Source organism: Spodoptera frugiperda, chromosome 20 (genome assembly GCF_023101765.2).
Source record: "Spodoptera frugiperda isolate SF20-4 chromosome 20, AGI-APGP_CSIRO_Sfru_2.0, whole genome shotgun sequence".
Classification (NCBI taxonomy): Eukaryota; Metazoa; Arthropoda; class Insecta; order Lepidoptera; family Noctuidae; genus Spodoptera; species Spodoptera frugiperda.
Genome location: NC_064231.1, coordinates 9,734,600 through 10,800,604, shown reverse-complemented (window position 1 = coordinate 10,800,604; position 1,066,005 = coordinate 9,734,600). Strand labels below are relative to the sequence as shown.

Sequence of the window (1,066,005 nt, the reverse complement as noted above, 5' to 3'; positions counted from 1 at the left end):
ATCAACCAAACGCGACATAATCGCGCACAAACATACATACATACATACAAGACAAACTGAGAACCTCCTTTTTATTTTGAAATCGATTAATAACGCGTTGTTTTTTTTTTTGTTAATGGTATTACGTAAATGCCAGTGATAAACCATGTGGTTTCGGCAGAAAAACACAGTTGTCATTATGTATTGACGTGTAAAAGTGTTATTTTATAATCTATTTACAGAAATAAATATCATTTATCATTTATCATTTATCATTTATAAAGGCGATCCATATTCCTGCAACAAAACATTGATTATAATTCGGCTTTATTCTAAACTAATCACTTTTATTCAAGGCCACTAGAGGATTCCTCTTCTTCTTAAAACTATTATGTTTTCAATAAACAAGAATATAATAACTAGAATACATAATCAATCTCGTAATAACATCTATTAAGATGAATTTATAATATTGCAACCAGGGAAATTAGATACGGTACTACGTTCTTTATTGGAGTAAAATGAACTAGGGTAGACGAGGACGTGGTGCATTATTATCGTTATATTAAAATATATCTACCATAAATGTAAACTAACTAAAAATCACGGTTTACTCACGTACATTAATGGAGAAAAACTCTATTACTTTCGAGTCACAGAGGGAGTCTTTATCACTAATCAACTGTCTAGATAACCATCTCATACTACTATGTGATGGTCATCAACCGTAGGGTTGAAATACACAGATATTTTATCAACATCAACAACCTATTAGTTGCCATTTCAGTCCATGATTAGAAAGTATAAGCCCAGGTTTCTTCGCCTCTAAATAATCTTAGAAAATACATATAACTCGGAAAAAGTAATTTTTGCTCCAACTCAGTTATTTTACACGCCTATCGTGAAAAAATATCTGTTTAAAAATCCAACCCTTTTCTAGAGCAATATAACACACACGTATTTGTCGAACAAACAACAATATACATACTGTTAGGGATTACCAGTACCCCACCATAAGCTTACTATAAAAGCGTGAGCAAACCCGCGCTCACCCCTTTTTTCCAACATCACTCGGAGCGGCAACATCGTTCAAGTTCTGTGAGACCTATGTTTTTCATATTATTTAATTAATTGTTGATTGCTACTTTTACATTCTTGTGTGTGCTAAGTGATCGTTGTTTTGTTCCTATTAAAATTAATACTAGTAAGTAGATAAGTGTTGATTGTAATCATAATTCAATTGAGAATAAACGAACATTAGAGGTAACTACCTCCTAATTTGTTTTTTTAATAAACATCACTTCTGATCGCTAAAATCAGAAGTGGGATAAAGAACTACACTGCTCACGTTTTCGTTATAAATCAAGGAACAAAATAACGGTCACTTTTAATTACTATTTGTCTATTATTGACGTGTGGTTATTTGTTCTGTGTTTTCATTGTGTGCGTTAAGTGAGTGCTAACTATGCCCAAGCGGTCTCGTCATCGTCGATCGCGAAGTAGGTCACGTAGACGTTCGAACGATTCGCGAAACGGGTCCGTGAGTGACGAATCTGCGCATACCCCGCCTAAGGAGGCCCACAAGCCGCGTCGTAATCCCCGTCGCGAACGTAGCGATTCAAGAGACGTTTCAATCTACCCCCATCATGATAATCGCGACCGTTACCGTTCCCGATCTAAATCGTCACGCCTGCGTTTACGTGATAGTCCCCCGCGCTCTAGGCATCCTTCGCGTGACAATGGTAACGCATTACAAAGTACCCTCAGTGACATCATGACGAAACTTAGTGCCATAGAACGTGCAAATATTTTCAATAACCCGTTGCAAAACGCTAATCAAAGTTCAACTACCATGAACCCTGTGCATGAGGTCACTCCGCGTCTTAGTAGTCCGACAGACTTGACCGCTGTTCCGCAACAAACTCGCGTGGACAACTCCGAGGATTTTTCAACAACCATTCGTACTCCCGATCCAACTGTTCGCGGTTCAGATGCCCCATCAGCCATAACTATGCTCGCGGACGCTATAAAATCGTTACAACCCGCCAAGTCCCGAAACTACTACGTTTCTAACTTTGACCCAAGCATACATGACATCGACGTATGGTGTGAGGAAGTGGATAGGGCGGTATCGGCGAATGGTTGGAGCGATTACGAATGCCTGTCGAGAGTAGCTTCTTGTCTCAAAGGTGATGCCAAAGTGTGGCTAAATGAATGGGTCACTAATGACCGCACTTGGTCAAATTTTAAATTAGAGTTCAAACCCCTTTGCCCTCGGAAGTTGGACTACGCTAACATTCTTTTTGATACGATGAATATGACGTCTGATAAGTACCCGACGTATGCTGAATATGCCCGGCGTACCTTGTTGCGTTTGCGTATAGTCAAAGGCTTAACCGATGAATTGCGCACCCTTATAGTTATACGTGGCATAGACAACCCCCAAGTTAGGGCGGCGGCAGCAAATGCTAATTTGACGGTGGAAGACTTGGTTTCGTTTCTTTCCATATACACAAAAGCAAACCGCGCTAAAGTTGACTCTCGCGATAGCTTGTCAAAAAAACGTATCCTTCAAAATTTCCCCGCTAACGACATAAAGTGCTACGTTTGCGGTAAACGTGGTCACTCAGGTCGTAAATGCAACAAGAAGCCTCGCATAGAACATCCTTCGGATTCTTCTGCTAAGCCCGAAACACAGACTTTCACCGCCAAGCACGCAACGCAAACTTCCAACGCTAAGGCTGGGATTCAATGCTCATTTTGTAAAAAGAGGGGCCACGCCGAGGAAACTTGCTTTGCAAAGGATCGTTCAGAATACAGGAATCAACGAAACGTCAACTTGTGTACAGATCAGGATAGTGACAAAAGAGATGTAGTTACGGCGGTAGTTCAAGGTATCCCTATGGACGTACTTATTGATAGCGGGGCCCAGAACGTATCGTTGATTTCCTCCGACGTTTTAAAATACCTCTCCTGCGATCTAAAGCCCATTCACTGCATTCTAAAGGGCATAAGTGAACGAGAAATTATCGCCACCTCTTTCATAACAGTAACCATTGAATTAAGTGATATTTCATTAGAAGCTGATTTAGTCGTAGTCCCCCAGTCATGCATGAACACTTCGATTATAATCGGGACTGATGTCCTTAACCGCGACGGCGTTGTGTACATACGCACAAAGGACAAGCAGTATATAACACGTACCGATACTCGTAATTGCGCCAATGTAACCCAAGTTGTTGACTCAACACTAGTCAACACTCCGTTAAAAGGCACTCCACGTGATTTTCTGATGACCGTTATTCAAGCCTTTTCGGAACATTTTATTTCCGGTACTGCTACAAGTACAGTCACCACTGGCGAGATGGTTATTAGACTCACCAGTACTACTCCAATAGTATACCGCCCGTATAAACTTTCTTTCGACGAAAAACTTAAAGTACGCGAGATAGTAAAGGATTTGTTGGAAAAACGAATCATCAGAGAATCACGGTCGGAATATGCCAGTCCCATAATCCTAGTAAAAAAGAAAGACGGGACCGACCGAATGTGTGTCGACTACCGAGCCCTCAACCGCATCACCGAAAAAGAGAGGTACCCCCTTCCCCTTATAGACGACCATATTGACAGGCTAGGACATTACACTTATTTTAGTAGCCTGGATATGGCAACCGGGTTCCATCAAATACGAATAAGTGAGGACTCGGTGCACGTGACGGGATTCGTTACGCCGGAGGGCCACTATGAATACCTCAAAATGCCATATGGTCTAACGAATTCCCCGATCGTGTACCAGCGCATCATAAACCAAACCCTTCGCGAGTTTATTGAAGCGGGGAATGTACTAGTATACATAGATGACGTGCTCCTACTCAGTAATTCAATTGAAGAAGGCATTCTCTTGCTTAGGAGAGTGTTAGAGACACTAACGAAAGCGGGTTTCTCGATTAATTTAAAAAAATGCTCGTTTTTGACGTCCGAAGTAGAATATTTAGGTAGGGTGATCAGCTTTGGTCAGGTACGGCCAAGCCCGCGTAAAATTGAGGCTCTGAAAAACTCACCCGTGCCCGGTAATGTCAGACAGGTCAGACAACTATTAGGCCTAGCCGGATATTTCCGGAAATATATTAAGGGGTACGCTACCAAAACAGCATGCATCGCCCATCTAACCAGGAAAGGGGTTGAATTTCGATGGGGTCCGGAGCAGGAACGGGTCCGCCAGGACCTGATACAATGCCTAACGAATGAGCCCGTCCTCGCAATTTTTAAACCCGAACTCCCTACCGAGGTTCACACTGATGCAAGCTCTGTCGGATACGGAGCAGTACTCCTGCAAATTCACGCTGATGGTGCGAGGCATGTTGTAGCATATTTTAGTAAGGTCACACAGGGCGCTGAGAGTAAATACCACAGTTACGAGTTGGAGACATTAGCAGTCGTAAAGGCCTTGCAACACTTTCGCCACTATTTGATAGGTCTGAACTTCAAGGTCGTTACTGACTGCAATGCTCTCAAATCGACCGAACGTAAGAAGGATTTGCTCCCTCGCGTTGCCCGTTGGTGGATCTATTTACAGGATTTTAACTTTTCCATCGAATATAGAAAGGGTGTAATGCTACCTCATGCTGACTACCTCAGTCGAAATCCTATCGTCCCTGTCAACCAAATTACGAGACCCCGTAATTGGGCCCAGATAGCACAAGCCGCGGATAACGAGACGAGGGACTTAATTCAAAAAGTCTCAGAGGGACAACTTGACTCTTCCCGATATACCGTCAGAGGTGATCTCCTGTACTATAAGTACACTCCTGTTGGTGAGGAATCGCGATTACTTTGTTTTATACCAAAGGGTCATCGCTTAAGCCTGCTTAGGATATTCCACGACGAACACGAGCACATCGATCGCGATAAAACCGTGGACCTCATATTAAAACACTTCTGGTTTCCTGGGCTACGCCAATTTGTTTCCAAATATATTTCTCACTGTCTAGTGTGTGTCTCTAAAAAGCGTGTCCCTCGAGCCCCGTTACAGAACATATCGTCATGGCCCAAACCTGATACCCCATTCAGCACCGTACATGTTGACGCCTTGGGACCATTACCCGAATCGGAAGGTTATAAATTCGTATTAGTAGTAGTGGACGCTTTTACAAAATTCTGCCTCCTTTATTCAATCTATCGCCAAGACACCAGCGAATTAAAACGCGTAATGACCTCTGCTATTTCCTTGTTTGGCGTCCCTAAGATGCTAGTCACTGATAGAGGTAGGATGTTTGAATCCGTTGATTTTGTTCAATGGATAACTGAACTTGGCTCCGAGTTACATTACATCACACCCGAGATGCACGGTTCAAACGGTCAAGTGGAGCGCTACATAAGAACGGTACTCAATATGCTCCGCATCGAAGTAGGGCACAAAAACGCATCATGGTCCAGCACTCTCTGGAAGCTGCAGTTAGTGCTGAACATCACTAAGCAGAAAACTACTCAGGCTTCAGCCATTAAGCTAATGATCGGCACCGACGCTACTACACCCATCATACGTTCCCTGGTTCGAGACCTGGCGGTGAACACGCCGGAGACCAACAGAGAAGCTCTGCGGGAGGTTAGCAGGAACCGCGCCAGCGAGCTTCTGAAGAAGAACCAAGATCAGCAGGATCAAACCGTCAATAGGTCCAGACGTCCGCCTCGTGAATATAAGGTCGACGACCTGGCCTTTGTTGTAAAATACTCGCAGTCGACAGGAAAACTGGATCCGGGAATGCGAGGGCCGTACAGGGTCACCAAGGTTCTGCCCAATGGCCGATACGAGCTTAAGTTGCTTGGCGGGAGCTGCGGGAAGACTACGCAGGCAGCCTCCCAACACATGGTACCGTGGAAGGGAGAATGGTGCCCCGAGACCTGTGCTTCGTTCTTCGAGGGTAAGTCACCCCGTAACCTACCCTTATGCTCTGTTCTAGATACGTGCGTGAAGCTCGATAGCTCCGGGTATCGCTGGCGGAGGCGAGTCATTCAGCAATGGTTTGTGCCGCACAGCAATGGCGTTTGTCGCCCAACTTTAATGCGTTAGTCGCACATCAATGGCGTTTGTCGCCCAACTTTAATGCGTTAGTCGCACATCAATGGCGTTTGTCGCCCAACTTTAATGCGTTAGTCGCACATCAATGGCGTTTGTCGCCCAACTTTAATGCGTTAGTCGCACATCAATGGCGTTTGTCGCCCAACTTTAATGCGTTAGTCGCACATCAATGGCGTTAGTCGCCCAACTTTAATGCGTTAGTCGCACAACAGCGGTATGGTTGAAATCAAGCTGTGGTTAAGTATGCAGCAGGAATGTAGGACTGTGGGGACGCCCATTGTCCTATACTTGTGCTTTTAATCATCTAGTTTCGTTCAATTTATTCACAATGTCTCAACACGAGATTAATAACATTCGTAACTTTTCAGATGATGAAACCAATGACTCAGACGATAATTCAGGTCAGCCTGGCAGCAGCAACCCGGTTGGGCTATCCATGCCGGAGCTGGACGAGGTAGCGCCAGCGGTGCCACCTCAGGACAACCCCATCGTAGACGAGCCCTGAACCGATCGAGTCAAGTGGAGTCGAGGGCGACTCGGCGTCAGGAGAGGCCGTGTTAGGGATTACCAGTACCCCACCATAAGCTTACTATAAAAGCGTGAGCAAACCCGCGCTCACCCCTTTTTTCCAACATCACTCGGAGCGGCAACATCGTTCAAGTTCTGTGAGACCTATGTTTTTCATGTTATTTAATTAATTGTTGATTGCTACTTTTACATTCTTGTGTGTGCTAAGTGATCGTTGTTTTGTTCCTATTAAAATTAATACTAGTAAGTAGATAAGTGTTGATTGTAATCATAATTCAATTGAGAATAAACGAACATTAGAGGTAACTACCTCCTAATTTGTTTTTTTTAATAAACATCACTTCTGATCGCTAAAAATACATATTCAGGGGTATTGTACAGAAAGTTGTATAAAAAAGTCGGCAAAAACTTTGGATAGATAGCCATGTTTTTTCCAGGTAAACTTTCGATTGTTATTGAACTATTTATACGAGTAGGTACCTAAAGGAATAACAAAAAGATTCGTGTAAAGGATTGTAGGTAGTTTATAAAGTTGTAAATAGTATGCGTACTGTTGTATAGTCGGACCGAAATCATAATATCTTTGTAAGAATTTTAAATATTACTTACTTATCAACTAGAAATCATGGTTTACTCACGTACATTAATGGGGCAAAGCTCCAAAGACTAGTTTCGAGTCATAGATGGACTTATCATCATAAGCAGCGTGCACAGACACGGCGAAATCGCGGAGCCTTTTTAGTTAATTTAGTATGTCTCACTGATATTTTAACCGCATAATTCCTATATAAATGACTAGCTACTTTCGCGCGGTTTCACCCGCTCTGCTCGGCTCCTATAGGTCATAGCGCGATGTTTTATAAAACATCATCGCCTATAGGCGATACAGTACCTTCCTCAATAAATGGACTATCCAAAACCAAAAGGATTATTCAATTCGGACTAGTAGTTCCGGAGATTAGCGTGTTCAAACAAACAAACAAACAAACAAAAAACTCTTCAGCTTTATAATATTATATTATAGATATAGATAAATGATTTATTTTGCAAATAGGTTACATAATGTAACTCTTTTATACGTCAATCTCTTAAATAACTAGATGAGGCCGTTATGTTTACTGACACAATTTTGACGTGTTGCAAATTCTTCTTTTACCTCTAATTCGCCTGGTTCCAGCCATGATATGGCCAACAATAATGGTATCACACCTGTGGAAAACTTGTTCACTCGGATATTCGATGAAAACACCTGAGCTTCTTTCCCCTGACCTGAAACACTAATTTATGGATTGAACACACAAAGAGTTGCTCCTTGTGAGAGTCGAACCTGCTACACGTTACGCGGCAGCCGGTTGCCAAGCCACCGCACCAACCTTGTAGTCGTTTTCTTATTTTTAAAATAGATATATTTTAATGAAATACGTCAACACTATTAAAATAATTTCTTATTAAGTTTCGTATTATTAAAGCCAATATTTAATCAAGTGATTGTCCTAATAATTTGATAAGTCAACGTGCAAGAACTTCAGATGCAGCTTAATTAACTTACTCTTATTATTTTTCTTATCTGCGAAATGTCTCACGTCTTCTTGGCTCCACTAAATTATGTTAGAACTAATTACATTAAGAATTTTTGACATAAATTGTAAGTCACGCCTTTTATGCCCGAAGGGGTAGGCAGAGGTGCACGTTATGGCACGTAATACCGCTATACAATGTACAACCACTTTTGACCATTGTGTTATAGTTCCATGTAATAGGTGATAAGCCTATTACCATATACTGAAAAACCCCCTTCTCCTAGAAGAAGTTTCTTTAAGAGAAACCCCAAACGCTTTAAACCTTGACTTGTAAAGCAACCTCGAAGAAAATACAGTAGAACTAACACGTTAAACGTGAAGAAATTTCCTCCATAAAATACAAATACCCAACTAAGATTTCAATATATTTGTTAAACAAGCAAGTCTTCCGCTGTGTACGATACAAAATAAACCTAGTTTCTAAATTGAGTGTCTGTATGGAACATCGCTCATCGTCGGTAATGCGGAGCCAATATTTGCATCAATCGCATCGCACTTGTAGATGCCATATTACTGTATGCATGTGGAGGGAAATGCAAAAGTTTCATTTTGTTTAGAACAGAAAATAGTGGGGGATATTTGATAAACTGATTTTAACTTATCTATCTCTGCATATAAAAATCAATTGCTGTTCGTTAGTCTCGCTAAAACACAAGAACGGGTGGACTGATTTGGAAATTTTTAGGTTCAGGAACAGTTTAAAATTATGTTTGAGATGGTACGATGTTTGTCGGATCAACTAGTACATATATGTAGATATAAGTCAAAATTAAAAGAAATAAGAATATACATTTAACAATTAAAACAAATTAAAATTGTATGTAAACGTTACGAAATTCTTATAATAATATGTCTAAGTATTTACCTAATAATACTTCATTCTACCTGATCCTTAAATTTCAAGATGCTGTACTTAACTTTCTATATATAACAGGTAATAACTTTAAGGAAGTACCTAAATAAAACGAACAAGATTGTGTTACTTAAAATCTTCAGGTAATTTTCCAAAATGCGGAAAATCCACATAAATCTGCTACAAAGCAATTAAGAATAATTATTTAAATACGTCAACATCATCAACAACCTATTAATGGCCACTGTTGACCAAAGCCTCTTCTCACACGGAGAAGGTTTGAGCATTAACCACCACACTTGCTCAATGCGGGTTCGCGATTCCAAACTTAGAATCAGACATTATAAGCCCAGGTTTCCTCACGTTGTTTTCCTTTACCGTTTGTCAGTGGTGTCTAAATAATCTTAGAAAGTACATATAACTCTGAAAAAGTCACATTGATACTTGCCGTTGGTAGGTTTCGAATCCGCACCCTTATGCATGAGGAGTGAACCACCACCACGGAAGTTTTAAATGCGTTAGCATACTTTAACACATTGAACGCCATGGTGGTCACCGGTGACCGACGTTAGCGGAGGATTTGCCTTCAACAGTTTTCTATTGGCAGTCAAACACTTAAAAACCCAAATCACCGTTTCATTTCCATCAACACTTCTGTTTCCAACTGCATAATGTCAGTTTACTCGCAGTTACTTCAGCATTCTAAGAATATCTTCGAATTGGGATGCATCGCGCGTTACTAATAAAGATTAGAAGAAAATAGTTCCGGTGAAATTTTCATACCTGCTCCAAGTGCAGGAAACTGAATACGTTTTATGCAATAATTTCACAATAGTAGTATAATCTTGTGTGAATTATGGTTATTTTCCTTTGAATTGGTGTTGAGTAGCTTCTTGTTTACATGTTTCTTTGTTGCGCAGAATTATTTGTTATTAAAACTTTATTAGACTTACAATTGTTATTTTGGCTTCTTACAACGAATTGCTAGAATTGTATATTATACTTTCGTGAGACGTACTAAATTAATTATTATGGTTATCGGCTTACTCACGTAACTGTTTGACGATTGCAGACGCAGCGCGACTGTCACCGCGTCGTGTGTCGCGGAATGCTGCTCATGAATATGAGCCACACTCGACACACTCCACAGTCGGATTCCTCGTCGAACAGTTTTATGGGTAAGCGGATAACCAGAAAAATTACTAGAATGTGTAATCTCATTATTTGTATCTCCCGTCGGGTCGGGTCGGATAGACCCGAGATTTCGAACAAAAACCTCTTAAACGCCAATTATTTATACTTAAAACTACTAAATGTAACCTTTCTCAGTTAGTTAACGTAGATAAACGTATGCCATATTGTCAATCAATATACGTCTACATTCATTAGAAATCAAACTAAAACTCCCTAAACAACTAATCATTTCAAATTTCAACCTACCTAACAATATATTATCCACAGCTATCAAAGTCCAGTCCATTTGTACAATAAATTCTAAAACCTCAACCGTTTTGTACTTCATAATGTTAAAACCACGCTTTTATTCATTCGCAATGTGATAGAGCTATCCATTACTCTTATTGTACCACTAAATAAATAATTTGCTTGCCTTTGTCATACAAAACGGGTAATGTATCTCAAAGCATGATTTATTTACGCAATTATTTTCTTGTTATCTTGATGTCTGTCTTGCTTTGTCTGGTGGGTTGTGCTTTTTGATTTTGAATTTGTTTATTATTTTGAAAGTTTTGTTACATATTACCGTTATGTAGATATTAATAAGACATATCTAAATTATTTGTTATCTTTTAAAGCGTAGAAGAACGTCTTTAAACGGCCTATCACACTATCATACTATATTATATTTGTGAAAGTTTGTTTGGATCTTTGTCCGTCCGGATTGGAATTAAATTTGGCATACAGACAAGGTATGAGCTGACTTGGTGATAGGATACTTTGAATCCCACTGGACGAAACCGATTGTAGACGCTAGTAAAAGATAAATGCTACAGAAACTTACTTTTCAGTTGCTATATTGTAACTGGAATAAAAGACGATTCTCGACACAGAGCGTTATTAAATTTTAAAAAATATTCTATTACTTACTGAGAATTTAAATTCACTAGAAGATCCTAGCAGTCTCTTTACACACAAAAAGTTTAAATAAAATAATTGTGGAATGAAAATAGGTATGGCACTAAAAATTACTAAAGACATGCTTGAACCATAAAAAATAACAATAAATAAGAACAAGGCGGCAGTAAGTCTACCGTCTTGTTATACTTAATACCTTCATTATAATGAACTTTGAATGAAGCACAATAGTCCTAATATTAAAATGAGTGGGTAATAATGGGCCCAAGGTTGTTCCCTAAGAACTCCATAATACTTAACGCCATGGGGTAACGAACCGTTGGAAAGATCCCTTTCACAACAGAATGAGAGTACTTTTAAAAACACCGAACGCTTTTCTCCGGTACTATTGTTTTGTCCCTTTTTTTAAAAAACAATGTGATACATTACACAATTTTCTAAATAGGATTTTATTTATTTTTTTCAATGCTTTTTCCCTTTACCCAAAAAATCGGAGTGTTAAAAGTTTTTTAATCTGTCATTTGAGGCAAAAAAAGGATTGGAGGAAAAACGTATGTAATACATCAACTTGAATGCGTGTTAAGCTGGTCGTAAACCAAGAGCTATGCTTAGTTAGGATAAGTTAGCCCGCATGTTCTGCTTACGAAGTTTATTAGTTTACCGTCTACTCACTAGTATGAAAACTTACCTTTGCAAGCAAGCTAAAGTAAAATGATTTAGTTAGGGTTTGGTGTGCCCTTTATACATGCCTACGTTTTTTTTAAGGGGGTAAAAATCATCCAATTACTTCTCCCGCCTTGGGCAAGGCAAGAGGGAGTGTCAGACTCTTACTGACTGAAAACCACCCCGTTCCTACTTCTAGCCAAGGAGACGCTAGGAGACAAATGTCGCACGTCATGATTCGGAATTTTCGCGCTACTCCTGTCTGCACTGTTGTCGTGTCACGCGATGTTGCCAAATATGTCGGCAACGTTGCGCTACTTTACCCAACGTCGCTGGCGACACGTGTCGCAGGACATTTGTCCCCTAGTATCCTTGGCAACAGCTGAGTTGGTGGTAGAGAAAATGAAAGACCAATCTTGTTTGCCAGTATTAAGTACTGGATGGTACATCAAGCGCCTTAACTTTTCTCTTCTTGAAAAAATAAAGTTATATTGTAAGTACTTAGCACTATTTTTCTTTCATAAGTTCAGTTTTTGTTACGTGACAAGTCTAAGCCTAAAATGTGAAAGGAATCCTTTTACTAAGAAGCTACCCACGCAGCAAACCTTGTCCTGGATACATAAGTATGTCCAAGTATTTTATCCGTAATAGGGTACTTAATAATTCTCCTTTATAGTCCTTTTCAATTCAATAAAAATACATTGTAACTTTGTCGGGAATAAGATTATGTAATGTGCCAAATTCTGGATCCATTTTGGATCCAAGTGTGAGTCTGGGTTACCAACGGATCTCTTAATTTTATATTTTTGTAGTACATTTTCTGGAATTATGACGTAATACAACTATGTTTTACTCAATTTCATAGAACTAATTATAAATAACGAAAACGTTTCTGTCTACTGCCATACTCTCTTAGGAAATCAATTCAGATGGATTTCTTTCCCAAAAATTACGAAAATACAGCTACTAAGTATCAACATTATAAATGTAAAAGTGTGTTTATTTGGATATTTGTGCGTCAGTTAAACTGAAGCTACTATACGGATTTTAATGAAATTTCGTATAAGGACAGGGTATGAACTGACTTGGGTGATAGGATACTTTTAACCCACGGAGACGCGAGCAAAGTTGCTGGAGAAGCTAGTTATTTTATGGATCTTTTCCTAAGCTACTAATAATAAGAATTAATAACGACGCCGACGCAATCATTCGATGAACTAATCATTACGTAATTTTCTCTGTAAAATTAAACTAATGTTTAGTATTGGGGAAAAATTTATAAGTTAAATCAAATTCTAGTTAAAAACAATTAGCTATACTCATCGTTCGCAAATATTTCCTTCAGTACAGTTCTCACACTGATGCATCTAAATCAAAGATGTATTACGATCCTGTGACTCACAGATATCTAGTAATTTTACGCAGTTGAAGCTCGAACAGAGTGGTCTTTGGTATAATTTTCTACACGTGCATGCATGGCGCCTCGCCTTGCACGGATGATAGGCACTGAGCAGTAAAAGCCAGAAGGACAAGGAACCAATAAATAAAATAGGAAATACGTAAGATTAAGGAGTTTCGTGCTTTGTCTACTTAGTTTGTATTTAGCATTCAAGTTTAAATACGATTTTTGATGCTATGTCAAAAATGATGACCAATATAACGCTATACAATGTACAGTTGTATACCCACTTTTCACCATTTGTATTATAAGTCCCATGTAATAGGAGGTGAGCCTATTGCCATATACTGGGCACAGTTCCAGACTCCGTGCTACTACTGAGAATTTGTTTAAAGAAAAATGCCCAGTATCACTTTGCCCGACCCGGGAATCGCCTACTCGACCAGCGAGGCAGACCAAAAATTTGTTCAGGAAAAACAATTTTACTTGACGATTTTCCCAAATAAAACAGCTTTATGTCTCCATATCTCCAGTTTACCTTACATAAACATTGCCATATGCATCATTAATTTTATAAAAAGTGTAAAAACAAGAACTTTTTTAAGGACAAGGTGTTGTATGAAGTTGACCTTCTTTTCTGTATCTATTACTTGTATAACCAGTCCGGAGATTATCCTGCTCATACGTGCTAAGAATACACATGCGCTATGATACATTATTATCATTCTTTCATATTTAGTTTGAAGTAAAAAGGGCAAAGTCCACCCACATTTTCTGAAGATTGAAGAGTGTATTTGTTATAAAGTACCTTTAGAGTACCACATAAGTACTTTTATTTTTGTTTGCACGCTTGGATGAAATTGAGTTGACTTTTGTTTGTAACCATAGTTGGTACCCAAAACAAAGAGTGACGTCACAAATAAGACCTAAGGCAGTTGTCCCACCAACGGCGAGTGAACGACTAACTATCGGCTATTTTCTCGCTCAAGAAACGTACAATAGATATACTTTCCGTGTAAACAAAAGAGATGCATATACAAATAGTTGATCGCTGACTGTTCACACTGCCGGCGAGTGCTCGCTTCACTTGTTTGTTTTTGTTTTCACTCGTTTTCACTCGTTTCTAGTTCTAGCTCTACTCGTTACTCGTTCATCGTTGCCGGTGGGACAACTGCCTAAAAGAAAGCTGAATTCGTAACTATCATAAAAGAGTCACAAGGAGCTGACGGATCGCCTGATGGTAAGCGATTACTGGACTGTCCAACTGTCCATACGCGCAGCACTGACCTATTACAAATGAGTTTTGTCCTTTTGAATAGGAGCGCGGTCATCTTTTCTTGAATTATCTCCTAAAATGCACCGAAACATGACACACCACCTAAGTAAATGCAGGCACACTAACACGAGAGAGCTATTTCCATGACGCCCGTAATAAATAACTGTACAGAAACGAACGCGTAAATCAGATATGCTTTGGCAAAGAATAAAATACAGCAGTAGGTTCGTTGACTCCCAGATCCGTGCATGCGGCGCGTTGCGTTCCGCGCGCCTCCAAAAGCTATCAGACTACCACAGATGGGGCTCAGTAGGGCTGATGCCTGATCCGGAGCTGCAGACTACCTAGCGGGTTTACCGAGACTCCGGCTCGACAAGCAGGAGTAGGAACGGGGTGGTTTAATCATTCAATAAGAGATTGGATGATTTTCCCCGTTTACTGATTTGGTTTGATAAAGGTTTTAAAGGATTAGTTGGAAGAAATGCCGAAGTAAAAAGAAAAAGGAACAAGGGCTGAAGTAGATGCGAAGATGGAAGGTGCTGTAATTTTTCGGTTATGTAATAACTTCTTAACCAGCTTGTCTGGAAGTCACTGGGAGAGGTCTATGTTCCACAAAAAACAACTTACGATTAACTTATGATTTTGATGACGTCTCTTTATACATCATACAATCAAACAAGACTCTATACTTTTAAAATAAATATCATCTAATATTAAATTAATTAAAAATCATGGTTTACTCATAGAGAAAAGCCTTACCAGTTTTGAATCTCAGAAGAACTCTTCAACTTGAACAGCGTGCGCAGACGTGGCGACGTCGCGGAGCTTACAGTACATTTTCTTCACTAATGTACGTGAGTAAACCGTGATTTTTAGTTAAACCAAGACTACTCCTTAAGTATTTTATCACCAAAGTTGCATCTCTGCACATCTCACTACTCTGTGGTCCCAGTATGATTCAGTAAGTACCAGCTACTGATGTACAATTTATGATATAAACACACACAAAGAAAACGCGTGTTTTATTGTTTAAAGGAATATATAAATCTGCAGCTTTCTGATATATCGTGGGAATGCTCTCGACACGTTTAATAAATCGTTCCAGTTTTGGTTTGGTAGCAGAATACTGAATCGAAAATGGTGAGCGTATGACAACTAACATAATTGATGCTAAGTGTAGTTACCACAAGCGTAAAATACTGACTTGGCTTTAATGCAGTTTTGCCAATGTGCTTTTGGTCACGTTGTCAGTTTTTCTTTGTTACTGTAGTTCAGTATAACTGTTTGGGCATAGATGAGAATTTAGGATTTTCTACCAGAGATGTGCTATGCTATGCTGTGGAAGCGTTTGGCTTCCATCTATCATATTCATTGGTACATATTGCTTAGCTCTGAAGGAAATGGACTCAGCTATGTTTTTTATATGGAAAGATGCGTGCTATAGATGTGTGCTTAGGATGCGTGCTGTGGATGTGTGCTATGGATGGCTTAACAGTTAATTATAAAATTATGTATCAGACCCCAAACTAATACTAAATGACTAATAAATGCTAGCAGTAGCAGTTACTACTAACTGCTATTTAATTTGGAATACAAATATTCCCATAAACAAACAATAATACAGCTGTATATCCCCAAATTCTTCAAAACTCTCATCTGTTACCAAGGGCAAAGATAATCATTACTTGATGGAACCCAAAGAAAAATATCCTTTGATTAAGCGGACGGAAAAAAACGCAAATATTTTAATCAAGTTCTGAACAAAGGCCGGCTGTAAAAACGAAACTACGTTGCGTAACACTCTCAATTGTTTTATTACAAGACGAGGTCCAGCTTATTTTATTTTGTCCTAGTCTTCATCTAAAATGGGTCTCAAAAAGTTCGTAGTGTTTATGTAAATAAAGTCTTTGATGAATAATAGAATTTTTAGCGAAAAGTGGTACCCATCATTGACTAGGACTATACAAAAATGATAAGTAAAAAATGGGAATGACTTGGCTTAAGTTAACTTTAGAGAATAGGGTAGATGAGTATATTATTTTAACGCCCGTCTTGTAGAATATTTTAAAATATTAGACACGAATTTTCAAAGATATATCGATTTAAAATATAGCGTGACGTCACTTCTAAGTACTTTTTACACGTAGAAATGACGTATTTGCTCCCACTTCTAAACATGGATTCGTTTTATCTAAGTATTTTTATACATATTATAAGACAAAATTAAAAACACGTCTATTATTTATTTTTTTCATTACCTAACTGACTGACTAAATAGATCTTTAATTTTCATATCCGTCATAATGCCTATTACCGAAACCATATAAAAAGTAAAGTTTATGATTAGTATAAAATACTATATTATATGTAGTTTGCCAAGGTTGATGCGTGGATGGATAATACTCCAGACTTCTTCATACCTACTTTGGAGAACTCACTAAAATATTCGATTGCTATAGGAAATATAGGATTTTTCACAAGAATTGTGGTAATTACAATCTAGTTACCAAGTAACTTACACAAACACTATTACCTAGCTCTAGCGCACTCCATGCAGAAACATTTTCCGGGAACAACAGTTCATGATATTTTCTCAACACCCATGACTAGACTAATTTCAACGAAGAATAAATTCCATGGAACGCACTCATCGTCCTACGTCAAAAGAATTCTTAAACATTTTATGTCTTCTATTATACACAAAAATTATACACACCTGGTGTACAAAATTTATTGTTTTACGTTTTACATATTATATTTTGTCTTCACGTCTGATCGTGATGAATATTTAAGAAATGCTGAACTTGTAGTTATTTGATTTATTCATCCACAAATCCTATTTTGATATAGAACTTTTATGTGCTGAGCGATATTTTTCTTTATTTTTTAAGATCACTAATAACACGCAAACATTTTTTTAAATTAAATAAATAAAAAAACAACGCCAATAAAATAATTGCATAAAACAAACTATACAGTATCACGTAACTAAGGTGAGAAATCATCTTCAGTTTGTTTGGTAGTTTTGTCTGAGCTGCAACTAATTGTATTTACCGTAAAGATCTATATTTTTTATTAAGAGGGAAAGTCATCCAATGTCTTCTCTTCTCTTCACCTCACATTATATTCTTCGTCTGATAGCCTCGTTAGTGGAATATTCCTATGGCTCCAATTCTCGGATTGGATAAAATATTTTTGAGATTTTCGGATTTTCACAAATTCTTAGTAATAGAATGGAGCTTTAATAGTGTAGGGTATTAGGCTTATCCCCTATTACATGGAAGTCTTGTCACAATTGGTGGAAAGTATACGGTTTGAAAACATAGTGGAAAATAATTATTAAATACATTTTGTTATGTTACAGATTTAAGTTTATTTATTTTAACCGCCGTACTCAGAGTCAATTAATGGTTTAATCCTTAGCAATTGTTATCAGAACGAAATCTAACGATTTAATCCAAGGAATAGTTTAAGTAATCATTAAATGTCTCTGCGTACAAGAGGTGTAACAAATAAATCGGTACGGTACACTAAACAGGTTATAAGTTATAAGGTGACACAATGTTGCCACACAAAAAAATAAACTATGTAAGGTACTAACAAAGTTTAATTCGATTCCCGAAGTTGTGGAATGTCGCGACTCTCTCCGCTTGTTTACATTGTTCTTATACAGACAAATTAGTTTCGACATAAATACTTAGGTAACTTAGTTTTTTTTAATATTTAATTCTTTGAAATATTTAACATGGTAAAACAACAAGTCATTTTCCAATTTTTTTTATTAAGGGGGAGAAATTCCACAGACTGTACGGTATCTATCGGACGGATCACTTAGATGTATGCATGTATGCTTTGATCTTTAAACTTTAGATGATCACATCATTCGCATATTGGTATTCGGTCGATAAAAAAATTAACGGAAAATGTCATAAATCCTATATTGTACACATTATAAAGTTTACAAGCGAATAAACATGTATGAAAAATCTCAACGAACAACAGTACCTAAGGCAGAAAGCCTGTCAGACATGATCACCTCGCCTGGTCGGAGGATCCTCTTTTTCTTAAATAACTTTAACAATCTCTTTAGCGAGTTAAATCCATTACAGATACGGAAACTTTACGAGATGAACACGTGTTTATAATACATGTTTAATAGTTTGATACAGATCAATCGACATTTTGATTGATGTTACATTGATTGGATCAATAAAGTATTACGGATGGATATTTGTACTATCTACGCGCATTTGTTCTATAAATAGGAACACATTTCATACTGATCTAAGTTTCCCCTTTGGTTTTCTTGTATTTTATATACGAGATAATTATTACATATCCTTTACAATGGGTCAAAAAAGGAGTGAATAAAATAATGATGGTAGAATTACCTTATAAATTACATTTTGATTATGTGTCTAAACTTTTCAGATCTGTTTTGATTTTCGCATTGTATTCGATAGTTTAATTAAAAATTATGAGGTTTCCTCGCGATGTTTTCTTCGTTTCAGACTGTCTTAGTCTTAACTCGGATTTCTTATCATTGATATTTCGAACAGCCTATACGAAACATTCATCAGATCCATTGCTTGGTACCAAAGACTCTCTTCTCGCACGGAGATCTAGGTTTAAACAATCAAACATAAACCAGGTTTGCTCAACGTGGATTGGTGACTTCAAACTTATAATTAGATATTAGTCTAGGTTTTCTTGCGATGTTTTCCTTCACCGTTTATCAGTGGTGTTTACATAATTTTAGAAAATTCTTAACTCGGAAAGAGACACATTGGTTCTTATCGTTGATAGATTTCGAACGCACACCTTCATGCATAAAAACGTTCATCAGAATCATACAGGCATTATTGTACCTTGATATTATTATAACAAAAAAAATAAAGAACTGTAAAGATATTTATTCTCGTCAGTGTTGCGTGTATCGCCCACGATTTCTGAGCATCTATTTCAATACATTATACAAGATCAAACATAAACATTCACAATAGCTTTATGATCATCTGTTCTGAAAAACATCCGGAAAATATTTCAAGTTTGTGGTAAAATTATATCTCGTATGACGTCATTATAGAAAATTAGCTTCTGCCCGCAGTTTTGTTTACGTAGTCTACCGACTTTGGAGACGGTTTGATGTTTGTTCCAATTACCCAAACAAGTCTTACTCTATCTATACCTATGTTATCCAAGTGCTAATAACTAAACAATAAAAATATTTCATTTAAATCCATCCGTTCCGAAGAACATATTACGTATGTATGTATGCAAATATTCAATGATACAAAAATAAATTATTATTTTCGCAATTTTTTGTTACTGTTTCCCTATCACCGTGTACAGACACACCTTTTTACTATTTTACGTGTAGATACGTTTCCTTGTAAGAATCTTGAACGTGTATCGGATTGCTGGAAGACACAATGTTGCCAGTGTAACGTGTCATTAGTGTTGCCAAGCTACAAAAAGCACCAATAATCAGGGTAAATGTTTTGGTATCTTTTTTCCTTGGTGTATAATTGTATGCTTCATATTTTTTCGAATTATGAATGCATGTAATGTATTTTTCTGCTCGCATTTTCCGAGGATAACAGGTTAGCGTTTTTTATTTGTACTTTAACATTGAGAGTAGTTTAATGTTTTTAAAACTATACCTAATGAGTAACGATCTGTCTGATTCTGAATTCATCAGAGTATATAATACTAGAACTCTTCCATTTTATCAGTTCTAATTTTCAGGGTTCTCGACTTTCCGACCAGCCTCATGAGAATTGGCATTTGAACTGGCAAAAAGTTGATATAGGTACAGTGGAGGACACATTCGCCTGATCATTTTAAAATTTGAATGCTTTTATTCCTTTAGACAGTGGTGCGTTTGATGCTCTTCCATTCATTCGTCAATTCAAGGTCATAAGGGCAGGGCTAGAAAGCAGATCTCATCAAGTGCAAGCAAATATCAATTTAGTGGTGGTCAGGCGCATGTGGCCACCATTGTACAACTCCACCTTTTGGAGAGTAACAACCCTGTATTCATATTACTCAAAAGTAATGTAATCTATTTCAAACAAAATACAGAAGTTTTCAAATCATATTCCAATTTGTTTAATCCTACAAAATCCGAAGCTAATTAACTTATTTGCCAGAACGTTGGGGTCATACGTTTATCAGAATAATTAAACGGTAATTCACATGTTTATTAGGTAAACAAGTACATAAAGTTTTAAAGCTTCTACCCATAAGGTGTAATAACCTTAGATCGTTCACAACATCAGTTCAAGAGAGGACATTTGACGAAAGTACAGCTTATTTGACGAAACATTGCAATTGAACAATTTCGGAATAAAGTCGGGAGCAGACAGACAATTTGAAAAAAATGGTATTTCTTTATATGGAATAGAAATCCGCTGTTTTCAAATTGTCTGTTATGTTCATTCGGGATTTTAGAGAGAAGGGGTGATAGACAAAAGAAATCGAAATAATATAATCCATATCATGTAGAGGTCGCTAGTGTTGAAAAAAGCTCTTTTCTTCAGTGCAAAAGATTCAAACTCTTATTGTAGTATTGTGGTCTAGTCACTCTTTCTGAGACTGCCTCGTTGGCCGAGTGGTTGCAAGTGGGGCTGCCGGGCAAGGGGTCTCGGTTTCGATTTCCTGGTCGGACGAAGTACTGCTGGGCTTTTTTCGCCTTTTCGAAAAATTTTCAATTGTAGCACGGAGTCTGGAAATGTGCCCAGATGGCAATAGGCTCACCACAACCTTCGGACTTACAACTTAAATTATGAAAAGTGGGTGTAGATTGTGTAGTGGCATTACGTGCCATAGTGTGCACTTCTGTCTACCACCACGAGGCTAAAAGGCGTGATGATGATGTGGTCTAGTCACTAATTCTCCTTGAATATATAAATTAATATGCTTTTGACTAGTCTTTCGGGATTGACGTCTTAATAAATATGGATTTCATGTTCTTTGCAATATTTTTGTGTGATCCGAGGCTTAGATCGTATTCATTAATTCATTCTAAGAAATTATTACGACATCTATGTTTAACAGTGCCTTTGATTTCATTAATAAATATTAAATAACTATTATTTATCGAAGCGTATTTTTGTCTGTGACAAAACGTATTTAATTGTATAGGTGCAATATTCTTTTTATGAAAAAATCTGTGTTTAATTTAAGTGTATAATGTAATAAATCATTTCATTACTCAGACTCAGACTCAGACTGCACGGTTGGTGCGGTGGCTGGGCAACTGGCTGCCGCGCAACGGGTAGCGGGTTCGATTCCCGTACGGAGCAACTCTTTGTGTGATCCACAAATTGTTGTTTTGGGTTTGGGTGTCATGTACATGTGAACTTGTATGTTTGTAAACGCACCCACGACACAAGAAAATGCGAATGTGCGGCAACGTTTAAAAAAACGCGACGCGCCGCACGCACGGGTTACTTTCTCTATAAAATAATATATTAAAGAGTACCTGAATTAAATACCTTTAATATTTTACTTCAAAAGATATAACAAGATGCTTTTTTGAGGGGGGGAAATCATCCAATGACTTCTCCCGCCTTGGGCGAGGCGAGAGGCCGTGTCAGACTCTTACTGACTAAAAACCACACCGTTCCTTCTCCTGCTTTTCGAGCCGGAGCCCCGGTAAACCCGCTAGGTAGTCCGCAGCTCTGGATCAATAACAAGAAGCTAGCAACATAATCCTATAAGGGAATACGGATGCAATCACTCCAGGACTTGCTTTATACGGAGTAAGTATGTGCTACGATTAGTCGATATCGAATATCCAGACATATGTTCAGCGCATCCTGAATTGAATATGACGTCATAATATCGTAATCTACAGATTACCTAGTATACTATATCCTAGTCGACTTAGTACAGTCGGTATACGAGTTAAAAATTCATAAGTGTTATATAGGTATGTATCTTTTCTGCAAACAAACCTGCATAAAGAGATCACTTTGTGATCTTACTAATATTATAAATGTGACAGTTTGTGTATACACACACGTTTTGTTTGATTGAGTAACAAACATAGGTTTGTTACTCAATCACGTCAAAACGGCTGAAGGCTGCAATTTGAAACAGTGCTAAATTATGGTCTGAAATAATACACAGGCTACTTTTTATCCAACAGGAATGCGGGCGAATCCGCTGGTAGAAGCTAAATAAATAACTTATGGATATTTAAATAAATAAGATAGCTAAATAAATAACTTATTGTCATTATATTATTATCTACTATTTGTTGTAGCTTGTATTTTCAGTTCACCAAATATTATTCTAAGTTCAGTTGTGTTATTCTTTGTGGATGCAAATCAATATTTTCAATAAGTGTCCTTGGAGTCCGATAATTTGGTGGTTGGTTCAAACTGTCTCCAAATATCCAGGAAAATTTCGTTTTCCACCGATATCCTTGCCACCGCATAAAATTCCTTCCTTATAAAAAGTTAAGTGGATATGTAAATGTTGGGCCATTTGCGTGATCCCCCCATATTTGATTAAGCCTGAAAATGTAACGTTCAAATACCTTTTTGGTTTAAATCGGTTGCGAATGCAAGAACCTGCGTTGGTTGACAATATGAGAGACATGATAAAGATTTTAACTGTGAAGATTAAAAAAAAATTCTAAGTGTCTGTATCAACAGGGCTTGGACAGTTCTACAAAAAGGATACCTCAATTCGCATTTTTTCTGAAATTGTTTCTGTTTACATTTACAATCGTAACATAAATTTTATTATTTGACAATAAACTTTAATGTTCATTAAATCCAACTAATGTGGAACTTGCAACTTATAACCTATTTTAAAGTTAGGCCCTGCATACGACGTCAGGGAATACCAGGGATGAGATTATTTTAAAAATGTTGTTCTGGTTAATTTTATTCATAATTTTATTCAGGCGACATGCTTTCCTTATTTCTTTAGACCGAATTTATCCTATTACAAGGTACCCTCATGCCGTCACCGTAAGACTCACATAAAACCTTTGACAAAAAAGATGTAGAGACACCTAGATGGTGCTCGCTCAAAGAACAGAGCCTGTACCCTTGTGTAGGCTTGAATAAACCAACCAATCACAGCGTCGAACTCGCTTACGTCTCGATTACTTTAAACATAAAGCAAACTCATACTAAAGGCTACTGACCACTTTATAACTTTTTGACACTTTTCTGGTTTATGTTTAAGGAGTTTTTATGTGTTAAATGCCAGTCATTCACCACCTTAACTTTAAAAGAAAAACCACGATGCACAGATGGATCAGATTCGAGTCACATAACAGAAACCATCAAATATTGCAGACATTTCTAATGAAAATCACCTACTTCCTTAACGTACTCACCCAATACAAAGTGCGATATCTAGTCCTTTCGTAATCTGCGTTCCATACACACACACAGAACGCTTAGAATAAACACATCCCCAAATCCCTTTGTGAAAGGACGTCACGTAGCAACTGCCAGAAAATGGCGGAAACTGTATAAATTAAAACACGATTTTCTTCTTAGTATAAGTTGATTGTGGGTAAAGCGTGTTCCCGTGTACCTTTTAAATGTTATTGTTGATTTTCTAATGGCAATACTTTGATTCTTGGTGTCTTTAGAAGTTTCACGATCATAAATTTCGGTTTAAGAAAATATGGAGGCGGCTTGTTCGTTTAGTTTTCTATGTTCTCGAACATTTACTTAAGGTTTTGTTGGAGTTTTGTTAAAGTTGAAGAAGTAGAAGTAAAGAACTTTGTTATGAGATGTAGATTATTACTTAGGAGCTACCTACACGTATTACTTAGATACCAGTTCAACCATTTCATGTTTCCATTTACCCTATGATAAACTTTAAAACAGCTACTGGAACTTCCATCAATTTATTGTACTTCCATTTTATTCCAATTGAATGTTGATACAAATCTTCATGTATCTTCATCTAAAGGTTATCTTAAACACCTTACAAAATAAATAGCTGCTTTGCATACATCCTTAAAAAGATAAGGATCACATCACATAGCCTTTATAGAAGACTCTCACGGCAGTTTCACTTGATTATTTTCAAATGTCTCCCGATAAAATTTTCGTAATCCCTCTCTTTTCTTCACATATGCTACCCTGGTGCCCCAATAACTAATATTGGACGCGGAGAAGTTTTTTTGCCATCAGTGTCCTTAGCAAGGGGCAACTGAAATCGCTGTTGAGCCTAATGGAGGTCAAAATGTGTTTGACCTCGATAGAAAAGCAGGCGATACATGGGAAATGAACAATAATAATGGGGTTTATGGTGGCATATTACGTTAAGCGGAATGTAAGCGGGAAGGTTAGATTCGGTTCGATGACAAAATTATGGTAGTGTATGGGATTTCTGTGGAATAGTTCGAAATTACTTTTTATTTTTTTGCAGTCAAGAATTTTTATGTGTTTTGATGAAGGTTACAGGTTTATTTGATTTGGAACTATTTGGATGTGGATAGAATGTGAGATAAACGCCAAAGCTCAAAATTTAGCAATTACATAGAGTACATCTATACAAATAAATATAAAACATCATGTATAAAATAACAGTGATTTTTCTACTGTACAGTACTAAGCTTGTACACCATGCTTCGTGTATGTAATCAGGAAAAACGCTGATAACACCTGTTTATATACCCACGTGTAAAATATAAGGGCTATTCCTTTTTATGGAGCCGCTAACTTGCTGCTAATCGAGCTCCACTCCCTTACATTACATAAAATAACGTAATAGGAAGTTCAGTGAAAAACTTCAAATTGTTCATATTCATATACCATAATTGATTCAGTGATTTAACAAAACTCAAATTAAAGGCTACTCATTAATGTTTTTGTGAGCATAACTCATGACTACTATTCATTGCTAGTTAATAAACTTTAGGCGCTTTACATAACAGACAATTCATAATAGAATCAATGTTCTGCTTCTACTTATTTCTTTACTAAATAACCATTTTAATTACTTTAATTAAAATAATACTTATCTTACTTAAACATAGAATAGGTAGGTAGGTACATGATTACAGGAATTCCCACATGCAAAACCAGAGGTATATAAGGCAATACATAATATAGCTACTACGTATGTAATACACAACGACATTCGTTTAAGAAACTATTTGAAATTCTACTGAATCAATTTGTATTACTGAGGGAATTCTGTTCAAAGGTATGTACTTAATACGTTTGAAAATGCATTTACAAACAAGTGGCCTCGATGTTCATTTAATTAGAAATGTAGGTAGGTATGTTAAGCAGCTTGAGGAAACTAAAAGGCTCTTAATAAAATGGTTGGCTTGTTCGGCATGTAAACATTTTATTTTGCCTTGTGTTGAAACTAAGTTAGATGTGCATAGATACAATAAACAACTGATTGTTGTGGTCTCCACCAGGGGAGGCAGTGGTCGCCTAGTGGCTAACATGACATTATATAAATAAATATTATGAATATGACATCCCGTACTTTTCCTAGAGAAGAACCCCCAATTCAAAATTCATATTCAATTAAAACCTTCAAAAAAAAAGCGTAAAATGCCAGTAAGGCACCTGTAACTTCTCTGGTGTTGCGGGTGTCCATGGGCGGTGCTAACTTACTATCATATGATCTGTCTGCTCGTTTGCCTCTTACTCCACACAAAAAAATCTGCCTCTGTTCCTAATAGAAGTTTATATACTTATATTGTTTCAGGATGGGATTGGGTATTTCCCAATAAGATAGAGATAACAAAACAACAAATATCATGATATAACTTACATTAAAACAACTCAAGACAATTTCGTCACGTCTCTGATATTACATCTAGCTGTAGCTGCCGTGTACTAAATATAAAACTTAATAAAAAAACATAAATGAGAAGAGGCTGTTTGTCACGTTTACTTTTTTATTTCATTCTTACGTCACATCTCACGTTGTTCATTGCTAGCTTGATGTTGTTTACCTACGTGACCTAGGTCTTAGCGTGGGTTACCTAATTACTAGGTTGTCGGATTTATTTTATATTTTTATGCTTTTTGTGTAGGCGTATATTAGGTGTGATAAGTCAAGTCTTATTGGGTCTGTTACTTATTCATAAATTGTAATAAGTTTCTTCTTACGTAATTTTCTCTATATTCGGATATGACTGCACCTTTGGCACGGTGCCTGGGAAATCGGCTGTTACACAACGTGTAGCGAGTTCGATAAAATTAAAAAAATGCTGTATAGGGTCTGGGTGACATGTGTGTGTGTGTAGGTTAACTTGTATATTTGTAAAAGCAACCACGACGCAGGAGAATCCTATGCTGGAAACCCTAGTGTGAGGCAATTTTTTATAAATATTAAATGCTAGTTTCATTTCAGAGTTTAGTTAAATGCATATGGGATAACTAAGTATTGGCCAATTGCTATAGGTAAGTAGGAAAATGACGTGAGGGTATTTCTACCCTTACAATAAAACTTCACCTTGGTATCAGTAGTTGATTTCCCATTCGTCCATCACACCCAAATTGCATCGACTGAAATGTAGTCAAAGTCAAATTATTTATTCCAATTAGTCCATAAATAGATACCTTTGAAATGTCAACAAATAAAGAAATAAATACTAGTCTGTCAGTAAAGCTAGGTAGGTACACGTAGTTATGTGGTTAACTAATCTCAATAAATCAGTCTCTTGAGATTACCTGAGCTCGAAAATAGGTCAGAGGGAAATTGTTATCATTACACACACACCTATTAATAGCTGAACAGGTGGATTGAGTTATTAGCTAATAACTAAAATAGATTTGGCAGTTGTATAAATGGATTCCTTATATAATATATTTTACTATACTAGCTGGCCCGGCAAACTTTGTATAGCCACAAAAAAAAAATCACGCCTTTTAAACTTAGCCTGGACTTCTACGCAAATAGTTCAAGACCAAAATTTGCCAAATCGGTCCAGCCGTTCTCGAGTTTTAGCGAGACTAACGAACAACAATTGACATTTATATTTACAGATTTACTTAAAAAATCAACAGTACCTACTTAAATAAAAAATGGTTGCGGAATTTGGTAATTATCAGTGATTTAACGAATATTCGCATTCGCATTTACAAATATACGCACATTTTTAGATATTCGATTTAAATGTCCAAGATATTCGTTACATCACTAGTATATACTCCACAGGTAACATAAATTAACAAACCAGAAATAAAACGACCTACTTCTTTTGAAGTCAGTTAATGATGGGTTCTATACTATTTACTTACTACCTCTATAAATAAACAGCTAGTGTTTGGGTTGGCGCCACTGTCGCCAAAGAGGTTGAAGTAAAACGTCACACACTCGAACGAAGACATATATTTAGATATTTTCTGTTGACTTATACTATTGCATGTAACGTAACCATAGCTCGAATTTAAATCGGCGAACGCCATCTATCGAGCTATGGTACAACTCGTAAATATAAATAATTTATTATATAAAACTATTGTGCTACGCCTGAACATACCGCCCACCAAGGACTTATAGTCCTTAAAACAAATAAACTTACTAATTAATTACTAACTTCTATAATCTACTACAGTTCTTGGTGTTTGGTTCTTAAATTACTAAAATATAAAGACGTAGAAAAAAAGTATAAGTCTAACAAATTAATTAATTGACATTGGTTAAAACACAATATTTACAAGCTGGACGTTTAACTCGGGAGCCCTTATATTCTATTGTTAGCCCACTTATGTCTTTGCAAGAACATTGTCAAATACTCCCGAGACCAGTGTTTGTATCAATATTAAATCATTCTTTGTGTCAATTGCCAACGTCTCAAGCCACCTAAGTTGTTAATAATATTGTACTACCTATGGTTGACTATCACAGAAATGTCCTGGAGTCAATGAATTTACATCAGAAGTGCTTACACTAAACTCTGATGTACCTACAAAGGTAGTACGCTTACCAAATATGATTTTGGTATCATACCTCAAGAAGTGAGGTCCTTAACTAGAGAGTGAGGCTGGATTACCTTCTATAATTTTAGAGGTCCTATTCTACAATGAATGTTGTTCATCACCCAGGGTGATAAACCTCTGAGCCAGCACGCCTGTCGAAGCCATCCACGAAAGTAATAATTTCCTTTAAAGAAATTTCCTAAAAATAAAAGTAATAATATATAACAAACACTAACTACATCTACAATCTAAAATTAAAACTATGACACATTATGACTCCAATCCTAGTAAGTATAATTAAATATGTTATATTGGAGACACCTTTATTTTTAAAAGTGACAAGATTGCAGTGAACCCGATCCTCCTCTTCTACTACTACCATGTAAATAACCTAGGTTTGTAACCTACTATAATAAGACTGCTACTTTGTACCTAGATGTTTAGACCACTCTTCATCGCAATCTAAATTGATCAAGTTTTTTGGATGAAGATTTGAGCGGTAAGTGCAAAGAATATGCAGCCAAACCTTGCAGATACTACAAACGTTGTATTGCAGTGGACTGTATTAATTTTAGTATTAGTTGGATCGGTGATAGCTGTGACTACTGCGAGGTAAGTAAATCTTGTAATGGAATTGATTTGTGATTGAAGGTAAGTCCTTTATCTTTTATTTCCAGATCACTTCCATTATCAAGCCTAATATTATGTTCCTCGTGTGAAGTCAGGTAAGTTCGACTAGATGATTGATGTTCTTCAGGACGAATGATTAAAATATCAGAGCATTAATACCCTGCCTTAATTTCCTGAAAACTTTTTATGAATACTTTTTCTTCGACCTTAGCGTGCATGTTAACTAAATTATGATGTCTCACTATTTGAATTACTGACCTCTCCAGATATGATCCAGCCGAGGTAAGTATCTTGAGCCATTATTTTACCCGTAGGGTCCTTAATTAAGCCATTTTTTAAGAGTTTGGCATAGGCTCCCGACCCTAACAAAATGTCAATTTTGTTAGGCCTATTAAAATTTGGATCAGCTAACGTAATATTTCCTAGTTCTGGCCAATCCACTAATGTAAATTTCCTTTCAGGTAAAATTGCATTTATCTTCTTAAGCACATAAGCTTTCGTTTCAAAGGTGAAGTTAGGATCCTGCATAGATTGAATATTTACCCTAACCATAAATTTGGATGTCAGATTGCCCTGACTTCCACCTACACCTGAAATAGTGGTTTTAACTGCTATTTTTTTTAATTTGAGTTTCTGAACCGCACATTCCGTTATAAATGAAGCTTGAGAACCCTGGTCTAACAAGGCTCTCGAAACTTTTGAATGCCCATTACTCGACCTAGCCTGAACACGGGCTGTAGCCAGTACGACCTGACTATGAATGTTTCGAGTATGATGGGTTGTAATATGAGGTTCAGCCGTGGCCTCGTCCGGTGGTTTCAGTTTAATCGGAGATGCGGAGGAGCGTTTCTCCGTACCTGAATCCGATTTCTGATGCAAGAGTGTGTGATGTCTTTTTTTGCAAATCCTGCATTTGGTTTTTGCACGACAATTAATACTTATATGACTTGAGCGAAGGCAATTGAAACACAAACCCCGTGATTTTATAATGTTACGCCGTTGTTCTACGGATTTCTGAGCAAACTTCTTGCAATAACATAAGAGATGTTCTTCGGAACAATGAGGGCAGGATATCTTTGAAATTACATGAAACGTTTTAGAGGTACCTTTAGACTTGCTACTTTGTGGCTCTACAAATTCCAAGGCTCGAAAACGTTTGTCTAAGAAGTCTTGGAAATCTTGGAAGGTAGGAAGATCCTCACAAGATTGACTTACCTGCAATTCCCATTGCTTCCGAGTCTCCGCGTCCAACTTGGAGCTAATTAAATAAATAATAATAATGTCCCAGGCGTCTACCTGAACCCCTAGAGTTGCCAATTCGTGTAAGCAATCGGTCGTTGTATCTAAGAGTTCTTTGAGCGCAACCGATGACTCACCCGCCATTTGTTTTTGGTTAAGTAAACGCCTGAGAACACTATTAGCTAAAAATCTCTTATTGTTATATCTGTTATCTAGCATAGACCAACATTTCTTATAGTTAGCATGTGTAATAGGAATGTGTTTAATGAGTTGTGCTGCTTCACCTGACAACTGTGACCGTAAGTAATGTAAACGTTGAACATCATCCAAAGCTTTGTTACCATCAATTAATGATAAAAACAAATCTCTGAACGATGACCATTGTGAATATTGACCACTAAAAGTTGGGATACATATTTTAGGTAATTTTGTGATTGACGACTTATTTGCTTGCATGTGATCAGGTGAAACATCACTCAGTACAGATGCCTTAGATTTAGGTAAGGCATTTTTTAAATCTACTTTGTACGTTATAAAAATGTCCATAACATTCTCAAAAACATCATTTTGAACGTAACTGGTAGAGCTCAATTCCTTTTCTGTATAATTTTCTAAAAGTTCGTCATGTTTTTGTACAAATTGTTGATATTGCTTTTCTAATATTTCCAACCTCGAGTCAATGTATGATGATTGATTCTGTCTTTCGGTGACTTTTTAAAATTGACGTATCCTTTGTCAATACGACTTTTGAGGTCGTCTAACAATCTCAACTTAGCCTCCATGGTTGTAGACAAAGTATCCGAACTTTTTCTTATAGGTAATGAAACCTTTTTTAAGTCTGGACTGATGGAAATTTTCTATGTCTTTTAGAAGCTGAATTTTTCTAAGTCTTTGACGTTTCTAGGCAAAATCGGGCATAGATTCGGGGTCTCTTAACTTTTTTGGAAATTATTCTAAGTCCCAAGTAATTTCTTCTAAATTATTCTAAGTCCTGAACTTTCTTCTGAATTTTCTAAGTCCTAACTTTTTCTAAGTCCATGAACTATCTAGCACTTGGGACGTTTAAATAAGGCAATGTACTCACAGTTTTTATGTCCACTTCACAAACACTATCTCACTTTACACAACTCCTTGCTCTGCTCTCCTTGGACTCCGCTCGGTTGATTCCTCCTCTTCGACGACCGTTGGTTCAGATTTTCTCCACTAGAGACACTTTTCACTGTACTATTACTATACTATCCGGCTCGAAGGACCTTATGTTTGGGTTGGCGCCACTGTCGCCAAAGAGGTTGGAATGAAACGTCACACACTCGAACGAAGACATTTATTAAGACATTTTCTGCTGACTTATACTAATCCATGTAACGAAACCATAGCTCGGATTTAAACCGGCGAACGCCATCTACCGAGCTATGGTACAACTCGTAAATATAAATAATTTATTATATAAAACTATTGTGCTACGCCTGAACATCTAGCTTCTTAATTCCCGAAGGAGAAGTTATTTTTAGGAAAAATATCATTGAATGATTCCGTTCCTATAAAAAGGTCTAGAAAGATTATAAGCTTTCAGAAATTGGCATATTCAAACAACGTGTTTGTAGCATTAAATTAATTGGCTTAAAACGTCTCGAGTTCCCCGTAAAGTATCACGTATTATTTTAAAGGGAAATCCAGTTAAGACATCTCCTCTTAGTATTTGCTTCATGGGTCAGTCTATTGCTATACAGTAAGTACCATTCCGGACCCCCATACTATAAATCTACCATTAAAAATAATGACAATAAATCGACATCTCTATCAATCCCCCTGAGGATACTTACTGGTGTGAAGCTGTACGTCCCACTTATTAGTTTGAAAGTTCTTTTCCTCGAAACTAAAAGTAACATTTGGTCGAACGCTGCTCATACCAATTTCGCAGTTGCAATGTTCTCATAAAGTTTCTGAGGGACATTAGTAGATGATGGCGTCACACTCTTTCGTAATGACCTCTGTCCTTATTGTAAAAGGGTCTAAGGAAAGGGTCCACCATTGGAATGATTTGTCTAAGACGTCGAATGGGACAGTTGAATCTTTATAAGGTAGCAATGATCCTTAATTTTTATATCAAAACCTACCTGATTAAATAAAACTAAGTCTAAGTAGGTAAATGACAAAATTAAAGCGTATTTGAAACGTTACAATTACTGTGTCAGTTCGAAATCAGTTTGATTATGAATATATAATTATGAACCTATAATATTCATCAGAACCTATCATATTATTTATCAGTAGACTGCGCGTCTGCGCACGCTGCTCATGTACTAGACCTTTTCTCCATTAGTGTACGTTAGTATACCGTTATTTTTAGTTAACCTATAACATTATCACGTTATGTAGAAAATAACAATTACTAGAAAATACATACATATAAACAGCCCACATAGTGTCCAAGTAGGCTCACCCTGCCAAAGACGACTCGCGTCTACGGACACAAAAACATTGTTCAGCTTGAGACACATATAGCCACTCTATGCTAATGCGTTCGTAGAAACTGAAACAAAATAAGACCACATTTCTCAGTACTGTTCTAAGCTCGCATAAACAATTTTGTCATTGAAAAACAACACGAAATACCTTTTACCCAAACCTCGTAATCTTAACTAAAAAATAATATTATACTTATAAAAATACTTGGCCACGTTCAAAACTATTTTGACCACAGATTTTTTTTTTTATTTTCGTACAAAAGATTAGGGATCCCTTATCTCTGGCTGGAAACAACTCAACTACGTTAGTTCAAATCTGATTAAACTTTTGACGTGAACTAAGTGTCTGGGCCTTTTCATACTTTTTTAAGAGTTTTCCAAGAACACTGTAGATGGTCTAGTTTATTTCGAATGGAGTTTAAGATTAAATTATGTTTTTTTCATAGATTTTTTTCTTCTTATTATTTATGAAAGCCCTATTGTGCTGGCGGTGAAGAGTACCTACCTTTTGTCAACATTGTCCTAATCTTCCCGCGAATATCGCAAGAGTTGACTAGGGTACAGATTATGTAGAGGAGAATATTTTACAAACTCACAAACATTATAAATGCGAATGTTTGTGAGTTTGTGTGTATGACAAAATGGGAGAAGAGATCGGGATGAAATTTGGAATAGGGTTAAATTATAATCTGGATTACATACGACACTTTTTAGCTCACGGGACCGTGGGTATAGCCGAGCAGAAGCTACATATTTTCCATGAACCAAACACTATTCATTTGATCCTTTCAATTTACCTACTACATACAAAATTCCTCATATTCAATGTCATCAAACAAAAAATACTATCTATCCTACATTGTACCCATGTAGGTACCGGGTTGTAGGTAACATCGCATTCCATTGTCACAGTACCCAGCATTTTCCTGAACCTAGATCTTGTAATAGGATTTAATCAAACTGTCATGTGCGGGTCGCAGAAATATAAGATAAGTAATAGAAAGTGTTGTACAAAGGTTTTGTATCATGGTCGGTTTTAACCGCAAACGCGAACAATAATACATTTAATTTTAAACTTTTGTTAACGTTAGATGCGGGCAAAATACAACAGAAATCTCAGTTCTTTCTTTCGAGATAAGGGGTAGAGTTTTTAAATTAAAAATCTTAACAATTATATGTAGGTAACTGTCATAAAGGTTTTGTCACAGTCGACTTGGTTTTCCTATTCATGTGCCTAATTCACGTTTGCTCCACACTGCTCCATTTTCAAATATAATTTAATTGTGAATTTATTTTTGTAAAATTATGTGTAGGTACTAGGAGCGGACTACATTATACATACAACTAATATAAGTAGTTAAGACTCGCGGGAAACCGAGTTATGTACGAAACTTGCATTAAAACCTGCTCCCAAGAGATTTAAGAGGTCAGTCGGTCAAATGCTTCAAGTTGACTCAATCAACAAACTACGGCAATTGCGGAAAAATCTTTAATTTTACTTCAGTTCCGTAAAAGAAGGCTAAGGAAACAACACCATGTCTGCTGTTGCTCGAAAGAGTAAATAGAGACTCACTATTTTCATGGCATAATTAATTAGCGTAGTAATAGACATAAATACGCTAATTAATTATGCCATTTGAAAATAGTGATTCTTTTCTCACCCATCCCAAACAGCTTTTGCAAAAGGCTAATAGTGCACACTCAACTTCTCTGATGTTACGAGCAGCCTTGAGCGGCGCTGATCATTTACCATCGAGAGACCTTTCTGCTCATTTTTGACTCCCTATCTTACCAAAAATCAATTCTAGACGTTTTTAAATTGAACAAGCCCGCCAGAACCTCCCAAAACCACTGCAACTCCTGTAAGCCAGGATCTACAGTAGATACAACCAAGAAAACACCGGAACACTGAATTCCGGTGCGTTTAAGGGACATGAATGACTGCCTTAAATCCCACAACGAAATAAATCAGAAAGTATTATTAGAGAAGAAGAAAAAGACATAATATATTCTAGACTGTATCAGAACAAACTAATTCATTGTTTGTAAACCTCCAAAAAAAACTTAAAACCTCATGTTTCTCAAATAGTGCTTACAATCTCCCGAACGACGACATGAATGATCTAATTATAACTAGATTGTGACGTACAAAATGTCAAGTACTCAATCAAATAGCTATTTACGGGAAATTTTCCGGTATTCGCTACTTAAGTATATCTAAAAATATCGTCTCAATCAATCAACAAGTACCTATATGTCTTGATGTATAAAGCTCTACCGGTTCGATAGCTTAGTACCTAAGTACTTAGGTAACTGACAGACAACGCACAGCAGAAATTGGTCAGTTACAAAGAGCTGTCTTTGGCACATACCAACCTAGGTACGTCTCCACGAAGTGTAATCAAGAGGGTCTAAATACTAGATTTCTACCAAAGGAATAAAAAGGAAGAACATACCTTACTACGAAATCAAAAACACAATAGGAAAAATAAAAACTATCTACATACGTAAACAAAAAAAATCAGCAAACATAAAAACATGGCTACTAATGCACGTTCGAAGTTCGAAACAAGAAGTCGGGAGCTAAAGCTAGCAACACACACACACATACATAAACCACGGTAATGTATTCTATGAATCCATAATGTTCATACATGGTAAACCAATAATAAGTTCCCTAGTCATGGTAACAAATTGCATCGAATTTACGTTGATAAATGAACATTTTCCACGTGATTTGCGCTTTATCTTAGAATATATTCGTCTTTGTGAAGCCTGCTTCGCTCACTGTATGCATAAATCAAAGGGGAGCGAGAATTTCCTCGTTATAATTTGTTTTTGCATTCGAAATCTGAATTCCTTTGGTGGTTAGCGTGAGTTTGTTAGAGTGCTTTGTAAATATAAGTGTACCTACTAATCTGATTTTATGTTGTGTGGTTAAGTGACAGTGGAGAAAATAGAACTGGTGTCTTACCTTTTTGGCTTTTAAGCCTAATAATTTTACTAAAAGGTATAGGTAATTATTATCGTTATTGGTTGCAAGACCGTAAGAGCTCATACATAACACCTTTAACTAAATATCTGAGGGGTAAACAAAGGTAAATCACTACGTATGCAACTTGACAGCCATTTTTCACTATGCTAAAGACTCTGTACTGTACCCTTAGTATGAGTTTAAAGTAATCGAAACGAGAGCGCGTTCGGCGCTCTGATTGGTTGGTTTATTTAAGCCGGCCAATCAGAGGGCCGATCTCGCTCGCGACTTGATTTGAAAAATCGAAAAAGAGTCAAAAATCTATTTATACTTACTGCATACAATATATAACATAGGGCAAGTGACCCGGTTGTGGCCATCGACCCCTTTGTGGCCATTTGGGCTTTCAAATATTTATAACTAAGGCATAGCAAATAAATTACTCTGTAATGTACAGTACATAAAATATTGAATATTGTAGACACTGATCCGTTGGCAGATTTGATGTGTCAAACTTCACTTCGATGCAACAAGTCATTCTTTTTAGTTGAGGGTGAAATTGTTAAGATCTTAACAAAAAGGCCAAGGCGAGCGGGTGAGGATTTGGTTTTTATTTTTTAAATCTTTGCTTATTGTTTGGATGTTTATGTTAATACTACATGAAGAATATATTGTCTAAGTAAACTTAAGTTATTTTGTCGCCATATGTTTCTGAAGTGAGGTTTTTAGAAGGTGGCCACTAATGGAGACAACATTATGAATTTCTACATCTTTGGCCACATGGCTGGCCAAAACTTTTGTACATAGTTGCCCCACTTCTAGTCATTTATCGTAATTTATTTATTATTTTTCCTTGGCTTTACATATCAACAAATACATATTTTTCATCAGAGATGTAATAAATTGCCATCACACAAAGGGGAGGTCAGTTTATTTTGCAGCTTTTACCAACGTCATATAAATGTTGATCTCTTTATTTGTAAGTTAAATTCAAGTGAAGTAATAATATTTCATATTTTCCAAACTAAATGAAAACCATTGTTCCTAAAATGTCAAATTTAATTAATACATTTTGATTACTTTTATTGTATTTTTTGATGGCCAGAACTGGCACATAGACCGTGGCCAGAAATGGCACGAACCTGGCTGGAAAATGGCACAAACTCCCTTTTTTTTTCTTTTTTATACAGTTATTTTTCTATTGGACGTTCTTTAAAAAAAGTTTTCTTAGGCAAGGTTAAAAATACATGTTAAATTACTTTTTTACAAGAAATATGTTCGTGATAACAAAAACTATAAGTCTAAGAAAGCCTCAAAGTCGACAAAATTCTTAAAATGGCCACAACCGGGTCACTTACGATAATTATGTATTAATAAAAAATAAAATTTATTACTGCTTCGCCCAAAACCACATTTGCAATCTCACCCAACCAAAAACTCAATCCTAATACAAAGCAAAATAAAAGATCAATGGTCACTGACGTCGACATAAATGGATGCGACACCAACGCACAATGTCCTGAAGATGAATGACCGAAAATCATGACAGACAGTAATACGATATTGAAGAAATGGTGTTGCTCTGTAGATAATGAGATAATGTGGGGTAGATGACCACGGAAATGGAGTTGTCACACGTGAACGTATCGAAAATGAGTTTGGACTGTGATTCTCTATTGTGTATTAAAAAGTATAGGTAGATACTAGACACACATAGGTACTACAAAGTTCTATAAAGTTTACGTCTGTCAAACCACGACGTTGGGAATTGAAGAAAGTTGGGGAATTGCACACATACAAACGTTTTTATTATTAAAAACGCCATTTTAAAGGTTTCCTCAATTTATTCCAAGGTTCATACAGAAAAGTCAAATTAAAAAACCTTCAAGTAAATCGGTAACTTGGTACCCTACTCATCACTTGCCAATGCCCTTAGGATATAATTATCATTATCACAATCACCATCCATTTCCATCCACTACCAGACTTAGGTAGAATAGTTTGACAAGCATTGCTAACTGCTTCACAGATAATGTCACACCACCTTGCTTTTTTTTTTGAGGGCGGAAAATCATCCAATGACTTCTCTCGCCAGGGCGAGGCGAGAGGGAGTGTCAGACTCTTACTGACTAAAAACCACCCTGTTTCTACTCCTGCTTGTCGAGCCGGAGCCCCGGTAAGCCAGCTAGGTAGTCCGCAGCTCCGGATCAGGCACCACCTAGCTGGAGATGGTTTGACGGTTTGATTAATTATTAGCCTTAAAAAAAAATAACAATCAGTAGGTTTCGGAACAATTACTTACCGAACTAATTATAATTGAGCAGTCTACGATTATTATTTGTCAAGGACACTAGACATAGAAACCCAGATGTGTAGTCATCCCAATTTCTTAACAGAACAACATTAAATGTGTCTTCATTCTGTAGTTGTTTAATCATCATATCTAAAATAAGAGCAAGCTAAATTAAACAGAAAGTGTCACAGCAAATTAACTCTTTTGTCGCATCTGTGGTCATTCGCTTCAGAACTGTGAGACCACAACATTGAAAGTTAAACAAGGGACGTAATTAGTTGGGGGCTAAACTTTATTCTATTATAAAAGTAACTGTTTGTTCTGCTAAATAGTTCAAAAGTGTAGGTAAATTAGGTTTTAATTTAGGTTAATTTGTTTGGATATTAACTGAATTGAATCTTAGTGACTCTGACTAGTTATGGTTCAATTTTACTGCGACTGGGCAACCGTTGTGCCGCGCAACGTGTCAGCTGGTTAGAAATAAGCACCCACGAAACGAAAATCCTTTTTATTTATGCACCGGGCACGATGCAGCAAAGAAACAAATAGAAAATTAAAACAAAATATATAAGTAATATACGCAGTTAACTTACGAATGTTTATAAGTTATTATTTTATAAAAACAGCAAAAAGAAAAATAAATACTACACAATGGTACACAATGGTTTGTTTCCACTACTCGAGCAACACTTTGTGTAATCCATAAATTGTTGTTTCGGGTAATAACTGCGGTATCATGTGCATGTGAAACCAACGGCACCCACGACATAGTTGAACCAAAATGCCACTACGTGTGGGTTAATAAGTATTCATTTTTTCCGTAAAAAGGTGGCACGAAACATATAAAATTTACGAAGTTCCCAAGAAAGAAAAAAGGCCTGTAAATTTGTACTGCACAGTTCCTCGTCATAACACGCAGACATTCAAGATTATCAAGATGGGTAGGCATGTCGATGCACTCTGTTCTGCCTAATAAAATACTGCTGCCCATACATTACGCCAGATAACAATAAAGCCAGTCATAAAAATTTTATGTGACGTGCGAATATCAATGTCCCTCAAACTATTAAATTGATTTGCTTCTCCAACAAAAAACTCGGCCAAAACCCACTCAGCTTAACCAAATCCCTATAGAATGCAACGCCATGACTCCCCATAATAAGTTGGGTAATAACTTGCGGAAAAATTAGGTCACCCACATACAGAAAGCTTACAGGCCCGGCACGTATGGGACATATTGTTGATTTTACCATTTTTTCCGCCAACAATCTTTCCACTACGATGAACGTTGGGATATCCAATAAGGTCCGAAGAAGATCAATCATTTTTTCCGTAAGAACACTTCTGGTGGCAACGATAACATAATTCAAATTTATGTTATCGGAGTTGATATTGAACGAAATCAATAATTTTAGTATTATTGATGGCAATAAATGGCAAGCGCCTGGCCAAATTTGTAATCTGAGTGGCACAAACTTCATCTTATGCAGTCATTAAACATTAAAAATCAGAAGTTAAATGACTTTTCATAAGGAAAGTTCGTGAATAACAATAACTATAAGTTAAGAAAGCCTCAAAGTCGACAAAATTCTTAAAGTGGCCACAACCGGGTCACTTACGATAACTTACATTAATAAATCACAAATGTGCACAAAATGAAAATCTACAAACCTTTACTTTTTGTAGATTCATATTGTCAAGTGGCAACACCAAACTGTACTCAGTACTGTCAAAAAGCAAAATATGTCAAACTGTTGATCTGATGTAAATAAATAATAAAAATCTCTTTGATATTCTTATTTTGTAGTAATTTAATGTAAAGTGAAAGAAAGTATCACAAGAAATGGCGAATAAACAAGATTACAACTATGAGTACACGCCGCTGTGGGCGGGAAATGAGTAAGTTCAGAATTGAATATTTATTAACTTTCGTTTTTATTGACGTAGTTTTAGATATATTTTAGCTTGTACATTTACTTAGCTTTAAGTATAAAAGTTATATGAGGCCAATATGCGTCCAACTTGCGAGATTTCTGCATAGTACAACATTGAATTGTATACAAATACCAAATAGATACCTACCTATTCCTAAAGACTGGATGTCCACAAACTGATTGTGACTGATACATGGTTAATACTCTTGATCTTTTTGAGAAGCTAAGTTCTGCAACTAACCCGGATCTGCGGACTGCCTAGCTGACTATTGGTGCTATGGGTCGAAAAGCAGTAGTAGGAACGAGGTGGTTTTAAAGCAATAAGAATCTGACACTCCCTCTCGCCTCGCCCATGCAGAAGAGGCGCCAGAAATGATTAGAAGATTTTCCCCCTTAATAAACGTCATTCGACTAGTAATGAAAATAGAATGGAAACAGAGCTGTAGTTAAATTAATAATGATATCTATGTTCATCATATTTATGGCACTTAGTTACTGACAGATGATGAGTCCGTTCCTGTCATGTTATTATTTATGCACATTTTCTCCTCGATCAAGGCGAATCTATTTATTGTTTAAGTGGCTACTTAACTCAATCTAGGTCAAGACTTGTATAATTATAACTGTGTAGAACATAAACCAATACTTTTTATATTTTATGGCTTAGTTATTTATTAATAATATTTAGTATTGAGTTTCTTATTGTAGTCTTATAAGAATTTGTATGTATTTCCAGTAAGAAATGAAGAATTTAATACATACTTAAGTTATACAAGTAGGTAGGTAAATCATGCTTTTGCCCCAAATGATTCTCAGTGATTTCTCAGAACTGAGCTAAGCAAGATCCGATGTAATATTTAATCATGTGCCATAATATATACCCATATAGGTACTTTACACTTTTATTTTAAGTGTGTAATCTTTACCAATAAGTGGCACTTAGTCATAATATTTCTGACTGATTTTCCAATTTCTCAACAACTTGGAAATTCCCAATTCTCAAGAATAAAACTTTAGAATTACTTATATTTTGGTAGTTAAATAGGTAATATTTTAATAACTATCATATTCATACAAAACACATTAAATATTGTCTTACTCATTTAATGGTTACTTAACCAGTCCTTAGCAATTGTTTTCGATACAAATACATTACTAAGAAATCATTAGACATCTCTGAGTGCGGCAGTTAGCATATATCTCAATTAAATAGCATTAAAACCAAGGCTAGATAAATTATTCTGTTTTCCACAAAAAATGAGTTACTCTTTTTTATTATTTAATATATTGCTTAAATATATTATATACCTAGTTTACAATATGATTAAACAACGCTAATAGCACTTGAATTAATATACCTTCATGTGTCATACAATAAACAAATTAAGACATCATACTCTTTAGGAAAGTATATATTTAGTTTGTATGTCATTGCAAAATGACACATACAAGGAAAGTCTTTGCCAAAGATTTATAGTCTTTATTGTCCTTGTTATTAAGGATTATATTGTCTTATACGCATGTCGTCTTGTGATTCTAGTGGTAGTCAAGTCCGGGCTTAGATATTAGGTTTTTTGAAATTTGAAGGAGACGATAGGCGGTGACTCATTACATATAATGAGTAAGTAATTACATAATTACCAATATTCATTATTATAGATGTAACATACATTATGATATGTTGTAGGATAAAGCCTCGTCCCCACTAGGAACATTTGTCGAGCGACATGTGTTCCCCAGAGACATCGCCGCAACATTGTTGACTGTGCGACAAGGAACAGTTTCATGTCGCTCGACCAATGTTCCTAGTAGAAACGAGGTTTGAATTAGGTACTCCAAACCCAGTTAAAAAAGGTCATGCATAAATTATAATAAAGCATGTCAAAGATAAACTCTGACTGCACGGTTAGCGCGGTGGCTGGGTGACCGGCTGCCGCGCAACGTGTAGCGGGTTATATTCCCGCACGGAACAATGCTTTGTGTGATCAAATCGTTGTTTCGGGTATAGGTGTCATGTGCAGGTAAATTGTATGTTTCTAAACGCACCCCACAACACAGGAGAAATAACTAGTGTGGGGCAACATTAAAAAAAATTATATGCTATTTTGCATTTTTAATAACTCTAATTTTATTTATTTGTCATAACTACGTATCTAATTTTAAACTCATATATGTATTAATAATGCTATCTAAATTATACAAAAATATTCTGCGATGTCTGACATAACATGTTACATGCTGTATATTGTTATTATATGTAGGTACAATATCACTTAGTATGTATGGCTAACCAAACTACCTGCTCTCAGATCTCTGATTAAATTTTGTTTCCATTGACTAAAGACGTGGAACATTCACTATGACATCACTCGTTAACTTTATTGGTTAGGTACCTTTTTTTAGCTTTCTAGCTTTTTCTGAATAAAAGACTAGGGAGTGTGGGATTTTTACCTCACTAAAACCTCTAAGTAGACCTCCTCCAGAGCCCCCTTTAGTTAGGTACCTATCATCCTATATCTGTTTTTTTTATACTAGCTTCTGCCAACGGCTTCGCCCGCGTTCCCGTGGGATTCCGTGGGAAATTAGTTGTATAATCACCTCCCGAGAGGAATACGTCGAATTCAAAGTCGGGGTGACTTTGAATTCGACGTATTCCCGAAAATTTTGAGAATTTTGATTGTGGACATCAACTTCATGCCCCATGTCTGAGGATCCGTCAAAGTCTACAGACATTATAATGTTAGTACATCAAAGTTTTTTAACGTATGATTGTAATATGACAACATTATAATGCAGACATTAATGTTATTTCTAACGAGAAATTAAATTTTAAAATATACAAATCCTACATAATGTATCAGAAAAATTGCTTATCGTATCGTGTCGTGGCGAACAATGGAGCGGTGTATGAGTGGGGGGTGCAGGCCGCGTGAGTGGGCGATCTAAGTCGATTGTTGTGTCAGTTCACAGTAAGAGGCGCGGGCGTCGAACGCTGACTTGCCGGCCTCCAAATTCCAACCGACGTTCACCTTTGAACCTTAAAACGAAATTCAACCTTAAACCAACCGAGCAAAAGTCTCATTTCAAATAATCCTCAGTTCTATGGTGTAGTGACCTCTGTATAAAACCAGTGATTTCAGTGTTGTGAAAATGAATGAAGACAATACTGTATCGGACGACTTGAAGAGACAAGCTGCTATGTTCTATAACAGCACACAAAGGTTAGTTTATAATGTTTATTGCGAAAACATGCAATTGTTTGAATCTCTCAACGGATGTCGCGACTGTTACAAACATTTCGTGTTTTTTATTGCTTTTACTTAAGGTCTATATTCGTTTGATGCAGCATTCGCCTCCACATACGTTACGACGTGTCGTGAAAAAATGTTCCGGTACGTTAGTCTGTGGAGATGATCGATAGTTCCATAGTTTGCTTCTTGAATGGCCGGTCAGACTCCAATTAACTTAATTGAAACCTATTTTCAAATAATATGGAATTTTTCCATAGTACCTACTTATTTGTGCGTGAAAAGTCATGTCGAGTAAATCGATCGTAAAAATATGGGTAGTTATACCCTACCTACTTTATTTATGTTGGCAGTTTTCATCTCGATAACAGTGTTATTGCTCACGTATAAGTAAGTGATTCAATTTATGCAAACGTAAGAAATGAATATCGATTTTATAAAATCTCTTCCGTATCTTCCCTTACAAATCTAATTGATTCTTTATTGCCTTTATCGTTGTATGATATTGTTCCTCCTATTCATGCGTGCCTGAATCAATTTTCAGAAGTAGGCATGGTGAGGCAAGGATTATTGAAAATGATCCCATTTGATGGATCCATTTAATAAAAGAAGAAATGTACAACTCTAACCTCCCTAAACCACTACCTACTTACTGATAATCATCTCAAATGAAAAATGTACAGGATCATACAGCTATAATAACATTCATACAGTTAGTTTATTTAATTCAATTCATCAATACTACGCACGAAGCTCAGGGCACCAAACCCAGGATAGACCAATAAAAAAATGAACTTGTTAGAACAACATAACTGTAAAACAACTTTAACCTTCAAATGAAATAGCCCTTGATAGAGTAATCATTAGATAATAATAGATATCATAAACGACCTTTGCAAGGTATGCTATTATGGAGAACATGTGTTTACAATGACAACTATAAATATTTACCTGCAATTTCATTCGACAAACATCGACGATTGTCGCCATTCATTCACCGATGCAAGCCTATTGCCATAATACTGTTGTGGTTTCAGTATTAGACTAGTGTGCTAGTATAGAATAGATCAATAGAGAATTATGAGACTATACGATACTGAATGCACGGTTGACGCGGTGACTGGCGTGCAATGGATTTGATTCCCGCACGGAGAACACACTCTTTGTGTGATCCACAAATTGTTGCTTCGGATTTGGGTGTCATGTGTATGTTTGAAACGAACCCACAACACAGTACTTATCATACAGTGGGGCAACGTTTAAAAAAAAAGACATTGTAGTAAGTATGTCATCTGAATGTGGCAATTATCTAGTCTTACATCAGACAACGGTCTCTAATAAAATCACCATCGATTCTTACTTTATGCAACAGAAAATGAAGTATACTCATCCAGTATAACATGGCATTAGAAAAGGGTGTCTTCTACATCAAGTATGTAGATAGAAGACAGGAATCACAAGCCTGATAATGAATGGTATGGCCATTCATTCGTTGTGCTTATTTGCCCATACCACACACATGACCTGAACTAATAAAAGTTACCGAAATACAAACAACAAACCACAACGACGGTGATGCTATCACATTTTGTGTGAAAACAAGCTTTTGCCCTACTATAGGACAATTAGCCTGCTGGTGTTCGAGTTGACCTCCTTTTTCGCGCTCGTATATTATTGTCAACTGCTCACAATAGTCACAATAGCAAAACTGTTGAACAATAGATCAATTTAATGGAGTTTTCATGTATTTACGACAGTTTCCTACGCTAAACAGTGAACCTGTGTCAAACTGGTTCCATACTTTGTTCTGTTTCCTAAAGGTATTTGCTTTAAATGACTCAAAAACATAGAAACTACGATGACTAATTGAGCATATTTGCTAGATCTAATTCTGTGTGTATTTAACTATTTGGACAACTCATGCATATTGGATCTCACGTTCTACCTTCTTATTTTTTTAAATCACTAAATAATTAATGAAGTTTCCTGCTCATTCTCCTCCATTCAAAGCTACACTTTGGAACGAGCACCTAGCTTCATTGACGGATAGACTGACAGACTATTGTTTATTTCTTTCTTTGTTGACGTTTCAAAAGTACCTAAGTATATGGTTTAATTAGAATTAATGATTTGACTTAGAATATGAATAAATAAGTTGGCAGAATGAGTACCCTTATCACAAATATCAAACAAGAGACATCTCAAGCTTATAGTGCCCAGCAAACATTAACAGACATTCAATAAACAGTTTAAGCAAACAAACAAACTGGACTGACACATGTTATCTAAGTACATGAATTACATAATTAATTAATGTACTTAGCTATTTAAATATTTAGCTTCCGCGTGACATTATTGAACATGGAGGAATTTTGTATGAGTAACGGATAAGTATGTGGAACCTACCAGACAAACAAGCCATGGTATGAATACGAAAAAAAGACGCCATGATCGATATTCACAAAGGTATTTATGCTAAAGGCGCAACAACTACTGTGTAAATCTAAGGGTTCTCACACAAGTGCTGCAAATGCAGCAACCTGATTTACTGACATCCACAATATTACAGCCGCAGTAGATAAATCTTGAGTAACCTGCTTGTAAGAACTAATGAACCGAAGAGAAACAGAAAGAAATAGAACAGATTTACAAAAATTATAAAGATTGTTCTTTGCTGAAGTCCTATAATGTAAAAAAAGGATAACATAACGTCACAAAACTCCCAAAAAGGCAAATCTGCAGTTCGTCTGATCAAAGAAGATAAAGGCTCAATATACGATGCAAGAGAAGCCACGAGCGATGGCTAATTTTCTATTACTTACAAAGTAGGTACCAATAGCAAGCAAACTCTCAAGGGAAATCTGTTACTTAATAAATTGGTCAGATATAATGGAATTTTCTTCCCTATTCTTATTGTAGTCGATCAATAATACTGTTTATTGCTTTATGACTTGAGCTGTTAACGTCAATTTAAGAAGAATAAGATACATTGATGTAACCGTTAACCATAATTCATCGTCCATAAAATTGTATGCTAACTGATCAATAAATATTTCCGCTGAATGTTCAGATAGGAAACTAGAATCTGCTTAATTGAGGAATCAATTTGTTAGTTATTACATTTTAATTCATCTCCTAATTACAGAAATATCGTATCGTCCATACTCACTAGAGGAAATCGTCTATAACCTCCAAATTATATAAATAAAAGACGCATTTATCATTGATAGTATAATAATTAAATACCTATTATTGCTTTACTTGGTGGGGGTACTGCTATGTCCCCAAATTATTTGACATTTCTTTAGTCAAGGTTCCAAAGCCTCCTTCTCCAGCAAATTTTAATAACAAGAAAACATTCCGACCCAAGGCCAACGGGGCATTTTGCGGTGACTTCTCGGAATGAATCCGTTCATCGCAATGCGAAAAGGTTTAATAAAAAATACATAGCCAGTCACTCCGTCCTTAAACAGCTTCAGGACCCTACATAGAATTACTACGTTAAGTATATTTGTATTTTAAATGTGGTAGAGCCATGCTTCGGCACGAATGGGCCGGCGCGACCGGAGTGATACCACGGCCTCATAAAAAACTGCCGTGAAACAACGCTTGCGTCATGTTTCGTTGTATGGGTGAGGTTACCGGAGGTCCAATTACCCCTTTCCCAATCCCCAATCCCCGATTCCCCAACAACCTTTAAATTCCTAACCCCCAAAAGGCCGGCAACGCACTTGTAACGCCTCTGGTGTTTCGGGTGTCCATGGGCGGCGGCCATTGCTTACCATCAGGTGATCCGTCTGCTAGAAAATATCACCAAATGCCTCAAATTATTATTTGATGCAACAACAAGCATTAAAAGAAACTACAAACAAGCAATGCACCTAATTGTGTTGAAACTTGCGGTTTTTCTTTCATTTCTTTGGAAGTCAAGGCAAAAATACTTCTTCGTCTCATTGTTTCTTGACCGCGGCTTTGAATGTCAAGAATCATGCATGAATGAACCTTCCGGAAAATGCTGTAATTCAATAACTAAATTGGATGTTTCTGCCCCAAATGGAATAGCATTGTTATTATTAGATTTGTTTTATTTATCCTCATCAATTTATCTACCATGAGGATTCATTAGTGGATTAAGTACCCACCAATCTACGAACTTGCGATAAAACAATGAGTTTCATCGTATCTACCTATCTGTATATTATGATAAATATAAAACGAATAGGCTTTAATAAAGTTTTGATCAATTAAATGTAATTCGTGCAAATGAACAGGTAGCTATTCTGTAACTTTCAATTCAAAAGATCGAAGTGAACTCATTCGCAGTCCGTCATGTCATTGATTGTGAGAATTATTTCGACCAATAACGGGCGAGAATGTGATCGAATTCACGTCAAAGTTCAGATTGACAGTTGCAAAATAGGCTAGCAGTTTAGAATAGGTATATCTCAAAATCACACTGTGTATAATAAATAACTTATCAAATAAACAAACAATAAATTAACCTTCACCGTGGTTCCACTCTAATTATCGACTTTGCATAATATTACAAAGGATGCACCTATCTAAACAAATTATACTAACTATTATGTTTGTTCATTTAAAATAGTTCAAAAATGTTTGTCTCACAACTAGAATTTGCTCTGGTGTCGACTGTGGAAATATTTACAAATCTAACACGTAAACATTAGAGACGGAACAACGTATAAAAAAGACGTATAAGATTATTTGTTCCGTTCGAGAATTGTGATCTTAATCAAAAACAAAGAGATTGTAAAAAGAAGATATTGCAATATCCTCAAATGCAAGTGCATTTAACAATCTTTATAATGTTTCCGTTGCATCTCCTCAAAGATAAAGATTATCAGGAACTACACCCATGAACAATATCAACACGATAGCATCTAAATAAAATGAAAGTAACTATAAAATGGAGTGATGTCATGGCTTCTACATTGTATTGCGCATATTGGATCGTAGCTACGCTCAGCAATGAAGACTATTCACCGTCCATCCGAGACTTCGACGGGACCGACATTATTGTGTTTGCACATACTAAGAATATGTCAGATAGCAATATTGAAGACGGGAAAGTAAAATTTTACAATTTACTTGGAATATGACATTTAGAATGTATGAATTCAATTTATGATGAAGAAATTATATTTCTTAAAATTAAAATGTCAAACGAATTTTAACGGTATTGAAACTTTGACAGCTGTCTATCCAATTTTACCGAGTAGGTAGTCGGGTTACAACTTCACCTTTAACAGGGCAACTATGAAATATTAAGTAGTAGCTTCTGCCAGCGGCTTCGCCCGCATTCCCGTGGGATAAAAAGTATCCTATCACCCAAATCAGCTCATACCCTGTCTGTATACCAAATTAAATCAAAATCCGTTCAGTAGTTACAGCGTGATTGACGGACAAACATCCAAACAAACAAACTTTCACATTTATAATATTAGTGTGATTTATCATTTCTAATTTCCAAACCGATCGAATATTTGCAAATAAGATTGCAGACTATCAGGTTTATCTCAGGTTCGTTTTGTGTGTTGAAATCGAAACTGACAACTGAGGCTACGGAGCTACTGAGGTAAAGTATTACCAACTTGCAACTGGCCAAGTTGCAAGTTAATACTGTCATGGAAAGTATAATTATGCCCAGTGTGTGGCGATTTTCTTGAACAATTTTTTTTACCACTTTTTGTCTCGGTCTAAATAACTTCATGACATTCATTTCCTTTTAATTCGGTTTTGAAAGTTCTTGTCTTGTGATTTGCCCATTCAAGTACACGGAAACATGATCTTTCTCAATTCTCAGATTATTAACCTCGAGTGCATATTTCAAATGCAAGTTCCGTGTTGCCACTAATGAAAATGTATGTTTCTTTTTTTAATTTCAGCCCTGAATGCCATTTGCAATTTTAATCGGATCCTAAATTTAGTATTCATTATTAACTGTAATTGGTTTGCATGTCATTTGCATTCGAGATAATGATACCAAAATATTCGCTTTATTTGCCTTGTGTGTATTTGATTTTCAATATTTGCCAAAGCAAAATGGACTTTATTATGATCTGCCTTAACGTTATTCTCTCCTATGAATATGTCTACTAGTGCATGACGATGATACCATTCTTTAGAACAAAAGGTACCTTTGAATATTTTTAAAACAAAATTCGCAATGTATTTAAAGTTCACAATTACGTCAACCTCAAAGAATTCCCTTGCCACCTCCTGTCTGCCTAAATACAATTCTCACATATTATTATAATGTCCGTGAAAATGTTCAATTAGCATCGCATGGGACCTGTAATCAAGTAGCCAACTGGATAAACGTTCACAACTGTTTTTGTTTATTTCATTACTTTTGAAATTAATTACTATTCGTGGAATTAATTTGTAGGCAGCTTTTGGTGTTGCATTGCAGATGACCACAAACTGCTTTCCATCAGAAGGTATTATTTGCCACCTCTGTTGCAAGAAAATGTTAGTATGTTGTTTTAGTTAGTGTTTTCATCATCATATCAGCAATGCCCAATGATATCCAGATAGGCCGGTTGAAAGCGACTTGTAGCGGCTCTCTGCTTTAGTTAGTGTCCCTACTTTTAATTTAAATTAATGTTTGCCATCATACCTTTTCAAATAAAAATGTCCCATTAGTCCATCACGGCATTAGTTAATAAAAAAATAACACAAAAATAATTATTTTTCTACAATGACATAATTTGACAGGCTTTTACTTGATAACTGTTACTAAGAAAAATATATTAGTAATGTACTTTAATAATATCTTAATGAATTCTTTTACCTTTTTGTTATATTAAAGTCTGAAGTAAGTCTCTTCAATATACTTAATTAGAAGTGGTCTGTCTGAGTCTTCGATGAGGTTTATCTCGATAGATAAACCTCATCGAAGACTCGTCGAACCTCGTCGATGACCTAATGAGTAAGTGCCAAGACGATTCTTGGCACTTACTCATTAGGTCATCGACACACTCTGAAAATAATGACCTGGCTTATAAAAACCTCTGCCATTCTTTATTCTCGTAGAAAATTGATCAATTACGATCCATATCTAGTTATAAATAAATGCTTTTTTTCTGACAGGGCAAAGACTTTTTGGTAATTATATTTATTAGTGCAGAGATTAGAATAATAGATTGATGGTTATAAATCTAGTCCTTTTTTATAGTCTATCTAGCCCTCTTTGAACCGGAGCCCCGGCAACCCGATATGTCTTCCGCGGCTCCGTATCGGGCATTAGCCCTACTGGGCTCCATCTGTAGTGGTCTGATGGCTCTTTGAGGCGTTACAACCTGGTTACCGTATCCTAAGTAGGTATAGCTGCAGCGCTAGAAGCATAACATGCATTTCTACACAATGCTCCTGCAATTTCCCATTGTGAACTACCTAGCCACTTAACTTCCTGGGCCTTCAAGCCCATCTTTTCTTTCAATTTAAAAGAACCCTTTATAAGAAACCAAAATCAAAAGGTTCCTTGTACCCAAGTAATGATATACAAAAACACGATTTCGTTCGTAATAACATTTAGTTTATGGGTTTTTGAAGCACGCGAAGTTACGACGGCATAACTCATATTTATTTTGAAATATGTTGTCAGGTTGCTGTAGTGGAAAGAGTAGAGGAATCGAATATGCTGCATGATACTAAGGAGTTTTCAATATACAATTTTCTAAGGTTCAGTCAGTTTTCTGCTCCTTCTGAGAAAATATCTTCTTAGTCTTTACTACTTTGCTGCGGACTGCCTAGCGAGTTACCAGGGCTCCGGCTCGAAAAGCAGAAGTATGAACGGGATGGTTTTTAGTCAGTAAGAGTCTGACACTTCCTCTCACCTCACCTATGTCGGGAGAACTCATAGAGGCTTTATTACTTTAATATGACTTTAAAACTAAAGAAGATAGAACTAGAAGACTTTATAAATTAAAAAACTCAAATTTTCCATGGTTTTGCCCTGTGAATAGTTTGATTCTTGGGTATGGTCCAAATGTTAATTAAACTAAGGGCATAAATCAAGTGTTACATGAAATCGTGTGAAAATAAATAACAGCAAGCTTGTTAAAATACCTTTCTCGATTCGACCTTTGTCATGCAACAACAGGAAATGGCAAAGTAGGTATGTTCTACTAATTACCCACATTAGGCCACGGTATGACATGGTCGGCGATTGTGAATTCGCAATAATAACAGAGTAGTGTATCAAAATGATAGTTGTTTCGAATATACGTAGAAGTCTTGTATAACAAATGCATTGATTTAGTATTTACAAGTGTGAATTAGTTTAGAAATTATGAAAATCTTTCCAATTTTCTCGTTTTGATTGCATAGAATAAGGTTATAAAATTTGATATTTAGGTTTGGTCAAACGAAGCTATATTTGATTTAGGAGTTAAGTCTAGTTCACCTCTAATTACCCTTTTGCGTAAAATGAAAACGTTTTAAATAATCTACTGTCTAAAAACCTGTTGTCTCCGGCTTTTATGCTAGAATATTCGATTATGAGCAACATGTAATATCAAAGGTTCAAATCGTTGTTTATATAGCTTGTGAGTAAATTCTAGACTAGAGTTTGCCTAAACATAGTAGTACGTTATTAAATATCAGCCTGGATGACACAAATATAAGTAGGTTGCTATAGATTTGAGTATTCATTGAAACGATATGGGGATCTCCGGTGACCGACGTTAGCGGAGGATTTGTCTTGAACAGTTTTCTATCGGCAGTCAAAAACTCACTTATTGAAGAAAGAGGTAATTGTTAGCTCAACTCTTCCCTTGAGTGGCATAAGATCCGACTAAGGGACACGTTTGACACGACTGTAATGAGCAGGAGCGCTTTCTTATAAACTTGAACCTTTTAACTGGAATCTCGAACCGAACTGCCAAACATGGATTATTGCCAAGTCCTACGGCCAAACAGTGGTTTGTTGTTGATGTTATCTTCAGTCTGTTTAGTGTTTAGCATCTATAAATTTCCATCCTCGGCAACATTCACGTGGAATTTTGGCATTAAAACAAGTAACTGTGATTCTTCTGTCTTTCTACAAATCAAAATTCAACGCCATAAGTTTAGTGTATTATCCTTGAATGCGTAAGGGGCCGTTCAATTATTACGTAAGCACTATGGGGGGCGGGGGGTCTTTGCTTTGCTTATTTTGGATGACATGGGGGTAGGGGAGTCTAGATGATGATTACGTCATCGGTAGTTATTTTCTTTTTTACACGAATGGCAACCCACACATTGTCTTTGCTTGAAAACGAAAAGCATTTTCGGGGATTCCCGCAAGTAATACATACATTTAGTGAACAGTGCGCGGTAATTCCCCTACTCGCTTTAGAACCGAGTAAGGGAATTACCGCGCGCTGTTCACTTGTCTAAATTTCCTCTATCAGTGTATTGTTTCGTTTGGCTGCTATAGCGAGTAGACGTATTGTAAGCATAGTAAAGCAAGTTAACATTTGTGTTACCATTCATTCCATTATCCAAAGTTTAATGTTTAAATAAGATGTCATTTCAAATAGACAAATCCAAGTTATACCAAAAATTGTTTGAAAGTTTTAAAAAATCTCATACAAGTACGAAAGTACAAAATGTACAAAAGTTAGTTAACGAAGTGTGGCGAAATTATAAATTACAAGCAAAATCCGACAAGGAACTAGATATTATTGTATCTAAGAGAATCGAAGAAGAATTGCAAGCAGCGACTAAGAATAAATCCAATTTACTACATTTTTTTCTAAGGTGAGTGACGAAATCATTTTAGGTACCTACTAGAAATATTAGAAATCGCCAAAAAGTTTCTCTTTGCTAATTAGAAAATATTATGGCCTATCTTAAAGTATAGAGGTAATATTCATTATATAGATTTATTTCTTATAATTGATTCCGTCAATTGGTCACAAAATACAGGATGTCAGTTTTATACATATATATTATATACCTACAGAAAACTATACTCTATTCAAATAGGTATTTAACAGAATGTAAACAATCTTTATATGTCTTTTTATTGAAATATGTGGTTTAAAATTGTAAACTGTGTAAAATCTGTTGTGATTCATTTAAAAACTCAACCAATATTAAAAAATTGCTTTTCTGTAAATACATAAAGGTGCGTACAAACATCGTGAGGCGTGCGCCGCGAATGGTTCGCACGTATACATGTGCCGTAGCATGCCTCAGGTTGATGTATGCGAGACGAACCATTCGCGGCGCAAGCCTCGCGATGTCTGTACGCACCTTTACAGATATCTGATTTTATAATTGCATATTTCAATAAAAAGACATATCAAGATTGTTTATATTCTTTTAAATACCTACTTGAATAGACTATAACACCCTGTATTTTGTGACCGGAACGATTTGCTCGTTTAAAGATATTAGATTTAAAGCCATAGGGTTTTGTATTTACCATATTTATTGCCATACTTTGTATTTATGTAGCTTAATAAGAGAATCTTTAGCAGAACCCATAGAAAGTTTTTATTTTTAGGCAACCTGTAAACCTGCAGAAAAAACACAAATTACACAGCCAGCTTCAAATATTAAAAAACAGGAAGAAGATAAAATAAAAACCGGTAATGAATCACAACAGCAATGCGAAATTAATAAAAATACAGATAAACAGAGACCAAAACCTTCTCAGGAAGCTATGAAAAATAAGATTGCTCTACTCGAAAAAAATTTGAATGCTTTGTATTCTGCCAGAGATACTATGTCAATCCGTGCTGAAGTTGATAAACAGATCATTAAGTTGCGCGAGGAAATAAAAACAGCAAAACAGTCTTTAAACAGGAAGGTTCAAAACGCAGTTGCCCAGAAGAAACACAGGGATGGTATGAAAAGAAAGTTAGAAGATATTTGTCATGAAAATCCAGAAATGAAAAAAAGACTATCTCTGAGGGATTCAGTGGGACGTCCTAATCTTGAAAGCAATCAACCTTTACTATTGAAAACAATCGCGGATATAGCTTTATTTGGGAGTGCAGCAGATGATAGAAGACGAACGGAATCAATTCGCAGCGTAAAAACTCTTGATGAACTCACACAAGAATTACGTAAAATGGGATTTGACATTAGTCGCAGTGGGACATATCTTCGTTTGATTCCCAGAAAATCTAATTCTGCAGAGGGACGAAGACATGTATCGACAGTCCCTGTTAAGCTCATTCGGGCTCAAACTGATCACCACAAGAGCCACTTAGATAGCAAGTTCGCTGAAACATCAATCCATTATTTAGAGAACATAGCATCCATACTAGGACCAGATCAAGTATTTTTCATATCTCAAGATGATAAAGCTCGAGTCCCTATTGGCGTAACTGCGGCAAATAAGCAAGCACCTCTTCTAATGCACATGGAATATAGAATCAAATTGCCTGATCACGATTGGGTAATCGCTGAGCGTCATAAATTAATACCATCTGTTTATGCTGGTATCAAAATCACTTCCAATATGCTAGGACAACCGCAAGCCGTTGGATATTCTGGACCAACATACATCGCTATTCGAAGTGGAAAGCATAGTTCATCTACTGCTAATACTCATGCTCAGGATTTCGAGACGCTTCTCGAACTTGAAGAGTTTCGACCATTAGCTAAAACTGACCATGGACTAGTAAAACCAGTGGTAATCATGACGGTTGATGGAGGGCCAGATGAAAATCCGCGTTATCAAAAAGTCATAGGGTTTGCTATACAACACTTTAAGCGACATGATCTCGATGCATTGTTTTAGCTACCAATGCTCCCGGAAGAAGTGCGTATAACAGAGTAGAGCGCAGAATGGCTCCTCTTAGTCGGGAACTGGCTGGTTTAATATTGCCTCATGACCATTTTGGGTCTCATTTGGATGAACGTGGCGTTACAATTGATGAACATTTAGAAAGATCTAATTTCGAATTTGCAGGAAAAGTATTAGCTGAAGTATGGAGTTCAATGGAAATTGATGGCTATAATGTTAATGCAAAATATGTTGGGGCAGGTGAACAAGATCTTCCTGATTTTCCAGACATTAAATGGTATTCAGAACATGTGCGTGAAAGCCAATACTTGCTCCAAATTGTAAAATGTAGAAATACAGAATGCTGTCGTCCAAGAAGTGGACTATTTAGATTACTAGACAACAGGTTTCTTCCACCACCTGTAAAAGTAAAACAAACAGTTGATGACTTGGTTTTAGATGAAGGAGGGCAATTTCTTAATCTTCCAGTCAATTTAGCTCTACGCTTAAGTGCTTCACTCAAAGATTTCCTGCAAATGCCATACGATTATTTTTGTCCGACGGTACAATTGAGGCTATCAAGTCGAACATGCAAAACGTGTGGTCTTTATCATGCTTCCGTCAAGTCACTAAATCGTCACATCGAAAAGATCCATAAGAAAGTAAACACGCACACTGATAGGAAAGTTAGACCTGTAAGAGTCGCTGCTCGTCGTGCTAATGAACTGATGTGCATTATTCAAAATTTAGAGCACCATGATGTTGAATGGCTCGATGAGAATGACGTAGACATTCCAAAATCGGATGAAAGCGAGCAGACTCACAACACTGAGCAGCAATCGAAGCAATCCAATGTCATCGAAAACTTAGAATCATGGATTCGGGTTTCATGGACTGAAGACTGTTAATTTGAATTTAATATATGTACCAAAAATTTAAAATAAGTTTGTTATGTTAGTAAGATATAATATTTTTGTCCTTTACTCTATGTTGAATACCGTTTCAGTAAAATATAATCTCTATCCTAAATCTATTTTCTTATTTTTCAAATTATAATTATAACATTATAAAATTAAAAAAACAATACATTAATTGACAAATGTTTACGTAAGCATGGGGGGAGGGGGTAAGAGCTTTGCTTACTTTTGCTGACAAGGGGGATGGGGGGTAAATAATTGCAATAAATCTGCTTACGTAATACTTGAACGGCCCCTAACAAACACATTTACTTTCACACTACTCTGTTATATTAGTATGGATATTCCGCAAATATTATGTTTCGTAATCCATGGTTCTATGAAGCTGAAGATTTTGCTAGCAATTAATAATAATTAAGCAAATATTAATTAAGCATAGCTTAGCTTATTAAAATATTGTGTCAAAGTCATACTGTCCCTGGAAACTTTTATTGGACAGTTTAATGACACACAGATATCCTGCTGACGACTGTGATGAGGGTAAAGACTAAATTAATTAGACGACTCAATTAACAAAGCCCAGATATTTATTATTATGAGATATTATTATTTACTTTGGACCTTTTGAATCGAACTACTGAAGAATTACCTCATTAGAGATGTTTTGCATGTAAAAAGATTTGATAAAACATCAATTTGGAATAAACCATAATTTGAATGGTTGATTAAAGAAGAAGTTTACGTCTGCTTGTCATTTTATGAAGACAATTGCAGTATCAGCAGTTTCTGAATTGATCCTCAAACTAAACCAAGTACCTCATACCACATAATCGGTATTATAAAAAATAATATTGTATTGTCGCGATAGATTCATTTGCAAATGTAATCCCATGTAATAGAGGATTACATAGAATTCAAAACCGATAATAATCTAAATATATATGTACAAAGGTATTATAAACTATAACATGTAAAAACGTAGTTTTCAAAGAATCGTGTTCAATAAAAAGATCCTGTCACGCGCTAAGTTAATTTCAATACCGTTAAAATGAACCTTACAACATACATATACGAAGTACATAATATAATAAAAAAATATATTGAAATGCAAAGGCCAACAGTTGCTTTGTACCTTTATTAAAAATATATTAACTATTTCCTGCATAGTTTTTTTTTTTTCAAGCAAACTGTTATTATGTATTCGTATATTTTTATTTGAACTGCCTAATTGTATTATGCGTCCATAATTGATATTTGAAATTAATGTTTTTATTATTACTGATACGTGGATACCATTTCTGAACACCTTATTATTATTTTTTTATTGGTCTTGTAGTTATGAACTTTTAATTTTATTTATGGAATAAAGCAAGTTGCCTTGTGACCGTATCCACTGATATTAAACTATGCAGCGGTGCAAGTAAGATGTGCCACCACAAAGTAACTGCACGAGGAAGATGCGATAATAGGGAAACCATCCATAGCACATATTCATAGCACGCATTCATAGCAGAGCTAAGTTATATGAAAATTATTGGTTGAAGCCAAACGCATCCACAGCAACGTAGCATAGCACATCTCTGGTGAAAAAGCACCCTGAAAGTCGATTTTTCCAAAGATAAGTGTATCTGAGGAATGTTTTTAATTTTTGAGATTGAAAAATCAACCTTAAATCGAAAAGTTTAGACACGAGTTCTAACCTAAAGACCTCACCTCACAGCAAATTGCAGTCCGCCCTCAATACATTATTTGCCAATAGCTTTTAAATTGACCCAAGAACCCATTAAACCATTATCTATCTCGTAACTTTGGACCACATTTCGATCTATGACTCAACTAAAGGGTCCCAATAAGTAACTGTTAATTATTTAGTGACCGCCTCTAGGCACCACAAGGTCGACAACCCGTCACCTGCTTCCATCTACTGATAGCCTGTACCCTTAGTATGAGTTTGCTTTACGTTGAACGAAAACGAAATGAGAGCTCGTTCGGCGCTCTGATTGGTCGGAGCGAATGAACCAACTAATCAGAGCACCGAACGCGCTTTCATTTCGATCTCGTTAAAAGTAAAGCGAACTTGTACTAAGGGTACTGGTACCGTACCATACAAGTCGGTTCACGGTTCACAATTGTTTATTTTGAATTCCAATGAAAATAACTTCTTGGGTGTGGACAAAAACTAGTGGTATTAGGTACCTGTTTTGTTTAGGTAGGTACATAAGTTTGACATAAAATAATGGTACGCTATTATGCGTTCATTCTCTTTTTGATGGCTACTTTATCTTCAACCAAAAACTGTCCACTGCTGCATTTAAGACCTGAGTTTGGAGAGGGTTATCTTAATCTGCACGTTTAGCAAGCGATGCTGTGGTCGTCTCTGGATCTTGATTCTGAGAGTCAATTAACAAATCTATGCTGAATCTTTGCAATAGGTAAATTGTTATTTTCCATTTGAGGTTACTATTACTTTTCTTGATTGTAAACTTATAGGTTTTCAACATCTTGATCATTGTGATAAAAATAGTTATAAACATTCTGATTTAATAAGTAAAATAAAAATAAATAGATAAGATAAATTTGACGTCAGTTACTGCTATGAGGTCAACACTGTTTTTTGTTAATTTTCCTTTACCTAAGCTAAGTTTTTCTATAATTATTAGTCAAGCGGTATTTAGGAAATATATAATTTATTGATTAGATGAAGAAAATAAAAATTATGATCACGGGATATCAAATATATCACGTGTTCAACTATGACGTATAACAATCGAAACTCAGAAATGGCATAAAATGTAAATGTAAAATTCGAAATCTTTCTATTTTATCATGCTCGTAAAACGAACACTTACATTAGCACCAAAATAAAAGTCCTGCAGTCCTGTCCTAAAATTTTACCATACATGCCTTTTTTAAGAGGGGAATATCATCCAAAGACTTCTCCAGCCTTGAGCGAAGCGAGAGAGAGTTTCAGACTCTTACTGACTGAAAACAACCCCATTCCTACAACTGCTTTTCAAGCTGGAGTGTCGATGCCTAATACCAATATTTTCTATACGAACTTAGCTCAACACTAGATGTAAAAAGCATATTTTCTTCTCATGAAGTTTGTAATAAAATCAAATTCCAATGTCATTAATAGGTTACTCAGACATCATAAAAACTTGATAAGAATAATTGGACCTGTTTTTGTTCAAAGACACGTGTTCTCTTCTCATTAATATTTATTTTTCTTACATCTCAAACAAATTCGTGACCTTCACATTTCCTAGTATCCAAGTGCTTATTTGTTTAATAAACTTATCAGTAGAATTAGGCTTTTTGTCCAAATTAATGCGGGTATTCAAATAATGAGGTTGATTCTTAAATAAACATTGACATAATAATATTTATTTGCCTTTAAAAGTAATATTTAAATATGAAGATTAATAGGTGGATGTCCCGAAATCGTTATCTTACCATATATCTTTTAAAATGTACTAACTTTTAAGCCCAAAAAAGCAATTCTTACATAATAAATGTGGCCTTTTTACTCCAAATCCAAAAGAAGGTTTTAATCGGCTTATGAAGAGGTTTCCTTTTCCAAATAATCTCTTTTTATCGAATGTGTTTCTTTGTTTTTATCTCGATTTGTTTTTGCACATACGATTGTTGTCGTTTGTATAATATTTGCCATTATATTCACCTGTTTTACGATGAAATTCAATAGTAAAGTCAAAGTGTTTAAAGTGCAAATTCTCACAAACAGCATTAAAATTAATTATCATTAAAATTCGATTTCGCGACGGCGTTCGGTTGAATCATCTTAGAAAAAATAAGATAAGCGATAACATTCATACACGTAAAACAATCAAACCAGATTTTAGCAACCGCAATCTTAATGACCAAACAAATGTACATAAAAGACGTAATTCTCAGTACATAGTTATGCGAATATAAACACAATGCAGACGCCGGAAGACCAGAAATATTTCGCTAATGCCGTAATACAGTTTAATAGCGGGTTATTAAAGCTATCGCAGGCGGATTTAAAAAACGGTTCCCAAGGAAAAACTGATCGCGTGCCTTTGATTATAACCTGCAGTATTTGTTGTCCATCTAATTCTAAGGACCGAATCCTTGAGGACTTCCCATCCCCTTTTTTATCAACCCTTTATTGTTTTGACGCAATCACAGGAGACTTCCTTGTTGCTATTTTCGTCCGGAGTGTGAATGCTGCATTCCTGTGCAATGGGCTGCGAAATTAGAATTTCGGATATCTAATTCGGTTACAGATACGTGGCTCTTCCTATATTTTCTTCTGTAGGTTTGTGAGATCAGACTTTTTTTACTATGAACAATAATTCACTTTTTAATGAATTCATATCTCATTTTTCTCTAAATAATTTCTGTGATTGAAACCGTTATTGGCAGTTTGAAATTTCTTTTCAACGGTATTATGAGTTTCTACTACCGTAGAAACTTACATAACTCACCATTATGCATGCTTTAATATTGTTCAAGATTCATTAATTACCATTAAAATTGCTAATTTATGCATTCGAAAGGAAAAGTAACTTAATCTGGTTCCTTTGTTGACATTTATGTCTTAGGACTTAAGTACAATATTAGGTGTAAAAGCGGTTTAGTATTTATGTGTTCTTACAGTAATGTATGCTCATACGCGATTCACGGAACTGTTTAACAAGATTACTGTCAAGGCCGCAATAAAGTGGAACTTGGGATACCAGTTTTTATATGCAGAAAAGCCTCGGGGCTAGTCGTAAACTCTGAAATTGGTCCTATTCAAGCTCGACGATAGGCTGAGTTGAAAGTTGTGGGGCGATAAACTAATCATATGCGTAAGAGCCTATTTTATCCGCGGCGTGATTTTTTCCATTACAAATCTTTTGTTTGTTTGATCGTTTGTTTATGAGCAAATAACATGCTACAAGATGCCTTTTTGATAAGCAGAAAAACACGAATTTATAACGTTTTTATATAGATTCCACTTCGTGAAATGTCATTTAACATTGTCATGTGAAAAGATTGGATTGGGAAGCAACAAAATCCCACAAGCTATTTAAAAACATCGAAACGTATGAAACCGAACCGATTTAATCCTCTATGACACGATATTGAGGTAACAACCAGATACAAAGCCAAAGATATTAAGAAATCAGTTTGACAAGCGAAACACGAGCCATTTTGGATTATGTCAAAATGAAACGTGTATATCGAATAAAAGTGTTGAATGCTGCTAACAAGTCTTCAAGGAGAATTTGCGATCTTCCTATTAAGTTTTTGTACCTGAATTTGTTACGTCACTGTTAAAGTAACAGTCTAACCTGTAATAACTGGTTACCTGTCTAACTGGAGGCTTCGGAATAACAATATCGTATTATACAACATGCTTTTGTATCTAATGCAACTCGAACATAAAAAACCGGTACAGTTTTCACGAAGTCTGACGAGGCGGGGAATATTAATGTCAGTACTGGCTCGTAGAAGTTTAGAGATTCAATTATTATATTCTGAAGTTAGTGGCACCCAGTTGGCCGGACTAGAAGGTATTTGCGTTTACTTTGGTGACAGGCGAAAGTTTGTCCCTCCATCTGTTCGGTTGTAACGGAATTTTGATAAAACTTTCTTAAGCAAAAACTTTCAGTAAAAGTGCTGTATAAGTACCTACCACAAAAGGATAAGTTTTCCTTTGAGAAAAAGTTCCAAATTAGCAGGACGAAAGATGTCTGGTCTTTACCCGTTTCGAAAAAGCGGAATATTTATCCCCATATCAACAGTTCGACATAAATTCAACGTATGAAACCGAATTCGGAGGACAATCCGATTACTGGTGAAGTATATTAAGAAGCGGAAACAGCTCATAAATATAATACCCCTTTCGCTTAAAACCTCCGTGAATTCAGATTGACGTGGTTTTATTACCAATAAAGTTTGGAACAAGCGCCGCACCATTAACATTTTCGTGAAGGAAAACTCTTTGTACACATGCCTGATAAATATTGGAGGAGACGCAAAAATACTCTATACTCGTCTCGATAAACTAGTTAGATGTGTTTCATATTTTATGAAGACAGATTTCATGTGTATTTGTTTAAACTACATAGTGAAGTACATGTTGAGCCGTTCAATAATTTTCCAATAAAAATTTCAATACCTTTACTACAGTTGGGTAACAAGTTATCCGTAAATAAATGCAGCTGCAGTTTAAAACCGTTTTTAATTTTCTGCTGCGTAGTACATCAACAGAGACTGGTTACAAAAGCATCTATGCAAGTACAGTAAAATTAGTTATTAGCCCTAATTAACAAATTATGAAATTAGACTTCAATAATCATCACTGATATAGCTAAAGCATAGAAAATTAACAATGAAAGAGCAAAAATATGCGTTTGAAAATACATGTTACTTAACTGGTTCAAATCAAATGGTAATGGTTTGCAGCGAGAAGATAAGCTAATGTTTAGTTAGCTCTGCTTCTTACTTATATTTGTTTAGTAAAAAGTATGTGGTAGTTAAAGATATGGCCAGGACTGTGTGTAAATATTGTCCCTCAAGGTTAATGTTCTACTGAAGTTATGATACCCTAGTATATCTACAGGCTTTGTGAAAGAGATTGTTTCTTTTTTCTCCCAGAAAATAAACTTGTAGGATTGGCCAGATTTATCTATCCTTTAAGGACAAGAAATAATTTTACTTTATCTCCTATATCCAAGATTACCTAAACTCCTGTTACATTGGATAAGTCCTCATTTGTAATATGATCTGCCGGATTATTTTCCGAGCCTCAACTACAAATTGATGATAATCTACTCGTGTTTTGCCAATTAACAATGGATTATAATGGGCATAATAATCTTATTTACTATCTACCAGGATGTTATTCGAAGCTTAGCGTTTCATCTCTCAAATGTTGAAACAGATATTATTTAACGTTGTGAAAGATATCAAAACAAATGATCCATTTTACTGCGGCACGCTTATCGAAGTCACAAAGCCAGCTATAATTCTACTGGACCTTATCTTTAGGAGAGGAATTAGAATACGATATCGTAGTCACAATACGGCAGATCGTATTTTTGGCTCCCCATAAAATTTATGCTGATTCAGCTAAAAAATAGAACCGAATCAATACTTGCAATATAGTCTTGAATATTTTTGCCACCGAATTTTCGTCTGTTAATTCGATTTATTAAATTTTATTTTGCATAAATTGGTGTCTTTCCTCTTTACAAATTACTTTTTTAAAATTTCTATGCAAAAATTACTTTCCTTCGAGAGAGTCTAATTATTAGCAAAATTATTCAGTTCGCAACAGTTGATGTCAAGCAATATTCGTACCAATGCACTGGAAGCTGAACCATTAGACACAATGGCCTAGAACTTTTAAATAATGTGGAAAAACGAAGACTAAAATGCCATTTGTTAAAGGTTTTGTCAGTAAGCTGTACTCGGGACGGTCAGATACGTCTGAGGTCAGGGGTCGAAGAACTGTTGCCGTGATGCGAAGTTATATAACACATTACGTCACTTCTAAAGCTAAACTAGCGTGTAAAAAACAACTTTAGCCGCTCCATTCCTTTTGATACCTTGTATCATCAAAATAGATTCTCTTTTCAAACTTTCCACGTTATCCTAGTCTAAAAAACATGTAATTCCGTGGAAAATTCTGACAAATACTCTTTGTATTGTTGTTTTTGTAGGCTTAAATAATCATTGTATGTAGTATATTTAAAGGATTAATGTCCAAGCTGAATAAATAATGGTTCTAAAGAACTATCCACCACAACGAAGACTTATTGAGTCGCTACGTAAAATTGTTTAGTGAGCATATCCGAATAAATAGTTTCTCGAGACCGTTTTCAGACTCAGACTGGCATATTTTTATGAGATGGGTTAATAGAAACCTTATTTATTACATCTTTGATAGGAAGAGATAGTGTCATTTGACATGTAAGATGAAGAAGAGAATTTGATCTTTTCACTAACCAACGCAAAGCTTTAAATTAATCTAAACGATAAACCAAGTCATCGATTTTACTCCAGCATTCATTTACTAGTCGAATCCGATCCTCATGTGCTGATTAGGTGACGTTTTATGAACGTGTGCCATTTGTCGTCATCGACTGAGTGCTAATGCGGGCACCATGAACGTTGAACATTTTACTTTATCATTCTTTAGATAACTTGGTTTGAGCTGTGCATTACTTATCTGTGTTTTATAAAAGCTATATTTTTTTATGTCAATTGTCTATCGTAACTCACTATATGAATGTTACTTTTTATGTGGAAAGGATAGCATTCACGTCGGTATTTTATTTGTTATTCTTGTCAATAGTCATAATAATAAATTGATTCTTTATCTTCCGTCACTTTTTACTTTAGTACCTACTTAATAGGTATTACTACCTATATATTTATATGTGAATGTTTATATACGAATCACTCTTATTCTTATGCACGCTAAAAATACCGATTTAATGACGATGACCCTCAAAAAGCTTCCTAGCTAGCTTACTGGACGTATAATATCTACGTAGTATACATTATACACGACCTACGTAGGCATGTAGAGCAAACAGTTGAACTGTACAGTTTTAACTGAATCGAATTAAGAATACAGAAAAAACTGTACAGATAAAAGTGCACAGTTAAATCGTGAGGTCTGTATAGTGCATACTTAATCGATTTATAATACTAGGTACGGAACTGTTTACGTTCTTACACTCTTGTAGGTACCTAAGAGTATAATAGCTCTATAGCTAATGAAATATGTCTAACAAATGACTTGTTCTCACTAGGTACTCGACTTAATAATTTTCCAAGAAATGTAGTTACCACGTTGTTAAGAATATTTATGATCTGACATGATTGTGTATATTGACGCGGACGTGCTAAAACTAGTATGATAATTTCAATGTTAGTTCCAGCGTATATTCTTCCGATCTCTTCCTTTCACTCAAAGATCCTCAAGGTTTCAGGGTCTAGTACGCCTTCTTAACTCATTAAATGAGAGAAGTCTACGGCAATGTTGGTGTATTAAGATAAAAATCAAGCAACATCACTTTCTGAAGTCAAAACATTCTTTTCTGCTTAAAATTTTCCAATAAAGCCATAACAGACATGGACTGCATCTTGTTCATTAACTCTGTATACCCTTAAGCAAACCCTTACAGCGAAACATGACAAGAATTAAAAAAAAAATACTTGAAAAATTTAAATACATTCGAATTATAATGGAACAGAGTCCTTGGATTTTGTTTTAAAAGCAGCTAGAGGGCATAGACCTTTCGCTTTTTACAAGTAAAATGTATATGACCGTAAACACTCTGATTACAACGCACGACCACATCACGTCCACGAGTTATATACGAAGAAGTTATTATGACTCTTATTTGCAAGGAACTGCGTGTGTGCCAATTATTTTTTTGTATGCCTCCTTAGAGATTCATTTGATCGGAGGTGGTTGTTGTACTCATCATCACCATGATCATATCAGCCGCAAGACCACTACTGAATGTAGGCCCCCAATGACTTCCAGATAAGCCGGTTGGAAGCGACCTGCATCTAGCGGCTCCCTGCGACCTTCATTTTTATGTTGTTTGTTGTGAGTACAACAAACAACGCCACCGCCACAACACGCTGTTTTGTATCATGATACAAAACGGCGTGTGCAGGTTGAACTAAATTTTATCCTACAATAAATACAGATTTGTTATTTCTGAAGATAACATAATTATTTGAACCATAACATGGAATAGAATCAGTAGTAGGCAACTTACTTTGTAAACTCAAAACTTTCTAACCTGCACCCAGTGAACAAAGCACGGGTTGATAATTAATTACAACTGTAACGGCGACAATGGTTACTGTTTATAGAAATAATCTTGAAACAAGCATGACATGACTAGCATAGTTTTCTTGTTTCCGCAAAGAAATATACGGTTAACTGCGACAACTGAAACAAAGACATTTTTTATGTTGTATGTGTAGGTACCTGTGTGTGTCTGAGACAACCTCGAATGTGAAAGGTGTTGCCAATGCTTCCATAATTGATAATAGCATGCTTTGTAGTGATTTAAACGCGGTAGAATTTCGAAAATTGAACAAAAATCTATCTAATGGTATAGTCGTACATACTAAAATGCCTTATTCGTTCGTAGTATAAGTAATTACTTTATTAACCATCACCTGAAACGCCATTTTCGTATGATTACTTAACCTGACATTGAATTTGATGAAATATATAATAATGGAAATTGATGAACAATAAAATTATTGTTTCCATAAAGACGATTGACGACCACAGCGCCTCACGATTGCACAAAAGAAATAATCGTTTGTTATTCAACAATCCATATCATTTGAACTCTTCGCTCGATTCTATAAATACTGCCTTTGGTATCAGTTCTGTTGAATAACGTGTCAAGGTGCGACGTCTCAGCCATTTCTTTCACTGAATTCAATGCTCTGACTCAAAATGGAAAACTTAATGACTTGGATCACGATTGATTTCTATGAAGCGACGCATCAATCACACGAACCAACCGATTTCTCGTAACGGAATCTTTAAAATAGTAATTGGGTCACAACCTAATTAGGTCGTAGCCAATTCGACACCCGTGTCAAACATCTTATGGGTCCCATCGAATTAATTTTACCACAGGGAGTTTTCTTAACGACATAAGCCATGAATGAGGGGGAAATTTCTGATGAGTGCTCCAGAAACTTTGTTTACCAACATCATTTTTACGGTGTCTCGCTTTTGTGGGGTTTTTCTTATAAAAGTTATTGTGTTGCTCCTATATTTCGTTAATCGAATGACTCGAATTGATGATCCTGTATGTGTTAGACAGTTGATTGGTTTTTGTTATTTGCCCACGTACTGTAGACGTCATTGCTGGTAATTTTATTGATGAAACTTTGTTTGTTCGTTTCAGCCGTCATCGTTTCATTTTGTTTGTCCTCATTCACTATTTTCTTTTCTTTTGATTGATTTAGTTTTATTTGTTTTGATATGCCTGAAGTTTTTTCTATTAACCTTTATTATTGTTCTTGCTACGTTATCGTCTCTTGTAATAAGGGTACAAAGTTAGTAAGTTATTAGTTGGGTAACTAAATGATATGAAACTTCATCCAAATCCGATTAGAGTTTATTGTTGACCTAACTTAGGTGGAAGTAGGTGGGTTATTGGAAAAACTTGGTGGTAAGTATAAGCATCAGCTTAAAATACAAGATCACATGTTATTGAAAAAAGAGAACCTCTTTATTTCGTTGTGAAATGTTCGTGGTCGCCTCTTTGATATTATTTCAAAGGACATCTTTACACCGCTTATAATGTAGCGTAGCGAATGAGTTTCATGCTTTAATGATACAAAAGAATTAACATCATCATGTATATTCACAATTTCACACTTATTAAGTTGCCTTTTATAACAATAGTTACTAATCTAATCTTATTTGCAAGCTATAAGCGAGGCTTGCTAAGCGAGGTTTTCTTTCGTGAATTTTATATTGTAAATTAAATTTCTATTCCAATTTGCATCCCTTGTTTGAAAAATGTCGTCTACAAAGGCAAATTCACTTTGAGCAGTCAAGAATGCTTCGAAGTTTTATACTTTAAGGCAGTGGACGCAATCTACATACTAAATCAGTTAAGCCTTCACAGGTTTATGTTTGAAGCACATGTTCTTTGGCTAGGTTCACTTTAAACGGTTACCAAACATGTTGTTAGGCGGCAAGAACTTTTTAATTGGTCACGTAAAGTTGGAACTTGGAACTTCTAAAATTCGTTTACATTAAGATTTTTAGAGGACCCTAGTAGAGTAAGTCTTTGTTAACTATTTCAGGAAGGAAGGGACAAAATTGCCCAGTTTTTGTCCCTTTTCATCCATTCTGGGATTTATCGTGTCAATCTGGGATAAGGCGACTGATTTATATCACGATAGAGTTTTTATGGACAGTTGTCTGTAAGGTATTGTGCAGTCTTTCTATATTGAACGTTTACGCCTTTTCTTCGTTAGGTTTCTTTGTATTTCAGTGTGTGTTCAAATAGTTGGAATTTGATTTTGCCTGTGGAAAGTACCAAACTATAATTAATGTTTTCAGTTGACACGCTAGTTATTTTAAGCTGTAATTCACATATTATATCATTCACTAGTATAAAAGAAAAACTACTAGGGAGTCTGTGTCTCCTGATGGGTATAACCTGGGTGTCTTAAAAAGCCTGAGGTTGCTTATGGGCAGACGTGCACTATCGTAGGCCACATCATCACTTACCATCAGGCGAGATAGCGAATACATTACCTTACGAGCCCTGCATTTTTCTTTCGGAAATTCGGTCAAGACGTATTGTTATTAAAAGAAAACATTCTTCACAAGGCTTGGTTGCGTCAAGCCTACCCTATCGTCACCACGCTGCAATGCCCACCATTTTAATTATCGCACATACGCAAAATAGTCGAGGATGGGCACGCAATATCTCAATACAATCCTAATTACTGCACCTAGCTGTTGACTTTATTTTGTACCGTTCTATCTGTACTGTTACTTGAACTAAAAACTGGGTTTTTCAAGACCTTGACTTCTATTTTTTGCTTCAAGGGGTACCTAATCGGATAGAAAATGACAGTGTCAGTGGTCTAAAAATATTGCTTTCAAACCTGAATACCTGCATGCACAAAAATGTTTTTGTAGATTGATCGAAATAAATTTAATCATTTTTTTTTAGGACTAAGGGTGAGGCCTTTTTTAACAGTGGACGTCTTCCGATTGATGATAATGATGATGATCAAGTTTCAATAACATGGTTATCAATTGCTTTATACCTACATACTTCTCCAGTTCATTTTGATCAAGTTTATTTAAGACTTTCAAAGGCATTCAAAAATGTCTAATAAAGCTGGTATTTATTAAATGAATCACCGGTTTGTTACAAAAATTCTTACACAAAGGCACAAAGCCAATCAATATGAGATTTGCCTCGCTGATTACGCCTGAACACACTTGTTATGTACCGGCTGTATTGAGGAGCTGAACGCTCCACTGCTCCGCTTATTATTTATTTATTACCGCAATAAAAATCTCTTGTTGATGGATTTATTTTTATTTTTGTTGTACAGGATGTACTACCCAATTTTCTGTCTCATACAAAAAATCCTTTGGTTTTATTTTCGTGAATAATTATAATATTATTTACCTACTTTTATTTTTGGACTCAATTACAAAGTCCATGAGATGTTCCATCACGTTTTATGAAATGATTATCATCTTTTATTCATAATTACCATTGCAACACCTTTTGATTCTTGTAATGCGATACCCGTTTCGCTTCCTTGCGCTCGCCATGCTTTTTGAGCACCCTAGCACCATATACATTGTTGCATGTAGGTAGGTATATGATGTCAATGAACTGTAAGCACAATCGCACTGGACTCCCTCGTGAATTAAGACAGGTTCCCATGCTTTTTTTACAATGACCATGTTACGCCTTAATTGTAAACCACTGCTATTATTTAAGAGTGTTGGAAGTTGAGCCTTGAATCAGAACCAGATTTCTTTCAACGTTTGTACTTTTTTTTTGTAGTAGGTATAAGCCGATATAAACAAGCAGACGGATCACCTGATAGCAAGTAATCGTTGCCGCCTATGGACACCGATAGGGGGTTAGGAATTGAAGGATTGTTAGGGAATCGGGAAATGGCAAGCGTTGTTTCATGTCGGTATTCTGGAAGGCCGTGGTATCACTGGTCGAGCCGGCCCATTTGTGCTGATACATGACTCACCCACACTTGAAGTAAATTCTGAGCTCACAAAAGCTGATGTCCAAGATATTTGGTATACATATAAGGAAACACGAGATGATCAGCGCAGAAGCAGTAAGTAACCATTGGTTAGTTACTGAGCCGATGGTTACCAAAGATTCTTAGTTAACAATAACTACCGTCTCCGTTCTGACTTAATCTTTACTTTCTCCAGATACCAAACAGCTTAGATGACAGTACACTTCAGTCTACTTCAAATTATATAACAATAAATGAACAGGTAATTTGTAACCGACTTGGTGTACACAATGCGAGCTGGTCGGACGTGTCGCATTAAATATCAAAATTCACAACAGACAACCTCCAGTCACATTTGGCTCTCGTTTTAAATAACCTCACGTACTTATTTAACGTTTAACTTTTACAAACCCTAACGTAATTATTATGGTTAGTGCCGTGCCCACGTTGCTGAATGAAAGTTCTTTTTTTTTGGTGCAAATTATTCTAAGCCTTGTATTTTAGAAGCTAACCACGTTTGGACGCAGAATTGTTCTTAGAAACTAATTTTAGAATAATATTTGTGTAGGTAATTATCATACACAAAGAGTTTTTTTTTATACGGGTAGAATGGAGGCACAAAGGTTATGCTGGTCGCATGATTACAAAGTAAGTAGGAAGTTATCTAGATACTAAAATTATACACAGGAAAATTCCATAATTATTTTTGTGTTTATTTGCATTGAATAGGCTCCGAAACTAATGGCTTGTTTTACAATTGAAACATTTGCTCTTCAGGGAGTATATATAGACTCTTTATTCCAGTATTCTTTTACGATATGGACTTGCTGGGCATAAATTTCACATCCACACGAACAAAACCGCAGGCGGAAAGCTAGTACCTACCTAATTAATATTTAATATCACTTCTTTTCCTGAAGCAGTAGTTAAAGGTCATTTGTCATAATAATCATAGAAACGTCAATGTTTATGCTGATAATTAAGTAACTTACAACATAAGTCTTTAGTCACACTTCTGGAGAGCAAAATAACTACACAATTAGACGTAAATAAGCACATTGACAAAAGCTCTACTAGTTTCGAGTCACAGAGGGACTCTTCATCATGAAGCAGACATGGCAGCCGCGGCGACAGAGTAAGCAGCACGACGTCGCCGCGTCTGCGCACGCAATTTTTAGAGTAATATGTTATTTTTAGTTATTTTAGTAGTATGTCTTACGATACTTATTACAAAAAAAAAAAACACTGTATTTTTTATTATTAAATTTTAAAATAGAAGTAAGATCCTTGCTCCACAAACTTTTCCTTTAAGAAAACGTAAAGTAGGTAAAGCATTTTTTCCTGTTTTAAGACTTATATTGCACAATTAAAGATTATCCTTTAAAATCGTCAGCACTACAACAGACTGCATTAACAGCCGCAATCTAATCATAAATAACTAAGCTAAAACAAACTAACGAAATCCAAACATTTTATTTTATCTATCCACTTTAAATATACAGTGGAGATGTTATCTAATAAAACCCAACAATCAAACATTGACTTTACGATGCGGACAAAATACCGAATGAATTAGGAACCTCCCCTTATTGTGACGTCCAGTAAATAATCTAGTTGATAATGTTAAGTGGTTCCAATAAAAAACTAATAAAACGCTTCATATAGACGTAGTGAAATTAACTGATAAGGTTCTGTTGGATAGCCATTGAAGTTGCGTGAACGTTTTCCAGTATGAAACGTGATTTAGGATCCGGAGCTGCGGACTACCTAGCGGGTTTACCGGGGCTCCGGCTCGAAAGGCAGGAGTAGGAATGGGGTGGTTTTTAGTCAGTAAGAGTCTGACACTCCCTCTCGCCTCGCCCTGGCGATTGGACGATTGCCCCCCTTAAAAAATAGCGTGATTAAGGAACCAACAAATGTAGTTGAAACACATTTTCTTTATATGTGTATCACTGAACTTTAATATATCAATCATAAGATTACACATTCACTACATTACTGAGTGACATGTAATGAGAAATTGTGACTTAATCCACGACTGAATCACTGTTTCCCAAAATACAAGCTTATAGCTTAGTTTGGAAAGTAATATCAGTACCATTCGTAATTCACACGCGTCAATGCAATTACCACATTTTTGTAAAAGTAATATTGTGATATTGTTATTTTTATAAAAGGTCCACTACTGAACATAGGTCTGCCCTGATGTGACCCATATCCAGTGGCTCTTTACTAACTTTATCATTATTAAATCACCGAAAAACAACTAAATCCCGCTACACCAAAAAGTAGCGTGTCAAGTCAAGACCTAAATCGATTACCAATTTACCCATTCTCACTTAAATGCTTCATTGTCTACAAAAATTATATAATACTAAAACTGTCAACAACATTTTATACAACAGTGACGTAACACTCCAGACAGCATTAGCGATGTAAATAAATGTAGACACCATTACTAGCAAATAATATCAAATGCGAATCCTATTCCATTTCATACGGCAATGGCGACCTTCCATACCTAACTATAAATACACAACAATATACTTAAGCTTGGTTTTGTCGCCAACTAAAATAACTCAGTCATGGCATTCGAGGTTCCGCGGCAGTCGGTGTAAGCACGAACTATGGAGCTCTGAGGTTATTACATGGTGGAAAGTAGTGATCAACGAACGACTGTGGAATTTTCTAGAATCAGTTTTTTTAAAGAAAGAAAGAAGATACTGTTTATGGAGTTGTTTTAAAGTCAGTGCAGATGAAGTCTTTAAATACGAAGTGAGTTTCAACCTTCATTTAACATGTTTATCAAGCTATAATCAGAAAAGAACATAGGGAAAATCGTTCGTGTAAAGTACCTACTCACAGAGGTCAATTTGAGGGAAAACAGCCGTCGGTAATCAGTTGATCATGAATGTTATTATAGTGTTTATGTTTAACGTTTTATTTTACACGTTAGTATGTTCAAAATAACGTGGACATGAAGAACGTGGTGTAAGTAAACGAGTACAAAATGCTTAGAAGATAGCCTAAGCCTAAAGTTATAACCGGCTTTCTGCTGGTTTAGTGCATCGCAGTGTTAAAATCACAAGCACGTGTTTCCATACTTAAAAATAGATTATATTGACCAAAACAAAATAAAAATATCAAACAAGTCATTAGCTTCTACAGCACAAAGCAAAGTGAACTTTAAGTGAAAGCACAAACAAACCATTATCACACGGATGCAATAGCAGGTTGTTATCTTCGATACAAGTCCGCTTTACCAGTCTATCACTTTACCTAACAAAATATCTCTTCGTTACAAATTTTCCTGTTAAACTAGCTGGTTACGAAATACTTACCAGTTAACTCGATACTTGTAACCACGACCTGAATAACTTGGCGAAGGAAAATATTATATTTTGAGCCTCGAATATTGTCTCCCCAGCCTCAGTTGTGGTAATTAAATGGTGTCAGATTCTAAGGATTCCTGTAACCACTATATTTGATATCAAGCTCCTATAATCTGAATTTTGAGAAAGTGTTAATTCAAGGCTAGAATTACCATTCATTTTTACATTTCAATAGCTTCAAATAGTGTCCATAAAGTACTTATATAGCTTTTCTTTTGCAAAAAGATGTACTTAATGACCAAAGAAGGCACTTGTGTTGCGGTCATGGTCGACTTAGGCAAATGACCCGTCAAGAAAATATGCTAAAATGTACATTTGCTTATATTTACGTACATTAAACATGGAGTTAGCATTGCAAATACATAAGTATGCAACTTCCACAATGGGTATAAAGTATTGTAAAGTGTAACCTGCAGTCGTCAGTTGCAAAATGTCCGTGATACAAATATCAATGTCAGATGTCGACGGAATGTCGCAAGAAATGGACGTGTGATTTAAATATTGATAATAATCTAAAGTTCGTTAGCATTGCTATTGGTACAAGTGGCACGCTTGCTTTATCTGATTTTAAAAGACCTATAATACTATTTGCCAATACATTCTGCAAGCGCAGAGAAAAACCTTTAAGCAGTAAGTGCGGATGATGTAAATTAGGTGACAATTTTATATTGAAGATCCTAATGATATCTTTCATATCTTTGGTAATCTAAAATATTATATTTTAAAGGAAAACCAATTCATTTTCGCGTTTTAACAATAACGAAAGAAGAATAAAGCTTTGTCAAAATCAACAAAAAATGCCGACCCTCCCAAACACGACCCGTTATAATTGCAGAAAAAGGCATTTTGGAATACCTCTAGCGGGCATTCTTGAAAAATATACATAGCATCGTATTTAATTTACCATTAATTAGTAGGAGCACTCTAAAACGGACCCAATTTAATAACATTCCAATGTTAATTGCCGTGAAATTAATGCGTGACCATTTTCTTTTTTCCCCTGTTCTAAGTGTTAAACACGTTCTTTGTTAGAAATTATAATGAGGTAAACATTTGTTATTGATGTTTACTGCGGTTACTCTTAACTGGAATGTGAGCACGTTTATGGTAATAAAACCACCTGATTGACCTACCTTCTCTGCCCTGAAAGCCCTTGAAATGTATTGTAGCAAATAGCACGCGCGAAGCAACCATTTCGGTCATTAGAACTGCCAAGGAAGACTAAGTAGGTGCTGAAGAAGTATCTAAGTCAGCATCACAATTCTTCATTGATCGATTCGGTAGAAATCCCGACGGCAAGGTTAACGGCAGCATTTTCAGCCAAAGTATCTGTAAATATAGACTACTAATAGCAGAAAAAGCTACTTTAGTTTGTCTTCAAACATCAAAACATGTTTGGTACTATTTCGGTTATATATAGCGTATTAGGTACTTATACGATATCCCGCAACCAGATTTATCAATATTGGCGTTTGAGATTTAATGGTCTCATAATACGTAAACAGAATTATTAATTAACTAATAAGCTAATCGATATACAACGTGTACATAACATGTATATAGTTAATCTCATGTGTTATGGTTGAACTTAACATATTCTAATGCGCAATTGTCTGACTTTGTGTGGATATGTTATTTAATAGGAATGTGTCCTATAGACTATACCTCATATAATAATGTATTTTAAAGCCTTGACCGAACCTGCATTTTATTGAGAGTTATTATCGTAGATGTTTTATTTGTTTTAGCTGCTGGATAGCTATATTGGTACCAAATTATTAAGTCTTCTGGTCAGATAACATAACAGAAGCTGAATAAAAGCAGACATTAAGGTTACTTTTCCACCTGACATGTGCTACGCTACGTTGCTGTGGATGCGTTTGACCAATCATATTTATTGGTTGGAAATGGACTTAGCTAAGCTATATTTTTTATAAGGAGAAATGCGTGCTATGGATGGCCCTACTATCATCGCATACTCGAGCTGCACATCTTCCTCGCACAGCTACATAGCTTAGTATCAGTGGAAACGGTCACATAGTTTCACAACTTAGCTATAACATCTTCGCAGCATAACACACATCTCTGGTGGAAAAACACCCTTAATATTTTAGGATTTTTCGTAATATTAGAACTACTCGTCAAACCATGTTAGACCTAAGCGGTGTTTTATAGGTGTGTCCAATTTTACAATGAATCATTGCTGAAGGAAAAGTGACTCTCACTCAACGAAATCAAAACACGAATCTGCTATCCGGCTATAACGATGTAGTGTTAACTTTTTTGAGGTTAAATAAATATAGGCGAGTGTGTTTGCAGTAGTGCTGGTAGCACTATTACCGTCATACACACGCATGTTGTATGACACTAAAAAACTACTACTCTTTGGTATCGTAAGTGACCCGGTTGTGGCCACTTTAAGAATTTTGTCGACTTTGAAGCTTTCTTAACTTATAGTTTTTGTTATCACGAACATATTTCTTGTAAAAAGTCATTTAACATGTATTAACCTTGCCTAAGAAAATCCCCTTTTTAAAGAACGTCCAATAGAAAAATAACTGTATAAGAAAGAAAAAAAAAGTGAGTTTGTGCCATTTTTGGCCAGATTCGTGCCATTTGTGGCCACGGTCGTGTGCCAGTTCTGGCCATCAAAAAATACAATAAAAGTAATCAAAATTTATTAATTAAATTGGACATTTTACAAACAATGGTTTTTATTTAGTTTGGAAAATATGAAATATTATTACTTCACTTGAATTTAACTTACAAATAAAGAGATCAACATTTATATGACGTTGGTAAAAGCTGCAAAGTAAACTGACCTCCCCTTTGTGTGAAGGCAATTTATTGCATCTCTGAAAATGAATAATATGTATTTGTTGATATGTAAAGCCAAGGAGAAAAAGCCACGATAAAATAAAGGGGGAGAAGTCGGGTGTCTGTGTACATTAGTTTTGGCCAGCCATGTGGCCAAAGATGGAGAAATTCATAATTTTGTCTCCATTAGTGGCCACCTTCCAATAACCGCACTTCAGAAACATATGGCGACAAAATAACTTTAGTTTCACTTAGACAATATATTCTTCATGTAGTATTAACATAAACATCCAAACAATAAGCAAAGATTTAAAAAATAAAAACCAAATCCTCACCCGCTCGCCTTAGCCTTTTTGTTAAGATCTTAACAATTTCACCCTCAACTAAAAAGAATGACTTGTTGCATCGAAGTGAAGTTTGACACATCAAAGCTGCCAACGGTATCAGTGTCTCCAATATTCAATATTTTAAATACTGTACATCACAGAGTAATTTATTTGTCCATGCCTTAGTTATAAATATTTGAAGGTCCAAATGGCCACAAAGGGGTCGGTGGCCACAACCGGGTCACTTGCCCTATATGCAGATAGTGTTTTGAAGCATTAGAATTCTTTGTAACATATACCAAGCGTATATGACACCATTACTTGGAAATTAGCCAATCACTTTAGATCAGCGATTGTCAAAGTTCAAAGCAAACAGCTCGAAAAGCAGGAGTAGGAACGGGATAGTTTTTGTCAGTAAGAGTCTGGCACTCCCTTTCGCCTCGGCCAGGGCGGAGAAGGCATGGATGACTTTCCCCCCTCAAAAAAAGCAAACACAATTTAATATGAAAATGTTCATAGGTATCCCTGCGTAGAAAGTAAAAGATCCTGAAAGCATTTTAATTTCTTAAACGTTTAATTATCGTACACATGACTTTATAATAATTAAACCAATTTATCAAATTACTCTTGATTGCTTTTTGGTGTTTACGTCTGATTGCCATGATGGTTCCTTCATTAACTTAATTTCGTCAATTTGTGGCACCCTCGTCTTTAGAAGGCATGTTTATTTTTACTTTGAGCATCGCATCTAATGGTAGTATAGAATCAGTTGAGCTCTAATAACGAACATAATTGTATTGCGGCCTTAAAGCCAGCCGTACGAATCAGATTTCCCTTGTTTTAAATCTGTTTAAAAGAAAAATTGGCTCACCAAACCACCTTATCTTTCGCTTCGGGACAGGTAAATTAATTACTTGCAATCACTTGGAAGCGTGTTCGCGGTTCCAAATAAATTGGTCTGGGTTTATCGCGGTTTGATTGACGACTGAAGAAGTAGGTATTCAATGCCTACGTATTATAGATTTAAAAAGAAGAACTTTGTACGAGTGTCAGTATTAAAAATTGGTGGCAAAGTATGGTACCGTCACATCTCAGGTTCTTGCCAACAATGAATTTTGTTGTTCTATTGCGTATGCATTATTCTCTTGTCGGTTTTCCGAACAATTCTTTTTATATTACCTGTACCGGTACCAGTTGTTCTGTTTACCCATACGTACGCCTATAGCTAAACAGCACTTGTGCCAATGCATAGATTAGAATATTTATATATATTCGGTCTTAATATTCTTTAAAATATCCTCATATTCTCTTTCTTGTCTTTGCAGAGAGCAGTCCAAAGACCACCAGATGACATGGTGTTTCTGGCGGCGGAGACGGCTGGTGGTGGCGCTGCTGGCGTTTTTCGGCTTCTTCAACGTGTACGCGCTGCGAGTCAACCTGTCAGTCGCCGTAGTCGCCATGACAGAACCTGTGGAAACTAAACTTGATAATGGAACTGTTGTACTTGTGAGTATTCTATTGCTATGATGTAACTCTTCTGTTACTTACTTTAAGTTGAAAGTTATAGAGATAACGTGAGCACAACCATGATAGTCTTCTGGTAGACTATGGGCCCCCTTCACGTACGAGGGATTTTTTATACTCAAGCAGGCGGGTGGGAGCTTGCAGTATCTAAGAATTTCAGTCAGAAGGGCACTGCTGCCTTGGTCTCTTTCAAGTGCATAATAATTTGGTTCTTATAACACTCTCAAAGAGTTACAATGATCAGTGATAACAAAGGCATTCTATTCTGTCGTCATCCAACTAGCTTAGTAAACCAATTAATGGCAATTAATTACATCAAATCTAAACATATCCCTAATAATGGAAGCAATTAGTGCTAATAGTTTCATCCTATCCTGAACTCAGTCAACCGTAGTTTTATTGGCTACCGACTAATCGCCGATACACTTACATTGAGAGGCTTTTAATATTGCCTATGTCAGGGATGGCGAACCATTGGCACGCAGCACAATATTTTAGGCACGTTATTGACCACACAAAATTTGTCCTATGCCTGTCGTTATTTTCAGAACAAATAACATCAAAGATTCAGAGTTACACAAATGACTCCTGTTCAGCATGATGCTTCATAATGATGAATTTAGGTTAATGAAGTAATTAAAAAAAAAATTTTGATTGCGTTTTTTTATGGCATAAGCTGATAAACGAGCAGATGGATCACTTGATGGTAAGCAATCGCCGTCGCCCATGGACACCCGAAACACCAAAGGCGTTACAAGTGCGTTGCCGGCCTTTTGGAGATTAGGTTAGGGTAGGTTCCGGTCGAGCCAGCCAGTTCGTGCCGAAGCAAGGCTCTCCCACACATGTAGCACCTCTAAAATCATTTCTTTATTGGCACTATGTTACGTAAAGGTTCGCCATATCTGCCCTATGTTAAGTATTTATTGCTCCAGCTTCCATATTATTCTCGTTACTTAGTACATGTCATTTATCTTCGGGATAATGTCGCCTTGAAATGTTAGCCCGCTTGGCCTTTGTGACGGAATGGATGCTTAGGAGTTGTATCAAAACATGTTTATAGGTTTATGTTCTTTGATGTCTCTTTTGAGGTTAGAGTATTTGTATGTAATGAGGAACTTATCGTCGTATGTGGCAGGTTTTTAATTTTGTAGCTACTAATAATTCTCATGACTTGATTTTTATTATCAGTTACCGACCTGCCCCAGCTTCGCATGGGTGCAATGGTGATGTATTATACATACGTAGAAAACTTCCTCTTGAATCACACTATCTATTAAGAAACCGCATCAACATCCGTTGCGTAGTTTTAAGCATAAAAAGGGACATAGGGACAGAGAAAGCGACTTTGTTTTATACTATGTAGTGATGAGTTGTTGGGCGCTCTTGACCACGTTGAATGCCTCATGCAGTCGCCATACGATGACCAACGTTAGTTATGTTATGATGTTTTTTGGCAGTTAACACTTTAAACGCCACGGGGGTCACCGGTGACCGACGTTAGCGGAGGATTTGCCTTCAACAGTTTTCTATTGGCAGTTAAAGACTTAATAAATTAAATGGGCGGCGTTAATCGCTTACGATCACGCAAACCATATGGTCGTTTGCTCGCTTTCCATAAAAAAAAAATAATTAATATTGTTGATAATATTTTTTCTAGGTAACTGAACTAATTTTGTAACTGCCCATTGTCTCCAGATGCCAGAATTCGACTGGAGTTCACAAACGAAGGGTCTGGTGCTGAGTTCGTTCTTCTACGGCTACTTGATCACACAGCTCCCTGGCGGGTGGCTCGCGGCTAAAATAGGAGGTAACAGGTTCGTTCCGTTTTATAGAACAATAGACCTTAATATCATAAGCGTTTAGTTTAATTTATTTCAGGTCTTCCTGAATAGTAATAATAGAAAAATATTCATTTGATCCCAAAAGGGTAAAGTAGGTTTACGTTGTGCACAGTAAAAGGGGCTCTAACTAGACCACTTTTCACCAGTTATGTTCGAGTCCCATATAAGGCTATTGCCGGACTGTTTCGAAAAACCAACAATATTTTGCCCAACCGTGAATCGAGCCTGAATCCTTTTCGCCAATTTTAATCAATGCAGGTTTCTGCTGATTAAGTATTGTGCCTTATCTTTAGCATTGAATCTTAATCGGTTGTATTAAATTCGACTGACATCTTTAATTTCTTTATTACTAAATAATATAATAACAAATGTCGCCTCCACTTTCCAGGGTGTTTGCGATAGGCATCGGAGCAACATCTCTCCTGACATTGTTCACTCCGCCGCTGGCACACACCAGCACCGGCCTGCTGATTGCAGTCAGAGTCGTCGAAGGATTCTTTGAGGTAATTTATTTATTTATATACTTACTTATTATTTATTAACTTACTATTGTATAGCTTTTTTCTTGTCTTTCTGGGACGTGTCTCTGGGGACGCATGTCCCTCGACAAAATATGTTCCTAGTGGGGACGAGGTTTTAATCATGAAAACCTTTAATGAAATATTATCTACTCTAGACCTCTACATAAACTTAAAGTCAAAGTCAAATCATTTATTCCAATTAAATCATAAATTGGTACTTTTAAAATGTCAACTACAACACACTACTACAACAAAAAAAAGTCTGTCAGTCTGTCCGTCAGTGAAACTAGATGCTCGTTTCAAATGTAGCTTCGAATAGAGAAGAACGAACAAGAAACTCCATTTGTTACTTCTTTTAAAAAATACATTATAACAATTTCTGTAACACATTTTTCCAAACAGTAATTGTACATAATATATTATGTGAGAGCAATGCAGAGACATTACAACGCGCAACTCAAATGGTGGAACTTACATTTTTATCATTATGTATGTGACCAAAGATCAGTTTTAACCAAATCATGATTATTATCAACATAATTTATCAATGTCCTCAGGGTGTGACATACCCGTGTATCCACGCGGTATGGTCCCGCTGGGCGCCGGGCCCGGAGCGCGCGCGGCTCGCCACGTTCGCGTTCAGCGGCAGCTACGCGGGCACCGTCGTGTCCATGCCCATCTGTTCGTTACTGGCGCATTATACCGGCTGGCCTGGTATCTTCTATGTCTTTGGTAAGTAATAGGCTAGTTTCCTACTAGTCAAATTAAATACTTTTTTCGAAACGTCAAAAACAATATTTTCTATGAACTTTGTATGAAATACTCTATTATGACGTCATCAGATTTTTACGTCAAATAGCAGACTTATTTCTAGAAAATTAGCTAGAAAAAATCGAAAATTAAGTAGTTCATCAAATTTATGAATGAGAGTGTGATTATTTTTTAATATTTTATTGTTGTATTCATTTCTTTTTGACCAAGGGTACTACCTAATTATACAAATATGTATACAGGGTGTCCCTGAAATCGACGTCCAACGGGCACCAGATGATCGGCAAGGTTCCAAATGTTATCAGAAAAATATAAAAAAAATTCTAAGTCCTACAGTTTTTAAATTACAGTGACTTATGTGTTATCCACGAAAAAGTACACCCTGTGCCAGTCTTTTGACTCTTGTTGCTACAAATCTTTATTTTTTCGTCTGCAGTCTTCCTTACATTATCCTGAATAGTGCTCCAGTAATATGGAATCATAAATTCTTAGCCAAATGCTTTAGATTGGAAAACATTGTTAGTTTTAGAGGAACCAAATACTCTGAATAAAATTTTCACCTTACTTTAAGTGACTGCACTGAATAAGTGACTGTATTGCCGACGAATGCTGCAAGCGAAATCACGGGTAAACAGACAATATTGTTTGACAAGAGATCCTCGCTGATTTTCAACATGATGATAACAAATAGCGTGCAAAGTGCTGTCTAGTGCATACGAGGTTATAACATATGATTTGAGTACACTAGAAGAATTTTTAGTAAGTTCAAATAAATTCATCGAAACGGAGTTTCGTTGAAAAATCTTTTTTTGTGTCGAATTTAAGAAATAATTTGCAAAGTGCTATACCATTTTATAATCCTTATTAAATGCGCCAACTTTGGTGAAATTTGCCACTACAAGCGCCATACATAATTTATTCAGTACAGTCACTAATAATAGAAAAAGAATAGAAAGAATAGAATCATTTATTATAATACTCTACTTACAATTTCTTTTAAAATGTATCGTTAGTTTTACATAATTAATATTGGATTATATGGAGTTTAATTATGTAAAACTCCTATCTCTAGCAAACTTAATAAAATAGGTTATTAAAATTGGTCGTTAATCAGCACATCTTCCATTCGAAGGCCATTAATGTACTTATTTCGTATAAAAATGTTGTGTTACCATCACAGGTCTATCCGGTTTGATTTGGACTACGATATGGTGGCTGGTGGTGAAAGAGTCTCCCGAGAAAGATCCTCACATATCACCCGCTGAACTCAAGTATATTCAGGTACCTATACAACAAATTGTTAATAATAATATTGCAGTGTCAAATCTTTCACATCCAATACAGAATAATTTGTTATTCAAATCATCTCTGATAAAATTAAGTTGCGTTGTCATAGTTGACAACACATTCGTCATACTTGTAATTAGACTATGGTTACCGCTTACCATAGTTTAAAATACCCTTAAAGTGGTATATGTTATAGAATATCGTTTATTCTTACTAGGAACGAACAGTACCCTTAATTCAGTCAGTACCCGAGATTGCTTTCGAAATGTTATTCAAGCCGACCAATCAGAGCGCCGAACGCGATCCAGTTTCGATTACTTTAAACGTAAACCAAACTCGTACAGACTAGGTTTATTGACGTAAATAATCAACTTGAATTAATTCAACAACATTCCAGGATTCACGAGGAACTCAAGCAGTGGAAGGGTCAAAGATCCGTCACCCGTGGGGCTCCATGCTCAAGTCTGCGCCAGTGTGGGCCATAGTCATGGCACATTTCAGTGAAAACTGGGGCTTCTACACTTTGCTCACTTTTCTACCTACGTTCATGCAAGGTAACCATTTTGATTTCTATGGTGATAGTAATAAGGTCGTTGTTACTTAATTATAATTGTGAATTATTCGAATTACTTGTCTGCCACGCAAAGTGGGTTCGATTCCCGTACGTAGCAACTCTTTGTGTGAACCACAAATTGTTGTTTCGGGTCTGAGTATCATGTCCATGTTAACTTATATTTTTGTAAACGCACCACACAGAATTTATTTGAAAAAAAATACCCATTGTAATGAATGCGTATTCAATATTATTTATGAATCAATTTGTATATAATTACACATTTTAGTGCATTGATTGTGTTAATTTAGTATTTTAATCGAATTGATATATCAGGTGTACTTTATTACCTTCCTTCTATATTTTTCAGACGTATTCAAGTTCGAGACATCACAGACTGGTTGGCTATCTGCCGTCCCATACTTGGCGATGGCGATAGTACTACAGGTGGCGGGACACATCGCCGACTGGATGCTGCGGCGAGGGATGATGTCCAGGACCAATATTAGGAAGCTGTTCAACTGCGGGGCTTTTCTGTCTCAGGTTGGTTGCTATTTTATTTGCAGATCTATGCTTTTTTGTGGTATAAGCTGACAAAACTAGCAGACGGATCACCTGATGATAAGCAATCATCGTCGCCCATGGACACTTGAAACACCAGAGGCGTTAGAAGTGCGTTGCTGGCCTTTTGGAGGTTAGGAATTTAAGGGTTGTTGGGGAATCGGGGATTAGGAAAATTGAGGAGGGGGAGTAATTGGGCCTCCGGAACGTCACTCACACAACGAAACAACGCAAGCTTTGTTTCACGTCGATTTTCTGTGAGGACGTAGTATCGCTCCGATCGAGCCGGCCCATTCGTGCCGAATGGCTTACCCAAACTGGTATTTTTTTTTTTCAAATCTACTGTGACTTGATGAATTCTGATTAAATTTCTATCAAATGTATAGTTCCCTAGTCGGCTAGTACCAATACAACACCTACGTGACAAGGTGTGGTGACTGGTCGTAGCAATCTAATGTATGCTAATCTATTGTCACCATACGCAATCATATAAATACAATTATTACCAAATGATTACTGAGCAAACTTACTGATTTTTTTTTTTTTTTTTTTTTTTTATTAACTATAGGTTCACGCTTGACCACTATCTCACCTGATGGGAAGCGACGATGCGGTCGACGATGGAGCGCGCTTACCTAGAAGTAACCTATTCACTCTTGATTTAAATATTCCAGGGTTGTAGCTCTCGGGAAACACAGACTCCGGCAGGGAATTCCATTCCTTAGCTGTACGTATAATGAATGTACTCCCAAAACGTTTTGTGCGTATAGATGGGATATCCACCATGTAACGATGACGCGTTGCCGTACGTCTGGTTGTCCGATGATGGAACGGGCTAGGCGGAATTAGATTGTGCAATTCCGACGCACACTCCCCGAAATGCAGCCGATAGAAAACCGACAGGCTAGCCACTCGGCGTCGGTGCTCCAGACTTTGGAGTTTCGACTCAACAAGCGCGTCATTGCCAATGATCCTCTTGGCTCGTCTCTCGATTGCCTCGAGTGCATCAAGCTGGTATCGGGCTGATCCGTCCCAAAGATGAGAGCAATACTCCATGCATGATCGAACTTGCGCCTGATAAAGTTTGAGCAGCTGTTCCTGCGTGAAGTATTGTCTGACCTTTGCGAGGATTCCCAGTTTTTTTGCAGCAAGATGGGCTTTTGCTTCAATGAATGGCCCAAAGTTGAGGGTAGACGTTAGCGTAACACCAAGAATATCCAGACGGCCGGTTATTGGCACGGCTGCACCTCGGAAAGTAGGAGCAGGGCTGAATTGGCTCCTTTTAGCGGAAAATAGACACGCCTGGGTCTTAGCAGCATTGAACTCAACCAAATTGGCATTGCCCCATGCGGATACCGCCTCCAAGGAAGAGTTCAAGCGCCCCACCATAGCCTCTCGAAGAGACTGGATTTGTGACCCACTAGCTCGTGCGCTGGACGTGTATCTCTCAGCAACAGTACTGTCGTCTGCATACCCAAAGGTACCGGGCTTAAGCAGATCATTTATGTGCAACAAGAACAATGTAGCCGAGAGCACTGACCCCTGAGGAACTCCGGCATTGATAGCCATTTCATCGGACGAGCAGCCATTGATGACCACTTGGATGGATCGGTCGCTCAGGAAGTCTGCTATCCAAGCACACAGACCAGCAGGCAGGCCGAAGGAGGGAAGCCTACCAACAAGGCTATGATGCCAGACCCTATCAAAAGCCTTCGAGATGTCGAGGGAAACGGCAAGCGCCTCCCCGTGCCTCTCAATGGCCTCACTCCAGATGTAGGTGGCATACGCTAGAAGATCTCCAGTTGACCGGTTTCGGCGAAAGCCGTATTGTCGGTCACTTAAGATGTCGTTAGTTTCTAGGTATGCCAGGAGTTTAGTATTCAGTACACGTTCCATTGTCTTACATAGAATGGACGTTACTGAAATTGGTCTATAGTTGGCTGGGTCAGCACGACTACCCTTTTTGGGAACGGGCTGTACGTTAGCCAGCTTCCATACCTTCGGCACCTTACCAGCCTCAAGAGATAGCCTAAACAGGCGTGTCAGGATCGGAGACAGTTCAGGCGCACATGTCCGCAAAACAATCGCTGGTATCCCATCCGGACCGCTCGCCTTGTTCACGTCCAGGTTACGCAACACCCTACGGACGTCCTTCTGATGGATGCGAATATCCAACATACTCGACCCACATCCATCAGGACAGGCTGGGGGTCGCGCGTCACCAGGATCTAGACGCGAAGATTCTGCAAAGAGGGAAGCAAACAAATTTGCCTTCTCTTCGGCAGTATGTTTAATCAGCGGCGGTAGTGAGTATGTGCAGCGACCCATCGGGTTTAATCAGCGGCGGTAGTGAGGACGGCAGAAGTTCGATTCAACCGACTTAGCCAGGGTCCAAAACGCCTTACTACCGGCAGGGTATGAGGCTAGTTTGTTCCCGATGTGGCTAATGTGGTCGAACCGAGACCTCCTCATCACCTTTTTGCAGGACTTGGCAGCACTATTGAAAGCCCTCTTCTTTTGACTCACGTCGCTCGCCTTGTGTATACGAGCGTCGGCCCATGCCCGGTATGCCGCTTGCATAAGCGCGTTAGCGCGAACACATTCCGGACCAAACCAAGGGCGAGCTTGGTCAGACACTGCTACGTCAGAGAATGGGATGTAGTACTCCATCCCCCGCCGCAGCACATCCGTCACAGCACCTGCGCACGACGATGGATCATTTGAAGAAAAGCAAGTAGGCTGCCAAGGATAACAAGCGAAGAACGATCGCATGCCGTCCCAGTCTGCTGACCTATATCGCCATACCCGCCTGGTGCCTCTGGGGCAGGGATCGGGCGGAGAGTAGACTGATACTGATTTCACCAGACAGTGGTCGGAACTACCTAACGGTGATGATATCGACACTGAGTAGCGGTCTGGATCTGTTGTCAGCAGAAGGTCCAAGCAATTGGCTGTGTGCGATTCAACATCCGGCACCCTCGTAGCTCCCTGGACCAGCTGGGTAAGATTTAGCGTAAGCGAAAGCTTTCGCATCTCTCGGCCAGCGTGGTCTGTGAACTGGTATGGGAAGAGCCACTCCTGATGGTGGGCATTAAAATCCCCCAGTAACACCAATTGAGCGGAAGGGTACCTCTGCTGAGCCGCATCTGCCGCCTCACTGAGGTACTGTGTGAGCCTGGTCGTCTCCTGATCCCCACTGTGCGAACGGTAAACACATGCATAGATAATTTTATCCATGCCTGTGTCCACTAGAGCCCAAAGCGTTGAGAATCTGGAATCCTCAAGGTCGCGGAGACGTCGATAGCATATATCGTCCCGAGCGTAAAAACACACACCTGCGTGCGGTTTAAAATTGTGCTCCAGGGTAAACCCTGGGTATGATAGGTACGATACGTCTGACGGACTTTTAATTTGCGTCTCTGAGATAAAAAAGAGAGAAGGTTTTTCAGTCTCAAGATGAAAGTGGACTGCTGCGAGATTTGTGTGCAGACCTCGTATGTTACTAAGGTGCACTTTAAGTGAGAGGGAGTGCAGCCGCTGTTTTGCTCTTTTCTTTTTTGACCTTGGCATGTTGTTGAGTGAGTTAGGGAAGGGGAAGGAAGTAAAATGGAGTCCTATACCGCTACCACAGTCACGCATTGGCAAGCCGTCATCATTGGGGTACTAGTCTGGAGACTGCGGGGACGCCCGAGCCCCCCGGAAATGTCCATCGGGCCCTCTCGCCTGGTCGCCAACCAGCACGATAGCGCATTCCGGGATTTTTCGCCAGTTGGCGGGGCAGCCTTTCACATGTGGCTAACACATTACTTGGGCCCCCAACTAACTGCGGTCGGCCAGCGGTGCACCGTGCCTCGGATCCCGCTACCCTCCGCGACTAGTCTCCCGATGCGTCATGAGCAACGCGAGTCTGGCCGGTCTGCAGACATTGGGACCGCCACTTTGACCCATCCCCTTTAAATCGGCTACACTGGGTATCGTACCGGAACACGCAAGGCCGCTTGGCGGTACGTCTTTACCCAGTGGGTGGTCACAAGCCGTCGGTCGAAACCTACCACCAGTAAATATTGATTGATTTCATTACCTAGCTATTACAGCAGTCTGTAACAACTGGCTGCCGTGTAACGTGTAGCGGGTTCGATTACCGCACGGAGTAACTCTTTGTGTGATCCACAAATTGTTGTTTCGGGTCTGGGTGTCATGTGCATGTGAATTTGTATGTTTGTAAACGCACCCGTGACACAGGAGAAATTCCTAATGTGGGGTAAGGTTTTTTATGAAAAACTTTAAAATAACTTACGTCACAAGGTGTGGTGACAGGTCATTTCAACTGAATGTATGCTAATCTGTTGTCACCGTACGCAATCACATAATTACAATTAATACTTAATGCTTACTGATTTCACTACCTAACTATTACAGACGGTGTTCATGGTGGCGGCAGCGTATTCCACGTCAGTGACTGGTTGTGTCGTGTTCCTTACTATCGCTGTCGGACTCGGAGGATTCGCCTGGTCTGGATTCAGGTAAACAAACATACCGGTAAACGAGCAGACGGATCACCTGATGGTAAGCAATCGCCGCCGCCCGGTGTGCTGTCGGTCTTTTGGGGATTAGCAATTTAAGGATTGTTTGGGTATCAGGGATTGGGAAGGGGGGTAATTGGGTCTCCGGTATCTCACTCACACAACGCAAGCGTTATTTCAGGTCGGTTTTCTGACATGCTGTGGTATCATCATTTGTCTAGCCGGCCCATTCGTGCCGAAACATGGCTCTCCCACACTTAATTTTAAAGCTTAATTCTTAATTTTGTTTCACACAAGTATTCATGTCAATTATTGTAAATACTGTACACAAGAATGGACTCTGTCACCAATACAATATGTGCTATATTCCAGCGTGAACCACCTGGACATCGCGCCGCCGCACGCGAGCGTCCTGATGGGTCTGTCCAACACGGTGGCCACGCTGCCCGGCATCATCTCGCCGCCGCTCGCCGGCGCCATCGTCACCGACAAGGTACAGGTCTTTTGTTATTGCATACATGTATTATTACACTAATTAACAGACGCAAGCACAGTTAACCAAGTTGTTTGGAATACAAGTAAGAAATTCAATGCCTGCACGACGCTTCGCGCGAGTTGATCGCACGATGCTGCTTATCACTATGAGCCCTTAGCATGACTTGAAACTAGTCGAGTTGCCTAATCAGACCATCACAGATGGGGCCCGGTAGGGCTGATACCTGATCCGGAGCTGCGGACTACCTAGCGGGTTCTGGCGTAAGAGCCTGATACTCCCTCTTGCCTCGCCGAAGGCGGGAGAAGTAACTGGATGATTTTCCCCTCTCAAAAAAAAGTTACTATAGATACATCTATGAATAATAGCCTAGTAACGTTGTTAGGTACCTAAAAAGCGATTCTGGTTTATCACATACAAAAGTAGAATACATAATATACGTTACGACCTCTTTTGTTAATTTCTTAGTATTTATTCGACGGGGTCCCGACCCTCAGCATTGAGAATAAACGACGCAAGGAGGAGGGAAATTGATTTATCACATTGAAAACAATGTTCTTATTTATCCTAACAATGCTCTTTTCTTTTTTCAGTCAGCAGACCAATGGCGCATAGTGTTCTTTATATCCAGCGCCATCTATCTGATAGGAGCGATAGTATACGGCCTCTTCTGTTCCGCGGAGATACAGCCGTGGGTCGTGGAGGTTGACACTGACGCTAGTTTCGACACAGATGGCGCCTCCGTCACTACGTCACGTGGCTACGATAATAAGGGCTTAGATCAAAATTCTGAAATGTAAAATGTATTCTTTTTAAGTTGTTTTAATGTTTGTAAATGTAGGAGATTTGGTTTTGTGAGATTATCGCCCGAATACTGAAATGCTACTCAATTTTAAGTTGTACTTAAATATCATGCTATCTCTGTCATTTTATAAAGAATTGATAGGGACAGAACTAGTTTTGAGAGCGTTTTAAAATTGAGTAGTGTTTGAGTATTCGGATATAATTATGTCGTGTATTTTTATTGGGCTTTGATTCAAATTGTGGGTAACTGAAGTTGATTAATCAGACAATTTGGAGCTCAAATTTTTATTTTTGTATGCTATAAATCATGTTTCTATGTATAAAAATGCTTAAAAATATATTTATGTATGTAAACTTATAATCTGATATGTCTAGTTTTCATACTATTAAATGGACTATGTATCGACTTAACGTCGTACTGAGAGTCATTAAATTTAATGGTTACTTAACCCAGTCCTTAGCAATTGTTTTCGATACAAAATCGTTACTAAGGAATAATTTAAGTAATCATTAAATGTCTCTGAGTGCAGTAGTAAAAGAAAGTTTTCTTATCTTATGTTGACGCAGCTTTTTGCCGACTTTTATTATTCCATGTCAGATATTTGTATTATACATAGTATCAATAGACATTATTTTAAGCTCATTTTTAGTTTTTAAGAACCATTTTTGTTTGACTAAGGGAAATAGGTACTAGAAAAAGATCTTAAAAGACTTAAACAAAAATCTTGGTCTTGTATTAAGTTTTATTTACATTTTTCTTACATAACTAAGCATAATTTAGTATTTTCCGGCTGACTTAAAAAAAACATTGTATTCAGTGTGTTAATTGAAATTCGACTTTATTGTATTACATTCAGAGTTGATAATCGAGTGCCTATGCGTCCCTGTAAAATCATTCCATTTTTTTTTAATAAGAATATTCTACTGTAAATATTTATAGATATAAGTTGCTTGTGATAGTAAAATGAAGTGTTTGTGTATATATTGTAATGTATTCAGCCTCGCATACGTGACTTAGAATTTGTATTGACACCAGTTGATCAATTTTAGCACTTACTGGTAAATAAATAAGGTTCAAGTTTTTTTGCATCGTAAATGGTTTGCTGTTACAACTAATTTTTCGGGGTTGCTTGTATTTTGACTTTATTTCTGTTTGACGTAAGGTTTAAATTCCATTAATTAGTGTGCTCATGTAAAAGTAGAAACATTTTTGCTTCACTGTTTTTGTCTTGTATAATATTTTCGTTATTGCTCGATGTTTTACCTAATTTCTGATTTGATATAAGGTTTAAATTGCATTTCTTCATATGTTACTTATTATGAAAAATAATTCACAGTTCACTCGTCGTTATTGAAATGTTTGAATTTAATGCTGTATGAAATAAGGTTTAAATTCTATTAATTAGTGTGCTCATGTAATGTAGATCAGAATTGTAAACATTGCTTCACCGTCTACTCATCGTTATTCAAATTTCGAGTTTAATGCTGTATAACATAAGGTTTAAATTGGTCTGCTCATGTAATGTAGATCATTCCTAAGTTAATATTGTATCTCAAAGATCTGCTTTTAGTGTATTATTTGATTGTGATAATTTTAGTTTTAAGTTTTAAAATGAGTTATTGTAGTATTCAAGTATGTTCACTGCTTTGTTGGGTAAAAACCAGCACTATTGTCTTGAAGATAACCACAGAACAGAGAAAAAGAAGTAGAAGTAGTATGTAGGCGGGGCACGCGTAGCCCCTGATAAGTACAGATATGCTTATGTTTGTCATTTAGGCGTTTGTACGCATATCAGTCTTCGTTGGACTGTATAACGTCAACTAGACTTGGAAAAAACCGTCAAAAATCGAAAAAAAATATAAAAATGACGAAATGTGCTATTTTATAGTGAAAAGATGAAAGCCATGACAAAAATGTGCCTTGTAGTGGTATATCGTATCATCGGTAAGTGCTATTTTATTTTATTTTAATTTATATTTGGCTTGAAACTAGTGACATATATTTTTTTAAATCTACAAACTAAATATAAGTTTATGTGTAAGATGATAGGGTCTACTTTCTTTCAAACGCAAACCTGATGTTCTAGAAGATTTCATTCGTGACATCTAAAATTTTGCTACTCGTTTAGGGATTGACATTATCGATAACAAGCTGTCGATATAATTAAAACTGTTTATAACGAATATAGAAAAATACAAAAAAAATGGATAATAAGTAACTATTAAACATTAATTATGTTGTTTTAGATTTCCGAAGGATCCAGAAATAAAAGGAAAATGGATCGAGATGACTGGAAGACAAAATTGGTTTCCTGCCACTAACTAGTACAATTTGTTTGGACCATGTTGTACAACAAGATATTATATTATGAGTATAACCGAAAAAAAATGCGCAATTTTTGACTATAAATAATCAGTTAAATTTCTAGATTGTGCAGGCAGAAATACCTAATCACGTTATGTTTGTTTAATGTTCAGTTTTATTTTCTATTTTTTGTAACATACGACCGTAATAAAAAATACTTTATATATAAAATATGATTTTTTATTTTTGCAATACAAATTTTGTTAGAATACTACGAACGGCATGTGACTCTTTCCGAGTTATATGTACTTAACTAAGATCATTAAGACACCACTGACAAATGGTGAAGGAAAACATCGTGAGGAAACCTGGGCTTATTATTTTCTAATTACCTATTATAAGTTTGAAATCGACAACCCGCATTTGGCAAGCGTGGTAATCAATGCTCAAACTTTCTCCGTGCGTGAAGAGGCCTTTGGTCAGCAGTCGCCACTTATAGGCTATTGATGATGATAATGATAGATAGATAGATAGATACTAAGTACTTCTTTTTCAGTCCAGTTTCAGTTTGCTGCGCCCGATGTGACTTGAAACTAGTACACCTTTTCTACATTAGTTCATCAGAGGACGCTGCTTACTTCAAATACTTGTATACTTACTTTATTATTCTGTGTACTAACAAATCTAAATCCTTCAATTATTATCTCTTTAAAATTAAAGTTTAGAAAAGAAAAAAATATATATTTACAGTTTTACAAGAAAAGATGTTTATTCCTATAGAAATCTGATAAAATATTATAATGTATACGAGTATTAAAATGTGTTGAACATTTTAATTATATCGATAAGTAAGCTTTCGATATCGGAACATCACTAGAGAAAATACAAGCGATAAAGTAGCTCGTTAAACAAATGTCAACCTTAACATGATAGCAATACAGCGTAATTGAATGCATTTATGATAGTGACATCTAGCGTCGAGTAGCAGAACTTGTTAGTGAAATTATGATGCATTGAAAAAGAAGATTCTTTATTTTAAAATTAGTAGACAAGAGTCAACTCTATTAATATGTAATTAATGTGTTTTTTTCAAAGTGGTGACGGCTGATTTAAAGGCTATTTAACACGGACCAGTCACAGAAAGATTTTGGTAGTGTGACATATTATGATTATCCTGGAGATGTGTTAATTTGGGCGTGGCTTCAGAAAAATTGCCACGCTGGTTCTGATACTAACACAAGCGGTATACTATTTCTATCTCTTCTTCTCTATTCTGTGAAGATAACAATACTTTGATAAAACTAATCAAAGTTTAGGAGTGGGAAATAGTAGCAAATACGTCATTTATTTGCTCCCACTCCCTAAACTTTGATTCGTTTTATACTCTCCCCACTCATAAACAAAACGTAACCTTCCCTTGGACCTCAACTGAAAATCTTCATTTTTACCAACCAATTATTGAAACAAGTAGGGAAACAAGGAAGTCGATAATAAGTATAAAAAACTAATACATATTTTAAACCATATATTACTAAAACTAAAATGATCATAACTTTAGCAGTGTTACTTGTAAGGGGAATCCCAAACACTTTAACATGAAAATGTACATCTGCGCCATCTATTGATACAACTCTGTAACTTTTACTGTAAACATACATTTATCAATACTTCTTTTATTTTAATTTATTAATTGTAACGATAACATGTAAATTAAAGTTTTATTTGTAGTTATATCACAGAGAATAATTTTGTTTTGAGTATCTCGTACGAAATAATCAAAAATATTAATAAAGGATGAGTAACGACAAATCATGATTGAAAATACTTTTAATGTATTATTTACTCAATAATTTATTTAAAACCTATTTCTTATAGTGAAATACTGTACTAACAACTATATTCATATTTAATACTAAAGTAAAACAATCATAAATTAATTAAAAGTAATAATTACTTTCAAAAAATGTTTACAAAGAAACTCGTCTTTAAAAAAACAACTTTTTATAATAAAATATAATCCCATCAATATAACTTGTTTGATTTTTATATCAGTTTGAATACTTATTCATTTGTTTTAATTTTGAATTGTTTTATTAAGCAAATCAAAAACGGAACTTCTAAATATACCTAACTACCTACTCTATCCTTCTGAGTTACCGACTATGAAATCTCAATAAAAATACTTTATTCACTTAAATTGTTTTAAATAAAGTAATAAATAAACAGCAATATACTCTAAAATCAGCATTAATTTATATGATTTAAGCATTTATTTTCAGATGATTTAATACAACAAACATACACAACATCAGCGGTAAATTCGAATCGTTGGTGACGTCACAGCCGCCGCCCGATGTTTGTCGGCGAAACTATAAAGGGGACCGCCACTTTGATTTGCCGCTTTTTCGCCAGCAGTCGATTAGCAGTGTGTATTAGTTGTTGATTGTTAATAATAATCACATCAAAATGGTAGAACAAGGAGAGTGTATGACGCGGAAACTCTTGGACCTGATGCAAGAAACTGGGTATCCACTGGTGCAGCACAATGGGCAGCGCAAGTTTGGTCCACCCCCGGACTGGGTCGGGCCCCCACCGCAAAAGGGCTGCGAAATCTTCATCGGGAAACTTCCCAGAGAAATCTTCGAAGACGAACTGGTACCAGTGTTCTCTAAAGTGGGTAAGATCTATGAAATGCGACTAATGATGGATTTCTCCGGCTCCAACCGAGGCTACGCCTTCGTAACTTATTCTACAAGGTCCGAAGCCTCGAGGGCTGTGAAAGAATTAAATGGCTATGAAATACGACCACGGCGACACATTGGCGTCGTAAAATCAGTGGACAACTGTCGCCTGTTTGTCGGCAATATACCCAAGACCAAAACTAAGGAGGAAGTTTTCGAAGAGCTTTCGAAGCGTGTGGCTGGGATCGTTGACTTGATTCTGTATAAGAATTGCTATGACAAGAGACTTAACCGGGGATTCGCGTTTGTGGAGTTCACTTCCCACAGGGCTGCGGCGATGGCGCGCCGAGCACTTGTTCCTGGCTGCGTGAAGATATGGGATCAGGAGGTGATGGTAGACTGGGCAGAACCGGAGCCTGACATCGACGATGAGCAGATGCAAAGGGTGAGTAAGTTCTAATGTGTTGCTATGCGATGTTTGCCACAGCCTTTTGCCCTACATGCACCTGCTACATAGGAGAGGTCTCTTTGCTATTATTACGTATAAATATTTACGTTTCTTAAACCTGCCTCGTGTTTAACAGCTGTCCTACAGATTGTATTACACCTGCCATGTTGCTAATTAGAAACAAAGCTTTTAAAACGCGAAGTTTATCTTCTGGTACCTAGTCACAACTATGGCACTGCGATTTTGTTTAGATATCAAAGTGCGACGTTATCATTATCAAATTGCTCATATCACAATGCTGCCAAGTGAATTTGAACCCTTTTGCCTTGTCACAAAGCTCTTGCTATCTTTTCAATTATTGTTCTTAAGCCATTGCATAGAACTAAAACAGTCCATTGAACATTTTGATTTATTAAACCTGCATACTTTTGCAGGTAAAGGTGCTCTATGTAAGGAACTTCCAAATAAAGACTACACCTGAAACTATCCAGGCAGTGTTTGAAGCAGCCATCAATAATCAAATTGAGCGAGTGAAAAAGATCTATGACTACGCTTTCATACATTTCCACCACCGTGAACATGCTGAGTTGGCAATGAGAAAGTTGCAAAATGCTGATATTGATGGCAGCAATATTGAAATACGATGGGCGAAACCAGTTGTTCGGGAGATCTACCGCATTCAGAAATTGAACAGAGGTAATGCGAAGTTCAACAACAGTTTCAACCTGTCTCAAACACTTTGGTTGCACAAACAACAGCTTGAGAAGAAAGAATACATGTCGTCTCCAAAGGATGATGAAGGAATTGGTTCAGCTTGTGCAGGCGAGTCTTCATGTGGATCACCTTCGGAGATGAATTGTTCTGCCTACCCTCAGATGACCAAAATCAAGGAACAATATCCCTTGGCACCAGCTAAGCTTGATTCTATGTGCAAAAGGTATTTATTAATTTTTAGCATAATTAATTAAAATGCAATATGTTTAATTCAATCATCATCGTCAAGGGCTAGAAGACTTCCACTGCTGACAAAGGCCTGCCCCTAAACTCATTTAATAAAATAATTTTATTTAATAACGAAAAAATAACCAAGTACTATTTTTAATATCAGTTTACCAAAATGAGATTTCAATAAATATTAATTCTTGATTCAACATTTATGTATTACAGGTACATGTGGGCGCCTCCAGTCTACAATTACCAGAAGTACTTGGACCCCACAGGTGCTGAGATTTGGATAGGAAGAGTGGAGATCCCACATATTGGTATGCCCTTACTGAGTATACCGCGAAGACTTGGACCACTCGCCACAAGACCCTGCATATCGATGCAACAGGCACAAATTGAGGCTGCTGACAGTGCTCTTCAAGTAATAAAGGTATGTTTTTGAAGTGTCTTTAATGCTTGAAATGTGATCATTGACATGACAGTATGACATTATGAAACTAAGACCTGTGTGAGGAAGTTAAAGCATTGTAATGGGGTTGCTCTCTTGCTTTTCTGCCTACCCTCATATTTATTTTTATGGTGTATTATATAGCCAATTTTGTGACTTGTATTCCCTTTTTTAGCTTATGTTTTCATGAAAGCTCTGAATGGGTCTCCCTATCTTTGTCTTTGGTCAAGTCATGAACTTATTTTAACCTACTATTTCTAAATTTCAGATGTTGAAAGCAGATCTCATTCAGCAGTCCATGCCGCCCCCACCACTAGCACCAGTCTACCCTACCATCATGTCTCCGATGCCAAGCTGTGTGAACCTGCCCTATGACTACATAAACCCACCACCAACCTTGTACCCAAGACCAATGCCTGTCACAATGCCCATCTGGCGCAGCGTTTGATTTCTTTCAATTATATTACTTAGGTTTTTGATTCTTCGAATTTTATTCTTTATTTCTGAGTAAATAAAGCAGAAATTCTTTTGTAAACTTTGTTGTGATGTTCAAATCTTAACGGCAATCTGATGGTTGTGCAGTTAAGATGCATTTTGAAGTTTATTTTTGTTTTTGTTGTTGGCGTTAAAGCATTTTTAGTATTTTTAGGCTAAGCGACTCTTTTGTAACTTCATTTGTGACATAATCACTCCATTGACTAAGTTTTGTAAGTTTATTTCTTTGACCTATTTATGTCCGACGCGCAATCGCAGTAGTTACTCTGACAAGTATAATATTCAGTTCTTGATTTTTGTAATTTTTGGATTTTCTATTCAATTGCATTATTGTAACATGTATGTTGCTAACTGCCTAAATTCCATAACCGTTAATTACTTTAAATTGAATTTTAAATTGGGTGTTCGGAATTTAAGCAATTAGTAGGTACCCGTAGTTTCCATTTTGTTTCCTTAAATAAGTACTTATTTTTGTGATAATTTGATAGTTTTAGTTAGGCTATTATTTACCGCGGTAAAGCAGCCTATGCAGTGCTTCCTTGTGCTTATATCCTAGTATATTCAGAGTGAAAGCACTGCCTTGACACTATCACAATGTTACTATTGAGTACAGATTTTATGTATTTTTTTTAGAATTAATAAATCTTTAAATAATATATGTACTGTCTTTCAATTATTCTATTATAAGAAACCCTTAATCCTTTATAAGGCATAACATTAAAGTAAAACATTTTATGGTTTAATATGCGTTTTGTAATATTCACTGAACTTTTCGTTGAAGTAAACATGGTGGTAAAAATATTCCCTTTGCCTCATAAAGGGTAATATTAGTGGCCAGTCTCAAATGGGACTGATACCGGTTCGATACCAGAGTCATATATGCCTGATCAAGTTACAACATAAACGATAGTAAGGTTGCAACATAAACGATAGTTTTAACCCGTCGTATGCTGAAGCGCTGATCAGTGCGAGACAACAATGTGTATTCTATTGTTGTCTCATATACCCGCAGACGAAAGGTCCTTGATTTATTAAACGAGAGATTACCCAAGCAGATATCGATGTAAATACTATTCTCGATCAAGAAACTCAAATGGGCATTTTGTGTAATTAGTATTTACTGCCGAGTTGCAAGAGTTAAGCCGCTGCCTCGAATCTTGCGGGCAGCGAGGCGGTGGCCGCAGGATCTTATGCATAAAATCAAATAGACCGGCCTTCGAAAACAGAGGCGCGGTGACGGCCCGCGCAATTTAATTTGAATCGAAAAGATGTTGCCGCGATTGTTCAAATATTTCAAAAAACAAATATCTCCACGATGAAATAATTAACGCAACATTAGGATTAGGATGCGTCCACATCTGGCGAATATGCCGCGAATGTACAGCTCGCGAGCTGTCCGCGAGTAGCACGAGTGATCGTCTGTCGCTACAATACATCTACATACTTTATTCGCTTAACTCCCATACACTCGCACTTGTGTTGACTTCTTTTTGTTTGATGTAGTTTGTTGTCGTCGTGGCCACGTTCCAATCATGAATTGAGGATTTTTATGAAGTGCGTGAATTGATCACGAACTAAAAAGGCATTGTTTCAATACAGCTCAGAAATGTTAATGTTTAACAGTTGACGTTTCAACCTACGTACAAACGTCAAATCTGATGGATTTGCAAGCCGATTGTCTGAAAGTTGTAAACAATTTAATTTTTTAACAAATTATAATAGATCAGCTTAGATACAGTTGATTTTAGAGAGAATATTAAGTAATGTGTTTTACAAAATCATTAAAATACAGGAAGCACAAGTGTTTGGTATAATTTTATAACATTAAAGATAAAACTATTAAAACTTGAAAATGTTGGCTAGAAACATGAATTTAAATAGAAGATGTTTAAAATACTTCTCGGTTTCATCGTGTTGCCGTCAGACCAAGCACCTATTACGCCAGCAGAAGACTATTGCAAGTTTCAGTAATAGTTTACTTCAAGATAAAAACATAACCTATAATTCTTCGATTTTGCCGAAAAAAAGTATTCATGAGACTAAACAAGTCGTGAAAACAGTAGTTGATGATCAGAATTGTAATACTTTCACATATAGAACACATACTTGTGGAGAACTAAGGCCAGAAAATGAAGGACAGAAAGTCACTCTTTGTGGTTGGATCCAATTCTCTAGATTATCAAAATTCCTTCTGCTAAGGGACGCATACGGCCTCACACAATGCATAGTGAACGATGATAGTATAAACTTTTCTGATATACCTTTAGAAACAGTTGTAAAGATAGAAGGGACTGTTTCACTAAGACCTAAAGACATGATCAATAGAACTATGGCCACTGGTGAAATAGAAGTTGTCATGAACAAGTTAGAAGTACTCAATACTGTGGACAAGCTTCCTTTTAATCTGAGAGATTACCAAAAACCTAAAGAACAGCTTAGATTGCAGCACAGGTACATAGACTTGAGGTTTCCTGAAATGCAGAATAATTTGAGAGTCCGTTCACACATGTTACATAACATGAGGAGATTTCTGATTGAAAACCATGGGTTTGTTGAAGTTGAGACTCCTACATTGTTCTGTAGGACTCCTGGCGGTGCGAGAGAGTTTGTAGTGCCCACACACCATGAGGGATTGTTCTATTCTTTAGTCCAAAGTCCACAACAGTTCAAGCAAATGCTCATGTCAGGTGGTATTGATAGATATTTCCAAGTGGCTAGATGTTACAGAGATGAGACCACTAGGCCAGATAGACAGCCAGAGTTCACACAATTAGATATTGAGCTATCCTTTACTAACTTAGACGGAGTCTTAACTATGATTGAACACTTACTTTATGAGACTTTTGTCAAACAACTACCAAAGCCACCTTTCAGAAGAATGACTTACAAAGATGCATTATCAAATTATGGTTCAGATAAACCAAATTTAACCTTTGACTTGAAGTTCATAAATATAAAGAATTTATTCCCAGAAAAATCGAATGAGGAAGAGTTTGGTGCATATGCACTTCCTTATACTAAAGAAATTGGAAAATTAACAACAAAATACAAAGAGAAAATTAGAGAGTTTGCCAAGAAATATACTTGTAAAGTGGTATTAAATGAAAATATTGAAAAGGAATTGGGAACAGAGATTGGACCAAGAATACAAAGTGTAATAGGGAATGATGCAGCAATAATAGTTTTAGGTGAAGATGAGAATGCCTGCGTTTGTTTAGGAGAAATAAGACTAATGATAGCTTCATTATTAAAATCAAAGAATATGCTTCAAGTAAAAGAAAATGTAGAACCATTATGGGTCATAGATTTCCCATTATTTGTGAAAGGAGAAAACGGTTTAGAGACATGCCATCATCCCTTTACGTCACCTCATCCTGAAGATATGCATTTATTAGACTCTGAACCACTAAAAGTAAGATCCTTAGCATATGACATTGTTATGAATGGCAATGAAATTGGAGGTGGGTCCGTCCGTGTTCACAATGCGGAGTTACAAGAAAAGCTGTTGAAGATTTTGGACATTGATCATTTGAAGTTATCACATTTCTTGAATGCGTTAAGGTGTGGGTGTCCACCACATGCTGGGATTGCGTTAGGTATTGATAGATTGGTCACATTGGCATGTAATGCGGAATCTATTAGAGAAGTGATTGCATTCCCTAAGTCCCATGATGGCAGAGATCCTTTGTCAGGTGCTCCTAACAGTATCAGTGAAGATGACAAGAAGTATTATCACATTTCTACTGTTAAATAAAAGGTTTTTTTTTAATTATTTATTAATATTTTAGTTTGTAAGTATTACATAAATTATATACTTTGTTTTACAATATTGTAGTGGTTTGATTTGTACCAAAATCTACAAATTACCTAATTAGTTAATACTAACATAAAATTATAAAAAAGTTATTGTACATAGGTCATGTAACGCATGTATCTACAGGTAGACAGGATGTGTCATGTGCAATATGCATTATACTATGTATTATCATGCAGATAACAATCGACCTAATAGGCATGTAACAGTTTATTTATTATAGTAACTAATATCATAGCAAACCAGACATTAGTTTGTAGCATCTAATTAATTAATTGATAAGTGGAATAATAACTACTACTGATAATACTACTCTTTATTCCTTGAAAGGAGAGGCCAGAGGTGCATATAAGTACCTAATAAGAAGGTAGGTACTAATTTATACTATCTGTGCCTTTAATTCTAAATTCAAAACATTTTTGAGTAAATGATAAACTACCAGTATTACCACAAAAGACTTTACATATTAAAAAAAAAAGAATTTACATAAATTTAAAAACGGTTTAAAGTTTGTTTACAAAATTAAGTTGAAATTGATTAAAATATAGGTAAGTAGTAGGAACTTAGATAATTAAAGTAGTAGGTCATTCTAAAACATCATCAAAATTCTCCTGTTTGATTCAAACATTCGTCTGAATTTCTTTTCTCTGGACATTCACACAGTGGTATGCACGGTCCACGTTCCTCTTCCCTATAAAATCCAGGTTTGCAATCGCACCCCGGTGCGCAGGGTCCCTCAATGCATGTGTTTGGACCCCCAATTCCGGCACAGGTTTCGTTCAAGCAAACACGCTCACAATTCGTAGCTACTTCAAACTCTGAACAGTATGGACGCGCTGAAAATAAAGAAACGTTTTGATAAAGGATAAATGATATTTATTTTGCAAATAGGTTACAATGTAACTCTTTTACACGTCAATCTCTTATATAACTTGATGAAACCGGCATTTCCTGACTACTATGAGAAGAAATGCCGAAACAAACTCGGAGAAAATCAATTAAAGATTTCGGAGATTATTTTTATTATAAGCCCATGATGCTCTGCGAGGCGGGGTTGGTCTATTCAGAGGGATGCGGTGGCCTTTACAGGAGCAGTAGGTAGGTAATTATAGAAGTACCTACGAAAGAATCCCGCACTATGTAGTCTTTTTTTCCAAAAGCAATGTGGCTACCGCAGTTACACCCATCATCAAAAAAAGGTAAAGGTGAGTAGGTACTTACGACAATGCTCAAAAAGTACACATCTTCCAGAATCGCTTCTCGCGTATCCATTTTCACAGTAGCACGAAGTCATGCACTCGGTATAGTTGCAGTCAGTACCGTTATACAAGGTGGGGCACATTGTGTCACAGGGGGGACCACATGCGTAGTATTCGTGTAGGCCACACGAGTCTGGGAATAGATAAGCAGATTGGTAGATCAAATATTTAGGTATAATAGGTAGGTTGATCCATTTTTAACGTAGGTAAATAACATTTTCCGGCTCTTTAAGGATGTGGCTTTACGGCAAGCAACAATTTCTTCCAGCTAAAACTAATGTAGGTAAGGTAAGTAATTCATCTCTTGTTTTTTTTTCGCCTATTACAATTGTCTATGGTGATGGTCTCAAGTTTAAAGACCTCCCGGTGCTGCGGGCGACCTAGCGGGTTAGCGGGGCTTCGAGCAGGAGTAGGAATAGAAAAACTAACCCAGTTTTTATCCAGTAAGAGTCTGATATTCTCTCTCTCGTCTCACCTTAGGAGAATGGAAGAATCATTTGAATACCCCCTCATTGGCCGAGTCGTTGCAAGCGAGACTGCCGGGTAAGGGTCTCGGGTTCGATTCCCGGGTCGGGCGAGTTATTACTGGGCTTTTTTCAGTTTTCCGAAAATTTCTCAGTAGTAGCACGGAGTCTCTAAACGTGCCCGGTATATGGCAATAGGCTCACCACCTATAACATGGGACTTACAACATAAATTGTGAAGAGTGGGTGTACACAGTGGCATTACGTGCCATAATGTGCACCTCTGCCTACCCCTTCGGGGATTAAAGACGTGACGTATGTATGTAGGTATGTACCTATGTATGATGATGAGGTATTTATTGGCACTTACCACAATAGCTCTCTGGTACACATTCACCTCCCAGAGTGGTTCTAATGTAACCGGGCACGCAGATACACCAGTGCGAGCAGTTTTCTCCTACCGTCGTCAAACAGGTCACGTTCTCATATCTGGTGTTACATATTGGTTGAGGGGGACAAGAATATATACACTCGTACACTTCGTTAGCTCCACATTCTGAAAATAAAATTAGAAAAGAGAAAATTATTGATGATCGATTATTTCATTCCGATTGCCGAATTCTATTCTCGTATCGGGCCTTCGGGATTAGCGAAATGCCTGTGCTTGAACATTGGAGGCTTGAAACTTGTAACAGTATGTGGTGAGCAATAGTGTCGCTCCAAATCAGCTCAAAAATATGAATAACATTCATCATCATTTAGGTAACATATGATGTGTGTCACCCTACCGCTTCAAGAAATAAAAAGCGTGATTTTTGGTGGACTACAACTAAGTGTCTTAATATACCAATACTTAATCCGCTATAGCAAGTAAATAGAAGATACAAATAAATAGACTCATAACTAATCTCATTCTCATTTGTACACGACAAATGGATCAAGAGAACAAGTTTTTCTTTAGTTTTTTTTATAAATAGACGTCACAAACATGCTCGGTTAAATTAGAAGGTACTTCCCCATTAGGTGCGCTCACGCAATAAACCACGTGTTTCGTACTAGCGAACTCGTCTATAATATAACAAAGTATAACTAAATATAATTAGGTAGGTAGGTACCTAATTATTATAAAAATAATACAGATCATTTGAACGGGAAATTCTTAGTCGGAGGTGCATAATCAATCTATTATTTTGCAAGTAGGGCACCTAACTTTTAGAGATAAAGACGTGTTAGTTAGTATGGGTGTTTAGAATTCTTACCTTATTTAATTACCCGGGTGAAAAATTACCGCATGCCTTATCCCGCCTTTCGAGAGGCGAAAGAAAGTGGCAGACCCTTACTGACTAAAAACCACCCCGATCATACTCCTGCTTCGAGCTGGAGCCCTAAACCCTTTACTCCTATCTATCCTCCTATCCATCTACAAAAATCCTATTGTCTGCCACTTATGTAATGTGTCCTTGTTTCTAAATAGGGGGCGTATCATGAAAACAATAATTGCAATTTATTATGCTGTTTTATAATATGCGTCGATGATTATTATCATAATAATATCATGTTACCTACAGCTTAACGATTCAATGAATCAATTGTTATCTAATGCTCTGATTCACAGCTTTTGGGTGATAAAAATCAAAATAAATAAATGTATAACTGCACTAGTTACTTCCGCGCGGTTTCACCCGCTTTACTTGACTTCTATTGGATGTAGCGTGATGTTTTATCATTTCATGTTGATGTTTTATTGTTCTTATGTTCTACAAATAAACATTTTGATTTGATTCATACATTTTTCCATAGTCTCAATAATTTCCTTGAATAGGTACTTAATAAATACTTTTGGTTATAGATCGATTTCTCGGGAATCCGAGATCGGTTCTCGGGCAAGGCATTATTGTTTGGCAACTGATTTTGTTTATACCTTTTATTGTTTAATATGTAATTATGTTTATGCCAACGCGCATTGAGCAAACGTGGTGATTAATGCTCAAACCTCTTCTGTGAGAAGGGAAGCCTTTGGTCAGCAGTGGCCGCTTATAGGCTGATGATGATGTGAAGTTCAAATCTTAGCGTACATAATTTATATGGATCAAATCACAATAAAAATACATAATATGCTTACCAATATTCCGAACCTTAGGTGTGTACAAGAACTCGTCTTGAGCCACAACTGATGCTGCAAGGCAGATGATTAACACGAGATACATGTTCACAACACACTGTGTTATGATACACTGAAGCTTGGAAGCTGTTGTTTATATGTACCTATGTATGAATTATAATTACTATTATATGTTTTATAGACATTTCTTTATAAATAGAGGCGGAATCACATATAGGTACATAGCGGTAGCCCTTTTGCCTGGAGAAGGTAGGTCTAGAATTTAGGACTGCAGAACACCAAAATATCTTACAACATTTGAAAATGGTTTTAATGTTAAGTATACATATAATATTGCTAAATAAAAAAAATAATTTAATCCATTTTCCATCAGCCTGGAAGTTATATTATAGATATCTAATCTAAACAAGGAGTTTCAGACTCTTACTATGACTAAAAACACCCCCTGTTTTTCGAGCCGGAGCCCCGGCATCCCGCTAGACAGTTCGCAGCTCCGAACGCGAACCCAGCCTAGGGAAATTACCTTAGCCTATTTGTTGAACAATAAATTAACACCTCTACTATTAGCATTTAAACATGTTGTTTCTATGTAACGTTTGTTTAAATATACAAGCCTATGAATATTTACATAAATGTACGATACATACTTTATGGTATGATACTATAATACGGGTTTTGTGACCGATTGTATGTTTAACTCCTATGATGTCAACTTAAGTAAAGTATATGAAGTATGGGAGAGCCATGCTTTAGCACGAATGGACCAGCTATCACGGCCTCACAGAAAACCGACGTGAAACAATGTTTCGTTGTGTGAGTGAGGTTACCGGAGGCCCAATTACCCCCCTTCCCAATCTTTCCAAACCTCGATTCACCAACAATCTTTAAATTCCTAACCCCCAAAAGGCCGGCAACGCACTTGTAACGCGTCTGGTCTTTTGGGTGTCCATGAGTGGCGGCGGTTGCTTACCATCAGGTGATCCGTCTGTTCGTTTACCGGCTTATAATTCACGAGGCAAGCAACGTGCTTGTAATTCTTCTCCATAGGCGTCGATTGCATACCATCCGGTGATCTGTCTAGTGAGACTGACAAAAATAAAAAAGATATTTCGCACGGCTGTCGATCTCTGTTTCCGTAAATAATTACCTACGGTACCTAGAATTAGAAGGACGTCTCTACTAAACTAAACATTGACAAGCGTACAACTTCAGATGTTTTCAACTGTGATGACGTCAGAATCAACAAACCTCGGTATTAGAACAGGTTATATGAACAGACACAGGCTCCGCACGTCAATACTCGAGGAGCCGGCAACATGTGGAGGTGTGTGGTACTGCTGTCTGTGTGTTGTGTGGGACTAGCTGTGGGACAGCTGGGATTGGGGCTATTGGGTGACGATCGATATTACCCTCGTAAATGTGAGTTTTTGTGATGTATTTTTTATATCGTTGATTTTATAGTCGTAAGTCTTAGAAAATCTAGGAATTTTAAAATTGAAATATATTGAACTATGTGCGTTGTTCTTTAATAATATATAATCTGCGACTGAATCCATTTTTATGATTAACTTAAGGAAATTGTCAGTGACACTATGTTTAATTTTGTTTATAATAAATAAATGTTTTCTTTTTCCAGCTTGTGGTACAAACGAATATTACGAAAGTTGTACCCATGATTGTCCACCAGAGAAGACCTGTGAAACTCGCAAAATTGGTATAAGTTGTCCAGCTGTTGTTACACCCTGTATAGGAAGATGTGTCTGTAATGAGGGCTACTACAGGAAGACCCCAGGTGGCGAGTGTATATCAGAAGAAGAATGTGGTAAGTATTCTGTTTCATTTTAAAACGAGTGCTTACTTCTGATTTTCCTACTTGACATTCAAATTAATGAACGTGACAAAAATTTTTTCGGGAAGTTACAATATAGTCGAGTTGTTTGGAATGCTAATTTTATTTATATCAATTCTATACTTAAAAAAAGGCTAAAAAGAACTCTCATAAGATGCCAAAATATAAAAAATAAAATAAAAAACGTCACGTCTTTTATCTCCTAACGGGTATGCCAAAATAATGTAGACTATGTAGGTACAGGAAATTTTGTGCTTTATTCAACAAAATAATAGGCATGTTTATTGAGTGATCAATATAAGATACAAAACAAGCTAAATATTTTGACCTTGAATTTATCGTGGCAATACTTAATTGTTCATCTTACAAACATTATGTGGTATTTCTAGGACCGGCTTGTGGTGAAGGCGAGGAGTACAAGGATTGCAAAAACCCTTGCATAGAAGAGAGCTGCGATGCAATGGGGAGTCTGATACCGAACTGCACCGCTCCTGAACCCTGTGAACCAGGATGTGGTTGCAAAGAAGGATTCTACAAACTGTACAACTTTATATGTGTTCCCAAATGTTATTGCCGTGAGTTGCGGGATACACCTGAATGTAGAAATTAATTTAATTTAGTTTAGTTGTGTTTTTTGTTTTATGTGTAAATAAAGCAGAACCTGTCAAATCTATCAAATAATGATAGGTTTATTAATTTAAGTACTATTGTTTTTTTAAATTTCTATGTTAACGTGTTCAAATAAATAAAGAGAATACAAAAATGTTTGGTTTTTATTATCTTTATATATATAATTCTTCTGTACGTGTGTATGTCACTGAACTCCTCTTAAACGACTAGACGGATTTTGATGAAACTTTTTGTGTGTGTTCAAGAGGATCTGAGAATGGTTTAGATTCACAATTTTGTCCGCTGGACAATGTTTTTTTAATTAATTTTTAATTTATTAGTAGTTGTTGATTTTGGAATGTTTTACATCGGATCCGACGGACGGCGCTACCATCGCAGTGTCAAATATTAATGACGTTAGATATTTGAATAATAATTTTCATCAAAAAGGTCCAGAATGTTTTAGCTTATTAAAAAAAGAATAAAATTTTCAAATTAACGTGTAGACAGGACAACGTCTGTCGGGTCCGCTAGTAACTTATAAGTCCCATGTAAGAGGGGGTGAGCCTCTTGCCATATTAGGCTACAATTCTAGACTCCTGAGAAATTTTCTTCCTGAGAAATTTTCGAGTAACCGAAAACAGCCCAGTAATACTTTGCTTGACCAGGGAATCGGACCGAGACCTCTTGTCCGACAATCGCACTTGCGACCACTCGACTAACGACGTAGCGAGTATATTTTCTATATTTCCGTCAAAATCCGCAGAGCTTTGTAATGGCAGATCTGGCTGCAAAACTTTAACGTAGTATCGTAATCAGTTTCAGTATGTATGTGTGTCATTTTTATACACACACAACGTCACGCCTTTTATCCCCGAAGGAGTAGGCAGAGGTGCACATTACGGCACGTAATGCCGCTATGCAAGGTACATCCACTTTTCACCATTTGTGTGACATATGTAAGGCCCATGTAATAGGGGGTGAGCCTATTGCCATATCCCGGGCACAATTCCAGACACAGTGCTACTACTGAGAAATTTTCGAAAATCCGAAAAAAACCCAATAATACTTTGCCCGACCCGGGAATCGAACCCGAGACCCCTTGGTCGGCAGTCGCACTTGCAACCACTCGACCAACGAGGCAGTCATCTCTCATTTTTATGTATGTGTAAAAATTATTAGGATTTTGTTTTCAATCAAAATTCCTTATCAATTAGATACTCAAATTACCTATATTTGCCAGACTGAGAGAAAATACTGTACCAAGAGTCGGCAACATGTGGACGCGTGTGGTACTAATGTCTGTCTGTTATTTCAGTCTAGCTGTGGCACAGGGACTACTTGACTACTTTAATCTATACTCATATCATACGGGTGAGTTTATATAAAATATATTTTTCAAATCATGTTTGATGGAAAGCAGTATAGCGTTTAGTAACTTTAGTAAGGTAATGCTTGAGTCAGTGTTACAAGTGGGTAGTCAATTTATCCTGTAGGAACTCGTCTAACGTGCAATACCTTTTTTTAACTAAGAGTGGTTTTAATTTTCTTATAAATACACTAGTTTTTTCTATTTCTCTTAATTGATCTGGTTATTTATTATAAATAATAGTCGTGTGGATCGTGGCATGGTAAACGGAAAAGCAATGCTACAACCGGCTCGATAATAATAGCTTATATTAAATACAGCAAATTGTTTGTTATTTTTTCTTTTTCCAGCTTGTGGTCCAAACGAATATTTCGAACGTTGTACACACAAATGTCCACCAGAGAAGACTTGTGAAACTCGCAAAATTGGTATAGTTTGTCCAGCTATTGAAACACCTTGTATCGGAAAATGTATCTGCAATGAGGGTTACTACAGGAAAATACCTGGTGGTGAATGTATATCCGAAGAAGAATGTGGTAAGAGTTCTATGTATTACTTTGAACGATAAGAATATTAATTTCCTAGCGAAATGATAATATTATTTTGACTCGTTACAATTTTACAGCAACAGCTGGACTATGGACCTCTTCTACAATAGGATATTGGGTTGGTGATCGCAATTTAAAGAGATCAAGTTCATTATTATTATGTTATCGGCTTATTTACGCAACTGTTTGACATGGAAGTCGACTAGTTTAGTAGACTAGAGTAGCAGCACGACAATCGCCGCGTCGTGTGTCGCGGAATGAGCTCATGTGTATTAAATTTCTTTTCTAGGACCGGCGTGTGGTGAAAACGAGGAGTACAAGGATTGCAGAAACCCTTGCATAGATGAGAGCTGTGATGCAATGGGGAGTCTCATACCGAACTGCACCGCTCCTGAACCCTGTGAACCAGGATGTGGTTGTAAAGAAGGGTACTACAAGTTCTTCAATACGTTATGTATTCGCAAATGCTATTGCAGTCTACCACGGGAATTACCTGATTGTAGAAATTAATCATGTTTAAAGTTCACCCCGTATTACAAGAAACTTTATACTTTAATAGATAGTTAACATTTACAAAAAAGATTGTATTCTTGTTCCCTTTATATGGTGTATAACTACTATGATTTGACATTACAAAAGTTCCTAATTTAGGATTAATTGAAATAAATGCTTTGACCTGACTTATGTTTTAAAATTATTGTGTGTCGTGTGTTGCAAAACTTCTCTACCGTAATGTATTTTTAATTAGTACGGATTGAATACGTTATTTAAATTAAAAAGTAAATAAAGGTAAGATAATGGTATTTCAAAGGCATTTTTATTTAAGGTAAATACGAAAAAATAAAAATAAACAAAAGGGAAAAATAAACTTGCATACATTTGGCGAATAATAAAATTAATTGCAGTATGTTCTTATCAAACATAACGAGTTATGACGTGGAAAAGAAGTTTGTATATAAACAGACACGCCCCAACCGTGCATATAACAAAGAGCCGGTAACATGTTCAAGTGCGCAGTACTGATTGTCTGTTATCTGGGTCTGGTTACGGCTCAGCAACTATCTGATTATGTAAATCCATCTTTAAATCAATCAGGTGAGTTTTTGGAACATAATCCACAACAAGTTTATCTGTCTTTTTATAAAATAACTTACCATCAGGACATTTTATTGACCGAAGATCCCTTCGGAAGAATCAAAGGGTATGGTAGTGAGTTAGTTTAGACCTATAAAATTGTGAAGGTCTATTTTTTGGCAGTTATGTTGTCGTGGTCAGGCCTTACACAGAACACTATCCCAGAAACCGTATTTATGTGTAATCAGGGGTAGAAAATCCTCTTTGGGGCCGCGGGTGCATAAAGTAAGGAGTCTAAGTGCCCATCCAGTGGCCTCAGGGAAAACAGTTTCAGGTCTTTTATCCCCAAAAAGCTAAGCGCCTTTTGAAGGTTTCCTTCTGTCATAAAAAAGGTGTAGAAAATCGTAATTGCCTTTGTATCAAATAAAATGAATACAGCTGCGGTTTAACACAAAACAGTTTAGGTAGGTATATCAATTGTTCGTTTTCTTGTTTCAGCTTGTGGCAAAAACGAATATTTCGAAAAATGTACATTTGAATGTCCACCAGAGAAGACCTGTGAAACTCGTTTAATCAATGTATATTGTCCAGCTGTGGTGATGCCTTGCATCCCGAAATGTATATGTAAGCCGGGTTTCTACAGAAATGGTCCAGGTGGTGAATGTATTTCTGAAGAAGAATGTGGTATGTGTTCTACCTAAAAATATAATAATACAACGTCACCCTCTCCCCGGCTTTATTTTTGTTTTTTGTTTTGAGAGGGGAAAATCATCCAATGACTTCTCCCGCTTTGGGTGTGGCGGGGGGGGGGGAGTGTCAGACTCTTACTGACTAAAAACCACCCCGTGCCTTCTCCTGCTTTGAGCCGGAGCCCCGGTAACCTGTTACGTTGTTTGCAGCTAGAAAGGGAATCCAAATTCACAGTGCATTTTACATTTTCTTAATACAAACTTTTAATCGATAAACGAACATGGCAAATTATCTGCACAGTTTGGTGCAGTCATTTGAAAGTTACGTGTGTGTATACAAATGTACACAATAATTTGTGCATTTGTGTACATAATTCACTTTATGGCGTCGCATTTTTATTTATGTAGTTTCAATATGTAAACTTCCTATTATTTAATCTCTCTTACGTAACGTCTGTTTCCTATTGTTATGCCAAATGATAGGAGTCTGGCACTGGTCACTATACCCAAATTCATTATTTTTTATGCAGTTTGCTAGAATATCTTATAATTCCTTTAAATAAAAATGATGAACACATTAGGTATTATAAACATTCCATTTAGTTGACATAATATCGTGCTATTCGATAAATTAGTGGGCGTGTTCACTAAATGAGATAAGAAACAAATAAATTAATAATCCTCAAAACCGTAAGGGTTTGGAATCATTTACTTCTAAGCTTAGGTGTTCCACAGGGACCTATCTTGGGTCCACTGCTATTTTTTATGCTTGCTGCTACTGCTATTTTTAATTTTTAAATGTCGTTAATAAATGCATGAAAATTACCTTCTACTACCACGTATATAGTTAGGGTTTATACTGAACCTGTTTGTGCTGCATTTGTAGGACCAGCTTGTCCTGAAGGCGAGGTGTACAAGGACTGCAGGGATCCTTGTGTAGACGAGAGCTGTGATGCCATGGGGAGCCTGATTCCGGGCTGTAAGAGTCCTGAGTCCTGCGAACCAGGATGTGTTTGCAGAGAAGGATTCTACAAGCTGTATAACTTCATATGCGTTCCTAAATGCTATTGTCCTGGGTTCTGGGATTCACCTGAATGTAGAAATTAATGAAAATATGATGTGGGAGTTTTGTCCCAAAATAACCTGCCACTGTTTTTTTTTAAATGATTGTCTAGGTACACTTTGAAAATAAAGCAAATAAATATTAAAATGTGAAAGATTTTAAACTTGACTTATTTTACCCGTATGCACCGATGGTAAGGAAAAAAAGGAACACTCATTAGAAATATGCGATAGACTACAAATCATCACCCTTCATGTTCTGTTTTCCAAAGAACAATGATTTAGGAACGCTGACCGTCCAATTAAAATATGTTGCTAATTGGCCTGTATGGTTACTAATTAAGTAAATGGCGTGCATTCGAGCTTTTATTTTAAATCATACGTATTATTAATGATTATAAAGGTGCTCCCACATTGGTAGTTATATAACGTCCTAGAGACTGATTGTAACTATTTGGCAGTTTAAACAAATCTCGTGCTCAGTAATTGTAGAGTATGTTACGACGCTATTGCAAATGTTACCTTGTTACACAATGTTGTATACTGTTGTATAACTGCTGTGTGGGAGCACCTTAAAGTCAAAAAGGTCCTTCATTTCCATGTAAAATTATCTATTTTGTAAATGCAGCCTGATTTTTTTTACACTTTCCAAAATTTTTTTGAAAGTTAGAGATCACTCAAATATAGAAGAAATACGGTTAAAAAAACATTAATTTATGATCAAAGTGACTTTACTTTCGAAAGTCGGTGGAAAGTGTTAAAAAAATCACGCTGTTTATCAGTAAAAAATAGCAATGGATATTAAAATAATCTAACAAACGACGCATGAAAACGAAGGACGGAAAAACCAAAGGCTCGCTGCACTGTTGTTTTCTACGTGCACTTGGTCACGGCAACGATAAGTTGCATCACTGCAACTGACGTAATAAAACAAATCAGGTTTAAAGGATTCCCATGACATTTCGGAAATAATTTCATATACAGTCCCAGTTTTCTCATTATAATGTTTTTTTTATGGTAAACGAGCAGTCGTATCACCTGATGGCAAGCAATTGCCACCGCTCATGGAAACTTGAAACACCAGAGGCATTACAAGTGCGTTGCCGGTCTTTTAGGGGTTAAAAATTTAAGGGTTGTTGGGGAATCAGGGAATGGAAAGGGGGGAATTAGGCCTCCGGTAACGTCACTCACACAACGAAACACAGCGCAAGCGCTGTTTCACGTCGGTTTTCGGTGAGGTTCAAGCCGGTCCATTCGTGCCGAAGCATGGCTCTCCCACACTTAAAGTAGTACTGCATTGACTCTATCATTCCGTCGAGGAACATTTTTTACACTCTGTATTTTATTATTCACAAAAAATATATTAAGCTATATAAGTACCGTATTGATTATTATGTTCTTATCAAAAATAACGACCTTTGACGTGGGTAAGTTGTATATAAACAGCCACAAGCTCTGCCCGTCAGTATTCAAGGAGCCGGCAACATGTGGAAGTGTGCAGTACTACTGTCTGTCTGCTACCTGGGCTTGGCTGCAGCTCAGGGACTGTCTGACCACGTTGATACACAGCCTTCGCATCGACCAGGTGAGTTTTTGGAATATAATTTTATTTTCTTAAATTTTATAGATTATTTTATTAGTATGCCTTCTCATTTCGCTATGTGCAGTGGAAACGAACTATGCTAGATCAGTATCGATATAAAAGTTATTGTCTAGAAAGGTAAACTGTAGCATGAAACTCACTACAAAGTGAAGAAAGTTAAGGGAAAATAAATTATCGGCGAAATTTGTTTTTTTCTATCAATACATAATAAGAAGTACATTTCTTGTTGTAGAATGTGGCAAAAACGAATATTTCGACAAATGTACCTTTGAATGCCCACCGGAGAAGACTTGTGAAGATCGCTTAATCGATTGGGCTTGTCCTGGTGTTATAATGCCCTGTATCCCAAAATGTGTATGTAAAGCGGGTTACTACAGAAAGGTAGCAGGTGGCGAATGTATCTCAGAAGCTGAATGTGGTAAGAGTTTTATGTATTACTAAAAATAAATATGAATGGCTTTCTACAATTTATATCATCGACATCTAAGGTTTTTAGATTTGCCTAATTTTATTTATATTCTTCAAAAAAAAAGTTGGAAGTTCTTTTAAAATCAATAAAATAAAAATGTGCCTAAAACATTCCACTAAAACATATTCACCCTTTTGAAACACTTCCTAGGAATTTCATCAGCTTATGTAATATGGTTCCCTTCGATAAAATGGTATGTTATATTAGATATATTCAAATGTATTCATTATTCACACGTAAAATTATGTGTGATTGTGATATTTAGTTATTTTGAACTGAAAGATATGGGAATTGTAAGACATGTGTCAAAAAGCTTGGGCGTTCCACAAGGATCTATTTTAGGTCCATCGTTATTTATTAATAAATTATTTTTAATGGTTATGGGTGAAGAACCACTCAGATCATAAGAAAATGTAGTTAGATCTGATAATAACTTAAAATACGCGTCAGAAAAATATAAAGTTTCAAGCTGTTCTCATAATTGTTATAAAATCATAATAATATGTGTATTTCTAGGACCGGCGTGTGGTGAAAACGAGGAGTACAAGGATTGCAGAAACCCTTGCATAGATGAGAGCTGCGATGCAATGGGGAGTCTCATACCGAACTGCACCGCTCCTGAACCCTGTGAACCAGGATGTGCTTGCAAAGAAGGGTACTACAAGTTTTTCGACTTATGTATGCCCAAATGCTTTTGTCCTAAGATGCGGGACTCACCTGAATGTAGATGGTGGTGAGATACGTTCAATACTTATGGAGAGCTAACGTTAACTTGGTATAAAAAAAATAAGTACTTAGAAAAAATAACTACTTAGAAATTTGAATAGGTCTCGATGTAGGTAACAGCTGTACAGTGTAGGTACCTATGTATTCTGTGTTGATAGTGCTTTATTGCATTGCATTGCATGATTTATTGCCCTCGCGCATACCCACCCATTTTATACCCAAAGGTGAAAAAGGTGAAAGGGATTGTCATACTCTTAATGACTAAAAATCATCGCTCTATATAAAAAAAAACCGCAGCATACGAGTATATAAAATATGGTTCGTAATGGTTTTATATACCAAACACCCAATATACCAAATATTTACCAGCTTAAGTAAAAAATATATATATACAGGTTATTCAAAAAATATTTTGTTTATTTAAATATAATATGGCTTAAGACGTATTACACTGGTCTCGTTTATGTTATATACATCAATAAGTCCCGTTATTTTTAGAAATGCATTCAATAAAATCATTTTTAAGAATTGGTAATTACTTACAATCTTTATTTTATCTAAATCTTTACTTTATCTAAATTTTGTGTTATAAAAGCGATAACTTATATCGAAACGTCGGATTGGCGCTTCTTTTAGAATTTTGAATGAATTTTTCTTATTATATATAGGTATGGTTAGTAATAAATCACGAATAAGGTGATGATGTAATTTATTCCATTACACTTTAGTAAATAAATGTTTTTTTTTTAAATATCGTACTGAGTTTCCTTTTTTCCTTTACGTTTTAGCTATTATTTTTTATAATAAACACTCAATTGATTTTATCCATTTTTATTATTTTTGGTCATATTGTTTTAAACTCGTGCGCGACAGCGCATGTGCATTGTTTATGTTTTCTTTTAAATTATTTTTAGAAATATTACATACCTACATACATATTTGTGTAAAAGTAGCAGTAGTGGTGTATTTTTTTTATATTCAGATTTTATTTATTTTGATTGTTGCTCGATTGTCAAGTTTAAGTTGATAATGTGTGTCAAAAGTCAAAAGTCAAAAGTCAAAATCATTTATTTCAAATAGACCAGGAAGGCACTTTTGAACGTCAAAGCAAATATAATAATATTAATAACGTCTGTCTGTCGGTCAGTCCTCTAGTGAAGCTATTTGCTCGTTCCAAAGTGTAGATTCCTATGGAGAAGAACGAGCAAGAAACTCCATAGGTTACTCTTTTTCAATCAGATTTACAATACATTTCTTGGTTACATTGTTTCGATTACTTCAACTATGTGAGAACAATGTAAAATCAATATACAGTCCAAGCGACAGAAAAAGAAAATAACCTAGAGGACAATAAAAAATAATGCAGTCCGGAGCTGACCAGTCCCAGTTGACAGCGCCCGTTCACGAACATGACACGTACACCAGCACCGCCCAACTCAACCATGTTGCAGGGAATCGAGCGATCCAATGCCCGTGCCACCGCCAATGAGACATTTGAGTGAGCATGACAACTCCAAGCTGACAAAAATGCATTCTACTAGTCTAATTTGATTTCAGTTAATTACAGGGCTCTCACATTTACAATAATTGTATAACGTACAGAACACATCGAAATAACATGGTTATATTACTACATTTTTTTCGTTCTCCTGTGGAGCCGGACCAGCTTGCCTCCAAGCATTTTTATCTTCTATATAATCGTTTACTTTGTAGTATGCTTGTCTACATAACGTTTTTTTAATACATACTTTAAATTTTGATTCATTTAGATTCTGTATTTCCATTGGAACTCTATTATAACATTTAACACAGAATCCCATAAATGACTTACTTATTTTTGACAATCTAAAAAATGGTTGACTTAATCTATCTTTATGTCTAGTTTGATAGTTGTGTCTATCAGATACTTTTGCAAACAAATGTAGGTTTTTCCTAACATACATAATATTTTCATAAATAAATTGACATGGAACGGTCATAATGTTGATCTCCTTAAACTTTTCTCTAAGAGATTCCCGACGACCTAGGTTGTAAATAGCTCTGACGGCGCGCTTTTGTAGGATAAATATAGACTCAACATCAGCAGCTTGTCCCCACAGCAAAATGCCATACGACATGATGCTATGGAAGTAACTGAAATACACTAGTCTTGCCGTGCCTATGTCGGTTAGCTGTCTGATCTTCCAGACAGCGTAAGCTGCAGAGCTCAATCGTCCCGCTAGCGATGTAATGTGGGGACCCCATTGCAATTTGTCATCTACAGTGATCCCTAGGAAAGTAGTCTCTTTTACAAATTCTAATTTCTGACTATTTAATAATACATCGCATTGGTTAGTCTTAACATTTGGCAAAACAAATCTAATACATTTTGTCTTTTTATCATTTAATACTAGGTTATTTGATGTAAACCAATTTTGAACCTTCATTAGAGCATTATTTACGTCGTCATAATTCTTTTTTCGTCTATTTATTTTAAAAACTAATGATGTGTCATCAGCAAATAATACCATCTGAGGTTCATTCTGAAATAAATGGGGCAAGTCGTTTATATATGCCAAAAATAGGAATGGGCCTAGTATTGAGCCCTGCGGTACGCCCATAGACATGCTAGCACCCGGTGAGTTTATTTTATTTACTTGTACTTTAAGTTGCCTATCCTGAAGGTATGACTTCAATAGATTTAGCGATATACCCCGAATACCGTAATGTTCCAGCTTCAGCAATAGAGTCTCGTGTTCAACGCAGTCAAATGCCTTCGAAAGATCACAAAATATTCCGATAGCATCCTGTGTGTGTTTGTTAAAATATAAAAACAATAAGTTTTCGCAATTAAATCGTCCTTTAGTAATTAGACTCAGTTAGTGACCAAAGGCATGTGTTCGGAAACTTCTCCGAACCGAACATAAAAACTTCTCGAACATAAATACTTTTTGTTTGCTGGCTGGCGACGGCATCAGAATTTGAAAAAGTGACGGCATCAGAGGGAGGATCGCGACTCGCACTTTCGCCCGAGCAGCTGTAAGCATCACATAATAAGCATCACATAAAAGAATAATTTTGATGCGCGCGACGCGTACGTCGCGCGCATCAAAATTATTCTTTTGTTTTTTCTCATATTTTTCTCATACCGTTTTGTAATCCGTTGTACATAAATAAACCAGTACCTACCTATTATATTTTTATACTAGCTTTTGCCCGCGACTTCGTTCGCGTGGAATAGTGACTTCCGGCAAATTTTTGGTTTTAACCACATAGTTCCCGATCTCGCGGAATCTCTTCAAAAATGAGATGTAGAAGATATTCTAGGGAACTCTTCAAAAATCAACATAATGAGCTCTGCGTTTGAATTTAATAGATGTAAGTATACTCACTTAGGGCATTGAAAAAATAGTTTAAAAACGGACTTAAACTAAAGAAATATTATAATCTTTCCGAACTTAAGATGAAAACTAACTTAAAACTAAAGAAAGCTACGAATTACGAATTTATAACAATTAAAAAAAAATTATATTACAACCTATCCTCTATGCTGTAATAACCAAGCTTAAACTAAATAATTTAAAAGAAACGACTTAAATCTAATTAATTTATAAATTAGACTTACAATTTTATTAAAAAAACTAACTACAGTAACTACTAATAATCTTTTATTTTTTATTTTAAAATTTAAAATTTATTTTTTATTTTTTAAATAAAAACTATCCTATGTCCTTTCTAAGGTTCTAAACTATATCTGTACCAAATTTCAACCAAATCCGTCAAATAGTTGCGGAGATTAATGGTATAAGCATAGAATAGTGTTCGACGTGATTCTTTAATTTGACATAACTTTTTTATTTATGAACCGATTGACATGAAACAAACACTAAATGTTAAGTGAAGCATACCACAATATATTCGTGAAAACCGCATCCAACTCGGATCAGCCGTTTCTGAGATTAGCGCGCATAGACGCACAGACAAACAGACAAACAGACAAAAAAAAAGTTAATTACATTTTTGGGTTCGACATCGACATAACAATAACCCCTGCTATTTTTTTTATTTTATTTTCAATGTACAGACAGCACTTTTCTACGATTTTATTATATGTATAGATTATTATACAGCCCAAGTATTCTCTCCCTAACAGCATGTGTACTCAAGTTACGAGAATTATTGATCGAAGTAAAATATAATGTAAATATTATGAATCTTTTATTTAGTTGTGTCGTTGTTAAAACTTTTGAAATTCGTGACACACAAATAAATTCTTATGTTTTCTCTGTTTATTTTTCTTAAAATATATCAACATAGACTTCGGGATTTAATGCTTTGCATAATTTAGGTATAATCTTTACTAATATTATAAAGCTGAAGAGTTTGTTTGTTTGTTTGAACGCGCTAATCTCCAGAACTACAGGTCCGATTTGAATAATTCTTTTTGTGTTGAATAGTGCATTTATCGAGGAAGGCTATAGGCTAAAAAACATCACGCTATGACCAATAGGAGCCAAGCAGAGCGGGTGAAACCGCGCGGAAGTAGCTAGTCTATACTAATATTATAAAGCTGACGAGTTTATTTGTTTGTTTGAACGCGCTAATCTCCAGAACTACTGGTCCGATTTGAATAATTCTTTTTGTGTTGAATAGTGCATTTATCGAGGAAGGCTATAGGCTATAAAACATCACGCTATGACCAATAGTAGCCAAGCAGAACGGGTGAAACCGCGCGGAAGTAGCTAGTCTATACTAATATTATAAAGCTGACGAGTTTATTTGTTTGTTTGAACGCGCTAATCTCCAGAACTACTGGTCCGATTTGAATAATTCTTTTTGTGTTGAATAGTGCATTTATCGAGGAAGGCTATAGGCTATAAAACATCACGCTATGACCAATAGGAGCCAAGCAGAGCGGGTGAAACCGCGCGGAAGTAGCTAGTCTATACTAATATTATAAAGCTGAAGAGTTTATTTGTTTGTTTGAACGCGCTAATCTCCAGAACTACTGGTCCGATTTGAATAATTCTTTTTGTGTTGAATAGTGCATTTATCGAGGAAGGCTATAGGCTATAAAACATCACGCTATGACCAATAGGAGCCAAGCAGAACGGGTGAAACCGCGCGGAAGTAGCTAGTCTATACTAATACTAATATTATAAAGCTGAAGAGTTTATTTGTTTGTTTGAACGCGCTAATCTCCAGAACTACTGGTCCGATTTGAATAATTCTTTTTGTGTTGAATAGTGCATTTATCGAGGAAGGCTATAGGCTATAAAACATCACGCTATGACCAATAGGAGCCAAGCAGAGCGGGTGAAACTGCGCGGAAGTAGCTAGTTATTAATAATAATATTTATACCGCTTACTCGGCTCGGTCACAGCCAGCCGCCGCTACCTATTGTTTTGTTTGTTGTTATAGTTACCTGTGCGTTCATAAAATCATGATAAGTAATTATATTTTGAACTAGCTTCCGCCCGCGACTCCGTCCGCGCGGATGTCGGGCTTCGCGTGGAAGTTTTATTTCTCCATTTTGAGTAACTCTGACAATGACATCTTATAAATATCTATTGGACCCAAATACGGCAAGGCCCATAGTAATTAAGGAGATCCCTCTTTTGAGCTACTGCTGTTGAGCTCGCGTTCTGTAGAAATAAAACTGAAAAATATTATTTTTTCTAGGTAATTACGTAAATAGGATAAAAAGTAACCTATTTTATGCCCAGGCTTATAAGGTATAATTATACCAAGTTTCATCAAAATCGAACCGTTAGTTTTCACGTGATGCCTGAACATACAGACAGACAGAAAGACAGACAGACAGACAGACAAAAAATGTTTAATCACATATTTGGGTTTGGTATCGATCCAGTAACAACCCCTGCTATTTATTCTTTCAATATTTTCAATGTACAGAATTGACCCTTCTACAGATTTATTATAATATAGCTTTTGCCCGCGACTTCGTTCGCGTGGAATAGTGACTTCCGGCAAATTTTTGGTTTTAACCACATAGGTCCCGATCTCGCGGGATCTCTTCAAAAATGAGATGTGGAAGATATTCCAGGGAACTCTTAAAAAATCAACATAATGAGCTCTGCGTTTGAATTTAATAGATGTATACTCACTTAGGGCATTGAAAAAATAGTTTAAAAACGGACTTAAACTAACTTAAAACTAAAGAAAGCTACGAATTACGAATTTATAACAATTAAAAAAGAAACTATATTACAACCTATCCTCTATGCTATAATAACCAAGCTTAAACTAAATAATTTAAAAGAAACGACTTTAATCTAATTAATTTACAAATTAGACTTACAATTTTATTAAAAAAACTAACTACAGTAACTACTAATAATCGATATCAAACTAAACCTACGTTAAATAGTTTAACCAAAAAACCAGGAAAACCCAACAAATAAACTTATTAATTGACAAATACAACGAAACCAATTTAGAATATACGAAACAGCAGGACCACTACAGACAAATAATCATACGACTGATAATACACTTTTTCTACGATAGTACCGAAGCGCTCGGCCGATACCCAACCAAATGAATGTAACGAAACCATAGCGCGATCTATTTCGATCCCAACGCCATCTATCGAGGATAAAGACAACTTGGATTATTTATTTATACTCCGTTCGGGCATTTTCTTTGTACTAAAAGTTTAATTATATTGATATTATTTTTTTCATACCTTTTTACTATTTATTTACTTTTTTCGATGAATTAAAACAATAACATGAACCGAAGTCGTGTAACGATCGACATAGAATTATCTATACTCCGTTAGAGCATTTTCTTTGTACTAAATGTTTTATTATATTGATATTATTTTTTTCATACCTTTTTACTATTTATTTACTTTTTTTCGATGAATTAAAACAATAACATGAACCGAAGTCGTGTAACGATCGACATAGAATTATTTATAAATAATTTATTTCTTATTTTTATTTTTTGATTTTTGAAATAAAAATATATCTATGTCCTTTCTAAGGTTCTAAACTATATCTGTACCAAATTTCAACCAAATCCGTCAAATAGTTGCGGAGATTAATGGTATAAGCATAGAATGTTCGACGTGATTCTTTAATTTGACATAACTTTTTTATTTATGAACCGATTGACATGAAACTAAATGTAAATTTAAGCATCCCACAATATATTCGTGAAAACCGCATCCAACTCGGATCAGCCGTTTCTGAGATTAGCGCGCACAGACGAACAGACAAACAGACAAACAGACAAACAGACAAACAGACAAACAGACAAACAGACAAAAAAAAGTTAATTACATTTTTGGGTTCGACATCGACATAACAATAACCCCTGCTATTTTTTTTATTTTTATTTTCAATGTACAGACAGCACTTTTCTACGATTTTATTATATGTATATAGATGCATTGATTATTGAACCTTAATAATTCGATAAACTGATTAGATATGGACTTAAGCATTCTTTGAAGTGTGAGGTACTTTATTTAACTGGATAGGGATTCAAATATTTAGTTTTTAAAATTAATGAAACTCCGGTATTGCCGCAATTTATACACAATGGTTTCTGTACATTTTGCAGGGCTAATCGACAGCTGGTGAAGTAATTCACAAAAAAAACGCGATATGGTAGTGTTATAAAGTTTTGACGAAATATTAAAAATAATACTTAGTTTTTTAATTATCTTTTCGAAATAATATTGTGTATGTATGATTGTACGACTAGAAGGGGGAAGCCCCCCTCCCCTTCTAGTCAATAATCATAATACGATATTTTACCTGCCCTATCTGGAAAACCTCTCCACGCCACTGACGTTCTTATCAAACATAACGGCTATTGACGAGGGTTCTTACCCAGCTGTGATTCATATTGGGTAAGTTGTATATAAACAGTCACAAGCTCTGCCCGTCAGTATTCAAGGAGCCGGCAACATGTGGAAGTGTGCAGTACTACTGTCTGTCTGCTGCCTGGGCTTGGCTGCAGCTCAGGGACTGTCTGACCACGTTGATACACAGCCTTCGCATCGTCCACGTGAGTTTTTGGAATATAATTTTATTTTCTTTAAATTTTAGATTATTTTATTAGTATGCCTTCTCATTTCGCTATGCGTAGTGGAAACGAACTATGCTAGATCAGTATCAACCAAAAAAGGTTGAAAGTAGTATGAAACCTACTACAAAGAGAAGTAAAGAGAAAATAATTATCGGAAAAAAATTATATATAGAATAGAATCAGGTGTTACTTTGCGGAAATTCATGCTACACTAACAATACATTAGATTTTTTAGTTTTAAAACTAAAAATAGAAAAAATTAAGTGAATGTTTTTTATCAATCAGTACCTAATATGAAGCTTTTCTTGTTTCAGCATGTGGCAAAAACGAATATTTCGAAAACTGTACCTTTGAATGTCCACCGGAGAAGACTTGTGCAAATCGTTTACTCCATGTGTATTGTGCTGATGTTGAAATGCCTTGTATCCCCCAATGTGTATGTAAAGCGGGTTACTACAGAAACGTTGCAGGTGGTGAATGCATCCCAGAAGCTGAATGTGGTAAGAGTTCGATGTATTACTGAAAATTAAACCATAAAAATGTGCCCAAAATATTCCACTGAAGCATACATACTTTTGATACAGTTCCTAGTAATTGCATCAGGCTGTGTAATACGGTTACATTCGATGAAATGGTATGTTAAATTAGATTACATTTAAACTTATTAATTACTAGCTAATTCCGCGCGGTTTCACCCGCTCTGCTTGGCTCCTATTGATCATAGCGTGATGTTTTATAGCCTATAGCCTTCCTCGATTAATGCACTATTCAACACAAAAATAATTATTCAAATCGGACCAGTAGTTCTGGAGATTAGCGCGTTCAAACAAACAAACAATCAAACAAACTCTTCAGCTTTATAATATTAGTATAGATAGATTCACCTCTAGAAGTGTGTGTGCTTAATTGAATTTTGAACTCAAAGATGTAGGGATTGTAAGACATGCATCAAAAAGCTTGGGCGTTCCACAGGGGTCTATTTTGGGTCCATCGTTTTTAATAAATGTTCAATTGTGACTTTCATCGACATGCTGCTGACTTAAAAAATAGTTACGAATAAGGAACCACCCAGATCATAAGAAAGTCTAGTTAGATAGAAACATCTGATAATATCATGAATAATAAGTTAAAATCTCGACCAAAGACTGCCTTTTCGGCCGAGTAGTCGCAAGTGCGACCACTGGGCAAGGAGTCTCGGGTTTGATCCCCGGTCGGGCAAAGTATAACTGGGCTTTTTCGGCTTTTTGAAAATATCTCAGTTATAGCACTGAATCTGGAATAGTGCCAAAAAATAAAAAGTAAAATGAAGTAAGCTTCAAAATAAAGAAATTTTAAGCTGTTCTTATAAATGCTATAAAATCGTGATAATATGTGTATTTCTAGGACCGGCGTTTCTAGAACCCTTGTTTGGATGAGAGCTGCGATGCACGATGCAATGGGCAGTCTCAACCTCAACCAGGATGTGTTTGCAAAGAAGGATTCTAAAAGCTGTATAACTTTATTTGTTTTCCGAAATGCTTTTGTCCTAATATGTTGGACTCACCTGAATGTAAAATATAATCAAAATAGTGTAGTAGATGTTTTGTTTCTGTACTTAATTACATAGAATGTTAAAAAAAATACTTTATTTCTATTTAAATATAATAATGACTGAATACGAATACAGGTCTCGTTACATTTAGAAGAGTATTCAATAAAAAAAATAAGGAATTAAAATGTTTTGATGAATTTGTTGTTACTTAGAATCTTTATTTTATCTAAATCTCTGTTTTAATATCTTAAAATTAAAATTTATTTTTATATCATTGTTGTTTATTATTTCATTTTTTTTTGTTTCGACTAAAGGTTAGTGATTTCATTCATTAAATTTATTGAAATCGTTGATATTACTCTTGAACAATTTTATTTAGGTAAGAAACATGAGTTTACTTATTTTATATTTAAGATTTCAGGACGCTTCGTCACAAAATTAAAATGTAGCCTGTATCACGTATGTATCATTATCGTCGTGTATGAAAAAAATATTGAAAGAATACTCGTAAAAGTATCATATAAGTAATTTACGAAAACAAATGAAAGTTAAAAAAATGTCAATCATATAAAACGTTGCCAAGACAAGACCAATTATAAGATCGTACTGTCAAAATGTAATCAGATCTTATGTAGTGCCTAGTTTTAACCAAATATTGCCAATTCTAAATCTATACCTAAGTCCTATCTTACTCTTTAATTGAGGTAAAATACTACAGCAGTACCGTAGCTCGGCTGTAAGAAATAACCTATACTGGATCCTCATATATTTTCGAACTGAAAAATCTATTTAATGTTTGTTACTCTTCTGTTTTACAATTCACAGGATGAACATATAGTACACAAAGTTCATTTTACTCTGTCCATGTACGTTTTCGTAAGTTGTAACCGTGCTCGATAGATGGCGTTGTACAATTTCATAGTTTGGCTGAATCGCGCTATGGTTTCGTTACACGAGTTTAGTTAGGGTAGACGCGCTGCAGTTGATCAGTATACAGGGTAGTTATGTAAGTTATAAGTCTGATTAAGTAAGTTGTAAGATATTTACGATGAAGATTATAGAATAGTAAAGTCAATGAATTTTTTTGATAACTCGTAGTCGAGAGACTAACGAGTTTTATAAATCATTATACATACTTTACTTTACATTTTAAATCCCAAAGGTGGAGTATTAGATGACCTACGTTATTTCCATTTACTTTTAGTACATTCGCTGTCAAAATTATTACAAAACCTTTGGTTCGATCTCGATTTTTTAAGGGAAACTATACAGCTATGTCAAACATTGATACCGACGTATAACCTCCAAAATTGATTTCGAGAAATTAATTCTCTCCCTAGCTAAGTAGTTGTCTTGGTATATATTTTTAAATAATAATAACCGGCTTTATGTATGTGACTAAGTTAAACAAACTGACTGCGTAGCATCAACTCTACATTATATTAGTGGAATCTAAATCTTAGCAATTTTGCAACGTCACGCCTTTTATTCCTGAAGCGGTAGGCAGGATGTACGTTACGGTGCGTAATGCCGCTATACAATGTACTTTTCACTATTTGTGTTATAAGTCCCATGTAATAGAGGGTGAACCTATTGCCATATACTGGGCACAATTCCATACTCCGTGCTACTACTGAGAATATTTCGAAAAACCGATAAATGTCCAGTAATACTTTGCTCGCCTCGGGAATCGAACCCGAGACCCCTAGTCTGACAGTTGTGTCCATTCGACCAACGAGGCAGTCAGTTTATACTTAATTTTGTTATATAAAAGACCCTATTGATACCTACTAGAGCAGGGAGCCTACTCCGGTTCTCAAATCCGAAGTTTTGTTTAATCTTCGGCCGTAGGTTTTATTGACTTACTAATAGAATTTATTTATCTTCATTTCATTCGTTCATTTTTGTTCACAAAAGTTCGCAATAAATAGAATTGCGAAACTTCGCAGATTGCAAACTAATGCAATCTGCGAAGTTTCGGACGAAACTTCGTTTTTCGTTGAATTAGAGTAGGTCCCCAGGTTATATATAAACACACAATCTCCGCGTGTCAATACTCGAGGAGCCGGCGACATGTGGAGGTGTGTTGTACTGCTGTCTGTCTGTTGTGTGGGACTAGTTGTGGCTAATGTTAATATGGGTGAGTTTTTCTCCCAATCTACAACCTCGTATTATTTATGTTAGACTAGCTAACCCAGCAAACTTCTTACATTTTAAATCTTCTCTGAACTTCCACGTATAGTTCAAAACGAAAATTAGCCCAATTGGCATTCACAATTTGTGTTATAAGTCCCATGTAATAAGGCGTGAGCCTATTGCCGGGCACAATTCTAGACTCCATGTTACTACTGAGAAATTTTCGATTATCCGAAAAAAACCCAGCAATACTTTGCCCGACCCTGGAATTGAACCCGAGACCCTTTGCCCGGCAGTCGCACTTGCAACCACTTGACCAACCAGGCAGTCCATTTTTATATGTATAGAAGATTATACTCGGCATCCCTCTTTTCAGATTGTGGACCAAATGAAACCTTTAACGAATGTGTAGATGAATGCCCCCCAGAAAAGACCTGTGACACTCGTCAAGTATATGTCGGTTGTTTAGCAATCGTAAGACCCTGTTACCCGAAATGTGTATGTAAAGAGGGTTACTACAGGAAGACTGAAGGTGGGGAGTGTATATCAGACGAAGAATGTGGTAAGTGGTCTCTGTTTATGTATTATCTAGTAGTTTTTTTTTGCATTATCTAGTAGATTCTTTTTTACCTGCAATCCATAGCAAAATACTTTTTTTATGGTTGTAAGCCCATGGTAAATAACTAGACGGATCCTGATGGTAATTTCAACTCGTCGCCTATGGACACCCAAAACACCAGAGGCGATAAAAGTGTGTTGCCTTTTGGGGGTTAGAAATTTAGACCCCTTGTTGGGGAATCGGGGATTGGGCAGATTGGCCAACATGGGGGTAATTACCTAGTAACTTCACTCACACATTACGCAAGCCGTTAAACGACTCACGTCGGGTTTCTGTGAAGCCGTATCACTCCGATCGAGCCGTCGCCCATCCATGCCGAAGCATGGCGCTCCCACGCTTAAACACATGTATTTATTTATTGGTAAAAAAAAACATGCAAAATTTTACAGCTTAAGTCATACATTATACAGTTAAAGTGATATAAAATCCTTCACATCATGTAATTACTTATTGCGTAACCTTGAACTTTACATTACTAAACCTGCACACAAACACACGTAACTAATTGCTTTATGACTGTTTGTTTGTCTAGGACCGGCTTGTGGTGAAAACGAGGAGTATACGGAGTGCGCAAACCCTTGTATAGACGACAGCTGCGCTGCAATGGGGAGTCTGAAACCCAACTGTACTGAGCCCTGTGTACCGGGATGTGTTTGCAAAGAAGGGTTCTTTAGACTGTACGAGTACTGGCCGTGTTTCCCTAGATGTTATTGTCATGAGATGCGAGATGCACCCGAATGTAGAAGCTAGTTAAATTAAGCCTGTCAGTATTGGAGATATTTATTAGTTATATTGTTTGTTAGTTCTAATGATGTTAAGACAAATAAATATAGAACTGTTAATTAGTTTGAAATATTAAATGACTTCCTACTGGTTTTCTTGTTTTATTTACCAATTACTTTGCCATTACATAAAAGTCTATATCTTGACTACATAAATAGGATCATCTAAATCTCTACAACTAATAACTTAACAAACATCAACAAGAAGCAAATCAAAACAACTTGACTTTTTGCAAAAATGACGTCATATTATAAATCACGTTGAGCTGTACTTCAACTTGCTCTAGTGTGCTAGATCAAGTTTTATATTGATAAATATAAACAGACACAAGTCGGGAACGTCAATACTGGAGGAGCCGGCAACATGTGGAGGTGTGCAGTACTGCTGTCTGTCTGTTGTGTTGGACTAGCTGTGACTAGGGGATTATTGGACGACGTTCATTCAGATTCAGATCAAAATATGGGTGAGTATAATCACGTGTCGAAATTCTATAATTGTATTCTGTCTATAATTGACACAAACACATGATCTTGTGTCTTCATCTTGTCTTCATTAATGTTGGTGCTTATTCTGTTGACGTGCCTTATAATAATGAATAAATAAATAATATTTTCTATGAGATTAGAGGGAAATTGAGCAGATGGATAAGCTGATGCCGTAAGCGATAATCGCTACCCACAATTATATTACACATGCTAGCGGTATTTTGGGGCATCCCCCAAGATTGGATATCCGCGTAACCTCACGCGGCGAAACACAACGCAACTATTGTTCTATTATTTTTTTATTTTGATTGTTATTTATATTCATTCCGTTTTTTCCAGACTGTGGGCTAAACGAATACTTTGAACGATGCTTTAACGATTGTGCTCCTGAACAGACCTGTGATACTCGTAAAATAGAACAATTGTGTCCAGCTGTTGTGAGGCCTTGTGTGTCAAAATGTATATGTAAAGAGGGTTACTATAGAAAGAATACTGGTGGTGAATGTATACCAGAAGAAGAGTGTGGTAAGTGATTTGTATTAATAACGATAGGGTTTTTTAAGGGGGATAATCATCCATCGTTTTCTCTCGCCTTGGGCGAGGTGAGAGGGATTATTAGACTAATAACGATAGGGTAGATAGATTTTCAATAGTAGCGTTTAATGTCCGTTTTGTAGATTATTTTAAAATATTAGAAATATTTTTTATTTTCCTAAGGAAACAAATAACGATATATTATATCGATTTGAAATATCGCATAATGTTACTTTTTATACTTAGAAATGACGTATTTGCTCCCACTGCTAAACTTTGATTCGTTTTATCTAAGTATTGTTATCTTATATGTGACTAATATTTTTTCCTAACTGACAGGGGGGGACTAACGGACAGGGTATAAAAATTAAGCATCTAAATAGATCATCCATATTTATTGTAATAAGTGCATTTATTTTTCGAAGTTAAAAGTTTCACCTTCAACTTTGACAAACATATACTCAGTTATAAAATTGTTTGTTGATTTCCAGGACCAGCTTGTCGTGAAGGCGAAGTATATAAGGAGTGCAGAGACCCTTGTGTGAACGACAGCTGCGAAGCAATGGGCAGTCTGAAACCGAACTGCACCAGCCCTGTGCCTTGTGAACCGGGATGTGTGTGCGCAGAAGGATCCTATAGGCTCTATGAATATCTTCCATGTGTTCCAAAATGCTATTGTCATAATTTAAAAGATTCATCTGAATGTAAAAATTAGATTAAATGTATGTACTCGTACATAGTTGTTTTATTTTAGAATTAACTAAACTACCTCCCATTAAAGCCGTGGCAGAATAATTTTAGAACACCTTATATATTAAACGTGTTTGCACAGCTAGGGTCCAGGGGGATTACCTCTTACCTGTTTAATAAACAGCTATTGACTGCCGGTCTTTTATTTATTTTTTGTTATGATTGTTTCTTTGTTACTTTTGAAGTACTTACGATCTTGTTTATATATTTTTTATAAACATAATAAATGTTTAAGTTGGAGGTTATTGGAGGAACCTATTTAATAGGTATTTGAAGACACCCAAGTTGTACCCACTTTTTTATAAGGGGGTGTGGGGAATCATCCAATGACTTTTCCCGCCTTGGGAGAGGCGAGAGGTAGTGTCACTCACACTGACTAAACACCACTCCGTTCCTACTCCTGCTTTTCAAGCCGGAGCCCCGGTAAACCCGATAGGTAGTTTGCAGCTTTGGATCAGGAGGTTGTACCGCTCTAGAAATAGACTGATAAACAGTTTCTCTTCATAGAGGAAACTCTATGAAGAAAAATTCTTCTTGCTCTTAATTCTTCTTTTTGCTCTTAATTCTTCATGCTCTAAAGCGTTATGCTTTGAGTTATATATCAAGCGAAAGCTTGAGAATATAATAACGCTTCGTACGAATGGGCGAACTATCTCCCTTAAAATTCCACTTAGTCTAATGGTGAGATGATTTCACTTGTAATAACGTCAGAAAGTAAAAAATCACTTTGGTATCTACTAGAGCAGGTAATATATAAATATATACTCACAATCACAAACCGAGTACATCAGTTCTTGAGGAGCCGGCAACATGTGGAGGTGTGCAGTACTGCTGTCTGTCTATTGTGTGGGATTAGCTACGGGACAGGAATCTGACATCGATTCTGATCTGTTGTCAATATTTAATTTGGGTGAGTTTCCATTGGTTCATCATACTCTTGTTTATCCTAGCGATATTTTAATATATTTGAAGAAAGGAAAAGGCCTTTCCGTCTACATATATCTATGCTAATTAAAAGTATGACAAATATGAGCAAATTAATTATTAAGATCTATTAACAAAATTCTATTCAATAGCAATGTTGTCTGTGTACCTATACTATGGTTTATTTTGGAATGTAAATAATAATTAATGTCTTCTATATGATTGACAGATTTTCGTTTAGGAATTTAGGGGGAAATTTACGAATTATGAATTTTATTCCTTTTTCAGATTGCGGAACAAACGAATATTTGGACCAATGTAAACATGAATGTCCACCAGAGAAGACTTGTGAAACTCGTAAAATTGATATAAATTGTCCAGAAGAATTAATGGCTTGTATTCCAAAATGTGTGTGTAAAGATGGTTACTACAGGAAGACCGAGGGAGGCGAGTGTATACCAGAAGAAGAGTGTGGTAAGCGACACACGTGAATACATTTCAGAAACGCTCAAGATTTAAATTTTCTTTTGAAATCAGGAATCATAAATTTGACGAACTATTAGTCATAAGACAGGTATGCTTTTACTAACTAGAAATGCAGTAATTTTGAGAACTTAAGACTCTCAGAACTATTCTTTTACTTTACAAAAAATCTTAAATTTATGAAGTAAAAATTAATGCTGACGGTACATAACATAAGAAGGGGATGAAATCGTAGGCCAGCGCCAGACTAATAAGTTTTTAATAGGTTTTAATGTGTACAATATTGAGATTCAAGTTTTTGCATGAAAGTTTTTTTCATTTCTAGGACCGGCTTGTGGTGAAAACGAGGAGTATACGGAGTGCGCAAACCCTTGTATAGACGACAGCTGCGCTGCAATGGGGAGTCTGAAACCCAACTGTACTGAGCCCTGTGTACCGGGATGTGTTTGCAAGAAAGATAACTTTAGGCAAAATGAATACTATCCATGTTGGCCCAAATGTTATTGTGCGGAACATCGAGATTCTCCCGAATGTAAATAGAACTAGGATTAATTTAAGATTTTATTTGGAACGTCACCGCAACTACGTACTTACTATGAGCAAAATGGCAGTCAAGTCAAATTGAGTAGGTATACTAAGTTTCCTATTTCTTCGATTGGTTAGCTTTTATTTGTTATTTGATACATAGAATTTATGTGAGATAAATAGATAGCTTTAAATAAATTGTTCTATTCTGTATTGTCGTTTTATTGTTTTATTGCATAGTTCTTGTTTTATGTCCTTAATAAAATAAAAATGTAAGCAAATAAATATGTAAATGACAATAGAAGTGAGATAACGATTTTTATGTTATGTACATATTTTCTTACGGTAGTGTTTTTATTTGTATTGCTATCGAGATAAGAACCTGTCAATAAGGGAAATGAATTAGGACCTTGCAGCTACAACCATTGATTTTATATTTCTGTGGCTACAATCGATGAGTGAATTATTTGTTTAGTAAAAATATTAAAGTTCAAGTTTGTTTGAAGATTATTACAAATATTTATACTTAATTATTGAATAATTTTATTGAAATACTTATGTAGGTTAATAAACAGAATCTATTAGGAGAAACCTGCTGATTTATTATATAAAAAAAATAAACAGAAAAACATTAATAACTTGTATTGTTTGGTAAGACCACTAAGTAAATATTTAAATAACATAATTGGCATGACGCTATTAACTGTGTGGGTTAATATTTACTTCTACTTCCGATGTCTAGGTACCTTTTAGTACTTTTATTCATTAGGAGTATGAATGAAACAAAAAATATAACTACACCAAAATATACGTTTATTCATTACAGGTTTTAAATATCTTCATCTGCCTTTTTTCATCATAAAATAGATTACAGATTACAAAAGTCAAAAAAAAGTCAAAAAACGGCGCCACTGTCGCTTTAGGACGTCCTTCCTCATTTTTGCTTCAATTAGTTCCAATTTCGTCCACCGAAGATCTCTTGGCGTTTGTTTCTCAATTCAAAGTCTTGGCTTTTTTGGCCATGCATTCAGGGGCATTGACGAGTTCGGGACATTCGCACAGGGGTACACAGGATGTGTTCGTTCCTTTGCGTAGGTATCCGGGCTTACAAGCGCATCCCTTCTCTGCGCAGGCTGGTTTGTCGTAACAGTCGTAAAAGGCAACGATTGAGAAGCAGATTTCTGGTGGACATGTTTGTTTGCAGTCTGTGTATACTTCGTTTTCACCTTTACAGATCGGTGTTGGTTCTGGAAAGAGGGTTTTTTAGTTAAACTTGTGGAGCGTGAGATGCTATTTTTATGGGCGGAGTGGAGTAACAGTAGTGTTTTTAATTTAATAAGTTTATAGACTTTATCTTTTTTTGTAATATTAATGTTTTATGAGTTTTATTGTTCTTTTAAAAGTAGTTCAAAATAAACATCTGCATATTGAGAGGTTGAAATTACTGATATGACCTTCCAACAAATAATGGTTAGACGGCATAGGTAGTAATTTTAGAGTGTCTATATGAGTCTGTAGCCTTAGTACGAGTTTGTTTTACGTTAAAACGCAAATCAAACTCGTACTAAGGCTACAGTTTTACCTTTATTCAAGCCAGCCAACCAAAACGCCGAACGGTAAAGGTACTGTAATAGTTTCATTAAATAAGCGAAAGACAAGGTAGTAATCAATTGCATTCAGTGCTTAAATATTTATTTAATAACAGTACACAATTTTGATTAATTCTAAAAATTCAAACAAGTAACTAACTCCATTTATGGTTGTATAAAAATTCTGGCAGTGACAAGACATTTTTCTTATTTTCCTCTTGATTCCTAAGATTTATTTTCACAATCTGGAGAATGTTTCATTTCAGGACATTGACAGATAGGTACACAAGGGGAATCCAAGGATTTCCTTAAAAATCCTGGCTTGCAGACGCAGCCATTTCGACAAGGTTCGCTGCCATCACAGCTGAACCTGGCCACGAGGGAGAAACAAGTTTCTGGTGGGCAGGACCTTTTACAAGTCGTATATACTTCGTTGGGACCAGCGCATTTGGGTTCTGAAAGAGAGAAGGAATTACATTACTTTTCAATAAAAAACAAAACAATTAAAGAAAAATTACATTTGATTAATTCACCAATTTCTAAAAAATCTTACTAAAATGTTTGGAAGGCGATTACATTAAGCTTCAGTACGTGAATGATGTTAATATAAGAAAGCAAGTACCTAATAAGTACCTAATATCTACTCTACAATCTACTTAGATATTATTTAATCATGCATATTTCAAACATTTTTGAGGTGTAATATAATAATTTTAATTAATTAAATAAAACATTGTTACTTTATTTACGACAAATTATGCAGTAGTAAGGTAAACTACAAAAAAGCCCAGTATTTTTATCCGTAATGGTAGATTTTACAATCCTCGGATGTACGACGGACAACACAGATGATTGCCGGGGTTTTTTTTCATCACATTTAAAATTTATTGTCTATCTAGTAAATTTATCAACAATTAAAATTGATCGTGATTTAGTAGTGACAATACTGTTTTTTTTTTTTTATAAAAACTGCATTTCCATGCAAAAAAATATGTAGATTTTTTTATTATATATTTAATATTAATAGTTATGTTTAGGGTTTATTAATTTATTATTTCAGTATGTCTCACGAGAGTGATAACAAAAAAAAACTGGTAGTATTATTTTTAGAGAGTAATAGCGTAGGTATATATAAATATAGGTATAGCTGTATAAACAAAGGAAACAAAATAAAATAATATAATTATATTTATTAAAGTATTCATTTATAATGTGGTACAAAAATATATAAAGTATATAGTATGAGTATAATTTTGGTGCAAATATTAATCTCAATCTTCTTGATTATTTCTTCAGGTACGCTACGAAGGTACAGCTCTTTTTATAGTTGTGTAGTTTTAGTAGTATATTTATGTATTATTCACTCGAATACTACATCTTTATAGTATGGTATACTGATTATCTCTTCTGATTTGTCTACAGCTCCAAATGGTTCTGTAAGAAAAAAAACATAAGTTACATAAAGCGTAAAAGTTACATTATAAGTTACATAAAACGTAAAACTCGAACATCATTTCCAATTATGGTATTTAAGTTTTTTATAAAGATTGCCACGTAAGGAAAAGGGTTAAAATTGTATACAAGTGGAAGGTCAGAAATAGCACACCGGTTAAATCAAGATGGGCAACTAGGTTTAGACAAGTGTTATTAGACCTAGCTTGAATAATTTTTATTTTATTTGGGAAACAAACAGATATTTTATAATATAATAACATAGCCAACACTTAAAACAGTTTCTACACTGTTAATGTTATTGTATGCCTAATACCTTTTCGCCAAAGGTCGGCAACGCACTGCAGTTCCTTCGGTACTGCAGGTGTCCATAGCTGGCGCCGATTGCTTACCTCACTCTCTCACTTTTCTTATCTTGCTCTTACTTTACACACTCAGGTGATCAGTCTAGTAGTTCACCAATAAATAAATAATGCTTACCACACTTCTCAATAGGCACACATTCATTCTTAGCGTTCCTGATGCGGCCATCTTTGCAGACACATTGGTTTTCACATGGTTCCGTGGGCGTGACACAAGAAACTGCCACGAACCGGTTTTGACAAGTTGTCACAGGTGGGCATGAGTGCAAACACAGCACTTCTTCATGCTTTCCACATTTTAATTCTTTACCTATAATGAGAATAATAGTATAATTAAACAACGTTTTTTTCTTTACCGCGTTAATATTTTTAAGACAGGTAATCCCTAAATCTTTCTCCTAAGTCTGAAAAATACTATGCTGAAAACTACATTAAATTTGGTTCAGCAAGATAATACATACAAGTTAAACTGAAAACTTCCTGTTATTGCTTACCAATATAAAATGCCACAATACAACTACCTTACCGGTAGTCTGGCTAAGTATTATTGGTCAAAGTTTTCGAAAATTCAAGTGACAATTCAGATTTACAGAGCCTGGAATGGAACCGATTTATAATAATAGCATTTCCATTTACATATTATTGTGTTTAGAAGCAAGCATATCATGCTACCTTTCCAATACCAATCTGTTGATTATAGATTGCTACATTACTAACTACCTCTAGTTATAGTTGTTACCAGTCATGCACATGGTAAAATTTTAGTAAATAAATAAATATGAACTTAGTAACTATCTACAATAGGTATATAATAACGTGGCAAAACACGTGTAGTATAGACTTAGTACTTCCCCAAGTGGAACATCAGTGAATCTTCTCATGTACTCGGGAAATACCGCGGACACACATTTTCCTACTAGGTACTAGCAACACTTACTGTTGTTTGGTTTTTCATTGTTGCACAAATTGCTGTTGTCATTATTTTTAAGTGATTACTAATCACTTGGTCTCTGTTTTGTTTTTAGGCTTGTAGAAAAAAATGTTTGGATAAATAAATAATGTTCTCAATCCGGTAGGAGAATACTCCTACAAAATTACAGAGATTACTCCATATAAGACCATATATTACAGAGAATACCATAGTAATTTATGCAATTCATAAACTGAGGTTTTTCTTTTGTGATGAATTGTTAAAATGTTTAAATATATTTTACTAAAAATACAATATTTTTTCAGTCGTTATTGTAGACAGCCTCGTTGGTTGAGTGGTCGCAAGTGCGACTGCGCCGGCACTGGTCTCAGGTTCGATTCCCGTGTCGGACAAAGTGTAACTGGGTAAATAAAATTTCTCCTGTCGTTACTGTGTTCTTCATTTGAATGAACGAATTTTGAATTAAGAATGTAGGTAACAAAAAAAGGCGCCAAACAGCCATTACCATATCTATAACTATTTGACATCTGTCATTAAAAAATAATCATCTGTTTTATATTTTTGTTCTTATTTCAAATGTACTTTTTTGGAAGATTTATGTGTTAAAAAAAAACTTGCCTTTAGTCGTATATGCGGCAGACAAGACGATACAGCAGGAAAACAACACGATGGACTTAAACATCTTGACGTCTGCTCACTCAACTGGTTTGAACACCAATGGAACATCAGCTAATGTTCTTTATTTATACCAGTTTCAGGGTTCACTGTGTTATCGATCAAATTGTTATAATAATAATATTGAAGTGTAATTATTTGCGCGGTAATTTCCTTCTAATAAGATCGAGTTTTTCAACAATAAAAAAAATGCTTTTGGAGTACGCAATATCGAAACAAAATAAAATTGTTACAGTATGTGTGATAGGCTTAAGTATTTAGGAATTTCACTCCTTTGATGAAACGTTCATTAATTTGTAAAGGTAAGTGTCCACAGGGCCACATCATATGCACCGGATGCATCGCATGTAACGGATTTTACTGTATCTTGTATAGAAACTGATACAACTGCGTCCACTGATCCGCTTCGTACGGAGCGCTCGTCGGCAGCGCCTACATGCAATGCTTACGGATTCATACGGAATACTGATGCCAAAAAACCAACCAAAAGTGAGGCGAAAAGGAATGTTAGACTCTTATTAACTAAAAACCATTAACCAAACACTCCGTTCCTACCCGCTAGGCAGTCCGCAGCTCCAGGTCGGCATCAGCCCCATCTGTATTTTGACTCAAACTTTTAGATAAATGATAAACGCTATACATAATACGCTGTTATAGATTTCTTTTGGTTATAGGATTTAGATCAAACTAACTCCAGTTGACCATCGGGTTATTTTGACACAAAAAACCCTAACATAAACGGTATACATATCTATTAAAAAGTTCTGTACGGAACTCACAACGTAGAGTCTATCCTACTTAGTCTATTTTTATTTCAAGTTCATACTTAACCAGTATAATAATATCAAAACAGGTTTTTGTATAAATATCACGTTTGATGTTATTCCCTCAACTCTAGCCTAGCTTTATAAGTCACGTGGGTTTATTTTTGTTTTTTGTTTACCTTGTTTTTTAGTATGTGTATATGAATAGATGACTTGTTACTGAGTTGTTAGCGGTATGGAACTTTTTTGTTATACAAGTGAAATCTTGTTATTTACTTTGGCAGAAGTATAATGATAAATCTTTATTTATTTTACTATTTATTTAAGTTTGGGATAGCCAGGATTAGGCATGAATGGGCCAGCTCGACCGGAGTGCCACCTCATAGAAAATCGCTGTGAAACAACGATTGTGTTGTGTTTCGTTGTGTGAGTGAGGTTATAAGAGTATTACCCCCAATCTTTGCAATCCCCGATTCCCAAACACTCCTTGAATTCCTAACCTCCAAAAGGCCGACAACGTACTTGTAACGCCACTGGTGTGTCGGGGTACATAAAGAAGTTATATGAACATTGACTCTACTCTGCATAAAGTGGTTCACAAATATGCACGATACGTCGCTTCATGCTACGATGCGTCTGCACGATACGATAATTGATAGCAATTGTTTTCATTGACAATTTTTATACAGAGTTTATAAATATTAATGGGTAAGTATTTTGATAGTAATAATTATAGTTGTGGTTAATTGTAGTGTGTAACATAGGTACTATAAATACTGATTACACTAATTGTAAAAAAAAATGTATGACAAGAGCACGGACCACGAGTCCGTGAGAATGACTCATTTATAAAAAAATCGTGATGTTATGGATGTAAAAAATATCATTAAGTTTTAATTTGATATTACTTTATAACATGCATACTTAAATAAAAAGAGAAAATGTTAAGGTTGTTTTGTTTAAAATGTCTATTAAAATTAGGCTATGCAAAATTTATTGTTTTATATTTTTTCCCATATCGCCACTTCATGTAGCAACGTAAGACGTCCGTTTTACCAACAAACAAAAAAAGAAATGCATTTACATACATATGTACATTATTTTTAAAAGAAATGTATTTACATATATTCCTTATTTTTAAAAGAAATGCATTTATATATTCATTCTTTTTAAAAGAAATGCATTTACTTCATATTTAGTTCGCAATAATAGATACAAAAATGTATTTAAACAGTTTAATTGTTTGTAGATACATAAATGAAACTATTGCAGTATAAATGTTCTGAGCAGTTGTGGTTTGTGTCATATTGTATAAGAACGTCAAGATGTGGAGATCTTTGGTGGTATCCTGCTGTGTTCTGATGTGTTGGGGATCGGGAATTCAAGCTGGTATGTAGTTGCATTTGTATGAGACGATTAAATGACTACCTTAAGCGTGGAAGAGCCATGCTTCGCCACGAATGGGCCGGCTCGACTGGAGTGATACCATGGCCTCATAGAAAACCGACGTGAAACAACGCTTGTGTTGTGTGAATGACGTTACCGGAGGCCTAATTGTCCAGTACCCAAAAAAGAGGTGTACATTACGGCACTTAATGCCGCAGTACAACATGCACCCCTTGTCATCATTTGCGTTTTAAATCCCATATAATAAAGCGTGAGCCTATTGCCATGGGCAGTCTCAGACTCCGAACTACTACTGAAATTATCGAAATCGTAAACATCGAAAAACCGAAAAACGCTCAGTACCTAATACTTTGCCCGACACACACGGAAATCAAACCCGATACCCCTAGTTTAGCAGTGGCACTTGCGACCCATCGACCAACGAGGCACTCATGAATTTTTTATAATCATGAAATGACGACGCCGTGCCGTATGCATCGTATGCATCAAACAACCTGTAAATAATAATGCATAAGTTAGGTATTGGACTCATTTCCTATTATATATGCAAAATAATACAAAAATGGTGGAAAAACAGGTGTCCGTGTTCATTAGTGCATTTCTAATTATATCTAGTAAATACAGTGGATAAAATAAAAATATATATTTTACATTTCACCAATTTATTAGTATGTATTTTTAGAAGGTATCTTAACTTCTTCTTATCGTAGACTAATTGGGCTACTTATTCAATTTGAATGAAACATAGGTAGCTGTATTCTCTTTCAAATGAAATTGACAGAGGTAATTTTTTGATAAGAATGAATTTATTTTTAACACTATTTATTGGTGCAGTTTCACTGTCATAGAATTAATTGTATGTTATATTTAATTTAATAATTGACTGCGCGGTTGGCGTGCGACGGGTTTTGATTCCCGCACGGAGCAACTCTTTATGTGACCCACAAATTGTTGTTCCGGTTCTAAGTGTCATGTATTTGTGAACTTGTATGTTTGTAAATGCACCCACTACACAGGAGAAAACCGTAGAGTGAGGCAATGTTACAAAAATCTAATCATTAAAATAAATTGATAGCAGGCCTTTAGAGGTTCAAACCATTGGTCTTAGATAATTTGCAAATAGGACAAAACAGACTTGAAAAGGTCGTCTTCATAAATTATTTCGCGTTTTTTTTCGCAGCGGTAATACAGTGTACTCGTCCAAACGAACATTATGCGTGTGGCAGTGCGTGCCAAACGACCTGTGCCAACCTGGGCACCACGTGCCCCATTGTCAACATTAGGTGCAATGACGCATGTTACTGTAATGACGGATACGCCAGGAACGCCAATGGGACCTGCATACCTATAGCGCAATGTAAGTATGATTTATACTTGTTTTTCTTTGCATTTTTCGATTAAAAACTATAGCGCTCTTAACTAATATTGCAAATATTTGCTTTATAGGTCCTATAAACTCAAGAACCACAATAAGTTCCCGAGCTGGTAAGTTTATATTTTTATTAATTGTTTATTTGCCGAGTTACTAACAAAGACATTGCATGAATTACGCCAGAGCTGATAATGGAACCTGAATACACATATCACAACGTACATTATGTATGACTTGTTTTAGTTATTGCCAATTTTCACTACCTTTTTAATGTACTTAAGGATTTCTATGCAAAATTAGTGTAAACAACAAAATATTTGGTTCACAGGAACACAAAATTCTGTAACAACAACTCAGCGGCCTTGTAAGTAATTTATTGCTAATTGAAGTACGATTATTGCGAAGTTTATATTAATAAGATTTTAAATTTAGTTTGACATAATATTTTTATATTAACAGTAATACAGTGTACTCGTCCAAACGAGCACTACGAGTGTGGCAGTGCGTGCCAAACGACTTGTGCCAACCTGGGCACCACGTGCCCCATTGTCAACATTAGGTGCAATGACGCATGTTACTGTAATGACGGATACGCCAGAGACGCCAATGGAACCTGCATACCTATAGCGCAATGTAAGTATAATTTCTACTTGATTTTCTTTGCCTTTTTCGATGGAAAACTAATGCGCTTTTAACTAATATTGCAAGTATTTGCTTTACAGGTCCTATAAACTCGAGAACCACAACAGCTTCTCGATCTGGTAAGTTTATATTTTTATTAATTGTTTATTTGCCGATGTACTACCAAGACATTGCATGAATTACGTCAGAGCTGATAATGAAACCTGAATACATATGACACATCGTACATCATGTATGACTTGTTTAAGTTATTGCCAATTTTCACTGCCTTTTTACATTACTTAAGGCTTTCCATGCAAAATTAGTGTAAACAACAAAATATTTGGTTCACAGGAACACAAAATTCGGTAACAACAACTCAGCGGCCTTGTAAGTAATTTATTATCTAATAAATAATTGAAGGTAGATTATTGCGAAGTTTATATTAATGAGATTTTGAACTTAGTTTGATATAATATTTTTATATTAACAGTAATACAGTGTACTCGTCCAAATGAGCACTACGAGTGTGGCAGTGCGTGCCAAACGACTTGTGCCAACCTGGGCACCACGTGCCCCATTGTCAACATTAGGTGCAATGACGCATGTTACTGTAATGACGGATACGCCAGGAACGCCAATGGGACCTGCATACCTATATCACAATGTAAGTATCATGTCTAGTTGATTTTCTTTGCCTTTTCCGATGGAAAACTAATGCGCTCTTAACTAATATTGCAAGTATTTGCTTTGCAGGTCCTATAAACTCGAGAACCACAATAAGTTCACGATCTGGTAAGTTTATATTTTTATTAATTGTTAATTTGCCGAGTTAATAACAAAGACATTGCATGAATTACGCCAGAGCTGATAATGGAACCTGAATATACATAACACAACGTAAATTATGTGTGACTTGTTTAAGTTATTGCCAATTTTCACTGCCTTTTTACATTACTTAAGGGTTTCTATGCAAAATTATTGTAAACGACAAAATATTTGATTCACAGGAACACAAAATTCGGTAACAACAACTCAGCGGCCTTGTAAGTAATTTATTGATTATTGAAGTACGATTATTGCGAAGTTTATATTAATAACAATTTTTATTTGGTTTGACAAAATATTTTATATTAACAGTAATACAGTGTACTCGTCCAAACGAACACTACGAGTGTGGCAGTGCGTGCCAAACGACTTGTGCCAACCTGGGCACCACGTGCCCCATCGTCAACATTAGGTGCAATGACGCATGTTACTGTAATGACGGATACGCCAGAAACGCCAATGGGACCTGCATACCTATAGCGCAATGTACGTGCCTTAAATTATGTTTCAAATAACGATACATTCAAAATTTTTATATTTTACCTAAATATTTGGGCATTTCATTAACTAAATTAGTAGTCTCCAGCCGGTATTTGTCAGTGTTCTGTTAAACAAAAGATTTGGTTAATAGAGAGAGAGTTAATAGTGATTGATTAAATAGAGATAGAGAGAAGATTTGTTTAATTGCAACAGAAAATTTAATTTGATATTTTATAAAATAAGTAATGTATTTATTAATGACAACATCAACACTTTGGTCCACAGGTCCATCAAACTCTCGGACAACTGCCCAGTCTAGTAAGTGACCTACTTCATTTAACGATTATAGTACAGTTGTATAGTTTTACTATTTTATGTATGATTCCGAATTTTATACTTCACACTTCACATTATATTTGTACACCTTCTGACATGACATAGCGCTCTCTTACCAAGCGTATTATGATCTGTAATTATTGACCTATGTTAACAAATAAACTATTATGATTCTGATTATGACAACACATAATTTTGTTTTATTCTGTAGACTACCTACTCTTACACTTACAAGACGAAGTTATTATATTATTAAAACACCTTCCACTAGTTTAAACTGTGTTCTATCTAAGTAATTATAATTTCTGAATACACCTTAGCTCCCATAAGCGGCAACACCACTGCTCATGACTACACTTTTATGTATTGGACACCTACAGTATTTTACACAAATAAATAGATTTGGTAAGTTTTGTCTCGTTTTATATCGTTATATCATAAGATTATTATCACTCTTAACACATTATATGCCATGGGGGCAAAAACAGATTTTTGTTGGCAGTCAAAGTCTTACTAGGATAGCGTTTATACATCTACTCGCCCAGTAAAGCATATCAAACGTATAATATCTCATAACGTATCATATATCATAAATCTTCATTCATTGTTAAATAAAAAAATACTTTTCATTGTCATTCACATTCACATTTCCACATTCCACTCATTTCTATTGTTTTTCTACCGTGTATATGAACTATTCAGTTGACGAGATCTTTTCTTTTAGTTCAAGAGTTCATTAATGATCACAAGACACCGTGTGTTGTGGTTGTTTATCGGAGTTATAAGTAATATTATGATATAATATCACATGTGTTCTAATTTTTATTGAAAGTATTATATTTTAGAGCATCAAAATGGCAGCGAAGTTGATTATTATTCTTATTTTAATGAACGTGAACGTAATTTATTCAAAATCTGGAAAACGGCCGTGTAGACGTCCGAATGAGCATTTTGAGTGTGGCAGTGTTTGTCAAAAAACTTGTGCCTCGTTGGGCGTCGAGTGCCCGATTCCCAACGTTAACTGCCATGAGGGTTGTTACTGTGATTCGGGCTTTGCCAGAAACGCCAAAGGGAAATGTATACCTATACCACTATGTATGTATAACGTATATTATATAACATGGCATTATAAAGAGTCTGTCTTTATTTTTATCAAGATTTTTGTTTGATTTCTTATTCTACATTTTTGTCTTTAAGTATTGTTTTTCTATTCGTCAATGCTTCTGTTTTCTTTCTACTTTTAAACCCTTAAAAGAAGTAATGCTAACAATAAATTGTTTAATCCTCAGGCCCAATAAATAGAGCAACTCCTGCGCCCCGTAAGTTATCGTTTAGATTTATACAATACGCTCATCTAGACGCGAAGTAATATTTTATAGTTGCCATTTTTTCTGATAAATGTTTACATGTCTTGCTTTTCCCAAAGGCACATGCCCTTAAGATGGATAGAACTTATGTTATTTATTCCATTGTGTTGACAAATATTGTTGATAAAAGCTACACTAGGGAGCAATGAAACGGAACCATCACTAGCATTTTTGTCATTTTAGACAACAGTCTATAACTTTAAAATAAATTATTCATTTACAATAAAATACTCTCATTTTTAAGGCAATTTAATTGCCTTTCATCCCGCATACGTTTTGATTTAATAAAATACTTGTGTCAAAAAATATTTATCAAGAAATGAAAGAGAAAAAACGCTAGTGGCGCCCGTTTCTTTGCTCCCAAATGTATAAACAAGTAATTTATTGCGTCTCATGTGTATAAAAAATACATGTTTTTCCTCATTCCACTGGCTGGTATTCAGATGCTCGGGGATCTACCTCAATGACGTAATTCCTTAACTAATGCTTGTTTAAGTATATATTATGTTTTTATTACACGTCTCGAATTAATAAGAGACCATCCGTGGTCACGAGACGTCGTGAGCTGTGATCATTAAGATTGTGAATTTACTTCTTAAAAACATGGCTTCAAAAATGACAGTGAATCTTTTCCTTCTTTTTGTAACAATAAGTGTAAATTATGTAACATCTGCAGAATTGAAATGTGAACATCAAAATGAACATTATGAGTGTGGCAGTGCTTGTCAAACGACTTGTGCCACGCTGGGTATGGTGTGCCCTATAGTCAACATTAGGTGTAATGATGCATGTTACTGTGATGAGGGATTCGCTAGAGATGATAATGGGATCTGCGTACCTGAAGGAGAATGTATGTATAATATATAGCTTTGATATCACTACATTACACTACATAATCACTACATATCACTACATAATCTGCTAACAATTCATTACAACTACAATTATCTACATCAATTACTTAATCTAGCCGCGGCTATACATCTCATAACGCCATAACTTAACCCAGTCCTTAGCAATTGTTTTCAGAACAAAACCGTTACTAGGGAATAGTTTATCCTAACCATTATATACATATGATCTAAGTATGGTAGTATTAAAGAGTATTAAAAGTATTAAGTAATAACAGAACATTAAAGAGTACTAAAACCTAAAAAAAGAGTACTAAAAAACAAATAAACACATAAGCCTGACTTATGACTTTAGTCAGAACAAGACGGGTTTTTGTGAAGGAACTATTATTTTTTTATTTGTAATTATGGATCGTCTCTTCGATGTTTATATTCATTGGCTACGATATTCAGGTTGTTTTTTACCAATGAATATTATCTTATAAACAGTAAAATGTTTGGTCGACAGGTTTCCAAACCACTCAATCACGTCCACAGAGAAACTCAGAAACTAACAAGCGTACTAAACATTGTAAGTTCATTTTATCTGCTTATAGACTAATATATCATCGTAATATGCTAGGTACCATTATTAAATTTCTTCATTTTAATATCTTTTATTCCTATTTAAAATGCCAAATGTACACATAATGTAAAGGGAGTGGATCTATTGGTCCAATGAAAGATTTGGATACATCACTGTGAATTTTGAAATTGAATATATACGAATAATCGATGCTTGATCATGATCACATGCTTTTTTCATACATCATTATTATTTAAATCTAGTTTTCAGAATGCCACGCAACGTACCTATAGCGGGTTCGATCCCCGCACGGGGCAACTCTTTGTGTCCACAAATTGTTGTGTCTGGTGGGTGTTATGTGTATGTTAAATTGTATGTTTGTAACTGCACCCACGATAAAGGAGGAAATCCTAGTGTGGGCCAACGTATTTTAGAGAAAAAACTTTTGACTAACTATTTCATTTGGTCCACAGGTAAAAAAAGCATTCGAAAACGTCGCGGAGATAAGGAACCAGGTAATTATTTTTGTTCTGTAAGGTCATGGCCAACTAATATTTTTTCCGAAGATCCTCTCTCGAATCCAGAAGGTAATTTAAGATTAATGTAATGTACTGCCAATGTAATTTTTCTACCAAGTTTCACTGACTGTGATCTTACGCCCGAATACGGAAATGCTACTCAATTTTAAGTTGCACTTAAATATCGTGCTATCTCTGTCATTTACAAAGAATTTGTAGGGTTGCAAACTATTCTTGAGCGAGTCTTAAAATTGAGTGACGTTTGAGTATTTGACCATTAAAATGACTTTTATTCTTTTAAAAATAGAATTAAGATACTGTCACACATTCTCTAAAATAGCATGCTCAAAGGCGTTATATGGAGCATGCTCAAAAATGTTTAATAATCGAACGCTTATTATTCGTAAATATCTTATTATTCTTAAATAAATAAATAAAGTAAAAATGCCCGAAATGAACACCTTTAGCCAGCTTTAATAACAGAGTGAATGACAGACTATTATTTATTTCTTTATTTATTGACATTTAACAGTGCCTTTAGCATCACAACCTGTCGTGGTTGGGTTGGGTCATATGTTTATTTATTTATAGAAATTTTTAACTATTATTAATTTTATAATTTACTTCCAAAGTTGTGATTATTAATTATGTTTTGGTAACGAAAGTGATACCGTATTGTTGTTCTTGAAACCGGAATGCAACAATTAGTCAAGTGTCTTATCAGTAAGCAGGTATCACTATAGTTGGCACTCAAGACACAACGACAAAACGATCTTGTTACATTTATTTTGCAATATTAACATTTTTAAGAACATGTCTGTATTTTGTGTAAAAAATTTAGTTAGCGAAAGTGATCACGGGTTAGATTCCTGTGTCAGCCATTTTTGATACTTTATAGTTTAAGTCTCTAGATTTTTGAAAGTATCAGTTGTAGCATTGACTTTGGTATTATTCCCGATGTATGCTAATAAATTAATACCCTATCATATTATATGGGACTTATATAACATAACAACATAACACAAAATAATAATCTAGGCGGTTTGCCTATTGCCATATATTGGGTACGATTCCAGACTTCATGCTACTACTGAGCAAAAAATGAAAAACCGAAAAACGCCCAGTAATCCTATGCCCGACCCGGGAATCGAACCCGAGACCCTTTGCCAGGCAGTCGCACTTGTGACCATTCGGTCAACGAGGCAGTTTAGTACAGTACATACTTATTTTTATTTTATTTTCCAGTACCCATCTGTCACGGGCAGTACGAAGTCTACACGGACTGTTACAAGGACTGTCCACCAAACACCTGCCTGTCTCTGGTGGCGAGGTTCAAATGTGATGGGTCGGAGCCCTGCAAGCAAGGATGCGTCTGCAAGCCAGGGTACCTGAGGCAGGAAGCCGGAACACCTTGTATACCGATACGAGATTGCAAGGAGATGCAAAATGTTCTACAATCCTAATTTAACGTTATACCAAAGATGTAATAAGTCAGCCATGTAATAATAAAGGTTTTATGTGTGTATATAATGGTTAAAATACTCTTAACAAGCACGGCTCCGGCAAGACGTTGTTTCAAATTGTGGCTACCGCTAACTGTCAGCGTGCTTACCACTCAAGGGACCGCGCGCTGGCCACCCGCCTTCGCCTTTTTGTATTGACGTTATAAAATATACCATACGATATACGATTTAAAGTTCAAATTTAAATGAGAGGTAATTGCTGGAGCCGTGCTCGCTAAGTGTGTTTTGGCCTGTTTTGACTTAATAAATGTATAATCTGTTAGGCAATGCCACTTATTTTTAAAGTATTAAGTTTACCATTGTATACTTGTACAAGAAGTGTAACATAAATAAATAATCAAAATAAAAAAGTTGTTCTTTATTTATTGTTGTTATCCTGTCCTGAAAACTATATAAAACATAGCTGCAGAATGTCTACCGAGTTACCGGGGCTATGGCTCGAAAAGTAGGAGTAAGAATGGCTTGGTACTTAGTCAGTAAGAATCTGACACTCCGTCTGACCTCACCCAAGACGGGAGAAGTAATTAGATGATTGATAGATGATTATTCCTCTCAATAAAAGCCCCGTCGTAGCCTTGTACCTATACGAACCTTTTAGGGAGAGGCTTTTATTCAGCAGTGGACGTCTTCCAGCTGATGAAGACTCTACAAATATATTTGCAATGTCACGCATTTTAATCCTGAATGCCGCTATACAATGTCAAAGCTATTATCTCAATTATATGTCATAAAGTCTAATTAAAACTGCAAACACTGCATTTCGTTATTTACTAATTAAACGCATGACAATCCACGACTCAAACCAGTATTTTTATTTCTACAATAATTTATTTATGAGGTTAACTTAGTCATTAACGAGAGCAGCTATCAAGTTTATTTAAGCAGTTTATATAAAGAAGAGTACAAATATATCATTGTTTACAATTTAAAGCATAACAATATACATAATGCAATTGCTTTTTTTTTGGTATGTATAAACTCGTAAACGAGCAGACGGATCACCTGATGATAAGCAGGTCGGCCTTGCCGGCCCTTTTGGAGGTTGGAAATTTAAGAGTTATTGGGGAATCGGAGATTGGGAAGATTGGGAAGGAGGGAATTGGGCATCCGGTAAACCCTCTCATACCAAGTAAGCGTTGTCACGGTTCACGTCGGCTTTCTGTGAAGCCGTGGTATAATTCTGGTCGAGTCGGCCCATTCATGCCGAAGCATGGCTCTCCCACACTTAAGTGTAACCAGAATTAGTTGCATAACTTAGTGTGGTAGATTTTTTAGGAAAGTAGAGTTTTAAAAGGCGTATTTGAATTTCTGAAGCTACGATACAAAAGCTTAATGACTTAAAGGATAAAGCCTAAGTGAAACTAAAACTAAAAGTGAAACTAAAACTATGGCTTACATGGAAAATTGAATGGACTCCGAATAGCAAAAATCAAAATAATTTATTTCAATTAGACCAAAAAAGCACTTTTGAACGTCAAACTAAATATTAAAAATGTGACTCTGTCTGTCAGTCCCCTAGTGAAGGTATTTGCTCTATCCGAAGTAAAGATTCTTGGGTTGAAACTTCATAGGTTCCCCTTTTTCTCAGGTTCACAATACAATTTTACAACACTCATTATACCAAAATTAAAACATACTTTAATAAAATAAAAAACACGATAGGTCAAGTACCGTATGAGTAAACATTTTGACTTTGATTAGTTCAATATCGTACTCAGAGACATTTAATAATTAACTGAAACTATTTCTTAGTGACGGTTTTGTTCCGTAAACAATTGATATTTAAGGGTTAAGTAATCAGTTAGTGACTTTGAATACGGCGGATAATCTAGACGTAAGTTTGTGACAGTAAAGCTGTTGTTTAAGTGTGGGAGAGCCATTTTTCGACACGAATGGACCACGATACCACGGCCTTATCGAAAACCAACGCCAAACAACGCTTGCGTTGTGTGTCGTTATGGGAGTGAGGTTACCGGAGGCCCAATTACCCCCTTTTCCAATACCCGATCCCCAACAACCCTTAAAAAGCTTACCCCCAAAAGGCCGGCAACGCACTTGCTACTGGTGTTTAAGGTGTCCTTGGGTGGCGGCGATTTCTTACTGTGGTAACCGATGTGAAACAACGCTTGTGTTATATTTGGTTGTGTGAGTGAGTTTATCGGAGACACTATTAGGCCCTTCCCAATACTCGATTCCCCAACAGCCCTTAAATTCATTACCCTCAAAAGGCCGGCAACGCACTTGCTACTAGTGTTTCAGGTGTCCTTGGGTGGCGGCGATTACTTACCATCAGGTGATCCGTCTGCTCGTTTACCGGCTTATTCCATAAAGAACTTGTTTTTCACCATAATTATGTAACACGTGTTACGTTTCTCAAAAGAATGCGTTAAAATGAATAGCCCTATACTAGTACAATTTCCTGAAATAGTTTCTTCCATTACACATCTAAGGAATGTTATTGATGGTGACAACAATAAACACATAGATAACAATAAATAATGTATGGTATTTATAATATTATAAACTCACTTTTGTAATAAAAAATCCTTTTCTCCTCAATCCATTGGATTGTATTCAATTTTCTATACGTAATTGTATATAAATGTATTTATATAGCTTTTCTCTGGAGGTAACGGGATCAGTCGTGGCTAGGATACATCGTGAGCTGAAGTCTTTTTAATATAATACATTAATCATATTTACACTGAAAGCATTATTAGTTTAAAGTTAAAACTCGGATTTAAAAATGACAGTGAAGTTTTTCCTCATTTTCCTCACAGTGCACGTATACTACAGTTTGTCATACTCGGTAGACTTGACATGTGACCGTGAACATGAGCACTACGAGTGTGGCAGTCCGTGCCAAACAACTTGCGCCACGCTGGGTATCGGGTGCCCGATTGGCAACAAGAGATGCGTGCAGACATGTTACTGCGATCAGGGATACGCCAGAAACGACTATGGGACCTGTGTACCTGAAGAACAATGTATGTATAGCAATGAAATCAAATACCGAATTCTATGATACCATAGAATTTTTATCTTGCGCAAAAGGTAAACGACATTGGTTGACTAGAGGTTATAAGAAACTGTATTTTTTCGCAGACACACATGCAATGCAATGGGTTTTCAGAACCATATTTTTATTCCATCAATAGTGTCAATCAGGACCATATTATTTTTTTCTATCAATAGTGTTTTCAATAATTCGTGAGACATACTAAATTAATTATTATGTTATCGGCTTACTCACGTAACTGTTTGACTAGGAACTCGACTAGTTTCAAGCCATGCTAGACAGTAGCAGAGCGATAATCGCCGCGTCGTGTGTCGTGGAATGCGGCTCTAGAATATGAGCCTCTAGCATGGCTTGAAACTAGTCGAGTTCCTCGTCAAACAGTTACGTAAGAAAGCCGATAACATAATAATTAATAAAGTGTTTTTAATGTTTATAACACTAGTAACCAGGTTTAGGAAAACTAAATTGTGTTAAAATGTAATATATTGCATAACCAGTTCATTTTTATTGTTTTTACAGGTCTTCTCACCACAACAACAGAGCGCAGTCGCAGGAAAAACTCGCAAAATAACAAACAGCGCCCTAAACATAGTAAGTTTATTGTATTCGTAACGAAGACCTAATTTTTCCAACGCACGAATTATCAAGAAGACTTCTCTATACAAAAACTGTCAGATGTCAACTTTATTGAAGGAATAAAAATTATCTTTTGATTGAAAAAGCTCTTATTTATTATACCTAATTATAGCCAAACCGTTAAGTATATATTTTATTCATAATTCATAACATGTAGGCACAGATAGGTACATTATGTAATTCAAAAGTAATATTACGGAAAGTGATTGAATTATCTACGTATTATATGTAATTTTATCGTTGCCAACAGGCAATACATTAATAAATTTACCATAAAAGTAGGTAATCTAAAACCTTAGTGGACTTGATATATGTATACCTATAGGTAGGTAGGTATTAAGGAAAAGACACTTATTTACAATTTATTTGGTCCACAGGTCGAAAAAAATCTCGAAAACGTCGCTTAAGTCTTCTGGGGTTTACTATCTGCCCTGGACCATTTAAACTTATTAAGGCCCCGAACGCTACAACTTTTAAGTGCAAGGACTGTCCGGGCTTTAGTCTTATTTTTGGGGCGAATGCCACTAAGTAAATATTTCTTAATTTGTTGAAATTAACCTCTCGTATATCAACAATAGAGAACACATTGTGTCTCGTGCGTTCCGACACAAGAAGCGTATAAGATGGTGGTCGTACTTGGTGATTTTTCTGAACATTCTGTGTGATATTGTCGTCTAACTGATAAAATAATACAGAATAGAATTCGTCATAAAATGTCATACCATACATATAATATATACCCATGTGTAGTGTTAGCCCGACACATATTATACACTTTATCAAAGTAATTCGTAAGAACTACACGTATCCTTCATTGCTCCCGACGTTCCTCATCTACGATTATTAACTTGCAATGTTTAGGCATTCAGAACATAGCACAAACATTTAGTTTTAAGCTTAGAACTTAGACATCTGTTTAGAATTTAATAAAGAAGTAATGTAAGGAAGTATTTTTTATTGACGATAAATCGAATATGATTCTACTCAAAACTTGAAACCAGTCTAGTTATTTCTATACACTGTAACTACAAAAACAAATAAAACAAAATATAAAATAAAAACAGAACACTTTAATAAATAAGTAACAAAAGTTTATTTTTGACAATCAGGTGAGCTAGCCATTTCTGGGCACTCACATATTGGTATACATGGTGATGTCAAGTTTTGTCTTAAATAACCAGAGTCACAAATGCAGCCCGGCTTCGGTTGCTCCGTGGAGTCACATTTGAACTTGGCTACTAGTGATACGCAGGTGTTAGGAGGGCAGCTTTTGAATTCTGTCGTGTAGCGTTCATTGGGGCCCGTACAAGTATCTGTAAAGAAGTTTCAAGTCAAAACAAATATTATCTTCTGACAGTAAAATTTCTAGTAGTATATTTGTTACGACTTTTGTATGCCGAACGAGTGCATATAATATATTATTACCTATGTTCACAAAGTAAATATAATGTGAATATATTGGCCATAAAGATATCGGATACAATTCTAAAAAGATTAACAAGAAGAACAGAAAAACATTATTTTTAAGAGTAACGATGGAGTTTCTTGCTCGTTCTTCTCTATTCGAAGCTACACTTTGGAACGAGCACCTAGCTTCACTGACAGACAGGCTGATGGACAATTCAATTTGACGTTTCAAAAATGCCTAATTTAGGATTAATTGAAAAAATGCTTTGACTTTGACAGCGAGCTAATACTGAGAAATTTTCGAAACACCGTAAAAGCCACATTTATAGTAAATTTTTTCGCAATTGTTTGTTCAGCTGTCGCACTTGCGGACACTCGACTACTAGGCAATCAGAAAATGTTAAGAGCTTGAAATAATACCTTTTTTGTCCTTGTCACTATCTTCCTCTTTATCTACACATTCCTCAGAAGCCACACAGACTCCTTTATCATTCCTATAATAGTTCTCCTTGCAGACACATCCTCGCTGACATTTATTATCATCACAAGTTGAGCAGTTTTCCATGGTAGTGTTACGGTTGGAACAGTTCTGTGGTCGACATATCCTTTGTGTGCATGAAGAGTACTCCTCATTGGCGGGGCAGAGATCAGCTGTGGAAGAAGTCCAATGTTGAAATAAGATGTGAACTCATAGCTTGATGCTTAAGATTTTTATTGGGTACATTTATTATGCTAGATAATGGTGATATCAGCTCTAATTTATATTTTTAAACAAGATACTGAATTCACTAAATAAGGATTATCGCAAGGATTAATTAAAGTATTAACTACCGAAAGAAAACTATTGAAGGCAAATCCTCCGGTCACCAGCGACCGACGTGGCGGTTAACGTGTTCTCCGGAACTGGTTCCATTGAATAATTATTTTTGTGTTGGATAGTACATTTATTAGGTCTTTGACTGCCAATAGAAAACTCTTGAAGGCAAATCCTCCGCTAATGTCGGTCAACGGTGACCCCCACCGAGTTTAATGTGTTAAGAAAGGTTTTAGGCTCTATAACATCACGCTACGAGCCATAGGAGCCGAGCAGAGCAGGTAAAACCACATAGAAGTAGATAGTTGTTTATAGACGGGAAGAATTTAAGCCTCCTAATTAAATTAATTATAAATACTTACGACATTCTTCAAATGGCACGCAGGTTCCATTGACCCTGCCGTATCCGTCCTTACATTGGCATTTTGGCTGACAGTTTAGGACTACTTTGATATTGAATGGACAGCGACCAGTGAGCCTGGGTTTGCCACAAGCGTCGGATGGACAGAGGGGAGGGCAAGGGTGGTACTCTTCGTTAGGCCTGTCACTACAGTCGAAGGGAGCTGAAAAAAGGTAAAAAATTAGCAATGAGACCATTTTTAACTGACTTCCTAAAATGGAGGAGGTTCTCAATTCGGTCGGTACGGTTTTTTTTTATGAATTTCTAATGTTATCTCTCAGCCGATCATCCAGCCATCCTGTTGCAGTCTTATACTTTCAGATTAAAAATGCTTACAATCATTTGAATTCCCCAAAGTATTATTCTTCTAAAAAAGCATTTTCGAAATCATATGTACAAGGAAATATATTCCTCTTCTAGTAAAGTGAAAAACTTAAAAGTAAAACAATCCAATGGAGAAGAAATAAGAACAATTTTAATGTAAAACTTACGGCAACTCCTAGTTGGTATACAGGTTCCATTATCGCTTCTTCTGTAATTAAACCTGCATTTACACTCTGGTACACAAGAGCCTGGAGGAAAAGGTGGGTAGCATTCCTGCTCCTGATCCGCTGAGTATGGGCAGTAATCGGAAGTGCAATATTGAGAGCAGTTTTGTAGTACTTCGTTTTCAACACAGGTCGGAGCTGGAAAATATATTTTTTTTAGACTTATCAACAATAATCTTAAGTTACATGTAAAATGTTACGAGACTTTCAGGCAGCTGCCTGAAAGTCTCGTAACATTTTCTACGCTCTACGTCTACGTCTACGCCAGGAATGAAAATATGACAAGCTCCTCCCCCAGAGACGGGTCAAATTTAGTGAGACACTTTATAGGATCCCCAAATGTATTTTGGCATCCACCTAGTTTGCCTTTGTGATGATGCTTTTGTAGAGGAGACCCAAAAGTAAAGTAGTGGATTCGTACAAGCTGGTGACGATAAAAATGATCTTACAGAACACATTTCAAAAATATAACTTACCTGGACACTTTTCTTCAGGTACACATTCACCGCTTTCAGTTCGAAGGTAACCGGATTTACAGATGCATTCCTTTATACAAGAACCTTCGAGGATCATCGGGCAAGCTACAGGTCTACCTCTTTCCTTACAATCCAGTGCTCTACATACAGCTTGAGAACACGTTGAGAATTGCTCATTTTCTGGACAAGATACCGCTAGAAAATGAAAAAGACAATTATTACTTTTGGGTCTTGAAATACTTATTTTACGTTAGGATGATTTGCATAGTCATATTGGAATTTAAGACGCAGAATGACAAAGCTTTTGAATTTTGAAATAGGTTACTGCAGTCTATTTTTATATGGTCTAGTAAGACATCGTCACTAAATACATATAATGCAGAAGTTGGTAACTTTATTAGGCTAATCTCAATCATCTGTATTAACTTCAATGTGATTCCTTTCTCCCTGTGTATCATCGAATACAATAATAACATTTCATTGCAAATATTTAATTATCTTACATTATCTTATATATGATAAAGATACTTTTAAATAGATAAGATTTCTACTATCTATCCATCCCTTACCTTCACAACTATCCTTAGGAACACAAGTACCATTTTCTGCTCTCAAATAATTTTCCTTACAAATACAACCACTATCACATTTTTCATCAGGAATTTCAGGGCAAGGCACATCTTCGTCTTTCTGCCCACAATTCATAGCTCTGCAAACTCCTTGAATACATGACACATATTCTTCATTCTTTGGACAAGACGGCTCTGCAAAAGATAAATATATCAGCATTGTTTAATCCACCACATCTATAAACTATTCTAATATGATTGTTGAATATAACAAATCATTTATCGTTTCTTTGTATAACCTTATAACCTATATCAATTATACTTTGTATAACCTATATCAATTTGCGCAAATTTAATCTGAATATGATGGATGTTAAGCCTCTTTTAGGGATTTTAGCAAATTCTATTTCATCTGCTGTCATCAACTTATTTAAGGTGTTCACGCGTCAGTGATACCCTGTTACTTATGCCCTAGAATATAATGTGTATTGCTTACTTACTCAACGGGGCTGGCATGTTCTAAGAATAAAAACCAGTAAAATAAAAGATTTAAAAAATTCTTTACAATTAGCTTGCGATAAATTGATTGCCATAAAGACTGTAGTTTCATTTTACTTCTAAGACACTTTCTATTTTATCGAATAAAAGTGATCTTGTTGGAAATCTAGCGTACCTTCTACAATGTCCTCTTTATCTTCTTCACTGTCATCCACGTTATCTTCACATTCTTCAGAAGGAACACAGTCTCCTTCATCATTTCTGTAATAGTTCTCTTTGCATACGCAGCCTCGCTCACAAAATTCATCAACCATTGTAGAACATTCCTCCATTGTGGAGTTCCGATCCTTGCAATTCTCTGGTCGACATGTTCTTTGTGTGCATGGAGAGTACTCCTCATTTTTGGGACAGAGATCAGCTGTAAGAGAATTTGTAAAAATTAACGTGACTACTATTTGAATATTTAAAACTGTACTACTTAAAACGTTTTTGTTGACACAGAACGCGTTTTAAATTGGTGTTTAAATTCACCCTATTTTTTGTATTGTTTCAGTTTAATACTAGTAAATTATTCAAAGATATCACAACTAAGAATGTCAAAAGACATAAAAAAACAGGCTTAACATAGTTTTACTTTAGTGACGTATGCCTTCATGCATAACAGGAAATTTACAATGTATAGATAAATATATACATTTAGAATGCAGGGTATAGGTACCTTTACCCTACATTCTTAATTGTATATCTCGGTAAATGGACGAGGAAAATGTTTAGTTTTACCTATTACCTACTTATTTGGAAATAGGCTCGCCCCTATTACAATTCTGATAACATTGCGTGCGGGTTTTTCTTATAACTAGAAAATAAAACAATACTCACGACATTCTTCAAAAGGTACACATGTGCCGTTGACTCTGCCGTATCCATCTAAGCACTCGCACTTAGGGTTGCATATGAGGCGAATGCCTATTCTGTACGGGCATTGTCCCTTAAGTCTGGGTTGACCACAGTCGTCAGTTGGACAGATGGGTGGACAAGGGTTGTATTTCTCGTTAGGGCGGGAACTGCAGTCGAAAGGAGCTGGAGGTGAGAAATAACATTATTAAAAATTTCTTCATTTGCTTACAGTGTCTAAGGAAATATTGAATAGTGTTATGAAGTGCTTTAGTGATGTTTGTTTGTGCATTACTAGGTATTTCGTCTTGATGAAGAGTCTCTCTGTGAATCAAAACTAGTAGAACATTTCTCAGAATATTTACGTGAGTAAACCGTTGTTTTTAGTTAATTTAGTATTTTATTTGGTGCTTGATAGGCAAAAATTGTTAAACTTGAAAAAATTCCATCATGTTTACATTAGAAAACGATGTTATTTGTCTTTGATTACCTCATTCTGATTTGAGGCTCATTTCAGTATCACTGAACAGTTTTGTGGATTATGTGATATTAAAATGACCAGAATCAGGGACTTACGACAACTTTCGGTTGGGATACAAGTTCCATTCTCAGCTCGTCGGTAGTTGAACTGGCATCTACATCTAGGAATGCAAGTTTCTGACTTTGAACATATTTGGTTCTCATCTTCTGAGCGTGGGCAATAATCTGTGTTGCAGGACAGTGAGCAGTTTTCCAGCTGTTCGTTTTCACTGCAGGTTGGAGCTGAAATACAAAAGAAAATACTGATTAACGGAGAAATTAAATCAGACTATTTTTTACACTTCAAAGATTATACCTACTATCAATAATTCAAGCTAATATTTTACAGACGATTTTGTTACGGTACCAGATTATATCAATATTTTATTGGTTTTTATAGAATCAGAGTAATTTACGTAATCTTTTTTGTTTCTGTAGCTCTAATTAAGATTTATACATACGGGGACACTGGTTTTCTGGCACGCAATCTCCTTTTTCATTTCGCAGGAAACCTTTTACGCAAACACATTTTTTGATACAAAATTCTTCTTTAACTCTTGGGCAGGCGACAGGTTTACCTCTTTGAGAACAGTCTTCAGCTCTACAAGTGGCTTGGGCACATGTAGACCAAAGTTCGTTTGCTGGACAAGTTGGGGCTGTGAAATAAATAAGCGAATTTAATTACCTTTGACTTTGGTATCACAAAGATATTGTTTAAAAACGTATTTCATACGTAAGTGTGGATCTGATTAAAACTCTAAATAATATAGTTTGTAGTTGGCTGGAATATATTTTTGGTCAATTTATTAAGTATTCACAAGAAATAAAAACTAAAATAAGTAATAAGTTTTTGGTCTACGTACGTTCACATTGGTTTTCCTTCACACAAGTGCCATTTTTGTTTCTCAAATACCCTTCTTCGCAAACACATCCCTTTTTGCAAAACTCTGGTCTTATTCGTGGGCATGATATTGACTTGCCTTGTTGAGTACAATTCAAAGCTCGGCATTCGCCTTGTATGCATTCGGAGTATCTTTCGTTTTTGGGACAAACTCCAGCTGGAAAAAACAAATTATGTATTATAAACTGTATGACCCAATAAAAATATAGAAAAATTAGTCATAACTGACGGCGTATTTAGACAATAGTACAATTTTTTTCCTGAGGAGAGGAAATCATTCAATCACTTCTTTCGCCTTGGGTGACGGAGAGGGAATTCGTCAGACTGCCTGATACTGACAATAACCCTTCCTTTTATCTGTTTTGAACCGGAGCTCCGGTAACCTTTTACGTCAACTGTGTTTTATTAAAAGACTAACTGTTAGATCACCTTTCGGGGATAATAGGTGTGACGATACAGATAATATTATTTTTTACTTACGACACTGGCCATAAGGTACACAAGTTCCATTGAGTCTCCAGTATCCCTTGATGCATCTACATTTAGGACTGCATGGTAACACAATTCCTATGTTTCCGAAGAGTGGAGGACATTCGCCACTGGGTGAGGCTTGACTGCAATCATCAGTAGGGCAGAGTGGAGGACAGCTGACGAACTCTTCGTTTGGTTTTGAACTACAGTCAAATGGTGCTGCAAAAATATTTAAATATTTTGTAAGTAATAATATAAGTCTTATTTTCTTGTCAAAAAGTCCTATCTTATGGAAATATAAGTCCTCAAAATTTATACAAATACGTTGAAACTACTGAACGAATTTTGATGAAATTTGGTATACCTATAGAGGTATGAGCTGAATTGAATGATAGGATACTTTTTATCCCATGTGTATGCAGACAAAGCCGCGGACAGAAATTAGTTATACTTATAAAAGAAAGTTACAGTTACACAATTTTAACTGAAAAACGGCTAAATCGATTTGGCTGAAAATTGGTGGACCTAGCTAAGAACCCTAAGACTAGAATACTTTTTCCATATACCCAATAATCCTACAAGAACGGGAAAAACGGGTATACGCATAGGAAGACGCGGACAGAAGCTAGTTATCATAATCAACAATAATAATAATACGAAATAATCTTAAATTTCTTGACCAAATAGGTGGAGGAAAACCACATAAATCTAGTAAAAATAATAAGTTATCGTTTATGGAAATATTATATGGTCAACTAATAGGTATTTCAAAAATCTAAAAACCCAATCATGTTTTCCTCAATCTAATGAGATATTCCAATTTCTAATACCTACAGTCAGAATTGAGCAGCTTCTGATTATTTGCTTTGCTTCTATAAAACTCAAACACGTTTTAATTCAATTAACATTTTCCCCCTTTGTCCGTTACGATCCGTCTTATCGTTGCAGCATCATTTTTACCACATGCAGGTAACAGACAAATGGGGCCATAGCCCAAGCTGTATCATGACGGCCGAGTAGATTTATCACTACTCCTGTTCCTTCTGTGGGTGTCGTATGGGTCGACTAAGGGACCACATAATATTTAACAGAGACCGAACAGCAAACGTGTGATAAACCTGATACTATTTGCGATCTTGACCCTGCTTACGTAATGTAAAGACAAACTCTGCATTGGTTTAGCAGTGTACTAGCAATGTTCTATTTTAAAATATTACACTAATAATACAAAAAGATCTTTTAATGCCGCTTATACATATTATATTTTTTAGCATGCGGTGTGCACACGCCCGCCCGTAATTAAATGCTCATGCAGCAGAGGTGCAACATAAAAACACACACATAACATTCTATTCCATATATGAAAACTTACGGCAGCTTCTAGTAGGTATACAGGTCCCATTGATGGCACGGCGGTAGTTGAAGCGGCATTTGCAGACTGGAGGAGGGCACACATCAGGAGTGGTGCACAGTGCACTGTCGCTACTGCTACTGGTTGGGCAGTAGTTGGACTCACAGTTCGCTGGACAGTTGTCTTGTATTTCATTGGGCCCACATGTGGTTGGACCTGAAGTTTGCAAAAATGATTGGTGAAATCAGAGTAATTGCTAACTTCTTCTCTCTTTGCTGCAGATCGTTGTAAAAATGTTTTTTTTTTTTTACTTTATTTATTCGTCGCTTAAGATTTATTTCAGAAAATAAAGTGAGAGTTGGTCTAAATCTACGAAAAATCAATCAATTCGGTTATGGACACAGATTGTAGTCATGACAATCATAATTATTACTTCTGTGGTAATCCCAACTAGCAAAATCAGTATTTAAAACGATCTCAAGATTACTTTTATTTTCACTTATAAGAAACTTGTAGCATGTTACAAAGCTGGATCAGTTATTTCTATATCTATCTTATAATCAACTTATAAAATGTTACTAAGCCCTATAATATACTTGACTAAGCGCAATAGCTTCTATAATGTTATGAGACTACACAATTACAAGTACAAACGCTCTTGTTAGTATCTGACATCAGTATCTTACTGAAGCAATCTTGTTTATATGGCACTAGTAATGTACTTAGTTATTAGTTATAAGTATATTTTAAGAGGTTATTTTTGTTGTTGCTTCGGGTCGTGGTGCCGGTTGTTCTGTAGTCATTTATTTTTAATAAAAACGTAACTATTATTTTGTGTTATTGTAAAATATAACTAATAATACATTTAAAATATAGGGTGTGAACCCGTGGGAAAGTCATATTTACTGTAAATGTGTACCAAAATTTAGTTAATTTCACAATGCCCTCCGAAAAATAACACATTAGTATATTATTGTAAATTTATTATTTCAACAATGTCATGAATATCCGCCATGTTTTAAAATTGCTCTTCGTTAAGTACTTTATAGAATCATTATAGGTAAATTAGTATTTGTAACAGTTTCTGTCCAGATAACTCTCCTCCATTTTAAAACAAATTAGGGTTCCCTTGAAGTCTGCCTGTTAATTATCGATTTTCCTTTTTTAGGATTTAATTAACAAGATGGTCGTATTTCTGATACGACCATCTCTGATGTCGACTGTTTTTTGACAAAATCTTCTTTGATTTTACTTACAAATATGAGATGGCCTTGGACAAATACACATTTTGTGTTATCCGAAAGCTGCAATGGGTGTGGATTTCCAGTTTATATCTATACATATAATAAAATCGTAGAAAAGTGCTGTCTGTACATTGAAAATAAAAATAAAAAAAATAGCAGGGGTTATTGTTATGTCGATGTCGAACCCAAAAATGTAATTAACTTTTTTTTTGTCTGTTTGTCTGTTTGTCTGTTTGTCTGTTTGTCTGTTCGTCTGTGCGCGCTAATCTCAGAAACGGCTGATCCGAGTTGGATGCGGTTTTCACGAATATATTGTGGGATGCTTAAATTTACATTTAGTGTTTGTTTCATGTCAATCGGTTCATAAATAAAAAAGTTATGTCAAATTAAAGAATCACGTCGAACATTCTATGCTTATACCATTAATCTCCGCAACTATTTGACGGATTTGGTTGAAATTTGGTACAGATATAGTTTAGAACCTTAGAAAGGACATAGATATATTTTTATTTCAAAAATCAAAAAATAAAAATAAGAAATAAATTATTTATAAATAATTCTATGTCGATCGTTACACGACTTCGGTTCATGTTATTGTTTTAATTTATCGAAAAAAGTAAATAAATAGTAAAAAGGCATGAAAAAAATAATATCAATATAATAAAACATTTAGTACAAAGAAAATGCTCTAACGGAGTATAGATAATTCTATGTCGATCGTTACACGACTTTGGTTCATGTTATTGTTTTAATTCATCGAAAAAAGTAAATAAATAGTAAAAAGGTATGAAAAAAATAATATCAATATAATTAAACTTTTAGTACAAAGAAAATGCCCGAACGGAGTATAAATAAATAATCCAAGTTGTCTTTATCCTCGATAGATGGCGTTGGGATCGAAATAGATCGCGCTATGGTTTCGTTACATTCATTTGGTTGGGTACCGGCCGAGCGCTTCGGTACTATCGTAGAAAAAGTGTATTATCAGTCGTATGATTATTTGTCTGTAGTGGTCCTGCTGTTTCGTATATTCTAAATTGGTTTCGTTGTATTTGTCAATTAATAAGTTTATTTGTTGGGTTTTCCTGGTTTTTTGGTTAAACTATTTAACGTAGGTTTAGTTTGATATCGATTATTAGTAGTTACTGTAGTTAGTTTTTTTAATAAAATTGTAAGTCTAATTTTTTTTTTAATTAGATTAGATTTAAGTCGTTTCTTTTAAATTATTTAGTTTAAGCTTGGTTATTATAGCATAGAGGATAGGTTGTAATATAGTTTCTTTTTTAATTGTTATAAATTCGTAATTCGTAGCTTTCTTTAGTTTTAAGTTAGTTTAAGTCCGTTTTTAAACTATTTTTTCAATGCCCTAAGTGAGTATACATCTATTAAATTCAAACGCAGAGCTCATTATGTTGATTTTTGAAGAGTTCCCTGGAATATCTTCCACATCTCATTTTTGAAGAGATCCCGCGAGATCGGGAACTATGTGGTTAAAACCAAAAATTTGCCGGAAGTCACTATTCCACGCGAACGAAGTCGCGGGCAAAAGCTATCTATACATATAATAAAATCGTAGAAAAGTGCTGTCTGTACATTGAAAATAAAAATAAAAAAAATAGCAGGGGTTATTGTTATGTCGATGTCGAACCCAAAAATGTAATTAACTTTTTTTTTGTCTGTTTGTCTGTTTGTCTATGCGCGCTAATCTCAGAAACGGCTGATCCGAGTTGGATGCGGTTTTCACGAAATATTGTGGTATGCTTAAATTTACATTTAGTGTTTGTTTCATGTCAATCGGTTCATAAATAAAAAAGTTATGTCAAATTAATATCAATATAATTAAACTTTTAGTACAAAGAAAATGCCCGAACGGAGTATAAATAAATAATCCAAGTTGTCTTTATCCTCGATAGATGGCGTTGGGATCGAAATAGATTGCGCTATGGTTTCGTTACATTCATTTGGTTGGGTATCGGCCGAGCGCTTCGGTACTATCGTAGAAAAAGTGTATTATCTGTCGTATGATTATTTGTCTGTAGTGGTCCTGCTGTTTCGTATTTTCTAAATTGGTTTCGTTGTATTTGTCAATTAATAAGTTTATTTGTTGGGTTTTCCTGGATTTCTGGTTAAACTATTTAACGTAGGTTTAGTTTGATATCGATTATTAGTAGTTACTGTAGTTAGTTTTTTTAATAAAATTGTAAGTCTAATTTATAAATTAATTAGAATAGATTTCGTCGTTTCTTTTAAATTATTTAGTTTTAGCTTGGTTATTATAGCATAGAGGATAGGTTGTAATATAATTTCTTTTTTAATTGTTATAAATTCGTAATTCGTAGCTTTCTTTAGTTTTAAGTTAGTTTTCATCTTAAGTTCGGAAAGATTATAATATTTCTTTAGTTTAAGTCCGTTTTTAAACTATTTTTTCAATGCCCTAAGTGAATATACATCTATTAAATTCAAACGCAGAGCTCATTATGTTGATTTTTGAAGAGTTCCCTGGAATATCTTCCACATCTCATTTTGAAGAGATCCCGCGAGATCGGGAACTATGTGGTTAAAACCAAAAATTTGCCGGAAGTCACTATTCCACGCGAACGAAGTCGCGGGCAAAAGCTATATTATAATAAATCTGTAGAAGGGTCAATTCTGTACATTGAAAATATTGAAAAAATAAATAGCAGGGGTGTTACTGGATCGGTTTTTTTGTCTGTCTGTCTGTATGTTCTGGCATCACGTGAAAACTAACTGTTCGATTTCTATGAAACTTGGTATAATTTAATAGGATACGTTTTATCCTGAAAAAATACGTAGAAAAAATATCTTTATTTTTCAGTTTTATTCTACAGAACGCGAGCTCAACAGTAGCTCAATAGAGGAAACTCCGTAATTATTATGGGCCTCGCCGTATTTGGGTCCAATAGATATTTATAAGATGTCAATGTCAGAGTTACTCAAAATGGAGAAATAAAACTTCCACGCGAAGACCGACATCCGCGCGGACGGAGTCGCGGGCGGAAGCTAGTAAACAATATGTATAGACCTACTCATTTCGTTTGTAGTCAAGAAAACATAATAGTTTTATTGCATCAAATCTTTTTTGGTTCTCGATTTGCTCCCAGTACAGTATATATGACCATTACATCGAGGATGAATGCACAATTTGTTACTGATTTTGTATCCACATATTTTTTAAACACACCCATAAGTACTTAATTTTTTAATGTTAAAATAATTTTATCGGATAATATTTTTTTTTTGACATTTGTTATTTTTTTATAGTCAGTGGTCTCTGCGTTATTTAAATCGTATTCATCTTCCCAATTTTCAACTTCTTTACTTTCTGAGTAGTGGGAAAAGGGTGAAAAAATATTATTGATCGCGGAACCCTCAATTACTTCACCTGTGTTTGCACTTGACGCGCTTGATTTATATCCCGATCCTGTTGTTTACTAGTAAAGTGATTGATCTACTATCTTATAAACTTTTTTGATCTTATAGCTGTCTTTCTAAGTACTATTAGACTAAAAAGAGTCTCGAGCAAGACTATGATGGCACAAACTTGTAATCGTTTCAGCTAAGTATGTTATAATATCATTTTCTCTCACAAAATGCTACTATAGGATTAAAATATTATTCAGGATTATTTAGTCTTACTTTAAACAATTATAGAAGACTTATTCCTTTAAGTGTCCTAAAAGATAATCTTATAGTTAACTAAAAGACTGAGGTATAAAGGCTATTACTCTTGAGTATATGTATGCTTGTGAAATGCTATTACTAGTAAAAATGTCCTATAATTGTTTTAGAGTTCAGTCTTGTAGCGAACTGCAAGACCGAGATATAAAAACAAATGCACTTGAGTATGTTAAGGCTTGGCAAATGCTATTATAAGTTAAAAAGTCTATCGCAATGCCTTTACAAGAGCGTTATTAGTAGTGACAGACTTATAAGCTTTCTTTATAGGATTACTATGCTTGTTAAAGGACTATAGTAGCCAACTATTACTATCATACAACAGACGTAAATAAATATTGGTCGGTCTTGTCTAGAGAAAATGATTGATATATTGCTTAGTGTACAATAAATTTAATTGATAAGATTTTTGGAGTAAACTTTAATCTACTTATTATTAAATTTTGTTACTTACATTCTTCTTCCTTGACACAAGTGCCATTATCTGCCCTCAAGAAACCTTTCTGGCAGACACACCCTCTCTTGCAAAACTGTTGATCTACCGTCTGCTGCCTGCAGGATTGTCCCTTTTCAGAACAGTATTGAGCTCTTTGAAGTGATTGAGGACATATCGAAAACTCTTCGTTCTTCGGACATTTTTTTACTGAAAATAATACAATGCCTTAAAATAGTTAAAGAAGGATTTCAATATTTGTAACAATCGTATTCTATTATGAATACAGCATCAATAGATCCCTGCTTTAAACAAAAACGTGTAAAGGTTTTGTTGTTCGAAAATCGATTCAAATAAAAATGAGGTAAAATACAAATTTGCTTAACAAGTTTATTGGTCTATAAACTATACATTACCTTTATATACATCTGTTCAAACAGAATTAGCATAATCTTTTATTTTTCGCAACAATTTCTTCGTTCAATATTTAATCATGAATAATAGATTTTTCATGGTTATAAAGTTTCCAGGTTAAACGTGATTTATGTAAATATGAATTATTATTAAAATGGTTATAAATGTAAGTATTAACAAAGAACAATTCACATTCATGGTATGATTTAATGCTAACAGAATCAAAAGATAAAAAAAAAATGCTAACAGAATCCATCTACGATCCTTAGGTAGGTTACGCAGGTAAAGTGACCTACAGAGTTTTTAGGTTACCTATCTAAAATATTTATTGTCAGCTCTTCCTCTAGGTGCGGTCTGATCATCACACTAATATTATAAATGTGAAATTCTTTGTCCGTCAACCACGTCGCAACTACTAAACGGATTTTAATGAAATTTGGTATACAGACAGGGTATGAACTGACTTGGGTGATAGGATATCACGGGGACGCGGGCATAGGCAAATGAAGATAGGTAATAAACATATTTCTCTGGGTTTGACAAAAGGAGAATCAAAAAAGTAGACATATAAAAAAGTGCAGCTCTCTATACCATTTCGGAAATGAACAGCGAATAAAACTGTAAAAACATCAAAACACATTTTTAAACCATTCGAAACACTCAATTAATCAATTCACATAAAAACAATTTATATCTCAACGTTATTAAGTATACGTATAAAAAAGGAATGGGAATAAAAAATACCTGTTTTGCCCCCATATAAATAAAGAACCGAGTCTGTACTGACGTTCATATGACATGACGTCAGGTTATATATCATAGTGCGGCCTTAATAACGGTCTAATGACGGTGCTAATGATTACGTACATAACCTACGTTAGTATTATATAAAGTAAAACTATTCTATTATAATGACGTCGACAGTGTTTTCCAATATAGTAATATGACGGTTTTTTAGGTACTTTATACTGTTTTGATTTCGGGGAATCACCTTGTAACTGTTTGTTTAAGAATATGTATTATGTATATACGTTTCTTATTTACATATATTATTTTTAGAGTATTCAAATCTTATAAATAGCAACACTTTTACTTGCCTTGACTTTTAGTGAATGTTTCGCTGAGATTTCGACTTACTTTCTTATTATTAGATATATCTGATATTGGAGCGATCATGAAGATTTACTTGTTTGTTTGCATTAAGTAGGCCCTAAAGTACAAGGTCGATTTAATAGATTCTTTCACAGCTACAAAGAATTTATTCAGCAGCAGATCAGCCCATTAAATATTTTGGTACCAATAAGGAATATTTTTTACCCGGTTGGAAATGCCCCTAATCCCTAATCCTTTTAAAATCCAACATTAAACGCGTGTTTCTAAAAAAATATTATCATTATTTTATCATTAATGGAAATTATTATTATAACCAATCACGTCAAAACAATCGAATTTCTATAAAGAAAATATGTATTCCCCTATTATAAATCGTGACATATTAAAATAAAGGTAGCATTATCATACATAGATACTTATTTTTTTATAGATATGTTTAGATTAAGCAATAAAGAAAACATAAACCAGTAATGAACTCACGTATTGACTATATACTCGATATCATCGTAAACAACATCATTCCACAAAACCTGTCTTTCTCTTGCAGTTTTTAAAAGCCATATTGCATTAAAACATCTGCATGCAACAAAATATGTTCATTTGTATGGTGGTTTGCCTAAGGACTTAGTACGAGTTTGTTTTATATTTAACGAGATCGAAACGAGAGTGCGTTTGGCGTTCTGATGGGTACACTTGCAGCCGAAATTAAAAAGTAATTTTAATCGAAATCTGAGGATTAAGATCGACTTTGTACGATGCCTAGTTGTGTGAATTTCGGTCAAAATTCGAGATCGGTCCCAGTCATTCTCTAGTTCGGTGCTCTTTCTCTTTGCCTGATTCATAGAAAATAAGCAATGTTTTGATCATCCATTATTATGTTATTGTTTACTTAGATTCTCTGACGATGACCTTCAGAGATAAGGACTGTATATTACTTAATGTTAATAAAAGTGTATGGACAACCGGTATACGGCAAGAGGCTGCAGAGGTGAGTGACACTGCAAGTGCACCTCTACCTCCCTTCGGAGATGATGGGACATTATTTAAACGTAAATAGAGATTAACTTACTTTTACGACATTTCACTTTTTTGTGGATTTTCGAAGTGATGGGGTTTGCAAATGATGGTGTTGATGTTGACTCGGTTGCGTCCGTAGCTGTCACTGTAGTGTCTGGTACTGTGGTGTCAGGTTCTTCTGTAAAAAGTATTTTAAAATGATATAGACTGGTTTTGGTATTGGACGTTAGAATTAAAAAAAGAAAACGGTATATATAGAGTGAGTCGTTTTGATAGTGTTTAATTATCGTTTAAGTTGTAAAGTAAATTACTTAATTGCACTGTAATAAATGTGTTAATTGTTCCTTTGTGGAATACCTAACTTGCTTTTTCACTACAGCAATTTGCTTTAAATAAAAAATGAATAGAGGAAAGGATACTTGTTTAAATAAAATAGTTTATTGAGAAACTCTTTAACTCCTCTTAAATTAAAACAAATAAAAAATCGACAATTTACAGATTGAAAAAAAAAGATCTTACCTAACTTTAATTATTTTATTTAATAAAAAAATAATTATAAACATAAACTCACCATTACATAAAACTACGACCAACACATGAGTCACTAAAGCTACACACAGCCACAATCTGACCGCCATCGTGGCTACACCACTTCTGATACAAAACGGTACAAAACTTATTTATATACAACATAGCTGTATAGTACAACTATATATATGGTTATATGTATGTATACATATAGCAATATTAAAGCCGTGTATATAAAAAACAGGTGTTTTATTGTATAAAAACAATAGAGTCGTGACCGAGGTATATACGTTGGTAGACATTTTTTTTGATAATTATGATTGTATTTTTGATTTTGGTTGAAATAGTATTTATTTTTGGGAATTGGGGGATTTTAAGCACTTTTCTGTATGGTCTTGTTTTGTGAATATTTGTTGGGCAATATTGGAATAAGATATATTCTAGGATTGTTTACTAAAGAGTGACGTGAGTTTGGAAAAGTGAGTAGATAAGGTTAGAAAAATAGATTTTTTTTTAGGTGTGAAAATCATCCAATGCTTTCTCCCGCCTTGGGTTCCTACTCCTGCCTTTTTTCCCCGCCACCACCTCGTTCCTACTCCTGTTTTCTAGCCAGAGCCCTGGTAAACCCTCTGGTCTAGGTAGTCCGCAGGGCCGGGAAAAAAATTGAGTCTTACATATTTTTTTTTTATTTCCTTCTTTTATTACTTCTCATTATAGGACTACTTCATATTGTTATATAAACGTTTACTATTGACATGTTTTAAAACAATAACCTGGGTATTTAGTAAATTATTCATTTTTGTGTTGGCAACTTGTCACATTTTCAAAAGGCCCTTCCCGTATTTAAAAGGAAAACAATAATCCAACACGTGATTCTCATGAATATAAAATATTATTTGTATTATCTGTTACTGTAGTAATACAACCAGCTAGTCAAATTACTCTAATCAGTCCAAACATTTTAATGGAATTTAAACTCTAACAGTTTTGTAATAAAAGCGAAAATTGATTGAAGAACATTTCTATTTTGAGTAGGTTGATGTGCAATACTTTAGCACTTCAGAACCACGGTTTAATTACACGTGAATTTAATTTGGAGTACGCACGTGTAAGGATGTATCACCGTGTGACGTCACGACTGTCTATGACGTCACGTTTTGCATGTGATACAAAACCCAAATACGTAGGTTTTTGAGAGAACCTCTGCTTTGGTGATTGAGTGGTGAAGCGTGAAGTGAAGCACGTACGGTGGTCGGAGATTGTCGCGTGATCCCCGACGCTCGGAGTGTCTCTCGCGATAGCTGGGACGTGAGGATGTTCGATCTCTTATGCTTCCCGCTTTCTCCTTAGCTAGTATTCTTAATATGCTTATTTTATAATTATAATTATGTGTTATGCTATAACGCTATTGTTAAATGACTGTAATGTGATTTTAATGTCCATTTTTTTAAATAAATAAATGATTCTAATTTAGTGAAAACTTTTATAATATCAACATTTTGGGTGAATTAAATAAACAGACTAGTTATAATTTACTAAATATATTTATTTTAACATAACAATGCAATATAAATAACGCTAACAAATAAGTTGAGTGAATTAATTTAAATATTACAATCTATTGTTTCTTTAAATTTCTTAAATAATTATTAATTATTTTCCGAAGAATACAGGCGGTAGAGATGTTACAGGTACAACTGAAAATAAGGAAAATCAATATTAAAATCTCGTTACACAAAAAAAACTATTGACCTAATACGGTAATTTCCAACTAGTCAAATTCAATACTTTTATCGAAATGTCAAAAACACTTTTCTATGAATTTTGTATGAGATCACCACTTATGACGTCTCAAACTTTTTGCGTCAATGCTATTGAAAAAAATTTTAATTAAAATTATTTCAGAAAAATTAAAAAATGAAGTATATTGTCAAAATAATGAACGAATGTACGATTGTTTGGCTCATTAAAAAGTCAAAATAATTTATTTTTGACTTCCCAATTATCTACAGATTTTTAAACTTTAATTTCATTTAGATTCGATTTTCAACTCTATTGCGTAAGATTTAGGTTTAAAAGTTGTTAAGGAAATTAGTTGGAATTGGGTTGAATGGTGTGTCTCAGTGTGTTTAAGATCAATCTCCATCTACTCGAATATATAAAGCTGAAGAGTTAATTACCGCATTCAAACACACAAGCAATTGTTTTCTTGAACGCGAATCTCCGCAACTAGGTACTAGTCTGATTTGAATAAATTATCTTTGTGAATTCGAATAATTTGAAAGTACTTAATAAATTCTTATTGAAAATTAGGTATCACTTACGACATTCGCTGTAGGGCACACATTCTCCATCTTTCCTCCAATAACCTTTGATGCATCGACAGGCTGGTTGGCACTCCGCCACCAAGATCAGGCCATTGATGAGGCATAAACCTTCAGGAGACGCATGGTCACAATCATCCTTTGGGCAATATGGCGGACAAGCTACAAACTCTTCATGTGGATTGTGACATTTAAATGGAGCTGTAAGATGAAAGAAAAGATTATAGCTTTAAAAAATGAGAAAATCCCATCTTTTGATGTGGGGGGAAAATCATTCAATGAATGTGATGCCTTGGGCGACATGGGAGGGTCAGACTCTTACTGATTAAAAACTACCCCGTTCCTACTCCTGCTTTTCGAGCCGGAACCCCGGTAAACCCGTTAAGTAGTCCGCAGCGCCTGGCTGAAGTGCGCTTAAGTCGCTGGCGGAACCTAGCACCAAATAAGTAATAAATTAAGTGTAAATTTTACTTACGGCAAAATTTAGTGTCAATGCAAGTCCCATTGGGTGCTCGTTTCGTGTTAAACTGACATTTGCACCTCGGGCGGCCGCAACCGTCAGAAACGCACATGTGTAAATAATTCTCCTTCCTTGGGCATTTATCATTCATACAAGTTGAAGGACAATAGTCTTCTTCTTCGCCGTCTGGACAATTTAAAACTGTAAAGCAATAAATACATTAAATAAAATAAATTAAATTAATCAGCAGTTTAACTGGCTAACAGCCAATACCGACTGCACGGTGGCTGGGCAACCGGCTACCGCGCAACGTGTGGGGGGTTTCATTCCCGCAAGGACACACAAAGGTTTTCTTTGTGTGATCCACCAATGGTTGTTCCGGGTCTGATGTGATGTGTATATGAACTTGTACGTTTCTAAACGCACTCACGACACAGGACAAAACCATAATGTGGGGCACGTATAAAAAAAAAATATACGTTATTCTAAACTATAATTTATTTCTTTGCCAATTTTCTTCCGGATCAGTACAGTCGTTTTGTTTGAAAGATGAATAAACATACCTAGGTACCTACACTTCAATTCAAATTTCTTTAGATTGATTATTTCCAATTGTAAAAGAAATTCTGTGAATGGGCCTATTATATTTTATTAAATATGGAGGAATTTCATTTGTTTAAACGAAACAACTGCTGCAGTACTATGACAAAATCGTTATATTTTATTAAATTCTTATTGTCATTTAAATTAAAACAAATTGAATCTTAAGTATCTGAACAGTGGCTTGTAATTTCCTTAACGCGATACAATGGAAATCCATACATGAGGACAATCGATGAGAATTAGGACAATGCTAGAAAAAATGTGGGAAATAAAAACTATTTGGCGGATGTATATTTTAAATAAAGATATTAATGATGGTTATAGAAATAGATTTCTAGATATTAAATGGTTTCAACTATTATTGTACAGCAGGGAATGGAACAATCTGCCGGTTTCTATTTTTCCTTAGAAATACAACCTGGTTCTTTTCAAGGTCAGAGTGAATAGGTACTTTCTAAGTCTGTGTGTTCCTTCTTCGGCCACATCTTCGCTTCGCTGTTCTGGCAGTAAGCGGGTTGGTGGCTAAACGCAGACTTATCAACGTTAGAAAAATTCCTATCGGGAGGTGATAATAGGACAAATTTCCTACAAAATTTGCCCTAAGGTCCTTGGGCCGAAAGTGGCTAGTTTCTTAGATATTCAACATTTTTGGTTTCGGTCAAGAATCCGGAACGAACTACAAAAACAATAATAAATAAAATGAATACCGTTTTGATTTAAATTATTTTAGTTTTCATCAGTTGCCAATTTAATACGATATTTCTGCCATTATTAGTATTAATAAATGTTTATCGATGGATATAGAATATAAGAATACGTCGAATCACAAGTCACCCTGTATATTAATCTTTACCTATTGCAAAGTGATAAGCTGATAAGTCACACATATTATAATATGCCGTGACGGCCCGGAGGTTTAAGACTTCTCATGCATGAGGATGCGGGTTCGAAACTTCCAACTTTCTAAGATTATTTAGACACCACTGACAAACGGCGAAGGAAAATATCATGAGGAAACCTGGGCTTATAATTTCTAAACATAAGTTGAAATCTCCAACCCGTATTGAGCAAGCTTGGTGATTAATGCTCAAAGCTTCTCCTTGCGAGAAGAGAATATGGTCAGCAGTGGTGGCCACTTATAGGTTGTTATAGGATGTGTGATAAGGATTAAAATGTCTAATAAACAGTTTGGGATAGCTCGATGTTCCGAGGGTTAAGGAATATACACTATGGCACGGGCAAAATAGAAAATAGCTTTACTAGAGTAATGTTATTCCGTGTAAATTTCGCGAGAATTCTGGTAAAATACCTATTTTGAGCTTCATAATCTACTATTTTTCGAAAGTTGGATTAATACCTATGTTACCTATGCCAAATTTAAATGAAAAAATCAATAAAAGAGAAAATAAAAATACCTACCTAAATAAAACTATTTATGACGAAAACTAATCATTACTTTTATTAAATTAGTGCAACGGCCTTCTAGATTGCATTTTGACAGCACCATCGGTTTTACCACCCTTGAAAACCTCGAAAACGACCCCCATGACCAAAAGTTGAAAATTTTAAGCAGCGGCCATTTCGAATTTACATTTTGACAGCACCATCGGTTTTACCACTATTGAAAACCTCGAAAACGACATCCATAACCAAAAGTTGAAAATTTCGAGCAGTGGGCATTTTGGATTTACATTTTGACAGCACCATCGGTTTTACCACCCTTGAAAACCTCGAAAACGACCCCTATGACCAAAAGTTGAAAATTTCGAGCAGCGGCCATTTCGGATTTACATTTTGACAGCACCATCGGTTTTACCACGCTTGAAAACCTCGAAAACGACACCCAAGTCCAATAGTTGAAAATTTCGAGCAGCGGCCATTTCGGATTTACATTTTGACAGCACCATCGGTTTTACCACCCTTGAAAACTACGAAAACGACATACAACATGAAATATGGCAGATTTTACAATTCTCCTGTGACATAGACGGCGCTGCATCCTGCGTCTCACGTGTACTTCGATCGGTTCAAGCTTATTTCGATCATCGGCCCTATAGTTACAGCGTAAAGTCCACTGCGAGTAACCTAACATTCGACAAACTTATATTTGCGTTTGGTACAGTAATCGTGTCTAGGTATCGAACTGCACAGTTAAGTTTGTTTTTAGAGTATAATTAATATTTATTTCGGGATAAAAAGTACACAATGTTGTGTCCAGGTTATTAAAGTACATACCAAGTTTTATTGCAATCACAAATACAGACAAAAATATTTATTCATATTTTTGGGACCTGCGTCTTTCTCGTAAAGTAACACCACCTAATATTTATTTTTTTAATAGGTATTTTGCATGTAGATAATTATTTACCCTTCTACAGTTTTATTATATTATGTTTTATAGATTTGCTTTGACATTCAAAAGGGTTACCTTGAGGGTCAATGTCAGACTGTTACTGACTAAAAACCACCCCCAAACCACCACTCTGGCTCGAAAAACAGGATATTAACAACCTGTTTTACGAGCCAGAGCCCCGGTAACCTGCTAGGTAGTCTGCAACTCCGGATCGAGCAAAGTCACATGCCTTAAAGTGTAATGTGACCTAAATAATTAAACGCATAATTATGTATTTATTATAATATTTTACATGTTTTAGTGCAGTATTATTGTATTAATATGGGCCTTCGTTGCTTGATGTAAATAAATAAATAAAATATTTTTTTGCGTCACTTTCTACATATTCCAAAAAACGGTTATTATTATGGAACACGATGATCACTAAAATATCCTATATTTCACAAGATAATTAACGAAAATTTACTTACTTATTTTTTCATCATCGTCTTCAACGATATCAGAACGAACCGTGACAAACACGAGAAACAGAAAAACAAACACTACACGCGTCATTTCTGACCGACAGCCTTCACAACTATGATGCTCTTAACGACTAGACATAAACATTATTAGTTAACACATCTCTTCTGTCCCTAATAGGTACTTGATAATAACTTAGGTATGTAATACAACTGACCATTTATATTTTCTTGTGGTTAACACCATCTGTTGTCCGTTTGGGGAACTAGATAAAAGGCTTGTTCATTTGTCAGGTCTAGTAGGTCATGCTTGACGGTGTACGGGTTTTTGTACTGACTTAGAGATGGCTGTAGTAGTCTCTTGATGTTGTCAGAAAAGTTCATATTCTGGAAAGGAGAACTTTTACTTTAATTCCACACCAGAAAGGTTTTTTAAAACGTGTTAGCATCTATAACTAATAGTGCGAGTTTAGTTATTAATAGTTTAATTTTACAAAAAGCCTATAATTTGCTAAGTATCTAATAAGCTATAAATTTACTTGAAACCAAATTATGATAATAATTTACACCTACGAGTATTTTAGAAAAACTCATTATAAAAATATACATATCTTCAGTACAAACGACAAAATAAAACCCGATGACCCATATCCATTGCATTTTGCAACGTTGGATAATTACATAGAAACTATTTTTGCTGGAAACGATTTTCGGCAGGTCCGTAATTAGGTTAACCGCACTAATCCGCTTGCCGGACTTTCGAGAGTCCGGGACCCGGGATACTCTGCACCCGGACATTGGACACTTGACTTATCTGTTATGAAACCGCCAATTTATTAGGGATTATTTGTGACCTTTATTGTTCTTGTGGAAGGGACTTGGGATAGCATAATTAGAAGATCTATTTTGCTCCAGAACGGGGGTAATGTTGATACCAAAGAGGCTGGCTTAAATAAAAACAATTTTATTATACTGCTAGTTAGTATCAGTTGTACAGTGATGATTTAAATTTTATCTAGCTAAAAAACTTGCTAGAAAAATCTGAAAATGTTCTACAAAAAGATATTGCCAAGTTCGCCCTTAGGATTATATCTCAAGTACAAAGTATCTAAGTATAATGGTAGCCACAATGACTTTTAATCTCCGAATACTGCCCTGTAATTTGTCCTTCTCAAAGGTTGGATTTTTAATAAAAATGACAAATTGATATTTTATCCTCAAGACGGGATGATAAGACATTTTTTTAAATCCCTTAACTCTTTGCAACGTGATGATAAGCGGGTGATTTATTTTATGTTTCGTATTTTGTATTCTGTGGACTTTTAGGAAAAATGATGTAAAGAGGATGACAGTAATTTTATTAATATTATAAATGCGAATTTTGTGAATTTGTCTTTGTTGTTTGTATGTATGTTTATTACTCAATCACGTCAAAATGATTGAGGGATCGGGATGAAATTTGGAACAGCGGTAGATTATGGTCTGAAATTACACATAGAATATTTTTATCCCACGGCATCGCATGTGAAGCCGCTGGAAGAAGCTAGTAAGATTATACATGGAGGAGATAGGTAATGACGTGGAACAATAACAATTGATGATGAAGGAAGAATGTTAACATTATAGGTGTGGCAACACGTGACAAGTGACAGATGACAGAAGTTGCTCATAAACGATCGACGAATCAACGGATGACGTCATAAATCTTACATCGCACATACGAAGTTTACATGCGAATAAACATGGATAGAAAATCCCAACGAACAACAGTTGAGCAGAAAGCCCGCCAGGCATGATCACCTCGCCTGGACGGAGGATCCTCCTTTTCTTAGGGAACTTTACTTACTCTCTGTTCCCTAAATAGGTTACGTTTTGCATATAATTCGTATTCAAATTCTTCATTCAAATTATCAAATTATAAGATATCGGAACGGTAATTTGTAAGAAGTTCAGTAATAGCTACTTAGTTAAATTTCAGTGTTGAAACCTCTTGTTTTCGTTGCTATTTGTTTTCGCTCACCCAGTGTGAACTGGTTCAATTTATCTAAGTGCTTGCAAAGGTTTTATTGATAAAAAGTCGAACGACTAAGCAAGGGAGGGTCCCGTACAAAATATGCTGATGAATTCAATGGTGCTCGCAGTAAAATTGAATTATAGTGAGAGAATAAGACCACTTCTTGTAGCCTGTTTTATTATTATAAGAAACCTTTTGTTTTCTTGAACCTATTAATGCATAAAAACATTAAAATAATTTTATCATGGTGTTTATTAGTATTATAGTACATGTGACAAGTTTAATAATTTATTGTTGTAGGTATTGCAGTTTAATATGAACTAAAAAAAATTTAAACGTATTAAACACACACACACATACACAGAGATACAATAGAGTCCTACATACACATCCTACATCTCATGGATAGGTACTTCTAAAATGTAAATTTTAAGAAAAGAAGGAAATATAAAACGAGATAACATAAATTAAGGGTTTTAGTTTGAAAACCTCGGGAACCCTAATAGAAATGTAGATAAACTACTTAGTAATTTCTTCAGGGACTAAATATATATTTGTTTGCTAAAGATCGCCTAACGACATTCAGATATTATGTGAGTTTTCGTCTACTTTTTTTCGGAAATTGCCAAACTTTTGGGAGTCAAGCGCTAAGTGTTTTTGTATTTTAGAAGTTTTTAGTAGAATATTTTACTTAGGCTGGTATATTAATGTCTTTTTTATGTCAATATAAAAATGTTATTTTGTTACTTTTTCGTTCAATAACTTAGATTGACGTAGGTAAAATATACGTAGGTACGCAAAGTTAGTCTTTCTTTTTTTTATTTTGTAACAAAATTGATACACGGTACACAGTTATTAAACCATAATGATTTTTAGATCCTTTAATATTTATTTTATTTAGTAGCTTAATAAAAAAATACGAGAAGCATGTTATATAAAATTGTTAAAAACTATGACCACGAAATAAGTTTCAACAAGTTTCTTAAACACATACTAAAAGTATAAGATTTGAAAACATTTCTATAGATGTATTGTTTTTCTTCAGCAAGAAGAATTTAAAACGCACGAGAAACACAGCTGTCATATTATGAAAATAATAAAGGCCTATCGCCGCTGGTGTTGCGTACATTCTGGGTGCGGTCGACTTCACCGACGACCCGAGGTATCAAAGCTAGCAAAGAGCGATTAGCGAGCTACTTCGGAAATAAGAATTTAAGTTGAAATGATAAAACAAAGTTTAAATAAAATTGGTTTTTTCTTATCGTGGACACAATAGGGTCATTATTTAAATTTAATTTAAATAATAATCAATTTTGGTAAAAAATTTCATTACATTAAAATATTTTTTAATTTAATGTCTGTTTTGTTGATTATTTTAAAACATTACGACACGTATTTTTTATTTACTCACTATAAAACGTAACGTAATTTCTAACGTAAACTTTCAAATCAATCGGAAGTATTTGTTTCCGTACGTAGAATACGTGTGTAATGTTTTCAATTAATCTACAAGACGGACATTAAAATAAAATTTATTCATATAATATTCTTGCCTTTTCGCTTTCGCTTCGATTTTTGGACAGGAGCTAGAGACAGCTACTATGTAATTCCTTACTGGATTAACGTACGTAACGTAACGCAAACAAGGCACTAGTGTGTGTGTGACCTTTTAGTCTTACTTGAATTGATGAAACAGTTTTTTCATTACACCACTATTCAGCTTCTATCCCCGCTACTTCTCACACCACACCCCAACAGCTACTAAACTCAGAAGTCTCCGTTCACACTAAAATATACACGAAGGCAATTTCGTGGCCGTCTCTGAGGAATCGAAAGAAAACATTTGAGTTCTCTCTTATAACTTAGTGTACTTACTGTTACGATTCGTATGTGGTGTTACTGAGTGTCGGGTTTGCACTAGGGACTGTTACTGCGAATCGGTACCGTATTGAGATTGTTTTATGTTACCACTCTATAGGAGGAATACGGTTGAAGTATTTTTGTCCCAGAGAGTGATTTAATGTCTATTAGATATTTTCAAATGGTTTTGTTTAGCCGTGTATAAATCGGTAAACAAGTAAATGGATCAACTGAAGGTAAGCAATCACCACCGCCCAAGGACATCCAAAACACCAGGCGTTACAAGTTTAGTGCTTTTTGGGGATTTAGTTTAAGGGTAGTTGGGGAAGAGGGTATTGGGAAGATTGGGAAGGGGGTAATTGGGCCTCTGGAAACCTCGATCACACAACCTACGAGATCGTGGTATCACTCCGATCGAGCTGGTGAACTAATTTATATGATTGGTGGAAGCCAAACGCATCCACAGCAACGTAGCATAGCACATCTCTGTTAGAAAAGCACTCTAACAGGCCTACTATCTAATCTGAAATGTCAAAGATGTTACAGAATCAGTTCGTTGGCATCAACAGTGCACTCAGTCGCGTTATTTCCTTTGATATGTAGACGAGAGTCGAACGTGAAACCTTTGTTCGCTTGCCCTATGTAACAGAGCATCTATCTGTTAGTTGTTAACTCACAAGTTCTGTTGATGTTGTGAATGTGAATCCAATTAAATTTTCCAGCCAATAAAATGAATCAATCGTTTGGAAATGCATGATAATTTAATGAACAATATTTTTCACACAGCAAAATATTAACTCATTACACGAGTATTTTAAATGATTTTCTTTCTCTTTGAATTTATTCAATAAATACTTCGTCAGTCTGTGTAGGTACGTAATCATATTATTTATTCTACAGCAATAAGGTTCATTCAAGTTCGCTCTTTAGTTATTTAAATACCTCTATTATTTTATACTCTGTGCAAACGTATTAATTATTTTGTCTATAGAAATGAAATGAAACAAAACATTCACGCTCCAATTATTTCAAATATCGAACGTTGACTTTTTCGAGTCTTGATTTTGAATTTGGAATACAATATCGTAACAAAAAATAAATCTGTGCATGTTCTTGTTGAATATTTTCTACCTATTTGCAAATTAGTATTTTTATTTATGTAAAATGTCAATAAAAACTTTTTAGTTTAGTGTTTGTACTTTTAAAAATCTCTATATCTACAATCGTTCCATATTTTAGTGAAATAATGGTTTGTGAGCTTAGTCTTCATTAATAAAAATTAAAAGCATTTAAAAATTATACGTATGGAGAGAAACCATTAAACTACAGACTAAAGCAAATTATGGACACACGGTTACGATTTTAAAACCCTCATTTTATTATACTTGCGGAATGGTTTCCTTTGTAGAATTATAACAAGCTAACCGTTATTTAAATTTTAAAATACAAAGGTTTTAAAACAATACGTATTTGAAATAAACGCTAACGTACGGAAAGTATGCTCAGTAAAATCTAATTATTACGCTACAACACCGCAAAGCGTGGTTCCATTTTTAAATTTCATAAAATAAGGCCCTTCCTTACCTACATCGTCTTTTTAAACAAATTTTGTTTAACAATGGTTGAAAATGAATTGTATTGTTTCATTTCTTTTTTAATGTTCCATTTTTAAATAATATCTCTAAAAGTATTATTTTGTCCCAGTAACTTGATCTTCAGTTAAGTAATGAAGTGTGATATCATTTTTATTACTATTTTTTTTCATGATTTATCAATGTCAATCACAATAAAACTACTGCATTGACAGACAGTACATCCAACAGTATCGGTTTGAGTTTCACGTGTAGGTAGGTACATAAGCAGTTGCGGGTTTACCGGGGCTCCAGCTCGAAAAGCAGGTATAGGAACAGGGTGGTTTTTAGTCAGTAAGAGTCTGACACTCCCTCCCGCACGCCCAAGGCTAGAGAAATCATTGGATGAATTTCCCTCCTTAAAAAAGGTACTTGAAAAAAATTTGTAAAAGCACCTCTAACCCCGAAAAAATATTGAGAAAAGTGTTTAGTTCAGACAAATATCACTAAGTAAATAAATACCATATCAGTAGACACTTTACTTGCAATACCAATACGTTTAAAATCCATTTAAACTCTTCCAGGTACTATCTTAATGTATCCAGCAACGGTAGAAGGCATAAGCTTGCAGCTAATCGGCTCGTATCGTCGCCTGACGCCATTATTGGAAACTGACAATGCATTCACATGAATGCATGCCTTTCAACGAGATACAGCGGAGCTTTGACACGTGTCTTTATAGATTATGTGCTGTTATGAGCTGTTTGGTATTCAATTAATATCTTTATGCAGTAGATAATAGATGTTTTTTTTGATGGACATTTTTTTAATACTTAATAGGATGTTTGGCCACCATCTCGCCTGGTTGTAAGTGATGATGTGGTTGACGATAGTGCACTACCTATGAGCAATTCACGCATTACTTTTTGTTTGGGAATCTACCTACTATGTATGCGCTAAGCATTATAATATTGCTAATTCCTACCTAAAACTACGTATTATTATAATACTTATTACAAAAATTACCAAATAATTCAGCGTAATATTTTACACAAACTATAGCGAATATTAGAAAACAGCACTAATTTCATTTGAAACAAGATAAATATTCCCTTGGTTGCAATAAATAAGCTGTTTAGCTATTCATTTATACTTCAACTGACAAATGCGCGAATAATTCGTATTTCTGTTTGTAAAATATATTTTGCAATAAGGAAATATTTGTTTAAAGTATAATTTATTTAGAAATTGCTTAGTTAAAGCCTGATTTTTAACGCCTTTAAAGATCTTTATAGAATAGGATGTTACTAGTTTTCTGCACACGGCTTTCAGCCTCCCAAACTATGTTCATACTTATACAAAAATCGTATTATAAAACGCTCCGTTACGATGTGAAAGAAAAAACAAACCATTAGTAAGCATTTCTATCTTTTAGTGGATATTGTACGTTTTATTTTACTATCTTGAATTTCTAGTAAAATGATGTAATTGTGTGAGTGATTTCTGACTGCGTCGCTGTGAAAAACCAATTTCAAAAAGTCACATCAAAAATACAATAAATAAATCGCATACTTATCACTTATCGCACGTTGTTACGTATTAGCTGGGTAAAGAATTAATTAATGAATGAATCCACGGCTCGCCGGGACCGAGAGCTACACGACGCGAAGCACTCAAGAGTCGCGCTTACAAATTGATTTATTATTAAAATCAGAAACAAACTTTACTTACTTTGACTTTATTTTCCCAAGAGAGAACAATTAATTCCAACAACACTCATTTGTAGACACTAAAACACAGACGGCGAAATAATATTTAGAAGTTCCACGATTAATGCGCGGATTATTAAATTCCGTTGTCGAGGTACGTGCATTTTAGTTTGGGAATGAATAAAGTTTTTGAAAAGGTATTGCGCTATTTGTACTTTAAGTTAGAAAAGCCATGATTATAATAATTTTAAATGATTGATTGTTCTTTTGTAAAAGGTAGGGTGGCCTTTGCCCTGCAGTGGGACGATCATGGTTGAAATCTAAATCTAATGTTTTATGGAATAGATTATAGACAGCAAACCTGAGAGAGCAAAACTGAAGGCAAGCGATTAGCGCCGCCCATGAATACCTGCATCACCAGAGTATTGGCAAATGCGTTGCCGGCCGTTTCAAAAGAAGTAAATATGCTCTGTTAGAATGTAACTGTTGATTTATTACCAAAATTACCTGATAAAAACCTCTATAAACCATAATCAATGCACAAACAAACTCGACAAGTAAACAATTTTGTAACCAATCAAAAGGTTACACTTAAAAGGTTAAACTCCTCAAATTTTTTGACGATCAAAACTTCAAAGGTTTAATTACGTAGAGGAGTTGTCTTAATTTATCTTCTCAAGTTAAATCACCTTGTGCTTGAAGTTTGGACGCGTTTCCCTTGACGATGTCTCGTGAGGTTTACAGTAACTGAATTAGTTAAAAGTTTCGTTTTACGGTGCATTTCATTAAATTGCACTTTGATACTTAAGAATTTGATAAGTAAGAGAGTTAGGTTTGTTTAGTAGCGGGTTTTGTACCACCGTGTATATTCTAATAACTGATTTAATATGTCTCGTATTTTAACCATTGATGACTTGCCGTAACAGTTTTTATTAATTAACCATTTTTTTATAGGTCTATTACTAAGATAAGGACGGGGTAGTTCTTAGTCCGTATTCAACACTCCTTCTCATGCCATTCAATGCGGGAACAGTCATTGAATGATTGGCCCCTCAAAAAAGGCAGATACACAAAGAAGTTTCGTTCCTAAGGTCAGTTACACACAGTCGTATTTTTAATAAATAGGTGACCTAATTCCTAACCTCTTTGTTCTTCATAACGACGGTTTAAATAAGAACCAGGAATGACTGCGCCAAACTGCAGTCGTAACAATATTTTTTAGTCAACCATGAATCTAATACTATCCAGTTTTAAAAACTTTTCCAACAATTTTTTGCTTAACAAACTTTCAGAAGAATGGTTTGTTCAAACAAATAAGTCATTCAAATTTCCAAGCGTTAAATAAATGTTTGCGAGGCCGTGGCTTGATGCCAAAATTTATGACAACTTAACTCCGAAATCCACTTTTCATTTCTAAAATTTTCATATCGATGTGAAGGTATTGCTTTACTTACTTACCTAAATTAGACTTAACCTTGATCTGCGTATTTCTACCGTATTTTCTTTTATTATCACTACATAGTATAAAACAAAATCGCTTTTTCTGTACCTATTTCCATTTGTATGCTTAAATCTTTAAAACTACGCTACGGATTTTGATGCGTATTTTAATAGATAGAGTGATTCAAGAGGACGTTTTTTATGTATAATACATGCACAATACATCAACATAGCACCCATGCGAAGCTGGGACGGGTCGCTAGTCTAGGTAAAAATTAATAAAAAATGCATATAATCTAAGCTCTTAAATTTTTTTGGTTTTCCGTTGCAGAGTAAAGAACTCAGCAATTGATTCTACAAACATACTTGTTCAAACAAACAACTCCACTACACCCAAAACATAGATAACTAATTAATGAAGTTCTAAAGCTAATTCTACCAGATGTACAGTCCTTACCACAAGCCTACAGAACATTCCAGAACTTTGTACTGAGCCAAAGCCATTTAACTTTTTAACTTGTTAAAGTTTTTAACATTTGCTCATTTGTGGTTGAGTTTGACAGCGCCCCCTTGGGTCTCTCAGATGTACTACATGTTAATGTGCACCCTTTTGAGAATGTAAAGGGTTTTTTAATTAGTGTATGCAGATAAATGGTTGGTATGAATCTTTCTTTAGGGAAGCAGTTGAAAAAACTGTCTGTAGGAAATAATTTTAAGATTAGATTAGAGTCAAGAAAAATGTTTTAGAATTATTTATTAACAATTTAAAAACAATTGCCTTTGCAAAGATAAATATTCCGCGTTATCAAAACAAAATGAAGTTTTAAATCGGTTATTTATAGGCCAATAAAATTAGGGTAAAGTTAAATAGTCTTTATTAATCGACATTTAAAGTCGAAAATGGTGATATCGTCATCAAATTGTTCATAATGGGGTCTCAGACGAACCCATTTCTCTCTGTAGCATTTTATCGCGTTATTTTCGCGAAGGGACGAAAGATTGATGACGCTGTGTTGTCTATTTCGTGCCTTTGTCGAACAACTAAATAGAAAATGTCAATTGCAAGGAAAATATTTACCGCAGCGGTTTACTTCCTCGTTTTGCGCCGATATTTTTCTTTATTATTAAATCAATCTATTGTAGTGTTTCCAAATCTGTATAAGCGTGCAAGACTTTCAAGTTTTTAGTATGGTCTTATTCTATTTTAGTATCGTCCTATTTTATTAAGAAGAAGTCGAAGGGTACGAAAATTAAAAATCTATTTCGAAACGTATTTTTTTATTTTGTCATAAAAGACAACAATATTTAGGTAAAACGAATCAAAGTTTAGGAGCGGGAGAAAATACGTCATTTCTACATATAAAATGTACCTAGAAGTGACGTCACGCGATATTTCAAATCTATATATTTTCGAAAGCATGTGTTTGCATAACAACATAAAAAAATACGTGTCTATTATTTTAAAATAATCTACAAGATGGATATTAAAATAAAAAATAGTCATCTTAAATTGGGTTGTTGTTATATAGTACTCCTAGAATGTTTTTTATTGTGGCCCGTAACAGATTCCACATAGGTAAACATAGACTGGACAGTAAACATAGGTAACAAAAAAAAACCTATAATGACTTAACTGAATACAAGTAACACACCCGAATCTCGTTACAAAAGCTATTACAAGCGATTGATGGCCACAACTGCGTGTTTCGTTCGCATCATCAGAACCTATTTTGTTGGAAGTTAATCACTCCGATAGCCAACGATCAGCGAAGCTTTATTCATTCGGAAAATCACATGTGTGTTTTATTTGCGCTATTGAGATGGGAAAATATTGGAGTGATTTATTTCTTTTGTTTTTTTTTTTTATTATTTGTATAGATGAATGTGCAGTGGTTTTTATGATTGTTTACCTAATTAGGATTGGCAGCGGAAAACTTTAAACAGAGAGAGGGGGAGAATTAGAAAGAGGGTAGGAAGGCCTTTACCCTGCAGTGTGATTATGGTAGAACATAATCTAATTCTAATCAAATTGTTAGGGAAAGTTTTTTGTTATAAATATGTCAGACTAAAATCTGAAAGAAACGTTATTTTTTATTTCTTTTTTTTGTGATAAATGAATGTACTTCTTGTTTTATCATTTATTATCTGGGCTTGGACCTTTGTTAGGCCACGGCAGCATTATAGACCATAGGAATATATTAGTCATAACTTAAGACTACTCGGTGACACTAAAATCACATCAAAAACAAAATATTCCTTTCACATTTCGAGAATATTCCATAGCCGGACTATGAGACAGAAAATTTTAATAACAAGCAAAAACAATATATTCAAATATGATCTTGATATTGACCCATCCCTTCTTAGAATAAATTTAATAGGCAGGCACAATATTTTAAGGTCTTCCCAAGTACCTTTATACCCAAAAATAATGAGCAAGATGTCAGCCAAGCGAAATGATGAATAACAACTAAGCATTAAATAAAGAAAATAAATAAATAGTTGTTTGGCCAACTCAACTTATTTCTAAGTTAATAAAACTTTTCAAAGCTTGTTATAAGAAATATTCCTTGTTAGAACTTGTCTGTATATTTCATTTTGATAGAATGCTTTGTTGTCTGGTTTAGTTCTTGATGATTCGATTTCCGAGACAGGCTAAGTATGATTATGTTTTTCAACTTTGATTCTCCATATATACTTTATCTCGGCACATACTTGATAAATGTACATTGTACGTGCAGTCAATCAAGTTATAAAAAAATGTGGTTGTTTTATGGAAATCCTATATTAATATGTCCTAATTTCTGCCATTGGCATCGTCCGCTTCCCGTGCGATAAAAAGTTATTCACGTCAGTTTATGGCCTCTCTGTATACCAAATTTCATCAAAATCCGTTCAGTAGTTTCAACGTTATTCACGGATAAACATCCAAACAAGTGTGATAAATTCATACTACAGGTTACTCATAGGCAAGTGTGCTTCATCATCGGCCACATCATCGCTTACCACCAGACTAGTTAATAGGATAAAAAAGGTAATTTAAAAAACTAAAAAACCCGACTGCGTTTCTTTATAATATTAAAATGAAAAAAACCCTAAAACAAGAAAGTCATCGTAAAATTGAAGCAGTCGGGACCCATTCTAGAAAGCCAGCCGTATGTAAGTACCCATATTTAGAATGGGTCCCGACTGCTTCAATTTTACGATGACTTTCTTGTTTTAGGGTTTTTTCATTTTAATATTATAAAGAAACGCAGTCGGGTTTTTTAGTTTTTTAAATTACCTTTTTTTATTGAATTTTCTTTTAGTTTATTATTTTGATATATCTAGTGTCACTCTCACAGTCAATACGAATCAAACGACCCCTATCAAGCGGAAATCCATCCAGGCTAGAGAGTGAGAAATATTCGAATTTGGCGCCAAAAATCCGCCATTTTGTTTTTTTTATTATTTTGATATACCCAGTGTCACTCTCACAGTAAATACGAATCTAACGACACCTCTCAAGTCAAAATCCATCAAGTCGTTTAGGCTAGAGAGTGAGAAATATTCGAATTTGGCGCCAAAAATCCGCCATTTTGTTTTTTTATTATTTTGATATACCCAGTGTCACTCTCACAGTAAATACGAATCTAACGACACCTCTCACGTCAAAATCCATCAAGCCGTTTAGGCTGTAGAGCGTGCCAAACAATTATACATACATACATACATACATACATACATACATACACTCGAAAAACATAACCCTCCTTCTGGCGCAGTCGGGTAATTATTAACTCAACAATAAATAATAAATACATCATCATCATCACAATACATTGTACGGTAAAAAGTGGTTGTAAGATTGTACACACGTGAATACGCTGCTTTCAGCTTTTAGGTAGATTTTAGATAGGCAGTGCCTACCCTTTGGAGGATATAAAAGCTTTATTGTACGATTATCCGATAAAAAAATTCTTAGATGAATAACACTTCATGTTTTCATTTGCAAACAACACTAACACTAACAAGCTAAAACTCATGCTTGAGTTCTCGTGCAATTGTCTGATTGACTGACACATTGCAGGTGTCCCGAATCGGTAAATCGATTCCCATCCATCCGCAAAACGTCGCCCGTCAATTCTACGACAGTTGAGACAGTTACTTCAAATCTGTCAGTGTCAATGTCATTTGTAGCAGTTTGTATTTCTGATCCGGAGCTGCGGACTACCTAGCGGGTTTACCGGAGCTCCGGGTCGAAAAGCAGGAGAAGGAACGGGGTGGTTTTTAGTCAGTAAGAGTCTGACACTCCCTCTCGCCTTGCCCAAGGCGGGAGAAGTCATTGGATGATTTTCCCCCTCAAAAAAAAAAAAAAAAAAAAAGCAGTTTGTATTTGAATTTAGCTTCTAAATAATACGCATACTAGTTCTGATTATAATTAAGTCCCTTTTAAAATTATGCACGCACACACTTGTTACTTCTCTGGTGTTGCGGGTGTCTATGGGCGGCGCTGATTGCTTACCATCAGGTGACACGTACGCACGTTTGCCTCCAATTCCTTAAAAAAGGTTTTTTAACTGGTTTGTTGACTGAAGTCATAAAAACGTAACGCGAATATGGTATTCAATCAATCTGTTGATTACGCTTCGAAGCCTAAGCTGCATATTTAACTAAGAAATTGAAAATAGATAGGTACTCAACGGTTTAGCAAAAACGAAACTACGTATATTAAAAAAAAAGTACTTGAACAAAACTCTACGAAAAAGATTTTACCTGGTAAACCATAAATAGTACGAGAGCCATTTACCTAACAAATACGGTACACAAATAGATTTAAGGGTCAATCTCGATGAGACTAATTTCGCAAGTTCAAATAGGGTCCTAGTACTCCAACCTGCTTCAAACATTTTGCCTGAATCCGTTCGCCTTTAAAGTGCCTTAAAGCTGTACAAAGAGGGATAATTGCCCCAATCGCTCGGGCCTCTAGTGGGTACATGTTTATCAAGTGGCTTCTATACAACTAGAGTTAGATTAAAATGGATGTTTACTGGATAGTAGTCGATAGTTGCTTTTGTTGTGCCTTTACCTGTTTGCTAAGACTTTGGTTTGTGTTCAATATTGGCTGAAATTTGCGTTGTTTTCTAGGGATGTTCTAGTTTGCCTTTTACAGGAGAACATAGGCTCTAGTAATTGGCTCTTCTGTAGTTTATTTTAAAAGAAGGTTTCGTTTATATTATTTCATTTAAGTTTGCGCCTTAAATTTTTGTCGTTATAAATGAGTTTTTGACAAAATGGCGAAAATTAATCATTTATCTTTAAAAAGCACTTTCTTAAAATCCGGTTCTGTAGGTTAAATTAAATAAAGGTACATAATTAAGTTATCCAGTTACTGTAGTTAATTAAGTTTGCTTTAGCCCCGCCAAATTGTTTAGCTATATTTCCAAAAAGGGTTTCTTCCAAATAATTTCATTTGCAAAGTTTCGACAGTTCGCAGAATGAAATTGACGTAAATATTAAATGGTGTCTATGAAATTAATGAGTTGGCCCAAATTAACACTCCATTGTGCACAAATATTTGCCGTATTGCGTTATTCAATAAATTGTGGAATAAATGGACTAGGTACGTATTAAAATGGCCGCCGGGATAGCGCCATGTTCGGACGTTCGTAACGTCCCCAATAGCAAATGAAAGTGCCATTCTGCCGACGACAAAGCATTCAAACAAAAAACCTAATGGTTTAATTATTTATTCAGAACCCTTGAAGCAAAATGGCCGTAAATGTTTTCGTATTAATCAAACTTAATTGCCGCGAATTGGAAATTGATATCCATTGTCTATTTTTTAAAGGGAGGCCATTTTAAAATCGGTCGTAATTTTATTTTAACGCCATTGTTAAAGATTTATTTTTTCCTTCGTTTTAATGGGGTGTTAAATCGGGTTAAGAGATTACTGCATTTGTGTGTGGGTAATTAACTGGAAAATGGTCAATTAACTGCCTTAAGTAGTACTTAATTTGGTTGAAAATAAATAAAATCTACGAGTATATACCTTTAACATTTTATTTTCTTTTCAATCAATTTATACGTACGGATCTTTGCACTCAACCTTTTTTAATAGTTGCACCCAACCTATTTTCACCGAGCCGGTTTGTACAACATAATTCGGGGCATGCCATAGAATTTGAGCCACATTTTTAGCACAGAAATGCTTGATTCAGTCCGTTCTTTCATGGCCCGGTGAATGTAAGCTTATGTAAGCTTCTCACTTCACCTCGTGTGACGAAAGACATGTTTTGTAAGATTTTTACATCGCGATATTTTGTAAGACTTTTTTATTCACGACATTTTCCCCCCGTGTTTATGTAAATAAGGTAATAAAAATTGTATACATTTTCTTGGGAGACATATAAAAATAGCTGAGAACTGTCGACGTTGGGTGATCTTGGGCCCTGCTCTCACTCAACCGTGGGATATAAATTAGGGTACCTACTAGATACATAGCACTTTTAACGTCGAAAAATGGGCACATTACGTATAATGTCCACTTATACATAAGTATAATGTGCACTTATGTCTGTTTCTTAACAAAACGAATCTCACGTAGAAGTCTTCAAACGCAACATATTTGTGTGTTTATTTTGTAGCGCAGTTTAAACACTAGTAGGTAGTTGCTCGACTGCACGTTGATAGCAGCGTAAAATGTTAACATTCCCCACTGTCCAATCAGCACGTCGCTAGTGGCTTGATGGACAATAACTTGAGCTTATGTTTCGCCACGCGCATTGTTCTATTATGGAATAGTTATTTTGATGTGATATTCATTTAATTTTATTGTGTACTAGCTTCCGCCAGCGACTCCGTCCGCGCGGATGTCGGTCTTCGCGTGGAAGTTTTATTTCTCCATTTTGAGTAACTCTGACAATGACATCTTATCAATACCTATTGGACCCAAATACGGCGAGGCCCATAATAATTAAGGAGATCCCTCTTTTGAGCTACTGCTGTTGAGCTCGCGTTCTGTAGAATAAAACTGAAGAATAAAGATTTCTTTTCTTCGTATTTTTCTAGGATAAAAAATATCCTATTTTATGCCCAGGATAATAAGATATAATTATACCAAGTTTCATCGTTATCGAACCGTTATCGATCCAGTAACACCCTCTGCTATTTATTCTTTCAATATTTTCAATGTACAGAATTGACCCTTTTACAGATATATTATAATATGAATGAATGAATGAATGAATCAATGAATGAATGAGAGTGTTATAAACGTAAGAGTAGACAAATATAAACAGAAAGCTCCAAACTGCTAAGCTATCGGGAGTTATACGTGTTATTGTGAGTCAACCATAAGAGATAGACATTTGCTGTCGTGGAATATTTTTTAAACAATTTTAAGGAGAACATTTCCGTCGTACATGATTTCTGTGTAGCTTTAACCATTAAGGCTGCACACGCGACGGAAGCTTAAAAAGTGGAGTAAGTTCTCCTGTTTTCCCAACATTTCCCTTCACTGCTCTGCTCCTATTGATCGTAGCGTGATGAAAAGTATACTATAACCTGCCCAGGAGTATAAAGAACAATTGTACCAAGTTTCGTTGAAATCTGTCAAGTGGTTTTTGTTTCTATAAAGAACATACAGACAGACAGACAGACAGACAGACAGACAGACAGACAGACAGACAGACAGACAGACAGACAGACAGACAAAAATTTTTCTGATTGCATTTTTGGCGTCAGTATCGATCACTAATCACCCGCTGATAGTTATTTTGGAAATATATTTAATGTACAGAATTGACCTCTCTACAGATTTATTATAAGTATAGAAGATATAGACAACTTGTGTGCCGTGGCGTAATATACAGCTTTTTTTCTTTCTTTCTCTTTCATATAGGGCTTATAATGTACATTAACCACTCCGAAAATTAACTTGACTTTCTTACTTAAATTAATGTCCTATGTTGACCCCTAGTTCGGGCAGAGGGCGTCCATAGAAGTCCTCCATCGCGATCAGTCTTCAACTTGATGTTGCCATGTAATAAAATCCCCTTGAAGACAGTAATTTAGAAGACAGCATTTAAAGGGATGTTGATCCATACACTATTTGTTTCTACGGGCACCTTATGAGTAAGTCAAAGTAGAAAAGAAAGCTGTCAAAATGATAAAAATAAAAAATATTTTTTGAAAATTGAATATCAAGAATCATATAAAATTTTATTGCACAGTTAAAAGCGTACAGCAAACCGCATATAAATATTTACGATTTTTCATGTTCGTAACTTGATTTCGAATGCAGATTGCTGGCCTAAACTATTGATTGAGTTTTCAACGGATTTAGTTTGAGAGTAATTCTGTTAGAGGCAATTTTCCGCTGCGATTTCATACATGGGCTATACCAATTTACATACATACGTAGCAAAAGATTTTTAGTTATGTTAAGAAATGAAAATTATGTTCTATAACAATCATAGTAACTTATATTTTAATAATAGGTAATATTTAAGAATAACCTAGACTGAAAAAAACTGTACCCTTGTTAACTAACTGATTGGTTAGCTCATTCATGCTGGCCAATCAGAACGCCAAATGCTCTCTCGTTTCGTTTTCGTACACCGTTAACCAAACTCGTACTAAGGGTACTGCTTTATTTAGCTAATTCACAATTTGAAGTTCGAATCGTATAGTTGAAGTGTAATTTAAAAAAACAATAATTTATTTTATTTTCAAATCCTCTTGGTGCGATTTGAAAATCGAACGACCAGTGAAGTTTGATTGTTTGGTTTCCATATTGAAATTTTCAACCAATAGGAAAAGTTATTCATAAATCTTGTCCAATTACGGGCTACTAGCTACCATTACCATTCTGCTACCAACATAATGGCGGCAAATGTGCTAGTTTTGCCGGCGCATGAACTTTGTGCGATCGTTAACATTTAAAATGTAATAATTTTGTTCAAATTACTTGGTTTCAACGTAGTTCATAAGACTTAAGTGACAATTACGTAAAAGGAAACTATAGCGTAGTGCTATTTTCGTGGTTTTGTTAAAAATTAACAATATTATAGAGTAGGTAGACAATATTATACAGAAAACCGACGAGAAACAACGTTTGCGTTGTTTTTCGTTGTGTAATTGAGGCTTACCAAAGGCCCAATTAACCCCCTTCCCAATCTTCCCTATCCCCGATTGCCCAATAACCCTTCAATTTAAAACCCCCAAAAGGCCGACAACACACTTGTAAAGCTTCTGGTGCTTCGGGTGTCCATGGGCGGCGGTGATTGCAGATATACCATCAGGTGATCCGTCTGCTCGTTTACCGGCTTATACCATAAAAAAAAACAAAATATTATATACTGACACAAAAACTTAGTGCTACGTTTCACGAGGAATATCCAATCTTTGTAATTATAATTCTACAATATTTTACAATTCAAAAAATAAAACATTTTACAAATGAATTATTCAATTTTGATTGATCTGCCTCCAACGTCAACTTGGAATGATATTTATTGATTTTACCATAAAGATTTTTATACTTTGTAAAATTTCTAAAACGTAGCACAGGGATGTCGGCCACTTACCTTTGTCATGTAAACAAAGGTGCTTGTGTTTCGGCTAACGTTGTAAATAAACTACATATTTAACAAAGTACGCCACTAATTGCCTGGTTTTTGTTTATGAGCGTGTTTAATCTTTGACCCGAGGGCTGTAAACTGGGCTTTACAACAGTCCTCAAACTGGGATCGTTGGGATCGTTGCATAGACATAGAGTATGGAGGTTAGGAGTACGGTCTCTGTGTACTAATATTTCTGAGTATTTTTAGTAGATGGGAGGAGATAGTAACACTCTAACCACCGTTCTAGTATTCAGAGTTATTTAATGCTTGACTTGACCCAGTTTTCGGAACAAAATCCTTATTAAGGAATAGTTTAAGTATTTATTAAAAGTCTCAGAGTAGGGCAGTACGGTGTTGAAAATCCACGTTTGTTTTTTAATCTACTTATACTTAAACAAACTTTGCACCTTTGCACAAGTATTCAGACAATTCATTCATGGTGTTATACTGCTACTAGACATTTACCAACGACCTAGTCAATAAACTGAAACCTTTTAAATTGCGATCTCCAAACTAATTGCGAGGCGTAGAGATTATAGCAAACTTCTCTTCTGAAGGAATGATGCGTTTATGTGTGTATGCGTGAATGAGGCATCAGGAAAACGGCATTTTGTAGAGGAACCCAGTAGTCCAGCAGTTGATTATTACAGGCTGTCCCTGAGTAATGATACTCCTTACTTTCATACTGGTCCAGCAGTGGACTACTACAGGCTACCCACGAGAAGTGATCATACTCCTTACTTTCATACTCCATGGTTGTAGAACTGAGACATTAAATTTTAATGCCCTCTGCTGTCGAATCACCACGTCGCGTAAGCTGGAGACAAGCCGCGCTCTTAAAATGCCCATTGTTTATTTCTGTCTACATTTTCTTGTAGTTTAAGGCTTTTGTTTATAGATTTCATTTGGATATTTATTGGTACTTGGTGTGTGAATGATAAATAAAAGCCATATGTAGCTTTGGTATGTTTCAAAGAGTATGTAGGATGTGGTTACACGGGTTTTTGCCTATTTTCTTATAAGGGTTTTGCCTACATCATAGAAAATTGTCGTAAAACAACGTTTGCCGAATGAGTGAGGTTTCTGACCTACAGTAAACCCATGCCAAAGGCCGGCAACGCACGTGCAACTTAACTAGTGTCCACAAGTATTATTAAATACGCAATTTTATCCTGGAAAAGGTGACGTCACGTAAAGATGTTTCATGTGTTTCATAGGCGAGTTACACACGAACATCATTACCCGGAATAATTACGGACACTGTTACATTAATTTGTAGCACAACGAGTTTCCAAGCTTGTTATTATACGAACCATAACTGTGTGTAACACCCTTTACATTGTGACAATTTTTACAACTATGAAAGGGTAATATTTTGTATAATTTAGATCCAGGATAAAAGTTTAGTTCAAAATAAAATCAGACTACTATTACCTTGTTTTGATGAGAACGGATTTTGATGAAAATTGGTATACAGTACGAGTTTGCTTCACGTTTTAGGATATCTAACCGGCGCTCTGATTGGCCGGCTCGAATAAACCAACCAATCACAGTGCCGAACACGCTCTCATTTAGTTTTCGTTCAACGCACCGCAAATTCGTAATAAGGGTACTGATTTCGTATGAACCGACTTGGGTGATAGGATGGATACTTTAATTTATCTCACTGGAACACGGACGAAGCCGCTGGCAGAAGCTAGTTTTTAATATATGGTTAGAATCCGATATGAAAACCGCAATAAAAGAAAGAAAGGACCATACACAAAGAAACTGTAGTGTACTGTTTTCTCTTAATGTTTATTAGTATTGTAGAAAGATAAGTGTCTCAAAGTAACATATAAGATAACAAAAGCCTAGTGTTGAATAGTTAAACCTACTCCCAGAGGGAGAATTAAAGAGGCTTTTAAATAGGCCTTTTATAGACCTGCTACAATGTTGTAATTTTAAACCCTAGTTTAAAAGAGACTACTGAATAATGAATGTCTTAAGCATTTGTTACTGTTTTACTTATTATTATAAAATAATGTTCGTTAAATACACACGACTGCCGAACATAAGGTACTGAGTTCTCTAACTCACGCATTGTCTTTTATGGAATTAATTAGTATCTACTATTTAGTGTAGGCTTGTTACCATTGGTTGTGAAAAACATCTTTGATGTTAACATAATTGCCTATCACGTCGCTTCATATAAGTACCTACATAACATACATAGTATTTACCTGTCACGAACACGTGTGTCATGAAAGATCAAAAGAAAAAAGTAACAAAAGTACTCGGTAATTTAATAATTTGTACATTTTTGTGACGTCAAAACATGACACGTTGAGCAGGAGCACAGTTACTGTTATTGTGGGTGTTTAACAGCCATAAATTTGAGATTAGCCTGTCAGGAATATTTAAACACTAACGTAACAAGAAAAGGTTTATCCGAGCAAATTGTACCCGCAATAGAGTTAAATCCCTCTGACATTGTTACAGAAATGTTTATTCGCTGAGTACACGTAAAATATATTATTTTGTTACAACCTCCTTCGTCGGTTAGGTGACGTCACTCTAAAGGCTGAAAGAATAATTATCTGTGCCCCGCGGGACAGCGCGGGAACGCTTCGCGGGAAGATTGATTATTAGCCGCACAAACAAAATGGCGGCAATAGAACAGAAGTTTTTGTTGTTCGTCACCGTTTTGTTTTGTTTTTGTATCACTATTACACGAGGATCGTTAGATAAATAGTCACTTTAATTTAGTGATGTTGTTTCTTTATTTTGTAAATGTTTTGTGTTGACTTTCTTTTTAAACAAATTTTCCGTAACAAGAAATATCAACATAATTATTTTGATTTCAATTAGGGTAGTTTCCTCAGCAAAAAATAAATTATTACGACTTTTTAATACAATGAAACATTGATAAATAATCACACTATCATTCATCTACTTATTTTTCGAATTTTTCTAGCTAATTTTCAACAAATAAGTCTGCTATTTGGCGTTAAAATCGTTAACGTCACGTCATAACGCACTATTTCATCATAATAATAAATTGATAAATTGACGTTTCGAAAAAAGTATTTAATTTGACTAGTAGATAACAACCTATTCAGAATTTCTGTCAAGTCACTTAAACATTTTGTAATTTATTTATCAATCTACAATAAATATACTACTTGGAGGCCATTTGTAACTTCATAATCATCTGCAGGTACTGTACGTAGTAGATAAAATACACCATTTCATAACACAATTATTATAAACCTGCTATAATACCTGAAAAACTCGGCAGAAAGGGCCATAACAATCGAATAGAAAGTACAGCATTAGCATATTATCTTCATTATTCAAATAGGACTCGTTCAATTTAATACTTTCTGGTTACGTCCCGAAGTTTTGTGATAATGTCATTTGCTGAATGTGATATTGCAGTTGGTATAAATAGCTAGTCATCTTTTAAAGTGGCAAGGAACTTAGAGATTGTCAACATCTGTGATGTTGGGGCGAGCCGCACCTTACTATTTGCCCGAAAAATATATTCGTAATTGGTTTTGACGTGCTCTCATTTTATTGAATTTAGACATTATTTTCTTTTAACATAAGGTTTATGATTGATTACTTCTGGGATGGTATGTCATTTAAGTTCCATTGACGTATTGTTTTACTGCATATTTGCTATAGTTATACTATGTTGACATGCATGTCTGTATGTAGGTATTTTAGGGCAATCTATATTCTATTAAATTTTTATAATGTTAAATTGTAACAAGAAATGAGATACATGATATAAATATTATAGATTTCTCCCATTTGAATGACTGTTCTATAACCAATCGCCAATTGATGAATTATTGAGTATGAAATAATTGTCTTTAAGTTAGTTCTAAATTTGGCCACAGGTGGCGTATTGGTTGCCATCTGTCTTTCATCAGATTTTTTTAATGTCATCCATTGTTTTACGACTTTTCGAAAGAAATCTTATTACATTTTATTGCAAAAGTCCAAAGCTCGATTAGGTTATGAATGTTAGCCACATCACACAACACACGTTTTCCACAACTCGTAATTTCCATATATATATATTTTCACTTTTCCAAACATTATGATAAAGGTAGCATATCGAGTCAGCTTCTTGAACTGAAAGTTACCTCGCAGACTGACATTAACAGCGATCTCAGATATCGTTCTCGAATTTGTACGAAGTGTAGCGAAGAATGTTAGAGTCAGGTGCTCAGATAATTATGCTGATAAAAATATGCTAACATTTCAAGCAAAGGACATTTGTAGGAGAAAATGCTTTGACTAGAATTTATTATTTGATGTTGTTATAGGAAATGAGACAATGTTTACCTGTATATTAACTGGTATGTAACTAGGTAACTATATGTACGTATATGTTATCTTCTCATTGCCCTAATCAAATAAATATTAGAACTGAATGTTAGAAGTGTCTCAGTGTGGGAGAGCCATGCTTCGGCACAAATGGGCCGGCTCGACCAGTGATACAACGACCTCACAAAATACCGACGTGAAACAACGCTTGCGCCGCGTTTCGTTCTGTGAGTCAATTTACTGGAGTTTTAGTTGGAGGTTACTGGAGTTTGTCATATTATGACAAACTGCTTTTCAGTATTGTGATTATGAAAATCCCAATCATTTAGTAGTAGTACCTAATATGTTTTCCTATTATCAACTACCTATTCATATGTCATCTTGTAAACGTCTAGCATAAAGATACAAAGGAAAATATGAGTACTAAGCCTGCTTCTACGTTTAATGTCGCATAAATCTAGTAATACAAAACGAAGTCTATATTTCATATCGACTGCCACCAGCTCCAGAGAATCGACTTTGATTAATGAACAGTCTATCAATTCGTTGGCTGAGGTGGAGCTGTTTCTGGAAGAAAATATATTCTTACATTTATATTTTTTTCTGAATATGTGGGAATCATTATTCAGAGTGTATTCTTGCTCATTTATTTCTGGTTCGTTGGTATTAATCAGATAAGCTTTCAGTACACACGTGGTCGTTTGAAAAAATTAATGATTTTGTATTGAAAACACCAACTGAACAGTAAATGATCTTATGTAAATCTGAAATTGTTATTAAATAAGACTTAATAAAATGTATATGAAGATTAATTAAAACCATTATTTATTAACCTCTCGTATGCCGTATGTAGGTAAGACAACAATAGAAAACACATTGTGTCTCGCATGGATCCGCGTTTTGAACATACAAAGGGTTAATTACTATGTTATCGGCTTAGCCACGTAACAGCTTGACGAGTAACTCGACTAGTTTCAAGCGAAGAGTAGCAGCGCGACAATTGCCGCGTCGATGGTTTGAAACTGGTCGAGTTATTCTAGCGTTGTTGAAACTAGTTACGCGAGTAAGTCGATAACATAATAATTATTTTATTATATCTCATGAAAGGTATAATAAAACAATTATTTACCAACAAAAGTTAGTACTGCCAAAATAAAAATATTTTCAACTAAATTTTCCGTTGAAATCGACAAAAACAGACAAGCAAAAATCTGTTCTTTGCTACAAAAGTAAAGGTACAAGTTCGTTAAAAGGCTAGTCAATCGATAGTAACGTGTTGTTAGTATTTCATTAGTGATCACCTGTCCACCGCCCGCCAATTGGAGGCCAATCAAAAGGCAAACGGCAATGTACAGCATTCATTTGTTTACGCTCGTTTTGCTCCATTAATGGCTTCAATTAGGGTTGTACTGTGTTTAAAATGTGTGTAATTTTTGGTAAAATTGCTGAAAATTATTTTATCTGTTCGTGTTTCAAAATATAATTACATATTTTGCTACATATAAAATAACTTGTGGGTATCCCATCACCACCTTTAAAAGACGAGATCTAAAAATTTCGCAATAAGCCCTTACTAGTCTGTTTTTTTATCGACCACGCCGGTAAACAAGCAGACGTATCACCTGATGGTAAGCAATCGCCGGCGCCCATGGACACTTGAAACACCAGAAGCGTTATAAGAAGAAGGGGGAATTGAGCCTCCGGTAACCACACTCAAACAATGAAACACAACTTGTTTATCAGAATCCAATAAACTCGAAAAGGACCGCACATAGGTAATTTCATCGAGTTACAACAACAGAATAAGGAATACTATGCAGAGCTTTTCTCATAACAATAGTTTATATTGGAAAAATCAGACCGAACGCGCTTTCATTGAAAACGTAACCGAATCCCTTTGAGATTTAACGAAACAAAAGACGATTTATCGAAAGAAGGACGGTATTGTTTTACTTATATAAGTCTTCTAGCCTTTGTCTACGGCTTTTCCCTTGAAATTTGTCATGAAAGGTGTTCCTATAAGTATCCAATCAGCAAACCAGCACTTCACGCCATAAATTGGCTGCGAAATTTCGAAAAAGGTAACAAAGAAACCAACTTACGTTTCGCATTTACATAAAAATGTTAGTTAAGATAGAGAACCCTGCAGTGTTTTCACATTATACTACCCAATACGTTACACACATACACGTATACCTGCTATATATCTACATGCTAATTATTCAACATATTATATAATGTTTGCTAAAAGCCTAACTTATAACGAGTTGACAGAAAATTCACCCGTAAAAACCTTCACATTTTCCATTTTTACCGCAGCTAAAATAATAAAAATATCAAGATTCGGAATTATCGACACGGGTCAGGTTTCAGTGAAGCAAACACCCGCTGACGGTACGGTCAGCATATAAATCAATGCTAATTGGACTGCTGTGGACGTGTCAACAGTGCTAGCAAAGTTTACCGTTCCATCTTTTCTGTCGACGCTACGAATTGGTTTTGTCCATGCGCAAATTGTCGATTTGTTCGCGGATAGTTGTAATAATATTTTTAATGTAAATGTTTTATGGAATTGAAATTGATTTTATTTGTTTTGTGCTATTGGTTTTGTAAGTTTCAATAATGTCAAATATTTTTTTAAAGTTGCCTTACACTAGAATTTTCTTCGTTGTCGTGGGTGCGTTTACAAATACATAGGTATGTTCACATACACATGACACCCTGACCTGAAACAATATGTGGATATACATAAAGTAGCTCCGTATGGGAATTGAACCCGTTACGATTTTCGCGGTAGCTGATTGCACAGCCACCGCACCCACCGTGCAGCCGTGTATTGATATAGTCAAATACCACCACCTTTGGTACTTGCAGTGTCCATGGGCGGTAGCGATTGTTCACCATCAGGTGATCCATATACTCGTTTATTGGCTTATACCATTAAAAAACTGACTCGATTAGAATATGTACCATTTTGCATATTATACTCCTTAATGAAATGAGAAGACGTCTCATTATTTCTCGCATTATTACCTACGTTTTGACTGTTTCATCACAAAACCATCCCAAATTAACTGCCGTTAATATTAACTCTACCAGTTAAACATGCCAGTATGAATGACACGTAATTTATCATAGTAAGTTAATCCATTTACGAGTAGTTATCCATTATCGTTAATTTATTTTGTGATTAACTCGACTGTTCGGAATTCTGTAGTCCTTGAGCTGTCAGCTTATATTATTTACATATTAATAACTGTGAAGTTACTTATTGGCCTTGTTTATCTATCGCAAGTAAATTGAACTCACCAACCGTTGGTGAATTCAGTATTCCAATTATAATTAGATGGATTAAATTATTACAGTGGATCAAAGACTGCCTTGGTTGCAAGTGCGAATGCTGGGCAAAGGGTCTTGGGCTTGATTCTTGGGTTGGGTAAAGCATTACTGGTTTTTTTTCGGTTTTACGAAAACTTCTCTGTAGTAGCACGGAGACTAGAATCGTGCTCGGTCTATGGCAATAGGCTCACCCCCTATTACATGGAACTTGTAACATGGTGAAAAGTGGGTGTACCTGTACATTGTACAGTGGCATCACGTACCCTGACGTGCACCTCTAACTCTTGGATTAAAAAAAATAAGTGGGATTTATAACTTCGGTTAAAGTCGGTAGGTAAAATACAAACTCTAGTATAAGGGCATAACGATTGATGTTTAATAACAGATTTGCTCTCTAGTACAATGGGAGTAAATTAATTGGCCCATAAGTTGTCATAATCCTTTCTATTGTCTTATGTCTACACATACGGTCTGCTCCAGCCATTACTGAACACACATGTTAAACACATGAACCGTAATTAAATTCCTAAATAACAAATTACACACAATTAAACAATTCCAAAATTAAGAGAATCTCTCCAAGTCCGCACAAGAATGGAACATTTTAATTGCATTCATTAGAGAGAATTGTTCAGGTCAGCTCAATAATGTAGGAATTCACAGTAGTGAGGAAGCGGCATTAGTCAAGCGAATCTTATTAGGGATGCTCGAAGATTCTATACAACGCTTTATAATGGTGCTTCTACACTACTGCTGAAAAAAATTAGATACAATTAATAACTATTTTTAAATTATTTTTTTCTAAACTGAATAAACAAGTACTTTTGAAATCGTCAGTGAAGCTAGGTGGTCGTTCTAAAGTGTCCCAGAGGTCGAATGAAGACGAACGAAAATATTGTAGTAAATACTATACTTGTAAACCTTTTAACAGCAGCGTGAACGCACCATTAGTCTATTCTTCGAAAAATAAAAGCCTTTATGTTATTTAATGCTATCTTTTATTGTTTTAAGTGTCGTCTGAAAAAAAAACATAGATAACATTTTTTTATGGGGTCAGATCACCTCATGACCGACCTTTTGGAGATTAGGAACTTGAGTATCGTTGGGAATATGGGTCACGATGAGACGTATAACGCAAGTGTCAGTTTTTCACGTCGGTTTTCTGTGAAACCGTGGTCCGGTCGAACCGTCCCATTCGTGCCGAAGCATGGCTTTCCCATACTTAAAACACGTAATACTCAATCATTATTTCATAAAAAAAGGATTTTATAATAATAGAATTCTTATTTGAAGTATCTCTTCAGACAGACTTGGTACAAGTGTGTTCTACATAGCAGTGTTATCTGCAAACGAAAGTAGACCTTAGTAATATCAAGTTGTTTATCTGACTCACATTGTGAAGGTGATTTTCTTTGAAGCTTGTCTCGACTGTGTTGAACTATATCTGTCGAAAGTAATATTCTTACACGGCTTTTTTGGAGTGGTTGAATATAAGTGTGATTTTTGTTGATAAATTAGGTTATAGGCATTTTACAGAGGGTTTTTTTGTTTTAACTAGGTGTTTTGGCTTCGTTTTTAGTCATGAGCGTCCCATTGCAGAGTATAGGCCTCGCTACCTTCCTTCTAGTGTGTTTTAACTTCTTAATTTTTGATTTCAATGTGATTAGTATCTTTATGATTTCTTACACAACTGTTTTATAATTTTTGTAAACCAAATAACTTTTAATTTTCTTCACAAAAAGAAGCAGTGTAATTTTATTAAAATCCAATTCAAAGAAGTAATACATCAATTTCATTTCTTCGAGAACCGTCTCCGATCTCCAATCCATCTCGTCGTCTGACCAAGATTGGACGAGTTAATCGAAGCGTTCCTTCAAAACAGTCTTAAGATTTCACCTTTACAAAATTGAAACGTTACCCCAGACGAGACAACATTCCATTCAATACAATGTAACAGGGAAAATGCAATTTCTTTTTCGTGACGTCACTTTATTAGATTTGTTTGGGAGAGTCCTCGAGTTTCTGTACGAATAGAATAGGAGAGAGAAGGTTTACTTGATAATGTCGCGGAATTTGTGGATGAAAATAGAGTTTCTGTATAAAATTCTTCTTTATATTGTTAGAAAATATAGGTTTTTAGGTTTAGTGAAAATGGTTGGTGTCTATTAGTAAAAATATGTACCGAACTAAAAGGAACTAAAGGTTATCAAGAAGAAGATTATGCGAAACAAAAGAATGTTTTTATCATATTTGTGTTACTTATTTTAATTGGTTGTTATTGTGGCTAGCTCTAGCTTACTTATGGTAACTTTTGTTTGCTAACATAAAATATATTTCAAGAACATCAGCTAAAAGTAATTACAAAGTAACTGATCGTGTTTCTTCTGCATTAATCTACCTCGGTCTTGCCCGAGGGGTCGAAAGTAAACGAAAGGAAAAATATGATACTGTTGCGTGAAAGTCTTCAAACGCCACAGAAATGTTTGGTTGTTAAATAAAAGCTTGCAAAAATAAACAGACATCCGAGCCTTTGTATGGTATTTCGAATTCTTCAGTTATAATCTTTGGATTGGATTTGATATGGGATTTTCGACTGACTTGCTGATCTAAAGGTATTGTGTTTTTTTTAGCATTTGTTATGAAAGAGCCTCTATTTTAAGACTCTTCTTCTAGATTTTTCTTGAACTCCTGCGGTTTTGCAGGTGTTTAAAAGTCATGTCACACTTAGCAGACACCGTTCCAACTCTTACTCACTTTATTTACCACAAAATAACAGATTTTTAATCCACTAATCCACTACAAAAAATGTGTGACGTTATATTACAGCTACCTACGTTTTTCTCCCAAGGGATGATTTACCTGTTGAGGTCACTTTTGGCATGTGGGAAGGAGACAAATATTCCCGGAGTCCATAGAATGTGGAGGACATACCAACACTTTTTGTCTCTCTTTATTATGTCATTCAAATAGATTCTCAATCCCGTAAGGTATAGTGACTTTATTTGTGTAACTTTTGGTCATTACTGTAACGCATAAAAGCTTGAGCTTTGGGAATTTGTTAGATTTTTCCTCATTTCGTTAGTGTCTAGTGTCACGAATGTTATATTGTCTCATCACAATCGACAGCATATAAATTGGCTACTGCTGACCTGCCTCTTCTCGCACGGAGAAGGTTTGAACATTAATCACCACACTTGCTCAATGCGGGTTGGCGATTTGAAACTTATAATTAGAAATTATAAGCGAGGTTTATTTTCGGTCTGTCAGTGGTGTTTAAATAAACTAAGAAAGGAGGTACATATTATAAACTCGGAAAAAGTCATATTGGTTCTTACCATTGGTAAGTTTCGAACATGTTTGTGTCTACTTCAGTTAAATTCTACTTTTTACATTACAAAATGATGTTTGTATAAAAATGAACAAGTAATACTGTTGATTTTAACTCAATCACTGTTCCAGTATTAACGCATGACATAAACGCATACACTGCCGAATTGCGTCATAATAGAATCAGTTCAATTGCCCGGTAACCGAGGCCCGGATGTAGGTATTCGGATATCCAGGCGAAACAAACGTTGTCCGGTCATCCGGCAGGTTCAGGTGTATCGGACCGTATAAAGTTCAAGTTTCTGTTAAGCTTTTAAGATGAACGGATTTTTATTAGATTATTTTGTTGAAAAGGATTTGTTTTAATATAGGATAGAATAGTTGTTACGTTCTATACATACAACCTGTAAAGTAAGCCGTAAAGCCCATTTTGCTATGACTATAAATATGAATGCCCCCTGTCCGTGAGTTTTCACCGATGCTAAGCTATGTGTACTAATGAATATGATTGGAAGCCAAACGCATCCAAAGCAATATAGTATAACACATCTCTGGTGCAAAAGCATCCCAACTTCTTTCCATCTACGGCCAGCCATAAACCTGTCAAATAGCCTATAGTTTTACATTAAGCCCTATTTGTTATTTAGAGATCTCAATATTTTGCCACCATGAATTATTACTTACACAATCCCAAAGGATGTTGATCGAATACCTCTTTCATCACACCCTTTCACATAGATATTCAGTCATACGAGAATTTGGATTTCCATGTGTACGACATAAACAAAATTCTTACCGAATAAATAATGTATTGGATCCTTATAAATGATAAATGATACGTTCGGAATGCTTCGTTGTAATCATTGAATCGTACAATCGTATCAGTTTGGCAAAGTAATCCTTCTGGATTATCCTTATTGAAGTATTTCGGAAATGGTCTTTATGAAATAAAATTGAGACTTGGCTAAGCAATGTACATAGGTACCCATGTCATGCTAATACAGTATGAAAAGCTTTGGATTTATTTTGTTTTGGGTTTCACCTATAATTTATTATGAGGATTTACTTTAAGGACTTGTTTCATAATATCTGGATAGCTGTTATGTATCAGATAACTTTGAATTAAGAGCGTATTTTGTATGCACTATTTGTCACATAAGTTTATCAGGCTCTTATATGAATGTGGTGAAACAAGCACATCGAGTAATCGAATTTATTTTGTTACTACCGAGCATCGAGTTTCGATATGCATACTGAGTTGGCTAACGTGTCATTAGATTTTTCGCAAACTTCTCAGTAATAGCAAAATGTCTGGAATTATTAAACTACCTACTCAGCTAGCATAAAGGCATTAAGGTATACTAGGAATTCACTATTTCTGTCTATCCCTGGAAATAGGGATATAGCCAACTTTATAACAGTGAGTTCTCATAATATTTTAATCGGGTTTATTCTATACGCTGCAATGTTCAATGGTTCACATTTTAACACATGAAATGGATTTTGTTTGGTCATTTGTTAATTTAGGTCGACAGTTCTGTGTGACAGTTTGTTTTGGTCGCATCACATAAACGGACATTGTTTTGTGTGCACTACAAATATGTACATGTTATTCTCAATTCAAACAATTAATGTGTGTATATTTTATATCTCTACTTCTTCATCGCATTAGTGATTACAGTAGTTAGTAATATGAGTTTAAAACAAATTCTGTGGTGTTTTTTATCTGATAATTAATCTGATAATTTTCAAAGTTTTTACTCTAGGATTTTCTTCTAGGCTGTGTCGTGGGTACGTTTACAAACACTGAATGTCACATGATGATTACACAAACAGTTTCTCCGTGCGGGAATCGAACCCGCGACACGTTGCGTGGCAGCAAGTTGCCCAACCATCACTCGAGTCGTGCAGTCAAATCTAAAATAACAGTTATCGGCGTTAAAGGGAATGTAGAATATTATAGCTTATAGTCTTTGCAACCTGCCTATCCGTTAAATGTATAAAAAGATTTATAGAAATAAAAAATCTTATCCACCATAAATGAAACCCCTCCATTCACTAAGTTAATGTATTGGGTACTAACTTAATTTTATTGTGTGTTTTACTACCAAGTGACCCCGAATCTCATTAATACCAATGTCTAATACAAACAGCAAATCTTTAAGCTAATTAATTATAAATGAGGGGTCGGCATAAATCTTCTTTGAAGTAAGTGCTTGATCTCCTAAGACGTTTTAAGATTACGACTGTGGAATATTAATTTCCTGAGATGCCATCAGGAAAGGAAAATACGAGGTATTAAAACCACCGGCAGTCAAGAAGCGACCTTTTTAAAAAGGTAAATTAAAAAAGGTTATATTTAAAGTAACTTTTAGTGAAAGAAGGTTTCAAATAGTTTGACTTTATCGACCTTTTTGAATTTTAAAAGTTTACTGGGTTTGGAATATTCAAATTGATAAGTTCGATTTTTAAGATTCGATAATTTTTCTTTGTTTAAAATATTTTTGCTTGTCTAACTTCAGAATATAATAAATAGTCAATGAGTACCTTAGTACATTTAGGTCTTAATTATTATGTTATCGGCTTACTCACGTACTGTTTTGACGAGGAATGGTCATCGGAAAAATCGACCCTTAGTCATCCTTACTTAACTAATCAGGGCTTAAAAGCTATAAGCAATTAAGATATTATGTAGCTCCACATTAACTTAATGTACAAGATTGCAAATGACATACGACTTGTACGTTGTAAGCTCATGTACAACTAACAGTCCTTCTAGACCAACTATTTCATTTATTGTGTGCCTATAAAATCGTAATAAAAACGCGGAATGAAACGAAAGTTTGGTCAAATAACGGATCAATCGAACGATTTTATATCTTGTCGTTTATAGCAGTGTTACATAAAGTCTAGAAGAGGTCCAATAATGCGTTGGCATTGCGCCATACATTTATGACAATTTAACAACTAAATCCGATGTAATTCGTCAGCTTTTTTCACACAGACATCTTAGAGCCATTAATTTCATATGATTCTGGTATTTTCGCTGGCCCCACAAAAAACAAGGAATATATTAAGCATGATGTATTCCTAATTTGCTGTCGCGTTTCAAGATTTTTACGACGAAATTATAATATTACGCAATTCTTTCTTGTTACATTTTGGCCAGTGTTTTTAATATAATAGTATAGGGTGTCCCAAAATTAACGCAAGATTTGAATTAAATAGAAAACGCCGTTTTTAGTCTTTTGATAGTTATATTTTTATTGACTCGTAAAGTGCATAGGATAGGGTTATATATGGAATAACACATCGGACAAATGGCCTCCACGGCTTTGTTGAAATTTGCCATGACCATTCTGCATAAATGTGGCTGAATTTCGTTGATGCAGCGTTGAATCTCCTCCTTTAATGCACGGGTGGTTGTGGGCTTGTTGACATACTTGTGATTTCAAATAACCCCATAAAAAGAAGTCTAATGGTGTTAAATCACACGATCTAGGAGGCCAATTTTGATCACCAAAACGAGAGAGTACACGACCTGGAAATGTCTTTAAAATATTCTTTAATAATGAAGACACGTTGTTCTATCGTGTAACGCTCCATTTTTAATAACCCTATACTGTTAGCTGTCAAATTGCTTGTTTTTCAGGGTTGCCAACACTTCACTGCACAAATGGGGGCAAATTCAAATCTTGCGTTAATTTTGGGACACCCGTTATAACGCTGTTATATGTATATTCGTTCTATAACGCTGTAAAACGTGACATTCGTAGTATATTACTTAAAACAAATATAAACATTAAACTTTTATTTGGTACTTAACATTAAAGAATTTATTTACGCATTTCACTTTCTTATATATGCTAATTTCAAAACCACAAACTTCAAAAATACACCCTGAAAACCAACACTAAGGTACAAATTCCAACGTCCGCATCCAACTTAGCAACAGTCTAAGTACTAAACTTACCTTTTTGTTGAATTATGATGCTATCCAGGCTTCCCGCCCACATGACGTGGGGCAAGATATACGGATGCATATCTAAAGACTTGAATCCAGTGAACCGGTAACCACTGGTTAGAACCGCATTTTGCGGTCCCACAAACAACTTGTTAGCTTGAAATATTTATGTCTTAACGAGCTTAAAGATGTTCTTGAAGTTAATGTTTTAATGCAGAAAGCATTAGGTTTGGAATTCTAACAAGTATTTGGTAAAGGTTTGTTTAAGGTCCTAAATGACTAAATGTGCATGTATATTTTTTCTGACGCGTTTAATAGTCTATAGACTGTGTTTTTCCTTCTTCTGATCTCATTTTTTGATACTAACAATCTTGCTAGTTTTCACTGAAGTTGCTTCAGGATCACATTTATATCCAATTTTTCGCTATACTTTTTTTCTATTATCTCTCAATTTCAATATTTTTTTTGCACTTCTCCTTGGGTTCCATCCTACTTATAACAAATTAATTCAGTATCTTATCCAGCTTTCAATCTACTAAAACGTCTAGTACGATAAAAATCTACCTTCTCCGTTTAACGATTCCGATCGAACAGCGATACGGAGTTTCTAGTCGTCTCAGGACGGTTGAAGATGTTTCGAGATTGTATAAGAGCTCTCCAAAACCGCGATAGTAAAATCTTCAGACACCAACTTTAGTAGCTGTTAAATACGTATAAGGGAGCTAACTTTGTATTAGGAGAAAATTGGTTGAATAAAATACGTAACATATAAAAAGGTTGTATGTAGTTGTAGGTATACATGTTGTATGAGTCAGAGGATTGCTTTAGAGGATTTTATCTTGCTTTCTAGTAATCGATAGCTAACAAGTATTATTATACAACATCACTGGTTAGATTTGAAACATGAGATATATGTTTCTGTTCAAGAACAAATGTACTTTTAATAATTAAGAATAGTGTCTGCGCTATTTAAAAGATGTTGAGAGTAATTTTACACAAGTAAAAGAAATATCGTCAAAATGTAGCAATTGACATTCCATTGTCTCTGCCTACCCCCATAGGAGACAGGCGTGAGGTTGGCAGGAGCTTATGTATGTAAACACGTATTCAGTATCCTTTAAAGAGCTGTCACACATTAATTAAAAAGTGATTAACATCTATGCATCTACCTACACATATCTATACACATATATGTTTGTACAAGGGCTCGTTTATTGAAAATAGGTCGCCGTACAGCCTTCTTATCAAGATCGTAACGTAATTACTAGGAGGCAGGGATCAGGTGTGTTGGTGACAGTCGAATCACAGTAATTTGTCCCTTATCACACCCAAATCTCGCTAAGTAAGATGTACTACACATCGCTATTAACGTGGCAGCCGGTCTCGATTTTGATGTGTTAAGATTAAGACGTGATTTTGATTACTTTGTTGAGAGAGCAAAATATTGATTGATATTTTGAGATTGGAAAATAATAACTTTACTTTAAGGGGGGAAAATCATCTAATGACTTCTCCCAACCTGGGCGAAGCGAGAGGAAGTGTCAGACTCTTACTGACTAAAAACCATCCCGTTCCTACTCCTGCTTTTCGAGCCGGAGCCCCGGTAAACCCGTTAGGTTAGATTAGGTAGCCCGCAGCTCCGAGTAAAATTATAGTAATGTATGGTTTGTCAAACTCCACACGTGTATAAATATTAGGGAATCGTACATAAAATATGATGTGATGCTTATAAACATTAGGAAATCGACGCTGACGTCGTGGTGGTACGGAGGTTTAAGACGCCCGTTTCTCACGCATGAGGGCGCAGGTTCGAAAACTACCAATGGAAAAGTACCATGGTGACTTTTTCCGAGTTGTATGTATTTTCTAAGATCATTTAGACACCAGTAACAAACGGGGAAGGAAAACATCGTTAGGACACCTGGGCTTACAATTTCTAATTACAAAGCGTGGTGATTAATGCTCAAACCTTCTCCATCCGAGAAGACTTATACGCCGTTGATGTGTTGATGATGATGTGATTGTAGAATGAAACCAAATAAAAGGTTAGAAATCACACCTTATTCTTTGCACCTAAGGGAATTTACAAGAGCGACACTTTTCAAAGTTGTCTGGATTTATTCAAAAGAAACCGATCAAGATTCAGTCTGCCTGTCAAAATCAATAAAAACTAAAACTTATTTAAACTTAAAGTAACCTTTACTATGCTTAATGTGTCTATAAAGTTATGCTCACTGATCGAAATGTATTCAAAGTAAGAGAGTAGACTGCACGGTTGGCGCGTTGGCTGGGCAACTGAATACCATGCAACGTGCAGCAGGTTCGATTTTCGCAAGGAGCAACTCTTTGCTTGATCCTCAAATTATTGTTGTTCCGGGTTTGAGTGTGCATGTGAACTTATATGTTTGTAAACGCACCAACGACATAGTAGAAAATCCCAATAAGGGGCAAAGTTTAATAAAAAAAAAAAATTCGCTTTCATATTTTTTTTTCACAGTGTACCTTATGAATATCTTGGCCGCAAGCACAACAATAGAAGAAATTACCAGAGCATGCCAAACATATATTTTGAGTTTTTTCTTTCATGAATCTTCTCAGTAGTAGTGCGAAATCAAAACAGTAGGTAAGCAATAATTCTTGTTCAAAAAGATGTAGAACAAACAAGTCTTACCATCAAAATAGATGCAATCCATTGCAACTTTTCAACAAACTCTTTCAATACTAGAACGAATAAACAATGCAATGTATGACGTGCATTGTATGTACCGATTCTGTTAAGCAAGTTGAGCAATAAAAGTAATGCTACAGTTCAATGCTGGATAAATAGTAGCTGACATTTGGCACCGCTGTTATCTCTTAGAGTTAATGGCTTGGTTCCTTGGTATAGAACGGAAGAGATGAGAGATAGCGGGGATGAAGTGTAAAGGAATTTGTATGAAACGTGAAGTGTTGATAAAGGTGATATGAAAGGCCTTTGCCTGATTTGTACCATTTATATGGTGTTCCATTGTCTTAGACAGTTAGCAGGGGCTATGTACTAGTGGGATCTCTCACTCTCTATACCTATCTCCCTCTTTTTATACTAACATAGGTATACCTAGATCAATATGTATGACTGTGCGGATAAGAAACTAATTATTAATAGAACTTGAACGGGATATTTACCATGTTTTTCTATTTCTATGAGTTTCCGATATTTCGCCACTCCGTGATCATGGCGCTTGCAACAGTGCCGAAATATCGGAAACTCGTAGAAATAGAAAAACATGGTAAATATCCCGTTTCAAGTTCCAATACTAGTGTTAGTGACCATGTCAGTTTAAAAACTTATATAGAAACAAATTATGTTGGTACAAGCAGTTCTTTCTTGATTTTATTTATTATTCATAAGTTTAATGTTGAAGAAATCTACGTAAACATTAATATAAGTAATTTACGGCGCTAATTTCCAAACCAATAAAATATTGCTGATTTTCTAGTAAAATGTTTATATTAAATAAAAGTAACAAAGTGACTTAACACTTGTTACATATTAAAGAGTGTCGCTACGAGCTTTGATTAATATTTCCACGTGTATACTCATACTTAGTATATACATATGATACATATGTATAGCAGTTAGTATTAATTACAACTAACGTTAATTGGCCAGGAATAATGACCTTCTATTAGTATTATAAATACACTGACTTGACAGTATTCTCTATTGTAATTATAACCACTATAATACGGACAAAGATAGGGTATGAAAGGGAAACATCCATTCAGTGATAAATATGCAATGACTTAACAAATAAAAGATAACTATTTAGATAAAACGACTAAAAAGTATTTTTAGGCGTGTGCATTATTTCCTCGTACTAATATGTACTCTTATACTCGTATACACACCACACACACATATTTATTTTAATGGGACCAACCCGCCGCAACGCCCCAAACCACTGCAATTCCTATAAGCCAGAATCTACAGTAGATACACCTATGAAAACACCGAAACACATACATCGTTTTTCTAAGAGGATCCGAAACACATGTTCCTTGATAAAAATACATTTTTCACTCAAACTTTTCCAATCTTCCGCGTTTAATTAATGAAGTGACAGAAAAACTAAGATAATTTAGTTTCGAAGTGTCTTGTCGACGTGGAAACTCGCCGGCAGCGTTACTCGATACTTAGCTAATTAACGTCATTCTCTTAGAGCCTTTTGAAGCATTATCTATTATGTTTTCTGGGCTCTATCTTAACAAACAAAACAGAAAATCGGCCTGTAATAAAACGTATAGTGTGTTTCGCTGTGTGAGTTAGATTATTGGAATTAATCAACCCTGGTGGGTCGTGTGTCCGAGTACAGTATATTTTTTTAAAGGGGTGACTGGTAAGTAGTGAAGGATATTTAAACACGTGATTGCACTCATTATCAAAACAACTTTCTCCAAATAACAGGAACTAGTACTATTAGGTATTTTGGAACTTAACGCGCGCGTGCTAATGAAATTTTGTATCAGTTTATAAAAAAGTTTCTGTGGGAAAGTTGTTTGTAATCATTACAATCACAGGCTTCAATATCCTTCACTACCATATTACCAGTCACCCTATATGTAGGTACTGAATGTAATCTAATCTATAACGGTTTATAGGAATAATACTTACTATGCCCGCGATTTTCTCCAACTTGGACCAGCTAACCAATATCGAAGTCAGCTACAATATTCTTTATAAGGAACCCAACTCACATTGTGGTACGCTGAAAGTTTGATGGCCGAGTGCCGAGTACATAGCTCCGTATATTGCAGATTTAACAGAAGCCGTACTATCGATCAAATAGATAAGACGCCATTTTTCGTATGAAGATGATTGATGCATTTTGGTAATGTTGTGTTTAATATTAAATTTTAGTGTGGATTACGTCTATATTTTTGGAAAGATTAATAGGAAAGTGTAGTTGAGTAAGATAAAATACGTTTCGTAAAATTAAAATGTAAGCTACGTATAAATAAATTGGTTTCGAACTTAGTTGCAAAAGAAAATGTTTTGTTTTTTATGGTATAAGCCGGTAAACGAAAGACGGATCGCCTAATGGCAAGCAATCGCTGCCGCCCATGGACACCCGAAACACCAGAGGCGTTATGATTGCGATTCCGGAATTTTAAGGGTTACGAATTTAAGGGTTATTGGGGAATCGGGGATTGGGATTTGGTCATTGGACCTCCGGTAACATCTTCACACAACGTATCACTCCGGTCGAGCTGGCCCATTCATAGAAAATTAGGTAGATACGTACTTAATAATTAAAAGTTATCAATAACATTAATTGGAATAATACTATCAAAAAGGCACAATTAAATGTAGAATGCTTATTATTGTTATTTCCCTAAATGATGAATAGACAATTAAAAAACAACAAACTTTTTAATAAATGTCCTGCTAAGAACTTAACGTTCCAATTTCAAATAAAAAAGTAATTCATTATAAAAACTTATTCATTATTCAAGATTTAAAACGAGAAGTCGAATAATTAAGGGGAGAAGTCCGAAATAGAATAAAATTAATTTTAGGGGACAACATAATTATTCCAAGTCGAACTAATTTGAAAGTCATTTTTGACGATTCATTTTTCCGTTTTCATTTGATTAGATGTGAACTTTTCTTTTGATAACTGCCCTTAATAAGACGTTACGCGTTAAATTGGTTCGTAATTTGAATTCGAACGTTTATCGCGTGATCGAACACAATTATTTATTACGAATTTACTGAGTCTAAACATGGGGGACATTTTTGTATCAAGCTTTGCGCGTAACGATGGTTTAGGAAAAGTCGAAAAGACAACAATAATTGAGAGATTTATTAGGAAACTAGCTTTTGCCCGCGACTTCGTCCGCGTGGGAAGGTGAATTTCGGGCAGAAAAGATAGTAATCTGTGCCTGCGACTCCGGCCCATTACATTAGTATCGATTACTACTTGATAGTTATTTTTTTAATATATTTCTTGTACAGAATTGACCTCTCTACAGATTTATTATAAGTATAGATGAAATACTTTTGACATTAAAAGTCTGATTTGAACATGTTCAAAACTTGGAAAATTCATAACATCTTTGAATATTTCATTAAAAACACCCACAGAAAGCTCAATCTTGTACAACCCACTACAGAACTAAAGCAAAAACAATTTGCATTTGAAATAAATTCAAAAGAAACCATTTTAAATCTAAAATCCTTTGCTCAAGTCCAATGATTACAGCCGGCACATTGCCGCCATTGGACACGGTTCAGACTCTTTGGCAAGAAAGCTATTACTGTTTTTAATTCAAATTGATTTTGTTGCACTTCAAAGGGATGGCGCATCTAGTTTCCGAGATGATGGGATAGCTCTTGAAATTCGTTGGACTGCGAAATTTATTTTCTTTATAGCTTTAGAAGTTTTTGTTATCATGGATATTTGGGAAATGGTGATGAAAAGGACGTTAGCACGTAAAGTAAACGTATAGGCATGAATACACAGTCACATATTGAAAAAATGTGAGAACAATTGTCGCAATTGACGCTAATGGATCTACGGACATAGTATTAGTAACAGAAATAAGATTTGTAATAATTTTCTATGTACTTAAAACGTATCAAAATGTTTGCATGCCAAATGGTGAAATATGGCAGAACTATGATGATTGTAAACCTACCACCTTTCTATTTATTATCCATATTTGCAAATAAATCATATTCTATTCTATTCTATCAAATTAATAACCTATTATATGACAGAACTATTAACGAAAAACTTACTCATCAACTAACAACTAAAACAAGCTCAGATATTGCGTCAAAACTTCATCCTTACTAAAATACGCCGTCAGTCAGTCAGTCACTAACTAAAAGCAATAAAGATATAAGTTTTTGCTTCGATATAACAATAATACCTGCCAATGCTAAAGTTAGTCTTTCGGGTATTTACCGCGGCACCTGAGTTGCTAAGTTTCGTCATTCGCTAGAGTAAGACGTTGGATTATGGATGTGGTCTAACTTCGGTACTGCACAGACGAGCTACTTTTAAGCGCAGCTTTATGCGACTTGTATATAATGAGTTATAATTAATACAAAACAGGTCCCTTGTTGCCGCAAACTTTTATTTAAGTATTACCTAACTCTCCAGAATAAGTAAAGTAAGATGGGGTAATCCGGAGCTGCGGACTCCCTGACTCGCCCAAGGCGGGAGAAGCCATGGTATGATTATAACCCCTCAAAAAAAAAATGCTTTATAACTTTCTCATGCAAAGTTTGAGATTACCAAGTGTGGTCCACCCAAGAGGAGTAAGTAGGCGGCCTATGACAGAAACTTATTTATTTTTACAATGCTTTATACGATGATCGCAGATACTACAAGTCGCTCGTCTGTCTTTGACCTTAGTCTGCTTATGAACTTACGAAGTTTGCTACTTAATAAGGTGAAATAGCTTTTATTTATGATCTGGTTACGTAAAAGGGTTTCTGTTTTATGTTGATAGGTTGGTAAATAGGTGGGTGGCGCAGTTAGTGGAATGTAGTAAGGCACTAACGACTGACTCTGAAGTATTTAGAGACTGCCTACATAAGCGTAATTTAGTCTTTAATTAGCTCTGAACATATTTATTGAACTTAATTTCTATTTGTATTAGGGTATGAAATTGAACACATAGTGATGTGTAAAACACGCGTGGTGCTGAGACGTGTGAGTTAGTCAGCTTCTCTTCTGTATAATAAGTCAGTAGAATTGTCGTAATATAAGAAAATAATCATACAACTTTAATAAAACGAACAACCATAACCAACCAGAAAATCTTTCATTACAAACGGAATACGGTCAAAAGGTTTATTTCATTTTAAATGTAAATAAACCGGAAAGTGGATTACGTTAAAGTAATAAATAAGAAATAAGGTGAAAACTGTTTGCAATAAATTAACAAAATAGAATAAAATTAATTAAATTATATATATTGATAACAGTTCGCTGTGGCGGTGGCGACTGGTTTATATTCGAGGAAACAAAGTTAATTAAAATCGGACCTCTTTAATGTATTATGTATGCAATCGGATATTAACAAAAAGGTTTGAACTTTCACTATAGTAATTCATTGGTTTGGTTTCAGTATTGGTATTGTAATAAAGGAAATTTCACTGAATTAATATTGTATACGAACCTTCGCTGAAATATTGACCAAACATCTATACTTATAATAAATCTGTAGAGAGGTCAATTCTGTACATGAAATATATTTCCAAAATAACTATCAGCGGGTGATTAGTGATCGATACTGATGCCAAAAATGCAATCAGAAATTTTTTTGTCTGTCTGTCTGTCTGTCTGTCTGTCTGTCTGTATGTTCTTTATAGAAACAAAAACCACTCGACAGATTTCAACGAAACTTGGTACAATTGTTCTTTATACTCCTGGGCAGGTTATAGTATACTTTTCATCACTCTACGATCAATAGGAGCAGAGCAGTGAAGGGAAATGTTGGGAAAACAGGAGAACTTACTCCATTTTTTAACCTTCCGTCGCGTGTGCAGCCTTAAAGCCGGGTCCAGACGAGTGTAACGTGTAATTTAATCCACCGTGTAATGTAACACGAATTCTACGTGTGGACGGCAGTACGAGCATTACATGTAACGCTCGCGCGGCGCTCGCGGTTGATCCATCGGCTGTCGGTTTTTCGCGCGAACACAAAGACGCTCGCAGTGCTCGTTTGGACGGCGGCGTTCGTGACGGTTGTGTCGTATGTACGGGTAAAGTTTTTATATTGACCATAATATGTTTCAGTTAGTAAATACATGAAAATAAAAGCCGCACCAGTCTACCGACCTTCCTATTCGGCATGTTCGAAGCAACTGAGTGGAAACAGCTTTTGAAATATTTTCGCATTCACAATTCGCTTTGAGTTCGTGTGCCGTCCACACTGTTGATGCTAAATTACACGTAATGTTACATTACACGTTACACTCGTCTGGACCCGGCTTAATGGTTAAAGCTACACAGAAATAATGTATAACGGAAATGTTCTCCTTAAAATTGTTTAAAAAATATTCCACGACAGCAAATGTCTATCTTTTATGGTTGACTCACAATAACACATATAACTCCCGATAGCTTAGCTTTTCGGAGCTTTCTGATTATATTTGTCTACTCTTACGTTTATAACATTCTCATACATCCCTATTAAAAAAATGTTAACATTATTACCTACCTATTTAATTAAAAAAATCCTAGAAATCGGTACAGAAACACCAAAGATATACATGAATTACGCTAATAAGCCATCGTGCATGAATACTGAATCATGCAATAAGGATTATTTTTGTGTAAAGACGGCGGATCCAAATGCGAACTGCATACAATATTTGGCTGTTGGTGCGAGTAGACGTTAGAAATAAAACATCCACGCGAAGACCGACATCCGCGCGGACGGAGTCGCGGGCGAAAGCTAGTTAATTAAATATACGAAGAGTAAAAGTGTTTTCTTTTCCCACTAGAGATGTGTTATATAGCTATACTACAAAGATGTAATAACTAAGCTGTGGCTGAAACTATGTGACCGTTTTCGCTTATACTAAACCATGTAGCTGTGCGAGTAAGATGTGATAGTAGGGAAGCTATCCATATCACACATCCAATGAATATGATTGGTGGAAGCCAAACGCATCCACAATAACGTAGCATAGCAAATCTCTGGTGGAAAAGCACTCTCTCTATCAATACAGCATGACATTACATGTTTCTTTACCATGACACAATTTTTACACTGATTTCTATAATAAACTTTAAAACAACATATTTTTAAAAATGATATCAATTAGAACATAATTTCTCTACCACAGCTTAATTGCTCCAACCTTAGTAGTTGTATTTTACACATAACATCTTTTAAACGACTTTATGTTGAAAGTCTTAAGAGTCATTTTAAAAGTTTCAGATGAAGTTATTCTGGTCACGGCTTCTGCTTTAGAAACTAGAAAGCGTTAACGTGAAATCAAATTAACGTTGCGGTCAGCTGTTTGGTGACAATTGTCCGGTAAAAGTAAATTGCGGTTTTTTCAAGAGAAATAAAAGCTGTAGAAAATTACAAATTTACTCAATTTTGGTAATTCCCTGAAATATCATTAAGTATAATGATATTTTTCAACCAATTTGCGATTTCGTTTTTGCGTTCTTGTTTTTTTACAAATTATCTTATTCATTTTAACACAAATTTAATGTGCAGTATAAGTAGCTAGTCAAACGTGTATCAATAGCAACTTCAATTTCCGCGTGGAATAACTGAAAGTTAAGAAAAATTGGTTTCTTGCACTTAAAATTAATTACATTAATAAACTATAATTACTTGAACATAATGGATAATAAAAAAATATGAAAGGACATCGTTGAAGAAAATTTTAATCTTACACCGTGTTTTTCCATCATCCATCATAGGAAATGAAAGTACGTACGACACAGCCATATAATTAATTACAAGTGTCTTCGCTCAGCGAAGGGTCGCGGCTTACCGTAACAACTAATTTAGAACTTTGTGTGTAACGCATTAGTTTCCAAATTCCTTCTCCATAGTTTCATTGAAATACATATATTGTAGTACACACGACTAAAAATCGAGCTATACATACCAGTTTATTCTGGTCTAGCTTTGTATGATATTCTCACTCATTCGACGGTCAGTGTATATTGGTTTTGTATAACTTGATCTGTAGTCGTCTGTACAACTGAAGCTAAATGAAATAATAATTGTACGTAAGTTAGTCAGTAATTAAAGGTAACATTTCTGCGGGTATGTTACGGACATAAATTCGACGAAATTGGTTTCAATTAATTTTCAGTACGGTACCTATCTGAAGTAATATTTACCAATTTATCCCTGAGGGTGTAATAATATTGTAGGTAGTATCAGTCTGCATGAACTTATCGACAGACGAACTTTTACGTTTAAATTAAATGTGGTCGCATAAAAATTGGTAAATTGCCAAGCACTGATATTGATCTTATGAAAAAATTCTTCATCATTCTGTTTCATTTCTTTACATTACGAAATTAGTGGCTTGTAATCACTCTAATGTCATAAGTGTGAAAGTTTGTTTCTTTGGATGTTTATCCGTCAATCACGCTGAAACTAGTGAACGGATTTTGATGAAATCCGGATTCGAATTCTGACAGGGTAGCTGACTTAGGTGTAAGGTGTGAAAGTATCCTATACTTTTTATCCCATGGGCACACGAGTGAAGCCACTGACAGATGCTAGTAGCTGCACAGTCATACATTCTTTATACAAATGAGGTAGCCTAACAGTAACATAGTATATTTCTACAAAGCAATAAATCGGACCGGGTGTTCTAGTAAAAAGAATATTAGTCCTGTTATAGGCAGATAAAGGGACGACGGCTTTAGTAAAACCCCGTGTCACTATTTGGATACGGGGTTCAAAGAAAATAGATCCTTTTCGTCCTCTAACGTCAATTCTTATTTCTTACGGTTCGCGGGATTTTCTGTCTTATATCATATCACATTTGTTTTACTAAAATAATATTGAAGGTAAAGAGTTCTTTGAAGGCATTAAGCGTTTGAACTGGCTGACACAAAAACATAAGAATGTCAAATCTTACTTTGTCTTACACTTTCCCCGTGGGCGTCTTAAGAGCCAATGAGAGGACTGCAAATTTTGACAAAGACTAAGCAGCTACGCTCACTTATATAACTGAATTTTTCAGCCTGTCAAGCGTGTGCTGACAATCTCACCTAAAATAAATAAAAATACTAAAAACACGTTTATTTGCAAAACAGGACATGGTAGTTAAAAAACGTGTTTGGAGCCTTCTTTTTTGGAGCAAAATGTGTTCGTATTAGAGGACTCCGCTCTTCAAAAGCAATACGTACATTATAAAATACCATAAGTATAAACATAACGTTAGTAAATGATAAAATGATAAATGATAAATGATAAATGATATTTATTTCTGTAAATAGATTATAAAATAACACTTTTACACGTCAATATTTCAAATAGCTAGATGAGGCCGGCATTTCCTATCTGACTACTCTGAGAAGAAATGCCGAAACAAACTCAGAGGTCATAGTCTCTTTTAAAGTCCAGACAAAATCAATTAGAGATGTCGGAGAACCGTGCAAGTTTATTCTGTAGTGGTCTTTTGAGGAAAGAACCACAGCAGTTTGAGCGGACCTGTTCAGATGGCAGCACGCATGTGTCAGTTTACAATTAGCTCAGCTGACGGCTGTTGCTGAATGATCCGACGAACAATACTAACCAAAAGAACATTTGGGTAGGCCACACAAATGCTCACACTGTCAGAATATAATTAACTAAAAGTGAAATGACTAGGCAAACTCTCGCACGGTCCTCAAACTAACAATTTTAAAAACAATATGTAAAAAAAAAAAAAATATCGAATGATATTAATGTATATCATGTCAAATTGTATAAAAATGTAACTTGTGTTACAAACATGTCAACATGACCTGTGTGGACATTATAGCGGCTCACTCCCAAGCCTGACTATCATCTAAGTAGTCTTTAATTTTATAAAAAGCTTTACTATACATAATAATAATAATATATAAAATTTTTAAATTTATTCAGGCTCAAACTTTGAATATCGCTGGGAATTTTATTGTAAAAGCGTATGCATTGACATCTGAACGAACCACTTATTTTCTTAAGTCTAGTAGTGGGAACAATATATTTGTTTTTACTTCTAGTGTTTATATTATGTATATCACAATACTTTTTGAATAAATTAATGTTTTTGTGAGCATACACTACATTTTCATAAATGTATTGAGAAGCAACAGTCAATATATTAATTTCTTTAAATAGTTCCCTAAGAGAGTGCCTCGGACTAAGATTATAAATTGATCGAATGGCTCTTTTCTGCAGCACAAAGACAGACTGAATGTCAGCAGCATTTCCCCACAGGAGGATACCATATGACATGATACTATGAAAATAACTAAAGTATACTAATCGCGCTGTATTTACATCGGTTAAATTTCTAATTTTTTTAACGGCATATGCTGCAGAGCTGAGCCTTTTCGACAACTTATCTACGTGTGGAGCCCACTGTAGCTTAGCGTCCAGAGTTATACCTAAAAAGACAGTTGAATCTACAGGGTCCAACTCCTCGCCCTTGATTAGCACGCTGGTTTTCACATGTCTAACATTTGGTGTTGTGAATTTAATGCATTTAGTTTTTGATTCATTAAGTAATAAATTATTGGCACTAAACCAGCGTACTATTTTTGTAGTAACTAACTATATCCTTGCGTTCTTTAAATTTAAGTTTGTTGTTTAGTAAAATTAGTGAACCACCATGTATAGCGTTCTCCCTGCTGAACGAGCTACCAATCTGATGATTACCAAAGTTGAACATTAGTTGATGAGATTTCAACCAATGCTCAGTAATGCACAGAATATCAATACTATTACAATTTAAAAATAGTTCTATTTCTAATTCCTTACTCAAGAAACCTTGAATATTTTGGTGAACCAGATTGATAACATTACTGTTATATTTGCAAGAGGTGGACTCTCTTGTCTTATCGTAGTAATTAAATTTACTCTAGGTTAGTAACTTAATTTAATGTTAAGCTATATTTTATATGGTATAGATGCGTGCTAATGATAGCTTCCCTACAATCGATACATCACATACTCGAGCTGTGCATCACATAGTTTCACAGCTTAGCTATTACATCTTCATAATATATGTAGCTACATAGCACATCTCTGGTAGAAAAGCACACTAAATCCCAAAGTGCATTTTTGTAGTTTCATATTAAAAATAAAAAGTTTTTTGGTTTTAAAATTGAAGTCCATTTCATACAGCAAAACGTTTGGAGTGATTCCAAATAGGTTTTATATTTCTTCCTGACTAAGACAACTACAGTGTGTTTTCTCATTATTTCTTTGGCAGTATTAGGGTTGGTTCATATCTGACGGAACACGCGTCCCGAATTATCGTTAGCGTAACGCCAGAAGAAATAAATGTATAGAAAAACACTTGACCGTTCACACTCTACCAATGGTTCATTAGTGTGACCGATGATACGCTCGACGTATTTTACGTCATATACGAACCGACATTTCAATGAAGAATGTTGATTGCTGTCAATGTCATCATTGGATAATTTATTAATGGTATTTTACCTGGTAGTAATGTCTAGTTTTGAGTTAATTAATTGTATTGACTCACTCTACTGGTGTAACCTTAAAGGTGTTTTTAAGCTACAAAATCATCCAATCACTGTATAACAAGGGACCTACCTAATTAGCCGTAAGTGACTGTTCACTCTGAACCAGACTTCATCTATTTTCTCTCAACTTCATCAGCATGAGGAAATATTACAAACAATTACACAAAATTGCACCTTAACATATGTACAATACAATGCAATATAATACAAAAACACTCATCTTAAAGGACAAGAAACAACACGGGAGGATCTGCCATGATGGATGACGCCATTTATATCCGGACACGTGATCCTATGTAAGAAAAATAGCACCTGTATGTTCCCTATCTCTGCACGTAATAAATAAAGACTCTGGGATTACCAAGACACGGTGCTAAGTTGTAATAATTGCTTCAGATTAGAGCTACAGGATGAAGAATTTATATGGGTGGAAAATGTCGTAGAAGATGTATGTCTGTTGTGGTTGGTAGTAGGAGTTTTTTATTGAATTCTAGCAACCCGCCACAGCTTCATATGGGTGCAATGGTGATATATTGTGCATGTATTATACATGTAAACCTTCCTCTTGAATTACTCTATCCATTAGAAAAACCGCATCAAAATTGGTTGTGTAGTTTTAAAGATTTAAGCATACAAAGGGACATAGGGACAGAGAAAGCGACTTTGTTTTATACTATGTAGTGATATACACTAGAGTCCATGCTCTTGTCACAACAATTAGTTACATTATTTTTAGTCATAAATAATTATTATAAACGTCTTAGGTAGTAGACTTTAAGATTTACATACAAGTTGTAAGGTACAAATACTGTTAATGACAATTTCTAAATCAATGGTTCAACCTATAGGCGTGAGATACGTATTTATAATACATGTTGACTTTGTTCAAGGCATAATCTATCAAGAGATTATTTTATGTACAAGTTGGGAATTTTTCAATATAAACAACGTTTTCAACTGTACTTCATTATAAACCATACTGTATATCGATAGATAAATTCCATATCTCATACTCTTACAACGAAATTATGCATTAAACGTGAGCATTTGATGAAGTATTTCACTATCTACGCTTGTTTCCACTGGCATTCAATCAGTTTGCTGTGTTACGAATTGAATGCAGTTCATTAAGGGCTAATTTTGATTTGTAGATATGAATTGGCTAATGAAGTATTATTGTTATGTTATGAGATTCCAATTTAGTTGAAGAGAAACTATTATATTGTTTAATCATTTAATGAGAAGTTTTACATACATAAAACAGTTACGAATTAAACTTGTTTTAAAGCCTGCTTTTTGGTTTTATGATTTTGCAACCTCATCCCCGAAAGGGTAGGCAGAGGTGCATATTACGGCACATAATGCCGCTTTACAATGTACACCCACTTTTCACCATTTGTGTTATAATTACATAGGTAATAGAGGTTGAGACTATTGCCATAAACTGGACACAATTCTAGACTCCGTGGTTCTATTGCGTAATTTTCGAAAAAAAAAATAATCCCAGTAATACTTTGCCCGAACCGGAAATCGAACCCAAGGCCAAGGGGCCTTGGTCAGGCAAGCTGTGGCAGTCGCACTAACGACCACTCGACCAACGAAGCAGTTTTATGATTTTATCGGTAGCAATTACAATTTGTTAAAATCGCCATAAATAACTGAAAGTTAAAGAAAATTGTTTAATCATTTCAGACCAGACATGGTAGCAGAGCTTTGTAACTAATACGTAATTTCGATTCTGAATTAAACAAACCTGCGACGGATCATTAGCATAATTAAATACGAGATTTCGACATCAATCGAAAAATTAGCGTGAAAAGCAACAGTTTCGAGTTGCGTCAAATGTCTCCCAGATGGCGCCACAGAGATATTTGGTGGAGAACCAGCCACTTGGACGAAGAGGGTTTTTATTCTTCTTCGAGTGCGCACCGCTTTCGTTCCTGCCTGGCATAAAATGTCGCTTTGACTTAATGTTGCCACTTTTTCACAGTACATTTTGGTGTTTTTATTTTGTAAGATGGCATGTGACGGCTATTTATTGGGGAGAATTTACTGGCTTGTGTTTTATCAAGTACGTGAAATCCTGAGTCTGAACAAGCGGTGTTGGGTTTGATTCTTAAATCTCGCAATTTTTTTTATGGAGTAGGTGGCAAATGAGTAAACTAGCTTACCATCAGGTAAGCGATCAGCGCGCCCATGGAGGACCGCAACACCAGAGGAGACAGAGGCGTGTTGTCGGCCTTTTAAAAATGAGTACGCTCTCTTTTTTGAAAGTTTGAAGGTCGTATCGATATTATTGTTGTCTTCTGTTTTTTTCTATGTAAGTAAGTATAGGTACATAGATAACTTCCAATTGTATTGACTAAAGAAATATTTTTGCATGGATCGGACAGATCAAGATGAAAAGTATATCTATGTAGTAAAAGATTAATTTCTCAGCCAAACCAAAAAACTAATGCCTCTACACCAGATAAATCAGATTGAAAATGTAATACCTACGTCCTTTAGTATCCAAGAACTAATGATATTCCTGAACCTTAATGTTATCTCAATGTCTCACAAGAACGAACATTTTTGACTTAACCTTGGGCCAAATGTAAAGTGACAAGAAGTGATTTATAGAGTACAATTTGTAACAAAAAAGGGACTGGAAGTCGGGGCGGAAACTCTTGAATATGTAAAGAAAGCCGTACTTAACGTTACTTTTTGTGTCACTGTATGTAGTATGTGGCCTTTTCAGGCTTTAAGTAGGAAGTTGGTACGTATCTGAAGTGCCAACTTGGATGTTGTAATGTTATTTTTGGAGGATAAAAATAAAATGTACAGTCAGTCAACAAACATTTTACAAGCTGTGGATCCTTAATTAAACCGGGGCTCCGGCTTGGAAAGCAGGAATAGGAACGGGGTGGTTTTTATTCAGTAAGAGTCTGACACTGTCTCTCTAGATGATTTGCCTCCCTTAAAAAGGGTCCTTAATTACAAACATTACAAGACATTTCTTGATACTGACTTATTTGTTATAAAATCGATATAAAACTGCTAATATAAACTCCAAAATAAAATAAAAATTACTAACACTGGCCAAAAACACATTCCACATTTTGAAATTCGAACAAGACAAAAATAAAACTTATCTTCGCGCCAATACTGACGTCATTCGAAAGAAGGTTTCCCACCATTTTATTTCTTGACATAAAACAAATTCGTTCCTGCTGTACCGAGGCGACATTTTAGGAGCCTGACGGTATTTCTTTCAACCTTTGTGGGGAGACAGTTCCTGAATGAAAGATTAATGAGAAGAGTGAGGGGAGTAAGACAAAAGGTGCTTTCGAACTGCGTTGAGCCGATTTTAGACAGTCATTTGTTTTTACTCCCGGTTTAAAAAAGGCCCTTTGAGGCGTGAGATTTGTTTACGGTTAATTAAAAGCTTGTGGTTTTTAATCTTTTGTGATAGGTGATTTATATCTGTGGCGGGATTATTACCTACTGCTTTCACCGTTTGCGGTTTTCCTCTCTCTCGTTCGATAATGGAATTTTAATGGAGGTTAGAAGGTTTTTTAATTGATGCTCTTGAGAGAGATTTGTTTACACCGTAAATTATTATTATTTTTAAGTCAATATTTTGACTTTGTTAATTCTGTGCATGGAAAATATTTAAAAAAGAAATAGAAATTAGTGTTACTAGAAAAACACTAAAGCCAAAAATGGGATAAAACAATTTAAACGTGTACGGGTACGTACTCATCGATTCTGATTTTTTATACAAAGTTCTGTATAAAAAATCAGAGTTATAGCAGTTAGAAAAATCAGATCTAAGTTTAGAGAAGTCAATAAGAAAAATCGCAAATGCCTCCATAAATTATTATTCCACACGGACGAAGTAGCGGGCAAAAGCTAGTAGTAAAATATATTGTAAATATTTGCTGGAATGAAAACTATCATCATCAATATACTCAAACTATTTTAACCACAACTCCACCACAATTTAATATAATATAGTATGAGTTACAAATAATAATGCGCGGAAATTAATTTCAACTTCATTTTAGGTTACAGAAACTCATTTAAATGGTAACATTTTCTGGAAATAGAATAAAATCCACGCTCGCTTCGAAATACGCGGCAAAAACAAAACGTGGAGGCAAGCGCACCGGCTGCAACAAAATTACTTCCCAACTCACAATTTATTATAGATGCCTCTAAATTTTAAATGCAGTGTGTTTCAAATGAAAATGTTAAATAATTTCCGCTTAGTAATTTATATGTTACTAGCTGTTACCGACAACGATGTAATCCAGCTTCTTAACTAAAATCACAAACACACACAAACACGCTTTCACATTTATAATCGCTCATAATGTAGGTATTACTAGCAGCAGTATTGAGTATAAATGTATTTTTAAATGTGAGAAAACCAAGATAGAAAAGACTGTAATAATATCTTATTGAAAAATTCACAATGAGATAAATAAAAGAGTTTACCAACTCTCAATTCCTTTGGGTCAACCAAGTGGACTCAATAAACTTATGTGTACTGTGTACTCTTCAATCCCCTTTAGGAATAAGTTAGAAATAGAAAGATACTCCCTTAGCTCAAAAATCCAAACACATTCACGATACTTTATTCCCTAAAGATTTACACACGAAAAAGTCTTTTACAATCTCAAGGTAACCTAACTTTGACCCACTTTAAGGCGTCTATTCTCGAAGTCGGGCTCCAAAATTAATATAGAGCGATATAGTGTGATACAAGGAGCGGGATAGACCGTGCGATCAGATTAATAGCTCGTCTGACGTCGACTCGAGAAGTGCTCGTAAATCACTGAATGCAAGTACTGATTAAAATACAAGGCGATGTACGTAAAAGGGGATCCAGACGGCGTCAGGCTCGAATGAGCCAGAAGATGGGTGTATTGAGCGTCACTTGTTTATTTTGTTAATAGAAATGTAGACGAGGTTTTCTTTTTGGGGGTTTTCTATGTGTGTGTGAATTATGTGGAAGAGAGTTGGAGTAATTTCTTCTGAATAGGAAAAAACAGTGACATTTCTCCTACTCAAAAACTTTATTTCCTACTGATTATTTTCTATTAACGAATACCTAACTGCTATTAGGGTATAAAGCGAAAATATTTTCTATTCGAATAGAATATTCTACATAACCTGCACAATTCATAATTTATCATCTTCATATTATTTGTACCTATTTCAATCTTCATTGTTATAGTGATATGTAATAAATAATAGTTTACATTTTACAACCCTAAAATTCAAGTTATAAATCACGTGAAATGTCTCCGAATTACTCATGGTACGTGTCAACCCTAGCGTAGATAGGTACTTGACATTGAAGAGTAGAGTAACCCTATCTACCGTGTCGCCGTTTCGCTGTAGTTGAATATTTTCATATTTTGTTTAGAACTTGTAAGATAGACTAAATGGAATGTAATAAGTATAAAAGTGACAGGGAATCACTATTGCGAAAAAAAAATGAAAACATAACTTGTAAGAGGTTTGTTTAAGTTTGTCAATAAACTGCTTTCTAAGACGTTAGTTTATAATTTTTATCTAGCATTTAACTTAACTACGAGATGTAAAAATGATCAAAATATAACAGACAAAATTGTTTCAGGAAATATTTTTAGACTCGCAGCATTTCACAAAAAAAAAGCAAGGAAAGTCACCAACCAGCCTACTCGTTTTTATTTGTGTCAACATACTATTTTTATCCCCTTTCCAGGTTACGAACGATAAACAAGCCGAAAATAAACCGAAAGATATTTAGACCAACATTTTCTAAAGCCAATAACCAAAGTTTAATGAGAGATTCCTTAAAAACTTTTTCCACAGTAAATGATGTGACACTTCATACGAATCCTAATTTCGTTTGACCTTGAGCCGGAGTACTGGCTTATTATATTTAAGAAAAAATGTTACCCTGGAGTCTGGTACCGAGATTGCTACTTTAATAAGCTCTTGTCCCTTATCTCCTATTGCTACGTAGTTATCTTACCCTTAAAATATATTTAGGGAAGAAAATTGTCGAAGATGGAATCGCTTACTGGTTTGCTAAAAACGTTCAGTTTCTTTGAATGAGGATGAAAGGATTATTGAATATGAAATTAAGTTCTTTAAAATGGTACCGATATTTTGTATGTAGTCATTTAATTGTAGACTGCCTCGTTGGTCGAGTGGTCGCAAGTGCGACTGCCGAACAAGGGGTCTCGGGTTCGATTCCCGGGTCGGGCAAAGTATTACTGGGCTTTTTTCGGATTTTCGAAAATTTCTCGGTAGTAGCACGGAGTCTGGAATTGTGTCCAGGATATGGCAATAGGCTCACCCCCTATTACATGGGACTTTAACACAAAATGGTGAAAAGTGTACATTGTATAGCGGCATTACCGTTACACGGCCAGTGATTTACTAAAATAAATTCCAAATAATATATAGAACTTGAAACGTAACTGCTGACTGCAGTTACCGTTACACGGCCAGTAAACTTTATTGCTATCGTAAGTAGTATCAAACCTATAAAAAACCTCCAAAATATAAAATAACTTTTTATTTTGCATCAATTCTGTTGCTTGTTATTTTAACTATCCCGACTTATGGCAGCAAAACGTACCATTTGTTCTGCCACGTTCTGCTTTGGATAAAATGAAGAGAGCATTTAAAATTAAAGATTTTGGTCATAAATTTAACAATGACATGAATATCGTTGTACCAACACAAGGGTGTTGGTCCTCTAACACGTTCGGTGAACTCCTCTACACCGAACGACAGCTCATCACCTGAATGCAATGTCAGAGTGGCAGGTAGTGAGTTAAGGGGGATACCTTTGTCCAACTGTGGACGTCTTCCAGCTATTGATGGTGATGATGATGATGATCATGGTAGAATAATTATTTAAAATACTTTACTTAAAAATATTTCACAAAAATATTACGCAGAAATACGTGTATGTGTATAAATATTTGGGACTGTTGACTGAACGGCTCGGATCGTCGCTCCGTCCCCTGCAGTCCAATATCGTGTTGAACTTTTAACGGCCATCTCCTCCAATATTGTCATTGCATGCAAATTTTGTACGTTCATGTCCACGTACGTACGTATATAGGATATTGGTCTGAAACTACTATACTGTATCTACTATATTATATCTAGGTAAAATGTACTACATAATTAAAAAATTGGATTTAATGCCTTAATTTCATTATCAGCACACATAATAACCTCAAGTTTATAGACTTATAGATATTTCATTATTATAAATACTTATTTTATGAGTTAAAACTTAATTCCAATTTGAGGAAGGGGGGCATATTATCTACTTACCAGAAAAGTGTTAATTTATCTATGTAAAGGTTAGTACATTAATTGCAGGTTACGATAAGTGCTAATTAACCATTTAAGAGTTAAAGACATATTTCTAGAAGAATATATAGGTATTTACTATTTTTATATCCATTTTGTGGAATAAAATAAAATATTATTATTTTGAATATTTTGGTACCTTTTTTGGTCACGATATGCGTACATATTTTTTTAAACGGTTTGTCCATGACCGCTACTAAATTCGACGATAGTCACGTATTCCTAACATATTATATACATACATACATCGTGTACAGAATATTTTATTTAGTTTTCAGAAACGAAGGCTTTAGGTATTTTTTATTTTGTAAATACTTAAACTAGTTAATATTGGATTACTTTACATTCTGTAAAAGTATCCTACAAATATTGGAAATATTTTTAAAAAAGCCCCGCTTTATGCTTTGTACGACTCGGCAATCAAATTCGACCAATGAGGCGGTCAAAGACAGTACTGAATAACAAACCCATTCAAAACTTGCACATACAAAGAGAGTATAATAGAAATAAAGTAGCAAGTATACCAAGAAAACAGGTTTACCCTCAACTAAAGCACTTGATACAAACAGCATCTCACGATATCGGTAAACAGAATGCAATAAAACTTTGTTCGGGTAAAATATTGGAAAATTTGTACCATTTTTGTTTCGAGATCGAAAAACGGTTTGGTCACCTCTATTCCGTTTTTTATCCATTGTAACTTTTAACTGCATTTTTCCGATCGTTTTTCTTTTATATGTCGTGTTTGTTATACTCGAAGGGGTAGGTAGATTAGTGATAGTAGTATTACACCAATAATAAAAATTACAAAATTGTTAGCCAAGTTCTCTAAGCTCGATATGGTCTGATGATTAGCTTTGTTTACAAAAGTAGTGATATGTAAGTGGCTACCAAATTGACAAAAGTAGTGATTATCAAATTTCGTAGATAATCTTATCAATCTACTACCTAACGGTGACCCGGAGCTGCGGACTGCCTAGTAGAGTGTTACCGGGACTCCGGCTCGAAATGCAGGAGTAGGAATGGGTTGGTTTTTAGTCAGTAAGAGTCTAACACTATCTCTCGCCTCGCCCAAGGCGGGAGAAGTTATTGGACGCTTTTCTCTATTCACAAAAACAAATACTACCTAACAGTATTGGTAGCCCTCCGCTATTTCTTAAAATCTTTCATTTACTCATAAATATTTTAACACAAAAAAATAAGGATAACATTCCTAGTATTTTAACAATATTCACTTCACAAAAATTCAATATCTTAAATCCATGTACGTTAGAGTGTAAAGTAGGTCAAGACCGCGACTTTGAGTTCAGCCGGTTCAATCAGCCGACTATTCTCATGCAAATACGTTCATTCGCGAGAATGCCTCGTATCTCTGTGAACCTTCTATCTTGTCAAGTTATGTATCGTCTCTAAAAATAAAAGTTACTGACGCTTAGATAGAGGTCTCGATTTAAATTCTTGGGTTGGGTAATAAAAATTAAATATTTTTTTTGTCATTATAAAAAACTATTAGTACTCCACCTAATCACTGATGTCTCCTGGACATGTCTGTATATGAATAAACTAATAATACATTACTTTCTACTTGTTCACTTTGATCTCGCGGGCGTGAGCGCGATCGCTGACGATAAGTTCAAAACTTTGAATTCGCCTGGCGTCGCGAGTGAATCGCGTGCTCTACCGTTAGTTCTACGTGAACCCATAAGTATTTATACGCACCCGCGTGTTGTACGTGAACACTTTCATGTACTATCATATGTTTGATATTTCGTGACCGCGAGTTAGCGTGTACAAGCACTTTAACGTCACTCTTTTTTTAAAAAAAACCTCTTTGCCTCCCACATTAGTATTTTCTCCTCTGAAACACAGAAAAAAAAACAGAATCGTAGGTGCGTTTACAAACATACAAGTTCACACGCACATAACACCCAGACCCGAAACAATAATTTGTGGATCACACAAAGAGTTGCTCCGTGCGGGAATCGAACCCGCTACCCGTTGCGCGGCAGCCAATCCAGCCACTGCACCAACATTGTAGTCTCCCTTTTGATAATTTGCATTTGCTTAACAAATATACTATCATAATAATATTCTAAGAGTAAATAATATCCTAAGACATAATGGCAGAATATACAATAAACATTTTCGTCTTTGTTGTAGCAATCATCTTCGCAAATAATGGCCGAAGTAGTACACTGGAATGTAGTAATATAACAATGGCCGAATGCTACAGTATTTAACTACAAGATCCAATTACTCTTATATTTGCTACGTTATTAGTTGTTAAGATTGAATCAGGGTTCCTTTTTGCTTTGTTGGTTATTTTTTGAGGTTTGAGTCTCTTTAGGTAGGTAGTAGGTATAAAAATGTTCCGATAAATTCTGTAATACATTTTTATAACCAAGAATAAAATCGAAATCTCATTATAATTATGTCTAACAATCATTACATTAATCGGTAATGGATAATATATAAATATACATCAATATTAGCGCAGTGCTAAACCATAAAAACATTCACATTAAAATAAATATACATCAATATTAGCGCAGTGCTAAACCATAAAAACATTAATCATAAAATATTTCCAGTCGTCTCTCTTCTCTCTAGGGTATAAATTCCATTATCAGTAACGAAATAACTTTGGCTTATCAAAATGTCGATATAAATCCACTGTAATTTCAATTAGCGCTACATAACAACGTTCCGTTTAAATTAATTATACGTTACACAACAATTTTGCACCTCACACTTCAAATTACACGTAATATTTGTGAACCTCAACATTCCTGGCACGTAACATCATAATTTTACGTCACCAGTTTCCGTGTTCTAACCCCCGACTGGCCAAAGTGTTTAATTGACACCCCTTAACTCACAAAAGAGGGTTACAAAAATTAAATATTTTTCTCTTTCGCCTTTTATTAAAAATGTTGGCTGGGATTCGGAACTTTTACGGTGGTATTCTCAACGAGCTCAAATATTCTCTTTGTTGCAAATTACACACCGTAATAACTTTTATTGTTGGGCTATTTATGGCTGCAGGAAGAAAATGAAAAGATGTCCATTATGTTAAGACGTTAGAATTCACTTCTGATCTTGAAAAGTGGTGTAGTATTTTTTTGTCGAAGATATTTTTTATTATTTCATAGGTTGCTATTCGTTACGATTAGTGATAACAGGTTGTGGTAGCCAATGTCATCGTCCTATGATGTCATTAGCTTCCTTACTAGTCGTAAAGCGAATAAGGAATTTACATATTGATAGATAGAAAGAAAGAAAGAAGAAGAACCTTTTTTTTCATACACACAATTATGTTTAATTGTGTACCTCATTTTTATTTGCAAGTTTACATGAATGTTATTCTTACTTTCAGCACGAACGAACGCAACGAAAACGAAACGAGAGCACGTTCGGCGCTCTATTTGGCGGTCACGATTGAATCAACCAATCAGAGCGTCGAACGCGCTTTCGTTTCGTTTTCGTTCAACGTAACGCAAACTCCGTACTAAGGGTCTAGGACACAGGACAGAGAAATGAACGTGTAAAACATCCATAGAATTAAGGCTACACTCTCATAACTGTAAAACAGTGGCACTCTCAATAAATTATTCATAAAACCGTCATAATTTCTTTTAACCGTTTCCGACCGAACCCTCTCTGACTCGGTGTACAATCTTACCTAAGGATCTGTTTATAGAGAGTGCTTTTTGACAATAAAATAATGTTATAATTTTTTTCTATTCTGTATTAAACAATACTACTAGGATTTTCTTTTGGTCTGGAAACTAGTTTAGTTCTTATAACTAATGTAATGATATATTATGTTAATGTTTTGAGTGGGGAATTAATTTTTGTTCTTTAATTATGGGCTTCAATTCAAGCTTATTCATAATGACATATCCTGAGATAGCAAATAAATGCCAATTTAGATGGATATATTTATTTAAAATTCTCTACATTAACATTTTTAAATACTATACATACAAAATAAATAAAATAATATTTAAAAATATAAAAATAGGAGCCGACCAGTAGCGGGAGCGTGGTCCAAGCCACCGGTGGTTAGGGCTCCAGAGACAGAAACCTCCTCACAATACGTGCCGTTTCGAGGAGTACTGCCTTCTGCATCAGACCCTTGATCCATCCGCCCAACCCCAGCCTCCTAAGGTGGTTGTCGAGGCTGTTGGGTATTAAACCGTTGGCCGACACGACTATCGGCACAACGATAGCCGAATCCACATTCCACATGTCGACAACCTCGTGAGCCAAGTCAAGATATTTTATTTGTTTATCTTTTTCAGCTTTCACGAGGTTCTCGTCATGAGGGATGGTGATATCGATTATCATCGTGCGGCGCGCTTGTCGGTCTATCACCACTATATCAGGTTTATTGGCTACAATAGTCCTGTCAGTGATGATAGATCGATCCCAGTACAACGTGATATGGCCGTTTTCGAGAACTGGATCGGGCGCATACTTGTAGTATGGAACCTCAAACTCAACAAGTTGGTAGTGCAAAGCAAGTTGCTGGTGGATAATCTTGGCCACCTGATTATGTCTATGCAAATATTCACCATTAGCCAAACGACCACAACCAGAAATTATATGTCTTATGGATTCACCAGGACTATGACATGCCCGACATATGTCAACGGTCCCATCCTTAATAATATATTCCCGGTAGTTATTCGTAAGGATAACTTCGAAATAAATTAAATGCCAATTATTATTATCTGCAACTTATAACGGAAATGATAAAACACTTATAAAAATAGGTACATACATTAGTACATTATAAACGATTACCATTGTATGTATCATGTGAACTTTTCCTTACCCACCATTCTGGCCGTTGAAATACGTAACCTTATAAAACGGCTTATAAAGACCCTCAACAGTGACATCGCCTTTGTCCGCACTCTCTGTGTATCGCAACCCATTCATAACTTGATATTCGAAGTGAACTGACGTCTTTGTGTTTAATAAATGTGCTCGCTTTTAATTAAATGTTTTATCTTATTACCATTGGGTTGTTTTGTTTGGAAACTATAAGGAACTTTGTGGGGGAATAAATGATTAAAATAGTTCGGTAACGGGGTGAGGGGGAATTATTGTGTTGGGTACGGGTTGGAAATGATTGTATGTTGTTTATTGCAGGGTAATTTGTTTTCCAAAGGGCCGGCCGGGGACTTCCGTACTTCTTGTTTATTACCTATTATTATTATGCATCGTCGCGCCTTTTATCCGCGGAGGGGTAGGCAGAGGTACACATTAAGGCATGTAATGCCATTGTACAATGTACACACGCTTTTCACCATTTGTGTTATAAATCACATGTAATAGGTGAGCTTATTGAAATATACTGGGCACAATTTTTTTATTTTACTTTAACTATCTCTTAAAAAGTTCCTTTAATGTTTTTCTTAACGTACGGCGTCGGTTATGTACTTCAGTTAAAACCAAAAAAAACAAATAGAGAGCTGTAACACAAAAAAGTCTAGTCTTCTTCTTAATAAAAGTAAAAGTTTGATTTATTGCGTCTCAGACGAAACACTCAGACTTAGTTTTTCTAGAGACTAGATATAACATATTTTTTCTAAAAAAATGATCTCGCGTCATGTCTCTAGAAGAAACTATTTACAAGAAAGTATATAAAACATATTGAGAAAGTCTGCGTGTCCTTGTATTAGGTCTAAAAGGTCGGATATCTGTGACGTCATCAATCACGATCGACACGAACTCCTGACGCTACGTAAATATTCGATTAGGGATGTCTCTTTACTGCTGACGTAACGTAACCGTCGCGTGATGATTACGTAATGTTAGGGAGTGATTTAATATTAGCATAAATCATGGTTTGCTCTAGTCATATACTTAATTGATAAGATGTTTCGAGCTTGATCCAATTCTATGCGAAGATTTGGTTAAGGAAAGTATATAAGGGAAATCTGTTTTCTTAAACGCATTCCATTAGCGGACAATCTATGTTAGGTACAGCTTGAAGTTTCAAAAGAAGATAATAATTCAATTGTTTTGCTTTACACTAGCGTCTGCCAGCGGCTTCGCGCATTCTCGTGGGATAAAAAGTATCCTGTATTATTCCTTGTTCCAAATTTCATCCCGAACCATTCAGCCGTTTGGACATGATTGAGTAACAAACAAGCTTATTAGAAACTCACAAATTTTCGTCTTAGATAGATTGTAACATACATTCTATAAAAACTTATTTCACATCTAATTGAACTAAGTAATAACTTCCTATCCAAATAAAACGGGACAAAATGTTATCAAAATTTCCCACTACAGACTCAACGAAAGAGTCCCATAAGTGGCCACTTATAGCCTCTATTAAACTAACACCTACGTTCAACGGCAATCAACTAACAAATTGTTTAAAAGCTTACAAGAGGATGCTCCAAACAATATTATCCGAACTCTCGGCCTGGCTAGATAACTGAGCAAATATTTACTCTACGTCAGGTGATGGCGTTGGGAAAATATGGAACGCGATAATTTAATGTCTATGTGTTAATGTAGGTTTTTGTTTTTCAAATCAGAAATAGCCTATATTATTGTTTTTTTTTTTCTTTTCTGTAAGGGGAAACATAATGCAGTACTGAGTTGTTTCCCTAGATCGTATACAATACGTTGGTCATTTTAAATTTTTTCGATTTTTGCCACGTACCTAGTTGTTGTGTAATATTTTTAAATGTTAAGTAACTTTCCCTTTTTAAACTTCCAACACTATGCTTAACTATGCGAAGTCCAAAAAAGGACTTTAAATAAGAGTTCAATAATGCATCTATGTTGAACTATGTAACTCCTTAAATTTTAAAATCCACATTTGTCAAGTAATGGCACATCTTATTCACACCGCTACATAACTTAATATCAGTAAAAATGGTCACACAGTTTCACAGCTTACTTTACAACTTCACAGCATAGCTACATAGCACATATCTGGTGTAAAAGCACCCTAACCCATGACTCTCACTGATCCATCGCAACTCTCATCATTCTAAGTACTGAATCATTAATTCCACTGGATCCTTATTCTGAAACTCGTGTTCGACAATCATTTGGCAGTTCCATCACGTATCTCAGGTGTCTACTCCAATGAAATACCGTTTTAGACTACGTAATTTATTACCTAGCGTTGTTCAGTGCCAACCCTTGGTATTACTGATTTAATTGAAGATCGGTGAAGCGATAAAATGTTCTCCAATGTGCGTATTGAATAAGTTTTTATGTTTTATTTTGTGTTTTGATTTCGAGATTTTTTGTTTGTTTATTTAGTGATTTGGAATAGGGATGCCTTTTTTTTGGTGAGATGTTAATTGATTTAAAAATAAATTGATTGCCTTATTTTCTTGAAAATATCATCCTTATGAGTTTTGTATTTTTAGGGAACAGTGAGTAAAGTTCCCTAAGAAAAGGAGGATCCTCCGACCAGGCAGGGTGATCATGCCCGACGGACTTTCTGCCCAACTGTTGTTCGTTAGGATTTTCTATCCATGTTTATTCGCATGTAAACTTCATATGTGTAATATATTATGACGTCATCCGTTGATTTGATCTTTGATCGTCTATGTGCGACCTCTGTCATCTGTCACTTGTGATGTGGCGCCACAATATCTTCCTTTACATGTCCTCATTTTTCAGGAATTACATAGAAATAGGTAATCCTTTACTTCCTTTATCATATCAAATTGATAGCATGTCGTACTGACCAAAAGATCAATGTCGGATTCTGGAAAGATTTCAACTTTCTATATCAAACAATATTGACCACAATACATTGACCCATCCCTAAATATAAAACGTCCTTTACTTAAAGGCCGTAAGGGTGTAAATTGAATGTATTTTTTGTGTCGTTGAGGTCAAAGTAAAATTGCTATTGGGGCTTCCGTAGTTTCTAAGAGGACTCAAGGTCGGATTTCCTTTATCTTTTGTAAGCCTTGTTGAATACAATAATAATATATTGTTCTAGAATAATTGTTAATGACTTATTTGAATGGCTAACAATAAAGTTAGAACTACGAGTAGGTATTATTTTTCGTTGCTACGGGTACACAATATACAATAACTGGTTTGATATACACCTGTATATATCTCTATACATAGAGAGAAAGTACGTACCTTAAATACTATAAAATTATAACCTAAATACAGTCCTACATTTTTATTCATTTATTTATTAGTAGAAAAAAATACATAATACAGTTAAAGTGATATAAATTACGTCACATTATGTAATTACCTATTTGACTATATCGGAATATATAGTATAGTATATTGTAGTTCATATTTAGCTTAAAATAAATATTTGTTTTAAATGATTAAGCCTTTGCATTTAATTAAATTAAATACAACATCTGCACCTACGTAATTGGTTGCAGGTGTACATAGTATGTATGCGTAGTGACGAACAGAATGCGGCACATCGGCTTTCGGCCTCGATCGGTGCCTTGATCCTCTACGTAATTGGCTTGGCGTTGTCAATGAACATGCAAACCGGCCTAGTGTCGAAATAGGGAATGTTTTCGGCCTGTATTTCGTACTGGTTTAGACCGAATAGAATAGGCTTTTTAGTTTTATTGCAGCTCTATGTGACGGTCTATTGCTTTGGTATATTGAAATGTGGGTGCAATTCAAATGTATATTGTATAAAAATTTTATGGAATTCATTTTTGTTATAGACTGTAAAAATTCTGAAATATGTCTGAATGTGTAAATTACTTACTTGTACATAGTATGTTTAATTTTAAACCAAAATGAAAAATATAAACTTCAATTCAGTTTAGAACAAACGATGGTTTCATTAGAAATTTCGTAAGGAAGGACACATAAGTACATATGCTGAAATAATCCAATGTCAAGATTTCAGTAAACTTAGAATCCACATACTTTCAAACACCAGAATATTCAGAAATCCTTTACAAACAATACAAAATTAAACATTAACAATTTCACATTAATCTTGCGGACAGGGCCCATTTATTCAAATAGAAACTTCTCATCCTTTACCAAATATTTGTATAATTCAACACAGACGTCCGCTAAACTGTAAATATGTCCCAACCAATGACCTAAACACTTAAATTAAGGGTTTGACCCTTCTATTCAAACAAATAAATTAGACAGGGACGTTACTGGCTGTTTTTGATAACGGTTATATAACCGATATTTGGTAACAAAAACGTTATAATAACCGTTGCTGACGGTAAACGGTATCAAAAATGTAATTGTAGGTAATTAATTGAACACCTATTTTATTTAATTAATTTGTCTCTTCTTTTATATATCGCCAATCTGGTCTCTCTTTCTTAATCGACGACCATGTATGAAAAGACTGATGACTGTTGATGAAACGAAAGAGCTAGGTATGTAAGATTCGTAGCAATTGTATTAAGTATCTATGTTGAATACCACAACAGCAACTACATAGTTAAATAAAATAACCAAAGTAAACTTTAAAAATAGTGGATTAAATGGTATTCTTCTTTCTAGTTAGATGTAGGTACCTGAAAGCTGTTGGCAATAGTGACCAATCAATCCAACGTTAATAGTAGCCACCGTTGTGAGTAACGTTTTGTTATAACTGACTCATGTCTACTACAAATCAGGAATCTATTTCCGAACCGAGGCACATATTGTCCATACTTTTGTTTTGAGGCCACTGCTATTGGCCTCACTAAACAAATACAAAGTAACATGAACGTTCCCGGGAATTGGACTGGAACGATTTTGGCAGCTGTCTAAAATGCTTAAAAGAATTATTATTGTATGCTATGTTTTGTTAATGGATCAGTGAATAGTTATAATGTGTGTGTGTTGACTTAAGTTTGACGTTAAAAGAGCTTTATACAATATATGTTATGCAAATTGAGTGAATACAAAAATGTCGTGGTGGCTGTGAGGTTTCAGCTGTCCGCTTCTCATGCATGGATGCGGGTTCGAAACCTACCAACGGCACGTGCCAATGTGACTTTTTCCGAGTTATATGTACTTTCTAAGATTATTTAGAAAAACTCTGACAAACCATGAAGGAAAACATCGTGAGAAAACCTGGGCTTATAATTTCTAATTATAAGTTTGAAATCACCAACCCACATTGAGAAAGCGTGGTGATTAATGCTCAAACCTTCTCCGTGAAGGGAAGAGACCACTTATTTATAGGCTGTTGATGTGTATATGTGTGATGTGTGAAATTGAATGGACTAGATCGACCAGGGAAGTAGGACTCACTTACACAATACTCATCTATTTTTAGGAATCCTAGGCTCCTCCATTCAGGGCAAAATATGATTGAGTTTTCGATTTATCAGTAAATAACAAAAAGGTTTTCCTTTGCACGAAATGACAAAATATAACTGACAGAAAAAGTGTCTATATTTTTCTCTATGCCTTCGGGAAATAAGTTTATTGGATTCGTTTTAGCTTAAAAAGATTGAGGCATATGTTAGTGTCAGTTGAATAGTATGTCAATTTTAATACATATGAACACATACATACACAATGATTCAATATATTTCAGGCTGAACAGGATTTTACCTAATTCGCCGAATCTCAATATAGATCTCAAACGTTGACTTGTCTATTCAATTGTTCGATTGGCGTTTGATTGAATTTGGTCAGAGTGGTTTTCCAAAGAATTAGTAGAGTATAGGTATAATAAGAGTCGAATAAACCACACTCATAATTTCCGTTTAAAGTAAATATGTATATCGAAATGATAAGATTTAAAGTAATTAATTTTACTCTCAGTCGCTAATGCGTCATTAAAATTAACTACTATGTATATTAATGGTTTCAAGTTTAGTAATTATGAGAACTTTTAATCAGTTCATAAACTAACCTAACAAAGCTTATGGACTGCCGTACACATGAACTGAAAGCAATTTACATTACTTTATTAACACGATGTAGGTTAAATTGAATTTCATGTATTACAGCATCTTTAACTATCAAACCTACGCAATTAAAAGCAAACTAACTTTTGCGTAAATCTATAATCCTTCTTCTTCCAATTAATTTTATTATCCAACAAATAATCTTTGAGCGTAGCACTACGTAGCAACATACGTAGCCTTCGTAGCACTTGCTACGAAGCCCGCCAGCGTTCGCGTAGCAAGCGGATATAATTGATTCTTTAACAACGACCAATTGCATCAACTAATTCCAAGTGCATTTAAAATTCTCTTAAATATATATATGACACCTTTTAATAAAATTGTGAAACACAGCAAACAAATCGTTCACCTAAATCACGTACTATATGAACCAAAACTTATACGAATTTTGAGTAAAAACTTTCGTATGTTGTTCCAAGTTGTTATCTCAAAGTATTTTAAATTTCAAGCAACTGGTTAAAGTTAAGTTAAAGTTAAATTACTGAGTAATCTTCGTTCGATATCTTGAAGTTTTGTCTTGCGTATAAATTTTGTATTCAGACAACGCCCTCGCTTGCTTCGTTGTTATTGTTAATAACAAAATAACTAGATTCTAATTTATTATTTACCGGTTGTTTGCTTGGTATCTGATAACTTGTATTTTTAATATATTTTCGGAAATGGTTTTACTTTATTCATTAGATCATTGCTTTTTCACTGATAATACTGAGTATGAAATTTTATGAAGCTATGCAACGTGCTATATTTTTCTTTATTTCCTTGAATTACACAATACAATACAATATTTTTTTTTACTTTCATTCCACATGTAGACACCGACACCGCATGCTGAAAATAGATGTATTTTCGGCATGCGGTCTGCAGTACCACCCTCCCGTCCGCAATTAAATGCTCACGCAGCAGAGGTGAACTCGGAAGCTCCTTGAAATTCGAGCTGAGTCAACACCTCCTGTTTCGTAGAGGAGCGAAACATATGTCGAGTGTTTTGTTGCGTGCCGTGTGTGTGTGTTTTCGTGTTGCACCTTTGCTGCGTGAGAATTTAATTGCCGTCCCGCCCGCAATGGGTTGTGCTGCATGCTGAAAATACATCTACAAGCGTAATGAAAACTAAAATTTGTTGTATTGTTAGTGTAGCATGGATTTCCACAAAGTAACGCCTGACTCTATTCTACATATTCCGTGAATCATACAATATTTTTTAAGTTGATTTAATCTGCTTACTTTATTCTACTATTATCAAATAAAGTCGTCCACATCATAGAACAAATTATAGATAGATACATATTCAAATCAAATTATCTTCGACACAACACCAAAACAATTGCAGTAGGTACTGAACACATCTATTTACAGAAACATATAAACGCGAACTCTGTATTAATTCGCTCAAACAAACAGCGCCTCTGTTAATTAACAAATGCTCGTCAAGCAAAGGAAACAGAATATAATGCGTACTTCCTACACTAGTATTAATTTCCTGTCGTTGCTTATTGGATCGGAAATTGTGGAAGTTTACCTTTGTGTTTGTATTTTTAGATTGAAGTTATTGAGTATCGAGAGTTTTTATGAAGCCTTAGACTACTAGTAGTTTTAACAAATTCATGACGAAACTAATATGAATTTAGTTACCTATACTTTGTAGGGGTTTAGACTATATTTAGTTTTAAAATATCAAACGACTATGAGAATTTTAAAAGATACCTAAAACCTAATGTTGTCAGTTGGTATCTTTTTGAGAATTGTTTCATCTCAAAAAAATTGTCAACGTCAAAGTTTTTTATTATGAGCCATTGGTTACAGAGGTGTTTCAGGTTTGCCAACGTATTTAGTGATTATTTTTAGTTTAGTAGTTTAGTTTTAATGGTAAGTATCCATCATCGTTATAAGACCATCCTATTAATTAAACAATATTCAATACCTACTGAAATCGAATAAGTTAAAACAAAGTAAGAAATAAAATATATCTTTTAAGATAATTTTTGCCTGCACACATTTTTAATACTTGATACGTCAACAATATATTATAATCTGCTTCTCATTTTACCTCACACGTGCCTACCTGTCTACCCATATCAACTGTACAACTCTTTATCGACAAATTCTCACTTCAATTGTACAAGTGTTGAAATGTAGAATAGATTTCATCGCTGACATTTTGAGTGGCATTATTTCATATACTTCTGACATTTTATTGACAGTACGCGTGTAACAGATATTTGTTTTTTTCTTTATTTCGTAATATCTAATGGAAGAGAAGTTGATGGTAGATTGAAAGAATAAGGAATAATTTATTTAATTTATTTTATATGGAGGAGTCAATTTTACTCAAACGTACGTCAATTGACAATTGTCAGCTGTATTATCTGTCAATTGTTTAAAATTGAGGTCCAATGTAAATTATCATGACATTTCTCTTGAAAGGTCTCAAAAATATGTACCTACCCAAAGAGCTTATTATTGTAAAGGTAAAGAAGAAGAGTAACAAACTGGTTACTTGTATTTTTTATGGTGATAAATAGTGGAAACTTAGTTGTCCTAAGTCTCCACTATTTAGTTGCGTTTTGGTTCAAAATTCACCTTAGGACTAAACCTCTCAAGAAAGTACGTCAAGAAGAAAAACATTTTTTTTCTCCTGCATAACATACTTCTGGCCACATTCCAGGAACTATATTATGCAGACGATTTGTTAATGGAGGGAAATATGGTAAGATGGCTGCCAAAACAAAGGAGTGCTTCATTCACGGTTTTAATGCGACTCCTTAGATTTGATGATGCGTGCGATACGTCCGATGCGTGCGATCCGTCCGATCCGACCGATGCGAGCGATCCGTCCGATGCGTGCGATCCGTCCGATGCGAGCGATCCGTCCGATGCGTGCGATCCGTCCGATCCGACCGATGCGTGCGATCCGTCCGATGCGTGCGATCCGTCCGATCCGACCGATGCGAGCGATCCGACCGATGCGTGCGATCCGTCCGATGCGTGCGATCCGTCCGATCCGACCGATGCGTGCGATCCGACCGATGCGAGCGATCCGTTTGATGCGTGCGATGCCGATGCGTACGATCCGACCGATGCGTGCGTTGCGTATGATCCGACCGATGCGTGCGAGGCATACCATCCGACCGATGCGTGCGAGGCATACCATCCGACCGATGTGTACGATCCGACCGATGCGTGCGATCCGACCGATGCGTGCGAGGCATACCATCCGACCGATGTGCGATACGATCCGACCGATGCGTGCGATCCGACCGATGCGTACTATCCGACTGATGCGTGCGATGCATGTGATCTGCCCATGCGTACGATCCATCCGATGCGTGCGATGCTTACTATCCGACCGATGCGTGCGATGCTTACTATCCGACCGATGCGTGCGATTCCTGCGATCCGTACGATGCGTGGTATGAGTATGATGCGTGCAATGCGTACGATGCGTGCGATGCGGGCCTGCCAACAGGCCAGACAGAGCAGTGCGGTTGCAGCAGAGGAGCACTGTGTCTCTATCTAGCAGGGATACTAGTGTCTTTTCTACTTCCAGTGGATGCTCCGGGTGAGTTGATATACACTCGACTCTCTTTCTTTTCCTTCTCTAATAATATCTTCTGATTAATTTCGTTGCAGGATCCAAGACAGTCATTAATGTCCCAGTACAGTTACCTAAGTTTATTTTATTAATAAATATTTACTTATTTCCAATTTTATTATTACTTTACTTTCTTCTAAAAATGTTCTTGAATAAATCCTCATTAGCTCGTACTAAGAGGTACTAACTAGAAGTAAGTAGTTTGTCCAACAAAGGAATGTTGTAACAGGCAAGCTGCTTTACAAGTCATAGCCACTTAGGCTGTAGGCCGTAACCATTAACATTACAATAACATCGGTTCAGCTGACTCGAACGTGCGTAGAATATAACTAGATCATGTTTACGATTTGCTCAGGTTTAGTTAGTACTTGGGTAATTTAGTATTAGGGCCTTTTTATCACGCACATAAGTTAGCGTCTATAACAGGACTGCTCGGTTGGTGCGGTAACTGGGCAACTGGTTCGATTCCCGCACGGAAGAACTCTTTGTGTGATCCACAAACTGTGTTTCGGGTCTGGGTGTGATGTGTATGTGAACTTGTGTGATTGTAAACGCATTCATGACACATGAGAAATACAACCGTTATATAAAAAAAAACATGACGATGCAGTTTTTTATTGAAGATATAGGCAGGACAACTCGAGGCCGGTTAAAATGTAATAAAGTAAAAATAAACGCTTTTCTTCTGCAATGAAATTAATTTCATGTATTGAAGAGTTTTTTGTCATGTTACGGAATTGGAAATTTCATATTTTTTATGGTGAAAGTTGTGAGAAACATCGTGATACCTATTCCAATTATAGCAGAATGGGGCAAATGGGTCGGTTCGACCAGAATGATACCACGGCCTCACAGAAAACCGACGTGAAACAACGCTCGTGTGTCCATGGGCGGCGGTGATTGCTTACCGTCCGGTGATCCGACTACTCGTTTACTGGGTAATACCATAAAAAGTAATTACCTCTTCATTTCATTAAGAGGGATTTAAGGAGGCCTTAAATATAAGACTATGCTATCAAAACTTTGAAGTATAGCCTGTTTAACATTATTTATTAAACCTAGAAGATTTTTAAAAAGCGTTTTATCTCTTTATTTTTTATTCACCGTGCCTCCAGTTTTAGCTAAGTGGACATAAATTTTCATCATTTAGAAAACTCTCCTCCATATTTAACGGCTGAAGTTAATTAATTAATTATTCAGAATACATTTTCTTATCTCACAATTTATGTTAAGTCTTAAGTTATAGAGTTTAAGATCTACATTACTTTGTGTTACGAAAATAATATATTGATTTGAACATTAGCTGTAAGATATCTGTACGTCGATTTGTATCAATCACTAGACTGATCCGGCAAACTACATACTGCCTCAAACATTTTTTCTCACTTTTTAAACCTTCCCTTTTCACAAATAATTCAAGACCAAAATTTGCTAAATCGGTCCAGCCGTTCTCGAGTTTTAGCGAGACTAATGAACAGCAATTGATTTTTATATATATCAATCATTAAACAAAAGATTTTCAAAGATAGATTAGAAGTTCATAAAAATGTTGACATTATCCGTTTAAAATTATTTTAATTGTTACTGTAAAAGCAAAAATATTATAACTGCCGTACTCAGAGTAATTTTTACTAATCCTTCAGTAATTGTTTTCAAAATAAAATCATTACTAAGAAATAGTTATAAGGAATCATTAAATGTCACTAAACACGGCAGTAAGAATATTTTATTTATGTCCTACATTTTAAATCGGAAATAGCATAACAAATGACGTCTGCAACCTAATTTAACCCACTGACAGAATTTTCCTCAAGCAACATTTCAGACTTCAATTCCGAGCTATTTTCTTAAAAGTTTCTTAAAAATAGCCTTCGTGAACTCGCTGATATATGGAACGTGTTGGGGGCAGCTGCAGAAATGTATTGCTTTTAAATATTCTAACAATGTACCAGTTGTTTACGTTAACGTTCACGTTTGCATTGGCTTTCGTCATAAGACACACTACACATTCTCCGTCATCAATTCTCATCCCCAAATCAACAAATACCCATATCTCTAAAACTCTAAATCTCCTAATTTCCAAATCTTCAAAACTCCAAAACTCCGAATCTCCAAATCTCAAAATCTCAAAATCTCCAATCTCCATATTCCGAATCTCCAAATCTCAAAATCTCCAAAACTCCAAACCTCCAAATCTCCAAATCACCAAATGACCAAAACTCAAATTCAAAATGTTCAATTCCTAAAAATACTTACGCATTTGTAATTCGTCTAGTATCGTGTTGTCGTCTAGTATCCACGATGCCGATTGCTTGCTATCCCTTGATTCTATAACGTTTGCTACCCTATGCCAAAGAATAACTTATACAGGCACAAGTAAAATTATACAGGCACAAGTAACATTGTATAAATACAAGTAAGTAACGTTGAAGTATGAGCACTCTGGTGAATACTTGGCTGTCTTAGAGGAGCTTAATTGAGTTGCATCATTCATATCGTGAAATACAATGTCTCTCTCTGTTGTTTTGTATGTTCATGTTGCTTTTGTTTATTTATATGTTTTTACTGTTCATTAACACTCGTAAAACAATTTTGTAATTACCTATTTAATTTGTTTTGTTTTTATTTTTATGTTTAAATAATTTTTTTTTTCTCATATTGTTCACAGACGTAATCCGTGAGATGGCGGTGCGCTGAAGTGGTTACCGATAGTTGTGAAGTTGAACATTTATAAAAACTGTCACTCATACGTTAAATATGGTGAAGAACTGAATTTGTTACTTTTGATAAGACTTTGATCTAGAATTAGACAAACAATATTCTTATTATAAAAACAAATAGATGCAACTCTCAGAGTGATGTATTCGAAACATGGCTGTAGTTTAAAAAACGTAGCATTATCGAACAGTTTAGTTAGTTGTCAGTGAAGCAGAGCGGTGGTCGCTCGCTCGGACGCGCCGATGCATCAGCTTGCCACAACCTGGCAGAGGAACTATCGAACTTTATACGAACCATGTTCTTTTACAAACTTTGAACTTTGTTGTTTTGGTAATAAAGTCGTAAATCTTCTGAAGAAATCTGAAATACAATGGTTCAATTATTAACAAAAAATAAGCACCAAAGGCACCACTTAAATTAAATTTAGGTATAACTAACAACACATTGCAACAGTCTTTGAGCACATCAATCGTAGCAATATTGTGACTATGCCGTAGCAAAGACTACGCCGTAGCACGGCTACACTGCTGTGTAGTTTGCCGGTTAACATTCATCTTGTCTTTAGCCAGAGATAGTTACCCATTTCCTTTCTAATATTTTATTATTTCAAATAGTTTAAAATTTGATTGTTCAATACACATTTTTTAAAGTATTACATACCATTCATATTTTATTATACAGTTATAGTATCTTGCAGGATTCTGAAAATTGCATGTACTATTAAATTCTGCTTAGCCGTAATAGACCAATGACGCCCTTAATTAATTGACAAACGCCAAGAAAGTGTTAGTTATTGATAAATTTCAACTACATACTACCTAATAAATTCTTTTCCAGTATCCAATCCATCGGTTGTACGTCTCTGCCGAACCAACGTTTCACTCCACTTGAATATTTTGTTTTCAATTCCGTTAGACGAGGATGGATCGTGTGGTTTTACTGAAATATACATTTTACGTTTTAACTTTATCGCAATAAACGTTTCGGTATATTTGCTTTCGGATATCGAGTTCGATTGTGAATATCTTTTCCCAATTTGTACTAGGTTAAAGAAATAATAGAAAATGTGGCAAAAGGAAAATATGTTTTTTATATTTAGTGTACGTACATTATTCATGTTTTCTTTATTTAAAATATTGATTAATATTAAATATAGTATAAGGGATAAAGACTGACAAACTGTGAAGAAAAACATCGAGAGTCAAGCCGCATTGAGCAAGCGTGGAGATTAATGCTCAAATCGTTCAAATGCTTCTCTGTGTGAGAGGCCTTTGATCAGCAGTGGCCATTTATATACTGTTGATGTGATGTTTGATGTGTGTAAAGCGATATAGTCCCAACATACCTCAACAATATCATATATTATGTATCTACATAAATGTACCCTTTGTGTTCGAGTATACCTATATATCATACCTTTATATAGTACCTATAAATCACTGCTGTATAAAACTATCTACACACAATAAAACGGGTAACATACAGTAATATCTTGACACTAAGCGCCCTCTGTCAATATTTCTTGGTTAAATTAGGTTTCGTGAAAGAAAAACTTGGACAACTAAAGTTAGTGTTACGACAGCAAAAAGTTTCAGTTGTGTTTACATTGTTTTAGTGTTTGTTTCTTTGAATAGGTTTGTAACTTCTTGTCACGAGGTAATCACGATCAAATATCACGGTGGAAGTGTCGTAATTTTTGCACTTAATGGCAATGTTTGCTTATTTTTTCTGAAGAATATCAATTTGTTACATTTTATGGTGCTTGAGTGAAGATTTTTTCGCGTAATGTATGAGAATCGAATATTTCTGGTTTTATCTTTACTTAATTTTTAACATATCGAATATGATTTCTTTATTTGACCATCACATTGGTTAATACTACATAATAGCAATTCCTATTGTCGTAAATAATGATACTCTTGGCCTAAATTCTTGAAAAATGTCTTAAAATGTTACTGATTCAGGATCCCATACATTCAATACTACACACACCACCGCTATCGATACAGCGATAAATACACCATGAAAGAAGCGACCACTAGTACGATACTCAGTTGAAAACGCCTACACTAGCAGACATCAAAAGACTGTATAAGTGTATACCTCCAGTATTCGTACATTTTCACGAAGGCTACTATTTATAACACGTGCACAAAAGCGGGCACCCGAATTTATCTGTCGTCGAGTTTCTGTGCTTGGATGTGTGCCAACTGGCAACCCACGGGTCAACGACCTCGGCCAATAAATATTTTTTGTTTACGTCACCCAATTACACTGGCAGGCAGTGTATTTGACCGCTCCCTGTTGGTTACTGTGCCGATGTTTTGGACTTTAGTGTAATCCCGTGATTATGTACTGAGCTATTTTGGTTTACTTCGCTGAACGGGCTAATTGTTTTGTATCGTGCTGACTTGGGTTTGTGTTTTTAGTTTGTTTGTTTGAATGTATGTTTGTTTATAGGAGACCAACTATTTGAAGGATTTTTTGAAGTGTTATGGCATCTAACCTGAAGGATGTCTAAACATAATTTGAAAACAAACGTAACTTAAACCTTTCTATGCAAATAGACTAATGAATCGATGTTAGGGCAAATATTAATGACAAATATGATGGGCACTAAGATATTTCTGTCACCTCATTTCAACTCAGCCTGCAGTTGATATTTGGGGAGCTATAAATTTGAAATAAGCGTAGCGGGACAGCTTTCATTGAACTATTGAGCGGAGCACCGTACATTTCCGAAATTGTCTGGTCATACTCGACTCACTAAAAACGATTTTGAAATATTTTCTAAATGTTTTTAGCCCTGTTATGTGAGTATGGTTGGTTATATTGTATCGTTTAATTACAATTGTTTAAAATAATTATGTCGGACATCACCCAAACTAATAAAACAACCCCGGAATATAAATGGGCAACATAAAAAAATGGACCTCTCAAAATTTACATTTGCACATAAATCTGGAATTGCTGCATCAAATCGGATAATAAATAATTTTTGCTGTCGAGAAAAAAACTTGTGTAAAATAGAATTCAACAACAAAAAATTCAGTGGATGATAGTAACCGAGCAAAATTAGACTATAATAATCTTCATATAATATAACAGCGAGATAGTCGAAAATAATGAAAATGTACCAAAAGGGGACTGCAATTTCCTCTATCCCATTAGCTCCCTCGGTTAATGAGATGTTATGATCCTAACGATACTGTTAATTTATTGGCGCAGTTAATCCGGCCAATGGCATTGCCTGCCAATAGCGACCGGGAGAGAATGTCGCCAGTTTATTTATGAACTCCTGTTATAGCAACTGGTTTCACATGTACTATGCTGAAGGCTTGAATAGGTAACTTCATTTCTGTACAACTCAGGTTCAGAGAACTGAGTAAAGAAAGGCTTATAGAGAGAAATATTAATTCAGGAATTGAACATAAATGCTACAGAGGTAGGCTTTTCAGTTCATTCTGTCCGAATCACACAGTGGCGGCCTCACAGAAAACCGACGTGAGACAACGCTTGCGTTGTGTTTCGTTCTGCAAGTGATGTTATCGGAGGCCCAATTAGACCACATTCGAATCTTCCCAGCCACCATTTCGTCAGCCTTAAATACCTAGCTCTCAAAAGGCCGGTAACGTACTTGTAAAGCCTCTGGTGTTCCGGGTGTCCAAGGGTGGCGGTGATTGCTTACCATTAAGTGATCTGCTCGTTTATAGGGTGTTGTGTTATTTAAGGGAAGTTAGTGATAGTCCAGCAACTTTGCAATCAAATAAACTAGACGATACTGCAAAAACTACGTAATGGTTTTGAGGCTGAAGTGTAACTACATATATACATATAATACATATTATGAAATGCTTTCAAAATATTAAAGTATCAATACTTTTCAATGAAATATCATAATAAACGAGACTCAATTAGTGTCGATAGAAGCTGCTTGAACCTACTTCCGTCATAAATATGTAGTGGACAAAGATGCATCAAAATTGTGTTCGCCTGGCGAACTGCCAATGATATCTCGACCACTGCTGCTTACATTTTTAATAAAATGTTGGAGATATGAAACTGTGTGCTGTAGCGATAACAATTGATATAGAAACTTAGGCTAGTTGCATTAAGTTTAAAATCCATTATAACTAGCTTCCTTGTAGAAAAATAATGTCATTTTTTATTGCGAATTACTATCACCATTAACATACCGCGACTATCCATTGCTTGACAATGAAAATCTACATAGGTGAGGTTACAATTTCTAAAAATATTGCAATATACGTAGCTAAAACACTTAAACGCTGTTTAGTGAATACACAACGGAACCAATAAGTCTCCGCTTCACGCCTCCACATCCCAGCATACTCCTACGTAGAAATAACAGCTTAAAAATAACATTTCTCCAAAGGAATAAGAAAGTGAGAGTGCAAATATGTATGGAGGCATCAACGAAAAACATTGAATTTGATAAATATTGAACGATTGAAGAATAGCTTCAATGAGAAAATACCCTCAACTCCCATTTCCACCGTGAAACAAGATCCTTAAGATTTGTTCAAAGTTTTATACTTTTACTCGCCCAAACCCGAAAACCTTAACAATACAACACGGGCCAAGTTTCCCACTAATTTGTACAAGTCTTTATTAACTCGAAACTTCCACAATAAACATTAATAAGAATCCACCGTACACAGTACTACACAGCTAAATAAAATTCTTAACTGGAGTATTTTAATTAATCTTGATTCCACTTTTAGGAAGACGTCGAGTAAAATTTGAATATTAGCAAATGGATTTGGATTCGAATGGAATCAATGAAGACGTATTTTCAAGCGGAAAATTTCTAATTTGTGTTCGAGACTTGCTACTGGAAGGTGGGGACTTCGGTGTGATATTACTTTAAGTTATTTGCGTTATGAAAAAGGGAAGGTTGGGACTTCATTTTAGGTATCTAGCCGAAAATTTGATTAAGAATTCTGGTGATTGTTAAACACGCTAAAGTGTTAAGAAAATTGAAAATTACATTCATTTATTTCATTTACAGAAATTCCATTTATTTCTGGTAGGTATTTCATTCACGATCGTATTCTTTATTCTAAGGATATAAGGCATAAAATAATTATGTATTTGTACGTAATTATATACATGTAGGCAGAGATTCAAGGTCAAATGTCTCTGCGGCTTAAGAAGACTCGCTTCGGTTGCTCGCACTAATTATTTCAGAAGGCTCAAGGTGCATTTAGATTTGGAGAGTAAACTTGCACGTTATAGCAGAAAAGTGTTACAAATACAATCTGGTATAATAATATATTGGTAACTAAACCGATGATGAAATGAGCGGCGCTAGACTTATGACTAGTATCATGACTTTTATCTTTATGGTTTTTTCCGCTTTTTATCCTAACATGCATATCATAAATGCATAATTTTGACATTAATTGGAACAATCTCCTCTTCCGCTAACATTCATCAGTCTTTTCAAGCAGGCTCGTTGATTAAGGGTACTTTTCAATTTCACGAAGGAGGTATGTAAGATTCGTAGCAATTGGCATTCCATTATCTCTGCCCAACCCCCACGGAAAACAGGCGTGAGGTTATGTAGCTTGTTTCATACATACTATGAAGTAGCATAGGATTTTCAAACAGATTTTCTCGTGTATTCACTGGAGTGCTTACTTGCCTAACTACAACGAGGCTTACTCTCCTGTCTCTCGAATAGTTCCGCATATTTGGCCACGACTCCCCGAGTCATAGACATTCTTTAAAATTATTCGTAAACGGGAAGTTTTAATTAACACAGGGAATTAATTGAGATGACTGCAGAATTTAGGAAGCAAAACATTCAGTTTTGAGTCTTTTTCCACATATATTAAGGGTTACTTTTGAAAAGTTTTGCTTTTAAAGTAAATCCCAAAGATTTAGTTTTAGGTTCTAATTATAACATTTAAACCATATTTAGCATCGAAATTGTATATTTTCATCAACACAAAAAGAAAACACAGAATTCAGAAGAAACCCAAAAAATAAACATAAATATTCCTTTATCTCTCATGTCATCATGTCTTTCATTCACCATGGAAAAGACATTTTGTCGAAAATGCGAATAATTTAATATTTTGGTCCTTTGATCCATGAGACGTTTATTTTCAAAAGATATTCTTTCATTATAATCGTCTTGTGGTCTGTTATTTCAATATTGTTTGTTATATTAGGTCGGTGCGTGCGTATTTTGAAACGTACTTATGTACTGAAGCATGAAAATAGGCTTATGTAGGTACATAAACGATGATTACGTATCTTTTACCGTTCTTTGAAAATTTTATTACGCTACGGCAATCATTGTTGTTATTTCTGTTTTGAAAAGACGCTCGTTATAGAAAATAGGAACATAATTAGAAATGTTGTAATGTCTATAAAAATAAAATATAATAAATACTGGTTGTTAACGAGGGTTCCTTTTGAATCTTATATTTATACTAAAAACACATTTCCATCAAAATTTAATTAGTAATTTTGGTTCAAACTATAAAATTAAATATAAGACTTAACATTAATTTGGAAAGATATTTTTGGAGAATACTCATAATTTTTTAGATGAAAAGTACCTACTGATAAATCATTATCATCAACAGTCTAAAAGTGGCCACTGCTGACTCTTCACACGCGGAGAAGGTTTGAGCAACAATCACCATGCTTGCTCAATGCGTGGTGACGTTTTCAAACCTATAATTTCTTTTCCATTAACGTTGGTCAGTGGTGTCTAAATAATCTTAGAAAGTACATATCATTCGGAAATACTTACATTGGTACAATTGGTTGTTTGTCGTTTGGTTGGTTGTCGTTGCAAGGGTTCAAACCTGCCTCTCATACATAAGGCGTCTAAAACCTCCAGGCCAGCACGACAAACCTACCGATAACTAGCACATACATAATATTCTGGTAAATATCTACAGATATTTCGGTTGGATTAATCTACGAGACAATAATTGTTACTAGACATAGAAAATAAGAGAGTCATCATTAATGCTTAGTCATATATTAATTATCTTCCCAATAAGAGCTTAGGATTATAAGCAATATCCAAAAAGGTTTGATTTATGAGTAAATAGACAAATAAGGAAACTGATATCTTTTGTTTACTTTGTTACCAAGTGTTTTATTTATTTGGGTAGAAAGATAAATGAGAGTATAATTCCATCAAAAATGTATTACATATGTAGATACAGTATGCAATGCATAAACAGCTTTATGTTGCAGGGGATAAAAATGGTATTTGATTGTATGAGGAATTATGTACATCTTATTCTTATGTCGCGGAATGCTGCTCATGAATATGAACTTCTAGTATGGCTTGAAACTAGTCGAGTTCGTCGTCAAGTAGTTACGTGAGTGAGTCGAAAAATATAATAATCATCCATAATAAAAAAAAACGGGGAAAAATATATGGGGGAGTCCTATGTTCAGCGGTCTTATGGCCAATATGACGAATAAAAAAATCAACTAATTATCATCACAGCACTAAATAAAAAGATAAATTTCGGTTACTTAACACATTGACAAGCATAAAGGAAGTCTTAGTAAGTAGCAGACACATGAATCTTCATGAAAGTATATAATGTGTTTGTAAGACAGACAACAGTCGTTTACTAGAGCTTAAGACATTATAAATCTTAAGTTTATCTAAGAAACTCGCCTTCAGGGAACTAACTGATATTTAGCTTCCTAACAAAAACAGTACAAAATTGCCCTTAAAAAGTAGATTTTAATTCAACTTCTTTTGTATTGGTACTTTACGAAAACCAGCATGATTCTTTTGTAATCATTATACCTATTCTTGGCCTACTAAGTAATTTCACTTAAATGAAAGATAAACTTAAAAGCCTTCAAAATGCTTCACCAACTCAACCTTTAACTTGTATTTATAAAATTCTCAATGAAAACCAAAGATGAAAGCAATTACTTTTCTAGGGATTTCTTGCGCCAGCGATCCGGGAGTAAAAATAGAGGAACAAAAGAAATTGAAGGCTGAAATCAGAGATATAGAGGAATGGAAAGTATAGACGACAGCAGGTCAAATTAATCCTTTCTGTCTTTTTTCTTTAATAGATTTTCAACTTTATTGTGTTAGTATAATGTCGAAAATCCGATGAAAAATATTTACGGATTGGAGAAGGTTGATCTGCTAGCGTTTGTACCTACAATCGGCACAATGTTATGTATTTAACACACTTTAGTGTTAAATGTTTTGCTTACGAGAAAATAATAAATATTGAAATATTTTAATATCGAAAAAAGACCGTATTCTGAAAATTTTAATATTTATAACACAATAAAAGTGACATGAATAAAACATCTTTAATTATTTTTATAAGTGAGATCTACATAAATAAATATTATATTATAATTATATATGAATTTAATGTTCAATGTATAAGCAAAATGTGATTAAGTATTCTTCTTATCTTTGTAGCTTGGCTTACTGGCTTACCATTGCCGTCCCTTAAATAGGAATTCTATTTATATTATAACTATCGTGAGGCAAACTACATTAATTATTATGTTTTATTACTATTTGTATTAATTACTATTTGAAGAGGAACTTGAACTGAATATGAGCCTCGAGCATGGCTTGAATCTAGTTGAGTTCCTCGTCAATAAGTCGGCTCGAAAAGCAGGAGTAGGAACGGATGGGATTTAGTCAGTAAGAGTCTGACACAATCAGTGTAGTCAAGTCTGACTCAATCTTTGCGAAAATAGTCATTGGATGATTTTTCCCCTTAAAAAATCCTATTTAAGCCGTTTACCATCAATCAACAGTCACCTAGGTTGCTACAGTATGAAAACTAGCTCATTCTAGATGACCTATATCAACGTTACAAAGACGTTGAGAGAAAAAATCCCAGCGTTGTAATAATCGCCTTGTTAGCAATGATTGTTGTAAGGAGCCGACGGAGCATTTAAATCGGGAAATTGCTGGTCGCTGGTGAAAGTGTACGTACCAAAACTTCTGTGGGGAGAAAGCATTTTTTCTTACCTTTTTTGGTTAGGTTTTATTTGAGTATTTGTGAATAATAATGAGTTTTTGCAGGGATTCGAGTAGTTAGGTTGAAGGTACGGGTAAACAATTTTAGCGCAGTGACTAGGTGACCAGTGGATTTTGTGTGATTATGTGTTTGTCCGCGCTGATTTGTATATTAAATTATGTTATCATCATCATCATCATCATCAGCCTATTCATTACAGTATATTAACATCACACGGAGAAGAAGTTTTGAGCATTAATCACACGCTTGCTCAATGTGGGTTGTTAAATTATGTGTTTGTCACAAAAATTGTGATTCATCCATGATCAATGAGGTCATCCCAATACGTGTTAAACTTAAAAAAAACAATGGTAGGTACTATAAGTTCTGCCTACTTTTGTACTCATACCTTTTTAACCTACTTCCCAAGTAAATGCATTCATCAAATTGTCTCCGCTAAGAAACAAAGCTCGCTGAGCACCACTGCCCCACTCCAGCCTTCATGCATTCATCATTACATCTACGTGACTGCAAAGAGAATTCCCTTGCATTACCACATTTGTTATTTACAAAGGAATTTAAATATACACCCTTTGTTTCTGACTGTTATTGCCAAAGGATGGTTTATGGTGTAACATATTTTAAGTCTAATTTTAAGATTCTTTAGGTTGTTTTTGTGTTAAAAGTAGAGCGCGTTTTTCCTCCTCTTTTTCACAAAAACCTATTACACAGAACTGATTTTTCAGATAAATGTGAAGATACACACTACAATGAATGAAGCTTGAATACCTACCATACTTTTTTGTATAAAAATTGTGTTTGATTATAACGATTAACAAATAAGTATTAATTCCTGTAAAAGTCCTATGTTGGTTACACAAGCTCACGACCTTTTATTTAATAGCCGAAACAAAGCCAAAAAGAGAAAGCAAAATCCCTTCAATCCTTAGATCCTTGCTAATAAAATAAAAAGCGATGAACAACAAAAACACACAATCATCAAGATTAATCAGATCCCTTTGTAAAGCAACATCAAAAGCTATGAGAGCAAACTGTCCCTTGAAAGTATTAAGTAAGAAATTGTTGATGTAATAATAAACAGGGACCCCACAAAGCCGCGGCGCTAACTTTATCTTTAGCCGAGAATTGTTCAGAGACTACAAACATTTGCCTCACACCAGATGTTAACATGTCAACGTAATTTCTCTCTAGGCGTATGTTGTGCAGGGGTTGTAAACATGTGGGGAGGGTTTTAACACTTCTTTTAACCGGCGTTGCAATTAAGAGTAGATGGAATAGCCTCTTATCCAGGCCTTTTCCTTAGTTAGGTTTTCTAAGCAGTTCCACTCTATGTAAGTTATGCTGCACGCTGTACTAAATAGCTGATTTGTAATAAAATTGCATTTAATTTTTATTCTACTAGCAGATACATCAGCTAATATTGATTTTTGTAAAAACTTAGGGTTAATTTTATTACTACTAATAAAATCTAATAACTAGTGAGAAATATGACACAGGTATAAATCAGTTGCCTGTCGTATTAATCATATATCAGTTGTCTCTACTACCTACATTTTTGAGGGGGGAAAATCATCCAATGACTTCTCCCACCTTAACTGAGATGAGAGAGATTATCATACTCGTAATAACAATAATTTCTCGTACGTAATAATAATAACTACAACGAATATTTAGCTTTCCCACCCCAAGCAAAAACGTTGACAATCCCAACTGTAATAGTTATCTTCTAGGTACCTGCGTAAACTTTAGCTGTTAACCGGTATTGCGGCACTTTCATGTAAACTTGACCGTGCTACAGGGGCCTACATCTGAGTGACAAATGACACTACGGAATTTTAGCTAAGTACGTAATCCTTGTCTCCTGACTTGGAATTTAAGGGTAAACGCTTATTGTACCTTAGGTACGCTTAGGTAGGCCGTACTTCAAGCTACCAACCAGTTTATCATGATCTCGCTTTGTATAGTCTTTCTGCATATTTAACAGTCAGTTTATAATGGTTTTGTTTAGCTCGATATGTAGTCGTGTTTACAACTACATTCCCAGGGTAATAGAGAAGACGTGTGAAATATTGTTTTTAATGCCAACAAGCCTATCATTTTTTTTATGTCACATAACGGTTGACTGATGAGAGTATTGTAAGCCATTAAGTCCACCCTCGTTTTTATATGCATATTGCATAAACAAGTACAGAAGTGAAGAAATATAAATTGTACTAAGTATTTCACCGTAGTTATAATTTTATACACAAAATAAAAAACACGTTTTTACTTAAAAATATTTATTTATTTACTCTAAGCCGTCTTCGTTACCCACTTCAAGTCCAAAATTATAAAGCAGTCACTCACTCGCACATACCCTGGGGACAAAAGACCATTTTCACTTAAGTTGGGAGTAGTGTCGTAACTATACTGACAACTCAATTTATAGTCGCCTCACATAGATTCGGCTTCCAAACTAGAACTTGTGAACGTCCAAGACACTGAATTACGTATTTGTTTACTTTATTAAGTTTGCCACCTCGGTGTGTATTTGGACTAGTATAATTTGAACACTACCTTTCATACATGATAGTATTAAACTTATGACCATTTCCTGTGTATCAAAAGGCACATTTACTCCAGAAATATTTGATTTATTTTTGTGTGTCTGACCGATGGATAATGTCAATAATTTGCCACAAGGAAAGTGTTAGTTAGCTTACAGCAGCTTAATCAGACAGTTGTGAAATATTGAGGTTCTTAATATCGTAAATTATCCATAAAACAAGAAGGGTGCAAGGTACAACCTGCCATTACCTCTACCACAAACCACGATCACTTGGTTTAGAGAACATCTATTGTATGACCTCTCTAGCGTCTATTAATTTACCCTGGGATTAATTTCCACTCCAAGGCTGCGGACTACCTAGCGGGTTTACCGGGGCTCCGGCTCGACAAGCAGGAGTAGAAATAGGGTGGTTTTTAGTCAGTAAGAGTCTGACACTCCCTCACACCTCGCCCAAGGCATGAGGAGCCACAGGATGATTTCCCCATGAAAAAAAAGTATCTATTAATTTACCCCAGGCTTAATTTCCACTTCAAGGTTTAGAAGAAAACTAGATAAAAAGTAGTAAACCATTCATTACTGTATTTTTAGGACTGAAATAAAAAGATTCAAGTTCAATGTTCAGAATTAAATACTTGGAATAATGAAGGAATATAAACTAACCAAAAAGTATTAGAATGTCATAATCAAAAAGCGTAATTAATTCAAAGTACTTTCTTAAGTCCTTTTATTCCGTCTAAATTGAAACGGAGCCTTATTCTAAAATGTTGCTGAAACTTTTACCAAAACCTAAAAGTGTTGTTTTAGGCTACTTTTAATTTACGCTGACGGCCACTTTGGGCTTTAAACACCTGTGTAAAACAATGAAAAATTAAGTACCTGAGTTATTTTACACAGTTTTTTGATGTAAAACTTTAGAGTATGTTTCAGTTTGAATAAACACGAGTTCTTTTAGCACTTAATTAACTTTCTTTCGGTTGATGTTACTTTACTTTAATAAATAGTTAGGCTAATTATATATCGAATTGTTTTGTTCACAAATCTATACGTAACATATTATATATTATTACAAATATCTAATCAATAAAATTGATGGTGTTTATATCTTAAAATGTAAGTCATGTTTGAAAAGTAACTTTCTCTTATTAACTCAAACGAATCAGGTTTTTAGTCAGTAAGAGTCTATCACTCCCTCTCGCCTCGCCCAAGGCGGGAGAAGACATTGGATGATTTTTCACCCTCAAAAAAAACCTATGAATATATTCGAATCTGATATAGTTATTCCATTCCAATACAACTACGTCAATAAATAAAAAAGGCCTTAAACACATCTAGAAAGGCAATAACTTACAATATGAGGCTCTAAAGTGAAGTACGACAGTTTATTTGTAATATATCTTCAATATGTCTGTTGTACCTATTACTTGAAGATATTGCATTCGTTGTCGTCAAGTCCTCAATACAGTAGGAAATAACCATGTTATTAGTCATAAATGTTTTATTATTACTTGGGTTTTGTTCTTATGTATGACTTGGTGCTAGGCAAGGGTTAAATATTATTTTAAGAATTTGAAATTAAGATTTTTTTATGGTATAAGCCGGTTCAGACTGTTATTGCCAAAGGATGGTTTATGGTGTAATATATTTTAAGTCTAATTTACAGATTCTTTGGGTTGTTTTTGTGTTAAAAGTAGAGCACTTTTTCCTCCTCTTTTCCACAAAACCCCTTTTCACAGAACTGTTTTTCAAATGAGAAAACAGTTCTGTAAAAAAAGATACACACTACAATGAATGAAGCTTGAATACCTACCATACTTTTTTGTATAAAAATTGTGTTTGATTATAACGATTAACAAATAAGTATTAATTAATGTAAAAGTCCTGTGTTGGCTACACAAGCTCACGACCTTTTATTTAATAGCCGAAACAAAGCCAAAAAGAAAAAGCAAAATCCCTTCAATCCTTAGATCCTTGCTAATAAAATAAAAAGCGATGAACAACAAAAACACACAATCATCAAGATTAATCAGATCCCTTTGTAAAGCAACATCAAAAGCTATGAGAGCAAACTGTCCCTTGAAAGTATTAAGTAAGAAATTGTTGATGTAATAATAAACAGGGACCCCACAAAGCCGCGGCGCTAACTTTATCTTTAGCTGAGAATTGTTCAGAGACTACAAACATTTGCCTCACACCAGATGTTAACAAGTCAACGTAATTTCTCTCTAGGCGTATGTTGTGCAGGGGTTGTAAACATGTGGGGAGTGTTAACACTTTTTTTATCCGGTGTAGCAATTAAGAATTGGTGGAGTAGCCTCGTATCCAGGCCTTTTCCTTAGTTAGGTTTTCTAAGCAGTTGCGCTCTATGTAAGTTACTTTATACTGAATAACTGTAATTGATTATGCAAAGTGCATTAAATTTTTTATTTGACTAGCAGTTGCTACAGCAGATATTTTTTTTTTATAAAAACATAGACTTAATTTTATTACAATTAATAAAATGTAAGGACGATAAAGAATTACGACACAGATATAAATCAGTTACTCCAACTGCCTACCATATTAATTGTATACCAGTTGTCGCAACTACCTACCTAATAATAACCGCCTCACGGCCCAGCTTTTGCAAGAAACATAATGCCTGATCCGGAACTGCGGATAGGAGTAAGAACGGGGTAGTTTTTAGTCAGTAAGAGTCTGATACTCCTATGGTGTTGCGGGTGTCCATGGGCGGCGCTGATCGCTTACCATCAGGTGACTCGTTTGCTCGTTTGCCTCCTATTCCATAAAAAAAATACTCACTCTCACCTTACCCAAGGTGGGAGAAGTTATTGGATGGAGTACCCCCAAAAAAAACTACTTAGTAATAAGAATAACTTCATCTAATATAAAAGCGAGTTGGTGGCCAAAAACAGACTAATAAAGGTAAAAAAACAATCTAATAATTAGATTTCCCTCCCAAGCAAAAACGTTGACAATCCCAAATGTAATAGTTATCTTGTAGGTACCTGCGTAAACTTTAGCTGTTAACCGGTATTGCGGCACACGGCACTTTCATGTAAACTTGACCGTGCTACAGGGGCCTACATCTGAGTGACAAATGACACTACGGAATTTTACCTAAGTACGTAATCCTTGTCTCCTGGCTTGGAATTTAAGGGTAAACGCTTATTGTACCTTAGGTACGCACGGCCGTACTTCAAGCTACCTACCAGTTTATCATGACCTCGCTTTGTATGGTCTTTCCGCACATTTCATAGTCAGTTTATACTGGTTTTGATTAGTTCGATATGTAGTCGTGTTTACAACTACATTCCCAGGGTAATAGAGAAGACGTGTGAAATATTGTTTTTAGTGGCAACAAGACTATTATATTTTTTATGTCACCTAACGGTTGACTGACGAGAATATTATTAGGCACTAGCTTTTATCTGCGGGTTCGCTCGAGTTAATAAGTATTTTTATTGAAATTTATCAAAATCATTTCTTAGGGAATGCCTACATCATTCGGTTCAAAATTGACAAACTTTCATCCCCTATTTTATCCATTATTTTTGCGCATTTATTTTATTATCTACACTTTTAACATAAAAATATTTATTTATTTACTCTAAGCCGCCTTCGTTACCCACTTCAACTCCAAAATTATAAAGCAGTCACTCACTCACATATACCCTGGGGACAAAAGACCATTTTCACTTAAGTTGGGAGTAGTGTCGTAACTATACTGACAACTCAATTTATAGTCGCCTCACATAGATTCGGCTTCAAAACTAGAACTTGTGAACGTCCAAGACACAGAATTACGTATTTGTTTACTTTATTAAGTTTGGCACTTCGGAGTGTATTTGTACTTGTATAATTTTAACACCACCATGCATGAAATAAGTGTGGAAGAGCCATGCTTCGGCACGAATAGGCCCGCCCACAATAACTGTGTCAACTAGCTACAGTAGCTTAATCAGATAGTTGTAAAATAGTCGGCTCCTAATATCGTAAATTCTCCATAAAACAAGAAGGGTACAACCTACGGTTACCTCAACCACAAACCAGGATCTCTCGGTTTAGAAGACATCTATTGTGTGACTTCTCTAGCGCCTATTAATTTACCCCGGGCTTAATTTCCACTTCAAGACTTACAAGAAAACTAGATAAAAAGTAGTGAACCATTCATTACTGTATTTTTAGTACAAAAATAAAACGTTCCAAGTTCAATGTTCAGAATTAAATACTTGGAATAATGAAGGAATATAAACTAACCAAAAAGTATTAGAATGTCATAATCAAAAAGCGTAATTAATTCAAAGTACTTTCTTAAGTCCTTTTATTCCGTCTAAATTGAAATAGAGCCTTATTCTAAAATGTTGCTGAAACTTTTGTTAAAACCTAAAAGTGTTGTTTTAGGCTACTTTTAATTTACGCTGACGGCCACTTTGGGCTTTAAACACCTGTGTAAAACAATGAAAAATTAAGTACCTGAGTTATTTTACACAGTTTTTCGTGTAAAACTTTAGACTATGTTTCAGTTTGAATAAACACGAGTTCTTTTAGCACTTAATTAACTTTCTTTCGGCTGATGTCACTTTAATTTAATAAATAGTTAGGCTAATATCGAATTGTTTTGTTCACAAATCTATACATAACACATTATATATTATTACAAATATCTAATCAATAAAATTGATGTTGTTTATATCTTAAAATGTAAGTCATGTTTAAAAAGTAACTTACTCTTATTAACTTAAACGAATCAGGTTTTTATACAGTAAGAGTCTAACACAGGGAGTGTTAGACTCTTACAGTCAGTAAGAGTCTAACACTCCCTCTCGCCTCGTCCAAAGCGGGAGAAGACATTAGATTATATTATTAGATGACTCAAAACAAAATACCGTGCCGAATACATTGGAATTCTGATATAGCTATTCCTTTCCAATACTACTAGGACAATAAATAAAAAGGCCTTAAACACATGTAGAAAGGCAATAACTTACAATATGAGGCTCTAAAGTGAAGTACGACAGTATATTTGTAATAGGGCAAGTGACCCGGTTGTGGCCATCGACCCCTTTGTGGCCATGGGCCTTCAAATATTTATAACTAAGGCATGGACAAATAAATTACTCTGTGATGTACAGTATTTAAAATATTGAAAATTGGAGACACTGATACCGTTAGCAGCTTTGATGTGTCAAACTTCACTTCGATGCAACAAGTCATTCTTGTTAGTTGAGGGTGAAATTGTTAAGATCTTAACAAAAAGGCTAAGGCGAGCGGGTGAGGATTTGGGTTTATATTTTTTAAATCTTTGCTTATTGTTTGGATGTTTATGTTAATACTACATGAAGAATATATTGTCTAAGTGAAACTAAAGTTATTTTGTCGCCATATGTTTCTGAAGTGAGGTTATTAGAAGGTGGCCACTAATGGAGACAAAATTATGAATTTCTCCATCTTTGGCCACATGGCTGGCCAAAACTAGTGTACATAGACACTTCTTCCCCTTTATTTTATCGGGCTTTTTTTCCTTGGCTTTACATATCAACAAATACATATTTTTCAATTTCAGAGATGCAATAAATTGACTTCACACAAAGGGAGGTCAGTTTACTTTGCAGCTTTTACCCACGTCATATAAATGTTATTCTTTATTTGTAAGTTGAATTCAAGTGAAGTAATTATATTTCATATTTACCAAACTAAATAAAAACCATGTTTGTAAAATGTCCAATTTAATTAATAAATTTTGATTACTTTTATAGTACTTTTTGATGGCCAGAACTGGCACACGCCCGTCCAGAAATGGCACGAATCTGGCCAAAAATGGCACAAACTCCCTTTTTTCTTTCTTTTTTATACATTATTTTTCTATTGGACGTTCATGCTTAGGCAAGGTTAATACATGTTAAATTATTTTTACAAGAAATATGTTCGTGATAACAAAAACTAAAGTTAAGAGAGCCTCAAAGTCGAAAAATTCTTAAAGTGGCCACAACCGGGTCAGATTACGATATATCTTCAATACGTCTGTTGTATTACTTGAAGATATTGCATTCGTTGTCGTCAAGTCCTCAATACAGTATGAAATAGCCATCTTATTACTCATAAATGTTTTATTATTACTAGGATTTTGTTCTTATGTATGACTTGGGGCTCGGCAAGGGCTGAATATTATAAAGACTTTAAGGTTTTTTATAGTATCGGAGAACGAGCTGACATACCTGATGGCAGGTAATCGCCGCCGCTCGAAACGTCAGACACAAGTAACCGGCTTTTTGGGGTTAAAAATAAAGGATTGTTGGGAATCGGGGATTGGGAAGGGGGCAATTAGGCCTCCGGTATCATTCAAACAACAATTTAGCATGCTGTTCAAATTTTTTTGTTAATCAACTAACGAATAATATCGTAGATCTATACATAATATGAATGATTGTGTTAATTTAATTATTCACATTTAATCATAGCATCCTAAATAACAAAACTCCGAAATATTTTCAAGAATTGCTTATTTAGATCCCCAGGGAAATAAATTATCAAAAGTTCAACAACTTAACCGCCTAGGTGTTCTGGTATTCATAAAAACTTTGCTAAAGTTCTGTAGGGGCAATATCTGGCACGATCCTATATTAATTAGACCGGGGAAAGTGTGGCCACTTATAGCACTAACCAGCGATAGCGGGCCGGTTTATGAAGAACTTCTAGACTCAAGTGAAACTTTATTCGAAGTTATTTTAGGATTCATTTAGAAGTATTAATAAATTGGTAGAGATTAAAATACTACTGTTTCATTTTAATTTAGGAAAGCCGTGTATTCACACTAATGGAACGGCTTGACTAAAGTAATACCACTACCGCACCAAAATCTAGAAAAGTAATCGAAACGACACCGCGTTCGGCGCTCTGATTGGTTGGTTTATTCAAGCCAGCCTAAGAGCTGACCCATGTTAGACGCTATGTTACACGTTCTCGTTTCGCCGAAAGAGTTACAAATGTACTGTTGTTCATTTGGTGTTTAGGGTAGATGACGAGGATCACTTAGATCAGATGCTCCTTTGTGACGTTTTTTATAGGATAGGTGCAACCTTATCCGATAAAAATGTCATAGGTTCCAGCTATAATGTTTTGTTTACGTCTCAAAAATAGTCTCTAAGCCTCAATACTATCAAAAGCCGTATTATATAACTAAAATACCCAATAAACAATAACCATGTAGTCTACCAAATCAAAAGCATTAACGTAATATTTATCCAGAAATCTCAGTAGTAATATAGTGAATTTCTTAATGGAAAACTGCGATTAGAGAGTTCGACCTAGATCAAACTTGTTACCGAGCAGTCACGTTCCCGACTGAACCAACGAACCGTTGTACAAGCTAATGATTTATTGTTACGCCTGAAGGTAAACTGGTGCTATTTATTATAAGAAACTTTCATACTTCCATTAGTTAAGCTGCCAAGTTATAAATATGTATCTGGTGTTTCTGGAAATACTATAAAAGTTTTACGTAGCCCGTATTAACATAAATACCTAAATTACTTGGGTCGGCATGGGTATGTAGAGCATATATAGTATATTAACTATATGTAGGTACTATAAAACCTACGTTTTTTAATGCTTCATATTAGATTTTCTCCTGTGTCTTTGGTGCGTTTACAAATATACAATTTCGCATGACACCTAGACTCGGAACAACAATCGGAGGATCATAAAGAAGTTGTTTCGTGCAGGGATCAATCTCACGACACGTTGCACGGTCGCCAGTTGCGCTGCCACCGCGCCTACTGTGCAGTAGTAATTAAGATTAAGAACTGAGAAAGAAAGTTATTGTGTAATGGGCACATTGGTAACTGGGTGTATCACAACATATCCACAACTGTGCGTCTAAGTTTCATCATTCGACAAAAAAACTATGTAATGTTATAGAATGAAAAGTGTCTGAAATAACACACGTGATATATTAAAGAGGCTTTAATACGAGTTTCTTTAGAAAAGATTAAGTACTAGGTAGTAACAAAAAAAATCCTGCACGATAAATTACTCGGTGGTTCCTATGGGAAATCTGATATTGGAATCGATCTAACTTAGGTCAGCTCTTAGACTGGCCAGAATCGGCAGTTATCTGATTCTAGAATTTTTTTGTACCTTTTGACCCAAAAACACATTAAAATGCCTCCTTTCTCTAAATAGAAATGTCCAAAATTGTTTTAATGTTCGAATTCAAACCAGAAAACTCCTTGAGCAGTTGCAATATTATTTTTAATTGTGCCATAAATAAAAGCATTGTTACAACCCCTCCAAATGTTCCTAAACATACCTATTATAAAATATTGTGGTGTAATTAAAATAAATATATTCTATCCCCTTCTTCTGGTCCCTTAAAATATAAACCAAGATAATTATCTTCATTTCTTCTGCATAATACCAGTAATTATATAGAATGGTTAGAATGAAATACAGGTTCTGCGAAAAGGGTGTTAACTCGCTGAAAATAGAAAATCTATGGTGAAAACCGTGTTGGTAAATTGAATAACTTTTAATGGAGTATCCATAACACTATATCACGTTCTCTCTATAGAAAGTATCCAATATATTTATAGAGGTACACACATTTACCTTTCTGAAACCATATTTATATGCCATGTCATAATTAAGTTATTAACCCACATAAAGTTGATATTTCAAAACTAGTATTTTGAATTGTTTTGAGCCGTTTGGGGTCGAAACACTTGCGTCATGGGGTCCTGGTGCACATTCTGCATTTAAAGAGCAAATTGCACATAAGCTATTTGAATCCACGCGTGACCAGAAGGCTGGCTATTTCTTCGGTCAGAAGATAAGCATTGCCATTCAACGTGGCAATGCAGCCAGTCTTCTGGGAACGTTCCCCAGTGACAGCGATGCGGACGAGTACTTCGACGCCTAACGATAATTTAATTTTTTTTTTATATTTTAGTTTTAAATTAGTTTTTATTCCTTTTTTCAGTTATTTTTAAGTTCTATATAATCTTAACTTAATTGCTAATATAAAGGAATTTTGAATTTAAGTACTCGAAACTATCTTACTAACACGAGTATTATAAATGCGAAAGTTTTTGAGTTAGCGTGTTTTTGTGTGTATGTTTATTATACAAACAGAATTGAAAGATTTAAGCATACAAATGGTCATAGGGACAGAGAAAGCAACTTTGTTTTATACATAGTAGTGATATTATATAGTGATTTCATCACCCTGTAACAACAATTCTTAACACAATCAATATCACGAGCTGGCCAATCCCCATCAATATACAATAACAACACTACCCTTGTACGAATTAATCCCGTCTTATATAAATACAGATAAAGAGACAGTCGTATAAACCACACTCGATACCAATTGGTGATCTTATCCTATAATTAACTATAACAAGGAAAGAGTCCGCCATTAATGAAGATCGTATTATTCCTTAGCCCCCTTTTATGGTTAACACGCAACCATAAATGGGCTGAAGTCGATTCCTTGTAGCAAATGTAGGAAAGTACTTGAATCTGCTTTCAATTATCTTTTGGTCTTGCAAGATGAATGGTATGCGATACTTCTATGACGCATTTATACCTGTGTTATAACTTTCGTGCAACATACTAAATTATGCCTCGTTGATCCAAACAAGGGGTCTCGGGTTCGATTCCCAGGTCGGGTAAAGTTTTTCGAATATTTCTTAGTAGTAGAACGGAGTCTGCGATTCTGCCCAGTATATGGCAATAGGCTCACCCCTATTACGTAGGACTTATAACACAAATGGTGAAAAGTGGGTGACATTGTTTTTTTTTATTAAATTAATAATTATAGTTTTCGACTTACAAACGTAACTGTTTAAAGAGGAACACGACTAGTTTCAAGCCATGCTAGAGTCTCATATTCATGAACAGCATTCCGCGATACACGGCGCGGTGACTGTAGCTGCATCCTGTGTCGCGTGACTAAGTAAGTATACTATTGTAATATATCTATTGTTCCTAGCGCGTCCTTCCTGACTTATGTATGAAGTGGAACATGCACCTTCTCGTAATGTGTTTCTTAACACATCTGCCACCCGAAACTTTTCAAAGCTCCAGCTGTGACCTGGCTGTTTCTAGTTCTGCAACAACTCATATCTATATAAGTTTTTAAACTGACATGGTGACTAACACTAGTATTAGAATTCATCAGTATCAGTTCATCCGTGATCATGGCGCTTGCAACAGTGCCGAAATATCGGAAACTCATAGAAATAGAAAAACATGGTAAATATCCCGTTTCGAGTTCTAACTCATATCTAGACTGGAGTGTGGCTTACATAACTATTTTCTTAAAAGGTATCTTAAGTTTAGCAGTTGACTGTCACCTGTAACCTCGCTAAGTCATGCGACACAATACTAAACAAACAACAACCAACTCAGCTCCCACATAACATTCCCTTCGAGCCACTACATACCTCAAAGGAATGGCATTATTTACTCTTGTATGTACAGAATTTACATAAGAGATGCTTCACACACGTAATCTTCTTACGACCCAATCCAATGGCTACGGGAATATAGCCTTTGTAGTACTGAATTATCTGTACTATTCAGATCTAAATTGCTTTACAAATACACAAAGGACCAAGAGAATAGTATTCGAGATCTATTAAAAGAAATATCGTGTTTGTGCAGACTATTCATTGGAATGATGTGGGATTGTCAATTCTATTTTGAATACAATACAGTCATTATTTGAATAAAGGAAGGTGTTATTTATAGTTTTGTACGAAGAAAGGTTGAAGCCGGAAGAGTTTGATAAATGTCCTTACAGACTAGTAAAGTGGAGTTACTGGTTTTGATATTGAGTGTCAAAATTGACATTGATATTGGTACTTTCAGTGTAGTACAGTTTGTGAACTACAACGCTGGTGATCGATCACGTAATGTGTCAGTTAAACAAATACAGTTAATTGGGTATCTGTGTGGATCTGTTTGTTTAGCTGCACGGCTAAAAGGACCGCAAACAGGGCCAGTGTTTGTACGTTATTGATGACGTCAGAATTTGAGATGATTGCGTGATCGATGTTGCCGAATTCGATTCGATATATGGTGCATCGATAAAATATTGACCAGAAAAAGCTAATAAACTAGCCATGACATAAAACTGTTGTAGCGTAAAAAATATGGAAGAAAAAATGGGTTTTTTCTTTATTGTTATGGTTGTGATAAAATAGATGAGTTTATTTATTGGATACTGCAAAATCTGATTTAAGCACTGGTTGGTCGAAGCTTTCAAATCAAATAGAGTGTTGCAAGTTTACAAAAATAAAATTTGCCGATGGATTTGGAATCAAATATCATGTATTTTTCTTGCATTTTAGTTATTTTTATTTACTTTTCTGTAAAGGCTAAAATGAAAAATTTTATGTTCATTTTCAGTATTTTTTATAAGGACATCAAAAATATATTATGACTCTTTGTTGTCACAATCATTATAACACAATGGCAACCATAAGCCAAGCAAAGAAGCCTTTTTGAAAATTGAAGCTTCCACAGTTCGTATGGATGACATATCAAAACGTCAAAGTAATTTTAAAAAAAACGCAATATAGGATAAGTTCAAAGCTTTGGTTACCAAGAAGGCTGAATGCGACAATATCGGTGACTGCAAACGTATCTTTTAAAAGAAAAGAATTTCTTTGTTCAGTTTCCTTAACCTTAATAGGGACTTCAAATTAAAGACGAAATTCGGGTCAACGATTTCTTTTACAAACAATAGGACGAAAGGAAAACTTGAAATGACATAAGTATTAAAAAGAAATTAAGTTGGCTCAAGCCGAGAAATCGAATGACGTTAACAATAATTTATTTGAAGTACAATTCAATGGTGAGGCTGAGTGTGCGTATTGTCTTTGTCGTTAAGAAATATTATTTTAAAGCAAACAATATTCGAAATTTCAAATTTTACATTGCTTTTGTTTCTTTTTTGGTACTTTAATGACTGACACTGGTAGTATAGTCGATAACACTGAATTGGATACTCGGTTGCCATTCAAGAAAAAAAATGCGGATTAGTGGATACAGTTGTAGGTATGAGTTTTGTATACAAGACAAACTAAAATCCGTTGCGTGCGGTGCGTGCGATGCGTACGATGCGGGCCTGTGAATGCGTACCTTCTGACGTGTGTATTGTTTCAAATTATTAGCCTGTAGTAGGCGTTAGTTATTTTGAAATAAGTTTGAATAAAAAATTGGATACATACTAACCATCCTCCTTAATATTACATTCAAAGTTAATACTCCACACGTTTAAAGATACCTACCACACATAACAAGAAGTAATAGTGATTGTAATCATGTATCAACCCCTCAACTCTACGAGAAACACATCGCAAGTACATAAACCCTATCGATTTCCCCTTAACTTTTTTATCAATCTAATCTCTCGAACCTTTTCGTGAATATCGTAAACATATAATAAAAACCTCATTTAAGTCATCTGCTACGTTTCATAAAAGGCATAAACCTCTTTAATGCGTGTTATAAAGAATTTATTGTCTATTAAATTTCTTCTTAGGTTCAACGAAGCATGTAACAAATGCTGGGGCGTTCTCGCAATATTAAATTGAAATGGCTTGGCTTTCGTAATATCCTCAACTTAATTTGGTTGACGGATCATACGTAAGTGTCACGGTTATAGCCAATAAAATGGAGATATTATATTAAACGCTTGCCATGTGCTTATTTTATCACTTTTGGTATAGTCTGGAAGTCTTGTTTTGCTTTGTGCATGATGTTCATAGGTGGACCTAGAAAAGGATTTTTTATTTGTGATTTATCGGAGTTTATATATTATGCTTCTGGACCTCAATGAGACCCACTGTATTTATACTCACCAGATGGCACTAGTGTGAACCTCTTGTTTTTTGTCACATACTATTGGATGTCCAATATTTGACAGCTGCAGTGATTAAACAAAAAATCCTCTTGATACATTTGCTTCGTATGGTGAAAAAATATGGCTCCTGGCACCTGTCACTAGGTCGTATAAATATGGCTGCTGCCTTGTCACTTAAGCAATTTACAGTATCAGAGCCAAGCAAGTGCGCTTACGACTACTCTCTCAACATAAAATATTACACGACGGTCAACAGGAAGTGAGACCAAGCAGGAGTTTGTTTATGCGCACAAGTGGTACGTTTATCAACGAACCTATATTTAACTCAAACAATATCTTACAAAATCTCAAACAAACGCTGAACTAAAGCTAAAGCGTATTTACACAAGATATTCTTATCAGGGAAATAGGCTGAATTCTTAATCTTATTTTTCTCGGCTTTTACTCTCAGTTAGTTTAGGGGTAGACTTTGGCTGGCAGCCAGAAACCAGGGTGGAAGTCCCGACAATGATAACGACAGGAATCAGTCGCTAAGTCAGAAGTTCCATTTATAGATTTTCAACTTTATTACAAAAGGGTAAGGTTGAAAATCTATAAAAAAAAATCATAACTTAGCGACTGAGTTCAGGACTATCTTAGTACTGATGGCAGCAAGTCAACATACTCAAACATGTAATTTTTTTCATCGAATTTTCGACTTTATATCCAAACAACAAAGTTCAAACTCTAATAAAGGAATAACAGAAAGGGGTAGTTTGATCTGCTGGTGTCTGTGCCTTCTACGAGGAGTTTGGCTGATGGTAATAAGGACATGGTTAATGGCTTGTGGATAAGGTGTCCGCTAAGTAACATTGGATAGACATGAGATGACGAAGGTCACTGGATAACATCATTTTGGCTCGAGATATTTGACTCCTTATTTGTTGGTGAATTATGAGGGTCTGTTATGGGTTTGAGTTTTGGGTTAATAAGATTACGGTGGTTAATGCTTGACCGGTTAATCAACTTTTCTTCAGGCAAAAAACAAAATTTCGTATTTCGATTTCTAAATCTACGTGGGTGAAAAGTAAAATCTATTTTTTTTCGGGTTTTGAAGTTGTGAGTTTTCTCGTGTGAAGTAGGTACAATTTAATGTAGAAGAAACTAGCTGGCTCGACATTTTTTTCTCATCATTTAAGTCTTCCCTGGACTTACACAAATAATTCAAGACCAAAATTTGCCAAATCGGTCCAGCTGTTTTCGAGTTTTAGCGAGACTAAGGAACTGCAATTGATTTTTATATATGTAAGTAAAGAGATAGTTTTGTTTTTCATATTAAATACAATTTACTATTTTATTCTATATTTCGTACATCAATTATCTTGTACCACCACTCTATATAATTTCAAATTGCAGATTTATACCATCTAATGCCCACTGAGTACGCTTTTAGCGCGAAAACCTTTAGTCCGAGAGTGACGGAGGGTTAACTTAAAAGTCAACAATACAAAGCCTGTTTTTGTTCCCCAAATCTGCTGAGAAAATCTTAATCTTCATCTCAGTTTGCAAAAAGGACAATAGCCGCGTAAACAACGGTTTCCGTAATGCCCGGGAAAATTCCACAGATTATGTAGTAAAGAAAAGTATAAAGCATTTGAACTTATCCTTTTTGGATAAATGGAATTGTCACTGGTCACTTTCATGAACATGCTGAGGTTTTTTTTTAATTTTACGGTAGGGTTGCTCCTGTATCACATATAAGTTTATTTTCATATAAGCATCAGACTAATTCCGGAGCTGTGGACCACGTTACAGGTTCCCAGGGCTCCGGCTAGAAGCAGGAGAAGGAACGGTGTGGTTTTTAGTCAGTAAGAGTCTGATACTCCCCCGCCTCACCCAAGGTGGGGAAGTGATTTTTCCCTCTCAAAAAAAACATCAGTACCTACTATATTAATGATTAAACAAAACCAAAGTATCTACTTATTATGATAACATTTTTAATTGCCTCGTAACGGATAATAATAGAAGACTTTCTAGAAGTTTTCAAACGTTAATGTTATAAGTTTCCGAAAGGTTAACTCTAATGAATAGATTGTAAAACTTTGCTAGTCTGTCTATATTGTAGCGAAAAGTTTTCACACTGGAATATAAAATATAATTATTATTCTAACAAAATTTATAAACACTATTCTATTAACAAATGAGGAAGATATATTTTCAAAAAGTTAGATTAAAATTCTCCCATAATAAATTTAGTCACGTTAATTCTAGGTTTAATTTGATCGAATACTTAGTGGAAATAAATAAGGGTTGCTATAGTAAATAATAGGCGTTTCATTTCTTCTCTCTGAATAAAACAAAGGTTCCTTTTGTCTGTATTATGGGAACATGGTCCCTTAATTAACTTGCCTATCAGTCTGATGAACAACGTTCTCATTGCGAGACTGTTTTAGCCTAATTCTTTGACTAAAATAAACCTTATTATTTAACTATTAAGTATAGTTTTACCTTACAAAAATATTTTAAGTTGTAATATTATTCCAGTCATCACACACGTTCAGTTATAATGGATCATTATTTATTGTATTTTATTTCACTCAATTTATTTTCAGTGAATAATGTACTACTGTTAATTTACAACACAAAATAATTAATAGCACAGATAATTAATAAGGATATCGTGTTATGATATTAAATCTTGTTGACAACCCTGCGATAATGATATCGAACAATAAATTTTAAATAATTAATTCAAAATGTGAACACAAGCCATTATGTTTTAAAAATAAAATTAATTTTAATTATTATTTATATTGACATTTTAATAAAAGTGTTGCCAAGCGAAAATTCTCAGATAGGCAAAATTTATATTGGAAACTAGACATTAAAAAGCTTTTAGTTTAGTTTCTTTAATAAATAATAAATACCATGAAAAACCATTTAAACAAAACAAACTAATTGACACCAATTTAAAAGTGTTACCAGCAGCATAAACATTTTCGGTGCTTATTTGATCATAGCAACATTTTTACAACCGCTAGAGTGAGGCTATCATAAAGCTATATCGAGCTGAAACATTATTAAACTATCGTTATCACATTAACGGCTCACCTCTAGTAACTTCGTTATGGTAAAAGTAATCAATTGGTTCACTTATTTCATTTAGCTGGTTGATAGGGCAATTCAATATGTTGAGGGAATTACTATGTTCTGTTTATTAACTTAAGTATATCTACATCATATTTTTACTTGTCTTTTTATTTTACTTTTACTTGCATAATATTATTACAGTTATAGTAGTATTTATTTATTTATTAGTTATGTCGTCGGTACCAACAATACAACATTATGGCGTTATAAATATGTATCGCGTTAATTACATTTATTATCCAATCAAATTGATAATTAACCAATCCATAATTATAAGCTCCAGTCGTCACTTGAAAGTAGTCGAGTAACCTTGTCGATTAGTAGCGTGTGCGAACCGTATAACCTAATTAGTTTAATACTCGTACCTTCCACAGAATACGTATATTTAATGCGTCTCGCGATAGTTATATCTTATACAAATAATATCCGTGTAATAAGTGCATAAGGGTGATTTTCCACCAGAGATGTGCTCTACGTTGCTGTGGATGCGTTTGACTTCCACCAATCATATTCATTGGTACACATAGCTTAGCACTGATGGAAAAGCGCCCTAACACTCTTATCTCACAGTATAAAGAAAATCTCAATAATCAACCCAGTAAGCCTGTCGTTCAGTAGAAAGATACCACTCAATTTCCTAGCAAGGATTTTTCTTTTATACCTAGAGTGAGACGTCTCAACGCGCCGCCGCACTTAGCACGTCTTGGAAGGCATTCAATCTGGTCCTGATGTCTCTTTTTGTTATCTTTGTTTGATGAAAAATTTACTGAAGTAAAGACCTGAAGGTGATTTAATATTTCGCTGAAACGAGTAAGGAGTAGTTTTAGAAAGTTTTTGAAGGATCACAACGAAAAATTCCTAATAGGTGGAAGGTAAGCATGAAGGCTGAAATTTTAACCTAAGTAAATGGCAATAGAGCCACCTCCAATTTCATGGGACTCATAACGTAACTACTGTAAAGTGTATGATATTTGCATCTCAGTATGTCTGAAATTATTATTTGCGACATATCAACTTAGACATAAGTAAATCCCGGAGCTGCGAGCTACTAAGTTACCGGGGCTCCGGCGCAAAAAATAAGAGTAGGAACGTGGTGGTTTTTAGCCAGTAAGACTTTGTCACTCTCTCTCGCCTCGCCTAAGTTGGGAGAAGTGATTGGATGTGTCTTTTCGCCTTATAAAAGAGGCATAAATACCTACATATTGTACATAATACTATGAAGAAGTACTATTGTTGGTACAACATCAAGCACAGTTTAAAAAGTAAGGGTCTTAAGCTACTCTTATATTATCCCGAACCTAAAATAAAAGTTCGTCACACAAGACGAGTAAAATACATTAACTCATGTAACAACGCTGTTCACTCATGCATGGCAGACACGTACGGTATATTATATGTGGCAGGCAGTTAGAATTAGCTATCAGAGAGGAAAGATAAAGATGAATACACGAAAATGACGAGATCCGCTCCGCTGAACATCATTTCCCAATGATCGTTCTTAATGAGATGATTGAGAATTAAATTAGATGGGGTACAGGAAATGCCTTGAATTTGCCTTTTTGTTTTCTGAATACATAATTGATGAAATTACAAAAATGTAACCCAGATCTAAAAAAGGGCAGACTAGAGACCAATTATATCAAAAGAGTTTTTTAAAAACCTCCAGGGGGCCCTGGTAAGTCGTTCAATGACTTCTCCCGCCTAGGGTAAAACGAGAGAGAGTGTCACTTTCTTACTGACTAAAAACCTCCTATTCGACCCTGGGCCCCGGTAACCCGCTGGGTAGCCGCAGTTTCGGATGGAAAAAACTAATAATCATTTTCGTAACTAACCTAAACTACCTAGGTACATTTAAAACGCATAGGCCAATTTGTAATACAAATAAAAATTATAGGTACTCTATCATTTACCTACTACTAGACAGTTTTGATTTAAATAATAGACGAAAATAATACATCATAAATTATACAAGGTGTGTGTTGAGTTACAATGGTGAGTGAAATGATCCATAATTCTGGAGTAATTGGTAATAATCCACAGCAGGTACGTCACTAATGGGGAAATGTGGGTGCTTCTGAATGTTAAATTGCTGCCATATCACTATACATTACGTTATTTCAGGCCCTTTGATCATCATCACACATAATGACGACATTGCGTATGAAACAAAACAGGTACACTGTTTTGTTTTGTATTGAAGTAGATAACAGAGGACTTCGTATGAGTTTGTTTTACGTTTAACGAGATCTAAACGAGAGGGCGATTGGCGCTATGATTGATTAGTTCATTCGTGCTGGCCAATTAGAACGCCGAACGCGGTCTGGTTTTGTTTTCGTTCAACGTAAAGCAAACTCGTACTAAGGGTACAGAGGTATTCTTGCAATTCATCCAATTGACAATTGTCATTGGTTGTATAACTTTTTAGTTCCATAAATATTTTAGACTCTATGCTATTACCTACTTACTAAATCCTGACATAGAAATCCCACTTGATAAACAGTAGCATACAGTTGCAGCAGTCGCTATTAATCCAAGCAAATTAAAAGAATTTTAAATAGCCATAATTTGAAATATCTCCACATTAAAATCTAACAATCTTATATACTTTCCTCATTTGCCTGACCCAAGAATCAACGCCAAATCACCCTGGAAAACCCTTCATAATGAATATTTAATAACCAATTTCAGTGTAAAATAACGCGCTAACCTAGTTCACTTGACTGAAACTCATTTTCCGATACATTAGCGCTGATATTATTAAATCTCCAATCTTTGTCTCAAGAAATTAATAATTCATTATAATTAATCTGCTTTTTGATTGCCGCTTCGCTTATTTCAGAAGGTTCGTTTATTTTGAGAAGATTCGCTTATTATGAGAAGATCGTTAATGGGTTCGCTATAATTACTTGGAAGTGAGTTTGTGAAATAATTGTTTAATTAATTAATTGTGTTTGTAGACAACACGGAAGCTATTTACTAATAATAAAGATGAATTAGTAACAAGTTTTGTTTATCTATTTCTGTGATGTTCTTGTTTATTTGTTTTTGAACAATTAGTAAGGATAATAAACGGCGGCAACGAGAAAGTAAGATGTTTCAATTTGGTGTTTATTCAAGTACAATTAGCTTGAATCATGCGTAAATGAAATTGGTGTTATTTTGCACAACATCTATCTTATATTCCGGTGTATATTACTTTAGCATCAACCCCAAAGCGTAGTTACAAGGGTCTAACCCGTTTTTACCATTAAAGAAGTAAAAATATTCAAACAATAAAAAGGCAATTTCTATTGGTCATTCATTCCTTGATTCAAACTTGATACAGACTGCATTATTATCTTCATAAACTTCTTTTTCAAGTCTATCTGTCACACTCAGAGCTATTTAATTATTACACTTATTAATTATTGTACTTAAACTATTCCTTAGTAAGGACTTTATACCAAAAACCATAACTAAAGACTGGGTCAAGTAATCATTAAAAGATTCTGAGCAGCGCAGTATCTTTAAAAAATATATATAAAAAATGGTTAGTAGCATCCCATAGTTCCTAAATATACCGCTTATTGACCCAACTTAATGACCAAAGAAGTACGGATCCGGTTTACCAGCAAACAAACATAAGTTATAATATTATTTCGTTGGGGTCGGAACTCGAACATAATTCAAGGCTCAATGCTCATTGGGATAAGGTATTTGCAATCTCCGCTTTCAGACCGTAAGCACGGATTGCACATTAAATGGATAATTCACATGCTTCAAATGGCAGTGGTCAAGCTGCTGCCTGTATATTATCGCAGTAGCTCAGCTGATGTAAACTGTAAACCTACGAATTTCGGTTTCTAATATAAACTGTAAACCTACGTATTTCACTTTCTAAAATGACTTCTTACTATTGTGGATAAATCCATACAATTCTTTATTTTTATTTCAAGAAAGGGGTTTACTCATAAAGTTGACAGGCAAATAATATGATGGTATTTTAGCTAGAAAAAAAAAATTATAAGTTACTTTTTTGATAATCACCCCGTTCCTACTCCTGCTTTCGAGTCGGAGCCCTGGTAACCCGCTGCAGTTCGTAGCTCCGTGTCGGCATCAGCTCTATCTGTGGTGGTTCGACGGCTCTTTGAAAGCTTGACAAGTTAAAAATTTGCATAAGCTGATGATAGTTTACATTAATCACAACAGAGTACCGGAATCGTTAATGGATTTTTTGACATTGAAAACAGACCATAAAACAAATTAATTGTTTTTTATATATTAATTTTAACTCAAACCCTTCATGTTCAGCCTCATCTATGTCGTTTCCTCACGTAATCCGGTCAGTCGTCCATTTACGGAATAAATGTCACTTAACCGAGCCGTTTGCATGTAAAGGGTACGTGAAACCCTAAATTAAGGGCAGGGCATTGTAGGGCCATTAATATTTATCGACATATTGGGATCTTGTCGAAATTACGCATTTATTTATGCGGGAGCGTTGCCAATTTGTACGTGTCATTAATTGTAAAATTTGTTGCCAGTGCAGGGTGTATTTAAGTGCTTTCAATATCTAGGAATTTCGAGGATTTGCGAGGAAGATTAATGGAATGGAAACGGTATCAATTGTTGTTTCGTCTTTGGATTTAAACTAACTTTGTCATGATTAGCTCGATCAATCTTATTAGCCTTTAAGGTCATAACAGACTCAACAAATACGCCTCCGGCTCTGCTCCGGTACGGCGTTTATTATTTTACAAAAAGGCTGCAAGCGCATTGACAGCGCGTTTACCACCTTTTTGTATTGGCATTATGAAATATATCATACGTCATACTTAATTACTGGGTTGGAGCGTGCTTGATACATATGTTTAGGTCTCAAGTTAAGTGTGTTAAGTTCTATTAAGTGATAATCAATCAATCGTTTTTAAATTTCTTATCATTTAATAACTCAACATTTTAAAAGATATCTTTATCGGTATTTTAGAAACGGTTATTTTTAATAATCATTGCTGAATTAACTATATCAAAGCACATTAGGCACGCATTTAATTCAAGTAAAAACTATGTAGTTTATTTAAACTTACGCAGTGATCGAAAACCTAAGACGTTATACCGCTAAGAAATTCAAACGGGCACGAACTGACCCGCAATGACCCGCGCTGACCCTATAAAATAAAATAGGGTTGTCTCCTTATTCAAATTCTACGTCAACATCGTATTTCGTTGTTCTCAACAGATGTTACGAATTGCTGAGGAACGAAATAGTGTAGTTTATGCTATGTATGTATACGTACGTAAATTTGGTTTTTTTGTATGATGACTCGGTTTTTGCAGTCTGGGAATCAATTGACCGTGATGTCTTGTAAGTCATGTTCATTAGGTTAATCAATTTCGCGCGACGATCTCCGGCCACCGTAAGTGCGGGTCTGCAGACGGCAAGCAAGGGTAGTTCGCCGACCGACCAAAACCAGGCCCGTGCGTGCAGCGTGTCGCGTTCCGCGCGCGCCTCAAAGAGCCATCAGACCACCACAGATGGGGCCCAGTAGGGCTGATGCCTAATCCGGAGCTGCGGACAACCTAGCGGGTTTACCGGGGCTCCGGTTCGAAAGGCAGGAGAAGGAACGGGGTGGTTTTTAGTCAGTAAGAGTCTGACACTCCCTCTCGCCTCGCCCAAGGCGAGAAAAGTCATTGGATGATTTTCCCCCCTAAAAAAAAAAAAAAAAAAAAAAAAAAAGGTTAATCAATTTATTCGACTTTCACAATTAAACAGAGAATGAACATGGGCCTTACGTGTAACATTTTCATTAAAAAAATATTAGTTAAAGAGGTGGAATAAAAAACTAGAAGCTTACTTTTACGGCGGAAAATTATTTCTAAAAAAGTATAAAGTAAATTAACTTAAAATCACGGTTTACTCACGTACATTAACAGAGAAAAGCTCTACTAGTTTCGAGTCACAGAGGGACTCTTTATCATAAGCAGCGTGCGCAGACGCGGCGACGAGTACTGAGTAGGCTACGCTCTATTAATGTACATGTGTTAACCGTGTTTTTTTAGTAAATTTAGTATAATCACGATAGTTATTATAAAAAAAGCAAAACATAACTTAACATAAAGTAACTTTGACCAACAACATAAAGTAACTTTGACCAACCCTACTAACTTACAGAAACCAAATCACCCTATAGCGTAGACCACTCAAAAGTACCTAAATGTGTACAAAAAAGGTTTTAAATCGCCTCTAGACCGCGTCTAAGTATTGAATCTAGTACGTACTCAATAATTACAGTAACGGCCTTTAGGCCCGAGGCAGTAAACATGTTCCTTATTTAGAAGCTTTATCATGTTCAACTTATAGCATAATGTGTGGGTTGTATTGAAAATGTTTTAGCTAAAAGTCTGTAATGTTTAGAGTGTAGGCCACGCTGTCAGCGCACAAGCAGTTATTTTAAAGGAGCCTCTCTGTTTTTCTATAGTCTTGCAGTCTGCCTTGAAAGAGGATTAATTTGTCAATAGCAATATGTTTGTTTAACCGAACTAAAAGCGTAGATAGAACACATGTTTTTGGTGTACGTTATGTTAGCCGGTTATTTCTATTGTTAGCAAAGGTTATATAGGGTAAATGGTAACTAGTAAAAGATATTTAAACACGTGATTGTACTCATATTGCAAACAAATTTCACAGAGAAACTTTTTTTTATACTCATTAGTTTTATTTTTATCACAATAACAAAACAATTAGTTAGGTATAATTGTTGAATTATTTATTTATAATTATATATAGTCACCCTATATAGCAAAGGGCATACACGTACACGTTGGTGGTTGATGATAAGATATAGTTTGGAATTGCACCTGATGTAAGTCAGGAAAGGTGAAGGTGCCTTAGAAGGTAACAGTGTTGGAAAAAGATTATGTTAGGTTTTCTAAACTCAATTTCGAGAAGGTAACATGTTACCGGGGCTCCGGCTCAAAGTAGGAGAGCCAGAATCTGATACTCCTTTTCGCCTCATCCAAAGCTGGAGAAGTCATTGGATGATTTTACCCATTGATAAAAAAAGAGTTCGGCTCTATATTTTGTCATATGAAGTGTACGATATTTAGTGTATTAATATATTCCACGCAATATCTCTGATGATACATATAACCGATAAAATATCCAATAGTCGATCGGCACGGGTGGTGGACAAGGCATATCAATATTTATGGCGGGTAGACACATTGTATTCAGTACAGTAATACTACTATGTAAGATTTGGTCGCCTGTTATTTCTCTGAAGGGATTAGCAGTAGTGCCGGCTAGAAGATTACATGACCATACATCAACATTCCATCACAGTCCACTGTTACACTGTGAGCCTCATCTACATGAGAAGGTTTGCCGTAATCTTAGCTCTATACAGTTTAACAGCCGAAATTAATGACCGTTATCGATGTTAAACATTAGTTCTAATGAGTTTTTGTTAAAAACTTTGATCAATAAATCCAGTTTAATTTAAAGATATGTCATTTAATAATCTTGACCGTAAAACGTTTGGGTTTTACAAAAAGCACTACAGACTGGTCTCTATGAAACTTATAATCTCTTAGTCACTTCATATTAGGTAGATCATGTCTATAATCTAGTACCGGACCATTTAGTGCATCACATGCTTAAGCTCCTCTTTAGAGGAGTATTGCGCAACATATCACACGGAGATACGTCACTCTAAGCTAGATAACTTAGTGCTAAATGACGTCACTACATTAATCATATCGCCTAAGTCTCTGCACGATGTTCTAAGACACGTTACTTTGTGTAAAACAATAAGATTTGAGTATGTTGTCTTTTATTTTCAGCATTACTTCACTAATTTAGGTCTAGAAACTATTGGCCTCATTCAGGGTACTAAAGAATAATTTACACAAAAACATATTTCATCGAATTTCTTATCTTTCTATCAAGCATCACATTTTTCCAATGTGGTCCTTTCATTATTATTTTCCTCTAGGAAATGTTTTTGGTTGTAGTAATAAACCGATTTCCTTAATCGGTTTTCAATTTCCGTTTAGCCAACAGTGAAATAGTGGATGCAATAATGTCATAGAGTGACATTATTAGTGTAGACAATTTATCTTCGATATTATAGTAGGACTAAATAGTATTAATACGTCTATAAATAAGTCAGTCCAGTCAGAATGAAATTGCCTCAGCAGTGACTTGAGAAGATCTCATTCTTCTTCCAAAGAGGTTGTAAAATAAAAAGTCCGAATAAATATTAACTTCTACGTTTTCATACCATGTCCTAAATCATCGGTATTATAGTAGTACTAAATAGGTTTAATACGTCTACAGATATGTCAGTTCAGTCAGAATTGAGCAAATGACTTGAGGGCTTCTCATTCTTCTTTAAATGAGGTTGTAATATAAAAAGTCCGAACCAATATTAACTTTTTCTACGTACCCATTCCATGTCCCAAATCAGAACGGTACAGAATTTTTAATGAGATCAGTTACTGTCTTTTGCAGACAATGTCAACTTTTTAATAAGATTTTAACTTTATTTGTACTTCTATCTATATAAAAGTCTGTCCTAACAAAATTACATGTTTTTTTTTTATTAAAACGATAAGTTTTAGAAGATGTTTAATTAAGATGTGTACTTTGACTACTTTACTACAATGAATAAATGATATTATTTATTTATTTTTTAGTATTTTTTCAAAGATTATATTGACTTGCTTGAATTATTTTCTCAGTGTAACTTGCTTGAATTTTCTGAATAATTTACTCAGTATTTGAAAAAGAAACAAGTCTACCCAGTGATATTCGTGTAACTGCTTAGAATAGTAATCTGGCTTACTAGTCATAAGTCATAACCGTTATATATTACATAGATACATACATATAGTGTAATAAATATTATTGAGATATAACACGGCTCGTTAGCTTTGATTAGTGAGATGTATCGGACTGTCTATGATTGAGAGATAGCCCGGTTATAGTCTATTAAACCGATATAATGTAGGTGTGGGTCATAAGTTACTCTGTTGGTAGTTAGGATAGTTGTTCATATTTTATGGGATTCTTAAATGTGTATGAATTGGTCAATACGAGAACCTTCTCCTTCTTTAAGTCGGTTTACTTTTCTTTTAAATAATTTATAATTATTGAAAATTAACAATTTTATCTAAGGAAAAGGACGTGAATTCGAAATTAGATGCCACAATAAACAGTATTTTCAAAATGCTTACTTATTTTAAGCGACAACATCTCTACGACTGACATTCTTAACAATGATTGCGCGGCTTAACGAACCTTTAAGTCTTCGCTGGAATTGCAGATTAACCTACCCCTTCCGTGAATAGGCGCCATGATTCTGTAGAACTGTTTAGAATATCAACAAATATTCGCGAATTTTGTTTTTAATCTGAGTAACAACAACAATGTTGAACCTGGAGTAAAAAAATAATATTTATGTTTATTTCAAACAGTTTTATTATAGATAATGAGAGAAGATGCTTTTTATTTATTAATATGCTTAAATAGTCGTAATTTTTATAGACTGAATATAAAAACTAAAACTAAAATATTTACAACTTAAAATTAAAATATTTTGTCTGACTCGAAAGATAAAGTAATCAGTTAGTCATCACAAGCTTGTCCTGCGTCAAAACTTCTGGGTATATGTACTTTCCGTGTCATTTGAAAATAATTATCAAATAAAAAATTTACTACCGCTAAAAGCATATTCAGTTTGGTATTTTCAGACCGCCTGTCGGTTTTTCTATTTTTGCTTCTAATTAGTTCTCTTTTCACAGTAAGCAATAAAAGAATATTGAGGAAAATGTTCGTTTTTAACACTTACGGCTTTGTTGGAAGATATTTTTATTTCTTAAGTAACTCTTCTCTGTCGCTAATAAAACTGGTACTTTTAGATTGTACCTCTTAGATTGTAGACGCCATGTAATTAAAATAAGCCTAGTCTGCCTGACCTTCGTGATGTTCAACGTATTGTAATAATATTTATTATACCGTAACCTCTTATGATTTAATTTAAACCACATAATATTTGTTATCATCTTGTCTGACGATATACGAAAACATTGCGAAATAGGGCTAAAAAGTGCAGTATTCTCTATGAGCTAATTTAAACACTACAAATACGGCTTTGCAACAGCCGCGCCGCATGTCCGTAACATTCCTAGACAACCTACAACATTACAGCTCTTCTGTGGTCAAGAAACGTGGAGCTGTTCATACAGAAATATTTTGTAGTATTATGCTATTCTGTAGACTAGTAATACTTGTAGTTTTATTTAAGTCATATGAGTGATCTCCATACAGTGTATGTGGTACTTAAAATTGAGGTTTTAGGTACTCATGTTTTGACAACCGTAAATCTAAATATGGAAGTACGATATAAGTGCACCTCCATATAAAATACCTATAAACCTGGCTCTATACACATAATGAAATCACGAAAACCATTTACAAAGCTCTATCTCAGCTGAAGTATAAAGTCCTTTGCAAGTCGCAAATTTTGCCTTTTAAGAGATCCCACGCTTTTCAACTAAAGTAGCATAAAGTGCAATCTCCTGTAGCTAATAAAAACGTAGAGATCCTAGTTATTCTACCATTTCACAAACTAGCTGACACGGTCGGGTTCACAACGGTAATAAGGAAGATCTCTCTCTTAAAAAGGTCTTCTAAATTTATTCTTAAGCAAAACATTTTATATTTTATTTCTGTGAAGAAAATTCACTTTTACATTGCAATTAGATTTTTAGTGCTTGTCAACATCATTTAGGTTTTTGTTTATGAAATGCAATTGCAAGCTTGAATTATTTCTTATTTTTCGTGACCATTTCTCAGTTAGCATTTGATATACGACTTATGATAACGACTGGGTCAACAGCGATAATTAGGTACGTTCTTGTATAACAAAACACACATTTAATCTTAATAAACCCTCTTCATACAAAATGTCAAAACAAAATGACGAGATCCTTAATCCCATCAGACTTAATGCCACACTAAATTAACAGGAAGCCCTAAGCTCAATTTCAATCTTAAAATCGATAGAGAGGTCATAATACCACCCTACCACGTATTTAGAAGATTTCCGAACCCTTAGTTAATATTAACCGCTCTTATGATATAATCTAACCCTGTACGCGTCTACTAATGGAATTTCAATTAACCCTCTCCATTACTAACATTTGATACATCCATTGGATAGTGCTTAAGGGTTAATATGTACCATGTACATCATTGAATGTTAACAAGACTACTCATAAATGTATTTGGTTCGTTGTCTCGTATCGAATTGTATTGTGACAAAGATTTGAATTTAAAATATTCTTATTCTACGAATTACATACATTTGAAATACATTCCTAGTAAATTCTGTACTCCCAATAATTGTATTTTTGCGAGATATATGATACGATATCTAAATGTGGACAAACGATGACTGATTGTACGGAAATGCCCAATAGATCATGTAGTAAAAGAAAATCTGTGTTGATCTAATATTTTCGGAAAATATCCGATCATTGACCTGTGTAACTGTCCGTGACGAATACAATTCATCACTATAGAAAGGTCAAATACATACAATACATCAGTTCTACTCTACAACTTATAAAATAGATGGAAATTATATTTTTGTAATTCAAAACTTTCGTGAGACATATGTAGGTACTGAATTAATTATTATGCTTAGCAGTTTACTCACGTAACTGTTTGTCGAGGAACTCGACTAGTTTCAAGTTACGCTAAGGGCTTCATGAGTAGCATTGAGCGACATTCGCCATGTCGTGTGATATTAAACATAACACCTAAAGGTTGAGGACTGCCTCGTTGGCCGAGTGGTTGCAAGTGCGACTGCCGGACAAGGGGTATCGGGTTCGATTCCCGGGTCGGGCGAAGTATTACTGGGTTTGTTTTTCGGTTTTTCGAAAATTTCTCAGTGGTAGCACGAAGTCTAGAAATGTGCCCGGTATATGGCAATAGGCTCACCACCTATTACATGGGACTTACAACATAAATTGTGAAAAGTGGGTGTACACAGTGGCATTATGCCATAATGTGCACCTCTGCCTACCCCTTCGGGGATTAAAGGCGTGACGATATGTATGTATGTACCTAAAGGTTGACAAGAAAGAGTTTAGTTTCAAAAATAGAACAAAATTATTGTAAAGATTCACAAGGTCACAGCTATTGGTAACAAATGAAATTCATTTAAAACCTCTCTCAGTGGTGTGTTGCCCTGGTAACCGATGTCAACATGACATATGAATACACGAGTTTTGCATCAAAATGTTGATGGACAATGTTTTGTTTTTGTGGTGTGATCAAGACAAATTATTATTCCTTTCAAAAGTGATGTAGATGTGTTAGTGTTTTTCGTGAGCAATTTATTAGAATTCATACGCTGTATGTATATCGTGAGACACATTATATTCCGTTTTTGGAAATTGTTCTATATTAATTAAATAATACATACCGCCGTACCTACCTGCTCAGAGTCATTCAATGGCTACTTAACCCAGTCTTTAGTCATTGTTTTCGGAACAAAATCGTTACTAAGGAACCGTACAGTAGTTAAGTAATCATAAAATGTGTCTGAGTGCGTCAGTTACTGACTATAACTGACTAACTGTAAATATGTATTAATATTAAATACTTCATCATTTCGAGGACGAATCTTTCTCAAACAAAAGGGTAATTAACTTTTCAAGTTACGCCGCAACGTATCTCGTACGTTGAAAACCTTTGTTAAATTAACCGCGTGTGAAGTTTCCATGATCTTTCTGTTCGCTCAGTTCATATAGGACTTTAAAATTTTACATAATCTTAAATTCTTCGTAATTTTGAATAAGTAATTCCTCTTGAGAGTTGTATTTTGTTTACGGTATATGGTAAACACATAAAGTTCGTTATATATTTGGTATTTCATAGATATTAAGGTTACTGCCTTGTTGGTCGAGTGGTTGCAATTGCGACTACCGGGAAAGGGTTTTGGGTTCGATTCCTGTGTGGGGCAAAGTAAAACTGGCCTTTTTTGGATTTCGAAAATTTCTTAGTAGTAGCACGGAGTTTGTAACTGGCAATAGGCTCACCGCCTATTACATAGGTCTTATAACACAAACGGTAAAACGTTTAATGGCATTACATGCCGTAATGTGCACCTCTGCCTATCCCTTCGAGGATAAAAGGCGTGACGTTGCATTAAGGTTATTGATATTTAGCTGAATCAGAGTAAGATTTAGGATTGACCGCAATCTAGTTGGAACGAAGAATAGAATTAGGTATTTGCCCCATTTATACACAACTAGCTACTGCAGTGCAGATTTCCTTTCTCCTTCTTCAAGACCTTTCTCAATCAGATTTTGTCATAAAAAGATTCGGTTGAATTCCTCAGTATTTTTTACATAGAAAACCACTGATATGTACCGTCCACAACTCACCAAAAAGTGCCGAATAAATGTTTGTTCGAAAAATCGCCAACATTTTTACGTATAATAAAAACTGCGGCGGTAAAAACCAGCTTTAACACTACGCGATATCGTACAGCTAGGGATTTGTGGAAATAATCCTAATTGTCCAACCAACAGGCGATAGTCTCGACCACAATGTAAGAACAAAATATAAATAAAATTGTAACGTCCTAGCTATTTTTAACACCGCAAAATATTTATTTTATATTTTACTCTCGTCGCATTACAATTATACACCACGGCATCTTACATAAACAATGAACATATATAATGAGCCACAATCTGCATATACCTAGATAGTTATGGTGACAACACACAATACAATTTATAAAATAGGACAAGTACCAACCATGATAGTCTAGATATAAGTTTTTTAACTGACATGGTCACTAACACTTGAATTGGAACTTAATACGGGATCGTGATCATGGCGCTTGCAACAGTGCGGAAATATCGGAAACTCATTAAAATTGAAAAACATGGCAAATATCCCGTATTAAGTTCCAATTCTCATGATAGTCCATTGAATTCCTGGATCGAGTATAGAGACTGAGACCATCTACGCGAACAGAACATTCCTCATGCATTGATTAAAGTGTTAATGATTTATTATCAGTCTTCCAATGAATATGTCTATGTGATATTAAAGTATTATATGTCCTGTAGTCAATTTATCACGAACTAATTACTCTTTATCTGAAGATAAAGTTTTAATTAGGCCCATTTGCTAGTAAATTATGTTTTCTCAGCAAAGATCAAGTTGTAAACCTAATATTTTAAGTTTAGTATTGATGGTTATTACTGAAGTTTACCTTAAGTTGATTAATGTATACTTAGAATGTCTGTTTTATTTGGCTTTGGTAAATTATTAAAATGACTTTTGGTTGGTAGATTCTAAAATCTTCGTTCATTTTAAATTTAATATTATTTAAACAATTTATGTTTCAACTTCGGTGCTACCGCGAAACTAAAAGTTGGGTGTTGCTAGATAAAAACTAGTTATCCAAAAAAGCGTGTAATCAGGGATAAGCGGGTCTTAAGCGAAACTTTTGCTTTGCTTCTTAATGCAAGAACGGATTAACATTTGGTAACTTTAGTAGGCACTTTGAAGTTTGTGTCGCATTTTGCTAAAAGCAAACTTTTACTGTAACAATAAGTAGAAGTATTATTAATTCAAAGTATGGTACTTTCCTAGATTGGCGAGACAATTACTTTAATTAACTCAGAGATATCTACTTTAAATAATACTAGTAACACTAGTAGTCTCTCCTAAGACTTAAACTTACTCTATGTTGCCCCTTTCGTCTAGTGACAAACGGGACAACAGGGGTCCATTTGAGCGTTTGCTATTATTGACGTTATGGTTTTTTTTTCAATTGAGTTTACCAACAATTCGAAAAAATACAATATAAGCCAATGCATTAGGCAATCTTTGTTTAGCAATAAAAAAATGTGTATTTATGGTTATGAGACATATCCCTATGCAAATATCTTTAAATACCTTGTTCCTCCTAATTTAGTCCCATATAAACATGTTAAAACAGTATCTCAACAAAATAATCGATTTCTAAACCCTTTTCCCTGTCACAAAAAGAAACAAGGATAATTAGCCGGGAGCACAACCCTTGTAAATAGGCACAATGAAAACACACTTCTGTTTCAAATTTTTAACAACGCAACACCCCTGAGCCCATTCGGAACCCTTATCCCGGAAAATTTGGAAAATATTTTACCACGAAATGTACAAAATGCGGATTGTTTACCGATTCTGTTTTTTTTTTTTAGGAAAAGTTGAAACAACAAAACTTTATTGATATGTATTCATACGTGTGATCTGGTACAATTTTTTTATGGAATAGGGGCATACAAGCATACGCGTCCCCTGATGGTAAGTGATCAGCGCCGCCCTAGGACACCCGCAACACCAGAGGAGTCACAGGTGCGTTGTCGGTCTTTTAAAAATTACATTATGTAAAATAACTAATTATAGTTAATGATTAAATTCGATTTCATGACACAAGCGTTTGTAGATGTGTATGTTTATAAAAGTCTGAAAGTTTACCAATGCTAGTTTTGTGGTATTCCATGCCATTCTATGCTAAAATTTTTGCCAGATTCAGACCCAATAAAAGATAACAACTAGATTCTTCGTTTCTCCAGATGTTAATAAGTCATTCTACATTAAACACAGTGCAGAATTTTATATTTCCCAAACAAAATCCTCAGGTACAGTGAAATTCTATGCTATCTCCAAAAGCTCTATGTAACCTATAAACATGTCTCGGCTTGACAGATTATCACTGGCCGTGGGCGCAACGTACTAAAGATTAATTAGAGATAAGAATAACATGACATATGACGGTGGGGCACGTTCTACGTCGATTTTAAGATAAATAGCTCTTGTAGACTCAAATGTCCTTTATAGGCCCCTCAAACATGACAGTACAGTAGTTAATTTATCAAGTAAACCTTCAAGAACTGTCCTGTCTAATCATAAGTATCTACTAAATTCTGCCAGTGGCTTCGCCCGTGTGATTGGTATAAAAAGTACTCTCTAAATGCTTGAAATATATGAAAGTAATAGAATAGTCAACTACTTTTATTGTAAGTCAAATAGTTAAAGTGAATAGCTGGTGCTACGCCGTAGTACGGTTACTACGGTTAGTCGTAGCAATGTTACGGCGTAGCACGTCTACGAGAACGTCCGTTCTCTTAATGTTACGAGACCATTACTATTCTTTTGGTGTGGAACTGCTTAAGCGTATCGTTGAGTTCCGGTGCATTTCTTAAGGCGACACTTGAAAACTACTTTCTTATAAAATAATATAAATAGTAATATTAGAGCTATTAGATTTGTAGTCAAGCGTGCTACGACAAAACTGCGTATTCTAAGTCTAACTTCGTTTTTATATCAACACAATATAATGAAACATGAATACTCATATTTTATTTGTTACTAGCTTTTGCCCGCGACTTCGTTCGCGTGGAATAGTGACTTCCAGCAAATTTTTGGTTTTAACCACATAGTTCCCGATCTCGCGGGATCTCTTCAAAAATGAGATGTGGAAGATATTCCAGGGAACTCTTCAAAAATCAACATAATGAGCTCTGCGTTTGAATTTAATAGATGTATACTCACTTAGGGCATTGAAAAAATAGTTTAAAAACGGACTTAAACTAAAGAAATATTATAATCTTTCCGAACTTAAGATGAAAACTAACTTAAAACTAAAGAAAGCTTCGAATTACGAATTTATAACAATTAAAAAAGAAATTATATCACAACCTATCCTCTATGCTATAATAACCAAGCTTAAACTAAATAATTTAAAAGAAACGACGAAATCTAATCTAATTAATTTATAAATTAGACTTACAATTTTATTAAACAAACTAACTACAGTAACTACTAATAATCGATATCAAACTAAACCTACGTTAAATAGTTTAACCAGAAAACCAGGAAAACCCAACTAATAAAATTATTAATTGACAAATACAACGAAACCAATTTAGAATATACGAAACAGCAGGACCACTATTGTTCAATTTCGTACTTATAGTACGGAATTGAACATGCGCTGTATGTCCGGAATAAATTTATTTTTTATTTTTTGATTTTTGAAATAAAATTCCTATGTCCTTTCTAAGGTTCTAAACTATATCTGTACCAAATTTCAACCAAATCCGTCAAATAGTTGCGGAGATTATTGGTATAAGCATAGAATAGTGTTCGACGTGATTCTTTAATTTGACATAACTTTTTTATTTATGAACCGATTGACATGAAACAAACACTAAATGTAAATTGAAGCATACCACAATATATTCGTGAAAACCGCATCCAACTCGGATCAGCCGTTTCTGAGATTAGCGCGCATAGACAAACAGACAAACAGACAAAAAAAAAGTTAATTACATTTTTTGGTTCGACATCGACATAACAATAACCCCGGCTATTTTTTTTATTTTTATTTTCAATGTACAGACAGCACTTTTCTACGATTTTATTGACAGCACTTTTCTACGATTTTATTATATGTATAGATATACCCCTAAAAGTAATAGTGGACCCTCTACGCCCTCTTTAATTCAGATTACCAGTAAATTATTTTTCTTCTATTTTGGAATACATAATATACGAATTTTCATAATATTGTATTTTCTTTTTCTCATTAGTAAATTTTTTAGGCCCTAGACTCGAGGTGGCGCTCCACAAGTCCGAGGCCATGTGTTTTCATGGCCGCGGGAACGCGCCACCTCCGGGTGGGTCCCAAATAACGGCAGGAGGGGTTACCATCGGCGTCGAGACGACGATGAAGTATCTAGGACTCGTCCTCGACAGTCGATGGAACTTCGTGGAGCACTTCCGACGTTTGGCTCCTAAGTTGGAACGGACGGGGGCTGCGCTTAAGCGGCTCCTGCCAAACCTCGGGGGGCCAAATGCCTCCTGCCGGAGGTTGTACGCGGGGATCGTGCGGTCCATGGCCCTCTACGGCGCCCCTGTGTGGGCGCCGAATCTGATGCGGCGGCCAGCTCGGACGCTGCTCACGTCTCAGAGGGTCATGGCCATCCGAGTGATCCGTGGATATCGCACGATCTCCGGGGAGGCGGCGAACCTCCTTGCCGGATTACCGCCGTGGGATTTGGAGGCGAAGGTGCTCGCGCGCGTGTTCAGTTTGCGCGCCGACGCGTGTCGCCGGGGCGAAACTCCACTGCCGCGCCAGATCAGTGCGTGGCGGGACGAGCTCCGGCGCGATCTCATGGCGGAATGGCAGCAACGACTGTCGCAACCGAGGGCTGGGCTCGCTGTCATCGCAGCGGTAAGTCCCCTCTTTGAGGAGTGGCTAGAGAGGCGCCACGGCGTCCTCACCTACCGCCTGACGCAGGTGCTTACCGGACATGGTAGTTTCGGTAGGTTCCTGTTCCTTATTGGGCGGGAGGAAACGCCCGGGTGTCATCACTGTGAGGACCGCCCGGAGGACACGGTAGAACATACGGTGGCGGTGTGCCCTGCGTGGGCTGAGCACCGCCAAGTCCTCAGGGATGTGGTCGGCGACGGCGACCTCTCGCGCCCGGCACTGGTTCAGGCCATGGTGCGGAGCGAGAGGGACTGGGATGCCGTCTCCTCCTTCTGCGAAGCAGTCATGCTAGCTAAGGAGGAGGCGGGGCGCGTGAGAGAACAAACCTCCTCACGCCCCATTTTTTTGCCGTCGCGAGAGACAGTCCGGGCGTCGGGGATCGCGAGACGATCTCCGGCCACCGTAAGTGCGGGCCTGCGGACGGCGAGCAAGGGTAGCTCACCGCCCGAACAGAACCAGACCCGTGCGTGCGGCGCGTCGCGTTCCGCGCGCGCCTCAAAGAGCCATCAGACCACCACAGATGGGGCCCAGCAGGGCTGATGCCTGACCCGGAGCTGCGGACTACCTAGCGGGTTTACCGGGGCTCCGGCTCGAAAAGCAGGAGAAGGAACGGGGTGGTTTTTAGTCAGTAAGAGTCTGACACTCCCTCTCGCCTCACCCAAGGCGAGAAAAGTCATTGGATGATTTTCCCCCCTCAAAAAAAAAAAAAAAAAAAGCGTATACTTGAGCGTCCCGATTTAATTATCCTATCCATAAAATGTACTATCCAAGAAACACCAAAGCACCGTTCCTAATTTATCTAACACTCTTGAAGTAAATCTTGTTTTTGTCGTTCAAACAATTTTGTGCCCAAACTTCTAAGAATTTTCATGTCGTAATAAAAAAAATTGCAAGTCAGACGATCTTGAGTATTTGTATTTATGCTAGATATTAATTTGGGTCTCGGCAGGGTGTCGCTCAATCATCTTTTTCGTAAAGCCGTCGCCACACTTGGGAATATTTGTCTACTGTGGCAAAATAAACTTTATGAGAATAAGGTTATGGCATATTTTTCTGTTAACGGTGACGTAAGAATTCCTATAGGTAAAGTGTGGTGTTGCCATAAAATATTCACATATGGTTTCTAACATAAATCTGAGACCTTAGGAGTTTGCCTTCGGTTGTATTATTTATATTTGGAATGGATTATGGATGGCCTTTGAACAAAAAACAGTGTTGATATGAATCATTAGTTCCTTTCCTAGAAATTATTTAATTGTAACTTTCTTTTGCTTTAATAACTATTATCTATATCAAGACTGTCTGAGAATCATTATTAAAAAAAACACAGTTCATTCACAGAAGTTTTATGAATAGAAATTATAGTCAAATTCAATAATGCAATTTAACTCTGCAATTTATCAATGTAATTTAACTCTGAAATTATAATCTTCATTGATCCTTTTGTAGAGCACAGGATCTCAGACTCGATGTCCGAGTCACTCGAAGTACTGTTGAATATTTTTAATATTTTTGTCTAAAAAAGTACGACGTGCATAATACTTTCTTGAGAATTTGTTGGTTACATCTGCACTCAGGTAACAACTTCAATACGATAAAAGTGTCATACCTCTCTGCTCAATGTTCAAGTTGCGTCAACCCAGAGAACTTTCCAGAAATATTTACACACATATGTATGTACATAAGGAAATAGATCCCGTGAGGTACAGTACTAAAGTTTTCATCAGTTTTACAGCAAGCAAGCAAGTATATTATAAAGGTGCACTTCGTCGAATATTTTTAACCGACTTCCAAAAAAAAAAGAGAATGTATATATGTTTTTGCGGAATTAACTAATTTTGATGCGGTTTTCAGCGTAGTATTTTTGAGACTTAATATTAGTCGGCTTAATAATTAAGGTTCGCACTATTATCACGTTATATATTGTCACAACGTCTTACTAAAAAAAAAACTAGTTATTTCTCGCAGATTTGTTGGCATGAATTAGCTTTCTTTTTGTACCCTAACTGTAACATAAGCACATTTTTAAAAAAGAAGGATGTAACAAACAGCATCTAAACTTAATTTCCCATACATTATTAGTAATTAATTTGAGTTTTGTGCACACCCAAACCCCAAAAATACCTACTACAAATTTATAAACGGAAGTCTTTTCTTGTAGTTGATTCCTGGGTCAAACCAATAATACTACGATTAGCAGCTTGTTGTTCCAAATCTAGATGCATTTTATTATACGAGAAGGAACTTAATAATTTTATAACAATATGACAACTAGTTTACACACAACACAAGTATAGTATTTACCATTACATAAAATATTAATACTCATAAAAACAGCAGTAGCCACTAAGATTGTAAAATGTGGTACAACGCTCAGCTCAAGTGTTAGCACTCACCACTGCAAGAGTGTGGTATAAAATACATTGCCGCTCATAAAATATATAGAGTACAGCTATGCATATGAGGAAATATGTTTATTATGTTACATAAAATATTTCATAGAGCTGCTTTCCTAAAATGAAAATGTTAACGGAGTGTTAAATAATGTACATAATTGGGATACAAGTTTGTCCTAAATCTGCGATAGTTCTTTAATTTTTTCTTGATTTAATTACTACTTTCAAGCCGTCTGCCAAACGTGGGAGTTATGTGTGACAATCTAAGAGAGGGAAGCATTTTAGCAAGGAATAATCTATTTAAGGATGATGAAAATTATTTTATAATGACAAGTTTAAGTACAAGTTTTTTCTCATCACAGGCAGCATTGTCAAAGTAGAGCTACCGTCTATAAAAAAATATAGCTACAAGACATTTTTCTATAAATCAAAGCAGCCATCAATCATATTCCGTCTTCCAGAGCCATTAGGAAACTTAAGTTGTACCGCGGACCACAACTATGAAGATCAATATGGTCGGACGTCGCCAAACTAAAGTAATATACGTATTGATGTTTCCTAACTAAAAGTTCGGTCGTCGTCAATCTGTGTCATTGTGATCAAGCGCCCAAACTTCTTACGCCATTAATGAGAGTTTGGAAAACTGCATTATTATATAGAAATTTCAGACTTTTTAAATAAAAGCCTGGAGGCTGATAGCAAGTCACCCTCTATAGTTGCTTTGTTTAAAAGACATGTTGTATAAGTATAATATATTCTCTTATATAATGACGAATACTACTATCAAAATATTAGATCCAACACTGAATCATACCAGTTTTCTTATATAAAAATAATATGTTCTTATATAAAGGAATGTTTCATAGACATGTTATATTTCTTCGCTAGAGAATGAAAGGCATATATTTGACTTACAAGACATTTACTTTAGGTCTATTTTTGTTTTGTGCCTATGTATGTTAACATTACTTCTTTAACCAACAAAATGGGAGCTAAAAGAGCTCTAGCTGACAGACTAACACAGCCCATGACACCTCTATTTAGGGACCGAGTTCTATACATTTTGGTATAACCATGTATGGATTATAACATGACAAGATAAAACCATCAACTAAGTAATACATTACACCAACATTTTCCTTATCTCCCATAACTAATAACTTAGTAAATAAATCAAGCAAGTATATCTACAAATGATTATGCACGTGTCTGTAATCACATTACAATTTAGTAACGAGCCTCGATTTGTGTGACCTATGAATATTAATGTCATTCATTTACTATTGCTCCAACTAGTTCCAAACTGAATGCTAATATACCAACGTGTACGAAATTCTCTATCATCTAATAAATTATAAACAGGAAAGTTCTATAGAGAATACTAAATTGCTTGGAGTATTTCAGAGCTAACGTAAGTCTTTGGTATTTAGATAAGTAATGTCTGCTTTATGTATTTTTTTAATATTGCTTACATATCAATCACACCTATCTCCCCTAGTCTTTATTTTGTTAGTTTAATCGGAATTATCACGAATGGAAGCGTCTTAATCCATGTTCGTACCTATGGAATTTGGCTGAAAAATTATTTTGTTTTTCACTCGCAGAAATCCGACGTGAAACAACGCTAACGTTGTATTTCGTCATGTGAGTGAGGTTACCAGAGGTCCCTCTTTCCAATCTTTCTAATCTCCGATTGGATCAGGTGATTCGTCTGTTCTTTTACCGGATATACCATGAAAAAAAAATACATTTTACCTTTAAGATATATAAATTATCGTACTTGTCTTAGAATCATTTTTCATCATCATCATCAGAGAAATCATTTTCACGCCGTGAAAAAACATAGAAAACGAATTATTTCTTCATAAACTTAGTCTCCTTTTCTACAACAGAAAGGTGACGTTTCATGTAAAAAATTGAAAACATACCGTTACAACCCTAATACGAAACTGTCGTCAAATATCAATTGAACTTGTGAAAGCCACAAAAATCCAAGCATTTACAATAACAGTAACAATTTCGTACGATAAAGCGCGTTACATAAAATTTTATATTAGTGTCTCACTCCACTCATTGGTAAAACAATACTGCTGTCAGTATGTTTGTCCTGAACTTGTGGTACTTAGGGGTGCCATCAAAGTTTATAGTTAGACTGCCTCTTTGGTTCAGTAGTTTACGTTTGTGAGCTTGATGTCATTGGTAGAAGCAGTGATAGGCGCTTGATTTGTGTGTATACAATATAGTTTTTTATTTATTTATTATCGACAAACACAAAATTTAACTATATACATATGTATTTTGCTTTAAGAGTTGTTTATAATAAAAATCGAAGTAAGCTGGACACAGAATTAAAATATAAGTAAAATATTTTTTTAAAAACATCGCCGCGTAGTATAATCCACACTATGAGTATAATATGTAAGGTTGATATTAGATATTAAGCAACCACTTTTCGTTGTAATTAAAGGTTAAAAAAACTGAAACAAATAAATATTTTCACTACGATATAAGTAGTAGTAATCACACATTGTAATTAATCTCAACCGTATCTACAACCCAGATTCTAGATACGCACCTAGTACGTACAGGGTGTATCTAACATGTCGTTTTGTCCCAGCTCGGCAAGCATCGCAGTTGCGGGACAGTCTGACAGCGCGAAATGACATCTCATTGCGTCAGTATTGCTATAACATATACAGTATATATGTCATGTAGGTACGTATGTGTGTGTGTGTGTAGGTTGTAACTTAGATATAGTGTGTGTTAAATTGAGGTAGTATCTATAGTTACGAAATTAGAGTAAAAATTAAATTACTAATTGAAAACTGATTTAAATTCTGTTGTTTAATTACCCGTTTCATTGATCAAGTCGGTCGATTCTCTGGTCAGGCAAAATTTTTCACAAAGGATTCAGAAATAACCTCAGCTGCCTCTTTTATATTTTTTTCTTCCACTAAAATACAGTAAAGTCAAAGTCAAAGTCAAAATCTAAATTATTTATTTCAAATAAACCAGAAAGGTACTTAGGAACGTTAAAACAAATACCGTCATTCCTGAAGAGAAACTATTTGGTCTTTCCAAACTATAAGAAAGAAACTCCTTAGGTTACTATTTTTTTTCTTTTTATAAAAAGCAATCTTTTAAGTATATCATAACAAACGAAAACAGTTGTCTTACATAAAATATTGTTCTACATAGTAGTGGCTACTTGAAGAATGTAGCAAGCTACTGAAGTAGCAAACTTTTCAATGAGCTGCAATTTAATTTCCGACTCTTTTCATATTACTATTGACATTTGTAGGACTCTTCAAAACTTTATTTCTTATGTTTGAGAGGATGCAAGTTTGTATTCTTACGTAGTATATGTATGTTAAGGTATCTACTTCTCTTATATGTATTTAATACTGATTAATTTTGAAAACCAATCGATTCCTTATATATGTATCGTCGTTTAATCTATTTACCTATTGCCAGTCCCTAAACATAATGTCAGAATTTGCATTATACCTGAGGATTTATATAAAATTCAATCAGCTTACTCGACCTGGGAATTGAATCCCAGACCCCTTTCTCGGTAGTCACGTTGGCGAGTGCCAGCCTCGTTAGTGAGTACTAACGAGGCTGTCTTTATTTTCATAACCATAAATTTTTGGTTTCACAATTCATTTATCGAAATGCTTGTTATTTGAAAAATAAAAACAGGAAAACAACAGTAAAAATCCCGACCCTGTATATTATCGCTGACGGCCATACATTTACTCGTCCCGGCATAAACATTAATATACCTAATAGTTGCTGTGTAGTGTACACACAACACATCAAGATATACAAAACCAATATAAACTGACCGTCGAATGGCCAGCAAGATCATACAAAGCGAGACCATTATAAACTGGTTGTATATAGCGTTGATGTGTAGCCGTGTATACGACGACGACCTCATTTCGAGCCCCCCTCTAATGACAACACAAGCTTATATTTTATGCGAACATTTTATTACTAAAGATAAACCTTTTTAAATTAATCTCCAGCCTGTATTACACCATTCATTTTGACACCCCCTCTCGTTATAAGTGTCAGGGTGCCACTTGATATATTAAGGTAAAAAAATACCTGTATCTAATGGATTTACGAAGATTGATAAATCAAAACAATGATTGGATAGATTGAACAAGAAGAAAAGCCAACACGAAACTAATAAACTCCAATGAAATATCTCCAAGGAGTATTTATATAACGATGATAAACAAGTTACCTACAACTTATAAATATTACTGGCCACTACCACATAGTCCCAAAACACCACAATAATGGAATTTGAAATAGGAATCGCGTTAGATCTATTTCGGTACCAATCCACTTAAGATCAGTGTCAATTTCTCAAATGTATCGAATCAAAGTTCGTTACAAGCCACAAAGATAAGGAAAATATATTGCTCTGTTTCTTTTTTCCTCAATTTACGAAGGGGATGATATTTAACAAAAAATCGTGGACGCAAAATTACTATTTTACTTCTTGTAATATAATATACGTAGGATCTAATAATCATGAAGTCGTCGCATGCAATAAAATGAAATTATGACCTCCGCTACGTGTGAAACGAAAGAGGAAATCTTCAAAAATATGACTATGTATGGAATTTTTAATAAAGAGGCACAAATCTTAGGTTACTGTAGTGTTTTAATATAGCTGAAGGTTACTGAAAATCTGTGAAGAAAAAACTACAACTACATCAAACTATGTCTAGAAATTTGTAAAGGTAAGTGTTGTATTATTAAAATTATGACAATCATTGGTGTTACTAATATTTATTTCATTAACTAGACATGACTCATTTCGTCTCCACGTGGAAAAGTGATATTTATTTGATAGTAGGACGCTATAAGCCGATTTATGTTTATTTATAAACGCTCAAATATGGAACAGATCTATTAATTGACAGTAAATAAATTCGAAATATCTAAAATTCTAAGTAGGTCTAGTAGTTTACCTACGGTAATGAAAGTTGACAAAATATTTTTCTGATACTTATAACGTTATTTCTTTGTCTCTTCGTAAATCTATCTTTTGATGTTTGAAAGCCAAACGAACAAAGGCACTGAGGTATTTTATATAACACTGTATTGTTATTTTATTTGATTACCTTTTGTTTCAGAAAATGTTTCTATGTATATACATCAATACATCAATGCTTTTGTTCTCAGAGTAGTCCGTTAGAAAATGCTGACCTCATCTAGATATTTTTTGACGAGCAAAAGTGCTCTTTTGTAGGCTATTTTCAAATATATAATATATTTCGAGTTTAGTTCTACATAGTAAGGAGCATAGAAGCAAACAGAGTACCTGGTAGTTAGAAATTAAATAAACCATTCAAGTAAAGAAAAACTTTGTGACAAGATACACCACAACTTGCAACGTTAGACAAAAAATCTCTCGAACATTCATAAATAATCACAATATTAATTAAAATTACATAACAAAATAACTAACAAACATCTTCTATTTACGTTATATTAAAAATTCCGTCTGTCGTAAAGAATCTTACACAAACAAAATAGAAATTCCTTCTACAAAATACGAAAAATAATTAATTTAGAAATTCAATTATGTCGTCGTAACGATACAAGTTGAACCCGTACCTTACATTACAAACTACAAGATACGAGGGTCCTATGACATAAGAGGCTCTATAACATAGAATTAAGGTCTCAGGTCTACAGGGTCCGCTACTACAAGACCCCAAGACCCCAAAAGGTAGGCACACGTCGGCATTATCATGCCTTTACTGCCTCTCTCAATGAGCTTGTGGTTAGAACTTGTTAGAGCACGATCTTGCATAAATTAAATCATATCTTACATGTAGAACATACTGATGTTTCACTTCATGTCAAATTAAATTAATTTCTAGTGTAGGTAGGTATTTTTGTACTAAGTTTTTATAGAATCTTACGTTTTATTAAAACTGTTTAAAAGTTTGTTAAAAGGTACGCGTCCACAGGCGTGGGCCTATGGACGCGTAAAAATCCGTTGCATGCGTAGTTTATCTTGTCCACTGCGTCCACTGATCCGCATCATCAGCAATGTTTACATGCGATGCGTACTGATGACGTTATACAGAATGCGTACGATGCGTGCGATGCGTATGATGCAGGACTATGGACGCTCACCTAATAAACGAGAACAATATCGTCTTCTAGAGATAAATACCATTATACAACATAAATAAATAATAGCTAAATATAACTCTTCAGCTTCATATATTAGAAAGAACATAGTAACATTACGCGCTCGAGCATAGAGTTTCACAAATACAAAACCTTCTTGCACATTTTTAGGTCCCACGAACATTACTCGATAACCAAGCTTACGACCAATACAAATAAAGAGTTACTCCAACACATCATTTCTCAAAAATATTATTATCACCCATCTACCTAAATTTTTTCTTCGTTAAAAAATCATGAAATAAAGTCCTCAGGTGTACGCTAGGTGTGACACGATCATTAATTGGCCGGAATATCGGTCAGGGGCATGACCTTATCCGGGGGTTGCACTCGAGTAGCAGGGTTGCCACGGGACCCTCGCCCCTTCACCTGAGGGCTGTGTAGCTTCCAGTTTACGATACGTCGTTGTAAATGGATATAGTTTTTATCGCTAGGTGCTAATTTTATAGGTACAGGTAAAAGGAATTTTTGTGTGTGTTTGTAGCGAATAGACTCCGAAGTTACTGGAACGATTTCAAATACATTCTACTACTTAGGAAACTTACTTTAATAATATAGGTCACTTTTTATTCTAGATACTCTACGATTTTATTTAATTTCCATGCAGGAAAACCCCTGAAACTGGAACAACGATTTGTGATTCTTTTAAACAATTATTACGAACTGAAATCGAACCCTAACGCTATTGCACAACAGCCGGTTGTCCGTTCACTACGTCAACCATTCGGTCAATCTGCATACCTACAAGGATGTGGGTGATACATTTAATGATTACCTTAAATAGCACTACAGTATAGTTCCTACCCACGTATACGAACTTATCTATACATATAATAAAATTGTAGCAAAGTCAATACTATTATATTGATTTTTTTTAAAGAATTCTTGGGTCGTGATCTATAGTAATCGACATTATACTTTTTGAATTTTTGGGTGTATTTATTTCCACGATAATGAGATTTACTTCAAATTTCGCAAGACTATCCATACAGGTCGGGTCAACTTAGGCTACATGTAGCCACATATTTTCACGCTACCACCCACGGAAGAGGAGCTTTGACCGCGGGAAAACTATCGAAAGTTACTATTAAATGCGGACGAAGTTGCGGGCACAGCTAGTATCACATTTCTAAGAAAAACACGTTACCCGTGCGATGATGAATGAAAGAAATAAATTATTCCAAGAACATTTTTTTATCCTTCGTAACACGACAAATTATTTGGGAAACCATGTTTTTTATACAAGGAGATTTTGTCGACTATATTCCACGTACATTTTACCTCAAAATATTTCTTCTTTTATAAGGGAATATTTTTATCTCGCTACCCGCATTATGTTTACTCGTACTTACTTCACTCGAGTTCAGATATCGAAGTTAAATTGCTTTTCTACTTATGTTTGATTGATTTTCCATTATTATGGAAATTAGTTAGGATGTGAGCATATTCCCCTAACTAATTTCCATAATTTCGAGTGATATAATTCAAGTTTCATACTACAATATGTAGATTTAGGTACTTGTGCATACTATGGTTAAGGCATAGAGGGAAAGACACAGAGTAAGAAATAAATTAAAACATTTAATAAATCACTTTATTTTTAATAATTTATATTCTTTTTATTATAATTTGAAGAACACAATTTTATATTTTCTGTTAGTTTATATATCTTTTATTTTACAACATAGTTACTTACTTTACAACCATCATTAATACATCAATTTAAAATTAATATAACCTAATATTAATAAAATTGTATATTATTATAAATTGTAAACGGGACGACTTTATTTACGACTCATTTATTTATTTATTTCATTTTATATTCTGTGCATTTTAAACACACCTAAAGAAAATTGATTTGAAATACATTAATGATTAAATTTTCTACGAAGAATATTTTCCACCATATTAGATGACATTACATAAATTAATAATTAAAATTTGTTGGTGTATTTACAAGTATTATTTTGAGTAAATTCAATTATGTACAAAATTATTCAAACTTTTCGAACATAAATTAACTATAAATGTCAGAAGTCCCGTTGAAAAAATTGATAAATCTTAACATCTATCTCACATAATTTTCATAAGGGTGTTCATACATTGGGTTGGCACATATATTTTAATCCAAAAACATATAACAATGCATATATAAATCTAAATACAAAATAAACGGTAAAAATTCAATACTTGTGTCTTAAGTAAATTATTGGTATAAAATAAAATACAAAAAAATATTCAGTCTTTAAACAGATGTTTCACTGTTGGCCACGTTTTAACTACGAAATTAGTTTGACATTTGTTTTATGAAAATACCCAATGATAAAATTAGTAATACTCTTACTAATCTACAGTTTGTTTTGTTTTATATTTTACACGTACCTATCTACTTGGTGTTCCTTTTGATGAGATTCACGCAAACTACGTCTTCACAAAAATATGTATTTTATTTATATTTTTATTTCATTTGTGTCGGGGTCACTACTACTGAATTATCATCCGAAAGTGCCATTTAATACATTTGTTCTAACACCTTTTGATTTTAGAATTTAGCTTTCTATTATAACTTACAGAATAAGAATTGAAATTACACAATGTACAATTCAAAACTATATTTATCTTTGTAAATTATATTTACCACATACAACAATCTACTAAGTTTAAAATTATCTTAGATATAATTTTGTAATATTCATAAATACCCTTTCTATACATCAATAAGTTTAGAGCATGACGACTACTGAGACAGACACACCTCAACACATGTATGTACAACTGGATGACGCTACTGTTCTTACGAATATTTACAACGTGATCGTGTACCGGACGACTACGGCGGCCACATGTAGGATATGTCGGACAAACGGGCGCCGGGCGACGGCGGCGGCGGCGCGCGCGGCATGTACGGCGAGTGCGGCAGGTGCGGCACGTAGGGGCCGGGCGAGGCGGCCGGCGAGCCCCGCGCGCCTCAGATCGCGGGCAGCAGCGGGCTCGGCGAGCGCGCCACCCGCCGCACGCTGCCGCTCCACGCCTCCCCCATCATATCCTCGTCTCCCTGCACACGCGCACTCGACATACTCTCAGCGTCACACTCCTCAACTTCCCAACTCTGAGAGCGAGATGTTTCATTCGTTTTACTATGAGTAGGGCAGCTAGGACTAGGACGCCACTACCACGGAAGAGGAAACTATGCGACAGAAAGTTTCTCATCCTCGTCATGCAATCGGCTCGCAGGCAATCTTAGTCTACGACTCGCGGGATCTAGGGAGTTGACGTGCGGGATTGTGCGAGTGAGTTAAACCACGTATTACGGTGTCAACACTTACATATAAGAAGTAATTACCATCATCGTGTGAGGCGCAGGCGCGGAGTGCGCCGGCGCCGGGGGGGCGGGAGGAGCCATCGGCGGTGGGGGCGCGGGAGGAGGCTCTGGAGACACGGCCGCAGGTGAAAATGATGCTGGGGCTAGTGGTGATTGGGCTATGGAGAAAATGTTAGGTATACTCCTGACCGCCCCGAACATGGCTATCAACCAGTCTATCATATTAAGCGTACATACCAGCAGCAGTCAGAGCCAACACAAACTGACTCCAGTGCACGCAACAACCGCAGCACAGCTGTAAAGCCGCTCTCCGTAAAGCTCGATGTAAAGCCATGAACAGCAGGGGATTAACCGCCGCGTGGACATATGAGATATGTAGCGTGATTTGGAAATACATCTGAAACAATGGGCATTGGATTATATTGGAAAACGGTTTTTAATCTGAGATTTATACCAATAATATTGTGCCTTTATTTATTTAAAGTAAGTATAACATTACAGTCATTAAACCGAAGCGTTGTTTATCTTACTTCATAAGCTATGTGCGATGTGAGAGCCGGGTGATGCAGCAGAGTGATCAGAAACAGTGGACCCCAGAATAGCACGTATGCGGCAGTGATGACGAGGAACATTCGTACTCGACGGACACCTTCACGTTCCACTCGTGCCAGGTAACCCCGCAGTCTGCGACCACCTCCCAGGGGGAGATTGTTACTGCCCGTTGGGCGACCATCCGAAAGAGTACCGTCCACAGTCTGTGAGGAAATAAACTCTATTAGAACAAATCTGATCAGCACGCGAAACATTTTACGCTATCAGCGGGGATTTGTAAACTAAATATTTAAAAATCAAAGAAAGAACCAATTTTAGAATAAAGAAATAAGTATAATAGCCAATTTGTAACAAATCACTGACACTTGACAAGTCTATCTATCAAGCTGTTAATATTTTGTTCGAAAGAATTGCATATTTAAAGAGAAAATGCTTTTATTATAAACGTACATGTATAAATAGACTATAATTTTAATAAAGAAGAGTAATAATTTATTAAAAGAGTAGAAAGATATATACATACATATAATATTGTATAGGTAGGTATTTGATAAAGGCGAAGAGCGGTTAAGGGATAGAATACACATACACATAGTAGCTGAAAGTACAAAGACTAAGATGTACAGGATGAGACAAGCATGCATCACACTCCTTACCCTGGGTCCGACGCTGTTGGGCAGGTTATCCATCCGCCTGTTGTCACCTGCCATGCTGACAAGCGTGGTCACTAAACCAGCTACCCGTACTGCTTCTACGTTAGCCTGCATGCGATAAGATTTAAATTTATCGAATACTTAAATCTGAACCGCACTTTGGCAACGGCAAGCATTGAGTATGGTTTGTTGTTTAGAATTTATTTGGACGATGCACTTCTAAATGCGAACGTCCATATCGAGTGGGGCGAATTCCGAAAATTTAAATCTTATTTGCGGTACACCGCATGGAATATTGGCAAGGTACCAACAAAAATTCCTATACCGGCCAACGTAAGACGACTATGCACAATATTGTATAGCGACTTGGAATAATGCGGATGACTTCGTGAGTTTCAACGAGTTCTGGAGCGCTAGTTCTGCCGCTCTCGCAACTGTGAACTGCATTACATACACTACGGAACTGGTTACATGTCATTCAAAACAACTGCTATAGCTAATACCATTTCTCACAAAGCCGTGGATGACATGTATGTTCTCAAATTACCTCGAAATTGAATGATGATCATGGAGAAGTCTGTTCAGTGAGTATGGGAGATGATGCAAACAATGTAAACAAAGCATTACTGTTTATTATTACTTCACGAGAAACTAACCTCTCCATGCCATCTGTTATAGGGTCTCGGGAGTATTCGTCGGGTGTAGTGTGATTAATGATATACAAACCTTAGTGAGATCTCGGTGGAGCTTTTTCAAGTGGAAAAGTGTCAATCCAATGCAGACAGCGTTAACGCCTATCCAAAGAGCGTTAAGCACGTAATGCCTGAAGGGTCCTCGCACTAAGGGACACGAGGGAGCCGGCCCGTAAGACCCGTAAGAGCCTGCACTGGCAGCCAAAGCCCCAGATAAGAACGTGGGCCCGAGATTTATCGTTATCGATGCGAACCAGATCATGAATGTGCCGAAAAGGACGCACTGCAACAAAATATTCACATTATTTTAAACTTATTTTAAGTCACAAAATCTTTTAAATGAGTCCAGTATTGTATTGTGGAAATCTCTAAATTGCTGAAATTGAGGAAATAAAAGAGGGTTTTTACCCCTCACAATACCGACATTTCCTCTGCGGGCGAATTAAAGTTACGCTGGCGGTCGTAAGGCAAACGACTAGATCATAATTTTACCTGTGGGCTGTCCATCAGTAATGGTGCCGATAAATCAGCTTGCTCCTCCTCATTTTCGGGGAAAATTGGACTGTCGTTGAGAACTGTCGTAAGCATGTTCACTGTAGACACTGTCACCTAGAAAGTTTTTAAAATTAGTGACGTGTAAAACATTAGGATTTTTCTTTTGGAGACCTACGGTGAAATAGGTTTTTTTTAAATCCCTGACGGTTAAAATATAATTTGCTAACAGCAAACAGCTAAATAATCTTTTAGAATTGACTAAATTTTGTTCTTAAATTAATTTTGCTCTTTACCATTCACTAGAATAAACAAATCCAATCAATCAGTTCGGTTAAAGTACTCGTATCTATCAAAGTCCCTATTTCTAATTTATATTCCAAAAAGTAATTCTACCATTCCGAACCCTATCTGCGTCATAACGCTAGGATTCCAGACACATTTGTCTGCAAACATCCCAACAACTATTCAGAACTGACGAGATACTATCAAAATTAAGCATCGAAGATTATTCTTGCCTTTTCTCGTCCGTCTCAACTGAACTTAAGTGCCGATAAATCACTTTTATGTGCCAACTGCCTCCAGTTTCAAACAATCCTACTTTTGTCAGCGAAGATCTGTTACTTTTTGCATTCTATTGATGTTCGTTCTGTGTTTGATGACACTTAAGTTCAGGCTCGTTTTGAATATAAAAAAGGGTCTTTGGTTTTAATAACTTTTGTTTGGAATTGACATTAAATTATAAGTATATTCTGTATTTCCACTTTGCATAAGGTTGTGTTTGCGTTAAACCAACTTCTATTATTGAGTGTTTTTAAAAACCATTTATCAGATAACACTTTTTCTGTAAGGGTTTAGGAGATATCAGTTCTTCTCATTTAAGACTATCTCTTTTTATTAAAAGGAAAACCTACAGATTTCCATTTGGCATCATAGCTATATTTGCATGAAACTATTTCTGTCTCCCTTAAAATGATAGGCAAATTCCCAAAAAGCCAATTTATACTGATAGCCTATTCAACGATACTTGTATTTAGGTCCTCGAACAATCATAAAAAGGTTATGGGTCAATGAACATTGGATGGCTCATATAAGTTAATGGGGCCATATGGCCGACTGGTCAAGTTATAGACCATTAATCGAGATAATCATTTGCAAACATTTCCACAAATGCTACTCTCCAAGCGAATTGGGTACTTCTATATTTGGACGTCCACATACATAATTGACTCTAATGGACTTTCATTCCGAATGTTTATTATGGACATAAATGTGTCCAAAAAGTTTTTCCTGGGTCTGGTTGTCTGCACTGTATCTATTTAAAGCAGTACTAATTTTGATACAATATATTCAGATACATTTCAGTTGATTAATTACCACTAAGCTGTAGAACAAAACACATGCATAAACAACGTTCATGTATGCTAACAAATATGTATTTCCCTTTATATTCCACGTATTACCTGATAGTTATTGTATTTGTCTCCTATAGATTCCAATAAAAAATATAAACTCTTTCCTCTAACAAGTTTACTTCCAAAATACTAGCTACACCACACACGTAGTGCTAACTCCGCACTTTTCCAATAAATGTGGATTGAGCATTTTTGTGCAGTATTTTTAAAAAATGCTGACTGACCGTGACACGGATTTAGATGACTAAAAAAATTCCGATACTGACTGTACGGTTTTTAATTTTGAGAGAGGATTTTTATTGTGTTGACTCAGCCCTATTTTCTGTGTTCAGTGGTTTCCCTTCATTCGGTTCGACATGTTAGAATTGCACGTCGTACGGGCGAACGAAGTGTGTCATGGAAGTGGGTAAAAAAATACAGGCAAACTACAGGCAAAGATTTATAATATAGTCTGATTTTTATTTTTCAATGTGAATATTATTTTTGAAAACAAAGTCTGTATCAAAGCAAAAACTTAGTGGTTGAAAACTCTATTTCTAACTTAATTTCAGATTCAGAATTTATCTTTGAAATTGATTACTGTACAAAGTAACATCTCGAAGTGATGTACTGACTACGAAAATAGCACTATGCTCAATCTTAATCAAATACACAAAGATATAAATAATGAACTAAACATATTTGCAATCACTGAGTCTCTGACTTTTTAAAGCTATAAAAGAATTTCCCATGTGCAATACCGATTCTGATCTAAAAGTTCTGAATAAATATTCTTAAGTAATAAATACAAATATCAACTTACCAGGAGCAAAAACGCGGTTTCCACCAGCGAACATTTGTATACTGGCTGGCACCGGAACACAGCAATGCCGAGAGGTAGCAAGATGGCCGCCCGAGCGAGGTCCACAATCGCTTGGTGGAACAGCAGACCATGAGACCATCTAGAAACATGCACAGGTTAGCAAGATAAAAAGGCTGATCCTGAATGTCATTGAAGCCTTCCTCCAAATGCTGATCCACCTTTTCCAGCGTAGGGCGTCAGATAGTAAGGTAACCAACAAGACCTCCAACCAGACACCTTTTCGGTGGAAATCTTCTTTATGATGAAATGTTAATGTACTGATGACTTAAAAATACGGATTTTAAGAAGACGATGATTATGAAGCAAAATTTGTCTTGCAAGGTCTTGATCTGAACAGAGCCATGATATGCAACTGGAGTCAGGTTCAAGATTTGATATTTTGGCCGTGTAATGTACCTATAGCTTGGTTGGTTTTGAAATAGTAACATGATGGTTTTGTTAGCTTGTAAAAAGTGTGTGTGTGTGTGTGTGTGTGTGTGTACTATAAAATCTACTTCTGTTTTCTTGTTTAGAAATGTTAACAAGGATAATGAATAAAATATATAAATAGGGAAAATCCTGTTAATTTTATTACGTCGGATCCCTGTAACAACATTTTTCTCTGGATTCCCTTATCTTTTCTACGAGATTGACACAGTACGTAATTTAAATTCCGAGTTACGGGAATTACAGCGATTCTGCCCGGCAATATTTCATAGCTGAAGCAACAAACATACTTTCAGAAATAAGCAAAGAAAATTCTACTTTATTCTTACGTAAATTAAGTGGTAAATAGCATCAGGTAATCTTCGGAGTCTTCTTAAAATTGTTCATGTATGAAGCGCAGTGGGACCACCCATTATGCTTGTTACTAGAGTACTCAATGCTTTATTTATATTGAGGACGATTAGTATCAATTTACTCAGTATGAGTCTGTCATTACTCTCTTTGTAAGCCGGAGATTTCTATAGCAAATTACTTTTATTGAGATTATATGATAGAGTGATTCATTTCAAATTATAGATAATATAGCTATATCACAAGGAAAATTACGTACCTATGTACCAACGTAACAAATTGTGTATGTTACTACACACTGTATTATATACACATTTCATCGACATATATTGTGATAATACTTATTATTGTTATAACTTTATTGAATTGTCAATCAATTTACTGTCAATTATTTGAAAAACAGATAAAACTCAGAATTTGTCAAAACCCAAACCCAATAAAACCCTTAGATTACTTTGAACAAGCAATTATATATAAAAAACTAGCAAACCCGGCGAACTCTGTTTCGCCACCAAAGATTTTCCCTGGTTTCCTGCTTTTCTCTTGAATTTTTTAAGAATTTTCTTTGCTGTAAACCTCGCGCAGCTCGAGACCTTTCCAATAAATGTAAAACTGTGGAAATCGGTTCATGCAACATCATCAACATCATTCAGGAAATCCCGACTTATTTTTATATTATAGATAACTAAGTACAAGTACTTTATCTGTACAATCCAACTACCTACGTATATAACACAGCATTCCTACTTCTCAAAAAGCGGTCCCTAGAGCACCAAAAGAACATAATAATTCATGCTGTCAAAGTAACAGGTATAAATTTCCAATAAGTGATTTATCAATCATCAGAAAGTGTCACGCACTTAGAGTGTCCCAGAGGGCGTGCTTGGGGAGACATTGCTTCGAATCACAGACGTAAATAATACATCAGGTGATCCGTTGGGCCATTTTGAGAAACTTCGGGGAGGAGTTTTTATTTATTTAAAGTTCCTCGGGAACCTTTCTCTAGTTTTATCTTGTGTTTTTTTTGGTAAGCAGGGATTTCAACACTGACAGACACCTAAAAAGGACCCAAAAATCAAAAGTATGTATTTTTTAATTTTTGTGCTAGATACAATGTTGTACACCTTTGTAATATGTAACCACCAATTATTTTAATTAACATTGTCGAAATATTTCTGACAACTATCAACACCCAATTAAAACTTTACACTATGTAATTTTATCAAATACAATTCATGATAAATACAAAGTCAAAGCTCTCTACAAAATAAAATCGCAAAATGATAATTACATTACTAAATACCTTAACTTCTTTTGTATACCTTGAGATATTTTAGAGGAGATGCTAACTTCATTTTATTATTATCAAGAACTCATACTCTAATTATAATTATAAAACCTATCATTATCTTATGATAATATATTTATATATCATCCCTTTTACATGCTGACTTCTAACAAAACAAAACTAAAAATAAACAAATAATGTCTTTACAATACTCGCATCATCAAATAATACCAACTCTTACTAAAGATCCACACAAGTTACACCAAACATTGGTCTAATCGGGACGTGCCTTGAGGTGCAGCCTCCGTGGCTTACAACACCAGAATAGAACAGCCAAAAATACTTTTTACATTTATAACGTGTCAATCGTCTTGAACTAGGTTACCAGACTAGACATAGAAAAGCCATTTAGGATTCTAATAATAAAACGTTAAGGTGCAATTTAGTTGTCTGGTCATGGCAGAGTAGAATACATGTATTGATCACCTTTCTTACTCTTGCTGTGGGTGGTGTAAGGGACTGAACTTTTAACAAAGACCGGGCAACAGCGCTCTCTGAACCCGAACCTTTGAAACTACAGTCTCCAGTCTGCTTACCACCCAGGAGATTATGACAAATCCATTTATGTACAGGAGTTAATTAACTTGAAAATATATTCTTAATAAGATGACTTTCGCTAAATGCATACTTAAGTATGATTGCAATAAAATAGATGGGTATCTTAATGAAACCTAAATCCTTTCGTAATAGCTCTAAGCTAATCTAAGTTTAAAATAAATGTAAGACACAAGATACAAATCATCTAATGTAAAAACAGTCTAACCGAGACCGAGATTTCTATTTTAAAATAATATTTCACAATTTTTTTTTTTGTTGCAAGAATAAATGTCTTGTTGCATTTTTAAAACCACATTATTATAGTAAACAGATGTTCTTATGCGTTAAAGAGCTGACTGCTTAGTACAAGTTGATTTTAATAATAATAACTAGCATTGTCAAGTTAAAGAGAACACTTTTAAAGTTACAAACAAAAAAATTCTTAATTGCATGTAAACAGGAAAACACAAGGAGAATGACAAATGCTGTCTAATTACCGTCCTACTCGTCAGTAACGTCCCTGCTATATGGGACGGGACGTAAAGTGCATGTTATAAATTAAACAACAGACATGATGGTATGTTATGTAGAGACTGCTGTTAGTCTTAACAGTTTGGGAGACCATGACTCGGTACGAATGGGCCGGCTTGACTTAAATGATATCACGGCCTCACTGAAAACCAACGTGAAACAACCCTTGTGTTGGGTTTCGTCGTGTCAGTGAAGCTACCAGAGGCCCAATTACCCAATATCCCTAATTTCCGAATCCCTTACAATTCTAACCCCCAAAAAGCCGGCAACGCACTTGTAACGCCTCTGGTATGTCGGGTATCCAAAGGCGGCGCCGATTGCTTACCATCAGGTACCCGAGGGCTCGTTACCGACTTATCCCATAAAATAACTTATGTTCCGAGTTCCATGTATAGCAACAGAGGTTGAAATCATTTTCATGCACAGGGCACAATTCCAGACTCTGTGCTATTGCTGAGAATTCTCAATTACAACTTCAGTAAATTATAATTACACTTTTACATTAATATACACTTCTTGAAATTAATTATTAACAGCCGAAATGTTTTAATTAATTCGTTTCATAATTTCCGAATAATTGGTGCTTTAATAATGAATTTACAAATTGAAATTGCATTGAGTAAATAGTTTTGGGAAAATACTTTCGCATTGTTATTTGTGTTGTTTTCCGAGAACCATCACTGATTGTGGGGGTCTTGGATTCGTGATTACTATGGGAGAGCATCGTTAGAAATTAATGAGACGAATGAAATGTCCAGATTTCCAATTTTCTTTTAACATTACACACATATAATATCCCTCATACTATAAAACGTCCATGACAAATAAAACGTTGATAATAATGCACTATTTTCCTGTTTATTTTTCCTACATTGTTAAAGGAAAGAACATCTTAAGTTCTCGAAATTAACACTCAGCTTATGCGATCAAATATTTTCGCAAAAGACACCTTGAATCCGATTCAAATAGATCCCATCTTATCGAATTACTACTGGTAGTGAGTCGGTAATTTGATTTCACAGCAAATTGAGAGCCCTCTGGTGTAAATCATATTTTCTGAGGGCTTTATCTTTTAGCTAGAGGATAATGGTACTCGAAGAAAATTGGGTAACAGAGACGAATTACAATAGAAGATGTGCTCTTACTAAATGGTTTCTACTCGTACTAACATCATTCGATTGTGGTTTTGCTGACTTTCACTGGATCTGTTATTCTAACCTTTTCATTATATTGGAGTTCTTTTTGGTAGCGTATACTGTAATAACATTTGCTATTAATACCGTCTATACGAGTGGAAAAATATCGTTCGGGTGAGTGTGAGCGTGGAGTGAACGTGTTATAATATGCAGTTGTGCCTACATATATATATTACCTTCGGTGTCCCTTTTCGGACTGAGGAGGATAGTAGGAAAATGTGGTTTAAAATTACTTTAATAAAAATAAATGTAGTGCATTTATAAAATCATAATTATTATTGTATTTGAGTTTTTATAACGAAAATATAGGTACGGTATGTGCACAAAACTAAATAAGGCTGGCTATTTCTTCGGTCAAAAGATAAGCATTGCCATACAACGTGGCAATGCGGCCAGTCTTCTGGGAACGTTCCCCAATGACAGCGATGCGGACGAGTACTTCGACGCCTAACCACACCTAACCACGCCTATTGCCTTTATTTTAGTTTTAAGTTAGTTTTTATTCCTTATTTTTTTGGTATTTTTAAGTTGTAAATAATGTGTTAGTTTAGATTAATAATTATTCCTAGCTACTTAATTCTATGAAGTAATTGTAATTAAGAAATAAATAAACATTCTATGTAATTTTCAAAAAACTAAATATCAATTTGAGTTTTATTCAAGTAAAACAGTCACGTGTAGTGTCCATTAAAATACCTTCCAAAATATTAAAAGAAATAGTATCAAGATATTTCAAGTCAAACAAATATTTTTTCGAACCTAATGAGCAAAAACTTTTCAAAAGAAGTCCTTTATACACAGTTCGTTTCCTAAAAAACGTGCTCATTCATGTAATAAGGCTCGTCTGAAGAGAAAAGGCCAGATATTATCTAATTACGTGCGTCTACGAACCTTCCAATTTCGTCAACTCGAAAGTTATTTTGAACGGCTCAAGTTGAAATTGGATTAAATTGTAAGCGCCTATACACTTATTAGATTAACGCCATATAAAATGCATATTCAGTAGTCCACGTAAGTAGTAGTTTCCTATTCCGTGTTATCGAATACAGAGGGTTTAGTACGAGTTTGTTTTACGTTTAACCAGACCGAAACAAAAGCGTGTTCGGCGCTGTGATTGGTCAGTTCATTCGTGCCGGCCAATCAGAGCGCCGAACGCGCTCTCGTTTCGTTTTTGTTCAACGTAAAGCAAACTCGTACTAAGGGTACAGACGTGCCCAATCTGTGGCGCCGATCGCTGCTTCGCCAATACCATGATAGTAACGTGTTCGATGTTATGTGGCGAATAACATTAACGTTATCGTTACAATAACGTCTTCGACTGTCGCATAACACATGTTACGCCACTGCAAATGAAACCACAGCCTCGTAAAATAAGCAACATTTGAATAATGATAAACATTTATTTTTTCCTTTTTCTCATTCTTCGTATCGGAATGGCCTCTGAAATTTATAGCCCTTATTTCTTGCAAAGTATTACGACTTGATTTATGTGTGTTTTTTCTCCACAATATTTGATAATATTGTTGTTGGACACTTTGGATATTCACAATGTAGTCGGCGATAGTGATTTATGACTTATGTTCTGTATTTTAATTAAAATATTCAGGTATTCGTGAAATACCTGTAAAAGTATTTTATTTGAATAACTTACCATATAGTCCTACTATGTGTTGAGCGTGAAAATACATCTCCCATCCACAAACAATATGTGTCTCATGTTTATAATTCAATAAGGTCAACTTTTGCATAACTCACCTTCGCAATTGCTTTTTGCTGAGTATTACCGCCATCAATGCTAAATTAGCAGACATTCCTAGACTGGAGAGTGCTAGTAGGGCGGCAGCGCTCGCAGCGCCACCTGGCGGGCAGTGCCGCGTGTTATTGACCACTGAAGAATTAGTAGCCCCTGCTGAACCGAAGCGAAGGTTCGCTCCGATCATGGCCACGGCGGACCCTGCTTGAGGAATGACCCCTATGAGAAAATTACGAAAACAATTTCAACAAGAACATAGAAATAGGCGTATAGTTACCTATTGTTATTTTGCTATTAGTTTCTTGATCTGAAAGACGAAATTAAAAACATCAAGTCAACATTGCAAATAACAGTAAAAAGTAAACAAGACAAGTATAATCGATGCCAGTCGATTTATTTCGAAATCAACGACAAAGATTATTCGAAAAAATAAAATTATTAATTTCGAAATTTTTGTTTTTTTCGATAATGAGACATAAGAAGCCAATTACTATTCCAATCATTCCACAACATTTAAGACAACATTTACGTATCACAACATCCATAGAATTACCTGCTGACATTTTGGCGTTTGGACGTCCGCTCTTAATGAAACTTTACTATCGAATGCAATGAATCACTGTGACAGCCAATCAGAACGCCCCCCGCCCCCCCACCGGCCCATTGCATTTTTGCACCAATAACGTTGCTACTCACTAACATTACAATCAGACTTAAGTCCTTCGTTTATTACACTGTATCGTTTGTCTCACGGATTTAACACTGGTTTGATGTCCCAACTGATTGCCGGCTTTCGTTGATTCTACTTTTGCGCACTTTTGTACAGTCCCACTAACTTGTTTTTTAAATCTGTGGAAAGAAAATCAGTTATAATTTACAGAAAACAAACAAACAAACAATAGAAAAGCTTATATCTATATATTCAGCTACGAAACTAACTATACAAATTACTGCTAGTAATAAATTCAGCACAACAAAACATCTGAATTGCCAAGATTAATGATGCAGATAGGATTGTAAAGTCTAATTTAGCAGTACAAACTCGGCTCAGGATAAGGCTTAGTACTGCATATCAAGCAAACTCCATGTTTATGCAATCAAATCAATAGCTGGCTATGGAAAGTGGTACAACGCGTGTCAGAATTTAAGCCGACGACATGTCAAACGCTGCACTAATGAATAGTTCACAGGGAAATTACGGATAGTACAGCAAACAAAACCAGAAATTTCACTCAGGATAGCATTTAATCAGAACAATCGAAGCAAATCTATACCGTATTGCTAAAGTGATAGCGTTTATTTTGGAAAGCGTAGTGGGTGAGCCTTCTGATGCGCATCTGTGATGTAAGACTCATCGAGTGTCTATTATAATTGAGTTGCAGTCACTACTCAATCCCTTTACGTAGTGCGTCCAGTCAACCTCTGCTTCCCTAGTAACTCGGTTGAACAATATAGTGATAGATTACATCAGTGGTTTGTACGACAATTTAGACAGATTGTAGTCACTTGGTTCACTACACATTCTTAATTGACCGAGAGACAGAAGTGAAAACTAAATTACATAATACAGTGAAGAGTTCACTTGTTTTATTGTTTAAAGCTAGATTGTCTCTTGGTAGATTTTCTGTGGAACTGCTAGGTGGACAAAGACAATAGTTTTACATTTCAGTTGCAGGTCAATTCTTGAGACACAAAGAACAATATAAAATTGTAAAGCGTTTGAAGCCGTTTCGTTTCTTTTGTTAAGGTATAGTTTATTCCGATGTGTTTTTAGTTTATACAATAAAACTATAGGTATAAAATTAAGAGCTCTATTTACGCTGTGAAACTGTCTTAACACTTTGGTGGGTTTATGTATCGTATTATTTTGTAAAAAACAAATAAAGGACTTTATTATTTGAAAAAAGCGAGCGTAAAAATGTGTGGAACTGTATTATCTTGGTAGATAATTTTTTTACGTTTTATTTTGTTAAATATATTCTAACTTTTTATTTTGTTTTTAATTGGTATCCTTTTTACCTACTTCAAAAAAGATAAAAGTTTAATCCGTTGGTTACACAATAACTTTCCTTCAAACTTTTGGGTCCATATTTTAAAGCATTCAAATAACAAGTACAAAAGAGTATTGAAAAATTCAAAATCCAACTCCCAAATAAAAAATAATAATATAAAGCAATAAATAACTTGGGTATCGAATGAAAAAAGGTCAATAAAAAACTTTATAGCATGAATAAGGAGTTGAAAAGTCAAATGTTACGACTGTAATATGTGTAGTTGTATCTGTTAGGTTTTTATAACGTTGCCCCACACTAGAATTTTCTCCCGTGGGTGCGTTTACAAACATACAAGTTCACTTTCACATGACACCCAGACCCGAAACAATAATTTATGGATCACACAAAGAATTACTCCGTTCGAGAATCGTAGCCGCTACACGTTACGCGGCAGCCAGTTGCCCGTCCACCGCGCCAACCGAGCAAACGAAATGGCATTACTTTTTGTCACTATTAAAGACTTGTGTACACATTAATATTTTAATAATGCTAGATTTTTTGAATAAATTAGACCATTGTTACATTTAATCAGTTAACCCACAGTTAATCCTCTCAAATAAATTACTGCAAAAACGACACTATCATACATATTAATAGAACTCAACATAGATAGATGGGTTTGCATAAATTAGCCTGAATTAGCATACAGAAACAAACAGTAAAATGTTAGGTAACAATAGTAAGGCTTTGTGTTGATTTCAGGCTGAAATTCAGGGGAGACAATCTAATTCTGAATCTCCGTTTCAGCGGAGTGTTTAATCTAAGTACAATGTTGGCTATTACAGTACAATGAAAAGTCCTTTCAGGTTTACTTCACCCGTAGACTGGTTAATGGAAATTTTCAGTAGCTTGTAATATTTGCTGCTAAACGAATTCTCTGAGGGGCGAAAGAAATTTGAATATCTTTGAATATCTAAGGTAATAATGCTAGAAAGAGTTTAGTAGAAACAATAACGGTGTCAGAGTTTAGCTAATTCGACTTCTTACACAGTTCTCGTTTCATTATCTAGCTATTTGAAATATTGACGTGTAAAAGTTCGTTTCATTACTATATATAGCCTTTATTGAGGGGGAAATCATCCAATATTTCTCCCGCCTTGGGCGAGAGGGAGTGTCAGACTCTTATTGACTAAATACCACCTAGTTCCTTCTCCTGTTTTGAGCCGGTGCCCCGGTAAATTGTTACATTAAATCCGCATCTTCGGATTACTATTATAGCCTATACAATATTATTGTATAATTTCATGACTTGCCCTATTCAGAAAACAAGTTCGTGACGTCATATCATTTTGTGTCTCTTAGTTTTTATTTCCTCGTAAGATGTCCTAAGAAAAAGTTTATAAAAATATATTTTTTATGTTTTAGCGAGTTATCTAGAAAAGCATTCTTCTAGTCGCCACTTTCCTCGGCTTTACGAGCTCTCAACGCTATACATTATAGTTACGACTAGGCTTTGAACAACGACTATTTTATGAATAGCCGCAAAATAAAGTCGTAAACAACGGCGTGTTGTTACAACCTCACAGAGGTCAGATCATGATTAACATTTCACTTGGAAAATATTTATTTTGTATATAAATTATATACTACGTAATACATAATTTTATGGTTTGAAATAAATATTTGTTTCATCAACAGCCTGTAAGTAGCCACTGCTGACCAAATGCATATTCTCACACGAAGATTTGAACATTAACATTAACATGGTTTATTAATAACCACGCTTGCTCATTGCGGGTTGGCGATTTGAACTGACTTGTATTTAGAAATTATAAGCCCAGGTTTCCTCACCATGTTTTCCTTCACCGGTTTTCAACCGTATCTTAATAATAATCGTGGCTAGTTAAACACGTAAAGCCGTTGGTCCTGCGCCTGAGCTCTCTCCGGTCGCATCAGTCTACCATCCCGTCAGATTTCGGAGTGAGGAAACAGGGAGTGCACCTGTGTTTACGCACATACTTATGCACTATAATATCTGCTGCGTAATGTGCTAGTCTAGTTAGACAGACTGGCCACATGATCGTACGGCATGGCGAGATTTTTTATTTAAATAAATCAAACTAACACGTATTTCCGATGTGACAAAAGCCTAATGGATTAATCCAATATGAAAATCACCAGTATCATTGGTATTATTAAAAAAACAAGTTTTAAAAAATCGAATGAAAATATTTATTTTTATCACAAACAAAATTCGGTCGTGTTATAAACTTCAAAGGGATATTTTCGTAATTTTCCTCTGTTATAAATGTATTTCGTGTAACAGATAAGCTTGTGATACACGTTTCGTGTATTTTTTAATATTATATTGTATTTTAAGGATTTGTTGTTTCAATAAAATCAGATAACTATGGAATGTTGTTCAATGAATTTTATTATTTTTATCATTGTCGTGGTAAAAGGACAGCATTCACACATTCTGCCTTTTAGAAAATTAAATGATGTTAGTTATTTGTCATTAGCTACTTATTCAAATTATTTTAAGTAAATTAAGTATGAGCTATTATGTAGCGTATATAGATCAGTGCAGATACCTCTAATAAAGGTAAAAAGTAATAAACATTTATAGTAGAATGAAACCTATTGGAAATGGAACAGAGTATGCTATAAAAGAATATTATATAATATATGTACCGTGTGTATAAAGTTAAATAAACCATAAAAAAGTCCAGACAAACGGATTACGTTGAAACGTGTAGAAATATATAAAAAATATTTTATTTACGCTAAACATTTCTAACTAATCCTAAGTTAGGTGTAATTTATTTGGCTTACATTAAAATATAAAATCACCTTGCAAACGTATTCTACGAAGCAGTGGCGTAGCGTGAGTGTCGGCCGCCCGGGGCGGAAGACAATTTTGCCGCCCCCTTATTTAGGTATTTTAATTTAATGTATACTACACATTACATACATTCATAATAGAGAACTTTTCGGCGAGAACAGAATCAGAGCAGTCCCCGTGGTATAGGCGATATAATGTACAACGAAGCTACATCTCTACGCATTGCCAAAGTGTCAAGTCGGTTTTAAATTTCCTGCCACTCAACAATCCGATTTGCACGCCGCTGAACGCGGTCCAGAGGATGAACCTGGTACTGGGGTGCCCCCGCCCACAGATGAGACTAGTATTCCATATGGGGCCGAACCTGCGCCTTATATAGAAGCAGGCGATGGGCTGGAGTGAAATACTGCCTTGATCTGTTGAGCACACCAAGCTTTTTCGAGGATAATTTAGCCTTATCCTCTAGATGGCCACGGATATGAACGTCGCTCGAAATGTTGATGCCAAGTATCCCAATTCTAATACCGGGCTAAACACGCCGACCTGTGTCTTAGTAGGGTTAAACTGGAACAAATTAAGTTCACCCCAATCTGAGATTCTCCGCAAAGAAGTCTCGATTTCAGACACAAGTCTGTTTCGGTTCTTGATGACGTTTTCCCGAGAAATGTTAGCGCGGCCGGTATAATAGGCATCACCTGTACTGTCATCCGCATAACAATGAATGCTGCTGATTTGCAACATATCATTGATATGGAGGAGGAACAAGGTAGGTGATAGCACGCAGCCTTGAGGGACACCTGCGTTTACAGACAGAGAGTCGGAGCATTCCCCGTCGACAACGACCTTAATGCTTCTGTCTGCAAGGAAGCAGTAGACCCATTCGCACAATTTCTCGGGAAGACCATAGGAAGAAAGCATTGAAAGAAGCGCTTTATGCCAAACCCGGTCGTCAAACGCTTCCCCCTTAGATTCGATCGCCTGTGCCCAACGGTGTATCAGGTAAACCAGAAGATCCCCAGCCCATCGACCTTTACGAAAACCGTATTGCTGGTCACGGAGTAGCTGATGATCCTCTAGGTACCGCAAGAGCGGGCAGTTAATAATGGATTCCATTATTTTCGAGAAGAGGAAGTTATGGCTATCGGTCTGTAGTTGGACGGATTTGTTCTATCGCCTTTTTAGGGTTCCGTAGCCAAATGGCAAAAAACGGAACCCTTATAGATTCGTCATGTCTGTCTGTCTGTCTGTCTGTCCGTCCGTCCGTCCGTCCGTCCGTCCGTATGTCACAGCCATTTATTTCCGAAACTGTTGGGCCTACATAGTTGAAACTTTGAAGGTTGATGTATTTCGGTAACCGCTATTCGAATTTTGAATAAAAAATAATAAATTTAAAAATGGAAAGGAACTCGATAAATGGAACTGATTCAAAAAAAGTTTTTTTTTTTAACATATCCATAATGGGTGTCTATGGATAGGTCTTTAAAAAAGACATTAAAGTTCTTAAAACCATTTTTCGTCAAAATTAACCGTTTGAAAGTTAGACGCTTCTAAAGTGGAAAAATGAGTGTCCCCCCCCCCCTCTAACTTTTAAAATAAGAGAAGGAGAAAACAAAAATAAATATAATATGCTCTAGATTTCAATAGAAACTAACAACGAAAATTGGTTTGAACCAGATATCATTATTAGTTTTTAAGAAATAAAACATTTTCAAAAACCGCAAATATAACTTTGTCGTTCTTACAAACACTATGTAAAACCAAGTTATTTTACAACTTTTATATTATGTCATCTACTTGCTGTTACGGAATCCTTCATGGGCGAGTCCGACTCGCACTTGGCCGGTTTTTGTTTAGGGATCGGATGGACCAAGGCCGTCTTCCATGATTTCGGGACTACGCCTAAAGAGTAAGCTCATTTTATTCGGTCCAAATTTGTACAGTCGACTCTATCTAAAGGTTCCCTCTCGGGGCAGGACCACTCGTTAAAGGTTCCATCCCCACTATCACTACTTTCTTCGATCTCTAGTTGCGAAAAAAATATAAAATGGTTGAAATATTTACAAAATATTTTTATTATTTATTGTTTAAAATTTGCCGCCCCCTAAAAAGTGCCGCCCGGGGCGGGCCGCCCCTGCCGCCCCCACTACGCTACGCCACTGCTACGAAGTTAAAAAAAAATGATTTAATACTCAAATAAGAAATACCCGCGTACTTCCCGCACCAAATAATGTAATTACGAAGCAAAAGTACATTTTATAACACTTTCTATAAAGTACAGTGAACACTAAATTATACCTACCTACCACTTACAACAACTCTATATAATATCCCGAACACAAAACATCAATAAGTTAAAATGACCTCAAATAAATTATTCGCCCGTCCAAGCGTTCCATCACCTCCTAACAACGTTCATAGAAGCCAATTAGCAACATAACCGACATATTCTGCTACGAACTCTATCAGTGAGGCAATTAAGTTGACAATTAGTTGGCACATTAGACTGGTTACCAGACACTTGACTGTACACCACATCGTTATAGAAGGGTTGATGTCGACACTTCATTATTTTTGATGGAATTACTAACTAGTTGTTACTTTAGTTGTTAGTTCACTTTTGATATGGTAACTTCCTTATTAACCATGTTGTAATGAGTGGGAGTACTGAGAACGAGGGTGTGAGATGTAACTTTTTATGGGATCAACATAATGAGCAGAATCAACGAAATGTTTATGACACATAACACCTGTGACTCCTCTGGTGTTGCGGGTGTCCATGGGCGGTGCTGATCGCTTACCATCAGGTGACTCGTCTGCTCGTTTGCCACCTATTCCATGAAAAAAATACAAGCATTGTTTCACGCTGGTTTTCTGGCTATCACTACGATCGAATCGATAATAATCAACGTTTTGACTAATGTTGAGACAAACATGTTCTGTTTTAAGAGATAAACATTTTATATCCACTACTACCACAGATCAATAATTTATTTGTAAAATGATCACTATTATTTTCTCAATGCTCTACTTAGATGCTATTTTTATCGGAGGAATAATTTTGAATATTTGACTTCCATATTAAAAACTGTCAAATGTCAACTTTATTCTACAGATAAAAGTTATCCGTTGTTTGAAAAATCAGCCCTTAGACGAATATGAACAAGACACAAAATTAGTTTTGACAGTCAGAAACTAGCGTCGTCGTTTAGCACCAACGTAATAAATCAGCTTCAATATAACCAGATTTTAAAGCAGACACCAGCTTGTGTCCATAAAATCAAAATTTATACGTCCCCATTCACTATAATACGATTCTCATCCATTAGAATATCGAATGGACCATCGAGATCTACTTCCGTATTCATAATATCGTATGAAGAATACTTATCTTGGATACTGATGGAATACCCAAAGAAACGGAATGGCTTACCCATTCATCTTGGTCGTGTTATCTCCTTTTATATACAAACACCATATTTTTATATGCAATCGGTATAGTATTGAGGAAAAGGGGAGGTCTCTTCTATTCGATACATATATCTGTCTATGTACCTACGTACGTAGGTATGGTGGGAATGTTCGCACGTTGTACATGTTTTATAGGTCGTTAGTTTGGTTCGATAGCCAATTGCTAAAGATATATGGGTAACGCGAAAATCTACAGGTTTGAAAATCGAAAATAAATCTCTTGAAATTGTAACTATTTGTTATCTGTTATCCCTCGTGTGATTATTCAGTGATGTATGTGTGACAGAAATAAAACGACCTTGAAGGGAAAACAGGGAACAGAAGTAATTTTCGTAATTCAAGAGTTACGTTCTTAAGTAATGTTTTTTTCTTTATGAATATACATTATTATTCTAATAATAAAACTGTCGCCAATAAATAATGACCTAGCGAGTTATTATTATACAGTTACTGTCGAAGTGTCGATATTAAGGGGAAAAAGAGAAGGGCTCAGAATGAACAACTTATATTAAATGCATTAGGAGCGACCGTAAGTCAACAATGGGAGCAGCTGCCGTCATCCTAAACAAACGGATATAGGATTCACTTTCCCACTCCGGAGAGATATCGAATTTCCCGACTCATGTACGAAAACATCCAAACTAACGTTCCGTCCATTCAAGTTGTCGATAACAATCCGAATCGATAAGTCCAACTCTGGGTAAACATTTGAGCTCGCTACATCAGACTGGTGTAGCGAATTGGGTTTTGTTACATATTATAATAAGTAATAGTTAATATATTAAAGTCTAGATAGTTAAATGTTTATTTATTTACAATACAATACATTGGTATGAGATCTATAATGTTGGGTGGTTGAAAATTTACCTATGTGTGTGTGACCGTCGCGTCACCGCGTCGCTCTCTGTCTTATTGAGAGTAATTTAAGACGATGAATGAATAATTCAATTTAATTTAGTTGTTATTCGAACTTTACATAAACCATCTTCAAGCTACGTCAAGCATTAATTTGTCAAACATTTTAATCGATTCTCAACCTTATAGTTTTTATGTATAGTTCAAAATGTCAGAAAGATTTGTAAATACCTCTTCTTACAACACAACAGAAACATTATACTTAGATCTTAATTACATTTACATAACTGAAGCCGCCAGTTCTAACCTACTCACAATTTTTTGCGAAGCTAACTTCATTAGTCCCTTGCGGTAAGCAGCCCCTACCTTAATAGGGCCCTAGAGATCGAGCCCATTAATTAAGTTGGTGACCACAAAACCGCTTGTAATCAATCAATGTTTTTAAAGGCTAATGATTACAGTGCCATTAACCTCTTTACTGCCGTTTTGTGAGACACAATAGAAAATATTGTGTCTCGCTTATTCATGTTTCTTAGAAAACCGTAACGCTGAAGATTTATTTAAATAATTTAACAAGATTCCATTCTGATCTTAAAATAATAATTGACATAAAAAGTTACCAAATTTTATAAGGTCAAATGTTGAACAATTTACCATATTTAATTGTTGATCTTGGTAAATTAACATGATTATTTTTACTTACAATACATTTCAATCTAAAAAAGTCAAAGGAAAGAAGTAGAACATTGTGTACAATTTGAGCCATTTAGGCACCCCCTCTTACATATTTACCAACTTCAGAAATTCCATAACCCGAAAGTGCGGCTGCGGTAAGGGTCTCCGAGACCCCACTTTCAAATGGCTAAGTAAAAAGAAAAACACTTAGTCGTTATCCTTTTAGAACTTGACTATGCTATTAGCGTGACAATCCTTTGGCGCTATTCTCAACCGACCGGCGCCATTTTAACCGACGTCGGGAGTACCAAACTTATTGGCAGACGATCTCCAAGTGTTATAGATCCATTATCTAAGTAAACCCTTTGATTGAATAGAATTGAATAGCGCTATGCTTGGTTATTCAGAGATATATAAAGCCTGTTCTAAAATATTGCCTTTTATTCCAAAATATTATTGATGGAATCTTTGTAATAGACACTTTGAACTAAGTTGTTTTATAAGTACTGAAGATGTCCTCAGTCCCTTCTTCTGCTTCAAAAATTGAGGACTACCATAAACTCGTATCGTTACTAAATAAAACAAACTCGTATAGGGATAGACAGTAATACTTTGCCCGACCCGGGTATTGCACCCGAAACCCCTTGCCCGGCAGTCGCGATCACTCGGCCAACTAGGCAGTCAGTTAAAGAAAACTTTTCTTTTTATATTTGAGTAAAAAAATGCTACAAAATTGTAATTGACATTACACGTTAGGTATAACACACATTTTCACCCGACAAAACCCAGATGCTAACACCTTGAAAATGTTGTTGAAACATGTGGTTGTGTTAAGTGCAGTTTTTGTTAGACCGTGAACCGCAAGCCGCAGCGCGGTGTAAAAATGAGGATTTTATCGGACAAAATAGCGCTATAAAAATAAATGAAGAATCATGATGTTTTATTTGACTTCTAACTCTTGTTTTCACTAGTCTTTAAGTTTTCTTAATCAGGTACAATAATATGAAGACAAACTATTAAAAAATAAATTAAATAATTCCGAATGTAGTGACTATTACCTACTCAATCTCGTTTATATTTTTTAAATATTCAAATCGAAATATTTTGGATGAATGTTTCGTTTAAATATAGAAAATTATGATGCTGATTGAAATTCTGGCAACTAACATTCATCTACATTTACTATTTATTTGTTTAATCGTTTGGTAATTTGTAATACACATTGCAATTGCTATTACATACATATTTCACACACGAGTAAAATGTTTGCATTGATATTCAAAAAACCATTAATTAATATAAACATTTCATTACATCGCAACGAGTTTTTCACCCTTTTAGAATAATTAACGGCACGAACGTATAAAGTGTTGATTTAATTTACTTTGCAAACAATTCAGGAAACCGCATTATTATAACCGACCACAACACGAAACCGCAATGCCTACACTTGACGGCAAAAATAAAAGCACATTTTTAATTACACACGACATATTACACACGTCGTTAAAGGCCTACCTCAAAAAAAATATATTTTTCGAAAATTGAGCATTAAAAATGTAGAAAGTTTAAATTCACCGAGTCGTGTAGAGCCACTCTTTTCGACCTAGTAACCTGGACACAGCTGAATAGTGAAAGAACTCTTCAGACAGACCTTTTTACAGGTGCGAATATACCTAATTTATGGTGCTTGCTGTGATTAAGACTGATGAATAGAGGATACTATATTACATTCAAATTACTATATCAAATAGACCGAATTCTATTGTAGTGTACTTCCTAAAAACCGTTGTTCTAACGTGCTACCTATTTACTATATTTCTAGGGTTAGGCAGTCTCACACAGAATTTAATTTAACACCCATTTTTCACCAGTTATCCTATAATTCCGTGTTATTATACTCCTAGCACGATTCCAGGCTCCGTTCCGATCATTTGTTTTTTTTGATAACCTTAAACCCGACAGAACTCTGTATACTGGATTAAAGTATACAGTATAGGTATCTACTGGTCGATATCTGTCCATCTGTCCTTCTATTCTAGATTCCGTATGAGTAACCAGACGCAGGCTGAGTGCTTTCTGTGGCAAGGGGTCACAGCGTCGATCCAGACTCGACAGATAATATGTTTGCCCTATATTCCACAGGTATTTTTGTCACGTCTGTATCCGCTGGCATTTGAAATAGAACTCAACATACGCGTCATAGTATGATACAAGTGATACATTTTGTAGTACTACCTACATTTGAAGTCATTTCAAGAACGATATTTTTTATTTGTAAGAAAAAAAATAACAAGAAATTACATCCTTTTAAAACACTTACTATACTCATGGAAGTATAAGAACTTAGACATAAGAACTTCACATAGAGAAACGAGACTACATGTAGAAATAAAAACATAAGCTACCGTACCTCTATTGGTATTTTTAAAGTATAACAAAATCAATTCGCGGTACAATAACAAAAGCGAGTTTGATATTTTAAACTCATCGTAAAACAGACTTAAAATGTTTGTATTTGAGCTGCACACCTGTCCGCGTCCCGGCAGGATTTTCCGTGTCATGCGTAACACCCTTTATAACAAAGGGTACGTATGTGTAGGTATAGACGAACTGCGTTTGTTTTAGAACAGGGCTTTAGAATATTGACAGGTCAGAAGAGTAACTTATTTGTGGCATTCATTTGTTTATTAGACTTTTTTAAAGGAGTACTTAATTTTTACCATACCGTATATAACAAAATTGTAATGAAGCAATATGTACCAAAATAATAATTACATAAGGTTCATTTTGAAATTATAAAAGTAAGTCAAGTACTATAGTCTAGTCTACTGTATATTTTACCAATAATCGAGTAACCATTGTCCCGAAGTGAAGTGTAAAATTACCCTACTCCACGATTTCGTAGAAGACTGCTTCTTTGCGTACCTCATTGTCGCTGATGAAAATTTACGTAGAATTCCAATGAACGAACAATTTATACGAAGCAATCGGTTTAAGTACTTAGAGCTCGTTGCTTAGTCCCGCAGATCGATAGCTTTTGTCGTGGTGAATCCGGAGATTGGTAGCCTCGGGCGGGATACCGTCAGTAAGGAGATAAGCGAGTATTTTTGACAATTATATCGAGATCCCTTCTAAGTTTGTAAATTGTTACCGAAAAATATATGTAAGTGAATGAAAATGTTTTCGTTTAAGTAAAATGTAATATTACTTTCATATCTTACGCTGACGACCACATTACAGAAGCTTGTTTTCACCAATAAACTTCTACATAACTTCAAAGAAACATTCCTTAATAAACAACGTAGACGCCAATAAAAACATAGTTCCTATTGAAAAAGCAATCTGAAGACAACATCGAAATCTGTAGCCGAAAATAAGAATCTATTTTCTGCGATAGCTATAGTAAGTCAATCGGGTTTTTGCACAGAAGTAAAAGACGATCGGTGTGGAAGGTAAAATACGGAGGCACCATGAATATTTCATAAGTCCGCTCTCTATACATTACATTCACTATTTGCGAAACAAGTTTATTTAGGTAAGCAGGGTTTACCTGAGTAAACTCACTGACGGTTGTTTTGCAAACGTAAAATATTTGAAATTTTCTGCCTCTGTTTTCTTCTGTACCCTAAATATTGTCTATGTGTTCTCCGCATAAAAAAATATTCGCGACAACTTGTTTTGTCACGTTTTTATAATGTTTTATTTATCTTTTGGCTGAAGAAATAACAATGAGATCTTTTCTGATTATTATTTCAGAACGAAAAAATATAAATGTGTCATATTGCGATCTGATGTTTATTAAATTCTAACGATTGTTGTTTTATTTATACAGTACTAGCAAATCCGGCGAACTCCGCTTCGCCACCAATGATTTTCCCTGTTTTCCTGCATTTCTCTTGAATTTTTCCTGAATTTTCTTTGCTACAAACCTCACGGAGTCCGAAACCTTTCCAACGAATGCAAAACCGTGGAAATCGGTTCGTGCGTTCTGGAGTTATAGCGTCAGGCAGGAAAACCCGACTTATTTTTATATTATAGATGAATGATATTTATCACTTTTTTATACAGACTTTTAATCTGCAAAACAGTACGTTTAAAACCAACCAATGCTCCTTCAAAAGAGCCAAACGTCAGTAGCTAAGACAATTACATTAAATTTATTTTCTCGTAAACTTCATCCAACTGTACTAAACTACTTGTTCTAAATGGCCCCATAGAGATAAGTTAACGTAAATAAGCGTAATTTATTTAGCTCCCACTATCTTGCCTAAATACTTCTTCGAAAATTAATGGTCTCTCATACTATGGGAGTAAGCTCTTTTAGTATTGCCAATCTAGAACTAAGACTGCTAGATCTCGAAAACAAATTAATCTTTGAGTTTGAATACCTAATTATTCTTCTCAATATCCAACAGAGTAGATAAGTGATTCCTTCTCAAACTTCCAAACGAATGTAAACTTTGTTTCTGTAACATAAAGCATTTATTTGAATATACGGTAAATACAAATCAAATCCAAACTCGTGGACGGCTTTGTGTTAATTCAATACAAAGTTACAAAGACACATTAGAGCCGGGCCGAGGCACCGCAGGCGGCAGACCATCTTGAAATCTGCAATTTAACGAGACAAAATCGTGAGACGGAGAAATTCAAATCTTGGGGCCTTCAAACGTTTCTAACAAATCACTGGACGATAAAAAGGATTCCTTACAATTTGTGAGAGCCGACTGCCACCGTTTTCATAGTATCTGCCAGTTTTTCCGCAGTCGTTTGTTTTTTGTTTCATATCGTGTTTCTCATTTGTTTGGTAGTGTGTCCTCTTCAGTTGTGGGTGTACGTTAGTCTGAGTATGATTGAACAGTTGTGTTAAACGTAGTGACTAGTAGATAGTAGCACCAAGTAGTTTTGCTGTCTAGATTCAGAAAAGTATTTGAAACTGTTATTGGGAATACTTTCTTCAAAAATATAAAGTTCATGATTATTTTCATACAGTGGTAGACATTAGAATAATCTTGCATCTTGATTAATTTGGATTTGGATGAATATGATATTTAATATCATGTCATATTTTCCTTTACAAATGCACCAAGACCAAGATTATAAAAAAGTAACCTTTATCTCTACAGAAATGCGTATATCACGTTAGAATACTATGTCATATGGCATTTTGTATGGCGGGTGATGTTCCGTGCCAAATGTCTCGTGAATGGAGTCGACGTGCCGTTCCGTGTTTTACGACTGCATCAATTGCTCTGTTGTTAGCACTGCCAGTGGTACTGACCTTGGACTTGATTCAAACTCACTCTATTTATTCACTCTATTTATTAGATTTGTCGTATTATTGTAAACAAAACGCTTAGGTATAGGAAGTGATTTCTTAAATGCTATCTTCATCATCATCATCATTAACTGCCTATTCGTGGCCACTGCTGACCAGACCTATACTTTATACTTATATATTAGGGATTTTTACTCAAAATAAAAAGTCGTGACCTATCCACCATGTGCTATCCTTAAGATAGCGAAAAGCTAAAACCATCTCTCAGAAAACCAAATCATCAACAATAGAAAAGACGAATCTTCTCTATTTATATCCCGCAATAGTTCACATAGGGAAATATTTTACAAAGCAAATTGAAGATAGCGGTGGTAATAAAGAAGCTACGTGATAGGAAAGCCGAGCTCACTAAGCGTAGAACAAACCGGCCATCCAGTCCAGCCCCCAGGAAATCTGGCACGGAACGGACGCACGGATATTCTGGTAAACACACGTATCAAAACTTATGGCCAGTCGTGTGCTATGTGCTTAATAACACGTATGCCTTGCGAATATAGATGAATAAGGTGTTTGTGTGAGTGTGTGATAATGGATCTAAAAGCAGCTTGAGTTTCTTCAAGAGGATATGTTTCTAAACTCGTTTTTCGCCAATGTTTTCTCCCGTTAAGAACATTTTGCTTTAGTGGGCCCCATTTCTGTAATGTAGTTTATAGTTTACTCTTTGAAAAAATATTTTTTTACCAACTTATCAATTATGTACCCAATTCCAACACAACATAGCCTATGCAAACATACATCCAAACACTTTTTTTTTCATAGATTTTAAAACAATATTTTTTCATGCTACTATGAGACACATAATGCATCTAATACCTGTGTCCTTCTGTTGTGTAGTTTACGAAGAAACAAGTGAATAGAGACCGTCTCTTGAGGACTCGTAATGAAAGGAAACTTTCCTATGTTCCGTGTACCTGCCCGTGAACGAACAACTTTTCTTTGATACTTCCTGGGATAAACAGGGGGAACCTTTTGAAAGAATGTTTAATGTACTTTTAATGTAGTTATTGCAGGTACCCGTGGGTTTCATCATCATCATAATCGGCCTGATATCGTCCACTACTGGACATGGCCCTCTCTTCAGCTCTACGCATCCAAACACTACCAGCAATCTTGCGGATATCGTCACTCCAACTAGCTGAAGGGCGCCTTATACAACGTTTGCCTAGACGTGATCTCCACTCTCCAGAACATGTCTACCCTGACCGTCATCGGTTCTTCGACAAATGTGACCGGCCCACTGCTTCGGTAACCTTACCCTTGGTTGAATGTACTTTTAATGGTATTTGGAAAAAATACTACCATTAACGGCGTCTTTTATTCTTGTATCATTGTTGTATGTATACGATACATGATGGATAATGATGAAGAAGACAATTTTGCCGTATTACAAGAAAACTGTTAGTTTATATTTTTGCTATTGTAATATTTTATACTACTTATCGTAAAGATACTAGTGTAACATTAAATAGGTACTCTGTTTTAACGTGCAAATAAAAATAAAGTGTAATAGCAGCTAGTCATAAAGTGAATTATTTAAGTTAATGACGTAGCTTAAGTCCGCGGCACGAAGTACGAAACACATTAACTTGAGCTCTATGCCTCACTTAAGTTAGAAGCATTGTGCTTAATCTTAAACTAGTATACAAGATAAGAGTGAGTTTATGATGTATTTAGGTATAAAGTTAAATCAAGGTAATGTGTTCTTAAGATTTCTAACGATATTGTAGGTTACGATGGGTACGTTTTTCATTCCCCGTGCGCCATATTAACTGTTACAGCCACTTTTTGCTTGTTGTAATACATTACAAGACCTATGGTAAGTCGTATTCAAAAGCCCACAGTCGAACAAAGTATTGTCCTACTAGCGTAAACACTAAAAAATAAATTGATTAATTGGTACTTACACAGGAAAGTTTTTAAACTGTTCGAAGCAACCTATACAAAAGCTTTCACAACCAACCTTAACCAACCTTAGCTACAGACAAACACCAAATATATCTCTTGTTCCCTAAATAACAATTAATTCACGCCATCAAATTCCACTGCACCACCAAACGAGTTAGCCCAAAATGTCCTGTCGCTGACAATTTACCGCTATCGTGTGTACCACTTGGGAGTTATACTGTAGTACTCGTAAATCGTGCGTGTTGCCTGCTCCGTTGCTCTGGTACCCTGGTACTCGACGCACGACTTGTGCCCTGCTAGCCATAAATCATGGGGTACTTAGCAGAAGCACGTGTGAACTCGCTAGTATATCTGGCTAATCTTCTTGTACCAGTTTTGGGTGTTGACGCTATTTTCTTTGGTAAAATAGGTGGTAAAGACATCGTTTTAATATTTCAAAGTTGCTATATATAAACAAAATAACATTATCGTTTAAATGAAGTCCAGGTTGGATACGACATCAATCATCTTCCAACTCATAATTACTCCTGGAGTAGGTATCCCAGTGCGCCAATTTTTCACATACTGTAATAAGGTATGACTTCATCATTAAAGTCTGTAAGTACTATAATTTAATTGAAAAGGTTCATCAGAAAACTCAATATCAATTTAACAAGGTCAGTATAACAATAGCAAACTAGTAAACCCGCAAACAGAAACTAAAGTAACATTAACTAAAGACAAATGACAAAAACATAACTACGACGCTTAGTTCAGCTGAATACATGTTGATGTAACATTTGACAAAAACAACGAACATTTAGGGACCTCTTAGGGTGCCTAAAGGTAAGCGTTTAGCTGAATAATGCTCGTAACCGCGCCATTACGACAGAAGCAAGTACTAATACCTACACGTTTGAGTACTTAAGTGTGTGAAAGGGGATTGTCTCACACATAATTCTTTTTGCGAAGACAATAGAGACGATTTTTGGTTGAATTCATTGTTAATGGAACGTTTAATGGTTGGATTTATTACTGGTGAGATTTTGTAATGTGTTATTGTCCTTAGCAATACTATGAAGATTTTAGTTAATCTCTAGAATACTTTAGCAGCACTTTTAGTACAAGGACAAATCTGTTTTCAAAACAGATAGCTCACCTTCAGCTGATATCTAACTTATTTTTATTTCGTAATAAATTACTGTATTACTCTGAATACTAAGCTTTCATGTATAAAAATATATTTTTCTTTGGATAAATAGGTTTTCTCACGATCTTTTAGCACCATACTCCTAAGAAACTCGTTCGTTCAAAAACTTCTCAACATATTTCGCGAATAAAGTATCAAAAGGAAGCAATTGCCTAGTCTAAATTTACATCCGTTTTATGCTTACGTATCGCATTCGGGCAGGCGAGGCCTTGGAGAATATGTTTGGAATCATAATTTATCCATGCCTTTATGATATTCCAATCCCATGAGCCTGTCCCCTTCAACTTTACGAAGCTAATAACATTCGACTGAAATGTCAATTAAATGTTGATGATCAAATAAAATGCCTCTCGTGTACCTAAACATAAACGGTATACGTAATGTTACGCATATTAAAAGGAATTACCTATTAAAATAACTGTCGATTTACCTGAATTTCTCATGACACCGTTTAGAAAATTGTACCGTATACTTACCTACATTAACACTTTGTGGCACATTAAGTACATACTTCTTACGTTAAATACTTTTCTGACGAACTTTGCTATGATATCTTCCTTATATAACTTTGCTATGATCAACACTTTGACCAAACAAATATTTAAAGTCATTAAGACACGAATATACCTCGGAAATTAAACGCTCACAGCACTACACATAAAAGGAATTCACTGTCGGAAATCGCATCGGCGATATTACGACTACTAAGTGAAGAACGGTACGGCAATAGGCGAGGAGACGTGAGAACGCTTCGAACACACGGTAGCACATCGAGCTATAAATAACCATTTTATCATGGTCTCGCTTTGTAAGACCTTTTCAACCAATTGACGGTCAGTTTATATTGGTTTGTGTAGCTTGATGTTGTAGCCTTGTGTACTTGGTAGCAAGCGCCGTTTGATCTCCAAGGGCCGATAAAGCGATGCGAGCAGCTTCTTTATTAGTTCTCTCGCCGCAGACGGCGGTATTGTTACGGACTATCGTGCCAATAGACGGTCAGAGAATACCTAGTACAATAATACATGGAAGCTTAGGACTTTGATACACTTATTGTTTGGTTAAAATGACTATAGTATGTTGTAAACTTAAAATGTTGTTGCACGTTTGGTTAGTTGCTCATTTCTTCTCTCATTCTTAAGGCGTAAAATCTCCTGCCTTGGGTGATGCGAGAGGGAGTGTCAGACTCTTACTAACTAAAAACCACCCCGTTCCTACTGCTGTTTTTCGAGCCGGAGCCCCGGTAAACCCGCTAGGTAGTCCGCAGCTCCGGATATAGGAATTTATGCTTTAAAACAAATAAATAGCGTGACTAAAAGACCGACATACTAACAAAATGTTATATTATAATGATTGAAGTTAAAAAGTGCACCTTTGTTAATGAAACAAATAATTTCTTAACTAAGTTTTTTTTTTCTTAACTCTGAGCAAGCTTCGTGAAGTTGGCGCGGGAAATTTGTTCTTCGATCCAGATCTACTTACACATTATCTTGCGCTTCCTCAACTAGGTCACGGTCGGTACGGTACTTATCAAATACAACCAGATTTCGGTGAATGGTGTCTAGGATTTCACATGCCTAAGGGACTGTTATAGTTAATGTGCTAGAGATAGAGACAAATGGAATTCTTTGGGGGAAGTTTTTAGAAGGGGATCATATTGTATGCACAAATGTAAATATAATGTATTAAACATCAATCTAATTATGAAGTATTTTAATTTAATTATGGTGAAATTAGATGAAGCTTTTTTAATTATTTATATTTATAAAAACAATGACTTGAATGCACGCAAGTGTTTCTTGTTTTTATAAATATAAATAGTTCGCGCGGTGGATTGCCAACCGGCTTTGTGTGATCCACAAATTGTGGTGTGTGAACTTGTATGTTTGCAAACGCATCCACGATACAGGAGAAAATCCTAGTGTGAGACAAGCTTTATTTAAAGAAGAGAAAAAATGTAATTAGTTTGTTAAATCATTTAACTTATAGTAGTTCACACAATAGTACACAATGTAGGTTCAAATAATGTTCTGAATAAACAAAACATTAACCTTGCTATAAGTTATTTGTTATCACATTAAACTCAAATTGCCTAATTGCTTTGCCAACACAGTTTTTATACCACTTTATGCGAACTATTGCCAAATACAATAATTTTCTAAGTCGTTTACTCTTTAAAGAAGCCAAGTCTTTGCCAAAATCAGTTCAGTGGGTTTATGTTTATGAGCCTCTAGAGTTTTTAAACAATGGTGGATTTTATTGTTCATCAAATGAACTACCTAGACTTAATACAAACAAGATTTTATGGGATTTTTTCCTTACTTGACCTAGTTAAGTAATGTGTTCCACATTGTTAAAACGTTACGAAATATCGTCTAGGCTGACATACGACATTAAAACATTTATTAGCTTACGCGAGAATAAATTGAGAAAAGTTCTACTACTTTCAAGTCACAACGGGACTCTTATTCACGAATAGCATGAGCACACACACTATGGATGCATTAAAGTAATTTGATTTGGTTTGATTTTACCTTGAGCGGTGCGGGAACCCGCATCGCTCACGTTAATAAGCCATTATTCAATATTAAAATTTAATAATTTTGTATTGTCTTACGATAGCTTTCACACAAAACGACTTAAATTTTCCAGGAACTTCAGAAAATTGGTTTTAATAATTACTTACACTATTTTTGTCATAATAAAACTTATGCAATTTATTTTAATTGTCTACAAGAAGTTACGAGTTACATTTCTATGTTCTGTTACAAGAGAGAAGGATAGATTAAATTCTGTTTCGGTGCAATAGATCTAGCGCCAAAATGTTCCAGAGAACTCTATTGTTTAGGACATTTGGAGCAATAAATGCAACTAAATTGCCTGCAGTATTACTGCTTATCCCAAATGTACACGATTTATCGCTGAATTAGAGCGTTTTATTGCACAGAGAGATTATTGAATGTGTATCATTTTAAGCTGTAGCTCATAAAATATTTTGAACTGCAATATATGTGACATATGAAGAGCAAATGGCGTAATTATCACAATCAGTCCAAATAGAAATGTGGTGGAGTCATATTTAATAATGTGTGTGTGTGTGTGTTTAATATCTTATTTAATACCGCGTTTGAAATACATTCATTTATGAATTTAATATATTTTGTAAATCATATGAAACAGCATATTGTGATATAATGGTTACAAAATAACTTAATATATTGTCTACACAAATATCTACAATATTATAACAAGTTGCATGAACTAACATAAGTCGGTAAAATATCCCACATTTTAGATACAAGCACACAAAAATCCGAAATAAACACAAAACTACATCCACTACAATATTTTCCACACAACACGAACAAATGAGATTCGTATAAAGAAATCTCTTTGCTCACTGGCTTTCATACAAATTCCTGAGATACACAGTATTCACCTTGCTTTGCTTTGAATTAAATTCACACGGTTCACATTCATGAAAGAATATTTTGCACAAGATCAGCTTCATACACTCCTGAAAAGATTCAATACCTAAGGACTGGATGTAAGGATGATAGGCGGCTGTAGCTTTCAGGTATTCAAGGCATATTCATAACGGGATGAAAGGAATATCTTTTTCGTTTTCGTTTGAAAAGATTAAATCTTGATGTTTACTATTTTGTAATTTCCTAATACATATTTATTACATGGAGCCAAGATATTTGCTCTTTATTTATTCTATATGTAATTAAAAAATATATTATTATAATCTGTGATCTCCCTTGATACTAAAATTATAAAGAGAACCCACTTGTGATTTTGTATGTATGTTTGAAATATTTTCACGCAAAAACTACTGGAAGAATTTTAAAATTTGTATGTATAACGTCTTAAAAAAGAAGGGAATAATAATAAAGAAGGAAGGAAGAATAAAAATCCACGCAGATGAAGTCCTGAGCAAAACGTGCTAGAATAATATTTTTTTTATATTAAATGCAAAAGATGTTTTTTATAAAGTTTAATACATTTATTACAATTTAACTTTACTTATACAATTTATTACAATTTAACTTAAAATATATAGTGTTAGTAAAGATATTTCATTCCAAAAAAGGAGGAAACTATTCTCGTCGAAGCCAACATTATTTGCGTCGAGGTAGCTTCAAGTGTTTGTTCATTTAGAGAAGCTGGGAACACTGTGTTTCTCATTTATATTCACACAATTAAACTACGCTTCGTAGCTCGACTTAAACAATGGTTTAGTTCCACTATTTTCTGAATAAACACTTATAGAATTTCTGAAAATTCAACAAATCGTAGGTTTAATAATAAACAGTACTTATAAACCAACGTATGAATATGAGGGAGTGAATTCATAGTACCTAATACTAAAGTAATTTATTGTTTGTGTTTCAAAAGCTAGCCCAGTGCAGATAGGTTTTGAAACAAAAGAAATTTATAGTAGAATGAAACCTATTGGAAATGGAAGAGAATATGCCAAAACAGGAAAAAAATAAAAATTCCACTCCATCCGAGTTCGGGAAGTGGGGGGGAGGGAGGTTTTAAGAGTAAAAATCGGTTTATCGCAATTTTTGGCGAAACTACAAGTCCAATGAAAAAAAGTTAAATGGCAAAGTTGTAGATAATAAAAAGATCTACAACTTTTGTATTTACACTTTTTTTATATTACTTCAAAATTTTATGGAAAATTAAAAAAACTACGATTTCGGTTTTTTATTCTTATCTTTGACAAAAATATTTATTTTTTAACGAAATTTTGTGAAAACGTGCCTTTATACGTACCAAACAAACTGTAAATTTTTGGAATTGAAAAAAATATTTTTTTACCAGATATTGATTAAATACCGAAAAATTATCCTAATTTTCAATCGAAAATTCACGCGTCAAAATATCAGCTTTTTTATAAAATTCGGTGGGCTGTTTGTTCGTTGAAATCTCTACTTTTCGATAGTGTAAAAAAAATAAACGTTACTATGAAAAATGTTCTGAAAAAACAGGTGATAGTGAACGGTGGCTGGAGATCGTCCCGCGATTCCCGACGCCCGGAGTGTCTCTGGAGGAGCGAGTGACACTGGGATGACGTCACCTCCTTCTACGAAGCAGTCATGCTAGCAAAAAAGCAGGCGGGGCACGTGAGGGAACGAACCTCCTCACCCTCCAGCCCTCGCGAGAGACACTCCGGGCATCGGGGATCGCGCAAAGAACTCTGGCCTCCGTAAGTACGGGTCTGTAGACGGCGAGCAAGGGTAGCTTGCCGCCCTAACAGACCTAGACCCGTGCATGCGGCGCGTCGCGTTCCGCGCGCGCTTCAAAGAGCCATCAGACCACCTCAGATGGTGTCTAGTATGGCTGATGCCTGATCCGGATCTGTGGACTACCTAGCGGGTTTACCGGGGCTCCGGCTCGTAAAGCAGGACTAGGAACAAGGTGATTTTTAGTCAGTAAGAGTCTGACACTCCCTCTCTCCTCACCTAAGGCGAGAGAGGTCATTGGATTGGATTGGATGATTTTTCTACCTTAAAAAATAAAAAATGTTTATAAATTATCTTCAAATAGCAATAAATAAGTATCTACGTATTTAATTAAAACAAAATTCTACAACTTTCTTATAACATTGTAGATGTCTTATCAAATAATAAACATTAGTAACTTATTTGATTGTTAATCATAGTAGAATGTTTTAATTTATATATTTTTTTTATTTGTCAATGTACCATTAAATCTTACGCTACATGGGTTAATTGTAATAAATAGCTCAATATTGTGCATAATGATGAAAAACATTTTTTTCGATTCGAGTTTTTTTAGTTTATTGCGTTTTTTGAGAACATTTTCCATGGTAACGTAATTTTTTTTTTACACTATCGAAAAGTAGAGATTTCATCAAACAAACAGCATACCGAATTTTATAAAAAAGCTGATATTTTGACGCGTGAATTTTCGATTGAAAATTAGGATAATTTTTCGGTATTTAATCAATATCTGGTAAAAAAATATTTTTTTCAATTTCAATAATTTACAGTTTGTTTGGTACGTATAAAGGCACGTTTTCACAAAATTTCGTTAAAAAATAAATATTTTTGTCAAAGATAAGAATAAAAAACCGAAATCGTAGTTTTTTTAATTTTCCACAAAATTTTGAAGTAATATAAAAAAGTGTAAATACAAAAGTTGTAGATCTTTTTATTACCTACAACTTTGCCATTTAACTTTTTTTCATTAGACTTGTAGTTTCGCCAAAAATTGCGATAAACCGATTTTTAAAAACCTCCCTCCCCCCACTTCCCGAACTAGATGGAGTGGAATTTTTATTTTTTTCTTGTTTGTGTTTCAAAAGCTTTGCTGAGTCATATTTGACTGTGTTATTTATTTTGTAAAATTAAATGAATCAACAAAGTTTCAGGACCTTCTGTTAGTTTAACAAATAATGAGTAAATGGTTTTTACTTGGAACTAAACATAATTTGTTCTATACTATGCCTTATTAAAGTCAACTGGAAAAATGGCGTAGAACCACTTTTTAAATTGCCAGTAATATATTTAAGACACAATGCTAAATAAAAAAGCATAATATTAAATATTAAACAACCCTTTAACATGATACATAATATATAAACATTATCTGTGCTACAATCGTGATGTACAGGCCTAAGTTTGCCCTTCGCCTGTCAGTATAATTTATAGGCCAGTTTCAGACGTTCCTGTGTCGCTCGATTTGCTTACGGCCTTGTATACCATGTGGCACCGCCTTAATGCGCTATATGTACTGTCATGGGAATTGTTCTCGTTATTTATATGGTGACGGTGTATTTAAGTGTGAAGGAAATGATAAAAATGTGGATTTATTGCCAGGTATCTGAATGGGGAGGTTTTTGTTGGTATAAAAATATAATCATATTTTATTCCCCTTGTCAATAAACTAGCGTTCCCACATTATTAGTAATTGTACTTTTTAGGAATCAGTCTGACATATATGTTGTATGTACCATTTTATTTTCATTTCTGCTAATTCCTTTAATCCATGAAAAATAACATCGTTTGATGAAGCATACAATTCGATTAGATTACTCGCAATTCTCATTTCATTTCCCAAAAATTCGTAATAATATCTAATCGGCTTTACCCAAGAATTTGATAACAGAATAAATACAAGGTTTACACAAAATGAGATCGGTATTAAAATCAGTAATTCATTGTAATCCTAATTTTATGAGCAATAATCGTTCTACGGCAATTATCGTCGGTAATTAACAAAACGTTACGATTATTTCACTGCTTCCAAAATCTTGAAACATTCCTACGTAATTGCTACAATTATTCGATGATAAGGACCTAATAGGCTTTAAATTTTAGGTAATAATTATTTAATTATACCTTTTTATATGTATCAGGTGTAATAAACGAGGTAATTTTATTCATACGCGCTTAGCAGCTTAATGTTTATTTTATTCATTTCGTTGCTCCAATTTCGTATCATTTCTCTGTAACTCTTTTTACCAGATTTAAAAAAGGGTTACATTGTGATCACCGTTATATTGTATAACAACTCCCTGTTATATATCTAACTTGTTTCAATCACCACTGACTGTTATCAAAGCGGCTGAAACTATCCCCTCTATATTCTTCAGATTGGTAACTATGTGTCAAAGTTATTCGTAAATAAAATAATAGACGTGAATGTACAGTGAAAAATAAATAAACAATCTAGACCCATTTCTATTTGCAGACGTCTCTAAAGCCAGCTAACATTATGATATAATCCTATATGACACGCTGGTTAAGTTCAGCCTTCAATGTGAATGGCTGAACCAACACGCGCCGTATTCAGCGACATATATATAGAACACGCATGCGCTCCATGTAATGAACATGCTAATTTACTTCTGCAACAGAATAAACTGAATTTTCAATTAATCTTGTCACGTAAAAGCTTAGTATTCAATAGTTACAATCATATGAGGATGATGAGTTGTTGATATAATAAGCCATGACGAAAATGATGAGGATAAAATACGTACAAAAAAAGTACAGCATGTAATACCTACATTTAAAAAAATCTTAGTTTTTTAACTTAAGTACGGTACTGAACAAGATGAGTGACTCAATCCATTGAGCGTAATAAATGCGAAAAGAAGCATGCTCTTGGAATTGAGTTGCTACGCCGTAGCGCGTAGCCGTGGCGTAGCAAGTTTCGTAGCAGTTCACTACGTCCGATTAATTGTAATTTATACAATCTTCTTTGCTCTACTAGTATGATTGCTTCTTTCATACCAAAATGGTATAGTATCCAGTTGTTTGATATTCGTATGTACAATATTCTACTTTAAATATAGTGGTTGCTAAGGATTGCTCTCAATACACGCATAAACCAGCAAAAACAAGTATCGAAATCCAATAAAACTCTTCAAATTGTAGTACTGCGATACTCGAATCGGAACGGGAATATAGTAGCGAAACCGCCCGGGACAAGGATTGCCTGTAATTGTTCCATTGCGGGACTAAATTTTTGACAGTGATTTTGTTAGAGCATGTTGAAAAAAGGGTGAATTCATTCATCATCAACAGCCCTTAACAAGAGTACTATAAGCCTTTAAGATACTATTAGGTTTATCATAACCTTAGTTTTGTAATAAATCAAGTTGGAAAACGCAGTTTACATACAGGTTTTTCATAGAACTTTCTTAGGACACCCATAGAAAAAGACCGGGTGACACCAAATGGTTCTATAATATAGCAGTCATACACAAGACTTAGATAAACAGGGTTTAGGCTTAGATATACGCTAAACACCCTGTCGATTAGAAATTTTGAAATCGCGTTACCCCACAATATCTTGATCCAACAATCGAACCCGTCTTTCGCTTTTCCCGTTAGTAACAGCAAACTTCTAGAATATTCCTAACAAACATCTTTAATACAAGTATTTTGATCCCAAGCAACGTATTTTTCCATAGAAACGTAATAACATTCATCAATCGATCGCTCAGCCAATAGCAATACCATTCGAGTAATGTTTACTTATCCCCGATGTCGGTACTTATTAGGTTCTAAATGAATGACTCTATATCAGATCTAATACTTCGCCAGCGGCGCTGGAACACGATATAAATGTGTGTTGTATATACTTTTGTATCATGAATACGTACTTTATATTGCTTCCAAACTGCTGCTAGAAATGCTTACAATAATTACAAATCTTTGATGAAAATGATGTATAGGCGCTCAAACGGGAATACTTCACCAACTCAAATGAATGTTCCAAGCATGTGACTTTCATTTGTTTTTTTAAATAAATGAGCAACAGTTTAGAACACGGTTTAAATTTCGAAGAAAAATGTTTTACATTCATTGTATTGTGCCTGATTCATTGTATTTTTCTTTTTTCAATAAAAACTCCTTTCAGCCGCAGCCGGCGGCAGAGTTCTAAAACCGCGCCAAAAGGTCTGCGTGCCACGAACACGTTATGAAATTATAATAAGGTCGCGTTTTGTGCGATTATGCCAAATATGTCCCCTTTGTGTTCACGCTTCGCGCTGCAATATGGACGTGACATTTGCATCACTCAACGCTTCACTCTGAATGACTGTGAACGTGGTAGAAAAAACATTCTGCTATGCAGTACCCATCTGAGCGGAACAACGACCCTTTTTGCTTTCAATCAATGACAAAGTCACAACACTGTACAAAATAGAAAATAATTAGTTCTCTTTACTTTCATTAAATCGAGTAGTCGGCCGCAGCCGCAAACCACCTTTTGGAGTACTATCACGGATCACGTATCACATTAGTAATTAAATATCGCATGTATAACAGCTATTCATGATTGAACAATTGTCCTGAATACTATATACGCAGTTAGTATAATGGCTTATTAATTTACTGTTTTCGTGTGGATCAATTCCATTTACGTGGGTTTGTATGTAAAATGAGGTTACATACTTCAATTAGGTTGTACCTAATACTTAAGTTTCTTAGATTAGCGTTGATATATTTTCTCGTGTGACAATGTAAAAAAGATAGAATACTAGAGGAATATTTATAGCGTAGATTATTATATAAGGTGTTCTAAAAGTATCTGCTACGGGTTTAATGGGAGCAGTGTTGTGTTTGAAGACTACAATTGTGAAGAAATTTCGTAACCCGGACGAGTTAATTCAATTTGAGAACATAAAGATGTTAAATAAACATTGACTTTACCCTGCATAAAGTGCATCACAAATACGCACGATGCATCGTTTCGTCAATGAATACGATTGATAGCTATTGTTTTCATTGACGAAGCGTCAGAGACAGTAAAAGAGATAGCTCTTTCATAACAAACTGACGCGTAATTTTTCAACACTCATAATCTATAATTTGTATTTACTATAAATTGTAATCTTCAAACGCAACACTACGTTCCATTAAAGCCGTGACAATACTTTTAGAACACCTTATATTACAATAGGCGTTAGCACTTTGATTTTCTACTCCACTCACTCCCATTGTACTAGCATTTATGCCATTAATCTAGGGAAACTTATCATGGACAATATTCTCGTCAGAGGTAGTAGGTATATAGGGCCTCTAACGTCCCTTAAAATCGATTACGGCCAGCCAGTTATTTTATAATACCTTATCTATCTCACAATCGGTCCCAAAGACCGATGTTATTCATAAAGGGACCGCCTATTACGGACAATGATAACGCAATAGGTACCTCTAAATCTTACCTAAGTGCTCATAAAGTTTCTCCTTGCTAATATTATTCTGGAAAATACATAGGACGATATGATTTATGGCCGTCGTCAAGCTTTAGGAAAGACAAGAATTAGGGAGATTAAACACGTAAAAGATGACGTCACGCATTTTAATCCTAGAATATTTTATTATTTTCTATATTTTTTTCTTATTGTTTTTGGTTCGGTTTTTGTTAAAGTTGAATTCGTAATTTTCATTTGTATGTAGGTAGTTGCTATTACAAGTATTTTTAACACATTTTTTTGTGCCAGGACTCGTCTTTAACTGTAGGTAACATAAAAGCATTACCTCACATACATATACACAGTACCATATTACCTCTTCATTTTTCTTAGGTAATCATAACATACTTCATTTTATTAGACATTTTAACACTATTCTACTAATCGACATTTTATGACCACTAAAATTGTATTACGTACAAAACACATACTTTATGTCACAGTATATTAGTTTCACAATCATATCGAATATAGTCCTTATCACAATGACATAGAGACTACGGTTGAATGTTGAGTAAATACCGTAAAATTTACAATACCTTCTATTAAGGGCGTATGTCTTTATGTTCCTCTCAAAAGCCTCATAAAGGGCCCTCTTATGTCGGTACAATATAATAACGGAGTATTGACTGAGATGTTCAATTTTGTAGTACGAAGACAATCATTGTGTAATAGAACGATTGAATTACTAGACACGACTTATATACCTTCTGTATAAATTGAATATTATATTTTGTTTCATAAGGCTACGCGATTAGGTTAAGTTTAGTGTACACTGATCGCAAATCCAGACTATGTGTAAGCTGCGGACTACCTAGCGAGTTTACTGGAGGTCCGGCTCAGGAGTAGGGGGGTTTTAGTTCTAAAAGTCTGACTTCATCTCGCGTCGCCAAAGGATGGTGAAGACAGTTGATGATTTTCGGCCCTTAAAAAAGACTATGTCTTAAATTATTTATATATCAGAAGATTTGAACCCAGAGTCAATAAAATGTGATACCTCCATCAACAGACACACAGGCTACCATAACTAAGGTCTAATGTACACGACGCGCCTTTTAATGAAGGCATGTTTGTAGTCATAGTTTTGAAAAACAAATAAAACATTCGTCATCTTCACAAGATACAAGTATTCCTCTTGCAATCGTCAATTGACGAAAGTGTGCGCATGACATGAGCACGCGAACATGACCGAACATGGGCGAACACCAAAGGCTCAAGACTATTGTAAAGTTCACTAAAATCAATAGGAACTCAATCACATCAATAACTATCGGTCAATATAAACTACTTGATGTTAATAGACCCGAAAGATCACAATTTCGTTCGTTGTTACGTCAACAGTCGGGGTCGCTCGGTCATTTATCTTGCTAACATCTGTCAGGCCTTAGTTCCTAAGCTTCATATAAATCCTTCCTTAGATATTTGATGTATGCATTCAACGTTGTTCTATATATTTTGTAAGACCGTCATTAGAAAGGTTCAAGCCTTTGACATGTGTTTTTGTGGAATTATGTGCCGAAACACTTGAACTTGTGATATGTATATTATATAGAAGCCTTGGTAATTGCTCATTACTTATGATTGATATCATTTTGTTAAACAGTAATTACGTTTAAAAACGTTTTTTATCCATATATCTAAATGATTACAATTTGGAGATTTAATAAATAATTTTATAGTTGACGTATTTTTTTCGTTGACGTTTCAAAAGTACCTAAGTATATGGGTTTAATTGGAATAAATGATTTGACTTATAATAACATTCTCCTTTATAATGCCTTTTAATTTTCCGATTATATCAAAAGATTTATGTTAACTGACAAACTGTCCCCACCAGTGGCTTCAAAACCAAAAACATACAGAACGTAGCAACAATACCTTGAAACATAATCACACACCACACAAACCCAGTACATTACCCAGCCAACAATACAACACACAACTGACCGACAATATCCAAACTTCCTCTTCACACGATAAGCCTGTAATGTAGTTAATTAGCCCACTAGCTTAACCGACCGACTCCTAATTGCGAAACTCAGTGACAGGCCTTAGCAACGCTCACACAGTGGTCCGACCGAGCATACATAGCTTGTAGTTTTTGAATGGAATTAAATGCTCCTATAGAGTGTGAGTGTGATTATAATGGTGTTTAATTTCGTTATATTATATTGTTGTGGTTTAAGATGACTTAAATGCCTTAAAAAACTCTGAAATAGTAAGTAGTTTTTTTTATGAATCACGCCGGTAAACGAAGCATGGCTCTCCTACACTTAAAACAAATTGTTGATGTTTGATTCATTGTATGGAAAAAACTAAAAAATAAATACTAAATACCATTTCAAAGTTCCTGTTGCTTAATGTTGAGCCTGAAACCTTCAGTCTACGAAACAGTTGAGTTTAGTCCCAAAAGCAATGTAACAAGTATAGCAAAAATAGAGAAATTTCTACTTTATTTTCATATACTCTCATACAAACACATCTGCGTTTAATTACCGTACACATTTAATGCTCGGAATACGCCTAATGGCTCTTTAAACTCTTGCCGCAAACACACTATTTGAAGCACAGCATGAGTAAATAAGACAAACATTTTTATAATATTCAAACATCACGTATTTCTCGGGAAGGCATGACGCCATACTTGCATAATATTTCCATTTGTTCTACATTCATGCATATGAGTGTATTATGTATACAAATATAAGCTCGCCGCATTTGCTACAATTTTTTTCTAAGACAAAATATTCAGAGCAGTAGAATATCAAGTATACAATAGCATAAAGTAGACGGAATTATGTCTACAGTGTATTAAGAAAATAAAATATGAAATAAATAATAAAGTTGACTGCTTTGTTAGTCTAGTAGGTAGATTTAATTCCCTATGAGGTCCTTGAATTTGTTTTTTTTTTTCATTTCAAATTATCCGCAACATTACGAACTAATAGCAGCCAGTGGGTGGGCTAACAATATACCCGTACCCTTTTTGGGAAAACAGGAGGGATTTATATCACGCAATTGCTTACAAAAACAAGAAACAATCATAGCTGCTGATTATATTTGTAACAAAAGGGTAACCAACTCAACATTTGCGAGTTTGCGCCCCATATAATCCCAGACAAAACAAACCCGTATTTTCCAGTTTAATAAATAGTAAATATCTCGGTCCCTGTTTGCACAGCTTCTCTCGATACCCTAGGGGACCAATAGCAGCCTTCTGTTTCGTGCCGATATCGTACGATAAAAATCTTCCTACACTTCCAGCACTGTTTTATTTCGATCGTGATTTTCAATACATGTAGCTTAGGGGCTTTAAGGCGTTACACGTGATTTTTTGATAAACTTTTTTGGTGAGGTTTTCCATACAACTACGTAATAAACGTTTGAAACTAGAAACCCCGAAAATAGGCTATTTTTTACGTATCTTGCTCACTTTTTTTCATTTGGGCCTAGAGTCCCCAAGGACAGTACAAAAAGCGTCGAACAAATCTGTCGCCATTTATTACTAACATTTGATGGTCGAATCGAATCGTTTTTATATTTGCCTATTTTTTCAGTAATCACTACTTACTACAAAAATGTCATCGAGAAATACTGCATCAGTAATTTTGCAGACAGAGCTACATGATATCTCTTATTCATCACTAAATCTTAGCAACCAAACACTTCATATATGTATATTTCCCACTATTTATCTCAGAGTCATGTAGTTCAGCAATGTTTCCACCCCGTGCCTAGAAAAGCATGTAGACCTCTCTCCAGTCATTTTGGTCTGCTATCCCATCTGGTTCAGAGACTGATGGAATAGAGAGACTTATGTTTACGCACACGCTTGTGCACTCTCATATTTCCTGTGTAGTGGGCTAGTCTAGTTGGTCAAAGTGGCCACCATTTATTTATTGCTTTCCATATTTCTCATAATAACTGAAGCGAAGTCCGTAATACTTCCACATGTACTAAACAACCGAATTATTGGCAAATACCAACCAATCGCAATTATGTACAGCATCGAGTAGAAAATGTGGACAGGCCAGTGCAGTATCATTACCATTTTAGCTGAAAATTTATGCCAAAACGCATACCGAACTAGTCTAATTTCTTTTGTCTTGTGATATATTTTCGCTAGAGAAACACAACTAGTGTTTCGGTTGTTGTTTGTGCCAAAAACGTCACCGCGCCAGTGCTTAATTAGATTAGCTCCTGAATTAACCGTGTCATCTCAGATCACTGTGGTTGTACCGAGGCTTTGTGCTGCTTACTAAAATTTATCTCTAGAAATGTCTTCTATTTCTAGACTTTTGTTCTATTTTGAGTGTTAGTACTTCAGACTTAAGTATCATTTTAAGTGGTTACCGTTTATGAAGTACGTTTCATAAACTTTGCGTAAATGTTTTATTAACAGAGTTAAGTGGAATGACACTGTTTTAATAACACAAATTGACAATTAATTTAATACAGCATAAAATGTTTCACAAAATGGCTGAGTTCCGATCTCTAAATAAAAAATGTAATTGTTTTAAATTCAATACAAATAAATAACTGTTGTCATAAACTTTTCACCAAATAATACTGGCACATACAACATGAAATAAAAACACTCAGAAAAACAAACATTTGAATTTGGAATGTCATCGATAACTCCGCGTGTCGACGTTGGTTTCAACATGAAGTGATTGAGTGGTGAAAGATTTATGATGTTCGAACAAAATAAACGAGAAAAAAGGTTTCAATACCTATTCCTGATATGCGACCTTTTTAGTGAATATATATAAAATTAGTTGCTGGAAGCATATTATAAGGATTTTGAAAGACTGAAAATATTATGATAATTATTTTTGGCTGTCTTTCTAATTGATAGAACAATGTTGATAAGAAAACTCTATTATAGATATAACATAGACGGGAAAGGATGTCAGAAACCGAAAAACTGTTTTAAAAGAACTCAACAGAAGACAATTATAATAGCAATATTTAAAAAAAAAACTTGGTATGTGATTTTTCTAAAAATCAAACATTGGTATTGTCCATATGTATATTAACTGTGCATTGAAAATGGTAATATTTACAAATTAGCCCCAAAATATTATCGATATACACAGCAACACTGGATAAATGACAAATATTTTTAAATTAAAATCATATATTTCTCGAATTTGTCGACAGCGTTGTTGAGGTTTTCCTTTTAATATTCGTACAAAGGCAAAAGCAAGCATAAAAACTCACTTTACAAAATGAAAAATGGAGTCTGATCGAGAGCCAAAGATTGGCAGATTATGAAGCCAACATAGTCCAGAACCAGACAAATCGAAGCCTTTACTTTAATATTTTGTTACTTTTAACAAATCAAAAATGTATATACATATTACAAAATGTGAACCTATAATTTCCTTTACTCATCCGAAAATTGAGTGATTTTGCTACAAAAAGGTCCTAAATGAGTAACTCGCCCTCCCGGCCTACCAATTTCATTGCTTTATTGTACCCTAATTATTTTACAAGGGCAAAGCAATTTGTATTTCATTTCCGCGTTCAGGATCATGAATTTCAGTCTCCTCAGTACACAAATTCATCTCAATTTAAGACTAAAGAACTTTACGGTTGGCCTCGCCGCATAAAGCAAGGCTGGCTATTTGTCAGAAAGAAGGAGCTTTAGGATAATTTAAGGTCGTTTATCGTCGGCTGAAGTTTACGACCACTACTTAGTTTATCTAGTATTTTTCTTATTTCATGTCATAGGAAACAGGTCTCTATGAACATTGTATTTTTCTATCCAATTTTATTCCATCTGCCGTTTCAGTCTGCTCTTGCTTGCATGATGTAAGTTAATCTTATATGTTGAACTCGGATTCAAAAGTCAACTCAGTAAGACCCTTGTAAGGCAAACAAGACCACATAATCCACTCTTAAACGAAAACTGTATTAAGATTTTGAGAAATAGAACCCTGTTCTGATGTCCGTATGGTTCACAATTGATTGAACCGTGCGGTTAAGCCTGAGATGCGTATCATGAGTTCGGTTTGTCTGCATAATGCATTGGCATAACACTTCGGAGCAATTGTTCCGTAAAATGTATCAGCATTTACCTTGCTATTAGAGAAAAATTAAATGTAGTAATTAAATAGTCTTAAGTGTAAATACTGAACAGAAAATTTAAGATTCCATTACCGAGATAGAAGTATTTTTGGAATTTCAATTTCGAATTTCATAAATGTAGTACAGAAAATCTGCCTCTAAGTTAAGGTATCCAGAATTAGATGTTCATATTTGCTTCAGACGTCGAGAAGCGGAATTTTTATCTCGAAATAAGTCACGAGAAAGAACTTACATATTTTCTATGATATGTTATCCACATACATACATATGTATGCATAACTCGTACAAAATATTCAGACTTGGAAAATAATATCTATCTGAAAATGCAAATGTTTCGTCCCCATGGACACCTAATGGATTCGCCTCGGCGTGCCAAAAGGCGGTTCCTCGTAAATGCGCTTTTCCGATCGTTATTTTATGTTTTACTATCTTTTTCTTTTGGATTTGTTCGCTTCATTAGAACCGAGCAGTGGCGGTTTTCTCTCAAGTAAAATCCACGTCAGAAATTGAGAAATAAAGTTGAAAAAAATTAGTAGAAGTTTATTTTCATTATAGAGTGGAAAGTTTGCTTTTAAGTGGATACTGGTATTGTTTTAAAAAACTCCATTTCCAACTCCAACCAAAAATAACCTCCTTTATTTATTTAAATGACTTAATTGATACATTTGCCCAAAATTAGAAACTGGTCTATTTCACAACTATTAGAAGTTAAATAACCTAGTAATAATTTATTCGATACAGTGAATGAATCCATTGACTGAGCATTAGTTTTAGTGTATTAATTAAACCTTTGATTAGCTCAAAAGTTTAATCGATTTATACTTAGATAAGTGAAGCGAAAGTTCCTACATTGATTGACTACAAAGCATAATTGCCGACTGACAGGCCTTGAAAGTACTTCAAAGTAAATTCGTAACAAAATATTGTTCCGAAGAAAATCTCAAAACGAATGCACGCGGCCAGAATTTTATTTCAGTTGAACAATATTTGTAAACCCATTCACGTACGGAACTAACTACTTCTTTGTGTAACGGTATTATAGTCAATTTAATTCCGATTTTATTACGGTACCGGCCAAAGTTCTTCAACTTTCAGTATTAATTTTACTGTTATGACGACCCTTTTAAACCCATACGGTGGTGTATTAACTGGACTTATAGTATGTGGTGGTAAATTTTAATTGTACACTATTATAATTTATAATAGACTAACTTTCCCTTGCAGTTTCGCAGATTCGGTGTAAAAAGATAGACATTCGTCATGTATCACTATCTAATTAAAAATGTAAAATGCCTTAAAAAGCTGTTGCATAGTTTTTAAGACCTAATCAACCAAGGACAGAAAGCTGTATTGATTTATAATAAGTATGTATGTACGTATGTATTTGACAGTACCAGCTGATATGTATAATTGGAAACGTATTGAAAACCAAATTGCGAGTGACATGGTTATCAATGTGTAAATACACAAACACAGACAGTTGATGCATGTCACGTGCGTACGATGTACCGAATGAAATTTTATTGTATTGTCAATTCAGAATATATTTTATTGAAGGGAAATGGTTTTCAAACGGTCATCCTATTCTTTTATCTTTATAACGGGCAAATCATAACTGTAGCACCATTGCTACGCCGTAGTCTACCTACGCCGTAGCCAGTCTACGCCGTAGACCTACTACATCGTAGACACAGACATTCTGATAGACAAATGTTGGAGAATTAATGATGGAGAACACAGAGTACATGTGTAATGAATTCTTAGGTTATATACTACGGCGCCAACAAGACTGTGCTGCAAAAAAATTATCACCATATTTTTTATCAAAGAAATTTTCCTGTAAACATTGTACTCCCTTTGTTAGTTTGTATTCAATGTTATTTTTGGCGCCAAAATGAATGTATATTTAGTACTTTTTCTTTCCGCGATGGATGTTTGGCAATGTTATAAATCGGAAGCGCGGGAGCGTAAAAAGGATTTTTGTGTATGCAAATATTTATGTAACCAACAACAGTTAGAAAAACAAGTGTGTTTTCGTTTGAATACATTCTGATTTTATCCTTGTACTCGCATTTTGTGAATAAATATAAACAACCATTTGACATACGGTTGATTCTTATTTCAATCCATTCCGTATTTTATTCCAGTTCCTACATACATCCTATTATTTTAATTTTACTTCAGATTCACTACAAATTGATGATGAGTGATGATCACAAACGATCTGATTAAAACAGCGTTTAATTAAACATAATGCTCTTAACTCATGTCCAGGTCTCTTATCAAATTAATGGCATGCCGTCGCGACCACGAATTTAATTAGCAGATAATTTGAAATCGATTATCGGTTTATAATTAAAATACGAGCGCAGCACTAATTTGGCGCACGGTGACTTGGTGAATAACTCTCGCCAAGTATTTACCGAGAGGCCAAGCTGCCAATCCTTGCCAAGGACCTTTGCCAAGCATCTTATAATTGTCGGGAGTTTCGCTGAAGCGAGCGATTGTAAACATCTGGTCCCCAAGCCTCGTTCGCGTAATTTCACGAATATTGTTTTTTTTTTGTTTGAACTTTGGAGACAATTCCCGGGAGCGGAGTTACTAATGGGTTGTTACTTTTTACTACAGTCATAAGGAAGCCGAGGTTAACTGCATACGAACGTCTAATTATTATAGTCCGCTATCTTCCTTCTCACATCTACGTAAAGTCTAGAAAATATCTTGAATGTTAACATAGCATATTTTTACATTATTATTGCTTTTAAGTAAATATTCTACAAATTCGTCTAAAGATAAACAACCTACATTGTAGCAGGTATCCCAATAACGGTAAATCCGTATCTATATCAAAACTTTTAAGTCAAGAAAATCTTGTTAAACATGATCCCAAATTTACCAGGACCCGCAATCCCCTGTTTAAAATTTTCCATTTTCCAATACACGAGCCATCGATGACTTTAATCAGGCTTACTGTTAAGCCCCGATGCCTCCGCTACATGACGTGACCGGACTGAAAATAATCCCCAAAAACGCATTATGACACTTTCCTGCCACAAACTTTACACCAGTGTACTCGGTTGAAATCAACGCTTGTTATTTGCATCTTAAACGGGAAAAGCCATTAAATATGTATAATACTTAACCAAAATCCCACAAAGTTTCCGATTATTTATGCTACTTCTTAAAAAAATAGTTTATCATCTATATTTATTACTTAAAATTTATTACATACCAGCGAATAAAGTTTGAATCCGTTACATAATAGTAAAACAAAAAGTTCATAAACCATCAACTAAAATAATGTAAGATAGTTCTGGCACAAGACTGTATCGCACAATTTATTTTAATTCTAAATATATATTGAGATCGATTTTGGAAGCGATTCGCGGGACGAGGCTGGCGATGTAGCGGCACGCCTCGGGGCGCGAGCGCGCGCTCCCACTGTCGGGTGGATACTGGATGCTGGCTTTGCCGCAGGAGCCTGCGTCACAACCACTGGACCTCGACACCTTTTTGTGGGACCCTAATTAATAACCAGGCGTGACGCTGACTCGCTCGACATCAAATCTCTTTCGACACTGAGCCGAGGGCGGTCGTTTTATCGCGAATTGCTAATGAAAACGATTCTTGGCGGCATCTACAAATAGCCGGCTCGTAACTCAGGGCGCGCGGTCGAACGACAGCCGTCTCGCGGCACGCCGCCGACTCCTTTTGTACACTAATTTATGTAAAATTGCACGGCGTCGACATTTTTACACGACTTGCTACTGAATTACAAGTCGACTTTATGCGTTGTGTTAAATTTCTTTAACCGCTTCCGTGTTTTTATTATTGCGACCTTTTACGGTTTGTTTTATTTTTTAATTTATGAGGATCATTCATTTTTCTTGTAACATTTCTGTCCTGAGTCCGACACATTTTATACTTTTGTGTCAAATTAACGTCAAGAAAATGAAGTATTTCTTTTTCGCTTTGTGGCGTAACGAGCCTAACATTTAAATATTCAGCTTTTTAATTAATGTTAAGAATTCCGTCAGGGTAAGGTGTTTAACTTATGAGCGAGGTTTTTATTTACGCTAGACCAAAAATGCTTTCGTATAATGAATCACAAACAAACGAAGTGAAAATAAACAAATGCGAAACGAAATATAATCTAAATTGAAATGAAAATGAGTGCTGACTGGTTTTGCGTAAAAACATGGAGCGGCGCCCGTCATCGGCTGTAGGTACTTGTAACAACATATTATAATTACTATTCTGCTGCGTTGCCAAATCTCGCGATGAGTTACACAGCGTTCACCCTTCACTGCTTCATCTGCTAATGTCCGCATTGGTTGAGAAGTCACTTACAATTTAATATTAATTATCTAGATTAGTGAATCGAATATCTTGTAGGACAAGAACTTCACCTCCAGGAAGGTAATCATTTTTGTTGACTATTTATAAAACCTAAAAATCAACGCGAACATTAAAGAAGTTGGTAACAAACATTAATGTAAAACCTAACTAAAACAAATAATATTAAATTAATATTTTCGGTATCAAAGTGTTATTTAATTTTAACTTAATTTAAACATTGAACCCATCACAACTTTCGAGTCAAAGGATTTACAAAGTTAGTAATGTAACCTCACTCAATTTACTCGTTCCTAACTTAGTAAGTTAAAGCTAGTTCACTTAGGTCAAACCTAGATAGCGATTCAAATCCAATTGACTTGAAAATGCTATTAGTTTTTCAATATCGACTACGAACTAGTGTTTAATCGAACAGAACAGTGCAACAAAACTACTTTTAACGTGATTGAGAAAAGAAATCAGTGAAGTGAGTTTGATTTGTAAACTAATAGATTTTCTTGGAAGGTAATTCTTTCTCCGCGACGAAAAGGCTTTTGTCCAAATCATTTAGACAGTTATTTATTATGATGTTAAGAATATATTTTATCTCTTTATCACTACAACACATTCTCAAGATAATATTGTCGTTATACCTAACCGTAATTAAATAAGTTTAAGTGTGGGAGAGCCAGCCCGTCAACGCACTAGTAACGCCTTTGATGGTTCGGGTGTCCATGGGCGGCCCTGATTGCTTACCATCAAGTGATCCGTCTACTAGTTTACCGCCTTACACAATAAAAAAATAGGTACACAAAAATCACACCTCTGTAAACCTCTTCAAGGACATCATAATGTCTTATATTCTATACCCACCTACAAGCTGTATATACTTAGTTACTTATAAAACCACATTTAACAGACTTGTCAATTCCATGTACTACGTATTAATTAGAGAAGCACACGTAAGTCAATGTTAATGATTAATTAGTACTGATTTTACTAACAAATTGGCACTGTCACACGTAGCAGTGAGTAATGAGAACCTCTTTAGTGGCCTATTGTTGATTAATCAAGTGTTAGTTAAGTTTATTATGTTAAAAGGGTGTATAGAACTATGGATAATGGATAGCTTTGGAGAATGAATGTATGAAAAAAGGTATATAGAACTATGTAGCTTTGGAGAATGAATGTATGAAATTGGAAGAAGCTAATGAAATATGTGAACGGGTAGAATACATAGATAGTTTGCAACAAACCTTGTAGAAGAAAGGTTTATGTTAAGATCTATGAAAATATGTGTTTTAATAGGTAAACGACTATCCTTATAAAAACACCCTCAGACTAAATAACGATAAAGTGAGTTACACAGTAACAAATACTACGTAACAAACACATCTTTAAAAGCAAGGACATGCATTATTACTGAAAATATATCACCTCCTGCCACATAAACATACATACATACATTTCGTGTGGTAAGCGTACCGTATTTTTTTATAAGATCTATACGGATAAAATATTCGGGTATATGTGTTTTGTTACCCACACGCCGGATATTAAATCTTCGTTATTACCTGTTTAAGCTACCCATAAGCTACTTTCATCGCGCTGTTGATATATAAGGGTTCTTCAAGATATATTCTACACGTTTCTAGACAGATTAATATTTGGGTACATCTGTAATCCGTACTTATCTGCGTGCGACTTTAAGTGGATATTTGAAGATGATTCCCATATTGCATCGTATTTATTTACTTTTCGACCAGAGGCATGGGGAAGATCGCTTTGATTTTGATAAAAAAAAGAACGGAGCTCAGTATCTTTTGTGTTATAATATCATGAAAATATTTTTTTTTTTGTACAAGAAAAAAGTAGAATATTATAATCTTTATTGGACACCATATACTATAAAGGAAAAACAATTACGTATTTTAAAACACCCCCTATTACATGGGACTTATAATAGAAATGGTAAAAAGTGGGTGTACATTATACAGTGGCATTACGCATCATAATATGCACCTCTGCTTACCCCTTCGAGGATAAAAGGTGTGACGTTACTGTATTTTGAAACACGACTAAATTGTAAGAAGTACTTACATTGATATTGAGTATAACAAACTGTAACTTCTCAAATATTTCCAAGATAATCGCAAGTTGACAATTTAGGTATTCAGATATTATGAAGTTGGTCCACAAGCTGAGGCTTGCATAGTAGAGAAACTTAGTAACAATGTCTAATGCATTACTAATGTCCTAGATCCAACTAACACAGAGTGGATCAACCACGGAAGTTTCCTAGAGCTGGGATTCAATCTCAAACTGAGATGGGAACATTTACAACTGCATATCAATCCTTGCAGCTTACAAAGATATCGCACTAATAAGTTTTTGAAGTCGGTTAAGACGTCTCAATAAAATTTTAAGATATTTGTCAGGTGGTAATAAAGGCGAGGTTTTAATATAGGGTTTCTAGGTAGATATAGTATTAATGGTTCTTTAACTTTTAATAATTTAATCTATACTAATATTATAAAGCTGAAGAGTTTGTTTGTTTGTTTGTTTGTTTGAACGCGCTAATCTCCGAAACTACTGGACCGATTTGAATAATTATGTTTATGTTGAATAGTGCATTTATCGATGAAGGCTATAGGCTATAAAACATCACGCTATGACCAATAGGAGCCAAGCAGAGCGGGTGAAACCGCGCGGAAGTAGCTAGTTATACAATAATTTTTGAGTATGAATCTTGATATTTAACGACAAAATTACTATTACAACAATTATACTGGTAAAAATTCCCGTGTAAAAGCTACGACTGTTTCATAAAATTAATTGGTCAGTCAGTACTCTAAACCTGACCACAGTCTTGTGGCTTTCAAAACTGGCCCAATAAACCTTTTGAGCAAAGCTACAAGTACCTCTGTTGAAGGTATGTAGGTACATACTCGAGACTGAACAACCTTCTGCTCGCCTTGGCTTACTGAAGTCGGTATAAAACTTTACGGCCTCTTTTGACCCGTACTGCTTTTCCCAAATCCTTTTTTATGAACTGAGAAACCCCGTTAACGTACGTAATTCCTTTAAAGTATAAAGTTCAACATCAAAGTGCAAAGCTAATAAAATTCTGCCGTTAAATTTTACCTCAGAGCAGTTCATTTTTATTTTTGTGTTCTCTTGCATAAAAAAATTCAAATTGCTTCTTGGAGCTTCTTGAGCGGTTTTATTTTTTGTGGTGTACTTCTTCCTATAGCAAACAATGTCTAAATTATACGTTTAGTAATTCCAAGATTTTCTTGTTACATAAAAATATACATTCAATTCCACAAACAGACACAAATGATAATAATAAATAATACCCTTTCTCAACATATAATAGAAACTATATTTCCATAAACAAATCACGTCCATAATAGTAGCCAGATAAAAACTCCCGGCCTAAAATAAAGAAGCAGATTTTTCCAACAAAAAGTTTCCACATATCATACAAGGATGGGATATAATCCTCTTTTTTTCGAAACCCTTCATATGGCCAGGGAAACAGATTCTCATAGACAAATAGACCCCTATCCTGAAAATATGAATAATAAACTTCACAATAACGGGGAGGCGGCTTAGTTTAAGCCGACTTTGCAAGTCTATTATAGGGCTGCGTAAATACCTCTCATGTTATGAATATAATGCGTTAGGTATTCTTGTCATTCTTGGGCACAACTTTATTATTGGGTTCAAAGTTTTGGGGCTAAAACAAAAGTTCTTTTGTCAAGGTATTCTTGGTGGTGCTACTGATACTTATTGACAGATTTGTCTTCTCTATTAAAATTATGTAGGTAGATAATAAACATAAACGTATATTAGTTTACTAGTAATTACTTACTAATCGATACTATCGGAAAAAATCCAATCACAACAAAATGGCCGGAGACTTACGAACAAAATTTTCCACTCTGTCATTTTCCTTAATGCTTCGGAATTTCGCTGAAAAGATCGATACATAAATCTTTACAAACTCATAAATTACAAAAACGAAACATCGGAAATTAAGCCCTTTGCTCCAAAACTTTAAGGCAACCTTCCTCATAAGTCACCACGTCACACCCATGGAAATAGTTTTGATTCTTTCGAAAACTTTCTAACACATCTTTTAAGTCCCTGTACAGCTATAACGGATTTAAGGGATGAATGGCCAGTACAGAAGTAGCGAACCTTTACGTATCAATGTGCCTCATAGTTATTAATTTTTTTAAGTCACAAATGTGGCATAAATTTCCATAGAGTGGCTGCAAATAACTTCGCTTACTGAGACTCTGACTCGAAACAGGAGTAGAAACGAGGTGGTTTTTAGTCAGTAAGAGTTTGATATTCCCTAATGGGAGAAGACATTTGATGATTTTCCCCCTCAAAAAGAAATCCTTTTGTAGTACCTACCACCAATAACAACAATACGGACTGACTAATTAGCTAAGCTAGTCACCGGAGCCTAAGTACATCTGCAGCACCAAAGAAAAATGCGTTGTTGGTCGTGCATTTTTGGATTAGTGATATGCCCAAAACATTATCTTGCGAGCCATCAGTGGCACGGGTGCCCATGGTTCACCATCCCTGGCCTAGTAGAACAAACTTTATGCAAAGCGAGCCCCAAATGGGCAAGTTTGGAAGTTATCGGACGCGTCGGACCGTCCGACGGTTCGCACCGATGAATCTACATACGATAGAAGAAAATTTTGCAATCGCGATTGTAATTTCTCGTCTATGTGACGTGTGAAATATTGCTCGTCGCTATCTACATTTAAGAGTAGAAATAATTTATCTACTGAGGTTGAATAAATTTAAATTCTAACTTATCTTATGTTTAACTTTACAAAATTGTACTTGTACATAAAAAACTTATAGTTTGTATAACATTGTCAATGTTCGGTACAAAACTGGATAACAAAAGAAACTTTCATATCTCCCTACTTCATTAAAATGCTAATTATTTATTTATGTCTCAGAATTTCTTTCAATTAACAAACAATTTTTACTTAGCTAGTGATGAGCTAGTTATCTGAGTATATATTTCTGTTCGTATCTGTACGCAGCCAGTAAATCTGGGTGAATAAATAATCGTTCGTTATCAAAAAAGGAATATTTCACATTGGCTCACTGTTTTTATAGTAATAGTTTATTGTTCCTTTTTTAGTATTCTGGCATATCGCCAAGTTGGTAGCTTTGGGTGGAACTTCTAAGCGAGTCTACTGGAGATCTCACGAAACTTCTGCATCGGTTACTCTTAATCGTGGTTTCACAACGTGGCTTGAAAAGTATGGATCAAAAGGCTTCTAGAGTTGTTACGAATATTATATTACTATGAACGATATTCAAAAGCATACGTATCATATTCAAAGATGAACACAGACCGGGAACAGAATCAAATCATGATTATATATTGTTCCAAATCACAGGCCAAAAAACATACAACGTACTAGAGCCGAAACTGTTACAAATATTAAATTAGTACTTATGTGGTCTCATCCTTAGCTAAGCTCTTCCCAGTGGTATTTTAGTAATGTTTTAAGAGACATTTCATCATTTTTCTTATAACAAACTTTTACAAAACGATAAAAAGACAACTTATGTTACAATAATCCTCAATACTCGATACAGCTTTACACGCCAACTTTTTATGTACACCCCTAAGGTAAAAGCAGGTGTGAATATCATATTACATTACCTGTCAATACAAAGCTTCGTGGAATCTTCACAAAACATACTATAACACAATATTACACCTGTATCAACGAATTGAACAACAATCGAGGATCCCTCCTCACAACACCGATTGTTCTATATTCATGGATCTTTTAATTAAACTGTTAATATTAATTGGCCTCATGTATCAACAACATCGGTTTATTTTGGATAATCAGCTTTTCAATGTAATTACCTTCGGATCCATTTTACTTTGTTAGTTTTAAAAATGATCTTGTTTGGGGAAATAGTGGGAGGTGTTTTATTTTGTTATGGTCATTATTCATGAACTAGCAGTCCGAATATTGTGTATTGAGTATACAGCTTAGTTATTAACAGCATGTGATGCAGTGTTATAGTTGATTGAAGGATGCAGTCCATCGCTGGAATTGTGTATGGTGAAATCTCCACGCTTGGCAGACTTAAATTTTAAGATAGCGCTTCGGTCCAGCTTCTGTCAAATATGTAGTTCCTTATTCTGCTATTACGACACTTGCAGGAAGATTAGGAATACACAGTACTGGAGGAATATACTGCCGTAAGTCACTACTTGTTTCACAAATGAATAAAATAGGTATGTAGTAGAACAGTAACTACTGATAAATATTTAATGTGCAATTAGTTCTAGTAACCTTCACTTTCATTATAGAAGTATCACGGAGCGTTTCGTGTGAACTTGTCACCTGTACCTACGAGTGATGTGAATATGAGCAAACTAATTACTGTGAACGGTGCAGCACTCAACTAAACGTTGAATTCCACAGCCGTCACCGGCGTCTAACTCTAATTAATATGTTTTACTACACACGGAGGTAAGCGATGAATAACCAGTTACTCTTATAAAAATCTATTTGCACCTTGCCTACACATTTGACGGATACCAGGCTGCAGTGATCTCTGACAAATCAGACAATTTTAAGTTTCGACTTATAAAGGTACCAAAGCTATGAAATTCTCTTATGAAGAGGTTCATATTACACACACCTACACGGATCAACTTTTTGTGTGATTCACAAATTGTTGTTTTGACTCTGGGTGTGACTGTATTTGAACTTTTATGTTTATAAACGCACCCATGATACAGGAAACAATTCATTCCAATGTGGGGCAAAGTTTTTAAAAAAAGTCTTTAGCTATGGACTCTCACCATAGCATCATATCATGGTGATGTCATCACTAGTGAATACGTTTAGTTTTGAACTAAAGAAAATATATCTATCAGACAGTCCGTATGTCCCAAAGCAAACGAGGTGGTGCAAGAAATATTAGCACGTGTACATAAATTAAATACTCCGGATAAAGCAAATTTGTGTCTCGTAAATAATGGCGTAGCGTGTACTTAGGCGTGAAATATTGCCTGTACACAATTTGTGCCTAATAGACTGTTTAACGGGCAATGACACTACATACATAGTACCTACCTACTCGTAGATCTAATCAACTATTCGACACGCTTGTTACGTGTGGCTTGGAAAATATGTCAACACTTTTGCTGTACACAAACCCACAAATTATATCAATTTTTATTTAACTTTATTTTAAACATCCTTCAACTAATATTGTCAACATTATCCCTTAAATTTCAAAATCAAGTAAAGTTGCGTACGAACTAGAAACTAAATGAACTTAATCACGACAATTTCAAATCTGAGCAGAAACCATTGTTTCAATTATAACACTCGTGTCAAAGTTGCCACTCTCAATTTGTGGGTAGTCAAAACTTTGTGCTGACGACCGCGGCCGTACGTACGTACGTTTCATTCTGAATCTAATTTCTGCGCGACACAGACGTCTTCTCGAGTGTGTTACTAAAGGAAGTAAAATTATTTCTCTCATTATTGCAATGATAAATGCAAATGAAATGTATGTTTAAATAATTACTTCAATAAAATGTTTTATTGAAATAGTTTTGACTGCATCGTTGGCCTAGATTTAAGTCGTGTTTATGACTGCGGATTTTGGTTTATTCGGGGCGTTTTCAGGTCAGAAAAATCTTCAATCTCACATAATTATGTGCAATACAAATTTTCCCATTTTTAATCACTCAATTTAAAATCAGGCCATTTGCAAACTGATTCAATAGAAATAGATTAATGCTGGCTATAAATTGAGTCCCGGCTGATGTGATTTAGTCCGATAATTATACAATATTGTCATCTTGACAATACATAATGTAATTATATGTACGTACCACATCACGAAGACAAAAGCAGTGATTATATCGTGAATCATAATAGCGCTCAATATAATTTACAGTCCTATTGATGATGGATCAGTAATCAGTACCAGCTTAGTGAACGGTGTTATGCATACTGTGGTGTTTAATAGGACCATTTATGAATACATTTTTTTTAAAGGGACAAAATCATCAGGAGTTTCAGACTCTTACTGACTGAAAACCACCCCGTTCCTACTCCTGCTTTTCGAGTCGGAGCCCCGGTAAACCCGCTAGGAAGGACGAAGCTCCGGATCATGAATACATACTAAGACTACGATTGCCACAGAAATAAATTCAGAAGCTCCTACTAGCAACCAGTTACCATTTCAACATCTCACAAGAAGACTAAAGAAAAAATCAATCTAATTTATATTTTAAAACATCTGTCCGTCCATATGAAACCCAATTTCCACGACTTCGTTTTAAAATCCAATTTTTGAACGTCTATGAGATGACGTCATGAGCATGTGACGTTACAATGACTAACTTCTGTCATGCCACCGTCCGCATCGCACGTCGTAAAAGGCTGCCCGCGGGAGCTCTTGTGTGAATGAGAATATTCGACCGGCTATATAAGTTTTGGAAACATAATATTATTCAAATTGTTGAAATATGTTTATTTTAATGTCGTTTACATAAGGAATAGTAATTATTGACTGTCCCATTGGTGTAGTAACTTGTGTATACACGACTCTTAATTGCCTATTAAGTTATCAGGGTCGATCGCTGTGTTGCTGTGCTGTATCATAAGCGACAATTATTTATAATTTTTCAATCTGTGAAAAAGTAAGAATAAGAGTGTGTGTAAATTTCAGATCGATCGTAAAGACGGACGGGTTTAAATTCCAATTACTATATTTAATCCAAACAGATCCAATAAATCCATTGAAAAATAACAAAATCTATACCCGAATCAAAACAATACGATAAGAAAATAGCAATACCCACAATGCACAACAGATAGATAAATAAAAGTCCACCAAACATTAAGTGCCGGTATCAAAGAGTTTTCATACTGCGGCTGCATGCTCTCAATATATTCCATTGCAAAATGGCGCACAAACGAATGAAACGCTTAAACAAAAGAAGTAACGTGCGACTCCACACAATCCGCTGTCTCTATTGTAAACTGTCCACTCAATAACAACAAATTCCGTAATGTTAGTGCCATACACGTGCGCACACGGACATTTGATGCTGTTTTGTTCGTGCCACACAATGTCAACTAACAAGTACGCACAAGTATGGCGCCGGCATTAAGCTGTGTTGTAACTGAAAAATTCCAGTTTGACATCCCCATGATAAAGTTAAATGCAATTTTCCATACCTCGGCAGGAACGTTTCACAGGTCACTTACGTTTTCAATCGACACCAAAGTTCCTGTACTGAAAATGTTAAAAAACCTGTAGTTCCACGTTAATCCTACATACATTGCTAGTTATATTCGAACAAAATCCCAAAGTATTAAGGCAAACCAGCAATGTAAAATGTATAATGAATATTTTCGCACCACTTGAAATAAAAGCGTAAACTAGGAGAGAGGATACTCCACTACAAACGGTTATTACTTATTACATGATATCGTCCGTGAGATTTTTGCGAAAGAAAATTACTTGGCTCGGTGTAGACTATGAATTTTCAATGAAAAATGAGCTAAACAGGGTGTGAAATTACCATATTTTTGATGCTTCACCATTATTTTAAACGTATCGTAAAACGTGTACCGCTTACTATATTCCTCACGAATATCTAACTTAATTCGACTAAGCAAAACTATTTCTTCTGCAATAAATCAATTGTAAATACTAACTATTATGATTATGTAGTACAGGTATTCTTCACATTTAAATCAAATGTTCAAATATCTAGAAACAAATATGTATTCAAAGAAACAAATAAAACGTTTCAGATTTTCATTTACTTACTTACTACAACGTAACTATTGCATTTGTGATCTCTTGTGTGCCATTCATTAATAAAAGAAGTAAATAGACGTAAGCAGTAGTACCTAGCAATGTTCTATCGCGGTGCTGTTGTAATAAAAATCCATATTCTTACTACTTAGGGATTTATTTGCACGTTATTGTAAATTCAAACGAAACTCTCATTTTATAAAACATTTTATAGGTCCGTTACCGAAAAGTCATTCTATGGGTCCATGATAATACTTTTGCTTTCTTTATTACATTAACATTCCTAAATTAAATCTTAAAAAAAGAACGCACTTTAGAACATTTTCTACCATTACCACTAATTTACAAAGTATGAAAATCATCGCACGTATATTCCCAACCACCCAGGTGTAAAATCACGCGATAAAACGCAGCTTAACTCGATTCGAAATTGCCTGAACCCATTATAAATAAACAATATGACTGTTATTATTTCAGATTGCGAACTTTCGATTCAATAAAAATCGTTCAGGCGAGAATAAAATGCAAATTACTCGAACGAACCGAGTGCAGAATAAGATTCCGGAATATTGATCAGACAGATTTAATGTCGCCGGTAAGTAATTCTGAAATGGTGTGCAATCAAAAACTGGAGTAAAATCCGTATGTAACTGCTTCATATAAAAAAGTTTTTACGTACTGAAATCAAATAAAATAACTTGATATTTTATTTTCACGCTACACGATTGTATAATAATATGATATGATGAAAAATATTTTTAGTGATTTGTTGTTCTACTGCTACTGTCTTCTATTACCACATTATTATTATTTGCAAAGAGAACGAAATGTACTTTTAGGGTCTCAGCACACATAACCGTATCGCCTCGAGCCGTTCAGAATGGTTTGTATTAAACTCCCTACTGCAACGCACACTAATCGGAATAATAACGTAATCGCCTCACCTCGGAACAGGCTCCGAACTTGAATTCCCGCGCTTACGTTTCTCCGTCCCCGCGCTTACGTCTCTCCGTACCGACTAACTATCGTGTTAGTCTAGTCGGTGTCGCCTAGCCGTAGCCGAGTTGACGTACAGGCGCTGCTGATACGCTTTCGTTACGTGCATACGGTAGGTTGACGCCTGGTTGACAGCGAGGCGAAAGGCGTTACGGTTCCGGTCCCTGTCCGATCCCATATGTGTGCTGAGACCTTATCAGTCAGTTGCAGGAACGATCATTAAATTTTTAAAGTGACTTTAAATATTAATGAAGCTTTAAAGTGTTGCACAAAGAAGTATTTCTATCTCATTTTAATGCCGGATTAACTTTAATTAAAGAAACGTCTAATCGGGACTTTAGCCTATTTTTTACGTTGCACAAAACGTCATTAGCGCTAAAGGAGCATTAAATTGACAGTTTGGGGTTATAATTTTTAATGCCTAGTCAAACATCCATTAAACTTGTTATTAAACTCTGAATTCTTTTGTAAATAGTGCTAGTAATATTTTTTTACTTTATTACAGTATTATTTTGTCCCTTTCATCTTTATCCGCTCCTTCCACGACGACGTCGTGTAATTCCAGATAGGATAAATTTATTTGAAAAACATGACGGAGAAGAGTTTCGTGTGAGATACAGGATTTCTAAAGCTTTACACATTTGCGAGATACTCAATTTACAAACAAACTCGAAGAAATAGAGCCATCGATGGCCTCACATAGTTATTGATATGTTTGAGATTCTTCGCTACTGGATCTGCCGAAGATCAGCTTCCTGCCAAACATAGGCCTTCCTTAGTGTTAACAACCACTAGCAACACCAGACAGATATAATGTAGGATGTAATTATAATATAATAGTATTTAATTACTGAGTACTATTCATAGGAATAAATATATTAAACCTTTTTCGTCATTTCATATTAAACCTTTTTCGTCATTTCATAGACTACATAAACTGTTTAAAATAAATGTTAGCTGACATGGAACGTCAAATGATATATTTAAAAACCGGCCAAGTGCGAGTCGGACTCGCCCATGAAGGGTTCCGTAACAGCAAGTAGATGACATATTATAAAAGTTACAAAATAACTTGGTTTTACATAGTGTTTGTATGAACGACAAAATTATATTTACGGTTTTTGATATCTCGTTCAAACCAATTTTCGTTGTTAGTTTCTATTGAAATCTACACCATATATTTTTTTTTGTTTTTTCACTCTCTTATTTTAAAAGTTAGAGGGGGGGGCACTCATTTTTCCTCTTTGGAAGCGTCTAACTTTCAAACGGTTGATTTTGACGAAAAATGGTTTTGGGAACCTTTTGGATGGGTGTCTATGGATATGTCTTTTTTAAAGACATTACTTTAAAAAAGACATATCCATAGACACCCATCACGGGTATGTTAGCTGAAAAAAATTTTTTTGAATCAGTTCCATGTATGGATATAAAAACCCTTTAATTTTTAAATTTAATAATTTTTATTCAAAATTCGAATAGCGGTTATCGAAATACATCAACCTACAGAGTTTCAACTATGTAGGCCCAACAGTTTCGGAAATAAATGGCTGTGACATAGGGACGGACAGACAGACAGACAAACATGACGAATCTATAAGGGTTCCGTTTTTTGCCATTGGCTACGGAACCCTAAAAATGGCGGAAAATAATTAATTCGAATATTGGTCGATGAGACGGATTGTTGGTTTATAATAGTTCTGTAAAAATAAATTGTAATTCCTGAAATGTTATGAATTTCATTTAATCTTCTCGCATCTTGAAATAACATTCGGTATTTCCATATCATGCTAGGGGAATAGGTGTATTAATAGATGTATATACCTTGTATATTTTTAAGAATAAATAAAACGACTAATCTTGTTTTAAATTAATTTATTTTATTAGATATTTATTTTACTAAAATACCATACCGTCATTACATGGGGGCAATTCGTACTTCCTCTGTGGGTGCAATATTATACCATTCTTTGGTTAATTCTTTGCTTAAAAAGTTAGTACAAGGGCGATGCATACTGCCTGAACCAGCCTGTATTGCACCAGATACCATGGTTAATGAATAATGCTGAAAATTCTTTCTACAAAAGGAAAACTCGAGACGAGTCCAATTATCAATTAATCACAACAATAACAAAGACCTGGAAACTACGTTAAATCTTCTCTCTTACAAACGCTGTTACGATACCAATGAAAGATAATTCAACACCACATTAAAGCAATTGATAATATTTTTATCGTAAAAAATTTTGATTTTTCCTAAATACAGAGATGACAGAAACGCTCATGATGACAATATTGACAACTAGGGCTGCGATCTAGGAATTACTTCCCGCGAACCAAAAAGGTTGATACCTATTTTAAATCGGAACACATAATTGAATCGGTCAGTGAATTAGAATAAGATTTGATATTTATATGTATTCCACTATTAAGACACTACAAAATACATTTAATAGTAGCTAATTAAATTAACACATATGCTTAATCTGTCAAATATAGAGATATTTAATCAAATACAAAATATAGATATAGGTATTACGTAAATAATGTAATTAGCTCTGAAAAAACTCATAACTGAGTCTTAATTTACAAGTAACTAAGTAGTAACAAATGGTATTGTATTGATTTTTATAGTGTCCTTTAACTACATGAAATAAATCCAAACACAATCGATAAATCGTCATTTTAAAAAATCGGTTTCTTTCGAAGCGGGATTCGCTTCCTTCCATCCTTAATGACAATTTACATTCAATCAGTTCCAGAGAGTATACAAATACTACGTAATCAGTTCATTCAAAATATGTGTTTTAACTTGCAACACTTTTTAATGTCGTCTTTAGTTAAAGTCCCATTAAAGGGACCCGCAACAGTTTTGTGCAACGTCTTTAAATTTAATGGAATATTAGCGATAATGACGGATTAACTAATGTCGAATTTAAAGACAGTTTTCTGCAACTGACTGTATATCTCATTTTGAGCGTGATTTCATTTGTTATTTACTTATGCTGAAAGTAAAATTTTAATAGGTACGGTATTGAAAAAGAAACATGGTACCTATATATTTCTGTCCTTTTTATTTTGAGCATGACGTCATATGCATGTCATTGGATTAGATGTTTTGAAAACGCACGCATTGGTCGTGACCACCACCACGCATTAAAATGTATAACGGACATGAACCATATTATGCTTTGGTTAAGCTCTTAAAACCTAAGTATCTATAATTATTTCCGAAGTTTATACATTTACGTTTTGCGCCAACTTTACTGCTATCTACCTATAGTACCTATATTAACACAATGTCGATGACACTATGAATAAATTCACCGCCATATTTCTCTGTATAACCAAATTTAAAATTCCTTTACAGCGACACATTCTACACGGCTCGCTCACTGATAACCACGGAACAAGTTTCTCTCAAAGTTTGTGCTACAATTTAACTTAAAATTTCCCTTACAAAGTGTTCGCCGGGAGCCGACACGGACGGAAAAACGAACATCATAGTGTTGTGTATGTGGTTGTAAAATTGGATTAGCTTCTCGCTATGTAATGAACGTTAGAGCCGTGAAACAGATGCGACACATTATTAAATAAGCACCATACCTCACAGCGGCGGTACCGTGGTCGTTGCCATTTTAAAAATGGCGTCACAATTTACTTTTGCTCTGGTAACACAGTTTCTGTACTTTGACAAATCGTCGCAGTTAGATAAAGACGATGTTTTTATTTCGACCATTTTATCCTTGTTATTATTTTGGGGTTTAATGTTATGTTATTTTTCTTTTTCCTGAAGAATATTGTACTTCTTTGTTGCCTCGTAATGTGGATTCGCTTTGAAATGCTAAGCATGATATGTGATGCCCACATCAATCTAATAAAAGTACTATGTACCTACTAAACCTACAGCCGTAAAACGAATATAATTTCCCAACAGTTTTTTTTTTCCTTTAGTTTAAACAGCGAAATACTTAGAACGCAAAACTAAAGTAGCCTACATTAACACAGCACACATATTTTAAAATTTTAAGTAGCAAGCTGTTTGTTAGTTTCAGCTTTTAGTATATTTTTACTTCCTTTAAAACGAATGTTTGTTTGAATAATAAAGTAGCAAAAATATTTTAATAATGAACTTCCCAGTTCTGATTAAAAAGAAAACACTTGATGGTTCAAACTTGCCAGGATCGCATGTTGGTCGCCACATACCGAGTATGTTGGTACCAAGGCCCTGGCACGAAGCAGCAGTTGGCACAGAGTGGTTTAAGTTAGTAATAGTACTCGTAGATTATTCTTTACTTATCATCAGTCCGTCAGGAAGATTGGCAGAGTCTACCCTACAAAACAAACGATCAGCAGTAAGAAATAAACATTAAGATTATATAATGATACCAATTTATAAAGATCCCCAAAAGGACGAGTCATTCCCGTGCCTAAAACATTTCCGTTATCTCGATGAATGTATGTTAGATATTATAATACTTACTTGAAAGTTATTTACTCAAATGAACGTGAAAAGCTTTCTGAAGCCTATTCGATCCATATTCCATCAGATTTCGGATTGAGTTCGCTTACGTTAACGTTTGCGTAGGCTTTAGAAGATTTGCAAATATGGATAACTGCGAGATTCAAGATTGAATTTTGGAAGCACTGATTCATATTTAGTTGATAAGAATGTTTTAGCTGCCAAAATGTTGTACTAAGAATTAATATTTATCATTTCTTAATGCCGCACTCAAAGACGTTGAATGATTACTTAAACTGTTCCTTAGTTACGATTTTGTTCCGAAAACAATCTTGAAATGACTCTGAGTACAGCGCTTAGAAGAATATTTTATAATGCATAAAGATGACAATATTCCGACCTACATTTTATTCAGAGGCAGTGCCTTCTCCCACTTTTACAATTAAAAATACAAGAATTTTAGTATTTTTACGCGTTATTAACCAGTTATTACCTATTCTTTACGAAAAACCATCCAAACCTTTAAAATATTTAAAACATTGCTTTACAAAAAGCAAGATAAGGATATCAGATAATAAAAACTTTTGTCAAAAGGAATCGAGTTAGGTGCACTCGCATTCATTTGATTTTATTCCCGAACTGTCACAGATAACCGACTTTATAACCAGTCCAATCAGGCAAACGTTCTCTTTTACCGAACTTGGATAATTTTAGCGAATCTACCTTCTATATGTTTGAAGTACGGTACCCTTAGTATGAGTTTGCTTTACTTTTAAAGTAATCGAAACGAGAGCGCGTTCGGCGCTTTGATTGGCCGGCTCGAATAAACTAACCAATCAGAGCGCCGAACGCGTAAAGACAACTCGTACTAAGGATCTTTGGAAGATGCTACCTCAGCTTACCTGTGGTCACGTTCTTCCACGTACGTTTATCCAAGCTCAAGCTCTTATTGTTTTGAGCTTTGTGGTTTATTCAATCAGTACTCTAAAACTTATATTTACTAATTACTTATATTATACTTTCTTGTTTCTGTAATCAGTAAAAGCTGCATGAAAATTAGTACATAACCTCGACTATTGACCTAATAAAAATTTAATTGTACCCTAGTGTATACAGCTCTGCTATCTTCCGTGATTTCTTTAAGACAATTTCCTTATTACCATCTTAATAAATAAGAGAGTAAAAACGGTCGAATGCCACTTAGAAACCATTCCACATAGTTGCAAAGTTGAGCAGTTTGTGGCTATCTAGGCATTCGGGCATTCCCGCAGTTGCCCAGAGTTGCCCGGAGTACACTTGGCGAGTTCGGCCATGGCACGTACTTATACATCTCCGGACTTAGAAGTTTGCCCACACTATGTGAGGAGCTTATGCTAACACGTGATGCGAAACTCTGTCCGCCACAAATTCTGAGTGCCCGAAACAATTTGTGGAATATTCGTGAGATTCTCTGTTATTTGTATGTGTCGAATTAAAAGACTACTCAGAAGAAAGTACCCACGCTACTAACAAAGAACTAAAATACACTTACCTATAATATACGATATAAATTATAATAGAATCCTTACATTGAATTAAAAAAAACTGTATATACATAAAGTTCGCATAGTGAACAGACTTGACTTTGAAATAAAATTGATAATTCCTGATTGATATTGTTAACAGAACAGACCTTCAGCTTACTTTATTAAAATAAATCATTCTGTAGATCTGAACAACCTTGAGCCAATCTATCCGTCTGTGAGTGCACTTCATTTATTTCAGTTTTAATATTATAATCTATAATATCAGTACGGAGCTGATTTTCAATCTGTGACAGCAAGATGGCTGCCTCAGAATTTGAAAAGAGAACGTTTCGAACAGTACAGTTATTGAATACAAAATAGTCTTCCATCCACACAATAATTGATTGCTTCTTTTCGCTTTTCTTCACTAACTTTCATTAGTTTGTGTTTGTACGAGAAAATAGTTCAAATCCAAACTTGTAACAATTTCGTACAAATTGTTGAGTAAAAATTGCATTTCAGAACTAACTATAAAGAAACATAATCTTGTGTAAGGTAAGAGGTAATGTTGGCTTTCATTAAAAATTTAAATCATTCAAGTACAATCTCTCTATAGATCTGCAATGCACATAATAATATTCGTCGTCTCTGAGAACAGCATTGTACTAGTTTATATGGTACCAACGTATGTGCAGTTAGTATATTCCAGTTTCGTCCCAAACTAACTCCGCATTCTATTATGTAAACTTCCAAATTCCAATCAGAAATACTGCGAGCAGTGTGTTTTTGTATTGTTCCATATCGGGGCCATATTTGTTGAGATGTAACAATTAATAGATAGGTTATTGGAATTGGAACATCTGTATATCTCTCGTTTCATACATACGCCCCACGTTACATAAGCACGTGTTGAGACACAAAGTTATGTACGAATAACTAAGAATTTTGATTTTCACATACTATTGAAGTTATACCAAACGGTCATTCTTCGAATAGGGTTTTTTTTTCAAAACAACGTCAGCAATTTTTCTTACAACAAGCACTTCCACTAGAGAAACTAGTGACCTTTACAAAAGCGATTATATTTCAAAACGCAACTCGAGCAATTGTCGAACACATGCCATACATATGAAGCGGAGCACTGAATCTCGGCTACAAGCCTGCTTTATGAAATTCTATTTGAACGACGCTTTACAACGCTTTTCATAGCCGCACAAAAGACTGCGGTGTCATTGAAATTAAAACTTTCCACTTCAACTTAGTAAATGGGAATTGTAAACGTGTTTTGAGTTTGCAAAATTCACATTTTTATAGGAAACGTAAAGAAATTTCATTATAGACCGGTTCTTTGACCTCATTGTGTTCTAATCGAGTTTTCTCCAAAGTTACGCAAAGGTACATTCTACTTTTTATTCAAAACAATTTTGTTTTCCAATTCAATTACAAGTAACCATTTCGGGGTGCCCTGAAATAGGCAATTTCCATTGATTACAATCAGTCTGGTATCATTTTTGTGGCGTTCCGTTGAGATGCCTATGTTTAGATAATACCGTCGATTTTGCGAATATATTTCCATGACAAACGAATACATACATGTTTTAGGATAAGTAAGAATATTACTCGATTACAAATTAAAGACAATACATGTTAAGTAGATGCCTAATTCTGCCACGTCACTTTTGCCGTGCTAAGAAAAGCACGTAAAGTCGTGAATTTTGCACCTGATTGCTCCACTGGCTGAAGTGCTCGTGCGTGCAAAATCAGCTTAACTTACCAATTGATCTGTACAATTGTAGAAATTATAAGTACACTGGTTCATAATTTTATTAGTATGGGCCACAATTTATGATATTTCAAAATCGAAAATTGGATTTTTAAAACACATGCTAGTCATATACAAAATTGCTTGTTAATTGGTCCATCTACTATCTACTTACAGCGTAACTTCCTTAATATTTGTTTTTCTCTAATATAATTCACTAATCTATTTTTCCTCAGAAAACCATCACGACAAATCAGAAAACCAATAAACAATCTTCCACTTTACTTACACATCAATAAAACTAGCGGAGCAACTTCGTCACGAAACATTTTTGGTATTTCGCGACCAACTTAAACAATCAGACGGAGGAAAGTTGCAGCAACTCATCTAAAAGTTAGCGCACAGCTATAAATAGTTGCTGGCTTCATGGCCGGCCGAAATAACATACTATGTAACTGTATTTACGTAGGAACATCAGCTTAGAAACTGTTCTTTTATACAGAGTTCATTACATTGTTGCGATGCTAGTAACTGAGACGCACGTGATTAAGTTTAGGGGTGGAAGAGATGGGGAAGTGTAGTTTGAAGAACGAAAGTAATTTAAAGAAAGTATAGTCGTCGTTAAATCATGTTTGAAGGGAAAATTAAGACACGTTAAAACCTCAAGTAACTTTTAAAGCAAGAAATGGACAAAATAGACAAGAAGTGTTGACTCATCGCGTTATCGGTCAATCTATGTATCTATAAATGTAAATGTTCCGTTGCAAGTTTAAGGTTTGTTAATATACTATATTTAGTTTTAAGTAATATGATAGAAACACTTATACATCCCATAGAAAAATATCTTACATAATAAGAATGGGTCCATCCATCAATGCCTACAACATAGTATATTTGTCACTCGTGCGTTTTTCTACCACCAAATACAAACATGTATGTACGTCGATCATAACACGTATCGGAAATTGGTAACAAAACATAATAACATGATTAAAATTTCAATATTTTTTTAAACGTAATACTTGGACTGGAACTGATATTGTTCCTTGTGTATGACAAATAACACATTATTAAAAACAAAACAGCAGCTTTAATAGCCAATACGGGAAATACCAAGTATAATACTAAGTTATACGTACACAGTACGCAACTATGTATGCGACAAAAGATACTTTCATAAACGTCTGAACACTAAAACTTGAGCACATACTCACCTAAGTTTAAGTAGCCATTAAGTCCCATGTTGTCACTGTTGCAGTGTATTAATGTTAGTGCATTACCGAATGACAGTATCGATAGAAATTCTAGCTAGCTTAATGGCGTCTAAGTGTTGGCATTATTTGATACAAATATTTCCTATTTTTAATAACAATCGGTAACAAAACTATTGATGCTTTCGAAGTAAGCTAAAATAGTCCACAAAGTCGTATGTATCTACAACGATTTCTGATATGTAGACACAATTGCCGTACAAAATATACTTACTGAACCATTTCAAACGAAAAAAACTGGAAAAACATCTCACATCTAACTCTAACTCTCACATCACATAAATCTTAAAGAAAATAAACACTATAAAAAGGTAAAAACAATCTCCAAAACATAATAAAAGGGACTTTACTGTAATATATAACCTTGAAATGGCCTGACATAGTTATATGGGCAATAAAACAAAAAATCCAAGATCTTTACGACATGGGACGTTAAGTTTACACTTTATTAAGGTCACTTTATAAAATCTCTCTGCCAAGATGGCGGCTCGCGGCCCATTAATCCTGCATTCCACTACATTTAGATACTTGAGTCACTTGTTATATAAACTGCTTATTTAGTTTCGATTGTTGGCAAACTGTTGGGTTTAAAGTAGCACAAATGACCTTGTTATAAAGCTTATTATTCTTGTACTAGCTTTTGCCCGCGACTTCGTTCGCGTGGAATAGTGACTTCCGGCAAATTTTTGGTTTTAACCACATAGTTCCCGATCTCGCGGGATCTCTTCAAAAATGAGATGTGGAAGATATTCCAGGGAACTCTTCAAAAATCAACATAATGAGCTCTGCGTTTGAATTTAATAGATGTATACTCACTTAGGGCATTGAAAAAATAGTTTAAAAACGGACTTAAACTAACTAAAAATAAAGAAAGCTACGAATTACGAATTTATAACAATTAAAAAAGAAACTATATTACAACCTATCCTCTATGCTATAATAACCAAGCTTAAACTAAATAATTTAAAAGAAACGACTTAAATCTAATCTAATTAAAAAAAAAATTAGACTTACAATTTTATTAAAAAAACTAACTACAGTAACTACTAATAATCGATATCAAACTAAACCTACGTTAAAAAGTTTAACCAGAAAACCAGGAAAACCCAACAAATAAACTTATTAATTGACAAATATGTACAACGAAACCAATTTAGAATATACGAAACAGCAGGACCACTACAACGCCATCGCCATCTATCGAGGATAAAGACAACTTGGATTATTTATTTATACTCCGTTCGGGCATTTTCTTTGTACTAAAAGTTTAATTATATTGATATAATTTTTTTCATACCTTTTTACTATTTATTTACTTTTTTCGATGAATTAAAACAATAACATGAACCGAAGTCGTGTAACGATCGACATAGAATTATCTATACTCCGTTAGAGCATTTTCTTTGTACTAAATGTTTTATTATATTGATATTATTTTTTTCATACCTTTTTACTATTTATTTACTTTTTTCGATGAATTAAAACAATAACATGAACCGAAGTCGTGTAACGATCGACATAGAATTATTTATAAATAATTTATTTCTTATTTTTATTTTTTGATTTTTGAAATAAAAATATATCTATGTCCTTTCTAAGGTTCTAAACTATATCTGTACCAAATTTCAACCAAATCCGTCAAATAGTTGCGGAGATTAATGGTATAAGCATAGAATGTTCGACGTGATTCTTTAATTTGACATAACTTTTTTATTTATGAACCGATTGACATGAAACAAACACTAAATGTAAATTTAAGCATCCCACAATATATTCGTGAAAACCGCATCCAACTCGGATCAGCCGTTTCTGAGATTAGCGCGCACAGACGAACAGACAAACAGACAAACAGACAAACAGACAAACAGACAAAAAAAAAGTTAATTACATTTTTGGGTTCGACATCGACATAACAATAACCCCTGCTATTTTTTTTATTTTTATTTTCAATGTACAGACAGCACTTTTCTACGATTTTATTATATGTATAGATAGTGATATGAATATGCCGGGGTCGGACTTGCCTAGAAACAATAATTTCTCCGAAACGTTTTGCAGCAGCCCATTGCTTGGCCAGCCTCTGAATCTCCCGTGTAATTAAACTGTATAAATTTTCCAATTATTTGAAAATATGTAGAGGAAAGAATATTAAAGTTAGCACATAATTATCACCAACGACCCGTGACCATTCACTCTAGACCCTCCTCTCAGAGAGTTTGCCGTAAACTCGAAAGATTGCAATTAAGAAAGTTCAAGTTTATGAAAGAAAACTACTTCCCAGTCTTTACCAAATGCGTTCTTTCTTTCCGCACTATTAAGACACCTTAAAAACGAGTAGTAGTTCATCTACATCTAGACTAATAAATAAAATGGAAGTATCTACTGGTAATATTGAAATAACCGCTTCTTACTCCATGCATATGACATATAGATACGATACATACACTATTTTTTTTACGGTCTCTTTGTATGTTTTGGCCTTTGCACATTGTGGGAACTGATGTTGACGGGACTTTTCTTAACAGATAACTAGAATACCAAGAAGCAAATTACACTACTATTACTTAAAAAAAAATCTAAACCTCAAAGTCTGTCAGCTATGACATTATTCTACGCGGACGAAGTTTTGAGCAACAGCTAGTTGAATAAACTAAGTACACAGATAGTAGATGTCATGATACTAACAATTGGGGAGGCCTATGTCCAGCAGTGGACTGCTATAGGCTGATGATGATGATGATGATGATGATACTAAATACTTTATAACGAAGCCATTAGGGTGCTTTTCCACCAAAGATGTCTATGCTGCATATTCATTGCTACACAAATAAGCTATGTTTTTATATGGAAAGATGCGTGCTATGGATGTGTGTTATGGATGTGTACTTTGGATGTGTGCTATGGATGGCTTCCCTACTATCGATACATCGCATCTTCCTCGCACAGCTACATAGCTTAGTATCAGTGGAAACAGTCACATAGCTTAGCTATTACATCTTCGTAGCATAGCTACATAGCACATCTCTAGTGGAAAAGCAACCTACGTTACATTTTGTAATCATCATTCGGCAGTGTGTATCAAACAATGGTTACTGTCTCTGTAATTATTCACTTCTCTCTCTCTCTCTTTTTCTTATCTGTTTACTAAAGAACTTGGCTGACTGTACACCATTGAAACATGTTTGCAGGAAAGACGCAAATATTGATGCGGAAAGAATATAAAATAGGTTTTTTATGTTCGTCTTTCTTGCATTCTTTTTACATTCGTATCTTATTTTTACTTTGTCAAATAATACAATACCGTACTGGAAATTAAAAGGTATATCATAGATAGGTATATTTTAATTTTTTGTTAAATGCCAATCAATTTGTATGTGTATTGTTATTTTTCTGCAGGTTTGAAAATAATGCTTTTGTTATTCATTGTAAACAGCATGATTTTTAGAAATAATTCAGCATTATCAAGATGTCGATATAATGACAGTTTGGGGTATTTATTTTAATGTTTGCTTCAACATTTTTATCAGAATATCATTTTTTATGAAAATAGAGATTATATGAAAATTCATAAAATGCAAATAGCATAGATTTTTTAGGGAAAATCATGAATATGAATTCTTTTTTATTATCATTCGACCTCCTACTAAGTAAGTTAATACTATATAACTTTAATTTTCTAAAAGTCTGTGTTTATATGTTCAAAAACATTAATAAATTCTATGTTAAAAGTTAATAATATTTACGTCACCAGCACTTCAGTTCACATTGTATATCAATTTGAACTCAACAATATCGCCAATAATTTACTTCGCGCCATAATTTTCACAAAATCTTTGATTTACACGAACGTCACGTCCGTAGCTATTTCAGTTGCTCCACCAAATCTGTGTATTTTATCATTTTAACGATGTTTGCCTATTCACGTTTTATTTGCGTCCCGTTTCGTTGTCCACACTTTTATGAATAACTCATGAAAAGTTATTTTCTATGTCACCATTTTGTTTCTTTAGTATATGAATTTACTACGGTATACATTTTGAGACGGAGCTACGGACAACGTAACAGGTTACCGGAGCTCCAGCTCAAAGCAGCAGTGGGAACAGAGTGGTCTTTAGTCAGTAAGAGTCTAACACTCCCTCTCGCCTCACCCAAAAGAGAAGCCATTGGATGATTTCCCCCTCAAAAAAAAAAACGTTTTGATAGCGAAACTTGTGTATTTAGGTTTCATTGGAGCATAAAATTAGATGGATCTGTTCAAAATCTCTCTGTCTAACATAAGGTGAACCTGACAGACACGTCTATTCGAATCTGTGCCCTCTAAATCTCTGTATCCATTAAAAAGAGGATCAGTCACATATAAAAAAGTTGCGTGTTTTCGAACCACGCTTTATTTTGCATTCAATTATATCCATGGAATACCAGACAGAGATCAATGCCACATCACGTCAGATTCATCCAATAGTATTACGATTCTCACACGTGATATGGATTTAACGCCATCACACGGTGTATAGCATAAAAAGTGCAAGAATAACTCGAGTATTTTATTATTGGATTCTCTGGTTTAAAAAATATTGAAATTGAACTGCCTCGTTGGTCTAGTGGTCACAAGTGCGACTACTGGACAAGTGGTCTCGGATTCGATTCCCGGGTCGGTCTGGTCTGTACCCAGTCTGGAATTGTACCCAGTATATGACAATAGGCTCACCCCTTATATCATGGGACTTATAACACGTGCCGTAATGTGCACCTCTGCCTACTCTTTCGGGGATAAAAGGCGTGACGTTGCATAAAAAATATTATTTTGGAATTGTGCTTACTACATGAGAGTAGGGTTTCCCTCTGTTACATGGGGTTCGTAACATAACTGCTGAAATTACATTTAATAGATAGCTATGAGCACTATGAGCGCAAAAGTAGCAACTTTACCTTTTTATTCGGGTTATCAAAACAGTACCGTGAAGTTATGTCTCTGAAACATAATAATCTAATAGAATGGATGAGATTCATCCACAAACTAGCTTCAGTCCCGTTCATGGAAATAAACAGTGAAGTCAGCACAAATTAAACTGATTCCTGCAATATTGTGTGCACTCTACAATGGGCTGTTCACACTTACCATCTGAATTTCGTTGCGCGTTGGATATTTAATACTCCTTTTTTCTTGCAAATAAACATTTGTACTGAGATGATTCCGACGCTTCATCTACCTATAGAATTAAATATAATTTTGTGTTTATTATTTGGAATGTCTAAATGAATGTTGTAGATTGAAAGCTAAAGAATTAATGAGACTTTTGTCAATCATCTTTGATAAGGAGGGAATTGATCAAGTGGTATGATTTTTTTTTTATTTTAGGTCAAATCTAATACAAAATGTTACAGTTTACTCACGTACATTAATGGAGAAAAGTTCTACTAGTTTCGAATCACATGTACGTGAGTAAACCGTAATTTTTAGTTAATTTATTATGTCTCCCTAAAGTGATTATACTCGTGTAAATCCAATACAAAATGTTTTATGTCATTTACAGTGAGGTACAGATATTTTTCTTTCTTTGACATCTACATTATTCGTATTGCATTGAAATGTGAACGCTGCCTTAGCTATTAAGACTAGCAAAGATGCTTGAGTTGTAATAACGAATGCATTTTTCTTTTATTTCAATTAGTTGAGAAGTAGCTCTAGAAGGATTTTATTTCAATGAACTTTTTATTATTATTGTTCATCTCTTATTATTATTATAGCAGACATTTTTTAATTTGTGGAAATCATAACAAAGACTACTATTAATCAATCGAAACGTGATTGCTAATTAACACTTTGAACACCGTGGTGGTCATCGATGACCGACGTTAGCGGAGGATTTGCCTTCAACAGTTTTCTATTGGCAGTCAAAGACTTAAATTGTCCACGTTCAAATTATGGTTCGAAAAATAGCAATGTATAAAACATAATGCTGTGTATAAAACTGGTTACAACACAGCTTGTTGCTTGTTATTAAAGGACCAAAATTAGCTGAGCTAGTCACCTCTGCTCAACCTCCGAGAGAAAACGTGGCGTTACATAATACCTCGGTTACACAATCTAATGTTGTTTCAGCAAGTAATCCGCTTTACAGAAATGACGGAGAAGGTCACTTCTGTGAAGGTAAGCCCTTTTCTTGTTTTTTGTTCACAAGTTTATTCTATAACGTACTTAGTAGACCTAATACGTAATTAGGTTTTAATAGCATCAATTTATTTTGAGGGACAAGGACGTTATGAAAGACCTCAATTTTCTTCTACATAGAATCTAATTCAATTACGTCGCGTAATATTAAGTAAAAATTACATTGTTTTTGATTGTCCACTCGCTTCAAAAACGCGGTCGCCGTAATTTTTTCCAAGCTACCACTCAAAAAGATAACTAACTACATTAGTGGAAGCAATTACTTGAACATTCACGAACGAAAATGAAAATCGCAATTTTCTTTATTACTGTTTTGCCACCTCCTTTCGTAGGTAGGGAAATTGGACCACAGCGAGCCATTAGCCGAGACCGAGACTCTCCCCACGAACTTTTTCCCTGCTCGCTCACCCGAAGGGATGTAATCCTCTGGATAAAAAGGGAATAAACCTCGCTCGTTAGCCGATGACGCAGCATTATGAGGAGATTGGATCCTCCCGCATCGTGTTACTTAAAATATCCTGTGAAGTAATCTACTCCAGCCACTTAAATGGCGCGGCCATGTTTGCTTCATTTATCCCAAAAAAAAACTAGATGACTTGAGACCTACACGTATTCTGCAGCCCTGCCGCTACCATCGATCACTATCAAAAAAATAAAGGCCCCTATCTATCTAAATTACTTAGAGAACAATCAATCAACGACAAGGATTTATTGAGCCTTACAAAAATGTAAGGCGACACAAAAGATGATTTATCAAAATTGATTCGATTTTTATATCTCGTACATATTTTCAGAAAAAAACTAGTAGGTACTCACTATGTATAATGTTTTATCTTGAAAACGGAACTACAATTTATTATGGAAGAAACTTATAAGAATTAACTAACTTCTGCCACCGACTTCGCCCGCGAAGGCGTGGTATAAAGTGTCCTATGTGTTATTCCAGACCATAGCCTACCCCTGTTCCAAATTTCATCCTAATCCCTTATGCCATTTTGTCATGATTGAGAAACAAACATACACACAAACTCACAAACATTCGCATTTATAATATTAGAAAGGATTTGACTCAGCTTTTCTAAGAAAACCTGTGTGTAAGTGGGAGTTAAGGCCGTATCTAATGAAAGGATATATGAATATTACGTTACAGGAGCCGAGGATATCAAGATTTGTAGAACTTAATAAAATCATTTGACGTAGATACACACTAAGTAAGTGTAACAATAATTTTATTAACATTTACGTTTACGTATATAAAAAAGGTAATTTATCTTCAAAAACACTCGACCCATAGATTTTCATTCGTCCGATTTATAAATAAGTCATCGAATAACTCCAATGCAGAGCATATAATTCTTAATTTAGAAAGAACCGTTTCAAGTACCTATTGTAGGTCGGCAATGAATAACAAAAGGTTCTACTTATGTTCTAAGTAAGTCGAAGGAAGGCCAATCGCATTACTTATTTACTGAATGACAAACAGCTGTACAAGTACTTAGTTACTCAGTATTTATGTTATTCTGTTTAAATCCGTTGGCTTTTTGGCTATACCGAGAATATGCTAACGCATTGAAACGTGGCTATTGTTCAATTTATATAAACTTTAACAAACTGTGAAATATTCTTGGTAATGTATTTTGGATTTGGGATAAATTCCAAGAAACTTGTGTTGGATTAGCGGAGTTAACAGCATTTCCGAGAAAAGTAAATTATGGAGAATTCATGATTTTAGAGACCTTCAATAGAACCAACGGGTTGTTCAGTAGATTTGTTAGATCCTGTACTTGAAGCGAGGGTTTAACTGTTTAAACAAAGGCCATTATAACATAGTTTTACCAGAATAAACGTAACATTAAAAATTTTATACGTCAGTTTGTTCTAGAAAACTCTCTCTTTAAGTACGGTACGCTCTGAAGTACATATAATTCATACTTAACGTAGCTTTTAAAACTCATTCATTAACGCATAAAAATATTAATGGCTTCATAACGTACTATCACATTGAGACCTTGGTATGAAACTAACTATTTGGGAGAGACCTATGTTCAGCAATGGACCTCTGTGGCTGATATGATGATGGTGATAATAGATGAACACAATAATCTTGCATAGTCCCAAGACGACTATCCTATATCCTGTTGGCTATCAGGATACAACAAGATTCTCTCAATTTCATAACAACACTTCAAGTAATATCGGTAATCAACAACTACCAAGAGATATTTACTAAATCGAATTTGTGAACTAGTGGGACGCAAATTCAAATATTATAGCGCTGCGTTGCCCGCAAATTCCCAGAACACCTGTTATTGCGGTGAGCTGCAATTGAACGTAGAACCAAAATAAATGCTCATATTAGTGGTTTCTGTGTCGGCGCTGCGTTTTGTGATCATTATTATGACTTATACAGGTTCATCAGTATACCACTGTTGTTTCATTGTTTTATTAGTTACAGAGGTGTATATTATTATGAGTTGGATCTAAAGGGTGTTAAATGGTTAATTGTGGTGTGTATGGTTAGATACACCTTGCTCCCAAAAAACGCTACAAAAATCGTGTTATTCGTGTAACATCAGCCTTAAGCAGTTGATTACATAAAATAAACATTGAATTCCATATTTTTTTGAAAATAAATCTAGTTTTTTAGCATCAGCTGTTTTATCGGCGTTTGGGAGCGTTCCGTTTATATTCTGTATATCGCTTTTTAAATATAACACCACCTAGTCGCCACACAAGTTCGTCGATAATTTTCTCCTGAAAACACGCTTTATTTTCCAATTCAATTGCTAGTTCATAATATTGGTAGGTACTTTAAACGTATTCTTCAGTTGACTTGATATCGACTTTGATATGTCCTTTATTCCAAAGACGTAAAGTCTATTTTCCATGTATAGCAGTAGAAGACATTCTACAGACATTGTAAGGATTGTTCATGTAACTCGTGTCTCCAAGACCATGAATACAACATCTTAAGCTCAAGTTTACGAGAGAATCCTTACAAACCAGATTTATAGTTCTGTTTGCAAGAATCACTACAAAGAAGTTGAAACAAACTTGGAACTAGGAACAATTCAATTATTTATATCGTTCCTTGTTACCTCTGACAAAGGAAAAACGTGTCTATTTTAAAACACATTAAGTATGTTTTTGTTAATGACTCTCTGTTCTGAAAGAATATGTTATTAAGTGTATTGAATTTGATGATTTATAAGTAAATGTGTTTATAAGTGGATTTGCAGCAGCTGTTTACACAGTTTTGTTGGTGCAGTTGTGTTTGACGTGAATTATGTCTCGATTTATTGAACATACGTTTTCTTAGAATCTGTGAGAATCATAGTAGGTAGTTTTGCGACCATCTGAGGGTAAAGTTTTGTGAGAAATGAATAAAAGTATACATGTTTACTAGCATAATATTATGAGTACCTACTTAAAAATAAATTAATACCACTTTAACAGTGGGATATCTGACTCCTCAATTGACCAAAACTAGATTACTATCCCTACACAGAACATCAACGAGCCTATTAAGTGGCCTAACTCACATGACATCAACAGCCTATTAACGTTTGAGCATTAATCACCACGCTGGCTCAATGCTGGTTAGCGATTTCAAACTTATAAATTAGAAATTATAAGCCCAAGTTTCCTCACGATGTTTCCTACACCGTTTGTCCGTGGTGTCTTAATAATCTTTAGAAAATACATATAACTCGGAAAATGTCACATTGGTACTTGTCGTCGGTAGGTTTCGAACATTCATTCACCACGACATCCCTAACTACGTCGTCTTAAAAACAATCGCGTTTCTTTTCTCATCCATTATATTATTCATGAAGTTACTAGAAATTCTGTTAGGCTCTTCGCAACAAAAAATATTTAATAGCTTCTAGTCTAAAATTTGAGAAACTTGTTCAAAGAAATGGCGTCACTACAACACAGGGAATAGTTGATGAGCTCCATGAGAACTTCTTTGAAGTTTGCACTAGTAGTGTTTCGTAATTTCTGCTCATCAGACAGTCTGTTTTTTTATAATTAATTCATATAATTTTACCTTAAAAATATATGAATACATCCAATACTACTTAAGTCCCATTGATACTTACTTTACTCCTACTCATAAGTATTATTTACAAAATTATATTTTAGTAACCAATCTACGTGTTTTAATGTGTAAACTCATTCAAAAAGTCTAATATGTTCCATAAATCGCATGTAACAACAAAAAATGCCATTGTAAAATGTAATTTCAGTTTTTTTCAGTAGCACGAGATAGTTGAATATATCATAAATATTCTTTAATCGCATTAACAGTCGGCGTACAAAAGCCAACTTTACATTTTGAAGAATGGCGAATATTAATCACAGTCATTTGTTTTTATAGGGTCACAGGCGGTCCAGACAGGTACCATTTATATAGCAAGCAAGCATTTACTAGGTACACACAAATATGCTTTATTTTCTAACAAATAGCTGAAAAATATTTGTACTTATTATCAAATTTTTAGAATACATTAATTCGTTTTTACTTTTCATATAATACACAATCTGATTGTTTTCCCACAAACCTTAAAGACGGTCTGTTATACCTAATGATATTTTAGCTAGACCATATATTTTTCTATTCAAATTTTACAGCTCAATAAAAGAAAGTTTTACAAATAAAAATGTTATATTATAATAAAATTATAAATCCATAAATAAATTATACAATAATGTATTTAATTCATTTATTTTACGATAAATTTAGTAGTGACTTGTACTTTAATTAAACTCAAATAAAAAAACAGAACAGAAACTGATTTAAATCAAGATTGAAGGAACTAATCTTCATCCGAATCATAATCTTCAACTTGCATGGTTTTAGTCGATGTCACGACCTTCGGCTTAGAATCTGTATAAACAAAAATTAACATTTTAATATTAAAGGACTTAACCTCACCTTATGTACGCGACACACCTTAAGTTAAATTGTAAGGTATGTAGGCTGAATAGAGCTACTAGCTACTGTACAGTTTAAACTGCACAGTTAAATCGTAAGGTGTGTAGCGAGCATTATAGCTAAAGCGTTGGGGATAAACCTATCACTACAATAGAGAATACCTTACTAAATTGACTATATTGCTAGGGCCACATGTTATCCCAATACTTTTTTATTCTATAATGTGTTGGCGTTTAACTAAATATAGAGAATACCTGCAGTACAAAATCCTTTTATCCTTTTTCACGTAAAATGAAAGACAACCTCATGGAATCAAACTAGGATGACTACGCTAATATAATATTAAAATTTAAAATAGTAACCAAATAATAATTTACCATTTTTGCCCGAATATGTGATTTCCTTAGTGGTCACAACAACGGTTCCGTTAGGGAATATCTGTGTGTTCTTCTCTCTTTCTATGATGGGTCGGTAGTCGATGTTGAACACGTATATCATGTCCATATCACTGTCATTATTACCAGTCAATATGTCGATAAAATCTTGATTAGTAGTTTTCACCCACACGGCCGAATCTCCTTTACCTTTACCCTTTGGTAGATCTGTAAATGAAAATTTTTAATGAGACATCCTTATTAATTTCTTCTTCTAACAATTGAAAATAATTCAATATTTTACCAATTTTAATCTCGCCGTCTTCCTCGTCGCTGTAGGCTTGTATGGTTTTGGCATTAGTCTTAAATATTTGAGGATCTTCATCATCATCATCTTCAGAGGGTATACTGACCACTATTTTCGCGTCTTCTCCGGGGGATTCTGCATTGGTGAAATTCATATTTTAATAGTAATAAAATTTGACCAACTGAAATGCTATAATTACCTTTACAATCTATTGAACAATAGTTATATAATCAATCACCATTTGCGATGTCATCAATCAACCTTTTAAAGTTATTACCAAATAGAACAAGAAGCTAAAAATGTATTGCACATTTGACAGTCTCAAGTTTACTGACCTGTAGTGGGTTTAGTGGTTTCTGCTTCCTCATCATCGTCAGTAGGTACAGTTGTAGTGATTGGTGACACTGTAGTGGTTTTTTCTTTGTCATCTTTGCTAGGGAGTGGAGTTGTAGAGCTCTGTATTTTATCTTCTGGACCAGGTGGCTTTACTGGTAGACTGGGCGTTATTGGTGGACTGGGCGTTGTTGGCGGAACATCACTCACATTTTCAGTATTTAATTCTATTGGCGATATTGTTATTAGTTCATCATTTGGTTTTTTGTCCGGGTTGGCTGTTGTGGGAGCTACAAATGAAGGAAAGAAATGATTTATTCTGTTTTATTTAAATACATTTTAACGTTTAAAGGATTTGAGACTCACCTGGTGTAGTTGTTGTAGGTGGTCTACGAATTAATTTCCTTCTTGGATTTTTGGGTAATTTATTTTCTGGTTCATTGGGTGATAATGTTGAGGAAGTCACAAATAAACTTGGAATAGGCGCGTAACTATGTTCTATTGGTTGAAAACTTCCATCATATACGGCCACCTTTTCTAGGGGCTTTAAAGTCTCTGGTTTACCATTACCTGCCGGCTGGTCAACATCTGACGGCGGATTTATCGGCTTTGGTTCAGAATTTAATGGTACGGGGCTATCTTTTTCCACCACTGGAAGATTGTCACTCGGTGGTTCATTATTCTCAACTACAGGATTTATTGTTTCATCATTTGCTGGTTGTTCACGTGGGAGTGGTTGGAACTTATTTCTTGCATAAGGTGGCAGAGGTTTAAATGGAGGTCTTAATAATGGTCTTCTTGCATACGGAGGTAACGGACGATATGGACGTAAGAACTGATTTTGATTAACTGGTTGAACTGGTTCTTCAGGTTGTGGTTTGGTATTTTCATTTATTGGTTGAGTTTCATTTGGAGGCAAAGGTTTTGAAGTTTCTTCATCTTCAGGTTCATTTGTATTTTTAGGTTCAAACACAGGTTGAGATACTATTTTTACTTTATCATTTTCCTGTGGAGCTTCAAATGAAGTTGGTGGTGGTGGTGGTGGAGGTACTGCATAACTCTCATCAACACGTGGAGGGAAACCTATAGGTTTAATTACAGAAGATACCTTCAAATTAGTGTCTTCTACTGGTAGAGATGGAGATGGAGGCAAAGGTTTAGTGTCGGTGTCAACTACTTTTGGATTTACATTAGGCGGTAATCTGTGTAACGGTAACTTGCTGATAGTTGTTGGGACATGTGGTGGAGCTGGAGTTTCGTTAACTACTTCACCTTTTACTACAGCAGAATCGTCATCCAACTTTTTCGGAGTGGAGTGCACCAAACGGAACTTAGAATTAGATTGCGAATCTAAATCAACTTTATCCAAACTTTCAATAGTTCCATTTGGGTGGAAAACTATAAAACGTTTGTTATTAGCGGCTAATATGTTTTTTACTTGAGGGTTAGTCACAATTTTATTCAAATCGTATTCTGAAAAGAAAGATATCACTCCTCAACATTTTACTAAGTTACACTAAACTGTAAATGTCATTGTAAGAAATCGTAAAAATAAATTTAAAACATTATTATATAATAAGAAAATTAATTACTAAAAACTTACTTTGTACTCCTGAAGCCAACTGCCGATATAAATTCCTGTCTGGATTGGCATTATCAGAATATGGAGTTCTGGGTTCCTCTTCATCTTCAGGTACAGATGGAGCGCCATTATCACTAATAGGAGCAGGATTGTTAGAAACAAAACCTCCTTCATAATTAGTTGGGGCAGGTGCGGCATTGAATGTTTGATGCCGTGCAAAATTATTCCAATGAAGATTAGGCCTGTATCTATGGATTTGAGGTCTCGGTGGTGGAATTTTGTTTACTTCAACGGGAACTTGTCTTTCTTCGTTCACTGGAGTAAGATTAACAGCATCAGTGTCAAAATTTTCCACAACAGTTATCTCACTAGGACTATCGTTGTAGTTTGATATCGGTGCAGTATTTACAAATCTGTCATTTTCAACGTAACCAATATTCTCACGGGCTCCATTATGAGTTATCCTTGATTGTGGTACTATACCAGGATTTTGCAAGTATTTTTGGTTATTTACTCTTACTCTCGTTTCAACGGGTGTGTCTTGATCTTCGTTGAAACTTTCGTAAGCAACAGGCCCTCTTGATGGATATCTGGGGGCAGGATTTGCAACATATTCTGTATCATCAGCATTTCTTGTTATTGGATACTGTTCTCTGATTGGGAATGACCTGTCTGGATGACGGAATCGTTGATTTACAGGTGGAATATATTTTGGTTTCACAAATTGTACTGGACGATAAGGTTCTTCCACCGTCTCCACCGGTCTCTCATTCTCGGATATTATAACTTGAGATCTGACGTACTGATTAGGTGGTTGCCAATTTCGTTTACGTTGGTCATCCAAGCGAATTTGAGGTGTTCTAAGTGGATAACTCTCAACTCTCGAAGGGTAAGATTCTAAAATACGTCCATCTTCAGAAGAATCATCATTCGCTAACGCCTCAGTTCTCTGTGACAAAATGGGAACTTTGTTGTATCTAAAGTCATTGCCATATCTGGGTTGATTTGGATAGTAATTGCGAACATTTTCGTTCGTTTCTTGATTTATCAAGGTGTCCCCATTTTGAGATTGAGTGAAATCCGTGTCAGGATATTCTTCATTTGCAACATTTTTATTTACCGGCCAGTTTGAAGATTGGTAAGCTCTTTGTCTAATTTGGCCCTCGGATTGAGGATTTGAATCTGAAATACAAAAATAATATTAACCAACCTATAATTAAGTAGATGATTTTTCATCAGCTGGCACAGTCTATTCACTGCGTAAAGTCAGTTGGAACTTTGAAATAAAAAACTTGGAAGTTAATTACTGATACCAACGCTAAAGTTATGCCATTACGAGTTCCACTAGAGAGCTAACTTACCGACAATTTTAGAGCAAAAAAGCAAAACGCAAAATATTATTCCTACGAACTTCATCGTGAGCTACATGGACGATGTATCACACAATACTGTTAATTTCAGAGCTCCCTTTATTGTTAAGAACCGCGTGTTCAGAAACAAATAAAGTAACTGAACAAGCTGTGTACACACACCTATATTGTCACTACCATACATGTACACTAAATGTGCGTAGGCACACGAAAATTACTCATTACGTCATGAACAAAATATATTGCCTCGAACAACAATATTGACTCTCAATAATGTCAAAAGTGGAAATCCAGGACACGGTTAAGTATTTACAATTTTAAATTCTAACACGTTAACAATACAATACAACGTTGTTTGCCTTCGTGAAGTGGTAGGTACTATATTTTGGAATTAATGTTTATTTTTGAGCAATTCTTTTGTTCTAAGTTATAGTAGCTGAATTACTTGTTAAGACCAATGATTAATGCTCACAACTACACAAATAACAGGACAAAAGAACAAAAAATTGTATGTTTTCGTTGTAACTTTATACATCTTGTTTACTTTCTTTGTACACTTTATTCGAGTATTGTTAATACAATTTAAATTGACGACACTTTTATTCTGGCTTGTATCATGTTTATGGTACATATACAAATGTACATACATTCCTTATGTATACATATGTTTGTAGATATTAATCCTATTGTCAGTGATTTAATACACGAGGTGATTTCGAAACTATTATTTATGGCATATAATTGATATAATAAAGTAGGTTGGCCACCTTTGTAGGTACAATTTCCTGATATCGAATTAATATTTACTTATATAATTAATCAATGTCACACTTAGACCAATATGTTTACATTATCATGAAGAGTACACAATTTTCAGAAGTGACTAATGCCCGATATGTTTTAAGCTATTAGCCATTCTGGCTTTAATTTTGTTTCTATTATCCTTTTTTTTTAATAAATCTAAAGCTAAATCGGATTTCATATTGTTTTTACCGTAATATCAAACTTGCTTACGCAGGCCCTTATTTACACTTTACATATGTATCTACGTATCTTTCCTTAAGGCGTAGTAAATACGACTTTTACGTTAATGTATAAAACCTACGTCAAAACTCATTTAATAATAATAAACACTGCTTCATTAGTGGTCGTATGTTATCTATTTTACGCTATTTGTACTATTTTCTCATCTATTTATAAGTTTATACGTCCTACATTGTTATCGTGAACATTTGCCTCGTAATCTGAAAGAATTGTTACACCATTTTTGAAATGGAACAAAAACTTTTACCATTTTTAAATAGGTCCTAATCTTTTTCTTTCTTACCAACAGTTTTGTGGTAATTTCCTCTTATCGTAAGTTACTAATGTGAAATGCTAGGCCGTTTGCATTCACATCTCCTTCGTGTAAAATGAACGCGTGTTCCGTATGACCCATTTAAACGGGCAATGTAAATGCAGCATTACTTTTTTTGTTTTTATCTCGATATGTAAAACAAATTAGATTTTTTCCTTTCAAATGTGTGATACTCTTAAGTAGAAATGTAAAGATATTCAGAATATATTTTAGCTAAACTTTTTTGGTATATGTAATAATATGTTTTATGCATATTTGTGTTTTTTGTATGTGAATAACTAACGGGAGAGAGTCCCCTTTGTCATTCTATAACTGAGTCATAAGTACAAATAGTTGATCTGAAAGTCATTAGGTGAAACCAGCTGAACATTATGTTCAGCAGTGTAGGTATAGGTATCTTGTGACTAAATAAATATGCACGTAGATGATATACCTAATTGTATAGGTATGTATAAAACTATTCAACGTTAAATGAAACTATTTGTTCAAAATTGGTTCGTTTAATCTCTCGTTTCTTATTTACAAAGCATATGCTCTCAAAATAGCGTCCATAAGCTTTAGACTGTTATTGCTCTATAATAAACTTCCGAATTGCTCCTCACAAGCCACTTACGGGCTGAAAATGGTGTTTCATAACTTCATAAAGCTCAGTGAAATGTCAAGCGCGCATTCTGTTTGTATGAAATGGTTCAGTAGTAATAGTTCCATCTTTGTTTCTTCGTAGTTAAAGATGAGATTACATTTAATTGAATGTAAGATAAAAAATAATTAGTGTGTTTGAAAATGTTTATTGTGATCCTGCCTTCTTTCTTTAAGTCTTTGACTGCCAATAGAAAACTGTTGAAGGCAATCCTCCGCTAACGTCGGTCGCCGGTGACCACCACGGTGGTCAATGTGTTAAACATATCCAGGTTAAGCTAAATGCATAAATGGGTAAAATGTGAATAATTCTGCAACCATGGACTGATATTTTGCTAAAAATAAACGTCTTGCTTTCTCTAATAGAATAATAAGTCTTACACTTACACCATATGTCCTAATAAGTGCCTCATCAGACTCATCCTTTCAGTAAAAAAATATTATTATTTTAACTTAAAACAGTCAAAGTGTCGGAACCATAAATGGAACCCTAGTTAAAAGTAAAAAGTTCTGTGCATAAGAGAAACTCCTCGCTGAATCCCGTGTGGCTCTTGTTATGACATTTTTAACATTAGTTCGTGTAATAAAATATTTTACGTAGCTAAAGTTTGACTAACAACCTACTCGTTCGCGAGCTAAATCTCGGCGAAGTAATTGTATGAGAGGAAAGGAAAATTGTTTTCCAAATTGCTTTGAAACGAGATTATATTTTCAATAAATTGTCCAAGTGCGTGTTTACTACACATTAGGGATTACAATTCATTTGTTCGAATACCTATTCCATATTACGGCTACGGTTATGTAATAAGAATGTTCTCCATTTATTTTTATTTGTATCATACACATTATAGGTACTCAATAACTATTTCACTAACTATTTATTAGTTCACTGGTTTGGTAGATAATCTAGTTTTTCTTCAGTGCTTCATTTATTTACCCTAGCGTTTTGGTAATGTATATTAATATATGTTATTAATATATACATTAATTTATGTATATTAATATATACATTACCAAAACGCCTTAATATTAGGGATAGGGTATTAACCTATATAGGTATTAACCTATATTAGGCAGTTGTCCCACCGGCAACGATTAACGAGTGTTATCTTTCATAGCTCTTGTCGCTCAGCGACAAACTAGTGAAGCGAGCACTCGCCGGCAGTGTGAACAATCAGCGATCAACTGTTTGTATATGCATCTCTTTTGTTTACACGGAAAGTATATCTATTGTACGTTTCTTGAGCGAGAAAATAGCCGATAGTTAGTCGTTTACTCGCCGTTGGTGGGACAACTGCCTTAAACAGTAAACGCGCGAGGTCTGAAATTGTGACTAACTTAACCAAAAACTGACCATTGCCATACCAATTTGTTTCGCGGCACCTTTCAGGTACGCAGTCTTCCTCGTGAGCAATTATTTCGTCATAGCTTTCACTCCTTGCTCGAGTGTAGTGGAGTTCATAGCTAAAAATCTTTAGATATGAATTTAAGAAGTCTCACAAGTGACAATCAACAATCTACAAACTTGAAAAGGGTCTCTCAATTCACATTAATAACGTGAGATTATACCAATATAATGAACTCTAAAGTTCAGTTCATCCATTTTCAACTTTAACTCCTTGTAATAAAGCACTGTACGTAATACTGGCAGGCGGCAGCAAGCTTCATTATCCCTTACTGTATTTATTTTAAGATTGAGTGGTTGTTGCGCAAACAATGGTGCTATGATAAACGAGATGAGTCTGTAGTCTGCATAATTGTGTAGAAATATCTAGTACCTATAGATACAGAAACCTTGAATAAACGGGCTAATCTAACAGACAGGTTACATCCCAAGATATGACTACCTATCGTGGTAAGTAGGTCAAAATGAAATTTGAAAAGAAAAGCCAGTAAAACCGACGCAAATTTCCGAAAACTGCTAACTAAGCGTTCAACAAATCAAACATGGAAACGTGCAAATGACCGTTCATTCTCTCTTCTCGTTTATCCGAAGCCAGGCCGGATTGCCATAGATAATAAAACACAGTTCGCCGCAGTGTTAAATCTTTTCTAAACCGGGAACAATTCCCTTTTACCACGACGGGAAATGCCTCCGCCGCGCCGCCGTATCTCACTGGCGGACATTTTTACCGCGAACAAGTTCGTAAATTTTTCAAACATGGAATCGCTGAAACTGCCAATAAAAAAAAAACAAGGCATTGTTTCTGTATCAATCTCATGGATGTAGAGAGGTTGTATCAACTACAGGTCCACTACACAACGTAACTAATACTAGGTACTATATGCACTATAAGTAAGTACTTATATTATGTTGTATATTATGTTATGTACTAAAACTTATTATAACATAAGTGTAACCCTTTAAACAATCACCGCCGTAACCCGTAAGTAAGTAGGTAACTATTTTTAGTTTCATAAATCGATGTGTTCAAACCAAAATTGAAAGCCTGTATCTTCCTAAGTTAAGATACAATATTTTACAATATGGGTACCTCAGTTTTTCATCGTTGTTTCAATAAGAATTACTCTTTCGATATCCTTTCGCGAGTAGGCAGTTTATAGCCCCCGGGGGCATTATTTCGGCAGGCTAAACACGTACCCGAGTCTGTAACATTCGTTACGATATCGCCGCCTTCAGTTTTATGTGTTAACGCTGAAAGAAAAATCACCCGGCTTAAGGAAGGAGATAATGCGACTGGATATGTAGGAGAAGTTGAAGATCAGACGCTTTCTTAACAGATTTTTCATGTAATTGGTAAAGTTATTAAAGTATCTAATACTGGCATCATTAAGTATCATTATTATCATCATCAGTCGGACCTACATCCACTGCTAAACCTTCACTAAAGCCTACTAGGTAGACGAATCAGGATTCGTAGATAGGTCGTTCACGTTTTAGAAAATATTGCAATCCGTTAATTTTAGAGGATCGCAGTTTTAGGACATTGGTACTTAAGGTATAAAACTTGTAGGACAAGAAACATCTACTTAGGACTTTTTGTGCTAATCTCTAACTGCTAATGCTTATTAAATCTTAGGGATCTTGTAACTATATCAGCAGACACTGGACAAACAACGCAAAATCCACTTTCTGTATTCCAAGGGATAATCAGATTGCCTACCCATAGACATAAGTAGGTACCAACGTACTTATTTATCTTCGTATCCCTAAATTCAGTTTTTGACCTCAATGAGGCGTCTTTAGTCCCAGCTAGGGCCGCACTGAGTGACAATTGATTAAGTACGAGTAGGGACGTAACAGCCTGACAGTTAATCTCGCTACTGACTCTGACCAATCTGAAAATTAGCTCCTGGCGAGACGTTAGCGAATTAATTCTCTATTAACTATTGTGTCTAGGTAAATATCTATGCCAAAACAATAGTGTTGATAAAAGAGTCTACAAACAAGGGACTGAATAATATTCTAATATGTTTATTTTTACCTACATACTCAACTTAAAAATCGAAACTGAGACTCTATTGCTCGACTTACGACAGCTTGTCCAACAAGGTACCTAATTGATAAACTTATCCTGCCGAAAAGAAATAATCAAATTGCCATTACGTACCTATTATTTATAAAAATACAAGGGTGATTAGTAAATAAAATTAGACATAAATGGGTCTAATAAAGCGTACATTAATTGAAAGCGTTCTACTTACTCTATTACCTACATTATACTTACGTATATTTAGGTAGATACCTTAGTATTATTTGCTTACTTCAATTAACTTTGAAACACCACTCCGCTTTCCTACTGTTATACTAACTTTATAAAACACAAAGAGAAAATAGATTGAGTTTTCCTTGCATTGTCCTAGCAAGGCAACTTTTCAAAAGAATTCCTTTCACTAGATATGAAAGGCCCATTCAATCAAAAGATCCGAGGTAAATCCGATAATCCAGCCTTCCGTTCCATTTGTTTTCTATAGTGGTCGACCTTTTGTTACATATATTTTACTTGTGACACCTTGGTTAACCCTAGATAGGTAGGGATTAGGTATACTTTTTGACTATTGTAAAAACAAATAAGGTATAGATAGGCAGCAATCGTAACTTTCCCAACTGGTGAATATGATAAACACAGACGTATTGAGATAGAGAAATTTAACTGTGACTGGAACCTTAATTAGTAGCTTATTAATTGATATTTGATAATAGAAAACTCGAATTTAAATTAAAAAAAAATGCTTTTCCGACTCACATCCAAGAGTCGGCAATCGAGCTTGCGAGCACTTAACCAACATTAACAATTAGTACATTTATATATATCGAAACATTTGAATTAACTTTATTACATATTTAAAGAAACTTGAAAAAAAAATCACCAGCATCGCACCGTGGTGTCCGCTCAACATCAAACTATCAGTCGTATAGGGTAAACTAAAGCTTTCTTCGTAAATGCTACTATTTATAATCTGTTGACATAAACGTTCCGTTTACATCTCTTTACAATTTCAAGCAATAGTTAAATGACATATGAAAGAGAAGTCGAATTTCATAGGAAAATATTCGTAAGCGTGAAAGAGACAGCACAATTGTCAAATTGATAATTTTCTTTGGATACTTTTGCCTAACGTTTTGATTGATTTGTCTTTCTTGATAGCGATTTGTGATGATATCACAAATGCTTATTTAGGGATTCTGTGTAATTTTACTGCATTAATTCTTTGTTCATCTTTTTTGTGATTGTCTGGTGATTTTTGTGTCAATAACAGTGGTACTTTATCGACAATGTCATCATCATCACGGTCCATGTTTTGTACCTAAAAATATGTCAGAATCGCAGGGGCCCGAACACAAAACTATTGACTTCGACCCTATATTGCCCGATCAGGGGATTCTCTTTTACGAAGAATGTCCACCGGAGTATGAAATTGAGCGGCCTAGATTACTGCCTTTGAAATCTACGACTCAGATTAGATTTGAACAGCTGCAACACGAAGCAGCTAGGGTTTGGAGGGAGAAGCAGAGAACTGCGAAGAAAAACTAATTCTTATTTGTAATTGGAACAGTGTAGTGTTGTGACAAAATGGCTTACACGTTGTTTGTGATAGAACTAATATCTGCGTTTGTATTAGCAGCGACTTTACTGTACCGATATGGAGACTGCTATAGGAACCATATAATAGTGACAGTGTCAGTGCTGACAGCATGGTACTTCTCGTTCGTGATTATGTTCATCTTGCCCCTAGATATATCATCGGTAAGTCCCTTTATATTCTTATAAGATCATCTTCAGTCTTATAAACTGTGGAGCTGGTAACTGAAGCATATCATAAGCATGTGATACAACACTATTAAATATTCATTAGATTGTGAAAGCTCAAATGACAAAATTGAGCTAATATTTTGTAACCATTATATTATACCTACTAAACTAACTAATGGTAATTCTAATGTAATGGTAGTACTTTATAAAACTCTAATTGACCTTAAGTGAGTACATTTTATAGTTTTATTTTCTACACGGTTCATTAAACACATTAATATGCAGTGCAAATCAATACCATAGATAAGAAAATTATACCACAATGCCCATATCTAATACAATTATTATTTTAATGACAGACGGTATATCGACAATGTATGGAGAATGTGACGAAAGTGACGGAAACAACACAATCGTTACTACAGAATACTACAACAACTGTTGCCCCGCCAGCTACTGAGTGTATCAAGCCTTACAGTTTGATGAGCTCTGATGTGTTCCCTAATCTTTGGAGAATTGTGTACTGGACCTCACAATGTCTTACTTGGTAAGTTTTAAAAAAACAATAAATTTTTTGCATCTTCGTTTGCCCACCGACTTGCTTACTGCCAGGACGGCTAAACGAAGTTGTGGCCAAATGGAGCATACAGACCTAGAAAGTACCTATTTATTCTGATTTTACCTTTATTTTGCCATAACATAGATTTAACCAAGTCACAATCTATTTTCTATTGTGTGTCATAGTTTAGTCAAGAGAATCAGTCATACTTCAATGTATGACTTATATTTTCTATAAAATTTTACCATGTAGCTACAACTACTAATTGTAAAAATAATAAAGATCTTAAAAATTAAATTTTGTCATCGACAAACTGCAGTCCCTATATTTCTACTGTGCATCATATTATATTTTTCACACATGTTTGAATAAAAAGTAACTTTCATACTTTTATCTTTAAAGTAAATACCTAATTGCTATTAGATAAAATCATTTTGTTTGGCTTGCTATCACAAAATCTCCTTATATTTACAAGATGCCTTAAGTAACAGTTTAGGTAGTGATAACATTTAATTTATAAAAGGTATATAAATTATTTAGATAAAACAAGTTCAAGAATTTTAGAATATATGAATAATACATTACTATAATATGAGTAGTATTTCGATAGTAGATAACAACTTGATATGCAAATGAATCACGAATTTGAATAAATTTCTACTAAACGGACATATTATCATTTTATAAAAATAAATTAAGTCTGACCTACATCCTGTCTAATTCAATAATTCTCATAAAATTTTTATTTCAGGCTAATAATGCCTATGATGCAGTCATACAGCAAAGCTGGCGATTTCACCGTAAAAGGCAAACTAAAATCAGCTCTAGTCGACAATGCCATTTACTATGGTTCATATCTCTTCATATGCGGCATTCTACTTATATACATCGCCTTAAAACCTGATGTACACTTGGATCCTCCAAAAATAAAGACCATAGCGTCCTCAGCCAGTAATACTTGGGGTCTGTTCCTCTTGATCCTGCTCCTTGGATATGCCCTCGTAGAAGTGCCTAGAAACCTCTGGAATAATTCCAAGAAGAATTACACTTTGACCTACTGCTACTTCAAGATTGCTAAGCTAAGTACTGACAAGTGCGAAGCTGAAGAAACTGTTGATGATATTTTGGATGTAAGTAATTTAGTTATACAAAAATTATGAATCACAGACATTTTTTTCTTTTGACGTACTTGAAAACCTGACACTTAATCTTCTTAACACCTAATCCACGAAACGGTCATCAACCTTCTTTTTGCAAAATAAATAAAGGTTTGTATTGGATAGGTAGGAATAGATAACATTTATCACACAGTTGTGGCTAGAATCCGGATAAACATTGTTATCAAATTTTATCAGATCACAATGACATACAAACACACTTTGAAGTGAAGTGTCGTTTAACCATGCTATGTTCCCTGAAAAATGTTTATAGGTAACTTCAAAATTATTTGTATAAATTAAATTTAACATGGCTGACATTGCCTCATTGTTTGAGTGGTCTCAAATGCAACATCCGAATATAAAGTTGAATGTGTGATTGTTGGGACAGCCAAATAAATATTTTCACTTACTTCACCAACTGTAAATCTTTTCAGAGTTTAAAAGCCGTGACAGCAGCAGTAGGGTCGGGCCATCCTCTATACCGTCATGTGGACACCATCGTTCAGAAGTTGCCGATACAACTACGAGACAGGCTCAATGGTCGCGCACCGCCCGATAGACCGACACCACCATCCTTGAAGTCACTTGTCAATTTACACAAGAAGGTACCTAAACTATGACATATTTTGCTACTATATTCTCTGACTTGTCTAAGGCTAATAGTTAATAATATTCACAATACTTTTTTCTGTAGCTAGTGCTACTTTCAGTAAAAACCTGCTTAAATAAGATAAATTCTACTTACATTATGTATATCTTGTAATCAATTTTTCTTAACATTTTTGCTCTGAGTCATAGATTTTAATAGGAGTTCCACAGGGTTGTATTTTGGGCCCGCCTAATTTTTCATAATTATTTTAATTAGACTATCAAAGCTCTACACGTGCTGCAACGTACGGAGACTCAATGGGGTCTGATGTTGGAACGTATCTTCCACCTCGAGGACGTAGCCGCCAACCAGCGCTCTCCAGACCACCGGTTCCAACACACATTCCACACGCCACGGCCAAGATTACAACGGATATTCTACCCGCCAATCGTTGGTAAGATAATTTCATGGCATTAAAAAGACTTGCTTGTATATTCTCTTGTATTATATCTAATAGAAACATATTATTTGTTGCTGCCCAGTCCACTGCTGGTCTATGAGCCTTCTCTACTAAAGAGAGGTTTACCTTATAATCTCATACGTATGCGGCGGCGGGTACGTGCGGGTTGGAGATTGTAGCTTATAACGTTTAGGTTTATCATATGACATTCGTGGGAAGAGTTATAGGAGTTGTGACTACTCCGCCTTTACCATGGACCACACAAAGAGTTGCCTATTTTTTTTTTTTTTTCTTTAAAAAACGTTGCCCCACACTAGGATTTTCTCCTGTGTCGTGGGTGCGTTTACAAACATACAAGTTCACATACACATCACACCCAGACCCGAAACAACAATTTGTGGATCACACAAAGAGTTGCTCCGTGCGGGAATCGAACCCGCTACCCGTTGCGCGGCAGCCAGTTGCCCAGCCACCGCACCAACCGTGCAGTCAAAGTTGCCTATAATGGTGTCAATCAAAACTTACATAAATACTGCCTTCCAGAATGGTACTGGGAATGTTTCCTGCGGCAGTACTTCCTGAAGACGATGGCTGTGATCACCGGCATCATGTCCGTGGCCGTCGTCTGGTCAGAAATGACCTTCTTCTGCAAGAAGCCCGTGCTCTCCATCTTCGCTAACATCGTCATCGCAGCTACCGACTCTTATAATTATATGGCTATTGAGGTGAGACTCCAATATTACGTCAACAGATACTACTAATTATCGTAATTACATGACTGGTGTACGAAACGCAGTTTTTACTCTCGTAAGAAACTAGTCAAAGAAATTCAAAGTAGTAGCATGTACTTACCTACTATTAACTTAATACCTAATACCTTACAACTCTAAACTTAAACTTGTTCATCTCAAAGTCACAAGCATAATCTATAGATGTGAGTGATAAATAAATAAATATGGTACTCTTTAACCAATCTCCTCTTCCCACAGGCAATATCAACAATAATAATAGCGTACATGTTCTACTGCGCTTACTCCACCGTGTTGAAGATCCGTCTGCTGAACCTTTACTACCTGGCTCCTCATCATCAGACCAATGAGTACAGTCTCATATTCTCCGGGATGATGGTCTGTCGCCTCACCCCTGCCATGTGTCTCAACTTCCTCAGTTTGATACATATGGACTCACACGTCATCAAGAAGAGTATTATGGAGACCTATTATACGCAGGTAAGGCATAAGCTGACATATCGAGAGAGCGATACGACATTTACGTCTTGAGCTTCAGTTAAATTCATATTCTTGTTTACATAAGCACGTCGGTTAGGATTACCAAGACCGGGCTTTTTCCAGTAACTGCACTAGTAAAAAGAAACACGCTTTTCATACATTTGAAGTTGGTCCAATTCGTATGTTTTTGTTCCATTTCTATAATCTTCGCGCTTGACAATCGCGTTGAATATGACAGTTTATAAGATTCAAGTTCATCAGACAGCGTTAGTAAATGTGTAGTCTCTAAGTTAGCTCTTACGAGTAAGGGTTAGTCAATGCCATCATCACTCTGCATTTTTCTGTTTCATATTACCTATTTAATATATAATACTTTCTGTGATTCAGATAATGGGCCACATGGACGTGCTGGGCATCATAGCGGAAGGCTTCAACATCTACTTCCCAATGCTAGTGGTGTTACTATGCGTGGCCACGTACTTCTCGCTCGGCAGCCGACTGCTCTCGCTCTGCGGGTTCCAGCAGTTCGTGGGAGACGATGAACTCACCACCGACCTTGTGGACGAAGGACGGGAGATTGTGAAACGAGGTTTGTTTTTTTTATGAAACACGTAAACGAGCAGACATGGTCACTATTGAATCACCAGTATGCGTTACAAGTGTTGCCGATTTGTTGGGGTTAGGAATTTAAGGGTTGTTATTCGGGAATCGGGGATTTATTTCTATTAAAACATTCGATAATCTAGTCTTTGTATCGATACGCAAGTTACTTGAAATTTCAATTTTATTGACGCTATTAGCTATTTTGAACCTTATGACAAATGTGAATAGATGATTAAAATCGTTTCTATTCAAATACATATAGTATAATTCATAGGGCAAGTCTATTTTACCTAATACTGAGAAAATCTTATGGGGCATACAATTTTTAGTATATGTATTTGAAGATAACTTACAATCAAGTCAAATTCTGTTATATCTCCGGCATATGTATTTCATTAAATATTTTCTCCACAGAGAAACGCAAGCGCCAGCGCGCTGAAGAATCGCTAACGCGACGCCGTGATTACAGCGAGCGGTTTTCTAACTACAGGTCGGCACGCGACGCACAGGATGGAGGTAATACGACAAACCATTACAATTTATAATTATTATTAATATTTATTTTACTTCAATAGTACTGAAAAACACTATTGTATTGATTTCAAGCTTCATCAAAATTTTCTTACTTCATCTAAACATTAATATCCTATGATAAATTGTTGAATCCTTACTATAACGGCACATTTTAAGAAAATTATTTTATTTTTTTTAATTAAAAGGAAGCTTCATGCTACTATAGCGACATCTGAATCATCAATCATGTACTAAAGACCCATAATGTTCTTAATTATCACTTCATTATCGCCTTTTTCTTTATAACAATATTAACAACTATTCTTGTTCTGTTTGTTGTGTGTTGCTCTTGGTATTGACGTAGTTGAAATAATATTTTAACTTACTTATATGCTTATACTTATTTATCTTTGGCTTTCCACTCAAATGCCTGCATGATTTATATCATGTTATGTGCAATTAGAACTGAAATAAAAGTTTAGTTGTTGCTTGAAACTGTTTGTCAGATTTTGCATTGCTTATTTCAATACTAAAGATTGTACAAGTAGAGTTGTAACTCTCTTACTCTTACACAAATTGACAAGGAATGCTCCTCATGAATATGAGCCTCAACCATGGCATTTAAAGCTTGTCAAGTAGTTTCGTAAATAAGCCGAAAAATAATCATTAATTTAGCATGTCTTACGACATTGTTATATTATTATTATATAAACATTGACGTTATTTGTGTAACAAAGAATAATAATCAAATCAAGGAACACTAGTATCTCTAAATGTCTAGTACCAAGTACCAAGAGCTAAACAAACAGACCCTTCTTTCCTATCATCATTAATGTTATCGGTTATTGTGCATGTTGCTCACTTTTCAGCCCACACTGGGCTTCTCAACGACGTGGACTCAGATTACTACGTGCAACCGAGTCCTGAACGTAATCAACCGCAGCTGACGGGCTACCAACGAGCTGAGCTACCCTACAACAGGTCCAATCTCACCCTTGAAGATGAACTGGACCATCGCTTCGGGGAAAGTACCCTGCCGTCCATACGAAGCGAGTACGACGACCGACGCCGGGACAAAATGACCATACCACCTCGTGGATTGTTTGACGATGTATAAAGTGCAATATAATATCAATAGGTAATTTTGTCGGAGTTTTTGTTGAGGTATTGTCATTCTTATAGATAAGCAATAGAAGATCGTAACGTCTCGAAATAAGGTAAGAGTTTTTATTTGTTTGTAAAGTGATGTACAGTTTGGAGACCTTAAATAACAATATACTTAAGCTTCACTTAATTTTTTACAAGATTGTAATACTTTGATGGTAAAGAATATTTTAGTAAAATGTCCTATGTTATATTTTCTTTTCTCCTACTTTTAGTTACATAGTTGAAATATATGGTAGCTTATTTTTTCTCATAAATGGCAACACCTTCACAAAAATAGGTCAATTAAGTTATTGTAATTAGATTAAGTGGTTGTCAGATAATGATTACCGTATAATAAATGTATTTGAATGTATGGCAAGCGTGAAATGTGAACGTTAGTTACAATTGTTTTAGTTTAGGTACAAATATAATATACGGCTTACATTTTTATATAATTAACATGTAATTCGGTGAAACCTATAATGCAATATTCGAATTTTAATCCCGTAAATAGCTTGCAATAATAATTGATACAATTTCATAGAAAAATGTTATTACTAAATAATAAATTAGTCAATGTTTACTGTAAAAAAGGTTTTTAAATGTCTCAACAATTCAAACTTATAATTTCCTAGTCTTTATTGCAATTAATAACTCTATATAAAAGGGTACATTAGTGTGTTTTACGATAATATATCGAGTCACGTAAAGTTATGATTTAGTTGTACAAGTTACGGAATCTTAGCTTTGAATACAAATAGCACGAAATTGTCGCCACTGTAGTAGATAGAAATGTATTTAAGTTTTTCGTATAGCCGTAAGATTTGCGAACATCCTTAATTCCTAAGCTCATTAATAGCAGCTCGTATAATTACAAGATGAACAACCATTTCCTATCGTCTCCCAAATATTAGTATCATAAAAACAATTTCTACCGTAGAATTCACCCAAAAACTACTAAATTGGTAGGTTTAGTAAAGTTAACAAAATAGTGTTTTAGACCTTAGGACCGGGCTTTAAGGGTAGTTTAGTTCTAACGTGGCATAATATGTAAGATCACCAGTTTACATGTTGGCACCTATTTATTTATAATGGCCTAATGCACATTTCAATATTTATTCGAAATGTGTACATACACTTATGTTATTGTTAATTAATTACACTAATACTATTCAATATCATCTGGAAAGTCAGATCTTAAACTTGGTAATGTAATGATTGAATGTCTCGACAAGGGATTTTTGATAATGAACCTTATGATAACATTTTATTGTTCATGTTTCAATATTTGACTGGAAGAGCCTTATTACGTCATTATATATATTATAGCTGTGGTGTTCCGAATAAAATAAGGTATAGGTACCGTTCGAGGAATGTAAGCAAGATTGTATTACAAATTGACATGAAATGAAGTTTCAGGGACTTTTCTCAAGTCCCGATTACATCTACTTAAACAAGTTTTGTACAAACGTATCTACTTAACCAATGTCAAAAGCTATGCTGTAATAAATCTTCAATTAATAATAATATCATGTATTTATTAATACTGCTTTCGCAAACAAACTTAAGTGTATCTTACATAGAGAATTGTCGAAATATTGTCATCTCTTTAACCATATAAAATTATGTAGTTTTATCGTCAAAAGTATTGTTTTTATTTTATTGAGATTATATCTAAAAACGCTGTAAACTTTGCTTACATTGAAAACGAATATTATTTAATAAATTATATCTTACTTTGTGTGTACATAAATAGTTACTTATCTATTATTCTAAGGCAATGTTTTTATGCTAACTAATTATTTTTGTTATTGTATACTTTATTTCATTCCATAGATTTATTTAATGCAACAGCATTAAACACTGATGTGATATTGTTATCTGGTGTATTATTTAATGGACCCTTTAAATAAAATACAGAAATAACTATAAACTTGACAATTCCTTTACTTTCCCTGCTGCAAAACAACTTGTGCTTAGAAACGAACATAAATATTTCCTATGAACACGTAGTTTGTTTCAGCACCATTATCATATCGGCCACAAGACGACCATCCACTGTTGTACTTAGGCCTTCCTCAATGACTTCCAAAACGACCCGTGGTAATCGACCAGCACTCCACAGCCTTCTCATTCTTGTTACATACCTTTATTTAAGTTAATCTAACGCCTTACGGATGGACAACCAAAACGAATATTGTGGTAGTCCAACGATGCGTTCGCGTTGTAAATGTACAGTCTAGACAATAAAAAACTTAGGGCTCTCTTAGAATACTCATTTAGTGTTATGTCGTTCCTAGGAATACCTACTAATTTGTGAGGATTATTTATTTATTATATTTTAATAAAATACATTGATTGCGTGATTGCTTATATAATAATAATAAGGATGATTTTATGACTCAACAATAAAACAACAAAGGTTTGTAGAATAACTTTAATTAGTGTTTTCGTCACGACAATAAATAGAAGCAACATGTACTATTTAAAATGCACTTTGATATTTTCTACTTTGGTTCGTATTTCGTGTGACGAGTCTCTGGACAGGTCCTGTGCGTACGACTGGTAGATCGTTCTCAGCTTATCTAATTCTTCTGTTTTGTTGAGATCTGAAAGAAAAATAGATTTTTTCAAATTCTAAAACAAAAGCAACTAGTCATTATAGCAAATACTAGGAGAATTTAAAAACTAAAGAGCTAATGAATGGATAAATAAAAGAAACGTAAAATAATAAGATATAATAGTATGGGATGCATCAAACCAAAAGAGAAAAGATTACCTTTTAATTGTTTCACTAGTATTTCCATGATGTTGAGAGCGTCCCTCCTATGTCTTACTTGATTGCTGTTTTCTGTGAATAAAGATAGTAAGTCATGATAAGATAAACTTGTAGGTTAAGCTACAAATATGTAGTAAATTTAAAAGTAATCATGAAGGATAAAACATTCAATTATACGTTCATCTTTTTGCCGTGTAACATCTGTCATAGGTAATGTATGTATGATAACTGAAATGAATTACTCCGAACCACAGTTTAGGTTTAAAATTACACAAATACTCACGCAACGTATAATCAATGATGAGAGTGACATGTCCAGTGACGGTGGCGATGGCTTTGTCCCTGTTGTTAGGGTTGTCCGTATCCATGGGTTCCCCTGCATTGGCCAGTATCGCCAGTCGCTCCAATACCCGTGTCACTGACGCTAGTATGGCGAGCTGTGTCGACCGAGAACTCGTTGGGTAAGACTTTGAACAGTGCTCGAAGAACAGGTCTTGGTACTTTTCTGTAGAACAAAATTATATTCATGAAATATAAATACAACAAGATATATCTGTGCAACGTGTCGTAGGTTCGATTCCCGCACGGAACATTTCCTAATGTGATCAATACAAATTTTGGGTTGAAGTGGGACGTGTATATGAAATTATATTTATGTTCGCATCTTAAACGCACCAGCAAAACTTTCCGTCTCATTGATCAAGTGGGCGCTACAAAACAAGGTGTCTTAGATCTATTTCTGGGTTGAGTAACATATTTATGGAGTATTTCGGTATATGTAATTTTCAATTATAGAAACAAGTCAAATGATACTTCAGTAGCTCACCTTGTGTCTCAGGTTCCTTAGGCCAGGCTTTCCCTAGTAGTTCATAAGCAGCTTCCTTCAAAGCCGTCAGCTGTTCCCGCCTCTGTCTCGCGCCTTCGTTGTCCTCCTCGTCTGATTCCTTGCCCACTGATAGCTCATCCTGTTTAGAGAATAAGGTCGATTTTAGATTGTTTCAAGACGAAACTGATTGTTTGTTGATCTGGCTAATGCTAATTTATTTGTTTGAAATGCTGAGTAAGCATTATTATACTGTTTTACTGGTCCATAGTTTTAATTTTCCGTTGAACAATGAACATAGTTTACAAAACTTTTACCTGATGTATGACACAGTACAAAGGCATAAAACATTAGAACAGGATTTTAATCCACATAAACGATCACATGCAGACTAAATTAAACCTTATCACTAAATAATTAACGATTATGTTACCTTAGACAGTATAACTTTGACGATATCGTACAGTTGTTGGAACCGGTCGCAGTGCGTGGCGTGTATGGCGTGTCCCAGCGCGGTGATGGCGTGTCGCTTGTACGTCATCTCCTGCTTGCGACTCTCCACCAGTAACGCGTTTATCACTTCTGTCGCTAACGCCTGGGATAGTGGCTGCTCGTTTTCTTTTACACTGTGAAATAAAGAACGTATGTTTATTGAAGTTATACGTAATAATATTTTATGAGTAATCGTATGATAATGTAGTGAATTTTATTGGAAGATAAAGAATATGTATGTAAGGATTGGGGGAAGTCTTTAGTCTTATAAAGGCGTGAATTTTCGTAACATTGTACTCATTAAAATAAACATCTTAAAGACACCGTATGTTACTTGAATGGATATTAAGTTAACGGCAATTTCTTTAATGCTTAAAGGGCTGCAATTATCACCATAAAGACTTCAGGATAACACTACTAAGACCAACTTTTTAACAGATTTTCAACCTTATCAATATTGCAATAAAGTTAAACATTATACTAACGCGCATAGATCAGCGAGTGCCATGAGCACGTGTTCCTTCCCGTCGAAGGTCTTCCCGTGCACGGCGGCCAGCACGCCGCGGACCAGCAGCTCGCGGTGGGGGCCCAGCCCCGACGACACCTCCTTGCATATCGTCTTTATTGCGTTCGCAGCCTGCAGGAAACAAATTAAGTCTTTGACTGCCAATAGAAAACTGTTGAAGGCAAATCCTCCGCTAACGTCGGTCACCGGTGACCACCATGGCGTTCAATGTGGTAATAATACATAGGGAGAATACTATAAGAATAAGGAAATAGCTAAGACTCCCACCAAAATGGCTTTTTAGTCAAGAAAGAACCGTAAACGCCCCTTCAGACTCGGGATCACTTCGAGATTAATCTCAACTGGCCATTGTATTAAATGAATATTCGTCTATTGTATTTATTTAGCCGTCAGTGTTCTTTTTAATGATAAAAATATTGTTAATAAATCTCCAATTGTATGTAAAGGGCACAAACAACATCACATTTCTCCAGTTATGTTCTAACAGTAAGCATTCTAATTCGCGTGGAAACTTTATTTGCGCTATAAGGATAATATGTTTGATAATTAAATAATATAGATACAATTACTTAGTTAAATTAAATAAATATTATACCTGAATCTTCTTAGTCCAGCTACTGGAGTTGAGGCACTTCTCAATCTCCTCCCGTATGAGAGTGAGATGTAGTTTGATGCCACTCTCCCGCGCCGGGCTAATGTCCGTCCATATCTCCTCGAACATCTCCACTGTTGATGAATCTAGAGAGAAAACTATGGTTATTATAATTTTCCTACTTAAAACAAACAACATTTTTATTTAAAAAAAAATTGGAACAGTGTTCATATACAAACAATTTTAAGTTTTCGTACAAAGGAAAAATCAAACATAACATAGCTCGCTTAAAGAACAATATATTTCAAAAATGTTTTAACTAACTTTTTAAACCAACTACCAACTTTCATCAAAATGGGTCCATAAGTAGTTTCTATGGTTATTCGAACTTAGACTTGAAAGTTTACTTGAAAACCCGTGGCACGTAAATAAAAGCTCTTATATTCGACAGGGAATTTTAATTAGACATTACTTCATACATAATTATATTTCCCTCACCTTCGTCCTTGGGTCCATGCATGGCGAGGAACACCATGGGCGCCAGCACATCCTCGTTGTCCTTGATGTGTTCTATCTTCGCCTTCGATATGGACTTGAGGCAGAGCGCGATGGCGGACCGCGACATATCGTCCTCCTTCGTCTCGTACAACGTCACTAGTTTCTTCATTAATTTCTCTGCTGATTGGAGCTGGGAAGAAAGGCAATGGTTTATAAAGTATAAAGAAACGTGTTATCATAACGACTAGTCTTATTTCCAAATACGTCATACGTCAGCGTATACTGTATAGCGGCATTACGTGCCGTAATGTGCACCTCTGCCTACCCCTTCGAGGATAAAAGGCATGTCGTTATACATATATGTCATACGTCAGCAAGCTATTTGGTACGCACTCACGTAAGAAAATTAAGTTTGAACTCGTTTCCCAGTTGGCATATTTTTCAATCTTCGATATTTGCCATAATCGACAATGAGGAAGTATTTTAGAAGAAAGGAAAAATTATAAATATAATCGTCTCGAAGTTATCGAGACGATTATATTTATAATTTATAAATAAGAAATAGACTTGCAAAGTATTGACGTTACAAATATATTTAAACTATGTGTGTACTCTCTTTAACAAACATATTGGTGTATGAGTATTGCGTAAGTATATATTGCCTTACCTTAGCATAAGCAGAAACTTGTCCCAAAGCTTCAGCATAGTTCTTCCTAACAGTAGCGTTTCTATCGAAGGTTCCAGTCAGTAGATTGGCCATGATCTTCCCCGCGACGGGTTCTAGGTCGGCCCGCAAATAATGCGCCGCTAGTACTACGAAGTGACAACAGGCCACCTTGGTGCCTAGTTGAGGGGATTTCATCAGCTCCAGGATTTTAGGCAACATTTCTTTCATCACCTCTATGTCCACGTATGGCATACACTGGGGAGAAATGGTTATTAGGTTTTAGTGTTTGCGGATGATGATATGAAACTATTTTAATAATGCGTAATATTTACAAAACGTTCATAATTATTAAAGTCACATCACAAGAAAAATTACCTTAACAACAGTATCGGTAGTGTAGTGATGTTTAGCGGCGCTGGCCCGCATGTCGTCGAGTACATCCCGCGAGGTACTGTCGGCGAGCGCCGTGGCGAGGTACGACAGGCGAGCCGACTCTAGCTCGCCGGCCGCGCCCGCCAGCGCGGGGATCAGGCGAGCTAGGAACGGTTTCAATGTTTCTCCCGCCGCTGTTACTAGCTTTGATACTGTTTGTAAACTGAAATTGTTGGGGAAATTTATTGTTTATAGTCGCTATGTTTGGTGTCTGGTTTGGTAATTAATGGCATACAAAAAAAATATTGATAAACTAACGACAAAAAGTACTATTTGTCAAAATACAAGTGATTGCCTCGTTAAGTTAAATTTAAGTTAAATAATCGTGTAACATACCTGACGCTGCGTACTTCTTTGACGAGGTTGGTGATACCAGTGTCGAGTAGTACTGGCAGTATCACCGACACTACCTCCTTGCCGTCCTTACCCGCGTTGGCATCCGCCGCACGAATACATAACTAGAGAAATAAAACAACCACATTTAACTTCTATCTTTGAGTAATACACTCAAATGCACATTTACAAAATGAAATAAAGACTAAATACGTATTAATTTCAAGTCTTAGACTACACTTAAACAAATGCCTTGAGAGATTGCATCGAAAAAACATTGTTTTGCAAATACAATAGAAAATATATTGTGTTTCGCGTAGATATACCAGGTGTAACCTTGAAAACCCTTGAATACAACCTTAAAAGCACGTTAAAACATTATTATTACATTACCTTAGACAGTACGTTAGCAGTGGAGGTGGCGGCCTGCCTGGTCCCCTCGTGTACGTCGTCCATGACGCGGAACAGTTGCAGCCATATCGTGGGCAGCTGCTCCAGGGACTGGTGCAAACTCTGGGCGCCTCTGTTAAATAAATATTCAAAGCTAAGATTAGACGAAAATCACAACAAGACTTTGACAAACCTTTTTTTTTAGATATTATACAGGGTGTCCCTGAAATCGACGTCCAACGGGCACTAGATGATCAGCCAGGTTCCAACTGTTATCAGAAAAATATAAAAAAAATTCTATGTCCTACAGTTTTTAAATTACAGTGACTTATGTGTTATCCACGAAAAAGTACACCCTGTGCCAGTCTTTTGACTCTTGTTGCTACAAATCTTTATATTTTCGTCTGCAGTCTTCCTTACATTATCCTGAATAGTGCTCCAGTAATATGGAATCATAAATTCTTAGCCAACTGCTTTAGATTGGAAAACATTGTTAGTTTTAGAGGAACCAAATACTCTGAATAAAATTTTCACCTTACTTTAAGTGACTGTACTGAATAAATTATGTATGGCGCTAGTAGTGGAAAATTTCACCAAAGTTGGCGCATTTAATAAGGATTATAAAATGGTATAGCACTTTGCAAATTATTTCTTAAATTCGACACAAAAAAAGATTTTTCAACGAAATTCCGTTTCGATGAATTTATTTGAACTTACTAAAAATTCTTCTAGTGTAATCAAATCATACGTTACAACTTCGTATGCACTAGACAACACTTTGCACGCGATTTGTTATCATCATGTTGAAAATCAGCGAGGATCTCTTGTCAAACAACATTGTCTGTCTACTCATGATTTCGCTTGCAGCTTTCGTCGGCAATATTACTAGACTTACACGAGGAACTGATGTGGTGTATCATGTTTCACTTAATAATATTGAATGATTGCAATATGATGTTCATAGTGCACCAAACACATTATCAAATGTGTAGTAAAATCAAAAGGAACGGACGCGGCAGATTCATGTACACAGTATATCGACGCGGTAGTGGTATGGTGTACGTGAGCCCTTACGCACAGCTACTCGCCATATCCCAATCAAAAAAAAAAAAAAGAAATGGGTGAATCCTCCGATTAAGTTACGTGTTCATGCCTTGTGATCAAATGCGGGATGAAGCATCAAATATTCTTTAGTTTGTCGAGAAAGAGTTATTTGCATCGTTACAAGGAATTGCAGGTAAAGCAAAAAAAAAAAATTTAAAAAATAAATAATCAACACGTCGTAAAAAAGCCAGTGCTCAGCTAAAATGTCGAAGCCCGGGTACGATGGCTCGAGATGCACAACACCAGTTCGTCTAGCGATAATATTGCCGACGAAAGCTGCAAGCGAAATCATGAGTAGACAGACAATGTTGTTTGACAAGAGATCCTCGCTGATTCTCAACATGATGATAACAAATCGCGTGCAAAGTGTTGTCTAGTGCATACGAAGTTGTAACGTATGATTTGATTACACTAGAAGAATTTTTAGTAAGTTCAAATAAATTCATCGAAACGGAGTTTCGTTGAAAAATCTTTTTTTGTGTCGAATTTAAGAAATAATGTGCAAAGTGCTATACCATTTTATAATCCTTATTAAATGCGCCAACTTTGGTGAAATTTGCCACTACTAGCGCCATACATAATTTATTCAGTACAGTCACTTAAAGTAAGGTGAAAATTTTATTCAGAGTATTTGGTTCCTCTAAAACTAACAATGTTTTCCAATCTAAAGCAGTTGGCTAAGAATTTATGATTCCATATTACTGGAGCACTATTCAGGATAATGTAAGGAAGACTGCAGACGAAAAAATAAAGATTTGTAGCAACAAGAGTCAAAAGACTGGCACAGGGTGTACTTTTTCGTGGATAACACATAAGTCACTGTAATTTAAAAACTGTAGGACTTAGAATTTTTTTTATATTTTTCTGATAACAGTTGGAACCTTGCCGATCATCTAGTGCCCGTTGGACGTCGACTTCAGGGACACCCTGTATAACACAGTACAGTACTCTCAACGGATCTTGGCAGGTCTGAACTACGTGCAGAAGGCTGCGCAATAAGTGTAAAGGGTCAATTGTATTTAGAAATGGTCAATCTCTAGCCTAGATCGCCGCCCCCCGCACCTCGCCTCATGCCACCATTTGGTTCTAAAAATACTTATTGCGCAGCCTTCTGCACGTAGTTCAGACCTGCCAAGATCCGTTGAGAGTACTGTAGTTTATATAAGGGTACTCCCTTAGTACTGATTGGTTGGTTTACTACCGAACGTGCTCTCGTTTCGATTACTTTAAACGTAAAGCAAACTCGTACTAAGGGTATTTATTTATTTATTTATTTATTTTCATAGGTACAGTGACAGACTACAGACTAAGACATTCCACACAGTAAATACAACATACAGTACATTAATCTGAAGTCCAATTATAACTGTACACGGCATTTAATGTTTAACATGCTTCATTAGTAACAGCGAAAGTGAAGTAATATGTTATTACAATTTATATAGATAATTTCTAAATTCTTTATAACTATTTAAAAACAAGTCTACTTTATGGCAAATTACATTATACTGATTGCACATTCTGGACAACGGATTATTTTCAGAAACATTGTTATTGCTAGAGGGAATACTAAATAATTGTGGAGTGCGCACAGATCGAGTTGGTATCTTAAAGTTTAACTGGTCAAGTAACTGAATGTCAAAGGAGCCATTAGCAATTTTATGCAATGTACTCAAATCAGCAACCCATCTCCTTCTCTCAAGACTCTTCATGCGAAAATGTGCGAGTCGCTTATTGTAGTTGGGGAGCTTACGTCTGAGGCCGCATTTTGCACTTAAAACTCTGACAAATCTTCTCTGTATAGATTCTATACGATCTATATGAGTGTTATATATTGGAGACCACACAGAAGAGCAGTACTCCAATACAGATCTTACCAGGGAGTAGTATAGTATTAATAATGATTGCGGATCTTTAAATGGTTTCGCATTTCGTAATATAAAAGACAGTAAACGATTAGCCTTATTGCAAATGTGGTCATAGTGGGGTCTGAATGACAAAACCGAATCAAACATAACACCCAGGTCGCGTACCACTTTTACTCTATCTACTACCACTCCCCTAATAGTGTAGTCATAATTAATCAGGTTTTTACTATTTTTAGAGAATGTTATAACTTGACATTTTTTGATATTTAATGACATGGAGTTCTCATCACACCATTCCACAATTGTTTTAATGTCTGACTGAAGGGTCTCGCAATCCTGGTGGCTTGAGATACGTCTGAAAATTTTTATATCATCTACATAAGCCAAGCATTCGCTTTCAATTTTACTCAGCAGATCATTAACAAATACCAAAAACAACAACGGACCCAAATTCGAACCCTGGGGCACTCCGGAGGGTGCCTGAAATGGTATAGAGTCATAGCCGCTCAGCGCAACAAGTTGAGTACGATTTAACAGATAGGACGAGAGCCATCTGTAAAGAGTCCCATGAATGCCAACGTGATGCAACTTCATAAGTAATATAAAATGATCAATCCGATCGAAAGCCTTTGAAAAATCCGTGTAAATTGAATCTACCTGACGTTTACAATTAAATGAATCACATAAATATGTTGTGTACCCCAATAAATTAGAATCTGTTGATCTACCAGTGATAAATCCGTGTTGTCGTTTATCTAGTATGTGCCTAAGGTGAGTATACAAATATTCATACACGAAACCCTCAAATATTTTGGCGAACAAGTTTAGTATACAAATTGGTCTATAGTTGGTGACGTCACTCTTATCTCCAGATTTGTAGATAGGCGTGACTTTTGCTATTTTCCATAAATTTGGAAATGTACCTTCCTGTAAAGATTTACGAAATATAATGTGCAGAGGAGTCACCAGGGCAGAAGCACACAACCGGATAAAAATAGGTGGTATGCCATCACAGCCCCCATTCTTTGAGAGATCAATATTTTGTAACTTTTTCAAAAGTTCTCTTTTTGATATATATAAATTGCCAATAGAGTAGTTGGACGGCTGGAAATTGGGAGTATAGTTATTGGATTTAGTAGAACTGTAAACTGATGAAAAGTAATCAGCAAATAAATCAACTATTTCTTTACCCGTATTACCTACCCTATCATGATAATGCATACAGCTAGGGGTGTTATTTGTTACAAGTTTATTCTTAGTATAACGCCAGAAGGCTTTTATATTGACCTTTAGGTCGTCTTCTATTCTCTTAATATATTCACTAAAGCACTGATTGGTGACAATTTTGACCCTTGCTCTCAACAGAGAGAAAGTATCGTAGTCTCTAGGATTTCCGAAACGTTTATACTTAGAGTGAGCTTTGGATTTTGATGAGATTAATCTAATTAAGTTCTTTGAAAACCATACTGGGTATTTATCATTTCCGACTCGCAATTTAGGAGTATACTTTTCTATGATTACATATATGCTGTTGTAAAAGAACTGCGTAAAGTCTTCACAACTCATAGTCAATGCCTGTTGCGTCCAATTTATTTGTGAAATGTCTCTTTTACAACTGTCATAGTCCGTTTTACGGAAACATAGCTTTTCGACACAGCCGTGTAAAGTGGAAAGTGCAGTTTTGCTGCTGAGTACGAGTTCAAATGGAGGATGATGCACATCAAGGCGACTCATAGGTATAGCAGGTGTTAAAGTGAACAAGTCTGGGCAATTAGTGATAACCAGATCTAATATTCTTCCATTTTGGTTCGCTATGTGATTTAGCTGACTAACAGTGGTTGAATGGAACAAATTAAACAGTGATTTTGATTTTTCACAGTTGTGGTTTAGAGGACAGCCAGTCTCTGTTGACCACTTTATATCGCCCAGATTGATATCCCCCAGAATACAAGTCATGTGATTTGATGAATTAGTGATTTTCTCACCACATTTGTGGAAAAAATCACAAACAACACTCACTGGAATATACTCCGGCAGATAAACAACACATAAATTTATGACAAGGGACCGGTTCACTGTAATTTGAACCCACAAATCCTCCAACAACTCAGATTTCCAGTCCTCTTTAATTGAAATGTGAAGTTTCTTGGAGTAAGCGATAAGTACACCTCCACCGTGACTCTTTCCATAACGGGAGCGGAACACAAAATCTCGATCTCTGCGCACTACACAGTATCTATCATCAAAAATTTCGGAAGACAATATGTTATCATCAAGCCAGGTCTCACATAAACAAACTATATCATAGTTATTGCATAGTACAGTGTTATAAATATCAATAGTTTTACTTTTCATACCTCTTATGTTTTGGTAATACACTGATATATTATACATTTTTATGCTATTTTTCCGATTAACTTATAAATTAAAAACAAAGAAGAGACAAAGGAGAAAACCGCTAACATATTAGATCTAGACTAGAGTTATTTTTAATTAGAATAAATTTAGATTCTACTGTTTTCCTCACATATACATGACCATTTTTAATCCAAACAAATTTATATCCCATTTCTTTGGCTTTTTTACGTGCCGCAGCATGTAACGACTTGTTGGTTGGCGACAGATGCTCCGACACAAATACAGGCCTCCTATCCCCTGCAATGCCCAGCAGCGAGGTATTCAGTTTTTCATTGGGGTTGGACTTATTGTATCTGTATACAGCTGAGTAAAATTCATCACGAATCCTAACATTTTTAAATTTGACAATTATAGCGCGGGGGAGCTTACTTTCTTTATTTTGTTTAGCAACTCTGGTACACTTAATTACGTCGTCTGTCTGTAGGTTATAGCCAACCACTTTAGAACATTGCTGTAAAAAAATGGGTAAGCTTTCGTTATGAAACTCAGGAACACCCTGTATCTCCAGGTTACTTTCTCTCAGATGTTGCTCCAAATTATTGAGGCGTTCGGATAATTCTGTTACAGTATTATTCATAACAATAAACTTTTTTGATAGCGAGGCATTATCTTTGACTAGGGTTTCGACCATTTTCTTAATTTCATCATGCATTGTGCTCATGGTGTCAACAGAATACCGAAAATCAGACATGTCATTCTTAATCGACGACAACTCAGTCTTTAAAATACTCGAGATCATTCCAGGTAATTCAGCTTTAATTACTTTGAGGACTCGTTCACTTATCGCCGATATAAAATCTTCATCCCTGTGACACGCGGAGTGAGCAGAAACCGGCCTATGCGGAGATAACTGTTGACAGTCCGATGGCTTTTTTCTCATAGTGATGTTTTCACGGCTTATTGTTTCGTCATTTGGCACTTGAGAGCTTGCATCACTTTCCTTAATATTGCGCACGGGCGTGTTCGAATTGCCTAGTTTTGGCATTTTACTTATACATTCGTAACATTTCCATTTGGATTTTGTCTCCTTACTCATGGAAGTAAATATTTTTCTATCCAGTATATTCGCGCAATCGAGATCATAGAATTTGTTGCACTTCATGCATTTCAAACAATCATTGTTACCTATGACGTGCCTACAACCACCACAAACAGTACCTTTGGACGCCATCTGTGATCCCGCACGCGAACTACGTTGGACGTCACAAATCTTAAGTGTAATGAATCACAACAGATAAATCAATATGTTGTCCTTGAAACTTCTTGACGAAGACAATAGATGTCGCTGTTTTACCCTATAGCCAGGCAACAGGTCGCCAATTTCAAAACGCAGCTCCACTGTTCCGATGGCGCAATGGCTTGAGACACCGCTCACGAACAACAAGTCTCGGGTTCGAATCCCGGCAACCACGAAGCTCTTTTTCCAATTTGTAATTAGTGGATTTTGTGTAAAAACTGTTTCTCACCAATAAAGACGCCAAATTGGGATGATAGAATCCTCCAAGGAGTGTCTTGAATTTAGTATCTCACTCACACCGCCCACTAGGAGGGGTCACTCGTAGCGATTCCACAAGAAGAAACGAGAGGCACCGAGTTTAGATCATTGACCAATCACGAATTTAGAAGAGCAAAATTAATACTTTCTAGGACACGCAACAACACACGTCCGTTCACAGCGAAGCCCAAACGTAGAATGTAATATAATAGAGCTGACTCACCATCTAGTATTTATAACACTAGAACTAGTATTTATAATTTTGTAAGCTATAACAGCATAGCTAAACACGTACTGTCCTTTACATAGAAGTAATTCTTTACATTTAATGCAATTATAGTTCAAGTACCGATATTAAGTTTAACATTATGTAATAACGAGACTTACCGCAACAAATCCGCGAGTGCGTTACAGCACGACATCCTCACTCTCCATTGCCCCGATGTGAGATTCGCCACCAGATCATCCAAGATCTCTTTGTGGTATTTGTGTACCTGTATATAATGTGAATGTGATAATGGAGGAAATGATCAATTCTTATTTTTTTTGCCCACGATTTGCACAGAATTTAATTTTTAGTTATTAATATCTCTATAGCTGTATGAATTATTATTAAGCGAGTAGTCCCTTTAGTTCATACCAGGTTTTATTGATAATCTTTTAGCTATATCTATGTATGTATAGACATATGAATGTAATAAATGATTTGAATTTCAGTTTGAGTTATATAACACTAGTTTTTTTAGCGTTGATAAGTCAGCCGAAGCGAAGACGTCGCCAAGTTGAATAAGAAACTATTAAAACTTACAGTAGCAGTAGTGTTGGGCACGATGGCGTGCCAGATGGCCTGCATGGAGTTCTGTATGCGCGGCGTGGGGTCGAACCTGTACCGGTACAGTCGCGGGACTATCTTCGGCAAGTGCTCGGACAATTGGGCGCCCGCCTGCAGGGCTATTGAATGGAAACCGAACGCCGCACCTACATACAAACAGACATTTTTATATCAGTATTTATTGTATTAATATTATTTTTGTGTACTCGAATCGTCGTTGTACGCACGGTCGTAAGCACGAATGATGCGTTTCGGGTTTGATCACTACGTCAAACAATGGATTCTAATAGTATCCTATGTTTCTCGCTCGTTCCTATTGCAAGACGCTTGTAAAGTCGCGAAAATTCAGTGTTACATACAATATGTGCATATCTGACTTCCTTTGTGATGAATACAAAGCGTGACGCTACGTTATATTCCAAGAATGATTAATTTCTTACCTTTCTTAGAGTTCCACATAGAATTATGATGCGCAAGATGCATGAACTTGTACAGAAGATCAGGTTGGTTCAGGTCTGACGCGAGAGAACACAACTCTTTATAAGTTGAGAGATTGCCACTGTTGGACAAAAAGTTTCATTTCATTTCATTACATTTTCATCATCATATCAGTCACATTTATGTTAACTGCTGAATGTAAGGGAAAATTTTAGGTTGCGCAAACAAAGAACATGATTTTGCGCAAAAAATGGTTACGCAACTTGTTGTAAATCTAAACATTTCTTAATAATTTCATGGCCCAGAAATTAAAAAAAAAATTTTTATTACAAAATTAGAATTCATAAGCCAATTACATTACTGAATGAACTCTTATTGCACTTACCCAGTAGGTGCCTTCCCAAGTTGTCCTTCTTCGAATATCTTGGTATCCTCAGTGACTTGCGCTACGGATCGCTTACCGCTCGTCAGCTGTTCGATGATCTGACCCACTAGCGCTTGCTTCTGACTCTCATCAGAATTCTGGTAGACCAACGATAGGCCTTTGCTGGCCACGTCTTGTACTATATCTGTGAAATTACAATATTTAAATAGTATTTACAAGTCTTTCGTTATATTATTAACTTTAATACGAAACAATAAAGTTGAAAATATAATGTAAGCAGTTAAAATAAAAACTTACCGCTATTCTCAGATAAGAAGTCCATGAAGACGTCTTGCAGTATCGGTAATTTGTTCTTGATAGGTGCTCGGTCTGCGCAGTTTTTGAGTAACGCCAATAACCATATACTTGTCGCCTAGAAGAAATTTACATTAATTTTGAATAAGAACCTTATTGCTATGAGCAAAAGGTATTTTTGTATCTTGAGAGTGATATTAAATCATAACCTTTTTATAGGCTTGCCTTTAATAAAGTTCCCTTTAAACCAGTATAATTTAATTAGAATCCTAATACAATGACCATAAAGTTTATGTTAGCGAAATATTACTTTCATACCTGTCTAGAATGCGGATGTGGATGTCTTCCAATCTTGAAGAGTTCTTTTAGCAGCCACTCTAGTAACTCATCGTTCTCCTTCAATGCGTCCGTATTCTTTATCTTTGCCGCACCCTGCATTGACAAAAGAGCGTAAAAAACAATTGACATAGGGACATACAAAATTGAATCACAATGAAATATTGCACAACTTATCGCAAGTCTGATTTTTGCACGGTGCAATTCTTTGAGTGGTCCACAAATTGTTTTGTTTTGGGTTTGGCTATGCACGCATTTAAACTTACCTCTTTAGGCAATTCGGTCCACAGATCCCTGTTCTCATTAGAATTCACTCCTTCCACACATAGTACTAGAGATTCACCAATTTGTAAATGTATTTCAAATTCTTTACTCTGCAAAACAAAAAGTAAACCTTATTATCTTGTTACAAGGACTAAAGTAGTAAAAATTTAGTTTTCAATCAACGTGTTTCTATAAACTTACATCTTTAGCCATTTGCAAGAATCCCATAACGATTTGCTTGGCGAAAGGCAATCGCTCCCCACAACACAGCAGACCAAGCGTGTACAGCGCCCTCTCTTTTAACTTTGAAGGCAGTTTCGCATTACCGACTACTTTGAACAACCTAAATACAGAAATAAGTCAATTTTTATATACATATTTCATTAGAGAAAATTAGAATATTATTGTTATTTTCGGGGCTTTAATTGTGAATATTTCAGCAATTGTATCTAGTTTTTGTAAACAAGCTCTTTTTTGTTTTTATCTAATTAAACTTATAGGATATAAGGGGTAACTGTTGACAAATAGTTTTACTTTTAAGCTTTAAATCAAAATGTATGTCATGATGACGTCACATCTACTTATGTATTTATTCATTTATTTCAGGCTTCTTACTTCTTAGGCCCATACTAATACATGAAAATGTATAAATACATATAATCTATGTATGTAACCAGTTGACACTTACCTATCAGCAACAGCGAATTTAGTGACGTCATTGTCATCGACATTAGTGTCGCTCTTGTTGATGTTGAACGGGTTGTCTCCCTGGAGCAGCGAGTCCTGCTTGGCAGACGACGGCGGCAGGGGCAGGCCGCTGCAGCGAGCCAGCAATGATATCGCCGAGCACGACGTACTCACCAACATCGTTTGGGAACTTGCTAGGAAGTTGGCTGCAAATGTTTGGTGCAAAATGTTTGTTTTATAATTGGGCCAATGTTGTACATACTTCAGTTATGTTTTTGACGTTACATAGTTGAATAAATACGATACATTTGTGGCCGATTGCAATAACAATAATAAGTTCAGTTAAAACTATTGATTAAGAAGTTACTGCCATGAACAATGTCGATAAAATCCATCGATAAATTGACATTACTAAATAGTCACATTATTTCATAATAAATCCTAAAATGTGCTACTTTATTATCCCTGTAGACTTACGAGGCTTATAAGGCTACACATCAATGCTAAAAAACTCGATATAAGAGTTAGTAAAACAACAATTATTATGCTTACCCAATACAACAGCACCTTCCTGATAAGGCTCCCAGTTAGCCGGATTAAATCCTTTACCACCGAACTTAGCCCTCTTCGACAACACGATGCACCTCTCACAAAGATTCGAAAACGCCGACAAATAACCACACTGCGCTTCCAAACTCTTATTATTCTGTCCTTGGGCCACAAATTCCTTTATTTCTTTATCTATAGCAGATTTCTCACTCGTATGTACTGTAATTATTGCGTAGATAACTGCGGATATGTCCCGTATGTCCTCCTTGGTACTGGTCGTGAACAGATTACGTAAGAATGGCAAGAGGCTTGTGTACTTAGACGCCATTTTTTCAGGCACGCAGCCGATTATGTCAAGGAAGCATGATAGGGGCATTATTTCTGGGGAAAGAGAAATGCTGTGTTATAATTAGATTTACGTGGTAGTTGGATAGTGGAGAAAATGACTAGTATCATTTTAACGAATCAGCATAAACTAAGATAGCAAAAAATTGACACCAAAGTGGAGGATAACGAAACTACGAGGCAAAGCTCTGAACTAAATTACAAAACATTATCGTGTGCTGTATTTAAAATGTAAATAAACTCCTTTGTAACCTAAAATTATTAAGAGTTCGACATAAAAACAAAATACAAATAAAATTCACAAATACTTCACAATGCAGTATTATCTACAAATTAAAAATCAACTCTATCACAATAGCAACAAAGTCCAAAATACCTGGGCTAGCGTTCAGCAGTGAGGTGATCATAGTGAGGTATCGTTCCAACACCTCTGTGTCGAGTAGATTGTCGTAGAAGTACTTGGCGAGCAGTGGGGAGGTCGCGTTGGGGTGGTTTGAGCAATCCTTCAGGGAAGCGTCGCGGTTCAGACACATGCGCATGTAACGGAGGATCTGTATAGTAGAAAAAACATTCATTCGCAACAATACATACAAAGAAGAAAAAAATCTTCTAAAAAATTTTTGAATCATGTATGTGTGATGGATGGTAAATCTGTAATGATTAAGAGCTTATGTGCACAAGCATCTTTCGTAAATACATTTCTCTTACCTATGAAACGAGTCGAGCCTCAACACCGAGCGCAAATGTAAACAACAGTCTCTTTGAATTCGATAATCCTAGAAATTGATCTAATAAACCCGATCGTTGAGCCCGAGTTATGCTTGTAACTGTAAAGGTAATAAAATCACAAACAAATAGGTTACAAATTAAAACATAGGCCACTCACCTCCTGATAAGTCAAAGGATGGAACTGCAACACTTGGTTCCCGATCACGAACCGATGTTTAGCGTTAGACCCCTTCTTTCTCTTCTGCATTTGATCCCACACATAATTCACTACTTCTGAAAACTTTGGCACTTTCAATTCCTGATTCTCTTCTGCTCTGTCCTTGTCTTTCTTAGAACCATCTTCATCTATATTGACTACTGCTGTCTCTTTTTTAGATACGTTGAAAACTGCGTCTTCTATTTCACTTGGTCTTGAAGTGCCGTAGAGGCATTTTAGCGCCTCAGTTGATATGTCGTCTTGACTAGAAAATATTTATAAAAAGTAAAAACATTGCTATAAAGCAAAATTCACAACCAGAAAACATTTATGATTCCTACAAGTAATAAAGATGAATTGTTTCATATTCGAATTATTCGATATTATTTTTGTCATTAAAAACGGTTTTACAAATATTAAGACTGTTTTTAAAAGACATCCTCAGTATGAATAATTTCACAAATTCATCTATATTTATTACTAAATATATAAAGTATTTACCTATCTCCACTGGCCAATAGCAGCAAGTATCGAGACGGGACGTAGTCCTGCGGGAACACGGCGGCGGAGTATCGCATGGCAATGTAGCGGATCATCGACTCTTCGCTGTGCATGTAGCTGTGGACAAACCATTCAGATATATTATAGTTACATTCAATTTGGAACTGTCGTAAGACAGGACCAGCCAACGAAAGGTGGGCAGTAGTATGTATGAAGCAGGTGGCTTTGTTCAGTATTAGACAACATACCGCTGATAACACTGTGGCGTCAGCGGGTTACCTTCGTTAATATACATATATAATATCGTATTGTACACGGTACATTTGGTGCGGGTTCGATTCCCGTGAAAGTTAGGGATAAGCTAATCTCGCTTATTCCTACAATTTAATATTGTAATAGTTTGTACTAGACTTATTGTTTTATACTGCTTATCTTGCTTCTTTGCCTGACTTTCGCTGTACTTTCTCCTTCTAAGAAATAAATAGAACTGAGGCGAAAGAAAACGGTGTTTTCATCAACTAGTCCGGCGGTACGTACGTCTTGTCTCCCGCACATTACAACATTATATTACTTATTTCATTTTACCAATTTTATTTGAGTACGAAATTCTGTTAGAAAATTGATGTTTTTAAAATGTGAAAAGAAGCCTTAATTTACATTACATAAGCTAAAAGTGTAGAAGTAAAAACCTAAAGTAACCAATAAAAAGTCATTAAGTTTGAATACTGCGAAACTTACTGGTCCAGTAGTGCGAACAGCGCCAACGCCTGTGGTTCATCGAAGGGGCTCGTCTTGGAACCGTCGTCCACCTCCATCTTGTCGCCCTGGGACGTGCCCGCCGTGGATGAACTTGGAGCGTCCGCTTTGGCTGCTAATTATCAAATCAAATCAAATCACTTTAATGCATCCATAGTGTACAATGTGGTCTTGAATTTTATACAGTAATATGTTTCAACTATGGGCCCTTTTGGGCACCGCAAAAGTTAATTAGTTAATTTAAAAAATGGTCCAAGATTATAAGGCATTAAGCCCACCGTTGTATAATAAAGTTGCAAAAAGTTAAATAAATAAATAATATTTCGGAATAAGCAAGCAAATTTGACTACAAATCTTGGGTCAAACAACGTATTATTGGGTTTTTGATTGCTAAGTCAGAAGTGAGGGATGGTTTCGGTCATATTATAATCGATCACCTTTTATGACAATGAATTTGTCTAATAACTCGTAAACAGGTGCCACATGTAATATTTTGTATTAATAACGAATTGGCGAAAGATCACAAATCAGCTCGGCCAGTTCACCAACTGAGTAATCTATTAACACATTGAACGCCGTGGTGGTCACCGGTGACCGACGTTAGCGGAGGATTTGCCTTTAACAGTTTTCTATTGGCAGTCAAAGACTTAAATAATGCAACCTCTGCCATCTACCTACCTCACCATGTACAAAATAGCTCAAAGTCTTTACCTTCAGCATTAATCTTGAAGCCAGCAGACATCTCCAGCAGTGCGTCCCTGAGCGCAGTCTTCATCTCGGGCACTGCGTCCGGTATCTTCTTCACCAACTCCTCTAGTAGAGCAAACTGGTTGTTGATCGTGTCCGGACATTTCATGGCCAGTCGACCTGTGTTATATAAAATATTGTATTATGAACTTTTAATTCGAAAGATGAAATTAAACTCGATCCGCTATGTCATTGATTGCGTGAATAATTTCAGCCAATGAAGGGCGAGAATGCGAACGGCCTCACGTCTAAAACGAATGTTCTTACAGAATAGCATTGCTGTAGTGAATTACAATGTCTTTAGGCATAAACAATGCTCAAATTGAAGGCCTTAAAAGCATAAGATTACCTAATCTTAAGATTCTTGTTAAATCTTCGTGAAACCCACATTACTTTATTACACCATACCCCTTCGGACACCCCTTTAGAACGAGTGACGTTACGTAATATTATGTAGCCTAATGAGTGTGTGATGTGTAATCTGATTCATCTTGAAGTAAAAAAAAAAAACATTAAAAGGCTAGTTCCAAATTCAACATAGCCAGAAATTATTAAGAAATTACAAATCAAATCAATATTCAAGCTATTGGAAAACAAACCTAAACACATGTAGGCTTTAGGGTGCTGTTCCGCGTGTTCATCAGATCGGATGAGCTTCAGTAGACCTTGAAGGAATACTGTCGCTACCTTCTTCAATTGCACTTCATCACCACTGAAATAAATTATAGCATTATCGTCTTTATTCGTAATTTGATAAGGTTCAAATTGGTAAATGTGTTAAAAACTTACCTGTTGATAACATTTAGGAGAAATACTAGTGCTTGATTGCGTAATCTTGAGTTTGTGTTCGGATCAAAGAGGGATGAGAACACGACCTGTCAAATGTAAACAATATGTCATCAGTCACAATCACCCTAAATGTGTTAATTATTAATATTAATGTTATTATAGCAGAGGCAATGTTTAAAGAAGACAGACATAGACGAAGCTTAATTGGACTAACTGTCGATACCTTAAACACATTACTACTACACTTCTAGCCAAATTAATACAGTGAATTGCCCTCTTCAAATACGATTTTGTGTTTAATGTGCAGAATATAAAATTATAAATGACTAAACCCACCTGTACACAATGCGGGAACATAATTGCTGGTCCTGTAGCTTTGTTCAAATACTGAATCAGTTTTAAACGAAGCCTTGTGCAAGCTGGTACCTAAAACATAAACAGAATTTAGAAATATAGACCTTATACACTTCGAGCTAGATTTTAAAAATCGTTTGCAGATATTTAAGTGTGCAGATGGAAAAATAGAATGGTAAATTAGACCATATTCACTTTGAGCTAGATTTGAAAATCATTTGCAGATATTTAAGTGTGCAGATGGAAAAATAGAATGGTAAATTAGACCATATTCACTTTGAGCTAGATTTGAAAATCATTTGCAGATATTTAAGTGTGCAGATGGAAAAATAGAATGGTAAATTAGACCTATAAAATAAGTTTGAAAATGTTTTCTAGATATTTCATTTGGTAGTGATTGCTTACCTTACGGTCATCTGGAGGTACTTTCATGCCTCCCCAAGTACCCAAATACAAAGAGTAAAGTGGAGCCACAACTGAAGGCGAAGACCAATCGACTGAACTGTAAGAAAATTGGAACAAACATTTATACAAGGTGAGTTTAACTTTGTGTTCTTCGACATAAAGACGAAAATCTATTGACGAAATCTATACTAATATTATAAAGCTGAAGAGTTTGTTTGTTTGAACGCGCTAATCTCTGGAACTACTGGTCCGATTTGAATAATTATTTTTGTGTTGAATAGTGCATTTATCGAGGAAGGCTATAGGCTCTTGGTGGTCACAAGTAAGATTGCCAAGTTATTTGAGATTCAATTCCAGAGACAAGCAAATCATTATTAGGTTTTATTGTAACTATACAAACAGATTTATATTCTATTAAATTTATATTTTATTACCTGTTAACCCTTATAAGTGGACTGTTTGCATGATTGGCAACACTGAACCGCGAGTCGGCGGCGGCTACGATCAACGTGAGCAGTGTGTCGTTCATGTTAAATATATCTTTGCCTATAAAGTTCACTATAGACAGCTTCATCTGAAAGCATAAAATATATTATAAACTATGACACAATAATTCATAAAAGTGAGCCCAAAGTTTAAAAATGTGATCATTATTAAATATTGGCAACATATTGAATATTCATTCTCGTGTTCTTAATTTACATTTTGCTTCATTTCACTGTTTGAACAGCTAAGGAAGCAATCTTATTCAGTCTATTTAGCTGTGTTAGCAATTATGCTTGATGATTTTATGCAAATGCTACATAAGTCATAAGTAATACCTCTTCAAGTTGGTTAGGATTCAACTGATTCTTATCAATGATACGTTTGTATGTCTTCATGCTCATTCCGGGCGGCACCTGGAACTCGCTTTCGCCAGGGTTTGGCAATGCTCTGCAAACAAACATAGTCGTAAAGTCGTAATCATACCCACAGTATACGCAACTGGCTGACACATAAAAAGTCCTAATTACCCCCTTCTCAATCATCCCAATCCCATCCCCCTGATTCCCCATCAACCCCTAAATTCCTAACCCCCAAAAGGCGTTTGCTTACCATCAGGTGATCGGCATTCAGCATGTATGTTTACCGGCTTATACCATAAAAAATATGATCAATATCTTTTACTTATTTGCAAAAGGTCAGTCATTGCATTTTCATTTAAAAAAACTTTTATTGACTGGCAAAATATTACCTGTATGGTAGAAGTAGGACATCAGTAGCAAACTTGAGTATCAAATTAGCAACTTTAGGTTTCTCCTTCAAATTCAGATCAGTTTCTTTGATATCTCCCAGCAGTGGCATGACTAGCATCAGGATACTGAAATAAAAATAATTTTAATAATCTAAAAATATAAGTAGTGGTAAATTTACCCTAGGTGAGGCAGGAGTGTTAGTCTCTTACTGACTACAACTAGTGCTTAGTATTGTATATTTATTATTAACACATTAAAATGGCTGTGTGTTCTCGTCTCAGGCAAGTGGGCAGATCAAGTGTGTGGCTTGTGGTTAGCTCTTCAGGGAATAAAAAGTGTGACTTTATATTATTTATATTTCAAACACTCACCCATCTTGGTGTCCTTGGGGTTTGTTCTCAATAGCCTGCAGCAGAGATGGTGCCAGACTCAGCTGCTGTTCCCTAGGCAGCCTCGGGAACCCCATTGTTATGTATATGATTGAGAAGTTCTGCAAAACAAGAAAATTTAAAATAATGATTTCATATAAAATGTTACACTACAATAGTATACTAACCATCAAAAGCATAAGAGTTAAAATTTTTTGCAAAATGATGAGTCAATTCAGGGTAGTCAACCTTGAATGGTCATTGTGATAATGCCAAAAATTATGAATATAGCCATTTACTGAAAGGTGGGGAATGGTTAAAAATACTTACAATAATGAAACTGTTGGAAGTGGGTTCCTTGTACAGCTGCAGCAGAGTCTGCACGGGCAACTGCACATCTGCACGACACTTCACTCTCTTGTTCACATGGACCAGTAACTCCATCACTTTGGTGCGCACCTAATAATATCACAATTTTTATTAAAACAAATAAATAAAGAATATTTAATAGAATTTGTTGGCATGGTAACATAATATTCATATTTTAATGATATGAGATTAAAAGTATTTTGTTATGAATCTGACAGAATTGTATTGAGCATGACGAAGCGATTTGAAACATTTAACTGACCTAATGTTAACTTTCATGGTTTTCTTATATTAAAATGAAATCAATAAAATCTACCCTATGAATAAAGAGTTTATACGTGCAGAATTTGTTAAATAAGTAAGTAAATGGTACCAGAAACCGGAGAGTTATTCTGTCATGATTATTTTATTTCAAAGAAAATGTAAATAGACCACATCACACCTGTTCATGAGGCGACGACAACTTCAGTATCACTGGCGGCAAGAACCGATTCAGGCAGCTTTCGAGCTGGTCATCACTATCCGCGTTACCCAGACGCAGAAACACACGATCCAGAAGCACTGGAAACAATAAAACAAGCCATAAGCTGAGCTGACGAACAGCCGGTGGACACACTAAGGTTATCGAACATTTAACGCGTTTTATCCACACTAATGATAAATAATTCCTTACACAAATCATTGGAACAATCGTTCCCACTCTCCGTTACTTCCATTTCAGACATTTTCGAGGTTTTAATTCACAATAACTTCGGAAAGTTTGTGTTGAAGATGACAAACAAAAATATTTGACAGCTGCTCTTTGTTTGACATTTTACGGACGCCACGTTTCATTTTATGCTTTATTTTGAGAGTTACAGAAAATAATATATTTTTCAAAAATTAATTGTTCTCTCGACCTGTCGATATAAACTTAAACAAGACATCCTAGATTATTATACAAACCTTTCCATCATGTTTCCGAATCGGTAGAAATTATCATGCATCAAATCATGGTCTTCATAGATACGCGAAAAATTTACTGGATGACTTATATTTGACTAGCAAACCTGGCGAACTCCGTTTCGCCACCAGTTATTTTCCCTAATTTTCTGCTTTTTTCTTGATTTTTTCCAAAATTGTCTTTGCTATAAACCTCACGGAGCCCGAGATCTTTCCAATGAATGCAAAACCGTGGAAATCGGTTCGTGAGTTCTGGAGTTATAGCGTCAGGAAGGAAAACCTGACTTATTTTTATATTATAGAGATAAGCAAGTTGATTTTTGTCCTATCTCCTTTTGCAAATCTCTCTCATCAAAATATAATTGAAGTTGACGATGATTTACGCGTGAAAGTGACAATAATATATCGTCAACATTAACAAAAGTACCGTTTTTTACGCACGCTAGAGCTGGCATTTCCTCCTTTCCAAAAAGTAGCTAGTTAATGCTACATTGTTATTAGTTACTTACTAATGTACAGATTTACCAAATCAGTAAACCTGATTTCTATATATCGAAAATGCTCAAATGGAAAAGTACAATAAAATTATAACAAAGGATTAATAAATAAAACATATTAGTTCTCAATTAGTGATCAGTAAGTATATTTAATTAAAAATTGAGCTAAATACATGATAAAGGACACCAATTATAACAATATAACGGAAAATATTACGAATACAATAATAATATCGAAGTTATATGTAAAAGAAGGTGCACACACAAAAGGGTCTTTGAACTGTAAACTTTTATTTTGAACCTGCTCAAACAAAATTACAAAGTAATGCTATCAAATTATATTTTATGGTCCCTTTTGATGATTCATTGTGTACTCAGTATAAAATTAAGATATTATTGTATAAACAATGACACTATTTGTAACATAACACAGCATTCAATCACTAATTTAATGTAAAAAAAAACTTATAAAAACTAAAATAATTAATACTTAAATTTTGAATTCCATAACATTGAATTAACTTATAAACATTTATTAAATATTTTTTATTTCTTTTCTATTAGGAATGTCTTCAATCCAATGTTAATATACTAGAGTCTAGAAACTCGCATAGTTCGTACCTAAAAATATTTCTCTACACTCATTATCAAATATGATTTGTATAATATTGTACAGTAATCATTGGTCTTACAGTTGCCAGAAAATAAGTTTTTTAAAATGCCAACATACTTTATGGCTGGCCGAGGGCCATATAATTTTGCTACTAGTTGTGTTTTACTCTAGAACTAGGATTCATATTGGCAGAGTTGATTGTCGTGGTCGCTCAGAGATCCAGGTCGGCTCATCATTGCCGCGAGTGTAATATTTCGAGTGTGGCGACCCTGACAACGCATGCACTAGTCTGCGGAGGCACTGAGAGGACGGATCAATTTGACTGTACAGGTACTGTACGTCGATCCCTTTTAGGGCACTGCAGTAGGAAGTAGGAACACATACTACATTTAGCGCACTAACTAGGCTCGTTAAATTCTTTCTGGCGACTTAATTATATTTCCTAAATTCTAATAGTACAGCTCTCCCCACTGCCTCCGCATCCAAGTGACTTAGTCCACACATTTGAGAGCATACAACGTCATATGAACACCAACAGCGCGGAACCGTCTGCTACTCGATGCCGTGCGCGAAGATCATGACGAGGCCGGGCTCCACCATCATATGCTCGTCCACGTGCGTGTTGTCACAGTGTAGCACGAGCACTGCTTGCTTCCCGGGCACTCTTTTACAAACATATTTTTCATATAACCTGTGAAGAAGAAATTTATTTTATTTAGTTGTGTTTAGTTTACTAAAATACAGGAGAATGCATAAAATAGATCAAGTCGTCGACATGTTGGCAATGCTACAACAAATACTACTTCCTACAGCAATAATAATTGTGGTACTAACAATTAATTATTTATACAACTCTAATTCATTTATAATTGTTCATAAATTGAAACATTAAACCAACCAACCAACTGGAAATTGGAAATTTATTAGTAATCCTGTAATTAGAAACACATTGTTCCTATGTTATCATCATTTACCAGGTAAGCTAGGGCAAATGGCAGTTCCTAGTGAAGACTTAGTATTTAAGTTACCTCCTATTATTTTGTCTGGTTTCAAGTGATGAGAGGCCCGGAGGCCACCGTCGTTCGTGGCAGTTTTCCATTAGGTCGTCTATAATGTGAGGAGGGCAGCCAGACTCTGATAAACTTCGTTTGATCATCATCTGAAATGTTAATTACACAATTTGTTTTTACCAGTCAACAAAATCACTTATGTTGTTCCCTGAAGGGTTAGGTAGTATTATAAACAGAAATGTACACCAAGCCAATACATGTCCTGACTTGGTCAGGCCTGATCTTCTAAATCGTAGCGGGTGTATAGCGGTTGGCCTGACATAATTATTATTAATACCGGTCAGGCTAGTCAGGTCCCGACGCCGACATCAGTACGTCTAGTGCTTGGTTCCAGTGTTGCCAACCACAGCATAGAACTAAACCGTAGATATGTCAGAAAAAAAACTGTATAAAATATCAAATTGAAAAACAGGTAATTTCTATTACTTTGTACATCTTTGATCTTTTTTTCTTTTCTAAAACATTTTCTTAGAGTATTAATAATTTTTTTTTAAATTACCTACACCACAGTGTCAAAAGCAATCTTTCAATAATAATACGTCCACTGGTTATTAATTTATTCCTTTTTTAGTAGTTGAATCACGTAGATTTTGCTACCGCAACACATTGCCTAGTTGCCGTAGACCGTAGACTTTTCAATTGCCGTAACAATGGCAACATTGCGTTAAGGTATTAACTGAGGGTTGGGTGCCCGACCATCATAACGCGTGTAGCAATGTCGGGGTAGTTACTGCGTTCGACCTGATTTAATAAGGCCCGATCAGATCAGGTATTAAGGGCTAAAAATGTGCAGTTTATACTAAAAATTAATATGAAACATTGATATAACCTGTAGGACGTCATCAGGAGTGGAGATCATCCCGCCCCAGCGCGTGACTCTCGCGCGCGACAATGAGTTCGCCCAGCGCACCACTTCCTCGCGCTCCATTTGGTCGGCAAGAGCTCGCATCGATGGGTTTGACAGACGCATCGCTCGCATAAATTCCTGATAATAATAATATACTAAAATTAATTGTATAGTTTTTATTTGTGTTGCAAAAGCAAAAGGTTGAAAATCTAAAAAAATATTGAGAAGGTAACCTTAATTTAATGTAATTATGAAGATACATAGCTTGATCTCATTTAATAATGATATTCGATTTTATACTACATGCAACAAACAATAAAAAGTTTGATCATAGCATTTGCATTAAATTCTTTTATTCAGAGTAGGTGGTATAACTAGTTAGGGCCAGAATAGCAATGAAATCTATGTTACTGCTATTTACAATTGCATACTATGAGCTCAGCATTCACAATAAGTGAGTGTTCTTTGTTTTAGAAAAAAAGTAAACAAGTAAACAATTGTTAGAGTTTTCTAGGAAAATAGTTACTATGCTATTCATTGTTAGGTTATTGACAGTGACGGCTGATATCATGTTTTGAGGTGATGTTTATTAGAGTGTGCAAACAATGGTGTTCTCAATGACCTTATTATTGCTATTTAATTTTTATATAAAACCTATTAGTTAGTAAGAAACATAAAATATCGATATTTGAAATATGAAATACTGTAAGGGACGAAACATTATTTGCAAATCTGATTGTAACTTCTGAACTATAAGTTTTATGTATAAAGTGTCTAGGGCAAAGTTTCTTATACATTAGTGTACAAATAATTATTTAAAATATCATATACACCAGTTTTTTAAAATAGATAGGTTTTTTGTATATCATAATTTTAAGTATACCAGTCAATGGAGAAAAATAAATCAGAATAACTCATTTTGAACCAAATTTCCCTTACGTTATTTCATATTTCCGGTATCAATATGAATACATAATTATTATCTTATTCCTACAAAGGTTAATATCTTTTCTCTCTCCAGAATTCATATTCAAAAATAGATGATGATCAATCAACAGAACAAATAATCATGGCACATCATTATACAATAAATCATCAAAATAGGTTAAACATTTTAGGAGTAATTAGTCACATTTCGTTTTAGTAATTATGACTAATTAGGATGTTAATATTTATTTATTTCGATTAGGAACAACAGACACACTTACATGCTAAAATAATAATCTACTGGGGAATCACATCATACAAATCTTACAATGGGGTAATTGAATTACAAATGTCATGAAAATTCGAGAACATAATGAAAAATAATACAACAGACCAATCTACAATCAAAACAAAACACAAGTCAAACAAAGTTAGGTCAAACTACTCTAAAATAAATGAGATCAAAGGTGAACAAAATGAATTTAAGTAAAAGTAAAGTAAATCTTTGACTGCCTATAGTAAACTGTACAAGGCAAATCATGGCATTCAATGTGTTAAATTACTGTTATGAATCATTGTATATTATAAAAAATGATAAAATTTGTAAATAAACTACTGAAAAAAATACACTCACTTTTAACAATGCCAGTTCTCGTTTATGTTCATTTATGACAAGTCTCTGTTCTGCTAACTCTTGTTCGTAATCATTTAATTTTCCTTGGTGCGTTGCGATCAGGGCCCGTAGTTCACGGACACAATTATGTTCTGCCAGTTCATCTTTCGGTATCACAAGTCCACATCCTGCTTCGCATGGCATTGGCCTTTTGGGATTGTATTCACCTATTAAAAATCATTAGAAATATATATGTTGTTAAATTAATGTTGGTCTTATCTTATCAAAGATCATAATGGAAGTTTAGACTAATGATTAGATCAAAATCTAATTACATTTCATAAAAGATTTTTAAATTGTACCATTAACTAAATAAATACATAAGTATTGTTGATTTCTTAGTCATTTAGTGAATGTTTTAAGCAGTAGGTTGCATATGAGATAAATTATTTATATGAGATAAATTATTTATATCAAGGTTGATCTAATATCTATCCAATGACAGTATAGAATTAAATAATAAACATGTTAATAGATTTTACACATACATTCAACTAAATGGGATGCAAGTGAATCCAGTTTCAACACAGCGTTGCACCCATGTGGTGCGTTGTCACAGCTCGTACACAATCTACAAGAAAAACATAGACATTACATTATTTATTTTCATTATATTTCAATTCTCTGTATCTGTGACTCAGGTGTTAGTAATACCTAATAAGAATTACATAGAAGCAGTTTTAATAACATTTGATAGTGTTACGATCCAATCAATTTAACAGTATCAGTAATCTCAGTGTTACAACATAATAACTATTAAGCTCACTATATGTTTTATTATATAAGCCCTTGCAAAACAATCACAAATGTTTGACCTACAAACCAGTAAGAATCCATGACATTCTTGTGAAATAATCACCTTGACAATAAATTACGTAGTATCCTGGGAACTGGTCTGAGCTGGCTCGCGGTGACTGCCTGTCGGTCCACGGGGCAGGTGGGCTGGCGACTGATCCACTCAGTGATACAGGCACGACAAAACGCGTGCTCGCAAGCAGGAGCCTACACCCATAGAAACATATTCTTACACACATGTTATCACTTCCACGATTAAACTAATTCAAAAACTCAAACAAACCTGAAGTGGATCCTCTAGAACCCCTGAACAAATAGGACAAATGAGTTCTTCATCAACGTCACCTTGAAATCTTTTGATTTCAAATCCCATGTTTGTTATTTTCACACGGGATTGACAAACATCAGTCCGGTGTGTTCTTGCGTGGAATTTTGACTATTTATAAAACTGCAGTTGAAGGAAATGCCAATAACAAATAATAAAATCAGCACAGTTTGCTTTGCTTTCCTTCTAAAATGACTTTTTAACAATGCCCCCACAGATTGTAGCACTTCGCTAGTAACATTGACAAAAACATTCTGATTAATGTCATAATTCTGTCAAAATGTAGTCGATTGATAGTAATAATAAATTATCGACATTGACTAAAAATCACGCACTCACATCGCACCTCTAAGAAAAAAATCGTGGTGTTGATTTTTGTCTATGACACTTCAGTGTTGTCAAAACTCCAATGAAAATTCCATTGCTATGGATTTCTAATAAGTTTTAAAATTAGTTCATTGGATTTGAAATTGATTATGTTATTTTTTCGTTAAGATTTTGTGGTTATCTATAAAATCAAATACATTTATTTGTATTTAATCAGCTCTATTTCACAATAATTATTAAAGATTTTGACAAAAAAATAATATAAAAATGCTTTTAGTTGGCAACTTTGCAAATGTCCTGCCATTTGCCAACAAATCTGCCTATTCTTTTTTTCTGCCATTGTAAAATGGATCTGGGCAAAGGGTGCTGATAAAACACAGTTTTTTTCTTAATTTATATAGAAAATCCACAAAATTAGATTCCAAAATGAGCGTCTTTAAATCCGCCATGGGCTATTTTAGCTCAGGAGGCGCTAACGGTGGCAGTGATAATGATTTTGTTGGTCAGTTTGTTGAAATTGGAAATATGAAATTGAGAGTGAAGAAGGTGATTGCAGAAGGTAAGTCAATATCTTATTCTTAGTTTTGTGTTCACGTTCCTCTCGGAAAACTGATAACGTAATATCAGGAAAGTTCTTTTATGCGTAGGTTGATCTCTTGGTGCAGTACACGTACTAACGTCATAGAAATTGGGGGCGTTTAGGGGTACGTTGTTCGACAAATGTTTGGGGTCGATGAGATGGAACATATCCGATAAGAAATTGGCGTTGATTCCGTCATAATGAGGTCACTGAACCTTTTCATTTTGGTGTGTTGTGAGAAATCAAATATTCATCTATATCATTATGCTGAGGTTTATTTAAGAAAAGATTAATATAACAGCACAAAGATTATTGTTCTCAGCAGGCCTGTATAAGGTCACATAAATTAGGCTCTGAATCATATCATTCAGGGTAAATGAATGAATTGATTGGTTTATCAGTATGAATCAAGCAGATATTAATCTTTTAACATATTGTACTACAGGCAAAACAGCTTTGGTTAAGGAAACTTTCCATACTTCAGGGATGTTATTATTTTATGGTTACTAGATTTACCTGGTGCATTAATTTGTAACAAGGGATTTACCCAGTATGATGTTAAATTCCCATATTTATTGAACTCATGAAGCAATATTTGATATGATTGCTTTTATTTATTTTTAAGTTATGGTTGTAGGACAACCAACCTGATGATCTTGTTTTCAATTCCTGTAGGATTGTGTTCATATTTTATTTTATCCAATAGACTTACCATCTAAAGAAATTATACTAACAATAACATCTGGGGGGAAAAGTGGGTGTGTACAACACCACTACACGCCTACACAGCACAGATTTGCCATTTTATTATGAGCAATATTTTAATGATTTTTTCCAATATAAAGCAATAATTTGGTGGCTTTGTTAATTGTTATTTCTTCAATGAACAGCAATCCAGGAAATTCTTTTGTAACATTTTATCCATACCTACAGCAGGAAATACTTTACAGGAAATTACTATTAAACTTAACTAACTGGTCCAGTGACAATGTTCCTACTGAGTTCTTTCTATTGCAGGTGGTTTTGCTTTTGTGTTTGTTGCTCAAGATGTATCCAGCGGTACTGAATATGCCTTGAAAAGGCTAATGGCAGCTGATGAGCAAGCAAATAAAAACATTATTCAAGAAATTAGCATATTAAAAAAGTTATCAGGTCACCCTAATATTATAAAATACATAGCAGCATCATTTATTGATAAGTCAAAGACATCACATGGGATGGGAGAGTATTTATTGCTGACGGACTTGTGCAGTGGAGGAAGCTTGATGGAGGCCCTCCAGAATAGAGGCACGGCTTTCCCTCTTCCCACCATACTCAGGGTGTTCTACCAAACCTGTCGGGCTGTGCAGCACATGCATGCACAGGTGCCCCCAATCGCACATCGTGATCTCAAACTAGAAAATTTCTTAATTTCTAATGAAGGTAATGTTTTATTAAGTCTGTTTTACATAATAGTGCATGGTTGGAGAATATTTGTATTAGCTATAACTTTGATGTAAATGTTCTAATGTGATTGCAATTTCTTGTAGGTACAATAAAGCTTTGTGATTTTGGATCAGCCACAACAGATATTTATACACCTAACCCTTCCTGGAGTGCAAATCAAAGAAATATGTTGGAAGAAACTGTAAGTTACTCTTCAATTCATAATTTACTGTCAAATATGTTTAAGTATATTTTGTCACCTGTTTTTTTTTTGTTATACTCACATAATACTTGTTTTCAGCTGGCCCAGTTTACAACTCCTATGTATAGAGCACCAGAAATGTTAGACACTTGGGACAATCGCAAAATAGATCACAGTGTTGATGTCTGGGCTCTAGGATGCATACTCTATACACTATGCTACATGCAACATCCATTCGAAGACTCAGCTAAACTGGCTATCCTAAATGGAAACTATAATCTTAACCCCAATGATCAACGCTACAAATGTTTTCATGAAGTCATAAGTAAGTACAGTACCTTGTTTGAACAATGTGTTGTGTTGTGAATGTAAATATGTGATTGTAATGTATTTGTTCCCAGGTGGTTGCCTAACAGTGAACCCTGAAGAGCGCTTGACAATAAGTAGTGTGCTGGAGCGATTGGCGGCGATAGCGGAGTCCAATAATGTCAATCTCAAGCAACCACTCAAATTTGAGCGTAAAAAAGTTGAACAATCTGTGGCCACTAGCTCGCCAGGTAATAAGAAGTCAAGTAAATATTACACTACCATATCCTAAGAGAAATGTCGCGGCGCGGCACGTTCAACATTTTGTGATAAATTGAAACAATCGCCTAAACGTTTACATTGAGTTGCGAGCGCGCGTATCACTTATCCATACCCTACGGACCATCGTTCTGTTCTGTTGCATTAAATACTCGAGCTAAAAATGGTCAAGTATTTTTTGACTTTTTACACTCAAATTTTTATTTTTTCCATATATTTATTTTGAGTTCCTTAGAAAGGTTATAATATGAAATGTGAGATTTATTTACATTCCAATGTTGATTATCACCAAAAATTGAACATCACCAAAGGTAAGGCAATGTTGAATAAATTGTTCTCTGAATGAAATAAGGTAGTATAGCATTTATTTGACTTGATTCAAAATTGATTATTTATGTTGCTTCAATGCTGAAATGCGTTATTATGACGTTGGTAAAGTTAGATTTACTGTTTCCAAGCATTTCTTTGTATGGAAGAGGCTCAGACTGCATTTACATAGTGCAATATTAGCCATGATGGTTTATATACAGTGAAAGTTAATAAGCTTTAATTTGATATTTAAGTCTGATTATGAAAGAAGACTTGAGAGATATCCCAGATAGTAATAGAATGGTCACTAGAATAATCAACTACATTGAGTCCACTCGTCGCAAACTCTTCTAACATTCTTCTTGAATAATTTTATTACCAAAAAGTCAGTGTGCATTTATGAAATGCATACCATTTATAACTAGATAGGATACTTGTCGCTAGTTAGAATCTTTACTATATTTAGGTATAATTATTACTATCTATACATTCCTGTAACTTTATTGGGCTATATATACAATTTCACACCAATGTCTAAACCCCTTACTATATAGGTATATTATTTTTCTATATACATAGTCTAATACTTATCTAATAGTAAATATGAAATATATCCAGTAGAATAGACAAATGTACAGTGGTACTAAACCTGGATACGTCTAGTATGACATATATTAATATTATATATTGGCTTATAATAACACGTCGAGTACATAGTATATGTGAACTAACATGGTTGCGGGAGCGCCGCGTCTCATCGTGTTGGCATTTAACGGTATCGGTGGCTTGGTGAACACGGCACCTTCGCGCACTTGTCACGTAGAATATATTTTTGGCTCTTATATTTTAAGTTATTTGTGTGTATATAACTAGTCTATTATTTAGATCGGTGTATTCTATTACACTGCTTGTTATCACATCTTATTATGAATATTGTGTTGATGCAATCAAACACTATGATTAAAATCATGGATCAGTCCAAACTTTCCAGACAATATGAGGAAATGATATGTTAAACTGAGGTACAAGTATTGAATTAGAGTAGATTTATATGATATTATAGATAGATTACATGATGTTTAACGTTCATACTTTTGTCATTAGTTAATATCACCAGAGTTGGTGTTTCTATGAACACTATGTCTTAACATTTATGTCATTGAATCATTATTTCTGTTGTGCATATTATTATTTAGTCATGTGGGAGCTTAATATAGATAAATAAATGAGTATATTCTTCACAGCCGTCGTTTGATTTTATTTCTAACGCATTTTGAGTGGCACAGATGTCGAAAGTGAGATCTGTCTGGGCGCTCCGTGTGGACAAACGTGGGTATAATGTGTTTGTAACATGCTCTGTGTTACTGATCAGATTCACGTTCGCTTTCTACTAACATGATGGTACGCACTGTAGTCTGGTTGCACATTAGTAGGCACCGTTGTACAAATCTAATAATAATACCAACTAACATGCATTCATTCGATTTTCTTCTAATTAACACTTTTAATTATTATGTCGTCTAATACAAGTTTTGCTTAGGGTATTTACTAGAAGGATAGTTGAAGTAGTGGTTGTATCTAAGTTGGATGCGTATGCACATCCATACTGTTTGTATGACAACACAGGGCATTAGCCTTTAGAAACTAACGCCTGAGACCTAACTGAGTATAGTACAAATAATATAGGTAGCACCTAAACAATTATAATTTGCGTGATAACTGACCATTAAAACGTCAGTTAATGAAGCGCTATATTTCAGCTCAATTACACACAATTGATTTCTATAATTAGAACAAAGGTATAATTTTTGCACTTACATACATATTTACATAAATATACTGATTGATTATCTAATAACATTTTCCAATATAATATCATAGATTAGTCTATTTTTATTCCGTCTTTTATGCTGAAACTCGATAATGCGTAGGAATGTCGCAATTGATCGCAGAGCGTAGGATTTACCCGCCCACTTGGGTCATAAGGTGCAAGTGGGCAGTCGTAACGTGCTAAGAAATATAATAAAATGTCGTTATATGGCTTCATATTATACACACTCATCTTTGACGGTTTCGCTATTTATACTTATTTTAATATCCATTTTGTCTCCATTGGACGGTTCTTTTATTAGGCAATTTAGTTTTTATACATGTTAATTTAGTGTCATGAGCCTGCTCCGCTTTCCTGCTACTGAATATTATTTTAATTTCATTCCTATACTAGTATCTATTGTTAATTATATTAATCAGGACAAATTTATTTGTATATTTATGACTTTTCAATTGATTATTTCATTAACAATAATTATTTTTATATACATTTTTACCATTAATTCGACCTCATCTGCATTGAACCGCTATAAAAGTACTTATATCTCAATTATGACTGTTACAAATATTTTTATCTTATCTTGAAAGATTTCTACTATTAGATATATGAACTATGTAGGCTTAACAGTATGCGATATGTCCTACCTTCAACTAATATATCGAGGCATGAAAAAAAGACACTTAAACTTACTGTTGTTTAAAAATATATTTATGAATGGAATTTGCCATGCATGTTAGCCTTGAACGAGGAATCAGTGCTTCTATTTTATTTCTTTTGAATGGTCATAACACATTGCATGTACCTGTTCGTAGTATCAGAAGTCCCGCGCCTCGGTTTGCTAAAATAATGAAACTATTTTCCATGTTGAGTGAATGCGTTGTGTCGCGCTAGCCGGTCGTATTTCTAATAAACATAAGTGCTAGATAAACGTAGTAATCAACGCAACTGTGTTAAGTGTTTACGTCCAATCTGATTACTTGATTTTATCTGATATAATGTCCGCTAGTGGAACAGTTTGAACCGATTGTCCAGCTGTAGTTGTAGGTGTGACGAGGCTCGGGACTTCTGCCTTGTAGAATAATGTGTATGCAATACATATCATGTTTTCTTTTTCATTTTAGGTGTTTTCAACTTTTTCGGATGCCCAATAGTTTTCTCGTTTAAATGACCCGCTGCGCTAGCATGAACCCTTGCATCGGACACCCATCACACATTGACGCTTGCTAGAACCATTGGATATGCTCGCAATGATGAGTATTCATTGTTTTATTTATTAATGTTTAACTACTTATTATTAATAATGTTGTTATTGCCTTTAGAGTAATTTATAAACCACTCGCTGGTTGTTTGTGTTTGGCTGAGATGTACCAATTTTGTTTTTTATTATTATTTTTAAATTTAAAGTTTTTTAAAATGATTGTACCTTATTTTTGAATGGCAGTTATTTTTGTGATCAGTATTCTCTGTCTGCCAAACATATTTGTATAGAGCGGTGTACTCTATACAGTTTAAACGATGACAATAATATTACAATTCTCTTGGTATATGAATAATCCCAAGGCTCTAGACATCTTAGGTCCGTCCTCTACTTAGATTTTAGTATAGCTCTTACTACTTATCAATACCCATTGGTTTGTCTTATAATAGACATTATATTCGACTTATGATAATAATCCTTGCTTCGCTACTGTTAGTAAATATTCCAAATATATCTCAACATTCCATGAAAAGGTACAAAAGTGAAGTCGTCGGTCGATAGTATTATATGTTACCATAATTGTTATGTAATTACGAGTTTAAGGTTTCCGTTTTGTAATATACACCTTGTACCTATTCACAACTCTGCTCGGTACTTTTAGAATCTAATTGAATTATAGTGCATTTTTCTGAACACAGTTTAGGTAGGTATAATTGTTCCATTTTTATTCTAGTAGCTACCAAATTAATGGATGATATCTAAAATATAGATCTGTTTGTCTTGCAACGTAAAATAATAATAAATAATGCCCTCGTGAGTGTCAAAAATAAAAATAAATGTTAGAAAACCAAATCAAATTGCGCTGTGAGAAACTTTGTTTATACTGCGGAGAATAAAAAATATTTGAGCTTCAGAAATAATGATTTAATGTATAACCATAGTTAGGAAAAGGCATTTATATTTGCCAACAGCTTTATAGTATAAAATACATTATTTTATAGGTGCTTTTAATTTATATTCCATTTAAGAAATAATAAGCATTATAGCTCCAGTTTATTCATACAAATATTCTTAACTTGAATTTACTAGATCAAGTTTACATTTACACTACTGTAAGAAGAATAGTATTTTGCTCATTTATAAATTTACTGACAAAAATATGTCTGAGTGAATAGAAAATATATTCTATTTTATTAATCAAGTCTTCTATAGTTTCAAATGTTCGGTGGAATGTTTTATAAAGTATTAAAATTGTGGTTTCTGTAAGCAACAGACCACGTTGACGCATTTTCGTCTTTTTACCATAGAGGTTACAACTATATGTAGACAATTAGTCTTACTCCTGGTTCTAGCCAATTATGTATTTTTAAAATCTTTAGAGCTTCCTATTGCAACGTTTTGTGACTTAACGGTATTTTCGAAATATTTAGATTTTTATTTCTTATACAATTTCATCGAAAATGCGCCAAAATGGTGCGTTGTTGAGATCCCATTAGATATTTATTACCAATAGGTAAGTAAAATTGTTTATTTTTATATATTTTATTAAAGATATGTTCCATAATATTATGTTGTTAAAATATTGTTGTGATTTTTAAAAAGTTTTCATTATATTCTAAATATTTTTCGTAACTTTTTGTATGATTCAGTACTATGTGATTTGAGAAAAATAACAGTGATTTTGTTTTACCTATACTATATTCGAATAGTTAATTTAAAAGAGTTAGTGTTTAGACGAGCAATATTTTTGTTACTACTTAGCCGTAAGTGTAAACATGTAAGATAAATTAATGTTAGAAATAAATATCTAGTACTCAACTAAGTTGTTTTTGTAACGTCCAAGAACCTTGTGAAGGAACACTTACTACTGAATATTTGCCAATATTCATATAACACGATTATTTTGTGACGACACTCGAGACCACGTACACAACTGACACAGAGAAAACTATGTAAGAGTGAGAGAGCAAGTTATACTAATTGAATTCGTCATGAGTGTCGTCGCTTAATAATTACCTACACACTCGTAGTAATTATAATCAATGACATTGTTATTTGGTCGCGTTTAACATTAGGAAACATATTGTGGTATACATTCACAGAATTCATATTAAAAAAACGTACATAAAAGGAAGGAAAACATATTGTCCTTATAGAATTTTCTTTCATGAGAAATCCCATACAAACTAAATACAAAAAGCCTTGAAAATCAATGGTATAATTTTATTACAAGTAATATTGATCGCGCTCACAACTCAAATAAGGAACATGAATAGAATGTGAATTAATACTTTCTTTTTTACTTTTAGCTGGCAAAGATCCTGTGGCAAACAGCCAAGAGGTGCCCAACTCCCGGCCCCCAGAGCCGAGCCGCCCCCCACCGCCCGCTCGCCCCCCAGCGGCACCCCACTACCAGCCCCCTCTGCCGGCGACTCCCGCTAACTCCGGAGGACTATTCTCTTCTATTAAAGGAGGCGCTGGAAGCTTCCTGAAGAATTTGAAGGATACCTCTTCGAAGGTTATGCAAACTGTGCAACAGTAAGTATTGTAGTTTTATTAGTAATTATTATTAATTTGTTCTTATGTATGTAATGTAGTGACAGAACAAATGTGTTGTTTTCTCTAAAATCAGTCAAGTACTATGAACTATTTACCCATCCTTTCTTATTGGTATATTTGAAAATAACAAATATATTTTTTGTTACAGGTCAATAGCTAGAACAGACTTGGATATAAGTTACATAACTAGTCGTATTATAGTGATGCCTTACCCGTCTGAGGGCTTGGAGAGCGCTTACAAAACCAACCACATCGATGATGTCAGGGTAAGACTATTATTCACTCTAGATTGTTTATATACACTTGTAAATCTACACCAATATTTACATATTCTTTATGCCGCCAATAACTCGTGTACTAAATAAACATTTATTAAATTCAGGAGCTTCTTGTTCATAATATGTTTGTTTTTAAACAGCAACTTAAAGTGACATGGTTAAAGGCTAGCCTAAAAAGAATTTATATCAATATAACGTTGGCAAGCACTGTGGTCTTGTTTGGGGATCTTTTATGCAAAGGCAAAATCTATTGTTAGCAACAATACATTATAATATTTTCACGTTGATCTCCAGGCGTACCTAGAGAGCCGTCACCCGGGCGGCAAGTACAGTATCTACAACGCGTGCCGCGGCTGCAGACTGTCGTTCCCGCGGCACGTGCCGGTGACGGACGCGGTGCGGGCGCTGTGGCCGACCCCGGCGCACCGCGCGCCGCTACTGGCGCCCTGCTACGCGCTGCTGCAGCATATGTACCAGTACTTAGGGAAGGATGACCGACAGGCCGCTGTTATTACTTGCCAGGTACGTTGTTACGTTGTTACAGTGATGTCACCTCTATTGTGTTAGTGCTAGAGTTTGTTTTTGGTTAGGTAATCTTGGTAAGTTTTATGTAAACAAGCATAATATTATTTTGTTACATACATAGTATATTTTGCGATCTCACTCTCCTTTCGTGTTATTTATGCACAAATAGACAATTTTACCAAAGTCATGTGATATTTCAGGATGGTAAACAAATGTCATGTATGCTGGTGTGTGGGTTACTCCTGTACGCGAAGCTGGTGACAGTACCGGAAGACGCGCTGCAGATGTTCGCCGTTAAACGCACGCCCATCAACATACCGCCGAGCCAGCTGCGATACTTGTACTATCTCTCTAATATTATTAGGTGAGTAATATAATATATATTCTTACTTCTTACTATACAGTTTTGGACATTGTTTAAATCGAAAATAGAAAGAAGTAAAAGAAGGAGTTAGCGTTGTTTATGGACACCAGAGAAGTTACAGATGCAATGCCGAAATAAAAGGAGTACGCTATCGCCTTGATGATGAAGAATAATTCATGTTTTTCACCATAAGATAAGATTGACGACGTATCTGTGTGACCTATCCTTTCTAACAATCTATTTATTTCCAGGCCTGAACCAATTCTCCCCCACTTCCGACCAGTGACGCTGGTATCGCTGACTATCCAACCAGTACCACTGTTCACTAAGGCGCGGGACGGCTGCCGACCTTACATAGAAATATACAATGAAGATAGAATGCTCCTGTCTACCTTACAAGACTACGATAGACTGCATCTTTATAGCATGGCTGAAGGGAAAGTGAGTCCATTTTTACATGAAGGATTTTTGTTTATTCTTGTGTAGCTAAAGTGGCGCTAGTGTAGCTTAAGATCCAGTGCTCTATCATATATCAGGCTAGTAGTGGAACAACTCCATGAATATTATAAACTAAATTATATTGCACTAACAGAACAAAAAACTTGGTGTTTGGTGTTGAAAAATAGCTCCTTCCTTTTATTACCGATTAATGTCAGGCTTTTGATTTGCGCCTACTAAACACGGTTTGAAAGTCTCTAACCAAAAGGTAGTAGCATGAACCCTTTAGTTAATCTCCTTTGTAAACTCTTGGGGCCTTAGTCTGCTATTACAATTGTGTCTGGAGCTATACAACCTACATAGCTCCGTCCCTATTGCACTGCTCAATGATCGACCATTCTGACACAATTGTAATAGCAGACTAAGGCCCCTGGTTATTGTAGCTTTCCTTTACAGTATGACGTTTGTCCCCAGGTGACCCTCCCCCTAGACACGACGGTAGTGGGCGACGTGGCGGTGTGTATGTACCACGCGCGCCAACAGTTGGGCCGCGTACACTCCGTGCCTGTACTCTCTCTACACTTCCACACTGGGTTCCTATCCGTAGACCAGCATCACATTAAGTTTAATAGGTAATAATCGTTTGGAAGTACTGTTTTGGATGTTCAATATTTGTTAACTGATAGCTGTTTTAGACTTATAAATATGACGACTCAAGTTTCATCAAAATGGGCTAATACGTTATTCGATTTTCAACTTCAAATTCCCACTGATAGCGTGAAATTAGAATATGCATAGGCCCATTACAATGAAAATTCTTGCTTAGATCTGAGCGTAGGTACAGCTTTGGCGGCTCTTTCTAATGTTTCTTGTTCATGAAGTCATCCAATCCAAATGTTAATTTTGGCATGTTACCATTTACTTTAGGTCTGAAATCGACGGTATAGACGAGTCTCTACCAGTAAACGACCACTTCTCTAACAACACTACCGCGGTTATAAGCCTGGTAGTACAGAATGGTGAGAGACGCAAGCCACGTTCAGATCTCTGGGAAGAAGACCATTCCTTCCCCATCCGGACGCCTGATGTACTCTTCTCTACCACCCTTGAAAGAGATGAGACTATTGATAACTTCGGTAAGTCGTTTTCATGTTAGTTTTGTATTGTTTTGCTAAATTATGCAATTTTGAACTCTATTTCGATAACGTTGGGTATAATTACTGCATACTCTCGTAAAATTTTCGAGAATACACGACTTATTTTGAGCCATATCGGAGCTCACAATTTGAGCTACATGCGTGGTAAGCTACATCATACAAGCTTCAATAATTTACGTATGTTAACTATAAATAATATTTACAGTCCTATTTATAAGAGAAAAGTTAAAATAACATGCACTTCTATATATTTTAGTTTATGTATTTTATGTCCATTCCATATATTTATCTGTGTACATCAATCTTGTTTATGCAGCGAATCTTCGCAAGAATCCCGCCGCAGTACCAAAGACAAGTATGTTGTAGTGTTGTGTTTAGATCATTCATTTAGTTGGACATTTTATTGTTGACATCCAACTGTCACATCATTATTCCACGCACTGGTTGTAAAATAAATCTAAATGTTTTTATTTCATTTTATACTTATATTGCAGAATAAACCTACTAGTTTGTTCTGCTTCCTAAGTGGTATTTTTACTGTAAACTCAATACTGTGATTTAATGAAATACATAGCAATAACAATGCAATATAGGACGGTCGTGTTGGCATTTAACGGTATCGGTGGCTTGGTGAACACGGCACCTTCGCGCACTTGTCACGTAGAATATATTTTTGGCTCTTATATTTTAAGTTATTTGTGTGTATATAACTAGTCTATTATTTAGATCGGTGTATTCTATTACACTGCTTGTTATCACATCTTATTATGAATATTGTGTTGATGCAATCAAACACTATGATTAAAATCATGGATCAGTCCAAACTTTCCAGACAATATGAGGAAATGATATGTTAAACTGAGGTACAAGTATTGAATTAGAGTAGATTTATATGATATTATAGATAGATTACATGATGTTTAACGTTCATACTTTTGTCATTAGTTGATATCACCAGAGTTGGTGTTTCTATGAACACTATGTCTTAACATTTATGTCATTGAATCATTATTTCTGTTGTGCATATTATTATTTAGTCATGTGGGAGCTTAATATAGATAAATAAATGAGTATATTCTTCACAGCCGTCGTTTGATTTTATTTCTAACGCATTTTGAGTGGCACAGATGTCGAAAGTGAGATCTGTCTGGGCGCTCCGTGTGGACAAACGTGGGTATAATGTGTTTGTAACATGCTCTGTGTTACTGATCAGATTCACGTTCGCTTTCTACTAACATGATGGTACGCACTGTAGTCTGGTTGCACATTAGTAGGCACCGTTGTACAAATCTAATAATAATACCAACTAACATGCATTCATTCGATTTTCTTCTAATTAACACTTTTAATTATTATGTCGTCTAATACAAGTTTTGCTTAGGGTATTTACTAGAAGGATAGTTGAAGTAGTGGTTGTATCTAAGTTGGATGCGTATGCACATCCATACTGTTTGTATGACAACACAGGGCATTAGCCTTTAGAAACTAACGCCTGAGACCTAACTGAGTATAGTACAAATAATATAGGTAGCACCTAAACAATTATAATTTGCGTGATAACTGACCATTAAAACGTCAGTTAATGAAGCGCTATATTTGAGCTCAATTACACACAATTGATTTCTATAATTAGAACAAAGGTATAATTTTTGCACTTACATACATATTTACATAAATATAAATCTGATTGATTACCTAATAACATTTTCCAATATAATATCATAGATTAGTCTATTTTTATTCCGTCTTTTATGCTGAAACTGAATAATGCGTAGGAGTGTCGCAATTGATCGCAGAGCGTAGGTTTTACCCGCCCACTTGGGTCATAAGGTGCAAGTGGGCAGTCGTAACGTGCTAAGAAATATAATAAAATGTCGTGATATGGCTTCATATTATACACACTCATCTTTAGTCGGTTTCGCTATTTATACTTATTTGAATATCCATTTTGTCTCCATTGGACGGTTCTTTTATTAGGCAATTTAGTTTTTATACATGTTAATTTAGTGTCATGAGTCTGCTCCGCTTTCCTGCTACTGAATATTATTTTAATTTCATTCCTATACTAGTATCTATTGTTAATTATATTAATCAGGACAAATTTATTTGTATATTTATGACTTTTCAATTGATTATTTCATTAACAATAATTATTTTTATATACATTTTTACCATTAATTCGACCTCATCTGCATTGAACCGCTATAAAAGTACTTATATCTCAATTATGACTGTTACAAATATTTTTATCTTATCTTGAAAGATTTCTACTATTAGATATATGAACTATGTAGGCTTAACAGTATGCGATATGTCCTACCTTCAACTAATATATCGAGGCATGAAAAAAAGACACTTAAACTTACTGTTGTTTAAAAAAATATTTATGAATGGAATTTGCCATGCATGTTAGCCTTGAACGAGGAATCAGTGCTTATATTTTATTTCTTTTGAATGGTCATAACACATTGCATGTACCTGTTCGTAGTATCAGAAGTCCCGCGCCTCGGTTTGCTAAAATAATGAAACTATTTTCCATGTTGAGTGAATGCGTTGTGTCGCGCTAGCCGGTCGTATTTCTAATAAACATAAGTGCTAGATAAACGTAGTAATCAACGCAACTGTGTTAAGTGTTTACGTCCAATCTGTTGATTAATTGATTTTATCTGATATAATGTCCGCTAGTGGAACGATTTGAACCGATTGTCCAGCTGTAGATGTAGGTGTGACGAGGCTCGGGACTTCTGCCTTGTAGAATAATGTGTATGCAATACATATCATGTTTTCTTTTTCATTTTAGGTGTTTTCAACTTTTTCGGATGCCCAATAGTTTTCTCGTTTAAATGACCCGCTGCGCTAGCATGAACCCTTGCATCGGACACCCATCACACATTGACGCTTGCTAGAACCATTGGATATGCTCGCAATGATGAGTATTCATTGTTTTATTTATTAATGTTTAACTACTTAATATTAATAATGTTGTTATTGCCTTTAGAGTAATTTATAAACCACTCGCTGGTTGTTTGTGTTTGGCTGAGATGTACCAATATTGTTTTTTATTATTATTTTTAAATTTATGGTTTTTTAAAATGATTGTACCTTATTTTTGAATGGCAGTTATTTTTGTGATCAGTATACTCTGTCTGCCAAACATATTTGTATAGAGTGGTGTGCTCTATACAGTTTAAACGATGACAATAATATTACAATTCTCTTGGTATATGAATAATCCCAAGGCTCTAGACATCTTAGGTCCGTCCTCTACTTAGATTTTAGTATAGCTCTTACTACTTATCAATACCCATTGGATTGTCTTATAATAGACATTATATTCGACTTATGATAATAATCCTTGCTTCGCTACTGTCAGTAAATATTCCAAATATTCCATGAAAAGGTACAAAAGTGAAGTCGTCGGTCGATAGTATTATATGTTACCATAATTGTTATGTAATTACGAGTTTAAGGTTTCTGTTTTGTAATATACACCTTGTACCTATTTACAACTCTGCTCGGTACTTTTAGAATCTAATTGAATTATAGTGCATTTTTCTGAACACAGTTTAGGTAGGTATAATTGTTCCATTTTTATTCTAGTAGCTACCAAATTAATGGATGATATCTAAAATATAGATCTGTTTGTCTTGCAACGTAAAATAATAAATAATGCCCTCGTGAGTGTCAAAAATAAAAATAAATGTTAGAAAACCAAATCAAATTGCGCTGTGAGAAACTGTTTATAATGTGGGGAATAAAAAATATTTGAGCTTCAGAAATAATGATTTAATGTATAACCATAGTTAGGAAAAGGCATTTATATTTGCCAACAGCTTTATAGTATAAAATACATTATTTTATAGGTGCTTTTAATTTATATTCCATTTAAGCAAAAATAAGCATTATAGCCCCAGTTTATTCATACAAATATTCTTAACTTGAATTTACTAGATCAAGTTTACATTTACACTACTGTAAGAAGAATAGTATTTTGCTCATTTATAAATTTACTGGCAAAAATATGTCTGAGTGAATAGAAAATATATTCTATTTTATTAATAAAGTCTTCTATAGTTTCAAATGTTCGGTGGAATGTTTTATAAAGTATTAAAATTGTGGTTTCTGTAAGCAACAGACCACGTTGACGCATTTTCGTCTTTTTACCATAGAGGTTACAAATATTTGTAGACGATTAATATTACTCCTGGTTCTAGCCATTTATGTCTTATTAAAGTCTTGGAGCTTCCTATTTTAACGTTTTGTGACTTTACGGTATTTTCGAAATATTTAGATTTTTTTTTATTTCTTATACAATTTCATCGAAAATGCGCCAAAATGGTGCGTTGTTGAGATCCCAGTAGATATTTATTACCAATAGGTAAGTAAAATTGTTTATTTTTATATATTTTATTAAAGATATGTTCCATAATATTATGTTGTTAAAATATTGTTGTGATTTTTAAAAAGTTTTCATTATATTCTAAATATTTTTCGTAACTTTTTGTATGATTCAGTACTATGTGATTTGAGAAAAATAACAGTGATTTTGTTTTACCTATACTATATTCGAATAGTTAATTTAAAAGAGTTAGTGTTTAGACGAGCAATATTTTTGTTACTACTTAGCCGTAAGTGTAAACATGTAAGATAAATTAATGTTAGAAATAAATATCTAGTACTCAACTAAGTTGTTTTTGTAACGTCCAAGAACCTTGTGAAGGAACACTTACTACTGAATATTTGCCAATATTCATATAACACGATTATTTTGTGACGACACTCAAGACCACGTACACAACTGACACAGAGAAAATTGTAAGAGTGAGACAGCAAGTAATACTAATTGAATTCGTCATGAGTGTCGTCGCTAAATAATTACCTACACACTCGTAATAATTATAATCAATGACATTGTTATTTGGTCGCGTTTAACATTAGGAAACATATTGTGGTCTACATTCACAGAATTCATATTAAAAAACGTACATAAAAGGAAGGAAAACATGTTGTCCTTATAGAATTTTCTTTCATGAGAAATCCCATACAAACTAAATACAAAAAGCCTTGAAAATCAATGGTATAATTTTATTATAAATAATATTGAACGCGCTCACAACTCAAATAAGGAACATGAATAGAATGTGAATTAATACTTTCTTTTTTACTTTTAGCTGGCAAAGATCCTGTGGCAAACAGCCAAGAGGTGCCTAACTCGCGGCCCCCAGAGCCGAGCCGCCCCCCACCGCCCGCTCGGCCCCCCGCGGCTCCCCACTACCAACCCCCTCTGCCGGCGACTCCTGCTAACTCCGGAGGGCTATTCTCTTCTATTAAAGGAGGCGCTGGAAGCTTCCTGAAGAATTTGAAGGATACCTCTTCGAAGGTTATGCAAACTGTACAACAGTGAGTATTGTAGTGTTATTTGTAATTGTTATTTATTTGTTCTTATGTATGTGATGTAGTGACAGAACAAATGTGTTGTTTTCTCTAAAATCAGTCAAGTACTATGAACGATTTACCCATCGGTTCTTATTGGTATATTAAAAAATTAATATATATTTTTGTTGCAGGTCAATAGCTAGAACAGACTTGGATATAAGTTACATAACTAGTCGTATTATAGTGATGCCTTACCCGTCTGAGGGCTTGGAGAGTGCTTACAAAACCAACCACATCGATGATGTCAGGGTAAGACTATTATTCACTCTAGATTGTTTATATTATACACTTGAATCTACACCATTATTTACATATTCTTTATGCCGCCAATAACTCGTGGACGAAATAAACATTTATTAAATTCAGGAGTTTCTTGTTCATAATATGTTTGTTTTTAAACAGCAACGTAAAGTGACATGCTAAAAGGCTGTCCTAAAAAGAATTTATATCAATAACGTTGACAAGCACTGCGGTCATTGGGGATCTTTTATACAATGTCAAAATCTATTCTATTATTGTTAGCAACAATAATTATGATATTTTCACCTTTTATCACCAGGCGTACCTAGAGAGCCGTCACCCGGGCGGCAAGTACAGTATCTACAACGCGTGCCGCGGCTGCAGACTGTCGTTCCCGCGGCACGTGCCTGTGACGGACGCGGTGCGCGCCCTGTGGCCGACCCCGGCGCACCGCGCGCCGCTACTGGCGCCCTGCTACGCGCTGCTGCAGCATATGTACCAGTACTTAGGGAAAGATGACCGACAGGCCGCTGTTATTACTTGCCAGGTACGTTGTTACGTTGTTACAGTGATGTCACCTCTATTGTGTTAGTGCTAGAGTTTGTTTTTGGTTAGGTAATCTTGGTAAGTTTTATGTAAACAAGAATAATATTATTATGTTATATACATAGCATATTTTGCTATCACACTCTCCTTTAGTGCTATTTATGCACAAATTGACAATTTTACCAAAGTCATGTGATGTTCCAGGATGGTAAGCAAATGTCATGTATGCTGGTGTGTGGGTTACTCCTGTACGCGAAGCTGGTGACAGTACCGGAGGACGCGCTGCAAATGTTCGCAGTTAAACGCACGCCCATCAACATACCGCCGAGCCAGCTGCGATACTTGTACTATCTCTCTAATATTATTAGGTGAGTTTATTATATATTGTTACTTCTTACTATACAGTTTTGGACAAATCGAAAATAGAAAGAAGTAAAAAAGAGAGATTAGCGTTGCTTATGGACACCAGAGAAGTTACAGATGCAATGCCGAACTTTCAAAAAGGAGTACGCTATCACCTTGATGATGAAGAATAATTCATGTTTTTCACCATTAAATAACATTGCTGACATATTTGTGTGACCTATCCTTTCTAACCATTTATTTATTTCCAGGCCTGAACCAATTCTCCCCCACTTCCGACCAGTGACACTGGTATCACTGACTATCCAACCAGTACCACTGTTCACTAAGGCGCGGGACGGCTGCCGACCTTACATAGAAATATACAACGAAGATAGAATGCTTCTGTCTACCTTACAAGACTACGATAGACTGCATCTTTATAGCATGGCTGAGGGAAAAGTGAGTTAATTTTTACATTTTGACGAATTTTTGTTTATTCATGTGTTATTTATTAGTAGCGCTAGTGTAGCTTAAGATCCAGTGCTCAGTCATATATCAAGCGAGTAATGGAACAACTCCATGAATATTATAAACTAAATTAAATTGCACTAACAGAAAAAAAACTTGGTATTTGGTGTTGAAAAATAGCACCTTCCTTTTATTATCACCGATTAATATCAGGGTTTTGATTTGCGCCTTCTAAACACTTGGGTCGAAAGTCTTGAAATCAAAAAGTTCTGTAGTAGCATGAACCCTTTAGTTAAGCTCCTCTGTAAACCCCTGGGGCCTTAGTCTGCTATTACAATTGTGTCTGGAGCTATACAACCTACTTAGCTCCGTCCCTATTGCACTGCTCAATGATCGACCATTCTGACACAAGTGTAATAGCAGACTAAGGCCCCTGGTTATTGTAGCTTCCCTTTACAGTATGATGTTTGTCCCCAGGTGACCCTCCCCCTAGACACGACGGTGGTGGGCGACGTGGCGGTGTGTATGTACCACGCGCGCCAACAGTTGGGCCGCGTACACTCCGTGCCTGTACTCTCTCTACACTTCCACACTGGCTTCCTATCCGTAGATCAGCATCACATTAAGTTTAATAGGTAATACTCGTTTGGAACTACTATTTTCGGTGTTCTATATTTGTTAACTGATCGCTATTTTAGACATAAATATGACGCCTCAATTTTCATCAAGACGGGCTAAACTGTTATTAAATTTTCATCCTTGAAATTCTCACTGATAGCATGACCTTAGAATGTTTAGGCCCATTACACTAAAACATCTTGCTTAAATCTGGCGTATAAGTACATGTTTGGTGGCTCTTTCTAATGTTTTCCATTGAAAAGCTATTAATATTTCCTGAAGTCATCCAATCTAAATGTTAATTTGGGCATGTTGTCATTTACTTTAGGTCTGAAATCGACGGTATAGACGAGTCTCTACCAGTAAACGACCACTTCTCTAACAACACTACCGCGGTTATAAGCCTGGTAGTACAGAATGGTGAGAGACGCAAGCCACGTTCAGATCTCTGGGAAGAAGACCATTCCTTCCCCATCCGGACGCCTGATGTACTCTTCTCTACCACCCTTGAAAGAGATGAGACTATTGATAACTTCGGTAAGTTTTTTTCAAGTTAGTTTTGTATTGTTTTGCTAAATTATGTAATTTTGATATCTATTTTGAGAGCGTAGGTATATTTACGGCATACCCTCGTAAATTTTTAGAGAATACACGACTTATTTTGAGCCATATCGGAGCTCACAATTTATGAGTTACATGTGTGGTAAGCTACATCATGCAGCCTCCAATAATTTACGTATGTAAACTGTAAATTTTATTTACAGTTCCTATTAACAAGTGAAAAGTTAACATAACATGCACTTCTATATATTTTAGTTTATGTATTGTATGTCCAGTCTATATATGTATCTGTGTACATCAATCTTGTTTATGCAGCGAATCTTCGCAAGAATCCCGCCGCAGTACCAAAGACAAGTATGTTGTAGTGTTGTGTTTAGATCATTCATTTAGTTGGACATTTTATTGTTGACATCCAACTGTCACATCATTATTCCACGCACTGGTTGTAAAATAAATCTAAATGTTTTTATTTTATTTTATACTTATATTGCAGAACAGGCCTACTAGTTGTTCTGCTTCCTAAGTGGTATTTTTACTGTAAACTCAATACTGTGATTTAATGAAAGACATAGCAATAACAATGCAATATAGGACGAGGTATTATGTCATTGTATAGTGAATTACTAACACATTAAAATTTAGTTTTAACCTCATTTAGTTTGTCTATGATTACTAATGGTATATTAATCAATTTTATTTTTCTTCATATTTGTTCCACTTTCTCATTATAGTGTGCACCTCTGATTAGGCAAAAGTTTTATTTATATGTCTAATGCATGTGTTTAACAAATGAATGTATTCATATTCATGAAGTAAAAAGTTTTATAACCAATAAAAACATATTTTTGTAGTGATATTTGTATTAATCGTGTATACCATAAACATCGTTTATTTCATTACCATTAAAATTGTATGGTTTGTACTCTAATAATTTAATATTGTTTTGGCACTATCATACTCAAATTATCTATGTAACTAAATCCGCAAACCAAAAAAACCACCAAATATCACATGTTTACATTATTAACAAATACGTATCATCCACAGTAACAGCAGACTACCCACCTCGGGAGCCAGAGCCCCCCAGTCGTCCCAGCCGTCCATCCCGGCCCGCTCCCCCCTCCCCCCTGCCACCCCAACGTCCCCCACCACCGTCCACCCAACCCCAACCTGACCCCGCCCCCTCCGACAGTACAGTAGACTTCCTAAACCTCAACTCTGGCACCCCACAACCTCAAGAAACGAAACCAGAGAAGAAACTCAAGTCTGATGACTCTTTCGACTTCTTTGGAATGATGGAGAAGCAGACTGATGATGGATTCGGAGATTTCCTCAGTGGAAACAAGGGGGAGGCAGCGCAGGTTGGTTATTTTTGTTTTGATTTCACTCATTGTTTCACATGAGGGAGCCATGCTTTGGCACAAATGGTCTACTAAAATGGAGTGATTCCCTCACAGAGATTCAACGTGAAAAATATAGCAATGTAGTGTTTCTGCTCAAAGAAAGAATAGTTACTATGAGATTAAACTATTACAAGTGCGACGTTGTATTAATATCCTATTGACATATATTTGTCCTCTCATTTAAAACTTTTTATCATTGCAGCAGTTTCCAACGGAGTCTATATTCGGTGATTTGCCCGCTCCGCCACCGACGGAGCAACCTGAGGTGAAGGGTAACGTGAACTCAAGTGACCCGCTCAACTTCGATCCCTTCGGCCTTAACGACCCTTTGCCGAAGATTGAGACGTTGCTTACGCCGCTGATTAAGGACGAAGGTGAGTACTAGTATAGCTATACTGCTTATACCTATGTATTTAAAGAAAGCAAATAAATAAAAATGAAATAAATTACTTATTAGCTGGTCCCAAAAATATCAAAAGAAACACACCAAGCACTGCGCGTACATTCTGTGCGATTAATAGTTATGTTTATTACTTGTTATACTACGTTGTTCTAGTTTCTAGCAGCATATTGATGAAGATTCCGTGCTTTATTCCAGGTCGTCCACAAAGCGTACCGTTGGAGAAAGCTCAGCCAACTACGGCAGGACAACGTAAGGATCCGTTCGCAGAGCTAGGAGTACTGGGTAGTACCCTCCCAGCGGGCCCCGCGGCGGGCGCCGCGTCCCTGTCGGCGGGCCCCAGCCGGGGGCCCACGCCGCGCGCCTCGCCCGCACACACGCCCGCGCACCAACCTCACACTCCCGCACACCAACCCGACTATAAGTAAGTCTAATGTCCTCTACGAATTAAAAGGTTGTGTACAATTGGTGTACAATTTTGTGCTTATCATCATTATAGGCTACAGAAGTAATCGAAACAATGTAACCAAGAATTGTATTGTAAATCTGATTGAAAAAGAGTAACCTATGGAGTTTCTTGCTCGTTCTTCTCCATAGGAATCTACACTTTGGAACGAGCAAATAGCTTCACTAGAGGACTGACCGACAGACAGACGTTATTAATATTATTATATTTGCTTTGACGTTCAAAAGTGCCTTCCTGGTCTATTTGAAATAAATGATTTTGACTTTGACTTTGACTGGTTGTTTATTTGAAATGTTTTGAGACAAGATCTAGTAAGATTCATCAATGCATAATAATTAGTAAGGTCATCTCAGTTTATGTTTGCAGTTCTAAAGATAGATTTGTTGGTTTTCTTAGTTATTTAATAGCTTTTTTTTGTCAATATTTACGCGTTTATATTTTGTTAGTGCAACGGATCAGCTAAAACTTGACTTGATCCCACCATCTATTATTTATTAAGTGTTTCCTGTATTTTGCAGTAGAGCTCACTTCGAACCAGCCAAAACGCCAGCTGATGAAAAACAACGGAAACCAATGGATGTGTTCGGTGATCTGCTCGGCAGTCAAGGATACGACTTCGCATCCAAGCGAGACACTGGCCCTAAGACCATGAACGCCATGAGGAAAGAGGAAATGGTAAAGGATATGGACCCAGAGAAACTGAAAATACATGAATGGGTAAGTTTCCATTGTCGACAGATAAATTACAACTTAGGTTTGTAAACGTGATAAAAATACTGGTATACTGTGTATCCGCGTAAGTTGCGAGCAGTCACCAAAAGATGGACAGTATCCTTTAAAGTTGCGCGCTAAGCATAGAAATTGTGACACAAGCTCCTGATAATTATTTCAATATTTGTTCCCCAGACGGAGGGTAAGAAGGCGAACATCCGAGCTCTGCTATGTTCCCTGCACACCGTGGTGTGGGAGGAGTGTCGCTGGACGCGGTGCGACATGTCGCAGCTCGTCACTCCCGCAGACGTCAAGCGAAACTATAGGAAAGCGTGTCTCGCTGTACATCCAGATAAGGTAATTCTTCTCTACCGATTTTCAACTTTATTTCAAAGCCTAAAAGGACTAAAATAATAATAGATTAAATTAATGTTGTTGTTTCTACATAAAGACTATTTAATTCAGTTCAACCAATAGATTGATGTGTTTAAATTTTGTTTACAGCAAATGGGCACACCCAACGAGAACATAGCGAAAATGATCTTCATGGAACTGAATAATGCTTGGAGTGATTTTGAAAACGACGCCAAACAACAGAACTTGTTCCAGTCTTAAATGTTAGTGCAGCTTACACCATTATAAACACGGAGTATTTAGTCGTAATGGAGATCTCGAACACGTGTTTGTCGATGTAATCAAGCATGTGTGAGGTGTGTTCATACGAGAGCTCTGAACTAGCACTCCATCTGTTCACTACTCGTGTACATAGGAGACTAATTCAGTATATTAATAAAATATATGTTTATGTAGTTAGACCTTGCTAATGGCGTGTATTCAGAAAGCAAGTTTGAAGTATAAGAACGCTTTACGCGAATGTCTTACCGATATTGTTTATATCGCTAAGTGTAAATTAGAATTGTGATAAATTCATTAATAGTTTATTAAATCAAGTGTTGACTTTGTGGATAATCTTACATTGATGTTTGGATGTAGCCCCAATTTAATGCAAGCTTTTTAGTAGATTCTTAGAATGTCGCATTTCATCAGAATATGAGTTATATTCCGTAACAGATGTCTTGAAGAATTATCTACAGATACTGATAGTGTTATAAACGCTAATTGGATATATTTTTTTATTTGATTTTGAACTGCCAATACAAGCATGAGAAATGCAAAGTACACTGCACTCTTACAATACACTAGATGACATATTTGGCAAAAGATTCTGCTAGTCATAAAGCCTTTCCGAGGTTTATAAGCATTATACCACTTTGGACAATAAAATAATAATTGTTACTGTGGCATAACTGTCAAAGTTTACAAGACAAAAAAAATTGCATGAAATACCTACCCAAGCAAAGTAAATCTTATAAACCTTGGCTTTTCATTACGTAATTATTTTACTTGATCTATGATGTCATGTCTTCCGATTGCATTTTGTTTAGGTGTTGTTATGAAATTAACCCGTGCAATAAATATGGTCACGTTTAAGAGATTATTGTATAGAAGTGCCATTACAAAGCAACTTACATATATACTAACTCCAGAAGGCGGTCAGATATTACGATAGCGAATTGTACATTATTCCATAGTTCAGTAGGTAAAATGTATAAGTTTATTTAGATCCATTGCAATTCGAATCATATGTGAACGAATATAAAGATTATTTTTTGATTATAGACTCATTCATCATTAACATAATTTGTGGGCGATACTTAATAGTGTTAAATGTTGTATTTTAGTACACTCACGTACATATTATAGAACAAAATGTATTTTAGATATTTAATATCATGAGGAGTTAATGTATGAAAAGAAAATCAAAGTTACGGTTTATTGTCGTTAAGAAAATTATTCTTTAACTCGAAGTTATAGTCTATTAATAATGTGCTGTGTATCTATGTGGAGTGTAGAAATACAGCTTCTTTACTTCGCTTTATTATGTTACTACTTACTATTATTGATATTGAATTTATCTATGAATTAGGACATAAATATGTTCGGGAGAAAAACCGTTTTAAACGATACAGATACCTAATTATATAAATCTTTATTTATGAAAGATTATGTTATGTACTTGATTTACTATCGTTAGTCGCATAAATACAACTCTTATGAAACCAATTACTAAGGTAAAGCAACGGAAATTCGCGCAAGTTTATCAATGCAGCACGGTTCGCCGTTACTTTGAATATTGTCGATGGTAAAGTGAGATGTTTTATTTTCCCTTAGGTTTCAGGACTTGGTGTTAGATGTTAATTAATTAGTTCTCTGAGAGCTTACGGTAAAGTTAAGTTTATACATTCCTATTTATATAAGCGTAGTCGGGTGTCCATTATCGTAAAAATAGTTGTTGATTAAAATGAATCTTATACTATCTGTAGACTACTCTTATGAATGATTTCAATCAGTATTTTGAACTTAGTATGAGGCTTTAGTTCATCCGACATTTTGAATCACCATGCAATTCGTTTGGGAGTCTCCATTTTTGTAATTATGTAGTTAGGCCTATTTAACAGTCTATGTTGTTACTGCAATATGGTTTAGAGCCAGTAAATAGTACCAATATCACCAATATCGTGTATATTTTGCTTAGATGAACGTACCTATGTCTAAATAACAAATCTGTTCTGAAAAATAAAGTAATTTGAAAATTATTATTTTGTTTCTTTACAATGTCTCATTGTGATTTGTTACCCCAACTTAACGTTAACCTTAATAAAAGACGTGTTTGGAAAAATACTTATTTATTATGATACTATCTAAGTGCTGGTCAGCTTTGTTCCAGCTTGATATCCATACAGCCATATTTCTCCAGCAACTCTTGTTTCTTCCGCCGCAGTAAAGCTTCTTCTATATCCTTCTGCGATGGCACTGCTACATGTGACGTCACTACTTGTCGGACCGGCTCGCCATTTTCATCCTCTTCTTCTATTCTCTTGTCGTCCGGCTATAACAAACAATTATACGTCGACATTATAAACGTTGATAAAATTAATTCAAGTATTCATTGTAATTTATAAAATTTTTGGATTAGCAAACATTTCTTGTATTATTCGCCACCAATGATTATCCCTGTTTACCTGCTTTTTTCTTATTGCCATAAACCTCACAGAGCCCGAGTCCTTTCCAACAAATGCAAAACCGTGGAAATCGGTTCGTGAGTTATAGCGTTAGGAAGGAAAACCCGACTTATTTTTATTATACACTAGCAAACCTGGCGAACTCCGTTTCGCCACCATGTCTTTTTTCCTAAATTTTTTTTGCTATAAACCTCACGGAACCCGAGACCTTTCCAACAAATGCAAAACCATGGAAATCGGTTCGTGCGTTCTGGAGTTATAGCGTTAGGAAGGAAAACCCGACTTATTTTTATTATACATAATATAATAATTACATAAATGACTTACATCTTCTGGATAAATGTTTTCTTCCTCGGGCAAATCTTGATCTTTGTTTTCCTCCTTATTTCTCTTCCACTCATCTACTGCCCTTGCTATGGCTGTTAAAAATAGGTAAAAATGTATTATTGCTCTCTAGTTACTGGCTGAATGAAATGGTAAAGCAGTAGAAACCATAAAGCTTGCTTTGCTCACCAGATAGCTTTAATGAAGGATGATGGCTTTAATTAATGAAGGTTTATTTTACCACTTGGTGTTAAAAATTGAGTTTCCAATGGACTTCATGCTTAAAAAAGGTAGTGTTCATGAGTTTTAAGATGAAGTAACTTTAGATGATAAAATACTAGCTTTCGCCAGGGGCTTCGCCCGCGTTCCAGGGATAGAATTTACTCTAAGATGTGATGTGTTGTTTTAAATCTATCTCTGGACGTCCAATTCTACCCAGTAGTTTTTTCGTGAAGGAGTAATTAACACAACATAGAAACATACATCCTCACAAAATTTCGCATTAGTGGTAGGATTTTATTGACTGACCTTCTTTCTCAGCTTCCTGCTCGAGTGGCATCAAGAGACCGTCGTCGTCGTCTCTGTATCCATAGTAGTCGGCGTCTACGTCTCGCATGAGGTCCGCACGCGTCCGTCTCGGTGGCGGAGGGGGCTCTTGTTCGAATAGCTCACGTACACCTAGTAGTTATGGATAGAATAATAATTAAGAACAGTAATTGCATAAACATAGTTATTACACGTTTTCACCATTCTCTCTTAAATTTTAAGCCCATAAATATCACCTAACAGTACAAATAAGGGGTAAGTTTAGTGCTCCCTTACGCTAAGTAACTCTTACTTAAAAGATGGTTTAGGGGTGGTTGGTGAAATGTCTTTTCTTCCCTGATGGGGTCGGCAAAGGTGCACTTACATAGAACTACAGAATAAAAGCATAACACAAACCTGGTAGATCTTTAGCGGCTCCGAAGTACTTGTAGCCTCGATTACCGGGTACCTCTTTACCGTCTTGGTCAAGCATTTTTGGTCCAACGCGAGCATGGTCTGGCCCGCCCAATGACTTGATTTGAACTTCCCAGTGACGTTTCTCGCGCATAAGCTTGTTGATCTCATCATTCAAGTCTCGTATCCGAAACTCACCGAGACCGGCTAGAAAGGAAAATTGTTAAAAATAAAAAATGTATATAATAATCTAACCTGGGTCATATATTAGCTGTCTATTTTTAATGCATCCACTACACATGAGTAAGTACTAGTCCACACAAATGGGCCCCACGGCCACAATTAAAAATACTCATTAAATTCACGATTTTGTCCCATGGTAAACTGAATCTACAGTAATATTTTCAGAAATATCTATGCCTTTTGAATATAGTGTCAAACGCCCCACAGAGTTGTCGAAAGTAATTAGGGTTCCGTAGCCAAATGGCAAAAAACGGAACCCTTATAGATTCGTCATGTCTGTCTGTCTGTCCGTCCGTCCGTATGTCACAGCCATTTATTTCCGAAACTGTTGGGCCTACATAGTTGAAACTTTGTAAGATGGTGTATTTCGGTAACCGCTATTAGAATTTTGAATAAAAAATAATAAATTTAAAAATTAAAGGGGGGCACTCCATACATAGAACTGATTCAAAAAAAATTTTTTTTAGCTTATATATCCGTGATGGGTGTCTATGAATAGGTCTTTAAAAGACATTAAGGTTCCTAAAACCACTTTTCGTCAAAATCAATCGTTTGAAAGTTAGACGCTTCCAAAGTGGAAAAATGTGTGTCCCCCCCCCTCTAACTTTTAAAATAAGAGAGTGAGAAAACTGAAAAAAATATATGCTGTAGATTTCAATGGAAACTAACAAGGAAAATTGGTTTGAACCAGATATCATTATTAGTTTTTAAGAAATAAAACATTTTCAAAAACCGCAAATATAACTTTGTCGTTCATACAAACACTATGTAAAACCAAGTTATTTTACAAATTTTTATATTATGTCATCAGTAGATGACATAATATAAAAGTTGCTGTTACGGAACCCTTCATGAGCGAGTCCGACTCGCACTTGGCCGGTTTTATTTGGATTAATTATTGTGTTTTAAATTAAGTTTTTAGATTTTTCGAAAACCGCCATAACTAATATATTCCGACTTCTGAAAATGGTGAAGTTTATTTTAAGTTCAAATACTGATAAAAGTATAAGAAAATAAATGATCACCAAAAATGAAAGAAGAGCACAAAATAGGTTTTTATCCCAGAATCCCCGCAATTGGCGGTCCATTGTTTATGCCTTTCCCCAAGGGACACAGGCGTGAAGTTACGTATGTAATTTCCGCGGGATCCATATTAAGGTGGGAAATGTTACTACGCGTACAAACTCGCGTGCATAGCTAGTTTATAAATATGAGAAATCGTATTTGCCTCTAGGACAAGAGTGGTTTATAATATCATAATCTCATAATAATGTGTGCTTCTCATTTTTTGTAAAGGGAAGTGCAACAGTGACTACTTTAAATAATAACCAGAGGTTAGTATTGAAAAGTTTAATATAAAAACATTCTTAAGATCAGTTAATGATAGATAAAATGTTAGCTGTATGTGTTATTTCTTTTTCCCTTTTTTGCCTTTCTTTCCTTTGCTCCCTTTTGCTTTCTTAGTTTTGCCTTTATTTTTATTTTTTTTCGGAATGTCGGAAGTACTGCACTGTTGCCCAGTATTGTTACTTTCTATAGGTTTGTTTTCATAAGGACCTTTTGGTGTTACCAGTTCTATTTCAAGGTCAGTTTTTTTCTCTTTTGTTTCCAATTTCTTACCAATCTTTAAAATGAACACATCTTTCTGTGGATGCAAAACTTTCTCCATATTGACAGGAACAGGGCAGCTACTGGGTGTTACATTGATAATCTTCTTGTCTTTCCTATCAGGCGGTCTCTCAGGTCCTTTCAAAGTATACTTCAAGTTTGACGTATAAGTCTTTTCGGGATACGCAGCGTCTTTTGGCAATTCGAATTGTATTTGTTCTCCGGTATTATATGCTGTACTGTCACATGAGCATAATTCTTGAATCTTATCGTATTTTCCAATTCTTTCTACCTTACTGCTCTTCGGAACTCTGATCCTCAATTCATTGACATTCATTTTGGTATATATTTCATCATATTTTGGTGCTCGATCTAGAAAACATTATTATTAATTTTTTTTAGGTAACTGACATTTATAGCAGTACACTGTAGAGGACGGATACAACTTACCAGAGTCGTAGCAAGTCACAGGAGGTTCATAACACCGTTTAGAGAGAGCGCTAGATATTTGCGATTGTGGAGAATCTGATCGTCTGGGCAGATCGGAGCAACATGTGGGAGCTTTTTTCGTCATCACTCCTTCGTCGAGTAGTATTTTACCCTGATCATTCATTTCAACCTTATGACAAGAATACATGGTCATGCCCTGGTCTTCTTTGTGAAGGAAACACGTCTCTTGTGGTTTCGGTGGTGCACAAAAAGCTGTCGTTATCTCTTTGCCCAAGAATGACATCCTTACTGTTACTTCAATAACTCCTATTGAGTCTCTATTTTCACCATCACAGCATGACAAGTAGTACATGTTCTTAGAAAGTGGCGTAGACGTTGTGCACAATATATTGTCTTGCGGCTGTTCCGTGGTCCATTTCTTACAAAGTTCTTCTCTTAATTGGTTAAATTCGCTTGTGAAATCTATATGAGTTTCAGCTATCTTCGTTACACATGTAGAACATGGAGGCTGTTTTGTCAAGAGCAAATATATATCAAATTCTTTAATATTGCATATTTTATCGTACGTCATAGCAAACATGGTCGATTTGCCAACATTAATTTTACCAAAATTTTCAATTTTGCCAAATGATGAATCATATAATATAATGGGTGGTTTTCCCAAAAATATGGCTGATATAACCAAATTATTGTAATCTATCTCGAAACATTCACATTTCATATGAATTTTATTTACTATCAATTCAATGAGAAATAAGTGATACGGAAAATTTACGTCTTCTCCCTTACAGCTGTCGCACAGTTGTAGCTTGGTGCGTTCGATATCTTCGGTCAAACACTTTATAGATTGTCTCAAAGCGTTAGCTTCGTTTGTGAGTGCTTTGCTCATATATGCTATCTTGTCAATATTAGTAGTCAAGTTATTCGGTTTGGAATCCACTATATCACTTGCAAGATCATGGACAGTTTCTTTTAGTTTGTTAAACTTTTCGGTAATAGATTTACTCTCCGAATTGCTCTGACGTATACTCGGTGTTCTTGAACTCTTGTCCTTAGACATTATTGCTGGGTGAAAGGTTTTCCTCGTGGGCTGTTTTTTTGGGCTCAGTTCGTTTATACTATTGTTGTTCTTTTTCAGGGGTTTCTTATTTGTGTCTTTCGGGACCTGTTCTAATACAGTGGAGTATTCTTCCTGTAGCTTTTCTTCTTTTTTGGATTTTAGGTTCTCTTTGAATATGTCCTCTTTCGAAGGTTCCTTCTTCTCTCTTTCTTCACTTCTTTTTTTTTCTAGGAAGTCCAGTTCATCTTGATTAATGATGTCCTTAGGCGGTAGTAGTTTTTCTGGATCTAGTACAACATTCGTGTCCGAAGTATCGGGAGGTGTGGCTTCTTGCACGGTAATGTCAGGTATTGTAGACAAAGGAGACTGCGCCGAGGGTGTCGCACTGCGCAGGGAACTTGTTTTCGTTGCAGACGGTTGCGGAGACTTTGCAACGGACAACTGTGGTGACGGTATAATAAGCGGTGAAGGTATGGCTGGCAAGGGTACTTCTGGGGCCGGATAAGCTTCCAAATTTATATCAGGTTCTTGAGTTGAAAGTTGTATTGATGTAGCATCGGCATCATCCATTTCAATTTGTTTGAAATGTTATGAATTAAAACAATATTGTGTTGAAAAAAATAATAACATTTTATATTATTGGTGCCATAGTGAGATAGTCATAGCCTTACAGATTTGGGTTAATATTTTAAAAAACAATCACTAATTGGATGATATCAAAAATATATCGCTTCTATGCCAGTTGTAGTCCCATGAGTGTTACTTTTTATAGAAAAATAAGGTTGATTGAAAAAAACTATCAATATTATAAGCTTTGTGGTATATTTTCAAGTCTAGATAAGAATTGGCATAAGTAATGTTATGCATGAGTGAGAGAAACCTTTTGACATTATTTTACATTCATCAAGAGATTTCTCTTGATGAATAACAAAGTTGGTTTAATAGTATGGAGATCACTCACATGATTTAAATGAAACTACAAGTAGTACTTGTCCACAGAAGCATAATACAACTAAATATTTCAACTAAACCCAAAAATAAAAAATGGAAATTTACAAACAAAATAACTAATGAAATTAATCAAGTACCTATTAAACTCTGTGGGATCAGCTTCATGGTCCGTGACCACAGAAAAGCTGTAATGTTGTAGGTTGTCTAGGAATATAACGGACTTGCGGCGCGGCTGTTATAATGCTGTATTTGTAAAGAGTATTCAAATTAGCTCCAAGAGAATAATGCATTTTTTGGCTTAACTACTAGGACTATTTCGCTAAATTATCAGCCAAAACCATAACAAATATGTATAAATAAATATATGTAATATGGTTTTAATTCAGTCATAAGAGAGAGAGAGAGAGACAGAGATAGTCTTCATACAGCATATTAGGAAACCATTCGGTATAAAAATAATACCAACAAAGTAAATTACCTGTTTCATCACTTTCTTATAGTTTTTTGTTCATTAGTTCTTTTTAGTTTATATTCATTTTTTTTTTTAATTATGTTCTATATCCAAAATTATCTAGTACATAGTTTGTTGCTACCCAGATATTGTGAAATAGGCCATTAAAGAAAGTAATGCAACCTTTACCTCTTTTACTCCAGGATGTTCGCCTTTATTGTGTCTGCAGTTAATTTAAGTATAAATTAATATCAGGCATCCAAACCAAGGCCCAAGAATATTTATAACAGATACTACAAATGACAAGCACACCCATTTTTGGAACAATTTATTAATGAATCACATGAAGATTGATTCTGTGCGGGAATCCAACCCACAATACATTATAATTATGTACTGCAGTTGTTTGAATCCTAATTTAAATTCCAATCTACCCATTGAATTCTAAAGATGACTTTATAGCAATAAATGTGCTTCCTACACTATCATCCACAGGCTGTGATAGTCCATTATCGCACTATGGGCCTCCCTTTTCAAAAAAGAGGTTTGTCATAATCTCCTTGCTTGGTAAGCAGGTTGAAGATTGCAATTTAAAAGGTTTATGTTTATCAGACAGTGGTGCTGAGAGACTCTTATGACAAGACACCAACTAGACTGTGTGCTTGCTAAACCAGATTTAAATAAAATACACTTACCATTCTGTATCTGGGCAACTTTTTTGGCAATTTCCCTAACAATCTGCAGTCTCCATTTCTCTGCTTGCGGTAAATCTGTGCACTCTGACGCGAGATATGGTCTGCGCTCCCGCTGTCCTCCTGCTTCTTGTACTTGTGCAGCCCGCCACCGGGCCAGGGTAGTCCTGCATAGCAAATTATTATTATATTTATCCTAATTGACAGCACAGAGTACTACTACAACGCTACATTTCATTTTTATGGAAATCTAAATGTATAACATTTTAGTTTTCATTCATCAACAGCCTGTGACAGTTGATAGCTGGACTATACGCCTCATCATGTAAAGTCCAGAAGCATAGTCACATTTTACAGTATTTATTCCAGTAGGAGAAAGAATATGTCTAGATTTTTACAAATGGAATACTTTGAACCACTGGTTTTCAAATAGGATGATTCTGATAAAAGTTATACTTACATAGCTTTCTCTGCATTGCGAGCCTGAATGAAAAACAAAAGTAGAGTTAGTAAACGATATTTTTTAAGATATTACTAGATGTTGGCGTTGTTTGCCAACAACGCGTAAAATTGGAAAAAATGTTTTAGAACTATTTGCTCTTATAATCACTTACCATTTTTGTTTGATGATAGAATTGTTTACTTCTTATAAATTACACTCTTATTATACTAAACCGACAATTATTAATATTTAAAAATCAATTAATTCACAATCACAAGGGGTAAACACAACATTTTATAACCTCAATCGTTTCTGTCATTTAACAAATGTCAAGTTAATATTTGACAGTTTGACAATTTGACCTTCGCAAAATTAGTTTTGGTTTTTTTGTTTTATTTTATTTTATTAGTTTTTAAGTTTTATTATCAGTTGTAAATATTATGTAATAAATAATGAAAGGCAGAATTTAATTTGATTCATTCAACAGACATTTTTTCTTAGCGGAGCACTAGTCCGCGAGGCCACTGACCTTGTTTTGGCTGTGGTCACTTCATTCTTAGTCTGTCACTGTCACTGTCAGTTCAATAACTCAATAAGTCAGATTTGAGTTTCGGTGACTTGGTTATTTATTAAAGTTATTGTTCTTGGTAAACAAAACCACTTGACTATTTTTCTCAAAAACATAAGTTATAATATCCTTGATGTCATCTGATACTGCAGAAAATGTACCACCGAGCTGCTGGGAATATTGTCCCCAAGAGTTACTATGGTTGTTCTTCAAATATGTAAAGAGTGATCTAAAATCTTTGATAACTTGTATGACTGTGAACCAAAGATGGAAAAATCTTGTTATCGATTTTATTGAGGTAATTTTTATAATTCATATATTATACTAGAATAAAGTCGGGACTCTTTCGATTTGTTTGAAACCAAAGATGGGTGCCGCGGCTAACCTACTGGCTCATCTTTTGTGTCATTCTATACCTACCTACAGACAAAATTATTATATGTACTTTGTGTAATGATTAACAACATTGTTTATTCGTGTATCATTATTATAAATCTGATTATATAATTTTAATTATGGACAAACTAAAGAGTAGTAATTGCACACACCTAAGTGTTCTTGTACATAATTAAGAGGCTGGCGCGGATTTGTGCGATTATATCAGATTTAATATTTAATATAAAAAAATGCTTACTAACAAATTATGCATATTTTGCGATTTTTATTTGCAAACCTTAATACAATGTACTTTCTGTAATAACATCACTAAATACGAGAGCGAATTCCCGAATTTGCACTGTCTACGGGAATTCGCTATAATAAAGTCGCGTTCTCAGGTACTTATTATTATTTTTGCTGTTTATGTCGTAATATGTACACTACGTAATTATTATACATACCTATACCTATAGGTATCTGCATACGCAAAAATAATTCGCAAAAATTGCAACGAAAAATCTATTTTGTCGCCCTTACTTTTCTTTATCTTTTAACACGTTCACTGCCATCATTATTTTTTTGAAGTACATAGCGATACCGTCCTATTAGGTTATTGCTAGCAGATATATACTGAGAATTCCAAAAGGCAATTTTGCCTAATTTTCGAAATATGACTAAAACATTTAGGACACGCCTGGCGTGTTCGAGGCGTAGTTATAGAAATTAGCAAGAACACGCTTGGCGTGTCGGCGGCAATGAACGTGTTAATCTGTAGTAAATGGCTTCTTTACAAAAATGAAAAATAAAATGTTGTTTTATAATCTTTTACAGTGTCAGAATTTATGGCCAAAGATCGTAACAGGGGCATTGGTTAACAGAGGATGCTCATTCCAGAGAAAAACGATTCTGGACTCAAAGAAATTAGTGTTTAACTCAATGCTTTGGGGTTTTGGGGGCCTTGGGAAAGTAGCACTTCGACACATTTACGAAGTAGAAGATGTTACACATATGTATATTTATAAAGGTAATTAAAAAAAATCCTTACTCAGATTACTATGTAACAATTCTGCATCAATATAGCTATTAATTAGGTACCTACCTACTTGGATATTAAAAGAATAAACCTGTACATAGATTACTTTAAATGTGCAAACTTACCCTTACTTATAGTAATTTAGATACTTTCCATGCAATATGATTGACAAACATGCTATGCCTAGCTACTTGTTGTGTGTCTCAGTTTTGGAGTGTATATTAGATAAGCAACCAGAATGCCTCTCTAATTACAAACAAAATGAAAAAAAAAAACGGATTTACCTCAGAATTGTGTTTTGTTTTTTAAATTTCAGACAAGCTGATTTTAAAGACTGATGCAGAAGTAACATATTTCGATGTTAAAAGTACAAAAAAGATCAAATCACATTTAAGCACAGGTAAGATTCCTTTATTCAGTTTGGAGTACTATGCTACCCAAGTTTACACAACCCAAGTGACTACTTCTGTCAATCTATTAGTTGGTCTTTCTATGTGTTGTCTTACTCAACCTACAACAAAAACCCCGTAACAATGATGATGATAGCTTTAGGTATGTATCCAGTAGCTAAAATCTCGGAGAAGAGAACAATAAAAAATATAAGTGAGTTTCGTAGGAAGAAAAATAATACTTCACATAGTTGTATATTTGTCCCCCACAAACTCACATAGGTACTGATTTTTTTTATGGAGGCAAATCCGTATCCGGATCACCTGATGGTAAGCGATTAGCGCCGCCCATGGACACCCGCAACACCAGACTATGACCACATTTTGCCCTCAGACTACCCAGTGCAAGTTTGTTTTGCGTGAACGCGATAGACGCATTTATAACTCTCGTACGCTCTAATTAGCAGCTCCAAGTTAAACGACTAATCAGAGGGTTAAACGGCAACGTATCGATTGCGTTAACGTAAAAATAACTCGCACTCTGTACTCAGAAATGTTATAAGATAAGACATAAGGGTCTGTTAATTCTCGTAGAAATTAACAGAGGACTAAGTACTTACAGCACTTTTCCTATTCACCGCACCGGCTATGTGGACTACCTTTTGACGTTCAAAAGTGCGTTCCTGGTCTAATTGAAATAAGTGATTTTGATTTGACTTCATTACCTTTTCTCGTAACGCTTCATATAATTTTCCATCTATTTAATAGTCTCCATTTTAAAACCATTTACTGTAATCAGACTCATAAAAATGTTTGAAAATATATTCTTTGTTATGCCACAATCATTATGACTATATAAAAATACTTTGATGCTAAAGAAACAAGATGATTTAGCTTTAGCTTAGTTTTCTACGTAGATTCTACATTCGCGTATGCTATTAGACTGTAGCAATCAAATCATATTAAAATATGGATTGTCTTCGATACAGGAACTTTATCACTGTTTACATATAAAATTTCAGGTGAGGCCGATTACGTGGAGAACGACCACATGGTGGTTATAACTCTAGAGAACGACAATTTGTTAGGCGATATATATCTGTATGGAAAACCTGAGCCAGATAGCACGATATATGATACCACCAAGGAAAATGACTTGTATGTTATGAGGAATATTCAAGTGTATAGGTAAGTTTATGTTAATAATATTATAGAGAAGTAAGATTTCATTGTTTACATTTAAAAGACACAGAAAATACTACTATACTAACACTATTTAAAAAATATCACTACTGGACCTCATTTTCAGGGAGTAACTTAAGGTAACAATAGTAAGATTGATCCTTGATCTCGATATTCGGGAGATTCGGGACGCAAGAGAATAAATACTTCGAGATTAAATTCTACGCGGACAGAATTATAGGCGAGAACTTATTAAATAAATTAAAGACAAACCAAGATCGTATTGTTGATTGTATCATTTGTAAAGTGACTTTTCAAAGCTTTGCTCCAAACATAGTATGTAAAATCACATATTATATAGTGTGGGAGAGCCATGCTTGGGCACGAAAGAGCTGGCTCGACCGGAGTGATATCACGGCCTCACATAAAACCGACGTGAAATAACGCTTGCATTGTGTTTCGTTGCGTGAGTGAGGTTACCGGAGGCCCAATTACTCCCCTTTCCAATCTTCCTAATCCCCGATTCCCCATCAACCCTTAAATTCCTAACCCCCAAAAGGCCGGCAACGCACTTATAACCCCTCAAGCATTGGTACTTTTATATGCACCTATGCAAAACGGTCTGTGGTCGCTTGCTTAAGAATAATTACTTGATTAAGATTGATGACAACTTTAAAGTTGTAAAAATAAAGTCTACTTCTATTGTTACAGTTTAGAAGATGACATTTGCTATATGGTAACCGACCGTAATGTAGTGTGGGCCCTAATATGGGATAGAAAACAGTGGAGTCTTAAGATGAGAGGTCGCTATTACGGAGATGCGGGCAAGAAAATATGTGCTTTAAATATACATGACAATAGGGTTACAATGGCAACAGAGCTTGGATCTATGTGGCGTGAAGATGCAGATTTCACAAAGTTTAGCAAAATATCCGACATAAGTAGTATGGTACACCTTCCTTCAATGAACTCCGGTTGGGCATTGTTCAATGCGGCTGATGTTGCAATGCCAGGTAAGCTATTTTAATTTTCTGGCCAATCTAATCTTTATATTATCTTGGTGAGAGATAGCCAATTTAATTCCCTGATATTTCAACCATTCATTCATTGAATGAACTATCCCTATTTGTATCCTTAATATTTAGATAACATGACTTATTCAACTTTCATAACTAATTCGAGGAATACGACATACGACTTATAACATAACTTATAATTATGAGCAGTATGAGCAACGACAGAGGTGCATTTCATAAGCGACATGAGTATGAATGTACTTTGTATATTGTATCTATGATTCATTTAATGTATGTATTCTTATTTTCAGTGCCCAAAAGGTCTCCGAGAATAAAGCTTTTTCACAATACTAAACTTAACCAAATGCGTTTGGAATGTTCGGAGATGACGTGCGCCACACCGCATGGCGAGATCCTATTCCTTGGTTTTGAAGATGGGACGGTTCGTAATATATCTATTTACCTTACTTTTAAACTATTTAACTGTCTTGGCGATCCGGATATTAGTGGCCCTTTCTTCTCATTCGTGCAGTTACCGGTTCCAAACCTGACAAGTACCAATTAGTCTTCTATCAATTTACATATCCTTTTTAAAATTATTCAGACGCCAGTGAGATACTGTGAAGGAAGACATCGTGAACAAACTTGGGCTTATAGTTTGTAATTATAAATTTGAAATCGCCAACCCAAACGCCTTGAGCGAACGTAGTGATTAATACTCAAACCTTCTCCGTATGAGAAGAGTCCTTTGCTTAACTGTGGCCACTCAAAGATTATTGACGTGATTATTTAGGTTATTAAGTTCTTGTCTGCACGGTGTTTACAGTGAGGAATGGCTGCTGGCTACGTATTGTAGGTTCGATCCCTGCAAGGAACAATTATTTGTGTGATCTACAAACTGTTGTTATAGATCTGGGTGTTATGTGTATGTTTAATTTATATTTGTGAGCTACGAAAGAGGAGAAAATTCTGGTTTGATTTTCTTGAATTTTTATAGAATTAGTTTCGTCTCACTTAACTTAGACTTAATTTAGACAAAGAATCAACTAAATAAAATCCATAGAGTATACTATCGTTGTAAGAGATACAAAAAAATCTTGTGGGTGTAATGTCTGCCATAACAAAAAATGTTAACACGCGACTACGACGCGTCGTTATGTAGTAGAAAAGCAACCATACAGACAATAATAGAATTATTATACCTACCTATAAATAAACTAAAAGAAATAAAATATTTGGCATCGCGCCATACCGTGCGCGTCTATGTAAACACGAGTGCCGCAAGTTGATTTAGAAACACACCGTATATTATTATGTACATTAAAATATTCAACATAAAACATAACTGGTGAAAATGTTTACTACATAGAGGAACCTGACTCACAGTAGTCGAAACTTGCTCATATTGCTTATTTTCACTATATAAAGATAAAATTTTAGAACATATTATTGTTACATACATATAATACATATTTACATAAACTCACGCCTGTTTCTCATGGAGGTAGGCAGAGACAATGGAACGCCAACATATTGGAACATGTTTATTATTTATCTTTATCGTTAAATATGAAAAAATATTACCAAATAATAGTTCCTAACGATGTTATTAAAACCAGATATTATACTTCCGAATTAAGATTTCGTAAAAGATATCGTTTATATTAAGTCGTATTTTTAACTTTTAGCATTAAAACGTTTTATTTCAATTTCAGGTAGTCGTATGTAGACCCCGTGCACTGCCAACTTCTCCCCAACCCGACATAATAATTCACGTACAGGACCTAGACAGGACTATCGAGGACCCCACCGTTGTCGCCATAGAAGTGTTCGAAGCAGAAATGTGCCATCATCTGTTCGTAGCTACTACAGAAAAAGTCCTTCAACTGGTAATAACATATCCTGATCAAATTATTAAAGAGTATTTTGAGTAGTTTCAGCTAAACATTTTAGTCATTTTCAATTTTACTATTAGTACCTACTGTAAAACTTAGTAATTTTCTCTCTCATTTAGTTATAGAAATGAATAATAATAATTATACTAGTACGGCAGTAGAAAACCAAAGAACCATATTAAAACTCGTGTTTAAAATGCAACGAACCTAATTTTACAGTTTGCACAATGTTTAGATGTTCTTTGTAGTTCTAGCAGGTACATTGTATTTAAAATATGTTGTAATCGTATGTAATAAACACATAGTAGTGATTTTGAAAAGTTGAGTAGAAAAATAATCGAAAACAATTATTGTAATTTGTAATAATTTTATTATCCAACAAACAATTTACATTCCGAACAAACTATCTTTGGTATAATTTATGTAAGGACGATATTATATATAATTTAATTAAGTACTTAAATGATTTCAAAAATCATAACACTAGTTCACAGATTTGTTGATTTTATATACATTACATAATTATTGCGGCATTTCGTTTTCTTAATTAAAATATTTTCAAATGAATAATTTTGACTAGTTTAAACATAAGCCAACAACAATTCAACTTTAATTTTAATAATAATTTAATAATTAATAAATTTTGATTCTCATATTGATTAAATTAGTGTTTCAAGTTATGAATTAATTGTCTAAGTAGTATGTCATAAAATAACTATGCATGTTTATGCATTTTGATTGTACTATTAAAATAAACATGAATACGTGAACATATAAAATATTGTTTTACTATTATAATAGCCTTGTAACACACAAGCTGAATATAAAAAGATTTGTTATATTTTTGCTCCATACATGTTTCCAAACAACTTTAAATTCTAGTATCTCAATGCGCAGCGTGTGTGTTACAGTCTGTATCTTACATCTATCCATATAACAATACAATGCGTGTACCAGACACAATAACATATTTAATTGATATGCATTTCAACTGATTTTATTTACGATATCTTCTAAGTATGTCTATCGACGTTTTAGATTACAACACTTAGGTAAAAAGGCAGCTCACATAACTTGACCCACTTATAAAAAGTAGATTCTACACATACCATGTAAATGTCTACGCTCTACGCTATCCATGGGGTCTAAGTTACTCGTTAATGACTACAAAAACTCGACTGCCAAAGACTACCGTCCAGCGGGACTTACAATCACCAATAACAACATCGATGATCACGCATCGAACGTTCTCGAAAACGTCTTGCGCTTACGCCTGCTAAATATAAGGGAATTTCAACCATCACTCTATGTACTAGAGTTGAGTTTAGCGGTCTGTCGTGTTGGGGTTGGTGTAGGAGAAACCTCTGAAAGGTTCTTGGTCCATGGAGCGTAGGACATGGGGCTCTACCGCGGTGAGGCGAGGTCGCTCACCCGTGAACGCTTTGTCGAAGTATTGGGTGTCCATTGGATGTCTCTGTTGATGGAAAAAACAGATAGAAGCTAAATGTTCAGATCTGCTAAAAGACAAGTGTCTCATCTTTAATATGCCAAAATAATATCGCCCTTACCACTCGTGGTCTGAAAGGTGTCTCCAGTTCGCGTCTCTCGAGCCTGTCCCAGTGGATGGCGTGGAAGAAGTCCTGGTCCCTGATGTCTCCGTGCATGCACTCGGTGCCGCCCAGTCTGGTCCGCGCATCCTTGTCCAATAACTGGAACATTGGTATAATCAAGATAAATTCCTTTTTTGCCAGAGTAATAGAAGTATTATGTACATATAAAATGAACCGCGACCCAGCAGAAAGCAGGAGTTGGACTGAGGGTTTTATAGTCGAAAGGAGGTGCATGCATTTCAACATACCCTTGTCAATATGGTAAGTGCCTCATGTGAGAGGAAGCGTGGATAGGACGGCATCTCATTGCAGATGGACCAGAACAGCTCATCCTCGTCGCAGCCGCTGAACGGACTCTGACCAATCAGCATCTCGTACAGCAGTACGCCAAATGACCACCAGTCCACTGTCTGGTTGTATTTTAGGCCTTTTATTATCTGGAATCAAAAAGTTGAAATATTAAACCTCTTTTGTGTTGAAAACTCTTCAGTGGCCGAATACCGAAATAGTTTAACACAATACCAACCAAAAATACACCAAATAAGGTCTACTTTTGCTAAAATTAGATGACAAGTGACTCCATGAAGGACTCTTCCTACGGGATGGCTGGGAATGGTATTGACCTCCGAAATAATTTGCATTGTTGATCACCAAGCAGGTACTAAACGCGAACGTGTAAATGTGTTGTTGTTCTGCATAGTGTTGACAGACATTTGGCCACTAATTACATACTTTATGAAGTACCTATGAATGTGTCACACTCATGCATTATAAATGTGCTCAAGAATATCATAACAAGACCAGACAGGTTTAGCAGTCTGTCGTATTTTTGACCGAAAATATACCTAAATTAAAATAAAGTAACAGAGGGACTCTTCAAGAGAGAAGAGTCCTTCTGTGACTCGAAACTAGTAGAGCTTTTCTCCATTCTAGCTCCACTAACAAACTACGTGATTTTTGGTCAATTTAGTATGTCTCACGATAGGTATTATAAAAAAATTAAATAAATCTGTTTATGAATATGAAGCACTGAGTGGATAGAAAATCTTATATACTAGGATTTTTTTCTTTTTCTGTCAGTGTCACTGTCAGTTCAATAACTCAATAAGTCAGATTTGAGTTTCGGTGACTTGGTTATTTATTAAAGTTATTGTACTTGGTAAACAAAACCACTTGACTATTTATCTCAAAAACATAAGTTATAATATCCTTGATGTCATCTGATACTGCAGAAAATGTACCACCGAGCTGCTGGGAATATTGTCCCCAAGAGTTACTATGGTTGTTCTTCAAATATGTAAAGAGTGATCTAAAATCTTTGATAACTTGTATGACTGTGAACCAAAGATGGAAAAATCTTGTTATCGATTTTATTGAGGTAATTTTTATTATTCATATATTATAATAGAATAAAGTCGGGACTCTTTTGATATGTTTGAAACCAAAGATGGGTGCCGCGGCTAACCTACTGGCTCATCTTTTGTGTCATTCTATACCTACCTACAGACAAAATTATTATATGTACTTTGTGTAATGATTAACAACATTGTTTATTCGTGTATCATTATTATAAATCTGATTATATAATTTTAATAATGGACAAACTAAAGAGAAGTAGTTGCACACACCTAAGTGTTATTGTACATAATTACGAGGCTGGCGCGGATTTGTGCGATTATATCAGATTTAATATAAAAAAATGCTTACTAACAAATATGCATATTTTGCGATTTTTATTTGCAAACCATAATACAATGTACTTTCTGTAATAACATCACTAAATACGAGAGCGAATTTCCGAATTTGCACTGTCTACGGGAATTCGCTATAATAAAGTCGCGTTCTCAGGTACTTATTATTATTTTTTCTGTTTATGTCGTAATATGTACACTACATAATTATTATACATACCTATACCTATAGGTATCTGCATACGCAAAAATAATTCGCAAAAATCGCAACCAAAAATCTATTATGTCGCCCTTACTTTTCTTTATCTTTTAACACGTTCACTGCCACCATTATTTTTTTGAAGTTCATAGCTATACCCTATTAGGTTATTGCTAGCAGATTATGTACTGAGAATTCCAAAAGGTAATTTTGCCTAATTTTCGAAATATGACTAAAACATTTAGGACACGCCTGGCGTGTTCGAGGCGTAGTTATAGAAATTCGCAAGAACACGCTTGGCGTGTCGGCGGCAATGAACGTGTTAATTTGTAGTAAATGGCTTCTTTAAATGAAAAATAAAATGTTGTTTTATAATTTTTTACAGTGTCAGAATTTATGGCCAAAGATCGTAACAGGGGCGTTGGTTAACAGAGGATGCTCATTCCAGAGAAAAACGATTCTGGACTCAAAGAAATTAGTGTTTAACTCAATGCTTTGGGGTTTTGGGGGCCTTGGGAAAGTAGCACTTCGACACATTTACGAAGTAGAAGATGTTACACATATGTATATTTATAAAGGTAATAAAAAAAAGATTACTATGTAACAATTCTGCATCAATAGAGGTATTAATTAGGTACCTACCTACATGGAATTTAAAAGAATAAACCTGTACCTAGATTTACTTTAAATGTGCAAACTTACCCTTACTTATAGTAATTTAGATACTTTCCGTGCAATATGATTGACAAACATGCCTAGCTACTTTTGTGTGTGTAAGTTTTGTAGTGTAGATTAGATAAGCACCCAGATTACCTCTCTAATTACAATTAAATGAAAAAAAAAACGGATTTACCTCAGAATTGTTTTGTTTTTTAAATTTCAGACAAGCTGATTTTAAAGACTGATGCAGAAGTAACATATTTCGATGTTAAAAGTACAAAAAAGATCAAATCACATTTAAGCACAGGTAAGATAATACTTCCTTTATTCAATTTGGAATACTATGCTACCCAAGTTTACACAACCCAAGTGACTACTTCTGTCAATCTATTAGTTGGTTTTTCTATGTGTTGTCTTACTCAACCTTCAACAACAACCCCGTAACAATGTTGATGATAGCTTTAGGTATGTATCCAGTAGCTAAAATCTCGGAGAAGAGAACAATAATATAAATGAGTTTCGTAGGAAGAAAAATAATACTTCACATAGTTGTATATCTGTCCCCTACAAACTCACATACTATTTTTTTATGGAGGCAAATCCGTATCCGGATCACCTGATGGTAAGCGATTAGCGCCGCCCATGGACACCCGCAACACCAGACTATGACCACATTATGACCTCAGACTGCCTAGTGCAAGTTTGTTTTACTTGAATGCGATAGACGCGTTTATAACTCTCGTACGCTCTAATTAGCAGCTCCAAGTTAAACAACTAATCAGAGGGTTAAACGGCAACGTATCGATCGCGTTAACGTAAAAATAACTCGCACTCTGTACTCAGAAATGTTATAAGATAAGACATAAGGGTCTGTTAATTCTCGTAGAAATTAACAGAGGACTAAGTACTTACAGCATTTTTCCTATTCACCACATCGGCTATGTGGACTACGTTTTGACGTTCAAAAGTGCGTTCCTGGTCTAATTTAAATAAGTGATTTTGATTTGACTTCATTACCTTTTCTCGTAACGCTTCATATAATTTTCAATCTATTTAATAGTCTCAATTTTAAAACCATTTACTGTAATCAGACTCATAAAAATGTTTGAAAATATATTCTTTGTTATGCCATAATCATTATGACTACTCGTATATAAAAATACTTTTGATGCCAAAGCAACAAGATGATTTAGCTTTAGCTTAGTTTTCTACGTAGATTCTACATTCGCGTATGCTATTAGACTGTAGCAATCAAATCATATTAAAATATGGATTGTCTTCGATACAGGAACTTTATCACTGTTTACATATAAAATTTCAGGTGAGGCCGATTACGTGGAGAACGACCACATGGTGGTTATAACTCTAGAGAACGACAATTTGTTAGGCGATATATATCTGTATGGAAAACCTGAGCCAGATAGCACGATATATGATACCACCAAGGAAAATGACTTGTATGTTATGAGGAATATTCAAGTGTATAGGTAAGTTTATGTTAATAATATTATAGAGAAGTAAGATTTCATTGTTTACATTTAAAAGACACAGAAAATACTACTATACTAACACTATTTAAAAAATATCACTACTGGACCTCATTTTCAGGGAGTAACTTAAGGTAACAATAGTAAGATTGATCCTTGATCTCGATATTCGGGAGATTCGGGACGCAAGAGAATAAATACTTCGAGATTAAATTCTACGCGGACAGAATTATAGGCGAGAACTTATTAAATAAATTAAAGACAAACCAAGATCAGATATTTATTCATATCACAGCAACATCTCTATTGTATCATTTGTAAAGTGACTTTTCAAAGCTTGGCTCCAAACATAGTATGTAAAATCACATATTATATAGTGTGGGAGAGCCATGCTTGGGCACGAAAGAGCTGGCTCGACCGGAGTGATACCACGGCCTCACATAAAACCGAAGTGAAATAACGCTTGTATTGTGTTTCGTGCGTGAGTGAGGTTACCGGAGGCCCAATTTCTCTCCTTTCCAATCTTCCTAATCACCGAGTCCCCCTACCCTTAAATTCCTAACCCCCAAAAGGCCGGCAATGCACTTATAACCCCTCAAGCATTGGTACTTTTATATGCACCTATGCAAATCGGTCTGTGGTCGGAATAATGATTTGATTAAGATTGATGACAACTTTAAAGTTGTAAAAATAAAGTCTACTTCTATTGTTACAGTTTAGAAGATGACATTTGCTATATGGTAACCGACCGTAATGTAGTGTGGGCCCTAATATGGGATAGAAAACAGTGGAGTCTTAAGATGAGAGGTCGCTATTACGGAGATGCGGGCAAGAAAATATGTGCTTTAAATATACATGACAATAGGGTTACAATGGCAACAGAGCTTGGATCTATGTGGCGTGAAGATGCAGATTTCACAAAGTTTAGCAAAATATCTGATATTAGTAGTTTGGTACACCTTCCTTCAATGAACTCCGGTTGGGCATTGTTCAATGCGGCTGATGTTGCGATGCCAGGTAAGCTATTTTAATTTTCTGGCCAATCTAATCTTTATATTATCTTGGTGAGAGATAGCCAATTTAATTCCCTGATATTTCAACCATTCATTCATTGAATGAACTATCCCTATTTGTATCCTTAATATTTAGATTACGTGACCTGTTCAACTTTCATAACTAATTCGAGGAATACGACATACGACTTACAACATAACTTATAATTATGAGTGAGCTACGACAGAGGTGCATTTCATAAGCAACATGAGTATGAATGTATATTGTGTCTATGATTCATTAATGTATGTATTCTTATTTTCAGTGCCCAAAAGGTCTCCGAGAATAAAGCTTTTTCACAATACTAAACTTAACCAAATGCGTTTGGAATGTTCGGAGATGACGTGCGCCACACCGCATGGCGAGATCCTATTCCTTGGTTTTGAAGATGGGACGGTTCGTAATATATCTATTTACCTTACTTTTAAACTATTTTTCTTCACATTCGTGCAGTTACCGGTTCCAAACCTGACAAGTACCAATTTGTCTTTTATCAATTTACATATTATCCTTTTTAATATTATTCAGACGCTAGTGAGATACTGTGAAGGAAGACATCGTGAACAAACTTGGGCTTATAGTTTGTAATTATAAATTTGAAATCGCCAACCCAAACGCCTTGAGCGAACGTAGTGATTAATACTCAAACCTTCTCCGTATGAGAAGAGTGCTTTGCTTAACTGTGGCCACTCAAAGATTATTGACGTGATTATTTAGGTTATTAAGTTCTTGTCTGCACGGTGTTTACAGTGACGAATGGCTGCTGGCTACGTATTGTAGGTTCGGTCCCTGCAAGGAACAATTATTTGTGTGATCTACAAATTGTTGTTATAGATCTGGGTGTTATGTGTATGTTTAATTTATATCTGTGAGCTAGACCCACGAAAGAGGAGAAAATTCTGGTTTGATTTTCTTTAATCTTTATAGAATTCGTTTCGTCTCACTTATTTAGACATAATTTAGACAAAGAATCAACTAAATAAATTCTATAGAGATATACTATCGTTGTAAGAGAGATACAAAAAAATCTTGTGGGTGTAATGTCTGCCATAACAAAAAATGTTAACACGCGATTACGAACCGTCGTTATGTAGTAGAAAAGCAACCATACAGACAATAATAGAATTATTATACCTACCTATAAATAAACTAAAAGAAATAAAATATTTGGCATCGCGCCATACCGTGCGCGTCTATGTAAACACGAGTGCCGCAAGTTGATTTAGAAACACACCGTATATTATTATGTACATTAAAATATTCAACATAAAACATAACTGGTGAAAATGTTTACTACATAGAGGAACCTGACTCACAGTAGTCGAAACTTGCTCATATTGCTTTGCTTATTTTCACTATATAAAGATAAAATTTAGAACATATTATTGTTACATACATATAATACATATTTACATAAACTCACGCCTGTTTCTCATGGAGGTAGGCAGAGACAATGGAACGCCAACATATTGGAACATGTTTATTACTTATCTTTATCGTTAAATATGAAAAAATATTACCAATTAATAGTTCCTTACGATGTTATTAAAACCAGATATTATACATCCGAATTAAGATTTCGTAAAATTTATCGTTTATATTAAGTCGTATTTTTAACTTTTAGCATTAAAACGTTTTATTTCAATTTCAGGTAGTCGTATGTAGACCCCGTGCACTGCCAACTTCTCCCCAACCCGACATAATAATTCACGTACAGGACCTAGACAGGACTATCGAGGACCCCACCGTTGTCGCCATAGAAGTGTTCGAAGCAGAAATGTGCCATCATCTGTTCGTAGCTACTACAGAAAAAGTCCTTCAACTGGTAATAACATATCCTGATCAAATTATTAAAGAGTATTTTGAGTAGTTTCAGCTAAACATTTTAGTCATTTTCAATTTTACTATTAGTACTGTAAAACTTAGTAATTTTCTCTCTCATTTAGTTATAGAAATGAATAATAATAATTATACTAGTACGGCAGTAGAAAACCAAAGAACCATATTAAAACTCGTGTTTAAAATGCAACGAACCTAATTTTACAGTTTGCACAATGTTTAGATGTTCTTTGTAGTTCTAGCAGGTACATTGTATTTAAAATATGTTGTAATCGTATGTAATAAACACATAGTAGTGATTTTGAAAAGTTGAGTAGAAAAATAATCGAAAACAATTATTGTAATTTGTAATAATTTTATTATCCAACAAACAATTTACATTCCGAACAAACTATCTTTGGTATAATTTATGTAAGGACGATATTATATATAATTTAATTAAGTACTTAAATGATTTCAAAAATCATAACACTAGTTCACAGATTTGTTGATTTTATATACATTACATAATTATTGCGGCATTTCGTTTTCTTAATTAAAATATTTTCAAATGAATAATTTTGACTAGTTTAAACATAAGCCAACAACAATTCAACTTTAATTTTAATAATAATTTAATAATTAATAAATTTTGATTCTCATATTGATTAAATTAGTGTTTCAAGTTATGAATTAATTGTCTAAGTAGTATGTCATAAAATAACTATGCATGTTTATGCATTTTGATTGTACTATTAAAATAAACATGAATACGTGAACATATAAAATATTGTTTTACTATTATAATAGCCGTGTAACACACAAGCTGAATATAAAAAGATTTGTTATAGTTTTGACTCCATACATGTTTTCAAACAACTTTAAATTCTAGTATCTCAATGCGCAGCGTGTGTGTTACAGTCTGTATCTTACACCTATCCATATAACAATACAATGCGTGTACCAGACACAATAACATATTTAATTGATATGCATTTCAACTGATTTTATTTACGATATCTTCTAAGTATGTCTATCGACTCGTTTTAGATTACAACACTTAGGTAAAAAGGCAGCTCACATAACTTGACCCACTTATAAAAAGTAGATTCTACACATACCATGTAAATGTCTACGCTCTACGCTATCCATGGGGTCTAAGTTACTCGTTAATGACTACAAAATCTCGACTGCCAAAGACTACCGTCCAGCGGGACTTACAATCACCAATAACAACATCGATGATCACGCATCGAACGTTCTCGAAAACGTCTTGCGCTTACGCCTGCTAAATATAAGGGAATTTCAACCATCACTCTATGTACTAGAGTTGAGTTTAGCGGTCTGTCGTGTTGGGGTTGGTGTAGGAGAAACCTCTGAAAGGTTCTTGGTCCATGGAGCGTAGGACATGGGGTTCTACCGCGGTGAGGCGAGGTCGCTCACCCGTGAACGCTTTGTCGAAGTATTGGGTGTCCATTGGATGTCTCTGTTGATGGAAAAAACAGATAGAAGCTAAATGGTCAGATCTGCTAAAAGAAAAGTGTCTCATCTTTAATATGCCAAAATAATCTCGCCCTTACCACTCGTGGTCTGAAAGGTGTCTCCAGTTCGCGTCTCTCGAGCCTGTCCCAGTGGATGGCGTGGAAGAAGTCCTGGTCCCTGATGTCTCCGTGCATGCACTCAGTGCCGCCCAGTCTGGTCCGCGCATCCTTGTCCAATAACTGGAACATTTCAATTGTCAAGTTTAATTTCTTTTTTTGCCAGAGTAATAGAAGTATTATGTATTTAATGGAACCGGGGCCAGCAGAAAGCAGGAGTTGGACTGAGGGTTTTATAGTCGAAAGGAGGTGCATGCATTTCAACATACCCTTGTCAATATGGTAAGTGCCTCATGTGAGAGGAAGCGTGGATAGGACGGCATCTCATTGCAGATGGACCAGAACAGCTCATCCTCGTCGCAGCCGCTGAACGGACTCTGACCAATTAGCATCTCGTACAGAAGTACGCCAAACGACCACCAGTCCACTGTCTGGTTGTATTTCAGGCCTTTTATTATCTGGAAACAAAAAGTTGCAATATTAAACCTCTTTTGTGTTGAAAATTCTACAGTGGCCGAATGCCGAAATAGTTTAACACAATACCAACCAAAAATACACCAAATAAGGTCTACTTTTGCTAAAATTAGATGACAAGTGACTCCATGAAGGACTCTTCCTACGGGATGGCTGGGAATGGTATTGACCTCCGCAATAATTTGCATTGTTGATCACCAAGCAGGTACTAAACGCTAACGTGTAAATGTGTTGTTGTTCTGCATAGTGTTGACAGACATTTGGCCACTAATTACATACTTTATGAAGTACCTACGAATGTGTCACACTCATGCATTATAAATGTGCTCAAGAATATCATAACAAGACCAGACAGGTTTAGCAGTCTGTTGTTTTTTTTTTACCGCAAATATACCTAAATTAAAATAAAGTAACAGAGGGACTCTTCAAGAATCCTTCTGTGACTCGAAACTAGTAGAGCTTTTCTTCATTCTAACTCCACTAACATAATTCGTGATTTTTAAAATAAAATAAACCTGTTTGTGAATATAAAGCACAGAGTGGATAGAAAATCTTATATATTTTTTTACTACAGTATTAACAACACATTGTTATTCTAAAACTAGATTGCTTTAACATAGAAATGTAACGCCCTATATAAAATTAATCATTTCTAAAACGACTATAGACATAGATAATTAGCAATGTGAAAGCGTCAGAATATAATCTAACAAAAGGCACCTTTGATGGATTGATTGTCAGTAGGTACAATTTGGTGATCATCACTGCGTGACTGCCAACCACGAGATTGGCAGGTGTACTGGATGATTCAATAATAATTAATTATGACAAGATCTATGGAGACAGATTTAAATCTTAATTAAAACTCATTTCAGCTGCAACTGATTGATAGGTAAATTATGTAAAGTTATTAATAATCTTACTCATCTTTAGTTACGTAAGGCCGTAAGACTAAATAAATTGTAAGTGTTATTTTCTGTAATGTAAGAAGTATCCTTTGGTCCCTATCGGTGTGGCACATAATACAGGGTACCTTTTTATTAAGGGGGCAAATCATCCAATGCATACAGGGTACCTAGTAAGACCCTCAAAGTAGTAGTCCTTTTAACTACCTTTATATTAGTACAACTGACCTCGGGCGCCATATAGTCCGGGGTGCCGCAGAATGTATCCGCAGTCTTGTCCAAGTAGATCTGCAGCTTGCACATGCCGAAGTCTGCAATACGGACGTGTCCTTCAAAGTCTAGAAGGATGTTGTCCAATTTCAAGTCCCTGGAAGTGAGCGACATATAATTAGATGTATTGTAGTTACTTAGTATTGTATCTCGTAACGCTCATTTTAAATAGTTGCTGTAACACACCATTGCCATTTGAAATGGGAATTGATCTACGTATTTTAAAAAAATATTTCTTAATATCAATCATGATTTTCAATGTAGTCTATCTACCTACGCAGTCTACGCACTACACAATTTTACAGCGATACTGGGCATGGGCCAAAGAGCTTTCCCTCTACCCACATTTTTTTTTTCTAAGTAAATATCAAATGCTATTTTTTATTTACCTGTAAACAATGCCTCTCTTGTGCAAAAATTTAAGTCCCGATACAATTTCCGCAGCGTAGAAACGTGCGCGTGGTTCAGGGAAGCGCCCACTCTGCTGAATGTGGAACATCAGGTCACCACCATTCAGGTACTCCATTACGAAGAACAGGTGAGACTAAAACATACATTATGTAATTAGAATTAGATACTTATTTCATAACTTTAACTCGGAAAGGAAAACGCCGCTTGGCTAGTATCTATGTATAATCCGTCCCAATCATGACAATCTCCGCCAATCAAAGACTATCCCTGGCTGGAGCACTTTTTAATGTTTTTCGCCATCCTGAATAGGTTTGCACGAGTGCACCAGATTGACCACCAACAGGGAGCGATGGCGGGACATCGTGAGGCGAGCAACATCTGCCACACAACCCACAGACACTACGTGTTGACCACGACCACTCTGTCAAGAGTGATACGAATGAGAAGAAGAATAGGTTTTTGTGATAGAGATGAGCCATAGGGCCTTTTTATACTTTTAATAACAGCTTTATAGGATTAGGACGCGGAAATCATAACTATTCTATCTGTCTGGGCCCCACAGAGTGTGCCAATTTTAATTATAAATATACATAATACGCAATCTCTTTACCTCAACATTTATAAAGTGAAGATTCGTAATAAAAATAAAGTCAGAATTTATTAGATATAAATGCGTAATCATTAATGAGCTTACCGCCGCATAAAATTTAGCGGAATGAAGCTATTTCGAATGTCATCATGGAACATGAAATATTATTATAAATGTTCGGTTTACTTACATCCGTCTGAAAAGTAGCAAATAAATGGCAGAGGTAGGGGTGATTTGTGCCAAGTGCGAGAACTTTCCTCTCGATCAATGTGCACTCGACGTCATCGTCCTCTAAAACAACGTCTTTTTTCAAACATTTCACAGCGTAGTAGTATTCTGTGTCACGGAGTTCCGCCAACAGTACCTGGAAAATTAGACAAAAATATGTTATGTAGGTAATACATTAATTGTTGTTCGTTTCTGAAAAATATCAAAATATCGTAGAATAAGCATTTGAGCACATACACGAGCCTGTGGCCTACCTATAGGAAGTCTATCTTTACGATACGCAGGTTATTACAAAAACTAAATTACTTTTATTTACATAATAATGTATAGCCATAACATTTTTCCAATAAATATGTAAGTACCTATTTGTAGAATGCCTATATGCAATGGTCTACAGTATACATAGATTCAACTTCTAACTACATTCATTTTAGCCTGTTTAAATAAACAAACTACATAATATGTATATTATTGGTAGGTGTTGTTATTTAAATAACAAAACTGAAAGCGTCCATCGCCCTATAGTTCTCCAGTTCAGTGCGTTCACAAATAGACGTTAGTACTGAGACAAACAGATATTGATACCGGTTCTATTTAAAGATACGCAAATCGTTAGCGGATGCCACAAAAAACGAACTGTGAGAAAGATTTGTCTTTGAGAAGTCATGCAGATGGATTCGTAGACTTATACATATGATCGAGTCTCTCTATCTTCCATCACATTCGCTAGCTTACGTAACAACAGACTTCATGTTACATCGAATAGTTTACGAAACCTTTTTTATTATCTACAGCTTTGTATCTCAATAAATAAACAAACGAAGTAAAATTAAGCTGATATATGTCGCAGGAAGCATACGTGACACCCGAACGACTGAAGTTTTCGTTTTATATTCATATACATGATGCTTTCTCCGTATTCTTGGCCGAATCTCAAAGGCAATTGGGCCAAGCACTGTGAAACCAGGAAGACGTTGCGTTCTGGCTCACGTAACGCGCGGATTACTCTTGCTAATAAACGTGTATTTGGTATAGCCGTAAATCAAATTGAACGTAACACGTTCGCCCATTTATTTTTAACGAAAGTTCGCATTTAATTGGTCGAAGTCCATTCGTAAACCTTTACAGAAAGTGTCGTCAGAACTAATAGAATCGATTAAAACATGAACGTGACGCATCCGTTTAAAGAATAAAAATACGCTGTGGAAAAATAGCGTTTCTCTGCCTCTACATGCGTTGAAAGATTGTGTTGTTTTGGCTGTAACATTTATCATTGTAGGTATAGGTAGGTAGGTAATAATAATTGTAGATGGCAGACTATTAAGCCACGATAGACAATAGTTAATAGGCGACAGTACGTCGAGCGGAGGACGATGACACGTGTTCTCTGACGTTGGTAAGGTGGCCAGTGATGTAGGCACCCGAAATAGAGCAAATAAATCTAATGTTTCAGTACGATAGTACGGCAGGTAAAGCGCAGCGAACCGCTTAGCTGCAGGTGGCAGGCTGCCATCACGCATCGTCACTGAGGTTACGGTCACCACTGCATTTACACCAAAATCATCATTACATTTTGACATTAAATCAAATACACAAAATATATTATCTTAAGATACTATAGTTTATTAGTCTCTAAAACAGATTTTCTAAACTTGCTTTTAAATATAACTATGTCATATCAAAATGATTTTCTTTCAAAAGTGACCCACTAAGCGTCACAAAATCAGTCGTTGCTTCAAACAGTAAAATGAAATCTATCAATTTTTTTATAGTATCTACTAATTTTCCTGTCATAATATTTCGACATTTTGTCTCATACAAAGAGATTCGGAGAAACGGTGATTTAGAATAATTTATTGCTAGAATGACTGAGTTAGACCCGCTGTCTGTCTGTCCTCATTTCTATTTCCACTCTAGTGGAACAGACTCTAATGTGATTTGTTACACAGGTAAGGATATATAACAATAGTTATGATTCTAAGAAATTACGATTGTAATAAAATTATATGACTGCATTTAATTACGAACAAACTGACCTAGTGCAATGTAAATCTGTTTGCATACCATAAACTTATCTGTCCACGGGTATTCTTCGTTTGAAATATCAGAGTTCACGAGTATTTCGGACTGGGACCACAAACCGCATGTTGCACAATATCGGCAGATAATTTTATCCCTGATGAAAGGAAAGGGCGGTTGGCGACGAACGCAGAGTTAATAGCACACGACTGACAGTTTTATGGGGCCTTTGATTCTATGTCCTCTTTGTTTATTACGTGAATTTACGAGGAAAGTCCACCGTTACTCCGTCAATGTAATGTTCTCAACGTTACTCACTATTGAAGGTCCATGTAATATCTTTGTTCAACGACGACATCTTCGTTTGTGTAAATTGTAACTGAAAGGTCATTTGGCGATGGGGTCAATGTACTCTTCTGGCCGTATAAATATCTTAGTTAGATCGTATCCCTAATCAAATTTTGTTTGTATACTTAACTACTTACTTGAAACTACCCCTCTAGAAAGCCTATAACACCATTTTTGTACACGTCAAGCTAAAATATGATAATGGTATTTCCGACAATAACTGCTTAGTTCAATTTGGGTGTGGTAATCGTGAATTCGATTCATAGAATATTGTTTAATTGCGTAATTATCCCGTTAATCGGATACAAGTGATCCAGAACTTTACGAGTTCATCGTCCGCTGCGTGCATATAAAAATATTATTTGACATTTCCCAGCACTTTGATGTTCTGTGCGTCACTAGAATCTGGCGTAGCCACTGCGTCTGCGTCTCGGATTCGAGAAATTAATAGCATTATATCGTCACTTGTCAAAATCAACTAGACACCTAGATAATATTTTAGACGGCTCACTGGCTATGACGTAGGCAGTGTACCTGGTGGGAATCGGAGACGTCTACTGACGTAGATAACCGTGATAATGCGCGTAATAGCTCATTCACTTCATTGAGACTCAATAGTTAGTTTTCTATCATTTTCCCTGGTCTCTCTCCTTGGTCTTTGAGATTGTTCGTAAGGAAAGGTCAAAACACACTTTGTCATTGTTTATTTGAAGTGTAATGATTTTCTCTTGTTCTCTGTTCTTATTATTATGAGTGCGTATGAATATCATGTACCCACTGTTGACCTACTTCCATCTAAACTGCTATTCTTGAGTCCTCAGGTAGTTAATTCTATTTTCATATGATTTCCTAACACTTTGACACAGTTTAAGAGTGCAATAACTAAGGTGTTTATGTTATTATGCCTACTAGAATACGCGCTGAGTCGCCGTGGTCACCTCAGATTAAAATAGATAACCTGCCAGTTCTGTGTCGAAGATGAATGCTCTGTACATCATAAGAAATAGGTAGGTATACACTTTAGTTAGAAGTGAAATAGATATTACTTTAATGAAAGGAACATCTGTATTTGTAGTAAAAATGCACGTCATGACTAATATTGTACGTAACATGGATAAAACGTAGATTGGTAATTTTATCTCAGTCTAAGAATTAAATAAAACTTTGCGTTACGCAAACTTATATCAAAACAACATTAATTTTTTCGCAGTCAGGAAGAAACAATGAGATAAAATTAGTAATTGAAAATGCTGTTCAGGGACAAGATGGGCATACCATGTGTTGTAGCCACGGAATGTCTCCGGCTTGTCATATCACGTGTTATTATTAGACACGTCTTTCAGAAACTAAACACAGTGTTGTCTATTGCAAATCATTACGTGTAGGTGCCTACACAACAGCTTATCTATGTTAGCGAGACCTGTTTTTTCTCTTGGCAAAATCCCTTGTTTCAGTTTTCGTTTATTCTCGGACGAAGAATTTGCACACACCTTGGGTTTTCACAAAATAAAATCACTTTTTCTTCGTAGCAATTAGGAAGAATAATGTTTTATAGCAAGGTGCTGACAGTAGCTTTAGATTTATAGGTTGGCTAGAATGGACAATAAAGTTCATAAGAATATAATCTCTGAACTAAATGCTGTTAGAAGCACATGTGCCTTTGATATTTATCTGAAAGTAGATTAGGATCTCTTTGATTGTTGTGATATATTGATCCATTTTTAAACGTCGCAGCGAGTCTTTGTCTGGCACATGACTGCTCTGAGCCAGATTCAGGTCGACGGGAGAAAACAATGATAATTACGAACAGTCCCAACGGACTAATTAATTTCCTGGTGACGCAGGAGCTCTCGAAGGATTGATCTTTAGAAGACAAATATTTATGAAGATAAAGAGGCTAATGAACTTACTTTTCCAAAACTGCCTTTGCCCAGGACCTTGATAAATTGGAAGTCTTCTACGGTGTACTTCCTGAAGCGAGGTATGGTACGTGCCGGAGGAGTGAAGCGGCCAGTCTTCTTGAAGATGTCATACGCAGTGGATTGCTCTGTAAAAGAGAGAAGTTCATCCAAAACATGTTTATCACTTTTTGCATATGAATAAGAAGATAAAGAGCATAATATAAATGATTTGTAGTAATAAATAAATAATAAATAGTCAATTGGTTTTAAATAAAAAGCTTTTATTAAATAAGAGCGCTAGGCAGCTATTTTGGCACAGTTACGACATCTAGAACAGAATTATCTAGAAAGTTTAATTTTGCTTACTAATGCTCAAGAAACCAATAAATTGTGACGTAAGAATAAGACAAGTGAAGTTGTTTAATATTTTTTAAAGCGTAGATATAATATTGGAGTGGCAAGCAGTCTGACTCTGGACCATTAACAATCCAGCGTGACGTAGGATATAAGACGAGTTCATAAAATATAGTTGTTGACAAGTAACATAGTCGTGTTGAAAATAATATTAACAAAATGTCCAAAACGGACACTTAGTGAGATTTATGCATGAAGTTACAACCGACAGATCTAAGTTGTCGTTGTGTTACGTGGATTAGCATATTTATTTCCAATAAATGTATGCTATAAAACACTGAGAGCACGTAATTATTCCGTGAAACAATGAGGGAAAGTACCTATCATCAAGTGTTTCAAAAAGTTTAGGTAACCGTCCATGAAAACAATTACAAGCTAGATTTTATTAGATAAACTTTTGTAATATTTTACAGTGAAGTCTAAACATTTCTGTTTGTTCGTTTCATTTATTTTTATTTGCGTATTTTGGTTTTTACCATCTGTAGTCTGTCTGATTCACATCTGAAAATATCCTTTGATAAAACCATACGGCAATAAATAAGCCTTATCGTCTGCCACTTCAAGTGCGACCACCGACACGGTCACTTTGCTAATTTATTTAGCTTCCTATCATAACACAAATATGAAATAAACCTTATTTATTTTTATTAAAATATTATTTCCTTTGGCTGAAACTACAAAATGATTCTGACGGTGTTGGTCGTTAAAATTTAATTTATGTTGTTCTGGGTTTTAGTGATAGACTCTATCTTTGTATCTTTAGGTTACACAAAGAGGTTTTGGCAAAAACGTTTCGGTATTAAATGCTTTTACAAATGTTTTGTACTTCATTTTGGTTTACACCAAGCCAAATATTTTAGTTTTCATTATTTTGCATATGTATATACATGATTTGAATTTCTTTTGTCACTTGTTGTAAAGTACAATCGTGAAGACACATTTTAATTATTTTTATTGGCTTTTTGGTTTCCTATCGAAAAGGACACTAACAAAATCTTACATTTTCTAAAACTATGAAACTTGGTTCATTTCGTGTATTAGTCATAGGGCTGTATTTTTATTTTATGTCTTCTTTGAGTGAGCACTAAAACCGTATTCACGAGTCGTGTTTATTAGTTTTTCTTAATGTTCGGGTCGTCGGTTTAAAACATAATTCAAGTTCATGGATGTTTACGTTGCGTTATAGTAGTATGACATAATTGGTACAACATGTGCGGCATATTAATTCTCTTTCACCTCGTATGAGATCGTGAGCGTCGCTAAAAATATTTGCTCAGACGCGGCAATATCAAGGTCGTCGCGGTTAATTCGGGGGTAATCACGGGATCCCGGTGAGAAAAAAGTCGAACTTTCCATTTTGAGTTACGTATTTGCTTCTTGTTTAGTGTAATATGTTTGGCTATAAGTAGCTAGTTTTGTGCACCTCTTTACGTTAGGCGATTAGGCCACTAGTGCAACTGCCTTCAGTTCGCTCAAAGCCAGGTTCAGTTTTGACTTTTCGAGCATTTTGCAACTTAAGACTTAATACATGATATAAATTATCTTCATGTTCAAATTCAGACTCATCAGTTTATCGCCCTAAATTGAAATCGGACATTTAGTATATTCTATTTTTAATAATTTTTACTGAAAAGTGAAAACAAATTACGTATCTAAATGATAAGTTATATGATTTTTATATTTTTAAACATAATTTACCTATGTATTTACACGATAAGGCCCATTATGTATAAGAGAACTATTTACAGTACCTACTGTGCCCATTTCTTTTGAATTGAAAATGGGCTTTAGATACTTTAATCTGGATTATATATTTAAACAGGAGTCGGCGCTAACTACTCAGAGCCAAAAAGTGAATCTATTAATTTTACTTTCAATTATATTAGCCTCACAGCCTACTATAGCCACAACGTATAACAGAATAAATGAAAACCATAAAGGTGATAATTCCAGTTATGAAATTGAATAACATTTATTTTTAGCACTCAAGGAAATTCAAGAAAAATTAACAAAAGTTTCTTGCATCGAATTCGACAGGCGCATCGCGTCATGTTCTATGAAAAGATTGCATGTGCATATTTTTCAAAAGCACTAAAACAAACACCGTTTGCTTTTGTTGTTTTAATCAACACCTGCAAGATGTTGCATTTTGTTTTAATATAACTTACACGTTATATAATAGGTACTACATTTTATATAAAATGTTGCCACATCATTACTTTCGATGTTATGTGTTGATGCCCGCACATTGCCAGTAAAATTAAATACTTTAAATACATCTAACATTCAAAGACCAATATATTACTGCAGTCCTGTTCATACATAAATCTTGATAAATCATAAATTACATGTTTGAGTCAGCCCCAATTAGATATAATTCAAGAGGTGACTATCTAGGTTTATGTTCTTTATAAATTGCTAATAAAATGAGCCATTTTATAAATATGTAACCAGTTCTGAACTGAACCCCGGTTCGTCTGTCCTAGCATATCACATAAAGTACTTTTTTTTAGGGGGGCAAAATCATTTAATGACTTCTCTCGCCTTGGCGAGGCGAGAGGGTGTGTCAGACTCTTATTGCCTAAAAACCACCCCGTTCCTACTCCTGCTTTTCGAGCCGGAGCCCCGGTAAACCCGTTAAGTAGTCCGCCAATCACAATATTGTAATAGGATAGTTGTAGGTTATTATTTACATATATTTTGGCATAGTCTTTGTGTTTATTGCAAATGCTATAAATATTTGTTTAGTTATTACCTATTTGCAGATTGTAATCTTATGAGACTATTTACATAAATTAAAGTACCTAATTATTGGTTAACCAAGACGTTAGATATTCGAGTTCTTGTTAAGAATAGTAAGTATTTTTATGACTTGAACTCTGTGATGTTCTAATAACTGAATAATTTTCTAACAATTTCTCGATTGAAAACGTACGTAACGAAAGATAATAATTAATCAGCCCTGTGACTCTGGTTCAGGGCTTGTTCAGTTGAAGATGGATAAATACGCGGTAGGCTACGACGTAGCAGTAAAAAAAACTTATTGAATTGGCACATCTTTTTCTAGTACATTTATATACTTAAAATTGTAATAGAATATATATCACACTGAAGTGTATTTATTTTAAGAATACGAGTCATCCATTTGGAAAATAAATGTTCCTTTTGAGGTGTCAGAACTTGGCAAGTTTCGCTTGATTGGAAATAAATCATTCGTTCACCTCTAAGTTCTTAGAGTTTCTAATTTTCCTGTTTGGTCTGAACATACTGTACACATTCACGGAAAAACCTGTTTATTTTACATTGTTTTTCCAGGAGGTAGAGCGGTTGGTGTTGTAAATGTTGTTTACATCAACTTATGCAAATACAGAAATAATTAATTCTGGATAATGTGGAAATTCCAAAAAGAAGCGCGCAATAGTCTTTGTCTATATTTCTGATTTTTAATAAAGGCGTTGGTCAGGATTAACGGCGGCTCATTAATCTGGAAGTGGTTTAACACTTTTCATCTCCGTATTACATAATATTTACAGTGATAAGTGGTCAGTCGTGCGACTGGAATGCGGAACCCATCTGGGGCGTGGGTCTGCACTCTGTTTTCAGCTAAAGTCCTACCGGATTCAAGATATTTATAGATGTGATCAGAATACAATTCGATTTTTCGCCAATCGTGCCAGTGTCCGAATTTATAATCAAACACTAATAAATCTTCCACTTAATCGAACAAATGTACTGGAACTATTAACTATTTAGATTAGACGAATGGTTCTGAGCTTTGACCAGCATTTTTGCTGGTTCGTGATTAACCAAAACGTAAATATAAAATGTTCAATCACATATAAATCAAGTTTAGAACGCTGAGCCAAAAGTTCACGCGGTTGGAGCGTGACTGGCATGAATATATTTTTGAAAACCGCATGAAATGAAGTAAATGACATCTATGAAAACCGTGTTAGTAGCTGCAAGCAGAATTTGGGTAAATACACTAAGAAAAACAATAATATCCATCTAGTCTGTAGAAGATATAGAAAAGACATACACAGGCGTAGGTACAATAAATACTTGTAATCATGTTTTATCATGTCTCACCAAGCTGCTGTTCCAAGATGTCGGTGTTGTTGGTGCTCGCAGGAGTAGCACTCGACGAGGTCCCAGGTGCCTCACCACCTGTGTACAGGAATTATAATCATATTGCTCTACATATTATTTACAGCGACAACACAATGTATCAATAACAATTTGTAGATCCTATAAATCCACCTCTCAGCTATCGAAAGATGAGTCGTTCAAACGAAATCTTGTCCTAACTTGACTAGTCAGCCAAATCTGTCGAATTGTTGGTCATGCTCCGGCAATTGATATATATTTTATAATATATATTCGAGTAGGAATGTAGATAGTGCATACATTTTTAATATATTTGACATACAACATGATAAAAGTATGCAAAAATAAACATTTCAACATGTCTCATAATAAAAACGAAATATTGTTTTGATATTTTGTTATTACTCGTGTGAGTTTGAGTAATGAAAAGAAAAGAATAAAATAATGTACGTCACAAATGATCTAATATAAATTAATATGTTTTAATTTCATGCAAAAAAAATAAAAAGGACAGAACTCGTGATTGTAGTTTATCCAAGTACATAGAGCAGAAAATATGATACTTTGTCAAAATTTTATTCGCAATATAATGTCTATTATAAAAATCTGTTGTCTTGTAAATAAAAATACATGCATTGACGTTTGAAGGGACGCTAGCCAATTAATCAAAGATCGCAGGAACCGTCGATCCGTTAGTCACGAGAGTAGAGACACGCGCTGGCATCCATCATCATGCCACTACGTCGATGAATGATCAAATTATAATGTCCTTCATCAATACTTCCGTTTCGTCCGAGAGAGATATATACTTGCAACGAAATATCCTAGGAATGACATTAAATCAAACTAAGATTTATGAGAATCAAATGATTGACTGAATCATAACAATCGTGAAGACAAGTAAAGAAAAATTTAAAATTTGTAAAAACAAATATGACTGTTGCATAAATACACAAAGATGAGTCTAAAATATGACCATACTAACTTGAAATTTGTACCCATTTTCTTCGTGAAAAGAGGGGTATTTGTCCCATACTCGGATCTAATTAATTTGATATTATTTATTTACGTTTTGACAAATACCTCTTTATGTTAATCGTAGCTGCAATTGATCCTATTAATTTTGTACAGGTGAGCAAATGATTGGCTTGTATCCAGACAGCCACATATCACACCCACGCCACAATGTACTTCTGAACATAAACAAATACGCACAATACTCTTACAATTTATAAATAAATACATCTACTAGAAATTGACTTTATTGAAATGATAGATTTATTGGATCTTGAAAACGTAAATTGTAATTCGTAATAGAAACAATATTATATTGTTTTTAATAACAACATCTTTTATTCAATTCAGTTTCAGGCGTAGCGTGACTTTTACCGGGAAAAGTTTTTTCTTAGTCATGTCAATAAATGCCTATCCTATAAATGTAATAATAACAGTAACAGACGTTAGATAGCTAGCCAATAAAATTGCTTTATTTTGGGCTGAACGGCTGACGTCGCAATGACGTTCGTATCACTAAGTATATTCCGTTTAGCTGATAACATAAAAATCGTTGATATCACCTCAGACATACTTTTGTTTCTATTTCGAGTGTCTACCCACCTCTTCTCGATGCAGTTCTTGATGCCAAAGCTTCCACCAATAGACGCTGGTTCACGCCGCACAAATTCGATGTCAATTTTTCACACTTTCGATGGCAGTTTACATCACAGTCTAAAACAGATTACCAATTGTCGCGTGGCTCTAGGCTTGTAAAGATTTTAGAGGATTTTGTACATCTGTACAGACATGCCACAATATCTAATATGCTGAAAGCCGTGCAAAAGCAGACGTGCATAGTTTTCTATCGTTTTAGTGGAAAATTAGTTGGATATGTGGATAGTGGAAAAAATTACGTAATGACTCAGTTAATTTGTGCGTACCTAGAATGGTTTGAATTAGTTACCTTTCTTTATTTGCGAAAATGTTGCTGGTGACGCAGGTGCTGAAGAATCGAAGCCTGAATCATTTGAACCGGTAGACGTCCTTCCATCTGGATTGTTCTCACACTCGTAGAACTCTCCGGATTCTTCACTGTCTTCCGATTCATCTTCGTCATCCTCGTCTGAGGACTCTTCTTCAGACGAGGAGTCCGACGAGTCTGAATGGATTATTTGAGGGGCTTTCTTTTGCAAAGGACGCGGAGTTGCTATTAAAGGTCTTAGCGCTTTTTCTTCTTTCACTGGCCTTCTTGGCGCAACTGGTAAAGTAACTACTCCTTGAGCGGAAGTTTCTGGTTGTTCATCTTTTTTTGGAATTTCAGCCTTATTTTCCTCTCCTGTCTTTTGTTCAGTTTGTACTCTCACTTCAATCTCTTCTTTTGGAATGTCTCGTGATTCTAACACTATTGGTGTATCAGGAACGTTAGCCGGTGTAAGCGACGCATCACTACTTGATAAGGTCAATGTTTCTTCATTTACCGGAGGTGTCGTATTTACTTCCGAAAGTTTGTCATCAGTCTTATCACTCTTAGTTACATCACTTTTTACTGGCTTAATGTCTTGTGACTTAGTTTCTGGAGATCTTTTAGCAGGGGCTCTCAAGTTCTTGTTTGAACTTGTAGGTTTAATTTCCTTTTCTGAATTTTTCGAACACGTACACGTGCATGTGCAAGGAACTGTACTTGTAGATGGTTCCTTGTTTTTAGTTTTATTCATGTCCGGCAACTTGTCAGAAATCTGATCTTTTGATACAGTATCAGTTACCTTCGATGAACTTTCTTGGGTAACTTTAACGTTAATCTTAATATCTGAACTTTTAGTATCACAGAAATTAGGGTCTACTGTCTGAGAACTGTTTTCAGATGCTACCTTACTTTCAGATTCTGATACTTTTTCTGTATCTGCTTTTAACTCTGCTTTGCTAGCATTTGGTTCCACGATTTTAGTTTCTACCTTTGCTGTTACGACTGCTGGGGTATTGTTTGTAGATATTTTTGCATCTATTTGTTTTTGATCTGCTGACTCATTCACAGGCAATTGGACTGATTTAATTTCAACTTTGATTTCTTCATCTACTGATTTTTGCGCAGCATTAGTCGAAATAATCTCTTCTGTGTCTATTTCACTTTTTAAATTGGCATCTTCAGATTTTTTGAGCATTTTTATATCAGTCTTCGTGCTTTGTGGTTTTGGTAATATAGTCTGAAGGGATTTCAGCTCATTTTTAGCATCTTTTTTAGGTAACTTTTTAGATTTTTCAGACTTAGTTTTCTTTTCACTGGGTTTCTTTATTTTCTTTTCTTCAAGGTCATCCAGCGAAGCACTTTTTCCAATATTTTTAACAGATGAATCTATCTTGGTTGGTGTTTCTTTACTCTCTATCTTAGGTTCATGAAGTAGTTTAGAATTATCCGATAATTTTTCATTAGTTTCTACAGTAGATTCTTGTACTGGCTTAGAACTTTCTTCTTTAATTTCCGAAGTAGTTGATAATTTAATTTCTTCTTTAATGACATTATTATTGAAAGAATCAGATTTGCTTTGGATTTCCAGATCTGCATTACTTTCTAAGTTTGACTCTTTCTGCTCGTCTTTAAGTTGGTTAGAAGGAACTTTATTAGATTCAACATGTAATTTATTTTTTATATTTTCTTCACTTTTTATTGGTGGTATTGGTGGCTTTGAAATTTGTTCGGTAGCCTTTTCTTTTGTATTTACATCGATCAAAGATGAGTCGCTGTTGGGAGTTGTAACTGTTTCACTTAAATTGTTATCTTTGGTTTCTTCATTACCTTCATTTTCTTCTTCTTCCGGGAACCAAAATACAGATCTTAATTGTTTTTCTTTAGCTTCAGTTAAGTTTTGTTTTCTTTTTGCTAAGTAAACAGTTTCTCTTTTTCCTATTTTATTCCAAAAATTGCCATCATCTGGCTCAGGTGATTCAAGTACATTCTTTGTGTTGATCTTGTCTTTACTTACATCTGATAAAGTATTATTTATCTCCGACGTCTGAGGTATTACTTCTACTTCACTGCTATATACGATTTCCTTCTTTGGTGTTCGTGGTTTTTCTTCTACAGTCACATTTTCAACCCTAAATTTTAGCGGACTCATTGGAGACTCAATTACTTCAACAGATGATGTAATTTTTGTTTTTAGTTTAGGTTTTGGTTTTGCACTTTCTTTTTTCATTAATAACTTACTTTCATCAATAGCAGGTAACTCGACGTTTGCCTGTTCTTTTGGAAATTCAGTTATAGAATCTAATCTGCGTATACTACTGCTGGACGATGACTTTTTAATGCTACGTCTTTTTGGAAAATTTCTAGAATCTCTAACATCTTTAAATGAATTTAAAGTGTTATGTAGTGAATGGTCAGATTTTGTAGTCTTGAGGGAGTTTTGTAAGTTATCTGTTCTTCGTCGTTTGTTAGATTCGAGATTATTTTTTGATTCAGTTACACCAACTTTACTCAAATCCAAAGTGGCCGTACTAAGATTTTCACTTCTAATTAACGAATCTAATAAATTGGCTTGTTCTGCCAAAAGTTCCATAGAACATCTTCGATCTAAACTAGCACTTTCAACTAAAGTTGGTTTGGGTACTGGAGTGGAGGGTAAACTTTGTGAATTGTCTTTCTTTTGCAGTTTCCTTGGTATTTCCGAGTCTTTTTCATCTTTCACTATAAATTTTTCTACAAGCTTGGCACCCAAGGTCTTTTTCTCTTTCTTATCTTTGTAGGTCAAATCATCAGAAAGCTTTTCTCTCCATTTCATGAAATCCTTTTCGTCCGTTGTGGTTTCTTCTTTAGCTTCCTGTTCTGCATCTTGATCAGGTTTGACCTCTGTTGCTGCTGCTTCTTCATTAGGCTTACGAGGTGAATTTCTTTTTATGGTATAAAGTCTCACAACTGTTCTCCCTCGTTTAATGGTACTCCTTTCAATGCCTGGAGAGGAATCAATTCCGGTTTCTGGTTTACCATCGACTCTAGGCATAAACGGACTACTTTCATTATCAATATGTGAATCCTCTTTTACTTCCTGTGGCTCAGCTTTAGGAGGTGTAGGATCTTTTGTGGGTTCCGCTTTGTGACGGTATTTATCTCTAGAAACATCAATATCGGCAGTGTTTATATTGATGGGACGTGGAGTATAGTTGGACGTACCATACGTTCTAGATGAAATAGGTATTCTTCTTGGGCTATGTATCCTAACAGGACTAGCTGATCCTCTTTCGGTAATAGTTGTGAGCATTGGAGAGTAGTTTCTTCCTGAACTGGTAATCCATCTTGATGATATTGGTGCACGAGAGTATCCACCGAGAGACGAATGATTGCTGTAACTACTTCCAGGATTCAGATACGAAGCACTATAAGACGATCCCAAAGGGGAAACTGAACTGCTGCTATAACTGTAGGGTAATCCAGTGTAAGGAGATGATGAACCGTAATACATGTTCGCGATGTGTTCCGAAAACAGAGGCATAATGGCGCGTTAAATCACGGCCGTGCGACAGCCGATGTCGCACAGTGAGGCGCGCGCGCAGACTGGCGCTGGCAGCGCGGGGTGAGCAGCGCGCGCACAGGTACGCGCCGCCCACCGACCGCCCCGCGCCCACTCGCCGCGGCTCCCGCCCAGGTGATTGATTGATGATGGCAAGTAGATAATAATAGACACATATGACTTTTGTCACAAACTCGGAAGGAAGTTTTTACGTGACTTAGCAAAAGTTTTTCCGACGATGATTCATTCGTATACTGCAAGGGTACCGGTGCAATTGTCTCATTTAATCACTTATACAAATTATCTTCCAACAGCTTTTATATGTAGCTTAAACGTTAAGCTCGAAAGCTGTATGCATGTTATTTATCGCTGTGTTATTGTTAGATGTTCCAGAAATAGAACATCTTGTGACATACCTAAACGTATTAATAGATAAGCAAGCATTGTCTACCTACTTACGAGAACTATTTTCACTGCTGGACTAATTTATTCTATGATATTTTGTGAACACGTTTTTTTTCTGAAGAAAGAGAGAGACAGTGTATCAACTGTTTTCCGTGTTACGGAAATCACGACACGAATTAATAGGTTGTGTTTTCGTTATACCAGGTCGATGCACTAGCTCTGAATAGTGCTACCGTTTTATCCAGACCATATCTACCAAAATAAATACTAATACAAGACTTAGTTCGTTAAACCAGCACGTGCACCTTAGTTTAAATGAGTTAATTTAAATTACATTTTAGAATTATGATACGTATACGATAGCCTAAGTGCTCTAAATCCTAAAGTGTGGAGCGGGCTGACCCACTGATGTTTGAAAAAGTTAGATGAATTAGTTCTACTTCTTCTGGTTCTATGGAACTATCTATGGAAGACATGTGTGAGCAAGACCTGCAAGAGGTGGAAAGTCGCAATACCGGTCTGGAAGTGAATAGACCAAAGACTGAGGCGATGATAGTGGATTCAGCCAGAAAATTAGAAAATGTCACATGCAACATTCCTGGCCCTCCCAATTTATTACGGGGACAGCTCCCAATTTATAATGACGGCAGCTGTCCCTGAAATAAAAAGACGAATCGCAATGGCTAAGGATGCTATGACCCGTCTAAACAAAATATGGAAGAAAAGAGAGAGATGAATTAGTATCTGGCATTCAAAACACCATAATTCATCTGACTTACATGAATCCATTTTCAAAGAGACTTGGCCCAATTTAAACCTCACGTGATTACCACAGTCAAGTTCTGTAATCTTGGATAATCTTTATTGATCCACTTGTTTGTAGAAAACAACCTTATAATCGAAACTACTAGAGCGAAACGACAAAAATAGGGTCAACTAAAATAAAAATGAGTTCAAATAAAGTAAGCCACGTTGTCGCATAACTAGATCATCTTTAGTCTCAAACATTGCCGTGATTAATTATAACATCTTTGATCGTTAGATAAAAAGTGAACTACAAATGAAAAATCAGTAAGTTGCTGAAAAAAAAATCTATTCTAATCATAATATAAATCGTATTTGTACGTCATTATCCCTAGAAAACATGTACAACAACACACATTAAAATCTGAGCAAGCTCTACCAGTCATTCTTTCCGAAAAATTTGATACAGGAAATTCTAATAATATGTTTCCACATCACAGGATAAGATGTGCTTAATAAATAATCACTGAGTCTACAAAATGTCGATTTTTTTTTAGATATTGTGTATTAAAGGGTCTTTTCATTTCCAGAAAGCATAAATGCTATTAATAAAGCACATCGGCAATAAAATAACATCTGCCAATGGTGGCTAACGTCATTGTAGAAACAGATCTATAAGAGATTCTATAATATTTAGGCATAGTAAGACTAAAATGTAAAAAATTGTATCCTACTTATATTTGCACGTTTTCCCAAGTACCTACATAATATCACATATTATCTCAATGTACACACCCATTTTGCTCTACTTACATTATTATAATTGAAATCCCATGTACTAGTTAAACAATAAAAATTGAAAAATATTTTTTGACTGCACGACAAAGGAGAAAATCTTGGTATGGAGCTACGTTTAAAAAATGACTCATGAGTAGGTTGTAATCCTTTGCCAATAAAAATATTCGAAGTAAGTGTTTTATGATTTCCTTCTCGTGTGCGATAAATAATAGCATCATAACAGCCAGTGCAAAAAATGCAGCCGCTGGATTATAGATGATGTCAACACTAGAGAATAATAAAATAATGTTGTAAACTGGAAGAAAATGGAAATGATTCATTTATTTGATTTGCTCGCGATTTTGGTAACTTCTCTACTGATATCATTTTCCCATATTTCAATGTGGTTCTAACAATATCGGAAATTTGTAAACTCTTTTAACATAAAAAATAAAATAGTCATAAAAATACATGACATTTACAACTAGATACTTTGACCTGAAGTCTGGAAATTTGGAGAATTTTCGTAGCCGTTTATAGTCACAAAGAAACGTCATGAATATGAGCCTCTAGCATGGCTTGAAACTAGTCGAGTTCATCGTCAAAACATTACGTGAGTAAGCCGATAACATAATAATTAACAAAGAAACGTATTTATTTACTCCTGTAGTTTATTTTCTTCAAATGTATTTTTTTTTAAGAAAGAAAATCATTATTATCGGTTTCGGGTATCAGCCACTACTGGATCCCATCTGTGGAGGTCTGATAGCTCAATGTGGCGCGTACAGAAGGCGAAGCGCCGTACACTCGGGTCTGGTTCTCCGCAGGCAGGAGATTGTCTCGCATTCTCGGTGCGACAGTGGGCGGTCCTCGCAGTGATGACACACCGGGCGTTTCCTCCCGCCCAATAAGGAACAGGAACGAAACTCCCATGGAGTGTTTCCCGCGACGGCGTGGACATGGAATGTGGACACGAGAGTTCGCCGTCGTCGACCACATTCCTAACGACACGGCAGCGGTCGTTAGCCCATGCAGCACACCTCCATTGTATGCTACACCGTGTCCTTTCGCCTTATCAGAAACAGGTACCTCTCGAAACTCCCATGTCCGGTAAGCACCTGCATCAGGCGATAGGTGAGAAGATGCCATTCCTCAAAGAGGAGACTTACCGCTACAATATAACTTCTACGAATGATTGCCATGAAGGTTAATCAATTTTAACATTTCTTCTTGTATTTTTTTAGGAAAATATTGACGTGAAATCAAGTTTTACCAAATTCGTAGCAATGTCGTAGACCTCTCGTAGCACTACTACAATAATGAGATAGCACATATTTTTCTGAAAATGTTTCTAAGTTTAACGATGAAGCTTGTATTTGGTGCGTTAATGCATAAAATGAAGTTGAACTCCTTAACGTCGCAGCAGCCTTTGCCATAGAACTTCGTAGTCTTTTAAGCTCAATATTTAGAAAGATGCAAGTGATTGATCATGGTGTCGATAAAAATTACTGTTCTTATGTGAACATTAAGCAACCAATTCAATTAACCCCTTAATTAAACTAACTTACATTAGCGTACGTTCACTTCAAGTTTACGACTTCGTAGCAACTTTGTAGACCTTCGTAGCATCTCGTAGTACTTTTTGATGTGATACATTTTAGAGCAAATTATTATTATCATTTCAAAAGCCTCGCGTTTAACAGGTAGTTTCTTATAATTATTACAATTGGCAGGTGGCATGGGGATAGCAGTTGGGTAATAACCGTTTTTTTTAGGAATGCTGCTGACAGCCTCTCGGTCTCGTCTCAGTTTTAAAATATATCAGCGGTATACCTTTAAACTAGATTTTTTAAATTTATATTTTATTATATAAAAATAAGTCGGGTTTTCCTTCCTGACGCTATAACTCCAGAACGCACGAACCGATTTCCGGTTTTGCATTCGTTCGAAAAGTCTCGGGTTATAGCAAAGAAAATTCAGGAAAATTTCAGGAAAACAGAGAAAATCATTGGTGGTGAAACAGACTTCGCCAGGTTTGCTAGTACATATTGTATAATATCTTCAATACAAATATCAAACAAATTGACCTCGATGTACGGTTTCGTAGCTATCTCGTAGAACTTCTTGATGCGATATATTTTACATTATAAACCGAAACACATCTACTGCTTAGCAAAGGCCTCCCTCTCAAATTATTCAGTCACTTAAATATTTTGAGGATGATATTGTCCGTCTCTGGGTGGCTGGTCTTGGGATTTAAGACATGCGCTATCTTACTTCTTGGTGTGATATGGTTGGTGTATTTATATAAAATTTGCCATCATCAGCTAAAGAAAGTTCACTGCTGAACAAAGCTTCTCTCTTAAAAGGGAGTTTGCCTTAGTTATTATATATTTGCCAGGCAAATAGGTGAAAGCAGTAACTAAAAAAAAAAAAATATTGACCAACGGAGGATACTGCTGCCCGCCTCTCAGTGTCTAGTCTCAAGACATGCGCAGAAGTATGTGTTAAAACTATTTATTAACAATCTTTTACAATACAAATATCAATGACACAAACTGACTCCAAGTTTACGGTTTCGTAGCAACATCGTAGACCTTCGTAGCATTTCGTAGTACTTCTTAGTGTGATACATTTTACATCAAAAAAATTATTCCACTTCTAAACCGAAACATGTTTACTGCTTAACAATAACCCATCCGCATCCAAGAATCAAACTGACCTCAAGTCCACGATTTCGTAGCAACTTCGTAGACCTTCGTAGCGTTTCGTAGTACTTCTTAGTGTGATACATTTTACATCAAAAATCCTTCTTAATCGAAACATGACTAATGTCTACTGCTTAACAAAAGCCCGCCTGTATCCAAAAAACAAATTGACCTCAAGTCTAAGATTTCGTAGCAATTTCGTAGACCTTCGTAGACCTTCGTAGCGTCACGTAGTACTTCACCAAACTGGACATTTTACATTTACAATCGTATTTTCTGGATCTTAATTAATTTTGTACAATATGAATACTAAGTTAATCACTTTTGTTTCCACAATAATGCTATAATATTGTTGTTATTATATTATTCTTAAATAGGAACAGTAGGAATCTCCTAGACGTTCATAGTGTTAAAACTGCTTAGCTGGCCAACGAAGCTAAAACACATGCAATTATTTATTGATGATACACACAATGAAAACTATTAAGTGAATAATTAAGTTACATATAATTAAATTATAGGTTTCCGCACGCGGTTTTCTCTGCGTGGTCAAGGGAATTTTGCTTTGCAACGTCAAAGAACGATAATTACAAAAAACATGTTTATTTAACATATTTTTGCTAATAATATTAGTAAGAATTTTTCATAATTACGATTTTCTAGAAAGTATAGCTAACAATAAAGTGCTATCATGCAAGAATTTATCTTGCACACATCACACGTGCATTAAAAACATGCAATAAAAATACCATAAGACACAGGTGTACAGATAGTTCAGACTATGCAGATAAAAACCTGTCAATCTTCGACAAGTCTTGGGTATATTTAGCTTTTTGCACGCCCTTGCCCACGCAAGTTAAGCAATCCATCTTTATTCGTGTACCAATCGAATGTACGACATTGATTGTAATCATTTATTATTATAATGACTAATATTAGAACGGCCTTGGACATCGGTCATTTTTTTGGCTCTCTAAATATTTTTTACATATATTAGCTATAGGTTCACGCTTGACCACTATCTCACCTGATGGGAAGCGACGATGCGGTTGTGGCTTTCTTTGAATTTCGGGTGTATTTTCCCATTACATAGTCCACTCTTGTGTCATTAAATATATTCCGAGAAGACTTTTCTTTCTCAGAAATATGTTGCAAAGATCTCAATTTTAAAATTAAGCCAAAAACTGATAGTGATATTAGTACGAATTGCACGCACATTTTTAGATCACAAGGTACTTTTGTTATATCTTTTCTCTTTACTAGTACTTATGTTTTTATTTGGTACGGTTTGGGTTCATTTAAAAAATATCGCGAGGATAACATCTGCTAAGCCTGACAAACAGCCTTATCTCGAATAGTCATATTTTTAGTTACTCTTTGGTTAAGGTGGCCTAGGTTTTAAGCCTAGTTTAAACCAGGAATTATAAAAGGTTTTCAGTAAAACAGATTACCATATTTTGTTTATCCCTACCTAACTTGGTAAGCTTTCATAATATAAAATAATTAAATATTAGCTACCTATTAAAATTTCATAAATCAGTAGTTATAAATAAAAGCAATGATTTCTTTGTATCCTTTTTTTACATCATATTGCTTGCAATTCCTTAATAAATGTTAGTGATTATTATTCTGACTAACATTCTCGCGTAGTCGAGACCTTGACTATCGTTACGCTACACTTGGGCGATTCTGAAATTTCAGAATCGCCGGTCTTGTTTGAAAGACGGCCAATCTTAAATAATTTATTATAGCTGTGTTTTTAACTATTGGCCAGAAACCTTATTTTAAATTGAACATTTTTTACTTCCGTAACATGCTCCCGGTTCTGTCATGGTTTCAAATCTGCACCCTGTATAATATTATTGAGGATTTTTCTAAAGTATAGCTAAAATAAAGTGCATCATGCAAAATATATCTTACACACATCACACGTGCATTAAAAACATGCAATAAAAATACCATAAGACACAGGTGTACAGATAGTTCAGACTATGCAGATAAAAACCTGTCAATCTTCGACAAGTCTTGTGTATATTTAGCTTTTTGCACCCTGACGCATAAGCAATCCATCTTTATTCGTGTACCCATCGAATGTACGACATTGATTGTAATCATTTATTATTATAATGACTAATATTAGAACGGCCTTGGACATCGGTCATGGCTTTCTAGGGTGTGTTTTCCGTTACATTGCTTAGCATACTCTTGTGTCCAAATAATTCCGAGAAGACTTTAACTTCTTGGAAATTATTGCAACTACCGCCAAAAACTGATAGTGCGAACCACTTTATTAGGAATCACGCATTAACAAGGCACTTTATATCTCTTTACATGTTTATGTTTATTTCATTAATTAAGGTTCATTGATAAAATATCGCGAGGAAACCGCTTTTGCTCTAGAATAATCGTATTTTCTGTGACTCTTTGTAAAAATATATAATATATAATCATGGGTCTTCAGTAAAACAGATACCATGTTTTATTTATCTTATAACTTGGTAAGCCTATTAAAATTGTATAGAGCAGTAGTTATACATAAAAGCAATGTTTTCTTTGTACCATTTTTTACATCATATTGCTTGCAATTCCTAATAAATTAAGGTTTTATTTTGACTACATTAAAGTCGAGATTGACTCGATGTACCTTCACACTTAAGCTCTTGTTTGAAGAAACCGTAGAGCATGGCCCCGCAGTGGTCGCAGAATGTGGGTGACATAAACTGGTGCGGCCTGAACCTGTGTGGCACGTCTACCTTGAACCGCTCGCGCAGGTACTGAAATCAATTATTGTCAAACTATAAATCATTGATATAAAAATCTGTAGGTTTTTTGAAATGTGATTTTTTTTATTTAGCTGTCACGAAATGGCACTACTGCGCATTGCGAGTTTTTGAGTCTATCAATTGAGTCTATTAATCAACTAAACAGATTAGTCAATATTCTCTTCGTCAATAGACCATAAGCGTCACTAGCGCCACTAGCGGTGCGACCCCTTAACTAATCATTAAAATGTAACTGATTAATATTCTGAGCTTAACCTTATCATAATAGAAATTATCTTTTGAAAAGTGTAAGGACCTTCACACTCTGTGTTAAAAGAAATTATTTAGAACATTTACAGTAGAGAAGTATCTCACCACTGTGGCTTCTGAATGCGCGGAGGATCCGGTGCATTTTCCGAGCAGTTTGTTGTGGCATCTCTTGTGTACTGCCGTCTGGCACACGGAGCACCGGTAGCCCTGCTTGCCGAAGCCCCATAGAAACTCCTTACAGAACGCACAGAACGTCGGCTGCCGGAAAAACTTCGCCACGAAACGATGACCATTCACTTCGTGGATCCTGGAAATGCAGAGATGGAATTGTTAATGAAAATTACATTTTTATAATCGCTAGTTTGATGGTACAAAAGTACAAATACAAAATACGTTGCCCCACACAAGAATTTTCTCCTGTGTCGTGGGTGCGTTTACAAACATATATTATGTTCGCATACACGTAACACCCAGACCCAAAACAACAATTTATGGACAAGACAAAAAGTTACTCCGAGTGGGAATCGAACCCACTACATGTTGCACGGCAGCCAGTTGCCCAGCCACCACGCCAACCGTGCAGTCTTTTTTTCAATTCAGTTTGGTTGATAATTTCGTGTCTCCAACTTGGGTTTTACATCTAAACAAAGTCGGGACAAGATGTCGTGCTCTATGAATGATGAAACACCATCATCATCATGTCAAAGTACTGAACTACCTCATTCTCAGTAATGTTCACATAAATAAAATTATACGAGCAATTAACTACCGGAACGGGTGTTCCAGTCCATTTGTGTAAATTATATAACAGGTGTCGCATATTGTGCTGAAAGTGTAAATACATGAGATCGCGGTGGCACGTAGGCGGGCCTAAGTGACGGACTCGTACTCTTGCGCCAAAAATCTTAGAAATGAAGATGCATATCGAGGCGTGATACAATGACGCGGATGTATGCGTGACATGCATAAGCATATCAGGCATATATGTCTACTAGCATGTGTGTGCACATGTCTAATTTGAATGTCCAGGTGTTCCAGCTGTTGACCATAAATTACTATCCAGTCAACGCTACAATATTTACTCATACACACTGAACCAGTAGTCTCTATGTTTTGCTTCGTTCTGTTTCAGGAAATAACAACATTTTAGGTACTACTAGTTTCCCCTAATGTTACTTTTTGAGTGTTTCCCTATTCAAATACTCAGTAACATATAATTGCCTGATTACAAGAGATCATTATGGTTATTACGTCAACTCACTTCTCGCAATGTTCTCATGCAAATGATCTTATTCATTGTAATTTTGCAACTAAGCGTTATAGAAATTCATAAATGCTGTGTCATTGTTGTGATTCCTTAAGATTTAGAACGTAGGTTGTAATTTGGATTCCAACATAAATTGTTTTTTTTTTAATATCTTTCCATTGTACCTTGAAGTTAAAAACCGTCAAGTTCAGTAAGCAATGTAATGCAGTTAAAACAATTTAAATATGAATAGTTGTTGTTGTTTCTAATAGTTTGTTAACTGACTCTTATTAATCTTACATCACAGACAACTACAAGAATGATACTTACTTATGATGTTTGATGGCACCACGTCTCTGCGTGATGCGCTTGCCGCGGGAGCGACGAATGGCACCCTCGCCACCCTCGCCGCAAACCCCGCCCGGCAACCACTGAAACATTAGTGCAAATAGGCATTTATTATAGTGAACCATCAGATAAAAGTAAAACTTGGTAAATTTATACATCGTATGCGATTAGTGGTGTGATTTTAACATTATGAAACTTAAAAGCTATTTGGCCTCTCGAAATCTAGAACATCTTTCTTACGAGCCTATTTACTTCTTTCTCACGCAATCATGTAATTTTTGAATCAGAGTTTATAAAGTGTATGAATAACACAGACTGACCGTGTTTCTATTGTTCATACACAAATATAATAAACAAGTAAATACTCTTTGGTTCCGATAATTATCTCAAGTTACATTACAGTACCCGTGTAATTATTAATATTCAAGTCATCGTTCAAAAAGCGAGCGTTGACCCCGACGACGTACAAAGTTCGCTTAGAATTTGTTATTTGGCTAAATTCCGGCCGATCGTAAACTTTGATCTCACATTAACTTTATTGCACGTTCATCTACAAAAACTTTTACAGTTATTTAATTATAAACCATTAGCTTCTACTTTTTTTCAACACATTTACTGTACGTAATTTTTGTACCTTGCACTTTAGAACTTACTGGGTACAATTATATTATTATTAGGTTACTCTTTATGTGCACTTTATTGAATGGCTTTTCAAATAATGTAGTTAAGTAAAAAAATTGCTGACACTGTCAGTCTTTTGAGCGACGTGGCCTGACAATTTTCACATAATCTTGCGGATTTTTTAAGAGGTAAGCATATTTTTGCAACTTATGTATTGACTTTAACAAATGTATGTAACGCCGTTCATATCTCATATAGGTACATAAGCAGAAGCAAATCTAACGTTCTAGGAATTAAGATGCAGTCATGTTTACGTTGTACCGATATAAACACATACGAATATGTAATGTGCATCTCGATCGCGCATCAGTAGATTGCGATCGACGCATGGCGTTTCATTGTCACTACCATTCAGGAGTTTATCTTTACTCTAAATTCAATGGTCGATCACATGATGTAGTAAGTATTCATAAATACATTGACCAAGCCAGGTTTGTACTTAATCTAAAACCTATTATGGTACATAGATGTTTCCTAGAAATGTATCTGTATCTACGTAAACAAGTATAATGTCAGTCCGAATCATGTGAAACCATGTTTTTGAAGAGGAAACGTATTTCAATGTAGTTAAATAAACATGCAACTTTGTTTGTACACATATTTTCTGAATCAATTTGTGCGTAGTACACATTGTTGTGTCACTTTTCTACGGGCTATCCTCGTTGTGATCCAAACGACGACAATTAAATCAGATTGTAAACATTTGTAGTATCGATTAACCGATTGTTGTTTAGGCGCTTGAGCAGTTATGTCACTCAACGCTAATTACGGTGACTTGATCGATTGCCAACAATGTGCTCCCACATTGGACACGAAACAGCGGCGGCCATAACTGCAGCCTAACTACTTATTATGGGAAATGAACACAACATTAGCACATGTAACTCCGCGTTACGGAAACTTGTTTAGTGTTTTCTAGTTTAAATATATAAATACTGTTTTACATTCAACCATTCAGGCTCTTTTACTAAAAGAACAGTAACTTTCTTCATCGACTCTAGCACAGAGCTTAGATAAGACTTAATAACATAAGTAAAATGTTCACAAATTTTATGAGGCCGCTAAGCCTATATCATTAATCAAAATCTATTCAGAGCATGAAGATATACGAAGTAAACAACTTTAGCGCGGGAAAATAGAATTTGCATCAAATAAATTTAGCTTCAGCTACTTTTATACCCACGCCACGCCTGTGTAACAGTTTTAACAAAATATAAATATTAAACATTGCAACACACGCTTTAGATGCTGATTGGATCAATCGCCTGAGCCCTTGATGTGACACAACAAACAGCACGTGTTAATGTATAATTAGTGGGAGCGGGCAGTCGCGCTCCGCTCCGCGTGTCGCGCCGCTCACTACAAAGCCCGCGGTTATTTACAACACCGAGTTTCTTATTCAGCGATATCAACGTAAAGCTCTTTGAAAGCCAAGAATTTGGATGCCGTGCGAAACGAGAAATTGGACATACCCGAAACCAAGATGACATCGCACGCAACTGATGTCGGTGTGTGGACACATCGCCAACTCACACGTCACAGTCACTGGCTGAGATGCACAAAAATGCCATCGCCAATAAACATCGGATTCTGTGATACCGATGTAGTGCCCTTACAGCCGAAGGGATACAACTAGATGCACCGGTATTTGTATAGAAAGCGTCGCCGCTCAAGGCCTGCGAATTCCCTGGCATAGATCCGGGTGGCTACAGTTGAAATACACGGCTAGTGTCAAATGGCCAAATTTGAGAATTCGTTTGTCATATGTTGAGATGTAGCGCGGTCACGTGACCGATCGCACTACGCGACACGTTCGATTTGCAGTCGTATCAAGTCGTATGCAACATGCATAGGCGCTACCACGACGTGGCATTGGACCGCTGCAGCGTTGTTCGACACAACTCAAACTACAGTACAGAAGTCACGCTAAATTGATTTTCCATTGAAACGTCGCTACATCAAAGTAAATTAGATTGGTAGAATGCTAACAGTGGTTCAGCTTTGATTACCGGTGGTGGAAAACAACCAGATTATTGCTTATTTAAGTTTGCTTGTCAAATTATTTTATTTATGAAATATGCTTTATTATATCTAAGTATTCCAGAATGTTCGAAATGAAACGATCATAGTTCAAAACAACACTTTTCAATGGTTACTATGGACTCTCATCGTTAAATCCAAACCTTTAATGAACCGATTTTAAATATTTGTTCAGTTTGTCATTTAATTATGTCATATGTATGTATTCATTATCAATATCAGTAAAAACCTCAAACCTAATGTACCAATGTATGTATGTACATATAACGCCTCTTCAAAAATCCCCTTCAAAATAAATTTTGCTAACCATTAGTGGTAAAAATGATTCCTTTATTTCTCAATCTAGTGTAAAAATACGAAAGTTCTCTGAAAATATGCAACATTTTAAATCTTACAACCTGGCTCCTGACAGACCGACTCTTAATGATAATAATGTTAATAATAAGTTCTTTCTAAAATTAATACATTTTATATGTATGATACGAAAACAAAAATAAGACATATTTTTAAACAATCATTACCAAAATACCTCCTCATATGACGAAGTAAGTAGTTATCAATATTTTGTTTAAAGAATTACAAGACATAAGTAGTAGCAAGTCATCATGACTGTCACTTAGATTAGATGATGGCGATTAAATATATCTAAAAATACAAATTGCAAGGCTATACAGGTGGTTGAAAATTAAAAATTAAAAATTAAGTATTAAGATTATACGATTAAGATTATTCAAAGAAAATTTAAAATATTTATATTATACTGTTTAATTACAGTCCTCATTATATTTTCAACTATCATGACCACAATTTGTCATAGTTTTGAATTTCCTTCAAGGTCGTCAGCCTAAAAAGTTCTGATGCCATCTCCTCCTTCTGCGATGCAGTCATGCTAGCTAAGGAGGAGGCGGGGCGCGTGTGAGAACAAACCTCCTCACGCCCCAGCCGTCGCGAGAAACACTCCGGGCGTCGGGGATCGCGTGACGATTTCCGGCCACCTTAAGTGCGGGTCTGCGGACGGCGATTAAAGGTAGCTCGCCGCCCGACCAGAACCAAACCCATGCGTGCGGCGCGTCGCGTTCTGCGCGCGCCTCAAAGAGCCATCAGACCACCACAGATGGGGCCCAGTATGGATTATGCCTGATCCGGAGCTGCGGACTACCTAGCGGGTTTACCGGGGCTCCAGCTCGAAAAGCAGGAGAAGGAACGGGGTGGTTTTTAGTAAGTAAGAGTCTGACATTCCCTCTCGCCTCGCCCAAGGCGAGAGACGTCATTGGATGATTTTCCCCCCTCAAAAAAAAGCCTAAATAATGCTGGTCTAATTCAGACCCTTTATATTTCAAGAACTTCAATGAAGGTCCATCAACGTGATGATGTTGATGATCTGGAACTATCATAATATCCGTAAGAGTTGGGACATTCTGTATACAACCTACGTGATGAAACTTGCCACATCATGCTCACTAGGATAGAAAATTTATCCTTCAGAGGTTCATTGTTCCAATGACACATGTTTACATAGTACCCATACAATACAAAATTTCTGTAAAAAACTGATAATTTATTCATAACTATTTAAGCTTAGTCATTGTTTTGTTTATGCTTAGGAAAGTAGGTATATTCTCTCGTATTTAGTTAGGTACACAATGCAGGTATACTATAGTAAAAATACTTTGAAAATCATAAAAATGCACAATGTATAAATGAGTCATGAGTCTTAGGTTAGATTATAACTTGGTGCTTAAAGTAGTCGTAATGGCCCGGAGGTTTAAGAGGCCTGCTTCTCATGCATGAGAGTGCGGGCTCAAAACCTACCAATATGACTTATTCCGAGTTAATGTACTTTCTAATTATTTAGACACCACTGATAAACGGTGATATTTCTAATTGTAAGTTTGAAATCGCCAACCCGCAGTGAGCAAGCGTGATTAATGCTCCAACCTTCTCCGTGCCAGAAAAGGCTTTTGGTCAGCAGTGGCCAGTTACAGGCTGTTGATGATAATGATAATGTGATTAAAACTTATTCATCATTATCATATCAGCCACAAGACATTCAATTACTTCCAATTACTCCCAAATACCTCCCTGTCTATGAAAAAGTTTACTTTGAACCTCTATTGCTGAGTAAATGTATGAGATAACTATACGTAGAATTTAAATAATGTAAATGTAGGTATATCATATCTGTCGGCTACATCATAGATGTAGCTAACAATCGCAGTTCTCACAAGGAATTAGGCCAGGGATGTTGAAAAATAAAACACTGAATCCAGACTTACATCTAAACATCATATTTCTTTCAGTTTTGACAGCAGTAACGGCTGAAAGCTGCCTCTTGATATACATACTAATATTATACATGAGATAGCGTGTTTGTTTGTTCTGATTTTTTATTTGGTCTGTAATAAAATATTAGGTCTTTCTCACATACCTACTTTACTTATTACTGTTTTTTTTACTCACAACCAAGAAATTTATGTTCTATAAATTAAAATATATAATAAGTAATTAAATTTCTACATGCAATGCCTTTCCTTGGCAAACTTGAACTTGACAATGTAGACAATTATTATTTGGTATTTTCTACAAAATGTAGTAGCTAGTAGCACAACATTTAGAGTTGCACCCGATGTAATGAGCGTGACCCTTTCGGTTCCCCCGGGAACACAATGGGACTTGTTCTAATATACCTGCTGGACGTTTAGGTATACGTCTCTATTCTCTGCTATAGATACTCAGCAGGTATATAATCAGGAAATAATATGTATTATATTCTATTTCCAGGTGAAATAAACTTGAACGTGGCTTCGAAAGTATCGCGCGAGGAGCATCAAGGTTGAGTAGCTTGCGCGGTAAATGCACGAGTAAAAATAGACGGAACCCACTGCTCGCTTCATGGTGCTGTTCCACGGTACTACTGTTATGCGTCAGCGCACATTCAGGTATCACTCGTTACCATAACAACATAACGACACCTTTACTCCTAAGCATAAGAGAGAGATGAAATGGCGTGCGATGACGTTATCTTCGGTTCGTTAATAATTTGCTTGTAAACACTTCGTGCTGTTTTTACCCGACTGCCAAGGAAGGGTTATGTTTTTCGCGCGTATCTTGTATGTATGAGCCTAATATTCTTTATTACCTCATTTCTTCGAAACGGCTTGTTGGATTTCGACAATCAGGGCATCGTTGGATTCGTCTTAATTACCCAAGTGTTCATAGATATGTGACGTAAAACAAAAACCAACATGGAGGCCGTGAGGCGCCCTAGAGGTCGTAAAAAAAACCATTTTTTTATTTGCTACAATATGGGTATCAAATTAAAGAGCTCATCATGAGGATTCCAAAACGGTATATCACTGACATATAGAAAAAAAATACTATGTGCAATTAGGTTCTTTATTATTCAAACTAAATATTCGTATAGGTACTACGCGACGCGATTGACTAGCGGTTTCTGAACTGTCGTTTCGTGTCGCGGGTGAAATCTTGAAAGCACATAGCCGTATTATAATAACTAAAAAGTGTTAAATAAAAATAAATAAATTTAAAAAATTAAAAAACCCAACTGCATAAAAAACACTTTAAATAAAAACTGAAAAGTAAAAAACAAGCTTAGTCTAAAAGTGTAGATAGCAATGCTATTACCACAAAATTAAATAATTTCATAATCAATACACAAAAAATAATAATCTTATGCGAAACATAATTGAGTGTAACAGTCGGGACCCATTAAATAAACTAGACTAAAATCATTCAATATGGGTCCCGACTGTTGCACTCAATTATTTTTAATTCAATACATTGGTTTGACATCCTGATTAAATTTCCACATAGATTTACTTACCATTTGACAAGATAAATAGAAGAATTTTACATTTCACGAGTTCTATTCTTTGCAGCTGTGTTCAGATCAGACAAATTATCGTTACAGAACTAAATATTTTTGACAAACACATAAAGTAGAGCTTTAGTATAAGTGTGTCGTAACACAATTGTTTTTATTTTCAGTACAAAATATGCTTTTAATGATGTGGAGCGGGCGCGGGCACGTAATGAATGAGGAACAGGAAAATGGAGGCTAGATTCCGAACCAGAACGTTAGATCACAGCAGTATACTTACTTTATAATGTACGCTAAATATAAGCTAAACATGTATTATTTTATTTTGTAACCAATTGTGAATAATATGAGTTCATAATCTAGCACTTAACGATTACAGTTCAAGACATTTTAGTTACTCAACCTTAGAAAATATCTGAACTTGATTTTGATAACGTCAGGCATTTTATCCAGCTTTTCCATTAGTCACTACCTAATAATTAAAAAGTGTTTTTAAACAATCATAAACAAGTGATAACAGATTTTTTATTGACATGTATGTATTTCATCAGCGTCCTGTAAAACAACGAGTGTAAAATTTTAAAATATTCTGGTAATACATACATAACTTCACGCCTTTCTCAATGGTTATGACACGTCAATAGGGATGTGACGGGGTATGAAAATTAAAAATGTAATTAGTCCGTCAGTTAGGTAATGAAAAAATATTAGACACGTATTTTTTTATTTTGTCATATAAGATAACAATACTTAGATAAAATGAATCAAAGTTTAGGAGTGGGAGCTAACTACGTCACTATAGAGTATAAAACGTACTCTAAAGTGACGTCACGCGATATTTCAAATGGATATATCTTCGAAAGTATTTGTTTCCGTAAGAAAATAAAAAATACGTGTCTAATATTTTAAAATAATCTACAAGACGGACATTAAAATAAAAATTAGTCATCTACCCTATTGCTACGAATCTTATATTCAGGTAATATTTTAATCAAAATGTTGTTCGTTTGATCTCAATGAAGCGATGCGAGTTCGTACTTCGTAAGTCTAACAATAGATATCATAATTCAACTACTTGTATACCCTGAAACATAAACATCATAAACCGAATATCGAACGAATAGTAACAACCAGCTTTTAAAAACAAGACATAAATATTTAAATGAAGATTGCTATACTTTTTATTGCGTAAAAATGAAAATAAACTTCAGCTATACTTGTTGAGAGTTATTATTTGCTATATCTCACAAATGTAGTCATGTTTTGATATTGCGTGAGCAAAGCCTATGTTTTAGATAATGTCAAGCCGTAATTAAAATATATCAGGCCATGTACAACCTTAAAAGTATGTACTTTCAGGGCGATTATGCCAATGTACTTCCTTATCTAGAAATGATAGATGGAAATTAACAATAAATGTAGGCTTTCAGCGTTTTCATCTCTTGCATACAATCTTCTTTCATGCATCTTTTTCAAATCTAACTATAGTGATACTATATTCAAATTGGGGTGCCATCATTAATAAATGTTTATAAAAACTCCCCTAAATACATCTGATTTAGGTTAACGATAATTGTAAGTGCGTAACACACCTACAAACATTCCATAAAAATGATTTATATTGGTAACAAATTACAATGCGATGTTTACTTCAATCTCACATCCGACGCCATTTATTTTAGTATGAAGAAGAAATATAACAAATTACAAGCACTTAGATACAGATTAAACGATCTGTCGAAATGTTTACTTACAAATATATTATGACAGACATTTGTGGAGAAATATTGACCTGAGAAAATCTTTGACTTGCTTGTTGACGTTAGGTAATTGGTTTCTAAATTAAATTGAAATCAGAAAAAGTCAATTAGACTCGGTATGCGACGTGATATATTAAGATTTATAGTAATCATTTTCTGTTTATTGCATTTGCTACATCCGTTATGTTCATTTAATTGCTGAATAGGATTTATATCTCTCAGCCGTTTAATGCCTCCTTCATCCTCAAATAACTGCTTTATTGCTGACATAAAGTATTGGGGTACCAATTCGTGTTTAGTAACAAAGATTCTACACAATTTCAAAATCAGGTACTTTATCAGTTCAAAATCAGTATTGAAACTGGCCAGTGCAAACAAATATCCTCTAACGTAGACAGTGAAACAGAATGAAACGTTCGCGTGAGTATTAACTGACCTAGCCGCACGAAGAGAAGAGTTATTGAGCGGTTGATAAGTGGATAGAGAGCGTTATTAGTAAATAGTTAATGGACGCTGGGACTCACATAGTCGGCATGGAGTCGCTGGTGCGGGCGGGCGGGGACGCGCACGCGTGGCGCGGGCGAGGTGCGGCGGCGCGCCCCCCCGCCCGTGAATATCATCGGCGCGCGCGCATGCCTGCGGGCTGCGAGTGCGCGCTGCCGCCGCGGTCCGCCCGCAGCCCTGCGCAGCACGCCTCCCTCGGCCGCTGACCGCCGCCGCCGTGAACACTTCTCTCGGCGCGCCCGCACTCGCGTATTTATAAACGGAATTCCACACGCGCTATTCGCGGCCGGATACAACTTTTTACACGACTTTCAGCACTTACGTCGTACGGAGCACTGAAGAGGCGGGTTTCGCCGATTCGGGCTCCTGGATTGTCTGGCGGAGTCCGCGTGAGTCACACCACACGCACCTCACACAAAAGTTAAGCAATTCAAACTGTGCTTAAAATAATTATAGCACCTACCAGCTTTCGGGAACGCCGCGACTAATAAATAAAATACCGATATTTATTTATAGTGTTTTATGTTTATTTTTCAGACAAAACAATGGTGCTTTCTTTTGCGTCGTGACGCCTAAATAGCTTCGCGTCTACGTAAGCTCGAGTTTGAGGCGTTACGTCAAGTCGCAATTAATAAATTAGAACTAGTAAGTAGTGTACACGCAACCGGTGTAAGAAGCAACTAGAGAACAATGCTGGATTTCAGATCAACTACGGTTTACTTCAGGCAGCGTTGGGCCATAAAACGGCAGTAAATAGGCGCAATGAATCAAACGGTGGTCAATTTTACGAGCGACCTCTAATACTATTCTGTGCTGAGATCACTAGAATAAAAGTCTCTCAAACTCAGCATTGTGATGTTTTCATCGTGCGATAAATTACAATGAAACATTTCAATTACTGGCCATTGAAATCCTTTTCTCTGGCTTTTCTTCTTCTTTATATCCCTAGTTTTATTCGAAACACATTCGGAACTAAATCTTCTTTTACGCCTAATTTTTGTTTTAAGTGATAACTCATATTTTATTTGATGACGTAAAAAAATAAGCCCTCTAGCGATTCAAGAACGTAAACAATGTGTATGAAGATCTCAGCACCTGTGAAAATACGTATCATATTTAAAATCTGAAAATACTCCAACTTCAGTAAAAAATACTTTAGTTAATATTAATAAGGGCGTTACATGTATGTACGTATCCAAAGACATAGGGATGACGTAGGCGGTGCGAGGGGCCAGTGGTCGACCACAGCACTGCATCATCACTAGCAGTTGTCTTCGAAACCGAGGCGACAGGTACAACCAATCAGAGCAGTATATTGATTGATTTACTAACTCACTCTGCAAACAGATGCATTATATCATACTCGCATACCTCTGCCAAATTACTACGCTTTATTGTGAAGCTTCTTAATGAATTAGGTAGGTACAGTAGGTAGATACATTAGCAATCTACTTATCCCTTCACAAAGAAGTATCGTCTACTGAGCAACACGTGCGTTTAATGTCTCAATCAGTTACCTCAACTTTGAGTTGCGTCCCAAAATAGCAGTAAATAAACAACTGGGCTAACATGCAACCCAAATACACGGCCATCGATACAAACTCCGCTGAACATATGCTTAACTGAAACAAACAATGCGAATATTCGTCAGTTATTCAATAGTACACGAATTTTCTCCTTGTGAATTATGAACTTACACCAACGATTTTGTACACTGTCATGCATATGACCCAAGCCATCACAAAGAACTGTACGACCATTGCTTCACCGAATATCGACTCAACTTCTTTTGCAAATCTGGCAACAGAAAGAGGATTAAGTAAAAATGCTTCTTGAAAGCTTTTTCTTTATAAACTTTTGATTGGTTTACAGATAATTTCAGTGACCGGGATTTTAGTAAAATTGTTACCTAGTGAATACACAGTAGGTGCACGTCGATTTACCAAACTTACCTTACAATTTGATTATAATGTATGACACACTTCTTCAATCTTTCCTGCAGTTCTGTCTTCTCTTCTCCTTCGTCTTTGTACTGATTCTTTATCGAACTGAATTTCTTAGTATTTGTAAATACCACAAGATGTTCGAGATTGTACCGCAGCATCTGTAATTGAATCTTGGCTTGCGCATAGAACGCTACGATCGTGCAGTCCATTGTTACGTTTCCATAAGCTTGGAAAGTTATCAGAACGGTCATGTAGGCCAATGCCAGCGAGAATCTAAAAATTGATATGCGTTTGTCTTAGTTTTATTTGATACGTTTTATGTAGATAGTCTACGGATATTGATACAGTAGGTAAGTATTTTACATGCGTCTCATCTGCTAAATGTTAACAGATAGAAGAAGGCTTTGGATATGTATCAATTACTGGCTCACAATTTGTTGTCAGATTTTGATATAAAGTGGTGAAGCAAATATACTTTTAACTTACGATAACGTGCTTGTGGTTTCGAATGGAAAATATCCAGTGAACTGTACTTCTTTGCCAAGCGCTCTATTAACTACGGGGAACACGGTCCACAGAGTGCCGCAAGTAAATATGGCGCCATGATACAAAGTCAGCAGTCGGGACATGACCAACGCATTCTGTTTCAGAACCTCCACGTGATAAGGCTTACTTGCTGCGAAGATTGGTCCTGTGCAAATGGAAAATGCTTAAACTCGCATGAAATATAAATGGGCATCAGTTAGGTAGAGAACGTTACAGAATAGCATTAGAAAGTTGTACCTACCATTAATGATGTTGATGATATCATCAATGCGACGAGTCCTCACATTGAATGCGGTTTGCTTGCCCAACGTGTTCAGAGTTGTTAGCAAAATGAACAGCGTGTCCACTATCAGATTAGTGCTGTGGCGAACCTGATACATCACGGTCAATAAACATTTTGATACACAGAATCGAAAATAAAAATCTCCAAGTTTTAACCCGATAGCTATTGCTATGATAGCTTTCCAGAATATCCGTAATAAGCAGGTAGGTAGGTGAAGGATAGATAATGATGCGAGATAACATAGGTAGAACTCCTAGTCCTTATCTGTGTTAGGGCAGTCTTATATTTATAAAGGTCTTTTCACAATCAATACTTTTGTTTAATTTGGTTTCGATTGTTAGTTAGCATTAGGTACCTATTGTTTCTATATTAAGCAGGTTAGATTAAACTTCTTACCTTAATTACTCTTATAACATGCTGCAAGTTGTACGTTAGAATTAAACTCCACGATATAAAACGATATACGTTGTGGAGGAATCGTTTCAAAGAGGATATGGGTTTTAGAACTATTTTGAAATAGCCGACCCTGCCTAATGCATCAAAATGGGGCCTAAATCCTTCAAAAGTTGAATATGCTACAACATCTTCCATTTTGCAGATAGATATTACAGCTTAGTTGTTGATAACTTCGATCTGTTTCTTCAAATGATTAAGTAGCCAAGGACTTGTTAGTCAAAACAGTTAATTTCCTAACTTAATGTGTCACAATGAAATAGCCTCTACTTAGGCTACTTAAATGTTGGTAGGGTACATAATTAACTTGATAGCTACAGCGTGCTCCATTCGTGATAAGGTATAGTTACAAAAGATTTAATGGAGCGAACTATAGTCAGTGCCGGCGTTAGGGGGGGTCGTGATGGGCCGATGGCCCAGGGCGACAAATTCTGGGGGTTACGCAGCGATGCCGCCGCCGATGGGATCCGCAAAAAGAATTTCTAACACTTGATATTGCTTCCCTCAAGTGGGCGCCACAATATTTTTGCCCGAGGTATCAGTGGCCCTTACACCGACACTGACTATAGTCTAAAGAGAACTTAATAGATAGAGGTCGCATGATGCCGCGGAAATCTCGATGCAGGTCGTTTCCGACCAGTGTTTAAGCTGTAAATCATCGGGGGTTACCTGTGTTCAGCGGAGGATGTCTTGTTGCTGATATGATGATGAGAACGAACAGAAGAATTTCTTCTCCTCTTTAACATGACATTGTCATCTTGTATTGAATTAATATTTTGGTAATTTGATATAGATAATTGAATTCAGGAATCAATGAAGTAGGTATATTATTATCTAGAATAATCAGTAAAAAATTGAAGTATGTGTTTGTAATATTGAAATAACCGCTTTTTACTATATGAATATACATACGATACATACACCAAAATAATATTTTTGTCTGTCTGTCTGTTTATTTGTTCTGGCTAATCTCTTAAATAGCTGGACCGATTTTGACAGAACTTTTATTGGCAGGTAGCTGATGTACTACAGAGTAACTTTATTAGTCGCAAAGTCCGTAATCCACGCGAGCGAAGTCGCGGGCATCAGCTAGTGGAAGATAAATTCAACCACTTATAAAACTCGTACTGTAGCTTACAAACCACGGAGGTGTTAATTTTGCGACATTTCAATTAAATTAATGACACGAAAATATGTATCCTCAATCAATTAAGTAGTTTGGCTAATAAGCACTGTAAACAAACTGATTTGACGGAATTGGCCCTTCATCAAATATGCATGTTTTATTTGATTTGATTGCTGCGTACTTATCTACGTTTCGTAGATTTTGTCGTTAAGCTAATTAAGTATTAAGAATATGAAAACCATGGAAAAATTAATTATAGTTCTTCAATACAATAATATTGATTTCGTTGTTGAGATATCAAATTCTTTGCGGAAGACTGCATTGCCCAAACAATGGTATACGTAATTACCATTAGGTACATTTAATGAATGAGCATGAATATACAACGTATTCGGAACTACACGGAGTACATGTGGGACAGGAAACAGGTATAAAGGTGTTTAATAACAATGTGTTCTATTGCGAAATAGTTTATTTAAAAATCTATCAGAAAATAAACCACATCAGTATTGTATTTGGTATTCAGCTCTGGCCGAACATGCTAAACAACCATTTGCTTGCATGCAACGATTGGAATGTGAGAACAGAATTTTGAGCTGTTTACATAGCACATATAGGTAATGTAATACTGCGGCCACTTTACTTTGTACTCAAACTATTTCTCAAATGCGTGTGCGGTCGCTATAATTATTAGAAATGGAACCTCCATTAGTAATAATCAACAATGTTGTAAAATGCTATATTAATTTAATCATAAATATTTCTACACATTATCTATTATTAGTTACATTTACATAAAGATTTCTATTTGAACCCAGAGCTTTCAGCAGATGTCGAACAAATGAACCATGTCCACATTTACATCACAAAGTTTATACAACATGTTGTTAACATCATTACAGTATTATCACTCTATTAATATCTCAGGACACTGTCTCTTCGGCGATGTCTCGTCCTCCGCCGGTTCTTTCCGCTTCAATGACTTGCTTTCCTTGTCCGGCTTCATGCCGTCCACATTGGACTCATGCTCTTCAGTCTTTTGTTCATCATGATCGGCTTCTAGCCTCTCATTGTTAGCCGGTTCATTGTCATCATCGTCATCGAGAGCGATGTCGTCAGCGGCGTCATCTTGATCATCGTCTTCTGGTTTTCCGAGGTAGTCCTCCTCGTCCGCAGCCGCCTCCAGCCTTTCAGCGGCTTTTTGCGAGGTGGCGTTCTGTGAACCTGTATTGGATGACGTTGAACGCTTGCTCATAGAAACTCGAGCCGTGAGAGCCCTGTACAACTGAACTATGTCTCCAGGTGCACCCTGAAAAAAACATGAAACGAAATGTGAAAAACCATTACATAAAAGTGTATGAAGTAGCTTTGAAAAATACCTTAAGACAACAACATCAATATATGATAATGGTTGTAAAGTGATATGTCAAAGCGAAACATTTTATTATTACTTGATTCTTACTGTTACACTACATATTATGTTGTATCACATCACTTGAACAGCCTATTAGTGGCCACTGCTGACCAAAGGCCTCTTCTCACACAGAGAAGATTTTGAAAGTATTATGATGTATGATCATTACTAAATATGTATGCGTTTTATTGCAATAATGTCTGTTTATACTAACCATTATAAGAAACAATTTAATCTGCTGTTGAGCATCAACGGCGGTGATTCTAAGCGACTTAGTGCCGGCCCGCTCCACGACCATGTCGGGCCACAGCTTGGTGTTGAGTACGACGCGCAGCGAGCCCGCCACCCTGGCGACGAGGCGCGCGGCGCCGCCGCTGCCGGCCGGCGCGTCGTTCAGTCGCAGCACGCCACGACCCCGCTCGCGCCAGCTGCCCGCTTCCCACGCGAACAGGCGACACGATATCTGCAAAGTTTCATACAATATTTTGTCAACATTATTTACACTATATAGGGAAAATGTACTTAGTAGGAATAAACACAGTGCTACAAAAATAGTAGTAGTATCATATTTCTTATAAACAATTCATGTTTATAATTATTTTATACAAAGTAATGAACTTGTATTTGTAGTGTAAAAATAAAGTTGTTATCATAACAGGTACCTGCATGACATTTATTTCGCCTTCCTCGCCGGTGATAGTGAAGTGTGCGGTGGGCGGTGGCGGTCGCGCGTGAGAGCGCTCGTACTCGGCCGCCGCGGCCGCCAGCCCGTCGCCACTGGACGGCTCGCCTTGATTACTGTCCTCCTGACACATGATACACACATATGTATTACTTACATTCCCACCTTACTTAGAATTTTGCAATGTATTGATGGTCTCATAACAAACAAATTGATAGACATGTCATGAATAAATAACACATTACAAGCAAGTTGCTTTGAGTTCGCAAATCATGAAATGTATATTGGCAGATTTGCACTGCTGAACATAGGACTCCCTCAATAACATTCAGATAAAATGCATAAACATTTATCAAATTATTTGTAATTATTATTATCATAGTAGTAGTAATAATATCAAGCCAGCAAATGAAAGGTGATACAGCAGTAACTAATACCTGTAATGTATATTTATTACAGCAGCATTAGCCACATTCGCTAAAGCTTTTTCAAACATTACATGACACTAACCTGATTTTCCTTGACAGATGCTGCAGCACTAGTGAACAGTAACTCTGTCGCACCATTGGAGGAGCTGTGGTCTGTGGTTGAAGCCTCTCCATTGTTGATGTTTTCCTTCAATTCAACTCTCTCACTTAAATTTTGTCCAAATACAAATCCTGAAGAGCTTGGAGCAGGTTGTACCGCCGGAGGTACAGCTGTGTTGGTCCGTGGAGTCACATTAGCAGATCCCAGTGGTACAAACTTAGGTGCTTCGGGTTCTGGTTTGGTTTCCGTCAATCTGTCTTCATTTGAAGTTTCCTCTTTCTCTTTAGTAGCCTCTGTAGTATCTTCAGTTGCTTCATTAACTTTCAGAAACGGATTGTTACCAGGTTTCAGTTGAGAGGGCCGCAGAATGGAACCTGGATACAACAATTTATGTACATCAAAATAGATGACACACCTTTATCATTATAACTTTTATAGATACCTAACTTCCTTGTAAGTTATTACTGAAATAAGAATCATGTTGGAAAAATAAGTATTATTTCCTTATAAGGATCTAGACACACGGCAGTGTGTCCGCCAAGTTCGAGCAAAAAACCGACACACCGGCCGTGGGTTATATTACACGAACCATTTCGGGCCAAGTTCGACCCACCTATAACTCAAAATCTATTTTATCTACGCATATGAAATTTCTAGTATCTGTCGAGATCTACTTACTTATCTAAAATACAAAATTTCATTAATGTACCTACTGTAGGTCTTGAGATATTGACGTTAGAAAATCGCTATTTTTACTATACACTCACTGACTGACTCACTCATCAAAAACCTAGACCACTTCCAATGGTCGTATTGACTTGAAATTTGGCATGGAGGTAGGTCTTTAGGTCAAAGTAAAGGAAAAAATCTGAAAATGGCCAAGTGTGAGTCGGTTTTAAAAATAATGAAGGTGTAAATTCATACCCCTAAGGAACTAAAACAAAAAAAATATCTATATATTCCAATGGTCGTACCGACCTAAAATTCGTTACGAAGGTTTGTATTTAGTCAAAGTAAAGTAAAATAAGAAAAAAATAAAATAAACCTTACAAAAATAAATGAAATCCCACCCAAAACATAAATGTGAAAGGCTGCCAAGTTCGATAATATTGGAATGCTTCGCCTATAAAAGAAGTGAGATCTAAATAAGTACCAAGTTCCATACACAGACCTCAGTTAAAAATGATATAACTTGGCAAGTTTTAATAGAAAATTATATACTTGACTCATTGCGTTTAGTAGGTTTATAACAAAGTGTGTGAAAACTTGCCAACTTGTTATATCATTTTTAACTGAGGTCTGTGTATGGAACTTGGTACTTATTTAGATCTCACTTCTTTTATAGGCGAAGCATTCCAATATTATCGAACTTGGCAGCCTTTCACATTTATGTTTTGGGTGGGATATGAATAATTAGAATAGTGAATAATACAAGTAAAGAATATAACTTTCTCTTACCAAATGGATTATTACATGCTTTATTAGAACTTGATGCTAAGCTGGAGGAACCAAAACCACCAAGTCTAGGCTTTGCCAGAACCACTCTGGCTTGTTGTGAGCCATTGTAGAAGTCTTCAATCGGTGATTTCCCTAAAACCACATAAAACTTTTAAATAACATACATAAGGTCACAGCTGACCTATGCATGACACTATTCATGGGGTAAAGTACCATCCCAATTTAAGTGTTATATGAAACTGATTTAGTCTGACCTTTAGAATAAGATTTTTATGGAACACTAAAGTTAAACTGCAAACACTTGGAATTATGACGCGCCTCATTATACAAAATGATAAAAGGTCATTGATAGTTACAAATTGATACGCCTAAGAGTGCAGAATATCATATTTTTAGACATGCAAAAATTAAAATGGGCCCATGTCTATGCATGTCTCCATCGTTCTCGTTTTGCAAATAAGTCGTCAAGCACTTCAAGCAAATGAGCAGTATGGTCAATAATACCAAGAATTAAAACAACATTTCTTACTTCCAATTGAAAGCAAATTATCCAATTCGATAGGGAGCATGTATCAAAAATGCTAATAATCTTAAATTACACTAAGGACATCGAATAAAATGTATGAAATAACAAAAAGAATTCGTTGATGATGCAGCATGGACCAAGTTAAATAAACCAGTTTACGCGTCAATTATTAATTTCCTAAGTGTTTAGGTCACAGTAATGAAATGAAATATATCGAAATCATATAAAAGAGATGATAAAATTACGATAAAACTAGGAAAAATGCTAAATCTTACCTTGCTTTGCGTCTGCCATTGTCGATTTTGTAGTTTTTTTTTTTAACTGGACTATAGATGGAGTGTGGTGACAAGGACACAGTCAGGTTTATGCTATTTTATAATATCAGTAATTTGATAATCACACAAATATTTTTGTCTATAAATTCAAATTAGCTTCTTAGCAACCAATATACGCGTAAAACTTTTTTCATTGTATTCATAAAATCAATCGCTCAATAAAATTATAAAAAAATACTGAACGAATTTTATTTTATCGATATACGCTTTGATCACAATGGACCACTCTAGAAACACAATGAAAATCCTTGCCAGTATTAGAATTTACCCCAATTTTTGGTACTGTTGCTCACTGCGATTAAGAAGTAAGTAATTAAAAAAGTCACATTTACATATAATGTTATTCTAATAATATGTACGTTTTGGATATAAGGTATAGAATATGAAAGGTATAGGTTGACCAAAATGAGTGTTGTAAACTTAATATGAGTTAAACTTTCGCACACTAATTTTGGTCAACTTTTAAAACAAGTACTGAGCCATTATACAATAGCCCTTCAGGGATAAAAGGCGTGACGATACTTTTTTTTGCTGCTGAGCCATTTCAGTTAAAAATCTATTATAACAGAGAACGCATTTCCCAAAGATGTCATGAAACTCTAGCCACTGCTGTTACTGTGCATCTTAAGCCTAAAATACCCGACTTATTAATACGGGTAAATTCGTTATAAGTTGGCAACCCAGTATCTAGAATAATGTCAATGTCATTCATTTGTCAATCAAGGAGCAAATTGCAAAATTATTTTTTAGTCAATATACATTAAATTCTATTTCTTGCATTAAAATAATATAAAACAAATACAATTAAAGCATTCCAAGAACCGGATACATTATTCAGTGATTTTGTGACGTATATTTGTGTATAAGAATTAAATCAAGTGAATTTTACATTTTTATTATGAATTTTATAACTTGTAGTGTATTTTGTTGAATTGAATGTACTGAGGTCCCTCAGAAGTTACAAGTGCATTTAATCTATTACTAACTTCACAAAAAGAATTATATATACAGCAGGTAAGGAGCAAGGATCATGTTATATTTACAAGTGTATTTTTCTATTATTTTTGTATCTATTTCCATTATATTTTCCTCATAATTGTATAATTAGAACAAATCTATTAGGTTAATAGTTTCTATTCAGGTACTAATTTCTTCGTTTAAGCCATACATGTGGAAATTACGAGTTTATTTTCCAGTAAGTAGGTATTTTTGATAAGTACCTATCTGTCAAGCATACAATATTTAAAATATTAGTGAAAATGATTACTTTCATATCTTCAATCTTATCACTTATTTAAGTATGTATTTGAAGTTACGGGAAGAGGTCCAATACATTTTGCATGGTAAATGGAATCATCGATTCACATTGAGCAAAATAACTTAAACCATTGCTACTTAAACTGCAAGTCATTTTATTTAATTGTCATAAGTTCCCAATAAACTACCTAGCTATACTATTTTCTGTAAGTCTAGAGATTCTAGAGAGACACAGAGTAAGATACAGACTCCACCTCTTGTAATACCTGTTCCACAATTACTAATTACTAATGATATTCTGTTAAGATTAGTGCAGACTTTAGTTTGTCCAACATGTGTCCATTTTCTATAACAAAAACACCCACCCTAAACATAGCTATTGAAGGTATTTTCTAATTTCAAATTATGTAAAAAAAAAGAAATGTCAGCTTTAAATATAAAAATAAACAATGAACAAGTTTTCTATCTCTTGAATTTAGAAAGTTACTAAAGTAATATTTCTTTATAATTTTCTAGTTTTTTTTAAATTTGTTGTGTTTATGTTTACTTTCCCAATTCTATCTTCAGCAATATTTTAAGCTATCGCCTTAGATCCCCAATAGCACTAGCAACATTGCCCCACTCTAGCATTTTCTTCTGTGTCATGGATATATTTACAAACATACAAGTTCACATATACATGATACCCGAATACTTATTACACAAATAAATATTATAAGTATCAAAATTTGTCCACTGGAGCTGGTGACAAGTAGATATTTTTACCTTTGAAGAATAAATTAATTTATGTTTATCTATAATTATTATACATCTACTATAATTATATGTGTATGTATAGTTTATGTATAATTATACATAAACATATATCCTTCAGAATCTATCTTTCTGCTTTATTATATCATGCCAAAAAATTAGTACAACAATACATAAAATAAAATGTTAGTAGTTACACCAATTAGCAATACTTTAGGTGAGTTAGGCAAGTACATACTTCATATTATAAAAATATAAGTATACACTACTATGTTGAAACTAAGCTTAGAGGTGTTTTGAGCAAATTTTTATAATGATAAGATATACATACTAATGAGGTTTTACTTTTTTGCTTGAAACAGTCTTAGTATTCTGCAAAGTCATTGTTGGATAATAAAATGTCCAATATTTAATTCTTATTAATGTTTGTAAATAGCTTTAAAGTTTGTTATTATGTAATAGTATACCTACAAAAACATTAATATGTTTATTTTTCTCCACACAAGAAATGGTAGATGAAATAAATTGTACATAGTGATATTTCTTTTAAATTTTTATATTTGGACAGTTTTTCGTATTTTCGTAGTTTCATCCATACTTCTTCTTACTCGATTTCATGACGCAAAAGGGATATTTGAAAATCTTCCTATTAGTTTCATCAGTATAGAAATCCCCTACTTTCTTAACTATTTTCAAATATACATTTACCTCTGACCAACTGTATTATGACGTCGTTACTTTTGCTTTCTACTGCACTCTATGCATGTCTATCTCATTTACGCATTTGTTTAATTTAAATATACAAAGAGACAGAAACATAGATTAACTGAAGCATGTGTTATGCTGTATCAATGTTTATCATATTTTAGGAGTAATAAAGGGATCAGTGTCGTAGATTGCGCTTCGCACGTTTTGGTGAGGTTTGTGTTTACTAATAGACCAGTGGTCAAGGACACGCTCGTTTGCACGACTCACCCGCTAGCTTATCGCTTACCTATACGCCTAAGCAGAATTTACTCTAGCATTCACTAAAATCAACAGTCATTGAACGACCTCACATACCGCGCAAATTGATATTGCTTACAATCATAAAGAACTCACATTTAGATTGGGTTTTAAAGTTACTAGAATCCAAAGATTGACGTCAGAGTTGAGGCTCCGCTTGGGTCCGAAATCTCATGATCACGATATCATGATAATCATGATGATCGAGTGCAGAAGACATTATAAGTATAATATTAATTTATGATAGGTACCTCAGTAATCAAACACAAAAATCTATGTTATCGCCAACACACGAAGGGTATCATCAACAAAGCGTTGGTGTTTTTATCTAATTACCTACTTACATAGTTATACCCAACAGTTCATAGTCAGTACGTATTATAATAATTGATCGTATAACTGAAATAATATATTAAAAATTGTACGTATAACTAAACTGATCGTCGCTGAATATTAACGCCATCGTCTCACACGACAGCATTTCCATCCCTCATCATTTAGTTAGATGGTTGACAGTCCACAAATGTGTGTTATTCGCGAAATGGCAAAACTCCCTCCCTGCATAATAAAACTGTGGAATGTATTTCCGAATTGACAAAACCTTCCAACCTTCAAGAAAAAGAGTTCTAACTTGCAACTCCTTTGATGTTGCGGCTGTCGATGGGCACCGCTGAACATTTACCATCTGGTAATCCGGAGATTATATAATATATAAGATCCTCGAGACGAGCTTTGAGAGGGACTGAATTAACTGATGATACAGGATCTTGTCGAAAGTAAAAGGTCCAGAAGCCTACTCAATGATGAATATAAGATCATCCTCAAATACTACTTTGAGGACGCAATTGCTAAGAAAGCATTCCCAACCCAAATCAGTCAAGCTAAAAACTGACCATGTATGCGTGCCGTTAACGTCGCACGCCATTTGAACAACCACGACCTGTCAAGAGTGAGAGAAGAAAAAGAAATTTAAAAAGACTTAGGTTGTGTAGTCATAGTGTTATACAATTTACAAACAAGTAGTCATTATGTGCAAAATAGGTACGAAAGCTATGTATGTTTCTCAAAAGATATTAGTTATACATACTTTTAGCTTCGATATGTTAGCGCATCTCTATTCTGACATTTATAATTGTATTTAAACTGCGCTGCGCATACGACTCACGCGTACGTCGCGTTCGCGTGACGCTCACGCGGCTCTAACTGCGTAGCGTGAAAGTCATTGCGACGCGACGTACTTGCAAAATCACTCAAAGATCTAAGATTGTAGATTATTTTAATAAAAACATTAGCAAATTGACAGGGTTCATAATTATGCATTCATTTAAACTGCATAATAAATATTAGGATAACGATGTCCTAGATGGCAATGTGGCGTCAAAAATATTTATGCAATGACTTTGAGTTTTTATTTTCGTAGTTATTGAAAATCCGATATGGGTTTATGCAGAGTCACCATGACTCGGAGCGATTTCGGTAGAGGGCCAGACATCCAAACTTTCAGTAAGCAAGTTGTATATACATTGTTCGTCAGTAAGCGCGCGCCTCTTGCCGCTGATACATCACTTTCTTACTCGGACTTCAGAAAGTCATGATCAGTAGAGGACCAAAGGTGCTTTAACTGTGGAATTAAATAATAACAAAGTGCAGTGTTACAGTGTAGTGTAAACTGTGTGGTGAAATTGATCTCAAATAAAAATTGTGATATTTTAATTGAAATACCTCTAGTATTTTTAGTGTTTAAAAAGTGATAATGAAATTAGACACGGATGCTTATGGATCAAAATGTAGCAACCTTTATCCTGGTAATTTATTTATTTACCTTTTTTAACTCGGTAATGACTGTAATTAATTTTAAACACTAAAAACCTAGGTTCATTTAAATAAGACGCTAAACAATGTATTTTTCCAAGACTTGCGAAGTTAGTTTTTTTTTTTGCTTTTTTCAGTTTTATACGTTTTGTATTTTTTTTATAAATTTTAACTTACAAAAATATGTATAATGCAGTGTATAGTGCTTATTTTTTACTTACAAACTATGACTTGTTGTTAGTTTGTTTGTAGATGTTTCGACCAGAAGTGTTCAAAATTTTATGACGTCAATCGTCCGAATAGGAATTTAAGGATTCTTAAAAATACTTAGCAAAACAAAAATAACAGAAAACCCAAAAAAGCAGGTCATATAGGATTTTTATCATAACGACTTTTCTAGGATATGTATCAATCTATTGGATGGAAATAAGTTATATGCGTCATTTCTTGTTTTCTATTGTATGTTAATATCTTTAATCAATGGCACTGAATTAGGCCGACTAATTAAGTAAGCTAATATGTTACATACTAGAAAATACAGCAATATAATAACTAAGAAAACGTCTTTTACATCGTTTCTGTTGATTGAATTAACTTTTTGGTTCAAGAAAAGACAAGCTACCATTTCAGCAGTAAGATGTCGTTTTCGATAAATTACCATTCTTCTAATAACTGAATACCACCATTAAATGTTGCCAAAAACTAAGTAATTGTTGAGTTTTCTATCTAAAAAGAAATTACATCAGAAAAATTAAAAACGATTGCCTTCCACAACATTGATCTCACATCACAGCCAAAAGGTGGATGGTGACGTACATTTTGGACCTCTTTGGGGAAGACGCAATATTGTAAAGGGAAACCCACTACACCCTTAACGATATGAGGTGTGCTATTTTTCATAGGGTATTAGTGTATTACGATAATCCGATTTGTGAAATTAAGTCCCACCAAAATTAATTACTGGTGTCCTCATCAAATCTTAGACTATAACTACTTTAAGTAGCTGGTATACTGTACTTAGACTATACCTACATCTGTTATTCTAGTCCCTCTCAATGACTCATGACAATTTCTAACTACGCAGCAAATGGTTACACGATCAAAAATTTGGTGAAACTTTTAAGTGCTTCTAAGAAACCGTCTAAACTGATGCGCTATATTTTGTATGGGACTAACCTAGTATACCATCCCAAAATCGCTGGAACTACTATTACTCACGATCTACACTGAATGATGCGTAGTAACTGATTATACAAAACAATATTTCCTTAGTTGGTATTCTTTTGGAATCTTCTGAAAACGACATTCGAAATCCTTGTTAGTAAAGCTAATCTCTTGTCTCTTACATGTATCTAAAGTGCTAAATAGCTATTCACTATCGACCCTGTTACCTTTATGGACTAACCAATCTCTAAAACCTAAGTCAGGTTCTTCTAAGACCGCACAAAGAAGAAGACCGGTCTTTTAAGTTTTTTAACACAAAGTATTCTACGTATATTTCTAAGTAAGTATTTGTTTCCTCCAGGTATGGAGACAGACGAGGATGTCGGTAGGGGTAACATGTTGGACAACATGCCCCCTATCAGCTGCGACGGTACCCTGGAAGGCGAAACCGGCACCAGTTCCAATGAAATCGGTGACCTGACCTTCTGCATGGGAAACTATATTAGTGATTTCATGAAGGTAAGCTTATTTGTAACTTATAAATCGGTTTGACTAGCTTTGGCTTATTCGAATAGTTGTAACCCAAAAAGGACTCCGTCACAATTACTCTTAGAAACTGAAAAGTAACGGGATTTTCACTCAGAAAAGAATGAGAATGGTGCAGTTTGTAAAGTAGAGACCTTATATGACTTTAGTTTAATATAGTTCAGTGACCTAGCATCGGGATTCACAGGGTCAATGGCCTTAGCATTAGTAGTATTATTTTTGGGAAACCGACTTGGTAGTAGAATAGCTGCATCATCGTGATATGTTGAGAACCATCCTAAACAAATATATTTTGCATTTTTAATCAATAAATCTTTAATTTACATCACTACCAGACATATAATGTCATAGATCTATGACATTATTCCTGGTGTTTTTCTACGTAAATGTTAATTAATTCAATTTTTACGTGATAGAGCCACATTTACGTAATTATTTATGATTTTTTAGAATAGGTTTAAACCGCAAGAATAATAAACTGTTGCAATAAACATGCAATTAATAACAAGATTCGCATAACACAACTCAACATTACATTGCAGAATTTAAAAAACCACTCCACTCTTTCTTCTAATCGAATGTTTTATTTATATCAACACTGTTATCATATTTTTATATGTTTGAACGATAAAGAACATTTTGTGTTCATGTGGCATCGTGTGACCGAAATTACAAAGTATTTTGTATAAAATAAATGAAGATAACTATGCAAGTAGGGCAGCGAAAAATAATGAAGTATTAAGTATGTTTGACATCTCAAGGCTCATGAATTCACGATACGCAATAACTTTATTTCTCAACGGCCAGTTGAATGCCCTGGTGCAGTCTAGTGCACTGCCAGACACTGGGAACTGTGTAGTTGTATAACAAGTTTTGTAACTTTAACCCCAGAGAATGAAGACACCTAAGCTAGGTATGTTACCCAACCTCCACGTTAGTTATGTTTCCAGAATGACTTGCATATTTATCTTATAGATAAAGATAACGCCGCGAATTGAACTTTGTACATAGACATTATACTTCTTCCAAATAATATTATCGTTTGAAATAATGTCGAATGTTCTGTCCTTCGGAAGCACGTCACATACCTTTGGTATAGGTAGGTTATAATTATTTGCTTAGATAGCAACCAAACCTACAATCTTGTTTGTCTCTTTTTAGACTTGAAGTTTTCCAAACTGGCTTTCTTGGGCCTTAATATTTGATGGGTCATCAATATGACAATCCCAAAACGCTATTGACTTCTCATGCAATTACTTCGTAATAATTCGTCACTCAATTGTGAAGAATTACAGTTTATTATTGTACCACATAATACCCACTTTATGTTCACTTCCTTTTATTTGCTAAAGTGCAGTAACATTTTTACAATTATTAACAGTCATCATTCACTGACTAAGGCCATCGGAAGTGACTTGCCACTGGCTTGTTAAAATTTTCTGTTGATGTCCCTATTACGGAATTGTTAGGTTGATTGAACCTTGCCTCGTGACCATGGTAAAAACATTGGACTTCAACACATACGATATGATCAAATAAATCAGATTCTGTACAAAGTCTTCGTTCAAAGTCCGGTCCAAAAGTACCCTGAGTGCGTACTGCGTACTTATAGAGATTTTATTAATGTGTAATAAGTACGTACTTATGTATACGAGTGGGTCTAGTTTAAGTCAGGTGTAACTAAACTGACGGTTCCTTTTCCAATCATAAGATTTGTGCACTGAACTGAATTTTACAGACCACACAAGCAAACAGCTTGTGTGTAGTTTTTGCTCCAAAAGACATTTTTATATAATTTCCGAGTATAATTATTTTAACTAGTTATACTTAAAGGCTTCTTATGTTTAATTTCTTGTTCAGTTATACAACAGTAAAAAAATCAACCATAACATTTTCGTCCAAACTCGTTGTAAGGAGACTTTAGGAGATAGAATTCTAGTGTAAACCGAATTCAAACCAGGCCATGTTAATGAGTGACACAGTGATTGTACAACGACCGTGAACTCGCGACGTCACTTTTCGAGACTCCTTCGCAATCGACATGACTGACAGCATTCTAGTCGAGTAAAGCAATCCTGCTTAATAGTTCCTGTTGCTTAATTCTCTATTCTTTGACGAAAATTTTTTGTAATCGGCTATTACATGCTAAGGTAAACAGATATCACCCAGTGAGAAAACGAGGGAAATATCTGCTTTTAATGACATGAATGTAGATGACGTAGTATAAAGCAAGATCCCGCAGATTATGAACCCCGGTCTTACTTGAAACTAATCGAGCACTCTCAATCAGTTATTTGAATAAGCTAAGTATTAACGTATTCTATTGACTGCAGATATTTTTGCTGTAAATAAAACGGGGTTTTCACAAATAGACGTTGCTTACAATTTAATTGCAATTATCAGTTCCTATTATATTTTTACTGCCGTAGATATCTGCAATTTATTACTATAAAAATGTATGACAATTACAAGAAGCTGATACACATGTGTCAACTGTTGTCTGTTAATCCTCTTATTGATATATTTTATCTTTATTGTAATCGCGATGTATCAAACCTCGAAATGTGATTCACAAGCCCTTATAGAAACAATATTATTTAAGCATAAAGACAACATTTTTAAGAAGATACGAGTATAAAATATTTATCATACGATGTTCAAATTTCATTGGAAATCATCTCATACTTGTAATCATACTTTATTATACTTGAACTTATTGACCTTCGCTAACTTATCGTGAATTTAATTTTAAATAACTTTTGACTCATCGGGAAACCACCGAGAACAAGAAATGTACTTAGTAAGTACATAATTACTCGTACATACAAGATTGTCTAAATGAAGTAGATTAAAATTTATTTTATGCCAACATTATGTTAATATTCTTCGGAACTATTGCTCCCAAAAACATTAAAGTTTTTAGTTTTTGATAGTATAAACCAAGATATCTCAATAATATTTTTCTATGTCAAAACAACACTTCAGTGTTATCGATAAGTTATACGTATGCTTATTTACTTACCTGCCTATAAAATAAATATTTTATCAAACCACCGATTTTATGCCATTATTATGTTTTAAGCGGCAGTTAGTACAAATTTATCATGCACCAACGGAATTAACAATTGGGAGTTTTTGTTTTTTGGTATCTGTATGGACTCATTTGTCATGCAATTCCTATTTCTATATTAGTCAATCCAGTAATATTTCAATTATTTTAAATTAATTCTGTCAGTTGTAATACAGATATGTTCATTATTATGAGCTAAATAACTACACCGTTTATTTATAGTTATACATGGCTCAGTTTCAGCGAACGTGACTACAATTAATGCTTTGTCATAGTGACTGGCGCAGCCTCATTTCTGACACCTTTACTAAACCTCTTGCCGTTCTCTCTATTTCAAATAGCTCTTGAATAGAAGAATAGGATGTAGATTTATGCAAAACAATTTTGTATGTTGTAGTTATTTCTGTCTTTACTAAGTACATACATTTCGATCGGGCTATTATAAGTTTGAAGGATCGGCGTTAACTAATTAACATCACCCTGTGAATCTCAGATTGTTTTACTCTTGTAGGTCTAGTAAATTATCCGTTTGATTTTAGAACTACAAAAAAGCAGTCGAACATACAATTAAGTAAGATGATGGAGACCGTAGAGCATGATGTACCGGATATTAAACCAGACATAAACTTGACCCGACAATCGTTTACCTTTTATTAATAATTTAGGTACTAATACAATTATACTATACTTGTGAAAGCTGCAGTGACACATTACATACGAGTTTACAACGTCTATTATGTGTGCAGAATCCGTAACTCACGAGTATCACGATTTCAAGTTACTGTTCACCGAGCAGTAGTATCCTTGGTCACGTTCATTAGCGAGCTGATACAAAATGAGTCTGGCATTCTAGTCGTAGTTTAGTTATTAGTTACACTTTATTATGTTATACGCCAGTAAAGATTTTATTAATGTTTATGTACCTCTGTGTAAAATGATGAAAACTCTCCCTCAAGCTCTAGACGTCAAAATAGGACTGTCACTCACTCCAGCTGCATAAGATCTTATACAAAGGATCGTAAAGTTTATGGATACAAAATGGAACAACCCTATTCTTTTGTCACCTTCATAGCAGGACTCTCCATTCTGTGCACTAGTTTGGCCATATACCAAAATTTATTACCAAAATTTAGAAAATGCTGGAACGGCTAAAATGTAAATAAATTCACATCTGTACAATCAAAGTATTACGACAACTACGTTGTGCAATCGGAGCGTATTGATAAAACCGAAAAAAAACTGTATAATGTTATGTTTCTTTTTTCAGACTATTAATAATTCTTGGTTTTGATTACCTACTTGATTGATTTTTTATTTACTTAAATAAATGTCTTGCATATTGATTTAAAAATCGTTCACCGTTCTGCTAGTTCAAGGCAGGCCATACCCATTTTGGTAACTGCGAGTGAGATAATGTTTCAATATTATGATAATTACCTGCATATGGACAACTTGTTATACTTAGTATAATTATATATTGTATGTAAATAAAACATCGGCGTGACTTCAATTAATCAAGTTTGCCTCTGTCCTCAATTGGATTGGTGCCTCTTAAGTTCCGTCTCGATATCCGGTTCTCCAAATGGACACTTACTTTTTCACAAGCTAGATCTTAGACGCTTCTCTTCATTTGTAATACAAGAAATCTTTTGTAAGCATAGTGTTTCAGACATCACAGTAATTCCTGTACAAAGTATAAGTTTCTATATACCCCAGCTGGCGGTCGTGCTCATTCATACTTGATAGTTGATACTACAGTAACTTATTGAGACAAGATACCGAGTATGTAAATAAGCTAGTTGAAGATTAGGTTTGTAAGCAAACACGATACACGTAGAACGGAAAACCTACGTACACCCACCCATACCCAATAAATAAACATTTGTTGGTCGCGCAGTTATCGCAGGTTCGCGGCTTCGCGCAACGTATGTACCCATGACAAAGCATATTTTTATCAGCCGCCTTCACAGCTATAGGTACCTGTTTTTGTTGAGTTGTGTTTATATACTTACGTATCTTTTAGGTATGGAAATGCTATTTAATTTTAAAACCGGTTTTGTTACGAATTGTTTTATACTTATGAAGATAGATTTCGTATGTAGAGCTAGAGCTAAGAAAACACTAAACACCACTTGGACCATCTACGTGTATAAAGCATTAGTGATCAACTACTCACACAATCCGATTCCAATCTGGTTTTCTACACAAGTCTACTTTTCATTTTCAATTTTCTAAACTGAAGAACACATTGAAAAGAACATCCGGTTGCCACTTTTACTGTAAGGAGGAAAAAGTACAGTTGACCAATTTACTGATGGATGACCAACGGTTTGACTTTAGTCTGCGGTCAGTCTAACCAAGTAGTCTCAATACAAATATACATTATGTATAAGTAGGTACCGCCAAATACGGGTTTTTAGCTGAGTCACAATTTAAAATTCCTTGTAAGTACCTACTGACGAATCTTGAACTTGTTTTTTGATGGAAATCTAAATCACGTTATAGTCGTGATATAATAGTTTTTTCTGCTAATGCTATTCAATTAACTATAACAGACTTTTAAATAGTTGGAGTTGTTGTGTATTGAACACAACTTACATATTGTTTACCTATTCTATGTATGTGTTGTATAATATATCAGGTAATTGTAACGATGACTTGAACAAGTGCAGGTGTTCATGAGTTTAGTTAAATCGAAGTATCATTTATTAGTTACATAGGTTTTTTCTAGTTTGTGTACCTAATTGTTAATTTACTATATATATTGGCTACACAATGACATATCGTTACAACTTTTTACTTCTTCATATTTCATTTATGTGTTTTTCATTATAACTTACATTATAATTTTTTATACGATAATTTTGCCAGACACGGGTTGACAAAACGATTTTTTTTTCAAAAGTATGGTGTAATATGCTCTCGAACACTTATCAGTTAGTCGTAGCAATAGCATAAGTCATACCTATTTATTTTTGCTAAGTTAGATTAAAATTAGGAAATTTGATGGATTTGTATGATTTGGCAACTTCTGTAACGTTAAGGTAGGCACACGTAGATATCTAATTAATTACGTATTATTTACCTATTGCATACTCATTGTAAGATAAACATATAGATATCTAAACCACTCCTATTGCTGTTTCGAAAACGTAGTTTACGATAGAACGTAATAGAAAAAAAATTAATGGTAGGTCAAGAGATAAGCTGTATATAATAAAATTAGTTAACATGTAAATTATTATTTTACATATTACAATGATTCTAATCTCACTGTTTGTAGAGAAGCTAATTTTATTGCATAATATATTTTATTTATTACGTTACTACTTAAAATAAAATTAAAGTACCTACTTACAGCAGAACTAACAAACGCCTTCGTACAACCGATTGTTAAAATATTGACAGTATATTAAATAAACTGTGACAAAATGTATCGTGTATAACAATGGCCCGTATTTTCTCAGATGATGTTCACAATGCGGTCACACCACATGTTGACTGACGTCGTATTGGAAGTCGGCAACGAGCTGTTCCACGTCCACAAAGTCGTGCTGGCCGCTGGCAGCCCTTATTTTAAAGTAAGTATTTACTTATTAAAGTATGCCATACAAGTTGTACAATGTCCTGTTCCTAACGAAAGTCGTTATGGAAAGTTACAGATATCTTTATGAGAAATTCCGTTTGACGACTATTCTATTAAGAATAAAACGATATAGCCTCATTAATGTACTCACAACAGTCAGAACTCTCCTATCCCTAAGGCCCACCAACTTATCTTATCTAAGTGATTTCGGTCGACTATAAAACTAGCTAAATAACGACCAAAACAAATCGGTAAATCTGTAGTGTAATAAACACTACCTCATCTGTAGACTCTTCCTAAAAGCATTAGATTGTGGGTGTCCAACTCCGGCTCTAAGTTACAGAAATAGTTGAGATTCGAAAAATCTCTCAAGCATTTGGCAGAAGACCTAGCCAACGACAGTTGCACAAGTAATTTATTGAAAATGACTTGGATTTAGTTACAATTTAAATACAAATAGACCATGACCTAGGTCAACATAACACATATCTTCTTACATTATGAAATGTTAGCGTAACCCATGAAGCATAACATTGTAGCTTATAGCTACGGAACCACTACTGGAGTACTAGCTATATTAATAACGAACGAGGTCGAATAATATCAGTTTAAGTACATATATACTCTACAGGGGATTAGTATTCTAGATATACAACGAAGCGCTATAGCATGCTATGTGAATATCTTATAACCATCAATAAATTATTGCGTATGTATCAAACAAGTTGTTATCAAACAAGTAAATCCCTTCACGCTTATATAGTTGCTAAATATGGTTGACGTACAAAATGTATAATAATGTGTACTTCTTATAGACAAATGTCCTTATTTGAATATTATTAAATCATCATTAGTATAGGTGTACAAGTTTTGCAACTCAACGAAGCGTATGAAGTCGGTGAAGCTGTCACGTAATCATAATATATTATGTTATATATGTATTTAATGTAATGTTTATCACACGTTGCCAGTATTAAATATTTGCCAGTCATCCTGTCCGTAATAATATCATGAATAATAAAATAAACATTGTATTTAATGGTGTCTTTTTTGCACACAGGTGATAATAATAACTTTACCTTTGAAGTTTGTACTTTTGACATTTAGGTAATGGTGGAAAGTGTACATTACACCTCAACATAATTATCTTGAAAAAAAAATGGTTATAGTGCGATAAACTATATTGACTTATGGCATATATTGATCATATTTAATCAAAAAAGTTTTTGCATCCATTCCACTCACTTTGGTCCATTAGTTTTAGCTATGTATCTACTACTGATACCTAATCATCATTATATCGTTTATGTATCTCGTATAAGTAGTACAAGATTCTCGGTCATTCATACATAAATCAGTATGTTTAGGTATCATTTTTTGATAAACAATGACTTATCATATGAGACGCTTTGCTCGGTAAATATTGGAATTATGTAATCTTAACAGCGATTTTCCTAAAAAAATAAATGCCAGAATGAACCAACGAAAAATAAATCATAGAAATATGTAATTCCACTAACCAGTATGGGGATTTTATTATTAAAAATCAATGGAGATTATAGCAACAATTGAATAGCAATTAAAAGATTTTTCGAAATCTATAGTTACATATAATTTTCCTAAATGAACTCCGTACAGTATTCTAAGAATTTGTGCAAATACACATAATGTTCAAATTGGTCTGTATGTCTTCGAGGCGTTACCTAAACACGATGACTTGTATATTCAGGTTAATCCCCTTTATCTAGTTATTGATACAAATGTTTTTATGAGTCCATTTTTGCTTTGTAATAAACATAGTGTTATTGCTGAGTGCTACAGGCACTCAATTTTATATAGCCATTAATCCTACTCAATGCTTTATATTCCTAGTCAAAGTTTGCTTGCGAAATAGCTACAGTCTCTACTCTGAATCTATATAATATTTTCCTAATACCAAATAACTTGTAATGCATAAATTATTTATTGTTTAACAATTAGTCACTGAAATGAGTCATAGGCAACAGTAAATTTTGCTCTTTAAAATATAGATATCGGAAAAACCAACTACTGATTAGTTGATTACATTACATTACAGAACTATCTAAATGAATCCTTACGTAAAATACTAAATAACAGGTAAAACGGGGTTCTCTGTACCTATAGGGGATTAGTATTCTAGATATTATACAACGAAGCGCGATTTTCCCAACATTTATTCACCCCGTTCCTGTATTTATTCACCCGTCGAATTCTATTCACCCCGTTTTATGGTAGTTCTAACTATTAACTGATCATGATTTAGAGATTAGGTAAAATTATGATTAAAAGAATAGTGACTTAGGTAAACGATGTGTCGTATCTGGCGTTGCATAGTGGGCCTCCGGAGATGGTCCATTAATTTAGCGGACTCTATAGGGCCAACAGAGGGCAGCGATTTAATCTGTAGACGGTTTTTTAAGGTATCACCCCGTCATATACATATTCGATGCTAAGAAATCAACTAATCACAGTGATCATGTTATAGTAATTGTTTCTCTCTCCTCCAGGCAATGTTCACGAGTGGTCTAAAAGAGTGCGAGATGTCTCGAGTACGTCTACAGGGCGTCTGTCCGTCGGCCATCGCGTGGCTAGTCTACTTCCTCTACACCGGCAAGATTCGGATCACTGAGATCACAGTCTGCCAACTTCTACCCGCCGCTACCATGTTCCAAGTAAGTCTTTCGTTATTATTAGAAATTAGAATAATTTCTGACTTGCAGAGTTATTTGGACCCAAATACAGACAAACGATAGGTATAGTTATTGGAAGTTAGTTTAAGTTAGTGTTTGTAAATTTTATCGATGATGCTTCTAAAATTGTTCCCAGGACACAACCTGTGCACATTATAAACCTGTGGCCTTCATGACGTTACGCCTTTTAATCCCGCAGGGCATTAAAATAATAATTACTTTATCCAAATTAATTAAAGAAAATCACTTTGTGTCTGATTAACGTAAACATGAATCAACAAAACGATTAAAACATTGACATTCAAAATAATTATCTATTGTGTCAGTGTGCATTTCAATAGCGAGCAATCAGAACTATGTGCTGTGTAAGCCTACTTTTGTCAGTAAACTATTATGAATAATTTAGGTACGTAATCGTAATTTATTTATCGGTTGTTTATTCAAACGTTAGTGAGAGTCATGGTAAGACGTAACTACGTAGAGTTTCAGCTGCGTTATATGTGACTAGCAAGAAAAATGATAAGCCAACAATAAAAACGATGACAGTTAATACATAGGTACCTATTGTACTCTGACAATTAAAATTATTGCAGAAAAATATCGAGGTTTTATCTAGTGTTGAGGTAAACATAATAAATTAACTTTTTCATTGCAATTTTGTCCGTGATTTCACATGAACTGCAGGATGATGATGAGATTAATATTCTGAGTTTGCTAAAACTGTATGGGTCCATTAATATTCAAACATTGCCTGGGTTCCCGGTAACTTATGTATAAGTCAGTATAAGTATGCATGTTTACATCGCCTTTCCTTTCTTTGTTTCAAAAGAATTCAAATGATGTGACGCAAAATGTATACTGATGAAGTTTGATACATACTTTTATTAAATGTTAGTATGTTTTGGTATCATATATACTAAATCGTGCAAAAATAAGAAATATACCTTGATATTTCATTTTTTCTATATGTTTAGGTAGCCTCGCCGTCGATGTAGCTTCGATCTCAATTTTTCTTTTATCAACAATAACGAACAGTCATTGTCAAAAATGCCAGTAATTATGACTGATATTTTTCTTACAAAATGGAAAACCCATTATATTGTTAATTTCAGTGGAATATTTTTAGCAAAATCGTTTTTTGTCATCATTTTGCTAACCAAAGTTAAGGAAAGTCATCACAATGACTTGAACTGCGGAGACCAATCTAATGCTGAAAAGTCCGTATTAATTTACCGATAATATAAAAACGCAGAGCTAGGTATATTATTTAAACAATTTTATTCAGAATCATTATAAACTACTTTTTGATAAGAAAACCTTGATAGTCAGATCAGTTTGAAATGCACAAAGCACATTAATGAACTTCTCTTTAACAAAAAGTAAACTGGGTTGAAGATTAATTTCCAAAAAGAGCGCGAGTAGTATAAGTATAGATGTATAAACATTAGCAATCTACACTCAATTTAGTTATGTGTCGCCAGGTATCGAACGTGATTGACGCATGCTGTGCCTTCCTCGAGAAGCAACTGGACCCTTCCAATGCCATTGGTATCGCCAACTTTGCAGAACAACATGGTTGCGTCGACCTCAAGAAGAAAGCTAACCAATTTATCGAAAGACATTTTACTCAGGTAAGTTATGCTTCTCTTTCGTCTACTTCAACAATAAGGCTTTTGCTTTAATTTTTGTTTCTATGATTCACCGAACAGGACCAAAAGCGTCACTAATGCCATCTAGTCGACGCAAAGACGGCCTCTTTACACCGCGATTCATAATTTGAATGCACTTCTATGACATTGACGTCAAACTACCATGTTATCGGTTATCTTTATAAATAACAACATGATGTGTAATTTGATAGGTGAACCTCGAATTCAAGTGGTACGAAATGAATAGGTACTGAACCTCGGCTGCCTATATAAAATTAAGTAATTAATATCAATCAATAAAGTGATTAATAAAATATATTACAAAAAAGATAATTTATCTGCAGAAATTTTGCGCTGTCATCGGATTTTTGTAAACACAACGAACTTTGGCATCGATTCACGTTAACAATGACGGTAGATATTTGATAACAGAGTGCTTATCATTAGATACACGATGGTTTCAACAAATCAACATTTACGATTTAATATCTGTTCCATCGTAGATTACCTTTTGACGACGACTATAAAGTCGTAAATAAATATAATTCCCTCATGAGTACATACCAACAATTGTAAAAATCATCATGAAAACTCTAAGAGACTGTTCACATGAGCCAAGTCACATAGGCATTGGTGATAATCTAGAAATCTAAATGGATGGTTGACAAGTTGAACAAACATGGGATATGTAAAGTTACATGAGTGTCCAGGGTTGTGCTTCGTCATGCTTTGTCGGAGTTTGTCACGTCACACCGTGACGGATCATCTACGTATAATAGGGGATTTCAAATCATATCGATACACGTAAATTGATTATGTCATGTAGTACACAATTACCTTATTAATGTGTAAACCACCTCACTCTTTACTCTTATAACGACCAGTCATGAAAATGTTCAACTGTAGATTTCATATTCCGAATTTAAAAGATGAAGAAATAAAACCAATAGGTATGCTTTACAACCTTTCTTTAAACTCTAGTACTTGTTGTAGGTAATCGAAACGAGAGCGCACTAAAATCTAACTCCTTTCGAAAAAAAATCGTAACGATATAATAATTGAAGATTTGATTGTTACAGGTTTGTCAAGAAGAAGAGTTCCTACAATTAACACCTCAAGAATTAATATGTTTGATACGAAAAGATGAACTGAATGTAAGGGAAGAAAGGGACGTCTACAACGCAGTACTCAGCTGGGTAAGTTATCCAACAAACTAATTGCTGCAACAAAGAGATGCTTAAAATAATTGGCAGACACTATTGTGTCTCTTACTATCTATATAAGCATCTCTCTTAGAACCAGCTATTTTGTGCCAATAACCTGAGGTCAGAGGCGTGATTAAAACGTCATATGTTGTAGCTAATTATGTGAATAATAAATTATCTAGTAAAAGTCATAACACAAGCCCCGGGTTTCTCCGAAGCTGTAGTTAGGATTCCCACCTAAAATTAATACCTAATACTGACAAATATAGGGATGCATTCTGAGAATAGAAACGTCAGAATAGATAATAAAAAAGTTAAAAACTGATGGATCGAATTTTCATTACAAGTTTATTATGACTTTTTATCACTTTTCTAGCAACACTGGGAATTTATTTACAGCAGTTCTAGAAATGATCAGGTGATGTGAATAATTTTAAAACCATCATATCAAATGCAGGTTATTTTTTTAGATAGTGGAGCAATGACCGTCGTATGCTAAATGTAGTCCACCCGCTAGGATGGCGATTGCCCCAGTATTATCTTATCGCATAGATACCGTTGAACTTAGGACCAATTTTTGGGTAAATCTATGACTTAATCTCCGTTATCATTGAAAATAGAGTTGTTTACATTCCTACTTCAGAATTCAAATGTTTATTCACGCATTATTTCGGTAGGGTCAATAAAAATCTTGAAAGGACTAGAAACATATTAGTGTAAATTGTACAAATAATACATATGGATCTGTATTGTAGCATGTGGCTTTTTTAATATTCCTATATTTATGTTGTACACTCGGAGACACAGGCAATGTTAAGCTAAATTAATCCCAAAAGTGTTATGGCTATAGCTCCACGTAGTGGTCCAAATAGAGTTGAACATTTACTGTTAACATGATAGAATGTTGCCGATCTTCGAGGAAAACAACGCGATCACTTATCGTCTGCGATAGATATGTTTATCATCGTATGACGTCAGCAATATTTTTGTCATGTAAGCAAATAATCGTTTTATCAAAACTACGCGCGTCATTTTAAAATACATTTACGTTGGGTATGTCTCCATGCGACCAGCCTGATTGTTATTTCATATTTTTTAACTAAAATCTCAGTTTTATTAACCAAGCGTAGAATTTAAACATAAAACTGATGTAATACCTCGTTCTTAACAAAATAAAATGTAGACAATATCTTAAACTGCATATAATTTGCTAACCCCTGCAATAAACCAGATAGACTGCTGCAAATAAGTCTGTATTCACAGAACGCTTAATAACATAAGTCCTAAGTAAATACTTCTATGAAAGCAGACGCATTATCGTATGTGCACTGTGAAAATAGGAATATGAGACTCACGCTCTGTGTCACCTAGCTACAGACTACAGTTTGTCATGTAATGAAAATCACACGCCCATTTATCACTTTAATTATATGCTAATAAATTCTAAAGGAAAAACGATGACTAAATTCTATGTAACTACGTATGAAGACGAAATTCAGATACTTAGATACATCAACGTAGACATTACGTAATATTTGTGGTAACTAATCATTTAGGTGGAAAACACTGTTTCCACGTAAAAATATATTTAATTTCATGATTCACGGTGTTATCAGATCATGGCCAATAGAGCAATCAAAAGAAACTATTGTCACACTTTAATTAGTTGTTAACAAAAATCACGCTATTGATTGCAGTATTGAAAGTGTAGATAAAGTCTTTACCTATTATATTTTAAATAATACCCTATCAACCTAGTCAACAGATTTATTATATTGGCGAAGTAAGCATATGTAAGACATTTTGTGAAAATTCTTCACTTCAAACCCCATGAACAATATTTATAATACTTATTTACAAATGTGGTATTGTCCGCAGGTGAAATATGACGAGGACCGAAGGCACCCGCGGATGGAACACATTCTCCAAGCAGTGCGGTGTCAGTACCTAACGCCCAGCTTCCTCAAGGAACAGATGAGCACGTGTACTGTACTCAAAAAAGTTCCAGCTTGCCGAGAGTACCTCGCTAAAATATTTAAGGTAACATACCTAAAAACTTACCTTACCATCAATGTGTATTGTCTACATTAGGTAATTTAGTCATGTTTTTTATTTATTTATATCAACATTAACTTTGTTTTTTTTTTAAACGAAGGAGTTTGTTTATGTTTGGTTTTAAAGGAATTCATTTAAAAGCCCAAGGCCGACTTTGTATTTACTTGGAAACTTAAACTTTTCAAGCCCGTACCTCAAAAATGTAAGGTCATTCATTTATGCACTAGAAAGAACAGGGTCTCTAGGCAAATGCTTCTTAAGCGCTTTTCTACCGAGAGAGTAGAAAACTCAATGTATGAGAACCTGCCTTTTGATTTAAAAAACCAGAACACACACTTATAAAGAGTGTTCAATTGCCAACCATTATCTTATTATTATATCTCGTTTACAGGATCTCACACTACACAAGAAGCCGGTGGTGAAGGAACGACGACCGAATACGCCCCGCATCATATACGTGGCCGGCGGGTACTTCAGACACTCAATAGATTTGTTCGAGGCCTTCAACTTAGACGACAACTGCTGGACGACGCTGCCCAGGCTGACTGTACCGCGATCAGGACTAGGAGCAGCGTTTCTGAAGGTAAGGAACTTATATTCTTTGCTCGTCCTCCTAGGTGAATAAAATTGAATCTTATGCCGCCAAATGAGAGTGCATAATAGAGGCTGAACTTCTGCTTTAGATCCTATTTTAACGTGAAACAGTTATTCTAACCTGATATTTCGATATCTAAAGCTACTTTCATTTGATCGTTATCTATTTCGATGTAGCTATACACCGGGAACGCTTCTGGAGTGACTAATTGTTTGCTTATAAAGCAAAATCAATTATTTTATCTAATAATTTATTGAAGTGATAGATAGATAAAAATATTAGGTACACTATATAGCAAAAGTTGCCAAATCGATGATGCTTATGTCTATAGAATGTATTTCGGAAGTGATAATAATAAACAGATACAAGGGTACCTAAAACATATAACATGAAATATTAAGTCGTACCTGCTCAATCAATATTACAAAAAAAAATGTGATTATCTACGTAGTTTTCTGTGCTAAAAATAATTCATTTATTACCTACGAATATAAACGCTGTATTGCTATACGCCAAATGTGTTAATGTTAGCCTGTGCGCTGCGCGAACGCTTGGCTAGTCAGGATGACTGCGGCAAAGTGTAACAATAACGTCATCGTCGATTATCAGGCATATGGCGCATAACATTATATTTGGGCTTTTGTACAAAATGGCGTTTATAATATAATAGATGCTTTACTACAAACATTGCACAGCTCATCCGTTGAAGGATTTAACGAAGTAATTATCTTTGCAGGGACTATTCTACGCTGTGGGTGGACGCAACACATCGCCGGGTTCATCGTACGACAGCGACTGGGTCGATGTGTACAACCCTGCTACGGAACACTGGCGACCATGCAGCCCTATGTCCACGCCCAGGCACAGGGTATGTCTACTTTTGACTTCGATCTATTTTTATGGCATAGGTTGGCAAAGAGCAGACGGATCACCTCACTAGATCTAAACAATCTGTGCTGTCCACTACCAACATAAGAGGAATTACAAATGACAAACATCTGTTTGATTTTCGTGTCTGCCGTTTTTCTGAGAGGGTGTGGTATCATTGGGGTGAAGCCGGTCCTTTCGTAATAAAGCATGACCCTCCCTCGTTGGGATGTTTTGCTTTAAAATAGTTATAATTCACATCTCCTTCCCTCTTATAAACTTATTCTTTCCTAATTTATTAATAATTGCAATTGTTTCCCTTACAATAGGTAGGCGTAGCAGTAATGGATGGACTACTATATGCAGTAGGTGGATCGGCTGGCTCCGAATATCATGAATCTGTAGAATGGTAAGCATTATATACTTATTTACTTTCATTAATTACCTACAAGAGATCCTTAAAAATTCTTTATATCCTTGTTTACTTTGCTATGGTAGATTAAACTATTTATCGATCATTTTATATAGCAACCAAACATTATTATTTGAGGTTGCTACAATACAAATTATGCTCCATTATATTTTTACCAGCAAAAAATAAGTAATTGTTATCATAAAGAAACAACGGAAAACAATACCTTGATATGAACAACCAACATTAGTTCATTATAACTACACAAACAATACAAGAACAAAGGATTCGAAAGCACACCAGTAAGCATGATATGACTATTTGGCTAACTACGACAAGTCACTAACACAAACAGTTTAAACTTTTTGCAATGTTTCCATTACATGTGATTATTTTATGCACAATATTCCACTTTGTTATATTTTATGGATTTTTAATAATTATTATCTGTGTAGAGATGACTCACCCATCGGTGAGTAAATTAAATCAATGGTGAATGTACAATTTATTTTTCTTTCCATAGCTACGACCCTGAACGCGACACTTGGACATCTGTAGCATCGATGAGTTGTGCTCGACTTGGTGTCGGTGTGGCCGTAGTGAACCGACTACTATATGCCGTCGGCGGATTCAACGGCTCCAGGCGAATCGCTTCCGTCGAGTGCTACCATCCAGAAAATAATTGTTGGACAGAAGTAGCGCCTATGAATATAGCCAGGAGTGGAGCCGGTAAGTTGAAGTGCTTATAGGCTTTTCTAGCCGTAGCTAGGAACTATGATGTTATGGGATAAGGTCTTATTTTGTTATATTCTATTGTTTCAGGTGTGGCTGCAATGAATCAGTACATCTACGTAGTGGGTGGATACAACGGGTCGCAGCAGTTAGCGTCGGTGGAGCGATACGACACGGAGCGGGACACGTGGGAACTGGTCGCGCCCGTACATGTCGCTCGCTCCGCGCTCTCACTCACCGTGCTCGACAACAAACTATATGCTCTCGGTTAGTACCACTGTCGATCCTTGTGTTTGAAACTGTTAAACAAGGATCTTCTTTTTACACGACTTCATACCGCACTTAAGTTACGATATTTAATTGTGTGGTTATTGTTATAGGTGGATACGACGGCACGTCGTTCCTGGACATCGTGGAGGTGTACGACCCGGCGACGAACACGTGGAGCGCGGGCACGGCGCTGACGTCGGTGCGGTCGGGGCACGCGTCGGCCGTGTGCTACCAGCTGGTGGCGCCGCCCGCCGACAGCGAGCCGCAGCCCGCCGTGCTGAAGAAGCTCGGCAAGCGACACTCCGCCTCCGGCTCCTCGCTCACCGGCACCTCGTCTGGCACCTCCATATCCAGGAACGACGACATCCCCACTGCCAACAACATCATAGGAACTCTATCTAATCCCAGGACCCCCAGCGACTACATGTAGTGAACGACTTTCATCATCGTTATTGGTGATTATTATTTGCCCGCGACTTTGTTCGCGCGTATAGCTTAGCTCTGACTCCGCGAGGGACGTATTACTTGCCGTAATCTCAAAATGATATCCGGTCCCTATTGTATCATTGTAAGTCATGTGTTCTGAGCATGAAGTTTTATTTTTATACAGACTCTGACGATCTTAGTATAGTGAATCAATAATTTTAAGTAAAATATTAACACAAGTTCAATGTGCTATTATCAACAAATATAATGTTTACATGGACTGATATCAATATGTAGGTACGCTCCAAAGTCACGGTCGATTGCCATATAAACTGTCAACTCATCTTGTATAATCCATTATCACTTATAGATTGCGAATTCTGAGAATTCATCAGATAACAAACCCAAATAACATGTGAAATATAGTTCGCAGTGTGTATGTAATGAATTTACAAGAAAAATTAATAATCATAAGTAGAAGAGCAACATTCACACGTATCCGGATCTTCTCATACATGTTTGTTGAGGCTCGAGGCGAACTAACTCTGTGTTAATAGAATGACGACGATACCAACGGTCTAATGCTAATTATGCTATGTAACTACTCCCCAATACATAGATTCTCCACAACAAAGTTGTTTTTAAACGGTAATTGTACATAAATGTTCATATGGAAATTAAAATGTATCTTTAATTAAATTAATTATGTACAAATTCCTATAAGTATAAGTTAATCATTCTTTCCAATGTATCATATAGATAGTCTACTGAAATGTAAATATAATTTACAGTTATTTATAAGGAAAATAAAGACTGTTATGGGAATACACCAAATATTTTATTTGTTTTTTCAATAAGTTTTGTTTACAAGTAGGATGCTATTTGTGGAAAAACGTAGCATCATGAAAATATTATACAAGTGTCACGGATACATGAACACTGGATATACCAAGGGCAATATGATGCGATGCTAAAAACTAATTCGCAAATCTCAGTAAAATACTTCGGAAACCTGTTGTTGCCGCCGCACAGCGCACAGGAATCATGCATTCTAAGGGATCTCTATCCAATTTGTTTGGAAATAGTTGATAATCATTATAGTGGTATGTTACCAATACCTATGCGGATGACCTAAAACGTAAAGCGTCTTAAAATTGAGTGGTGTGAGTGATTAGCACGAACTGTTTTTGAAAACTATAATCATTTTTGGCAGTTGACATTCCGTACTCTCTGTAAACCCGCACGGGAAACAGGCGTGAGGTTATGTATGTATCAATTTGAGATATAAAAATAAATACAAAATACTAAAACAAAAATGGCCACGTAAACGACAAAATATTGTACAAATATTTTTGTATATTACAACAAATTCCATTCAGACACATTCATTCATAGTAATGTTTGACCAAAACTATTGGTGATTTTGTGAATGAGATTTTGCCTTGGCGGATCCAATAAAATTTGTTTAAATACGTAACAAAAAACATGTCGCACGCGCGGTGAAACTGCAGACAACAAAAAAGCTTGCCACAATCCACTAAACAAAATATGTATTTGTTTTTGTAAACTTAAAATTAGGTTGAGCACCTGCTAAATGTAACTTACGACTATTTTACTGAGTAACTTAATCACAGCCACCATAGAGACGGTGCAGAGTGATGAATGATGATGCTTAAAATAATATTTACATAAAATATTCAGTCTGATTCAAAACCATAGAAAAATAGGTAAATCAAACATAATTATGAAACTTATAACTTTATAAATAAAAGAGCATATTATCTTAAATACTGCGGTAACTCCAACTTAACTCTCTGCGACTGTGCATTATCTGAAGCCGGCTTACAAGACTGCACTATCATTTGTCTACACAGACATTCTACATTATTCTACTTCAGTTCTTCCTTAAAACTAATGTAATTATGTGCTAAGTGGTAGTCGGTGGACGTTTTATAATCTTTCTGCGCCTCTTCATAAATATTCTAACATCAGGTGCATCGTGAGAATCTAAAGTATTTACGTCAGTCTGTTTGGCTACTGGTTCTGCATTAGATATCGTTAAAACTGCTTTGACCATATCAGACTTACTAGCAGAGTCCATTGTTCCAACTTCGGATTCTATTGAGTTTTTACCAGTAATTTCTTTTTGTGGTGTAGATGTAGCCAAGGCTTTTAAATGATCGTGTTTTTTATATTCTAATGCAGTCGGTTTTGAGCTCACATTTGCTGGCATAGTGCTATCTGTAGGATTTGTATTAACTTGGGTGTTAACGTCAAACGGAATCTCGGGCTGCACTCCTGTCGAAATTATAACTGTTTTAACCACACCCGTATCATCTGAATCAATGCCAGGATTTAGGTTTTCATATACAATAGGAGATGGAAGTTTGTGATTTTCCATTGGTTCTGTCGCCCTCATAATATCACAAACTGTAGTTGTGTCTTTCGCTTCTACGGCGCGTTCTGTTTGCACAAGAGGAATTTCTCCCTTGTCTAACGGAGAAGGGGAAGCGGCAATAGCTTTGTCGATCTTCATATCAACCGCATCTTGTGCGTCTTCAGAAATAGGTAAGTATGAAGGTATCCCTAAATCTTCAGGAGTCACCAAACTATTACTATCACCAAAGAGATCACTAAACTTTTCCTTTGTTTTTTTAGGTTTTATCTCTTTATCTTTTTTAGTCCTTGCCTTGGTCTTTTCAGGAAGACAGTTAGCTTCTAAACTTTCTACAGAATCTTTAGACATTTCTTTCGATTTAGACTTTCCCTTAGATTTTTTGCTCTTTTGCTTCTTAACTGTTTCTAATTCTCTATTATCATCTGGAGTATTTTTAATTTCTATATCACCTACATGTGTCGTCGTCACCTTTGATGACGCGAGGCTTTCAGTTTCCTTCTTGTCTTTGATAATATTTGTCAAAGATTTGCAACTTTTCTCAATTTTTTCTTTCACCACTTGTTTGTGTATATCAACATTATCACTGGTGTCATCACTTAGCTCTAAATCGCCGGCAACCATGGCCATTTTATTGAGTGTTACTTGACTTTGATTTTCCTTTTGGATACCGTTGTTATTAGGAAAACTTACAGACCCTTCATGTATGTGTTCAAGGCTTAATGATTTCCTTGGGAAAGAACTTTCAGCCGCATCTTTTTTCTGAATATATTTACTATGAGAGACGGTTTCAGGTGGATCATTGATAGGAACAGTTGACGTATTTGTACTGTTGTGACCAACTTTTGGTATGACATACTTTTCAAAGCTAGGCTGGCTGGCTAGTGTTCCTACATTTTTTGTTTGCTTTGTAGAATCATTTTTAACTTGTTTTGGTTGTATTTCATGTTTGCTTTGTTTGTGTGGTATATCGTAAATGTCATGATATTCATAATCAGTCTCACAAACCTCTCCTGACTCAAATGACACATCTAAATTAGTGGCTGGATTACCGACATCACGATAGATATCGCTTATAATACTGTCAGTCGAAGGACGACGCACTAATGCAGTTGGGACATTAACAGGAGGAACATCATAATAACTTCTGTCAATTGGTTTTAAATCAACATTCAGGCCAACTTTTGTTGATAATACATCCTTGCCATTTTGTTTAATAACGGCATATTTTAAGCTTGAGAGTCGTGGATCTTCTAGTGGTATTGCAGCAACAGCCATGATTTCTGCAAAAGTTGAAAATCTTATAGGGGTTCCACTATTTTCCTCAATCTAAATAAGAAACAGGCATTCTGATTACAATTTTAATAAAGGGTTCAAACATAAAGTGTTAACAAAAATGTTTTTTAGAGAGTTAGGCATGAAACTGAGTCAACCAGATGTGTGCACGGTTCTATATAAAAGCGTGCCGTTGTGCACACCCGTGCGTGCTGCGCATGTTTTGCTATTGCATATATTAAGTTATCCATCGATACGACTACATACATATATGCACATCGTTAAAGTTGAACTGGTGACACTTAGCAATCCGACCTATACGCGCGGCGCTGCGGGTTGTCTCGCGACGGGTGCCTATCGAGGAACGTCCGCTTAACGCAGTTTCTGCCATTTCAGACATAAATTTTCCAATTTGCTACTTTAACCTATATTTTTTACCTTTAACGGAATGTGGAATGGCTGATTCCGCGTGCACAGAGTCTGGGGACTGGCAGGAGAAACGAACACTATCATATTCATGAGGGGAAAATGCTGGCATGGGTTGTGTACAGACAGGCTGGTTCTCTGGATAATGCCTTCTATCTTCTTTGAAATGAGTATCAGAATGAACAAGAGGTTCTATTCTTTGCCTCTTAGACAGTGGTTCGTCATATTCACTTGATTGTCTATGTTTAGTTGAATTATGTTTGTCCTCATATTGATGCCTATGTTTGTCTTGTTCATAGGACTGCTTCTCATAATTAGGTTGGTTCTCTGTCAGTCGTGGCCTGTGTCGGCTATGAGACTTAGGTGGACTTTCGAAGGATCTGCCTTGATGTCTTCTTTGTTCTTGTCTATAATAGTCATCTTGGTGATAGTCATCTCTGTGCAATCTCTTCGGCACACGCTCTGGGCTAGGATGCTTTCTATATCTCGATGGTACTTCATAGTTATCCCTGCCCCTGTGTGCTGGCACATCATATCTACTTGTTCTACCTTTGTGCATATCCCTACTAGATCCCTGATAATTGTAAGCTCTATCATCCAGATTGGATGGCTCTGTGTTTTTATTGCTATGTCTATCTAGTGAGACTTTATTCAAGTTTCTATTATCAGTTCTTGTGTCTTTGGTTTTATAATTTCGTTTTAAATCCTCATCCGAACTTAGTATGTCACTGGATGCACTAAAATATATAAATTAAATGTAAGTTAACAACATGTAAAATACAACCAATATATAAAATCATTACATTGTTATGTATGTGTGTTACCTGGGAGCTGGCATAGACTTTCTCCTGTTCTTAATATTGCCGGCCAGTACTTGAAGAGGATCATAGTGTTCAGTCTTATGGTGTGGCATATTTTCTTTAACATTATTTTTCCTATCACTATAATCTGCTTTGCTACTAGTTTTTTCATACTTATTCCTAGTACCTGATTCAGGGAACTTGTCTTGTGCAGGTAACATAGTTGTTTCTTTTCTGAAATAACATAATTAAACATTAAAATGTTTAGTAATAATACTTAGGCATGAAAATGAGAATCCATTGCTGAGGGCACAACAATCTGATTTACAGGATATACTAATAGCAAAGAAAGAAACTGCATTTTATTTATGTGTATACTATTAAGTGTAATTTGTAAAAAAAGAAATATTATTAGTAAAAAATCTATTTGGAAAATAATGACAATTGTTCATTAGGTACATTCAAAGGTTATGGAAGTAACCTTAAAATGACAATAAATAATATGAAATATGAATGTATGCTACCTACTTTTCAAAACTCTTTTGTAGAGGATCCTCCTTCACATGTTTATCATTTCCTCTCTCCTTACTATACCTATCATGCTGAACTCTCTCACTGTTCACATTTGACTTTGGCTTCTTAAAATTTCTTCTGATATGTTTGCCTTTCTTTAAAGCATCCAATACCATCATGTCTTTTCTAAAAAGAATACATTGAATAAATAAATGTAAGCTATAATAGTGGTTGCTTCCAAATATAATAAAGATCAGTTAATATTAATCAGGTTTCATTAGTTATAATTATTGGAAATGGTTACATTAATTAACATTAGCCGAAAAATAATATGTGATATATAAACTTTTAAGTTTTATAATATTACATAGTAAAATGAGTCACTTACTCTTTATTCAGTTCAGATATCATTTTCGTTTTCCTCTCTATTTCTGAGCGAGCAGTTTTCAACAAGGATGAGTAGTTGTGCTCCAACATCTTGAACTCCAACTCAAGCTTGTCATAATCCTGCAAAATATCCTGGACTCTAACGTGACACCCATTCGTGAAGCATACTGAGTAGGAAAATACTTGTAACTACTGTTACCTAATAATTTCATGACTTCTATTTGAATTGTATTATTAATCACACTAGAGGTTTATGTCTTGCTTTAATACTCACTTTGTGTAACATGCAATTCTGATTAGCAAGCAAGGGATCAAATTACAACAGTAAGTGATATTAGATGGGTACTTTATTTCAAGTTTAGTTCTTGTTTACACTATACTTTTCGGAAATATGATTTCCCAATAAGCAGGTTAGTACTTTACTAGTTCATTAAGAAAATGTATGGTAAATGCTAAAAGTAGGTACTTACTTTTTGAAGCTTTTCCATAGCAGCAGCATGTTCTTGTAACTTAACTTTCAGTTCCTTGTTTTCCTCTCGTAGCTATAAATGGACAAAATTGCTCCAGTTAATAACTTATTGGAAAAATCTAACTTTTGCATGTAGATTTTATATCAAAATTTTCTTTATTTTATTTTAGTCCTAACAAAATTAGTTTGACAGGAAATTTTGGCGCTAAATTACAATACCTCCTCTACAGCGTTCACGTCTTCGTAGTTACTTAAATCGTCGTACAAAGCCTCCATTGTAAAAAAACAACAAAGCAACACGTGATCTTTAAACGAAAGTATATGGTTTATGAATTTACAAGTAATCAATTACTTTAAAACAAAGCTGGGAAATTAATACACCCGCAATTCGTCGCAATAACAGAATCGTTTGACGTTTATGATTATGACAACACTTCAGAAATATTTTGACACAAATCCCAACAGATAAAAAATTTTGGTGAGGTTCTGGTTTAGTAGTGGTGATAGAACCAAAGGAATTTTAGAATCGACTAATTATTGTTACCCTTAAAGACTAATTATACCACTCAGCACAAGGAATGGTCGATTTTTCGTTTTCACTTGGAATGGTTTTATAATATTTATTCTGAATTTATAAAAAATATGTTAAGAATGTGTTCTATAATGTCTGAATAGCTACTATTATATAAAGAGCGTAATTTATATGTACTGTTTTCTATCTACAACGACAACTCTATAAATATAGTTCTAGTACCTGTAGTATGTGCGGCTGACTGCGGCTAAAACAGGGTAACAGGCTTAAGATGGTCATTGAAATAAGTTCTTCCTGTTTGTGGTCAATATTTGCATCAACATAAATTACAAGTGTGTTTATGTTTTTATTGACATAATCTGAAAATGCTATAAACATAAACTTCTATGGGTATATTTTTGTTCTATTATTTTTTTAATAACTAAAGATTGAAAGGCTGACTACTGCTTTGGTCGTAGGTTAAGCATTGCCATTGAACATGATAATGTTGCCAATCTTTTAGACACCCTACTTTACGACTCCGATGAGGATTACTTTTCTATTAATGCTTTAAGTTAATTTTTATTTCTTATTAATTTTAAGTTGTAGATATTTTCGTCATAGTTATTTTTCTCATTAATTAATTTATCATACTTGTTGAATACATTTTTAAATGTTTTATTTAAAAAAACATTCAAAATTATCATAGTTATTAAGATTACTATTTACTCTTTAGTTTATTTAATTACTAATAAGTATAGTTTGTAATATCAATAATGTTTATCCTGAGCGTTTATTCCAGTAAAAAAATGATAATATTGATCTGTTTGATAATAATCGATTAAATCGACTATAAGACATGTCAAAAGAGTTTACAGTAGTATCTGTTATTCGATTTTACGACTTGCTTGAGCGAGAGCGAGAGCGACATACGCGCCGACGCGACGGACGGACGCTTCGCCCGCTCGTTGTTTTTTTCACTTCCCACACTGCCCACCTTGCCCCTCAACCCTTCACACCCTCCCGCTTGTTCGTTCGGTTCGGTCGTTGTTGCGTTTTGCTTCACCGTCAAGTCAAGCGCCTGGATCGCCCGCGGTGAACGTTACATTACTGTTGTGTTTATTCTAAATGGCTTTCTTCAGTTTATAGTATAGTTATTTCGGATTCTTTATTAACTAGTGTAATAATAATGACGGTGTTTATGAACTCAATTTGTAAGACTTACATGTATTAGTGCAACAGGCGATTGTAAGTCGCAAAGGGCTCGTGTAAACATAGGGGGACGTTGTAATTACAACATGCCTACAGATTCTGAATGCGAGTGCGACCTGGTGTCGAAGGAGTGGTTGTTGGCGAAGTTACGGTCCGACGAGAGAGACACGGTGCTCATAGACTGTCGCGGTTCCAATGAGTACTCAATATCTCACATCCGCTCCGCAGTGAACTTTTCGATACCGAGTATTATGTTGCGACGATTGGCGGCGGGGAAGATCGAGCTCGTGTCCACAGTTCAGTGTAAAGAGCTAAAGGCAAGGATCACGCATTGCCGTACACGAGGCATATTCGTGTTGTACGGAGACGGAGTTCCACGGGACCCCGACTCTGTTCATGGAATCCTGCTGCGGAGGCTAAAGCAAGATGGCGTGCAGGTCGTCTGCCTTGAAGGTATGTTGTATGCTTCTTGTCTTACCTAACTAGTCTAACATTACCTATACCCTTTCCACATAATGGGACATGGATGGTATGAAACAGCAGGACAGATTGCTGCCTTGTATGTTTCTCCTAAAATCTGCACATTGATGCTCAGCCAAATATTTACATGATAGTGTGAGCACAGTCCGTCCCGTCTCACTTTACCAATTCACACCTTATATGGAAACATATTCATATGCACGTTGGTACTTTGTGCTCTACTAGGTGTGTTTACATTCATTCATATTCTACATAAACTTGAAAATCATTCTTTATCTTCACAGTCTGATGATTGACAATATTTATCGTACATTATCTGAGATATGAAATAATTGATTCATATGCCAATGCTATCATTTTTTGGGGAAATAAGTAACATGTAGTTTGTAGGTGATTGGATGTGATTATGTGTGCACTCTTTGTGTAATGTCCACTTGAATGCATTAATTGCATGATTATAGACTGTACAATTTATAAAGGCAAATGATACTCTATTGAAAGTGGATACCTTAAATTATGTTCAGAAATTTCAATCATATTTAGTCACATTGCACTAAATAATGTTCATCAATTATACCATAACTTAAAGTCTCTAAACCACATGGTAATCGAAATATTTTGGTGCCTAGAATCTACATATTGAACAATAATCCTTTTAAATTGTAGAACATTTAGATATATCTCAACCATTTATAGTTGGACCCGTCACTTCCCAATCTCCTTTTATTTTTCCCTATTCAGATGTAGGTACCAATTATTCACATGCCAGAATGAAATTAAAGGCAATTAATAAATCAGTATTAATGTAATATTTTGTAATATTAATGTAATATTTTATATATAACTCTGTTAGAGTATCCCAATATCAATTTATTTTATATTGAGGAATTCTAAAGGATTCTATATTGATTTTATTCAAAATTAGTTTCATACCTATTTCAAATAAAAGTATTTTATCATACAAAAACCCTTTCTAATAGAAGTAATTATTCATGTCTCAAGAATGCAGGCTATAATACTGGTCCCAATCAACATTTGCATACCATTTCAAAGAATATTTTTTTTTGACAAAATGAAATTGCATAACTACTTAAAAACAACTGTCTATCTATTCCACTTATCGGCCATTCTCTGATGTGACATTTATAATTACTATGACCATTTATATTTTGACATAAACATAACTATTAAAATATGAAAAAATCAAAGAAACATTCTCAGTCATCACTGTACAATTATTGGCAGTATTGTAGATAATTTGTTCAAGTTAAAATGAAAATGGTCAAAGTAATTAGAAACAAGAAATGTCAAAGTAGAAAATGGGAGCCTGTATGTTGTAATGACTTTCCTAACACAACACTAGACCGAGAAGCCTTTAGAAAAAGACAATCTCCTATTGAAGCTACATCAAATACCTACATATAATATGTCAAGTAACATAAATGTACAGGGGTTTTATTAAAGGAACAAAATCATCCAATGACTTCATTCGCCTTGGGTGAAGCAAGAGGGAGTGTCAGACTCTTACTGACTAAAAAACCACCCCATTCCTACTGCTGCTTTAAGCCGGAGACCCGGTAAACCCACTAGGTATTCCGCAGCTCCAGAAAATGTACAGGGTAGAGAGTGATTTCAATGTATAGAGCGATTTGAATCAGTCATAGCACAGACTGTAATGGATCAAATAGTCTCTACCTATGTGTTGTTCTCACGACGGCGTTCATTCAGTAAATTATTACCTAACTTAGTGGTATACACGTAATACCGGTTGCCACGCCGAGGAACCGTTTCATAATATTCATTGACAAAAACTTCTTGATACTTATCTATCTTTGAATTTGAAAGCGACGTATTCGAATTATGAAATACTCATCACGCAAATGTAACGATTTAAAATATTTCGATAAAGAGATTGCCGAATATAGGAACATATCGCAATTTATAATGTTTTTTTGTTTGCTAGTTACATTAAAATTTATAAAAGAAACAAGGGGATATTTAGTTAGGTGAGTTTATTAAAACTCGAATACAAATAGATCTTGTAGTTATCAATTAAAGTGATATATTATTATAATCGCATCAGGTTTCATTGCATTATCAGAAACACGAACCTAAATTAGCGTGAGATGATCCGGTTATCAATATAGAATATTATGAACCGTCTTGGATTCAATCTGTTTTAGTTTAAATATGTGTGAGGGGCGTAAGAGGCATGCCGGAGGTCGCAAGTCGAGGCATCCGCTCCTCCAAACGTGGGAGAGGAAGTCGACTACTTATTGTGCTCCTCAATGCGAGACGTTAGATTATAATCACCGCACCGTCTCGAATGCGCTTGTTTGTACCAAGTACCAACACAGTTATTTTCTGGACTGGCAAACGAAGGCAGTTTAATAGTTCATTAATTTTCTGTTTAATGTAGTTACCTATAATAAAAATATCGTTGAGGTGGTTGAATGAAATGTGAAGTTTCTAAATAATGGAAAGTCACCACAAATAGGGCCCAGTAGGGCTGATGCCGACCCGGAACTGCAGATTACCTAGCTGGTTACCAGGGCTCCGGCTCGAAAAGCAAAAGTAGGAACGGGGTGGTTTTTAATCAGTAAGTGACACTCCTTCTCGCCTCGCCCGAGGCGGGAGAAGTCATTGAATGACTTTCCACCCGAAAAAAAAGGCCAACGTAAACGTTTATGCTAACAAATTGGGAGTTGCCCCTTTACATCTCCAATGCCACAATCAACGATAGGCATTCATAGACGTATTATTTTTTAATTAAAAAAATATTTCGATTATTATCAACATTAACCTCGCTTTATTTCTTCACTCTGATGAAAGCTTACATCTAAATTTCTCAGTTCAAAACTTACATCTCTTTAATAGTGTGTATAAATCAAATATAGTCTGGATGATCAAACAGACCGGATGCAATGAGCTGCTGCTTCAGTCTTCGTCGGACGGAAGAGCGCCGCAATTTTATTAATAAGTTCCCGTTTCACTCACGTCCTGTCAATTTCAACTTGGTGCGTAAACTGACTTTATAATGCGAGTGTAAAATATCATAAACATAGTATGACCCAAAAATTTTAAATAACTACGTAAGACGACGTGTTTATCTGCCCTCTTTATTTTTGTATCTAGTTACTCTACTATAGGTAGGTTTTTAGTTTTCTGTGCACGGATACTGTTACATCGACTAACTAATTAATTATAATAGTTATTTAACATTAATAAAAAATATACAAGGCCTCCCGATTAAATGTGTTTATAACATAATTATAATATTGTTATTAAAATATTTCCTTATTTGATCTAAATTGGACAGTATTGCCCATCTGAAGTGTCTGAATACGGAGCAGCGCGATCATAAAATAAATGGCACGTGCTTGCGAACAACAGGATGTTGTGAGCGAGCTCCGCTTTGAATGTAAACTCTTTGGGGCTTAACATTTATAATCGTAGAGGAAATCGTGTGCATCTGGTTGGAGTGGATGGCTCACGCGAATAAATATGATAATAATGTGATCATAGAGGAAAAGCAAATGGAAAAGGGAAGCGGAATTCCATTAAAGTAGACTGCGTTGGAATAATCCACATGAATGGTCCTCCACATGAAAATAATTATGTATTTGTCTTATGGTTTTATCATCTCATCGAAACAAAATAAACGTGTATACGTTTGATATATGTACATATAAGTAGTTCTTGTGGAGATGAGGTAGCTGAGCGGCCACATAAATAGCAATCAATATTGGATCATTGATAATCATGAGCTATTTATTTTAATTTTAGTTTTGATTGTCTTGTACGAAGCTTTTAAAAATGATTCTAAATTGATAAGTTGTGCGAGAAGCTGATGTCTTTAAAACAATAAAAAAATAAAATACTGTTAATTTTTCTAAAATACTGTTTACTTTCCTTCTCAGACCTAAATATACTTTATTTCTTGTAAAAAAAGTTGGCAACCCTAAGTGGAGTGCGTATAAACAAGTACCTATGTATCGGAAGGCGTAACATTGGCATTGACAGTTTTTATGTGCTGATGTAATATCCAATCCGCGGATTACTATTTTGTGCTGCGTATTGTATTCTGATTTTATTTATGTCAGGTCTCGCTACAGTGACTTCGAATAAAAAATGGCAACTTGTTACGCCGTAAAAGCACGTAAAGGTCACCAATTTGTTAACGCTCGTGTACATTTGAATATGGTCCATAAATTAGATGTTAACGTACAACAAGCAAAGTCCTATTATTGTAATTTATTGTCAGCTGGAAGCGCGATATTAGTCGGGGTGCAATGCGATGTAATACACTGATACGATTATCAGGAGACTATCTGGCGGACAGCCGTCGACGGCGCCACACTCATTATCAGCTTGAAATCGAGCCGACAGTCAATTAATGCAACATGTCCCGAGCCTGACCATTTATAATTCAATACTCTGGCAAACAAACATACCTACCTTCATTAATGGACAGGAAATTAAGCCTTTGCGGTTAGTGAACTAGATATAGCTACTAGCTACATTACCTACATCCAGAAAACGCTAAAGTTTATTATTAATTGTGGTGTCATCGCGTCGTCTATTTAAAATGATGAATAAATAATTTCAACATTTATAGTATTCATTATAATTACAATGTTGACTTTTGACTCCAAAGTTCCCGATGACGTAAATGGACTTCATCCCTCCATCATCACTCATTCTGCTTAAAAAGCCTCACTGGGTACATTTGGTGACTTATTCAACTTATCTGGGTGACGTCGTTATACAATAACAGCATCAAGGTTCATATTTTATTCCTTTAATATTATAAACAAGTTAATTTTTCTATTTATTTTGAAATCTTAACATAGCCATCTCCTCACAAGTGCGTGGGCGATTTCGTTAACTTTTGTATAGATACATTTTTGTAAGTACAACCAGAATATCTATTTTCGTGATATCGCCTTGAAATCCAAAACTCCCATCCCGTCGATTCTAAGAACCTGAATCAAATAGTTGGGAGTGACGTCAATCTGCTTCATTCCCAGAATTTTACCGAACGTTATTTATTTATTACAACGTTATTTCTCTATTGCTTTCGTAAGACATAAGCATTATAAGTTTTGTAGGAATAGGAGATGGTGTCCCAAATTGTAGTACAAAGTGGTTCTCCAGCATTGGTTGATGATGAATTGATTATAAAAGGTTAAAATGTTTATGTCATTCACTTGTTGGTCACGATCATTGTGAATGGATTTAATTGACCCAACTCGAATAACATTCAATAGCAGCCGATGTGCAATCATATTTATAAGTCGCCCACCAACCTTAGTAAATTGGTTTAAATTGTTCCAACAGGCTTGATTAAAGTCTATTTAAAGATGCCTCAGAATATTATCAATGACAAACGCTTTCGCTTCAACCCATTCAATAACTGCACTGTGGCTCAATGATCTTGCTTGATCAATGATGTAAGATAGTATTAAAGTTTAATAAATACAATCTGATAATACGGTTTAACTAACTATGTGAAATTGGAAACTCACATGGGTATTTTACCTCGTGCAAACAATAAAAAATTGCATTGAGAGAAACTGAAAAGAATAAATAATCATTCTGTACCTTTTTAAATCGCACCAAAAAACAGCAATAAAAACCCAATTCTGTATTAAATAAATAGTTCACAAGTCTACGTAATTATGTATTGGGTAGTTAAAATCGCACAAGGTTGTTGATAAACGTGGCTGGAAGGACGCGGGCCGCGAGCCGGGCCAAGGCCTCCCCGCAGTCCACACCTGCCACCCACGCCACGCCAGCGCCTCCCCGCGTGCCGACTGCCGCGCCGTCGACACCATGCATGCTCGGCTGTGCCATACGTATTTCTACATCTCATCACTACATATGATACCAGACCGTAATATCCACGGTCTTCTTGAACTATTGAGGCCACAATGTCCAAATCTCAAATATAAATAATCAGAATACCTAAAAATTACATTTAAGGTTGAATTTATTCGTTGCATGAATGTTTGTAGACGGTCTGGAGTGGGTGCTAAATGTGTGCGAAACAATCACGTTTATATTGTGTGGGTGTAGCGGGCTGAAGGATTGGGTTTGCTCGGCGAGGGGTGAATTTTATGGAGTCCTTGCTACCGAGGACGAGCGTGGAAAGTAGGGGGGGGGTGTCAGAGACGTGGAGGAGGGTACGACGGGTTCATTGAGTGCGGCGGATGAATGGGCCGCGATGAGTCATCGGATCGATGCCGAGCCGCCGCCTGCCTCTCCCCCGCACCGTCCCGCGGCTGCGTGATGCCAGCCTGCTTGCTAGGCCTGCAGCTCACCTAATGGCCCATATTTAATGTGGGAGTAACAAATTGGCACCCCTATACCTCTTACTGATAACTGATATCAAATTCGTACTTATGATAATAGAGATACAATAAACAATTCAGATTCATGGGATTTATAAGTTCGATGAATATTTTATTATCAATCAATGCTGTCTTAACTACACACTACGCGAATTTAACAACAACATAATTAGCTCGTGCTTTACTAGAATAGTTAAGGATCTTGAGCTGTTTACTTATTACAGAAACTTGTATTTTCACGACCTCCATTTCAGCGATAAACGTCGTTTAACTGTTCAACCACAAATGATATCGTATGCGAAGGATATTGAATGGGCGTCAATAATGGGCTGTCGATGTCGTGACTATTAGATATACCTCTTATAGGAATGTGATGGACATAATGGGAGCGTTATTAGCATCACAATCGTGGGCTGAACAGTGGACGACAGGAAGCGGCCGAACGCGACGGAAACGCTGCGTTATCCGCTTTGGCGTGCACCCACCAGCATGTCGTACGACTCTGAGGAACAATTTTCGAGTCTAAATACTTATCGAGTCATGAAATTTATTTATGAAATGTAAAATGTAATCAAGTTACAAGTGCTCGATAAGATCCTCCCAGTTAGTTGTCTCCACTTTGTAAAAGTTATTAAAGCTGTGGGAATAAAATGTGTAGGTTGGGTAACATTTCAACTCAAACAAATAAAAGCATGACCTTTACCATAAAATATTCTGAAGATTTTCCAAAAGTCAAGAGGTCTTCGTTGTTTAGAAAATACGTCATAGTAAAATATTCAACAACCGAGGTTTCCTCATTAAAATTACGATCCCCGTAACTCGCACCAAGAAAATATATTTTCTGATACTAGGTTTGTTTGTCGCGTATCTTTGTGAACGACGCTGTAATTAATGCACGAAATTAATGTACTATAAGTTGAATACACTTCTACAGATTTACATCAAGGGTTCTCGACAAAAATATAGCATAACCTAAGAAAAACTGATCTGAAAAGATCATCATTTTTGGCATCATTATACCGCACATCTATCTAACTGGCTGGTTATATGTTTTGGTGTGGCATATTTCGAAGAGACGAATTCAAACCTCCAACTTTCTGCGTACTCACCAGATAAAGAATTACCTGACGAAATCGGTTCAGACGTTGTCCAGATTTGCGCTTAGTAACACATCCAGCGATTCATTTATAATAGTATAATAGATGAGAGAGAATACCATGAACTCCGTGTGCATCGGGCTCAAAGTATACATAGTTTCGTCTTTAGTCATACTCGGAAATTATTAAATGCTTACTCAGATGAGGATAAATCGCGTATTGGTTTAAGTGGAACAGTCAAAGCGTTAAATCTAGCCTTCTCTTTCACATCTGCACCTTATTCTATGCGATTTGGTTAAAGCGAAATCCTACTTTTAAGTGATAGTTAACTGTTGTTTATCATTACTAAATAATGAGGTGATTGATCATGCTAATAGTATTTATTGATTAAATAGTCGTCTATGAAACGTAGGCAACTGAAGGCGAAGGCGTATCTTTTCACATTCTGTATAATATCTAAATTTGAAAAGTTCAGGCTATTATAAGTATCAATTATTTTCAGATGTGAACATCATAAATAAATAATAAGCTTGAGTTTTATTAATTTTATTCTTTGTCCCAATAGGAGATTTTGAGGAGTTTCGACGCGCTTACCCCGAATGGTGCAGCGAGGCTGGTGCTCAGCATGTACCACATCTTCCACTCATGGGTCTACGGTCAGTATCATTCAACTAATACTTATACACATACTAATTCAAACTTAAGTGTCTACAAATGTAATGTTTTAAATCGCACTCATTTAATGAATTAATGTTTTATCTGTAAAATAGTTAACTGATCTCAGAAATGTCTAAGCGTAAGCTGCATTAATAGCTTTTCTTGGTAATTGGTGTATTGGCTCCACTAAGAATGTCTGCACATTTGACTATTTGCTTCCGCGTAAGTCATTCCAATCATGCAGAGCTTCATTTATGTCTTTAATAAGCGTCAATTTAATAACAAGTAATTTAAAAATATAAAATTGGTAAGGACAACAGGCACATTCGTCGAGGCTCGTGGGTGTACACGGTCAGGTAATGGAGTTTACGTGTTATGCTTAGGTATAGAGGATGTTCAAGATAGCTTATTCTCAGAGGTATAGTCTGGAGGTAGAGGTGTATATGTAAAACTTATCCATCTCCATCGGGGGTGATCCACGAAAATTTCAACAGCTCTACACATTATGTTTTCACGTTAAAATGGCTTCATTACTTTAAATGGCGCAACACATGAAGTTATCTCTTACTTAAATGCACATAATAAAACTAGAAAAAAATGTTGATAATAATATCACAGTCATGATAAAATCGAGCGTGCAGCTAGTACATACAAGTACATATTATATCAAGGAAATCATTAGAATTGAAATTCTGAGCAGGCCGCCTCGCTCAATTGAGAGAACGAGGAAACTTACGCGTGGGAACCAGATTTGCGCGTGAGAAGGTTTTTCACTTCGATGGAAAAAGTGTCCGAACCGATTCCGGCGAGACTGGATACGATACGATACGACGGACTTTCTCAATATAATGTTGTTGACGAGTTGATCTCGTGTGAAGCAATTGTATGTTGAAAGTCCGCTTTATAACTATTTCAACAAATGCGTTGTTTATAATCGTTAAACATCTCAATTAATTAATGATTACTAATAGAACCTTTCTTATGTGTTCCAATTAAATTAACTGGTAAAGTTGGTTAAATTATTTTGTATTTACCTGAATTTAGTTTTTACTCCGTGGGTTGCATATACCAAGACATCGAATCATAAAATAAGATTTCTCAGTATCGGTGACGATGACAGAATGTTACTCATAAAGTGCAAACACCGCTTCCTTCGTACCGCTCGAGCCTTTGTTACTCAGTCAGTAAGAATAATGATGATGTATAGAAATATAATGTTAATACTTATATTAATTATTTGGACGGTTATCCAACTACTGGTTAGTAGTTGTTACATTAGGACTTTGATCTAGAAAATATCTATATCGATCTATAAAAAGTCATATTTTTCAACAATCGAACTAACCACAAATTGTTTTTTGTGAGGACATTTATTGTCGCCGATTGTGTATCTACTAACTAGTTAGTTATATGGTTGATCGAAACTTACAGAATAATAAATTTAAATGTACAACATTTTGAATTTACACATGAAATATTTATCACTTATCAAGAAATAATCTGTTAACCTTTTTTACCTACATTCAAAATGAAAACAGGAAAAACAAATGAACAAAAAACTAAATTGAGTCGCTTTTCTAGGGACACAAGATGGCACACGCAAAGAGACTGTCCCTAAAGAGTAAATAGTAGATAACTACTTATACCTAGTCGGTGCGTACTACACATAGCCGTAACTGACTTAACAGTGCACGTGCGAATATCTTGTCAATGTCAAATATTTCATTCATGAGGCTGTATAATTTGTTCAGCTGGAGTTGTAGGTACATTTTAATACGACACTGCTAACAAAGTCTATTTAACAGTCTTATCATAAATGAGCTGAAACCTTACTTTGGTAAACGTTTCTAAAACGTTCGAATTTGATTTAAATTAAATATCTAGTATTAAAGTAATTCCATAAGTATTTTGCACAACCAGTTCAAAGTTTGGTTGGCCAATTGATTGTACAAAGGTAAAAAACCTTGATGTCGCTGCCGCCGCATTGCAGTCGGCTGAATAAAAAGTGTTGGTTAATAAACTCATTCATCATTTAGAACGGTGACGAGCACCGTCTACGCCACGACCGCGCTGTAAGTGTGCAGTTACCTAAACACGTAATTGGCGTATTGCATTAGAAGCGGTGAAACGGAGCCTTGCGCTCAATGGAGTGCGTTCCATTCATGCAGACAGCGCGCATGCGGTGAACGCACGGCGCACGGTCTCTGTTTACTGCTTCAGTTTTTCGCTTCGCAAATCATTGTAGGTGTTCGGCACACGATGTTAATGAACGGACTCTGTGAATGGCAACTTGTGACGCGTGACATCACCGCCTAATGTTTCTATATTGATACTCATGCCGCTATACAAAATACTATTAGTCATCAGGGTTGCAGTAACTGGTTACAAAATAGCTATAATCTAAATATTGTTTTAGTGTTTTGCGTAGGCAAAGTAATCGATGAGTTTTCCGCTGAATCGGAGCATATGCTATGAATATAAAGGATGTAATATATTTAGTATTTCCCGAATTATTTTCTTTCAACTGTGATTTGCAAGCATCCGCTTCTGATCGCGTGGGTTGTTTGACTGCTACCTTTCACGATATAATACTCAACCGAACTATAAATAGCCACATTCAAATTAATGGTGTAAATGTAACGACTCCCACGCTGACGCGGCATCGCGCTACAGGCCCACTCAGGGCCTCCGCCAGCCAGCTCCCGGCCCCGGACGAACTAAACACGCACGAATTAGTTAGGTAGGCCTAACGGGAAGGCCTTTGCCCGATATACCTGTTCGTCTAACTTATAACAATGTTCTATTTTCAAACATTTTAAAAACAACGTTTTAACGTTGTACGCTTTGAACAACAGGACGAAATATAATTACGATGCCGCCTACGCACATTATATAAATAGATATTCAGAAACTCCATGGTTCTCTAATTAAATCTTCATACAATGATTTACTGTGGTTACAAAATAAAAGACGAGAATGACGTGCGTCGCTTTATTATCTGAGAAAAGCTGACGTCAGCATCCCTATTTGATAATAATGTGATATCTAATTTTCATCCATAGATAATCTTTATATTTCAGTATCAGGTAGGTACCTACTAAGATTATTTGTTTGTGAATGAAAAATACTTATTACAACAATTAATTAATATTATTCGTTTCACTTGCAATGTTGTTTGTTTCCAGTAATTTCACTGAAGAGTTAAATATTGTTCCAAGAAAAGTTAATTAAGTATTTGTTGTGATGTCATCGTGTACGAATGATGACATCCGTAGATCCTGGTCGACGCGACCGCGGTTGGCGGCAGGTTATCGTTGACGTGACGTCATCGTTGTTGACGTCAAGGCAGTCCTCGCTCCGCGTGAGTTCATTCACGAATTAATCCGTACACGGTCACGGTCGGTGACGAGCTATATTTTTATATTGCCATTTTTAATCATTCAATGTTATTTAATTCATGTTCATACAAACTTATTTCACCCAGATACAAAATATGGTTTTGGTTAGGTTTTAACCTGGTTAAACCGTTGTCTGATACTTTTATTATAGAACAAAGTTTACCACTGATACTAAGGATTTGTTTAACGAAAACCGGTAAAACATTAAATTTATTGTTTTATTTGTATATACATATGTCTATTAATCGGTGACAAAAAATGGACTTAGGTTTGTTTGACACAGCTTTTGTACTTACTTTGTACTCGCAAGATTTTATATCTGTAGTTATTAGTTATTTAACATTGACTGACTTGTCTAAATAAGTAAAAAGGTCAATATAAAACAAGCGTTTATCTACAATATTTTCCTTCCTGAGAGTTAGATTGAAATATAAAACCGAACAAAGAAAATATTACAGTACCTAATTACCTATTTAGCGGTGACACGAAAACAATTCTATCAAATACTGATAAAAGAATGAACGATAAACCGATAATTTGATCTTTTGATATCCGTATTTTGTAATAATAACGATACAAGGTGTGCCACGGACGTAGTTAAGACCGATTTTTTTGTAAGACGGAAAGTTATTTTTTGTGGATTTAATTTCTGTTTGAAACTAATTTTATAAATTACATATTGGACGCTTGGCAATCAAGAACCACCACTGTCCCTTCCTTTAGTATATTTCTTCGCGATGTTGTCCATATAAATTCATAACATTGCTCATGGATAAATTTACACTTACTACTTCAACACTTACAAAACATTCTGTTTTTTGAACATCGTACATTTAACATCGTAAGCTTCATATTTTCTTGTTTCTAATTATACAACAAACCCAAATAACGTTTCGAATTATTGTAACTTTTTTCTAAGATAGGTAAACCAAAATAAGTAACAATGGTACCAATTAAACAAAACAAAATGTCGTGTTAATTCTACTCGACAACACTCTGTAGTGTAGCGTTGGTTCTAGAGTGGCTTGCGGCGACCTCGACACACTTGCTAAAATACAATACCAAATAAACACACGTCCACACATACATACATATTATATGACCATACATAAAACAGGTAATGCATAACTTATTTTAAGTCGTATTCGTTTGCTTTGTCCGGTCGAGTCAAATCGTTAAAACCGCTCCCAGGATGGGAACTAGCGAGTCGTCATTAAAAAACCGTCCCTTGCAGGCGGTCATTGGCAGCGGGTGGGTCGAGCCGCATTCCTGTGCGCCAGCGCACCGCACGCACTCCTACGCCCACACGCACCGACTCTCCAGTGTGCACACAGTTACCCGACCGACTCGCGGAGCGCGCTGACAACATCCCGTGCCTGTACATTGGGCCGCGCTCGTTATTCGGTCGGTTCGCGGAGGCACCGGCCGCCCATACGTATCGGAGTCGTTCATTAATAACACGGCCGACCGTGTCACGGCTTCCGGCGTCCGCCTCGCGCACTCCGCAGCCATTCAAATACGAATTGTATTCGCATGGAACCGACGGCGACGCTGCACTCACCTACACAATGCAATACTACAAGTAGCTGCGAGTAGTAAGCGCGCATTTAAATGAGGGCTCACATTCATTGTTTAAGCAGTGTGACATTTCACTGTAGCCTTGTTACGCTTGTGTATCGGGAATATTGAGTTCACAATCGGCACTTGCGTAACAGCCAGGGCTCCGTTCACCCACGTGTAGGTAAAATTCGTGTAAGTATATCGTTAACATGATGAGATCGGACGGAACAGCGACGCTCGCGTGGGTGAGGCAGCTCCCCTGAATGGACGTGTCGGCTGGTGATCGCCTACGCGCAACCCACGCACTGCGCACTACCTACTATGAGCCTACTAATGCCTAGTACATGCTGCCCACTGGCTGCCGACACTAAATAATTATCTTGATGACCACTCACGCAACACTGATCCAATTTGGATTGTGCGCATGTTTGGCGCAAAATCTTTATTGATGACAACAACATTAAATTTATAATTTTGTGAGCTGTGAACAAATACACCAAATTAAAACAATGCTGAAAAAGTAAAATAATTGAACCAATGCGATAATTATGCAATATGCAATGCAACTAAGAATCGTTAGATGAGTCGAATACGAGGTATACAGCATTTCTTTAAAATAAGTTATTGCAGTCTTTAAAATTACTTCTACACAAGAAATTGTATTCATGGTAAACATTATACCATGTTACAATTTTCTGTCTTTGTCAAACAAACATTCAAAATTCACAGCCAGTAAGTTCAAGTTGTAACTTATATTACAGGAGACGAACCAAAGTCAAAACAGCTTGTGTAAGTTACGACTAATGTGACTCCCGAAATGTGGTGTCCGTCATTGTTGACATTAGATTATTAATAAAACTGTAAATTATATTTAGTCATATTAATCCGTAATACTTAACCTACCTTAACTGCAGCAGGGTAAAAATGAAACATTTGAATGTGAAAAGAAAAATCATATTTCATAATATATCTATCAATAAAAGTTTGGTGAAATATAGTCTATATTATTATCATAATATAAGTTATTATAATGTTGACCTTCAGATATGACGTAGATATATAATAGGCAAACGTAACAACGATTTGGAGGACAAAATGTTCTTGATATGGCAATATATTCGGCGACTTTCCGCGAATCTGGCATCGTTGCGTAGGTGGCAAGCTATCAACAGTACTCTGTACGGGGCATGGACGGCCGCGCATTCGCCTAATTTGATTGCTTTCAAAACAGCAAACTGAATGGCGACGAGACGATTCAGAGGGCGAATTTGGAAAAGTGTCGCGTGGGAGGAGACGCGTTGGAGCCGCGGGCGCGGGCGGGGTGCGGGGCGCGAGGGGGTGGAGGAGTAAGGACGCGGCGCTGCGTGGGCGGCCATTGAGCCGCGGGGGCAGGTGAATGGTGAACCCCCGGGCCTCCTCCCCCATTCAGCAACCCCACGATCGATACCGCCCCGCGTCGCCCTGATGCCCACACATACAGCCACCAACACGCTTGGATGCGCCACCACCACGCTCTACACCGGCGTTATGCTTATATCGCACTCTTGAAGGTCGATATCAGTTAGTAGTGTTTCTAAAGATTAATGAAGTTCATGAGTGTCTATAATATCAAAGCATTGTCGTAAATATGAATAGTTTTCTTTATTAAACGATGAAAGAGTTTAGTACTAGCATAAATTGTAGGATTAGCTTTATTACATTACCTTAGGAACTATGACTTCCTTAAACATTGCTTCCTAGATTAACTGCTTCGAGGTCCTTGTCACAATCGCAAATATGACTGTCGTAAAAAGGGGAGTCAGGTTTGCAGGTGGAACGAAGCGAGACTTTTTCGGCTTTTTATAATAAATCTCAGAAATAAGACGTTTGAAATATGCAGAATATCACTATATTAAAATATTTATAACGGTAATGAATGTGAAATGTTTATATAACACGTGTGCCATGCCTGTTCCAGGTCGCTGCGTATCTCTGGGTCCGGTTGCGAGGAGGCTCTGTCCTCGGGCTCATCATCCGAGTGCGAGGACACCCACGGCCACGTCCCGCAAGACTTCCCCATCGAGATCCTACCCAACCTGTACCTCGGCAACTCCACCAACAGCGAGGACTGTGATGCACTCGCTAGGCATAATATTAAGGTACCACTTACTAATATTTTACTTATCCGTCCTATATATTGTATTCACTGTCATACATTACGTTTTATATAAGTATTATTAGAATCCAAACCTCTCAAAGTTATCTATAAAACGGTTTATATTTGTCAATAACTTAATCAGAATAATATGTATACATATATTGTAAGACAAAGAACGAGCGAGAAAAGTATATTACGCTAAAGTCCACCTAATTTAAATCTCTCTAAGAAAATAATCTCGAAGCTCGAAATTAGTCGATTTTACAACTTCATCAAAGGCTGACACAATAATTTTTGTATTTACAGTATGTGTTGAACGTGACCCCAGACTTACCCAACACTTTTGAAGCGGAGGGCTGCGGTATCAACTATTTGAAAATACCCATCGCGGACCATTGGAGTCAAAACCTCTCCGTACACTTTCCACAGGCCATAAGATTTATCGGTAAAATTCTTCTATTTGTTTTTAACCATGCCAGCCAGACTTTTGTGTGTTGACCGTCGCAGCGTTCAAAGAGGAATCTTTCTCGCTAAGCGGTAAGGCCGTGCTCGGTGGGCGAGTTATTATACGAGTGCTTGTGTCTACAGAAGAGGCGATGTCGGCGCGCTGCGGCGTGCTGGTGCACTGCGTGGCGGGCGTGTCGCGCAGCGTCACCGTGACGCTCGCCTACCTCATGCAGCGCCACCGCCTGTGTCTGCGCGACGCCTTCGAGCTGGTGCGCTCGCGCAAGACGGACATCGCGCCCAACTTCCACTTCATGCGGCAGCTGCACTCGTTCGAGCGCGACCTGGGCCTGCACGAGCACAGCGCCAGTCTGAGTAAGGTCCGCACCGCACCGCGCCGCCCCGGCCGGCGTGTGGGCGCGTGTATACAGTGCTGTCCCCGCAGGTGCTGGAGGCGCTGGGCGCGCGTGAGACGGGCGCCGGGGGCGCCGAGGCCGGCTGCGGGTGCGCGGCGCCGCAGGGCGTGTCGCCCGACTCGGGCATCGAGTTCGACCGCTGGAGCGCGGCGCGCGACACGCCGCAATGACAGTTCTTCTCGGCGCCGCAGCGGCCCCCGCCCCCCTAGTTCCCGCACCGCTCCCCCCGCGCCGGTAGCGACTGCCGGCTGTGATTTATCTGTTAGTACTAAGTGAGTCGGTTTAACGTAAAATTATCCTTTATACATAATTTAAGTCAATTTTATAAGTTCGACATGTCTACTGGATGTACGACTTGAGATGCATTCCCGAGTAATCTTCCATTACGCTATGCATTTTGTATCATTTTAAAGTTATTTTGTAGTGCGCATTGTACTATATTATTATTATTAGGTTCGCAGAATTTTGAACCATTTGACGAGTTGTGTTGTCCATTGATGGTTAACCTCTGTGAGGGTGACGCACCGTGTAGAAGAGGTGACTACACGTCACTAGTGCCACAGCATTCAATCCAAAAACATAATACAAGGTATTATTTGTTAAGATTGGAATTATTATGAGTGTTCGATTATAATATTTTTTTACATTGAATTAAGTCCATTTTTTCGTAGAACATTGTAATGACACGGGGCTTCTAATATCTCTTCCATTGTTGTTGATATATGTATATTGTATTAGTATGAGAGTGAGTGCGCGAACGTGCGTGTGATATTATTATATAGTCGTAACTATTGGTCGTATGAATACTATATTTACAATTTTAACGCCACACTAGTGACCACTGCTGCTGGCTCCGACTTATCAACCGTGTGTCACTCGACCGACATATATTTACAAATTGATAAATATTTTATACGAAAACAGATATAGGATGAATGACTATTTGAAATTATTTTTGTATTAGTTTACTACAACTGGTCTTAAAATCGATTAGCAGCAGAACAATTAATGTATAAATGTTCTGGTTTGTGGTCAGTAACAATTAGTGTGGAATCTATTTATAATTCACACCTACTACGTAACAGTTCGATTGATAAGGTCTTGATATGACTATTTTTATATGAATTATAATACACAGTATATGCAGTACTCTAGCTATATAAATGCATATTGAATATGCAATAACACTTAACATTGCAGTTAAAACCCGAACTCGTTAGTATTGTATTTTTATTTAGCTTGGTTTCCTTACTGAGGTATGGTGAGGTGCCTAGCACCTAGCTTACACGCAGGAAACCTATAGTAACGGGTTGTCGCACGATCAAGTACAAATATATTGAGATTCTCGTGCGAACACCTTGACACGGTGCACTTTAATGTTTTATTACACTTGAATAGCCATAGCAGTCTTATTATTTCCCACAATTCTTTGGATTTCAAGTGAAACCACATGTTATAAGGTTCTCGAAATTGTGTGGTATATGTGCCAATCCTTTGCCTAATAAGATTAGTACAAGCTTATTTTTTAGCCATTATGCCTTGAAAGGCAGGTTAGTTACGATTAGCGTGAGTACAGTTTATTTTATTAGTAAGTTAATATTAATATTTTGTGATGGGACGGCAACGAACCTTACCGACTAGCGACGGTTATTCTTACTTACGGTGTAGGGCTGTACGGGCTGTACCGCTGTACATTATTCAGAAAGTGTTAGCGAGTTCGGGCTTGAGCCGCATCTTACAAATCCTCCGCCTCGCAGCCGGGCAAAGACAGTAAATACGTGATATTTTATTTTACTATTGACGTTTCCATTGGCATTTATCATTTACTAATTTGAACATAATTATATATTTTTCTATATGTTGCGTAGTTTCATGAGTTATAACCGATAGTATGTAAATAAAAGAAAGGCAAGCTTTAATATTAAGTATGTTAATTATGATTATGAAATGTAGAAAAATTGTTACAATGTAAATTTGTTATAGATTAAGACTTAATTGAGATTCCGCTTCCTTAACATTGAATGCCAATTTATTACGTAGTATTTGGACGTCGATCCAAATTAGCTAACATTTATGTTACTTTCTTTTGTAACGAAAATGTTAATCTTTTATTTTTAGATAAATATCTTCCACGTTAAACTAATATTAGAACACAACCAGTTTAGCGGAGTTGTAGTTATTGTAAGTCACATTTCCAAACTAGTAAGGTGGAAGATTATGCCAAAGTTCACTGTCATTTAAAATTACGTCACGGAAAATAAGGAAATATTAATTATTATCCACCGTTAAGAACTAAATATTTGTTACTTTAGTTTAAACAAAATAATTTTAGTTGTTTTGGTACAAACCGCCTTTACATTCTGAATGTTTCTAATTGCACTATATATTGTAAAATTTTATATTTCTAGATATAACGTAATATTATAATTGTAGTGCACAAACTAATGTCTGTTCGATGTTGCCGTTGTGCAGTCAATCTGGATGGAAACAAACAAGTTATGTATATAGTATTGTATCATTTCTGTTATGATATGAAACTCATGTTAACTGATGACGATGTTGATAATATTTTAGAAAATCTTTTAGTGCTTTTTCCTAAAGGTACCTAAAGCCACAAGGCACACGTAATATTAACCTCAAAACAAATATAAACACTGTTAATCTATTACAAGTTCTTTGATTTATTTTTCCTTGGTTTCATATGCGTCATGTCATAATGTTTGCACTACTTTGCAAATATGAGTTAATTTTATTTTTGTTTTTGGTTCAAACCAGTTTCTTTTTTGCTTTATCTTATATTTATAACATTCATATTATATATTAAAAGGAATGTAAATACATTGAAGAGATAACTACGCGCATCCCTTGCTAACTTTGCTTGAGCAGAGATCTCCGCTTGAGTAATGTTTTATAATACCGGCTATAAACTCCTAATTTTATATACTAAAATGATGAATCCCAATTTCTCTTGATCATCGCATTACGCGGAAACAGCTGGACTGATTTCGCTTATTTCTTTATTATTATTCTTCTTCTTTTCCTTTTTCTTAGCTCAGCTTCTGGGCCATATTCGAGAGTCAGTACGGGCCAAAGCCAAGTGCTAACTCATGTAGGTGGAAGAAATATTATCTGTTTCGCATAGAAACTTTCTGACTATATAACATGTGCTTAAAATAACAGCATTTTTTCCTGTCGATAAGAATAGCACTGTCAAGGTAAATTTTTGGTGCATAATATTCGCCACTAAATCATAGTACTATGTATGTACTTATATTCTGATTGAACTATGGTTTGCAGGCGCCTGTAATATGCTGAATAGATTCAGAGACACTATTGCAGTGCTTGCAAATGTCATAGTAGTCGTGGGTATGGAAATACACATTATATACGTCTGAGAGTTTCGGGTTTCGATTATTTAGAAAACAGCCCTTCTTGCAAACAATTTTTTATTTAATAAGGTTAAAAATCTATCTGTGCATATAAAATACTCCAGAATTACGAAAACCTCAATTAATCTATCAATTAAAAAACGTTATTATTTTGTTGTATACTTGGAAGATAAAAAAGGACTTTCCGAAATCCTACTAAAGGCTACTATTTTTTTTACATATGTGTGTATGGGGGTAGTGTAGATTTTGTTGTTACAGTTGATCGAAATGTCTAGGTTGACAATACGTCATAGTTACGATGTACTAGGACTTTATATTAAAGTAAGATTAGACACACTCAGACTAAAGTGTAAAAGGGCAAGTCATGTAGCAAGATTACAGGACAACAGACGGACCAGAACACTGACGGCATGGAAAGGTCCGACAAGAAAATTAAAAATAGAAAGACGAAACGTGTTGCTGAAGCACGCTGGCTAGAAATAGCAAAAACCGAGAAAGATGCATTCTCTGCAAATTTCCTTAAACTAAATCTTTTTATTAAACATATAGGTTTTTTAATTTTACTTATTCAGACACACATTCTGTTAAGTAAGTGGTGACTGCATAATATACAAATAGTAATGTCATTTTGAAAATACATATATGATAAAATTATATGAATCTGCTGCCGGGCCCGCAAGTATCATATAAAAATAATTAATTTAATGGAGCTTCTTTTAGAGTTGCTAGACTATTGAAAGAATGGGTCCTAGTCCTACTAGTGGATTGGGTAGACACTGAAATAAAACATGTATAAATAATGTTACTTTATTTATTTTCAAAAGAAAGGAAGGACAATAGCTACCGTTAATAACAAATATAATTAGTTTTGCATAATAATAATCATTCGAATTGTTGCTTAAATATTCATGATATCTATGTTGACATTTTCAAGCGTAATTATATACAGTATAGCTATAAAAATCATTAAAAACTCCTTTCTAAAAATTAATCTCAATCTTTCTCTAATTGACTATCGTTGGGTGTATACTGGGAACTTACGGAACTGAATTCCCAGGAACTAATCTAACTCTACCCTCACGTAGGCCTTCCATCTCGTCGACTCGTAGTCAAACAGTTGCTAACTCTCTATTTTCGAATAAACATTTACATATACAAACAGGTGTACAAAAAACCTTAAATAATCACAAGGATTCTTCTACCTACATTATATACAGTAAATTGGTGCTATAATTTTTAACCATAATAATGTAATGAGTAGCTACCTAGTGTTCCGACAGCTACATCATTGTTCTATAGCTAATTATGTGGGCTGTGACCGAAGAAATAAGGTAAGAATTTCACTATCTACTCAATAGATTTGTGTTTTGTTACATTTTTGTGATTTATAAGCATTATTATAATTAATACTGTAGATCTTTCAGATGTTTTACTTATAGAAAAAACAAGGTAAAGAGAGCGACCTCGCGATCTTAATTTGTGTAATAACAATAAAGCTCGCACATTCGCTGTTTCAACGTTCGTACATATTATTTAAACATTATTTTGAGTAGTATATACCGTATAACAATTTAATACACAATTAACATAAATCTTGGCTGCCACTAAATAAACAATAATTTTGCCACTACATGCGGGTTTGCCACCACGGAACATGTTTTGGCACAAACACGTGCTTAGACTATAAAATTTATGTATTTACAACAAGTCTTCACAATATCTTATTGCTTTTTGTTAAAATTCGAATTGTAATAACAGGGTCAATCTTTGAAATAATATTGGAAAGATAACAACCGCTATAGCGGAACATATAATACATTCAGGTTTCATAGGAATGCTTCCATAACATACATATTTAAATAGTTAAATAGAAAAGAAACAATGTTCTTTGGAATGTCACGAAGTTACAAAAAGAAATGTTGATGGATTACAATGTATTTACTACGCCGTGAAAATATGATGGATATGTAAATTTACTTTTTAAGGTACATGCAAAGGCACCCGCCGATGTCGACTTATATTTGGTCCTCCCGGAGAATAAACTTTTATAATTATTTAAACGGAAAAATCCATTATACGACATACATGGCACAATAGTTCCGACTTTAATTCATAAGATGTGCCCGTTGACAATAATATATTAAAATACCGAAAATATTCATAATATAGTAATATAAATTTTGATTTCTATAATCGACTATTCCCTATATTATTACGATATGGTCTGGTAAATTGAAATGTATAAATATAATATCATTGCACTAGCTGCTAAAGCGACATCTTGTAAACATCATTCAAAATTGCATTACCATAAAAATATACCTATTTGAGAAAGGAAACTCACTTAGATTTATGATTAACATACAAAATTGGTGCTATTCTCATCCAAAGGCTATCATGCACTTTGGTACACGACATGTATAATTCAACTTGAGTGGTTTAAATTATTTCACTTGAAATATCTCCTTCAGTTACTTGCGTGAAAGCGAAAACAATGTCATTATATTCGTACATAGATGACTTCTTTCTATTATTTAACATTTATAAAGATTAGCTGCCGAAAAGCACATTATTTTCGCTAACACGATTTGGAAATGTTTATAATATAATTATTTCAATATAATACTGTAACGCAATCTGTAACGTATCGCTACAGTTTTGCTATACTCTATTAAACCACATAAAAGAGTTATGTAATTCCTCTGTAAGTACAATTTATGTACAAAATGTATGTAATCATAATGCATTATAAGTTTAATTCATGGTCATCATAGGGATTAATGTACCGCATCGATGTCTCGCTGCGCGCGTGATATTTTGACCTGCAAATAATATTGACTTTGTTTATTTCGGGTGTTTATTTTAACCCAAGTAAAATTTTATATTCTTAATTAGGACAAGGTTTCAAACCATTCGCTCAAACTAGCGCTTAATTTGAAAATGGCCAAAGACTGCAGATGAGGTACACTATGCAGGATATAAATATTGTAGGAGCGGGTTCAGACGGCGCGGTGCGCGTATGTTACCTTGTCCTTGGGCGTGGAGGCCTCGCCGGACTCGAGCGCGAACATCTTCATCTTCTCCTTGAAGGACAGTTGCTCCGGGACGGGCGCCGTCGGGGCGCGCGCTTGTTGCTCCGCCAGGCGGCGCGCGCGCGGGTCTCTGCGACATCACATCGGTACTTTATATCGGAACACTATGCACATTCTAACGTTACTGTTACTGCATCCGCATCGTAACAACGAAAAGTTGTTAAAAATCGTGAAAAGTGATGTCTCTGCATTGTCTCGCAGTTGCACCATGACGTTATCTTCGCCGATAAAATATGCTAAGTGCTAAAGGTAATACATATGTACAGTCATTCTGTGGTCTCTTGATACGTGACAGACAGTGTCACATAATCTACAGCAATCGTTTTAATCATGTTTTTTATTTATGATGTATTATAATATAATATGTATATTAAATAGTGCTACATTAGGAACTAGATGGGCCTGTGCATTATGAGCAAGATGGTTAGTAGGCATCGAAATATCTGTATTCTTTAATTTTGGAAACAGTATGTTTTATTTTGAGCCCCTAAACCATTTATTCTTGTATGTAGATTTTATTGTTTAGATAACGCAATCCACCATAATGTCTGGTGAAACTTCAATTCGAATACCAAACATCACGTCAAAAGTCAGGAGATCACAAAACGACTACAGTGGTTGTGGTACATTTGTATGGACAGAACTGATCTTATAATGATGAAATTATTAATTTACTCTAAATACAGACGTATTGTATGGTTGTATTATTATCTAAAATATATAAACTACTAGCAGTTTCCCGCGACTTTGTCCGCGTACCATAACGACTTGTGGCAGAATTCATTTTTTCTTTGCTATAAACATCACGGAGCTCGAGACCTTTCCAACGAATGCAAACCCGTAGAAATCGGTTCGTGCGTTCTGGAGTTATAGCGTCAGGAAGGAAAACCCGACTTATTTTTATATTATAGACTAGCAAACCCGGCGAACTCCGTTTCGCCACCAATGATTTCCCCTATTTAGGTAAACAGGCAGAGCTTTTCTCTTGAATTTTCTTTGATACAAACCTCACGGAGCCCGAGACCTTTCCAACGAATGCAAAACCGTGGAAATCGGTTCGTGCGTTCTGGAGTTATAGCGTCAGGAAGGAAAACCAGACTTATTTTTATATTATAGATAAGCGGCCCGATGGCGCGGCGTGTATATGTATAGTTTGTATAGTTACCGGTAGACCTCCTGCGCGCCGATGACGCCGGGCGTGTGCGTGAGTGCGGGCGCGGTCGGGGACTGCGGCGACACCGGGCCCGCCAGCATACTCTCCGCCTCCTCGATGAACCGCTACAATACACACCAATTTTTACTAAATATTTTACAATAATCACATATTTCACTAGTTTGTAGCGTTATTTTTTCAATATTTTATACGATAACGCTATCATCGTTACAAAATCGCTTACCAACTGAGAGGGTTAGCGATTTTGTGGTCGACGATGAAGTACGCTAACCTATGACCAATCTACTCACTCGAGACTTGATAACATCTAAATTGCATTATGAAAGGTAAAATTTCAAAGAAAATCATTGAGATATATGTCGTCCCGCCTTTTATCCCCGAAGGGGTATATAGAGATGCACATTTGACATGTAATGCCCCTGTACAATGTGCAGTCACTTTTCACAATGTATGCTATAAGTAATTGGGAGTGAGCCTATTGCCATATACCGGGCATATTTCCAGACTCCGTCCTATAACTCACATTCGAAATACCGTAAAAGCCAGCAATACTTTGCCCGACGCGGGAATCGAATTCGAGTTCCATTGCCCGGCAATCGCACTCGGCCAACGAGGTAAACGTAAAGAAGTAAGAGTATGTTTTGAACATTGTAGGTTAGTACATACGTCGGGGTCCTCCCTGGAGGGCGCGGGGGGTGCGGGGTCGTGTAGCGGGGGCGGGGAACTGGCCGGGGGCGCGGGGGGCGCGGCGCGCTCGTGGAACGACACGCGCTTGTCCCGACCGCCGCCTACTGGAGACCTGCACATTGATTGCTTTGTGTAAGTGAATTAAGTTTAAAACTAAGTATTTTATCGCATTAAGGTTAGGAGCTTTTTATTTAGTATTGAACAATTGGAAGTTGTTATATTTTGAGTGAGGAGACTTACTGCGGCGGCAGTGCGTGCGGTGCGTGCGGTGCGTGCGGCGCGTCGTGCGTGCGCGCGGGGGACAGCGTGCGCGCGCGCTCCGCCATCACCGCGAACGACGAGCCGCGCGCCGGCGGAGGGGGCGCGCCCCCACCCGCGCCTGCCCCCTGGCCACCGGGGGGCGCGGCCACGCTGAGCGCGCCCATGCCTGACGTCACCTCCGACACGCGAGTCTCTTCGTAGCTCACCTGCTAACATAACAACACTTAGTACTCCTCACATACTATTATTTTCGTATCTTAAGGAAATGATAATAACATTCTCTTCGATTTAATTCAAGTTATAATATTTAATGTCCTTATATCCATTAATCATTTAGACCTAAATCTTTTCTTATTGCAACATAAAATAGACCTATAAAATTTTTAATAGGTATAAATATTAAGCATTACATTTTTTTTTTTTTTTTTTTTTTTTCTAGGGGGCAAAATCATCCAATGACTTCTCCCGCCTTGGGCGAGGCAAGAGGGATATTCAAACTCTTATTGACTAAAAACCACCCTACTACTACTCCTGCTTTTCGAGCCGGAGTCCCGGTGAACACGCTAGGTAGTCCGCAGCTATTAAGCATTACATTACCACTTAATTATTTTTTTGTTATACAAAATAGTTGCCAAATGTATTTTTTTCTAAATCCAGCATATTTTACACATTTCTAAATACAAGACATTAAATAGCATTACCTGTTCGGTGGTATATCCGTTAGTGATCTCAGTCCGTGTGTTAGTCTTGAGTATGGACTTGGGTGGGTTGGGGGGCTGTGTGAGGGTTTGCGGGGGCGCGGGTGAGGCGGCCAGGGGAGACGACGCCGCGTCCTCCACCATCTCTTCCGAGTCTTCTGCGCCTTCCGCTGCGTTACTTTCCTCCTAAAAAGTCATAAGTCGTTTAAACACTACACGTATAACTAAATAAACTTCAGATTTGCAGCTACAGGTAAAACAAGTGGTATATCTTACTGATTGACACGTGAATCCCGACAATTTCTACGAAACGTGCCTTTTTCAATGACATTTTGCGTTCATTCCGCTACACCTTGTATTACAAAATGAATAAAAAAAGAAATAGTATTACACTCGTGTTCACCTGATCATGCTGCGTGGCTCGCAGTTCGAAGTCTCGCTCTAGTTGTAGTGCACGCAGTTGTTGGTTCTGTACGGGCGTGCGCGCCGCTCCTAGTGATATCAACTGCGCGATTGTTGCGTCTCTACAAGGGCCAAATATGTTTGATTACACGACTATGTAAAAAATTAAGGAATCGTGTATGTGTCAGTTTTAATATTCCTATTCCTATATTTTAAAACTCTGTATTTTTATTACAACTCTTACGTAGCTGTTTGATGGGTAGCTCGACTAATTTCAAACCAAACTAGGGGCTCATATTTGTGAGCCCCATTGCGTCCTACAGGACGCGGTGAACGTTTCTCCTAGCTATGCGCCCCTAGCGAGACTGGAAACTATTCCTAGGAGACTATACAATGTGATAGGGGTGAGACTTCTAACCCGTTAAGGCTAAGTACTACATCTAATGTTATCGACAAAAATAATAATATGACCCCTCCCCCTAAAAATTATGGCTATTTTAATATTTTTTTTACTTTATGTGATATCAAAGGTTGTATGCGTCGTAGAAACAAAAATAAAATCACAACCAAAAGACAAACGGTAGCTAATAACCTTCGCTAACTAATTCATAACTTTTTTCATATGTTTGATAATGTTTTGGGGAGAAAAAAATCATTTCTGAATTATTTGTACCGAAAAAAAATCTCTATTTTTCAATATCTCAATTGTGGTTTCAGCCCCTCATATTTTTTTTTTGTCGATAAAATTAGATGCAGGACTCAGCCTTAACGGGTTAGAATAATGAATGATTGATTGAAACTTTAATAGGGTTGTACTGTGTAGACGATAATGAATCCGAATCGGTACCTGCGCGCGCGTGCGGCGGCGCGGCGTGCCTCGTGCAGTCGCTCGCGCTCCTCGCGCTGCCACGGGTTGTGGGGGGCGCGCCCGGCCGCGCCCCCGCCCCCACTCGCACCACCCGCGCCCCCGGCCGGGTACACAGAAACGGCTGGTGGTTCTAGCGCGCTCGCCACGTACCGCTCTGAATTAAAACAACACATAGCTTATTTATCAAATAACCCAAATTTAAATTATTAATACGTTCAAATATACAAATAATAACAAATTTAACGAAATAACACATACCGTCTTCTGGCTGCACAGTGCTGGACGGTGGCTGTTGCGGCTGGGGGTATGACTGTGGATGTGACTGTGGATGTGATTGCGGATGTGACTGTGGATGTGATTGCGGATGTGACTGTGGATGTGACTGCGGATGTGCTTGTGAATGTGGATACATTTGTTCTTCCATATCCATGTCCGGTCTCCTCGCACCCTGTAACATACAAAATTTTATTTTTATCAAAGTATTCAGATAATGTATTCAGATACACCAACAAAGTTTTCACTTTGTTGTAATTTACGTACCTGCGGTTTCGGAGCGACGGGTGGTTGTGACCTCTGTGGCGATGGCGGTCCAGGGGGCATCCATTCGTACCTGTACATTTTATTAAAATTTTATATAAGTCGTAATATGCATGAAAGTCAATGCAACATAGTCATAGAATAAAGAATCTATAAAAGACAGTCATTAGTTTGTTATACTTAAAAATGTTAAAAAGGGAATATTCTGCTTTAATAATTTACTAATTTCTGTAGTAAAAAAGGGTTATTCCAGACTATATCTATTCCTGTTCTAAATTGAGTCCCAATCCTTTTAGACATTTCGACATGATTGAGTAACAAACATACACACAATCTCACAAACTTTTGCATTTATAATATTAGTAAGATTCAAATTAAAAAATAAATAATTTATTCTCATTCTACTCCAAAAGGATAGAATGAGCTACAAATGACCTTGCTGAAATGTCAACAGTTTGATATATTTATTTTGTTTGAAGTTAAAAAGATGCTCTCTTTATCTTTGTGTTTTCAAATCGCGCAGGCGCGCGAATCAAAATTAGATAGACAGGAACTAGTCGATCAGATTGACAGAAGAAATGTTTCGTGATATTAGCGAGTGTTGCCTGTAGTGTTATGACACGTTTGTATGATTTGAAATCAAGAACTATGCGATACCAAGTATTTGATACTATTTTTTTTAAACGTATTTTAAGCTGAAACTTTGTTTAGAGATTCTATTCAACCTGTATACATCAGGGCTTTTTGATGTATATGGGTATTTTGTTGCACGTTGTATGTTGTTTGGTTCGTTACCTCTGTGGCGGTTGATGTTGGTTGTGGTATATCTGGTGCGGGCTCTGCGCGTGTACGTGCAACATGGCCGGGCCCGTGCCCAGGGGGGGCGGCCCGTACGGACCTGGCGCCATTTGGAGCTGGCCTTGACCTGCGATTAAATTATATATGATGATTTATAGCTTATAACCTTCCTTGATAAATGTGCCTTCCAACACAAAAATAATTATTCAAATCGAACCAGTGGTTGCTGAGATTAGCGCGTTCAAACAAACAAACTCTTCAGCTTTATAATATTAGTATTAGTATAGATTTAAATTAATGTATGTACTTAGAATGTAATAACATAGTTGCCACGCGAAAAAACTGACGTTTTTCTTGTGGTCTTGCAGAAAACCGGTGTGAAACGAAGTTTGCGTTGTGTTTCTCAAGAAAGAAAATCATACATGTTACTAAAGGACCAAACTAGAGCACTTCAAGCGTCGGTTCTTACATGTTATGATAGATAATTTCGAGACGTACATTAAAACTTGATTTTTCAAATCCCTAATTCAAAGGACGGCAATGCTTTTGTATCACATAATACCACCTTTAAGAATGACGCTGTTTAATGTGATCCGACTAGTTGTTTGACCATTCTCTTTCTCTCGTAACTCTTCCGATATAGGCGAAGCGATTATCAAAAGATTCGTTCATAAAACAAGACATTACCGATGAGATGGTGATGCGTGGGCTGCGTATGGTTATGGTATGCGTGCCTGCGCGCGACTTCCTCCGACATCTCCGCCAGCTTGGCCGCGCGCGCCGCGCTCGCTGCATTCGCCTGCTGTACGTATAAGCACGTCCATATTATTATATAATTGCTGGATTTTAGTCTTTATATGAAAACCTTTATTACTAGTTATTACTCTATCGAAAATAAAAAGCTTTTTAATGGTTTAATAAGCATTAATTGTTGAAAGTTAACAAATTAAAAACTTAATAGATAGACGGTATTTATTAACGACGTATTTTGTCGAACGAACGATTTTCGATTTCCATACCTGATGATGTAAAGGTGAGTCGGGCGCCTCAACTTGGCCGCCTGCTGCAAAGTGCGCGGATTGCGGTCTGTTGCTGCCGGTAGAACTACGGAGCGACGACCATCTGAAATTAAATCAATATTCGATCAAAACAAAAATAAAGGAGAACAAAATATAAGTTACCATTTTAGATCTAAAATCCATGAAATAAAAAAAATGGTAATAACGTACCAATAACAACAATAATAAGCCTTCATGAGTAGTTTATGAGCAACCTATGAAATTACTTAATCCGTCTTGATCAAGGCTTATTCCTTTTCCGTTTGACAAGCCTTTGAAGGAAGATGAGAGAAACCGGCTGTGAGTTAAATTAGGTAAGGCGTACCTGTCTTGGAGCGCATGTTGCTGCGAGTGCACGGTGGAGAGGTTCTGGTAGAAGCCGTCGTGCTGGCTGGGCGCCGACAGGTTGTGGCTGGACCGGGACTTGCTCGGCCACGCCGCGCCGCCCGCCGCGGGGGGACTCACTGCCGCGCTGCGGGGGGGGGGGGACCATTACATATTATACTATGAACAATGTCTTACACGCAATGGCAAATTGTTCTCATTTAAACTTGCTGATTCACCATGGTGCCAATGTTTGACAGCGGAGTTGCAACACGAGCAGTCCACCTATCACGTACTCTGGGAGTGTGATAGGCGAGACTATATTTGATAATTTAATCGTTTTATCAGGTGTAGTTTATTATATGGACCTTGTGGAATCTAGAAGACATTTCTGGGCATTTATGCATTTTTGCCATACCCATTATTGCAAGCAAGTACATATAACAGAACATACACAGGGCTCACTTAGTTTTAAGTCAAATTTCCAAGATACTACGAACTTTACCTCAATCTAAAATATTGTTTCGTGCACCTAATCATTATTTATACATAGTACATTACAGACTTACTTATTTTAGAAAAACTATGACTGAACAAATTCTAAAAGGCATTTCTACTTAGTTTTAAAAAAGTATTCGTTAGCTGGAAACATCTCTAATAATTTGAATATCCGTGGTACAACCGCTCGTCAACCTACATCCAGGGACACAATAGGCAAAATTTTCTTTTTTCGTGGTATAACCAATAATTAGTCCCGTGGTAACACGGGCAAAAAGTTACCAATGGTAAACAGTTGTATTAAATGTGCAGTGGTTATTAACAATAGCTGTAAGACTGAGTAGTGGCGTACCTGGCAGGAGTGTGGTGGTGCGGCGGCGGCGAGGCCACGTGGTGCAGCGCGGGCGTGCTCTTGCTGGACTTGACGCCCGCCTCCGCCGCCAGCCGCGCCGGCAGGTCGCGCTCCGACGCGCGCCGCACCGCGCCGCCCGCGCCGCCCGCACCGCTCGCCCCGCCCGCACCGCTCGCTGCAACACACGCATGCTCGCATCACATACATTCGCGCACCTTACTGGTACGGCTACACAATTTATTCCACTACAATATAATAAAACAAAACATAACTTCCTAAAAACGAGTGCAAAAAACGAAAATAAACGAAAAAATATTGAGATTGCATAAAACCAATAAACAGAGAATCCATGCAGTAGATATAAATTACGCTTCATCCAAATAATAAATGTCGTCCGTTTTGTAATCAGCTAATCTGATGCACAAACGAAGCTTTATTATGCACATGAAATTAAATTTGCAGCAAATAAATTTCATGTGGATAAATTACAAATACGTATCCGCCATTTGTGTAGAAAGTAAAATATTTGCTCTTAAAGTGCAGTTGCGAAAAACAAAAATTGTAATAATGTAACGAACAGAAATGTGTGCGTCCAGCTATAACACACCTATCGTCATGCGTGTGAGGGAGCCTTACACGTGCGCGCGGAGAGCTCGGGCCAGGAGCCCGCCACTGCCTCGCCCGGCCGGACCATGGCCACCACTCGTGGCAGGTGATCCGAACATTGTTTGTCCGAACTCCCACTCACATTTAACGATTCTTTACTTTGTTTCGTCTGATCGGAATTTATACTCGACTGATTCGACTTCAACCTGATATTATCTAACGTAATCCGTTTTGGTTTTTTGTCAATTATCTCTGAGAACACATACCCGTTGGCAGTGTTATCGGTGTGTTCCTCAGAGGGCAAGTTTGGTACTTCAAACTCATTGCCATGCGCTAGCGTGTCCTCGCTACCGCGTGAGCCGTATTTGGACCAGTCTTCCAGCTGGATGAGGATGCTTTTCACTTCGTCGTCAGATAATTTCTCACACTTGGTATCGCTAGTATCAGTTTTATTGCACTCGTATTGTATATCAGCTAAACTGGCACTAGTTGGAAGGTTTTCAATAACTTTAGGAACCTTGTCGTCCCGAACACTAAGATTTGGACTCGATTGACAATTTCGTTTGTAATTTTTAACACAATACTTTAAATTAATATTGTTAAAATGTTTCGTTAATTCTTTAACTTTACCGAAGACAGGCCTGTATTCATCAGGAGATTTCCACGACTTTCGGTCTACACTATCTAATATTTGTTTAGCACCGGGGTTGTTGTCTACAGGAGTTTGAGCTTTAACAGTGCCGACATCGTATTTAACTCCATTATTTGTCTCATCAAAAGAATCGGACGTAGAGTACGTGGACGGAATTTCAGTATCTTCAGATTTGCCTGAAAGGGATGTCGACATGCTATATAACGCTCTCTTCAGCCTGCACTGTATATTCTCTATTTGATCGTAGTCTTTCTTAATATCCAAGTTAAGCTCGAGTTTTCTTTTAGGTGTCAGTTCTGGATCCATGGGTGATGAGGGCGTCTGACAAACTGCGTCCGCAGTTTCAGGTTTTTGATCCGAGTCAGTTTGGTCAAGAGACAATGAAGGTAATATTCGTCGTATTTTTGGTGTAGCGACTTTGTTTGGCGGGCCTTCATTCTCAAATATCAGTGGTTCTGAGTTTGGTTCATCGATGTAAGGAATTTGTTGTGTCTCAGGTTGAGGCGTGCGACAACATTCGCAAGCACTCACACACTCATCGATTCCAGTACATCGCTGTCTATAAAACTCGTTCTCTCTGCCACGTGAATTGAATAAATCTAGGGTTAGCTTTGTGTCTATAGGCTCCATGCGAGGTGGCAGACAGATGGAGTCTCCGTTATCACTCGACTGGTCGTAGTTAGCAGGAGGCTCGGGTACTGGGGGTGGCTCGTCCGGCGGAGACTCGCACCGAGCTGGTGGCGGGGCACATTCCTCGGGTTGCGTCGTGGCGTTACTACTCGTCTGTTGTTCATCAAAGTCCTCGCACGTGAACGTAAACACGGGAATAGGCCGCGGCGGTGGGGCATTAGTTCTTAGTTCGATAGGACAGCCCGGTGTGTCCGGAGACAAGTCTTCCTGCAACTGGTTATTTTCTCTGTCTAGCGTTACTATCAGTCTAGGAATGGAACCGTGATACTGCGGTTGCCAATCCTCGCTTTCGTCCGTACTAGATTCTGTAGATTCATCTCTTAACAAATGACATCGATTGTGACAAGGCCGACGACTGTACCCTGCAATAGAGACTTCCATGAACATGAATCCAACATTTGAAACATTGCTACCGAAGCGCTAAGTAAAAAACGAAACAAAAAGAACTCAAAAACAAAACCTGCAAAGAATATTCAGCGAAACATCCGCAACGATTAACAACTGCAAAAAAAAGGAACTAAAAGTTGAATGGCACGAAAGAAAAAGCTGTAAAAACAAAATGTCGAACATCCAGCGGAGTGTAATAAGCTTTGCAATAGGTCGTAGCAGTAATGCATGCCATCAGTCGGGGAATTAGTGTAGTAGAGAGTAGAGTGGAGACATTGCCTGCGGTGGCGAGCTCAGTCCGCGGCGAGGCGGGCCGCAGCAGGGCGGGGTGCGGGTTGGTGAAGTATAGTATAGTAGAGAGTAGAGTGGAGACATTGCCTGCGGTGGCGAGCTCAGTCCGCGGCGAGGCGGGCCGCAGCAGGGCGGGGTGCGGGTTGGTGAAGTATAGTATAGTAGAGAGTAGAGTGGAGACATTGCCTGCGGTGGCGAGCTCAGTCCGCGGCGAGGCGGGCCGCAGCAGGGCGGGGTGCGGGTTGGTGAAGTATAGTATAGTAGAGAGTAGAGTGGAGACATTGCCTGCGGTGGCGAGCTCAGTCCGCGGCGAGGCGGGCCGCAGCAGGGCGGGGTGCGGGTTGGTGAAGTATAGTATAGTAGAGAGTAGAGTGGAGACATTGCCTGCGGTGGCGAGCTCAGTCCGCGGCGAGGCGGGCCGCAGCAGGGCGGGGTGCGGGTTGGTGAAGTATAGTATAGTAGAGAGTAGAGTGGAGACATTGCCTGCGGTGGCGAGCTCAGTCCGCGGCGAGGCGGGCCGCAGCAGGGCGGGGTGCGGGTTGGTGAAGTATAGTATAGTAGAGAGTAGAGTGGAGACATTGCCTGCGGTGGCGAGCTCAGTCCGCGGCGAGGCGGGCCGCAGCAGGGCGGGGTGCGGGTTGGTGAAGTATAGTATAGTAGAGAGTAGAGTGGAGACATTGCCTGCGGTGGCGAGCTCAGTCCGCGGCGAGGCGGGCCGCAGCAGGGCGGGGTGCGGGTTGGTGAAGTATAGTATAGTAGAGAGTAGAGTGGAGACATTGCCTGCGGTGGCGAGCTCAGTCCGCGGCGAGGCGGGCCGCAGCAGGGCGGGGTGCGGGTTGGTGAAGTATAGTATAGTAGAGAGTAGAGTGGAGACATTGCCTGCGGTGGCGAGCTCAGTCCGCGGCGAGGCGGGCCGCAGCAGGGCGGGGTGCGGGTTGGTGAAGTATAGTATAGTAGAGAGTAGAGTGGAGACATTGCCTGCGGTGGCGAGCTCAGTCCGCGGCGAGGCGGGCCGCAGCAGGGCGGGGTGCGGGTTGGTGAAGTATAGTATAGTAGAGAGTAGAGTGGAGACATTGCCTGCGGTGGCGAGCTCAGTCCGCGGCGAGGCGGGCCGCAGCAGGGCGGGGTGCGGGTTGGTGAAGTATAGTATAGTAGAGAGTAGAGTGGAGACATTGCCTGCGGTGGCGAGCTCAGTCCGCGGCGAGGCGGGCCGCAGCAGGGCGGGGTGCGGGTTGGTGAAGTATAGTATAGTAGAGAGTAGAGTGGAGACATTGCCTGCGGTGGCGAGCTCAGTCCGCGGCGAGGCGGGCCGCAGCAGGGCGGGGTGCGGGTTGGTGAAGTATAGTATAGTAGAGAGTAGAGTGGAGACATTGCCTGCGGTGGCGAGCTCAGTCCGCGGCGAGGCGGGCCGCAGCAGGGCGGGGTGCGGGTTGGTGAAGTATAGTATAGTAGAGAGTAGAGTGGAGACATTGCCTGCGGTGGCGAGCTCAGTCCGCGGCGAGGCGGGCCGCAGCAGGGCGGGGTGCGGGTTGGTGAAGTATAGTATAGTAGAGAGTAGAGTGGAGACATTGCCTGCGGTGGCGAGCTCAGTCCGCGGCGAGGCGGGCCGCAGCAGGGCGGGGTGCGGGTTGGTGAAGTATAGTATAGTAGAGAGTAGAGTGGAGACATTGCCTGCGGTGGCGAGCTCAGTCCGCGGCGAGGCGGGCCGCAGCAGGGCGGGGTGCGGGTTGGTGAAGTATAGTATAGTAGAGAGTAGAGTGGAGACATTGCCTGCGGTGGCGAGCTCAGTCCGCGGCGAGGCGGGCCGCAGCAGGGCGGGGTGCGGGTTGGTGAAGTATAGTATAGTAGAGAGTAGAGTGGAGACATTGCCTGCGGTGGCGAGCTCAGTCCGCGGCGAGGCGGGCCGCAGCAGGGCGGGGTGCGGGTTGGTGAAGTATAGTATAGTAGAGAGTAGAGTGGAGACATTGCCTGCGGTGGCGAGCTCAGTCCGCGGCGAGGCGGGCCGCAGCAGGGCGGGGTGCGGGTTGGTGAAGTATAGTATAGTAGAGAGTAGAGTGGAGACATTGCCTGCGGTGGCGAGCTCGGTCCGCGGCGAGGCGGGCCGCAGCAGGGCGGGGTGCGGGTTGGTGAAGTATAGTATAGTAGAGAGTAGAGTGGAGACATTGCCTGCGGTGGCGAGCTCGGTCCGCGGCGAGGCGGGCCGCAGCAGGGCGGGGTGCGGGTTGGTGAAGTATAGTATAGTAGAGAGTAGAGTGGAGACATTGCCTGCGGTGGCGAGCTCAGTCCGCGGCGAGGCGGGCCGCAGCAGGGCGGGGTGCGGGTTGGTGAAGTATAGTATAGTAGAGAGTAGAGTGGAGACATTGCCTGCGGTGGCGAGCTCAGTCCGCGGCGAGGCGGGCCGCAGCAGGGCGGGGTGCGGGTTGGTGAAGTATAGTATAGTAGAGAGTAGAGTGGAGACATTGCCTGCGGTGGCGAGCTCAGTCCGCGGCGAGGCGGGCCGCAGCAGGGCGGGGTGCGGGTTGGTGAAGGTGCCGGAGTTGCGGCGCAGCGCGTGCTCGTACACCACCTCCTCCACTGCCACACACCCACACATTACTACCCACACCTACTACCTACATCGCCATCTACAACTCCAAGGCCCAACACAAAGATGACTAATCCTTCAATCATTGTTTAAAGGTTTGTAGAATAGCCAAACTCATAATGCGCAAACTGTACGACTTTGCGCATTATGAGTTTCCAAACAAAAAGTTTCAATCACAAATTTTGCGCAAACAGCGCAGATGATGCGCAACAGATTTCACTGAAAAAAACCCCTTAAATATTCATTAGAATTTATAACATTCAGGTTAGCATATATTTCATGATATTAATGTAAATATATTTCGCATTAGTAGTGATTATACCTTGTCGCTGGTTATAGGCGGGCTGGTGCAATAGTGTAGCGAGGCCGTGTAGCATAGCTCCCTGCTTCGCCACCTCCAACGTCACTGTAGGACCCGTGCGCACAAGGTATTCGGCCGCCTATGTTAAACAAAATATAATTCAAGTTAAAATTAAAGATTTATTTAGACATGAAATCACAAACTTACTTTAATTTCTATTTTTTTTAGTCATTTCGCCGTCTATCCATATTTTATTTACAAAATTTTTAGACGATTTTGGTTTGTACGATGGTAAAAATAGAAATATTGAGTAGGAACAAGTGAGAGTTACCTTCTCCTGCGTGATGCCGACGAGTGACTGTCCATCGACGGAGAGTAGTTGGTCCCCGGCAGCGAGGCGTCCGTCGGCCGCCGCGGCACCGCCCGGGACTACCGACTTTATATAGATACCTAGCTTGCTTTGCCCCGCACCCTGTAAATAGTGTGTAATTGATATATTTGATGTCAACTAAAGTTGAGATTTTTGGGTATAGTAGGGTATAGTAATAATTCATCGCTATTTTTCGTTTGACATATTTTAAAGAAAGTAAGTTTTATTTCGGTGGGTACCTTGGCGGCGACGATGCTGAGCCCCATGCCGTTGGAGTTCTTGTGCAGCTGGATGATGTGCAGGCGCGGGTCGGGGCGGCGCGCGGGCGGCGCGTGGCCCGCCAGGTACACGGTCCAGGCGCCCAGCGCGTGCGGCTGGTGCGCCAGGCGGCACAGGCCGCCGCGCTGCAGCGGCGCCACGAACTCCGCCAGCCCCGGCGGCACGCCGCACACCACCTCGGCGCTGAACCCGTCGCTGGGGATGAGCAGCGCGGCGCCCAGCCAGGCCGGCTCGTCCAGGCGCACGTCGCGGCCGTCGGCGCGCACCAGCTCGTCCGTGTGCGCGCGCACGTGGCGCACGCCCGCCTCCACCAGCTCGGCCGGCGCCAGCGGCGCCAGCAGCGCGCGCGCCTGCACCGAGTTCAGCTTGAAGCACGACTTCAGCGCGCCCACCACCTCCTCCGCCGACCGGTACGTGCCCTGGATCAGACGCGCTGCAACGCACGCGCAATCGTTACTACCAAGATCAAAGAAAAGATCAACCTTCTACATAAAAAAACTGATTTACATACCGGCTTGGTTCATGCGTGCGAAATGACATTCCGCCGCCAATTCCAAACCCTGTCGCTCCGCCCAAGCAGCCAGAACTTTTAGTCGTGCTGACAGAGCAGCGCCCCAACGCGCATTTATCATGCTGGGCTCTGTTACCAACTGTGAAAGAATATTTTTATGAATAAATTCTTACTAATAGCCTTAATAACTGCACAATAAAATTGAAAACTCACTTTGTTAAAGCAAACAGCGTTGATGTAGTGGAAGAGGTGCGAGAAGAGCTGTATGGTGAGCGCGGCGTTGACGCGGCAGCGGCGCAGTAGCACGATGGCGGCGGCCAGCGCCTGCAGCGTGGGCGCGGTGGCCTCGTTGGCGTCCAACATGCCGCCCGCGCCGCTCGCCCCGCCCGCGCCGCCCGCGCTCGTCAGCGTCGCCAGACCACGCGACAGCTCCTCTTGGAAACACGTCACGAGGTTGCTGAGGATTAAACATTTAATTGTGTTACGTATCTCGACAAATATAACGATTGCTTAGTAACATTATTTCTATTAAAATTAAAGTATGGGTTAAAGTTATCTTATTCATTACCTGAAAGCATTCTGCACAGTAAGCGAGAGCACTTCTTGCGCTTGTGTTGAGAAGGATGATATGTGTCGATCGTATTTCAAGAAGTGCAGAAGTTCACTCGCGTTCGTCATCCAGAAAGCTTGTGCCGCTGAGTCGGTACAACGCTCCTAAAAATAAAGATATTTGTCATTACATTCAATGAAAAAAAGACATGAATGACATGAACGAGGAAGAGGTAGTCAATTAACAGCGTAATAATACTTGATTCACCATTGAAGTAAATGTATAAAAGGTAACAATAATACTGAGGACAGAACGGCAGTGTTATCGCTGGGATCGATCTTTTCACATATCCTGATGTCATGGATCTTAAATACTAGTATATAATATAGTTATTAAAAGAAGTAATTACCTGTACGGTGGCGTGTATGAGCGTGGCGACATGGTGTAAGAAGGCCGTCAGTTTATGCGCGCGTTCGGTCGGCGTCAGCTCGGGGCGGTAATGAGTCGAGGCACGGTACCTACACACGTAATCGTGATACGTTACACACCCCAACAAATTGGATTTACACAATAATGATACAAATGGTTGTCTGGTCTGCGTAAATATAAATAATCATTATATTCTAACATGTTTACGCTTGTGTTGGTAGCAATTTTTCACAAGGAATTACCTTTTATTGGGCTGATGATTACCACATTTCTGTATTAGGATACACTGTAATTCCAGTTCAGTAAATACCTCTACATTTTTACTAACCTGTCAGTTGATAATAAAATTATTGTCCAGTACAAAAATAGATTATCAGGAAACTATATAAGCACATGTAATTCACTGCCATAAAAAAAAATATAGTACATGATATTAGATACATCAAAAAACAGACAAGCCAAGATTTTCGCATCATCCAGTTTCTTTATATCCCACGTAGAAGAACAGATTTTCTTTTATGCGTATTGTAAGTACGTTATAAAGTCGTCCTGGCTTTTTACGTACGTGTCGTTACTTACAGTTTATGTGGGTCATAACGTAACGTATGCATATATTATTGAATAAACCATAACACGCCAATGAATACTAAGAATAACAAGAATTCTACAAATGGTGACGCAGTATTATTTAAGGCGTTTTAAAATAGATGGTAAAAAGAAAAATGTTAATCGTCATAGAAATATTTCTATTGCCTTAGTGTAATTTACATTTAAATGAGAAGTGGAATAAAAAAGTGAGTAATGAGTGGTTGTTCTCACCTGGCACAAAGGTAGAGTGTGTAGACAGGGGCGAGTTTGAAGGCGGGCGCGTGTGGGTCGAGGCGGGTGATGACGGCGGCCAGGAACTGAGCCTGCCCCGCCTCGGGGAACTCCAGCACGGCCGGCAGGATCGCCTCCGTGCACCCGCGCCCACTGCTCATACCCGCACTCATCCTAAACCACGCATACAATCTAGTTAATTTAAATCCTTATACTTATGACGCAATATATTTGTATTATGTATTTTTAAGTTATTTTAAGTTATTATTTAGAATCTGTCAGAAGTAAGTAGGTAACTCAAATTGTAAAACGCTTTTAAATTCAAGCATAATTTTGTTTTGTGTATAATAAAGCATAATATTCTCTAAGCACTAGGTAAGCTCTATTGTATTGGTGTAACCTTATTAAGTAGTGATCCAATATTAAAGTAAACGTAAAATTGACCCACCCAAAACATAAATGTGAAAGGCTGCCAAGTTCGATAATATTGGAATGCTTCGCCTATAAAAGAAGTGAGATCTAAATAAGTACCAAGTTCCATACACAGACCTCAGTTAAAAATGATATAACAAGTTGGCAAGTTTTCACACACTTTGTTATAAAGCCCGTGTGGTCGTCCTTCCCGTAGTCATCTTTGGTGTCAATGAGGTGTTGCGACATAATGAGTGACTCGTTGTCGAGTTTAAGAGTGTTGTTGTTGTACGGCGGTATAGTGTCGGTGTCGTGCGACACGGGACTCATCGTCCTCTGGTACTCTGTGTCGTTAGTCGTGTTTGCATTGGAGTCGAGAGGGTCGGGCTGGTGTGACGTCATCGACGTCGGCGACATCGCGCCGCTATTCTCGCCGGGCGAAGTTGGCGATCTAACGTAAGGGTAACGTACACAAGCGGATATTCGTGAGCCAGTGACAGAAACATGCAAAGAAAACAAACAATGATAGATGAACAAAACATAAAATACACAGCTTTGAAAGTGATTAGAGAAGCGACGGGACTGATTGTGTTTACTTACACTGATAGAATTAGTTCAAATTAAAAGTAATAACAAAATGTTGCAATTGTGCGATGATATTTGAAAACTTATTTTACTTTACTTTGACTAAATACAAACGAGCTAATCGTAACGAATTTTAGGTCGGTACGACCATTGGAAGATATAGATAATTTTTTTGTTTTAGTTCCTTAGGGGTATGAATTTACACCTTCATTATTTTTAAAACCGAACTCACACTTGGCCATTTTCAGATTTTTTCCTTTACCTTGACCCAAAGACCTACCTCCATGCCAAATTTCAAGTCAATACGACCATTAGAAGTGGTCTAGGTTTTTGATGAGTGAGTGAGTCAGTCAGTCAGTGAGTGTATAGTAAAAATAACGATTTTCTGACGTCAATATCTCAAGACCTACAATAGGTACATTAATGAAATTTTGTATTTTAGATAAGTATGTAGATCTCGACAGATACTAGAAATTTCATATGCGTAGATAAAATAGATTTTGAGTTATAGGTGGGTCGAACTTGGCCCGAAATGGTTCGTGTAATATAACCCACGGCCGGTGTGTCGGTTTTTTTGCTGGAACTTGGCGGACACACTGCCGTGTGTCTAGATAATAAAAATGTGGTGCGCTAATATGTTGGTACGTAATTATAAACTAGAGTTAAGACCGTAACACTGTTCCACAACCAATGTAACGAGGGGTAATTATAACTAAATACCTGTTGTCATGTCCAGAGCCGCCGCTCTTCGCACTGCAGATACTCTTTGTTTCAACGTTGCCGTCCAAATCGAACGTGGTTTCATAATTGTCTTTGTACTGTTGCACAGAGTTGGACGTGCGATTCACGTTGGAACTCTGATCTTGGTCATTGTACACCGAGCCCGTGTGGTCGTCCTTCCCGTAGTCATCTTTGGTGTCGTTGAGGTGTTGCGACATAATGAGTGACTCGTTGTCGAGTTTAAGAGTGTTGTTGTTGTACGGCGGTATAGTGTCGTTGGCGTCCCGGTAGTAGGTGTCGTGCGACACGGGACTCATCGTCCTCTGGTACTCTGTGTCGTTAGTCGTGTTTGCATTGGAGTCGAGAGGGTCGGGCTGGTGTGACGTCATCGACGTCGGCGACATCGCGCCGCTATTCTCGCCGGGCGAAGTTGGCGATCTAACGTAAGGGTAACGTACACAAGCGGATATTCGTGAGCCAGTGACAGAAACATGCAAAGAAAACAAACAATGATAGATGAACAAAACATAAAATACACAGCTTTGAAAGTGATTAGAGAAGCGACGGGACTGATTGTGTTTACTTACACTGATAGAATTAGTTCAAATTAAAAGTAATAACAAAATGTTGCAGATTTAAATTATAATGATATTTGAAAGATAATCGTACCAAATGTCCAATCATGTGTTTTTCATTACGTCGACCATTTTACAGTAATAATGTTGTTCAGTTTCATGGGCTATTACCCACCCTATACCCCTCCCTTGCCTCAACCTATCTACACCTAACACCACCAACCACCAACTGCATAAATAACTTTGTAATGTATATTTACGTGCATTTATATGGGATTACAAAGTTATTGTGCAGTTGGTGTATTGAAAACTGGAGCCGAAATGTTGTTTTCCCATGATTAAGACGCTAGGTTCTATATGTATAAATGAGGTTCTAAGTCTGCTAGTGCCTTGGACTTTTGATGATCGGTGAGTCAGTCGAGTGACACGATTTAGAATTTTAGCAAGTTGCATTCTTAAACTACTGGTGCAAATTGACTGACATTTTAAATAATCCGTGTTTATACAATGCTTAGTTACTGACAGATTCAGGTTTCTTGCTTTATCCACAACCGAACATAGGGGGTCGAAAAAGGCCCGAACTGCTTCGAAAAAGGATGGTCGGCCGTTATTGCTCGACTTGCGGGGGCACTGCCGTGCCCCCAGATTCTCAGAAACTCTACTAAACTCTTATTTAACGACTTTATGTCAATACGTAATGGTATCTACAAGACGCTTCGAGGATCCGAATTAAATAGTATACTTCAGAAATCACTAAGAAAGTTTCAGAACGTAGTTAATCGGAGCTGATTTAAACAAGAATGTCCATTCCTGTAGAATGTAGCGGAGAATTACGTGGGCGTCTTGAAGAAAGTATTTTACAAATAAAACTCGACCGTAACCTATTTAGTAAGTCTAGGGGCAAGTGACTGGCCTTGATCTACAAGTTCCAAACGTTCCTGGAATATTTCAAGCAGGATTTAGGTTACTACAACAAATACCCAATATATATGTGGTAAAATCTACATAACCTTTTCTTCGTATATTTTATTTTTATTCTGATAAATTACGGTGAGACGGATGATTCGCAGCAAAGAGCTTTCAATGAATGTAGGCTAATTTTATAAATCATCATGTAAGCTCTATATAAACGTATACAATCATGTTATAAATATTAATGCTGAAAATTTAACGAGAACACGTTCATTTACACGAGGGTTGGCTTCATTAGGCAATGCAAACAATGTTCGTCCATGTACAATCAAGCGCTACGTTGTATTACGAATATTTTTTCTATACATGTAAGTTGAATAGGGTTGTCATTTGCGAGACAATCCGATATTCACGTCAGTCTTTCTGCGAAGGAAACATTCGCCTTTATTATTAAGTACCCCGTAACTCTTTAATGAACTCATCAATATAGAAATGAAACCGGTATTTCAGTTAAGTTTAAAGTTCAAGATATACGTCATAGAATCGTTCATAAGAAACAAAGGTATTTTCTAACTTTGCCGTTTGTGTCAATTGGCAAGAAGGACTTTAAGGGAAATAAGCTACTTATTTCTCAGGAATGTGTACAAAATTTGCCTTTTTTAAGACTTAGGATAAGATATCTCCCCAACGTAATGAGCGTTTAGCTGACTAGAATTTGAGTTTCCACACGCATTATTGTGCCTAACATATACTAATCTAGTCCAATGTTATTTTATGAAGCGGCACATTTTAGAATCCAGTACAGAAGGTGCATTAAAAGACAAAGACAGGCCACATGTTGAGAAAGGCAGGTAAGAAGTAACAGTGCGGTTGAGAACTCACTTGTAGACGTTGCGAGTGCATGATCCTGCGTCCGTTGACATACACGTGTGCATCGGCGTGCAGCGGGGTCACGGAGTAGCCGCCGCCTTCCGCGGGCGCGACCACGCAGTGCCGCGGCTGGATCGAAGGTCCATACAGCTGCAGAGTCGTGCCATTGCCTGAACCCACCTGCAGATAAACATTACCTTAGTACACAACATAACGTCACGTCACCAATTTTGAAATCACTAACAATAATTATTGTTAGTGGTTTCAATTATTACTTGTGTAATAACTTATTGCAGACTCAAAAGTTCACATAGTTCATGAATGGTTTAAGTTGTACAAAGAGATGAAATTGGTATAGTTTAAGAAAACTGGGATTCCTTCAATTGAATTATAATACAATTATACAAAAGATAAAAATCTATATAAATGTATTATGTAAATAAACATTTTCTTTGATATATAACAAACCTGCCGTCGTTATTTAAAAATGGCGAATTAACCTACCCAAACCACATTCGTGCGAATTGACTTTGGCGGGAAAGCGGTGTTTATTAAATTCATAAAGCAACTGGAACAGCGTTAACTGGGCAAATGAATTATCCTAGTAGAGAAAACTGCGAGAGGCATTGCTTTATATTTATAGTGCATAGCGAACCAATGTTTTGGGTCAACAGCACTTTGAAACAGGCTATCCGACAAATGTTGGTCTATAAATAATTTATATTTCGCAGTCGTGCTGTAAATCCAGAAATTACGTATTACCAAATTACGTTCATAGATTTAGCATAAAGCTGAAGGTATCTTCCTCTCACATTAAATGGATAAGCTTGGGGAATTTGAACATGAGACAAAATTAGTTTAGGAGCCAGAGACTACCTCAGATTAAGTTTGTAGCTCGGTTAGTCCTTAGTTTCTCTGGGCACTTACCGCAATTCGTTACGCCTTATATGTATCGCATATGCATGTAGTTCATATAGGCTATAGCGCATAAGATTGATATGAACAGTGATAGCAATCGTAAGTTTTTAAGTAATTACAAAATTCTTACACGTGGTAATCGGCGCAGTTATTACGTCTCTTTAAGTGGTCATGGTCAGAATATAAAACATGATGAGGGCACGGCATTGATATCTTTCATCGACCGGCAACACACCTGACTGTTCCCTCGCGAAACTAAGACTCGAACAAGGAATGATTCATAATAATAGTTCTGTGTGGGTATTCGTCGATTAAATACCTGCGATTTTTCATTTCATTTATCTATTCTTGTATTGAATGAATAGAATCGGTGAGTGGAATTACATCGCGTGTATTGAACAACAAAGAGTATGTATGTTTCATAAAACTTACTACGTTTGAAGTTATTTGTTACCGCTGAGTGCTCCCAATGGATAGGCGTATTCCTACGCATACATTATTATGACAGTATTGGGTCATACAAAACAAGCGTAAGTTTTACATGTATGGTAAGTGACTTTTGGAACGTTTAGCCGCCCGCATAATGCAAAAGGAAGCAGATTTGTAATCCATTATCATGACATCCGTCTCTTAACTCAAAGGCTAATTATTTATTAATCAAGTCTTCAAGGGACTTAAGGATAGCACTTATCTAAAGAAAAATAATGGATGGTTCTTCCTAACATGTTACAATCGATACCAAAAGTATAAAATTTATTTTCTAAGCTAAATCCAGCTATAGGAAAGATCCAGCGGAATTCGGACGGATGTCTATCCGGATGTCCATTACAACTCTCATTCGCTATAAATTGGATACTAAATTATTAAACGAGAATACTTCAATGTCGACTCGCTGTGGTCATCGTCTGGCAATTGGCGTAACAGATTGCCACTTTGGGAACCAAGAAGCTCCGTCAAACGTATGGTAGGGGATAGAAATTTATCCTTGACTGAGTAATATACAGGGAAATATCAAACCTCGATAACATCTGTTATTCTGAGTCGCCGTCCGTTTTCTAGAGACGAACCGTCGGGTGACATTTCTACAAGCATGGGTTCGTTTCCGGGCCGTCCGCCAGCGGCCCCGGTGCCTCCAACTTTTTTCTTGCGCCTCCGCGGCTGCACATCCGCAGGCCGCCGCCGTACATGGAACATGATGGAGCCTACGACAAACATACATAACTTTAATAAATCTGACAATAATTCACAAAAAAAAACTCGTTATGCAACGAATACACACACTGTGCGAATTATGAGGCAAAAAGACCATTGTACGTTAAGAATGAGAAAAATGTTGTTACCTAGGTAAATACGCCAGTCAATTCTCAAACAAAGCGACCCTTCCTAATAGTTACATAAATGTTTAGTAGGCGTTCCATAGTGACAGTGGAAACAAAAACAGTGGAACTTTTTACATTGCATTTATAGGAAGCTACCTAGGAAAGTGGTTTTGTGTTGGTTAGGGGAGGTGGGTGGCTATCGTGGGGCGAATGCCAAATGTTAACCTACATCACTTCTTCGAAAAACAATGATTGACGAATTCGTAGAAACAAGTTTTAAATATTTTATAAGTTTTCCTTGCAATACATGTGTATTTATAACTCGTGCATATTATTTTCCCCATGCCCAGTGGCACGTGAAGACCTGGCCTGTATTTGGGATTATTTCCGGATGTTTAATGTTAGTATAGTTTGACCCCAATTCCTATTTGGTGCCCATTTAATACTATGCTGCTTATTTACATTAACTAGTATTTATTGATTTTTGTTTAATTACAGTCTGATAGTAAGACTAACAGACTGCTTGTTAAAGAAACATACAACACTGTTTGTGTTCGTACGTAAACTTTGAGTAAGATATTATTCAAAGTGTTTTATTTGGGTCGACGTGACGCCTCAACAGCAGGTCAGCCGTATTGTCAATTATACTTAATTGATGATCGAATGTGTTGACAGCCAGTGCTCGACATGTAGAGCCAGTAGGTACTTCTATGTCATCATAAATCGGAGTTAGAGTAAAAAACATTTATTACAACAATTTAATGCCAATAGCTTTTTTAACTTAGTATTTAAATTTTCGATGAATGAATTAAGTTGAGGAAGATTATAAAGTTTTAAACTTGTAATAGAAAAATAATTTGATTATTCACCTAAACCAAAATTATGATGATAGTAAAGTAGTAGGTAACCTTACCACAGTTCAGTTTAGCTGGTAGAGTTCTCTATTGTTTAGGCGGCTGCGTTAGATTGGCCCCCGTTTTCCTATATTCCCGAGTCAAAATCGTGACTTTAGCTATAGCGTCCGTTCTACAATTTTGATTACACATTGCTAACGTCTACATTACCTTCGTTTCAACGCTTTTAGTAGATTGCCAAGTTCAAAGTTTATTGCACTCATTTAAAGCTCGGATATTGTTCAAGGCTACCCACAATATTGCCCTTTAGCTTCACGTATACCTAAGTTCATAGTTACGTACTTTTCATTGCACTCTTGGGAAGAACGAAGTCTGAATGGTAATGCTGGTTCTTAGCCGACTGATTGCTAACCTTGTTAAATTTACAGTATCCAAGAATAACCCGAAGTTAAAAGCTAATTAAAACATATTTAAACACCTTAAAAATTGGCTTTTAAGTTGTGAAAATATCAGCAGACCATTCGTTTAGAAAAAAAAATATTGTATTTATAAGCATCTGAACGAAAGAACAATAATATATTACTTTTATGATCGAATGAAATAGGTTGCTGTTTAAATAATAAAATCTCGTTATTGGTCGTAATAAACAGCTTTATATTTCGTTTGGTTTCAAGTCAAACAAAATTTTAATCTGTACGTATTATAACAGGATAATAACAGTACACATTTGTATTACAAAAGAATCCTGTTCCGAATAACAATGTGTGCCTCGAAACGAAATTCATTTTATATTAGCCGCTGTTGAAAATTTCATTGTGAAATATTCAGGAACGAATACGATTTAAATAAGATGATTTCAAAACCAATTTTTCATGTTCGTTAAGTTTCAACAATGCAGTAAAAGACCGGGCGATGGTGTGTATATTTTAACACTTTACATAGAACTAAATAGTTGCTTTATTTTATTTACGAATATTCGTTTACGAGTTATTATCTATTTAAAATGATTGTGGACATTGCGTGTTTTAAGTATACCTTCAAAAGCTTTCTTATAATATCTTAGTTATGATATAAGCAAGATAATTACGTTATATGCTGTTATTTCCTGTAACAAACTGTAAACAAAAAACTCTCGAGACGAAATACATTAGCTAAATGAATAAAGAAATAATTAACCCAACTGGGACGGTGAGACAGACTCATTATGTAGGGTACGTAAACAAAGTTAAAGTATAATGACGCAGAAGAAACTTGGTAGATGCCGTAAGAGTAACGAAACTGAATCTATCTACATTATATGTACGAGTTAATACATAAAGAATGAAGTGCTCTACTGTATGTTATCCCAAGCTTTCAAAGAACATTCTGTCACTTTAGACACAGAAGATAAAATGGCTTAATAGAATTTATTTGAAGATATTACAGAAGTGCTTGGTACATTTAGTGGCATCGTGTTTAGGTAAGTGCACTCGAAAGCGTGTTATGTTGTGCGCAGAGTCGGGGTGATGGAGGAGGGGGTCGTGCTACGAGTGAGACAAGCCCGCCTCTAGTGTCAACATCATTAGTGTCTACATTGTCCCGTTGCTCTACTGGAGCTACGAGAGTTGCTACGGGCTACAACTTTCGTAGGCGTCGGCGTCTGCTTCAGATATGTTAACGTGAAGGAAATATTGACAGCCAGGAGGTATCCTTATAGTGAGTGAAAAATATTAAATATTACCTTTGTGAGATAAGATACCAATATTGTGGTAGAGGTAACAGAGGATTATGATAATTAACTTTACAAAGAAAAAGGCTAACCTTGGTAAGGAAGCACTTCGTAACCATCCGTCATTCGCAATATATACAATATTAAACAGAATCAATCATATAGTAGACGTCTCTGAGGTAATGATTGATGGACACGAAGTAATAGCAGATTATTCGCTATTAATCGAGGAACACGTTCAGGATATTGGTAGGAAGAAAGTTATTAGGTAATATGATTGTTTTCAAACTTGATCAATAAAATTTGTATGGTATTTCTATTTACGTCTACATACAAAATTAGGTACAGTACTACAATGTTTTACAAAATAACAGCACGAACAACATATAACTTACGTACCTGCTTTACATGGATATCTGAATTGGAAACCGGGTCAATAGTCACAAAATTGGCGAAGTGAACCTTATTTCAGCTCAAACATACAATGGAATTGTGGTTTATGGAACTATTTGTGAAATATAATACACATACATAAACAATGCACTTGGGTTCAACAGAATGGCAAAATCAATACTTAAACCGAACCAGCAATATAAACTATTGATGAGTTGATAAACTCATAACAAAGACAGTGGTTCAGTTTAGTAATAACCGTCCACATCAAAACGTCAATGCCGCATCTTCATCGAAATTGACGTCCTCCGAGAACATGCCCCACATCCTGCTTTCCCTCCTTTAACTTCTCATCATCTAACTTTGGGTAAAACATCTGTATCATAATAATTACACCATGTCCACACACAAGACCTTGGGTAGGAAGTACAAATTAAATTTCCATATCAGGCTTTCCATTACATTTATAGCATTATTTCCAATAATTGAAAATTCGATTTTACTTTGAAAACTACACAAAACACTGAACACAGGACAGGAACACTGTACAACACGTGTATGTACGGACACTGTATAACGTGAGGAACGATTACCTAGCACAATTTCCTTCTTTTCATTTCGTAACCGAGAACTAAAGGATCTGCTGAATAGCATATCTGTGAGCACGATAAGGATATTCTTTAGCCATTGCCGTCCGAATACTATAAAAGCGTAGCGCGTAGTAAGTTCAAACCGAGCGGCGGTCTAATTGTAACTGGACTGAGTGCCACACCACCACTACGTCACACATAGCGTACCACCACCGGTGCCAGCCGGCCGCCACTTAAGTCATAATGCAATACAGGTTAAGGACTACTTTATTGGTTTTGTCCAGTTTTATGGGACCACTAAGCGTCGATACATAGAATTATACATGTCCCAATGTACGTATTTGAAGGAGCTATAAATACTAACTGATTCGGGTCACAAACCTTTGGTAGATATGAATTAATTCTTTCATTGTTCTTGATAAACGATAGAAATAATAGTATCGTAGTAACACAAATTAGCTACATCGTTACAAAAACATGTACACTTTTGTAAAACCTGAATTAGATCGACACGGTGTGGTCGGTGTGACATGTGATGTGACGTACGACATGTAGCGTGTTATTGAGGGGTTAGAAACTAATTAACAAGAAATAGCTTAAGATGACGAAGGCGGACGTCAGGAATGATTGGACTCAGCTGTCTGGTCGAGGCTATACATTGCGTGTCTGCGTGACCTACCGAATTTGTATAATCACCTCACCTGTTGCCGTTTCACAAATAATAATAGTCAACAAATCGACACACAACTTACTTCGATAGGATCGAAGTCATTTTATTTCACATGTCAGATTGAATAATTAAAATGTTTGCTACGCCGACAGCCTGTTTCACATGAAAAGCTGAATTCAATTTAATACCTTCAGTAGTACGTTTAATATCGATTAAATAGTAATATTGAATCGGAGCTGCTGAACCAGTTTATCTATTGTGTCGACCAAGTAGTATTTATCGGAGACATAACAATGGATATTTCCGGCTGGAGATGTGATGAATTATGTTCAGATGTAAGGCCAATGTGGAGTTCTGACACTTGGTTAGTACGATGCCGTAGTTAAGCGGCCGGATAGAGATCGCTCAGACGAAACGCCACTCAACATTACACACTAAATGATATGGGACCGTCGGGTTCACATAGGAGGAAACCTCATTTTCTAAAAGGTCACGAATATACCTGTATATACTATAATCCACTCCACACCCTTTCCCTTTCGTTGGAGCAAATGACTCTCGAACGACACTTTATTTTCAGTAACATTTAACGATTTGTATTATTCATTCAGTACGATAACCGTTCCCTTCTATCTACTTGAGATACTTTAAAATAAATCGATTTGGAATAATTACGAGCAATACATGAGGCGAGATTCTTAATAACTGATAAAAAGTTTGATTACTTCGTTATGTATAAGAATTTGACTTAACACTATTGACTTATGATTGAAAATTCGTGACTTATTAATTAATTAACTTCTTTCCTTTTTCTTCTCTACTTCAATACATAAAGGTAATAATGCTCATTGTACAAACTACGACATTGTAGCTGATTAAATAAACATTAGCAAAAAATTAAAGTGACTGTCTTACAGGTATTATGCATGGAAAAATTGGCGTAATTTGAGACGGAACAATACGTGGTACATGTTCTTGAATTAAACCATGCGTGTGTATAAATGCTATGATAACATCAACTGGAGGTGGGTGCAGCGACATACATAATAGCATGTTGATTCCGACCGATGTCGCCCGGTCGCCGCCACGCAATGTCGCGACACCGAGCGTCGGACCTTGCGTAAACAGTAACAATGATCGCTGGGCTGGGCGGGCGGTCACATGTTCGTGTGTACCGACTACCGACTACCGAGGAACGACAATACAATAATAACAAATTGATTGATACTGAAAACGGTTCTGTGTTGCAGTCCGTGATATCACTGGCCTATTGTCGCAGATATTAGGTAAGTCATTTCTGTACAATTTTTCCCAATAGTTGTTAGTTTATCATTGAAAAAGAAACATGAAATTGTTTTATCTCATTTAATTAAAAGACGATACATGTAATGTTGATGCTTGTGAACTAATAGAAGAAAGCTCTACTAGTTTCAAGTTACATCAGGACTCATAATATGTATGATGATGATGTAAAATGTATTAAATTTCGGTTTTAAGAGCTTTAAAGTTGAAAGATAAATAAATACAGAAAGTAAATACTAGTCGTCAAACTTATAATAACCCTAGGTTTATCTGCGGGTTTGAAAACCAATTTCAGTGACTATTCATGTCAATGTTGCAAGTAACTAAATGGTCCCACTATGTCGTTTTCGTGTCGTCAGATAGTTGCCCTATTTAAAGTTTGCTTGTTATTTAAATGGAGCAAACATGCAGTGCAGCGATTTCCTGTCAGATACAATTTTTACTGTATTTGTAAACCGATTGAAAATATTTTTCCTTTTCGTTAATCTTAGTATTAATTTCATTCACAAGACAGTTTTTACAAGACATTTTTCGTTTCATTTTTACAAGAAAAGTCAGCTTACATAGGTTTCAAATGATCAGAAACTAGAATAATATTAAGTCTCATATAATAAGAAAGTAAGTACTAAGTCAAAAGCAATACTTATTAGAAAGATACTTTAATTAACGACCTTCAGCAAACTTTAAATTAATTCGAGAATAACAACTATAAATATTCCTGAATATCACTCAACTTGTTCGAGAAAGGAAAAGGTAACAATATTTTATCGGAGGAACGGTAATGAATTTATTTAATAAAATAAGAATATAATTAATTATTTCAACCTCTTTCAAGATCTGAATCTGTTAAGAAAAGGGCCTTGTCCTAGATTTCATGCAGCGAAAACAAAAGATTTATTCAGCAGAAGTGGAAAACCTGAACTGGTGCATAATTAGCACTCTTTTAAAATTATGTTCTTTCATTTAAGGACAGAAATAATAGAAAGATCTAGAATATTATTCTTGTTAGTGAACAAACTGTTACTGTTTCCACCAAGCTGACGCTTTGATACGCGAAAATGGAATATCATGTTGCATTAACGTGAGAAGTGTCTTTTATGTATTTTGGTAAAATACTTTTACCAGTAAAATATGTGAAATAGCTGACACTATTCATACCACAAAAAGAAGAACATAATTACATTCGATACAAAATTCATGAAAGGCTTTTAAAGCAGGCGCGGCGAATATTTTCATAAATTTGAATTGCAACTTTAAACCTTTGATTTTCCAGACCATCAAAGACTGTATTCCTTTGAAGCAAATGTCGTGAGATTAAATTTGAATGGAGGCTTGTTACGGAGAATGGCTTTGAGCGAATAACAAGTTGACCCAGCTCTAACTAAACGCACAACGTTACGCCTAAAATCTATTTAATAAAGAAATTCTAATGCGATTTTTAAATTAGCAATCCATAACCACGCTGAAACTACTAAACGTATTTTGATGATATTTGGTATTTGGATACTTTTTATCCCACGGAAACGTGGGTGAGTCCGCTGGTGGAAGCTAGTTATAACATAAAATCAATATACTTAAAGAACATGTTATAAAAAAACTCAACGCTATCAACTGCATTAAACGCAACATAATGGATCTGGGAAAATCAACGTAATATCCAATATCGTGTAGATAATATAGTGAACGGTTATCGAATCTAGGTATTGATTGGAAAACCGTGTAATGTGACCGTGAATGGGTTATCAACCCCCCGAAGCATCAAAAGTGAAGCAATTCTCCCATCGACCGAAACGTTTATATGAATATTATGTTTTCGGGATAATATTTCCTGTTTGAAATCATATTACTGTCTTCTTTGTCTTTTCTGATTAGTCTTCAGCTATTGTACATACTGTAACAAATGTCAGACAACTAACGAATCGTATAAATGTCAAGTACTATAATACTTAAACCTTCATAACGTACGTGATAACTTTATACATTTATCTTCTTCAGACGTAGTGATCATGACAGACATCCCGCATCTACCGTCACGGTTCAAAGCATTGGTACACCACATGTATAACTAGCGCCTACTTGTATGTATATAGCAACCAAGTCAATACGGGGGCTTGTGGAACATTTCCCCCTGATATGGTTGACAGTTGGCATGGCTCGACAGTTAGGCATTATTTCTATACGGTAAATAAAGTATGTCGGTAGGTGAGGACTCGTCTCAGGAGAGTTCACATTGTTAATATCGGTACGCGTAACTTAACTTATTCTAACTCTCCAAGGAACTCTAAGTAGCGTGATGGCTTTATGATAACTGAAAGAGATATTAGAAATGGCTTTTGGCATTCTGAAAGAAAGAAAATGATAGAACTGTTTAAAAAATGGTTCTGATCACCATTGAATATGGAATTTTGCATGAGCGGATGAATAATGAATGCTTAAATGCTGCATTAATAAACCGACATATTGACATAGACAAAGCTGGTTATCATCCTACTATTTCGATATCGAAAGATCTATCCATAAGCCATACATGTGCAATTTTCAAAGTCAAAGTCAAAGTGTTTATTAGTGACATTAAAGACTGCTCAAGCCAAAGATGACATGAAAATATTCGTGACGCGGGCAAATGAACGAAGAAAATTACTTTTTTGTACGTGTAACAAGTCGTCAAGAGCTCTTTTAGTATACTGACAAACCGCGGCACTGTATTATGAGTGCCTAAGGTTCAGTAATTATGTTCCTGACAAAATAACATGACCTAAAATGTTTTTTGACCGGACGGTTGTGAGATCGCAAATGTTATGAACCTTTTAAATGAGATTCTGAACGAGAGAAAATTTAAAATTAGTAGTTTAAGCGTATTTGTTTTTACATTCTTACATGACCTCTGAATTACAAATATGTACCCTACAAACCCGCAGTATAAATACTGAATAATTCTTTTGAAATTTTTTCACGACCAAAGTTTTTAGAACCTTCATAACTGTATAGCACCTTGTGAAACATACATTTTATATTTTAACTTCTCTCGTCTAAGTAACCAAAATATATTTACGATGTTTATACATTGGGGAGTGCCGTTGTAACAAAAATATTAATGTTTAGCATCACAAATCTTATGAACCGTTCTGTTTTGAACAGGCACTTGCGAGAAACATCGAAATGGCTTAAGTAAATCCTCAAAGGAAAGGTCTAGCCGTCAAATCTTGGGATAATAACTTTATAACAGTTCATCGTTTCCAACTGTTTTCCATTTCGAATGAGATTTCAACATAATACGCAGTTAACTAAGAAACAAATATCAACATTTAGGAACAATTTCTTTATAAGGATTATGATTTACATAATTTGCATGTAGTATGTACCAACTGGACATACTTATATGCTTTAGAAAAAGAGTACTATATATACCTTAAGGTACTGTAGTTAAAAAAGAAGTTTGTGAACAGTATTGGGCTTAAAATACGTACAGCATCCTAATTAGTTTGTGCCGCGAGTATAAGTAGCTAGTTTCCCGGCACGTCAATCACCGCCCTTACAGATCCAAACCCAGTAATCGGTTCGTCTAAAAATATCTATACATTTCCTTATTATTGGTTTTAAGGCTGATTTGCGGTAACACGATCAACAACGAAATCTTTAAAATAAAGTCAAAGCATTTAGCTATTTCAATTATACCACTTCCAGACGTAGAATGGATGGATGTTAACATTAGGGTATAAGTAAATACGAGTATTAAATATAATGAAATCATATCTGTAGATATAATCAATGAGTTTTCAGACTGAAACCTCACACAGTATAAACAATAACTATTTAAACTTCACAGAGTTAATTAAACAATAAAACAGAACTAAGATATTAAAATAGCTGGAAGTAGCAGCAGAAACGAAACATTAGAATGGCGACAGCTTGTGCAGTGTAATATTAAGTTAACAACAAATAAGTAGGAGAGTATACAATTGCACATGTAGTTGCTATTTTATGGCAGGATACGGCCAAGTATAAGTATGCAAACACGCGCCCGAGCGAAGGGTCAACGTATACGTTGTCCGGCAGTTTGTCTCGAGCTAAATATACAGACTATTTGTCTTCCACGTAGTTTCTATTGGGTTAATAGAGCAGGTGTAGGATAAGTGTCCACTACCTTGACATTTATAACTTGATGCCGCAAATAAAGTAAAAAACAAAGTGTTATGGGTACACAGTGTCACACCTTGGCTGTAATAGGTTTAGTGGGAACATATTGGACACCATTATTCGTGACCTACTTCACCGTGATACGCCAAAGGTAGTGATAATACTCTAATGCGCTTTGTATTCTATTCCATCGAGCAGAAAACATGATCTGGTTCTAAATAATACGCCCGTGTTTGAAAATGATGTCGTTAATATATATGATAATATTTTTAGCAAACCAGCTTCATTGTGTCTAATATTTTATCTTGATATGCATAGTTGCAAACTCGCAAAACTTTTTCAGTCAAACATTGTAAAAGGGTCATCCCAAAACAATGATAAAGTTTAATGCAAATAACATGTCTGAATCCAACAAAATAACAATATTTGTAGGTAAAGAGAACTCCGTAGCTGCACAATATTTAATTGTTAGTGATAATTATGTAGGCAGGTGACGATGCTGGATACAATAAACATGATTAATGTAATACTGCATTTGCAGCGCTTTATATTTTATGTTGTAAATTAATCGAATAAAGCTGAGTGGACGTGAACACAAGTATTTCAATGTAAAAACTTTACGTAAAGCGATTGTGGTGAAAGCTTTTCTACTGTATCTACCTGAGTAACTGGTAATCAAACGTTATGTTTCTTATAAGTATCTAATGTACACTTCTTTAATTGCAGAAACGGCTAGAAGAACTTGTGATTTGTTCGCCAGACCTTCATAATTCAGCCATTTCTCTCGCCACGCAGTCGTTTATCTTCACTAACAAGTCACTTTAAGGATTACTCTCAATAACAAATTGCCTTAAAGGTCAAATTCTAACTGGCAGAAAGAAAGACACCATTTTACTGGCAGACAGTAAAAATGCTCTTTATAGCGACATTCTCGGCGAAATAAAACTGGTTTAACTCAAGACAAAGAAACTAGCAAACTGATCGGTGACGACACAAAATGATTTAGAAAGTTTGGAACTTCCGCATCACACGGAAATGCTGTGAGTACTACAACATAATGACAAAACAAGTTTGCAACTTACAGTCGTGCACCGGAATATATGTTAGACATCGATTGTTGGGTTCTTGAGAAACTATAACTCTATTTAACTCTTGCAAAAGTTGAGACTTTCAAGGACGGTATTATGCATATCGATTCCACGAAGGAACGGACATCGAACCGCGGAACGAGTTAAAAATACCGGCACCGGCGGCCGGTCGACCGGCATCTGTGGGCACACCGGTCAGACTACTCTGTCGACCACATGCGTTTGTTTACTATCTGCTTCGATCGCGGCTGCGGCGCCGGCGGTGGCCGCGGAGGACCTAGCCGGTGATCACATTGCAAATTTTGAACAAAAAGTTTTCTCGTGCGAACTTACGGCGGAGGCCCCAATCCATGTCGAGGCGCGCGGTAAGTGAGGCGCGTGGCGCGGCGTCTGCGAAGCGACTGCCGCGTCCTGCGCCCGCACGTTCCCTCTCATGTATTCCCATTGTGAACCGCTGCGAGCATTGTCCGGTCCAAGAAAAACCTTCTCGCGGATATAGTCACAACACACACAAACCACCAACTAAATGCTATTATTAAATTAAGTTTCTCTGAGAAAAGACTTCTACGATACCTACATCGAGATTGGAGGGATTGGTTGTCCCGTTAAGGTAGCAAACTTTATAAATGATTGGTCTTTCAAGTAAGAAACTTTGGTAAGGGGTTGATTTTGGATTAATTGCTGATATTTTTCAATGAGCATTTTCGTTTAATAAAATCTTACACAATGTGTCAGTCAGTAGTGAAAATATCATAGTGGATTATCCCCGAAAGAGAAGGAAGCGTATACTTACTTTTTGTATTTGCGATGCTGTGGTATGTATTTCACAGGTAAACAGATGAGCTACCATATTGATTTAATTTTATTAATAATTGTATATTTGGAAATTAGAAAATCGGAAAAACGAATCGTGCGATAACGATAAATAATTGAAATTATTGAACACTTTTCGTAAACTTGGAACTTGGAACCCTCTAGAGGAATATTCTTTATGAAGTTTTGAGGACAGGTCTTAAGCAAAAAGCCTTTTTACCCTAAATAATTTAATTTATAACTGTTCCTCCCCTAAGCATCCAGCCCGCAATCTATGTATCTATACTGAGTACTACAACTTCAGTTTGGACCAAAGAATTTGTAGGTCGGGCTTATTGATGAAAAAGCGTTATCGGACAATTCGTTACTTGCTCATTTCCCGTTGAAGATTCGATTTCATTTTATATGTCCATAAAATGTTCTATATTTAAGTATTGGACCATTGTACTTCTATACAAAGTCAATAGATGTCTAATATTAGGACATTATTTATCAAGATTAAATCCAATACTTTGACGGTTTTATGAATAGATTTGTTCAAAATTGGCAGTGAAACAAAGTCAATAAAATCTTTACCCTAGTTTGGCCTTAGACAGTCTGAATAAACAAGCTAAACAAACAACAAGGCTCTAAAACAACCATCTCTGAAATTCAATAAGCTAATCTACATGAAGCTCGATTTCATATTAATGTAGATGTACGTAGATCTGTCTAATCTAAACCAAAATCGGCGTGGCTTGATATGTATATGTAATAACGTGAAAGTAATTAGTTTGGTAATGTAGCGCTCTGTGGTATCCATAATAAAACGGATACAAGACAAACACATAGTCGACAATTATTATACACAGTGATCGGAGGTATATTTGCGAAGCTTGTCGCTAGGCAATCTTATATTTGAATATACAATTAACTTAGTAACTAAACGTGCTCTGTTATTTTACATACCGCATGTCAGGCAAACATTAACGAGAACAGCTCTTTGGTTATTAATTTTGCCGCAATGCATCAATTTTGCCTAACCTAGGTTTGTCTACGTGAGTACATGATTATGACCGATGGAGCCAGAACAACCCAGATCAACACAGGGGACAAATCTCATCTCGATATCTATCGGACGGCGAAAGATTCAATTTCGATATTTGCCGTGAAACAAAAGTTCACCAAGTAATGAACCAACTTTTGCTCTCTAAGTTGGAACGAATAGAATGTGGATCTGGAGACTATTTGGACTTTTCAGTTATATTGACATCGGACGTCTTGCGTCAAACTTTTGGGGCTTGGAGCAAGTTAAGTACACCGAACATCTGATGATATTATTGAATGAAAACAAAGACTAAACCAATCACCATCAAGCTATAGAGAGGTATATATTCATAGAGCATATTACGTTACGTACTCATAAACAAGCAAGTCTTTAACTTAATGATTTACATGAAAAACATGACTATTATATGCAAATCATACGCATGTATCAACGTCCTATTGGGAAATAACCAAAAAAGGTTATTATATAGACACGCGCGTGAACGTTTAACGTAAGTTGATACAGAAATCATAAATTGCATAGCCCAGGTAAAATAGTGCTTATCGATTATTTCAACAATTAAAATAAGCTTTACCTTTGAATCTAATTAAACCTTCCTCGAGGATTTTATCATAAATAATTAACATCATTTACGGTCTCGCTAAGCTGAATTTCGTCTGAAACTCATCCTGGTCCGCTGCTTTCATTAATTCAGCTTAGACAATTTTATATCTAAGTACCTATTAAAAACGTGTTATTCTCAGAGTCGGATTTGATCTGATCTTAAAGAACTGTTACTAAATTATACGATAACAACGAATAAGCAATAAAATCGTAAGATACTTTTTTCCTTTAATTTGGAAACAAAACATATAATTTGGAATAAATATGTAGGAGTCATTTCAGTGGTAAATGTGGTTTCGGTATAACGTACTTATAACTTACATCAAAATAGAAAGTGTAAAGCTATATCTTTATATGCTGGGAGACAAAACGATTACATCGCTGTTCGCCACGGACATTTTACGATTGAAATGTCATATGTGCCATTCCAACGACGAGATTGGACATCGCGAAATCGATTTCGTTGTTTGTTTTTTGTTACGTCTGTAGAATTCAAAAATGAATGTTTTCATCTAAAATATTTGATGTACCTATAGCCTTATATTTTTTTTATATTACTTGTGAATTTTGAATTAATTTGGAACTTGAATTTTGGAATCAAGTGTTTGAAGCAAAATATAAAACCACAAAAGCAATTTAAGCAAAATAGTTTCTGTTTTCAGTTAACCACAAAAGGCAAAACTCAGATCAAAACAACGAGTAGGTCTCGTAGGTCTAATGAGAAATTAACAAGCTTTGTTAATTTTAACTCACAAAGTCACTTAATTTAATATCATTATAATGTATGTTGAATTATTTCATTATAAGTAAATTAAATTAAATGTAAACCTACCTAAATTGACCTAAACCAACAATGGGGAAAGAAAGTTCGTTAACCGGTATATATTTTGTTTCAAAGCTATATACTCTCAGTCCCGCGTGTGCGACTTCGGACACAGTAGTAAAGGACGCACAAAATATACCCCGAGGACCATGTACCGACCGTACAATAAACGACTGTAGAAAAAAACTAAGTCAGCATTCTAGCCACGAATATACTGACTTCTCAATTCTTTTACTGGGACTTTAACAAATGTTTATTTCGTACCGGCGGCAACATTGCTTAATATCGAAAAAACTCCCGATAGCCCTTTCACAGTTCAAATACGACGTTACTATAAAACAGGTACGTGATCCGACCCAACATCTCCCTCACCTATAATACAGGGTATCAGAATATTTTCATATGACAGTACTAAAGAATTCATTATGTAATTGATACACGGCCTTTACTAAAAGTTTAAGTTGTTTGTACGACATGAACATTTTTATACAAGACATAATGGAATAACAAATAAAAAAGATAGAAATTGGTACAAATAGGCATAGCTACATCATCTCATGAAGTGAGTCTAAGTAATTTATAGTATGCAATATTGTTCAAAGTTCAAAGCAATATTCTTGTTAAACGCTCGTTTCTGTGAAAAGTTGCTTTCTATATGGACGTGTAACAAAATAAAGTTGCTATGATGCGCAACGTTAAATATATTATATTATCAGCATATTAGGTACTACATATACTACATATTCTTAGAGACTTAGAGTATATTGTTTTAACTCCAATGCTCCATATGGGTCAAGTGGCTCATGCGCTGTCATCTCATTTTCACTATGCACGAAGTCTAAACAACGCTGTTCTCTGCAGCTCGCTTGAGTAGCTAAGATAGCATTATTTTTAGTAAGAAAATTGTAGCATTTTTATGAAAACTGTAAGCTTTACGCTAAATTTATTTATCTTGGATATTGTTTAAAAATTTATATACAGCAACAAAAGCTCATATTTATTCAAATGCTTATTTATCGATGCGCTTAATGCATCCAACGCCACCGTCGACGTTGATTAACTTAATTTTCCCAGCGAACTAGCGTCGCTAACGAAGCGGCAAGCAATCGCGCCAACAAGTTTGCGTCGCTTACCATAAGCTATTACATTACGCGACAGAGCCAACGGACCAACAACCAAAACTCATTAATCACATTTTCTCAGTAAATATAAAAGTCAATTTCGCCTAATCGCCAGTCAATACCGCCGTCTTGTACAGGCGTTACATAATCTGGCACGCGACCTCGCATAATTTGTACACGATGGAACAACGCTCACTTGTTTTCTTTTTGTAGTTTGAATAATATCAGTTGTAACAAGAGGACGTCATTGTTCCTATACATTTTAAAAATCCATTGACTCAGTGGAATAATGAGTTGTTTGTTTAAAAACAGTAGGAACGTTTTTATCGTCAACAGCGCGTGTCTACATGTCCACTGTTGGACCATAGGTCTCCAGTACACACAAGGGTTTGCTATAATTGGGTAGGAGATCACGGTTCAAAGAGTTCAGACTTATCAGTAATGGTGCAGCCTGGTCTCTGTCAAATCAATAATGTAGTCCCTTGGCTCTTACAACACCCGCGGATTCTTAGAATTATGTTCATCTGCCACCATATTTTCATCACACAAGTTAAACAACGAACGAAATATAGCACTTTGAAGTCAACTGTTGAAATTATTAAACAGATAAGGAGCATGCAGTACTTACTTCTTGTCATATTCATGAGCGCGAGCGGGCATTCGTCGTCTTCTAAGATGTATTCCGAATTGTCGGTCTTGTCCTCCTAAAAACAATACACATTTAGTTACTTGGTACTTCAAAATTTCATAATCCTGTTCCTGCTAATCTCTAAAAGTAAGAAGTAAGGATAGAAAAACTTCGTAAATCCTCTTTCATACAAAAATTGATCACTGTCTCTGATCTCGTCTTCGATTTTTACTTAGCAACAAATCAACATTTGGTAACAAATCATAAAATAATGTCACTTTAAAAGGAAAAGGTTCACCTACAAAGCACTATTCTAAATTGTGCTATTACTGAACATTTTTCGAAAAGCCGGAAGAGCTTGCTGAAATACTTTTAAATCGAACCTGAGACTATCGACAACAGCCCTCGCTTTCACTGGTCCACCAGTGAGGCAATGACAAATCATGCATCAAATGAAACAAAAAAATAAAGTAAGTGCAAACCGATTTCGTTGTTTCATTCGCAAATGTATTTATCTTTCCGCAAAATGAATAGTTTTACATGAAGGTCAAAGGATCAATAAAACTTTGGTCCCTCAGCGCGGCAATAGCCTAGTTTCGGTCACGACATCCTTGCCCTTATGTACTCCATAGTGATTAATGTCATTAATTTCACTACTGTAATTATTATTACTATACGAATATAAGATGTACTATCAAGCCAATTTTCCTTGTATGGAAAACTATAGTCTGGAAGCGGCTTCGTCAGCGTTACTCGGGTAATATGTAGCTCATGTGTTATTCCTAACTGTAATCAAGTTTTTGCGTGTTCATTAACAAGTAGCTGTACTTTCATACATCTTCACAAACTTTTGTAGTTATAATATTAGTAGGAAGGAGGTTCACTAGGTATACTACTTTCTGACAAGTTGTGTGATTAGTTTTAGGTTGCTACCGCGACTGTGCCGGATCTTAATCCAAGTTCGAATTCAAACTTCTTGTTTCTCATTAGCTATAATACATAGCTAGATATATATAATAAATAACTAATTTTCCCATCGATTCCCGGAACCTAAAAAACTTGTAACCCGTGTTCAGATGTCGTTAATCGCAAACTAAACTAATCATGTACCAATTTTAACTTGGCAAAACATGATGATCTGTATCTGGCAGTCTAGTCGGCGAGGTACACAATCAATCTAAGTGATAGAATACTTGACTTCACAATACTTGGACTTATTACTGAGAAATTAAATTAAACTTTGCTTTCTTGACACTTGCAGTTAGCTACTCAACCTCAAACTATAAATGTTGACACTTTTATTTACAAATCTTTGCCTCTTAGGTAGAGTGGTCGCAAACGCTACTCAAGTAAGAAAGTTCGAGGTAAAAAGATTATTTTTTACAGGTTTTTGAAAAGAGAAACAAACATTATAATCGATTGGTCGTAACAAAAGTGGGTAATAGCAGTAGCAAAGAGCCTGTACTTGTGAGCAACATATAAGACTCACTCCCAATACATAAAAAATAATAATATAATATGTGCAGAATAACTAAAAATCACGGTTTACTCACGTATATAAATGGAAAGCGCACGCTGATCATGATGAAGATTCCCTCTGTGACTCGAAACTTGTAGAGCTTTTTTCCATTTATTTACTTGAGTAAACCGTGATTATTAGTTAATCTAGTATGTCTCACGATAGTTATTATAAAAATATGTGCAAGATCTCTATTTTTAGACTTAAAACACGGAGTAACATTACCTGCACGATGCAGAACTGTTGTGGATCTTGGTATGACATGCCATACTTGTCGAGTGTCTCCCGAAGGACGGTGGCAGCCGAGTCGTTGACTGACAGCAGTAGCGTGACGTACGACACGTCGGGCCGGAGTATCGAACCGTACACTCGGAGGGTACCACCTGCATCAATACATAAAGACTTAATAAATACATTGTACATTACATAATATTGAAAACTAAAGCGATTCCTACTCCTGCTTTTGAAGCCGGAGCCCCGGTTAACCCGGTAAATAACTTAATATTTCCTATTACCGTGTTCCTTTTCTTTTTAAACTGAGATTCAAAAGGATTAAAGTCACGCCTTTGAATGTCAATTATTCATAGATGAGGAATGCTTAAGAAACTTATTCATGTCATAATTCATTTATTCACAAATCGTCGTCATGAAAACACCAACTCGTACTAATATAGGAAGTCAACGCATGCAAGCATAATTTATTTCACAATATTAATTTAAGACGCGTGAGTTGTCTATGACTAGCGTGTCGAAGTCGGTGACTCATCAAACAGTCAATTGTCAGTATTAACTACTTGCCATTGCATGCTACTCACGAGGCAGATGTTCTGTTAAATAGGTACTACAATTTCAAATGTCAAGTTCATAGTGCCAATGTTACTTTCAATCAAGTCCCTATATACAGTCCTTCCTGTTTAATTATTAATTAACAGAATTTATTTGACTATTGAGGAAGATGGATCTATTGACTGGAGGTGTATATCATCATCGACAGCCCGTGAGAGTGGATTGCTGGACAATATGGGCCTCCTCTACTAAAGAGGGATTTGCACAAAGTTAATAATTAAACCCTTTGAACTTGTAATAAACGAAATTCAATTTAACCAATTTCCCTAATTTCATTGTAACTACGAATATTTTTACTTACCAGTTTATAAGTATTATAATCATTGCTTCCCTATACTAAAATTAATATTATATTAAATGTATGCTTTAGTTACCAGTATCAGGTCCGCCATCCTTAGACTTGAACTGCTGCAGCTTTCGGCCCAGCTTCTGTTGCCGACGACGACGCATCACCGCCTCGGGGTTACTTATACTACGCATGAAAGACGTCTCCGGCAGTTCTGTGTAATGCCAAAATATTTTATTAGAGATTCTATTTCTGGAGTTTGTTGTTTATTATTGTGTTTCGAGTGTACATAGTAGTGGCATTACGTGCCATAATGTGCACCGCTGCCTACCCCTTCGGGGATAAAAGGCGTGACGATATGTATGTATGTATGTATGTATGTAGATTCAATTTCTAAGTCCTGACATTGCATCCACGGGTCGCTCTCTACTAAAATCGTACCTTTTAAATCAAGTAGAACCCGAAATTAATATTAATAATTATAGCCTTATTAAACATCGCAGTTTAGTTTTTAGTCCAAACATTTTAAAATCTGGCATCAACATCACATGAATCACTTCATAACAAGTTTGCTATTTACGTTACGTTTCTGTTATTTTACGTTTTTAAGCAAAAAGATATGAATGAATATAAATATTTACTATGCTTATCACGTATCCAGATTACTTGAGCTCCAACTAAGTATATGCCTTTGTATAACAGAATGTGTCACCAGCTTATTGTCCTTGCAAGACAAAAGAAACAAGAATATTTTCCCTTGTGCATTGTAAACACATGAATCATAATCTTGAGAGATTCTTTATATAATCTCAATATTTATTTATGTGTTCGTTATTACATTTACATTGTAATGAGGAAGCGATGTCCGAAATGTATAAGTTTAACCTTTCGTTCATTGTGCCACATTTTGAAGACAAAGTATCGCTTCGAAATCTTTAACTTATGCTTAGAGAGAACAAAGAAAAGCTATATTATTTCTTGACCATCATAGTCATCTATTTGTTTATTGTAAGTATTATAAATTATAATATTTTATTCATCATCGCATTGATGGTAATATATTCTTTCTATAATAAATAAGTAGTACAGTTATGGTGGTCACCTGTATATAGTTTCTCTGCGACTGGTCTGTTTTCATCGTTCGTGTCGGATTTAAGTCTCGATAGTTTTTCCTTTTTCTTCAGTTCTTTCTTCTCTCGTTTTGATAGTTTTCGTTTAAAGTTTTGGTCTCCTTTGTCGTTCACAGCCGACAACGGGATCTGTAAAGAAAATTAAATTGTAAAACCTTTATAATTTTCTACTTAATATGACAAAAAAATATCAATTTAAGGACGAGGCCAAATTGGTGCGATGCGCTGTGTTACGTCGCATCATCGCAACGGAACAACGTATTGTATGCCACACTAGGATCACAGGATGAACTGCTAGCTACACAGCTGCAGCTACGTCGTCGTCGCAACCCTGGCGTTGCCGCAATCACTAATAGGGTCTCGCCTTTATTGTATTGTCGAGGGTATACCTGACACTGGCAGAGATATACCAATGTCTGTGCTGTTTAAGAAAGTCAGTTTTCATTCATATTGTCACAAAGATGATAGATTGGAATAATTTTAAAAAATACATTACCTCGTTGTTGCTAAGGCACTTGAGTAGGAACCGCCCCTCCCTGTCGTCGGCGTGCCAGTTGAGCTGCACCAGCAGGGGCTTCTCATGCGGCTCCAGTTTGCGCTCGTCGTCCGGCCCGTGCGTCTCCCACAGAGAGTACGAGCCCAGCGACAACATGCGCATGTCCGGACGGAACTTCTCGATTAAAGTCTCTGTCAATGAACAATATTTTTGTTTACAATACATTTACATACTAGAAGGATGAGGTTCAATTCGTAATCACGAGGAAGTCTGTCAAGTGCGGTATTTCATTGAACGCTGTTGTTAGCCTTGTGTTTGCAATACTATGTTTTCTATTTAGAAAGACTACATCAGCAAAGCATACCGAGATATTTAGCAAACCCTACGTAGTTAGAGATAAAACATTGGAACTAGCAAGGTTTGGGTAAACTAGGCTGTTCCTACATGTAAACCATGAGATAATACATAAACAGTTTCGAGCTTACTAAGTAAATCATCTCTAAATAAATGTATTACAAGACAGTACGTGCGGAAATTTACATTTCATAGATGTAGGTTAGTAACATACAAGTTGTTTATATTTTGTAATAGCAAGTTATCAACTCCGTTATCCGGTTGTGCAGACCCGTTAATTATCAAGTATGTCGGTATGTAAGGGGGTGACTAGTTGGCTGCACCACTCCGTCATAATTATCCTGAATATAGTGCCTTTTACAACGTTTTCTAATAGACCAAAGTAATTTAATGGCAATTTGCTACTTGTTGATGACACTACAGGGGAAAGGTTTTGATATCCAGTTTCCAAAAGCTAAACGTCATGTACTGAATTAATGTCGTCTTCCATTGGGAATAGAAACGAATATAAATAATTACGAAAGTTAAGATAACAATTTATTTACCATCGTTGATTGCGACTTTGCTGACACATGGAGAAGTGGTAGATTAATTTAAAATTAGTTACGCTCGAAACAAACGATGAAACTTTGTAGAAATTACGACTTTCGAACAAAAAAATGGTAACATATACTCTGGCTTTGTTATCGTAACAAATAAACAATCTCTCAAGAAATATTATATTTCAACATTTTCAACCCCTCGGTTAAATAACAAAGTTTGCAAATTAAAAAAGTTAAACAATAGAAACTTTCCTCAGAACAATTATGTGAATTTCTAGTCAGAGGATCATTTCAAAGAAAAGTCGGACTTTATCATCGTCAAGGGAATTGCTGGTAGCTACGTTAGTGGCTGCGGTACGGTGAAAACATCTTTACGTCGTTAAAGTCGCATTACAACTCAAATAGGCAGTCGGGTCTCACCTATGACATCGCTCACAGTAGCGTCGGAGGCGACACGAATACATTTCGTTGCTATCTTCTGACCTGAATCTTGGAAATAGAATCGCATCACACCGTGAAACTCCAGATTCTGAAAAGAACAACATCAGATTGCATAAATAAATAATTCATTCTTATATTCAACAAAATAAATAATTTATCTCATTTGGTTTTATGCTGATAACACATTTCAGAATACACATCGGCTGTATTATCTTCGCAAAATATTTATTTATCAAATATATTTGCATGACACGCTTTACAATGTTTGAAACAAAGGCATTGGTTTAGCTGTATTGCCTTAACTTTGTTCAGTATTTGTAATCTGGTAAGTTGGATTAACGAGGGATTAGATCTGCTTACAGGTAAAGACGTATCTAGTATTCTGAGTGTTTATTTTTAGAGTTAAACATTAATAAGATTGTGCAATGTCTTATCTACGAACTTATTTATACGTTTCTACTTACAGAAAATCAAATTAAATATAGATATTATTAGCGTTAGTGATTCAAAGAAATCCTTTTATGTATCTCGTATTATTTTTAGAAGACATTAAAGACAAAGCAATACTTGGAAGAGGAATAGTAATAATGGTTTATGCACAGGTAGGTCAAGTGGTGGTATACTAATTCCGGAAGAGATTATTTCCGGGATTAGCGGGGATCAATCGTCTTTTGAATGTCGTCACAAATTCGATTAATAATGTGTATCCGATCGTGTCCATGACCGCTTTTATAAGAGTCGTAAAAGAAATGCCTTAAGTACTTGATGTTAATACTTTTTATAATTATAGCAGTCATACAGACTTCGCCCACAACTCTTAATGTGTGAGGATAAAATACCTTTGTCTTTGCTCCAATGCTAGCGATGGTCGCTGTTAGAATTATTGAAACTGGCAGCCAGACATAAAATGATTGGCAATTAAAATATGTAGACATTACTGTTTTAATAGAGAGTCGTTTTTAAATAATTATGTTGTAAGGTCATATAAATCGCAAAATGGGAAATTGTACCTAATGCAGGAAGTGATAAGGTATATAATATAATGTTACCTCATTGGGCTCACTGAGCGCGAACAGATCAAGGCGATTAGCGTTCCACTGCTGGATCATGTTGCGGAGCGCCTCCCGCTCCAGCATTCGCTTGTCCGCCGCATCCATTGTGTCACAGTGTCACCGCATCAGTCAGCCTGGAATTTCACACGACTTGCATTAGTATTGTACAACAAACTCGTATAAGTTCAACACCATCATGCTTTTGATAAAGAAAGATTAAATGATGAGCATTTGCTTTGTTGAAGTGCAAATTTCCGATAGACTGTAGATAAGAATTTATTATAAAAAAAGATAATATGGTCGGTTATTCTCATTTATAAGGACTCGTTTCTTTGTTGATTTCCTATTAAAGTAAACACTTAAAGTCTGAAAGAGCTAACTTACAAGATATAAAGATAAATGTTTGAAATGTAAAATTATAAGTCCAGCAAGTTGTAGTGGGGATTTTTAATATTTAAATATCTAGACACACGGCAGTGTGTCCGCCAAGTTCGAGCAAAAAACCGACACACCGGCCGTGGGTTATATTACACGAACCATTTCGGGCCAAGTTCGACCCACCTATAAATCAAAATCTATTTTATCTACGCATATGAAATTTCTAGTATCTGTCGAGATCTACTTACTTATCTAAAATACAAAATTTCATTAATGTACCTACTGTAGGTCTTGAGATATTGACGTCAGAAAATCGCTATTTTTACTATACACTCACTGACTGACTCACTCATCAAAAACCTAGACCACTTCCAATGGTCGTATTGACTTGAAATTTGGCATGGAGGTAGGTCTTTAGGTCAAGGTAAAGGAAAAAATCTGAAAATGGCCAAGTGTGAGTCGGTTTTAAAAATAATGAAGGTGTAAATTCATACCCCTAAGGAACTAAAACAAAAAAATTATCTATATCTTCCAATGGTCGTACCGACCTAAAATTCGTTAGGAAGGTTTGTATTTAGTCAAAGTAAAGTAAAATAAGAAAAAAAGAAAATAAACCTTACAAAAATAAATGAAATCCCACCCAAAACATAAATGTGAAAGGCTGCCAAGTTCGATAATATTGGAATGCTTCGCCTATAAAAGAAGTGAGATCTAAATAAGTACCAAGTTCCATACACAGACCTCAGTTAAAAATGATATAACTTGGCAAGTTTTAATAGAAAATTATATACTTGACTCATTGCGTTTAGTAGGTTTATAACAAAGTGTGTGAAAACTTGCCAACTTGTTATATCATTTTTAACTGAGGACTGTGTATGGAACTTGGTACTTATTTAGATCTCACTTCTTTTATAGGCGAAGCATTCCAATATTATCGAACTTGGCAGCCTTTCACATTTATGTTTTGGGTGGGTGTTATAATTAACTACACCAATTTTCATTCATATATCTATCAACGCCTAATTAATTAGAGCGACATAAATAATCGAGTTATCTGAACGATTCTCATTTTGTGACCCAAAGTTATCATAACTTTTAATTGCTCAAAGATTATCACAAGTCACAGTAGATCACATTTTTCGTTATTTACATTAGTAACAGTTCCAAAAAATTTTGCGAAGTGGCAAACATGAATGAATTTATTCAATAAAATACGTATAACATTAGCTGATCGTTTTATTTGTCCCGACTCACGACAAATATGAATGTAAACAATTAGTGGTGAACCACACCTAAACAAATCGTCCTTATCAATGGTGATAATTTTTTAAATAAATAGGGCACCTAAAGATACAGAACATACGTGAAAAACTTCTATGTATATACAAAAACGTAAAACTCATCAGTTTTTGATGAGTTTTTGTGAGAAATACAATGATTCGGGTGATTTGGTTAATAGCGCAGTTCCGATTAAGCATCATACTTTACGAACGGTCCGATTGATGTAACGATCTTACGTATAGCTAGTAGGTACACAATGCGTGCCGATATGCCGACTGGCTCGCTAACGTATTTCGTTTATGTATAGTAAACATTATTGAATCAAACAAACACAGTGACTATGGCAACCATTGAATGGTGATCTTGAATCTAGGTCAAGCGGCTAAGGTTGTCAGGTAACTTTCTATTACGAAAAGATATCGTATTAATTAGCGATAAGATTTAATTGCACTTGTGTCTCGCCAAAGTCTTACGCGTTTATATTTTAGTTTCAATGAAAAACGTAATCGGTGTGGGCGGTTTCTGGCATTCATCATGTGCCGGTACACGCACGCTTCACTATAGGTATATTTATATCGTAAACATATGGCCCCGACGGTCATGAAACGATCGACCACCAATGCCCGTAAATTTCTCTCTCCTAAAAAGGTAAGCAAACGTGTGATTTTATACAAACAATCTATGTTCGAACATCTGGGGGGTCAAACATCTTGACCGTTCCATTAAATTATTTTCTGAAGTATATTTATTTGTATAAGAACAATAAAAATGTTACTCCAGGAATAAGCCTAAATGAATCAAACCCTGCAATCGAAAATTAACGAAATTATTAATTTTTAGCATTTTTCTACAGAGCCACGAACAAATTAAATACGGTAACAAAACAACTTATGTAAGGATTTTATTTATCAAAAAATGGTTCCCGCAGCCCTACAGTATTACTTAATGTACCTATGCAAGTAAGCAGCAACAACCGGTGCTGGCTTAAGTTTAGAATTACAGAGAAACATGTTCCTATTTCATCTCAGTTTTCATCTGAACCAGTTTATTAGTGTTAACTGTCAGAAACAGAAACAGCCGTCAACGTTGTTATGGTTCAGCTCGCTTCCGCTTTAGACGAACACAGCGTACGAGCCAACACTTGGTCCGAGCGAGGCACTGTAGACTGTAGCGCATTCAAAACAGTAATTGTTGATCAAAAAAATAAACACGCATGGATAACTGTTACTTCAGAAACAAACTATTTTCTACCACTGAACCAACATCGAAATAGATGTGAATGAAATATCTTCAAAATGACCAAACAACAGAATGTTATCCATGTAGTATTTTTGTTAGCTTAGTATGAATTTGCTATACAAATACGAAGTAGTCGTCTATGGTGCCGGAAATTCACGCTTGGACGCCGACCTTGCCTCTTCCTGGGCTCACCAGGAGGTGATCAGTCGAATAGTTCGTAATACGACATCGTTACCATGTCATTATGACTGTATTGATGTTCAAACAAATACATACTTGCAGACTTGGGTTATGGGTTGTTAAAAAGGTAGCAACAGAATAATAAATTCATTTGAAAACAATATTGCAATGCCTATATGTACATTCAACCATAAATAATTTTAAGAACACACGGTATTCCAGGAAGTTAACAACATAATATAACTATGTATGTGGTATGAGAATCTGCAAGAACGCAACACACTAACGTAATTTATGAGTAAACATAAACATTCTAGTTTTCATTGAACAGGTTAATTCTGTTTAAGTGCAGCGTGGGAACGCGTCGATTTATAATAATAAAGCGGGTGCAAAAACCATGGGCATATCGACCCCCGTGGCAAGTGCATAGGGGCGGAACAAGTGGACCTATCCGCGACGCGACACCACATTTGTTGAGCACCGTTGTGTAGGTACTTGACGAGCCTTAACGGTAAACAAGTGTTTAGTGGGCCTTTTTGTTTGGTATACTTTCGACTAAAATAAAAAAAAATGAAGGAAAGATTTCTATGACGAAGACGACGACAACGACGAAATTATGTAATATATTATAGAAAGTATTTGATTTAGTTGCAAACTAAACGTAATCTCATGACTTGTGACTAGTGCTAATGAGCGACACCAATGTAGAATAGCGTGGATTAAAAAAATCATCATGATTATTATATATGACATGTTTTCTTTACCGCTAAAAAGACAATTTTACAAAATGAGGATGCGCTATCTGTGTAATTGCGTGCACAGAGTGACTCCGATTACGGGAATCGTGAAACATGAGTGTTCGCGAGTCGTTGATGATCGCGACGTTGTACGCGGCAAGTCTGAGAACTTGGCCCCTTATGTGAATGCTCCCATGTCTGTTATGTAATGCGAGGGTACTGTTAGTCTGTCACGCAACGATACTAATTGACGGCGGCGATTTAAGTTCATCTACACAATTCACAAAGTTGCATTTGCTTGCTTGCATATGTGCATGCCCAGAAACGTCACACTCGTCTATCCTTTATCTTGAGTGAGGCAAAAGATTACAAAACCGGCTTTTGTATCATCGCTGCCCTCATTGCAAATGGACGAGTTTTTAAATCAAGTAAGACTAATGTCAACCTGCTAGTTCAGATATCTATGCAAAAGTTTGGGTTAAATTTTGAGCATCAATACATCGGCATCGGTTAAAATACTTTTTGAACTCGTAGACTAAACATTAATTTAAAATCACTAGCTGTGTCTGCGACTTCGTATGGATGGTAACGTTTTCCCGCGTCTCGATCCCGCGGGAATTCTTTTCTTCTGGCTAAAAACCTACTTTGTGCTTCGCAACCCAGTCTTTTACGAAAGTTCATGATGATTAATACCTATGTTACCGATGCCAAATTTAAATGAAAAAAATAAATAATAAAAATTCCTACTTAAATTAAATTTAATAGTATCTACGTAGACAGTCAACATAATTTCATTAATTTAAATAAAATTAAGAAGAAACTAATCATACTATGTATATTTATAACTACTTTAAGTAATTAAATTCGTGCAGTGGCCATCTAGGATTTAAATTTTGACAACACCATCGGTCGGTGGTTCAAGGGCGGTAACGCCCTTGAAAACCCTGAAAACGACATCCAATATGAAAACTGGCGGATTTTACAATTCTCCTGCGACAAAATACATAGACGTATCACGCGCCGCACGTGTATTGCAAAGGGTTTCAAGCTGATTTCAATCATCGGCCCTATATTTACAGCGCAAAGTCCACTGCGGGTAACCTAATATTGGACATATTTATTTTTGCGTTTGGTATAGTAATCGTGTCTAGGGATCGAGCCGCACAATTAAGATTGTTTTTAGTGCATATACTTTTTCGGGATAAAAAGTACCCAATTTGATGCCCAGGATATTAAAGTATAATTATACCAAATTTCATCGTAATTGGATCGGTATTTTTTGCGTGATTCTTGAACATAGACAGACAGACAAAATTTTGTTCAATCACATTTTTGGCTTTACTGTGGTTCTAGTAACACATTTTTTTTAATGTACAGAATTAACATTTCTACAGTTTTATTATATGTATAGATAATCAAAATTTTCACTACACTTCAAGGAATAATTTGTGTATAAAACGTCATCAAACGCCGTCTCGTCTACGAAAACACTAGAATAACGACTGCATGTTATTGTATTTAATAAACGGAATGCGAAAGCACCAAGCTAAGGCATTAGTATGACTCACATTCAAGGCACGCGAGACTCGTCAAGTACCGGCGAGTAAAGCCGCTAAGCTCTACCCTGAAGACCGACCTTCTAGACAAGGCAAGGGTTACACGAGTGTTATAAAACTTATATCCTTTTTTATTTAAAAGCTTTTCTCTTTTTTGAGATTTAAATATTTAAATGCCGAGAAATTTTATGTAAGACATTAATATGTAGGTCTAATAAGGTTCATGATATTTAGAGAGTTGTGAAATATTATTGGCCATCGACTTCGCCTGACATTGCGCCGAGCGTATGTGCACCTGCTCCGTACACGAACATTCCTTAACAGCGCTACGTGACTTTAATTCTATAGTTTATAGAGTTAAACCTATTGCGTTACAAAACAATAAATGGCATTACCCAAACTGTCTTTTAACTTTTTTATTTGTGATTATGACAAAATCACAAAATCAAGTTCTAAAGGTTCACGTTTCATTGACAAAGTGATAGTAGGGCAATATTATGGAGAGCACGACAAGAGAGAGGACGGTTCGTCAGCAAGTCTTAGTGCCACGTTCACACTAGCCGGCGACGAGGAGAAAGAAAAGTGACGCCACTACGAACTTCATCGGCATTCGCGCTCCAACAGATGACCGTGACCGAACGACGCGTTCACTCTCAACGAAAACGGGATTGCCAAGCATACGATTGAATGACATCGAAGTTTAGCAAACGTCACGGTAACTAGTTGAAACGAAACAGAATGTCTGTTCCGGTACACAAAGCCAGTTGACATATTATATAGCCATATCGACCAGCGGTACGTGCATGGGGTCGGTGGAGCCTGGCACCGAGTGTGCTTCGGAAAAGGGAACCGATTCGCCTCACGCAGGCTCTACAATAACAAAGCGAAACTGACACGAAAAATGTCATGTAGGCCAGATTGTATCAGTCAAAATCCTACTTATCTTTTACAACGGATACGGAAAAACGAAAGTTATTCAACGATTATTTTATTTCAATGTTACAGATACAACTGCAGGTAATTTCATAACACTCGAAAAGGTAAACCGATTTACAAGATAATCTTAAACAATGCTACGGTTGCCCCATTGAATATCAGACAAAGCAGAGATGCCATTACCAGCTATTGTTTACTATATCAGTTTTGCAAGTCAATAGTACCAATTCAGTGTTAATGCAAGTATAATTTGGGTGTTTGTTACGTTACATTTTTTAAGATATACTTCTTTTAATGGCATGTTGAACTGTTTAATACCAACAAAATAAGGACTCCGGTTTATGAAATTTGAATAACTACACAAGTTTAGTTTAGAAAAGTGTAGCTTATTATAACTCAAGCTTGAACTTTGAACTTTTAAGTTCTATTCATTCATAGTTTTCTATTTCTGAGACTTTTCCAATATTTGATCGTGGAAATACGTATTCTTGTGTACCTAGTTATGTAAAACCACAAGTTGAGTGAGAGTGTGTAAAGCGGTCAGTCAGTGCGAGCTTGGCGCGTTCCACTTGCAACCTAATTAAATTAGAAGCAATCGGCTCTGCTGCTGACGCGTTGCTGCGCCAATCCTAGTGCGGAGTCGCCCCCCTTGCTCGAGCGCCCTAAGGTCATTGTTCCTCCCACATGAAGCACCAATATGTAATTAACTGACATGTATGGAACGAAATGTATTACCTACATTATAAAACTAACATGAAAACCGATAATTGAAAATAGGAAAGATATATACAACAGCATCTCATTATAAAATTTTGAGCTAAATAGGTACATATATCGTTTTGAAATAGTAGCCACAAACAAGTGCCTGGCTTGGCGTCTGTCGCTTTCTGGCATCTATACTAGTCAGAGCGTAACTTTTGCAGCTCAGAATGCAACATGATACGACGAAGGAACAAACGAAAGCCCCGATGGGGCACGGTGAAAAAAAACTGGTTCTAAGTAGCTAAATGGCATGTATTGCGAGAAGTAGACGTGAAAGTTTAAACCGAGCTTAGAAAACTAGCCACTACTGACCAGAGTTATTAGACCTTATAGATGGGTACTATTGGGTATTTTTACTGATATTTTCTGTATTCCCACCAAACCATCAACAATTATAAAATTCATTCAGCTCTAAGTCACTATTATGAATGTAGTGTTCCGTAAAGTAAATAGTGAGTTTTGAAAAATAGATACTTTTGAAGATGTTTGGTTGCCCTGTCATAATAACGAATGAAAGAGCAAGGCTTCAGGGCAAGCTTATTTACGACGTTGATACAGCGGCCCTTGTGGTGAAACCCGCCAATAGAAGGTAAAAAGACGCAATCAGCGAGAGAAAAGCGCGCACATGCTAAGACGGAGGTGCAAGTAGCGGCGTAATGGAATACTTAAAAATTCAGGACGTCGACCATAGCTGTGACCTACTGACGAACGCAATGGTATTTAACATAACTGACGCTTTCTATCTACAGAATGCAGTACAAGCAATACGTAGTGAAGATCACATGGTGAAACTTACTTCGATACAGTACACTCGATTGGCTGGACAGCAAGCTGACTAGAATAATCTACGTCATGCTATCTGCAACAAAAGAAGAACAGTTTTAAAAAGTTCAGTCCACAAAACGATACAAGTGCAACGAGGTCATCTATCCATCAGCACAGTGACGATATCAATTGCCACAATTGTGGAGCGAAACCAAAATAATAGCGTGACAGTCACAATATTACACCGCCATAACGACTACTCATAAATTACGATCCATTGTGCAAATAAAAATAACGGAAAATCAGTTCCTACACTGGCAATGTTGAAGCTCGAAGTTTTGTTGAGAAAATTATTACAAACAAAGAACTGAATATGTTTAAAATTGAACATGTTCAATGTTCATAACATAAAATATATTTCAGTTTTCATTGACTGTCCTTCTGGAAAGTTTCCTGGATTCTACGGTACCAGCTTATACAAACTTTAAACTCTTGAAAACTCAAAGAATGTGAAAATAATTCGGTATTTAAGTACTTCTGCAAAGTCTGTCAAGTTTGAATGGGTGCTTAATTTGAGTTTGCTTTTTTTATGGATTAGCTTATTGTGAAATCTTTTCAGGGTTTAAGTGAGTTGCCTTTGATATCGTTTTTTGTGGTTGCCAGACTGTTGACTCACCGCTACATGGAATGACAAAGTGATTCTAAGCATTCTTGTATGTACCTATACAAGGTATTTCAATAGTTTCTATGATATTTAAAGTTCTCAATAGCGTCAAGAAGAATGTTATGTAAAGTAAGGTAAGATATGATACCATTGCTGTAAAACCAAGTAAAGAGCAGAGATAATCAGGTTCGTACCTGAATTCGTTTGGAATGATTGTATTCAACACGGAGCTACTCACCGCGTGCATCAATGACTCATTGAGGCAACGACCGGGTGGTACAAAATGGTTCATCCATTCTTCAGACACTTGATAATTACCTATAATATAAGGGCTATAAACGACATCATGATTTTCTCGTAGATACCTCGATTTTAAATTCTAATGAGGGCTTTATATGGGTTAATTTTCGAAACACCCTATCATGCGGCGGTTTTAGTCACCAGCTGTGAATGTTGCAACCAAAGATGGAAATTTTACTATCCTACCCAGAGCCGTATTATCCCTAAGGCAAACTAGGCAAGTGCCTAGGGCAACTAATGTCAAAAACGACCCAACGATTTTGGATTGAGATCGGTTTTCATAACGTATATGTAAATAGGTAAGTAGGGAATGTAATTTCGAGAAGATATTAGTTGGTTCTTTCAAATGTTATTTAATAGTAATCAGTTACGTATTACGTACTCTAATAAGAAGTAGTAAACTACATAAAATTAATTAAGAAAACTACCTTGTTTTCTGCCTCCTGGCAGAGTGAAAATAAATATTTATATATTATTGTTTTCCTAATTTATTCAAATGATTATTTGCAAAGAAACTGGCAATCTCGTGAGATCTCGAAATGGGCAAGATCTCACGACATTGTATTTCATATTATAACAAGATCTCGCTTAAACCTCGCGAGATTTGCATTCCCTATAGCTAGATAAGATGAGTGATGCCGCTTGCTGGAAGTGATTATTATTGGGACTTGAAAGCAATTAGTCGCACGTCGAAAATCGACTAGTGTACAATGTCTCATTATCATATTACCGTTCGATCTTCAAACATCGATTGCTTTTATATAGGTTGGTAGATATTGTATTATATCGAAGTGACAAGTACTTATTACGATTTACAATAATATACGAAGGTTATGTCACAAACAAGTACACATCGACCGCTTAAACCCATGCAAAGCTTATTAGAATGGAAGTCGCGTATGCAAAGTATTATATTCAATAGGCACAACTCCACGCTCGTGCTGGAGTATGGTAAATGGTAAATGCGACATATGCCTGCGTAAAAAGCACAGCTCACGCATAGGACCCATTTAGTATTAGCACGTGGTGCTTGGCGACTGGGCTTCTCCCAGTTGTGCACGAAGTTCCTGTCTCATTAAATTCCCGAGGGAAGTGGAACCGTCCCATTTTCTTCTCCTCTATTCCATGGGGAATTGGGAATTATTGTATAATCCGTGTTGGTAAACTTCAAAATTATAGCGTAACATATATCACGCAAAATTATAAGTACTTACTTATTTAGATATGGATCGGTGGAAGGCTTACTTACTGCATAATGTTATAGTACAGGTAATAATAGGCTAATTTTTTATTCCTAAGTTAGCAAACTTCCTTCAACGTAACTAATATTACTTATTATTGGGTAAGTATGTATTATTTAATTAAAATTATCAATACAATATTACGACTGTATTTTCCAACTTGTTATTAACATGTCAAATCTAGTAAGTGAACATGCAATACTTGAATGTCTTGAGTTCAAATCCTATGTAAGTATACAGATATGTATAATCATTTTGATATTGATATACTGAATTAAATTAATAAAAAATCATACATAACATCAGGCCTTTTAATCCCAGAAGGAATTGTTAGAAGTACAACGGTTAGTTGTGAGCTTATATCATGTATACTTACCAGACACAGTCCCAAACATCATGCTATTACTAAGACATTTTTGATAAAACAATAATATCATACAGTGGCACACTTTTGTTTAGCCGGAAAACTTACAGATTACATATTTAGTAATTTATGTTACTTACTCGCGCACTCAGAGTCATTTAATGGTTACTTAACCCATCCCTTATCAATTGTTTTCCATACAAAATCGTTACTAAGGAATAGTTTAAGTAAGCATTAAATGACTCTGAGTGTGGCAGTTATTCTTAGATAAGATCTGTCTAAAGAGATATCTATAGATTTACCTATATGTGTTATAGGTGCTTCTGCCAGCAGCTTTGGTCACATTGGCGTGGGATAAAAAGTTGAATAAGCAATCCAGCTCTTACCCTGTTTATTTCAGTGTGATTGAAGGACAAATATCCAAACAAACAAACTTTCATATATTATAATATTAGTGTGATAATGTGATATATACCTATATTTCATGTTTATGTATAAATTAAAGATCTTTTTAAATTTTAACATTAACTTAAAAACACCTTATAGTTTTATAGTTGAAGAAACTTGAATAGTTCATAACCTGTGATATGCAGAGTAATGCATGACTACATAGTTACTATAATCCTGACTTATACTGTTCCTGTCTAATAAATTTAAATATATAAAACAACACAGGGCTAAAGTATTAGTTTTAGTTTGAGTCAGTTAGAAACCATTGGATTCGTTTTAAAAGCGCAAAATATTGTTTGTATAAATATAGCTTAGGCATTTATTTATTTGTTTACATACCTATTTTACATTTTACATGTAATCTCCATACAAAACATATCAAGCCTTCTTGGTATGTGGATACCCACATATTTACTATTAGAATCCTTTATTAACAATTGATTCTTTTCATTTTTTGTAACAAATGTTCATAACAAAATAGATACTGTAAATAATATGCCTTTAATGTTAGCAAGCTCAACATAATAATAATTACATTTCTGAATGGACAAATAAATTCAATAAAGGACTGACACCCATTTTATGATTGACTAGTTTAGACTAGTAAATATCTACATGTTTACCTATTTATTAAAATTTTAATTGACGAAGTTATTTTGACTGCATGCTACTATCACTCAGACCAATTTCTCTTATCACTACCAAAAAATTATGATATATGGCAAGACCCGACTTTCCAATAACTTTTAACACTAAAACATAATAGGTATTACTTATCTCATAAAATTTTAAATTGTATTCTATATAAATAACAAATGGTACAGTAATAAAGATGCAGTCAAATTGCAGACCTCAAACAATTTTGTTTAATAATTTCACCCTTATTCAATTAGGTAGTTATTACCGATAACAGTTATATACTTTCAATTCCATTACATAATAAATCGGGATAAGAATAGCAGTGTCAAAATATTTATATTTAAACCAAACATTATCTGACATTAACTAATTTTTGTCATAATAGTAACTAGATAATTTCTAAAACTACTATCAGTTAGTTGTTGTCATAAGGGGCGGAATAATTGATCTAGATTATTAAAACTTTATTCCACTACATTTTTTGTTATTTTTGTGTTGTTTGATACAGTAGTTATTAGGACTTTTAAATACTATACAAAATTATATTTCAAATTCAGATTTACCTACTAATAAGTATCGTAAGTTACAGAAACAAAAAAACATTGAAGTTCATTCACGAAGGTTCAAATCTTCAGATCCTTATTATGATGTGTAATGTAATCACACAGATAACGTTACGTGATTAACCTACCTGTATCACGACATTCCGCATAGAGCAGTCTTAAAACTTTTAAATTAAAATTTTTGTCCTGCTTACCTGTCATAAAGTTTATTCTTCGAATCTACAGCAGCCACATATAACAACAAAGTGATAAACATCTATAATACACGACAACAATCACTTTTCAGAACTTTGAAATTAGTCAACAACTTTTTAATGTACTGCGCGACACGGATAACATAGTAATAGAACACACTTTAAAAGTTCGTTAAAGTATTCAAAACTGTAGTTATGTACTAAAATCACACTGTAACATCAAATAGAAACTTCTAATTTATATTTTCGAACACATTAAGTAGATGAAACTTTGAAAATTATCCAAAAATGATTATTCAACGTACGTAAGTTCACCATTTACATGAATGACGCTGACAGTCAGCAACAACCGTCTCTCTCTCGGTCTCCACAACATAGAAAAAAAATTCCGCACCTGACCATAGACAATAAATAGATTTTTTATTTGAGGATTTTAGGATTAGTGCACACGTTTCAATCCAATTTTTTGAAACTTATTACAAAAATAATTTAACATGATACAATGATTCAGGTACATTTCAATACTAGTCTACCCAATCTAGGTCTAATACATTTTTTTTTTGTATAAACAGAATCCAACATTCAAAATAACATGTCCGCCCACCCACCGACTTGTCGGCAAGTAGGATTATGAATAGGACAGATGATAAGTTTTCCATAGACAATTTACAAGAATTATCGCCGTGCCAGTATTCCAGGCAAAACAGGAGCCCTACCAAGGGTGACCTCAACTAAGGCAAGTAAAGCGAAACAAAGTGAAGAATGAAGTTTTAAAATAAAAAAGTTGAAAAAATTCACAAAAAAAGTTCAAACAAAAGGATTTATTTTTCAAAAAATTGGAAATGTCAATTGTTTTCCTAGCTATGAGTAAACTAATTGTTATGTAAATTACAAGCTTCTCCCATTCTAGCTTTCCAACGTATTCAACTGCACAGTTGGTTCGGCGGCTGGGCAATCGACCGCCGCGCAACGAGTAGCGGGTTCGATTCCCGCACAGAGCAACACTTTGTGCGATCCACAAATTGTTGTTTTGGAGCTGGATGTCATTGGCCGTGAACTTGTATGTTTGAGACGACACAGGAGAAATTCTTTATGTGGGACAACGTTTAAAAAAATATTAGGATCCCCTAGTCATTCATTATCTTTTCACCAGACAATGGCCAAAGTACCACCGCTTCATGGTGGATATCGCGCCCATTTCCTTGTGCAATGCAAACCGCTAAATGGAGTTAAATTTCAGCATGCTCTATCTTACACCGCATCATCGCTTACCACCAGGCGAGATAGCTACCAAACGCCAACCTGTTACATACGGTACCTACATAATAATTATAAAAAAGTCATATTTGAATTGGCTTTAGGGAGCCACAAGTGCAACTGACTAACAAACAGTCTCTTGTTTGGCAATATGTTTACACCACATGTATTAAAAACTGGTAATGAAAAAAAAACATTTCCTGTGAATAAGTATAGACGTTGATATCAACATTTACATAATATCTTCATGACTATCTTCCATTTGTCCAGGCAGAAAAATAAAAAACCACTAAATGACACAAACTTAGAATGTAGTCAATTTTTGCTAGAGCAAGTACAATATATAGTTGTACACTTGTACCCATGGAATCCAGAAACTAGTCTTTTTTATTCCATGGTTGTACTACCAAGCGACTCGAAGATAAGAGTTAAATAAGCATAATATACTTCGATTTAGAACTAGTACTTCCTATTTACTTTCTGTCATGTGCTAATAACGATATTAGTAATATTTACATTTATTTGTAATGAAACACTAAAATACATGAAGGATATTAATAATCCCATATATTTCAGCTTACAGAAAAGTCAGCATGGATTTCATAGATTTATTTAATTTTGTTCTAAAGTTGTACATTCACGCACATACACACAATAAATGTCAATAAAAAAAGATCAGTCAGCCAAAATACAAAAAAGAAATTGATACAAATGGCACTACCCATACCACTACATGATACTATAGTTTGTGGAATTGCAACATACCAGGTGATTTATCAATCAAAAACACTTAACAATATTACTAACACTGTTCACAAAACACTAGTGTATCTATAATATATTAAATACATTAAAGGGAAAAATAAGATTAAATTGAAAAGTGAACATAATATTTATTTATTATATAAAATAATACTTGACTTAAAAGTCAACAAATAGATCTACAAAATAGTATGAATTATAAATCAAGAGATTACAAAATAAAATACCTATTTGAATAAACTCTACAAAAAAGGATCTTACAAATTAAATCTTAAAAGTTGTACGTTTCTAGGGAGAGCTAAGTCATCCCAAATTTATTCAAGTGAGATTTTTTTTATTATACTTGCTAAATATTTCACATAAATGCATAATAATCACACAAAAAAGTCTAAGCGTCCAAAATTAATACAAGTTCTCACATGATTCAAATTTGGGTAGACAATCTCAGATGAGAATTTTGTACTGTCATGATAACCCCCAGTGCTTATTCAAAAGAGTTATACAAATAAATGCAATGTAAAGATCTACAAAGAAATGAGTGAATTGCAATAATAGTACACAAAAAGAGTTATCGTGACAAACAAATTACACTAAGAGTGAGTGTAATGTCAGAAAACAAAACACATTTTACTGCTCCTCAGAGCCCTCATCTTCATAGTCTTCATCCTGTTCCTCATCAGTGGAAGCAGCATCTTTTACAGGATCCTTGCGTGGTCGTCCACGGCCCCTTCCTTCAACTGGTGCACTCTAGACAAAACACAAAAAAAAATAGGTTTCATATAACAATATCTTTCTTATGTGAATTTAAAAATTTTATGAAATAATAGGCATTATTTTATTACCTTGCCTTTAGCTGCCGCCTTTTTCTTAGATCCCTTAGGCCTACCTCGACCTCTTTTCGCTACTGGAGCTTGCTCATCATCTGAGGATTTTGTAGATTCCTTAGTCCTGGCTGCTGCTGGGGGTCTCCCCCTTTTCTTGGTATCACCCTTAGCCTCCTGGGAGAGAAATATAAATTGCATAAAAAATTGGTAATTGTAGTCAGAATGCAGCTAAATATACATTTCAAATTAATACTGACTGATTGTGTTCCATTGGCTTTAGCTCTACCGCGTCCTTTCTTCTCCACAGCCGTCGATCCGTCATCAGACATTTTCAGCTACTATAAATCAACTGCGGAGATCGAAATCTGAAACAAAATCGTATAAACAATAATAAATACATTGTCACTTAAATTTCGAGCTCCTTCGTACTCCATTATTATTTGTATGACGCTACTGCGTAAATAGGCTATTCGTGTAAACTGGAACCAGAACATGTTTCTAATTAGACACTGAAATCATCGTTTGTTATTTTGCTAATAATAACAAGTGAACAAAATGTCAACACAAATTAAAACGGTTTAGATAGCTGTACTTAATTAGTATACGGATTAATTAATTATTTATTCAGTTTCACTAAATAAGAATATATATTCGTGTAACTATCACTATTCAGAATTCCTTACCAATAAAAACGACCTAAATATAGCGTAATAAAACAGTTTTCAAGATGTTATATTCGGTAATCCAAGCAACAGAGTAAATTCAAGAACGCCAAGCGACTTTAATAATGGAGTCTGCTTACATTAACTAAACACGAAAGAAATACAGTATTTTCAAAGAGACAGTTTACTAATTATACAAATATTTTTGAAGCCCAAAATTTGGAATATATCAGAACAATAAAAAAATATATTTGCAACAATTTTTCAATAAAAATACTCACATAATTGTTTACAGCCAAGCCAACGATATCGCAATGGGTCAAAGAGAAATTTATGGCGGGCGAGCGACCGGTGTTTATCTGGCGTCGGTGCAGAGGGCGCTCAAGTCTGTTTTGCTAAAATACGAAAACAAATGCTATAAACTTTATTTACTCACTACAACAACTTACACGAAATGGAAATATAATATCACTATAACAAAATGTAAAGAAAAAAACATCAGATATTTAATGTAAGAATGAAAATTAATTGTCAAGCTCAAAATTCCCGCCAACAGGAAGCTATCAATAAACAAACAAGAAATGCCAGACAAAAATAAACTTTTAGTGGAGTGCTTCGCTGTTCTTCGGTTAGGTTTAGAGAAGAGACTGAATTAGACTAGTCTCAGCAAATAAAAACAATACAACTTTAATTCATTATTCACCTGCTCTCAAGATATTATACCAGACTATCAGGCAGCCGATTTATCTAAATGAGTTTCATTTACACATTCAAATTAGATTTTACTAATATAATTCTGCGATATTGATTAAAGCTTTACCGGGTGTCACAAGGTGTCGTTGAATTTGTATGGTTTTTGCGAATGCCATAAGATCTTCTCCTAGACCCCAATCTGAGGCAAATGGAAATGTTTATTTCTCTTAAGAAAATCTTATAAGATCTTCCCAATGACTGATTAAGTTGCTGATACCTTAATCAATACATATTTTAACACACTTGGGATGGAAAATAAGTAATTTCTATAATTTAGACTAACAGACAGCAACCAGATATTATATTGTAAAATACGCCTTTACCTAAAACCTGGAATTCAATCATGTAATGGAACGTAGCCATATATTTATGACACTGACATTTTAAAATTAAGTTTTTTTTTTATTATTTGTCAATACAATAACTGTCAATGTTATTTGACATTATGAAAATATGAACTGTGAAACTTAGTCTTAGTTCCATCTCTTACTAATCTTACTATTACATGGTCTGTGAATCTGTGATTATGAATATACGAATAATTATTGATAATGATATGTCATGCAAAGAGTATAATAAGTACGATGTCATGTTATGAGACCTGCCTATCTGGGTTCCTCATTTCTATAAAAATATTTTAAGTGAAACCTTGAACTTCGACTTTACCTGTTCCACAAGCTATTTACATATTCACTGTACTATGTTAACTTTTTGATTATGTACAAAATAATATTGTCACAAGAAAAACAGAATGGAAAAACCAAACGAACCGAACCCCGAAGACTGTTGCAACAGTGGCTGTAATCCTTGCATATTTGACATTTACGAGGAGCAGTTAAAACTATATAAAAAGTATTTGTTGAATAAAGAAAGTGTAAATGTTACACCTCAAGATAATGCTATATCTCAGTTGAAGTACACAGGTTTTGTCTTGGTAAAAAATTTGCCTGTGGGCCATTTACATCATCATTTATTTTTCAAAAAAAAATCTGAGGATAATATGAAAGTTTCTTGGAAACCTGGTGATCATTTCCTTTATAAATACAATTCAGATAAAAACTCTTGCACAAGGGCATATACTCCCTTAAGAGTACAGAATGAGCAAAGTTTGATAAGTGATTTTTCAATTATTGTCAAAAAATATGAACATGGTTTGGTTTCAAGTCAGCTATGCAATTTAGACGAAGGAAGCATAACATTTTGGAGAGGCCCATATGGGCATTACAATTTACAATGTAATAAATTTGAAAGAATTATTATGATTGCACAAGGGACTGGAATAGCACCATTTATTTCAATAATTGAGACTATTTTAAACAATGAAGATGAATTAACCAAATTAATTCTAATATATTGCTGCAAAAATGAAAATTCCATACTTTTTCGAGAAGAACTATATTCTTACAAGTCATATTGGAATTTTAAGTATGAAATTTTTGTAAGCAATGCAAGCTTACCCTTAAAATGTAGGTACCAAGAACCAATAAAAAGCCATAGGTTTAGCTCAAACAGTTTGTTGCCTCTAAAACCTTTTACAAATAATGACCAAGTACTTATATGTGGAGCTCCGGAGTTTAATATGACATATAAATTGTATTTAGAAGCAGAAATACCTGAAGTAGAAAATATAATTTTATTTTAAACTGTTGTTTCTATTCAAAATTGAACTATTTAAAAATCACACCCATTTGAGCTGGAAAATATTTCACACTGTCTTAGTTTACATCTAAGAAAGTTTAAGTTTGGCAGCCAATAAGTACCCTCTGCTGAGCAAAGGCCTCTTAAATGGGAAAAATAATAAGCATTACAAGGAGGATTTATATATAGGTACTTATAATTGAAAAAAATAATATATAAATATAATTAAATATCGACCTTCTGCTTACTCCTTCGGAAAAAAGGAAATAGCACCTGGACTAACATACAAGTACTAGTTAGGTACTCCAGCGTAGTTTCACCCGCTGTTTGGTTCCTATTGATCGTAACCGTAGCATGATTTTTTAGCCTACCTAAATTGACTACCCAAAACAAAAATATTTATTCAATTTGATTCAATATTTTCGGAGATTAGCGCGTTCAAATAAACAAACACAAATATAACTCGACTTATGGCAGAGTCTAGCTATTACAGCGAGTTGCAATATGGTTGGTGTAGGCATTGTAACACGAGATGGCGTTTATTACGATTATATTCTTTTCACTATATATTTTATGATAATCATGTGTATTTTTCAAAATTGTATTAGGTATGAGATATTTATGTTTTGCTTTAAATAATATTTTTTATGAAAATATTACGACACGTCTTAATATTTTTTTTCGTAATGGCAACTCTGGGATTTGGTATGGATTTTTTCGCGCCGGCGCGAAACGTGTTTGCTTGCTTCCAACTTCCCCTGTATTTTAATTTTTACGATGAAATAGTGCTGTAACTTGAATCCGTAAAATCGTTAATAAATAACCTCACCTTATTATGTCTAAAATGCAAGTTTTATAAGTGCCAGAGCAAATAGAATACAACAATAAATGTAATAATGTTAGTGGTTTAAATTAGTGTTAAATATTACAGAGGTGATTGTTAAAAATGGGTTCTATCGTGTTGAGAAGTCTATCCATCCTTTTAGGGGTGTTTTTTATATTCGTGGGGATAACCAAGCTAACTCCATTCATTTCGAAAGAACTACATAAAGATTTGGTAAGCGTTTATATTTTATTAATCATATTTTAGTGAATACAGACTAAAAGGTCGCTAGGTGCATTTAGATTTTTGTAGCAGAGCGAGTGGTTTGCTATTTTGGTATTTGGCCTGCCGCCTAATACCACCACGGAGTCGTCTCGTTGCGACAGCCCACAGCGGCCAGCGTGACTCGGTCGCGTTCCGTGGATCCCCCCTGCGCCGACTCTCAATCATCTGTAATTTATTTGTTGGCGCATGTTTGTACTTCACTGCTTAGCTATTTTCAAAAGAAGGGTTCAATCGATTGTTCAAGTAGATACAATGTACAAAATATTTTTACTACTTCGATAATAGTATTTCGCACATTTATTTTTATTCGAAAAATGGATAAAATATCGATATTTCTTTTACATTAATGCATTTAAGCAGCAGAAATTACAGATTTGTTTAATAGTAATAATGTAATTAAAGGCATTTAATTAAGGAATTATTAATATTAGTAGGTATTTGTTTACATTACCTGCCCGTATAAATTTTTTATTAGGTACCTAATAAAATGGTAGGTTACGTACTACGTTCGTAATATACCTAGGTATTGTTTTATTGGTTACCTACTCAAGTATGTTTATGGTCATAAGTTCTTTTTTTGTACAACGTAAGCTCACCTATTGTATATTTGTATTTTAATGTGTCAAGTTTTTAAGTTTAGTAGGTTCAACAACTTAACATGAAAAAATCGGGAACCAACCAGCTTCTGCTCGCGACTTCGTCTGTGTGGAATATAACTGTAGATTCTTTAATAAATACAAACGTAGCCTAAGCTTGCTTAGAAAAGAAGGAGCTTTCTCATGTTGAAAGAATTTTTGAAATCAGTCCAGTAGTTTTTATGTCAAAAGATTACAGACATACATACCTACATTGTTACAGACCTATAAACAAAAACACAAAATGTATCTCTTCAAATAATTAATATTAGTAGGAATAGAAGTATATAGTCATACTAGCCTCTGCCACAGGCTTCGCGTTCAGTAAATTCAGCATTATTGACGGACAAACATGCAAACAAACAAACTTTCACATTTATAATATTATTGTGATAGATTAAATTATTAAGTAATGTTAAGTATGCCTCTTCAATTTTTTATTTAATAACTTAAAACGCATGAAGACTAGGTCTAGACCATGTACTTACCTAGTTTTTGTATATTTGTAGATTTTTCGAGATAGGTTACCTAGATTAAAATATGTTTAACTGTAGATAATGTCGGTTATGTAGGATTCAGAAAAGGTTGTAACTAATACCATACAACTTTATTAAAGTCGGTAATTTAGTGACGAACGAACCTAAATGGTAAGCAGATGTTTACATCACAAAGTAACGTCCCCTCCTCGTATGTTTATAATGTCTATTGTACGTTTTGCACGCCATGACACATTAAGTGCAATGACCTGGGACCATCCGTCTTGATGACCCTACTTATTTATGGTAGATTGGTAGATATTATGAGGATTAATTAAATAACTGTCTATCACTAACATGAGCGGCATCATAGTACATATATCATCAGACTGGTGTAACATAAATTAGGTATTAGGTACCTAAAATAAATAGAAAAATACCTACAATACCTAGTACCTACCTATGCATAACATAGCTATGTACACCCTAGTTATTCTAGACCGTTGCGGAAATAATTAGCAGAAAATACCTACATAGTTAGTATATTTTAGGTATATCCTACCGATATCCGCCCTCTATGACCTACAAACTACAAAGTACCAAGTGCAATAATTATCTACTAGTACCTATATTATTACATGACATAATGAGAAGTCCTAAAATAATCTTCATGAGCCACGAGTTGGCTTGGCCAGCACATTTTAGGCTGTCAGGTGTTACCTGGCTACCACCTGCTCACTGCCCTATAATGTGGTGCGTAAGGTGCGTTGGGGTAAGATCGGCGGAGGGGTAAGAACGTACAAATCAAATAACTCACTTATTTGGCTATATTTTTTAATGCTGATCACATTGCGTGGCACGTCATTAAGTCCCGCCCCACCCCGCGGTGACCACCACTCGCTCTGGTCAACACAGACGTGTACCCGCGCCGTTTTAGAAAAAAGGCAAATTTTATAAAATTTTTGTTTATCCGGTCTTTCACCTACATTTTTATTTGCATATTTTAGCAAAAGTATAGCTTATTTTGACATGGTTTTGCTTAAATACAAAGTTTTGAGCAATGATAATATGATAAAACTAATCCAGATTTGTCTACTACCTCTGTAGGCTGAAATCCGGTGTTACCCATGTCGGGTAAAGATCGCACAAAAATATCCCTATTCGAAAATGGGCAGTGATTGTCAAACTTTTTTTACACATGATTTTAATTTAATTTTAAATAATTACTTAGGGCTGATTTTCCAATCTTCTGTTGCCACGTAAATACTCCCGAACCTCTTCGCGGGCCACTTCTTATACAAAAGAAGCGCTGGAATTAGTCATGCAGCGAATAAATAATAAAGAACTCACGTATGCAGCCGCTTCAAAAATGCTTGTGGATAAATCCAAACTTTGAGAAACTCAATTTCTTTGAAATTTGGTATGCGGGGTAAGATCGGACAAATTAAACCGAAAAAAAAAGAATCATTTGGAACATCTATGTTTGTTGTATTAGGTAAATTTTTGTGATGTCATGTTAAAGTACAGGATAGATCAGATACGTTCCTTTCATATAACTTGTGCTCCTAGCACTAGAAATTATTTTAAATTGTTGTCCGAACTTACCCCATGATAGCCAAATCGTCATCACATTAAAAAAAAAATTGTCCTGATTTTATAGGCTTGCAAAGCAAAAAGTATTGAGTATTTATAAATAAATTAAATTTTAAATTATACTGGGTTTAATCATTATTTGTTTCCACTATTTTTCATTAATCTACTGTGTACCAAAATTGAGATAATAAAGTTTTTGCAACATCCTTGCAACTATTCGAAAATCCGTCCGATGTTACCCCAACGCACCCTACTTATCTAGAATAATTTTGTGGTAGGGATACCCATGTAATCTATGTACGTATACCTTTCTAAGCCTACTCATCTAAAATATAGGTAATAGAAATATCGTCAGAAGATAATAAGGAACTAAGAAATAAAAGTCGATTAAGTAGGCAGGTAATGCAATTTTATAACTACTTATCAATGACAATTAATTACCAATATAGGTACCTAATATTATAGTACTTAGGAGCATACCTAGTCGTGTGTGTGTTTACAACACATTACGCACCATGAAACTGATTGATTGACCGTAGCCGTAGCGAAGCCATTAAACAAATGTTTCCGTTAATGCTGACAAACAAGTAGCTGATCGATAGACATCAAACGTAAATTATTTTGATTTAGGCACGTATTAGTTACTTGGTAATGCTTTTCTCAGTTATGAAGTTAATAATCATCATTTATTTATCATTTATCACATATCTACCAACAACAAATTCCCAACTATGTATAGGTGGGATGTTTCAATATCCATCTTCCTTAACAAAACGTGCCTAGATAAACACTTGCTATTTCCAAAGATAATAACAGAATCTTCAATCTCGCGCTGGATAAAACGATCCCATTCAATAAACGTATTTTACGCAATTTGTTATATCGGGGATATCTATAATAAAAACTACCTTGAAATAGTTTTCGCCTTGGTGATCGTGTAAACATTAACGATCCAATGTAGTTTACTCATTACATCTAACACATTGTAAAAGTAATGCTAATGGCAGACTAGCAATGCTCGATACATCATGTTTTTATAACTTCGCTAATTTTATCACATTACTATAGTTAATTGACGAGTGATTTGAATTTATAAAATACGATGTAAAAGCATAGATAGTAACCGTTGTTGTTACATTTTATGAGATTACCGCGCGTTAGTTCCTATGTAAAGACGTTAGTCATATGAATAAGAGGGAACCTAGTACCTACACATGTTTCACATAGGTGGATAACATTAGTTATATTTTAGCATGATTTTTCTTACCTAATTAAATGTTTAAAACTTGTATGACCTTACCTTTTCATTATTTGTTTCAGAGAAAAGAATATGTGAGATACGCGAAAGTGTTTCCATTGACGGAAACATTAGATTTCAAATTACCTTCGAAATGGTATCGAAGAGCAGTTGGTGGCCTCGAAATATTATTTGGATTAGCTCTAGCAGCTATACCTAGTCGTAAGTAAATGTTTTTAACTAAAAGTCTAAAGTCGAGACATCCATGGTGCTCAACACATAATATATTATTACCGTTATAGGATAAGGGATGCAGGTTTTATTCGTACCAAATGGTTGACGCGAAGTTCGGACTTATTTTACACTAGCTTCTGTCAGTGGCTTCGCCCGTTTCCCTGGCATTAAAAAGTAGCGTACGTGTTTCAGACTTCGATCACTAATAAATAGTCATCGAAGATTTCAGACCATAATCTAATTTACTTACATAACTTAGTATTAATTATTTGTAAATATGTAAGTAACGTTAGTGACAAAATCTGTTTACCCGTTCTGCACTGGTACAAGAATAGATGCAAGATAAACGATCTCGTGTCGGAATATCTGGCGTGATGTCGATAATATTTAAGCTCCCAAAGCTGCGGCATGCAGTGAGCCGGAAACTATTTACTGATGTAGGCGAATCAGTATTTGACGTTGATGATAAATATTTAACTTTACCGGTCTGAAACTAATGACCGCGTAGCATGCCTAGATTGCCTAGAGTTATTCCTAGGTATTGTAAAAGTACCTAAAGGCAATGTTATTCCTGCCAGTTTATGAAGTCATAAAAGATAAACGTAAAAATGGTGGTAGTTTAGTTAATAGCTTACAACCGCGGGCGTAACATATTATAGGTACTAATTTGAATTAGTGACAGGTATTATAAAGTAAATCTGTTGTTTCAGATAAAATCAAGAACACTGCTAACATTGGCCTTGTTCTGTTAATGATACTAGCAGCATATTCACATGTCATGGTGGGTGATCCCTTCGACCGCTGTGCTCCAGCGCTGGTTTTCTTCTTCATGCTCAGTGGAAGACTTGTTGTTTGGTAAATATACTGGCTATTTTAACCGGCTTCAAAAAAAGGAGATTTTCAGTTTAATAACCTGTATCCTGTATGTAAGTTTGTGTGTGATTATGTCGCATTCGACAGAACCAATGTTGATGCGGTTTTCAGCATAGTATTTTTCAAACTTAAGAGAAGGTTTTAGGGATACTATCTGACCTAAAAATATGGAGGTGGTGCCCGTTTTAAAAAATGTTTTTAATATATCACTATACATGTATGCATCCTACAGATTTCTCAAGCAAAAGGTGTCAGAAATTTATGAATATCTATAATTAAAATTATAGTTTAGCAATAGTAATCAGGTAACCCACGGGTGTTGCATACCTAGTAGGTACACATAGGTATCCAATACATAACCATACCCATGTTGTTAATTTTTTAACAAACCCTTTTAAATATTATAACGTAACAGAACTTATTCTTTAACTAAAATCATTAATAATTTGGCTGCAAGCAATGCCCGTGGGTAGTAATTATTGACGTCAGTGCAGATCAAATTTAGCCGAATATTCTACGAATTCATGTCATCGCTCCGTTGATATATCATAAATTCATATACTAATCAAACAAAGCTTGGAATAATAAAGAAAAACTGAGTTTATACCGCTTTAGTAATAAAAAACCAATAAATGCCCGAAAATGTTTTGGTAGCAGACATTCAATTTGATTAATATTCAGCTGAAACACTGTCCATGACTAAATGTCATCAAGTTCCACGGTTTGTGTACTGCACCTTGACCAATTTTTATGTGTTATAAACACGGGTTACGAAATAAAATTAGTGCTATCGCACGCTACCATTGCTCTGGCAACCGGCCAGGGAATCCGCGATGACGAACCACTGTGTCGCGCAAATAATACCTATACGTTCCAGCCGATTGGGTTATTGCAACTTTCTAAATTGTTATTGTAGGCTGTTCGTCATTCCAATAGAAACTTTAATTACAATTGACTGAAGACTGGCCCTAATTGTTATTACTGTAGCTATTGTTTCAAGGCAAAACAATAAAATGTTGGATAGTAAACTATTAATATCACAACTGGGCAATCTGGGAAAGGTTCATGTGTGCTACACTTAGTTGACATTTTGTCACTCTGATATTGTTGCTTCTCTGGGTACCGAAAATACACACTCATACAATACAATTTTCATTACACAGGTATCAAATTAGCCGCCGAGAAGAAATGGAGAGAGCCGCCGCTACACAGAATGGGAATGGGCTCAAGAGAGAATAGTCAAGTTTTAGATTTATAAGAAATTATGTACGTTTATAAGTAACCTAATAGCATTGTTACAAAATGCTATTGAATATTATTATGTATTAGTCATATTTTTACCGTAGGATATAAAAACGAAACTACTTAAAAATATGACTGAGTTCTCTATGAATGTCTTAGCGTAGTAGGAGATGTTAATTTCTTTTACTGATTAACTTAGAAATACAAAAATATTGCTCGGTGGGTAATTAATTAATCACACTGTGATGATGCTAGTCAAAAGTTGCGAAATATGAATTTTGTTACACTACTCAGCTTCTTAGTATAAACCCTGATAGTGCATACTCGTATTGTTACAACGTGTCAACCACCTGGTTAATTGAAATAGGACATTCAGGTGAATTTCTTATTTTCCAGGTGAGTACGCTTCAAGAGAGTAATTTGTACCTAAAAGTGATATTAATTTAAGCGATATGTGCTAGGTTCATTTTGTATGTGTGAGTGATGTGTATGTGAGTCATTTATAGATCCATAATAATAACTGCCAACGCGTATTGATAGGTTTAACTAATATTTACCTACTGCACTTAATAAATCTAATACCCAAAAAGGTAAAAATTTAAACAGCACATTTTAATTTAACTAAAATTACCAGTTTACTTACGTAAATATACTGACATAAACAGATTAAGGTAATTTAGTATGTCTCACGATAGTTATATGTATTAAAAAGCACATTTTAATGTTCTATATATTATGATTTGCTCAACTTCTTCATATTTAATAATGTAAAAGCTTTTTAATAGGAATTTTCTTTAATCATTTATTTATTTATTTATTACGTAAACAAATAAAGCTTCTTAACTAAGTTACATAAAAGGCGACATTAATGCAAGGATTTTATCTTACTGTACGTTATGTGGTGTGTGATGTGAATAAGTGAAATTATGGTCAATGAATAAATGGAAAATATTATTTATATCTTTTATTTTACCTGTACCTATCTATGTAAGGGGAAGAGTAACTTTTTATATCTTCCTCATTAACAAGAGAAGAATTTAGTGCTTACTACAATTTTGTACTTGTGAACAGCTCTACTAATGAAAAATTCGTGAGATGATTTGCACTTTACTGGTCTGATAGGTAGTATACTAGAAAGGATATAAATATAAACCTAGCACCCTGACATAAAAACAGTAACTAATTATTGTTGTATTTCACGAAAACAACTACAGAATACTTCTACCACTTCTTCTACTTTAATTAGGTATCTTTATTACGGCGAACGCGTACACAAACTACTACTATTGAATGCAGATAGCGGCTACATTATTATATTTTTGTATTCTGCAAATAAATAAATTGTATTACTACTTTACCAATATCATGTGTTTGATGTACATATCGACTAGAGATAGTGATAAACTAAAACAAGTAAAGAAATAGATTTCCTATCCTTTCAGTTTTGTTCCTATAGAAAATCTTACCCCGTGAGTGAGTTAAACTAAATTAATAAAAAGTAATGTTTATAAATTACATATTTTAATTATAGTAGGATAAATAAATTCCGTTGTTCAGTAACAGGCTATAATATATTTGTTATCACTTATTATTTTATTTTAAACAGATTCATAATATCTTGCAAACACGTTTTAAACAGCTATTTGCATGTAATGACTACTAGAACTAGCGAATATAGAAAAATCCAAATGTGTATATAAAATGCACGTAATACCTATTTTTAGCCAAATTAAAATAAAACCTGTATTGGATTGTACTAAATTAAAATCCGAAAGATAATGCTTAAAATATAGAAGTATACAGAGTAAGGCAGCAGGTGGGTCGACACTGTTTATCTTTGAAATCAATGTTCACTTCCGACAATCAGTTTCAAAAAAGTAAAATTTTATAGCTGCCTTATATTCAATGATTAATTCGTGCAATACTATAAAATATTGATCAATTGTATAATAATAACGTTGATAAGTATTCAATATTGCCTCCAACATACTTGATAAAGCAAACAATAAAAATGAAACAATTTATACAAACAGTATATATCACAATATGAACTGCAATTATTCAAGCAGGATCACGGCCTGTTTGCAATAATTCCAAAGCATTTTTAAGATTGCCTACAGCAGTCTTAATATCATCATAGTTGAGTGCACTGCTTGCCCATTTACAATATTTCTGAGCTTTAGCAATTTGATCTGGGGACAGCTGAGCAATTCTATTGTCGCCATATAAATTAGTAGGTGTTGGTTCTGGTTGTAGTTGTTGCTGTGATGGATCGTAAGGGACAAACCCGCCAGGGTTTGGGTCAGGAGTATATGGTACTGGTGGAAGTTGGGAAGCTGCTCTCATTGCAGCATTAGGATCGGGCAGAAAACTATTGAAGCTTGATGGGGCCACTGGTGGGGTTGCTGGAGTCACAGTAGTAAATCCCGGTACTTGAGGCAAATCTGTGGGAGCAGGTGCGGGTGCGGGTGCAGGTGCAGGTAAACCGTCACTAGTAGGTTGTTCAGCATTTTCATCACCCTGTTCTGACTGCATTGGTCCTGCAAATTTTCAACCCAAATGTAAGTATTATTATTTATTGCAAAGGAATAATCAAATATGGCTAATTTAATGAATGAAGAGAGAAAACATTGGATTTGGCAAAAATAAATATTGGTTAAAATATATTCATACCCAAAGTGTTATTTGCTGATAAAAGAGTCATTGCCATTGCAGACTAATATATTTCCAAAAGACTGATGATAGCAATTTAGTTAAATAAAATGTAAACCAAATTAATCCCATCTATTTAATTTATTTGTCTTGCTAAACAAATATTAAATTTGAAAGAAAGAAAGAAAAAAAATAATAAACAAAAATATATAAAATGAAAAAAAAACATAAAAGTATTCACGGTGCCAATAATTTCATTGTTTGCTAAAAATATTATGGCAACGATTTATTTATACTTTTAAAGTATAATAGGGATGATGACGGGGTATAAAAATAAACCGATTTAGTCCGTCAGTTAGGTAATGAAAAATATTAGACACGTATTTTATTTATTTCATCTTATAACAACACTTAGATAAAACGAATCTAAGTTTATGAGTGGGAGAGCTAACTACGTCGTTTCTACATATGAAACGTAACAAGAAGTGACGAATATCGTCGGAAAAATTTGTTTCCGTAAGAAACTAAAAAATATGTAGGTAATATCTAATGTTTTAAAACGAGCTACTAGACAGACATAAAAAGAAATATAAGTCATCTACTCCATTATTTAAAACTTACTTGAAATATGTGAAAAGTGAGTGCAATAAGTATATTGTATCTATATGCCTACACCACGGACCGGACCACTCCACTTAAAAGTTAAGCCTTTGGACAGAGTAACCCGTACATAGGGTAACTATCGCATCTTCGGTCGTTTCAAAAAGCTTTTTTCGTGTCACCCTGGATTACGCAATAAATTTGAGCTGCATGTAGGTGGGAGATACTCGCACCCGTGCGGCGCCTCATCGCCTTATTAATATCGATTGTAAAAAGTGCATTTGAAACAGTTAACTACACCCGTTCGACAGTGTAACATGTATCATAGTGTCTTTCTGAGTTAATAAGTACTTAATAATACCCCTTCAAAACCCTTTCTAGGAGTATTTGACCGGTCGCTAGTTATAACAATTGTCATTACACTACATGTAACAGGTTGATATCACTTCTATTTCAAGTGTCTGTTCTGTTGTTCTATTTATTCTTAAGTACTCAAACCATTCAAATAGAATTTCATCATAATTTTATGTAAATAATAGCTACTCCTGTACGGTTTTACCCATTGTGCACACCTTAGCTCCTATTGATTGTAAACATCACATGTTTTATAAGCTATAGCTTTTCTGGCTAAATAACTATTGAACACAAAAATATTTTTTCTAATGAACCAGTTCCTTAGGTTAGCATGTTTAGAGAAACAAACAAACTCTTCAGCTTAATGCCTTACATCTCAACTTGTAAGAGTGTACTCACTCTTACAAGTTTTGCCCGTCTTGAGCAACCCTCAAGGAAGAGGAGTATAATATTACATTGTATAGTATAGATAAAAATGATATGATATGCTAATATGTATGGATACTAAAAGTGTACTTCTGTTTCTTCTTTCCGGGTAGAAAAGTTTTAATTTGGTTTTGGTTATCTGCATTATCAATATTCTAAAACACAATGAAAAATACCTGGAACGGGAGTCTCTCCATTTTTCAGGCAGTTATGGATGTAAGCAGCCTTCCACTTGGCATACTTTCTATTTTGGGTAGCTTCATCAGTGAGCTCGCCAAATGTAGTCAGGACATCATAAATCATTCCGGCCGTGTAGAAAGCTTTTACAATATTTCTGAAAGATATGAACACACAGTTAAAGGTATTATCACCATAAACAATCTGTACCTAACAATATTATCCTACTTATTTTAAACTCACAGTTGTGAACCAATTTAATAATATTACCAATAAGGAAAATGACAACAGTCAAGAAGGATGTAATTTGATTAGTTACAAATAACTAACTATCTACAGTAGAACTCCAATTATCCGAATTAATGGGGACCGGGACCCATTCGGATAATCAAATATTCGGATAATCGGATTTTTTTTTAAAAATTGCCATTGAAGAGAATAAAAGCTATGTTTTGATATTGCACTATTTTTTTATTGAATTAAATTGCGGGGGGAAGTCAGTGTATGCACAACGGCAAGTTACTTTTGGGTAGACAAGTCAAGTCAAGACTTGACGCGCAAACACTGACTTCGCGGGGGGGGGGAACACACAGTTAAAGGGAGAATAATAGCGCACTTAGACTTTTTTTGGACAATTTTTGTGATTCGGATAATCGGCGATTCGGATAGTCGGAGTTCGGATAATTGGAGTTCTACTGTACTTACTTTCCATAATTTTGTTCTCTATCTTGTTTATCAGCATACAAAAACAACTTCAATGCATAATTTTCAAGGTGGGCTTGTGCTGCTACTTCATTAGTAATTGCTTCATTTTCTCGATACGTTTTCTTAGCTTCTTCTAACCAATCCATCAAACCTAGAACAGAACAAATTATGTAAGTATTTTGAAGATTCTATAATTTCGCTTTCTTAAAGTTCATATTGAAGCATACCCATCAATAATTTCGTTTCTTCTGGGGTTTTCTTATTAGCAATTTTCAGTCCCACTTGTAATGCATGAAGTCTACACCAATAAGCCACAACTGGATCTCTAGTATCATGTTCTGCAGCAGTCTTCAGGTAATGTTGAATTGACTTCAAGCTTGCTGGACACTCAGGTATATTCACAGACATATTTGATTAAGCTGAAATGATAACAAAACATACACTCAACATAAGATCCACTGACGAATGAAATAACAATAAAATGAGCGATGAATCATAATATTATCAGCATTATGTAGATGGTTATTAAACTTTTTCTCACCTATCTTCATCAACTATTAACGTAATTTTAAAATAACAAGAGATTTTAGTGCCAGTAGAAACAAAAATTCACTTTATTCACAAAATCGAAAGTTGATTAGACAGAAATGACGGAATTATAAATAGAAATAATGACGGATGATGTCACTTAAGTTTTGACGTTTTGGCCACAATACGACGGAAGGAAGGTTGGTAGGACAGTAGGATCATGAATAGTATAATAGCATTTTAGGATGGTATTGAAACTACATAGAAAATATGTATAAAGACAATGATTGGTATTTTGATAGACATTTGTTAAAAACAATGTTAGGAAAAAATTATGTTATCTGTAAAATTATTTCTATTCCCTTATCCCAAGAATGAATTCACGCTTTCTTTACGCAGCAAACGATAATGATTCTCATTCACAGGAAATGTCAAAGTCAGACATGACATATGTCAAACAAGCAAAAAGTGCTGGAGGAGGAGAATTATGAATTTGGTTGAACTTGTGTTTTTACATTTTTCAGCTTACGTGCAAATATTTTAAAGGTTTTAAAAATTCTAGTACACTTTTCAAAATGCCATCTAAGCAAAGGAAGATTGCTATGATGGGATATCGCTCTGTGGGTAATGTTATCGTTTCAGTCTGCCTTGTGCGTCTTATTTAGTGTAATGTGACATTATAATAACATAAAAACGTTTTCAGGTAAATCATCTTTAATTATACAGTTCGTAGAAGGTCAGTTTGTTGATTCCTATGATCCGACAATTGAAAACAGTAAGTAATTTTTTGTAAATTTTTGTAACATGTATTTGTCATACTATGCTTTACGTATATTCATTGAGCACTGCACCCCACATGTTTTCCTTGCGGTCATATTTTTCGTGAAACTTTCAAAATTACTATTTTGTTTACAAATTTTGATTCCAATTGGAAAATTGATGTATAGATTTGTTTTATTCTGTTTTGAAAAGTATTTTGATCAATAATATTGTTTTTATTTACTGGAATATTTGCTCATAAATTACGTGATAAACATAATTTATTAATCTAGACAAATTTATATTCTTATTTAAGTATTAATTTTTTTATTATTGGACATATTAATTTGAACAGTGGGATTTCTTGGTTTGTTTTAAAATTACATCATTACATTACCTTGAATTTATGTTGAATATAAAATATGTAAGTAACTGAGACCCATTAATTTTATTCACAGCTTTTACTAAGTTTATCCGTCTAAACTCAACTGAATATGAAGTGAAGCTGGTGGACACTGCAGGTCAAGATGAGTACAGTATATTTCCACTTCAGTACAGCATGGACTTCCATGGATATGTGTTAGTTTACTCCATTACTTCCAGTAAAAGTTTTCAAATAGTACAAATAATTTATGACAAACTGTTGGACATGGTTGGGAAAATACAGTGAGTATTTATTTTTTACCTAAACTAAACCTTATGTTTATTAGATAATAGTAATTATATTGATGTATTTTTTATTTCCAGTGTACCTATTGTGTTAGTTGGTAATAAAACAGATCTTCACTTAGAAAGAAAAATCAGTACAGAGGAGGGCAAAAGACTAGCAGAAAAATGGAAGGCTGCATTTGTGGAGACTAGTGCTAAAAGAAATGAGGTAAGATAAGAATGTCTTTCTCATATTTTGCATGTAAATATTGTGTAAAGATGATAATGATAAAAATATCAATTTTTTATTAACTATTTAGCTCTTCCTCTATTCATGGTGTGCTTTATCAACTATGCTATGTTTGATGCACTGTAATAGTTTACTATGTCAATTCCGCACCACCTTTAACCCCTTGTCTGTCAGAACATAAACAAATACAATTTTAATTTTATTATCTCTGTCATATAGTGGCAAACAAGAGGTTAATAAACAGTTGACATTGTCATCAGAAATGCAGGATTATTTATTATATTATGGGTATTAAAATATAAATCATTTACCATTTCAGTCTGTCACCGACATGTTCCATGCTATATTATTAGAGATTGAGCGATCAGATGGACATATACCAGACAAGAATGGGTGCGTAATTTCTTAATACAAGTTTATCAATAAAGAACAAAGTGCTTTTTACTTAAGTTAAAGTGATTTAAATGTAGTGTTTGTATGTGCACAGCAAGCTAAATGTGGCGACCAATGCGATTTTGGTAATTATGATTCAAATGTACTTCTGGATGCTTAGTAAATGTAAGCTTAGGACAAAATAATATTTCTATTACGAATGTGTCAGAGAGTTACTTCATTAGTAGTTTCAAAGTTTATAAATCGATTGTTGAGAATATACATCTTAATGATAAGTTTCTGGGAGTATTGTACATTTGTTGTGTGTGTGAAAACATTATCTTACCTCATGTTTATTGCATTAATGATTGTTTATTTACTTTATTGTGGTTATAATAATGGTACAAAAACTGTAAAACATCTTGTCGTTACAATTACAATTTAGTGTATAATTTTATTTATTATTTTATACTTTTATATACTTTCTGTTTTTTAGCTATACAAGCAGTTTCAAAAAATGTACAGTCTCGTAATTAAATGTTTTTGAATATTTATATAAAAATAGAAAAATTCCAATGTTAACAATATCAAAGAAATTATATATTTTGTAATAAAATGTTAATTTCTTTCTAATATAAATAATAATTTTGTTTATAAACATGTTTTAATGAACAACATTGTTTGGTGATTTAACAATGTTGAAACTTATACTTGTAAGTATAAAACCAAAGGTTCCTTATTGTGTTTTATTTTGAAATGTGCTACGCTGGTTGGTTGTAAAAGCATCCAAATATCTATAAATATGTAAGCATATAATACTTTATTATTTTATTGTTAGGTTACTAAGTTTGAAGTACATCAAATTATGCATTATTATATTGTAAAAAGTGTATTGTGTTCATTTTAGACAATTGTTAATAATGTATTGAAGACTAAAGAAATTATTTTCAAATTATTGATAGCAAGTTGAAGATGAGTGTAAATTCTGAATTTGGCATGGAATGTAAAGCGCGGCAATGACTGGCTAGATGTATATGCCAATAGGCAAGTCTGCTGGCATATCTATCACTGCCATAATCGCCTGCTTTATTCAAGTGTCTTCTGTTGCTTCTGTTGGTACTCAACGTAATATATAATTTAGTTTAAAAGGCATATTATATTGTGTTCAAAACATAGTTTCTAAATTCCTTTTGATATGAGACTTATCTTTGTGAATGTACTTAGCTTGAACGTCATTGTCAATGCCACACTTGTACGTAAAACCTAATTATATTAGATGCGTAATTCACACGAGTCTTTACTGAATCATACTAGCATATTGCTCTCTTGTCTAAAGTGTACCATTTCAATGCTTCAAAATAACTCTTGTCTAAAAAGTATTTGTTATTTTAAACGTTAATTGACCTCACTTGCGTCTGTACATTTTATTAATGATAAATAGCTATAATCGGGCAATAACTATGTGGTCTATAACAGAATATTTTTGTAAAAAATGTCTATAATAGAATTATTTATGTACCGAGACTTTTTTCAGTATTTAAATGTTAACAACTATACACATGTCACAGTATTTGACATTTAATTGCTGCTTACTCATGATTTTTAAAGTCGGGAGATAATCTTTCTGATTAAATAAAATCCAAAATCATGGTCACTGTTTCGTTCGGGATTCCCCTCTGTGCCTCACCACGCTTGAATGGCGCTTGCCTGATACTGCTATGTGAGGTGAACCCACGTATAGAACTTCTTGACTATGGTGTAAATTGAAGAAACTGAGAATATGTATACATAACAATAACTATATTTGTACCTTTCAAAAACTTATTTTAAACTCACAATAATCATGTATAACGGAGTTTATTTATAAAACCTTATGCACTGTTTTACAATACATAATTATGGGAAAATAAGGTAGAAAATAAATCCCGGATGCAACAGTCACCTGTTCTCAAAAATTACTGGTTGGATTTATGTACAACTTATGCTATGGATAGAGAGTTCTAGGGGGAGGTTTAACAGCAGATAGTAATTTAGTAATAGATATTTGTCACTTAATGATGGAAAAATATCTTAATTAATCACATATTAGCCTTTCCTTAGCATGTTTTAGATCACGTTCTAATGTTAGTCACATGGATAATGTTGCGAGCAACATTGCCGATTGTGAAAAAGCAGTGAGCAATTGTAATGTAATTTTGCAGAGTATGTTAGGGGAGGTAATTGTGCCTTAGTTAAACCAATTATCAAGTTATAATGAGGACAAGATTGTAGCGTTGAAGACTCTAAAAATAAAAAGAGCTAGTTAGTAGATAGAAAGTGACTTTATGAATGGATGACAACACGAGATGGATTGTTAAGAACTTTCTTTCCAATTTAACAAACACTCAAACTAGGCGTAGTTTTGGCTACTCAAAATGCTATCAAAATTCAATATTTATGGGGAATAGTTCTATTCCAAGCATAATGAAAGTGTTAAGTTACATCAATATGAGATATAATAAATATATACAAACTTATTTAGTTATGGCAACCAATGACATGTTAGCTATGTAAATTAAATTGTGGAAATATCATATTTTAGGTATGATAATATTATACAAAACTGTTACTAGAGATGCTGTAGACATGCATGAATACAAGATGGCATAATGTGTAATCATGTGTTCAAATACTACTCGATCATGCTTGTAATAGTCAACTATAAAAAGAGGAGTATATCAAAATGTTGGGTCGTTATTTGAGCTCAACATAAATGTGAATTTAATTTATGTTTATACCGAAGAGTGAAATCTTGATATATTATAATTTTATAATTATTATATAATCGAATGTTACAGTGGTAATACTTGTATATAAAAAGACACTACATGTTATTTTATGGTGACACCAACTTATCTGTTTATATAGATAAAAGTATAGTAAATAAGGAACTATGAGTACTGCTAAAAATTTTGTCTATTTTGAGCAGATGGTTGGTGCAATAAACAGTTTGTAATAAATGTATATAATAAATTTTAGGTTTCAGTAGCCATGCCAATGGCATCACAAACGATAGGTAATATTAGGGAGTTTGGGTCTTGAGGTCAACTCTATTCAGTTCTACAGTTCCATAGCTTTGTTTTCAAAATATCAGTAAAATTTTGGTACCATGTAATTATATCAGGTCATACTTTGATAAATAACTAACAAACAATTACTATGTCCGAAAATAATACCGCTTTATAACAATAAAGCTAAAATAAAATGAAAAATCATGTCATAGGCTACGTTAAGTTTTGTATAAATTAAATTAAGCTTTTGTAAACATACATAGCAATGGAGTGTAAATTTTAGGTCTGCGAGTTTTACATTTATGAATTTCCTAATGCAGTTATGTATATGTATGTGTGTATGCGTAAGTTTTTATACGAATTTGTCTCAAGAAGAATTGATTTGAAATCTGTTTAACATCGAACAGACGCCATACATGAAGCTCCTCCAATCGGTAAAAGATATTTTTAATGTCGGGATTATGGGGTACATGCACTTAGTCTTACCACTAATGTGAAGTGACCCTTATATTTTTTGAAAATTCAAAAATAGACCATATATGACCTAAAATTTTAATGGTCTAACAGATTGGAGCAGGTTTACCTACAGCTGGTGTCTAGTCTGTACGTACCTTTAACTATACTGGTGGACAATGAATACATAAATACCCATTCTGATTTGTATTCTTATATTATACTTACAAATTCAGTGTCTAATTGTAATAATTACAACCAATAAAATAGTTTTGTTTTTAAATATTCACGACAACCGCGTCTTTGTAAATGGCCTAATTTCATTCGCCACCAGTGTATTTTTTAAATCCTTACACAATTTTCTTTATTTCTTAAATATGTATATCCTATGATACATAGGTAACTGATTAATAATTTGACTTATTAAGCAAAGTAAAATGAAATTATTATTCTGATAAAATTGATTGCTTGTCTTCTATTTTAGGTCGTTACCCAATTTTTCTACTTACGCAAAATACATTGCCCATTGCATAGCGGAGCTATGTAGTATAATTTTAGTTAATAAAGCTTAGTGATTTAGCTATTCACAAATGTGCAAAAAATATATTTGTGGCGTAATCTTACATGTACCATGTATCTATTTGTAAATAACTACGATTTAAAATAAACAACTGCCACAACAGCATTTGTTTTATTAAAATATTACCTACGTCTTTGAATCCCCGATTAGCACTTCAGAAGCCCAAAAACAAAAACCAGCTCAAGAATAAGTAGAAAGAAAATTGTAGTAACTGAAACACTGATACTGTTGACTCTGATTTAACCTCTGTGTACTTTTTACAGTCAGTAACAACTTTCTCCTGGGTGGCATTACTTCAGAACGTTATTCGCGATGTGAAATTTCTAAACGATTGGCTTGGGCAAATGTCATTTTGACAGTAAATTGTCAACAAATTATTGTGAAAATGGCGACTACCGGAGTTGGTTTTCGATGGTTAGATTTATTAGAAAAGGAATTCGACAAAGCATGTGTCGAGTTAGACACCTCTTTAAGTAAGTGAGATTTGTTCATCAATGTTTTAACTATTTTAATGTACCCATGCCCGTTAAATTAGTAATATTTTATAAGTGTTTTATGCTGCTGTTATGCACTGGATTTTCGCAAAACCTTTGTTTAATATCAAATAAACCATTTAAGTAAGAAGTAAATGCTCTTAACTACGTAAAACATGTATTTTTTTCAATAAACGTGTATGCACACTTCATACTGGAAGCACTTAAATCAATTTCGTATCGTAGATAAAGTTCTTGTCCGAGTATGTTTTATGTTATTGTTCTTACTACAAAGATCGCATAAAATCAACAAAGTAATAAAAACACATGGTTCTGAAGCTGCTATACTAATCAATTTGAAGTTGCTTCGTAGAAGAAAGTAATATTTTACTTAGTACATGCAACAAACAGTTGTCTTATAAGAAATGTTTGATTTAATCATTTTCCCAGCATTGATTACAGCAAATATGTTAAATGATTTAGTTAACTATGTCCATGTATATGTAAATATCACATCAGACATCTTTAAATAGACTCCATGTAATAAAATCATTATGAAATCAACTCAAAGAAAAAGTCTTTATATCTATTATTTCTATGATTTAGAAAACAAAATATGTACAAAGTATTTAGCAGTCTACTATCTATTTATTCAAATAAAGACAGAATTGCATATGTATTTGAAAATATTGTTTGTAAATTACAGCAGAGTTGGAGACGGAAGAGCCGGAGGTGGTGTTTGTGTCGCGTCAAAAGATCGCCACCCTCAGCTCCTGTTTTGCACAACTCACACACAAGGCGCTTACAATATTTCAAAACAGTGCCAAAATAGAGGTATGTTTATGATCTTAAGAAAATTACTAGAATTTTTAAGGAATTTCACGAGACTTACTGTAAAAGCCACTGCCTTTATCAGTTCTTTCCATACAAGCCATGACAACTTTAATAGCAAATTGTTCTCATTTAAACTTGTTGATTCACCATGGCTCCAGTGTTTAATAGCGGAGCTGCGATTCGAGCAGTCCGCCCATTACATACTTTGGGAGTGTGATCTCTCGCTAGATAATTTAATTTCATTTCTGTGCGTTTAGGCATTTTTAATATGTATATCCTTTATATTTATTTAAAATCTCTAAATTTACATTTAAATGTGTACTACATTAATTATTATAATATGTATATATTATTATTGGAAGCATACATATAACATCTGACACATAAGACTCATCTGGTAGATTAATTTAAAACATTAGACACATAATTTTTCATTTCTTATAGAATTTAATATTTTTGTCAATATATATTGATTTGAAATATTGTATAATGTGACTTAGCTAACTCCTACTACTAAACTTAAATTCGTTTTATCTAAGTATTGTTTAATTATTTATCTGATGGACTAAGTATATTTTTAATTTTCATACCCTTATTGAATTGCAATATTATGGATAGTTTGAATGAACTGCTGGTTTATTCCGTGGACTAAACAAAATGCCAGTTATTATTGTATGATTTGCCAAAAGTATTCTAGTAGTCTACTTTGCAAATGAGATTCTTATCATTATTTTAATGATATAAAAGACTAACTTCGTAATTCTATTTAATGTAATCACAATTACTTCAAGTGTTTGTTCAGCTGTTGTCCTAAGTGCTCAAATCAGGCATATTGTGCCTTTTAAGACATAAAACTATTTTTTGGGAGTATTTATGAATAGCTAACCTTTAAACTTCTCATAATAAAAACTGCCTTTTTTAATTCAGAAGTAAATGTAATATGCTGTCATTTTGCACCAGTTATGTTAGAGTCTCATTCTCAATAATAGGGGATGGACTTATTGCCACACCACCCACAATTCTTTTCTCATGATACTGAGCGCTAATATTTCCTAGATCCAGAAATGGAATTCGAGATCCCTTACTCACGACTTACTCGAGTGGTCGTTCATTATTTTAAATGAACAGGTATAATTTTAAATGAAAGATTAATATTGTGTTGTAGAATTTATATTACAAACTTAAACGACGACTTTGGTTAGTTAATATTAGGGCCGCGATCGTAGGGATGTTTGTGCAGATGTCTTCGGTGCGGCGGACGCGTGGTTGTGGTCGCCATTCTCTCAGACGCACCCCCGCTCAGGATGTCCTTATCAATTCCCATGATATCACCTCCCCCGCCGTCGTCGAAGTAACCTGTGTCGTCGTCCTCCCAGTCGAACTCTTCTGATTCTTCGTTGCTGAAATTTAAACAATGTTAATGTTAAAAAATTAATGTAACTTTAGTTATACTTTCCATACAACCAGTGCCGGTGTAAGGGCCACTAACACCCCGGGCGAAAATATTGTGGCGCCCACTTGAGGGAAGCAATATCTTCGTCTATCTATCGTTAGTTTTTTGCGAATCCCATCGGCGGCGGCATCGGCGCCCCCTAGAATTTGTCGCTCTGGGCCACCCGCCCATCACGCCTAACGCCGGCACTGCATACAACATTGTAAACACAGGCTGAGCTGTGGAAGTTTTGAAGTCATGTTAGACATTAATGCATTCCTTTCGTACGACATTGGTGTCCTAATGAAATTGTCCTAATTTATTAAACTACGGTGGCCGCTAGCCATTAGACGGCTCGTAAACTTCTTTTGGGGCTGATGGTAGTAAAAAAATAACGAACACCACTCACTTAATTCCTTCCAATTTCTCCAATAGTCTATCAGCAGCCGCTGTCACCTCTGATGTTGGTTCCTCTTTTAAATGGGCTTCCAATCGTTGCAATGCTGCATCTGCGCGGTCGGTCAGTGATACGAATTTTTCAGTCAGTTGTCGCAGCTCATTTTCTTTTAAGATCGTGTGAGATGTATTACGGAACGCTCCTTCTAAGCGTCTGCACGTAGCATCCGTCTGGAATTTAAAGTAATATATGAATATGATGTAACAATAGCAGAATAATTTTAAAATTATTGATCGTTATTATCTGGGTTATGATAATAATTTCATAATATACCTGTGGTATACGTGTCGCATTCAGGATTTTAACCACTCTGCTGTCATATTTATTTATGTCATTTTGTATCTTTTTTAACTCATGGAATGTTGAAGATGTTCTGAAAATAAGTAAATGGAATTGTTAGAAAAAGCAAAAAACAAAAGCTTTGGACTTTGTTTAATTTCAAAACTAACTTGAATACCAGTTTTTTTCTGTACTCATATCTTTAGGTAGGTATGTATATAATGATGCAGATAGATAAATAAATAATTCTAAGAGGCCCTCTTTTTTTAGTAGTTCATAGTTTTAAGAAATGAAGTACTGACTGTTTTTGTGACCAAGTACATGCAATCGTGTTTGGTTTCTCGGTCGTAATCGCAGTTTACATAAATGAGTTAGTTTGATGGGTAGAGTCTGGAGGAGAATAATTCATGACATACGTACACGCCAATTAACGAATCGATTAGTTTCTCCAGCACGTCTGTCACAGACTTTGGACCGTCTTGCTGTACCTGCTGACATGAATCCACGAAACGCTTCTGTGCATCTATAAGTTCTTGCATCTAAAAAAGGTTACACAATAAAAACAGGATTTGATAAAAAGTCTATAACATTGTGTATTGAGAACAATCACGAGAATATTGGTCAAGGATGGTACTTGTTTTGTTGGCCATAATAACCTTATGCAAATTAAGTGATGCGGAGCTTAAAGTACCTTTAAATCAATCCTATAAGAGTTGTCGCTAAGGCGCTTAGTGAATATAGTTTCTAAATCCGCTGTATTGATCCTAGAATCACGCTGTCGCCTGGCTAAGGCCCGCAGGCCGTCAGCAAGTTCCCTTCTCGTGACGTTTACAAGGGAGAGTCCATCTCTCATCAAGGACTCGAGCATTAAACTACGGTGCCACGTGTCTGCGTATGCGCCGTTAACCTGGGGAAGTAGAAAATGTTTTAGCAAGTCTATAAAATAAAAATGCCACATATAATTGTGTTGCAAAGCTCTTACTATAAAAGTGGTCGGTTCGATTAAGCTGATTATTATTTTCAAATTTCAATTAGGAGTGGGTTTTATGTCATGAGACAAAATGTGGTATACAAATACAAAATGAAAATATATTCACAACTGCCAGCAAAATATCTAAACATCGAGTAAAAATAGACTCGCCAAGTACCTAATGCATTCAATACGCAGTATGTATATTTTGTTAGGGGATTTCCAGAGTGATATACATAATTTTATTATACTATAGCAACAGATTAATAGCTCAGATTAATAAGATAATTTTCCTTGTACAGATCAGGATTTGTGATATTATTAAGTTTGTTAAGGCGAATGCTTTAAGGTACTCCGTGAAATTGCAACAAAAGTTTATCATTCGCGGGCTACCTTAAAACCATCCCTGTTAAGAAAAAACATATCGTTTTATAAGCATACCTTTTCTAATAAATGTTTATGGCTTATTATATGGACAGTTAAATTCCGAGCAATTTCGCCTATTTTCGCTTGACTACGTTCTAGCTTTTCACTGCTTTCTTTGATTGAAGCCTGTAATTATAAAAAGGGTTCAAAGTGTAAGTGCGCATTCTTTTACATACATTAACAGAACAGAATTTCTGAACTAAAATAAAACCAACCTGGATATTAGTTTGCAGCATATGCAGCCTATGCTCAAGTCTTTCAGCTGTTAATTGAGCTCTTTCTAATTTTAAAGTCAATGTATTTTCTACCCGCTCTGAAAGCAAATACATGAATATTAGCGGTATTCTATTCAGCATGCGTACTATGTTCATTTGCTAATTTATTCCTACCATTGCAGCCCAAAGCGGTTCCTTTAGTAGTTAATTGTACGTTGCTCTTGTTCATTCAATTGCGAGGGATACACGCCAGCAGATATTGCAAAAGCTGACCCCATAGTAAAATAGGATATGACACAATAAGACTGCTGTACGTGACGATGCATTAGTTTCCCGGAACAAATTTAACTTTGTATTGTGGTGATATGAACTCGCTCTAGTTCTTGTGCTGGCTGTAGACTAAAGACATTTTGTGTAACAATGTCTTTCATGCTTCTGGTTACTTCATACATATTTTAAAAGGTTTCTTTAGATCGGCACTGTAGATGTAGTATGGTATGACTATTGCAATATCTATGGAGATGGACAGTTATTTCCCTTATTCCCTTATAACAATACCTAAATTGAAATGCTCACCTAATTTGTCCTGAATGATATCCAGCCTCCTCGCTTGTTTTGCTTGAACAGCACTTACTGTGTCTAATACCCGAAGTCGTTCTTCTATGCTTGATAGAATACTGGCGATATCCTGCAATGGAATAACAACGCTTATAATCTTGCAAGCTACCGGTATATTGTTCCTGGTTAACATTACCAAAATAAATGCTAAGCTTCTAATAGGTACGTATTTATTTATAAACTAGTTTATCGAAAGTAATCTTCGAGAACATCATGATATTTCCGGCACTCTTCACCATACGTTTTGATGTCTGTCGGAGAACATATTATTATAATAGTAAAATGTGTGTCTCGGTTTTAGTTGGTGATTTATGAAATGTGACCTGCTTTGAGAAGGTCTCGGATTAACTTTATATCATCGCATTTCTCCAAGAGAATTTTAATCTTTTAGTGCGCTTGTAATTTGACAGCATTTTCTCTTTATTCGTTCTTGTTTTAGTTTGATGAGTCCTCTGACAAACTTCAATCGGATCCACTAATTATAACCGTTTCATCCTGCTCTCTTGTTTTTGTGCATCGCGTGCATATTGGTCTATTTAAATTTGTTTTGGATTCAAGGGATGTATGTCTTTTGCATGCATGCAGTAAATCTATGTCAATTATCGTATTATCAGTCATTATAGATTATTAAATAATATTCATTAGATAGATTTTTGTATTGTAAATCTTGAAGCCGTTAAGTTTACGTGTCAAGTATCTTACTCAATGTCTATTGATTGGCTACTCGTGCTTATTATTGCCCAAGCCTAAACAAGTTTGAAATTCATTCAATTTCGTTTTCCAGTAACTTATTGACACTGGAAATAATTTATCGGTTCGACACACGAGACAAGCGGTAAACTAACTGTACGTCGAAAATCTCAGGATTTTCTCAGGGGAACAACATTTGAAGATTGTTGATTTTGCTTACTCTATGACATGAAGACTAAAAGGTAGTTTTGATAAAGTAGGTTTTAGTTTTTTAAGTTCAGTTTTTTCTGTCATACAATAAAATCCGTTTGAGGTGCTTATCTTGTGTCGTTACCGTTGAAGCTCAACTTTTATTCGACGGCAGTGCAGTATTTACAGGATTGTATTTACCTTGGGATTCTGTGTGGTTAGCGCTTGTAAGCTGTGCTCGGCGGGCGAAGCGCGCGCCATGCAGAGGCACGCCAGCGCCGCCACTGCCGCTCTTAACATCGCCCCGTCTGTGGAGCACAATGTCGTGGTTGTCTTTGTCAATATTTAAGGAATAACAGGGACGTGACAGAACATCTAATGAAAAATATAGTTAGTCACGAAACTTGGCGATTCATTTACGTGCCACGCCAGATTTTATTTCATAGGTGCCACCTAACAAGCTCAATTACTCTCTATATTTACTGACATTAAAATTAATTCCACTGCATTTGGAAATCGTTTGTAGTATTTGTTTTAATCCCAATAACAATAAAGAAACTCTTCTAAATATTTTTTAACACGTTCGGTAATTGTTTTAGCCCCAGCAGTAGCAGTAGCAGATGCATCTTTTCTTATGATCGTAAGAGCGCTGACGTTTGGGTATTTCACTATATTGATAGGAATTACGGAAGTCAATTTAACGATGCTTTTTTAAAGGCGCTGCTTTTTGGATTTTGAAATGTGACTCAGGGAAGTGTCCTATATACTATTTCAATTCTACAAGCTAGTGAAATTAGACACCGTTGTTTTCGCTGTTTTTATCTGACTACGTGACATAAAAGAGGGTTAACATCTAATATTTCTACGTCTACCAGTATAATTTTTAATTAAAATCACTCGATAAGGATACATAAACAATAATCATTCCAAAAAGGTATTCTTAAATCATATATCTTAAAAGCTATCGAGAGATTTTGACAAATGTGATGTTGTTACATTAATATACAGGCCTAAAATGAAATGGGCTGAATCAATAAGTCCGGTGTGGGCGGCTTTTAGTTTTGAAACTTACTTCATCTATTGTGACTATTGTTGCGTAAATGTTAAACGAAGACTTTCGACATGGTTTAGATGCGAAAATAAAAATATATTAATATGATTTACGATTTCACACCTGCTTAGCGTTTCTTGTTGAGGTACCGCTGTGAAAACCACCTTGAAGGTTTTGTATGAAAATGTTCTGTAATGCTAAACAAACAGTGCGGCACTCGCGTGGCGGGGTCATTGATATCAGTAAGCGGTTCTTATAACCATGCGACTCCGCTAAAGTAATTTCCTAAAGGTATGTTTATTTACCTTATAACCACACACAAATCGATTAAAACGAGTACTGTGATTGCTTTAAAACCTCCATCGAAGACCTCTATTATCCTTTAATTGGACTCTGTACGTTATTGCTGTGAAGTAATTATCTTCATATCCAATATTATCGTGGTATAATGAAGTGCAGTGACTTATAGACAGATATACACTAGCTAGTGCTGTCTATTTTATTACAAGTCTTACAGATAGTAATTAATTGTTTAATTCCTCTTAATCAAGATATTTCTGCTTTTGGTAGAAAATATTTTGAGTTTTATAGATAAAGTTAGTACTTATCATTGCTATATAAGTTTTAAATGGTGAAATTAAAGATAAACTTCTGCGAAAGTGACTAATGGTATTATAGCCTGTACCTATCAGTCTGACTAGAATTTTTATTGCAATTCTGAAGACGTAAAATATAGCGACGGCTGTTTTATGCTGACCACAGAAATATTAAAAACATATTACTTCTTTATTATATTCTCTATGATGCAGACGTTTATAAATTGCAGTAATTACATTACTCTAAAAATACCTATTAACAGAGCTTTACAAGTTCACATCATTGAGTCATATCTCCGGTTTAGACGAGCGTACATTCGTCTTCGGGCGCAGAGCAAAGCTATGCGCTGGACACAAATATGGAATAAAATATTCTAATATTTGTGTCACAATTAGATCCACCCTACTAAGTGAAGTGATGATGACTAGTGTCCACAATAAATTAGCTTCTCTTACGATTTTCCACGAATATATTTTAGAAAATGTAAATATTATTAGAATACTAATTAAAACTTTGTTTGTTCAAGATTAATTTAGATTTTTAGAATGTTCATAAATCCGTTAAAATTGTCTAAAAAATCATTTTTAAAGTTATTGCACTTGATGACAAAACACAAGGGTTAAGTATTCATTGTTTTATTAAATGCGTGTTCAGGCTATACGCTGTTTGAGTGCTGTTGTGACAAATTTATAACATTTTTTTTATTGATGTTTTGTCTCACTACCAACTGGTGCCTATACTATTTATTTAGGTAAGTATAATTAAATATAGTCATGGAGACCAGGTTACACCGTGAAACAAGTATTGAAACTTTTTGCATGAGTAAAGTACATTCCAACGCGCCTATTTATAATATCATTAATGGAGATGTATTAAACATTAGCAAGTGTTCCTTTCATGCTGATGGCAGTATAATGTTAGATCCGTGCTACCGTAGGTCGCGGCATGACGTGCATTGTTTATTTGTCTGATCAGCGACAGGTGTACGGGCCCGTCCTGTTCATGTGCATCTATTTATTTGCATTCCGGTATAGTTCGTGGACCCCGGCCTGTCGGATTATCATTGTCTAGCTACGCCTACACGACTAAGGTCAGCCTTTCATCAGACTTAGCTCTCCTCCTTTTTAAGATGCACCAACCACGTGCTTACGCAATCATAATACGTCCGCTGTTACTTGAGATGGTTTCTTTTGGGTAAATAAATAGACTATAACTATTTATCCCCTTTATAATGTTATGTTAATTGATAAAATATCTCTGCCGTTATAGTGTCGGATAACGTTTAACGTCGGTTGCCGATACGACCAGTTTTCACATAGTCACGCCAGTTCCGGCGATCGTCCAAATTCGTCGCGGTCTGATATAGTTATGGTGCGTACAAAGGAAGTAGATCAGTGTAGTTCTTAATTGACTTTCGATCAGATGTCGAAGCAATCGCATCTAACGGCAATCATTATTTACCAGCGCATCGAGTGTTTCATACTGACGTGATCAATGACAGCTAAATCATGATGGAGTGAATGACGACACACCAATTTCTTCTAATGAACCTTTATGAAAGGGCGTCCCGCATGATTAAATATCGATAAAGAAAGCACGCGTACGCACCCGAAGTGAACACAATACTTGTTGAGCATGTCACGACAACTCGGAAAGAAGGAATATTACTGTATGTATGAGATCAATTGACGAAACCCCGTCATTATATTTTTGTTCCTGTTACATACCTGGAGGCAATCGAAATTCAGAAAGGGAAAAGGAATGCACGTTTGTTGAGTGCGTCGACCTCGCAGTACTTGAAAACATGCGACCCGGGCTTGAATGCAGAAATGCAAAGAAAATTATTTCATCAAACTAATTATGATTTAATTGAGTGTTCTTACTAGGGACCAAAATCTCCGACTTGTTTAGTGAAATTTCCTGAAATATTTAGTTGAGCAGAGTTTTGTGTTGCGTATATGAGTGCGGCACGGCAGACGGATGTGTTACTGCAATTTACCGCCGCCGCAGCTAGTTGTCAAAGTTCAGTAGAACTGGAGGCGAGCCAACGCGGCTACAGCACGCACTTCCAGGTGCTACACGCTTTCATTGCTTTCATTGGTACATATTAAGTTTAATGAAATCACGGAGTCATTTATTTTTGTCAAGATACAAAAGTCCTATTGTGCGTCAAACATAATTAGCTTAAACTGCTTGAACAGATAGGATTAATAGAGTATATTTGTTTTACAAAAGTCATTGGCCTTTTTGTCCTTCTCTCGTCTTATTGTGGACGAGCTTCCTGGTGAGATCACGTTTATTTTGTAGCAACATTCTCTACCCCTTTTGTCTACATGCTTTAATCGGTCCCATGTTTTGAAACAATTTATTTGTACGGATTGGTCGCGGCAGGCGGGACAACGGTGAAATTAATCTGATTCTTTTCTTGCCGAGTCACGCTGCTTCCGTCGTTAAATTAAAATGTAAGGAAAAGGGATTTCTTATTACTTTTTATCTCGAAAGGCGTTATACGTGCGCCATTGTTGTGCATCATAATATAATGGAAGCGTAGTTGCATGGACCACCCCAGACTTCTCGCTGAGCATTTATTTTACTTTTCTTACTGGTTATTTAGTTATTTTTCCGGCTTTAATCATTGTTGACACTCGTAATAGCTGGTTAACATTCTTATAAAGAATTCAGAAATACAATCGTTAACGAATAATGGTTGCTCTGGTAAAGATATACCAGTGATTTCATTGAAATTTGGGTTATTAGTTTTGTGTAACGAAATTATCTATTTAGAGAATGGTTACGTCTAAAGCACAAATGTTCGAACATACTCAAACTACCGTAATTTATACTTACACCTCATAAATGTCGATAAACATAACTAAGACTCATTGGATCTGTATGTATATGCATACAAGTCCTTTCAATTTATTGTGTCTATTATGTATTTATATTTTTTGAGTAGCTGCAGTAGAAAGTCAATAAAATTGTTAACATGGCTGTAATGGCAGTTTAAATAGAATGACGATGGAATGGGCGTGACGATTAAGTAGCCAGAAGAAATGTCAATAAATTATACCTCGTGTCCACTAGCTAAGAACGTTGAGACGGTACCTAAATATTATAACCGATATAAATCATTCGGACATGTTAGCATTAACATATAATAAATATTCAGTTAAATATCTCTATCACTACCGATTCATTACGACAGTACCGCGCCTGGGTGGTTTTCCGAAAAACTTTAACTTTAATTTAACAAATCATTAATCTCCTGCGTTATTAAGCATCGCGGTAGCTTATTATCATCCTTATTTTTATTGGATTGGTTGAGAGCAGTGTCACAGCTTATTTTATTGAAACCAAAGTTTGTGTTTCAATCGGCAGAATTGTTAACTTTTGGTTGAGGTTAATGACGCCGTTAACATTTTGTGATTTTTTTCGGAAAACCACCCGCCTACTGCTTGCAGCCGCGTCGTGATCACATTGTACAGCCCGGACTCGCGGACTTAAGCAAAGTTTACCTGTCTGCGACTACGCGGCCTTCGTGGAATGTCGTCGGGTAGCTCATTATAAATTTGCCTTTATGTTGCAATTTCATATGAGTCACCATTTAAAATAAATAACCGACGTGCTCAATTCATCAGAGAAAAGAACTAAAAAATTCAATGAGAGCTCACGCGTTAAATTTCCTTCGTCATTCAATTTTAACAACATAATTACTACTTTGGGTTGACCCTTGAATTATACTTGTCCCAATTATGTAGTTTCAATTAATTAACCAGATTGTTAAATGATAGTGTTATGGTGTAAGACAGGGTCATTGCCGGTTTTAGATACAAGTATTGATTTACCTATACAATATACATTTGTTCCAGCGACTGCATCAACTTTTGCTTAACTAGATTTTAAAGTGGTGTTTATATGATTGACTAGCCCGCGGTTTCGCTCGCGTGGATTACGAACTTAGTGACTAATAAAAGTAGTCAAACTTATTCCTTAGTACATCAGCTACCTGCTAATATGTAAATTCATACGCATCTAGTAAAAAGAGGTTATTTGAAAATTACAAACAAACACTTCAATTGTATTTATTATTGACTAGATGGGCCAGCTTGTTCTCCTGCAGTAACAAAACAGTGAACTGTGTTACTGTACCTAGAGATAGCTAAGCGCACTCCTAGACCGCGTTATCAGCTCGCGTTAGGTTGTTTCACTGTCCTCGTTTCAAGAATCTTGTCAATAGTTGAATCATCTTTAAGAAGGTAAGACGCGTCGGCGTGTCATCGTGTTGTCATTTAAAGCTACCATAACTAAACAGGCGGTTTTTGAAATCTTTTTGCTAACATTGGTTGCGGTTTAAAGATTACGACAAATAGCTGGCAGTCCTACACGAAGAAAGTTGGAAAGTTTGGGATGTAGGTGTCAGTTTGTTGTGCACATTAAGCAAAGTCCTTAGAGTGTACTGTGTCATCATTTTGCTTCTGTTGTTTGTAAGTGGGTTACTCGTTACTCTGTTGTACGCGCGCCGCAGACGCGAGACGGCGCGGCGACCACTAGCGCAAACCGGCTGCCAATTAGTTGGTGGCAGAGTCCACAATTTCTGAACAATCTATTAGGAATTTGGGTGCAATTTATCTTTAAAGTTCTCTTCTTATCTTTGTTTTATTTTACAGAGATACGTATGTTTGGTAGTGGCGGCGCCGCTGTTAGATAATTTCATAATTATTTAAATTTTACCTGATGGTAAATTGAAAAACGATGTTGTTGCGTGTCTGCTACCGTTTACTTGCTTTTTTATGGCGTTGTTAAAGATAATATTATCATTGATGTTGAAATTGGATTGTTCTATCAAATGTAATAACATAACATAGTGATCAATGCTTAAAAGGGCTTGTCTGAATACTGATGATGACTGTTAGTAGCAAGGAAGTTATTATATCTTACGTTATTTAAAATTGTATTTATTTAATATTCAGTTGTTGAAATCGTTCGTAAATCCTTTTACTAATTCTACTTGACTACAAAACAGTAACTTAAACAAGTAAACATTGTTGTGTTTGTGTTTCCAAGTTTTATCTCACTATTCAAATAGAACTCAGAAGAAATTATTTTAACTAAAGCAAGCGCAGACACATTTTATCTTGTTATCAAATGTTTTAATGCCGCTAAATGTCAGGGGAGCCGCTTACAAATAAATGTATTGTGCAACATCGGGACTACATATTTAAGCCGCTGTGGCCAGGCTGCAGCCACGTTGTGCCAGCCAGTTGTCGGGTGGCACATAGGGCGCGTGCCGCTCCTAGAACTGATTACAATCAGACACAACATCTGTCTAAGACAATACGCATTGCTTAATAGGACCCTCACGTAAACCAGAACTATTGATGTCTTATCTTGTCCAATCTAGTTTAACAGGTCCATACAATCGATGAAGTTTATGTTTGAGAAGCTTTCATTTCTTAATCATCGCAGTATTTTAAGATAACATTAATGGAAGTACCATAACACCTGTGCCAATTGAACAATCCTTTTCACTTTCTATGAATTATGTTATTAAAATTCATACATGCTTCTACTATTACTAAGACAAAAAGGAATTGTTTAGAAATATTGTATCTTAGTTTAGTTGAAGTACGTGTAAGCGATGTCAAAGAGGTCACTGCTCAAGGTTCAATGTCTTTAAAGTAATGCTTTGTTGTGGAGACAACTTGTGACAATACTCCATAAAACTTTTGAAAAAACAAAAACTGATAATGCCACCTGAATGTAAGTGCCCCTGCGACTATACTTTTATGATGAATGGTTTTGGAATGCGGTGTTTATTTTGACGCAACTTAAATATAATCTAGTGAGTAACACTAACTTGAAAAATTTAGAATGCCTTAAACTGAGATGACTTTAGGACATTGTATCTCCGAAAGCACTAACATTTGACCGTAGGTATATTAGTAACTATTGTTCCATTTACCAAGACTACCCAACGGTATATCACATGTTGCTATTGAGGGGTGGGCCCAGACTCCATACATTTGGTTCACACTGTCCTTTATTTGATAAGTATATCATGATATATTATGAAATTTAACTGATGTATGACAAGGAAGTGTTTTGGCTGATTACATTTAATGATAGTACGAAAGAAAAGTTGTTAGCAATAATAGTCGTCAAATCAATATTATTTTTTGGTTTTTATATGACCAAAGAACATTCTAATAATACAGGTTTTTATTACTTTATTCAAAATTCAAAAAGGACTCCTTAATTATAATTGTAAATATGTTATTTAATTTTACAAGCATAACAAGAGTAATATTAATGAGTTCGATTCAAAAATCGATAATGTGTAGCGCTTTGCTCAAAGGCATGCGATTGCAAACCAGCTTGGTCGCGATACTATCTTAATTGCAACATTAGCAAGGTGATGATCCGCTTTGAATACATATTAGGAGGCGGAATTATCTCGCGGTGACATTTAGAGCTCTACATGCAAATAAATGTTGACAGTTCTTCGTGCGATGGGACTTTACCTCCTCTACTGGACCGGTATTGATCTTGACGATAAAATCGATTCACGTATAAAAGTTCAACTTCGTAGGCGTTACGTTATGAACACATTTTCTTTTATTAGTTTGGTTATAGTCATTACACTTAATAATTTAAAATTCTCATATGATACCCATTCCCAGTAATATGTTTGCCATCAACTATCAAATCTTATGTAACAATAACACATGCACTCACGTAATATAATCTCGATATGAATCGCGTCTAAATTGCGTTAGATTTTATCGATGGCTGTATTGATATCTTTTATGGATATTTATGCTGTTGTTTAACAAAACAACACTTAGTTTTCGATTTTCTTACTTGTTTCAAAAGCAGGAGTTACGAAATGTACGTTGGTACTTTCTCTCTCGTCTCGCAACTGATACACGCGGGAAGTGTGGATGGAGGTTAAGAAAACAAAGTTTCGTCTTCACATAGATATAGGCTGCAAACCATACTTATAACAATCATGTCATCATTTACTATTTATGCATTATATTTCAACACTAGCTTCTGCCCGCGACTCCGTCCGCGCGGATGTCGGTCTTCGCGTGGAAGTTTTATTTCTCCATTTTGAGTAACTGTGAAAATGACATCTTATAAATATCTATTGGACCCAAATACGGCAAGGCCCATAATAATTAAGGAGATCCCTCTATTGAGCTACTGCTGTTGAGCAGAATAAAACTGAAAAATAAAGATTTTTCTACGTATTTTTCCAGGATAAAAAGTAACCTATTTTATGTCCAGGATAATAAGTTAATTATACCAAGTTTCATCGAAATCAAACCGTTAGTTTTCACGTGATGCCTGAACATATATAGACAGACAGACAAAAAAATTATAATCACATATTTGGGTTTGGTATCGATCCAGTAACACCCTGCTATTTATTTTTTCTATATTTTCAATGAACAGAATTGACCCTTCTACAGGGGCCTTAGTCTGCTATTACAATTGTGTCAGAATGGTCGATCACTGAGCAGTGCGAGAGGGACGGAGCTATGAAGGTTGTATACCTCCGTCCCTCTCGCATTGCTCAGTGATCGACCATTCTGACACAATTGTAATAGCAGACTAAGGCCCCTGATTTATTATAGCCCGCGACTTCGTTCGTGTGGAATAGTGACTTCCGGCAATTTTTTGGTTTTAACCACATAGTTCCCGATTTCGCGGAATCTCTTCAAAAATGAGATGTGGAAGATATTCTAGGGAACTCCTCAAAAATCAACATAATGAGCTCTGCGTTTGAATTTAATAGATGTATACTCACTTAGGGCATTAAAAAAATAGTTTAAAAACGGACTTAAACTAAAGAAATATTATAATCTTTCCGAACTTAAGATGAAAACTAACTTAAAACTAAAGAATTCAAGAAAGCTACGAATTACGAATTTATAACAATTAAAAAAGAAATTATATTACAACCTATCCTCTATGCTATAATAACCAAGCTTAAACTAAATAATTTAAAAGAAACGACTTAAATCTAATTAACTTATAAATTATAGACTTACAATTTTATTAAACAAACTAACTACAGTAACTACTAATAATCGATATCAAACTAAACCTACGTTAAATAATTTAACCAGGAAAACCCAACAAATAAACTTTTTAATAGACAAATACAACGAAACCAATTTAGAATATACGAAACAGCAGGACCACTGCAGACAAATAATCATACGACTTATAGTACACTATTTCCACAACAGTACCGAAGCGCTCGGCCGATACCCAACAAATACTAATAATAAAAACGATAGAAAACAAATAAAAACTATCTTATGTCCTTTCTAAGGTTCTAAACTATATCTGTACCAAATTTCAACCAAATCCGTCAAATAGTTGCGGAGATTAATGGTATAAGCATAGAATGTTCGACGTGATCCTTTAATTTGACATAACTTTTTTATTTATGAACCGATTGACATGAAACAAACACTAAATGTAAATTTAAGCATCCCACAATATATTCGTGAAAACCGCATCCAACTTGGATCAGCCGTTTCTGAGATTAGCGCGCACAGACGAACAGACAAACAGACAAACAGACAAACAGACAAACAGACAAACAGACAAAAAAAAAGTTAATTACATTTTTGGGTTCGACATCGACATAACAATAACCCCTGCTATTTTTTTTATTTTTATTTTCAATGTACAGACAGCACTTTTCTACGATTTTATTATATGTATAGATTTCGTAAAACGTTTATTTTATACTAAAATTTGTCAACTAACGGTTTGTGTACAGGTGATTTCGATCAGTATCTTTTAAAACACCGTTTCACATTCCGATTGGATGTTAAATATTTAGGTTTCATTGAATTTATTTTGTGTTAAAAAGGTGTAAGTCAGAAGTAGGCGTTTGTCCTTGTTTGTGTGATTATGTATCCCGCACTTGTCGGGGACGTGCCGGGAGGTTTATTTGTGTAGAACAAATACAAGGTACTAGTGGTATCGGGAAGCCGGGAGCACTGTCGACTCGTGTCGTGTTTACTTACGTTGATATGCATACCTCCCGATTTAATTGTACACCCTCAGAGCGCGGTCTACTGCATTCATTAACAATAATAGCTCCTACTAGCGTGCTGCGTACTAACGAACAGCTTAGGATAGGTTATGTATTCATAATAACAGCTATCGTGTAAATAATAGAGTGGTGCGGTAAACGCCACGCTTGCGCTAACAATTATTGTAAGCTCGAGCCACTGCTCGATAATATCGATCATTCGCGTTGGATTGTTAACACAAATAAACCTGTCGATAATTGGAATTTATTTACCGGTTTTTGTGCCAGGTCATAAGTCGAATTTAGTTAATGGAATTGGCTTGTCCTGATAATAATGAATGATTGAGATTCATGTCATTATTTTTTCCTGTTTTAATATTTAATAATGTTTATATTTTACAAAATTTATATTTCACTAAATCTGCAAAAATGGAAATTGATAACTTAGGAATACTTATGCATAAATAAGCCGAGTGTACGCCTTAAATACCTGGATTTTAAAATGCATTGCAATTTATAAGAGAAAGTCCATTACATTCTCGAGTCCTGACAAACATATTTAGGGTATGAAGAGTATGAATAATAATTTATATAATTTATAGCCCTTCATTATTTTCGGTATCATTATTGAGTGTACTTACACAAACCAAATACGATACTCCCACTTTTGAGGTGGCGTCGGCATATGTTGGCTTAAAGGAATTAATTAAGAATTCCGCTATCCGAGTGGACCAACATATTTTTTAATGTAGTTATTAAGTAAGTGGGGTTGATGAGAAAATTAAAGGAATATCTTAAAGTTTATGCATGCAGTGTTTAATGACGGTACCTATAACGCGAAACGATGGAAATGTTAATACATTGAGCTTTATTGTAGATGCGGTTATATGATTGAGTAGCTCTAAATAGTAACCAGTGATTATGCAGATAGAAATAATGAACAGATAAGCTACTCACGCGCGCTCTCCCTCGGAAGAGCTTACCGCACAGACGCTCAAGGCAAGCCCTTGATGATTTCATTCTTTAATTGCCTGCAGGTACATATTGATTCGACATTTACCAGTGACTCAATAAGAAATAATGCAGCTATAAAGGTTAAGGCAAAACCCTTTTTGTTCTTACAATAAATCCAATGACATTTGTCGCATCTCTAAATCAAACTCCGTTCGCCTGACATTTAAATTTACCACTGCATATGAATCTATAAATATGTATATTAGAAACATTAACGAACTAATTATGTTGAAGAAATCATTTACCTAGTGATATGTTTCTGCAATATCAAATTTAATTAGTGTAAAAATAACATTCAAATATGGGGCATGCGGTTTTCCTTTATAGTTTCCTTGACCGTATGAATATGAAATCATCAGTGCAGTAATGAATGTTTACTCTTATAATGCCCTTCACTTGATCGGTCTTCTCAAGATGTTATGCAATCGTAGCCTCGAGTCAGCAGCCTTCAGGAGCCAGCGGCGACGGCTCCTGGTAATTAACGTTAGTTATGTCTGGCAAACGATTATGATACCCCAGTACTTACAGCGCCCAGCTAGTTAACCAATGTCGAGGCAGTAATGCCTTGATTTATGCTACCGTTCCTCCTAGAGGTTCGTTCACATTGCCTCACAAGGGAATAAACAACTAATATAATCGCTCCTGGTCCCTAGTGGTCCTTTAAATGCTAATGTCACTTAATAAGCTCAGCGATTTACGTGATCAATCCTAACGATGTAGAAGCGTGAAGACATTTTAATCGCATCAGGTTTTCTGTTAAGGTTCTTTTCGACAGAGTTTTATCTATACATTTCTAATATAATGCTAAGGTTTAATGACGTACACGTTCTTTTTTATTTTTATTTAGGTCGATGTTTTAAAAATGCAGTAATTTATTAAATGGACGAAATGTGATAATCGCGATGTTCGCAAACGGCATAGCAGCGCGTAGCGGTCGTCGGAACCAGTCTCCGATGCCGATACTGTCGATAACGCGCTTAATGTTACTTTACTAGTGTTTGGCAGACCTCCTGTAGTTCTATCCAACCTAAACCATAAAATCATAGTGTTCTAGCTATATTTTTATAAACCCTAATTTTCTAATAGATACAGTTGACAATTTGGTATAAGATTAAAAAAATGCGGTGACTGGGGGGATATTACCATTTATTTGGCAGTGAAATTTAATCCCTGTTTACAAAACATTTCCTGTGAAGTTTTATTCATGAATATTGATTGATAAATAAATTTAAATATAATAAACTGATATAAACAATTTATGGTAGGTTGCATTAAACAATAATGTCTGAAAATTGTAACCGTAACTTTAAATTAGGTATGTTGTTGCTGATATTAATCAATATTACAATTATTTTATTTAGTTTGCTCATCTAACGTGATCATGTTTGTGCCAAAACTAAAACATAGGTGCAAAGAACAGTTCTTTATATTTTAATTAATTGTATGGATGAAGTTTAAAGTAACAAGATATTCGCACAGCGGATATTGCGTGTGGAATCAAAACATGCGATAAAGTGATAAGAAAGATAAAACGTTGCGCTACCGACCTAGGGTTGCTCCAGATTGCAGATGCGTCCTCTAGGGCGTTATCGTGGGCACTGTCACTGAACTCTCACTGATACTCATGTCACAAGTACGCATATAAATCGCAAGTTAGCACACGTGCAGTTCGCGTAAGGTTCGCGTAGTCGCGGGCGGCAGGCTCGTGCACAACAGGTGTGCTTGCCGCAGCTTCCGCAGCGGCTCTGGCGGCCGGCTCCCGCGCCGCGCCGCCGAACACGCCTCGTGCGTACGCGCACCTCCCCGCCCGCCCTCACACTGAAACCTTTCATTTAACTTTTCAGGCTTTTCATTAATTGTAACAATAAGAGGTTTATTGTACATTTATCATATTATTATATTATTTGCCAATTCAAAAACAACTGTTTGTACTTACAAGTATTGTTGTTTGGGATCATTAAGTATTGGAAAAAATCATACCGTTTTTAAATATTGTACTTAGTAATTTACCTATAAACTGTTCATTTCTCCTTGATCATGGTTTACTAGTGTACGGAACTAGTTTAATTGCTGTAAGGTAAACATCAGGTAGCTTTGCCGGTTGCAGATGCCACAATTAGATGGAAGAACCTACAAACATACATTATACATACGTAGAAAAAGCTTTCTAAGAATTAAGATGAAATGATTAGATGCCATAAACTGAGGTGTACTGAATCTTGTCAGCAAAATGCGTGAGAAAGTTGATCCCCCAGTGCTCGTAAATCGTATGTTAGGTGCATTTTCTTAATGAATCCCTTGATCAGTTGTTAATTATGAGAAGAAGCCGTTCTTTATGTGATCAGCTCTTTATAGAGAAACGACATCGCATGTTGTATGTACAAGAGTACTTGTATGTTTTAAACACTTGTCTACATTGCGTCACGTCGCTCGCATCCAAATCTTCATCTATCATCATAATCAATATTGGTTCTATTGCTACGTTTAGTTACATAAATTGACTTTCCCCTCAATGGTTGTCGATACGATTAATGTTTGCTATCAGCACGAGCCTGTGATAGCAAGACAGTAAGTGTGTATGCACACATTGCCTTCATTTTGATTGCGCTTAACAGATTGCGTGTGATAAAATATGTAGCCACTTGGGTTACTTAAACGATTTTTTCTATATCCAGGATAACAGCAACAGATACAAATGTTATAAGTAATTTTAAACTAATCGAGCAATTTAATAATAACCACAACACGTAAATTCTCCTTTCAATTCACGTCTAGATTCAACACAATGTTTTCACGTGCAACAAATTGTAAAACGATGAGGTCCTGTGCTGTGTGTAACCTATAATTATGTTTATACAATCTACTGATTTGTTTCGTCATAATTTACAACACGCTTTACAGTCACATATTATTCTGTATATTGATATTGACGAGTAATACCAACATGATCATTAATATTTTATGAATATGGTCTGACTTTATGACCATAGTTTCATCCTTATGTAGTCGCCCAGCTTCAATTTAATGTAACTTTTCAATCAACTTGTGTAACCTAAAACCTTCTAGTGTTTTTTATTTGAAATCTCGATGAAATAGAAGTTACTTATGAAAGTTGTGTATATGTTTGTTTGTTTGTTTATGATATTATAAACGGATGGACAGATTTTGGTCTGTTTTTATTTTTGTTTCAAAGGTAACCTTTTCGTGTTTTATCCTCAATTTTTGTTCATGAAACAATTTCAGTCTTCTCCAGGTTCAAACCTGTATTAATATTTAACCTGTATATTGGGAATAGCAAAGAATGCTTAGATCTTTATTAGGAAGGAATAAAGAAAAGAAAATATATTATGTCTTCTTGAATTATCTCGTCCTAAGCCAGCGACACACATTACACAACAGTATTTTCTATTAAAATTAGCATATTCATGAATACCAATAAGTACACTCACAAAGTATTCTGGTAGGAAACGGTCTTTTATAGAGAAATTTAGCTTTTCATGTTCATTTCTAAGTTACTAGAAGCGTGTATTAGCAGGCGTAACATTATTTTTGCTATTTCTTAGAACAGATTTGAATATTTCAAGTAGTTATATAACATCGTTGCAAGGTATACATAGGTACTGCTGTCGATAAACCCTTGTAAAAATGACTACAAGTCATCTTACTGACACTTGTAAACCTTTACGTCAGTAGGTAAGCAACACAATTAACTTATCGCTCTAGAAATCTCCCATGTTTGTTTGCTGTAAATAAAAACTGATAAGCGATTTTGCCATTCTTATATCATTTACATTAGGTTTTAAATAACGCCTCGGTGGCGACATATAATTGCGAATACATTAAAAATACCTCGTAACAGAACACCCGTGTTGCCGTATAAAGTCATTACATTGAATCAATATGCGATGGAAACGGGTTAGGTCTCAATAAATGATAACAAGCGGCGCCGGAGTGCGACTGGCGCGATTGTGCTCATACAGTAATTAACCATTAACAATTTTCGATTACCGCGAAGCGTGTCCATCCATTGCTGACCACAGCCGGCTCGTGACAGGTTATGTGGGTTTTGAGCTGTCTACTCTGGGGCGGTAAGAGGGGGAAACTACACGGGTGGTCACCTGTCCTTTACAGGCAATTGTACAGCGTATTATCTTTATCTTTATTCATCACTATTATGTCTGTCATATTGTGCAGGCTCTTAAGTACCCACTACGCCCCTAAACGCACCGTTTAAATGATCATATAAATTAAACGCAGAAATTGTATACCATAAAAACATTTGCTGCCTATAAATAATAGATGATAGATGGGAGTTCAAAGTAACCAATCAACAATTGCGAGTGCAGAGAGTTCGTTACTTACAATCTGTGACTCATATAGTACAAGCACTTATTATCTGAAATGGCTCTGAGTTTTGAGGCAAGGCGCTAGCTGATAATATTGTTCATTCATACGAGTGTGTTCAATTAGTAGATTTGTGCAATCCTAAATTGCTATACTGACACATAGGCGTGAAATAATAACCAAGCTCAACGAGCCAATTAAACTGAGTAGACTGCATGCTTTATGTTTTGAATATCGTTTGTTTTTCTTTAAGAAATGTAGTTACTTTTTGGCCGACTTCAAAAAGGAGGAAGTTCTCAATTCGGGTGGTATGATTTTTTCCATGTGCCTATGTACTGCACACCGATTACGCCGAGATTTATTTTAGAATCTTTAGTAGGTATGTAGGTGTAGTCAGTGAGGCATAAACGCAGAGATGATTTGAATCACTGTAAGCAAATAGAGACTGCGGTCATCGGCACTCCACTTATTCTTCATTGGCGAAATGTATTGATGTTCCGTACTCCGTTTGCAGCGATTGTGTTTATAGATTTACAACCTTTACAAGTCACGCTCTAGAAAGTTCGTGTTTGGCTTTACTACCCCAATCGGTAACGTATGTTATACGTAGCTAAATTATTACTCTGACTAGAGCTCCTTTTTTGTACGTACTTATAAATCTTTTAAGTCGTACTTTGTAATAAGGTCACATTAAATGAATTCAAGTTTGTTGTACCATATTTCATGAAAACCGAACAGTATCGTGTGTCGTAAACAGACACTACATAAGTTAACAATTCCAAAATGAGAATTTACAAGTACTAGATCTTGTTGACTGGAAATACATGTAACATATTTAATGCTCCATAGTTAGCTAGCCATTTATTTCAATCAGCACTGATTTATCGGTTGTATCTCGACGTTGAATGTGATTTTATAAGATAATGCGTGTTTTAAATTCAGAGAACAAGTTGCTTTATAATGATTTTACGCATTTGATTCAGTTTAGCCATGACTCGTTTGAAATTAAAAGGAAGCAATAACAAATGCTTTAGTCGTGCTTTGCTTTAATTTACAATGGATATCGGAAATAGCTTTTTAGTTTTTACATCTAACGCTCATGTTTCGTTGTATTATTGAGAAAGTATCAGCTTTCATTTTTTTTGCGTTCGTTTAATCCCACCCTTACCGTCACTGTCGAATATTATGCAAAATAACTTATTACGTTTTCGTTTGGCGTGGCTGATAATGATAATGGCTGATGATGAGGATAATTATATTTTTGTAAGGCAATGTTCAAATAAAGAAAGTAGTTTTTTGGTCATAAATGAATGTCTTCAATAGTCGACAATGGTAGTATTTTTGTCTTTAAGTCACATACAGATATTAATTTGTTACATTAAAATCATAATATTATTATTTGTCTTCTTGATGAAATTTACCTTTACTGTATCCGGAACTTCATTGTTGTTTTAACAATCTTTACCATAATTGAATTTCATGCCAACAAAGAACTTTATGCTAAGTCATATTTTACGCTGTTATAACCATTCTGTTATTAGAACGCTAAGTTTTTATAGTTCTCATAAAATGCGATGAGATTTCCTGATTGATATTGCGTACCGTTTTATTGGTACAGTAGACGATACTGACATTGTACCTTCATCCTGATGGTAGCCTGTACATCATAATTGTAGTGTTGATATGTGGCTGCAAGTTCAAAGGAAATATCGATCACACTTCGGATATTACGATCATGATTGAAGTCTCAATCCTCACATACTAATTTCCATTTAGTCTGCACGACCTATGGAGATTTATTGATTACAAAGTTGTGGAAGGCAGGGAGCTAGCTACCTTGAATGCAAAATGTTAATTACTGGCAATTTATAATGTTGCATTAGAAAAATAAACATAGTTATTTGCTTACATTGAAACGTTGACATCGGACATGAAGTAAGCTGGCCAAGGTCTGACATCACATAAAACATCACTTAAACACGTCGCCGTCGCGTACGACGTTTGCAGAAATGGGTACTCCGTCACGCCTGTTCACGATTTACCTTTAATATGATAATGCGACAGGTCTGCCTTTCTGCGGTTCGTGGGAATCGCTTGCCGCAGGCCGGAGAATAAACTATAACCAACGTTTAATTAGGTTCCAATGCCTACTTACCTACACACGTGCAGCGGGTTGACGAGTTCTAGTAACTCGCTGTAATAATTCTCGATCGAGTAATAACTATCGACGTTAAACTTAAATGCAAAATTTAACGACACCAAGCAATTACTAGTCCTGCTCTCTGTGATCGCCACATTTACCAAGGTTTGTGCAGTCCAAGTATGCAGTCTCACTTCTGCGAGATGGGGTATCCGGCTGTAAAAAGGAAATCTCGAAGCTTTCCTTTTGTTGGTGTTCCACTAGCTCCGTCTATACAACTATCGCTTTGATTGACGTCTTTATTCCACTTAATACATGAACATGGTTCAATATTTATTACTTGTAGCCGTTGTAGGTGATTGGTCTGATGATTTATGTCTTGAATGTAAAATATTGAATTAAACTCTACATTATGTATTGATATAATATTGAGGAGAATATATATCCCTGATATATATAATAATTATTATTTATTTAGTTTGTACATTTATAGTGCTGTAGCTTTGTTTTCAGGGGAAAATAACGATTCTATGCGCTTATCAAATGGTGCTCGTAAACATAGGGAGAGTTGTACGCGTGTGTCATCCTGTATGTGCGCTTCCTCGACGTCGGTTAACATTAACAGTAATGGAAGGCTCATTGCCAAGATCTTTTACTACCTCATAATGTTGAAAGCTCTGTCTCACAACACACTTAGGTGCTCGTTTCTGTAGATCTATTCGCGTTGCCTTCTAACAAAATTCCTAATTTTCTTTAACTTGGGAGTTTTTTGTTTGCCTTTGGACCTTTGTTATGCCTGATATGAACGTAAACATGATAATAAACGCACCTTCACATAATTAGGTAACAATAATTTTTAAGCCAAGAGTGATGAAATTTTTTGTAATATAGTAAGTGATTATTTGCGTCGATGTGAGACAGCGCAATTAGCTTGGGGACGTAAATGAATAATGTGTTCGCACACTGCATCCCACACAGGTCAATGGCAATCACTATTATTTTCACAATTACCTCACTCAGAGAAATGGCTGTTTGATTAGCGTGAAGCAATATTTCGTTTACGAGCAAATTAACTTTAAATAATTTACTTCTTTCACACAACAGTTTCTCTTATTATTGCGAAATTAGTTTGGTTCATTCTGTTATATTCTAAGATGCAATATGCAGTAAAATCTTTAGGAATAGATGTATTCATTTAACACATTTATATTTCGCTAGTTAATGTCGTCGTCAAACCAGACAAAAGTGTTTCAACAAGACAAGAACAAGCAGATCAAACTTTCACGTATTCAATTATCCATTCGTGTCATTTGAACAACAACAAGTCAAGCTATACGAAAACAATACTTGAAGCAATAAAATAAATAATACGATAGAAAAACGATTCGTAATCCAAAGATAGAATCATTTGAATAACGTGACGGAGCCAGTAATTTATATGTGAGTTAGCTTGGACACGGCTGTTCGTACTAAACCGCATATCATTAGCATTTTTGTCTCTACGAAAAGATGTTTATTGTTGTAATGCGTATTTTGTAATCTATTGTCGCACTAACACCTCCGTATGAAGCAGAATTTTAATGTCATTGAGGTCTTACCATAGCTTCGCAAAGGTGTGGAGAATATTTTTGTTGAGTTTGTGAAGTATTTGTGTTTCAAAAGCTGGTAGCTTTGCAAATTGAAAGCAGACTGCATTTAATGTAACGTACGTGACTATTCAATAGAAGAAGTCATCAATCGGTGATTCGGAGTAAGCTCTCAGTAGCTTTGTTCTCGGACGCTTATCTCGAAAGCGCCGCGTCATTTGTGAACACTATTGTGTTTCCCCTATTCTGGTTGTTACTTGATACGATGCACAAGTCGTGTGCTTTTATTCCATGTTTTGAGGTTTAGTGGGTGGTGCGGGCAGTATGATGACGGCGGCGCGGCGGGATGCTCCTGCGCTTGCGGTCCACTTTGTGGTCCGCTCGAGCGTGCCACTATCCTCGGCGGACGTCGTGACCGCAAACACTGGGCTAGGCCCGCAAACCTGTTCCCTAGCCTTATAATAGTAATAGACTCATTGAACATTACTCTCGACGCCCTTGATGTGGTTGGCTATTGCGCTATGGAATTGCTTATGATGAGAAAATCGTTCAAAAGGAATATGCAAAGGAATTTAGCTCAAATTGCAATGTTTAAATGCCAATAGAATACACATAAATATACATAAGTGTAACATAGGTACTAGATCGCAACGCATTCTCCGAAGTCGGGCGTCGTATGATTCATGCCCTTTAGCTCGCACCCTTCGTCGATGACTTGATGCCAATTTTACTGCTCAGTGGAACACTCATAAACTACTACCACTGCATACGTTTATAGTTTAAATCGTTTTTATTGTATGTTGTTTTATGGGTCTGGGAGCTTTGTTTATTGAAACAATAAATATTAACCATCATAATATGTTAACACATAACCTACTTGTCGCTTTTTTAACAGAGGCATGTTCGGTAGACGCAAGCGCCGAACTTCTTAATCAGTGCAGCGAAATAATGTTTCAATAATCTTAATTACCAAGTCTACAAAAAGTTAGTATGTCTGGAACCTATATAAGCGTATGAATTTTTTGATTCACTTATCTTCAAGGAATCGAACAAATTGCCAGTTTGGTCATAACTTTAATGATCCATGCAATCTTATCCTAGGTTACACTTGCATGCTCGATTATTAGAAAAGCTGTCCTTCCTCCAGAACCTGTAACAGGAATATTAAACACAAGCAGACGTTGTGTTGAGGAAGGAACACATTTTGTTATTCATTCAGGAAATCCCACTGTCGTCAATTATATCTACACAATTATGAAACCACCAACCTTGTCATTGAATCTAATCACTACGAAATGTATGAAGTTCATGCAAACAAGAACGTTTATCTTTTGGTCAAACAATTTATTATTTATATTACCTTATCAGTTTATATCTGGAAAGTTGCAGAAAGACAAACCGCCTCTTTATTAAAATATTTGTTCTAACGTGAATATCTCTTACGATCGGTTAAAAAGATACTATTCTTAGTTCCTACAATCAAATCGGGCAATAAATTCATATCAAATGTCGTGCATTTTAATTCATGCATTTCTTAATAGCCAAAACAAATTGCATTTAATGGATCGTATATCCAGTACCTTTTTAGAATTTATCATTGTGATTATCTCCTAAATCATTTTATATTGTTTTAATCACCGGAATATTGTAATCAGATGTAGGTATCTACTTAAATGTCTGACTTCGACTCTTGCTGACTGCTTAACTGTGTTTCGGTTATTAATACATTTATAAATTAATATTAAAAATAAATTATCATAAAACTTGTTCTATCTTCTAAGGTGTTCAATTTCGTGTGTATCTGTAGTTTTTACCATTCGGCTATGCAGTTATCAGCGGTTAATAATTTTTGAACCCAGGTGTTGCTTAAGTCAGTTTAAAATTAATGTCGTCAATAATAAATTTAATTGCGCCGTTCATAATAGTCATTAGATCTTCTGTTGATGTCACAGACATGTAATAGTACACCGGACATTACAAGAACACTGAGATTAGCATATCCTCATTGGGGGTGCAGTACATGTATTGCATTGATTCGTTTCTGAGAAACGTGTGTCGCGAAATTGTCGTAGACAACACGACGCGGCTGGCGCGCGGGAAATGAATGCCTGCGCCAGCGCTCGCCAGGTGCGATCACGATCAAATCACACAAGTGAGCATGCATATTGCATTATTATTTCATTTAACTTTAAATACCTGCGCAGGCTACTGTGCCTTGTAATTTATATATTTCTCATTTCCAGACATAGCTTGAAAAGCAATGGCAGGTGCATGTATCTTATTACCTATTCATGCACTTGAAATTAAAAACTTTAACAAGTTGAGGCTTAAGGCACCACGTACTATCAGAAAGGAGTTGCATTTAGCAAATTATGAGAAGAACGACATCTTAATGTAGAAAACTAAATACAGAAACTTGCTTAACCACATAGATGACTGTTTGAACAGCAACAAACTGTAAGGCTACTACTACTTAAACAATAGTTAACTTATCCGTTTAACCTACTTCAATAATTATCTACACCTTCGAACTATAATGTGAAACAAGATAAAATGGTTTGGACAGCCTCCAACAGCCGAGGCCAACACTTGTCAGTGTGATTACACCGAGGATCATTTGTTAAGAGCTACGAACTGTTACTACACTGTCTCCATTGTCATTACACGAACGATGTTTTGTGACTCTGTGTGTCTCTACTAAATATTACTACTGCCACTATGATTAAAGTATTGGATGGTTTCCCAGCGTTATTTACATAATTATATTCACTAATTGGTTCCACTTTTTCAATTTTAATTTTTTCGTGGATATAAAGTACGTATTTAAGTATTATTTTTCTTTTACTGTTTACCGTTGAATAGTGGATACTGTCAATAAGTCGAGGTGAAAAGCGGCAATAAGTCTTTGGTGTACAATGTAGATAGGACAAATGGTCGAAACGAGCTTCCCGGCGCGCTCGCATCCACTACTCATGCTGCTGGCTTGATAACATCCATTTCCTAGGTGGCGATCCATCACCTTTTCACCTCGCACTCTCACCATTGTTCGAGTGCTGGTACATCTGTTGATCTAATAATGTTTTGTATGGTATCATTCATAAATCCTTCTAATCGATTGGTGCAGGCGATCATTTCAAAATAAATTTTATGGTAATGCACCCATTTGACGCATTACGGATGTAGATTCTAATTCTAATGTACCTTAGTTTGGAGATCAGTTGCTCAAGCATCAAGTATCATTACATCGTAGGCGTGCGTACCGCTATCTGGTGATCTTGTTCGCTGTGAACTATGCATTTCATTTGCTAACCCACATGAAAATATTACATTGACATGTACAAGAGTACCTTCTTACCAAAACATGGTGTTTATCAATTCTGGGCTTATTTTACAATCGAACCGTTGTGTATGTGAAATAATTTCCATAATGACTGGCAATGAGTGAAAAGTTGGTGGACAGTTGTGTCCCCGGCGTGTTGCGAGTGCAAGCACGACAGGGACGCATGTAAATGAAGAGTTGCACACGGTGCAAGTATTTGTCAGAGACATAAACAATGCATGTAGGGCGCTCAAGACAGACGAAACAATGACCTCATGTAGACACACAGGAAAGAGCCATGGTAAGGTTTAAACGAACTTAAGCCTATGTTTCCAATTTATTTCCATGTCAGTGCGCTTTCAGTTAAGCGGATTTAGGGATGTGTTAGGAAATAATTTGAGTCATATCTTATTGTAATGGGAGTTTTTTCTAGAATCTCCATTAATTTGCAACGGGATTACTCAGAGTATTTTTTCCGCAAAACTTTGTTTTTGTGTTTCATTACTAACAATTTCAGCTAATAGAATTTAAGTATCTGTCCATGAATGTTCTAGCGCAAAACATGATCGCATTACGAGTTAATTCAATTATATATCAAGTAGTGTGGTCTCCTAAACATGTCGGACAAGATGCGAGAGCTTTCATGTGAACTTTTACTAGTAAAATGCGATGGCATGTGCTTTTATTCATGAGACTCAGATTTCATCTTGGTAGACGTGTAAATGTGTCGACACACAGATTGGGAGATTTATTGTTGTTGCTTAGCATGAATCGTCAGATCTATGTGTGGTTTGACTGGCAAACGCGAGCGCAGTGCAGCCGGCGCGGCGCGTGCGCACTGCGATCAAATCTTTCGTGTATCTGAGATGCGTGCATTGATATCAAACAGCGGTGAATCAATCTTCCGTTTGTTAGTCGTTATCTTAGATCGGCGCCCACACAGCGTAAAGCAGAGAGTCTAGTCAAACACAGCGTGAATCGCTTTACTTCACGTGTTCTATACCATACTATCCAGCACGTAACTCGCAACTTTGACCGCTAAAGCCGCTTTATTGCCGTGGTCCATACATATCGCAATAACGTGCAACTTAATTAGGGAAGAGATGAAAGTAGTCGGGCACGTTGTCGTCGAACTTGATATTTAAATTGCCGAGGGCCATCCGTTCTAAGATACTCGCGTTTTATTGCGGCCCTAATGAATCGTATTCATTGTCTATCTATACAACTTAACTGTTCATTTATTATAATGTTTTTTATACTATGTCTAATATTGTGATGTTTAAAAGACGTTAGAATTCTCATCGTTGTTATAATATTCACAATCACAGTAACAACAACAAACGCCCACTCCTAAGTTCAGGCGGTAATGATCTTGAAATCAGCGTAGGTCGTGTTTATTGGTGTACTGTATGGCGCGAGACAGGCTCATCCCAAACAATGTTCGTTAAATATTGAGAATGCAAGCCTGCATGCTTGATGCTGCGGTGTGTATTTACCCAGATTGTTCATTCATGTCGCCATTCAAGCAAATTATTTATGAGTTTTATTTACATGAGGTTAATTGTACAAAATAACTTATGTAACAATATCTTTGTGTGCCAAGGATAATTGTAAAGGGCGTGGCGCTGAAAGTCTCCGTGAGAAACCAACGATAGGACACGTAAAAGTGCGAATACCAAGTCCCGTAATAAAGAAACGTTCGCGTTGTGACAAACGTGTTTACGAAATAATAGTTTTGTAAAGGTTAAACCTAGAGTTTATTGTTGTAATTAAGTGTGTGTATATAGCAATAGGAAACATTTATTGTTACTGGAACCATGCTATTGTTCACAGAATTGTTTGCTGTGCCGGTTTCACTACATCTAAGTAAACTGTCTGGTATTGACAGTTGACAGCACCTATCGCTTGTTATATCACAGATTTACTGTTTTGATAAACTAATAGCAGTAACTGCAGTAATAGCTTAAGGCTAAACAATGGCGATCGTGCATTAGTTCAACAAATTATTAACAATAAATATCCAATAGTTATGGCCCAGATTACTAACTGCATAGACTGCGTCTTTAATCTCGACCACCACGTTTTCTTCCATTGCTTGTAGTAAAGAACAAAGATTTGTATCGGTTGGCTACAAATAAATATTCTGTAATATAAATACTTCAAACGTAGAAATCGTGTTAGATAACATTCTAATTATTTTTATACAGTTTCTACTAATAATTTGTTGAGAAATTCATTAAACCTCTATATTGGTGTGTAATTGCATTATCAATCATAAAACGAAAATCCCGTTGTTGATTATCTATCTTGAGTTAATGACTGCTATTGCTATTATTATATAAGAGGCTTCCCGTTCGTGTAATAGTACCCTTTAGGTAATGACATGATAATAAATCAAGGTTCAGGCTTTACAATTGACGTTATTTAAATTAACCACAGATACCGTCCAATTGGCTGCTCCATCATTAACTTGTGAATTAACAGTATTTATTGAGGGCCAAAATCATAATATTCATAAGTCGCATTTTATTGGAGGCACAATAAATATAAGTATTGCGTGGTTATCTTTTGTGTATCATTTCATAAGGTTATTGAATTGAAAATCCAAGTTTCACAACTAAGAGTTCGTAACTTTGTTATTCCTTCACTGGTAAATAGAATTACGAAGTTGTGGTAATACTTTACAACACTTGCTGCTCACCATTTTATTAAGATTTATTATTATAAGTGAAATTGTAGTCATTTCTACTGAATTTAATGTTCTCCAATAAGTACGTAATGTGAGTGTGTCGACCTAATGTCTAGATAGGTACGTTCAGACGGGCCAGTACTAGTGCCCTTAGGTACCTACTTTCATATTATTTTTAAAAGCCTTTGCTTTATGGCCAAGCACTTACATTACTCGCCGTCTAGTCGTAACATCCTCTCAAGATGTAGCTTCATTATCCAGTACTGAAATAGCAACTAGAAACATATATTTCCGAGGAAATATGACTGTTTTAATTAATACATAACAGGAGGTGAACATAAAACCAGGCATGTAGCATCATAGCACGTAGCCAACGAGAAACAGTGAGAAATGTTTGTTCAAGGCATTTACTGCATTCCTCGATTCAATTTACCTCTAAAATTAACTTGAATTATTTGTATAGATGCAATTGAATAGAGCATTTGCATAAAATGATGTAGTTAAACAGATATTTCCTTGTAAGGCCTTGTTAAACGTCGGTCCATGGGTATAATCAAGCACCATTCATAATCCCACGTTCACTTTTTATTTTATCGCTATCTACTTAGCATATCTAGATTGCCGGCTACCACATTAATTTGATCGACACCTTTGCAAGTAAACCTACGAGACTTAGATTGAGAGTCTTGATTTAATTATTACGAAATTGAGAAGCATTCTTTGAAATATGAGTAAGATCATAAATTGCACAACGACCTATATTCTTAAATAGTTCAACAGAAGTAATAAAATAAATCATCACGGAATTGGCTGAGAGATGACACATGTAAAATGTGGATGAGGGTAGGCTCATAGGCTGTGGGCGCGACACGCGCTAGCCGGCCGTCCCTCGACAGTTAGCAGCACAGGGGTGCAGAAGTCAAACGATTTATGTGCCCGTGTCTAGTGCTCGACGACACAATCGTTGCGTCGTTCCTCTAATTCGGATTTACGCCGCCATTGATTTCGGCTCGAGATTAAATTCTATTGTGCTGAATCACTTCCATGACATTCGACACTACTTATTGTTGATATACGATGCCGTCCATTTGTTCGAGAGATTTAATCGCCAGGGATTAAGGATTCTTTTTTCTGTTTGCAGGCTGAACTCGTCGACATGAGGGCCGAATTGGTGCAAGCAAGAGCCGCTTCAGCAGGTAAGCTTTGTCCTTATTACTACTAAGTGTTACTCCCACTCTTAGAAACCATGCACAAATGGGCAGATTACTTAAATGCACTTCCTTTATTTATCATGCTATCGACCTCTTCCCCTAATCTAACGAAACTGACTAGATTAGATTTTATTTAATCCCCCGTCTAATCAGATCGGGTGTGTAGTAGATATTGATATATTATGACACTAGGTATTCCCCATAATATGTTAATTCTGAAGCGTACCATGATGGTTTTGCAAGTACCCAACATCCTTTCATGTTCATCCTTTACGATGGTTTTCATGAATAGAAAACCTATTGAAATGCACACGTATTCATACTATTTTGGTAGTGTGAAAAACCCTCAGGAAATAAGTAGTTTTACCAATTTCATAAATAATCAAAACACGTTTGTTGATTCTGATTGAAGTTGATGAAGTTCAAATCAGCATCTGAATGTTCAGGTGGATGCCAGGAAAGCGGTGACGCCGCCGGGAACGTGACGGACGCGGCGCGAGCGCGCTCCGAGGCTGCACAATTGGCGCGGGAAAACGCGGCGCTGAGGGAAACTGTGCTTGCACTACATTCTGAACTCTTCGGAGCTAGGTAAGGCACTCAATATCGTGTATTGTATTTAATATTAATAAAATAGATATTAACTCATACAGGTTAGGCCTGTAAGTTGTCACAAAGCCAGTGTAAAATGGCATGATCCTCTTTTATAACTATGATCGGTTAATAAAATCCGCTTCTTTCCTCTCCTAATGTTCTAATCTTTTGCTTAAATATGGCTTTTAACATTATTTACTGTTACGTTTCAGACTGGCCACAAAGTACTTGGACAAGGAACTAGCGGGTAGGATACAACAGTTGCAGCTACTCGGCAGGGACATGCGCGCTGAATTACGAGATTCGCTCTGGGCTCAGGTACCTACTTACAACTATGTACTTGGTCTAACACGAAGTTTTTTTAATGGGATAGGGGCGCAAACAGACGGACTTTCAGCGTCGTCCATTAATATCCGTCGTAACATCAAAGTTACAAGTGCGTTGTCGACAATACGGGTTGATTAGTATCCGGTAACCTCATCACGACCATTCACGACGAAACACATCAGGAGAAAATATTAGCGTGAGGCAATATTTTTCTAAGCCAAAAACAATGCAAGCGTTTTTCACGTAATTTTTCTGTGAGACGTAGTATCGGTTCGGTCGAGCCGGCCCAATCGCGCTAAAAAGCGTGGCTCTACTACGAATGACATGATATATTAAGAATGTATTGTATATGGCCCAATTCATAATAACGTCATTGACGCAATCAGTTGTGGTTGTGGTAATGAAGAGTAAAACTGAGCTTTTATGTCAGCTAGAAACGTTCAGTCGGGACGGAAAAGTATAAAACTCAAAATTGACGCGTTTCTGTCACGATGTAATCATTTATTTGATTTAACAACCGTCGTTAAACTATCTACGTTCTCTGCAGAAAATGAGATTCATAAACCACTAGACTTAATGAAATTTCTCTTCAATAGATTCTGAAAAGCATTCATTTTCTGGAACGCATAATATTTTAATTAGAATTCATTGACTAGTTAACTTATATGTGCAGTTTAATAAAATCTACGGTGTTGTTGAATGAGATGAAACTAAGTAATCTTTTATACGGTATATTATTGTGGTGAAAAGTAATCTTGTCACTCTCCAGCCGAGTCTGGCCTCTGACATTTTTATACAAACTATCTCGACAAGCTGTCGCTTTTCTAAGTGAAAGAAGTCCTAACAAGTATTCTATTTAAACTTATAATTTAAAATACTTAAATACTCCTCTCGAGTGGAAGGAAGGTAGGGAGGCCTTGGCCCTACAGTGGGACGATCATGGCTGATATAAGAAAATAAGGCAGTAATTGGAGCCTCACATGGGAGAAAATCCTTGTGTATGACTACAATTCTTTATATTAGATTATTATGGATATGATTACCAATTATGTATTCACTTTCTTGTTTCTTAAAAAAATAAAAGAATTTTGTTAGTTTACTTTGCTTCACAATATACAAAAAATTTGTGATGCAAATATGATTGTAATTGACTTGGTTTTAAATTTAATGGAAATTACATACATATTGCAATTTTTTTTTTTGCTAAACTTGATAAAGCTTTTACTATTAACGTATTGACCGTAAGTAGCACCGTTATTATTGACCATCATACAATATTGACCATCTTAAGGACCTATTAGTGAAACCAAGTACCTACTCGTGTTTTAAATGCCATCAAAATTAATGTTTGCTTAGCACTGGTATATTTTTTTACTAGAAAGTGGTCTGACTGCTTGTCTGAGGTTGGATTCCTACACGTCAGTCTATGGCTATTTAAGATCCATGCTCTACTGCCATATAACCTTTTTTTGAGGGGAAAAATCATCCAATGTCTGACTTCTCCCGCCTTGGGCGAGGCGAGAGGGAGTGTCAGTCTAAGTGACTAAAAACCACCCCGTTCCTACTCCTGCTTTTCGAGCGGGAGCCACGGTAAATCTGCTAGGTAGTCCGCAAGCTCCGGATGCCTGAAAATGTGTCCGGTATATGTAAAATTATGGACATTGATAAGCTTATTTATCACTCGGGACTGGTAACATTTCGTCCTTCCTATCACTTCGTGTAATACAAGACGGAATGTCATATGGAAGGAGATCGTATTTTATATAATGTCGTGCTGTATGTCGCGTGCAGGTGGAGGCGGAGATCCTGGTGCAGCGGCACAAGACGCTGGTGCGCGTGTGTCGCGGCGCGGGCGCGGGGCGGGCGTGCGGGCGGCCGGGCGCGGCGCCGGGCTGGCCGGGCGGCGCCGCCTCGCAGCCCGCGCGCCCGCTCGCACGCACCGTGCGCGTCCGACGCTCGCCACACCTCGGGCTCGGCATCTCCGTCACTGTACGTATTGCTGTACATACTTATGTCTGCCTGTAGATAATAAATAATATACCTATAGTATTCTCATGTAAGCTATTGGACTTCTCACGGTCTATATTTTCAGAAATTATTTGTATACCGTAAACATCATAAGCCCGTGACTGTCCACTGCTTGACTATAAACCCTCTCTGTATAAGAGGGATTTGCCATAATTTCCACGGTCTAAACTTGGTAAAAAGAGAGGAGATCGCTGTTTAAAAGGAGCACTACTGCCTGGTCTATTAGAGCTGTATTGCTAAGGTCGTAATATCAAAGGAGAATACAAAATAACATTGAACATTGCTATCACTACAGGGTGGCCGGGAGCATGGTGTGCCGATCCTGATCTCCGAGCTAGAGGCAGGCGGGCCCGCCGCACTGACGGGAGAGCTCTATGTAGGGGACGCCATACTCGCCATCAACGACGTCGACCTCACGCAGGTACTTTGTTACACTGTATTACATGTCGTAGCCTCATTAACAACTTCGGTTATTGTACCGTGTATCTACTTATAATAAGTGTCACTAGCGAAGAAGTTAACACTGTACTAAGTGTAGTTTGAAGAGCTGTTTCTCATGCCTCGTTTAGGATGAATATTACCGTACCATTAGTATCAATAAACAATAGTAGTAGGCTAGTCTCCGTGTATAGATAGAATCATCAGATATCATTTTCACTAACTTATCGTATGTGCATTGTAGTTGTTTGTTGATTTGGATACATTTTAGCACATATTGTTAGGACATCTGTAGTAGCGAAATCTGTCGACTCATGCGATTAAAACTGAACGTAAAATACCTATGTAGAGTTAGCCTACAATTATCTAGCAGTTTACAAGCATCTTTCGAATTTCAGCATGGTACCCGCCCCTACAGATCCCTAAGTAATGCTAATGGGACGACTAACAATATAGAAACGCCCAAATTAACAACTCTGTTCAAAGTTCTACATATGCACTATTAAATGGTAATAACCTATACTCTATTTTATTTGGCAAGATTACTGTAACCTTTGGTATTTGACGTTACTAGTTGTTGTAGTGGTGACTAAACCGCGTTAAAATGTATAATATTGTATGTGGACAATCATGTTTTAATACGATTTTATCACAACTCTAGCAACTTTACACACCAAAAGTTGCAGTACCCTTCCCAAATGAAAGCGAGTTTAGTAGACCTATTATGGCGTAACTATTGTGTGTTTGAATGAGTGTTTAACGGTGTGATTGATTTCAGGCGTGTCACAAAGAAGCGGTGCAGGCGTTGCAGAGTGTGAAGGGAGACTGTGCGCTCTGCGTGCAGTTCATCGCCACCGATGATGACGACCGGCTGTCGGAAGATAATTATAGGTAGTTACTGGTACCTGTTTATTAAACCTCATAGCCACTAGGCAACACTTGACGTGCTACTCGTGATGCTCAATTTTACGCAACGTTCCTAGCTGGAGCACAACGCATGTTCGTTTTGGCGTTGCACTAATTCTTGCGCGACAATTGTCGAGCGATCGATATAATATGAATTATAGACAGACAACATTGCTAAAACAGTTCCACACTGATATTCAAATTGTTGAACATTTGCGCATCAAATGTTGCCTAGTAGACTCTGACGTGGCTTAAACTATCGAATTCTATAAAATGGGTTTTAAATCCTTGTCCTCCCTGTGAATAGCATAAATGATGCGTTTTATTTTAAGTGCGTCTACATACTGTGTGTCATCAGTAGTCTCAGTCTCAGTGGCCGACAAGAACGATTCTAGGCTTTTTCATCCACATTGTTTTACCTTCCTTGGACTGCCTTAAATATTTCAATACCAAAAGTAATTGGCAGTTTTACATTATCACTATGTCATTTAATTTATATTTATAAAGATAGATAGCATCGTTATAGTCACGTGATTGTGTCCAGGTTCCCCCTGTACCCGGAGGACGGCGAGGTGTTTGGCGGCGAGCAGGACGGGTCGGGCGCCACGCCCACCGCGCCGCGCACTCCCGACTATAACAGGCCAGTACATACTTTGTACTCAGTAGTACTTTTCTATGATCATTCGATCGTTTGTCGATAATATTTCAGGTACGAATGCTGGTTAAGGTCTCTGTGGTTTATTTTCCAGGTCCAACTAAATAATAATATTTGATTAAATGTTTGGTTTGCGTCAATTGTTAAAGTCTGCCAAGTATACATAAGATGTTCAACATAACTGCCGAAAAGCCGAAGCTGTTACGTTTATATCGTTTTTTACCACTTTCGAGGCTTCAATAAGCATGACGGTTTATAGGTTTTACTAAAATGAACACTAAACAATCATGACCTTGAGAAACTATTTTAATTTCTTCAATGCTCATTAATTACTTCATTACGAAACTGCTGACAACGGTCCTGTACAAAATATTATCCGGTTCGATAGCTACGAGGTTTATTTTTGGTATAACCTAACGGTAATTGCGGTTAAAACAAATATATTCATTATAATAATATGATGATGATGTTGCACTGTAGAAGGTAAACAGAATACATATAATAAAACGAATTAGAATACATCTTTATAACATTTCTTCTTAAATAGATACCGGAACACATTACAAACACAACATTAGCAAGCGTTCATAATTATATTTATGGCATATGTATAATATTGTGAGAACTTTACGATGTATTTACGGATTTATGTAATATATTCCTTTGAAGTTTCCGTAGTGTCGTCGAATACAAGGTATTTAGCCAAAAGTGTTGAAACTGTGTATTTACTTCAAACTATTACTTTCATCGCTACTATTGAAGAAAAACTAGGCTTAGGCCAGGCCTCGAAAATAGAAACACAAAGTTAATTCAAGAAGTAAATTAACGCAATAATGTCGCTGGACCAACTAAAATCTGTACTTGAACTTCTAAAACGTAGAATCGTAAAATTCGTTTTGGTCCCAAGTCCGACTGATTATAATTATTTAGTAGGTATGTTGAACAGTTGTCAGCCGTATTCTTGGCACGGTAACAACTTTGACTTTTCTTCATGACAATTGCGTCGGTACGAAATCAACACTACACGAGTTTTTCTAACACGTAACGCCATTCACAGCTATGTATGACGTCAGGGATAAGCATTTCTTAAATACTGGATAGATGTTGAGTAGGTGATAATTATGTTCATCGTGATTATTAAAAGATTTTAACATATTTTCTAGTAATACTTTAAATTGCGATATCAATCAAATAATTCAAATATTCTATTTAATTTTCCAATACCTTTTATATTATAACAACACAGAAAGATAACCAAGTACATAAGTATATGAATTATTGGAATTATTCTACAATAATCATATTTCGTCGTTTGTATAGACGCACATCAGACGCGGGCTCTGGCAGCGAGAGCGAGTCGGAGCCGTACCGCGTGGCCCCGCCGCCCGCCAACTACCCCGACTACAACAACATCAACAACAACCTCAACATACTCGACATGGACGACGACTCCATCAAGATCGAGGCCAGGCTTGAGGTTCGTGTGTCTACTGGCTTGAATATCCATAATAACAGAACATCTTAAACGTCGATATAAAAAACATACAGTAAATGTAATCATTGTATAGGGTTCCCGTTTTGGCATGGGGCCCATAGCTATTACTGTGTAATACTTTTCTTGTTACGTGGTCAATAGAGATGATGACATATTTTTTTCTTACATTATGTGTCAATATTCTTCATTAATCTATCGGAGTGCTAAAAATGGTCATCATCTCCATTCGGCACTGAGGGTAGTGTTTGCGATGGTAGGCAGTACCGAGTAAGAGCGGCGTGTGTTGGCAGTGGGGGGGCGCCGTGGGGGCGGGGGGCGCGGCGGGGGCGCGCGCGGGCCGCGGGGGGCGCGCCGTGCTGTCGTCCGCGGACTCGGCCGCGTCCACGCCGGTGCACGCGCGACCCAACGCACTCAAGAAGAAACGCAAGCCGCAGGTACGCACCCCTCTACCATACTACCTTCCGTATTACTATTTTGTGCTTGTAATCTTCACGATGGTGGAGATATGAAATAAACCACAAAATGGATTGTATTAGAATATAGCTACGATTGTTAAGAGCGGCACAACGTTGTGACATTGGAACCCACCATTCTATATCACTTTGAAATTTTCGAACATGCAAGTTCGACCTCTCCTCATAAAATTAAACATTTTCTTCCAATGTTTCTGTCATTTACATAAAATTACAGTAAATATTAAGCAGGCACTTTATGTAACAGTTACACTCAACTGAGTATGAGGCAAATAAGGGAATTTGAATCCAAAAATTAATTTAAAGCAACCAGTAATATTATGATTCTGTTTACATTTCGTTTCTTCTAGACAGAGTGCCGTATAGAAACCTTCCTCGTGTTGGTATGTATCAAGTGAAATAGTAATTGGATAGTGTCGGGTAGCCGGGAGACCTTGGCTAGAGTATGAGTAGAGTCGGCTGGAGCGTAGCCAGTGATGCTGTTAGATATTGCGCTGTATTGCATATATTATCATTAGTTTTAATAAATACCTCCCATTGAAATTAGCCAAAGCTGTAAATTACGTTGATAACCTCATTAATCGTTGGAATAGTAGTGGTCAGTGGTTGCACAGACTGAATGTTTCACGTTGTTGTAGGACTGGCGTACTAAGGGTGCGTATAGACCGGTGGAGTTAGAGGCACCCTCCTCGGACGAACCTCTAACGGAAGCACCCTGCGATAACCTGCCAGTCTCCGATGGAGGTATGTCAATAACTTGCTATTAAACCTTTCATATTAAAGTCTGAGGTAGTGAAATTAAACGCGTATTACTTTTGCTTTGTTTGTAGCATTTAGTAAAAATTGTTGGTAAGTTAAATGAAAATGTTATTGAGTATTACTAGTTGCCCTGACGCTCGGTGGTCTATATGGTGGCTTCACACGATGAGACGAGGCGTATTCAAGTGATCAACCGGCTGGAATTAAATATGGAAATAACTTCACCTACATTTATTAAATAAAGCTTGTACCATGAAGTATACCTACATCAAATGTTTGTTGTGTCCAGTACCAGAGTCTCCCATAGCACCAGCCCCGCCGCAGATAGTGCAGCCACTCATCGACATTGAACCCAAAGACACCAAGCCAAGCAAACCGAACGGCGACGTCAAACCCCTCAGAAGAGAATCTAAAGGATTTAGGTAAGACGTCATGCAAGCATTCGAGCAAAAATTTATGAACATCATGAAAATGTAATGATTAAGTTAATTCTAAACACCCAACTGAAAATTTACAGTAAAATGATTTATTTCTTTAAAAAATAATAATAACAATAGACCATAAGTAAGAAGTCACAAATACGCTATTCGCACATACAGCATATTACAATTTTGTATAGGAGGGCGCGTGACTAACTGACTTTTGTGTTTGTTACTAATGAAAGAGATGACGAATACAAATACCTCCCAAACCTGTAAAATTTTCCAAGATTATCATACCATGATGTGATTCATAGGTCATACAAAGCGAGAACATAATAAACTAGTCATATTCATGTTTTTTTTAACTTGGTGACGGTTTAAACGAAAACAATGATTGAATTTGGGATATACTATGTATGACAGTGTATGCCCCACATAAATTATTTTAATCGATTCTCGATTTTTGTTTCCATAAATTTTTGGTCATTCTACTTTCGTCTAATTGTTTATATTTATGACTGACAAGTGACAAACCATCATATCTCAATGGTTAAACATTGCAGAAATATTCAATTTAAAAGTGCTTAACAGTTCATTTGTAAAATCAGTATGTTGTTATATGAGCATGCGGGTTGCTGACTGCGAAGCTCTGCCGCTCTGTGTCACATAATGCGACCGTTCCGTGATTAATGGGAGGTAGTACGCGAGTGTCGGACCGATTTATGTACCGTGGGATAAAAATACATTATATGTATGATTAATTATGATAGATTATTATCATGCAAATGTAATAAGACATTGCCAACTCAACATTTTGTTCGTAAACAGAATTGCATCGGTTAATGGTACGTAACGGATGACGATAAAACTATACATATCGTCGTATTGTTTACTACGAGATAATGTAAACAGTTTTTAAGAGGATTTTTTTAATAAATGCTGTTAAACAGATTGTACTTATTATAATTTTGCTACCTAGTAGTATTACATAAGTGATTTAAAAAACATCTAGCATGCGTTTCGCTATCTTCAGCTGGACTAAAAGTCAAAAGCTTTAATAATGGATTTGTTGTGAAGTAGCTATAATCTTGTCACACAGGATAGGGTCCGCGCGGAGGGTGACCGAGGGCGCGCCTCTAACGAACGGTGAAGTGGAGCGAGCCAAGTTCCCGCCGCGGCTGCTGGCCGGCGACGGGGACCCCGACTTCGGGACCCCCGTGTGAACGACACGCAGCCCCCACGCAGCGCCCACGCAGACCCCACGCAGCCCCACGCTCAACACGAGACGCCCCGCTGTGAGCTGCCGCGGACCCCACGTCCCAGTGCGCTAGTTCACGACAGGGCCGTCGATCGACGTACTTAGTATTATTCGATCTCACTCTGCGTGCGTGTAATGGCCTATCGAATTTAGATATAACAGTATTCCCTCTTTTACGCCGAAGTGATGTCTGATTTTGAGTGCTTATTTTATTTTCCGCGTATATTACGACTGAGGGAGTAGTTGACGCGTAGAGATGCGCTCGGTCGCTTTTGTGTGTCGATAAAGATAGTGATCATGAAATTAGTTCACTAACCAACTGTTTGGATCTCTAATCGCGAACATTACCATTGAGTTTAAACATTGCCATTATTATGAGTTTGAGAGTTCAACTACTACCACTTTAGTTTGCTGGTCAAAGTTGATTTGACTTATTGGAAATTGTACCCTTATTTATTTCATATTTATAAATTAGCTAATATATAAAATTCTAATTTGATGTAAAAATGCACAAAGCTGTTATTGCCAACGAAATATTGATGGATGATGTGATTAACAGCTCGTTAATGTGTGATCCTCACACACGTTGACATACGCTAAACAAGAACTAATCGGACATTAAACACTGTCATGTTGCCAACGAATATAGTCTATGTCTAACTAAACTAAAATGAGGTTCAGCGTGATTTACGACAACAAACGGAATGCGTTAGCTAATGCTATGTGAAACATTTGATTGGTGCATGTACTACATTTTATAATTCCAAATAAAAATTCGAATAAATCATCCATCTTCGGGTAAATAACAGTCTCTATGTACTATTTGGAAGAGAAGTTTATACAATAAGTATTTAGATAATTTTAACAATCTCGTGTAAGGCTTGCGAGCCTGATTTACTACAGTTTATTTTCGTTGTTTTGTTTATTTTTGTATCATTTTGTGTACATATAGTTTTAGATTTAATTTGTATATTTATATTTTGATATATTTAAAATAAAGGAATATGTATAAAAGTTAGAGCAAATTAATTAAATTCAAATCAATGCGACGACTGAATAATCATCAGTATCGGTTTGGTACATTCCTATTAAGCTTTTTACGTGTGTATGTTAATTGACAAGTGAGAAAAGAATAATTAATACATTAAAGTTATCGCGTTTTACTCAAGTAATGTCTTTGTATCTGCTATTTTACGTGGGTATAAAATCCGCTGCGACATTTAATACGTGGAACGGTCTATGTTGAGTATAATTATAATACATATCAGCACGGCTCGCTGAGCGTAAAGACTAACTGACAACTGTCTAGTGATCTGGACACATGCCAATAATATTTCCGCACAATAAACACGCAACTGTGTGTGTGCCCACACACAGCTAGATAAACAATTAAAATTAGAATATTTTAAAATAAATATGTGTTTTACGATAATTATTTACTGGTATGGCCATTGAACTTTAGTCAATTTTAAAGATTAATGATAGTTACGCGACTAATTATATCATCATACTAATTGGTTAAACGAATCCGTTAGTATTTGTTGTGTAGTTTGTCACGCATGCACACGTACGGCGCCGTGTCAACGTCTCTTTACTCGTAATGTTTTTACAATAGAATTATGTAATGGCTCATAGATTGAATAGTGTCTCGCTAGACCGCAGTCAAGTCAATGACATGCACGTGATCTTATATATTGATAGGTAGACAGTTTTAATATGGCTGCATTTCACTCACTGTTGAGCGAATTGCCGCGCTACTTTGTATATTAATCTCTGTACAAATAAGGACATATTAACGATTGATTAAAATTTCGTTTATTATACTGTTCCGAAAGAAAACTTCTAGAAACCTTTACTTTTATGACACTCATGGAGCTATAGGATTGATATACTTTATTTATTATTAATTTATTAATGAAATTAGCTTTTATGTACCTATGAACATTCCACGCCTGCCCATGTGTCGCATTATAATAATTTGCTGCGATTATATATATTTTATTTTATATACGAAGACAATATGCCTATGTATTATAAACAAACGTATTAAATTTTATTTAAAAGTAATATTTGTTTATTTTTGCTCTATTTCGCTCTTCCTTACCTTACAATTATATAAAAAGTGATAGGAGCTTCTTCGGCATAACCAATTAAGACAAAGTCAATATTATATATACAACTAAATTACCACAAAATATTCACTCAACTATTTTTATTACAAGGCACCGAAAGTTCATGTTAAAACAAAAAGTTTTTTTTTAAACTTGGCGCATTTCTATGTTTATTGTTGGTGCACCGTAGAACGAAACGCAATCCAATGTTGCCATAAATCAACCTTTATGTTACATTGGTAGATTTTTTTTAAATTACAGCTGTAATAATTTTTCTGAAATGCAAATGTATTTAAAATATAAACTGAAAATCGTAATGTAGTTCAAGATTGCTTTATTATTTATTAATGGTATTAGCCACGGCACCGCTTTACCTTATTGAAAGTTAGAATGAGAAATCGAACTCAAAGTTGATTGTTATATGCGTTTAGAGCAGTCTCAAGTCTTAAAACAAGTTCTAGAAGCAAAACTCTGTCTCTATAAACTATAATGCATTTAATTTAAAGACAGGGTTTTCGCTTTAATTGGTTAATAAAAATAAATTGGCAAAACAAGAAAAAAAATAGTAGATTTCTATGTTTGAAATGTTAGCAACATTTGTAGCTGTCATCCATACTGAATAATTATTATTACTAAAACAGATTGTCTAATGGCCAAGCCTATTTTTCTCGTGTAATATTTTAAACCAATTGTTATTTACCTTTGTTTAAGTTTAATTCGAAAGTTTTTCACAATGGTTGTCAAAGTATATATCAGTGGTATTTCTGGAAATAAGGAGGTACGTTTAATATTAGAAAATTCCTGGGACGGCCGGGTGCTTTTCTCGACTTTTTCTAAGCTGATTCATGTAATTATTGTTTTTGATTACGTGAGTTATGATACGTTTTAGGTGAAGAAGCGTCAACAACGTGTATTGATGATACTAGATTCGAAAAACATAAAATATGATGTCATTGACATAACGGAACCAGGGAAAGAATCTGATAAAGAGTTTATGCAAAACAACTCGAAGGCGAACGGTGGCACAGTGAGCGACCCCAACCCTCGGTCTCCGCTGCCGCCGCAGATCTTCAACGATGAGGAGTACTGCGGGGTGAGTTCCATCATATCATGTAAATTGGATAGTATAATTGTATATCAGGTATAGGCATACAAATGCTTTGGTATTTTTGGTATGTTGCCATCTGTTAGTATTTTGTTCCTTTGTTTCATGTTTGTTTACTGTTTATGCATTTGTTTATAAATTGTTTGCCTGGTCATACCCATTTTTCTGCTTCAGTATAAAGTAGTTTATTTCAGGTAAAGAAACACTAGTCAATATTCTTACAATCATTATTGTTTTCAGGATTATGACCAATTTGACCTTGCTAATGAAGTAGACACTTTGGAACAATTCTTGAAGATGGAAGCCCCTCCTGAAGAACCACCTCAAGTTGAAAATGAACAGGTATTGTAATATTATTTTACATCGCTTAAATTTTCCATGTATTTATACTATGTAATTTATACTGACTGTAATAGTTAAATGCTGTAGATGACAATGTTAATTGTTTTTTTTCCTTGTTACATAGTTATTTTAGTTAATTTTATGATATTAATAATTATAAACTATGGGTTGTGAGTTTGTAACAATCTTGTTAACTGTTGTAGGAAAAAGCTGTGAATGGGGATGTTGAAGCGGAAAGTAAAGAATCTGAAGCAAGCACGGAAGAGAAAGCTGATGCAGTTGACACAACTGAGACTGCTGAGGAAAAAGAAAAATCTCCAGAAAAAGAAGGAAGTCCTGCTAAAGAGGCTTCTCCCACAAGAGAGGAAGGTGATGCAGCCTCTAAAGAAGGTACTCCCGACAAAGAAGAAGATGAGGGTGCCCAAGGTGATTCAAAAGAAAAGTCTCCAGAAAAAGAAACAGAAAGACAGAAATCAGTTGAAAAAGAAAGCACACCAGAGACAAAGGCCCAGTCTCCTGAAAAAGAAACAGTGGTGGAAGCTAAAGAAGCTTCAAAAGAAAATTCTCCAGCAAAGGATGAAGTGAATGGAACTGCTAGTTCGCGCGAGCAGTCTGAGGAAAAGGAAGCCACTGAACAAACAGAGACTGTAGAAGCAAAAAAAGATAACCCTTCAGAGGCTCTCATCCAGAGCGAGCAGATTGCTGCAGCTGAATAATGGACTGAACACTTACTTGCTTTTTAGCTCAAATGAATCCCTATTAGCACTAAGCAAGCACTATTCATTAAGTTCTGTTATTTATAATGCATCATCATCACTTCTTTGATATAGTCATTGTATATAATGCAAAGAAGTACTTGTTGAGGATCATGTTATGTGGCGATGTATAGTTATGTTTTCTAATGCAATGTGGCCTATTATCGTAATTAGAGTTATATAATACAATTAATCAAATTTTATAAAGTTCCAGAATGAGATATCTATATAACATTTTTATCCTTCATTAAGGCTTGTATTATTTTAAAGTATTAATTTTATTTACAATTTGCTTGTCAAGTATTCTTTTGAGATTTGTAACAATGATTTCTTTTTTGTAAATTAATTTTTATATTATCATTATTATAAATGAAAGTACCTAATACATAGGAATGATCTTTTCTGCCATTACTTGTCTTGATCGATGCAAATCAAAACGCCATTACTTCGACTAGACTGCCATGAAATATAGTATTATTTATTTACATTCATTCTTTACACTGTAATTGCATAATTGATCATTCTAGACTAAAATGCAGTACTTTTGGTTGTAATAAAACGTGTCATGACAAATTATTCATCATTTTTTATAATCTTAATCAAAGACAGTTTTTTTTAACAATTTTTCATATTAATTATATAAAAATACGAACGAAATACTGAATGTTTTTATTTCTTTCCTAATTGAATTTCTATGAATGTGCAATTTACTGACATAAATATGTTTACGGTATAGGAGCATGTGGGTCACATAAATGAGAATGATTCAACTTTGATCCAAATTGTTAGCGTATTTATAATTTCTAGATGGTTCGTTTCAAGAATTGCGACGTAGACTTACAATTCTCGCTCTCAAGGCCGCGGAAGAATGATGTCAAAACTAGTAGTTTCAAAATCATTGTGCATTGTTTACCATGCCGAGCTAGTTTGTCACCGATCCATGCATTACAAACGGATGAATCATACAAGTGATATGGTCGATTAGGCTGCTTGGAAAATTAATTGAGTAAGTACTCGGAATAGATAAGACCTGTATTTGCGAATCGTCATTTTCATTCCCGGAACACATCCGCTCTGAAAATTCGTTAATATTTTATTGACTGGAATAAAACAAATGTCAATAGGGTTAGAGTCCCTATTGACATTCTTTTTTATTTTCAATAATAAGTTATGAGTCATTCATACAACTGATTGACCATTTGTGCTCTAGTCACTAGTGCCCAATAGGTCAGTGTGAATATCAACAAAGATGACTCATTACTTTGATATCTTTCGAATGGAGCATGTTATACTACCATAAATATATAGAATGTAGTTATTGCTATATCGTTTCAGATACGCGCCCTACGGAAATGTTAATTATGCGTTAGTATGACACTGGGTGCGGTACCCAATAGCGCAGACACGCTGACCTTTTAATGCGAATACTAACGGGGAGCATAGGTACTATTCAATGAGCCCGTCCTTGACCCGAAGCGATTAATGAGCGCTACATTACACGGTATACTTACTACGCTTAGTGGGATTTGCTAATTAATCTAATAAGAATCTTAATTTGAAATAGTGCTCGGTGGTTTGATATAGACTCGATCCTTATGAGACTAAACGACACTAAAGACGTTCACGCAACTTTTTTGCAATTTTCATGATTAGCTAATTTTCTAAGGTTTTAATTTCGATTCGTATATGTACTTATACTAAGTTGTAATATAACTTTACACTGGCTACCCCGTTGTGGAAGAATAGGCGTCATGATGTGTTTGAATAACCTTAGAACAACAGTTTTTACATCTACAGTACATGATTGCAGGTACCGTCAGGATTACTTTCAAAGGGATGCGCTGCGCCAAACACTGTCCATATTAACTGCAGGTATAATTTAATTAACTACAAAAATATTTACAATTCCAGTTCATTGCTATAAAATGGCTTCATAACATATAAGAGGTGTGATTAAAAGTGGCTAGGAAATTATTTATAGGTACCTATAGCATCTTTTTACTATAACGGAGTCTTTTTTTTTTTTTATAGGGGCGAAAAATCATTCATTTATGACTGACGCCTTGGGCGAAGCGAGAGAGAGTGTCACTCTTACTGACTAAAAACCACTCTGTTCCTACTCCTGCTTTTCGAACCAGAGCCCCGGTAAACCTGCTAGGTAGTCCGCAGCTCTGGATCAGGCATCAGCCCTACTGGGCCCCATCTGTGGTGGTCTGATGGCTCTTTGAGGCGCGCGCGGAACGCGACGCGCCACACCACAGGTCTGGATCTGGTCGTAAGTGCGGTAATCGTAACTGCCACCGTAAGTGCGGGTCTGCGGACGGCGAGTAGGGGTTGCTCGCCGTCCGCAGACCCGCACTTAAGGTGGCCGGAGATCGTCGCGCGATCCCCGACGCCCGGACTATAACGGAGTCTACCATTCTAATTAGAGGAAAGTTTGCCCAATCATTGCAGTGTCAAAATTTAATCGTCCAAAGTGCCACACGGCACTAGCTAATACTCTATTGGACGAAAATACGAGAGGTCCACACTAGCGCCATCTGGTCAGCAGTAGCAGTAACCTCATTGAAATTACAATGCCATTCAAGAATATTTTTCCTATACTACTTTGTATACTTCTCACTTTTAATAAATTATGAAGCCCTGGTACTCAGGATTCAAAAAAACAACACCCAGACCCGAAACAATTGGCGAATCATACAGAGTTGAACTGCCTGGCTATTGAACCCACGACGCCTCGCGCAGCAGCTTATTGGCAGTCACTCCGCCAACCGTGCAGTCATGAAATTATGTCATCTCATTACTTAACCTTTCTTCTGCGGGTATATGAGACAGCAATAGAATACACATTGTGTCGGGCACTGATCAGTGCTTCAGCATACGACGGATTATTACCATTTCGTCCTTTGGATGAGCTACTTACGTCTCGCAGCGCTGCCACAAGATCAGGCCGAGACGAGCTATGAGTAAAATTTCAAACATGTTGGATCGCCGGCGAATTTGCGCATCCGCAAATTCAACAAATGACAAATTGGGAATTATAGTAAGTCATTCATAATCACAGTGGACGTTAGACGTTCCTCAGGCCTTTGTTTAACAGTGGACGTCTTCCGGCTGATGTTAATGATAGTGATGAGGATTCCTTATTACTATGTATTAATACAAAGTTAAAATAAATCATCTTGATTTTAAACTTGGTTTACGCTTGCCCCAAGCGCATGTAGCACCCATGTGCAATCACTATCAGCTCCGTTTAAATGTGCAATCACTATCAGATAAAACAGAGCAAGGAGATAAAAGAGAGAGAGCTAATAAGTATTATTACTTAAAATGTTTATGAGCTTATATTAACAAAATTATATGCGCGCACTAGCACCTTGCGCCCCCCTAACACCAGGTGCTCAGCACTTGTGTCAGAATGGTCGACCATTGTTTGGTGCAGGAGGGACGGATATGTAGGTTGTATATCTCCTTCCCTCTTGCACTGCTCAATGATCTACCATTCTGACACAATTGTATACGTGCAAGCACTTTTATATTTGACAAAACTTGATATCCTAAAAATGCGTGCAAAGTCTTTGATGTAACCCAAAAATATTGAAGTTGACTACTTGGAGCATCCACGTTGCATTTTAGTTTTGTTATCTTTAGTTAGAAAAAAATATTTATTTTTACTTTACAAATAAAATTACTCGGTACTTGTGTTCTGATGTGTGTAATTCGTTTAATCTGCGGTTTGATACAAAAACAAAATAAACATTTGTAAGTCAATTGAATTCATACACAACATTGAAAACGAATGACGATAAAAAGAATTTAGATGCCAATTCATCTGAAAGTAGCACTCAAGAATTTAGTTTTCTTTTACTTGCAATAAATAATACATTATGGATGGTCTTGAGTTTGCACGAGGACTAAGATTGCGTGCGGAGCAATCACTTGCAGCTGACGGTGATCAGCATTAGTATTACACAATCACCTAATCGTATATAATACCTTCATAATGATGCTCAAAGTATCATCTTGTCGAAATATATACAATAAGCATGAGATCACCACTTCGCCTGTACAAAGACAAAGAAATAAAACAAATACGAGTACAAGCGAAAATGTTATTTATTCAAGATTAGTACTTTGAGCAAATAAATTTTCTTAATAATTTATACTACGTTTAACTTATCATAGTAAAATAAATATGGAATAACATGATATAAAATCTATAATGGAAATGTAAACATTCAGGTATCTAATTGTTTCATTGCGTCATTAAAGCTACAATGAATGTATAACTATAAACAGCCTCTATAACAAGAACTTATAGTTCGTTCATATACTTTTTTTCATTACGGGAGAGGGAGGATTACTGAAATCCTTGAGGAGAGCGTCTCCGGGGAAGTCGGCTATATTTCTATGACGTAGTTCTACGTCGGGGCGATCGTCTAGGAGACAGGCTTGGATATTTTTGTCTAGGGTAACTAGTCTTTGGCGTGAGGTCTTGTACTCTTCGACCATACTGAGGTTGCGCTTGATGCCGTCGACGAGCTTGACGACGGAGTACTCTCCCATGGCGGCGCCCTCCTGCAGCTTGGTGCCGGCGATCTTGGCGACGGACGACTCCTTCACGTCCGTGATGAGCTGCACGCACCACTGCCGCAGGTTGCTCATGATGGTGACGGGCCCCTCGTACTCGTTCGGTACGATCCCGTCCACCTCCGACTCAAAGAACGACAACAGAGGGAACCAGATTCTGGTCCTGGAATACATACTAATAACACATTAATGATCACAAGTCAAGGATTAAGGTGTATTTGTAAATTATTTGATGTTGTATGTTATTTCAGTGTACATTTAGTAGGAAAACTACCACTTTTATTCCCTTAGCAGTTTTACAGCGCAACAAATCACATGATGAGTATTATGACTAACTCTGCTGTAGTCTGACCATTATAACGCTTTCTAGGTTCTAGTTTAGAAATGAGATAAAACGGTAAAATTTTCCGTTTCATCTGAACTGAAATGACGTGTGGTTTTCCCCAAAACTTTCACAACAAAATACCACGCCATCGGCATTATTCTTGGAAGTAAACGGTAGAACAGAGCTATAATCACAAACAGCAATATAATATTTGACGAGATGTTTAATAAATACAATGAACATTTACCTCGAGGAGTCGTTCTGCATGAGCGCCTGGTTGTTGGAAAGCGTGTGGTAGTAGAGGAAGAGTCGCGACGTGATGTAGAACGCGATGAACACGTCGATGGAGTAGTGCTCGTGCGCCGCCAGGATGAAGAAGATGCCGAACATGTTCATCACCCACGTCAGGATGTGCAGCAGGTACAGGTTACGGGATGTATCTGGAAGACATGGCACACAGAATATTAATTACTTATACAGGAAATATCCTACTATACTATTATTTTAAATGCATTTGTATGTTTGTTTGTCACTCCTTCACATCAAAATGGCTGAACTCCGCTGAAGACATCGAGACGACATTTGGAACAGGGGTAGATAGTCCCTAGTCCGCAAGTGGTTAATTATCAAGGTATTCAATATTACTACAAAAACCATATCCATAGATAGAAATAAGAAAAATATCATTAAATTATTTCTAATGACTATGAATATCCAATTATTCTGGATCAAAACCGTATGCCGCCGAAAATTACCCGCAGAACAAAGAGTCGCGATGCGCACAGATGAAGTACAGTAACGCACATTTTATTTGGCAATGCAACACTCATGACATATTTGAAGATGTAATTAACTCCTCGCGACGGAGAACCGTGCTTCTGACCCCACGATCAACCGACGGGTTGTTGAACCGTACGATATGAGCCCGACGGATTCGCCGACAACAAAACAAAATAAAACTTCATTGCAATCTTGAAAACATCATTTTGCAGATTTTTGTGCTCTTTAATCATAAGAACCTGACTACCTGAACCTGAACTTACCTTTACTCTTTTCCTTGAGTTCAAAGTCAACCAGATTTGAAAGTCAAATAATACAAGCGGTAAGTAGGTTTATCTGCCTGTCTTTCAGTTATTTTATCATTTACCTAAGCTACGGGCTAAAACGAGCAAGAAACTTCATTGTGTCTGGTGAAATGTTTTATGTTACCTATATTAGTTTCAATTCTTTTCGTTTAAAGTCCGAAATGTTAACGAGTGTACGGATGTGTTTTGTATTTAAATTTTCTATGCATTTATGACTTAACTTTCAAATGTTCTGTAATCGTGAGAAATATCTTCGTATCGCGAGAAATAATTCCATCATTAGAAGAAAAAAAAATTGATTATGCAACAAACGCAATACATAATACTTAAATTGGCCATCTATAAGTTTATTAAAAGTTATTAGCCTTCTACTTTGTATTGTACTTATAACAAAGGAATTGGGTGAAGTTCCAAAGTGCATTTTCAATAATATTATTGTCCGATAAAACAAAAGTTGACGTCATATCTATTTAACCTCTGTGGATTTACCAACAATGCGATAATTTGGTATAAGTATAAGATAACCAGGTAATCTACTCACAAATTAAAATTTCTTGGAAATTATTTCTATAATGTTAACATTTTATGCATGCGTAATTGTATAAACATTTTCACTTTCTCATTATACGCCTTTGTTTGTAAATCTTCTTGGATTAAGGTTCGGCTTTATTTTGGTTTACAAACAAATATTATTAAGTCTTTGTCCTTTTATCATGATCTTATCAGGGCTTTGTCCTCGGTTGGATACGGCCGTTCGTTGACCGCCAGCGATTGGTTGAAGGGCTTTCTTCTACTGCTCTCGACAACAATGATGTATAGTAATGACCATTTATGATCTTGTTCCTGCATGATATCCTGCTTTTTACCATTTGATTTATTATATAAAGACTGCAGAACATTGGATATTATCACTTAAACTGGGACATTGAGAATGAAAAGTAAACATTATTCTACTACGGGAATATTAACAAAAGCACTTTATTACATGCCTTTGCCAAATTGGGCGCAATGCAACACTAATACTAAGTGTAAGTATTTGGCAAAATGGACAATGGACAACGCGAATGCAATGCTTTTGCCAAAGCTTGCCTCACTTTTGTAATTTCCAAAAGCCTCATAAATATTTTCACTGGTAGCTAAATTGTAGATGAAAAATAGCCAAATGGACCTAATTCTAATTACAGTAACGTTAGTAACGTCCTACAAGAAACTAATTGACGATTGATGAACTGCCTATCTCATTCTGTTTCAATGTGTTCATAACATAATATCTATAGTATTTTATAACTAGTTACTGTGTTATTTCAGCACAATATAATTACAATAGTTGAATGAGATTGTTTTGTTACAAGACTATTGTTGTATTATTGGTTGCGTTCATCACATCACATCACAAGTATCAGAAAGTTCAGAACGAAACGTAATATTTATCAAGATCCGTATTTCAATACCGTCATGGAATTATTCCTTTGTTTTGATATTTTTGTTTACTGTATTACAGTACAGTATGCAGGCCATTGTTTCATTGCCTACTGCCAGGCGAAACATTTTAATTGTTCACAATTTTCCTACTTAAGTGTAATAAAGACTGCACTTAATTCTATTATCAGTTTATTTTAAATAATAATTGCAATTGTTTTTCTTTAACCTATCTGATTACTCAGTGAATAAATCTGATTATTTCATTAAATATTTGTTTTATCAGTAGCGTTAGCTTATATAACGTAGAATTTACGTATCAAATTAAGCGTAGTTGCTAAAATTCAAGGATAACCGCGTCAGTCACTCATGTAGGCATTTAAATATCGCAAATATTGAAAACAAAATGATATCGAGTGCCCATTTCCTCGTTTGTTTTCGAGATAGAAGTCAATCTACGTCGTAGCTAACGACTTGTTTGCCATTGTGGCATAGTAATTAGAAAAACAAGAGTCAACAGCATTAACAACTTGAGGCAAATAGATAAGAAATGTGAACGAGAAAATAAATGCGTCAATATTTTCATAACTTCCTTAATACGTCATCTACATATTTATTGCTCAAAGCAGATTAGGTTATCTGTATTATGTAAAGATTAAAGGGTGTTGCCAGCTGATATGATATCTTTGTTTTCTATAACACACGTTGTGTACAATTGGGTTAGTAGAACCGTCGCTACGTAAAAGGACTCGCAATACTGTTAATAGAGTGCCGTTATAAATAGACGATTTGTTTACACCGCTCCGTGGCCGCGACACCGCACCATCAATGTCAGCCAGTCAAAACTAAGAAGACACTATTTCTAACACTATCCACGAAGGTTTCTCTACGAGTGATAGAAATAGAACAAATTCATTCACGTGTCGCGCTGTGTGGCACATCATCATGCCAGGAATAGACCGCTCCTTTACTTCCTATGTCGTAACAAACTAATAAAATTTACCTGAGTTTTTTCAACTCTTAACACCTACTTGGATAAGGACCACATTCTCATCCTATACACGAACGACAAAGATATAAAAAAAGCTTCATTTATAGACATCGTATTAGGTTTTAGCTATTAGAATCCGGTTTAATGATGGGTGTCGTTGTTGTCGTTCTAACTTTTTGTCCCAAAATAGATTCAATGCATACCAAGGTCGTTACTCGCGAGGTCTTGATCATCAAGTGAAGTAGGTCAACTTGTAACAAAGGCTCAACTCACATTCTGTAATAAAGAAGTTGAGGAGTGTCAGCGCAACGGTGTGTCCGGAGAACATGTAGTCCCCGCAGGTGCGCACTCCTCGCACGGACATGCCGGCTCCGCTCCAGATGTCGTAGGCTTGGCGCAGGCGACGGCCCCACACGGTGAGGTCGTCTGCCGGCGGGTAGGAGCGCGGCTCGCACTTCAGATGGGAGCCCGGCACCGACAGTGAAGTGATCAGCATCGTGAAGCACCGCAGCAGGAACACGGTGCCTGCCAGCGCGAAGAATCTTCGCAGTATTATAAATCTGCACAAAATATCAATGGTTAAATGTCATTGTCGATGACAGTATTGTTTAGTCGGACCTTGTGTCAGGGAATTTAGAGGGTTTTGGTAATAATCTCGCCTTTGCTAATTGATATTCGTAATATTTTAATGTCGTTTTACATTTATTATACACATCTGGCATAGTTTACGGGAATGAGTCATGATTTATAAATCAATAAGGAGGCTATTTTTATGACTTGTCATAAACTAAAGCGAGGTAATAAAAATATGTAATATAGGCCTAGATAATTCTGAAGTTTGTGCCAATTTTATCAGGCAAATCAAGGGCAGGGTTTGACAGGTAAATCAAGGGCATCGTATTATTATATGTTACATCATAACTTATGGTGATGACATTCTCTCTCCATATCAACACAACATGGGCGGTTTTCATTTAGTATGTCTCACGGTTACAATTTATGACATGCTGTCTCTAATGGAGTTTTCTCATGTGTCGAGGGTGCATTGAACCCGCTACACGTGAGGTGGTTGCCCAGCCACTGCGCCAATTGTGTAGTCAATAATTTAATATTTATATAAATTATTAATGTTTCATTACTTCAACGATTATCTAGATATTAATAATTGTAACACGAATTTACTTTACGTAAAATCGTCGCTACCGAAATTCGGTAGCGGGAAAATGAGAATTAACGCATTTAACCAATGAAACCCGATTTTACTCTATGTGCTCGAGCTAGTTATTATTCTGTCTCGTGTGAAATCCTCATTTAACTAGCAGACAGCTAAATATGGCTAATAGACGTGACGCACGCTCCCTTTTTATTAAGTAGGTACGGTTACACTCCGAACCCATCAACCTACATACAAATACGATCAACTTTATTGCTCTCTTGATAACAACAAATTCCTTGTTGCGTCATCTTCAAATCAAACATTCTTTGGCCACGATGGCATGCGGTCAATAATAACTGCGTAGGTAACGTTTACTTATCAACTTTTGTTGATAAGTACCTCACTGTTAACTCTACAATCAAGGCAAGTTTAGTGAAATCACAATATCATACGGTATATCGTAGGCAGCAGACAAATGGCTCATTATGAATGACCTCAAACGTAAAGCTGCATGTACTGGCGGAGTATTTGAAAGTGCATCGGAAATAAACGTGCCCCACATACATAGACACGTGCTCGGAAAATGTTAATTAGAAATTACATTAATATCAAATTAAAACGCGTTGCTGTTTGTATAAATAATATTATAGTTATCTAGTATCTACGTAGATACGTTGTCCCTTAGTACAAATACACGCAGTGCGTATAAGTTCAAAGTAAACGATCTTTCTTTGTATTTATCGTTTTGTTAGAGGCGACACGGCGCCAGTCACACAAAGGTCTTTGTATAACGACATGGTATATTTTGTGAATCATAACGGAAATTGGTCGATCAACTACACATGAGTCAACAACGTAGACTTCGGTCGCACAACGGTTGTGGTTGTGTATACTCAGTAACATGCATTATGCATGCATTACAAGGATATTTTGGAGACATTTTTGTTGCATTCTAAAGTCAAACCGTAGTAATTGACTATAAATGAAGTAATTTACATACTTTATTTTATTAGTCGGTAATTCCTGTACTGTAGTCACCTAGCGACCTTATTAATTCATAGATACTGACACCATGACACTGGTGCAAAAAAGAAAACCAGTCCTCACGATTTTAAGCTATCTGTGTTTAATTCAAATTGGAATGAGGGCAGTTGCAGAGGACTCGGAGTACTACTTATAAGAAGTGAGAAAGACGTTGCGATGGTAATGAAATGCATACTTGATGTTATCGAGATTATTCCGCATATTATTATATCATGGAAATATATTTTATTGCAGCTATTATCTAAACAGGTTGAACAATTGTGTGGCGTAGTTGCTACGTCTGACTGCCATAAAAAATAATAAATTCGATCTTAGACGCATGCATAAATAACTGTTTATTTACCTAGTACGATGAATAAGTTCGTAACAAAACCTGTTTTCTGTTTCTTTGTGTCAACTAAACACAAACATTACACACATGTGTGTGATTAGTTTTTCACACAATTATGAGCTGTAGTTTTTGTCATAAAAACAGGAATAAGATATAGGCAGAATCAATGAAGATTACGAGGAACCCTTGGTGATTGTGGAGATCCATCAGGGATCACTCTGGGAATTAATTGCAAATATGTGGCTGACGAACCGACGCGACTTAATTGCGACTCTACAGTCGAAATTACAAGAATTACTTTCTTCCAACATTTATTTGGATACGAAAATAATAAAACTGACTTCACATGAAGAAGTCTGCGAATTCATGTAGAGTCATACATTTTTATCCTGCTTATTTTACAGTATGCAGTAGTACAGAGACTCGAGTCCCATTAGAGTTTATTATGATACATGAACATGTAAATATTTTATTGTTGCATATCAGCCAAATGTTCTATGAGTACGCTGGTAAAATAAAGTACGATTTTATTGTAAGCCGAGAGCAATAAAATAGTGGATACGCAATAAAAGCAGTGAAAATAACAACTCCGTACTATTATGGCATGTGGTACATATGATCATGCTCACATGCGCAATGGCGACATTATCAACTTACGTAATCAACTTTCATTCTAGAGCCACTTTTTTTTTTTTTTTTTTTTAGGGTGGAAAATCATCCAATGACTTCTCCCGCCTTGGGCGAGGCGAGAGGGAGTTTGTAACATTCGTATTGTATTTGTATAAATAAGGACATAAGGTGAAACTGCAAGTCTGAGTGACATTTTCGTAATTACAAATTGCCTTGTGATTTACCAATGATAATGAATGTATAGTTATTTGGCAAAGTCAAAGGTTTTTGAAGTAATTGTAGCTTGTGAACGTTTGTTTCATAACCACTGATGTTTGTTGCATCTTTAATTTAAACTTCAGTATTACTGGTCAGTCTGGTCACTATTGCTACACAACACATGTTGACAAAACATTGCTTGCTAGTTACAACATGAGTATTTATGTACAAATGATGAAGCTATTTGTTCTTTGTACTGTCACAAGAGAATGTGCAGTTTTATTTGCCATTTCCTGCATTCATTACTAGCTTAGTCGAAATACACTGCATTCAAATCAAGTTTAAGTTCAGAATGATTTAAAAAATATTGAACTAAATCTAAACAAACCTTAATTTACACATAATAAGTTGCTCAATTTATTTGTTAACTAATTTTATTTGCATATTTAATTAAGTTAATTGTGTAAGTTGGTAAACAAAGTTATTTTAAATAGTAAACTTTTTACTATTGTCTTTATTTTGATAAATATATATCTTCTTATATTTTTACTTATAAGATGTCTGCATTTAATTAACAATGAATATACAAAGTAGGTGTTAATGTAAAAACTGTAAATAGTTCAGAGATTATGGTCTGTCTTAAATAAACTACCTATTATGTCTTGAAATTCTAAATATTCATTCAGAAATCTAGGCTACACATAGCAATAAGTATGTTGTTATTGTGAATGACATGTAAACAAACAGTTTGTTATTTACACACATTAATGTTAATTGTATACAAGCAAATACCCCAATAGAAACACTTAATTTTTTTTTAGTTTTAGAATAAGATAAAATGTAATGTTATAAAATACATACCTATGTTTATGGAAGAATAGGACAACAAGCCATATGGCCATGAGGAAGGAGCCAGTGATCTCACACATGTCAAAGGCCCATGGGATGTGTGGCACATTGTCCAGGAACAGGTCTGGCAGTGGAGGATACTTCTTCATATCTGGCACCTTGTCATGAACTATCACCATCACCACCGCAGTCACCCATGTCACCAGGAAGACATAACCTAGCAGAAAGAAATATTAAAACATATTTTAACAACCTCTTTGAGGCTATTAGTTTAGTTTATAGTATAGAATTTCGTAACAAAAAAAAAAGTATTGCAAAATATTAAGCATATTTTCATAAAACCTATTTATTTTTGTTTATTTTGACATGTACACATGTTTTGCAACTATGTAATGTTATGGTACAATGTTTTATACACATGTTGATTACACTCATCTACATTCTTTGGACTGAATGCCAAACAAGTAAGGGAACAAACAATCAGTAATAGTTTTTAATAGATATTTTTACTGCACAATAATATATTATAATTACCTAAAGCTATTGCTGTCTTCCATATTTCTGGTTTCAATCTTGAAGCTTTCACATCTGGTGTAAAACTTGACACACACTCTGAGTTATTTCTCACATATATCTCACTTGGTAGTTTGTTGTGAAGGTTGTAACTCAAATGGGATAAGTTAGTTCCAAGGAAATTGATGTTTGTAGATGGATTACTGAGAGAATCTTCGCAAAGACCGAGTTCGAACATCGCATTACGATTTTGTTTTTGTAATTTCTTTACGAGTAATATGAATCTCTTGCGTTCACCAAATTTTAAATGGTCAAAAGGAAAGTCATAAAAATCTCGATCCATAAAAGATAACAGACACTGTCCATCAATATCTTGTGATTTACAGATTTCTGTAATTATACTTGATATTTTTTCTTTATGTAATAAATCTAAAACTTCTTTGTTACTCCAGTTGATAATATCTGATTCCATTTTTTCCTGTTATTCTTACTTAAGTTGGGCAATTATAAGTGGTTTATATATTTCTTGAATAATTTGTACGACTGTAAATGTTTATATAAACAAGAGAACACTGAATAGACGATCACAAAACTGTATTTATTTTAAAATTTAATCCATCACGGAATACTGACAATGACAACTGACGTGACATTGAAATTTTGACATTTAAATGGTAGCCATTGCCATTCTATACTCTATGGTCCATGATTGGTCACAGATTATACTGTCGTTTTCAAAAGTCGAGCTATTAGTCGAGTTTCGATAAAATTAATAAGCATGCTGCGCCCCCTTGTGTTGTTAGACGCCGCCACTTAAACCCTCAATACCTATACCTCCGTACCCGTATAGGTACTGAGGCTTCGGTTGAATACCTTCGAAGTTTAGTAAAAACTAGCTCCAATGATCACTCTTTATAAACAAAACTAAACAAGTTCTCATGCGAATTTAGAAATAGGTAATCCACCATTACTTCTGCCTAGCCTATGTCAACAGACTACAGCCAAGCGTGATGTTACAAAAGTTTGAATATTGGCGTGTCCGAATCAATATTCGGCATACATTCATAAAAATGCCTACCTAATGCGTCATTATAACATACCTAATTATGGTTGTATTCATAGATGAATATAAGTAGGTACTTATTGAGTTATTGGAACTTGGTAGTGTAGAGTGGATCTCTATAGCGAAGGCATGCTTTACAAAGAATAATTATTATAGATATATGTATGTTATGTATTTAATGTATGGCACGTCATGACGTAGTTATAGCGCATTCCAAAGTACATAAGTTAAATTATATTCCTATCCTATTAGAATTTGTGGCCTTGTCAGGGAAGAGGCCCAAATCGGGGAGCTATTGATAACACTTGTTCTTGATGCTTACTTATGTCAACTCATATTGACCGGTATATACAGTTCATTAATTCCGCTGAAAATAACGAAAATAAGATTATTAATACGTTTCATATGTAAAAATTGGCCGAAGTAATTAAGTGTAGGTAATAAGAATATTCAATTGTGATAAATAAGTAAGAACTTACATCTAATAAAACAATGACGGATAGAGATTTGTCATATAAAGTGGAATATGCGAAAAGTGGAAGATCGACATGCAAAGCATGTAATAACAAAATCGATGAAGGTACTGTGCGAATAGCTGTTTTGGTGCAGGTTAGTACCATCGACAAAATTTTGATGCATTATCTACATTGTTTATTTACATTTTAAAATGACAGGTAGTACATAATAGATAACTTGTTGCGCTTTGAGTTGCATTGCAGTGACACTTATTATAAGGCATTAAGGTTGGTGTTTGCTTGAAGCGTACGAAATACGGTAAAATAGCTTTTATCTCGATGTGTTAGAGTAGTTTATCGAATTGAAAGTGGACTTTTCTTCAACATCAAGATATTGATTTGCTGGTGGCTGGTTATTAGTCATTGTATGATTTTCCCCCCTTATTAAAAAAGGGCTGGTTATTTAAAAGTTATTTTCTATAAAATGTGCAACTTTTAGTAAATAATTTTCAACACAAAGTCTTGTTAAAGTATTGTTTGTAAAGTAGTTTGCAAACTAATGTCATAACTAGAAAGAAGAATAATTTTAAGTCCAATCAATGTAATTAAAAATATTTTTAGGTTTTATAATTATGTATTAAGTAGAATTGCAATTTGGGTTCTTTTCAGTCTATTCACTTTGATGGCAAGGAAACTAGGTGGCATCATGAGAAGTGTTTCTTTACATCAAACCAGCCTACATCTACTGCTGAAATTGGCAACTTTTGTAATCTTAAGAATGATGATCAGACGAGAATCAAATCTCAAATTGGTAAGAACTTGATGGTATTTCCTCATTCAATAATAACATATTATTAAAAAGGAATTGAAGATCATACAATTCAACCCGTATCAATACCTTTAAATAATCACCTCTATGGAAAAATAATTTTATATTTTCATTTGATTTCAGAAAAACCATCGGGTATGGTGGTGCCAGTTACAACGCCTAGTAATCCTAAGAAAAGGCCTACGGACCCTGAAGCTGTGTCTCACATTCTGGCACTCAAAGACTACACTATCCAGTGCTGCAAGAGTAACAAGATATCTTGTACCCATTGTGGCATTAAAATATGCAAAGTATTTATTAATAGATCTTTTATACATTGATTATTGCTTAACGCTAGAAAAATAAGGGTACAAACTTAAGCATATCAATCAAATATTTTTTAGTCCTCAGCAAGACTGGAAGATTTTTTGGTAAAAAAATATTTTATTGTTTCAGGATGAAATTCGTATTTCAAAAAATGTGTTCAATAATTCGCTACAAAAAAAATTTCCTTCATCATACCATATCAAGTGCTTTGTGGAACTAAGGAATGAACTACATTTCTATGCTGGTGGGGAGAGTATACCTGGATTTAAAACTTTGAAGAAGAAGGATAAGGAGATGGTGATGGCAGAGATCAAGTAAGAATAATAGACAATCAATATTTTTTACATGAAAATGACTAAACAAATTACTAACTATAGCTTCACTAATGTCTGCAGACCGTTGAGTGACGATGAAATACCCACAAAGAAATTAAAAACAGAAACAAGTGAAGAAGACAAGAAAAAAATGGTTGAACAAAATGAACTATTTCACAAATACAGGAAAGCTCTGAGTGTGCTTTCTAAGCAAGATATGGAAAAGCTATTGGAGGCAAACTCACAGAAGTTGCGTTACAACTCTGGACCTAATGAGGTTTGTTAGAAGAACCTATTAATTTATTTTACCTATAAAACTATATGTCTTAGAAAACTTAATATGTATGTCATTAATACACTAATGTTTTATCAGTTGCCTGTGATCTTCTGGACTAATATTGGTTTAACACTTAGTTTGGAAAAGTAGGTATATTTGGTATGTTTAGAATAAATTCCTGATTGCAGCGTTTGGACAGCCTCGCCGAATGCATGGCGTTCGGTAAGCTGGAGCCCTGCGAGGTATGCAAGCAAGGACAACTGGTGCTACTCACTAACAAATATAAATGCACTGGTAAATAACTTTAAATTTCAAATACAATCCTATTAATTGTAAAACTACCTATGTATGACATCAATTACCTAACTACTTATTTCATTCACAGGACACTTAACTGAATGGACGAAATGTACCTATGTCACCCAGAACCCTAAAAGATTGCCAATGGTCATACCGACCGAGTTTGCGAAAAACCCAATCTTCGAGAACTTCACTCCTACTACTGATGTGAGACTATTTGAAACTGCACCTGAACCAGAAGCTAAGCCTTTTACCCCGTAAGTCTCATCTCATTTTTTAATTACGCCATGTACTTCATAATCTAGTTTCTTAGCCCGCGATATTTATATATCGTGTTCTTTGTCATTTTATTAAGCGTTTGTAGTGACAGAAATATTTTTGATATTGTCCTAAAATATTTATGAAGAATTTTATTGATTGAAATTTGACCCTTATTTTCAGTAACACAAAGTATCTTACAAACAGAAAATTTGGGTTTGCCAGATGGCTCTACTAAGTTCCCTGTCAACTGTAAAATATACACCCATTTCTAAAGATTTTTCAAGCAATAATTATTTTTTTAGGGCCAAGAAAGAGATACACTCGGTCATACCACCACTAAAAGACCTACAGTTCTATTTTTATGGCGACGTTAATAATAAGGAAGAAATTCATAAACGGATCTTAAAGTTGGGTGGTGTAGTCATTACTCAGTTGTTAGACACTACCGCAGCTGTGGTCTCTACTAAGGCTGATGTGGATAAAATGCTGTTTAAAATGAAAGAAATCCAATCTAAGGATATTCAGGTAAAACTTTACAAGTTATGATATATAAGATTATTTAGATATTAGACATATTAAGAGTATGAAAGAAAGGTAATGTTAGGCCCCTGGCATACCGTAATGCTGACTTCAAAGGAGGTATTTTTTAATAAATTCCGTGGTGCTGGATAGGTTTTCATTATAATTAAAGAAAAATATTTGTTTTACAGGTTGTTGAAGAAACATTTTTCGATGTTATTGAAAAAGCCAGCTCTTGCACTGTCGCTCAGTCATTGGAACTGATCAAAGAAAATAATATCGCTGATTGGGGATCAGACGTAAGTTAATTACAAAAGTAGATTATTACTTCATTATCTACGTCATGTTATTATAAATTAGGTATATTTTTAATTTACAGCCAGCTTCAAGAATTCCCACTGAAATATTAGGAGAAAAATCTTCAACTTCAACAAATTCAGTGCTGAAACTTGCAGGTACGTATCTTTATAAAACTTTTAAGAAATGCTTTTGTTTAGTTAATTTTTGTAACTTTAAATTAATAAAATTATTACATTTTACTGAGAAAAATGGGTCTATTGATTTTGTTCACAGGAGGATCATCAGTAGATCCAGCTTGTGGTTTGAACACTAGCAAAGTTCACGTGTATGTGGATACGAACAATACTAAATACACCGTGGTACTGTCACTAACTGATATCGTCGCTCAGAAGAACTCTTACTACAAGTTGCAGGTGTTGGAGGCCGATGATAAGAAAAAGTATGTCTAATAATTTGATAAAAAATATTGCTTCCAGTTGGCAGTTAACGTCTTTCTTTTTTCAGACTCCAAATATACACATGCTAACCAATACCTACCATTTTCTCCGTCAGATACTGGCTATTCGTTTCGTGGGGTCGTATCGGCACTAACTTCGGTAAATCTAAAACAGAACCCTGCAAGTCTAGAGCAGAAGCAGTCAAAAAGTTCGAAAGTCTCTTTCAGCAAAAAACACAAAATGACTGGAACAATAGAGGGCAATTTAAAAAGGTAGGTAAAAATATGATTACTAAATTCACGTATAAAAGAAACATAAAATTATGGTAAAATACATTAGCACCTACAACATAGAAGTTAGTGGAGAATATGTTTGTTATCAAGGAGTAAATAGCACATCGTTATAATTTTGTAACCAACTTGCAGGTGCCAGGACGTTACTATCCGTTAGAAATGGACAATGCGACCGACTTTGCCTCAAATGAAACTCTGGTTGTGAGCGACAAATGTGCCCTCGACAAGTCAGTACAAAAACTTATCATCAAGCTGTTTGATGTCAAAACAATGAATAAGACATTAACAGAATTCGAGGTAGGTAATGTGTTACATACTATTCTAAGTTATATTTTTGAGAAATAAGGTTCATAATCGCTTATTATCACTAATTTCTCGGTTTTAGCTTGACACTGAGAAGATGCCGCTGGGAAAGCTATCGAAGAATCAAATCATTGCAGGATACAATATTTTATCGGAAGTTCAAGCATTGATTGATAGTGGATCTATCGATAAAATTAAGTTTATAGACGCTACTAACAGGTCATTCTTTTTTGAGTTCTTAATAATCTATTTAGGTAATTGTGCCACTTTTAGCTCAGAGGTTTTAAATATGTCAGAAGGAGAAATAAAAGAGAATAATAAAGAGAAATATCTAAATAATATCTAAGATTTTAAAACATGAGCTCCTCGTCTGTTGTAGATTTTTCACATTGATCCCTCACAACTTTGGCACGAACAATCCGCCGTTACTCGACAACGCGGAGATAATTCGCTCCAAAGCGGCCCTGTTAGACAACTTGCTGGAGATAGAATTAGCTTACAGTTTGTTCAAAATACGTAAGTACTTAGTTCATATTTATTTCTCCTTAGTAAGGACTAATCTTTTTATGTAAGGAGTCCTTACAAACATTTTGAATTTCAGGAACAAATGAAAGCAACCCCATACTGGCCAACTATTTGAAGTTGAAAGTGGACATCGCACTGCTGCCGGATGCTTCGCCCGAGTATGGGATGATAAATGAGTATTTGGACAACACGCATGGACACTCTCATGTAAAATATTACACTTTAAGCCTTCAAAAGGTATGTAACACATTTACCTGAATCCTAATCGTCATCAGTCAGAATCCCCTCACCTTTATCATCATCGTAATTACTACGTTTCTCGTATCAAATTTCGAGTTAATCAAACATTTTATTTCTTTTTATAACTGCAGGTATTTAAAGTGGTTCGTGAGGGAGAAGATGACAGATTCTCGCCATTTAAAAAGCTTCACAACAGACGTCTACTTTGGCACGGATCGCGCACTACCAATTTTGTTGGTATCCTTTCTCAAGGTAAGTCGTACCTATAAACGTTACATAGCGAAAATAGTTTAAACACTCCCCGAGTTAAAACTTTTTACCCGACTGCCAAGGAATTGGTTAAAGGAGGACCAACTAACATCTTTAAATTTAGAAAATTACAATGTAATTAGTAACTTTAGTAGAAAGCAAATATTACATGGTGGGTCCCTAATATTAGTTAAAAATACTATCAAATCTAAAGGAAGGAAAGACATTATAGCACTGTCAGTTGAACACACCATTGAGTTGTCCTGTGTTGAGCTGGATAGACATGTTGTAGTTTGTGTATATAGACCACCTAATTATCAGAATCTTGCTTTATTTGATTCTGTCATGGAGGATGTTTTAAGAAAGGTTTCTACTAGTCACAAGTCAATAATTGTTTGAGGCGATTTCAATATTAATTTATTAGAAAATAGTACAAGCAGTATGGAATTGTTAAATTTGTTTGGATCATTTAATTTAAAAAATGTTTTTTAGAACCAACTAGAATAACATCCTCGACCGCCACCTACATTGATAATGTTTTTTGTAATTGTGATTACAAAGAAAAACATATTATAAATAGCTTGCCATCCGACCACTGTGGACTGATGGTTGGGTATAGCTCTTATTTACCTTTGCTAAAAACTCAAATAAGATTTAGACAAACTACATTTAGAAATTTGGAGAAATTAAACAATTCTTTAGCTAGTAAATTAAGTATAAATACATTTGATATTAGTAATGTGAATAAGTTGTACAACGATTTCTTTGAATTATTAAACAAGGAATTTAACAATATTTTGCCACTCAAAAATAAAGATATTCATACCAAATTTGTATTTAGCGATTGGGCTACTGTAGGTATTCGAAAGAGTAGAAATAAACTTTTTGATCTTTATGGCATGAAACCATATAATAACGACCCCCATTTTCAACAATATGTAACATCGTACTCAAAGACTTTTAGATTAGTGTGCAAAGCCGCAAAACGTCTTTATATCAGCAATAAAATAAAATCAGCTGATGACAAAATAAAGACAACTTGGAAAATTATACAAAATGAGACTGGTAGGAAAAAAATACATAATTCAGAAATTAAATTAAGATCTGAAATTGGACAAATTTCTTCAAAATGTGATGTAGCACAGGAGTTTGAAAATTTTTTTACTAATATTCCTATTAAAATAACTAGAGATTTAAATTCTTCAGCTACACTCTCAGCTAGTTTGCTTAAAAAAAATGTAAAATCATGTCAACATGACTTTATTTTTCAATATACGAATCCTCTAGAGATCGTAAAGGTCTTTAAAGAAATTAAAATAAAATCAACTGAAGATCTTTGGGGACTATCAGTGAAAGTCTGCAAAACAATTATTCAAACTATAGCGCCCTATCTGGCTATGATTTTTAATAAAAGTATAGATGACGGTGTTTTTCCTGACCTTATGAAATATAGCAAGGTTATCCCACTATTTAAAAGCGGCGAAACCACAGAACCTAATAATTATAGGCCTGTATCTATTTTGCCGGTCCTTAGCAAAGTGTTTGAAAAGTTGATACTGTCTCAGATGCTTCATCATTTTAATAAAAACTCCATCTGCCACCATCAGCAGTATGGTTTCACTAAAGGTCGTTGTACAACTGACGCCGGTGTTACTTTAATGAAAGAAATATTTGGTGCCTGGGAGGAAGCACAGGATGCCATAGGTGTTTTTTGTGACCTCTCAAAAGCATTTGATTGCGTTGACCACGAGACACTTTTGCTGAAATTAAATCATTACGGGATTAGAAACACTGCGCTCCGTCTATTGAAATCATATCTAGGAGATAGGCAGCTAAAAGTTCATATTAACGGTGTTAATTCACAAGGGTCTGAGATAAAAATGGGCGTTCCTCAAGGTTCAATATTGGGTCCTTTCCTCTTTTTAGTGTACATAAACGATTTGCCACTCATATTCGAAAATGAACCAAAAATGGTTCTGTTTGCAGATGATACATCACTGATTTTTAAAATAGGTCGACGTACGAATAATTTTGACGACGTGAACAGCTCCATTCTTCGAGTCTATGAGTGGTTTACTATTAATATTTTGCTTGCCAAACGTACAAAATAACGAATGTTATGTTGCTTTGAACGGACAAAAGTTAGAATTTGTTAAGGAGACTGTATTTTTGGGTATCACATTAGATGACAGATTACAATGGGGGCCCCATATAAAAGCACTTTCGGGGAGACTAAGCTCAGCTGCTTATGCAGTTAGACAGATTAGGCAGCTAACGGACGTAGGTACGGCAAGGCTTGTTTATTTTAGTTATTTTCACAGCATAATGTCTTACGGCATTTTGCTGTGGGGGCGAGCTGCGGATGTAGAATCAATTTTTATTTTGCAAAAGCGAGCTATTCGAGCAATATATAACTTGCCCCGTCGCGAATCTTTGAGAGAACTATTTAAAACTATAAACATTCTTACAGTGCCTTCTCAATTCATTTACGAAAATATTATGTACGTGAGAAAAAATCAACAATTGTTTGAAAAAAGAAGCGACAGACACAATTTTAATACGAGAGGTAAAAATAAGTTAGCTATACCGCAATTCCGATTGTCCAAAGTGCAGAAATCCTTCATGGGATTTTGTGTTAAGTGTTACAATAAACTACCAACCACCATACTGAATCTGAACGAGAAAAAATTTAAATCTTGTATAAAGCGTGAACTGTGTAAACAGGCATATTATAAACTGTCAGATTATATTGAAGATAAAAATGTGTGGCAGCATGTTGGTCCGGCTCCACTGGACACTCGCTCACACTAGACAATGCTCTAATACGATCACTAGTTACACGTTAAATTAAAGTACTAATTTATTCCAATGTAGTCTAGGGATCCTGTGGCATCAAGCAGTTATTTTTTTTTTTTTTATTTGAAAAATTAAATTAAAGATTATTTTTTATTTGTATAGAAGCATTATTTCAAAATTGTAAGTGTACATATGTGGGCACTATGTTTGAAACAACCCGCTTTTTTAATTTATATTCTTTACAAATTGGTTTTATTGTCCCATAGTTTTGACGTCGTATTGTCGTTACATTGTTCCTACATATATATACAATAGGTAAATGATCAAATAATGTATCAGAGATATTGTAAAAAACATTTTTTTGAAAAGAGTAACGATGGAGTTTCTTGCTCGTTATTCTCCATTCGAAGCAACACTTTGGAACGAGCGCCTAGCTTCACTGACAGACCGACTGACGGACAATTCAATTTGACGTTTCAAAAGTGCCTAATTTAGGATTAATTGAAATAAATGCTTTGACTTTGACTTTGACTTTGAAGGGTTATGTTTTTCGCGCGTATCTTGTATGTGTGAGCCTAATATTCTTTATTACCTCATTTCTTCGAAACGGCTTGATGGATTTCGACAATCAGGGTATCGTTGGATTCGTCTTAATTACCCAAGTGTTCTTAGATATGTGACGTAAAACAAAAACCAACATGGCGGCCGTGAGGCGCCCTAGATAGGAGTAAAAAAAAAAAAATTTTATTTGCTACAATATGGGTATCAAATTAAAGAGCTCATCATGAGGATTCCAAAATGGTATATCACTGACATATAGAAAAAAATACTATGTGCAATTATGTTCTTTATTATCCAAACTAAATACTCGTATAGGTACTACGCGACGCGATTGACTAGCGGTGTCTGAACTTAAAAGTGAAAAGTGATAATAAAAGTACGTCTTAACTAAATTATTTACAATGAATTTATTTATAAATAAAGGACTAGCGACCCGCCCTCGCTTTGCTGAACGTTAAATAAGGAATCTATCTACATAGTCGTTTACCTATAGCCCATGCGACGCGTCAACTGTAAAGATCGTTTTTTGTCTAAAACTAGTAGAAATTTTGAAACAGTGTAAAGAGCAAATATTTTATCTTCATTTAATGTAGAAAATTAATAGACTATTCAAAAGGATAAGGATTAATACTATTATTATCTTGGTATTGGAAGTAGTTCTCTCGTGTCGCGGGTGAAATCTTGAGAAACACATAGCCGTATTATAACTAACTAAAAAATGTTAAATAAAAATAAATAAATTTAAAAAATTAAAGTGTTTTTTATGCAGTCGGGTTTTTTAATTTTTTAAATTTATTAATTTTTCTGATGCAGGTCTCCGCATAGCGCCACCCGAGGCCCCAGTGACTGGCTACATGTTTGGCAAAGGAGTGTACTTCGCGGATATGGTGACCAAGTCTGCCAACTACTGCCGTAAAAACTATTTTGATACAATTGGGTTCCTGCTGCTATGCGAAGTTGCCCTTGGAAACATGTATGTATAGTTAGAGAAGTAGGTAATGAGAAGGATAAGACAGCTCGTATCCCAATAGAAAGGAGCAATTTTTTTGTACCGGATAATTTATACTGAGTAAAATCACAGATAATTGGTATTTTTTAATGATTACAGGCATAAAGTCATACATTCAAACTCGACGCCATTGCCACGAGGTATGGACTCTAGATTTGGAGAGGGTGCAACGATGCCAGACCCTGCTCAAAATAGAATTTTGGACGACGGTACTATGGTGCCGCTGGGGAAACCGATACGGATCAAACCAGACTCACCAGATACGCTCCGTTATAACGAGTATCCTTTACAATATGCTAAACGTTTTTTTAGAGAGAAGAGGACATAAAATACAGGGTGTCCCAAAAGTACTACAAAAAAAGTTAAGACTGAACTTTTTTCAAAATATATTCATGCTTCATAATGAAAGAATATTTTCCTTAGCATGCAACAGATTTATCGTTTACAATGAAGCACAAGTCAAAGTAAAGTACTTGTTGCAGGTCAAATTTAATTACGTCAACAGTCCAGTAGTAAAGTAATCCTATAAGGTTATAATTTTATTGCTGCTTATGGTTGAATTTAATAGAGATCTAATAATCATTGTAGATTATTATGTTTAAAACCGTAAGTCTAGTCTTATAAATTACATACAAGACCAGATATAACGTAACGATTAAGATAAAATATACTGTTGAAAACTTTTTCAAATGCCGAAGCCGATATTACTAATGAGTATTGATTATAATCATTATTCTTTTAGGGGTAATTTTATAAGCATTTAATGTTAGTACATAGTAAGAAAAAAATTCTAAAGTCTTAGCATAGCTAAGCTAAATAAATACATTAGATGTTTAAATAAGTTTAGGTACTTGTTATGGATACCAAACACCGAAAAACTGTGATTTATGCATTTATACTAACAATAGAGTTACCTAATATCTGTTTGTAGTACCTGACATAATTCAACCTCAGCATTTATACAAGTGCACTCATTTTAAATGCCAAAAGTAACAAAGTAGTATATTAATTAGTTAGTGATATACATACTATATACTTGCAATTCAACACACCTACATCTTTTATGTAAAGTACACTTTACATAAAACACTTTACATAAAACGCGTTGCTGTAGTAGTGTAGTCTGCTGTTTGGTTCTCTTAACATATTTTCAGTTTTAAAATAATTTATTATAGGGACAACTACCCAATTGCTAGCACTGCACCAAATTATCAGCACTCTGAATAAATCGACCAATTCTAAGGTTTTCACTTACTAATTTGGGTTTCCATACTTATAAATAAATAAATGTATGTTTTTGGAATCCTGCTATTGGGAAAATCATACTTTGAGACCTCAAATTGATGGAAATTATGTAAACAAACATTTGTGTCCTGCAGTTTCTTCTGTTTTTGCCTGTTTCTTGTGATCGCCATTAAGGTTACGTGTTTACATTTTATGATATATCGTATCTTTTACAAATTTAATATTGAAACTACTGATTTCTCTGATATTTGGGATAATATTTGATGATAATCTGAAGAATAGAATTTGAGGTTCTGGTGATTAATTGGTAAAATACGTAGTGCTGATAAATGGATCGAATATTTTGTAAATTCTAAATTATCAGCACTGGTGATGATAAATGGAAAAAAGTACATAAATACTAATTTCATATTTTTTAATGTAAATTATGTTTATTTTATGCAAAGAATTGATTTTGCTTTGTAAAAGTAGTTTATACCATTAAAATCCAAATGTTAGCATGGTGCTGATAACTGGATCAGAAGCATGCTGATAAATTGGTTTCCCTAGAATATCATCATCTCTTCTTATTTCTTTCTATTTATTTTTTCTCTTCTTATTTTTTGTTTTATTACCAGTATTATTAGCAGAAATTTTGTAGATGGTATGCAAGCTACGATAACTTTAGAGATTATTTTAGTAGTGCGCAATTGGTATGTCTTGATAGTCAACAATATTTACTAACACCAGTCAGATTACAGGACATTTCGTAAAATTAATGTAATATTGATATGATAACAATTTACATTATAACTTAAGACAGAAGGTCTCTTAAGTAGGGACTAAATAAAATAACCGACTTGGTATTACATGGATCTCATATTTTTTTACGGTACATAAACTGATGAGGTGCGAGACTTGGATTTGTTTACAGAATGTTTTTGATGGTATCTCACTTCTTTTTGTAGATTCAATTATTCCATTAAACAATAAAAAGTAACTGCATCAATAACTTTGTAATCTCATACATTTATATGGGTTTACAAAGTTATTGATGTGATGAAATTGTAACTGTATCAATAACTATCTAATCCCATACATTTAGGATTACAAAGTTATTGATGCAGTTGATTTATCTAAAAAACTGGACTAAATTTACAAAATATTTGATTTTTCCCTTGATGTAGGTTCTAAATACTAATTTTATACAAAAATTTTAAGCTTCTATGTCTGTTAGAAGTGCCTTATACTTTTGATGATCTGTCAGTCAGTGACAAAGTTTCGAAACTTTGACGCGTTATAATTCTTAAATTAATGGTTAAAATTTAATGTAAATTCAAATATACCATGTTTGTACAATGCTTGCTTAGTATCTGAAAATTCAGGCTTCTTGTTTTATCCACAACGAAGTTATATGCGGTCGAAATTGGCCTGAATGGTTTCGAGAAAAGGATGGTACGGCCGTGACGCTTTTTTTTGCTCGACTTATACAGATAAAAGTATAATTAGATTATCTGTAATTGTTTTGTTACCTACTTACTAACTATATAAAAATAATTAAAAACAGATTTTAATAATGTAACAAATTTTTTAATGCAATTCCTAACAGTGATAGTGAGGTGCTGATAATTGGGTTGTTCTATGCTAGTAATTGGTGGAGATGGTGCTAGTAAATGGTGACAGACCCATTTTTTATTCTTACTTGTCTAAATAATCTTAGATAGAAGTCAATCATTTTTTGCTTTTATTATCGTCTTCCTTATTAAATATTATAACTATAAAATTTGCCTTAACAGACAAAAGCCTTTTCTTCACAATAATAAATTGGCTTAAATTAGGACTAACTCTTAAAGTGCTGATAACCGATTCCGTGCGGAAGTCTTTTTAGCAATCTTTAGTGCCTGGCGTCAAACAAAATTTCTGTGATGCCTCTGAGGCACCAAGCGCCAGAAAGTTTGATGATTCCCCTGGGGAATCATCCGCCATGAATTGTCACTTTTAGCTTGTTTTCGTGTTTCTACTTGCTAAAATAATCATTTGACTTCGTGTATCTAACGTAGGCAGTCAGTAAATTCGTTCAGTGCGTTTAAAAGTGACGATCTGTGTGTTTTTATGGAAATGGAAGGTAAGTGAGTAATTTATAATAGGGGTCGTAAACCTTTTTGCATTATTTCATGGATTTATTTATTCAAGTGTTGTAAAGAATATATACACGTACCACTTGAGTTTGTCGCGAGGTGATATTTATTTATTATTATTTATAATACAGTGTTTTGTAGGGAAACAATTTTAACTTCACTATTTTGATGATAAAATTGTTTCTCTACAAAATACTGGATTACTGTAGAACATTTAACTGAATGGGAAGTCCGATTCTAATGAATAAAAAATATTGTACTCGTAGGTACCTATAAACATTTACATGAAATAGTTATGGCCGGGGTGAAATAGTTATGCACCGCACAGTTAGTATGAAAAACTAGCGGGACAAAATTATTTTGTACCAATACCAGAGCAAAGCAGCTTGTCTTGATTCTTTGGCGTTAGAAGGATCATTTAAGACATGTCCTAAATTGACTTTTGTCCGTCTAGTTTATCAAAATATTATACTGTGCGCCGGCGCAAACAATTATGAACGGCGTAGTTTTAAACAATAATCAACCGTATACGCAAGGAAATACGGTACTTCGTAGGCGAAGGGCCGGCGAACAGCGCACTCTTTGTACGTTTTTAGGCAACAATGAACCTTATGACAAAAGCATTTGATTTTTGAGAAACATTCCAGAAAGTGGGCTGTTAGAATTATAATCAATAATAAAATGTGTCGGCAACTTGGTTTACAACCCCTGATGTCAGCTAATTTGTGAAATTACTTAAAACGAACACTGTGGGCATGATAAGGGTGACAAATAAAGACACTTTTATTTAGGGGGCTCTTTTGACGAATGTCGTTTAAGCCGAGTTTTGTATGATTTAGTTTTGTATCCTCTCGGGCACCATACGCCATACGCAATAGATTTTACATGGTGCCTGTGCGGCATCATCCGCACGGAAACGGATAATTGGGTAGTTTACCCTACCCATAATGTAACAGTAATCTCCTATGAAACTCAAGTATGTAATTAAGGGTAGTAAGTGCCATACTTTGTTTTCATTTTAATTTTTAAGTTGAATTGCTTTTAAATTTTTAATTTTAAGTGATACTGTTGTTTGTTGTGCCAAATACCTTTTGTGTTTATAAAATAAGCGCCAAGACTACATAGTTTATATGTCCCTGACAGTGAAACTGCAATAAACTACGTTTTTGAAAATAAATAAATCAAAATTCAACGTGTTGTTCATTTAGAATTCGCAATTATTACTATTTATTCGATCCCCAAAAAGGTACTTATTCCTTACTCAACTAATCGTACCTACAACATTAGACCATGTAACTACACTCAGTACCTACCTTACGTACTTTTAAGAAGACTGTTGATATATTATTATTTGCCTACAATTTTATATAGGCGCCTCACAAGTACATACATTTATGATTGATAACTTAGGGAGATTAACTTGTTATCGAACTGTTAAAAATAATAACATACACGATCTCTATTCGTTTAACAGTATAGGTACCTATTATTATTTTTACTATTCTGAACTATATTCCTATTTTCCCATATATCATCTTGACCTTGTGAAAAAAGAGGCCCGATTAGGGAGATTGGGAGTTGTTGTCGGCGTCGCTTTGCCGCGCCATTAGGTCGCCTTATTCAAACCAACAGTTCGTTCACTAACTGCGGAGAATACCGCAAACGTAAATATTTTGTGTAAAAGTTGATACAATTTAAGAACGTTACTAGTAACTAGAGATTTATTACTAATTTTTATTACTTATTAAACACAGAGTGGCGTAAATTACATAGTAATAGTACCATAGTAAGAATATAATATTAATTACTTGGGTACAATGTACCCATTTCCAAGGGAGTCATATTATGTTGACTTGAGCATACACAAGTTTAAGGCGGAATATGCTAAAAGTGGAAGAATGAAGTGTAAAGGGTGCGGCCAAGAAATTGATAAAGATACTGTGCGAATTGCTATTATTGAGCGTGTAACGGTAAGTTTCATTGAATAATGTTTACTATTTACTAATTTTATTGACAGCTTATGAATATGCAAATTAGGGATTTAAAAGCTATTTGAATGCAATAAAGTTGATGTTTGTTTACAACGTATGATACACGGCATGGTAGTATTTATCTTAATGCGTCAAAGACAGTAAACAACTTAATATAATTAATTAAATTGAAAGTGCTGTCCCGATCATAGTGTTCACAAAACCGGTTGATTCTCAGGTTTGTTAAAATGATTAATTTTGAATGGAGTTAGTACTTCACATAACTATTACGTGTATCTTTAGGAACATAATATGATTTTGTATATGTTTGTAATACCTAGGGTTAGTTATTTAAATATGAATGTACAGATACGAATAATATAAAGGTATTTACACAGGTTGCTGATACCAATCAGTTAACCGCGATATTCTGTTTAATTATACTATTATTTATTTTAAAACATCAACGTAATATACAAACGTAACAACGTAAACGATTTGATTAATATTCTTATAAGTTCTAACTATGTTGTTGGAGTTAATACTTATAAGTAAGTGCAAGTACAATTAAAAAATCCTTTGCTATATCATTAACTTATTCCAATCCCTAGATGTCCTCCTTTTCCTAAGTAGTACCTACCTACCTAAAGAACTAAAATACAACCTATACAAGTATACATACCCAAGTAAACTTTATTTATAATCTTAATTCTTAATATTTAATAATTAATTTATATTATTTTATTTTCAGTGTCAATTGTTTTGCGCGAACGAATACAAATGGCACCATGAACGTTGTTTTTTTAAAAAAGTCAGAGTAGTTATTACTCCTGAACATATTCGTGACTTTTCTACGCTCAAGGATAAGGATCAGATTAGAATAAAAAGTATACTTGGTAAGACCCTGTTGCGTTTTTTCGTACAATAATAAAATATTATACCGAAACATTTGGGTATCCCAAAACTCAATAATATAATTTATATATTTTAAATAAAGTGCTATACGCCTGTTCATACTTTTTTTACACTACGGTGAGATAAAGTTAAAACCTTTGGAAATTTTTGATAAAATTCTATTTTTGATTGCTGTTATGAAAATTTATATTTTTAGAGTTTTAGAGATTGTAACAGACAGCAGCACTATTCAAGTCATTAATAATAAAAAAAACAAATATTAGAAAAAATGTGGTTACGGTAGTTAAAAATGTGACAAGGGGTGTCTAATCACAAGAGTTATCGGTTCTTCCTCTGTAACTTTTTAAAAATTGATTATTTTTCCCTGTTCCTAAGAAGGCCTATCATTGGGTTAAATTATATCGTTGAGGTTTGGGACACCCTGAATATATTACTGACAATGTAGGTATTATTTGCAAACAATCAGTGTGAACTTTAAAAAATATATTACTATTTCAGAAAAAATTGCTGCCAAATATTCTGAAAAGAAAAGACGGATTGAAGACGATATCAAGCCCTCAAAGAAAGTAAAGGTAGAAACAAATAAAGATAATGATGTGGAGGGCTGATGACTGCGGGTCGGGACTACCAGCCTTAGCGTGTTACAAATGATAATCCTATTTTCTTACAGGACAAACTTTATTTGGAAGGTTCAGTAGCTCTTACTGCCGCACTCAGAAACATTTAATGATTACTGAAACCATTACTTAGTATCGATTTTCTTCCGAAAACAATTGCTAAGGACTGGGTTAAGTAACCATTAAATGACTCTGACTGCGGCGGTTAGACTATAAGCGTCATGATTATGAGTTTTTACTCCCCTAACAATTTGCTTATTGTACACCTGCATTTCGATACATACCTAGTACTTAAAACAACTACCAAAAACGTACAAACAATAATTTAAGATGAATCTCAAAATGAATTTCTGTTTATAAATTGCATTAGTAATCTATAGTGAAAGTTAAGTGCCATACAAATGTGTTCAATTTTATGTTTACGATTGTTGTTGCATCATTGTTTTATATGTAAGTCTTGTGGATGGGAAAAATATATTTCCTTCTAGATACTATGTTAGTGTATAATGTTCTTTACTTACCATTTCAACAGCCACATATGTTCTTCTTATAATATTCCTGGATTCTTTCACACCTGCCGCCGGTCTTCAGTCTTCTAGGCTTTTCATACATAGTGTCGTGAAGTATTGATCTCTCATTTCTCCAGTGTTGATATGACTCGTGCAAGAGGGCCCAAAGAGCGCAACCACCTCGATTTATTAGTGTACCTACTTTCTGAAACAATCGCATCCTGAAAGCATCTTCGTTGGAGTGTCGGTCCTCGCAATTGTATATATTATATGATACACACAGATGTATAACGGGCCAATCCCGTATGTGAACCACCCCCTCCCAAGACCCCTATGTGAAAATTTAGAACTGTGTTTATCATCGGAGGGCCCAATTGCAATACATACCATACTCTTTACTATGGTGAATGCTTAACACTTATGACGATTAACTAACTTTTTAGAATTAAAACTGTTCAGAGAAGAAATTAAAAGATAAAGAGAAGGATGAACAGGAGAGGACTGGTTTAAACAAATTACAATAACACTTGCAGATAACACACATTTTTATGGAAAAGATACATACTGCTTTCAAAACAGTAGAGACGACTTAATTAACAGACAAAAACATAATCACTTCTGATAATCACGAATTATTATAACATAAACAATTAATTATTTATCATATAAAAATATAAAGCATTATTTGTGAATTTACGATTACACGCTTTGGAAATATTGATCAAATATGGAAGTAACCAGTTTACATTGTGTAACTGTTAATAGGACATAACAATAGTTTGGTGACTTAGTTGCTAAAGCTGGATGATTTAGAAAACGAGGTAACTACAAATAACAAATCTCCTTTTTAGGCACTAAGCTCCAATAACAATGAAAATTTATGTTTTCTTCGTACTGACGGTACGTAATCGGCAATGACCGAAAGACGAAATGATAACATACACAAATTATACAACCAGAACTGGTTGAATACAATTAGAATTTGTAATTGAAGTTCACTTGGAGTAAATACTTCACGTTGACTTGTGCAACATCGTATACGATGAATCTGAGTGCGTGCTAAGGAAGATATTATTATAACAGAACAATAATGTCAAATGAAACGCTGATTTTGTTTATACGAAGAAGTCGAAGTGAAGTCGGTCCGTATCTCGATACGGACCGACTTCACTAAAAGACAGGCTAATGAACTAGTTTGGCTATTTTGATTACAAGCACTTTTACTTTGTAAACTCTCCGACTAATATTTGAAGTTAGATCTGAAGACTGTTTCCTCAAATAGATGTTAGTTTTGTAATTGTTCTTTATGCAAAATGGGAAGAACTTACATTTAAATACTCAAACGTCTCTCAATTTCAAGATGCTCTCAAGAATAGTTTTGTCACTAAATTCTTTTTGTAAAATGACATAGATAGCACAATTTAAAATTGAGTAGCATTTTAGTATTCGAGCACTACTCGATGATAGTGCAGTAGTACAATAATTCATACTCTTTGTGACTAACACTCAAATAATATATTATTTCAACCGGGTGGTACGGGTGAAAGGCTGGTGATTGATAAAGGATACTCGTTGTAGAGCAAGGAACATCTTTCGTTATTCTGGACAGGCTTGCCGAGCGGTACGACGGTGCCGCAGTCCAGCACTCTGTCCTGGCTGGGGTCCGGGTGCGTAGAGCCCACTCCCCACGCGGAATGCATGTTCGGTGGCAGTTTCACGTTTTCAGCTGCATAGCATTTCTTCCTGTAATCATTAATGCACTACTTAGTCTCATAATCGTGTTAGACAATATTGTCTGCAAATATGTGCACCATGTTTACAACTTTACAAACAGAACAACCCGCGTAACTTATACATAAATGTAATACCACGTTAATAAAAATAAGCCAAAGTTCAGAAGTAACATACATGTTTCCTAGTGCGACTTCACACAGAAGCAGGAGGCCAGTTGGATTTTTAACATTGGTACAGCAGTAGTTAGCCGACTTGGACACCATATCCGCGAAGTATACACCTTTACCGAACATGTAGCCAGTCACTGGGGCCTCGGGTGGCGCTATGCGGAGACCTGTATCGAAATAAATTTAATTAAATAATGGAACGTAGGTGCTGGCATATTCTTGCGGCAAATTAGATAAAAAGCTCGGATAAAGGCAGGGAAAGACATAGTATAGTTACATTATTTATGTAGTTAGGAAGTAAAATATTCACGAATCTGACAGCTAGTATCTATACATATAATAAAATCGTAGAAAAGTGCTGTCTGTACATTGAAAATAAAAATAAAAAAAATAGCAGGGGTTATTGTTATGTCGATGTCGAACCCAAAAATGTAATTAACTTTTTTTTTGTCTGTTTGTCTGTTTGTCTGTGCGCGCTAATCTCAGAAACGGCTGATCCGAGTTGGATGCGGTTTTCACGAATATATTGTGGGATGCTTAAATTTACATTTAGTGTTTGTTTCATGTCAATCGGTTCATAAATAAAAAAGTTATGTCAAATTAAAGAATCACGTCGAACATTCTATGCTTATACCATTAATCTCCGCAACTATTTGACGGATTTGGTTGAAATTTGGTACAGATATAGTTTAGAACCTTAGAAAGGACATAGATATATTTTTATTTCAAAAATCAAAAAATAAAAATAAGAAATAAATTATTTATAAATAATTCTATGTCGATCGTTACACGACTTCGGTTCATGTTATTGTTTTAATTCATCGAAAAAAGTAAATAAATAGTAAAAAGGTATGAAAAAAATAATATCAATATAATTAAACTTTTAGTACAAAGAAAATGCCCGAACGGAGTATAAATAAATAATCCAAGTTGTCTTTATCCTCGATAGATGGCGTTGGGATCGAAATAGATCGCGCTATGGTTTCGTTACATTCATTTGGTTGGGTATCGGCCGAGCGCTTCGGTACTATCGTAGAAAAAGTGTATTATCAGTCGTATGATTATTTGTCTGTAGTGGTCCTGCTGTTTCGTATATTCTAAATTGGTTTCGTTGTATTTGTCAATTAATAAGTTTATTTGTTGGGTTTTCCTGGTTTTTTGGTTAAACTATTTAACGTAGGTTTAGTTTGATATCGATTATTAGTAGTTACTGTAGTTAGTTTTTTTAATAAAATTGTAAGTCTATTTTTTTTTTAATTAGATTAGATTTAAGTCGTTTCTTTTAAATTATTTAGTTTAAGCTTGGTTATTATAGCATAGAGGATAGGTTGTAATATAGTTTCTTTTTTAATTGTTATAAATTCGTAATTCGTAGCTTTCTTTAGTTTTAAGTTAGTTTAAGTCCGTTTTTAAACTATTTTTTCAATGCCCTAAGTGAGTATACATCTATTAAATTCAAACGCAGAGCTCATTATGTTGATTTTTGAAGAGTTCCCTGGAATATCTTCCACATCTCATTTTTGAAGAGATCCCGCGAGATCGGGAACTATGTGGTTAAAACCAAAAATTTGCCGGAAGTCACTATTCCACGCGAACGAAGTCGCGGGCAAAAGCTAGTCAAACATAAAATTAAATATTGTTTAAATAAGTTTTACCTTGAGAAATGATTCCTGCAAAGTTTGTGATGCGTGAACCGTGCCATAACAGTCGTCGGTTGTGCAGTTTCTTGAAAGGCTTGTAGCGTTTGTCTTCTCCTTCACGAATTACTTTGAATACCTGCAAATTAACAGTTTCAGTGAATTATAACAGTGAATGTCAATGTACGAAGAATTTGTTTTGGTATTAATGGTACAAGTACAAGAGATATAACGGATTACATAAAATACTACGAAACTCACCTCTTGTATCTCCAAGGAGTAATTGGAATGTGTTCGAGCATGTGTGTTGGTTAAATATTCCTTAATCAGTGCGAACTCGGGCGAGTCAGTGTGCAGTGGTGTAATTTCAGCTTTCAATTTCAAATAGTGAGCCGGTATGGGATTTTCTTCCTTTGAATCTGAAGAAAAGAAATCTCGTTAATGTACCGCAAATGTTAATATAAATCTGGAGTCAGAATCAGAATTTCCATTCTCCAATATCATCACCATAAGTTATTAGCTCTGAACCAATTTCTTATTATTTAATTATAAATACATATTACGAAAGTCGATATTTCCAGTGTTGTAACCTAACGGAATTACCGATTTAATTAAGGTGTATTTTATTTTAACATCTTTTTAATCCTTACCATTAAGAGTTTGAGCTCAAAACAACATGGTATATTATATACAAAATGACTTTACCTGATGTTAACAAGCTGTAAGCTATTTCAATCTCGAGTAGGTTGTCCAACATTGCTGTTTTAGTTTTGATCAGTTCCATGTTGTCTAGCAATGGGGCATTCTTCACTCCGAAGTCGTGCGGGATTAATGTGAAGAATCTGGAACATAAGATTAACATATACTGTTTAACCAAGACAGAAGAAAATTTATAATATAACTAGCGGACCCGACAGACGTTGTCCTGTCTACACGTTAATTTGAAAATTTTATTCTTTTTTTAATAAGCTAAAACATTCTGGACCTTTTTGATGAAAATTATTATTCAAATGTTATGACAATATCTAACGTCATTAATATTTGACACTGCGATGGTAGCGCCGTCTGTCGGATCCAATGTAAAACATTCCAAAATCAACAACTACTAATAAATTAAAAACTAATTAAAAAAACATTGTCCAGCGGGACAAAATTGTGAATCTAAACCATTCTCAGATCCTCTTGAACACACACAAAAAGTTTCATCAAAATCCGTCTAGTCGTTTAAGAGGAGTTCAGTGACATACACACGTACAGAAGAATTATATATATAAAGATATAAAAATAAACGGGTTTTCCTTCTTGACGCTATGACTCCAGAACGCACGAACCGATTTCTACGGTTTTGCATTCGTTGGAAAGGTTTCGGGCTCCGTGAGGAGATAAGCAGGAAAACAGGGAAAATCATTGGTGGCGAAACAGAGTTCGCCGGGTTTGCTAGTTCTAGTATAAAGAAACATTTTTAACAAAGGAAATAGTACCTGTTGGTGGCATCGATCACTTTGCTTTGGTTAGGGTTTCCACTTTCAATTATATTCATAAGTTCCGACAAAATTTTGTAGCCCGACTTGATTTGTTTCTTCGATAGTTTTCCTAGTGGCATCTTTTCAGTATCAAGCTGAAATCAAAGTTTAATAGTGTTAATGTACTTGTTACAAATAAAGTATATACGTTAAGGAATCACGATGTTTTGAGGGAGTAGAGATTGGGAAAGCTCTTAGTCAAGATAGTGGCTGGGTGAACTACTAACGTGCTTTCCTACTAATGTGTTGGAAAGCACGTTATTTCTAAGTGTGATGTTTGCCGTCGTGTCGCTCTACCGACATCTTTCGGATCTTGAGAATTATCAAACTTCGAGTATACGTGTGTTTGTGTTTTTTAAATCAGTTTCAATGGAATACGATACGAAAGCTAATAATAAAAAGCTAAGCCATTAATAATAATAATCTTTATTTACTATAGTTACCTCAAACTCCAGCAATGTCTTCTTCATGCCTTGGACGTCGAATATTTTGATAATAAGATGTTGTACTGCCTGAGGTAGACCACATTTGTCGTCCACCACTAGTGCTTTAGATGCCGCGGGATCCTCGGCTCCGTAGTCCATATCTAATGGGTAATATCGCCCAGGTACCTAATAAATTTTGCATACACAAATTAAAAACAAAATACTTGTTGATTTTAATACCACCTTAAGAGGAATATTACATTAGGTCTGAACTTGCATACCGTGACATCATTATATATTATATTTGTTAGCTATTTACACATATTTTTTTCATCTAGGGTTCATATCAAAGCTTTATAGCAACACACCTTCATAAACATCTTTACAAAGTAATTACCTTCACAAAGTTATTTCTGAGTTCCCAAAGGTTTTCCGTTTTGTCTGTATAGTGGTTTTCAAACTTAAGCACTGCTTCACTAGCAGACGAGCAGCTCTCTACTTTACTGCCACCGATGGTTGTACCGATGCGACCCCATGAACGGAATAACCAGTACCTGAGGAGTGATACAAACTCATTATTAATGTCTGTGGCTTCTGCCATATTACTTTTGGCTGTATGTTATCTATCAATCAATTGCTAAGTAATGGAAATGTTTTAAGTACATTGTTTGATATAAAAGCAATGGGATAGTAAAATAAATGAGAAATACTAACTTCTTCTTATTGTCGGATTCCAATACTTGCATCTTGTAGTAAGAGTTCTTTTGAGCGACGACGTCAGTCTGTGACAGTACCACTGTGTATTTAGTACCATCATGATCCTGATAAACGTGAGCTTCGTCTTCTAACTTAGACGCTGGATCCACTGCTGTACCACCTAGGACATAATAATACATACATAACTAGTAACATTCAACATATTAGTACTTTATTTAGAAACTATTCCAGCTAACTTTATTTTTATCAACCAAATTACTAAACTATAAAAAATGTAAGTCGGCAATAATTTGAGATCTTTTAAAAATGTATGTATAGAGATTTTTATAATACATACCCTGAATCTTCAACTTGACAGCCGATTTAGATGATTTAACGTACATGCTTCCAGATTTAGGAATAGACTTTCCATCTAAAACATCTTGAGGAAGCCTTGAAGCTGGCTGTAGACATTAGATACCATTTAACTAAAACATTCAATAATGAAGTACAAACAGATTGATTAAATTTTAAACTTACATCCGATCCCCAATCGGCGATGTTATTTTCTTTGATCAGTTCCAATGATTTAGCAACAGTGCCATTGGGCTCAATTAAATCAAGATATGATTCTTCAACAACCTGCGAGAATGAGGAACAATTAATATTGGAAGGACATTGTTGCGTTTTAGATATAAAGTTATAAATAAACATTACCTCAATGTCCTTAGATTTTATTTCCTCCATTTTATCAGGCATCCTCTCTATTTCTTTTTTGGTGGATATCACAGCTACTGTGGTATCTGTCAGCTTACTGACTACTAGTCCTCCTAGCTTCAAGACGCGTTTCTTAGTTTCTTCCTTATCCTTCAATTTTCCATACAAGAAGAACTGGAGATTCTTTAATGGTGGAATTGGAATGTCTTTTTTCACACTGCATAGAAAATTAATTTAAATTCTCCTTTTGAAAGACGAGTTAATCGCAAAATATATTTTTTAAGGATAGACAAAATGTCTATTTGTTTACTTATTAAGTAAAATTTTTGTTAACACTTACGGAACCATAGCTTCTTCTTTAACGATAACTTGAGGTCTTATAGCAGCCTCGAATAGTCTGACATCAGTTTTAGGCTTGTATTTCTTGAAGATACTGCCACCGGCGAACGCTTTTGGCACTTTCATGGGCGTCCTCTTCGGGTTCTGAGTTACATACGAACATTTCGTCCATTCAGTGAGGTTACCTGAGGATTTAATGGTTTGTATCATCTATACTTTTGATCTTTATCCATTTGCACAGAGTGTCTCAAACACCGGTGTTCCACACAGGGTGTTCTTACAGTTCGTTCACACGGCATCGGTGCCCATTTTTGTTTTCACACAGACTACATCGTACCGATCGGCTGCGCGAGCGAGAAAAAGTGCGTAGTCGGAGCCGTTCAGCTCCTCTTATATTTACACCAATCGCGTTCAAGTATTCTTAATGACAAAAGCAGTGCACATGCAAAAATAAACCTTACTACAATAACTAAGAACTTTGTTTTTAATGTGATTAGAATCTGTTCTCCTCTCCGAGCCGGTCTATGTAAACGGACAGTTATGATTGTTCCGGGAATAGTAAAGACGAATTTATTCTCAAGTTTTCAATCGATAATTCGATAAAATACGTAGTATCGTAGTATTATTTATATAGTTTGGTAAATAATATTATAAAGAGGAAAACTTTGTTTGTTTGTTTGGTTGTAACGAATAGGCTCAAAAACTACTGGACCGATTTTAAAAATTCTTTCACCATTCGAAAGCTACATTATCCACGAGTAACATAGGCTATATTTTATTTTGGAAAAAATAGGGTTCCGTAAGATATTTGGATTTTTCGGACACAAACTGAAAAAAATCAACCAAAGAAGTTACTTATTTTGCGTACGCTGCCTAAACTACAAAAGATAGAACCATAAAATGTTATAATTAATTGTAGATCTTATAAATATCTACAAAAAAGTCCGCGACACACTATACCTATCTATGTCGAGTGAGGCACAACAACCACATTTTTATTTAAAAATCTTGAATTTTTTTGGACTACATTTAAACGCGTTTATTTTACTCATGCTATTAATCCTTATCAAAATAAATTATTTCATCAATAAGTACAGTTTATGTTGATAATATTTGGTCTTTGAATGATTAAAATTGGACGTTTGGTTTTGAAGTTGTGGTGAAATTAAAATATTACGATATCTGCTGCACGGCCCGTTGCGAAGTGGACGTCACCAAGGCCAAGGGTGCGCGTGCGGGAGAGGGGTGTTTAGATCTATGAGTAAGGTGAAACTTTGTATTTAGACACTTAATGGGAAACGAAAGAACATAGGCTACTTTTTATTACAAAATATAGGGGAGAGTGGGTAAAAATAGGGGATGAAAGGTCATATGGAAATTCGTCATTTTTAAAGCTGTAACAGTAAAACTTTGTATTTAGATACTTAATGGGGAACAAAAGAACATAGGCTACTTTTTATAGCGAATAAAAAGGGTAGAAGGCGTTTTGATTTTGACCACCAACCACGCGGACGAAGTCGCGGGCAAAAGCTAGTAGTTTGGTAAATTGATTAAAAATTACGCACGATAAAATGTGATTCCCCCTTCTAATATACGCGAACAAACAAGACATACAGAGATAACTAATAAAATAATATAAGATTAACTGAAACGAAAAGAATTGATTATAAAACAATATCACTGATTAAGGTGCACCTCGGCATATTATAAAAAATAATGCATGATATATTATTTATCAATAAGTAGGAATCTACATAATATAAGTAAATTCAAAGTTAAATAACTAAAAATACGCTTTTAGCCTCATAGTCATTACGACATTTTTTTCTCGTGTTGCTTCGGTGACCAAAATTTCAATTAAGTTACACTATGTAGCAATATCCGTAGATCCGCACCCGATTGTGACAACTACAGTATTAAACGAACTAATAAGTATGATATTTTTAGTTGGATGAGAGAGAGAGAGAGAGAGAAGTAAGATGGTCCCCTTCTGGGATAAAAGGCGTGACAATACAATATTTTAAAGTTGTTACATAACTTCGTCTTTTGAAGTTGGTTAGAAATTTATTTTGAATATATGTTACCTCTGCATTTGTAACCATATGTGTCCAGCACCAGTTGACCCTGTTTGCACTCCACGCATGGTTCAAGCGCTCCAAACGCCATGCAGTCAGCGAGATGATCCAAACACTAAAAAAAAAGATCATGCTTAGATTTTTCTAGGGCTTAGGTTTAGCACCTCGCAACACTAGAAGAGTGATAAGAACATTGTCTCCCTATATTTTATTTTATTTGAATATAAATGTATATTTCATGCACATAAAATTTAATTAAGCAAACCTAATGCAGTGGGTATTTTCTTCCAGCCTGTCAACTGTTTTGTTTCATTTGGCTGCCTAGGTGGTCGGATCGATGCATGTACAAGGAGAGAATAATTGTGTTTTTTTTTCATAATCAAATAATAGCATGTAAACTGAAATTAATTGCATCTGGGTTTTCACCTAACTTGGTTATGACAACAGACCTCAGTTAGAATTATTATGAACTCTAGATCAACATCACTTAATCAGTCATCTCTCTACTAAAAGGTGATAGGTTATTGCTAATTATACATCAATTCAGTGTCGCGTCATTATTGCAAGTCTGAACATGTTTCATACATGTTGTTGCATGCAACTTGATAATAGTTTGAAAGAGTGCCATGTTACGCAACAACACTTGATCACCCGCATTTAAATAGTTATGACGTCATACAATTTACCGAGTCTCCTGAAGTTTCCTGACAATACAATAAACCTTCAACTACCTAATGTAAGTAACATATTATTATGGTTAGATACACTTTAAATCTTACTTAACCACTCTAACGTCCATGGATAGCACGGTATCCAAAAAAAGGAGCGTCATACGTCCATGGATACTATAGTATCCAAAGCGACTAGTTCTGTTTAACTCCCTCTAGTTTAAAATACGGTCTTGTTTGGTGAGTTTTGACTGATTATCTATACAGCTGAATAAATTGTTCGACGAAAAAATAAGACATGGCGTTGTAATATGCTTTGACAAACAAAATATAATTTTTTAAAGTTAGTTGACTCGTTTTTGAAGTGTTTTTGTGAGTTCCAACAATTATGTCGTAAATACTACAGTTTTGTTTAATTTATCTTGCAAGTGTTATACATCAAAATAAACTAGAAGATTTGTGCTTTACGATGATGTATAAATATCACAGTTTTAGCTGATAAATCTAGTCTAATTTTAACTTCAAACGATTGTTTCGAAAAAAATGGCCGGTCGTATGGTGTTGGCCACTTTTAGTTTTGTTTATACATATTTTACATACTTTGCATTACAATAGTATATAAAATATCGAAATACATTTCGTAATAAGCAAAATAATACATTTTTCAAAGAGAAATATACTAAATTCATTGAAGATTCCATAATAATGTCAATGTGTTCCTCAGGTTTTTTGATGTGTAAAATTACGAGTAGTGTTTTCTTTCGATTTAATTACAATACTTAGAGTTAACCGAATATAATCATATATACATCAAAAGAAAGGGTAATGAGTCTAGTTTGTTGTAAAAATATTTTATTGATAAAATATGCAATAGTTGTGCCGTATATTCTAAAAAGGTAGAAATAATTCTGTTTTTTTTTCTGTGTTTCATGTTTAACCCGTTTTATTGTATTTTAAAGATTAACTAAAGATTTAAAAAAATCGTTAAGATTGTAGAGTATTTTTCTATCTTTTTTTTGGTATTCTTTTCTTTATTCTAGGCATTACGGTTCAGTAGCTATATAGGTTTTTTGTTACGACGAACTTGCGAGTCGCGCGCGGTTCGGATGCCGTGCGCGGCTGGACGTTAGAGAGATAAACGGTCGCGCGGGCCGGACGTTAGAGTGGTTAATAAATACTTAAAAAAAATATCAATAATAACAAACCTCATCTTTTCCAGAAAGTATTTCTTGAGAGTTTGCTTCAAGTAATTCCTCCAAATCATGTTTTGCTAATTCTTTCAGAGCACTTCTGTATTTATGGAATAAAGCATTTTGCTTTTCAATTTTCTTTTCTTTTGCTTTTTCTTCTTTCAATTCTGCTTCGCTCTTTGGTTCCTCTTTTAATTTCTTGACAGGAACTTCATCACTTTTGAATGGTCTATAAACATTCCAATGAATTATAACTGATCAATAAAACAAAAATAACATCAAAATTGTTATATTAACTAAAAACATACTTGATCGTGTCTTTAACCATCGCCTGGTCTTCCTTGGAAAGGTCTTTGAAACCAGGTAGGCTCTCACCACCTGCAAAGTAGAGAAGTGCGCTCCTCTCCTCTGCAAAACACTTGACATGGTGCCACAATGGCTGTCCACCATACTTGGCACCCACTTCAGTATCATACACTATCTTAGCAACACGAACTTCATCCTGAAAAGAGGTTCAGTGAATAATAAAGTGGCACGAGGTGATCTGCAAGGTTCCAACTGTTATCAGTCATATCTACAGGTGAAGCTAAATTAGCTATCAACAGTAGTAGGAGTGACAAAAATAAATGTGTTCTGATCTACCATAACCAGAGTAGTTTTTACAACATTATACTTACAAAAATATATCATTAAACAAGACCTTACCTTACATATTTTAATTTCACAGTGTTTGCAAGTAGCCCTGCTACTCTTAGAATATTCTATTTTGAAATCTTTAAGAGCTAAATTGGTAGACTCATCAGCTGTTCTCTTTTTGGATTTCCCTTTCCCTTTTCCTTTAGGAGTTTCAGTGGGCATCACAATTCCAGTAGAATTTTCTAGAACACAAAAAAATTATCAAACAAATTGCACTAAAGTGAACCAAATTATACTTTATATCATAACTTAAGTTTTGATACTTCAAATGTTTAAATCAGTGAATATTCATACCCATAATAGATTTGATTCTCTTCTGGTCATTACTCTTGAGTTTATTAAAGTTGCCAATATCAGCCACAGATGTGGGACGCTGCTTCTTGAAAAAGCACTCTTCATGATGCCAGTTAGGTTGCTTGCCATCAAAAAATGCTGACTGTGAACATTATTTGAATAAATTACTAATATTATAAATGCGAAAGTTGGGAGTTTGTGTTTGTTATTTCATAATGTCAAAACTGCTGAAGGGATTGGGATGAAATTTGGAACAAGGATAAATTGTATTTATTGCGGTCTTAAATCACACATAGGCTATTTTTTATCCTACAGGAAGGGAGGTAAAGCTGCAGACAGAAGCTAGTTTATTGCGTAAACCAATACCTACAATTAGGAGAACCTCCTTTTAAGAAGATGTACCTGAACAACTTATGATTTTAGCTTTGGCTAAAACTCCTTAGGTTATCAACTAGACCACTTATTAGATTATTTTACAATAGATATCTCTAGAATTTATTATCTATTTTGAAACAGGAAACTTTGTTGAACAGGAATAACAAAATATAGGTACATACCAAATATTGTTTATCAATAAGTTATAAGCGGTAAATGAATCATCATTATAAATATATTTTTATTGTATTATTCTTACATCCCTTTCATGGAACTGTATTTCTATTGTGATGTTATGTTAGTCAGAGATGGCCTGAATGAAACAATCTAACCATTTTCATTGTTACTGAGGACCTATACATGCACTAAAATCAGTTTAAATGAGCATTCATCATTTTCATGGATTGTTTGCATTTAGAATTTTAGAGGAAAATATACAACTAAATTGTAGGATGAAAATTATGTATTGATATGGAATAGTACACACTTCACTTATCATACAATTATGTATACCTCAATAGGTATAGTGATTACATTTGAATGCATCGTTTGAACCTCATACAATTTTATGATTTCATAAGGTTTAAGCAATCAGATCGCATTTTCCTATATATTTTTTTATTTATTTGTGTAGTTGAGGTTCCCTCAATGAGTATATTGTACATTTTCATAACTTACCTGAACCATAATCGCAATACGCACGGCGCCTTGATCAATCTTTTCTTTACATCCTTTACAGGCTGCTCGTCCGGTTTTCGCATATTCTGCTTGGTACGGTAGATCAGTCATTGTTAGAGACTGATTTGCAATTTGTTTAGTTTACACAAATATCAACTTTACAAAAGTTTAACTCTTTTCTTCCCGGAAAAATTTTAACGGCCGACAAGTACAAACCGGCTCAGTATCAAACTGACATATGGTTGGCGAGTGACAAACAAAGAGTAAGTATGTGATAATATAACAAAACAGTAACCTAAACTAAAATTATTACAACAAAAAACAAAAAAATAATTGTTATTTTTTAAGTATGTGACTAGAAGCCGATAATTACTTTGTCGTTAATATAGAGATGTGCTTTAATTACTTTGTCGTTAATTATCTTAATTTTTTTGATGGCATGGTAATAGTAACAAAAAACCATCAAATTTTTTATTACTTCATAGACTTCAGTGCCAGAGATGTTCTTGGCAACTGTCATTGTCAGTTGTTTCCTTGCTTATGTCATTCATTTCATTGTGAAAGGTTTTATTTGTGTCTGTCTACTGTCTAGTGTCTTGTATTAAATTTATGAAAAAAAGGTGATTATAGTTTACCGTACTCTTAGCAACTTAATGTTGGCTAATGTTATTGTAATATATATCGCTTAAAATGGGCAGTAGAAAAGAAAATCTCAAGAAATCCCTGGGAATATCGGAATATCCATGGAGTTCAGGTACCGTACTAGTACTATAATTAAATATTATGCACTTGTATACAATTCTAAGACCTCTGGAGAGTTTTATTTATTGAATGGTATTACTCTGCCAATGATATACTATTTGTATACCTTTAATTTCTTGTTATTATTACGCCTCGATCATATAATAACTGTTTAAAAATAATGACCATGACAATGTTATTGTAAAACTGCGTTGTGGTACCTACATACATTTACAAAACATTGATAAGAGGCGTAAGCGGCTGTTTTATTTCTTTTTCTTAATGATGAAATGGTGATTAGAGTAAGAGTTTGAATCATGAACAACAATTAATATTTATTGTTTATAAAGAACATATACCATAATTATTGCTGTTGCGAAAAATACTATACCAATATCACTTATTTTCACCTTCACTTAGATTCATAAATTCACCTTTGCTCAAAGGTATAGCATCATAACTATTATGGTTTAAATTAAACATTTAAGATTATACATTTAATGATATATTAACAGATGATGAAGATACTCCATCACAACCTCTGCAGGTGTTACGTAGACAAGCAGATGAGCCTCGACCTAGTGTGGCTGATATGCCCGGAACTAGCAGTGGAAATGGTAACTACCTGTTATATCTAATAATATTTTGTCTTTGATCATAAAAGTAAAATATATTAGAATGTCAAATTTCTATAAAGTTTGACACTTTATTAATTTTCCACTTTATTGTTTTAATATATTAAACAATGAAAATACTGTCCTTCTGGCCACTGAAATATAGTCTTGAGTAAATTTAAATCTACCTTTGTTTATGAAAAGTATAAAGCATTGGTTGTTAATTTAATTTCTCTTTTCGGGTAGGACTGTTTATTGGTAGCACACACAGTACTTGTTGAAGTCAATATACCAACATGCCATGTACTGGTTATAACTGCAAATTGTGTAAACAAGAAATAACATGTACTCACAATTAAAAAAAAAATATAACATCCATACTTTATTTATGACAACCATATAAAATTCTTTATTAAAAATAAAAAAAAAAATCAAGAATGATGAATTGTATTTCATCAGTTATTTCGTTGATCATCTGTAGATGATGCATGGTGGACAGACCCAACCGGGAGTCAGCCCCACCAAACATCTGGTAGGTATTTGGTTAATTACTCTGACTAGTGTACTATGTATTTATATTCAAAGTAGTTTGAGAGGCAGGCTTGTATTTCTGGCAATTATGTACATTTTTATGTCCGCAGATGTTATTTATATTGTATATATCATTTTAATTTTTCTAATTTTTTTACTAGTTTCACAACAAGCATCGCATTCACCTGGAACAGCCCGGAAGCAACAAGCTAAACTAGACCATGCGTTGTTCTGGTCTATCATCAATAACACACCAAGACCTTCAAATGTTGGAACCAGCCGGTAATATACTTCATTTGTGTTAATTTTATTTGATTTAATCCAAAAGGGTGATGGTACAAAAGTTAGGCTTAATTATTATGTAAGACATTTAACAAAATAGTAATTATAATAATAAATTAATTTTATGATGTGATAATATAAAAAAATATAATTTTTTTAATGTTTTGTTGATATAGTCCTAGGTTACCGTGTGACATGCCTGTGACGTACGTGTCGCGGCCGTCAGTCCCCTCCCGCTCCGACTTGCGGGAGTCGCGGCGAGCCGAGCGTACGACGTCCGCCGCGGACATACAGCGCATACTGGCCTTCAAGAAGCTCACCCGCAGTCTACAGGACTACACAGCCTACAAAACAGGTCTACATCCAACAACCTCACGGCGTCAGTATCTATTTTTATATTTTCATAATATTATAAATCTATTTATTTAATTTACACATATTTAAATATTTTCTAAAAAAAATGTCTCACCAGTAACAAGAGAAAACTAGTTTTCATGGCGTGATGTTTTATAGCGTATAGGCTACCTCAATAAAAAACTAATTCATCTCAAAAATATGTAATAATTTGAACCTGTACTTATGGAGATGCGCGCATTCTAACTTTCCAGGTGTATAATATTAGTCTAGATTTGCTTATTGATGTTCAATAGACAATTGGTATTTTTTACGACAGTATTTCACTTCCTTATAATTTCTGGATTTTCATTACTTAGTTTTTAAATGTATTATAAACAAACAAACATTATTTGTTGTTGACATTTTTCAGTATGGTATTATTTATAATAGGTTTGGGTAGCGGAGGGCCATCCCGCAGTCCGTTGTTCACTCCGTCGATGCCGACAGAGCCCTCCAGGTCCAGAACTCACTGCTGCATTCGTCCACAAGTTGGACGGATTTACAGGACTGGTTTGTGAAATAATTAACATTCTATATCTTCATTATCAAACGCCTGTGAGAATCCACAGCTGGACTGTGGACCTACTCTACAAAAGGTTTGCCATAATCTCCATGTAGAGATGCTGACAGAAATTTTATTTGACAGAGATCCTGAGACTCCTGTGACTGAGCTGTAACACTCTTTATACAATGTGATAGGGGTGGGACTTCTAACCCGTTAAGGCTGAGTACTACATCTAATTTTATCGACAAAACCCCTAATTGAAAATATTGAAAAATTGTGATTTTTTCGGTAAAAATAATTCACAAATGATTTTTTTTTTCTCACCAAAACATTATCAAACATATGAAAATAGTAATGAATTAGTTAGCTAAGGTTATTAGCTACCGTTTGTCGTTTTTTTTTTGTTTCTACGACGCATACGACCTATGATATCAAAAAAAGTAAAAAAAATATTAAAATGTCATATTTTTTAGGGGGAGGGGATTCGACCCCTTCGACCCCCGGCTTTTATCGATAAAATTAGATGTAGTACTCAGTCTTAACGGGTTAGAAGTCTCACCCCTATCACATTGTATAATTCTGTGAACTGCGTTCTCAAATCTGTCTGGTAGATGTGGGATTATGGCAAAAACCTCCATTTGAAGGAGGGCCATTATAGTCTAGGAGTGGACTGTCACTGTCTGTCAGTGTAATGTAAATTTTGTTTTTATTTTTTATGTACAGTGAGCAGTACTTCTGAAGCAGTGAGTGGAGGTGATCCTCAGCCATCCCAAAGCCGTTACCGCACGCTGCCAGCTCGCTCCAGCGTCCCGTCAGACCTAGACACTAGTCCGACCGCGCCTGAACAAGACCACTTCGTCAATGTTGATCAATCTGATGAAGGTATGTACAAAATATCATTATACTATTAAAAGAATTAACAATTAAATTAAAGAATTAACCATTTAATTTTGTCGTTTATTTTTTTCTAGTAGTTAATGAACTTAATTAATGTATGTTTATTTATTATGTAGAGGTAGAAGCTGTCCAAGACGCACCAGCAGCTCCAGAACAACCTGATGAGAATGAGAATAATGCTGATGAAGAAAATGTCCAAGGTAAGATTCCTACAATAAATTGTACAAACACTAGCTAGAATAAATAACGTGTATTTCAATAATCCTTTGATTTCCATAATACATATTTTATTTGCTTATATAACATTACTTGTAATTTGGATATAAGGATGTAATATTAATGTTTCTTCGCTATTTTATGGCATTATTTAGAAGTAAGCTTCAACCTCTGTTAACTTGTTTTCTTGCAGCTTCCCACTATCTATATACAACTATGCTTTTACCAATGGATGATTATATTAGCATTATATCAAACTAAGAGAATAAGTATGAAGTGTTTTAAATAAAATAAATTTTGAGCCTATTAAACTTTGCTATTCATAAACTCACAAACTTATCCTGTGGAGATTTTGTCTAAGTACATCCCTATAACTGATTATGATATCACGTATCAGCTCCAGCGCACGACACTGGCGGCGCTATAACCCTGGAAGAGGAGATCGTCGAGGTGGATGCTCCGGACGAGCCCGAGGTGGTGCCCGCCACGGACATCGAACCTGACGCCGCGGAGACACATGCTAACGACGACAACAACGCTGTAAGTCTACTCACATACTCAAATTACTACACTGCCTTCCGGGTTCTGATCCTAACACAATAATATGAAGGGCCTGAGAGCCATAAAATATGGCACGAATGTGTCGACTCGACTGGAGTGATATACGGCCTCACAGAAAATCGGCGTGAAGCAACTCTTGCTTTGTGTTTTGCTTTGTTAGTGGACGGGTTTCTGGAGGCCCAATCTATGCCCTATGTCATAAAACAACTTGGCTTTTTTCACAATTCGAGCATAATATAAGTAACAAGTGCAGTTGTTTGCTTCTCAGGTGGCCACAAACTCTGATGAGAACACTGAGGCTGCACAATCACAGTCCTCATTCCAAGGAGTCAAGAGGAAGAGGGATGGTAAGTTGACAATTAATAAAACTAAGAATAATGATGAACATAATTTGAATTTACGATGTTTTGTTAGTCTATTAGGCCAATTTTTTCAGCTGTCAAAATTTACTTAGTTTTTTGTTAAAAAATATTTATTTTGCAGCAAGTGATGAGAATGGAGAGCCCTTCTCTGTACAAGAGTTCAATCAAGTGAGTGTTTGTTGAATTTATAATAAAAATATTTGCTATATATACTATTACATTAATATCGAGAAACTTTTAAATAATCAGTTTCAATCTTGTAATGATTTTATAGTCTTTAAGTATGCATGATTATTTCGAAACTGTTTTGTGTTTATGGTACAGAGGGTTGGTTCCCGATGGCATTAAATAAGTGTATGTGTGTTAGAGCCTGCTGCGTCTGCTGGAGTGCCCGGTGTGCCTGGAGTGGATGGAGCCCCCGATGTCGCAGTGCCGGCGGGGCCACTTAGTGTGTAGTAGGTGCCGCGCGCGCCTGGCGTCGTGCCCGGTGTGCCGCACGGCGTTCTCGTCCGTGCGCAACCGCGCCATGGAGGGCGTGGCCGACATGCTGCGCTACCCGTGCCGCCACGGCTGCGGCCGCGAGGTGCGCCTGCGCCGCCGCGCGCCGCACGAGGCCTCCTGCGGCGCGCGCCGCTACCACTGCCCCGCGCCGCCCTGCGCACGCCATCCCCCGCTGGCGCACCACGACCTCGCGCACCACTTCCAGGTACACTACATCACTGATCCATAGCTACCAGTTTTCCAGCAAGGAAATTAATATATAAATTGACTTTCCTCCTCCTCCTTGCGTCGTTTATCCTCAATGCTGAGGGTCGTGACCCCGACGAATAACTCTCTGGTTAACTATATTTCGCCATGCTGTTCTATCTTCGGCGATGTGGATGGCGTCGCAGATTGGTCCGACCAACGTATCGGACTCCTGCCCCTTGGTCTTTTTCCTTGTTGACGTTGAAGTTGACTTTACAAATAATATAATCTACTGTTTTCTATAATTAAAACTATGTATATTAATCAGGCTACCATCGTTTTCAGTGTAAGCACTTGCCCATTTTGAAGATAGGAGCGAAGCACAAGTTCTCAATGAAGGTAAACTCGGAGCAGCACGACACATGGCTGATCATGGCGCTGGACCAGTTCTTCCACCTGCGCGTCGATGTTGATATCCGTACGTGGGGAGTCATCGTGTACGTCTCGTACATCGGGCCCAAGCGCAAGGCTAAACATTACATTTATGAGGTACATTTATTTACATTACCGATACAAACTACGTTATTATAATAAAATACTTCTGAACCCTTTTATCTGATGAGTTAACTTACAAAGGAGATGGCTAAATGACTGACCCAGGCATAAATTAACACGAATACGAATTTCACGCTTACCCGTATCATTTAAATATTCACTCATGAATTATTTAATGTTTAACCAATTCTTATAACTTGGTGAACAAAAATTAACAAAAAATAAGTTTTATAATTGGTTTTTTTCTGTTGTGGTTTGACATGACAACACGGAAGTACTGCAAGCTAGGGAGGGACATTAGTTTTCAATGAATGATCTTTTATGTCCTTGGTTACTTTGTGTTCATTATCTAGTATAAGCATAATTGTTTACCTATCTACCTCATATATTAATAACTTTCGGCTCAGGTACATCAACACGCCTTGGTAAAAGTTCATAGCAATGTTATATGTAGTTTGAAGTTTTTGTAACGTTGTTTGACGTAGGAGTTACGCTACTTTATTTTCAGGATTGTGCAGATATGCCAAGTTTCTGGACTTTCTTAATTACAAAATATTAATTTTTAATTATGCGGCTTTATTTATTGCTAGGTACCATATTTATACAATATTTATTTGTGCGGGTTACGACGTCCATACTTTGGTTTAGCCATGTCCTTTATCTGAACTATTATTATCTGTCTATAGGTGTCCGTAGTGGGGCAGCACAACTCGCGAAGCGTGACGTACAAACGAGCCACACACAGCGACCTCGAGAGCTCGTCCCTAAACGTGAGCCGCCAGGACTGCTTCCACTTGACACTTGACCAGGCACTCAACTTCCTTCGCTTCAAGAATAGACACTGCGAGCCTGACAAGTTTTTAGATTTCGATGTCGAAATCAGACCAGCCCCAGCTGCCAACTCTCAGGAATTAAGAGAAGATTCTGATTCATAAATCATATGAGTAAATATCTAACAGGGATAAGTCTAATCGTGCTATGATAGGTGCAAATATGCCACGCGAGTGAGACAAGCTAATTGTTGAAACATATATTGCGCTATTTGTAAAATGCGTACTAGTTTACCGCACCACGTAATAATGCTGAGCAAATGTGCTCCTAATTTAGCAACGGTTGTACGAAGTTAGTTATATTGTAAGATAATTATGTGTTTAATCTGTGATTTATTGTTATGCAATTTAAATGTGACCTTTAGATGTCTCCATTTTAATATGTAATAACTTTTATTTGAGTTAAGTTTTATTCAAAGGATATACTAATTTTAAATTAGATAGTTTTCATAGTAATTTAGTAATGTTATATTTTTGACATCTACATCACATATTGCATAGATCAGTTAGTCACGCATTCGCATGTGTGGGGAAAATAGCTATTTCCAGAAATAAACAGATTTTCAATGTTGTGTAGTGGTACAATCACATTTATTGAATGTTAGTAGTTATGTTCTGTAGTTTCTGCCAATCTCACTATGGTAAAAAATAGAAAATTATCTACTTATATCAACGTAGGAACTTGTTGATAGTTATACTAGCCTACACAAATACGACATATTTCGAGAATAAATCCACTTTTGTGTATATTGGGATTTACTCTAGTGTCGTACGAACAATAATTGGTTAAGCTTTGATCGCTACGGTTAGGTGTGAGATTAGTGCGAACTTGCTTTTCACGTCGTCGTTAGCTCGACCGTGGCAGTCACATATATAATCCTTTCATACTTCTATAGGTTTTCAAAAATGTAAAAATAGTTACTTCCATAGAAGTAGAAATGTCTATTTCTATCCTTCAGCATGGTAAAACGCTCTTACCATAATCTGATAACGCTAATTTGTCCTTTATAAAGCTATTATATTGAGTAAATCCCAAAATCTAGTGGCACACTTAGGATCAGTGTTCATGAACACATAGTATACAATCTCTAATAATTGTTAGATCTAATTAATTATTATTATTCATCATAGTTGTATATTGCTCAGTGTTGATATATAATATAGTGTTAGTTGTATATTAAGCCAGATCTTATTAGCCGGTCAGTTTCGGCTTTATACACCTTGGTCCGGCTGAAACGATAATTTTAATTATAATATAATTTCGAAATTATCGTTTAGTAGCAAACATCGTGAATAAAAATCATGTGAGTATTTCCATGACTTATTTTGTACATAGTCCCGACTTGTCAGTCTTGTCAAAAAGATTTGTCCGCCTTTCTTTAGGTATTTTGTCTGGCAATTTTAGTAATGTAAGGCCCTTTATACACATTGCAGTTGTCGTGTAACTAGGGGCGATGTGTACGGTCAGTTACAAGTCCGCTTACACAGCAATGATCATTATCACCTGCGTTATACAGACTGCGACGCATATCTTATAGAAAGTCACAAGTACAACTAATATTGCTGTGCAAGTCGACTTCTAACCGTATATACGTACAAATAAGTTCTCAGGTACAATGGTTTGGCTACTACACCCATAAAGTCGAAAACCCAATGACAGATTGGTTGTCTTGGTGATCATTGTACATTTACCGCCAGATACACGGCAACCGCGTGGAATAAGAATAGGCGTATGATAATTTCAGCTTCCATCTTACTTGTTGTATTGCTAAATTATTGTTAAATTTTTAGAGACCACATCGTCTAGGACGGGAATATAAATCATTGTTATAAAGCATTTTCATATTATGTAAATCAATACATTAAATATTCTTTTACGTTATTTATAAATTGTTAGCGTAAGCGGGAATATTGTCCGATAGTATTTTATAAACTTAATTATTATTCTAAAATAAACATAAAACATAAAAATATTCTTAATACTTTTATTTTCATTCACTATAAAGTAATTCATAACGACTATATACAGATGATATCACGTTTTTATGTATTATTTACAATGTCAATATTGTTAATAACACGTAATATATAATATTATGTACATAATATGTAAATTTGATTGCAATTATTGTTTGTTCTAATCATCAAAAGCGATAGAAAAACGTTGCAAAGATATTGAATGGAGGTATCCAATGTTCAAATTCAAATACTCAAACGCCCCTAAATTTCAAGACACTTAAAAGTATTTCTATCACTACAAATACTTTATTAAACGTCAGAGATACCAATATATTGAAGTACAACCTAAAATTGAGTAACATTTCAGTATTCGGGCGTAAGTGACATATCTAGTTTAGTGCATCCTAATAGGTATAAAAGGGAAGACCGTGGTATACCAGATGATATATTTAATTTTAATAAAACGTACTACCATGAAGTATAGAGGTACAAAAAACTACCTCTGTGTATAAAATATGAATGTAAATAAAATGAGTGACGCCAAGAGTGCTTGAGCGCAAGGTTTTTGTGCTACTATGGAGTCTCCACATAATTTCATAAATAAAAATGGGTATTCAATGAGATTTTAACAACGTGGGTACGTGAAAATTAAAATTCTATTTTGTCCCTCAGGTAGATAATGATAAAATAATAGATTTGAATTAAGTTTAGGATTGAAAGATTGCTACGTCACCGATAGCAATAAAATTAAGTAAGTCGTGATGTCAGATAAGTAAAAATACGTGTACGTTTACAATTAGGTAAAGTTTCGGGAACATCCTTATTTATGTCCACTAAAAGATTGTTTTGAGTAACTGACAGTAAGTAAAGTCGTAAGTAACAACAGTTATTTTGCTACAGTAGTGACACCAATTAAGTACCTAATGGAATTTGTTGCGAACAAGATGGTGCTCCTTATATTTATACTCCACGTTTTGACAGTGTATAGTTTACGCCACCAGTTGTTTGGATGCGATGGTCTGTCGTGCATACTCCGTGTCCACGAGGCCGCGGCATACTAGCGAGAACTCTTGTACAGACTCCAATATTCTTCGTTTACTGCTCTTTTCCCTGGTGACAAAAATATGGGTTAAATAACAATGTTTCGTGCTAATTAGGTGTGCAAATCCAGTTTAGGAGGTACTAAATTGAGTTGTAATATTTTTCTAGCAAGTATTATTGCTTTAAGCATCCTAATTATAAGTTACTATAGGCATCTTGCTGTATGCAAAAGGGGTTATAGTACAATACTGGTATTACGTGTATACTATTCTAGTAAAAGTAGTATGGGTACATACTTGATGACGGACTGTATGAACTTGTGCTTGTGTGGGTCGGTAGCGTGGTGGGTGGGGAAGTCCGGCACAGCCAATGCGTTGCGCAGCCACGTCGCTAGCCCCGCCCCCTGCCCCGCCTCCGTCCCTTGCCCCGCCTCTTTCCACGTCGCTCGGTTCAAAGATAACAACAAATCCGCTAACGGCTCGATTTGATTTCGAGGCGTCATTCCGCCTGGTACAGATACACAGCCTGATTTTATTAATTAAATAGAGTCCAGTACATGTTGACAAAATTGTATTAAATCAAGCAATTCGTAAAGTAACAGTGTCCAGGAAAGGAATTAATAGAGGTACTTCTTATAGAAAATAATAATGACACTGTCAAACCAAATATCTATTCAGGTGGACATGCATTTTGTTTTAATTAAAAATAACGACGTCTACGTCATGCAAACAAATGCCACTTATAGTGTAAGTGTATAGTGTAAGAGTTCACTTGTGACTTGAAACTAGTAGAGCTTAATAAATAAATAAATAAATAGTTTATTTCCAAAACTTAGTCACAATGTACTTAAATATAGCATATTCCTTAAAATAAACACACATATTACAGTAATTTGCCTGAACTAGGTAGTCCTGTGTTTCAGGCGATTACATTCAAAATTCAATAACTGACGTGTGCGGGCCGTTATTTTCAATTAATTTAACATAAATGAATTAGGGTTTGTCGAAATAAAAAAGGTAAAAAACAAAACAAGGATGAAGAAGCCAGCTCGGCAGCAGATGTTATGACTCGGCTTACCAATGCAGAGCAGCGCGGTGGCGGTGAGTGCGGGCGCGTAGGGCTGCAGCGCGTGCGCGCGCGCCGCCGCCAGCGCGCTCAGCCACCCGCACGCCGCGCGCGCACCGCCCGCCTCCCACACGCGGACCGAACACAGCGCTGTACGCGACATTATAACACCATTAACCTTACATTGCACCAAAACGGGGTAACATTCTTTCTTAAACGCTACATAATTTAAATTTGTTTGCTTTCGCAACATCAGTGCACTAACTTGAGTACGTTATAACTCTGAAATACAACTACTGAGAGTAGCTTTTCAGTCAAAATGGATACTTTGAATATGTACCAAAACTTAACCAATCGTATTTTGCACAATCAAACCTTTAAGCTCTATAACCTCTTTCCAGAGTCATTCACATTAGGAACCTCTGACCGACATTATTTACATTAGGGAACTTCTCTACTAAATATATTAACAGTAAAACAAGCAACAAACCTAGTTCAATAAGATTGAGTAGCATGTCGTCGATCCAGTCTATATACTGCGGCCTCTTCTTGGTGAGAGTCTGTAGTAGAGAGAACAGTCCCTCCGTAACATCGGGGCGCACGCCGGGCTCCTGCGTCAGTAGTCGCGCCGTGGGGGCCACGCTCGCTCGTAGCACGTTGCGACATCCCGGCCATTCCTCACCCACGCTCATCACCATCTGACATAAAAATATTAACACATTTTTTGTATATGGTAAAATAATATGACTAAACGTGAAACGAGACGCCGACAGGATAAGTAGAAAGAAAAAATATCACACTTAGTGTCGATCAATATCTCATACTAGATAATCAAGACTTCTTAACTTGTACTAAGATCATTTGAAAATGGCAATAATTAGCCGGATTCCGAAAACTGGGGACCCATACTCGTCAGTAAAGCTAGTAAAAACTCACCTACAAGCCAGTAAAATACATAACAAAACATGTTTCCATGTTACTTGATAAAAAGCTTATGATTTATCTTACTTATAACACTTATAGCTTATAGTTTACCAGTTTAACGACATCGAGTCCCGAGGCACAGGGGCAGGTGTTGAAGCCGGCGAGGAGTAGCTCCGCCACGTCCGCCACCACCGGCATCAGCTCGGATATTAGAGACGACACCGTCTGCTTCAGTATGTGGAACAGGGACTGTGGGATGAAGATGAAATAGGTTAAAAGTTTAATTTATTCCAATTTTATTCTTTCCTGTCATGATGACTAGTATTTGTCATCAAAATCACGATTGATCAAAGACTGATTATGGTTAAGAGACAGGTTTTCCATAATTCCTTTGCTTAGTAGATGGTTCCATTATCGTCTTAGCATTCGCTTTAAATTAGTTTTATATTAAAATATTTATCAAGAACTTAAAAGAAAATAGTAACAGATGAAATACCGTAAAACGGGGTGAATAGGGATCGAAAGATGAATAGGGACAGAAGAGAGGTGAATAGGTATAGGGAAATTCTTCATAGTATCTATTCACCCCTCTTCTGTCCCTATTTACCTCTCGATCCCTATTCACCCCGTTTTACTGTAGTTAAAAATGTTTGTTTAACAAATAGAAATAGTGACCTCTACGAGCGCGGCATTGCTGGCGTAGGGCGGCAGTGCGGGCGCCAGTACGCGGAACAGGTCGGCGGCGAGCGGGCCGGCCGCCGCCAGCGACCCCATCAGCGCCGCGCTGCACTCCGCCGCACTCGCGCCCCCCAAGGGGGACTGCGCCTGCGCACACACACAGGTTTACCCAAGCGAAAACATTGCTTGGCGACGACGCATCGCCAAAAATTTTTGTTTTCGGACATTCATAAATGAGAAAATATTCACCTTCCACATAATCGAGTAAGTAATTTATGAGTCACTTGTGAACAAAACAGCTGTTTTTTGTGTTAGGTTAGTACTACGGAGAACTTTCAGAAACCGAAAATATACCACTTCGTTGGTCAAACAATCAAAAGCACGACTGCTTTAGAATCACTCGACAAAGGCAGTCAGAATGAAAAGTAAATAAATAGCAGTTAGTTCGGACCTGTGCGACGAGGTCTGCGTGCAGCGCGCGCGCGAGGGGCTGCAGTAGCGGCGCCGCGTCCCGCAGCTCGGCCGCCGCCAGCGACGCGCCCGCCGCCGCCACCAGCTGCCGCCGGACCCACGCGTCCGACTTACTGCCACTGCCCTGGAACGACTGCACCACTCCATTGTTAATACATTTTCAAAGAAAACAATGTTGTCTTGCATTCTCAATTATATTTTCTAGATATAATAATAATTCTGATCCGGAGCTGCGGACTACCTAGCGGGTTTACCGGGGCTCCGGTTCGAAAAGCAGGAGGAGAAACGGGGTGGTTTTTAGTCAGTAAGAGTCTGACACTCTCTCTCGCCTCGCCCAGGGCGAGAAAAGTCATTAGATGATTTTCCCCCCTCAAAAAAAAAGATATAATAATAATAATTATATGGTAGTGGATGGATAATTCAGATGAAGTGTTAGTGCCGTAGTTACCTGTGCGGCCTGCACGATGTCGGGCGCGAGTGCGGCGGCGGGCCCGCTGCAGTCGGCGGCCAGCTTGCGCAGCGCCAGCGCGGCGGCGGGCGGGCAGCGGGCCAGCGCCGCGCCCGCAGCGCGCACGCACTCGCGCCCCAGCGACGCAAGCGCCGCGTCCGCAGACACACTCGCCACCGACCCCACCCACGTCGCGTACCCGCCTGTACTCAACCGAACATGTTATATACTACATTATCGACAATATCCAAAATCAGTGTGGACGAAAATAAACGCTAACATTTTTTACGTACGAGAGCTATGCCACGGTAAGCCTGATGCTTGACAAGCATCATAAAAAAGTAGTGTGAAATAATATTGTGTTTTGTCATATAAGTAATGTTAACAGAGCTCCAATCACCCCTGCAAGAACTCGAATACACTAGTGAACTTACCGAGACAATCAAGTGCAGTACTGAGCATGGGCTTGGCGGTGGCGGAGTGCGCGGCGTGCAGCGCGTGGTGCAGCAGCTGCAGCAGCGCGGGCGGCGCGCGCTGCGCGGGCGCGGCGTCGGCCAGCGCCGCGAACACGTGCAGCGCCGCCTCGCGCGCCGCCTCGCTGCCCGCGCCGCTGTAGCTGCGCTCCACTATGCTCCAGCACCACTCGCCCAGCACGCCGTAGCAGTACATCTGCCATACATACGTCGACTGAGAATCTTCTTGTACAACATTAAGGCGCAAGCATACGACCAGGCGGGTCGATTTAACCGCGAATGACAGTGCAAATGGCATACTATTAGCGCACGTAAAAAGCGAAAAGACTGTCCTCACATACTGTTTATTTATTACCGCACATTACTGTAAGCAAAAATGTTATTACATACCACAGAGTCTGCAGTATCTTGTCGGTAGCACCGTAGTAGCTCGAGATCATCCTTGCAGAGGTCGGCGTCGGGGGCTGCGATAGACTTTGTGATTAACGTCTCTAGCAGCCGCGAGAACACCTGCTTCCACACTTGGTGGATGTCGTTCGTCCTGTCCATCAGGTTTAGTAGTTCATCCTAGATAAAAATATACAAGATTATACAAAATGCAGAAAATAAAACGCACTCGTATTCTGTGACACCCTGTACAACATTTTAGATATTTTTCATTTTAACTGACCTTTGATTAAACTAACAAAATCATAGCTAACACAGCATAGGTGTGAAGGGTTAAAGATAAAATTAATAGTATAATAAAATTCTGATTTCACTAGTAATGACAAAAAACTTATAATTTTATCATAAGTGCCACATTTTTTGTACATTAACTATTCAGAAACAAAAATTACCTGTAGCGTATACCAGAAGCCGAAGGTAAGGTTGGACCGAGTCTCATGTATGGGGTAGTGCCCGGGCGCGGCCTGCGCCGCAAGTACGAGTTCAATGACCTGGCGGGCGCCGCGTGTGGTCTCTGTATCCTCTGCACTTTCTGCCGCCGTCACTAGGGTATGCGCGTGGCACTCGCCCACTGCCACGCAGCATGTTAACAGGGCTGACAAGAGCTCCTAAGGAAAATATACTTTGTTTTTTCATCTGATACCGGGAAAGCACCTGATGGTAAGCAATAGTACCGCTCATATAGACACCCGAGGCGTTGTCGGCCTTTTGGGGGTTTGAGGATAGGGAGATTCGGGGATGGGCCACCCTCAGCAGCGTCGGCGTGAGGGCCACTGACACCCCGGGCGAAAATATTGTGGCGCCCACTTGAGGGAAGCATTATCAAGTGTTAGTAGTAGTTTTTAATTTTTTTGGCGCCCCCTGAATTTGTCTGCCATCGCCCCCCCCCCCTAACGCCAGCACTGCCCCTCAGATTAAGTATAATGGCATGTAATTTATTGTGTAGAAATATTTTTTACCTCATTAACAGAGTTGGGCACATTGTCCCTGGCCATGAGTGGCGCGGTGAGCGCGGCGAGGTGCGCCAGTAGCTGCAGCGCGGACTCTGGGTAGCGCGCCGACGCCGACGTACTGGCCGCCGCGCGGACGCCCGACAGGCACGCCTCGCACGCGTCCAGGGCTGAGTCACTTACCACTGAGTTCCAGCTGTAATATATTTCACGACTATAAAGTTAATTCAAACTCTTTAAATATCATAAACAACTTATGTTGCTGCTACAAAGTAAAAGATAGACTTAGAAGGAAGGACTTTTAAAAAAATTTTTGAACAGATTTTATTTCTCATACAAGCATAGTCCATAGTTCACCCGCAGAAACTATCCTTTCTTATCCCTATATGTCTACCTTACTTGTTAGGTAGTTTACAAATAGGTAAATAATTACTCTAGTATTTGTTAGGACCTAATAAGAGCTAGTTCAGACATGCGGGAACCGCGCGGGACGGTGCGGGAACAGCGCGGTTATGTCAGAACGATTACTTAATAACTCATACAAATAAGACTCGCGCGATTTCCATGCGATTCTGAAATCGCGCGGGTCCCGTCATGTGTGAACTAGCTCTATGTGTGTATACTAACGTGGAGAGTAGCTGCACGACGGCCAGTAAGGCGCGACAGAGCGGCATGCGGTCGGGCAGCGAGCCGCGCGGGTGCTCGGCCGCGTCCTCCCCGCCCAGCGTCAGCCAGCTACACGCGCACGTCGCCACCGTCACCCAGTTCTGCACCGTCTCCTCTGATGGAGCCTCTTTAGTGTACTCTGGGCTGGAGTAACCAATATTCAGAATGGTAACATTTTGATACATGCACCTACTTACCTACTCTTGTATTAGGGAATATAGGCGTAATTATTTATAAATGTTTGTTCCATTGCAATTATTTTATAACTATCTGTCTTAAAAGACGTAATTATACAGAACAAAGATAATGCAAATTAATCCAGTCTTAAATTGTTACAAATGTTTTTATAGGAATGATGACAGGGTATGAAAATGAAAAATCTATTTAGTCTGTCAGTTAGGTAATGAAAAAATATTAGACACGTATTTTTTTATTTAGTCGTCTAAGAAAACAATACTTAAATGAAACAAATCAAAGTATAGGATTAGGAGCTAACTAGGTCAGTTTTGAGTATAAAACATACACAAAAGTGATGTTCCGCGATATTTCAAATTGTCGCAATTATTTGTTTCCATAAGAAAATAAAATATATGTGTTTAACGTTTTATGTATGATCTACCACACAGACATCAAAATAAAAATCAGTCGCAAAAAGCGGCATCGTAACAAAAACTTACTTATAAACAGTCTGTAAGCATCGCAACATATCATCTAGAACTGCAGGGCAAGCTTGTTGTAGGGCTATGCGGTTCTTGGTTCTCAGGGAGGATCCCATTGTCATGCTGTTGTACTGTAAGCAACAGACTAATTTAATTTAATTCAGTTATAAAATAACTGCAATTATTATTTTCGCTAATGATCTAAATATAATAATTAAAGGCCAAATTTCATAGTTGTTCCATAATAGTAAGGATAGAAGGTAATATTTTTAATAAATATATCTATGTTTATATAAATGGTTTGCTTACTTCTTCAGGTATCACAGTAAGTACTTCTAATAATAGTGCAGTATTTTCTGGAGTAGACAGAGGGCTTAATATGGCTGCCAAATCTACTGTCCCTTGTTGTAAGATAAATGCTGCTAACTGAAATAAAAATAAAGTAAACAGAATGTCATAGGGATAGAAGCTCAAAGCTGTGGGTGTAGAATTGAGTTTGGCTACTTTATCCAAATACAGATGTATGTTTATTTTGGTAAGTAAGTGTAATATGTATATTTGTTTATTGACCTCTTGTATATAAGACAACAATAGAAAACACATTGTGTCTTGTGTGGATCCATGTAACGGCCCAAAAAAACTGCCAATGTTGGATACAAAAGATGTTTTGTGAACTGATATTCATCAGTTCATGCAGAGGAACTCTTGGGCACCTATCAGGAAATACAGACTCCGGCAAGGAGTTCCACTCCCTAGCAGTTCGCACAAGGAAGCTTGAAGCGAAGCGCTTCGTGCGAGTGGGTGGGATATCTACCATGAAGCGGTGACGCCTCGCCGATTGTCTTGTGGTTCGATGATGAAAAGGACTAGGGGGAATCAAGTTGTGCAATTCCCCCGCACACTCTCCGAAATGTATCCGGTAAAAAACGGAAAGACTTGCGACCTTGCGCCTGTGTTCAAGTTTTTGAAGCCGGGCCTCCACAAGCGCATCATCATTGAATCTATTTCATATAATATTGTTATTGTTACTTACACTGATACATAATCTATTGGTTACAATCTTAGGTCCTTTTGAGTAAGTAAACACAGCCTCAAGTAATTTGTTTTTCAACTCTTCATAGCTCTCTGGTGGCACCTCATTCCAGCAACGAAGAATCTTTGTGTGCAGTGTTGTAGCTGCATAGAATTGGATTTCGGTTCCCTATAACAAAAGTCTATGGGTAAGGCTTGTAAGTCTGTTAAAGAATTTGAATATAGTCACACACAGTAAAATTGAAATTTTTACTTCCAGTTTAGAATGTATCAGGGAACTACTAACTAGTACAGATACAACTTACGCTAAAATTATTTCTACTTAAGTTAACTAAACATATGGTTGTAGAAAGTACTAAATTCCTCATCAGAAGAGAAATTAAATATTTTTACCTTGCTTGGCTGAAGAAATTCCCAGACAAAATTCCAAGCCTCAGGCACCCTCTGCGCAGCTGTGAGCCAGGCATGGGCTTTAGCTCTTTCACTTTGCTCTCCATTATAGAAAACAGAGACAGCGTATTCCAAATTTTGTGGTGAATACTCCATTTTCTAGCTGTGGTGAACAGTTTACCTCCACATTCGACAAAGTTATCTAAAATTTCTTCCTACCGCATACTTTGTTTACAGAACCAGTACCAAGGAAACATTATCGCACTTAACGCGCGTAAACACTAGTAAATACAATATATTATTAATGCCCGAAAGCAATATTTTCTTATCCCAATCCACTCAATCAATGGCTGAAGTGACAGCTGCGACAGTAGCTTGACAGGTCAGCTGTAGAAATTGAAGCAGTTTCGTTTTAAGCAGTATTTTTATGACGCAATGACGCAAAAAAGAAAATTTTCGTGAAATCCTGTCACCCAAGAATGGTGTAATAAAGAAATATAGTGTTATTGAAAATTTTATAAAATTTAAGTATGCAAAAGTAAAGTGTATTGAATATTTAATCCCAAATACTAATGTTCCTATTTTCGTTCTTGATCATGATGATTCAAAATGGATAAAAACCGAGAACTTATTTGGATAATTACTCGATAGATTCCCGAGAAATACCCGTCTATAATGATTATCGATAGATTTTCACGGTGTTGCCACTTTCTATTCACATCAATTAGTTCATTTATTCATTCATCGTTGTTTAGTATTTCAGTCATTCATTCATTCAAAACTCGAGTTTGTTGTGGTGCGGCTAGCGAGTGCTGATTTTAAATATTTTCTCCTAATTTAGTCCTAAAATAACCTCAATAAACACAATGAAGATCGAGGAAGTAAAAAGTACTGCGAAAACCCAAAGAATATCAGCCCACAGTCATATTAAAGGATTAGGTTTGGATGAAAATGGAGTTCCCATTCAAATGGCAGCCGGTCTCGTGGGCCAGGAATCTGCGAGAGAGGTAAATTCTTAATTTTATCGTAAAAAAGACTGTAATATTAATAAACATACGCAATTAGTACCACTAAGCATCAAAAATCTAGATGTTTCTGCGCTATCGATTAAACTTTGAGGTTAAGTTTTTTGGTTACCATGGAGTTTAACTTCATCTGATAATCAGGCTAAAAATAAAATTTGGAGTAGTTTGGAGACTTGGTTGAATAGTATCTAAGTTCTAATAATACTAAGCTACTCAAACACTATGGAAAAACTACAACACAACCAGTATTGTGGCTATTTATCATATAAGAGAGAATATGGTCATTGGTTCAATCCTATGTTCAATAATCGGGGTCTTGTAACTGATAGGACAATGAAATGAAAGAAAGGCATTTTAATATGTATTTCCCATTTATATTATAGGCTGCAGGAATAGTGGTTGATATGATAAGAAGCAAGAAGATGGCTGGCCGAGCCTTGCTCCTCGCTGGGCCACCTGGCACGGGTAAAACTGCCATTGCTTTAGCTATTGCTCAAGAACTGGGTACCAAAGTGAGTATTGAAATTATTGACTATTGTTTTGAGAAGGTTGATTTTCTTATATAGTGATAGTGATATGCCAACTCGTAATAAACACAATTCACATTAATTAACTTGAGTGGAAATTAAACTGAGCAAATTATTTATTTTGTTTAGTTTTTACCAATTTAATGTGCCACTATTGCCTTAATTTCACAGGTGCCATTCTGCCCGATGGTTGGTAGTGAAGTATACAGTACTGAAATAAAGAAAACAGAAGTGCTAATGGAGAACTTCCGACGTGCCATAGGCCTACGAATCCGTGAGACCAAAGAGGTTTATGAAGGAGAGGTCACTGAACTTACTCCGGTGGAAACTGAAAATCCTGCTGGAGGTATTTATTTGTTTAATCTCATTATTTTATTTAAATACTGTACTGGAAGACATTTGTTTCTACAAAATATAAGCTAATTGTTCCAGGTTATGGCAAGACTGTCTCTCATGTCATCATTGGCCTCAAGACAGCTAAAGGCACTAAACAGCTGAAGTTGGACCCTACCATTTATGAATCACTACAGAAAGAGAAAGTAGAAGTTGGTGATGTTATCTACATTGAAGCTAACTCTGGAGCTGTGAAGAGGCAGGGTAGAAGTGATACCTTTGCCACTGAGTTTGATCTTGAGGTAAAAAAACATACTTTTGTTCTAACTTGAACCTAATGCTACTAGGATTAAAGTTGAAAATCCTATGACTCTTAACAATTTAGATTTATGAAATGGGATACTGTTCTAGGCTGAAGAATATGTGCCACTGCCAAAAGGTGATGTTCACAAGAAGAAGGAAGTTGTTCAGGATGTAACTCTGCATGACTTGGATTGTGCCAATGCTAAGCCACAAGGAGGGCAAGATATCATGTCCATGATGGGCCAACTAATGAAACCAAAGAAGACTGAGATTACAGGTACAGATAATAAAATGTACTATAATCTATATTTACCATGTTTTGTATTTTTATTACAATAATTGGAAGACAAACTGTAGTCTTGATATTTTGACAATAATATCTATTCCTTTGATGAAAAAATGTCTAAGTAAGCTGTCAGCCGCCCAATCTTATGGAATGTTTTTGGTTTATTTGATGATACTAATAAGATTGATGTTACAGATAAGCTGAGGAAAGAAATCAATAAAGTAGTAAACAAATACATAGACCAAGGTATAGCTGAATTGGTACCAGGAGTTCTTTTCATTGATGAGGTGAGTCTCTCACTAGTAGTTTTTATAATTTTGCACCAGTTTGTTATTTTACTTTGTTATTTTACTGTAAAATGCCCCACAAACTTTTGGTCAATGTAATTTTACTAAATCATTGGTCTTATTTTCAGGTACACATGTTAGATATTGAAACTTTCACATACCTTCACCGAGCATTGGAGTCTGCTATTGCGCCTATTGTTATTTTTGCTACCAACAGAGGCAAATGCCAAATAAGGTAACTCATATTTAATATTTATTAAACTCTGATTAAACATATTTTCCATTTAATGTTATTGCTTAGTAGAAGCAAGTAGAAACTGTAGATAATATATGTATATAATGGTATCTGTTCATTCCAGAGGTACTGAGGACATAATTTCTCCACACGGAATCCCACTAGATCTTTTGGACAGGCTTCTGATCATTCGTACTTTGCCATACAACAAAGCTGAACTTCTGCAGGTATGCACTATTACAAATACAAACATTTCAAGAATATTTATTGTCTTTTAATACTTAGTACTTATTTTGTGAAATATGTGTTTTCAGATATTGAAACTTCGAGCGGCGACAGAAGGTATTGCCATTGATGATGAAGCCCTCACCGCGCTCGCTGAAGTAGGAGCTAACAGTACTCTCAGGTAATACTTCTGAAAATAATTTGTAAGCAAGCATACTAATGGGCATAACTGACATTAATGTTAGAGGTGATCTCTTGCTTGAAATATGCATTACGTACATTATGTACATAAAATAATAGTGTATTACGTTGTCGTCAGGTACGCGGTGCAGCTACTGACGCCGGCGTCGCTGGCGGCCCGCGCGGACGGGGCGCAGCGCATCACGCCGGCACACATCACCTCCGTGCACACTCTGTTCCTCGACGCCAAGTCCTCAGCACGCATCCTCACGCAACACTCCGACAAGTACATGAAGTAAACTAAAGCACTCTAGTTATTTCCAAGCATTGAACTATTGGTTCTCACAACTGTCGATATCTCGTATTACCCATTATCGTACGTATACATTCAAGTATGTATTATGTAGTTTTACTATCTATAGGTGTCATCTAGCATCATATTATTGAAATATTTACTAATAGGTACTACTATACTCATACCATACAAATGGTCTTGTCCTGATATGTATTTCCAATAAGACATTTAAGTTGCACAATAAGAATATGTTTCCATTATATTTAGTTTGACACTATGTATGTGATATTTTTTTATTTGATAACACTGTACAAGATAGTTCAATCAACTTCTATGAACAATATTTGTGGTAGTTCTATACATTAGAGGAATGTCTATTTTTGTTCTGACTTAGGAATTGCACTTTAGTTTGATGGTATTCATTCCACCGAATGTTACATATTATTATTGGTGTTCAAGAAAGAAAGCGGAATTGTATAATAAATAAGTTTTTATTTTATAAAAAGTTTCTTATTCTATATGTTAGACCTATATTTATTTACACAACAATAATTTCAGGCTTTTGCAAATCATATAACAACAGTAAAACAACTTTTTATCGAAAACATTCAATGTAACTAATATGTACGAACGTTGTTACGCTAACAAAATGTATGTACAAAATAATTATTATCTTGCATTTATTTACAACTTTAAATAGTACCTCACAGTCTTAATTTCCGCTCACGTTTATCTAGAGTTGGATTGAATTTCGTCGCCTGGTTTGACGTACCCGACAGGAATGTACCTGGCTTCATTTTTAGCTGGTGGCGTAGTACTAGGTGCGAGGGTGGTAGTCGGCGGCGTGAACGTCGGGAGATCCACGTGCAGGTCTGTGGGCGAGCCCGTGTGTCGGTACAGTGCCTCGAACTGTAACTCCTCTGGGTACGAGTGCGATCGGATCTTTCGCTCGTCTCTTGCATTGCTCGGGTACACAATGACTATCTTTTCGCCTTCACTTCTCAGCGCTACGGGAGGTAGCGCTGTGCTTGTTGATACGGCTGGTCCCGGAACTATTTTCAGCATCTCGGTGGGCGACGCTCGAATTTTTTGTGTCGTAGTTGTAGTTGGTGGTAGTGTTGTACTAGTAGTGGTAGTAGTCGTGGTGGTCACTGGTATTTCTGGGTCTTCGGGAGACTCCATATCGCGCTTCGCCCCTGGCGGTCCAACTGTCCGCAATGTTTCAATCTTCATTTCTAAGGTAGGTGTCGGCACTGGTACGGAGCTCGTAACATTTATTTCCTCGGTGGGAATAAACCTCGCAGTTGGTTTCGGCACCTCTCGGGAGCCGAAAATTGGCAAGCGCGGTGCATAGGCTGACACTAGAGGTAGTAAGGTATCTCTGGCATATCGTTCGGCTCTCGAAATGAACGATGCTAGTCGGGAAGGCAGGAATTGAACAACAAATCCCGGTTCCTCTTTCTCGGCTCTCTCGCCCCACGTTACTGTGTCGTAAGTGGGTGTAGTTGACATGTCGTAGTTTTTAGCTTTTCGTATCGGAGACACAGTGGTCGTCCTCGGTGGTCGCGTAGCTCTAAGTAATGGTTCCGATATTTCTTGTTCGTCGGGTGAGTCGGCTCGCTGACGAGGTGTTTTTCGTAGTCGCGGTCGGAGCACTGGCTCAGCGATCTCGATAGCTCCGCTGGGAGCAGTCTTGGTGTTGGTCATCCCGAAGGCTCGTCCTGTATTTTCTCCTCCCGTCCACTCATAAGTATCCACTAAAGTAAATGGCCGCTGCGGGGAGTCCTCGGGGAGTTCGTTGTCAACAGGGTCAATGGTGTTTCCTTCTTCTTTTGTTGTGTTTAGTTTGTTTATGTAGTGAAGATTACTTGTTGCGTTCAATAGCTCATTCTCCTGTACGACAAAAAGAAACACACATTAGTAAGCTATCGTATTAAATGATAGGATGGATTTTATCATTTAATGTATAAGAATGATACCTCTTGTATTTCACAATCCCCAGGATAAAGCGGCATTTCGACTGATTCTTCGGATAGTAACTGAATTCCCTTTTTGCAGAACGATGACCTGTAACATATTAAAATTACTCATTTAGGTAAAATGTTTCTTGTGCTTCTGTATACTTAATCTTCTGTAACTGCACATTATACTCTTTTGGGCAAAAGTTTAAATGATTGACTTACGTCTTGGCGAAACTGTCAGTGATGAGCAGTTTGTGTATGTGTATGGACTTGGCACTGGCGCTGAGCCAGCCGGAGTAGCCGGCGTAGTGCAGGGACGCGCGCAGCGGCACGCCCAGCGCGGGGTGCGGCACCAACACGCGCGTGAACCGCGCACTGCCGTTCACTACGTCTTCACGTCTGACGAACAGATAAATAGTAGTAAACGATTATCTGGCTTGATCAAGAGATACGACGTTAAGCAGCTATATCTTTTCGTTTTTTCATAATATAATTATGATACTCGTTTTAAGCATAATATGTATTGAACGTACTTGGTCATCGGGAATGACTCGTTGAGTCCGGAGTCTCCGTGTAAGGTCAGCGTCACTCGGCCGAAATTTGCCTTTTCTCCTGCTGCGCTACTAGCCCACACCGAGACGTGGTATTGATGTGCTGGAAATAGTTATAATCGTTTAAATTTAATCATAATTTACGACTATTACACACGATAACTAACTTAAAGACGATTTTTCATGTAATAGTAACAAACGGAGTTGTGCACGCCTCTGCTTGTTTAAGCAGTGAATAGGTAAGATACTTGAGATAATGTTGCTTCATTATAAAGTTTATACCACAAAAAGGTTCTTCCTCCCTGGTGAGTAAGTAGAGCTGACCGCGGCCCAAGGACCGGTCAGCGTAGTACCCCATGTTGCCGCAGCGGCGCTGCCCGTCGCAGGGGAAACACCGACCCTGATATTACAAAGGAAGGTTAAGAATGTTAAGGTTAAAAGTTATTAAATATGCAATTGCAAAACTAGCTGTCCGCCTGCAACGAGTTATTGTACTACATATGTTCAAGTGAATTCTTCAAAAAAGGTATAGGTTGGTTCTGCATTCCAAAGTTTGTAAGTATTCTTTTTTGGTATAGGTACTTGTCCGGTATTTAATCCAGTAATGGTTTATCGTGGATCCACTTTTGGCAGATGCCTCGCTTGCAATCGCGTACTCTGTTCAATGTGGAGGCACCATAATGTAGATAGAGCTTTAAAATAAATCAGTCTGCTTAGCATACTAAGCCAACGTGTCTTAATCTTGAGGTCTACCGCAGGAAATTAGATTTATAAGTAACAAAAAATTGTCTACTTTAATTTTCCACATAACATATTCTCACATGCAATTTTCTATCAAATTACCGTTCAACCGCAAATCAGTTCCTACTATGTCTTTGTGGGCAGACTTCCAATGTCAATAACTTATCTAAGAACTATAACAAAGTATCAAATAAAACGTTATTATGTAATTTTATTAGACTTACTTCTAGGAAGGTATCGTAATCCGCGCATGGGAAAGCAGGGAAGTGACATTTTGGTGAGACTGAGTCTGTGAAGAACTTGTAGGCCCGCCTGTGGTTACAAAGGGAACGACCTTCTGGTGACGCTGCAGCCCATGGGAGCACAAAGTCTGATACTGCTCCGACGAACCTGAGGAAATTGGTTTTTACCAGAATGAAACATAGTGTCGTAAAATCGATCATCGACTCGACTCGACGAATCGTCTTTATTACGAAGTGATAAAGTTGAAAATCTTTTAAAAGGCTTTACAGATTAGAATAAGTTGCCCTCCTCTATCTATCTAATTAATAAGCATAACTTTTTGCTACATGACTGGAGTACCCTTCATACATCAGTGATCATTTGATGGATCACTATAAAACATAGTACATAGGTACTTTCATAAATCATTGGTATAATAAATCATTATGTTTTGAATACTAATCCATTAAAAATTTACATTATCAGATATCTCGCATCGATGTTGGAAAACGACCTACATACCAATATTATTTATGGTTTAGATAATCAACTTGTCTTATTCTAGAATTTATGTATATACCTATATTTTATGCTAAAGCGCTCAGCACGAATCATGAGAAGACTGTCATAGTGTGGGTAAGTTTGAGCATATTATTATTCTCGTTATTATTTTATTAGTATTTAGTGGCATCATTTATAGTTTTAAGTATTGGAATTTATTGGAATTAATTTAACTTAAGAATAAGAAAGGTATTTGTATTGATAGTTAAATAAGAATCAATGAGATACTTACAAGTTAGAACATCCATGTTGGACTCTCCCACCGTTGGGATAAAAATCGACGTGTCCGAGTGGTTGTGCAGCCCCAAGTCCTCCCAGAATGAGGGTCTCGCCGTTAGAATGGATGACGTCGACAAACTTGGCGTCAGATCTGTCTAACCGAGCCCTTGGGTCTTGGAACTCGAAGAGAGGGCCGGCTGGATCTAGTCCTGGAAAACGTATGGTGAGTTTGAATTAAGTGAAAAACCTATAGAATAAAATAGGCCATAAAAATATTATATGTATAGAAATAACTTTATTAACTTATCTTTGTAGACGTTTCATGCCACATAAAATTTCAAAAATGTAGTAATGAGCCCTTAGTAAAACATTGTAGGTAGAGTCTAGTAATAATTTTGTTTTACGAACCTGTAATACGACTAATATTCCGTAATTCTGAACCCGCAAAACCAGCAACATGGGCGCCTAAACTAAAACCGATCAGGTGGACATCTTCGAACCGCAAATCTATGTGTTTGGCGAAACCTGAAAACAAACCAAAATATAATTTGTAATCATTCAGTTAAGGTTTTAAATAGTTTAGATTAATTTTGTTATTAGAGTCTATTTTACCTTGCAGCAGCATGGCTAGCTGCTTTCCAACTAGTCTCGTGTTTGCTGCTGCGCGTAGATAGTTGGGCATTGACGCCCCTCCTTCCCAATCTACACACACCACGTTGCATTCTTCCTGTAAATTGAAAATATATTCAAATGAATATTTCTACTCATTGAAATTGGATAAAGTCCTTCTAATTGCATAAAATCTTTAGTTACATAAGTTATTTAGTTTAGCAACTACTTATCTAACACTTGCTCTCTATATAACTTGACAAATATTTATCTGAAATGCCCAACTTTATAAAAATATCAACTTACAACAGCCATCAAAGCGGATCTCATTTCGTACACCCATACGTTGTCACAGTTGGATCCGAACCCGTGCACAATGACTCTGGTGGGCCGGTTGGGATCGAAGGCTCTTGCTGCCCAGCCCCATGCCGCCGACATGTTGCTCGCTGATACAGCCAAAAGTGGCTGGTCTCCTCTGTAACACAGCAAAAAAGATAATGTGACATGTCATTTTTACCCGACTGCGCCAGAAGAAGGGTTATGTTTTTCGAGTGTATGTATGTATGTATGTATAATTGTTTGGCACGCTCTGCAGCCTGAACGACTCAATGGATTTCAGCTTGATAGGGGTCGTTTGATTCGTATTTACTGTGAGAGTGACACTAGATATATCAAAATATAATAAATAATAAAACTAAAAGAAAATAAAATAAAAAAGGTAATTTAAAAAAATAAAAAACCCGACTGCGTTTCTTTATAACGGGATTTTTAGTTTTTTAAATTACCTTTTTTATTGATCTACAGTTCTCCTAATTTCTTAAATTGTTCTTAATGCGTTCTTGTAAGCTTACAAGAAGACCTCTATATTAAATTTTTCTTCTGTTTTGTATCAATTTTCTGCCGATGCATCCATGGTCATGGATCTCGGAGACTATCAAGACGCGTTATAAGTAGCTGACGTGTCTACTAACCTGCTGATAGTAGAATACAGCAAGAAGTGCGTCCCCACTTCCTGCGGTGAACTAGGCAGCGTCTCCAGGTACGCGAAGGGCCCAGCATCTTCGAAACAACCGAACTCTCCATAGCACACACTGCCTTGAGATCGTTTACTCCTGTTAAAAGCGGTTTTCTTTAGTTAATTACTGCAGATTTAAAATACATGAGAGAAGTATACAAACAAATATTAGACTCTAGGTGAGCTACAGACGCTTTTGTATTGCTTTGCTTCCTCTAAGCTAAAATACAATAGAAAATATGTTTATCTTCACTGAAACAGTTCTATTCATACATTTCCTTCGGGTTAAATAATCTTTTATCCTTATTTCCAACAGCAATTATGTGAAGGACCACAAAATTCTACCAACTCTTGTGTAGCTAAGTGAAACTATAAGAGTTGTAATTTTTCAAACGATGTGCATACAAAATCCAAGGTGGAAATATACATATCTCATAAGAATTTATGTGTGTAAAATTCAGTACATGTTAGTAAATAATAGTTACTTTATCAACGATGGCCATATTTAAATATGTATTCATTTGCATAGATAAGTACTTCAAAACAAAGCTGTTCCGTTTTCTTTTGTTAGCGACCGAAAGTTTCAGTTCCGCTCGCATATTGCACAATACGTTTACAAGAAGGAAACAAAATCGTTTTGCAATAGTGTAAATGAGGACTAAACGTAACTTGTCAAGTTAAGAAAAACTAGACGCCCATCGAAGGTTTCTTCCCATTATAAAAAAAAAGCAATTTTTTTTAGGTTTTCTTGAGTTTTGTCAAAAGAAATCGAAAGAAATTAAGACAAAGCACTTGTATGAGATTAAATCACACGTCTGAGCTTACATAACTGCTTAAATATTTCACACACCAAAAACAATACATTAAATTCTATTATATAAGGTATAATATAATAATCTCATAGCGTAATGTACATACTAGGCATCACAATATCATTAAAAATTTTTGGTACTTTCTCTGTGTGATCTTTGTAAAAAAATCTATCGTCATAATAATTATTATTTAGTTTTCATTGAAATTGAAATGTATTTACACAATATGTACTTTATATACTCTTCGCAGTTTTGCAATAAACAGTAATTGCTAATGGTATTTAATATAAATAATTATTTACTTAGATTTGCAATAAGCAGAAAGGTCGCTATTTCGCTAATGGGTATGTCTATTTAATATTTCTTCAGTATAGTGTCGTAAAACTAATAGGCTATTTAATTAATCTGACTGTCTACGGAAAGTCCAAGGTAAATCAATATTTTCCTGTGTTAGCAGGTTGTTCATATTTCTTTATAATCATGCCTGTATTTTTTATGGGACAAGCAAGGCACAGTATCCCAAAACCAATGCATCTCCTATAATGGATTATAGGAGATGCATTGGTTTTCATGGATGATGCATCCATGAAAACAATGAAACATTGATGTCCAGCGCGTCCCAGGTACTTAAACCTCTCACTTGTTTTGGATCCCGCAACAAAATAATCATGCCTGTCTTTACCTAGTCCGCGCTCTCTTCTGCTCCCATTCTTTCATAGACTCCTTGACTGCTTCCAGCAGTTCAAGGTCTCGTTTCTCGTCCTCCGCCTCCTGCGCCGCTGTCGCCGGCCTCCCGGCTCCCCGCCATGATTCTAACTCAGCATCTGACAAATATACAAATAACTAATTAGTACCTTTTTAAATATTTACGTTTAACACTAGACGTATATTATGTGTGATTGATTTAGCTTTACGGCATAAGTATTTTGGAGTATGTTACTAATGGAAACTGAATGTAATCTTTCTTTTCGCTCTACACAAAAGCTAACTGCTAGTGCTTCCATAAATCTCTGTGTTGCAGACAGGATTTCAAAATTTAAACCCGTATCTAGCGTAGCATGCAATAAGAATTGTGAATTACTTCCAACTTTGTGTTTTTCGACGAGGTTCTACACAATATATGCAAGAACTGTAAAGTATACTGTTGTTGCAATATAATAGGATTCCATTTTAACAATGTTTGCGCAAATGCAGTGTTAGTAGGCCTCCAGCATTCAGCTAGTAGAGAATACATTCGTGTAAACATACTAGGCATTGTGTGTCCCTAATTGAGCGTCTATTCAAATTGCATACGCTTCTTGGCATGTCAAAACTGAGTGCTTAGCATTTCTTGTTGTAGTAGAGTGCATCGGACTGCATTTCAAGAAGGAGCGAAAGGTGCCGAGCCACTAGGTAACCTGAATGCTAGCGTTGTCTCCGGGTGAACGACTGTCACCACTTTTTGCTGTTTAATGTGGCCTTGATCTGTCGGCCGTTGTAGGGCAATATGTAGCTCGAATGCGAAGCCTACTACGGACGAAAGTAGGACGCTCCCAGACGACGAGAATCATGAGAAATCCAACAGTCTACATACTTCAATGGTAATATCAATTCCTTGTACAGGTCGAAGCATTTCCACTGCCGATGCGGGATTCTCTAGGAGCGGCTCTAACAATGACGTTTACTTAATTGGGAATCAGTCATCATGAGAATTAAATGTGTATTATTACACTTAAACATAGTCGAATTACTGAGAACATCGGTTAATTTTTGTGTTAAGAAAAGTATAAATAATTGTCATTTATTCAAATAATTATTATGTACTGGTGTCACGCCTGACGATATTGTTATTTGAAGTAACAGAGCGTAGCGGAGACGCCGAAAATATATTTTATTGTGCTCTAAGAATTACGTAAACAGTGAGCATTTGAAACATTCTTTTAACGTTATCGCGTAAGTAAAGTTCTATTGTGCTTTTGTCAGTAATTTTCGAGGCTTGCGAAAATAAAAACAATGTTTCAGTAACACAACTGTCGAAATGATATAACATAAATGACTTACAATGAGTCTTGTTTACTGAAAATACATAATAGAAAGAAACATTGCTAATATAAGTGTTCACTCGAAAAAGGTGACATGTGGACTAAGTCTGACAACAAACCTTGCTTGGTATTGTCGCTTGTGGCCAACGAGGCAGCTGTACCTAACTATGTACATAGTACAAATGTAATTTTCCCAATAATAGTAAAGTACTTACATTTAGCTACGACTAGCGTGATCACAACGAGTAGAACAGCTAGCGAGCGGCAGGCGTGCGCCGCCATCCATGCGGCCCGGCATTCACGACCGCCTGTCGACAAAAATGAAGCATTTTTTAAATACACATCACACTTGAAAACCTTATTAGATAGACAATGGCTAAAAGAATACCAGAGTTTAACCTTCAATGCATGTTACTTGTTACATGTAATGTTTATTATAATGTTCAAAGATTTGATCACAATCACAAGTGTACGCATCAGTGGGATCATTAAGGTGCTAACAACCGCACCACAATAGTTAGTGACAAAACAATGCGTCAAAGATCTCTCGACTGCTAATTATATAATTAACGGCAGTTTCCTAGTTCGTGCAAAGTTCCCATACTTTGTTCTCTACGCACAAAACGAGTAGATACGTATTTAATCGTATGAAACAATGTTTTGTTTGTGACTTGGGCGGCAACGTGAACTGAATGTTGATTGTCTTAAAATTGAAGTTGATTATGAATTAAAATACACTAGAATGCTTATTGGGCAGTAACTGTGACGTAAAAAGTCACTCAAGAACAAATTGGAATTCTGAAGAACCGGTTCGGTTTCGGTTCGAATTGTATCCAGTGTTCAAAATATTTATGCTTCTAATTCCCATTTATTACTTTTTTTAAAGTGCTTAATAATTTTGAGGTTATTTCGAGGCAATCTTTTTAAATGGATGGTCCATGAGTTCACCTTACAGAACAGATAAAGAGAGAAAGAAGTCCTTTACCTCTTTTAAAATTTCTATGGTCCATCGATTCTATCCTAATATAGGTACCTACAATTTAGTTAGAAAAGAGCCAAGAGAAAGAAATAAAGCGATTCCTGTTCGTATAAGGTTTTCTTGTTAATAGAAAGTCTCATGAAACATGTAAGCAGTCGTCTCTCAATTGTCGCTTAGAAGCGATCTGTGATTAAGACCGACTTTACCCGTAGGAACCGGTACCGTGTTCATGCGACATAAGTATGTAAGGAGTAAAAAAAATACTTGATCACCTCGACTAGTATCTAATCTAACTAGTGATAAAATTAGGGTAACGTAATAGTGTGATAAAAGATTGATTAAAGTCGTGATTAGTACTATTGTATTGAATCTATCTCAAAATCGTTTAGTCTCATTAAAGTGCTATAATGATTAATCAACCCCGTTTCTTCTCGGTATTTACATTCTGAGATAAGAACTAGTAATGTTTTACGGTGCTATGTTAAACTTTCTTTCCCATTAAGGTAATGTGGTCGTGTATATGAACATTGGATTCGTTGACCCATGGGTTATTGGTACAAAACATGTCGGTCGAAGCTATTGACCTGAAACTGTGGTTCAGCAATCACGTCCTAATTTCACAGTCGGCTGCCCACTCAAATCCACAGCAAACTGGAATTATAACGAGTAACTGGATTGTAATTTGAGCAAATGGATTCAATTGCTGTCTTCGTCCTATTGCCATACTTTGAGATTTTTGATACTCCTTTACGATACCTGAGCCAGAGTATCGAGTTGCCGTTTGACCTGCTCTAAAGTTGAAGATATATTTAATTGAACTGAGCAATAGTTTAATTAGACATAAATAATATAAATTATTATTTTATTTTATTAGCTGGTAGACCTTGTAGTTCATGATCGTTAATACAATAATTACAATTGTAATGAACTTCGTTAACCTTCTTTAGTAAACAGGTTTTTAGTTCAGAAAATAATAATAATTATGTGTATATATGTTCAAAAATATATTGGATATTACCAAAGTTGAATCTTAGTTAATAGAATGGACGACAGCTCTACTTCATGTTTACTTTTTAATAATACGTCAATATTCTACATGCAATACTAAATTATACTAGCACGCATTGAAGCAGTACAATAACACATCATTGTACCGCTCGTTACAAAAAACTGCATGTTTAAATAGTCACAAATCATGCAACATTTGAGAATATCACACCAATATAACTTTTATGACATTTTATTTCATTTTCCTTCCTATCTTTCTCGAAGAAAAATTCGCTGAGTTCATCTTTTCTTCACATGTACTTAATTAATCATTTTTCGCCAATCATTGTTAATGTGTGTGTTTGTTAATTTCATCTAATTTATTTATTTACACGTTGATTTAAAAACAGTAGCTCTATATTCGTGTGATCTAAGCCTAAAATGTTTAAAAAGATTTAGCCTATCCTGAATACCGATTTTATTGTACCTACCCAATAAATGGCATTCTCTTTTCCAAGGATAGATATAAATATTTTTGGAAGTACTTAAGTACTAGTACCTACCTTCCTGTCTATACTTGGTAGTAACAAGTATAATGCAGGTTCACATTTTGTTTACCAGCCAGCAGGAGCAAAGTCTGTTTTTAATTTGTTGTGCTATAAAAATTCGGTCTGACCTAAGTAATTCCTAAAAGCATCATCTTAAAAACTATATTTTTAACTATTGCATTACAGATGGAAGAATATCTTCACGGATAATTGTACGCACCGTGCACATTTTATTGCTTTCTGTTCGCGTATCTTTTGATCGCGCATTTCATTAAAACTGGTCGACTGTGGTTTTAATGAGAGAGCGGGTTTTGCACGACACCGACAGCTATTGTTTTATGGCTTGTAATTACTCATTGTTACTATTATTTTAGCTCTACTCTGTTCTGTGAATTTGAGATCAATATATTTGATATTTGTATTGTATATACCTAATGTACTTTGTACTACACGCAGCTATAAGTTCCCAAAAGAAACAAAAAATGTAGTGAAATTTCGTTTTACTCAAAGGCGTCCACTGACAATCTGAAAGCGCTTTCTGATGTAGCTCGTGACTTCGATGTAGGTAAACTATTCCTCAGCTTAAACTATGAGAAACGTTTAAGTTGATATCTGTGTTTGTTTTCTTGTGTCATGTGAGCTGAATTTTAGATGAAAGTGCAAGAAATGAAAAGTTAAAATAACTAGATAATCATGATGATATTTAACAATCTGCAAAGGTAATCACAAAAATACCAACACTCGCCATATTTTGTCATGTAAATGACAGGATTCGCTATATATGTTATCAAATCTAAATCAAAACATAGTACCTACACATACACATAGCACAGGTAACAATGCGAATAATATAGTAATCTGGGTTTTTACATAATTTTATTGAATACAATGTCAAAGCGGCCATCATTAGGGTCATTGTCAACGTGCTTTTTAATGGAGTTACTCTTTGTAATGATACTTAATTGTAGGTTATATATTATGAACATGACATTATTACCTACGGTGGTTTATTCAAGTCGCTATCGGGTAATCTGAACCTTAGTTTGAATCAAACAGATAGGTGCAGTGTTTATAATCCGACCACAATATTGTAGACCGAAAATCAACCACAATCTCACTCCACATTTCACAATCTCTCGTCGTAATTCTGTTCCTAATTTTGTGCGAGACCATCAAATAGTGAAATCTCTACATTTATTACCTAAGTTTAATTGTAATAGATTGAATGCCTAGAATAATTAGCCTCAATGCGATGTAGTAAAAGTTAAAAGTAATATACCCACGCAATAAAAACACAACGAGTAACCTATGCCATTCATTCACTTCATCTCACTACATTAATCGTAAATTGTATACGATTGTGCTCCATCTGCTCCACATTTCTATTGTGTAAAGAACAAATTAAAAAAATGAGGAAAATGTCGTCGACTCAAAGTACGACACACTGAGAATTTCTTCCATTTCTTTGTGTTAGCACAAAACGACAAGTAATTTGGAAATCACTAACCTGAATTTCATGTGAATGGTAACTATGTTAATGTGAGTACCTTCTTCATTATTTCGAGCGTTAACCTTTACTATAAAAGGTAAGTAAACTTTACTAAATCGTGGTTTCTTAACACATTTTTACCTATTTATAAAGGGCCAGAATGTTTTGTTAGTTTCTATGTCGAATAAAGAACCTTTTACAAACAGTCAGAAATGTGAAAAGATTAGAGTAACTAGGATTACTAGAGCTGGAAGAAAAGTGATGTATGGCTTGGCTTGCTCTTTACCTGAAACGTTACTTACCTATACACCAGAAATTGTTTCCATAACTTAATAGGCGGAAAAGCCCAATAAAGTCCATATCCAGATGCATTAAAGTTACAAATCCACGCAATTCAAATGAGATAAAAATCCGATAGTAAAATTATTACAATTTATTCTACTCTCGTAATTATTGACGTAAGCGGAGCACGTACATAATACGTAGGTACAAGAATATCCGACATTGCACATGCTGTCGAGTCGCTGTTCCTTCCGTGTGATGCCTAATAATAAGTACTTACTCGTATAACTTACAACCGTTAATAAGCCTTTGCTTCATTCTTGACGACATAATCATGGCCGAGAAGTGTTGTCATCCGTTAACCAGGAAATTAGCTAACAACTAACAATATTTAAGTTAAACTGACTAATTGTGAAGGCTAAGTAGTTAATAGTTTCATTAACCCGCACGGTTTTGTGAGTGTATTTATGAAATAAATATTTAAATACAGAAAAACTCGAGAAGGTTAACCAAAATGTTAATATTATGTCCGTAAATGACGAAGGTAAAGCAAAAAGTGTATTTAAAATTATTGAAACAAAGAATGTTGACAAATAAAGGAAACAGACAACAATGAATAACCAAGAGTCATTGACAGTCAATCAAAATGTGTGGTTTGAATTGAAAAGCCATGAAAACAATACTAATGGGGAAAACCTTTAGAATTAGCATCTAGCTACAATTGACACTTTAAACGAAGTGACATAATATCGGAATGTGTACAAAAACAAACACGTTACATCACTTCCTACTCGTATGTGTGCACACGACATATTTTCGGGGAAACAGTTGTTAGTACAGTCATGGACACAAGCACAAAAGAATAAATCTTTTAATGCACATTTCAGTAAACATGATTTAATTATTTATTACCGATTTATGTGAAACTGTATTGATACACCATATAAGCTGTTACATTGAGTGGTTTAGAAGCAACTTAACACACGATCAAGTAAACTCTTCTAAGTACTCAAATAACAAGTTAATGAGTTTCCACAGGCAGTGAGAGAGCCAATGTTTAGCATTTGAATGCGATCGTGAAATATAGGCGCCTGCGTCGTTGGCCGCGGTTATGTAAATCGTGCACAGCTGAGACTTTCTTCTGTTTGTCCGTACAATTAGCGTGAAGAATCGTATCGGCTGCAGTTACACCGACGATGTGAAAACTGTCTAGGCTAGCAACATTGATTGATAAAGATGAATTACTTAAAAGAGACTGCTATTTATTCTGATAATCCAAATAAATTAACCGTTGGTTGCGGTAAACGGGTAAAGTCACCATAAGTTAGAAGCTGGAACGGGGTAGTTTTTAGTTAGTAACAGTCTGACACTTCCTCACACCTCCGCTCAGAGGGAGGAGAAAAGGACAGAAATTAAATAAACAATGATATATGCAATTTCTCCACTTTTCAAAACTTATGGCTCTTTCAAAGTTTACCTACTTCTCAGTAATGTAAATAAAACACGTGATCAATGAGCAATTTAAAAGAAAACGTTGTTTGCATAGCTAAAACAAAACGCAAGTCATAAAAGACACGGCTCGTGAGATTTCACAAGTTGTATGATTATACAAAACCTAGTTTGAATATTACATCGCAAAATTTATTTCTAGATTCATATTTATTTTATTAAAATAAATGGCATTAACTTTATCTAATGTGTTTAAAAATTGGAGGCCTGCTACTTTTACACATATTCAGTTACGATTAGAAAAAAGCTTGTTTAAATATATCGGAAATAGATATACTTTTCAAAACTTATGGCTCTTTCAAAGTTTACCTACTTCTCAGTAATGTAAATAAAACACGTGATCAATGAGCAATTTAAAAGAAAACGTTGTTTGCATAGCTAAAACAAAACGCAAGTCATAAAAGACACGGCTCGTGAGATTTCACAAGTTGTATGATTATACAAAACCTAGTTTGAATATTACATCGCAAAATTTATTTCTAGATTCATATTTATTTTATTAAAATAAATGGCATCAACTTTATCTAATGTGCTTAAAATTTTGAGGCCTGCTACTTTTACACACATTTAGTTACGATTAGAAAAAAAAAGCTTGTTTAAACATATCGGAAATAGATATACTTGAAGTGTTATATTAATATCGTATTCACCGACCGATATAATTAGCATATGTTAAGCATAAGAGTAGAAACGAATCAATCGGCATCTTTTATTCATACAACTGTCTAAAATAACATGATAATATCGGTAAACACTACTCCTTAATTTATTAAGTAGTAATTAGTAAAAGATTCACTTTTTATTTGAATGGTCTTTCAATGGAAAATTGCAATTAAATGTGGAGGTAAGAATTAAGCATGCAGAATAATTAAAAGGAAAAAGCGTTGAAAGAAATAACGATTGTTACACAAATAATACGGAGTATTGTCACACGATTTGATGCAACACTTGATTAGCTGTGAACTGTGATCAACCGACAACTTCCAATTTAAAAGGTTACGCACAGCCGGTCATGTTGAACAAACGAAATACAGACGAGCGACGAGACTGACCGGCCCGGAGGAGGAGGGGGGGCTTATCAAGACTTTCACTCAAATACATCTCAACACGACCTCGAGTCGTTTGGACCGCCACTAACATTAAATCAAAACTTCTATATCATCGCAAGGATCAAAATCCACCGCTGTGTTTGTTAGAAAGAAAGGTATCATTAACGGAGCCTACGTGGTAATGTTCGTTGCACGATTGGATTTTATCGCATGATTTAAGCTCGGTGTTGGTGGGTGTGCGGTACAATTAGTGAAAGTTGAAGCGACACTGATGCATACGATACGACATTGACACAACAAATGAATCGTGTTTTATCGTTGGCTGCATCTAGTAAATTACTTGGTTTCGTTTGCGTTTCATATTACCTCAATTACTGACCTTATCCAAGAATATCAGGTTGCTACAATACTTTCACGTTTAAATGAAAGAAATTAGCTGTTTGTGAAGTTGTGGTAAGAGCAATTGTTCAGAAGGGTGTTAAAGGAAAACTTTACTACACATTTTTACTCACTTGCAGCTACTTGGTTTTCCAAGTAGCGTTAATATGTAACAAAATTACAGTGTTTATGTATGACTACTGGCAACAATTATGTACCGTAAGCTTAATTAGGTACAGTATACTCGTAGACCAATTGATTAAATGTCATCATTGTGTATCATAATGATGCAGTACATGTCTAGTCTAGTATAGAGTAAAATAGTTTACACGATATATGTATGTGTGTAGCTATCTACAGTTAAAACATAAATTCCTGTCACCAAGTAAACCAGCAACAATCTCCACGACATTATTTCCAAATGATCAGCACTTAGCAAAATTCCGATATTGTATGCAATTACACGATTAGCGATTGGTGTTTAAATTGTGTCAAGGTCTGAACAGTTCAATGTGCGGAACGCATGTACTTTTTGTTAGGCCACCTAAGTCAGGCTGTCACGAATGTCCTTTACCTATAAATTTCATTGATAGTCGTGTACGAAACACTGAATTTAGTATTCGTCAAAGCCTATGAATACTATTATATAATACTGATAAGAAAGTTATATGAGGAGTTATACTTTTCACACAATTAATGCTATATATTATATTATTAATCGTTAAGATTATAAAATATCACAATACATTCCTTTAATTGGAGACAAAAGTATAAATTCCGTAATGCTGAGAATTTGACCAGGAAATGAACCCTACAAAGCAGTTTCCTTATGTCCATTGCACTTTTATTTTTTATTTACAAGGAAAACTGAAATAAAAACAAGTCATGTAGAACTTATCAGGGTAAACTCACCTGTTTAGGATGACGAGGAAGGAATCAATACAATCTAAACAATTGAATGACATAATGAGGATAAAATTGTTGAAATATGGTTCAGAGATTCAAACTATTTCAAGGACAAATAACTACAAGCATTAATTTGAACGTAATAGATCTTCAATTATTTATAACAAGTAGAAATAAAATAATATAAAATATGTATTATGATACGATTTAAAATGAAATATCACTTCACGTACAAAAGACATCAACGCGCGCTGTTTGTCATTTCTGAAGGTTACTCACATTAAAATTAATTACATGTGTGTTATTATGTTTTAAACATACACATTAAATATTTAACTTGTTTTTTAATATTTTACAGACATAAAAAATAATTATTTAATAAAAATATGTCGCTGAAATATATTTTTCCCGTAAGTCAATAAACAGTTATTGTTTATGAATCTTAAATGAGTTGAAGGAAATATATTTATTCTCTGATCACGTAATAACATCAATGTAGAAAGCGAGGTATTAAAATCAACTTCGTGGAAAGCTGTTTCGTAATATTATGTATTTTGCAGTACCTAGTGACTCAGAAAACGTTCGATAATATCAAGCGTTGATAATTTTGAGAACTGACCTACACTTTACGAGATAAAAGTTTAAGGAAATACCAAACAGCTGCCTATTTTAAGTACCTACATAATTATTACTGAAATACGGAACTTTAAAAGAACATTTATGTTGTCTCGGTTTTGTGTCTTAAATATCGTTAAAGACCCTAGGGGTGCTTTTCTACCAGAGATGTGCTACGCTACGTTGCTGTGGATGCGTTTGGATTCCACTAATCATATTTATATTGTAGGTACAAATAACTTAGCACTGGTGTCACAGATCGTGATCACACCATCGTAATGAAAGGTACCATACATCTTGGTGTCTGGTACCTTTCTACCACATGGTACAGTTACTTGTAAGAACTACGATCACCAATTTATCTAAAGCTATGGACAGTTTATCTAATTACAATAAGTATCTTTAATTACCTGTTTAAAAACTGCTCCTAATGTATAATTATGCTAAAACAACACCCATCATTAAAACCAGTCACAGTTGCGTCACTAAACATTTACAATTAGCCCCTTTTAGCCTAAAGTACGTAACAACACATAATTAGGCAGTTTGTAGTGACTTACAGCATTTTTTAAGTTGAAAATTAAATTTAATTGTAAGTAAAGTTAAAGGAATTGAAGGTTGAACAGTTGAGTCACTGAATGGCATCTTGTTTGTCAAGTAAACGACAATTCGAAAGGTTCAGTGTTTTCAAGTTCGTTCCCCGGTTTCGAATACTCTTGATGAAGGAATTTATTTTTATTATCGGACCAATTCTTCCCCTCTCCTCTCCTCGATTGCCAAACCCCTTGATCCTCAAATTCCTAACCCCCAAAAGGCCGACAACTTGTAACTCTTTTGGTGTTGCGAATTTCCATAGGTTTGTTTGTGATAGGCGAAGCAGCTACAGATCTACAAACAAAAACAATCAATCTACACCTAATACTGTATATAATCAATTTTTCCACAGAATACAGTTAAAGAAATTTTAATTGAACAAAATTGCAATTACCTGGAATTGTGGGCATGAGAGACGTGTAATGAACTAAACACACTATTAGGAAGGACCTACTCATAGTAGGATTCGTGCAAATATCTAGTTAGTATCACGGTGATGTGCTTTACAAGGAGACCACGTTGTATTACAAAAGAAAATCAACTTGACATATTAACAGTATCATTAACCGTATTACCAATGCTATTATAGTCAGCATAATGTCGTTAGTAATTGAATTATTATTTTAATTCTCCATTAAGAGAACGTTCACTCAGTGCGGCCGGAACATCTTGACCTGACGATCAGTTGTTCATGATCATGTTAAACCAGTTAATGCAATGACAACTTAATGTTTGCATAACATAATATTATACCGGTTATATCAAGAGGATAGGTAGAGCACTATAGCTGTGCACTGCTACACAGCAGATGTTGCTGCACCGTTGGACATAGCTATGGGCTGGCCGATTACTCCTTTTTAAAGGTTTGAAGATAATTTCAGTTTAGGTGCTAATTGCTTAGTGGAACGGGAACGTCAGTACCAAAATCCATCGTTTCAAAATTCTAAGTTATACCTAGTCATGGTCATCCGCATCAGCCCTTTTAGCTCCGATAGCACGTTGCATATTAAAATATATTCTATGCTTATTAACACCTTTACTGTATATTTATATTGGCTGAGCGACAACAGTAGATTCAACTTCAGATAACAAAGAAATAAAGTCTGAATTAAGACTGAAAGTCCTAGTACCATATAAATTTGTATTTCCTTTTTAAACAAAGCCGGCATCAGTTTACATCGAGCAATTTACCAAGTTTGTGGTCAATGTTAGGACGGGAAACTAATCAAAGAATCCGGCGTTTAGTCGACTATTAGCGAAATTACATTCATCATAAATGTTTTATTACATTTTAATGGTGAATTATTGCCGTAGATAATTTAAAGTTAATTGATTTTCTTTAGTAGGCGTAACATAAAAGACTTTTGTTGAAAATATTTTAGAAAGGAAAGGCGAAAACTAAATATCTAAGAATTTAAATATTTGGGTTAAGGCACCTTTTGAAATGTTTGCTTGGTATTTAAAAGTAAACTTAAATCATTTCTTTCTTAAAAAGTAAGTAGTGCGGTACTCTAACCATTGTTCACAGTTTTCTATAAAAACTGATCTAAGTTTAAGAGAAAAGTTTAGTGACATTATGCATAGAAATTGAATTAATTACTTAATTATAAATAAAACTAATTACTTCTTACTCTAAAGAAAATGTGAAAATGAATTATAAAATTATTCAATTTCACTTTAATTTACTTTCTTTTCAAGCTTATCAACAGTGAATTATACGGTTTAACAAATCAATTTACGATTAGGTATTTACGAAGTTAATTTCTAACTTTACAGCATAAAGCTATAGTATCGCAATCATCAAATTTTAAATTAAGCTGAATAAAAAAGCTTATTATTATGATATTAAAACATTGGACAAATTCTTGACCAAAATATGCACACTTGTAATAAATGAGACTTAGTTACGAGTGTGTAGTCTCTGCATACAATTTAAGAGTTACGTAAGTATTATATTAGCTACAATTTAAGAAGAATTTAATACTCGTATAAAATGTATGTAGGAGCCAACCTTGCAACTACTTAACGGTGCAATTGAAACAGTTATCAAGAGGAAGCTGTTACATTGTCCTAACATTCGGAGCACCGAACATTTAATGTTACATTTATATGATTAACAGTAGATCCTAAGATACAATCATGAGCACGTATCGTGCATACAAATCCCGAATTAAACGTACTTTATTACTTTTTAATGGGACTGTAACGTTTTTTAAAAGATAAGTATGTGTTGTTTACTTCTGACATTAATTATAGTACTAGAGGCTGTCCGGTCCGGTTGCTAGGACATTCAGAAAGTCTCAGGTCGAGGCTGAATGCCTTACGGTCTAATTGTGTTCTTGGATCCGAGAATTCTATGTCCCCGTAATAATGATTAATAGCGTGTATTATGCACAGTTAACTTTAATATCACGGGTATATTACAGCGGAAGTACGTATTGAAGGTTAGTAGGACAATTTGTGAGTCTTGCATATAATAGTTTGACACTAATCTTTGATTGATACTGGCCCATTGGTGTAGCGGTATCGAGCGAGATTGTTGCAGACGAGGCTCGGAGTTTAATTTACGACTTAACCTACCTAAATTACTGGTTTCTTTAACATCCATTGTACCTATAGTTAACTGAGAATGTTAAAAGTGTAATAACAATGTATGTTATTACACTTTGTATATGGTAACGTTATGTAGATAGACGTACTAAGTGCTAATGTAAGATTACAACACTTACTTCAACGTCTGACGGCAGCTGTCATGTTTACTTCTATGATTGGTCGGACAAAAAACACGTCACTTGCGTTAAGCACAGATGCATAGCATTAACATTATTAAATGCACACCGTCGTTGGGTGTCGCCCCGTCAACCGTTACCTCGGCAGCCCGCGCTAGACTTTCGTAAACCTGCAGCCTGATTGATAAATATATCACGTAAAGTCGGTTTCATCATATTGGCATTCGGTGAACGGCAACACCGATTGTTTTACGCCGTGCATTTGAATGTGTTACCCTTTTTTCGGTGGTATTGTGTTGTACGAACAAGAAACGTATCAATCGACCTTCTAGGCTTTTGTTCTATACAAAGCCATGCGTGATTTATGTCATGAAGGAGATAAATGTCGTCGTTTTACTTTGTTTATGTCACTAATAACTGCTTACGTAACAAGAAGTACGAGTAACGCACAATGCTGGCTGGTGTAACAATGTTGTTCTTAGAGACGTTGTCGCAACCTCAGCAAATCTTATTGTTGACAAAAAGCATCCAGTATGAATAATAGTCTGCAACGTACCAGTTTCTAGTGAAGCAATATTGTGATTCTCACTTAGAAACATGCTTGTTCCTTATCTATTTTTTAATACATTTCCAGAAACTACTACTCAATCACTTTCTACTAACTACCACTTAACTAATCTAAATATCACTTTACAAACGTACTTTTTATGGTCTGTTATTGATTGCAACTGCTATTAATTTGCTATTTATGCCTCATTGCTCCTTTTAAACCTAAATACATACGTAATTGGGTTGGGTAACTTTATCGACGCATGTTATGCTGCTAAAGCACTTAAGTTCCCGGTTTGCGTAAAACTGCACATGCACATTCGAGTAACTTCGGAGTTAGATAGGAAACAGAGTGCAGTTTTTTCATTTGGGTAGAGATTACAGTGCAAATATATTTGCAAGATGCAAATATGTACAGAAAAATTATGGTCAGTGTTCAATTCTAGTAGAAAATTTGGTACCGTATATATTATAATTTAACTATTTGTCATATCATATTGGACGAGAGGAAAATGCCCTGTAACTCACATACAGCAGTATCAGTATAGGGTCTGTATCCTATCAGACCTCAAAAGTATCAATCAAGCTGAATTAGAGTACATCACACATTCACCATTTTCACCAACCAAAAGTAACTATTGTCTATTTTTTCTTTTCTCTATACATTACAGCAGCACTAACTACTTACCTACATAACAGCCGCTCTATTCCTCACATTTATAAAATTGCTCTTACTTATAGTTCCCATATTCAGAAGATAATTTAATTCGGATATGTCTGACTTTTTTAATGTATCCGAGTCCCGTGTAGTATGTAATTACGGTAAACGGCGACGAGGAGTCGAAAGAAACCAGTTGGTGTGCACTATCGGTGCCGTGGGAGCCCGGCCAATTGTTCTACCTACAATGGTCACGAAAGAAATGGAGGGCAACTCTTAGTACTTCAAGTTTCTGTGAAATTAATAATTAGTTCACATGATTTAAAAGTCACGAACAACCTACCATTTATGATATTATGTTAGACTTAGCACCTTATTTCGTTAGTTAGACGCAGAGAGGCAAACAAGAATCAGCTAATTCCTAGTTTTAATTAAGATTAACATCTAAGTGTACCGGTCCAAGTTACAATTAAATAATTATATAGATATTTGAAGCATGCTAGTGCTAGCTTGAGAAACAAGGTTTGGTATTTGCGATACTTTTTATTTATAAATGCTAACACATTTTTTTAAATTAATTTAAAGAAAGCGTTCGACGAAATTAACGTTAGTCGTATTGGTGTCAAGAAATATTTGATTAGTTTGGCACTGTTTTAAAATAGATTGTTATTTATTGATACCTGAACTTAAAATTAAAAAGGCAACACAGTAACATTTTTGATAATAATATAGCTATTGGAACCCTAACCACCGTTGGCTTGGACCATGCCCCGCCACCGGTCGGCTCCTATTTTTAAATATTATTTTATGTTGTATTTAAAAATGTAATTTTAGAGGATTTTAAATAAATATAGGTATTGTGTCTATCCTGTGTATAGTCGGATGAGATAACCGATATTGTTGTCATAAGTATTTAATGGTACACAATCTAGAACTAAGTACCTAAGAAAGATTTAGAGAACTTAGGTATCATACCTAATGGGAACGAAGCAAAGTAAGTGTGGGCTACAATTATAATTGTAATTATAGATCGATACATTCACATGATCACGATCGATAAACGTTACATTCACTAACAGTTGATAGCAATTGTATAATGAATTAGGACCACTGCTACTCTATACAAATAAACACATATAATTTGCCATAAGTATGAAAAAAAGCTACGATAAATATAGGAAAAATATCAATAAAAACAAACCTTACAGTTAGTCCACCGGCACTGGTGCTCCACTAGTAAAATATACAGTGTTTATACGATTGTTCACCCAGGCAACAAGTTAGCCAACTTTCTATCGGCCTATCAATTACACAAACACAATGCTCGCTTTTTTAACTGGGGTTTCACACAAATTTCTTAATGTAATCCTATAATTTCGCTCATAAGTTAGTTGAGCGTGAAGGAAGATACGTGAAGGTGGAGAGGTATGAAACACGCGCGTGTTTTCCCGCGGCGGAGGTTCGACTGCGCGCGCGCCGCTGGAGAAACTCGAGAGAAAAGTAACGTCCCCCTGCGCAGCCGCAACAGCTGTTACATCAATGCTCTTGTCTGGTTTTATTTGCCATCTTATTTTTTGCTAACTAATAAATAAGAGCCATCAAGTTAAACGAGCATGCCGTCACTTCCGCTCGTAACTACAACCGTAACACACAGCAGACGAGAACTGAGACAGTTTCAAGCATCACGTGGCTAACTGGCTGCATTGTCTTCAATTGTTTTATTTATTTACATAATTTTGCTACAATTACTATAAAACTATTTAAGGCATGTGAATAAGTCACTTTTTCTTTTTCATTCCAGCGTCATCGTCAATTGTTTTATGTGACTAATTTCGTCTTTTGTCTTTGTCAAAAATAAATGTCAAACAATGAAATGATGAATGAAGACCAATCTATCAGGAACTCAGAGTTACGTATTCAATGTTTATGTGAAAGCTGATTTGTATATCTAATCCAAAAAAATAATTCAATATGAAGTCATAATTATTAGCAACTAAGTTTTAATGTGTACAATTGCACATAGTTATTGTTTTTTACACCTCTTACCTCTGACCTCTGAATCCGATTTCTCAAAACGTGACAATTTTGCGATAACTGTACAGATAATTTGGATGCTTACAATTAATTTGTATTTCTTACGTAAGGTAAGTTTATGTTAATTCCCCCTTTTTTAGGTAAATAGGTACATTTTTACATATTATATTTTAAACAAAATATGTATCAGTATGTAACTAGTAAAAGTTATATAAAATTTAACGTGCGTATGTAATTAGCCTGAAAAGTAATTGCTAATGATTTCTACTTATGTTAATTTTACCTCTATTTCCGTAAAAAATAATTACACAGGCCTTACCAAATGTTTAGGTAGTTTACTGTACTTAAATATGCAAATCGTGAAGTAAGAATTAGTTAATAAACTGGCAAAGTTCAATTCTTAACAAAATAAGTACCTATCTAACATGAACTGAATTCGTTTGTTGCACTCTCTGGTTGCAGAGCTCCATTGCAATAGGTTCGTGCACCTTACAATAAATTGTGTTTGGAATGTAGAATGATTGGAGTACAACCACAGAACACAAATTATGTTAGAGTAAGTGTTGTTGACCTCCACGGATCATCAATAGCGTTGCATTGATACAGACATTATAGACGCATTCCAATATAAAAGGTTCCACTTTAAAATTACACCAGGTGTAATTTTTCCTAGCCTTGATTGATAACAGAAAGTACCTGATACAAATAGAGCATTAAGCTATAAAAAAAGATATTAAGTACCTATTGTTGTAATTTTCATTCATTCATAATTCGCCGGAAAATTGTAATAACATAACTTAAAATAAGTGTATATGCATAAAATAACGTAGATATTTAGGAAATTTTTAAGCGACTTCAAAACAAAATCAATATGGAGGAGGAGGTTTTTTTATGTTAAATGGGCCGACGTTTGGCCGCTATCTCGCCTGATGGTAAGTGATGACGCGGCCTACGATGGAGCACGTCTGCCCATAAGCAACCTATTCACTCGGGCTTTGAAGACACCCAGGTTATACCCATCGGGAAATACAGACTCCGGCAAGGAGTTCCACTCCCTAGCAGTTCGCACAAGGAAGCTCGAAGCGAAGCGCTTCGTGCGAGTGGGTTTTTTTTCAGGGGGGAAAATCATCCAGTGACTTCTCTCGCCAGGGCAAAGCGAGACGGAGTGTCAGACTCTTACTGACTAAAAACCACCCCGTTCCTACTCCTGCTTGTCGAGCCGGAGCCCCGGTAAACCCGCTAGGTAGTCCGCAGCTCCGGATTAAGCATCAGCCCTACTGGGCCCCATCTGTGGTGGTCTGATGGCTCTTTGAGGCGCGCGCGGAACGCAACGCGCCGCACGCACGGGTCTGGTTCTGGTCGGGCGGCGAGCTACCCTTGCTCGCCGTCCGCAGACCCGCACTTACGGTGGCCGGAGATCGTCACGCGATCCCCGACGCCCGGAGTGTCTTTCGCGTCGGCTAGGGCGTGAGAAAGTTCGTTCCCTCACGCGTCCCGCCTCCTCCTTAGCTAGCATAACTGCTTCGCAGAAGGAGGAGACGGCATCCCAGTCCCCCTCGCTCCGCACCATGGCCTGAACCAAAGCCGGACGCGATCGTGCGAGTGGGTGGGATATCCACCATGAAACGGTGACGCCTCGCCATTGTCCTGTGGTTCGATGGTGGAAAGGACTAGGAGGAATCAAGTTGTGCAGTTCCCCCGCACACTCTGCGAAAGGTATCCGGTAAAAAAGGATTTAGGTGAACCTACGTGATTCAGTTAAAAGTAGGTACTTGGACGATGTAATTTTCACAATACTTTGTTTAATAGAATCAAGTTAGTCCTTTTGTCAACTAATCAGAATTTGAAGATGGGGTCCTAGGTCTTAGGGAAATTAAGCGCAAAATTGAAACTTTGGGCACTTAATTACGATTGTGACAATTTGTTGGAGTTTTCAATAACTCGTAACAATGCAATAGCGTCTTATAGTGACCAAGTTAAGTAATCTGTTTGTATGGTACCTTTGCTTTTTTATGGAATTGGGACAAATGAGCAGCGTTATCATCTGGGGCCTTAGTCAGAGGGGCGGAGCTATGTAGGTTATATAGCTCCATCCCTCTTGCACTGATCAGTGATCGACCATTCTGACACAATTGTAATAGCATACTAAGGCCCCTGATAGCACGATGGCCTGATGGTAAGCGATCAGGCATCAGGGCTATCCACGGACACTTTCAAGCCTGCAATATCAGACGAGTCCGCACCAAGTGCGTTACCCTTCTTGAAGATTTGAACATTGTTGGACATACCAGCAGCAACGGCAGCCACAATTCATTCCAAAGTTAATAATTTTATTATAGTTCTTTACATAATCACGGGACCACAGGGTCCCGGACCTTTGGAAGGCGTACGAGGGGCCGAAGCCAACTCGCAGAGGCCCGTTGAACAATTTTTATCTAAATGTAATGGGACATCAGCCGGCGATTATCCCTGTATGCACTATGGAAGTACACCAAAGGACAATCCCCGGTTGATGCAGGACTATTGTGAGATATGGTAAAAGGAAATGATAGGGATATGGGTGTGGGTGGCTGTGGAATAGTTAACCGGTTAACTATGGGGACTATGGCCCCTGCCCCTGACCAATATTGAAAAATACGGATAAACAGGCAGGGGGTGACTCGCAAACTCAATAGTGGGCCCCGGAAACGGCCGCTAGCATGTAGCGACAAGGGAAGCAACATCCGTTGAGCTGCTTGAGGAAGGGGGGGCATCCCACGGCTATCAGAGCAATCCCGGAAGTACGGTCAAGACCCCTACCAGCATCTTACTGGGATACATCCTTCCCCCAAGTGGAGCTGAAGGCAACTCCACTCTTGCGAATCTCCACTCAAACCAGCCGATTAAGGCAAGAGTGAGACAGGAGAGGCCACTCCGGATAGTCACGAGTACCAACCGGAGTTAAGAAATAGGGCCTCTCCCGGGAGTCAGGTCCGTGGGGTCGCCACTGCCCAACAGGTCGCCACAAGCTGCCTTGCGGACTTATTATAGTTATTTTTTACTTATTATACTGGTTTTATTACGTCGGAGCGCCATTTAATTACTGCGAATGCTCGGCAATATATATTACTTAAAAGTTATTTAAAAAAAACAGACAATCTATTATTCCACTGACGAAATTATGAAACAAAAGTTAGGCGCAGGTGTTATGTGACTCTTTCCCTTCAAAAGTGTGCGTCGACTGACCAATTTGTTAAAAAGATAATAAATGATATTCTTGGACAGTTAAAGTTACGTAAGTATTCGTTATGGAGTTTTGTTTTTATAAAAAAAGAGGAAATCGAAGTTACTTAGTATTTTTGTTTCATAAGAAATCTTTTTAGTTGCTACTGTTGTACTAGGAAAGAATAATAAAGTACTCGCATTGTTTCTAGCGTGTCACTATTCTGTTCGATCAATTCACGTTACTGCATTGATTATGAGGAAGTCCTCACAGGTAGGTAAGTACCTACCTGTCTTGTCTACCAATTTAAAAAAATATAATGTAAACGTATTAAACGTAAAGGTCATGAAAAATATCTAAGTATTTCTTTATTTAATTAATTTTGTTTCATAATTTCGTCCGTGCAATAATGGTCTGTTTTAATGACTTTTAAGTAATACATAATATAACCGAGCATTCACTGTAATTAAATAAATAAATAACATATTGCTTAGTTTACATTACATTAATTACTGTTGTGCTCAGAGTTAATCAATGATGACTTAAACTATTTCTTAGTTACCTATTTTGTATGGCAAACAATTGGACGGACTGGGTTAAGTAACAATTAAGTTAGTCTGAGTTCGGCGGTGTGTGATTTTGATAATAACGTTAATGTGAAAATGAAGCAAGAAAAACTTCCTGCTTTCTGCTGCCAAGTACAATTCGTTAAAGAAATGGCTAATTTTTTAGTTCTTATCATGCTACTACGCGACGCTATTTGTCTAGCAAACACTGAAATTGTACCTACCAGGAAGTAAATAACAGGCTATCTACAAAGCAAAGCACTTGATTACCCACAATCCGAGCATAACCGATACATGAATGCATATAGTTTAATGACTGTTAATATTATGTGCCTTTTACCTAAGCAGTTTCAAGTTGCAGCAACTCGGCGCAGGCGCAGGCTGCATCGTTACGTAACCACTTTCACCCGACCCTGCGAGCTGCGAGCTGCTAACTACACGCAAACAAGCCGTCGCGCAAACGTCGGCGTCGTGACGCACACGTTACGTTATGCCTACTCCTTGTTACTCACTAGTCCAAACCTGTGACTTTGTTTGCCTTCGTTTAAATATTTTGTTGAACAAAGCAATTTTTTTTTATATTCCTTAATGAAATAATTTCCTATGACCTAATGACGTTTCAAAAGACCTTCCTAGTCTAGCTAACAATAATCCAGCAAATTAAAGGTGAATTTGTTTATTTTATTCCCAAATTGCAGTTACAGGCAGGTATAGAGTCCCACGCTACGGACCCTATTGCAATAAAAACATCGTACAACTCAATTCCAGACGTTATCTTATTGTTAAGAAATCTAAAAAAAAATGTCTTAATAATCCAGATCTTCTTGGCTAAAGCTTTTACGTTTAGAGCAGATGGTAACCTCCCTATCATGTGAGTTGTGCATACAAACAAACAAATTACGTTTGCTATTAGTATTGAATCACCCATTATTGATTGAGTACCGATTGTGTGAGCGCCTGGAATGGTGAAGAAAGTTAGGTTACGTTGTATGATAAGTAATGTGTGTAGGTAACACTATTACAATCTGATAGTGACGAAACTAGGTAACTGACTCATTTACAGTGCATTCAAGCATCTAGGCTAATACCTACCATTTTTTGATGAGGTTCAGTTAAAATTGGTACGGCAACCCAATGAATTTTCGTTACAATCTTCACTAACCGCCGTACTCAGAGTCATTTAATGGTTACTTAACCCAGCCAGATAAAAAATCGTTAATAAGGACTATTCCTTATTAACGATTATACAATGTGATAGGGGCGAGACTTCTAACCCGTTAAGGCTGAATACTACATCTAATTTTAACGACAAAAGTCCTGGGTCGAAGGGGTCGAATCCCCTCCCCCTAAAAATTATGGCCATTTTAATATTTTTTTTACTTTTTTTGATATCAAAGGTTGTATGCGTCGTAGAAACAAAAAAAAGACGACAAACGGTAGCTAATAACCTTGGCTAACTAATTCATTACTTTTTTTATATGTTTGATAATGTTTTGGTGAGAAAAAAAATAATTTGTGGATTATTCTTACCGAAAAAATCACTATTTTCCTATATTTTCAATTAGGGGATCAACCCCCACATATTATTTTTTTTGTCGATAAAATTAGATGTAGTACGCAGCCTTAACGGGTTAGAAGTCCCACGCCTATCACATTGTATATTAAACTAAACCAAAATATATTAAACCAAACTTAGACTATTCTAAGTAATCATTAAATGTCTCTGTTTGAGGCTGTAAAGCCCTTTATCACATCATCACATGCAAATTCAACTCGATATTGACCCAGTTTAGTCTAGCGTCCTTTCTTAACTTTTTTCATGTTGATATTAGTTTTTCTTTTCCTAAATAGGTACTGCTAACTTGGAAGTAGATAATAATATATCCTACTGATAAAATCGGAAGGAAGTAACGAGGTTCTTGAACCTGAATCTACAAGTGACCTATCACGAACTACTGGAACGTGAACACTTTGAGAAAGCTCCCAAAACTGGTATGTTTCAAGATTCAAGACGACCAACTAATTACTACAGTACCTACTAACTAACACAGTAGGTAGCTACAGTCGTACAATATTATTCAGAAGAAGAGATCTGTAGAGAGATAATTGTTATAATTTATTTATCTGTTAATCTGTTTTCACATGGAAACGTACACTTAGCCAAATTATGGTGTCATCAGTACATTAGAACTCCCTTGGTAGCTATGTAGCTATCTCCCTAGCCGTCTAGAATGATAACATGGTGCAGTGAATACCTACTAGCAATAAAATTTCAGGAGCTGCGGACTACCTAGCGGGTTTACCGGGGCACTGGTTTAAAGCAGGACTAGGAACGAGATGATTTTTAATCAGTAAGAGTCTGACTACCCTCTCGCCTCACCTTAAGGTGGGAGAAGCCACTGGATGATTTTCCTCCCTTAAAAATATAAAAAGGTTTAAAATTTCACTACAGACTTAAAAAACCGATTGCATAATAGCCTGGTTGAAAACGGTCCGAAAGTATAATAATCCATCGATCCAAAGTAGGTAAACGGACTAAACAAAGGCATGCATAACACATTGAACTAAAAAGTAAGAGGATGTGTATGTGTACTATGACGTCACCCGGATTTCGGTCGCAGAACGTAACGAGACACAATTTTACAATCTCCGCCTCCTACAATCAATTGGACTGGCTGAAAGTGAACTGATGTTTAGTGTGAAATACATTCTTTTGTTAGTCAGGTACTGGAGAAACTTGTATTGTACAAACTAACAAGGATAGATTTGGAAAGTGGCTTGTAGTTCTTTGTAGGTAGATGAACGGAGAAGCAAATTGACTTTTGGGTGCGGTGCGACTGAAGCCAGTTCTTTTGCAAATCGAAAATTGTATCTACCTAGTTTATTTAACTATATTTTGACGATGTCTAAGCGTGTCATAGTGTTACTCAATTCATATTCTTGCTTACCAATACAATTTCATGATAATACATGACAAACATACCAAACTTTATTTAAACAAAATAAACATAGTTCGGCTGTCACCTTAATAATCAAAATCTCAGTGAAGGTAATGCCAACTCAACCCAGGAGTCGAACTTAAGTCCGTGTTTTCGGCATGACAGATCATGTAATGAGATCTAAGAGATGACTTTAATTTCTGGAGATTTTACATATTCACTGAAATAAGTAGCTATCGTTTTTATTTTACGAGAAAGACATATCTTTTTATAAATAATGTTTCCCCAAGGGATAGAAATCATCAAAGAAATATTTTTTTTATTTACCTTGCTTTACGTACATATGCTGCTACCTGTGATCGAAAAATGAAATTAATAAGAGGTTCAAGTGCGCCATCTAGTAACCGATACAGACGTTCTTAGACTTTGAACAGATGTCGCTAGTAGTTTTGTAAAAAGTTTCGTTGTATTTTCTAAAAATAACACCAGAGTTCGTTCCAAGCGCTATATTTAGTTTTTAGACATTTGACAAAAAAGATGGCAGCGATTGCCGATTGCTGTCCTTCGGATTTATTGCGAAAATGGCGCATTATGTGATATTTTCACATAAAAATATAATTTTAAGTGAAAATTTGTGTAGTGCTGCATAGTGATGGTGTGTTATTTTTCATGAATGACAGTGTACTCGTGTGTAAATAGGACTGCGACTTTCTTCTGGATATTGGATTACACATAAAATAAAGGTATTTATGCCTCCTACGCATAATTCTTCGATTTCCATGTGATGTCCTACTTAAATTTGAATTTAAACTAACTGGATCCTTGTAGAAACGTGTCCAAACTAGGAATATTACATAAGAATGTGAACTTATAAAGGTACTTGGTGATTTCTTCATGTGGTACCAGCATTCATTTCTTCGGAAGGTACCATATGTTATTGGAATGTTCTTGGAAGTATTGTAGGTGTAAAAATCGTCGGGCGGTAGCCGGGTGAAGGAAATTGGTTACTTTGGGTATTGGGCTGTCATGACATCAGCAGGCATTACCCATTGCTGTATACTTTAGCAGCATGATTCATCAGGCACTCCACAGTCTTTATCGTAAACGTGTTAAGGTTCAAATTATTGGGAAACTATTGTAAAAACATTAAGAAATAGGTCAGTGAATATAAAGTGAAATTATAAACAGATAAATGCCCAGACCATTAATTTATTACTTCTTGAGCTCCTCAACTCCTGTTGCACTCAATTTATTTCCGTAAACTATTAAAATTTTAGTAAATCATCAGTTAATGTACAAGGAAAATGGTCTACAGTCTGTGTCAGTATAAACAAATTAATAAATCTCACACCTACTTACCTACTTATAAGAATCTTATTTAATTTTCATATTCTATTGTTCATTGTCATTTATTCTAATTTAGTATATTTACTATTTTGTGTTTGTTTATTTGTCACACTTATTTATTTTTAATGTGTGCCCAGATATGCATTATGTAACTTATTAAACAATAAAAAAAATTTGAATACTGTGTTATGTAGAGCAGAAAACTATGAATAATTTATTGTCTACAGTCGGTAGATGTGTGCATTCTTTGCTCTGAGAATTCAGTTGAAATTATAATTAAAATTAATTTAATATGTACCTATTATATTATATGCAATAATAAACAAAACCTATTTTCCTCAATTAACTGAATTCCTATTATTAGCAACAAGGAATTGATTAATTTAATAAGAATATTCAGTGCTCAGAATTTGCAGCAAATTTTATTTTCAGAACAAAATAGTTTGCAGTCCAACAATCTGGTGAATTAATGATCAGACAGATTAGAATTTCAGTGACAAAAACATGCTTTGTATTTTTCATTGGAATATTGTAGTCCCGTTTCTAATAATAACAACAAAACTAGGTCTTTAGCTTTTTCCTCAACAGAGCAAGATACAGATTGGTTGTGACATAGATTTGTCAAGTTGGTTTGTTTATTTTAAAATACCAATCTATTTGCCTATTGCCAAGTTACAGTTATCCACAATCAATATAAAGAAATTGCCACTCCCGTTTTTATTAATAACTCTTTAGCTAGTGATAGGTAGTACCTATAGATTATTAAGTTATACCTATTACCCTGATTATATAAATAATTTCAAGGCTTTCCGAATACACTGACCTAATTTAAAATAGAGAGAAAGTTTTGTAATGAATTTCTTTACAATGATTCACAAAGTTCCCTGCTGGGTTTACTATTTAGATAAGAATAGCTTTATGTTATTATTTACATTGTTATCTTGACATGTTGATAAATGTTGAAATGTTTATTTATTTACATACAACTGATAACATAAATTCAATGCCACACTCAAGTGCGAGATTAAATACCAAAGTATTGTAAAGTATAGATATCACGCTTGTAGACATTGAATTGATTTTGTATTAATCTAATATGATTTACACAACTGAAATGGATTGAATAGCTTTGGAGATTTTGGTTGTTTGCTCATTTTGAGTAACAATTTAGTAATTACACCTATTAATTTATGCTTTACTTTGACTGTCTGACCTAAAAAGTAGATTCTCAAGAAGTAGCTATCCTCCATAGTTACACAAAAATTACTACAATACTGGAGGCTGAGGCTGGAGGTGTGAATATCAATAATAACATGCCCATTCTTTTTTACAATAACTATCATTAAGTAAACATGTAAATGTAAAATCAATTCTTAGCTTTATGAATTGCATGTTTTTAATATCTAATGGCATTGCCACATGTTTCTTATATTGTTTATCTGGCCAACTTCCAAACTAAAGTTTCTCTTGGGGAATTGACACTAGTGACACTTCACTTTACTTGTAGTGATTTGATATGTCTGATGTATGTGGAATTAATGATATAAATAATTAATTAACTTCTGAAGGGATATCTATATCTGTCATTCTTCAATACAAAGTAACTTAGTTAAATTAATTATGTTTTTAAAAGTACCAATGCAACATTTTTATTTGATCATTGAACTACGAAAATCGCCTTTGCTGTGTTATAATTAGAAGTGCTACGACATCTCACACATCATGTGAAGTTTACTATTCATAATTGATTAGGTACCCACTAAGTATTGGCGCTCGTAACAGAATGGCGTCCTTTACTTTAGCCACATTGCACAACACAACGTGCACTTTCGCGTACTTTTCCGAATTGAATCTGTTTTTAAACAAGGTCAACTTTCAAATCTGGGTGGCAGATTCAATTACAATACGGGAGCAATACAATTTGTCTTAGTACAAAAGAATGACATGACCTAGTGTCAGAAAATGACAAAACTTCAGTGCAGAACTGCACTGCACTTCAAACCATAAATCACTGCAACGGACATGTGCGAAAAAAAATCGAAACACATGTACAAAAAGTTGTTTACTTCTCCGAAAACAGCTTGTCTGCTCTCGAAAACGCTTTGGTGTTTTTCATTATGCGAGCTCGTCGAATCCCTTGAACTCCAAGGTTCAGTTCATCAAATTTTTCAATCGCTTGTTTAAGAACCCTATTTAAAAGGGTACAAGGTTGAAACGAGATCAACTATGTATAGATCACAGTACCTTTACTGTGGCTTCTGTTTAGCCCTGAAATGTCCAGAACCTTGCTTTGATATTAATTAAACTCAGGTGTTAATGAAGCCTTCAAATAGTCGTTCAGTGAACTTTTAATTCTATTGATCCTTGCTTCAGTAGGCACATACGCTTACCTAACTTTCCATAAATAAATTAAAAGGTCATGTCCTAGGGTTTCCCAAAAGGTCACGGCAAATACCTGAGCGCTTTTAACGATTTTTGATACTATCTATAATAAAAGTACTGATTTAAATATATTAACTAGTTAGTGCCACCTAAATATTTTCTTATAGTTAAACGCGTTCGTGGTGGTTTACGACTACAACTCGTGCCTATTTTCTTTAGCTACACCAAGATGAGCTGTCTTTGTGTTTGTAGTTTTAAATTGTCTTCGTAACTATTTAAAAATCTTCCTTCGGACCTAATAAAAACTTACACGCGGTGCATGTAAAATTCCCTAAAGAACTCATGTTAAAAGCATAATATTATTTATTAAACTAAAGCATTGTTATGTATTGTAAATATGTATGGGAACAACGGTAGACAATCGAGATGAGTTCGTCTCGCTGACCTTGTCACTATTCTCGTGTTAAACATACACCGTGTTGGGTTTCCGAACACGTGAACTCGTCTCGATCGCTTCCGATACAAACTACAGCATTCAGATGATCGCCTCAAGCCATGATCGAAGTATTGAGGTAGCTCTAATAAGACTCGTGCGTTATTTCATACGGACGATTACGCGTGGAGTTGTTAAACTGGAAGTGCAGAGACGCAAAGCCCATAAGCACGAAAACTATTTCTGGTTGTGATTTCGTTCAGGCGCCTTGCTACGCCGAATATGATAAATTGCTTGTTTGGAATTTGTTTGTGTTATTTTCTTCCTGTAGACCCCTCTTTATTCTTTAGAAACTGTCCGAAGACACCATTTTTGTACTACTATGGGACTATATTGTTATCCATTGTATCGTTGAACTCTTATTTGGTTCTCAGGATTGGCAATAACTAATAGTTGTAGCATAAACCAGGACAAAAACAGCATGCAGATAGTTAGTTATCAAAGTAAACTACGTAGATGCGACGCGATGTTTCAGTAATCCATTCATACGGTGCTTTTCCACCAGAGATTTGATATGTAGCTATGCTACGGAGATGTAACTAATAGCTAAGCTGTAAAACTATGTGACCGTTTCCACTGATACTATGCTATGTAGCTACGCGCGAAAGATGCGTCGAGACTGCGAAATATCTATAGTAAGAAAGCCATTCATAATATGACACATCCATACCACGCATCTTTCCATGAAAAAACATAGCTGAGTCCGTTTCCACCAGTGCTATGCTATGTGTACTAATGAATAAGATTGGTGGAAGCTGAACGGAGACGGAAACTAGTTGCTGCTGATGGGTGATACAAAAATATTCCCTTAACTATTTAATAACAGTTCACCCTCATCGTTTTGAGGGACCTGAATACCTACTATCGTATAGATCACATGATGTGTTTGCCTATCCAGAGTGGGTGTACTGGGGCAACGGCCGGGATATCGCCAACGCGAAGTAGAATTTAGAGGAACTGTTGTTTCTGGGTCGTTTACGTTTATATTGACTACAATCTGTAAATCTAAATATTCCCTTGTAGGTAGAAGACCACGGACTATAGTTACCACAAAGAATAGCCGTACAAGGAGTCTCGAGTCTCTCTTGAAAAGTTTAATAAGAGTGGTAGGAGAACGTTATAAGTCCCCGCTTAGAATAATTCGAGTTAAGTTTTGTTTTAATGTACCCAAATAATTTCTTATTTCTTTCTTCTTTTAAATCTCATAGGTGTATAAAATATTAGCCGTATAAAAAGGTAAAAAACAAACTTGACTTTCTTCTGTCCTTGTTCCATAAACAAACAACACTTAACTCCGCAAAATAACTTTGATTTTAGACAAAACAACGTTGAGTCAGGCGCATGGAATTATGTTCTATTTTTACTACATTCATTGGTACTAGTTCTAGACTCTTTGCCAAATTATAAAATTACGACAAAAATATGTTTGCAATACTGCGTCATAATACCTATGTATGATGTACATGATTATGTATCTGCCTTGTTCCACAAGTCAATAAACTACTGCAGAAAAGACTTATATTTTCTTTTTATAAATAAGTCGAATATTTTGTGAATTCAGGAAGGGATAAAGAAACTTTACTCTGTCCAAATACCGTATAAATGTGACAAGTAAAAGCTTCCTGTTTGCTTACTTTACATCGAGCGATTTACTCTATCACACGAGAAAATATTGGGAATTTGGGTCATTACGTTTTTGACGTTTGATTGTTTACGAATGTTTTCTTTTTTACAATATTCAGTGCTTTTATTAACAACGTCATACCACTCTTGAGGCTTCAAACAAAATTCTTGCTAGTTTTTAACAGAGCTCAGGGATTGATATATGCTCATACTAACACACCCTTTTCAAGAAGTAGTTATAATGGATAAATTCTTCGTAATATTTTTTGCTAGTTAGTTTGATCTGGACATAATTTACCGGAATATTCAGTTGCGAACTAAGATAGAGATTGCGATATAAGAGGTACAAGATATGAAATGAAATTTCATTTCATATCTTGTACCTACTTCAGGAAGACTTTAGCTTTGCAATATTTTGGTCAACAATCAAATTCAACCATTCACCTGAGGTATTCCTCGAAGCGCAACTGTTTTGAAGCGCACCTCTCCAAGCGCACCTATTTTATTCCTCGAAGCGCACCCGTTAGTTGCGCTTCAAGGAACTATTAAAAATATTAATTTTTATTTCCTCGAAGCGCACCTATGTTTTATTTTCGACTAGAGAGGGGATGCTAACTGAAACTATCGATAATAAGATTTCGATAATCTGATACACGTAGCGCTATCTATGAGCAAATAAGGTTAAACCTTTAAAAAAATTGTTTCTTGTCGATGTATGACATCGCAAAATGAAATGTTCTGCTTCAAACCGCCAATCAACGACAACGACATTTATTAGTTATTTTATACAATATTCAAGAACTCTGTACTCGTCGGCCATAGATTGTTATTTTTTTACCCGACTGCGCCAGAAGGAGTGTTAAAAAATAACTAAAATAAAAAGGGTATGTATGTATGTATGTTTGTATGTATGTATAATTGTTTGGCACGCTCTGCAGCCAAATTCGAATATTGCTCACTCTCTAGCCAGAACGACTCGATGGATTTCAGCTTGATAGGGGTCGTTTGATTCGTATTTACTGTGAGAGTGACACTAGATATATCCAAATTCAAAAAATCTAAAGTAGCGGATTTTTGGCGCCAAATTCGAATATCGTTCACTTTATAGACTGAACGACTCGATGGATTTCAGCTTGATAGGAGTCGTTTGATTTGTATTACTGTGAGAGTGACACTATATCAAAATATAAAAATAATAAAACGTAAAGAAACTAAAATAAAAAAGGTAATTTAAAAAACTTAAATATCCGACTGTGTTTCTTTATAATATGAAAATGAAAAAACCCTAAAACAAGAAAGTCATCGTAAAACTGAAGCATTAGGGACCCATTCTATATCTGAAAACTTAGTGAGGGCACATACTGCTGGCTTTCTAGAATGGGTCATCCACCAGTTCCCGCACAAAATGGCTTGTCTGTCTGTCTATTTGTCTGTGTGTGTATGTGTGTGCGTGCGCGCATATGTGTACACTGCTCCCGCACCACGCGCATATATTGTCACAAATTAAAAAGTGGACGTATTATACTAGTACTTTCGGTTGAGGTCTTTGTCCACTCATTAGGATCATTATTAAAAAAAAATAAGAATCTATGGTCGACGAGTACAGAGTTCTTGAATATTGTATAAAATAACTAATAAAAGTCGTTGTCGTTGATTGGCGGTTTCAAGCGGAACATTTCATTTTGCGATGTCATACATCGACAAGAAACTATTTTTAAAGGTTTAACCTTATTTGCTCATAGATAGCGCTACGTGTATCAGATTATCGAAATCTTATTATCGATAGTTTCAGTTAGCATCCCCTCTCTAGTCGAAAATAAAACATAGGTGCGCTTCGAGGAAATAAAAATTAATATTTTTAATAGTTCCTTGAAGCGCAACTAACGGGTGCGCTTCGAGGAATAAAATAGGTGCGCTTGGAGAGGTGCGCTTCAAAACAGTTGCGCTTCGAGGAATACCTCATTCACCTTGGCATGCTCCGTGCGCTTTACGACTCTGGATAATAATTAAACAGCCATGTGGTATGGAATGATTACAGTCATTGCATTACAAAACAGACCTCTATTATTACATTGCTGTCGACTAATCCACAGATATGGATGATGGGAAAATAATTGCGGAAACTAACTAATGCGTAAATACACAACAAGAATTATATCAGCTTACATAAAAGTATTTTACATGCTTATGGCTATCATTATTGTTTCGTTGGTACTAAATGATCGCAAAGTTGTCAATGTGGAACATACCAACCAAGTCCTAACAAACAGAAATGCAATGAAGATCTGCTATTTTTGGAACGTGGGCCAAATTAGGGTGCAATCTGCATTTTTATTGTTGTATGTGTCTTAATATGGCCTCTTATACTTGAAAATTGTCTAGACGATGTTCATACTTACATTTTTATGACTTGGGTAGAAAATCCACTGAATGGTATGACGTTAAGTGATAAAAATGTACATTTTAATAGCAGATTCGTTTTTTGTCATATTCCGACTTGCGTGTCTTCTTCGTGGAAATGCAATATCTTAATTGTTAACGACGTTGTATTTTACAACGATAAACCCACTTTCAAAATGATTAGGCCTGAAATTGTGACATTTATTAATTAATTTAATAGTTGCAAGACAAGACGTTTATAGGTTGAGTAATTACCTCTCTGCAATAATAAGATCTTAAAGTATACCCAATTAAATTACCTAACTTGTTTCGTGAAGCCTTATCGATTTTGAAACCTCGTAATATTTCGTTGACTGGCCTATGTAAATGCCATCTAATTCTTCGCTATCGACATTCTAATTAAAATAAGTACGTAATCGCGGTCATTAAAATACCTACTGGATTTCTAGAATGTAATTTTATAAACCTTCGAATTAATTTCAATGACAATATAACTAATATTATGGTATTTTTTACCTACATTTAATTGAAACAATAATATAGGTAGGCGTTGAAATAATAAAGTTCCATTATGTTGCACAATATATGTAACTATTTGTTGTCAAACACATATTATGATCAAAATTAAAAGTGTAAAGCTAGATGGAAATTTACGATCAACGTAACTTAGTTTTTGACAACAGATTCCTGTCTTCCTGCGTTGCTGTCGAAAACCTAGCAAAAGAAGAGATGTATACAAATCAAAGTTTTAGACCTTCCTTTGCCTCTTCGATAAACTGAACCTTCACCGTGTTCCATTTTAATATCGAATTCTTTTATGTACATAAGAGGTCGCTCTTATTGTAAATTTAGGTAGACAGCAGAAACTAGGTTGCTCTGAAAATAGGTTTTATTGTCCGGAAGTTTTACTTTATGGCTGAAAGTTCGTGCACAAGTGGAGCTCTTTTCCGTTTGACTCGGAAATCCATCGTGGTTCATGAACGTAAAATAAAATTCTGTTCTAATTTTTTCCCTACATTGGAATCTACAAGAGCTCAGTAACTATATTTTTTGTTATTTTATTATTGTTATGTTTAAGTACTAAAGTACCTACTTATTTACACAAAAAGTGCGCCGAAATTAACTTTACATTGAAGGTCATGAAATCATATAGACGAACGATTGTCGCTGTTTCTGTTGGGCTTGTAGGCAAGTGCGAATAGTTGATTGGAGGTTATTCAACTGTTGAGTGAACAAAAATAGCGCGATCACTGCGTCCGCGCTTGCCGTTCTGTGTCCGACACACGCCTGATGACGCCGACGTAGCAAGTCGCCCTGGGACCGCCAACTATACTTCCGGGATATACTCTAATTTGGCCCACTATTTGATCACGATCGTGTAAATTATTCATCAACTTTGACATCAGTCCTGTCTGCTATTAATTATTTACAGTTGGCTTTTGATATAGCGCCCAATGTTTTAAATTCTTTATCTTCTAACCACAACTAGACTAGCTTGAACTTCAGAAATGCCGCAGTGAAATATAATTTTGGATTTATTGAAATTGTAGTAATAATTTGTCTTGTCGAAGTTATGAATGAGTCACCAACATGTTTCACGATTTCGTCAGTTTCGTATCTGTTAGAAATACTCTTAAAATCTGAGGTTTCAGCAATAAAATTGAACGTGGGTCGATGCATCAGTAGGTATGTTGTGACGTCAAGATTTGATATTGGGATTTATGTTGTCTTTATTATTGCGGTCCTCGGTGCCGGGTGGAGACGGCGGCGGCACGGCTGCGGCTGCCGGTCGTACTCGGGTCGCGGGGAGGGCGCGGACGCGGATTGCGATATTTATAGAGGCGCCGAGACGCCGGCCCCACACTATCCCACATGTTAATTGGCTACTTGCGCCACATTTTTTTCTGGACGTCACCGTTCACGCTCGTACAACGCCAATGCCATCCGACGACCGCGGCGTTTCCGACCGACAAACATTGACACCTATGTAACTGGCCTAGATACGACAGCAGTTTAACGCAAGGGTGACGTTGATACACGTGAAAACAAACAGCGATGACAGTTCAAGACTCTTTCGTAGGAGCTATACTAAATAGAAACGGTTCGGAGAGCTATTCAAACGCCTATCAATTACAGTGGATAGAAATTAGATTTTTTTTACGACGAGACATAAAGGACATCAACCAAAATGGGCTAGAGTTTTGTAACCGTGAACAGCTGTATTGAGAAAAAAGAAGTTCACAAATAATTTTATAATAATTTTTAATGAATTTTTATTTCTATTCAGGAGTGTAAATATAAATAATATTAAATAAGAATAAAAACAGTTTTCTATATAATTGATTATTATTGTTATTGGTGACACTGTCATGACAACAGTTTTGTGACAGTTCTTTTTCGTATCATATTGTGAATATTATTTCAATTTTGGCTATTTTTGACTACTGTGCTATTCAAAATGGATTCTAGTGATTTTCTATCCGACGACCCCGGCTCACTCCTTGGACTCAGTACCCGCTTCAAACGTTAAACCTGGCAACGAAGCCGCTTTTCATGACGATCCTGTAAACTTGGACTTTCCGATTTTGCCTAGTGAATCTATACAATGTGATAGGGGTGAGACTTCTAACCCGTTAAGGCTGAGTACTACATCTAATTTTATCGACAAAAGTCCCGGGTCGAAGGGGTCGAATCCCCTCCCCCTAAAAGTTATGGCTATTTTAATATTTTTTTTACTTTTTTTGATATCAAAGGTTGTATGCGTCATAGAAACAAAAAAAATACTACAAACGGTAGCTAATAACCTTGGCTAACTAATTTATTACTTTTTTCATATGTTTGATAATGTTTTGGTGAGAAAAAAAATCATTTGTGAATTATTTTTACCGAAAAAATCACAATTTTTGAATATTTTCAATTAGGGGTTCAACCCCCTTATTGTTTTTGTCGATAAAATTAGATGTAGTACTCAGCCTTAACGGGTTAGAAGTCCCAACCCTATCACATTGTATATTGTATCTATTGTGGAACTGAAATCACTCACAGGAGAAGACACATTGTTAATGTTGTGGAAGTGCAGCGAGTTATACTGCAATGGATCGCACCACAAGTCGTAAGTCATTAAGTAAGTAAGTGTAAGTGGTTGCTGCGCTCATATCATGTCTGTGATATGGTATTTAAGTTGGGCAAGGCATGAAAATGTAACTCCACCAGCTCAGTTTCTAGAAAATATTTTGTTAACATATGAAAATGAATAGTTTCACAAATAAACGATTTATTTTAAAGTGTTGAAGTTTTTTCATATATTATGTTTAATTATTAATTTGATACAAAGCTTCTTATCTATACGTTTTCTTTGTACTGTAAGCCGCTCAATAAAATAAAAAATAGTACAATATTTTCATGTTCATGTTCAAGCCCAAACGCCATACAAAGTGGTTGATGTCCTTTGGAAATTTGATTAAATAAGACTAATAAATAATGAGCGGAACAGGTGACTATTAAAAAGATGAAACTCTAAAATCATTTAAAATTGTCAAGGTGGACCAAAATAGAAAATATGTTCGAGATGTAAACGATGAGTCAATGTCAAATAGTTTCAGAATTGAATTGTTTTATCTCGACCGAAATGAACTCGCGCAAGAATCTTAAAGTTTTAACGTAATAAGAATCTGTACGAGACTTTAGGAATCGTAGTTTAAGTAATTTGTAACGTGTCAGACTTGTTGAGGAGGGGTAAACTTTGCTAATGAAAACAAGCACGCAGAGGGGTGAACTACTCCGTTAAAAATTATAAACAATTAGTTGTCACGCCCTATTGCTATGATAAAATTACCAAATACAATATTGGAACGCACCTATTTAGGATTTTTTTTTTACTTTTTCTGGACTTTTGTATCTTGATGAACATTTGCATTAACTAGGAGGTGTACACAGTAACTTCAAGGTATAATTACGAGGTAGAGTGGTTATCTAGCCTCTATTTGATATTATGCACACACGATGGTCGTGGTGGGCTGTTCTTTCAAGTTCGTTATTATAGATTTATAGGTCATATCACTAATTGTGTTTAAATAATTGTTCATAATAATCAGTATGTAGAAGTCTCTCGTTTCCTAAGAAGATTCTTCTGACCAAATAGACCGGTAATGGCCGTTTTCATCAGTGCTGAACCATCTCTTGAAAAAGCGTTACTTAACGTGATCGAGACACCAAAACTTACCCTTTAGTTATACAAGAAAACATAAATAAAACCATAGTATTGATAAGTATAAGCATAGTTTCTTAGGTTATCTTATACCGTATCATATAGGTTCTTTAATCTTTGAAATTGAATTACAGTGAAATAGAGAGTTTGAAAGTTGTGTAGTGTGCCTTAATCCCTTGTGTAGTGTGCCCTAATCCCTTGCCATGAAATAAACGCTTGAATAAATTTATTACTGCATGGCTTCCATCAGTATAAATTTCTTGATCTATCGATATCACTTGGCACTCCTGTTTTCGTCGTAATGTTGAAGTATAAAGACAAGAAAGTACCTATTTATATTCTCCAGGGCTTTCCCTAAATAATTAAAGCGGCACTAAATCTTTCTTCACTAATCCAATCTGCTGAATGACACTATTTTACTTGGAACTATTGACATCAGCCCTCATCTACAAACTAGTAGTGATGTACAACAATGTTGTCAATTAGTTAGCTTTCTATTGTGATAGAACAATCCGTATCGTGTGCATACAAAGTAGAGTTATTCATATAATCCAACAACTCTATCGCGTAAGTCATTCACCCACCTCACTACGTCAGCGAAGACGTTTTGCATAGAAGCTAATAATTGTCGAACGTAGTTATGTGTTGTCAGTTTTTTACAATAATTTATGACTAGGTATTCTGATTTTTGTCATACATGGTTTAATTCAAAATTGGGGTGGCTAACAGTTTTTTATCTTTATTATTCTTTATCTTATAAATTGGCACACTAACCAAAAAACGATGCAATATAGGAATTCACAAAATCATATTGTTCCACGAAACTCAGTTGGAGAGGCATTTCCTCGGAATATAAGAAGTACGAGTCACCAGTAGGTGTTACTACAGTACGTGGCAGGATATTTCTGTCGCCCAACCCAATATGTAGGTGGCTTTACGACGCTCACATATTTATAATACTCTTCGAATCATTAACTATATTTACAAAGTAATAATTAACGAACAACTGCTCCGTCTCTGTAGCTAAGCGACGGATTCTTCATACAGACTCAATCTAGTCTTCTTTCGCAATTTATTTATTAACTACACTGTGACAACGCTTACTCATATATTTAAATATAATATCAGAAGTTTTATTTGAAGCTGAGGAAACGCGTAGGTTCTTTGAAAATTACACTAAACAGTGGACATCTCGTCCACTACGTTGTATAAACATCTAATTTGGATGCAAATGACTTGTTAGGTACATTATAATTACAAGTTTTCTTGCAGTTTCAACATTGTTTTCTCGTAATAAACTGTTGAATTAAAAATTTTATTATGAAAGTAACGTTCAATACTTTCTCATTTGGTCCAGTGGAAAGCTGAGATATCGTGGCACGTGCGTGGAGTACACAAATGGCTTGTGGCGTGATTCACGTTCTTAGAACAATGATCACAGTGGTCAATGGGACGTTAAGCTTGCTACCATTGCCTTAACAGCGTCCCCGGTTGATCGGTTTATTAGTATTCACCTATAGCCAGCATGAATAAATCACTGGGTCCCTGCTGACGGGAAAACTACTCTCTTTGCCAGCTTTAAATAAACAAGTGTGGCAGATAGACGACGACACCTACGGTCGCTCTGACGACTCGCCAAACGGCTAATTGGCCAAAGCTTTCTTCCGAATTCCAATATGACTGTGTGGTGTTTCCCCAAATTATATCAAAGAATGCCCTGTGGTCTGTTAAATAATAATCGTTAGACATAGCGTCAACTAAATTTTAACAAATATTTTAAGTAAATAAGTTTAAAGATTGCTGTCTGGTGGTGTTCAGCCGCGTGAGACTACCATAATAATCTCTCTTGAGTTACGTATTAGTGGTTTGTAAAGTGTGAACGTTTCCTGACGCCCTTTGTCGAATCGAATACATATTGATAATAATGTTTAATAGAAACATGTCGTGATAGTGAGTTATTTGTTTGTTCCAGTCACAATGGTGGTGGGCGAGAGCAAGCGCACCGCCAACATCATGGACGGCATTGAGAACACCGGTGACGTGCGGATGCACGACCACCGACTGAGGCTCAAACAAAGGTAAGCATTATATCCTATGCTACAAGTCTATAGGGACTATTTGCTTACAAATACCATCAAAACAATAGTATAAAAAAAATCTCAACTTTTTACTTAAATTCCGTTCACGCAGTCGTCTTTGGGACTTATCGTAGACTGGCCTGTAGCCTTTTTACTCCGAAACAAAACTAAACGAAAGTTTAATTTTATTTATGTTGTTCTGCTCAGAGTTTTGTTTGTTCGAGATCTAAGAACGTAAAGTTCATACGCCATCCTTACGTCAATGCATGCTTACACTGGTATTATTTTAGTAACGTAACGCATTCAACATGGAACATTTGTGTACGCGCCTGGTATAGCGCCGCGTCACCAACCAATGACCGGGTTTAGGGTGTCAGACTGTTCACCTACACGATAAACGTCGGAAGTTTGTAGGCGTAAAGGTTGATCGTTACATCATTCATAGACATAATGCATTCAACTATAAAAGACAACTTTTGATTTTGACCATATTGGTACGTCTTATTTGCATTTAATTTCGAAAAAAGTGCGCAGTCTATAATTTCAAGGAAGTAAATCACTATAACAAAAAATTGATTGAACTAAGTTGGTACGTGATTCTTTGAAGTTTCTACAGTTTCTAGTAGCTCACTTCTGATTCATGCTTCCTAGTAATTTTATGTATTTCTTTATCAATGCCTTGCCATATTTCATTAACAAAGCCACTTCCTCAATAATGAATAAAATATGTACATAATGCAAACATCGGGTGAATGTCTTCGTCGACGAGGCCGATTCATTTGAATGTTTCTGCATTACTGTACTTGCTAATGCTAAACAAACGTGTATTGCGTGCATTGTGCGGCGCGTGGGCAGCGATCGATGCCTTTGGTTCAAGTTATAGGCGAATGGTTCGACGATGCTCACATCTCTATTTTTGTGGGCAACATGTTTTATTCCTCTCACTATCTAAAAGTCTGGAACGCGAATGTTGCTTCTAAAAACTTTAAGGAAATGACTAAGATGGGCATAACTTTAACTATGTCTCATTAATTATTATCTTGTAATGGTTTACCTGATTGATTTTCGTTAGTTCCCCTAAGACCACATGGGCATGTATCGTTAACTTCCTGCAACTTAAATTTGCCTACCGTTACCGAACGCATACCGTTCTTCCGTTTGTCGACGGATAAACATTTAAGCAGCTAAAAATAGCTTTAGTCCGCATTTTAAACAGTCATTTAGTACTCTTTAAATAGGCGACCGGATTCACTTTTTAAAATAGTTATTCTACGCATTACGTTTTACTAGAGATGCTTGTACTATTCGTGTCATAGTGGTTATATTTGTAGGGGGTACTGGACAATTTAACTAATTTAAGAGCCCTAGTTTCAGCTGTTGCTGTAATGATCTTGTTGACATTTACAATACAGTTTTGATGTAAATCTGAGCTATACAAGTTATGTAAAGAATTAATAGTACCTACTGACAGTATTGAAAGCATTGATATAGGTACATTCTTTAAATGTACACTTTCAATCCACACAAGTTTTACTCTCTTCTGAAAGAACAGAGTTCGCTTATTAATTGCACTGTTCACAATAAAGTGGTGTGCGTTTCCGTGACGCATCGATTTGCTTTATCATTTTAAACCTCGACGCTAATCATTTAAGTAAATTGAATCGTTTTAGCTGCGACCACTTCTTGTTTGACGCTTAATTTCTGTACAATGACTTCAGGAATTGCTGCACAAAGGATGATATTGAGGATTATAACTCGTTTCTGTGTAATGAAATAACGGATTAGAATACATAGCAGTTTATCAGTTAACTGAGAATATATGATTTCTTACTTATTTCTTTAAGTACTTAAGTAAAGCTGAAGTTGTACCTGTTCACTTAGCATTTATGAATATGTATTACAGATTCGATATAGTGAGAAAACTAGGTCAAGGCACGTACGGTAAAGTGCAGCTGGGTATCAACAAGAAGACGGGCCAGGAGGTGGCCATCAAAACTATCAAGAAATGCAAGATCGAGTCCGAGGCTGATCTCATACGCATTCGGCGTGAAGTGCAGATTATGTCTTCTGTCAGACATCCAAATATTGTACATATTTATGAAGGTATGTTCCCAACAATGTTATTTATACTGTAACCCAAACACTACACATTTTATGGCTAACTGCAAGTGTGAGATAACTCAAACGCCGAAAAAAAACGGAGAGGTCAATGTATCTTTTTCAACTCCAGACAACGCAGTTTATTGTCAACTGCTGTATCGTTAAACTGTCTGGACGAATCCATTTCAATACAAAAGTATACACTTCTTTAAACTAGTCCACTTTAGTACTATAACTATTCAAAACTTCCACATGATCGATGAGACACTATCAACATAAAGCAGTCATATTAAATTCCGCAGTCATTTTCTTTGACGTAAGTAATGTTTCATCGTATTATTACGATCTAAATACCGCAGTAACAAGACAAAGACAACTGTAAAGTACTATCAATCGGTGCCAAATCATTTTGTATTGTATCTTTTGTCGATAGTTTCTTATAGTGCCATCTGAGTTTAGAGCAATATGGCGTGCTGTGCAACTGTAATATTGTTGTGACTAGGATTTAATGCTCTTCTTCTAATGCTAAATGGCTTTTCAGCAGTTGTTATATTATATTTCGAGCTAGTTGCACTAGCACGGCAGTACAGATTAGACCTCGGTCTAAAGTCTAAAACAGTAACCTTCTATTAGATTAGCAACATCCTCACTACCGTATCCTTTTACTTCGATATTTCCTTGTAACAACCAACAAAATGTTACGTTATATTAATATTGTGTTTCAGTATTTGAAAACAGTGAAAAGATGATCCTTGTGATGGAGTACTGCTCAGGCGGAGAACTCTATGACTACCTAAGCCAGAAAAAAGTATTACAAGAGGACGAGGCAAGGAGGTCAGTTGGTGGTTTTATTTTTATGTGTATTTTACTTTTTAAGCGATTTTTTTATAAGATGAGACGGGATAACGTGTACAAACATAGCCTGATGGAAAACAAGAGGCTTCGCCCACCAGCGGAGGTACAAATGCGTGCCTGATCTGTTGAGGGTTTGGGAATTGGGGATTCAAACACAAAGCAAGAGTTGTATCACGCCTGTTTTCTGTGAAGCCGTGGTATTACTGTGGTTGAGCCAGCCCATTCATATTAAGGCATGACTCTCTCTTGACGATTGTGAGTAACAATGTATTGTGATTGTTTCAGGTTATTCCGACAGATCGCAACAGCTGTATACTATTGCCATATACATAAAATCTGCCATAGAGATTTAAAATTGGAGAATGTTTTATTAGATGATACTGGTAGTGCTAAGGTTGGTACAAAAATTTATAATATTTACATTTCTATAGAGAATCTATATTACTTATTGATATTATAACGAATGTGTATTGTTCATAGATTGCTGACTTCGGTCTGTCAAACGTTTTCAAAGAGACGTCTCTGCTATCGACGTTCTGTGGTTCTCCTTTATACGCGTCTCCGGAAATCGTTAAAGGAACGCCATACATAGGTCCAGAGGTACGTAAAATAAAAATCGACATCTTTAAGATTATTTAGAAAAGACATTAAGTTAGCGTTTACTTAAGTAAATCTTCTAAAGTAGTCTTAAGTTGGATTGAATACTACCGTCGTTCGTCGTCGCGTCCGCACACGCTTCTTATGAGGAAGAGTTCTTCTGTGACTTGAAACTAGTAGAGCTTTTCTCAATATTTTACATGAATAAACCGTTATTTTTAATTAATTTAGTAATTATGTCTATCACGATAGTTATACTTAATGTGAATATCATCTTTCCAGGTGGACTGCTGGTCGCTGGGTGTACTTCTTTATACTCTAGTCTACGGAGCCATGCCATTTGATGGCTCCAACTTCAAACGTCTAGTCCGACAGATCAGTAATGGAGATTATTATGAACCTAGGAACCCGTCGAGTAAGTTCTTTTTTATCTGTTCTTTATAAAAATGGTAACTACTAAACATTAATGTCGGGTTTCGCAAAGCGTTTTGGGTTTTCCACATCTAAAATTCTCAATAATATAACACAGCGCAGCAATGGTCGGTCTTTATAAAATAAACAATACACGTATGTATTCGATATTCGGTATAGGTCTACCGTAAGCTAATTTACATTTTAAGTGATTGAGGCTCGTTTTGGAGATGGCATTATTCTTTACGAGCCTCCAAACTGTGATTTATGATGGTCAAGAATCATTTCGTCTTATATCAATCATTTAAGTTTCTATTATACTGGAGGCTTAATTATTTTTTGCTTAAATTCAATATTATGCAAACATTCTGTCTTGCTGCTGTCTTGGCAGAGATCTTTTAAAGTCGATGATAAAAGTAATGTAACAAATGTCAATCACCAGTAATCTCCATAAACACAGTAAATAGCAAATATCCTCCATAAATGTTGACTGAATATGCTTCGTCTATTAAAGCCGTATATTGAAATTTCCAGGCGCATCACCTTTGATTCGCGACATGCTCACAGTTGACCCGCTGAAGCGCGCTGACATCGCCTATATTTGTGATAATCCGTAAGTAACTTGTATTTTATCATCAATCATTATGTTCGCCCTCCCATTTTGGATAATCAGTGAAGTGAAAAGTTTATATACTTACTTATACAGAACAATATATGAGATTCGAATGGTTAGATTAGACATGCAGAAAATATTTTTGTTTATTCTTTTGAAGGTTAATCTTGGGAAATACCAGCCATATTACAATGTGCATCTGGTATCTAAATATCTAATCATTAACAGGTGCAATGTAATCTAGTTACATCGCGTTACTTTACGATATTTACAAACAGAATGTGCAGTTGAAATCCGTTAGATTTTTTATGGGATGGGATGAGAAACGTGAGGATTGGACTTCTGGTTACATCATTTACATAGCGATACATATCGCAAGCGTTGTTTTGCTCCGATTTTCTGTGAGGTTTTTTTTTATTTTCACTTATAAAGTCGCGTTTTTTAGTTTTTTAAATTACCTTTTTTATTATGGTCGGAGGGAGGAAAAACAAGCGATTGAGAGGGCTCAATCGCTTGTTTTTTTTTTTATTGTTGGGCTTTTGCATGAATCACATGGCGAAACATATTACAAGCGTTGTTTTGGTTTTCTATGAGATCATGAGTTACTCCAATCAAGCCGACCATTTCGTGCAGAAACATGGCTCTCCCACGTGAAGAAGTTAAAGAGTTCATTAGTTAATCAACACCTTTATCCTACAGATGGGTGAATCTAGGCTGCGAGACCTCTTGCTTAGAGGAAGCGGAGGCTCTGGCGGCACAGACACCCGTGCGGTTGGACCTGCTACTGTCGCTAGCCCCCGCTGCGCCTTCCAATTCCAACTCCGTCATGGTGCCGGATGAGGTAAATTATGACAAATATTTTATTGCAATTACACCAAAAAAGAATTGCGACTAAAACGTCTAAATGTTTATGCTTTTCTCAAATGTGTAATATTGAATATGTTTTAAATATAATAACTTTCATGCCTTGAGGAAAAATCGTTTTACATTATTTTTTTTAGTCAGAAACTAGGTGCTTTGTCCTTTTTGTAATAGACAAGATATTTATCAAACATTTTATGTTGTTCAGGCTGAAATGGGTCCGGAAGAGAGTGGCACAGATCTGACAAGCTCAACGTCGATGGCTCACATTGAGCCCAGCAACTCTGCCGAGAAGAGGATCCTGGAGTTGGTAGCAGGTTGGTCATCATACTGATTCTCTTACATTCAACAATAAAGTTCTATTAGGTACAGAGTTGCAAATCTAAGAGGAACTTATAGCGGGGGTCTTGATGTGAGCAGGTGTATTAAACTGTCATCAGTCAATTCATGTGAAATCTAACGACTGTTTACACCAACCGATAGACCATCCCCTAACTAAAAGTTAGTTATGCACACCTCAAGTCTCCGTCCTGGTAGAAGGCCTCCTTTTGTTTAATACTTTTACCTATTTACCTGACACTTAATCACACTTATAACCACAAAATGCTTATAAAACATTCTTAAACCTACTGGGTACTAGAGGATGATTTTAATGAGAACGTTTAATGTTCAGAGGGCGGTGAAGACGCGATAAAGCCGTCGCCGACTCGCACCATCGTGTCGGCCACAGACAACAAACGCAAGCTGGAGCTCGCCATGTCCGCCAGTGGACTGCAGAAGAAGAAGGAAAGAGTGGCCAGGTCAGTAACATAGACAGTTAAATATTTATTTATGAATTATTGAGCAATAGTCCTTCACTTTGAATGTCTTTCAGCAAGCAACCTTTTGTGGTTCTTACCTATTATTAAATTTTCAATTAGTTTGACTTGAAAAGATCCATAAAAGGTTGCAAGTTGCAAGAGAAAATATATATTGCTATTACGATAATGGAAAGTATAACTAAACGTAACTCTAATCAAACAAAATATTGTTCATTTTATCATTAACATTTATATGCCTTTAGCAGAATATATATTCTTTATTAATTCCTTTTTTATTGCTCGAAGTTGCTTAATGAATGTTTGTTTTGTTTCAGTTGTGCAAGCATTGCGCAAGCTCCGGTGCTGCCTGAAGAATCGTCTCCCGAAATACTTCCCACCGACGAACCGACTCTGGCTGATGACACGGTAAAGAAATATTTTACGTAGGAATTATTACTCATTTCGTCAGTTAAATGTAAATATCTAACGCCACTCACTCGAAGAATGAGAGTGTATGATTGTATGTTTTTTTCTACTTTACGGGACTAGTAATATACTAGCTAGAATACATATGTATTTCATTATCATTAAATCATGTAAATAGTACCCGTCCACTGCTAATCAAAGTCCACCACTTTGAAAACTACCTACTTTGGTATCTAATAATAAAATTTGTTCCTATTCCTAGGCAATACAACCAAATCTGAAGTCATCAGCGACGATCACAATTCAACCAGCACCAGTCGAGTTAGTGAGGGACTTGACGAAGGACATCGTGAAGGAGCCGCCAAAGGAAGAGGAGCCTGTTGAGAAGCCAGCCAAGCCACGTGTTACCATCAAGAAGAAGACCTCTCCCACCAAGACTGTGGAGGAAAAACCTGCAGAGAAAGTTGAAGAGGTTAAGGTACGTGGATGATTTTAGACATTTAAGTACTACATTTTCTTAATGGAGCATACTGAATGCGTAGAAGTGTACGTACCACTACGAGTAATGTATGAAACAAAGTGCAAATTTCTTTTACGTTAACGCGACCTACTACTACTTTAATGATGTTCGGTGCTCTGATTGGCCTGCTCCAAGTTAATCAACCAATTAGGAGGCTTAACGACCTTTCGATCGCGTTAATGTAAAGCAAGCTCCGTTTAGGCGCTCTGTATGTTGACGCATACATCTGCGTTATGCAAGCATTGTGTCCTATTTTATTCAGTTTCATCTATTACAACTTAGTGGTATCATAACATTATAAAAGAAATATTTTTAACACATTATCTTTGTCCCAGCAGCCGCAAGAAGACACCAAGCAGGGCGCGGTTGCGACTGCGGCGGACAAGTTGACGTCACTGTCTATTGCACAACAACCGCCTGCCAACCAGACGCCCAAACCTAAGAAACTATCTATACCAGGTACAATATGTCTACATCAAACTTGTTACTTGTTGAATGTACTTTATTTATCCTCTATTAAAATAAGAAAAGTGGGGTATTATATTGTATATGTGCTCCCCTGTCTACCCTTTTGGTGGTTAAAAGGCGTGATGTCATGTATCTAGCCTTTTTTTTTCTGAGGGGGAAAATCATCCAATGACTTCTCCCGCCTTGGGCGAGGCGAGAGGGAGTGTCAGACTCTTACTGACTAAAAACCGCCCCGTTCCTTCTCCTGCTTTTCGAGCCGGAGCCCCGGTAAACCCGCTAGGTAGTCCGCAGCTCCGAATCAGGATGTATCTAGCCTAAAGTTTCTATATATACCAGAAGAATAATTATTTTCTTGTACTTTCTTTTACCAGGTGGCAATGTCGGAAGCTTCAAAGACCAGTTCGAGAGGCGAGCTTCTCTTACAACTGCTCCTGAAATCAAACGCAACATATCTAAACCAGGTAATTTCCAGCTTATTAACTTGAATTAAAGTCACTTGAATCTATTTCTGATCATTGTAAATTGAACTCTAAGAGGTCACTTATAAAGTACATTTTTATTGTTCACAGTCGTTTCTAAGATCGCTAAGCCCAAAGCACAGAGTGAAGACCGAGAGTTGCCTGCGAAGACGCCAGATAACGGCACTGTTCGACTGCAACAAATTGGCATTGAGCCTTCACAGGTAACAAATACACACATGAACTTATACTATATTTACTACTAAATTGTCTGAGATTTTGCAGTTTTCCTATGGGACGTTGCATTTTATCGTATTGTTCTATATCGATTAAAATAATAAAGTTTGTAGTACCCATGTTTCATACAAAAACACAAAAAATAAATTACTCATCCTACTTTAGAGGATCTGTTAAAAGTTATTCTAAAGACGAAGTTAGTTAGTCAGTTTAAATTGACTGATAATGTTACCTTGAAAAGCATCAAATAAATAAGATCGATAAATGTCATTGAAGGCACAATATCAATAAGAATGATTCATTAGACATCGTAAAATGCAAATTTCTATACTAAACACTACCTTGTATGCAACAATATATAGTCAGTGTACCTCTATAAATAGCTGCGTGATATTCTTGTGCGATAAAACACAAAAGGTAGGCTAATAAAAGATTCAAATGAAACCGTTAATTGATTCATTACACGAAATTGGCATGAGGTGCTAATGAATCATTTTACTGCAATCCAACTTTGAATCTATGCATGCATTTGATACCGATATATCGGCGATATTGTTAGTTAACCGATTTAGGTATCGGAATCGACGACATTAATTTTCGAGTACTCTACTTCTATGAGGGCTGCTTGTTAATCTGTACAGTCTGTGGTTTCATAAGTATCAGTAATAAAATAAAAATAGTTCTTATTTCATCGTTTGTTATCCTTACTCTATCTGACTGTCCATAAAGCGCATAATTTATTCTTATTGCACGGAAGGACTTAATTTTATGATAATTATAATAGGTATGTAGCGAGACAGGCTAGACTAATACACTTCCATAAAATCCTTGCAACAAACCTCCGATTTCAATTCAAAATCTTCATTTATTAGTTAGATCTATAGAATTTCTATAAAAAATTAGAACCTATCCAGTGATTTTGATATAAATCGGTGATTAAAATCTGCAGTTAGAGTGACGGATCGAAAAGGAACCAAAATCATTAATATTTACGAGTCACAAACGCCAATAGAATGACGTGTCATATAAAGTTAGTAACTCATTTAATTATAAACAAAACACGTGCTTTGGTCAGCAGATAATGCCACACCTACGACCATTGCATCTTTGGCGCCCTCGATCATTTTATTATGGGGCATAGGCTGAGATAGACGCACACTATACACTATAGAAACTAGTCTATAAACATAATTTTATAGCCCTATAGTTTCTTACATACCTCACTTGTTCAAATAAAACTTAATTATATTGATTAAAAGTTCTTATTCGCTTATTTCCTAATCATTATGACAAAGTCGCGTAAGGTTGTGTGTTACAAGTCGTATGTGTACTTGTCGCAGAGTCATACAGAGGCGGAACGTGAGACAAACCTCCGCAGTGGTGTCAAGAAGACCGAGAGCGAACCTTCACACAGCTCCACTTCGGTAGACCCTGCTGTGCTCCTGCAAGATGCTAGAAGGTTAGTACTGTAGAACTGCAATCAAGTTTCCTACATGGTCAGCAACACATTCTTGCTACCTTTTGTGAATCTGGTGTTACACGTGTACTTAGGTTGCCGTGATCATTTAACATCAGACAACCCTATAGAACTCTAAGGGTCGATTTTTATAAACAGATACTTCTTAACTGTAGAATAAAATTGACATTTAATAGTTTTTAGTATGGAAGAATGGTCAAATCTATATATTAATACGTGATGCAAAAACTTTCGGAACATTTTTACGAAAATTGCGCGGACGTAGGAGCATAAAATTTGGTACACTTATAGTTTATGTGTAGGAGAAGTGAAAAATGCTAATATTTTTCAAAAATAATGCTTATAAAGTACATTAAATCAATAAATAAAACATTACACACACTACCATGCATAGCATCGTATTTGACAAAATGTCAAAATTGATAGACATTGCGATGATATTCTCACGTCTCATATGAAAAGAGGTTTCTCATTGAAGGAGGTTTGGTTATTCATGATCCGCCGGAATATATTAATTTGAATTTCACAAAACTAATAGCAATTTGTTAAATAAAAATTATCCTTGAACGTATGGAAAGTGGTATTGTAAATTAAATCGTATATGGTCGAATTTCGACCACTAGGCGACCACTAGTATTACTAATTATTCCTCCGTTATAATTTATGTGGCGTTGAAAGAATCGGCCCTAAAAGGAAAAATACATGTTAAAAAATCCTTTTAATCATTTTTAACGTCAGACATAAACGTTGGAGAGAACTTTTGGATATTTTTGTGTCTTTTTGTATATAAGAATATATTTTGTAATCTAGGATTGGGAGATTTTACTTCTAAATCTTCCTAAAGAGTACAGGAGAAAATTCTGTTTATATTTATGTACAATGCGTGTAAATTCATACCAACCGCGAGTGCAAGTCGCATATTTATGACATTGTCAAGCCTATAAACAACAGGTAACGCGTCCACATTTCACAGTCATCGCAGAATTCGGCGCCATACACATTCCAACCTTACGTAAGGCAATACGTTAGTACGTGACAATGACGAATGCTGTTTTCTTATACATTCTGATTAATGCAGCTGCGACGGTGATGCCAAGTTATTTATTTTAATATGACTAATGTTAAACATTTCGTAGGAGTCTACAAAACTCTATGGCGAAGTTGGTTGAGGAGAAAGCCGGCGAAGAGAATCGTCGGCGCGCCGCCCGCGATATCATATCGTCTGCCATACGAACAGGTAACGCTAATTTTCATTATTATAAACTCTTTTTAATGTCGAAACTGTCGTGATTAATAGTTTAATGTCTTATAATATTAGTAATCTTACGTCAATGTTTGCATTCATGGCGAATTTTGTTGTGTACAGTTTAGATGTTTGTTGCAAGTAGAACGTAATTTACGATGTTTCTGATTTCTTTGTGTGTAACAAAATCAAATACTTTATTTTTATTCTAGTTTTATCATGATGCTTAGTTTGCATACCAATCCCAAATATTGGTTTTTCTAATCACCTTATTTCATCAGTGAAATTCATGATCGCACATGAATAGCAAAGTATGAAGTTACGTTTTGTGTAAAGCGATCAGTTTAAAAGAATATAAGTTACATGAAAGAGTAATGTGTCCCTTAGGCAAGCCCCCGATGCCGTACGGGCGGTCGTCGTCGGCGGGCGTGGCGTCGCTGGTGTCCCCGCCGGGCACGCCGCCCGCCGCGCAGCCCCCGCGCGTCTTCCGCACCGAGGCACAACATCGGGTCGAGGACCACAGGAACGCTAACAGGTACTTACCGACCACGGTACAGGTGGGCTATTAAGTAGGTAGACATAATGTGATACTTATGATTCTGATGTGATCTTAACCTAACTAGATTTTACGTGAAAATAATTAAAGTTTTAATAAAGTTTTTGCATATCCCAAATTTATTGTTCTTCGTCGACACACTCACATTACAGGATTTTCAGAAGCAGTATTCGTATTTATCGGTTCACTTCTTTGGCACCTATTGCGCTTTATTTCTTCAAGATTTTCTTGCGCTACAGAAATATCTTCTTAAAGTTCAAATCCTAATTTAGACGATGTAGGTATGTCATTGGGAGTTGTATGTTCAATATAGACGTCTTGTGGCTAATTTAATGATGGAAGAAATATACTGTTTTATACCGAACTCTTTATGCAATAGCAAGTTTCACTGGACATCACAAACCACTGCTTTATTGTTATAGTGCACGTGGCGTGTCAGTGGAGCGTATCATCCCGATCACAGTGGCGACGGAGGAGTCCCCTACGTCTCCCCCACCACCGCTACCTACAACTCCGGTACCTAAAGCTACACCCACAGCCGCGCCCAGGGTCACTCCGCTCAGGTCAGTTGATATTCATCCTTCTTTCATTCAAATTAGTTAATTAAAAAATAATTAGTTTCAAGTCACAATTAGACCCTTATTCGTGAATATCATTTCATTCTTGTTTTGATATTTAGAATATGGTCGGGGTTACATTGTTGCAGCTTGCGCACATGTTATAATATTATGATTATGATCATCGCCCCGTATTGGTGGACCATTGAATATAGGTCTCTAATAGAACGTAACTGAGCTCAATCCAACTAAAGAGTTCGACACTGCCTTTGCAATTGTTATTACGAGCATATCAAAACAATTCGGTAATTTGAATCAACAATATATTTCCATTATGTAGGCGGTTGACATCAACGGAGTCTGGCAGTGCTAGCGAGGCGTGCAGTAGTCCGGGCGAGCCCATCAAGAAGTCGGCGCGGGAGTTCATCATCCCCATCGCGGTGGAGGGCAAGGGCTACGTCACGCCCCGCCAGCGCAGCCTCGAGCCAGAGGCCACGCAGCACGTGCCCTCCGTGAGACACCATCGCGCCACCAAGCCTAGGCGCATCAGGTACTTGAGATTATTCATTTAAAAATATTCATTACATTAGTAAAGCTCTATTGGTGTACCATAATGACAGCTATTTTATTAAAAGTTTAATAACTGGTATCAAGTGTAATATTTATTCCCGAAGTTTTTCTCAAATCTTTGACACCCAAAAAGGTTGGTAACGCTCTTGTAGCTTCTCTGGTGTCCATAGACGGCGCCGATTGCTTACATTTGATTGTGATTCGTGTGCATTTCTATTCCATAAAAAACTCCTAAATTCCCAAAAATGTTATTTCATTTATCATAAAACATAGCATATTAAGGTTCAAGGACTTCAATCTAACTCAGCAAGTTTTTGCTATCCCCAGCAGCTTAGTGAGTGGCGGCGAGTCGGAGGAGGAAGAGGACGGCCACATGCACCGCCTGCGGCCCAGCCGCGCCGCGCGGGCCGAGTCCGTCAGCTCCGGGGAGGACGACGAGGAGGATGAGGGATTCCATCTACTCACTGCCGAGAACCTCTTCTCTACCTTACTGGACAGGGTAACACACACTTATACACACTAGTAGATCATATTATGTGATTGAAAACCTTGTCCAGATTATGATTAGATATATATAAAATGCTCAACTTACTTCTATGTTGTGATAGTCGTCAATACTCATTAATGTCTCTGTGGACCGGACAAGGCTTTCGTGACATGATAGAATCTTAATTACCAGAAACAGCCGATGCGTATTCATCTTGAGCCTCTTAACATCTTCAGCGCAAAAATACTGGTGGTAGTCCTTCTCTAGATCTTCTGATAAAGCTGTTCCTTTCGTGCTACATAAAAGTTTACAGTTAACACATTGAGGGTTATCGTACTAGTGTTCACCAGCCCAAGTTAGACTGTCAAATGACTTGACACTAGCAAATATTCTATTGGGTAATAGTTCTGAAGTTCAACTAGTGCCTTAAGTGGCCCTCATTAAGGCTTCTTCATGTCGGCATAACGTTCCAGGTGCGCGCACTAACGAATCGCCTCAACGGCGAGGAAGGTCCCGGCTTTAGTCAACACTCGCTATTCAACAACTTACAGTCGCCGTTCTTCAACAGGTAATAATCTGGCTATCTCACATTATATGGCTTAGCTATACAATCATACGCGGTCAACTGCATGTCTGTAACATTTGATACACGAAAATGTGCCTTAATATTACTATTGGAGTAATAACTAGGATACATTAAATGTTTTTTTTTTTCTAAATAATGCCATTACTATAATATGCAGTTGGCCGCAGTCTCAGATATCTTTATAACTTTAATTACTTAAAATTAAGACCTGATAAAACAGGTATCTTTTAAATTTCAACTAAAATGCTCATATACCTATATAAAATGGTGAACTGTTCAGCAATTAAATAAATTATAATTTTCCTTACTGATCTATTACATTTAGTAGTAAAAACTAAAAATAAATAAATACATTTGTGAGTTCTACTGAAACTGAATGAAAATAAAGCTTATTTTAGCATCATTGCTCCAAGAAAACTAAGGAACTTCTACATATAGGAGATGAATCAACCTATACCTTAATCTATTAAAGTTTTGGTCTAATGTACACTTCTAAGCTATTACAGTACCAAAACAAAATACTTTTTAATTTTTTTCGCTAACCTCTTAAGCTCCTATATGTAGAAAACTACATTCAAAGTTATGATTGCAACCATTTTTATTCATAAAGTTTGATTATAACAGGACACAATTTAATCAATAAACAAATTAACAATCATGCCTAATGTTAGTCATAAATTTTCATGAGATATAATCAATACTTTGATGGATACAAGTGGGTGCAGATTAACTAGTACTTTCATCATTATAATTCCGACTAAAATAATGTAATTTTATGCATGCAGCCCTCACTTACACCGGAGAAACTTATTGTGAGTATAACTCCTTAATTTTTTATTACATGCTACAGTAACACGATCACACTTACATTATTCCAGTACTTTTTAGTACTTTTTTAATTACAATAATTTAGTACATATTTGAATTAATGAGCATATGACGCCGAATATATTTGACGTCTGGTGGGTTCAATTCCTCCATATAATAAATAGAACGTAATTTTTTTTCTGTGGAGCTATAGAATTACACATTTTTTGATATTGTTTCTAAAAATATGAGCCGGCAGTCCACGGTCGAATTGTAAGTTTCTGAAAATATTTTATTATTATGATTACACGCAGCACTCATAGATATGTGGAAAGTAAAAGAAGTGTTTCTGAAACGTAAGTTTTATCTATAAATATTTTACAAAATTTTGACAAGATTTTTATTTAATACAAAATATAAATGTGATGGTTGAATAATGGTTGTGAAATTACTGCAGACGCGAGGGCTGGGGCCCGCGAGACATGCACACGGGCTTCGAGTCGATGTTCAAGCCGCGCCAGCCGCGAGGTGAGTCCGCCTTCCGCCGCCTGCACATAGCGCCCTAGTGCCTGGCGCTCTAGTGCCTAGCGCCCTAGTGCCTAGCGCCCTAGTGCCTAGCGCCCTAGTGCCTAGCGCCCTAGTGCCTAGCGCCCTAGTGCCTAGCGCCCTAGCGCCTAGTGCCGCCTGCTCCCACGCACGGGGAAAACGTTGCACACGCACGCCTAGCGCATGCCACACGCATTTGTTGCTGTAGTTCAAACAAAACATTACAATTTTTTATCTTTTTTGCCTTTTTATAAATCTCAGATTAGACAAAATTGATGTAAAATTTTTGTTTTTTTTTTTCAAGAATATTTTTTAGCTTTCGCATATTTTTTTATTGTGAATTATATTCAAGAAGTGAGTTCAGTTTTCAGTCAATGTTTTATACTTTTTGTAATTATGTTTATTGTACAATTTTGAATTGAATTTCTTTTCTAGTCCAACCACACTACGACAAACAGTTTATTGAACCAATATCACTGTACACTAAATAAGCACGTATTTTACTTACCTAGAAAATTTATATTAGAGATATTTTTCCAAATTATTTTGTAAAAACACTTGGTTGTTGTGTAAATTCCGTTTGGCAAAGCAGCATGCAAATCAATCCATCAATTGGTCCTTATTGCGAAGTGTTTTTATTTCATGTAATTTGTGCTAATGACTCATTACATGGAATGAAATAAAAGGTTCCATTCACATTTGTCATCAGTCCATCTGCTATTTGTGTGTAGTATAGCAATATTTTAGAATATCACTGATGTGAATTACAATAATTATTACAAATGAACAAAACGCACGACGTTATCAATTATATAATTAAACATTAGTACGAACAAAATAACGCACGACATTAGATTTATTGTTCAAAGTGGTGTGTTGAGAAACTACGAGTATACAATTTAAAACTGAAGGATGCCGACAGAGATGAAAGATCAAACTTTAATTTTGGTTTTGCATATTTTGCTACAATTCTTTTTTCTTTAAATATCAATTTTTTACACGTTTTTGTTTTTATTTGAGCAGAAGTTTTTTAAATCAAAAAAGCTTTTCCACAATAGTTTATTGTTGCTGACAAATGTTGTATGGTCCGTATGCTTCGGTAAGGTCACCGCGTCACCGTTGCACTGCAACTCGCAAGTAGTTAGCGCCGCCTCGCACGGTCAACGACACTCACACGAAAGCTAGCTTCACTAAAACAAATAAATTAACTATCAAACCATTCCATGAAGTAGCTCGGCCTCGAATACGCGCCTCCAACGAACTACAGTGACTATTGCCTCCGATGTTAGCGACGTTTTCCACCGTCGTCGGTTTTGTTTTCTTTTCTTTTTTCAATTAACATCAATGTCATATATGATAGACTATAAGGTAGCGTGGTCGAACAGACACGTGTATCTGCATAGTCCATTATATATTGTGTTCTTAGAGTTCATTAACAATGTTTTAATTAATAAAGTTAACATTGTTTGCATCGTAGTGTATTACTGTATTCAAATTGCATTCTTTGTGCAGGTGTTGACTTTCTCCTACCCGCTAACACTAGCAGGAAAATGTTGCGTTGTTCTCGATTATCATAAATTCAGTTATTTCAGTATTCAGTAGCGTTGCATGAAATGTACATACATGACATTTCACATGTCGCATCTCCTGTGCCACTGCAGTACATTTTTAAAAGACATTTTTACCAATTTAATTTTATTTATTTTTCAATTATCGAGAATTTTCAGTGGGGTATAAATATTGAGCAATAAGTATTGCGCGCCTGACAGTTAATCGATTTGTTCGTCGAGCGGTCACGGCATATAGGTGTGTAGCTAGTGGATGTGGTAGCACTGGACGCTCACGGGCCGGCTCGGGCTGCAGTGGCTGCAGTGGCTGGGTGCGGTAGTGAGCTTGTGTTGGTGTGGTTGCAGTTGGGTTGCGCGTTACACTGCATGCTCCGACCAAATCTTCACTTCACAGCGGCACCAGCGCCAACCACAAATCTGCCACAAACGCCACTCAAGAATAGGTACTAAACTATATTTATTTCTTCATTTATGTGTTTTGTGTTCCGCACGGTGCGCCGCGGCTGTTTACAGATCTAGAGATGCCTCTACTATGTGAAATACATCGCTGAAGCCATAATTTAGTACGCATTTGATCAATTACTATCCCTACAGAAGCAACATTTTAATGCATTCTTTTGTGATTTGTTTTCGCATTCTTAAAGCTTACCGTTTGATCTAATTTGACTAGTCAGTATGTAGTATTTGTAGACTATGTATTAACTTTTAACTGATCGCATCGATGTTTGCATCGTTCGTGAATTGATTCTGGGCCCACGAGGCTCCCTCAGTTCTGTATTCGAATCTCTCTATAAAGATCCAACCAGGAAGTTCCGCTCGTAGTTTCCCTTCGCTATCGATCGACGAGCGGACGCCAATCAGATTTGCAATATCGGCACTGTAAATACTCCATGACAGCGAGCGTTCTGCATGATCGAAACGTGTGTTTTTCGATTGAATTTCAGGTAGTAATAAGAAAACCGGTAAGCACCGTACCGGCCAACAAAACTCGGAATCGAACGTCGAAAGCGGACTAGACCTCTCGGACTTGGACCTGAGCTCGATCGAGTTCTCGGAGCGCGAGATGCGCGCGCTGTCGGGGCTGACGCCCGCACTGTCGCGCCGCCTGCAGCGCCAGCTCCTGGCGCACCTGCCGCCCGCCGCCGCGCGACAGCTGCGCCGCACGCTGTCGCTGCACGCGCCCGCGCCCCGCGTCGCACAGCCCGCGCGCTCGCTGTCCGCCGACCACGACCAGGCGCCCGCGCCCGCCGCTACGCCCGCGGAACCAGCCGACAGCCCCGCGACCCGCCGTCGCCGCCGGCCTCCGCGCCGCCCGCCGCCTCCACGCCCCCGCGGCCTCCACACCCCCGAGGTCGCCAAACCGACCACTCCTATTGAGGAGCCTCTGCCTTCCTCTGACCATCAGGACACTGTTAAAGAAACTAAAGAGGAAAGTCCGATGGACGCCGCTACACCACAGTTTTCAACACTTCCCCGGCCGCGAAGACGGTCCAGCTCACGAGAAGTGACTCCAATTCTGGCGACGATGGACGTGGAGTGTCCGTCTCCCAATTCACTCATGCGAGAACCCATCGTATCGCGTCCTCGCGAGCGACCACTACTTAGCAAATACTTGACTCCGGAGCGAACGTTTTCATTAGATGAGTCATACGGGTCGGATGGTGGCAGTGGCACTTCAGAGCCCAGCTATAGTTCATCGTACGGCAATACGGCGGCCGGAGCTGCGGGCGTGGGGCTAAGGCGACACTCATTACGCGTGGGTAGTGGCGACCAACCGCGCCGTCGCGTGTCGAGGTTCCTTCGTTCAGACTTTTTCGACCCTCCACCAGATGAAAATCTGTACGAGCGCCAAAGAAAAGAAAGAGAATTGGAAACCCAAAAAATCTTGCGAGAGATTAGAGAAAAGAGGAACAAATCACAAGAGGCAGCGGCTGCAAGAAGTCCCACCGACATAGCCGACGCCCCACCAGCATTTAGGGACGAAATTATTACTCCTAAGAAATCTCTCTCGCCTATTGGGCTCGTTACTGGAAAGGAACGTAGTAGGTCAAACACTCCGTTTTTCCCGATTCTCGACAACATCAAAGAAACCGCGGTGGATTCGTCCGCATCGACGTCGAACTCGAAACGATACACTAGTTTGGAAAGTGCAAGACAAAAATCAATTATTGATGAAAACATAAGTAATAAAGATTCCAGATTGATCCGACCCAAAAGCTACCCTGTGAAGACTTTAGATTCTATAGATGAACCCAGTGAAAATGTACTACCTGAAACTTCGTTAAGTAGGGATTACGATAGTAAAGAGAGGTCCTTGCCGAGGGAGTCAAAATTAATAAGACCGAAAAGTTACCCTGCAAGTAGTCCATCGCCTGAAAAAGTTTATATTAGTCGTAATGTTAAAAAAGAAGATTCTAAAGAAACTTCGCCAAAAGAAGAGACCATTAATCCCGACGTCAAGTCCGATATAGAAGTAAGTTTCAGTATTACTTTGCCTAGGAAAAAGCCTGAAGCAGTGACGAAACCTGATCCAGTGAAAAATGATATTAAGTTGGAAAATAATACCGATTCTAAATCGGTATCGGAATCAGAATCTAAACCTAGTGACGCTACTTTGTCTTTAAAAAAGTATAGTATTATCAAAAATAGAGATAGCGATAAGTCCGAATCTTCAGAAGTGAAAACAGAAAACAGTACAATAGTTCCCAACGGTGGACCATCGGTTGATGTAGCGAAGGTTACGTCTAACGGGGACACTAAGCATACGACAGTAGAACAGTCGACGAAAAAAGATGAAACAATTACAAAAACAGGTGACAATGAACAAACCGAAAAGAAAGGAACGGTAAAGAAAAAGATTATTAGGAAAGTTTCATCAAAATCTAAGACTGACATAGGAAACAACCAAGATACAAGTGATGCTAAAGTGACTTCGGAAAAGAAGAAAGTCACTAAGAAAGTGAAAGAAAAGGTTGCCGACGACGATGGTACGAAATCGACAACTGTCACAAAAAAGAAATCCGTTTTGCAATCGATAGGTCATGTTAGAAAAGTTTGCATCTAATAAATCTAGCTCACCAGAAAAGAATGCTGAAAACAATGCAAAGAATGAAACAAAGAAAGATAGTTCCAAGTTAAGCAGATTGCAACGAGAGCAATCAGTGCCCGTCAACGTGGAGCCTACGTTTTATACCGAACTCCAATAGTAAGTTTCACTTAACAAGCAACTGCTTTATTGTTATAGTGCACGTCGTGTCAGTGGAGCGTCGCCCCATCACAGTGGCGAGAGGAGTCCCCTACGTCTCCCCCACCACCGCTACCGACAACTCCGGCGCCTAAAGCTACACCCACAGCCGCGCCCAGGGTCACTCCGCTCAGGTCAGTTGATATTCATCCTTCTTTCATTCAAGTATTAGGTTAATTAAAAATAACTAGTTTATAAAGCTGTTTAAGACTAATTTCAACCCACCCTTATTCGTGAATATCATTTCATTCTTGTTTTACTATTTAGAATATGGTCGAGGTTACATTGTTGCATATTGTGCTCATGTTATGATTATAATCATCGCCCCGTGTTGGTCCACTACTGAATATAGGTCTCTAATAGAACGTAACTGAGCTCAATCCACCTAAAGAGTTCGACACTGCGTTTGCGATTGTTATTACGAGCATATCAAAACAATTCGGTAATTTGAATCAACAATACATTTCAATTATGTAGGCGGTTGACATCAACGGAGTCTGGCAGTGCAAGCGAGGCGTGCAGTAGTCCGGGCGAGCCCATCAAGAAGTCGGCGCGGGAGTTCATCATCCCCATCGCGGTGGAGGGCAAGGGCTACGTCACGCCGCGCCAGCGCAGCCTCGAGCCAGAGGCCACGCAGCACGTGCCCTCCGTGCGACACCATCGCGCCACCAAGCCTAGGCGCATCAGGTACTTGAGATTATTCATTTTAAAATATTCATTACATTAGTAAAGCTCTATTGGTGTACCATAATGACAGTTATTTTATTCAAAGTTTAATAATTGGTATCAAGTGTAATATTTATTCCCGAAGTTATTTTCTTCAAATGTTTGACCCCCAAAAGATCGGTAACGTACTTGTAGATTCTCTGGTGTCCATAGATGGCGCCAATTGCTTACAGTCAGGTGATTCGTTTGCATTTCTATTCCATAAAAAACTCCTAAATTCCTAAAAATGTTATTTAATTTATCATAAAACATAGCATATTAAGCTTCTGAGACTTCAATCTAACCCAGCAAGTTATTGCTGTCCCCCAGCAGCTTAGTGAGTGGCGGCGAGTCGGAGGAGGAAGAGGACGGCCACATGCACCGCCTGCGGCCCAGCCGCGCCGCGCGGGCCGAGTCCGTCAGCTCCGGGGAGGACGACGAGGAGGATGAGGGATTCCATCTACTCACTGCCGAGAACCTCTTCTCTACCTTACTGGACAGGGTAACACATTTATACACACTAGTCGATCATATTATGTGTTTGAAAACCTTGTCCATATTATTAAAATGCTCAAATTAGACTTACTTCTATGTTGTGATAGTCTTCAATACTCATTAATGTCTTTGTGGACCGGACAAGGTTTTCATGACATGATAGAATCTGAAATACTAGAAACAGCCGATGCGTACTCATCTTGAGCCTCTTAACATCTTCAGCGCAAAATTATTGGTGGTAGTCCTTCTCTAGATCTTCTGATAAAGCTGTTCTTTTCGTGCTACATAATAGTTTACAGTTAACTCATTATGGGTGTTCGTACTACTAGTACGATGTCAAATGACTTGACACTAGCAAATATTCTATTGGGTAATAGTTCTGAAGCTCAACTAGTTCCTTTAGGCCTCATTACGGCTTCTTCATGTCGGCATAACGTTCCAGGTGCGTGCACTAACGAATCGCCTCAACGGCGAGGAAGGTCCCGGCTTTAGTCAACACTCGCTATTCAACAACTTACAGTCGCCGTTCTTCAACAGGTAATAATCTGGCTATCTCACATTATATGGCTTAGCTATACAATCATACGCGGTCAACTGCATGTCTGTAACATTTGATGAACGAAAATGTGCCTTATTACTATTGAGGTAATAACTAAAATAAATTAAATGTTTTCTTCTAAATTATGCCATTACGATAATATGCAGTTGGCCGCAATCTCAGATATCTTTATAACTTTAATTACTTAAAATTAAAACCTGATATTACAGGTACTTATCTTTTAAATTTCAACTAAAATGCTCATATACCTATATAAAATGGTGAATTGTTCAGCAATTAAATAAATTATAATTTTTCTTACTGATCTATTACATGTAGTAGTAAAAACTAAAAATAAATAAATACATTTGTGAGTTCTACTGAAACAGAATTAAAATAAAGCTTATTTTAGTATCATTGCTCCAAGAAAACTAAGAAACTTCTACATATAGGAGACGAACCAATCTATCTATACCTTAACTTATTAAAGTTTTGGTCGAATGTACACTTCTAAGCTATTACAGCACCAAAATACATTTAATTTTTTTTCGCTAACCTCTTAAGCTCCTAAATGTAGAAGCCTAATTTCATAGTTATAATTGCAACCATTTTTATTCATAAAGTTTGATTATAACAGAACTCAATTTAATCAATAAACAAATTAACAATCATGCCCAATATTAATAATTAATTTCCATGAGATATAATCAATACTTTGATGGATACAAGTGGGTGCAGATTAACTATTACTTTCATCATTATAATTCCGACTAAAATAATGTAATTTTATGCATGCAGCCCTCACTTACACCGGAGAAACTTATTGTGAGTATAACTTCTTAATTTTTTATTACATGCTACAGTAACACGATCACACTTACATTATTCCAGTACTTCTTTTAATTACAATAATATTAGTACAGATTTGAATGAATAAGAATAAATGACGTCGAATATATTTGACATCTGGTGGGTTCAATTCCTCCATATAATAAATAGAACGTCATGATTTTTTTCTGTGGAACTATTGTATTACACATTTTCTGATATTGTTTCTAAAAATATGAGCCGGCAGTTCACGGTCGAATTGTAAGTTTCTGAAAATGTTTTATTATTATGATTACACGCAGCACTCATAGATATGTGGAAAGTAAAAGAAGTGTTTCTGAAACGTAAGTTTTATCTATAAATATTTTACAAAATTTTGACAAGATTTTTATTTAATACAAAAGTAATGTGATGGTTGAATAATGGTTGTGAAATTACTGCAGACGCGAGGGCTGGGGCCCGCGAGACATGCACACGGGCTTCGAGTCGATGTTCAAGCCGCGCCAGCCGCGAGGTGAGTCCGCCTTCCGCCGCCTGCACATAGCGCCCTAGTGCCTGGCGTTCTAGTGCCTAGCGCCCTAGTGCCTAGCGCCCTAGTGCCTAGCGCCCTAGCGCCTAGTGCCGCCTGCTCCCACGCACGGGGAAAACGTTGCACACGCACGCCTAGCGCATGCCACACGCATTTGTTGCTGTAGTTCAAACAAAACATTACAATTTTTTTTCTTTTTTGCCTTTTTATAAATCTCAGATTAGACAAAATTGATGTAAAATTTTTGTTTTCTTTTTCAAAAATATTTTATAGCTTTCGCATTTTTTTTTTTTTATTGTGAATTATATTCAAGAAATGAGTTCAGTTTTCAGTCAATGTTTTATACTTTTTGTAATTATGTTTAATGTACAATTTTGAATTAAATTTCTTTTGTAGTCCAAGCACACTACATACAGTTTATTGAACCAATATCACTGTACACTAAACAAGCACGTATTTTACTTACCTAGAAAATTTATATTAGAGATATTTTTCCAAATTATTTTGTAAAAATACTTGGTTGTTGTGTAAATTCCGTTTGGCAAAGCAGCATGCAAATCAATCCATCAATTGGTCCTTATTGCGAAGTGTTTTTATTTCATGTAATTTGTGCTAATGACTCATTACATGGAATGAAATGAAAGGTTCCATTCACATTTGTCATTAGTCCATCTGCTATTTGTGTGTAGTATAGCAATATTTTAGAATATCACTGATGTGAATTACAATAATTATTACAAATGAACAAAACGCACGACGTTATCAATTACAATTAAACATTAGTACGAACAAAATTACGCACGACGTTAGATTTATTGTTCAAAGTGGTGTGTTGAGAAACTACGAGTATACAATTTAAAACTGAAGGATGCCGACAGAGATGAAAGATCAAACTTTAATTTTGGTTTTGCATATTTAGCTACAATTCTTTTTTCTTTAGATATCAATTTTTTACACGTTTTTGTTTTTATTTGAGCAGAAGATTTTTAAATCAAAAAAGCTTTCCCACAATAGTTTATTGATGCTGACAAATGTTGTATGGTCCGTATGCTTCGGTAAGGTCACCGCGTCACCGTTGCACTGCAACTCGCAAGTAGTTAGCGCCGCCTCGCACGGTCAACGACACTCACACGAAAGCTAGCTTCACTAAAACAAATAAATTAACTATCAAACCATTCCATGAAGTAGCTCGGCCTCGAATACGCGCCTCCAACGAACTACAGTAACTATTGCCTCCGATGTTAGCGACGTTTTCCACCGTCGTCGGTTTTGTTTTGTTTTCTTTTTTCAATTAACATCAATGTCATATATGATAGACTATAGGATAGCGTAGTCGAACAGACACGTGTATCTGCATAGTCCATTATATATTGTGTTCTTAGAGTTCATTAACAATGTTTTAATTAATAAAGTTAACATTGTTTGCATCGTAGTGTATTACTGTATTCAAATTGCATTCTTTGTGCAGGTGTTGACTTTCTCCTACCCGCTAACACTAGCAGGAAAATGTTGCGTTGTTCTCGATTATCATAAATTCAGTTATTTCAGTATTCAGTAGCGTTGCATGAAATGTACATACATGACATTTCACATGTCGCATCTCCTGTGCCACTGCAGTACATTTTTAAAAGACATTTTTACCAATTTAATTTTATTTATTTTTCAATTATCGAGAATTTTCAGTGGGGTATAAATATTGAGCAATAAGTATTGCGCGCCTGACAGTTAATCGATTTGTTCGTCGAGCGGTCACGGCATATAGGTGTGTAGCTAGTGGATGTGGTAGCACTGGACGCTCACGGGCCGGCTCGGGCTGCAGTGGCTGCAGTGGCTGGGTGCGGTAGTGAGCTTGTGTTGGTGTGGTTGCAGTTGGGTTGCGCGTTACACTGCATGCTCCGACCAAATCTTCACTTCACAGCGGCACCAGCGCCAACCACAAATCTGCCACAAACGCCACTCAAGAATAGGTACTAAACTATATTTATTTCTTCATTTATGTGTTTTGTGTTCCGCACGGTGCGCCGCGGCTGTTTACAGATCTAGAGATGCCTCTACTATGTGAAATACATCGCTGAAGCCATAATTTAGTACGCATTTGATCAATTACTATCCCTACAGAAGCAACATTTTAATGCATTCTTTTGTGATTTGTTTTCGCATTCTTAAAGCTTACCGTTTGATCTAATTTGACTAGTCAGTATGTAGTATTTGTAGACTATGTATTAACTTTTAACTGATCGCATCGATGTTTGCATCGTTCGTGAATTGATTCTGGGCCCACGAGGCTCCCTCAGTTCTGTATTCGAATCTCTCTATAAAGATCCAACCAGGAAGTTCCGCTCGTAGTTTCCCTTCGCTATCGATCGACGAGCGGACGCCAATCAGATTTACAATATCGGCACTGTAAATACTCCATGACAGCGAGCGTTCTGCATGATCGAAACGTGTGTTTTTCGATTGAATTTCAGGTAGTAATAAGAAAACCGGTAAGCACCGTACCGGCCAACAAAACTCGGAATCGAACGTCGAAAGCGGACTAGACCTCTCGGACTTGGACCTGAGCTCGATCGAGTTCTCGGAGCGCGAGATGCGCGCGCTGTCGGGGCTGACGCCCGCACTGTCGCGCCGCCTGCAGCGCCAGCTCCTGGCGCACCTGCCGCCCGCCGCCGCGCGACAGCTGCGCCGCACGCTGTCGCTGCACGCGCCCGCGCCGCGCGTCGCACAGCCCGCGCGCTCGCTGTCCGCCGACCACGACCAGGCGTCCGCGCCCGCCGCTACGCCCGCGGAACCAACCGACAGCCCCGCGACCCCGCCGTCGCCGCCGGCCTCCGCGCCGCCCGCCGCCTCCACGCCCCCCGCGGCCTCCACGCCCCCAGAGGTCGCCAAACCGACCACTCCTATTGAGGAGCCTCTGCCTTCCTCTGACCATCAGGACACTGTTAAAGAAACTAAAGAGGAAAGTCCGATGGACGCCGCTACACCACAGTTTTCAACACTTCCCCGGCCGCGAAGACGGTCCAGCTCACGAGAAGTGACTCCAATTCTGGCGACGATGGACGTGGAGTGTCCGTCTCCTAATTCACTCATGCGAGAACCCATCGTATCGCGTCCTCGCGAGCGACCACTACTTAGCAAATACTTGACTCCGGAGCGAACGTTTTCATTAGATGAGTCATACGGGTCGGATGGCGGCAGTGGCACTTCAGAGCCCAGCTATAGTTCATCGTACGGCAATACGGCGGCCGGAGCGGCGGGCGTGGGGCTAAGGCGACACTCATTACGTGTGGGTAGTGGCGACCAACCGCGCCGTCGCGTGTCGAGGTTCCTTCGGTCAGACTTTTTCGACCCTCCACCAGATGAAAATCTGTACGAGCGCCAAAGAAAAGAAAGAGAATTGGAAACCCAAAAAATCTTGCGAGAGATTAGAGAAAAGAGAAACAAATCACAAGAGGCAGCGGCTGCAAGAAGTCCCACCGACATAGCCGACGCCCCACCAGCATTTAGGGACGAAATTATTACTCCTAAGAAATCTCTCTCGCCTATTGGGCTCGTTACTGGAAAGGAACGTAGTAGGTCAAACACTCCGTTTTTCCCGATCCTCGACAACATCAAAGAAACCGCGGTGGATTCGTCCGCATCGACGTCGAACTCGAAACGATACACTAGTTTGGAAAGTGCAAGACAAAAATCAATTATTGATGAAAACATAAGTAATAAAGATTCCAGATTGATCCGACCCAAAAGCTACCCTGTGAAGACTTTAGATTCTATAGATGAACCCAGTGAAAATGTACTACCTGAAACTTCGTTAAGTAGGGATTACGATAGTAAAGAGAGGTCCTTGCCGAGGGAGTCAAAATTAATAAGACCGAAAAGTTACCCTGCAAGTAGTCCATCGCCTGAAAAAGTTTATATTAGTCGTAATGTTAAAAAAGAAGATTCTAAAGAAACTTCGCCAAAAGAAGAGACCATTAATCCCGACGTCAAGTCCGATATAGAAGTAAGTTTCAGTATTACTTTGCCTAGGAAAAAGCCTGAAGCAGTGACGAAACCTGATCCAGTGAAAAATGATATTAAGTTGGAAAATAATACCGATTCTAAATCGGTATCGGAATCAGAATCTAAACCTAGTGACGCTACTTTGTCTTTAAAAAAGTATAGTATTATCAAAAATAGAGATAGCGATAAGTCCGAATCTTCAGAAGTGAAAACAGAAAACAGTACAATAGTTCCCAACGGTGGACCATCGGTTGATGTAGCGAAGGTTACGTCTAACGGGGACACTAAGCATACGACAGTAGAACAGTCGACGAAAAAAGATGAAACAATTACAAAAACAGGTGACAATGAACAAACCGAAAAGAAAGGAACGGTAAAGAAAAAGATTATTAGGAAAGTTTCATCAAAATCTAAGACTGACATAGGAAACAACCAAGATACAAGTGATGCTAAAGTGACTTCGGAAAAGAAGAAAGTCACTAAGAAAGTAAAAGAAAAGGTTGCCGACGACGATGGTACGAAATCGACAACAGTCACAAAAAAGAAATCCGTTTTGCAATCGATAGGTCATAAGTTAGAAAAGTTTGCATCTAATAAATCTAGCTCACCAGAAAAGAATGCTGAAAACAATGCAAAGAATGAAACAAAGAAAGATAGTTCCAAGTTAAGCAGATTGCAACGAGAGCAATCAGTGCCCGTCAACGTGGAGCCTACGACCGAATCCAATCTCATTAAAAGAGCTGTCACTCTGACTGATGTCGCCGCTTTAGAAACTCAGAATACACCTCAAACCAAAACTACAGTTTCCAAAGTATTAGGACTATTTAAGAAGTTTGAACCCAAGGAAAGATCAAAGCCTGTTGTTGAAAAAGTGCTCTCGGAGAGTGTTGAACCCCAGACTGAAACTAATGGTAAAACTGATTCCAACACTACTGAGCCCAGTGAGGATGGTCTGGACAAAGACAAACCTCGCAGACCAACTTCTTTACTTCTAAATGGACTTGGAAACAAAAATAAATACGGTAGAACATCTAGTGACAGCGTCTCCACGTTAACCACGGACAACGATAACAAGTCTGCGTCCAAAAAGGAAACAGAATCCAAGTCCAATATTAGAAACAGTTTAAAATTAGATTTCTCTAGGTTGCCAAGAGTTAAGAAAATAGTTCCTACTAATCCTGTGATAGAACCTCAAATTATGAATATTTCCTCTGTTGACGGTGAGACTGAAAAGAAAGATATTCCAGAAAAGAATGCCATACTTGTAGACAGTAGCTTAAATACTGATTACACTGAACCACAGAGTCGCAGCCGGTCGAGAAGTAGGTCAACTATTTCAAACTCCGAGTTGAAGTCTGATGTTAGCGCTGATAATAAATTACCAGATAGAACCCTGTCACCCTCTGAAAACGCCACAGTACATCTAAGAAGTCACGATTCCACTACCCCGGAAAAAGAAGACATTGTCGACAGAATACGTAGAAAAAGCTTTTATTCTAGATTCAACGAAAAGAAGCAACGACGAAAAAGTAGTTTAGTAGGTCCTGGAGCAACTGAGTATGACCCGGTCGCTCGAATACACGCTCAACCGACTGACACTAAATACGACGTGTCACCGACATCACCGCTCACCTACGACTTGTCGCCAATGTCGCCAGGGCTCTCCGTCTCGTCTGACTTGTCGCCGTCCACGGAACGCTATAGATCTCTTTTAACCGACCTGCCTGTTAACACTAGGAGTAACATTCGATTTGACAACTATGGACTGAATGATAAAATTGATACTTATAGATCTCTCGATCGCAACGACTTTAGAAAATATCCGGGAAGCAGAAGTTATCTAGACTACGATCAACCGTCCTCATACAGTGCAAACAGGTACTCGAGAACAAAATCCCTTTTAGACAGCTGCGACGCAGCGGAGGATAACAGTCTCGTTAACTCATTGAGAGATCCGCACAAATACAACAGAACCATATCAATGTATTCACCTGGTAACTATGCTACTTATAGACCGAAAAGAACCACTCGCAACTCTGCCATTATTTTAAAGGAGAGTGAAAAAGAACCGAGCCCGGAAAACATATTGGAAAAAATAAGGCAAAGAAAAAAGATATCAATCAGCGTGACCAGGAAACCTGACGCTGAGAAGGAAACACTGCCAAGGTGTGTATACTTTTGTACTTACATGTCACGTAAATAATTCAAAATAACTTTCCCAAAGTGAAAGATAATACGATTTTATTCTGTGCACGCTTCACGCTTCCGAATTAAAGTTTATAGCACTAATGCTTTTAAAAAGTTTTACTTCCTATACATAAGCAAACAAAGAAGTTTTGTGAAATATGTACAATATGCCTCGAACTGTAGATAGTAGATCTAATAAATCACTTTAATGAGTCCACAAAGATATTGCTCGTAGTTACTCTATAAACAGTTTCACAACAGCTACCGACATCATTTAACGTTCAAAATCATGACAGTAGAATTAATATCTGAAATATATAATATGCACTATTATCATTGTATTGACACATCACAGAGCAATACTACGAGAAGCAACGAGTCCCTGTTCTTTCCAGCCACGTAACGCCCGTGTAATGTTTCAGATCCAATATCTCACCGAAAGGCGAACGCGAAGGCGACGGTGCAGAATGCTCTGAGAAAGTTGACTGAGAGGAATTATTGATTGTGCAGGATGCAAATTGATTTTGTGATTTATATAAGCATTTTTGACAATTAACTACAAACTTATTGCGAGGACACTGTAGGTGTAGGCGTATCTGATGGAACTTGATGCTTTCATTGTTTTTGTTATAACTTATTTACAATGTCATTAGAGTCTTATTAGTGTTGATCTAATTGAGGCTGTATCGATACTCTTGCCAAACGTAGGTATACACTCACGTGTTTTAGATTTCATGTAAATTAATAGAATCTCATCACCGGCAGAAGACTGTCTTTAGTGGCAAATTTAGATAATATTGCAATGAATCTCTCACTGACTGCATTAAATATGACATGCAACAATATAAGAGTACTTTGAGCATTTCCGAATCTAAGGCGTATCAGAGTATCAAATCAAATTAATTATAAATAATGTGTAGCTAGTGTCACACAGATTCATCAAATTATATGAGATAGTATTTATAAATCAATTTTTATATATTATTGTATATCAACTTTGTTGGCTTTCTCTAAAGCGCGGTGCTCAATAGCCGCATATACGGCTTTCCAAGCTGAACCCGTTTTGTTACTGTTAAAATATGCGATTGACTATTGAAGTGTAATAATATATTTTGCAAGAGTGAACTTTTTGTTAAGTGTTTATTGTAAATTGATTCTTATGTGCCTTTATAAAACATAAGTGACTGGATTTGATATAGTCCATTTTATTGAAATATATAAAATGACACAAATTTTAGAGTGTGTTTGCACAAATACGTTTTACTCAACATTATTAACTATAATTTTTCTTAGTTACTATCAATTTACATTTTTTATGTGACCCTAAGTCAATTTAAGTTTAAATATTTATCATAATCATTATAGTATTGAATGCTAAGTCACGACGTAACAGTAATCGAATAGAATGGTGCTTAGACGATTTCATTAGGGATAACTATGTATAGACCGGACGTGTTATAGACTCACACAAACGTGTATATTTTAGCAATAGTGTTTTCAGTTTTAAATGTATTGTTATAAGCTGCTGCCGTTTGTTCCACTCGACTAGTACTGTATACGACGCGGCGGTGGAGCGCAACTCGTTTGTCATAATTCATTTGCTGAAAGGAGTGGCTAGTTACATTACAGTGGTGTTATAAAAAGCAATAATTTTACGCAAATCCGTTCATCTTTGTAATTTCGAATCTATTTATTATTTTTATTAGAATTGAAAATTATTTATTGGTGTGTGATGATTTTTAATATTTCTCTTTAGACATAGTTACCGCGGTGACATAGGAACTGTGATTCTTGAGATGGATATTAAATTTGCTATCACACACGTTTTGTATTGAATGTGAATAAATTATATAGTTAAAAATGTGTTTTGTCATTTGTCTCATAATTACTATTGGTCACAACTACGACTGTAGTCGAATATTCGATTACAAATTCTGAAAAAAAAACCGAGTGCTGGGATTATTTCCCGGTGTTTTACAAGTAAGCCTGTACCATTGGAAAAACAGGTTTAACGTTATACCGATATGAAATTGTTTCAATCGAGATTCGACTTTCTCACGAAATAATAAAGTTGAAAAAGAAATTTAAAAAAGAATTATTTATTTATTTATTAAAAGACAAGGTCTTGGTTTATCAAATAAAACACTCAATTTGTATACAGTCTGTATATATTATGACATTTAAAGTTAGTACCATGGGGAGTATACTATATTTAACAGTTAAATACTTATTATGCGTTTACGGTAATTATATGGTGGCAATGGCGTTCAGGTCACGGAAGTATGCGCTGTCCTTCTCAGCCAGTTCCTCCAAGAATTCATCCACGTCGGTGGTGGGGAAACGTTCCACCCAGGACGCGATCATACCTTCCGCAGTGGCTGGGTAGCGCTTCAGCTCTACTTGCTTGCCTGGAATTATAAAATGAATGGTTTGTCAGTGAAGTCTCGATTGTCTCAGTTAATATCTTGGTGAGAAATAGATAACCTTCACTTTTATCATCCAAAGCGACACTTTGGAACAAGTGACTGATTGACAACTCAAAAGTACGATATTTACCAGTACTTTGATGTAGAAATAGTACAAAGAATATGTATTTAAACTAGATAACCTACCCTCGCCAATAACAGTATTAGGTTGCACGAAGATGTTGCGCGGTTGTTTGTGCATCAAGACGATGTCGCGCCAGCGGTTCCAGGGCTCGTCCAACCGACTGTACTTGTCGAACAGTTTCTCTCCAGCTTCCACGTCTCCTGTAGCCTTGATAGTTTGCAGCTTCACCAGGAAGTCGCCTGCAAATGGTATAAGGTGGTTAATATTTTTGAAAAGTCGTAGTAATCAGTTTTTAAAATATTGTTTATATGTATATTAAACTAGCTACTTCCGCGCGGTTTCACCCGCTCTGCTTAGCTTCTATCAGTTATAGCGTGATGTTTTATAGCCTATAGCCTTCCTCGATAAATGCACTACTCAACACAAAAAGAATTATTCAAATCGGACCAGTAGTTCCGGAGATTAGCGCGTTCAAACAAACAAACAAACTCTTCAGCTTTATAATATTAGCATAGATGTAGTTTTGTAAAGAAATACGTACCAATAATTTTCTTTCCGCGAGTGGCGAGATGTTCCCGCTGCAGAGTGAGGAGTAGATTCTTTCCAGGTTCGGACTCCGTGATGGTGAGCATGCCCTCGCCCTCCAGCTCCAACAGACGCATCAGCACGAAGCGAGCACGGGCGTGCGCCTAAACACGATAGGTACAGTTACATACATGAAGAGAGACATTATCTCAGTCGGTCAGTTCTGTTAAGTTTTGTAAAAAGGGCAATGAGTGTTGAGAAAATAACAATAGTGTAGGCACCTGCAGCCAAGTCTTGGTGTTTGGTTGGTACATTTCAGTAGCCTTAGCGGCGCCATTCCACAGCAGACTCAGCCAGTTCACGTAGGTTACGTCCTGCGCTTCCTGACCCTCGTAACCGAAGATTCTAGAAGAATTTGAAAATGAAAAATGATAATTTGTTCAAAAGAAAATTGATACATGTTGTTTTTTGAAGAAATTTAATCAATTCAGTCGATCCATGATGTGAATCTTCGACAGATATAGCTTTTTGTACCTATAGATCGTCTACCACAATAAATATAATTATCAAGTTTGAGTATAATAATTGTAAACTTACTTGAGTATCTCAGGCACTAAAGAGAGGTATAGACCGACGGCCTCAGCGCGGCACTCTTCGAAAGCAGAGCCGAGGGTCAAGAATTTGCTGTCGTAGTTCTCGCCAGGAGAGTACCACGATTCAATCTGCTTACCTTGGATAAGAATATTTATTTTTAATTATAGCTATAAATAATTTTAAAATAATTAATTAGTTGTTTTTATGAGACATCTGGTAATCGAGCAGTCGTATTACCTGATGGTAAGCAATCGGCTCTACAAGTGCGTTACCGTGTTTTTGGGAGTTAGCCCAGTGCAGATAGGTTTTGAAACAAAAGAAATTTATAGTAGAATGAAACCTATTGGAAATGGAAGAGAATATGCTAAAACAAGAAAAAAATAAAAATTCCACTCCATCCGAGTTCGGGAAGTGATAAACCGATTTTTACTCTTAAAACCTCCCGTTTTAAGAGTAAAAATCGGTTTATCGCAATTTTTGGCGAAACTACAAGTCCAATGAAAAAAGTTATATGGCAAAGTTGTAGGTAATAAAAAGTTCTACAATTTTGTATTTACACTTTTTTTATATTACTTCAAAATTTTATGGCAAATTAAAAAAACTACGATTTCGGTTTTTTATTCTTATCTTTGACAAAAATATTAATTTTTTAACGAAATTTTGTGAAAACGTGCCTTTATACGTACCAAACAAACTGTAAATTTTTGAAATTGAAAGAAAAATTTTTTTACCAGATATTGATTAAATACCGAAAAATTATCCTAATTTTCAATCGAAAATGCGTCAAAATATCAGCTTTTTTATAAAATTCGGTGGGCTGTTTGTTCGTTGAAATCTCTACTTTTCGATAGTGTAAAAAAAATAAACGTTACTATGAAAAATGTTCTGAAAAAACAGGTGATAGTGAACGGTGGCTGGAGATCTTCCCGCGATTCCCGACGCCCGGAGTGTCTCTGGAGGAGCGAGTGACACTGGGATGACATCACCTTCTTCTGCGAAGCAGTCATGCTAGCAAAAAAGCAGGCGGGGCACGTGAGGGAACGAACCTCCTCACCCTCCAGCCCTCGCGAGAGACACTCCGGGCATCGGGGATCGCGCAAAGAACTCTGGCCCCCGTAAGTACGGGTCTGTAGACGGCGAGCAAGGGTACCTTGCCGCCCTAACAGACCTAGACCCGTGCATGCGGCGCGTCGCGTTCCGCGCGCGCTTCAAAGAGCCATCAGACCACCTCAGATGGTGTCTAGTATGGCTGATGCCTGATCCGGATCTGTGGACTACCTAGCGGGTTTACCGGGGCTCCGGCTCGTAAAGCAGGACTAGGAACAAGGTGATTTTTAGTCAGTAAGAGTCTGACACTCCCTCTCTCCTCACCTAAGGCGAGAGAGGTCATTGGATTGGATTGGATGATTTTGCTACCTTAAAAAATAAAAAAGGTTTATAAATTATCTTCAAATAGCAACAAATAAGTATCTACGTATTTAATTAAAACAAAATTCTACAACTTTCTTATAACATTGTAGATGTCTTATCAAATAATAAACATTAGTAACTTATTTGATTGTTAATCATAGTAGAATGTTTTAATTTATATATTTTTTTTATTTGTCAATGTACCATTAAATCTTACGCTACATGGGTTAATTGTAATAAATAGCTCAAAATTGTGCATAATGATGAAAAACATTTTTTTCGATTCGAGTTTTTTTAGTTTATTGCGTTTTTTGAGAACATTTTCCATGGTAACGTAATTTTTTTTTTGGCACACTATCGGAAAGTAGAGATTTCATCAAACAAACAGCCTACCGAATTTTATAAAAAAGCTGATATTTTGACGCGTGAATTTTCGATTGAAAATTAGGATAATTTTTCGGTATTTAATCAATATCTGGTAAAAAAATTTTTCTTTCAATTTCAAAAATTTACAGTTTGTTTGGTACGTATAAAGGCACGTTTTCACAAAATTTCGTTAAAAAATTAATATTTTTGTCAAAGATAAGAATAAAAAACCGAAATCGTAGTTTTTTTAATTTTCCATAAAATTTTGAAGTAATATAAAAAAAGTGTAAATACAAAAGTTGTAGATCTTTTTATTACCTACAACTTTGCCATTTAACTTTTTTTTTCATTGGACTTGTAGTTTCGCCAAAAATTGCGATAAACCGATTTTTACTCTTAAAACCTCCCTCCCCCCACTTCCCGAACTCGGATAGAGTGGAATTTTTATTTTTTTCTTGTTTTAGCATATTCTCTTCCATTTCCAATAGGTTTCATTCTACTATACATTTCTTTTACTTTTTACCTTTATTAGAGGTATCTGCACTGGCCTAAGTTAGGAATTTAAGTTTTCGTTTTACTACTGAGAATTGTTCAAAATCGACGAGATTCGAACATGTACACCACTTGTGTCTACTGGACTATCGAGATAGTTAATTAAGATAACATTAATGTATCAGTGTTATCTAAATTAGATTGTCATGGAACTAATCCGAAAGGCGAATTAACTAGTTAGAACTAGATTAACGAATTAATGGTTTCCTTGAGTATCCACTTTCAATTCAGTTACAGAACAAAGGAGAAATAGAAATTACAGTTTACCAATATAATGTAATATGGACATGACACGAGTGGAAGTTTCTCTCACTATAAAAATAAAATATGATCTTACCAGTAAGAGGATTGATAACGGAGTCCTTTTCGAAATTGAAGCTTCCGTCAGCATTCTGCATCAACAGTTTACCACTGCCATGGCCGAGCAACTCGTGTAATCCGACTTGCACCTGTTTAAATCAAATAATCACAATTAAAATTTTCTCAAACTGAGTATGAATGGAAATTCAGCCTTATTTCAAAACTAGTAAAGTCGACTTTTAAAAAGTCCAGAAATAATGCACGCTGAATTTTACTTTGCTAAATTCAACTTTATTTGGGAGCTGATAAAGTAGATTTTAGATAAATAAGTAATGCTTACTTCAAATGAGGCAACCCTGTATTTCTCCAATAATTCCTTGTCTTTCTCTGACAGGAATGGAATGACGGATTCCTTGTACGCGGCCGGGATCACGTTGCCAAGGGACACGTTCTTGAAACCTTCGTTTTGACGAATTTCATCATCTGTAATTGAAGTACAATTTAACTACAACTCCTCAGAAAGTAATCGGAGAACTACACAGAAACCAAATATATATTCAACTTATACATACAATTAGGAATATTAATTCCAGCTGGGATGCCGCTTCCAGAGAAAGTAAGAACATCTAAACTGGTGAAGTCAGGTCGTAGGAAGTGGTCCTTTTCAAGGTCTTCGCCCCACGGGAGGAACTTGATGAACCTTTCAGCTCCGTCTACGAGATCTCCGAACTTCTTGGACATTTCCTTGTTCACCATAGCAACGAAACCTTCGAACTCACCGCGCTGACCGCTCGGGTCACGGTAAGTTTCAATAAACCCTTGATATCTAGAACAAAGAAGGATACATTTTCCATTACAGAGTATGAAGTTTTGTATAGTCATGCTAAAATTGCATTATTTTTTGGCACGAGTTGTAAACCAGAATCGGGATAAGATATCCGGTATTTTGAGTTATTTTTTGAACTCTAATGACTTGCAGACTACCTAAGTTGGGGGCGTAGGCAATTTGAATAAAATGTAATATTTCTAAAAATATCTTACGTTTCAATAATTGGTCCCTTGTCCTTGATCCAGTATCGGCTGCCCTCCTTATGCTCGCTCAGATCCCCTTCCCTGAAGCTATTGATATAATGCTTCAGCATGTTCCTCTCATTGTCATTTGCAGCATACTCCTTAGCCTTGATTAGGTTCTCGTTAACAAGATTCAGGAGTGGAGAGTAGTCGCCACGCGTTACTTGGAAGTACGCACCTTTGTACTTCTCTGGAGCCATCGTAAGAGGAGGCTTTGCTGAAGACTCCACACTAGCCAAACGGATGGTGTATAGCGGTACTGTTGAAAATAGGTAAATATTAATAACTATATTAGTAACTATTTGTAGGTAATATACTGACATCGAATTATAGGTACAAAGTAGTTTATTTGATTTTTGTAACATGTATGTTAAGTAAAGAACCGAATCTGAGTAATGATCTGAACTGTCTAGTTTAATTTCTATTTGAAGGTATAAAACACACTTACAGCCATCTTCCGCCTTAGTCTTGAATGTACGACAAATGTATGCTTCAATGCGTTTAGTTTTCATCCAATCATTAACTAAGTTGGAATCTTCCTCAGTGACGTTACAGGAGAAGTAGGTGGTTACACCCTAAAAATACCATATCTTTATTACTCCATTAAAGGTGTGCATAGTGTCTATAGGTTAAATGTTACAAAAAACAATCTTGACATGAATAAATTATCATCATTCACCGATTACAAAGAGCAATTCAAGTACATAATACATGCAACTAAAGATACTGCAATAAAACAACAACAATTGCATGTAGTTTCGAGATAAAATGCAAGTACAAATGAGTAGACAGCAATAAAATTCGCATCAGCTAAGACATTATCAGCTCACCTTATCAGCCAAACCGAGACGAGTGAGTCTCGGGGCAATGCTATAAATAAACTTCTCGCATTGTTGCCAAAGCTTCATCATATGTTGGGTATCATCGTCGAAAGCTTTCGAACCCTTTACAATCAGCTCAAAAGAGGTGGGAGGTAAATTCGGAATGAACTTGGTATCACCAAAACCCTTGTAGTTACCGCTGTTGGCAAATATACCACCAGCATATACTAAAAATGCCTGCAAACCACAATATTACAATCAATAATAGAAGGATGTTTGCTAACCACAAAATAGTACACCGATTTTTTTATGTAGAGGATGTGGTTATTTATTTATCAATTCTATTATACTAATGAGAACTATTAGGTACTTATGTATTGTAGGGATGAACAAAAGGTTACTAACACAAACAATATTAATGGATGTGAGTAGCAATTATTTATCTTTTTCATTACCAAAAAACCATAATTATATTTATTTATATCTTCATTAAAATCTTCAAGATGCAAAAGATAGGGGTAAAATTATTTATAAGTACATTTTTTAACAAGAAACTATTACTAACTTGAAAATCATCACTGTTAACACCCTGTTCATTAGCTGCTTCCCTAAGTGACTGTATTGATTCCATGGAGAAAATCCTGTGCAGTAGAGAAAAGATCTTCGGAGACTCCGGGCTTGTCTGCATGAGAACAATAAGACCACCATTCCATGCTGCCTATATTAAAAAAAATACATTATTTGATTAGTATACTTTCCACTTTAGATGTTTTATTATATTAAAACAAAATTAGTTGAAACTTATAAAATGTAAAATCACCTAATACCTAGAAGAGAATCCTAATTATAGAGGTACCAGTATCAGGAGAAAAACGAATGTCATGATGTGACATCACTCTCAAAGTGAGGAGACATTAATGGAAATGGGCAGGCCAGTGTAGAAAGAATGCAACAATAGCTTAAAATAAATTTTGTCATATTTGAATAAAAAGGCTATAAATTAATAAATATGAATCATTCCTAACATAATAATTAGAAAAAAAAAAAACTATACAAAAACTACATACATAAAACAAGCTAAATTTGTATTGTATACATATCTGTATAAACTGCAATTAATATTTTTTCGATCAAATTAAAATATTCTTACTAAAAATGCATAAGAAATAACTTAGAAATTTATCTACATAACCGTGTCTAAAAGCATTCTGGATTCTTTTTCCTAACTTACTCAGCACCAGAATATTGAAATAAAGAACACTACAGAATATAATTTTTTTATAATAAATTTTATTTGAATTGTAAATGACTTGTTTCAGCTATTAGTATTAGTAAAAAAGTATCAAAAAGCAGCTCATTTGCTAATAATAGTATAACCCAGACAGTAACCAACTTTATATATATTTCTTCAGTAGTTTTTATGGTTAAGAGATACAGTTCACATTAGTTAGAAGGTAAACTGCATAACTTAATATAAAAATTATGTATACCATAAAATAAGTACAGTAATAAGGAAAAATATTTTAAATATAGTATCACTAACCTGACTCAAGTAGTGTGCATACAGTTTTTCATTGTCTGTTAATTTGTTAAATGCTTGAGAACTGTCCAGCTCCACAAATCTTTGATTGTTAGGCAACAGAAAGTGGGATTTATCGTCAGCCATTGCTAAAATATTAAAATAAAATCAAATATACACAAAAATCCTAATGAAGAATTTTGGTACCAATGAAAACTTATTGCTTAGTACATAGTTACTGACCCTTAACTATTTTAGTTGGCTGGAGTGTTTGAGGACCAATATCAATTGAAGTAGACGTGCTTCGGCACTGTTTACTAATAAATGAATCAGCAATCTTAGGCCGCCGGCATTTTATAAAAAGGTTAATAGTCAGAGTCCGCAACATTGATTACAAACATAAAATAACTGGAAACGAAAATTATATTTAAATATATCTATGCATTTACTTACTGGTGTTTATTTATTTTTAGTATTTTTTTACAAAACACAAAATCTTTTGGAAAATTTTATCAATGAGATCAATGTTTCCGATTGTTGTATTTTAGAGATAGCTATGAATAAATTATTATTCTAAAATTTGACATTTCAATTTAAAAAACTATTAAAGTGCTTTAATATTGATAAAATATCTACAGAAAAAATCCTGTGCATGTTAAGACATGCAGGAATAAAGCATTTTATGGAAATAAAATACATGAACTCGACATAAAATTATTCTTCCAATTGATTCTATTTAATTTAATATTGGAAGCTATCTTTGTAAAAGCTCATAAACTGTCAAATAAAATAGTCGATTATGATACGTCATCATTAATGTAAAGCTAGGACTACATTCAATACGTACAGATAAAATAAAGACATTATTTTGCTTACTGAAAGTTTTATTACGTCCAAAATTTAGCATAAAAAGGATTTTTTAAGCTAAAATACGATGAAATGTAAAATGCTAGTTAAAGATTTGAAAATATAAATAAGTAGGTACATATAATTATAATCTTAGTAATTTAAAATAAACTGATTTGATAATGTGTTCTCGCGTGTTTTGTGTGCATATATTTCACGCCCTTGCAGGGGAGAAAGTCGTGACTTTTTGAAATCACTATCTTCAATGATATAGAAATACTTTCTCTATAATACTTACTTAACCTTTTGCAGTAGTCAAGTTATTTCGATTTCGAGGATTTCAATTTATAATATACTGAATTATGATTCAATACTTTTATTCTTTAAAATATAATAATGAATAAATATTTAAATTTTTGTAGGTATAAAATAAATAATTCAACTTTGAACTAAATGTTTTCCGTTACACGGAAGATAAATCACATACATGTATAAAGTGACGTTTGTGGCTCTACTACAAACGCACCCATCAATGAAGTAAACATTCAACATGGATGGTTTCCGATTATTCTCATCCGTATTTTAGGTCAAATAATTGTTTAGGATGTGTAAGTGAAGTTTAGAAAAGTTATTGTTATTTAGTGAAAATGTCGTCGGAAAGGTAATAAGTTACTTTTATGTAATACTTATATTGTTGACAAATTGCTTCCGATATCCGTAGTTGAAAGTTGCAAAATCAATAAAGTACGCGGAAATCGCTAATGTCACGCCCTGAATTCGTAGTCAAATTGTTGGTGTGTGGTAGGATAGTGGCAGTAAAGTTAAGACTATCGTGATGTTTTATTCTAGGGTGGAATGGGTGGAGATTATCGAGCCGAAGACAAAGGAGCATATGTATGCTAACCTAACAACTGGCGAATGCGTCTGGGATCCACCTGAGGTAAACTTTATCAAATTTTTCATTCACTTCCGTACATATGTGCCGGTTCTCATTTTCCGGCGAGTGTCTTCTGCTGGTTTACTAGTTTACCTTATGAGTTTGTAGAATATGTGCCTATGAAAGTTGTAAGATACCTAAATTGCTGGTCAATTAAATAATTGAATAATTTTATTTTGTAAGAATAAGGGGTATTCCAGTTTCTATGACTCACTGTGGTGTTAATCCAATTCTTCTACTACTATTAGTTAAAATGTGTTCATTTTCTTATTATTGGACAAATGGATTCTGCAAGTAATGCAGTATTTATGCAATAACTGCATTCTGTCATTGAACCAAGTTATTAATATTATTATTCAGTCATAATACCTTTTTATAGCTTAACATAGACACATATATGCTTATAATCAACCAATTTATCTCTGTGAATTTGTCCTAATTGGACAGTAATAATTATGGAACCAGTTTAAAATAATTTAATGACATTGAATGTTTACAAATGCTTCATGTGATATTTCTTTTGTTATAGGGTGTTAAAGTCAAACGTACAGACTCTTCACAATGGTGGGAACTTTTTGATATCAACACACATAGGTTTTACTATTACAATGCTTCAACACAGGTAATTAAAATGACATAATAGGAATGAAACCAACACAGCAATGCAATTATACAAAGCTTTACAAATGTTTTATTGTTTTTAGACAACTGTGTGGCATAGGCCTACTGACTGTGACATCATACCACTAGCCAAATTACAAACACTGAAACAAAATACAGACCCTCAAAAAAGAAGGGAGAGTGGTACACAGACTAACCAGCCAGCACCCCAGGTAAGTCTTAAATTAAAAACTCTTTAAGTACTAAAAAGGATGGATTTTTATCTCTGTCTCATTGTGTGCACAAAACATATACCAACATCTGTATTATCATAGTAATCGCATATCTGTATAAAATCTTCCATAATAAAAAAGGGAATACAATCTAACAACTAAGTATCATTTAATTTAAGTTCCTATTCTTATCTGTGAAATGTCTACCAATAGAGTGCAATGTTCATTCCCATTGGTCATGATACCGTCTCTAAAAAAGTGATTAACCTCAATATGTTTTATGCACATAGCCTCTAGTAGAGGATGTTAAAGTAATACATCTATATTGAGGTGCAGTAATTGATTTTTTGTGGCAGTAACACATGGAATTGAGGTCAAATCTATTTTAGTTCAACATAGCAACACTAGGAATGCTATGCTTGAGAATTAAGCTTTATGACTTCAAGTCAATGATCTTAAGTAATGTAATTGTTTCTGTTTTGTTATTTATTGTTATTTCTGAACATTGGTCAGAATATTTTTGTTTAATGGATTAGAAGTTGATGTTTCCTATTTGTCTGCTAAGTGAGAAGAGGCACTAAAATGTTGCCTTTTTATCTTTTAAGGGAACTTTTTAGGCAATAATATTGCTAAATTAAATATTATGTTTTTAGCTTACTTAAACTATTTGACAAGGAACTCGACTAGTAGCAACGTGACTGTCGCCGCGTCGTGTTTCGCGTTGCCTATGAATATGAGATATTATGACTTGAAACTAGTCCAGTTCCTCGTCAAATAGTTATTAAGTGAGTAAGCCGAAAAAGATATTAATTCATTATGTCTCACAAAAGTTATAATATAAATAATATTGCTATTATTGTGCAAGTCTGTTGCTACCAATCATATATATACTTAGTTCAAGTTACTAAATTAAGTTTTAACTATTACAAACAATTGTGGTCAAAATATCATTATCAATTAAAACATAATAATTATAGGAAGACAATTAGTTTGTGGCTGTTATGGAAACTTTTTATCAACAGTGACATACTACAATAGGAACTAGTGGTTAAAACATTGATTATATGTTTTTTCTGGAAGCAATAGTCATTGATGTAAAAAGAATTTCTTTGTAACATACATGTTCACAATAATCCTTTATTGTTAAGCATAATTCTTATTTCGTTGTAATTTATTAAATGAATGCACAGTGTATATTACTGTGAGAAGGCACAGCCAATGATAAAGTCACCCGAATTGAGGGTACTCATCCTCATTCACAAATATTGTGTGTGAAAACATGAATGAGTGTGGGAAATACAAAAGGCAAACCATTCATGAAACATTTCATGTTATCCTTTTCCCTGTAAACTGTGGTTGTGGTGGACAGCAATCAATGTAATGTTATGTTCCCATTAACTGTCCCTATTATACTATAAAGACTTATACTTTCCTCAAATTGGTACAAACAACATGATATTCCCTTTAGTCACTTTGACCCAGCCAAGGCCCTTGTTTTATGATCTACTAGGGTGTACTATATTTTTTTTAAATACATGCCACATAATGGATTTGCAGAATACACCAACATAAACTTTCTCATGTGTAGGTGCCTCCGATACTAGACCCAGTTAGCAGCAATGGCAACAGCACAGTCGCGAGTGTCAGCAAACTGTCGCCGGGCAACGCAAAAACTGTCACTCTCACGCAAACCAGCCCCGTGCGAACGAGGAGGTCTCATTACCATCACAGGTGAGAAACAATTATGTTTGTTTCGCTATTGTATTGAGAAGAATGTGTGAATTTTCATATCAAATATTTTTATGTCGTGTCATTTGTGTTTGTTTGTACAAGTATGCTAAAAACAGGTGGTAACAACACAATAGCTACCCATACTTCTGCTAGTCACAAGTTAAACTATTAAGCATGTGGCAAAGATACTGAGCCTAGCTAAAATGATTGAGATTTCTGATTCCATGCTTAAAACATTAAATAATGTAGTAGGAACTTGGCAGTGAATGTTCTTTGAGTAAATTGTTTTATGCTTTTTGTTATATTTAACAAAAATCTCGGTTTTAGACTACTTTGCGATGTCGTTAAGCAAATATGATGATGGTACACTTATAGTGCCATCGTTAAGTATGTGAGAATATTCACGTCCAATCCGCTAACAGTTAATTTACACTGTGTTGCGATACAAATACAACTGTAGTATTACAGTATGAGTACTATGAATACTCATTGTTGTGATATCGCTACTATAATGTTAATTAGGATGATAATATGCTCATGATATGTGAATGGAACGATTACATACGCTCCTCGTTTGGGCAGTAATTTATGGCGCATTGTTTGAATCTAGGTTTAGATGTTGTAGTTTGTATGGAGAGTGATTGTTTTGTTCCTCTCAGAGTGGTTACAAGTTATTGCTTATGTTAATACATCGTTGCAGACCTCACACAGTTAAGATTACAAAATATATGTTACTTTTTATAAGGGCTTTCCAGTCGTTTTTGCGATTATACCTTCCAAAACTTGTTTGACATAGTTCAAGTTTAAAATGCTGTATAAAGTACACATTTACTATGAAAATATGTGATAAGAATGTAAGAAAAGAAAATAACTCTGAATTCTTATTCAGAGTTATTACAAGAGTAGGAAGAAGAAAAAGGATCCTACAAACATCATTTTGAAATTGTTATTAACCAGGAACAGCGGTGACAGTAGACGCGGGAGGTTGAGCGAGGATGGGTCCACCCAGCTATGTCGACACACGGACTCCGGCCGGTCTTCCGACAGCAGCATCAGCAGCGCACAACAGAGGAGGAAACAGGTATGTAAATAATATAATAATAGTAATACACGTAAAAACACATTAACATAAGTAATTTTCGGTACATAAATGGGAAAAAGCATAGACACCTTTTCCCAAACGCAATGAAGGAAAAAACAGTTGACTAATTAGGTTAGTTCCATTAATTATTGTCCATGCAGGTTTTACTGTACCTAACTGTAAACTTAGAAAGTCCACTAGTAGTTATATGACGAGTGTTAAGAATAGAACACACTGTAAGCCCGCATCTATTAAATTATTTGCATTGTATTGTTTCAGGAACTTAGTGCAGCTGTATGTAATCCCCCTGTGTGTACTCCGCAACTTAGGAAACGTAGCAGTGCTGCACAGGCACACGAATCTGAGAAATGGTCTCCACATGCAGGTAAACATTGCTATTAATTGTTTTCTTAATAAAAAAAGCATAAACCATGAAATAAACTATATAAATAATGAATAAGTCGAGTTCCTTGAATAAGTCCAACTATTATGTCATACTCACGTGACTGTTTTTTAATAATTATTATTGATAATCAACATGAAATAAATAACTTTTGAAAATAATACTTCATTATTGGACGAACCATGAAACACTATATTTTTGAAGATAAAGGTTTTATTGGTAATAACTAAGAGGGTGTAATACCATTGCCTGAAAAATGTATTTCCTCCTGACAGGTCTAAATCGCAGCGGCAGCTTTATATCACCTAGGAAAGATGCATCCGACGATTCGATGCACGAAAAATATTTCAAATCTGTTGAGAGCACCCCACTGACGAGGAGAAAGGTAAATATTATAACGTAGCTTGTATTAGTGTGTGGACACTATTGCTTTGTAGAGGACAATATCTTGCACACCCTGCATACCTTAGTTTATACCGCATCACTAGAGAATGAAGCATAAAAACAAATCTCAATAAGCCTCTTATACATTTCATTTTGACAATTAGTAATACCAAGGTCAATTAGACTAACCGAAACTTAATCAGAGGCAGAGAAACAGGATCTTATTGTCACAATGAGAAAGCTTATAAAACAATATAACACCTGCACCAACACAATTATTATCCCCTAAAACGCAATCCTTTTACATTGTCCAGTGACATAAGAGCACAATTTAAATGTAATAACATTTTAAAAGAAAACACAATTTAAAAGAGAAAGTAGTTACAATAGAGGTAGTTAGCACTTAGCAGTAGTATAGAGCATATAGATCGATACTAATGTTTCCAGTTAAAACAGCAATCAGCTGGAGGATCATCCTGCGACTCGGCGTCGCCACAGAGTCCCAGCAGTCCGCTACAGAAACCACAGCCCACGCCGTTCTTACAGGTTTGTAATAGACTAATTACATTTTCTTTATGTTTTATACTGACCATGATGATTTTGAAACAAATAATGGCTATAATATGGCACAGATTATTTTTTTATAGTGTGGAACTAAGCTCTGTCCTAATTTTTAAGGAAAATAGTTATCAAATCTAAAATCGATTTATCAAATCACGCTACTATTCGATAGATTAGCGCTTAAAACAAAACTTTACAAGCTTTTGTTTAACTTACAATATAAATAAGCTTTAAAGTACTAAAACATCGTACTTATAAAATGCATGTTCATTTTGTTTCTTCCTTTAATCAATCTTAACACGACCACGCTATCTTTTCGTGTCGAAACAACATAAGAACTTGACTGCCCTACTTTCGCACTCAATAATAGAATAGTCCAGTGTTTAAATTGTGTCATAAGATCTATTAATACAAGCAACTTGAGATTCCGAGTCTTGGCAAAGGCGTTTGACCTTGAACAATGGTTAATATGAAGTACAATTTCAAGAGTTTTCAAGTAAAAGGAAGTTTTAGTGCAAATGGCTTGTGTCGTACAAAGTTAGTAATTATGCGCTATTTATTAGCGGAACGACCGCGACCTAATTTGATGTAAGGTTCCTGCCCATTCCGGCCAACCTTGACATGCGCCCATTGAACATCTGACATAGATAAAATTCACTTGTATTGTGTTCGAAATGTTGCTACTTCGGATTCATTAGGTTTTATTATAAACGCATTTAGAGAGATTATCTCAATTGTCTTAAATTTACGATGTGGCAATTGCACAAGTACAGTTCAGTACCCTTAGTACGAGTTTATTTTAGATTTAAAGTAATCGAAACGAGTGCGCGTTGAGCGCTCTGATTGACCGGCTCGAATAAACTAACCAATATACCAAGCTTACAAAGTTATTGCTATATAAAAACACTAGGTTTTTCAGCCATGATATTTTAAATGCCTTCCTCGATAAATGAACCATCTAATACATTTTTATTTTTCAATTTGAACCTGAACAAATCCTAAAATTGTGTTTTTCAAATAATGACCAAATTTAAGGTTCCACGAAGATTAAATAATATGTAAATTATGTTTACCAGACGACAGCAGCTCGGCCATCGTTGGTGTCCTCGATATCTCTGGCGACGGACGCGGCGGCGGGCGTTGGATCGCGCGTCATGCACAGCTTGGAGAGACCGCACCAACTGTCCAGGCATGCGAGGGAACGGTTCTCTGATAGGTAAGGAGTATTGAGGAACAGGAACATATTGATACGACTTACGGAAAAAAGTAGGTCCATTAGGACTTTCTGTAAGTATTGTTAGTGACTTATTTCAATTTAAAACAATTTTTATTAATTTCCAGGCATCTAGACAAAGATCGGTTAGCGGAACTGGAGCGCATGGACAGGTACCCGGAGAAGCAAGCCGTGTACAGCGTGGACAAACCGTTCAGACAGACTAGCCTAGACCTACGTCATAATGCCTCTTCTAATTGGCACCCAGCGAGGGACTTTACTAGGTAAAGAAAAATACATTGATTTTAAATAATTTCTATTCAGTATGCTTGCACTATGATTAATTGATATAATATGTAAATGGTTTTACTAAGATAGTAATTTCGTAAAAGGTAAATATCGTCGGTCGATTTTGGCGCCCAACGTGGGACTACATTCTTGACTCTTGTACAATTTGTATGAGTCAAATGTCAGTCTATTTATGATAGTGTCTATGCTTATTCACTTGTTCTGGTCTCCCAGACGTCAACAAGCGGAGCCTGAGCGCTACACATCGAGCAAGACATCGGTGTCATCGGGCAGTAGCAAACATCGGACACCACCACACGAACCACATCACAACTTTATGAGGCTTTCTTCTGCTAACGAACAGGACAATATTGCAGCTGGTATGTACGCTAAAATGTACTTTGTCGTGTTGTTCTTTAAGTTGATTTTTTAATGGCAACATGTAATAACTTAAGATCAATTTCGTACAAAATTGAGTGTTGCTGTGTTACAATGTAATGTTTTTTTTTTTATTTAGTGAACTACAAGTTGAAATGCGTGAACCTAGTGGAGCCGCCACTGACAGAGCCAAATGTACAGAAACACAATCAGCGATTAGAGAGGTCAACTGCGCCTAGAGATCGGACTAAATCAAGACGTAAGTATACATTTTAATCGACGCTTATTGTAAGAACTTTTAATAGTTCCTATTCCCATTGCAGAAGAATTTTATAACGTAGCTATAAAGTGATTACTTTTTATTATTAGTTTTCACCATAATCAAGGTAAAACCTGGATGTTTTAATTGAGTAAGTGCTTTATTGTCGGCTGCATTATTGCTTACTACTAGGTAAAAAAGTGGCCAAACATCCAATAAACTATTTTATAAAAAACATTGACATCTCTCTCCTCGACAACTCTTTCGAGGATGTGTCAGAGGTATTATCAAATATTGAATATAATCAGGTCAAAATACACATTTTGACCACAAATTAATTATATCTAAATACCCAAATATAAACCTTATTCACAGGACACAAGAGGCCAGTAGAAGTAGAGGACGGTCCCGTAGACGGAGAGGAGGAAGAGGATGAAGGAGGAAGCTCGCCGTTGTACTGTAACTGGGACCTACGCGGCATGCAACACTTACTGCCGCTGCAGGACTATATCATACAGCAGGCGAAACTGTCCAGTGAGTAGTATGTCTTTAAGGGCCAGTTTCGTATGTGCAGATTTGCTTACCGGACTTTTGATACGTTTTGTAAGGAGCTTAAGTAGTGTAATGAACATATCTACAGAAAGATAGGCTATAATTGCCCATATTTATAGATAGTAGAAAAAGAAAGGAAAAGATGAAGTCTACATTTTTGCTTATAATAATAAACCTTGAATAGGAAATGAATTAAAATACCCCAATCATTTCTAGATGCCCAATTTTATTAGTGCGAAAAATTTGGCTATATTAACCTGTTTAGGATTCCATTTATCTTTGGATCATTACTTCATCAGACTCAGTAAATTAAATCACGAAATAAGTGAATCCACTTTGCAGTGTTTTAAAGTATTACTATTATTTATTAACTATTTAATTTACTACGTACAGGTCGCGCCCGTTACGGCGGTGGTTCCGGCTCAGATGGGGAGTCTGGTTCGTCGAGATCTCACTCTCGGTCCGGTTCGGAGTCCCGTTCACTGTCCGGCCACGAACCGGATAACGAGTCGTCAGACGGCGGCGCACGGACTCCGGACGATGACGACGGTTCCGGCGTTTATTTACCTCATTCGTACGCACACAGGCCAGTCGACGTGGAGTATATGAACCATGGAGTGTCCTATTATAATACCTTTGTCGGATTCGACCGGGATCGACAGCCTTCGCCTGGGATTCATAGAGTGAGTTTGTGTTTGTTATTTTATACATGTAGTTAATTGTGATTCAGGATTAGAAATGTTTCCAAGTAGTTGAGTGAAGGTTAACATTTGATAAGTAATGTATGTTTTGCAGACATCGTCTCTGGGCGGCGGCGGCGGCGGGGGCGCGGCAGGGGGCGCAGGGGGCACGGAAGTGGACGGCGCGGGCGCATTGTACAGTCCTGTACGATCACATGCACCGCGCCCACCTCTCGAACAAGATATCGAGATCTTTGCCAAGGATAACTTGAACTTTAATAAGGGAATCTTCCGGAGAAAGGTTTGTATTACATTACAATAAAAAATTCAAACACTATTTCACATTTTTGCCCTCGATAGATGTCGCCATTAACGAATAAGATCCTTTCATATCAAAACGTATTAACTACGGCTAAAGTCGAGCCTATACTTGATAATTCAATTACTAAGCTGTTTTCAATTTCAAATCAATCAATCTTTATTTTATCTTTTTCTTATCAAATCTTTTTTTCTCAGGCATCTGTACGAGACCTTCTATCGTGGACATCATCATCGATCAGCGCGCCGATGGTAGGGGCAGACTGGGACAAGGCGCATAAGAAGGCAGCCATAGACCTCTTCCGACTGGTGCAGATCTACATGGGAGACCGCAAAGCAAGGCCTGGCATGACTCTCAACTCGGTCGCGCAAGATATCCTGCATGCCACTTTCTCTAATGAGAAGTAAGTATGGAATATTGAAATTAGTTTCGGTGCATTTTAGTTTTGGAGAATCCTAAAATACACAACAAGTTTTTTTACACATAGATCAGACTCACGGTAGCAATGCGTTCTACAAAGCTTGAACTATATAAACTCGGTTGATCTTCAATGTCCTTGTCGAGCTTGGTATCTCTAATTATTAATGGCAAACACCTTATAGGTTAGACAAGAACCATTGTTCGGCTGTTCAACAGTCAAATGATTATCATGAACTATACGCAATAATTTTTTGCCATCAAAATCAATTTATCGTTTACCAGCACCTAGCTCCACTGACAGACAGACTGACGGACAATTTAATTTGACGTTTCAAAAGTACCTAATTTAGGATTAATTGAAATAAATGCTTTGACTTTGACCATCATTTTAAAGAATTGAGTCCGCGCTACGTGGACGTGGTACAGAAGTCGGTTGGCCGGCCACTATTAATTCTGTAGCCATCTATACTTCTATACTACTATTATAAAGCTGAAGAGTTTGTTTGTTTGAACGCGCTAATCTCCGGAACTACTGGTCCGAATTGAATAATTCTTTTTATGTTGGATAGTGCATTTATCGAGGAAGGTTATAGGCTATAAAACATCACGCTATGACCAATAGGAGTTGAGTAAAGCGGGTGAAACCGCACGGAAGTAGCTAGTTCATAGTATGTGTTATGTCCCCGGCAGACTGCGCGACGAGCTGTACGTGCAGCTGTGCCGGCAGACGACGGAGAACCCGCTGCGGGACTCGCTGCTGCGCGGCTGGGAGCTGCTGGCCGTGTGCCTGGCCTTCGTGCCGCCCTCCTCCGCCTTCCAGCCCGCGCTCACCAACTACGTCAACAGGCACAGAGATCCCGCTTTTGCTGATGCTTTCCCCGAGGTAAACAATATCATTTCGTGTAACCTTGTGAACATCAATCATAATTGTTACGAATGTCTTTTTTAGTTCAATACAACATTTTTATATTGCAGAACGACTGTTGTACCTTGTCTTATTAATTCTTACATTCCTACTTATTTTGCTTCATTTACATTTATCAGTTTTTTTTTGAATAAAACTATCTATATATAGTAAAACTATCTATTTATAGTATTTTTGACTACATTACCTCCATGCGAAGTACTCATAAACATCCCTGTATAAATAAACACGTAATGTTTACAGGTGGGCAAATGGCCTATCCACGTGCAAGTGTCTCACTACGCGGGCGTGGCGTGCAAGCGACTGGAGAGGATCGGGTTCGGAGGCAAGAGGCAGCCCAGGAAACCTACCACCGATGATATCGATCAAGCTAGGGTGAGTGAGCTATAGTTACGTAAGAACAAATCGGGTAAAATACTGAAAATAGATTGGATTTGGTTGGGTCACATTGGTGACTTAAAAAAACAAATTTTGATAAGGCCAAGAAACTAAAAGAAGGAATAAAACATTGGCTTATTATATTTATAGACAAAAAGTCCCTAATAACATAATTCAGAAATGTCAAATAAACTAGTTTTGAGCATTGAGTCATTCTAGATAAACAACATATTTGTGTATTTTTTACTTACTACAAAGCTAGATATTATAACCAACTTGCTTCTTCAACTTAAATTATTACATATCATTCACAAAAAGTATTCATCACAATAATTTTATTCCGCAGATACAAATATTCAGACAGTCCATGTTCGGCAACACATTATCTGAAGTGATGGCGTTGCAGAAGGAACGGTTTCCCAACAGACAGCTGCCCTGGGTACAAGTGGCCCTGTCGCAGCAGGTCCTGGCTCTCAACGGCAGGGAGACCGAGGGCATCTTCCGAGTCTCCGCTGATGTCGATGAAGTCAACGCTTTGAAAACCAAGATCGATAACTGGGAACTACCTGATGCTTCCACGTTGACTGGTGAGTTCTGAACATGATTTAAACATAGAAAAATGTTTTGTTTGTGGTTTGTTGAATAAAATCTTGACATATGTATATGATTATGAAATAATATCAAAATATCAAAGTACATTATTTAATAAAGTTTAAAAGGAGATTCGTGGCGGCACTGTAAGCTAAGCTTTGGGTGGAATACCGTAACTAGACTTTACAGTAGATCCCAGTTAATATTTCATTAATAACATTGTACAGTACATTACAGTACAGTAGTACATTTTTATTTCACAATAAAATAACCATAAGACATTATGCATTAGGGAAAATACAAAGATGTATACAAATTTATAATGTCTTGTATCCGTCCAGACGCGCACGCCCCCGCGAGCCTGCTGAAGCTGTGGTACCGCGAGCTGTACGAGCCGCTCATCCCCGACGCACTGTACGGCGCCTGCGTCGCCGCCGGGACTGACTTCGCCGCCTGCACCCGCGCACTGCATCGCCTGCCGCCCATCAACCGACTGGTAAATATTATTATTTTTATTTATCATAGTACAATAGATAATGAATAAATATATACTCCACCAATGACACTTCTGACTTTAGTGCTTGCATTTTATTATCTTCTTGTACAGTTGTACGCCATTTTACTTACTCATTATTTAGGTTGACGTGTTTAAATACGAAAATCTTAATTCGAAATGTGTATCCAGGTGCTGACGTATCTAATAAGCTTCCTGCAACAATTCACGGCTCCGGAGGTGGTAAGTCAAACCAAGATGGACTCTGCCAACCTGGCGATGGTGTTTGCCCCGAACTGCCTGCGGTGTACGTCGCAGGACCCGCGCGTCATACTCGAGAACGCGCGCAAGGAGATGACGTTCCTGAAGACTCTGATCACCAACCTTGACACATCTCACGTTCAAGATCTTCTGTGACCTATGAATCTCAGCTACTGCAACAACAATGTCGCCTCGGAGAGGCTGACGGACTTCTAGGGCGCGAGTAGTGAGTGCCCGCTATATATACGAGACAGTGTACGTGTTGCAATGTGTCTAGTCTGTGCCCGCTGTCCCTCTGTCGGTTGGAACTGTGCATACACTATCTCCGCATCTTCCCTTAATTACGTATATTTGACATTCTTGTATATTTTTTGTATTTTTGTACGCTATAAATGAATAATTTTATTTGGTTGTATCCAAAGATATTTAATGAGATGTGATTTTAATTATATTAGAATTGAGCTTTATGAAAATGTATTTGCAATGTGTTTGTTATTGGTGCGGCTGCGTGATTGTTTTTATTAGTTACGAATTACGAATATTGTTTAGTGTGGCTCGGCCGGTCGGCCGGTGGAGTTTAGTTGTGTGAACGATTACTTTCGTATCTTGTAAGTTTGTGGAACGATATTGAAGTGTTACTAAACTTTATGGTGCTCTGGAAATTAGGAAAAGCACCCTTACTATGAACTGTGTGCTCACTACACAAACGTTGGTAACCACGCTGCCTACTGACTGGACAGTGACAATTTTAGAACTTGTGCTTTACTCAATATAATCGAAATTAAGAAAAATATAATCAAAGTGATATTTACTCGGAACGTTTTACAATAATAAAAATAATCTAAATATATTACGGCGTCTAATTAAAATGTATTAAATGAAATTATTGATAGAAGTATGTAGTGAACACATGGTTCGCGAAATAACTAATACATCTCAATTAATCTAATAGTATAGTTTAAAAAAACCTGATTCAAAGGCACTTCGCATGAAAGCTTAGACACGTTATTTATTACATGCATGACGTCACGCGATTAGTGTCACGAGTTCCATTAATACATCAATTTTAATACTTTATTACGAAATATTTTAGTGGTATTATAGGCGAATAGATATCATCACAAGACATTACCTTCGTCATTAAGTTTATCGTCGTTTCGAGTGTATTTTTACTTTACCAAATTAAGACCACTATGCGCATTTATTTTTCACTAAGTTTAATGTAGTATAAGTTGGTACAGAGTCTCAAATGTTACTCATAATAATTGTACTCTACTTGCCTATGTGAAGAAATGCCTTTACAGAATTATTGTTACCTACTACGAATGAAGACACGCTATTTTATTCCACTTAGGTAATAAATAGAGTTACTTTCCTACTCAAACGAAAGAATATGTTGAAAGAGTTACTATTTTAGTATAGGTGAATTTAAAGGGCAGCTTTAAATTAGACAAGCTTAAAGGAAATGTATTATAAAAGATTCCTAACGGTACGGTTTGTGATTATCTCAATAATTTTATTACTTTTTATATCGACTGCATTTCTGATTCATAATTAGCATAATCAAATTGAATCTTCTTGTTTCCAAAAATACTCATTTCGATTTATAAAATCGATTTGAAAGAATACATCTTTTTAATATTAATGAAGCTGTAAGAGTATATCAATGCGATTTTATAATATCCAATATGTTACATTTATTTGTCCCTAATGTTTATAATGCCTAGATATTTTAATAGATTGACCGTAGTTTAAAAAAATGATAATTGAATAAAAAAAACTTATTAAAACCTACATAAAGTTTCATATTCTGCTACGCAAGAATAGTTAGTCCAATCCCAGTTCGTAGAAAGTTAATTCTTATAGCTTTATGCAGTTTGTCTAAGAAAAATTTTAATTAAACGTTTTAAAACAATAAAAATAAGAAGTATATCAAATGTTGTACCATCGGTGTATATCCAACTCCATACATTCAGGTCATTAGTACATATATATTTTCGCGAACGATCGAAGTAAAATTAAGTGCCCGGGGCTTGTCCTACCTGCGTTTCCAACTTGGTACATCAAATCAAACTGTCGCGTTCCTATTTTAAATCGCGTGCTATCGACTGTATGGCAACTTTTTTATTTGTAGTTGTATGTGTCGGTCGTGTGAGGCCAGTCTATAGATGAATCGTATGGAGTAGGTACAAAGTTGCAATAAATATATGAATATAAAGTATATACTTTTTTAATAATAGCTGGCGTGAATTCCGTAGGATATTATTTTTGTAAACTATAAGAAAGAATGTTGGCAGCAATATAATTCGGCGTCAGTGGATGGCAATACAGACCTTGTCCAGATGTAATGAAATACGCGACTCTTATGTATGTAAATGTTTTATATGAATTATATTACTTTAGGTGTGTGCATTCAGGTCTGGCCAAGGTCTTAAATAGAGAGAGTATTTTGGACTGCCTCGAGTAGTCCGTGTATAATAATGAATTATAAGTATTGAACCACGGCTGATTTTAGTTGAGAGAGGCAGCTTTATATTTTGTTACTTTGGGTTTTTTTACAATATTTTCAGATTATTTTTTTGTATTAGTAAGCAAACTGGCCGCGAGTGGTTACTTTCACTAACATTACTAACCTCCTTGTCTTGATCTCAAATTCAAAGTTTATAATTTATTGGTATTCTTTTCTGAAGTACGAGTGTTTGGAAATGTTCTCCTTTGTGAAATCTGTGTGTGTATTATGGAATATTGGCATAATCATACTAATAAGGATATAATGCTAACGTTTTGCGATATCTTTCTAAAGTTAAATATTTTCTAATGATGAAACTGAGCTGACATATTAGAACACCGCTCGTACGCTAGCACAATACACCAAACAAAAGACTTAATGTACCAGAAACTAAGCTTTCAATTAATGCGGGACGCAAATAAATAAAGTATATTTGTACATCAATGTTACCGTAATAAAAGAAAACTATATTTGTGCCATAATAATAACATATACCTAACATTGTTACTGATGCAGTGAAATTGTTGTAATATGTATTTTCCACAATCTATGTTATGAATTAGTTGCTAGGTACGAAGATTTGTTTTAGAATGCTTCTTATGAAATGGCTATCAAAGGTCTACGGTGTTATGTAGGATAGGAACGGAGGATATATAAGCTCTCAATATTCCCTATTATATAATTTGTTCTAAGGATTATGAAAGAGCACAATTTATTTTTTGTGTACATTATTAGTTAGCTATTTATCAAAATATAGCTATAAAATAGTTTTATGTCGCTAACGCAGCGAAGCTATATACTATGATAGTAGTATACCAATGTGCTTGTAATTTCTCATCATGTAAAATTGTATAGTGCTTATAAATAGTTCCAACAAATAATTTTGTGAACCTTGATATTCCTGTGTAAATAACATGCCTATATTCCTTTATTGTTTATGACAATATAATGCCTACGATGTTCATATGTAGATTATCACTGTAAATGTGAACGTTCAGGAGAAATAAATTACTGAATATCCGGTGGATATACTGCGAATACCAATGTTTTGTTTTATTCCATATCCTCAATGGTCGGCGACGCACGCGTGACGCCTCTAATGTTGCAGTGCAGGGGAACATGAAATACGGCGACGGTCATCAGACGGCCTTTACCACGTTTGACGAACGGTTCTAAATTAATTTAGTGGACCCGCAACGCAGTTGAAAAGGAGCTAAAAATATTACTATTAATATTTACTATTAAGTGATTTTTGGGTTACGTCTTAGTCTACAAAAGAAAACATTTTTTCTTTGCACGTGTAACTGACAGGACTAATGTTTAAAGCTTTGGTGACGAACGATAGTAATCACCAGATAATCTTTCAATGATTATCTAATAATTACTGACTTTATTACCAGTCAGCTTTTAAAGTTAACTTTATTACAAGGTGGCTAAGGTTGTAATTAAAACTTAAAACATTTCTCTCCGTTTGTTAGCAAACAAATGGAATTCTATAACTTCACACGTCACGATGTTAAGCTGTGTGATTTTTTTATTAATAGAATATTACTTAATTCAAACTAAAATCAAATAACTAATTTAGTTTATTTATTCTAATTTATTTGTTTACACTAAAATTGGGATGTTGGAAGTATGTCAAATATTGTTTACATACATTTTGATCAAATTACGTGGACACCCACACACCAGTCGGTACTTACTAATAATAGTTCATTTAACTAATTTCAGGAAGTGATTATGTCACATAAAAATTATGGACTTACCCTTCAGTACATAGGGTAATGATTAAATTTGAGGTAAACACAATTTGGCTACGTCTAACTATAGTACTTAATACAGTGTAATTTTCTTAAGTTGATTAAAATTTGTTGTTCAAATTCACACATCGCGTACCTTCCACTAAAGCGGTTAGACGTTCAACTGAGAATTCTTATCGACAAGTCATGAAAGTAAAACCCCTGGACAATTATTTTAAGAAACCCATAAAGATGAGAAAGTACAGTAATATCGTTGAAGCTTTAGAGCTGTCCAACTTCATGAGGAAGACCATCGGAATATCGATATTTATTCTGAACCGCACCCCCAGTAACACCATCGTCAGAAAGTTCAGCTTTTATGGAATGGTTTGTTTCGTATTTTGGTATTGCCTGTACATTTATTGTACTTACAAAGCTTTCGTAGAGGACCAAACTGTTCTACGAATCCTATACAATACGAAGGTGCAACGATACGGCGATGACTACGAGAGATTATCTTCAATGTTGTTTGTTATATTTGGTTTGTGGAAGATTCCATTCGGATTGAACATCAACAACCGCTTCATGGAGATTGTAGTGGAGGTGGACATGAGCTTGGAAGAGTTAGGCGAGAACGTGGACTACAAGAAAGATGCACGTCTTGCACTCATGATGTCGATACTACAGTGTGTTATGTTTTTCTTTCGATTGGGCAGTATCTGGGGAGCATTGAGTTATCTGGATGTGCCCGTACCAATGGAGAGGTTGTACCAAGTCATATACTCCGACAGCCTGGCCGTCATTATGGCAGCGCACTACTTCTTCTTTCTCAGAGTTATTAGAGGCAGGTTTGGTTACATCAACAAAGTGCTTCGGGATATAAAAAGCCACAAGTCTTGGGAATACAAGTTGTTTGCTCGAGGAAATATGATGGTTAACGCTCAGAAGGTGGAGGGCCTCCAAGAGAAGTACATTTGTGAGAAAATAAGAGCATGTGCGAAGATGTACGGCAAGCTTTACAAAGTGACTGAGGCTACGAATCGACTGTTCGGCTCCATGTGTATGATCACTCTGTTCGTATCTCTGACCTACATCGTAGTGTACATGTTTTACTTCATGGAAGCGACAGCGGCTGGCTTGTTCCGAGATGTCGACAGATACATAGTGTTTGTCATTTACGTGGCTTGGCAAATTTTCTATCCGGTTGGTGTGATAGTGCAGATTGTTTTCGTATCCGAGCTCGCTGTGTACGAGGTAAAGTCTACTTTAATATATTTACATGTTATAATAAACAGCGCGTAGTTCTTGACTAAATAAACAAGTTACTAATATATTTACAGGCATGTAACACTTCGTTTTTGCTGCATGACATTATGAATTGCAATTTTGGGCAGGCGATAACGACAGAGGTAATTGTAACTTCCAAAAAACATGTTAACATTGCTCTTCTGTCTCTTACATAAAAAAAATCATGTTTACTTTCGTTTTGTTCAAGGCGTTACAGTTCTCGATACAGTGTCTACATCAGAAGCCAGTGTTTACTGCCAACGGACTCTACCAACTCGATTATGCCTTGCTACATCAGGTTTGTATAAAAGCAAAAAATACATAAAAATATTTTTACTTAAACGATTTTAATAGGCTTATATTGTATGGCCATCAAGACTAAGCTTATCCAGATTAAGCTGCGCAACTTCCTCGTGCAGATACTTTGCGGCGGCTTCTTCATAGCACATCTTACTCGCACAGCTACATAGCTTAGTATCTGTGGAAATGGTCACATAGTATCAGAGCTTAGCAATGCCATCTTTGCAGAATAGCTACATAGCACACCTCTGCTGGAAAAGCACCACTAAGAGTCGGTATACTAATTATCAGATCAATCATCGGACGACGACATCAGAAGGGAGTTAAACAGGTTAAGCTATTAACCTGTTTAACTCCCTAAACCTAACGTTTAAAAAGTCTTACATAGGTAACTAACCTTTCCTCCAGCTAGTTAGGTGGAGTTACGAGAAGTTGTTCGCAGTGGCTGGTGTTGGTTGGATGTATAGGACTGAACATCGAACTCAGCGGCGTGCTGTTGGGAATGCCTATGTTCAGTAGTGGACGGGAAAAGGCTGATGATGATTTTCATGATACTTATCGCTTACCTATCTAATTTTACTTTAATGTTTGTGTCTAACATAAATATGATTTAGTCACATGGGTATAAAAACAGCTATAGGTCATTAATGTTAAATATTACAGCAGGAGTACCCCAAGGATCAATTTTGGAAACAAACAATATGTATAACAAAGGGTGTTATACATATTGTTTACGAATGATCTTATAAATTTCATAAATATTTTTTTACCGGATATACAAGTTGTAGTTTACGCGGATGATACTAATGCCGTAGTTGCAGCTTACAACATCAAAGACCTCTCAGGTTAATGCAGCCTTGCAAACGTTTTATAATTGGTTTAATGCTAACATGATGAAAATAAACACTTCAAAAACCAAAATTATGTTATTTAAAACTACTGCGCGCTGCAAAGATAACATGGATATAGAGGTTGATAATGTTAAAATTGAGCTTGTCAGGGAAGTAAAGTTCTTAGGGATCAATATTGATGAATTTTTAAACTGGAAGAAGGAACTAGCAGCTCTGGACTCGTCAATTTCATCTGCTTGTTATGCGCTAAGAACTGTGAGAGATGAAGTTAGCATAAATCACTTGAAGATGGTATATTACGCGCTGATTGAGTCCAAACTTCGGTATAGCATACAGTTCTGGGGAAACAGCTACCATTACAACTGGCATAGGGCATTCGTTCTTCAAAAAAGAGCGATTCGAACTATAGTCCGCATCTCTCAACGTGACACATGTCGACCGTTTTTTAAAGAACTTGGAATCCTTACAGTTCCAAGTCTTTATGTTTTAGTATTATTAACTAATCTAAAAATATATATGTATATATGACTACGAGACAGGCGACGATAGGCTAGCTAGGGAGTTGACGCGACGAAAGGACTTGGGTCACAGAATCATCCCTGCCTTTGAAATCGTAAGACATGGCCCACAGTGTCAGGCAGTTAAAATTTTCAATAAATTACCGCTTGACTTGAAAAGTATTTTATACACGAGCTCATTCAAGGCAAGGCTCAAGACATTCCTATTAGAAAAATGCCTCTACTCAATAGACGATTTGTGATTTTAATTAATTATATGTGTGACTATTGCTTTTTTGTGCTGTTGATATTTTTTGTTAAAAGTGTAATGTTACTAACTATCTTTATTATTATTCGAATTTGTATTATTTTTTCTATGATTATTAAATATTATCTATAATTAATTATATGTAAATGGATAAATTTTATATACGAGTATTATGATTATTTTTTTTGACATTTTATGATTTATGACATATTTAAATTGGTGATTGCTTTTTTTAATACGGTTATGATATTTTTATGTTAATTGTTTTTTTTTATGTAACACATTCAGACACAATGTATTTTGTTATTGAATTGAATAAATGAAAAAAAGTCTACGTGACCATATACAACTTGTTAATTTTTAGACATAATTGTTTTTCCGACTTTAGTCCAGAGATTTAATAAAATGCTTTTCTTTCAGTTTTCGCGTTCAGTCTCCACGTACCTAGTGATACTTTTGCAGTTTGTCACAGACGCGAAGTAGGTGGCTATCATTTACGTACTTAATTATTATTAATCACGATAATAAATCACTTTACATTGTGATGCAAAAACGACATACAAGGAAGTCCTCAAGGCACGTTTTTTTACAAAAAATCTGCAATGTTCTACAACATAAGTATCTACTTATTTCGCAGTTAATTTTTTCAAACTTTATTTTTCAAGGTCAACATTTTTTCCTATTTCCTAACTTCTTAATATTATGATTTCAGGCACAATTATTTCAATCAAGTCAATTGACGACCCTAAGCAGTAAGCAGACTCCTAAAAGTTTTAGTTTCAAGTACTTTAGCGCTCTCGTTTCGTTTTCATTCAACGTAAAGCAATCTCGCACTAAGGGTACTGTTATGGTGTATTTCTGCTTGTGGAATAGATTGTACAACCATAGAATCCTAATGAAATAAGGCTCTTACGCCCGAATACTCAAACGCTACTCAATTTTAAGTTGTACTTAAATATCGTGCTATCTCTGTCATTTTATAAAGAATTGATAGTGACGGAACTACATTTGAAAGCGTCTTAAAATTGAGTAGCGTTTGAGTATTCGAGCATTAGTGTATGTGTAGTATATAACGTATATAACCTACCTCAATACCTTCTTTACCGTATAGAACTATTATGCATTTACTATTTCTATAATGATTTTGGACTTTATAGCTTTGTAGTAAAGTCTAAACTCCTGGCATAACTTGTTACACTACAAATTTAATTAAAAAAAGGAAAGCTTTGATCACGTAGCGTAGGCCTACGCAGGCTACGAAGCCTACGAAATGGACTCATCAAATCTAATGGTTCTAAGATTGCACGGCTTGTGTTGTAGTCGGATAGTCCGACACACAAATTCGATTATTGTATATAGATACTATGTAATAAATATGGTATGTGTTTGTGAAAAATGTGTTTCATTTGCATGAGTATTTCTGTATAAATATACCTATTACATCAAATCTATCTCCTAGTATTAAACGTAGAAGTAATTGGATGATTTTCCCCCTTAAAAAACTATTAAACGAGTGATGTAGTCAAAGTATTTCTGCACTTAGATATAAAAACTTTTACGATGCTATAAAATGTAATAAAACAAACAGACTTCATACTTCAATAATAATTATTGTGTTTGATTGCATGGACTATTAAATTTAACAAACCAATCATTATCTCGACTTGATCAAGACAAAGATATCAAGTATTATTCAATACAATGTCCATTCTTCATTGCCTACCTAAGGCATTTATTCATACTCTATGGCATTTAAATTTGTTCCTGGAAGTCCCTTCATACGTAGTATATTACTTTAAATAATTATTTGCGACGTAACTATAAATTATTTTTAATTACTTAGCTATGCAATTAATGGCATACTCCGCCTACACGCTACCTACATATATCTTAAGTCCAAAGTATATTAGGTACAAGAAAACTATAAACATAAGATCGGAAAATATAACGTAATGGACTTTGTACCCGGTTATTCCCCGTTTACCTAACTAGTTTCTGTCAGCGGCATCACCCGCGTTCCTGTGAGATTAAATGTATCCTATCACTCAAGTCAGCTCAACAAAATCCGTTCAGTACTTTCAGTGTGATTGACGGACAAATATCTAAACATTTAAACAAACAAACTTTCACATTTATAGTGTGATTGTGTAGTCGGGGCCTTTCCACGACACAAGATACAGGTGACGAGTTGTAGTTAAGCTTGGAGGACGGTGGAAAGAGGCTTGTGTCCAGCTGTGTCTACCAAAAGTTAAAAGTACATACATACACACATATGTACATAACCTCACGCCTGTCTCCCATGGGGGTTACGCAGAGACAATGGAACGCCAATTGCTACGATTCTTACACTCCTCTTTCGCTTCATCAACAGTCATCAGTCTTTTCATGCATACTCGTCGGTTAAACTACTTTTAATTTGACCCTTCTTTAATATCGTCGTCATGTTAAACGGACGTCTAGGACGCCCTCTACCGACGGCCCCATTCATATCAGCCTTGTATATTTCTTTCTTAAGTTAAAATTGCACCACCCTAGCACTCACCCACTTTTAACAATCCAATTTTATGTTACATATTATGACGTAGATCTACGTCATTGTACTTTAATATAGAAAAACTAATACCCAGTGTACTTGTTATTAATTCCGTGTGAAACAAAATAACAAAATATAGTGTAACTGCTATCATTAGAGCGCACCTTACCTAGCTAGCTAGCTTATGAAGGATATTGCTTCTGTACATAATTATCAGGTACATGATAATTATTATTAGGGGGCAATTTCCAATAATGTTAACACTCTGTATGTAGGTATATACTGGTCACTGTTTCCTTAGACGTGACGTCACAAGGAAATATCAATAAATTATCCATATATTGCCGAGATTAATAACCAAAAATCACAGAAAAAGTTACCTACATCTGTTGGTTCAACAACAATTGCAATAATCCGGTGAAATATTTCCATTAGATTATGTTTCGCAACGTTTTCGTTTTATGGAAGGTTTCTAAATGTTTGCAAAATCAGAAGTTAGGTACTAAAAATAAATGTCAATATTATCGATGTCACTATTGTAATGCAAATGCGTAAAACCATTACCTCACCAGAGCGTTTGGTTCCGTAGTTAGTATCAAGATAATTTGTCACCGTGGGGACATGTAGGATCCTTAGCGTACTTGCGGAAAACATTAAGTACCTAAGAATGTAGACTTAATAACCTATGTTCTAGACGGTAGACAGTAGGGTACATGCCCTTCTAGTCCGTCAGGTCTAACAATGTAATATCATCATTACGTACGTAAGTCTCCAGCCTCAGTTACAACAAAGAGATGACACTTGCTTCCTATAACTTAATTGCAGTGACGACTCCTGCCTTACAACAATAATAGTACCTATGCATTTATGACATTTAAGAAAAATTATATGTTTTTTAAAATTTGTGTTAATAGTTAATAACAGGCGTTCCTTCCTCGTGGTCCGAAGGTTGTTTGTCAACCACGCCATGAACTTGGCGACCCCGTTGTATGGAGTGGAATTAGTGCGAGGCGTATGTACACAGAGGAAAATGTTCATATAAATCGCGTGCACTTTAGTGCGGTACGAGTGGAGGCGCGCGCGCGCACCATGCTCCTCACTTACTGACTCCTCGTTCTACACGTACATTTGTTACTAGTGATAAAATAAAGTGACAAAATGTTTGTGTGGTTGTTACTTTTGGTTTTTGTGCTGTGGATGATCGTTCAGTGGGCTAGAAGGAGACACATGGTTAAACTGGCTGCAGCTCTTCCAGGACCTAAGAATGAACTGCCTGGACTTGGCATTGCACACAAGTTCATGGGTGATACTGAAGGTAGGTTCAAATAAGGTAAGCTAACCAAATAAGGCCTACCTTATTTTTATTACCGCCTAGCTCGTAGGTTTAAAATGACAATGGGCTGATAATTTCAAAATCTTATATTTATTTATTAAACTTTGTAATAATGGAATCAAAATGGCTTTAGAAACAAAAAATACAATTTTGTAAACACAAATAACTAAAGTGTCACTTTGGCCTTATTGGGAACCCTATGTCTAATAAGGCCTCAATAAAAACTAGTAAGTATTCAACTTCTTAATTATAACAAAACTTTGTCAATGCTTATAATAAATGTAATGAGATCTTATTAATTAATTTTGGTCATTATACATCAGGCTAAACGAGTTTCTCATCATGTAATACCCAAGTAACCTCTTTGAAGTCATCGGTACCCCAACATCAGGCAAACGAATGGGAATAACTTCTTGTTCTGTAGCCAATTTCGCGACCGACCTAGCTTTCGTGTAGTGGAAACCACTCTTTAGATGATGCGTACTACTTTGGAAGTTATATCTGGCTGCAGCAGTCTACCGGGTAAAACAAGGTGCATAAAATTCGAAGGGTGAATAGATACTATGAAGAATTTCCCGATATCCATTCATCCCTTTTCTGTATCTATTCACCCCGTTTACCCCTTTCTACCATTTTAACAGAGTTTTCCATCTTTTGCAAAATCCATTGGCTTTCTTTTTGACAGAAGCTGGTGATCCGTTTTCTATGAAATTACTGAAAAACAACTATGCCGTAATAAGGCCTACACGTTTTTAGGGTTCCGTAGCCAAATGGCAAAAAACGGAACCCTAAAAAGATTCATGTCTGTATGTCTGTCTGTCTGTCCGTCCGTATGTCACAGCCATTTATTTCCGAAACTGTTGGGCATACATAGTTGAAACTTTGTAGGATGATGTATATCGTTAACCGTTATTCGAATTTTGAATAAAAATTAATAAATTTAAAAATTAAAGGGGGGCACTCCATACATGGAACTGATTCAAAAAAATTCTTTTTTCAGCTAACATATCCGTGATGGGTGTCTATGGATAGGTCTAATCTCAAAAAAGACATTAAGGTTCCTAAAACCACTTTTCGTAAAAATCAATCGATGGAAAGTTAGACGCTTCCAAAGTGGAAAAATGAGTGTAACTAAAGAAAACTGAAAAAAATATATGCTATAGATTTCAATAAAAACTAACAACGAAAATTGGTTTGAACCAGATATCATTATTAGTTTTCAAGAAATAAAACATTTTCAAAAACCGCAAATATAACTTTATCGTTCATACAAACACTATGTTTTATTTTACAACTTTTATATTATGTCATCTACTTGCTGCTACGGAACCCTTCATGGGCGAGTCCGACTCGCACTTGGCCGGTTTTTTTGTAGGCTTTATTAGGGCATGGCACATAGGTAAACAAAACAACGATTATATGAAATACACCGATATTATAGCTATTTCACTAATGTGAGGAGATGGCTAAATGTATAATTGTCATATAGACAAAACACGGCACGTCGTATACTGATAAATATAAAAATACTAACAGTTTACGCTAGTCGAATTTTATAAAAACTAAAGTGCGCTCCACGTCGTGATTGTTTTCGACTGTAGGTTCCAACATAATCGCGGCACGGGTTGCTTGCTGTGCTCAAATTAGTTAAGTAATGTGCATGCACACTTCTACAAACTTTGGCGACCATTTGACATCGGGAAGAGGGAAATTTTCAAAATAGGCTTTATTAGGGCATAGGCCTTATTTGGTTAGGTTACTATATTACAGTTATAGGACGTTAAACAAAATATAGGTACTCTTTAAGAATTCAATTTATTTTATGAACACATTACGTTATAGTAACTCGTAAAAATAACGATAATACCGGTTGCTACTCTATAAAGGAATTTAAAAAAAATATGTATCATGTAAACGTATAATGGAGAATGTTATTATGACGTAATTTTAGAAAGTGCGAATTTGTAATGTAAAAAAATTAATCATAATTAATGTAAAAAGAGAACTTGACAAGTTTTGTAAGTCATTTTGTTTGTTTTTGTCATAATCTACCTAAAGTACCTAAATAATCTACCTAATTTACACAAATATTGTACAGAGCTTGGACAGGTTTTCCAGTGTTTTCCTACCTACAGAATTTTTCTTATATGTAATTATAACTTACGCAATCTTTAAAATACCTGATACTCGTGAAGATGTGAAACACTATTTATTGAAAGCTTCGGTTATCATAATTTACAAAAGTAAGTATTCCTTTTTAAAAGGCCAGGAACGTACCTGTGACTCCTCTGGTGTTGCGGGTGTCCATAACCGGCGCTACTCGCTTATACCTTGACCCGTCTGCCCATTTGCCTCCTATACCATGAAAAAACCATTTACGAATGTGAAAGTACCAAGCAAGTTTGCATCGCTCCTTATAGATTTCATAATATAATATCCAAACTGGATTTAATTTTTGCGTGTCTTTTTGCAATTAATATAATTATATGTAGGTAATGTAGTTCTTTATGTTATGCAACACATAATATAATTTACTTCAATTATTTAGTTTAAGTAACCGTGTCATGACGGCAGAATAAATTAATTGTCACCTCTTCTACTCTTCCCGTGGGTGTTGTGAGAGCCGGCTAGATTGATGGGCTTAAGGGTGGATTAAACCTAGAGAACGCCTTAGGTAAGCATGTCAAAGGTGCCTCTAATTTCTTTTTGCACTGCCGTCTCTCTATAGACACTCGAATCTGGTGGCGTGTCGCCTCCCTGTAAACTGGCGCTCTTTAGGGATAATACTACTCTAAATGGACTACATATTTGACAGAGATTGGGCAGCAAAACTCTTTAATGACTATCCCATAGCCAAATTCAACATTTATAGATAAATATCTATCGCTTTAAAAACTAAATAAATGTTATTTCTGAAGTCACCTGGCCAGCCTATGACTTTTCATAATACTATTGTTTCAAAAGCAATAAAGATTTTCGATACAGCATTCTACATGAGTTTAGCAATAATATTAGTCGATACTCGATAGCAATAACGTGCATTACCTATGTGTGGTAAATATTACAGCGCCTCTAGCGGTTACTCACAGAACTAAAATTAGCTGTACAAAAAAGTTACATCTTCGCTATCCAGTATCGATAAGTACTATTGCTTTTATCTCATCGTCATCATCATAAAATTGTAATCTCCAACACGATTACCAAGCGTAGAGATAATGCCAAATCTCTTTTATGAACCTTGAAGTCCAAAGACCAGTTGTAAAAATTACATCTCAAGTAAACAAATCTACAGATTAATGGGTCATTTAGTAATACAAAACATAAGTATACATGATTATTTGGGCTCGCTGTTATAGCAGCGGTAAGTCCCCTCTTTGAGTGGCTTAAATCAGATGCTTACCGGGCCCGTGCTTACAGTAGGTACCTGTTTCGGATTCGGTGGGAGGAAACGCCTGGATGTTGTCAAACTTATAAAGTTCTTAGGTTTTCATTTCATTTATGAGTACATGTTACATAAACTTAAAGAGCTTAACTATTTTTTTAAACGGACCTAGGTATTCTCATATTATTTCTTGTTTATGAAACGACCTGCATCCATTCAACAATACCCTTACAATATCTACGAGATATTTATAGTAGTAACATGGTACATCATCATCATCATCAGCCGAGAGACGTCCACTGCTGAACAAAGGCCTCCCCCTTAGTCCTCCACAACAAGATACGCCTAAGGCCTATCTGTAAGTAAATGCGGGAGGCCTATGTTCAGCAGTGGACGTCGTACGGTTGATATTATGATGAGGATGATCTTGTTGAATAGTAAAATAAATGTAGATATGCATAAGAATGGCTGCAGCATTGCTTTTATAAATTTTAATGCGATTTTTGTTTTGTTTGATTTTTTTGCTGTTAGCACAGTCAATCCTTTACCTACAATGACTCGGTCTGTTCAGTCACACGAGTCGTTCGCTATGTTTCGGAGCTACGGACAAACTAACGGGTCAGGTCAGGGCTCCGGCTTGAAGCAGGAGTAGGAACGGGGTGGTTTTTAGTCAGTAAGATTTTGACACTCTCTCAAGCCTCACCCAAGGCTGGAGAAGTCATTGGATGATTTTCCCCCTAAAAAGGTATTGCGCTATGTAGGTATTTGTATAACAACTTGATCAAGGGAAATAACAGAATTAATAAAAAAAGAAACCAATCGACACTTAACATTTAACTTAATTATTATTAGATAATTATTGTGTCGATTTTACTTGTGTCCGAGCTAATTATCTTATGTTACACGAATCCAACGCGTTTTTGTTGCTTTGCATATTAACTACCTAAACTAGTAACAGATTTTAATGTAACATTTCTGGATTGATCTCTGTTTTTAAATATCGAGCAGATACAGATACATTTGTGTCTACGTTATAAGACTTTGCTATATGTTCCACGCTTAGCAGACGGGTTGGACACCGGTTTATCAGATTTATAGCGCTGTTGCCTGGTATCTGTCAATCGTCCCATAGTCTACTCTTACTATGCCTTCGTGAAGAACAGGGGTGGTGATAAACGTATTATTCTCTGTCATCGCTATATAGCGCAATGCCTGACATTGCCATGTGTTTGATAGTAGGCATTCTTAAATTTAAGCAAAGCCCCCTACTAATCTTAGTACGAAAATAAGCCCTAACTCTCGCTAATGGTTACAGCTATCATGCATCAGCTGCAACTCTTCAGTTATGAGAGCATGGAGAAAAATGGCGTCCTGAGAGGCTGGTTGGCAAACACGCTATTCTTTAGTAAGTATGTTTCTGTACATATTATATGCTTTCACTTACTGAGCCATTTTATTACCTGCTCGCCTTTTAGGTTCGATTCAGCACATGGTCAAATCTCTGTTTCATATAATTATTATTTTATTTTAAGACTTTTAATTTAACTTATGCACATCATCGTCTTCATTCAAGTCCGGCCTGCCCCTCTCTTTAATCTTTCGCCTGACATTGGTGCCTACTGATAAAATTGATTAAGTTTCAACCAACCAACTACGTATACGTAGAAATAACCTTATATGTGTTTCTATACAGTCGTGGTCAATCCCGTCGATCTCGAGATGGTGCTGAAGACTTGTCTGGAGAAGGACGATCTTCACAGGTTCATCAGGAAAATTATAGGGAATGGAGGAATATTCGCTCCAGGTATGTATAAAAGGTTAAAATTGCATTAGAAACGAGGGAGCCACACATAATCTCTACTGCTACTAGGATATTATCTTTCTTTTGTGCTGTTAAAGAGGTGTAAATAATTAAACTGAAGCAATTTACAAAAGCTAAAGATGAAACCAAAAATGGGACAGTTCCAGAAACAACTTGACAATGCCAGGTACTATACCTATTAGAAGCTACCTTGGCCTTCATCTGACCACAACATAGTTTATTATGTGAAAGTGGTACATAATAGGTAATTTTAAAACGCGACTAAAATATCAATGGTCCTGAGTAATATTATCAATGCTAACTAGATGATACGTGTTCATGTCACGTACAAAAAAATTGTCCCACCTAAAGAGTAAATGTGAGCGAATTCGAAATAATTCAGTGGTAGCAACAATAAGGAAAATAATTTTAGCCGACACGCATGCAGTGACACAAGAATATTTCGTAACTGAGCCATATAGGACATAAAAAATACGACGACAAGGTAAATTGGGTTGTACGTGCACGTATGTTATTGTGTATAAACTTGTTGGGTATCATGATGATCTTGATGGTATCTGGTAATTTCGCACGTACGACTAAGTTAATATTGCGATTGTTCTATACTTAAATGTTTTCTCTACACTTAAAAGTATCGGTTATATTTACTCGTTTTTTGAAATTAGCATTGTTAGTGTAGCTACTGATTTCTTACCGTGGAACGACAATTTATACATTTTGGAAACTAGATTTTTTTGTAAGAAAAAGAAACTCCATTCGATTTTTAAATCTCGAGCCAAATTTTTACCATCCAATTCTTGCCTAGTCATGTTCTGACTGTGGTTATACCTAGACTGAGAACTAATTATGCACGCTAGGTATTATATCGAGTGAAACATGAACTTTAACACCTAAAATAGTGTTGGCGCAATGGATCATAATTATGGTTGTGTAACACTATGCAGCTAGATTATCAGTCTATCATTGCTCGTGCAAAAGTGACCTTATCCTTCAAATTTTATGATGGGTAATGCAGTGCGAATTTGTAATGTTGTTGCCAGGGTCGGATTTAGCCAAGTACTTACATAGTGGTAGTTTTTGGTTTAAAAAAGACTTTAAAAAGAGAGGATTTAAAACATCCAGTCCTAAGTCTGCTTTAAAAAGTCAAGTCCAGTCCTATGTTTACGGTCGTTGTCGAGGATGTAATAAGGTCCAACTTTAAGATAATATGATAACGTAATAAGATAAATCTGCAAGATTCAATCTTTTTCCATATATAGAAGGGTCATTTCGTTGCGCTACCAATGTAAATTCGCTTATAACTACTGTTGACGAGTTAGGTAGACCAGATGTTACAAAGATTGCTTTATAAATATGTTTTCTTTCTTCTCAACAGTGTCCATCTGGCGTCGTCGTAGAAAGATCCTTGTGCCAGCCTTCAGCCCTAAAATAGTAGAGAACTTTGTCCATGTGTTCGCGGAACAGAGTGAGAAGTTAGTGAGGCAACTCTCATCTCGATGTAATGGCAAAGAAAAGTTTCAGGCCTGGCCGTATCTTAGCACATACACCCTGGATTCTGTTTGTGGTAAGTCAATAGTTATTGAAAGTGAAAATTGAAAAAAATAAGGAACCGATGTCAATTTTTTAGTGATAGATTTATTTATCTGATTAAATAACTTGATTACTGAAAGGAGATATACCTAGTGGAATTTCATTTCTCTAGTTGGAATTAGCTTTGTGAAGTAAAATTTAGCAACGGTCTATTCGTCAACAAAGACACAAAATGTTTACATAGAGCCAGTTTGAGTCTGATCCACAATGTCCACAAAACTTTATACATACTATATATTTTAAGACATTTCATATGGAAAACTCGACAAATTATCCGTCAGTTCAGAGTCCTACTGCTAGATATTCATAATCAGATAATGTGGCACATACCCTTTAGTTAAAGATGAATTGGGTAAATGTACGGTAATGCAAGTATTTTCTGAACTAAGTTATTTTGGTCCCTAAATGCCAAATTGAAGACAAAGCCCTAATTTTGGTTTAGAAGCTATTTTCTAATTTTGGTAAATAAATCGTTGAAGTTTCTGCCCATGTGATTATGATTAATGGTGGTCCAAATTATCCTAGTTTATCATACAATGTAGGACAGTCTAGACTCGTTTGTCACTATAATTATTTATACACGCAAGCATGTTCGGTCTAGGCAATTTTGTTTAGTTTCTGACTACTTTCTGAGTTATTTCTGACCTTTTTTTATTTTTGGTTAATGATAGGTAGGTAGAGATACCTAGACCACAAAGCTTTTATACGTATATCTTTGACATCAAACTGTATGTTTCACAGAAACGACAATAGGAGTGAAAATTAACGCACAAGAGAATCCAGACTCACCCTTCCTAAGAGCGATGTGTGATATCCTGAACTTGATTTGTAAGAGAATATTCCACTTGTGGCTGCAACCAGATTGGCTGTTCAGGATGTTCCCGATGTACAAGAAACACCAAGAGTGCATACACGCCATGCATAATTTCACAGACCGGGTATTTTTTTTTGTATTCTACTTTAAACACGTTACTCATAATCATAAAAGTGAAATATTTGATTTTATTGTAACTTTCGTGAGACATACTAAATTAATTACTATGTTATCGGCTTACTCACGTAATTGTTTGACGAGGAACTCGATTAGTTTCAAGCCATGCTAGAGGTTCATATTCATGAGCAGCTCGTCAAACAATTACGTGAGTAAGCCGATAACATAGTAATTAAATTAGTGAAAAATTTTTTTGGAAATATATTCAGTTACTAGCTTCTGCCGGCGGCTTCACCCGTAGTCCGGGATACGGGTGGGATAAAGTGTCCTATGTACTATTCCAGACCATAACCTACCCGTTTTAAGATTCCAAGAAGATTCTTCAGTCATGTTGACGTGATTGAGTAATAAACATACACACAAACTCACAAATAATCGCATTTATAATATTAGTAAGAAGTAAGATTTCATATTAAATATTCAAGTGCTTAAATAATTCTCTTAAATACAGGTAATCGAAAGCAAAAGAGAAGAATTGAAAAGAGAAAGCAAGTCCAAAACAGAGGTTGACAATGAGTTTGGTAAGTTTAAGGAACAATTTGGCAAATACCTACGTAGTGTTATCGATGAAATATTTTTAACAGTATTTACCATAACCTATATGGTATACGCTATGCATGGGTGGGTCGCAAGCGAATTTTTAGTAGGCCTTCTATAGAAATATGCACTAACCAACTGTCGTATATTTAATTCCCTGAAGGGAGGTCCTTAGATTGGGAACTTGATTTAGATGGGTCGTAGTCCAGATAACTTTAGGAACCACTGGTAAAAGGAATTTATATAGATCGAAACCTATCCTCAGCAATCTTGACTAATAGAATAATAAAGCAGTTAATATTATTATAACGATACATTTACTTACAGATTTAGGTGCGTACAAGAAACAAACATTCCTAGATATACTGATACACTTATCTGGTGGTGAAAATGGATATTCCAATGTAGAATTGAGAGAGGAAGTGTTAACCCTTACTGTTGCTGGTACTGATACCTCTGCTGTTGCCATTGGCTTCACTCTCCAGCTGCTGGGGAAATATCCTGAGATCCAGGATAAAGTATATCAAGAGTAAGTGGTACCATTTATTATTGACGAATGTTTTGGATGGGTGAGGATGGTTGTAGTTTATTTATAGAGAATAGTTTGGAGTAGATTATCTAAGATTGTTAAAAATTAAGGCTGTGGACCCATAAATAGTAACTAGCCTAGAGACACTATTGACTATTTCACTGATGTAACAACAAACGCATCTGATTCTCGGGTAGAGCCTGAGGTACAAACCTCAGTTAACTCTCAAAATGAAACTATTTATGTATTTAATATCACAATAATACAGTCCTTGAAAGATTTAAAAATGGAAAAGGTCAAGGTTTTTTGAAAGGATATTGCAAAATATACAGCAAATGTTGATTTTATTTCAATGCTATGCTGTGAAACCAAAGTGGAACTGATAACTAGTTTGATATTAAGTATGGCATGCTAGTTTAATGCCTGCCTACAAGAATAGTTCAAGAACCGACAGCAATTCCTTGTTCCGTGATGATTTATTTTGTTTATTAGTTAACCTGTAATAACTTGATTGATACCTTGTACATGAATAAATAAATCTAAAGCATCAAGATTTTCCTGTCTCTTGGCTAGGTTAGTACTAGACACTAGACTAGGTACAATGTTTACGTAATTAACTGCTCTATCTCGAACTGAGCTGCCATTTGTTAACTCGTTACACAGTGTACTAAGCTTCTTTCTCCGCACATTTTTCTAAGTAATCATCAGTATTAATTAGATTCGACTGTATCAGTATTTTATAGGAGCAACTGCCCTCTGTTCTCAACAAGCTGCTCAATGGTGTACCAAATTCATTTGACTGCCATCTATATTCCACAAATACTTAGGGTCTCAAATTCATGTTCGTCATGTCATTAAATATTTTTTGGCTTCTCACTCCTTAACCTTTGAGTAAGGACCTCAAGATTCTTGGTGTAGTGTCCTACTTCTTACCTAAAGATGAAACTCAGGTAGCTATTGATCCAACAGAGAAACTAGATATACATATTATAGTTTTGTTGGACTACACACCAGATTATAAGTACTTACTCCATACTCGATGTTTTAAATAACAAATTGTTGACAGATTATGTGAAGTATTTGAAGATGATAGAATGTTAGTCAAAGAAGATTTAATGAAGTTGAAATATCTAGAGAGAGTAGTCAAGGAGTCTTTGCGGCTGTTCCCTCCCGTGCCACTTATTATAAGGAAAGTCTTAGAAGATATTACGTTGCGTAAGTAAAATTTTAAGTTTTCTTTTTGTAGAATTTCGTTAACAGTATTTCTTTAAAGTTGATTTTTGCCCATTACAATCTTCGAAGAAAAAAGTCTCTGATGTTTGTTATATTATAACTTTCGTGAGACATACTAAATTAATTATAAAGTTTTTCGGCTTACTCGCGTTGCTATTTGACGAAGAACTAGACGAGTTTCAAACCATGGTCAGGCTCATATTAATGAGCAGCATGCCGCGACACAAACTAGTCGACTTCCTTGTCAAAAGGTTAGGTAAGCCGAAATATTATAATTAACAATCTCTGATTTGCATAAACAACAAATGAGTTATTAATAGTTTTTTTTTACAGCGTCTGGTCGTGTCCTACCAGCTGGTTCAGGCGTCGCGTGCTCAATATGGGGTGTCCACAGAGACCCCAAGTACTGGGGTCCAGACGCTGAGAAATTTGACCCCGACAGGTTCTTGCCAGAACGATTTAATCTAGAACATGCTTGCAGTTACATGCCCTTCAGTAATGGGCCTAGGAACTGCGTTGGTAAGTAACATAATACAAATTTTAAAATGTTTTGTCTATTTTTTCTATTATTTTAAGTCAGTGGCAGTAACTTTATTTGATTCGAGAGTCAGCATTACTTTAAAATTTTTCTCTATGTGACTCAATGGGGAAAACAGATGTATGTGTAATTATATGGTTGATTTGTAACATAAACATAATGTGGAAAAAATACTATAAAATATATCTCGGAAATAATTAAATACTCGTTACACGGGGATCTTTTCTCGTACATATAGGTAGCTTGACATAAAAAAGTTGTAATGAACATAATGCAGAGATCCTCAAACTTTTTTATTTCTGCTTTGCTGCATTAAGCTACATTCTCTTTTCGTCAGTTATGTAAAATCATTGTGTTTTTCTATGAACTGGATATAATTTCCGAAACCGTTGATAGGATACACTTGTGTGTCTTCATTCTGTCTTTTATTTGACAATATCGTTCTACCTAGTTTTATAGGCAATTTGTGTTTTATGTAAGGCTCTTGTGTTTTCTCTTATCTCTTTACCAATAGATTTTTTAGCCTTTCGTCTACGGGTATATGAGACAACAATAGAATACACATTGTGTCTTGCACTGATCAGTGCTTCAGCATACGACAGGTTAAGGCCCGAGAGTTGTTGAGTATACATGTTGAGATTCGCTGCCTTTTATAGGAATCTATAGTAAAGATAATTACTTCTTGTAACTGAACTGGTTACTGCATAAGATATGTCTCTATAAATACACGTGCCGTTTATAAATGTATCGTAAAAAGGGATTTCCATTATACGTCCGCAGTTCACAATAAGTGTTTAGGTAAAACCGGAACTATTGTGTGTAATCTCGTTTCGATGCGTTCTCTGACGTCTTGTCTTGTCACGGAAAATGTAGTGCGCAATAATAGTCCATTGAAATGTTACAATTTGAGGGCCGAATTATGCATTTTTTAGAGGACGCAATTTTATTTTTTGATCATGGTCGTGTCAATAGAAGCTTAACTTGAAGTTTGTGGGGTCGCCACCCTTGTCCCTCGGCCGCCATCTTGGAAAAAGGGATGGAAACACTTTTTTTGCTATATCTCGGAAACTATGCATCGTAATAAAATTTTTAAAATCATAATTTGTAGAAAATTATTTTGCTTACAAATATGTTTAATAACTTTTTGCCCTAAATTAACAATTAAAGAAGTTATAAGTAAAAAAGTGAAATTTTGTTAATAAAATTTTCTCTTTTGCTCTATAACTTTTTTTTTAATTTTATAAATAAATGGCTTCAGACCAATCTTGTAGAATATTTTTCGAGAAAATTTTTTCCCTGCAACTGTTTTCAATTTCATTCATTAGAAACTCAGTTACAGCGCTCCGAAGTTAACCGGGTTCGTCAAATTTTGATTAGTCCAGTCAAATAAGCTTAAATTAGGTAAGAATCTCGGAATGCGAGGTGACTAGCTGTAATTTTGTAAATACTTGTATATTGACACCCTAAAACTTGTCTCAAAACCATGGTATATATGGTAGGGTGTAAGCAACTCTTAAAATTCAGGGTCAAAGGTCCCAAAAATCGTTCTTTTGCGGTTTTTTGGAAATATCTCATTTCCTATGGGTTTTTGGTATTTGTATTCATTATCAATATTGTAGAATACAAAATTCTCTACAACTTTTGTCTATTTTCTTTTTAACATGGTGAACCGTTGTCGAGTTAGAGGACGGAGAACGCACGGTCACTGCATCACATCAGACATTTTTTTTTCAGCTAACCTATCCGTGATGGTTGGTTATGGATAGGACATAAAAAAAGACGTTATGGTTTCTAAAACCATTTTTCGCCAAATTCAATTGTTTGAAATATAGACGCTTCCAAAGTGGAAAATTGACCGTGCGTTCTCCGCCCTCTAACTCGACAACGGTTCACCATGTAAAAAAAAATTTAGACAAAAGTTGTAGAGAATTTTGTATTCTACAATATTGATAATGAATACAAATACCAAAAACCCATAGGAAATGAGTTATTTCCAAAAAACCGCAAAAGAACGATTTTTGGGACCTTTGACCCTGAATTTTAAGAGTTGCTTACACCCTACCATATATACCATGGCTTTGAGACAAGTTTTAGGGTGTCAATATACAAGTATTTACAAAATTACAGCTGGTCACCTCGCATTCCGAGATTCTTACCTAATTTAAGCTTATTTGACTGGACAAATTTGACGAACCCGGTTAACTTCGGAGCGCTGTAACTGAGTTTCTAATGAATGAAATTGAAAACAGTTGCAGGGAAAAAATTTTCTCGAAAAATATTCTACAAGATTGGTCTGAAGCCATTTATTTATAAAATCAAAAAAAAAGTTATAGAGCAAAAGAGAAAATTTTATTAACAAAATTTCACTTTTTTACTTATAACTTCTTTAATTGTTAATTTAGGGCAAAAAGTTATTAAACATATTTGTAAGCAAAATAATTTTCTACAAATTATGATTTTAAAAATTTTATTACGATGCATAGTTTCCGAGATATAGCAAAAAAAGTGTTTCCATCCCTTTTTCCAAGATGGCGGCCGAGGGACAAGGGTGGCGACCCCACAAACTTCAAGTTAAGCTTCTATTGACCCCCCTACATGATCAAAAAATAAAATTGCGTCCTCTAAAAAATGTAAAGCTCATGTAACATTTCAATGGACTATAAATGCTACTCTCTTAATTGTTCGGAGATCAAGTTTATTAGTGCTGACATAGCTAATAATGACTGCCACTACAATAATATGACAATACACATGTGTCTTTTTTACAATAATATATAGATATCTACAACTTGCAAACCCGGTGAACTCCGTTTCGCCACCTATGATTTTCCCTTTTTTCCTGCTTTTTTTTCTTGAATTTTACTGATTTTTCTTTGCTATAAACATTACGGAGTCCAAGACCTTTCCAACGAATGCAAAACCGTGGAAATCGGTTCGTACGTTTTGGAGTTATAGCGTCAGGAAGGAAAAGCCGATTTTGTAGATAATAATAAGGCTCAAGAGCCTTATTGTAAAAAAGACATGGTCAAATCGTCTGAACGAATATTGAGAATTTCGAAAGAACACCAGAACCCAACGGGGCTGGCATGTTCTAAGAATAAAAGCCCACGAAATAAAAGATTAATAAAAACATCAGAATAGGTACCCTATTCCAGAACCTTTTGGCAAGGGATTTCGACAGGTGCACCTGGTGATCACACTTACATGACTTACAAATTACAATAGATAGATTTTTTATCTTCCTAAATTCTTTTTTGCAGGTTATCAGTACGCATTAATGTCAATAAAGACGGCTTTATCAACAATATTGCGGAAATATAGGGTTATTATGGACACCGAGGAGAGCCCTAACCCTTACATCAGAGTCAAAATAGATATAATGATGAAGGCAGTCGATGGATACGAACTGAGACTCGAAAAAAGAGAACAGGATCACCAACTATGACGTTTCAAAAGAGAGGGAAAAATGACATCACGTTTTTCATAAGTAAAACCTAACTTTTTATGTATTGCGTTATAGTATATACAGCCAGGTTAATATGGTTATTTACTATTAGAGATTAAATGAATTTTAATTAAAATACTAATTGGTTTTATTTAAATTCATTATATAAATAAATATTCTATTTTTGCTAAACCATGAATGTCAAGGTCATCATCAACAAAAAGTTTAGTTTATTACATTCTTAATGAGCCATAAATTGAGAATTTTGTCTTTGATTGACGTGGACTTCACAAGGAATATGATACAGCAATCGTGTTTTTTAGAAATAAACCTTCAGACGTTAGGAAACTAGATTTTATAGGACACGTGAGTCATTAGGGGTAAGTAAAGTAGTCTCATTTGTGTAGTAAGCTATCATTTGAACAATTACTATGTTCGTTATGGCCTTGCACTTTCTCAAAGACCGTGCATCCCTAGCATCTATTACGGCAGTTATTTCCACGTCTAAATAAAATTATGTGGTTCATTAAAGTAAGTAAGGAGAGTTTACACTGTGCATTTAGATTGGTTTTGCTTTAGTCTTCACCAGTTCTCGAGTTCTTTACTAGTATTGATATATTTCTTGAACTATGGAACATAAGTGTTTACTTATTAAATTCTTTCATAGATTTACAGTTAAGATTTGGTTAAGATTGTGATTTTAACTGAAGACGAAGTTATTGAAGTTATATTAGACGTAGGTATAGACATGTATCATTTTTAGTGTTAAGGATCAAGTGTGAAGGCTACGATAACTAAGGAAACAACCACGATTTGATTGAAGTCGTTCTTGAACAATGTGAGTCCCAATATTATGTTTGGGTACGCTTGTTCATTGACTGCACAATCACACCGCATGAAAGAGTTTGCAGCGGGCAGTACAAGAAAATTCGACGGTAAGTTTTTCAAATCGTACTAGGAGTTGTAGTAGACAAAAAAGAAATAAGCCTGTAAACGAGCTGGCAGATCACCTGATAGTAAGCAATCGCTGCCGCCCTTGGACACCCGAAACACCAGGGGTTTTACAAGTGCGTTAGTTTCCGCCTTTTGGGGGTTAGGAATTTAAGGGTAAACACAATGCAAGCGTTGTTTCACGTTGGTTTTCTGTAAGGCCGTGGCATTACCGGCCCATTCGTGCCAAAGCATGGCCCTTCCACATTTAAACCGTATCCAGCCGTGGACAGAAAACAGGGTAATCATGATGATAGTTTGATGATGAGAAACTAAAGAAAATTAACTCTCCCAAGAAACTACATTGGAAACTAGCCTTTACATTACGCTACCCTTCGACAATTTTTTCTCGACCTTCGAACTTTGTAGACCGTTTATTTTAATGACAAAAATCTATTGCTCGTTCTGTAAATGCAGTCTACATAGAATTCTAAGCTATTAGACACGGTTGGCTAACCTAACTATTTATTTATGACTTTTATGAAACAGTTATAGAGTCGGCTATAAATCTTGTGGCTAGGTTTAATGTTTATTCTTATAATATCAAGTTTATGAGCTTCTTGATCTTGCTTTGTGCGGCTGCTAATTTTCTGATCCATTAGAGTTATGTTATGGTTAGTTAACTAGAATAAATTCTGTGTTATACCCACTCCTTACTCCTTTGTGAAACTTAACGTTATGGCTTTAATTCTCCGAAAGGTTAGGTAAGGGAGCGGATACTATAATGTAACATTCGCTTTTCATCAATTATGTTACAAGTCCTACGTAAAAGGCCGTAGGCGTATACGCCTTATACCATATTACGGCAGATATAATTTTAGGTTCCTACTACGAAGATTTTCGGAAAACCATTAAATAAAATATGAAAGAAGTGGATTTGATATTACTTTCCTCCTTTCATTTAGTAGATCAAACAGACGAATTAGTATAAATATAAGAACCAGACCAATAACTTAGTTCCTTAATATTTATTTGTCTCGATCACTATCTTTTACAAATGTTATGACTAAGACCTGTTTATTTATGCTCATCGATTTGTTTTAAATACTGTCAATCGAGTCAAAGACTCGATATTATAATACAATCGATAGTATTTAGTATCCATTTAATTATAATTTATTTCATATTGGTTTTTCTGAATACAATTAAAATATGAATCACACTCACATTAAAGTTACGAGTATTAGTTTTAGTACTAGTAATATAATACCGTACCTATATAAGTGAAGGATTTAATATTTATTCCATATTGTGATTGCATATACACAGAACCGAAACAAATCGAACTTTATACGTAAGAGCTAACGTAGTGGCTAATACATTAGTCACCATCTCGCCTCATCCCGTGGGTGTCGTATGACCCGACTCTGGGACTACACCAGGGGTTCCCAACCTTTTCCTAGTCAAGGACCGCTTTTGAAATTCTTGTTAAGTTAAGAACCACTATCGCCCGAATACTGAAATGCTACTCAATTTTAAGTTTCGCTTAAATATCTTCCTATCTCTGTCATTTACAAAGAATTTGTAGGGACAGAACTATTCTTGAGCGGATCTTAAAATTGAGTGACGTCTGAGTATTTAACCATATGACTATTGCTTTTTTCATGTGGTTTGATTTTCTCTGAAATGGTGACTTTTGGATTTATTAAATCAGTTGCTCCTCTCGGTTATCTCCTTTTGATATAAATTGAAGTTGAGATCGTGGTATATTTATTAAACAGAGGTAGACTTGGGTATTTTTTCTTTCATTTCATGGACATTTTTTTGCTTTTGCGGACCACCGGTACGAAACCACTGGATTACACATTTGACAGAGACCAGCCGACAGAGCGCTCTGATAAACCTGAACATTTGTAAAGTGACACTCACTATAAGTGCGAAAGTTATGGCAGACCTTATGTAGGGAAGCCTCGGAGTCCCATCAATGGATGGTGACGTAACAGCTGGTCATATAGCCGCTGCACCAACCGTATAGTTAGAGGTTGAAAATAAGTTTGTTCGGGTAGGTCAATATATAAACCATTTCGAGTTTCACTACCTTAGAACACGTCAAGCCGGCTTCGATTCCGGTTGCCATAACAATATTTTTACAATATGTATGTGCGTGAGCAGGTATATTATTGGTACTTGGGTAGTGTGACACTACCAGTACCGAGGCAAAGCTTTAGTGCTATGAGAAAAAACGTCTACCAACACTTTTTTAAGTTTTGGCAAATAATGCTATCATAGAAGTATATAGTATTAACATTGACACACGAAGCCAGTTTATTACTAACTCATTTATTGTGTATGTGAATTTGTATGTTTGTAAATGCATCCACGATACAGAACAAAATCCTAGTGTGGAACAAAGTAAAAAAAATACTTCTTGGATAGGTAGTCAAAATAAAAATCCATTTAAAAGTCTGTTTGTAAAAAAATATAGTTGTTGGAAAATCTGGATTCCTTTTTACCCGATTGCACAAAAATATTTTTCATAATTTTTTTGTAGACTATTATTATGCAGTAGACAATTTTCAAATAACAGCAACTTTTATCTTCTTCTTGGATTATTAAACAAATATTATGTGAGAAAGATGTAAAAAAGCCAGTAGTGTTATCTGTTTCGTTTACGTTGGGCATGGTTCCAAAAGGTGTCAGCATGACATGGTCATACTGAGCTGTGAATTGCCAGCATTGTAGTGTACATGACGACAGTGTTATAGGAAGCCAGTTTGTCACCATGACTTAACTTTATCGTTTCCGTATGTTAGGTACTGATTTAATTAAAGATTTTTATAGGACGATGTCAGTGATTCACAATACGTGTCTGTAGGTATAGGAATCCCCTAACTTGTCAACTACAAATCGGCAGACGTAGCGTAGACAGGCTTCAGACAAGGAGCCAGTTGAACATCAGCGCTAGACTATGTCGTGCATATCCTAAACGGGTCATATTTCGCAGTAGACTTGGAAACATGAACATGTACCCATAAGTGTAACTTGTTTAAAACGTTTATAATCCGTACATGTCACTTATTTTTAGACTGTGAAATACAAGAATTTTCTTTTCTTTCAGTCGTAAGCAATAAATGATTTGAGTTTGAGTTGAGTTGAGTTGTGGTTTGAGTTTAGGTGAAAAATGAATTGAAAGTTATGGTGTAGTACTAGTACCAGAATAAACAGTGGTCCCTGTTATATTGAAGCGATGATGATGATGACTTGATGAAATAATCTTATGATTGTTCTATTCTGAAAAAAGGTTGTAGAATATCTCGCTTACAAATAAAGCATCCGAAGCCACCACATAAAGCTAGTATTTCATACAGAATTTATAGCAGACGAAACAAAAGCCTCTGTTGTCAGAGTCACGTGCTTACATTGATGCTCGGAGCCTCGAATTTATTGCTCCTACGATATTGATATGTTAACTTGCCTGAGCCATTACTCGTGGAAACCTAGACTTATTGTTTTTGATAGAATATTTTGATGTAAGTATTTTTTTACTTTTTTTTATGAAGCACGAACAGAAGTATCACCTGATGGTAAGCAATCGCCGTCGCCCATGGACACTTGAAACATCAGAGGCGTTACAAGTGCGTTGCCGGCTTTTTGGGAGTTAGTAATTTAAGGGTTGTTGTTCGGTAATCGGGGATTGAGAAGTTTGGGAAGGGGGGAATTGGGCCTCTGGTAACCTCACTGACACAACGCAAGCGTTGTTTCACGTCGGTTTTCTGTGAGGCCGTGGTATCACTCCGGTCGAGCCGGCCCATTCGTGCCGAACCATGGATCTCCCACACTTACTTTTCTGTCGTTGTACAATCGTTTAGTTGTCCCTAGTAAATGATAAGTAGGATAAGTTTTTTTGTCTTTCTCAAGTGTCATTTGATTGATGTTTATCTTTTTTATGGATTATGGAATAGGTGGCAACCGAGCAGACGATATCTTGTATAAATCGTTTTCACAGTTATGATAATAGGCCGGCCCAGCCCGTCTGTTTCCCTGCGATGACGCTGCGTAACGGACAACTGAGACCTCGCTCTAACACTTAAGCAAAGTAGATAAACTATTCTTTATAAAAAATATGCCCTTCATAATGAGATGATCTGCTCTAATGGCAGGTCGTTCTATTGACACTAGTTTTTACATTCAGTACTTTGTAGCTATAATAGCACATTATGTTGTCATTTAACACATGTAGGAGTACTTTAATAGGTTAATTAACTAGTCTGTTTTTTACTTCTTCTTGTAATGGACACCTAGTGTTACTGGAAGTACTGAAACACGCAACCCCCGCCTTGGTAACTTGGCTAATGAAATATTTTTACCTTTTTATACAATGGTAGGATTGAATGACAACTGACAACGGCCTGTAGGGTTTTAAAAGAGGGCATTTTATATTGTAATAACCTGTATCACGCAAACTGTTCGCTGGTAAACTGGGTTACAGGAAGCGGCAGGAATTTGTAAAGTTCATTGATTTAATTATATAGCACGTGTTCTCTTATAATTTAATAGCGATTTTATGGTTATTGGGATTGCTAAACAAGTCACGCGTAAATGTTTAAGTTAAGCTATAATTTTCATTCATTTCAGTAGGAAAACACAATCATATCGCATCCTATTTTAAGTTGAATATCTGCGTAGCGGTACCCTTCAATGAAACTGTATCAATATGACTTTCACAGAACAATGCCCCCTGCAGTTGTAGTCAATTCTCAATACAAATCCAAAATTAATTTTATTTAATGTAATAAAGATACATCATCATTATCATATTGTGTCGTTCGCAACCATAAAAATATATAACCGTCGTGTAGCATCCATCAAAAATGTTATTCAACTTTGCCGAAGTTGTTCGGTTAAATATAAAAAGCGACGCGTCATTAGACTAACAAAATGCATTATCGTTGTTACGTTGCTTTTTACAGGAGGCTCGTGTCACGAACGGGGAGTTATAAATCACTGGGGCTGGGGGCATCAGCTTGCAATGTGAGTCGGAGACAGTGCTGGGTGGGCGGCGGAGCGCGCCAGTCGGCCCGAGTCGAACGATACGCTCGCCAACTAAACGTGTTTCGAACAATATCACGACTTCTCGATATTACGATTGCAATGATAAGCTGACATGCGATTCACGCGTTCACATACACGAGTATATTCCATTGAAGGCGAAGATGTATCGCGTCTGATATGAATAAAGTTGGAACTGTTCCCGATGGATCGTGTCTAACTTTGAGAAATAAAAAGGCATGTTTCTAGGGCTGTGCTGAAGGATGGACGGCGGCTTCGATGATGATGAGCCTTTTATATTCAGGCTGAATGACAGCGGCACGGGGCCTGGCCTGCTGGTGAAGGTATACTGTAGAACTTGTTGAGGAACTGGTGCCTAGTTCTACTTAGTTACTATAGTTGACTGTGGAGTTGATTAGATGATCCTTATTAGTTGTAAAATCAAGTAGTACCTAGTTTTTAATGAAGCATGGATGTTTATTTTATGCCCTGTATTTACCGTAGGTTATTATTTATGTTGACGTCAACCGTTTAATGAGCAGGCTGTTGTAAAGATGTTATAGTATGCTTGTAATTATTATAGTTTCGTCCTAGACAGAGCCTTTATTATAGTGTATGAGATATAATTGCACTTTATTCTTTCATTGACACAATTAGTCATTTAGTCGTGAACTCGTCGGTATTATTAACTTTGTAGTATTGTTATATATGTTAGGTAAATAAGGATGTTTATTATTGATATCTTTCTCAAATCGTAGGTAATATGTTTTCAGAACCTCTTTGAAAGTAGGTACATTGGCGAGGAAGTTCGAGAACTTCTAATGTTTCCTTTTCTAACTCAGGGACAATTCAAATTATTAATTTGCACCTTGCACTTATACCTATATAAAGTATTATATGCCTTTTATACCTGAAAGTCGTAAGCAGAGGTGTACAAATACCACCCAACATTGGGTAGAATTGCATTGCAAGCATTCTAGATTATTTCTTGAATTTTAAAATGAAAAATCTCAGTTATATGTTAAGATTCCGATCTGGTTCTTGACCAGGAACTTAGCTTGACAGGCTGACAAGATATCTTTATTTATGTATATTTATCTTATCATGTTATAGTGAAATATTATCATAAAATACCTGTATCAATACGCAAGTCTTTATCTTTATTGTAGGAGACAGATGTTAATTCATAACAAATTATAACATATAAGTGTTATTTATTGCGAGTAACACAACATGGGGCATTCCTATAGAACATAAATTAGCAATTTTAATTTAAAGTAATAATGCACTCAACATTTCTATTATCACACTAATATTATAAATGTGTAAGTTTGTTTGTTGGAGTTTGTCCGTCAATCACGCTGAAACTACTGAACGGATTTTGATGAAATTTGGTATACAGATAGGGTATGATAGAACTTGCGTGATAGAAAACTTAGGTGATAGAATAGGATACGTTTTATTCGACGGGAACGCAGGCAAAGCAACTGATAGAGACTAGTAGGTAACTAAAAAAGAATTAGTAATCACTAATTTAATCAACATGTGATAGAACTTATTAATACATATTTAGGTGTAAGTTTTTATTTAATTTAATGAAGGAGTAATGGAGAAGTGTAGTCATGGTACCTTCATGAGGCACTAGTTTTCTCTAATCTTTAATCTCCTAACCGTTGAGGAGATGTACCTTCCATCACCAGCACCACCTCATTGACATGAAGTTATGATTATCAGGCGCATAAAATACTAAGAAAACTGTAAAATCACATACACTAAGCACTAATACACTCAGCGGTGGCTGTACAACTGGCTGCCGTACAACGTGTAGCGGTTTCAATTCCCGCACTGAGCACTCATTCGTATAATCCAAAAATTGTCGTTTCGGTTCTAGGTGTCATGTGTATGTGTACTCAAACCTAAAATCCTAGTGTGAGGCAATGTTTCTTCAAACAAAACAAAAAAAAACTCAATAAAAACCTAGGGAACCTAAACATAAAACCTAAAATATATCATCATGGAAAGTTTCTGAAGCAGTTGTGTACGTATAGAAAAACCTGCCACAACGTAATTATCACTTGTTTCCTGTCCTGAGGTTCCTGCTATGTATTTTTTACTATTGTACGGTTTCCATCATCAGGTATGCGCTGAACGTGGCTGGCGCATGTACCCTGGCTACCACAGCGGCTTGGAAGAACGATGGAATCTTTGGTGGAAGACCAGCGCCTTCCCGGCGGCTAGCTACAAGACTTTAGGAGATTGGCAGGTTTGGTCATCTCCTGTTTGATTAAGGATTAAGCGAAAATATTTAATACTTACTGTCAGTTATTTTACTAGTGCTATTTAGTATGCTCGTGGGCATCTGGAAATTTCTGATGAAGTGATGAAGTATAATGATACTTTATTTCCTGAACAATTTATTGTATGGATCTAAATACTAATGCAATATTTTATTGAACTGATATTGACACTCCTTGACAGGGATGTTTAAGGTAAGCGTCCACAGGCCCGCATCGTACGCATCGCACGCATTCCGTATGACGTCATCAGTACGCATTGCATGTAGGCATTGCCGATGATGCGGATCAGTGGACGCAGTTGTATGAGTTTCTATACAGGGCAAACTAAAATCCGTTGCGTGCGATGCGGACCTGTGGACGCTTACCTTATTTCTACATCACCTAAGGGAACAAAAACTTGCTGATAATTTCAAAGTAATTTTAATTGAGTAAAATATTTTCAATGTCTTCGAGTAGATTTATATGGCAGTTATTTTTACTTCAAATATCCTTATCTTGATCTTGATCTTGACTTGACTGAACTTTTCGAAATCAAAAGTTAAATCATTTTTGCAATAATTAACATTGAAAATGCTGTGTGCCCAATTAATATTATTTAAATGTCATAGAATGGTTTTGCCCTTAACATTGTTTTGTTTTGATTTTCCGAATAGTAGCTGCTCGTGTAAAAGTAGTTCTAGATAGTGATCTTTGTTTACAGTTCATGAACCATATACCTAAAGGCGGATCGATATGCAGAAAAGACAATCTTTCACGTCTGCTACGTTGCATGAAGAGGATTTACGGAGCTGTGTATGATTTCAGGTAAATATATTTGCTTTTAATTTTATAATTTATGAACGAAGAAATATGTGTCTTGCCTAGTAGATGACTAAATTTTTATTTCAATGTCCGTCTTGTAGAGTATTTTAAAATATTAGACACGTATTTTTTTTTCTTAATGATACCTACTTTTGACGATACTTAATTTAGGCGATTGATTTGATATACCGTGTGACGTCACTTCTAGGTACATTTTATACGTAGAAATGACGTTGTAGCGCCAACTCCTAGAGTTTGATTCGCGTTATCTAACTATTTAAGTTCTTATACGACAAAATAAAAAAAATACGTGTCTAATATTTTTTCATTACCTAACTGACGGACTAGATAGTTTTATTTTTTTACCCCGTCACCATCCCTAGTGTTTCCATTCTAGTCGCCCATACGCCAACCGTGCAATCAAGATTGAGCGAGTGCGTTTGAAATTACATTTTTAATCTAAAATGTTGTCCTATAAACTCAAAGGTGAACCCATTAAATGAAAATCGACACCACGACAAAACATTACCTTGTATTTTATAAGGAAAACATAAAATAATAAAAATTGTGGTTTAAAAAACTGACTAATAGCGTTTGACATTCAACACTCGTAGTAGTTTATACCTAAGGACCATTATTTTTTTAATCTTTTGTCTCTAACATCTGTCTACGTGGTTTGTGGTAGGTTTTTCCTAAGTACCGGCCTTGGCCAGAAAACTGGTGCATCAGTATCATGGAAGTGTTTGTTACACTGTCACTCCCAATTAGGGCGGGGGCACACGATGCGTTGCGGCAACGCTCCGTACACACGAGCGGTGCGGCGACGCAACGTTGTTTTATGTCGCAGCGGCGCCGTAGCAGCGTTGGACAGTGGGTTAATGAAAGTTGCCTTGTGACGCAAAGCAACTGAGCGGTGCCGTTCCGACGTCGCAACGCATTCGACCCTCCCCGCTTCGTCTTGGTGGTTGCAAGTCGTCTGACATGCCACAGATATTTCTATGTAAGACGACGCAGCGACACCGCTCCGGCGCCGCACCGCCGCCGCACCACCGCCGCAACGCATCGTGTGCCCCTGCTCTTAGGCAGTTGTCCCACCAACGGCGAGTGAACGACTAACTATCGGCTATTTTCTCGCTCAAGAAACGTACAATAGATATACTTTCCGTGTAAACAAAAGAGATGCATATACAAATAGTTGATCGCTGACTGTTCACACTGCCGGCGAGTGCTCGCTTCACTTGTTTGTTTTTGTTTTCACTCGTTTTCACTCGTTTTCACTCGTTTCTAGTTCTAGCTCTACTCGTTACTCGTTCATCGTTGCCGGTGGGACAACTGCCTTAGGTGTTACGTACGGTCGGCGTGAACTTCGTACAATTGCTAGAGCGTAGTATTTTAGGGTTAAAAGGTCTCGGTAATTTGTTTATGTTTGTGTTGGTATTTTTTTTTATTTGATAGTATTTTATTAACTACCTGTTAGTTTTATTTTATTGGTTAGTAAATAAGTAAGTAATATTTGTTTTTTTTTTTCATTCATCACTGCCGGTCAAGGGGTCTCGGGTTCGATTTTTGGGTCGGGTAAAGTATAGCTGGGCGTGTTTCGATTTTTTTTTAATTTCTCAGTAGTAGCACGGAGTTTGGAATTATGCCCAATACATGGTAATAGACTTAACCTCTTACGTGGGACTTATAACAGATGGTGAAAAGTGAGTATACAGCACCACTACCTATCCCTTCAGGGATAAAAAGGCGTGACGTGAAGTTATAATACCAAACATAGCAAAAAATTCTTAACGTAAACCTTTTAAAAAATATATTCAGACTTCCAATAGAAAGAAAATTTGTTATCAGAACTTATGTCTTCCTGTCGCTTTATCCCCCAATCCCCCATAAAAGTAGTTTTTCCTTTTCACTACAACGTAAATTGTGAGTTTATGATAGTGCCTCCTATATTTAGGGGTTGTTCCCTTAGGGGAATATTACCGTAGGCACATGTAACGTGAAATTGGCAGGTAACTAATCTTTCCCCCGCCGATACAGAAGGGGGAATATGACGATCGAACTCAATATTTATGTATTTCGTGGGTTTTTACAATATTACCTGGTTTGTGTGTGTGTGTGGTTGTGAGTGCTACTGTCGAGCAATAGTTTTGATACTAGGTTGGTAAAAGAAGGTATTGAGGTATTTTTCAGTGGATACTAAGTTAGGAATCGACAGGCTAACCCTCTCCTACTTGAGACATGAGAACGTTACATGAGAGGTAAAGTTCCTGTACTCTTAGTACGAGTTTAAATGAGCGCGTTCAGAGCTCTGATTGCGGCCGGTTCGAACAAATCTACCAATCAGAGCGCCGAACCGCATACGTTTCGATTTAGTTAAACGTAAAGTAAACTCGTACTAAGGGTACTGTTAACAAAAACTAGTAAGTAATTAATAATCCTGCGGGGAATACCTCATACTTAATAACTCATGTGAGTTTTCTGTGCACGTTTCTTATTATAACAATCAATTTAACAATTAATTAGTATAGGCGGCTTTTTGTGACATATTGTCTTATATGTCACAAAGGTGTTAAGTGCATAAATAAATAATGATGGCAATTAATCTTTGATGACCAATAATCACGGACATAAATCGATTAAATATCGATTTAACGATTCGACTAAAACGTGATCAAAGCACGAGTTTGACCTGTCTCATGTGTGGATTATCTCATACTTAATTGATTTAAAATATGTAAAAACTAAACTATATTCTGTAATGGACTTGTGGCTGATATAATTATGATGACATGTCAAACCGATTTTATAAATATTAGGGCGCTTTTCCACCATAGATGGGCTATGTAGCTATGCTACAAAGATGTAATACTTAAACTGTGAAACTATGCTAGCTATGCGAGGAAGATGCGCAGCTTGAGTATGCAATGTATTGATAGTAAGAAAACCATCCAAAGCACGCATTTATAGCGCACATTCGTAGCACGCATCTTTCCATATAAAAATCATAGCTTAGCTGAGTCCGTTTCCACCAGTGCTAAGCTACATATATGTACCAATGGGATTGGTGGCAGCCAAACGCATCCACAACAACGTAGCATAGCACATCTCTGGTGGAAAAGCAGCCATATAAATTAAACTTCACCATATTTCGACTGTTCGTCCGTAAGAAACATAGCAATCCAAACACTGGTTTAACTTAACAAATACATTTACTTTCGCAATTGATGTATGGATAAGATGTCCGCAATACTACACATATGGTATCATTACGCTATGTTCTTTACCGCATTGCAAGTAAGCAATAATAATTAACATTTTTATATCGGATTTATATGGAGCTGCGATTAGCTATAAAAGGCTAAGATCGAATATTTATGAGATTCACACGATATATGTAGGCTTATGTACAATGTTCTTCCTCATTTTTTATCCTTGTTACTTGTAGCTTGGACAAGAGAAAATTTATTCTTTGTCATTTGTCAAATCAAAAAGATTCTCACTGGTTACGATGATGATTAACGCATTCTTTCATAGACAGAGTAGTAATAATAATAAATTAGTGTCTACTTTAAAAACAATATTGTATGACGCACAATACTCGGAAACGGCTGGGCTAATTCGGATATTAAATTTTTGATGTATTCAGAAGTGACTTATCTATTGAATACAATTATGCACATCAATCACCTCTACTATTACGCTTGAAATAATACTTAAATATTACGTCAATGAAAACAATAATAAGTAGGTAATATTACAAATAACAAAAGATGTTATCATTTAATTTACACCATTGCGTGTTACCTGAACGAGAAATATTAACATAATCTATTTTGATTGCGAACCTATTTTGTCTCTTGAGTAGTTAATGGACAATTCAAAACGCTTAATTTCATTTCAGGAGTTAAATTACTTTCAGTAAAGGGTTTCGGTGAAAGTAATTTTGAATGGTAACTAAGGAAAATAGGATAAACAAACTTATAAACAGTTCAGTTAGAAGGGCAATGTTATTGAATAGAAGGGGATGTATAATGAGTAAAGTGACGTCATTCGATATTTAACAGTACGATAGAGCTTACCATAAGTCCATAAAATATTGTAGGTAGTAAGAGTTGTTGATTTTACTTTGTATATTTATCAAACAATTTGATTTAAGGATTTTAATACCGAAAACAACAAAGTAACAAAAATGTGATTTCATATTTATAGAATCGTGCAATGGTTGTAAAATTAAAACAGCTTATCTTTTATTTGTTCCCAAAATAAATGTTTGGAAAACAAACCGCAAATGTAAACATCATTTTATTGCTCACGATAATAATGAAAACGGTCCATTTTTATAAATTTAAAGCTATAAAAACGGGCAGAAACCATTTTTGTACACGCAGGGCCCACGTTACCGCGCCGATTGTAAATTGTAATTTCATCCTGATGAAAATTAACAACCCGGTGTACCCCAATTGTTTTCCAAAGATTAATAAAATTGATTTAAAATTGTCGTAAAATTCAGAAGCCATTATTTGCTTTTCTTTTTATTCCAAGGATTGGGTACAATAAAAGTCACTGCACAATTTGTAACAGAAATTAGGTTTACGGCGTTACAGTTTACGAAATTGAGGGAAAATATGTTGCCAACTGTGTTTTTATTTTTATAATATGGCCGTTTCAGGACAATGTCGCATTCTTATTCGTCATAAAAAGTACGTTTTGATAAAATTACCCACATGCAATTTTGATTTACGATTCAACCAATTCCCCTTTACCGTTGGAGAATTTTGACAAATACGATGTTTGGGAACTTCATGTAAGGAACGCGAAACAAATAATGAGCCAAGTCTAGCCATCAATCATAAAAGTTAGCTTCAATCATAGACTTTAATATGGCCAGATGGTTTTATAAGTTTTCCTTCATGGGGTAGAGCAGGCTATTTTCCAATACTAGAACATTAAAGTTTTAGTTTGCTTCTTAGATCATGTAAGTACACACACCTTACATTTATACAGCTAACAGAATTTGTTGGAAGTTCAATTAAATGAGTGCTTTTCAAGCAACCATTTTGATTTTCACCCAATCATTCGTAAATAGCGACGACAATAGGGCGTAATTTTCTGTTGATCACTAGATTAGAATAGTTTGACTACGGCAACTATTTTATTTGGTCTAATATGCCCAAAAGCGTCACTAACGCCACCTAGTGAGCGAATTTTTTTATTGATTGTAACACCACATCTACAATTCGTTGATCTTTGCTGTGCGTACTTGTATCTACGTGACGTATATATGTATGTATAGAAAGGTCGGTCTGTTTGTCGTGTACCATGGTCCGGGTCACGAGTCAATCGCTTCACGTCACCAGGTATTTGAATGAAGCCACGCGCTGTATCGCGTGCGTCACGGCATTACCTATTCTTACATTACCTATTCTTACTAAGGTAAAAAGGAATTTTCCGCAAAAACTCTAGTGTGTAATTTAATGCGAGAAAGTGGGCAGATGTCTCTGAAATTGTGATTTAATACTGATTTGTTCTTTCAAAGCCTGTATACTTGTAGCAAGGTTGCCATGTGTACTGTGGCTAATTAAGATGTTAGTCCTGAGAGTTACAGTAAATGTTCTAGTTAGTTTTTCTCTACTTAACCGAGCCAGCCAGGAAAATTCTAGCTTTATTAAACTATTTCGTCAGGCAATTTATCAGTAAATGCTCACCTAGTGTACGGTATATTTTATTGTCTTTATTGCTGCATGTGTTTAAATGACTGCGTTTTCGTACGTTGACAAACTAAAATTGACAAAGCAGTTTAGGATAATAAACCTCCGACAAATGACAGACATACAGTCCTAGAGAGACAATTACTTTTATTATACGGATTTTTAGCATGTTTAGACAAAGGAAACGTTTAAAGTTTTATAACAGTTCTTTGTAAAAAATGCAATGTCATGTCATAGCAGTATTTGTATAAAATTTCATAGAATTTATAGCAGTTAACCCTCATTTCTTAGGCTACTCTTGACATTAAACTTGACTCTAGTCCCCGTCAAGTAATAAAACAACAAACTTGAAATTTATTGCATGCAGCAGCGGCCACGCTAAACGTACTTGCAATTAATTAATATCTAAAAATTTAAAGTTAACTGTTTCAGCGAATTCAATGAGACCTTCGCTGTAATTCCTGCATGGCTGACATCGAACACTTATAACTCTTACTGCCAAGTTTTTAAAGGTCATATTAAAAATTCCTGCATCGTGTCTTAAGGTGAAAGTTCACGGTAATATCAAATCATTGTTTCGAATATTAATGAACGTATTTCCAGCAATTACCCCCAAGTGGTACCGTGGCGATCGCGTGACGATTGCACCAAGAAAAACGAATCAATGTCATAGTTTTGTTTTGTTTTGGATAATATTATTCATTGTTGGAACCACAAAACTGACTGCATCACCCCAAACATTGTGTTTTCAAGGGGAGTACGGGCGGGAGGGAGACAGCAGTAAAAATTAAATGGATGATAACTCGACGTAGTGAAAAAGTAACGATGGCGTACGTTGCAAACGAAGCATGGAATTTAAATGCGTTTGTTTGAATGATGTCTGAAAGTCGACCATTGACTTAAAAATATAAATTCAGAACATCGGAATAAAAATAGTTTACGAGGCCAATATTCTACACGCATCGATGTTGCACGTAACAATAAATAATCGTAAATGTTAAATGCTGATAAGAGGTTGAAAAATTGCGTACTTTGGCACTGGATTTGAAAACTAGAGTAGGTATAGGTACTAGTTATGGGTAGGATTTATTTGTAGTAAAGCGGAGTATTTGTTACGATAGTATTGCGTGCGCACTGGCTCGTATGCAAGCATTTTACGTAAAAAGATGACGGTCGCCGTTTTACGATATATGGGGTGTTTGCGAACTTGTGAACATCCATATATTTACTTGTAAATTCTTATCGGCAATCTGCGCTGGTGAAATTTTATGGTCTGGTGCAGAAGGTAGTCAGTCCGGTATGATCGCGTATACGGTGTTTCCCTGTTATTATCGGCACGCCTCAAATACCAACCTTATTCTATGTATAGCCGGTTACTTTCATACCGTCGGGTAGTCTGTCGTAAAATTACGCAATTTTATTTGTTACCTAAACGTCGAAAGGGGCTCCGAAATTGTTTGTGGAACTATTTTCGGTCTGCGCTATTTTCGGAAAGTTATTTATAGTCCTTAATTATGAATGATTTCTCATTGTTTACGAATAGTGAAGTTCTATTCCAAGGCATTTGTCTTTTTGTCACTATATTTCTACCAATGTTGGATGGTAGATTTTTTAATGGCCGCACATTTTTTAATAGATCTGTTAACGAGCTTTAGATTTTTGAACTAAAATAAAATGTTAGTTCATAGATTGCATTTTCAAATGGGCTTAATAAAAGAAACAAAGTTTTTCGTGTAGCAGTGTATCATAAAAGCCCCATGACCATGACCTTCTCTAGTGATGAAATCCACATAATACATACATTTAATTAAGTATTGTGTAAGTTTGTTAATTAAGAGCATTCTTCTGTTCCAGCCCTCCATGCTACCATTTACCCTTGGAGTATGCGAAGCTGGTGTCGGAATGTTCTCGACTGCGACGTGATGAGAACGGAGCGGGAGCCAACGTCGTGTGGATACACAAACCCGTCGCCCAGAGTCAGGGCAGGGGAATCTTTTTGTTTAGGGTATGTTAAGTCTTTAAATTTATTGCTTGTTTACCAGAAGATGTAAAGAAACATACACGTGTTTTAGCATTAGGTACACAGTCGGTGATACTTTACGTTCTATTGAATAGAAACGGGCCCTGTTTCTGTAGATAGACTCCACTGGGAGCCCCTTGCGATATCTATCTCACTACATGTGATAATGATCACATAGAAGGTTACCTATATACTAAAGAAGGAGTAAGTGTAAGTAAGAAGTAAGAATAATGGATGACTAAGAGGGAGCACTTTGTTCAGCAGTGGACGTCTCTCGGCTGATGACGATGATGATGATACTAAAGAAGAGGTTTCATCACAATTGTCAAAATGATAACGGCTATATAAGACACAATAAAAACAGCTTTAACTCATGTAGATGCTGCGTGTCCGACAGACAACGTGGTCTGACACTATTGCAGGAATAGCCTTTAACAGATAATTGTTGGCAGTGAAAGACTATAAACAAAATGTTGGTGAAAATGTTTCAGAGCCTGTGCGAGATGAACTGCGGGACGTCGGCGGTGGTGCAGCGCTACATCGAGCGGCCGCTGCTGATCGCGGGCTACAAGTTCGACCTGCGGCTGTACGTGTGCGTGCCGGGCTACAGGCCGCTCACCGCCTACATGTACGCTGAGGGACTCGCGAGATTCGGTACTTTCTATTTCATACCAATAGTGTTGCTAGCACCTTCTTAAGATAGTAAGGTTTTTTTTTATAAAACGTTGCCCCACATTAGGATTTTCTCCTGTGTCGTGAGTGCGTTTACAAACATACAAGTTCACATGCACATGACACTCAGACCCGAAACAACAATTTATGGATCACACAAAGAGTTGCTCCATGCGGGAATCGAACCCGCTAGCCGCTTATATTAATAAACCAATGCCTTTTCCCATGGGAGGTAAACAAAACCTGATACCTTTTATGATTCTGGCATCCAGTTAGGATGTCTTAATGACTTCGAAATTATCAGTAGTCTGATTTAGTTCCATTTAAATATTAGGAACTTGATCTAAGCTTTCAATATTCATAGTTTTACTCAATTTGTTAAAAGTTAATGAGGCGGATATAAAAATAATAATAGAGTTTACCACACATTTGGAAACACTTAAAAAATACCAGTCGGTAAATTGATAACTATTTTGTCTCCTATCAGGTTTTGTCTTGTGAAAATTTCAAAACAACCCATTTTGTCACAACAGCGCATGAAAAGAGATAGTTATATTATTTTTTTAAACTGTTCCAGGCACGGACAAGTACACGCTATCGGACATCCACAACCCGTACCGCCACCTGACGAACTCGTCCCTCAACAAGAGCGGCCCGCGATACGCTGAATGTAAGGACCGAATCGGTAGCGGTGAGTGTTACGTCTCTCTTGAAGACGCTGGTCCCTTGACACCGGCCGTCTGACAACTGGGTGTGATGCTTATTACCAACTTATCTTGTTGCTGTTGTATGTATTGACCGTTTATTTTTATAATATATAACGTTTTTTTGGTTTGTATTTTTCCGTCGTGGTGCTGATGGTAAAATTGCGAAGGCTTTACTAAAAACTGAGAAGAAATGGTCTTTTGTACCGTGGATGATTACTGCTATTGTAACTAAGAGTGCCTTTAGATATTTTCGGGATTATTATTTATCCTTAAGTAAATTTTTTTCATATTCTTTAATTAAAACTACCTAATTTAGGAAGTTCCCACTTACTTTTACTCGCAATTTTACTTTTAACACCACTTGTGTGGTAGGTAACAATGTAGAATAAAGAAAGTAGTTGTAGAAAGTAAAACAGTATGGTATTTATCAATTATAATTCATTCATTATATGTATTTATAAATATTTTTATTTAAAATTGTAAAAATATCGTCTTGGTAATGTAATACAATATTCTATTATCATATTGAACACTGTACGTAGTTCAAGTAATTATAAAAATCTGAGGTGAGAAGTAGACTTTGATTCAGTGAAGCTGACTGAAACTCGTCTCGTCTCTGTATTTCGAGGAAACGTAGGCTTGTGTTTTATCACCTTTATTTTTGCTTTTAAGTATGTAAATATTTTGATCTAGCTTTTATTAGGCTGCACACTATTTTATCTTTTGCTTTTGAGATTTCAACATTCACCGCTACCATGAATTTGACTTAGCAATTTTTAAATTTTAGCCAAAGTCGGTATTAGAATTAGATCATGAAAATCATTTCTACAAAATGTGTGAGCAAAATATCTTAGGATTTTCTTTTAAAATTGCAGGGTGCAAATGGACGTTGACGCAAGTGCGAAAGGCGCTTATAGGGCGCTGGGGTGCCGCAGAGTGGGTGGTTTGGCAGCGGATCAGGGCGCTGGTGACGCTGACCCTGCTGGCCCAGGCGGCTGGTACTCCACCAGCTAGGAACTGCTTCGAATTCTACGGGTTTGACGTCCTACTTGATGATTGCTTGAAGCCTTGGTTGTTGGAGGTAAGCAAGTAATATGGATATGATAAACCACTATGACTGCCGAAAAGATTCACATTAAGAAAACTATTGTGAGGCTAACTTCTCAATTTTTGAAGATAAGAATAGATTCAGGATGGTCTTGAGATATTATGGGAATATGAAGAACAAAAAAAAAAAACAATCAACGTATACGACTTGTAAGGACTCAATTGACTGACAAAAAGAAAATGCTCAAGTATTAAATGTTAAAAAATAAAACTGGTGTTTTCAGGTGAACCTTTCCCCGGCGTTAGCATCCGACTGCGAGGCTGATATAGTGGTGAAGCAACCGATGCTGCACGAGCTGTTCGACCTCCTGGGACTGCCCATGAAGCACACTGGACTCGCCAAGTTGAAGGCACCTCCTCCACCGACCCAGCTCACCAACAGGTGAAGTTTTTGTTTTAGTAATAACTGATTGTCTCATGGTAGAACTTATTTAGAGTTAGCGATACATTTTTGGTAGGTTCTTTGGGTTTGACTGACTGAAAAAAAAACTTCGAACACTTGGTTGACGTCTTTATTACTCTTGTTCTGTTTGCATAAAGCAGTATCGAGATTTATAACATAATAAAAATCAGAACACTCCCCAAAAAATGTAGGCAAATGGTTTGGTACACATGGTAGTTGCAGTTCGGAGGAGGAGAACAACGGCGGGAGTCGCGCGCGCACACGCTCGGCGGGGCGGCGCACGGCACGCCCGCGCCGGCGCCGCGCGCTGCCCCTACACTGCGTCACGCTAGCGGGACCCGGCGCCACCACCAACACGCCACCCCCCACGCCACCCAGCGGATTGCCTGAGAAAGAGAAAATTCAGGTTAGATTTCCTTGTTAAAAACGTCTTTACTCATTAGAGACGAACTGTACCTCTACCATGAGTTTAGCGCTGAACGCTCTCTAGTTTCGTTTTCATTCAATGTAAAGCAAACTCATACTAAGGGCACTGTACGAAAATTTTAAGTAGGTATAGTTTCTGTTTTGCCTTCGTAACAGCTCGACTATTTTCAATCTAAAAGGGGACTCATAATCATGATCTGTGTGCGTAACGAACAACGTGATGTAGTGAAGCTATTTTTTGTTTGAATATTCCAAATTGTTCAACTCATACTTTTGAATTGGCTTAATTCAAAAATATTAATCGCAAAATGCAGGAATCGGCGGAAAAAACCAAGGAGGTACACGGTGCGCGGTACAAAACGGATACCAACAGTGATGCTGATGTACAGGTAACTTCAAATTCACAGTACAAGGCATGCAAATCCAATTAAAAACAATCCTTTTAAATATAATGGAACGAAAAATTTATGAAAAAATACCAGTACGGCTATTATATTCTTCTAGGCATTATGATAGAGGACATGTCCTTGCAGTCTTTAAGTTTTATTGTGTGGCATAAATATTTCCCTTCCATAGCCTAACTGCTGCTTCTTACATTACAAAGAAATCGTTTCATCAAAACATTATATTCAATGTCAAACGTATAATAAAAATGAATTCCGCAATATAAAACTATTCGATACTATTAACATAATTCGAGAATGTCGTGCTGTTTGTTTTTATAAAATCTTGCGCTTCCACCCCCTCCCTCTATTTCGCCGAAGGCTCCGGCCTTGACAAAGTGGGTATAACAAGGATGAATACGTAATTATGTCGCGAAAGATCGAAGGTCTAAAATAGAACTTCGATTTGTGTAGAAAAATGTCTTCCGTGACTACATCGTTTATTTACAAAATGTCACTGAATTTTAGCAAGGTTCTGATTGTTCTGATTCAAGTTCTTTATTTAGACATTTAAATTGTTGTTTAGGTATCTACTAATTAAGATGTCGAGGAATGACAAAAATAATTATCGTTCGTGATAATTCAGTTTTAATAATTTGATGGATTAATCGTTATACGTCTTGCTGTCTTAATTATTTTTTTATCAAAGAACATAATTACTAAAAATCTTTTGGACTTTTGGGATCCTATTTCGTAACATCTGCATGATCTTTTAGAGAATATAATATGTATATGTCGATGTGTGACATGTGTAAGAAAGCCAAATGTGGGAGAACCATGCTTCGGCATGAATATTGAATAGGCCAGCTCGACCGGAGTAACACCACGGCCTCACAGAAAACAGAGCTTACGTAGTGTTTCGTCGTGTGAGTGAGGTTACCGAAGGTCCAATTACCACCTTCCTTAATCTCCCTAAACCCCCTACAATCTTCAAATTTTCTGTTTAACTAACCTTAAACTATGAACTTTACAGTCTTCATCGAATGGGCCTACACCGCCAACGGAGCCGGTGGACGAGTCGTGGCGTGGCGGGTACTCCACGGCTGCTTCACGCCGACGTGTCATGTCTGCCTGCAAGTGGGGGAATGGCGTCTGCTGGAATAGGGCCATCGGCAGAGTGGGGCACTGGGTCAGGATATACCCGCATTCCTTACCGAATAATGATGAGGTAAAGTTTGATTTTACGTTACATACATTAATCTGTCAATGTTTTGTAATATGAAGAAGTCAAAAGAAATGAAATTCTAGAAGATTAGTACATTTATAGATTTGTCGGAGTAAAAAAATATTTTTTTCATCTTTTATTATGTTTGTTCCTTACATAATCACGGGACCACAGGGTCCCGGACCTTTGGAAGGCGTACGAGGGGCCGAAGCCAACTCGCAGAGGCCCGTTGAACAATTTTAATCTAAATGTAAGGGGACATCAGCCGGCGATTATCCCTGTATGCACTATGGAAGTACACCAAAGGACAATCCCCGGTTGATGCAGGACTATTGTGAGATATGGTAAAAGGAAATGATAGGGATATGGGTGTGGGTGGCTGTGGAATAGTTAACCGGTTAACTATGGGGACTATGGCCCCTGCCCCTGACCAATATTGAAAAATACGGATAAACAGGCAGGGGGTGACTCGCAAACTCAATAGTGGGCCCCGGAAACGGCCGCTAGCATGTAGCGACAAGGGAAGCAACATCCGTTGAGCTGCTTGAGGAAGGGGAGGCATCCCACGGCTATCAGAGCAATCCCGGAAGTACGGTCAAGACCCCTACCAGCATCTTACTGGGATACGTCCTTCCCCCAAGTGGAGCTGAAGGCAACTCCACTCTTGCGAATCTCCACTCAAACCAGCCGATTAAGGCAAGAGTGAGGTAGGAGAGGCCACTCCGGATAGTCACGAGTACCAACCGGAGTTAAAAAGTAGGGCCTCTCCCGGGAGTCAGGTCCGTGGGGTCGCCACTGCCCAACAGCTCGCCACAAGCTGCCTTGCGGACAACATCTTTTATTACTATTAACTTACAAGAATTTAAGCTGGATCTCATTAAGACCATTTTTGATAAGTGATAAATTCTACAGCAATACGTTCCCTAAAATAATCCCATATTGGCTACATCTTGCTTTGTCTTTTAATGACTCAATTTTTTTGTTTCTATAGCTGCCTGTAGAGGATGTGAGAGAAAGTGTGGCTCAAGTGTCAAAGTTCGTGCGAGCAGCGAGAGAAGTCAGTCGAGAATTCGGCAAGGATACTTCGGGACCTCGGGACGCATCCAGAGATGCCGTTTTCGAAGAAGCACTCCGCAAAAAGTTAGACTTTGGACCCCATTTCCAAGTGTGGTTGCCCCCCTTTTAATGTGTTCATACAAACCGTAATCTTAATTGTTTAATGTAAGGCCTATTTATTAGATAGATAAATAAATGCTTACTATAAAGTGATGTGCTTTTATTTCTACCAGAACTTAACCGCTTCACCCAATATAATACCTATGCCTAAGTCTATAAAATTAATGTCGAACGATTATTTTGCCGATTATCGCCATGGGAGTAAGTACTTAAAATTATATCTAGACTAATCAATTACGGAGTGAAAAGCAAACTCTATAATTAAAATTATCGCTCATAATTAAAACGAAATGAACGTCACTAAGTACACGTTTCATTAATAAATTATTCCTTGCATTATTTATTAAAGCGAGGGGTTTCAGCCAAGAGCAATTTCTTAATCATAGTCACCATTAAACGGCCATGCAATTATGTCTGAACAAAAAATAACTCCGTTCGAATCTTTTTCTAAAGTTTACAATCTTTTAGTGTGGGCTGGATACTTTGGTTTGTTGAAAAAACCAAAGAACAAGTGCTTATGGATTTGCCATCAGATTTACAGGCTTTTGGCGTTTCTGCTGGCTGTTACGTTTAATGCAGTGCATCTGATATTCATTATACAGGTAGAGTTTGAGTCATATTTACAAGTAAGTGTTTAAAAATAAGCCAGACGGCCCAAGTTATTTATATACCATAGTTATGATAACCCTACTATGAATATGCTATGAATTACTTCTTAAGATAACCCGTCCTCGAAACTCATTAATATATTAAAATATGTTTGTTGTTTGAGATTTTAATTATAGAAATCCCAAATTCCCTGTCTCTGAAAGGCCGACAACACACTTTTAACTCTCCTAGTGGTAAGGCGTGACTCTTGCGATTTAGTGGCAAGGCGGCGCTTATCGCTTACCATCAGGTGATCCATCTGTTAATTTTTTTTATGGTATAAGCCGGTAAACGAGCATGCGGATCATCTGATAAAGGGTTGTTGGGGAATTGGAGATTTGGAAAATTATGGAGGGGATTTATTGGGCATACGAATTGATTGCTGGCTCACCCTATAAAAATGATCCTATTCCTAATCAAGGTCATCTACACTTCGTATTTTTAGATAGCAATTAATGTACATTTCCAATTGCAGGGAAGTCGCAATAGTTGGGACGACGTATTCGATAGTGCGATGATTGAAATTCCACAGTTCAACTTAGTTGTTAAAGCTTTTACTGTAAACTTGTACATGTCCAGAATCGATAGAATCAATAATTTATTGAAGAGTAAGACAGTTTTTTTAACTTATTATAGAAACAGTTGCTTGAGTAAGCTGATAAATTAAAAAGCAATATTGCTGGTGTGTATTGTATAGCAGTGTAATGATGTAATCAATATTTTCAATCCAAAAAAGTTCACATGGGTAGACATGCTCCATCGTAGACCGCATTATCACCACCAGGCGAGATAGCGGCCAAAAATCGACCCATCATATACATATCGACGTAGTTTCTAATACTTCAGCTTAGCCGCTATACTCACAAAAATAAAATATGAACACACATCAAACAAACAGCAGACTGTCTCAGTAAACTCTTCCAGATCCCATATTCGCAGCGAAAACAAAGAAAGATGAAGAGATGCTTCTCGATAATATGAAAACATCACATCGTCTTGTCAAGTACATGATAATCAGCATATTGCTAGCTGGAGTGTTCTGGTCAGCATCCTTTTTTGCTAAGAGGTACCAGGATCCAACGGCAGTGGTTTATATTTATACTCCTTTTGAAACTGTATCTTGGACTGGGTAAGTTGAGACTAGAAGAATGAATCTTGTCGAAAATGAACAGGTTAAATAAGGTTCCTCTGGAAAAGCTAGGACCAGCCTTTTTTTTGTCTGGCTGCTTAAGTCATGGAAATCTTCATTTAGATAATTATTACAGTCTACTTCTGTACCAAAAAAATGATGAGGGAGAATTCAGAAACGCTTTACATTACTGTCCTATGTTGCTCCTGGGTGTTGAATCTGATACTTCAGGGTTTTAATACCAGTCACAAAAGAGATGTATGATAATAATTGACTAATGATAATTATTGTATTTTGGAATACAACACTAAGATCCACCGGAGGTGTGCTATGTAGCTAGTATGCTGCGAGTATATAATAACAGAGCTGTGAAACTATGTGACCAGTTCCATTGTCACATAGCATATCTCTGGTGGTAAAGCACCCTGAAACGAAAAATTTACAATTTTTATTAACTTGTTCCACAGATATTCCTTCTCTGTGATGATGGAAATCCTACCCCTACCATGGACTGGGTTCGGCCACTTGGGAATCGACTGCCTTATAGCAACGTATTATGCACAGGCTGAAGTTCAGCTGAAGATCATCAAGTACAATTTAGAGCATTTGTTCGATACCGATGGTGCATTTGACGGGACACTAAATGGCAGACGTATTTTTTATGTGGATCAGCTGGATAGAGACCTTAGGGGCCGCTTCGTGCATTTGGTACAGAGATATGCAGCGGTGACCTGGTGAGAATGAATAATAGCAACGTTTCCTCTAAAAAACATGTTGTATTTTGAGCTATTAAAATCACTATCGGTGGGATAACATCCCAGGATGTGTGTAATTAACTTGATCTTCGGTTTTTTGTACTTAATAACTGACTCTTGGTCATCTTGTGAATGTAATGAAGTTATTGTGGAAACAGTCTAGGAGTAGGAGTGACGACATTGCCATAAGCTTGTCGTAAGCTATATTTAAATGACGAACCATCAAAGTACACATATGTATATTAAATTATGAACGAAATATGAAATGTTTACAAAACTGGAGGGTTTTATTTTATTTTCTAGGTATACAAAGGAAGTTAGTAAAATATTTAACCACGCGCTGGCATTTGAATTCTTCAGCTCCGCTGCTGTGCTTTGTATGGTCACATTCAAGATGAGTTACGTAAGTAGAATGTTGCGTAGCATTAGGTATTTCCTATTTTAAAAACAATAGTAATTTCCTTTTAGTTATTTACATCCTCGCGTATATATTTTCATAATAACTATCGTGAGACATACTAAATTAACTAAAAATCACGGCTTACTCACGTAAATTAATGGAGAAAAGCTCTACTGATTTTACTTCTTTCTCCCTAGTTTACTTCCTTAGCACTACTAGTTTTTCTACGTCTTTAGATGACGCTACGTCGCCGCGTCTGCGCAAGCTGCTCATGATTAAGAGTCCCTCTGTGACTCGACACTAGTAGAGCTTTTTTTAGTATATTTACGTGAGTAAACCGTAATTTTTTGTTAAACCTCGCGTATAGTTTTCCTATTACTTCTCTTTTCTCAGTTTGGCTTTATGGAGATCCGCGTCTGCTGTCACACTATGTCTCCTGAATAGATGGACATTTTTACCAGAACAAGTTTTCAATACTTTTATCTATTTCAGACTCCAATGTTCTCGTTGGCGTTTGCTTTCTTCACGGTGATGCTCGGTGTACTGCTGATGCAGGTGTTACTGTATTGCTATTTTGGCAACATGGTGCAATACGAAGTACGTTTATGTTACTTTTTTATTAGCATCGAAATGTGTAGTATTTTATTCCTAGGTGATATATATATATATATATTATGCTTATATATTTATTACCTTGTGTACAACACGTAAATCCATTAAACCTGATCGTTCTATCGATCGTCTGATCTCTCTTTGTTCGGGTCAAATTGCCGTCCACATTGGATCCCTCTATCTCGTATCAGTGTTGTAATAATAATCACATATTGATTACAACACTGATGTGCTGAATCTATACAATAATAGTGATTATTATAATTATCTCATGCATAGTGGGCTAGACTAGTTAAATAGACCGGCCTTATAGATTCTAGATCCTCATTCCTATACTCATTGTTTCATTTGCAGAGTGATTCAATAATAACTTCAGTGTACCTCAGTGACTGGCTGTCAGCGTCTCCTCGGTTCCGTCGCGACCTCCTCATCGCCATGCAGCGCTGGTCCAAGAGTATCACGCCTCGAGTGTCCGGGATCATTCCTTTGTCACTCGCCACTTATGTTTCGGTTAGTTATTGTCTATATCTATAGTGAAATGGTAAATGTGAGATGGTAACCTGATTTATTCCCGACACCTTGCCTAAAGGTAAAGTCTATAATAAAATTCTTACCAATAGGAGGATCGCGAGAACTTTGATTATCAAAGTCCTCGTGAACGGTATTTGCCATTTACCACCAATGAAGAAATCTATCTATTATTTATAAAAAGTAAGTTTAACGTAATTAGTATACATTTTATCATAAAACTACGGAATCCGAAATCCTCGCATAGAATTAATATTGGTTATTTGTGTATTCCAGGTTCTCAGATCAGCATACAGCTTGTTTGCGGTTCTCAGTACGAAACATTGAGATTAAAAAAAATGCAATAACAGCACTAATACATATATTATATGGTAGTGATAGGAGCACCAGAATCTAGTCTACAAATAATGATAATGTGAGACATACTAAATTAACTAAAAATCACGGTTTACTCATGCGTATTAATGAAGAAAAGCTCTACTAGTTTCAAGTCACAGAGGAACTCTTCATCTACTACAGAAAAACTGCGTTCTGTGTTTCTTTAATCTTACAGATCAAATTCCAAAATATCTAGTATTAAAATATAACCCTGAATTTCACTATAAACGTGTGCAAACGATAAACCAAATCACATGGAAGGCAATTCGTTAAACATCGTGCTGGAATGGCATTAAAAAATAAGAACAACTTACATATGTGTGGATGGTGCGATCACTTGCGATGGATTAAATAAAAACTAACAAAAGGAAATGAATGGTAAATGTCTTTTAACATAATTACAGGCTAATTCATGAAGGTCATTAAATTGTAGTCTTTATTAAAAGCAGAAAAAACGTTTAATAAAAGAGACCCCTACTTACCTATTTACTATTAAAATTATCACTCATAATTAAAACGGAAATGTAAGTCACAAAATATACGTTTGATTGATTAATTATTCCGGACATTACCTATTAAATCGACGTAATTTACAAAACGGTAATTCTTAATCAAATTACTTTGACCATTGAACGTCTATCGTATCATACAATTACATTAAAAAAATAATTATGTCTGAACAAAAAATAACTCCATTCGAATCATTTTCTGAAGTTTACAAAGTCTTAATATGGGTTGGATACTTTAAGTTTTTGAAAAAACCAAGGAACAGGTGCTTGTGGATATGTCACCAGATTTACAGACCTTTGGCGTTCATACTGGTTCTTTGGTATAACGCTGTGCATCTGATCTTCATTGTACAGGTACAGTTTTAGTATTATATCTGAATAATTTTATATTGGATTTTGGCACAACATCATCGTCATCAGGTCATTTCATGCTGACTTAGTTTCTCCGGTAACATGCTATTGAGCTCGATCTACGGCTAAGTCTCAAGAGAGTTCATGAACACTACGTTCATCAACATCACATCAACAGCCTATAAGTGGCCATTGCTGATCAAAGTTACTTCTCACACGGAGAAAGTTTGAGCATTAATCACCACGCTTGTTCAATACGGGTTGGCGATTTCAAACTTATAATTAGAAATTATAAGCCCAGGTTTTCTCACGATGTTTCACCACGACATTTCGGCTCAATTCAGCTTATTTAATGCTTCAATACATGCCGATTTAGTCTCTCCGGTAGCATGCTATTGAGCTTCGGCTAAGTGTCAAGGGACTCTCCAACACTACATTGCCGCTTACCTATTTTAAGACCGTTAGGAACACCACGGTCTTATTTGAACGATCTAGAAGAAAAAGTATTGATTCCCGTATTTTCCAGAATCAACCTTAACATTTTTATACGGGAACTTTTTATTAAACTAGAATAAATCCTTTTTTTAATTACAGGGGTTTCACGATCATTTGGACGACGTATTCGAGAGTGCGAGGATTGAGATTATACAAGTGAACTTAGTGGTGAAACTCATTACCCTGTACGTGTACACGTCGAGGATTGAAAAAATCAATAAGTTGATAGATGGTGAGATATTTTAAATACAAGAAGCTCAGACAGACATAGAGTCCTAAATATAATACATAAATAGTTATGTATTATATTTATTAAAAGTTATATGTTAAAACGTATAAGCTAGTGTACAGTCCAATAAAACTATAAACTTGGTCGGGAGTACTGCCGTGCCCCCATTGCCCCGGATTAAATATCTGATAATTTGATTACACCGACTGAACTTGGAAGATACCCTTGTATAATTTCGAAATTTAATGTGAAGACAAAAATCTAAATCAAACATCAATTTCCAGAACCCATATTCGCAGCATATACAAAGAAAGATGAAGAGATGCTTTTACAAACGACAAGAAATATGCATCGTCTAGTCAGGTACATAAAGATCAGTGTGTCTCTGGCTGGAGTGTTCTGGCCAGGGTCTCTGTTCGCCAAGAGGTACCAGGATCCAAAGGCAGTGGTATATATTTACACTCCTTTTGACACCGAGTCTTGGACTGGGTAAGTTGGTAAATAGTGGTAACAGTGCATAATATTCATCAGATGACCTCTGTCAAGAAAAATTACAAATGTTGGTTTTATTTAAAATTTTACTTAGGAGGAAAACCACGCGCACCATGTTAATTTATAAGTTACTAGCGCCCCAGCTTTGCATGGGTGTAATGTTGATATATTATGCATGTATTATACATATAAACTTTCCTTTTGAATCACTCTACATATCTAAAACTGCATCAAAATCCGTTGCGTAGTTTTATAGATTTAAGCATAGAAAGACACATAGGGATAGATAAAGCGACTTTGTTTTATAACATGTAGTGATATCTCCTAACATTTTCTATTACATACATATTTAATTTTGTCCACAGCTACTCACTTTCCGTACTGATGGAAGTAGCACCTATAATATGGATTGGGCTCGGACACTTGGCAATCGACTGCCTCGTAGCAACGTATTATGCACAGGCGGAAGTCCAATTGAAGATCATCAAGTACAATTTGGAGCATTTGTTCGATACCGACGCTGCAACAGAGAGGGCACAAGATGAACGATTTACTGTGTATAGGGATGAGATGGATAGAAACGTTAGAAGGCGCTTCGTGCATTATATTCAGAGATATGAAACTGTGGCCCGGTGAGGATGGAATAAAATAATAGCTTGTAATACAGGATCACTTTTACAAAAAAATTAAAAATAAAATGTTGGTTACTGGACATGGGGCTTCTCAATAACACGCTAGTAAACTTAATCTTTAAGTTCGTATTGTATCCAATCACTGCCGGTCTTTGATGTAGTAATACTGCTCCAGTAAAAAAAGGTTTAGTAAGAGCCAGGTTGAGTAAGCGTAGCGCGCTACTAGCTAACTTAGCTAGGTAAGCTACCCGGAGCTGCGGACTACCTAGCGGGTTACCGGGGCTCCGGTTCGAAAAGCAGGAGTAGTAATGGGGTGGTTTTTAGTCAGTAAGAATCTGACACTCTTTCTCGCCTCGCCCAAGGCGATAGAAGCCATTCGATGATTTTTCTCCCTTAAAAAAAAAGAAAAAAGATTAGGTTGGCTGGAGGACGCGTTCCGAAATCCTCGTTCTGTAAAGTATACACAAAGCTATGTGTTTTTTCTTCTAGGTACACAAAAGAAGTAACTGACGTTTTCAACTATGCGATGGCATTTGAATTGTTCACTTCGTCAGCATTGCTTTGTTTGGTCGCATTCGTGATGAGTTTCGTAAGTGGGATGTTACGTCATGATTTATTTTATTTGTCTTGTCATATGTTAGTTACCTATTTAAATCTTCATAATAATTATTTTCTAATTTCTTCTCTTTTAGTTCGGCTGTACCGTAAAACGGGGTGAATAGATTTCGAGAGGTGAATAGATACACCTCACCTCAATAAATATTGGGAATATTTTCTGACATCTATTTACCCCATTCTTGTGTTTATTCGCCCTTTGAATTCTATTCACCCCGTTTTCCCGTTACATTTGTGCAAGTGTGTATTATGATTTTTCTTACCGCATTTATATTTTTCTCTATTTCAGACTCCAGTGGTATCGATAGCGTTTGTTTTCTCTATGGTGATGCTCGTTGTATTGTTGATGCGGGTATTCGTTTATTGCTATGTTGGTAACATGGTGCAACATCAAGTAAGTTTTTAGAATTAAGAGTAGAACTTAAATAAGAGCTTCTTCTTAAGCTTCTTGTAAAAACAAATTAGAACAGTTTCTTGTAAAATAAAAAGTAAACTCAATTAAAGAAAAAAGCATGTTGTGAAACATACTGAATTCTATGCAATATATTACATTCGTCGTTAACAATTAGAAACAAAAAGACAAGATTGAAACACAAAAAATGAAAGGAGAGTTTCTACCGAGGTGTTGGCATTTGTACAATATTTGTGTAAATGGCAGCCACACACAATACAGTTAACGCATAATAGACTCAACTACAAAATATTTAATTTACAGAGTGAAACTGTAGCGACATCAGTGTACCTGAGTAGCTGGATGTCAGCGTCTCCACCGCTCCGTCGCGACCTCCTCGTTGGCATGCTGCGCTGGTCCAAGGACTTGACTCCCATAGTCTTTGGGATCGTTCCTCTGTCGCTTACCACTTACGTTTCGGTTAGTTACTTATTTACCTTCAAGAAAAGAACTTACTACATTGTACATACATAGATGCTTGATCCACATTACCTTAACTATTTATCCCTGAAGGGGTAGGCAATATAGGTAGAGGTACACATTATGGCACGTAATGCCACTGTACAATGTTCACTCAGTTTTCATAATTTATGTTGTAAGTCCTAATACCTTAACTTAATATAATAATTATTGTTATTGTTCATTCCAGCTTCTTAGATCAGCCTACAGTTTGTTCGCGGTTCTCAGTACGATGAATAATTGAGACGTTATTAATTATTAAAGTTAAATACAACAATAAACATAATTTGTATGACTTCAAAAAGCTTGGCGGATTCACGTTCGTGCTCGAAGAAGAAAAAGCAGCTTCTATCACTGTCCAGGCCTCTAACCATCTCTGGATACAAAAATCATACTTACCATAGAATTGCTTCACTGTTGCCGAGTAAGAACAATATAAACGCACTTTCGCACGTTTAATCGTGAAGATTTGGTAGTATACGTTAGCACCAACACCTAGTCTATAAATTAATAAAGTAGCTACACAAACATTTGCTGTGTTTTTCTTAAGTCTTTGACTGCCAATAGAAAACTGTTGAAGGCAAATCCTCCACTAACGTCGGTCACCAGTAACCGCCACGGCGTTCAATGTGTTAAAAGTTATATGTAGGACCTAGATACCATTTCAAGACATTCAGTCGAAAGCCTTTGTAAAAAAGTGTTTCGAAAGTCAAAGTCATATATGGTATTAGTTCACAATCACAAACGCAAACTCGACTGAAGTTAGTCAGAATTGAAAGACACATTGCCATTTAATCCCAGTTTCAATTCATCTACAATCTACATAAACATTAGGAGTACAGGAATGCAGGTGGCAGAGGGAAATAAGTGAACATACCTGGTGGTACCGACTTGTCCCTGTTTGCAAACATTACGGATTTCACACTCCAGCAAATGGTACCACCGTGGGGTTCATTACTGCACTGATACCCTACGACCACGAGTGCAGAGTTCGGAAGTTTTAGACAGGATATCTTTCATTTGTGTTCACTGACGTCAAAAATTGTATTAAACAAAACGTTATAAATAACATATACTTAGCTTTTTTACGTTTGCTCTATAATAAGAAAACCTGAGTCAAGCATTTAAAAGTCCGGACCTGCGACTACCTATCGGGTTATCAGGGCTCCGGGTCGAAAAGAAGGAGTAAAAACAGGGTAGTTTTTAGTTAGTAAGAGTCTGACACTCCCTCTCGCCTCGCCCAAGGCAAGAGATGTCATTGGATGACTTTTCTCCCTTAAAAAAAGGTCTTTAAGAGTTGCTAGAAATGAAAACCCTGAAAAACAAGACACTGTCTATGCTATCTCAACAATGGAGAAAATCCATGTGGGGTATTCTTTTTTTTTTTAAAGGAGAAGATTTAAGCTGACATCTGTATAAAATTCTTAAGTCTACATGCAAGTCCACAGGTAGCCCGAAGGATTCTCTATTATTACCTAATGTGGCTGCGGCCGAGCGTTGTTTCCTGGCGGATCGTGCGAGTTATTATCTTATCTCCAATACATGATTCATTATGAATGTAACTCCTGTCTTATTCCCAACTATATGATGGTGAGATATCCTTGGTGGATGAAGAACATATAAATATTTGTGGATGTGTTCTATAAAAAATATTACAACAATTACTGATAAGTGATTAGTTACTTTTAATATTTATGCGACATAATAATATAGTAAAAGAGAAGTGATTGTCGCACAGTCTATACAATTAAATGAATAATCAACTCACTCTCTATTACATTACGACTTTTATTGCCATAGCATATCCAACGTTGGATCTTGTATTTGATTGAAACTCCCAACAGATACTATTGTGTTTCCAAGTAAATACGTTGATAGGATGCATTTAAATTATTCCATATGCCACCATAAGCCAACACATCCAACGGACCAGGGCTACATAAATGGTCAAGATGTCTGGAAACGAAATGACATGTAGTTGAAACAAGCTGGATTTATGGAGTCAACGTTACGAGTTGGAGGCGCTTTGTGCAGTCACTCACTTCGTAGTTATGTTGCCCTGGTACTTCATCTTGGCTGTCGTAAGAAGCGAGTCGGGATTATACGGGGGTATGGCAGTGAGGTCCATTGTGAATTACTAACGCCTACACGCAATCGGCTGAGTGAAATGACTCTTACTTAATCCTCTAGTGTAAATTAAGACTTTATTTAACTTCTGTTAATCAAGAATAGGAGTAACTATCTAAACATTGATGACGTATATAATAGTATAAATGTTTTAACAATAGTAAATCTACTTCAAACAATACAAGACCACAATTAATTGTCAGATTAGCAGAAAAAGACCAAGAAATTAATACGACAAAGCTACAGCTTCAAAAATAGCCTTACATTACATAGAACAGAAAGAAATCAAGTACCATCAGCTATCGGGATAGTTTTGAGTTTCGTGAACATTGAAATTTCCATTTAGTCCGCGACCGTTTAAGGCCGGTGAATGGCCCCATTGTAGTCAGGCCTTTGTATTTTTCTATTGACCGACGGCTCATATGTACGAGAAATGGTGCACCGTTCATGGATTCCAATTACCTGGCTGACTATGTAACTGAAATTGCCGGATTAGTTATTTTAATAGACTGTTCGTATTCCCCGTGTATTCGAATTACCTTTTCGTTTAATTGAATTGCTTTTCCGTGGAAAAGTGTTGGTGAATTGGTGTTGATAGTGGGGTGGATATTTTTCAATTTTTCTGGTGGTGTTTTTCATTTAAAATCCTATTTGTTACTGTATGTAGAAGTAGGACACTCTTTTTACCAGTTTTGTTATGAACTAGTACATGTGTCTTGCTACTGCTGTAAATATTTGTATTAAAACACTCATTCACCAGGGTCACTGGATGTTTCCACCAGAAAATGCTCTAGTCACAAAAAAACAGTAATGCAACATATGGTTCAATCATTCGATATTTTATGTCATTATCTATTATATAAAAATAAGTTGAGTTTTCCTTCCTGACGCTATAACTGCAGAACGCACGAACCGATTTCCACGGTTTTGCATTCGTTGGAAAGGTCTCAGGCTCCGTGAGGTTTATAGCAAAGCTAATTCTGAAAAATCCAAGAGAAAAGCAAGAAAACAGGCAATATCATTGGTGGCGAAACAGAGTTCGCCGGGTTTGCTAGTTAGATATAATATCATTGTATCAATCACATCTAAACACATTTTCCTCACAATAAAATCGTACGTATCAATTCACTTGCCCTAATTAAGATCGTAATGGGACATCTATGTACATATATATAAGTACATATAACTGTACATAAGTGGCAATATCATCTCATTCGGCAAATTGATTCTTGACGGCACAATGATTGCAAATTAATCAATTAACATGGTTTAGGCTTCGTGACTCGATTACTTGATGACGTGTAAGTATGTGTCTAATTAATTATTAATCGTACTTAGTAACCTAATCTCATTATATCAAGCAATTAGAACGCATCGTATTGTTGATGACAATTGTCTAATTGTTAGGGCATAGGTTATGTCTATGTGTTTATTTTTATATCCTGTTGGAATCGCAATATCTGACGAGTATTTTTACTTTGATCATGTTTAATTTATATAAATGTCCAAAAAATAACTGAATTTTAATAAATTCAGGGTCACTGCCACTACCACTTTTGTTTTAAAACAGCTTTTTTTGTATTAAGGATAAAAAAAAACTTGAAAACTTTAACACAACACCTTGCAAAACCTATGAATGAAACCTAAAAGTTACCGGCATTGGCACGACCACTAAATATTCAAAAAGGTATTACAAGCACTAAAGAACTATAGATACTAAATCTCACTCTTACGTCTCGACCGGAGTGACACCACGGCATCACAGAAAACAGCCGTGAAATAACGCTTGCGTATTATTTTTTGCGTATTATCTTTACTTGAGTAAGGTTACTGGAGGGTAAATTAATCCCCTTCCCAATCTTCCCAATCCCCGATTCCCCAACAACCCTAACCCTAGCCCTAAACCGGCAACGCACTTGAGGCGCCTCTGGTGTTTCGGGTGTCTATGGGCCGTCTGCTCGTTTGAGGGCTTATACCATAAAAAAAACCTTCACACAAAAAAAAAACCATACACATATTCCAAAGCCACACACACACTAAGCTAAATCCAAACCTAACAAATCACTAAGACCAAGACAAGTAAATAACAGGAAAACGGTCAAAACAAGGATTTCCACTACGGTTCACTAGCGCACATCAAGATGTACGCACTATATCATAGTTTAAATCAATATCTCGGCTATTGTTCGTCCACAACATATTATATGTGGCCGGTAAATCTTGCTGGCTGTTGAAAGCCGGCCTTAGATTAGGAGGCGTTATTGAGCCGTACATCTTGTGACGTTGCTCTCTGGTACAAGGTGGCAGGCTGATAGGTGCAGTAATAAAGCTGGTTTGATTGAAGTTGCTGTGTAATTGGTTAAGGTTTTTAGTAAGATTTTCTTTTTAAAGTGTATTATGTATGTTGTAGGTTCAAGTGTTAGAAATTACTTAAGTTTTTGTATTTTTGTTAATCTAAGTAAGATTTTCCTTCCAAATATTTTTTTTTTCATGTTATAAGTGTCAGAAACTTAACATTTTTGATTTTGTCAACTTAATTATTTTTTGGGTAGGTGTAAAACTATATTGTTTTAATTAGAACCTATAAAAAATATTGTTTTAAATTGTTGTAATTATCTACCTATTTCTTGAAAACAAACTCTGTAATAGAATTCCAAACTAATCCTATTCAGAAAAAAATCTATTTTCGGTCCCGTAATCACATGTAACTTCATCATGATACTATTAATATCTAAACGATAATTTTGTATTAGTTGATGTTAGCCAGCAAATAGCGTGTTATGACACTAGATTAGAGATCCAACTAAATCCGTTGAATAAATAATTAGAATTTGACAAAACAGTTTGTCAAATATGCAAAGATCCCCGACGGGACATGTGCCAGTAAACTGTGTCTATACTGTCACAGTGTTATTTTGCATTTCAAATTCAAAATTACTAACTCGCACAATTTACTGTACATACATTAGCGGCTATTCGATATTGTGTTATATCAACTACATAATGGCGAGATTTCACTCAAAAATATTGTGGATTTTGTTAAAAAAACATTTTTACATAGTTGATTATGTTGAATGGCTTCCAAGGGTTGATTATTGAGGTTTACTTAAACAATATTTCCGTAAAATTAAATTACTTACCCACAATGACAATCAAGCGAACCCAACGTCAGCTAACATCAAACAAAGGCACCTAATCCAGCTAATTACAGAACAAAAAAAAAATCAAAAATGAATTCATAAAAATCTAACCTCCAATGAGGCGTGAGGCTTCGCGCCCATACGGCCATGAAATTATTAATTCCGTAGTCCGTAATAACGGTGCGACACATCGGCGACCGCGACAATTGAATGAGCGGCGACCGGACGAAGCGTTCGCCAGCAATCCATTATGCAGATTGCTGCTCCGATTGCGGCATTGTCGTCGGCTCGCTCCGTCAGAATTACGTACCACGTACCCAATGCGTACTGCACGCCGCACGCCGACCTCCCGCGATCCATTTTATGGATATTGCGTCGTTGGATTAACGATTGATTGATGACTTGCAACCGAACGCGAAAAGCTGATTTGGCTTGTTTTGTTTTCAGACGCACTTGATTAATAAACACCTGCGACGGGAAATTGTATTGGTGATTGGTGGTTGAAATAATTCAAGTTGAATTATGGCTTTTTTACCAAAATGAACTTAAAAGACTAGATCCTGGTATATTTAAAGGTATAGTTCAAATCGTCGACATTCGTCAATGCATGCAAGCTTATTCCTTCAAGCAACATCATGTTACAAAATTCTACAATTTCACCTTTACTTATACCTACTAGAGTCACCGAGTAACACACGTAACGAAGTGTAAATAATGGCGTATTTAGTTTGTTTGTTTGTCAAACTTTCATGGTTTCTCAATATGAACTAAATTTTAGGAGGTAAAGCCGCAGGCCACTTAGAATTTACTGGCCGTAACGAACGCTTTGGAAGTTGTAAATGTTTGAGTACCCTGTGTAAAGACAGCTTTAATTCGTAACACTGTGTTTTAGAGGCATATTATATCATAACATCAATCCTGTTATTACCTACTGAAAAGTAGGCACAAAATAATGCTATATTCAGCAGAAAATTATAACGCATCTAATCCAACACTTTATATGGCCATCACGAGTCATGAGACGTATTAACGACAAAACCGATAAACAAATATAAAACAGCATTAAAATAAAAAAAGGGAACGCAAATATGGAATAGTAGTCAGTACGTTAATATCCGATAATCCGTGCACTTAGTAAAAACGCGAGGTGAGGCCTGACCGCGGCGCGCGCGGCGGCGGCGCGAGGTCGCCGGTCGAGCCACTTCGCCCAATCCCGACGGATTTAGTTTACCCCGATGCTTCAGCTCCACTTCATCCCCGACCGACGCTGGAAGTCATGAATACATAATTATTTCTCGGCTATTAATATTTTTACCCGCCCCCGTGGCGTTGATTGCCTTTTGAATTTATTACTAACCTCGCGATAGGCCATTTTCGTATTTATTAAGACCACCTGCCATGCCCACGGTACGCTGCTCTCTGAGTGAATTATGAGCCAACGGATTTTGCTAATAGAATATTTTATTTCGCCAGTCTTTCTGTGGCTAAGCGGATTTATTTTTGCGATTATTGTACTGAAAGTATGGAGCGGAATTTCTGAGAGGTACTCGTTGAGTGATTCCTTCGTACGGTACGGCTAACGAACCGATTGCATTTTAAAATATAATGGCAAGACGTTATGAGGGATATTAAACCAACAAACGCATGAATTGTACCTTTATATTATAATATAGGAAATCTGGAAAGAATAAAATGTTTTAAGAAAATTGTGTTCCTACAAGAAACTTTATTTCAATTTACATTACCTGATTCTACTTAAGTTTCAATTAGTATAAAAACAAGCTTTAGAATTATTCCATAACAATTTTGAGTCAGGGTCTAGGTCACTGTTATATTATGTTAGTGTGAAATGACGAGCATACATAATACTTTTGACCTCAGCTTACCACCTCGACTTGCTTGTAAATGCAGTACTTATAACACAGTCGAACAAACTGACATCACGAATACTAACGACTTTCATTTTGCAAAAGTGAGTGATTTTATATAAAATGATTTGTATAATGTAACCCCGACTACTAAGATATCAACCAAAAATACTGAAAATTGGTACAACTGTCAGTGGTCACAACGATGCATAAGAATCGAGTCGCCAACGTCTGAAGTCGGTAGTCGGACCAGATTTCCGAACAGCTGGATATCCTAATCAGAGCAGCACTACATCGGGCCACTGACCACGACCGATGGAGACGTGCTGTGCCCGTCTGCGGAGTCACGATTCTCAGTAATCAGGGAAAGTTGGTGAAGGAACTTAAGGTATAAGCCCGTCACATTTTATCATAACAAAGTCAGAACGATACCAAGTTTAAAATCTCTTGATGCACAGTCACGTATTAAGATGGCTAAATCAATAAATCCAACCTTTACAAAATATATTAGAAGTCATTCTTTGCTTTACCTCAACAAAATCCAGGCCTAATGACTCCACAAACAAATAGATCATAAGAACAAACGGCAGTATTGCGCGCGGCTCTAAGCTAGCAATATCAATTTCCCGTGCACATACTCATATTGACGCACCGGTGCTGATTGCAAAGTGTTCCCGGTTAACTGATAAACACCGGTCCATGCACAAATGTTTGTGGATTGCTCTCATTAACGGAATGAGGTCGCTAATATAAGTGCTAACTGTTTTAGTGGGTGCACACTCCAACAAAGAGCCAGTTTCGCTCATTTGGAAATAAAACGACGCTTTGAAATGATAGTGTGTGTATTCAGTGTGTAGTGGAGAGGGAATGGTTCTGTTTATGTTGTTGTTTGGTTAAGAATGTAGTTTGTGCAGGTTTTTGAAGTAGATTAATGTGTGTTTGCTACGAACAAAGAGGCATTTTTTGTCCAATCACTCTTGTCTTCGAGTGAATCGGCAAACTTAACTTTTTGTTAGAAAAATAGGAGTCCGTAAAGAATTATTACAGTAAGCAACATTACGTGAAACATAATATCAGGATCAATGTTAAAACAAAGTTGCTAATGGACAAGGTGATACACAAATACACACTCGAAACGTCCAACACAGAACATCACCAACAATGTAGGAATTACAGACACCGAAATTTGCATAGCACATAAACAAATTTCAAATTGAAATGCATAAACAACCCGCAGCAGGGAACTAACCAAACACAATAAAACTAAAACCTCGCGGTACGGCAATACATTAAAATCTACACTTTAGACCCTAATTCCCTTGATATACCTGCTACTGTTTCATGTTTAATTAGGCGAGAACAAATACGTACGATGAACAAATGGCCCCGGGGTTACTGCCTTTGTCCTTGGCGCTGTATTTCGCAACTTTCTTGCGTCCGCACTGAACCGACTTTCAAACCGCAACGTGAAACGGTTTAATTTTAATAATTCAGTGTAAAAGGTGCGTCTTTCGTTAGCTCTTGTAGAAATAATGGGCTCGCTACAAAGTTAACAGTAATTATAGTGTAGCAGTTTTACAAAGAGTAAGCTCCGTTCTGTAGAGGCGTTTCCACGGTTTGATGTTGTGGCTAAGTGGAGGGAAAATCCACTTCGATGTGTTGAAATTCTTTTCTTGCTAATTATGGTATTTGGTTGAGGACCTAATATGCCAATTTCTTTCGTTTTATTGAGGCTCAAAATGTATTAGCTCATTACATTGTAAAGGTACGCATTAATCGTAAGGAATGATTGTCCGTAGTGACTTATACGGTTTAAAAGTTGACGATTTGAAATTAACGACTGCACGGTTGGTGCGGTGGTTGGGCAACTGGCTGCCGTGCAACTAGTAGTGGGTTCGATTCCCGCATGGAGCAACTCTTTCTGTGATCCACAAATTGTTGTTTCGGGTCTGGGTGTCATGTCTATGTGAACTTGTATATTTGTAAACGCACACACGACACAGGAGAAAATCCTAGTGTGGGGCAACGTTCCTTTTAAGAAAAAAAAAAATGGAAGGCCAAGAAAGTAATTTTAGTCAGAGTACCCAAATCATAGATTCCTGTAGCATATGATACCGAGAATACGATTATTTTCATGCAACCAAACAGTTAATTACGCTCACTGCTGTTTACAGACAACTGACTCCATTTTGAAGTCGGTTAAGAGAATATATTTGCACAAGTTTGGCCATTTTTGTATCTTTAGACAATAGCAAGCATGCAATCTGCTTACGACGAACTTAAACGTTTTAGAGACTGCTAAAAGAGAATAGCAAAAGCGAACTGCACTTGGGGCACAACTAAATGCTAATTTGATAGTCGCTTTGAGGTCATTTTCGAAATTTGTAAGTATATAATACTACAAGGTTATGAATTTTTAGTTCTCATTCAGTTTTAAGATTGTCTTCTCTTTGGAGACTGCAATTATACCTATTGCATGAAAGTACATTTTCATTAACCTCTTGTATATAAGACACAATAGAAAATACATTGTGTCTCGCGTGGATTTACGTTTCGGCACACGACGGGTTAAACAAGTTGTGCCTATCTTTTAAAGTAGCTTAATATGTTACAATAGTATTAACAAAAGCTCAAACTTTTACACCTACTGTTGCCTCTCTGCATCACCCTAAGGTTGACTGTTATAGAATGCCAAATTGGCATTAAGTCCACATTGTATGAATGATTATACATAAAAAGTGTAAAATACAATTAATAGCATTTTAACTTATAATAATTATAAATAATTATATGTTCTTATTAGCCAAAGAGATTATGCAGACTCCATAAAATACGGTTAATCAAGAATTAAAAAAAAAACACTTGAAATAATTTTGAAGAAAATAAAAAGGGTTACAAAGTAGACCCTATTAAAAATACCATTAAGCTCAGTACTTAAAAGATATTAAAACCAAAAAATAAATAACGCAACGTTGTACGAACAACTGACAGATAAGTAGCTCTAGTCCTTTCTTTGTTCTTAACACAGATAAAGATTGACTAGAAACCGCCATTTATTTATTTAAAAAAAAAAACTTCAACATTGTAGAAGTATTCTAAACATTTCCTTCTTCAGTATTTATTATAAGAAACCAATTTGCATGTTAAGTAAGTTAAGTTAAAGAACTCCAGTGAAATGAAAGACTTGCAAGAATTTCTGATTTATTATTTTAAATTTTATTACAATAAGGATTTACAACGTGTTTAGGGATATGCCAATTATTCCTCGAAATTCATACTATATCTAAATCCTATGGTATAGGATCACTAGAATTTAAAATTGTTTAGGGATCTATAATGGTAGGTACCTCTTGTGTTTCACACTTACGACCATACTGGATGGCAGATAAGAATAAAAGAAATCAATAAAATAATGCACAAATTATATTATTTAGGGTGCATAATAACCTTTTTGTGTCCATGTTACAGAACGTCCTTTAAACTTCTCGAAAATAAGAAAACTAAGTAATTTTCTTACCCCATATTAGTCATATTAGTAGTCTGGACACATCTGTATAATCAGTATACACGTTTTAAGTATCTTCCGACCTGGTAAACTGTGGCCGCGAACAGGCGAATTTACCTTAAATAATTTGTGCATTATTATATTGGCTTCTTTTAATACCTACCTCGGATACCTACTCTTTGTTTGCAACATCTAGTCAGTTGTACATCCGTGGTTGAACCGTTGTATTTATTTTACGGTTATTTGCAGTTTGGATTTCATTTAGTTCTCTGCTTATTTAGGTCCCGGTTCATTAAGTTGGAATGTGCTCCTTGAAATGACTGAGGGATGACTTGCCAAACGTTGTGTGAAACGAATGTTAATTAATATAATTGTTAATTAAATGAAACAAGTTAATTAATTGGCTATTTGGAGGCTCGGGCTCGTCCCTGTGTTGTGAACTGGGGAAGTATCCGTTACTTACATTTCGTCTGTCGGCAGCTGCTAAGTATGTATTTGTAATGTTTCTTTCATTGTATCGTTTGTTATGACCACATTATATGTAGGTACAGTGGCAGAAATAATATTAACTGTTTATTAAACAACTGCTGAATTAACGATCTCAAGGTTTTCTAAACAGCCGGAGCTGCGGAGTACCTAGCGGGTTACCGGGGCTCCAGCTCGAAAAGCAGGAGTAGGAACGGGGTGGTTTTAAGTTAGTAAGAGTCTGACACTCCCACTCGCCTTACCCAAGGCGGGAGAAGCCATTGGATGACTTACTTACCCCTTTAAAAAAATGGTTTTCTAAAGCACCCGCGGAGTACAAATACTATGCTCACTACTAATACCTACAATGTGATGAAAAATACTTTTAACAAGCTTCTCTTACATACAATTTTCTTAATAAAGACATGTGTATAGCATAGACGAAAAAGCCGTGATGTAAACGCTTTCAACGTATCAAATGATTAATAAAGTATTCCATTATGTAACGTTAATAATAAAGGCACAGCTTCCCGTCTTCATCAGCTTAAGTCTTCGCCTGATGAAGGACTTAGTGAAGAAGTAACTCAAAGTCCTGACAACTAGGACAACTACTTACTAGTTACTGCTGTGTATATAATTAGTGAGCTGCGTCACTGGATAGTGGCCATGTTTTATTGATATAAATTTGATGTTGGCATTAATTTTAAGGTTCCGATAAAATATTGATTGTTCAGAGGAGGAGGTTTTCGCAATAATAATGTTTGTAATTGAAATATTAACTTGCTTTATGCAAGCTAAACAGATAATGCCAGGGTATCAGAATAAAAATGGCAATCGTAAGATATTTATATTTAAAAAAAAGATCATGGTTCTGTACCTATGTTACTTTCATGTTATGTAGAAGAATAAATAGAAGTATTAAGTACATTTCTCACCCCCTGTTACATGGGACTATTATAGTGAAAAGTGGGTGTAGATTATATACGTTGCGTTACGTGCCGTAAAGTGTACTTCTGCTTACCCCTTCGGGGATAAAAGGCGTAATGTTTTATTCGTGATCAATATATTTTCCCTTAAACAGGTACGTTTCTATCCGGAATCATGTCATTAGACCGAAAAAGACAAAATGTCTTACCTAATAACTTCCATGCACCAATATAACCATAATATTGGCAACCCGACCTAGGTTCTAATTCAATGAAAATACGTATATCACTATTTAAGATAAGATAAACTCCCGTATTTGTATAGGCCTATTCCTATTTAATAGTGTTCCATGAAATTCAACGTTGACTCACTATAAGGCAGGTAGGAGCGGTCTTATTGCCCTCAGGCGAAACACGTTAACAGAATGCTTTGTGAATTTAACTTAGGTTTCAAAAGTAAACTCAGGTAATTGGAATATATATTTGAAATAACATGTTTAACTGAAGTTCGCCATAGTTGTTTTAAGTTACCCCTATATATTTGATTGCGAGGGAATTGTGATTATTTTAGCGTAGTAGTTATTTTTGGGGTTATGAGGTGGGTCTCTGTTGGTAGAGTAGTTATTCATGTGATTGTGTGTTGAAAACGTGGGATTTCAATTTTTTTTACTAGAAATCAGTCAATTTACATAAACCTTACTCACTTAACTTTACTACCTTTCATATCTCTTACTTAAGTTAACGAAATGGGCTTATTTTTTATTTACGCTCCATTTATAAACTTAAATAAATACCTAATATAATATACAACTGATTATATTAATTTGCACACACTAATTGTTTAATTACAAGATGGACAGACGACCTCATTAAGGTCGCAGGTCACTACCTGACTGACCTATCTGGAAGTCATTGGAGGAGGCCTATGTTCAGCAGTGGACGGCTGATATGGTGATGATGGTGATGAATTGCTTAACTTCTGTTTCTTATCCTTGCACCAGTGATGTTGTTCACATTATATTTGTATAGTCAAGTCACAACCAGCTACTTACATTTTTTGTATAGTTAGGTCACATATATGTAGTTAGGCTCCGTTTTCCTTCGGACACAAAATATAAAATTTCTCCTCATTTAAAAACCACTCTACTAGTTATCAACCACATTAGCATATACAAATTTTGGACTAGATACATCAAAATTTGTTCTACAATTTGTATAAATTCTAGGACAGGACGGACAGGCGACAAAATCTAGGCAAATTCGCGTCACGGGAAGCAGGTTAAGCCGTGGACGGCGCCTGTCATCACGGACCAGTTTGGAAAGTAAACAAACTCGGACTTTGATGGTTCTGGACCAACGGTCAGTGTTCGCTGCTTACCTACTGCTTACTGAATACTTGTTTTGTTTAATATTTAACCCGATAATATATTGCACATTGTTCATAAGAAGAGGTTTTCTGCACTAATCAAACCCAATTGACGTAGCATACTGCTCTTGGTAGCTAAACGTGTACCAGAGTATTTACTCGGCAAGGTCGAATGTGAATCCCTTGAGTTAAAAAGTTCTGGGAGCGCAGATCCCAAAAATTCACCGAACACGTTATACCTAGTACATACCCAGGTTACAGAATAAAGAAATTATAAAAAACCAGGGATACGGTTCAGGTGCGGGATTACGCGTAAAGTCACGGTGCACGAGGCCCTTTGGGGCTATCGTTCGCGTCAGTGGTAGTTGTGAACACTTTTCGCAGAGGAGACAGCGGATACACGACATCGTACCGCATGCATTCGTAGCTATATCTCGTCACACTGACAGCTGTGTTTACTATACGGATGTCATTGACGACGCGATAGCAATTCATGACGAGCGTGGGTGAGAGTGAAGCAGGGGATTCGGGACTACAATCTGAAAATGGCCATCCTAGGAATAGGGACGCGACGGTTAACGGTGCTCTTTTGGGCAGGGGAGCGGCTCTTTAGGGCTTGAGTTCTGTTGCTGGGACGATGATGTTACCGTTTTTTATTAAAAACTGTCTTAATGTCGTGTTATTGCACTCACTATGGTGTAATAACATAAAATTAGGGTAAAAACGATTATATTAACATAACTACTTTGTGTGTGTTTGTTAATGTATGTATGAGTGCGAGGGTAATAATAATTATTTTGGATGTAACTTATTTATAAGATTGATGAGGTTGCGTCTGGTTGCTGAGAATCGACTGACTGCCGCGTTGAGCAAGATTCATGAGTTCCTTTTTACTCTACAGTCACTGGCGCTGTGGGCTGGGTCCTCTCTCCCTACATAATGTATGTCGATTACGGACCGATTGCTGGCCGATTTTCATGCTCGTGAACGGGTGCAATTCTAATGGACAAATCGGCTCACTCACCGTGCTACCACATTGGTCCTATACAAATTTTGGACCAGATGTAATGCAAGTTATGTAATAGGATCTATGTATTCTAGTAAGAATAGTTGTAAAATTGTAATATTTGTGGTTGTAGTAGCATGTAATCCTTCGACGTAATAACGTTCCAGTTTTTGTAAATTATAACTAATTGTATATTTGTATAACAAGGGCACGGACTCGAGTCCGTGGAGATTAATTTATATAATATAATAAAAAAAAAAAAAAAAAAAATACTGGAATACTGGAATATTGTCAACAGTGCACCAAAGAGTACGTAAAAATATACAGATATAATAACAAGTTACATTTATGATTAACTTAAATACTAGTGCATCAATCCCTTATAGGTAAGCACAAGTTGCATTATTTCTTAGATGGTATAGAAATTGAAAAGAAGCATCTTAACATTAATGTATCTTAAAATACAAAATTAGAAGTAATAGTAATTCGTAATTAAAGTCTGTAATGTAAATGAAAGATAGTTTTTACATAAAGATTGTAGAAGTTTTGCATAATCAAACAATTTTTATAGTAATACTTGCACCATATGTGGGTGACGTTATACGTGACACACTTCCTAAGTAGCTACACTAAAAGTGAAATATAGGAACTTGTCCGCAATTTAACCACGGAAATATTATAATTTTTTGATAGCTCCTATGAGGTTGAATTAATTAATAATTTTAATGATCAAGCACTTTTCTTATTTACTAATTAATACACGCATGCACTCAACTCTATTAATAGCCTCACGTCCTTGTAGTTAGTCACTTCGAATTCAGCTCGATATCTCATTAATCTCACACCAACATTGTGAAATCAAACATCGCAAACCCTTATTATCGGTTCATTGTTAGCAATTCTGCGGAGTCCGTTGTAGGTAACAAACAATATTTCTAACAATGGCCGGAATTGGCCGGTCCGGTTTATTTGCGCCCGGCAAACAGGCCCGGAAGCATATCGGGCGGCGCTACGTCCCCGTCGACGCTCACTTCGTTGATTTCCAACCGAAAATTAAAACCGATACGGTGAACAATGGCCAAAAACGAGACCTTACCACGAGCCGATTGATGTGTTGTTAATTACGGTGAAAGGCGGATTTTTTCGACGTTTATTTATTAAAACCCTGCATTCGATATGAGGTTTTTTAGTATTGTTTGGCTCAGAAACGTGCGACTGAAAGCATTGGCAAGATTGGAGATTTTTAATCAAAACGAAGTGCAGAAACCTTCTCTCGACTGATGTACTTACTTAAGCAATTATAGAAAGCCCAATTATCATGTAGGTAAGAAAATTACAATTCACATTACAAAGATACTCGTACACAAGTTACATCTAACAATGTATAGAATCAATAATCTCGAACAGAAAAAAACAATACAGATCTACATTCAGTAAATGGAAAATTGGAATCGTTTTGCTGAGCCAGCTAATAGACTTGAAATTGGCTTCTACCGTACACTGTATCCAGTTTTCGATAGCCGACAAGAACAATGATCATTTAATTAGTGCAGAACACAGCACAATCTGGCTTTCGCAACATGAACCTTCATGCGTCGGCTCACTGATATTTCAAGCCTCTAATTGCTATCGAAATACGAGAACTCATAGTAGCCCGCAGGTTACTGGAGTAGCCATTTTGTTAGAACAAACTCATCGACCTAACAATCTAAAAGTACCTACACGTTCTGTTGATATTCGTCCAATCTATACAGTTCGAGAGCCATATTTTTAACTGACCGCAAAAAGGTTCGCAATAAAGTCATACAATGTTCTGTGTGTCTACGAGTCGATAAAATATTTCAACGATACTTCGTAATTCATAATACATACAAAGCTTTTATTATGAAATTGGCAACTCTCGCGAATTGTTGCCGAATGGAAATATTGAATTTCATCAACTAAAATACACTACATTGTTCGTTGAAGGTTTAATTATGGAAATGGAGAATTGATTCTCAATTCTCAGTACCGACTGGCCTTTTGTAAAATTTCAGTGGTTTATTTTGTAGTTCTCATTTGTTTTTGTTAATGGGCCAATGGAGATGGAAAAAGTGTAAATAGATATAAAGGTAATTCCTTCTCCGTGTGAGCAAAATTGTCTTAGCTCATCAACGGGACAATTCCAAACTAATGAAGATGATGATTGGAGCAGCGCTATTCTCACCTTAAAAGTATATAAAGTACTCCTTTGGTGATTAAACTAAAATCGGTCTCGTTAAATCTCGTTGATATTTCTACATATTTTTATAATAACTATCGTGAGACATGCTAAATTGGCAATAGGCTCACTCCCTATTACATGGGACTTAAAACACAAATGGTGAAAAGTGGGTGTACATTGTACATTTGTACCTATACTGCCGTAATATGCCTACCCCTTCGGGGATAAAAGGCGAGACGTTATATATGTATATCTTCTACATACTCTACAAGAAATCTTCAACATATTGTCTTCATACCACTTCCCGTAACTAGAACAATTAACACATGTTCCATTTGCGAGACGGACACAATTCGAGCTGGAGACGATTAATATCCATTATTCGATTAACGCTTCCATACCTGGAATGACCTATTAGCTATTAGTGTGGTGCATTAGCTTAATTCTAATGATTATTCATGACGATTCCGACAGGGGGAAAACTTCTATAGAAGCCTGCGTAGATCTGATATTGCGTTATAAAATCCAGTCTTAATAGATTTTGTAGCAACTAGAAAAAGTTACAATTTCGGTATTCTTATATTAAAAAAACTAATGCATTTTTTTCTAGTTCTTCTTTATAAAAGACTAGGTTCTGCCTGCGGTCCCGTGGGATAATAAATGTCCTATGTTTTATTCCAGTCTATAATCTACCCCTGTTCCAAATTTCATACTGACCTCTTCAGCCATTTTCGATGTGATTGTGATGTGATTGAGTAATAAACATACACACATACAGTTATACACACAAACTCCCAAACATTCGCATTTATAATACATCTATGCATATAATAAATCTGTAGAAGGGTCAATTCTGTACATTGAAAATATTGAAAAAAATAAATAGCGGGGTGTGTTACTGGATCGATAACAAACCGCAATATGTGAAAAAATTTTTTTGTCTGTCTGTCTGTCTCTCTCTCCGCGCGGACGGAGTCGCAGGCGGAAGCTAGAATTAAGTAAAATTATTCACAAAAAGTGAGTAGTCAATCCTATCAAAATAATGAAATTATTTTCGTAGTGTTGAATACTCACCCAAAATAGAGAGGTCAAACAAAATAGGAGGATAGTAGAGGAGCACCTCTACATACCACTTCCAAAATTAATTTACGTACACAAAGATAGAATAGTTACCGCATCATTCTGGTCAACTGGCAATATCAGGCAATAATACATAATTCACACGATTTCAGGCATCAATAAGTACAATTACCTACGATATTGTATACAAAGTGTATAATTCAGTACTAATTACCTATGTTAATAATGCGATTCATTATTCATGAGTTCAAGTCGATTTGAGATGACATCGATATTAATAATCGATTTTGAAATGAACTTTATAATCGAGTGGGTTTTGTTCGCAACTTTGCACGCGCGTGAATATTACTGTTCATTATCAGTTGTCTTATGAGTATCGAGTAATCGAGGATAAGATTGTACCACTATATGTACTAGGTACCTACAATTTCAGATTCAATGCTATTACTGAGAATTTTTAGAAAAACCAATTTGAAGTTACATAGTAAAACTTTTTTTTTTAATATGGAAAACCGCCTTCAGTTTTTTTACCACCACCAATTTTTTTTCGAGTCAGTTAATATTCCTAAATTTTTCCCAAGTCTGAAGAATACTATGCTGAAAACCGCATAACAATCGGTTCAACGAAATGCGAGATACTTGCCTAAACATACATACAGGTCAAACTGAGAACTTCCGATTTTTTTAAGTCTTTAAAAAAAATAACATTTTTTTCACTAACATTAAATAAAGAACCAAATTAAAACACAAAACACCAACCAATAAGGAACGAACATAAAAATCATTGGCTGTTCATTTACAGTACGCATGTTTACAATTTCATCCTATATAAAATTTATAGATCTAAATGCGTTGTACGTATTAGATACAGAGATACAAGTTGAAAGGCTCGCTTGAAAGCTTAACTAAGCTCTACCTACTCAATCATTCAAAAGCGTTAATTGCTTCTTCCAAAACTCGGATAATCCTGAATAAACCTTTGCTAAAGCTAATGGTACCTATATTTTATACATAGTCTTGTTTTATGCGTGTATGATGAACGTTTTTCGCGCCTTTTTAAGTAGGATCTGATGTTGACATTGACGTTGACGTTTTGTGTTGTCAGAAGTTATAATGGATTTCCCGGTAGCTACGTGGTGTTGCTAGCCTGTGTGAGGAAATGTTTTTTTGTTTTGTTCTTGTGATGATTTGAATTTTGTTTTATGTATCTGTTTTTGATTATAGATTTGTCTTGTCTCGGTATATTTTTATTTATTTAATTTTAGACGTGGTCATCCCACTACCGGGCCTAGGCCTTCCAACCGTCCTTCCATTTCCCTCTGTGCAGAACTTTCTGCGGCTAATCCTTATCGTAGGTGTCAAGTTCGTCCCGCCATCTCCTTCTGGACCTGTCGCGACGTTGAGTGGGTTCCTCTAGCAAAGTATTACTGGGTTTTTTTCAGTTTTTCAAAAACTTCTCAGTAGTAGTACGAAGTCCGGAATTGTGCCCAATATATGGAAATAGTCTCACCCCCTATTACATGGGACTTATAACACAAATTATGAAAAGTGGTTGTCCATTGTATAGCGACATTACGTGCCGTAATGTGCACCTCTGCCTACTCCTTCAGGGATAATAGGCATGACGTTGCGTTACGAAAAATGTTAAAAATAAATGTACATAACAAATCTGGTTAAATTATCTCAATCCTACGAGTATCTACACTTTTGTATAATTTTTCGGAAAGAAGTGTAATGTAGATTGATTATGAAAGTAAAAATTATTCAAAAATATTCCTAAAAGTACCTTTACAACTAAAAATAAATAAGTAATAGTTCCATTACGTCCACCCACTTATTCCTTTCACAGTCATATTTGGTATGCGTAGCGATCTATTTGCAAACTTGTGAAAAATATTCAATTTGTTAGCGTCAATTTGATTGTGATCCCGTCGATCTTACGTCGAATTAAGATATTGCCAGACGATAGTCGTAGGAGATATTATATACTAGTAACAAAATAGTTTTTATAAATAATAAAATGTATCTAGTAAATAGCTATGTCATGACAACAGCGATGTATCGAAATGAAACCGTATGAAACGCATTTATGGACGGAAACATGTAAAAAAATATAATGATGAGGTAATCACATAATATGTTGTGTTGATATAAAAAGCCGAATATCTCAATGAGTTGAACCTAATAATGACCTATTATGAAATTGCACGTCTATTTTAAAATACTAATTCAATTTTGTCACGCATGTTGTTTACCCATCCAAGCAAAAGCATACAGTGTGACGTATGTATTTCATTTAAATATTCTGTGGTACAAAAAACACATTATGGCAAAGTAGACCTTATTCCTACAAGCATTAAAAAAAACTGAAACAAATGCGAATAATATACAATGTGTAATAAAGCCTAGGTGGCGACACGGATAATAAAATAAAACATAAAGCATTTAGGCGTAGGCTGGCAACACTCCCCGAAACGCGTTTTAAATTTCGACCTCATCGTAAAATGTGGCAATTGAAATGTTTTAATATTGCCCGGCGCGTAAATTTTTGTTGCCACTTTACGCGGTTTCAAAACCCTTGGTTTAATGTCTACTTTGTTTAACCACAGATTAAAACTATAAGCTGAGCTCCGATGTTTCTTATTTTTATTTTATGATAATGTTTGACTAAAGGTTAGACAGTACTTTTAAGCGGAACAACAACATTTTTCCTCATAGTTTAATTTTGCAAATTTTCTTATAAGGACGTTGTTTAATGTTAATAGGTCATGTAGTCTTTAGGTCAGTTTTGGGTGTTATGTAGTTATTAGGTTACTGTGGAATGGATCATTCGGCGTATCGTCATTTCTCTACGGATGCGCTGTAGGTACGTCTCTAAAAGAATAAATTTAAATCTTTTATTTTATCCGGTATTTGGCAATAAGATCATTATCTGTAAAGGAAACTGAATTTTCATCCGTAAGAAAAGAAATCAACGTGCAAATTCACTTTCAGGAACCTCACAATACAACAAAAGTCACTTAATACATAAATAAATACACACTAGGTAACGTTCGCCGTATATTCGAGTTTGCCAATACATAAGTATAGGTATATAGTCTCCACATAAGTTATTCATAACACCTAATGGCAAAATCCTTTCAGCTTAAACTGATGGCCAATTTCAATAACAATATGGCTGACTTAATGTGAAGAATTATTTATTAACATAGACGCGTTTACGATGTTAGAGATTTCATGGCGGAAAGCTGGTTAGACACAGTCTTAATTAACTAGATACATGTAGTTTATCAAGCAGTAGAGGGTTTTCGAAGATAGAAATCGGAAAGAAATATATCTTTCCAGTTTTTGATATAATGGCACAGGTGCACTGTGCACTTTTTTTTATTAAAGAGGAACATCATCCAATATCTTCTCTCGCCTTGGGCGAGGCGAGATACAGTGTCATACTCTTACTGACTAAAAACCACCCCGTTCCTACTCCTGCTTTTCGAGCCGGAGCCCCGGTAAACCCGCTAAGTAGTCCGCAGCTTCGGATGCACTGTGCACTAAAGTTTATTTAGTTATGGTATTAAATACTGAAGTTTATTATTGCCAAATTGGGGACACATTATCAGATTTTAGTTACGGAGTTTTCAAAGCACGAAAATAACTGGAAAAAATCAGTAACCAAACCTGACCAAATGCAGTATTCATTTGTTTCTTAATTGCAATCTACTTCCCGTTGAATATAATCACGTAAAATAAAACAAAGAGCTTATTGACAAACAATTTAAACGTTTGATCTACTAAACAAGTAAACAAAGTTATTAAACTGACAAACAAAACACACAAAGAGTAAAATATCGCCACAAAAATCGTTAAGCTTATTAAAATGAAGCCCTATTGAATAATGGACAAACAATTTATTGTGAACAAAGCAAGTTTGCTCGGCGGTAAATAAATATAGTGACGACTCCACGGAGTCCACAAGCCTCTTATCTACCGATTGAAAAGTTCTACTGAGAAAACTATTGAGTCGCCGTTCGCTACCATTGCAACACGATCGCAACTCGACTGGAATCGCTTATGAAGTGAAATTTTGATACTTGTGCATTTCGCTGGAATTATTCAAGTGATTTATTTCGGAAAATAGGTTATTTATTTGTTATTAAGAGCATAATGTTTTCTTCAGTGGTAGTAGTAAGAAATTAAGTAGTATGAAAGGTATATGTTTAATTTGTTAACGGGTAGAAATCTGGCTAGTTACCATATAAATGTTTTAAGTGAAAAGTTGTAATTAGAACATAATTGTATATGAAAAATGAATAAGTATATTTGTTATATCTTAAGATAATTTTATTAAGTCCTAGACTGATTAGACGGTTAGACAGATTAGGTTTAAGTAACAGAATTTAGATACTCACATCTAGGTCACATTTACATACTAAACTACAACCTCTTATTAAGAACAATCACAACCAATTATCAGACATCTTCATTTCAAGTTCTAGAATATTTTTATCTAACTCTAAGAACAAATGCAGCCATTAGTAGACTAGAGGGGCGGAGGGAAAAGCCGGGCAATCGAGTCAACCGTTTAGCGTGCAACCGCGACCCAGGACGACACAAAAACGCTATTTGTAACTAGAGAGGGGATCCGATTGTCCGACAACCGACAACTTTGCTACACCACTATACTTCTAGTTTGATGATAGAAAAGTAGCTTAGGTTGTAGCTACTTATATGTGTTTGTGTAAGAATGTGTCGTGTGTTGTCGTTATTGTTTTGTTAAGACGATTTATTTGAGAGTCGCTGAGTCAGCAAGCGGGTCTGGCCCAGCTTGTACAAGGTCTATATTTGTACAGAGTTCGATCCCTGAGTTGGACAGAGGATTACCTACTTATTACAGGACTTCAAAAATTTAGGACCTTATTAAACGGTACTCGTCTCGTACTCGACTGCCTCATTGGTCGAGTGGTTGCAGGTGTGATTGCCGGGTAAGGGGGCTCGGGTTCGATTCCTGGGTAGGGCGCAAAATTGCTACGTGTTTTCGGTATTTCGAAAATTTCTCAACAGTAGCTCGCAGTCTCGCATTGTGCGATAATAATAATAATATGACAATAGGTTCACATGGGACTATATACACAAATGGTGAAAAATGGGTGTACATTGTACAGTGGCATTACCTAATGTGCACCTCCGCCAACCCCTTCGGGGATAAAAGGCGTGACGATACGAATACACGGTACTCGTAATAACTAACGAAAAGAAGTTTATAGGAACATTTATTGTGTGCGTACTTATATTTTCATTTTAGAAATAAGTATTTAATCTAAGAATTCAAAACCAGATGACCTACTTGATTTTGATATTATGAAGGTAGACTTAGGATTCTTTTTGAACTAAGTATATAGTCCTACTCCCTACTTCTACAACCACATACAACCTATGTTCCAAGGGGTAGGTAGAAGACTTACCTACGTAGATACATCATACACGATAAAATCTCAGTCCCCCACAAACAAGCTGCTTCTACTTATAAAATTAACAAAAACGGGAGCAACTCCATCATATTCTTACATTATAACACCTTTTTAAATAGGTTGCCGGTCCATTCCGAGGTGGGGGCGAGTCCCGGAGCGTGATCTGTCAATGTCGACCGACCCATTGTTATCCTCAAGAAATAAAGTGCACATTGCACACCGCTGGACTTTAGAAAACTTTTATAAAATATTAGCTAGTCCCGGCACCCCAGCTTCCCTTTTAAGTGGCTTATGCAACTGACCTCGGCTTGCTAAGCGCCAAATCGATCTCTGCAATCCCACACCGCATTTTTCGAAGCACTCCCAACTTTTCTTCTGTGACGGAGAACACATTTTTATTTGTTTTTCATTCAACTTTATTTTTAAAAGTTTTCGTCGGCTACAGAAATATTTGATCTGCAAATAAAGGAAGGCAACCATGCGTTAGTTTCGCATATTTTTCTAACATCTCTCAGCGGAAATCGTAATTATTTAGGTACATACATTCGTTTATTTTGGCGGGCAAGCAATAAATCATTCGGACATCTCCGCCATTTACAAACGTCGTTCTCTAGTTAAGTTCGAATGTAAAATGCATTACAGATTATCACTTCCTAAAATTGCTTTTTAAATGGAAAATAAACACATATACTGTAAATAAACATTAAAATAAAATTAATTAAAAATTGAGTATTGCGCCATCTAAGCAGTCCTACGGAAACTAAATCGTTCTCAGCAAAGCTCCTGCGTTTGAAATTTGCTCTCACTAGATGGCGTTACGAGTGGTAAAAGCTTCAGTTTCTGCTGAATGAATGTTTTCATTGCAATTACATGTGAACTGACAATAATCACTGCATTCGGGATGTGAAAATATTTATTTAGAAAGCAACTTTCAATTAGATATATTTTATTTAAGTTCTTTACATATCCTACGCGTTATAAAAAACTAATAACAGTAACTTATCACTCAGTAAGTGAAAAATTAAATTAAATGTCATAAATTAACTCCTATCCATCATTTTGACCATCTCTTCTTCCTTCATAACTCTTTATCTTTCAATTCAACACTTTAAAATTAAAATCAAAGCCATTAAAAACACTTTCCAAGTCTACTATACAATTAAAATTACTTCAATGAATACATTATGAAGTTCTAATTAACTTCATTCAAATTGTAGCTCTAGAAGCAAGAATATTGCTTAGCTCGGTGCGGATTATTCCGCCACCGCAGTTTTAAGCCTCAGATCCGCGACATCCGCGATATGAGCTGATGCTTTGTGACCGAATCCCGTCTTCATTATATATTCTGTATCACATACACACGATTCCCCCGGCACTACCTGTTTTCCAGTTACATACACTGCCAAATACCGCGAACTTACGACAAATGGAATATTTTATAGATCACGCGAGTTCGCGATCCGCGTTTAGTTTCAATCTTTGAGTGGCTAATGAATCCATTACTTGCACTGGCGCTTGTTTTTGAAATCTTAATACATATGTAGATACTTTAAGGTCTGAATGTGCATCTTTTGATGAATATTAAAGTGTCTTAAGAGTCTTGAACTGGAGATGATAAGTATTAGGTAAGTATGAGTAATGACAACTTATAGCACGTTTAATAAATGAATACCGGTCGAATGAGTACTTCGACATAGTTTCAGACTCCATGCTATAAATACATTCAAGCCTTTTACATGGGTGTGAGCTACTATCGGAAACTTTGACCAATTCACCAACGAGACAGTATCATTTTCCACTATTAGTGAAAATCAAAATTTAAAATAAGTCTTTTTCCCAACTAGAAGTCTGAATTGGAAATCGCGCTGTGGACTACCTAACGTATATATTTAACGGGGCTCCGGCTTTAAAATCAACATGTAGGAACGGGGTGGTTCTTAGTCAGTTTGACACTCCCTCTTGCCTCGCTCAAGGCGGGAGAAGTCATTAGATTATTTTCACCCCTCAAAAAAATCTGATTTTGAAACCTCGCGTCATCTCATTTATATATATTATATTGATGCCATTCAACCATCTATTTAACGAGGCAGTCTATTATTTAACAATCTTAACATGTTACAATTTTTACAGTCCCATGACAAGAGCTAGCAAATTCCGTCTCATCGTTCATTCCATAAATAGTTGTAGTTGTATTAATAACATCAATTCAAGTCTTAGTGTCTAGAGTTCTTTTGATTGGCTATATTGGTAGACTAAAGTCCACTTATGTCAATAGCCACTGAATAGGAGGTCCCTGACCTTCATAGCCTCGGACCGTGTCTATATCTAATCATGTAACAATAGATATAATTAAGCTTTTGTAAAAAAAACTTTTTTTTTATTACTAGTGTTTACTCATGAAGCAAGGACACCGAGAAGATACTATAATCTGATTATACACTGTGACAAAACAAATAGGACCTGGTTTTCGAAAATTTCTCGGTAGAGCACGGAGACTGGAATTGTGCCCAGTATATGGAAATAGGTTCACCCCCTCTTACATGGGACTTATAACACAAATGGTGAAAAGTGGGTGTACATTGTATAGCGGCTTTACGTGCCGTAATGTGCACCTCTGCCTACCCCTTCGGGGATAAAAGGCGTGATTTTGCATTCTGTTGCATCATTCATCAATTGTGACATAATTTCTCAACTGTCCACCACTAACATTGCTGACAGTAAAACCTACATAGCCAGCTCAATTATCGATATAGACTTCATGACTCCTGAACCAACAAACTAGTATCTAATACATAAAGAACCTCAATAGCATAAGACCACCTCATCTCTCATCTAAAGTCTTCAAATTAACGATTACAAATTATACTTCCACTAACACGTGGGTAACACGATCTGTGTATGAAATGGAAACGCCCAAATTGTCGTATATTACTTTATATGGAAGTCGGGTAATTCGTTAGTAAATGTGACATCCGAGTTAAACTGACGATGAAGTGTTTTGACGGCACTTGAAATTAATTAGTTTCTTTGTCACGAGTTATTTAAGAGACAGGCGACGGATAATATCATTGTGGTTGTTAGTAGTGGAGTTAATTTGTAGAGCACTATGATGCTATGATGCTGTAAGTAAATTGTAGTTTTGTGGGAGTAAACAATTGATGAGTGCAATGGAATAGGGATGATGTAGAAAAGTGGTATGAAAATTAAAAATCTAGTCCGTCAGTTAATGGTAATGAAAAAATAATTTTATTAGTATTTTTTTTTGTCTATTATATAAAACTAATAAAGTTTAGGAGTGGGAGCAAATACGTCATTGCTACGTATAAAACGTACCTAGAAGTGACGTCACGCGATATTTCACATTGATATAATATATCGATTTGAAATTTCGAAAATATTGTTTTTGAAAGTAAATAAAAAATAGGTGTACGTAGTGTTTTGAAATAATATACAAGACGGACATTAAAATAAAATTAGTCATCTATCTTTTGTGGCTCGATTCCTATTTTTGAGGCATGTCTGGGGTTATTCTTGAATCCAATTCCGATCGATTGACATTGATATTGTAACGTACTCTTGAGTTGCAACACTAGCACCATTGCATCCGTATTGCGTGGATATTGAATCAACTAAATGGTATTGAATTTGGCTTTATATTCCGTACTCTGAATGCTATTTTAACAGCTACGATTAGGGTTGTATAGTTTTGATATTGAATAATTATTGAGATTTTATTGGATTGAAATTGCATGGACATTGAGATTGGTTTCAAGAGAAAGTGGTGTGCAGAATAATGTTTATCGTGTGATAGCAGGTCTAACTTAAAGAAATGTTAATATGTAGGTACCTATAGACAAAGTCTTAAGAAATAAGCAGTTGTTAGTACTTTCTCAAAACCAATGAAAGCTTTTAAAAAAAACATGAAAAAGTTACCTTGAAAATTGTACAACGAAAAGCCCATTAAATCAAAGCAACCATTACCTTTTATTGAACTAGAAAGTTGTAGATAAGTAGGTAGCAACTTACAAAGGAGTGGCGACTACCCCCAAATTACCAGCAGTGGGGAAATTGTGTAAGTTTTAAGCAAAAATTTCCCCCAAAATAATATTAAGAGGAATATTTTACGACGCAATTACCTCAGAAACAGGCCTGATATAACAATTACAGAGTTCTATTCAATTTCCCCGTAACTTCATCCCTATTAAAAGTTTTCTTAAAGACTTTAACAACATAGCTTGAAACAATGATCATTGTAAAGCTAATGTTACACAGATTATTATAATTACTGCCAGATTTTGGATCATATTGTTCCCAATTCTTTTGTGTAATGTTATTAATATTATGGAAAGAGTTACCGACTTGTTTGTTGTTTTCACGTTTTGAATTCTGTTCTTTAGTAGAATGGGTGATTGTCTGTGATTTAATGCGCGTAGGCGTTTACATCTAGCGAGGTTGTTCCATTGAGATACAACATCTACATCTTTGACAGACAGACCCCAAACCCCAGTAACCTAATTTAAAAAATCTAAGTACCAATAGGTACTTAGATTACATATAATATAGAATAGTACTTAGACACCAACTCCTCAGCGACCTAATTAAAAAAATCTAAGTAAGTACCAATAATACTTGGATTTTTTCGATTTTTACAAATTTTTTACGTTATAAAAAGGTCATCAAGTTCAAAAAAATACGCAGAATTGAGATCTGTATGTAAAATAGTATTTTGACACGTAAAATCTCGCCTCACCCAAGGCGGGAGTCGTTGGATGATTTTTTCACCTCAAAAAAAAGCTAAGACAGAACAATGTCCTACACAAATTAACTTACACATGATTAAAAATTACGGAAGTCTCAAGTCCCAACAAAACTTTTAACCGTAAAGGGAACCGGGAAGACTTGTAATAAACGTAAAGCATTTCCCGCCCGTGGACTACATGGCATTCGGTGCGGATGACAAATGGTAGCCAGGAGAGCGTTGTCCCAAGAATGTGGCGAATTTATGTTTACATCTGTCGCGACACAACACGACATGACGCGACGCGACACGGCTTTACCAAATAAACGCGTACACTAGCTTCGGGTTGCCGAAAAGTTTTCCACCCAAAAGTATTTAAATAGAGCCACGTTCATGGCGTTGCAAACTTCTTGCTTGATTTGGTGTGTTTCTTATTCTGTTTCTTGATGTTATAAGTAAGAGATAGCCTATTTCTTATTTTTTGTCCGTGTTAGGTGAAGAAATCTGATTTAGATCAACTTTCGTAAAAATCTTGAAATCCTTGTAAAAAGTTATTGGTTATTCAAAGTTTCTAAATTGCAAATTCTGACAAATTTTGGCTAGTACCCCGTTTATTGTTAGTTTTTGGAAGTTAACTTGTATCCTACATTTTAAAGACTCGTTGGGACGATTCGCTCACACAACCCGCGTTTAAATTTGTTAAATGTGATTGAAAATCTATCAGATGGTAATTGGGTTCATAATTGAACGCCACTTACCGGTTCGGCTGATGAGCCGTTCGAAATATGTGCTTACGGCTCATGCATCGTATGTAAATAAATTTTCTTCTCTGTACGCAATTACTTTTATGCAGGCAGCGTTCAGTCCGGTCGGTCTTTTAATTTAATTAATTACGGCTTATTGCATCGCCGTTCAATATTTGTAGTGCGCCATTTTCGAACGCTATGTAAATTGGTTTAAGCAAACAATTAAACAATAATATTGTGCACTGATTGTTAAAGTTTGTTCATTAATATTATTTTTATTTAAATGTGAACCACATTTGTATATTTACTACCGTATTTATTTACTGTTTGTTGTTTAATTTGCTACTAAATATCTGATAATGATATCTAAACATTAATAATTTTGGTGGTACATAAACCACTTATTGTTGGCTATTGGATAGCTATATTTTCATTAAACAAATAAAAGGGTAAATGTAAACAAGGAAACAATATTGTGGCCGTCAAATAAACGGAGTAACGTTTACTTTTTACACTTTTCCTCCCGTTCCCGTTTAACGTGACCAATACCATTTTATTTGACAAGTGCGGCACGGCGACGTGCGACGTGGCACTACGTTGGCCAGCGGTCGACAGCCTGTCATTTTTCATACGCGCCGGTATGACGGATTTCAATTACCCCGAACGAGCCCGACGTGCCCCGATCTTTGCCGAACAGTCTGCGGATGGTGAACGCACCCTAATAAGAAAATGGGCCCCATCTAAAATATTATTTTGTAATTTGTGCAAGTGACACTTCGTTTACGAGTGATGATTTTTTAACTGGCCAGCAGTGACATTCGGTTTAAGTTTGAAAGCTTCAGAGTTACGATGTTGAATGGAGAATTCTATTGAAAAAACAATTTGTTTAATTGCGTATGTGAGTCCCCATGTAATTTAAGTATATTTACGAAACATTTTTTGGTCCTGAAAGAAAACTTTTATCTGCTAATGTTGTTAACGTTATCTTAGAATTAGATCATCCTGAAGGTACTTTTACTTACCTACATAAGTAATTACGTCTTATCAATGTACCATTTCTCATTCAAGAACCAGAACCAGATAACACAGTAACCAGTCTAATCAATCAATTTCGAAACACATTCTGTTTTCTTTTACGCAAACGAATCCGAATATCTCCAGACTGCCTAATAACGATAATAACCGACAGACATAAACCCATTTAAAAAGCTAATTTATAACCAGAAGTGAACGTCAATACATCAAATGGAATTCTATTTTGGCGTTGGTGTACCAATAGACAGATAAAAGAATTCTACAGCTGGCCTCACATCAAGAGGAACGCATTTTACACAACAAATCGTAAAAAGAACATTAGCATGGCCCGAATTACGATGCCAGCGCCATCTTGGTCGCCGTGTCCGAATATTTTCTTTTTGTTACTGTTTGTGTAGAAGGTGTTTGTTTATCATTGTTCGAACTGTCGATAAATCAGAGTAAGTGTGGTGTAAGAGGTTTTAAACGTAATGTCTATCGTAAAATTGTAATTGTGTTTCGATTTATGTAAAAAAACTACGAAATCTGTTTGAGATAGAGTACGCATCCGTTGTGCAGGTTGTGGAATGAATGAATAGTGTCGGTTGACTCACGTATATTAATGGAGAAAAGCTCTACTAATTTCGAGTCACAGAGAGTCTTTAGCATGAGATTCTCCATTAACACATTGAACGCCGTGTTGGTGACCGGTGACTGACGTTAGCGGAGGATTTGCCTTAAACAGTTATCTATTTGCAGTCAAAAACACAGAATATGAGTGAGTAAACCATGATTTATAGTTAAATTTGATGTCTCACGAAAGTTGTCATAAAAAGAATAGTGCATCAGCTTCAAAGCCTAATAAAGCATAGAAGAACATATTTTCGTACATTCAATATATTTATTTTCTTTAAATTCATAATCTTCTTCAAAAATAATCTCACAACTTTTGTTGCACACAATATTGTATTAGCAAACGCAATAAATTTTCCCATAAACCTTCCAATTCATCGGTCGGTATCGTGAGATGGATCGTAGGAAATGACGAACCAAATTGCATACATTCAACCTCAGATATCGTTAGCGATATGTAAATAGAGCTGCAATTTACTTACTAGGTGATTTTGAAATCACTACGACTTGTTAACTAAATTGGTGCACTAGGTATTACATGTAACTACATGTTTAACTAGGTAACAACATGGTAGAGGTTACTTTTAATAAATATACGCTATTGATATTACAATTTGTTTAGAAACGCACATAGAAAGCAGTAAGTAGTTACTTACTATCAGAATTAAAGCCGAAAAAAATATTGTACTTATATGTTTCTTTTTTAATTTTTGTCTGCACGGCTAGTGGTTTGGCTGGGCAACCGGCTGCCGCGCAAATCGCAACGTGTAGCAGGTTCGATTCTCGTAAGTAACAACTCTTTGTATGATCCACAAATTGTTGTTTCAGGTCTGCGTGTCATCTATATGTATATGAACTTGTATATTTGTAGACGCACCCACGACACAGGAGAAAATGCCTAGTGTGGGGGCAACGGTTCTTATAAAGAGTAAAAAAAATAACAACATTACGCTGTAAGCCTAGGTTTTATTTGATGGTGAATAAAACAGTATTAATTATTATTGAATAAGAAAAACTTTCATTCAGTTCTTTCGTAAGTAAATGTTAGTTAATTTCTATGGAAATGTTTTAAGCCCCCTATGATTTGTTTTTAAATAGAATCGCCTACGTAATTTTGCTTTCACAAACTAAATTATAATATCAAGGACCGTAGATAGGAAACAAGTTATTTTGCTACAGAAAGATAACTTTTAATTACTTACCAAACAAAAACGACAAGCCCCCGACTTTATATAATTTGATAAGTTCAAGTTGAACGTTTCTGTGCCAAGTAGAAGTCAAACCGTGGTAAATAAATCCATTTCTTAATTATTCATGTTTATTGGATACTTTGGAGGACATTAGAAATTATCAGTAGCAGCTTTTAATCTTTCTGTATGTTTAGCCAAAAGAATAAGTTAGTCTGGCCTAAGGGGGAGGCCTTTGTTCAATAGTGGACGTCTTCTGACTGATGATGTTGATGATCTGGAATATCTAAGCCTTCAGATTCATTCAGTAATAACTATTATTTACGTGAAAGACTAAAACTTATACAAAACTTTCTTGTTTATAATATTAGCAGAATTATTTTTCACTAAAGCATATAACAAATTATTACATTAATTTTATATTGTTAGACTAGTTTTATTAGAACCGTCAGAACCCATTTCAATTAATGTATTTAATCATTATAATCTATCGGAGATTACTCTGCCTTCGTGGGGAAATACCCTTAGTACGAGTTTGCTTTACGTTCAACAATAGCACATTCGGCGCTCTGATTGGCCGGCTCGAATGATTAGACTTGTTCGTCAACTGGCGAGTACCTATAATATGGTCTCATAAAACTGCAAAATTAAAAGGAACGGTGGCTGGACAAGTGACTGCCGTGCAACGTGTCGCGGGTTCGACTCCTGCAAGGAACAACTCTTTGTGTCATCCACCGATTGTTGTTTCGGGTCTGGGTGTCATGTGCATGTGTTTGTAAACGCACGGCGCACCTACGACACAGGAAAAAATCCTAAGGTGAGGCAAGGTTTAAAAAAAAAAGAAAACTCGTACTAAGAGTAGGTACTGTTCATCTCATGTTCCTAGAACATCACACGTAAGTATTTCCAATTTCCCTTACAAAGTGTGTTTCTAATACTTTCTATATATTTTTGTTACAAGTCTCTTCTTGGAAAATATAGCTGCAAACACAGTATAAGTGAATTAAGAAGTTCTACAATTTTCTTGGAATTAATTAATTACTTTAATTCTCGTTTTGGGATTTGCGACGAGGATTTTATGCCTTTCCTGAATACCTACGTCATTTATGTTAACTATATTTAGATAGACTAACTACGTAGGTATGTGATAGAAGTTTGCTTAAAGGAGGTGTCAATTTTAACAATAAATTTCTCCCATTACAAGACCTCTTGCTCAAAGAACTACAGTATTGTTCGTGTTAAATACTTGCTTCATTAAAAATGAAGGAACCAAGAAGTTTTTTAGGCGTAAAGGAGTAAAACTCCCAACGAAATCTAACTATTCTTTCAACAATTGCCTTTACCATTCATGTATTTCATTGAATAACAACAACACAAGAATATGTTACTAAACTACCCACACAGTAACGAACCCGAAAACTCTGAAAAAGGGCGAAATTAGCATGATAAAAACACACAAGATTGTTCACGAGTAAAAATCACGGAAAACTATAAAACATTTTGCGTGAAAACATCACAAAGTTTACGAATGGAAAAAATGTGAAATATTGTAACATTTCGGCAATTGTTTGGGACCTTCGTTGGCTTTCACAAACAAACGGGCTAAGGTCCCGGCCAAGGAAGAATGAAAGACCCTTTTCCTGAACTATTATTTTGACAATGAAATTCCGCAAGGACCACCTGATATATTAAATCACTGTAGTATATACTCTTTGCGCTTGTTTTATTATTAGTCATTTGTACTATCTTTTCTGTGGGTTTGTCTGACTTTCTGGAGTATACATTTGACTGCACGGTTGACGCGGTGGCTGGGCAACCGGCTGCCGCGCAACGTGTACCGGGTTCGACTCCCGCACAGAGCAACTCTGTGTGATCCACAAATTGTTGTTTCGGGTCTGGTTGTCATGTGTATGTGAACTTGTATGTTTGAAAAAGCACCCACGACACAGGAGATGGTCCTAGTGTGGGGCAACGTTTAAAAAAACGTATCGGGACATATACAATGTGATAGGCGTGGGACTTCTAACCCGTTAAGGCTGAGTACTATATCTAGTTTTATCGACAAAAAAATAATATAGGGGGTTGAACCCGGCAATTGAAAATATAGGAAAATAGTGATTTTTTCGGTAAGAATTATTCACAAATTATATTTTTTTCTCACCAAAACATTATCAAACATATGAAAAAAGTAATGAATTAGTTAGCCAAGGTTATTAGCTACCGTTTGTCGTCTTTTTTTTTTGTTTCTACGACGCATACAACCTTTGATATCAAAAAAAGTAAAAAAAATATTAAAATGGCCATAATTTTTAGGGGGAGGGGATTCGACCCCTTCGACCCAGGACTTTTGTCGTTAAAATTAGATGTAGTATTCAGCCTTAACGGGTTAGAAGTCTCGCCCCTATCACATTGTATAGAATACTGGAAACTAGATTTTCCTCTAACCACTTTGGTGAATCATGTAAATAGTCACGAATGTCCAACAAATAGTGGTAACAGGTATTAGTTTACTTAAGGGTGTAAATTTCAACTAGTTTATTATAGTACCAGTCGATCCGCATATCAAATTCAGGGTCCCGAGCTTGCCATCCCAACCTACAACCATGAAACATTAACTTTCAATTTCTAGGAAACAAGAGACAATTTTGACATCAATGGAACTAAGTCACAGCAAACTTGAAGGAGCAACACGAGAAACAACTCAAATAAACATCAACCAAGTACTGAGCTAAACTAGTTTAAGTATATATTAATTCTGTACAAAATAAACAGAATGTTTGCGAGGATCTGTGCAAATACAGGGAGACTTAAAGAACAACGGATTAAGCCGAAATCCGTCGTAAACGGGAGATTAACTCCGTGCATCCAGACTTGGGGAATGAACGCACGTCATAAGTTACGTGTGTACGTACCTACGTATATTATATCGCCTCGTGCCACGCTAACAATAATGTGGGTAAACGGGGATACCACTTTCGAAAATGTACCCTTGAAACTGGGAGATTTTAAGTGGGTAAAATTACTTTTTGGTCAAGTTCGCAATACTTAAAGAAGCAATTCAATTAGAATAGTACCTCTATTAACCGGGAATGAATGTTTTAAAAATAAATTCGTTTCTACAGCACATAGCCATCTTGTATAGAGTTATATTATTTACAGATAGCTTTTATTGCTTCGCTGGCTAGCAACGAGCGCAGATGGCTAATGGCCCTCGACCAACCAACTGAAAAATACTTGCCAATAGGTATAATTGGCGTTACCGACCGTTTTTGAGGACACAACTTGGCTCTAGCTAAATCAGGACGGATTAAAATGAAATCGACATTTTCAGAAAAGAATTCGATTCCTAAAAAGACGTTGTAGACCAAAAATAATAAGCGCCAACGAATTATGAAGCCGCCATAAAAAAAATAGAAAAGTAAAAGAATTTTGAAATAGGAACGCCTGTGAACGGCCAGCATTCCTGTCTGCGATCACCAAAAATTCTTTTTGAGCGATTGAAAATCTATGTTTCGTCTGTAACAGTTACTTTGTTAATTTTATGTATTTGTGTTTAATTATTTGAACTGTACCTACCAACAAAAAAACTATCAAAATTATTTTAATCAAACAAATAATTAATGGGGTCAAATAAATCGTGAGACACACGTAAACGTAAAAATCTTTTCATAAAATTTTGAAAACTCAGTACAATTTAAATTTCTATTCGCACGGCAATTCTAGTAGTTCAGTGTTGCCACACAGTTGGTACACACGGATTGTGTTGCCAGCAATCCGTCGGGTTGCCGACGAAAGCAAGGATTAGCTACCAATTACACCTCTCAGCTAGCTTTGTGCCGTAACGTGTCATCGTGACTCGTGCACTTTAAACGTGTTATGAATCCCGGAATTTTTCCAGACCGCTTTTTGTGTGGACCGGAATTTTCAAATACAGTTTTCTGCTTGAGATGTATTTCTTTCTTTACTGCGGATTTTAGTTTGATTTTTGTTGGTAGAAACAATTGGGTTGAAGTTATGTTTCACTTAATTCTTCTCTTGTTGGAACATTTCGATTTTCGGTCGGTACGAAATGATTGTGTTACTTACATTAAACATGTGCACCTAGGAATATACTCCTTAGGAGAATTACCGTCGTACTCAGAGTCATTTAATGGTTACTTAATCTAGTCTGTAGCAATTGTTTTCAGAACAAAATCCTTACTAAGGAATATTTTGAGTAAACATATTGGTGAGGCAGTTAAAGATTATAAGTTAAATTAATAAATTAAAAGTTACGATGTAGTAAGTACTTAATAAACGATGATGAAATATAAGATAACATTTTTGCTCATTAAGAATTAATTTTAAAATCAGTAATATAAATCTAAGCACCTCATCAATTAGGCGTAACCTCAGAATCAGACCATTAGTTGTAGTTAGTATTAACCAAAGCAGCTCAGTGGAATACACATCATTTAGGTAATCCGGCTTACACGTACCTATAATGATGGTTCAAATTAATCTAGTAATATAATCATCGGTTAGGTCAGTGATTCTCAATCTCTGATAATTGGTGAGAGTCACATACTCTCACCTATTAACTGGTTGATTCATGCATACAAGTATATAATTAAGTTATAAATACAGGATATTTCTTAAAAAAAAATCACGAGAGATCATGAAATGAGAACGCATTTTAAGTGAGGGAGAGCCATGCTTCGGCACGAATGGGCCGGCTCGACCGGAGTGATACCACAGCCTCACAGAAAACCGACGTGAAATAACGCTTGCATTGTGTTTCGTTGTGTGAATGAGGTTACCAGGAGACCCGTTGACCCCCTTTCCAATCTTCAGCATCCCCGATTACCCCGATTTACATAAAAATGAACTTAATGTTATCATAATTTTTAAGTAGTAGTTAGCACAGCGATGTCTATTACAATATTTGGGAAACGCAGGGTCAGGCTAAACGCGGGTGTAAACAAAACCTAGCACATTGCGGTGTAGGGGACTAATCCCTGATTACACAGACAGGGCAGTGGGTAGCCAGTTGCGGTAGGTCCAGTGATACCCAATTATCTGACTGTTTAGCAATTTCCAGTACATATTTATACTAATCAACCACGACCACATGTTCAATCATTTATTTGTTGTTTACTCAAATGTTGCTGGATGCCGGTTTGTGGTTATCGATAATCTATTACAGTGAAATTATTTGCGTTTTATCTTTATTCATTTGTCTATCGATGGTATCGACTCTATTATTGAAATGAATAGTGCTTTCGATTTATTTTTGTATCATTTAATGCTACATACTATTCAATGAAATTCATATAATAAGTTGTCGAGCAGACGGATAATCTGATGGTAATTAATCGCCACCGCCGTTGGATATTCGAAACACCAGAGGTGTTTGTCACAAGTGCGTTGACGGCCTTTTGAGGGTTAGGAATTTAAGGGTTATTGGGGTATCGGGGATCGGGAAAGGAAGGAACAAGTAATTGGGCCTCCGGTAACCTCACTTACACAACGCAAGCGTTATTTCACGTCAGTTTTCTGTGAGGCTGTATCACTCCGATCGAGCCAGCTTATTCGTGCCGAAACATGACTCACCCGAACTTTGTGTGTATTGAGTCCAAAAAAACACGTACAACTGAAAATAATACTAAATGAATTAGACAGTTCGGCGAAACATAGAAAGAACCAATTTAGATACCGTACATGAAAAGTTCATAGAAATTAAAATGTCAAGGAGCAAAAATAACTAAACAAAACTTAACTTACCCTTATTTAAACACGACTTGAACTCTATTTATAATAACAAATGGCACATTAACTATAAATACACGTACACAAGTAAGAATAATATAAACACTGAAACATTGTTACACACTGGCACACTTCCATAATAAATAGGAGGTCGAAACAAAATGATAAAGACCAACTTTAATGGAGAAACTTCGAGAAATTTTAATAGGCAGGTATTAAACTTAAATAAGTAGATATGATTTGTATGTAAACTGACTTATGTACGAAAATATATTGTGTAATGTAATATTTTTTTTATAGAATAGGAGATAAATGAGTTGACGGTTCACCTGATGGTAAGCTATCAGCGCCGCCCATGGACACCCGCAACACCAGAGGAGGCACTGGTGCGTTGTCGATCTCTTAAAAAGGAATTTCTTGAAAGTTTATATTATAATAGAAGGTTTTAATATTATGTTTAATCGTTAAAGGTTGTGGTGGTTAGAAATGTGTAATAATTTCACGATTTCTTGCCATAGTAATTTAATGATAAATGTATTAATTGCATTTCTCTTGACAGGACAACATCACTCTACATTTGGGTTAATGAACACATATATCAACAGCCTATAAGTGGCCACTGCTGACCAAAGGCCTCTTCTCACACAGAGTAGGTTAAACCATTAATCACCACGCTTGCTTAACGCCGGTTGGAGTTAAACCACAATGTTAAGTAATCTTAGCACGCTACATGATATCAAATTCTTCTAAAATTAAGAATATCCAACAGTCTGTTCCGAATATCCATATGAGATACCACTAAACCAACAGTAAAACCCAACAAGCAAAGATACAAGATACACCAATAACTTAAAAACCGCAATTCTATCTGCATCACATTTTCCACAGAAGTAGCTCGGCATTAGAGTGTACAGACTTGAGGCTAAACCTGACCGCATTAAGTCCTGGCGAGGGAGAGACGCCATGATGTTTCTAATTGCAAGCTAATCCGAGATCCCATGGAAGCCACGGTACAACGGTACAACCCCCCCCCCCTCTGATGTACTTCGGTGCAACTTATCTTGTGTACAACTTGGAACAACTGAATTAATTTAAGTTGGTGTGCTGTTGCTAGTTTTTATGTGTAAACGGCTAGAAAATGTTTTAATGTTTTTTGTGAGACGGAAATTGGGATTGTAGTTATGCTGAACTTAAACCTATGTTCAAAATTGCCCAAAGTGAATAATCTACGCAGTCGAAATTACGGACAGAATCTAGTATGAAATAAAACTTTTGAAAGAAACTTTACGAAGCGTCTCAACACAAATCATCAAAATTCCAAACATCTCAAGACCTGCCAATTCCATTAGTCTTAAAAGCCATACCCATGGTATCCATTTGTAGCTCTCTATCGATATTAGAAATCCAATCAGACATGCGACGTAGGGGTCGTAACCCAACTGAGAAAGACATCAAAAGCGATTGTCCAAGCCATGTGACGTCACAAACCAGTAATCAGAACGAGCCTGGACTGGCCACGTATTTCGGTATTATTGCAAACGGAATACTGGCAGCGTCTAGTTATTCAGGACTACACCAAACATCTTCGTTGGCTTTAATCCAGGGGGCCAAGTTGAGGAATTAAAGAAGTTATGGTGGCTGGATGTGGCTTAGGTTTCAAGAATGGGCGACTACGCTCAGTTATATTTGCACTGTCAACAAACATGACTCTATATTTGTAATAGCTGGAAAATGATAGATTAATGTTTGAAGGTATTATGCCAACATGACAAATACATACTAAACTATTAGAGATTACAAAACGGACAAAAAATGTCGTGAAACTAGGCAATACGATTTGGTTACACCATCTTGGTGGTTATAAAGTATTTTCCACTAAAACTAGTTTCGACAATATTAGATGCTAAAAATAAACTTCTATATGCCTACAAAATAACAAAAAAAAAATGAATATATAACTGATTGCTAACAATATTATGTTAATTTACGAAGTCAATTTAATTAATACATTTCAAATCAAGTTGGGTTTTTCTTGTCTACAAAATTTACATAGCAGATTTTATCGGCAATTTGTAGCGTTTGTGAACACAAATGACTAATCAACTATATAAATTTATTACATTCACGAATAGGTATATTTTAAGCGTTAGATTTTGTGTTAATTAATTTGATATTTGAAAAAGAAAATAGGTTATTAGGAGACCACTCACCTTGACATTTTATATCAAAGTACATACAGGAAACCACATATAATAAAATTATATTTTTTTTGCCTTATAATAACCTTTTTTATTTAGATTAAGTATGTTTCACGATAATTATTATAATCTTTTTTGTAATAAAACAATAACAAAAGCCTTTGTACCCCTAAAGACTCTTCTAGGAATGCTATATCCTTGTCGTATGGCTCTCTTGCAATTAGTTTCCGCTCAAAGCACGTCTGCCGCAGACCGAAGTCTATGATCCAAGCTAAACCAACGGAAAACAGATTTCCAGTATAAGTAAATTGCCGACAAAGTAAAGGAATGATTCATAAGCTCATTCCCGGGAATATTCGGATCAAGGAAATAATTATTTACTCGCGAGTAAAACAACTCGGTCCGTTTAAGATGTTTACAGCGTTCCAGGTCCAAAATAGACGATTTTTATTCAACTGTACCGAGTTTCCTATTGAATTGTTATAGTATAACATTGTTGCTGTGTTCTACTCGTACATTGTACCTGATTGTGTACCTGTAAACGGATTTAGTCACTGAAACGTCTGGATATACTTAGTAGTTTTGGACGATAAACAACTTTTAGATTTAAGTAGCGCTGATGCCTGAATTGCTCTATGTACAGGAATGTAAATTAAAGGGCACATTTAACGTCCTTTGTGTATACAAACTACTCTATTATACTTACTTTCAATCAATTAATCATTTTATTGTCAGATCGTATGATTACAATATTGTTAGTAACATAATAATCTAATATTCTAGTGTTAGTAAATTAAATTAGCCAATAATTAGTTTTTTTTTGAGCGGGACATCATCCAATGTCTTCTCCCGCCTTGGGCGAGGCGAGAGAGAGTTTCAGACTCTTATTGACCTCTGTTCCTACTCCTGCTTTTCGAGCCGGAGCTCCGGTAATCCCACTAAGCTGTCCGCAGCTCCGGGACAAAGGTACCACTACATTTATAACTCTTCTTGAAACATGCCTTTCATACTCAAAACAATTCGTTTATCTATATTTCTCTAATTAGTTTCTTATAAACTTTTTGAGATTCATTCATAGAAATGTTGTACAGCACTTACAAAGGTAACACGAGTCCAAAATGCAAATGTTGATTTGTAAATGAACATCAAAAACGTATTTTCAAGTAAATGAACCCTGAATGAATGGGACCTCACATCTGAGTGAAGATAAACGCACTTCACTCGGTTAATGTAATGAAATTTCATGGAATTTCCTGAATTTGGTGTAAAATTAACTAGGTGGTAGGAGCTTCCTTAAATATGTGAGGTTTTGCAAAGAAATCGAGAACTTCCCTATACCTGCCTGCCGATAGTAAGGAAGAGGGTTTTGGTTTAAAAGGTTTACTTTACCTTACCCTTTACCCAATCAGTGAAGGTAATATAATTGAAAGATTGTTTACTCTTAAAGTATAAACTAGCTAGTGATAAAACCCGATATTAAGCATCATTAAATTAGTATCAATTTGTTTAGATTTTTAGGTCTCAGCAACGTAAAATAATTGCATTCGTATTTGATTGTTTTAATAAGTATATTCTAATCTAAAAGTATACAATAAAAATATACACACTCAACGCCTAGCATAAGTAAACAAATAGGATCGCCTTAATTCCATTACAAAAAAAAGAACATAAATTTAGAACACACACACACACGTAAAAAACGGAGACTTAACTGAAAATATGTTACAATTACAAAAAAATACAGACTAAAAAATATAAGGATTCCCACTCCATAGTGACAAGCAACGCATTGCCCAAAGACGGCCATTCACAACACATCTCCTGAGAAATCACGAGAGGTTATTCAGCCCCCACATAGGTACCTGAATATACAGGGCCATTGTAAGCCACATTACACGAACACCCTGTATTCGTGAATTTTGTACCAACCACTTTGAATTATGTACTCTACGGACGTTTTTCATTATGAGTAGTGGTGTGATTTTGGGAAATTTATCTCTTGTTTATTTTATACCGATTTATAAAACATTTTAATGTAAGTAGCCTCTCTATCACATTAGGTTAAATATGTAATGATAGATGTAAGGATGATGAAAAATAAATAAATAAATAATTATTGCATTATTTGACTGCACGGTGCGGTGCGGTGGGTGCGGTGGCTGGGCAACCGGCTACCGCGCAACGCGTAGTGGGTTAGATTCTCGCACTGAACAACTATTTGTGTGATCCACAAATTATTTTTTTCGGGTCTGAAGGTCATTTGTATGTGAACTTGTATGTTTGTAAACGCACCTGCGACACAGGAGAAAATCCTAATATGGGACAACGTCTTTTTTACAGTAAAATGAAATATTCTGCTAATATGTTTGAACCAGGAAATGAATTATTTTAAGGTGTCCCACACAATTGTTCATATAATATTTTTCTGCAATTTATTTTACGCTAATAAATATTTTCATCATAATTTATTTACACGTCCATTTGCTTATTTTTTAATTGAAACACCCATGACTTGTTATCGCTAAATCGCTAAGCAACTGAATGTAAGTACTTACCATTCGCTTATCAATCTCTGCAAGCCTTAAAACTCACTGAAGGATAACAGTTTTCTACTGCCGTGATTAAGGGAACTCTCTAACAATACAAATGCGATAAGAGGTCATTAAACTTTGCTTTAAGAACAATCAATTATGGCCACAATAATACAGCATATAGTAGTATGTTATGCTGAGTTTGCCATCAACTGTTCATAGATGGCGGTGCAGTACTAAAGTAAGTAAAATCACCCTGTTGATCGAGTGGTCGTAAGAATGCCGAATAAGGGTCTTGAACTCTTATATTTGATAACTGGGATACGTAGAAATAAATGAAATAGAGTTAAAAGTATCACGGCTGGTTTAACTGGTGCGGACTACCTAGCGGGTTTACCAGGGCTCCACCTCGAAAAGCAAGAGTAGGAATAGGGTTGTTTTAGTCAGTATGAGTCTGACACTTGAAGAAAAGAGATTTAATGATTTTCCCCTCTCAATAAACCTGATTGTTACGTTATATTACTCTGTAAATTGTGCTCCTCTGCCAAAGATTTTCATGAATAAAAAACGTGATGTTTTATACTCATGCTAGAAGTACAAGTTACCAGAAACAGTAAGACGTTGCATAACATTAAATTGTTGAATGAAACGGACACTCATTCCGTTCAGAATACATAGTTACACTTGTAAACTGGCCAGTTAATCGTCGTTGTTAAACGTAATTATGTAAAGCGTAGCTAAACAACGCGAATCCGATGCTTTGCTTGTGAAACAAACTGAAATTGTAAACTGTTAAGATATTATAGCCTAATAGATAGTTAGTTGGCTTTGATGTTAGACGGGTACTTTTTTTGAGTGGGGAAAATCATCCAATGTCTTCTTCCGCCTTGGATGAGGCGAGAGGAAGTGTCAGACTCTTGATGGTTCTGTAAGACGTCCGGTAGGTATATTCCCCATAAGACTTATTAATATAATAGATGCGCACTTAAATTTTAATAAATTAAATTTTTATCAGCCTCAATACTAGTAATTTACGTTATACATATGTCATACTGCTTCTGCCAGCGCCTGCACCCGCGTTCCCGTGAGATATAAAAATCCTGTCACCCAAGTCAGCTCATAGTCTATATACTAAATTTCATCAAAATCCGTTCAGTAGTTTCAGCGTGATTTATCGATAAATATCGAAACACAAACAAACGTTCACATCTATAATATTTAATGTTAATTTAGTGGATGTCGATAATGATGATCCTCGAAAGTTTTTAGATATTCTGTCGGAAGAGAAAGTCTTAATAAAACCTACTTTATCTGACTTACTAATAGGAAAACGACAGTGGCTCCTGTGGACTACACGGCCTATGAGACCTCATTACAGTTAAAAAAGCATAAAATATGAATCCATACAAATTATTTCCACTTCTCATATTTCTCAATAATGATTCCTATCGTTGACAATTCCCTGATGAGCAAGCGATCCGGTCCGACGCCCTTATTAATTAAATATTTCAATAATATACCGTTAAACTCCATCCTGTCCATTAAACAAGTAATCATGCATGCTTTCGTTTAATATCCATACAATAATGGTTGGTTAAGTAATGGATTAAATGTCTTATTAATTGGTTAACAGTAATACCAGTGAGACCTTGAAAGGAGAATATTGTAAGCAAAATGTATCCTTATTCAGATAACTATTGTTCACCTAACTTGGTAGTTATGGTAGTGTGATGGTAAGTATGGTAGGAATGGTTCCCATAAGCAACCTGCCAAATGTGGTGATTACGGCAAACCCCCTCTTAGGCCCTCATAGGTGGAGCTGCGGACTACCTAGTGGGCTTACCGGAGCTGCAGAGGATCCGGAGCGGGTGGTTTTTAGTCCGTAAGAATCTGACACTCCCTCGCCAAGACCGAAGAAGTGAGATGATATTTCCTCATTAAGCCGGGTCCAGACGAGTGTAACGTGTAATGTAAGATTACGTGTAATTTAGCATCAACAGTGTGGACGGCACACGAACTCAAAGCGAATTGTGAACGCGAAAATATTTCAAAAGCTGTTTCCACTCAGTTGCTACGAACATACGAATAGGAAGGTCGTGATAGCTGATCCTCTACATCTCTTTCCAATGAATGAGAAATATCATTCCAAGCATCGTGTTTCAGATTTTTTTTAAAGTATTGCGGGTTTTTTGGATCCCAAATAACAGGTTTTTCGTGATACAAACTAATAAGTTCAAGCGATTGTTCGTCACTCCACATCATGAACGTACATACGACACAACCGTCACGAACGCCGTCCAAACGAGCACTGCGAGCGTCTTTGTGTTCGTGCGAAAAACCGACAACCGATGGATCAACCCCGAGCGCCGCGCGAGCGTTACATGTAATGCTCGTACTGCCGTCCACACGTAGAATTCGTGTTACATTACACGGTGGATTACATTACACGTTACACTCGTCTGGACCCGGCTTTAGGTGTAAAAAAGGCCCTCATTAGGTGTATCAGTAATTACAAAATAAACCGTGCTCTTAGTAAACCATCCAATAAAGTAAGTGCGGTAACAATAACTCAACCCTTAAAGCGTTTACTGAACAAAACCTCGAATGTATACCCCAATTGAATATAATATCGGTATCCACATAAAGTAAACAATAGGTAAGGCATGTGTTATTATAAATTCAACCTTGAATAATTACAAATCCTTTGTAATCCAGGTTTCATGTAGGGCCAGGTACAATTGGCTTCGCTTCATTAATTCTTTATAGGATCCCAGATTAATAATGAATGGAGGCGAAACAACAGTAAAGTTTAAATATTAATACGTACTGATTGTGAATCAGTTCGAAGAACATTGGTCTTTTTATTCGATTCTAATTGTGATTTTATGTGACTTTTAAACTTGTTTAAGAAAGTAATCGTTTTATTGAAACGATTCGTTGTTTTTTTCTTTTTTCAGTGATTTTATTTTATATTAAGGATTTTGTTAGTTTGTTGTACGTGATTTGAGAGGTGGTTGTAAAGCAGAATGTATTTGTTACCATCCCAATTCTTTCCAAGTCGCTAGAGTCAGCTAAAGGCCCTATGAAAAGGACCGGGCAGCACCAGTCTCTGAAGTTCACATATAAATTAAACTGCTCATAATATGTATTTTCTAATATGCAAATTTAATCAAAATAGGTACAGTTCATAACAATTTATACTTTAATACTACTCTCAAAAAGTTCTGTAAGTATAAAAGTAAAATATTCGTCGGCTATCGAGAAGCCAAAGAAAAAGTTTTAAATACATTTAATCCCACAAGCAAAGGCCTCCAATAAAAATATCGATTGCGTGTATTGTCGTTGTAAAAAAAATATACAAAAAACCAATTAAAAGTTTTATGAAAGTGTCCTGAAACTTTTCCCGTTGTTTATTCTTTGTAAAGGAGTTGCGACGTTTTGACATTAAATTAAATAAGGGATGTATTAAGGTTGTTATTTTTTGACATTTTTTTTTCAATTACTTTGGTATGTAGAGATTGAACCTGCTAAGAACAAAAATCATTACAAATCACTTTAAACAAATTTATATTTAAAGTAAAGTATTTCATATAAAATTCGGTAAAGGGTGCTCTGTTAACGAACATACAGCGACCAGATGGGTGAAATATTAAAGAAGGGCCAAATTAAAAGTAGCTTTAACCGCTGAGCATGCGTGAAAATACTGATGACTGTTGATGAAGCGAAAGAGGTGTGTAACAATCGTAGCAATTGGCGTTCCATATTCTCTGCCTACCCACATAGAAGACAAGTATGAGATTATGTATGTATGTATTTGTATACCACTTATTTAATCAACTCACAAAAATCCCGCTCGAAAAAAAAACTCAAAATAAGCAAAAGATTTTATAACCTACACGTACAACAGACCAGACTAAACCCGTAGACCGCACAATAAATACTGCTATTGTTAGTCTCAGACACCATTCTATTCTATTCTAGAGTATAATAAGACCCTATTTTCTATTCTACAATATAAATCTACCTATACTTATTCAAGTTGAAGTGGCGCTTCACCTATAAGTGGCTGGGCAGACGAGGGACTTTTGTACTCTGATCCATCGAGAACTCAACTGCTTTTCGAGTTATTTTTTGTAAATACAGATTCCTTATTGATTCCTAGTAGTTTACTAGCTTTGCCTGCGTGATGAACAAAAACGTAGCTCTTTCCAACCACTTATTATCGCCAGACACAAAAATATACCAATTAATCGTCCCATTTTGGGACTTCATAGAATTATAAACTAACAAAAACATAGGGACGTCAAATAACTTACGAAAAGGACTATCGTCTAAAATTAATAACCCGACCAAAATCGATTAGGATCGAATGATATATACAAGTTGTGTATTATATAATTTCTTTAAAAGCCTAACTTGATCCAGATACCCATTTTGTATTAGGATGGATTATTAATTCTGGTCATAAGAATGCTCCAAGAAGCAATTAAGTCAGGTGGACGAAAGTCCCTCGTCTGCACAGGTCTTAAGAGTTATTCAGTGATATTGCCTGTGAAATTGCTATCACAAATATATTATGCCCAATATGGCGATATCATCTCATTTCTCCCTTCAATATAGGCAGTACTTGTCAATCAATCAACTGGAAGTTTGTACATTATCGAAGTTCGTTTGGAAGGGAAGGTGTTATCATTTTCATGGTGATAAACGATCAATGATTTACTGTGACACTTATGTACTTGACGGGTACGTGGAGTTGTATAGGAAATCTGTGCTCATGTAGCTGAGATGAAGACTTTCGTTAAGGTTGCAATCTCTGGATAGTCTTTAATAATATTTGGTCTATTTATAAAGTAGGTTTTAAACTACCCTAGAATTAGGCTCCGTGAAAAGAGCTGTAATTTTATTTATTTAGGTAAAGTTCCATTAAGTAAAAATAAAACGTCAACGTCCCGCCTTTTTATCCCCGAAGGGGTAGGCAGAGGTGCTCATTGCGGCACATAATGACACTACAATGTACACCTACTTTGACAATTTGTGTTATAAGTCTTATGAAATAGGGGCTGAGCCTATTGCTATATCCTGGACACATTTCCAAAATTCCTGCTATTACTAAACTAATTTTCGAAAAACGGAAAAAGCCCAGAAATACCTACTTTGCCCGACCCGGGAATCGAACCCAAGATCCCTTATCCACAACAGGGCATCATTATTAGTATCGCTTATGGCCCGTTCTATCTTGATGAATTAAACACGATAGGTATCTGTAACTCTAAAAAAAGATTTTGTAATTTGGTCATCTGTCTATTCTCTGCAACACCTAATTCTTTTAACAAATGTCACCTACTCACCTACATTACAATTTGATGGACAAATGACAAAGCGCTTGTATAACCTGCACAGTGCACATGTGTCATGGCAACTTTGTCTTCTCGCGCTGAGGAGCAGGCACCAGCTGCAAAGTATCTGATACTTAGGTACCAACTACCTTAGTACTAACTTAGCTGACTGATCTACCAACTTTAAGTGGCTACTCAAATAAGTAGTTGCTACTTTGAGCTGAATTAGAGAGTACTTTGTAATATGTGAAGTACGATTAACGCGGACGATTGCTCTAAGTTAATATTATCTCTTCATAACACATCTACACTGGGAGGTTTTCATGAATTTATTAATTTAACTAAAATATGTAACCCAACGAATAATAAATGTTACTATTCAAATCCATTGGTTAGGTAATTTGTAGATATTTTAACTTAATACCTTTAAAATTATATATTAAATTAATAGTTACATAGTTATAGTGTTCATGAAACGAAAGAGGTATGTAATATGCGTAGCAATAGAGTAGACGTTCCATAGTCTCTGCCCACCCCCATGGGAGGGAGGCGTAAGTTTATGTATGTGAATAATTACACACATAAACGTTTTTATTTTAAACTCACGCTTGCGTTCTTGCTCTACAAAATAATCTATCGCAACAAAACTATAAGCTGTATTTAAAAAAATAGAATTAGCATAATATACAATCATTACCTAGAATGAATAATCACATCACGATTATCTATAACTCAATCCATAGAAAAAATGCTATAAAACATATTAAAGTTATTTCCTATGTTTTTTATCAATAGCTTCTTGTTGTACATAGATATGCATTGTCTTCGAACAATAGAAATAATTGTAGAACATCGATTCGAAACCATCGATTCTTGAGTGTGACGTCACTAATTGGTAACAAGGCGTTATGTTCACACGTACTTGGTTAAGTAGGCTAAGCTAGAATCTAAGTTGAGTTAGAAAGTTGATAAGTAATATTTTGCTCTAATCTATGATTGATTTAACTAAAAAAAAAACATACTGGCCGAATTTAATCTATCTCCTTAATGGAAGTCGGTTAAAAATAAAGGTTTACTCACGGAGCTCTAAGTACTAGTAACTGAGTAAATCGTTATGCCTAGTAAATTATTTATGTCTCACAATAGTTAGTAGTCTACATAAGTATGTGAAATAAACAAATAAAAAAAGTTATAAAAAAGCTATGATTATTTGAAAGTTAATATTTATACCTACCATTAAACCTACCATAGGTTCACGTCTGCATAATCTTTCATATTTTTCTACTTATTTCTTTTAAATGTCTTTATCACTTTCCGAATTCCAGTCTCCTGTCCGCATATACGAAATCATAACCTAAACACGCTCATTTGTGGTGGGAAAGAAACGCTAACATTATGTTTACAATATTAGTAAGCATAACATTACATAATGTCTGTTATTCTGATTCTAAGAAATCATTCGAATTATACTATACTAATAATAGTAATATATATTTATACATAGAATTAAAGGAGCTTTACCACAAAAGATGTGCTGTGTAGCTACATATGTTACGAAGATGTTATAGTTAAGCTGTGAAACTATGTGACCGTTTCCACTTATACTAAGCTCAGTAACACTAGCAGCAGCAGTAGCTATGTTAGGAAGATGTGCAGCTTGAATATGCGATGTTTCGATAGTAGGGATCACAAATCTTTCCATATAACATATAACACATAGCTTAGCTGAGTACGTTTCCACCAGTGCTAACCTATGAGTACAAATTAATATGATTGGTGGAAGCCAAACGCATCCATGGCAACGTACCATAGCACATTTCATTCAAAAGCACCCTAAGTATTAAACCTTGTAAGTTTAGTTAGCTTACCTAACATAGGGAGTCATTTCCATTTAACCATCATGTTTTGGTTCCAATATAATACAACAATCAGTAATCAGTTACCCCACGGTAACTAAATACCCTTTCAAGATTTCCAAGAAAAGAAATAGGTAGGTAATTAATAAGGAAAATTCTAGGATAAGTTCTTTGAAGATTTCGCTTATTGTTCCCCTAAACTGCCTTAAATACACCCTAGGGAACCAACGGAGAAAAAAGGCTCTTAAAAGGATTAAAACTCTTTAAAATCTATTAAGATTGGTTTCATTGGACGAGGGGTTCTAAGCGCTGTTGTCAAACGTGCAATCTTGCTTTCGAACCCCCATGGTTCGGATGAAATATGAAGAAAATCTGACATTAAAATTCTCATGACTGATCATGAATATTAGCTTCTGGAATGGCTTGAAACTAGTCGATGTATGTAATATGTAAGTAAGCCAAGAAATATAATAATTAATTTAGTTTAGGTAGGTCGCCGGAAAGTTATTATAATACAAATTAAAATTGTCGTTGGAGTCTAGAGTTGTTGTCAATGTAAGCTTTCAACTTTACCAAATTTGAATTAACCATCAATGATTATTAGGTTTCACCATTTAACCCTTTATGTGTTTCGCCCGTCTCCAACCTACTGTCAGGAAAAAAGTATAGAAGTGACAACATTGAAGAACATTAACGCATGCACGTCATTGCCCGTTATTTATGCATAAGTTTCGCAACACATGCGAAAGTTAAAGGTTTCCGCACAGAGTCGGATGCGAACAAAGGTCGAATAAACTTGGTGAGCTCTAATTCTGTGAAAACGGGAAATAGTTGACACGAGAAATTTCCCAGTGCGCTAAATACAATGCCCGACTGACTTGAATAAAGAGAGTTATTTATAATTTCAGTCCCGCGATGAATTTAACTCGTCACGTTATCGTCGTACGTTATGCTAGCGTGGACACGCCGCTGACAATTATTTCATTGTATATATATCCATGGACCCGTTCCGCTACTAATTGGAATCGGTGATAGGTGTCATGCCGACGTTGTTGATTGATTGCAACGATTTTTGATGTCAGATAGCGTTAATGTTTCGGACGGGACGTGTCCACGTTATGACCTGCACAATGTTTTATGTTTGGGCTTTTGGGGGAGTTTTTTATGATAATGAAAATGGCCGCATTGTTGGAAGAAATAAGTAGCGAAGAAGGGTAGGCTTTATACTATAATTTGAAAAATAGCCATTGTTTGTAATGCAGTCGTTTGCTACGTTAATAAATATTAAGAAAGACAGGCAGGGGGCAGAAAACACAAGTATCATCTTAGCTTGTACTATCTCTCTCTCAAGAAAGGTGTTTTTTTTTTAAACCTAGACATAAAACTGATCGTCACAACAGAAAAGTAACGTCATTCTGTAATGAAATAGAAATACTCTTGAAAAATAACTCATTCCTCGCATATAATTACATTTCCTATTAAACTTGTAGGTAACAGAAAGGCCTATTCATAACCGTCATAAAAGACATTAATATAAATAATTTATTGCCGCGTCCACATTACGAATGGCATAAGAAAACGCATTTCAATTTAACTTAGGTTCGCTTAGAAGTTGTGGGAACTGAGCGTTCAACAAATGGGATTATAAGCCAGTCTACATCCGCGGTTACCTTTCCTTAACTTGACGCTTTTGTGTAACGATGTAGGCTTGTTACAATTTATTATTGTTCTTTTATGTTTCTTTCATATTTTGTATTATAGCTGCATTTTTAACCAGAACTTATTACCTACTTATACATATTTCTGTTCTTACCTCCTCATACATACCTCCGCAACAACTTTTTAGTAGTCAGGTAAACTTTAAAATGAGTTTTAATCTAAATATAGCATCTAAGTATATAATTAGCAGTTGAATATTAAGCTTGTAAGACCAGGAGACACTGACTATGGATACAACTGAACACATTCTTATAAATTCGTCTTGACTGAATCGACGAAAGAATCAAAAACTAATTAGAACACTACCACTAAATTTATTTATTTTCAGCCATAGTCGTCCCACTGCAGGGCAAACGCTCTTTGTAGAGCTTTCTGTACCACTAAAATCAAATAGAAATTTTGATTATTAAAGTCTAAAATTAGGCCCACTGCGCACTATTATTCTATAATGTAACTAAATTAGCACATAACAGTACTTACAACGACGTAAGTAATACTAATGGACATGAAATGCTCATTTTGCATTCCCGTGCCTACATGAAAAGCGGATCGAAGCTAATGGAAAATATTTTTTTTATAACAGACACGGGCTGTTGCCGGATGCGAACCGGTGCGGATAAAGTACGGATGTTCATTATTGAACATAGTTTGTGCTCATAACTGCACATGCAGCTTTGTTTACTGTTTGCCCGTATTTACATCGGTGCCGAGTTGTGTGCCAAGTATGTTTTGCTAAGGACTGTCAAAATGAAATAAGTTTCCGTTTCGATTGGATATCGTTGCGAAAACTCGTCTATTTCTGGCAGTACTCGTATCACTTTTCTTAATACAGCTCAGTTTCTTGAATACGTCTCTTTGATTGTATTAAAAAGATCGTATCGTATCGTCACGCCTTTTACCCCAGAAGGGATAGTCAGAGAAGCACATTACGGCCTGTATTGCCATTGTACAATGTACACCCACTTTTCACCATTTATGTTATAAGCCCCATGTAATAGGGGGTGAGCCTATTCCCACATACTGAATACTGGGTACAATTACAGACTCCGTGCTACTACTGAAAACAGCCCAGCAATACTTTACCCGACCCGGAAATCGAACCAGGGACCTCTTGACCGGTAGTCGCACTTGCGACCACTCGACCAATGAGGCAGTAAAAATATCTGAATAACAGAATTGAAGTTATAAAAGATGTATTAGGTACAACTAGAGCTTTATTTCCACCCATTTTTGGCTACCCCAAACTCTCGCTTCCAGGAATAAATTAAGAATTTCTATCTTAGTTTCCAAACTACTTAGCATTAAATATCATGTTGCCATTTTACATAAACAAGCGACCTTTTGCCTTTAAGCAAACAAGTAGATGTTCCTTAATCGTAATGTTTTCTTGAACAGTATGGAAATATGATTATTTAAATATTAATGATGATTGATTATTCATCGAGCTGTGACAGGAGGAAACTGAACACCTCGAGAACTTCCAACGTTGAATAATAGATCCGATCAATTAGCCAGGAGAACTGTTGGTAAGTTCGGCCGGTGGAAACTTGGTATAATTGCAATACCTTTCACAGTTTCTGCCATCCGTTATTCATTATGTATTCGCGTTAATAGTCTTGTGGCTCTATCAACATGCCTTTGAGTTTCTTTTCGTTTGTATCTTCCTACTTAGTTCTTTTAGGTTTTTCTTAGTTTATTGTACCTGCTTCTGTAGCTTTCAAAGTATTGAATAATAAATAATGGCATCTCAAACTGATTTTGAATCGTAGATGCCTACTACGTCCAGAGCTGCGGACTACCTAGCGGGTTTACCGGGGCTCCGGCTCGAAGGGCAGAAGCAGGAACGGGTGGGTTTTAGTCAGTATGAGTCGGACACTCCCTCTCGCCTCATTCAAGGCAAAAAGATGAAAAAAAAAGATGCTTACTCCATATTCATTTGAACATTGTTAAATTGACAATATCAACAAGGAAATTGACACGATTTCCTATAGTTTCTTCTATACAATTCTGAGTCGTCATGGGCGTCAGGTCAACTGGATCGCAATTAGAAGTACTATGAGGTATAAATAAAATGAAACCGTTTTAATAGACGTTTATTTGAAGTTTCTACAATTTAATTCTAGAATCCCGTTGCTGCAATGAGTCATAAGCAACAAGCAACAAAGTGAGAGAAATCTACAATAATGTACCTACTTAGTAGAATATTATTAAAACATGGTCGATTGTTTCAAAAGATCTAGGTTCAATACATAATATTTATTATTATACATTCGCCCTTGACACCAGTATAGACGGTATGATTAAAATTAAATAATGATTAAGGCCGTTGACTGCATCTAGTCTGGTCTAGAAAAAAAAAGTGGTATTTAGTCGCGTGTGTGTGTGTAGAATGACTAAGCAGTTTGATTCTTGAGATATTTCCTACATGTTTTGATGATGACCGGCTTATTCTTGTTAATTAGACTTCCTTGTTCGTCGGTCAGTGATTGTAAATGTGAGTGTAGACTCCATCTTGTCTTGGATAATCAAGACATTTCGATATCAGAGTTGTCAGTTAAAATTAACTCATATATTTTTGGATACAAAAGTAAATATTTATGAAATGTCAACATTTCTGAAATTTCAAATTATTTGACAGATAAAATGATTTGATCTCTCAGTAAGTGAGGTGGTGAAATAGCTTTTAAATATAAATGTTATCCAAATTCCAACATTAGGACTTCAGAATAACCGCTAACCATATTTTGATTACATTAGGCATAAGCTATACTAATATATAAAGCTGAAGAGTTTGTTTGTTTGTGCAAACGCGCTTATCTCTGGAACCACTAGTCCGATTTGAATATTTTTGTTTGTGTTGGCAATAAAATATCACGCTATAACCAATAGGAACTGAACAGTGTGGGATTAATTATATAAATATGAATGTAACTCACGTATCTGTACTTTTCTTAACGCCTACGTGTTGGATATTGAATTTATCACTGTATCGGAAATTTTCTGAATCGTATTAGCCATTTTTGGCCAAATTTCTGCATTTTAGATATACAAATGGATAGTCGATACCAATGTCCGAAAGTGATCGAGTAATGTCCGAAAGTGGATGAGGACGCTCGACTTTTGAAAAATAAATTGAACATTCCGTAGGTATATCTTACCTCATTCTAAAGTCACTAAATGTCATAATCTGTCATAAGAGCGGGAACAAATGCTACGACGATTTATTGACTATCTGAAATAATTGGCGTCTCCCGAGTTATATCAAAAACCTAATTACACAATATTTAATAGGTACTAATGGTAGCCCTTGAAATCCCACTGTACCTATTTAATTTTTGTCCATTATCATGACCAAAACTATGAAAGTTTGCGGGTCTCCTTTGTATTACAATAGCTTATCTAACCTCCCTTTTTAAGATACCTAATCAAATATTAAACACTAGCTGTGCCCGCGACTTCGTCCGCGTGGAATAGTTATTTTAGGCATTATATTTATTTTTGCAAACAACTTTCTCAGCTTCATAAATTATACCTGTTACCCACGGTTAATTTGTGCATTGAAAATTCGTGATAGCACTGGATTGTGATAATAAGGAACAATCCACACTCATTTCTATACTATATGTGTTTCCACTGTTTTCCGGAAACCTGCGCCTATAGGTTGGGTAACCGCCACCCCGGTTTGTGTTTCAGAAATAAAATTCCTAGGGTAGTTTTTAGATGGGCTCGCTACATACGCGTTATAGCAGTGGTAAGTCCCCTCTTTGAAGAGTGGCTTGAGAGGCGTCACGGCGTCCTCACCTACCGCCTGACGCAGGTACTTACCGGACACGGAACTTTTGGTTGGTACCTGTTTCGAATTCGGCGGGAGGAAACACCCGGGCGTTTCGTCTGGGTGTCGTCATTGCGAGGACCGCCCGGAAGATATGGTGGAGCATACAGTGGCGGTGTGCATTGCATGTGCTGAGCATCGCCATGTCCTTAGGGATGTGAATGGCGACGGTAACCTCTCACGTCCGGCTCTAGTTCAGGCCAAGGTGCGGAGCGAGGGGGAAAGGGACGCCGTCTCCCGCTTCTGCGAAGCAGTTATCCTAGCTAAGGAGGAGGCGGAGCGCGTGAGGGAACGATCCTCATCACGCCCCAGCCGCCGCAGAAGACACTCCGGGCGTCGGGGATCGCGTGACGATCTCCGGCCACCGTAAGCGCGGGTCTGCGGACGGCGAGTAAGAGTAGCTCGTCGCCCGATCAAAACCAGACCCGTGCGTACCGTGCGTCGCGTTCTGTGCGCGCCTCAAAGAGCCAGGCCACTACAGATGGGACCCAATGCTGGGCTGATGCCCGATCCGGTGCTGCAGACAACGTAAAAGATTACCGGGGCCCCGGTTCAAAACGGATGATTTTCCCCCTCAAAAAAAAGAAAGAGTACTTTCTAGAACAAATGTTTTCTTTCATACATGGTGACGCAAGGTTATGAAATCCTTAAGGACCATATTTTTATATCCTATCATATTTTTATGACAATAAATTGAAGAATTGGATTCAAAAAATGTTTTACTTCGTTAGTAAGACTATAATTTTTTTGAGTAGGTATTGTTACACCAGACTCCGCGTCGTTCGCAAACAATGCCTCTCCTCCTGGCAGCGTCGTGTTTCGCACATCATGCGGCGCGGGTGAATTTTATATCGGAGTTATTTTAAAATTGTAATATCTTCTAAGATGTTTATTGAAGTTTAGTGATGTCAAAGACAATTTTGTTCACAATTAAATACTCTTAATGAACAACACATTTATTTCGATAAAGATTAATATTTTTTCGTTAATACAACTCTTAACAATTAATGCATTAATTTCGACCCAGTTTGATTACCATAAAAACGATTCTAGTAAGTTAATCCTAAAAGATAGACATATACTGTCGCGGACTTTTTTTTAGATAATTTTAAGAGGAATAATTCTTTCATACATATAATTTTTGTATCTTGAACCATTTTCGCAGCGCACGCAACGGAAGCCCTCAAGAATTGATAATTTCCCCCGTTTTGTCCACATTTTCCTTTATTTCTTCGCTCCTAATAGTTATAGCGTGATGTTTTATAGCCTATAGCCTTCCTCGATAAATGGACTATCCAACACAAAAAGAATTATTCAAATCGGACCAGTAGTTCCGGAGATTAGCGCGTTCAAACAAACAAACAAACAATCAAACAATCAAACAAACTCTTCAGCTTTATAATATTACTAGCTTTCCGCCCGCGGCTTCGCCCACGTGTAATTCGGTCTTTCAGTCAGACTTTTACTGACTAAAACCCACCTCGTTCCTTCAGTTGCCCTTTGCGTTCCGGGGCCACGGTATCTCGTTAGAACTTTCCCGCAGCCCCGGCTCAGTTTATCCCGTTTCCCCCCCTTGGGGGTTGACATTTCAAAAATCCCTTCTTAGTGCTCACTTATGTTACTAAAGGAACCTCTGTTCAAAATCTCAGACTCCTATACCGAGCGGTTTCGGCTGTGCGTTAATAAATCAGTCACCCAATCGCACCCCTAAATCACGATTGGAGGGTAGTTTGAAAAAACTTATAATGTCAAACATATTTACTTGCCTATGTACGTGTTCATGCCAAGTTTCAAGTTTATAAACCCAAGGAATAAGATTTTTCATAGAAACGTTTTTACCCCTTTTCCCCCCTTGGGGGTTGAATTTCCAAAAATCCTTTCTTAGTGCTCCCCTACATATCCCAAGGAACCTACATTCCAAATTTCAGCTGTCTACGACCAGTAGTTTCGACTGTGCGTTGTCTGTCAGTCAGTCACTCAGTAACGGAAGAGTTTTATATATATAGATAGTATAGATAAGTGTCTGCATTTGATATCAAAATTTGTAAAGAAAGTTCCCCAAAAATTATGAAATGGCTTACCACACATAATTTTAATAATATTATGAATGTGAAAGTTTGTCTGGATGTTGTTTCAACAATCACGCTGAAACTACTGAACGGATTCTGATGAAATTTGGTATACAAATAGGGTATGAGCTAACTTGGATGATAGGATACTTTTTATCCCATAGGAACGCGGGCGAAGCCGCTGGCAGAAGCCAGTATCTTTATATAGAGATACAAAATGTAAATTTGTATTAAATTTTAATCCCCTCATCTACATTTTAATGCTAATGATTTTGGAATGAAAGAAAAACAGAATTAATCACTTGGTTACCTTCTCAGAAATTGGTTGAGGCTACAATGGTTACTGAAGATGAAAATGGGGTGGATGGGTGTCAAGTTGGGCAAGTTACGGAATTGGGGGAACTGGGGTTACTCACAACCACTACGGAACTCGGATAAGTCGAGTTGATTGATTGATTAATTACTGTTTATGTCCAAACGTCAAAATATTTATTTATTGGGCAAAATTGTTTATATTGTGATGAACGATCAATTGATTTGTTTTCTTTTGCTTGCGTAAGAGTTAAAGTCTTAGTGGGGCTGATGGGGTTGTAGCGTGAACTCCGAACGCCTTGTTGACCGTCTCCAGTAAGGTTGGCAATGAAAAAACTGTGCCTCGTTTAGACAGCTCAACTAAACAGTTGAAATTTTCGTGAATGCTTTTTTGAAGTCGCTATAAAATTAATATAAAATGAAATATAAAACCGAGTAATTATCTGAATTCTAATTTTACAAGGTCAGTTGAAAGTTCGATTTTCCTTAGAACTTTTTATCACTACCTAAAAACGTTTTTAAAACTTGTCTTATTTCGATGCGATACCAACAGGTAACATAATAAGGTTTTAAGGTTTATAAGGTTGTATTATAAAAGTCAAACATTGATTTATCCTGAACAGTACCTTGCACAATGATCTTTCTTAACAATAGATATATTCTAATTGGAGGATTTTTTATCCCTTGGTAATGTGTATAGAAATTTTCCGAAGAGGGATCATTACCATTGAACATTATCAGCAAAGTAATGAATACACCTGTGTGCATATAGAAAAGGCTTTTCGACTATTCAATATACAGCCAATTGTCCTCTTGTTTGCAAAAATAATCCTTTTCCAATACGCTATTCATAGGAGCAAAATCTCTTCAACAATACAAATATATGGAGCATCTGTACGTGCAGGTTTTTGATCTGCACAATGTTTGAATAATAAATTCATATTATTGTTTATATTGGCTATTTATTTTAATAAAAATACACTGTTTCAGGCGACAAGTCTGTTGTAAATAATGTAGTGTTATGTGTGAGAATGGTTAATACTTAACGAATGGTGATACTTTTTTAAGAAGATTTACTGATTTTATTTAAGAATACCACCTAAGTGAACGTAATTTAATGTAAGACACAGAAATAACGTAAAACAAAAAGATATTTATTTACAAAAACTATGCAACAACATAATAATAAAATAGAAACATTACCACACGATTGTGGTCCGTTCTTTACAGACATAACTCTTCGTTATTCCACAAAATGTATTGGGAATATCGGGGGCTTAGGTTTTTTATCAATAATCCAATGATCGTATTTTATTTAAACGTAAATAAGGTATTGTCGGTGGGACGGCGGCGCTGGCGTCGTAAATTACCTTGTCCCGCGCGGATTGCCTCTCCCGACTCCAATAAATATTAATCAACACTTAGAAATAAAAGTGTTAACAGAAAACAGAGAATTCTTTGTATATTTTACGAAACAAAGTATGGAAATACGGGAACGATTCACTGATTTCCTCGGTCGGGTTTTGTTCTGTGGTTATTCAAGTAAGTGGCTACGGCTTGTGGGACGATAATTTACTTGAGTGTGTTTAAAAATTGTGGTTGTTTTCTTTTTATGGATGTTTATTGACACAATGCATACGTACATTTTATATGTATGCGAATTTAAGTTGTTGTTTTTTAGCAATACTTACTAATTAAAATTATTCCCGAACACAAAGCGCATAAGAGTAAGGAAATGTTTGCTTGCAAGTTTGCTCATTAGAATAGAACTTAGCAATAAAATATTGAAAACTAGTTCTAATATTTGCAGCAAGATAGTTAAACTCTGACCGCGCACTTTGCCACCCGCTACCGTAACTACCGTTGTCGTATGTGAAAGTTTTGCCAATGCATGATGATTGCGCCCGCGCTTCAATGCTCGCCAAATGCCGCCATACTTACTTTTCAATAACCATTTTATTTATCTAACACTTTAACTTTACTTTCATACTTTAATTGGCTAGTTTAAATAAATGGTTGCCATGTTAGTATTCAGTAAGTAGGTAACTATTCACTATTCAGATATGATTTTAATAATGGTCAGTGATTTTAGTCAATGTTTGACCAATCTATTCAAATACACACATACATACCATCTTGTACTTAAATAATAATTATACTAATAGCACCTTTCACGTGATTTTGTTGACATAGGTTTCAACTGCCTCGTCAGTTTAGTGACGAGAGAGTAACTACTGAACAAGAACTCCCGTCACGGGTTTGATTCAGTTTCATTATTTAAAACCCCAAAATCATTCGATTATCCAAAAGGCACATGCACTATCGGATTCCAATTAAAGTAAATGCAATTGAAATTTTAAAAAGAAAATATTTTATTTGGTTAAATTGAGTGAACACGGCAACGAGTGCGTTTGTACACAGTAACACATCAAGCTATACATAACCAGTATAAACTGACTGTTGAATGTACGGAAAGGTCACATAAAGCGAGACCATGCTAAACTGGTTTTTGTGAACTGGTCAGTATTCGTGGTAATTTTATTTGTAATGGCTCTGTGGTTTCATTTGGATTGCAAGCTATGCTGATGTGTTTACCGTAAATAGATACTCGGGTTTTCAATCCCTATGTGCATACTTTTACCTGGAATTGAGTAAGAGGAAGTTTGTTGAATGTTCCCTTAGTAATGTCAAAGCTTAGGCAAATGTTGGGCTAGGTCAGTAGTACCCACCGTAAATTGTGTGTCTCAGTTGATCAATTTGGGGTTATATGGTTCTGTGTAATGACTGCATCTGGGTCGAATTGCCATCTAGACATAAATGATGACAGTTGAAATCTATGAACACTATAACGTAACATTTTTTGTAATTGCAAACCAAAAATCATATAATTATTCTGAGTGTATACTAATTACTAATGTACTGTATGCAGGTACTTAGGTACCTAATCATTAGTAATTACATTACACAATCTGCACTACTACACATCAGACTTGTCGAATAATAAGCTCTAACAAATCAGACGCTACAAATATACCTCGGCTCAATTTGAGCGCGCAAATTGCGCTCGTCCCGGCATTAATGAGAACGTAATTACAGCTAGAAAGAAACTCGACGCGAGTAGCGAGATGGGCGGCTAGGGTACCTAGGTATAGAGTGCAGTTGTGTGCCATATGTACCTCGAAAGTCCCCCTTTTCTTAATTCTAGTGTTTCCCGGCTAATTGCCAAGATCCGCATTGTTTAAAGCAGCTAGTGTTGCGCTCATTAGTAAGGCCATGCTGCTCCTTCATCAATTATGTGGCAAGTCTGTACTGACTCCCATCCTTTATATCCTCAGCCTATACAAAGAACTCTGAAAGAACGTTAGCTTGAATTGCTACTTACGAAGTCGAAAAGAATGTAGGCCTTAGAATTTGAAGCAATTTTGTTATTTCAAGTTGAGGGCACCTTTCTATGTTCGAGCACTTTTGTCAGAAGAAACTTTTTAATCATCTAATTACAGTTCAATAGGCATCGGAATTGAATTAAAGTTCAGAAGTTTTCGAATATAAATAGCTATACAAATACACGTCGGGTACGCACTACACAAAATGTAAAGGTATTTTAATCACTAATGAATTATTTAGTACATCATTCAGACAGAATAAAAGCCAAGTTATATCAGGCATATACTTCGAGATCAGTATGCAAGGCCCAGCTAAAGGTGTGTTACTGGCAAGATTCTCCAAACAACATTCTATATTAAGTATAGGATGAATTAACGCGACGTGATGGCATGTGAATAAAAACAGGTCTAAGGTGGGCGACAAAAATACATTCGTGAGTGGGTCACTTTAGGCACCTTGCCCTTTGTGACGAGGTTCTTAAGGAAACAATAAACCAAAATACTAACAATAGGCTCAATCTTGGTTCAATGGGCCTCCGGGACCCACAGAATGATGTGCTATAAGGCAGGAAGTACAATAACACCCTGTATAATAGATGGATAGGTTCACAACACGAGACGGATAGCACGGCCGTGGCCAGGAGTGCGCCATGTTTTATTCATAATTCTTGAACCAGCGTAAGTGGCACTGGGCGAAATTTATTTCTTAAAACGTTTTTATTATGCGGTTTAATTTCAGTAATAGGTTTGATGGACTAGTTCTAAGAATTGGAGACTGTTGTGTTTTGTGTTTCACTTGGCTACTTCGTTTTGAAGGGAAACTGGAAATGAGGGAATCAGTCTCACTGTCTCATAGATCTGCAAGTTCAACTAAGAGTACAATGTTTGAGTTCGAACCACGGACTTATATATAGCAAATTGTTTGAACCTCTCAAGGTAGACGTTTCTCGCACCCTCCCTTATTTTCCCCTTTACATTTTATTTTTGTAAAATATGTAGCCTCTTACCATCTCTACACAACGTCTCTAGGGCCCCATTCGTCAAAATCAATTCGGTGATTTAGATGTGTAAGAGCATAAGGCAAACATGATATAGGAGTGATATTTACTTTTTACAATATCCTGTGTTTAACAATAATCATTTTAAATCCCTATCAAGAAAATTAGTATTGGCTCTTGGCAATTAATTGCCTTAAGACAACATAAAGAAAACCGAAACAAGTTATCCGTTTTCATCGGTAGCGCCATCTTGTTATTGTAATTTACGACTTTTTAATACTGCTGTGAATTATTAAACTACTCATTCATATTTTATTACCGGCTAGTATAGTCTACCTTCTATAGTGACTTCTTGTTCCTTATATGGCGCGACGTTAACTTTTTGGTTAAAAGTTACAAGACTATTAAAACCTATCAACTTGACCCGATTGTTTTTGAACTACTATTTAATGGTAGATAGGTATAATAAAAGCTATGGACCGCATTATAGTTTGCGCGTAACCTAAGTAGCATACCAGTACCTGCCCGCAACACTAGAGGCGTCACAAGTACGTTACCGACCATATCGGAAACTATTTTCACCCGCGGTCCCATGGGACTCCAGATCATAATCTACCCCTGTTCCAAATTTCATCCCGATCCCTTCAGCGATTTTGATATGATTGAATAACATACACACAAACCATTCGCATTCATAATATTAATAAGATTGCGTTATCGCGTTTGGGTTTCGAGTTAATATTACATAGGTTGTTTTAATACAATTTACCTATGCCTAATACTAATGCCTAACCTAGTCAATTCTCAAGTCATAGAGTATGCTCTAAACAGAATAAACAAACCGCCGCGTGTTCGTGGTTGCAGTATAACAAATTACTTCGCTAACACTAATGTCACTTTTCTTGACCCGTTTTTAAATAAATTGCATAGCACGCAATCTGGTTATTAATTGTGAAGCGAGTGAAAAGTTAAATGGTTTTCTAAGAATACTTACTTGAATTTACATTTTTACTTTATTCCTGTGATGAGCTTGTCGCAAGTAGAGACTTGCTTTTAAACTTTTTAAAGCTGCTTACCGATGATACCGGGTTGTTTTGAGGGTGGGTGCTGGTAACGTATGATTGAACAGATTTGCTTGAGTTATTTTGTACCTAAATTATTGGGTATTTTTTTGGGTTGGTCCAGTTTAATTTTCATAGTAACTTTTTGTAACCAAACTTGAGAAATTGGAATATCTGACAATACTCCAATCGAAAAGTAATCTTAAGAAGGCAGCACGGAATTCATTTGACTATTTGTAGGATGTTCTAATGTTTTCGAAACAATCGTATTCGTAACTTACGTGTCGCCAGTTATTCCGTATTTTCCAATAGAATTTTCTATAAATGATACAAACAAACAATGTAGAATGTTAGTTTGATATCTAACTCGTTGGAAGCCACAATATGTATTGTGTGTCCAAACAATTCGCAACAATACTGATCAATGCATGACTGTATCTAGGATCCGTGTTCCCGTCAGAACATCGTCTTCAACGGCATGAATAAAACATGGCCGCCATCGTATAGATCCTCGCCATTCACACATGTCACGACCAGCTAAGAAAGAACCCTCCCACAATGACCACGAATGTCATAACACAAGAGCACTTCAGGCCGACAAAGATCTGAGTGGGCTGGTTGTTACCCTTAAGAAGTACGAATTGGTGTTAAATAGTTAGGCCATTTATTACGAGGGATTCTGTGGACTACTTTGTCCTTTTAATAAAGTGGATGAATGTAAAGAATTGCTGCAATATTGATTTAAACATTGATTAATTGACCTTACAATAAGATAAACACTGTGTAATATAATTTAAAATACCGATTTAGTTATACACGTAAAATGAGAATGAGAAAAGCTCTACCAGTTTCAAGTCACATGGGGACTCTTCCTCATGAGCAGCGTGCGCAGACGCGGCGACTTCGCCTACTGTGCCTACGATTGTTGTTACAAAAATACTATATGAAATCCTTGACTAGTGTGCTTAATTTAATCATCCGACTGTATTTGGAAGTGACGTAAGAAAGTAAATAAATCATAAATCCTTCTAAATTTCGATGCACATTCGCACATTTTGTGTTCAATGTAAAATCACACCTCTCGATTGTCAATAACACATTTTTTACCTATAGCGTGTTCTAGTGGTGCAATTAAAATCGAGGGTCAACAAAACGTGTCAGTCGGTGAACCACTATACAGTTTTTATCGTCACTCCTCCTATAACAATAAAATTTAAATGTTCATAATAAATTCAACTTTTGTTGACAGATTTCAATTTTAAACTTTGCCATTTAATATTATGTTTTTGAGTTACGAAATGATTTATTACGCACCTATCTCTGAATAATTTTATTGAATTCATTGAATTTGTTAAAGTTTAGTAAGTTTGTGCCGAGGAGACTGTTGTTAACACTTCGAAATCTCTCTATAGTTTCCAAATGGGTTACTTCGCTCGTGAGTAAGTTAGTCAAGTGGGTGAGTCAGTAGTCGATGACAAACGTGGGTCCTGGTGACGGTCGCCAACTGATTCGCAAAGCCCACAATAAACTTACAGAGGGACGCGAGGAAGATTAAAAATCGAGCGACTCGCAGACACAATGAAAATGTTTTTTCACAGGCCCCTTTCAGGCGCGCGCTTTGTTTGTGAAACGAAGTTCGCCGTTTTTTCCCTCTATATACGCTTCATCGCGATTCTCTAGGGCGGGGAAAATATTGCGTAATGAATACCCCGCTCTGATTTCACTACTCGCTGATGCAGTTGCATTCGAATGCATCGCTTCATTAATTTGGCCAATATTGTCATCGTAGATAAAGTCCAATCACTTTTGTCGAGGTGTTTAAAGTTTCACGGGACACATAGTTTGAAAGTGGGAACAATTTTACGAGTGACGAATTTGATCTCGGGGGATCGTAACTTGTTATTGTGCTGACTTACAGGTGTCATGTGCCGGAGGGGGGTATAAATTAAGTTTGGCTGGTATGTAAGCACCTACGCGGGGATTATTTATTGATGTGTAAACCCGCTAAAACTTAAACTACCTTACCTAAATAATTTATAGGTTCTAACACTCGTGCGTTCTCAAGATTGTTCAAGAGTTTGAAGTGAAGGCGCGCACACATATCAAGTTATGGCTTCGTGTTCCAAGTTATGGGGAGCGGTGAGCAGATATTAATATTGTTGACTCCACTAGTAATTGAATGTTATTGGTGTCACAATTTTGAATAATTTATAGTATGTGTGTGAGAGAGACGCTGGTTTTTGTTTACAAACACACGCAACTCTTTCGTAATGTTTTTTTGGGAAACAACGATTTATGTTCAGTTTATAATTTATCTTCATTAAAATGATTTGTTGGTTAAGTGTTCCTTGGATTTATCTTCGGAATAGCTACATAAATAATGTCCTACATCTCGGGACGTTTTTATTGCGTTCAAAAGTGCCAATTTGGGATCTCAATGTCATGTTACACTCGATATCAAATTGCTGGACACTTGAGAAAGATGTCTCCTAACGAGAAGTGTTTCGTATCGATATGTGCACATATACGTACTTATAGATATAGATATAAACACAATTTTGATAGTGAAGGACTATTGATACTAGAGGATGTTATAGCGTTATGTAAAAGAATTCGTATAGGTACCTACGTCAAGTTGTCAAGTAAAATGAAGTTAGTCAATCATTAATATTGCCCTAGTATAAATGAAACAGTTTTATACCTAAAACAAACATTTTAGACAATTCTTAAATTATTCAATACCTATCAATAATCCACAATAACGAAATTGAATTGAAAGATGTTAAGTATTTTACATACTTAAGTCATACATGTATACGTTTGAAACTAATAAATAAATAGATATACCTGGAGTTTTATTACTTCAAGTTAAACACGAGACGAGAATCTTCATTTTACGATTGGTAAACACCATCAACAAATAACATGACTGTGTAAATTAAACTTTGTTTTCGTAACACTAATTCATCTTCTTAAGCAATTTTTGCATATTCAATGAGATGTGTGGTTTCCTCGGCCATAGGGCCACAACCATAATTGCAACATGGTAATTATCTAAGGTTGGTTTAGACTTAGAGGATGGTATGGTGTTATTGAGATTTTCGATTATGAAATTCACGATGATTGTATATGAGATTGCTACTCCACGGTTGGTGCAGTGACCGGCTGTTAAGCAACTTGTCGTGGGTTCGATTCCGGCACCGGCCATAAAGTGATAATGGCATTTTCTGAGTAAAATTTTGTTTTTGATTTTGAAAATTGCCATTGTTAGCCCGGAGTCAGGAAGTTCGATGGTGTTTCACCCCCGTGTCTCGGAAAGCACGTAAAGCCGTTGGTCCTGCGCCTGACCTCTCTCCGGTCGTGTCGGTCTACCGTCCCATCGGGTTTAGAGAGTGAGGGAACAGAGAGTGCATCTGTGTTTATGCACTATAATATCTCCTGCGTAGTGGGCTAGTCTAGTTAGATAGATAGACTGGCCATCGTGATCGATATCATCTGATAAGTAAGCAATTAGCAGACACCTGTAAAATGTAATAGATTTTAAAAAGTGTTAAAAAGTAACTTTGAAATTAATAAATGGGTGCATATAGCTCTGCCAAGCCAATAGGAGCATAACAGGCGAATTAAGAATTAAATAAAAATAATACTTACGTCATTTCTTTTGGAAATGTGCTAACTCCTTGTAGTTATTCGATAGTCAAAAAGATTGAATGGGCTTTGTAGACTCTTTCTATGCTTATCGTACAGAGTTTTGGTAAAAGGGTTGATTTTGATAAAAGGTTCTTTCAAAATAAGTTTTTTTGGGGCTCCCATATCTTGATGTCCTTTTGAAAGATAGTTTCTGTATCAAATATAAAGGCAGTATGTATTTGAACTAGCTTTATCATGACTGATGTAGACAAGCTTTTCTTATTTTCGATTTTGTTGTATGTTGTTTCCGTCAAACATGTTCCAATGCTATCGTATTTAGGCACTTGACTTCGAAGGAACGACTTCCAGTTTCCAGTTATTCATATGCGACATATAGTATATGATATAGACTCTGAGTATCAATAACTATGAATGACCTATATAATTTTTAACCGACCTCATTTCGTTCTAAAATTCCCGCGCTATTTTGACGTTTATAAACAAAATGGCGCCGTCACAGATTAGCTTTGAGCTGTGTTGCCCTATTAATTTCAGAACGCATTAATAAATTAGTGCAGGAACAGATAAAAGTCGTTCGCGTTTAATACTCGCGCTGTTTTATTAGAGAAACAGTTTAAATATCTTTGTTTATGAGGCTCACTCGCATAAAACATAGAAATAGTTTGTGATGAAAACGCGAGCTTATAATGTTGGTACTATAAACCTTTTGAAACGCGAAGTTGGGACCAAACAGCGTCTGTGTGCCATGATGAGGCTGATATAAAGGCTTTGTGTTGTACTGTGATAAGTCTGATAGCATGCACTGGCATGATGTGCAGGAGATTCAATACAAGTTGGTAGAGAGATAATCATTTGTTGTTGTAAATTTCTAGAAGTTTGTGAGGATTCTTTCGTCACCTCATAGCTAGTGTTGCTGCAAGAACAAGACGAGACTTAGCCAGTCTTGGTCTTGGTCTTGCGCCAATACGCCTGGTCTTGGTCTTGGTCTTGGTCTTGCGCTCCCAGTCTTGGTCTTGGTCTTGGTCTTGCAGCAAAGTCTTGCAAGTCTTGCAATTACCTATTAGTCTATTACTATTTATTAAAGTTTACTTTAAATCTTAGAAAAACGTTAACATAGCCATTGTAAAGATCAAGCAGATTAATAAATAACTGAAGATTTGATAAGAAATTCGAAAAATCAACTGACCTATATGTCGTTTTCCATGGAAGTAACTGTTTCTTAATAAACATTTATGATTTATAAGCTTACATTTGCTAAAACATGTAAAAAAACCATATAAGTAATCAATATTATAATATATACTTACTAGAATGAATTAATATGACATCTACTACCTATCCTTACCATTTTATCCTAATCATAATACTACTTGCGTGATCAGTATAATGTATTCATTTTCATTCTAAGCACTCTGAAACTTATTTATTCTTTGGAACACCTGTAGGTACTCTTAAAATTCGAAATTATTTTGTATGAGTATACCTACGCCCTATGGCGGCAATCAAATAGTGTCAAATGTTATGATTTCGGCGTGGCGGCAACGATTGTTTTAGATTTCAAAAGAAGCCGCCGGCGTGTGTGCCATAACCATGTACTTCCGAAAAGCGGCAAATTTCTTTGAGAAGTAAGTACAAAAACTTTGATGCCGCATTATCAAAGTGCCGATATTAAAACATAACTATGCATGCACTCAGTTTGATTTTAATAGATATTTTTTTATTCGCTATGTTTATAGTATTAGTCGTAATGCGCATAGGTCCAGTTTTTCATTTGATACAGTTTTTTGCGTCTCATAGAATTCCTAAGCGTACCTACCTATACATCGAACTGTTACACCTAACTACTCAGTGAAATAGCGCGAAGTCCTAGCTGCAAGACGCAAGAGTCTTGCAGGCTATGTCTTGTTCTTGCTCAAGTCTTGCACGATCAGTCTTGGTCTTGGTCTTGCTAAATATACGCGGTCTTGTTCTTGGTCTTGGTCTTGCAAAAACGCAAGAACAAGACCAAGACTAAGACCAAGACTGAATTTGGGCAACACTCCTCATAGCTGTTAAAGCCTGGCACATTATCTCCGCTAAATAGAGAGGAAAATAAACAAAACATAAATGGTTGGAGAAATATTTTTTCTTCACATTACATCATAAGGTAAAAGCAAGTTAATATATTTCAGAGAAAAATAATGTTTGCATTTAGATTTAAGACAAAGGAAGTAAAAGTATAATAGGTATGTGTATTTTTATCACAAAAAATACATATAGAGAATTATTAAAGAGACATTAGAATTCCAGAGACATCGTTTATAATGTTATTGTTTTATGAAAAAGGGTATCTATCTATCTATGTATCGTTGCGTGAGTTTAATAATTATCCGAACGAGTAATTATCCGACTTAATGCATTATGCTTGTACAGTTCACGATAAAAGCAGGCGAAGTATCTGACATTTCCATAAAAGATTTATAAATGGAACATTTCGTTTATTATTATTTGAAAATTTTAAGACATTTTTAATTATTATTTATTATCGGTATGAGAGAGGCTTTGATTTAACGAACTACGTTACTCAGTTATTACCTTTGATAATGCATCCTTAGTACCTATTGAATTGTTTTTGCCCCCAATCTATATCTATACATATAATAAAATCGTAGAAAAGTGCTGTCTGTACATTGAAAATAAAAATGCTTTACATTACTATAATATCGTACATATCGTAATGTTCCTCAAAAACAATTATAAAACAAATAATCAATACAATCCCCATTATCGAACATTGTGAGAAAATAACCATTTGTTTATAATTATCATTCTATTACATTAGACACGTCGAACATTCTATGCTTAAAAATCCAACTGCAAGGTACAGACATGCAACGACATCAGTACCCTTAGTATTATTTAGTTTGTTTTACGTTTATGTTAGTAATCGAAAAAAGAATAAATAGTTCGGCGAAAAAAATCTGATTGGCCGGGTAGAATAAATCAACCAATCATAAGCATCGATCGCGCACTCGTTTCGATTACTTTAAACGTAACTTGGTACAGGTAAATGCAATTAATAAATAACTTATATTTAACATCAAGTTATTAATTTCAAGTTAAAATATTCGTTTTAAGTGTGGGAGATCCATGCCTCGGCACGAATGGGCCGGCTCGACCGGAGTGATACCACGGCCTCACAGAAAACCGACGTGAAACAACGCTTTCGTTGCGTGTAGTTGTGTGAGTGAGGTTACCTGAGGACCAATTCTCCCCGTTCCCAATCTTCCCCATCCCCGATTCCCGAACAACAAGAGCCTTAAATTCCTAACTCCCAAAAAGCCGGCAACGCACTTGTGGTTACGCCTCTGCCGTTTCAGGTGTCCAAGTCGCGGCGGCTAGTTAAAATAATAATACTGTTCTTTTGCTTTACATTACTATAATATCGTACATATCGTTAAGTGTTCCTCATAACAGTTTATAAAATAAGCAATCAATACAATCCCCATTATCGAACATTGTGAGAAAATAACCATTTGTTTATAATTCTCATTCTATTACATTAGACGGAAGGAAAAACCAACTAAGTACATGCAACGTTCAGTAGTATAAGTTTGTTTTACGTTTAAAGTAATCGAAACGAGAATACGTTCGGCGTTCTGATTGGCCGGCTCGAATAAATCAACCAATCAGAGCGTCGAACGCGCTCTCGTTTCGATTACTTTAAACGTAACTTGGTACAGGTCAATAAAATTAATAAATAACTTATATTTTAACACCAAGTTATTAATTTCAAGTTAAAATATTCGTTTTAAGCGTGGGAGAGCCATGCTTCGGCACGAATGGGCCGGCTCGACCGGAGTGATACTACGGCCTCACAGAAAACCGACGTGGAACAACGCTTGCGTTGTGTTTCGTTGTGTGAGTGAGGTACCAGAGGCCCAATTCTCCCCTTCCCAATCTTCCCCATCGATTCCCGAACAACAACCCTTAAATTCCTAACTAAAAAGCCGGCAACGCACTATCTTGTTTCAGGTGTCCAATGGCGGCGGCGGTGACCATCAGGTAACACGTTTGCTCGATTACCAGCGTGTTTCATAAAAAAATAGTAATAAACTCAATAGTTTTCTAATACTGGCTTCTATATCTTCTTACTTGAGTAAGTAGTAAGTAGGTACTATTACTAGTAGATACTAGATGAGTACTCGTACTTCCCCCAAAGTGTATCTAAGACGTGTTTTATTACTGTTTTGGGGTAAACTGTACTGCGGTTAGATTAGAAGTAAAGCTTCCGAATCGTTAACACAAGATACTTTAAGTATACAAGTAGTTACTTGATGTTGGTGGTAAAACAAACGTTACAACTAACATTACTAGTAGTTGATGTGAAATAAATCATTCTAAGATTAGAATAATGATTAAAAGTCTTTTATCCCGGAAGGGGTAGGCCGAGGTGTACATTATGGTACGAAATACCATATTATTATGCTATACAATGTACACCCACTTTTACCATTTGTGTTATAAGTTCCATGTAAAAAAAACCCAGCTATACTTTACGCGACCCGTAAAACGAACCCGAAACCCTTTGTCGGGTAGTGGCCCTTGCGACCATTCGACCAACGAGTTAGTTTTATTAAGTAGAGCAAAAAAATAAATAACTCCAAGGAACTCTACCCGACCCTTAGGTCCAGTAGGCTAGTAGACTAGACCAAGCACTAGCTAGAGCTAATGACAGTCATATTTTGTTATTGATATTAGTTCATAAAAAGAGCTGGAAAGCTAAAGGAATCTGAAGGAAAGGTACAGAGATACCTGTGTAGATTAATTATGGCCTGGAATAAAAATAACACATAAGCTACTTTTATCCTGATATCACGGGTGAAGCCGCGGGCAAAAGTCAGTTTTTATATGAATTAAAGAAAGAGAGATTAATGCTTAACTTAATCACAAAATTGATCGCCATTTATTATAATTTAAAATACTCACATTAAAATTGTATTTTTGTTATATTCCATCAGATCAGATATCGGAATGGCGCTTCAGTCATAAAGCCAAGGTCAAGTTTTAATTTGTTTTTTTTTAATATCGATGCTTTATGAACAAGTTTCGATGTACAGTCAGCCAACTTATTTAGGATGCAGGTGGAAAAATAAAGATTGATTCAGTTCAGAGACAGAGTAGCTATTGTTTAACTAAATCGTACGATTTACATATGTAACGAAGATTGATTGGCTTATTAAAGATGTTATACACATATTATTATTGTTATACACATATTAGTCTCTTTACTAAATCAATAGTGTAGATGACTAGTTATTATTTTAATGTCCGGCTTGTAAATTATTTTAAAATATTTGACTCATATTTTTTTATTTTCTTACGGAAACTAGTATTTTCGAAGATATATCAGGTGACGTCACTTAGGTAGGTATATTTTATACGAAGAAATTACATATTTTTCCCACTCCTAAACTATCAGCGTTTTGTTTAAGTATTTTATATAATATTTTTTCATTACCTAGCTGACGCACTAAATAGATTTTTCATTTTCATACCCCGTCATTATCCATATTTTCTTGCCTGTATACCAAATAACTTGCCTGACTGTACGTAGTACGTACCTATAATAAGTTTATCGATATTTCTTGCAACCATCGACAAGTTGCCAGGACGATATAATTATAAATAAAATGAGTCTGTAATTATTGCTATTTAATATTGATCGTTAAGGATCTAGTAATCGAGTGTCAGTTAGTACTTAATTTATTATTAAGTTATTCAAGTATTTTTATAGTAAGTTATTATTAACAATTCCATTTTTCTATTTATAACTGGGTCTTTATCCTTCGTGCCATATCTAGGGCATTTATTTTTTATTGTAATATTATTTTCATATCTCTATCTCTGTCGATTAATTTATAGTTTTCGCTTCAGTCGTTTATGGATGGGGCGATTCGATCCTTGAACGATCGGAGGCGTGGAGGTGCAATAAACATTAAAAAATGGGATAAATGAAATTGTATGAAATAAGAAAATCATTTAATTTAATAGGTTAAAATTAACATCTAGTTCCAAAAGAATTTGTTCGACAAAAAGATTTTTTCATGTGTCGTGGATGCATTGCGAATACACAATCAGAACATAATTTGATTATTTGATGTCAATTTCAATTCACACCCAGACCCGGAACTACAATTTGTTAATCACATAAGCAAATTATTGTATGTGAGAGCCCCGTTACACGTTGCGCCGCAGCCTAACCACTGAAAAGGTAGCTTTTCAGCGAGTACAGTCAAATTACATACCTAGGTAATTAATAGTTACTTGTTACCTATTTTAAATTAAGCATTTTCATACTGCCCAGCAATGTAGCGAGTCATTTTAACCGTAAAACATAATTTTAGCAGTTTTAATGCTGTTTATATTTTTTTTATTAGTTTATTTAGGTGTGAACATGGCGGTAATCGACACTCAGATCCGTTTTTAGATTTTATCGTAAGATAAATGTTGGTTTCGTAATTACAAGCCAATGACGAGGAAAAAATGTTGTCATGAATTTTAAGTAAATTCACATTTACATAATAAAAGTTTGCCTGTATTATACGACGAAGGGGCGGTAAGCAGAGCGCTATAAGAAACCAAAAGATAGGTAAGTTAAACATTTTATAAAAAGGGCATATTTATTGTCAGGCAATCCACGCTACTCCCGTCTCTATGTTATATCTAAAACTATCTAAATACTCTCTAATAAATACTTTGCTTGACTCAAGAATCAAACCTAACACATGCTTGGCTGTCAAATAACGTCATAGTGTTCTAGACCGTCATAGTATTTAAAGTACTTTTGATAAGTATCAAAGATGCCAAAGTACTTCCAAATAGCCATGACACGTAGTAAAGTACCTACTCTGTAGTAAAAAGCTTAAAGTCTTAAGATCGGGCCATACACGATGATGTAAGTCGATCTTGCGAGATTAAAATTCTTCGGCACCCAACTATTTTGACGTTATCGATCGCGATAAACTTATGTAGGTGATGTACGTAGAACAGGTGAGAACCAGTAGTACAAGTTCGCATTGATTTATTGCAATGTGTTGCCAAGGTTCGTTGTAATTGTTTCTAGGAAAAATATCGATTACTTTTTTTATGGACTAGGTGACAGTTTCTGAAGCATAGAACATTAATTTCAGTTTCAACAAAGTCGTGACTATCAACGTTAACTAGGGATTAGGCTTTATCTTTTGAATGACATCTTCCTGTAGATATATGACCACACTTTTCATCCTTGCATAGAGCCACTTGAGCTACTTCTATGATGAATATGTGTTATGTCCTTAATTTTTACTATCTAGATTCCTGTGCCTTACAAAAAATAAAAATACTTCATCACCATCATCGTCATCATCATAAGCCTGTTCTCGTCCACTGCTGCACATAGGCCTCTCCAATGGCACGCTACTGAGCTCGACCTACGGCTCTACGCATCCAACCACTGCATATCATCACTCCACCTAACTGGATGGCGCCCTACACCACGTTTGGCTAGACGCGGTCTCCACTCTAGAACACGTTTACCCCAACGGCCATCGGTTCTTCGACAAATGTGACCACTGCCATTTCAGCTTGCTGATCCTTTGAGCTACGTCGGTAACTTTAGTTCTCTGTCGGATCACCTCAGTACAAATTCGATTCACCACCATACTAAGTTGAATACATATAAAACCGCAAGACCAAAAAATTTTGGCCTAATACGAAGTACCTACTTATTATAAGAACGGCTGCTCTCCAAACAATGGCACAAAGGTTCAAGTAAAAGAATTTCGAAGTGAAAACTTGGTTAAAAAGTTTTCTGTTTACGTACGTGTGCCTGATAGGATATTCATGACTATTGACCGTGACCGTGACCCCTGGGTCTGTGGAGTTTGTTCAACAATTCCATCATTTGTTTCTCAATTTTGATCCCTGTCTTCAACGTTTTGACTTTACAATTTATTTAAAATCCTTTGTTTTTCACGGGGTCTGCTGCTTCGTTGTTTACATTTTCTACTTCAAGTGGATAGAGGTAATATGTGTAGTCTGTTGTTGTGTTTCGATCAATGCTATAGGGTGTTTGAAATGAATTCAGCATCTTATATGACAACTTGTTGATTCTCATTTAACATTGAAGTAGCACTTCGATCTTCAATGTTTTTACGTAGCTCTACAAGAGTAAAAATATTACGAATTTAGAAGACATTTAGTTCCCACTGTATGACAGAACTATTCCCTATCATCGCAATTATGTAAAACTTAACTATTTTACGTTTATGAAGGTATTCTATATAGATATACATATAGTCTATGACTACGTAAGTTGTAGATCGTTATAGATAACAAAGGTTCCATATCAATCTCATAATCCATTTGCGTGGGAACCCTTAACAAATAGAACTCGCCTCTTCATTATATTTGTATGAATAATTTAACCGTATCAGTCAAGTGTCTGTCAAATACTAGGTGAAGGGGAGATAACTGATAGAGATAGTTCTTGTTGTCTCATTTTCATTCTCTTATAGTTTGCTTGCTTTTACCAGCGAATTTACTTGCGTGAATTAGTTTAGTTTACGTCCTTCTTAATGCACCTAATTATATCTAAGTATGTAAGAAGAGAAAGCGTGAAGAGGTAATAAACAAACTTTCAGATGGGAGAGCTCAGCTTCGACACAGATAGATCGGCTCGACAAGAGTGATGCCACGGCCTCACATGACACAACTTTAGCGTGTGTGACTGAGGTTACCGAAGGCCTAATTCCCCTCAACAGGTCAGCAATGCACTTGTAACTCCTCTGGTGATGCGGGTGTCCATAGGTTGCGCCGATTGTCATCAGGTGTACTATCATTTGCCGCTCTATCCCGTAATAAAAACTTTCGCATTAATAATATTAGTTGGTGGGATAACACAAGTTTATGCCCTTAATTCAGTCGAGTGGCCCGTATGGCGGATACGGGATACAATTCCCGATAAATTGCTTTTGTTCGGTGATTCAATTAAGAGTAATTTTATTACGCACGTACACAGAAGCTGTCTGTGAGTGAAGTGGTTTAAAACAAACAATTTTAAATCGGTTTTGTATTTTATAGTGGCACCTCTGGGTACTTATTACAAAAATAATTAAGTATAACGTCATCCCTTTATATTCCTCGAAGCGGTAGCTACAGGTAAATTGTTACGTTCATTTTTGACCATATGTTAAGAATCCCATATTTTAGGGATAGAGGTAGGCGTCCCTGTCCCTCAAATATGTGATCCGACACAGGAATCGTATTCGAGACAGGAATTACATATACTTTACAGTCAAAAAAACTAACAATCAAATGTGAACCTTCCACGATTCCAACAATGGTCTTATAAGAACACCCATAGTCGGTGCACTTTAGTCACATTAACAAGTGTTAAGTTGTACTTCTGTTATGAAACTGCACAGTGGGAATTGTTTCAGACAACTGAGACGAACGTTTGAGAAGATAGTAAAGATATGGCAAGATAAGTACATAGGTACATTGAGCGCCGATAACATGACAATTGTGGACATTTCTTTTTATGGTGTTTAGTACCTACCTAAAAACATGTACAAAATGTTTAGGTCTAAGTAAAGTACCAATTATAGATGAATGAAACTTCACAGTGATGTTAAACTGTTGCCACATTTTGTCTTTACTTCCTGCTATTTATTGGTGATTAGTTTTCGAAAGAATTACTTCGACACGGGAATCGAACTCAAAATAAATGAAAATATTTTTGCACCTAAGTAAGTAGTTAGTAGGCACCTACAGGTTCGCTGGAATTCCGAATTCTTTTACCAGTGGGTACTGAGATGTACCTGCATACCTAGGTATGAAACCTACATAATTTAGGTACTTATTGGATCACATGTCAATCGAGCCTGAGTTGAATTGTTTATGTGAAATAGGTCAACCTATTTGTAGGCTCTGTTAGGTGACTTACTGATTACTGTTTTAAGCTAATTCGTTCAAGTACCGTACCTACCTACTTACCTATTTGATTAAGTATTTTGCTTTAAACTAATAGGTACTGATAGTTATACTAGAGTATGTCCAGTAAGTACATTAGTAAAAATAGGTAGGTGGGTTTATTAGGTACCTACTTATCTACCTATCTAAAAAATAAATTGAGAAACTAATACCTACTTAAGTACCTACGTAATGTTATTCAATAATACGCTCACTGGATAGCAGACAATATCCACATAAGGACCGTAACGGCATTCCTGCACTTTCCATTCCATTGATAACGGTTCTCAAGTTAAACCTAAGGACCAGCCTAAGTAGATACCTACTACAGTACCTACCGACGCGACGTCCATTCAACTTTACCCAAGAATTCGCAAAGCTAATAAATTTTATTCGGGAAAGTTGTGAAAAATTAGCGAAAATAGGAGCAGCGGCGCCAGTCAATGAGTCGTATGATAACCTGAGGCGAGTGCGGGAGGGTGCATCACGCACGTGTTGTCAGATTAATTGAATGCCTTCCGCCGGCCCGCCCCGCGCGCCGCCGCCGCTCGCCGCTCGTACTACTGCCAAACAAACAAACAATCCTCTACAACTTGCACTACCTCTGAGGGATGAACTATGCTCTTTGCTCTTCCTTGTGCACTTGTGATTTTTTCAACGTTACTTTATTTTCATACGGTGTAGTAGCGCGGGTCGCAGGGCGCGGGAGAGACGCGCGCGGGCCGCGGGGCGGGGCGGGTCGCGCGGCCTCTCGCGTTTAGTACAGCGCTCAGCAGGAGTGTCGGACGCTCGGCTTTACAGTCGACGACTTTAGTATTCTTCGTTTATTTTCTTTTCTATTCGTTTATTTGTCACTCGGACCTCACCGTGTCATAAACATGGGATGTTTCGCTGTAAATGAGTGAGTTACTGGTGTTACCGTGTTTACAAAATTTTTATTTTGACAGTGTCACGTTCACGTGCGGAATCAAATTATTACCGGTTCCGGAGTTTTTAAGTGTTTATTATACGTACACGTCCTTCATTTGCTGCAGGTAGAGCCGGCTGATCGTCAAATTGGTGCAACAGTGTCGGTTTCTGGTAATACTAATAGATATTTCTCGTGGGAATAACTTTTTAAGTGCTCCGATAGTGATTGGTGTGTACGCGTTATCGGAAAAAAGTTCGCACGGATTTGTTCCAATAAGAATCTTCTGGGAAACTAGTGTGAAGTGCGTGTACCGGTGAAGTGAAGCCGACAGGAAGTGCTTACAACTTAAACATAACCTTACCTATTCGAAAGAGGCGCGTGTTGCACGGGCATGCGCAGTCCGAGCCTTCGAAATTATTAATAAGTTCTTCATAATTTTATAAACAAACTGTAACAGTGCTGTAGTTTTGTCGTGGTGCGTCGCTTAACAGAAACGCACGAACAAGTGTATACGGGGGCTCGCTGTCCAAAAGCCGGTTGACCGTTCCGAATCTTAGTTCAAAATTTAAAATCAAGGATAACGTTCACCTGTGGGATTTCGGTGTTTTACCTGCGCGCGCACAGAACTTCTTTACAAAGGTGAGTAGTTTTCGCACTGCTATGCGAACTGGTAGTTCTAGGTACTCAAACGCAATATCCGCAACTTTAGTTGGCTGCAAAACAAGTAGTTACTATTTTTATTTGCTTCTTGTACCTAAGCTGGATAAGTACTTGCTGCTTTTCAATTTTAATTTATACGTCTGACCGGCATTTTACGAAACCAGTGCACCACACACGTGCAGTGTACGATGTAGAGGTGTTTCATAAAAAACATCGTTAAGTTTTGGTATGCGTCTCGCGAGAACTGTTTGTGGTCCTCCGAGGTTGGCTTTTATGTTTTTTTTTATTACATTGTGCGTATGGTTAGTTTATTCATTAGATTCGTCTGTCTATTGGTCGGATGACGTCACCACAGGAGCATCCCGAGATGTTTCATCTCACTCACTCGTGAATAATTGAAGACTGGTTTGAAGAGCCGAACCAATTAAACGAAGTGACGTTTGACGACTTACCAACACAAGTTTTGCTTTTAATTTTTATAAATTTAAATAAATTTGAGATTCACATACCTACTGTTCTACTGTGAAGTAAATTGCTCACGTAGCCTTGAACGGAGTTTATTGCTTGGTGATTCTTGGAATTAGGACACTTTTAATGGACCTGTGTTACATTTGCGTAGGCTGATCTGTAGCGTGATGGGACATTTAAATTGTTTCGGACCACAGATAACGGAATTTATTTTTAGTCTATTGAAAGAAGGTGCGAGGTTGAACTATCAACCTAAAATAGCAAATACTGTAAATACCTACACATGTGGGCATGATATTGCGGATGACAGGACAAGTTAAGATATTATACACATATACCTACCTACCTAGTTACCGGAATTCAAGCATATTCGTGAGTAAGCACATGACACAAAGTTCAATGAACAGTCAAGGATAAGATAGGTTAGTATAATACCTACTTACCTATACCTACATTTTACTTACTATAAGAACCTACCTATATAATATAATGAGGAACATAAGTACCTAGGTTGGTCCTTACGAATTTGTTTACATTAGGAACTTATTAGGTTATGTAAACAAACAATTGGGATTCTCTTTCATTTATAACTTCCTCTCTTCAAGACTGGCTATGCATTCGTAACTTCTCGGGTGTTGGCGGGTTCCTATTAGGGTTACTTATTATCCACATTAGAACTTAAGGGTATCGCTTGTTTGTCATCTATCCTCACTTCATCCAATAAGATTTAGATTTGAATCTAATTGGAGACTGCTAATATTTACCTACACTTTTCAGATTACACAAGGAACCTAGCTTTTTTATCAAATCTTTGTTTTAGTAAGCAATAAGCAGGTACATCTATCGGATGAGTAGATACCTACCTAAATGTCAATAAAACTTAGGTAAGTCTTAAGTTACGATTGCGACCTTTCCAGCAAAAGCCACTTGTCAACAGTAGTCTTGCACAAACTGCTTGTAAGATTTACGTAACCGAAGAGGTAAAAGAAAGTGCATATAAGTACATACGTAGATACTAGATGTACCTACTATGTATGCGTACAGCCAATAAGTGACTATTCATTGGATTTTCGACTTTATAATCATTATAACAATAGATTTGAAAATCGAATAAAGAAATTTGACAGGAATGAGTAGCTTGATCTGCTGGCAACTGTACCTACTACCTCCCTACCTATTATGTTATCACGTATCACAATAAGAAAATAAGCGGTAATGAAATCAGACGTAGGTAACTATGGGCATTAAATTAAATCACACAATTAATGATATCGATAAAAAACCTACTAGTTAGGTTACTAGGTATGTAATCGATATAATCACATTAATTTCTATGAATTATAAATTAGGTACGGTTACGGTTCCTACTTTAATTTTCTTGACAATCTACCTCAAGCAACATATTGCTTAGAGGAGTTATTGGTGTTAGAGCCTAACTGTAATTAAAGACTTTATGACACAACCTGAATGGACGGACTCGACCGGGGAAGTATAATCCTCGTACAGATTTGGTAGCAACGTGATGTAGAACTAAATAGAAACTTTATAGGCAATTATCGTTATTATTGTATTTACTACGTTTAGTCAATATCATCCACAGCACATAACTGCCCACTGCTTCCCTTTTAGTAGGTTTCGAATCCGCACTCCCATGCATGAGAAGCGGGCGTCTTAAACCTCCAAGCTACCAAGACATTCAAGTTTAGCCAAAATGCCCACTAACCACGGGATGGGCTCCCTGAAAATGATTCCTGAAATGGGACTCGCATTATTATACAATATCCTCAACAAGTTGGCAACGCACATGTGACGCTTATGGTAAACATCCACAGGCCCGCATCGTACGTATCGCACGCAACGGATTTTAGTTTGTCTTGTATAGAAACTCATACAACTGCGTCCACTGATCCGCATCGTACGCATCACCGGTAATACCTACATGCGATGCGTACGATACGGAGCTGTGTGCGCTTACCTTAATATTTTCTTCACTTAAACAATTCTATTTTCAAACAGTATCAAAAGCAACTGGCAACCATTGAAACAGCGCTATCGAATCGAGTGCTAAGTTAAAATCGATGTTCAGTTGTTTTTGGCGGCGAAAAAAACTTGGATTGAAAAAAAAGTTCCTTCACTTGGCAGACGAACAACGTCAGTTTGTCGTGCAGCCGGATAGCCACAAAAAAGTTAGGGATGAATATTTTTTTTTTTATTAAGTTTTGTCTCGGTAAATGTGCAGAAATAGATTTCATTGATATGATTGGTTGTGTTGATAAAGTTTTATTATTGTATTGGTATTGACATTCTATCTAACTAATTCATTCTTAATCTTGAAAACGAATTAACTAATTTCTTAATAGAAATAGAAAAAAGTAGGTAAAGTAAATACTTAACCTAACTTAACACTGCATAGTAAAACTATCTATTATTATTGTAGAGATCACAAAAACTGCAATTCTAATTCATATTTTTAATATTTAACTGAGAAAATAATCTAAAACATTCAACTTTATGTAAAATCTAGAAACATGCGCAAGCGCATTTAGTACGGAGCTTTGCGTAAATTTTGAATACAATGGTCTAGAATGGGGTCAACATTAATTAATAATAATTATTTAAGTATTTTAATTAGGTATTAAGTTACAGTTACATGACGTAATAGGTAAAATGGAATACCTAAAAATAACTACTACCTAATACAAAATTACGTACTAATACCTATGTAAATGGCAAATTTCGTACGTATATTGTGGTACATTTCGTATGAATAAGCAACTCTTAAATAGAGTCCCATCCACTTGGTATAAAAAGGTATACTAATATGTGCTGTTAAAATATTTCTACGAAGCAATAAAAGTATTGTCAATACTAATTGTCAATTATATTTTAACGACAATGTTCTTCGTACATACATTTATCTAATATTCACACTTCACAGTCATTGGGTTAAACGAACTTCAACTCAAATAACTAATATTTACTCATAAAATCTTGCCATATTTGCTTGTAACTACTCTTGCCAAATACACTCGAATAGATTCACTCGGTTTTCTCGCACGCGTACAGTCGGAGACAAAACTTTTTATCTTCATACTCAAATGGAATTTATTTTAAAAAAGTCTGTTGTTTGCTTTGGATTATTATATTAGAGAGACTAAACATTATTTTATGTTAATTTATAATTTAAAAAAGATGAACTTTGCAAAATGTTGCGAAATTTTGGACTGTAAGTTAGTTTTAGCTGGTGAAAACCAGTTCTTACCGGTTTTTGTTAATCCCTTTGTTTGTTGTCAGCTTGGTACAGCTGTAATTACTTAAGCTAGCCTAATCCACTGTTGTTGCAAGCTTGGAGCAAACAGCAGGGTGGATAATGTAGTTAGGTATATGTGGTGCACTATCCAATTTGCTTCCCGAGTATCAAAACGAATTAGTGTGATCAAATATACACCAAGAGATGGTTTGTTTAGGAGTTATTTTACTCTGTTTGCTATACAAATACTTGATTTCATTGTCATTCAGTACGTTTCTTTGATTCACTTAGACTAACAGGCAAATTGTATTAGAAAAGCAACTTATCTAATATTAATAAGGTAAATAGTTTTATTCGCGGCTTTGCCCGCGTGAATGAGCTTATATCCTTCTTTGCACTCCAATCGCCAACTAATTCAAAGAAGATGACTTGTGTGAGCATTTACAGAAGAAGAAAGTAAAGATGTAACAAACTAAATTACTTTCGCATTTTAAGTAATATTATTGGGGATTAAATAGGTATTTTAATTAAAATTGATATTATATTGAAGAGCTTTTGACATGATGTAACTACATAATTTGTATTTAAATGAATGGAACCAGTCTTAGTTATGTTTATAAATAACTAAACCGGTCTGAGATTGAATATTATTTTTTATCCGAAGATAGTTATTATACAATTTTAGAAACAGAATATTTCTTAATACCTTACCTTATCGATACCTATTTAAAATTTTCAATCCAAACTTAGGAAGTTAGGCCGATTATACGATTTCTTTGTAGATAGTTTGAAATTTAAATTGATTTCCCATTATAATGAACAAAGGTACCTTATATTTGTCATTTTTCTTAGCATTTTATTTACATTTCTATATTAATACTTTATCTACTTTTTATGTTAGGTAGCGATGAAAAGACATCTGAATAGCGATAACCATCTACGTAGTGCCATATTGGAAATCGTAAACATAAAGTCCGTTGATAACTATCTGACACAAGATTGCCTATCTAAACTCCAAAGCCTTTAGATTTTTCCAGTCTTTAAACTAAGATGTGTAGCTGAAATAAGTATGAAAATAATAAAGCAAGTTTCTTAAAATTTCAACGTAGAGCGACACTCCATCTTCGAGAGTGCATGAAATAATATTTTCATGGGACTGTTGGATTTTTTGTTTACTCCATATTTTTCAGGTGTCTTGTATGTGGAATAAAAATTACTTATGAATGAAGGCACCATCATGTTGATCTAGTGCATGCACGGTTCCGAATGAACCGTTGAATACGGGATTTTGTTTGCTCATGGTGGGTTAGTGGGTAAAGTATAGTTATTGAGTAGACAGACATTCCCTGTAGTTAATTCAGAATCTTTTAAATAGGCAGACGTTTACACCAGAATTTGCTCCTAGTTACAATCGAGGTACCTGTTAGTTTTCTCCTAGTTACGATTTGGGTTCCTCAATTCCCCCTTCCCAATCTTCCCAATCCCCTATTCCCCAGCAACCCTTAAATTCCTAATCCCCAAAAAGCCGGCAACGCACTTGAAACGCCTCTGGTGTTTCAAATGTCTATGGGCGGCGGCGATTGCTTACCATCAGGTGATCCGTTTGCTCGTTTACTGGCTTATTCCATAAAAAAGTAGACATCTCTGCTTGGCCCTGCAAGTTCAAATAAAACTATGAAAGTAATGTTGGTATGTTATATCAGTACACATACTAATCTAGCTCAGCATTGTCTAGCTAGTCTAGTATTTGCATTGTCGGCATTGACTAGAAATCAATTGATCTTATAATGGAAATCCTATCAATTCAATTACAATTGTATTTACCTTGGTAACAGACGTAACAGTGATGTAACTTGGTCTAGAAAACAATATTTATGTTCACTGGCATTTACTATCAACAGTGCTAATGCAGGATTTGTTTCTAACTATTGTAATCGATTCTAGATTCGATCTCTCGTCAATATCGATTTGTAAAATCGACTAACTAATATGAACAATGCAAGCCAAGTTAACCAGAAGATTTCAGTTTAGTAAAGACCCAAATGTGACTGATCTTTAGAAAATATTAAACTAAGTCTTACATCATCTAATCATTTTTGCAGAGCAAATATCTGAAGAGAAACCATGTTCTAAGAAATGCTCAAATAAATGTAGAGTCTAGAACTCTTACTAACTAATCCTCTTAACTAACTAACTTAATCTAATACCAACATCACACCAATTCAATACAAATTCACATTACAACATAAAGAAGTAAGAACAAAATACAAAAACGTAACTTCAATTCAAAGTTGATTAACTTGGTAATAGACTACAGTCGATATTGAAATTGAATACCAAAACTATACCTATATACGTAGGTATATTTTTCCTTGTATAGTAACCACGAAATCTGACCTTTGCCACGCCTCACCAACCCTGCATTAACATAACCAGTATTGACCAGCCAGTTTAGTTAAATCTTCAATACCAGTTATTCAAGATTTGGGATTAACACTGTCACTTGTTTTAAGGCGCGTACGCACCGCCTTCGCTCCGTAATCGATCCCGAATTCCCGACTTTCGACCGAAATTAACCGAGGTTCCGTTTTTAAAAGAATTTCTATGAACTAGGTATCGAAAATTAAAAATGGATGTTATTAAAATCGGTTATTATTTTTGCTGTAACTACTGTACTATCTAGAAGATGAATTAAAAGAAATGTATGCTAAAATGATTGACAAGTTCATAACTTCATACCTAACTATTTTATCAATTTCATTGGTTCCAAAGATTAGGGCATTCAATCAAACAATTCTTCAGGTTTATTTTAATAACAATATTTTATAGGTAGTATAAAACATCTAAAGATTCGTTTCGGTTCACTTGCGATCGGCGTTTGCGCAGTTTCTTAGTTATAAAACATGTACCTACATTATGATTCGACACATTATTAGTGTGTTGAAATTTAAAGTGAATGATTTTGACGAATAAACGATGCACTACGCAAGTGCCCTTGAAAATTACTTAATGCCCTTTAAGTGCGCTTGAGCACCTCCAAAGTTACAATCTTGGGTGGCCACACTAATGTAATTATTTTATTTACTTTGACTGTGTGTCTAATGGTTTTATTATGTTTTCCAGTAAGTAAGTACTTTGGTAATCAATTAACTTTATACATGTGTAAATTAGTTAGGTATCTACGAAGGCTTTTGCATTTGATCTTGAATTAGTAATTGCTTCAACAAATGAATATGTTTGTTAAATCTTGCTGTATTTATTTAAGGAATTGTTAAATATACTTTTTGAGGTGAAATTGAATAAAATAAAAATAAAATCTTGTATTATCATGACATAATTCTATAGGTAACTATAGTGTATAATAATAAATCTTACGACAGCAATTATTTATGTCTCATCGCATTCACAGAGCGTCGTAGGGTTAACAATTATTTCTCAACGTTGCAATGAATGCCAGCGTTCAGAACGCGAGGTCAGAAGTCAGCCGCGGGAGTCGACTTTATGTTATTTATGCACAAACTTAAAACGTGTGCATTAGAGAGTGCATAACCAAAACAAATGTTTTACCAAGTCCATGCGACTCAAAGTTCAGTCGGTTATATTGCGTAAAGTTCCCCACAAGAACCCAGTAAGAGGCAAAACTTTGTATTTTTGTTAGCTCAAGCTGCTCAAGAAGTGAAGAGATTTGAATCCCGATTTTAAGTAAGAAAATCCAAGTGGAAACATGAGAGGTGTTTATCATATCTTCTAAGTCTTTCATACCAACGCGATAACGTAATGTTGATATATTTTTTCTGCAATTTATTGTGTCTAATAAGGTCACGTACTTTACTATGTCAACGAGGACATAATGCCGTGAAAGATGAAGAGTGTTGTTAGCTATATGTACCTCCCTAACTATGTAATTGGCTCTCGTCTCCTACTCACCTGGGAGAGTATGCATCCGAGCAAGTTTTGTACCCAAGGGTGAAGTATCAAAGTGCTTCTAACATAAGATGTGACGATATATTACGTTATTAAAGTAAGAAACTAATAAAATGATATTGAAACTTGTCGAGAACGAAGTTCTTGTTTATCTATGCTCATAGGCTTTACTCTCGTAAAGAAACTTTAGCCTTAGGTACGTACAAATAACATAGTCGTAAACTACCTTGTTATAACTACAGACAGTCCCGAAATAATATCACGAGAAGAACCTAAACAAAACATAGAAAATGAAATGAATAAGTTAAGGTCGAACTATTCGGAGCAGGGGACACCCTATTTGTCACGGGAGGGCCATTCTCATACACATTTTTGGAACGTCTCTCGAACATAATTCTGACACTTGTTGAAACTAGAGTGCGACTGCTATAAAACAGAATATGTCTGCGTTAGCCAAATTGATGGCCTCTCCTCCGGAATCCGTATGAATTGATGGTTTAATACGAGAAAGTGTTGACTTCACAAAAGAATACGATTTAATACCGAAATACGAGCTGTGTATACTGGAATTAGCTTCAGCAAAATACATCCATGAGTTTACGAGTGTTCTCCGTGTTTTTATGTTCTAACACATGCCACTGGATACGCCATCAACGGAATATTTAAAATGATTAAAATAGATTTTTTTTATGCCAGCATCGAGCGTAATAAAAATAGTTTCGATTGAGCTTAACAACCGGATCCGGGCGAGTCCCGCCATCCGATTCCTCGACAGCAGAGTCGCACAGATTTATTTGGTGATGTCATCGATTCAAGTGGACTTCGTCGTATATTGGTTTTAATCTTCAACTTGCATTACATAATTAACATACGATCAGGAGTTATTTTTTTTCTCTTGTAATAACCCCTAATTAATCAACATGAATGTGTGATTGCCATGACATAAAAACTGGCTGCAAAAAACTTCCCCCGGCCGCTCCGAAACTTGTTGGACAAAAAGTTTTTATGAGAGGTCGCGGTATGGCGCGTGCACCGCAGGTAGTTTTACCTCCGCGTAGAAGAACCACGGAGTTCTTATTCAATAACCCCATATTAATCGAATAACAACAGCCGAACGAGACGTTCTCCGTCGAAACAAGTAGAATCGAAATAGACAATGAATAAGTAAATAGGGTCACCGATTGGATTCGAATAATCTATCTGGTTATTACTAATACAGCTGGCTTACTGAAACTTGGATAGATAAGCTCAGTTTAAGCACTTAGTCGGTTTAAAACTCTGCCGACGTATAAGTACCTACTTGATGTTCGATTTCGGTTGGGGCCGTATTCATGAATAAACTAACTAGTCCACTTTCGGTTTCGTTTAACTGCTCGAGTTTTTACTTTGCCAAAGCGATTGAAATTATTTCTGGAAATATTCTTTTAATACGTAGTAGCGCGAGATTTTGAGGAAAAAAGTAAGGAAGGAAGATAGGTTTGAGTGCCAAGCCGACTTGAGAGACCACATTTTATGTATTTACAAACCCTATTTTGTTAGGACTAACGTCTGTGTTTGCATTTTACCTTTGGGCGCTTATTGAAAATGTGATTTATTTCTTTTGGGACATGGCTACGGATGAATGGATATTATCCTGGAACAATTTCTACTGACGTAATATTATGTACGTAGAACATATTTAAATATTGTATTATTTTAGTACACCTTTTGATTTCATGCTAACATCATGTCTACGATGTGAGGAGGGTTTTGTAGCAAAAAATACGAAGCTTTTAAAAACCGGCACAATCACGTTCGTAAATCTGGCACTAAGTATACCTGTACGTACGTAAGGCTATACAGTTTATTTATGAAACGATAGGTACTTAGCAGCCTTCGCTTGTCAGCGACAGCAGTAATTAATTACGGTTCGGCCTCACCCCCGCGGTGGCGCTACCCGATTGAAGTTAACTAACCGTAGTTAGCTGAGCTCGTAGTGTTTTGACATTCGATGAGACCTCAACTATAGGCCAGCTTTGCCAAATCTGCGAAGACCATATTGAACGAACCCGAACTCTTGACACCACAATTTTAGATCCAACTTTATTCGAGCGCTTCAAAGCCATTATTCTGTTCCTACGAAATGTGAAGAACATTTTGTATTATATATTTCGGCGCCTGATAATACTTGTGCACTATAAAAGAGATGTCTTTTGTACCAGGCGCGGATGAAGTTGGAAAAGTGTGCAACTGAATTCTGTAGCCTCGGGTAGATACGCGCCTCAAGCGAATCGTACGTAATGCGCCCGATAATATATTCAGATCGCATTTATTCGCAGAGCATAGGCACTGAAACAAGGTTTTGTTAGTGCAGGAGACACAATCCCCGTGGGCTAGACTTTTTGAATCGCTTTTGTAGGAGCTACGGCGTGAATATGAGAAATCTTTACTAGAAATATAAATATCGAGACACTCGAGAAATCCGATATGCATTTGAAATAACTCCGTCCGCATTATTGTATGTACTCAGACGATGCGAAGTATTGTTATGTCGTCGGCGGCAGAAGACAGTAAAATGTATATAGGACATGCTTCCTTCCCGGCGTAATCGTTAATAGTCTGGAAATCGGGTTATAGCGGAGATCGTACGGAATATATAGCACTATGCCACTTTTAGCCATATTCCACGCATATTGAACGGACCTTTTAAGCCCGTATTCACATTATACATCGCGAGTCGACCATAAATCCTGGTGCACATTAGAATTTCGCCGGACCAATGCGCTGCTGAAAGAGCTACTTACTCCAATATGCCGTGGAAGAATTGTTACCGTAAAGCTTTTAAATTTCTATTCACTACTTATGCGTTTCAAGTAACTCTTTGGTTCCTTCTATAGTATGTGTGACCTCATTCGTTCTTTCTACTATACGTATACATTCATATTGATGTCCCTTTGTTCACACTTCTTTACCCACCTTTCTGAGTATTCACCATCTACTCTTATTTATAGTTCATAATCCCGAACCCGTGAATTTGCTTGAATTGTGTTTTATCTCTCTATATTTGGTGTGATATCGAAGTTTTACGCGGCCGTATTTTCTTGGTAACTGTACCTACGGAAGGTAATACGGTAGAATGAAATTTTTCCACAGATTCTCAGACGTATACAAACGTATATAGCCACGTAAGCCTACGTGGAACAATACAACGCATACACATATCTTCGCTGATACCTTTTTGGCTCCTTCCACATTCATTAATCTCTTCATGCATTCTCGCACACACCTTATGTAGACCAAATTACAAGCTGCTGAACTGCCATTACTTCTAAATATACACACAAGGCACAAGCAGGTTACATTACATTACTAAGATTTGAATACAAGACTGCTAATAAAAACTGCACGCGAAAATAAGTAATGCATTAGTCATACACGTATTTTGAAACGGATATTAGTTAGTTAGTGCAGAAGCCGGAGAGTGTACGTCACTATTACTAATTGATTGATATTTACAATTGCACGTACTAGGCTAACATAGGAGGGTAGGCGTGTGGTGCATAAACCGCGTCCATCAATAATATGTTGGCTTTTGGATAATGGATGGTGTTACCGCGGAACCCCCTCCCTGTCGAAGCGCACGGGCCGCGCCATTCGATTTTTGTAAAAGGACACAAATATTTGAATGGCCCGCGGCTGTTTGGGAAGACCGTGTGTGTGATTTGTGTGGTGTAGCACTTACACGGTGTGCTCAGGGTTTGGCTTATTTATCTAAAAGATAGTAGTAATTCACTTCCGTGTGGCCTTCACATCCGAAATATTTTACCATGATAAAAATATAGTTTTATTAGATGGTAAATATTTACATGTGGATTAGTTTCGCATTCTCTGTCCTATGTTTGTCTTAGTTAGTTGTAAAGTCATGCTAATGTAATTCTGGTTGTCGCTCTCCAAAATGACCACTATATTGATATACCACAAATGTCTTACAACTGGGACATACTTATAAGAACTGAATTAAGCAGATAATTTAGTACCTATTTGTGGCTCTTCCTGAACCAACGGATATAGGATGTAGGTCAGTATATTGGAAGTTATCTTCGAACTAACTCCTCCATTTAGGGTAAAGTTTATTTTTAGAAAATTCTATATCCATTATGAGATCAGTGACCATCTTTCAAGGTTCACCGAATAATTTTGGCAATATTTAACCCATCTTCCACACATAAGAACACAATGCTATATCCACATCACAAACACATTGTAAACATGTACTACCTAAATCAGAATAATCCATTCCGTTTGTTCTATTATTACTTGATCCGTAGGATGCGTATGACGGCTGAGCGTTTGACGTCATGACTGAGCATGAACCGTAACGTCAATATACTCTTAGCTAACTAAACAATAAAATAATGGCCTATAAATTTAACAATTGGCATTGATGGTGCTATAACTTATGTCGCGGATTTGTCCCTGAGGATGGGGCGCGACAAACAGCCGCTTGATTAAAGATCTGCTTCAATGCTTTTTAGCGAATAGACTGTAGACAGTTCGTGGTCCCTTGGTACACACCTCGCTGTCAGCCTATAGACAGGCAAAGATAGATGGACGAAGGCTAGACTGAACTTGGCCTAGTTGTCACCTATTCCTAGAAGCATTTTCCATGGTGTAATTAACGCTTTTGAGAGGACATTTCATCATCAGCCTATAGCAGTCCACTGCTGGACATAGGCCTCCCCAATTGTTCGCCACTTTGCTCTATCACTAGCGACTCGCATCCAGCTCCTGCCAGCCATCCTGCGCAGATCGTCACTCCACCTCGCCTGGGGGCGTCCTACACTACGTTTACCGAGACGCGGTCTCCACTCCAGGACTCGCTTACCCCAACGGTTGTCGGTCCTGCGGCTAATATGGCCGGCCCACTGCCACTTCAGCTTGCTGATCCGGTGGGCTATGTCGATCACCTTGGTTCTCTGCCGAATCACTTCGTTTCGAATGCGATTTCGGAGAGAGACACCGAGCATAGCCCTTTCCATAGCCCGCTGAGCGACTTTGAGTTTGTGGACCAGTCTAGCCGTAAGTGTCCACGTTTCGGCACCGTATGTCATTACGGGTAGGACGCACTGGTTAAAGACTTTCGTCTTTAGGCACTGTGGGATTGACGATGAGAAGACTCGACGGAGTTTTCCGAAAGCTGCCCAACCCAACTGAATTCTCCTATTCACCTCATCCTCAAAGTTGTTTCTACCTAACTGCAACGTTTGCCCGAGGTAGACATATTTCTGAACAACTTCGAGGACGGCTCCGTGGATCGCAATCGGTTCCGGTAGAACATGTTCATTGAACATGACCTTGGTTTTGTCCAAGTTCATCCGTAGGCCGATGCGTGCAGAGGAGTCAGCCAGGTCGTTCAGCATCCCTTGTAGGTCCTGCAGCGTTTCTGCCATTATGACGATATCATCTGCGAATCGCAAGTGAGAGATGTGTTCGCCATTGATATTGATGCCACGTCCTTTCCAGTGCAGCGTCTTGAACATATCCTCCATTGCATTAGTGAACAGTTTCGGGGATATGACGTCCCCTTGTCTCACTCCTCGATGCAATGGTATGAGACGTGTTTGCTGATTCTGTACTTGGACGGACATAGTGGCGGCTTCGTAAAGACATCTCATCACTTGGATGTATCGCCAATCAACCTGGCATCGCTGCAAGGACTCCAGGACAGACCAGATTTCTATCGAGTCAAAGGCCTTCTCATAGTCCACAAATGCTAGGCACAGGGGCTGATTATACTCTTCGGTTTTCTGTATAATCTGCCGCACTGTGTGGATGTGGTCTATGGTGCCGTATCCGCTCCGAAATCCAGCCTGTTCGGGTGGTTGGAATTCGTCGAGTCTTCGCGCAAGACGGTTCGTGATCACTCTTGAGAACAGCTTATAGACGTGGCTTAGAAGCGAAATGGGTCGATAGTTCTTCAGAAGGCTTTTGTCCCCTTTCTTGAAGAACAAGACGACCACACTTCTGCTCCACGCCTCTGGAGTTCTCCCTTCAAATAGGACAGCGTTAAAAAGCTTTTGGAGCTCCCTCAGTACGGGTTTGCCTCCAGCCTTTAGCAACTCTGTGGTAACGCCGTCCTCTCCAGGGGCTTTTCCATTTTTAAGCTGCCCAAGAGCAATCTCGACTTCGCCAATGCTGACTTCTGGCAGGTCTTCAGTGAAATGGCGCGTTAATGTAGCTCTAGAGTCCTCATTTTCGGGATCAGGGCGAGATGCATGCGAAGCGTATAACCGGCTATAGAAGTCCTCTATTTCCGAAAGAACCGCCGGCTTAGAGGCAACAACTTCTCCAGTTGCTGTGGTCAGTTTCGTCAGGTGGCTTCTGCCGAGAGATTGTACGAACACCTTAGACCCCCGATTCTGCTCGATGGCTTTTTCAATAGAAGCGGTATTAGAGCACCGGAGGTCGTGCCGCACGCGTTTGTTGATCTCCCGGTTCAGTGCTCGTTTTCCTGACGAAGTGACGGGTGGGTTTTCACGTCGTTTCCTCATCAGCCCCAGGGTCTCCTCGGAAAGTTTAGACTTCCTGCCCTTACGTCGCATGTTACAGAATCTCGTACCTTCGTCCCTGAGGACTCGAACTACATTTTCTAGGTTCTGGTTAACGTCCGTTGTGGTTTCCAAGGCAGCAAATCGGTTTTCCAGATTAAGCTGGAACGTTTCAGATCCAGTGATGGTTTGGAGCATAGTAGGTCGGAGCCTGGACTTCATCAAACGGACACGTTCGGCTTTAAAGTCGATATTCAGAGTGCCTCGGACAAGTCTGTGATCACTGCCGGTGTTAAACCTGTTGATCACGGAGACATCTCTGAATATGTATCGCCTGTCCGCTATGATGAAGTCGATCTCATTTTTTGTCATAGTGTCGGGGCTCCGCCAGGTCCACTTCCTTTGGGGCTGCTTTTTGAAAAACGAGTTCATCAAGAACAGCCCCTCTCGTTCGAGGAAGTTGACCAGCATCCGCCCCCTATGGTTTCTGACTCCAAAACCATGGGATCCTACTACCGATTCACTGCAATTCTGTACTCCCACTTTAGCGTTAAAGTCTCCCATGACAACATTGTAGTGGGTCTTAGTAGTGAAGTGGAGGGCCCTCGATATGTCATCGAACATTTCCTCCACCTCATCATCTGAATGTGCCGAGGTCGGTGCGTACACTTGCACCACCTTAAGGCTGTACCTCTCGGTGAGCTTGATAATGAGGTACGCTACCCTGCTCGACACACTAGATATTTCCACAACGTTATCAGAGAGAGACTTATTGACCAGAAACCCAACGCCACCTTGGGATTGTTGGTCTCCCTCTCGGAAGTACATTAGGTGGCCGGACTCTAGGGTTACGGTGTCCTCCCCTCTCTTCGGACTTCGCTTAACCCCAGAACGTGCCACCTAATCTTCCCAAGCTCCACCTCCAGTTGCGCCAGATGCGAGTCAAGCCGTAGTGTGCGTCCGTTGTACGTCGCCAGGGTCAATTTGTTTTGGTGGCCTCCCATAACCCGGGGATTCTTCGCACCCCCTGCCCCGCCGCTACCATGACCGCCACCGTGGCCAGGCCTAGCGGGGCCGCCGGGAACTAGGGGCCGCGGCCTAGTTCTTTTAAACATTGGAGGAGTTGCCCGTAATCGCCACGCTGGGCAGGCGGGTTGGCGATCGCAGGGCGTAAACTTCTCGCACCAGTGATGCTGCTGCCCGTCACTGGCCTGTAATTTAGTTTACGCCTTAATAGTGATGGTTATCCCGCCATCAGTCGGTCGCCAGAGCCTCGTTCGCTAATCGGCAGGATGCACCACGGGCAGGTGAGGTTGGCATTTGGGCAAAATGGTGGTAGTTCACCCCTTACACCCCTGAGAGGACATTTAGTTTTAAATAAAAACATTATGGAAACAAGTACTTTGATCTTTTAAATACTTTTACGTCATCTCAGGTGAATTATGCATTCATTATCATAATTTAGCATTTTTAAGTTAAGTTATCCTCTTTCATACATTGGTTGTTTTTTCAGTTTTAAGAACATAATTTTGTTCATGATTTTCATGTTTAAATCTACCATTTAAGTTACAAGTGCAACTACTAAGCATAACATCCATTCAAAATGTATGTAACTACATAAAACTTAACTTAAATGACTCCTTTACCCTCTACACGACAGTAAACGTTATGTTACATTACCTACGTAAATATTATCAGAATAAAGGACCTTAAAGTTAATACTGAGAAACTATAACAATATTAAAAAACGTGGCTTCGTAAAATATTTACTTTAACGCCAGCTCTGTACCGTAACCAGAATTTATTACGACCCAACTACTAACAAGATGTGTGCAACCGATAAAATCCAAATACAAGTACTTGTAACAATCGCAATCGTAAATTAGCATGATCGTTGATTTCTAATCTAATACCTAAGGCTCTTGTACTACAACATTTCCCCCAGTTTCACTTATCACCGTGAAAAATTAATCTCATAATGCATTGAGTGTTTTTCCTTTTAATCCAAGATTTTGTAATCCAACAAAAAGAAACCATGTAATTCGAATATGAAATCTAAATCGATTCGAAATCAATTTCGGTTATCGAATGCGTATTCAAACGACATTTCACGTACACAAGTATGATTAGCAAATGAATTTCCTAGCGTGGTTTTATCATCAGTTTGGTCGGATGGATCTGATTGTTTATTAAGTCTCGGGTTTGTTTACATAGGATCGGTGGATTGTTAAGGAGGTTATCTCTCTAATTAGCAAGCTCTTAAACATAATCCTTCCCTACTTGCTATAATAAGATCAATATTTGCTCACCGCTGTCTGTAATAGGATTTACTTCTGTAAGAGCATTACTTAGGAAAGACACAGATTTTAATTAACCATGCGAAATCGCGTATGTTGCGACACTATATTATTAGACTGAAACAATTTATATACGATTAAATTTTGTATACAATTTAAGTATCCAAAACCAACCCTAAAGCCAGTAATAATTAAATTTGAACGTCCAAAATCAAATTTGAACGAAGGCAACCTTCCAAACGCCATTACAATCAAGTCGACGGCCAACATATCCGTTTTCAGTTAATTTTTCGCCCCATTTTTCCGAAGCTGGTGACTTTGGAGAGTAGATATTAATTTGTTAGGGCATCATTAAACGATTTCGTTAATATTGAGGGTGTAAATGTAATGCAGTGGAAGTTATAATTGGGCGAATAAGTAGCGATCACAAGTTCGCGCCCCGCACCGGAGCGACGTAAATTAGTTACCAACTACTAAACTGATACTTCCACGGCACACGTCTAGTTAGTTTAACACTGTACTCCGCTCATCGAGTGAATCTTTCACTTTCCCGATTAAATTCCCTGAGAAAAATCTCGAGTATTTCTTCTCTTCCACCTAAAATGTTTGTGACATACAGCTAATCCAATAAAAACGTCAACGCGCTACAAACGCATAATATCCTTTACAATTTTATGCTACATTTGAAATTATAATCGTGATTCATGGAAGAAGAAATATGTCCGGCCATTTGCTTCTATTAGCCGCAAATTATTTGTTTTCGATCTACCTATTACAGATACAGATACAATATTGAACTCGCCAAAGTATAAATTAGCAATATTTTTGATAATTTTATCGTCATAGTCTTTTGTTTTGACTTGTGCGGGGATATTTGTGTTCCCGAATGTCCCACATTCACTACATTTCTCTCCGAGTCCGACGAAATATTTTCTTGCATCGCATCTAAATTAACATATACCGTGTAATGTAGGCAGAGTGGTTTCGTACATAAAATGTTAATTTAAAAATCTGTTGAACATACTCACACGGAATCTTGATGTAGGTACTAATAACCATAAAGTTTCGTAACAAGATGTCTTCGTGAACGTAGGGGACCATTCAGTCCGTGAATCATGAAGCGTATCGGTTAATGGCACAAAATGACCGGGACCACGTGACGGGTAGCAGCTGTGACCTTCACTTACCGTCTACATTTCAATACCACTAAATATAAGACGTGATTACTATTACAACTTCCTACAACTATCTAACCCGCTAGTTTGCATTTATCTAATTTAAAATAATTCACATTAATCCCATCAACGCCGTCGTTGGGAACAACAGGAATGTTTTTTATGTGTTACAATATTTTTCGTGTCAGTCTTTACATCAAAAGAGCGAATGTAACGGACTAAAAATAGAATTAATTTTGAACGAGGAATCAAATATCATTCAGTGATAACTGGTGCCAGCCACAAGAATATAGTGAGAGAAAAAAACTTTGGATGTCTTCCAAAAATCGATTACATTTACTCCATCGTTAACAGGAAATGATCATATATCTCTGGATCGGATAGTTACAGTTACTTGTTTATTTTCGAAATCTGAAATACAATTTAATTTGTATGCCGCAGTTAAAGATTGTAACCACATCAATCGAGAAAAATGAGACGAAAAAGCTGTAAAATTTCGTGCAAATATGCGTTTCTGATCTCTTATCTTTTTCAGCTCTCCCGACTTATCAGATATCAGTTAGAGGCGCTCCGAATTATTTATCTATCTCGGATCTGTCAATATGTCAGTGATATGACTTTATCAGGACTTGGGCAATCATGATATATGTATTTGCCCACTTGAAATACCAATGAGCACAAAAAAACCTGTTTAAATTTCTCAAGGGTTTCCTCCCAATTAGAGAGAAATCTTTGATGCGAACGAATCTTCCGTGACTCCGATCACTTCCCGGTCAAAACTGATCTTCCTGTGTATGATCTGAAAATGTGAAGCAATCCGCTGCGTTTCGAATAACTCTTTTCTAAGAACGCCAGAAGTAATTGGCAAACAGTCGAAATATAAAACTTGAAGCAAAAAATAAAAATAAACAGCTGGCTTGCATTTGGTTATGATTTATAATGATAAACATGCCTGCTGAGTCCTTCTTTTTAATACAGTGTTAGCGAAGAGAATGTGTGTATGGATTGTGAATCATAAACAATGGTTAGCCTTGTTAATGAATCTGAATGCGGGCGAGCAGCGGTCGTGGGACCGGCACGATTCATTGCTGCGCGATGCCTTGCCTTCTGTGCGATATTAAATTTTCTACTTAAACAAGCATTTCTACATACACAGCTACTTTAAATACCACCAACAGATTTGCAGCCATTACAAAAATGTCGAATACTATGTTACACAATGGTTTACGAATTTATTACAGTAATAAAGATTAAAAGACATTCTTACAGCTCTTATTCACACGGGCGACGCGAAAGATATTTCATTGAATTGGGTCAATCCACTAATTAACAAGTAACGCTATTTATGCTAGCATTGTCTTCTGGTCAAGGTATGACACGAATTTTGTGCTTTGAAATAGCATTTGACAATGGCTTATTGTGAGGTCATAAGTAAAATGCTTGTGATAATAAATAACGGATGATGCGATGGTCAGCAATGGAAAATACTCTGATGATATCATCTGGCGTGTCCGCTTGCACGACATTGTCGGAGGCCATGGTTACTGGGTTACATTTTGCAAAGGTAATCAGGTACATTACTTAACAGCTTTGCAAGTCGCATTCCTAACTAAATGTATTTAAGTCTATAATTGCCATCAGACTGGTTCGGATATCTCCAAGTACGAGTGTTCATTGAACTTGTATAAGCGAATAATTCAATTAGGAGACTTAATGTAATACGATTATGTTAGTTAGTCAAAATATCTATGTGTGGTAAGCACGTGTTACGTTTAATGTAGTTAGTCGTATGTCATTTGAATAATTGAACGAGTAATTGGTACAAATGAATGAAGTAAGAAAACCCCTAAAAGTACGCACACAATCGCCTTCCTATTTAAGCGGGGCGACGCGACGTTCGGCCAAACTTTTGTCGGGAATTCGTCCCAGGAATGTTTCAGGAAAATTCCCCGAACAAGAGGCGAGCGACGTCACTCCCAGCGGGAACTAAGACGTTAAATCCTGGTTACGAACACCTATTGAGCCTTTCTCACTTTGTTAATGAATACAAATTGTACAATAAATTGCTGTTACAAGTGAACCGCTACTACATTTTAAAGAGAAAACGTTCAAACCTATTTTCTCACATTCTTTCAACGAAAAACACAACGTACTGCCAAAAGAACTCCTATAAGTTACTATAATTGGCTTTAACTCACTAATTACCGTCGCCCCTGTAGGTATATGACTTAACCAAACAGTGTATAATATTAACACTGGAGTTAATAACCTGAGTATCTTAAATTCCTAATTATCTCGGCCTTGGGACGAGTACATAACGTATGCAAAAACATTTTAGAATTCAGGGTCAAATATTTCCGAGCGGCCAACTTGGAGGCAAGTGTTGCCTAATACAAGTTTTATTCGGATTTTGTCACGAAGTCACTAATAAGTAATGACGTAGTGAGCAAACAATTCAAAACGTTACATTGATAACGTTACGTAAATGGCTAGTCATGTTGGAAATTGTTTTGTTTGGCTAGGTGTGCGGGGCTAGACAAAGCACGATTTTGTATGGAACTACAAACATGTACATATAAAAACGTCATTGTAGCGTGTTGCCGTGTGGTGACACCCTAGGGACGCTTTACATATTCCTGTAACAGAGCCACTAGCTCTGATGTGTTCACTGTATTGTGTCCGTTCCACAGCGGGACTTTGGTCCGACATTAATTTAAATTAACCCTACGACGCTGGCAGTAAGAGTCATTTTTCCATCACACATGAAGTAATGCATTCATTCATATTTGAATTTAAACCACGCTTACGTTAATTGCACTAACAAATGATGTTACGAACTATTCTAGCCTGTATGGTAAAACACTGGTAGTAAATTAAGGAGGTCGAGTCTCAGGAGGATTAATACGTATTAGTTATGCACAACTTGATCTTATTACTTATTTAATTAAAGCCTCGGTGCTCACTTGCTGAGGAAATCGATAAACGAATGCGTGAAGTTGTTGACATATTGAATTTACAATATTGACACGCAATATTTTGTTATATTTTGTGTGTATTTAAGTTATCGGAACAAAGTTTCGGTTGGTTTAGCAAAATAAACTTTGTACAATCCATAATTAATCAGTTCGAAAGTTGACAAATAAGATTGGAGACAAAGTTATGAGTTTGATTGATAAACGACCACAATCCCATAAGCGACAATAAACCTTTTTGTTTTACCAATATCTGATGAAATGGCCTTGATTGGTGTAAATATCCAATTAATATATATTTCTAGCTAACTTCTAGGAGCAAAAACATTTGATCTGAATACTTCTTGCTTTGAATATAACAATAGGGACACATTTCCCTCTTTAGAGATAAAGATCAAAATTGTGCATGACTAGTGACAGGTGCCTGCACCACAATAAACCGTTCCTGTCTGCTGATTACCTTCGAGGGGGAGATCTAATCATAGGAACAAAGATGCTCCAGATAAAACAGAGATTACAAGTTTCTAGTTGATTTGAGGAGTCATTGTGTTATGACGGTAGACCGCCTGAGCCCTTTATTAGCAGGTAGGTTACACGCTCAGTTTACCCTCAGTTCATTCCGTTTCATTGTGTTCGCTGTGAGAGGAAAATGCCTTTGATTGACATGTTAAGCAGATTTCAATGGCAATTTTCTGAACAAAGCCAAATTGAAAATTATTTCAAAGTTCACTTTTATAAAAATTGTTTTTTTTTTTCAGGCATAACAACAGTAAACAATCACACGAGTAGCTCTTGACCAAATGTCAAACCGATACGTAAACTCGAAATGGATTTCAGAGTAAAACTTAATTCAATAACTGTATCGTTCAGGGACTTAAATCTCGATACGAAATCGGTGGAATTGCTTTAAGCCTCTTTTGATTACGTTCCTCCATTATACAGCGGTGTTGTGTCAACCGCACTGTGGTAGCTAGTGTTGTTCTCCGATATGGGATGGGAGACAAGGCGGATGCGATCACTGTAAGCTTCGTGATGACTGAATCGATAGTACCTACGCTACGGCATCGCCACTTCACTATTGAGTTATGAGTACAAGTATGACATTTCATGGGTGATTCGTCTTGTGTTCAATAGATAGTAGAATCGTGATGGAATGATATTATTGTTTTATTTAGCACCTGTGCGTTTTAGAAGTGACACGTGTTTTATGTAATAAGGTTACTGGCAAATTCTATACTTGTATCTTCCAGGATCAATGTTAAGGTCTATCTAAACTTTGAATGAGTATTTAATTCTAACACTGCATATTCTGTGGTTCAAAAATTGGATCATCATTGCTTCTACGATAATAATAGCGGTCTGCTATTAGGATGGAACGAAGGGCAATGAACGAGCAACGTTTAGCAGATAATTACGAAGCGATTATTGATGTGGGTGTTAACTAAAGACTTCACGGTAGGGATGTGATGAAATTAATTCATTTTCATTAGAACCATTCACTCTTACTAGTCCTGACTACTTCATTAAAATCGTGAATCGATTTAAATGTACATATTACTACTTGTTCCAAGTACTCCGGACGTAAGTAAAGAATCGTGAATAGTTTGCACGCGCACGCTTGTTGCACAAAATGAAATCATTATCATAATAGACTTTAGACCATAGAACCCATATTGACTAGTTACTTACTTTTTGTATTCGGTCAAAACAATTTCACATTTACATAATTAACACAAGCTAAGCGAATTCTAAATGTAATCTCCATTGACCTGGTTTCGCTTTCCCTGATTCCAATAATTTAGGTAATTGTTATGTCCCACACCTAAAACAATTACGCGAACTTAGTCCATATCCACCCTAATTGTAGTGACGGAAACGAATATCAAATGTACTTGAGTGACGCTCCCTAGGGTTGCCCCGTACTTGGGACCCTCGAGATCGCAATCAAAGGGAATGACCCTGAGCAGCCACCACGAGTAGCAAATGTCCTTCAATTATTTTCTTTACCTTTAGTTCGTACGTTATTTCTTTGCTCCTTACTCCTGAGATGCTCGAAGAATGGGATTGTGAAGAGTGTTCTTTTAGTTTTTGTTCCATTGTCGGTTCGTTTTTTGTCTCCCATTTTCTGTTTTTGGGCCCCCAGGTTATTAAGAATGTAGTTGTCGAAATTATTAAGGATTTTTCCTTATTTTTGTTATTAAAATTTGCGGTTTTATCTTAGAAGAAACCTCGGATCCATTAAGTTGCGTGTACGCAGTCATTAGAGTGAGGCTAAATGTGTTTTTTTTTGAGAAGTTTTCGGTAATGAAATATCTATTACTTTGTTACGCATGTGAAAACAGTGAAAGAAAAGATCTTCCACTATTCTTAGAAACGAGGTCAACGACCTGTCACAAAGCAATGATTTATTCATATTGAACTTGTCATTGTCAAGAATAGGAAATTGTTGACGCGCACTCTACTTTGAAGTATCAAAGATATATTTGTACTTTAAACGAAACGGCTTGAAAATATGAAACAAATATTACCTTATCCAGAGAGTATAGTGTAGCTAGACTAGTACATCTTAGGTTACATGGAATCTGAGAGATGTATGCCCGAGGGGTATGCGGCAGGGCAACGCCGCCAGTCCGCCACATGATCGATCCTATCATCAACTTAGTTAACTTTGTATCTTCAGAGTTTTATTTACTCACGTCTATCCTAGGCCCGTATGTCTGCGAAAGTATTCCGTTCTCCTGAGGCTCTCCGCGTTTCATTTGATGATTTACTTAGCCAATCTTCAATCTAGTTTGGGTGGATTTAATTTTGGTCGGCAGATTGCAATGTTATAGTGGACTGTTGCCGGCGGCGGCGGCTTACCTAAATTGTCATTCGTCTGGTGAATTTTTATTTAATTTCACGTGGCCAACTGCTGCAGGGTATCAACTTTTCCGTGTTTAATGTGTTACTGGTTTTAATTGACAGCCACAGGAAGATCTTCTGTAAACAACGTTTCTACAAAGAGATGAGAGGAAACATCTGAAGTTATATTTATCTAAATAACTATGAACTATTAGGATCAATGAAAATGTTTGTCTCATCAGTAGGTAAAAATAAATTTAGTTGAGATTTCGGACTGTTGTTTATTCTAATAAACACTAGGAAAAAACAACTCTAGCCTTAAATGTATTTCCTTTTAGCCAGATCAATCATCATCAGCAAAAACACCACCGAACATCATCAAGAAATAGAATTCTATATACAACAGCTAGAGCGACTTGATCTTAACCTTAAATCTAGTGCTATTTGCGGTAATTACCGACCGATGTCAAGTACTAGGGTACGTAGGCAGTAACCGTACGGTCTGGCAAGGATCCATGAGTAAGCGGCGAGCCAGGGCGTCAGCCTGTGCGAACATGGTACAGCTCTCACATAGATATTGCATACATCAGGTTACATACTTATTCTTGTATCTTATACGTAATTTACTGGGTTATTGCTTTTGTTAAAGTTTTATCGTTTTTTATAATAACTATCGTGAGATATAGTGAATTAACTAAAAATCACGGTTTGGTCACGTAAATTAATGAAGAAAAGCCAGTAGGCTGCGCGACGATGCCGCGTTTGCGCACGCTTCTTATGATGAAGAGTTCCTCTGTGACTCGAAACTAGTAGAGCTTTTCTCCATTAATATACGTGAGTAAACCGTGATTTTAGTTAATTTGGTTTTATCGTTGATCCAATAGTTTTAAGAGAAACTCCTGAGCATGTTGAAATGTTTTAACCGCATCATATGATAGGGCATTCGGATTAGCTATATGTAGAGGTGAGATCTAGAGGTGTACAATTTTTTAATATGGTGTTTTGTCCTGAATTAGGCTTATGCTAATACAGAGGGATGTATCTAAGTACACTCGTCTTTTCAGGAGCAAAAATGGCATTAAAGCTGTTATAGTGACAGATATTTTGTTTCAGAGACATTGCTGATATTAATCGTTTAGCGGTTTCGTGGAGGTCGTGCGCCTACGTTTTCTAATGAATTTCGGTTTTACATAACAATAACTTTCAGACAAAACAATATGCTAACATCTGAACCGAGGCTTAAATGTGCCAAATATTACGTGTCTTCTCATGTTCCGTGTTCAAACATAATATTTTATTAATAATTGCCGGGCGGGCAAAATAATATTGGCCTTTTTTCGGTTTTGAGTAGTACCTAACACTAAATTTGGAATTGTGCGCAGTATATGGTAATAGGCCCACCCTTATTACACGGGATTTGGGTTAAACACAATACAAATAGAGAAAAGTGGGTGTAGATTATACATCGGCATTAAGTGTCGTAATGTGCAAGTGCATTTCTGCCTACCCTTTCATTCTTCTTCGTTTTGGAGAAAAACAAACAAAAACAATTCCGATAAAGTAATAACCTAGTCTTTGTAAATAAAAATGCTAAAGTTCTTCACTAACTATAGCTATTAAGATGAAACTGTTGACGAACGGATCGTTTATGACTAAATTAATTTACAATCCACCGCAATGATGATGATTTCATAATATACCAACATAGCAATACGCGATGTATTTGTGCGGCTTACCTGTTTGGACAGCAAACAGCTAATGGAATATTAATTAGTTCCTAGTGTAAATTGAAGGATACGGCTACTCGTACAATATAAATGTACGCTTTTAAAACCATCCGGAGCTGCGGACAACGTAACACGTTACCAGAGAGCTCAATGCAGGAGAAGGAACCGGGTGGTTTTTAGTCAGTAAGAGTCTGTAAGAGTCTGACACTCCCGCCTCATCCAAGGTGGGAGAAGTAATTGGATGATTTTCCCTCCTCAAAAAAGGCTTTTAAAACCGCTTTATAGTACTCTTAGTACGAGTTTGCTTTACGTTGAACGAAAACGAAACGAAAGCGCGTTCGGCGCTCTAATTGGTTGGTTTATTCGAGCCGGCCAATCAGAGCGCCGAACGCGCTCTTGTTTCGATTACTTTAAACGTAAAGCAAACTCATACTACTGTGTTCTTGGTCCGAAGCTAAGCCACCTCGATATAAGAACAACGACCATTAATTTACGCGTTCAAATAAAAATGTTTCTCCCGGTGTCGACAAATAAAATCTTATCAAAACTTTTATGATATCTTCGGTATTGAGCGGACTCCTAGAAGGTAATATAAAACTTAAAGATATGCCTACAACGTATTTTATTGCTATCTCACACCGAAATAGGACATAAAATATGAAAGCATTCCAGAGGTTACGCCAAAGTGACTTCTTGAAAGGCGTCTTTAAAATTAAAGAGATATTTGGGCTACAATCTAAATTGCGTACATACTCATTATATTTTAACAGCATACAAAAGCGATAACAATGATTGGATTCAGGGGAGCAGAAACCATAAAATTGAAATCAATTTTGCTGTAATGGTTATAGGTACATAAAACACGTATTGCTGGTCACCGAAAGAATTCTTTTATCTTTATTATGTCTCGTGAAGGACTTTTATAAACCACTTTTTCTTCTGTATACAATATACCTACATTGTTTTATTATTTATATAAAATAATTTTCCCACGTTGTGTTTCTTAGTGACGATGAATGAATATGATTGGCATCATCAAGGCTACTAGATTCTGCTGGGAATTGATTAGATAATTCACTAAAGTCAATTCCAGACAACTCTGAAAGTGTCTCCCAAAGTGATAAAAGTTTAACAAATAAAGTTACTTAACTTCTTCGCGATCAATTTACGAGTTCTTATGACAGTGTAAGATTTCAATACACCGAACATATTTATCGTCTGCCATGCCATATGATCGCGATTTGGGATTTGTAAAAATGTAAAACCCCTGCAAATAAATTTCGACTTATTCGCTTGGCAAATAAGAACGAAAATCATTCAGTGCGAACGTGAACTTTCCCGCTTATTTCTACGACTTCAGTTCTTTTTGATATTCACCCTTACTCCGAGGGCGAAAGGTGCTTTATCTTTTATCAGGGTATAATATATTCAGTTCACAAAATGAATTGCGAGTGTTAGTAACTCGGAGTGAGCCTGCGAACATATTCGTGGGGATCTGTTGCGTCGTTCGTTCCCTTTATTGGTTACACGGTTAGGCGACAACGAATCCTATTCCTAATTGTATTTAGGTTCTATTTCACTTGACAATGATTTTGAGGATTTTCTTAAAGGCGTTTTCCGATCGTTTTATATGTAACTTATTTGTTGACGGCGGTGGGTGTCTTGTAAAGATATTAACTTGCTCCAGTCCATGTTAAACACCCGGCTAATGAGTGTACTAACAATACGATTGCGTGGAAGCTATTTGGGTCACAATTATATTTAGACGTACATACCTTCCTTTTATGTTTAGCTATTGTTTGTTTAAATATCATTTCAAAATAAACTTTCTGACGTTGCATGCTTCTAGACTAACAGCAATGACAGTAATTACAAACTATCAATCACTGAACAGGCAACGGTAGGTCAGTGGGTCGCGGCTTAATTAATAAACAAATAAAAATAATTACGAAAACTTTTTAATGGTTTGCGTCCATGTCAACTTGATTCCCATCTTCCGAACTTGTTCGTTCTACATCCCTCATTTCGTTTCGCTTCGTATTTTTTCATTCCATTATGTCTTTTAAAGTTTCCCGAACGTAGACAACTAACCTACATAAGTGTGCTTTTCCACCAGAGATAAGCTATGCGACGTTGCTGTGGATGCGTTTGGCTTCCACCAATTATATTCATTGGTATATATAGCTTATCACTGGTGAAAACTTGAACTTGTGAAATCTGGAGAAGAAAGATGTATGCTATGGATGACTTCCCTACTATTGGTACATCGCATACTCGAGCTGTACATCTTCCTCGCACAGCTACATAGCTTAGTATCAGTGGAAATGGTCACATAGTTTCACAGCGTAGTTATTACATCTTCGTAGCATAGCTTACATAGCACATCTCTGGTGGAAAAGCACCATAAGGTCGGTTTTCATTCTGCAGCCGTTTTCTACAGTTTACTCACCGATTCTTTTGTTAGGGAGTTCATCGTCATTATTTTTGTCTCTCTCACTCCTTCATTATTTCCGGTGGACACAAAAACTTTATTGTTGAGCGCTTTAAGTATTAACCCGTTTGCTGCTACAGAAGTATTGTTAAGATCTTCGCTTATAGTTATACTTATATGGGTATAAAACAACCCATCTTGGAAAATTTCCCACTGATACTAAGACAACGTTTGAAATATGTATTACCTACATAAAATCGTTGGAATACTTAATACTCCTTCAATGGACGTTAAACCCCGCTATACATTTTATGGAAACAAAATAAATTATAAGACGGCGGTATTGAGATTTATGTTTTCCAGTCAATTGTTTAAATTTTCAGAAGCATGAAATCCAAGCCGTTTAATAGCCACTTATTCTACGTTCCGTTAAGAACACTTGAGACTTGATCTCCAGCCATTCCGAATCATATTTTCCTGCAAAATTTTCACTATTATTTCTTATTTTTTACATCGTTAATGCCTTCAGGTGCTAAGTGAGGTTCATTTCAAAGTATATTAAATACTTTCACCTGCTTTCTGGAATGATGGTTTATTGGTTTAGGTTTAAGGTTCATTTTGCTTTGTGGGTTAGGTGGAATGTTGGTTGCAATGCGAGATAGAGGCTGGTGCCTCACCACGGTCGGTGTCGTGCAATTAACGTTTTTCAGGGCGAGCGCTTCAGGGTATTGTGACGTCGCTCTTCACGTGGATAAGATGGCTGAAAACCCCTGGTACTCAAAAGGCATCTTTAAGTATCGGATTTTCCCCGTACAACAACTCACTTGGTTGGATTTCATTATGTCTGTATTATTATACAATTGTTATTGTATCTGTAATACTCTTGAAGGGTGCTGACCCGGAGAAGTTGTACTCAACAATGTTTGTATTAAGTTGGTCATATTGGTGGGATCATATTGTTTGTATCAAGTTGATGTGTAAACGTAACCACATCAAAGTTTACAAGCATTAATTTTTATGTTTCCTTATACATTATTTATTAGATTTTTTAACGTCTGGGTGCTAAAATTCCCCTGAAGGTTGCAAAACTGAATGCTAGTCAAAGCCAAGTACCTACACAATCTCAACACTGCTTTTGCAAGTGTCGCGGTAGACAAATGAGCAATTTGCCGTCTCATCACAGTCGTAATGTTGCAAAATGGCGTCGGAGGCCTCTTACGACATAACTCGTGCCTTTCAAACCACACAAGAAAACTTGACGAACGAAAAAACTTTAAAGGAGCCACAGGATCTGTGTAACGAGCAACAATATTGAAATTGAAACGCAATCCCTAAGAAAAATTATTCCACAAACCAGGTAATATCTCTTATTTTGTTCCGCCGGTGGGTTTCTGGCTGTTATAACTAAGTGCTACGGGATCCTGGATATTAATCGGCGTCTGGAGGATTGCAGACCCCAGCTTCCCTGCTCTTCGATACCTTACCAGTGAAATATGGTTGGGATGGGACCAGAACTACTGAATATTTTTTCTTAATATTAATTTATGAAAGCCGCCAAAATGGTTCGGTGTTATCTAAAATCGTTTCGTTTTGATTCGTCTGGCGCGTGTGGTAAATTTAATTATCGTTCTTGGTAGTGGACTTGTGTACTTGTTATTCAAGAGACGTGTGTCTGGCGGCCGGTGACGTAAGAGCTAAGTATTTATTGGTAGACCGATGACCTCCTGATAATTTGACTAGTAAAGTTTATACGTTTATTACAAATTCGATCTTCAATGCCGCAATGATGATTACTCCTCTTACTTTGTTTTATAATGAGTGTCTTCTTTGTTACTTATCTAAGTATTGGTTGTGTAGCCTTGATTAGCTGGCCTCTGCCATGAACAACTTTTTACACGCGATGATAATGCACCTATTATTTTGCCATACAAAAGAAAATTGTTTCGAGTTTCATAGACACTGGTATCATTTTGTGTCGTAAGAAACACATCAAACGACTTTATTATTTGTTTCTTAGCTTGATAAATGCTATAAGCTCGAGTTATGACCTCTTGTCAGATTTCATAAGGGACCAGTATTGTTTCCCTGAATCAGGATTTGAGGGAGGTAGTGGAAATCCCCGCTAGAAACATGCAGATGTCAGCCATTTGTTATTCAAATTCGTACAGACGTCTCGACTCAAACGCACCCTGACATCGCAATGAATATGTAAAAACGATTATGGAAAACTTTTGAGTACACTAAGACATTACCTTGTACGATTTTTTGTTAATGCGTGTGAGTCACCGACAAAAGGTACCCATATACGACAAAGATATCCGTTGATTTCACCGAGTGAATAGTCTCTATCAGTATTTTATGGCAGCAATTTTAATAAAACTGGCGATTCATGCACAGGTTCATATCTGTCCTCCTTCCCAGCCAGTCTCCGCATTAAATAAAGATTCCGTCGCCCCACTGCGCCAGATCCGAAGAAGAACAATCTATTTGACATCGGTTCTTTTCGTGTGACATTGACAATGACAACAGTAATTACTGTTGTTCACAGCTCTCATCTAAATGCTTAATGCTTGTACGAACAATTTACTTTTAATTAAAGCAAAGCAGATCTTTCCCAGTTCATTGTTGTCGCTAGCAGGGCACAGTTGTGATCTCATTTTATTTGTTCGCTCGACCCTACCGATGAACGGGAGTGAATTGACAAAGATTCCGCTACGCTTTTTAAATGTAAATAAAATTTATTTCCTCACTGAACACTGTCTTTCTATACCTATGTATTTATTAAAAGCTTTAGTTCCTTTGATATATTTTCGCTGTCACGCGTTGCAGGTTTTCGTCTCTGTCGGATGCCTTAAGCCTTCCCTGAGACAGTGTAATAGAAAAGCTGTCATGATGCAATTCTTCTTGCTGACCGTGCTCAACGTTTGTATTAAATTCAACAATGTTCCAATAATTTATTAGTCACACCTATCTGATTCGCTCGTTTTTATTGATTTTCGATTACGGCGTGTGCACGACAATTGTATAATAACGTCACAGATTCTGAATAAAATGTTTTTATACATTTTTTTCAGTTTAGGGGGTGGTGGACGTCGATGTTAATGGAAAACAATCGTGTTTTATTGTACTCGTAAGGTTTGATGGGCATATAAAAGTGCTCACCTTAAGGGAAGGGTCCGTGCCTCCACGATAATGTTTGCGGGATTCCGTACTTAAGATACCCTTTTAGGTTAGTCGCAAAAAATCAACTCTCTTTTATTCATTCGATATTGCTGCGATCTTCTTCACTACAGGCATTATTTCGATTTATTGTGGCATCCCTTTGAAATATGACTACAATACCAGACGTAACACGATTTTAAGTTTCATTTTCGGCCATTCATCGGTTTTGTTTCCAAAATTATTTCGTTGTTTTTACTAGCTTTACATATTAATTTAGAATTAAATCCGTCATAAATTGGTACGTAGTAAAACTCGGAGTATATTAAAAGCGCTTCACGAAAGCGTTCCCTGTGTTACCTGCACTACTTAATAGTTTTGGAGCTGTCTCACAATTTGTGAATTTTAAGCGAACTCCGCTGAAAATTCATTTGTTAGAGCACTCTACGATACTCGTCTATTGCAACGTAAAATAACGTTTAACACTATTTATATCGGATAATATTCTGCGGAATTTAAATTAAAATTTGAAGCCATTTTGATTTTATTGGGTGCAGGAAGAAGACTATAGATTCTTGTTTAATAATAATTTATTCTTGAAGGTAATATGGTTCATTTTAGCGTCGTGTTTATGCTATAATTATTATGGTTGTTCATTATAACCGGGAGGCTATTAAAACCAACAGATGCTGCGTCGTTAGAGATGAACTTTATTGCTGTACCCGCACTAGTTAGTGCGCAAACGTCTAGTTTTCTACATTTCATAATGATAGAAAACTTCATTCAAGTTAAATCGTCCACACTCGAGTCTGTCCAAGCTTTTTCATTTAAGGCTGAAGAAAAAGTTTGTCCATATTTATTACCCCGGACTCAGTGTCCGAAGTTGTATGAAGTTTGCGGGTCAAGGACCTTTCTCGAAACATTCTAGCAAAGTTGGTTGTTTACTGTGAATCTGCGATATTTCCGACGACTGCTGCATATAAAATTTATTTAGCATAAAGGGAGGCGTGGAACGTATCCTCGTGTTCGAAACTCGCACTTATTTAAATTAACATTTAGGGACTTGGCTTTTGCTTGATATTATTTACAGGAATGATAGAAAACTAGCCTTTTACCCACTACATGACACCCGTATAGTCTTCTAAATATCTTCAAAAAAAAATTAGTCATAAAAACTGAGTTACTGTTTTCATGATCCCATGAAGTCCCTGTTACTTTGGACATATTTTAAGTTACCTATGGACAGAATTTGACTTGATATTAAAGTTATTTATACTAAAGTTATTTTGGACTTTTTTTAAATCCACAATGCGGGTTCATTTGTACAGCGCAGAGTAAATGTAAACCTTTCATTAGTATGTAAATACAGTCTATCATTGTTTTTATTCTCACTGTTTTACTATTTTATACTGTTCTAAGTATTGTGAACCTCTAACAGTTGATTCCAAGTATTTACTAATTAATACCAAGCAATATGTATATAAATATTTTATTTAGGTATAAATATAAACATTTAAAATACTCTCCAATAATAATTTGTAAGTTTCGCAAGTAATATACCTTTACAATAGATAAAAAACTGAATTGTGGTTTATAAAACAGTAGCTCGTGCTACATCAAACAGCTTACTATGTACTTCATAATAGAAGCCAAACAATGTTACCGATGTAATTCGTTATCCGTAGATGTACACACTCGATAGATACAGATTAAAAAACACGCTACGGTTCACTAACTTTTTAAATAAATCTCAGGACACCAGACAAGGGTCCAACCAATTCGTTGTTTCCCGAATGTTTATTTTAGCCGCCACGTTTCATTATTGTTACGTATTTAGAAAAGTTAAAACTTTATTTTGTGTACATTACACAAATTTTGAATAAACATGATCTTAATTCGGTATAAAATACCTACACATAATTGAAATATTTACACTGAAAGAAATAATAACAAAATTAAATGCGACTAACCGAACATAATACTTAGTCGGAAGATACCGTGATTTCGTTGTGGACCTCTCTCTACATCTCAGAGTACGATCCTTATACAAATTGTCAATATGAAAAGCCTGTTATCTTCAAGCGGGTCATCGACCCCTATTATATCGGATAATTAACTTCTTAGAAGCCTTCTACCGAAATTCTATTTGAGACATCACAAGTTCCCATTAAATCGGCCTGAAGATTACAATCAGGAAAATCAAGTGAATGTCGAATTTACCTTGCCGTGGATTGAAATTTGATAGTTAGTAGTTAGTACCCTATTTCGTGAAGTATTGTAGTTGGGTAGAGGTTGTCGAATATTATCTAGAATTCTATTCAGGCTCGGTGTTTGGCTGGGCTGGAGGGCTGACACGACGTCATTACGGCTCGGAAATAGGCACTTTTCCCCTCGTTAGTAACTCGGCGCTGTCCCCTCCACGCTATCAAACTACATTCATACTAAACTATCCTATGTGTGCTCTTCAATTAACGACACCTTTTTATGTAGTTTTATGTTATGCTGTGATAGGTTTGTTACCGGTGTGAGTACGTGTGTCACGATGTCATGTCACGTCACGGTCATGGCCGATGTTATCGACTGATTTTATAGTCATTCAGTTGTAATTGTAATTGACTATATACACAACATATACATTCTATACTATAATTAACTAATTTAAATCATACATATAGATTAAGTTATTTTTATTAGATAATGGCCTTATTTCTAATTTCTAATGAACGTCTTACACTTGCAGTTTCCATTTAATTTTTGAATCGACAAGACAATTTTCAAGACGTCTCACATCTCCATCTAGACATCTATGTATGCTCAACACTAACCTAACTGCATTTAGCGAAACAAACTTTAAACCTTGGAAAATAAAGTTCATTTCGGAGTAAAAACTTCGGGACCTTTTAATATGAAATTCTTTTCTTCTTAATTAATGTTCGGTAGAGCACAAAGCTACGATTGTGTATTTTTTGTATAGTCTGTACAGAGCTGTGCGTTTATTGCAGCAATTTTAATATCTGTAGTATTAATTATAAGGGTGCCGGCGATTATGGAGCTTAATTGGTACCTTTGTCCCGATTCAGAAGGGCGGAAAGGGATTTAAGTTTTAAAATACCACTTTAGATGGTGTTCAACCGGTTCCTTAATCAACGGTTGAATCGTTTACGTAAGTTCTGTTTTTGAAGATTTGCTGGATCCTATTTGAATATTTGATCAGTTTAAATAAAGGAGGTTTGCTAATTGCTTAGGTTTTTTTTTTACTTATATTTTTGCGTGTAATGAAACTGGTTTTGAAGTTCGTATTTCTCGTGTTTGGTAATATTACGTTGGAGCTAGCGGTTATATCATCCAGTCTTTATTATTTTACATTTTATTTCGTTTATTTGCTCACGATCACGAATATGTAAATTAAACATTAATTTTACTTGAGTAATATAATTAATTTTACTTTTAACGTAATTTATATTAATGTCTAAGTTAATGCAATATCTGCGTAACTTGTGTAGTCCTTATGTATAAAATAAATCATGATTTAGACAAAACGAACGACCCTCAAAAAGATCGTTGACTTTATCGCTGACATTACTAAATTAATTAAACAGACAATTAACGCATACTTAACAATAGTTCTTAACGCTTAGTTAACAGTAGGTAAGTAAACGTTGATGCAATAATATAGTAGAGCAAAATAAACAATGGAATAGTTTAGCAATCACGAACGTCCGTGACGAGTAAAGAAATCCAGTAAAGCCGTCATTCCGTCGCTTTAAACTCTGGGTCTCATCCGAAAACCGGTCAAGCCGAAATCCAAGATGGCCGACATGGCGGGAATACCTACAATATTTACATTGACATTTGCGTTCGGGCGCGTTTAGTTCATGACGCGCGTGACCTTCACCTCGATCGCAGGTGAACGCGCTTCGAACGCATCGGTAATATCGCGGGCGCGGCGACGCGTTTCGTTGATGCTCCGTTGATGTCCCGACTCCCGACCGCCAGTATTATTAATATAATTCATTAATTTAATACGTTCCTACATGTGTTAATTGCTCACATTTGTCAAAGACATGTCATTGCGCTGTGGTTTCGTCGTTTACTTTTTGTCGGAGTTTGTCAAGGATACTTAATTACCTACTAGCTAAAGTAGCTTAACCACTTTGTACGTTAACAAGTTCATACAAAATGTCTTGTTATGTATTTTGTTTAAAAATAATATTTTGTAAATGTAATAGTAACCGTTTGTAACCGTTCATTTTCAATTTTGTATAACCGAAGTAATACCCATATCAAGGACAGACATGACACTTATGACCTCTTCATTGACTATCGATGATAAAAATCCTCTAAAAACTTAATCACTCGAAATATAATATCGTATCGTAATATTCTAATGGAAATTCGCCCACCACAGCACTACCACATTTAGGTTAATATTTTATTCGATTCAATATTCGTACAATCGACATTAATCGCGTTCGGATACACAACAGAACACCAATCGATTTGTCAGTGTGGACGTTCCAGACATTCGTTTTGTCTCAATTGTTGCATGTTTTTTCCACGCCGTTAATTTTTCGTGACAACGAAGATACAGATAAGGATTTCTTATTGTTCTAGTCAGTTGTCATTCATTACAGTAATTGCAGATTTATCGCGTTCTTTTCCAAGGCTCCACACTCGAGGTTGCCTTTTAGTATTCATGCACATTAACATATTAATAATTTGCGCAAAAAATTATGACGTTAGCGCTTTGTAGGTTCCTTGATTTTTTTTCATTCGTTCGTTCTTCAATAGAGCTGTCAAACTGATGTTCGACATTTGAACAAAACAAACAAAAAAAAAATAGTTCTACGATAACCTGAGGTCGTTTCCTTGTAGGAACAATAACTCGCAACTTTTTGAATGCATAAAAATATTTTATAGTTACATAAAAAAAGCCTTTACAACATTTCGTTTCATTTAGTTTTAAAAATCATATTCATTTGTCAGTACACTACATAGTCCATCATTACCGACCAAAAAAAAGAAGCTGAACAATTCTTCAAGAATCTCTGATGTGTGTTGATTGGGTGTGAAACCGTGTAACTAGTAAGTCGTATGGTGACAGCTGGATATCAGCCGTGAACTGACGACGGCGACCGTCACTAAACGGGGAACTAAGCTAAGTCAGTGCGCATGTGTTTCTATTTTTGGACGAATCAACAATTCCGGACGATGTTTAGTAATTACTGTTTGATTGACTGCTACGTGAGGGGAAATAGAATTAGGAAGGATATGGATGGTCACTCGCATTTCGTGTGCTGTGTGCTAAAGGTTCAGGGGAAAAAGGGAGTCGGTGATAGTTTTATTTGATTCGTTAATGAAACAAATGTTGTGTAAATTGTTAATTAGCAACACACACACAACGTCACGCCTTTTTATCCCCGAAGGAGTAGGCAGAGGTGCACATTACGGCACGTAATGCCGCTATTCAATGTACACCCACTTTTCACCATTTGTGTTATAAGTCCCATGTAATAGGGGGTGAGCCTATTGCCATATCCTGGACACAATTCCAGACTCCGTGCTACTACCGAGAAATTTTCGAAAATCCGAAAAAAGCCCAGTAATACTTTGCCCGACCCGGGAATCGAACCCGAGACCCCTTGTTCGGCAGTCGCACTTGCGACCACTCGACCAACGAGGCAGTCTATATAGTATATAGTCATTTTTACACCAACTAATTGTTAATTAGTAGGTATCAAAATGTTCATCATCTCTCGGATTGTCTTTTACCTATCAATGATAAAATGCCTAATTACCCGGTCTAATTGTTAAAAACTAGTCCATTTTTCTCGACCCAAAAAGCTATATTTAGTAAATATTTTCGAAACAAATCAAGAAAATGATTAAGGGTAATTTCGAAGACAATTCAAGACATCTGTGATGATTGATCGTTACGCAGCAATTCATTTAAAAGGGGCAATATGCGGCGCCCGTTATTAAGAGCAGAGCAAAAACAAAACGTGTTTGGCCGACGACAGAACTGTCTACACGTTTTAAAGACTGTATTGAAAGATTTAATTGCCATAATGTTTGTTTTGTTTGTAGTGTTTACATTATATTGCAGACTTGCTTTGGTATTATTATTTTATTTAAATAGTCTCCATAAATAAAGATACATTTAAATTTTGCTTAAGGAAAACGTAAAAGAATGTGTGGTAGGATTCGCTTTCTACAGATTCGTTTTCGATAGCATGCGAATTATGTCAATGACAACAATTTATCTAACATTAGAACTTAAGACGGGATATTTACCATGTTTATTTTTGTCTATGAGTTTCCGATATTTCGGCACTGTTGCAAGCGCCATGATCACGGATGAACTTAAAAACAATTTATTTATTTGTCTTCATTCTTTTGGTTCTACTTTCGGTTTATAAAGGGTGATTCAAAGCCAAAAAAAGGAATAAAACATCTGCTGCATTGCATCTTAGTAGACCAAGGCAATGTTTAATTTACACAAACTCCAACAAACATTATTCATAAAAGATTTAAACTTGAAACATATAATAGTCTTTAAATACATACCCTATTATGAACAAATGTTCCAGCTAGTAGCAAATACCGTGAGACTTTAATTAACTGTCTTAGTGAAAAATCGTCCTGTCAAGTCTAGTCTCATTAAACTAATAACGCTTTGTGCCTTCGGTTTAACTGAAACGGTTAAAGACAACAGAGTTACGTCATTTCGGCCTGTTATTATAGTTATTATCATAATGATTGGGCTTTGGGACCCTATTCCCTATTCTTATCGTTCTTAAGTGAATATCAAGTGTCTAAAACCATTGACTTTATGCCAATGGGTATCTCATCTACCCTTGATTGTAGCGTTTCTAAATTAACAGTTTTGGGACCCTATGAGATTAGAATGTTATTAGGATTTTCGATTTTTATTTTTGTCTGCGATTAAGTATATTTTTGTAAAAAGTTTAGAATAGCATCTTAAGAATTTTATAGTCGTATTATAGATATGTCAATACTCATTCTTTCTCAGATTGGAGGAGAAGAGAAGGGACATATCTATAATACGACTAGTACATTTACTAGAGAGAGCCTTTAACTTGAGATTGATCCTGCTAGATAAAATTATTATGTCCATGAAGGTACCAATTTAAAAAAATTAAGCAATACCGTAGTCACAGAAGACTAATTCTACTTCACGAATTTACGTCATTTATAGTTTTTAAGTCCTTAAAATATTATTCTAATGTTAATTTCGAGTTTCAGCTGTAAAGGCGACAAAGTAAACAAAGCTATTAACTAGATTATAAAAAATAGGTCATATGTGTACATACACTATAAGTAGTTACTTAATTTTAAATCCTCTTTAAGTTTTACTCATTACCGTCCAATTAGCTAAGCTTCGTTTATCATCCCATCAGATTGAGTGATTACAAACAAAAGAGCATCTCATACTGGCTTCAAGGCAAACCGGTTTATCACATCACTTATCATTTTAAACATAATTATAGGAATAAATTGTTCCTAGCTCGCATCATCTCTAGGATTTTACCTTAAATGGCACTTAAGGTAATCGATTTTATTTACAGTCTATTCAGATTCTGGAATTTATAGGCTTGTTCCTCATACTGAATGGTCGTTGTAAGGATGCCATAATTTATGTGTAATTGTAGAGAGATGTTAATGCGTGCCATTAAACTATCAGGCGATACGACCATTCTTATATAGTTGTATTTACCGTAGGTACTTATAATTGCAATGAATAATAAAATAATTGAACGTAATATTTTTTACATTTCCAATTTTATAGTTATATTTTTTTAATCTGTTTCGATTTCATTGTTGTCTCTGTTGACAGTCCCGAATATTCAGCCAGTATTGTTATTTTATTTAAAACTTAAATAATCGCTGGAAAAAATATGCAGAGTGAATTAAAATAATTACTAAATTAAAGCCAGTTGTAGATGTGCTTCTAAATGATTATTATTAGTAGCTAAGGTCACGAAATAATATTTTGGCCTCTATTTTTAAAAGCAATTTGGTCTGGTTCGTGCACATAAATAGCTAGGTATTACCTATGTATATTATGTACATTTTAATACATGATAATTTCTTAAAATAGACACGTGTTTGTGCCACTTGAGTTTTGTATTAGTTTCGTCTTAAATTTGAATATCAATAGTACTTAGTAGCTAAATAGTAACCGAAACAAAATTATGTGTGTACGGTCTTTAAATATTTTAATCCTGTCTTGTTTTGCTTCTTAATGTCAAATATATAAATCTCAATCTTTTCTTATTTGACTTTGCTTTTTAGTTTAGGCAACTCAATAAATTCATTAGATGATATCATAAGAAGTGCATTTACAATACTAGTTAATTAAAAAAAAAAGGTAATTTAAAAAACTAAAAAACCCGACTGCGTTTCTGAATGAAAAAAAAATGGCCCCTAAAACAAGAAAGTCATCGTAAAATTGAAGCAGTCGGGACCCATTCTAAACATTTAGTAAGGGCATATACAACTTTCTAGACTGGGTCCCGACTGCTTCAATTTTACGATGACTTTCTTGTTTTAGGGGTTTTTTTTTTCATTCAGAAACGCAGTCGGGTTTTTTAGTTTTTTAAATTACCTTTTTTATTTCATTTTCTTTTAGTTTTATAGTCACTCTCACAGTAAATACGAACGACCCTTATCAAGCTGAAATCAATGGAGTCGCTCAGGCTAGAGAGTGAGCAATATTCGAATTTGGCGCCAAAAATCCGCCATTTTGTTTTTTTTATTATTTTGATGTATCCAGTGTCACTCTCACAGTTAATACGAATCTAAAGACACCTCTCAAGTCAAAATCCATTAAGCCGTTAAGGCTGCAGAGCGTGCCAAACAATTATACATACATACATACATACATACATACATACTCTCGAAAAACATAACCCTCCTTCTGGCGCAGTCGGGTAAAAAGGTTTCCGGTATCCTCAGTACGAGTTTGCTGTAATCGAAACGAGAGCGCGTTCGGCGCTCTGATTGGTTGGTTTATTCGAGCCGGCCAATCAGAGCGCCGAACGAGCTGTCGTTTCGATTACTTTAAACGTAAAGCAAACTCGTACTAAGGGTACAGTTAACAGATCGACAAAAATACGAGACGAGAGGTCAAAAAACTTTAAGCACCTGTATGAGTACTTGTATAGTTGACCGTTTATGATAGGACCGTCTTAAAAATTAACGATAACCGCTCCCTGCAAGGTGAGGACGAGTTTATCTCCTATTTGAATATTAAACGAAATCGGGGTGACTGAGGTCAAAGGCGACTGCGTGACCTTGAAGTTTGTTGAATCCCAACTTTTAATTAAGCATATTATTGCGCAACATTTTATAAACTTTTTTACTTCTTAAATATTAAAACTATTTACTTCGTCTGAATGCTTTTGTTGTTGTCTTAAAAGTATTTTAATCTAAGATTCGTATCTAAAGATTTCAAGAGTTATTGTCAAGATTGTTTGTTTATTTTCTTAATTTGCAATGTCTATCAAAATTATATTGTGACATTATCTGTAAAGCTATACAATTTCAATAGGGATGATTGACACAGCGAGCCGTGTACTTCGGAAAATTGTGCGTTTCCAGGGACCTCGATATCGCCGTATTATGATTTATTAGTCGAATCACATTGCCAACTGTCAACCCTACACAGCGTGCAGAATTGAACAGCTAACGAGATTAAATGGTAACTGACTAAATTGGCGATGCTAATGTAGCAGGAAATATTACTTTGTTCTTCATATTTACATGTGACGAGGCAAAGACATACATACCTATTTTTAAAAATCTTTATAACGTGTTTCGGTAGTCGTGCTCTAGATAAAAAAATGCCACCCAGTCTCCAAGTATGGAATATAGGTTAACAATAAGTTACATTTTATTGAAACCATACTTGGGGTCTTCAACATTCTATTTTAACAGTCCTAAAGGGGCTCCAAAAATAGTCCCAGAGCGGAGTGTTTTCAGAGTTAGTTAAGACCCATTTTCGGAGACAGCAAGCCAGGGGGTGAATGTAAATAAGATTTGAATTTTAAAGCAGAACAGGACACGCGTGGCCATATTAGCGGGCAGTCATAGCAAGCGACCTCGAGTCTCGCGTGCCAGGGACTACTACACATTTTTTGCCCTAAATGATATATAATGTAGCGACTTTTTACAGTTTTTAATGTAGCGTGGAATGTTTATACACGATGTTTAAACTTTTTTGTGGCATAACTTGTGCCTTTGTCCCGAAGTCATGTGAGGTTAACATTCGTTAAAATGTTCGTCGAGTTTAGACGCTCATTTTAATCGTCGACTCCTTCACTTCACCGCAGTGCGTTTTGTTTTTATTTTGACGTATTTTTTTTTGTTTATGTTGCTGTTGAAATGAACTAGAATATAATGATTGGAGCTCAATACCAGTTCGTTAGGAGATACAAATTTTGTATTTGATAAATTGGATAAACTTGTTTATTTCTATATCAAGGCCTTAGTTTCGATTCAGACTAAGGTCGTACGAGGTTCGCTGCGAAAAATAGGTATTTGAAGAGCAAAAATATTTTTTTCTATTACTATCAAAAAAAGTTCATAACTGCGTTGGTAGGTACTGCGAACTTTATTTACCGCACGACTACTTTTCAGTTCGGTTCACGATCCGGTATATAATTGTAACTCGAAACTCCCCTTGCATTCCATGAATGGAAGCCCATATTTCCGGAGTGCGAGGTCTCATCAAAATCGGATCAACGGTTCTGGATAATAGGACGTATACACATGCATACGCTTTACGCATACTTTTAATAGGGTCTACGTTTTACATACTTCTGACAATGTACGACATTTTTATCACGTATAGAGCTGGCATCAATTAAATGAGAAACAATATTGTGAAATTGTGTTCAGTTTTTGGATGGATGATCATTGATCATTGCTTGTCTCGAGACTATTCTGTCATCAATAGCCCGTGAGAGTCCATTACTGGCCTATGAGTCTCCCTTACGTGGGAGGGTTTGCCATTATCTTCAACGTTGGCAAGCGGGTTGGAGATCGTAGTTCAAAAGGAAATTGTGGGTGTATCAGAGATCGCTGCTGCCCGTTCTGCCATATGTGCAATCCCTTCATTAGCTCTTTCGATACCCGCAAGAGGAGAGTTGTAAGAGACGAGATGCCGAATATATTCTAGTCTACCGCCATCATCACCCAGTACTATCTAGCAGACTACTGGTGCTGGGTAGGAACATTTGCCTTTGCCATTGAATTTGGCTTTCCTACCTACCTATTTCAGTTCGAAGTTACCCCTCTAAGGCTAGTAGAGGGCACCTGGAGCTGCGAACTACCTAGCGGGTTACCAGGGTACCAGCTCGAAGAGCAGGAGTAGGCAAAATACGGTAGTAGTAGATCAGGTTAAGACTGACCATACGTATGTTTAGAAAGAGATAAGCAAGAATAAAATAGAGTTGAAAACTACTTGACCTACTAAAAAATCCCTATTATTAGAAAGCTAGGCTGTAACACTAGCTTTTATAGTTTGTGTCCCTTAATTTGCTAACCGATTTATAAATAAATTTGCTTAATTAGGAATGCCTTTGTCGACATCGCAGGGATTATTAAATTGTGTAAGTCTTAGTGCTAATTTATAGCAGAAAATAAGACTTGGTAATTGCTTTTGTCTGGATATTAATTATTAGATTATTTTTAGATGTTTTTATTCTGTTAATGGACGTCGTGTGTTAGGAATTAGTTAACATCGCGTGAAGTCCATTGGAGTGTCTGACTGTGTGAATAAAAATGTATATGTTCATTCTGGTGTCTATAACTTCTGTTTCATTTTTGAATAGGAAACATGAATGTATAATTTAAATTTAATACTTTTTACCAATTGTGAGGCACGTGCATTTGAATAAAAGGGTCGCCACAAGTCCTACTGACCCCATTATAAATTGAATGAATTTGTATCGTCATAAAACGAGTTTGTATCTAGATAGATCTTTTGTAAAGGTACCGGCAGTAGTGGTAATAGGCGAACCAGTTCCTTTGAGGCGGGCGGGAAAATTAGGCCGCGGAGACCGTGGGGTGCAGAACAATACGAGCATAAATAATATTTTATAATACCTCCTCCCAATCTCGAACTCACTCAATTTACTAAATTAAAACTTTCAGTAATGAATACGTGTGTTTAAGACCATTAATCTAACAAAAGTACTGAACAAACTTGCTAGACAAGTTCAACAAGAGCTTTTTGGCGATTAACTTTTCTTACAAAGCTAACAGGGTTAGGTTAGTACCGAACTATTTTACAGCTTCACAAATCTTTTGCAGTTTTCAGTAATAAGAGACGCGTAGTCACATCGATCAACATGTAAAAGGCTCAATTTACGTTGACACGACCCAAAATAAAGGGTTTACCGCAAACGCTTGTCACACTTTATCATTTTTTATCCTTTTGGTGGTGGCTTGATGAACATGGTAACACACGGTCTCCAGTGTGCCATCGGGGCAGGGTGAATGTAACGATTAAAATTTCAAAGACCGCTTGTGTATGCCATGCAGACCGAAATAGCGTTCCCTCTCGGTAGATTGACGCTCACAGAACTACCACCCAATTTTGCTGCCGTTAGAAAAGTGTCGTGTTACGCAAATTTTTACTCTATTGTTTTGTTGATAAAATCTAGCGTTGCGAAATGGGAGCTACGAAAATATGTTTGTAGACTTACATGGGACGTGTGTTACTTACGATGCAGGAAACGAGGGGAGATACTACTGTATGTTTGCAGAGTGTCTGCCGCGAGATTTGTATCGTATTGTACATTTGTAGTCGAGCACTGAATACCAAGATGATGTCACGTTTTATGATGTGCGTGATTGAATAAGGTCTTTAAATGTTAAGATAAAATGATGCTTCTTAACTTTGACGTGTGGAGGTCAAAAGCTGCTTACGGATGTGGGAAAAAGTTTTTATGAACAGGTTTTTTTTTTAATTTACTAATATCAATCACTTCGGTAAAGGTCAGATTGTTTCGTAATACTTTTTATGGTTAGCTTAGCTAATTTTAACTTAGCTATTCATATAATAGATATGTTTGTCTATAATGAGACTTGTGTCAATAATTTTAACTGTTGGCTTTAGAATCTCGTTAACAATAGTGAGACGTGCGACAGTTGATTCATTGCCAACAACGTCTGGACTTTCAGTACTCCATGGGCAAGATCAGAACAATCCGACCCCGTTACATTGGCTCCAGTCCTAGTTATAAATTCCTAGACGTCACCTCCGTGCCTCCGTATGATATCACTTCGCGTAATCTGCACCATTCCAAGCGTAATGGCGCGAGTGAGTCGCGCGCCATTCTCACGTCGACGACGGCTTTAGTATCCCGCGCCATTGCCGAGCCGCGCGCCGGACGTCCGCCACGCCACGCCATTCCACGCCATTCCCCGCCAATGCCAACTGTCGCACCATACAATACCCTCCAAGGCGTCGACGTTTTGTTTTGTTTAATTGAAAATTTTCGTCATATCGCGCCCTATTGTCTTGTATAAAATGTCTACGAAATATATTTGCTAGTCATTTTCGTGGTCGACCGCCTCGCCGCCGGCGGTTTGTTTGCTATCATTTGTATCGTTTATACAGGTCTTATTATAAAACAACATCTGCCTTCTGATAAAACTTTTTAACGCCATTCATAATTAAGTATCCATTAAAAGCTAACATAAAGTTCTTAGTTTATCTTAAGACAAGACTGAAAACAAGAAGTGGAGAGTCTTGAATTTCGACTTAAAATGTTAGTGTCCGTAATAGTGAGGGGCAAAGCGTAACTGTCGTTGGTCAACGGTTAGTTAACAGGGTCTTGCTATCATCGCGTAGCGTCGCAAACTACAGGCGGTTCAAACTATAAGCTGTTAGCTCTTGTTACTACGTATTGTTCTCTCACATGACTTGTCATTGACCCCGGGAGCTTTCCCGGCCGAGTGTTTAAACGTAGTCAATTGGTTTAAATTATTTATTGGGGTTCCCGCCACTTAAAGTTGTTGATTGACCCTTTTTGAGGGAATATTTTGTTTATACAGTTCATTCTCTATTCTGTGTAGTTAGTAGTCTCTATTTTCAAACGTTATAGTTCGAAAGGTGAAGTTAAAGAAATTAGATTCTGGGCGAGTTATTTTGAGCACTATTGACTTAGCCAAGTTGAACAAAGTGGCTGTAGTTCCATGATTTCATAAATCAATTAACAAGTTCTCGCTACTGCTAATCACTTGTATCACTCCGTTCTCGCCCATCGACTGCTTATCAACCGGCGACACGCGGCCACTAGAGGATTTGACGCGGAGATGCGCGTCTATTATACTGGCCACACTATACTCTTGCTACCTATATACCAGTACTACTCAATGACAACTAAACGAAATAAACGTTGTAGGTAAGCGTCTACGTCACTATTTTCGAACAATAAATAAATTCAAACTAATCCAAACTCGCAACGTTTTATTTTCAAATTCAAACGTATGATTCGATTTGACATTCCATTCATTTCAAAAAGGGAATGCCAATTTTTCTTTTTTCTTTTGCAAAGGTTGACGTTTGCCAAAATTGCCATTAAAAGATAAGCAAGTAATAATGAAATAAAGTTTGTAATAAAAACAATATCCACGGGACGTTAAGTAACAAGTAGGTAATTAAAACGTCACTCATCGTGCCTGAGAAGGGCCCATAACGAGAGTACTGACGTTGACGGAGGATGCTGATAAAACTAAATTAATTTGTAGAGTTAAACATGTTTTCGTTTAGGCGTTAAAAATTCTATTTGGCGGTTAAACAGTCAGGTGTAGCTCACGAGAATGGCTCGCGAGGGAATCGCGTGCTTGAGGCTCATGCAGGTCGAACGAACGCGTCGCGCCGGTCATTCAGTTTGTTTGACTTCGCATAATAACTTCTTGCTGTGCTACCAAATTCCCACCGGTAAAAGTTGTGGCTCCAGTTTCGTCCCGGGAGCTTGAATTATGAAGTAACTTGTTCAAGATTGAAAACTGTAACTTTCAACAATGGCAAGTTAGTTTCGACTGTAGTTACCTTCTCCTTGCTAGGTAATAAGCTACATTTTTCTATGTCCTCTCGGGAAATTACGTAAGAATTTCGGATACTGAGGAGTTCATTGTGCAACTTTAATCCGGGATTTTTCTCTCAGGTTTCGTTCGGTTATTTTGATGGAGACCATTTGTCAGTGTTGCTTAGACGCCTGGATAAATAAATGGAGGATTCCATATGTATTATTGCTGGCCTGGAAGCCGGGATAAGCAGTTCGCACATGAATATGTAACCCTTTTACCTAGTTATGTGATAACTTGACTAAGCTGTGCAAAATCGTAATTACACTTATCTCAAAAGTTTGGGGCTTTAATCCGCTTTCTCTGATAACACTGATTATATTTCTAAAAATGTATGTTCGTCACACTAATGATATATTTATTATTTTCAGGTAACAGATTGCACAGTTGCTTTATTACGTCAATTGAGTAAGTATCTAATCATTATCCGATCAATTAACTCCAATGGAAGAACTCACCCACCAAATTCCCGCATACATAACGAAACGCCTCAACTCATTCCGAACCTAATATGAACCTCAATCTATTATCTCTTAAACGATTTCGCACCGAATGAATATTCATTTAAGAGTAATACCATCCCAAAATGGCATTAGAAGAAAAATACGCTTTTCTCGTGAAACGAGGAAACTCATTTAAATTTTTGATTGTGAAGGAAAGCTCGCGAATGGCGTCCCAAATAGCGACGTAATCGAAAGGTCAATAATTTTTGACAATATTTTGACTGTCATCGAACTTTTAAATACTATTTTGTTTGTCCATGTTATTATGTGTTGACCGTAAAAGTGACCTTGTCGACCTTATTTAGAGGTGCGAGGTAATGAAAAGTCCATTCATTTATCTCGTGGTCTGACGGCGGACGGCATTTAGAATCGTCTGCACATGTCGCTGGCCGTAAGACGAATGACCAAGTATCGCACAAAAAGGTTGGCCGCCGTCATTAGCGAGGGTAGTTGTAACGAGCAGAGTTTGTATGGACGGCAACATTCTTCATATCGCGGACCATTGCTGTTTAGGGTTCCGTCGTCTAACGACTGGCCCTTTTCATTATCTCGCTTCGTGGCTCATTCGCAACTATCTTTGATGTTAAAACCGTAATAAGCTTGTCCGAATTGAATTTTATGGGTGTTTATAAAACCCTTACAGAGTTTATGTAAAGCGATATGTCTTTTGAAGTGTTTGAAGGGGAGGATTTACATATGATTTGCGATGTGACCAAGTTTAGTTTGTGAAGTTACCGTGTGATGAGACCGGTATTATTCCATTGAAAGGGATCCAACAATGAAATTCGGGTCAAGCTTTTGTAAACAAATGGGTCACTCAAAATGATTCTCATAATAGTTACCATTCGGTCAATGGTCTGCCTATCTTGCTTAGTTGGGAACTGTGCGATTGTGATTTTCATTCATCAACAATAGGCGGCCACCATATTGTTATTGCGGAAACACATAGACAGAAGGCAAAGTGACTCTAAATTCAGGCATTGTAAAGTTTTCCAATAGATTTCTACTTCAACAGATAAACATTTAAAACCCTTTTCTCGCTTATTTACTATTCACTAGACGTTGTAATTATTTGTTTACTTTAAAATCGCATTAAGATATCACCTTACAGAAGGATAATGTAATGTAGACGAATCAGGACAACTTGTAACAAAATACGTCGGAGCAGCGAGGAAAATCTGGGGGAAGACAATTGTTCAATTGATCACGTATTATTGAGACGATACTAAGACCGTCACATCCGTTCCGAGCCCCGATATCTGTTCCGAAATATGTTACGATATTCCGTATTTCGATATCTGTCGTATTTCGTATTGTAATGTTATGTATTGGTTTTGAATGGAGATGGAAATTGAATGTTTTACAGTAATTTAATAGACTGTTCTAATGCTGATCTTATTTATTATTTCTTTGGGATGAAGACGTGCGAGTTATTTCTATCTAGGCCAGTTTTTATAACACACTCTAGATCTTGTTTTAGCCTAGATATTAAGCCGGGTCTGTAAATGTTTTTCCTCTGAACGAAATGCGCCGATGTAATTTTATTAGAAGTAAAAATAATCAGCAAGATGTCGATAAAAGTGAACCGTTTGTAAACGGAGGTTGAACTCCTGAGTAAATACATTGATCCATTACGAGTGAGCTGGAGTGGCAAGTGAAGAACCTTTTTTTTTTTTTTTGATGACGGGGGAAACCTTCAAAAGGCGCCTAGCTTTTTGGGGAGAAAGACTAGGGAGTGTGGGATTTTTACCTCACTAAAACCACCCCGGTGGCCACCCTCAACACCTGTATGGGGCACCGGGTCCTCTTAATAGACCTGCTCCGGAGCCCCATGGTGCAACGCCTGCTACGGCACATCCCTAGGGAGACGTGTGTCTCCCATTAGCCTCGCTGTGCGAGTTACACGGCAGCACGTGACCACTGTGCTACCGTCTTCCCTGAGGTCGCTGGATGGGCACCTAGAGTCCCCACTCTACGCACCCGCGGCCCCAAAGGTCCGCCTGCAGTTGACGCAGGCGGGATTAGGCGTCAAGGCGGTTGCCTCCTCGACGCCTTCTATGAGCAGGATCGGCCCTCTCACGATCCCGCTCAGCAGCCTCCTTTTGGGACATTACAGTCTCACAAAAGGAGGCCACCTCCCTCCAGTTTTCTGTATCTGCCAGCATAGCCTCTACTACTGCTGGCAGAGACAGATCTCGCCCGATCTTGGTAACCAGGACCCGCCGCTCCGAGACCCACGCTGGGCACTCTTCGAGCGTGTGCTGTGCGGAATCCAGGTTACCTCCGCAGTGGTGGCAATTTGCCGTGGTCTCTCGCCCAATCTTGTTCAGGTACTCACCGAAGCAGCCATGTCCGGTCAGCACCTGAGTGAGCCTGAAGGAGATGCGCTCCTCTCTTTTCAGCCAGGCTTCGAAATGCGGCAAGATGGCTTCGACTACGCGCTTGCGTGAGGTCTCTGGCTGTTGTAGCCGCTCACGCCACCGCTCGAGCGCGTGTCGCCTTTCTTGCCGCCTCAGCCTAACGAACGCCACTCCTGGTACTCTACCACCGCCGTTTTGACGGACGGAACGGATTTGGTTGTAGACCTTCGCGTCCATATCCGCCAGGATATCCAACGGCGGAAAGCGAGCCAGGAGAGTTGCCGCCTCAAAGGACACCGTTCGGTATCCTCGTGCGATCCGGATGGCCATTTTCCGCTGCAGACGATAGATTTTCGTTCTGCAACGTCGGACGCCTGACAGTCGAGCTGACCAAACAGGCGCCCCGTAAAGGACCATCGATCGCACGACACCCGCGTAGAGGCGGCGAACTTCTTCTCGAGGTCCCCCAATGTTAGGCAGCAGTCTGTGCAGGGCACCCACTGCCTTCTCGACTCGGGGGACCAGGCGTTCGAAATGCTCTTCGAAGCCCCACCGACCATCCAAGGTTAGGCCTAGATACTTTATGTATCGGCCTACCTGGACTTGTGCATCTCCAACATGAACCGACGAACTGGGCGGCTCCCTGGTTCTCGGCAGCTTATGGAACCATAGTGCCTCGGTTTTGTGAGGCGCTATTTCCAAACCCAGTGCGCGGATTGAGGCCACGACTCTTGCCACCCCGAGCTCAGAAAGCCGGACGGTCTCTTCAAAGGTTTTCCCGCTGGCCATTACCAGAGTGTCGTCTGCGTAACAAATGACGTGGACATCAGCGGGAAGTTCAACACGCAGGACCGCGTCGTAAGCGAGGTTCCACAGTAAAGGCCCCAATACAGATCCCTGTGGAACCCCACATGTTATCTCCCTCCGCTGAACGCTACCGTCCCGGCCCACATAGCGGATGTGCCGGTCGCGCAGGTAAGCCCCGACGATATTTTGCAAATAGGGAGGGATCTCATGATGAACAAGGGCCTCCCTTATTGCCTTCCAGGGTAGCGAATTAAAAGCATTGACGATGTCTAAGCTTATCGCCAACGCAACGCCACCCCGGGTTACTGCCTGATCCGACAGCGAGCGGACGCGGAGTATTGCGTCTATGGTAGAACGCTGCTGCCGGAAGCCATACTGACTCTCAGAAAGGTCGGGGCCAACTCGCGACAGGTGCCCGACGAGCCTTTCAGCAATCACTCTTTCAAAGAGCTTGGAAACCTCGTCGAGCAGGCAAATGGGACGATATGCAGAGGGAGACTCCGCGGGCCTACCCTGTTTCTTCAATAGGACCAATCCGGCTTCCTTCCAATGGGTGGGGAACACGCCTGACTGCAGGCAGCTGTCGAACAACCGCCTCAAGCGGTCCCCCAGAGCATCCAGAGCCAATACCCATACCCGACCATGAACACCGTCCGGGCCAGGTGCGGTGTTGCGAGCGCTTAGTCGGCGTACGGCTCGGTCTAACTCCCCTTCAGTTACCCCCTTGTCAGAGGACCAGTCTGATGGTAAGGGCAGTGAGGGGCTGTCTCTCACTACTGGAAACAGTGTGTTTATGACCCTTTCCAGCAGGTCTGGATCCATGGTCTCCGTTAGGGGAGGAACCCATGGGCGTAGTTTACCCATCACCAGACGGTACGGTCTTCCCCAAGGATCCCTGTCCAGCCCCTCGAGGAGTTCTCTCCAGGACCGAGACTTGGCATCTGCAATGGCACGTTGGAGTGCCATGGTTGCCTCCCTATACGCTCTATAGGCTCTGGTTACTTGCTCTTCGGTAGCACTCGGTTGTCTTCTGCGACGGGTGCGCTGGAACTGGCGTCGGTATCTAAGACAAGCAGAACGTAGTTGTGCAATGTCTTCCGACCACCAGTAGGCTGCTCCAGGACGCTGGCTGCACCTGATTCGGGGCATAGAGGCGTCACAGATTGACACCATTTTGTCCCGAAACCAGACCGCCTCCCTTTCCGGATCGGGCGAGATTCCCTGGGAAGTATCCTCAGGCCAGGCAACGACGTTGGCAGCTGCGATGAGCATATCTCGATCGAGCTTTTTGAGGGCCCAACGTCGTGCCGGTGGGTTAGAATTTGGGCGACTTCGATCATTAGATGGGCTACCTGCCACGTCAAAAACAATGTGGCGATGGTCGGAGAGCGTGACCATCTCCTCAGCTACCCTCCAATTTATTATTCTGGACGCTAAAGAAGGGGTAGCCCATGTGAGGTCCACAATTGACTCCCCCTGCCAACGGACGCAGGTAGCAACAGACCCCCGATTTAAAAGTCGAAGGTCAAGTGAAGCCGCCCAATCTTGCACTACGTGTCCCCTAGGTCTGTCCCGGGTGTTGCCCCACGCTCTGGAATGAGCATTAAAATCTCCTAGGACTAAAACTGGACGGGGTGCGCATTTGGACCGAATGCAATTAGCTACCCTATCCAGATAACCTTCGAATTCCGAGAGAGAAATATTTGGAGACACGTAGCAACCCACCACGGCCATTGTTCCCCACTCCACAGCAACAAATCCTGGCCCCTTGTCTAACAAGGAGCAGTGAGGGTCGCCACTTCCACCAGCCCAGTAAACGGCAACAGAGTCCATGGTATCACGAAACCAGCGGGGGTGGTCCCCGAGACCATAGGGCTCCGCTACCACTGCCAACGCAACTGACCACTCCGCAATGGTTTGGAAAAATAAATTCTGTGCACTGCGGCAATGGTTCAGATTGCACTGAAGTACTTTTAAGGCTGGGAATGTGAAGTATCCATTGCCTCTATGGGACTTGCACCGGGTAGTGCAGCCGACGACGCCTGTGTTGGGTTCTTGTTGGCTCCCTTTTTCTTTTGAGGGTTACACGCCTGGCTCCCAAGACGATGATTAGCTGGACGACCCTGGTCCGAGCATACTGGGCACCGTAGAGTTGGCGATGTGCACTCACGAGCTTTGTGGGCACCCCCGCATGCGTAACACTGTGCGCTCCGGTCCGTAGCACTAGTGCACTTACGCCTGACATGTCCTGGCTCAAAGCAGCGGTAGCACATCAAGCGACGTGGCTCTAATACCTCTACCCTCACTGATGTCCACCCTAGCAGCATGCGTTTTTCAGACGCAAGTTTCTTTAAAGCAACCAGCGGGGCACGAATCCACACATGCCCCAGAGAAGTCGGGGGACGCCGAATTTCTCCAACCTTAACATCTGAGGTAGAACATACACCCGCCCTGGCAATAGCAGTTACCACTTCTTCTGGTGTAACAGAGTCGTCTAGATCCATTACTCTTGCTTCTGCCATTTTGGTTGGACGACCAATTGTGACATTATAGTTAGTGAGGACCTCCCGCATGCGACTAGCAAGAGCATCAGCCTTTGCGTTACAATTCTCACCCGAAACCATGATCACGATTCCGCCATCAACGGCACGTTTTTCACGAAGCAAATCTGCAGTGATGCCAAATTCCGCAATGTTGATTTGCCTCTTCGCTGCAGATAAGGCATCCCCAAGGCCAACGGTCGCTCCTTCCTTTAAACATATGGTAATCGCTGCAGAAGTGGGAACTTTCGGCAGCTTAACCGGCCGTTTTTTCTGTGGCACTCGGGTCTGTGTTACCGGAGCAGATGAAACAACCGGTTGTAGGGCGCTCGACTTTTTGGCCTTACGTCCCACCACCAAGGACCAAGTGTTGGTTGTCTGAGAGGCTGCTACCTCCTGGTGCCTGTCCCGTCCAGATGAAGTGGATACAGCTGGCAGTTCTTCCACTGCTGGAGTAACTGCTTTTCCCTTCTGTTTTCCCTTCTTCTTTTTCTTCCCTATTGTTTTTGCCTTGGTCGTCGGCTCTTCCTGTATTGGTTGAGAAACCACCAATCGTCTCGTGTCTGAGGCGAGAGCCGGACGGATCGTCTTCTCTGGCAACAATCTACTCTCCAGAGCGGCCAGCTTTGCATCCATCATCCCTCCAATCTCGATGGCAATTGAACGTCGAAGCTGAGCCTCCACGTCTGGTGACAGACCATCTGGAACTGATAGGGTGGAAACCTGTAACTTTGGATTCCCTCCTTGTTGTTGGGTAGTTATTAGGTTCAGCTGATTTTTCAGTCCCGATACTATTTCCGTAAGGCTAGCAATCTGAGCTCGCAAGTCCGCGTTCTCCTTTGCCAGTTTCTCCAATGCCTCTCTGCCTGAGTCTGCCGAGTCTGGCAACATCTCTGTTGCAGGTTGCGCAGATTTGGCATCCTTCCGGGTTCTTTTACGTGCCCGTGTCGTTGTTGACGCTGTTGAAAACTGCGACATCAGTGACGTTTGCGAGCAATCTGACTCGCCGCTGTCACTCACCAGTACTCCCGATGGTGTAGCCGGTCGTTTAAATTGCGACCGAGTTCTCGTCCCCTTCACTACTACACGCGAACTGTTTTCGTCCACATTCACCTCCTTATCGTCTTTTTTAGTTTTTTGTGTTTTCTCCATATGAGTCCCACGAGTATGGGGGATATATTAAGTCCGCCTAGGGAGTGCCCCCTGTCCCTAGGTAAGTGTACATTTAGTACCCAACTAGAGGGTCCACCGGTCCCCTAGCTGGGGGTGCGCTCGAGACTGACACTACTCCTCAGCCATGCATACCCTCGCCGCGCACCAGAACTTAGTATTGGAGGAATTTTTTATAGAGGTTGTCTTCCTCGCGGTCCAGGCGATGAAGCCAAGACCCTCGTCCCGTTCCGAGTCATGAGACGTGACCATGAGCTCTTCCCGGATTACGATCTCGACGGCTGCAGTCGACGACAACCTGTGTCCCGACGCTACTCGTTGGCAGGGTGAGTACGCAACGAGTGCCGTCCTTGTTCATCTACCACTTTCTCTGCTTAGTTCAGAGGAACAGGTGGAGAATGGACCCCTCTGAGGCATAGACCTTGTGTCAGCACAAAGCCTGTGACTCCTAGAACCTAAACTGGTTCTCCCCTCCCGTCCAGAAGTTAGCTACAAACAACATTCACCCTAACCCTATCACCCCATTAAGGAGACTGTTACTTGTACCCAGGGTGCACCACGGGGAGGTCTTCTGGCACCGCACCCCGGCAAGTGAAGAACCTAAAGCCGACCTTGTGGAGTGTTAATCCTAGAATAGATTAGCACGGAAGTTTTATTGATGTTTCACTATTGAACAGAATTTTGCACTTAGGAAAATTTTCATTTCGCTTTTATTAGGTAAAGTTTTAGTTTTTTTAGGTCAGGGAACTAAGTCTGGTTAGTTTAATATACATACTTTTTTTTTCAAATTAAGACGGATAAAATAATGTAGTTGTTGACAGGAAAGTTGAGCTAGAAAATTAGACATTGTTTATTTTTAGTCAAACAAGTTTTCCAGACGTTAAAAATTAATTTCCCTCGACGCAAGAATAAAAAAATCCTGTGTGTTATCAAATTTAGTGATGAGATTTATCCGACAACTAC

The 1,066,005-nt window shown here is 36.1% G+C and overlaps 55 protein-coding genes and 2 long non-coding RNA genes across 162 annotated transcripts in view; 32 read left to right on the top strand and 25 right to left on the bottom strand.

Annotated features, from left to right (window-relative positions):
• Positions 1-39,730: 39,730 nt before the first annotated feature.
• LOC118282223 (vesicular glutamate transporter 1) lies at positions 39,731-89,932 on the top strand. 2 transcript variants are annotated; one of them, XM_035603191.2, is made up of 11 exons: positions 39,731-39,885; positions 77,471-77,651; positions 79,365-79,483; positions 79,899-80,013; positions 80,589-80,763; positions 81,983-82,083; positions 82,487-82,643; positions 83,013-83,185; positions 87,623-87,726; positions 88,099-88,219; positions 88,813-89,932. In XM_035603191.2, exons 1-11 carry the CDS (start codon positions 39,830-39,832, stop codon positions 89,017-89,019), a joined length of 1,509 nt encoding a protein of 502 aa, XP_035459084.1. In that variant the 5' UTR covers positions 39,731-39,829; the 3' UTR covers positions 89,020-89,932. The 2 variants fall into 2 exon arrangements, with proteins under 2 accessions (XP_035459084.1, XP_035459083.1); XM_035603190.2 differs by lacking the exon at positions 39,731-39,885 and adding an exon at positions 42,870-43,141.
• Positions 89,933-93,675: 3,743 nt separating this feature from the next.
• On the top strand, positions 93,676-97,003 carry LOC118262086 (probable RNA-binding protein 46). Of its 2 annotated transcripts, none has more exons than XM_035573203.2 (4): positions 93,676-94,454; positions 94,898-95,394; positions 95,625-95,832; positions 96,119-97,003. In XM_035573203.2, exons 1-4 carry the CDS (start codon positions 93,795-93,797, stop codon positions 96,296-96,298), a joined length of 1,545 nt encoding a protein of 514 aa, XP_035429096.2. In that variant the 5' UTR covers positions 93,676-93,794; the 3' UTR covers positions 96,299-97,003. The 2 variants fall into 2 exon arrangements, with proteins under 2 accessions (XP_035429096.2, XP_035429095.2); XM_035573202.2 differs by having other exon boundaries at positions 93,679-94,454; positions 94,892-95,394.
• A 996-nt stretch (positions 97,004-97,999) lies between these two features.
• LOC118261871 (aspartate--tRNA ligase, mitochondrial) lies at positions 98,000-100,174 on the top strand. Its single transcript, XM_035572886.2, has one exon. The coding sequence runs from the start codon at positions 98,198-98,200 to the stop codon at positions 100,097-100,099; it is 1,902 nt and encodes a 633-aa protein (XP_035428779.2). The 5' UTR covers positions 98,000-98,197; the 3' UTR covers positions 100,100-100,174.
• Positions 100,175-100,306: 132 nt separating this feature from the next.
• LOC118262038 (inducible metalloproteinase inhibitor protein-like) lies at positions 100,307-104,136 on the bottom strand. Its single transcript, XM_035573137.2, has 4 exons — positions 104,005-104,136; positions 102,253-102,438; positions 101,381-101,551; positions 100,307-100,995 (listed from the first exon to the last, which is right to left on the bottom strand). Exons 1-4 carry the CDS (start codon positions 104,087-104,089, stop codon positions 100,760-100,762), a joined length of 678 nt encoding a protein of 225 aa, XP_035429030.2. The 5' UTR covers positions 104,090-104,136; the 3' UTR covers positions 100,307-100,759.
• Positions 104,137-105,257: 1,121 nt separating this feature from the next.
• On the top strand, positions 105,258-106,618 carry LOC118282205 (inducible metalloproteinase inhibitor protein). Its single transcript, XM_035603166.2, has 3 exons — positions 105,258-105,423; positions 105,641-105,826; positions 106,243-106,618. Exons 1-3 carry the CDS (start codon positions 105,321-105,323, stop codon positions 106,461-106,463), a joined length of 510 nt encoding a protein of 169 aa, XP_035459059.2. The 5' UTR covers positions 105,258-105,320; the 3' UTR covers positions 106,464-106,618.
• A 1,075-nt stretch (positions 106,619-107,693) lies between these two features.
• Positions 107,694-109,062, top strand: LOC118261952 (inducible metalloproteinase inhibitor protein-like). The gene is made up of 3 exons (XM_050701426.1): positions 107,694-107,836; positions 108,182-108,367; positions 108,669-109,062. The coding sequence occupies exons 1-3, from the start codon at positions 107,740-107,742 to the stop codon at positions 108,887-108,889; spliced, it is 504 nt and encodes a 167-aa protein (XP_050557383.1). The 5' UTR covers positions 107,694-107,739; the 3' UTR covers positions 108,890-109,062.
• Positions 109,063-109,307: 245 nt separating this feature from the next.
• On the top strand, positions 109,308-111,360 carry LOC118282207 (inducible metalloproteinase inhibitor protein-like). The gene is made up of 3 exons (XM_035603170.2): positions 109,308-109,474; positions 109,952-110,137; positions 111,029-111,360. The coding sequence occupies exons 1-3, from the start codon at positions 109,381-109,383 to the stop codon at positions 111,247-111,249; spliced, it is 501 nt and encodes a 166-aa protein (XP_035459063.2). The 5' UTR covers positions 109,308-109,380; the 3' UTR covers positions 111,250-111,360.
• A 1,262-nt stretch (positions 111,361-112,622) lies between these two features.
• On the top strand, positions 112,623-114,757 carry LOC118261951 (inducible metalloproteinase inhibitor protein-like). The gene is made up of 3 exons (XM_035573014.2): positions 112,623-112,789; positions 113,040-113,225; positions 113,793-114,757. Exons 1-3 carry the CDS (start codon positions 112,690-112,692, stop codon positions 114,011-114,013), a joined length of 507 nt encoding a protein of 168 aa, XP_035428907.2. The 5' UTR covers positions 112,623-112,689; the 3' UTR covers positions 114,014-114,757.
• A 4,678-nt stretch (positions 114,758-119,435) lies between these two features.
• Positions 119,436-121,401, bottom strand: LOC126911951 (uncharacterized). Its single transcript, XR_007706531.1, has 2 exons — positions 120,841-121,401; positions 119,436-120,691 (listed from the first exon to the last, which is right to left on the bottom strand). It is a non-coding gene; the product is annotated as an uncharacterized LOC126911951 (long non-coding RNA).
• Positions 121,402-121,857: 456 nt separating this feature from the next.
• On the top strand, positions 121,858-131,027 carry LOC118282464 (inducible metalloproteinase inhibitor protein). Of its 3 annotated transcripts, XR_007706530.1 has the most exons (6): positions 121,858-122,025; positions 122,361-122,546; positions 126,090-126,275; positions 126,865-127,578; positions 127,940-128,125; positions 128,626-128,869. XR_007706530.1 is itself a non-coding variant. In XM_050701425.1 (4 exons), exons 1-4 carry the CDS (start codon positions 121,926-121,928, stop codon positions 130,829-130,831), a joined length of 687 nt encoding a protein of 228 aa, XP_050557382.1. In that variant the 5' UTR covers positions 121,858-121,925; the 3' UTR covers positions 130,832-131,027. The 3 variants fall into 3 exon arrangements, 2 of the variants coding, with proteins under 2 accessions (XP_050557382.1, XP_035459064.2); XM_050701425.1 differs by lacking the exons at positions 126,865-127,578; positions 127,940-128,125; positions 128,626-128,869 and adding an exon at positions 130,617-131,027; XM_035603171.2 differs by lacking the exons at positions 121,858-122,025; positions 122,361-122,546; positions 126,090-126,275; ... (1 more) ...; positions 127,940-128,125; positions 128,626-128,869 and adding exons at positions 129,643-129,794; positions 130,097-130,282; positions 130,617-131,027.
• Positions 131,028-131,608: 581 nt separating this feature from the next.
• On the bottom strand, positions 131,609-135,914 carry LOC118282209 (inducible metalloproteinase inhibitor protein-like). 2 transcript variants are annotated; one of them, XM_035603172.2, is made up of 3 exons: positions 135,769-135,882; positions 134,338-134,529; positions 133,580-133,839 (listed from the first exon to the last, which is right to left on the bottom strand). In XM_035603172.2, exons 1-3 carry the CDS (start codon positions 135,830-135,832, stop codon positions 133,766-133,768), a joined length of 330 nt encoding a protein of 109 aa, XP_035459065.2. In that variant the 5' UTR covers positions 135,833-135,882; the 3' UTR covers positions 133,580-133,765. The 2 variants fall into 2 exon arrangements, with proteins under 2 accessions (XP_035459066.2, XP_035459065.2); XM_035603173.2 differs by lacking the exons at positions 133,580-133,839; positions 134,338-134,529 and adding an exon at positions 131,609-132,063 and having other exon boundaries at positions 135,769-135,914.
• A 1,927-nt stretch (positions 135,915-137,841) lies between these two features.
• LOC118282465 (SCO-spondin-like) lies at positions 137,842-146,818 on the top strand. 5 transcript variants are annotated; one of them, XM_050701423.1, is made up of 13 exons: positions 137,842-137,978; positions 139,177-139,353; positions 139,443-139,481; positions 139,697-139,732; positions 139,828-140,001; positions 140,091-140,129; positions 140,344-140,379; positions 140,483-140,582; positions 141,230-141,303; positions 141,583-141,615; positions 144,360-144,422; positions 144,890-144,931; positions 146,180-146,818. In XM_050701423.1, the coding sequence occupies exons 1-13, from the start codon at positions 137,915-137,917 to the stop codon at positions 146,395-146,397; spliced, it is 1,095 nt and encodes a 364-aa protein (XP_050557380.1). In that variant the 5' UTR covers positions 137,842-137,914; the 3' UTR covers positions 146,398-146,818. The 5 variants fall into 5 exon arrangements, with proteins under 5 accessions (XP_050557380.1, XP_050557379.1, XP_050557378.1 ...); XM_050701422.1 differs by lacking the exons at positions 140,344-140,379; positions 140,483-140,582 and adding an exon at positions 141,000-141,035 and having other exon boundaries at positions 141,130-141,303; XM_050701421.1 differs by lacking the exon at positions 140,483-140,582 and having other exon boundaries at positions 141,130-141,303.
• A 2,258-nt stretch (positions 146,819-149,076) lies between these two features.
• Positions 149,077-150,690, top strand: LOC118282291 (uncharacterized). Its single transcript, XM_035603295.2, has 3 exons — positions 149,077-149,444; positions 149,996-150,067; positions 150,490-150,690. Exons 1-3 carry the CDS (start codon positions 149,204-149,206, stop codon positions 150,642-150,644), a joined length of 468 nt encoding a protein of 155 aa, XP_035459188.2. The 5' UTR covers positions 149,077-149,203; the 3' UTR covers positions 150,645-150,690.
• A 472-nt stretch (positions 150,691-151,162) lies between these two features.
• Positions 151,163-167,540, bottom strand: LOC118262003 (zonadhesin). Its single transcript, XM_035573085.2, has 16 exons — positions 167,449-167,540; positions 166,930-167,055; positions 164,355-164,543; positions 158,982-159,176; positions 157,619-157,828; positions 157,101-157,295; positions 156,699-156,893; positions 156,295-156,480; positions 155,704-155,904; positions 155,000-155,242; positions 154,327-154,521; positions 153,758-153,952; positions 153,225-153,419; positions 152,696-152,896; positions 151,940-152,170; positions 151,163-151,425 (listed from the first exon to the last, which is right to left on the bottom strand). The coding sequence occupies exons 1-16, from the start codon at positions 167,513-167,515 to the stop codon at positions 151,205-151,207; spliced, it is 3,045 nt and encodes a 1,014-aa protein (XP_035428978.2). The 5' UTR covers positions 167,516-167,540; the 3' UTR covers positions 151,163-151,204.
• A 1,511-nt stretch (positions 167,541-169,051) lies between these two features.
• Positions 169,052-173,768, bottom strand: LOC118261741 (inducible metalloproteinase inhibitor protein). Its single transcript, XM_035572688.2, has 4 exons — positions 173,616-173,768; positions 170,205-170,390; positions 169,730-169,930; positions 169,052-169,102 (listed from the first exon to the last, which is right to left on the bottom strand). Exons 1-4 carry the CDS (start codon positions 173,698-173,700, stop codon positions 169,059-169,061), a joined length of 516 nt encoding a protein of 171 aa, XP_035428581.2. The 5' UTR covers positions 173,701-173,768; the 3' UTR covers positions 169,052-169,058.
• Positions 173,769-301,682: 127,914 nt separating this feature from the next.
• LOC118261954 (uncharacterized) lies at positions 301,683-352,909 on the bottom strand. 11 transcript variants are annotated; one of them, XM_035573019.2, is made up of 13 exons: positions 352,582-352,901; positions 352,155-352,359; positions 314,797-315,092; positions 314,521-314,550; positions 314,246-314,447; positions 308,042-308,180; positions 305,825-305,941; positions 305,367-305,615; positions 304,644-304,748; positions 303,966-304,190; positions 303,673-303,832; positions 303,457-303,593; positions 301,683-303,222 (listed from the first exon to the last, which is right to left on the bottom strand). In XM_035573019.2, the coding sequence occupies exons 3-13, from the start codon at positions 314,804-314,806 to the stop codon at positions 303,082-303,084; spliced, it is 1,515 nt and encodes a 504-aa protein (XP_035428912.1). In that variant the 5' UTR covers positions 314,807-315,092; positions 352,155-352,359; positions 352,582-352,901; the 3' UTR covers positions 301,683-303,081. The 11 variants fall into 11 exon arrangements, with proteins under 11 accessions (XP_035428912.1, XP_035428913.1, XP_035428911.1 ...); XM_035573020.2 differs by having other exon boundaries at positions 352,246-352,359; XM_035573018.2 differs by lacking the exon at positions 352,155-352,359.
• A 31,514-nt stretch (positions 352,910-384,423) lies between these two features.
• LOC118262040 (uncharacterized) lies at positions 384,424-388,774 on the bottom strand. 3 transcript variants are annotated; one of them, XM_050701418.1, is made up of 7 exons: positions 388,607-388,774; positions 387,267-388,427; positions 386,030-387,136; positions 385,666-385,953; positions 385,328-385,465; positions 385,027-385,251; positions 384,424-384,601 (listed from the first exon to the last, which is right to left on the bottom strand). In XM_050701418.1, exons 1-7 carry the CDS (start codon positions 388,659-388,661, stop codon positions 384,531-384,533), a joined length of 3,045 nt encoding a protein of 1,014 aa, XP_050557375.1. In that variant the 5' UTR covers positions 388,662-388,774; the 3' UTR covers positions 384,424-384,530. The 3 variants fall into 3 exon arrangements, with proteins under 3 accessions (XP_050557375.1, XP_035429031.2, XP_035429032.2); XM_035573138.2 differs by having other exon boundaries at positions 386,030-386,791; positions 388,607-388,773; XM_035573139.2 differs by having other exon boundaries at positions 386,030-386,746; positions 388,607-388,773.
• A 6,394-nt stretch (positions 388,775-395,168) lies between these two features.
• Positions 395,169-403,966, top strand: LOC118282385 (LMBR1 domain-containing protein 2 homolog). Of its 2 annotated transcripts, none has more exons than XM_035603443.2 (10): positions 395,169-395,821; positions 396,187-396,374; positions 397,138-397,516; positions 397,981-398,151; positions 398,412-398,589; positions 399,139-399,320; positions 399,585-399,824; positions 400,212-400,413; positions 400,842-400,943; positions 401,810-403,966. In XM_035603443.2, exons 1-10 carry the CDS (start codon positions 395,648-395,650, stop codon positions 402,055-402,057), a joined length of 2,064 nt encoding a protein of 687 aa, XP_035459336.1. In that variant the 5' UTR covers positions 395,169-395,647; the 3' UTR covers positions 402,058-403,966. The 2 variants fall into 2 exon arrangements, with proteins under 2 accessions (XP_035459336.1, XP_035459337.1); XM_035603444.2 differs by having other exon boundaries at positions 395,179-395,821; positions 401,843-403,966.
• Positions 403,967-404,508: 542 nt separating this feature from the next.
• Positions 404,509-427,900, bottom strand: LOC118282409 (proteasome-associated protein ECM29 homolog). Of its 2 annotated transcripts, none has more exons than XM_035603476.2 (38): positions 427,756-427,900; positions 427,525-427,643; positions 427,044-427,172; positions 426,717-426,835; positions 426,345-426,470; positions 425,932-426,043; positions 425,545-425,684; positions 425,111-425,207; positions 424,688-424,777; positions 424,352-424,437; positions 424,162-424,274; positions 423,527-423,682; positions 422,798-422,930; positions 422,060-422,176; positions 421,520-421,823; positions 421,010-421,184; positions 420,292-420,669; positions 419,741-419,945; positions 419,254-419,395; positions 419,055-419,162; positions 418,771-418,884; positions 418,456-418,570; positions 418,159-418,342; positions 417,776-417,894; positions 417,312-417,481; positions 416,891-416,997; positions 409,622-409,751; positions 409,232-409,353; positions 408,839-409,058; positions 408,464-408,718; positions 407,797-407,986; positions 407,302-407,444; positions 406,666-406,817; positions 406,122-406,314; positions 405,692-405,830; positions 405,149-405,370; positions 404,866-404,937; positions 404,509-404,695 (listed from the first exon to the last, which is right to left on the bottom strand). In XM_035603476.2, the coding sequence occupies exons 1-38, from the start codon at positions 427,805-427,807 to the stop codon at positions 404,568-404,570; spliced, it is 5,676 nt and encodes a 1,891-aa protein (XP_035459369.2). In that variant the 5' UTR covers positions 427,808-427,900; the 3' UTR covers positions 404,509-404,567. The 2 variants fall into 2 exon arrangements, with proteins under 2 accessions (XP_035459369.2, XP_035459370.2); XM_035603477.2 differs by having other exon boundaries at positions 422,798-422,927.
• A 743-nt stretch (positions 427,901-428,643) lies between these two features.
• LOC118261957 (E3 ubiquitin-protein ligase NRDP1) lies at positions 428,644-434,009 on the bottom strand. The gene is made up of 7 exons (XM_035573033.2): positions 433,730-434,009; positions 433,511-433,653; positions 433,140-433,222; positions 432,613-432,818; positions 431,034-431,189; positions 430,163-430,293; positions 428,644-429,825 (listed from the first exon to the last, which is right to left on the bottom strand). The coding sequence occupies exons 1-7, from the start codon at positions 433,817-433,819 to the stop codon at positions 429,687-429,689; spliced, it is 948 nt and encodes a 315-aa protein (XP_035428926.1). The 5' UTR covers positions 433,820-434,009; the 3' UTR covers positions 428,644-429,686.
• Positions 434,010-434,367: 358 nt separating this feature from the next.
• On the top strand, positions 434,368-529,684 carry LOC118262157 (cyclin-G-associated kinase). 14 transcript variants are annotated; one of them, XM_050701405.1, is made up of 20 exons: positions 434,379-434,657; positions 435,696-436,100; positions 436,208-436,305; positions 436,405-436,630; positions 436,707-436,862; positions 442,538-442,766; positions 442,936-443,053; positions 443,360-443,587; positions 443,791-443,954; positions 444,206-444,395; positions 444,867-445,024; positions 445,320-445,528; positions 454,079-454,117; positions 454,811-455,124; positions 455,369-455,540; positions 455,765-455,990; positions 456,551-456,749; positions 456,939-457,100; positions 457,248-457,360; positions 529,674-529,684. In XM_050701405.1, the coding sequence occupies exons 1-19, from the start codon at positions 434,525-434,527 to the stop codon at positions 457,356-457,358; spliced, it is 3,537 nt and encodes a 1,178-aa protein (XP_050557362.1). In that variant the 5' UTR covers positions 434,379-434,524; the 3' UTR covers positions 457,359-457,360; positions 529,674-529,684. The 14 variants fall into 14 exon arrangements, with proteins under 14 accessions (XP_050557366.1, XP_050557369.1, XP_050557364.1 ...); XM_050701409.1 differs by lacking the exons at positions 442,538-442,766; positions 442,936-443,053; positions 443,360-443,587; ... (3 more) ...; positions 445,320-445,528; positions 529,674-529,684 and adding exons at positions 450,721-450,949; positions 451,117-451,234; positions 451,545-451,772; ... (2 more) ...; positions 453,062-453,219; positions 453,531-453,739 and having other exon boundaries at positions 434,368-434,657; positions 457,248-459,400; XM_050701407.1 differs by lacking the exons at positions 442,936-443,053; positions 443,360-443,587; positions 443,791-443,954; ... (2 more) ...; positions 445,320-445,528; positions 529,674-529,684 and adding exons at positions 451,117-451,234; positions 451,545-451,772; positions 451,976-452,139; ... (1 more) ...; positions 453,062-453,219; positions 453,531-453,739 and having other exon boundaries at positions 434,372-434,657; positions 457,248-459,400.
• LOC126911950 (uncharacterized) lies at positions 446,154-450,232 on the top strand. The gene is made up of 2 exons (XR_007706529.1): positions 446,154-446,719; positions 448,350-450,232. It is a non-coding gene; the product is annotated as an uncharacterized LOC126911950 (long non-coding RNA).
• Positions 459,474-467,323, bottom strand: LOC118262159 (pre-mRNA-splicing factor ISY1 homolog). Its single transcript, XM_035573323.2, has 7 exons — positions 467,159-467,323; positions 467,005-467,027; positions 466,548-466,711; positions 461,093-461,296; positions 460,679-460,828; positions 460,154-460,245; positions 459,474-459,693 (listed from the first exon to the last, which is right to left on the bottom strand). The coding sequence occupies exons 1-7, from the start codon at positions 467,159-467,161 to the stop codon at positions 459,517-459,519; spliced, it is 813 nt and encodes a 270-aa protein (XP_035429216.1). The 5' UTR covers positions 467,162-467,323; the 3' UTR covers positions 459,474-459,516.
• LOC118262158 (uncharacterized) lies at positions 462,668-465,153 on the bottom strand. Its single transcript, XM_035573322.2, has 2 exons — positions 463,391-465,153; positions 462,668-463,312 (listed from the first exon to the last, which is right to left on the bottom strand). Exons 1-2 carry the CDS (start codon positions 465,018-465,020, stop codon positions 462,741-462,743), a joined length of 2,202 nt encoding a protein of 733 aa, XP_035429215.2. The 5' UTR covers positions 465,021-465,153; the 3' UTR covers positions 462,668-462,740.
• On the top strand, positions 467,557-482,753 carry LOC118261884 (uncharacterized). 3 transcript variants are annotated; one of them, XM_050701416.1, is made up of 7 exons: positions 467,557-467,852; positions 477,333-477,525; positions 477,831-477,914; positions 478,929-479,094; positions 479,810-480,111; positions 480,413-480,543; positions 481,799-482,753. In XM_050701416.1, the coding sequence occupies exons 1-7, from the start codon at positions 467,688-467,690 to the stop codon at positions 482,015-482,017; spliced, it is 1,260 nt and encodes a 419-aa protein (XP_050557373.1). In that variant the 5' UTR covers positions 467,557-467,687; the 3' UTR covers positions 482,018-482,753. The 3 variants fall into 3 exon arrangements, with proteins under 3 accessions (XP_050557373.1, XP_050557372.1, XP_035428796.2); XM_050701415.1 differs by lacking the exons at positions 477,333-477,525; positions 477,831-477,914; positions 478,929-479,094; ... (1 more) ...; positions 480,413-480,543; positions 481,799-482,753 and adding exons at positions 468,764-468,956; positions 469,282-469,365; positions 470,377-470,542; ... (1 more) ...; positions 471,864-471,994; positions 473,268-474,226 and having other exon boundaries at positions 467,560-467,852; XM_035572903.2 differs by lacking the exon at positions 467,557-467,852 and adding an exon at positions 476,139-476,435.
• LOC118261887 (putative protein kinase C delta type homolog) lies at positions 473,795-519,291 on the bottom strand. 10 transcript variants are annotated; one of them, XM_050701396.1, is made up of 13 exons: positions 518,834-519,291; positions 509,970-510,070; positions 508,499-508,700; positions 508,006-508,135; positions 496,847-496,957; positions 495,212-495,289; positions 490,718-490,854; positions 486,403-486,576; positions 485,602-485,756; positions 485,171-485,309; positions 475,306-475,494; positions 475,016-475,156; positions 473,795-474,921 (listed from the first exon to the last, which is right to left on the bottom strand). In XM_050701396.1, the coding sequence occupies exons 1-13, from the start codon at positions 518,927-518,929 to the stop codon at positions 474,772-474,774; spliced, it is 1,803 nt and encodes a 600-aa protein (XP_050557353.1). In that variant the 5' UTR covers positions 518,930-519,291; the 3' UTR covers positions 473,795-474,771. The 10 variants fall into 10 exon arrangements, with proteins under 10 accessions (XP_050557353.1, XP_050557355.1, XP_050557356.1 ...); XM_050701398.1 differs by lacking the exon at positions 518,834-519,291 and adding an exon at positions 512,141-512,277; XM_050701397.1 differs by lacking the exons at positions 473,795-474,921; positions 475,016-475,156; positions 475,306-475,494 and adding exons at positions 482,322-483,451; positions 483,546-483,686; positions 483,833-484,021 and having other exon boundaries at positions 518,834-519,145.
• On the bottom strand, positions 519,465-522,414 carry LOC118261888 (odorant receptor 46a). Its single transcript, XM_035572908.2, has 8 exons — positions 521,985-522,414; positions 521,547-521,676; positions 521,246-521,450; positions 520,766-521,032; positions 520,511-520,610; positions 520,331-520,435; positions 519,995-520,150; positions 519,465-519,908 (listed from the first exon to the last, which is right to left on the bottom strand). Exons 1-8 carry the CDS (start codon positions 522,177-522,179, stop codon positions 519,864-519,866), a joined length of 1,203 nt encoding a protein of 400 aa, XP_035428801.2. The 5' UTR covers positions 522,180-522,414; the 3' UTR covers positions 519,465-519,863.
• LOC118261883 (ran-binding protein 3) lies at positions 523,622-528,229 on the bottom strand. The gene is made up of 6 exons (XM_035572902.2): positions 528,051-528,229; positions 527,250-527,381; positions 525,774-526,165; positions 525,244-525,387; positions 524,796-525,044; positions 523,622-524,476 (listed from the first exon to the last, which is right to left on the bottom strand). Exons 1-6 carry the CDS (start codon positions 528,067-528,069, stop codon positions 524,075-524,077), a joined length of 1,338 nt encoding a protein of 445 aa, XP_035428795.2. The 5' UTR covers positions 528,070-528,229; the 3' UTR covers positions 523,622-524,074.
• Positions 528,812-553,052, top strand: LOC118261881 (kelch-like ECH-associated protein 1B). 2 transcript variants are annotated; one of them, XM_035572900.2, is made up of 13 exons: positions 528,812-529,124; positions 534,463-534,620; positions 541,185-541,298; positions 543,832-543,996; positions 545,496-545,645; positions 546,743-546,859; positions 548,747-548,908; positions 549,315-549,506; positions 550,255-550,386; positions 550,715-550,794; positions 551,321-551,526; positions 551,620-551,796; positions 551,910-553,052. In XM_035572900.2, exons 2-13 carry the CDS (start codon positions 534,465-534,467, stop codon positions 552,227-552,229), a joined length of 1,971 nt encoding a protein of 656 aa, XP_035428793.1. In that variant the 5' UTR covers positions 528,812-529,124; positions 534,463-534,464; the 3' UTR covers positions 552,230-553,052. The 2 variants fall into 2 exon arrangements, with proteins under 2 accessions (XP_035428793.1, XP_050557371.1); XM_050701414.1 differs by lacking the exon at positions 528,812-529,124 and adding an exon at positions 532,650-532,930.
• On the bottom strand, positions 553,042-558,931 carry LOC118261880 (uncharacterized). 2 transcript variants are annotated; one of them, XM_035572897.2, is made up of 7 exons: positions 558,710-558,931; positions 558,492-558,563; positions 558,023-558,153; positions 557,650-557,820; positions 557,146-557,355; positions 556,334-557,058; positions 553,042-555,903 (listed from the first exon to the last, which is right to left on the bottom strand). In XM_035572897.2, the coding sequence occupies exons 1-7, from the start codon at positions 558,764-558,766 to the stop codon at positions 554,153-554,155; spliced, it is 3,117 nt and encodes a 1,038-aa protein (XP_035428790.2). In that variant the 5' UTR covers positions 558,767-558,931; the 3' UTR covers positions 553,042-554,152. The 2 variants fall into 2 exon arrangements, with proteins under 2 accessions (XP_035428790.2, XP_035428791.2); XM_035572898.2 differs by having other exon boundaries at positions 558,023-558,141.
• A 984-nt stretch (positions 558,932-559,915) lies between these two features.
• On the top strand, positions 559,916-579,420 carry LOC118261878 (dual specificity protein phosphatase Mpk3-like). 2 transcript variants are annotated; one of them, XM_035572895.2, is made up of 6 exons: positions 559,916-560,666; positions 568,709-568,799; positions 575,716-575,896; positions 576,202-576,340; positions 576,484-576,719; positions 576,785-579,420. In XM_035572895.2, exons 1-6 carry the CDS (start codon positions 560,300-560,302, stop codon positions 576,923-576,925), a joined length of 1,155 nt encoding a protein of 384 aa, XP_035428788.1. In that variant the 5' UTR covers positions 559,916-560,299; the 3' UTR covers positions 576,926-579,420. The 2 variants fall into 2 exon arrangements, with proteins under 2 accessions (XP_035428788.1, XP_050557374.1); XM_050701417.1 differs by having other exon boundaries at positions 559,917-560,666; positions 576,484-576,714.
• Positions 579,421-580,941: 1,521 nt separating this feature from the next.
• LOC118261877 (uncharacterized) lies at positions 580,942-640,746 on the bottom strand. Its single transcript, XM_050701555.1, has 37 exons — positions 640,366-640,746; positions 635,982-636,044; positions 628,114-628,250; positions 627,044-627,152; positions 625,728-625,918; positions 625,204-625,360; positions 624,190-624,315; positions 623,195-623,352; positions 621,451-621,526; positions 605,371-605,555; positions 603,394-603,615; positions 601,079-601,680; positions 599,363-599,536; positions 598,524-598,632; positions 598,133-598,278; positions 597,778-598,021; positions 597,565-597,703; positions 597,014-597,486; positions 596,736-596,876; positions 596,426-596,543; positions 593,360-596,093; positions 591,530-593,250; positions 590,894-591,068; positions 590,045-590,191; positions 589,681-589,783; positions 589,349-589,463; positions 588,659-588,788; positions 587,867-587,936; positions 587,585-587,774; positions 587,306-587,480; positions 586,460-586,580; positions 586,060-586,242; positions 585,338-585,567; positions 585,077-585,209; positions 584,402-584,514; positions 583,171-583,306; positions 580,942-582,966 (listed from the first exon to the last, which is right to left on the bottom strand). The coding sequence occupies exons 3-37, from the start codon at positions 628,219-628,221 to the stop codon at positions 582,922-582,924; spliced, it is 9,999 nt and encodes a 3,332-aa protein (XP_050557512.1). The 5' UTR covers positions 628,222-628,250; positions 635,982-636,044; positions 640,366-640,746; the 3' UTR covers positions 580,942-582,921.
• A 1,470-nt stretch (positions 640,747-642,216) lies between these two features.
• On the bottom strand, positions 642,217-644,271 carry LOC118282198 (high mobility group protein HMG-I/HMG-Y). 3 transcript variants are annotated; one of them, XM_035603156.2, is made up of 4 exons: positions 644,152-644,271; positions 643,466-643,573; positions 643,227-643,382; positions 642,217-643,131 (listed from the first exon to the last, which is right to left on the bottom strand). In XM_035603156.2, the coding sequence occupies exons 2-4, from the start codon at positions 643,535-643,537 to the stop codon at positions 643,012-643,014; spliced, it is 348 nt and encodes a 115-aa protein (XP_035459049.1). In that variant the 5' UTR covers positions 643,538-643,573; positions 644,152-644,271; the 3' UTR covers positions 642,217-643,011. The 3 variants fall into 3 exon arrangements, with proteins under 3 accessions (XP_035459049.1, XP_035459051.1, XP_050557346.1); XM_035603158.2 differs by lacking the exon at positions 644,152-644,271 and adding an exon at positions 643,892-644,144; XM_050701389.1 differs by lacking the exon at positions 644,152-644,271 and adding an exon at positions 644,011-644,144.
• Positions 644,272-645,062: 791 nt separating this feature from the next.
• Positions 645,063-646,266, top strand: LOC118282195 (NADH-cytochrome b5 reductase-like). Its single transcript, XM_035603153.2, has one exon. The coding sequence runs from the start codon at positions 645,375-645,377 to the stop codon at positions 646,263-646,265; it is 891 nt and encodes a 296-aa protein (XP_035459046.2). The 5' UTR covers positions 645,063-645,374; the 3' UTR covers position 646,266.
• A 695-nt stretch (positions 646,267-646,961) lies between these two features.
• LOC118282197 (novel acetylcholine receptor chaperone) lies at positions 646,962-654,613 on the top strand. The gene is made up of 4 exons (XM_035603155.2): positions 646,962-647,318; positions 651,394-651,532; positions 652,255-652,399; positions 653,581-654,613. The coding sequence occupies exons 1-4, from the start codon at positions 647,208-647,210 to the stop codon at positions 653,654-653,656; spliced, it is 471 nt and encodes a 156-aa protein (XP_035459048.1). The 5' UTR covers positions 646,962-647,207; the 3' UTR covers positions 653,657-654,613.
• A 550-nt stretch (positions 654,614-655,163) lies between these two features.
• LOC118282194 (vacuolar protein sorting-associated protein VTA1 homolog) lies at positions 655,164-659,282 on the bottom strand. Its single transcript, XM_035603152.2, has 5 exons — positions 659,115-659,282; positions 658,801-658,992; positions 658,574-658,724; positions 657,868-658,025; positions 655,164-656,199 (listed from the first exon to the last, which is right to left on the bottom strand). Exons 2-5 carry the CDS (start codon positions 658,979-658,981, stop codon positions 655,721-655,723), a joined length of 969 nt encoding a protein of 322 aa, XP_035459045.1. The 5' UTR covers positions 658,982-658,992; positions 659,115-659,282; the 3' UTR covers positions 655,164-655,720.
• Positions 659,283-659,537: 255 nt separating this feature from the next.
• Positions 659,538-665,315, top strand: LOC118282196 (GTP-binding protein Rheb homolog). The gene is made up of 5 exons (XM_035603154.2): positions 659,538-659,725; positions 659,805-659,876; positions 660,319-660,526; positions 660,608-660,737; positions 661,078-665,315. Exons 1-5 carry the CDS (start codon positions 659,677-659,679, stop codon positions 661,165-661,167), a joined length of 549 nt encoding a protein of 182 aa, XP_035459047.1. The 5' UTR covers positions 659,538-659,676; the 3' UTR covers positions 661,168-665,315.
• A 218-nt stretch (positions 665,316-665,533) lies between these two features.
• LOC118282192 (Golgi-associated PDZ and coiled-coil motif-containing protein) lies at positions 665,534-710,224 on the top strand. Of its 8 annotated transcripts, XM_050701385.1 has the most exons (16): positions 665,534-665,686; positions 666,393-666,520; positions 698,736-698,790; positions 699,237-699,393; positions 699,609-699,714; positions 701,515-701,574; positions 701,647-701,712; positions 702,047-702,172; positions 702,968-703,080; positions 703,640-703,735; positions 705,071-705,227; positions 705,503-705,679; positions 706,069-706,101; positions 706,357-706,462; positions 706,767-706,899; positions 707,999-710,224. In XM_050701385.1, the coding sequence occupies exons 1-16, from the start codon at positions 665,599-665,601 to the stop codon at positions 708,120-708,122; spliced, it is 1,725 nt and encodes a 574-aa protein (XP_050557342.1). In that variant the 5' UTR covers positions 665,534-665,598; the 3' UTR covers positions 708,123-710,224. The 8 variants fall into 8 exon arrangements, with proteins under 8 accessions (XP_050557342.1, XP_035459039.2, XP_050557340.1 ...); XM_035603146.2 differs by having other exon boundaries at positions 699,252-699,393; positions 701,515-701,712; XM_050701383.1 differs by having other exon boundaries at positions 701,515-701,712; positions 705,536-705,679.
• Positions 667,675-685,344, bottom strand: LOC118282193 (uncharacterized). The gene is made up of 10 exons (XM_035603151.2): positions 685,064-685,344; positions 671,998-672,104; positions 670,876-670,987; positions 670,300-670,397; positions 670,100-670,210; positions 669,380-669,595; positions 669,109-669,227; positions 668,683-668,782; positions 668,362-668,579; positions 667,675-667,920 (listed from the first exon to the last, which is right to left on the bottom strand). Exons 2-10 carry the CDS (start codon positions 672,094-672,096, stop codon positions 667,719-667,721), a joined length of 1,275 nt encoding a protein of 424 aa, XP_035459044.2. The 5' UTR covers positions 672,097-672,104; positions 685,064-685,344; the 3' UTR covers positions 667,675-667,718.
• A 635-nt stretch (positions 710,225-710,859) lies between the features above and the next one.
• LOC118261866 (SH3 domain-binding glutamic acid-rich protein homolog) lies at positions 710,860-713,127 on the top strand. Its single transcript, XM_050701387.1, has 4 exons — positions 710,860-711,046; positions 711,158-711,361; positions 711,614-711,715; positions 711,919-713,127. The coding sequence occupies exons 1-4, from the start codon at positions 711,002-711,004 to the stop codon at positions 712,429-712,431; spliced, it is 864 nt and encodes a 287-aa protein (XP_050557344.1). The 5' UTR covers positions 710,860-711,001; the 3' UTR covers positions 712,432-713,127.
• A 3,441-nt stretch (positions 713,128-716,568) lies between these two features.
• Positions 716,569-726,265, bottom strand: LOC118261865 (ceramide phosphoethanolamine synthase). Of its 2 annotated transcripts, none has more exons than XM_035572879.2 (5): positions 725,623-726,265; positions 725,101-725,305; positions 721,154-721,440; positions 717,633-717,825; positions 716,569-717,223 (listed from the first exon to the last, which is right to left on the bottom strand). In XM_035572879.2, exons 1-5 carry the CDS (start codon positions 726,071-726,073, stop codon positions 716,797-716,799), a joined length of 1,563 nt encoding a protein of 520 aa, XP_035428772.1. In that variant the 5' UTR covers positions 726,074-726,265; the 3' UTR covers positions 716,569-716,796. The 2 variants fall into 2 exon arrangements, with proteins under 2 accessions (XP_035428772.1, XP_035428771.1); XM_035572878.2 differs by having other exon boundaries at positions 716,569-717,235; positions 725,623-726,256.
• A 503-nt stretch (positions 726,266-726,768) lies between these two features.
• On the top strand, positions 726,769-742,866 carry LOC118261864 (poly [ADP-ribose] polymerase-like). 2 transcript variants are annotated; one of them, XM_035572872.2, is made up of 21 exons: positions 726,769-727,273; positions 727,789-727,930; positions 728,072-728,238; positions 728,384-728,568; positions 728,650-728,845; positions 729,034-729,139; positions 729,231-729,402; positions 729,709-729,931; positions 730,117-730,224; positions 730,305-730,380; positions 730,499-730,664; positions 730,778-730,934; positions 731,088-731,252; positions 731,341-731,477; positions 731,638-731,774; positions 731,860-732,020; positions 732,155-732,275; positions 736,443-736,602; positions 736,738-736,917; positions 737,072-741,970; positions 742,722-742,866. In XM_035572872.2, the coding sequence occupies exons 1-20, from the start codon at positions 727,157-727,159 to the stop codon at positions 737,157-737,159; spliced, it is 2,964 nt and encodes a 987-aa protein (XP_035428765.2). In that variant the 5' UTR covers positions 726,769-727,156; the 3' UTR covers positions 737,160-741,970; positions 742,722-742,866. The 2 variants fall into 2 exon arrangements, with proteins under 2 accessions (XP_035428765.2, XP_035428768.2); XM_035572875.2 differs by lacking the exon at positions 726,769-727,273 and adding an exon at positions 727,351-727,438.
• A 1,672-nt stretch (positions 742,867-744,538) lies between these two features.
• Positions 744,539-757,477, bottom strand: LOC118261863 (poly [ADP-ribose] polymerase). The gene is made up of 20 exons (XM_035572871.2): positions 757,226-757,477; positions 756,173-756,314; positions 755,888-756,060; positions 755,491-755,684; positions 755,198-755,411; positions 753,334-753,439; positions 751,251-751,434; positions 750,911-751,127; positions 750,734-750,835; positions 750,552-750,657; positions 750,212-750,374; positions 749,895-750,051; positions 749,516-749,683; positions 749,031-749,167; positions 748,255-748,391; positions 747,811-747,968; positions 747,568-747,688; positions 745,920-746,079; positions 745,581-745,754; positions 744,539-745,059 (listed from the first exon to the last, which is right to left on the bottom strand). The coding sequence occupies exons 1-20, from the start codon at positions 757,334-757,336 to the stop codon at positions 744,987-744,989; spliced, it is 2,997 nt and encodes a 998-aa protein (XP_035428764.1). The 5' UTR covers positions 757,337-757,477; the 3' UTR covers positions 744,539-744,986.
• A 279-nt stretch (positions 757,478-757,756) lies between these two features.
• On the top strand, positions 757,757-766,375 carry LOC118281700 (uncharacterized). Of its 3 annotated transcripts, none has more exons than XM_050701379.1 (14): positions 757,757-757,979; positions 758,482-758,583; positions 759,062-759,112; positions 759,273-759,393; positions 759,570-759,772; positions 760,180-760,299; positions 761,018-761,176; positions 761,308-761,391; positions 761,805-761,947; positions 762,222-762,315; positions 762,452-762,498; positions 762,698-763,036; positions 763,363-763,566; positions 764,259-766,375. In XM_050701379.1, the coding sequence occupies exons 1-14, from the start codon at positions 757,916-757,918 to the stop codon at positions 764,505-764,507; spliced, it is 1,980 nt and encodes a 659-aa protein (XP_050557336.1). In that variant the 5' UTR covers positions 757,757-757,915; the 3' UTR covers positions 764,508-766,375. The 3 variants fall into 3 exon arrangements, with proteins under 3 accessions (XP_050557336.1, XP_035458262.2, XP_050557337.1); XM_035602369.2 differs by having other exon boundaries at positions 757,758-757,979; positions 762,237-762,315; XM_050701380.1 differs by lacking the exon at positions 759,062-759,112 and having other exon boundaries at positions 757,760-757,979.
• On the bottom strand, positions 766,374-775,987 carry LOC118282456 (importin-13). 2 transcript variants are annotated; one of them, XM_050701377.1, is made up of 17 exons: positions 775,609-775,987; positions 775,217-775,384; positions 774,493-774,609; positions 774,202-774,314; positions 773,486-773,668; positions 772,868-773,054; positions 772,301-772,516; positions 771,852-772,028; positions 771,423-771,657; positions 770,989-771,191; positions 770,521-770,673; positions 770,067-770,216; positions 769,503-769,640; positions 768,958-769,165; positions 768,480-768,617; positions 767,699-767,927; positions 766,374-767,471 (listed from the first exon to the last, which is right to left on the bottom strand). In XM_050701377.1, the coding sequence occupies exons 1-17, from the start codon at positions 775,759-775,761 to the stop codon at positions 767,351-767,353; spliced, it is 2,889 nt and encodes a 962-aa protein (XP_050557334.1). In that variant the 5' UTR covers positions 775,762-775,987; the 3' UTR covers positions 766,374-767,350. The 2 variants fall into 2 exon arrangements, with proteins under 2 accessions (XP_050557334.1, XP_050557335.1); XM_050701378.1 differs by having other exon boundaries at positions 767,699-767,909; positions 775,609-775,986.
• A 378-nt stretch (positions 775,988-776,365) lies between these two features.
• On the top strand, positions 776,366-779,806 carry LOC118282215 (ruvB-like helicase 1). The gene is made up of 10 exons (XM_035603182.2): positions 776,366-776,612; positions 777,014-777,142; positions 777,329-777,503; positions 777,590-777,792; positions 777,902-778,070; positions 778,275-778,366; positions 778,495-778,601; positions 778,726-778,828; positions 778,916-779,007; positions 779,146-779,806. Exons 1-10 carry the CDS (start codon positions 776,472-776,474, stop codon positions 779,303-779,305), a joined length of 1,371 nt encoding a protein of 456 aa, XP_035459075.1. The 5' UTR covers positions 776,366-776,471; the 3' UTR covers positions 779,306-779,806.
• Positions 779,774-802,806, bottom strand: LOC118282214 (uncharacterized). 3 transcript variants are annotated; one of them, XM_035603178.2, is made up of 14 exons: positions 802,492-802,806; positions 788,229-788,321; positions 786,675-786,816; positions 785,137-785,277; positions 784,472-784,640; positions 784,169-784,283; positions 783,965-784,081; positions 783,570-783,765; positions 782,779-782,944; positions 782,096-782,213; positions 781,796-781,916; positions 781,485-781,661; positions 781,281-781,368; positions 779,774-781,194 (listed from the first exon to the last, which is right to left on the bottom strand). In XM_035603178.2, exons 2-14 carry the CDS (start codon positions 788,293-788,295, stop codon positions 780,031-780,033), a joined length of 2,781 nt encoding a protein of 926 aa, XP_035459071.1. In that variant the 5' UTR covers positions 788,296-788,321; positions 802,492-802,806; the 3' UTR covers positions 779,774-780,030. The 3 variants fall into 3 exon arrangements, with proteins under 3 accessions (XP_035459071.1, XP_035459070.1, XP_035459072.1); XM_035603177.2 differs by having other exon boundaries at positions 802,487-802,787; XM_035603179.2 differs by lacking the exon at positions 802,492-802,806 and adding an exon at positions 788,413-788,574.
• A 7,727-nt stretch (positions 802,807-810,533) lies between these two features.
• LOC118262006 (mucin-17) lies at positions 810,534-855,685 on the top strand. 25 transcript variants are annotated; one of them, XM_050701532.1, is made up of 29 exons: positions 810,534-810,769; positions 824,451-824,556; positions 826,460-826,659; positions 827,382-827,490; positions 827,797-827,905; positions 827,992-828,111; positions 828,391-828,523; positions 829,054-829,132; positions 829,832-829,973; positions 830,202-830,310; positions 830,667-830,793; positions 831,129-831,219; positions 831,482-831,697; positions 832,075-832,198; positions 832,579-832,668; positions 832,777-832,889; positions 834,243-834,361; positions 835,516-835,616; positions 836,010-836,157; positions 836,601-836,741; positions 837,076-837,285; positions 837,633-837,804; positions 838,266-838,360; positions 839,164-839,190; positions 839,500-839,541; positions 839,643-839,713; positions 842,244-843,345; positions 851,212-853,803; positions 854,247-855,685. In XM_050701532.1, exons 2-29 carry the CDS (start codon positions 824,456-824,458, stop codon positions 854,311-854,313), a joined length of 6,750 nt encoding a protein of 2,249 aa, XP_050557489.1. In that variant the 5' UTR covers positions 810,534-810,769; positions 824,451-824,455; the 3' UTR covers positions 854,314-855,685. The 25 variants fall into 25 exon arrangements, with proteins under 25 accessions (XP_050557489.1, XP_050557493.1, XP_050557488.1 ...); XM_050701536.1 differs by having other exon boundaries at positions 810,535-810,769; positions 832,078-832,198; positions 842,244-843,093; positions 850,960-853,803; XM_050701531.1 differs by having other exon boundaries at positions 810,535-810,769; positions 842,244-843,093; positions 850,960-853,803.
• A 289-nt stretch (positions 855,686-855,974) lies between these two features.
• Positions 855,975-864,139, bottom strand: LOC118282455 (dipeptidyl peptidase 3). 2 transcript variants are annotated; one of them, XM_050701548.1, is made up of 14 exons: positions 863,986-864,139; positions 863,557-863,681; positions 862,579-862,731; positions 862,023-862,250; positions 861,641-861,767; positions 861,163-861,451; positions 860,694-860,947; positions 860,462-860,604; positions 860,159-860,270; positions 857,497-857,629; positions 857,181-857,304; positions 856,916-857,063; positions 856,437-856,613; positions 855,975-856,232 (listed from the first exon to the last, which is right to left on the bottom strand). In XM_050701548.1, exons 2-14 carry the CDS (start codon positions 863,677-863,679, stop codon positions 856,072-856,074), a joined length of 2,172 nt encoding a protein of 723 aa, XP_050557505.1. In that variant the 5' UTR covers positions 863,680-863,681; positions 863,986-864,139; the 3' UTR covers positions 855,975-856,071. The 2 variants fall into 2 exon arrangements, with proteins under 2 accessions (XP_050557505.1, XP_050557504.1); XM_050701547.1 differs by having other exon boundaries at positions 863,776-864,063.
• Positions 864,140-864,876: 737 nt separating this feature from the next.
• On the top strand, positions 864,877-880,618 carry LOC118282362 (rho GTPase-activating protein 39). Of its 3 annotated transcripts, none has more exons than XM_050701114.1 (22): positions 864,877-865,039; positions 865,228-865,318; positions 865,845-865,937; positions 866,020-866,148; positions 867,737-867,879; positions 868,843-868,960; positions 869,240-869,345; positions 869,639-869,748; positions 870,195-870,293; positions 871,385-871,524; positions 871,650-871,805; positions 872,044-872,189; positions 872,327-872,446; positions 872,822-872,980; positions 873,392-873,681; positions 873,794-873,979; positions 874,195-874,400; positions 875,108-875,300; positions 875,586-875,717; positions 876,067-876,307; positions 876,653-876,807; positions 876,997-880,618. In XM_050701114.1, the coding sequence occupies exons 1-22, from the start codon at positions 865,026-865,028 to the stop codon at positions 877,219-877,221; spliced, it is 3,252 nt and encodes a 1,083-aa protein (XP_050557071.1). In that variant the 5' UTR covers positions 864,877-865,025; the 3' UTR covers positions 877,222-880,618. The 3 variants fall into 3 exon arrangements, with proteins under 3 accessions (XP_050557071.1, XP_050557072.1, XP_050557070.1); XM_050701115.1 differs by having other exon boundaries at positions 868,837-868,960; positions 870,204-870,293; XM_050701113.1 differs by having other exon boundaries at positions 868,837-868,960.
• A 769-nt stretch (positions 880,619-881,387) lies between these two features.
• Positions 881,388-885,651, top strand: LOC126911919 (putative gustatory receptor 28a). Its single transcript, XM_050701154.1, has 4 exons — positions 881,388-882,567; positions 882,654-882,722; positions 882,809-882,898; positions 884,937-885,651. Exons 1-4 carry the CDS (start codon positions 881,521-881,523, stop codon positions 884,997-884,999), a joined length of 1,269 nt encoding a protein of 422 aa, XP_050557111.1. The 5' UTR covers positions 881,388-881,520; the 3' UTR covers positions 885,000-885,651.
• A 2,008-nt stretch (positions 885,652-887,659) lies between these two features.
• Positions 887,660-902,587, top strand: LOC118282370 (cytochrome P450 4C1). 2 transcript variants are annotated; one of them, XM_035603427.2, is made up of 10 exons: positions 887,660-888,364; positions 893,080-893,169; positions 893,458-893,568; positions 894,962-895,150; positions 895,918-896,114; positions 896,619-896,688; positions 897,032-897,233; positions 898,300-898,448; positions 898,800-898,985; positions 902,265-902,587. In XM_035603427.2, exons 1-10 carry the CDS (start codon positions 888,208-888,210, stop codon positions 902,447-902,449), a joined length of 1,536 nt encoding a protein of 511 aa, XP_035459320.2. In that variant the 5' UTR covers positions 887,660-888,207; the 3' UTR covers positions 902,450-902,587. The 2 variants fall into 2 exon arrangements, with proteins under 2 accessions (XP_035459320.2, XP_035459321.2); XM_035603428.2 differs by lacking the exon at positions 887,660-888,364 and adding an exon at positions 890,268-890,400.
• Positions 902,588-902,714: 127 nt separating this feature from the next.
• LOC118282369 (probable tubulin polyglutamylase TTLL2) lies at positions 902,715-925,436 on the top strand. 10 transcript variants are annotated; one of them, XM_035603422.2, is made up of 14 exons: positions 902,715-902,829; positions 903,213-903,384; positions 908,678-908,772; positions 910,566-910,691; positions 911,426-911,529; positions 919,089-919,239; positions 919,746-919,908; positions 920,504-920,617; positions 921,509-921,714; positions 921,965-922,122; positions 922,360-922,549; positions 922,884-922,958; positions 923,986-924,180; positions 925,169-925,436. In XM_035603422.2, exons 3-14 carry the CDS (start codon positions 908,692-908,694, stop codon positions 925,361-925,363), a joined length of 1,758 nt encoding a protein of 585 aa, XP_035459315.1. In that variant the 5' UTR covers positions 902,715-902,829; positions 903,213-903,384; positions 908,678-908,691; the 3' UTR covers positions 925,364-925,436. The 10 variants fall into 10 exon arrangements, with proteins under 10 accessions (XP_035459315.1, XP_035459316.1, XP_035459314.1 ...); XM_035603423.2 differs by lacking the exon at positions 903,213-903,384 and having other exon boundaries at positions 902,725-902,829; XM_035603421.2 differs by lacking the exon at positions 903,213-903,384 and having other exon boundaries at positions 902,762-902,829; positions 908,350-908,772.
• Positions 925,437-925,548: 112 nt separating this feature from the next.
• LOC118282466 (odorant receptor 94a-like) lies at positions 925,549-929,752 on the top strand. Its single transcript, XM_050701554.1, has 8 exons — positions 925,549-925,554; positions 926,477-926,609; positions 926,926-927,130; positions 927,598-927,864; positions 928,189-928,288; positions 928,778-928,882; positions 929,252-929,407; positions 929,702-929,752. Exons 1-8 carry the CDS (start codon positions 925,549-925,551, stop codon positions 929,750-929,752), a joined length of 1,023 nt encoding a protein of 340 aa, XP_050557511.1.
• A 677-nt stretch (positions 929,753-930,429) lies between these two features.
• Positions 930,430-934,280, top strand: LOC118282467 (odorant receptor 94a-like). The gene is made up of 8 exons (XM_050701553.1): positions 930,430-930,666; positions 931,258-931,390; positions 931,672-931,876; positions 932,245-932,511; positions 933,001-933,100; positions 933,416-933,520; positions 933,842-933,997; positions 934,227-934,280. Exons 1-8 carry the CDS (start codon positions 930,475-930,477, stop codon positions 934,278-934,280), a joined length of 1,212 nt encoding a protein of 403 aa, XP_050557510.1. The 5' UTR covers positions 930,430-930,474.
• Positions 934,281-1,010,939: 76,659 nt separating this feature from the next.
• Positions 1,010,940-1,066,005, top strand: part of LOC118282293 (polypyrimidine tract-binding protein 1) — a 382,932-nt gene continuing 327,866 nt past the window's right edge. The window contains exons 1-2 of one of the 3 annotated variants that reach the window (XM_035603301.2): positions 1,010,940-1,011,096; positions 1,011,230-1,011,744. The gene's annotated coding sequence lies outside the window, so the exon portion shown is untranslated. Of the gene's footprint in view, positions 1,011,745-1,066,005 lie in introns of all 3 variants that reach the window. The other 2 variants (XM_035603307.2, XM_050701329.1) reach the window with 2 other exon arrangements.
• LOC126911963 (uncharacterized) lies at positions 1,063,306-1,065,024 on the bottom strand. The gene has a single exon (XM_050701552.1). It carries the CDS (start codon positions 1,065,022-1,065,024, stop codon positions 1,063,306-1,063,308), a length of 1,719 nt encoding a protein of 572 aa, XP_050557509.1.

What these genes read in the sequence shown, in the direction of transcription:
- LOC118261741 (XM_035572688.2), bottom strand. Translation starts at nt 173,700, where the DNA reads ATGACGCGTGTAGTGTTTGTTTTTCTGTTTCTCGTGTTTGTCACGGTT. An exon ending in CATTGACACTAAATTTTGCC is followed by an intron (nt 169,931 to 170,204) that starts GTAAGTAAAATT and finishes TTCATCTTACAG; the next exon opens with CTCCATTTAAATGTCACAAT. An exon ending in TGTGCCCTACAGCGAATGTC is followed by an intron (nt 169,103 to 169,729) that starts GTAAGTGATACC and finishes CCTTATTTTCAG; the next exon opens with TTGTACCTGTAACATCTCTA.
- LOC118282385 (XM_035603443.2), top strand. Translation starts at nt 395,648, where the DNA reads ATGGCTTACACGTTGTTTGTGATAGAACTAATATCTGCGTTTGTATTA. An exon ending in CTGTTGATGATATTTTGGAT is followed by an intron (nt 397,517 to 397,980) that starts GTAAGTAATTTA and finishes AAATCTTTTCAG; the next exon opens with AGTTTAAAAGCCGTGACAGC. An exon ending in ATAATTATATGGCTATTGAG is followed by an intron (nt 399,321 to 399,584) that starts GTGAGACTCCAA and finishes CTCTTCCCACAG; the next exon opens with GCAATATCAACAATAATAAT.
- LOC118282223 (XM_035603190.2), top strand. Translation starts at nt 43,071, where the DNA reads ATGAATGAAGACAATACTGTATCGGACGACTTGAAGAGACAAGCTGCT. An exon ending in ATAATGGAACTGTTGTACTT is followed by an intron (nt 77,652 to 79,364) that starts GTGAGTATTCTA and finishes CATTGTCTCCAG; the next exon opens with ATGCCAGAATTCGACTGGAG. An exon ending in TTCGCCTGGTCTGGATTCAG is followed by an intron (nt 87,727 to 88,098) that starts GTAAACAAACAT and finishes GCTATATTCCAG; the next exon opens with CGTGAACCACCTGGACATCG.
- LOC118282205 (XM_035603166.2), top strand. Translation starts at nt 105,321, where the DNA reads ATGTGGAGGTGTGTGGTACTGCTGTCTGTGTGTTGTGTGGGACTAGCT. An exon ending in TCGATATTACCCTCGTAAAT is followed by an intron (nt 105,424 to 105,640) that starts GTGAGTTTTTGT and finishes TTCTTTTTCCAG; the next exon opens with CTTGTGGTACAAACGAATAT. An exon ending in TATATCAGAAGAAGAATGTG is followed by an intron (nt 105,827 to 106,242) that starts GTAAGTATTCTG and finishes TGGTATTTCTAG; the next exon opens with GACCGGCTTGTGGTGAAGGC.
- LOC118261884 (XM_050701416.1), top strand. Translation starts at nt 467,688, where the DNA reads ATGTCATCTGATACTGCAGAAAATGTACCACCGAGCTGCTGGGAATAT. An exon ending in ACATATGTATATTTATAAAG is followed by an intron (nt 477,526 to 477,830) that starts GTAATAAAAAAA and finishes TTTAAATTTCAG; the next exon opens with ACAAGCTGATTTTAAAGACT. An exon ending in GGCTGATGTTGCGATGCCAG is followed by an intron (nt 480,112 to 480,412) that starts GTAAGCTATTTT and finishes TCTTATTTTCAG; the next exon opens with TGCCCAAAAGGTCTCCGAGA.
- LOC118261957 (XM_035573033.2), bottom strand. Translation starts at nt 433,819, where the DNA reads ATGGGATTTGAAATCAAAAGATTTCAAGGTGACGTTGATGAAGAACTC. An exon ending in GAGAACTGGCATTGTTAAAA is followed by an intron (nt 431,190 to 432,612) that starts GTGAGTGTATTT and finishes TATTATTATCAG; the next exon opens with GAATTTATGCGAGCGATGCG. An exon ending in ACCAGACAAAATAATAGGAG is followed by an intron (nt 429,826 to 430,162) that starts GTAACTTAAATA and finishes TCTTCTTCACAG; the next exon opens with GTTATATGAAAAATATGTTT.
- LOC118262040 (XM_050701418.1), bottom strand. Translation starts at nt 388,661, where the DNA reads ATGAAGTTCGTAGGAATAATATTTTGCGTTTTGCTTTTTTGCTCTAAA. An exon ending in GTTGGCTTCAGGAGTACAAA is followed by an intron (nt 387,137 to 387,266) that starts GTAAGTTTTTAG and finishes CTTTCTTTTCAG; the next exon opens with AATACGATTTGAATAAAATT. An exon ending in AACCACTAAACCCACTACAG is followed by an intron (nt 385,466 to 385,665) that starts GTCAGTAAACTT and finishes TCACCAATGCAG; the next exon opens with AATCCCCCGGAGAAGACGCG.
- LOC118282193 (XM_035603151.2), bottom strand. Translation starts at nt 672,096, where the DNA reads ATGTTAAGAGCGGCAGTGGCGGCGCTGGCGTGCCTCTGCATGGCGCGC. An exon ending in TGCTGCAAACTAATATCCAG is followed by an intron (nt 670,211 to 670,299) that starts GTTGGTTTTATT and finishes TTATAATTACAG; the next exon opens with GCTTCAATCAAAGAAAGCAG. An exon ending in GAGAAATTGGAAGGAATTAA is followed by an intron (nt 667,921 to 668,361) that starts GTGAGTGGTGTT and finishes TTTAAATTTCAG; the next exon opens with CAACGAAGAATCAGAAGAGT.
- LOC118261880 (XM_035572897.2), bottom strand. Translation starts at nt 558,766, where the DNA reads ATGGAGGCTTTGTACGACGATTTAAGTAACTACGAAGACGTGAACGCT. An exon ending in ACGTGAACGCTGTAGAGGAG is followed by an intron (nt 558,564 to 558,709) that starts GTATTGTAATTT and finishes GTCCATTTATAG; the next exon opens with CTACGAGAGGAAAACAAGGA. An exon ending in CTACAAAAGAGTTTTGAAAA is followed by an intron (nt 557,356 to 557,649) that starts GTAGGTAGCATA and finishes ATGTTATTTCAG; the next exon opens with AAAAGAAACAACTATGTTAC.
- LOC118282370 (XM_035603427.2), top strand. Translation starts at nt 888,208, where the DNA reads ATGTTTGTGTGGTTGTTACTTTTGGTTTTTGTGCTGTGGATGATCGTT. An exon ending in GTTCATGGGTGATACTGAAG is followed by an intron (nt 888,365 to 893,079) that starts GTAGGTTCAAAT and finishes TAATGGTTACAG; the next exon opens with CTATCATGCATCAGCTGCAA. An exon ending in CAGGATAAAGTATATCAAGA is followed by an intron (nt 897,234 to 898,299) that starts GTAAGTGGTACC and finishes AATTGTTGACAG; the next exon opens with ATTATGTGAAGTATTTGAAG.
- LOC118261864 (XM_035572872.2), top strand. Translation starts at nt 727,157, where the DNA reads ATGACGGATAGAGATTTGTCATATAAAGTGGAATATGCGAAAAGTGGA. An exon ending in ATGGTGATGGCAGAGATCAA is followed by an intron (nt 728,569 to 728,649) that starts GTAAGAATAATA and finishes TAATGTCTGCAG; the next exon opens with ACCGTTGAGTGACGATGAAA. An exon ending in GATACGCTCCGTTATAACGA is followed by an intron (nt 736,918 to 737,071) that starts GTATCCTTTACA and finishes AGCATGCAACAG; the next exon opens with ATTTATCGTTTACAATGAAG.
- LOC118262086 (XM_035573202.2), top strand. Translation starts at nt 93,795, where the DNA reads ATGGTAGAACAAGGAGAGTGTATGACGCGGAAACTCTTGGACCTGATG. An exon ending in CTTGATTCTATGTGCAAAAG is followed by an intron (nt 95,395 to 95,624) that starts GTATTTATTAAT and finishes TATGTATTACAG; the next exon opens with GTACATGTGGGCGCCTCCAG. An exon ending in GTGCTCTTCAAGTAATAAAG is followed by an intron (nt 95,833 to 96,118) that starts GTATGTTTTTGA and finishes TCTAAATTTCAG; the next exon opens with ATGTTGAAAGCAGATCTCAT.
- LOC118261951 (XM_035573014.2), top strand. Translation starts at nt 112,690, where the DNA reads ATGTGGAAGTGTGCAGTACTACTGTCTGTCTGCTACCTGGGCTTGGCT. An exon ending in ACAGCCTTCGCATCGACCAG is followed by an intron (nt 112,790 to 113,039) that starts GTGAGTTTTTGG and finishes TTCTTGTTGTAG; the next exon opens with AATGTGGCAAAAACGAATAT. An exon ending in TATCTCAGAAGCTGAATGTG is followed by an intron (nt 113,226 to 113,792) that starts GTAAGAGTTTTA and finishes GTGTATTTCTAG; the next exon opens with GACCGGCGTGTGGTGAAAAC.
- LOC118261952 (XM_050701426.1), top strand. Translation starts at nt 107,740, where the DNA reads ATGTGGACGCGTGTGGTACTAATGTCTGTCTGTTATTTCAGTCTAGCT. An exon ending in TCTATACTCATATCATACGG is followed by an intron (nt 107,837 to 108,181) that starts GTGAGTTTATAT and finishes TTCTTTTTCCAG; the next exon opens with CTTGTGGTCCAAACGAATAT. An exon ending in TATATCCGAAGAAGAATGTG is followed by an intron (nt 108,368 to 108,668) that starts GTAAGAGTTCTA and finishes TTTCTTTTCTAG; the next exon opens with GACCGGCGTGTGGTGAAAAC.
- LOC118282197 (XM_035603155.2), top strand. Translation starts at nt 647,208, where the DNA reads ATGGGTTCTATCGTGTTGAGAAGTCTATCCATCCTTTTAGGGGTGTTT. An exon ending in AAGAACTACATAAAGATTTG is followed by an intron (nt 647,319 to 651,393) that starts GTAAGCGTTTAT and finishes TATTTGTTTCAG; the next exon opens with AGAAAAGAATATGTGAGATA. An exon ending in TCTAGCAGCTATACCTAGTC is followed by an intron (nt 651,533 to 652,254) that starts GTAAGTAAATGT and finishes CTGTTGTTTCAG; the next exon opens with ATAAAATCAAGAACACTGCT.
- LOC118262003 (XM_035573085.2), bottom strand. Translation starts at nt 167,515, where the DNA reads ATGGCGGTCAGATTGTGGCTGTGTGTAGCTTTAGTGACTCATGTGTTG. An exon ending in AAAAGTGAAATGTCGTAAAA is followed by an intron (nt 164,544 to 166,929) that starts GTAAGTTAATCT and finishes TATTATTTTCAG; the next exon opens with TAAAAAAATGTCCGAAGAAC. An exon ending in TGTACCTTTTGAAGAATGTC is followed by an intron (nt 155,243 to 155,703) that starts GTGAGTATTGTT and finishes ATTCTCTTACAG; the next exon opens with CTGATCTCTGTCCCAAAAAT.
- LOC118282214 (XM_035603178.2), bottom strand. Translation starts at nt 788,295, where the DNA reads ATGGCGGCGCACGCCTGCCGCTCGCTAGCTGTTCTACTCGTTGTGATC. An exon ending in GAATATTAGTCGTATTACAG is followed by an intron (nt 783,766 to 783,964) that starts GTTCGTAAAACA and finishes TACGTTTTCCAG; the next exon opens with GACTAGATCCAGCCGGCCCT. An exon ending in CAACATGGATGTTCTAACTT is followed by an intron (nt 782,945 to 783,569) that starts GTAAGTATCTCA and finishes CAATTTCCTCAG; the next exon opens with GTTCGTCGGAGCAGTATCAG.
- LOC126911963 (XM_050701552.1), bottom strand. Translation starts at nt 1,065,024, where the DNA reads ATGGAGAAAACACAAAAAACTAAAAAAGACGATAAGGAGGTGAATGTG.
- LOC118282198 (XM_035603156.2), bottom strand. Translation starts at nt 643,537, where the DNA reads ATGTCTGATGACGGATCGACGGCTGTGGAGAAGAAAGGACGCGGTAGA. An exon ending in AAGCCAATGGAACACAATCA is followed by an intron (nt 643,383 to 643,465) that starts GTCAGTATTAAT and finishes TTTCTCTCCCAG; the next exon opens with GAGGCTAAGGGTGATACCAA. An exon ending in AGGCGGCAGCTAAAGGCAAG is followed by an intron (nt 643,132 to 643,226) that starts GTAATAAAATAA and finishes TGTTTTGTCTAG; the next exon opens with AGTGCACCAGTTGAAGGAAG.
- LOC118282409 (XM_035603476.2), bottom strand. Translation starts at nt 427,807, where the DNA reads ATGTCTGAAATGGAAGTAACGGAGAGTGGGAACGATTGTTCCAATGAT. An exon ending in TGTTCCCGCATTGTGTACAG is followed by an intron (nt 424,438 to 424,687) that starts GTGGGTTTAGTC and finishes TACATTTGACAG; the next exon opens with GTCGTGTTCTCATCCCTCTT. An exon ending in TGCCCAACACTACTGCTACT is followed by an intron (nt 416,998 to 417,311) that starts GTAAGTTTTAAT and finishes CATTATATACAG; the next exon opens with GTACACAAATACCACAAAGA.
- LOC118261871 (XM_035572886.2), top strand. Translation starts at nt 98,198, where the DNA reads ATGTTGGCTAGAAACATGAATTTAAATAGAAGATGTTTAAAATACTTC.
- LOC118282362 (XM_050701113.1), top strand. An exon ending in CCCCACTGACGAGGAGAAAG is followed by an intron (nt 869,749 to 870,194) that starts GTAAATATTATA and finishes TAATGTTTCCAG; the next exon opens with TTAAAACAGCAATCAGCTGG. An exon ending in ATGATATCGATCAAGCTAGG is followed by an intron (nt 875,718 to 876,066) that starts GTGAGTGAGCTA and finishes TTTATTCCGCAG; the next exon opens with ATACAAATATTCAGACAGTC.
- LOC118282291 (XM_035603295.2), top strand. Translation starts at nt 149,204, where the DNA reads ATGACAGTGAAGTTTTTCCTCATTTTCCTCACAGTGCACGTATACTAC. An exon ending in CTGTGTACCTGAAGAACAAT is followed by an intron (nt 149,445 to 149,995) that starts GTATGTATAGCA and finishes TTGTTTTTACAG; the next exon opens with GTCTTCTCACCACAACAACA. An exon ending in CAAACAGCGCCCTAAACATA is followed by an intron (nt 150,068 to 150,489) that starts GTAAGTTTATTG and finishes TTTGGTCCACAG; the next exon opens with GTCGAAAAAAATCTCGAAAA.
- LOC118261878 (XM_035572895.2), top strand. Translation starts at nt 560,300, where the DNA reads ATGCCTACAGATTCTGAATGCGAGTGCGACCTGGTGTCGAAGGAGTGG. An exon ending in GCAGGTCGTCTGCCTTGAAG is followed by an intron (nt 560,667 to 568,708) that starts GTATGTTGTATG and finishes TTGTCCCAATAG; the next exon opens with GAGATTTTGAGGAGTTTCGA. An exon ending in ACAGCGCCAGTCTGAGTAAG is followed by an intron (nt 576,720 to 576,784) that starts GTCCGCACCGCA and finishes CTGTCCCCGCAG; the next exon opens with GTGCTGGAGGCGCTGGGCGC.
- LOC118261877 (XM_050701555.1), bottom strand. Translation starts at nt 628,221, where the DNA reads ATGGATGCGGCGGACAAGCGAATGCTGGAGCGGGAGGCGCTCCGCAAC. An exon ending in TCGGCATCACGCAGGAGAAG is followed by an intron (nt 596,544 to 596,735) that starts GTAACTCTCACT and finishes TGTTTAACATAG; the next exon opens with GCGGCCGAATACCTTGTGCG. An exon ending in GGCGCGCAGGAGGTCTACCG is followed by an intron (nt 583,307 to 584,401) that starts GTAACTATACAA and finishes GTGATGTCGCAG; the next exon opens with AGACCCGCGCGCGCGCCGCC.
- LOC118261888 (XM_035572908.2), bottom strand. Translation starts at nt 522,179, where the DNA reads ATGGAAGATGTTGTAGCATATTCAACTTTTGAAGGATTTAGGCCCCAT. An exon ending in ATGTTATAAGAGTAATTAAG is followed by an intron (nt 521,677 to 521,984) that starts GTAAGAAGTTTA and finishes GTGATGTATCAG; the next exon opens with GTTCGCCACAGCACTAATCT. An exon ending in CATTATAATCAAATTGTAAG is followed by an intron (nt 520,611 to 520,765) that starts GTAAGTTTGGTA and finishes TTCTGTTGCCAG; the next exon opens with ATTTGCAAAAGAAGTTGAGT.
- LOC118261954 (XM_035573019.2), bottom strand. An exon ending in AGCAAAAAGCAATTGCGAAG is followed by an intron (nt 308,181 to 314,245) that starts GTGAGTTATGCA and finishes GCATGTTTCTAG; the next exon opens with ATGGTCTCATGGTCTGCTGT. An exon ending in AAACCGCGTTTTTGCTCCTG is followed by an intron (nt 305,942 to 308,041) that starts GTAAGTTGATAT and finishes AAAACTTTCTAG; the next exon opens with GTGACAGTGTCTACAGTGAA.
- LOC118282207 (XM_035603170.2), top strand. Translation starts at nt 109,381, where the DNA reads ATGTTCAAGTGCGCAGTACTGATTGTCTGTTATCTGGGTCTGGTTACG. An exon ending in TCCATCTTTAAATCAATCAG is followed by an intron (nt 109,475 to 109,951) that starts GTGAGTTTTTGG and finishes TTCTTGTTTCAG; the next exon opens with CTTGTGGCAAAAACGAATAT. An exon ending in TATTTCTGAAGAAGAATGTG is followed by an intron (nt 110,138 to 111,028) that starts GTATGTGTTCTA and finishes CTGCATTTGTAG; the next exon opens with GACCAGCTTGTCCTGAAGGC.
- LOC118262038 (XM_035573137.2), bottom strand. Translation starts at nt 104,089, where the DNA reads ATGTATCTCGTGTTAATCATCTGCCTTGCAGCATCAGTTGTGGCTCAA. An exon ending in ACCTAAGGTTCGGAATATTG is followed by an intron (nt 102,439 to 104,004) that starts GTAAGCATATTA and finishes TTTTATTTTCAG; the next exon opens with AATGTGGAGCTAACGAAGTG. An exon ending in TGTACCAGAGAGCTATTGTG is followed by an intron (nt 101,552 to 102,252) that starts GTAAGTGCCAAT and finishes ATCTATTCCCAG; the next exon opens with ACTCGTGTGGCCTACACGAA.
- LOC118282209 (XM_035603172.2), bottom strand. Translation starts at nt 135,832, where the DNA reads ATGTTTAAGTCCATCGTGTTGTTTTCCTGCTGTATCGTCTTGTCTGCC. An exon ending in TGCCGCATATACGACTAAAG is followed by an intron (nt 134,530 to 135,768) that starts GCAAGTTTTTTT and finishes TTCTCATTATAG; the next exon opens with GTAAAGAATTAAAATGTGGA. An exon ending in TGTGCCTATTGAGAAGTGTG is followed by an intron (nt 133,840 to 134,337) that starts GTAAGCATTATT and finishes TTTTTCTTACAG; the next exon opens with AACCATTTGGAGCTGTAGAC.
- LOC118262157 (XM_050701405.1), top strand. Translation starts at nt 434,525, where the DNA reads ATGAGCGTCTTTAAATCCGCCATGGGCTATTTTAGCTCAGGAGGCGCT. An exon ending in TTTCTTAATTTCTAATGAAG is followed by an intron (nt 436,101 to 436,207) that starts GTAATGTTTTAT and finishes AATTTCTTGTAG; the next exon opens with GTACAATAAAGCTTTGTGAT. An exon ending in GCACACCAACCCGACTATAA is followed by an intron (nt 455,991 to 456,550) that starts GTAAGTCTAATG and finishes TGTATTTTGCAG; the next exon opens with TAGAGCTCACTTCGAACCAG.
- LOC118282467 (XM_050701553.1), top strand. Translation starts at nt 930,475, where the DNA reads ATGTCTGAACAAAAAATAACTCCATTCGAATCATTTTCTGAAGTTTAC. An exon ending in TCGCATTCGTGATGAGTTTC is followed by an intron (nt 933,101 to 933,415) that starts GTAAGTGGGATG and finishes TCTCTATTTCAG; the next exon opens with ACTCCAGTGGTATCGATAGC. An exon ending in CGCTTACCACTTACGTTTCG is followed by an intron (nt 933,998 to 934,226) that starts GTTAGTTACTTA and finishes TGTTCATTCCAG; the next exon opens with CTTCTTAGATCAGCCTACAG.
- LOC118282196 (XM_035603154.2), top strand. Translation starts at nt 659,677, where the DNA reads ATGCCATCTAAGCAAAGGAAGATTGCTATGATGGGATATCGCTCTGTG. An exon ending in TGATCCGACAATTGAAAACA is followed by an intron (nt 659,877 to 660,318) that starts GTAAGTAATTTT and finishes TTTTATTCACAG; the next exon opens with CTTTTACTAAGTTTATCCGT. An exon ending in CTAGTGCTAAAAGAAATGAG is followed by an intron (nt 660,738 to 661,077) that starts GTAAGATAAGAA and finishes TTACCATTTCAG; the next exon opens with TCTGTCACCGACATGTTCCA.
- LOC118261866 (XM_050701387.1), top strand. Translation starts at nt 711,002, where the DNA reads ATGGTTGTCAAAGTATATATCAGTGGTATTTCTGGAAATAAGGAG. An exon ending in GTATTTCTGGAAATAAGGAG is followed by an intron (nt 711,047 to 711,157) that starts GTACGTTTAATA and finishes GATACGTTTTAG; the next exon opens with GTGAAGAAGCGTCAACAACG. An exon ending in ACGATGAGGAGTACTGCGGG is followed by an intron (nt 711,362 to 711,613) that starts GTGAGTTCCATC and finishes TATTGTTTTCAG; the next exon opens with GATTATGACCAATTTGACCT.
- LOC118262006 (XM_050701530.1), top strand. Translation starts at nt 824,456, where the DNA reads ATGGTGGTGGGCGAGAGCAAGCGCACCGCCAACATCATGGACGGCATT. An exon ending in GCCTATATTTGTGATAATCC is followed by an intron (nt 829,133 to 829,831) that starts GTAAGTAACTTG and finishes TTTATCCTACAG; the next exon opens with ATGGGTGAATCTAGGCTGCG. An exon ending in GACCACAGGAACGCTAACAG is followed by an intron (nt 836,158 to 836,600) that starts GTACTTACCGAC and finishes TTATTGTTATAG; the next exon opens with TGCACGTGGCGTGTCAGTGG.
- LOC118282215 (XM_035603182.2), top strand. Translation starts at nt 776,472, where the DNA reads ATGAAGATCGAGGAAGTAAAAAGTACTGCGAAAACCCAAAGAATATCA. An exon ending in AGAGGCAAATGCCAAATAAG is followed by an intron (nt 778,602 to 778,725) that starts GTAACTCATATT and finishes TGTTCATTCCAG; the next exon opens with AGGTACTGAGGACATAATTT. An exon ending in ACAAAGCTGAACTTCTGCAG is followed by an intron (nt 778,829 to 778,915) that starts GTATGCACTATT and finishes ATGTGTTTTCAG; the next exon opens with ATATTGAAACTTCGAGCGGC.
- LOC118281700 (XM_050701379.1), top strand. Translation starts at nt 757,916, where the DNA reads ATGGGCAGTAGAAAAGAAAATCTCAAGAAATCCCTGGGAATATCGGAA. An exon ending in ACATCCAACAACCTCACGGC is followed by an intron (nt 759,773 to 760,179) that starts GTCAGTATCTAT and finishes TATTTATAATAG; the next exon opens with GTTTGGGTAGCGGAGGGCCA. An exon ending in AGTCAAGAGGAAGAGGGATG is followed by an intron (nt 762,316 to 762,451) that starts GTAAGTTGACAA and finishes TTTATTTTGCAG; the next exon opens with CAAGTGATGAGAATGGAGAG.
- LOC118282192 (XM_050701381.1), top strand. Translation starts at nt 665,599, where the DNA reads ATGGCGACTACCGGAGTTGGTTTTCGATGGTTAGATTTATTAGAAAAG. An exon ending in AAAACAGTGCCAAAATAGAG is followed by an intron (nt 666,521 to 698,735) that starts GTATGTTTATGA and finishes TTCTGTTTGCAG; the next exon opens with GCTGAACTCGTCGACATGAG. An exon ending in AGATCGAGGCCAGGCTTGAG is followed by an intron (nt 705,228 to 705,502) that starts GTTCGTGTGTCT and finishes TTGCGATGGTAG; the next exon opens with GCAGTACCGAGTAAGAGCGG.
- LOC118282456 (XM_050701377.1), bottom strand. Translation starts at nt 775,761, where the DNA reads ATGGAGTATTCACCACAAAATTTGGAATACGCTGTCTCTGTTTTCTAT. An exon ending in GCTTCTGGTATACGCTACAG is followed by an intron (nt 772,029 to 772,300) that starts GTAATTTTTGTT and finishes ATTTTTATCTAG; the next exon opens with GATGAACTACTAAACCTGAT. An exon ending in GCAATGCCGCGCTCGTAGAG is followed by an intron (nt 769,641 to 770,066) that starts GTCACTATTTCT and finishes TTCATCCCACAG; the next exon opens with TCCCTGTTCCACATACTGAA.
- LOC118261881 (XM_050701414.1), top strand. Translation starts at nt 532,879, where the DNA reads ATGAAATTAGACACGGATGCTTATGGATCAAAATGTAGCAACCTTTAT. An exon ending in TGTCCACGCCCAGGCACAGG is followed by an intron (nt 550,387 to 550,714) that starts GTATGTCTACTT and finishes CCCTTACAATAG; the next exon opens with GTAGGCGTAGCAGTAATGGA. An exon ending in TATCATGAATCTGTAGAATG is followed by an intron (nt 550,795 to 551,320) that starts GTAAGCATTATA and finishes TTCTTTCCATAG; the next exon opens with CTACGACCCTGAACGCGACA.
- LOC126911919 (XM_050701154.1), top strand. Translation starts at nt 881,521, where the DNA reads ATGAAAGTAAAACCCCTGGACAATTATTTTAAGAAACCCATAAAGATG. An exon ending in CCGAGCTCGCTGTGTACGAG is followed by an intron (nt 882,568 to 882,653) that starts GTAAAGTCTACT and finishes ATATATTTACAG; the next exon opens with GCATGTAACACTTCGTTTTT. An exon ending in ATTATGCCTTGCTACATCAG is followed by an intron (nt 882,899 to 884,936) that starts GTTTGTATAAAA and finishes CTTTTCTTTCAG; the next exon opens with TTTTCGCGTTCAGTCTCCAC.
- LOC118261865 (XM_035572878.2), bottom strand. Translation starts at nt 726,073, where the DNA reads ATGGAATCAGATATTATCAACTGGAGTAACAAAGAAGTTTTAGATTTA. An exon ending in CTATTCTTCCATAAACATAG is followed by an intron (nt 721,441 to 725,100) that starts GTATGTATTTTA and finishes TATTTTGTGCAG; the next exon opens with ATTTATAATACTGCGAAGAT. An exon ending in CAACTTCTTTATTACAGAAT is followed by an intron (nt 717,826 to 721,153) that starts GTGAGTTGAGCC and finishes CATGTCTTCCAG; the next exon opens with ATACATCCCGTAACCTGTAC.
- LOC118262158 (XM_035573322.2), bottom strand. Translation starts at nt 465,020, where the DNA reads ATGGATGATGCCGATGCTACATCAATACAACTTTCAACTCAAGAACCT. An exon ending in TGTGACTTGCTACGACTCTG is followed by an intron (nt 463,313 to 463,390) that starts GTAAGTTGTATC and finishes AATGTTTTCTAG; the next exon opens with ATCGAGCACCAAAATATGAT.
- LOC118282465 (XM_050701422.1), top strand. Translation starts at nt 137,915, where the DNA reads ATGTGGAGATCTTTGGTGGTATCCTGCTGTGTTCTGATGTGTTGGGGA. An exon ending in TAACAAGCGTACTAAACATT is followed by an intron (nt 144,423 to 144,889) that starts GTAAGTTCATTT and finishes TTTGGTCCACAG; the next exon opens with GTAAAAAAAGCATTCGAAAA. An exon ending in TCGCGGAGATAAGGAACCAG is followed by an intron (nt 144,932 to 146,179) that starts GTAATTATTTTT and finishes TTTATTTTCCAG; the next exon opens with TACCCATCTGTCACGGGCAG.
- LOC118282194 (XM_035603152.2), bottom strand. Translation starts at nt 658,981, where the DNA reads ATGTCTGTGAATATACCTGAGTGTCCAGCAAGCTTGAAGTCAATTCAA. An exon ending in AGAAACGAAATTATTGATGG is followed by an intron (nt 658,725 to 658,800) that starts GTATGCTTCAAT and finishes GTTCTGTTCTAG; the next exon opens with GTTTGATGGATTGGTTAGAA. An exon ending in AGAGAACAAAATTATGGAAA is followed by an intron (nt 658,026 to 658,573) that starts GTAAGTACAGTA and finishes CATATCTTTCAG; the next exon opens with AAATATTGTAAAAGCTTTCT.
- LOC118282195 (XM_035603153.2), top strand. Translation starts at nt 645,375, where the DNA reads ATGGAAAAACCAAACGAACCGAACCCCGAAGACTGTTGCAACAGTGGC.
- LOC118261883 (XM_035572902.2), bottom strand. An exon ending in AGCATGTAATAATCCATTTG is followed by an intron (nt 526,166 to 527,249) that starts GTAAGAGAAAGT and finishes TGTTGTATCCAG; the next exon opens with GTTCCATTCTGCGGCCCTCT. An exon ending in TTAAATTGTTTCTTATAATG is followed by an intron (nt 524,477 to 524,795) that starts GTTAGTATAAAC and finishes TGTTTTTTTCAG; the next exon opens with GGTGCACCTGGAGACATAGT.
- LOC118261887 (XM_050701393.1), bottom strand. Translation starts at nt 500,709, where the DNA reads ATGCCTCTGTTTTCGGAACACATCGCGAACATGTATTACGGTTCATCA. An exon ending in CATCTTGGAACAGCAGCTTG is followed by an intron (nt 490,855 to 495,211) that starts GTGAGACATGAT and finishes TCTCTTTTACAG; the next exon opens with AGCAATCCACTGCGTATGAC. An exon ending in TTGCTACTTTTCAGACGGAT is followed by an intron (nt 485,757 to 486,402) that starts GTAAGTAAACCG and finishes TGTATGTTTTAG; the next exon opens with TCTCACCTGTTCTTCGTAAT.
- LOC118282466 (XM_050701554.1), top strand. An exon ending in GAAACTGTATCTTGGACTGG is followed by an intron (nt 927,131 to 927,597) that starts GTAAGTTGAGAC and finishes CTTGTTCCACAG; the next exon opens with ATATTCCTTCTCTGTGATGA. An exon ending in AGATATGCAGCGGTGACCTG is followed by an intron (nt 927,865 to 928,188) that starts GTGAGAATGAAT and finishes TTTATTTTCTAG; the next exon opens with GTATACAAAGGAAGTTAGTA.
- LOC118262159 (XM_035573323.2), bottom strand. An exon ending in AGTTGCCCAGATACAGAATG is followed by an intron (nt 461,297 to 466,547) that starts GTAAGTGTATTT and finishes TTTCCTTTCTAG; the next exon opens with CCGGTCTCGGTGAGTTTCGG. An exon ending in AGCCGCTAAAGATCTACCAG is followed by an intron (nt 460,829 to 461,092) that starts GTTTGTGTTATG and finishes CATAACTACTAG; the next exon opens with GTGTACGTGAGCTATTCGAA.
- LOC118282369 (XM_035603418.2), top strand. Translation starts at nt 908,318, where the DNA reads ATGCATTATCGTTGTTACGTTGCTTTTTACAGGAGGCTCGTGTCACGA. An exon ending in GGGGAATCTTTTTGTTTAGG is followed by an intron (nt 919,240 to 919,745) that starts GTATGTTAAGTC and finishes AAAATGTTTCAG; the next exon opens with AGCCTGTGCGAGATGAACTG. An exon ending in TGAGGGACTCGCGAGATTCG is followed by an intron (nt 919,909 to 920,503) that starts GTACTTTCTATT and finishes AAACTGTTCCAG; the next exon opens with GCACGGACAAGTACACGCTA.
- LOC118261863 (XM_035572871.2), bottom strand. Translation starts at nt 757,336, where the DNA reads ATGACTGATCTACCGTACCAAGCAGAATATGCGAAAACCGGACGAGCA. An exon ending in GTATTGCGATTATGGTTCAG is followed by an intron (nt 756,315 to 757,225) that starts GTAAGTTATGAA and finishes TAATGTTCACAG; the next exon opens with TCAGCATTTTTTGATGGCAA. An exon ending in GTGATCGATGCCACCAACAG is followed by an intron (nt 748,392 to 749,030) that starts GTACTATTTCCT and finishes CTTATGTTCCAG; the next exon opens with ATTCTTCACATTAATCCCGC.
- LOC118282464 (XM_050701425.1), top strand. Translation starts at nt 121,926, where the DNA reads ATGTGGAAGTGTGCAGTACTACTGTCTGTCTGCTGCCTGGGCTTGGCT. An exon ending in CATCCCAGAAGCTGAATGTG is followed by an intron (nt 122,547 to 126,089) that starts GTAAGAGTTCGA and finishes CCCTCTTTTCAG; the next exon opens with ATTGTGGACCAAATGAAACC. An exon ending in TATATCAGACGAAGAATGTG is followed by an intron (nt 126,276 to 130,616) that starts GTAAGTGGTCTC and finishes TTTCATTTCTAG; the next exon opens with GACCGGCTTGTGGTGAAAAC.
- LOC118282455 (XM_050701547.1), bottom strand. Translation starts at nt 863,920, where the DNA reads ATGTTGCGGACTCTGACTATTAACCTTTTTATAAAATGCCGGCGGCCT. An exon ending in CGTTATCAATCCTCTTACTG is followed by an intron (nt 857,630 to 860,158) that starts GTAAGATCATAT and finishes TTCTTATCCAAG; the next exon opens with GTAAGCAGATTGAATCGTGG. An exon ending in ACACCAAGACTTGGCTGCAG is followed by an intron (nt 857,064 to 857,180) that starts GTGCCTACACTA and finishes TATCGTGTTTAG; the next exon opens with GCGCACGCCCGTGCTCGCTT.